A 1,153,433-nucleotide genomic window follows, 5' to 3' on the forward strand; every position below is an offset into this window, starting at 1 on the left:
CAGCACACACAGTCGCTTTCTTCAGGATGTAGCGCCCACTGGTCCTGGGGCGCTGGTCAGGGCGCAAGTTCAACAGCAAGCCCTTGGAGATCTCTTAGCAGAGTTTGGCACAAAGTTTCTCAAAGCAAAAGTCTTCTTGTAGTCTTTCCTTCTTCCTCTCCTTCTGCAGCAAGGCACCAGACACAGGCAAGAGCCAGCACTCTTCCTTGTCCTTCCCGGTCCTTCTCGTCGGGTAGAGTTCCTTCTGTAGCCCAAACAGGATCTAACTTTCAAGGAGCAGGGCTCCTTCTTTTATACAGTATTTCTTTTGTTCTCGCAGGCCAGGGGGGCCTTTGCATAGCCACTTTCAGTCCTTGAGTACTCCGGTGGGTGTAATCCGGCTTCTGCTTTCAGTGTGAGGGGCAGGCGCATCAGACGCCCCACAGGAGGTGGAGCCAGCATTGTGCGGACAGGGGCAGCCAGAGTACCTTGTTGATGGGGCTTCGCCCTTCCTGGGCCAGATGTCGGCTGAGTCATCAGTCGCTCCCCAGGAGGGTGGAGCCAGCATTGTGGTGGCAGAGCACAGCAAGATCCAGAGTCAAGAGCCACTCCTACCTCCCACTAAGGTGTAATCTGCGCATTCACCACCTGTCATCCACCCAGCCCTGTCACTCACACATCCCAGACAGTCAGATACACATACCAGCAGAGGCAGGCTGAAATGGTTAGGCAAGCAAATGCTAACTTTCTAAAAGTAGCATTTGCAAACACAGGATACTAAAATAAACTTGACTACAAGAAATATTTTATCATCCTGAGTTCAGGCATACTGAACACGACTCGCTACCATGCTCCCTGAGCCTGTCGGGATTATAGGGTGTAATAATTCCGGCAGCTCAGTCTGGCCTAATGGAAGCAGGTAGCCTTCAATAGTGAAATACGATTTTGGTGGTAAGTCACTACTAGGACATGCCACACACATCAGGGCTTGTCCTACCTTATACCTACAATGCACCCTGCCCGCAGGCCTACCATAGGGGTGACTAATATGCAGTCAAGGGAAGGTTCAGGGGCTGGCGAGTGGGTGCACTGGCCCAGCTAGCGTGACAGTACGAAACCGCACGCGGGTTCTGCGGTCGCAGTCCCCAGACACATCTTTACGGCTGCTTCGGTGGGTGGCGCAACCAGCGCTGCAGGCCCACTAGCAGTATTGGCATCTACAAGCCCCGGCACTCCTAGTGCACTTTACTAGGGACTAACAGTAAATCCAATGAACCAATCATGGATACCAATCACATGTACAATTTACAGTAGGGAGCACTTGCACTGTGGCACGGGTCGGCCGTGGCGAAGTGCCCTGAGTGTCGGAAAACCAGCAAAACATCGGAGGCACATCAGCAAAAAGTGGAAGGGAAACTCACGCCAAGGTGCCAGGTCTAACAGTGCGTAATACCTGTTTCCAATATTCAGATATTGAGAGGACATTCCCAGAGAGTATGGATAAGTGTACCCTCTTCCCCACACCCACGAAGACAATATGTATGATGAGCCCGTTGTATTTTGTGAAGCGTGGTTCTGGTGTAATACACTCGATGTAAGATTTTAAGTTGCACCAGGCAAAGCTTTGCAGAGATCCCCACTTCCTTTGGCGAGGCCAAAGCTTTGTTCCATTCCGAGTCATCCATGTCACCTAATTCAGCCCCCCATTTTTCTCTTAATTTCAGTGTAGGATCTGGTAGGTTGTTAATGAGTTTCCGGTATGTCAGAGATGTGGCACTATGTTGCATATATTCAGTAAGTAAACGGTCCTCCAGAGGGGAGGCCTCCGGGACCTCTGTGTTCGCCGGTATTGCCGTCAGTAGGGCGTGCCTGATCTGTATATATCTGTATGATTCATTTGCTCCCAACTCGTATTGTTGCTGAAGTTGGGTGAACGGAACTACTGTGTCTTTGTCCCACAGGTCTCCTACCATGGAGATCCCAATAGTGTCCCAGTGTGTGAAACCTTTACTGTTTCTCAGGTGTCCCAATGCTTTGGAGTCCCATAGTGGGGTGAGCCTAGTGATCTTGCCCTTCCACCCCAGTTTGGCCTGTGCCGTATGCCATATGGTAGCTGGGTGTCGTGTAGGTCCTATCAGACCATTCGCCACTCGTTTGTCATAGAGCGCTGTGAGCAAGTTATTAGTGCCTTTCTGTACTCTATCGGCCCAATAGGCCGGGTCGTCCTGGGAGCATGGATCCATTGATTAATGGTTTTTAGCTGTGTTCCCCAGTAGTATAGTTGTAAGTTTGGCAGTGCAATCCCCCCTTATACCAACTTTTGTTCATCTTGGTGTGTGCTATTCGTGCTGGTAGATTGCTCCATAGCAGGTTGGATACTAATGCCGTAACCTGACGAAAGTATTTCGGTGATATTGGATAAGGTGTGTTGTCTAGAGCATACAGAAATCTTGGTAGGGGCATCATTTTATACAGAGCTGCTCTGCCTAACAGTGTCAATGGCAAAGTTGCCCAGTGTTTCACGCCGTGTCTTAACCTATCTAGCGGCGGTTTCAGGTTTTTATCGTAGAATACTGTTGGGTCTTGGGTGATGTGTATGCCAAGGTACTTGAAGGAGTCCACTGCAAGCCCAAGAGGGCAGTCAGCGGCGAGGGCGGGGGCTGGTCTCCTCAGAACGTATAGCACTGACTTTGCCCAATTAATTGTGTACCCTGAATATTTCCCTTGGGCATCACAGAGCGATAGAAGTGCCGGTATGCTCTGTTCTGGATCCATCAGATACACCAGCATATCGTCCGCATATAATGATAGACGGTCCTCCCAGCCCTCTTTCCATCGAATCCCTTTCAGCAGCGGGGTTGTTCTAATCAAGGTCGCTAGGGGTTCCAGCATTATCGCAAATAGTAAGGGCGACAGGGGACAGCCTTGACGTGTTTCCCTCGCTAACTGTATCTTGCGGGACAGATGGCCGTTCGCCACTATTTGGGCGATCAGATTAGTATAGAGGAGGCTAATCCATGCCAAAAATTTCGGTCCGAACCCCATATGGGACAGAACTTCAAAGAGGTATTGCCATTCGACCATGTCGAAAGCCATTTTCGCGTCAAGTTATGTTATGTTATGTTAATATGTGGTTTGTATAGCGCGCGGCTACTCAAGCAGAGTGTCCCGGCGCTGTATAGATCTGTGGAGAGACGTTGAGTGGAGAACAGGCGAACTAGAGGCTGAAAAGCCAGGTCTTTAGGCCCTTCCTGAAGGACAGGAGGTTGTCAGAGTTCCTCAGCGAGAGGGGGAGCTTGTTCCAAAGCTGCGGGGCACAGGCTCTGTAAGAGCGACCTCCAATGCGTGAATGCTTTACAGATGGAATGACAGCAAGGGCTTGTGTGGCTGAACGGAGTGATCTTGTGGGATGGTAGAACTGAACATGTTTCCTGAGGTAAACTGCACCGGTACCGTGTAAGGACTTATAGGTCACGGTCAAAGTCTTGAAGATGATACGTTTCCTTACCGGAAGCCAGTGGAGTGCCTCAAGGAGGGGCGAGGTATGAGATCTGCGGCTTAAACCGAAAATGGCCCTTGCAGCGGAGTTTTGGACAGACTGTAAGCGAGATAGGAGGTATTCTGGTAGCCCCAAATAGAGCACATTGGCATAGTCAAGCCTGGATCCAATCATTGCTTGAACAGTGATTCTCCTGTGAGCCAGAGACAATAGAGGAAGAAATTTCCTAAGTATACGTAGCTGGCCAAAGCATTGGCCAACCAAAGCAAGGATCTGGGGTTTGAAGGTAAGACCATTGTCAAATTTGACGCCCAGGTTCTTAGCGACCGCAGTAGGAGAGGAGGGAGGATGCATATCTGCCGGCCACCAAGATTTCCATTGAGTATCAGGAGAGCAGCCAAAAAATATAATTTCAGACTTGTCTGAATTACATTTAAGCTGGTTCAACTGAAACCAGGAAAAAACTGCCTCTAAGCAGCTTTTAATAGAGTCACCCGCGAAATCAGAGTTCTTGTCACAGGTAAATAGCAGCTGCGTATCGTCCGCATAGGACACGATACGCGCGCCAAAGGTCTCCACTAGTTCAGCCAGAGTGATAATATAACTGCTGGTTCTGTCAGTGATGAGGCCCTCGCCAAGACGCCGTTGGCTTGCCTAAGGTTAAGAGCGGTGTTCCTATTAGGCATAAAGCCCGACTGATCAAGGTGAATCATGAGTGGAAGGTGTGTTATCATTCTGTTAGCCAGGAGTTTTGCCAAAATCTTTGCTTCTGCATTTAGCAGCAAAATTGGGCGGTACGAGGCGCAATCTGCCGGTGGTTTGCCGGGCTTCGGGATTGCTACGATCGTTGCCGTTCTTTGATCCAAAGAGAGTTCAGCAGTTGTTAAACATTCAGTGAACATTGCCAGCAATGGCCCACTCAGTGTATCAGACATGAGTTTGTACCACTCTATGGGGATTCCGTTAGGACCCAGAGCTTTCCCTTACTATATTGTGTTTATGACCTGCTATATTTCATCAGTTGTGAGGTCTGCTTCCAGTTCATCCACTGCCTCCTGTGTCAGTGTTCAAGTCTGGATTAGGCCGAGCGATGTTCGTGCCTCTTCTGCTGTTACTTTCCTATCTGGGTTGTATATCGTTTCAAAGTGATTCGCCAGGGTCTGCACTATTTCTTCAGGTCGCGCCTGAATGACACCCTCCCTTGTGTACAGCTGTTGTATTCCCTTAACACCTCCCTCTTTCCTATCCAGCCATGCCAACATTTTCCCTGCCTTGTCTCCCAGATCATATATTCTGTGCTTGGTGGCCGTTATATTGTCAATTGTCTGTTGTTTCAGGTGTTCCTTGTATTGCTGTTGACGTAGATACAGTGTGTGCGTGATGTCTAGTGTGGGATCAGCATGTGGGCTACATTCGCTTCGTGTAATGCTAAATCTAGCTCCAACAGCCCCCTTTGTTGTGATCGTTTGTATCCAGTGATGGAGCAAGGGAAAGAACAAAATTTTGTTCAAACTTGCGAAGTTAATCTCTCCTAATAAAAAGTAAACAGACTAATAAGCTTGTGGTGAAATTATTAATCAACTTAGTTTAACCGCATCGCTGCGGCGGCTTTTCCAGCTGTGTGCAGCATTTTTAAATTTACCGCGTTACAGGACGAGCTCAGCTCGTCATCAGCACACGGCAGGTAAGCCTGATGACGAGCTGAGCTCGTCATCAGCATCGAAGTGGTTAAAAGATACAAACATGAAGTACACACGGGACTAATGTGCTTTCTGTTGCAAACGCAAAGAAAAATTTATAAACTTACCTTGTCTATTGTCTTTGTCGGTAATAAATGCGGCAGTTTAATTTAATGGCATGTGCTTATTTTATGTGCTTATGTCATGTCTTTTGTGATAAAAGCTCTTGGAGTTCCTGACATTCGAAAAGGACAGGTGAAAATAACGCTGCATATTCGTGCTTAAGCTAGGTAACATAATTAACAGGGTTAATTAGCAAAAGGGGAGGATACCAGAATGGGTCTCAATTCTTTAATTAATGGATGTCTTGTGTTTGTTTAATAATAGTTTCCGAAGTAAGGCCTAAAAGTTGGTGCAGAAATATGGCTTACAGAGCTGCTGACACGAAAGCTTGTCCAGAGTGATTTTCATGCACATGTGCAGCTGTGAAGAATCTTGCTGCAAAGTTCTTATGAAACAAGGAGCGATTTCTTTGTCGCGCTAAGTGTGCTCACGGAGGCAGCCAAGGACAGCATTTTGTTATGCCTGCCAAGGTTAGGAAGTAGATGTCCTAGGCTCGAAAAAAGTATCTTTCTTGAGGAAATTTAGGATGTGGAATAGAAATGACAATGGGCCTTATATGAAACCCGGATTGTGGTCAGGAGCCGAATGACCTAATAACTTTTATCATGGACTGACACGGAACAGCCAATGAAAGGCTTGGATTTTTATGAAAAAAGGTAAAATGTAGAAAGTTTAGCTAGAGAGAAAGGTATAAATTATGACACCATGAGTGGAGAAAAAACTCTTACTTTCCGATTCCTGAATGGTGCGTTATGCTGATGGACCTTTGGCGCATGTAAGGACAGCTGACTTTAATGATTTATTCCTTTCTAGGTAAAGAGAGATTTAGACAGGGAAATAGGATCAGAGAAATGGAAACTGTTATTTACTAATTCTTCATATTTCTGAGTTGACTTTGAAATGTCAGTTCTAATTTTCACTTCCTTATTAAAATGCTGCTTTCGTTATTGCTTAATAAATAAAGATTTTTTAAACGTAAAATGCTCCTTCTTATGAATAATAAAGTTAATAAAATTAGATTTTAAATGACAAGCTGGTCTTGTTTATTCATGGTCTAGTTTCCATTAGTTGATCCATCAACCATAGTGGTTTGATTTAAGTTAAAAATCGTTTTATATCATGATAATGAAGAATAAACTGCAGTTGTACATTTTAGTGTAAATATTATATGAATAGAATATAAATCAAATCACTTGATTCAGCTGCTCAATAATTGTCTCATTGGTGTTATGGGCCTGTATAAGTGTTTCATAATTAATGGTGAGTATTGAGGTGATAGGTAGCGTTTGTGAGACAGTTTTTCTATAGGAGCGCTGGATCACCAGCAATGGACGTTATTGCCTGTCCCCGAAGTACCGTCTTGTACGCCTCCCAAAGAACGGAGGGCGATTCTACTGATGCTGTGTTTTCGTCAAAATAGTGTTTAGTCATTGTCTTAAGCTCTTTTCTAATTTTGGGGATCTTGAGATAAGTAGCATGTATGGGGTATATTCTTTTGCACGATTTCTCCTGTGTGGATAGCGTTAGTAGCAGCGGTGAGGGATCTGATATCCCTCTGGTTGTCTCCCAGATCATATATTCTGTGCTTGGTGGCCGTTATATTGTCAATTGTCTGTTGTTTCAGGTGTTCCTTGTATTGCTGTTGACGTAGATACAGTGTGTGCGTAATGTCTAGTGTGGGATCAGCATGTGGGCTACATTTGCTTCGTGTAATGCTAACTCTAGCTCCAACAGCCCCCTTTGTTGTGATCGTTTGTATCCAGTGATGGAGCAAGGGAAAGAACAAAATTTTGTTCAAACTTGCGAAGTTAATCTCTCCTAATAAAAAGTAAACAGACTAATAAGCTTGTGGTGAAATTATTAATCAACTTAGTTTAACCGCATCGCTGCGGCGGCTTTTCCAGCTGTGTGCAGCATTTTTAAATTTACCGCGTTACAGGACGAGCTCAGCTCGTCATCAGCACACGGCAGGTAAGCCTGATGACGAGCTGAGCTCGTCATCAGCATCGAAGTGGTTAAAAGATACAAACATGAAGTACACACGGGACTAATGTGCTTTTTGTTACAAACGCAAAGAAAAATTTATAAACTTACCTTGTCTATTGTCTTTGTCAGTAATAAATGCGGCAGTTTAATTTAATGGCATGTGCTTATTTTATGTGCTTATGTCATGTCTTTTGTGATAAAAGCTCTTGGAGTTCCTGACATTCGAAAAGGACAGGTGAATATAACGCTGCATATTCGTGCTTAAGCTAGGTAACATAATTAAATGGGTTAATTAGCAAAGGGGGAGGATACCAGAATGGGTCTCAATTCTTTAATTAATGGATGTCTTGTGTTTGTTTAATAATAGTTTCCGAAGTAAGGCCTAAAAGTTGGTGCAGAAATATGGCTTACAGAGCTGCTGACACGAAAGCTTGTCCAGAGTGATTTTCATGCACATGCGCAGCTGTGAAGAATCTTGCTGCAAAGTTCTTATGAAACAAGGAGCGATTTCTTTGTCGCGCTAAGTGTGCTCACGGAGGCAGCCAAGGACAGCATTTTGTTATACCTGCCAAGGTTAGGAAGTAGATGTCCTAGGCTCGAAAAAAGTATCTTTCTTGAGGAAATTTAGGATGTGGAATAGAAACGACAATGGGCCTTATATGAAACCCGGATTGTGGTCAGGAGCCGAATGACCTAATAACTTTTATCATGGACTGACACGGAACAGCCAATGAAAGGCTTGGATTTTTATGAAAAAAGGTAAAATGTAGAAAGTTTAGCTAGAGAGAAAGGTATAAATTATGACACCATGAGTGGAGAAAAAACTCTTACTTTCCGATTCCTGAATGGTGCGTTATGCTGATGGACCTTTGGCGCATGTAAGGACAGCTGACTTTAATGATTTATTCCTCTCTAGGTACATAGAGATTTAGACAGGGAAATAGGATCAGAGAAATGGAAACTGTTATGTACTAATTCTTCATATTTCTGAGTTGACTTTGAAATGTCAGTTCTAATTTTCACTTCCTTATTAAAATGCTGCTTTCGTTATTGCTTAATAAATAAAGATTTTTTAAACGTAAAATGCTCCTTCTTATGAATAATAAAGTTAATAAAATTAGATTTTAAATGACAAGCTGGTCTTGTTTATTCATGGTCTAGTTTCCATTAGTTGATCCATCAACCATAGTGGTTTGATTTAAGTTAAAAATCGTTTTATATCATGATAATGAAGAATAAACTGCAGTTGTACATTTTAGTGTAAATATTATATGAATAGAATATAAATCAAATCACTTGATTCAGCTGCTCAATAATTGTCTCATTGGTGTTATGGGCCTGTATAAGTGTTTCATAATTAATGGTGAGTATTGAGGTGATAGGTAGCGTTTGTGAGACAGTTTTTCTATAGGAGCGCTGGATCACCAGCAATGGACGTTATTGCCTGTCCCCGAAGTACCGTCTTGTACGCCTCCCAAAGAACGGAGGGCGATTCTACTGATGCTGTGTTTTCGTCAAAATAGTGTTTAGTCATTGTCTTAAGCTCTTTTCTAATTTTGGGGATCTTGAGATAAGTAGCATGTATGGGGTATATTCTTTTGCACGATTTCTCCTGTGTGGATAGCGTTAGTAGCATCGGTGAGGGATCTGATATCCCTCTGGGTTGTATATCTACTTGTTCGATGTTGTGTAGTCCATTACCTAGCATCAGGAAGTAGTCTATTCTTGAGAGACTGTTGTGCACTGCGGAATAAATAAGTGTACTGACTCGTGGCCGGTTGTATGTGCCTCCATGTGTCTATCACTCCCATCGCCTCCAGGAATCCCCGGAAGTGAGATGGTCCGGGTGAATGAGCCCTAGCCGGGAATCTGTCTATCGTTGCATCAACCGTCGCATTGAGGTCTCCCCCTATGATGATATCTCCTGTTGGTAGAGTCAGGAGAAATTCTCCCAGTGCTGACAGTGCGACTGTGTGGAGCGCTGGCGGTATGTAAACCGACACTATGTTCAGGAGCCTACCTTCCCATTGGCCCTGGACTGCCGCAAAGCACCACTGTTTATCCACCCTAGTTTCCAGGATGACGAACGTGGACGACTTTTTAATTAGGATACCTGTCCCCCTTGAACCCGATGTAAATTCGGAGTGCACTGCCATTTTGTAGCCACGTCTGTCTAACGCCTGGTATGCTTTTCCCGTGAGGTCCGTTTCCTGGAGTAGGACCAGTGCCGGTCCCTGTCGTTTTATAGCTTGCAATGTCAGTCCCCTCTTAATTTTATCCCCCAGTCCTCTCACATTACAGGTTAATAGTCTTAGTGATGCCACTGGGGTCATCTGCATTACCCCGTCATGGGTGGTGGGTTGTGAGTCCTGTGCCATGGTAGATGTGTCGTATATGTGCCCTTTGTGTTTTTGTCGGTGCCCTTTGTCTGCCTCGCCCTTGTGTGTGTTGTGTGGGTGTACGTTGTCATATTGCGCCGCTACCTGTGCCACGTGTAAAACAAAAACCAACTTTCCCCTTTCCGCCCCCCTCCCTGCCTCCCTGCTTAACGGACATTGAACCGCCCGCCCCCCCAACTTAGCAGAGTGCTTAAACCATCCCTAAACCATTGTACTTGCTTGCTGGGGTAGAAGGTCTCACGGAGGAGGCGGCCCCTCCTGCCCTCTTCGGCTTCTCCCAGTCCACTATCCAGTGACAGCCCGATCTCCGATGGTCTTGGCAATTGTGCCAGTGGTGAGTACTGTGTATTCATTGTCCCGTATCATGGCCATTTTCCAGTGCCCGGGTTCCTGGTGAGTGTTATGTTATGTTATGTTAAAGGGGTACTTTTATAGCGCGCGGCTACTCCGAAGAGTGTCCCGGCGCTGAAAGAAACCTCACGGACCCAGAGTGGCGGGTAGAACGAGAGAAAGAGCATAGCACAGAATGGAATAAGTTATTGCGTGAAAAGCAGGGTCTTCAGATCCTTCCTGAATGCCAGCAGATTGGTGTTGGATCTGAGTGACAGAGGAAGAGGGATCTAGAAGGCAGATAGAAGCTGATCCGTTTCCGAAGATAACAGGCACCTGTACCATGAAGGGCTTTCAAGGCAATGGTCAGGGCTTTAAAAGTGATCCGCTTCTTAATGGGCAACCAGTGAAGGGTTCTGAGAAGTTCACTGGCCCTGGCTCTCCTAGTGAGGCCAAAGATGGCCCGGGCCGCAGAGTTTTGCACAACCTGGAGACGCGCAAGGAGGAAGTCCGGAAGGCCTAGGTACAGTACGTTGGAGTAGTCCAGGCAAGAGCCTATCAGGGCCTGTACCGTGATCTTTCTATGCTCTAAGGATAAGAGCGGCAAAAACTTCCTCAGCATCTTCAGGATCACAAAACACTTGCCGGCCAGACCAGACACCTGGGCCCTGAAAGAGAGGCTGTTGTCAATCTGGATACCCAGATTTTTAGCAGCCCCTGAATCGCTGGCAGGAGGGAACATGGCAGTAGGCCACCATTCTTTCCATCTGGGGTCCGCGGGGCAGCCGAAAAAAAGCACTTCAGACTTATCGGAGTTGCACTTGAGGCTGTTGCGACTAAACCAGTCAAACACAGCCCCAAGGCAACCTCGGATGGACGCCCCATCAAAATCGCAGCCCCTGTCGCAGGTGAACAAGAGTTGTGTGTCTTCCGCATACAACACGATCTGGGCCCCAAAATCTTCCGCCAGTGCCGCCAGAGGGGTCATATAGATGTTAAAGAGCGAGTGGTCTGAATTGTCCCGACCCAATGCTTGCGATCCAGCGTGTTCCTCATCTCGTGGGTTCCGACGGCTCCCGTTCGTGCGGTGTGATGGACCTACTTGTCTCCACCCTTCCAGCCAGTCATGTGCTGCATCTGGCGTGTCAAAGAACCACGTTTTATTGTCGGCCACTACTCTCAGTCTTGCCGGGAATAGCATTGAATATGGCAGTTCTTTCGCCCGTAATTCTTTTTTAACTTCAATGAAGGTTCTACTGCGTCGGGAGACCTCGGCTGTATAGTCCGGAAAGAAGGCGATCGTGGAATTGTGTATTTTTATAGATGGTGAGACTCTTGCAGCTTGTAAGATTGAGTCTCGATCCCTGAAGTTGAACAACCGGGTCAGTATCGGTCGTGGGGCTGCTCCTGGTTTTAGTTTCCCCCCGGGGACTCTATGCGCCCTTTCCACCGAAAAGAAGTGTAACAGACCTTTGGGTTGTAGACTTGTCTTGATTAACTCCTCCACATAGAGATCCGTCGCTCAGGTGCCTTCTGTCTCTGGAACCCCAAGAATTCTAACGTTATTTCTTCTTTAGCGCCCCTCTTGATCATCCAGCTTGTCTTTGAGTAGTTTGTTTTCAGTCTCCATGCGTTCCATCACTATTTGTAGTTCCGAGACGTCTTTTACCAGGGACTTCGTGACTACCTCGATCTCTTTTACTCGTTCAGTCATTTTATGCAGGTCAGCACGCAGCAGGGTGATATCTGTGGATATTGTTCCCACCATTGTTTGTACTTGCGATAGCGCCTTCATAACGTCCTCTAGCGTTATCTTTTTGGGCCCTTCTCCTTCTGTCGACTTCCCAGTGGGTGTGCGCGTCTCTGTCTGTGGTGGGTTGTGTTTTTCACTGGCGAATTTATCTAATTTTGCCTGTGTCGTGTTATGCCTCGGACCCCAGCCCGACATGGTGCTTGTCTTCTTGGTCTCACTGTTAGGTTGTCGGTATTCCCGTCTCTAAGCGCTGCGGCGGTGCACACTTCAAGGTTGTAGCGTGAGATTGGTCAGGGGTCTCGGGTGGTGTTTCTGTGCTGCTGATGAGGTCCGGTAGTGTGCGCCCCGGTTTGCGATTTGCAACCCCCTGATGACTGGTGTGCACGGCCACTGTACGTCTAGATGGTCATGCTGCGGTTGCGTGCTCCATTTTGTACCCCCATGCTAGTGTGGTGGTCTGCTAGTGCTTGCTTGCGGTGGTGTAGTGCCTTATCAGTGGGGTCGTTCCGTCACCATGTAGGCCGTTTTCGCGCCGTTCTAATATCTCTCTCCCTCTTGCAGTCTTGAAATTCGGTCGGTCCGTCTGTTGGTGCTTCTCGTGCCCTTCCCCCAGCACCGGCCCGCGCGTTGCTCTCGGGTGCCTGTCGGGACGTCGACGGGACTGCGCTGCTCCTGGGTGCCCGTCCGGGTGCTGGTGGGGGGGGGGGTTCTGCACGGTCTTCAGTGCCAACCGTTCTCTCGTGGGTGGGGGAGGCGATAGCGCTGGACGGAATGGTCCATGCACGCTGTTAGATTGCAATGCGCGTTGGCGTGCAATTCACCGATCCTCAGTCAGCAGGTTTATTTATTGCCGTTGGGGGCTCCGATAGTCCCAGTCGAGCCTTGGGTCTTTCGTTACCATGCCACACAATCACCGTTCTGGTGTCGATGTGCGTCGCGGGTCTGATTTCCGGTTGTGTATGCCCACACCGCACCGACTACCTGTCGGCTACCAGAGTTACTTTAGGCCGGTGTCCTCGCTTCATTTGTAGGCCTTTGCTGAGTGCTTGCTGGTTTCTGTACTTGCCGGTGTCAGTTTTTTCCCGGAGTTACTCCAATCGGTGCCGCTCGGTCCCGGACCTTGGGATCTGCCTTCCGAGGCTCACATATGCCGGATGTGTATGCGGATTGTCGGAGCAGGGCCGCCTCACTCTCGGATCTCCTCTTCTATGCTGCCACCATGTTCGGCCGGTAGCCACACCCCCCTAAAATGTGTATTTTGATGATGTAACAATTATATTACTGCACAGTGAATATTTAAGATTGGTAGGTATTATCGGTCTTTATTGAGATAGAGGGTGAATCGAAGAAAAACATGAAAATAACCTAAAAATCCACAAATAATCTTACGAACCTGTCTCCAATACACATACTCCCAATCCAAACCTAGGACATGGTAGACATATTCGGCCATCATCTGTTGTTACAGTACTGCAGACTACTTTAGAAAGGCCAACATACCCCTTGACTGGATGTATTAGAAGTGGGCCTCATATGCTTCAAACAACATCCCGGACAGGGACACCCCACCTGTGGCACCACTGGCCAGGCCAACTCTGCAGATAAGGGGGCGTGTTCTGCTTCACATCAGCATCACATCTCTTGCAAGGACATACCAGGGGCACTACCGCCTCAAGGCCACTTGCTGAAAATGCGGCTACGATCTGCTTCGCAACAGCATCCCTTGCAAGTACCACCCATCCATAGCACCTCTGCTTCGCAACAGCATCACTTGCAAGTACCACCCATCCATAGTACCTCTGCTTCGCAACAGCATCACTTGCAAGTACCACCCATCCATAGCACCTCTGCTTCGCAACAGCATCACTTGCAAGTATCACCCATCCATAGCACCTCTGCTTCGCAACAGCATCACTTGCAAGTACCACCCATCCATAGTACCTCTGCTTCGCAACAGCATCACTTGCAAGTACCACCCATCCATAGCACCTCTGCTTCGCAACAGCATCACTTGCAAGTACCACCCATCCATAGTACCTCTGCTTCGCAACAGCATCACTTGCAAGTACCACCCATCCATAGTACCTCTGCTTCTCAACAGCATCACTTGCAAGTACCACCGATCCATAGCACCTCTGCTTCGAAACAGCATCACTTGCAAGTACCACCCATCCATAGTACCTCTGCTTCTCAACAGCATCACTTGCAAGTACCACCCATCCATAGTACCACTGTCCGGCCCACTCAGCAGACACGGGGGCAGGTATGTGTGGCATCACTGCCCCAAGCCCACACAGCTGAACTGAGGCCTAGCACACGCCCCTGACCACCACCTCCATCACACTTGTGGTGTAAGGTGAGGACACACTAGGTGTTGCGCAACTTCACAGCCATCATTCACAATGCAGGATCTCTGCTCTCACTTCACCATGTTACCCTACAGCCCACCCAGGAGTGCAGAAACCAAATCCAAGCACCTACATCCATCGATGCACAAACATTGTGGGGAACCAGGGCCTAACATTTTATTTCCAACCAAGTAACACCCTTCAGTGGCAAGATTTGTTAAAAACAATAAAATTGGATTGATCATAGAACGGAGCAGTCAAGCATTAAATTAAAGAGTTGCTTTCCCCTTGGCTGCTAGCGCCTTCCTATTAGAAGTTGGGCCACTGCTGGCAGCATCTGGTGACAGCCCCACCCCAGGCACCAACTGTAGGTGCTTCCATTCTCCCTACCTCAATGTGCCGCTTTCATAGCCAGCACGAGTACTGAAACCAGTGCCAAAACCCACTAGGTGCTATATCCGTGCTTACGCACATTCACAGCTCCTCTCCACTCCAACAATCCCTTCCAACCAATGAAGGGGCCATAGGACGCAATGAGCAGCACTATCGTGCACCCATATTCACTGTGTTCAGTCAAGAAACTGATAATGCGTGTAAACATGGGATGTACTGTGCGCACAGCGGCGGGTCACATGAAGAATGCCCGTAAGGTACCCACAGGGCGCGAGTGTGATGCTCATCACACAGCCCTTTAACATTTACCATTGCAATGTATCTCTCCTCCTCATGGAGATCTGCGGTTTGAGCAACGCTCCAAGTACAGGCTTAATACAAGTAAGGACAGCTCCTGAAAAAAAAAATCAGATGAGGTGTTCCTTGAAAAGCTGTATCCAAAATGCCCAGTGTAGGCGGGGCCTCACTTGAGAGGTGAGTCATGAAACTCAAGCTCACACAACAGGACTCTTGGAGAAGAGAGTGCGAAGTGTGCACAGCAGGGGTAAAGGGCTGGCCAGTGCAGGTGACGCTTTTCCTTTGTAAAGGAATTCCTGCTGATGTCATATCCCCATGCTGTGCACATCTTCACACTCCATGCTGCACCGCACATCAAACGTGCTTAGGTGAAATCCCTGCTTCAGGCAAGGAAATCACCTCGGTGGCACCCCTCTGAAAGAAAACAACAAGCATTGGAAATGCAATAGGTCTCGCAGCATTAGAGTTAGTGCTTTTAGAATTGTTTATGGGTTTTTTTGTAAATCTTTAGCATTTTTGTTTCCTGTAGCCAATGCTAAAGAATTAAAAAAAAAAGCCATAAACATTTCTAAAAGCTCTAACTCAAATGCTCCGAGACCTATTGCACTGTGTGAGGGTGAGGGGTTGAGGGTGAGTGAGGGTGAGTGAGGGTGAGGGTGGGTGAGGGTGAGTGAGGGGTTGAGGGTGAGTGAGGGTGAGGGGTTGAGGGTGAGTGAGAGTGAGGGTGAGTGAGGGTGAGTGAGGGTGAGTGAGGGTGAGTGAGGGTGAGTGAGGGTGAGAGTGAGTGAGGGTGAGAGTGAGTGAGGGTGAGGGGTTGAGGGTGAGTGAGGGTGAGGGGTTGAGGGTGAGTGAGGGTGAGGGGTTGAGGGTGAGTGAGGGTGAGGGGTTGAGGGTGAGGGCGAGTGAGGGTGAGGGGTTGAGGGTGAGGGGTTGAGGGTGAGTGAGTGAGGGTGAGTGAGGGTGAGTGAGGGTGAGTGAGGGTGAGTGAGGGTGAGTGAGGGTGAGTGAGGGTGAGGGGTTGAGGGTGAGGGGTTGAGGGGGAGGGGTTGAGGGTGAGGGGTTGAGGGTGAGGGGTTGAGGGTGAGGGGTTGAGGGTGAGTGAGGGTGAGGGGTTGAGGGTGAGTGAGGGGTTGAGGGTGAGTGAGGGTGAGGGGTTGAGGGTGAGTGAGGGTGAGTATGGGTGAGGGTGAGGCTGAGGGATTGAGGGTGAGTGAGAGTGAGGGGTTGAGGGTGAGTGAGAGTGAGTGAGTGAGGGGTTGAGGGTGAGGGGGTGAGGGGTTGAGGGTGAGTGAGGGTGAGTGAGGGTGAGTTTGAGGGGTTGAGGGTGAGTGAGGGTGAGGGTGAGTGAGGGTGAGGGGTTGAGGGTGAGGGGTTGAGGGTGAGTGAGGGTGAGTGGCAGTGGCGGCTGGTCCATGGGGGCGTTTGGGCGCCGCCCCCCCTGTTTTCTCGCTGTGCGAGAAGGCAAACAAATGTAGTTATTATCACCAATGATAATAACTACCATTTGCTTCTGCCTTGCCTTCTTGCACGGCGAGAAAGTAGAATCTGTGTGGGCGGTGTTACTCGAGGGCAGGGGGGAGCGGCTTGCCCACTGTTGGTAATACTGTCTGTTTGGGCATCCTGAGAGGCTACCCAGACAGACAGTATTAACAGAGTAGGCAAGCCGCTCCCCCCTGCCCTCGAGTAACCCCTCCCACTCTCCCCGTCTCTCTGTATGCTGCTGTGCTGCAGCATACAGAGAGAAATGACGTCAGTAGGGGGCAGCCGGCCGAACCAATCCCAGAGCTGGCTGCTGTGGAGGGGAGGGAGGCTGCCTGCCGCCTTCTAATGACGTCGGAATTCTCCAGCAACTGCGGGATTCTGAAGTCTGGATCGGATCCTCAGTCAGGATTCAAAGAAAAGCGGGAAGCCGTCAACTAAGCCTTAGGTAAGTTTCGGAGACCCGAGCCAGCATTAATATTATTACTGCAGTGTGAGTGTGTACATTGAAATACACCTGCATCTTAAAGTACATTCCGTGCAAGTGCTGAGTCACCTGCAAGAGAAAGCCGCGTAAGGTTCGGAATATGAACAGTGACCGTGGTCTCCGTTCAGTGCTAGAATATCTGCTGCGCATTGTGCTCTGGTTCAGGGTAGATGGCCTCCCAGAGAGAACTCACTATTATTATTATATCTTATTTTGTTTCAGTAAATGCAAATGGTACTTTGGCTTTTGTTAATTCAAGTTATGGATATGGAAATACCTAACAAACACGCAGATAACATAGTGGATGTTATCCAGGAGCTAAGCTCATTCCATTCAACCATTAGGAACAGTAATTGTACTTAGTTTAAATCCACTTCAAAGTCGGCGGGCACAAGCATTTACATTGTTGATGTACACTGAGTCTAGACAATACCTCAGTCTGTACTAGTGTATTGTGTAAATCAACTTGTTGTTTCGCAAATTTTTTTGAGTAGACCTACTGCCTCTCCAGTCCACTGCCAGCACCAATCCCCCCCTCCCCCCCATCCCCCCCATCCCCCCCGGCCTGCCACCTACACATACACACAGGCCTGTGCTGCGTGACGGTGTACAATCCAGGCGCTATGAAGACGTGAAACTACTCCTGCACAACATAGTAGTGGAACCGCTATTTACGGAGGAGCTATTTCTCGTTTTATTTCTTTGAGTTGTTTATTATTATAGAGTGCGGTTGATGCACTGTATAAGGGGGCACGAATTAGTGGGTAGTTGCCTAGCGACCACGTCTCTGTCTCACCTTCACACATTTTTTTTCTTTCAATAATGCACTAGTACCTTGCGTTATGGGCGTTGGTTACATACATTATCGCCGTTCCTAATCTTGGGGGTATATTCATCAGTGTGTAAAGTCTTGACAGAAACGACACAAAGGAGGAAGTGCCTCGTCTGTTTTGACTGCAGCCGCGATAATCAGTCATCAGGCAGCTACAAGAGGAACTCTGGGAGTCATTTTAAGTCTTGCAGTTGTGAATGTTGTTTGCTCAGGGTATTGTAGTGAGGGCGAACACTTGCGGTCTTTTAGTCTCTGACCCCTAACATTTCTAGGTCTTAGATGCATGTATACAACTTCCAATACATTTCCTGGATATGTAGGGAACGAGGTTAAAGTTACTATCCCGTAAGAATGTTTTTCCTATGAACTTGCCAACTTATACACACACACACACACATTACTATCGCCATCAATGAAAAACGTTATTAAAGAGAGTTTATCATTCGGCACTCCCATCAGAAAAATAACATAATTCATAAAAAATAATAGATCCCTATAAAACTGGGTACTTTTTTATTGCGATCCAAATCCGAAATTCGCTAGTTATATTCATCTTGGTAGCCATAACCGTTTGAAAGCATTGCTCCTGGCTACCGATCTTCTTGTCATAGGTAAGATCAAAAATCACATCGTTGGTGATGCCATTAATGACGTCATTGAAGCCACTAGGGCTACTCGGCACAGGTGCACCGTATGCTTTAGGGACAGGTGCGCTGATCACAGGGCCTTGAAGGTCAGCTACAGACGAAGAATGCAGACTAGTGGGCTGTGCTCAGAGACTGCTGGTGGCTTCTGAATGCCTGGTCTAATTAGGCTATTGAACAGGCACTGCGTTAGAGCCCAGTGGGTGTGTTCGAAGAAGATCTGACCATCCAAGTCTTCTAGTCGGAAGGTGTGGGATGCTTTTTAAAAATATTTGCCTTTTTTAATGCAAATGCAAGGTTGGAGGTCTGCAGTCCCTTGCAGGCAGTGCTTAATTTGAGCCGGTGGTTGCTGTTGGGGCCCAAAAGTAATCATTTTTGGGAATCACCACTTATTTTTCCTCAACAAACACCACCCTCCCAAACCCCCTGGCACGCGACACTCATCCCCAACTTTTACGCCCTACCACTTTCAAATGTCACCAGCCGCCACTGGTGAGTGGCGTCGGTGCGGTGAGAGGCGGATGTGTGGCGACACAACAACAAAGAAGCAGCGAAAACAAAGCAACATATGGCTGGGGAGTTGCAAAGACCGTAAATTAATTATAAAGGGAGGTGAGATAATGAGAGCACGTGCTCAGTCCCCTTGAAGGGGAGGGGGCAATGGCGGGCGCGAGGCAGAGACTGCTGGCTCCTTGACATATTAAGCATGAAATTCCCTCCTTTGCCACTATAGAGAAGAAATAATGAGTGAAAACATTAAGCAGCTCTCTCAACCAGAATACAAATCTCGGTAGCGAAATTCGGAATCATGGCAATATTATAGGGCGCCTAGCGGTTTTGCTAGCACTTTAAGGTAAGGAATTTAAAGACACCATGGCAATAACTTTTAAACCATTAAAGTTTGGAGTGCAAAGCAAACTCACCACCGTTACGCTTGCGAGGAACGAAACTTTTAATCAAACAACATCCCCTTAATTGGTGAAGGAGGATCCTGTTCCGGGAACCGGTCAGATATATTCATTTATCTGAATGTAATCTGGCCCCACAATTACTGCAGTTGCGAACCAATAATAATATAGTCTCCCTTTTAAATTGAGCTCTGGAATGTGATGGCAATTTTGAAACAAAATGAATAAAATATAAAAGGCCAAAACACGAAAGAAAAGTGTAAACCCAGATAAAGAACAGAGCTAGGAATTAGTGTAATCAAATCACTACTCGTAGCAAAAGAGCATTTCAAGACCACTCAATGATAATCTTTTCATGAAACATCAGGGGTATTACAAGAATCACCTTAACTTCAGAAGCACTGAACCACATATCATATATAATTATATAATCTGCTTCCAAGAAACCTAGGCCACAAGCAATAGCTCATTAGTGGGCTATAGCGAACATTTCAAACCTGCTCTCAAACAACGTTGAAAAGGGCATGCAGTAGAAGGTTTATCACTGTGATTAATAACACTGCTGAGAGATGCTGGGACTGGTGCTGGGAAACATTTGTGCAGAGCAAGGCTGGCCCATGATGTCCGGGGGCGAGGCGATCCACAGGATGTGACAATCTACTCCTAGCACCGTGCATCGCCTAAAAAACGAGGAAAAAGAATACAGGAAGGGAATACCTGAAAGGAGAGAGACAAACGGAAACAAGCCTTTCGCCGTAACACGGCGGGCAGGGGAGGGGGCGGGCAGGGGAGGGGGCGGAGAGGGGAGAGGTGCGACACGGCAGGCAGGCAGGGGAGGAGAGTAGGAGGAGGAGGGGGGAGGAGAGTAGGTGAGGCACGGCCTAGCGGCAGGCAGGCAGGGGAGGAGAGGAGGAGGGGGGAGGAGAGTAGGGGAGGCACGGCCTAGCGGCCGTGCAATCAAGTAGTGAGGGGGCGGAGCTGGGGGAGGCTGTGGAAGAGAGTAGGCAAGGCGACACAGCGGGAGGGGGCGGAGCGGGTAAACAAAGACGGACATGCACGCGCCCGTGACTTTTAAGGTCAATGCGCATGCGCATAAGCTTAATGCGCATGCGCATTGACCTTAAAAGTCACGGGCACTGCAAGGAATCGCCACGATTCCTTGCAGTGTGGATAAAGAGTGGATAACTCGCAATACTCTCGCCTTGCTCGATGCGCATGCGCATCGACAGGCGAGACCTAAAAAGTAGGGGGCATGGAGGGTTGCTGAAACCGTCAGAGGATGGCTGCCTCCGGCTGGTTCTGGGCCTCTCTGAAGGGGTCATTAAAATCACAATCTCGGATTCTAAACCATCTGAGAATAAAAGTGGAGCCTTAATACAAATGAAAGTGGGAAAACGGTGTTCATACTTTCATTATTTTACATCATTGTAAATCAGGAAAGTATGTTGTGCTGTCATCTGAACCTTGGCAGCCCGGGCTGAAGATGACGACGGGGGGGCTGAAGCCTGTTCAGCCCAATGCGTGTTGCGCGCCTGTCTCTTCGTGATGTGTTGTGTTCAGAATAATGGCGTAACTTCCTGCCATTTTCCACCTATGTTTTCAATTGGCTCCTTTGACTGTTTTTTGAAAATAATTTTTTTCTTTGGTTAATTTGTTTATTAGTCCCGCCTTAATCTCCTTTTCTACTGTTGTTACACATAATGTTGCTCTGTCTGTTTTTTTTACAATTTGGGATCACTTTTTTCATTAATCACTTTTTCGTACATGCTGTTGCAGGCACGCCAGCTTTAGACCTCCCTGACCGCATTTTATGAGCACTGCTTTTCAGCATGTTTGTTTTCCTCTCTGCCCTCACATTGTCACAGCGTACGATACTGCTTACACTTCAGTTAATCTCCTTGGCTTCCCTAACAACACTTCCCTCCACCAGACTGCGCATAGTGTCATGAGCACCTGTGGCTGCCAGGCAGGGTCCGGTAAGGCAGCGAACATGCGCGTATGCAATGCCTGCATAGATCATGCCCTTTTTATGTCTCACGTGGCGTGGCAGCGCATGCGCTGCTCGCCTCGTGAGATTTATTGTTAACAAGGACTTTCAGAAGAGGGCTTTAAGCCCCGCCTCTCATTTCCATTGGCTGGCGGCACCTTTTATGCTAAACGGTGGCCTGCCATTGGAAATTAGGGTTTTCTGTAGCCTAAGAGCCGGACTCGGTGGCCTGCTTTGCATCTGTCGCAAAGCACTTTCTTATCTTAATGGGACCATGTCATTATAACACATGGCCCCATAAAGACAAGAGATCGAGGCTTGTTTTTGTCAGGGGCGAACCTATGGATTTCTTTCGCGAAGCAGTCAGTGGTGGTAAACGTGATTTTTCAGGGGTGCGTGCAAAGGTCTCGGCAGCTGTGCCTTCCCCGCATCATCTGTGCGGCTCGGCCCCTCGCTCTCACCCCTTCTGCTGGCTGGTGAGTGGACTTTAGGCTTTTGTCAGGAATGGGGAAGGCGGAAGGGCTCTCCAGGAGCCGTCTTTGTTTCTGCGGTTGACAGCGACGGGCCTTCCCCCTCCCTCAGAACGGGTTGAGAGAGCTTCTTGAGGGAATGGGGATTCGTGTGTTAGCAGCATTTCAATAAAATATAACGCGATAAGGTCCGGAGCGCACACTTGCACGATACAGAAACCTAGAGCTTTTACATGGAGAGGTGGCCTTCAGGCAGAGGCCCCCTCGAGGCACTGCCAGGTGTGGAATAATAGTATTTTAAGTTGGCACTTGTTCGACTTGACAGCGGGGCCTCTTTGATCAACAGGACGGGGTGAAGTTGGTTTCTATGCTTCAGGCGCACTCAGCCAGCAGCAGCCACAGTCTGCCTATGGCCCAGGCTTGACCAGTGTCCCTGCCGCCGCTGGGCCTCCCCTCCCACGGGCCGGGCCTCGACACCCATGGCCAGGCTCTCTCTGAGGCGCTCCTGCCCCGTCCGGCAGCGCCAAGAGCTGTGATTCGTAGCAAGAGCGCGCTGGGCTCTCAAGGAAGCTAGGAAAACGTCCTGCTGCCCACTAAGTGATACAACCAGTCGCAATTGGGTGCAGATGTCATGATTCGCTCCCTGAGCTCTTGTACCCACCACCTGGGGGCAGCATAGTGGGACTTTCCAATCTTCTAATAAGCTTCCAGACCCTTCCCTGTATGCATTCCCTGGCATCCAGCCATTTGGACACTTATTGGGAACTTTCAAGGAAACAAAAGGTCCTCAGCATAAATCAATAAATGCAAACAATGTTATATAGACCGCAATAGGCTGCTATATATTTCAGTCCCTTGTCCAGCCGGACAGGGAATTTAATAATCAAAAGAATCGTTCAAAGTTAGGGTACATATTAGCGACAAGCATTATGGTTACAGTAGGGCACAGTCCTGTACCGTACAGTGGAAAGTGAGAAAGTAGTAGAGTGAAAGAATATCAGGCAAACAAGGTGAGCTAACAGGCCACTGTCATAAATCAAAATTTGCAGTGTGTCCTGGAGTAAACCATACATACAATGATACAATAAGATGAAACGTATGTTTACTCAAAGGAGTCGACGTTTCGATCCCGCGCTCAATTTATAAAGGGATCATCTTCAGGACTTAAAGAATTATTTTGCCTGAAAGGGGTTTAAACGCCATTGGAGGCGAATTGCGGGACAACCGAATTATTTACAGCTATGCTGGATGGGCTGCTCTGTGGAAACTTCGGTTGTGAAGAATGGGCGTCCAGTTACAGGGATACGTGAAGCCTTCGTAAGGTCCTCCTGAGCGTCTGAACGTCTGGAAGAACAGAGTTGCAAGGGCTGCAGCGTGCACGTTGATGCCGTCTGCGGGAGCACGGCCGGAGTTATACTTCCGTGCGGGCTTCTGTTGGCATTATTAGGGTTGCAGATTAAGGCGCCGCGTTTTCTGTTGCTTGCTTTCAATGGCTAAACCCAGCGTCTAAGTAACCAGATCAAAGGAGGCGGCGTGGACATTGACGCCATCTGTGGAAGAGCGGTCAGTTCAATGACTAATCCGCCAGTGTTGAAAGGATGTCGGGACGCGGGTTGCGAGCTGTACCTTGCCGGATCGCTCGTGATTATGTATGTTACCTGCTTTCTTCCAAGTGTCCCCTGTGATTTCCTTACTTTCCTGTTAAGCACTCCTCCTTGCTAGCTCCTTGTCTTTTGTGCTTGTGTTTAGTTCTACCCCCTTGCTGTTACTGCCTTGCGTGTTCTTGTTTGATCACCAGGATCCGGGGGCTCAGCTGACTACCTAGGTGGTGTTCCTTGTTCACTGTGAGTATTGTCTTTGAGTTACATTTATAACATCACCATACGTATAAGCTCCACAGACCCTGCCTTTGCATGCATATCCTATATGTGGGTATTTACAGTAGGAATCTGTAACAGCAATTGTGGGTGAGAAACTTACAGAGCTTCAGTCTTACCTGTGGAGCTCCTGAGTGCTTTACCCCACACTCTCCTTTATTGTTAATGTTGTATTATATATATGTCCTGCACATCTGTCCTGGGTGTAGTTAGTCTGAATGCTAAATTGCCTCGTCAGTGCCCTTCCTTTCTGAGTCTTACCCATCTTGTTTACTTGTACAGGCTTCCACTTTGGATCCCTTTCTCTCCTCAAACTCCTTGTATGATTCTGGGCAGTGCTGTACTTCTCTTTCTGTGTACGTTTTCTACCCAGTTCCCAGTTCTTGCCCAAGTCCCTGACTGTGTTCCACACATAGTCCCGGACAGTCCCTGACAGCAGAGGCCCCGGTGGCGCTGCACCTGCCGCACCAATCAACGTGGCGCCCATTTTGGAGAGTGCCGATTCTAAGAGCCGAATATTGAAGGTTTTAATGATGGATATCGGCTTGTACCGGCAGTGATGTTCGGTAACAGCTCTGTCCAGGATGAAAGAGCAACTTATTTTAACAACGACATATTAACCATGTCCGTGCTGATGACGGAACCGCTCCATCATCAGCCGCGGTGGCGCTGTGCTGATGATGGAGCGGTTCCGTCATGGCCCGCCCGACGCGCCTGCGCGGCGTGGATTCCGCGCCTGCGCTGGGCGTTCTATTGAGCGGGCGGGGCCATGACGGAACGGCTCCGTCATCAGCACAACTCAACCGCGGCTGGTGACGGAGCGGTTTCGTCACCAGCATGGCCCCTCCGCTCGTCTCCTTAGCGCTGCGGCGGAATAGCCGCCGCAGCGAAGGTGTTAATCTTTAACCTGCGCAATCCGGATGTCCCATAATTATTTCGATGTTTTAAATACACTTGAAAGGTCTTGATAGCTAAAATGTCCGTTTTACGCTGGTTCTTGTGGAAATTCGTACCCGAAATATAAACTAGTCTTAGTAATTAATCTGCTGTAGATCTAACCCGCCGGAAAGTAGGCACCGTGACACAATGATGCAGCCTCAAAGATTATCAAGGTAAACAATGGCATTGACATCCTAGTTAAAATAATGTCTATTAGACTACGCGAGTGTTTAAATTAGAATTATTGTCTAGAATAGATATTTGACACTGCAGCAAAGAGATTCTGGTGCTACGGAAAGAAAAACTGCAGACATTCAACAGATCATACTCCGAATTGTAATAACAAACAACTACTCATTTTTATCCCTGGCTGGAAGGAGACAAGCGCTGAAACCCGTTTTGTTTACCTCCAGCCAACCAAGCACAGTAACCCAGATTGTGTAAAACGGTAAACAACGTTTAGAACAAAACTTTATCTCAACGGGGAATCACAACGCGGTTGTTATCACGACTGCATTGTGATTCCGCATACCATTACTTCGCAAGTCGGAACAACGACTTGCGGAGGGGGGGGGGGGGTGTTGGATTTAAAATCAAACACCTTCCCTAGTGTCCGCACAGACTGGAGTTGGAATAGTAAATTATACTATTCCAACTTCCAGCGGCCCCCCTCCGCAAGTCGTTGTTACGACTTGCGGAGTAATGGTATGCGGAATCACAATGCAGTTGTGATAACGACCGTGTTGTGATTCCCCGCGGAGAAAAAGAATGCGGGATGTCATCATATATTCGGTAAAAACACGTGCAGCGTTGTAGAAGTAAATCTTGCACGCACACGCTTGCTGTGATAAAATTAGGTAGGTAGTAAACCCTGTCTTTAGCTCCAGGAACCCCGCAGAACATTCTAGTCCACGTCATGTTTACTACATACATTTCTCACTATGAGATTGCGGCTTACACAGAGACGTTAGATGTGTGCGAGCCCTGTAAAGTCCGGGGCCTTTAGAAACAGCTGCTTTCTGAGAACACTGGTCGAGATGTGAAAATGCATGCGCGTGTGAACAGTGGAACTAAATATATCCTCGCTCCTTTGATTGCATTTATGTACTGCAGACAGAATCCGTCCTCGCAGTCCATTAAGGAGCATGTTTTACGCTATTAGAGAAAAAGCGTCAGTTCTAAACCCTGGCTGCAGGGGTTAATAGCTGGAAGGTGGCCAGGAACTCCAGTAAGCACACACTCTGCATGCTGTTCCCCCTAACAGAGACAAAACTCAGAATACATGCTATTTACTGTTTATTTTAGTGTAGTGCTCAGGTGGGGGTGCAGAAATTGGTCTATTTGAGCTGCAAATATGTTTTTTGTTAAAATGTACAAATAGAGCAACAAATGGCGGAATATGTAGCCAGTGGGACAAATTCATAATTCAATTACCCTTCTTAGCGGTGGCTTTGTCTGTGGAGAAGTGTGGCTCAGGGGTTAGAGGCGGCAGACCCGGAAGCTGAGATCGGCCCTGGACCAGAGTTCAATTCCCCGCCTCGGTGGGTCTTGGGCTAAAAATTCCACGGTCTCGATAATTCTCGCTCTGGCGCCTTCTCGACTCACGGGTTCACGCTCTGCGACTCTGGGCAATAGCTTGCTTAATCTCCACAACGGCCCCTTGCGGCGGGATGCCTGGCTTTCACCTTGTGGATACCCTGCCGGGGCCTCTCACAGGGGAATACCAGGACGGGTTCCCTAGGCAAGCGCCAGGATGCCTTTTGTGGTGACAGGTTGCGCTATATAAGTATACCTACATTTACATTTACATTTACATTTACATTATACTTCAGAGACTTTCAGTCATGAACATTCCCGGGTCATGATGAGGTAGACTCAAGGCATGCTGGGACTTGTAGTCTTGCTGTTTCCATGGTAAGAAAAGTCCTGCTGGACCCAGCATGCTTATGCTGCTTGAAAAATACAGGACTGGCTGAAAGTCGCCTTAATGTCCAAGGGCAGGCATGAGATCCATTCATGTTGTTCTGTTTCCAAAGGCAGCTCCCTGGGTTCTGGCTGTTTAAGCGATTCCACTGTCGAGGTGCGGTATGATCTCCTAACTCTGCCTCTCGTTCGTGTGCACTGCAGGTATTCTGGGACTTTGTGGAGAGGACAATGTTTACTATAACCATGGGCAAGGAGACAGTGACTCTCTGAAAAGATCGCACATTTCTGCGTTCCACTTCATTTTGCACATTTTAAAAATTGTTGAGTTTTCACCAGGGTCTCCAACCAGTAGTTCGTGAGCTACTGTTGCTCTCCAACTACCTCTGAGTAGCTCACCTGTGTGCAGCCCAGCTTAATAAATTAGAACACTTTTGCTTGGTTGAATTATTATACATATAAAAAATTGAAATTATATAGCACTAAGAATAGTAGTGGCTGTCAATGAGTTTCATTGAACACAAGTAGATCCCAGTACAAAAATGAGTTTAGGAAAGTCGTCTGTAAAGGTGAATAGATAGTAGTGAGCTACTTTTCCGACCCCTTATGGTTCAAAGGAGCAGACATAATATATATTTATTTAAAGAAACAATACAAGTTATCACTAAGGCAGTCATTCAAATCCAATGAAAAACCGTGCCTGTCTGAAATTATTTTTTTCACCTTGATATGCTTCTAATATCCTGTCAAGGGTAGAAGGAAAATTGCAAAAAACACAGTTGATGGACAGAATGTAGAACAATGTCATACATTCACCCCAGTACAAGGATCTGGGCCTAAATCCATCGTTTTTTTGCACTCCACACCACCCTGGGTTAGACACTGGCTATATGTAAATCAGCTCTGACCCTGTGCCTCATGGGAACAGTCCAGTCCGAACTACCAAGCCATGTCTTTCCCAGACCGGAATCAAGCATCCAAGGACCGGTTTCCGGCTATCAGCCTTCATCAGCCTGGATAGCTTGACTCCAGTGGTGTGGAGAGCCTGGGACTCACGTCTGAGTATACCCAGCACTCACGGGGTGAAAATTGCAAAAAACACAGTTGATGGACAGAATGTAGAACAATGTCATACATTCACCCCAGTACAAGGATCTGGGCCTAAATCCATCGTTTTTATGCACTCCACACCACCCTGGGTTAGACACTGGCTATATGTAAATCAGCTCTGACCCTGTGCCTCATGGGAACAGTCCAGTCCGAACTACCAAGCCATGTCTTTCCCTGACCGGAATCAAGCATCCAAGGACCGGTTTCCGGCTATCAGCCTTCATCAGCCTGGATAGCTTGACTCCAGTGGTGTGGAGAACCGGTCCTTGGATGCTTGATTCCGGTCTGGGAAAGACATGGCTTGGTAGTTCGGACTGGACTGTTCCCATGAGGCACAGGGTCAGAGCTGATTTGCATATAGCCAGTGTCTAACCCAGGGTGGTGTGGAGTGCAAAAAAACGATGGATTTAGGCCCAGATCCTTGTACTGGGGTGAATGTATGACACTGTTCTACATTCTGTCCATCAACTGTGTTTTTTGCAAGGGTAGAAGGAAAGCATTGCAAATGGGGAGGGAACACCCCAAAAAAAGCCTTTGCAAAGCCAATAGATTTGGTGTTTGTCAGTGATTGTTGTCATGGTTTTTACAAATCTTCATTGCTGGGAGAGTGCTTGGCTATCACCAATATCAAACTAAATAAAAAACAAACCAATAAAGCAAGATATCAAAAAGAACACATGGTCTTCTAACACAAATTTGCCTGCAGATGTGTTCCATGAATGCCATTCATGCTATATGCTGTAGTGAGCAGAAGAAAAAGTGAATGACACAACTGACTAAAGGGTAACGAGGGCTGACGTAACCCCCTATAAATAGGTATAATATATATTTAATTTTTAGCAAAATCAAAAGCTCTTGGATGCTACTAGACCTAAAAATTATGTGGGTGTAAACTCGGCTGTTTCTGTGCAGGAAACAATATTTTCCCCATGGGGAAACAAAGAAAAACGAAACGTGCAAATGTTGCAATGTTGAAACGAACACCTGGCTACAGTTTGCATACAAAAATGGATAGCACACTCAGGTACATCTAGGAATCGGCAAATGTTGTGGATTCGCAGTAAGTAGTGCTAATGAAATTCTTTGTGAATTTCAGAAAAGTTTGGTGCTTGTCCCAAACATAGGAGTAGCTATATGGAAGCGCTTTTCTGATCTATATATTTATTTAATATATAGGATATTTTGTGAATTGAGACCATCATATTTAGGTCTGGCTAGAGACAGCTTAAACTGCCAGCCTCTTGTAATCAAAAGTAGCCCTAAAAAACAAGCATTAAAAATGCAATAGGTCTTGCCTTTCATTAAGGTAAAGCCATTTGCTTTGCTATACAATACCATTAGCAAAGCAAATTGCTTTAACTTAATCAAAGGCGAGACCTATTGCATTTCCAATGCTTGTATTTTATAGCCTCTGGCCACGCCTGGCCAGAGCATGCACAAAGTATAGATGCGGGTAATTGATCCATAGCAGGGGTGGAGCCATGATAATTACATCCCTCCCCAACTTGGTGGTGACCTTTGCTGATGTATTTGACATGCAAAGTCTGAGCCGTTGGCTCAATGGTGGATTGGGCCATAGGTTATAACGCAGATGTTGTGACCAGCTGTCTATGCTTTGCAGCTCTTCAGGTGCTGTGAGAATCAGCTCCAGTGCTCGCTTTGATGTCTGACCTCTTAATAGTGGTGTGGCTAGGAGCAGATTCTTCCGGCTTCGTCTGCTGACAGGGGTTCACCCAGGTGATCTTTGCGTTCTCTGATTTGGGACTCTTTGGACTCCGGAAGTCCACCTTCTGGAAACATGACACATTCCTAGTGACTGTTTCTTGGCCTTTCTGGACAGTGATCATAGTCTCGTCCATGTGGATAACTGTCCATATGCCTCGTTCGAGTGGCATCCAAAACTTCCATTCCAGTTTCCTGTCTTTTATTAGCACTTGGTCCCCTGGCTGGAACTGACGGGGCTTAGGGTGTCGCTTAAGACTTGCATGTTCATTGGTTTGGGTTCTTTTGGCTTGAGCATTTACAGGCTTATAAGGAAGCGGCGTCCATTCTCGGGAGACGGGTAGACAGTGTCCTGCAGGTGCCCATTTAGCATCAGGGACCATTGGGTAGTGCAGTAAGGCGTTCCCTAGTATTCTCATAAGAATTGGTGCAGACTAAGCTCAGGGTTGGTGCCTTCGGTGACAGTGATTCTAAGTGCCTTGTTCAAAGAGCACTTTACTCCCAGGTTTGTGAGCAAGTCTCTGAATTCTGGCCCTTGAAACGCTGTCCTTTATCTGTTTTTATCTATTGAGGGAGGCCAAATAGTGCAAAGGTTCTTACCAACACTGGGCCACATTCACAAAAGCTGTTGTTGGACTTGGCCCTTCTGGCAGGTTCACCCCTAAAACTTTTTGCTTATGAATGTGAATTGGTGGTAGTGATTTTTGGTTTCTGCACACTTTCACTGTGTCCCAGTGGAAAGTGCGTGCGCACGAGTGCGTGGAGTAAGGTTGGCCTGCCCTCCCATAGGAATGCATGGGGAATGTCTGTGTCCCTGGTAGTACCTGATGCGTGAGGTGTGCATGCTCGAGTTTGGTATGTGCGAGCTCGTGTGATTGAATGCTTCGCAATGATGTATGTGGCATGATTGTGTCTTGTGCGGAAGTGCCACTTCTAGGAGTTGGCATATTAGCGTAAAATGTGTTTGGCGTGTGATTGGCTGGGATGCCAGGCTCCATGAGTCATAATGGGTCTGACCGGTGGTGAGTGGGAGATTAGCATGCTGATGGCTGGGGAGGAGTGAACCTGGGTCCTGAATAGGGCTGGGCTTTCCCCACACAATGCTGGCTCCGCCCCCTGTGGTGCGTCTAACGACCCTAGCCCTGCCAGTGAATAAAGTGAGGGGCTGAGCACATCAAGAGTGCTCACCAACCAGCTGCGACTGGTTTTCCCCGTCACCCTGTGCCAGAACAAAGGATGTAGTAGTATAAGAAGGGGCTGTGTCCCCTAACAAAATGTTCTCTTCCAGGATCCAATCTGAGGGGGGCTGCTGCTGCTGGAGGCCAGGAGGAACCGCCACTTGGGACCGACTTCCTGCCTGGAGGGCCCAGTGAGCTGGCTCCTGGCCCAGCCTTGTCCCCCCCTACCTTGCTCTGCTGAAGGACCTTTTGTCCTGGACTCTTTGGTTCCTACTAGCGCTTGGGAGCGCTTGATTTGCCTTCATAGCGATTGGGAGCGCTGTATTCACCCTTGAAGCGCCTGGAAGCGCTTTCTCTTTTCATAGCGCTTGGGAGCGCTTTATATTGTCCTACTAGCGCTTGGGAGCGCTTTGTGTTCCAGGCAGGTGCCCACCCTGCATTTCGCGCTGCCAGGGACCTTGCCGCTGTGGCTGTTGAGCGGATCCCAAGCGGCTGCCCACGCAGCAAATTGCCGTGATTTTTCCCGACTTGAGCCTCAGCAGTGCGACCAGAGCCGAGGGAGGTGGCTCGTCAGGGAGGCCGCGCTGCTATTAGCTGCAGAGTTAGCCTATGTCCAGCGAGAGAGGGGCAGGATGTCCCTCTCCCACCACAACCCGGAAGAGGATAGCCGCGTCACCACCGGGACTCCCATGAGCGAGGGAGAGCCCCGGTCTGCCTACTAGTGCCCGCGCCACCTGGGACCCGGAAGGAGAAAGAGGAGTCCGGCCTTGAGGCTCCCGTGTTGGGAAGAGAACCCCGCAGCCCAGGAGAGAAGGCTTCCCCTACCGCCGCCCAGGAGAGGAGCCAGCAGAGGAGGGAGCCAAGAGGTAGCCTACGACCCGGTGAGTGGGGTCTGGGATCAAGTCTGGAAGAGGAGGGCATCGGGGCACATTGCCGGTGCCCGCCACTCCCCTCCAGTGCGAGGGCCTGTGTGTTTGAGGCCCGCGGGGCCTCACTTTGCATTTGAGTCCCCCGAGGAGGGACTCCAACAACGGCCACATTTGGTGCTCGAGCCTGAAAGGCTCAGGGGCAATTTCTTCATTGAGAGCCTGAGAGGCTCACGGGACAATATTGCTGAAGCCCAGAGGCCCCAGTGGGCCGTTTGCGATCCTGATTACCCAGAGGATGGACTCCAACGCCCACAGGGCATTGTGTTGCGAGTCCAGAGAGGCTTGTGGGGGCATTTCCGTCTTTAGAGCCACGGAGGCTCAGAGGGGGCCTTTTATTGTGCAGAGCCCCGAGGCTCACCGCCCGCAATTGTTTGCAAAGAGCCCAGCGAGGCTCAAAGGGGCAAGTCATTTGTTTAGAGCCCTGAGAGGCTCAGAGGGGGCATTTTGTTGTGCAGAGCCCCGAGGCTCCAACGTTGGCCCCATCATCCTTGTCACAGCTGCCCTGCACTTCGTGGGCAGCTGCCACGTTTAGGCCCCCCTGACATTGGGACACAGGGCGTCCTAGCCCCAACAAGGCCAGAGGGCCTAGGGACAGTTACAGGTGGTGACTTATGTGAGTTTGGCGCAAATTGTGTTTTCCTTCCTTACACCTCTGAATGTGTTGTGATGCATCATGTGTAATGTGCTTATACCCCTACAGGTATTGTGATACTTAGGTGGTTGTTTTTCTCCTAGTACAGGTGTTGCTAGTGAGGTCCTGGTTCCCTGCGTGACATTCTCCTAAGGTGGTTAGGGTTGCATAGGTGGTACTTACCTGTTACCAGTAGTTGCTGGTTGTGTGCTCTATTTTTATATTTTGTGCTACAGTAATTTCATATTCTATGTTCTAAGTGCTAATTCTACCTAGTGCTAGTTCTAAAAGTGCCTATTCCTGACAGTGGTCCATGTGGCCCTGTCTTGTACATATCCCCTGTAAATTCTGCCCGTGCCTGTTGGCACATTGTAAAATGTGTGCTCTTATATAATGTGTTTTGGTATAGTACAAAGGCTATTTTTATATATAACCTTGTGTGGAGTTTCCTTTGTGGTGGGCCTTGGGTGTTGTTGCTGGGTGCGCGCGCAAACACTTAACCTACATAGCCTCCAAGTTTAGCCTTGCTGCTCGCACCACGTTACCTAGAGGGTGAGCAGGGGTTATCTTGGCGTGTGACTCCATTGCCCTGACTTAGGAGTGGTGGTCTCTGACTCACTTTGGCGCAAGCCCTGGCCAGCCAGGGATCCCATTTCTAACAGCCGTTGAGTCCACCACTTTAACAATGGGATATTTGGAGTAGCTGTCGATCACTACTACTGTTACCCACCCATCAGGGAAACTTCCAAAGTCGAGGTTTACTTGGGACCTTGGGATTGTGCACAGCTGTTCCGTGATGGCTGACGCTGGTGGTTCTTGGCAACTGGTGAGATCACATGAAGGGCATTGTCTCACTACGTCCTTGACTGCGACTTCTAGACCTGGAAACCAGACCTTTACTCTCATCTGAGATTTCCTCTAGACTGTCCCCTGGTGACCTCCGTGAGCTAGCATCATTACCTGTAGTTGTAGACTCTCTGGGATCACGATGCGTGCCCATCGCAGCAGAAGACCCTCAGGTGTTGTTCTTAGTTTGTTGCACACTCTCCACATCTTTCCCAGGTACTCTTTCTCTGGACCATGCCAACTGTTGGCACCTCACAGGAAATTCTGCCACAACCCACCTTGGAGGGTATCCATGACTTTTATTAGAACCGAGTCAGCTTTGGTTGCATCACTGATGTGCGGGATGTGGAGGGCTCGTGGGCACGCTCCTTGAGACACCATGCTTACGTATTCTTCAATGCCATCTCCACTATCGCTGCTGATGGCTGTGAATGACAGTGGATGCCTGGAAACGAATTCAGCAGGGTTCTGTCATGTTCGTCTGGTTCCTCACTTACCCCCATCACGTTTTCCTGTGCACGTAAGTTTGCCTCTGCGGGACGTGATTTTACTCACTTCGGGGGTCTGACGGTTAGCAGTCTAGTCGTCCGACCGGAACCACAGTAGCGTCATCAGCGCTTCCGGGGACTCCGCTTATCAGAGGCGGTCTCCCCCGGCTGAGCGCTTTGAATCAAAAATTAGCTAGCATTCGCGCCAAGAATTTTCAATTCTATTAAGGACACGGAGGCGAGGATTATGCTTCTCTTTCTTATATTTGCTACTCACAGCAGCCAATGAAAAACGTTTTGTATGCAAATAAAAACTACATTTCCCATGATGCTTGTACATACATCACATCCTGTATAGCCCCATAAGAGCTGCTGTACCCAATATCTCCTCCTCTTTCTTTGCTCGAACATATACAGTCCACACATTAATAAATCCAGTCCTTTTCACAGAATATGAGTCTCAATAACATCCTTCAACATGGAGAACCATCGTCAACTGGAAATATCACGTCTTCTAAGCCAGAAGAACACCTGCTCCTTGATCTTTACTCGAAGCTGAAAAGAATGAGACAGGAAAAACCCGTAACTTCTGCTGATACAGAATATCAAGTACATGCGGGTGGGCAATTATTACCAATACTGTAATAAACCGGGTGGGATAATCCTCGCCTCCGTGTCCTTAATAGAATTGAAAATTCTTGGCGCGAATGCTAGCTAATTTTTGATTCTATTACAGGACCGGAGGCTTCGGATTATGCTAGTTTAACGCTTATCAACACAACTACAGTCTCAAATCTCCCACCGGTACTATATATGCAGTTTAAATAGAGTCTGAGAAACTCCATCAGAAGAATTAAAACTTGCACAACAATGGGAATTATCAAAACAAGAATGGTAAGTATTGTACTTGAGCAAACTGCGTCTCACAATTGGTTCTAACACTCATTCCGGCAAAAGGCCCTCAATCATCGGCTGTAATATCCTCATACTCACATATAAAATGTCAATGATCATTAACAGACATATGAACACATACTCGAAAACCTCAGATAGTAAATCCGAGAATCCTCGTTGTAAGCCATGAGGCGTGTGAAGAAACACTCATAAAGTGCTTTATCTCGACTTCGTGTGACCAGGCCCTGACCACGTGCAGTTCAGACTTCGCTGACAGAGCAACTTTTAGAGTAGATACTGTACCTGTAAAACGCGGGCCCTGCCTTGCCATAGGAACACCTGAAGGCGGAATGCTTCGTAACACAGCCTGACAATATTTACTGTCCAGTCGACATACGATTGTATGCCTAGTAATAAAAAGGAAAACCCCGACGCAAGTTCAGCAACTCGCCTTGGAGCGAGAATGAGCCGCAGAAAAACGGTCAAAATGGAGGCTATAAGGTGCACGGTATTGAAGTCCCCGTACAATATTTGGAAAATAATTCACAAGTAGGGAAAACAGGCCTCACAAAGCCTGCCAAAAAGGCGTTACACATCAACAGAGCGACCCTCTATCGCTGAAACGTATGTCAGGAAGGAAGGACCCAGAGTACAAAATGAACGCCCTCAGCGCGTTTGAAAAACCAGAAAAGTATTGTATGTACCAGAAACTTGATCGTAAACAAAGTAAGTCGGAATACATACACCCTAGGGAAGAACTGTACTTACCACCTGGCCATGAGTCAAACCCAGACCCGTGCTTACTAAACGGCCACGATGAACCTGCGGGCCGTAGCTCCCCGGTGAACCATAAAGGCAACAGCCTTGATCTACATGAGCGCTACGACATGAGAAAAAGAAAAATAATACGGTCAGGCAGGAAACCGAACCTGCTTCCGCTAACCCAAGGGGCATTGAAATGTCAAAATGGAGTCCACCCTGCACGAAAGTTGCGACTCAGTCGCCGAAAATACCAAGAACCGGATGGAACAATCCTTTACCGTCATGAAGGCTAAGGAGGTATACCGCAACCTAAATATGAAAGTTTTGGCAGAATGGCCGGAGTCCTGGGACAAGACCACTTAAGAAGATGAGCTAAACGCCCATATCTGCTGATCGATCTCGCCGTCGAGATATTGCGATGCTGAACAGTAAGCCTCCAGGGGCGTGCACGATAAAGAGCCCGAATAGCTGAAGGATCGGAAACAATAATTGGACTGACGGTGTCCAACACACCGCTACCATGGCACCCCTATGAAGGGAACGCTGGCACTGATACCATCGGAAATTCTTCCTCGCAATGTAGATTGGGTCATACCACCCCTGCGTCGCGTAGGAAGGAGATAAGCCTGGGACCTAAACTAAGAGCCACAAATGCATGAAGGTAATAACCGGGCTAATCCAGCACATCAATCCGATGTCCGGAAAGGTTAGGCCAAGGCCTGTTAAGATAGACCCATCCATACAGAAAGGTATCCAGTTAATTTGAAAGGTAAATCAATTCGGTACTCGGAGGGTACTAGAGAGCTGAGAGCTTGGGACAACCTATACCTCGCCTCAACCATTAGAACCGCCACCGGAACAACAGCCATTGCAGGGAAGGAGGAGATCACCAGACTCACTCCTGAACGCTATATGCCAAAAGCTGCGGAAAACAATGGAAAAGAAGACCAACTAGTATGAATGTGACCACAAGCAAAAAACGTCTACCCTTTATACACTCAACGATAATAAATCTGTCCCATAGGGATCTGACGCAAAAGGCCCACCTGGATCTGGTGTGCTGGTGTCCAACCATATGAAAGGCTATGTGCCACTCGGCGATCTGGCGCAAAGGCGTTATACCGACGCCTATCGTGGCTGACTACAACCTAGATTCGCAGTCTGTCGAGTCTGGGAGTCCCTTTCTGAGATGACTAGAAAAAAAAGTCTGGCGACGCCGTCGGGCAATTCCTCAGCTATACCCCAAAAAAGGGGGGGGGGGGGTTGCACGCCCTAGGCTAAATCCCGTCACACGCGCGCTGCTGCCTTACGTGTTGGCGAAAAGAAATACGAAATGATAATAATAAATGAAATAATAAATAAAAGATAAAAAATCATTCTCAAGGATTTGTGGTAACAGAACGAAAAAGTGGGCGTCAATCAAGCCCTGTCACCCTTAGATAGGTAACGTCATACTCGAGGCCCTGTTGATCACACAAGAACGGGAAGAACTTGGGTGTCAACATAATTAGTCCAGGAGGCTCTTGCGCTCCTATCAGTAGTTGTCATCCTCCAATATATACATAGATATACACATGTCCCACCATCACCCTCAAGGGATATCCGTATTTAATATATATGGTAGTGCAAAGCACAGCGCAATGGAGGAGTAGCGGGGGAGCCAACCCTGTGCACACTAAAACAGAGAATGAATAATGTAGCGGCTCCTCAGCAAAGCTGTAGTCATTATACCAGCCCAGAGGGCGTCGGAGTCATTGTAAAATACAAGGAGCGTGTGCGCACTCCGAGGGCCAGCCTATTGTTAAAGCCTGGAGGCTACCAGGCACTCTGCTCAGATAAAGCAGGAGGCACTGAGACCTCAAAACAAAACAAACTGGGGACGCATGCGACGTGCGTAGGCCAAAGTGCCCAAAAGTAAGCCCAAAATAGTGCCCAAGTGGGTTACGCACACCGGAGCGTTATGACTCCATAACCGCACTCGGCTACTAGGGAAAGCCTTTGGCGGAGAAAGCGCGAGACCGCGCAATAATTCAACCAACCCTATGGAAGTGACAGGAAAATATATTGCAATGTGGAAACAGCATCGTTGGAACCCAATCTAGGAGCAAAAATTCTAGACACAAGCCATCGGTACCCATTTCATCATGGCGCCATGCCAGCGCCGCATTTCAGCTCCGGAGGGAGCGTTTGAGTCAGTTTGTGGCCGAGTCAGGCCTCCCACGAGGTTTAATGTCGCCGGCAAGAGCAGAGCGACCTCACCACTCCTGCCGGAGCGATCTGAAACTTGTATTGGTGGGTGAAATAAAAAACGCTACCAAGCGCACTACTGTCTTCCAGTATAAAAAATGAAAACATGCACCAGGGGAATATCAAACTTAAATAGTAATAAAAGTACGAAAATAGAATTATAAACATTAAATTTCATGTGGCAATTGGAAAATATGAAGTGGAGGCACCTGGGATCGAGCCCTGAACCATGGAGATAAGAGGCAACAGCCTTGCCCCGAGGCCACGTGTAAACCAATCATAGCGAAGCTAAGGAGGCTTTTCGGCCCTACTGTCTTCTAGTATAAATAATGAAAACATGCACCAGGGGAATATCAAACCTAAATAGTAATAAAAGTACGAAAATAGAATTACAAACATTAAATTTCATGTGGCAATTGGAAAAACATGAAGTGGAGGCACCTGGGATCGAATCCTGAACCATGGAGATAAGAGGCAACAGCCTTGCCCCGAGGCCACGTGTAAACCAATCAAACCAATTATGGCGAAGCTAAGGAGGCCTGAAGACCCCTGCAGGGCAGCACGGCTCTGGAAAACCAGCGGGAGTACAGGACGCCTGATAAGGCCACCCGCGTAGCGGCTACAATGCCGTACACACAGTCCCAGGAGACAACGAGGCGACGCGCGCCTGCCTTTATGAAAGGGAGCCATGCAGCTGTAACGTTCAGCGGCCAACAGGGACAGAAGCCGCGCCCGAACGGGCCAACCGAGGAAACCACAGACCTGCTGCGGGAGGAGGCTCAACACTCATACGCCGCCCCCTCGATAAACACTGCCATGCCCGCAGGCCCTCGGGGGACGGAAAACGTGGCCGGAGAGGCCGAACAGTCAATTAAGTAAAAGGGGGGCTTGGGGGAGGGAGCTGACCGCAGGGAGGTCCCCTCCCCGGGCGGTTTGGGAGGGCTGCGAGGGGTTCCAGTAGTTGCTGGAATGTTCTAGCTTTTGGGCTGGCCTAGTAGGGCTGGCCAGCCCAACTATAAGTTCCCTTGTCCCCGCCCCCTAGCCACCATTTTAGGTTTGGTGACCTGGTGGCTAGGAGGGCTGTAGCGTTTTTGTAGTGTTTTTGCGTAGAGAGATCTGCTAGGTGCTGTTAGGTAATTTTTATCCTGTGGCAGTTTATTTGCTGAGATGGAGGATTACCGCGTATTGGAAGCCATGCGACTGCTGTCGGAAGCAGGTTGCATGGATTTGTTGGTGGGAGGGGGGCCGGCGCGCCCCCAGCGCCAGGCCTCCGCCGGCGTGTCCGCTGCGGTTTTGGCGTGTTCTTCGCCTAAAAAGAGGCGTTCAGGCCAGGTAAGTGAAAGGGGCCGGTCCCGTACGAGGAAGCCGGCCCCTTCATTGCAGGCGCGTGTGGTGGCGGGGGAGGGGGAAGCCCCGGTAGCTTTGGGCGCTCCCGTGGTTAGTGTGGGTGACGCGCGTCCGGCTCCCGTAGTTCGCCCGAGTTTACAGGTTGGGGCGGGAGGTCCTCAGGCGGTAGGTCAGAAGGCTTCCATTCAGCCGGGTGAGGCGGCAGGCGCGCATGCGGTTTCTTTAGCGGGTCGGGAGGGACACGGCTTGGTTGCTGAAGCGTTCGCTTCAGATTATGTTGTAACGGCCAAGCGGGGAAGGGGGGGGCGTAGAGGGGGTAAGAAGCGTTCCGCTTCTGACCCCATAGGGGAGCGCCGCGTGGAGCCTGAATTAGTTGTGCCTGCGCGAGGGGGGCGCAGGGGCTCTGTACAATTGGAAGGTCGTCACGGAGCAGCTCAACAGCACGTTATGCCGGATTTGAATGTTTCACAACGTTTTGTGGCAGAGACACAGTTTACTGTTGACCCAAGCGCTCGCATGTTGTTAACCCCTGCTGTACCAAGTATCAATGTGTCTGATATTAGGGTTTCCAGTCAGTCTGTATCAGGTGGGATGGGAAGGCATGTTGGTTTGGAGCTTCAGGCTGGCCAGGTTGTTCTTCCACAAGATGTTGGTTCTCCACATGGGGATTTGGACAGTAATGTGGGCAGCCCGTTATTATTCTCTACCCCTGATTCCTCTGTGGGTGCTGCTTTGTCTGTTGGAGGGGGATCCAGGGGGGAGGCTGAGTGGGCACAGATGGGTGAAAGTAGTTCTATGTCTGGTGTTGTTTTGGGCCAGGATTGTTCACGGTCAGGGGGTTTTGTGTGTCCTGGTTTTCAGGAGGGGATTGACCATTTGCGGAGGGATGGCAGGAGGGTGTCTCAGGGGGGTCATGGAGCCTTTCATTGTGAGAGTCGTGGGTCAGGACCTGCGCATGGCCCAGGGTTGGGGGGACTTGGAAGGGCTGGTGTAGATGATTTTGTGAGGTTTTCTCATCCTGGTGTGCGGTTTGCAGGGGCTGTGGGTTTCTCGAGTACGTTTTTGGAGCGTGAGGGGATTTCCGGGCAGGTGAGTGGGGGGCCTGTTCAAGGGGATGCTAGAGGTCCTTATCTCATGTTTGGTTCTCCTGGATGGGAGCATTTCGGTACGGCAGGTTTGGCGCAGCGTGGTTTTCACAAGGATATTGAGGGCCACGTGGGGGATGCGGGGGCCCCTCTTCAGGCCTCTTCTTCAGCGGCAGCGGGCGGTAATTTGGATGAGAGTGACGATGAAGAAATGATAGGCGACTCTCCGATTAGGGGAGTGCCTTTGAGGGGTTGCATTAGGGGGCGTTCTTTGGAGAGGTTTCAGGGGACGATTGTTGATGCTAATTTACAGAGGTCAAGGTCTGTTTCAGGTGTTGTATTTAGGGACCCTAGCACACCAGTCCAAACTTTTTCTTTTCAGGATAGGAATAGGTGCGGCGGACCAGACTTGGCAGGGCGCGGTCCAGTCCACTTTCGCCAAGGGGAAGCGAGGAGAGTGCCTAGCGCGGCCCTCTCTGTTCCACCTAGGGAACCCGCCGCGGCCGGCACACGAGGGTCTGGCGTGACCCCGCTGGCCCCAACGAGTAGCAGGTATAGGTGTCCTACCTTGCCGGCGGCTATGGAGCCGCAGAGTCAACGCATGGGGAGGTACAGGCGTGGACAGTCTGCTCCCCCACATGGACGTTCTTCAAAAACATTTACATGTGATATTGTTGATACCGGGTTAGGTAAGACCCGCGGTGACATGTTGTCTACTGGTATGGATTCAGTGGTCCTTGATTATGACGAGGATAGTCCCGAAGAAGGTGAATTGCGGGACGTGCAGGGGGGGGTGCCCTCTCATGCTTCTTATAGTGTTTTTCAGGCTCCAGTGGTTCAGAGTCAAGTGCCAATGAGAAGAGAGCACGGCCCATCGGTCAGGGCGCCTCGCAGGCAAGACACGTTGACTTCAGCGCCACGGGCGGAGCCTTCAAGAGTGGTCTCTCTGTTGCCAGGTGAGCAGTTGGCTGCACAGGCCAAACCTACCATGGTGTCTGTGGGCACAGGTGAAGAAACTGTTGTTGTTGTTAGTGAAGGGAGACTGTGCAAAGGACGTTATGTCAAAGACACTGCTGTGGGCACTGATGATGTTGTGGAAGTCACAGGTAAAGTGGAAAGTGGTACTAACACTGGTGCTTCCAGTACAGTTAAAGAGCCTGTGGCCAGTAAAGAGTTGAAAATCAAAAAGTTACCTTACATGGGGGTCACAAAGCCTTTGGGTGCACATTTGATGTTAACGACAAAAGAGCGTATTTGGAACGGTGAGTATGTGGAACTCCTTAAGCTGCTACACCGGGAAGTCCGGTCCAAAGAGGGGTCTAAAGAAGAGGAGTTTGAATTGGCTAAACGTCCTAGAGTTCCCCTGAACATTGAAAATTGGACAGCTGCATTCCTTATCTATGCCAGCGTATACTGTGAAAAGTTCCCGGAGCGCAGCGTGTCCCTTTTTAAATACATGGATGTTATACGCAAGGCGCAGATTACTGGTGGGGGGTTTGCATGGTCCCAATATGATGATGAGTTTAGAGCCAGGATGGCTTGGGATCCTGAGGCCAAGTGGGGCGAGCTTGATCTTGACTTATGGCAGCATACCATGGGATCTGCGTCTGGGGGGAAGACTATTTTTACAGCGAGTGGTTTTCCTTTAGTTTACCGGCCCTTTCAGGGCAAGCCCACCCGGGGAGGGGTGGGAGCTACTTCAACCACACAGTCAGGGACTGGCACATGCTGGGAGTTTAACAAGGGATCTTGTACCAGGGAATATTGTAAGTTTAAACACGAATGTTCTGGCTGTGGTAGGAGACACCCACTTTCCAGATGTTGGGATAATCAGCCAGCAGGCAGCCAACAGGGGAAGCAGGGGAGTGCAGGTGGTTCAGGGACAACCTCACAGTTTTCAGGGAGTAGGGGAGCCAGAGGTGCTAAGGGTGCTGGGTCCAAGGGCTCGTACACCGGTTAAGTTAGAGAAGTTGCGCCTTGCGCTTCGAGACTATGAGGATGTAGCAATAAAGAAAAAATTGTTGGATGGTTTTGAGTTTGGTTTTCGGCTTGGTTACATGGGAGCAAGGGAGAGGAGATGGTCTGCCAATTTAAAATCAGCATCTGAGCATAGTGCAGTGGTGCAGGAAAAGCTAAATAAAGAGGTACATGAAGGAAGGATGGCTGGCCCTTTCCATGATTGGCCGATCCTTAATTTAATTATATCACCTGTTGGAGTTGTCCCGAAAAAAGATCCGGGGCAATTCAGGCTTATTCAGCACTTATCATGGCCAGAAGGGTCGTCTGTTAATGATTTTATTGACCCAGAGGCTGTTTCAGTCTCTTATTCCTCGGTTGACGTGGCCATGTCACTTGTTGTGACCGCGGGCGCAGCTGCTGAGATGGCCAAATGTGATATCAAGTCTGCTTTTCGGCTGTTGCCTGTCCACCCGGACGATTGGTGTCTCCTGGGTATTCAATTTGCAGGTCAATGGTATGTAGACAAGGCTTTGCCAATGGGTTGCTCCATTTCATGTGCTCTTTTTGAGTGTTTTAGTACTTTTCTGCAATGGTACTTTACTCAGCAGTCCTGTCACTCACTGGTAACGCACTACCTAGATGACTTTTTCTTTGTCGGATCCCCGGGCTCCACGGAGTGCCAGGCTGCTCTGGACACTTTCCAAGGGCTCATGGAGGATCTGGGAGTTCCTTTGGCTCCCGAGAAAACGATGGGTCCTGCCACTGTTTTGTCCTTTTTAGGTATTGAGATTGATTCTGTGGCGATGTGTGCTCGCCTGCCCGAGGACAAAAAAGTGAAAATGCTGGAGCTACTGGAGACCATGTTATCAAAAAGGAAAGTGTTGGTGAAAGATGTTCAGGTGTTACTAGGCCATCTTAATTTTGCCTGTAGGGTGGTGAGGGCAGGCAGGACTTTTTGTCGAAGATTGGGCAGGGCTCTTGCAGGTCATCAGTTGCCTCACCACCGTGTCCGTCTGTCTGCTGGAGTAAAAGAGGATTTGAGAATGTGGAAATTTTTTCTTTCCTCCTTTAATGGTGTTCCTTTGTTGTGGGACCTTGACTTTCAGTGGGATGTGCAGATGTTCTCGGATGCTGCTGGCAGTGATGGTTTTGGGCTCTATTGGAACGGAAGATGGTGTGCTGAAAGTTGGCCTGATGAGTGGTTGAATGGAGGTCGCAGCATTACCTTTCTAGAGCTTTTCCCTTTGCTGGTGGCTTTGACCCTCTGGGGGGAGGAATTGGCACACAAGAAGGTGCTTTTTCGTGTGGATAACATGGCTGTAGTGGAGATCGTGAACAGACAGTCTGCCAGGGATGAACAGGTTTTGAAGCTCATGAGAGTCTTCGTGCTGGGTTGCTTGAAACACGACATTCATTTTCGTGCCTTGCACATTCCTGGGGTGGACAATGACATTGCGGATGCTCTGTCTCGTTCACAGTGGGGGAGATTCCGTGGACTGGCGAGAGACGCAGACAGAACCCCGACCCCGATGCCGATTCATCTGTGGCACGTAGGCAAGGTTGGGTCGTACAACTGGTGGTAGGTTCTTTGTCTGTGTCTACGCGTTCCGCTTATTCTCTGACCTGGAGGGAGTTTCTGGAATCAGGTGCTTCTAGGCGGGAGGAAGTTGGGCGACGTTCTGAGGATGTGGTGAACTTCATGTTAGACCTAATGGATAGAGGGTTGACTAAGGTAACCATCGCGGGGAAATTGGCAGGGATAGCTTTTATGGGAAAGTAGTTGTGGGGTTATTCTCCGACAGCGGGGGAAATTGGCAGACGAATGCTAGAGGGTTGGGCCAGAGAACAGGGGCATGCTACTAGACTTAGGGCGCCTTTATCTTGGCAGATCCTAGCTAGGTTGATTACTATTCTACCTTCTGTTTGTTGGGATGACTTTGAGTCATGTTTATTTTCCATGTTGATGGCGTTCATGTTTTTTGGAGCTTTCAGGGTTTCGGAGTTGTTGGGTTCGAAACACAAGTGTGGCCTATTTTGGCGGGATGTTTTTTGTTCAGAGGAGGGGGTGCATGTCTGGCTGGCCAGCTCCAAGACCGATCAGACGAAAAAAGGGAAAGGTGTGTGGTTGAAGGCGTGTGCTCCAAGGCTTACTTGCCCTTTACTGTTGGCGCGGCGTTGGCGTTCACTTTGTGGGGGTGGTGATGAGGCGCTTGTTTTTCAGCATATTGATGGCACCCCTGTTACAACATACCAATTCCGAATGGTTTTGCGCAAGGCTTTGCAGCGCTTGGGACTGGATGGTAACTTGTATGGGACACATTCTTTCAGGATTGGTGCTGCAACCGAAGCCTTTAACAGAGGTTGGACTGACAGAGATATCATGAGATTGGGGCGTTGGTCTTCAAACTGTTTTCAGCGCTACGTGAGGAATCCTGCGGAGGAGGCGCATGCGTCATCTTCCTTCCCATGAGTCTAACTCTGTTTTCTTTTGTAGGATCGGTTGCTGGGCCTCGTTCTCCTGTGGTCACAGTCTGGATAGTTGGGCATTCCTTCGTAAAGTGGGCCCGAGTCCAGGCGGCACAAAGTTACTTTGGAGAACTCCTGGGATTTAATGCTAACATGTTTAATGTGGTCTGGAAGGGGAAAGGTGGGATGCTCTGGAGAGAGTTAATCCCTTGTCTTAATAACAATATGGTGGGCGGTCTATGTCCTGATGTTTTGGTCATCCATCTGGGGGAGAACGATCTCTGTGCTACCAAAGGTGTGGTGTTACTTAGAGCTATTAAAAGGGATCTGGGCCTTATTAAGGAGCTTTGGGCTGGGTGCCATGTCTTTTGGACGGAATTGATACCGCGTAGGATCTGGAGAGGGGCAGTTAATCCCAGGGCTGTGGACAGAGCCAGGAAGAAGGTAAACTCGGAAGTGTCCCGCTGCTGCCGTGGTCTTGGTTTTGGCAGGATTTCCCATAGGGAAATTAAATTCGAGACGGTGGAATTTTTCAGAGATGATGGGGTTCACTTGTCAAGAGTTGGAATGGATCTATACTTGTTAGAGTTGCGAGAGGTTTTGGCGCGTTCGCTTGCTATGCAGCGTTAGTATTGTTATGGTTTTGTTTCTAAGTTTTCTGTTTTGGGGGGGCAGAAAGGGAGGTGGGTGGTTTCTCCCCCCCTACCTTTCTGGGTGGCGGGGTTTTTGGTTGTATTGGTGCATTTTATGGTAGATTGTTTGAGTATTGGATCGATGTTTTGATTGTCAGGTTCAGGGGAATGTTGGTCATTGTAGGGCCATTCAGGTTTTGGGGGGTATTGGCAGGAGTGAAGGGTCAGGCAGGGTTTATGGTTATAGAGGGCCTGGATTTCAATATGTGATTGGGGGTTGATGAATAAAGGTTTTAATGATGACGTAAGGTTTGAATTTATGACGTAATGTTTTATTGATGATGTGATGTTTATAATGATGTTGTAATTTTGTAATGCTGTATTGTTGGGTGGGGGAGGGGCCAAAGAATGTTAGGGGAGGGGGTGGGGGGCGGGGTTTGCAGTTAATTATTTATTTAGTGAGGTATAGTTTTGTAAGGCGTTGCCAAGGTTTTATATTTGTAATGTGCACCTGTTTCCTAATAAAGCGGCCTTTTACACACTCAGAACAATCTCGGTCTACTTTACTCCCACCCCTCGCCCTCCCTCCCAAGGGGGACTTGGGGGAGGGAGCTGACCGCAGGGAGGTCCCCTCCCCCGGGCGGTTTGGGAGGGCTGCGAGGGGTTCCAGTAGTTGCTGGAATGTTCTAGCTTTTGGGCTGGCCTAGTAGGACTGGCCAGCCCAACTATAAGTTCCCTTGTCCCCGCCCCCAAGCCACCATTTTAGGTTTGGTGACCTGGTGGCTAGGAGGGCTGTAGCGTTTTTGTCCCACCCCCCCTCCCATTTATCCCCCTTTTTTCTGGTTTCTTGCTTACCTCTTTTTATCCAGCTGGGGTTTTTTCTCTTTTCTTTTTAATTCAATTTTATTTATGAAAGGCTGTTTTCTTGGGTATAGGTGTGCAGGGGTTTTTCTTGTACTTTGTATTGTCGCTAGGAACAGGTGCTGTGCGGGGTTTTTGGTTGTATTGGTGCATTTTATGGTAGATTGTTTGAGTATTGGATCGATGTTTTGATTGTCAGGTTCAGGGGAATGTTGGTCATTGTTTGACCATTCAGGTTTTGGGGGGTATTGGCAGGAGTGAAGGGTCAGGCAGGGTTTATGGTTATAGAGGGCCTGGATTTCAATATGTGATTGGGGGTTGATGAATAAAGGTTTTAATGATGACGTAAGGTTTGAATTTATGACGTAATGTTTTATTGATGATGTGATGTTTATAATGTTGTTGTAATTTTGTAATGCTGTATTGTTGGGTGGGGGAGGGGCCAAAGAATGTTAGGGGAGGGGGTGGGGGGCGGGGTTTGCAGTTAATTATTTATTTAGTGAGGTATAGTTTTGTAAGGCGTTGCCAAGGTTTTATATTTGTAATGTGCACCTGTTTCCTAATAAAGCGGCCTTTTACACACTCAGAACAATCTCGGTCTACTTTACTCCCACCCCTCGCCCTCCCTCCCAAGGGGGGCTTGGGGGAGGGAGCTGACCACAGGGAGGTCCCCTCCCCCGGGCGGTTTGGGAGGGCTGCGAGGGGTTCCAGTAGTTGCTGGAATGTTCTAGCTTTTGGGCTGGCCTAGTAGGACTGGCCAGCCCAACTATAAGTTCCCTTGTCCCCGCCCCCAAGCCACCATTTTAGGTTTGGTGACCTGGTGGCTAGGAGGGCTGTAGCGTTTTTGTCCCACCCCCCCTCCCATTTATCCCCCTTTTTTCTGGTTTCTTGCTTACCTCTTTTTATCCAGCTGGGGTTTTTTCTCTTTTCTTTTTAATTCAATTTTATTTATGAAAGGCTGTTTTCTTAGGTATAGGTGTGCAGGGGTTTTTCTTGTACTTTGTATTGTCGCTAGGAACAGGTGCTGTGCGGGGTTTTTGGTTGTATTGGTGCATTTTATGGTAGATTGTTTGAGTATTGGATCGATGTTTTGATTGTCAGGTTCAGGGGAATGTTGGTCATTGTTTGACCATTCAGGTTTTGGGGGGTATTGGCAGGAGTGAAGGGTCAGGCAGGGTTTATGGTTATAGAGGGCCTGGATTTCAATATGTGATTGGGGGTTGATGAATAAAGGTTTTAATGATGACGTAAGGTTTGAATGTATGACGTAATGTTTTATTGATGATGTGATGTTTATAATGTTGTTGTAATTTTGTAATGCTGTATTGTTGGGTGGGGGAGGGGCCAAAGAATGTTAGGGGAGGGGGTGGGGGGCGGGGTTTGCAGTTAATTATTTATTTAGTGAGGTATAGTTTTGTAAGGCGTTGCCAAGGTTTAATATTTGTAATGTGCACCTGTTTCCTAATAAAGCGGCCTTTTACACACTCAGAACAATCTCGGTCTACTTTACTCCCACCCCTCGCCCTCCCTCCCAAGCTTCCCCGGAGTACGCCGCTCCCAGCGGGAGCCGCTCCGCCTAATCATAAAACAAGCAATGGCGCCTGCGAGCGCTGGTTCAAGACAAAGCACGGTAAATCCGTTTTAGTCGACAAAAGATATGGTCAGCATTAAAAAAAAATTTACATAGCGCGATATAAGCGCAAAGCATTCAAATAGCGCAACATGAGCGCAAACATACAGGTAATAACATCAAAGGCAATCCAACAGCCAGGTAAAACATGTCATGGCACAATGTTGCGAGTACTTAACTGTCTGCGTGAGCAGCAAAGAAAGAGGAGGAGACATTGGGTAGAGCAGCTCTTATGGGGCTATACAGGATGTGATGTATGTACAAGCATCATGGGAAATGTAGTTTTTATTTGCATACAAAACGTTTTTCATTGGCTGCTGTGAGTAGCAAATATAAGAAAGAGAAGCATAATCCTAAGCCTCCGGTCCTGTAATAGAATTATCGTTTGCCACTGTTGGAAACTGGATATTGCCCGTAGGTAGTTTGTATGCTGTGTGCTACCCCCGCGCTGCAGCGCTTATCTCTGGTTCATCATTTCCTCCGCGCTGGAGCGCTGATGCACTGTTTGTTTGCTACCCTCCGCGCTGGAGTGCTGATGCACTATTTGTTTTGATGCCCCCGCGCTGGAGCGCTGATGCACTGTTTGTTTTGTCACCCCTGCGCTGGAGCGCTTATCTGTGATTGTTCGGTTCTTCCCACGCTAGAGCGCTGATGCACTGTTTGTTTTGTCACCCCTGCGCTGGAGCGCTTATCTGTGATTGTTCGGTTCTTCCCGCGCTAGAGCGCTGATGCACTGTTTGCTGCCCCCGCATTGGAGCACTGATGCACTGTCTGTTTTGTCACCCCCGTGCTGGAGCGCGAGGTATACCTTGCATACTGCCCAGGAGCGCTACCAGGTGCTTGTTCATGACATGTAGTGTAGCTAATCGCAGGCACCAACGTGGTACTTCCGAGCTGGTGCTCTGAGGAGTGTTATCGTGAATGTGTTTGCTTGTGTTACAACGCTGGTCCTTCACCTGCCTCCCAGCGCTGGTGCGACTGCTTGAAACCTGTGACTTTCTTGTAGCCGGGTTGCATTTCCTTCGCAGTTTATACTTGCCTCTGTACAAGGATCTATTGTACGTTTGTAGCGCAGGTGCGCTTCTTGACTTTCCTTATTCAGCGCAGGTGCGCTTCTTGATTTCCCTTTCCTTGCGCAGGAGCGCTACATCTTGGCAAGAGTTTTCAGTTCCAATTCGTGATGATAGCAGGTCTGCTGATGTCCACTTAGGAGGTAATCGTTGTTCCCGCATGAGTATATGTGTATGTGTGGTAGCTGTAGGAAGGTGGATACCTGACTATGGTTACCCCAGATTTTTTTCCTAGTGTTTAGCTGGTTTTTTACTTAGTTGGCCTGCGATCCTGCTAATCAGGGCCCCAGGCTATCTGCTCTCTCTTTAAAATGGACTCCATGTACCCTAGGTACATCTCCAATTGGATACTGGGTCACCTTATGAGCCCCTGTACAGTGCACTATAGGTACCCAGGGCATAGGTGCATCCAAGGCCTACCAGGGGCTGCATCATGTATTATGCCACCCCTGGCTGGCCACCCAAATTGACACAACTGGCTGATCACTCCGCTGGGGCAAGGTGGTGTAATCACCCTTTGCTTTAGATATAGTATACCTATATCTAGACACATATACACCTATACGTCACTCCTATGGCAGGCCTTAACAATCCTGGTGGCAGAGTGCTTGGGTTTATGTGAGATGGTGCTCTAGCATGAGCTGAGCCTGTCTGCAGCTTTCGGAACCATGTCCTTATAGCTGTTCAGGATATTGCCATACCATATAGTGCATTATGAACCTTGCGGTTAAATGCTAACTCTGGTTTGGCTTTCTCAAAACATGTCGAGTAAGGTGTCATAAGATTTGGAATACTACCCCCTCACCAGTTCTGGCAACGGGGGTTGCATTCCACCCTTCTAGAGGGAAAAGACATGTTGTTCCTACTATTCCCGGTTAAAGTTAACCAGAGCCTCAGCATCACAAAATGGATGCTGCTGCCACAGACACACGTCCGACCTCCTGCTGCTGGGAGTCCTTCCAGCGAGGGAGGCTTGGACAATAGGTTTCCTGCCTTGGGAGGTGCTAGCCCCACCCCAGACAGGCTATTGTGCATTGGGGCATGAGAGGGCTGAAAGAAATGAGACACTGCCTGGGGCACACAAGGTGTCTCATGCATAGTCTAGTTCAAACCAGTGCTGGGGCACTCTAGTCCCAGCTCTGGCGCGAAACTGGACAAAGGGAAAGGGGTGTAACCACCCCCTTCCCTAGTCCCACCCATAGGAGGGACCTAGCAGGTAATCCAGCCCCTAGATTTGGTATATAGGTAGGAGCTGAGTCCGAAGACTTTAGATTAATCCTGACTGAAACTCTGAAATGAAACTCTGGATCTTCGACGATCTACTTAGCAAGAAGACGACTGAAGAATCTCCCTTGTGGTCAAGGAGTGACCACCCTGCACAAGCAGGCACCATCCAGCGATCAACTGCTTGCTTTGTCGATGCTCCCGCCGGAGCCCGAGCACAGAGCCTGACAAGAACCGGACTTCCAGACATCCAATAGCCCGATCCACAGTCCCAGCAGAGCTGAGACCCGTGGAGGCGACGAGAGACGTGGGACCGGCCATCTTGAAAAGTCTGCGACTTGCTAATTGTGCAGCACCCGAGGCACCCTCGAAGCTGTGCATTGGGGATTGAGAAGCCCCAGCCCGAGCATCATCTGCACCGAAGATCAGCCCTGCACACTCCACGAGTTCTGCGTGGGGCCCTTCTGCATTTTCCTGCTCAACGCGTCTGCCCGGTCACTTGCCCGTTGGCTAGTGGCCATCTTGGCGACGAACCTTTGAATTTACACTGCTGGTCTGGTTGCTCCAGACTGGCCCTTGCTTCCCTCAAAAGAAGCAGCCCCTCAGACCTTGCTAGTCTGAGTAAGAAGCCAACTTTGTTTCCTGCGTGGGTTGCCTTTGCCAAGGCTTGTTGACTCAAATCCTGAAGCCGACAGCGAGAGCCTTCGTGGGACAGTCCGTGCCTGACACCTGGTTGTCGTCGACGCCTCCTGGTCCACATGTCTGCAGAGACAAGCTACACAACAGCACCTGATTGCTTCACGACATCGCCTCGTTCCTTCCCGGTTCCTTCCTGGTAACTCTCTAGTGACCCAGACTCTGTCCCCTCTGCTTTCAGGTCCTCTTCATCTTCGATCCACCCTTGGATCCACCTGGACACTTCTCTCCTGGTCGCCTGCAGCATCTTTCTTCCAGGCTCCATAGGATTCGACGAAGAAACCCGACACACTTTGACACCTATGCACCCGCTTCCTGTGGGTGAGGTAACGCGAGCACTTTGGTGCTCCTGTGGGTATCAACTATCCAACTGTCTAGGTTTCAAGTAACTTTCGCCGAGTCCAGTCAGAAGTGCCCTAAAAGAACTAGTTTGTAACTTTTACGTTCCCATTCATTCTCTATGGTAACCTGTGTGTGTGATTAGACACTGCACACGCCTCCTGTGGGTCTCCTGCTTCCTAACTCTTGGTAGCTCAGTGTAGCCCCAGCGATTCCCCAGGCCTATTCACTTTCCGTGTAGTGGTCCTTATACCACTATTTTAGTATATGGTTTAGCGTGCCCCTAGGGCCCTACTGTAATTTGTGCAACTTAATGTATTTTAATTGATTATCTTTTATTGTGCTTGTGCCTCTGACCTCATAAAGAGTTCAGAGGGTTTGTCTAGTAATAAATAACATATATATTTTATATATCCTGTGTGGTGTCCTTTCATTTGGTATTAAAGGGGTTACATATGGTAAAACAGCTGGCTTCACATGCCCTCTTGAGTTTAGCCTAAGACTGCTTTGTCCATGCTACCCCTAGGATAGCTGGTCTATAAGGTTGATTTTACAACCATCACCATAAGGGTTGTTTGGACTGGTGCAAGGTGCTCACTATAATAGTGAACATCATATACCAGGCCAACTTCTCACAGTAGCTAGTTGTTGCACTTATAGTGATAGTGTTCCTTTGTCTCCCTGTCCAGCTGGTGCCCACAGCCTATCAGAACTGAGGGATGTTTACCACTACCTCCTGACATCAGCCTGATCCTTTTAGCTACCATCCTCACTCCCATCTTCATCCTGCTTATTGTCATACCTATGGTAGGGTAAGGTGGGCGTGGGGGCGATAGCTCATGTCGTCTCTGCGAGATCTCTCCGCAAAAAGCAGGTAACATTGCGGGGAACCCGACAGAATTCAAAGCCCAAGTCATATATCTCGCCCGAACGACATGAGCGATCCCGAAATTTCTCTGCAAGACATAGCGGCTATGCTTGCTAACATACAGGCAGAGAACCTTAGTCTTCACCAAGACATGACGGCCTTACAGTGTCAAGTGGCGGCTGGGGTTACTAGTCCCTGGGGTCCTTCTCCTTCTGTTAGGGCGAGGCAGGAAGGACTACTACGGCCTCCCGTATTTACCTATGATAGCTCCTCTTCCACTACACCACAAGATAACACCATACATGTTATAGCACCTCATCCCGTGCAGTTAGCCCCACCCGAGCGCTTTTATGGCGATAGTACTAAGTATAGCATCTTCCTCCATCAATGCAACTTACACTTCATGGCTAGTGCAACGGCCTTCCCGGACGACGCTTCTAAGATCGCATTCATCCTCTCTTACATGGGTGGTGATGCTGCACAATGGTCCATCTCTTTGGTGGACAATGATGACCCCATGCTGTATAACCTGCCAATATTCAAAGAAGCCCTACGGCCTATGTTCGCCCGTCACACCTTTGTGCAAACCGCGGATAATGAACTGCTTAACCTGAAACAAGGCAACACTGACCTGCTCCATTATATAACGACGTTCAACCGGCTTGTCATAGAAGCCCGCTGGCATGAAAAAAAAAAGATATCTATTTTCTACAGGGGTCTACACGGCGACCTAAAGGACCTGATTTCCCAGATGCCTGATCCCCCGGATGTGATAGGGCCTTTTATCGACCTAGTGGTCAAAGTAAATTACAGAGTACAGGAGCGAAGAAATGAAATAACCAAAGGAGGAGAAAACCGGTTTCTGTCATTTAAGGAGAAATCAGAAGAAAAACCAACTCCTTCAGGTGACATGCCTGAACCCATGCAAATAGGCGGTATACAATGACCTCTCACCAACGCGGAGCGGGAGAAAAGAAGACAGAACCGATGCCTATAATGCGGTAAAAACGGGCACTACGTCAGGGAATGCCCGGTAAAGCCTAACAGAACAAGAGGAAGAAGACCATATGCACTACCCATCTCCAGTCAAGAAAAGGCAGGAAACGGGGCAACCCAGTAGGTAACGGGGTCCAGCTACTGGGTTCTTCATTAAAAAAAAAGACAACCCCTGCCTTTTTTAGTGGTAACCACCACCTGGTCGTGGATGTGGTCCTACGAGCCGGGACAGGGCAGGAATGGCAGGTGACCCGCCCTTCTTGATTCAGGCGCCACTGGCAATTTCATCGACACCCAGTTTATGAAGAACCTGGGTATAGCCACTATATCTAAGGCGAAACCTGAAACCGTAAAAGCAGTGGATGGTACTGATCTCACCTCTGGTCTCATTCAGCATCAAACAGAGGACTTATGTATGGAATTCATGAACAACCACACCGAAACCATTGCCTTTGTCGTTATAGATGCCCCCCAGTTCCGTGTTATATTGGGCCTGCCATGGCTGATGTGCCACAACCCACGTATAGACTGGACATCTGGAATATTGGTTTTGGATTCCTCCTACTGCGACACCTATTGCTATACACACACCGACTCCTCTTGTGGGCGAACCATCCAGGAGCACTCGCTAACCTTGACAGGAATGGGCATGACCATACAGAACGACATACCCGAAGAATACAGTGACCTGGCGGTGGTGTTCTACAAGAAAGGAGCCAATACACTTCCCCCGCATCGTCCGTTTGACTGCAGGATTGATCCGATCCCGGGCTCCACGCTTCCTTGTAGCCGGATATACTCCCTCACCGAAAAAGAGAACAAACACCTCCGCTCCTACTTGGAAGAATACCTCAAGAATGGGTTCCTACGCCATTCTAGAACCCCTGTGTCCTCTCCTCTGTTCTTCGTGGCTAAGAAGGAAGGTGATCTGAGAACTTGTATTGACTTTAGGGCTATGAACACCATAACCATCAAAAACAGGTACCCTCTGCTGCTGATCTCCAACCTACTGGACCTAGTAAAAAACGCCACCATCTTCACAAAGCTGGATCTCAGGGGAGCTTACCATCTAGTCAGAGTCCGAAAGGGTGACGAATGGAAGACCGCATTCCGGACAAGATTCGGCCTCTACGAGTACCAGGTCATGCCTTTCGGACTCTGCAATGCCCCAGCGGTGTTCCAGTTCTTCATCGAGGAAGTGTTAAGGGACTTCCTCAATATGTTCTGCATCGGCTATATCGACGATATACTGATCTATTCACAGACCATGACTGATCATGTGCAACACGTTCCTGCTGTCCTCCAACAGTTGGAACGAAATGGGCTGTACGTTAAATTGGAAAAGAGCATATTTCATACAGACTCTGTCGAATTCCTCAGACATGTCATCACTCCAGCTGGTGTCCAGATGGACAACAAGAAGGTTGAAGCCCTATTGCGCTGGCTGAAGCACATTCAGAGGTTTTTGGGGTTCGTCAATTATTAATGTCGCTTTATCACTGGCTTCTCCCAGATAGTCACCCCCATTACTCGCTTTCTACAAAAAGGGGCTCCTTATTGTTGGGATGATAAGGCCGAACACGCCTTCCAGGAGCTGAAACGACGATTCACCACGGCTCCCGTGCTGAGACATCCCGACTCCGAACAACCTTTCACTGTGGAGGTTGACGCCTCTCAGAATGCGCATGGAAGCGTGTTGTCGCAAAGAGATGCTGATACAGGTCTTCTTCATCCGGTGGCGTTCTACTCGAGAAAGCTCCTAACAGCCGAACACAACTTTACCATTTCTGACCGAGAGTTGTTGGCGATCAAAACAGCATTCGAAGAGTGGCGCCATTACTTGAAAGACGCCAAACATCCCGTGGTTATATACACGGACCACCGTAACCTACAGTTTCTTTGTTCAGCCCGTGCCCTCACTTCCAGACAATTACGATAGACTCTATTCTTTAATGAGTTCAACTTCCGTATTATGTATCGACCAGGAAAGGAAAACGCCAAGGGCCGACGCCCTATCCCGCCTGGAGTACTCCAACGATTCTCTGTGTTCCTCTGATCCTTTTCCCATCATTCCAGAGCATTGTTTTCAGGGTGTTGTGCTGTTCTCTGATTTCCTCACCCTTCTCCATGATGACCTAAAACAGATCAATCTGTCTGACTTTACAGCGAACCACAAGGGTGTTATGACACAGAACGGTTTCATTTATGAAGGAGACAAGTACTTTCTTCCTCTAGTAGCTCGCCAACAACAGGCCCTTTACATGTGTCATAACCATGTCCTGTCCAACCATCCTGGTTATCACAAGACCATGGATCTCTTACAAAGACACTTCCGGTGGCCCACATTAGAAGAAGACACCAGTATCCATATAGCGAGTTGTGTAATGTGCGCCCAGGGCAAGAACATGACTGGACCATCCGTTGGGCTGTTGCATCCCATACCTGTTCCTCCTCATCCTTGGCACACCATCTCCATGGATTTCGTAGTTGAACTACCTGCCACTGCATCCGGGTATCCTACTGTCCTTACTGTAGTGTATCACCTCACAAAAATGGCTCATTTCGTCCCCCTGAAGAAACTACCCTCGGCACCCGAACTGGCTTTAATTTTCCTACAGAACGTAGTTAGACTGCATGGTATCCCATCTGTGGTAATAACAGACCGGGGTACGCAGTTCGTGTCTCGCTTCTGGAATGAGGTATGTGCTGTCATGAACCTGGATGTGCATTTATCATCAGCATATCACCCTCAAACCGACAGCCAATCAGAGAGAACCAATCATACTATGGAACAATATCTGCGATGCGTACTTCTATCTACAGACAAAGAGTGGGCGGACGTTCTATGGATGGTGGAATTCGCGTACAATAACAACAAGCATTCTGCCACAGTATGTCACCCTTCTATTGCCTCCAAGAAAGACATCCCAGGACTATGCCAATGGAAGAGCCGCAGGCCAACCCCTTGCCCACAATACAAGAGTACCATGCTCGACTGTGCACGCTTTGGCAACAGGCCCGGTTTGAGCTGGCCAAGGCCAAAGAGTACTATAAACAGCACGCGGACGACATTAGAAGTTGGAACCCGCTTACAGAAAAGGGGACAGGGTGTGGCTCTCCATTCGTAATCTCAATGTGCATGGCCCCAAGAAACTTTTGCCCTCGTTTTGTAGGCCCATACGTCATTGAGAAAGTGGTCAACCGTGTGGCAATGAAGCTCTTGCTGCCACCTCAGATGAAGATACACCCTGTCTTCCTTATCTCCCTCCTGTCTCCTGTTCACCCTGACTGCAATGTATCCTCCCCTCCTGCTCCTATTCTTAGGGATGGTCACATTGAGTACGAGGTCAGTGCTATTCTTGGTCCCCGTCTTACACGGGGGAGGCTTTTTTACCTAGTAGATTGGAAGGGTTATGGTCCAGAGGAGAGGTCCTGGGAGCCCATGTTCGTCACGCCTCCCGATTGGTCTGCCCCTTCCACGTCAGTCACCCACTCAGCCCGCGTCTTGCCACCCCTGTGTGATTCTGTTGTTGCGGGCGGGGGTATGTTTTGGACGGGGGTGCTGTCATGTTAGTCTGGTTCCTCGCTTACCCCCATCACGTTTGCCTGTGTACGTAAGTCTGCCTCTGCGGGACGTGATTTTACTCACTTCCGGGTCTGCCGGTTAGCAGTCTAGTCGTCGGACCGGAACCACAGTAGCGTCATCAGCGCTTCCGGGGACTCCGCTTATCAGAGGCGGTCTCTCCCGGCTGAGCACTTCAAATTATCGTTTGCCACTGTTGGAAACTAGATATTGCCCGTAGGTATCTTGTACTCTGTGTGCTACCCCCGTGCTGGAGCACTTATCTCTGGTTTATCATTTCCTCAGCACTCCAGCACACTGTTTGTTTGCTACCCTCCGAGCTGGAGTGCTGATGCACTGTTTGTTTGCTGCCCCCGCGCTGGAGCACTGATGCACTGTTTGTTTTAATACCCTCCGCGCTGGAGCGCTGATGCACTGTTTGTTTTGTCACCCCCGCGCTGGAGCGCTTATCTGTGATTGTTCGCACTGTTTGTTTGCTGCCCCCGCGCTGGAGCGCTGATGCACTGTCTGTTTTGTCACCCCACGCTGGAGCGCTAGGTATACAATGCATACTGTGCAGGAGCGCTACCAGGTGCTTGTTCATGACATGTAGCGTAGCTAATCGCAGGCACCAACGTGGTACTTCCGAGCTGGTGCTCTGAGGAGTGTTATCATGACTGTGTTTGCTTGTGTTACAACGCTGACACAATAATCCATGTCTGGAGAAGGAAATGAATGTGTTTCTCTTTTTTGTGACAAAACTTTGTAAATATGCTGTATGGTATGTATTTACCAATGAAATAATCATTTTTATATAGAAAGTGTAAAAAAATATAAAAGATTAAAAAACATACCGAAATACTGCTTTTTGAAAAATAAAATATAATCAGAATTAGTCTCTTTCCTCTTGCATATCTGTGCTGTGTAATAAATGCTGTGAGTAGAGCTATTGCCACTCTAAATTAGATAGGCCTGGCAAGAGGTTGTTCTGTTTTGTATTTATACATTTTCCCCCTCCTCTTGGACCTCAAAGAAATGGGGGGTACCTTATTGTAATTGCATACCAATGGGGATAACACCACATCTGGAAGATTGCACCTCTTGGGGTACAGTCATCGCTGCCATCTATACTAAAACACATGGTGTTCCGACTATGGCGGTAATACCTGATGTCCTGAAACAAATTCAAAACAAATACGGGGTAGAGCCTGCTCTGAATTTAGGTATGAAGCAGCATCAGTGGCAATCCACCAGAAGTTAAGGGAATTTGATGTAACAGAACAACCACAAGAATTAGCCAGAATAATTGAAAAATCCTATGAAGAATTAGGCAGAGACAGTTTGGATGGGAAACCAGTTAAACCACAACTGTCTGAAGGTCCTGAGAAGGACTATATTAAACATACTCATATCTCTTCTAAAAATAAGTGGGAAAATAACAAACAAAATTCAAAAGAGAAGCGTTCTCAATCCTGAGGTAGGACTCCTCAAAAGCAGCCCTCTGAAAGGAGGTATAATCTCAGGAATAGGGATAAATTGAGAAAACCTGACAGGTATCAAGACACTGATACACGTTCCTCATGTACCTTACAGATATCGTCACAGACATCCAAAAGATGAGGAAGGTCAGACCACAAGGGAGAACACGTGAAGTCCAAAGACGATCAACATGTTCAGAAAAACAAACCAAAACCTAAATTCTCCAAAAAAGAAGGGAGCAGGTCTGAAGATCAGACATGCCGAGAATTCTGAGAATACAACTCAAGAACGGAGAATGGGCTCAGACAATGTTGGACAGTGCAGCAGAAGTAACAATAGCTCGCCAGAACCTGAAGGAACTTCTGGAGACAGTGGACTTGAATGAGTACATACAAGTAGAGACTGTAGACACCAGTGTGAGTTCTCCACAAAAGTTATATGAAATAACACTCCGGATGGGGGGGAGATATACAAGAAAAGGGAAAGCACTCTTTTGGGAGTTACTTTCAAAGGGTTATGATATACTTCTAGCAGAACAGGACTGGCCACGAGAATTTGTCAGGGAGTGCCCACATGGTGAAGACATCATTATGCCAGCCTTCTCCAACCATGTTCCAGTACATTTAAAATATACTTATGCCAGGAAATAGGCTGTGGCCCAAGCCCCAGCATTTTACAAAAATCATGTAGGATGGGATGAGGACTCACCCCATCATAAGATCCAGTTAAAAAATCAACCAACTGCACAAAGGCAGTATCCAATTAAGCAAGAAGCTAAAAAACAGGTCAGGGAGATCTTAGATCAACTTGAATACCAAGGGGTGATTGAAACATGCACCTCATCAATGAACTTTGTTTCCTGTTTCCAAACCAGACAATACATATCAACTAGTTTTGGATTACAGACACCTAAACTCTTGTTGTAAAACATTTGCAGTGCAAAATGCACACAGTACAGCATTAATGAATAACATTGTGCATAAAAAATATAAAACCACATTACATATTTCTAGCTTTCTCAATAATGGGGAACCATCTTCACTTCTGTCGACTACCACTGGGTTCTAGAACAGCCCAGGGTCATTCTCAGCAAGAGTAACAGAGTTACTACAAATTTAGGATGACGAGGCACTGTCATATGTCGATGATATCTATCTGACAGACGATGACCTGGACAGGCACTTGAACAGGGTGAACTCCATTATACTTGGCTTTGCCTCTGAGGGTTATAAATTCAATTACAAACAATCAAGAATTGCCCATCTAAATGTCCTTTTCCAGGATATGAAGGCAAAAACCTGGCAGCCAACTTTTTAGAAAAGTGTGTGCTGCTCCAACCTCCAAAAACGCTGAAAAACGTACAGTCAATTCTAGGTTTCCTGAATTTTGAAAGAACATACATTCTAAACTACGCAGAAAGGGTTAAACCTCTCTATGAATTATTCAAACCTGATTTTAAAATCACACATTGGACACAGGAACACACAGATATCCTGCATTCACTTCAAGCTGACACGTTAGCAACAAAACACTTACAAACACGCGTAAAAAGTACAAAACTTAGTGATCCAAATCATTCCGGGTCAATGCGGATTCACCTATTTAACTTTTAACGAAGGTGAAAAAGTACCAATTGCATATAAATCACATTAATTTGTATACACAAGCAGAAATGAAATTTACATCAACAGAAACAATTCTGACAGCAGTTCAAACCGCTGTAGCAAAAGAAAGAGCCCTAGCGCAGGGGAATTGCATTATGGTCGTAACCTCTGTACCAGCCTTAAAGGCAGTTACAAAAGCAAGCATTCCAAATGCAAAAGCTTTACATCCAAGATGGATACAATGAGTTAATTCACTTGCTGCAACTGATGTTGAATATGTTTTTGATCCTTATTTGAAAACACAAGCATTCCTGCAATACGAACACGAATGTCCTCTGCCTACTGAAATTCTACCTTTTGACCAGTACAAATTTATAATTTATACTGACGGATCTGCACAACCCGCTACGGGGGGGTAAGCAAGCTTATAGTGCAGCATGCGCGATCGTTAAAGGTCGTATGAGTGATGGCAAATTCAGACCAATGGTCAGAAAAACACAATCTCTAGGAGATTGTACAGCTACAAGCATTTAAAATGGCACTTGAAAATACGGATTGCGAATTCCCCACACTCATAGTGTATGATTCTTTTTACTGTGTTCAATCTTATAATGAATATTTGCAGAATTGGCTTCAAAATGGTTTCAAAGATGCAAAAGGTGGCACAATAAAGCACAAAATGCTTTGGGAACAAGTAGTTCAGTTGCGAAACGGACTACAAAACACTCACGTGATACACACGCTGAGTCATCAAAGTGATGGCATTCACGTTGAAGGGAATTCATTGGCTGATGAAGCCGCGAAGGGGGCTGTGCAAATGGCTTCCGTAGCTGCAATCACTCGTTCAAAAACAAAAATAGACAGTGAAATAATACTGGCTGTCAATGCTTCAAGCAAAGGCAGCGGTGCAGCATTACCTAAAAGGTTTCCACTCAAATACTCATATGCAATTGATGCGAACAATGTTCCGTTTGCTCGAATCCCTAGAGTGGGGGATAGGGTAATACCAAACATGGAACGAAGAGCAGCTTTGATTTACGAAGCACATCTGGGAGAGGGTCTGACACATCAGGGGATCTCTAAAACAATTTTAAAACTGAAAGAGATGTACTGGTGGCCAGGAATTAATACACTGATTCATATCTTCATCAATAACTGCATAGACTGCAATAGAGATCGCAGTACAGAACTCCACCAGACACTTGACTACAACATAGCCAGCCCAGTTCAGACACCATTATTAGACAGCATTAGATTATCTACGTGCAGGCGTTCTCTTGGACAAATGCAATCCCACAATCAACAAATCAAGGTTCCTATGGATGTGGCCTCAGCACTCGGCTGATGCTCGAACTGTTATAAAAAATGTGCACGTTTTTATCGGCACATATGCAATGAAGCCGGGTCTGGTGGCTCAGTGGACTAAAGCAGCCACTGCAGGGACCTGTGTTTGACCTCATGGTCACAGGTTCAAATTCCGGCGGGTCCACTCAGCCATTCTTCCATTTGAGGTTGATAAAATGAGTACCATTGAGTTGGGTAACAATAAACATCTGTTATTCAGCGCCAGGACACCTTCGGGTAATCGTGCGCTTTACAAATACACCTGTTATGTAATTGGCACACTACACTCTGACCAGGGCCCTGCGTTTAGCTCTCGAGCTTACAAAGAAGCCATGGCCAGTTTGGGCGTAGCATTGCAGTTTTCTTCTCTATTCCATCCTGAGGGAAATTCTGTTGTGGAAAGAAAAAAACGGGAAATAAAGCAGTCTATAACAGCTAGGGTATTAGGTCCGGGTGATGGGTGGGTCAAATGTCTTTATGGGGTCCAACGCTCATTAAACAATTTGCCAAGAAGTTCTCTAGGGGGTGTCACTCCATATGAGGTCCTATTTGGGACTAGAATGTTGGTACTGGACCTTGACATGAAAGGCACAGTGGTGGAAAATAAAGAATTTGATATCAACAATCGTTTAGCTGTTTTACAGGACTTAAATGAACTAAGATCGAAACAAAGCAACGTGTTCCTGAAGCCAACCACCACTGGGGGAAAAACCAACCATTCCAGCAAGGCCTGTCTGGATCCCAAAGCTTTGTGATCCAGTCAGAGAAAAGATCGAGGACAAGAAGGAATTTGGGCCTTCTTACAGACAACAAGTACCTGACCTAGCAATCCACGGATCAAGAACAGTACTTTTGCCACCCCTTGTTGGTAAAAAGGAGAAAAGATTTGTGTCCATCGACCTGATCAAACCACACTATGTGGCCGATACTAAGCAGTAGGCCAAGTGGACTCCAACAATGTAGCAGACACACTCCTCTAGCTACAATCCAAGAGGTTCAAACTGAGAGACTCATCACCTTTTAAAGATTCTATAGTGGGAAATGAAGGACTAAGCAACAAAGCTATGGAACTCGTTCCTCTTGAAACCCAAATAACAGTTTGTCCTGATACACCTGTCTACACCAACGTAACACGTAATCAACTGGTTCCAGCAATTTCAACGAATCCTGATGCGATTTGAACCATTGACAGAACTGCCTCTGCCTATTTCACTAACTTTGATACGTTTTCTGAGGATCCCAGTGAACCTGGAACAACGCCAGCACAAAGAACTTTCAAAGAACAAGCAACTGACTTTTTTCATCACCTGAAAAAGACTTATCAGGTTTCATCATGGATTGAATTATGGATTGTTTTGGGAATATTGTTCTTTCTACCTTAGTTAGCTCTGGTAATAACTCTGGGTATGCTGATAAATGGAAGATATGTTCAAATGGACACAGCAAGTAAAAGAGTGAACTTACTTCTCCAGCCACACAAATCATCCCATCGTGAAGCAAGAGACTTGTCAGCAGTGAACATCACAGCTGTTCCTATACCAGATGGTATTGTTTGGGACAAAACTGATTATGATATTTTTGGCCGGTCAGAACTCTTGAAGATTCCACACTTGTTTAAAATTTCTTTAAGTGACTTTATTACCTCTAGTACCTTTTCTGATGATTGGACTTCGAGACTGTTAATAACATAATTGTCTGATCTTGAATTGTCCACAGTATTCACAAATCATGAATATTTGGAGGGTTCATCAGACTATGAACAAATCTATTGTTATAACCACTATGGTCATCATTTCCTGCATAGAACTGCATCACCTAGAAATGTATTTATTTATAACCAATGGGAACATTGTCCTACACCTCAAAAGGTTAGCTCAAAGACTTTTGCAAACAAATGTACATATTTTTCAGTGTTCAAATTGTCAAATCCAGAAACGTTTTTCTTTAAAAATGTGAACAAGACAGGAACGAAAAATATGTTAACTAATACAAAACAGATTTATTCTGCCGCCCAACTGTCTGGACAAGGTTGCGACTTTTGGAAAGACCATATTGAGACAAAATCTGTCTGAGGTACAAAAGATTCGCAAGTGCAGGGGGTAGAAGCATTGTTTAAAGCCTGTATCATCCCTGAGCAAATTATGTTTTTGAATGACACTGTCCAACAAACGTCTTGCCTTGGGACGGCCAAGATCAAAGACATGAACACTCCGTCCATACCTGCACCTGCAAGCAACAGCACTACACAGAGGGAGGTCGACGTACATACTATCTTGCATCACACCAGATCAGATCCAGATTGGAACAAATGGTTGCTCTGGCCCACAGACACAAACAACTGTCAAGATCGATTCCTGAACAAAACTCAGGGTTTCACTATCAACAGCCCAGACCCACGCTATGTTCAAAGACAGCATCCAGGGGTAGTAACAACATACAGTGTAGGGAAACATTGACTTGATTGGCTACAGAAAGCTGCCTTAGAGGATGTGAAACAACACTTAACTTTACTTCAAGAAGGTGCAGACCTTAGGGATTCTTGCTAGGTCCAAGAAAACCTTATAAAAAATGTTTCATATATGCCGGTATCTTCGCTGCTTATAACGAAATATGGAAGGTTACCCAAGCAGAGACTGCAGAAAGAATAGGAGAAATTGATCGTATTAATTTAGAGAAATCTCTCGCTGTAGTTGACAATGGGTTAACAACTCTGTCGTCCAGGATATATTCATTGGACAGCATTGTATACTCTGCCATTGACATTATGGAACAAGACTTTGGGCCATATCTATCATTCAAAATTGCGATAGACAACGTCAAAATTCACAGGGCATGTATGTGTGCCACATGTGCACACATGCACATTACAGGGATGCAACAGGGTGTACTTTTGACACCCTGGCACCCTTGAAATACATTCTCAATTTGTGATTCTCTAATTGAGAATCGCAAATTGAGAATGTCTTCCCATTCATTCCTATGGGCCTCTAGGGAGGTATTCCTTAATTGCGAATTGCAATTTGCGATTGGCAATTAAGGAATATGTAGGATTCGCAAAATAATTTGCAAATCCTACATACATAGCGTTTTGCAATTCTCAAATAACGATTCCCAAAAAATCGCTATTTGAGAATCGCAAAACCAAACTTTCATACATATGGCCCTTGGTCATGTTGCAACATGGTCAATCTCAACTGCATTCTATCATGTTATCAGGCTGGACGCTACAAAACTTGCATGCAGGCTATGTGCCTTGGCATTTAATCAACACTACGTCACTGTTTTCAGAATTCAATCTCACTGATAAACAGATCAAACTGGCACAAAGGGGAGCAGACTATACGGTGCTGAGCATTAAAAAACTGGAAAAATTACCATTCACAGTGGCAGAAAAAACAGCTACTGAGTGGATCATACATGGTAAAATTACTCTGCCTGTTACAACTTTCCATTTTCAGTATTGCCTAAAATATATACCAGCAGGCAAATATGAAACGCTGGGTAAAAATACATAAAGACATCATGGGATTTACCTTACACACACACAGTGGGGGCGTTTGGGCGCCACCCCCCTGCTTTCTCGCCCTGCGAGAAGGCAGAAACAAGTGGTAGTTATTGCCGTAATAACTACCATTTGTTTCTGCCTTCTCGCACGGCGAGAAAGCAGAAGTTCCTGGTTGGGGGTGGGCGGAGTTGCTCGAGGACAGGGGGGAGTGGCTTGCCCACTGTTCTTCATACTGACTGCTTGGGCAGCCTGAGGCCGCCCAAATAGACAGCATTAACAATAGTGGGAAAGCCGCTCCCCCCTGCCCTCGAGCAACTCCGCCCACTCTTACTGTTCTCTCTGTATGCTGCAGCATACAGAGAGAAAATGACGCGGGTGGGGCAGCGGCCGCACCAATCAACAACACAGCGGGGGAGGGAGGCTGCCTGCCGCCTTCCCGATGATGTGCACAGGGCTGGAGGAATTCGAAACTAGAACGGCGGGAGTCGTGAGTCTCGGCAGTGACGGTAAGTTTACTTTATTTTTTATATATATTATTTCCATTAAACCCCTCCTGCCTCCCCACCATCCCTTCCGCAGCTCGACCCCCCCCCCCGTAATGCCGGCTGCGACTGCTTTGTACTTATAGTAACCTTGCGCTGTACTGCTTTAAAACCGGAAATACTACTTTGTGTGCGCTATTTCTGCAGCCTCCACGCCTTTGTTTTACCGAAAGTAGTCAGTCAGCAGTCCGGCACGCACTTTCTGTTTTCCTGGTTTCACTTGGAGTTGGTTCACGGTTTCTGCAGCTTCAATCATGGATGGTCTTAAAATGGTGTTTGAATTCGTCGTTGAGAGAAAAATCGCAATTGGTTATGGCATCATGGGGCTGATGACGATTGGGGGCCAACAGATGTTTTCTCTAGTTGCCTTTAAATGTCCATGTAGCCACCAGAATCTCACCTACGGAGCGGTGTTTCTTTTCGTCCCTGCCCTGGTACTGCTCATCACGGGGTACTTCCTGAACAGCAAAACTTGGAAACTCTTAACAGGCTGCTGTCCCAAACCATCAAAAATATTCCCCAGGGGCAACCGCTGCAGGGGCCTTCACATTTTTTGTCAGATTACGTCAACAGCTTTGTTTGCACCGGTGATTTGGCTTACCATGGCGCTGCTCAATGCGACGTTTTATGAGTGCGCCATGAGTGGCTGTCAGGTGGCGAGAAGTTCATGGACAGCATGTGTGCAGGGAAGTCGGGGAAGTGCCCGGATGAACTCCACAGAGTGGTGTACAGGAAAACAACCATGCCCGGGTCTGAAACAGAAGACATTTTGTTGATGCTGCATGCCCAGTCTCAGGTACATAAGACTGCAGCCGCCCCTTTATTTACCAAGATGGGCCAGTGCTTGTTTAGCAAAGGTTCTTTTGAAAAAACACGTGGCCTACCCATTTGTATGTATTGTGATGCAGTGTGTCATGATTTGCAAAACGAGATCAACCAAACACCCTGGTGAATGGGAAATTAATGCAGAGTCGGATTTGCCCATAGGCCAGTCTGGCAGTGCCTGAAGGGGTCTTGTAAATTAGTGTGTGGGCCTATTTTAGGGTCTGGCAGGCCGGTTTTACCATTATTATCTCTGATATTACCACAAATATTGACTGCAGCAAGCTCAGATGTGTGCATTCTCCCATACCTTGGTAAATATGTATACAGTGATTCTTTGGAAGTTCAAAACTGCTCCAATTTGCAAATGTGGGCAACTTTTTAGCTATCTGGCTCCCTAATGGGTCCCACTGCTATTGTGGTGCCCAGGCCTATTTTAAGTCCCTATCTGGCCCTGAATGAATGGCATACTGGCTGATTAAACCTTCCATGTAAACAACTATAGCTAGAGATTAAAAAAATATTAATGCGGCAAGAAAACGTGCTTCGTGTGGTGTGTGCTATGTAAATGGTTACTTTTATGATTGAACTAGTCTTTTTTGGTGCCCAAATCTGCTTAGCCGACTGTAATGCCGTCCCTCCCTCCCCCAATAGTCACCGTCCTTTTGAGCTGGGCCCCGGATCTCGTCGCGCTCAGAAGAGGAAGGCTCTAGCATTTTGTATTTGCAGGACTCGAAGCCCTCTATGGCAAGGTCCTGTAATAAAAGTATTTAGGGTTGAGTTCACTCGCTAAATTGCGTTGCCACCTCTTTCAAATGTCAGCAGCCGCGACTGCACACACAGATGTTGGAGTGGGGGGCGTGAAGTGTTTCTTAGCGGTACAAACTGTGAAAATGCACTAAGCGGTTCTCTCCTATGCCAGGGTTTTAATTTACATGGGGCCTGTGATGGTTCCACTAGAAAATTATCCTGCCACCTGCAAGGTTCACCAGCTGCAATGATTAATCCAATTTTTGGCCAACTTTCGAATGGAAGTCACCTTATGTTGAATGATTACAGATGCTGTGGCATGTTGCCAGGTATTCCGTATCTAGTAAGTTACACCCAGGGTCACTTGCTGTATGCAAGTCTTGTTCCCTCAGATCAAGACAGTCAGGGAGTTGCCTTTATGACCTTCACTGAACATCCATTCTATACGAATTGATACTCTAAGCAGAATGAAAGCCATTCTTTTACAACAAACAGTGCCTCTGACCTCGGCCAAAGAAACCTATGATCTACAAGTCGCAAGGACTTCAGCAGAGATACAAGCCCTTTTGTATACAAACTGCCCTATACATTTCTCAGAAATGTTAGAACGTATCTTAAACATGTCTGATACGAGCGGTATTGTGCATGTATTTAGTAACATGTGTTCAGGACTGTTAGCACCTTTCAAGCAGTCCTCGGAATACTTCTCAACTTCGTGCACTCTGTGTTTGGCGGACTGCCACTACTTCTACTTCTACTATATGGCAAGCCAAATCACCAGCGTCACTCCAAGCACCATAGAGAAAGCTCTACTGGAGATGAAGTGTTGTGAGCGCATCATCCAAATTTTGGGTTTACCTTGTCTACGAGAATTAAATACCACATGGTTTCTGTCATTCAGAACAATCTGGTAAGATTGCATCTTACCTATTCTACGCTGCCTGCTTTGCGGTGAAGAATGCATGCTAGACATCTGTCTAACACTCCCATCAGTCATGCTTACGGTATCGATACTCTGCTGGACCCGGTAACTGCCCATGCTGTGTGTTGTCCCCAGCGGCAACCAATCCTGATGACGGCATTCATTGAGATCTCATAGACGCAAATTGCTACTGCTGAGGTACGAGAGGAAACAACAGGCACACAGGTAACATCCAATACGAACATTGCTGATGCGACCAATGCTGAAGGGGATGCTTTTCATCTATGTGCAGTTAGTCTGCTAAACAACTAACCCAACTTTCAGAGACACTATGTCACCTTGTCAAGAACAACTGTTTTATGTAATCAATACATAAACGCAAAGGTGCACCACACAGTTTTTAAACTGCAATACTAATAATCACAGACGTGGATTATCTTGGTTGTGATTTTCTTTATTCCAAAACGGTGTACAATCAAAACACGGGTTTTCGCAGCCGACGCGTTTCGTCTTCTAGGGACTTCTTCAGGGCGAATTCTTTGGAATCCGGGAAGGAAGCCGTTTTCACGCGGTGCGGAACGAAGAAGGATGGTATAGGGAGCATAGGACTTTATTAAGAGTCACCCTTGCTGGTACAACCGTTTCTCTGACCATCTTCCTCTGAGCTTTAAACTATATAGCAACTATAGAGGAATGACTGTAAACCTCTTGTTAAATATTTGAAGACTACTTTCTTTGGACTACTTTTGCCCACAACATAACATATATGTGGCATCACAGTGTTATTACCTAAGAAATCTCTTTAGACGTTTGTGCTATAAAGAAAGAAAATATCTACCGAGTTAGACGACTATCCATGATCAAAAGAATTCGCCCTGAAGAAGTCCCTAGAGGACGAAACGCGTCGGCTGCGAAAACCCTTGTTTTGATTGTACACCGTTTTGGAATAAAGAAAATCACAACCAAGATAATCCACATCTGTGATTATTAGTATTGCAGTTTAAAAACTGTGTGGTACACCTTTGCGTTTGCGTTTATGTATTGACTACTTGAGTTCTTTGATGAACTAACACTGTGACAGTGGGTGTTAACCAGTGTGCACACACTTCGCCCATACAAACTATTGGGGGCGATTTAAAATTGGGAGTGACTTGGCTTAGGTGCTATAAATTAGGAAGGTTACACTGTCTCTCTTTCTTTTTGAAATTGTTTTATGTAACTTGACATGAAATGGTTTCGGCTTTTTCATCTGTATTTACGAGCTATATCATCATGTGTATATATATATGTATGTTCATTCATTTAGCATTCAATGCCAACTTATGTTTAGAATGAAACATTGCTTTAATATGTACAGCACCTTTGCATTTTTATGCATAGCAACATTTTTTATGCATTTTTTACAATGTATTTTAGACATGTTTTTAGCAATTCATGTGTAGCTATATTTTAGATATGTTTAGAATTTTGTAATGTTGTTCATACGAAACTGGAGTGAGTGTTGTGTGTCAATTTAGATACCGTATATAGGTTTCCAGATTTACGCCCTTATATAGGCACAATTCGCATTGCCCTAATAAAGGCATAAAAATCCTACCCTTATTTAGGCATTATCCATGCTAAGCAAATACAGGCATGGCCACCTACACCCGTCCATCCATGTCACAACGAGTTCTTGGAAAACCAGACTCTTAAGCCTTTAGGACTTCCCCTTGCTTGGATTATTGATTTCTCCAAGAACTCATTTATTATGCATGAACATCTATTCCTTAGGGGTTCATTCATGACTTTCCTCTGCCCGACTTTTATGTCAATACTGGCATTCCTAAATACCTTCAAGGTATAAATATACCTTCACCTGCCATGGCAAACCACGGTTTGGCTGCATACTTGCACGGTACGGCTCGTCACGGCAAGTTCGGAAGGAAGTTGAGTCCCCTCCTGACACACTGACCAGACGCTGCCATCCTCCTTGCAGAGAATCCAGCTCCAGTGTTTCTGACTCCCCTTGCGGGGTGTTAGAGATCAAGACCCGGAAAGAGATTCCAACCTCTCTCATTCTAAGGTATGGAGTAGACTAAAACCTAGAGGGACTTTTGGCAAATCTTGGCAACACCAATCTAAACTATAGCCCAACTAGACTATAGGAAGAAAAACAGCACCTACTTCTTAACTCGTACTACACTTAGGTTAGGTACACTGGGGTAGAACTAGCTAGAAGCACCAGATGAGTATTCACATTTTAGCCTGTGTTATTTATGTATGTATTTTTATGAATATATGTCATATCTACAAACCATGCTATTGCAGTATTATTTTATCTTACTGTTAACGCTGTACGTATTATACTTCGCATTCTGTCTTACGATTGTAGCAGTTCATATCTCTTGCAGGAGAAATAAGACTGTTCAATAAACCCTTTTTTATTGAAACGCTCATCTACATATTTCCGTGTAAACTCAGTAGAAACTAAGCATGCACTATTGACTGAGTGAAACTGTTATCTGTTGTTTCTACGATTCTGAGACTGTTTCTAAGGGAAACAAAGTTGTCATGTTTATGCAGTTGTCAGAAACGAATCCCTTCTTGTTTATTCAAGAAGTTTCTAGTGACCTCTGAGTTAGCTGGCACACACAAGTAATTAAGTTTAATGTACTCGATAGAGGCGTACTGACCCCAGTCCTATGCCAAAACTATAGTGTATATTATTCCAATGCGCAGAGCCTATCAGGGATATAGAAACTACACTACAACATAACATGCAAACGATACCAGCCCTAGGTCTACTGCCATGTGGCTCCCGACCAGTGTATCGGCTTCCCTGTCCACAAAGTGGATTGCAGTTGTGATTTCTCACTCTTCCGACTTTATTCTAACGGCCATCCTTCCTTTCAGCAGTAGCGTTGTCTGGCTCTCGTACGTGAAGATTTTGGTGGTCCTTGGCAATACTGATGGTTTCAGCTGGAGGTGCCAGTATTGTTGGATGCTCATCACGTTGACTGATGCCCCAGTAGCACTGAGGGCTTTGACGTTGGACCCCAAGATCTCCACTATGCACGTAGGCTGATGCCTTCTTGTTTATTGGAGGTCTCTTGTGAACAAGATTAGGAAAGCTTCATCCTCATCGTCTGGTAAGTAGTCTTCTAGCCGGAGTTGATGGCGGGGTAGTGGCTTTGATGTGCTTTGTCACTCCGATTGATCTAGGGATAGGTGACGTATTGTCCTCCTTGGTGCTCTACTTCCTCACATGTTCGGTCCCCTAGGGCCCCCTCTACGGTCGATGGTGAAGTGATTTGGTGTTCTATACTTCAAGCACGTCCGTCCATGTGCTGGGCATTCTTCAAGGGGGTGCTCGTCCCATCTGCAGTATCCACAGTGGGAACCGGACTGGGGATGTGTCGGTATTCTGGGTTTATTTGCCTTGCACCATTTGCTTATGGCGTCCACACGCTCCACCTTCACTGAGGGGTGTCCTTTCTGGTTGTTGAGTTATGTCCATTTCTGTGGCCCTTGTGGCAGATAGGTATGGGACCTGGCTAGAATGAGGATGTCATCCAGGGTGAAGTTGGGCTGCCTCAGGATGAGGCATTTCAGTGTTTTGTTTCTACACACCTGGATCATTTGCGCTCTCAATTTCTTGTGTTGGTCATCCGCGGTACAGGTGCTGGCCAACTTGTGCAGACTTGAGCAGAACATGTCTATGGATTTTCCTTTGCTTTGGCGGGCCTGGCAGAGCTTGAAGCATTTGAAGTCAGGGTTTAACTGCGCGTCAAAATGTTCACTGAGCGCCCTCACGGCTGCGTCATAGTCGGTCACTGCCCCCGTGTTGGGCAAGTGTTCAACCAATTTGTAGATTTTTTTCTCCTACGTAGTGGAGTAGGAGTGACCATTTGATGGCGCCATCCGTCTCTCGTGTTGTGACAAAGTAGGTATTTAGTCTTCCAACCCATGTCCTCCAGTGTGTCAAAGCGGTGGCGGGGCAAGCGAGTTCGCTGAATGGTGGTAGCGCGCCAACCAGCACATGCTGTGGAGCGGGCTGGCCCTGGGGTATCCTTGGCGGAGGCACGGCATTGTTGGCATTATTGACCATTGTTGTGGAGACTTGTGAGTATTACAGTAAGGCAGGTCTCAGATAAGGATGTAATTGTTCAAGTGTACTAAACAGGCTGGATGGCTTCCATTTCTGTAAAGAAGTGGACCCGGGTCAGTATGTTGGGGATAAGCCCAAGGCGACCAGGAGTACCAGACACGCGGTGAGCGTGGTCAAGTGCCAGCGGGAGGCATCTTCATCCCCTCTAATTTCTTGCGCAGGTCTGCCACGAAGGTCATGATGTCCGAGCCCTTAGCCCCAACGGGGTCCCTCCCCTTAGGCGCAAGTTATTGCAGTGGTCCTGGTTTTTTAAGTCCTCCTGCTTGATTTGAAGTTCGATGTGTTGTTCCTCCAAGATGGACAGATGCTGCCAAAGTTGCTCTTGGTCCTCCGTGCGAGCGTCCACTGTCTTTTCAAGGTCATCCACTCTTCCTCTAAGTTCCATGACATCTCTCCTGAGCTCCCTGACGCAAGATTGTGCCTCTGTTTGAAGGGAGCCAATTTCTGATTTAAGTTCTTGCATAAAGGCCATGAAGGATCGGGTGACAAGGTCAGAGTACCCGCCACCGATGATATCCACGACAGGAGTAGATCTTGGTTTATTCCACAGGGCAGTCACAGGGTTGTCCTTCGGGGGTGCAGCAGTGTCCTTCCCAGCCTTTGGTCAAGTCATGACCCCTCAGGATCCCACGTGTTGAGCAGGAGATCAAGGCCAGGGAGCACCACACGAGGCCGGATGGCTCCCCCGTGCAGGTGTTAGGGAGCACCACAGTAGGTGGTAGCTGAATGCTCCCCAGGCAATGGACGAGCAGCAGAGGGCCGATCCTCCAAAGTCCTGGGCCCCCCAAGTTCTCCACCAGCTGCATGGAAGAGTCATGGTCACAGGCTGGGGCAGCGCAGCTCCACAGGACACCAGGGCCAAGGCCAGGCAAGAGCCTAGACCCTGTGTTGTTCTTCTGTGTTTAGTGCGGGCGCAGGCTCGCGAGGTCTATAGGGGGTAGAATTACACCTCCCACATTCAGGGTTATTTTCACACTAAGTGTTGTCTTGTGTGGGTGTGCATATTGTTTCAGTCTTGTCAATTGTGTATTGTTTATTGTTGACTTCAGAATATGTCAGAGAGAGACACATTTGCATATAGCGAGGAACACATCCAGAAATTGATTAGCCTGCCACCGGTTTTCGCTTCTGCCACTTTAAGTCTAACAGCAAAGACACAAAATGAATCTGACAGACTGATCAGGTTACGGAAAAAACAGATCAGGACCGATTTACACGGCCATTTCTTGCTACAACATTTGCGTGCGAGCACAATCCCTTCGGGATTACAAATTAGAAATACACCCATGGTGTTTGTGGACGACCCAGAGTACAAAAAAGGTTTTAGTGGGATAGAAACAAATTGCAGTAGGGACTTAATGGTCCTGACTGTTGAAACAGTGCACAGGATTTCCTTAAAACAGCTGCAAGAAATCTCAGTTCTGGAAACGGAAATTCAAAATAACCAACTGATCTCGGACGCAAAAGGGCTTCTGGAAAAAATAGAGAAGGAAATACTAGAGTTTAAGGACTACTCAGTAACCCAGAAAGAGAACAAATTTGAATTGGACAAAAGATTTTTACACACAACAAAATCAGAGACAGTTCTTTAAGGACAATCAAGGACGTTCAAGGAACAAATTCTTGACTTTCTCAGACACGGCCTCCTCATCAGGTGGAGAGACTGATAAAAACGACACAAGGAGCAATTCGAGTTATAGAGGGAATCAGCACAATCAGCAACAGAACCCCCAGCCTTTTTTAGCCAGAGGCCGCCAGCGAGCAAGAGGCAGGTCACGCTCCAATTACCAACTATGGGAGATGAGGACCAGACGACAGTATTACAGGAGTTAAAACCATCACCACTATTTAACCTGTCAGATCGTGTGCTTACCACCTCAGAAATAGCTGTTCTTGAAAAAGGATTGTCATTTGTCCCCATAAGACCAACGGACTTTGTGACAATGAAATTGGAGGCAACGGAATTTTGCCGCAAAATACACCTTAAAACATTTTTTCTAGACGCACCAGAGACACACAACAAACTTTCGAAAGGACGTTATTGTCAGGTATATCAGCCCTCGACAAGAAGAGACAGTACATAAATTATAACTTATCAAGAGATGAGAAAGACGCCATCAATTCTCTCAAGAATGACAAATCGCTAGTGATCAAACAAGCGGATAAGGGGGGAGCGGTAGTCCTCTGGGACATCAACAAGTATAAAAATGAAGTTAGACGTCAATTAGAGGACCCGACTTGCTATAAAAAAATCAGCAATAACCCCACAAGAGAACTGCAAATAAGCTCTTTGCCATCCTTCAAGAGGGCTATGATCTAGGGATCCTGGGCCCTAAGGAATTTGAGTTTCTCCAAAACAAGAACCCAAGAATACCGGGATTTTACGTCCTTCCGAAGATACACAAGGACGCAAATGACCCACCAGGGCGCCCAATAGTATCAGGGTGCGAATCACTGACAGAACCGGTGGCAAAGTATATAGACTACTTCCTTAAACCATTAATTGAACAAATTCCGGCCCATTTAAAGGACACAACATCTTTCCTGAATGAAATAACATCGGTTCAGTTTGATGAGACCAGCCAATTAATGGTTACAATCAGACCCTCCAGCATTTCGCGATTTCGCGATTTGCAAAATAATCGCGAAATCAGCTGAAGGGTGCGATGGCCGCGATATTTAACATTTTTGCCGCGAAAATGGACTCCGGCTGGCAGCAAAAAAAATGGTGACACCTTATTGGCTGTACGCGCACACGTCACTACGTGGCGCTGTACAGCCGTAATCGCCGCCTCTTTACTCCTGCTGCGCGCCTGTACCGCATTAGGGGATTTAGGTCCATGCGCTTTGGAAGATGAGGCGAGTCTCTGAGAAAGCCGTGTTTGAATTTCGGCTTGAGAAAGTGCTCTTTCTGTTTGTATAAATAAAGCCACATTTCGGAATGATTACGGAGAGCGCAGGGCTCGGTACGTGTAAAATTACAACCCTTCCTCCCCCAGGAAGCCGAGTACTTGAAAGTTCTGTGGGGCAGCAGGGGCTTCTCCTACCTACCCAGCTCCCTGGGTCTCCCCTCGTCCGAGCTTGCTGGAAGAAAACCGTGACCTCAGCACGCGGTTCTTGCCTTCTCTCAAGTTTCATTCATTCGTTCCCACATTTAATCAATGAAAAATAGGAGAGGAACATTTTTTGGGGAAGGCATCTTTCTCGGGCATTTTCTGTTCCGTCGGCATGTTCAGGAATTAAGGGGGGGGGGGGTAGAGCATTGCTGGTCAGTGGTCCCTGGAGCCCTATGCCCCCCATCCAAGCTTGCTGAAGGAAGCCCGTGACTTCAGCAAGCGGTTCTCATCTCCTTCATTCGTTGCCTTGTGAAATGGATCCAAAAAAGAAAGAAGCATTTTGTTGGAAATGTGGTCTTTCTCTGGCATATTCTGTTCGAGCTGCAGCCTCGGGACGGCAGGGGTAAATAAATACAAGATACATTACAATACATGGGAAATAACTGCATGCAACTAGACATAGTGTTTGCAAAGTGACCAGTGTTTTCTGTCCCATGCAAAGACATTAGCGCCACTTCACAGAGTGGGCCAGTTAATAGCGCTGTCATTTTAAACTCTTTCCTGTAACAGCATTGTTGTTGGAAGAGAGGGTGAGGACATGATGTCTCCATGGTCCGAGGTGTCCCTGACGTCTTCATGGTCAGTGCTCAGTGGGTCTCCATGGTCAGGGGCGTCTCTGGGGTCTTCCTGTGCTTGACTGAGCCTATGATCCTGGAATGTTACCGCAAAGGAGAATATAGCAAATAAACTCTAATACCGTTAATAATGCCTATTGCATAGTTAAATACTCTGCTAAATTAGTTTGCATAGATTTAAGGCTAAAAAGGAATGATTAACAGTAAAATAAAGTGCCGCAATAATGCCGCTAAATTTTCATTTTTGTGCCGCTAAATTTCCATTTGTGTGCCGCTAAATTTGCAAATCTATGCCGCTATATCCTGGGGGGTCTGTACAATGGACGTGGTCTCCTTGTATACCCAAATCCCCCAGGAACAGGCATTAGAGACCTTAACATTTTTCTTGGATCAAAGAGAACAACCTACCAGAATACCTACAAGCTTCATATTGAGACTCGCTAAGATTGCCCTTCAAAATAATTATTTTCAGTTTGACACCGAATTCTTTTTTCAAACCAAGGGGGTGGCCATGGGCTGCCCCTTTGCACCGGAGCTAGCTGTATTATTTATGGGTCTGTATGAAATAAAAAGTATTTACTACAACAATCCATTTGCTGAATTCATTACAAAATACATCAGATACATCGATGATGTTTTCCTTATCTGGTCAGGGACCGAAGAGAGACTAAATGACTTTGTGACATGGCTCAACATGAGGACCGAAGACATCAAATTCAGCCACACTGCATCTAATAAAAAGATAACATTTTTAGATGTAGAGGTGTATGCAACGGAAGGTGCTTTGGGCACACCATTATTTCTGAAATCCACGGATAGGAACAAAGCCCTCCATTATTCAAGCCACCACCCGAGAAGCCTCAAGCAAAACTTGCCCTTTAGTCAATTCCTAAGAATTCGATGAAATTGTTCCAACAAAGACGAATATTTTAAACATGCGAACGGTTTGACGGAACGGCTAAGTGAAAGAGGCTACCCAAAAAAACTATTAAAACATGCAATGCAAAGATCGTGGTGGGTTCCTCGCGAAACTTTGTTACAAAAGAAGGAACGACCTGACCTAAAGAGGATTGTGTGTGTGACTACGTTTGGCCCTAGCTCACACCAACTGCGGAAGATGGTAACACCGAACTGGCATCTGGTAAAAAATCTACATGGCAACTTTCATGAACCGCCATTGTTCGCATTTAAAAAAGAAAAAAGTGTGGCGAACCACATTGTGCGGGCAACCTTACCCCATGAAATCAAACCCACATTAAGAGGAATGCTGGGGTTACCCGCAATAACGGGGCATCATAAATGTGGGAATTGTACATGCTGCGCCCAAACGGAGAAAGGTGAAGTATTCAGTTTTGATGAAATGCACTGGAAACACGACAAATTTACAAATTGTCAAACAAGAAATGTGATTTATGGAATCATGTGCCCGTGTCCCAAATTATACATTGGGAAAACCACACAGGAGGTACGCCAGCGGATCACGCAGCATAAATCCCGAATAAGAAGAGAGGTGCCGAATGCACTATTGGTCCAACATTGGAAGTTAAAACAACACAAAGAGGAGGATTTACGCTGGACTATTATCTCAAAAATTGAACAGGACCCCCGAGGTGGGGATATGGAGTTGAGGTTGGGACAGCGTGAGGCATTACTGATTATGAAGTACAATACCGCCGTCAATGGCCTGAATGAGATTTCTGAGATTTTTAAAGGGATTCCCTGAGAAAGGGTACCTGTCAAAGGAGGCATCGAATATTACTGGCAAGCTGCAAACTTTTCGTTGTAAATGGGGGGTTGAATAGTACACCCCACGATGATTGATCGTGAACTGGTGGTGTCATCAGGAAAACCAGGGAGCCCTAGGGCCCTTAACCTTCTCCCAACGTTTGCATATGAAAATAAACCGATGGATGTTGAGAGGCACTCCCATTGTTAGGTATGCACATTCGGTCTGCACACGCTACGCGTGGACACTTGACCATCAGTTGGTACCGTGCCAGGGGGAATGATGAGTAGCTAGGCCTGGTGAGTTTTTATATATTTCCCAGAATAGCAGAGTGCATTATGCGGGACAAAATGGATATCGAGGCGTCCTGTTTGTATCAAGGATAAGACCGGTCTGTGGTCTGTGAGTCTACATTTGTGGCTGTGGCCATCAATAAAGCTCGAGATAGTAAGAACAGTGAGACATTCATTTAAGACGGGAGGCTTGTCTGGTACGAGAACTGCGTGTTAATGTTCATCTTTTCGCCCTTTAATAAAGTTCTACAAAGGTGAGAAGGCGCTGGCACTTTAAGGAATACCCGATCACGTGATCGGAAGTACGTGTCAAAAACATTGAAGCCGGTAGTGCTCGGCAAACTAATGGACGATTCTTTCACGGAGAAACGTGGCAGATATAATTGTAAGTTAAGACGAGGAAGGAAGTATACTTCAGGCAAAGAGATTACCCCTCCCTGCAAGTTCTTTAATGCATTTCCTGCTCTTTTCGTAGTACGCTTAGGAAGTCATCACCCCGACCATGGGCGTAGGAAGTGTGGGGGACGCGGGGGACATATCCCCCCCAGATTTTGGAGTGGGGGGGACACGGGGGACAAGGGTGGGGGGGGACGAGGGGACAAAAGAATTTCCCCTCTCTCTCCTGTCTGTGGCAGGGCCATTAGCGCGGGAAAGCGCTACCTAATGGCCCTGCACTTGACCTGCCTGGAGTCAAAGAGGCCACCCGGCCTCTGCCCTTTGTTATGCTGCAGGAAGGCTAGGCGTTTGTTATGCTGCAGGACGGCTCGGCTGCGTTCTGTGAAGGGCAGAGAAGGTCTGTCTCGCTCCTGCTTAAGTTCTGATTTCAAGAGCTCTCATGTACTCTCTCTTGCATCACCTTTTCTTTATTTGTTTCTCTGTGAAATGGATCAAAAATGGGTGGACACTGGCTGGATATTTCCACATTTACTGACCGTTTTATAATTCCAAAGAAAAACCTCGGGACGGAGAGAAAAAAAATGAAATACCTAAATTAAGCAATACAGAGTGGTCAGCAGACAGGCCAGATTGTTATTTACATCCACACGTATTAGAACCACTTTACAGAGTTTGCCAGTGAAAGCGCTTTCTTTTTTACTTCTTTCTTTGAACAACATTGTTTTCCCATGGTGGGGAAGTGAACCATTCCTAAAGGGACTGCAATACCTGGTTGATGGGTGAAGTGGAAATGTTTAATACAATCGTTTTCAACTGTTTTAATTATTTTAGCATATAAAATGTGTACTGCGGCTCTGTGTTCGGGGATGTGATTTTTTTTTAAACCAAACTGCTCACATTTTGAAAGGATATAAGCAATGGACATTGAAACGGGTCCCTTCCTGGTCCTGTAGACGTGTCCTGAATTTTTCAGGAAAAATCACTTAAATTTCTGAATAATGAGTTTAAAACTGTTAAGGTAACCATGTTGTTCCTGAATACATTTCACATGATTTGCCTATTCTTGCATTCCTTTTGAGTGTTTGCTTTTTTCAGGGTGTCCTTAATTTTTTTTCAGGCAGCATTTTACTGTTGTTTAGTGCATAATTTGAATTTAGTTGCAGCACAATTGAGTTGTAGCTGGAGGCACTGCAAGTTTCTCTCAATGGGGCACTATGGTGTTCAGTGTGGGAGAGGATGAGGCACTCTGGCTAGAGATGCTGATTTTGGAACTGGCGCACCATTATCAGCCTTCATGACCAGTCCACCAGACCGCACTCCTGACCGAGCTCATTCCGATGCTACACCTTAGAAGGACCGATAGACCTTAGAAGCCCTGGTGTCTTAGCACCCGCAGGTGGACCCTAACGGTGGCAAGTGGGAGTTAACCTTGAAGGCCTATCCACCACAATCCATACTGCAGTTCACCTCCAGTCTTGCGAGCAGGCATACGAAGAAGCACACCCTAGATTGACAGTGACTGTCACTGAGGTCACAAGATCCTTGAGGCCAATCCACCGCATCCATTGGTACCTCCATTGGCCTTTTTCAGCAGTAGTGGTGCAACTTACCAGAGGTTGGCAATGTAGGATTTGCATGCACACCAAACTTAGGGGGAGAGGATGTGGCACTCTGGCCAGAGATGCTGATTTTGGAACTGGCGCACCATTATCAGCCTTCATGACCAGTCCACCAGACCGCACTCCTGACCGAGCTCATTCCGATGCTACACCTTAGAAGGACCGATAGACCTTAGAAGCCCTGGTGTCTTAGCACCCGCAGGTGGACCCTAACGGTGGCAAGTGGGAGTTAACCTTGAAGGCCTATCCACCACAATCCATACTGCAGTTCACCTCCAGTCTTGCGAGAAGCAATACAAAGAAGCACACCCTAGATTGACAGTGACTGTCACTGAGGTCACAAGATCCTTGAGGCCAGTCCACCGCATCCATTGGTACCTCCATTGGCCTTTTTCAGCAGTAGTGGTGCAACTTACCAGGGGTTGGCAATGTAGGATTTGCATGCACACCAAACTTAGGGGGTGATTATAATGGAGGTGGAACCGCCACATCACCCCGTCAGTGGTGGTCCCACTGCCATCGGTGACTGCATCTACGCCAACCATATTACAATGGCAGTGGTTCCCTGGTGGTTGGAAAGACCAACCGCCACGCACCCGACTGGCTCCTTGAGCCCGCTAGTGCGGCGGAGGGGCTCGTGGTTCCTACAATGCTGGTGGTACCTACCAGGTACCACAGTAAGGATTATGATACCCCTTACCCACCAGCCTATCCATGGCAGTTCACTCACCATGAAATTTTGGTGGAAAGGGACATTGGAGGCCCATAGCGGGCCCCTTTCCCCAGCCCCCAGACATGGGACCTGGGGAGCATCTAAGAAGCCCCCCTACATATCACTGCACCATGTGGCAGGCACCGCATTGTGCCTGCCACGTAGTGCAGTAATATATATAACATGTCAGTTTTTACATTGCGGCAGATGATGCAGCCAGCAGCACCTGCTGCAATGTAAAAGATAGGCACGGCGAACGCCATAGTGGCGGTCGCATTGTAATGCCTATCGTAGGGCCGCCACCTTGAAGGCCAGCGGTCCCATTCCCCGATTCAATGGCGGACGGACTGAAGTCCGCCTGCCTTCGTAATCAGCCCCTAAGTTTGCAAACTTCATGGTCTCTGCTTCATGCACAAACACTTTTAACATGTGCAGACTTCTTTCGGGCCACTGGAGTTATGCAGCAATGGAGGCCAAAATTATGTTGCAGTGTTGACTAAATGATGCAACAATAAAAAGGCTGCAGTGTGATGCAGTGCATTTTATGATACTTTATTATTTTAACATATTTATACATCCTAACAGCCTCTGCAAAGCTTTTGCCTCATTAGTACCTATGTAACATACAAATGCAGAAGAGGGAAAGGAGAGTAGTCAACCTTTGCAAAGGGCTCTGCACTTCACAGAAAAAAGTCACATTTCTTTTAGTAATTTTTGATCTGTTTGAGCTACAAAATTGTTTTGGGTCAAATTGTTAGATTATGCAGCAGATGATGTATTATGTGGCAAATATGATACAGACATAGTTAAGTTGAAAACGTTTTTTCCACTTAAAGTTCCCCAAACCCAAAAGTCGAGTTTGGGCACAATTTGCATTTTAAAAAAAGCCCTACAACACAAGGCTACTTTTAAACTGACCTCAGGCTTCAGCAGTGCACACATGCAAACGCAGAAAGGGCTGCTGGCCTCTAAACTGCCATGCCCTATTATATTCTAGGGACTTAAAGGTAGTTCTAATCTCCCTGCCCTATTATGAACTAGGGCCTTATAGGAGAGGTCATGCCAATCATAGGGATACCCTAATCCATAGTGCACCCTAGTGTACGTAGGTGTTTTACAGTATCTTTAAGTGTCTCTTTCAGAATAGCACTGGCCCTGTGCCTGTTCAGGCAGAGGCCAGGGTCAGTCAGAGTCAGGTACCACCAGTACCAGTCAGCAAAACGTTGGGGAGGGCAGAGGATGGCTTTGCAACACTAAAGAAGCACAAACTCAGAATTTAAAACATAACACCATGGTTGGGGGGTTCTCTTTAATAATCAGAATTGATTTCTATCCTAATGGACCCATTTTCCAACTTTAGGATAAGGAAAGACTGGGGAAAAATCTTAATGTTCTAATCTATACCTTGAAGTTTTCATGCAGCTCTTTGATTACGGTTAATAGCTCACTGTTTAATGTTAGGATTTTAACTTATAAACTGCAAATACCAAAAAAAATCTCTCAGGCAAAAGCAGTAACTCACTGACCAATTTACATGATATGCAATTTGTGATCTGCGTGCTACACATTCTTTGCAGCAGGCATATTAACCCACTGTGTCTACCTTACCAAGAGTCAAAACTTCCACTAGACAAACCTCCGATCTCTCTCAATAAAGAACATTAATCACCAAAGTTATCTTCACATTTTTATTGCTGGCTGAAAATTGCTGGAGACCAGGAATGCAGCAGCAGGTACTTTTAAAATCATAATGCACTTGCAAACACGACGCCCACACCCTAAGTCAGCGACCTATGTTTGCTTGGTGCAGCAAGATTCATATACATGGTTCTTTAACATTTGGTCTGATTACTATATGAATGTAAATAACAATAAAGCATACATGAAAACTGTGACAACATGCCTGCTTTTCTCAATATTTCACTTCGAAAGTATGCGATTGTATTTGTTTAACGGGCAGTGATTTGTATAGGGTCACTGGAAAGTCAACAAGGTTGTCCCTCTCCCCCCCAGAATTTTAGTGTCTTCTACGCCCCTGACCCCGACGATTATTGAACCCGGCATGGAGACAACAAACTGGACACCGGATAAGCCCAATACACGGGAGTATTACCCATGTCTACAGACTTTAGCATACATCGTTAGGAGTTTGGTATTAAATCTTGCCGCATATTCGTTTTTTAGGCATACCGAACCGCTTTCAGCCTCATCTAAGGTCAGTGCAGCTACGAGCAAGTTCAAACATAAGTCTTGCCATCCCCGTCAATGCCTGAATCATTCTTATTGTCTTTTCAGTCAGAGCTCAACACTATACATCGTGACTAAGGCGAGTGCCTCACATCGTATCTGAGTTACAGTTGAGCTATTTTGCAAACATGAGGATTGCCATAGTAAATGTCTCTATGTAACTGTGTTTCATGTCTAGAAATCTGTGACTACACCATATGACCCCCCATGGGACACCCATTCTACTAGAATTAAGGTAGGCGGAAGTGAGCCGGCTGGTGGCTGTTTGTTGTTTGATTATAAAACAGTTTGACGAATAGGTGACTTAATTTGGCACTGTTGTCTTCTGTCTTTTTGTAGAATTGTTTGGTCCTGAGGAGAACCCTGCAATTAGGGGGTTCGAAAAGCGTCGACCCTTACCTGGCCCTGTGTCAATGATAAGGATTAGAAGGACTATTTTGAATATTGTAATGCAACATGGTCCCACTGTGATTTCAACCAGGATTCATAAATTGTTCATTCGATTTGTACTGTTGGCTAAGGGCCACACTTTTTATGTTGTATGTCTGTTTTTGTTTGACTGAAGGATAAATGCTGGGCAAAGTTTGGAGTGGATGAGTTGTAAATAGGTATAGTGAGTGTTGATTATTGTTTTTCATTGTATTTTATTGTAGATTCTGTATATGCACAAAAATTGTTTCTTAAAAGAAAAAAAAGTCAAAAATAATTTGACCAATGAGAAAAATACAAAATAAACTAGTGACATTATAATAAACAGACCAGTATATGTTGTATTCATATAGGTGGTAAGAAATTTTTTAGAGTAAAGTCCAGTATTGGCATTTGTGTTGTTTATTACAGGCAAGTGGTGAGAGCAGGGGCCCCCGCAGGATCACACAGGAGTGGGCCACATGCACCATCCGAGGGCAGGGCCAGGAAGGAAGGGTGACAACGCAGGGCCCAGCTGCAGCGTGTGTTGCAGTCCTAGGGTGCACCGATCCAAAAACCATCGTCACACTCCTCAATTCAAGGAGTGGCGCCTCAGAGACCCCAGGGGATAAGAGGGTGGTACAGTCCATCTAGTGGCCTGAGGCTCGATACCCGGTGTTGCGCCAGCAGGCCAAGGTGTCAAAAGGCGCTGCAACTGGGGGGGCGATACATCTGCTATGAGGTAGAGCTGCACTCCCAGGCCACCAAGCCCTCAACCCAGTGCCCTGAGTGACGCGTAGGGCTCACCAATGCTCAGGAGGGTGTGGTGTTAAGGGGGCCTCTTCTCAGGAGCCCTCCAGGGCCCAGAAGGGACCCACATGGCAGCCGTAGGCACCCGTCTCAGGCTCTCCCCCCAGGTTCTGCAAGCACTGCCTCACCTTCAGCCAGAAGGGCACACCCGGCAGGCAGGGAATGCCCGGTCAACAATGGCCAATGCTCGATGTCCATGGGCCTCCAGCGGGGTCACTACGATGCAGCGAGAAGTCAGGTCGGGCACCCCAGTAGGCCTCCACAACCACGCGGGGGGCCCAAAATGATGACACAGGCTGTTGCTGCAGGTCAGCGCGCCCTTGATGCCCTAGTGCTGGGAGGCCCGGGCTTCGAGGCCACTGCCCCAGACTCCCGGAAGGGATAGAGGGCCCCCAGAGTAACGACGGGGAGACATGGCAGGCCCTCGCCGGGCAAAAGCTCCTCAGAGCCCGGGAATGCACAAGATGGTGGCTTTGATGGCTCTGTCCGGAGTCCGGCCCTGCGTAGGCTGGAGCGCCGCAGCCTGCCGTCCAAAGCTGCAGGTGGCTTCAGGGACCCTCCGGGGCCCAGCTGTAGATGCGGCATCCCCAGGGAGCAGTGGATGGCCCGGCCAGGACCCAGCTGTTCACGCCCGTGACCCACACCAAAAAGGCCCAAGATGGTGGCCTAGAGAGCCGCTGCAGATGAGTGCACCCTCCGTGCATCAGCGTTGGGGGCCCGGGCCTCCGGATCACCACCGCGGACGCCAGGAGCTCCGGCAGGATGCACAGGAGTAGTGGCAGGAGAGCGATGCAGGTACCTACTGGGCAGGGAAGCGCCAAGGCCCGGAGAACACAAGATGGTGTCTGCACACGCCCGGGCAGGGGTCCACTTCTATGTGGCCGCACACATCGCAGCCAGCAGCTCAAGGGTAAGCGCAAAGCCACCAAAAGCTGCCTGACCCTTCTACTGTCCAGACGCTCCAGGCAGTGTCACCAGCGAGACACCAACGCCGCTTTACAAACGTATAAAAGCAGTGGCTGTCCGGAGCCTCTAAGGCATGCGTCTCACTCCATGAGCAGTGAGACCATGACCCCAGTTCTCCTTTTTAAAGTGGGCCAATCCTTACATTACATAGGTGGGTGCTATTTGTGCTTCTTTATTTTCTACTTACATATGATATTGGGAACTATGTCATTGATTTTGTTTTCCTTTTTATAGATAAGAGCCACTAATCTCACTCAGACAGTTTTGTTACCCAGCAGAAGAGGGGAATTGCCTTTGTAGTTACACCACACAGCTATATCATTGTTATAACTTAGTGGTCATAACTTTTCAAATACTCATATGCTCTATTCACTTTTTCCCATGTAGGAGATCACTGTTTTCTCTCTTTACTTTTTCCCCTTTTCTCCTGATTTATCATTGGTGCTTTGATGAGGTTGGGCACAGTGGATGAATTGGTGAAGTTGGGACCTCCTTGTCTTGCATGTCATTCCTGCGAATACATAGGTTAGAGGTTTTTGACAGTTAGAATGAACTATGATTTCAATATATTTTATGTATGCTTAACTAGAACATCATTGATAGATTTGATTCTCTCTGACTAAATCTATTCTATTCACTGAAAGAACGCTGAGCGCAGCTTTAGCTCCTGTAAGAAGATCCTCTTGAGAACTTTAATCCATATGACTATTCTATAGCAACAATGTTTATTATACATTGGCGTGAATGTTTACCATGGGAATCAGGAGAAGAAGCAGCAGAAGTTTACACCATCGCATGAGCGGTTTTCATTGGATGAATGCGAACAATTATTACATTTCACTACATTATTGTGTGCTTTTATATTAATGACTGTTCCTAGGGAGTTGTTTTATAAACAAATAAAAAATTATTGAAGATATTATTATTAGGATTCCCATTTTTCCAGAATTACTCTGCTATCCTCCTCATTGCAGACAGCTATTGCTAAAGTTGACTTTATTTATTTTTTCCTTCCTCTGATCAATGATACAGCAACAATCAATCTCCTATCATTGATATTCTGATGGTAGTTGCTGCAACTGTGGGGAACTTGGATGCGTTTCCAGAACAACTCATTATGGAAAGTTCTCTCTCTATGCACCAGCATCCTGCTCTTTTCCATAAAGGGACTCTTCATGAGCTTCTCTAAGTAGTGTAGATTAGACTTTTAAATAGTTAGTGACTACTTTATGGGTCACTATGTATTTTATTTATTTATTTATAAAGTTTTATATAGCGCAAACCAGATCCCAAGGGATATCAGAGCGCTTTACAAATTGTCGCTAATCAATCTTTTCTTCGACATTTCTGTAAACCTGACTAATCTGCATAACATAACAAGATCATACCAATCCTTAAGAGAAATAAAGGTTTTGAAAACTTTTCCAATATCTCATCATGACTGAACATTAAGGATCAGGCAGAAGCTGATATTGCATACATTTTGTTCTAGTTCTAGCTCCATTCGAAATACTGTGGCAAAGGTTTATTGACCTTTCAAGCACCATGAGAATTTCCAAACTGATAAAATCTGTAAGTTGGGGTGTTTAGTCTTCAATACCATTTGACAAAATCCTTTAGGCACTAACATTTTCTTGTAGCAGAGGAGATAGTTTACACTCTGAATGGAGCATTAAAATAGTACTCAAGGGGGCGTGGCCAAGATGGCGGCGTGAGCGGTTGTGATTTCCCGAGCTCCCGCCGTCGGCCATTCTTAGCACGGGCTTATCGCTTTCTGGAACCCTTCATCAGCCTCGTTTGCGGGCCGCCTGAAGTCCCTTACTGCCCCTGGTGCTGGCGATGGTTGGAGGAGGGCATAGCGGGCTGGTCTGCTGAGATCGACGACGCGGCCTGCTCATCTGGCCACCACCACGGAGGTACGAAGGGGCATGGGCGGAGCCTGGCCCGGAGACTGCCGAGCCTAGGGGTGCCTGCCCCGGAGGAGCTTGACCCGAGGTGCGGTGTTGGTGGCGAGCGACGCGGGAGTGGCGGTGGGTCCGGCCCGCGTGAGTGCTGCGCGAGGCTCCGGAGGTGGGACCTCATGGGAGATGCTGCGGACCCACCGACGGCGGTGAGATCCGACCCACGTAGGCCCCGCACAAGGCCCAGCTGCGGCAGTGACAGGGGCTGCTGCCGACCGGCCGCCATTTCCTGATATCCCACCGGTGGCATGTAAGGGGAGCGGAGCGGAGGCCCAGTGGTCCTGGAGGCGGTCCTGACGGAGGTGGTTGGTGACCAGAGCCCTAACTGAAGAGTGGTGGTGAGGCCCGGTGAGTAGGCCCGGCAGGCAGCCTGTGTCTAAGGCTGCTCGCGGCCTATGGAGCACTTTGGTAGTTTGGGGATCGGCTGCGGGGACTGGTGGTGTATGGCCCACCCCACGCTTGAGGAAGTGGCCTGCAGGGCTCCTTGTGGTCGGTCGAGAGGGACAGAGGAGCCGCTTTGCACCCCTATGCCCCTTACTTGGATTGTTTGCGCGCTTCGCATGGGCCGGGAGACCTGGGAATTGCTGGAGCCCACAACGGGAGCGGATTGCGTTTGGTGGAGGCTGCGCTTGGTTGGCGCATGAGGTCGGCTGCTCCGGTGGGCCTTGCAGGAGAGGAACTGAGTGCTGTGGGCAGCCTTGGAGCCAGGCTGCCGACCTTGGACATGCGGTACAAGCAGAGTGAACGGGCCCTCGGTACTGGGGAGCCCCGGTGGCAGTGTAGGGCCACATCCTTCAGTTTGGAACTGGGACTTTTGGGACAAGCGGACTGCACTGGAGGCGGACCCCTGGTTGCGGAAGGGTGCTAGAGGAGCTCGGTCGGTGGCAAGAGAGTACAGCAGGACCGGGACGGCTTAGCTGGCAGTAGGCGCAATGGACGTGAGCTCTCAAGTGGATGCGGTGCCAGGCCAGGTAGGCGAGGACTGGGGGTTCGGTAGACACCCTCCTGGGTCCGGCTGGGGGCCCGTTAGTTCGTTTATTGGTTAAGCATCCTGAGAGTCGGTGGGAATGGCTTGCCCTGCGGAGACAACCTCCGGTGTCATATCTTTTGGGTAGGGAAGGATTGACGGGCTGCACTTGGAAATCGTAGCCCGTTCGGCGTAGGAACGGGCCCATTGCATTGCCCGGAGCCCGGGGAGGGGCAGACGCGGGCAATGTTCGCGGCCAGAGGACGGAGGGATAAAACCATCAAGGACATGTTCTCTAAAGTACCGGCAGAGAAGCAGACTGACCCTGTGGCAATGGCTGCCGGTCCGCCCACCTCAGGCCAGTCGGACGGTTCAGAGCCTATCACTAAAGCCTTTCTCCCTATTTAATACCCTACGAGATGACATCCACACTTGGAAGCGGGAACTCAAGGAGGAGATTAAGGAGGTCGTACGGGACACAGATGCCATAGGGAAACGAATGGCGGTTCTGGAGGGCAAGTGTGAAGGCCGGGATGCGGAAGTGGAGGCACTGCAGCAGGAAATCATTTGTATACATGACCAGCAAGTGGAACTTCAGACACACTTGGAGGATTTAGAAAATCGTTCCCGACGTCAAAATATCAGGATTAGATGCGTGAAAGTGACCAAGGACACTAAAGATCTTTTTCGTTTTGCTAGAGACCTGTTTAATCACATATTGGGGTGCCCCTCTAACGCGGAGCTGCGTATCGATAGGGCACATCGGGTGGGCCCCTGCGCTCGGCTTCCGCCCCACCTCCTGATATATTAGTTTGTGTACAAGACTTCCGCACAAAGGAGGAGATCCTTCAAAAGGCATGTCAATTGAACGCTCTTACCTTTGGGGACCCCTCACCGATTCTGTTTCAGGACTTGTCTGCCCTCACTCTGCAGAAGCACAGGACCTTTAAGCCAGTTACAGCCCTACTGCAGCAACGCAATATTCCCTATAGCTGGGGTCACCCCTTTCGGCTAGTGTGTAAATGGGACAATAAAGTTTACCAGCTGAGGTCCCTGACGGAGGCGTGCAGTCTTCTGGGCATTGACATGCCGACTGAGGACAAGGAGGAGCCTAACCGAGCGGCATACGGGGATGACTCCAGACCGCAATGGCGACAGCAGCGGAGGACGAGACGGGCGAGACGGCCCCTGCGTATTGATTGAGGAGGGCCAGTGGGCCGCAGTGGAAACTGCGGCGACAGAGCTGGCTTCGCCTCAATGTGGCTGAATCTTCAGATTGCATAGCCTATAATGTATACATTTCTTTTCTGCCAATGGCCGGCGGTGGGAGGGGGTATGGTGGAATTGCTCGAGTTACCCATATTGTTGTGTTGCCACACATCTGCAGATGATGGACACACTGTTCGGAAATAATGCTTTTCTCTTTTTTGGGGGTTTGGTGGAACAGGGAGGGAAGGGGGGGGGTTCAACGGTCCTTAGTCCATCAGGTTTTTGACTACCCAAGCCCGCTGCAGGGGGGATTGGATGCAGGAGGGGATGTGGGGCCTCTCATCGGTTAGTATGCTTCACTGGATACCCAATATATAGTGACTAGATGCCAGCAGCGAAATTGAAAATACTCACACTTAATGTGAGGGGACTGAATAATCCAGTCAAGCGTAGGGCTGTGCTACTCTACTTGGAACAAACTCATGCTGACATTTGCCTCCTGCAGGAGACGCATCTCTTACAGCGAGATTGCCAGCGTCTTTGGTCTAGAAAGTTTCCCCTACAGCTTTTCTCCTGCTTATCTGTAGATTTTCTTTAGGCTATACCCTTTTCTCTATTGGCTCGGTTTATGCACCAAATGAGGGGCAAGAGAGGTTTTTTCACACGATGCTTACAGAGGCCACTTCTACATCGGACCGCCACATACTGTTAGGGGGGATCTTAACCTGGTATTTGATAATGTTCTGGACAGGTCCTGCCAGTGTACCACACAGGCAGGAGCGATATCGGGTGAGGGTTTAGCCAGGTTGCATGAATTAGGCTTCAGGGATCTGTGGCGTAGTCTTCATCCAGGGGAGCGGGAATACTAAATCAATCAATCAATAATAAGCTTTATTCGATTTGTAAAAACAGAATCATAAGAGCATACATTTAAAAAATAGCATAAAAACTTCCAATACAAATAGATTGAATGCGTTAAAAAGCAGCTTTAAAAATATACAATGCTTGATGAAACATAAAAATCATATAAAACCGGGACATACTGCGCCTAATCATTCAATACATTCATTGTAAGGATACCTTTTACATTATCTTATCTCGTTTCAATTGTATTGGATTTACATCGAGTTCCTGAATCTAACAATCACCTTTAGATATGTAGATACGGCTACAATGGTATGTACATTATCCAAGGTTTTCAGTTTGTGATAAGCTCCTCTGCAGCTTCGTAGACCCCATGATTTAAGTAGAGGTTTTAACAACCTTTCCCTCTGGAAACTATCGAATCTGCAGAATAGTATACAATGGATAATAGACTGGTATGAAATGTTATCGCATGGGCAAAATCTGTCATCTCTTGTCCAGTTGTTGCAGTGTGGCAAAGTAATTATTCTAAAAAACGTGTCCATACGAAAACGGGTCAGAAGCATGAGGTTGAAGGGGGATGGTTCAATCAGCAGATATTGCTGTACCCCATCAGCAACGGTGATCAAATGATGTTCCATAACCGTGCTTTTGCCCTTTTCTACCCGCCATCTTTTACTCTCTAGATGCTGTAAGAGAAGTTTTTTCAAGCTTGTTCTGGACACCATCTCCATGCTTGCAGGATTGGAAAAATATTCTGGGTGCCCAATATCTTTCAACACTTCTTTAACATATCTAAACCATTTGATGTTATCAACGCCATCTAAGGCCAGACAATCCTTTATTACATCTCTATTCAGGGTTGTCTCTGGGTTTACCCAGACATTGTGCCACAAGACTGGGGAAGATTTTATAATGTCCGATATATATGGGAGAGCTAGTTCATTGTGAACCACGTATGTTGCTGTACTCTTTGGAATTGCCAATAAATAGCGAAGAAAATAGTTTTCAACGCGTTGGAGCGGGAATACTCATATTTTTCACATGCGCAAAAAACATATGCCCGCCTAGATTACTTGCTTGATACACTGCCCACACAAGCCTTAGCTACAAAGGCGGAGATTGGAGTCGCCTCCTTATCAGACCATGCCCCGGTAACCGTTAGCCTTGCTCTTCCTCCTCTCCATCGCGCGCAGCGGACATGGCGTCTTAGAGAGACACTACTGCATCGGAAGGATGTGATCTCACAAATTCAGCGCGCCCTCACAGAATATCTCTCCCATAATAGTAACACGGATACCACACTTGCGACTCAGTGGGCAGCCCTGAAGGCGGTCCTCAGAAGCAAATTTATAGCTATCTCGGCTGCGGATAATATAGAGAGGCAGCGCAAGCGGGAAGACCTTACACAGCAGGTTAGGGAGCTAGAGCAAATGCACCAGAGGACGGGTGAGCCCAGGATTTGGCGGCAGTTGAAGGCAGTACAGCAACAATTAGTGGCGTTAGACCAGGATAGAGCGGAGTTTGCTGCCCTCCATTTGCGCCACGCCTTCTACACGGGTGGGGATAGATGTGGGAGATTGTTGGCGCATAAGTTGAGGGAGACTAGACAGTGGCAGACAGTGCGGGAGATTGTTAGGAGGGATGGGAGGCATGTCACCGAGGATCACAACATAGCTGAAGCATTTAGGGATTCTTATGCCAATCTTTAGGGTGGTGAGCCCACGGGTGATGCGGAGGAGGAGGTCTTTTCAGATTCTATTTCCCTTCCGACACTTTCACGAGATCAGGTGGATCTTCTGGAAAGCGCTATCAGGCCGGAAGAGATCATAGCAGCCATTTCCCGCTTGAAAGCGGCCAAAACTCCGGGGCCTGAGGGTTCCCAGCGAGTTTTTATAAAACATTCTGTGCGCAAATTGTTCCCTTATTGGTGCCTCTTTTTAATTCCTTCTCAGAGACTAACGCGATCCAGAGTGATCTCTTGGAGGCCTCCATTGCGGTCATCCCGAAGCCGGGAAAAGACTGGACACATTGCGAGGCATATTGACCCATCTCCCTTCTCAACGTTGATTTGAAACTGTACACGGGGATTTTAGTGGCACGACGTAGGACACACATTGGGCGTCTGATTGACCCAGATCAGTCTGGCTTTATTCCTGAACGCCAGACCTCGGATAACTCAAAGAGGGCTCTACATCTTATTGAAAAGGCTACATGGATGCCTGGGGAATACATGATGCTGGCTATCGACGCCGAGAAGTTGTTTGATAGGGTCCATTGGCCCTATTTGGCGAAGGTCCTTGAGAAGGCTGGTAGTTGGCCGAAGTTTCATACTCACGTACTGAACTGTTACAAATACCCGACAGTGGCAATGCGAGTTAACGGTTTCACTTCCCCTCGGTTTGCTATAGAGAGAGGTATGAGTCAGGGATGCCCATTATCGCCCCTCCTTTTTGCTCTCTATATGGAGCTGTTGGCGCAAAAGGTTAGGTGCAATCCAGATGTCACAGGGATTAAATTTGGGGACTACGTGCATACGATTAGCCTGTATGCTGACGATGTCTTGATATTGTTTCCGCAACCCGCAGTCGCTCTACCGGCCTGTATGGCAGACTTGGAGTCATTCGGCCGAGTCTCCGGGTTTAAGGTCAATTTGAGCAAATCGGTAGCACTAGATCTATCCCTGGAGAAGTGCACCCGGGAGCTACTAGCTAAGGAGTTTCCCATCCATTGGGCAACTGAGACGGTTCCATACTTGAGGATCAAGCTGGCCCCCTCTCTGAGAGATATGGTGGACATCAATTATGCTCAGTTACGAGCTAAGATCCGGAAGGAATTGGTGCAGTGGAAGCACTAGCCTTAATCCTGGCTGGGCAGGGTTGCAGCAATAAAAATGACGGTCCTTCCCCCTATCTTGGATAATCCCGACTTTACCCGGGGTTAGAGGCCGTGGCCTTTGCGGGCTGGCGAGCGGCAGGATGTCGATTTCTTTTCCATCTATATGCAGCGGACGGGGTGATTCCCTTCTCTCATTTTCGTCAGGAATTTGGGCTGCCGGAAGGGGAAAGACTTCGCTACATGCAGGCACGTCATTGGGCTCTCAGTGAGCAAGTTCTCTCCGGGGCTGAGAGACAGCTTACTCCCTACGAATTTGGTTAATTACTCGTAAGACTGACAAGAAATTAATTTCTGACCTTTATAAGATGCTACTGATTAAATACGCATACGTCTACAGCACTAGTAGGGCTCGTTGGGAGAGGGAATTGGATAGGACTTTTACCCGCACTGAATGGGAAGATATTTATAATAGGGCGCGTCATTCCGCCTACCATATGGGACTTACTGCACCCCTGAACGTCTTCACGAAATGGATCATACAAGGGAGGCGTTTTGCCTGCGGGGTTGTGGACAGGTGGGGAATCTGGTGCATTTGCTCTGGGATTGTACACATCTTCAGGGCTACTGGAAACAGGTGTTAGATGAGGTGGATGCACACTTTGATACTGAGATTCCCCGTCTCCCATCATACGTCCTGTTGGGGCTCCCGAATCCTCTGATGTATCTGTTGCGCTCCCGTAGAGGTCGCCTGATCGCGATTGCACTGGGCTCAGCTTTGCAGAACATTGTAACTCACTGGCGGACTGCGATTGTTCCCACAATGCATGGATGGCTCCACCGTCTATGGATGGTGCTTGGCATGGAAAAACTCTCTTTAACAGCAGCTGGGGAGGGAGCAAGGTATACGGAATTATGGCAGCCCTTTTTGTCCCTGCTATCTTCAGAGTTTCGCGAGGTCACCTACCCACGGTACCTTAGATTGTTACGTCACTCTGACACGGATGATGGAAAATAGAGTTGGAGAGAAAGACGGCTCAAGTTGTTCGACTGGGTACAAGCGGAGATGTGGGTTGGGGAGGGTAGAGTAGGGGGTTAGGGGGGAGGGGTTCGGGGGAGGGTGTTCCTCCTTTTTTTCTGTTTCCTTTTTTTTCTCTTTGATGGCTTTAATGAGGGGGTTACATGTTCTTAAATAATGCACTGCTTTGGCCTGCGATTGATGCTTGGATGCAGTCTATCTAGTGTATTCTGCTTTGGTTAAGCTATTTCAAGTAATGTCACAGACATTTTGTGTATGCTTATTCTGTAGCGCTCCTTCAATAAAAATAATTTAATACTAAGATAGTACCCAAGCAATAATAATGAATCACTGATTTGAGTGTCCAGATCCACACGGTGTGGCAAAGCAGAAATTTAAGGCGGTGTGGTTTTGGTGGTTGCGGTTTCGAAGGTATGAGTATTAATAGGGCAAAAATGTAGTGGTTGTGAGCATTGTGGTTGTGAGTGCCTTTTTCTTTCAGGTGTATGAGTGAATGATAGAAGCACTGAGTTGATGAAAAGGAGTAGTTGAGTTTTAGGCTCCTTGAAATCAAAAGCTCTGTGTATAATAACAAAAGTTTTATACTTGTTTGCAGGGAATATGGAAGTGGAGTGTGGGGACAATCAGGTATCTGATTAACTTTGGTAATGTTATTGGAACCTTAGTTATCAAAGGGATGATCTGGGTGATTTTTCACTGATCGAGAAGTCACTTACAAGTGTAGAATACTCTTGAGTGGTTGTGATACTTTATTTGTTTACAAGAGCAAACAAAAAGTTATTTAAAGGAGATTTGGGCAGCTGTGAGCTGAATCCAAAGGAAAAATTGTAATGAAGGGTGACTGCTGCTAGGTCATCGTTTTTTGCGCTGGGATTGGACGGTTGGTGTGTTTTTCGTGCTGCAATTGGCTAAGTGGATTTCTAGAGTTGTGCTGTGATTGGGTATTGTCAATCTAAATACTATCTTCAGATTTAGACAGGAATTGTGTGAAATTAAAAGCTGTCATTTGATTGGTGAATCGGAATTTACGCATATGAAACAGAATCAAAACATTTGGTTTGCATGGGAAAAATTGGGAACATTTAATTAGCATCATGAAATATTTTCATGATTTTAAGAAATGGTAGGAGGAGATGTCACTATTCCCATATATCTAAAGTTGAGGCGGAACCTCCTGAGGGTTCTCCAGGATACATATGACAACCGAACATGGTTTAGGCTCATATTTGGGGCTTCGACAATGGAGTAGGCTCACAGAAAATCAGGGTGCTTCAATTCTTTGAGGTACGGAACATTCAATACCAGAATCCAAGATTTTTTAAGGGAAGATTGTACAAAATGGAGCCACCACCTCGAACCATGCTGTATGAGGCTTTCAATGCTTGGGAAAGAGTTGCACTGGAAAAAGAAAAGGAGAAAAATCAGAGAAGGACAGGAAGAGCAATGCAGAATTATGGAGGAAGAGCATTGTTGAAGAAGCCAGATAATATCCAGTCCTTACACCAGAGGGTGAGAAAAAGTGTAAGGATACTACTAGACAAGAAGGGGGTCAGTCAGCAGAGATTCAGGAGACAAGATATTAGATCAGATGCCGTTTTCCAGAAAACCACCTACTCTTTTCTCTGATCCAGGAGAGTTAAGTGCAAGTGCCAGTCAAACTATAGCTGCAGCTCTAGTGGACCCTCATCAATTTCCAATTGAACGACCTTTACAGGTTTTACTAATTGCTTCATTAGCTGTGAGACGACCACCATCTGTGGTTCCCATTGAGAATATTCCTGATGCGCCTCGAGTGGCTGCAAGAACAACGTTCCAGATTGAGACAAGACAAGAGGCCGTAATGACATCAGTTGTTGGAAATAAACTAACAACCCAGAACACACAGTTAGTTCTGTGGGGACCCCTACAAATGTTGCAGCCTCTGGTAGACGGAGGAGGGAGTTTTGTTTTTACGACTTTCTTAGCCCTTAGTAACAAGTGTAAATTAAGATGGATATATACCAGCATGACTTGAAGAGATTACTAGAGACAAAAAGGCAAAGATCACAGAAACCCCAAAAGAAAGAGACAAGAAAAGGCAGATTGTTGAATATTACAAAATTGAAGTTAGAAATAGAAGGGCTAATCAAGGGTTGTCTTGAGTTGGATCATCTAGATCAATACCAAAAAAATTAATCTACTTGTGCAAGGAGATTACTGGAAGAGCTGCAAGGCACATGACAAATTGGTAGGGATAGTGAAGAAGTATGACGTGGATCTTGCTAAAAAGTAAAATTTACATTGTAGCTATGGAGTTGAGTTGGATGCTCCTGCAATAGAAAACATTGATTACAGGAATGTGTCTGCACTTTATTCAACTGATCAAATGCATTTGCATATGGAAGGATGTGCAAATGTTGGAGCATAGATGGACGAAGAAACATAAAAAGTAAAAGGGGAGCAGAGGAAAACAGGATGAATTGAATAGGGATGAGGCAGCAGCATATCCATTATGTGAAAAAGCTGGAGGAACATACGTACATGTGTCTTGGAATAGAGATGATTTGACAGTATTTACAAACAATTTTCCAAATTGAGAGACAAGCCAGTGCAGTCGTATGCACAAGTGGAAAGGTTCATCCAAATTTCAAAGGTGTTGAGGATTGATTTGAATACGTTTTTCGACATGGGCCTAATGTAAGGTAACAGTACCGTGGCCAAAAGAAGAACCACCTAGAGAGAAAGGGACCGGTGCACCATCACCATTGGTGCTGGAGTAATATGAAGGTGTCCTTCCCATGTCTGAAAGGGAAAATACCTCAGAAGACACTGATTGGCTAAAGATTTTAAAAAACACACAAGAACTGAAGGAGACAGTTTATGAGTACTATGAAAGACACAAGAGACAGATTTGCTTTCACAAAAGAAGCATACTAAAAAGGACTAGACATGTAGGGATCAGCTGTTGTGAACACACATTTGAACTGATGGGGAACATGGCAAACATTACAGGGAGATGAAAATGCAATCTCATGAGTTTACTATATTTGTGGACAAATGCTTATTGCCTGCTGATACATAGGGTACTTGCTATCTAGGCATAATTATTCGTAAATGTTTCATGTTACTTAGATGCCTTAGCTGTGACACCAACACACAGATAGAAACGTAGCACAGGCAAAGGAGCTGGTTTAGTCGGAGATATATGTGGAGCAGTGATACCACCTGTAGAAGTAATCCTAAATGATGACAAAAATCAGGAAATTAGCTACTGTAGTTGATAAAATGGCCACCAACACTTCTGGAACTTTAATCTTGATTAACACTGAATTGGTTGCTATAAGGTGCATGGTTTTGCTGGACCGTCTTACTTTAGACATATTACTCGCTGAAAAGAGAGGAGTTTGCCACATGCTGAAATTAACCCATTGCTTTTCATTCATACCAGACGAGAGCAATGAGATAAAAGGTTATGCAAGAAATATTTCAGGTTTTGAACCTGAATTACATGATTTGGAAACAACAAGCTTGTATGAAAGTTTTGGGAACTGGCTAAGCACCGTTGGAAATTGTTTTTCGACAGCTGGGAAAGGTATAGTAAAAACAATATTAACCACTAGTAATAGCAGGGCTCTGTATACTATTTCTTTACCTTCTGTTACCTTATGTTACTAAGCTATAAATACTTCATGCACAAGACAGAGGAAAATATTCAGATGAAAATGTATAAATGGGACATGGGGTTACATGGTATCATGAATGACGACTACATGACATCACTAAGACAGAATAGGGGAATCAAACCTGAAGATTAAAGTGCTTTCTGGTCTTGAATTGGCATGTGAATCAGAATTGTGAGATAATTTAAAAATCATCAAAAGGGAGTGATTTGAGGGAAATAAATTCTAAAAACAAATTTTAGACTTGCAGATCATGTTGGAATGCACTTTGAGAGGCGTTTATACCATTGCGGAAATGTTTTCACACAGAAAATAGCAAGTAGGGAAAATGTGTCTACTTAAATGTATGTGAAAATAACAAGAAATTTCTTTGTACTACAGTATCATACTGAACTGTGCCCCTTTAACTAAGCCCATGTCTTTCCTATACAACTGCTGCTCATAGATAAGTATACATTTATTTAGGACATTTTGCCTAGCATTAGCATCCCGGTAAAGAATGTGCTAACTTCAAGCTTATGTTTCCTTAGACTCATCACACCATATTAGATCACCAGTACAACAATAAGCCTTGCTGTAATGCATAATGAATAGACTCTTAGATTGAACTATAATTTAGATATATTTAACTAGGACATCATTTATAGATTTGTTTCTTTGCATTTGACTTAATTTATTGTATTCACAATAAGAACTCTGAATGCAGCTTTAGCTTAGGTACGAAGGTTCTTATTCGAACTTTTGAAGGTTAACCAGTTTTGCGTTTGGAGCAGGGTTCTATTGAGTACTCCACAGTAAAGTACATAATTCAAAGTATATAACATAAGTATATCATCAAGTCCAAGTAGTAAGATCTGGGCATCTGTTTGTCCTTATCGAGATAATATCCACTTGATTAGTATCCTGAGGTAAAAAGACACCGGGGCTCAATGTTCAATCCTGGTAATATATCCAAGTGAGGTTTATTGGTAATTCTCCCTATCAAATAATATTCTCAGCAGCCAACACGTGTTTCGTCAAGCATTGTTATCATGCATCATTGACTTCATGAGGGCTGCAACCAAAGAAGATGTAATTAAGAAATATTCACTGAAAAAATATATAATTCACAATCTTCTACAAGCCTCAACATCACCTTCAGAGTACAAGAAAATGATTGAGGAAAGAGTGATCCACACCCTACTAAAATATATTGAGTATAGTACCAAAGTTGTGAAAAGGTCGAAGGTGATGTTGAGGCTTGTAGAAGATTGTGAAATATATATTTTTTCAGTGAATATTTCTTAATTACATCTTCTTGGGTTGCAGCCCTGATGAAGTCAATGATGCATGATAACAATGCTTGACGAAACACCTGTTGGCTGCTGAGAATATTATTTGATATGGAGAATTACCAATAAACCTCACTTGGATATATTACTAGGATTGAGCCCGGTGACTTTTTACCTCAGGATACTAATCGAGTGGATATTATCTCGCTAAGGACAAACAGATGACCAGATTCTTACTACTTGGACTTGATGATATACTTATGTTATATACTTTGAATTATGTACTTTACTGTGGAGTACTCAATAGAACCCTGCTCCAAACGCAAAACTGGTTAACCTTCAACCATCTCAAACTGAATGCCCTCAAAATGGAATTCCTCCTTATCTCCCCACCCACGCAAGCCCTCATCATGGAGAAATATATGGAAAATCTATCCGCTCTCAACTGCACACCACATATCATTGACTTCCACAAGATCTCTGTGAATAGTGCTGGATAAGAACTTGAACATGCAGGATCACATCAGCGCATCTACCAAAGGAGCAAGCTTCCAATAGAGCATCCTAGGGAGATTAAAACCCTTCCTTCCCCTAGGGACTTCAAGTCCGCTATGCAAGCATTAGTCATCTCACGGCTAGAATATGGTTGCGCAACTCTGTGCGGTCTACTGAGGTACAGACTGGCCCTTCTCAGGGCTTCACTGAATGCTGCTGCTAAGATCATCACAGGCTCCAAGAAAAGCAACCACAATTCCCCGGATTTGAAATATCTAAATTGGTTACCTTTTGAGGCAAGTATACAACTAAAACTGGCCTGCATGACCCATAATGCCTTTCACTTCAACACTCTGTACTTCGCAAACAAGCTGGAACTTTCTGGCAGTTCCCGTTTCTCCAGGAGCTCCAGTACCTTGCTGCTTAAACTAAAAAATAAAATAAAAATGGAAACCTACAATAGATCCTTCTCAGGTATTGCCCTGAGAACATGGAACTCCCTACCTTCATAAACTAGACTGATTTCATCAACAGTGTCCTTCAAAAAGGAAGTGAAAGCTTTACTGATGAGTACTTTTCTGAGTTAGAAGTTTAACCTCGGCCTTTTGTCCTGTCAGCCTAGATCTGACTGGTACTACTAGTCTAACAGCCGGCTCCTCCTCATTTATTGTCACAACAACGCCTCTTGCTGTATTTTACTCACATGTTCTTCTGCCTTCCTTGTCATGCCCCACTCCTCACATATGATTTCTTGCAATGCGGCGGTTCTGATACCCTCCTTTAATATGACGTTGCGTACCGGTTGTTAGTTTTGTATATTGCTGCTGTTTTGCCACAATTTTCTACGCTTATATGTGTCGCAATTCTTTGTAAAGTCTTCTGATACCCTCTAGGGTCATGTTTGCGCTATACAAAACTTTTTAAATAAATAAATAAATAAAGGTTGACTGAATATTAAGGATCCTGCAGTTGATGATATTGTAATAAATTGTGTTCTGGTTCCAGCTCAATTTGAAATACGCTGGCAAAGCTCCATTGAACCGTTAAGAGCCATCAGGATTTTCAAATGGATAAAATCTGTAACTTGGGGCTTTTAGTCTTAAATACCATTTAGCCAAATCCTCCAGATGCTAACAACTCAAAATGCGCACAGTAGAAGCAATACATCATTGTCCAGTATAATACTTACTTTTATGAAAAAACTGTCATATTTGTTTCTACCACTACCAACCCAAAGGAAATATACGCCGTTCACAAACAAGTACACAACCCCCCTGCGGTCAGGGCTCTAGTATGTCTTTAGGTAGTTTCCCCGGGTCCCACTCTATTGTCTATTCTAGCAGTAGTGGTTATTTCCCTTTCACTATAGACAGCATCCATGGGATGCTCCACTAGTAGTCCACGTCTCAAGAGTCCACTATGAATCTCTATTAAAGTCAACAGTGTTCCAGCGCCTGAATGCTAACTAGCAGTAAGTTCCCCATGGCCGATTGGCCTGTGGTTAGTCTTACCCTCACCTGAAGGCTAAATCTGGAAGTCCTGAGCACGCCACGTCCCCGGGAGCTTGGAGCTACAGCAGCTTATTCAGGTGAGTTTGCTGCACCTGGCCCAGGTGGGCTTCACTCAGCGGAGTCTCACTACTGAAGTGACTGGAAGTTCTTTGCGGCTCCTCCTTGCAGGGTAAATGTCCGATCCATCCCACAGTGTGGGTGTGGAGGTAGTGCGATAATCCTGAAGCAGGTCCCTCACCTTGGTAACAGTGCTGATGCTCCAATGGTTGCCTCACATCTTCAGAGAGGGTTGTATATCAAGTCACATGTCTTGTTCTCCAGGTGACCCCCTCTGGCATCCAGGGTCACTGTAGCTTCCCAGTGCATGGGCTCTCGTCAGTTCAGTACAGCGAAGTATCCAACAACTGTCCATCCTGGCATATGGGGTTGCAGCTCACTACGGCTCAAGGACTATGGATACCATTTCCTAAACACCTCGTAATGGGGGTCCACTTGACAGGGATCCTCACTGGGCCTTGCTCCTTCCAACACTCTCCTCTTCCTCACAGGGCACACTGGTCTTGGCAAGTAGGCAGGCTCTGGTGCTCAAGGGCAGGTGTTCTTAGATTCCCAGGTGATGTCCCCTCACCTGGCAGGGAGACTTGCAGGCCTTGGTCCCCAATCTTGGTCACAGGCAGAAATCTTGCAGAGCTTCCCCTCCTCCACCAACCAGTCTGGCTGCTCAGCAGATCACAATTTTTGGGGTCTCTGGTTCATAACTTACAGTCTATTTCCAGGCACCAAATGTGATTTCGAGTCTGAGTCATTGAGGTTTATGTTAGGGGTCTGCTTCTTTTTGAGTGCCCACTCCTCTGCCCTCTTCCTCTTAAAAACTGTCTGTCACAGCAGGAGTGACTTCAAAGGTGACAGCCCCACACCACAGTCCATGGATCGACTAAAGTTTACACCTAGATGTCAGCCACAGTGATATGTGCATCAAAAGATTAGCTCAGGGCCCAAGCCCTAGTCTTTATGATTCTATAATACCCCTATCTCCTTCACGAGACGTGTCCAGGACCCTTCTTTGTGACCTCTCACTGATTCAAAGAACATTCTTTGAAGTATACGGGGGAAGCTTGTCTCTCTCCTCCCTAGTATGTGTCCCACCCAGCCCACAGGAATGCAGCAATACACAAATATGTGTCGGAGGGATTTCTCTACCTCCTCTCCTCATCATACTAGCCTTTTTCTCCCAAATGCAACCCAGGGCCCTCCATGTATTGTACCATCCACACACATACACCCATTGCATGTGATAGTGCGAACAGGAGCCAAATTTAAATAATATGGTTCAACCTTTCAATTAACACTTACAGGATCAAGTCCTGTTCCCGCGCTGGGAAATACAATTACAATTTCAAGTTCAGTCAATGATGAGAGTTTGGCTAAGTTTTAAAAGCTTTATTCTCAGTTAGAGATTAGTAAGTTTCTTTTTATTATTTTATTTAAGTTAGTCAGTAAATCTTCAGTAGGTTTAGAGAAACCTCACAAAAAAGTTTTTTAGAACAGATATTCAAATATTGCATTTAGCATGTTCTAAAATAAACCAAAATCCCTATTATAAAGATCAGGATCAGAATTTGAAGTTAATGGAACACATGAAGAGCTCAAGTTCAAAAGGAAAAGAATGAGATCAAGAGAGCATACAACTCAAAGGCAAGTTAAAGGAGCTGAACTTCCCATAAAACTTAGTTCATGAAAATCAGCTGAGCCTCACAAATTTGAGCAAAGGATCTTGGAGTTGTGGCAGCAATCTGTAACAATAAAGCATCAAAATTGGGTATGGACAAACACAAGTAGCAGTAGCCACAACTGTCAGCAAGGGACAAAGGAATAGGCCTGCAAAAAAAGATTAAGAGCATCGCAACTAACTAGGAACATACACTAATATAAATGTCATGAAAACATATTGCAGACATTGTAGCACACTTCTTATTCTCTGGACAAATTGAATAACAACACTAATCTGTGAGCATGTTTAGCTCGTCGTTTCCCACAAAATAATATACGGCTTGCGAAGTTTTATCACAAAGATAGCTACAGACAATTTAGCATAGTTAAGTTCTGGAAACATAAACCACAGTTCCCATAGGCATACCTTCGAAATATTAAATGTTTCACTGCATGAACAATTAAATATGCTAAAGACGAGAAACATTAACTTTCAAAGTAACTGTAAGGTAATGTATTCCATTTAACATGAATTATTGTTTAAATGTACAACTATTCTATTCAAGCGTTATTTGAGACATGAGAAAGAATGTTCTGAAGTCAAGATGAATATTTCTAAATATGTCACATTAAGGTCAAGCTGTTAAATTACATTGTGTATATTTCAGCAATATTAGGTGCACTTCTATTTAAAGGAAACTTGCTTGTGAACATTCCTATGGTCTATACAAATAGATATGACTGCCTATTTCAGTTTGCACATTTTAAATGCAGGTCATTTCGGCTTTGCATTTTACTTTAATTATTACACATTCATTTAACTGCAAATCTGAATAATTAGCATTTTTATTGGGGGACCTTATTAGCCCCCGATCTGATGATTATCTGAACCATCACACTATCTTTATTTCACCTGTAAGTTCTGCTGAAAGAACACTTTTATCAGCTGTTGAATCCCGTCATTTCTGCTTCAAACGCTGGAATTTTAACGGCTTACGGTAGTCATCATTCATTTTTTTGTAAACAGATTTTATTAGGTTTTACACAAGGTGCATTTAGTTGTTAAGCCACAACCCTGCAAACCTATAAACGTACATTCAGCCAACTTGGGACATTGGTACAGATCATTAGTCAGTCCAGGATATCTGGTTCTTTCGAAACTCATTTGTGGTCCCACACACATGCTGACATCCAGCCCCGACGGAATCCTGCCCTCCCACAAATACCAAGTTGTGTCACTTACTCCTAGGCCTTTAATGTACTGTAGACCAGTGGCCCAATCCGAGTGCCACCCTTGACTGAACTGTTCCCATGAGGCACAGGGTCAGACTGATTTGCATATGGCCATGCCTGAACTGGGGTGGTGGAGTGAGCTAAAGAATGGTGATGGATTAAACCCAGATCAGTTGACTGGGGGTGAGTGCTTGATTTGCTCAAACGCTCTGTCCATCATCCCCTTTGGTATCCCCTTGACTGAAGTAGCATTATAGGAGATTGCATTCCATCCAGGCAGCAGAGGGCCGCTCTCAGTACCTTGCTTTCAGATCTCAGGACCCCCCCCCCCCCCTTCCTGCCGCTTAGTGTATGTTCGCTGGGGGAACACCTATAGAGTCCGCATCCTCATCTTCAACGGTAGTCATCATTCATGAGGTTATTTAAAACTAATTATTTTTCAAATCTCCTATTTCTTTCTCTTGTCTTTTTCTTGTGTAAGTAAATCTACAGCCTATATATAAAGACATAGCAAACAAAGCCCTATGATTAGTATTGGCATAAGTATAGCTTTTAAAATACCTCCTGCTACTGTTGTAATTCAATTCCCAATGGTATGAATCCCTTTCCCAAAATTGTCTAAAATGCTATGTGTTTCCAATTCTTCTAATTCAGGTTTTAACTCTCAAATGTTCTTTGCGAATTCCTCTATTTTCTTACTCCAATCAGTTTCGAAGGAGCAGAAATGGGTTAATTTAAGCGTCTTGCAGATTCCACCTTTCTCTACGAGTAAAATGTCTAATGCTAAAGGATCTTGCAAAACCATTGATCATATTGCTACAAGCTCAGTGTTTATTACTAATAAAGCTCCAGAATACTGGTTTCCAGATTGTTGACAGCAGTTGACAGTTTTCTAATCTTTTAAATATTTAATATGACTCCTACTGTTTGAATGATTGCACCAAATATGTCTCCGACTAATTCACCTCCACTTTCTGTATTATGGGTGTGTCTGTGCACTGGTGTCATTGTTAATGCAACTGTACTATTTACATCCTACATCCTAGGAAATAGCATAGCTAAATAGCAAATACCTCCCTAGGCAGGAGAAAATAAGCTTTATGTCTACAAACAAAATAAACTCCTAGAATTAAAGATTCTTCTTCATGTAAAATCTGCCATGTCCCTCTCATTAATTTGAATGTGTGTTCACATCTACTAATTTCTACATTTCTGGTTCACTTGAATGTCCTTCTGAAAATCCAATTTTTCGCTTTAATTTGATTGTCTAATCTCTATTTTCTTTTTAAATTCATGTACTTCTTTCTTCCAAACATTTCTCAAAACATCACTGTGTTCATCTTTACTACGTGTCATGTTAGTGTTTCTTTCTTCTAAAGCCATAATGAAAACTTTAGGGTTAGCATTAAGCAGGTGAAATAGTTTTGAAAAGCCTTAACAATAGCTATAGGTCTGTGTGGCATAAAATAGTACCAAGCTATGTCCATTTTATTTGTTTGAGGGTGGAAATTCATGCTGTCTGCTGAAGGCATTCTAGAGAGAATTAAACCATAGAATTGAAATATTCAAAATGTTTGCGTCTATATACAAATGAAAGCAGTACACTATATATGATAATGGCATGAGAAAATATGTGACCTCCTCTGATGCTGATGGGGCAAATGGTGTGTGTGTTTTCCTGTGCTAGTCTAATGTTAGTTGAGTAATCCTGTCGATTACATGCAACAAATGAAGCTTTTATTTGCTCTTCATCATTCAGGTATGCATGTTTTGTTGTGTTTGCATTTCTAGAGCCTTTCTTGGGTGCTAAATTGAATCCTACTAGCACTTTTGTAATCATCATTACTGTTGTTACAAAAATTAAGCACATGATATATGTAAATTTATTTCTAAGGTAACATGTGTTTCTCCAAAAGCAAATTAGATACAGTCAAGGTCAAACTTCAATGCAGAATTAAGTAAGGAACTTGGTTAAGATGGGTAACTTTCAGCAAAGCAATCTTTGTATAGAGAAAATCTTTTTTCAAACTCTTTATTTGAACATTGCTCATTATACAATGGTTACAAGTAATGAACAGAGACGTTCATCTGTTATACATGGCAATGAAGGCAGATAGTAACAAAGGCAAAGCGTGAATACACATTTGAACTGGCATTTTTACTGCCTGTAGCATATTGCACCAATGATAACTCCACAGTAGTGCTCTCGCCTCCCTCCCCAGCAACACTCCTCACATTCCATACCCTCAAAAGTCATGCCAGTTGCCCCATACTTTCTCCCACTTCTTGTGGCAGCCCCTGCTCTGATAGACTACCTGTTCCGCTCTCTGGCACCAGTCTAGGACGGACTCTCGGTCTTCAATTTGGGGGAACGTGCTGTGCCTCATGCCCTTGCTATATTACATTTGGCAACCCCAGCTGCAGCTACCAAACAGATTACTAATATTTTGGCCAGAGGGCTTCTCCTGCTATTGTCAGGAGGAGCCACTTTGCATCCATGGGAACCTCCAAAGTCAGGACCTGGGACATTCTCCCAAAAGGTTTTGCCAGTAATCTTGTATTGACGGGCCTCTCCAAAGGATATGGAAGATAGAACCCTCCTGGTCACGTCCCCAGGGACATAATGGTGAACCTGCCCATACTATCTTGTGTAATAGGACCCTAGAGTAGTGAGACATATGCAGATCCTTAGTGTCAAAGCCCAGCTCACCTGAGTATCCGGTTAGTTCTGTTGGATATTGAAGACAGTCTGTTCCCACCCTGAAACTGCTTGCTCCAGCACACTAGTTATTCACAGTGTGAAAATAACCATTAGCTCCAGGGGAGGGGGAAGTGGATAAAATAATAATAAGAGAAACAACACAGTTCCTGCGTCTTTCCCACTGGAGACGAGTTGAAACGATCTGTGATTCAATCAGACTTCTTAGGGAACAGGTGCCTAATAGAAAATGAACGAGAACAGGTAAATACAACCTAGCCCTAATAGTGTGCCTGACTTTTCCTTCTCTGTATAGTGTGCCGATATACCTCTCTATTCCTGGTCTCTAGCCTCCAGGTAAATGATTCTTTATGTTCTGGGATGTTTCTTGTATTCATGAAACTTCTAAAACAAAATAAATACTGTGATTAGGATTGCATACATTAATTCCTAAAATTAGACCTTTGACTCTTTTTGTAACACACTCACTTGTTTACTTGCCCTGAAGTTCTGCAAAAAATGGGTTCTGTACTTTTACTTCAAAGCACTTGCAACCTTTTTTAAAATAAAGCCTTATTTACTAAAAGTCTTGCAATTACTGATACTTGAAGAGGTTGTTTTTCTATCTAACCTTGTTCTTTTATCTTGCAGGTTTGTTCGCGAGTGATTGGGAGAAGAGACAGGATTCTTTGAAGCCGATTGCCGAAAGACGAATTAGCCTACGACCACGCCTTCTTGAAGCCAACGCAGAATCTGAAGGGTACAGGAGCACGAGTGCAGACAAAGAGGATCCGGTCTCTGGTAAGCAGGAAATAGACGAGCACAGGTGCTGGGTGGGGATCGGTGAGGTCTTTTATAGCCGGGGCTGGGTGTGGTTCTCTCGCGCTGCACGTGGATCATGAGATGCGTGCAGCTCTTCGGTTTTTATGTAAATTAGGTTTTATCATGAGAGGATTTTGCACATTTGTCTAGAGTGTGTTACAAGGAGAAAAGCCTTGGTAAAAGCAAGAATAATCAAACGAACAAAAGAGGAATCATCAGTCACATAAAAGCTAAAAACTAAAGCCTACCTAATGAGTTAGCACAGAGTACCTTAACACAGTGTGTGTAAATAGGAGGGGACAAGCTCTCTGTGGCTCACTAACCCCTAACCGTAAATAGAAGCTACTAAAGAGGTCATTACTGTACTGAGAGGGGACAAGCTCTCTGTGGCTCACTAACCCTAACACTTAGTTGTACCAGTCTGAACTGGACACGAATCACTATTTCCAGCGTGCTATTAAGGGTTTTTACCCAGTCGACAGCACCTATGTCTCCTAGGTCTTCTGCCCTGTCGTCTCTCAGCACCACAATCGGGTCAGGGAAATTATGAACCAGCTTTCTATAAATAATAGAAATCTCCTTAACGGTTATGGGCTCCGTGAATAAACGGTCTTCTAGTGGTGTCACCTCTTGTAATTGCGCCCCTTCTATTATATGTCTCCTAAGGTCATGTCCATGCTGTGGTCATCAATACCTCTTAGAATCTACCAGTTTGGGGAAGGGGGGCATTTCTCACATTTACCAATCATTAATCAATAACACCCCAACATCTCTAGATCAGTTACGTGTCCAATGGGAAGACTGGGTGGGCACTCAGGAGGAGGAGGATTGATGTGATGCCCTTGTGGCCCCAGGACAGTCACCGCCTCTGCCAAATTGCGTATGGTACAGCTATACTACCTACATGCAGCCTATCTGAGCCCTGCGAGCCTACATCGAGCAGAACTTTGCCCAACCCCCGCCCGCGCTAGATGTGGCTATGAGCCAGCCGACTTCTTCCATATGGTATGGGCCTGTCCACGCTTGACACGGTTATGGGGGGACATTGAGTAGGAACTTACAGAAATACTAGGGTGGGAGATCCCACATGACCCAAAACACATGATTCTAGGCATCACAGACGGACTGGATGGGTCTAGAAATGAGAAACCGTTTTTTACTACGGCAATGGTGGTGGCTAAACGCTACATGGCGGCCTCCTGGAAGTGCCCCGACCCCCCAAGCATTGAGAGATGGCGAGCCGGTGTTGACTGGTGTGCCATGCAGGAAAAAAACATATACGAGGCACATGGGTGTCCCAAGAAATACCGAAGGGTCTGGGGAAGTGGTTAGGGGAATGGTTTAGTCTTACCTGGAATGTTCGATCGTATATCGCTGTGTGTCCATCCTTCCCTGTAAAATGGGTTAACGAGAACGTTGCATATATTCCTGTGCTATTATGGTCTCATGATGTATGGTTGGTGCTTTCTGTCAAATCAAAAATAAATGGTTTATCAAAAAAGGATCTGCCAGTTTGTATTCTTGACATAGGATCTCGAATTGTATGAAGGCTTGTCCCCTGCAGACAACACCCAGGTGCTATATACCTATTCATTACCATTCCGAGAAGCCTGTCTATCTACCCACCTTCTGCAATAAACCACTGTCCCAGTGGGGTCAGATTGGTGAGCCTACCTCTCCAACCCAAGTAGCTCATTGCCTCCCTCCATATCATAACCATGGTCTGATATGTATCTGCAGTTCACATTCTTGTTTCTTTCGATAGAAGACCATCACATGGCCCTTGCAACCCATAGCCTCTCTATCCACTCAGTAGGCTGGCTCTTTACGGTCAACGAAAATTCTGTTGTTCACTACCACTAGTTGTGTTGCCCAATAGTATTTAAGCACATCTGGGAATCCAGTCCACCGTCGTAGACCCACCTCTCTGGAGCTTACAAAACGCAATATGTGATCTGCTTCCATTCCAAAGTAGGAAGAGGGCTTTGAGGTCTATTTTCCAGAAAAACTCCAGTGGGATCTGAAGAGTGTATTTTGAAGCACCTAGAGGAGACGTGGGAAAGTCATCCGGTAGCTTGTTTCCTTCCCAGTGAAAGAATTGGCTTGGTAGTTTGGTTTGCCCTGTTCCCATGATACACTGGGCCAGGGACAGACTAATTTGCATATAGCCAGGTTCTGAGCTGGGGTGGTGCAGTGAGCTAAAAAACGGTGTTGGATTAAGCCCTGATCTCTTGACTGGGTGAGAGTATTCTGCTTAATTCAAAGACTCTGTCCATCACCACCCCCTGTTGTTTAATTATCATTTTTTAAAGAGCTGCTCCGCCCATTATGGATAGCAGTAGATTCCTCCGGTGTGCTACAGCCCTACAGAGTCTATCAAGCTGCGAGAATAGGTTCCTTCGAAGGAATTCTTGTGGGTATCAGATAATATAAATCCCAAAATATCGAAAACCTTCTGACACCAATGGCGCCATACAGTAGGAAGGGAGCTTCAGGGTACCACCCGACAAGGAAAATATTTGGCATTTTGTCAAATTAATTGATACCCTGAGTGAGTCAATAAGATGTCACAGATCTGCAAAATTCTGGCTATGGAAAGGGTTTGCTGAGTGATATAAAGTGATACATGGTCAGCGTATAGGGAGATGTGTTCCTCCCAATCTCCACCACCACTCACTCCTTGTATAAGTGGATCCTGACAGACCCAGGCCATGAGCGGCTCTAGTGCTAGTGCAAAAACCATGGGGGAGAAGACATCCTCATCTTGTGCCCTTATGCAGGGCAAAGACACAAGATACTGCTCCATTAACCTTCACTCGCACCAGCATAACCCTCAGTTTAACCCAACCACAACATTTTGGCCCGAAGCCAATCCTGGTTAGAGTAGCAAAGATGTAGCTCTACTCAATACTGTTGAATGCTATTTTGGCATCCAAGGCCATCAGTACCGCCTGGTCTGTATGAGATGGTCTGGTCTAATGCAGCACTCCATAGAGGTGTCTCAGACTGAGGCGCGTGCTCCTATGTGGCATGAAGCCTTATTGGTCAGGGTGTATTACTGAGGTAAAAACCTTGTGTATCCTGGTCATCAGGGCGTTTGACAGTACTATGGCTTCTACGTTCAATAAGGATATGGGCCCGTAGGAGCCACAGTCTGTTGACCATTTACCTTTCTTGTGTAAAACAACAATAGTGGCAACTCGTTATTTTCCGGGAGGCTTCCCTCCTCATGCTGCATGGAACATGGCCAGCATATACCCGGCGACCTTATCTGCCACTCCCTTGTACAATTCTATAGGGAGGCCTTCCCAGATTAGAGGTCTTGTATTGTCAGTACAAGTTCTGTCGCCATCAGTTCTGCTTCTAGAGCCTCTCTCACCTCCCCTGCGAGTGTTTGGAGATTGATATCTTTCAGAAAATCAGCAAAATCTGCGTAAGTCATAGTTATCCCATATGCATATAGACCTTCATAATTGGTGGCAAGGGTGTCCGCTATGGTGACACTAGTCATTTGGCGCTTACAGTCACTGTCAGCAGCTTTCAGTACCCGAGTGTTTTTGTCCCTCCTAACTAGCCATGCCAACAGTTATTTAATACCTTGCTCAATCACTTTCCATCTGAGTTTGCTTTCTTTCTTCTTTCCCCCATCGCGACCTGGGTCTGGCCACGCATGACATCCTTGAACCCCTCCCAAAAGACACAAGATGAGTAAAAATAGATATCTGCTCCTTCCCTAAGTTTCTCTCTGATTTTCCTGTCATGCATGTACCTATTCTAGAGGCCATCACAAAGTATTGGGTTGGCCGGCTCAGCATGACCCCTATTGGGGAATGGTCGGCGATCTACTGTGCTTGGTGTGATGTGGCTCGGAATTTGCTTATGTGTGTATGTTGATTAAAGATATGGTCATGTGGTGTGATGCAGAAAATACACAACAAACGTATGCAGTCTACCGATCTCTATTGGTTTATGCGTAGACCAAACTGACACTCAAATCAAAAAGAAAATGAAGCAAAGACTGGACGTTCTGTTCAGGGAATGTCTTCTTCTCCTTGGTGTCTTTTTCCGGGTTTGTACTTCGGAGGGAGGGTCGTCGGAAACGTATGGAACAAAAAAAAACCCGAAGGAAAATGCACATCCATTAGTGCGAGGTACCGAAGACCGCTAATGAGAAGGGAGTGAGGGATGTAACACCCATTCAAGTGTTATACAGGGTGCAGGGGATATGGAGACCACCACCATGATGAAGAGGGATTGCAAACAACTCTCACGGCCTCTCTAACCCCTTCCATGCTCATGACGAGCTCAGCTCGTCATGAGGCACAGTTGAGCTGTGCTGATGACGAGCTGAGCTCGTCATGAACAATGGGAAATCTGGGAATGCAGCACTTTAGGAAAATATCGCTAGCAGCCAAGGTGCTAAGGGAGCCCTATGAGGAGTCTTCCTCGCCTCCCAGGGACGGTACTCCCATCCGCCTTCCTGCTCCCAGGAACCTTACACGTACCTGTGCAAGCCACGTCCCTCCGGGAACGTGATGGGGCACCTCTTGGAATCAGTGGCCTCCTGGTTTGCCTTCACAGGGCTCGTCACCGTCTCTCGGGTCTCCCGGCTCCTCTTCGGTTTGACTTGGCTGCAGGTTTCTTCTCGGTCTCTCTTCACGACTCTCTCCATGAACCTCCTCCTTTCGATACTGGACGACCTTCCCTTCTGCTTCCTGTTCTTTATCGTCCGAAAACACAGGGCAATCCCACATCCAGGGGGCCCGGTTTGTTACCACAGAGATGTGTTTCTTGGATCAACACTAGGTGGTCTGGGGCATGCTTAACTAATGTGTGCTTAATTTGACTTCCTAGACCATTCATATTCCATGTCCAGATGTTCAGCTCTCGCTGTGTGTGCACTTCCATTGGTGTAACAGTGATGAATATGTGGATCTCTGTACCTTCAGGAGATACCATGCCAGTCTGCTTCCACTCCTAAGCCTGCTAGTTAGTGCCGATCCGCAACTATTAGACCAACTAAACATAATTCAAAACAAGGCAGTTGATCTAAACTTAAGAACTCCCCCCTCCCTACTGCCCTGCATCATGAGTTTAAAACCACCCACTGCCCCAACTTACAGAGTGCCTGTCGCCCCAAAAGAACCATCAACTATTTTGGAAGGGCTAATGCAGCCATACCGAGTTACATCTGAATGTTTAATCAAATCATGTTATCGCAAATAGTTTATGTAAGAAAAATGTGCCCTGATTAAACGACTCCCCCTCCCCCCCCCCCAGTCCGCCCGCTCCCTCGCTCTTTGCCCACCCCATTTCATCTCTGCATCCCTACGAAATTAACCAGCTGTCCCTGTGTTGTTCGGTCACATTAGGCCAGGGTAGGAACACCACTAATTCACATGTTCATGTTTACAACTGACATCTTTTCCTGTACGTTGACATTTGACACGCATTTGCTTGCGTGCTTGTATGGGATAATGCTCCACGAAATAGCTTTCCTTACATGTACACATCTACATAGGCATATTATTGGCACCATGAACATTCTGTATGAAAGCTAAAGTTCACTGGCAACATGTTTTTGTTTGCTCTGCAACAGGTTTGTCAGGATAGGATAAGTAATGACAGCCTGATGGGGACTTCGGCATGGCAACAAAGGTGAAGTTTATTATGTAAAGAAAATCACTCCTTTGTGTAGTTAGAGGAGCATTAAGTTGACACTGTCAAAGTCATCCCATGTTCTATTTTGCAGCCCAGCTGAATCCTGTTTATCTCCTGAGAAGGATGGTGCCCAACTCTACACCAAGATGGACTCCCAGATGAAACATACCTACAGGTAACCGGGGACTTATAGGTATTCTGCTAAATACACCCACCTAGGTACACTAGGGTAGAGAGCGTAAGGTATGAGCACAAAGATAATTGTACTCAGATGCAAGCATATCTTTTATGTAAACGTACAATGGTTGAATTGTTCATTTTCTTTACCATTCTTGTGAAGCAGGTTACTCTGTTTTGTTTCCATCTATTGATAATTGCAGCGCATGTATTTTACACAAGGATCTTATTGCTTCATTGGCCGTGGCACATACCCTGCACTCACAGGTCCCACATTATACCAAGTTATTGGGGGGTTATCCTCCAAGATACAAGACCTTGCTGGAGGTCCATTTAGCTTATATTTCTGATTTTAATCACCATGATTTTTGTCCACATGGAAGCCTAAGTGGGGTGGAATTTGGAGGGGGGAGTTCTTTTAGGAGTTATTGTTGTCATTTTAGAAGATTTTTTCTGATTATGACCAATTGCAGACTGTAAACCAATCCAACTAATGTGATGAACTGTGCATATATATTGGACGCACGATTGGAATAGGGATCTGTAATTTGCAGTCCACCTAGATGAGATGTCCTAAACATTTGCATTTTTCATCTATGCTGCGAAGGTTTGCACACAGACAAAAGTCCTAGAATGATGAAGGATTTGTTTTAATCACCATGATTTTTGTCCACATGGAAGCCTAAGTGGGGTGGAATTTGGAGGGGGGAGTTCTTTTAGGAGTTATTGTTGTCATTTTAGAAGATTTTTTCTGATTATGACCAATTGCAGACTGTAAACCAATCCAACTAATGTGATGAACTGTGCATATATATTGGACGCACGATTGGAATAGGGATCTGTAATTTGCAGTCCACCTAGATGAGATGTCCTAAACATTTGCATTTTTCATCTATGCTGCGAAGGTTTGCACACAGACAAAAGTCCTAGAATGATGAAGGATTTGTTTTAATTATGTACATCTGTAGGCTGTGAAACGAGCCAGTACATGTAGTTAACTGTATGTGGATATGTGATGCTTGGTTAAAACACTGATCAGTAATTTGTGGCCCACATAGACATGTGAACACCTAATTGTTTGCTGTTATTGATTTTTTGCTACAAAGATTTGTACACGGTTATATTTTGTGAAATGCCAATAAAAAAATTCTAAAAAAAAAAGATCAAAAGGATCTTATTTCTTCAATAAATATCTAAACACCATTTTTGAATATTTTTTGGGTCCCTCTTTGGGGATGCATGAGCTACCAAATGAAAGGGTTCTAAATCTGTTTCCAAGATTTCCTTGGGGAGTCAGGGTTTTCATGTTTTCAGGTTGCACATACCACCTGTTGCCTTGCTAGCTTAGGGGTACAGATGGTGCACTGTGAGCTAGGCAGGACTCAGGCCAGCATATCCTGATGGTGTGCGTGGACTCAGTCTCATGCAGTTTTGACATTTATGTTGTCCAACAAATGCCAAGTTTTACTGAGAAAGTATGAACTGTACGACATGGGCCTGACAACGTTCCAGCTTGGGTACTTATTTATTGGGTCTCCAAAGTAGTTTTTCTTTTGTTTGTCAAAAGAGCCTACTCAGCTACTAACCGGAGATGTCCGTGGTGTCACCCCACATAGGTGCCCCCTCTGACTTTCATATATTTCAAATACTTCAATGGCTAATCCAGGACACGTGGTTCTACTAATTAGTTGCCGACATTAACACAAACATTATTACAACAAGGACTCCTGAGAAAGGGAGGGGATATTACCTTTGTGGTATAGGCCCACGAAGTGTACAAAACAGAGGTATTCTATTTATGGGTCACATTCCCGGCAGTAAATGCCAACTCAGGGAATTTGAACACATACAGTGAAGTAGCAGTACCAAATCAATATAGAGCATATGAGGAATTAGGAATCCCGCTCACTTATCAGAAACCCATGAATTGGTTTGTAGACGCCCTACCACATACATTGGAAAATGTCAGACTAGGTACTCTCAGCAATGAGAGAGCAACATGGCCAGTCTTAGCCAGCTACACAACATATATAGATATAGAAAACATTACAGACATAGAGCTAGGAAAACTATACAGAGAATTAGTTAATTTATTTCCTCTGTTTTATATAGCGCAAACTCGACCCAGAGGTATCCGAGTGCTTTACATGAGCACCAGTTGCATTATAGATGGACACATTAATTTTGTTGTTGTTGTTAGGCACATGGAGATCAAGTGATTGCCCAGAATCCCAGGATGTTGAGCGTCCCTGCTGAGACTCGAACCCTGTTCCCCAACTTTGATGTTGACCGCTATAGCTGTTAGACTATACTCTATACACTCTATAAACGTCTTGTGCACTTCATTATGAGAACCATAAGGCTAGCCCACAACGGGCTGCTCAAGCTGCACATCCACATTTGGCTATGCCTGGAATTAGTCCAGTAACCATTAATGCAATAATGGGTATGGTTCCCATTAGACGGGATGAGATTCCATTCTGGATTACACAAAAAACAAATCAGCTTGTAGCAGTGTTTCCCTATACGAGACCCCAAGAAAAACATGGAATTCTCACATCATGCCCGCCAATGGAGGATGGCTCCCCAGTGGAAGACTGAGCTACTTGGGGCACAGTCTTTGCTGCACCCTATACCAGAGCACACGGTACACCGTCATTAGCTATTTTGACTGAGGTGCTTAAGTAGATTTAGAATAAGTAAGGGGCAGCCTCTGCCCTGAATTCTGGGATGAAACTAATGGGCAATTTTGCCGTGTTGTATAAAAGGAGCGTTGGCTATACGCCAGCGATTCACACAGGTTGCTCCGGTAGATCAGGAGCGCTAATTACTTCAAATTATAGAGGAAAACTATACATCTATAAGTAGAGCTAATTGGGAGAGAGACATAACACACCACAAATTAAGGGTAATTCCGAAAAGGATAATTTGAAGCAGTTACCTGAGTCTTCGAAAAAGAAGTGGGATAATGAGAAAAATAAAGAAAAGACTAAAGCACAGGGTGGATCTCCTCAACAGGAGTCCGCTGCAAGCGCTATACTTTGCGCAACCAAGATTTAATTAAACAGCCTGATAGGTATCAGTATACTGATACACAGCCTTCTTGTTCCTTTCAGAAGTCATCCGAAAAATGCTAGGAGAGAGGAGGACAATCAGAGTGCAGATCAGAGAAGTACATCAAACTAAAATTAGTACTCACAATTCTATTCTGACTTCATAATAAAAAAGGAAGACTAACCTACACTGTCAAAGCCTCATTTAAAAAAATAAAATAAAGTGGCTATAATTAAAGCGCAGCATGCCACAGATATTGAGAACTCGGCTTTTGAACTTGGAATGAGCCCTGACCATGCTGGACAGCACAGCAGAAGCCATGATAGGTCGCCAGAATCTTATGGAGTGTCTGGCGTCAGTAGCAATGAGTGACTACGTCCAGGTGGAAACACCAAACTAGACACTGAGTGTTCCAAGTCAATTATATAAATTGCAACTCTGTATGGAGGACGATGATCAATGTACTATCAATGTTCTCTTTTCGGACAATTTGTAATCAGTTATGACACTCTCTTGGCTTAAAAAGATTGGCCACCTGAGTTTGTTAGGGAATGCCCACTGGGAGAAACAGTAATTTTACCAGCCTTTTCCAACCTCATTTCAGAAACGGTTTAACACACATACACCAAGGAGTGGGCCTTAGCACAAGCTCCGGTGTTATACCACAACCACGTAGGTTAGGATGAAGGATCCCCCTTACCACATTGTACCTGGAAGGTCCAGCCCAAAACCACAAAGGCAATACCCCATTAAACATGAGGCCAAATAACATGTTGGAGAGATACTCATACAACTTGAATTCCAGAGTGTAATAGAAAGTTGCACGTCACCAATGAATAATCCCTTGTTTCCAGTAATGAAACCAGACCATTCATGTAGTTTAGTGTTAGATTATAGACACTTGAAAACTGCTACATGCGCATTTGCTGTCTAAAACATGCATAACACAGCACTAATGAACAATATAGTGCTCAAAAAATATAAAACCACATTAAACACTTCAAATGGGTTTTTCTGCCAAAACGTAGCGTTGAAAGCAGGTACTTTTCTGAATTTAGTGCTTTCGGTTCTCAAAGACAGTTCTTGTCCCTTGCCCCTAATATATAAGAATAGCCCCTAGCTGTTTTGATCACATGTAACAGAACGTTTACAAAAATTTGATGACCAAGCATTGTCCTATGTCGATGACATATACATCCTATTTTATGACTTGATTCGTCCAGACTTTTCAATCACACATCTGAACACACATATATTTTACCTTCATTACAAGCTTTACAACACTTACGCCCATGAGTCAACAGCACAAACTTGCTGAGCCGCATAACTGTGAGTGCATCAGGATAAACTTATATCACATTCAATGAAGGAGACATTGTGTCAATTGCAAATAAATCACATTTATATACCCAACAGAAGTGTGTTTTGCACCGACAGAAAAGATCCTAACAGCGTTACTGACAGCTGTAATGAAAGAAAGATCAGATGAAATCTTGTGCTTTCAAGGTGATATGGCGAACGGCATGAAGTGCTCTGACATTTGGGGGTCTATTTACAAACCCCTATCACCGCCACAACGTCACTTTTAGTGGCGTGTTGGTGGTGTTAGGGGCTTCATCTTATTTTCAAGGCAGCGTTAAGCCACTTAATGTGACTTAACGTTGCCTTCTAAATAAGGCACCCTTTCAAGCTGTACTTAGCGTGAAAGGAGAGGGAAATGGGTGTTACGGTGGCCGTTCCACCGCAACACCCATTAATTTTGACACTGCCCCCAGTTTACAAGGGTGGCGTAAATTGGAGGAAATGCCAATATAAAGATCAGGGAAAACAGGCGGAACAATGAGAAATGCTTCATTTCCCCACGTTTTTACTGTTTTCATGTGTGCTGCAGTGTGCAGCACACATTGAAACAGCAAATTGCCAATGATTTTTTATGTGCGGGAAGGTGACCCTTCCTGCACATAAACAATCAGAAAAAAATTACGTTTTGCAACTTTATGTGTGCTGCATTAAGCAGCACACATAAAAGTTACAAAACACCATTTAAAGATTGTTTATGTGCAGGAAGGAAGACCTTCCTGCACATAAACAATCTTCCCCTTGACGCGGATACCCTTTCACTATGGTGCATGGGTGCCTGCATTTGGTGCTAGGCTGCTAAATTTAGTGCCAGGGCAGGAGGAAACACAGAGCTACACCATATTGCTGTAAATATGGTGCAGCCCTGCGTTTCTGAAGTGGAGGAGCGCAGCTTTAAGCCAAAGAGGCTAACGCTGCGCTCCATCACTTTGTTGTAAACATTAACCTCAGGGTCTTAGCTGTTTTCGTTCCACTTGAGTGCTGGCCATAGCAAGTCAGACATGCAACCCACATCACCCAAAGCAACAAAAAAACAAAAAAGAAAACGAGAAGCCTACATCACCTGGTATTCGTAGGCGGTCTCTGTAGGAAAGTAGGATCTGCTTCTTATGGTTACCTCCACTTTTTGCTTGATGTTACACTGTTTTTGACTAGTCTGACTGGGATCCTGTCTATCTGCTTTCTCCCTAAAAAATGTATGTCATGTACTTAGGTACACTCCAGATTGGATACTGTCAGTCCCTAGTATGTGGTACACATGTACCTAGAGCATAGGTACCCCAGAGGCCTCATATGGGCTGAAGCATGTATTATGCCACCCATGAGAGGCCATGCAAAATGGAACTTCCATTGCAGCCTGTGTATGATGGTGCATGCACCACTTACTTTAGATATATGTTTACTATATCTGTAGGTCACTGCACTTAGAACCTATAAGTAACCCCTATAGCAGGCCTTGACAATCCTGAAGGCAGGGTGCTGGGATTTACACGAGGGTGCCCCTGCATGAGCAGAGCACCCCTGCAGCCTTCAGAGACCATTCTTCCGGTTTGTTGCTGACGCAGCCTGACATATAAGTAGAGATGCATTATATGCTCGCGTAAAATGCTAGCTCGAAAAGGGCTGCAACAAACCATGTCATGTTTGGTATCAAACACCTTGGAATCATACCTCCACACCGGTAACCAGTGTGAGAGTTAAGATTCCACCCTTCAGAAGCAAGCCTCATGGGGTCCCTGGTCTTCTCGGTATCAGCCTTCTCGACCCCGGCAGCACAAAATGGTTGCTGCCGACCAGAGACACATGTCTGCCCTCCTGCTGCTGATCCAAGCTGGAGCAGGGGAAGGCAGCACAATAGGCATCCTGTCACAGGGAGGTGTGACCACCTTCTAGACAGGATTTAGTATATTGGAGCTGGGTGGGTGCACTAGCAAAGTGCCTGAAAGTCAGCACAAGGGGCACATTTGGTGTCCCTGTGCATAGTCCAGTTCAAACCAGTCCTGGGACCCGTTGCCTCCTGCTCTGGCGTAAAACTGGACAAAGGAGATGGGAGTAACCCCCCTGTCCTGACCCTCCCCAGGGAGGGTCCCCTGAATCTGTCTAACCCTCTGCCGTGGGTACAAAAGGGCTTACCTGGCTGTAGGACCCTAGATTCAACGTGGACAAGATTCTGAACAAGAAACCACTGACCTTCGACCGTCTGGACACTCTGGACTTCGCTGGACTTCAACTGGGACCAACTTTGATTCCCTCTCTGTCTAAAGTATTGTCTGTGCCCATGCACCATACAGGCTCCATGCAGGACCTATGGAGTATTAAGGACAACTGAAGGATCTCCCTTGGGGTGAAGGAGTCACTCCCCTGCATTCACAGGCAGTGTAACCAACTGACTGGTCTGCTGATCCTGAGCTCCTGTGGACTCCGAAGGCTCCAGCAACACAAGAGGTGGGTTCCTATGTTCCTAGAGGTTGAGCTGCCCTCTCACCAAGATGGAGGACAGTATCCCTCGTGGGGACCGCATAAACCCCTGTTTACAGCGTACATTTGCAAGTGCATATTCCTTATTCTTGTTGGCATTCCTCAACTAAGTGCATTGGGCTATTGATAGCCCCAACCTCTGTGTACATTTCATACAAAGGACTTTGGCCTCCTCACACTCTGTGCCCTGCACGCTATTGTTTTGTGAAACTGCAAGAGGTCCCCTCGCGACCCCAGTACCTTCGGCCTGTGGGTCCATTTGAGGGACAACACTGATTTTCTTGGGTCCCCTGGTTGCTCCAGGCCTGGTCTGACTTCCCTCACTGTGCTGAGTTTCCTGGTTCTTGCTGGGCCAGACCGTGACCTTCCTCGACCTTCTTCGTGGGTTGCCGCTGCCAAGACTTGTTGGTGCTTCCGCCGGACACCGACCCCTCAGCACTTGACTTCCTTCGTGGGACAGCTTGTATACTGCTTCTGGTCATCCTCGACATCTCCTGGTCCCCGCAGATGTAGAGTCAAGGTCTCCATCTTCACACCCGAAGTGCCCAACATCGGTAGGCATTTGTCTACCAAGGCCCTGGTCACTCCTGAGTGACCCAGACTCTGTCTCCTCTGCTTTCAGGTTCCTTCCTTCAGGAATACACCTGTGGGTCCCACCAGACGTTTTCTTCTTTCCAGCAGTTGCATTCCTCTGAAGACTCCCATTGAGAACAACGGCGGTTTCCGATGCCACTTCAGCCCTATGCACCCGGCCTCCCTGGGGTAGGTATCTCTGGTACTTCGGCATCCATTGGTGGGGTGGCTCTCCAACCTTCTATGTTCCAAAGGGTTTCCTGGTAATCCACTGGGAAGGGTCTTAAACTTTAAAACTGCTACCGCGACTCTCCCATTGAATTGTACCTAGCACATGGTCATGTTCTCACACTGCTCCTGTCCTCCATGGGGGTCCTTACTTACTCACCTTAGGTGGTTCCTTGGGGTCAGAGCGATTCTACACCCTCTAGACACTGTCTTGCCTTGAGTCGTGGTTCTTATACCACCATTTTAGTATATGATTTGGTCTCCTCCTGGAGCCCACTGTGTATTAGTGCTACTTACAATTGTTTCTGTGCTACAGTATTGTGTGCTTTGTAAACGATGAAGCTAGACAGTGGAACCCCATAGGCCACAGCACCTGACTCGCTATCCCTATAATATATATATATATATATATATATATATATATATATATATATATATATATATATATATATATATATATATATTCTGGAACTCTTCAGGAAGCACACCGTAAAACACCCACTGTCACAATGTAATACCAATCCAGGAATATCACAGTTTAAACAAAAGCAAGGGTGCACCAACAAGTAACCCAGACAAGGAAAAAGAATGTTTAAATCTGTGTCCACAAGTATATTCTTCCAAGTTCTTTTTTTTTCAAAAGCTTTATTTCGATAAAAGTCATTATCATAAAAGCAGATCAATATATAAAAAAATTACAGTTAAATACAACAGTAATAAATTTTAAAAAGAATTCATATCTCTGTTCCAAGCATTAAGGAAGGGCAATAGTTTCAAAGATTGCTTGTTCAATTAAGCTGGCCAGCTAGTTGGTTAAGTTATAAAGATTGAACAATTATGGCAGCATTTCCAGTTTAAGAAATTTTTCTAAAAAAGAATTAAACAGATTGTTTTAGCTTTTTGGCTCGAATAGCCCAGGCCCAAGATAGAAATTTGGCTAGGGCACAAGCATAGAGTACGTTACTGTCCGAAATAAGTATCCTGATTGCCACATCATGACTCCTAGTCCCCAGCTGCCGGCATAGGTTTTTGAGCCAGACCCTCCTTGGAGTAGCGTACTCACCGCAAACAAACAAAAAATGTGCTAATGTTTCCGGTTTAGCAAGGCACGATGGGCATAGATCAGACATTTCCATACAAGATTTCCATCTTTTAGTGAAGGTGTTAAGTGGTAAGGTTCCCGTTCTAAATCTGAAATACAAGGCCCTATCAAAGGGTTTTCCAATTGTATCCAGATATAGTTCCCGCCTGGGATAGTCTTTGAACATCAGAAAGTTCTCTGTTAGCCTGCCTAGGGATGTGCTAGAGTTTCTTTGAGAACAAATCCAGTCCCAATAAAGTTTTTTAAGTGTTTGCTTTGGGGGTGAAGTTCTACTTAGCCATGATTCAAGTTGGCCCAACTTAGTTAATAGGCTTTTCATGTCTTTTAGCCATTTGATTTTATACCAGCTTGGTGATGACATAATTTCCTTAAGGCCTCTGGCATACCCACTTAGTTCTTCTACCCGCCAAATACGGGCCCATAGTAGTAAAGGGCGAAATTTCGCGATTTCGCCAATCTGGGTACAGCCAAGGTCCATGAATAAAGGAAGTGTCGGGGTGCCTTGTGGAAGGGACATTATTTCTCTGCAGAATTTGTTCTCAGATCTTGCAGAGCGTCGGTGGACGAAAAGCCCCAAAGTTCCGCCCCATAGAGGGCAGAGCTAACACCTTTAGCTGTGTAAATCTCAAGGGCTGTACCTATAGGCCTTGTTGTACTGGAACGTTGCTCTCTCAAAAGGGCACCTGTAATCCTTTTGTGGCTCAGCAGCATTTTGTCTAGGTGTGGCGTCCAGTCCATTTTGTCCGAAAGGCGTATCCCAAGGTAATCAAAGACTTTTACCCTTTCCAGGAGCTCAGCGTTTAGGGTGGGGGAACACACATGTTGTTTCGGTGGATTGAGGACAAGGTACTTCGTTTTATTTGTATTTATTACCAGGCCTCGATTGGTGCAAAATGATTGGAAATTGTCCAAAAGTCTCTGGAGACCCATTGGGGTTTTGGAGATTAAAAGCGTATCATCCGCGAAGATGAGGGTCGGTATGCGTTCGCCAGCCAGGGATGGCTCGTCAGATGGATGTTTGAGGAGATGCTCAACCACCCCATTGATGTAGAGAGAGAAAAGGGTGGGAGCCAGAACACATCCCTGGCGGACTCCTCTCTCGACCGGAATACTGCCCGTTTTCTCCCCTCCAGGACCCCACCTGACTTGGGCAAAGCTGTCCTGGTGTAGTCTGACTAATAGGGATAGTAGATAATGTGGCAGCCCCATGTCAGCAAGTACTTTCCATAATAAGTCCCTAGGGACGAGGTCAAAGGCAGTCTTTAAATCGATAAACGCGAGATAAAGACTGCCCTTGCCTATAACCACGACCTTCCAATATACCATCATGAGCCTAAATGCTTGCTCAATCGTTCCAGTGCCTACTCTAAAACCCGCCTGGAAGTCGGAAAGGATTTTATTTTCTTCTACCCAGTTTAGGATTCTGAGTAACAGGACTTTGCCGACAACTTTTTGGCTGGTGTCTAGCAAGCTGATCGGCCTATAGTTAGATGGGTCGTCCCTCGAACCTTTCTTATGGATGGGGACCACCTCCGCCCCCTTCCACGATGAGGGAATAGGGGCACCCCTACAGATGGCAACAAGGAGGGAGTGAATCAATTTACCCCATTTGGCGCTATCGGATTTTAGCAGGTCCCCGGGAATCCCATCAGGTCCGGCCGCTTTTTGTGGAATGATGGAGCTTATTGCGTATTCCACTTCCTTTAGCGTAAAATCAAAGTCGGTGGGGCAAAATGTATAGTTTGAGGTAGGCGGGGATAAAACAGGCCTTCTCCCGTTGGAGCCGTCGTGGCAGGAGTAGAGTTTAGAGAAGTGATCCTCCCACACCTGACTTGGGATGTTGCAGGTTAGCAGATCACTGTCTGGTCTGTTACGTGCCCTTATAGTGTCCCAAAAACATTTAGAGTCTTTTTTCAAGCTGGCTTCTTTAAGGGTTAGCCAGTAGGCATCTTCCCACTCCCTTTTGGCTAACCACAAGACCTTTTTATGTTCCCTTCCAAGTTCTTCTTTTGAAGTTTTTTCCGTCCTGATACCTGTGACGAACGGACGTAAGGAGCCCGCATACCGACTGATCCTGGCCGGTCGTGGCAATTGTGCCAACCACTGTGGTTCCCCCTCACACACTGTTGGAGTATGGATTATTTCACCATGGAATGATTATATAAATTAATAGACAAGGTGCTCACCAAAAATAAGGCGAAACAATTTGACGCCTTCAACCAACGTGATATCATCAAAGGTTCCATCCTCTTTGATTATTTGAACTATTTCCTTCGCTCAATAGATGTGAAGAGCAATTTTGCCTATTCTATAAAATAGAAAAGCTGACAGAAGTATACCGGATCCTCGGCTACTTTCAATTTTTGGATTACTCTCTTCCCCAATAAGTGTACAGATTTATCTCGCCCTGAAGAAGTCCTTTGTAAGGACGAAACGGGTCGGCTGTATTTTTTATCGCCCTGACCGTGTTTCAAACCTGTATTACAATCATTAAAGAAGAACTTGGAAGAATATACTTGTGGACACGGATTTAAAGATTCTTTTTTTCTTGCCTGGGTTACTTGTTGGTGCACCCTTGCTTTTGTTTACATTGTGTGCTTTGTGTTTATCTGTGTGTAGCAGATACTGTGAGGTATTTAAGGTGTGCTATAGTAATAAAAATATATTCTTATTACTACTGTGTGGTTGCGCATGCACTTTACACTGGGCCACAGTGCTAAAGTGCGCAGAGGCCTAAAATCACTACCACCATGCCAGAGGCTAAAGGCAAAAAAGTTTTGGGGTGAACCTGCCAAAAAGGCCCAAGTCCAACACTTATTACTACTGTGTGGTTCTCCTTTCGTTTAACCAATACAATAAGATTGCATTCTGGTAAAACAAGCTGCGTAACATTCCTTCAAGACTAAGCCTGAAGGCTGCTCTCCACAGCTACCACTTTGATAGCTTTCTAAGATTATCTTTCACCTCTCAAATCACCATAAGGGTTGTTTGGACTGGTGTATTATGCCTACTTTAATTAGGGGACATCATATACCAGGCCAAGTTCTCACTCTCCCATCCAGGTATTGAGCAGGCCTGACCACACTTAACTTCTGAGATCAGACGAGTTCAAGTTCTTTCCGGGTAGGCTTGAAATTCATTGACATTTGGTTTCTGAGCTGGCCATAGCAGGTCAGACATGCCACCCACTTCACCCAAAACAACAAAAAAAGGTTGAAAACCTACAGGACCTGGTATTTCCAGGCAGTCTTCCATCCATATACTAACCATGCCCGAGCCTCCTTAACTGCTCAGATCAGATGAGATCAGGAGCTTTCAGGGTGGTATGGTTATAAGAATGAAGTGCTCTTATGTTTGGGTTCTCATTCCAGTTTAGTGCTCACCATAGCAAATAAAAAATGCCACCCACTTCACCAAAAACAACAGCAAAAGGATGAAAAGCCTACCACACCTGACATTCGCAGGCTGTCTCCCATCCAGGTACTAACCAGGCACGACCGCGCTTAACTACTGAAATCAGACGAGATCAGGTGCTTTCAGGATGGTACGGCTGTAGGCATGAAATGCAATGACGTTTTGGGTCTTAGCTGTTTTCATTCCAATTCGGTGCAAGTCAGATATGCCAACCACTTCACCCAAATCAACAATAAAAATAGATGTAAAGCCTACTGCACCTGGTATTCCCAGGGAGTCTCCCATTCAGGTACTAACAGGTACGAACGTACTTAACTTCTGAGATCAGGTGCTTTCATGGTGTTATGGCCGTAGGCATAAAGTACACTGACGTTTGGGGTCTTAACTGTTTTCATTCCACTTCAGTACTGACCATAGCAAGTCAGGCAAGAACCCATATCATACCAAGCAACAACAACAACAAAAAGATGAAAAGTCTACAGCACCTGGTATTTCCAAGTAGTCTTCCATCCAGGCACTAACCAGGCCCGACCGACTCTGATTGTCTTCTGAGATCAGATGAGTTAAGGTGCTTTCAGGAAGGTTTCGTTGTAGGCATGAAGTGCACTGACGTTTGGTGTCTTAGCTGTTCTCATTCCACTTCAATGCTGGCCATCGCAAGTCAAATATGCCACCCACTTCACTCAAAACAACAAAAACAACAACAACAAAAAGATGAAAAGCCTACTGTACCATTCCCAGTTGGTCTCCCATCCAAGTACTGACCCTGCCTAATTTCGGAGACCAGACAGGATCCGGTGCTTACAAGGTAGTATGGCCATAGCCATAAAGTCCACTGAACTTTGGGGTCTTAGCTATTTTCATTTCACTTCAGTTCTGGCAGTAGCAATTCAGACATGCTACCCACTTCACTCAAATCAGCAAAAGAAAATAGATGACAAGCCTACAGCACCTGGTATTCCCAGACGATCTCCCATCCAGTTACTAACCAGGCACAAACTTACTTATCTTCTGAGATCAGGTGCTTTCAGGGTGGTATGGCCTAGTCATGAAGTGCAGTGACATTTGGGGTCTTAACTGTTTTCATTCCACTTCAATGCTGGCCATAGCAAGTCAAATATGCCACCCACTTCACCCAAAACAACAACAACAACAAAAAGATGAAAAGCCTACTGTACCTGGTATTGCCAGTCGGTCTCCCATCAAAGTACTGACCATGACTGACCCTGCTTAATTTCGGAGACCCAGATCTGTTGACTCAGTGTGAGTGTTTGATTGGTTCAGATGCTCGGTCCATCACCACCCCCTTTTGTACCGCTTTGTCGCCATAAGTTGGCAGGGTATGCTCAGACGTGAGTCCCTTGCTCACTTTGCCACTGGATTCAAGCAAGCGTGGCTGAAGACGGTTGTAATGCCAGAAACCGGTCCTAGGAAGCTTGAATCCGGTTTACAGGGAAGGCATGGCTTGGCAGTTCGGGCTGGACTGTTCCCATGAGGCACATGGTCGGACTGATTTGCATATGGCCATGTCTGAACTGGGGTGGCAGAGTGGGCTAAAGAACGGTGATGGATTAAACCCAGATCTGTTGACTGGGTGTGAGTGTTTGATTGGTTCAGATGCTCCGTCCCTCACCACCCCCTTTTGTACCGCTTTGTCGCCATAAGTTGGCAGGGTATGCTCAGACGTGAGTCCCTTGCTCACTTTGCCACTGGATTCAAGCAAGCCTGGCTGAAGACGGCTGTAATGCCAGAAACCGGTCCTAGGAAGCTTGAATCGAGTCCAGGGAAGGCATGGCTTGGCAGTTCGAGCTGGAATGTTCCCATGAGGCACAGGGTCGGACTGATTTGCATATGGCCATGTCTGAACTGGGGTGGCAGAGTGGGCTAAAGAACGGTGATGGATTAAACCCAGATCTGTTGACTGGGTGTGAGTGTTTGATTGGTTCAGATGCTTCGTCCATCACCACCCCCTTTTTTACCGTAATTTCGGAGACCAGACAGGATCTGGTGCTTACAGGGTGGTATGGCATAGTCATGAAGTGCAGTGACATTTGGGGTCTTAACTGTTTTCATTCCACTTCAATGCTGGCCATAGCAAGTCAAATATGCCACCCATTTCACCCAAAGCAACAACAACAAAAAGATGAAAAGCCTACTTTACATGCTATTCCCAGTCGGTCTCCCATCCAGGTACTGACTGTGACTGACACTGCTTAATTTCGGAGACCAGACTGGATCAGGTGCTTACAGGGTAGTATGGCTGTAGCCACGAAGTCCACTGATGTTTGGGGTCTAAGCTATTTTCATTTCACTTCAGTGCTGGCCATAGCAAATCCAACATGCTACCCACTTCACCTGAAGCAACAAAAAAAAAAGGAGATGAAAATACCATAGGCACCTGGAATTCCCAGGCAGTCTCCCTTCCAGGTACTAACCAGGCCCGACGACTGTGATTAACGTCTGAGATTAGATGAAATCAGGTGCTTTCAGGATGGTTTGGCCGTAGGCATGAATTGCACTGACGTTTAGGGCCCGATGTAGGTAGCCCTTTACCGATCGGTAACGTCCGAAAATACCGATTTTCGGCCCTTACCGATCGGTATCCAGCCATCGAGATGTAGGGCGCAGAAAACCGTCCGATTCGGTATTTATACCGAATCGGTATAGTTACCGAATCGGAAATAATCCGAATCGGAAATACACTGATTCGTTAAAAGAACGAATCGGTAACATACCGAATCGGTAAAAATACCGATTCGGTCCATGTACCGAATCGGTAGGGACACCGAATCGGTAAATATTCCGATTCGGACTATCTACCGATTCGGTAGAGTTACCGAATCGGTAAATTACCGATTCGGACTGGGCAAAACTCTGATTGAGATGGAGGGAAGCACAGAAATATCGATTTTGCCTCAAAATCGGTATTTCAAAATCGGTATTTACCATGGATTCCAATCAGGTGGTAACCAACTGCAACCTATAAAAATAGACCCAAAATGCATTGCAACTTGCAGGATGGCGGCATTTTATGTCATTGCAAGGCGGCTACGGCTACAGCAGGAAGGAGAGAGGGAATGGCAAAGAGAGGAACAGGTCTGCAGACAGAGGATCACCCTGTTCATGCTCACAGAGGCAGAGATCCTACAGAGGTACAGGCTGGACTCAGACACCATTCTGGAGCTCATCAGGGACCTCAAACCACTGTTGGACCACCACATCCCAAGGGCACACGCCATCCCAACGCACGTGCAGGTGCTATGCAGCCTACACCTGCTTGCGTCTGGCAGCTATCAAAGTGGAGTCGCTGCGGTAGGAGGGGTGACCCAGAGCAGCCTGTCAAGGTTTTTCCACAAATTCCTTGACGCCATGATACAGAGGATGGACCAATACATATCTTTCCCTGCAACCCATGCGGAACTGGTACAAACAAAAGCAGACGTTTACCAGATGGCACAATTCCCCCAAATCATCGGCTGCATAGATGGCACGCACATTCCGATTTGCCCCCCTGCTGACACAGAATACATATACCGCAATAGGAAGTCTACGCACACCATCAATGTGCAGGTGATCTGCAATGCGAAGTGCACCATCACAGACCTGGTAGCAAAATTCCCAGGGAGTACCCACGACTCCTACATTTTTCAACACAGCGGCATCTATGCACGGCTGACGGTTGGGGAATTTGGTGAAGGATACCTCCTAGGTGAGACACATCATCAGACCCCCATAACACAAAGTAGCAATGTAAAATACATGTATGCATGTGAGTAATGTTACCCCTTTTCCTTCTAGGCGACAGTGCATATGCCCTCCGCTCATTCATACTCACCCCCTACCTCAACCCCTCTACACCCAGCCAAAGGAGGTATAACCGGGCCCACAAAAGCACAAGGAATGTAGTAGAACGGACCTTTGGAATCTGGAAAAGCAGATTCAGATGCTTGCACAAGAGTGGAGGTGCAAGGCAGTATACCCCCATCACCTGCTGCAAGATCATAGCTGTCTGTGCAATGTTACACAACCTTGCGGTGAAGAAGGGCACTGAGGTGGAGTTGTCAGACTACGAGGACCATGACGACGATGTTGCTGTGCCACAAACACAACCTGCTGGGGTGTCTACGCCAAGTGATGGCAGATACAGACGTGAGGAGATAACAGAAAACTATTTCTGAGTGAGTACAGATGCACAGACAGGTCAATGGATGTTTGAAAAAAAAAGATTTAATAATGTTGCAACAACGTTACTGCACTGATGTGCAACAAATGAAATAGGTAAACAATATGTGGGAAATGTAAATTGTCCGGGTTGCCTCACCCGCCCTGGCAGTCTTACTTCTTGCTGCGCTTAGCTGAGCCATTAGGATGTGGCTCACCCCCTTCTGTGTGTCCGGCAGCCTCAGCGAAGTGCCTGGTGCTCCGGCGCGGCTCAGACACAGCGCTGGCCGGGCTGCTGCGGCTGCTGCTATCCCCAGCCTCGCCCACGTCCAGGGCAGGATTCACCACCGTGTTAGATATGATCAGTGCCTCCATGGCAGTGGTGATGCGGGCCATGCCCCTAGTCACCTCTGCCGTGTTCTGGGTGAGGCAGTCCTCCATGTTAGCCCCACGGCGGCATAGCTGGGCGGTTGCTGCAGCAAGGCGGTTGATAGCCCGGTTCTGCACGCCGGCATCCATGCGCCTACAGTGCTCATGCTCCTCCATTTTACTGCATAGCTGGGTGATGGCAGTAGTCATTCGCCCCAGACCAGTTGCTATGTCCTTGTTGCTATCAACAAAAGTCTTGAATCCCTGTGTCATCTCCCCCATCTGCAGGTTGTGCACCCGCAATTGGCGCTGGCAAGTCAGGATTGATTTTGCCTGCATCCTTTGGATCCTGACCATACTCCCCTCCAGCCCTTGGAATACGCTGCCCTCCCGTGCTGAAAGAGCACTGCTGGATGTGCGTGGCCTGCGCGGATTGCTGCTGCCCTGCTGTGTGGGCTGGTGTGCCACAGGTGTTACAGGGTTGGTTGCTGGAGCCTGACCCGCTGCTCCCTCCATGATGTTTAATGGAGCAACAATGATCCTCCTGGCAGGAGATGTGGCAGGTGCAGGGTGGGTCTGTGGGGGTGAGTTCTCCGGGGAGAACTGCAATGGGGGCGTTAGAGACAGTCGGGGGGAGTGGGGAAATGTGAGGATATGTCCAGTGTCTTCCTCATTGCCCAGGGCACTGCTGTTCTCCTCCTCCTCCTCCTGTGATGGTACACTGGTGCTTGGCCCTGCCACCGCACTGGCTGATGGTGCTGGAGCTGGAGCTTGTGTAGCTGCTGCTCCCCCGCCTGATGGTGCCCCTAGGTATAAAGAAGCATTTGTGAACTGAGTGCTAATGTCTTACAGTCACTACAATAAAAGCATTGCGCATCTCATTTCCAATACTTTGATTCAGTTTTACAGTTCATTTTATGATGCTTCTGCACTGGCATTTTTTACTACTTTTGCTGACTACATTTACCATGATGCATTGCTCATGTCTGTTGCTAGCAGTACTGGGCTGGGGTTTGGCTGTGCATTGGGGCTAAAGGGGAGGTGTCTGGTAGGGTGTGTCAAGATGTGCATGCTTCTTACCTTTAGCTGTAGCTCTGGATGAGCTGTCCAGGTCCCCAACTCCCACCACACTCTCGCTCTCAATGGTCTATGACACAAGTTCCTCCAGGTCAGTGAGGGGTGGCGCCGGGTTCCTGCCTCCACCAGTTAGTCCTGCCTGCTTGTGCAGCTCGGCCAGTTTCCTCTTGGTGAGGCTGCGAATGTCGTAAAACCTCTTCTTGAGGTCGTCCAGGCTCCTGGGGGTGACACCAACTGCGTTCACTCTCTCCCCGATTGCACTCCACAGCTTCCTCTTGGTGCTCTCTGGGACAGTGAGGGACAGCCTCCCAAACAGCTGCCTGTGTACCCTCACCACCTCCTCCACCAAAACTTGCAGTTCCATGCTGCTGAACTTGGCCTTCCGCTTGCGCTCAGCCTTCTGGCTCTCAGAGCTGCTTGCCATTTTCACACAGATCTGGATAGTGCTACCACTGCTGCTCACTCTGAATGCTCAGCTCAGGCTGCCTCTCCAGAAAGTTCTAATGAGTTGCACCTGCCTGGGTAGCCACTCCCTGCTAGGGTGGGGGAGGGTGGTTCCACCTCATTGGCTGTTGTCATTAGTTTCAGTTTTACTTGCTCGCCGAATCGGCATTTACCGATTCGGTATTTACCGATTCGGCTAATACCGAATCGACTAATACTGATTCGGTAAATACCGATTCGGTATTTCCAATGCGTTCCTATGGGCCTTTTGCCCCATGGGGGTGTATTGCTATTACCGATTCGGTATTTGCCGATTCGGTATTCGCCGATTCGGTAAATACCGATTCGGTAATTGCCGATTCGGTACGTATCGAAACACGATACCGATTGCTACCGAATCGGTATTTTACCAATTTTTTTATCTACATATCATTTTCCGATTTCAAAATACCGATTCGGTATAAATCGGTATTTTAAAATCGGTAAATGGATTTTACCTACATCGGGCCCTTAGTGTCTTAGCTGTTTTTGTTCCACTTCAGTTCTGACCATAGCAAGTCAGATATGCCACCCACTTTACCAAAAACAACAACAACATCAAAAAAGAGGAAAAGCCAACCGTACCTGGTATTAACAGTCGGTCTACCATCCAAGTACTGACCATGACCGACCCTGTTTAATTTCTGAGACCAGACATGATTTGGTGCTTACAGGGTGGTATGGCCGTAGGCATGAAGTATACTCATGTTTGGGTTCTTAGCTGTTTTCATTCCACTTCCCAGTGCCGGCCATTGCAAGTCAGACATGCTACTCACAACACCCGAAACAACAAGAAAGAGATGAAATTACTACAGCACCTGGAATTCGTTGGAGGTCTACTTCCAGGTACTAACCAGGCACGGCCATGCTTAACTTCTGAGATCAGACAAAATCAGGTGCTTTCAGGGTGGGATAACCATAGGCATAAAGTGCACTGACGTTTGGGGTCTTAGCTGTGTTCATTGTACTTCATTGCTTGCCATAGCAAGTCAGGCATGCTACCTACTTTACCCGAAGACACAAAAAAATGAAAATCCTACAGCACCTGGAATTTGCAGGCGGTCTCCCATCCAGGTACTAACCAGGCTCGACTGTCCTTAAGTTATAAGATCAGACGAAATCAGATGCTTTCAGGGTGGTATGACCATAGGCATGAAGTGCATTGACATTTGGGGGTCCTAGCTGTTTACATTCCACTTCAGTGCTGGCCATAGCAAGTAAGATACACCATCCACTTCACCCAAAGCAACCTCCCAAAAATACAGGGTGAAAAGCCTACAGCACCTGGTATTCTCAGGCGGTCTCCCATCCAGGTACTAACCAGGCCCGACGATTCTTAACTTCTGAGATCAAGTGCTTTCAGGGTGGTATGGCTGAAAGTACGATGTACACTGACATTTTGGGTCTTAGCTGTTTTCATTCCATTTCAGTGCTGGCCATAGCAAGTCAGTCATGCCACCCACATCACCCAAATCAACGAGAAAAAAAGATGAAAAGTCTGCAGCATCTGGGATTCCAGGGGGTCTCCCATCTAGGTACTCCCTGGCCTGACCCTGCTCAACTTCTGTGATTAGACAAGATTCAGGTGCTTTCGGGGTGGTATGGCCATCGGTATGAAGTATATTGAGGTTTGAGGTCTTAGCTTTTTTCACTCGACTTGAGTGCTAGCCATAGCAGGTCAGACATGCCAACCACTTCACCTTACAAAAATAAAGTTGAAAAGCCTACAGCACCTAGTATACCCAGGCAGTCTCCCATCCAAGTAGTAAACGGGCCGACCCTGCTCAACTTCTCAGATCTGGTGCTTTCAGGGTGGTATGGACATAGGCATAGCGTATACTGATGTTTTGGGTCTTAGCTGTTTTCGTTTCACTTCAGTGCTCATCATAGCAAATCAGACATGCCACCCACGTTACCTAAAAGCAACCAAAAAAAAAAGAAATATCCTACAGCACCTGGTATTCCCAAGCCTCCCATACAGGTACTAACCAAGCCGACAGTGCTTAACCTCTGAGATTAGACGAGAACAGGTGCTTTCACCTCTGAGATTAGACGGGAACAGGTGCTTTCAGGGTGGTATGGCCGTAGGCATGAAGTGCCATGACGTTTGGGGCTTAGCTATTTTCATTCCACTTCCGTGCTGACCATAGCATGCCAGACATGCCACCCACTTCACCTAAAGCAACCAAAAAAACGAGATGAAATCCTACTGTACCTGGTATTACCAGGCGGTCTTCCAGCCAGGTGCTAACGAGGCCTGATCCTGCTTAACTTCTGAGATCACATGCTTTCAGTGTGGTATGGCCTTAGGCATGAAGTGCACTGACGTTTGGGGTCTTAGCTGTTTTCATTTAACTTCAGTGCTTGCCATTGCAAGTCAGACATGTCACCTACTTCACCCAAAGCAACAACAACATAAGAAGATTAAATCCTACAGCACCTGGTATCACTAAGCGGTCCCCCCTCCAGGTACTAGCCAGGCTCAACCCTGCTTAACTTAAGAGATCAAACGACTTGAGGGGCTTTCATAGTGGTATGGCCGTAGGCATGGAATGTACTGTATTGTATTGTATTGTATTGTATTATGTATTTCTAAAGCGCGGCTATCGCTCCGAAAGGTGCATCTTGGCACTATATAGACAGTATGCAAAAGTTATGGTTAGGAGACTAGATGACAGTCATTACATAATCATCGGGGAGGGAGTAGATCCATGTTTTAAGTTGCTTCCTGAACTGGTTTTCCTGGGTTAAGGATCTAAGATTATTGGGTATTGTATTCCAGCCTTTGGAGGATAGGAAGGATAAAGTCTTGCCTCCTTTAGTTTTATAGTTGAATTTTGGTATCTTGATCAAGTTTTGGCCTGAAGATCTTAAAGTCCTAGGAGGATTAAAGTGAGGGAATCGCCTGATAAGGTAGGTCGGGCCTGTGCGATTGAATGCACGAAAGGCTATGACTAGGATTTTAAACAGTATTCTCTTGTGTAGTGGCAGCCAATGGAGGGTCTACAGGAATGCACTGACTTTTGTGGTCTTAGCTGTTTTCATTCCATTTCAGTGCTGGGCATAGCAAGTGAGAGATGCCACCCACTTCACCCAAAACAACAGCAAAACAGAAAAAGATGAAAAGCCTACAGCACCTGTCATTCCCAGGCAGACGTCCATCCAGGTACTAACCAGACCCGACCCTTCTTAACTTCTCAGATCAGATGCTTTCAGGTGGGTATGGCTGAAAGTATGAAAGGGACTAATGTTTGGGATTTTTGCTGTTTTCGTCCACTTCAGTGCTGGCCATAGCAAGTCAGACATGCCACCCACTTCACTCAAAAAATAAAGAAAAAAGATGAAAAGCCTACAGCAGCTTGTGTTCCCAGGCGATCTCCCATCCAGGTACTAATAAGTCTTGACCCTGCTTAACCTCTTAGATCAGATGAGATCAGGAGCTTTCAGGATAGAAGGCTGTAGGTATGTAGTGCACTAACCTTTGGGGTCTTAGCTGTTTTCATTATACTTCAGTGCTGGCCATAGCAAGCCAGACATGCCACCCACTTCACCCAAAGCAACAACAACAAAAAAGATTAAAAGTCTACTTCACCTAGTATTCCCAGGCAGTGTCCCATCTAGGGACTTACCAGGCCCAACAATGCTTAACTTCTGAGATCAAATGAGTTCAGTGCTTTCAGGATGGTATGACTGAAAGCGTGATGGGCCCTGACGTTTTGGGTCTGAGCTGTTTTCATTCCATTTCAGTGCTGGCCATAGCAAGTCAGATATGCCAACCACTTCACCCGAATCAACCACAAAAAAAATAGATGAAAAGCCAACAGAATCTCGTATTCCCAGACAGTCTACCATCCAGGTACTCACCAGTCCCGAATTTACCTCTAAGATCAGACGAGATCAGGTACTTTCAGGGTGGTATGGCCGTAGGCATGAAGTGCATTGATGTTTGGAGATTTAGCTGTTTTCATTCCACTTTAGTGCCGGCCATAGCAAGTCAGACATGAACCCACTTAACCTAAAGCAACAATAACAACAACAACAATAAAAAAGATGAAAAGCATACAGTACCCAGGCAGGCATTGGGATTAAAGAAATTTTGGATTTATGAAACCAGCATTCCATTAATACTGCATTCTGGGAATTTAAGTTTGAACTTTTTGAAAAATGGATGATACAATATTGTGATGTAACAACAATATTAAAAATTGAAGCCAACAGAAGTTGTGTGTCTTATTGAACAATACGATAAAAAGTTGAAACCTCTTTGAAGGACTCTTTCACCTGTGCCCGGGGGACATACCCCACGTATATGGGGATGCAACCAGCTTGAATGCCAGGCAGTCTCCCATCCAGGTACTAACTACGCCTGAACTTACTTAACTTCTAAGATCAGACGAGTTCAGGTACTTTCAGGATGATTTGCCTCTAGGCATGGATTGCACTGATGTTTAGTGTCTTAGCTGTTTTCATTCCATTTCAGTGCTGGCCATAGGGGAAACAGCCTTTACAACGAGGTATATACATCATAGGCATTTGCCTCGCAGTTTTTAGCACCCCTCTCACCCCAAACTTACCTTAAATGCATGGTATTGGCATGCAATGTAAATGCATAATCGCTGTAAAAACGTGTGTGCTAAAAATTAGAGGAAAAGGTATGCAATGCATTTACCAGCGTTGTACCATCGTACAACCGGCCATTGCAAGTCAGATATGCCACCCAGTTTACCCAAAGCAACAACAACTAAAAAGATGAAAGGTCAGCCCTTACCTGGTATTCACAGTCGGTCTCCCACCCAAGTACTGACCATGACCAACCCTGCTGAATTTTTGAGACCAGACGTGATTACAGGTTAGTATGGTCATAGAGATGAAGTGCACTGATGTTTGGGATCTTAGCTGATTTCATTCCATCCAAATGCTGGCCATAGCAAGTCAGACATGCCACCCACTTCACCCAAAGCTAAAAAAAAAGATGAAAATCCTACAGCACTGGGTATTCACCGGCGTTCTACCATCCAGGTACTAACCAGGCCCAACCCTGCTTAACTTCTGATATTAGACAGGATCAGGTGCTTACAGCCTGGTACAGTCGTAGGCCTGAAGTACACTGATGTTTTTGGTCTTAGCTAGTTACATTCCATTTCAGTGCTGGCCATAGCAAGTAAGACATGCTACCCACTTCACCCAACCCTCACCCCCCCAAAAAACAGATGTAAATCCTACAGCTCTTGGCATTCCCAAGCGGTCTCCCATCCAGGTACTAACCGTAACTGAGCCTGACAATGCTTAACTTCTGAGATCAGTTGAGATAGGCATTGATAGAGCGCAGATTTTGCTCTTTCATTTGTAGGGATGCATTATACTCATGGGTAGCTCCTGCCCGCATATAATCCTTTGTGGTGTTAACATTGGGTTATTAGAACGTGTACTGTAATAACATGAAAAGTGAAGTGTTTGGGATATTTCACTGTGAATGTGAAGAAATTAATGTTGCAACTACATATGATTAGATGAAAACATTAACATGCAGAAATCGTACATGCGAGTATTCACACAATTGGTGTTATTATGCAACCTTGTTAACTTAGATGTGCTCAGTAAAATGTTCATTCCACATGTATACTTCTATAAGGCTATGTGCCATTTCTTACGTTGACCGATTTTGTGGGCCTGAATTGTGTTTTCCAGTGGAAGCTCTCGCCTTAGACTCGTTAGTTGATTTCATGTGCATAAGGAATTTGTCCTTTATCTCATTTCTTTTGCAGGAGGAGAAATTCATCTTACTTAGCTAGAACAATGTCTTTGTTTTAGGAGTTAGGCTTAGGGAGGAGAGGATACATTGAACAGCGATACTGATAATAAAGAACTGTTGTACTTTCTCATCGGAGTGAGCCTGGGAATCAAGGTCATCTAGCCATGGCCTAGGAGTATTGCTGCAGTGTGGAAAGTTACCTACAAGGAGGTGGCTTGCTTGGTTGGTGAGATGTCGCAATGCATTTTGGGATAAAACATGCAAGTTAATGTATTGAAGTTAAGGACAGTGCCTTGGGGACTTTTGCCTTGCCTTGAGAGAGAGAGCATCTTAGCACAAGCTTTGTAGCTTTATGCTACTTGACCCATCTATGCATGAAGAGGGTTCTTAGGAAGGCTTCACGTGCTGCTAACCGCTGTACAGAACTTGCCTTTGGGGAAATGCTAAGTAGGGATGTCACCTTAGTGGAAGTGTAGGGATAGACTTATGCTTTTCACCTACGAACCTCCAATGAAGGGAAATCTAGAAGTGGATGCCATCATTTTCTGTATCCTGATTTTGGAACGGGTTATTCTGTGCATGTTGCACCGCCTTAATTTCACTCATAGGTTTGGCTTTATATTAGTTCCAATGTATTTTTACTCACTCATCTTGAGGTGTTTGTATATCCAACTGTTCTTGGCTTTGTAAAAAACGATCTAAACTTAATTGGGAATTTGTGTTTCTTCTGAGTCATAGTTCATCGGAACTGTAATGATTGAGTTGCTTACGATTTTCCTACCCTTCAGACTTTCATGCAGAGAAAAAGAGACATCGGCCTAGGGTTCCAGAGTAGATCTAGAGCGGGAAACCCGGCTCCTTCAGTTAGTAGCAGTGTAGGATGGTTCTCATGAAGTGAGGCGAGAAGAAAACTCTAGAAAAGATATAGATCACTAAAGCCCAAAAATAGAGCCTAATGATCGAGTGCAGAGAACAACGGACGCTGGCGGAGGCCGACAGAGAATATGGTGCGGCGAGAACAGCATTGAACAGAGGAGTGAGTATGAATAGGGATGCATTGTGTGTTAGATTGTAGGAGTGTGTTGATTGTATGATTCATGGCAGAGTTTGTGTGAAAGTTGATGCTTTAAGGTATTACGGGATCTATGCAGGGAAGATCTGGGAGTGATAACTTGAGGGGGTGAGAAAGCACCACCCGAGGATACCCCAGCACATTACGTGGCAACAAATGTAGGACTCCATACTATAATTTGGCTTAAAAAGTGGAACAAAATTATGCAAAAAGAGGGAGATTTGGCTTTTCCACGTTATGGTTCATTTCGATTAGAGGTGTTTTATCAGTTGAGGGGAGTGATGTCTTTATTACGAACTCCACCTAGACCAACATAGTTTAAGGCATTAGATGCTTGGATGCAAGCAGTTCAGGCAAAGAACAGAGAAAGATGTCAGGGGAAGATGAGAAAGGCAATGAAAGCATATCAGGATGTGCATAGGGATGCACGACTAAAGAGATGGAGAGTAGACATTATTGAGGGAGAGAGATTGTACCCATTACTGGTAAAACCAGGAGATACTCAGAATAGGAATGGCGGAGGGGAGGGAAATGATGGGAGCGACACTGATGAGAGCTTGTTAAACACTCTCTTAGCAGAGCGTCCTCCACCTTACAATCCACTCTCAGAAGAAGGAAGGTGAGAACTGGCAAATGCAGCGAGTATGAAAAGACTAGTAACAGCACAGACAGGCCCTAGTGCAGGGGTAGTGGGAAGAATTTCAACAGGAGCTGAAGGGACAGGGACACCAGTGTTCGGAGGTGCATAGTTAAGTGGAGTCAATGCCGCTTTGCTGTTGCCGGAAGCCCTTACGCTACCGGTCACCATCAGACCTGTATTCTTTGTGTATGACCTACGTTTAGTGGGAAATGCTAGTCAACAGCAGCCAGAGTTTTGGGGAAGAGTCAGCTTAGAGGGAAATGTGACAATGAATGGCAACAACCCATTTCTGGTAGTATGTGGAGTCTGGGCACAATCAAGGCTGCAGTAAAGGGAAATTGCTAAACGTAGTAAGGTTAAAAGCAGAGGTGGATGAAATAATCAGTGGGAATTTTCCTTTGGAAAATATAGAACTTTATGAACAGGATGAACTATTGTTTTGGCAAAAGATGTAAATCGTAAAGTGAGGTGAGCACATGAGAAATTGACAGAATTGGCCCAAAAATATGAGGTGGATTTGTCCAAAAAGAAAATGTTACTGGGAAATCACAGGTTAAATTACAGAGATCTGGAATTAGAAGAGAAAAGAGCCACAGGTTTGAAAATGCTCATTCGGAAGCTGGTCATAGGGATATATGCAAGTTGATCACTTTGTGAAGATTTCAAGGGTGTTGTGGATTGACCTGAACACATTATTTGACATTGTGGTTCCTACTGATTTATGTTCTGCTTGTATCATTGTTATTGATTTGCCTTCTACTGACCCAGATAGGGATCCCATAATTCATGGTCCTTCACCTTACGTTATGAAAAAGTTCGAACAGGTAATTACTAGGCTGCAGTCTGAAATAGCTCCACAAGATAACAATTGGGTTAAGATAGACCTAACGACCCAGGAGCCCCAGGAATCAGTAAATGCTTACTATGAACTTCTCTTGCAATCCTTCAAGCAGTACAGTGGGTTAGATACTCTTGACCCGAAAGATATGGGACAGTTTGTCTCCAAAGTTATGCTAGGCTTGAGACCAGAGATTATGTTTTGATTCAACAGCATTCAATCTGCTGGCAGAACAAGTCTTTGAACGAAATTCTACGGTATGTCAGATATTATAGTGATGAAGGTAGATTCCAAGCACAGGAGAATGAAGGACACATTGATGGTGGTTCAGATGAGAAATGCAAACAGAATGGATCAGGTGCAGATGAATGGGGAAACCTAGGCCGAAATCAGGGAAAACAACCAAGGAGGGGAAAAGGAAAGGGTACAGATCCCAAGCTAGGGTTAGACCTCAATATGTTAAAGAGAACCACTGCTTGTTATGGGAAACAACCTTTACAGCGCAACTTTTACAACTCACTACCATTACAACAAAACTTTTGCAACGCAAGATCCATTACAACGCATGCCATTACAACGCAACCATTACAACGCATGACACTACAACGCATACCATTACAACGCATGTCATTACAACGCATACCATTACAACGCATAGTACCCTTGCACTATCCAAAACTTACTCTACTGTTGCACCCCCTGGAGTTAGAATAGTTATTTTTACCCCTACACTATCCAACACTTACCCTACTGTTGCACCCCCTGGAGTTAGAATAGTAATTTTTACCCCTACACTATCCAATACTTACCATACATGCAGTGTAATGGTATGCGTTGTAATGGTATGCGTTGTAAAGGTAGTATGCGTTATAATGGAATGCGTTGTAAAGGTAGTTTAAAAAAATTTGTTGTAATGGAATGCGTTGCAATGGATGTTGCATTGTAAAAAATGCATTGTAAAGGTATGCATTGTAAAAGTATGCGTTGTAACGTCATACATCCCTTGTTATTATTGTCGCAAAACCGGGCATTGGAAGCTCGAGTGTTGAACAAATTCAGCAAATCAGTGGCAGAAAGGATAAGTTACTTACCTGTAATCCTAGTTCTCTTCCAGGGGTATCCTCATCAAAGTCATAAGCACTGAATATACCCGCCCATGTGCGGGACCCCGTAAACAATATAAAAATATATATGTAAAAACCCATATATCTCGCTCCACATATATGTACGTACATATATTATTTTTCTCACACCAATGCAGCCCCAAAAATGAGGCTAAACAATGTAATCACATGCACATGTACTGCAATTAGTAAGGAAACAAAAACACATTAGGTCAAAATAGCCCTTGAACTTTGTGTTTTAATGAGTAAAACCACCCTTAAATCCTGAAAATTGCTCATAAATAGACATTTTTAGCCACAGGCTGCATTGAAAAGCAATACCGTAGAAAATGAAAGCATTTTCAACAAAAACTGGCACCGTGCCTTTAAGGCAGCCATGACCCCAGGCTTCCCATCATGCCTCAGGGGTGACAGTTAGGTCAGTTGTTCTTTGCATAATCCTGAAGTCAGGTCTAAACTACCAGTCATAGACGTATATCTCTCATTTACCTGAGGAGGCGGGTGGGTTGCTTATGACTTTGATGAGGATACCCCTGGAAGAGAACAAGGATTACAGGTAAGTAACTTATCCTTCTCTTCCAGGGGATCCTCATCAATAGTCATAAGCACTGAATAGAATAGCAAGCCCTACAACCACCTGCAGGTAAATGAGAGGTACATGACCCAACTTAAAAAGACCAACCATAACAGCCCAAGACCAGCTGTTAAACAGATTCCTCAAGGAGGCCTTGCCTACCTTGGTATCTGCTCTCGTGTCAGAATCGAGACAGTAATGTCTGGTAAATGTATGGACGGACTTCCAAGTAGGCGCCTTACAGATCTCAGACATGGGCACATTATTGAGAAAAGCCACAGTTGCAGCTCTCCCTCTGGTGGAATGCGCTTTGGGAGAAAGCCCTAGGGGTTTCTGCGCTAGCTGGTAAGCAAGCTTAATACATGAAATGATCGATCTTGAAATAGAACGTTTAGAGGCAGCATGAGCTGTCCTGATCGATCCATAGTTAACAAAGAGACAATCAGAGTGACGAATAACTTTAGACCTATCCAGGTAGAATTTTAAAACTCTTTTCAGGTCTAAAGAATGCAGAGCCCTCTCAGCTGGAGTAGAGGGATTAGGAAAGAAAGCGGGCAGAGAAATGGTCCGAGTTACATGAAAATCTGACACCACTTTAGGAAGAAAAGATGGATGCGTCCGCAGCACCACTCTATTCAAATGGAACACTGTATAGGGTTCAGAGGAACAGAGAGCTTGAATCTCGCTCACCCTGCGAGCTGACGTGATTGCTACCAAAAAAGCTGCTTTCCAGGAAAGATTTTGTAATGTAGCTTTATGAATGGGTTCAAAAGGAGGACCCATTAGCTTTGATAGCACCAGGTTCAACTCCCAGGGAGGAGAAGGAGGACGTACTGGAGGGTACACTTTTTTCAACTTTTGCAGGAAGTCCTTGACCGATGGTAACTGGAAAAAAGAGGTTTGAGAAGGTGATCGCCTGTAAGCGGTTATAGCAGCTAGGTGCACCTTGATGGAATTAAACTTTAAACCTGCTTTAACCAGATGTAACAGATAAGGAAGAACTGCTTCTTCCTGACATTGCACAAGATTATGACCATTCTGCATACACCACATATAAAATCGCTTCCACTTGCATGCATAAGAATGTCTTGTGGAGGGACGTCTTGCCTCTTTCAGGATGAGGATGCAGTCCTCTGGTAGCCCTAGATGGCCGTATTGTATGACCTCAGGAGCCATGCTGCCAAGCTCAATGACGGAAGATTGGGATGGTGAATTCTCCCGTTCATCTTGGACAACAGGTCCGGCCTGCGTGGTAGCCTCTTGTGAGGAGTCACTGACAGTTGAAGCAGGTCTGTGTACCACCATTGCCTCGGCCAGTCTGGGGCTATGAGGATCATCGTTGTGCACGAGTGCGTCAGTTTGCTCACCACCTTCGGTATCAACGGAAGGGGTGGAAAAGCGTACACAAACTTCCCGGACCAGTCGATCAAAAGAGCATTCCCTCTCGATCCTGGCCAGAAGAACCTGGAGGCGAAGTCTCGGCATTTGGTGTTTTGGTCGCCCGCAAACAGGTCTATGGTGGGGCGACCCCAGGATCAAAAAAGTTCTTCTACGACTGCGTCGTGGAGGACCCAGTTGTCCCTGTTGTCTAAATAACGGCTTAAAGCGTCCACCCTCACATTCTGCTCTCCTGGGAGGTGGACTGCTGTGATGGACAACTTGCGAGCTAGAAGACAATGCCAGATCCGTTGTGCTTCCAACAACTGAGTTCGTGAGCGTGTTCCTCCCTGCTAGTTCAAGTAGTACATTGTGGTGGTGGTGTCCATTTGTACTAGTACTGAAGCTTCTTGAATCGAGGGAAGGAACGCTTTGAGAGCTAGGTGGACTTCTCCCAACTCCAGCATGTTGATGTGGTAGGTACTTTCTTTGGGAGACCACAGACCTTGCACCTGCAGTTGACCCATGTGAGCTCCCCAGTCCAGAAGGGAAGCGTCCATGATCAATGCCTGCACAGGGGGAGGTTGATGGAATAGAACTCCCTTCTGCATATTTTGCTTTTTGGTCCACCAAGGGATGGAAGCTCGAGCTGCGTCTGAGAGAGTGATGTAATCGTCCCAGCGAGCCGATTGTTGGTCCCACTTGTCCTCCAGATCCTGCTGAAGAGGACGCATTTGAAGTCTGACATTCGGGACCAAGAAGATGCATGATGCCATCGACCCTAGCAGGGAGGCAATCTTGCGCACTTTCTGAGCCTTGTTGCGAAGCATCAGTTGACATTTGTTGGTCATCAAAAACTGTCTCTCCTCTGAAGATAACACTTTTCCTACCTCGGAGTCTAGCAGAGCTCCTAGGAAGTGAATCTTCTGGGTGGGTTGAGAGACTGATTTTCCGAAGTTGACAAGTAGACCTAGTCGCTGACAGAGCTCGATGCAAGTCTGGAATTGACTTCTTGCGCTGACTGGGGAAGGACCTTTCAACAGCCAATCGTACAGGTATGGATATACGAAGACCCCCCCCTGCGGCGTAGAGCGGCTGCTACCACTGCAACACACTTCGTGAACACCCGGGGAGCCGACTTCAACCCAAACAGCAGGACTTTGAACTGATAGTGGGAGGTCCCCACCCAGAACCGAAGAAATCTTCTGTCACTGGGGTGTATTGGAACATGAAAGTAGGCATCTTGAAGGTCCAGCGAATATATCCAATCTCCCCTCTTGAGATGTGGATATATTTGGTGAAGCGCTAACATGCGAAACCTTTCCTTTTTGACATGCATATTGAGTGTTCGCAAGTCCAGAATGGGTGTGTATTCTGCCTTTTGGCCCTTTTTTCTGATCAGAAAATATCGGGAGTACACTCCTTTTCCCCTTTGAGACGCTGGCACTCTCTCGATGGCTGACTTCTCGAGCAGAGTGGCTACTTCTTTCTTTAGAAGGTGTAACTGGTGATTTAATGTTGCCATCGGGGGAACAGGTGGAGGCAGATGACTGAAACGAAGACAGTATCCATTCTGAAGTGTAGACAACACCAATCTGTCTTTTGTGATGCTTTGCCACTCTTTCAAATGACCCACAAGGCTTCCCCCCACTGGAGTGGTCCACGGTGCCGGGGGAAGGAAAGACTCATTGCTTTGACTGGGATTTGCCGTTATTGTTGCCCTGGCGTTGATTCCCTCCTCCTCTGGAATTACGCTTACCTCGATACTGGGACTTTTGCTGTCCCTGCTGGTCTTGACTCTTCTGCCAGTGAGGGGTTTGAACCCGCTGTTTTGAAGAGCCCTTGTTGTAGGAGCGATATTTCTTTTTAAACCCCTTTTTCTTCTCAAGCCCTACCGCTTTGAGAGTGTCCAGCTTTGTCTTCATGCGCTGCATCTCCTCGTCCGTGCTCGCCCCAAACAACGAAGTCCCTGAAAAAGGCAAGTTCAAGATGCGCGCCTGCACTTCTGGTTTTAAAGCCGTTAGGCACAACCAGGATGATCGTCTTGCCGATATTCCATGGGCATATCCATGCGCCGCCAGGGTAGCCCCGTCCGCTGCAGCACTTATAACCTGGTTGGAGACTTGACTGCCTTTCAGAAGGATTTCCTCAAAGTCCTTACGGTCCTCTTGAGGGAGTTTCTCCACAAAACGTTGCAGAGAATCCCACAGGGACCAATCGTAATGCCCCATCAGGGCTTCCGCGTTGGAAAGTCTGAGAAAGGATGCAGACGTACTACAGACTTGTCTCCCCCACGAGTCTTGTGTCTTGCTGTCCTTGTCTGGAGGAACAGTGGAGGAGGAGGCGACCAAACTGGACTTCTTCGCTGCTGCGATAATCACTGAGTCCGGAGGCGAATCAGCCCTGAGAAACAGAGGGTCCTCCTCTGGGGATCTGTATTTTTTAAGGATCCTCGCCGGAGCCGCTTTGATCGTTGCTGCGGTGAGGAATACCTCCATCACTGGTTTAATAATTCCAAGCACCAACGGTAAAAGGGGTTTGGGTGTAGACCTGTGATGCAGCGTTTCAAAAATCACAGAGGTCTTGACCTGCGGAGTTGTTAGGGGAACTCCCAGCTTCAGAGCCCCTCTACCCAGTATGTCCTGAAAAGTGAAGATATCGTCGATCGGAGATACCCTTGATGGAGGGGAGTCCATCAATGTGGGTGAGTAGTCTCTATGGGACCGTGCCGGAGAAGAAGAGGTAGTAGAAGATCTTCGCTCTCTCCTTCTGCTTCTAGATCTTGATCTACGCCTGGGGGTTCGCACTCTGGATCGTGATCTTTCCCTATGGCGAGCCGGGGATCTTTCCCTGGGCCTCACCGGAGAGCGTGACCTTTCTCTAGGCCTAGAGATCGGTTGCTGCATTCCAGACGCTGTCTCCTTGTCTGTCGCCCAGTGATGTAGTGGCCCATACCATCACGGTTCCAGTCTGATGACAGACAACTTCTGTGTGGTGTCGCTCACTGGCGAGGGTGCAGGAGGTGTTACATCCTTTTGCCTATGAATAGGCGGTGTAGGATTATGCCTTGATCCCTCACTGCCCGATGTATAGATGATCACATCAGGACCGGAAGATGAGTCCGACGAGGAAGATAGGCTTCTTGTGCGACTGCGAGACACACTGTGTTCTGGCGTCCTCTTCCTCTTGGCAGTGTGACTGATGCTCACTGGAGGGCCTTTGTCACCTTCCGCAGTTGAAGTTGCCTGAGGTGTAAGCTCCTGACTCAAAGACGGAGCCGGCCGGCTCGACGTCTTGGTGTGCTGCGCCACCACTGTCTGAGGCTGTTCAGAGGACTGGTGAACTTGTGGGGAATTCGCTGGAGTTCCATGCCTCGGCGTCGAACGTCGGCGAGGTGATGTTGACGAGGGCCTTTTCGACATCGAGCGCCGATCACTGGACGCCGACGGAGGATGCCTGGATGCTGAATGCCCTCCACTGGACTGCGATGGCGACGTCGAACATCGATGTCCTGTCGACGACGGTGTATGCCTCGACGTCGAGCGTTGATGGTGCGATGCCGACGGAGGGTGCCTCGACGTCGATCGCTGATGGCCTGGCGATGACGGAGGGTGCCTCGACGTCGAGCCCCCTGGTGGGGACGCTGACGGAGGATGCCTCGACGTCGAGCGTCGATGATGGGATGCCGACGGAGGATGCCTTGACGTCGAACGCCGGTGTCTGGGCGTCGACGGAGGCTTCAACGTCGAAGACTGGATCTGGGGCTTCGACGACAGAGTTTTCGACGTCGAGCTCCTATGCTCCAATGTCAACCTTTCTCTCGACGCTGCACGTCGCCCGGTTGACGGCACCGGAGTTACCTTGACTCTCGACGCTGAAGTCTTCACTGTCGAGGGGAGTTGACTCGTCATCGTCAGTGGAACCTTCGACGCCGAACCCGATGCCGAAGGAGAGCAGGTCGGAACATCTTTCGACGTTGATCACGCCCTCTGCTTTTTCAGTCTCTTTGGAGACCTACCTCTCTCAGAAAGTCCATAAATTCTGGTCCTTTCTCTGTCCTTGATAGTTCTTCTTGACTTGCAGTGTTCACAAGATTCTGCGGAATGAGAGTCAGGTAGACAGAGGATACACACAGAATGTGTATCAGACCTAGCCTTCTTCTTCCCACAGGAAGGACAGGAGTCAAAAAGCGAAGGCATTTTGACAAAAAATTTACCTTTTTTGAGCCCAAAAAAGGTAGTACTATCTCTCTAAGGCAAAAAACCGTTGAGTGAATACGAAAATTGGAATAAATCACCAAAAATGTTTGACAGAAAGTCAAAAAGGTTGGGAGCTGTTAAACCAGGGTCCTGACAGAAGGAGCCGGAAAGAACAACTGACCTAACTGTCACCCCTGAGGCATGATGGGAAGCCTGGAGTCATGGCTGCCTTAAAGGCACGGTGCCAGTTTCTGTCGAAAATGCTTTCATTTTCTATGGTATTGCTTTTCAATGCAGCCTGTGGCTAACAATTTCTATTTATGAGCAATTTTCAGGATTTATGAGTGGTTTTACTCATTAAAACACAAAGTTCAAGGGCTATTTTGACCTAATGTGTTTTTTGTTTCCTTACTAATTGCAGTACATGTGCATGTGATTACATTGTTTAGCCTCATTTTTGGGGCTGCATTGAAGTGAGAAAAATAATATATGTACGTACATATATGTGGAGCGAGATATATGTGTTTTTACATATATATTTTTATATTGTTTCCGGGGTCCGCACATGGGTGGGAATATTCAGTGCTTATGACTATTGATGAGGATCCCCTTGAAGAGAAGGAGAGATTGCACAGGTTCCTGATATTAAAAACACAGTGACAAGACCCAGATCCTTTATTGGGAGAGGTCAGAATCAGCTAGTGCAAGTACCCCAACCTCCGAGAACTCAGCAAAGTAATCAAGCGTATCACCAAATGTCCCTTATGGAAACTCTGGATGGATTTGATCTGCATCTGTCACAATGACGGTGCCTGAGGGGGAGGAAGACAGTATAATTGGAGCAGTCTTAGAGGTAGACCAGAGCGGACCGTATGCAGAGGAAAATGTAGAAGGTAATCCCATTACATTCTTTATTGATACTGGTGCTACCTCTTCTACTGTGAGATCCTCAGTAGTCCCAAACCTACCCCTCTCAGGTCAATTGATCCAAATTGTAGAAGTTGCCAATAAAAAAATGACAAAGCCATTGACAGAAGAAATACCAGTGAAAATAGGGACTTTCCAGGATCAACACCAGTTTGTGGTGTGCAATTTAAATCCATTCTGTTTCTTAGGGCGTGATCTCTTGTGTAAACTAAATTGTACCATCTATTGTACGCCTGGGGGAATAGAACTACTGACTACGGATGATGACATTGCATTCAAATTGGCGAATAAGAACCACTGTGTAGACATGGTTTCCGTACTAGCAGTGGATGACATGCCATGGAACTTGAGAGACACTGTCTCTTCCCTGTTATGGGAGTTCACAGGGGAAGAGATGGGATTGATTCAGCTAACCCAGGACCACCTCTCCTTCAGGAAGCAACTCAAGACCTGGCTTTAGGAGCAGTAACGAACCCTCTCCCCCAGCGCCTTGAGACCCTTCCGGGTGAGTAGCGCGCTATACAAATGTCATGATTGATTGATTGATTGATTGATTGATTGATTGATTTGAAGAGTTGAGCCAGTTTGCATACAGATCAAGCGAAATGCAGAATTTCCAAGAACGCCTCACTACAACCTGACCCCAGAAACTGTGGCAGGGATTGTACCTGTGATTGAGTCCATGATCTCGCGGGGCATCTTGAAAGAAATAATAGGAATTCCATGCAATTCAACCAAAATGGGATTGCAGAAACTGAGCAGCAAAAAACGCATTGTTCAAGATTTGAGGAACGTTAACTGGATTGTGAGTCCATGTTGTCCTGTGGTACCGAATCCATCTGTGATCCTATTCCACATTCCTTGTGAGGCTGAATGGTTTACTGTGATTTACTTGTGCCAAGCGTTCTTTTCGATCCCATTACATGAGATGGCAATTTTTATTTGCTTTCCTGCTGGAGAACCGTGTGTTAACATGGTGTTGTATTCCACAAGGGTATACTGACAGTCCATCCATCTTTAACCAGATCCTGAAAAAGACCCTTGAGAGCTTGGTGTTGCCACAAAGTTCAGTGCTTGTGCAATATATTGATGACCTCCTGATTGCTTCAGTGACCGAGGAGGCTTATAGGGATGATACTCTATTGCTCTATTGAACCACTTGGCAGAAAATGGACATAAGGTGTCACCGAGCAAGTTTCTTGGTTCACACTTTCAGATAATACAGAATACCACTCTCCCACACAGTGGCTCAAACACGACAAAGCAATAAACATTACACAACACCACCTGGAAAGGGAATTCACTATATAAAATGGAGCACATCAAAGACTTTTCTCAGAATAAGGTTCAACCCTGTTTAACTTCTGAGATCAGACGAAATCAGGTGCTTTCAGGGTAGTATGGTCATAGGCATGAGGAGCACAGTGTTTGGGGCTCTTAACTTTTTTCATTCTACTTCAGTGCTCGCCATAGTAAGCAAGACAAGCCCCCCTCATTCACCTAAAGCAAAACAAAAAGCCTGCAGCACCTGGTATTCCCAGTCGGTCTCCAATCCAGTTACTAACCAGGCCCGACTTTGCCTATCTTCTTAGATCAGACGAGATCAGGAGATTTTACCGTGGTATGGCTTTAGGCATAAAGAGCATTGACTTTGGGTATCATAGCTTTTTTATTCTTCTTCAGTGCTGGCCATAGTAAACAAGATAAGCCATCCTCATTCACCTAAAGCAAAATAAATAAATAAAAAAAAAAACTACAGCACCTGGTATTCCCAGCCGGTCTCCCATCCAGTTACTAACCAGGCCAGACCATGCTTAACTTCTGAGATCAGATGATTTCAGGGGGGTAGGGCCCTAGGTATGAGAAGCACTGGCTTTGGGGCTCTTAACTTCTTTCAGTCTACTTCGGTGCTCACCATAGTAAGCAAGGCAAGCCACCCTCAATAACCTAAATCAAAACAAAAAGCATTCAGCACCTGGTATTCCCAGGTGTTCTACCATCCAGGCCTGACCTAGCTTAACTTCTGAGATCAGACAAGCGCAGGTGCTTTCAGGGTGATAAGGCTGAAGGCATGAAGATCACTGACTTTGGGGCTTTTGGCTTTTTCATTCTACTTCAGTTCTGGCCATAGTAAGCGAGACAAGCCACCCTCATTCACCTAAAGCAAAACAAAAAGTCTTCAGCACCTGGTATTCCCGGTCGGCTTCCATCCAGGTACTAAACAGGCCCGACCCAGCCTATCTTCTGAGATCAGACAAGATCAGGCACTTTTAGGGTGTATGGCCGTAGGCTGACATTGGGAAATTCAGCTTTTTTCATTCTGTTTCAGTGCTGACCACAGTACACAAGACAAGCCATCCTCATTCACCTAAAGCAAAAATAAAAAAGCCTACAGCACCAAATATTCCCAGCAGGTCTTCCATCCAGCTACTAACAGGGCCAGATCCTGCTTAACGTCTGAGATCAGATCCTTTCAGGATGGTATGGCAGTAGGCTAGAAAATCACTGACTTTGGGGTTCTTAGTTTTTTTCATTCTAATTCAGTGCTGGCCATAGTAAGTGAGAGAAGCCACCCTAATTCACCTACATCAAAACAAAAAAAAACAATAAAGCTTACATCACCTGGAATTCCCAGGTGGTCTCCCATCCAGGTACTAACTAGGTCAGACCCAGCTTAACTTCTGAGATCAGGTGCTTTCAGGGTGGTATGGCATGAGGCATGAAGAGCACTGACATTGGGGCTCTTCGCCTTTTGCATTCTACTTCAGTGCTGGCCATAGTAAGTGAGAGAAGCCACCCTCATTCACCTGAAGCAAAACAAAAAAATCAAAAAAAGCCTACAGCACCTGGTAGTCCCAGACAGTCTCCCATCCAAGTACTAACCAGGCCCAATGCTGCTTAACTTCTCAGATCAGACAAGCTCATGTGCATGTGCTTTAAATGGGGTATGGCCTTAGACATGTAGAGCACTGACTTTGGGGATCATAGCTTTGTTCATTCTACTTCAGTGCTGGCAATAGTACACGAGACAAGCCATCCTCATCCACGGAAAGTAAAAGAAAAATTAAAAAGCTGACAGCCCCTGGTATTCCCAGCCAGTCTGTCATCAAGGTACTAACCAGGCCAGACCCTGCTTAACTTCTGAGATCAGACAAAGAACAGCTCAGGTGCTTTCATGGTGGTATGGCAGGAGGCATGAAGATCACTGACTTTAGGGCTTCTAGCTTTTTTCATTATACTTCAGTGCTCGCCATAGTAAGCAAGACAAAGCCTCCCTCATTCAACTAAAGCAAACAAAAAGCATTCAGCGCCAGGTATTCCCAGGTGGAATCCCATCTAGGTACTAACCAGGCCTGACCCTGCTTAACTTCCGAGATCAGACAAGCTCAGGTGCTTTCAGGGTGGTAAGGCCGGAGGCATAAAGATCACTGACTTTGGGGATCATAGCTTTTTTCATTCGCCTTCACTGCTGGCCATAGTACACAAGACAAGCCATCCTTATTCACCTAAAGCAAAACAAAAAAAAACCTACAGCATCTGGTATTAGGTTTAGGGATTTGTAGAATGCATGGCTACCCTAGGGCATCCCAGTGCTAGTATGAAAGAAGATGGGGAGAAATTCGGCAGATACTTAGGGGAACAGCCAAGTTTTTAGTCTCTTTTTGAAGGACGCTTTGTTCTTGATCATTTGCAGCTCTGGGTCCATACTGTTCCACAGCTTGTGGACCAGGTATTTAAATGACCTTCCACCCCATCTAGATCTCTTGATTCTGGAGGTGTTAATCAGAAACGTTGATCCTGAGCTGAGCTGGCGACGTGGTGGGTACTGGGAGATTAGATCTCGTGCCAGCGTTGGACCTTTCCCGTGCATAGCTTTGTGGGCCAAACATAGAGACTTGAATTTGATTCTGGCCTTGACCGTAAGCCAGTGAAGCTCCCTAAGGGAAGCTCTTACAGATTGATTCCTGGGTATCTTCAGGAGCAGTCGGGCTACTGCATTCCGTACTACTTGTAGTCTGTCTGTAACGTATTTGGGCGAGCCCGATATTAGGACTTACCATAGTCAAGCCTTGACACCACAAAGGCTTGAACCACTGTCTTCCTTGAGTTTTCATGGAGCAGGCTCAATATTTTCCTAATCATTCAAAGCATACCAAAACAGGTGTTCGACAATTTTTTTGCTTGGATCTCCATCGTTAGGTTCTGGTCTAGCCACATCCCTAGGTTTTTATTGGAGGTTTTAGGTGGAGAGGGGGCCCATATTGCTGTCTAGGAGATCTCTGAGCGTGGGCTGAAGTTGCTACCCAGGATCATAAGCTCGGTTTTATCCCCATTTAGCTTAAGGCTGCAGTCGGCCATCCATGAGCCAATTTTTTCCAGGCAAGGGGCTAGTTGCCTGTGGTCTGAGTTGATGGAGTCAGAGATAAACAGCCTGATTCATCAATTCGAAATCGGCTCGCAAAGGGCCAGATTCTGAGTATATTATGCATACACTTATAGGCTAAGATTTGAGCCATAAATGGTGAAAAGCCGCACGGTAAAGAACCATTAAAGGTGATTTGACACTCTGTTACAAGGTTAGTTCAACGCTGGCGGGAAGGTCGTGTATCCCAGCGAGGAAATAAGTAAATAAATAAGTAGACATGCCATGCTCGACGAGTGCGCATGAGTCAGCGCCAGTCTGCGAGTCCCTGTTCCACTTACCCGTTGGGATTCCTCTTTGAAGCCTCACGAGCTGTCCAGGTGGGGCCAGCAGCGAGTGAGGAATTCCTACGGGGAAAGTAGCGCATTTAGCGGGATCGTAAGGGAGAACTTACCAGCCGGTAACCCAATAGCGAGAGTAGGCTTGCTGCGTGTATAGACAAGTGACAAGCTGTTTATCAGGGCTCAGATCCACACCTTACCTCAGAGGTCGCTGGTGGCGGGCATCTCTGCACCTACCCCTCCCACAGGAACTCAGATAACTGGACAGCCGGCACGGTAGTGAGGCAAGGTCCGGTCTAGATAAGGGAGAATGGAGCGCGCGCAGAGGGGTGTGTCCCTCTAGTTGCTGGGTTACGGCACGCTGGAGTAGAAAGCAAGGAGGGGTTAACTGTGGATAACGCGGCCCGAGCCACACTAAACTGGGGCCATCTTGGAATGGGTTTGGAAGTCTAGCAGGGCATGTTTAAGGCACTTGGAAGCGGACAACTAGTCCAGATTATTAATAACTGTCTGGAGTTACCGCGCCCACGGTTTGCCTTCAAAAGGACGGCTAACCTCAAGGTGCATTCCCACCATGCACTTAACCCCCACTTTTTTACTGAGTGAGAGAGAAGATAGGCTGAGCTAATTTTTTAGCTCCCATTGGGGAACTCTGTACAATACTTTTGGTTGCTGCTTCCTAGGACGAGTACATTGGACCCCACTCAAAAAATCGTCCCCCCCTATTCCCCCTGTTTGATACCAATAACTGGGCCCGACCCTGCCTAACCTCTGAGATCAGACGAGAACAGGTGCTTTATCGTTGGTTTGGCCGTAGGCATGAAGAATTCTGACTTTGGGGATCATAGCTTTTTTCATTCTTCTTCAGTGCTGGCCATACTACAAAAGACAAGCCATCCTTATTCACCTAAAGCAAAACAACAACAAAAAACCCAAAAAAGGATACAGCATCTGGTATTCCCAGACGGTCTCCCATCCAGCGACTAACCAGGCCAGACCCTGCGTAACTTCTGAGATCAGATGCTTTCAGGGTGGTATGGCAGTATGTATGAAGAGCACTGACTTTAGGGTTCTTAGCTTTTTTCATTCTACTTCTGCTGGCCATGGTAAGTGAGAGAAGTCACTCTCAATCACCTACATCAAAACACAAAAATCAATAAAGCCTACATCACCTGGTATTCCCAAGATTGTCTCCCATCCAGGTTCTAACCAGGCCAGACCCTGTGTAACTTCAGAGATCGGACTAGATCAGGGGCTTTCAGGGTGGTATGGCAGTAGGTATGGAGACTACTGACTTTGGGGCTCTTAGCTTTTTTCATTGTACTTTCATAGCTGGCCATAGTAGGTGAGAGAAGCCAACCTCATTCACCTAAAGCATAGGTCTTCAATCTATGGGGCGCGACCCCCAGGGGGGGCGTGGGGTCATTGGAAGGGGGTCGCGCATCCACCTGCCTCACTGCTGCCTCGAATCCAAAACGTTTACGTTTCGTTTTGGATTCGAACGAATTACATCTCTGGAGCCTCTCTGATTGCAGGACAGGGAAAAATAAGCCAATCAAAATGTGGATACGTCACCAATACCTGTCCTCCAATCAGAGAGACTGCAGCATACACATCAGGAAATGCCCGCGAACTTTGTACATAAAGATGAACCAGCACCTTCGCAATGCAGGCTGTATTTCCACTGAGTTCTGCGCCGTCACTGCTGCCTTTCACTGGATCCAGTTGTCTTTCTTGACCCTGGCAGCTTTCACCTCGTGTTCTTTTTTAAAACTCCTCTTCGTGGCTCATTGCTGCCTCCGGGCTGGTTTCCAAGGTAACCCAAAGCTTCCAGGAATAATTAAGTAAGCCCCCTCCTCATCCCCGATGCCCTGGCTTTTCAGCTGCAGATGACATGCACTGAATCTATCTTGCACGCAAAAACACACACACAGATTCTGATCTGTTTCCTTGATTGAGCCATGTGGGTAGGGGGTGGGGGACAGGAAAAAGTCTCCGGTTCATTTTCATGACTGTGGAATGGTGTTTATTTTCGGTGTACATTCTGTTTTTGTAACAGCAGCTTCATATTCATTTGTTTGACGTTGAAATGTTTATTTTCCGTGTCCTTTCTGTTTTTATTTTTGTAGCAGCAGATTAATATGATGCCTTTGTCCAACTACAGTTGCCACACTTTCCAAAAAAAAAGCGATGATTACTTGTTTATGAGTAAAGCATCCATGATTGCACCTTTCTTGATGTGGTGGTTTTTGAAGTACCAAAAACGTTATCACGTGGAGGAATCATTTAAAAACTGTCTGGGAGAGTTCATCTGAGGACAACCTTTTTTTTTATTGTCAAAAAGTTCTAAATAGTAAATATTCGCAATATATAAGACTGGTGGCCTCAATGGCGTCTCATGTCTTTTTATTACATGTAGTAGTATTTTTTAAATAGGTAAAATAACGTTTATTAAATTCACTAGGAGGTGCAATGAAATATTAGTGCAGATGTTGCAGAGAAAAGAGAGAATTCTAAAGGCACGGGAAAAGGAAGCAGTCCTTGAAATTAACTCTGCAATTTGGAATGAAGCTTGTAATCACACTCTTAAAATAGTGCGTGATGCAAATTGCAGAAACCTGCAGCCAATGACTGATCTATAATATCCTTGTATATCTTCATAAATGTAAACAGGAGATCACAAATTCATGTCCCTGATGTCAAGGCTATGTAGACTGGATCCACATTATATGTACTTTCCCAGTTCTCATCTATTAGCAGCAGGTTCTTATATATACTGGGCCAACTGTCTAGGTTTCGATCTAACACCTGAGGCAGTCTCAATATTCATAGGGTGTTCCACCCACTTATAGATTCCACCTAAAGGAGGGCATTGGTTGTGTTTATAACTTCGCTAATCACTAGATTGGTGAGTATGGGCTCATGGAAACCTTAATGGCCTTCTGAATTTCAGCTCTGGTTAGAAACAGATAATTATGTCCTGCAAAGAAATGTATTTTAAAGATATTGGTGCAATACACATTAGAAAAATGACGACATTTGCAATTACAAAATTACGTTTTATTCATGTGTTTTGCAAAGAAACAAGATTCAAAAACATGGAGTGTTTTAAACTGTGTAGTTCAAATATATTAAGAAAGCGTCTATAAATGACAAGCAATGGAAGTACTATTTGCGGTAATACAGCAAAACATAAAAATATGTCAAAAAATTTAGTCAACCATGTAGATACAACTACAGTTTCAATGCATAAGTATCTTCTCATGAGTCAAATCATAGCATTAGTCAGCAAACGTGGCAAAGCACTAACTCTAGAAATATCCATTTAGTTCATTCTTAACTTGTTCATACCTCTTTTACTATTCTGAACCCCCCCAAAACAAGCCTTTCTAAACCCTTCCCTCTCCGTCTCCCTTTTACTTATCCCAAGCCTCCTACTACTGCTATGAGTTCCAAAACATCCCTCCACTACCCTTCTCAATCCAAATAACATAATACCATATCCACCACTCAAATTACTTTCCTTTTTCGCTATACTAATTCACTACTAATCCGTTAAGGGTTCTGGTGAAGCGTGCTACTCCCTGAAAAAGTGCTTCGACACTTCGTCGGTGGTAATAAGCACTATATAAATGCAATTACAATACAATACAACATCTTTGACACACTGCAGCAGTGAATGCTTTGTGGATCATCAGTTCATATAGAACACATCCGCCATTTTGTTTGCAATGAGATTTTGTGTCTAAAACTAAGTACATGTGACTGTTGTCATTGTGGTTTTGAATAGCGATGTGTGCCAAAACTGTTCTCTCGTGGCATCATTTTCCATGACTGGCCTATAAGTTTGTCAGCAATAAATAGTCATAAATCACCCTGGTACCAGGGAAGGGAGAAGGAGGAGACAATGGCGTGCGGTAAACAGCTGTCTGTCTCATGTCAAGGCCATGCTCTGACAGATTCTCTGTGTGTGCTAATTTGGAGGCGATTCAGCTCCTCGCCGACTGCCTGTGTGATCTTGAATGATCTAGTTTACCTGTCTGTTAGATTACTGGACTCTGGGTACAATGAACTTCACCCACAAAAAAGAAACAACTGTTGTCTTTTGGCTTCCGTCTCTAGACGAGTGTGTTTTGCTACCTTTCACAACCTCTCTTCTGACCCTCACCCTGTGAAGAACCACAGTCGCCCACAAACCTTTGATTTCCTAAACACTGTTTAATACTATTTCTCCACTGTAAAATGATTTGCCGTGGCAATTGGGGGCGCTTTTGGTTGTCGATGATGATGAGTACCAAGTTCTATAATTTTTTGTCGGAGGGGGTCCTTACGCCTAACATTTTTTGACAGGGGGTCCCGGCATCAAAAAGTTTGAAGACCTCTGACCTAAAGCAACAAAAGAAAGCCTACAGCACCTGGTAGTCCCAGGGGGTCTTCCATCCAAGTACTAACAAGGTTCGACCCTGCTTAACTTTTCTGATCAGACAAGCTCAGGTGCTTTCAGGGAGGCATTACTGTAAGCAGGAAGAGAACTGACTTTGGGGCTCCTAGCTTTTTTCATTCTACTTCAGTGTTGGCCATTGTATGCAAGACAAGCCACCCTCATTCACCTAAAGCACAACAAAAAGCCTTTAGCACCTCGAATTCCCAGGTGGAATCCCATCCAGGTACTAACCAGGCCTGACCCTGCTTAACTTCTGAGATAAGACAAAGGCGAGCTCAGGTGCTTTGAGGGTGGTATGGCCGTAGACATGAAGAGCACTGCCTTTGTAGCTCTTTACATTTTTCATTCTACTTCAGTGCTGGCAATAGCAAGCGAGACAAGCCATACTCATTCGCCTAAAGCAAAACAAGAAGCCTTCAGCACCTGGTATATCCAGTCTGTCTCCAATCCAGGTACTAACCAGGCCTGACCCTGGCTAACTTCAGAGATCAGACGAGATCAGGTGCTTTAGGGTGGTATGGCCATAGGCATGAAGAGCACTGACTTTGTGAATCATAGCTTTTTCATTCTACTTCAGTGCTGGCTATAGTATGCGTGACAAGCCACCCTCATTCCCCAAAAGTGAAACAAAAAAAGACAAAAAAGACTCCAGCACCTGGTATTCCCTGGCAGTCTACCACCCACATACTACCCAGGCCTGACTCTTCTTAACTTCTGAGATCAGATGAGATCAGGTGCTTTGAGGGTGGAATGGCTGTAGGCATTAGGAGCACTGACTTTGGGGCACTAAGCTTTTTTCATTCTACTTCAGTGCATGTCATATTACACGAGACAAGCCACCCTTATTTACCTAAAGCAAAACAAACAAAAAATGAAACAGCCTACAGCACCTAGTATCCCCAGGTGGTCTCCCATCCAGGTACTAATCAAGCTGATTCTGCTTAACTTTTGAAATCAGACAAGCTCAGGTGCTTTCAGGTGGTATGAAGGCACTGAGTTTGGGGCTCTTGACTTTTTTCATTCTATTTCAGTGCTGGCAACAGTAACCAAGACAAGTCACTCTCACTCACCTAAAGCAAAACAAAAAGCCTAGAGCACCTGGTATTACCAGTCGGTCTCATAACCAGGTATTAACCAGGCCTGACCCTGCTTAACTTTTGTGATCAGACGAGACCAGGTCCTTTCAGGGTTGTCTGACCGTAGGCATGAAGAGCACTGACTTCGGGGATCTTAGCTTTTTTCATTCTACTTCAGTGCTGGTCTGGTAAGTGCGAGAAGCCTCCCTCATTCACCTAAAGCAATACAAAAAAAGATCAAGGGAGCATACAACACCTGGTACTCCCAGGCAGTCGCCCATCCTGGTACTAACCAGGTTCAACTCTGCTTACCTTCTGAGATCATAGGAGATCAGGTGGTTTTAGGGTGGTATGGCCCTAGGCATGAAGAGCACTGACATTGGGGCTCCTAGCTTTTTTTTATTCTACTCCAGTATTGGCCATAGTAATTGAGAGAAGCCACCCTCATTCACCTGAAGCAAAACAAAAAAAATAGCCTACAGCACCTGATATTGCCAGATCCTGCATAATTTCTGAGATCAGGTACTTACAGGGAGGTATGAAGAGCGCCGAGTTTGGGGATTATAGCTTTTTTCTTCAAAAATATTTTTATTGAAGGATACAGTAATACACAATGCAGTGACAGTCATAGCCAGAACTACAGGGTCCTCAAGGTAGGGAGAGCAGGCGTGTTGAGGACAGGGCAATCATGGAAAGCAACCATAGACAATGTCCACAAAACCTCCGACGGGGTGGGCAGTTCGCTGAAGGACCACAAGGGTCGACATATCCCGGCTGCTGAGTCAGCGAGGAAGGCTCCCCTACCCGGAGCATAAGTGCAAAAGTGCAAAAGTCAACAGGACCTCGAGAGTTGACGAGCGATAGATAGAATAGGTCCCGCCCATGATCGCTGAACATTACCTGGCAGGTTTGGGCTGACTAAATTGCCTCAACAGGAGGCCAACCTTGCATTTTGACAATTAAATGACCCCCCCAATCCCCCCCACCTCCCTCCCCTCCCCTCGTGATGGCGGCGAAGGCTAAAAGAAATGACGGAGAAGGTGAAACAAGAAAGAGTGGATCAAGACAAGGGCGGAGCGCAGCAGTGCCCCCACATATCACTCACAGTTGAAATAGGTGTAGAGTCCTAATGGTGGGGGGGCAAACTGCCGAAGGAAGTCCCTTAGAAAGGAAAGCCACTAGTGGGCCCCACCGAAATTCAAAGTTTTTAAAATCATCCCTAAAAATGTCTGACATCCGCTCCAAACTCAAGAGTTGCCATAGGCGGGCATGCCAGAGGGATATGGCTGGGGCTTCCTTCTTCTTCCAGGCCGCCGCCAGGGTGACCTTGGCCACCCCAATGCACAGCCACATAATCATTTTATCCGCCCGGGTCTGATGCAGTAGGGATGGGTCATGCAGTCCCAGCAAAACCCCTGCCATGTCAGTGGGAATAGGGTAACCTAGTATCTCCTTTATGTGCGCCAGTATTTCTTCCCAATACGGTCTAATAGAAGGGCAGTCCCACCATATGTGACGAAAGTCACCCAAGTGGCCACACCCCCTCCAATATCTGTCCGAGGCTTTGGGGAAGATTTTCCGGGGTCTGGAAGGGTGGAGATACCACTCCATCATAGTTTTGAGGTGGGCCTCTCTAAGAGCAACTGAGTGATTAAAGCGGTGGGTATCTACCCAGAGGTGCAACAACTCCTCCTCTCCAATGGGGCGCTGTAGGAGGGCCTCCCACATATTCATATATCTGGGCCGCGGCGAGGTAGTGGATTTGAGTAGTAATGCGTATATAAAGGAAATCACTCCCCTCATTGAGGAAGACTTAGCAAGAAATGCTTCAAATTTGGTCAGGGGGTGCGTAGCCGCCTCTCGGACCTCTGGGTGTAGGGCCCAGTGCATGAGCTGAGTGTAATGATACGCTTCTGAGTCAGGCTGGTGAAATTCGTCCTGGCATTCCTTAAAGGTGACCGGTTCCCCGTCCCGAAACAGATGTATCAGTGCTAGACAACCCCCTTGCTTCCAGGTATCAAAGGGCCCCTCGTTTAAAGCCGGGGGGAATAAAGAAGTGTGGTGAATCAGGGTGTAGGGGGAGGGGAAGGTAGTCCACCTATCCTCGCTGGCGACAGTATCCCATACCCGTAGCGTAGTATATGTAGGTGTACTCAGGTACGCATTCGGAGGTCTATCCCTACGAGGGCGCCAAGCCAGGTCCCAGACCGTTCTGCCCACGACGCTGCGGTCCATGTGGAGCCAATGTTTTTCAGAGTCTTTCTGGGTCCATTCAACCAATACTCTTAGTTGGGCCGCTTTATAGTACAGCTGGATATTCGGTAGACCGACCACTCCTTCCGTGCGGGGGCGACAGAGATGGGAGAATGAAAAACGTGATCGGCCGCCTTGCCAAATAAAGCGTGAAATCATGGTCTTGAGCCTCTGGAAAAAGTTGGCATCCAATCCTATGGGAAGTGCCTGGAAAAGGTAGAGGAGTTTGGGCAGGAGTGTTATCTTAATGGCGTGTATGCGCCCAGGCCAGGAAAGGAAGAGCGGCTTCCACCTCGCCAGTTCTGATTGAATTTGAGCGAGGAGAGGGGGAAAGTTGGCTCTAAAAAGCCCCTGTATCGTCAGGGTCAAGGACACCCCCAGATATTGGAGCGACTTGGGGGCCCAAGCAAGCGGGGTCGATGAGCGAAGGTCAGCAGCCCGGTCTGTGGGGAGGGAGAGGTTAAGAATGAAGGACTTCCCAGTGTTGACCTTGAAGCCTGCTAAAGCCTCAAACGAGTTAACTCCGTGTGTAAGCCTGGGAGGGAGCTCTCAGGTTCTGTAAGGGACAAGAGGATGTCGTCGGTAAATAGCGAGACTCTATGAGAGTCTCCTGCAAAGGGGATGCCCTTGATATCCGGGTTCCGCCACAATGAAATCGCCAAGGGTTCGATACTAAGCACGAAGAGGAGTGGAGAGAGGGGGCACCCCTGATGGGTCCCCCAAGAGTGTGTGAAGGCACCAGAGCGGGCTCCGTTGACCACCACTCTTGAGATGGGGGCGCGGTAGTTCGCCTGCACCATGGCGATAAATTGGGATGAAATGCCAAAAGCAGACATTGTTTTGAACAGAGAAGACCAGTTGACCCGGTCAAAGGCCTTCTCCGCGTTGAGGCCCACCATGATTGCTGGAATGTGAAGTTTATTAGCTTTTTCTATGAGGTGTATGATCCGACGGGTATTGTCATGTGTTTGTCTCCCTGAAATAAAGCCGGACTGGTCTGGGTGGATGAGGAGTGGCATAAGGTCGTTCAGGCATTTAGCGATGATTGATTAGTAGAGTTTGGCGTCCAGATTCAGCAGAGCGATCAGCCTGTAGGAGGCGCAGCTCTGTGGCTCCTTCCCAGGCTTAAGTATAACTGATATTACGGCTTCTGCCAGGGTGTTGGTTGACCTACTTTCGCCAGCAATTGCATTAAAAAGAGAGACCAGGGTTTTTCTCGAAGATGGCGGCGGAGTAGGACGCGTTTCTGAGTCCCTCCGGCGCCAGGCTCTCTATAAGCTTTGTTCAGCACCCTCTTGGGCTACCAAACGCCTGTGTTCCTCTGCCGCTCGCTCTCCCCGGACCCCGGTGACGAGCTTGGGGAGTCCCGGAGTTCCCGCGGCTGTTTGATCGTCGACGGCGTGAAGAGACCCGGAGGCCGACGCGGGCCTCGCCAGGGAGTGAGCAGTTGGGCCGCCCTTGCTGGGGCCATCGGAGCCGGCGCTCCGCTTTCTCACCCTCGGCCGGGTTTGGGGCAGATCCCGGACAGTGCCGAAGCAGCGACCCCCCGGCGACAGCGAGACAGCGCCCCTGGGCCCCTCAAATGCTCTGAGATACGGAAGGGCGGGCGGCTGCGCAGATATCGGCGGCACGAAAATTGAGCCCGGGGATCTCGGGCCTACGGAGATGCTGTATCCGGGCTTCCACCGCGCTGCTGCTTAGACCCCCGGCGGACTGGAGGAGCGGAGCCTTGGTGCCGGAGCCGGGCTCGCAGTGAGGAGCCTACAGTCAAAGCTCACGCCCATTGAAAAGACTGGTAGGGTCGGCCGCGGGGGCCAGGTCAGCGGACCCGTGGGGGGAGTAATCGACGGCCTGCTGGGGCCTGGTGGCTGGCCTGGATTGAGGGGAGACTGGATCCAGCAGTGAACGCCTACGCATAGAGGTGAGCGTCAGCGGGAACGGGGGGATCCCCACAGCCTGAAGAGGGGGAGCGGTTGGACCGCGGCGTGCGACCTCCCTGGCGACTTACCCCCACTTACGTTGCCAGCCTGGCCGAGGGCCGCTCGAGATCTCCCAGCAGGACTTGGCGGAGGGGGAACGGCGGGGCGCGACGTGTGCAGGTGCTGCCCGTTCCGAGATTGCCTGCCCCCCTCCTATCTCACCGGCCGGTTAGAGGTGTGTGGGTACCCATGTGTGCGGAGAGTGCCCATTGCTAGAAGCGGCACCCGAGGTGTGGACCCCCTGCCTTTTTTACCCTACTGCCTGGAAGTATAGCAAGGGAGTGTGGACCCTCCTGCGGCTTCTCGCTGACCCTCTATGCAGACGACGCTGACCGGGGGCCCCCGTCCTGAGTCTCGGCGGGTGGATATATCCCTGTGGAGTGCTGTACCTGGTGGCCGGTCGGCTGGGGAACTACGAGGCCAGCGTTGGGGCGCCTGGGCCCAACCCTACCCCTGGGTGAAAGTGCATACAATCAGAGAGGTCCTGGTGGCGCGTCTTGGCAACCATGGTGTCCAACAGGACGAAGAAAGAGAAACCTGGGAAAGAGGGGATCCCGAGGGGAACGGCGCCTGCTACCTCACCTATCCTGGACAAATCCCCAAAAAAGAGTGAAAACGATGAACCCGCGACCAAGGCCTTCATGATAGAACTCTTTGCATCCTTTAAAGAGGACATATCAGAGCTGCGCTCACAATTGGCCTCAGACTTGCGCGATGTGAGGAGGGATATGGACGAAGTAGGGGAGCGAGTGCGACATTGGAGGAGCACGACGTGGGTACGTCTGAGGACATTCACCAGCTCCAGCAGGACGTGATCCGCTTGACGGAGCAAAACCTGGACCTACAGGCCCACGCAGAGGACTTGGAAAACAGGTCCCGTCGCAACAATATTCGCATACGTTCGGTTCCCTGGAAGGGCGAGGGGGCTGACCTGAGGGAGTACGTTGAGTCGCTGTTCAAACACATTCTGGGAGAGGAGGACATCCAGACCATCCGCATTGACCGAGTGCACAGGGTGGGGCTGCCACGTGGAGCTCATGCGCCACCCCCTACATCTTAGTGTGCGTCCATGACTTTCAGCTGAAGGAACGGATACTCCGGAAAGCACGAGATCTGGCTCCCCTCCAGTTCCGGGACCATCGCCCCCAGTTGTACCAGGATCTGGCAGCCTCCACCCTGCAGAAGCGCAGGGACTTCCAGGAGCAAAAAGTGCCCTATTCTTGGGGGCACCCCTTCCGTCTCATCTTCCGCTGGCAAAATAAGCTGATCCAAGTATGTTCTCTGGAGGCGGCGATGGAGCTTCTGGGCCTGGACCGCCCGGAGCCGGCGTCTATGAGCGGTGGCTCGACTGGCAGACGATGACGGCGCTCGGCAGAGTGGCAAAGTGTGGGCAAGCCATTGCAGAAGGGGGGGTCAGACCTGTCTGCAAGGCTGCACGAACGGGGCGCAGCGGTCGCCTCGGTGGCCCAGGTCACTGAGGCAGCAGCAGATCCAGATGAAGCGGCTTTGTGAAACCAAGAGAGCCACCTGCAGGCGCCGGAGGGGGCCTCCACTCTGAGGTAACACTTGAGTTTTCTCTCCATGATCGTGAGGGAGTCCGAGGACGCGATCTGGAGGGGCAGTGACTGGTGTCATATCCCCATGTCCTTCAGACTTTTTCTAATTTGTGCAGTTTATTGTGTTCTTTCTTTGGGGATGTTGAGGGGGTAGGCGGGGTGGGTAGGGGGGGACAGTGGTGATAGCGAGGGTTGGCTCATAGCGCGTATTTCGTGGTCTATGCTGGCGGGGGGGTGGAGGGGGGAGGGAGGTGTTGGTGGCTTGGGGAACTTTCGTTATATTCTTGCTATTGCAATGCGGACTGTGTGGCAGCGCGAAATGGTTCACAGAGGCGGAATGGCTTGCAGTTTATTCTTTGCTCGGGGATGGGGGACTAGACGAGCCCGTAGACCCCATGGCATGCAAGAGGTATCCCCGCTCCTAAGATGCCACTCACCTTAGGGACCTGGAACGTGAAGGGGCTGAACTCCCCACAAAAGCGCCAGAAAGTCTGGAAATATATTATGGATCATCACTTAGTTGTGGTGGGGCTACAAGAAACCCATTTGTCTCGGAACGATGACTCCTGCCTCAAGCATAAACAGTTCCCCTTCATATATAGGTCCTCTGCCCCTACGAAGCACAGGGGGGTGGCTCTTATGTTCCGGGCGAACCTACACTTCCAGCCCACAGGAGTGCTTAATGACAAGGAGGGGCGCTGGCTGGGGGTCAAGGGAGTGCTTCGGGGTAGACTCTGTACATTCCTGGTCCTCTATGCCCCCAATGTAGGTCAGAACGGGTTTGTACAGGACCTGCTGAAGACAGTCCTAGACTTTGTGGAGGGTCCTCTAGTGGTAATGGAGGATTTTAACCTCATTTGGCAGAGGGATATGGACAGCACTCATCACCAGAGATCGGACACCAGCCTATTCTCCCCTGATACCCAACAAATGATCGCAGACATGGGGTTGGTGGATGGCTGGCGATCCTTGAACCCGCACTCCAGGGATTTTACTTTCTTCTCACATGTCCACCGCTCCTACTCGCGCTTGGACCACTTCTTCCTTAGCCAATCTCTCCGGGGGGACCTGCGCAAAGCCAAGATCTTCCCATTGTCCATCTCAGATCATAGTCTGGTAGCTATTTGCCTACATTGGGAAGCCCTGGATGCCACCTACCGTAGATGGTATTTTCCTGCCCCTCTGACTCGTGATGCAACCTCCTGCCAAGAGCTGAGAAAAGCTATAACCACTTTCTTTGAACTTAACGCTATAGGCGACACGTCGATTTACATCACGTGGGACGCCTTTAAAGCCTCTATCCGTGGCAGCTGCATAGCCCTCAACGCTGCCCTTAACAAACTACGAAGGAAGGAGCGGGAACAACTAGAGGATGATCTTTCCTCGCTTGAACTCGCCCACAAGAAGAACCCATCCCGGCGGGCAGAGCAGCAGTTAGCGGCAGTCAGGGGGAAGCTTAGGGCCCACTATAATAACAGAGCTGAGCTCACGCTACTGAAGCTGCGACAATTCTCATATTCCCAAGGTAATAAGGTGGGGAAACACCTGGCCTGCCAACTCCGAGACAAGCGGGGGAAGGAATAAATTGGGGGCATACGTGATGGGCGGGGCTCCGTCATTCATCACGATAGTACCAAGGCGGGACTCTTCGGAGACTTTTACAAAGCCCTCTACACCGGGGATTCCCCCAACATCGGGGCACAGGAGACATACTTGAAGACGCTTCCACTCCCTCAGGTGTCGGCGGAATGGAATGACCACCTGGTCGCCCCTTTCACCAGAGAGGAGGTCCTAGCGGCCATTAAATCCCTGAAACCCCATAAGTCCCCAGGGTCTGACGGACTCACTGCGACCATTTATAAAACTTTTGCCTCTGAACTGTTCGATTTTCTGGTCCAACTATTCAATTGCATGGCTGCCGAAGGGGTGTCCCCCGGGTCTATGGCTGAAGCGTTAATCTCAGTTATCCTCAAACCGGGGAAGGACCCGTCGCTGTGCGCATCCTATAGACCGATAGCCCTACTCAATCTGGACGCCAAGCTTTACTCGTCCATACTGGCAGGGAGAGTACAAGACCTGCTGCCAGCTCTCATCCACCCGGACCAGTCTGGCTTCATCAAGGGCAGACAAACCCAAGACAACACCCGACGGGTGGTACATCTCATCGAAAAAGCTAACAAGTTCAGGATCCCTGTGGTGCTAGTGGGTTTGGATGCTGAAAAAGCATTTGACAGGGTGGATTGGAGCTTCCTGTTCCTCACCCTGACATCCTTTGGCTCCTCCTCCAAATTTTTAACGATGCTTAAGGCCAACTTCAGCGCCCCCCGCTCTAGAGTAGTAGTCAATGGCCATGTCTCCGCGCCCTTCCTCCACTTCCGAGGCAGAAGCCAGGGGTGCCCCCTCTCCCCCCTGCTTTTTGCCCTGAGTATAGAACCACAGGCGGTGGCAGTGAGGGAGGATCCCGATATCCATGGCCTTCCTTTCACTGAAGAATCACACAAGATCACCCTGTTTGCAGATGATGTCCTACTCTCTCTTTCAGACCACGCCCACTCCTTACCCTACACTCAGGAGGCCTTGCTCCGCTTTGAAGAGGTGGAAGGCTTGAAGGTAAATTATGGGAAGTCCCAGGTCCTTAACCTCACTTTGCCCCCAACGGAGGCACTGCATCTTCAATCTACCACAACCCTATCGTGGACTCACACCTCTATACAGTATCTGGGGATCCAACTGACTCCCACAGTTGAGAAGCTCTATTCCGCTAATTTCTCGCCTCTGCTTGCATCCATCAAGACAACCCTAGCCCGGTGGAAATTGATGTTTATCTCCTGGCTTGGGCGCAATCATGCGCTCAAGATGACCCTTCTCCCTAAATTTCGACACCTTTTTCAAGCATTGCCCATCACCCCTGATGGGGACTTCTTTAGATGGGTCAAAATGCAGATACTCTGCTTTATCTGGCAGGGGGGTAGAGCCTGCTTCTCCTACGCTACTCTCCGTCACCCAAGGAGGGAGGGTGGAACAGGCCTTCCTGACATGCACTTGTACTTTAAGGCAGCACAACTCCGTGTCTTGGTAGAATGGTCCCAAAGAGAATCGGAAAAGCATTGGCTGCATATGAACAGAAGTGTAGCAGAACGGTCGATATGGGACCTGGTGTGGAAACCCAAAAACGATAGGCCCAGGAATGCCTACGTTAGCACCCCCACTAGCACTACCCTTAAGGTATGGGACTCGATCTCTGGTGATGACCGATGGACGACACTTCCTTCTCCATTTACCCCTATACACTTTAATCCAGCCTTCCCCCCGGCGGCACATGAGGGGCCCTTTGACAAGTGGAGGGAGGGAGGGTGTTTTGCCTTGACACACTTATTCCATGGCCATGCACCTCTCACAATTGACAACTGCATGCGGGACTATGGTATCCAACAATCCGAGAAGTACCACCACACTCAATTATTGCACTGGGCCCTCCCCCCCCCGGTGAGGGAGGCAGCCACCAGACCACCTACAACTTTTGAGTCCTTCCTTTTGAAGATCTCCACCATGCGACGGACAATCTCCTTCTTGTATAGCCTTCTTCTATCCACTACCATGTCCCCCAGACCTCGGTATATATCCATGTGGGAGGGAGTGATTGGACGTGATATCACTGAGGTAGAGCAGTCTCGTCTATGGTCCGATGTAGCGAAACACAACCATTCGATAGACCTCCGGGAGGCCCACCTCAAAATGATCATGGACTGGTATCTCTACCCGGCCAAGTTGAGACGGATCTTCCTGAACTCCTCAGACTAGTGTTGGCGGGTTTGTGGGCTGCTAGGGGACTTCCGCCATATTTGGTGGGACTGCCCCATCATCCGGCCTTATTGGGAGGAGATCTTGTCCCACATTAAAGAGATACTAGGCTATCCCATCGAGGAATCCATAGCTCATATATTGCTAGGCCTTCGAGACCCAGAGCTTGAGCATCAAACGAAAGCTGATAAGAGGATAATGTGGCTATGCGTGGGGGCAGCTAAACTAACCCTCGCGGCGGCCTGGAAGCAGAGAGAGGCCCCCGCGATCTCACTTTGGCATGCAAGGCTGTGGAAGTTGCTGAGTGTGGAGAGAATGGCTGACATTTTCCGAGACGATTTTAAAAACTTTATATATCGTTGGGGCCCCTTGGTTCAGTTTCTCTCCAAAGGTCTTCCCTCCGCAGTCTGTCCGCCTAGTGTGCGGGCACTTCATTTGTTCCAACTATGATTGCCACCATCCTTATGGTTTTCTACTTTTAAGAATACATGCTACCACCACTGGGGAGGGGGGCGGGGGGAGTAGGGGGGATTTATGTTTATGTTTATGCGAAGTCCCAGTCATAGGGACCTTGCGGAGCTCTCCCTCAAGAGGAGCCCACAACTTTCTACATGCTTTAGCACTTAGAATTTCTTTTCGGCCTATTCTATGAAGTAGCTCTTACCCTTCATTAGCAGTCGGCCTGGACGTGCCGCTACTGCATATAGACTGAGACAGTTCTATTTGAGATGGCCATGGTACCGCTCGGAATTAGAGATCCTCTTTTCACCCTGCTTTCATTTCTTGCCCCTGCGTGGGAAGTTGTGCGGGACTGTCACATCTTTTTTTCTTTGTCTTTATCAATCAATAAAAACACCTTTGCCAAAAAAAAAAAAGAGAGACCAGGCGCGGGGAGAGTTCAGGGGCAAACATTTTATAAAAGAGCGCCGTGTAGCCATCGGGTCCAGGGGCATTATTAGTTTTCAGTGAGGTGATTGCTGAAGTAACTTCAGCAAGAGTTATAGGGGCTGTAAGCCGAGCGTTCCAGTCTTCGGAGACCTGTGGAAATCCTAGGGAGTCAAGGAACGCCTGTTGGGCCTCACTGTCTAGGGGATCCCCTGTATAAAGATCTTCATTGAAGGATCCGAAGGTCGCAGCTTTCCCCTCGTCTCTGTAGGCTATCTGGCCCGTTGAGTCCAGTATCCCACCTATATATTCTCTCTCCCTCTTATCCCGTAATTGGCGCGCTAAGTGTTTGCCTATTTTATTGCTCTGCGAGTACGAAAGCTGCAGAAGCTTAAGGAGAGTAAGTTCTTTCCTGTTGGAATAAATAGCTCGGAGCTTGCCTCTGAGAGCCGTAAGCTGTTGTAGTTTCTGTCGTGTGGGGTCACTCTTGTAAGAGAGCTCGACAGCCGAAAGTTCATCCTCAAGAGCCTCGTGTTCCCGAGCGGGCAGTTTATTGAGAGCTGAGTTAAGAGCGATGCACTCGCCCCTAAGTACCGCTTTCAGAGCATTCCAGTTAATAAATTCGGATGTATCTTCCGGGGGATTTGTGGCGAAGAAAGTGGAGATGGCCGCGCGTAGTTTAAGACATGATTCCTTATCGCGTACTAGGGAAGGCGGGAAGTACCACTTGGGTGTGGTCGGCGCCGGCCCACGCCACTGCAGGCTAATCGAGTACAGGCTGTGGTCTGAGACCGAGAGGGGGAAAATCTTTGCATCCTGAAGGGTGCCTCACAAGGATTGGCTGATAAAGATATAGTCTAGTCGGGAGTATGTTCTGTGGACATGGGAAAAGAATGTGAAGTCGCGCGTTTGTGGGTAAAGAGCCCGCCAAGTGTCTAGAAGTCCTAGGTCCTGAATGCAATGTTGTGTTTCTACTGTGAATTTGAATTTGAATTTTTAGCAATTTGTAAAGCGCACATTCACTGAGCAGTTTCTTGGCGCTAAAGGATTCATGAACTGGGGAGGGTACCGGGACTATGGGCTAAAAGCTTGCTGAAACAGAAAAGTCTTAAGGGCTTTGCGAAACTCAGTGTAGGAAGGGGAGGATCTGACAGGGGGCGGAAGGGTGTTCCAGAAGGTGGGCGCAAGGACCAAAAATTTCTAGCCACCAGATCGTTTTTTCTTAAAGCGGGGGATGACTAATAAAGATTTAGTGGAGGAGCGTAGGTCTCTGGAAGGGCTGTAGTTGTGGATGGCAGAGTTAATGAAGGCGGGGGCAGTACCCGCCCGGGCTTGAAAAGTGAGGCAGCCAAGTTTGAAGAGGGCTCTTTGTTTATTAGGGAGCCAGTGAAGAGCCATGAGAAGAGGTGAAGAGTGATGATATTTAGATAGGCCATGCACCAGGCGGGATGCCTGGTTCTGCACCAGCTGAAGGCGTTGGAGTGCCTAGGCGGGGGCACCATTATAAATAATGTTCCCATAATCGATCTTGGATAAGACCATGGCCATTACAATCAGTTTAAGTGCGGAGGGAGAGAAGAACCGGGATACTTTCCTAATAATGCGCAAGGTAAAGAAACAAGAAGAAACAACAGAACTGATATGGGTGTGAAATGTCAAATGATGATTGAGTGTGATGCCAAGGGTCTTAACTGAGTGAGAGGGGATGGGAGGAGGACCAAGAGAGGGGGGCCAGAATGATGGCGACCAGGGGTTGCCACTGCCTCCAGTCAAAATCAGCTCTGTTTTATCCGGGTTGAGTTTGAGGTGGTTTGAGTTCATCCAATCCCGGATAAACAGCATGACGGACTGGAAGCTAGTGGAAATTAAAAATATGTTGTAGGTCATCAGCATAGTTGTAAACTGTGACCTCCATCTGTTGGAGTGCAAAAATAAGAGGAAAGATGTAAAGGTTAAATAAAAGGGGGGAGAGAGAGGAGCCCTGAGGGACACCGCATTTCACCCTGCGGGGCGGGGCCGCGAATTCGGCAAGGTGGACCGCCTGAGTGCGATCATCCAGGAAGGAGCCTATCCAGGCCAGAACCTGATCCCCCATGCCCGCCGCCTTGACACAGGACAAAAGAATGGAGTGGTCCACCGTGTCAAAAGCGGCAGACAGGTCCAGGAGGACCAGGGCCTGAGGGGTGTTGGTATCCAGTCCCTCCCTGAGCTGGTCCATGACTGAGATAACCACCTTCTCAGTAGAGTGGCTGGGGCGGAAGCCCGCCTGGCCGGGTGCGAGGTAGTTACTGTTCTCGATGAAGGAGGTGAGCACCTGGGTGACGTGGGACTCTGCTACCTTTCCCAAATAAGGGAGGAGGGATATAGGGCGGTAGTTTGCCAGGGAAGAGGGGTCAGCCCCCGGTTTTTTCAGTATAGGGAGAATTATAGCAGTCTTGAAGGAGGCCGGGACAAAGCCAAAGGTGAAACAATTATTCAGGAAAGTGAGGGCAGGGGATGGACATACAGTAAAAATCTGACAGAGAATGCGTGCCAGGCCGATGTCGACTGGGGAGCCCGACTTGACACCGCATTTCACCCTGCGGGGCGGGGCCGCGAATTCGGCAAGGTGGACCGCCTGAGTGCGATCATCCAGGAAGGAGCCTATCCAGGCCAGAACCTGATCCCCCATGCCCGCCGCCTTGACACAGGACAAAAGAATGGAGTGGTCCACCGTGTCAAAAGCGGCAGACAGGTCCAGGAGGACCAGGGCCTGAGGGGTGTTGGTATCCAGTCCCTCCCTGAGCTGGTCCATGACTGAGATAACCACCTTCTCAGTAGAGTGGCTGGGGCGGAAGCCCGCCTGGCCGGGTGCGAGGTAGTTACTGTTCTCGATGAAGGAGGTGAGCACCTGGGTGACGTGGGACTCTGCTACCTTTCCCAAATAAGGGAGGAGGGATATAGGGCGGTAGTTTGCCAGGGAAGAGGGGTCAGCCCCCGGTTTTTTCAGTATAGGGAGAATTATAGCAGTCTTGAAGGAGGCCGGGACAAAGCCAAAGGTGAAACAATTATTCAGGAAAGTGAGGGCAGGGGATGGACATACAGTAAAAATCTGACAGAGAATGCGTGCCAGGCCGATGTCGACTGGGGAGCCCGACTTGACACGCCTGAGTAAAAGGGGCAAGGATTCACTGGTCAGTGGGGGAATAGAGGTGAGGGACCGGTTATTGGCTGGAGGTTGGGGGTGGGTAAGAGTGAGCAAAGGGGGGGGGATGTTAGCTTTGATGAGGGCTATTTTTTCAATAAAGAACTCGTTAAGCGAGTCACATAGAACCTGGGAGGGGGGATCTTGGGTAGAGTTCTGTCCGATGATGCCAGCTCGTGGACGGTGGAGAAAATCTCGCGAGGCTGGCTTTCTGCAGCTAGAATGCGCCCAGAGAAATATTCGGTCTTAGCTGTCAGAATGGCTAGTTTATATTCACTGAGTAGAGCAGTGAAGTGTTGTCTGTGGGTGGGGCAATACGCTCTTCTCCAGGCTCGTTCGGCTTGCCGTAACTCTAGTTTCTTGGCTTTAAGACCAGGGCTGAACCACTTGTTGGCATTATGGGTACGGTTGATGGTAATCCGCTTCAGGGGGGCCACTGGGTCGCAGGCTTTGATAAGCCAATGGTCTAGGATGGTGGCCTGGGAGTGTGGAGCCGAACCCGATAGATCTGGGCAGGTGGCAGCTATCGAGTTACAGAGGGATGGAATGTCGACCATGTGCCAATTCCTTGCCCAGGTGTTTTTGGGGAGGGAAGGTGATGGTTTATGGCTCAAATCCAAGGAAAAAGCAAGCAGGGAATGATCCGACCAAAGACAGGGCGAGATCGTGGGAGTGGAAATCGGAATATTTAGTGTCCAAATCTGATCAAGGATGTGGCCCCGGTTGTGGGTGGGGCCTTGCACGTGCTGAGTGAAATTGAGGCTAAGAAGCAATTGAGTGAAGTCTTTGGACGTAGTGTCCTCGGCGGGGTCAGTAGGCCAAAAGTTGAAGTCTCCCAGAACGAGGACAGAGGCACTATTGACTACTAAGGTGGCCAGTAAATTCTGGAAGGCAGAGAGAAAGCCAAGGGATGACTGAGGTGGTCGATACGTAAGTACGCAGGAAATTGGGGTCTTAAGGGAGGTGGAGCGTACTACGAGGAAATCAGCTGCTGGTAGTATGGGGGATGCCAGTGTCTGAAAATGAAGACCTTTGCGAGCAATCAGGGCCACCCCGCCACCTGTTCTATTCTCAGATCGATCAGCACGGAGCATAGAATAGTGGGGCGGGAGGGAGGCCAGGACGCTTGGCAAGGAGTCAGATCTATACCATGTTTCGGTTAAAAACAGAAATTCTGGGGAATTGGAGTCTAAGAGGTAAAATACTTTGTTCTAGTGCTTAGCAGCTGATCTCATGTTGAGGAGAAGGGCAGTAGTGGAGGGGGGGGTCAGGCGTGATAGACATGGTTGAAGCAATGCCAAGATTTTGAGCAGAGGACAGTATAGCGGGATTTAGCGGCCAGATTTTTGTGAAGATGTGAAGATCCCTGAATCCGACCTCTGTGTGTGTGTACTGTCTAGGTCTTTTTGCCAAATAAGATTGAAGTCACCTAAGAGCAGGAGGGAGCCCTCTACGAAGCCCGCTATTTTCCCCAGTAAGCTGGACAGGAAGGGAACTTGGCCAGTGTTGGGAGCATATAGCGCTACAAAAGTGCAGATCTTTCCTCGCAGAACACCCTTTACCATTATCCATCGCCCCTCTTTATCTCTCTGGAGCCCAAGCGGTTGAAATTGGAGCGCAGTGCGGAAGAGCAAGGCTACCCCACAATGTTTTGTGACAGCTAAGGACCTATAAATAAGGGAATAATTTATGCTTAAGGCGCGATTCGTCTGTCCTAGCTAAATGTAGGGCAATCACATCCAGATGGTGGTCTACAATGTATTTCCACACCTTGATCCGTTTCTGCGGTGAGTTAAGACCCTTAAAGTTCCAGGTGGCTATGGAGATAGGAGGCATTCCACCACTAGTGAACCATCATCTATGTTATGGCTGTAAAGGACCCAATGAACCAGCGCCTGGTCAGCGTACCCAATCAGCCACCTACGCAAGCCACCACCTGCAGTGGAGAAGAAAGTAAAAGGCCCCCAGGAGAATAGCCGCCACCACGATGTCCCACCCACCCCCTCCCCCAACCCCACCCAGCCCGCCCAACAACCCCCCTGAAACCACCTCTTCAAACCCCCCAACAACCCAGGAAGAGAAAAGTCAGTACAAGGGAGGGCTCACAGTTCGGCACCCAACCCTGATGCCGGGTACTGTCCATTCTCGGGAGCGCGGAGAGTGGATATCACCGAACTCTCTCCCACCAGCCCCTCCCGGGACCACCCTGCAACATTAACCTGGCCAGTCCGTGGAGAGTCATGTCCCTGGCTCGCTGTCAGTTACCTGAGCCATGGAGGAGACAGCTGCCTCTCTTTCCAGGAGGCTTGCAGAGAGGTCAGGTCTCACCATCGCGGGGGATCGGCCCACCGTGATTCGGTGGAGCTTCTGCGTCGCCGGTGTTGATGTTGGGAGTCAGCCGGTTTCGTCGCTGGGTCTGCCCTCTCCAAGCCCAGGGCCTCGAATGCTGCATCCAGGGAACGTAGCTGTAGGAGCTTCCCCTTGAACTTGAAAATGATGTGAAACGGATGGCCCCATGAATAAGGTCTGCCCTGCTCCTTCAGATAGGAGGTGATAGGTTTGAAGCGGCGGCGCTTGACGAGTGTGGAGGCAGCGAGATCTTGATTTAGGACTAGATTATAGCTTTTTTCATTCTATTTCAGTGCAGGCCATAGGACACAAGACATCCCATACTCATTCACCAAAAGCAAAACAAAAAACAAAAAAAAGCATACAGCACCTGGTATTGCCAGCAGGTCTCCCATCCAGGTACTAAACAGGACTGACCCTGCTTAACTTCCAAGATCGGATGCTTTCAGGGTGGTATGGCAGTAGGCTGAAAGAGAACTGACTTTGGGGCTCTTAGCTTTTTCATTCTACTCCAGTGTTGGCCATAGTAATTGAGAGAAGCAACCCTTATTCACCTAAAGCAAAACAAAAAAATAGCCTACACCACCTGATATTGCCAGTAGGTCACCTTTCCAGGTCCTAACCAGGTCCAATCCTGCCTTACTTCTGAGATTAGACGAGGTCAGGTGTTCTTTAGGGTAGTATGGCCATAGGCATGAAGAGCACTGACTTTGGGTTTCTTTCTTTTTTCATTTTACTTCAGTGCTGGCCATAGTAATTGAGAGGAGCCACCCTAATTCACCTAAAGCAAATCAAAAAAAGCCTAGAGCTCCTTGTATTTAAAAATAGTCTACTATCCAGGTATTAACCAGGCCCAACCCTGCTTAACTGCTGCGATCAGAGTAATTCAGGTGCTTTCAGGGTGGTACGGCCCTAGGGATGAAGAGCACTGACTTTGGGGTTTTCAGCTTTTATCAATTCTACTTCAGTGCTGGCCATAGTAAGCAAGACAGGCCACCCTGATTCACCTAAAGCAAAACAAGAAGCCTTCAGCACCTGTTATTCCCAGGCAGTCTCCCATCCAGGTACTAACCAGACCCAACGCTGGTTAATTTCTGAGATCAGACAATCTCAGGTGCTTTCAGGGAGGTATGGCTGTAGGCATGGAGAGCACTGACTTTGTGGCTCTTTACTTTTGTCATTCTACTTCAATGCTGGCAATATTAAGCAAGACAAGCCACCCTCATTCCACCAGAGCAAAAAAAAAAAAAACTTCCACACCTAGATTTCCCAGTCGGTCTCACACACAGGTACTAACAGGCTCGACCCTGCCTAACTTCAGAGAACAGATGAGATCTGGTGCTTTTAGGGTGGTATGGCTGTAGGCATGAAGAGCACTGAGTTTGGGGATCATAGCTTTTTTCATTCTACTTCACTGCTGGGCATAGTATACAAGACACGCCATCCTCGTGCACCAAAAGCAAAAACAAAAAAACCATACAGCACATGGTATTGCCAACAGGTACTAATCAGGCCCAACCCTGCTTAACTTCTGATATCAGACAAGGTCAGGTGTTTTCAGGGTGGTATAGCAATAGGCCTGAAGTGCACTGACTTTCGGGCTCTTGGCATATTCATTCTACTCCAGTATTGGCCATAGTAATTGAGAGAAGCCACCCTAATTCACCTAAAGCAAAACAAAAACATAGCCTACAGCACCTGATATTGCCAGGAGATCACCTTTCCAGGTCCTAACCAGGCCCAATCCTGCTTAACTTCTGAGATGAGACGACATCAGGTGCTTTCAGGGTGGTATGGCCATAGGCATGAAGAGCACTTACTTTGGGGTTCTTAGCTTTTTTCATTCTACTTCATTGGCAGCCATAATAATTGTGAGAAGACATCCTCATTCACCTAAAGCAAATAAAAAAAAGCCAAAAAGCCTCCAGCACCATGTATTACCAGGCAGTCTACCATGCAGGTAGTAACTATGCCCGACCCTCTTTAACTTCTGCAATCAAACAAGATTGAATGCTTTCAGAGAGGTACGGTCGTAGGCATGAAGAGCACTGACTTTGTGAATCATAGCTTTTTTCATTCTATTACAGTGCTGGCCATAGTATGCGAGAGAACCCAATTCATTCACTTAAAGCAAAACAAAAAAAAGACAAAAAAGACTCCAGCACCTTGTATTCCCAGGCAGTCTACCACCAACATACTAACCAGGCCCGACCAAGCTTAACTTCTGAGATCAAATGAGATCCGGTGCTTTTAGGTGTAATGACTGTAGGCATTAGGAGCACTGACTTTGGGGCTCTTAGCTTTTTTCATTCTACTTCAGTGCTGGCCATATTATTTGAGACAAGCCACCCTCATTCACCTAAAGCAAAACAAAAAACCCACACAAAAAAGCATACGCCTAGTATTCCCAGGCAGTTGATAAGAGTGCTTACTGCACTCTAAATTGTATGGTTGCTTCATACTCATGGTTCAAATGCATCCATATATATTTTGTCGTTTGCAGTGTTTCATGATTATTAAAATGCATTTATTCAAGTCACATAAACATTTGTAATGTAGTATGCACATTTAAGTAGGATTTTGTCTGTATTAGAAAAGTTAGAATTCTCGATTGTACAATGTGCAGGAGGAAATTATATTCGTATAATGTAACTGTGTGTAGTTCAAGTTGCCTGCCTTCTAGGCCCAAATTGCTTTTTAGTTTCTATTCTCCTTGGTTGCTCAAGAAATAATTAAACAAATCCTTCTTGTATTCAGAGATAGTATGCTCTCATTTTACTACTGGTGCAGGAATTTGACCTTGTTATTCTTAGATTAAGGAGATACCCGGAATGTCTTTGAAGAAGACTGGAAGACGAAAAGGGAGGACGCCTTTCGTGTCTAGCCTATTTGAGAACCAAGGCCACTGGAGATGAGCTGAACAAACTAATACTCCTGGGGAAAATTACTAAAATGTTGCAATGAAAAGAGTCATTATGTGACGTGTTGGGGGCGGAACATTGCCTTTTTGTATGGTGCTCAGGAACAGATTCGAGAGAATTCTATTTTTTCGGAGAAACAGAAGCATCTTAGAATGAGCTCTGTAGCCTTAAGCTATCAGACCCAATTTGACTTGAGTACTTCTTAGGAAGTCAACACGTGCTGACACCTTTGGGGTATGATATAAAGGAGATAGGCAGGACCCTCATTTAGCGCAGTGTAGAGAAATATATTTTCGTTTACTTCTCAATGAAAAGAGAATTGGACTCAGCTTCTATTTTGTGTTGCATTTTGATTTTGGAGTTCATGACATTGTGCCTTTTATGCCGGATGAATTATATTCGTAGACTTGGCTCTGTATTGATTTTCATGTACCTATATACTCTGATATTGAGGTGAGTTTATATTCAATTATTTTTGGCCTTATAATAAATCCACAAATTGAAATTCGGAGTCTGTGGTCCTTTCAAACATGGCTAATTTTTAAGTATAATCTTGAATTGTTTTGCTCCCCCTCTACCACTTTTAGCAGGCAAATAAAAGACCATCAGTATTGGATTCAGTAGGTAAGGCAAGGAATACATTTAGCGTAATCAAATGGTAGCAGAGGATGGTTTGCCTCTAAAAAAGAAAGGAGAAGGAGGAATTAGAGTAGAAACAGAAAAACATAGGGCTCTGGACACAGAGTAAATGATGGGAAGTTGAAGATTGATGGAGGTCAGCGAATGCTGATGGTGCGGCAGACAATTGAGGTAGCATGAGTATGAAACTGTGTGGTGTGTTAGATTGCGGTGATGAATTAATTGTGTGATGTCTTGCGAAGTTGGGATACAAGTCGAGTGAGTGTGTGTTAATCGGTTTAGTGGTCCGGAGACGTGCGCATCAGGAAGTTTGGTGAGCGGACTCAAGAGATGTCCAAGATCCCGGGATAGTTGTATTTGTAATTGTCTGATCAATATTGTGGGTGTCATGAAGTGCTATCGACGATTCACTTGTGATAGGGAACTTTGTGTGAATGCAGGAGTACGTCGCGGTAGAAAGCCTCAGGTACTGTGGGTGGATTATGGTTGATTGAATGACCAACGCAGGTCGGGGGTCACAGCGGATGAATGTTCTTGTAAGAGTGCTCTGTCGATCTTTTAGCTGACGGACAATTATTTGTTTATGTAACTTTAAGTTGTGACTGTCGTAGGAAGTAGTTACTTGGTTTAATAACTTTTGGATATACAGTTACTTGTAGTACGGATGTGTGAGAGAGTGTATGAGGTGAAATTGTAAAGGAGGGTGTGCCGCTCCAAAGAGGGAGCAATGACGTCATAGGTCGGTTGATGTAACGCCGCGCTGGGATTGGTAGAGGTTCGCCCGAAGTAAAAAAAATTATATTTGGGCTGCAAATTATTGATTTCCATGATGAGATGTTTTAAAGTGTTGCGGGATTTGTGTAGAGGTGACACAGGGGTGGTGACTCGGGTAGGAGAAGGAGCTCCACCAGAGGATACCCCGGCACAATATATGTCAACGAATGTGGGACTCCGTACTATAGTGTGGCTGCAAAATTGGCATAAAATTAAAGAGAAAGAGGGAGAATTGGCGTTCCCTCTTTATGGGTCATTTCGAATGGAGGTGCTGTACCAGCTGAGGGGAGTGATGGCTTCTCGGAAACCTCCACCAAGGCCAACACAATTTGAGGCATTAGATGCATGGATGAGAGCAGCGATAGCGAAAGAAGAGAAGCGTCACAGGGAAGAATGAAAAAGGCAATGAAGGCATATCAGGATGCTAGGTAGGATGCACAATTAAAGAGATGGAGAGTAGATACCATAGAGGGAGTGCGCCTATATCCATTCAGATTGCTAAAAGGAGGGTCGGAAGAAAAGAGTAAGACAGAGGAGGACAGTGATACAGATGATAGCTTTTTAGAAAGACTGCTAGCAGAACGTCCTCCACCTTTTGACTCCAGGTTGGAGCCAGAAAAATCACAGCAAACAGAAGAAGCTTTAGGAGTGAGACGAATGGGTTCAGAGGAGCAGACAACAGGAGGGAGAATGTCAGTGGGAATAAGAATTCCGTGAGGATCCGGAGGAATAGGGTACGCAGCTCCTGAGCCAGACGACACAGCATGTACCATGCGCATGCCAGAAGCTCTTACAGTACCAGTTACTATTGGACCTGTAGTTTCAATATATAACTCTAGAGAGAGGACAGGTGGAAATCAATCGCAACCAGGAGAAGGGGAAGAGACTATATCTGGAGGGAGTCTTACAATGAGTGGAACAGGGATGGCTCAGATGCCAGTGGAAGCTAGTACTTCACTGCCAGCTACGGCTGACCCATCAAGGATGGACAGTGGGTCAGAACGAAGATGAACAGGAGCTTTGGAAAATTCTAGGTCAGGCATTTGAATGTGGGTTCCATGGGTGAGGGAGTCAATGATACAGAGAGAGCTATTGGATATGAGATGAGAAACACCTAAAGTACTGTCCGAACCACAGAATATATTTGAGGGTAACCATTGGAGAAGTCGAAGTTGTGAGAGAGAAAACCGCCCAGTGTTGAGAATGGAGGAGAGTGTAGGTCTAAGGAGAGCACAAAGTTGTGTCAGGGAGCAATCAGGAAGTGAAAGAGGTCAGAAAATTATACAAGTAACAATGAAGGCACCATTGATAGATGTGGTAAGATTGAAAGCAGAGATAGATGAGGTGATAGAAGGGAGCCTGCCATTGGAAAGAATTGAAACATATGACCCAAGCGATTTGTTATTTGTAGCTAAGGATGTTACAAAAAAGGCAAAGCGAGCCCACAAAGCATTGGTACAGTTGGCACGAAGGTATGAGGTGGATTTGACCAAGACAAAGTTGATGCAGGGAAGTTGTGGATTGAATTATACTGATTAATACTTAGAAGAAAATGGAAAGACAGGACTAAAGGCACAAATTAGATGATTAGGGATGTGACAGTGGAGAGAATTAGATAAATGGGAAGAAAGATGGTCTAAAAAGAAAAGTGCCAAGAAAGTGATAGGAGATACTCTGCCTCCTGGTGGAGGGATGGATGCAGCAGGAAATTACCCTTTGAGAGAAGTACAAAATGGGGGGTATGTCCATGTACCATGGAGCAGGGGTGATTGGCAGCATTCACTAATGATTTTCCTCGGCTGAGTGAAAAACCTGCTGATTGGTATAAACAGATTGACAGATTTGTTAAGATTTCGAAAGTGTTACGGATTATTTGAACACTCTGTTTAATATAGTGGTCCCGGGTGATTTGTGGGCGGCATACAAAGTTGCCATTCATTGGCCAACCACAGAAACAGCTAGAGATGAGGTGAGTCATGGTCCTTTACACGAGGTAATTAAGAAATATGAGCAAGTGATCACATGGCTGCAATACAAAGTAGCTCCTCAGACTGTCGATTGGCTTAAAATCAATCATACTACTCAAGATCCTAAGTAGTCGGTACATGACTATTATGAGAGACCTTTATGGCTTTTAAACAACATAGTGGATTAGACACCATTGAGCAGAAAGACATGGGACAGTTTGTCTCAAAGTTTGTATTAGGATTGAAATCTGATATTAGCTTGATGATACAGAATTATTTGATATGTTTGCAAAATAAGTCAGTGGATGAAATTCTGAGTTATGCAAAATACTGCAATGAGCAAGTAGAAGCAGCACAAAAGAAAATGAAAGATAAATTGATGCTGGTACAGTTGAGGAATGCCGAAAGGCCTGATTGAATGCAAGGGGTTGGAGGAGCGATGGGCCGAGGAAGAGGAAGTGGTAGGGGAATGAATCAACAAACTGTACCTCAACCTGGACAGGGAAGAGGAAGGGGTATGGATGCAGGTATGGGAAGTGATTGGGTGGCAAATCAAAAGAAGGTCACTGCTTGCCATTATTGTCACACAATCGGGGATTGGAAGTGCGAGTGTTAAATCCAGCAAATCAAATACAATATGAGGGAGAAGGACAGATGTCTGAGGGTTTGAACACTGTGACAAGACCTAGATCCATGTATGGGGGAGGTTGAGAGTTGCAAATGCAGATACCTCAGTCTCCAAGAATACCCATAAGTAATCCAGTATATCATCAGATGCCTTATTTTGAGATTCAAGACAGATTTGACCAAACTCAAAGATCTCATGAGTGTCAGAGGGGGTGCAGGTAGAGTGCACTTTGGGTATGGCTCTGGAAGTAGATTAGAGTGTACCATTTGTAGATGCTGAGGTGAATGGACATCCTGTTACCTTTTTGTTAGACACTGGAGCTGCGCGCTCCACTGTAAGGACAGAAGTGGTCCCACATGTATCCCTTTCAGGAAAATCGATCCAAGTGGTGGGAGTTACCAATTTGAAAATGACTAACGAGTTACCTGTGAGAATAGGACCATTCCAAGACAAACACCAATTTGTGGTGTGTGATTCAAGCCCAGTCTATTTATTGGGACGAGATCTTTTGTGTAAGCTAAATTGTACCATATCATGCACTCTGAGGGGTGTGGAGTTGCAAACCTATGATGACAATACTGATTTTAAAATAGCCAATATGAGCTTGTGTGCAGAAATGTTTGTGGTTCTCATGCCAGAGGAATTACCCCATGATTTGAGAGATTCAGTTTCACCGAAAGTGTGGGATTTTACAGGTGAGGAGATTGGTTTGATTCGAGGGGTTGAACCTGTTAAGATACAGGTCAAACCAAATGCTGAATTCCCACGAACACTGCAGTATAAATTGAATCCAGAAGCTGTGGCTGGAATAAGACCTGTAATTGAGTCTATGATTGCACAAGGCATTCTAAAGGAGATAAGAGGAAGTCCCCGTAACTCACCTATAATGGGACTATAGAAGCCTAGTGGCAAGTACAGAATAGTACAGGATTTGTGCATGGTTAATGAAATAGTGATCCCATGTTGTCCTGTGGTACTGAATCCAGCTATTATACTATTTCAAATACCAAGTGAGGCAGAATGGTTTACAGTCATTGATTTATGTCAGGTGTTTTTCTCCATACCACTCCACAAGGATAGCCAATTAATTTTCGCATTTAGGATGGATGATCGTGTGTTAACATGGTGTCGTATTCCTCAAGGGTATACAGAAAGCCCCTCTATCTTTACTCAATGTATGAAAAAGAATCTTGAAGGACTGTTGATGCCCCAGAGCTCAGTCCTGGTTCATTATATCGATGATCTTTTGGTCGCATCAGAGACTAAAGATGCTTGCAGGATCGACACAGTGGCTTTGCTGAATCATTTGACAGAGAATGGACACAAAGTGTCCCCAAACAAACTTCAGTATTGTCAGACTGAAGTTCAGTGTCTATGGCACCAAATTGAGAAAGGAAAACAGAGTGTGTCACCAGATCGCTTTGAGACAATTCTGCAAATGGGAACTCTGAAAACAGAGAAAGAAGTCTGCATGTTTTTGGGAAAGGTCGGCTATTGTCGACAGTAGATCTCAAATTTTTCCTTGCAAGCAAAACCACTGTTAAGGTTGACTCTTAAGGACATTAGTGATCCGGTACCATGGGATGACGATTGCTTGAGAGCCTTCCATGAGCTGAGAGAGAGCCTGTGTTGCGCCCCAGCTCTGGGAATGCCATATTACAACAAAGCGTTTTCGCTCTTCTTCCGTGAGAAGGAAGGATGTGCGTTAGCAGTCCTTGTACAGACACATGGAGGTGCCCGTTGACCATTGGCTTATTTTTCCGCTACGTTAGATCCCGAAGCTTCTGCATTGTCCGGATGTCTCAAATCCGTTGCTGCAACAGGTGTCAGCATTGAAAGATGTGAAAGCATAGTGATGGGTCACCCACTGATTGTTTGTGTGTCACATTCAGTAGAACTGTTAATGACAAGAACCAAGACACAGTATTTAACGAATAACAGACTCACAAAGTATGAGATGGTTATATTGGCCTCCGAAAATGTTACTCTGAAATGTGGTACCACTTTGAATCCTGCCACGTTGTTGCCTCTTTCGCAAGAAGAAGGAGAGGATTGTGAAGAGCATGACTGCCTAGATGTTACTGAGCTATTTACCAAACCCAGACCTGACAACCTGACGTTGTTGATGAACCCTTGCCTGAATCTGATTTGATTTTTTTGTTGTTGATGGTTCATGCTTAAGAGACAATGAAGGGTGTATGAGAGCAGCGTTTGCTGTGTGCACCATCTTGGGAGTGGTGGAAGCTGCAGGTTTGAGAATAGTATACTCTGCTCAGGTGGCTGAGATTATTGCTTTGATACGTGCCTGTACCATCCCGAATGGAGTCCGAGTGACTATCTATACGGACAGCCAATATGGGTTTGGAGTAGTCTGTAATGGAGAATTTGTGCGCCAATTGTTGGAAGCTTTGCAAAAACCTAAAGAGATTGCTGATATAAAATGTGCAGCCCATGGAAAGGGAGAGGACTTTGTTACAAAAGGAAATAACTATGCTGACAAAGTAGCTAGTTTTTGTGCCATACATGCTTGTGTTTTCGATGGTGAATATGTAGGTGAGAGCACCAAAGAGACCGAGCTCAGCATGATGTTAGCTGTAGCCCATACTTGGGATGAGGTGAAGCGGCTGCAGGATGAGGTTAAAGAGGAGGAAGCTGCATCATGGGTTAGAGCAGGCTGTGATGGTATTTGGGTATCGACAGATGACAGAGCAGTACTACCCAACTGTCTACTAAACCCAATGGCGAGACAGATTCAAGGGGCAGTTCATCTTGGAAGAGATGCAATAGTGCAAGTGTTCAGGCATACGTGGTTTAACCCATGATTTTGTGTGAATGCTGAAGCAGTGTCTCACAGGTGTGTTCTGTGTCAACAAATGAATGTTGTAAAGAGAACTGTGGTTGCAATGAGTCACATTGGAAGATCAGGAAGTCCTTTCAACAGGATACAATTGGATTTTATTGGGATGCTGAGATGCAATAGTCTGAGATATGTTTTGGTGGTGGTGTGTATCTTTTCACTTTGGGTTGAGGCATATCCAACTAGGTGATGTGACAGTCTCACAGTGAGGAAATTGCTCCTAAGGGAACTGATATCACGTTTTGGATTTCCGACCTCAGTGCAGACAAATAGAGGAACACACTTCCATAATGAAATCATGAAATTGTTGTGTACAGCCTTAAAAAATGATCAGAGATTGCACTGTAGCTACAGACCTGAGGCTTCTGGTCTAGTGGAGCAGATTAATGGCACAATCAAGATGAGGGTGTCAAAGGTTTGTTCGTCATCTTCATTGAAATGACCAGACGCGCTGCCGTTGGTATTGATGAGTTTAAGTAGTACTGCTGATAGGAGGACAGGGCTCCCTCCCCACTAGATATTGATGGGAAGAGCTAAGTAACTGTCTATGGAGCCAGCTACAGCATTAATAAACATCATAGATGATTTGGTTATGAATTATTGTAGGGGACTGGCTGATGTGGTTAATTCTGTATCCCACCAGGTCGAGGCTGCGACTGCATCCTCCTCGAGAGACCTGCTGCATGACCTTAGCCCTGGTGACTGGGTGCTTGTCCAAAAGCACGTGAGGAAGAGCTGTCTTGATGCTTGTTGGCGAGGACCATACCAGATGATTTTGGTCACAAGCACAGCAGTGAAGTGTGGAGGATTTCTAAACTGGATTCATGCTTCGCATACTCGTAGAGTTCCCGAGCCTGTTGAGGAAACGACTCCCCTTGTTCCGAGAAGTGCAAATGAGAATGCAACAGAAACAGAAGGAACAAGTCAGAGCATGAGAACTCCTGATGAGGCTGAACAATCAACCGAGCAAGAAAGAATAGATCAAACTGCTTCAGAGTTAATTTCAGATTCTGAGATAGATGAAATTGCAGAATTGAACTTCAAACTAGAGCAGAGTGAACAGCCTGGAGCCGAAAAATTAGATCTAGAGGAGGAAAGGAGATCAGATGCTGCAGCAGCAAGGTGGCCAACCAAGAAAGAAAGGTTGAACATAAAGCTTGCATCTGAGAAGAATATTGCTCCCATTCCTGAAACATCTCAATCAGATCAAAGTGAAAGCGAAGAAAGACCGGATGGTATAAGACGATCCGGAAGAGAAAGGGTCCCGTCACAAAAATACGCATCTCCTGAGTGGACATACCTGGCTGCAGATGCAGAGACTGGAGAGATCCGGGAGGTCGGGGACAGGCACAGTGAGCCACTGAGAGAGCACTTGTACAATTGATATTCAGTTGATAGTCCCTGGAGTTGATGCTTTTGGAATTCTGACTCTGACAGTTCCAGATCCACCAAGGCTGAGTGGTTTGCAATTTCTGATCCTTAACCAGGTTGCTTTCCCTACCTTTAGTCAACAGCCTACCGCACAAGAAAGGGGAGAGATTCGCGCAGAGATTCTGCAGCTTGTTCTTACCATGCTTGGATCTAATGTCATAAACGATGAAGCTTGAACTGTGAAAGAAGAACTTATTAGCCTTAGAAAGAAGGTAACCTAGGCCCAAGTGGAAGAAGATTTTAAGTAGGGACTTTCAATAGAAGAACTGAGAACTAGGGCTGACTATATCTCTTCAATAGGTTTAGTATTGTGAGACTGAAAATGGCAATAATCGAATGGAAAACAGAAAATAAAAAGACCTTATAAATAACAGGATAAAGCAAAAAAAAAAGAAGAAAAGAGACTTTGTGAATTTCGTTTGCGCTTCAAGAAATCTAACAGTGGTTCAACATGGAGTCTGGAAAGTCAGGACGCAAGCAGGAGTGCATCATTGGTACCCTTATTGTTGTGGTGCTTATCGTCTTAGCTGTGGTGATTGTTACATCATTGGTTGGGTCTCAGGATGATGAAAGGAATGGAGAACAGGCAACACTTACCCCACCTGTCTCAGATGAAGAAGGGGGTGCATCAGCAAAGGATAGAAATATGATCAGGGAGCCTAGTATAATGCTACATGTTGATTTGACGAAAGGCGATTTCACGCTGAATGCATATGCTTGTTTGTTGTATGAGTACGTTGATACAATGGAAGCAAAATACTGCTATGTATGTATGCAATTGCCAGCATCAGTAGAATAGGGCATTCAATATCATTGCTTAGCCTTGACGTATGGCATCACATGTAGTGTGTTGTTAAGCATGTTTTATAGTAAGGCACATTTTGAGTACTACCTCTCAAATTATGATGTGGTACTCTCAGAAGTTCCAGTTCTTAAGTACATGAATAAATATGATTACTATAAAGAGGTAGAGAGGATGTCTACATATTTTGTGCCTACTATTACGTTAGATACATCATATGCTCATAGACACAAATTGACTTGCAAATTATCTGACATCGAAAATAAATTTGTAGATCAGATAGAAGATTGGCATAGGCAGACTTTATTTAGACCCGATCCAAAGCATAAGGTTATTCCTTGGTCACAGGAAGAATCAGATCATAAGGCAAAGGAAAGTTCTGGTCCAATAGTTTTGGACTTTCAGCAGAAAGGGAAATTGTGTATTAGACACCCATCAACATATTATGACAAAATATATGTGGGTGAGAGTGCTAGTCAACACATCTTCTTAATTGAGGAGTCCATACGAAAAGCACTATTGGATAAATTAACCATAGTGCCAAATGTGTATTTTGTGTGCAGAAAAAGTGCTTATGTGAAATTGCCTAATACTTTGTATGGTACGTGTTATTTGGCTATAGTGTTCCCTAAAATCTTTCATGAAGATGATTTATGGCCTTTGGAAGGAAAAGGATCTCACAGAGGAAAACGTGGTGCAAGTGCTGGAGAAATTGTTGGAGATGTATTTGGAGCCATGATACCCAGTGTGGGTGTGATTCTGAATGATGTGAAAATTATAAAGTTGGAAACAATAGTGGCTAAGCTCTCCGTGAATACAGCTCAAACCTTACTACTTGTTGATGGGGAGATGGTTTCGATAAGGGCTATGGTCCTTCAAAATATTCTTGCTTTAGATGTGTTATTAGCAAAAGCCGGAGGAGTCTGTAAATTATTGAAAGTTCAACAGTGCTGTACATATATTCCTTACAACAGTCGGGATATTCAAAAATATATTAGTAACAACTCAGAGGTACATCAAGATTGCGTGATTTGGCTGCAGATGGAATTTGGGAACAAATTGGTAAGGGATTTGGGAAATTGGGAGCTGGTTTGGAAGTCTGGGACAAGGAATAATGGGATACATCTTGAAACCTATTATAATAACTGTCATTTGTATAATTCTTACTATTGGGAGCCATTAAGGCTTACAAACGGCAAAAGGCATGTCATAATGAAAACTCTTTGAAGAAACGAGAACAGTAGTTAGAACGACTGCAGGACAGTCATTATCTGCACCTTAAATAGTTAGAAAGATTTAGACAGGGAGGGCAAGCTACAATTTCTGTTTAGGTCGGTCTTTTCTACAAGGAGAAAATTGTGAGTGGGTAGATGTTGGTGTTATGACACTAGTCACAAGAGGAGGAACTTATAGAGCGCTTACATCTCTCTAAATTGTATGGGTGCTTTATACTCATTGTTCAAATGCATTCATATATATTTTGTCGTTTGCAGTGTTTCATGATTATTAAAATGCATTTATTCAAGTCACATTAACATTTGTAGTTCAGTATGCACATTTAAGTAGGATTTTGTATGTATTAGAAAAGTTAGTTTTCTCGTATGTATAATGTGCAGGAGGAAATTATACTTGTATAATGTAACTGTGTGTAGTTCAAGTTGCTTGCCTTGTAGGCCCAAATATTCTCCTTGGTTGCTCAAGAAATAATTAAATGAATCCTTTTTGTATTCAAAGATAGTATGTCCTCATTCGACCTCAGGAATTTGAATTTGTTATTCTTAGATTAAGGAGATACCCGGAATGTCTTTGAAGAAGACTGGAAGACAAAAAGGGAGGACTAATTTCGTGTCTGTCCTATCTGAAAACCAAGGCCACTGGAGAGGAGCTGAACAAACTAAGGCTCCTGTGGAAAATTACTAAAATGTTGCAATGAAAAGGTTCATTATGTGACGTATTGGGGGGCTGAAGATTGTCTTTTTGTATGGTGCACAAGGACAGATTGGGGAGACATATTTTTTCAGAGAAGAAAGAGCATCTTAGAACGAGCTCCATAGCTTTAAGCTGTCAGACCCAATTTGACGTGAGTACATCTTAGGAAGTCGATACATGCTGACACTATTGGGGTATGATATAAAGGAGATAGGCAGGACCCTCCTTTAGTGCAGTGTAGGGAAAGATATTTTCGTTTACTTCTCAATGAAAAGAGAATTGGACTCAGCTTCTATTTTGTGTTGAATTTTGATTTTGGAGTTCATCACATTATGCCTTTTATGCCAAATGAATTATATTCCTAGACTTGGCTCTGTATTGATTTTCATGTACCTATATACTCTGATATTGAGGTGCGTTTATATTTAATTATTTTTTGCCTTATCATAAATCCACAAATTGAAATTCGGAGTCTGTGGTTCTTTAAAACATGACTAATTTGTAAGTATAATCTTGAATTGTTTTGCTCCCCCGCTACCACTTTTAGCAGGCAAATAAAAGACCATCAGTATTGGTTAGGCAAGGAGTACATTTAGCGTAATCACAGTCTCCCATCCAGGTACTATCCAGGCCCTACCCTTCTTAACTTCTGATGTTAGACGAGATCGGGTGTTTTCAGGGTGGTATAGCAATAGACCTGAAGTGCATTGACCTCGGGGCTCTTAACTTGTTTCATTTTACTTCAGTGCTGGCCATAAAAAGTGAGAAAAGCCACCCTCATTCACCTAAAGCAAACAACAAAAACAATAAAAAAGGCTACAGCACCTGGTATTCCCACGTGATGTCCCATCCAGGTACAAACTAGGGGTGGGCAAAGCTCAACGAAAAGGTAAAAAATCTCTGCGAGCACGCAAAAGTTCAGCAAACAAGCAGATTTGCTTGTTCTGCCCGTTCGCAATGCTTTTTTCCTGTTCGCAAATGCTGTTTGCGTGCTCGGGAAGTAATATCTTGCGAACACACATTTTGAAAGAGCGAACAAGCAAAAAATTCCACGAAGCGGGGATCGCGGAATTCTTGGCAACTCCACGGAACGCCTATTTACCCAAATTCTGAAATTTCCGTGAGCGGAACGGAATTTACTGCCCAGGCCTAGTACAAACCAGGCCCAACTCTGTTGAACCTCTGAGATCAGACAAGATCAGGGGCTTTCAGGGTGGTATGGTAGAAGGCAGGAAGAGAACTGAATTTGGGTCTCTTAGCTTTTTTATTTTACTCCAGTGTTAGCCATAGTATTTGAGAGAAGCCACCCTCATAAGCCTAAAGCAAAACATAACAACCAAAATAGCCTAAAATACCTTGTATTCCCAGGCAGGGTACCATCCAGTTAGGAACCAGGCCTGACCCTGCTTAACTTCTGCGATCAAACGAGATCGGGTGCTTTCAGGGTTGTATGGCCATAGGCCGTAGGCATGAAGAGCACTGACTTTGTGAATCATAGCTTTTTTCATTCTACTTCAGTGCTGGCTATAGTACGCGAGAAAAGCCACCCTCATTCACCTAAAGTAAAAGGAAAAAAAGACAAAAAAAGCCTCCAGCACCTTGTATTCCAAGGCAGTCTACCACTAACATACTAACCAGTCCCGGTCCTGCTTAACTTCTGAGATCAGATGAGATCAGGTGCTTTTAGGGTGGAATGGCTGCAGGCATTAGGAGCACTGACTTTGGGGCTCTTAGCTTTTTTCATTCTACTTCAGTGCTGGCCATATTATTCGAGACCAGCCACCCTCATTCACCTAAAGCAAAAAGCTAGTATTCCCAGGCAGTCTCCCATCCAGGTACTATCCAGTCCCAACCCTGTTTAACTTCTGAGATCAGGTGCTTTCAAGGTGGCATGGCAGTAGGCATGAAGAACACTGACTTTCAGGCTCTTAGCTTTTTCATTCTACTTCAATGCTGGCCATAGTAATTGAGAGAGGCCACACTTATTCACCAAAAGCAAAACAGGAAGGAGGAAGCAAGATGGCGGATTGAAGCCACAGCGAGGACGCTCTAACAAGGACTCCCCGAGCTCTATGAGAACCTGAGTGAAAAACTCTCCATTACTTGAGACATTGATGTTTTCCAGCTAAGGCGAAGCAAAAGAAAAGTCTACTTTTGGCAAACGTATGCACAATACTTTAATCAGCTTTTACCTGCGCCCTGTGAAAGGAATTGTAAAACATTTCAGACCGCGAGGCTGCTAAGCGGCTGTCTAACAAGAGAAAGTGTGCCTGCAACTTCTGACGTCGGGAGATGCCGGGAGGAGAGTAATACATGTAAAAAACCAAAGACTTTAAAATTGTACTTACTTTTTCCGCTTGCCACTTTGCGATCTCGGCAACGCTGCAGCTGCCCTGTCTTAGCAGCTGGTGGAGGGAGTGGAGACGAAACGGAGTGAAGAGGCAGCAAGCCGCTACATAACAAAAAAAAGTGCACGCTTGCGACGGCAACTTCTTGAAAGACGCTGGGAGGAGTGCAAATCAGATTTTCATTTTTTTCCCACTTGCGTTTCCTGTACATCCTGTACATCCACAGGCTCCGGTAATCAGCTCCGGTAATCGCTGCGTTTTGGAGGCTGTGGCTCTGTCTTGGCAGCTGTTGGAGCGGAGAGGGAGCAGAGTGGAGCGGAGAGGTAACGGGAAGTAACGGGCGGCTAATTAGCAGAAACGCATGCTTGGTAGCTGGTGGAGAGGCTACTTAGCAGAAAACACACGTTTGTTAGCTGGCTGAACGGTGAGAAGCAGAGCGTTGGTGGTGGGCTGCCCGGTCAATCTACAACGATTTTCGATTTGTGAGGTCTGAACAGCAGGAGCTGAGACAGGTTCAAATTCACAATGGTGAGAACGAGGAGTAAGAAGAGACACAATAGTAACGGACTGATGGTGCCTAAAAGTGATAAAAATGGGAATAAAAATGTGCTGCAACAGAATAAAACTTCCAAAACCACTTCTGGACACGAAGAAACAGAGGAGCAGACTGCGACCCCCGTAAAACAATCAGCAGCCTCTGCAGCGAGTAAGACAGCAGCAACTGGTGGTAAGCAGCCCATTATCCGCCCTCCTCTTTTGTTGGTCTCTGGGGATAAGAGTACATCTAATAATAATTCTACTAAAGATAATACCACGGGCAACAAAGTACTTGCTAATCTGAAGGTCAGGGCTAATGGGCGTATAAAAACTAACGCTAAACCTGATCCCCGATCAACAAAGTGCCTATTGACAATATAACGGAGGCAGAGGGGGAGGTTGACAAAACTGTAAAAGATGCCCCAGTAGATATTCGTACAATAGAGCCTTGTACATTGCAGAGCTCGTCTCAAACCCAAGAGAGGAACGATTTGGAGGATGATGAGGGGGGTCGGGAGGGCCCGGATCCGGGAGCTGACCTGGACCTGGACTTAGACAGCTGCGGCGCTGTGGAGGTGGAGGTTATCACTGGTGATAAATCTGACTTACCAAGGGTACAAGCTGTACAAGTTACACAACCCCAGATAGTTACAATCTTGGCTCCTGAAAATACAAGTACTATAACTCAAGGTGGTGATGAGCTGGATAAGACGGATTTATCAGTTGCTGAATCTAACGAATCTAACGAGGATGAGTACGAGGAGGTGGTGGATTCGCTTGCTGGAGGAGGAGAGTTGGAAACAGAGGAAATGGAGGAGGACTCTACGGCAATGGGAGCCGGCAAAATTTCTGGTCTTAAAAAATGGAAGGGGAAAGCTAAGATCAAGATTAAGAAAGGCAGAAATACGAACCATAACATGTTAGCAGCAACATTGACCTCCGCTAGTGCCTGGGAGAAGTTTATCAAAGGTCAAAGTCCATTAAGGAAATGGATACAGGCAAAAGGGGGTGTTAAAAGTATGGCCTTGCGTTTATCCGGTAATAACCCTGTAGAAGGAGAAGGTATAAAGACCACTAAAGATACTCCCCTCAACAGCATTATCCCTATCTCTCCGGAACCTCTCCAGACTTCTTCAAAAGGAGTAGGAGGTGATGATCTGGTGACTACTGGTTCTACTATTATAAGGATATGAGAATAATGATTCTCCTCTTTCATCTACCACCACTCCATTAGAGGAGAGATGGCACCAGCCATAATTCATCAATGTGCTCCTGCCCCCTCGGAACCGCCGACACTAACCACATTGGATCTGATTCTGACGACACTGCTGGAACATCGGCAAGAGGTCCAGCAACATTTTATTCAGTTGAGAGAAGATAACAACAAAATGCAGACCTGCTTGCTAGAAGCTACAAGTAAATTGAGTAATGTTACAATGGAGATTGAAGAAATCCAGCAGAGGGTTGTCACTGTTGAGGAATCTTTAGCTGTGACTTCTACTAACCAACATGATAGAGATATTGGGATACTAAAGAATGAAGTTGAAGATCTAGAAAATCGGCAAAGGCGCCAGAACCTGAGACTCTTTGGAGTACCCGAGGGATCGGAGGGTGCGGATGTCCGAGCAAACCTGGTCAAGCTTCTTCCAAAAGCATTCCCCGATCTATCTGATTGGGATTGGGACACACAAATACACACAAATACAGCGAGCCCATAGATTACCTATGTTTACCAGAAACAAAGAGAGCAAATTTCCACGACCAATATTGATGTATTTAGGTAATTTTCTCTTACGACAAGCGGTCGCTATCAAGGCGAGGCCAAATAAACCAGTGACGGTTGATGATGTAATTTTCTTCGTAAAATCAGACCTTAGTAAGGTTACGATGGAAAAACGCTGGGGTTTACATAAAATGATTGATCCTTTTAAATCTGTGGGAGCAGTGGTATATCTTCAAGAACCGATTTTGGAAAAGGGGGTGGTGATGGACAGAGTTTCTGAATGATGCAGAATACTCTTACCCAGTCAAGAGATCAGGGCTTGATCCATCACCGTTTTTTAGCTCACTGCACCATCCCAGCTCAGAACCTGGCTACATGCAAATTAGTCTGTTCCTGTCCCAGTGCATGATGGGAACAGGGCAAACCAAACTACCAAGCCAATTCTTGTACTGGGAAGGAAACAAGCTTCCGGGGACCGGTTTCTGGCATTTCAGTGGTCGTCTGCCCGGCTTGCTTGAATCCTGATGGTGCAATGATCAAGGGACTCACGTCTGAGTATACCCTCCCACACTTAGGGGCTCATTAGGATGGCGGACGGAAGTGCCTCCGCAGCCCTGGAGTATGCGGAACATGCCTGATCTGCGTCCGCCTGACGCGGTCACTCCGTCCGCCATATCAGGATAGGAAAGATTGCCCAAATTCCATCCGCGACGGAAGAGCACACTCCGCGGGCCATCTACACCCGACCATGCGGCGGACGTAACCAATCCAGAGACTCCGCCGTACGGACTGACGTGTAGGACTGTCCTCCAAATCAAGATGGGGGAAAATATACATAAAAGCGTTGCGGACAAACAACCTGCCTGAACACTGCGGATGCCCCACAGCGAACATACCCACCACGAGCTGCTCGCCGACATGGACCCAGCACTAAACGCTTACCCGATACTCTTCGCGATCCACCACGTCCTAGTCCTGGCCCACTACCGAGGACGACGCAGGAACGCTACAAACCATTCGCTGTCTGGAGGGGAGTACCTGCAAGGGTCGTGACTTCGGAAGGGGGAGTGTCAGGTATCTGAACCCACTGATTAGAAGCAAATTCAAAAACACACCTGTATCACACACGCAGGAATAACTCCGACAAAGCACGACACATGATTGACTTGCTTTATTACACATAATGGGGTATAATCACAGTGTATGCATGAGCATGGGCATGGTGGCCACCACAGCAGGTACATCAGAGGCAGTACATGAGAGGGCAGACTGCAGTATCAGAACACCAACAGGGTATAGTCGACATCAGAGCAGGTACATCAGAGGCAGTACATGAGAGGGCAGACTACAGTATCAGAACTCCAACAGGGCATTGTGGACACCAGAGCAGGTACATCAGAGGCAGTACATGAGAGGGCAGACTACAGTATCAGAACTCCAACAGGGCATTGTGGACACCAGAGCAGGTACATCAGAGGCAGTACATGAGAGGGCAGACTGCAGTATCAGAACTCCAACAGGGCATTGTGGACACCAGAGCAGGTACATCAGAGGCAGTACATGAGAGGGGCTAAGTGCATCAACAGTCCATTGCACTGAACAGGTCCATCAGAGGCAGTACATGAGAGGGGCTAAGTGCATCAACAGTCCATTGCACTGAACAGGTCCATCAGAGGCAGTACATGAGAGGGCAGACTACAGTATCAGGACACCAACAGGGCATAGTCGACATCAGAGCAGGTCCATCAAAGGCAGTACATGAGAGGGCAGACTGCAGTATCAGAACATCAACAGGGCATAGTCGACATCAGAGCAGGTACATCAGAGGCAGTACATGAGAGGGCAGACTGCAGTATCAGAACTCCAACAGGGCATTGTGGACACCAGAGCAGGTACATCAGAGGCAGTACATGAGAGGGCAGACTACAGTATCAGGACACCAACAGGGCATAGTCGACATCAGAGCAGGTACATCAGAGGCAGTACATGAGAGAGCAGACTGCAGTATCAGAACTCCAACAGGGCATAGTCGACATCAGAGCAGGTACATCAGAGGCAGAACATGAGAGGGCAGACTGCAGTATCAGAACTCCAACAGGGCATTGTGGACACCAGAGCAGGTACATCAGAGGCAGTACATGAGAGGGCAGACTGCAGTATCAGAACTCCAACAGGGCATTGTGGACACCAGAGCAGGTACATCAGAGGCAGTACATGAGAGGGGCTAAGTGCATCAACAGTCCATTGCACTGAACAGGTCCATCAGAGGCAGTACATGAGAGGGGCTAAGTGCATCAACAGTCCATTGCACTGAACAGGTCCATCAGAGGCAGTACATGAGAGGATTGGTGACGGTACAACGCGTACCGTCACAACGCGTGCTGTTACAACGCGTCCCTTACAACGCAAGTCGTTACCACGACTTGCGTTGGGGGCGCGGATATCGAATAGTATAATTTACTATTCTAACACCAGTCCCCGTGGACACTAGGGAAGGTGTTGGAATAGTAAATTTACTATTTTTAATCTTCTAGCGCCCTCCAGCGCAAGTCGTGGTAACGACTTGCGTTGTTACGGACGCGTCGTAACAGCACCGCGTTGAAACATCCGCGTTGTAACGGATGTTTCCGACATGAGAGGGCAGACTACAGTATCAGGACACCAACAGGGCATTGTGGACACCAGAGGAGGTACATCAGAGGCAGTACATGAGAGGGCAGACTACAGTATCAGGACACCAACAGGGCATAGTCGACATGAGAGCAGGTACATCAGAGGCAGTACATGAGAGGGCAGACTGATGTATCAGAACACCAACAGGGCATAGTCGACATCAGAGCAGGTACATCAGAGGCAGCACAAGTACGTATTCAAAGCAACCCGTCCCAAGGACCAAAACAGTGGAAGTCTACACAATGGACAATGTACACACCATGTGCTATGACATGTGAGTGAACTGAACAGCACCTCACATCACACTATCATGTGGATTGCGTGAGGTACCTGCATCGGACAGACTGCCAGCACCAGAAACTGGAGTGTGAGACACAGCCACAGCTCGAGTGACTGACACATGGGCCACAGACCCAGACACACTGCCAGCACCAGAAACAGGAGTGTGACACACAGCCACAGCTCGAGTGACTGACACATGCGCCACAGACCCAGACACACTGCCAGCACCAGATACAGGAGTGTGAGACACAGCCACAGCTCAAGTGACTGACACACGCGCCACAGACCCAGACACACTGCCAGCACCAGATACAGGAGTGTGAGACACAGCCACAGCTTGAGTGACTGACACATGCGCCACAGACCCAGACACACTGCCAGCACCAGATACAGGAGTGTGAGACACAGCCACAGCTCAAGTGACTGACACACGCGCCACAGACCCAGACACACTGCCAGCACCTGATACAGGAGTGTGAGACTCAGCCACAGCTCGAGTGACTGACACATGCGCCACAGACCCAGACACACTGCCAGCACCAGCAACAGGAGAGGGCACAACTGATATAGTGCTACTACATGATGCATGACAGCAAACAACAGACACTGTGCCACTATCTGACACATGAGAGTCAACTGCAGCTGCGCCACTGGGACCACTGAAATGATGAGCCAAGGGGCTGTATGGGCCAGGAGGCAGGGTGGCTCTGGGAGCTGGTGATAGTTGGACTTGACCGACATCGGGGTGGGCATGTGTCAATGGTGTGTGTCTACGTCTCTTGGGGATATGTGAGTGCGCCCTGGACAGGACAGGACTGACAAGTGGTTCGGACGGACATGAAATGTCACCCACCATGGGTGGTGCATCTGCTGCCGGGGGTATGCTCTCTGGGGACGTTCTGGAGCATGCATGTCGTTTGCTGTGTGGCTGCCTTCTGGCCTCTGCAACATGTGTCGTGGGTGATGCTACAACAGGGCCCACATTCCTCTGCTCCTGACGGGCCCTGATGGGAGTGGAGGTAAGGGGCGTCTCCACCGCGGAAACATCTGTATTCCGTTCCCTCAACAACATCAGCCTTAGTGCAGCAAGGGGTGATGTATGCCTGTCCTTGACAGCGCCAGTGTCCATGGGAGAAGCCTTGTCCCTTGGATGTTCCTTTTCCGGAGGAGGAATGCTGTCTCTGGACTTTCCCTGTTCACTGGATGGTGCCCTGTTCCTGGCAGCAGACTTGTCGTCTCTGGTGTACCTGTCTCCTGAACACACCTTCTCCCTGTGTGTGTCCATGCCCTTGGGAGAGTCCCTGCTCTTCTTAGGGGCCTTTGTCTTTTGACTGACCTTGTCCCTGCCCTTGGGAGTGGCTCCTTCCTTACTAGTGTCCCTGTCCTTGGGAGTTTCCCTGCTCTTATGAGGAGCCTTTGTCTTTTGACTGTCCTTGTCCCTGCCCTTGGGAGTGGCTCCTTCCTTACTAGTGTCCCTGTCCTTGGGAGTGTCCCTGCTCTTATGAGGTGGCTTTGTCTTTTGACTGTTCTTGTCCCTGCCCTTGGGAGTGGCTCCTTCCTTAGTAGTGTCCCTGTCCTTCGGAGTGTCCCTGCTCTTATGAGGTGCCTTTGTCTCCTGACTGTCCTTGTCCTTGCCCTTGGGAGTGGCCCCTTCCTTACTAGTGTCCCTGCCCTTGGGAGTGTCCCTGCTCTTATGAGGTGCCTTTGTCTCCTGACTGTCCTTGTCCCTGCCCTTGGGAGTGGCCCCTTCCTTACTAGTGTCCCTGCCCTTGGGAGTGTCCCTGCTCTTATGAGGTGGCTTTGTCTTCTGACTGTCCTTGTCCAAGGTAGTGTCCATGGAAATGGGAGTAACCCTTGTCTTGGGAGTACCTTTTGTGTGGGATGCCTGTGTAGCATGTGGAGGCATTTCCCCCAACACCACTTGTGGATCCCGTGTGTGTACTCCAGTGTATCTGACATTGTCTTTGTGAACAGATTTTGCTGACCTAGGGTATGGTGTCTGAGCCCTCCATGCCCTGACGTGCTGGCTGATGCTGCTTCTAGTGCAATAACCTGTATTGGAGTCCTGGTCAGAATGTACACTCCCCCCTGACACATCCAGTGTGGTAGATGGGGAAACAGAAGTAGCACCCAGTCCATGCGACTGTACAATGGCAGACGACACTCTGCTAGCCAATGACTGAACTGTCCTGTGTAGACCAGCAAGATCTCCATGCATCCCTTCCATGAATGCCACCACCTGCCCCAACTTCCTATCGTGGTCTTGGAATGCATTTATCATATTGGTCTGCCCCACACACAGCTGTCGCAGCAGATCAACAGCCTCAGCACAAAGTGCATTTTGGCTCACCGAGGCTGGGGCAGCGGTGCCGACACCGAACGTCACTCTGCTCCCCCTACTCCTGCGTGCACGAACAGTACATGGTGCATTTGGCGGCAGTGTGGGCCCTGTGTGCTGTGTCCCGACCGAAGGTGTTGATTGGCCACTCCCAGTCTGTGACAACAGTGCAGACTCACCAACACTGTCGGAAGATGAGGACGATGTTGTCTCCACATGCGAGTCCTCAGGGACGGTCCTGTCCCCCTCACCGGCGCTGCCCTCTTCTGTGTCAGTCTGCGTGTGCGTGAAGTCTGATCCGGATGAATTGCCTCCAATCATCTCCGCCTTCTGTGGCTGAGTGGCCTCTGCCAAAGCTGAAAAGCACAGAAAAGAGGTGTAAGTCATGGGCACACTCACGTACAGTAGGCGAAGGAATCCCTAATGCAATAGCTGACAAAGTACATGTAGCCCCCAACCTGCACACGGCCCACCCCTACCAGTCATCCTCACATGAAATAAGCGCTGTTGGCCGTGTAACCTGTACAGCATGCGGACAGGGCAGGAGCACGTACATCTGCACACATGTCTTGCCATGGGACGACGGACCACTACAGCATGTGCATCAACACTCAACTGCTTAGCGAGTGGCGTATCAACATGCCGGACCTGGAAGTGACCTTTGACTCCGCCAATGGCACCCACATGCCATTGCAACGATACATACGCTACACTGGAGTCACTAATGTGTCTGGGCAACAATACATGCATTGCACTACCATGCAACATACACAGACAGTATGCTTACCGCTACTTTGCTGTTGATCCACACGCAGCCGGTCGGACAGGTCAGGATGCGTCACAGCAATAATACGATGCATGAGAGGGGTCATTGAGCGTCGGGCCAGACGTGGCGTTCTTGGAATAATCCCTAGTGTCACTTCCGCTACATTCTTGCTCAGCCTGGAAATGTCGTCCCAGCGTTTGTGGCAGTGTGTATGTCGTCTATTGGACACCCCCACTGCCCGTACATCACGTGCAATGCTCCTCCACACGTCCTTGCGAAGGTGCAGCTTCACCTACCATGAAGGGAGACAAAAGGGTGCAAGTCAGTGGACAGTTGGCCAGTCACACAGATAGGGACAACACGTATCTCTCAGCAGACATGCACATTCCGACAATCGTGTTGGGCCCACAGCACACCGCCAAGATTGCAGAGGCCAGGTGTAATGGACCACCTCATGCACACCAACATGTCCCCCACTGCACTTACCACCTGTCCGGGTGCGCCGTACAGCCGTCCAAAGTTGCGGAGCACACCGTCCACGAGGACATCCAGCTCCGCGGCGGTGAAGGGACGAGACCGGATCTCTTTGACTATCGACATGGCAAGTTCACGGAGTATGGCACTAGAGCAGCAGTCGGTGGTCAACTTCGCAGCAGCAGGTCGAGGTGATGGTCACAGGCAGCATTCGGTGGCCGGCTCCGCAGCAGCAGGTCGAGGTGATGGTCACAGGTAGCAGTCGATGGTCAGCTCCGCAGCAGCAGGTCGAGGTGATGGTCACAGGCAGCAGTCGGTGGTCAGCTCCGCAGCAGCAGGTCGAGGTGATGGTCACAGGCAGCAGTCGGTGGTCAGCTCCGCAGCAGCAGGTCGAGGTGATGGTCACAGGCAGCAGTCGGTGGTCAGCTCCGCATCAGCAGGTCGAGGTGATGGTCACAGGCAGCAGTCGGTGGTCAGCTCCGCAGCAGCAGGTCGAGGTGATGGTCACAGGCAGCAGTCAGTGGTCAGCTCCGCAGCAGCAGGTCGAGGTGATGGTCACAGGCAGCAGTCGGTGGTCAGCTCCGCAGCAGCAGGTCGAGGTGATGGTCACAGGCAGCAGTCGGTGGTCATCGTAGAATGTGTGCTTTTGCAAATCACACATATATAGGGCCCTGAGGCAATGTCAGTGGCATACGTCGCCAGCCATTGGTCAGCCCTGGATGCGTGTTTGGAAAAGGGCCAATGACTGGCCCTGGTGTTGCGGTGCACACCATACGCTACATTCGATTGGGCATACGCGGGCCTTGTTCACACTTCCCATTAGCTGCACGTGCACATACCGTCACGGTCACACACCGGCACCCGCATGTGGTAGCCTCCGGGACGGATGCTTCACTTGCAACAATATTCAATCACTGGCGCCAACATGGTGGGGCACGTATTCAGGGGGGGAGGTGCAGGCCAACACATCCTTTAGCTGATGTCAATGGACATGGCAGGTCATGACCCCCCTTACAGTTACATTGCATCATCCACCGTACACCGGCCGGCACAGCCCGGCCCAGGACCGCCGTGCCAGGCCCCGTCCACTACCGCCGTGCCAGGCCCCATCCACTACCGCCGTGCCAGGCCCCGTCCACTACCGCCTGGCACCTCCCCCGCCAAATACGTGCCCCGCCTGGCACCTCCCCCACCAAATACGTGCCCCGCCATGTTGGCACCAGTGATTGAACATTGTTGCAAGTGAAGCATCCATCCCGGAGGCTACCACATGCGGTTGCCGGTGTGTGACCGTGACGGTCCGTGCACATGCAGCCAATGGGAAGAGGGAATGCGGGCCGCGTATGCCCATTCGTAAACAGCGGAAGCAGTGCACCGCCATGGCGGCGCCAATGATTGTATCTTTTCTGACGATGCACCGTGTTGTATTGTCTGCAGTTGCGTTATGACGGGTGTGTGCGTGATTGGGTGACTTCATATGCCATGCTCTATTCCATGTGTGTCCATACTATGCCCATGGGTGTGCAAACAATGTGCATCACATGTGCATGTCGACGTCGGGTGTTTCCCTACACACGTTTCTAGTTCTTCACATCTACACAGTACATCCCGGATGTGTCGGCAAATTCTGATTCTGTTGTCAGTGCGTGGTATATGTGAGCTAATGACTATGGTGGGGGTGCACATGTCTTCAGTGCATGTGTGTTGCCTATTGTGTCACCATGCATGTAATGTACTTATGCCCACCATTATTGGTGTTGCCATTGGTGCATGATGAGATGGTGTGTATGTATCTTTATCGTTTGTGTGCATGCACTTGCATGTGTGTATGTGATGTCGCTCCTACACATTTGGGTCATGACATGTCTTGTTGGCAGTAATGTTGACCTGAGACTAAGTAGCATTGCACATGTTGAGACACATCATGTTGCTAGTGGCTGCACATTGGCCCGCAACATGTCGGTGTTCTTCACAGAGTCCTGGTGGGCACGGTCTGCCTGTGCCTGCCCACGCTCGTAGTTTGCCTGGACCCTGGCTAGGGCTTCCAATGACTGTGCCACGGGATTGGGTGGGTGTCCTTCCTCTGCACGTTGTTGCCTTGTGCTCCTGCCTGCCTGATGTGGCCTGGGCTCTCTGGTGTGCCGCACACTCTCCCTGCGTGGCTGGGATGGCGCAGGCCCGGCGTCGTGCGGTGGGTTAGGCAGGGTGGCAGAGGCAGGAGTGGTGGTACTGGTGGTGGTGGAGGTGGTGGTGGCTGTGCAGGTCACAGTGGCCGGTGTGGTGGGAATTGCAGAGGCCGTAGTAGTCGGTGCTGGAATCACCTGGGAGCCAGATGGCCCTGGCTGCCTGCTTGTGCCCGCACGATCCTCCGCACCGGAGCTGGCTGTGGAATCGTCCCCAGAGAGTCCTGAGTGAGGCGAGTCTTGAGGCCGGATGGTGGTTCCACCTGTGAGATTACGATCACCTGGAAAACAAAATTGTGCAAATAAGTACTGTGGGCATTACGTGTTATTTTCAAATTGATGACTTTTCAGTGTACAGTCGCACTCACCCCACCCACCACCACCGCCCTCCCTATGGACATGGGGGCCTGTTGGGAGTTGTAGTGCCATCCCCTCACACACCCCACCCACCACCACCGCCCTCCCTATAGACATGGGGGCCTGTTGGGAGTTGTACTAGTGACCTCTCACACACCCCACCCACCACCACCACCCTCCCTATGGACATGGGGGCCTGTTTGGAGTTGTACTAGCGACCTCTCACACACCCCACCCACCACCACCGCCCTCCCTATGGACATGGGGGCCTGTTGGGAGTTGTACTAGTGACCTCTCACACACCCCACCCACCACCACCGCCCTCCCTATGGACATTCGGGCCTGTTGGGAGTTTTAGTGCCATCCTCTCACACCCCACCCACCACCACCGCCCTCCCTATAGACATGGGGGCCTGTTGGGAGTTGTACTAGTGACCTCTCACACACCCCACCCACCACCACCGCCCTCCCTATGGACATGGGGGCCTGTTGGGAGTTGTACTAGTGACCTCTCACACACTCCACCCACCACCACCGCCCTCCCTATGGACATGGGGGCCTGTTGGGAGTTGTACTAGTGACCTCTCACACACCCCACCCACCACCACCGCCCTCCCTATGGACATGGGGGCCTGTTGGGAGTTGTAGTGCCATCCTCTCAAACACCCCACCCACCACCACCGCCCTCCCTATGGACATGGGGGCCTGTTGGGAGTTGTAGTGCCATCCTCTCACACACCCCACCCACCACCACCGCCCTCCCTATGGACATGGGGGCCTGTTGGGAGTTGTACTAGTGACCTCTTGTCGCAGGGTTTCCGTTCTCTCACAGAACTGTGCACAGAGACCTAGAACCTGGGTGAGTTAGGGTGACCCACAACTCACCTTTGTTTCAGAAATCCCCTTACCTAGCTAGCTACAGTGTCGCATCGGTAGTAATTACTTCCCAATGACTTAGACAATCCAGAACATGAACTTAGAATACCTCAGGTATCGTGGAACACATGAACACTCTTTCGTTATATTATCATTCCAAACCGAAACTGGGAGGCAATGAAAACACGTGCAAGTTTGAAATGTTTATTTTTCAATGCAGCATTCTCAAACGCAGTATCTTGTATAATATCAACATACATATTATAAAAATCAGAGTCAGCAGCATCGTCACTAATCCATAGTAAGCAAAAGGTGATAACATGTTATGATGCAAAATCTATAGAATTCTGTGTCACCTATATTTCGCGCACCCTAATTAGCATATTATATTATATCTAAGAAGGTCTCATCTGGGTTCTTAGCAGGGCGGACCCATACCTCTAATTCTCAGTAGTAGGAGATCACATCAACAGCTACCAGCTCTCAGCATGCTCAGCATCAAGTGTGTTTATTCATTCCCTGTAACTGTATCTTAAACCCACGTAGAGCCAACTATTGGCACAAACATTATTGGTGTTATGACTAACGTGGTGCGAGGATCAGGCCTACAGCAACCTTGTGTTAGGTTATTCTGAGAGTGTGCAGTTCTCAGTGTGCAGACAGTTGTACCAAGTGTACCAAGCACGACTGATATCATTGCAATAACATAGTATTCTCAAATAAATCACATCTTTCGTCTAGGTTAAAAGCTGCAATAACAATTAGGTGTCGTGTGCAAAACCGAAGCAGAAAGAAAATATGGCCTTTAAACATTTAATAAGCACATGCTAACTTAACACAATATATAGAAATGTAGTAACCATATGACACACCCCCAATGATCCGAGGACGGTTAAAAAAGAAAAATATAAGCCAATACTCTATGAGAGGCAAGACATGAAAGCAGAGTTCAATGATATTGAGCCAAGCCAAATGTATGTAAATGTATGTAAAATTTAAAAACACAAAAATGTATGTATGAATGCCTACAGTGGCCACACAAAACATAAAAAGTCGAACTTGAGGCCTGATTTCAATCAACAGGCCTAGAACATATGAAAAATTCGAATGTTCATATTAAAAAAGGCACCATTCAGAATTACTAAAAAGTCACGTGCCAGATGGAAGTATTCAGAGTCATTCCTCGTTGAATGAATATGCAAAATATGTAGCTACAGCTTCCAACATGAAATCACTGCCATCATCCGAAAACAGTTCAGCCATCCAATTAAGCAATGGGAAAGAACATACGTTCTCCTCCAACACTGATTCCTCTAGCAACATCAGAGGACAACTCAGTGGGTTCTCGAGAACGCTCTGTGCCAGAAAGTCATGCGCCGCTGCGAATATGTCCCACTGACCCATTAGTCCATGCATCGCTGCTACAGCCATAACCCTTTCGCCAGAACAGACCAACTCGTGAGCCACTACGGGGTACATCAGCTGATCAAAGTTGACGTCAGGAGAAGTCGGTAAACAGAGACACAAATCAATGGCCCAGTCGAAATCACAGCTCAGGCAATGAAACACAGGCTGGACACAGGTAAAATAGGAAAATCTGAAGGATAATCCAAAAGCCGTGCTCAATGTCGCAAGCGGCAAGGATCCATAGTAATCAAGCATCCGGTTGCGAAACCACATCAGTAGGCACTGTGCGTTTCCTTGCGCATGATGGGCATCCATGTTTTATAAAATAAAATATCACCAGAACGCCTGCAGCCAAAGCCAGCAAAACAGGAAATCCGCCAAACAGGCTAGCAAATATAGAGTGAAAGAACGCAGGGATAATACCAAATACTTTTTCAAACGTAGTCACGAGACCACTGCTAACCATTTTAAAAAAATGAGCCAGGCTCGTTGTGGAGGAGGCATTGAAGATTTGATGAACCAGCTCGCAAAAATGAAAAGGCAAATCAGTACTTAAAAGTGCTTGTACTTCTGTGCGCGTGTTTGCTATGTGAAGGACATATGTTTCGCGTGCAGAGCTCAGGGCCACCTGTTTTTGAGACAAAAGGGCTCTTATACGGCCTAAACCATTGAACTCAGCTCTCAAGGTTGGTATTCTTGGCCAAATTAAAACTTCTGAATTCCCATGCGTGGGTGGATACAACACATTCTTGCAGCAAACCACCCTCTCTGACACGGTAACCACATATGCGATACCGGCCTCTAACCCACAACAAAACTCGTTATTCAAAAGTAAATACCTACCGTTGGACAACAACGTGAACGTGGGAACAATTGCAGGAACTGGTGTCCCTTTCAAAACACAGGCCAAATTTGGTTTGTCCTGATTACAAGAACCATGCAACTGGATGTGTCTGCATATTAGTGAGCGGTCAGGCGACTGTGTACATTCCTCACCATTCAGATTCACTTCATTTCCCTCCTTAAGGCATCTGTAAGTGTATGGTAAAGACCATGTCTCATGGAGAAAAGCACTGCCTAATGGTTCATATCGCCCAATGGCTATATATTTCATACAATTTGTAAATTTATACAAAGCAAAAGGTAATGTTATAACACCATGAATAAGCCACGTTGCAGCAGTCACTTCAGCCACAGAAAATGGCAAGGATTCTAATTTTTCAATATGTAACATAGAAAATGTTGCATCTCTCATTGACAGCATACGCTGTTTTTCAGTCAGATTAAAAGGGGCAAACAATGATGAGACGTTCATAAAAGTCCATGGCACTCGACCAGACTTAAGAGTCTGTAGTGTCCATGCAAATTGCATCACAGAACGTAATTGATTTTGACCATGATATAACACGGACACTTCATCATGTACAATGTCAACAACAGAAGACACAATATTATTTAACGTGTAAATTCGGGAAGAAAGCGTGTTAATGCTGTTATCAACAACTGCAAGCACCTTCTCTAAATTTGCTTGATCAATAGCTCTCAGGCGTTTAGCAGCCTCAACCTGGGTAACTTTCCAAATTTCATTGTAAATCGCATACAGCCATCGTTTAGATCTACCTTTAGCTGGGCCTTTTATAAAATCATTCAAATCCACATTATCATTTAATAGAGACAGATGTATTTTAACTGCAGCTAAAGTGGAATGTTGTAACCAATTCTGACACAGCTTCCCCACAGAATAAGTAGTGACAGTGTAGTCTTCTTCAAAACGGGGATCGAGTCTGACTTTTGTGAACCCCTTAGCCAAACCCAGAAAACGGCGTTGGCAAGAATCAGCACTTTTATGCCACATCAGCCAACCTTTCGAATCCAAACTGGATATGTTAAAGGACAAATTGTGTATAAGAGTTTGCAACTCATGAACGGACAAATCAGTAAAATTACCCCAACCTGTATATTCCTCCAAATCTGGGATGGTTGGTGTATTCAATTTTTTAGAAGTAGCCAATCCAAAGCATGTTGTTTGGAAAATGGATGAATTTAAAAACAACATGTGATTCGGGATGAGACATGCACGGTGCAAAGCCTCAGTGCCTTGTACCTGCCAATCTTTGGTACCCCAAATCGATTTAAGGTCAATTGTTCCTTTCCAAAACTCGTAGCCATCTACAGCCAACCTGTCTAGAAAGGACTTCGAATACAGCAATTTTGTATCGGTAAGTCTAACTTTGGACATGGACATTTGTGTCGTTTTAAAATAAAATGACTCGGGATTAGATTGATTAAAGTCTGTAAAATAGGTGTATTTTTTCAGAAACGTATTGGAACTGCCCCCAAATGGAGTAGGGCAATGTTCCCATTGTGTATAATTAACAGCAACCCTCCTGGAGTTTGTTTTATGTAAAAAATGATTACCATAGTGTTGAAAACAAAACAAATCACCATAATTAATAGAATCTGTGTACAGATCCTCAGCATCGAAGGCAGCATAATACTTTAAATCAGAGAATAATGCTTCTATGGCCTGAATATCCCAATCATCAGAGCGTATATCTTGTTTAATTACATCTCCCATGTTTACTCTAAGCACATTTGGAACATTAATCACTTCAGTAGGCCCATGTATCTAAAACCTAACCGCATCCCACACAATCCCATCAAGGACAGGCCAAGCAGTAATGTTAACTGTATTTAAGTTTCGTTTCAGTCTGTGCGCTGAATGTGAAGAGGAAAGAGGGGCCAATGTTCCATTAAGGTACCGAATTCCTGTTCTTTCTTTAATGTAGTGACCATCAATCAGGCGGAAAAAATAAAACACAAAACCAATTGACATAAAAAGATAAAATGAAAATAGGATCAACCAAATGTATGTCCAAGGCGGAATTAAAAAATGTTTTTTGAACAATGTGGCATATCTGGCAATGTTTGTGGGTTTCTTTGAAGTTTCCGAAACAGAGTCAAAAGAGAATCTGGACTGGCCTGCCAAACGGGTCTGCAAATCAGGCATCGATAAATCAGCAGGATAAGTGTAGCTAGCTCATCAATGTTAGTATCAGGAATAGTATTTAATAAAGGACTGGATATGGCAGGCATCTCGAGGGACACCTCCTGTTCTGCACCAGATGTAATAGCCAGCACAGAGTCCCTCACCATGGAAGGACAGGATACAGCCGGTGTCATGCTATGAAGAATCGGCCACCCTGTGTGTCTTGACATTGTCAATAGAAATAAATCTGTTTTCCTTACGACCTGGAAGTGGTGGTAAAATGACTGTTCTTGTGCCCTTCACTCCAAGAACTCGAACCGGTGCTCGATATGAGGGACCAAACTCTTTCTTGTTATCGATCTTCTCTCGAACCAGTTCTCCAACTTGGGGTAGCCAGCCAACTACCGGGATCTGCAGCGCATCATCCGATGTGGAGGGCAAATGTTCCTTTGCAAGACTGTCTCTGGTCTTTTGTAGATTCTGTAAAACATTGCAATGTTCATCTACGTCAAAGGCCGTGGCCTGGGCCTTGCTGTCTAGCCCATCGAGGTCAGGTACATACATCTTGATACCAAAGAGCATTTCGTATGGGGTCCGCCCACCCAGAGACCTTCTAGGGAGATTATTAAGCGCACGCTGCACGCCTATAAGGTGGGCTAACCAGTTTCTGCCAGTGCCTATAACTCGAGCTGTCAAAGATTGCTTTAAGTCGCGGTTCATTCGTTCAACTACACTATTACCCTCAGGTCTGTAGGGACTCGAAAATTTGACTTGGACCCCCATCGAAACCATAGCATCCTTAAACGCCTTAGAGGCAAATGCCGGACCCTGATCCGAATGGAAGGTACCAAAGGCAAAAATTCCCACAAAGACTCGCAAATCCTTAATGACAGTACGTGAATCAGCGCTCCGATGCGGCCATACCCACACAAAGCGTGTGCATGAATCAACTGCTACTAAGATGTACTTATATGCAGTATCAGAAGAAAATGGACCGCAGTGATCCAAATAAACACATCCAAGTGGTTTATTCGAGATGTACAACTGTGTTTGAGGCGGACGCGCAGCAGTTGAAGGCTTAATCTGCTGGCAAATGTCACATTGAAGAACATATTCACGCGTCTGTTTGTACAGACCCCGCCACCAAAATCTCTGTTGTAGCTGAGTTACAGTGGCCGAGACGCCCGCATACGCAGACGCCACACCTTCATGAGCCGCTGTAATCAAAGCAGCCCTGCGATCCGAGTTGGGAACTAGACGTTCACCAACTTCAGGGATTTTCACATAAGGAACCTTATCGGGACTTAAGTGGTATGTGTACTTCGAAGGGAACCCCGCAGGATATTTACCTCCCTTCTGTGTTGCAGCAACAGCTGCCAAGATGTCATCATCTATTTTGCTTCTGGATCTCGTGACTGCTGCAACTAGGTATTTCGATACCGCTGACTTCGCTGCTTCATCAGCAAGCGAGTTGCCAACAGCGTGAACCCCCACGCGCTGATGACCGAGAGTATGAATCACAAAGACAAGTGGCAGCTTCTCTTTAAGTTCCGCCACTCGTACCCAGATCGTCTTGTGTTTTATTGTGCTACCTTCGGAGTCACGAAAATCATTCTGAATCCAAAAGAACAAGTTTTCATTGTAAGACTGGACACAGTAGTAAGAGTCACTTACGATTAAAGTCGTCACACTATGATCTGCGTACTCTAATGCAAGCATCAGCGCACGAAGCTCTGCTGATTGTGCGGTGCAGTCCCCAAGTGTCTGCGTGTGCACGACACTGGACTCGAACTCATCGTTCACCATGGCACCGACCACAATGGCGCGAGCGGAAACATAGGCATGTTTAGAGCCATGTGCAACCTGCGCCGAACCATCAGTGTAAATGATGCAATGGAAATCCTCCAACGGCCGCATTGCTAACGGAGCAGGATGAACAAATTCATACTGTAAATACTCCTGCGACCCTAAAGTGGCGTCAAAAATAAACGTGACATCCTGGGACGTCAAGGATGCAGCCCATTGAATCCACCGAGGGTGCAAAGCTTTGGAATTAGGTACACTGGCTTTCGTAACCGCCTCTAAGGCAGGACACGGGGTAACAACCAACATGCGCTTTCCTTGTGACAGGGCACGTTCCTTAAGAATTGCCATCTGTACAGCCGTTAAAACCTTCTCCACAGTGGAAAACCGCAATTCAGCCGAAGTGTACAGGTGTGACTTGTAAGCAATAGGTACTGTGTCTCCTTCATTAAAAGTCAGGTACGTGAAACCCACCGCCCCAGGGATAATTCTTATCACCAGGTTGGTTTGGTTATCACAAGTCTGTAAGTATTCAGAAGCGAGCAAATCAGCCTGCAAAGACTGCAGAATGGCCGAATGCTCAGGCAGCCAGCATGATTTGGAAAAAGATGGTTGTATCAAAGCATACAAAGGCTTGATACGCTGGGCATATTCCGGAATGTATGTCCTTCCGAAATTCAAAAAGCCCAGTAGAGATTGTAATTTTTTCAGTGTTGTCGGAGAGCACAATTGTGCACATTTCTCCAGGAAATGGGGTGCTAAACCCTTCCCTTCGTTGTTAAGCTCGTAACCAAGAAACAACACTGTGTACTCTGCAATGTGCGACTTTGCAAAGTTAAATTTGTAACCCACGTCAGCAAAGTTACAAATTATGCTATTTACTCGACACAGATGCTCCCAAAGATCGTCGTCTGTGAGATAAATGTCATCCACATACGAACAAGCAACTGGGTCGAAGCTCTCCAGCAGAGAGACAATGTGTGCGGAAAACACTCCAGGACTATTCTTGTAGCCCATTGGGAGCCGTTTAAACTTTTTTTGTACACCGCCGCATGTAAAACTGGTCCATTGGGAACTTAGACCATCTAATCTATGGGCGTAAAAACCATTGGAAATGTCAAGCGTAGTTTTGAATCGTTTACGCTCAAGACTATTCACTAACGCAGAGCCATGCGTATTCTGTACTGCACAGTTACGGGAATGCGAGTTCAAATGCCTATAATCCAAAACCAAACGATATGAGCCGTCCGGCTTGTTCACAGTAAAAAGGGGGTTATTCATCGGTGACACACACGTTTCAATTACACCTTGCTATTCCAATTGTTCAAGGATAGCTGCGACTGAAGCTTTCGCCTCACGCCGTATGGGATATTGAGGTTGAGGCTGTGGCTGTGACCGCAAAGGAATCTCGTGGCTTGGTGACAATTTATCCCATCCACACTGATTGCGGTACACAGCCGGCGCAAGCGCCAGAGCCCACTCTTCTGCAAAATGCAGCGCCTCCACCCTCGGCACAGTGTGCGCGAAGCTGGGCAGGATTACCTCCTCCCCTCGCGGAGCTGCAAGAACAAAAGGTGGGGGCCAGTCAGCCTCCGAAAGTAAAATGTCATACGTAGACGAGAGATTTTCCCAAAATACCCCTTTAACAGTTCGCTGCATGTCACCTTCAATTAACAGGACAATTTCAAAAAGTCTTTCAGGGGGAGCAACATGCGTATCAGCAGTTTCAATTACAACATAAGAATCAGTCGCTGTCACCTTCAACAGTGGACGGAGGGCCTCTCTCACTATGGTAATCTCGGCTGCGCTGTCCAGCAAGGTCAGAGCCCACGTCAGATTCCGAAGCCGCGTTCTCACTATCTGGGGCATAACGATGCGCGGTCAGGGCGGCGACTTTCTTCGTAGCAAACTGTGGTCTCTTGGGCGTAGAGCCTTCCTGCTGCTCTCCACCGTTGCGCGGGCGGGGCTGACCACGTCCTTGCTGGCCACCCCGGCCCCTGCCGCCCCCTCCACCACCGGTTGACGGTGCCGATGAGTCCTGAAAGGAACGAGGAGAGCGTTGGTCAGAAGCCTGAAACCTCTCAGGTGATTTAATCATCGCGCGGTCGCGCAAATCATAAACACGATCCGACTGCTCAGGCAACGGAGACGCAGGAGTAGAAACTTGTGTTTGCTGTTGCTGTTGCTTACCCTGATTCTGCTTTTTAGGCCAATTTTGCTTTTTGGACTTTTGTTGACCACTAGTTTCCGATGTCTGACCCTGGGGCTGTTTCTTCTCCTTATCCGGAGAAGCTTTAACCCCCTTCGCATTGCGGCCAACCATTTTGTAAGCAGTCACAATAATCTTTGCCAACTGTCAGGGCCGGTCTGCCTCTTGAACCAACGCCAACGCGTTAGCTACCTGAAAGTTCACTGCATCCCCCTTGACGTTCACAAGGATCAGATCGCAAACTACTTCAAATGAGCCACACAGGCGCATGCCCAATTCAACAGCCGCCTCTGGTCCGTCTTGAACCCGTTTAAGGACCCCACCTAGATTGGTCACAGACGGGGAGCCATAGCACCTCGAATAGACCACCGCAAAAGTTTTTCCCCAGGTTTCACAGTCAGCAAGGTCAGGAGCCAGATCTTTCGGCAAACTTAGTGTAAGAATCCGGTGTTTATCACCCGGACTCGTATTGGGAAACACAGCTTCCAGCTGGCCGAATTTCTCAGCAAGCCAGAAAGGAAAATCATCCTTTTCTTGGGGCTTCTTACCCATCACGGAATTAACCATGACCGGATTGATTTTCAGACCAGCATGTTCTGCACGAAGCTGTGCGCCCCTAGGGGCCGCGTCCTGAACATTACGGCTAGTGTAATGAACAAGTGCTCTAATCACTTCCACAGCGACTTCATGAAGCCGCCGCAGATCTGCCACGTTACAAGTGGCACGTCGGGGGTGAGGAGTAAACCCAGCCAAAGCGGGCCACGGAGTGCCCGGAATGGACAATGGACCCAACCTCGGAGCGGTTAAAACGTGCGGTAGAGCGCCACCAAACCAAACTCCATGCTGCCAAGCGTCTATAGGTACTTCCAGTGCTCTGTACGGAGCGTACGCAGCCGGTACATCTGAAGCAGTGTATGAGTGGAACACACCAGAATTAGCGTCCACCGGCGGAAATGTCACCCACGAATAAAACAGTTCGTACGGGTAAGCATGTTCCGCACTCACCACTAATATCACAGCCAAGCCTTCTATAGGAACATCATACATCCGCAAATGGTCACGCACCGCAATGCGACTATGCTGCGGGATGTCCACGGCTTGAGCCATGTCAGCACAGGAACGAGAAAAAACAAAGAATACTTTGTAGCACAACTGGGTAGTAATCCAAAGAAACCGTTTTAGATAGATTCAAGCTTGAATAAGACCTATTTCAAAAATAGGTAGGTTTTACCGACACCGCCGTTTTCCGGAAACGGGAATGTAGGCGTTAAGGTTTGAATGATATACTACTCGAGTGTCATGATATAAGGCCAATCAACGTATGGGCGCCATGTCGCAGGGTTTCCGTTCTCTCACAGAACTGTGCACAGAGACCTAGAACCTGGGTGAGTTAGGGTGACCCACAACTCACCTTTGTTTCAGAAATCCCCTTACCTAGCTAGCTACAGTGTTGCATCGGTAGTAATTACTTCCCAATGACTTAGACAATCCAGAACATGAACTTAGAATACCTCAGGTATCGTGGAACACATGAACACTCTTTCGTTATATTATCATTCCAAACCGAAACTGGGAGGCAATGAAAACACGTGCAAGTTTGAAATGTTTATTTTTCAATGCAGCATTCTCAAACGCAGTATCTTGTATAATATCAACATACATATTATAAAAATCAGAGTCAGCAGCATCGTCACTAATCCATAGTAAGCAAAAGGTGATAACATGTTATGATGCAAAATCTATAGAATTCTGTGTCACCTATATTTCGCGCACCCTAATTAGCATATTATATTATATCTAAGAAGGTCTCATCTGGGTTCTTAGCAGGGCGGACCCATACCTCTAATTCTCAGTAGTAGGAGATCACATCAACAGCTACCAGCTCTCAGCATGCTCAGCATCAAGTGAGTTTATTCATTCCCTGTAACTGTATCTTCAACCCACGTAGAGCCAACTATTGGCACAAACATTATTGGTGTTATGACTAACGTGGTGCGAGGATCAGGCCTACAGCAACCTTGTGTTAGGTTATTCTGAGAGTGTGCAGTTCTCAGTGTGCAGACAGTTGTACCAAGTGTACCAAGCACGACTGATATCATTGCAATAACATATTATTCTCAAATAAATCACATCTTTCGTCTAGGTTAAAAGCTGCAATAACAATTAGGTGTCGTGTGCAAAACCGAAGCAGAAAGAAAATATGGCCTTTAAACATTTAATAAGCACATGCTAACTTAACACAATATATAGAAACGTAGTAACCATATGACACTCTCACACACCCCACCCACCACCACCGCCCTCCCTATGGACATGAGGGCCTGTTGGGAGTTGTAGTGCCATCCTCTCACACACCCCACCCACCACCACCGCCCTCCCTATGGACATGGGGGCCTGTTGGGAGTTGTAGTGCCATCCTCTCACACACCCCACCCACCACCACCGCCCTCCCTATGGACATGGGGGCCTGTTGGGAGTTGTAGTGCCATCCTCTCACACACCCCACCCACCACCACCGCTCTCCCTATGGACATGGGGGCCTGTTGGGAGTTGTAGTGCCATCCTCTCACACACCCCACCCACCACCACCGCCCTCCCTATGGACATGGGGGCCTGTTGGGAGTTGTAGTGCCATCCTCTCACCCACCACCACCGCCCTCCCTATGGACATGGGTGCCTGTTGGAGTGGTTTAGACGTTGGTGAGTATGTGGAGTGCATCCATGGGTTGGGGTCTGGGAGATGTGTCTTCTGAGTTGTGTGAGGCACACCATGTCGTTGTGCTTGTGGTGCTTGGTTTGTACTTACCAGCCTCTTCTCCTTCCTCAATTCCTTCAAGGGTCTCTGGGTGCAGTATGCTCAGCACCTTGTCCTCCCAGTCGGTGTAGGGTAAGGGCTCCGGGGGGGTTCCACCGCCAGTGTGATGTGCCCGGAGATGGTTTTTGGCACGGATTGCTTTAACACGGGTCTTGAGGTCATGCCACCGCCTCTGAATCTCCTGCTTGGTCCTCGGCACGGTCCCAGACGCATTCACCCTAGTGACTATCCTGTCCCACATGTGATTTTTCCTGGCTACGCTGGTCTGCTGGACTAGTGCCCCAAATAAGTGGGGTTCTACAAGGATGATTTCATCCACCATTACCTTTAACTCTGTGTCTGTGAATTTGGGGTTCTTTTTTGGTGCCATGGTGTGTGGTGCTCGGGGTGGGTTTGAGTGATTTGGGAGGTGCAGGTGTGTGGTGTGTAGGAATGGTGTGGTGGGTCTTTGTGTTGTGGGTGTGTTTGGGTGGTAGTTATGTGTATTCTATCGGTGTGTGCTGTATATTCTCTTGTCTCTTGCTAGCAGCTATGCTGTGATGCAGAGGATTTCGGGAGTGGGTGGGAGTTCTTTTATAGTGTGTGTCTTGGTCCTGTCTCAATGGTTATTGGCAGTCAGGTGCTAGGTGGGTGTGTTGACTGGTGTGCATTATGTGGTACTTGGGGGTGGGTTATTGTGTCTTGTGATTGGTTTTGATGTTTCAGGTGGATGGGAGTTCAGTTTCCTGTGTTTGGTATTTACTTCTGTCGCACTGTTTGGCATTGGTTTGACGGTAGGGATGTTGTTCGTGTTGGCCTTCCGCTGTGAAGCACGGTTTCTCGTTGCATTGTTACCGCAGCGGACGTGGATTGCGGTGCCTACCGGGGTACTTGCGGAGTTATCCTAATCGCGGACACGGAGACTACGCAGGTATAGCGGGAGATGTGGATGTTCTCGCGGTCATGGGCGTACGCGGCGGCCGGTGTTTCTTCGGTTCCGTCCTCTTGCGGCGGTCTCAGGTGTACTCCGACCGCCGCGGACGGAGTTTGGTGTGCTCCGTCCACCGCGATCGGTGTTTCGTTCATATATTATCCTAATCGCTATAGCGGTTTATCCGCGGACCGGTCCGGAGTATCTTGCCACCTTCCTTGGCGGACGGAACACGTTTCCGTCCGCGATCCTAATCGACCCCTTAGTGTGGACAAAATAGATTTTGGAAAAGGGGGTGGTGATGGACAGAGTTTCTGAATGATGCAGAATACTCTTACCCAGTGACGAGATCAGGGCTTGATCCATCACCGTTTTTTAGCTCACTGCACCATCCCAGCTCAGAACCTGGCTACATGCAAATAAGTCTGTTCCTGTCCCAGTGCATGATGGGAACAGGGCAAACCAAACTACCAAGCCAATTCCTATATTGGGAAGGAAACAAGCTTCCGGGGACCGGTTTCTGGCATTTCAGCCGTCGTCGGCCCGGCTTGCTTGAATCCTGATGGTGCAATGAGCAAGGGACTCACGTCTGAGTATACCCTCCCACACTTAGTGTGGACAAAATCGATTTTGGAAAAGGGGGTGGTGATGGACAGAGTTTCTGAATGATGCAGAATGCTCTTACCCAGTCAAGAGATCAGGGCTTGATCCATCACCGTTTTTTAGCTCACTGCACCATCCCAGCTCAGAACCTGGCTACATGCAAATTAGTCTGTTCCTGTCCCAGTGCATGATGGGAACAGGGCAAACCAAACTACAAAGCCAATTCTTATACTGGGAAGGAAACAAGCTTCCGGGGTCCGGTTTCTGGCATTTCAGCCGTCGTCGGCCCGGCTTGCTTGAATCCTGATGGTGCAATGAGCAAGGGACTCACGTCTGAGTATACCCTCCCACACTTAGTGTGGACAAAATCGATTTTGGAAAAGGGGGTGGTGATGGACAGAGTTTCTGAATGATGCAGAATACTCCTACCCAGTCAAGAGATCAGGGCTTGATCCATCACCGTTTTTTAGCTCACTGCACCATCCCAGCTCAGAACCTGGCTACATGCAAATTAGTCTGTTCCTGTCCCAGTGCATGATAGGAACAGGGCAAACCAAACTACCAAGCCAATTCTTATACTGGGGAGGAAACAAGCTTCGGGGGACCCGTTTCTGGCATTTCAGCCGTCGTCGGCCCGGCTTGCTTGAATCCTGATGGTGCAATGAGCAAGGGACTCACGTCTGAGTATACCCTCCCACACTTAGTGTGGACAAAATCGATTTTGGAAAAGGGGGTGGTGATGGACAGAGTTTCTGAATGATGCAGAATACTCTTACCCAGTCAAGAGATCAGGGCTTGACCCATCACAGTTTTTTAGCTCACTGCACCATCCTAGCTCAGAACCTGGCTACATGCAAATTAGTCTGTTCCTGTCCCAGTGCATGATGGGAACAGGGCAAACCAAACTACCAAGCCAATTCCTATACTGGGAAGGAAACAAGTTTCCGGGGACCGGTTTCTGGCATTTCAGCCGTCGTCGGCCCGGCTTGCTTGAATCCTGATGGTGCAATGAGCAAGGGACTCAAGTCTGAGTATACCCTCCCACACTTAGTGTGGACAAAATTGATTTTGGAAAAGGGGGTGGTGATGGACAGAGTTTCTGAATGATGCAGAATACTCTTACCCAGTCAAGAGATCAGGGCTTGATCCATCACCGTTTTTTAGCTCACTGCACCATCCCAGCTCAGAACCTGGCTACATGCAAATTAGTCTGTTCCTGTCCCAGTGCATGATGGGAACAGGGCAAACCAAACTACCAAGCCAATTCTTATACTGGGAAGGAAACAAGCTTCCGGGGACCGGTTTCTGGCATTTCAGCCGTCGTCGGCCCGACTTGCTTGAATCCTGATGGTGCAATGAGCAAGGGACTCACGTCTGAGCATACCCTCCCACACTTAGTGTGGACAAAATCGATTTTGGAAAAGGGGGTGGTGATGGACAGAGTTTCTGAATGATGCAGAATACTCTTACCCAGTCAAGAGATCAGGGCTTGATCCATCACCGTTTTTTAGCTCACTGCACCATCCCAGCTCAGAACCTGGCTACATGCAAATTAGTCTGTTCCTGTCCCAGTGCATGATGAGAACAGGTTTACGTAAATTGATTGATCCTTTTAAATCTGTGGGAGCAGTGGTATATCTTCAAGAACCGATTTTGGAAAAGGGGGTGGTGATGGACAGAGTTTCTGAATGATGCAGAATACTCTTACCCAGTCAAGAGATCAGGGCTTGATCCATCACCGTTTTTTAGCACACTGCACCATCCCAGCTCAGAACCTGGCTACAAGCAAATTAGTCTGTTCCTGTCCCAGTGCATGATGGGAACAGGGCAAACCAAACTACAAAGCCAATTCTTATACTGGGAAGGAAACAAGCTTCCGGGGTCCGGTTTCTGGCATTTCAGCCGTCGTCGGCCCGGCTTGCTTGAATCCTGATGGTGCAATGAGCAAGGGACTCACGTCTGAGTATACCCTCCCACACTTAGTGTGGATAAAATCGATTTTGGAAAAGGGGGTGGTGATGGACAGATTTTCTGAATGATGCAGAATACTCCTACCCAGTCAAGAGATTAGGGCTTGATCCATCACCGTTTTTTAGCTCACTGCACCATCCCAGCTCTGAACCTGGCTACATGCAAATTAGTCTGTTCCTGTCCCAGTGCATGATGGGAACAGGGCAAACCAGACTACCAAGACAATTCTGATACTGGGAAAGAAACAAGCTTCCGGGGACCGGTTTCTGGCATTTCAGCCGTCGTCGGCCCGGCTTGCTTGAATCCTGATGGTGCAATGAGCAAGGGACTCACGTCTGAGTATACCCTCCCACACTTAGTGTGGACAAAATCGATTTTGGAAAAGGGGTGGTGATGGACAGAGTTTCTGAATGATGCAGAATACTCTTACCCAGTCAAGAGATCAGGGCTTGATCCATCACCGTTTTTTAGCTCACTGCACCATCCCAGCTCAGAACCTGGCTACATGCAAATTAGTCTGTTCCTGTCCCAGTGCATGATGAGAACAGGTTTACGTAAATTGATTGATCCTTTTAAATCTGTGGGAGCAGTAGTATATCTTCAAGAACCGATTTTGGAAAAGGGGGTGGTGATGGACAGAGTTTCTGAATGATGCAGAATACTCTTACCCAGTCAAGAGATCAGGGCTTGATCCATCACCGTTTTTAGCTCACTGCACCATCCCAGCTCAGAACCTGGCTACATGCAAATTAGTCTGTTCCTGTCCCAGTGCATGATGGGAACAGGGCAAACCAAACTACCAAGCCATTTCTTATACTGGGAAGGAAACAAGCTTCCGGGGACCGGTTTCTGGCATTTCAGCCGTCGTCGGCCCGGCTTGCTTGAATCCTGATGGTGCAATGAGCAAGGGACTCACGTCTGAGTATACCCTCCCACACTTAGTGTGGACAAAATCGATTTTGGAAAAGGGGGTGGTGATGGACAGAGTTTCTGAATGATGCAGAATACTCTTGCTCATTGCACCATCAGGATTCAAGCACACACTAAGTGTGGGAGGGTCGATACGTTGTTTACTGTCCTTTTGTACTGGACTTCAAGCCTGAAGCACTTGTGCTATTGACGTTCACGCCGTGAACGCACAAAGATTTGTCCAAAAAAAAGTTGACCCGATCGTGAAGCTTCAGATGTAGTCTGCCGCCGCTGTTTACTACCTGGCAGCGTATCATTAGAACAGACGAAGGACTTTTAAATCTGACACCGCCGCCGGTCAGTAAGCACACTGACGGTTTAACTTAGATGCGAGAGGATTGGAATACTGGGCGGTGAGTCAGTTTGCAGCTTTTTGATGGCACACTAAGGCAAAATTACAAAACGTAACGGCAACAGTTACAGTCTTTCTCTTCTCGTATTCACAGCATCGTGAAGAGTTACATTTGCGTGATCGAGACGCTGCTGCTTAGACACGCAGGTATTTAACGCCGTCCTCTTTGTTTTTCAATCCGTTTCCTTGCGTTTACCGAGCGTTACATTGATAGTAACTATTTGTTTCATTAGGTTTTTCTTCATGCACACACGTTTTACTGGCAGGTGAGCCGCTTTGTTTTCATCTTTTGTGAAGTGTACATGTAGCATTTGTTGACACTGAGCAACATGCATTTATATAAATTATCTTCTTCCTCATAGATGCAAACTTGACTAATGGACAGGTAACATGCAAATTCTCTTTTAATTCAGCTCCCAGAGCAAAATAAGACACTGCTTGAATGAGTTCCTTTAATATTGCTATTTTTTCGCTCTTTCAGAAATTGTTTGGTTAAATAGGAGCTACTACACACAGGTTACACTTCTGTTTTCATTCATTAGGTAAGCCATGACTTATAATACATGGGGTAATAAGTGCTCATACATTGTGATACACTGATATGCTTTAGCCTCCTTGTTTTCCTTTTCTTTTTCAGACCCCCGACGAAGGGGCTATTGCCCCGAAATGCATTGGGTTTTTTCTTTTTGTATTGTTTTGTGTTTACCCTATACTGAACCTGTGTATTGATAAAATGTTGCCTTTGTTGTTCACAATTTAATCATTTGACTATGATGTTTTTAGCATTTATGTTAGAAAATACCAACTAAGGAAAATAATGAGTACATTATTTGTTTGATGTTTCTTCAAAAAAAAGGTTTAAAATAAACTGAATGATATAAATCTCTAAAAAAATGTTGTTGTAGTGCGTACTAGAGTCCTAGTGACTTCTGGCACTAGGCCTTATACATTGTTTTATACCAGTTGGCAGGCACTAATCTGGTACAGCACACGTATCGCCATATAGGATTAAAACCGCAGCGTTACACACGAGTGCAGCACCCCACTCCATTAATATCTACTTCAACTGCACCTTTAGGGCGCTTGCACCAAACCAAAAATGTCTTTCGACTCGATTGCTTCAATCACTGATAATCGGGCAAACACAAAAGCCTATACAGCTGATGAGGCCAGTCAAATCTATAAACTTATTAAAGAAGCCAAAACATTTGACACACAAGGAGGATCAGTTGAACAACAATTAAAACAACTAGAGTACTTAACCCGACGAGAACTCAACCAGCGTTTGCATGCTACAACTTTAATCCAGTACCATCGGGTCAGAAGAATCCCCAGAGGTCTCAGATTGGCAATCCGACCTATGCTATATAGACTCAACAACAATCCAAAATTTATGGAAAAATGGTTCGAGATTCTAAATAAATGCTCCTTGGACCTAATTCTGCTGCTTGTTGAGGAGCTTGCAAAAACAATAAAAGATCTTGAGGAAGAAATCTTCAATGTCAAGCGCAAACTATCAGAGCGTTTAGAAGAAGTACAATGGGCAAGAATATTAGAAGACATAAACACACGTCTTCATAAGTATGGAAAAGAGTTACAGGAAACTAAGCTACGCAAATTTAAGCGTGATACCATCGACTACAAGCTTAACGAGGCATATACGTGGGCAGAGGTTTATGCAAAAAGGAGGTTTATTGGCAAAAAACAGCAGCCAGCTTCTTCAGATGAAAGTGTGGTTTCCGACAGCGAATTAAGTACTACTAGACAACCAATTGTGCCCCAACCAACACAAAGAACAAGTCAGACTACTGACTCAACGGCAACAACATCTACAGCATCACCGGTTGCTTTTTTAGAAAAGGACCAACCATCCAGCAGACCACCGGACCCACCTCTGGCACAACCAGAAAAAAGACGAGAAGAGGACAAGGAAAGGGAAAAGGAGAAAGAGAAGGACAGGGAGCAACTCAAAAAACCATAATTACGGAGCCAGACCAAAACCTTGTCATAAATATTTCAAACTACTCACTGTCAGATTTTGAAAAAAAACTTCTGAATAAAGGAATTTCTTTCGTCAGAACATATCAAACCAATGAATTAGAAACAGAAATATCTTTTTTCAAATTTATGAGAGTTCTAAGGCTGAAATTTTTCTTCATGGCATTGAATCCCACAGATAATCAGGATGACACGGACAAACCTTTCAAACCAAAAAGCAACTTTATGGCGCCAATATCCCATAAAAGTCTGGACACCTTTGAAACCCTAGTCAAAACGGATTTGAGTAAAATACATTATAAAAGGAAGCTAAACAACCTGACGAGAGCAGAACAAAGTGCCATACAAAGATTGGCAAGAAATAAGGACATCACAATACAAAAAGCTGACAAAGGTGGTGCACTTGTGATAATGGACTCCACTTTCTATAAGCAAAAGGGAGATGAGCACGTAAATGACATAAACACTTATGCTCTTTTAGAACAAGACCCAACAACAAGTATCGCCCACAGTCTTGATGAAATCTTGGAAAATGCAGAAAAATTGAACTGGATAGACAATATCACAAAACGGTACCTTAAGCAGATTTATCCACGGAGGCCGAAAATTTATTTTTTGCCAAAGGTTCACAAAAATATTGATAATCCACCGTTTAGGCCTATAGTATCAGGCTGTTCGTCTATTTTTGAGAATCTCGGTACTTTCATTGACACCCATATGCAGCCATTTATTCAGAACTGGCCCACATATTTGCAGGACACCTTGGACTTCCTCAGGAGTCTGGCAACTATTGACACAACTGATTGTAGCGAATGGATTCTTTGCACCATAGACGTCACGTCACTGTATACGTCAATACCGCACAAACAAGGGATAGAGGCCATGGAATGGGCCCTCCTTAAAACTGATAAACCACATGGACTACAGATTTTTCTTTTACAACTACTGGAATTCTGTTTGGTTAACAGTTATTTCCTCTGGCAGGACAAATACTATAATCAACTGACAGGTACGGCCATGGGTTTCCCAGGAGCATGTATATATGCAAATATTTATATGGCGAAATTTGAACTGGACTTCATTCTGGAAGATCTAACTTGGCAACAAGGTTTGATTTACTATAAGCGTTACATAGATGACATTTTCATCATATGGAAACGCTCCAAAGCTGACCTTTTAAAGAACATTGGCAGTCTGAATCTTGTAGACCCAAGGATCCAATTCACAAACAACACAAGCAGTGAAGCACTACCATTTTTGGGTGTTTTAGTTGAAATTAAGGACAAGTCCATACAAACGAAACTGTACAAAAAAGCAACTGACAAAAATACTGCGCTACTTTATAGTAGTTTTCACCCAGCCAGTTTAATAAACAACTTGCCAGTTTATCAATTCACGAGAATCAAACGCATATCCTCTAATCCCGACCAATGTGATAAGAGTCTCAATGATCAAAAGCATAGATATCTTGCCAGAGGTTATCCTAAGAAACTATTGGAGGCACATTTAGAAAAGATAAAAACAATACCGAGAACAGAACTTCTGAAAAAGAAATCGAAGGATTCAAATAAAAGAATGGTTTTTGTGTCAAAGTACTCAACTGCTTCTAGGGACATTAAAAGAACCATATCAAAAAGATGGGAAATTCTGCTTGCTGAACAAGACTTTGGAACATTATTTAGTGAACGACCACTGTTCGCATATAAAAGAGCTCAAAATCTGAAGGAACTCCTTAATCAACCGACGCCTATGCAACAGGAACAAATCTACAAAGGAACGATGAAGTGTTTTAATTGCAAAAATTGCAATAACGTCATCCCAGGAAATATACTTCTACATCCAAGGACGGGAGAAAAAATAATGCTTAGACATACTACGAGCTGCGACTCTGAACATATAGTATACTCTATTAAATGCCCATGTGGCCTATTATATATAGGCAAGACAGACAGAAAGATGAAAACAAGACTCTCCGAGCACAAGAGCCGCATAAGAAACAAAAACGTAACGTCACCATTGGCTCAACACTGGATAGATGAAAACCACAATATAGCACAACTCCGCTTCCAAATCATAGAGCTGATACCCCAGAGGCTAGGTATGGACAACGCCAAAATTCTACTTCAAAGAGAAACTTATTGGATTCGCAAATTGCAAACTATGACCCCTCTTGGGTTAAATGATAAAATAGAAATGGCTTGCTATCTTTGAAACTTTAGATCTCTTAAACTATCATGTCATTCCAGATAAATCACACTATTCAACTGATAACAGGGAATATTTATAAATGTAATTATTTTATTTCTACATTGTTTCAGAATCGGAATTACACACATGTATTAGCATCACTATAAATGCAATTAGTTGTCAGCTACTGTGTGGTACTTGTTTATAGTTTGTAAATAGGCAGGAATGTTTGTTTCTTCTGGTGCAGCTAGAATGTTTATTGTTACCATTAGGCATGTACACCACTATTACCATAATCAATTCGCACCCATGATTAGCAACTTGTTTATAGTTTGGAAATAAGCAGAATAAGATTATGTCTCATAGTACTTTAATATTCACTTTTTGATTTTGCATAAGCACACATATCACCTTAAAAAGTCATTAGACTAGATGCCCTAACACACATCTTCCACCTATCTTTAGATACACACGCTACAGGAATCGGACAGGCATCCTACTGTGTCGCGTTTTATTGATTGTCTATATGGCCGCATCGACGGATTCAGCATTAAATTACTGTTTTGCATTTCTCATCTACCCTCGCAGATAGTGACCCCTGTGATTCACTATAGTTTTCTTTTATTCTGTCAGTTAATTTATCTGGTTGATGATCCACACGTGTTATTATCACCCATAAAAGCTCGATACGTTGTTTACTGTCCTTTTGTACTGGACTTCAAGCCTGAAGCACTTGTGCTATTGACGTTCACGCCGTGAACGCATAAAGATTTGTCCAAAAAAAAGTTGACCCGATCGTGAAGCTTCAGATGTAGTCTGCCGCCGCTGTTTACTACCTGGCAGCGTATCATTAGAACAGACGAAGGACTTTTAAATCTGACACCGCCGCCGGTCAGTAAGCACACTGACGGTTTAACTTAGATGCGAGAGGATTGGAATACCGGGCGGTGAGTCAGTTTGCAGCTTTTTGATGGCACACTAAGGCGAAATTACAAAACGTAAGGGCAACAGTTACAGTCTTTCTCTTCTCGTATTCACAGCATCGTGAAGAGTTACATTTGCGTGATCGAGACGCTGCTGCTTAGACACGCAGGTATTTAACGCCGTCCTCTTTGTTTTTCAATCCGTTTCCTTGCGTTGACCGAGCGTTACATTGATAGTAACTATTTGTTTCATTAGGTTTTTCTTCATGCACACACGTTTTACTGGCAGGTGAGCCGCTTTGTTTTCATCTTTTGTGAAGTGTACATGTAGCATTTGTTGACACTGAGCAACATGCATTTATATAAATTATCTTCTTCCTCATAGATGCAAACTTGACTAATGGACAGGTAACATGCAAATTCTCTTTTAATTCAGCTCCCAGAGCAAAATAAGACACTGCTTGAATGAGTTCCTTTAATATTGCTATTTTTTTCGCTCTTTCAGAAATTGTTTGGTTAAATAGGAGCTACTACACACAGGTTACACTTCTGTTTTCATTCATTAGGTAAGCCATGACTTATAATACATGGGGTAATAAGTGCTCATACATTGTGATACACTGATATGCTTTAGCCTCCTTGTTTTCCTTTTCTTTTTCATACCCCCGACGAAGGGGCTATTGCCCCGAAATGCATTGGGTTTTTTCTTTTTGTATTGTTTTGTGTTTACCCTATACTGAACCTGTGTATTGATAAAATGTTGCCTTTGTTGTTCACAATTTAATCATTTGACTATGATGTTTTTAGCATTTATGTTAGAAAATACCAACTAAGGAAAATAATGAGTACATTATTTGTTTGATGTTTCTTCAAAAAAAAGGTTTAAAATAAACTGAATGATATAAATCTCTAAAAAATTTTTGTTGTAGTGCGTACTAGAGTCCTAGTGACTTCTGGCACTAGGCCTTATACCTTGTTTTATACCAGTTGGCAGGCACTTATCTGGTACAGCACACGTATCGCCATATAGGATTAAAACCGCAGCGTTACACACGAGTGCAGCACCCTGCTCCATTCATACCATCAGGATTCAAGCAAGCCGGGCGGACGATGGCTGAAATGCCAGAAACCGGTCCCCGGAAGCTTGTTTCCTTCCCAGTATAAGAATTGGCTTGGTAGTTTGGTTTGCCCTGTTCCCATCATGCACTGGGACAGGAACAGACTAATTTGCATGTAGCCAGGTTCTGAGCTGGGATGGTGCAGTGAGCTAAAAAACGGTGATGGATCAAGCCCTGATCTCTTGACTGGGTAGGAGTATTCTGCATCATTCAGAAACTCTGTCCATCACCACCCCCTTTTCCAAAATCGATTTTGTCCACACTAAGTGTGGGAGGGTATACTCAGACGTGAGTCCCTTGCTCATTGCACCATCAGGATTCAAGCAAGCCGGGCCGACGACGGCTGAAATGCCAGAAACCGGTCCCCGGAAGCTTGTTTCCTTCCCAGTATAAGAATTGGCTTGGTAGTTTGGTTTGCCCTGTTCCCATCATGCACTGGGACAGGAACAGACTAATTTGCATGTAGCCAGGTTCTGAGCTGGGATGGTGCAGTGAGCTAAAAAACAGTGATGGATCAAGCCCTGATCTTTTGACTGGGTAGGAGTATTCTGCATCATTCAGAAACTCTGTCCATCACCACCCCCCTTTTCCAAAATCGATTTTGTCCACACTAAGTGTGGGAGGGTATACTCAGACGTGAGTCCCTTGCTCATTGCACCATCAGGATTCAAGCAAGCCGGGCCGACGACGGCTGAAATGCCAGAAACCGGTCCCCGGAAGTTTGTTTCCTTCCCAGTATAAGAATTGGCTTGGTAGTTTGGTTGCCCTGTTCCCATCATGCACTGGGACAGGAACAGACTAATTTGCATGTAGCCAGGTTCTGAGCTGGGATGGTGCAGTGAGCTAAAAAACGGTGACGGATCAAGCCCTGATCTCTTGACTGGGTAGGAGTATTCTGCATCATTCAGAAACTCTGTCCATCACCACCCCCTTTTCCAAAATCGATTTTGTCCACACTAAGTGTGGGAGGGTATACTCAGACATGAGTCCCTTGCTCATTGCACCATCAGGATTCAAGCAAGCCGGGCCGACGATGGCTGAAATGCCAGAAACCGGTCCCCGGAAGCTTGTTTCCTTCCCAGTATAAGAAATGGCTTGGTAGTTTGGTTTGCCCTGTTCCCATCATGCACTGGGACAGGAACAGACTAATTTGCATGTAGCCAGGTTCTGAGCTGGGATGGTGCAGTGAGCTAAAAAACGGTGATGGATCAAGCCCTGATCTCTTGACTGGGTAAGAGTATTCTGCATCATTCAGAAACTCTGTCCATCACCACCCCCTTTTCCAAAATTGATTTTGTCCAAACTAAGTGTGGGAGGGTATACTCAGACGTGAGTCCCTTGCTCATTGCACCATCAGGATTCAAGCAAGCCGGGCCGACGACGGCTGAAATGCCAGAAACCGGTCCCCGGAAGCTTGTTTCCTTCCCAATATAGGAATTGGCTTGGTAGTTTGGTTTGCCCTGTTCCCATCATGCACTGGGACAGGAACAGACTAATTTGCATGTAGCCAGGTTCTGAGCTGGGATGGTGCAGTGAGCTAAAAAACGGTGGTGGATCCAGCCCTGATCTCTTGACTGGGTAAGAGTATTCTGCATCATTCAGAAAGTCTGTCCATCACCACCCCCTTTTCCAAAATCGATATCTTCAAGAACCTGCACGACTCAAAGTTGTGAAAGCTGGGCATACTCATTTAGTTACTGAAGTTAAAGAGGCTGAGGAACTGCTCTCTAAGATGGCATCGGAGAATTAGATGTTAGATATTTAATGGTCATGGTCTTACTATAAAAGATCTCTTTTTTTTTCCCTTCTTCACTTCTGCTCTCTTTTACATATCTTTTCTCATTTTCTTTGCTCCATCTATGAGTGTTATATAGAGGGAGGGGGGTCCTTGAAGAGACCTCGCTGGTAGGCTGCCCATTCATCGGCAGCCGTTGATAGAGGGAGGCTTCCTGGTAGGTACTTTGGGGGTGGGGGGGAGCTCTAGGGGTTGGAGGATAGGGCTAGGAGATGAAGTTTGGAGGGGAGGGGGATTTTCAGGGGGGGGAAAGATGACACAAGCAGAAAAGACTTAAGGAACAGATTGAGTAAGAAACTGTTTATTTTTTCTATAACTAAAACAGTTAATCAGAACATATTTGAATTAAGATATGTATCAAGTTAGCTGCTTAGCCTGGAATGTTTCAGGTCTCAACAATAAAAGTAAAAGACAACTTGTATTTGAAGAACTTAAAATGTATAATCCCCATTTTGTACTTTTAAGTGAAACCCATATTCGTTTCCAAGATAGAAAAATGTTAGAACAAGGGGGGTTTGAGCTACTAATATGTACTCCATTAAATGCATCAATCCGGGGAGTGGCTATACTTAAGAAAAAATCACTGAAGGTAGAAGTTCTTAGAGCTGCTGCTGATAAAACCGGTAGGTGGGCAATTGCACAATTAATGTTATCAAACCGTAAATGTATCTTATGTGCAGTGTATGGATCAAATTATGACGATGCGGCAGTCTTTGACCGACTTAATATTGAATTACTAGATTGGGAGGGGGAGCTAATGTTAATGGGAGATTTCAACTGTGTAATTAACTATGCAAAAGATACTACGAAGGGCACCCCCTCACAACGTATGCCTAAAACAAGGGCTGCCATTTTAGAACTTGCACGCATACATAACCTAAAAGATGTTTGGAGAAATCTCCATCCGACACTGGCTGGATATACTTACTATTCAATACCGCATAAAATGTGCTCCAGCATTGATGTGGTTTGGTCTACGGATAATATACTTAAAGGTAGTAGAATGGAGATCTGTCCTAAAGTAACTTCAGACCACAATCCCATTCTGTTCAGTTTTAATATCTTATCTAAAAAACAGGAACCCAGGCTATTCTCATTTCCAAGACACTTGCTATCCAACTCCCTATTCATCAATCAGCTGAAGGAACATATAAAAGAATTTTTGGAGTTTAAAATTGACTCGGCTCTACCTATTACTGTATGGGATGCTTGCAAAGCAAGTATTAGAGGCTTTGCCCAGCAATTTTTTATTCAGCAGAATGCTAATCAAAAAGAGGAGATACGGGGCATTACATCTAAGATCAGGGCCTTGGAAGAACATTTGGCTGAAATTACTAAGCCGGAGGATGCAGGGTTAACTACTAATTTGAATAAAGCAAGGCTGGAACTTAAACTAATTACTTTACGCGGCGAGACCAAAAAATTCCTTAGGGATAGAGTTAGTGCTAAGCTGCACAAGTATAAACTATCACAATATGAGAGCGGTGAAAGAATCAGCAAAATTCTTGCCTATAAGGTTGCAGATGATAGAGCTACCTCTTTAATTAAGAGCATAAGAGGAGCCGATGGAATTAATTATACTCTACCCGAGCAGATTCTGCAACAATTTGTTAAATATTATACTAAACTCTATATCCCCGAGAATTTACCTCCGATAGAATCTATTCAAAGGTACATTAGAAATAATTGGCCAGTAGAAACAGATGCAGAAGCAATGGAAAAATTGGAAGATTTTAGCCTTGCTGAATTGAAATTAGCTATCTTTTCCTTCCCTCCAGGAAAGCTGCTGGTGATGATACACTTCCGATAGAAATATACAAAAGCTGTAGTGAGGAGCTTCTTCCTTTTCTTTGCTCTATTAGAAATCAAATAGGGATAACTAATAAGGCTCCGAGTTCTTGGAATACCGCTAAAATAATTTTCTTTCTAAAAAAGAATAAAACTCCTTTAGAGTGTGGGTCCTACAGGCCCATTTCCCTGATTAATTCAGATGCCAAAGCATATGCTAAATTAATTGCTACAAGATTATCTCCTCTTATGCCCAAATTAGTTAGCCAACATCCACACGGTTTTGTGGTAGGGAGAGACACAACATTGCATGTTAACATGGCTATCACTGCGTTTGATGTTGCTACAACAAATTCCTCCCCACTCGGCATGGTATTACTCGATGCTGAAAAAGCATTTCACCGAGTGGGGTGGGGATATCTTTGGGCTACTCTTAAAGAAATTGGATTTAAAAAACACTTCCTAATGAAAATACAAGCACTTTATGATTGTCTAAATGCTATAATAGGGTACGATAATCTGCTGTCCTCTAGATTTCCAATTTTAAGAGGGACACGTCAGGGGTGCCCGTTATCACCTCTTTTATTTGCTCTTGCTATGGAGCCCTTTATTAATGCTATACAATCTCAGGAACATATAAAATCATTTAACTTTGGCACTAATTCACTTAAAATTACAGAATACGCTGACGACTTAGCGATCTATACAACAGATGTCGCAGAAGCCATGGACGGAATTATTAAAGAAGCGGACACCTTTGGTGCAGTATCGGGCTACAAATTAAATTGAAATAAAACACAAATCATAGTTAATTATAAACCACGGATCCCAGTCGCTGGCATATGCCACACAGCTACCTACTTAGGTATTAAAATTACATCCAACATCAAGTGTATTACTGCACTGAATTATGATGTTTTATTAAAAGACACTAGCATTCTTCTTAAAAAATGGCATAAGGTTCCTCTAAACCTTATTGGTCGAATAAATCTCATTAAAATGAACATTCTGCCAAAGTTTCTGTATTTATTTAGGTGCATTCCTTTAAAAATTACCAAATTATTCTTTAGAAAACTTGATGGCATTCTAGGCAGCTTTATATGGGGGTTTAAAAAAAACCGCAGATCAATATCTACCCTAAAGCTACCCCAGCAACAAGGACGCCTTCAAAAACGCCATCCGTACTCACCACCAACTGATCCGAAAAGCCAAAAAAACAGCATTCAAGGATCGACTCGACAACAACGCCCACAACAGCAAGGAACTTTTCAACATCATCAAGGAATTTTCCAACCCCTCGACCAACTCCAACGACATCACCCCCTCTCAAGCCCTCTGCGACTCCCTAGCCTCTTTTTTCCACAACAAGATTGCTGACATCCACAACAGCTTTGACAACCAACCCGGAAGCCAACCCACCCTACCATCAGCTGACTATCCTCCCCCCGTTAACACCCTCATCGCCTGGAACCCTATCACCACTGAGGACACCATCCGCCTGATGAATTCCATCCACTCTGGATCCCCCACAGACCCATGCCCTCACCACATCTTCAACAAAGCAGATTCCGTCATAGCACCGCACCTCCGAGACGTCATCAACTGCTCCTTCAACTCCGCTACCTTCCCAGAAGACTGGAAACACGCTGAACTCACCGCCCTTCTGAAAAAACCAACAGCAGACCCCACCGAACTCAAAAACTACCGCCCCATCTCACTTCTTCCATTCCCGGCCAAAGTCATCGAGAAAGCGGTCAACAACCAGCTCGCCGCCTTCCTCGAGGCCAACAAATCCCTCGACTCCTCACAATCTGGCTTCCGTGCAAAGCACAGCACTGAGACCGCCCTCATCGCAGCAACAGACGACATTCGAACTCTACTGGACAATGGAGACACAGTCGCCCTCATCCTCCTCGACCTCTCTGCAGCCTTCGACACAGTCTGCCACAGCACCCTTTTACAGCGCCTCAGAAACATCGGAATCCAAGGAAAGGCACTGGAATGGATCACCTCGTTCCTCTCCGGAAGAACCCAGAGAGTCCGCCTCCCACCATTCAAGTCCGAGGCCTCTGAAATCATCTGCGGCGTACCACAAGGATCCTCTCTCAGCCCCACCCTCTTCAATGTATACATGAGCCCCCTCGCGACCATCGCCCGCCAACACAACCTCAACATCATCTCTTACGCGGACGACACTCAACTGATCCTTTCTCTCACCAATGACCCCAGCACCGCCAAAACTAACCTACACGAAGGAATGAAAGAAGTCGCCGAATGGATGAAACAAAGCCGTCTGAAACTGAACTCAGACAAAACAGAAGTCCTCATCTTAGGTAAATCCCCCTCTGCATGGGACGACTCCTGGTGGCCGGAAGCCCTCGGAAAAGCACCCATCCCGACAGACCACGCACGGAACCTTGGCGTCATCCTGGACTCTTCACTTTCAATGAACAGACAAGTCAGTGCCGTATCCTCATCCTGCTTCAACATCCTTCGCATGCTCAGAAAAACATTTCGCTGGATCCCCACAGAAACAAGGAAAACAGTCACCCATGCTCTGGTCACGAGCCGACTGGACTACGGAAACACCCTCTACGCAGGTACCACCGCCAAACTACAGAAGAAACTACAACGAATCCAAAACGCCTCAGCCAGGCTAATATTAGACATCCCACGCAACGAACACATCTCTGGTCACCTTAAAGACCTACACTGGCTACCCGTCAATAAGAGGATCACTTTCCGACTGCTTACCCACGCACACAAATCACTCTACGACATCGGACCAGATTGCCTCAACTCTCGACTGTCCTTCTACACCCCCTCCCGCCAACTTCGATCTTCCAGCCAAGCTTTCGCCACTGTCCCTCGCATCAACAAAACCACCATGGGAGGCAGATCCTTCTCATACCTGGCTGCCAAAACATGGAACTCACTCCCCGCCTACCTTCGTCTCACCCAGAATCATCTAGCGTTCAGAAAACAACTTAAAACGTGGATATTTGACAAATAATCCCCCTCCCCTCCCCAAGCGCCTTGAAACCCTCCGGGTATGTAGTGCGCTATATAAATTTTATGACTTGACTTGACTTGACTTCAGTAAGGGCGGCCTTAATTTTCCAGACTTTAGAACTTATTTTTTTGCATCCTTTTTGGGACGTCTACAGAGCCTTTTTAATTCCAATAATCCTTATTACTTTCACCAACTTATGCTTGGTACCGACTCGATTCAATTCCTTGCTAGAACCAATGATCCAAACTATTTTAAAAGAGTCAGGTTTAAGAACGCTAAAGACATAATAAATATATGGAATATAATACTGGTACTTAACAAAACGTCAATCTTTCACCCTGATTTAACTCTCTGGAACAATCCGGGTTTACCAGGTATTTTTAGTGACTTGGGGTGCAGGATCTGGTCCAATTTAGGCATAACCAAACTGGGCGATTTATACGGCTCCTCAGGCTTGTTAGAGTTTGAAACACTTAGGAAACTATATAAACTAAAGCGTACTTTAAATACATACAAATCCGAGATTTTCTTATTGGAAAACTAAGGCTTAAAAAGATCTTAGATTCAGATTTTTGGATATGTATGTATGGAGGAGGCGGTAAGAACAAAGCTATGATCAGCCTAGGGTATAAATGTTTCAGTCAATATAAGATAGATGACTGCCTTAAATTGGCTCAGAAATGGACCTTAAAATTCACGACCGGTATTTCATCAAACATTATTTTCTCATTTTTAAATAATATTGATACTTTAGTTCATTCGACCAGTTTAGAACTCCAAGCTTATAAGACCATCTGCCAGCTTTATTACACCCCGCAACAATTTTGTAAATGGTCTTCTAATAATGTTCATAATGATCGTATGAAATGCCCAAAATGTCAACTACAGGCTGCTGATCTAGAACATATGATTGTTTCATGTCCGGTTTTGTTTTCATTTTTGGATAGTTTAGAAAACATTCTGAAACAGAAATTATTAATTGACACATCATTACGACCTGAAATGATTCTTCTTGGTATTCAACCTACTATTTCCACATTTCAAGATGTTGTTTTTATTTTGTTATCATGCGCAAGATTGGTTATTGCAAGGGCATGGATCTCGGACCAACCACCTCATGTGAACGAATGGTGGTTTTTGGTGAAGGAAATATATGATATGGAATTATCTTTAGCTAGGAAAAGGGGTGATAAAGCACTTAAGAAAATTGACAGAATATGGGGATGTCTTTTTACTTGATCAAATATGAATTGATTTAATTAAGGGTTTTGTCTACCTTGATATTTTATTATTTGTCTTTTAGTTGATATCTGATTACTTGATGTCTTTTTTTTCTCTTTTCTTTTCTTTTTATGTATTACGCTCTGTATTACGAAGAAGTTCAAGACACAATATGTACTGATCAAATGCATTTTTGTTTATACTTTTCCTTTTGTTTTTCTTTTTTTATTAAATATTGGCTGCTTGTGTTATCAATAAAAAAAATGTTTAAACAAAAAAAAATTATTCGAGACCAGACACCCTCATTCACCTAAAGCAAAAAGCTAGTATTCCCAGGCAATCTCCCATCCAGGTACTATCCAGTCCCAACCCTGTTTAACTTCTGAGATCAGGTGCTTTCAAGGTGGCATGGCAGTAGGCATGAAGGACACTGACTTTGGGGCTCAAAGCTTTTTCATTCTACTTCAGTTCAGGCAACAGTAAGGAAGACAAGCCACCCTCATTCACCTAAAGCACAAAAAAACAATAAAACCTACATCACCTACTATTCCCAGGCTGTCTCTCATCCAGGAACTAACCAAGCCCGACCCACCTTAACTTCTAAGATCAGGTGCTTTCAAGGTGGCATGGCAGTAGGCATGAAGAACACTGAATTTCGGGCTCTTAGCTTTTTCATTCTACTTCAATGCTGGCCATAGTAATTGAGAGAAGCCACACTTATTCACCAAAAGCAAAACAAAAAAAAGCCTCAATCACGTGGTATTACCGGGCAGTCTACCATCAGGTATTAACCAGGCCTGACCCTGCCTAAAGTTTGCAATCAGAGGAGATCAGGTGCTTTCAGGATGGTATGGTTCTAGGCATGAATAGTACTGAATTTGGGGTTCTTAGCTTTCTTCATTCTAATTCAGTGCTTGCAACAGTAAGCGAGACAAGCCACCCTCGTTTACCTAAAGCTATACAAAATGCCTACAGCACCTTGTATTCCTAGTCGGTCTTCCATCCAGGTACTAACCAAGACCGACCCCCTGCTTAACGTCTGAGATCAGATGAGAACAGATGCTTTCAAGGTGGTATGGCCCTAGGCATGAAGAGCACTGACTTTGGGGTTCTCAGCTTTTTTCAATTCTACTTCAGTGCTGGCCATAGTAAGCAAGACAGGCCACCCTCATTCACCTAAAGCAAAACAAGAAGCCGTCAGCGCCTGGTATTCCCAGGCTGTCTCCCATCCAGGTATTAACCAGGCCCGACGCTGGTTAATTTCTGAGATCAGACAATCTCAGGTGCTTTCAGGGAGGTATGGCCGTAGGCATGGAGAGCACTGACGTTGTGGCTCTTTACTTTTGTCATTCTACTTCAATGCTGGCAATATTAAGCGAGACAAGCCACCCTCATTGACCCAGAGCAAAAACAAAAAAACAACAAAAAAAGCCTACCACACCTAGTTTTCCTAGTCGGTCTCATATCCAGGTACTAACAGGCCCGAACCTGCCCAACTTCAGAGATCAGATGAGATCAGGTGCTTTTAGGGTGGTATGGCCGTAGGCATGAAGAGCACTGAGTTTGGGGATCATAGCTTTTTCCATTCTATTTCACTGCTGGCCATTGTACACAAGACAAGCCATCCGTTCATCAAAAGCAAAAAAAACACCAAAAAAAACATACTGCACTTGGTATTGCCAGCAGGTCTCCCATCCAGGTACTAATCAGGCCCAACCCTGCTTAACTTTTGAAATCAGATGAAATCAGGTGTTTTCAGGGTGGTATAGCAATAGGCCTGAAGTGCACTGAACTCGGGACTCTTAACTTGTTTCATTCTACTTCAGTGCTGGCCATACAAAGTGAGAGAAAGCACCCTCATTCACCTAAAGCAAAACAAAAAAAATAGCCTAGAGCACCTGATATTCCCAGCGATGTTCCATCCAGGTACTAACCAGCCCCACTCTGTTTAATTCCTGAGATCAGACAAGATCAGGTGCTTTCAGTGTGGTACAACAGTAGGCAGGAAGAGAACTGACTTTGGTGCTTTTAGCTTTTTCATTCTACTCCAGTATTGGCCATAGTAATTGAGAGAAGCCACCCTCATTCACCTAAAGCAGAACAGAAACATAGCCTACAGCACCTGATATTGCCAGGAGGTCACCTTTCCAGGTCCTAACCAGGCCAACTCCTGCTTAACTACTGAGATGAGACGAGATCAGGTGGTTTCAGGGTGGTATGGCCGTAGGCATGAAGAGTACTGACTTTGTGAATCATAGCTTTTTTCATTTGATTTCAGTGCTGGCCATATTACTAGAGACAAGCCACCCTCATTCACCTTAAAGAAAAACAAAAAAAGCACAAAAAGCATACAGCACCTCGTATTCCCAGGCAATCTCCCATCCAGGTACTATCCATGCCCAACCCTTCTTAACTTCTGATATCATATGAGATCAGGGGATTTCAGGGTGGTATAGCAATAGGCCTGAGTTGCACTGACTTCGGGGCTCTTAACTTGTTTCATTCTACTTCAGTGCTGGCCATAAAAGGAGAGATAAGCTATTCTCATTCACCTAAAGCAAAACAAAAACAATCAAGAGAGCCTACAGCACCTGGTACTCCCAGGCAGTCTCCCATCCTGGTACTAACTAGGCCCGACCCTGCTTACCTTCTGAAATCAGAAGAGATCAGGAGCTGTCAGGGTGGTATGGTCCTAGGCATGAAGAGCACTGACTTTGGGGCTCCTAGCGTTTTTTCATTCTACTTCAGTGCTGGCCATATTATTTGAGACAAGCCACCCTCATTCACCTAAAGCAAAACAAAAAAAAAAGTCTACAGGACCTGGCATTCCCAGCCGGTCTTCCATCCAGGTACTAACCAGGTCTGACCTTGCTTAACTTCTGAGTTCAGACGAGATCAGGTGCTTTCAGGATGGTATGGCTGTAGGCATGAACAGTGCTAACTTTGAGGCTCTTAGCTTTTTCCATTCTACTTCAGTGCTGGCCATAGTAAGCGAGACAAGCCATCCTCCTTCACCTAAAGCAAAACAAAAAGCCTATTGCACCTGATATTCTCAGAGTTAGGCCAGGTTAGTACCTGGAAGGTACTAACCTGGCCTAACCCTGCTTAACTTCTGAGATCAGTGAGGATCAGGTGCTTTTAGGGAGGTATGGTTAACATGAAGAGCACTGACTTTGGGCCTCCCAGCTTTTTTCATTCTACTTCATTGCTGGCCATAGTAAGTGAGACAAGCCACCCTCGTTCACGTAAAGCAAAACAAAAAAAACAAAAAACTACAGGACCTGGTAATATCAGGCAGTCTCACATGAAGCTACTATCCAGGCCCGACCTTCTTAACTTCTGAGATCAGATGCATTCAGGGTGGTATGGCCATAGGTATGAAGAGCACTGACTTTGGGGCTCTTAGCATTTTTAATTCTACCTCAGTGCTGGCCATAGTAAGCAAGAAAAGACACCCTCTTTCACCTAAAGCAAAACAAAAAGCCTACAGCACCTGGTCTACCCAGGCAGTCTCCCATCCAGGTATTAACCATGACCGACGCTGCTTAACTTCTGAGATCAGACATGATCAGGTGCTTTCAGGGTGGTCTGACCATAGGCATGAAGAGCACTGACTTTGGGGCTCTTAGCTTTTTTCATTGTACTTCAAAGCTGGCCATAGACAGCGAGACAAGCCACCCTCATTTACCTGAATAAAAAAAAAAACAGCACCTGGATGTTGCCAGGCGGGCTCCCATCCAGGTATTAAACAGGCCCGATCCTGCTTAATTTCTGAGATCTGACAAGATCAGGTGCTTTGAGGGTGATATGGCCATAGGCATGAAGAGCACTGAGTTTGAAGATTATAGCTGTTTTCATTTTACTTTAGTGCTGGCCATAGCACACGAGACAAGCCTTCCCCATTCACCAAAAGTAGAACAAAAAAGGAAAAAAGCATACAGCACCTGGTATTGCCAGTAGGTCACCTTTCCAGGTCCTAACCTGGCCCTATCCTGCTTAACGTCTAAGATGAGATGAGATCAGGTGCTTTCAGGGTGGTATGGCCATTGGCATAAAGAGCACTGACTTTGGGGCTCTTAGCTTTTTACATTCGATTCAGTGCTGGCCTTAGTAAGCGGAACAAGCCTCCTTCATTCGCCTAAAGCAAAAAAATAAAAAGCTATAGGATTTGGTATTCCCAGGCGGTCTCCAATGAATTTCCTAACCAGCCCCGGCACTGCTTAACTTATGAGATCAGGTGCTTTGAGGGTGGTGTGGCCATAGGTATGAAGAACACCTACTTTGGGGCTCTTAGCTTTTTTTATTCTACTTCAGTGCTGGCCATAGTAAGCAAGACAAGACACCCTCATTAACCTAAAGCAAAAGAACAACAAAAACAAAAAGCCTACAGCACCTGATCTTGCCAGGTAGTCTAACATCCCGGTATTAACCAAGCCCGACATTGCTAAACTTCTCAGATCAGATGAGCTTGGGTTCTTTCAGGGTGGTATGGCCATAGGCATGAAGAGCACTGGTATGGGGCTCTTAGCTTTTTTCATTCTACATCATGTGCTGGCCATACTAAGCGAGACAAGCCATCCTCATTGACCTTAAGCAAAAGAAAAACAAAAACCTACAGCACCTTGTATTCCAAGGAGTTCTCCCATCCAGGTATTAACCACTCCCAACCCTGCTTAACTTCTGAGAACAGACAAGATCAAGGGCTTTCAGGGTGGTATGGCCATAGGAATGAAAAGCACTGGCTTTTTGGGGCTCTTAGCTTTTTTCATTATACTTCAGTGCTGGCCATAGAAAGCGAGACGAGCCATCCTCATTAACCTAAATAAAAAAAAAACAGAACCTAGTATTCCCAGGCGGCCTACCATCCAGGTACTAAACAGGCCCAACCGTGCTTAACTTCTGAGATCTGATGAGAACAGGTGTTTTAGGTTGGTTTAGACAAATGCATAAAGATCACTGACTTTGGGGCTCTTAGCATTTTTCATTCTACTGCAATGCTGGCCATGAAAAGCTAGATAAGCTATCCTCATTCACCTAAAGCAAAACCAAACAAATTATAAATAGCCTACAGCACTAGGTATTCCCAGGCGGTCTCTCATCCAGGTACTAACAAGGCCTGATCTTGCTTACCTTCTGAAATCAGACAAAATCAGGTGCTTTCATGGCAGTATGTCTGTAATCATGAAGAGCATTGACTTTGGGGCTCGTAGCTTTTTTTATTCTACTTCAGCGCTGGCCATAGAAAGCGAGACAAGCCATCCTCATTTTCCTAAATAAAAAAAAAAACACCTAGTATTCCCAGGCTTGCTTCCATCCATGTACTAAACAGGCCTGACCCTGCTTATCTTCTGAAATCAGATGAGATCAGGTGCTTTCAGAGTTGTATGGCTGTAGGCATGAAGAGCACTGACTTTGGGGATCTTAGCTTTTTTCATTCTACTTTAGTGCTGGCCATAGTAAGCGAGAAAAGCCACCCTCATTCACCTAAAGCAAAACAAAAAATCCTACAGTACCTGGTATTTCCAGGCAGTCTCCCATCCAGGTACTAACAAGGCCCGACCCTGCCTAACTTCTGAGCTCAGATGAAATGAGGTGCTTTCAGGGGGGTATGACCAGGCATGAAGAGCACCGACTTTGTGGGTTCTTAGCTTATTTCATTCTACTTCACTGCATTCCATAGTAAACAAGACACGCCACCTTCATTCACCTAAAGCAAAACAAGAAGCATTCAGCACCTGGCATTCCCAGGCGGTCTCCCAACCAGGTACTAACCAGGCCCAACCCTGCTTAACTTCTGAGGTCAGACAGGATCAGGTGCTTTCAGTGTGGTATGGCCGCAGGCATGAACAGCACTGACTTTGGGGCTCTTAGATTTTTTCTTTCTACTTCAGTGCTGGCCATAGTGAAGGAAGTGGCCCAATAAGGTTTACCCGGGTCACTCACGACCACATCCCAGCCTTCCATACCAAATGAAGAGTTGGTCAGACAGTAGAGAATACAAACCAATATCTGTTTATTCAGGTAAACTCAGAGCGGAGCCTGGTTTGCCCAGTAACTTAGGAGTGCTGCAGAGGGACTGTTGTCAGCAAGCATAAAGATACATTATGTACATCCCAGAACAAACAAAGGCACACCCATTGCGGAATTTTCCAAGCAAATTCAGCAAAACAGTGAAGTACAAAGAATACGTTTTGATTCTAACACCGGGCACACACTGTCTACTACTCAAGGTCACTTTGCCCATGCCAGTGACTAGACAATGGGGAGAAGGCCTTTATCTAAAGGGAAAGCTATGCGCTAATAAGAACAGTATATTCATTAGTGAAGCAAAACTCGGCTTTGGAGAAATGCTACTCAGCTTAGGCCTTTTCTCGGAAAAAGCAAAGGATCAGTTTCAATCATGATTCAAAGTGGCACCCAAATAGAAAATAAATGTTGTAGCAAATGCTAACTTACATACGATAATACATGAACAAAATCATTTCCATTCTAACAGACCCTCCTTTTAGCATGAGCTAAACCATTTTCCAATAATAGCAAAGAACAGACAAAATAATAAAACAGGAAGTCATGAGTACATTACTTATGAACACTCCATACTGTCAACATCAGGAAGGAAAACTTTAAGGAGGGAAGAAATCTCAAAAATATTCTCATCTATCTGCATCATGTCATCTATTTCCTTTTGAACCATAATTGCAGCATTGGTATCATGAATCGAAATTTTCCTCGCAGGAGTGAGAAGAGTGGTGCAATAAGAACAACAAAAGGAAAGGCATTTAACAAGGACACAGCAAGAGACCAAGATCACAATGAAATAAATCACCTTTTCAAGGATCCAACCCCAGCTGCCAAAAGGAGACCAACTCCAGTTCCCACTTTCCATTCCTTTAATATTTTCTAAGATGTCTAAAATGTGTTGGGTAATATTCTTTTCCATATTTGTGACCCCGACTACACACTGGTCTCCTACTACCCCGCAAACACCACCACTTTTAGCTAGGATGAAATCAACTGCATATCTAGTCTGCCCGGAATAGATTTGCATGCTTTCCAATTGGGTGGTGATGTCACGCCAAGCTGCTATTATACAATACAATATTTGCAGCTTACACCCAAAATGTTCTCTAGCTTTCTCACCCCTGGCTATGGCAGTACCACCAAATGTAATTATGGAGGAAAGAATGTATCTAAAGGTAATACCATTACTATAGTTATTGGCTCCGTCACAAAATTCTTTGGTCAATGTCCTTTTAATGCATCTTACTTTAGGCTTCGCATGTTTGCAAGGTACACCCAAATCGCTACCATCCCAAGTGTCATCCATACTATTATGGACATTCGAATAAGTCCAATTAGACAAAAAGAAGAACCCTGGGTGTGCATACACCGGTCTATCGTAATCTACTGCAGAATACCTTGAATTCCTTCCAAAGGTACTGGGGTCCTTTGTGTTTATCAAATAGTATGTGCTTGTGAGAAGTTGACCCAATATGCAGTGCTCACTATTCTAGTGATCACTATGCATCGGTCCAAACGACCCTTATGGTGATTGGTTGTAAGTCAACCTTAGACCAGCTATCCTAGTAGCGTGGATACGAGCAGTCTTCGGGCTAAACTCTAGAGGGCGTGTTAAGCCAGCTGTTATACCATCACATACCCCTTGAACACCAAGTGAAAGGACACCACACAAGTGTTATGAAAATAAACAGTGTATTTATTAGAATCACAACAGCCCTGTACTCTTTATGAGGACAGGGTACTAAGCACACAACGAAACTCTTAGGAAAATACTTCAAGTGCACAATCAATACAAGTGCCCGAGGGCACGGAAAGTTTAGTGGTCTCGGGCGGACCCGATAAGGCAAGTCGGAAGCGATAGGGACTCGGGACCCTTAAATAAGGAGGCTATGCGGGCACCGAAATGCCGAAGTTACCTAGCCCCAAGGGCTGCGGCTGCACAAGTCTTTACAGACGTCGGGAGTCTTCGCTGACGAGCCAGGAGCCGGAAGGAAGAAGTTGCTGGCCGGCGACCAGTGGAAATAGTTCGTAGCGATCCAAGCCTGAATCAGAGATGGATGACACCTGAAAGCAGAGGGGACCAAGTTCGTAACTACTAGCCAGTAGTCAGAGGGTACCAGGAGGGCACCGGATGATCGTCACCTCGACTAGGTGAGTGGGCGACGCTAGGCTCTGCAGTCTCACGGACCAGGAGGCGTTGTCGGCGACCAGGATGGAGGTGCGAGCTGTCCCACGAAGGTTGATGCTGTCGGCGTCGCTGGGCCCAGGATTGGGGCAACAAGCCTTGGCAAATTTCAGGGCCACATGGTGGGCCTAAAATGGCGTCTTGAGTGGACCAGGAGGGTCCGGGTTGCTCCTCTCTCAGAAGGGAGAAAAGGCCAGTCTGGAGCAACCAGACCAGCAGCGTTGGTTGTCGGGTGTCGTCAAGGAGGTCACAAGCCAGCGGCTAGTGATCAGACAACGTGCTGAACAGCAGAGAGCAGAAGGGCCCCACGCAGATCGTGGAGATGCTGGGAGGCTGCGCTTCGATGCTGGAGCTGCTCAGGGTCGGGGCTTCTCGGACCCCAGAGCACTCACCAGAGGATCCCTCGGTGGTCGTGCCGGTTAAGAAATCGTGCAGGTCTTGATGATGGCCGGTCCCTCGAGGTCTCGTCGCACCCACAGATCTCAGCTGAGCTGACGATGTGGGTAGAGGTCAGAGGTGCCAGGGAAGCCGGTTCTCGTCGAGCTGGGCAGTCGGATTCCTGAGGAAGGACTTGCAGCAAACCGCAGAGTTCTTAGATGGTGCCTGCGGATGCAGGGTGACTACTCCTTAGCCACAAGGGAGAAATCTTGAGAAGAGTCGAGAGTTCCTTTCGTAGAAAGTATTCTTGATTCAAAGATGATCTAATTTGGAAGGGTCCCCGCTCCTGCCTTTATCCTAAAGAAAGGGGTGGGTACGTGACTAGGAACTGCCCTAGGGGTGGGACCAGGAAGGGGGGTGGTTACACCCCTCTCCCATGCCGGACTTTCCCCAGGTCAGGGGCTGGCGCGCCCCTGGAACTGGTTCTAGCCGGCAGATGCGTAGTGAGCACCGGGGTGCCACTCCGCAGTCACCTTCTTGTAAAGCCCTGCCTACCCAGGATACACAAAACCCTGTCTGGGATGGTGCGAACACTGCCCCGGACAGGAAACCCTTTGTCCAAGCTCTCCTCGCTGGAAGGACTCCCAGCAGCAGGAGGTCAGACTCGTGTCTGTGGTGGCAGCATCCATTTTGTGGAGCTGAGGCTTTAGTTAACTTTAACCGGGGTTCACAGTTACGTCCATGTCGTGTCCCTCTAGAAGGGCGGAATGCTAACCTCGTCGCCAGCATTGGTGAGGGGTCAGCATCCCGATTCGTATGACACCTTACTCGACATGTCTTGATAACGCGATACCGAAGTTACCAATATGGTACGCGTTATCATGGAACAGCCATTGGGTCTTGGTTCCACAAGCTGCAACCGTGCTCGGCTCGTGCCAGAGCCCAATTCACATGATTCCATGCACTCTGCCTTCAGGATTGTCAAGGCCTGCCATAGGAGTGGCTAATAGGAATTCGGGTGTCCATTTGAGGGTTAGATATAGGCATACTATACCTAAAGCGACGGGCGAGTACGCCACGTTGCCCCAGCTGTCGCGCAGCCAGTTGTGTCAGATTTAGATGGCCATCCAGGGGTGGCATAATACATGCTTCAGCCCCTGGTAGGCCCTGGGTACGCCGATGCCCTGGGTTACAGGGTCTGACAAGGTGGCCCAGTTCCAATTGGGTAATGCACCTAAGGTACACACATCAATTTAGCGAGAGAACAGCTAGGCTGTGGGTCTGATTGGCAGGCCCACAGCCCGAGAAAGTCGTAAACCAGTGAAACAAAAGCAAAAAATCTGGGTGATCATAGGATTGCAGACCCTACTCTCCTACAGTGCTCTTACGCAGTACTATCCCTGAACAATTGACATACAATATAGTGTCAGTAAAATTAATAATTGGACAACAAGCAGGGTAATAACCAGCTTCTCGGGGGACTGTCAATTCTTTCTACTGGTAACCCACCAAAGTTTTTTCATATAGAAGTTGTCGTAATAAGTGTTGTTGTCACACCCCTGATAATCCAGTATAGGTATAATTGACAATAAATATGCTGTCTATAGACTATTTATGGTTTCAGAGGGGTAACAAGGAGTCCCTTCTCCAAAGAACCTCTTGTATGTATCTAAAAACACATTGCTTCGGGCTGTCCTTTTCTTTCAAACTGTAGGAACAACCTTATCCTGACTATGCAAAGGTACACTTTGATCACGTTCCAAAACCCATGATACCCAACATCACAGGATTAACAGCAAAATCACAAGGGCAATACATATTAAATTTTGTTTACGGGCCCACACTGCATTGTGCAGGCCAATAGGAATCACTGGCTGCTCTTCCTCAGCAACCATTCTACCAAAGGGATGCATGTTGAATGGAGAAATAGGGCAAAATGCAAAGGTAATATTCAAGTTCCCGGTGTCCGTCAGAGCCTCACTGTACCGGCTCCTAGTGTTCATCAAATATGGTGGAGCTTGCTCTGTCGTGTGCTCGTATCCCATGTCGGCCAAGGTGGTATACCTTCAGGGTCTACTTTTAGTCCTCTCCACCTAATGCTCAAGCAACTAAACTAAGATAAGCAAAAATTCTTCACAAAGCTCAATAAACCTCCGTTGGTACTATAACTTCAGTGCAACCTATCTTACACAGTCCATCCCTAATCTCTTTTCTCCTTAGATGCAATTTCCCTCAGGTGAAGGCGAAAATTGTACCTGGCAGCCCCAGACACTGTAGGATCAACAAACAACAGCTCTTTGGTAAGTCGTATTTCCGGTGGAACAGCCGCATTCAGCAGATTTTCATTCTCCTGATCCATTTGAGTCCAAATCAGCTGGGCATCGCTAAACGGAATAAACCGAGGCACCTGCTCAGTGATGGAGTCCCCAATGCCGTCCTTCACCCACTGATCATAGGGCAAAGACAGAGGAACCCTGCAACAATGAGTCGCATGTATCCAGTTCTTACAGCCAGCAACATTTACTGTGGTGCGGTTTGCTAACAGGACCTGTTCTGGCCCCCTCCAATGTGACTCCAAAATTTTCTTCATCTGGAATTTTTTTTCACCAAAGCATAGTCTCCAGGCTGAATGTCATGGCCAGACCCCTCTGGTATTGGCGGTAGGAGTCCCTAACCTGTTGTTGAATAAAACACAAACTGTCTCTTAACTGGGAAAGATAATCAAGCAACAATGGGTACTTGTTAGACCTGGTACCATTGGCGTGAGTTTCCCTTCCATTTTTTTACTGATTGCCTCCTCTGTTTTTGATATGTTTTGCTGGTTTAGATGCTTTGGGCACTGTGCCACTGCTATTCAGTGCCACAGTGCAAGTGCTCGCTATTGTAAACTTGTGTATTGATTAGTGACTCCATGATTGGCTTATTTGATTTTCTTGTCAGACCCTAGTACAGTGCACCATGTAGGCCCAGGGCCTGTAAATCAAATGCTGCTGGTGGGTGGGCAGCACTGGTTATGTCACCCACAGAAGCAGCTTGTAAAGTGTGTCTCAGGCCTGCCATTGCACAGCCTGTGTGCAGTCTGTGACTGCCATGTCGATTTGGCAAGTGAACCTACTTGCCAGTCCCTAAACCTTCCCTTTTCTACATTTTAGTCTTCCCTAAGGTAGGCCCTAGGGCAGGGTGCTTTGTATGTAAAAGGTAGGTCATGCCCTGATGTCTGTGGCATGACCTGAATTACAGCCTATTTAGTTTTTCACTGTTGCAAGGCCAGAATGGGCAGTGTGATTATAACATCTTGTAATCCTAACTGACCCAGGGAACATGGTAGAAATTCGAATTTAGTATGCCGCCTGAACTCAGAATGATAAAATACATCTTTTAGTGAAGTTGGTTTTAACATTCTGTGTTTGAAAATACCACTTTTAGAAAGTAGATATTTTCTTGCCTAACCCTCCAGCCTGCCTCTGCTAGCTTGTGTATTGTATGTCTGGTGTGTGAGTGACAGGGGCTGGGGTGGCTCTAGAAGACAGGGTGAGTCTGCACAAGGCTGAATAGACCTATCTGCATGTAGAGTGATGAGAGGAGTAGCACCTGGGCCTGAATAGGGCTGTGCCTGCTTTCCAAAATCCCGGCTCCACCTCCTGTGAGGTGTTTGATGACCCAGGCCCACCCTGCCAAAGGAAAGAAGGAGTCATGTAAACAAAGTGCTCCAGGACTGCCCAGAACTGGTTTGGACTAGGTACATGCCCCACTGCCTTCGGAGGACAAAGAATTTTACAGTATAAATATGGGGACCCAGACCCCAAGACTTTAGATCACTTCTGGAACACCTAGACAAACCTTTGCCAAGGAGAAGAACCAAGTAAATTGCAGGAGGTTTGACTGACCCCCTGCCAGTGTGCTGTGTTGCTGGGTTGGCCTGCAGTGGTTTCTTTATTGCCAAGGAAAGGAGAAGGAACTTTTAAAGAACTTTCATCATCTTGCAGAATATTTCTCCAAGGGTTTGAACGTGTGCTTGCCTCCTGCTGAAGTCTCAGGGACAAAAGACTTCACCACCAGCTCCCTTCTGAATTTCCTTGCTGAGAATCCTGTCTGCAGAAGCCTGCATGTCGCTGGGAGCTGGAAGCGCGATGCAACGAGAAGAAGCGTGTCGCAGCTGTTGCCGTCGCATTGCCGGAGAAGCATGTTCCCGCTGCAGAGGTCGCAGCCGCATCCCTAGAGAAGCGTGCCTTCGTCGCAGCTGTTTACTGATGCATCACCGGAGAAGTATGTCGCCACCCGAGGGTCGGCGTCGCATCCCCGGTGAAGCGTGTCACAGGACCTGTCATGGCTCCAAAGTTACAGAGTTTGCCGCACAGCCGCCGGGCGTGCTCGCATCGTCTTCACATCGTCGCATTGCATCAAGGGCGCCATCTTATTGCATCGCACCGGATTGTCGCATCACTTTGAGGCGTCACCTTGCTGCATTGTAACCGGAATGCAGTACGAAAATCAACGCATCACCTCCTCTTTGGTAAGGAACAAGACGCAACCCCTACTCTGCGCAAGCATTGAGGAGCGACGCATCACCTCCACTGAAGTAAGGAACCGACACATCTCTCTCCTGGCAAACCTTTTGTTTGTTTTGCGTTACGCATCCAGGTACTGTTGTGAGAAAAGTTTCGCATTTATCATCAACTTGAACTAAGTTACTGTAACGGGGGAGAGGTCGGAAGGCTTACCCCGAGAGAATGGTGGTGTCCGCGTCCCTCTGACCCTGATCCTCCTCCTTCATTCCAGACTGACCCATGGAGGAACGATCAGTTCGACAGTGACGTGGAAGGCGATCTCAGCGGCCCCTTTAACTGGGCGTTTGCTTCCGAGAAGGGGGAACCGCCCCCTGAGGACGTCAGCAGCACCGGAATGGTCAAAGGCCAGGATGTGATGTATGGAGGGGGTGTTTACACCCCGGAGGAGCGGAAGGAGGAAGACGTGTCGGTGGCGAGCGGAGAGAAGGACGGAAACGGAGAAGAAAAGACCCCGAAGGAACATCGAGGAGGCGAGGTGGAGTCGGAGAAAAGAGGAGAGCCAGGAGGCCAACGACCCCGTGATCCGCCGTGCCACACTCCCGAGGGAGGAGTGTGGCTGTCACAGGTACGGCGGCGTTGGGCAGCCTGGGTGGGGAGCCGGAGTGCTCACGTGTAAATTAGTGTACAAAGCCCTTGTTTGTTTCCTCCCCTTCGTGTCACCATTCCCTCCACTACCCGCTTCCTTCCCTGTACCTCACTTCCTATCCCGACCCTTCGTTCACCGTGCACCGCTTTGAATGAGCACTGTACAATAAGGTTGTCCTCACTACCCCGGTCCCTGAAAGGTGCATAAACTGAGAAGGGCATATTATAACGGCATCCCTCTCTCTGGTCTCTTCCATGTAACGGAGCTGGTCGGAGTCCCTCCAAGCACCTTCCCCAAAGACCATCGAGAAGCAGTGGAAGCCTCAACCACGGATCCCAGCGCCTTCTCCTGAGACCGCCTGACCCAGAGGAGGAGAAAGACTTTTGTGTACAAAAGCACTTTGAAAATAAAGCCGTCTTTGCCTGTAACACCTGGTGTCAAGGTCGTCCCTGTACCCCCGCCTACACTGGTGTCAGAAGTGGGATCTTCCCCAACAGAACCGGCCATGGCAATGGACCAGGTGATACAAACACTGATCGACGGGCAACAGATCAACACAGCAGACGCAGATAGGGAGCTGTTTCGCACAACAATAAGCCAGCAGATGGATAGCATTCAAAAGACCGTACAGGCCCCAGGCTCTGCAACAACGGCTGATAGAAGACCCATAGGTCCACACCCCTCCGGAGTGGCGCTACAGAAATACGTGGCGGGGGAAGACCCCGATGCTTTTCTCCTAAATTTTGAACGGGCCGCTAGAGCTTGCGGGTGGACAGAGGAGAAATGGCCCTTTCTTTTTGGCCCCGCTACTGACAGGAGAGGCCCAAACAGCCTATCAGGTAGCCAACCATTCCGGAACCGCTTCCTACTATGAAGTCAAAGAGGTGATACTGGACCACTTGGGAATGGACGCAGAGGCCACAGGCTCCGGTTTAGAAAAGAAAAGGGAAACACCGGGGAGAACCCAAAGACACTGTACCTGAGAATCAAGATTTCAGCCGAGAAATGGCTGAGACCGGGTAGCAGAAGTAAGGAAGAAGTTATGACCAGTATCATCTTGGAACAGTTCATGGAGGCCTTACCCTATGGCACCCAGAGGTGGTTGCGACAACATCCGGGACTGACCGCCGCTCAGGCTATCGAGATGGCGGCCAACTATACCAGGGCCGCCCCTCGGTCGTTCCCTTGGGATATGGACAAAGGCGGTAAGACCAGCGCCCCAACGCCAAAACCGGACAGAAGAAAGACAATCCCCGAGCCTCTCAAACCGCGGCCCTACCGGCAGGAGCCCCCCCCTCTGAAAGGGCCTCAATGCTTTGACTGTGGGGAATGGGGACATATAGCACGGATGTGCCCCCACAGAAAACCAACGGAGGAGCCCATGGAGGTCGGCTACATACCGAGAGCCGTGATGTACACAGCGGAAATGGGACCCTCGTTTTATGTAAGAGTCCTAGTGAATCAGAAACCAGTAAAAGCCCTGTTGGATTCGGGTTGTAGACAATCTGTCATCCAAGAGCGGTTGTTGCACCCCGCTCAGGTAGGCCACGAAGGCATAGTACACATTAGGTGTGTGCACGGGGACGTAAAACCCTACCCCTTGGCCCGCATCACCTTGCACCCGAAGGGTAGGGAGCCCTGCTCGGTAAAAGTAGGAGTGGTGGGTTCTTTGCCTGAAGAGTTAATCATAGGAGTGGATAATCCAGACTTCCTAGCCATGTTCAAAAGGGAACTGAGAGACAGCCCGGCAGGAGCTTACCTATCAATAGAACCCTGGGCCTTGGATATGGGGTTCAAGTTCGCCCAGGCCAACGATCCCTCGCTTATGAACGCGTGGGAGGCGGCTCACGTGGCACAGAACAACCAGACATCAGCATACCCACGATTCAGGATAGAAAAATACCTACTGTATAGGGAAGTGAAGGCGGGTGAACCAAGCCAACTAGTGGTACCAAAAGACTGCAGGGAGCAGATACTGTTCTATTCTCACACGCACTTAACAGCCGAGCATAGCGGAACCGAAAAAAACAACCCAAAATATATTGCGTCTGTTCTACTGGCCAGGCATATAAAAAGAAGCAGAATCCTACTGTAGACAATGTGAGGTGTGCCAAAAAAAGAACCTTACTAAACCCCCTGCCGTTCCACTACAACCGCTACCCATTATAGGCAACCCCTGGGAAAGGGTGGGGATGGATCTAATTGGTCCTTTGCCTCGCACTGCCAGAGGACACACATATGCATTGGTAGTGGTTGACTACAACACAAGGTTCCCGGAAGCCTTCGCCATCAGGGCTCCTACCACCAAGAATGTGGCTGATAAATTGGTGGAGCTATTCCCGAGGGTGGGGTTTCCGAGGGAGATCCTCACCGATCAAGGGACCCCGTTCGTGTCCAGGATGATGCAAGAAGTATGCAAGTTGCTGGACCTACGCCACATCCGCACCTCCGCCTACCATCCCCAAACAGATGGCCTCGTAGAGAGGTATAATAGGACCCTGAAAACAACGTTAAAAAAACTGTTGAACACAGAGGCTAAGGATTGGGATAGGGTGTTACCCTTGGCCCTCTATGTCGTAAGAGCCCAAGTCCAGAGTAGTTTGGGGTTTTCACCGTTCGAGCTCCTGTACGGTAGACAGCCTAGATCCCTCCTGGAAATCACCAGGGAAGCATGGGAGGGTGAAGAGGCGGCAGAACAGAGAACCCTACTGGAATACACCCAGCAGTTGAGGTCTCGCCTGGGCAAGCTTCGAGACCTCGCCTATTCCAACCTGGAAAAAGCACAAAACAGCCAAAGACATCAATATGATAAAGGAAAGAAATGGAGGACACTAGAGAAAGGGGATTGGGCGTTGGTACTCCTAACCTCATCCACCCAAAAGTTCAGGAGCGAGTGGAAGGGGCCATACAAGGTAGTAGAAACCATAGGCCGCACAACATACAGGTTGCTACTGTCCCCATCCAGGAGACAAACCTTCCATATCAATCTCCTAAAAAAATGGCTAGGACCCCCCCCCAGCTCTGCCAATCTAGCCCTTCCGTCTAGCACACAATAGTCGACCTTAGAACACCTTCCCGTGAATCCGGAGATAAACGACAAAGAAAGACAGGAACTGATGGAGGTCTTACGCCCCTTTTCCCCATTGTTTTCAGACACCCCCGGATGCACCCATATGGCGGAGCATCAAATACACACCAAAGAGGGACAGATCATCAAACAAAGGGCCTATCGTATTCCTGCGCCAAAAGGGCCGACGTAAGAAAGGAAGTACAAGACATGCTTAGACTAGGGGTGATTAGGCCTTCGAGAAGTAACTGGGCATCTCCCATAGTCATGGTGCCAAAACCCGACGGGTCAACCCGTTTTTGCATGGACTTCAGGGCGTTGAACGCGATCTCCTCTTTTGACGCGTTTCCCATCCCAAGGGTGGATGAGCTCATAGAGCGAATAGGGGAAGCCCGCTACATCACGACTTTTGACCTGACCAAAGGGTATTGGCAGGTGCCTCTGCGGGAGGCGGATAGGCACAAAACGGCCTTCACAACCGAGGACGGGCTGTTCGAGTTTAACGTGCTACCTTTTGGGCTCCATGGAGCCCCGGCCACTTTCCAGAGGTTGATGAATACGGTGTTGGCTCCCCATACCAAGTACAGCTCGGTATACCTGGACGACATAGTCGTCTTTAGTCCAACCTGGGAGACACACTTGGGTCACGTTGCCAGAGTCCTTCGTGCTCTTCAAACGGCCGGCCTGCATGTAAACGCTCGGAAATCCAGAGCGGCTTATTCCAAGGTGAAGTACCTGGGGTTTATGCTGGGGGACGGAGTAATAGCCCCTCAGGAAGAGAAGATAAAAGCCATCACCAAAACGCCGTTCCCTACGACTAAGAGAGAATTAAGGGCCTTTCTGGACCTTATCGGCTATTACAGGCACTTTATCAAGAACTTTGCTGCCCTCTCAACACCTTTGACGGACCTCCTGCAAAAGCAGGTTCGGAATTCCCTGCCATGCCCTCCCTCGGAAGAGGCATGTACGGCTTTTCACGCCCTGAAAGCGGCCATCACATCAAGCCCCGTACTGATTTCTCCCGACTTTGAGAAACCCTTCACCTTGGCAACAGACGCATCAGACACTGGCATAGGCGCGGTGTTGTCTCAGGAAGGTACGGACGGACTTGAACACCCCATCCTGTACGTGAGCCGAAAACTACACCCAAGGGAACAGAAGTATCCCACGGTGGAGGAGTGCCTGGCGATACGATGGGCTGTGGATAAACTCAGGTATTACCTGGAGGGTAAAGCCTTCACCCTCTATTCCGATCATGCCCCTCTGCAGTGGATGCACAGAAACCTTTCCCATAATGCAAGGATCCTGAGGTGGTTTTTATTTCTCCAACCATTTGCCTTCACAGTAAAGCATAGGAAAGGGATCGATAACGGCAACGCAGACTTCCTGTCCCGAATGCCCGTTCTCCCCGAGCGGGCGAATCCAGGGGGGGAGGAGTGTAACGGGGGAGAGGTCAGAAGGCTTACCCCGAGAGAATGGTGGTGTCCGCGTCCCTCTGACCCTGATCCTCCTCCTTCATTCCAGACTGACCCATGTACAACGATCAGTTCGACAGTGACGTGGAAGGCGATATCAGCGGCCCCTTTAACTGGGCGTTTGCTTCCGAGAAGGAGGAACCGCCCCCTGAGGACGTCAGCAGCACCGGAATGGTCAAAGGCCAGGATGTGATGTATGGAGGGGGTGTTTACACCCCGGAGGAGCGGAAGGAGGAAGACGTGTCGGCGGCGAGCGGAGAGAAGGACGGAAACGGAGAAGAAAAGACCCCGAAGGAACATCGAGGAGGGGAGGTGGAGTCGGAGAAAAGAGAGCCAGGAGGCCAACGACCCCGTGATCCGCCGTGCCACACTCCCGAGGGAGGAGTGTGGCTGTCACAGGTACGGGGGCGTTGGGCAGCCTAGGTGGGGAGCCAGAGTGCTCACGTGTAAATTAGTGTACAAAGCCCTTGTTTGTTTCCTCCCCTTCGTGTCACCATTCCCTCCACTACCCGCTTCCTTCCCTGTACCTCACTTCCTATCCCGACCCTTCGTTCACCGTGCACCGATTTGAATGAGCACTGTACACTAAGGTTGTCCTCACTACCCCGGTCCCTGAAAGGTGCATAAACTGAGAAGAGCATATTATAACGGCATCCCTCTCTCTGGTCTCTTCCATGTAACGGAGCTGGTCGGAGTCCCTCCAAGCACCTTCCCCAAAGACCATCGAGAAGCAGTGGAAGCCTCAACCACGGATCCCAGCGCCTTCTCCCGAGACCGCCTGACCTAGAGGAGGAGAAAGACTTTTGTGTACAAAAGCACTTTGAAAATAAAGCCGTCTTTGCCTGTAACACCTGGTGTCAAGGTCGTCCCTGTACCCCCGCCTACAGTTACTTCTACCATCTTTAAGCCTATATTGAGTACAGTATTGTGGATTTTTGTCGTTTATAGTCTTCTTTTAAATGTAAAGAATACTTATTTTTGTGGTGCCTATCTGTAGTGTTTTCACTGTATTACTGTGTGTTCACAAATGCTTAACACACTGCCTTTGAGATAAGCTTGTCTGCTCGTGCCACGCTACCAAGGGGGTGAGCAGGGGTTATCCAGGAGTGTAATCCCCTTTACCTGACTTAGAAGCAAGGGTCCCTATTTAGTCAAAGGTGTATACCATTGCCAACTAGAGACCCCCAGTTCTAACAGTACTCAATATCAGAAAACTGCAGAGTGCGGGGGACGCCCAGACATTTGCCGGACATCCCAACACGACCTCATATGGTGACAATCCAGTTCTAGAATATTCTGCCTTCTCATTGACAAAAGAGCTAACTGTAAAGCATCTGGCCACTTTAACTTTTTGGTCTTCTGAATTTTTGCCAGTTTGATCTTGATAGTACCATTGGACTTCTCAACCAAACCTGTTGACTGTGAGTGATTGGCAGCATGGAACATTTGCTTTATGTGTAACCCATCACAAATCAATTGGATCCCTTTAGCATTAAAATTACTTCTGTTATCACTACAAATCAATCGGGCAACCCGAAACAAGGAAAGAACTCCTTCAGGAGTACCTTTGCAGTCTTAATGGCTATATTGTCTTTAGTGGGATAAGCCTCAATCCATTTACTAAATGCACATACAACCACCAATACATACTTCAAATTATTGCATCTCTCTAGTTAAATGTAGTCCATTTAAAGGACTTCAAAAGGAAAAGTGGGCAGTGCAAAGTTACCAGGCAGTGTAGGGGTACCCTTTCGAGGATTGTGCATCATGCACACCATACAGTATTTCACCAAATGTGCAGCTGTCTTAGGGCTATTGCCATTCTGCCATACAGCGTCCAACAACTTGCAAATACCCTTAGCACTAAGATGGGCTGGACCATGGGCCATCGTAACCACAGGGAGAACATATGCATCAGGCAACATCCATCTCTGTTTCCCTGACTTATCAATCCAACATCCCTCATTGTTCAATTGTGCTGTACTTTTCTGCCATACGGCTAACTCTTCTACCGTGGCTTCGCTTGGTATCTCTTTTACATTCTCAAGAGTGTCATCAAACATAACAACTTCAGGAACCCACCTAGCTGCACCTGCTACATACATTATTTTTCACCTTTGTCCGAGCAGTTTCCTAAGCTGTCTCATCTGCAAAAGCATTTTCCTACCCACGTCATTAGTAACCTTCCTGTGGGCACTACACTCCACAATTGCCAGTTTCTTCTGGAATGTCAAAGCAGAATAAAAGCCATGAGAAGTAAGCAGTAGGCCAAAATTATGTGCGACACCGAAGGCATACTGGCTATCAGTATAAATATTGACAACCAGTCCCACACTTAATTTGCAAGTTTGAATAAGGACAGCTAACGCAGCAGCTTGAGCTGACTGATAAGGGACAGGTGATGTCTCTACTACTCTGCGCAGTGTGATGATAGCGTAAGCTGCAGTGGTAGTGCCATCTGGTAATTTAAAACAAGAGCCATCAACATATAGTTCCCCTTGTGGGTCTGATAAGGGAACATCAGTCAAGTCTAACCATCCTTTCATCCCTTCTTCCGTCCGGAAGATACAATCATGTTTGTCAACTACATCACTCTCAGAAGGGAGGGGCAGTAACGTGGCTGGATTCAGAGTAGCACACCTTTTGATCGTAATATGTTTGGCCAACAATGTCAATTCATGGCCAGTAAGACGTGCACTGGTGAGGTCCTGTGTCTTTGTCTTATTCAAAAGTGTGTCCACAGCATGGGGTACCATAACTGTGAGGTCGGTATCCAGTACAAGTCTAGCTCATTGTCTGATCGAAGTGGCCATGGCCACGACCGCTCTTAGACTGCTTGAGAGGGCTCTTGTGACTGGATCAAGGACAGCAGAGAAAAATGCACACAGTCATTGCTTAGCTCTAAATGTTTGTGTTAGTACCGAAAGTGTGTGACCAGCCATCTTATGCACGTACAACACAAACGGTTTGCCATAATTGGGGGTGCCAAGTACTGGAGCCGAACAAAACACAGTTTTCAATTGCTCATAAGACTGCTGACATTCAAGCGTCCAAGACAAAGGCTCATGCACTTCTTTCGTCATTAAGGCAAGCAAGGGTTTGATTAGTAGAGAGTAGTTAGGTATCCACTGCAACAGTAGGAAGTGAAACCTATAAAAACGCGCACATTTTCCTGAGTCTGTGAAATAGGCTTTTTAACAATGGTACTGATGTGCTCAGGGTTTATCCTCCTTCGACAGTAGGTGACCGAAGTAGGTGACCTCCTGTTGACAATACTGAAATTTAAAAAGGGAACCTTTTGTCCATGATAAGTTAAATGCAACAATAACTGAACCGTACTGTCTTTACAACCTTGTACGGTATCAGAAGCAATAAGGAGGTCATCAACATATTGCACCAATACATTACCTGTAGGAAGGGAAAGGGAATCCAATTGACCTTTTAATGGTTGGCTATAAATGCTCGCACTCTCTGCATAGCCCTGAGGAGCTCAACAGAATCTAAAGCTCCTACCATCTAGGGTAAAACCAAACAGATACCTACTATCGGGAAGGGTAGAAATACTAAAGAATAAAATTTTCAAGTTAATAATAGAAAAGAAGGTAGCAGTAGAAGGAATCATGGTCAGAAGCATATGATATCAGGATCCACCGGAAACTGAGGAACCACAATCTTGTTTACTTTGCGCATGGCAATCACAAACCAATAAACATCCTCATGTTCATCAGAGGAACCTGAGGGTGTCCATTTAGGAATCGGAAGAATAGGACTATTACAAATATTGCCAGACGTCTCTTCAACTGCATAATTTTGTATCAATTCCTGAATAATCTATAGACGGGCTCGTTCCCCAGCCTGAGGTGTCTTATACTGAGGAATTTGAGGCAAAACAGCATTGTCTTTCACCTGTATTGAAACTGGTGGTATGTGCAACTGTCCTACATCTGTATCACCGGTTGCCCACAATGTGGATTGTATATTAGCAAATTCAACGGGAAGAGGGTGAGACAAACACTGTTTAGTACACACATTGGGGCCCATCGTCCTATAAACACCATCCAGGGAACAATGGGGCTCACAACCAGTATGCCTGAAGAGCCTACCAAAACATTATTATGGCAAGACAGAGCTGCCCAGGGACCATATTTTGAGAAACAGAACTTTTTGTCGCACCTGTGTCCACCATATATTCCTTATTCGATCCTTGCAGTTCTGCTGTTCATAAGGACCACGCTGGTCTAAGCGTATGGGAATTGGTCTCCCACTCTGTCCCTGGCTGTCCTAGCTATAAGACATGCCTGTCACTTCATATCATGGTCATCATGGTAGTATTGACTAGCACAAGGGTCATCAAAATAATTGTTATCAGAACGACCCTATGAAGCCGCAGCACCTTGAGCTCTATCAGCACCACAATCTCGTCCACGAGAACCTCGTCCTCTAGGGACCACCACCTTTTGCAAAAGAGCTGGACTCTCGCTACGCCAGTGGCCCTCCTCCTTACAATAGGCACACTGATTCGGATCCAAAGGTGTTGTTGCCGACTGTCTACATGTGCGAGGAAGCTGCCTGTCAGGAACACCACGTCCACTACCATTGCCTCTAAAAGTTTGCTGCAACAATACCTTCGTCTTTAAATGCTTATTCTTTTTATCAACCTTTTCTTTCTTTTACCGATCATGGTGCTCATAATATTGACAATCAGTGAAAGCTGAACCTTCTCGCTCTCAAAAGTTCTAAGTTTGAGGTGAAATGGTACCCAAAAGGTGGTTAGGTGCTACCTGGGTTCCTCCTTCTGAGTCTTGGAGGTGAACTAATATTTATGATAGCGCCATTCCAGTCGGGAATGGCGTCCCCAGAAGCACACTGAATCAAAAAAATTCCTTCCAAGATTTGATACTTTCAGAATAAAGTTTTATTGAAGCTTTTTAAATTTTTCTTATTGTATTCCTTGATACTCCATATAGTTCATAAATCAAAATTATATATAGCCCAATGCATTTCGGGCAATGCTGCCCTTCATCAGAGGCATTGATTTTCTGAGTAAGTAGAAAGCCACCATCAGGCTAGAAGCGTGAGCGGTGTCGTACGGGTTTTGCGAACCGCGTTCTACTGTCTGGCGTTTCGTTGCACACATGTATAATCCTGTCGTGTGTTCGAAGAAGCAGTTTAACCAACTGTAATTTATCCAGCAGTTTGTTATAAATAATGGAACAAAAGCAGCAACAACTTAGCCAAATTACATGACAAATTATTAAGCAGCGAGGTAAAGTTACCTCCTGTATTGAAAAGATAAAATATCAAATCTTGATAAGGATAAATACAATTAGAAAAAATTATCGTACTATAGCAGCACCATATACTTTATATAAAGTGCATCCCAGAGCAGCAAAATCATTTCCTTAGGACTTATAAAACCTAGTTTAGTGCAAACAGCAATGAGATAACAATAGTCATGAGTATATGTTTTCAAGAAAAGAAAATAAATACAACAGGTTGAAGAAACAGAAAGCTTGAAGCTTTAAAATCAGTATAATAGGAAAACTAATTAAATGCATAGCCAACGATATTCGGACACTAATTCATAAAAGTTGAAATATATTCATAAACTCCCTAAAAAAGTTACAAAGTTTTATGCATCCTGTTTCATTTTTAGGACAAAACAGAAATTCTCGAGCAGACGAAACACTCTTGATACCACTCTTGATAAACATTGGTTGAAGCCACTTAAAATGAAATGAAGTCAAAGCCGGACATATAAGCAAAATATGATCAAGGTTCTGAATACCCTGTTTACAAAAGTTGCAATTTTTTTCACCTTTACTATTAGAAGACCAATTTACAGTTAAACTATTCAGTGGTAAGAGATTCATATGGCTGAGAGTAAGCCCCCGGCGGGTGCCGTGGCTTAAGTTTCAGGAGAGATACTTCTGGGGAACTCTCGGGGAAGAATCCTTAGCTATTGTTTCTAGTCTGACCCTTGCTCTGCATATAATAACGTCCATCCGATGGCTAATTACGCTGCTTGAGATCTTTAAAAAGGATTTCAATTTTGTGAAGGAGAGAGACATCACAAGATCCTCTTGCACAATAAAATATTGCAGTGCCAAGTAGAAATCGCTAAATGTATTTATACATTTGCTCTAAAAAAAATCCTGATGCATAAAACTCATCAATGAAGAAGGATCGCAATTCTTTAGCTGATAACCCCAACGTATTACCCTAGTTAAACCTTGTAAAAAATAATTTACCAAGCCAAATTCTAGCCTAATAGCCGCTGTTGGAACAAGGGTATTAGAATTACATAATTTATGGAAGATTTGGCCTTCAATCTTATCTAAAGAGCTCCATTTATGTACTGATATCAATTCAATTGTATATAACAAGGTGGGAGGGATTTTGGCTTTAAAAACTAAAAGCAGATGTAAAAAGTGTCTTCGATCCATAGCACTATAAAATAGACGTAAGACATTTGCATGCAATATATCTTTACAAGAGCTATGTTCAGTATGGGGACTGCTCCTTGTATTACTAGAAATGACTTTTCCCAGATAAAGATAAGAAGCAACAATCTCCAATTTTTTGGGGCCAATTCTCCAGTTAAAATTGCAAACTTTCCTGTTATTTCCTCGTTTCCTAAGCAAAACTTACTTTTAGAGACATGTATCTTCAGAAATTGTGCAGACATATCATTCTGTAGTTGTAACAATTTTTTGTTTAGACCAATAGGTGTCAGGTCCATAATTACAATATCATCTGCATACAAAAGGCAAGTGAATGAACGGCCACCTATCTTTGGTGCATCCACTTCTGATAAGGAAACATAATCCGGTAAATCTCTTACATATAGAGAGAACAGTAGAGGTGCTAATAGGCACCCTTGTTTCAAGCCATTTTCCATGGAAATAACAGAAGATAGGCCCTGAGTACCCTCCATTAGTACCTGCCACCATGTTTGGGAGTGTAGGGCTATGACAAAGGATAACAGAGTTAAAGGCATCCCCATTTTATATAGCTTTTTCCAGAGAAGAGGCCAGTCTACCTTATCGAAAGCAGTAGAAAAGTCTATAAATGCTACATAGACATTTATCCTGCGAAAGACCGTATATTTCTCTTCTATTAATTTCACCAAACAGATGTTGTCTAAAGTGGAATGGTTTTTCCTAAACCCTGCTTGCTCAATAGGGAGAGTTTTCCCCTCTACTACCCAATCAGTAAGATTATCAATAACACTGCGGGCAAAAAATGTCCCCACTGCGTCCAATAAAGCTATTTTAGTTACCTGGAAGATGTCTTTCACCTTTTTTGTATAATGGAATTAGGATACTACCAGACCACGATGAAGGGGTCCGCCCATTCAGATAGCAATACTCAAACAGTGGGGCTATATATGTTGCCCACAGTATTGGCTCTTTTTTTATGACTGACATAGGGATTTCATCTGGGCCCATTGCCCCGAAGGCTCTCATTTTTTAAATTAGTCTAACAACTTCCTCCTTAGAAGGCACATTATTATAAACTGACATTTTTGTGGAGTTTGTTAGAGAAAAGTCAGGCCAGGAAGAATTTAAATTTGCAGAGTAAAGTTCTAATTAGTGGGATTTCCATTCTTCCTCGTTTATAGGAATGGGAAGAGATCTAATTCTAGTGCCACAAATTTCTGCAATTATTTCCCAGTAGCGTTTTGAGCTATTTTTAGAAGCAGCGTCCTTTTAGAAGCAGCGTCCTTTAATTGGACCCATTCGTAGTCTTCCTTTTTTTGTTTTAGAGAGCTTTTTTTAGTTGTCTTTTCCTCTTTAATAGACATATTAGGCTATTTTGTTCAAGTGAATAATTCAAGAGCTGAGCCCTCACTAATTTGTTTAAATCCTTGTTAATTTGAAGTAATGGGTTAAAACCAGTTCTTTGTTTAATTTTTGTATGGTTGGATTTACAAGACATACCATAAGGTTTATACTATGGCTATAATATTCCAGTAAATTATTTTGAGGGTGGTCTAAGTTTTATGTTACTGTGAGCTGCTTATCGCCAATTAACCCCTTGTGTGCGCAGCGAATTTTCACGCTGTGCGGCCGTTTCAAAGAGTGGGCGGGTTCATGACGGCCCCCAGTCATCATCAGCACACGCTCATCGTGATGCATGACGGACGGGGGCCGTCATCAGCATGCAAGGGGTTAAAATAGTTAAGGAGTCTTTTAGTTTTGACAAAGGATTCCAAAAATTCTGGCATTTGCTTTGTTAAACGCTACAGTTTTTTCCTTAAAATTCCAATAGGACTCCCCAACACAGGATGCATCTATTTTTAAGCTAATCACTATATGGTCACCAAAATGATTTTCTAAAATTTCCATATTTGATAATCTATTTTAAAAAAATCAGCTGAGGTAATTACATAGTCAATAATGGAGCCACCATTCGGTCCCTTATGTGTATTTTTTGCTGGAATATCTTTTTCTAATCTCTCATGGACTACTAATGCCTCCAAATTTCTTAAGACTTCTAATACAATTGTTCCTCTTTTATCAGTTCGACTATGATTTGGGAATTGAGCTGGTGGTAAATTTAATGCTTCCTCCTTAGCAGAGTTAGCAAAAAGCCCAATACTATGGGTGGAGACCTTAGCATTCAGGTCTCCAGCCAGCATTAGGTTCTTACATTCTGTACTTTCGAGGATGGGCGGGACAAAGGTAAGCAGATCTTTAAGTAAATATATATTAGATGAGTCCTGTCTCTAACTTGATTGCCTGAAATAGATTAGAGGCATGTGGGATTGTTTTATATGGAGGCTTGATCTAATCAAAATTGTGCTGCCTCCTTTCGCATGTCCCCTGCTCACCGGTAGCGCAGGCCTGCTCAGCACATAATAATCTTCTATGGACCAGTTCGTTATAATCTAGGACTCTTGAATACATATTACGTAGGCGTTTTGTTCCTTCAAGAACAGCCATTTATTTTTATTTGTGCTTAAGCCAGGTGCATTCCATGAGACTAATTTAAGGACCTTGCTAGGAAGAATTCCCAAACCGTAGGCCAACTGAACTATTTATATTCAGGGCCCTGCCACCCAACTCCATTTCTTGTTTTCATCTTCTATTGGTAGTACTCCATCACTCTTTTTCTCTGGTTGTAGAGCTACTCTCCTTCCATCCTTCCAGGAGAAATCTGTAATACCCTTTCTCTTTTCAAATGGTGAGCATCAAGAGACAATAGATCTTGTCTAATGGGAAGCTGTCTATTAATGGACTCATTCATTTTTTTCATTTGAATTCTTTATTTGATGATTAGAAATCACCATAAAAGTACAAACAATCATTATACATTAGGTTCATCCCTTTTAAAACAATCAATCAAGTTGGCATGTAACCCAATGTAAATACAGCAACAAAATCACAGTAAAATAAGTAAACTTTATGATCCATAAAAACCAATCACTGAATTCTCATCACCCCCCCCCCCCTCTAGTTGCTCTTAATCGTACAGCTACTTTAAAAAAGTTAATAATGCAGCACAATGTTAGTTGGTCCGAAGCTTGTTGTAAAAAGATCAAGGCCTCTTTTGCACATTTGATATTTGATCTTTTTAAAATATCTACCAAAAATCTACGTCTGGGTTCTGAATAAAACGGACATATTAATACAAAATGAAGGGAATCCTGCAGAGACCGATTGTCGCAGCCGCAGGTTCCCCTCTGCTCAATAGTGGGTAAGTACCCTAGTGGTGATCCCAATAAATAAGGTAAAAAATTGAGCCTAAAACGGGTCATAAAAAACCTTTCCTGTGCGTTATGTAGCAAATATAAATAGGGTTCCATTCCTTCTGTGATCTTTACAAGGTTGTATGCACCCACCGTAATGTTAGCCATTTATTGTTCTGCTCTTTGTTCGGCTCTGAGCGCAAAAAATGCTTTTTTAACAGTTGTCTTGTGCTGAGGGGTGATCGCAGTCGGGTCATTAAAGAGATTCCCTAGGCCCAGAGTTACCAATACTGATTTTACATAGCTGAACCACGGGATTCGCGACCATTTTTCTCTGCCCAAACAATCCTTCAGTATTTCCCTGCTTAGGCTTGCCTCTTGGTTTGTCCAGAGCTTTAGCCAGGCTAGAATTGGCTTAACCTTTTTCGAATCTTCAAGGTGAAGGATCCCTAACTCCCTGTGTGCTATTGAGGCAGTTACACTATGTGGGACTTTCAGGACGGATCGTAGATGTTTATTCTCCTACCGCTGCAGATGACAGACATTAGCAAAGCCCCATAGGTGACTTTAGAGCAACATATTGAGTTATATAGGATCATTACCTGTTCAGGGCACCACCTCCCCAACCTTCGACCATAACCGGCTATTGCTCCATTGGCCGCAATCAATTTGCGACAACGATCCTCTATCAGGGCGTTAAGATTTAGTAACCCATCAAACAGAATGCCTAGATATGAGAATGACTTAACCTTCTCAACCTTATGACTCCCTATTGTAAAGATACATTTGTTAGAGGGTTTTTTGCCCACAGTTAAAACGTAAGATTTACTCAAATTGACAGAAAGGTCTAATGAACCCATAAAGGAAACAAAACCATCAATTAAAATCTGTAGACTCTTTGGTGTGCGCCCGAGTAGGACCGCGTCATCTGCGTAAAGTAACACTGGAACATGGCGCGACCCTACTCGTGGACAGTCGGCTCCCAACTGTAAAAGGTGCTGTTCAAGGTTGTTAATATAAAGAGAAAATAAAAAAGGCACCAAGATACAACCATGACGGACCCCACTATTACATTGGAAGGAGTCTGTGCATTCCCCTTGCATATTATACCTAACTTGTGCAGATGTGTTGCTATGCAGTTCCCTTAATATGTTAATGAGGCCAGCCTCTATCCCCATGATAGTCATCATGTTCCAGAGCTTGCCTCTGTTAACATGATCAAAGGCAGCTGCCAGATCCATAAACCCCAAATAGATGGATTCTTCACTAGCCATGGTGTATTTAGCTGCTAAAATATAAAGGTTCAAGCATTGGTCGCTCGTAGAGCGACCCCTACTGAAACCGTACTGTACGTCTGAGATTATATTATTTGTTTCTGTCCACTTAGACAGCCGGTTTAGTATCCCCCTTCCCTCTTTTTCAGGGGCTTTCTTTTCTTTGGGAACCAAAACATCAATACCACAGCACCGTAGTCTATCAGAATTTTAGATAATTAAATGGGAGGTTACTTTGGCCTAAATATCACTCTGGCACCCCCAAGATTGCCATGTTTTAAAACTTGAACCAAAGCCAAATCACTGCTCCTGATAATTTTTAAATCATATATTTCAGCCAAACAACTTAATAAATAAGACCTATTCATATATAACTCAAAATCAAAGATAAAAACAAAATCCAACGGAAGAGTTACAGACTCTGAGTGCTAACATGATAGTTTCCCTTAGTCAATTTTCTTGGATTATAAATCACATCACTACAAATAGCAGATGAAAATAATACAGCGTCAGGGTTCAAACCACATTTTGCACCCAATGCAGTACTTAGATCTGTATTATTGGCTTCTTGATGCACCAAGGTTGCAGCTCAGCTGATGTGTGTTCAAGTCTGTTGGAGAAACTTCCACTTGAACTTCTACCATTATCTGATCTTTTACAACAGAAGTCGGAGGTAAGTTAAGATTTATATAAGGGTTGAAACAGATTTGTTTAGCCCTTTTTTTCTTTATCCTCCGGATGTTTCTTCTTTTTGATTTCTTCTTTCTACTATCAGATTTTCATTCTTTTTTTAAGGCCTTTTCTTCTAGTTAAATATGATTAGATTTTGGTTCCTTCATAGTAGAATGAACAATTTTATGAAACCCTTTTTTTTTATTGGGTAATCTTTACGTTGTACAATATCTTTGTCCTTTCCTGTAGTCAAAAAAGGAGAATTAACAGGGAGCGACAAAAAAGGCTCAAACTCAAAAAATTGCTGTACCGAAAAGAGCTGAGATTCATCAAATAAATCCACACTTTCTTTATCTTTATGTATTAAGGGACCAAAGAACATATCCACCTGAGTGCCAAAGTCACGATGATTCAAATTTGTACCAAAGCTCGTTTGGGTAAATTTCATTGGGTTCAGATTAAATACCTGTGTGTGTGAAGGAGGGATCTCTAGACAAGATTTAGACTTATCCGATAAAGGGACGGGGTTCTTACTGATTGGGTGAATATGGTCTGAAAATATTGATTTGGTCAATGCCATAAGTGAAACAAGGATGTGATCAGAATTGGTTACAGATCTTTCCATAAGAGCTAGAATAGACAATAAGACTCATTCAAAACAAAACAAGGATTCCGACAACAATATTTTATCATTAGACTCCTTAATTGAGATCGGGGGTGATAAAGGGTCTAGAGCTTATTGAGTCCGCTCCACTCGGCGTACTACTGAAAAGACGCATTTTAATGGAAGAACCTGGAGGTGTGGAAAGTGAGGAGTAATCTGGATCTTCACACCCCTCACTCCACTCTCCACTTTCCTCTCCTTACCACTCTCCGATCTGCTCTCCAGTCAACAGACGCCAACCACTGGTTTCCGGTCACTACAGCCCTCCTCAGATAGGAGTCTTGGCTGAAGCTGAGGCTATCCAGGTGCCCGGATTCTTCAGGTCGCACTTAGAGTCTTCAAGAGCGCAGAGAAGACAGCGAACGTCAGAAATTACAAAAGCCCCGGGAGGGTGAGGAACACTCACTCACTGCAGCCAGCGGTCAAGAAGACAAGACATTCAGACAGAGATAGAGATTATGGGGGCGCGAGGCTAGCGCTGAGAGTGAGCAGCAAGCAGAGAGCTAATAATTGCTACAATGTTGCTACACAGGACCTCCTCGATCACACCTTGATTTCTCTTCCTGGCCGCACATGCTGCATGCCACACACACCGCAGTTCAGCTCGGCTCGGCTCCCCCAGGCTCCTCCAGGGGCCCTCAGGCACCGGTCGTCCCAAAGCGGCCTCAACCAAGAAGCCTGCATTCCTGCATACTTGTGGAACACTCACCGAAAAATGGACCCAGTCACAACGGTCAACTCCGGGAGAAAACACCCTGCGATGGAGTGGGCAATCCTCCACAGCAATCCTCTGTGGCAGGTAATCCTCTGCAGCGGAAGAGAGGGCGGGTGGTGGGCTGACTGCAACTCACAGAGGCTCGGAGCGCAGAGAGCGAAAAGCAGCACAGCATCACCGCACGAGCTCCTCCTCCTAAGATGCGTCACAATGCGTTGTTCTCTCATCACACAAGGGCCACCAATGATATCACATATTTCAGGAAGTAAGTTAGAAACAAACCTATCGACGAACAATCTGTTAGAAATGGGATTTTTAGTTGGCTAGGGCATGTGCCTAAACCAGGCAGAAAGCACCAATCTAGTCAGGGCAAGGAGTTACATACCGAAGATAACCCCTACTCACCCCCTTGGTAGCTTGTCAGAGCAGTCAGGCTAATCCCAGAGGCAATGTGTAAAGTTTTTCCGCAACACACACACACAGCAGCGACACACTAGGCACACCACAAAAGAAACTCCACACAAGGTTGTATCAAAAATAGCCTTTGTATCACTCATAATACACATTAGAATGCAATCACATATGTAAACTGTGCCACCTTGCACTTAGTATAACTTCACAGGGATTATATACCCAATAGGGCCTATCGGGCTGCTGTCAGAACCATCATATGTCACGGTTAGTGCAGACAACCAGTAACTAGTGGTAATATTACACTTAGCATGAACACATTAGGCATACATCATAGTATTACCTAGAAGAGCATATTACACCTTTACAGCCTCAGAGCACCATAGTAAACACTGGTCACAGTACACCTCTAATGGGCATATCTCAGGTGGAAACGTAACTGCTCATAGGGTGCACACCTTGCCACAACAGCACACCCAGGTGCCCCTTCCTGACAATTGCACGTTTTGTGCCCCAACAGCACATCATAATGTCAGGGCACACGTATGGCACCATCAGAGGGAGGAATTGTCCATAAAATCCCCTCAGCAGTGCACCTCAGGGCACAACACTGGCCTGAGCTCATCGTGCAGTACTTTTCCACCAGAAGATGCCCCCAACACCCAGAGTGGGTGCAACTGCCCGCAACCATGCGGCGCAGCAGGGGGTCACTGTTAGACTGGCAGGGCCCGTCACCCCCACGGCCTCGGTTTAAGCGCAAGAAAAGGAGGCTCAGCCCCACTCACCCTCCCCGGGGGGGCTGAGCAAGATAAGGCATTGCCGCATGCATCAACCAGCAGTCATGGGCTCCCAGCGTAAGGCAGTCCCAGGCAGTGGTCCAATCCTGTCCGGGGGCTTGGTCGACTTGGGCACCGCCTATGTCCTCCTATCCTCTGGCTGCTGCTACAGCGGGAGTCGGAACACGCAGCGAGATCTCCGCCTGCTCCTTCAGTGGAAGGCGGCCCCGCCCACAACCAGGCTTCAGTGCTGCCAGCCTTCCGGAGTATTACTGGGCAATGCTGGGGGGGGCTCCTCCTAGCCACTCTTCTACCAGCCGACTCTTCCACCACTTTGATGGCAGCCCAAAACTGCAGAAGCGAAGAGTATCCTAATCCACTACCCACACCTTAGTCGCTACCTCCCTATTAACATATAAGGGAGACCACTCACCAAGGCGTTGGGAGAAGAAAAGGGGAAACAGGGATGAGGAGATAAGCGATATCCAACTGGCGCCTCCCTCAGCCTCTCTGCACAACCCTCAATAGGAAGGAAGGAAGGAAGGGGCAGGAATCCCTAAAGAAAAAGAGGCAAACAATGTATTATGCAAATATACATTCACACAACAACATACAAGATGAGGTGCACTTACATGTGGGAAAAAATGCATTCTTTTACCCTGTATAAGTAGCCGTTACCCTTTGCCAAACAGGGCATTCTACCATCAAGTTATCTTCTGTGGTCCGTACATAAAAAAGGCAATGGGGTACTTCTCTTCTTGCAGGCAAGTGGTCAAAACAACGAAGGTCCCCAATCCAAGCCCAAAACAAAAAGGGGGGAAAAAAAGACTATACAGGCCAAAAAACACCCAATCCCGGAAATGAAAGTATGACGGGAACGCAGCCACGTTGTTTTCACCCGTACTTTCAATTTTCTTCTCTGAACCCGATAAAACTCAGGCCCCAGTAATGAGATCATGCGAATTAAAAAGCAGTCTTCCGATTGCTCTGACAACAATCTTTCCGGGAATCCAATATGGCAGCTAAGAGACGTGGCTTACTTGCTCAGAGCATGGCTGGCGTGCAGATGATGAAGAGCGTGACAACGTAAGCACTGCAGCATAGCTGCCAAGGTTTTAAATTGCTATGTGTGACATTTTCATAATTTCAGTGAAATTATGAGTGACATTTCAACGACTACGAGTGACACTTTCTTACTTGCTAAATCAAGCATCGAAATCAAACAATGAAAACGAAGGAAACATAAATACCACAAATTACACCCAAAGAAAATGTTCCACAGCGGATCAAACGACCAGCACCTCAAATTTCCAACGTCCCTTAAAGTATTCAGTCTTGTTGTGCTGACAACCTCCAGGACCTGCTGCGGTTCGGTCCCACTGGAATTCCAGATAGAAGATTTGGAGAAGAATGGAGGCAGCACCAAGTACGAAGTAAATCAACAGGACCAGAGTTGTATCAAAAAATATATTTTTCTTTTTATTTTCGTATTTTCAAAGTGCACAGGACAGCCAACGCGTTTCGCTCCCCAACCATGGGAGCTTTGTCAGGGCTGAAAACAACATGAAATATACACATATATTAATGACATATACTGACATAAAACAATCACAGCAAAAAAAACATACAAGTATTAAAAACAACAGATCAGGCATTCGGAAGCCAAGGAGATGACACAACACCTAAGGGGACACAATAACAATCCTACTAACTGGAGGGCATGTTACCCCAATTCAAGATGTACAGACGGAGATGATGGTACAACATGGTAAATACAGTAACCACATCGTTAAGCGAAATAATATACAACCATTTATTGCATCTAAGATTTAAGAAAATGGGTCGGTGAAGAGAATAGGGTAGGGCAGAGTTCAAAAAAGGAGGAAGCAAGAGAGGAATAAAAGTAAAAAATAGAATACATTTAAATAATTAATAAGAAATCGGGGACCGAGCAAGGTATGGAATGATAACCAGTTCTAATAAATACGCAATTGACTAATCCCATTTGTTCCAGAGTATATACATTGTATTTCTCACCAAAAGTACTGGATGGTTAGTCTTGCTGTAGCGCAGTAAAGTTGACAAAGGTGCTGGCAAGTGTAATGATAAAGATACTGAAATAACAGAGGACAGGATATATTAATGTAGAGGTAAAAGCGGAATTGTTAAATCCTCAAATGACAAACACCTAAAATATGAAGTCATCAATACTATAAAGTAAGAGAGAATAATGTCTAATCAGGATATATTAATATAGAAGTAAACGCAGAAATGTAAAATCCTCAATTGAAAAACACCTAAAATATGATGTCATAAATACTATGAAGTGAGAGAGAACAATGTCTAATCAGCCTAGGCCCCTAGGAGAGACTAAGAGGTGGGAGACTAAAAAATCAATCAAACAATAAGTACCGTAGACTCTTAATAAGGTACACCCCTTGACCATGGTGATAATATGGAAAATGTGATTAACATAAGGGGTAGACTTAAATTCCTTGTCTCCTCACCTAGTGCAGAAATTCCAATATTGGGAATAGAAGTGTCAACAAGCGTCACGGGCCGTTGGGTTGTTCACGCCAGTTGCATGAAAGGTTATCTCTCTAGAAAAATAATAAAATAGAGAAGTGTCATAAATATTGCGACACACAGGTAGAATAACCCAAATCAGGAATGCCGGTGGTTCCACTGGTATTGGTCCTATTGTGCTTCCAGGGCAATACACATAGTGCAAGGTTGTGAACCCGATAGAGATTATTTTCAAAAAGGGGTGGGGGCGGGGGGGCGCCCGGGGGTCGGTCTAAAGAGTAAAAATAATAAGAGATAACTCACATTAATATCCTAGATCGACAAATTACACCCATTTGAGCAACAAGAAACTCCAAGATCTTTCAACTTCTGAAAAGCACCGTAAATAGAAGGGCACTAACCACTCTGTCAATGCAGCCCAGCCCACCCCGCTGTGACGGCCTTATAGCAGGTATATCCATGTCACCCTTTTGCGCCCCCTTCTTCCCAGGCAGCGTGATTGGCAGGTGCAGACTGCAGTAAGCTCTCATGCGCCAATTTCTGCAGTGCAACACAAGGAGTTCTAATCCGCCCAACCTCCCCCCAACCCAGCAAGGCTCCAAAGGGTGCAGACAGGTGACAGGGCAGATAACTCCGCTCCTATCATGGCAAATGAAATATGGGGAGCTCTGAAAGAGATGGTACGCAACAAAACACCAGGTTCCTTCCGAATTACTCCCGCTGGAGTTTTACTATGCATACGCCACTAAACTATTCCCACATCTGGAAAAACGCTATAACACTTCCCTTGATACAGGCACTCTCCACAAAAGAGGCGATGGGAACATTGCTGCTGAAGCTTGGGAACTCCCCGGGGGAGCTATAGTTTTATTGACCATTGTCGATTTATTTTAAACACAGAATAGAAACTACTCTGCAAGATCCTCGCCAGTCGACTGCTTCCGTTGCTTCCACAACTAATACATATGGACAGTGTGGGTGTGTTCCACAGAGGAACACCTCTTTGAATATTCAGCGATTGTTTAAGACAATGGGATGCAAGCCAAGACCATTGCACACAGATGCCTCTCATTGGATGTTCAGCAAGCTTTCAACTCCTTGAGCTGGGATTTCGTCCCGGCACGATTCGGGATACCCCAACCTATATTTAATGGGTAAAATTGCTTTTTACTGCCCCCACGGCCTGAGGGAGAACAGGCCTGTATATATCAGATGCATACCAGGTATGGTGAGCCACCCAGCAGGGCTGGCCCTGTCCCCCTTCTTTTTTTTACTGGCAATTAAACCCACTGCACAAATAGTTTGACAAGAGGCAGGGCACTGAGGGATCCCCATAGGTAATCGCTCTACCCTGATATGATTTTGTACTTTAGAAATTTTCAGCAGGGGCAAGCGGAGATGGCCCAATTGCTGCCCACATTTGGAGATCCCTCGGGACTCCACATCAATGCGGATAAATCGGATAAATCGTGTGCTTACTCCTTTTCCGGCTCATATGTGGAGCCCATTCTCCATTTCTGAGACTCACAGATACCGGTGGCCATTACACCCTACAGTATCATAGTGGTCAAATTTACAGGGAAGGCCCCGATTTATTGGAAGGTAACTTAACTTGTGTGATTACAGCCCTCTCTGGTGGCCTTTTAGGTTTCGTTGGCTCTTTCTGTGGCCTGCAGTCTGGTCCTGGCAACGGTTGTGATGTTTTCACGCCTGTTGTATCATTTTGTGAATCTACAATTGTAATGCCGGCCTGGATGCTTACATTATTGAATACTATACTGATTGACCTGGTGTGGGAGCAGGAACACTGCAGAGTCATCCTAGTGAAATTACAATTGCCGCCAGATAGAGGTGGAATGGGGGCCCAAGACTTCAAAGCCTATTGTATAGACGGCAACTACAGTGGTTGTCCTACTGGCTGGCTGGTCATAATCTACCCCAAATAGATTACACGGAGGCCCAACTCAAGCGCGACCAGTTAAATAGATTGCTGTGTCTTAATGCCCCGTCACTGCCCACGCACACGTTGCTCTTACTTATTGCTCTAACTACTGGCGATGAAAGACACGGCTATCCCAATGCTTTATGTACCCAATATATCCCTCTGCCACCTCCCCACCACTTCTTGCACTTTGATGAGACATAGACTAGACTCCTGGAAGCAGGTTGGTGTCACTACGGTGGGGGAACTGTTTATGGATGGCACTTTGATGTCCTACGCAGATTTCGTAAGCACTTATGGTTTCCCTGACTCCCTGTTCCTCACTCATGTCAGTATTCTTTGATATGTATGTAAATAATGGATGGCGGATGGACAGGAGCCCCCAGCTCAGTAGCTCCTCTGGGCGCTTCACACAATTGGGCATGGTCGACACTTGGTACACTGGCTGTTCAGGGGAGTCAGGAAACACCTTTTGGCATCACTCACTTCCTTGAAATGCAGCTGGGAGAAGGACCTGGCTAGGGAACTCACGGATAAGGAATGGGCCCATATGTTAGAATATACAAAGAAAATAACTCGCAACTTGACATTCAAATTCATCAAATTTTCCATCCTGCACAGATTATATTTGACACTGCACAAAATAAACCAGATGTACCCCTCGCATGGGGCAGACCTGATGCGCTCGCTATGGGCATGCCCCCAATGTAGGAAGCTGGCTCTGCATATACTATACCTAAGTGAGGTATAGTGTGTAACGTCCAGTGGAACCCAAAAGGTAGGCAGAGGTAAAGTAGATAGCACCTCACTCTCTATTTGTGGTAGTGTGGTCAAGCAGTAAGGCTTTTTCAGAGGTCAGTTTTAAGCATTTGTTGTACCCACTCAGTCAGCAAATGAATTCACACACTCAAAGAGTGAACTTCAGACCAATTGTTTTTGTATAAAAATATATGAGTTATTTTATTTTCTAGAACCAATCAAGCCTGGCACAGGTAAGTGATAAATATTTTTCAGTAAATATACAGTTGTAATACAATAGTGTTACTGAGAAATGCAATGCTTTGTAAATAAAGTACAGATACAATGAATGGGCTTTTTAGTAAAATGACCAGTACATTACTTTACGATTACTTTTTACACAGTGTGGTATAGCTGGATACTACACTGCCACATTTCCTGTAAACAGGTAAGTAAAATTGTTTTTGTTAGTTAGTACAATTTTAAAGAATTTCTTTAGGTTTTCCAACTCCACACTTCGAAACGTTTCATAGAAAAACAGTCAATGTTATCCTATAGAGCGAAATAGTGTTACGGCTTACAGGTAAGTACTTTGCTGTGGGAGTTGGTGTTCTAGGGTTAGACTCAGGGGTCCCCCAGGGTCAAGGGTGCACTCTAGTTACACCCTCAGCAGCACTAGGGCAGCGGGTACAGAGTGTTGAGGCCCAATGTTATACAACGGGGGATAGGGGGCATCCGGTTCGTGGCTGCTGACGAGCAGGCCACTGGGTTGTGGGAGCAAAGCTCCTGGACATATGCTCAGGGCAAATGGGGGTTTAGGCTAGCACAAAAAATGCACCCTCAGCGGCACTGTGGCGGCTGGTTGCAGAGTGCTGTTGTGGCATGGGGAGTCTCTGGTTTGCGAAAGCACTGCAGGCTCGGGGACGAAGGCCTTCTGGGTGCGACCACCACTTGGAAAGGGAAGTTGGGATCTTGGGGGTTGGTTAGGCACTGTCGGTTGGGCCACCCAAGCCCGTGGGGCGTCGGGTGCAGGGGTGCCTTTTAAGGTAGGATCTTCTTACCAGCTCCTGGTCGCGGTTTGGGGGACCTTCCGGTTCGAGGCTGCAGGCGTCGGCTGGAGGCTTAAGGCAAGTCGGGGATCACTGTATCTCGGGTCAGGATTCCCGGGGAGACCTCCTCATGGTGTTGGGCCCCCCAAACTCGGGCCGTGGGCGTCCGGTGCAGAGTGGTGCAAACTCACGGATCCTTGCGGAGCTGGTCTGTTTGAAAAAATCCGGTGTTCACGGGAGATAGAGTCTTTGGGATTGAAGGCAGGCAGGTCCTATGGGTTTCTTGAGGTTGCTGGCTGCAGGACACAGTGGGATTTCACTGGAGCAGGTTCGAGGTGGGGAGAGGCCAGTAGGGCTGGGGCCAAGTCAGTGGGTGTCCTCCTCTTGTTAGCTTCGGCACGGCTGTTAAGTCCTTCTTCTTTTCTTCTTGCAGGTTCTTGTCTGAGGAAACAAGTTTTAGGGGTGCCCCTAAATACTAGATTTAGGGGCATTACAGGTAGGTAAAAAGGTTGGGACCAATGGGTCCCTTCCTTGGGGTGGGTACACCCCCTATTATGCCATCCTCCAGTGGGAGGGGGCATAGGCCTTTTCCCGGTTGGCTGGGTCCCCCCCATCTGTAAGATGGCAGGGACTGAAAGTTGTGCTTCACCTCGCCTCCCCCACCTGAGGGGTGGAGTTGGCACAGGTGGGCATACCTCTATTCCTCACTTGTTTTTTCTGCTGCTTCTCCTTCCCAAAGTGGGGTCAGAACCAGTGGGCACCAGTTGCTGAAGCCAGCAAGGAGCCTGGGGAAGCTCACAAAGGCGGTAAGCCTTTGAAACTTCCCCTTTGTGATCTCTGCCCATCCTGGGAAGAGGCTTGGCACCTCATACCAGGATGTGCATTGTTTCAGGCCCCCAAGAGTAGCAGGCTCTCGACCCAGGAGTTTAGAAACATATCTGGTGGTGGCAGCTGAAAGCAGCCACTCAGCCTGGACACTAGTGATAGGTCGTTTTTCTGGGGGCATCGGTAAGATGTCCTATGTGTGCACTTTTCATTAAATCCCACACTGCCATTAGTGCGGGTTTAATGTGCTGAGAAGTTTGATACCAAACTTCCCAGTTCTCAGTGTAGCAATTATGGTGCTGTGGAGTTCATAATGACAAGCTCTGAGCACCATATACTTTTAATAGCTGCAACACACTTACAATGTCTAAGAATGGACATAGACAGTGTAGGGGTAGAGGGCTCATGAACCTGTACCCTCACCAGTGATATAGTGCACCCAGCTAGAGGGGTGACTGGCCTATGCCAGGGCAGCCGGTTGTAGGATAGCACACAGGGATGTGTGCCATATTGACTCTTCACTTTGTTCTGCACCAAAACATGCAGCCTGCCAAGGAAGTGTGTGAGTGTAAAGGTACTTAGCCTCTAAGGGTGGCACAATAAGTGCTGTAGCCCTTAGAGGTCTTCACTGGTCACAGTGCCCTGGGTACCTGTGGTACCATTTACCAGGGGCTAACCTGTGGCCAAAGATGCCACTTGGGTTTTGTTTTCAATGCAGTTTTAGGAAAAGCACATAGGCCCTGGGTACCTGATTAGCAGGTGCCCAGGGCACACTCAGTCAAAGCACATCAGCAATTCAGCAACATGTGGGGGCAACTATGCAGAAAGAGGGCACTTTCTCACACTCAACTTTCAGGTTGTTAGGCGGGAATAGCAGCAGCATTGGGTGAGCTAATGGCACAGAACATTTAGGATAGCCTAAAACGGTGTATACTTGGGCTACCCATAAGAGCAAGGGGCTTTAAGGTGGAAGCTCGGTTCACAAATTTGGCACTATTACTAGTGAAGCGCTGGAAGTTCCCAGTGACTCTCAGGGTGGAGGACTGGTGGGAGGAGGTACACTATTAGTGACATCCTGAGAGTGAGGCCCTCAGACAAGATGGATTCAGAGGAATGCATAAAACACCCATCTCCATAAATTGAGATTCGCTGTTGGAGAGCTTCATTACACAAGGACCAGAACCCTGATGTGATTCTGTAGTGAGGCTGGGATGGGTGAATAGGGCTCAACACTAACTGCACCATTAGGATTCTGCATATTTCTGAGGTTCGCATAACAGCAGATTTACACAGTCTGTAGCCAGACCCCATCACTTACAAACATATTCTTCCCCTTAACAATAGATAGATTCATTACTTGGTGACAGGGGATCCGGGTGGGGGCAGGGTATACTATAAGATTGTTTGTTTTTTCTTTCTTTTTCTTCTTCCCTTCTTCATTTGCATGACCACAGAGAAGACTGAAAACCTCATCAATAGCAATATAGATATAGCTCAACGAATCACTCCAAATGCTCGTACTTGTTTACTGGAATGGCTTACTGCTGTAACAAACCTGTAGTGAAAATGAAATACAGTTTGTGTATGAGGAAGGTCTGCGGGTTTCATAACAGATTAAAGGAGTGAGAGCAGAAGCATACTGCTCTGGGATTATCCGGTAGCTAGGCTTTGCCCGGTTCGCTAGGCAGCAGCCCTTCGGTCTCGAGCAGTGCTTGGGGAGGAGAGCGTTTTTCAGCATGGGGACAATAAACCATTTATGCCTTTTCAATTGTTGGCAATACCGCGAAAAGTGCTGGCTCTTATTGGCTTGGATGCGTGCAGTATTAGAACGCACTTCTTAAGAATAGGTATGGCTACAGAAGCAGGTAGGCAGGGTTGGGATTGGGTGACCATAATGGACCTGAGTAGATGGTCATCAATTGTTTCCAATGCTATGTTAGATGGGGAGGGGCTTTGCATTTACACACTAGCATCATTCCCTTTATTAGAACTTACAAGTGATGTTAGAGGTAAAACCAAAATGTACAGAGACACCTTTCACTAGACTCTAAGCATTTGGAAGGCCTCTCTTAAGTATTGTAAAAAATAAATATCTTGAAGCTCAGAGTGAGTGTAAAAGACAGTCTAGGTCAGTGGCATTTCCGGTTTGTCTGCAGACATTAATCAAAATATCCACAACAAACTTATAGGTAGAAAAGCAATTAAATATGAGTTCTAGTATTTTTTAATAATTCTGAGCTTCCAACGTATGTTTTTTTTCCATTGGAATGTTAATTTCCAGTTTAAGTATTTTCCCTATAAACTTTAGAATACTTTAATTACCGCATGTCTTCCAACGTTTACCGCCATGAACCTAGGAAGGAGTTTATTGCAAAAGGTTGCAACCTGCAAATGTGGGCCACATTTTTATTTTGCTGCCCATGCCAAACTGTTGCCAAAATCCAACCCTGGGCGGGGGCAGAAAAAGGACGCACTTGTGAGCCCCTCTTTTCTGCGCGACAGTTGGCAGATAAGTTGCAATGGTTTTCCGAAGTTTAATGTTGTTGTCAACGGCAAGTCAGGCTGATAATGAACGGGTAGCAAGTTCGCGCCTGGATGAGCCAGGACGTTTAAAGTTCTGTAGGAAGTTTAATTGGTTAAGAGGTTAATAGATAAAAAGGGAGGTGGAGTTTAAAGGTCTCATTTGCAGTTGACCAGGTCTTGAGCAAGTATGATACTGTTGAATTAAGTTGTGTGGGGGGGAGATTTTAGGGGTAGCGGTAGCTTAACAAAGGCAACTTGGTATAGTGAGTTTGTTGTGTTCAAAGGCAAAGATCACGGTTGTTTTTGTGATGTGCACTTGTTTCAATAGAGCGGCCTTTTTCATACAAAACTTGTGTGAGGGGTCTGGACTGCTCCCCTCTTCCCCAAAGGTCCGACCAGGCATGTGATGGGAAGCCTTTGTGCCGCCTAAATAAGTTACTAATGCAACAGTACCACTGGCAACCAATCGGATTGCGCCGAGCTTGTGTTCTACTTAACTAGCTCTTGGCATAATATGTGTAATCATAACTGCGGAATCCTTCCCTTCACACCAGAGAGGAGGAAGAAAACAATCAGTGGATTATAAAATTTTAGTTAGCAAAGAGAGATATGAGCTCATTGTTCAGAGGTGCAGTTTGTGGTCGCATGGAACCCTGGGATATATTCACGTTTCTTTGTTGTAGATGGCTTATCATGGAATCTGTAAATGATTTGCCCTCAGGAGTCTGTGTCTTCACAATAGTCACACATGTTCCCGCTTACATAGTCTTCTTAGAAGTAAACAAGGCTTCAATGGGGGGGAACAGCGGTGGGCTGTGCTTTGCAGAGGGGCCTCCTCAAGTTTCGTCATGCCACTGACGAAACCCAAACTATTCTGCAAGTTGCTTAGAAATCATTTACAGTCAGGGCTTTAAGTGGGCCCGGTCCCACTGGTGCTCAGCAATGGCAGTTCTAAAAAGCAGGTGCTGAAATGGGTTTCTATTGCGCTCTCATTTTCGCCATCACCAGCGTAAAAAAAAATATTAACCGCAGCAGTGCCATCCTTCACTACTTGAAGCATTTTCGATGTTATATACAACGAACCTGTAGTTGATGCTTATTTATGTTATGCAACTAATGATGCAGCGGGTCTAACATAAAACCCTTTACCTGTGTCACCAATTCAGGAAGAGAAACTCGCACTATTTACTCATCGGTGGGGCCCATAACACCTAAAATCACACACTCTCACACAGTTCCTGAATCAATGATAATTCGACGAACTGCAAGACATGCGGGTACCTTATTAACCTATACAATAATTATATACATTTGACCTTAATAGCTATCAATTCAATTAATACATCAAGGTACTCCTCTATTTGGTCGGACCAACTAGTGGGAATCAGTTGATGGCGAATAAGTCCAGCTCAATCACAATCAAAACCTTAGCATCTATTTATCATGACTTTTATTCCACAGACTCAAGTTTATTTTTCATAAGATTTTATTTAAATTCTTTTAACGATAATTCAAAGTCGATTAAGATTTATTAGGCAAATACATCTAAGCAATTTATTTTAACACAATCAAGCATAGGGAAATTAGAAAATAGAAAATACTCATTACCCCTTGGCCATGAAGCAATGAAGAGAATGGTTCAACAGAAAATGAACCGCAGATCACAAGATAGGTTCCCAAGCTGACTGTCTGTCCCTCTAACCTCCTCGGACGTCTCCCTCCCGAGATAGAATTCCCGCAACGTTCTCATTCTTTTTACCCATCAGAGTTCAGAGTCCAAAATCTTTCAAAGTCTTTGCACCATAAAGAAAATCGTCTCAACTGACAGCATGTCGTGCTGAGCAAAGGTACGAAACATAAAACCACGATCGCACACACCCTAAGCACAGGCTCCTTTTATACCCTCTCACTAACTTTCTATACCCGAAATTGAAACGTTTAGGGGCTACATCCACTTCTGATTGGTTCGTTGGAGGGGTGGTGATGGTAACCTCATTGTCCTCCTAGCTCAAACCAGTTCACAATTTCCAGAGTCATTCTGAATTTTCACATTACTTCATACATATTTTCATTTATATTTTGTTAAAATTCTTTGTATCACTTTTCATGGTCATGCTTCTGTTCATCCTCTGGGGCACAGTTCTCTCATCCGTTCCCATGCTTATTGAATAGTCTCTTTGGCACAACTCCTATTGCAGGTCAAGTTGTCCTGGACATCTCTCACTCCGGACATAGGCCATACACTCTAGACTGAACATCCATTCTGACCATGCCCGGGGGCCATCTATATTTTCTCACGCGCCAACGACGCATTTCACATCAGCCATTTTCGAACAAGGCCTAGCAGAACCAAATCGGAACTGATATGAAAGCAAACATAACAGAAATTAGATGTAGAATATAAGCCCTTCTGTTTACCACCCACCATTCTAATTACCCATGTTCGGTATTACCTTGCAAAAGCGACAATCAAAGCTATTATAATTACCATCTGCATTCTTTGCCACAAAAAATTCTACTTACAGACAAAATACATGCACTTTACTCTTCTTTTCTACCTAATCACAAACCTATATTCATTTAATTCATACTTTATTAATAAATTAGATTTTGCAATATAGCAGTTAGTTTCCCATGTGTAATGTCTAAATAAAAGTAGCAATTGTTGATTAATTCACATGCTTCACACAGTTAATATTATTAAAGTTATGAGGGCATTAACTTTGAAGGGGGTACAACATTTTTTTGTATTTCCCCTGCTCCATCGACTCTTCCCTTTGGTGATGTTAAACATCACCACAAAACCGCTTCTTACATTTATCTGAATCATGCTTCTTGTCCTTTTTTCATTTTGTTTTAGCTTAAACAATAGTATCTTTCACATTCTGTCTCTTAGATTTGTTGTACAAATTTTCTTTACTCTCTTCTAGTTCAATTTCTCCAATTTCTCATTTTGTTTGTTTTTCTCAATTTGCATTTTTGTTTTATTTTCTGCTTTTCGTTTCTTAATACACACACAGACTAATACTAACATCAATGTCATTAATATTGCTATTGTTACTGGTATTCATATCTTTCTCACTAATGAACTACCTGTTTCTGCAAACCATTTCTTCACTGTGGAAAAACGCTTACCAAGTTTCTCTAGAACACCATCAACCTCCAGTGAAGCAATTTATTTACGCAATTCAGTAATATTCTTAATATACCTTTGTATATTTTGACTTTTGTCAAGAATGTAAGTACAACAATGTTGCACTTTCAACACTCCAGAGACTCCTCCTTCTTTTGCTAGAAGAATGTCAAGAGCAAGTCGATTTTGCATCACCATAGCTCTCATAGCAATCAGCTCAGTATTTACCATTAAGAACCCTCCTGCAGTATTTGTTGATAAACGATCTACTATTGTTGACAGTTTCGGAATCTTATTTGCATTTAATGATATACCCACTGCTGGTATCAGTGCTCCAAAAATATCACCTACTATTTCTGAAAAACTTTCCCTCTTTCTATGTGTTAGTGGTTTACCTATCTCGTGATTTCCTTTAGTCCCTCTATCTACATGAAACATTTTTGGAAAGACTAGGACTAGGTAGCATGTTCCGTACCAATGGTCCGGCAACCTGTAATAAGCTTTGTTTCCACATATAAAATAGATCCCTGGAAATACTTTATCTTTTCCTCCTTTGAATCCGCATCCCCCTGTAATTCTGTATGTGTCTTTGCATTCACTGGCACCCACGAAATAGTTGTCATACATAGTGTTATCTCTACGAATACACAATTTTCCTTGCTGTGGCAAGTCAAATCCTGTTGCTATATTATCATCACTCTTATCATAATTCCCTTCCTCAAAACCCTAAGGTGGAGTTTTCTTCTTTTCTCCAGTTGCTTTTCTGTGGAATTCTACCCTTCTATCTTCCACCATATCTAGAAATGCCTTTTCTTCTTTTCTCAATTTACAAGTAAGATTATATCTAAATGCATAATCTAGAGTTCATTATTTTGTTTCTAAGAAAATTTCTCCAAAAACTTTACCAGGCTTCACTTTGTTTTAGTTCAGAAACTATAGAGACTTTAGCAAAAACATCATCCATATCAGAATAATAATATTCGAATTTGCTTGTTCTATAAATTAAACTAGCTAATAAACTACAAGTTATTCCATACGTCAAAGGAAGGTGATGGTATGTTACACCTACTGACACAGACGTGGGTAACTGCATGCATACATAGCAATCTCTCACATCCATTGTCTCAACGTATTCGTACAAATGTTTTATGAAAACATTCTTTGAAAAGTCATTAATTGACCTATTTCTATGAATTTCAGCATTATCTACAATATCTACAATATTCTTTGTTGTATGCGCCTTATTACTATTTGTGTTCATTCCAGACACATTTTCTGCATTTATTCTAAATGGAATAATTATTGCTAAAAAGAACCAAATAAGCATCAGTTAACCTGTACAATAAAATCACATTCTACACCATTTGCGTAAAAACCTGCACCTAGATTTTCTATTTTCATTCTCTGCCATAGTAAATTATTTGATCTCCAAATATATATACTGAAGAAAATATGTATCTTTCCATACTTGGAAGTATGTCCTTTGAGCCAACTGCTCTTTTAGCTTATATTTCAGTCCTTCAATATTTCTTTTGATTCTCCATCTTTAAATTTGTCAATTTTATCCTTATTTTTGTTTCTCCAGTCTTTTCTGTATGAATACAGTTCAATTTCAGTCCTTTTACTCACAATTTTCGCTTTGGTTCTCTAGACTGCTTTCCAAATGTCCTTTATTCTCTTTTGTTTGACTCTCTTAACATTGTTATTTCATTCACTTGTTCCTCCTTTTCTTTATTCACATTTATTATTTTAAATTTCAGTTCTTTATTTTCTTTGGGCCAATTATCTCCTTTTCTCTGTCTTTTTTTTACAGTCTCTGTTATTTCTTGTTCCACTTTCCAAGCTCTCTTTCTTGGACTTCTCCTTTGTTTTATTTCTCCTTCACTTTCCTCTGAATCTGTTTCAGACCTTATTTCACTTCCTTTTAATTTGAACCTTATGATCTCAGATTCTTCATCTGAATGTTGATCCTCTTTTGTTATCTCAGTTCTTGCAGGAGGAATTTCACCAAAGCTTGTACTCGGTTGCTCATCATCACTGTGAGTTATTTCTGTTTCACCAGTTTCAATATCTTTCAGGATTTTCTGTTTGCTTTGGAGAGTCCTTAATCTGTTTTTCACCAGTTTCAAATTGTCGTGTGTCAGTTGCTGAACTAGTTTTCGATTTTTCCAGATATCGACTTACAGGTCGATCTTCAAGATCTGGAACTCTGATTATTTCAGTCCTCTTCAGATGCTCAACTTGTGTCTGATATTGCCAGATGTCGACTTACAGGTCGAGCTCCCAAATCTGGAATTCTGTTTGTTTCATTTTCTGTATCAGATTCAGAATTGGTGTCTGTTATTTCCAGATGTCGACTTACATGTCGATCTTCAGGTTCTGGAATTCTGATTATATGGCTGGCCTGGATCCACTTTTTCACACCTGCACACTTTACTGCTGTGGTGGTGACCAGGATCACTTGGCGTGGTTTATCCCAGCAAGGAACCAGGCAATTTCTTCTTCTGTGTACCTTTATACAGACCCAGTCTCCGGGACTCAGATCATGAGCTGGGTGTCTCTCAAGAGTGTTCACACCTGTTTCAACCTGATGAAAAACAGAATGTACCACACCAGCCAATCCTTTGCAATAGTTCAGAATCAGATCATAAGTTATAGTTAGCAGCGTGTTGACAGGTACAAATGTGTAGTGAAGGAGGTCCACTCAGGAAGGTTGTAATTCAAGATGCTTTATTCATAAAGACAACAGGTTGTAAGGTACAGGACATCATGTTGATAAGTGGTAGATCAGAGCCCCACCAGGAGCTGCCTGTCAGCTGCTCAGCCCATGACCAACTGTCCCTGCCTCACTCAGTCCCAACATTCTGAGGCATCATCAGACTCCAACATTCTAATGAGACAGAGCACAGGCACTGGCAGAGCAGGGCTGGTAAAACACCTTACAGTGTAATATGCAGGATACTACATATCCCCTTTCGTTCGAACAGAAGCATTAAACCAATACGTGAATAACAACTAGAGAGAGAGAACCAAGGGGGAGATAATAAGGAAGAATAGCAGAGGAAACAGAAACAACGACAAAGAAAGGTGTAAGCAAAGCAGCGTGAAGAGACGGGTGGAAGAAAATGAGGAGGAGGAAGAGAAGAGTAAAGCGGAAACCGATAGAGATAAAACCGACTCACAGACATAGAAAAGATGAGAGAAAAACGAGTAATCAGAAAAAGGAAACAACATGGGGCAGAAGAACTCACACGCACCATGGACCAATCCCCAAACGCACCAACTGGCCAAGTAGGCAGGAAGGGAAGAAGGTACAAGGCACAACGGAGAATGAACACCAGCCTACACACAGACACAGGAAAGTAGGGTAGCAGGTTCCCTCCAGAACAGGAAAGAAAAGAATCGAAATAGGAACAAAGGAAGGCTGGAGATAAAAGACGACAACAAGAAGTGTGGATCCAGAAACCAGGGATGACAAAGAGAATGACACCACGAGGAAAGCTGGACGAATAGAAAAACAGAGAAAAGGCAAAGTAGATACATACAGTATGACTACAACTTCCCTCTGTTTCCAATAAACATAATAAATACGACGTAAGTGTGGTATTGCGTTATTTAAAACAGCAAAATTACAAAATGTAAATAGACAATAACAGTCAGAGGGACTACAACCATGACCGTCCTCTGCTCCTCTGCAAGAATGTGAGGAGCATTGTAAATGGGACTGAAACCCATGTGAAGCCCTATGTAGGGTGACCATTTAAACGTAAATGAAAATGTAACCCCTAACACACCCTGTGTGAGGGTGAAAATTCAAATGGGACTATGACCCATCATACACCCTGTGTAAGAGTACAAATTTAAATGTAAATGGGACTGTAACCCATAATAAGCCCTGTGTGAGGGTGTTCGTGTAGAAGTAGAAAGGGCGGTGACCCTAGCTACAGTGCCCTTGTGAGGCTAAAAGTTGTATGTTACCTAAGTAGGCAAATGTATATGGGCAAATGGGGCTATAACCCATTCCCATCCCTTTATAGGGTAAAATTGTAAACATATGTAGGCAAATGTATGTGGGCAAATGGGGCTATAACCCATTCCCATCCCTTTGTAGGGTAAAAATAGTATGTAACTGTGCCCCTTATGAGGGTGAAAACCGTGAATAGCCTGTGTAGGCACGTATATGGGCAATTGGGGCTAGAACCCATACCCATCCCTATGTAGGGTGTAAAATATAGTGTTTTAATACCTGAAAATGAGCACTAAGTTCTCCCTATGTAGGGAAGTGAAAAGTGTGTGGTATACACAAGTTAAATGAACATTGAACCCCTAAAAATGTGTGCTCAAAATTCCTAAACACATTATGTCAGCAATGAAAAATAATGTGCCATCATGTTATATGGTTTTGTTTGTAAGCGCTTGAAGCTAGATCAGTCCCATCGGAGCTTGCACATTGTAAATACAATGACTCGGCACAAATAAACTAATGCAAATGTAGACGTTGTGTTATAGGATTAACAACCAACAATAATGGTGCACGTTTTCTCTGCCCTGGGCTGCTCTCCTGTATGCACATCATGTATGCATACAACATTTGTTAGGTCTAGCGTTATTCAAGACCTTTTGATTTTAATAAAATGGTATGTATAATACACTTACCGAGGCTTTCAGTCAGCCCTCTTTAGCCATTGGTCTGTTCTTGTGTCATTCCCATTTTACTTCCATCCACTACAGCATACACGAGTCAGCCCACTTAAGACATGGCTAACTTCCCTGTGAGAGAAAGCATTCTACTCTTTCAGAAGAAGCATGTCCACATGTAAAGTAGTTCCTGCCTGAGGTTTAGCTCTAAATTAGAATATTGGCAGGGGCTATCTGTGCAAGGACATAATCAAGGTCATTATAGTAGTTGGAAACTACGACATTTTCTCTTTTATGGCTATCCTTCTACTTTGAGTAAACAGACATTTATGTAAAAAAAAAAATGTCCTGCATTGCATAAAATATATACCTGTGAAATTTCCACTGGATGCACTGGCACTGAACAATTTATAAACAATAAAGAAAATAGGTGTGTGTGTCACCATCGTCCCGTTATACTAACTGGAAAGTCACAGGCATAATAAAATGTAACCGTGTGTTAAACATTTTTTTCTTTGCTCTTTGAATGTGCCAGAATAAGAACAGCACTCTTAGAAAAGTCCCCATGTACTATTAGCGATTTCGAAAAGGAAAACAGCTCAAAGTCAAATTCTTACTTTTGGCACCCAAAACTAGACAGGAGTAGTTGCATTTCAAAAGCCATTATTTGATGCCTCGACGTGAAGCAAAGAGGCTTAGCAAAACGTCTGCGCCGATATTTTTCCCAAACCATGGCTTAATTGCAAACTGCCAAAGCCTCATGTAAATGACAGCACGTCCAGGGCGCACCGCCGGAAGGCTCACGGCACGTTGCAGCAGGCAGACGTAATGCAGCATCAAAGGCAGAATCCATAGCCATACGTCATAGAGTGAACTCCTCGTCGATGAAGTCCGTGCAGCAAAACAAAATGAGGAGAACAGCGCGCGCAGGAGCCCAACTGAAATAACTGTCATAACAGCTACAATACCAGTAAGGCAAATAAATGATGTGGAGAATGGCAGGGCTGTTATGTAAAAGTACAATGGAGACCTGAATGCACGCGAAAATAGAATTACTAGAGTCGCCAGCCAGAACTTGTTCAGCGTGATGAAATGGAAAATGTTCATTACGAAGCACAGCTGTGAAAGAAAATGATGAAAGAGCGCAATTTTCCAAAGATGCTGACAGGAATAGTAGACTCAGGGTCATGAAGTGTCTCTAGCAGGGGATGCACATACAATACCCAAATTAATGTAAAGGCAGTAAATAGATGGGTTTGATAGCATAAGCAGTACTCATTATTCCAAAGTCCAAAAATAAGTAAAGTGGATGTGCTCAGGATCACACAGCTCTATGTAGACGAAAGCATACTGTAATGCAACATCTTCCTACCGCTAGTTTTGAAATCAAGGTGAAATGTATGTATTGTAGATGCGCACAAGATCACACAGCGTTGGCAGCAACATGACTTAATTACACGCTGCATTGTAGTTGTAGTTCTACAAGTTCGTAGACTAAGTGTCAGGGAATGCACCATGAAAATGTCACCTGTGAGGTTGGTGTGCTGGTAGGCACAAGCTGTGGCTGTAACGCCAAAGTCCAAAATGAGTTACAAGGATGAGCACAACATGCCTGGGCTAGGGCTGGCCGGTGATGAGGCCGCTGGTGGGGCTAACAGGCGTAGTGTTTTGTGCTTACTTGTTTCTTGTTGTCTTCTTTTTCTTTTCTTTGAAGTTCTTGTTTCTTCCTTGCAGTTGTCTTCATTGTACTGTGTAGAAAACACATTTTTCTTCTTCTTAGTTAATTCCTTCTTGTGGTTACCTCTTCTTCTGTAAATTGTGGTTGTTGCCACTGTGGTTTCTGTAAGTTGCGCCATCTCCAGGTCCACTTTTAAATCAGGTACCTGAGATTTGCTTGTAGCTGTAGGTTCTTCGTCACCTCGTCGCCAAAATATGTAGTGAAGGAGGTCCACTCAGGAAGGTTGTAATTCAAGATGCTTTATTCATAAAGACAACAGGTTGTAAGGTACAGGACATCATGTTGATAAGTGGTAGATCAGAGCCCCACCAGGAGCTGCCTGTCAGCTGCTCAGCCCATGACCAACTGTCCCTGCCTCACTCAGTCCCAACATTCTGAGGCATCATCAGACTCCAACATTCTAATGAGACAGAGCACAGGCACTGGCAGAGCAGGGCTGGTAAAACACCTTACAGTGTAATATGCAGGATACTACAAAATGCTTGTCTCATTACTCTTCCCGTTATTAATTCACGAGGGCTCAAACCTGTTGTTCTATCAGGTACACTCCTTAGGGTCATGAGAACAAGTGGAAAAGCATCTGCCCATTTGAGTCCTGTGGCCAGACTCATATTCTCAGGCTGTTTTTGATTGTGCCGTTAACCTGCTCAACCACTCCAGAAGCCTCTGGTCTGTAGGCACAATGCAATTTCTTCTGAATGTCCAAGGCCTCACATATCAGTTGAATAATTTCATTCTGGAAATGACATCCTCTATCTGTTTCTATCATTACTGGGAAACTATACCTAGGAATGAATTCTCTCAGCAGGAGTTTGGCTACTGTAACTCCATAATTTCTTCTGGTCGGGTATGCTTTTACCCACCGAGAGAACAAACAAATAATCACCAGAACATATCTCAATTGGTTACATGGTGGCATTTCAATAAAATCGAGTTGCATTCTGGTAAAAGGACCTCCTTCTCGTCCTATTGTTCCTAAACTCACAACTGTATTTCTTCCTGGATTCAATTGTTGCCATATAAGACATCTTTGACACAGACTCTCACCATTGATCGTAAACTTCGGGTTATACCAAGTTTGTTTGAAAAGTCTGATCATTGCATCCCTGCCAATGTGTGCCTGTCCATGGGACATCCGTACCATGTTCGAGATCATGCTATCAGGCATAACTGGTCTTTCATCTCTGTAAACCCAAACTTCATCCTCCTCTCTTTGTATGCATCCTGATTTTATCCATCTTTCTTTTTTTCCCTCATCTTGCAACTGTTTCACTTCTTCCCAGGTTTCAACTACCTTAGTAAGCATTAAAGGACACAAAACATGTTCTTTTTCCCTTCTCCAATTCATTGAGCTCATATGTCTAGCACAATATTGAGCTATTGTATCTGCAAATGTATTTCCTTCCGTGATGTAATCATCTCCATTCTTGTGGGCTGCACACTTCACAATCACAAACATTTTAGGCAACTGTATCGCCTCAAGCAACACTCTCACAAACCTTTTCTTATTGGAGATCCAGAAGAAGTCATGAATCCCCTCTGGGACCAGATTTGTCCGAAATCATGCACCACTCCAAAGCTGTACTGGCTATCCGTGATACAAAAGGGGGTGGTGATGGACGGAGCATCTGAATCAATGAAACACTCACACCCAGTCGAAAGATCTGGGTTTAATCCATCACCACCCCCGTTTGTACCGCTTTTAGCCGCCATAAGTGTGGCAGGGTATGCTCAGACGGGAGTCCCTTGCTCACTTTGCCACTGGATTCAAGCAAACCGGGCTGAAGACGGTTGGAATGCCAGAAACCGGTCCTCGGAAGCTTGTTTCCGGTCCAGAGAAGACATGGCTTGTCAGTTCGGGCTGGACTGTTCCCATGAGGCACATGGTCAGACTGATTTGCATATAGCCATGTCTGAACTGGGATGGCAGAGTGGGCTAAAGAACGGTGATGGATTAAACCCAGATCTTTTGACTGGGTGTGAGTGTTTGATTGATTCAGATGCTCCGTCCATCACCACCCCCTTTTGTACCGCTTTTGGCCGCCATAAGTGTGGCAGGGTATGCTCAGACGTGAGTCCCTTGCTCACTTTGCCACTGGATTCAACCAAGCCGGGCTGAAGACAGCTGGAATGCCAGAAACCGGTCCTCGGTATCTTGTTTCCGGTCCAGGGAAGACATGGCTTGTCAGTTCGGGCTGGACTGTTCCCATGAGGCACATGGTCAGACTGATTTGCATATAGCCATGTCTGAACTGGGGTGGCAGAGTGGGCTAAAGAACGGTGATGGATTAAACCCAGATCTTTTGACTGGGTGTGAGTGTTTGATTGATTCAGATGCTCCGTCCATCACCACCCCCTTTTGTACCGCTTTTGGCCGCCATAAGTGTGGCAGGGTATGCTCAGACGGGAGTCCCTTGCTCACTTTGCCACTGGATTCAAGCAAACCGGGCTGAAGACGGTTCGAATGCCAGAAACCGGTCCTCGGAAGCTTGTTTCCGGTCCAGGGAAGACATGGCTTGTCAGTTCGGGCTGGACTGTTCCCATGAGGCACATGGTCAGACTGATTTGCATATAGCCATGTCTGAACTGGGGTGGCAGAGTGGGCTAAAGAACGGTGATGGATTAAACCCAGATCTTTTGACTGGGTGTGAGTGTTTGATTGATTCAGATGCTCCGTCCATCACCACCCCCTTTTGTACCGCTTTTGGCCGCCATAAGTGTGGCAGGGTATGCTCAGACGTGAGTCCCTTGCTCACTTTGCCACTGGATTCAACCAAGCCGGGCTGAAGACAGCTGGAATGCCAGAAACCGTCCTCGGTAGCTTGTTTCCGGTCCAGGGAAGACATGGCTTGGCAGTTCGGGCTGGACTGTTGCCATGAGGCACAGGGTCAGACTGATTTGCATATAGCCATGTCTGAACTGGGGTAGCAGAGTGGGCTAAAGAATGGTGATGGATTAAACCCAGATCTTTAACTGGGTGTGAGTGTTTGATTGATTCAGATGCTCCGTCCATCACCACCCCCTTTTTTACCGCTTTTGGCCGCCATAAGAGTGGCAGGGTATGCTCAGACGTGAGTCCCTTGCTCACTTTGCCACTGGATTCAAGCAAGCCCGGCTGAAGACAGCTGGAATGCCAGAAACCGGTCCTCGGAAGCTTGTTTCCGGTCCAGGGAAGACATGGCTTGGCAGTTTGGGCTGGACTGTTCCCATGAGGCACAGGGTCAGATTGATTTGCATATAGCCATGTCTGAACTGGGGTTGCAGAGTGGGCTAAAGAACGGTGATGGATTAAACCCAGATCTTTTGACTGGGTGTGAGTGTTTGATTGATTCAGATGCTCCGTCCATCACCACCCCCTTTTGTACCGCTTCTGGCTATCCGTGATTACAGTGATTCCGAATTTTTTTCGCAGTTTGCAAGCTCGAATCAGAGCAATCAGCTCAGCAACTTGGGCTGAACGAATTCCTCTCAAACAAGATGCTTCCATTATGGCTGCCACTGTACATACAGCATACGCAGCACTCAAAACTCCATCTGTCCTCAAACATGATCCATCCACAAACATCACATAATCTGATTCTTCTAGAGGTTCATCTCTAATATCAGGTTGGGGCTTTGTACAGAATTCAAGTACATCCAAACAATCGTGATCAACATCATCTTTGACTTCTGCATTCACTGCATCAGGGAATAAGATGGAAGGATTCACATTTATACATCTCACAATTGTCACATTGTCTGCACCCAAAATCACTTTCTCATATCTAGTCATTCCACTGTGGGTCATGAACTTGGGTTTTGGTTCTGGTTAGAAGGATTTCAACTGACTGTGGGACATATACCTTCACAGGATATCCCATTACAATGCCTTCACTCTGTTCCAAACTTACACAGGTAGCTGCTACAGCTTTCAGGCATCCATGTAATGCTTTTGCCACAGGGTCCAAAACAGCTGAAAAATAGGCTATAGTTTGTCTCATTCTTCCATGCCTTTGTACTAATACTGAAAGTGCACATCTGTCTATTTCCCTGCAGTTACTTAAAATTCTTTCTCATAATCAGGCATTCCCAAAGAGGGGTGTGGCTTGACGCTGGCGATGGTGGCTGCCTGAACGGGGAGCTCCGCAACCGAGCCCCCATTTATCCTCTTCCACCGGCGCTTGGGCCCCCACCTCCCGCACAGCGGTAGAGGAGGGGACAGCCCTCATCCGGGGCCATAAATCGGAGAGGGCGGATGGCCCGGTGACCTGCTGGGGCCCAACTGCGGACTGCCGGGATGCCGCGAGAGGCGCGCCCAAGATGACGCCCGCGAAGGCTCGATGCGGGACTGGCGGAGCCGCGCTGATGAGCGCAACGGCCTCGCCCGGAGCGGTGAGCACCAGTGAAAACGTCCGGAGACCCCTCCGATCTACGAGGTGGTCCGGAGTTGCGGCCGGGGACACCATTGCTGCGGGCTGCACCGCGGGGCACAGGAGGCCTTGCGGGGGCCCCCCTTCCCCCACCCCCCGGAGCCGTGACCGCCTCATGAGGAGACCACCGACTAACGGGGGAAGAGCTGAGAGCGGATGCCTGACTGCTGAATGCTGCCCCAGGCTAAATTGGCGCTGGGTCCTGGCACGCTGGAGCCAAGAGGCCTGAGCGGAGGGGACAGAGAACTGGTGACCGATGAGCAAGGGCAGGGGCTGCAACTACAGGTGCTAGCCAGGTGGCGGTGTGAGCCCCCCCCCCCCCCGCTTGCGCGGAGGAGGACGTCCCTTGGGGGCCCCACGGAGGCCGAGAGGGGTCGAGTGGAAGTTGGGGAGATTGCCCTGGAAAGAATCTCACCTGGGGAGCCAGACGGCCGGCGGAACACTTGAGGCCCAGCAGCCTGTGGAGCCCTAGAACCCACGGCCAGGGATGGGCGGGGAGACCGCGCCGGGTGCTTGAGAGTTTTGACCACTCTGCGGCTAGATCTGGCATGCTGGCGGCCTAGATGGACCATGTCTGGTAAGCTGCTGGACCTCTTGGAAGGGATTGAATAACAATGACCAGTGACTCTTCCGGCGGTGGAGGAGGTAGCCACCGATGCCCTTGAGACGGCCGGCACCCCGCAGAGTGCTGTGTCGGATTGGCACATGCTCTGCTGCAGTTGAGGCCTGAGGAGTGGAACGAGTGGGATGGACATCTGCGGACAGCAATAGTTGGACCACATGGCACAACCATGACCCCCCCTGCTGAGGCTGAAGTAGTGTGCCGAGACCCGACGGGAGCTGCGGAGCGGCCTTGCAGAGGATTAAGAGCGCCCGCCTGACGGTGGTGCGGGGCTCCGCCGATAACGAACGGAGAGAGGCCTTTATCTGTGCAGTATTGGGTTCAAGAGGGCCGTGGCACGACAGGAAGAACGACCTTAGTGAAGGTCGCACTCACTATGCCGGATGGCCTGCGGAGAACATAAGTCCTAACTACGCGCTGAAGCAGAGACCCTGGCCTGAGCCCTAGACCTACAGGAGGACCCGCCTAAGTTATCCGGGTACGAGAGGAACCTAGTGGCTGGGCCCAACAAGATGGTGGACGCGGAGGCTCCTGCCTAGGTCGAGCCCAGAACAGCTAACGGAGATCGAACAGTGGAGGCGGATAACTAGTGCGGTGCCGGCTGCTGCTGGTGCTGCCCTCTTGCATCGGGCCCGGAATTCCGCGTGGGGCTGCGTCGTGCTCGCGTATGCCTTGCCGCACCTACGGCAGAACCCTCCTGAAGAGCGGGCCGGAAGCGCCGGGGTCCTACAGCCGATAGTTGCTGGCACACGCGACCCGTTGAGGCGGTGCAAGTGTTGGTTGCTCGGAGCACGCTCCACCATGGGGAAACTGAAAGGGGGCAGAGGCGGAGCGCAGTCGTCCATGGAGGGAGAGCCTACAGATGGTGGAGAACAAGCGGGGCCCGATCCGGTGAGAGACCCCAACCTGCAGCAGCAGCTGGACAAAATCCTGGCGGCCATAGCTGATTCCCGCACGGCGCTCCAGCAGGACATTTCGCAGGTAGCCACAGGTCTGGGATTATTAAAAGCTGATCATGGAAAACTGGTAGATCGAGTTAAACTGGTGGAAAGCACGCTGCAAACCATTGAACCAGCGCAAAAAGACCTCGGAGCTACTATGGCAAACGTGATGGAACGGGTCAACGCCCTAGAAAGAAGAGCGGAAGATGCCGAAGGACGCAATCGGCGGAACAACATTCGGGTAGTAGGTTTGCCAGAGAAAATCGAAGGGTCGGACATGGTACAGTACCTCGAGGATTGGATAAAGACAGTGGTGGCACGGGAGGGCCTGTCCACCTTCTACACCTTGGAGAGGGCCCACCGGGTGCCGGCACGGCCGCCTAAACAAGGGAGGCCGCCGCGGCTGGTGGTGGCCCGGCTACTGCACTTTCTGGACCGAGGCCTCATTTTACAGAAGGCACGCGTAGATGGCCCTTTCCAGGTGGACAACAGCAGGGTCAACATCTTCCCGGACTACACCTATGAGACCCAGCGCCGGAGAACCTCTTTTCTAGCCGTTAAGAGGGAATTGCGCAGCGAGGGTATCCAGTACTCCCTCTTAATCCCAGCCTAGCTTAGAGTCATATTGGACGGTAAAACGTGGTTCTTCGATACCCCGGATGATGCTGCTGCCTGGCTGGAACTGTATAAGGCAGGAAAGGATGATGCTAGAAATGGCGCACTGATTGCCTCAGCGGGACTGCTGCCGCGAAAATCACTACGGAACCGGAGCAGACGGAGGGGACTGAGAAAGCCTACATCGTCCCAGACAGCAGCCGAGAGGCAAGATGTGTTGGAGGTGGTGTCCACATTGTCGGGTGCGCAGGAGACCCCTTCACTGGAGGGCACGGACTCGGAGAAGGAAGGTAATCGATCTGAATCCGAACATTCTGAAGCAAACAGTGAACACCTACCGAAGGTAACTCGGGAGATGGCGGAGGGAATGCTGGACGAGGGGTGAACGGACCTGGGGGGCAGCTCGGGAGGCGAACTTGGAGCTGGTGTGGACTCCAGAATAGGACCTGTTTGGGGGTCTCGGCTCTGCGGGGTTTGGGGGGTGCCTAAGGGTTTTCATTATAGAGGGCTCGGTTGAACTGTGAGGTCTGGTAGAGTAGGGCGGCTCGACGTTGGAGCATTGTTCCCCCTCATCGCCCTTAAGACATACCCACAGCAACTGCTGTTGGATTTCGTAGTTGTTTGGTAGATTTACCGGTTTGGATGGGGACTAGATGGGAGACGCTAGGTCCTGTTCTTGGGAGGGTGGGTGGGGTTGAGTGTTAGGGGGGAAGTTGGGGAGGGGTAATCACTGATGCAAGCACAGAGTCGAGATTACAATTGTGCAGGGAACAATGGGAAAATGGCTGATCCAGCTAGTTCTAATATGTATAACCTGGAATTTAAGAGGGCTTCATACAATGACAAGACGCCATAAGATTCACACCTATCTAGTTCGCAGGGGGGTACACATTGCACTACTCCAGGAAACACATTTAATGAAAGCGGAAAGTGTAGCGCTACAATGAAGGTGGAGGGGCCAAGTGTATAGTACCACATACTCAGCTTTTGCGAGAGGAGCCCTGATCTGGATTAGGGTGGACGTCCCTTTTCAGATGACTAGGCAGATGATAGACCCTGAGGGCCTGTTTGTGGCGTGGAAGGTAAACTGAGGGGTAGGGACATTGCCTTCTGTAGTATATATGCACCTAACGTTGATCAGTTGAGCTTTCTAGCGAGGGTATCTGGATCACTGGTGCACTATCTCGGGGGCCCCTTGATGATGGGGGGGGACTTCAACTCTATTACGGATGTGTCCCTGGATAGATTGCACCCCCCCTTGACCGACTCTCCAACGCATCGCTTGACCAAGGGTAGGCTAGATTGGCAGACACTTTGGGGATTATTAGATGTTTGGCGTGCGCAACACCCAAGGGACCGAGACTACTCCTATTTTTCTGGCATGCATGAGCTGCACATGAGATTAGATGCGGTGCTGTGCTCACCCGCGGTACTGCCAGCTATTGTACAGACTGAATATTTAGCCAGGACAATATCTGATCATAACCCGCTGCTAGCTACTATGCATTGGGTGACTGGGATCTCGCGTGTCCCCACATGGAGATTGCGCCCCGACACGCTAGAAGACCCGCTCTTCCAGGTGGCGCTGGAGGAGGGGATTACCCATTATTTCGCACAAAATGCTGGTTCGACCGCGTCGCGGGCCACGGAATGGGATGCCTTCAAGGTAGTTCTGCGGGGGCTCTGTATAGGGAAACACGCAGGGGTACGGAAAGTCCTATTAGGCGATTTGACCACGGCTGAAGATAAACTCCGCCAGGTAGAGCTACTGCGACCGGGCCACCCCGAACTACAGGGGGAAGTTAACACAGCAAAGGAGGCGGTGGCTGCGGAGGTGGAGTGATTGGATAGTTTTGACTATAAGGCTCACACGGTGAGGGCCCATGCGGAAGGAGACAAGGCTGGTACTTTACTGGCCTGGCTCGCCAACCCTTCGAAAAGAAGCTCCCCCATCCTGGCTCTCGAAACGGAGGAGGGAGAAGTGGTCTACACCCAAACTGAGATCCTGCAGTGTTTCACGCGCTACTATGCGGAACTTTATAAAAGTAAGCTGGTGGCAGGGGACTCTGCTATTGATTGTTTCCTGGAAGGAATGCGCCTACCGCAACTAGAGCAAGAACAGGCGAAAGACTTGGGTAGAGACATAGGGGAGATCCGAAGTGCCATTAAACAAATGGCCCGTAACAAAACCCCAGGGCTGGATGGGCTGCCCATAGAATTTTATGGGAAGTATGTTGATCTCTTTGGCACCGAAACTTCAGGAAGTATATAGGGAGGCGAAGGTGACGGGGCAGCTGCCCCAGTCAATGCAGGAAGCGCTGGTGATCCCATTGTTGAAACCAGGGAGGGAGAGTGAGAACCCGGCCTCTTACAGACCACTGTCAATGTTAACCACCGACTACAAGATCCTGAGCAGCATTTTAGCTACCCAGTTGTTAAGTTATATGACCGCGCTTGTTCATGAAGATCAGGCTGGCTTCATTCTGACACGGAACATGACCACGAATATCAGGCGGTTGGTGCGCCTACTAGAGGAATACCACCCGAGGGCGCGTCGACCAATGGTATTGTCGGTGGATATTGAGAAGGCTTTTGATAGTTTAGAGTGGAAGTATCTGTATGAAGTAATGGGGCGTTTCGGATTGGGCGGCGATTACCTGCAATGGACAAAAGTCTTATATACAGCAGCGGTGTCTAGAGTGAGAGTAGGCACGCTGATATCCTCGCAATATCCGGTAGAACGAGGGACGAGACAGGGATGCTCGCTATCCCCATTGCCGTTCGCCTTGGCAGTAGAACCCCTCGCGATTACGATACGAACGGGAGACCACTATGAGGGACTGGAGAGTAGAGCAGGTCAACAGTACGTGTCGCTATACGCGGACGACCTGCTCCTCTTCCTTGAGGATGCAGACAGGGCGCTGACGGGAGCTGAGAACTTGCTATCGAATTTTGGAGCACTCTCGGGCCTGAGGGTTAACTGGTCAAAAACATGCATGTTCCCGGTGAGACAGGGGGAGCCGAGTCCGGAAACGATCCGGGAAGTGAGGTGGGAGTCCACCTGTTTGAAATACCTGGGAGTACACATTTATCACACGGCAACAGATATGCTGGAGGGTAATGTGGGCCGCGGTGTGAGAGCGCTGAAAGGCAGCATGGCCTTTTGGGCCACCCTCCCACTATTGGTGATGGGCCGCATAGCCCTATTAAAAATGATAGCGCTTCCTCGCTTCCTATATTATTTTTGGACACTACCAGTGTGGATACCGAGCTCCACGCTTAAAACATTGAAGTTCTCTCATAGTATCTTTTCTCTGGGGTACAGGCAGATGTAGGGTAGCGCAGGCGACGCTCATACGACCTAAGATTGAGGGCGGACTGGCAGTTCCAGACTTTGAGTTGTATTATCTAGCGGCCCAATTGCAGATCTTCACGCAGGAAGTGGCAAGAGAATTTAGAGGGCCGGATCATAAGAGAGGAACAGGGATACAGCGCCACAAACTCTCTTTTATTGCGCTGCAGCTGAGGTTAGACCTCAAGGGACTCGTAACAGAAGAGAAAACGCTCAGACTCTGTTGAAATCGCTCCCAACGCAGGGCGGGAGTGTTACACCCGTACGCACCTGAAATCCCTCTGGGAATGGTGACGGCGTTACCACACAGAGGAGATTGGTCGCAATTGCAGGTTTGGGAAGAAGCTGGACTCCAGGTGCTGGGGGACCTATACGAGGACCGGGCTATGCTGCCTTACCAGATGCTCCGAGAGAGGTTTGATTTGCCAAGAGGGGGCTTCTTGTTGCACGCGGCGCTGACGAGAGCGATACAAGCGCACTCGCGGGAAGGGCTGATGGAGCCTAAGACGTCGATGGCCTGCCAATATACCATGATGGCCGCAGGGACGTTCAAAACGGTCACATGCCTGTACTCCAGAATGCTCAATGAGGGGTTAGCTCCCCTGTACACGCTGAATGGAAAGTGGGAGATAGATCTAGGGAAACCCATCCCTGATGTGGCCCAGGCACAGATAGTGAGAAGGGCTTGGAAGAGCACGAGGAACGCAAGATTTCAGCTAGTGCACTTCTATATACTCCACAGAGCATACCTGATGCCAAGAAAAATCCAGAAATATTTTCGAGTGGCAGAGGCGGCATGCCCCAGATGCACGAGAGTTGGAGTACAAATAGAACATATTTTGTGGTCCTGCCCAACGATGGGCCCTTATTGGGAGGAAGTAGGAAGCACCTTAAATGCGATAACAGAGAGAAGATTGGTGTTTGATATGGCCACTAGCATATTACACTGGTTCCCCCACACCTCCAAGAATAAAATCAAGAGCAAGTTTGTGGACATGGGGCTTATACTAGTAAAACGGGAAATCACGAAGCACTGGAAGGCAGCAGTAGGACCCAGCTACACAGGGTGGAAGGGTGAGCTCCTAAAGTGGGCTAACAGTGAGAGCGCGTTGCGATATCAGCTGGCGCATAGGCGTAACAATGATAAAGAGCTAGAGGCAGCGACGGCGTGGGTGGTCTTAGTGCAGGCGCTACGAGAGTATGAGCCACAGGATGACGGAGAGGAGGGGGTAGCTGAATGAGGGTAGCCCCGAGACATGACAGGTACATACTACGATTTCATACATGACGACTCCTGAGCACAAATGATAAGGGAAATGGAACGGGATGTGCGCATCGGTGATCGGGGGGAGTGGGAGGGTATAGTCTTGATAGTAGGGAGTTGGGGGTACAATTTGCAGGACGTTGTTTAATTTGGTGAATTGATTGTACAGAGCTGACAAATAAACTTACCAAGTGTTGAACAGTTGATGGGGGGTTTCCGATGGGCTCTAAGAGGCTGATATGGCAATTGTGATGTAAAATGTAACAATGTTTTTCTTTTTCTTTTTGCATAAAAAATCAATAAACTACGTCTTTAAACAAAATCAGGCATTCCCAACGCTGGAGCTTCACACAAACTGTTTCTCAATTGCTCAAAAGCTTCCATTTCTTTCACAATCACAATTGGGTCTTTTACATCACCTTTTTTGTTAATCGCTGCAAAAGTATTGCAATCAATGAAAATCCATGTATCCACTGTCGGCAATAACCAAATATTCCAAGGAACATTCTCACCTCTTTCTGTGTTGGGGTCTCATTCCTTTGATAATCAAGATTCTTTCTGTCGTCACCTTTCTCATCCCTTTTTCAATTTTATGACCTAAATACTGTACTTCTTGTTGACAAAACTGTGGTTTAGGTGGGGACACTGTAGTGGGCTTGTCCCACAGGTCCAGGTGTAAATAGGTAGACACGGCAGACCAGAACAGGTGCTTATAGATGGTAGTTTATTAGCAGATAAGATGGTACAAGTTAACAGGTTAACAGCCCCACCAGGAGCAGACCTATTCGCCGCTCAGCCCATCCTCAACTGTGTCTCTCATGCGTCCAACATTCCACCACACCAAGATTCCAGAGAGAACTCTCACACAGGGCTGATCAGCTAGATGCAGGTACACAGAAATAACATGAGGATACTACATTATCCTCTCCCTATAATAATGGAAAACAAAAAGAGCAAATAACTAAGGGGAAAACTATGCACATAAAATATACAACCTTTCAAGAAAACTGTAACCCAGAGATGGATAATAAAATGCACCACATGAGGGAAAACAGAGATCCAAATTATTAAAGAAGGAAGAAAGCAAAGCAAAAAGAAAACACTTACACATCCTCCTCCTTTAATAACGAACATTTTTTTAAAAAAACAAGGCGTAAATTTTTGAGCTAACATATAATCAATCAAAAACTAAGTCAAAAATATGCAAAGGGTGAACCAAAACACAAGAAAGTGCTTCTCACATGAGAAGACTGTAACGTAGCCAAAAACGCCACCCTCCTTTTTAAGGGACACTATGGGACTCAAACCCTAGTATAACATTGTTCAGGTGGGACTGACACTCCCTAAAAACCAAGGTGGGACTAAAACCCCCTCACCAAAATGATCATTTAATTATTTTTAAAACTAGCGTAAGCCAAGGGTAAATGGGACTAACAACCCACTCCCAAAAAAACTAGCGGGACTAGAAACCCACTGCACAGGGTAATGGGACTAATAACCCACTCCCTAAGTCATGGGACTGATAACCCACTCCTTAAAGTAGAAATAACCTAAGGAGAAAACATATTGCCAACAGGCATACAGGGATGGCGGGACTTAAAACCCTCTCCCAACACTAGGAAATAGGACTAATACAACCCATTCCCAAACCCCTGAAAAACATCTAGTGAACACCATTAATTAAGTAGGCATGTAGACAAACCAGATAAAAACTGTAGAGTATTCTTTTACATAAGAAAACATTTAATGAATAACTGTAAAATGAAGCGTAAATACCATTTAAAGACATATGATGGTAGCAAAATCGTGCCCAAGTAAGGCAAGCAAGTATGGAGTAAATGCGACCACTAAGTATGAAAACTCCATAATAAACCCAATGCTCACAACTTCAATACGTATAAATATTCATAATATGATACCAAAAAAAAAAGTGTGTGCACGAAAAACAAACAATGTAAAACAAAACACAGTAGTGTACTTTGAAAAAAAAACGAAATGTAGAAATGTAACATTCTTTTACATGTGAGAAAACATTTCATACACCATTGAGAAAATATTTCATGCACCATAACGAAAAGAAAAACTAGAAGGCAATGTAACCTTTCACTTTGCATTGTACTACTGATCGCGTTTGAAAATCTTAGTCTCAAAGTAATCATTTTAGTCTTTACTGAATAAGACATGTTAAGCTGCCAAAAAGAAGAATCCTTAAAGGAATGAAATTCGACTTCACAATCACTGAAAAGAACAAAAAAACGCTTCTGCTGGAAAACGAAGAAGACTGTGCATGTATGGTTTCCTCGGCCAAAGTAATTAGCACAAAGTGAGGGCTACACCATCAATCCACAGTCCTCTCAATTACCCGCTTCAGGCATTTCATCCAAAAGCCATGTGAACTTCAAAAGCATTTCGCACTGCCATTGCTAGCAGATAGTCACTGTTATTTGACTTACGTTGCTTCCTGGCATCTCCCCTGACTAAGTCAAATCTGCCCTGCTTTGGTCTTCAAATTCAAGACCTCTACGTTTTGTGAGCTTGTGCGTGTTTGGTGTCACTTTCAAAACTTATGAAAAGCCCGTTTCCCCTGTTTTCTATTAATTATCTTGAGCAAAGACGCTGCGACTTGGCAGATTACTAGAGTACCTTGCAGTAAGTCAAAAGGCTGGTCAGAACATAACATACATTCTCGGAGGATGCAGATGAAGAAATCAACACAAACATGTTGGTTTTAAAAAAAAACGATGACTCTTGTGTAAAGCCAGGACAGTTAGTTGAAAGCACGGACACTCGAGGGAGAAATCGACCTTCCGACTTTGGAGGAATAACCTATCTCGGAGAGCAGGAGACAAAATGGCAGGACGTACGGAGGACGCATACCGAGTGGCTCTCGGCGCGCACATGCATCAAGACGTCCTTAAGCAGCATAACAGTTCCAGAAGACTCGAAGACGTCATGTGAGGCTGATGCAACTGAGAAGGTGAGATGCGCGAGCCAATTTCAAACATGAATTCAATGAGTAACTGATATTCCAATGCTTGCAGCATGAGGCTTGTATATTACAAAAGGTGTAAAAAACATGAAATGGCAATTCTCTTTCACAAAGACACTACTTTCATGCTTGACAGCTTGAGTTCACTTTCCGGTTTGCCTCTGATTTCTTTCACTCTTGTTAAGTATAAAATGACAGTTTCTTTTCCACTGAGCCTGCTCATACCTTTCACACTTGGTTGCTTGAGCGTTATTATTGTATTTAACTGAGATAATTCTTAACAGTATCATACATGAAAAATCACTCGACTTCAGTAAAGCTCAGATTTGTAGTTAGATATTTTTCTTTACTTCACACGCTTCCATTTGTTCCTTGATAATGTTATTTAAGTGTACAGTCATAAAATCGAAAACTGGATGCCTTCTTGCGCCAAAATTACACACAGCCACTGTAATTTACCTTGTCTTCTTGTGGGCTGGAGACGCTTCTTTTCTTTTTTTGTTGGCATTGGCATTTCTTTCAAGGCTTCCTTAAGATGACAGTACACAGCACGCCTGTTGATGAGCTGTCCGTTGTGCTGGACTCTGGTGGGGCAAACAGGCGTGACCTCTGACATACATGACATGTTAAACTTCTTAAGTACGCTTTTTCTTCCTTTTGCTTGACTCTTGAGTGTAGATCTTCATCATTGGTAGGTTCTTTAAGTCCGACGTCGCCAAAATGTAGTGGGCTTGTCCCACAGGTCCAGGTGTAAATAGGTAGACACGGCAGACCAGAACAGGTGCTTATAGATGGTAGTTTATTAGCAGATAAGATGGTACAAGTTAACTGGTTAACAGCCCCACCAGGAGCAGACCTATTCGCCGCTCAGCCCATCCTCAACTGTGTCTCTCACGCGTCGAACATTCCACCACACCGAGATTCCAGAGAGAACTCTCACGCAGGGCTGATCAGCTAGATGCAGGTACACAGAAATAACATGAGGATACTACAGACACCTTATGTCCTCCTTCTGCCAAATGGTTCAATAATGCCATTGTGTCAGAAATGCAAGCTTCTTTTGTTCTTGATGCCACCAATAGTTCATCAATGTATTGAACCAACACACATTTCTCTGGCAATCTTAAGCTCTCTAAGGATTTCTTCAGTATCTGATTAAAAATGGAAGGACTTTCAGTATACCCTTGAGGGATTTGGCACCATGCCAAAATACGCTCACCAAACCTGAAGGCAAAAATTGGTTGACTATCAGGGTGTAATGGAATTGAAAAGAATGCATTGCACAAATCAATGACTGTGTACCATTCTGCATCGTGCGGAATTTGGTACAAAATTACAGCAGGATTTGGCACGATTGGACAACAGGGGACAACAATTTTATTTACCTTTCTCAAATCTTGTACTATTGTAAAAGTTCAGTTAGGTTTTTTCAGTCCCATTATAGGTGAATTACATGGACTACTCATTATTTCTTTTAAAATTCCTTGTTTAATCATTTTATCATATACTGGTGTTACTCCTTCAACTATTTCTGGTGTCAATATGTATTGTGGGGAATTCGGGTAAACTGCTTCTTCTTTTATAGTATTTTTTACAGGATTTACTCCTTTCATTAAACCTATATCTTCGCCTGTAAAGTCCCACACCTCATTCTTAACTGTTCTTTTCAAATCAATGGGAATTCTTTCTTTATCAAACACAGGAAAAGTGTCACCTTTTCCTGAATCAATTACTGACATGGTAATTTTATACAAAACATCGTCATCTGATGTCTGGAAAGCAATGCCATCTGGGGTGCAGTTAATGGCACAATTCATTTTACATAATATGTCACGTCCCAGCAGATTTACATGACTGCTCTCACACACCACAAAACAATGCATTTCTTTAAAGGGACCGATTTCCACCTCTACTGGTCGTGTAGGAGGGGCTTTAATTTGTCTGTTTGCAACACCTACAACTTGGATATTTTCTCCTGAGAGAGGAAGGTTTGGAATTTCTACTGATCTAATAGTAGAACGGGTAGCACCAGTGTCCACAAGGAAAATAACATTTACACCATTCACCTTTCCATCCACAAAGAGACCTGACTGATCGACCTGTAGAGCTGCGCCAAGCACGCACTCTTGCTCTTCTCCTAGGCACCATCATAAACTTTCATCCGATTCATTTCCATCCGGTCGTAACCAATACTGCGTAACAGCAGCTGTGCGCTGCAATTTCTTTACCTGCTCTCCACCGTAGAATCCTGTCTCTGCACTGTATCTTTGAGGATTTACACTCTGTGGGAGAGTGGCTGTGGCACCTGACTCTGTTGAGTAACAACCTGTTGCTGTGGTGGTGATTGGTAACTCACCTCATTCTCCACCTGTGGATTCAATTATTTATTTTCGGTATATATTTTTGGAGGTAATTTACACTCGCCCTAATTTTCGGCAACTATGACATTGCCATTTGTTCTTAGCGTCTTCTATATCTGCTTGACCTTTTCCTTTACCAATGTTGGGTTTCAATTTTGCCTGCCCTTTTTCATTAAATTGATTAATTATCTGAGCTTCTTGCTGCTCTGCAACTTTCACCTGTGCCCACATTGCCTTTTCTTTGAGCTTACATTGTCTAGCGTCAATGTCATCACTACAATATTTTGCATATCTCAGTACTTCATCTACTGTACTTGATTGCCAACACAACATGTGCTGTTTGATCATTTCATTTATCTCAGGTCTCAACCCAAACACAAATCAATATACAAAGTGACGCATATCCTTTTCACTCAGGGTCTCATATCCACTATACTGTTTGAAAACTAAAAGTAGCCTTTCATAATAAGCATGCACAGATTCTTTAGCTTCTTGAGTTGTTCTATCAATCTTTACCCAATCTGTTTCTTTTGGAGGAATCTTATTTTCCAAAACTGTTATGACCTGTTCATATTTTCTCATTACTGCCAGACCAGGAGCTCCTGTTTTTGTATCTCTAGGGTATTCTTCCTTTGGCCAGTCAATTGTAATTTTACATTTTGTCCATAAATCAGAGGGAACAACAATATCAAACAATCCATCCAAATCTTCCCACAAAACTTTTGTGACCTTTACAAACCTTTCTACTTGTCTGTACCACTCTACAGGTTTTTCTCGCAATCTTGGGAAATCATTTGTAAATGACGATATATCTTGTCTGGACCATGGGACATGTACATAACCTCCTCCCGGAATTTCTCTCACTGGACATTCTACTATCACTGGTTATTCTTTTTTTACAGAGAAAGCTAACATTGCTTTATCAGTTGTCTTGTGTTTTTTCTTTATCCACCTAATTCTCCATCGGTCTACATCTCCCCATTTTCTCAGCAATACAATCAATTCTTTTATCTGAGTTAACCGTCCTGAGGTGTTCGAATTCTCTATTTCTTTCTCTGTTAAATCTACTCTGTAAGGTTTCTGTAATCCTCTAATTTTTGCAAAATCTACTCCTTACTCAATTGCTGTTTCTTCCAATTTGTTATGCAAATTCTGGGCTCTCCAAGTAATACTTTTGCACATAAACATGAATTTGTCATCTTGATATGTTTTTAATCTATCTGTACTAATTGTTCCGCTAATCAGTTCTTCCATATCTATTTTTAATCTAACCACATCCAAAGGTTGTTGTTCTTTATCATTCTTTTGTAAAGTTTTAACCCACTCATTTAATTCTTCCGCAGTTGGACCTACAGGTGTTTTAGTTAAATCTATCCTATCCACATTTTTCCCTGGTGTTTCCGTTGCTGATTCAGTTCCCATAGGAATTCTGTCCCGGAGCAGCTCATTAACTTCTCGCGCCTCCCGCTTCGCGGGAGACGCATCGCAACAAGCGCTAGGGGACTGCTGCTGGAGAACAGAGACCACACAGCCCAGGAGACATCAGGGCCACTGAGCACACCCGCAGCCCCTCCCTCACCTGTCCCCTAGCAGCTCATTAACTTCTGGTGCCTCCCGCTTCGCAAGAGACGCATCGTAACAAACGCTGGGGGACTGCTGCTGGAGAACAGAGACCACAGAGCCCAGGAGACATCAGGGCCACTGAGCACACCTGCAGCCCCTCCCTCCCCTGTCCCGGAGGTATTTGAGCATGCCCAACCTCCCGCCACGCGCGCGGATGGCGCCGGGCTAAGCCCGGGCGAAGGGCAGGCCCGTCTGAGCCCGTCCGAGACTGACCAAGGCTGGGATGGGCCATTTCTCTTGGTTTTCAATTGTGAAGTGTGATAAGCAGAAATAGTATTGAGTTGCTGGCCTCCCTAACATATTTAAGCGTCACCTTTATGGGTAAGGTTTTTTATTTAAAAGCCTTCCCGAATTCTGATTGATTACTTGAGTATTATTATTGTAACTTAGGCTTTGGGTTTGTGGTATATGTGATTTTACAGTTTAATTTGTTTTTAGAAAATGTCTAAGAGTAAGGGAAACAAAACCCCTGTTGAGCATGCGGGTGCAACTATTGATACTTAATAAAAGCAGTGAGTGCTATAAATGTTGAGATTGATAAGGCCGAACATCGACTTTCGCTGGGTTTGAATAGCCTGACGGCTCTGCCCCTGGTGTCATTGCCTGTACCCCCTGAAGAGTGTGGTGACTCTTCTAGAATAGGTGATGAACCAGATAAAGTAAGAGACGAGGTAGTCTCTACATTATTGCCTGATGAGCATATTGATGTCCTCAGTTTGTCTATCCCTGCTTCCAATTTAGATGAGCGATTAGCTGACACTAATTCTGGGGCCCTAAATGGTATACAGATGGATGAGATTATTAATGTATTGGCTGCTAAAATTGGCAGTTATCTTAAACCACTATCTGATAAATTAGACTCACTGAGTAGAGAAGTCACCAGGTTAGGTGGGGAGCTAACTCTCCAAAATAAGTTACTTATGGCGTTAAAACTGGCACCGGTGAATGCCCTAAAAATACCAGCATTGCAACCACAGAAAAATTACCGACAGAGGTAATAGGTAATGATGGACGGGAGAATGACGTCAAAGGGGGGGGGGGGATAGCAATCAAGTTATTTGTAATATGGAGAATATTCAGGATACAGAATCCCAGGAGGGAAAACGTAGTAATACAATAAACCTACCGCCAGATTGTGCCCCGTACGTGGCAGTTTTGATGAATGTCCCGGCCCTAAATCGAACCCAGGCGGAAACACATGATTCGCTTAAGAAAAAAACAGTACACTGGCTAAATTACAATTGCGGGTTTCCAGTGAATCGTTCTGACCAGATCCTTACAACTAGAAGGGTCAATTGGATAGGACAATCCAAAAAGAGTAGACTGTGTTATTATCAACTTTAAAAATCCCCATTATGCTAGCACGTCCTTGCTTAGAGTAGCAACGTTACCATTTAAAGCACAGGGCATTACGCTACACCCACTTGTTTTTTTTTATAGTCCACAAATGTATGAAACCAGGGGAGGGACATCATTGGACCCCCATCTAAACAGAAGGGCTTTACCATCAGAATCCCTGTTTGAGGTACCTGTGTCCAATTGATTTCAACTACTTGGTACCCTCGACATGAATGATTGACAGGTTTTGGACTGCCCTACATTGGATATGGTGGCTATTCATAGGCCCATTGCTACAGAGGGGGAATATTTAGATGGACAGGATGCCGTGATTGGGGATACCCCAAGGGTTGGTACATATCTAAGAGGTGAAAGCAATATTAATATAAGGGAGGGGGCCCCCATGAAGGAAATACCACCCTACTAATAGAGCCGGAAGCAATAAGTAACACCAAAGGGATATCTATAGCTAGCTGGAATATAGCTGGGCTGGCATCAAAAAGAGAAAAGTTGGGTTGGATGGACTTCCTTAGTTCCCATGATATTATTTGTCTACAAGAGACTTGGTGTACTGAACTGGTTAGTTATGATGGGTATGTCATGTATCATTTACCAGCACAGGGTTCGGTGTCTGGTAGAGCAAAGGGCGGCCTCTTAATTCTTGTTTTGACAAGCCTGCCATTAGAAGTGAAAAGGCATTTGAACATCGGGGCTCACTTGCAGATTCTCTGGCTTTATCAAAACAAGCATTTGCAAAGCAATAGGTCTCGCATTTGCACTAGTTGGAGCTATTAGCATTGTAAATGACAATGCCTTTTATTCTTTTGTTTTGGAAACCTACAAGCCATGCATTAACATGCACTTTGTACGTATAGTCCTTGCTTACGAGAAGCAAGGCTGTCAGTAAAAGAGACTGCCAGCTTTGCTTCTCATAAGCAAGGACTACAATTACAAAGTGCTTGTTTACGCACAGCTTGCAGGTTTTCAAACGCTTTTAATAAAAGGCATTGCCATTTACAATGCCAATAGCTTAGACTCTCGCAAATGCAAGACCTATTGCATTGCAAATGCTTGTTTTAATGAACTGTGCAACTACAGGTTTGACTCTAGTGAGTCCCCGCCTGTGGCGGCGCAGAGTACTGTGAGCCACAGCATCCCAATGCTAGCCGTGCCAGGGGAAGGCCAGATTCCGACAGAGACTGGTATCCCTGAGACAACATAGAAGGAACAGTTCCACAGTGTGAGGAAGCCACCCGAGCCCTGTGAGCCACGGATTTCTCACCAGAGCCTGTGGCCGGGCAGAGAAAAGCAGTGAGCCATGGTGGCACAGAGCTACCTTAGACCGTGGCAGGGCATCCTTTTAAGATGAAGTTTCGTGCAGCTCTGTCCTAAATGCACCAAAATGATTACAAACACAAAATTGTTTTTTTCCCCAAGGACTTGTGAGTCTAATAGGCACCAGAGAGGCACCAGTGCCACCGCATTCACACTTATAAACATTTGCATAGCTCCCACGCGGTTGTCTCTTGAGAGGCGCTGTATCAGCTGTGCGTTTTCCTGCAGACCCCGTCCAGAATGCACTAGCTGTAGTGCAGTGGGAGGGCAGCACCAGCCCAGACCCCTCTGCGGAGGACGCCTCCTGACCAGCTGTGCGGGGCTAACAGAATGCGGGTGGGATATTAAGCCGGCCTTTGATTAGTAATTAGTTATATGGGAATCCCAGCATATGTCATGATAATCCACATTTGTAAAGCGGCACAATCACCCTTAAGGGTCTCTAGGCGCTGGGGGCCGTCGGGGAGATTAAGCAAGCTGTTGCCCAGAGTCATGATGGTAATTTGGAAACGTTACTATTGATGCCAAGCCCCTCCAGAGATCAGCCCCAGCCCGCTTTGAGAAGGTTGCAAAAGTCCCTCTGAAGCCCCCTCGAAGGGATTCCTCAGATCTTGCGGTTGTCGAAGTGCACATAAATCTGAAAGGCGCTGCTTCTGAGCGCTCCATAAAATCATAGCTCCCCGCCCCTTCCTCCGGGAGAGCCCCCTCTCCTGACCATTCACCCACTCCCCGCCTTGTGTTAATTTGTAGGCAGATGCATTCAGGGGCCGGCGGCACTCAGTGGGGCTGTGTGGCAGCCCCCCCTAATTGGCGTTAAAGCACTGAGTACTTGGGAGCATATGCGAGGAGGGGGCTCCCAAGTCCCATCGAGCAGCGCACCCACCCGCAGGACCCTCAACCCGGAGGGGAAAGGCAGAGCAGAAGCTGAAAGTGTCAGGGTGTGAGGGAGCGGGAACTGGTACGGACCGAGGGACATTACCCCTTGCATTCCGCAGGTATTGGTGCAGGAAGGGGGTTAATGGAGACCTGCCTTCTACAGGCAGAGAAATCTCGCTATAAGCCCCACAGGCCAGGCCACGAGGAAGGGCCAGTTGTTCTGCACTCTGGCTCTGCAGTACAAATGGGAAAGGGTTGGGGGGATGCGCACCCCATGGGGGGCATCGATGGAAGGACATTACCCCCTGCATTCCACAGACGGGGCCCAGTGAGGGGGGTTCATGCGCAGGTGCCCTCTACAGGCAGAGACATCGCGCTATAAGCCTCACAGGCCAGGCCAAGAGGAAGGGGCAGTGGCTTTGCACTCTGCACTACAAATAGGAATGGGTGGATACGCACCCCATGGGGGTCCTCGATGGAGGGACAGTGGTTTGGTTCCCCTCAGTCAAAGAGCCCGGAGGGGATCTTGGCGAGCTGCACTGTAGAGGCAGGGCCTAGAATGAGGGCTGCGGGCATCGGACTGAGCGCCACACAGGCAAAGCCCCAGAGAGGGTGCTTCAAGGCTTTGCGCCCGCATGCAGGGGCCCAATGGGATGTGAGGGGGCTCAATACCTCAGAGAAGAGGTCTGCTTGAATCTCACAGGAAGGGCCATGAGAGGCTGGGAGAAAGTCCCAGAGGATAAAGGCGGTGGTCTCACCCGGCATAAAGAGGCCACTAAACAGGGTGCATCCAGCTCAGAGAGCCTGCAGTGAAGTCTGCCCAACAGGTGGATCCAAGGAAGACAGGATCTCGCACAGCTGAGGCAATCTTTTTTCCTCCTAAAACAGTCTATAAATGGTAACGTTTGTCTAAGGCTATAAGAGTAAATACATTTACCATTCAGGTCTGAGTGAGCGTTGGAACTTCAGACTGAGGTGAGCTGGGGCAGAGCAGAAAGTGTGTCTCTCGAAGAAGAAGAAACCTAGTTTGGGATACCGGCTCCCCACTTCATCAGCTTGTGTGATTCTTGGCCTAGCGCGCCTCCTTGTATACAGCAACATTCGCAGCTCTTTAAAATGTAAATATTCTTATCTAGCTAATTGAAAGCTTAGAGTGCATCAAACAAAGTTTGTAGACACTACTGAGAAACTCTGCAAGCAAATGCCAACCACAACAAGCAACGTACCTTTCTTGGATTGAGCTTTTCCGGTCCCTCTGCACGGGTGAGACACAGGAAGCAAGGCTGGACTGCCCGGGACTGCCTGCTTGAGGGCGGGGCCACCAGCACAGACAGGAAGCGGACGGGAGCCTACCCCGCGCTCCTGTGAACGGAAGGGAGCTAGCCGCCTACGAATCCCGTGCAGCGCCACTACCACGGGACAGAACGAGAGGAGTATGAGAGACCCGGTGAGTGGGGGCGTCGGGGCACATTGACGGCTAGACTGATAGACGAAAGTCATTAGGCGCTGTCATTAGGCACGTTTGGCACGTTCACAACACCAGAGCTGCAGCGCCCAGGAGAGTCTGAACACGTGATGCGAGCCCGTCAGCTGAAGCGCGTCCTCGAGGTGAAATCGCAGAGGTTATGCGCGTAACCACCCCCTCTCAGCCATTCCCAGGAAACCCACAACAATAGGTCTTTCGCTGGAGCAGCGATATGCACTGCTAACACCAGCGAGACCTAAAAAGCACCAATCACATTAGTTCACAACAGCTGAACGGAAGCGCACAGGAGAGTGTGCACAGGGCCAGCAGAAGCGGCAGTGAGGCGGCTTTCTACATAACTTGTTGATTTTAAATAATTCCATAACATGAGAGCCCACAGTGGTTAAATAAAAATCACCAATCACATTAGTTCACAACAGCTGAACGGAAGCACACAGGAGAGTGTGCACAGGGCCAGCAGAAGCGGCAGTGAGGCGGCTTTTTACATAACTTGTTGATTTTAATTAATTCCATAACATGAGAGCTATCATAGATATGATATATTGTAAGCCGTTCTTTTAACCGAAATGGTGTCAGCGACAAGAAGGGTTACGAAGTTTGAGACGTGGTAATGCTTTGGAATTTAAAAGCAACCATAGTCCCAGTGAGGCGGCTTTTAACATACCTTTGCGACTTTTAACACTGTGGTTAAATAAAAATCACCAAGCACATTAGTTAACAACATTTGAACAGAAGAGCACAGGAGAGTCTGCACACGGCCAGCAGAAGCGCGTGCCACTTGCCTAAAATAATTAGAGACGCGGAAGTCATCACAACAACAGATCTGCAGCGCCCTGGAGAGTCAAGCGCGTGCAACTTGCCTAAAAGAAATGCGAGGCAGGGAAGTCATTAGGCGCGATCACAACAAAAGATCTACAGCGCAGATCTGCAGCGCCCTGGAGAGTCAAGCGCGTGCCACTTGCCTGCAAAAAAAAAAAGCGCGTGCAACTTGCGTTAAAAAAAACGAGACACGGAAGTCATTAGGCGCGATCGCAAAAACAGATCTGCAGCACCCTGGAGAGTCTGCACACGTGATGCAAGCCCGACTGCAGAAGCACGTCCTCAAGATGAAATCGCCCAGGTGAAGCGCGTAACCACCCCCTGTGCCCCATTCCCGGCAAACCCACAATTGGTCTTTCGCTGGAGCAGCGCTTCGCGCTGCTAACACTAGCGAGACCTAAACATGCCCGGGATGTCCTCTTAATTCATTTTTATAACAATATTTTTGATAATACACGTTCCAAAGCCATTTAGGATTTAGAGAACGTGATTGAGAAAATTTAATTTTTAATTTTATTTGGGTTGGAGATTTCAACATTTCCATATGTCCTATGTCTACATCAAGGGTCTGTGGGGTGCGGAGAAATTTAGGAGAAGATGACTTCCACTTCCCTCACAATTTATATGGTGAGTCATTAAATAAAATTATGGCAGATTATGATTTGGAATTATTGCAACCTGCAAGAGATGGATGTGGTAATGTGATCCCTACTTTTACTGGTAGGAATTCTAATTCTACTATTGATCACGCTCTAGTATCCTCCAATATCTCCCCTTTTTCTATGACCCCCAGGATAGAAGAATCCTTACTTAGTGACCACAATTGTATTATCTTAACAACTGTAATCTGGGAATCCAGGTCTGTTAATATTACGAGAAATGTGGGTAACATTGAACCGCATAGACCAAATGGCACTAGGATAAAATGGAAAGGGGAGAATGCGGACAAAGTGTTAAAAAATATAGTAACGGATTGTTCTATGGAGATAAATGACAATTTGAATACTAATAGTGAGCCTGCATCGATTTTAATGAATTTTATTAAAATTAATCATTCTATAGATACCATTTTTACACGGTCTGATAACAGGAGAACCATCCATAACAAGGGATTGTTTGACCATACTTGTACCACTTTGCTTACACAGTTAAAGCAGGCGTTAATGAATAGACCGAGAGACCTGACGCTTATAGCTAATTTAAGAATAGATTATAAATTGGCTCTTAAACGGAGGTGAAAGGAGTTGCAACAAGAGGCATGGGACAAACTCACACAGGCGGCAGAGACATCAAATTGTCAACTGTTCTGAGTGACAGTTAACTCGCCATTTTTAAAAGATTATCTGGTCCCAGAGTTACTGTCCCATGTAAGCAGTGAGGCTTGGGTAACCCATTTCTCTGGTATATTTAAAGCAAGCTATGTTCCTAGTGCCAATACCGGTCCTTGGCCAACAGTACCGTTAAACTTCACTCTAGATGAAGTGGAACAGGGCATCAAAGTAAGTAAGGGAGGAAAGGCACAGGGCCCAGATGGGGTACCCATTGATGTCTATAAATCTGTCCCTGCACTATGGGGTCCCTTATTAACAATTGTTTTTAATACTACTGTAAGTAACGGAGTCCCACCTACATGGGGAGAATCCATCATTATTCCTATTTATAAGAAGGGGGATAAATCGGATGTTAGAAATTATCGTCCAATTTCCCTTCTTGACTCATCCGTTAAAATTATGAGTAGGATTCTGTTAGTTAGGTTAGACGAGTGGGCAGAGATCAACAGGATTTTAGCTAACACTCAATATGGTTTTAGGAAAGGCAAAGGAACACTTGAACAGTGCATAAACTTAGAATGAATAATTGGGAAATATACTTATGCCAAACAAGGCTCCCTCTTCGCAGATTTATCAGTCCAGATGCGTTTCGGGGTATGGGTACATTATTCCGATAGCAGTTTACAAATTGAGGAAAATAATTTCCTCAAAAAACTGCTATGTTTACCAACCTCCGCCCCAACAGAACTACTCCACAGAGAAGTCGGGATTAGCTATCTGTCAGATCTGATAGCTTTAAGACCTTTAATGATCTGGCGATCCATTTGGCAAAAAGAGGAGACTGCTTTTAATAGACTAATAATTAAAGATTGCCTTGAATTGGATAACTATCTTATGATACCCTGGCAAAAGTACATTGTACATAGTTTTAAAGAAATGTAAGATTTAAATATTCTGGTTGATCCTCACGCTGCAGCAGAGATGCCCAAAACAGTAGTGTAAAACACGTTTCTGTTATATAGAGCAAAAAGGCGGTCCTATAATAGTGGGCAACTAATGACATGTATGTTCTATAACAGATATCTAGTTTTTGAAGGATTCTAGACATATTTGAGCCAGGTGACAAGAATTTCACATAGATATGTTCTTAACAGATTAAGGTTTGGGCTGGTGCACCACCTGGTAGCTTTTCCACATCTTAAAAAGCACCCGGTAGGTCCATGCCCTTGTGATGGTAAAACTAAGCAATATACAGTGCACTTTCTTCTTATTTGAAATCTTTATATGAATTATCGCATTGCTTACTTGAAACTTATGTTTTTAAAATATGGTATTTTTAACGTGGATGCAGCGATGAGGCTGCTTTTTATGATGCAGGAACCCGATATTTGCTTTTTTACTGCCACTTTTCTACTCAAGTCTATTAATGCAAGGAAAAGTATGATATTTTAAATTGTGGTTTTTACAAGATGATTATCTCTGTACTAAATTGTTCAAACTTGTATAATGATGTATTATTATCTATGTGCTTTTATGGTTGTTTTTACACAAACCGAATAAAGCTTTATGAAGTGAAGTGACTTGTACTTAGGTGGTTGTCTATTTACTTACTTATATACTATTGTGTGACCTCCTCTGACGTGTCTATAAAACTTACCTTTAGTCCCAAAGTTTTGTCCTGAATTTTGACCTTTTGTTCTGAATTTTGTCCCTTTGTCCTGAATTTTTACACTTACCGTCCTGAATTTGCGCCTATGCCAGTTGGTCACCCTAGTTATGTGTGGTATGTTTACTGTCCAAGGTGTTTTAAAACCATAATCATACCACTCAGTTCATCTCTGGTGTCTCTGGAGGCTCTAGTCTAGACCTTCACGCAATGCGGAGAACCTACTGCTTGAACCTCCCACTTTCAAGAAGGAAAGAACGATGGCCCAATCCTTCTCAGGCAACGCAGTGAGAATCTGGAACTCCTTACCGCCTCAGCTCCGGACCACCGCCTCCCCCCAGGCCTTCAAAAGCGACCTCAAAGTTCTCCTCCTCCAGAGACACCTCCAAAAGTACTTCACTTCTTCTTTGTTATTTGAAGGAAGACCTCCCACTACTGAATACTCTACTCTCCATGACCATGGTAGAGCTTCCCCAGTGTGTTCCTGTGGTTGGAATGCCTGCCTTTTTTATGCAGTATTTTCCATATACTTGTGTTTGGTACCATGGTTGTTGTAACATGCACACACCACTTGGCCCTTGTAACACACGGTTTGCTACCTCTCACATGTTTCTGCCTTAGATACCTGCACAAGGGCCTCCTTTGCCTATTTAACGCCTGTTCTTGTGCCTGAGTGTCTAGCTCATATTGCAGTATTATACCTGTAACTATACCTTGATTTCTCCTATATCCTGCACTCTTGTCACTTTTTCCTCTTGTGCACTCTTTACTACCTCATGTATTTTTGGTTGCTCACATTTTTTACTACCTCATGTGTTTTATTTGCTCACAATTGCCACTTTTACCTTATGTAATGGAACGTCTACTTTTTACTACCTAATGTATTTTTGGTTGCTCACAATTTTTACTACCTCATGTGTTTTTTTGCTCACAATTGTCACTTTTACCTTATGTAATGTAACGTCTACTTTTGTAATCGGTTCCTGTGTAATGTTCTCATCATGTTTCATTTGTGATCCTATTGTGAAGCGCTCTGACGCCTTCGGGTAAAGTCCGCGCTATATAAAAATGCATAAATAAATAATAAATAAATAAATAAATCCTCATGTGGTGTGCGGCACCATCTTCTCTCATGCTCCTGACAAACAAAATGCCTACACTTCGAGGGTTAGAACGTCTAAAAAATGTCACTTCATCCTCATTGTAGAGTCCACAGACCCGCAGCCTTATTTTATAACATTTCCTAAATAAATATCCCGTAGAGTGAACTCTCCCAAAAGCTGCACAATTGTCTTAATCAAGCCATTTACAAATCTGGAGTAGGTAAGCTCACCCAATGGAAGTGGGATTCATGAGCGTAGCAATAGCACGGATTCCTCAAAAATACTCCACTGTTATCGAAAACAAATCTTAGCTGGATCTGTTAGGTCGTCAATCACAGAAAAGTTAAGTATCAACAAATTCACTTTCTGACCCAGACCACCCAGTTTCCAACTACCGACCAGTACCACACCCTTAGCCTAAAAAAAAGAAACTGAGCATGCGCAAAGAAATGATACTGCTCACTGGAACACGCTCTGTGAGAAACAGATCAATCCAGAAGGGGCCGTTTTTCCTGAAAACAAAGAAGATCACACAGTGCGGGTACTCGGCGTCTCGGCAGATGGCATGTGCAGAAAGTTTGAATGAGAGTCACACTTGAAGTGTAGTGTCTATGTTCTGCGCAAGCCCGTGTGTTTCGGAGCGGGATCACATGCACGAATTACAAGAAATAGACAAGACCACACAGCAGTTTGTTTTTCTTTAAACAGGATTGGTTGGGTAGTTGGCAAAACTGTTGTTTCTGCACCGACCCTGTCTGTGACGGTTCTGTGTGGCACAATGAAATCTCGGAAAGAAAAGTCCAAACGGGATTCGGAGGAGGTGAGTAATAAAAACCATGCTGGGCATCTCTCCCAGAAGTGCGCCCTTGATCTTTATGTCTTCCATTAATCATGGAGCTAATATGTTGTCAGATCGGTGAACAGAGGCACAGGAGATTGTGATTTGCCCAGGATCAAACTGTTTATTTAGTGGTACCTGAGAACAGAACACACATACATGCCATCACTTCAGAGCAGGAAAGGGCGATATTTTGAAAAATATCGGGGGAATGTATTATTCCCGTTGACTTCTATTGGCACAAAAGCAATTTCAGGCGGGAGACCGGTAAAATAAAGCAATTTTTGGCTTTGAAAATCAAGAGTCTCCCTCCTGGATCCGGTCTGTTGGAATGTATGCTTCCTGCAAAGGGTATACAGTCACCACTAGATTGCATGTGGGTGAATATACCCAGGGCACAAGTCCCAAGAAAAGAAGTGGGGGGACTAACCTAGTTGGGCAGTATGCAAGTGACATCTTGTCGCACAACATCACGGCGGACGACATCACGGCGCATAATATCACAAGAATTGAAATCATAGGAAGTGGCATTACAAGCTACGACTTTACAGGAAGTGGAATCACAAGACGTCACCTCCGATCTAAACCCCTCACATATATGTTTAGCAGGTCTATCATGTGTGCGTTTGAGCTCATTGCTTGGATAATAGCTCTGTGAGCTATGGGAGAGGATATTTGACTTCTACACCTTGCAATTCCCCAGTTTTATGCAACATCCTGTACATTCATTTACAAACATGTAATTTATTGTACTTGTAATATGCACAAGTTGCTATAAAGCGCCCTGACACCCACATTGGAATGAGTAGGGCTATACGAGGCAAAATAGTGGTATTTAAATTATTTCAACACCTCATCAAAGGAAGTAAGCTCAATATAAATGCAATTTGCTTTGTGTAAATACTGAGAAACACCAACATGTCGGATATTCTTACACTACATGCATATCTCCTAAACAGGTACTGAAAAAGTGAAAATCTGCCTCTCTAAGTTCGTGTAAAGTGCTAACAAGGTGTGAGCCTTTGTTTACCCTCTGCTTCATTTGCATCAGGCATGAGGCTCCCGACTGCTCCCAGCCAAAAGACTCCAACAAAAGGAGGCCTGATGACCCCTCAAATTCGGCCTTTGTTATGGGCCCAGCAGGAGTCTTAAATAAGAAAGCCATGTCCACGCCTGCATGTTGTTGCTTGTTGCATAAGGAAAGCAGACAACGTGCAGGCGCTGCTGAAAGTGCCTCGGTGTTTGGAAATTACACCTGGACGAGTTCAGCACATTATTCAGTGGGGCCCAAATTCGTGGCAGGGTGGCGGCGTTCACCCTGTGAAAGAAGTGGGTGGGCGCCGTCCACCCGCGTGTACCCACGACTCGTGCCTTGAATATACCACAAGACTGGGCACTTCTCTCCTCTCCCAGGTAATATCCTGCCATTTTTTTTGGCTACACGCGTAGCAATCTGTACTGATTCTCAATACTCCTAATGTTGGCAAAAAGAGCAGAGGTAAATGTTCAACAAGTTATTGCCTAAGAGCACCCAATCTAGCCAAACTCGAGGCTGCGGGCTCTTCTTTTTCAACTAGTACATATACTGCCAATGGCATGGCAGTGTTTCTTATTGCAAGGCCAAGAGACTGTCCTTCCAGGAGAAATGTCACTGTGTTATGGGCTCTTCCCAGCTTTTGAACACATTGTTTATTTCCAGCATATTTAGGGGTAAAGGTGATATTTGATGACAAATATCCAAGTTCCATTGTTGAAATGCACTCACTGGACTAGGTCCAGGTGGATGACTGTATAGTGTGCGTGTTAGAAACTGATATTTTTACAATTGGTGCTTCAAGGTGTCGAACACTATTTAATTCCCTATGGATTCCTGAGTTGTTCATTTTCAAAACTTGTTTCTCAAAAGTTGTACCTGCGAGCCGTCACGGCTTACTCTTTGAGGTGGAAAAGGCACTACAAATTCAAATAGAGTATGAATAGTAATTACATTAAAGTTTTTTTTTTGTTTGAAGTTTTTATTTTTATTTTTATTATGCTTGATTAATTAAAACCATTGCATACAGAGGATAAAATTTCTCATGGTAGGTATTAAAAATATAATAAATGGTTTTACATCATATTAAAATAACACGAATAATTAAAACATTCTATACATTAGCCATGTTCGATACCAATATTGTTTTAACTATGGCTGTTCCTGTTACATTCCAGTTGGTTCGGGTGGTAATTAGTCTTTATGCCACTCAGTCCAGTGTTTTAATCTTTTTGCAGTTATATCAAGCAATTTAATTAGCCGGCAATTTAACTGAACCAAGTCGGGGTTGAAGCACATCATTAACGCTTGTCTGCATAATCTGGCACCGTACTGTTTGAGTGCTGGCTTTAACAGAGTAACCCTTATGTCTTTTAACATGTTGCAGATGCATGTAACATGGATTGCGTCCTCAATACCGCTGCCGCATAAACAACACTGCTGGACTCCTTCCTTTCTCTCCCAAGGCGGCAGGAATTGATTAAAGCGGCCTACCCCCATTCGGAGTTTTAGGAATTTTTCCTTGATGTTAATTTTTAATCCCATATTCAGGTAGAGCTGGGGTTTTAGTTTGTATGTATGTAGAACCATCCAGCCGTGTGATCATTTGGCTAAGGTTTTCTTGTCCTCAATTGCGGATAGTAAGCAAGTTACTTTTGTCACCGTTTTTTTGAATGTTAGATGGTTTATCTGGGCGTTCCACAGCTCTCTTAAACCTAGATGTTTAATAGATTCCTCAAGGTAAACGCTCGCTGGTGATTTTCCTGGGTGCGAGAGCTCCATCCAAAGTTGCTCGTTCAGGGTTCCGTTTTCATCGCCTTTGACTTTATGCCAACATTTCAAGTATGCTCCCATGCGTTGAAAGGACTGTTTTTGTAAACCAAATTCCAATCATATTTGGGCAGGGGAGACCATTCCGGGGAGTTGGAAGATTGCACGATTTGATTTTGATATTATATTATCAAGAGCTAATGAATCTTTTCCCTTAAGCACTTCACTCCCGTAAGTAATTGTTGGCTGAAGTTTTGCTTGTAGGACCCTTATTAGAGGGTCGAATGTCATGTCCGGTAAAAGCTTCTTTAAGGGCTTTATGGCTAGGTAGGCCGTTGCACCCTTTCTCCGGAGGGAATCTAACTGTGGTTTGAATGAATTGTTTTGGTCCAATATTACCCCTAGATATTTATAGCTTGCTCCTTGTTCCAAGCAATGACCATCAAGGAACCAGCTCAGATGTTTCTTCCTTCGGTAATTAACTACCATTATTAGGTCTCGCCTGTCGATGCGCATGCGCATCGAGCAATGAGAGAGTATTGGCACTTATCCGCTCTTTATCCACACTGCAAGGAATCGTGGCGATTCCTTGCAGTGCACGAGAAATTTAAGCTCAATGCGCATGCGCATTGAGCTTAAATGCGCGTGCACATGCCCCCAGCCGCCTGCCTTGCCTACTCTCTTCCACAGCCTCCCCCAGCTCCGCCCCCTCACTACTTGATTGCACGGCCGCTAGGCCGTGCCTCCCCTACTCTCCTCCCCCCTCCTCCTCTCCTCCCCTGCCTGCCTGCCGCTAGCCTTGCCTCCCCTACTCTCCTCCCCCTCCTCCTCCTACTCTCCTCCCCTGCCTGCCTGCCGTGTCGCACCTCTCCCCTCTCCGCCCCCTCCCCTGCCCGCCGTGTTACGGTGAAAGCACATGGTTATTGGTGTGTCTAGGCTCTAAAACAAACGTGGTCCGCTGAAGGCATTTTTTTAAAACACAAAGGCATTCACTTTTCCTTTTAATTTTCAATGGGGAGAGCTGATACCGAGAACCCGTCCACACTCTGTTAATACTGAACAGGAAGGTATTAGAGACTAGATGCAGCTTTCCATTGTCACCGCTAGCTTCAGCCTCCCCTTTTGCGCTCCTCCTCCCTCAGATTCATTTGCTCCAGAGCCAAAACACCGGCCAGGAAAGCAGACCACCACTTCCTGGAGAAGTCCTGGCTCCAGCATTCAGAGTCCCCTCCCACCGAAGCTAGTTCTCCCTCCCATTGTTTGACTGGCTTTGGGCTTCTCCAGAGCGCCCTTCCTGCAGCTCCAATGAAGGTAGGCATGGTATAAGCAGCTGCCTTAAAGTCACAACAATGCACTGCAAAAAAGGGCGCACATAGAGCCAGGAACACATATACTCCAGCCTGACCGGAGGAACCATGTGCTGCACGCAAACACACTGTGTAGAGCGCCTCGCCAGCCGCCCAATAATCATTACCAGCAGTGCAGCGCGTGAGTCAGAGTTGAGGGGTTGGTGTGTTGTATTTTATTGTTATCGTTGATTTGGAGTGAGTTGTTCGGCACTCTTCTTAAGGGCAGCTTCTAAGTCACAGGTATGCTTAGCTGACTAGAGAGTCGGCTTTTTGTGGCAGGTGATATCTGTATGTTTAAACTATTCTGTGTTTTTAGTCGGTTTTCACATGATGTTTACTTCTTTTTCTATGTTTTCTATGTACCTGAGCTCGAGTGGAAGCTATTGAAGGATTTTACAAAAGCAACACTTATATAATAGAAGGGCACGTTCATTTTGCTTTAGGCACGGGGAAATTAAGTGACTTGCCCAGAATCTCAGGTTTTGAACAGACGCAAGGACTAAAGCCTGGTTCCACAGTTCCAAAAAACGGCAGCTGTAGCCCTTCCTACAACTGCTCAATACGTCAGTTGCAGCATCTCACCCTCACATTATCCAGTGCAGCATCTCACCCTCCCATTATCCAGTACATGATCTCACCCTCACGTTACTCTTTCTACGTGTTCTTCACCCATCACCTATGTTCCTTCCCCCTCCCGTGCCCTCATATGGTTTTACAAAATGCCGTCTCTGATTCCTTACAACCCCCACATTGTTATTGCTCTCTCCTCCCGCTCCACAGTTTTGTTTTTCTATACCAGTCAAACTCAAACCAGCAAGCAAAATCTTTTTTATTTAAAACTGCCTGTGTGTAGGTGCATGCATGCTTGGTGCTTGCGCCTACAAATTACAAAGCCGACTGCTTGTACCCTTTTTCCTGTTATTAAAAAAAAAAAGCAGCGCTGTACAAAATCGGGATGCTGTACGACAGGGCTTACAATCTTAGCAACGTCAATTGGGGCAAGGGCGAGATATATTGACTTTGCCAAGAGCGGTTTTTGTACTAATATCCCCTTCTCTGACATCTCAGACATGCCCAATAATCCCTATAAAATCTCTCACTTATCAGCAAATCTCATGTTGAGGCGATTACTATTAGGTCTTCTCTCTGGGACTTTGCTTATCACACATGTTGGTGTTACAGAGAGAGCCTTCAGTGTCTCTGTTTCACTTTACAGTTGTTTTCACTTCACCCTGTGATGTTTTTTCACATGTTCATACTGGGGACCCAAATGTTTGGGTTATGCTTTACAAGGGTTTCACTACGCTCTGATTAGTTGTTTTTTTAAAATAATTAACAGACGTTTTTACTATCTCATGTGTTTTATTTAACATGTTCACATTGGGGATTTTGGGAATTCCACTTTAAAAAGGTTTACTACACCTTAAGGTCTTAATACTCCTTATGATGTGTTTAACCTACTTGTTTTTGTGCAACTGCGGATTCCAGTCCTTACATTTTACATTTTAGAGGTTTTGTTTCGCACCCACCACTGTCAACAAAATGCGTCTGTCTTCTATTTCTGCAAATCGCAATGCCGAGAGCATTTCCAAGCCGGCCGACTTACTGCTTCCTTCCTTTCCATTTCTTTTCACGGTTTCTTTCATTCGCCCATCTCTCACTTTTTAATTAGTGCTCTGTTTTCTTCATTATTTTTCTTTATTTTAATATTTCCCTTTAAATTACCTTTCTTCTCTCTGATCCTCATTGTAACCTCTATTCGCTCTGTGTGTCGTCCCTTTCGCAGGCATCCCACCCCCTCCCTCTCCAGCGCCTGCCTTCTCTCTGCCCACGCATCACTCTCTCACGTTCCATTATTCTCCAGCTGCCTCAGTCTGCCTCGTCTTCCTCATCCTCCCTATGACAGTCCTTCTCTCACTTCAGGGCTTACTTCTTCTTTCCCTGTACTCCACAGTTTCCTTCTCTCAATGCGTAATTCTTTTTCTTCCTTCTTTTTTCCCTTTAAATTACCTTTCTTACGACTCTGAAACAACGCACAAGGAACAGTCGCACGGGCAATTGTTTAACTCACAATCACCACAAGAAGCCTTCCATCCGTTTCTAAAAAACACGAAAGACCCAAAACTGTAGCAAATGCAGACATACCGAATTTGTGTACTAAACTCACCAACAAACATTGACATGCGTATAAAACAATACAAGACAACACTGAAGGATTAAAGAAGAAAGTTAATCCACCCGAAAACTAACTGACAATCAGAAACATTATAACTAAACGTGCGACACTGGTTATAGCAGTGTATATTGAACTAAATGCAGAAAAACAGCCTACACTTTAACTGTAATAATACTAAGAAAATAGAGACTAATTTATTTTATATGTGCACATAAACCCAGCTGCTCATTTTATCGACCGCAGAAACATGAGAGGCTGCGTCGGCCCTAAGGGTCTCCAGCGTGTTAACTGCATATCACAGGTAGATCGGTCGTCAGCGCTTTAACCCTCTGAGCTAGCTTTATTAATCCAGCTATCAGCAAACAACAAATTGCACATTCATGAACTGTACATATATTGTGGGAGTAACCCAACATCATTTCTTGGCCTTTCATCATGTATAATTTACGTGTAATCTGGGGTCATTTGAGCACGAACACTAGTACAGATGAGTGGAAATAAATAAAAAAGCACTCTGCTTGCATGCTACTTTCGCGGCTCCTTTGATGTGCGTCCATTTGCCACCAGCCACTTAGCCACTTAGCCAATTTGTGTGCAGGCGCCGTCTCTGCTGGCGCGCGCCGCCTCTGCTGCCAGGCTTCAGCACACCAGGCTGCACACCCCTCACCCCCCAGTCACTTCATCCGCGCCCACTTCACACGCGCTCTGCAGGTCATAAACAGGACCATCTGCTCCACTCCCAGCACTGCATGACCATCTTCAAAGCAAGCTTGTAACACGAGCTGCCCTCAGACGTTCCAAGACACACACTTTTAATGCTTCTGAGGTCGATAACATGAGCCCCGTTGCATTGACACACACTGCCCTCACACACACAAGTTACTGTCACACACACACCCTCAACCCCTCACCCTCACTCACCCTCACCCTCACTCACCCTCAACACCTCACCCTCACTCACCCTCAACCCCTCACCCTCAACCCCTCACTCACCCTCACTCACCCTCAACCCCTCACCCTCACTCACCCTCAACCCCTCACCCTCACTCACCCTCAACCCCTCACCCTCAACCCCTCACCCTCAACCCCTCACCCTCACTCACCCTCGACCCCTCCCCCTCGACCCCTCCCCCTCAACCCCTCACCCTCCCTCACTCACCCTCACTCACCCTCACCCCCTCACCCTCACTCACCCTCACTCACCCTCACCCTCACTCACCCTCAACCCCTCACCCTCACCCTCAACCCCTCACCCTCAACCCCTCAACCCCTCACCCTCAACCCCTCACCCTCACTCACCCTCACCCTCACTCACCCTCACCCTCACTCACCCTCAACCCCTCACCCTCACTCACCCTCAACCCCTCACCCTCAACCCCTCACCCTCACCCTCACTCACCCTCACTCACCCTCAACCCCTCACCCTCACTCACCCTCAACCCCTCAACCCCTCACCCTCAACCCCTCACCCTCAACCCCTCACCCTCAACCCCTCACTCACCCTCACCCTCACTCACCCTCACTCACCCTCACTCACCCTCACTCACCCTCACTCACCCTCACCCCCTCACCCTCACTCACCCTCACCCTCACCCTCACTCACCCTCAACCCCTCACCCCCACTCACCCTCAACCACTCACCCTCACTCACCCTCAACCCCTCACCCTCACTCACCCTCACTCACCCTCACCCTCACTCACCCTCAACCCCTCACCCTCACTCACCCTCAACCCCTCACCCTCACTCACCCTCAACCCCTCACCCTCACTCACCCTCAACCCCTCACCCTCACTCACCCTCAACCCCTCACCCTCACTCACCCTCAACCCATTACCCTCCCTCACCCTCAACCCCTCACCCTCACTCACCCTCAACCCCTCACCCTCACTCACCATCAACCACTCACCCTCAACCCCTCACCCTCAACCCCTCACCCTCACCCTCACTCACCCTCACCCTCACTCACCCTCACCCTCACTCACCCTCAACCCCTCACCCTCACTCACCCTCAACCCCTCACCCTCAACCCCTCACCCTCACCCTCACCCACCCTCACTCACCCTCAACCCCTCACCCTCACTCACCCTCAACCCCTCAACCCCTCACCCTCAACCCCTCACCCTCAACCCCTCACCCTCAACCCCTCACTCACCCTCACTCTCACTCACCCTCAACCCCTCACCCTCACTCACCCTCACTCACCCTCACTCACCCTCACCCCCTCACCCTCACTCACCCTCACTCACCCTCACCCTCACTCACCCTCAACCCCTCACCCTCACTCACCCTCAACCCCTCACCCTCACTCACCCTCACTCACCCTCACCCTCACTCACCCTCAACCCCTCACCCTCACTCACCCTCAACCCCTCACCCTCACTCACCCTCAACCCCTCACCCTCACTCACCCTCAACCCCTCACCCTCACTCACCCTCAACCCCTCACCCTCACTCACCCTCAACCCCTTACCCTCCCTCACCCTCAACCCCTCACCCTCACTCACCCTCAACCCCTCACCCTCAACCCCTCTCCCTCACTCACCCTCAACCCCTCACCCTCACTCACCCTCACCCTCAGTCACCCTCACCCACCCTCACTCACCCTCACTCACCCTCAACCCCCCACCCTCACTCACCCTCACTCACCCTCACCCTCACTCACCTTAAACCCCTCACCCTCACTCACCCTCACCCTCACTCACCCTCACTCACCTTAAACCCCTCACCCTCACTCACCCTCAACCCCTCACTCATCCTCACTCACCCTCAACCCCTCACCCTCACTCACCCTCACCCACCCTCAACCCCTCACCCTCACTCACCCTCAAACCCTCACCCTCACTCACCCTCACTCACCCTCAACTCCTCACCCTCACTCACCCTCACTCACCCTCACCCACCCTCAACACCTCATCCTCACTCACCCTCACCCTCACTCTCCCTCAACCACTCACACTCACTCACCCTCACTCACCCTCAACCCCTCACCCTCAATCCCTCACCCTCACCCTCACTCACCCTCACTCACCCTCAACCCCTCACCCTCAACCCCTCACCCTCAACCCCTCACTCATCCTCACTCACCCTCAACCCCTCACCCTCACTCACCCTCAACCCCTCACCCCCTCACCCTCACCCCCTCACCCTCACCCCCTCACCCTCCACCCTCACTCACCCTCAACCCCTCACCCTCACTCTCCCTCACCCTCACTCACCCTCAACACCTCACTCACCCTCAACCCCTCACCCTCACTCACCCTCACTCACCCTCACCCTCACTCACCCTCACCCTCCCTCACCCTCACTCACCCTCACCCTCACTCACCCTCCCTCACCCTCACTCACCCTCAACCCCTCACCCTCACTCACCCTCAACCCCTCACCCTCACTCACCCTCACTCACCCTCAACCCCTCACCCTCACTCACCCTCAACCCCTCACCCTCACTCACCCTCAACCCCTCACCCTCACTCACCCTCACTCACCCTCAACCCCTCACCCTCACTCACCCTCAACCACTCACCCTCAACCACTCACCCTCAACCACTCACCCTCAACCACTCACCCTCAACCACTCACCCTCAACCACTCACCCTCAACCACTCACCCTCAACCACTCACCCTCACTCACCCTCACTCACCCTCACTCACCCTCACTCACCCTCACCCACCCTTACCCACCCTCACCCTCCCTCACCCTCACCCTCCCTCACCCTCACCCTCACTCACCCTCACCCTCACTCACCCTCACTCACCCTCACCCTCCCTCACCCTCACTCACCCTCAACCCCTCACCCTCACTCACACTCAACCCCTCACCCTCACTCACCCTCACTCACCCTCAACCCCTCACCCTCACTCACCCTCAACCCCTCACCCTCACACAGTGCAATAGGTCTCAGACCATTTCAGTTACAGCTTTAAGAAATGTTTATGGCTTTTTTTATTTGTAATTCTTTAGCATTGGCTACAGGAAACAAAAATGCTAAACATTTACAAAAAAAACCCATAAACAATTCTAAAAGCACTAACTCTAATGGTGCGAGACCTATTGCATTTCCAATGCTTGTTTTTGTTTTGTTATAGTTTATTTTTAGGGCATTTTCTTGTGAGTATGTATGTGTAACATTCAGTAGGTGCTGGAGACCAATTGGGGTCCTGCTTATCAGTACTAAATCGTCCGCATAAAGCAGGTTTGACAAAGTAGCATTCCCAAGTTTTGGTGCATGAGCTGCACATCTATTCAGCTTTTCTGGTAGGTCCGCTAGGAATAGATTGAATAGCGTAGGGGCTAGAACGCACCCTTGTTTAAGTCCATTTGACGTGGGAATTTTTTTTGATATTTGTCGACCGTCGCCGAGCTTTATCCTGACCCATGTTTTGGTGTGTAGATTCCTTAATTGAAGTAGGAGGCTTGACGGAATCCCCCAGCCATCTAGTTTTTGCCAGAGTTTAGTTCGGTCTACATGATCGAATGCTGGAACAAAGTCTATGAAACAGAGGATGAGCGGATATTTTCCCTGTTTGGCTTCATCTATAAGGAGGGTTAGGGTCATTATGTTTGTTATTGGTCCTTGCCCTTTTTGAAATCCAGTTTGTGTTAAAGGTATTATTTGATTCTTTTCAGACCAGGTGGTTATATCGTTTAAGAGAAGCCCTGCAAAATATTTAGCCTCGATGTCGATTAAAGTTATTAAACGATAGTTTTTCGGCTCAGCCCTTGTTCCTTGTTTGTAAATAGGGCTTATAATAGAACCTCTCCACGATTCGGGAATTGTGGATTTTATAACTGCATAGTTGAAAACGGGTTCAATTGCGTTACTCCAGTATTCCGGGTCATTTTTAAACAGCATATGTGGAATTCCGTTAGGACCCGGGGCTCCAGCCAGTCGACCCCTTGCTATTTGTTTCGTTATCTGTTTAGTTGGTTTGGTGGTGAGCCCCATCTTTAATCTCCAATCGGCATTTAGTGCTTGTGTTTCTGTTGGTTCTCGTTAGTCTTGTCTTAATGCTGATCTATTGTTATCCTCTTTAGGAGATTGGCAGAGTGATATTGGCTCCTTTGCGCCACTACTGCAGTTCACTGGCTCTAGCTAGACATTTGAGTTGGAGAACTGTTTCTTCTTTTTTATTGAAATGATTAAAGAGAAACGCTGTCCAAGTCTCTTCAGAGATGTAGGAATTGATTCTGTGGTGGTTTGGCCGATGCACCTTATTTACTGTTTGCCAAAATGTTGTGCTGTTTTTTTGTTTGGCATCGTGTAGTAGTTTAGCCCAAAATAAGTTGTTCGCAGTCGTTTTCCTAGCCCCTCTTCTTCTCTTAAGAATGGCCTTTGAGGCACGTAGCGACTGCTGCAGATTTTGATTGCCAGGTGATTTCCGGAGTTGCTGTAGAAGTTGGTTTATAGATGTTTTCAATTTTTTTGACACTGGGGTCGTTGCTGTCAAATTTGGAGGGTCGTTTGCGTTCTTTCGTTTTGGTCCTTTGCTGATGGAAAATTTGTTGCCAAGAGCGACTGTGAATTTTTACCAAGTTTCCAACGGGTGACCTAAGTGGTCGTGTACTTCCTTATGCACTTCTTTTGCTATTCCTGCTACTGTTTCATTGTTTGTTGAATTACACCTGATTCGATGAAGATTGGTTGTTCCTATAAGCGCTTAGAGACCAATCGGTGATAATGCGCTATACAAATGTAATAAATAAATAATTAAATAAATAAATAAATATTGTGACAATAGATTTTTCGGCCTGCTGATATATTGTAGCTGTAGTTTTAAGTATCATTTCTTGTGGCATGTGATCACTTAGTGTGCTGTTCCCTATTTGAAATGAGGCTATCTTGTCAAACACAGTCAGTGTTGTAAATGTGAAGTCAAGGTAGGAAGATACATTTGAACATTGGAATGTTGGGAGCTCCATTTCAGACAATGGAGCTCTCCCTGCTTCTACGGGCCGGTAAAGGCCCGCAGAGCAACATTCCAATGTTCTACAAAGACTTCTCGAAGTTCGAGGGGATTTATATCCCCTCGAGCTTCGAGAACCCTTTGTTTAATAAGTTAGAACATTCTGCCCTCTAGTGGCAGAATGTTCTAATAGCCTTCTAGCCTGCCGTAGCGGGCTATACCGGCTATTAACGGCCCGCTGTTTCGTTAACGATTCAGCGGGCCTTTAATAGCCGGTATAGCCCGCTACGGCGGGCTATAAGGCTATATTAGATGAATGAAATGTAAGTGCTGGGGGATTATCTTCCTTGAAGCGGCCGTTAACTGCCCTCAAATTCAGATGTTCTAATTCTGAGAGTAGGTAATTTGATCTCTTTGATGGTTTTGTTACTGTTGGGCAGCCCTGGGTCAGGATATCCCATATACCAGTTAGATCCTGCGTGAGGTCGTCTTCCTGGCTGTTCCCTAAAAGATGCATATTAAAATCTCCTGCCAAGATGACTTTGTCAGTGCCAGCCTCTTCTATTATTCTCGTTACTTCTTTGACTACTTCTTTGGATGCTTGTAATTCGTGTTTGGGATGAAGGTAGATGTTTATTAGGATTACCTTTTGAGCTGTCTGATTGAAGAACAGCATAACCGTTGATGCCTGAAAACAGCTTGGGGCGGAGATATATGTTTTTATAGGATGCATCTCACCAATTTTTGTTATAGAGGAGAGAAGGAGTAAGCCCCCCGATCGACGTCCAAAATTGGAGAGTTTGTAACTACACTGGATAAGCTCAATCTCCAGTTAAGTTATAACTTTTGGGTGACCTGATTGAGAGTATGAGGATGAAACCTCAAAATGCAGTATATGACTCAGTCACCCTGCTCCCCAATGAACGCCTACTGATGTCTACACGCGTGGAAAGTGTTTCCACATGTGCAGTGTGTCTCCACTTGAGCAAAGTGTCCTGCAAATTCATAACAGAATGTTGGTCACCTTACTGGCCGTGCATGTGGTAATTAAGAATAACACATTGCATGGCCATATAAAATATTTTCTTGAGATGTTGCTTGCTGTGTATATGAGTTGGGAAGAAGCATGGTAAATGTATAGGTTTTACTGCGATGTAGCATTTACCAATATATGTATACATGTGTTGTTTAGGGGCACTCTGATTCTAATAAGTGTTGTATGTCCTATCAGAACATACAATGCTTTATTTGCTAATTTACTTACGGCTATTTGTTTTATTATGATTTCAATGTGTATGCAGGTGACTTGTCTTTGTGTCTTTATTCTGAATCTCAGCCATATATGTATAAAATGTTATACTGCTCAATGAACGTACTAAAGTCTGTTTCATTACAACCACCAAATGTTAAGACACACCTATATGGTACTTAAGATAAGTTTAAATGACAATATACTGTACTTAAGCATGCTTCCCATGTATGTCACTATTCGCTCTCTACAGTTACTAAGTCTGCTGACTTCTTGTTTCAGGTGGCCCATACATTTTGTGATGTTGTTGCTTGTTTCTCTGAAGAGGAGTGGGAGCTTTTACAGTGCTGGCAGAAGGAACTTTACAGATCCGTGATGAAGGAAATTCACCAGGCTCTGAGTTCACTGGGTGAAGTTACACTTGTAATTGTTACAACAGCTAAGGCATAACAGGAACACGTTATAGCTTGTGTCTTGTCGTGAATTGAAGCATTTGCAGGGCCAATCAGTCATTTGTTGCTTTATTCAACATTTAAAGGGGAAACGAATGAATTGCAGGTTAGAATCTGAAAAGGAAAATGCTTGAAATTGCTTCAACCAACACGAAAACCCCCATAGCCTGCAATTAGTTCATTCGTCTTGCAAACCCAAAGTTAGTTCACTTCAGTTGAGGTCAATGTGGTTACTCTCTGAAAAATTGGGCTGCAGCTTCTTTGACGGATCCACTGGCTGATAGCTATTACCGTCCTTAATGCTGTTCCTATGTGTCTAGTGGTTAAGCAAAGTAAGGCTTTTAACAAAGTCACAAATTTCCTGAATTTAGTTTTACAACACCGTGTACTGTAGTGAAGACATGAATGAGTGTGGTGCCTACGAAATGAATGAGTGTGGTGTCTACCCTGGGTTAATGTCTCAGTGGTGTTGTTTTTTGGGCACTAGGCATCTTACTATGTTAAATAAAGATTTTGAGATTTAGCATGAGTGATCCCTGTCATTGTATTTGCATAATCATAGGGTTGTTTTAATTTGGTGGACTACTTGATTCCCTTTGTCAATTTATATATTGCACAATCAAAATATTATCCATCCTTATTAAAACTGAACACCTGACGTGTTTCCCCCATCAGATTAATGACTTCTAAATCCTTGGACATCAGTTTAAGACAGTTGATGTGCACCAGCATCTCTTGCTCCTCCAATACCATAAAAGTCCTGTTACACAGGCAAACTCAACAGGAAAATGATGGTCCTATATTAAGCCCTATGTGGGCTCTAGGTTGGCAGAGGTCCGTGCATCCACCTTCACAGCAGAGGACCGCCTGCCTCATTTAAAGATCTATTTTACTGAAAGTACATCTAGCAGTGTTTACTGATACATATCCACAAAAGCTCATTGCCGCCATGTTGTTGTGGCATACTCTGCATACTTTTGACTTAAAAAAAAACAACTCCTGAAGCAGAGATTCCTTTCTGAAAAAGAAAAGACATTGGGGCCTACATTTAAGGGGCCATTGTTTATTTTCAGATTACCAAGTTCACCATGCCATATATTTCTGACCTAGGCAAGGAAAAAATGCATTGGGAAGTCCACCCTAAATAGTGTTGTTGTCCTATTGTATAAAGGCAGTGAGTGACCTTATGGCAGGCAGGCTACTGCCAACAATTGACTGCCAGCAGATCTGGCAGAGTTCCACATAGCAGCCAATCAGTGGTTCACTTGCTTCTACGTGAGGCAGGGGATCTGTGGATGTGGCCGTCTGGGAGCCCCGCTGATTTGCAGTAGTGCTCCTGTTCCACCCAACTTCAATGAGGATTTCTTTCTTAAAAGCGCCTTAAATATTGTAACAGATGGTCAGTCATTTCGGAAAGTACCAACACTTTGCCCTAGCCTTGGCATCATTTATTTGAATGCTCTCCAGATGAATAGAGAATTCAAGATAAATATGGAGACCCCGTATTCCTTGGAATCTAGACAAGAGAGTTGGCCCTTCAGATGAGTAATATACAGTGAAGTTTGTCAATTAACAAGCATTGTTTTAAATCATCTAGCAAGAAAACTAAGTTTAAAAAGATAAAAAAAGGAAGCTTCATAACAAATGTGAGTTGTCGGTTCAGAGTGCAAGTGCAACTAACATGTGTGATCAGAAAGTATACAATCCCACGTAATAAAAATACATTATTTTGGTTGAGCTTTTCTTTAGATAACTCAGAAGCAGAGGATAAATCATATTTCATGTTTTCTGAAGTGTTTGTAGGGTTATAAAATATACCTTCATCAGGTCAATTCCTTAATTATTATTTGCTGCAGCAACTCTTGAGAGTATATAAAGGGTAAGAGTAATTATTAGGAATACCACCTTTCAACCAGTCAGTGCTAAAGTGGTCTAAAATGGACTAAATGGGGCTTGTCCCTCATCAGTATGCATCATTTAATTGTGTTTTGATAGATATATGGATAGTAATTTTCCACAATTTAAAACAGACCAGAGAACAGTGTACATTTCAACAATTTTACAGGGCAGTCATCATTAATATGAGCAAATGAACTTTGATGTGTAATTGCATGGGATTTGTTACACAATTGTAACTTATTTCATTCTTAGTAAAGGCATTAATGTTTTTATGCCATGTGGGTCTTATAATATTGAATACAGACGGTAATAATTAAGGAACAACATATTTTTCACCATCTTGATCCACGAAGTGGAGAAAATATTAGATAGTGGAAAATATTAGATAGTGTGGCCATTCCTGAGAGATACATTATTAGCGAGTATACATCTGCCATATACAATTACAAAGAACAAGTTTCATAACAGCAGATGAATTCTGGTGTTTATGTGTTGCGACTACACTGACCCCCCACTCCGTAGAGTGGGAGGCTCTTTGCCCCTACATCACAGAGAAATAGCGCAGTAAATGTTCGTTCTGCAGCTACTTCTTATAAACCACGCTCATCTTCACTCCATCCTCCAAACATCCAGGTTGGCAGTGCCAACCCAATCAAACCCCGGGTTTCTGAGAGGTCCATGTATCCATGGCCTGCCCCATTTGCTGGGCATCTCTACTTTAGTAAATTAATTTCTGATGGAAATAACACAATATATGGCCATGCTCCATTGATCCAGGGTTGGTGGAGTTGGAGAGTCCCAGTGTTGGACAGTGTTTCTTTTGGCAACCACTATGCTCACCCTGTATAGTATTTTAGTATAGCATGGTAATGTAATGTCTCCACATACATCAAGTTTCCTAGTTTTTGTGGTGAGGGTTCTTTCAATCCAGTAATGTTTGAGAGGCAACTTTCCACCCCCGTTCAGAACGCTCTCAACATCAACACTCCAAGAGGGTGAGCAGTAAGGTCCCTCTCAGACTGCCGCAGTGAAGGCAGCTATCATCCGGAGCACCCTTGATCCTGGCCAGGATCGATCCTGTGTGGTATTTTCTGTGAAGGATCTTTAATTGTACTAATCTAAAACCTGGCTGTATGGCCATCTCCTTTGGTGGCACTACAGCTTCTGCCCACTCCGTGTCGTTAAAGAGCCATTTCTTTTGTCCATTTACCTTAAGATCTGTCAAGGGGTTTACGTTATTAATGATAATGGTGAGATCTAGAAGGGAGCTAGCTTTCTGCAGAATTCCCCACTTGAAAAGTTGGCCTTGAGTGGGGACATTTGCCCTCAGTGCATGGCTAAACTGCAGGGGTTTAAACGCCTGGAAGTCTGCTAAATCAAACTCCTCCTGTAGGTCGCCAAAGGTCTTTGGACTGTCAATACCCCACACCTCCCAATTTGCTAATCCCAATCAGATCCCTGCGTAAGAACCCCGCAGAGTCCCTACCTTCCGGAGTAAGCCATTGTCCCAGAGGTGTTTCCCTCGTGAGGGCCCTGTTGCACCGGAGGCAGCTTATAGCCCCATCCCATTACCGCACCTCTGCAAGTGTATGTTGAGGGAGGGAAGCTCGGCCTCCCTATTTTATAAATGGCCCCTGTGTATCGCTAATCCTCATTACATGTCTGTCTATTCGTATGAAGTGTTCATCGAGGGGGACAAAAGCCCATTCACTAATGACCGTTAGATGGGAGGCCCAGTAGTATGTACTACCTGTATGTATGGGAGTACAATCCCTCCTTCATATACTCCCTTGCCAATTTTCCTAGGACTATTCTGCCTGGCTTTCCATTCATCAAAAATGTCAGAATTTCCGTCGCTACCCATCGGAAGAATTCTGCCGGCACCCAGTAGGGGGTATTTTGGAGTTCATAGGTGAATTTCGGGAGCGTGATCATTTTAATTAAACATGGGGGCCTTGCCCAAGGGAGAGACGCTACAGACGGCGCAGTGTGCTGTGGATGGCGATTGTTGACCATTCTAAAGCTTGTTTCAAATGTAGAGCACCTCATTCTTGGTATTAGTTCAAAGTTATTGTATTCTGCCAGTGGTCAGCCTAACCATTTACCATGACAGTTGCTGCCTGAGTACCACGTAATTACAGTGTTCCAAAGATGTACCATTCCAACGTGTATCATACTTCACTGGTATCTTGAAAATACCAAATCAAACAATTAAAATGTTTTAAAAAAAACTATTTTCCACGTAAACATAGTTTGAATTTGATTCATGTTTCTAATATTTAGAAAAGTAGACCTTATTATGACAAAGTTGAAGTGTTAGTTTAAGCAGAAGTGAACACACTTCTATCCTAAATGCATATACCGACGCCCCAGCTAACAGCAACCATGATACACAATGTGGCAGTACAAGCCACAGGAAGGCAGTTTTAAAATGCGTAGACCTACTCTGTGGAGAATTCAGAAACATTCATCCAGGATTAAAGACTAGGTAATGTGACTTTGGAGACCGTGTTATTTGTTAGATAAATATATCCAGAAGGGCCAATCAAATTCCTATTCGCAATATTGGAAGGGGCAGAAAGTAGTGCTTGTCTTTAGTTTTAATGCTAGATTTGCATAGACGCATTAAGTCAATGTTAAATCAATTTAGGAGAATCGTATAAGGCAGAATTGGCCCGTAAAAGCATAGAGAACCCCAAAATGTGGACTTTGGAAGCAATGATCACTGAAAATCATGTGTTTTTAAATAGGTACCACATTTTGCTATGTCTTTGCTTGTTGTACATAATCAGCCACTTCAATTGTTTCTTGTAGCTGCTAGGGCTCCAACTTCTCGTATTTACCTAAAGCACTTTATTTCACAATATCATGAAGTGCCAAGTCCTTTCCTTTGATCAAGTTCATTCCAGTTGGTACCTGTTGGGTTTAAGTACATCATTCAGTTTGTGTTTACATTCTGAGATCTATAATCAAGTGTTTGTATTGGGGAAAGTACAACTACACCGAGTACCAGAAGGCAAAGAATAAAATCCAAGACTGTATACTCTTGCTTTTATATGGAGGCACCCGAGAGCTCTACATCTTGTAATGTAATCTCTTGTGATTTCACTATTGTTTTTAAGGTCATGTAAATTAATTTCACATGATGTAATCGTAATGCAAAATATGGTTTTCAACCCTGAAAAATCCTACCTCTTTTGGCCCCAGAATGTTGGCAAGTATAACAAGCACTGGCGTTGCCAATAGGTCTCGCAGTAGGAAAGTTGGAGCTATTACAATTGCAAATAACCATGCCTTTTATTTTTGTTTTCATTTTAAAAACATAAAGGGCTTTGTCATTTACAAAACCAATAGCTGCAACTTTCCTACTGCGAGACCTATTGGCAACGCCAGTGCTTGTTCTTGTTGGAATATCGCCAGCGGCCCAGTGGGTGTCTTAGTGGCCTTTCTAGTGGCAAATGGGCGCTCATTACCTCCGTTTAGCAACAGGAAGAGGTGTCACACTCCCTTTGTCTCGCTGGGCCGGCCCATTAATGTGTGCACATATTGAGCGGGGGCAGGGGGCCTGAATAGAAGGGGCCTCACTTGTTTTCAGGTGTGTTTCTCCAGTGCAAATGAATGCGTGCATTTTTTTTACCCCCTTCTTTGAGGAAAGGCATTATGCAAATGTGGCCGATTTTTTTGTGTACCCGGGCCGATTTTCAATCCCAATCCGACCCTGCCACTACATGAGTGACAAGACTAGAGCAACAGGGTTTGAGCTGCTTATGTGATTAGAGGCAGGTAACGCTGTAAGAAACTGAGACCAGCTGAATAATGCCAGGACAGGACTCCGAGACAAAACCTTACATCATCACTAGTTACACAAGACTGCATGCTGTACCCAATCACCACAACAAAGGGGTCCAGCTCAGATCATTTGTACGCGCATGTATTTGAACAGCTGCGGAAATGCAACCACACGGAAATACTGGTGAAAACACGGACAGTGCAGTTCAAGCTCCAGGAGACACACCATTCCACCTAGGCACCGTCACATCTGTCTGCTTAGACCTTTTGCAGACGGAGAAATATTCTCTTTCATGCTATTTGTTGTTAATTTCCCGTCTAGAATTTCTAATATCCATTTTCTCAACATTCATCTTCCGTAAATCGCGTCCAATAGCATTCTGGTTTTCCATCCTAAACTACATTGTCCGCGTTGAAATAATAGGCGTTGACATTAGTGTACTTTTCAGTGCAATGTGCGCACTGTGCCTTGAGAGCACGAGAGCTAAATGACGGCAAATAACCGCAGTACAATGTTGCTGCTCAGGGGTGAGAAGCAAAAAAGCCACACGCTCGTGGCACCTGGAGAGCCCTTTGATGGCGCCAAGTGCACGACGGGAGCGCCATCCGGGTGAATGCAAACGTGTTAGTCAATCTCAAACAGCAATCACAAACTGTTAGCAACACGAACTCAATGTCAAAACAAACAAACAGAGTGCCTGCTACCAGAAAACCACCCACACTGAAGTGAAAATGGACTGGAAAAAATGTCCCTTGGATTACTGCAGGGATGTCAAAACCGCGTGTCACCCAACAATGTGAAACGTGAATAAAATGCGTACCACGCAGTATGTGATCGAGTAGCGTTGTATGGTGGTTATTGGCACTAGCGCCCCGTGCTCAAACCCCTTAAAACCTGTCCTAGAAAACAACGACAAATGAGATAAATCGACTGCGTGGAGTTCATGACACATAAGGAGCGGCTCCAGATGCCCAGCCTGCGCGGACGCCATGGTTTATTCAAGTGCGTGGACGTGGCAATTAATTTCAATAGTATACTTTGCCCTCGCGCTTTCGTGTGCGGCCATTGCTCTGTTCATCATCACGCGCATGAAAGCAATTTGTCCAAAAATGACACTTCAAACAATTGCTCTAAAGACCATTTGTGCTGAGATAGAAACGCGTTTTGCATGAGTGATGAGGCTGCGGGAGGTGCTGCATGAACGGACATTCATGAAGAGGCAAGGTGTTACAACCGTATTGGAAAATGAATGCACTAAAACGTTCGAGGCAAATGTGACGCTATACTTCACAGTAATATACATATGGATTGCCTTAGGAGGATGTTTTAGGTGAGTACTGTTTAAGTCATGTTGTAAAGTGTCCTAAATGTACCAATTACGAGATTCTACGAGAAAATGTATACAAGTAAACTATTCTGAGACTATTTATTTAGAAATACACTAACAGGGACCAAAGAGGCACACAGAAGCGAATGCAATGAAGCGACATTGCTTAATCTGTTATGTCCACAAGCCATCTTGGTCAGCTAAAGGATACAAGCTGGACAAGGAAAGGGTTATCAGATGTTTTTCTTATGTGTCACTCAAATGCAGGCAATGCAAACACAAGCATGCACGTTTCGACAACAGCAACATTTTGTCAGGTGCACTATATCCACGCACTTCAAGCTTAAGAAGAAAATATTATAGAAAACCTGATACATTCTCGCTTCAGTGAGCAGCCGAGCAACTATCGGGGGCTGGGTAAAAATGCAATGCACGAGGTGTCTTGTGACGGAAGCCGGATGGGGGTGGGAGAGCCTGGGGTGGGATTCCGAGTGAGGGGAGGCAGGCAGATTAGGAGGGAAGCTGTATGGGGGCGGGAGAGCCTGGTGGAGGGGCGTGAATAAACAAGCGTTGCCGGGAAACTGAAAGTACGGCCGGCCTGTGGCCGGCCATGATTCAATTAGTGGAGGAGAAGCCGCAGAGCGCACGCTGGGCGAAGCCCTTTGATGTGCTCTGCGGCCGTGAATGCGCGTGCTTGTTTGGTCATGTGATTCACGTGAACTCAATGGAAACCGCAGCGCAAGAAGCCCTTGGTTTCACGAGGATTTTCGAGACATGAATTCTCACTCTGCTCAATTCGCTTGCGCGCATTGATAGGTCGCGAGACCTAAAAAGGAACCATCCCACATAATTTCTAAACTGTATCTAGGAACAGACTAGTACCTCGACGTAAGGTCTGACAATTCAGTGACATCTTAAGGATTTAAAGGGCCCTGGGCAATATTTATTTTGGCCTCTAAGCTCTCAATAAGATTCTTAGGGCCTGATTCACAAAGGTAACTCTCAGGTTTGAGTAATTTACACTTTTGAGTAAGGTACATTTTTTTTGATTGTATGACTTAGGCATGCATGGCTGCTCCACGTGTGTCTTCTACAATGCCCTCCTAACCACGAATGCGTCTAAATCACGCATTTGTTTACCACACATGCCAATATCACACAATTTTGTGGTAAAGGGATGTGCATGGTAAAGATTACCACTACCCAAACTCCACTACCCAATTTTCCCCTACCCGCCGTAAGCCCTAAAACCTATCCCCCTACCTCCCCGCCACCCTGAGGCCTAAAACCTACCCTGCCCTGCCCTTACAACTACCCCTTCCCCGCCCTGAGGCCTAAAACCCAAACCCCTGCCAAAAACGACCCTGACCCCAGCTCCCTCGCTCAGAGCCCTAAAACTTACCCCTGCACTGTCCTTAAAACTATCCCTACTCCTTCCACTGACATGAGGCCTACAACCCTTCCCCCATTAAATAAACTACCTAACCCGCCTGCCATGATCCCTAAAACCGATCCCCACCCCTAAAAACTGCCCCAAACCCAGCTCTTAAAACCGCCCCTCCCCTTAAGTCGTAAAACCCTGCCACCCTTCCAAAAACTACCCTGACCCCCTCCCGCCCGAGCACTAAACAAACCTCACACCTAAAGACTACCCCACCCCCCCAAACCTGGCTCCAGCCATACTTACCTGTCTGAGTCTGGAGCTTCCTGTTCCGACCCTTCTGCTTCTTCTCGCCACCCATCTTAACACTAGACTGCTGATGCGTGGTTCATGCAGGCACAGTTATGCCTGCAGGAAAACTGCACCTGTGGCTCACTCCGTGTTGTAAAGACCTTTTTCCAATTTTTATGGCTTCTCTCAAAATCAGAATGTAAGTTAGTAATAAAAAAACAGCTGTGAGTCCAGCACAACACATTGCCAACCACTTGTACTACAACACCCTCTCATTGAAAATAATGGAAGCAGGGAATTAAAATAAAAGCTCACTGGAAATATTAAATTACATCATTTAAAATAGTTAAAAATATTCCTACATAAAATGTAATGTTAAAGTAATGTATAAAATAGTAATTATTTATTATTTTATTATAATATACTTGAATACCCTATTTTTAATGTAAAAAACATAGAACAATTATAACAATGTACATTAAAATATACCTACCTTCTAATTTATTTATATATCCCTTTAAATAATCATTAATGCATAGTAAAAATATTCCACAAAATAATCTACATTAAATATATTTCAATAAATTGGCATGGCGCTAGAGGGCGTGCTGCGAGATGGCTGCGCGATAGTGCAGCTCCGTGGTTCGGAACAATTATCTGACGGAATGGAGCGTTTACAGCACCCACAAATATGTAAACACCAGAAATTGTTTATCGGAGTACCAGTTCTATCACGCTATGTAAGCGGAGGACGCTTTTAGGGCTTGGATTGCCCGAAAACGATATTGCATCGACGCGACCCGAGACCGGGGCTCGGCTCAAGATGGAGGCTCCCACCTTGAACTGACTCAGCGAGGAGATCCTCCCACCTACTGCCGCCTCCTAAGCACCAATATCCACTGGGTTTTGTTAGCAGACTACGACATGGAGCGCCCCGATAGAGGTCTGATGCTGTAAGACTATGGTCACACTCTCCAGTGTTGGCCATTAAGCAAGGCGGGAGACGGCACTGTTGAAGGTGGCAAATGGCGGCTGAGTGCACCGGCAGGCTTGGTGTGGTGGTACGACTCTACAAACGAGCACATAACTAACCGGTACGTTAGCGGCCAACGCAGAAACTTCGTGAGCAAGTGCATTTACGCGGCATCAACCGCAAGTAACAATGCAGCGATTAAAAAGGCAAGGGCGGCACTCCAGGCGCGGGAAGGAGATTTGGCGCCATAGGACGCGTTGAGCCCCCATTGGTGGGTAGACCACCCACATAAATGCTACCAGCAGAGACTTGCCTCTATCACTGCACCATTTTCATGCCCTTATCACCGATACTGCACATGTATGCCCCCATGTGTCTAGATCACCCTCAGTGAACCAGGGGCTATGTGTAGACACTGGGGCAAACCATCAATGCATGAGTAATGGTGAAGACCACGCTGTGGAAGCCGAAAGACACCTCAAAACACTCGAATTTAGAAGCACACATTGTTGCATAAAAGCACTTTCATTCACCGCCAAATACGACTATCGCAGAAATTGTTTGCCCTATTGATGGTGCCACGTGCGATACGAAGCTCATCTGTATCATTGCGATAAAGACTGGCACTGCTGAACCTGACCACAACGCGCAGCACGACCCGTGGCTTCACAACAGAGTGACCGCCCAGCATACACTTACTGCAACACACCTTCCCTAAAATGGGCAAAACGGACAAACATCAACCCAAAATTTAATTCGAGGCGCGACTCGCACCCATGACAACATCGACACATTCGGACACCAAATTGGATGCAGACAACGCCAAAGACTCAAACATGGAGACCTCATTGCGTGCAATTCAACAAAGCTTGCAAGCCATTGATGGCAAAATTGACACTCTCACGCTTCGGGTGGACAGCATGGCTGCAAAAATCGATAAGCAAGGTGAGCGCTTAGATGCAGCGGAACTGCACATATCAGCAGTCAAAGATTAATCTAGCGCCACGGCCAAGAAATGTACTACAATGGAAAAACTACTGGAAATCATTTTAAAAACAAAAATGAAGATTTAGAAGCAAGATCTCGCCGGAATAACATACGAATAATGGGAATACCAGAAAGCGCAAACACTAGGCGCCTAGAAACCCATGTTGAGGATATGCTGCACAAAATCTTCGGATAAGACAGTTTATCCCAACTACTTATCATTGAACGTGCACACCATTTGCCAGGTGACAGACAGACGTGCCCTTAGGGCATGTCTGTGTGCCACATTGCACACATGCCCGTTTTAGGGGTGCTAGAGGGTGTCAAAGTGACACCCCCTGCACCCATGCCAAAGTCGGTATTTACCGATTCGGTAAATACCGATTCGGTATTTGACTTGAATCCTATGGGCTTCAAAGGCCCATAGGATTCAATAGCAAATACCGATTCGGTATTTACCGCATCGGTAGATACCGAATTTGTAAGGAATCGGTAACAATTCCAGATGTTGGGACCTTCATCCCATTTACCGATTTTGAAATACCGAATCGGTAGCATTCGGTATTTCAAAATCGGTAAATGGGATTTACCTACATCGGGCCCTTAATGTAGGTAATTTAGATTTACCGAATCTAAAATACCAAATTTTACTGATTCGGTATTTTAGAATCGGTAAATCTGATGTGGGTAATAATTCGGTATTTTTTACCGAATCGGTAAGATTCGGTATTTACCGATTCGGTAAATACCGAATCGGTATTTGCTATTGAATCCTATGGGCCTTGAAGCCCATAGGATTCAATAGCAAATACCGATTCGGTATTTACCGAATCGGTAAAAATACCAAATTGCAAAGGGGGACAGGGTGTCACTTTGACACCCTGTTGCACCCCTGTAACTGGCTTGTGCGCCATGTGGCACACATACATGCCCTTAGGGCATGTCTGTGTGCCACATGGCACAGGTGTACATGCACAGATGTGCATGTACACAAGAATTCGTTATTTACCATGCAATTGTATTACATGGTAAATAACGAATTCTAAAGGCCCTATAGCACTGTTAGAAGTGCTACCTAAATAGGAAAATACAGATTCGGTAATTTTACCGCTCTGTAAATTTACCGAATTGGTAAAATTTACAGATTCTGTAATTTTACCGAATCGGTAATTTTACCGATTTGGTAAAATTACCGATTCGGTAAAATTACAGAATATGTATGTTTTTAGTGCCCCTACATACCAATGTCAAAATACCGGTCGGAAACGGCCGAAAATACCGATTTTCCCGAAAGGTATTTTGACACCTACATCTGGCCCTAAATCCCACAAAGGCCTTGTGACCTTTCTGAACAAGTTTAATTCATTTTGTCAGGTTCATGGCCTTGTAATCAATGCAACCAAACAAAATTCATGGCTATTTACCCACACAGAGGTTTCAGAGGGGTACTAACTTTGAAAAGGAGCGAAGTTCGAAAACGTATTCGATTTTGAATATCTTAATAATAATAATAATAATAATAATAATAATAATAATAATAAAGTTTGTAAAGCGCCTGGTTACACTGGCTAGTGTGTCCCCACGCTGCAGTCAGAAAGAAAACATAGGGAGGAGTCAGAAAGGATGGAGCAGTATAGCTCATGGGAGGCAAAGATTTTAATCCTGGAAAAGCCAAGTTTTCAGTTTTTTCCTAAAGATATTCTCCGACTGTTCCACGCGGAGGTCTAGAGGAAGAGCGTTCCATTGCTTAGCGGCCAGGTGGCAGAAAGAGCGGCCTCCCATTCTCGATTTTTTTATAACTGGGACTTTCACCAAACCTGCCTGTTGGGAACGTAGGGCTCTGGTAGGTCTATAGGGGGTCAGTAGACTGTGCAAGTACTCTGGGCCTTTCCTCAACATAATTCGCTGGCTTCGCTCACATCGTTTTGAATATGATTCTTTCTCTTACAGGGAGCCAGTGGAGAGTAGTACGTGCCTTTTTAGACAAGGCTCTTCTGGGAAGCATCTGGACCAGGCGGGCGGCGGCATTCTAGATGTACTGTAGTCTTTGCACGCTCTTTTTATTGGCCCCTATATAGAGTGCATTCCCATAGTCCAAGCGAGAGGTGACAAATGCGTGGATTAGATTTTTCCTGGCTGCTACTGGGAGCACATCTAAGATTTTCTCAAGGGCCTTCATTATGCCAAAGCACTTTCCTGCCACCGTCCTAGTATGGTGATCATAAGAAAGGGTGGGGTCTAGCCATATCCCCAGGTTTTTGACCTCCTTTTTGGGGATGGGGTGGCGCCCAGAGTCTGCGGACACCAGCTCGTCGACCATATCTCTGGAGTGTTTCCTACAATGAGGACCTCAGTCTTCCCGCCATTAAGCTTTAGACAGTTGTTAGCCATCCAGACTGAGAGCTCTCGGAGGCAGGCCGAGAAGTTAGCGGCAGCTTCTTCCTGAGATTGGGACAAGGATATGACAAGCTGCGTGTCATCCGAGTATGACACGATGCTTATGCCGTATTTATCAATAATGTTTGACAGAGGGGCGATGTACAGATTAAAAAGCGTAGGTCTTAATATTGATCCCTGGGGGACCCCCTGATGTTCCTTCAATAGTACTGCCCTTGGGATACTTGAAAGCTCCTGTCCTGTAGGAAGGAGCTAAGCCACTTTGGTTATTTTGCTCTCCTTAAGGCGCTGAATCAGCACAGGATGGGACACGGTATCAAAGGCCGCGCTGAGGTCCAACAGAATCAGCGCCACTGTCTGTCCAGCATCGACCAGCCGACGGATGGTTTCAGTGGACAGAAGCAGCGCCGACTCTGTGGAATAAGAGGCTCGAAAGCCGGATTACGTGGGGTGGAGTTGGCTGGCTTGATTCATATGATCCGTTATCTGAGCATTCACCACCTTCTCTGCAATTTTTGCGAAGAAAGGTAGGAGAGATATAGGTCGAAGATTCTCCAGATGGCTGGCACTAATCCCTGGTTTTTTTCTAATGGGAACAACCACTGCCGCCTTCCTTCTTTGGGGGACTGCTCCTTCCTCAAAGGAGAGTTTGATAAGGTGTCTAATGTACGGCGCTAGAATGTCCATACTCTCCCTCATGTTATCTGGTTTAATGAGGTCTTTCGGGGACCCCGACTTTATGAGCAGAGCTATAGATTTTAGTTCATCTAAGGAGGGGAGGCTGAAGCTGGAAAGACAGGAGGCTTCTTCCAAATTGCAAACTCCAGTCAGCTTTTCCTACTACGGGCTTCCTCCGGGAAAGTGGAGTAGATTTTCTCCACTTTATCGGAGAAGTAATCTGCAATCAGATTGCAGGATTCAATGGAGGCCTTACTAGGGGCGGAGGTTCTGTCCAGGAACGAAAGTTCTTTAAAAATCACAAACAATTCTCCAGAGGAGTTGTTGGCAAGTTTAATCTTCATATTATAGTGTGCCGCACGGGTCTTCCTTATGAGAGAATGATACATTTTTAAGTTAGTTAGATATGTGGCCTTCCTGTCTTCCAAGAAGTCTTCCTTCCACCTACGCTCCAGACGTTTACAGCCAGATTTCATTACCTTCAGCTCCTCATTGAACCAGGGCGCGGATCTGGATTGTCTTCTAGGAGTGTTAGTGGCCCAGGGTGCCACCCTGTCAAGTGCATCACAAATGCATTGGTCAAGAGCATTGCATGCCCCTTCGACATTGCTCCCTTCAGGTTTCCCTACCTGCAGAAGAGCAAGATTAAATTTGGTAGCCGTAAACTTGGACCACTTCCTTTGGGGTTGGTTAGTGTCTGGTTTGGGCTTAGATTGGGCCTTGGTTATAGGGATTCTGAAGGAAATAATGTAATGATCAGTCCACGGGACTGGGATAGGAGCGTTAACCTGGAGCTCTCCCCAGTTAGCAAAGATGTGGTCTAGTAAGTGCCCATGCTGATAAGTCGGGAGGGTGGATTGTAATATAAGTTGGAGTGCCTCCAGCTCCTGACTGAGCTCTTGCGCCGGGGCATTGTCCTTGTCGTCTAAGTGTAAGTTAAGATCACCCAACACCAGCACCTTAGCATAGCGTAGTGCTAGTTGGATGATGTGCTCCCTGAGGCTGATAGCAAATTGTAAGGCTGAGCCCGGTGGCCGGTATATCAGGAGGCCTTTTATGACATGGATATTGTCCACTGTGATAGTAAAGCGCCCAGCTTCACTGTTCTCTATCAGCATAATCTCCAGGGCACATTCCACTGCTAATTTATGGATCATGGCTATCCCGCCTCCTCTATTTCCCGGGTGATCAAGTCTAAGGATCCCATAATTAGGGGGGAGGGCTTGGAGAATGGCAGGCGCCGAGTCATCATTCAGCCAGGTTTCAGTTAAAAACATAATATCGGGTTGGGTATCCAGGAGAAGGTCATGAAGTTCATGTTTATGCTTGCTAAGTGACCTACAGTTTACCAATATCAGGTGGAACTCATATTCCTTACCAGCAGCTCCCTGGTTGGTTGTCAACATATAGGGGCAGTGACTGCATTTTTGTTCCCTGCAGTCCGGTTGTATACTATGTGAGCATATATTAGGTATGGAGGAGCGCATCATATAAAGTTCTTCAGAGGAGTAGGAGCAACTGCTCAAAAAATGGGCAGGGGTGCTGGCCCCAGGCCCCGGCTGGCCACGGACGGGTGCAGACGGGCTTGCCTTTGGTGCGCCCGCTGCGCGTCCTTCCCGTCATGGGCTCTAAATAGCCCCTCCTGCCTGCACACTAGACCGCACAACGGGCCAGATGCAGGGCGACTGGAAGTCCTACTCCTTCCTCCCTGCCGTCCGTTCAATCGGCACAGAACACGCTGTGACCGACCGGGACGGGATTTCAGGCAGCGGGTCAGGATTTAACAATTTTAAAAATGAGCAGCGCGAGTTTATAAAAACAAATTGCAGCATGCACTAATACATGCCCCAGAGAAGAGTGACACACTAGCAGCTTCCGACAGACTCTGCCACCGTCTGTCTGACCGCAGCGCGCCCGCCTCAGTGAGTGCCCTAAATAGCCCCTCCTGCCTGCACACTAGACCGCACAACGGGCCAGGTGAAGGGCGACCCGAAGTCCTACTCCTTCCTCCCTGCCCTCCGTTCAATCAGCACAGGACACGCCGTGACGGACCGGGGCTGGATTTCAGGCAGCGGGTCAGGATTGAACAATTTTAAAAATGAGCAGCGTGAGTTTATAAAAACAAATTGCAGCAAGCACTAATACATGCCCCAGAGACGAGTGAAGCACTAGCAGCTTCCGACAGACTCTGCCACCGTCTGTTTGACCGCCATCTGATCTTGGCATTTGATTATCTACTGCCCATCCTTGGGGTAACCGGGCTACAAAAGCACCCTGATTCTAAAGCATAGGGTGGCCAACATTCAAAAAGATACTAATAAAACTACACTCCATCCAAGTGTACAAACTACACTCCATCTCCCCCCTTCTTGAAGTCTGGAGGGCCAAAGCTGTAGCAGCCGCAGTCTATGGAGCAGAACACTGGGGTTATGTTAACCTAAAAGCACTGGAGGTTGGTGGGAAATTCTTTTTTGAAAGCAGTACTAAAACTTCTGCAAAGTTCCCCACTTGTTTTTAAACAAGACCTAGGTATTCAATCTATAGCTCCCCTAGCCCGATTGAAACCAATCCTATATTGGGTTCAAGTTTGGTCTAACCCTGAGTTAGTGCATTATAGGGCAGGATTAAGAGATGTTTTAGACAGGTCCCAGCGACGGGTGTTGTTAACTTGGTTGGTCTATGTAAAACAGTCTGTTTACTCTATAAACCTGTATGAGTATTGGTTGGACCCAGACTCCATTTTCCCATCTGCATTAAAAAAGTTGAATTGTCCACACTGGGAACATGAGGAGGTAAAGTTCTCCAAACAGTTTGGTTTAGGGCAGATGAACGGACGTTTTTTAGAGTTCAAGCCTATCTTGCTTTTTGAAAATTACATTGACGACGCAGACCACCTATTTGCAAAAGCTCTTTATGTAAGGTTCAGGTTGGGCACATTCCTTCTTGCTAGGCCTACTGCTAAATGGAATGGAGGTCAAGGAGGTGGCGAAATTTGCCCTGCTTGTAGAAGTAGCGAAGAAACAGATGAACACCTATTGAGCTTCTGCCCTATTTACTATAAGCAGTGCAAGCTCTCGATTGTCCTCCTGTGCCATTCCTTAGTTGTTGGCCAAAACAGGGTCGCCCTGAGAATATGCAGAGCAGACACATCATCGATTATTGTCTTTTCTGTAGATAAATGTTTAGAAAGTATCTGGCCAATATGGCAAAACATCTCCTTTACTCCTGATCCTTAATCATAGCCATGCTTCAGCCGGTTAACAATCCGGCCCTGGGCAATTTAGACTTGGACACAATTTATTTATAAAGTGTATTGCGTCGTTTTAATATTTTTATTGCAATAGTGCTGCTATTTTGTAATCTCAATTTTAGTTCAAATTATTTTAATGATCCAGTAAGATCTGATGTATTTGATGGTCTGTACTTTAATGGTAGAAGACCAAAATAAAGTATTCAAACAAAAACAAAAAAGTGTGCAATTAGGATTAAAGTGTATTCACTGCATAAATGAATTATTTAAGGAATGAACCGATTTATAGAGAGCACAGCTGTCCCATGACGTTCTGGTGCTAGAGTCCAACAAAAATATCTAGTGTCCATTGAACAGCCAGGTCTTCTGCTGTCTTCTCAAATGGTCCTCATCTGAGGTAAGCTGCCAGGCAAGTGTCAACATGTTCCATGTCTTAGCAGCCAGAAAGGTGAAAGAGCTGCAGTCTTTCCTGGCTATCCTAATCCTGGGAGTCTTTAAAAGATGACCCCCTGAGGATCTTAATAATCTTGGGGGCAGTATTTCTTGAGCCTACTGCTCAGATATTTGGGCCCTTGCTTGCGTAAAGCTCTGAAGGACAGTTCCATGGAGACCACCTCTCCCAATCCCAGCCCAAAAAGCCAAAAACGTAGGCATTACCATAGATGACAAACTGAACTTTAATAAGCATATCAGTTCAGTTGTGTCATCCTGCTTTAACACTTTGAGAATAACCAGGAAGATTCTTACTGTTATTCCTCCCACCTCCAGAAAACCAGTCATTTCCTTTTTAATATTCACAAAGTTGGATTACTGTAACTGACTTTTTGTTAAGCTCCAAAAACAATACGTGGAGAAACTTCAAAGCATGCAGAATGCGGCCTCCAGGCTTATTCTTGATCTTCCCCAATTCCATCCGGTTTCAGCCTCCTTTAAGGAACTTCACTGGCTTTCAGTGAATAACTGCATTAAATTCAAGGTATTATGCCTTACCTATAAAGCCTTGCATGATCTAGGTCTTAGCTACCTCAAATAGTCCCTCTCCTGGTACACACCCAACAGAGACCTACGATCCAAAAACTCCTTGACGGTCTCTCGTCCCAGTTTCAAGAGATTCAAATGTGGAGGCAGTTGAAATTCTTCTGAAGCCCCGGCCCTCTGGAACGGTCTGCCTATGGATATTAAAGCAGCTCCCATATTATCGAGTTTTAGGAAACTAATAAAAACCTGGCCTTTTAACCTCTAGTCTCCCTCTGCTCTCACCTGTACTGATTTTCCCTACCAGCGCCAAGACACACATGGGTAATCGAGCACTTTAGAAACATTTTAACATAACATAACACCTGGACAAGAGTAAAGTTCAAAAGCATTGCATGCAGTACAGTTGAAAAGCTCCCTGCTTGAAGCTCTTGCTCCAATAGTCCATTACATTTGCATCCTATCGGCATTCCAATCGAAGTTGAACTGATATTTTGTATACCACAGCGTGCTTTATTGGTAAGAGAAGGCGAGACAAAAATCGCCAGCAGAAGTGGAGGAAGTGTCAGAGTGTATTTCAAACAGACAGCACCATGGTTAACCTGATGGTTGGAGCAAGGGAGTCCAGTCTCTTAAACAATTCTCTTTATATTTCTATTTTTCTCGTTTTACATCTCTCTATTAACACCACTGGTGTGATTTGTCCTTTTGCAATGCATTGTATTCATGGTGGTTTTCCTTTTTTGTTAGGCCCTCTGATTGCCACCTCTGTCTTTTCGTTAAGACCAAAGGATAAGGAAGATCTGTGTCCTGAGGACCTTCAGGACTTGGATATAAGAGCCATTAACAGTCGTTCCTCAAGTGAGTAGATAAAGCAGATTCAATCTGTTGAGATTTGGGAGAAGCAGTGGTGATGGGTTTTTCCACAATTGATGTTACGCAGAACTTTAATATCATAGCATCTGCCCCTGCCCTGCTATCTGTGCCAGCGACCTGCTATCTGTGCCAGCGACCTGCATTCTGCCCTGCTATCTGTGCCAGCGACCTGCATTCTGCCTGGTATCGTTGCCTGCATTGATTACAATTGTGCCAGCTATTTGTGCCTGCGACCGCATTCTGTGCCATTGATTGTGCCAGTGATTGTTTTTTGTGTCCACGACCTCCTTTGTGCCAGTGATCTCGCCCAGCATTGCTGTTGTGCCCTTAGCCCGTCCAAGCCGCTGCTCCCCCGCGGCCCAACCCCCGCTCCCTCCAGCTCCTACTGACCCTACCCACTCGCCACCCCGCTACCGCCTCCCAGCTGCTCCTCCCTCCCTCCGCCCCCCTCCACTATCCACTTATGTCAGAGCAACATACGCGCAGCGTCCACGCGCAGCGCCGAAGGCGCGCCAAAGGTAAGCCCGTCTACGACCGTCCGCGCCTGGACCGCGCCCAGCGCCAGACCCCCTTCCCCCCGCAAAATCCACTCCACCCGCCTAACGTACGACGCCGCAACCCTCTCTGCACTCAACATCGGCCGTCTCCCCGACTGTCACCAAGCCGCCCCAGGACGCACCCATGGACCCTTCACCTGCCAATCCTGCACGTTCGACTGCTTCAAGACCCACACTATATCCACAAACGCCAAACAGAGCTCCGACAACAACCACCTGAAGTGCATCCTGCTCAACACCCGTTTGATCCACAGACACGCCATTGAACTATGGAACCTACTAGACCACACCACCCGGACTTCGCCTTTCTTACAGAAACTTGGATGAACGCCTCATCAGCGCCCGACATCGCCATAGCCATCCCGGACGGTTACAAGATCATCCGAAAGGACCGCATCAACCAGACAGGAAGAGGCATCGCCATCGTCCACAAGAAAACCATCCACATCACGACCAGCTCCGACGACACCCTCACAGCCGCCGAACACCTCCACTTCCAGATACACAACGACCCCAAAACCACACTTGGAGGCACCCTCATCTACAGACCACCAGGACCCCGCACACAATTCTGCGAAGACATCACTGACTTCATCAGCCCACACGCTCTCCCCTTCGTGGACTACATTCTCCTAGGGGACCTCAACTACCACCTGGAAAACAACAACGACAGCAATACCATCACCCTTCTGGACAACCTCTCCAATCTCGGACTCAAACAACTGGTGAATACCCCCACCCACTACGCCGGACACACGCTCGACCCGATCTCCTCCAGCAAGCACATCTCCTTCAATCATGCCACAGGACTCCACTGGACGGACCACAGCTGCGTACATTTCAACTTCAGAAAGACCACGACCCACCACCACCCACAACAAGTCCCCCGCAGAAACTGGAACAAACTTACCACCGACCAGCTCACCACATCGCTAAACCAAAACTCTCTCGCCAAATCATCGGACCCAAATCAAGCAGCCATCAATCTCGCACAATGGATCACCCACTGCGTCGACAAATTAACTCCCCTGAAAAAGCAACACAACAAGCCAGGTAGCAAAAAAGCCTCTTGGTTCAATGACGACCTCAAGAACTCCAAAAAGAACTGCCGCACCCTCGAGAAAGCCTGGCGAAGAAACCCAACCACAGACAACATGACCGCCCTCAAGGAGGCCGCCCGCAAACACCACCAGCTGATCTGATCCACCAAGAAATCAGCATTCAAGGAGCGACTCGACAACAACGCCCACAACAGCAAGGAACTCTTCAGCATCGTCAAGGAGCTTACCAATCCCAGCGCCGACACCAACAACATCACTCCCTCTCAAGGCCTCTGCGACTCTCAAGGCCTCTGCGACTCTCTAGCCTCGTTCTTCCACAGTAAAATCGCTGACATACATAACAGCTTCGGCGACCAGTCCACCCCCCTTACCACCGAACTGAAGCCCCCCACCACCACCCTTGACGCCTGGAACCCGATCAGCACCGAAGACACCATCCGCTTGATGAACTCCATTCACTCCGGATCACCAACCGACACATGCCCCCACCACATCTTCAACAAGGCCAACTCCATCATCGCACCCCACCTCCGGAATATCATCAACTGCTCCCTCAACACCGCTACCTTCCCGGAAAGCTGGAAACATGCCGAACTCAGTGCCCTCCTGAAGAAACCTACATCAGACCCCACTGAACTTAAGAACTACCGCCCCATCTCGCTCCTCCCTTTCCCTGCCAAAGTCCTAGAGAAGGCTGTCAACAATCAGCTCGCCGCCTTCCTCGAGTCTAACGGCTTCCTCGACCCCTCACAGTCCGGTTTCCGAGCCAAACACAGCACCGAGACCGCCCTCATCGCAGACACAGACGACATCCGGTCACTACTCGACAACGGGGAAACAGCTGCCCTCATCCTCCTGGACCTCTCCGCAGCGTTTGACACGATCTGTCATAGCACCCTTGTACAACGCCTCAACAACATCGGAATACAAGGAAAAGCATTGGATTGGATCATATCGTTCCTCGCCGGAAGAACCCAGAGAGTCCGCCTCCCCCCTTTCAGATCAGAGGCCACCGAAGTAATCTGCGGCGTTCCCCAAGGCTCCTCGCTCAGCCCCACTCTCTTCAACGTCTACATGAGCCCCCTTGCATCCATCGCACGCCAACACAACCTCAACATCATCTCCTACGCTGACGACACACAGCTGATCCTCTCCCTCACCAAAGACCCAAACACCGCCAAAACCAACCTACACGAAGGGATGAAAGACGTAGCCGAATGGATGAAGAACAGCCGCTTAAAACTAAATTCAGACAAGACGGAAGTCCTCATCCTAGGATCATCACCCTCCGCTTGGGACGACTCATGGTGGCCACCAGCCCTCGGCAGCGCGCCCAAACCAACGGACCATGCTCGCAACCTGGGATTCCTTCTAGACTCCTCCCTCTCGATGACCAGACAAGTCAACGCCATCTCATCATCATGCTTTAACATCCTACGCATGCTCAAAAAGATCTTCCGATGCATCCCCACCGAAACAAGAAAGACGGTCACTCAAGCACTTGTTACAAGCCGACTGGACTACGGAAACACCCTCTACGCTGGAACCACAGCCAAATTACAGAAAAAACTCCAACGCATTCAGAACGCCTCCGCCAGACTCATCCTAGACATACCCCGCCACGACCACATTTCCGGTCACCTGAGAGACCTTCATTGGCTCCCCGTCAACAAGAGAATAACGTTCCGTCTTCTCACCCACGCACACAAAGCCCTCTACGACCTAGGACCCAAATACCTCAACACGCGCCTGACCTTTTACACCCCCACCCGCCAACTACGATCGTCCAATCAAGCCCTCGCCACGATTCCACGTATCCGTAAAACCACCATGGGAGGAAGATCTTTCTCCTACCTGGCGGCCAAAACCTGGAACTCTCTCCCCACCCACCTCCGCCTTACACAGAACCACCTCTCCTTCAGAAAACAACTCAAAACTTGGCTATTTGATAAGTAACACCCCCCCCCCCCCTCAAGCGCCTTGAGACCCTCCGGGTGAGTACTGCGCTATACAAATTTTGACTTGACTTGACAGCCCTCCTCTCTGCTGGTCACCTTCCTGGTGGGCCCGCATACTGAAGAGCCCGCGTACTGAAAGCGCGCTTTCACCCCTGCTCACTCTGCAGTGTCGGCTCCTTTACATCCGCAGAACATTATGAGTTCTTGGAGTCCTACCTTTGGCTCTTCAGTACTTGATAACCAATAATGTGCAATCTTGTGAAAGCGCACACTCTTTTACAAACAGGAATAAGTACACAAATATTCACACTCTGACAAATGATTGGAGAATCTGAAACCCCACAATCTCCGGTTACATTTTATATATATATGTTTATAAGGTTTAGACAGAGTTGTTTATGGCACGGTCATTTAGGAACAGCAGGCAGTTACATGTTTTTCTGGAAGGTTCCATTCCTGGGTCAAAGAGGGCTGATGTAATTTTTCAGCTCTCTGTGATCGTGTATAAAGATGGGTTCAAGAGTTCTGAAATGTCCTCTTTAGATTTCGGTGTTGCTGATAGTGAATTGATTGGCTGGAGGCCGACAGCCAGCCCCATTCATGAGCTCTAGGGACATTTTGCTTTTTCTGATAAAAAAGACTTGAATTTGATGCATTAAATATTTTTCCTTCTCTCAGAGAGGTTCGAGGTGAAAAACTAAAAGCCAATATATTAACATGACAACCCAATATATTAAAATGACATTGTGAGACACAAAAATCTTTGCCACTCACGGTATCAGCAGTGCAATATTTTGTGAATGGCATGGAGAAGGGGGTAGCATGACCTGAACCCCATTTCTGGCAATTAAGATTCAAATATGGTAATGGATTCCGACTGCTCTGATGGCCACGAAAAATGTAAGGTTACCAATTACTCGTGAAGCATCGATTCCTTTATAAAATTGTCAGCTGAGGGGATTAGGAGATCAGCAGAAGTCACAGGGTACACTTTGCTCACCCTGATATCACTTTGGGAAGCTTCCACTTTCCTTGTAGCGCTGGAATACTGGTGCGTTGCGGACACAGAGGTGGAGGTTTCTTGCAGGACTCAATCTCTGCAGTTGTGACTGGTTACTAAGTACCACAGATGGGGAGGCGTGGCTTGGCCGGCTACAAGATGGCCGCACTCTAAGTAGGCTCTGCCGGTCAAGCTCTTTCATCCGCAAGAATCCTGCTGGCATTGTCGCATTTTCCTCACCACACTGCCGAGTCCTGAATCGGGGGAGCACTGTGCACCTAGCTGTTACACTTTGGTGCTTCTACGTGGCCCCCCTGGCCGAGATCCTCTCCCTGTTGCCGGCGCTGGGCCTCTGCGCTGGGTGTCCGCCGGCGCCTCCCCGGAGCTGCTCCTGTCTGCGAAGCCACTGTGCGGCAGTGCTGACGCAAGGGACCGGACGCTGCCTTCCGTGGTGAGTCGCGCCATAGCTGAGAGGGTTCTCCGGTGGGGCTGGGGGCCGCTTGCTGTGCAGCCTGGTTGCGCTGAGGCCTGGCTGTGGCCTAGTGCTCCTCCCCGGCCTCGAGTAGGTGAGGCGCCGCCTGTGCTGGGCTATGGGAGCGACGTACCCCCCTCGCCGGGAAACAGCGTTTACAACGCAACTTTTACCACACAGTACCTTTACCATGCAACTTTTACAACGTAAGTCGTTACAACGACTTGCCCTGGGGGGCGCTGTAGGATAGGGAATAGTTTAATTTACTATCCAAAACCTTCCCTACTATCCACGGGGACTGGAGTTGGAATAGTAAATGTAACTATTCACTATCCAGCGCCCTCAACCCAAGTCGTTGTAACGACTTGCGTTGTAAAACCTGCGTGTTAAAGGCATGCGTTGTAAAAGCATGCGTAGAAACGACATACATCCCCCCTCGCCTCACCCGCTGGTGTTTCCCCCTTGGTGAGTCCTGCTTGACCCCTTCTGAGCGGCGCTGTGGAGATCGCCTGCCCCTGCGGTCAGGCCGCCCTGGGCGCCCTCTCATCTGTGCCTCGCTGAGGCCCACCTGCCACGCCTGGCCCCCTGCTCCGAGACCTGCTCCCGGGGGTAAGGCGGAGAGTCCGTTTCTGCCCCTCCTTCTAGCGAAAATTCTTGGCTCCCGCTTGCCGGGGTCTGGCCCGCCCGGGTACGGACCTTGCTGACTTGGTGGCGCCGTGTGGATATCTCCTCTAAGTGAGGCCCCCTGGGGACTGACTCCCTCGCTGGCGGACTCTTGACGGCGACTGAGCCCTGCGGGTAGCCGCTGGGGCCCCTCCTCACCTGCTTCTGCCCCAGCCCTCCCGGGTGCCTGACGCATTGCCACACGGCCCACTGGTGTGCCCCTGGGCCCTCCACTCTGCAACTGCCTGGGGCCGGAAGGGGGCCCTCTTCTGCTTACAACTGGGGCGCAACGCCCTCCATGATTTGCCACCCACAACTCTGCGGCTCCCTGGGACTGTGTGCTTCTCCTTCTGCTCTAGTGGAGCGTCCTAATGTGTGGTGTCTACGCTGCCCCGGTGTTCCTGCCTGGGGTGCCCCGTGCCCCGCCGTGGCCCAGTCTTATTCCTCTCTTCTCCTGCTGATGGCGGCTGGCCAGAGGACTGTTTTGCAGCCCCAGCTCGTTTCTGCGCTGTTCTGAGGGGGGACACGCCTGTAGACCTGCTGGTACTGCCTCCCTCTGGCTTCCTGGATCGTGCTCCCTGATGGACTCTACCCCACTGGCAGCTGACTGCTTGTAAAACATCCCATATCACCGGCTTGCTCTCTCTCTTGGGTGTTTAGGTGCCCACCAGGACTCCACATCGCTATGGGGAAATCAGACCCAAAGCAGCCCAAGATCGCCTTCGAACTCTGGAGATCCTCACGTCAGGACGGCGCGGGCTCAGACGGTGCCGACTCCGCTGGGATGATGGGCCCCCCGAGCCGAGATGACGACCTTAAGGCTATAATGCTTGAGATCAAGTCGACCGTCACCGGCATCACTTCCCAGCTTGATCAACTATCCGCTCGCCTTGACTCCATGAAAGCTCGGGTAGATTCCCACGACAACAGACTTCTCCATGTGGAATCCAGGGTATTTGACGCCGAGGACGCTGCCACCCAAGACAGGCAGAAGTAACTCCAGATGGATAAGATCTTGGCTGTTATTTGGTAGAAGAATGAACATTTGGAGGCCCGCTCCCACCGGAGTAACCTCCGCATCACGGGCCTTACCGAGTCAACCAACATCTACAAGATGGAAGACTTTGTCGAGCAACTCACCAAGGAAATCTTTGGGGAAATCTTATCTCCATTCTTCGTCGTGGAACTCGCCCATTGTTCCCTGGGCCCGCGTCCTGTTCCTGGTCTGCCTCCCCGCCCCATAGAGGCGAAGATCCTGAACTTCTGAGATCGCAATGCCATTCTCCGGGTGGCGCGCAATAAGGGGACCATCACGCACCAGGGGAACGCCCTTTACTTCTATCCGGACTACACCTTGACCGTTCAGGCCGCCAGGAGAGAGATTTTGCCGGCCAAGCGCATCCTCCAGAAGCATCAGGTTTCTTACTCTTTGGCCTATCCGGCGAAGCTGAGGGTCCGACAGGGCTCCAAGACACTTGTTTTTCCCAATCGCAAGAGGCCCTCGCTTTTTCTAAGAGACTGGACAAAGAGTCCAGATCCTCCCCTCCTAAGTCTCCACTCAAAGCTGCCGACCGCTTAAGTGACAATGACTAATTGTGCGGACAGTGGTTTTTCTCGCTTTCACCTGAGACCTGTTTTTGATGTTGCTATTCTACTACAGCTACTCTGCAGGGGTGTCCGCCGAGTCCTGCCATGCCCCCACCGGGATGATTTCCATTGTTCACTTTGTGTTGCCCTCTCGCAGTTGTGGGTTCACTGGGTGGAGTGGGTGGTATTCTCAGCCTGATTGGGAGGTTGGTGTGGGTGCGGGGTTGTTGGTTTCTTTTCTTTTTGGGTTGGTGGGGGTGGTTGAGGGTGGGGGGTGGTCAGGTTGTTGGGTTCCTGCTTGTTTGTTTTTGACACTGCATTGTGCCCCCTACATAGCACAGTTGCAAGTGTACCTAAATCCGCAATCTGCCTTGCTTGGTCTTTTGCACAGCACACCGTCCTCCAATTTGTTTTGATTGTCCTTACTCGACATGTCTCACAGCCACACATGCTACTTCCCTGGTCTTTTCCTCCCTCTATAGGTCGTGCCTTGCACGCCCGCCCCGCGCTGCCCCGGAGGCTGCTGCCCATTGATCGCTGCTGTTTTTACTTACCTGTGTTACTCCCCTCCTTTGCACCCCCTCGCCACGGTGGTCTCCCTGATTCACTTGAGCGCCCCGCTGGTCTGCGCTCCCTGTTGTCTGCCCCACCTAGTGCTCATTCCCGTCCTGCCCCAATATGGCTGACATAGTCTGCTGGACTTGGAACATCCGTGGCCTGAATGATTTCCGCATGGCTCGCCTCATCCATTCACACCTACATCGCCACAAAGTAGATATATGTCTCTTACAGGAGACGCACTTGCTGCCAGGCTCCGTCTCCAGACTCCAGTCCCACTACTGAGGGGAATCCCACTCTTCCACTTACTCATCCTATGCTAGAGGAGTTTCCATTTTTCTGCGCCGTGGCCTTCCTTGGCAGACCTCACATTTTCTCCTCGATCCAGAGGGTAGATATGTAATTCTCCACGGCTTACTTCCAGCCCAGCCCGTCACGATCGCCACAGTATACGGCCCCAACTCGGATGACCCGGAATTTTTTCATCATATTTGGCATGTCATCTCCTCCTGTGGCACCGCGGCGGTGATTTGGGGTGGTGATTTTAATGTTGCTCTTTCAGCGACCTTGGACCGCTCAGGATCTTACTCATCTCACCCGCGTGCTGTTTCAGCTCTTAAGTCCATTTTAAACGATAATGCACTTTATGACGTGTGGCACCATCTCCGCCCTGACGAGCATGAGGGCACTTGCGTGACGGGGGCGAGAGGTTGCTGGTTGCGAACCGACCTCTGGCTGACCTCGCCGGATGTCCTGTCTTGGCTCACTGATGCTGAACACATGGCCCTACCTTCTCCGATCTAGCGCCGGTCCAGATTCGTCTTAGGCTTCCTTTCTCCCAGCGTCGGGCCTTTACGCGGCGTCCCCCTCCCAAAGCCCTCCGGGATACTGTGTTCTGCTCGGAAATTCACACGGCGATCACTAATTATTTTGAGCTTAACGCAGGCTCTGTCGATTCCGCTTGTACCCTATGGGAGGGTTTCAAGGTTGCCATCCGAGGTGAGTGTATTTCCCGACAGGTGGGCGTCCTTCGCGCTATTCGCTCCACACTGGCAAGGCTCGAGGGTGAATTTAGGGATCTGGATGCAGCCCAGACAGCGTGTCCCGACCTGGAAACGCTTGCGCTCCTTCGCCAAAAGCACACCGAATTCTCAGATGAAGCAAGCCCTGAGCTGTCCTTTCTTGGCAGAGAGGGTCGGGCGCGTCGCTTCGGTGAGGGAGACCGCCCGGGACGTACCCTTGCTAACCTTTTGCGCCCACCACGTGCAGCCTCCTATATAACCGCCCTCAGCGATGGTGACCTGGATAGGACAAACTCCCCAGAGGATATCGAATCCCGCTTTATTGATTTTTACTCGCAACTTTACTCAGCCGGTAATCCTCTGCCACGGGAGGAGTTTGATCAGTATTTCAAATCCATTGCCCTGGCCTGGCTCGAAGATTATCACCGCAAATTTCTGGATGAGCCCTTTTCTAGGGAAGAAATACTGGCAGCCATAATCAGCCTCCCTGGCGACAAGGCCCCGGGTCTAGATGGCCAGCCCGCCTCGTTTTACAAAACATTTGCTGATATCCTGGAGCCGCATCTGGCGGCCATGTACAACGAGGCTTTTGACACTGGTCTTTTCTCGCCGTCGCTGCACGAGGCCCTGATTACCCTGCTCCTTAAGCCTGACAAGCCGGCTGACCGTCAGGATTCCTACCGCCCCCCTCTCCCTTATTATTATTGATAACAAAATTGATCGCCTCTCACCTTCTCCTGTTAATGCCCACTATTGCCCTTCCCGATCAATCCGGCTTTATGCCCGGGAGGGCAACCTCCCATAATCTGCGTACCATATTTTACGTCTTGCATCAAATGAATCCCACCCTGCCGGCAGTGGCCGCCCTTCTCGATGCCACAAAGGTGTTCGATACTCCTACTGGAGTGGCCCTTATTTTTTTACATCCTACCGTGTATGGGTTTTAGCGACATCTTTCCGTGCAAGATCAGACTTCTTTATGCTAATCCATCTGCGCGCCTCGATATTAATGGCCAGGTTTCTGATCCCATCTGCATCGCCCGCTGTACCCGACAGGACAGGGATGTCACTTATCGCCCATGCTCTTTGCCATCGCTAAGGAGCCCCTGGCCGCTAGGTTACGTCAGCACCATACGCACAGGGGCATCGTTTTCTCGTCTCGCTCCCTTCTTGTCTCCATGTACGCGGATGATGTCACTCTATATGTCCGCCATCCACAGGACAACCTCAGCCCTTTAATCCGGGAAATCATATGAGTTAGTGAGCTCTCAGGCATTCAGGTGAACTTGATCAAGTCTGTTCTGTTCCCCCTTAAACAACGCCACTTTCCCTTTCTCACCTGACTTCCTGTTTAAGTGGGCATCCGGCCCCACGCGCTATCTGGGCATTTGGCTTAGCAGGGATCTGGATGAGCTGTGGAGGGCTAACTTTGGGCGGGCGGTGGACTGGTTAGAATCCAGGGTCCCCTCGTGGAGCCGACTACCGCTGTCCCTGGTTGGCCGGATCGCCATTGCCAAAATTGTGGTTCTTCCTAAATTCCTTTACCTTTTCTCGAATATACCTATCCTCCTCACATCTCACTTTTCCCGAAAATTGCGCTCTCTGATCATCTCGCTTGTTTGGACGGGTAAACAACCCAGGGTGGTGTACGATATCCTAACTCTCCCTATGTCTGCTGGAGGGCTGGGCGCGTTTGATTTCCGTATCTATGCCCTATGCACCCAGGCCAATTTTTTACATTTTTGGATCCACCCCACCCCCCTATCAGCCTCACGTCGCGGTGGAGACCGACCTGGCTTCCCCCTGGCCTCTGTCAACCACACTGTTCGCGCCCACGGTACGCCACCGGGTGGAGGTTGACAAGGTTGAGGCGCTACGTTGGGCTTGGTCTTGCCTGCGCTGGCACTCAGGCCTTTCCCTTCTCTCTGCTAATTCCATGTCAATTGTTAATCACCCTGACTTCCTTGCGCTTCAGTCGTCCAGCATGTCCCATCATGCGGTGCGCTTGGGCCTCAGGACAGTGGCGGATCTGTACCCAGAGAACTCCTTTTACTCTCTTCCGGAGTTGCAAGATACACTGCTATTTTATCAGCTGCGTGCCACTTGCCAGAAACTGCACCCTACCTTCCCCCGGCCCCCGCCTACCCTTTCAGCTTTGGACTTCATCATATACTCCTCTTCCTCGCCGCACAAGTTAGTTACCAAGCTTTACGCTTTCTCTCTTGCGTCTGCTCACATATCTTCTGATCGGGCGTGGGAGGCATGGAGTGCGGACCTGGGCTTTGGATATATTGGAGGCCGACTGGCTTTACTGTTGTAATCAAACCAAAAAGCTGTCCTCGAACTATCGGCTCTACCTAATCCACTTCAAGTACTTGCACAGGCTGTACCGCACCCTCGTGCAGCTCCATCGACTTGGGCTTGTCCCAGGGGACAACTGTCTGCGCTGTGCTGCCACTTGGCGTGGCTTTGTCCTATGGTTTCCGAGTTCTGGCTGGCGGTGTGCTCCACCATCTCTGACATTACTGGCTCTGTCGTACAACCTGATCCCCCCCCCGTGCCTCGTGGGATTTGTCAAGTTCTGCCCTGATGCCTCTCGCCGCCTCATCTCGATGCTATTGGTGCTCGCCAGGCGAAGGGTGGCCATGTGTTGGGGGCGTCGACCTGCTTCCAAGATTGAGAATTGGCTTGAGGATGCCTCTCGGTGCCAGACTCTCCTGTCTGTGTTCTGGGACTTAATGCCTGCCAGATCTCGCCCTGTTGACATCTGGGCCCCATTGGTCTCCTGCCTTCTCTCCCATTCCCACCCCAGTGGCACTTCCTCTCCCGCGGTCCCCGCCGACCCTGAGTCCGCGGCGGCCGCCGGTGCTGGTCAGTGACTGCTCCCCACCCCTTTTCTCTCCACCTGCGCCCCTGTTGCTTCAGATTCCCTACTAAGTACGCTTTTTCATGTGTGCTTCCTCCTCCGGAGGGCTGAGAATCCAATACTGTTTAGCTGTGTCTTTATATGCTGGATTCACCATGATGCTGTGACTGTTACCTAATTGTAATCTGCCACATTTTTTGTAATGCATCCTGTCGTTACGTGCGTTGGTGCTGCATGGTGTACTGTGCCTGATGTGCCTTTAATCTTTAATAAAGGTTTTTGAATTTTTTTTTTAAAAAAAAGTACCGCAGATGGAATCCTGCTCATAAATATTTGCGAGGAAACATTTCTGTAAATCCTAGTGACCATGCATCTAACATAACACAAACAATTGTTCAGGTCACATTGTAAATGCTGCGTGCACAGTGATGTGGCCAAAATACACTTGTCCCACTGTTGATAAATGTTAGACTTTTTTCTCTTGTTTTAATACAATAGTTTTCAAACATCTGTTTTTCATATTTAGCTTTCTTTGTCTATATCCTCTCTGTGTATGGTCATCAGGTAATTTATGAATGAATGTGTGTGTGTGATTTAATTGATTCCGTGCATTATGAAATTGCATTTATATAGTGCTTACTACCCCTGACGAGACCTATGAGCGCTGGCTTTTGACAGAATAAAATTTGAAGCAGCCTAAATAATTACCATAGTAAATTTAAATTCTTACCTGTTAAAGTGCAAATCATAGATTTTATCTTTATTGAATAGGCGATTCCGACGTGTTATTCAGACAACACCATCTGCAGAGTTCTCAGGATACCGATGAGAAGGCAAACCATGATGCCCTAAGCAGAGGTGAGGAATGCAGTGTGTTATTTTGAATAAAAGAAACTTCTTAAGAATCATCCTCTTTAAAAATAGCGCCTTACTTAATTTGAGACTCCCACTTCATAGAAGAAGTGATTGTGTATCCAAATAAACAAGTCAGTAAAGTTAAAGTCCAGCATCTTGCATGCCTTATGCAGCATTATTGTATGAAACCAGAAGGATCCTACTTCTGCATGAAAGAGCTGGATAAAGAAACAAGAAAAGAATGACCTGAACAGCAGAAAACAATACTTCTGCGTTAAAATAAAAATGGACTTTCTAGTAGTCACGATCAATGTTCGTGCACATTATGTTAAAGGATCTTATTTTTCCTGCTATTTGCATCTTATTGACGACAGAGGAGGGATCCAGGAAAACGAAGTAAGATTTCCTAAGAAGTGAAGTAAACAAATCAACAAACCACATGAAAGAGGGTGACTGAGTGGGAGAGAAACGGAAGCATACTTAAGGTTCAGAGAAATAAACTACAGACTACATAAAGGAATGTTTTGACTGAGTCAATATTAAGTTTTAGTCGATTTGGAGTAAGGTGAGCCATCATATCCTCCTGCAGTAGATTAAGAAGAACATATTGAGCAGATCACTCCTGGTCTTCCTTGATCTCAATATACTGGCACGACAAGGAGCTTTAGCTACCACTACCCATTTCAAGCCCATTGCCAGAAATTGCCTTCTTATTTATGACAGTTTTCATCCCCGGCATCTGAAAGAAAACCTCCCCTTCGGGCAATTCTTACGCCTGAGGAGGAACTGCACTGACAAACCGGACTACAACTCACAGGCTAAATATCTTAGTGAGAAACTGCTGAGCCGCAATTACCCTAAACACCTAGGGGTCGATTCCGATCCTGGAAAAAAACCGTCCATACGATTCGTATCTGGAGCCCTTTCCGTACAAATCGTAAACATGCCGTACGACCCGACGAGTACGATCCGGACCGGGGTATGAGAACGCGATTCGTACGGTCCACGTCAGGTAAGGGCGATTCGTACGGAAAAGCACACAATCACATACACACCGTACGGTCCGTACACCCCATGATCGCGGGATACGGTGCGTACCCCTGCGATCATGGGGTGTACGCACCGTACCCCTGCAATTACAGGGTGTACGCACCGTGCACACAGCGAACATGGGGTACGGTCCGTACACCCCATGATCGCAGGGGTACCGTGCGTACACCCCATGATCGCAGGGGACGCATCGTACCTCTGCGATCATGGGGTGTACGCACCGTACCCGGGGGGGGGGGCGTTCCGTACCTGTTGCGGGGCAAACTCTGCTTTTATGGCTGTTTTCAGCTCCCGTAGAAAAAGGGTCATACAGTGTGTACCCGACACGAATCGTACTTGCTGGGTCAGAAAAACCTAGCCGCGAACCGTACAGATGTCTCGTTCAGTGGGTTCCGAGGGAGATCTGTACGGGGATTTGATTCGTACGGTCTCTGTACGATTCGTACGGAGTCCAGCTCCTGGTACGAATCGTACTTCGTCGTACGTACGGGGGGCATTGCAGGGTACGATTCGTATGGGAAAAACGCTACAAACGGCTATTGGAAGCAGTTTTTCCCGAATCTGAATCGACCCCCTGGTGTCAAAATCAAAAAAGAGGGCCTCTAATAACAATAGGGAAGCCCTGATAGAGCCCAAAGTTAACAACGCCACCGAAACTAAGAGACCTATCTGCATTAGCACATTTAATGTTAAGTCTGGCAAAGTGACTAAGATAGTCAAGAAACACTGGCGCGCACTTAACAGTGGGGGCCTGAACACACCTACACCTATGTTCAGCCACAGATGAGGCATGAACCTGAAAAATCACTTAGTACATACACGACCCAATGCCACCAATGAGGAAGAAGGGAGTGTACGACGACTGCACCCACTACCCCTAGGACACTACCCTTGCAGTAACTGCAGTGTCTGCCACCTCACTTCAGCCACCAAGACAGTGAACCTAAATAATAACACCACATGGGAATTGAGACAATTCACTAACTGCAACACGACAGGGGTGGTGTACCTAATTACGTGCACATGTATTCTCCACTACGTAGGGATGACTACTAGGAAAGTCAGCACCCGAATAGTTGAACACCGGAGTAACTTACGCTGCAAGCGTACCACCAAGAGATTGACTACCCACTTTCTCGAGAAACAGCACACACCTAACGACATGAGGTGGGTGGTACTAGAACACATCAAAAATAAAGATAACCTAAAGAAAAATTACATGAGAAAGAACAGCGCTGGGTTTTCAAACTTCGTACCAACACCCACGGCCTCAACAATGACATCCCCTGGGGTCAGTTTTGCTAAATGGCATCCTCAAGTCATGATCTGTCAGACAGAAAATGAAAGGAGACCCATGAAGAAGTTTACCATTGGAGGTTTCACCTATGAGGTCGGTGGCAGATACCTCGTGTACCCACTGCAACTGTAAACATACACATTTTTGATCAACTGAGCCCCTTTAGTTAGGACAGATATTTTTGGATGTCATGACACCGAGGGAAACTCTCTTTAGCCAGCCACGCAGCATCAACACATGTGACATAATCATGACATTCCCTGTTTAAATCTACACCACCACGTGGCTTCAATATCCAGGTAGTACTAGGATGAACCCCATCCCATGACATAATTCGCTTTCTACAGACAGCGAGTGTGCTCATCTTTTTTATGGCATGACACCGAGGGAAACACTCTTTAGCCAACCACGTGGCATCAACACCTGTGACATAATCATGACATTCCCTGGTTAAATCCACACCACCACATGGCTACAATATCCAGGCAGTATAAGGATGTACCTAATCCTGTGATATCATTCGTTCTCTACACACAGTAAGTGTGCTCATCTGTACTGTGTACATTTTACCGACGTAAATCTTTACCTACATAACTACAACTTTTTCAGGGTCCCTAAAAAGCCACAGCTTTATCAATATCCTAATCAATTGTTGCTTTGTAAACAATACAAAATTATACTCCTACTAATAACAGGTTATTACATGAGGATACCGCGGGAGCCGACTCGCGTATCCTACCAGCATGACCGCCACCTTTGCCATCGGCAGCGGCCATTTTGTAAACTTCTCCCGAGGTCTAGTTCTTACAGACCTCGTCGCGGGAGAATGCGGAAGTATTTGATCAGTCCCCCGCCGGAGACATGCTAAGATGCGGTCTGGATGCTGTTTTTCCTATTCTGAAGTAAGTGTTGCTTTACCTCCACAGGAACCAGATAACCGGACAGATGTCCGTATCTACTACCCGGGGGTTTCTCTAACGCAAACGCTAACAATTTCCTACCCGTTTTTCATCTTATTGGCAGATAATTTCTCAGGAAAACACTGCCCCCCATGAGTCCATCAAGCACAGTTCTGCTCACAACTAAGTATGTGCTTACAATCGGATATAACACCTTTTTTCTGTCTGTATGTGTGTCGTGTGAAAGTCACCTCATGTATGTTGTGTGTTTTTAAAGATAACCAACTACCACACAGCACTTTTGTCGGGCATGTTTATACCTTTCAGGTTGCAACCACGCTCTGAACCTGGACGACTGCACGCGCCATTAAGGAGCACCTCTCCAGCATGGAAGTACATTACAATGTGTACCCACCTACTCAACAAGAGAGAGGGGGCTGATCTCAAACCATGTCTTTCTTTACTGTTAAAGATACACTACGTGACATAGTGATTGTATGTATAACCACGCATGCTTTATTAGTTGCAGCGTTTTGTTGATTTAATATTTCAATTCCACATTTAAGTTTAATAGGAGTGGCAAACACAGGGCTGGTCCCTGTGTGGTCCTGATGAGGAGCTAGGAGTAGGCTCGAAACATGTTGATCTTACACTGAACTCCTACCCATTATAGTTATGTTTTTCCGTGTAATACCCGCTTTTAGATATACCAACCTAGGAGCGATAATAAAGTATTTTAGCCCACTAGCAAGGTATTTTTGATCACTTTAACCCACTCCACCACACTGTGCACCACACATATTCTTCCACTATAAGTGCTCCTACGTATTTTCCACAAGTCGTAGCACGCCCCAGTTCGTAGAGAACTGGGATGGCCCCAATGATGAAGCATATCACCGTGGGGAAACCCTGGTGAGTGAGGGGATTCAAGACTGACATTTTTCTTTCCTGAAGGCAATCTCTGATCATATTGATTGGGAGCCTCTTCCTTTGACTAGGTCCTTAAACCCGAGACCTCGGGTTTCATTTGGAGTTATTAAAAAAATAAACACAAACATAATGATCTATGTATATATATATATATATATTTACTTTAAAATAATAGCTATAATTTTTAATTTATGTTGAATGTTTAAAATAATATAAAAAAAAAAAATATTTATTAATGATTTAAAATATAAAAAAATTAAAAATCAATAATACATTAAAAGATTAAACTATTACAATATATTTCATCTGAAATTTCACAATACAATCAGTGCAACAGTAGGGAAAGTGTTGGATAGCAAAGGGGTAAAAATAACTATTCCCATTCCAGTGAGTGCAACAGTAGGGTAAGTGTTGGATAGCTGAGAAATTACATTTTCTATTCCAACTCCAGTGACTGCAACAGTAGGGAAAGTGTTGGATAGCAGAGAGGTAAACATTTTGATTCCCACTCCAGTGAGCTAAACAGTAGGGAAAGTGCTGGATAGCGAAGGGGTACAAATTACTATTCCCACTCCAATGAGTGCAAAAATAGCGAATGTGTTGCATAGTGGAGAATTAAACATAACTATTCCAACTCCAGTGAGTGCAACAGTAGAGAAAGTGTTGGATTGTGGAGGGGTAAGATTTACTATCCCGACTTCAGTGAGAGCAACAGTAGAGAAAGTGTTGGATAGCGGAGGGGTAAAAATAACTATTCTCATTCCACTAAATGCAACAGTAGGATAAGTGTTGGATAGCGTAGGGGTAACAATTACTTTTCCCACTCCAGTGGGTGCAAAAGTAGGGAAAGAGCTGGATAGCGAAGGGGTAAAAATTACTGTTCTCACTCCACTGAGTGCAACAGTAGGATAAGTGTAAGATAGCTAGGGGTAAAAATTACTGTTCTCTCTCAACTGAGTGCAACAGTAGGATAAGTGTTAGATAGCGGTGTGGTAAACATTACTATGCCCACTCCAACAAGTGCAACAGTAGGGAAAGTGTTGGATAGCGGGGGGGGGGATAAAAATTACTATTCTCACTCCACTGAGTGCAACAGTAGGATAAGTGTTGGATAACAGAGGGGTAACAATTACTATTCCCACTCCAGTGCGCAACAGTAGGGAAAGGGCTGGATAGCGAAGGGATAAAAATTACTATTCCCACTCCAGTGAGTGCAACAATAAGGAAAGTGTTGGATAGCGGAGGGGTAAAAATTCCTATTCCAACTCCAGTGAGTGCAACAGTAGGGAAAGTGTTGGATAGCCGAGAGGTAAGATTTACTATTACCAATCAAGTGAGAGCAAAAGTAGAGAAAGTGTTGGATAGTGGAGGGGTAAAAATTACTATTCCCACTCCACTGAATGCAATAGTTGGATAAATAGTGGATAGCTGAGGGGTAAAATGTTTAATCTCCATTCCGGTGAGTGCAACACTAGGGAAAGTGTTAGATAGAAAATGGGTTAAAATTACTATTCCTACTCCAGTGAGTTCCACAGTAGGTAAAGTGTTGGATAGCAGAGGGAGAAAAATTACTATTCCAACTCCAGTGAGTGCAACAGTAGGGAAAGTGTGGGATAGCGGAAGGGTAAAAATTACTGACCCACATGCATCATCCCGGGATTTTGCGAGTTCTAAAGTGCGAAAAATAGCGATTCGCATTTTAGAATTCGCAAAACGGGATGCATGATTATTTTCGGTAAATTTATGCGATTCGGTAAAAATCGCAATTTTTACCGAATCGCATAAATTACCGAAAAACACATTTGCGAATTCGCTATTCCCATTGGTTCCTATGGGCCAAAAGGCCCATAGGAAGCAATGGGAAGGCATTAGCAAATTGCGATTTTCACTTTGAAAGTCGCAATTTGTTAATGCATTTCATGGGTGCAGGGGGGGGGTCCAAAGGACCCCCCCATGCACCCCTGAAATGTATTTTTCGCATCATGTTTCACACACACATGTCCTAAGGACATGTGTGTCCGTAACATGAATGTTGACAAAAATGCATTTTCAGCGTTTTAAACACTTTTTGCAAATTTACAGAGTGGTTTAACCACTCGGTAAATTTGACCCCCTAATTGCGATTTCGCAATTTTAAAAGTAATCATGCATTGCTTTTAAGAAATCGCAAATTTGCGATTTCTTAAAAGCAATCGCAATTTTAGAAATCGCAAAAATGTTGCGATTTCTAAAATTGCTTGATGCATCCAAAAAAGCATTTTTGGAATCGCAAACGGCCGATTTTAAGGAATCGCACCGTTTGCGACTGCAAAAATGCTTGATGCATGTGGGCCACTATTCCCACTCCAGTGAGTGCAACAGTTGGGAACCTGTTGGATAGCGGAAGGAAAAAAAATACAATTCCCACTCCAGTGAGAGCAACAATAGACAAAGTATTGGATAGTGGGGAGGGGGGTTAAAATTACTATTCCCACTCCCAAAAAGTGCAGCAGTAGGGAAAGTGTTGGATAGCACAGGGGTAAAAATTACTATTCTCACTCCACTGAGTGCAACAGTAGGATAAATATTGGATAGCCGAGGGGTAAAATGTACTATTCCCTCCCCGCTTAGTGCAACAGTAGGGAAAGTGCTGTTAAGCAAAATGATAAAAATTACAATTCCCACTCCAGTGAGTGTAACAGTAGGGAAAGTGTTGGATAGCAGAGGGGTAAAATTAACTATTCCCACTTCAGTGAGTACAAATGTAGGGAAAGGGTTAGCTAGCAATGGAGTAAATATAACTATTCCAACTTTAGTGAGTGCAACAGTAGGGGAAAGTGTTGGATAGCGGAAACAATTAATTTACTATTCCAACTCCAGTAAGTTCATTAGTAGGGAAAGTGTTGGATAGTAGAGGTGTACAAATTACTATTCACACTCCAGTGAGTGCAACAGTAGGGATAGTGTTGGATAGCAGAGAGGTCAAAATTACTATTCTCACTCCACTGAGTGCAACAATAGGATACATGTTGGCTAGCGGAGGAGTCAAATTTACTATTCCCTTTCCACTGAGTGCAACAGTAGGGAAAGTGATGGATAGTGAAGTGGTAAAAATTACCATTCCCACTCCAGTGATTGCAAAAGTAGGGAATGTGTTGGATAGCAGAGGGGTAAAAATTACTATTCCCACTCCAATGAGTGCAACAATAGAAAATGTGTTGCATAGCGGAGGATTAAACATAACTATTCCAACTCCAGTGAGAGCAACAGTAGAGAAAGTGTTGGATAGCGGAGGGGTAACAATAACTATTCTCATTCCACTGAATGCAACAGTAGGATAAGTGTTGTATGGCGTAGGGATAACAATTACTGTTCTCACTCCACTGAGTGCAACAGTAGGATAAGTGTTAGATAGTGCAGGGGTAAAAATTACTATTCCCACTCCAACCAATGCAAAAGTAGAGAAAGTGTTGGATTGGGAAGGAGTAAAAATTACTGTTCTCACTCAACTGAGTGCAACAGTAGGATAAGTGTTAGATAGCGGACGGGTAAACATTACTATGCCCACTCCAACAAGTGCAACAGTAGGGAAAGTGTTGGATAGCGGGGGGAGCGGGGTTAAAAATGACTATTCTCACTCCACTGAGTGCAACAGTAGGATAGGTGTTGGATAGCAGACGGTTAATAATTACTATTCCCACCCCAGTGAGTGCAACAGTAGGAAAAGTGCTGGATAGCGAAGGGGTAAAAATTACTCTTCCCACTCCAGTGAGTGCAACAATAAGGAAAGTGTTGGATAGCGGAGGGGTAGAAATTCCTATTCCAACTCCAGTGAGTGCAATAGTAGGGAAAGTGTTGGATAGCCGGGGTAAGATTTACTATTCCCAATCCAGTGAGAGCAACAGTAGAGATAGTGTTGGATAGTGTAGGGGTAAAAATTACTATTCCCACTCCACTGAATGCAACAGTTGGATAAATGTTTGATAGCTGAGGGGTAAAATGTTTCATTTCCACTCCGGTGAGTCCAACACTAGGGAAAATGTTAGATAGAAAATGGGTTAACATTACTATTCCTACTCCAATGAGTTCCACAGTAGGGAAAGTGTTGGATAGCAGAGGGGGGAAAATGACTATTCCAACTCCAGTGATTGCAACAGAAGGGAAAGTGTGGGATAGCGGAAGGGTAAAAATTACTAATCCCACTCCAGTGAGTGCAACAGTAGGGAAAGTGTTGGATAGCAGAATAGTTAAATTTACTATTTGACGTCCAGTGAGTGCAACAGTAGGGAACGTGTTGGATAGCGGAAGGAAAACAAATACAATTCCCACTCCAGTGAGAGCAACTGTAGGGTAAGTGTTGGATAGCGGAATAATTAACTTTACTATTCCAACTCCAGTGAGTGCAACAGTAGGGAAAGTGTGGGATAGCGGAGGGTAAAAATTACTATTCCCACTCCGGTGAGTGCAACAGTAGGTAAAGTGTTGGATAGCGGAAGGAAAAAAAATACAATTCCCACTCCAGTGAGAGCAACAATAGAGAAAGTATTGGATAGCGGGGAGGGGGGTTAAAATTACTATTCCCACTCCCAAAAGTGCAGCAGTAGGGAAAGTGTTGCATAGCTCAGGGGTAAAAATTACTATTCTCACTCCACTGAGTGCAACAGTAGGATAAATATTGGATAGCCGAGGGGTGAAATGTACTATTCCCTCTCCACTTAGTGCAACAGTAGGGAAAGTGCAGTTAAGCAAAGTGGTAAAAATGACAACTCCCACTCCAGTGAGTGTAACAGTAGGGAAAGTGTTGGATAGCAGGGGGGGTAAAACTAACTATTCCCACTTCAGTGAGTACAAATGTAGGGAAAGGCATGGCTAGCAATTGAGTAAAAATAACTATTCCAACTTTAGTGAGTGCAACAGTAGGGGGAAGTGTTGGATAGCGGAAACATTTAATTTACTATTTCAACTCCAGTGAGTGCAACAATAAGGAAAGTGTTGGATAGCGGAGAGGTAGAAATTCCTATTCCAACTCCAGTGAGTGCCACAGTAGTGAAAGTGTTGGATAGCCGGGGTAAGATTTACTATTCCCAATCCAGTGAGAGCAACAGTAGAGAAAGTGTTGGATTGTGGAGGGGTAAAAATTACTATTCCCACTCCACTGAATGCAACAGTTGGATAAATGTTGGATAACTGAGGGGTAAAATGTTTCATCTCCACTCCGGTGAGTGCAACACTAGGGAAAGTGTTAGATAGAAAATGGGTTAAAAATACTATTCCTACTCCAATGACTTCCACAGTAGGGAAACTGTTCGATAGCAGAGGGGGAAAAATGACTATTCCAACTCCAGTGATTGCAACAGAAGGGAAAGTGTGGGATAGCGGAAGGGTAAAAATTACTATTCCTACTCCAGTGAGTGCAACAGTAGGGAAAGTGTTGGATAGCAGAATAATTAAATTTACTATTCGACCTCCAGTGAGTGCAACAGTAGGGGACGTGTTGGATAGAGGAAGGAAAAAAAAATACAATTCCCACTCCAGTGAGAGCAACAGTAGGGTAAGTGTTGGATAGCAGAATAATTAAATTTACTATTCCAACTCCAGTGAGTGCAACAGTAGGGAAAGTGTGGGATAGCGGAAGGGTAAAAATTACTATTCCCACTCCAGTGAGTGCAACAGTAGGGAACGTGCTGGATAGTGGAAGGAAAAAAATACAATTCCCTCTCCAGTCGGAGCAACAATAGAGAAAGTATTGGATAGCGGGGAGGGGGGTTAAAATTACTATTCCCACTCCCAAAAAGTGCAGCAGTAGGGAAAGTGTTGGATAGCTCAGGGGTAAAAATTACTATTCTCACTCCACTGAGTGCAACAGTAGGATAAATATTGGATAGCCGAGGGGTGAAATGTACTATTTATTTATTTTTATTTATTTTATTCGATTTATATAGCGCGTTATAACCCAGGGGCCTCTAAGCGCTTGTCAGGTAAGCACAGCAGAAATTCCTAAAAAAGCCCAACCAGGAATTATAGCCCAGCCCAGGCCTTCTGGAAAAGAACCGTTTTCAGCTTCTTCCGGAAGGACATCAAATTAGATTCCTTCCGCAGATCCGCCGATAGATTATTCCAGACTGCTGGGAGAGTATTGGAGATGGCGCGGCCACCCACTGTAGCCAATCTGAAGCGTGGTTGGGTAAGAAAAGTTGCTTCAGCAGATCTTAACAACCTACCCGGTTTGTATGGAGTCAGGCGGGTCTTAATATATCTTGGCGCCTTTCCATAGAGCGATTTATGTGCGATGCAGAGCCCTTTAAAGAGCACCCTCTGCCTTATTGGCAGCCAGTGTAGCTCGCGCATAAGTGGGGACGCATGCGAGCTCCTTGGTTTCTTAAAAATGAGCCTGGCGGCATCATTCATCACCACTTGAAGTTTGTCCAAGAGTTTTTGGGGCAGACCAAGATAAAACGAATTGCCATAGTCCAACCTTGATAATATCATTGCGGACACCGCCCGTCTCAAGGTGGAGAAGGACAATAATGGCGCAATTTTTCTGAGTTGTCGGAGAAGGCCGACACAGGTTCCTACCACCGTGGTGACTTGCTTCCGCATGGATAGTTTATCATCCACATGGATGCCTAGGCTTTTTACCTCCACTGCAGGTTCTGGGGGTGGCCCAAGTTCCCTTGGCCAAAGCCCGTCGTGCCATGGATTACCAGCGATGGTGATAGGTAGAACCTCTGTCTTGTCCGGGTTGATTTTTAAAGAGTTCAACGACATCCAATTGGCTGTTTGTTTGAGAATGTTTTGCAGCCTTGCTGATGCCCCAGGAGCATTATCCATTTGCATAATGATGTGGGTGTCGTCAGCGTAGTTATATACCTGGCAATCCATTTGATTGAGGAGTGAAATCAATGGTTGGAGATATATATTAAATAGGAGGGGCGACAGGGCAGACCCCTGCGGCACTCCACAAGAAATTGGTGTTGCAGTGGAGAGCAATTCTCCCAGCTGTACTCTTTGCGTCCTCCCTTGTAGGAAAGATGCAAACCAGGCATGAGCTGTGCCCTGAATGTCGAAATCCCTCAACCGCGACAAGAGTTGTTTATGACACACAGTGTCAAACGCCGCGGAGAGGTCTAACAACACCAGGGCACCGGGTATCTTCTTATCTGCCCTATCCCTGAGCTCATCCAGGATAGACAGCATGACCAGTTCCGTGCTGTGATTCGCACGGAACCCCGATTGATTTGGTTCCAACAGACCATTCCTTTCCAGATGGTCGGAGAGATCGGACAAAACATGCTGTTCTAGCACTTTGGCAAGGAAAGGAATCTGCGAGATAGGCCTGAAGTTTTTCAGGCACTTCACGTCTGCCCCAGTTTTTTTTAACAGAGGGATCAGTCGTGCTTCCTTGAAGGCTGTCGGAACCTTGCCTAATGCTAAAGATGAGTTCAGGAGAGCCAGGACCTCTTCTTCTATTCCTGGCATGACCAGTTTGAAGACTTCAGGAGGGCAGGGATCAGCCTGGGAGCCAGACTTAACTCGCCCCATAAGCAGGGACAGTTCATCCTTCGCAATCAAGGGTAGGGTGTCCAGAGGTCTGTCCACCAGCTTCTTGGCCGGGGTGGTCTGTAGGGGGCAGGCATGCATGGGAGTACGAGCAATTTCTGAGATGAGGTCTGTGATTTTGCTAGTGAAGAAGTCCTGAAACCTCTGACAGTCCTCTAACGTGAACTCCGGCCTCTGATCTTTTGCTTTCCTGAGTTCATTTAGGACTCGAAAGATTTCTTTTTGTGGATCTTTGGCTGTAATGATCCTTTCCTCATAGAACTCAGCCTTGCTAGCTGTTATTGCCCGTTTATAGGTCGCTAGTTCTAGCATATAGAGACTTCGCGCATTAGTGTCATAGGCTCTGCGCCTATGACACTACTATTCCCTCTCCACTTAGTGCAACAGTAGGGAAAGTGCAGTTAAGCAAAGTGGTAAAAATTACAACTCCCACTCCAGTGAGTGTAACAGTAGGGAAAGTGTTGGATAGCAGGGGGGTAAAATTAACTATTCCCACTTCAGTGAGTACAAATGTAGGGAAAGGCATGGCTAGCAATGGAGTAAAAATAACTATTCCAACTTTAGTGAGTGCAACAGTAGGGGGAAGTGTTGGATAGCGGAAACATTTAATTTACTATTCCAACTCCAGTAAGTGCAACAGTAGGGAAGGTGTTGGATAGTGGAGGGGCACAAATTACTATTCCCACTCCAGTGAGTGCCACAGTAGGGAAAGTGTTGGATAGCAGAGGGGCAAATATTACTATTCCCACTCCAAAGAGTGCAACAGTAGGAAAGTGTTGGATAGCGAAGGGGTAAAAATTACTATTCCAACTCACAACAGGTGCAGCAGTAGGGAAAGTGTTGGGTAGCAGAGGCGTCATATTTACTATTCCCTCTCCACTGAGTGCAACAACAGGGAAAGTGCTGGATAGCGAAGGGGTAATAATTACTATTCCCACTGCAGTGAGTGCAACATTAGGGAAAGTGTTGGATAGTAAAGGTGTAAAAATAACTATTCCCATTCCAGTGAGTGCAAAAGTAGGGTAAGTGTTGAATAGTGGAATAATTAAATGTACTATTCCCTCTCCACTTAATGCAACAGTAGGGAAAGTGTTGGCTAGCAATGGAGTAAAAATAACAATGCCAACTGCAGTGAGTGCAACAGTAGGGGAAAGTGTTGGATAGCGGAAACATTTAATTTACTATTCCAACTCCAGTAAGTGCAACAATAGGGAAAGTGTTAGATAGCAGAGGGGCAAATATTACTATTCCCACTCCAAAGAGTGCAACAGTAGGCAAAGTGTTGGATAGCAGAGGGGTCAAAATTACTTTTCTCACTCCACTGAGTGCAACAGCAGGATAAATGTTGGCTAGGGGAGGAGTCAAATGTACTATTCCCTTTCCACTGAGTGCAACGGTAGGGAAAGTGATGGATAGTGAAGTGGTAAAAATTACTATTCCCACTCCAGTGAGTGCAACAGTAGGGAAAGTGTTGGATATCAGAGGGGTAAAAATTACTATTCCCACTCCAATGAGTGCAACAATAGGGAATGTGTTGCATAGCGGAGGATTAAACATAACTATTCCAACTCCAGTGAGAGCAACAGTAGAGAAAGTGTTGGATAGCGGAGAGTAAAAATAACTATTCTCATTCCACTGAATGCAACAGTAGGATAAGTGTTGGATGGCGTAGGGATAACAATTACGGTTCTCACTCCACTGAGTGCAACAGTAGGATAAGTGTTAGATAGTGGAGGGGTAAAAATTACTATTCCCACTCCAACAAGTGCAACAGTAGAGAAAGTATTGGATAGGGAAGGAGTAAAAATTACTGTTCTCACTCAACTGAGTGCAACAGTAGGATAAGTGTTAGATAGCGGAGGGGTTAAAATTACTATGCCCACTCCAACAAGTGCAACAGTAGGGAAAGTGTTGGATAGCCGATGGGGGGGGGAGGGGGTTAAAATGACTATTCTCACTCCACTGAGTGCAACAGTAGGATAAGTGTTGGATAGCAGACAGGTAACAATTACTATTCCCACTCCAGTGAGTGCACCAGTAGGGAAAGTGCTGGATAGCGAAGGGGTAAAAATTACTATTTCCACTCCAGTGAGTGCAACAATAAGGAAATAAGGAAAGTGTTGGATAGCGGAGGGGCATATATTACTATTCCCACTCCAGTGAGTGCAACAGTAGGGAAATTGTTGGATATCAGAGGGGTAAAAATTACTATTCCCACTCCAATGAGTGCAACAATAGGGAATGTGTTGCATAGCGGAGGATTAAACATAACTGTTCCAACTCCAGTGAGAGCAACAATAGAGAAAGTGTTGGATAGCGGAGGGGTAGAAATAACTATTCTCATTCCACTGAATGCAACAGTAGGATAAGTGTTGGATGGTTTAGGGATTAAAATTACTGTTCTCACTCAACTGAGTGAAACATTAGGATAAGTGTTAGATAACGGAGGGGTAAACATTACTATGCCCACTCCAACAAGTGCAACAGTAGGGAAAGTGTTGGATAGCCGGTGGGGGTGGGGGTAAAAATGACTATTCTCACTCCACTGAGTGCAACAGTAGGATAAGTGTTGGATAGCAGACGGGTAACAATTACTATTCCCACTCCAGTGAGTGCAACAGTAGGGAAAGTGCTGGATAGTGAAGGGGTAAAAATTACTATTTCCACTCCAGTGAGTGCAACAATAAGTAAAGTGTTGGATAGCGGAGGGGAAAAAATTCCTATTCCAACTCCAGTGAGTCCAACAGTAGGGAAAGTGTTGGATAGCCGAGGGGTAAGATTTACTATTCCCAATCCAGTGAGAGCAACAGTAGAGAACGTGTTGGATAGTGGAGGGGTAAAAATTACTATTCCCACTCCACTGAATGCAACAGTAGGATAAATGTTGAATAGCTGAGGGGTAAAATGTTTAATCTCCACTCCGGTGAGTGCAACACTAGGGAAAGTGTTAGATAGAAAATGGGTTAAAATTACTAATCCTACTCCAATGAGTTCCACAGTAGGGAAAGTGTTGGATAGCAGAGTGGGAAAAATTACTATTCTGTAGTAGGGGATCTCTGTGTATAGTCATAATCTAGTGAATAGTCCCGCCCCATGTGCGCGGACCCCGGAGCAATCAAAAATAATCTCTTAAGTTGTCAAAACATGCAGACCTGCACAGACACTTAACCCCTTCGATGCTCATGACGAGCTCAGCTCGTCATGAGGCACAGTTGAGCTGTGCTGATGACGAGCTGAGCTCGTCATGAAACCATAGTATTCAAGCAGATTCAGCACAGGAGGGGAAAACACCTAGCAGCCAAGGTGTTAAGAGAGAATTTAAAGACAGATAATGCAGCCTATATCCACAGGCTACACTGTCCAGTACTTCAACTAGAAATTCCACCAAAATCCACAAACAGCACAGTCTATCCAGGGTTTTCCATAGAGAAAACCTTGCCTTTAACAGCAAAACCCTCTGGAATGATAGAGAGGAAGAAGTGGACAGACAAGCCCCATAGGCTGCCATTATGTGGCTCAAAACAGGATACTGTGCCTTTAAGAGAACTTTCCAGAAGCCTCACAGTATCCCAGAATGCAGTGCAGGTCCCTTTTACCTTCAGTTCTTTTTTCCGGCTCCTGCTAGCAGGACCCTGGAGCATTAGCTCTTCTTTTTTGAGTTTTTTCTATACAATTTTTGTGATAATGTTGGATTTTTCTAACTTCACTCGACGTCTTTGGCCTTTATCTACATTCTGCTGTGTTTTTTTGGCAGAATTTCTGCAGTCTTCTTGTCTTTAGACTATTTCTAGTCTGACAAGTGCTTCGTCTGCAGCTGAACTAAAGACCAAAGCTGAAGCTCACAGGGTTTGTACTCTGTGCTTGCCTGTGTCTTTTGACACCTGTCTTCTCTGTACCTTCTTTTCTATGAGGCTTCGGCTCCCAGGTTTCAAACAGAGGAGTTTGAAGGCATCTTCAGCCTCTGGGTAAGGAGAGGGTAGGTCCTCTACCGAGTTCCATGCTGTGATCTCTGGGGTTCTCCCCAGAAAGGGCACGTCTGAGCTATGACGCGGTTCCGGTCTGCGTCGGGCCGTCATGGAGGGCCTCGACGTCATGGAGGTCCTCGACATCATGGGGTGCCTCGACGTCATGGGGTGCCTCGACGTCATGGGGTGCCTCGACGTCATGGAGTGCCTCGACGTCATGGAGTGCCTCGACGTCATGGACTGCCTCGACGTCATGGAGCAGTGATGCTCGACGTCATGGAGCAGTGATGCTCGACGTCATGGAGCAGTGATGCTCGACGTCATGGAGCAGTGATGCTCGACGTCATGGAGCAGTGATGCTCGACGTCATGGAGCAGTGATGCTCGACGTCATGGAGCAGTGATGCTCGACATCATGGAGCAGGGAAGCTCGACGTCATGGAGCAGGGATGCTCGACGTCATGGAGCAGGGATGCTCGACGTCATGGAGCAGGGATGCTCGACGTCATGGAGCAGGGATGCTCGACGTCATGGAGCAGGTATGCTCGACGTCATGGGGCAGGGATGCTCGACGTCATGGGGCAGGGATGCTCGACGTCATGGGACAGTGAGGCTCAAGGTCAGGGAGCGGTGAGGCTCGACGTCATGGAGCAGTGATGCTCCTTTTGGGGCGTTGGTCGCTTGGGCTCTGCTCTCTTCCTTTGGGTCCGGACGTCAGCGTTAGGGATGGCTCGGCGTCTCCGTGTTTGACACCGTAGTGACATTTTGACGTCTGAGTGTTGGTTGTCGTAGAGACAGTCACTGTCTTAGTGATGGTGACGTCGTAGTGAGGTCGACGTCATGGGTTGCAGCCGCAGAATACTGCCGGCGCTTGACGCCTGGGTCTTGTTCCAGGCCTCGCTCCGTGATGAGCCTCTCTTCGTAGGAGGGGATTTTGTGTTCCCGGCACCGTCCACTCACGACGCAGAGCAGTTGCTCAGCGTCGAGGAACCCCTCTGATGGGGAGTTTGTGGCTACTCACCACGTGTAAGCGAGGGACGTTGGTCCTTTTGCTTAGTTTTGAGTATTTGCATACCTACTCATCGGCTAGGTCGCCTCCTGCTCAACCACCACTGGTGAGACCACCGGGAATGTTTCGGAATTCTCTCGGTTCCCTCTCCCGCCCACCACCCCAGGGGCCTTTGGCCTCTCAGTCTGCGAACCCCCGTGCCTTGATGCCAGGGATGCGTCTTCCATGAGTACGGGGAGTCTCTCTCCGACTCTTAACTGGTTGGCGGGACTTAACTTTCGTCCACTACCACCTGACAAGAGGTTCTGGCTCCGACCGTGCTCCTGACTTGGTCGCAGGGGTGGCGGCATGTAGACATCATGCTGTGGCCCGCTGTTGCTGGACCGTGGTGGTAAGCTCCCTCTGTGGGGGTGTTTTCTTCACCGATTTGTGGTTCCCCTGCCGAGAGACAGGAGGGAAGCCTTACAGGAGATGGTCTAATGGGCCTGATAGTTTCGGATCTAAGCATCAGTGTCGGAGCGGAGTTTTCTCTCCTGCCGACCCCCAGGTATTGTAGGTTTGTCCTACGTTGCCATACTTTTATTCGTCTGACGTCTCTGCAGCCTGCGGCTCAGCAGTGTGCTTCTACTCTCCCGTTCTTTGGGCAACCCTTGGGCTGCCATGAGAGTAGTGAGTGGCTCGCATGAAGTCTGACTCGGAGACTTTTGGACGGCTGTAGGTTTGGGGCGTGGAGAACGGCTTGATGCCTTCTGCCCTTTCTAGCTGCGTTTTTCCTCCCAGGATTTGCCTGTGGTCCCGGGCCGCCATTTAATGCTTTACAAGTATATTGTGCGCATACGCGGGAGAGCTTGTTGCTCCTTCGCGAACAAAGGCCGGTCGGGTCTAAGTCAGGCTTCGGTTCATCGGCCCTCCTCCAGCAATTCCTCCGGTCAGCTCGCGGTTTCAGCTGCGCGAGCTCCAAGCAGAGGCCGATATCCTGTTAAGGAAAAGGGCGATAGAGGACGTACCTCTGTCTCAAAGGGGAAGAGGTCTGTACTCCCGGTTCTTTCTGGTTCGCAAACAGGACAAGAACGAGTTCAGGCCCATTCTGGATTTGCGACAAGCAAACAAGTGGATTCGCAGAGAGGAATTTCGCATGCTGTCGTTGCATCAGGTTTATACTCAGCTGCAACAGGGAGATTGGCTCTGTGCCATAGATCTACAGGATGCGTACTTCCATGTGCTCATTGCACACAAACACAGGAAGTTCCTACGATTCTAAGTCGGCGCCCATCATTATCAGTACACAGTACTGCCAGTCGGGCTGAAGTCTGCGCCCAGAACATTCTCGAAGTGCATGGCAGTGGTAGCTGCACGCCTGAGGAAAAACGAGGTGTTGATCAAGGCCTCCTCCTTCTCGGAAGCTCAGGCACACTTCCAGAGGACGGGCGTTCTCTTGAACAAGCTGGGGTTGCCCATCAACATGTCCAAGTCTGTCCCGATTCCGGTCCAGTGCATACAGTACGTGGAAACCTCCATCAATACGCTGTCAGCAAGCGTGTCTCCTTCGGAGGAGAGACGATTATCACTCCTTAGGAAGGTTCAGGCTCTTGTGACTGCTCCATCTACAACAGTGAGGACGGTGTCTTCTCTACTGGGGTCGATGGCCTCTTGTATCTTCCTCACGCCACACGCACGGCTGCTCATGAGATCTTTGCAGGAGTGCTTGGAGGATCAGTGGGATTAGAGGAAAGGATCTTGGGGCGACAAGATACGACTGTCTCTGCGTGCTCTTTAGGTCTCTGAAGTGGTAGTGTTCAGCGAAGAATCTCCTCAGAGGGGTTCCCTTTCACTAGGACATTTCCACACAGACTATCGTGATGGATGCGTCTCCCCACGGCTAGGGGGCGCTTTCCGGAGACTTGCAGACACTAGGAACGTGGTCCCCGATGGAGTCCACGTATCACATCATTTTCCGGGAACTCAGAGCTGTTCAGTTGGCACTGAAGGCGTTTCTTCCGTCCTTCCAGACCAACTCTCTGCTTGCACAGACGGACAATACGACCACAATGTATTACCTCAACAAGCAGGGGGGTTCGAGATCGCGCACTCTGTCGCAGGAGGCGCGGGCGATCTGGCGCTGGTTTCTAGCCAGAGGACTGTCGATAACAGATACCCATCTGCCAGATGTGCAGAATGGTCAGGCAGACGTGCTGAGCAGACTGATTCAGGAAAACCACGAATGGGTCATAAACTACGAAGTACTACGAGAAGTCTTCGCAAGGTGGGGGACACCGCCGAAACAGCAAATGTTGAGACTTCGCCTCCAGGTACTACCAGCAGGGGACGCTGGGGAATGCGTTATGGATTAACTGGTCGAACAGCTTTCTGTACGCTTTTCCACCCTTTCCTCTGATTCCGGCGGTGCTCATCAAGCTGTCCCAGTCCAGGGCGCGGATGATCCTGATTGCCCCGGAATGGTCCAGACAGTGGTGGTTCACAGAACTGCTTCACCGGTCTCTCCTTCCTCACATACGGCGGCCGTGCAGGCCGGACCTTCTCACAAAGTTCAGGGGGCAGATGTTGCACCCCAACCTCTCGTCTTTGAGTTTGGCTGCATGGCTCCTGAGATAGTGCAATATGGCCATTTGAATCTACCAGAAGTTTGTATGGACATACTGAAGGAGGCTAAGCAACCTTCCACTAGGACTTCTTATGCTTACAAGTGGAAGAGGTTTTGCATCTGGTGCAAGTCCAAGGACCATGACCTGACGACGTGTAAGGAAGATGTCATCCTTCTGCATCTTCTACACCTGGTGCAGTCTGGCCTTAATGCCCAATCCATTAAGGTTCATCTTGCTGCGCTGACTGCCTACAGGAAATGACCTTCGCAGACTTCCTTCTTTCAGATCCCTGTGATCAAAGGTTTTTTGGAAGGCTCAAAGAAAGTGTTCCCTCCTGTCCAGCTTCCTTCGCCTTCATGGGAATTGAACGTTGTGCTGTCCAGATTGATGAAGGAGCCTTTTGACCCTTTTCATAAGGCTTCGTTGCAGCTCCTGTCCTGGAAGGCGGCATTCCTTTTGGTCATTACATCGGCCCGCAGGGTGAGGGAAATTCAGGCGTTGTGTTGCCAAGAACCTTATACTGTATTTCATGCTGCTAAGGTTGTTATGCATACTCTCCCTATATTTCGTCCAAAGGTTATGTCTGATTTCCATGGTAACCAGACTATAACTTTACCTATGTTTTTTCAGAATCCTTCATCTCCATCGGAAAGGTCTCTGCATTCCCTGGTTGTTAGGAGGGTGTTGAAGTTTTATTTGGATAAAGCCAAAGATATTCGTAGGTCATTCCAATTGTTTATCAATTGTGGATCAGTCAGGACCAGTCTTGCTACCTCTAAACAGTCCATCTCGAGGTGGATTGTGTCCTGTATACAATTGGGTTGCCAAAAGGCTGATTCCACCAGGTGCAAAGCTGCCGCGACTGCTTTGCTCCGTAATGTTCCAATTGTAGAAATCTGCAAGGCGGCCACTTGGAAGTCGGTCCATACCTTTGTTAAGCTTTACTGTCTGAACACTGATGCCAGGGCAGATGCTCAGGTTGGGCAGGCTTCGCTGCGAAATCTGTTCGCACAGTGTTGGTGTTATTTCTCGGTTCTCCACTGCCGCTTTGGTGTGGGGATGGGCTTGCCATTCTATTCACTAGATTATGACTATACACAGAGATCCCCTACTACAGAAGAAGTAGTTTCTGTCCTGTAACTCCAGTTCTGTAGTAGGGGTATCACTGTTATAGTCATAAGCGCCCACCCTCCTCCCCGGTGGAGAGAGATATTCATGTAAGAAATGCTACAGGTCTGGCGTGTTACGCCTTCAAAAAGAACTGAAGGTAAAAGGGACCTGCACTGCATTCTGGGATACTGTGAGGCTTCTGGAAAGTTCTCTTAAAGGCACAGTATCCTGTTTTGAGCCACATAATGGCAGCCTATGGGGCTTGTCTGTCCACTTCTTCCTCTCTATCATTCCAGAGGGTTTTGCTGTTAAAGGCAAGGTTTTCTCTGTGGAAAACCCTGGACAGGCCGTGATGTTTGTGGATTTTGGTAGAATTTCTAGTTGAAGTACTGGACAGTGTAGCCTGTGGATATAGGCTGCATTATCTGTCTTTAAATTTTCTCTTAAGTGTCTGTGCAGGTCTGCATGTTTTGACAATATAAGAGATTATTTTTGATTGCTCAGGGGTCCGCGCACATGGGGCGGGACTATTCACTAGATTATGACTATAACAGAGATACCCCTACTACAGAACTGGAGTTACAGGACAGAAACTACTCCTTCCAACTCCAGTGATTGCAACAGTAGGGTAAGTTTTGGATAGCAGAAAAATTACATTTACTATTCCAACTCCAGTGAGTGCAACAGTAGGGAACGTGTTGGATAGCTGAAGGAAAAAAATACAATTCCTACTCCAGTGGAAGCAACAGTAGGGTAAGTGTTGGATAGCGGAGTAATTAAATTTACTATTCCAACTCCAGTGAGTGCAACAGTAGGGAAAGTGTGGGATAGCGGAAGGGTAACAATTTCTATTCCCACTCCAGTGAGTGCAACAGTAGGGAAAGTGTTGTATAGCTGAATAATTAAATTTACTATTCCAACTCCAGTGAGTGCAACAGTAGGGAAAGTGTGGGATAGCGGAATGGTAACAATTTCTTTTCCAACCCCAGTGAGTGCAACAGTAGGGAACCTGTTGGATAGCGGAAGGAAAAAAAATACAATTCCCACTCCAGTGAGAGCAACAATAGACAAAGTATTGGATAGTGGGGAGGGGGGTTAAAATGACTATTTCCACTCCCAAAAAGTGCAGCAGTAGGGAAAGTGTTGGATAGCACAGGGCTAAAAATTACTATTCTCACTCCATTGAGTGCAACAGTAGGATAAATATTGGATAGCCGAGGGGTGAAATGTACTATTCCCTCTCCACTTAGTGCAACAGTAGGGAAAGTGCAGTTAAGCAAAGTGGTAAAAATTACAATTCCCACTCCAGTGAGTGTAACAGTAGGGAAAGTGTTGGATAGCGGGGGGGGGGGGGGGAAAAGTAACTATTCCCACTTCAGTGAGTGCCACAGTAGGGAAAGTGTTAGATAGCAGAGGGGCAAATATTACTATTCCCACTCCAAAGAGTGCAACAGTAGGAAAGTGTTGGATAGCGAAGGGGTAAAAATTACTATTCCAACTCCCAACAGGTGCAGCAGTAGGGAAAGTGTTGGGTAGCAGAGGCGTCAAATTTACTATTCCCTCTCCACTGAATGCAACAACAGGGAAAGTGCTGGATAGCGAAGGGGTAATAATTACTATACCCACTGCAGTGAGTGCAACATTAGGGAAAGTGTTGGATAGTAAAGGTGTAAAAATAACTATTCCCATTCCAGTGAATGCAAAAGTAGGGTAAGTGTTGAATAGTGGAATAATTAAATTTACTATTCCAACTCCAGTGAGTGCAACAGAAGGGAATGTGTTGGATAGGGAAGGGATAAAAATGACTATTCCCACTCCAGTGAGAGCAACAGTAGCGAAAGTGCTGGATAGTGAAGGGGTGAAAATTAATATTCCCACTCCAGTGAGTGCAACAGTAGGGAAAGTGTTGGATAGCAGAGGGGTAAAATTAACTATTCCCACTTCAGAGAGTGCAAATGTAGGGAACGTTTTGGATAGCAATTTTAGTAAAAATAACTATTCCCACTCCAGTGAGTGCAACAGTAGGGAAAGCATTGGATAGTGGAGGGGTACAGATTACTATCCCCACTCCAGTGAGAGCAAAAGTAGGGAAAGTGTTAGATAGCGGAGGGGGCAAATATTACTATTCCCACTCCAAAGAGTGCAACAGTAGGAAAATTGTTGGATAGCGGAGGGGTAAAAATTACTATTCCAACTCCAAAAAGTGCAGCAGTAGGGAAAGTGTTGGATAGGAGAGGGGTAAAAATTAGTATTCTCACTCCACTGAGTGCAACAGCAGGATAAATGTTGGATAGCGGAGGAGTAAAATGTACCATTCCTACTCCACTGAGTGCAACATAAGGGAAAGTGCTGGATAGCGAAGAGGTAAGAATTACTATTCCCATTCTAGTGAGTGCACCATTAGGGAAATTGTTGGATAGCAGAGGGATAAACATTACTATTCTCACTCCACTGAGTGCAACAGTAGGATAAATGTTGGATAGCGGAGTGGTAAAATTGACTATTCCCTCTCCACTGAGTGCAACCGTTGGGAAAGTGCTGGATAGTGAAGGGGTAAAAATTACTATTCCCACTCCAGTGAGTGCAACAGTAGGGAAAGTGTTGGATAGTAATGGGGTAAAAATAACTATTCTAACTCTAGTGAGTACAACATGAGGGTATGTGTTGGATAGCGGAATAATTTAATTTACTATATCAACTCCAGTGAGAGCAACAGTGGGGAAAGTATTGGATAGTGGGGGGTAAAAATTACTATTCCCGCTCCCAATAAGTGCAGCAGTAGGGAAAGTGTTGGATAGCACAGGGGTAAACATTACTATTCTCACTCCAGTGAGTGCAACTGTAGGGAACGTGTTTTAATAGCGGAGTGATAAAAATGACTATTCGCACTCCAGTGAGAGCAACAGTAGGGTAAGTGTTGGATAGCGGAATAATTTAATTTACTATATCAACTCCAGTGAGAGCAACAGTAGGGAAAGTATTGGATAGTGGGGGGTAAAAATTACTATTCCCGCTCCCAATAAGTGCAGCAGTAGGGAAAGTGTTGGATAGCACAGGGGTAAACATTACTATTCTCACTCCCCTGAGTGCAACAGTAGGATACATTTTGGATAGCGGAGGGGTAAAATTTACTATTCCCTCTCCACTTAGTGCAACTGTAGGGAAAGTGCTGGTAAGCGAAGGGGCAAAAATTACTATTCCCACTCCAGTGAATGCAGCAGTAGAGAACGTGTTGGGTAGCAGAGGGGAAAAATTAACTATTCCCACTTCAGTGAGTGCTAGTGTAGAGAAAGTGGTGGCTAGCATTGGAGTAAAAATAACTATTCCCACTCCAGTGAGTGCAACATTAGAGTAAGTGTTGGATAGCAGAAATATTTAATTTACTATTAGCGGAGGGGTAAAAATTACTATTCCAACTCTAAAAAGTGCAACAGTAGGGAAAGTGATGGATAGCGAAGTGGTAAAAATTACTATTCCCACTCCGGTGAGTACAACAGTAGGGATAGTGTTGGATAGCAGTAGGGTAAAAATTACTATTCCAACTCCAGTGAGTGCAACAATAGGGAAAGTGTTGGATGGCGGAGGAGTAAGATTTACTATTCCCACTCCAATGAGAGCAACAGTAGAAAAAGTGATGGATAGCGGAGGGGTAAAAATTACTATTCCCTCTCCACTGAATGCAACAGTAGGATAAATGTTGGATAGTGGAGGCGTGAGATTTTTTATTTCCACCCCGGTGAGTGCAACAGTAGGGAACGTGTTGGATAGCGGAGGGGTAACTATTACGATTCCAGCTCCAGTGAGTGCAACAGTAAGGAAAGTGTTGGATAGGAGAGGGGTAAAATTAAATATGCCCACTTCAGTGAGTGCAACAGCAGGGAAAGTGCTTGATAGCAGAGAGGTAAAAATTACTGTTCCCACTCCAGTGAGTGCAACAGAAGAGAAAGTGCTGCATAGCGAAGATGTAAGAATTACTATTCCCACTCTAGCGAGTGCAACATTAGGGAAAGTGTTGGATATGGGAGAGACCAAAATTACTATTCACACTCAAAACAGTTATAAAAAAAATATTATAAATAAAAAAAGTCATAAAAATAAATACACATTATTTAAAAAATGAAAAATCAAATATATTATATATATATAAAAAGAAAACATATAATATTAATTACATATCACAAAAACCTGCAAGTATTATATAAAATAAAGGAATTAATAAATTAATGTTTTTTTTTTTAACTAGAGAATATTTACAAACAAAAAAATTAATTATTCCATAAATGTATGTTCGAAATGAATGAAATGAAATGAAAAGAACATTTATAAAGCGCTGTAGCTACCCTCGGGCGTCCTAGCGCTGCGGTCAACCCTTTTTCTCACTGGGAGCCAGTGGAGTTCCTTCAGTCTGGGTTTGACTGGGAGCCGGCGGGGGATTTGAAGGACAGTTCTGGCTGCACAGTTTTGAATGATCTGCAGTTTGTTCAAGGTAGTCTGGGGCGCGCCTAGGTAAAGGGCGTTTCCAAAGTCCAGACGAGATAAGATCAGACCCTGGATCATTATCTGTCTGGCATTGAAAGGCAGCAGAGGAAGAATTTTTCGAAGGAGCCTTAGTAGCCCAAAGCAGATGGCTGAGAGTTTAGATGCGTGGAAGTTGAAATTGAGGGATTTGTCAAGCCAAATGCTTATGCTTTTGATCGTGTTTTTATGTTCTGGGGCAGGACCGAGGCATGGGGGCCAGAAGGGGTCGATGTTATTATAGATGGGGTTGCCAAGGAGCATAAGCTCCGTCTTGTCCCCATTCATTTTAAGGCAGGAAGATGTCATCCATTCAGCGACTGCCTCCAGGCAATTTTTTAGACCGTTGGACGTGCCTTGCGGGGGGTTGAGTGCCACCACTAGCTGAGTATCGTCCGCATAAGTGACTATCTTCACTCCAAAGGGGCGGACGATCTCAGCTAGGGGGCTCATATAAAGATTAAATAAAGTAGGGCTCAGGGATGAGCCCTGAGGCACCCTAGAGTCAAGGGGTTTGCTAGGGGAGATGATGTCACCCTCAAAAACCTGAAAGGAACGGTTAGAGAGGAAAGACCTGAGCCAGGTAAGCGCTGTTCCTGATATTCCCTTGCTGCTGAGTCGGTGCAGTAGGATGTCGTGATTCACAGTGTCGAAGGCGGCACTTAGATCAAGGAGGATGATGGCTGCAGAGCCTCCCTGGTCTAAGATTCTCCTTGTCTCCTCCGTCACTGCGAGCAGAGCGGTCTCTGTCCCGTGTAGGGGGCGGAAGCCTGTCTGCGTGGGATCTAGGAGATTGTTGGCTTCCAAAAACTCTGTCAACACTGTATTGGTATGTTTCTCCAGGATTTTACTAAGCCAGGGGAGCAGGGAAATGGGTCGGTAGTTTGCTGGGTTGTTGGGGTCAAGGTTGGGTTTCTTAAGGAGAGCCTTGACCATTGCTTGTTTCCATGGAGGAGGAACAATGCCGGTGGATAGCGAGGCAATAAGTAGTTCCAGAATGATGGGCCTGCAACCTCTGCCTGCCTATCGACCACGAGAGCAGAGACTGCAACGCCTGCTCCATCTTCAAGCTGAAGACGCTCCGAGTTCGAGAGAAGCAGAGGACAGCTCATCACACGATGCAGGGCAAGGGCCAGGCCCGACGCTTTACGAACTGGGCCTCTCCACCGACGAAGAGGACATCGCCGAAGGTCCAGATGACTGCACGGTCGCAGAGACCGATAAGAAAACGCCTGACAAGGTAGGAGAGTCTACGACCTTGAAAACTCCCTCAGGGCCTCGAAGGCCAGAGGCGGAGCCTCGAAATGCAGAGTCCAAAGTCTCGAAAGGAGCACCGGTGCCGAAAAGTTCGACGGCCGAAGCTGCATCCTCTGAAAAAGAGCCCAGCGGATCCTTCGACAAGGACTCCCGGAGGACGAAGACCAGCGAAAAGCAAAGGTCGTCGAAGCAAGCCCCCGAAAAAGGGTCTTCGACTTCGAAGGAAAAGGAGCTGGAGAAAGCTTCGACGTCGACGATGACGCCGAAGAGAGCGGCCGAAACGCTCGACGACGACCAGGCCGCAGAGATGCTGAGAAAGAAAAGGAGGCTCGAGGCCTAAATGGAGAACATCCTCCAGGGAAAGAAAGACTCCGACGAAAAAATGAGAAGTATCAAGATTCCCTCGAGGCCGGCAACGTCCGTCGCCGAGGTGACAGAACAGGAGGAGTTCGACGTCGAAGAGCCGCCGAAAACTCCGGAGCTCTCGGAGCACGAAGAGGAAGAGGACCACTATTATAATGAAGGTGATTACGGGGACCAGCAGTCAAGCTACGGCTCGGGTTCCTCGACGGCCCAAGACCAGGAGTGGCAGGACATCGAGGCCGAAAACCCGGAGGAGGCGGTGGAGACATATCCGTCGAGGCCTTCGCCACCGGATGACATCGGGGCATACAACAAGGTCGTCAGGAAGGCAGCAGCAGCTTATGGGGTTAAGCTAGAGGAGGAAAAGCCAAAAGCAGATTTCCTGCTAGAAACATTGCTCCCCACACAGACAAGAAGCCAATTCCTTCCCATGCTGAAAAGTATCACAGACCAGGGGAAGGAAGCCTTCAAGGACCCGGCTACATGCAGATCAGTAACGCCGAGGACGGAAAAGAAATACAAATTCTCCTCACAGGACCCGGCTTATATCAAGGGGTCCGTCACAGCAGATTCTTTTATCGCTGCGACGGCCAGAAGAAGGGCCAACGTCCCAACAACATCTGGGCCTCCACCTGACAAGGAAAGCAGGAGGATGGACCTAACTGGGAGGAAAATAGAGAGAAACGCCGCAACGCACTGGCCGATGGCGAACTGAAACGCCCTCCTAAACAGACATCAATACCAACATTGGGATGAGATGAGGCAATTGCTCAAGCACCTCCCGGAACAATACCGTGAGAGGGCATCACACCTTGTGGAAGAAGGGAAAAGCATTGCAAACTCGTGCCTGAAGACAGCCTTGGATGGGGCTGAAACATTCAGCAGATTGATGGCTATAGGCATCACAGAGAGAAGGCAAGTCTGGCTCAGGATCTCAGGTTTCAAGGCTGAGGTGCAGAACAACATCCTGAACACACCCTTCAATGGTGAAACATTGTTCGGAGCCCCAGTTGATGAGAAGCTCACACAACTGAAGAAGGACAACGAGACAGCAAGGTCCATGGGGGCCCTGCAACTCAGGGGGATGAGAAGGGGCACTCCTACGCGGAGGCCAAACGGCAGAGGTGGAAACCAGCGAGGAGAATCACACCAGGCGTTCCACCAGGGACAACAGAGTGACAACCAAGGTCACCAGGGCCAGCAGAGGCAAAACTGGAACTACCAGAACAGGGGCCAGTCCTTTCGATCAAGAGGAAACGGACGAGGACAAAGAAGAAGAGGCGGTGAACAACCCCCCTCTAAGTGACTACTCACGAGAAAAGGTGTTCACCCACCCGAACCCTCCGGGGGAAGAGCACGGAAAAACAAAGAGGAGAGGGATACACCGACAGGACACAAAAGATCATATAACTCCAGTAGGAGGCAGGCTAAGATTTTTTCTCCAGGAGTGGAGAAAAATCTCCACAGACAAGTGGATACTGAACATCATGCAGTTTGGATACTGCATAGAGCTGCTAAAGAATCCACCAAACAGAAAGCCAAAGAGAAGAGAGCACTTGGGAACAGAGCTGCGACTGCTCCAAAAGGAAGCCCTAGAACTACTCCTCAAAGAGGCCATCGAAACAGTCCCATTCAAAGAACGGAACAGAGGAGTGTACTCAAACTACTTCCTGGTACCGAAAGTGGACGAAAGCCTAAGACCCATCCTGGACTTAAGGTTCCTAAACAAATATGTAAAGACCCAGAAATTCAAGATGACGTCCCTGCAAGAAGTCATCCCACAGATAAAGGCCGGGGACTTCCTGTCCACCATAGACCTCAAGGATGCGTACCTGCACATCCCCATGAACAGGCAGCACAAGCACATGCTAAGGTTCACAGTGAACAACGATCACTACCAGTTCACAACCCTGGCCTTCGGTCTAAAATCCGCACCAAGTGTGTTCACAAAATGCCTCGCGGCAATGGCCGCTCATCTGCGAAGGGAGAGGATACACGTGTACCCCTACCTAGACGACTGGCTCGTAAAGGCAAGCTCGTACAGGACATGCAAAGATCACGCACAGCAAGTCACGAGAACGCTAACAGGCCTGGGTTTCTCCATACACTGGGGAATATGCTCAATGGAACCGGAGCAGGTGAAGATCTTCTTGGGTGCTCAAATCGACACCGTCCAATGCAGGGTGTCACCCAGAGAAAAGGGAGCACTCAGCCTACTGAGGGAGAAACGTCACTACCAGAAGGGGCGAGCTCTGACAGTGAGGACAGTGAACAAGATCTTGGGGATGATGGCGTCGTGCATACACCTGGTCCCCAATGTTCGCCTACAGATGAGACCGCTCCAAGAGTGGCTACAACAGCAATGGTCACAAGCTACAGGAAGTTGGGAGGATCTAGTGGTTGTAACGCACAGGGTGCAGGAAGAAATAAGGTGGTGGACCAAGGAAAGGATAACAGTAGGGAAACCTATAACACCACCGAACCCAACAGTGACCATTACCACAGACGCATCCCAGAAGGGGTTGGGCGCACACATGAACAAGCTCAGAGTGAGGGGCCTGTGGAGCCCTACAGATGCGGTCAGACACATCAATTACCTGGAGCTGAAAACAATGTTGCTAGCACTCAAGGCCTTCCAGAAACACCTGTACAGCCAGAAGGTGCTGAGACAACACCACAACGATGTTTTACATAAACAAACATGGGGGAACTAAATCATTACCCCTGTCAAGCTTGGCACAGGAGATCTGGAGATGGGCAATACCACTCAAAATAGACCTGCTAGCCATACACCTGCCAGGGAAGGCCAATGTAGAAGCGGATTGGCTCAGCAGGCAAACTTCAGCATCCCACGAGTGGGAACTCAATATACAGGAGACAGAGAAACTATTCAGGAGGTGGGGCACTCCGACAATAGACCTATTTGCAACACGCCGGGATGCAAATTGCCAATACTTTGCATCCAGGCAACCAGAGGCACTATCACAGGGGAATGCCCTATGGATAAACTGGTCAAAGACATTTGCCTACGCTTTTCCCCCGATACCACTGATCCCCAGGGTTCTGAACAAATGCATGACAAGCAACATGACGCTGAACCTGGTGGCACCACAATGGGCCAGGCAGACCTGGTACTCTCAGATAATGGAGATGGCGCATGGGGCCCCCCCACAAGTTCTCAAAAAGAAGAGACCTACTCTCTATGGAAAACGGAGAAGTTCTACACCCAGAGCCGGAGAGCCTCAACCTCTCAGCCTGGCTCCTGAGGACTTAGAGTTCGCACATCTAAAACTACCAGAGAGCACCCTGAGAGTGCTGCGAGAGGCAAGAAGGCCCAGCACACGCAAATGCTATGGGGCAAAATGGGAAAGATTCACTCAGTGGTGTCACAAGAAAAAACTACACAGAAAACTGACAAGGGAATCTACGGTGCTAAGGTACCTCACGCACATTATAAAGGCTAAACTAAGCTCATCCTCGCTAAGGGTACACTTGGCAGCGATTGTGGCATACACAAGAGGAGAAACGGGGAGAAGCTTTTTCACATCTCAGGTCGTGAAAAGATTCTTGGAAGGGGCTAAAAGAGTAGCACCACCAAAAAGAATGCCACCACCGGCTTGGAACCTGAATGTAGTACTGACAGAGCTCATGAAAGCACCTTTCGAACCTATCCACAAAGCATCTCTGCAAATGCTGACTATGAAAACTGCCTTTCTGGTAGCAATCACATCGCTACGGAGAGTGAGCGAACTGCAGACTCTAACCCTACAGGAACCCTACATTCAGATACACAGTGACAGGGTAGTAATGAGAACGGACCCGCACTTCATGCCGAAGGTGGTGTCAAGGTTCCACATGAATCAGAGTATTCAGATCCCTAGCTTCTTCCAAAACCCCACTACAAGCGCTGAGAGAGCACTCCACACTCTAGACGCAAGAAGGGCAGTGATGCACTGCATTGAAAGGACGAAAGGACACAGGAAGACAAAACAGTTCTTTGTATCCTTCGCAAACAGTTACATGGGTAAACCAGTGACAAAGAACACCATAGCTCGATGGATCGCACAGACTATACAATTCTGCCACAAGCAAGCGGGCCAGGAGCTAACAGGAGGGGCACAGGCCCACTCAACCAGGAAGAAAGGAGCAACAATTGCCTTTCTGGCCAACACACCAATTCAGGACATATGCCTGGCGGCAACATGGGCTTCAGTGCCCACGTTCACTAAGCACTATTGCGTGGATGTTCAAATGAACAAGGAAGCACAAGTAGCACAAAAGGTGCTTCAACATATTTTCAACAACCAACGCTCATCTTCCACCCTGCCGCCACAAAAGTAACAAAAACCGCTATAAAATCTATGCACAGCATAGTGAATCCAGAAAGATTCACGCTGCAAAACGAATAGTTTCTTACCTGTCGGTGTAGTTTTGCAGCTTGAAGATCTTTCTGGATTCACTAGCGAACCCACCCGCCTCCGCCAGAAAGATGAGGCCAGAAAAGAAGGTGGAAATGCATAGAAAAGGAAAGGAAAGAAAGTTAAAGCTTGCAAGATACGTGAAAAGAATCACGTAAAAAAAAAACAAAAAAAGATTAACATACATAGCCATGGGTTCACTACAAGCAGAAAAGACAAAAAGAGACAGAAAAAAAGAATCCGAAGATGGCGCCCAAGGGTGGTAGCTTACGCCGGAAGCATGCCGACGTCACCGAAGGTACACCAGAAGGTGGGACGTCGGCTATGAAAAAAAAAAAAAAGAGAAAAAAGACTACGATTCCGGACCCACCCACAAGATTGCGGAATATGCACAGCATAGTGAATCCAGAAAGATCTTCAAGCTGCAAAACTACACATACAGGTAAGAAACTATTTGTTACGTGAAATGTGTCCCCACTCGCTCCATCTAAAACACTGAGGACCCATGTTAACGGGGCTATTGACTTTCGGGAAGGGTTTTGGACTGGTTTTGGGTGCATAGAGGGGTCGTTTCTCTCCTCTCTCTGTGGAAGTTCTCGGGGTAGGTTTGGGAAAATTAATAGGGGCTCTGCCTGTGGGCGCTTTAAAGTCAGGAGACCGATGATAGGCACAAGCCAGTTCAATGGCTGATTGGGTTGTCAGTCCCGGATGTTGTTTTAGCCATGCTCTGGTGTTAGTGGGTAAGGCTTCCAGATATTGCTCGAGATAGATGTGTTTAGTGACTTCTTCCATTGAGGAAGCATGAGGTTTGAGCCACCGATTCCCCAGGTCTCTAACTCGATAATATAAGGCCCGAGAATTGTCTCCTGTAACCCATCTTTCTTTTTGAAAGCGGGACCGGTAATACTCATGGTCACAACCCAATCTTTCTAATATTGCCTTCTTTATGTCTTGATATGGGGTCACTCAGCTGGGTTAGCCGCTTGGTACGCTGCTTGTAATTCTCAAGATAGGTGTGGTGCTATATATTGGCCCCATCTCTCAGGTGGCCAACTAGCAGTAGCAGCTACCCGTTCAAAGTTAGTGAAGAAGAAATCAGGATCTTCTCCTTCTTGAAACTTCTGCAACACACTCCCGGGTATGTTAGGTTGTACGCGAGTATTAGAAATGACATCCGTGAGTCGCAGAATGGCTGCATCTTGAACTTTCTGATTATTAGTTAACAGAGCAGCCTGTTCTTTCATTGCCGTTTGGAAAGACTCTCATTCTTTTTGAGCATGTTGATTCTGTTGCTGCTCTAGTACCAATTGCAAATGTCTCTGTCCCTCTGCCAATTGGGTTATCATATCCTGTACTGTTACAGGTTGTGACATCTTGTTTCAGACGTCAGTATCCCGCTTCTGACACCACTGTGATGGTTTTTGCTCTAACTAAGGAGGGAGATAGGAAGGGTTTGCTTATAGCCTTCGCATTGAGACACACTTCTTCCAAACAGTCACTTATTTATTTATTACAGATCAGATAGTTGGAGTGTATCATTTATCCACAACGAAGACGGAACTATTTAATCCAGGAGGACCCTCTTGGTGTATAGTCTCTCAGGGTGGGCTTTCTCCTCTGGCTGTGCTGCTTCCACGCTGTAACCCAGGCCGGTACTTCCCAAGAGGCAAACCGAGAAAAGAAAGGACACGACAGTCACTTATCTATCCGCATTATTTATAGACTATAAGGTGCTCGCCTTCACCAATATTCTAAGGTCACCACAACGAAGTGAGGTATGGAAGGTATTGGGTAAGAACAGGTAAAGGTTGTGCTGAACAGTTGCAAGCAAGTGCCCTTATTTAAGCCAAAACCCCCACCAACCCTTTTCTACCAACCTCCGTTTCCACCCTTCCTTCCCCGTCACTTGCCTGGGGCTACGGTCCCCTTGGACCGTAGCATTGGGTATCTCGGCGTCCTGTGCCTTCAGGGAACTACCGGATACGAGCCCGTTGTATGTTGGGGTTCTTTTCTCTCGTCCTGCTGCGTCGACTCCTCTGCACTCCCCTACAGTCTCCACACGTTCCTCCACGTTCACCACCGCTCTCCCCGTTCGTGCTCCTCCTCTCTCCCCTTCCCCGAAGCTCCTCAATCCTGATTCCCCACACCTGGAATAACCGTCGTTCTCTCCCTCTCTTCTCTGCAAGCGTGGACCGCTGGACGTTGAGTTGAAAGGCGCCCAGCCTGGCGCCATCTTGAAATTCTCGGTGTTCACAGGTTCTGGCCAGCCTATATTACAATACCTCACTCGGGACCGGCCACCACCTGGAGGGTCTAATCGAGAAAACCCCAAAAATTACTTTACAAAGACAAGGGTCTCCTCATGCAGGATGTCTCCTCAGCAAAATTCCACTCTTTCGTCAAGACCACTCCTTTGGATGGACGCATCTCAGATGAGGCCCCACGAGTCGGACGCCAAACTGTGGAAATGTGCCTTTTAATGGGCACACCGGTGCAGGGGTCACCCTTCTCTGTCCACGGGTCCGTAGACCAACAAATTAGAGATTGGCACTGAAACTGGAATTCAAATAACAAGTTTATTAATCACTCATGAGTAGGACTACTTCTATACAACACCTGCAAGTGTTCCAGGAGGCAGTACATTGAATACAAGGACGTCGGTGTTTATATACAGTTTGTTGCAGAGTAAGCATGTAGTTACAAATAGAAGGTACAAGCATACACAAGAATAACTACCGACAAACATGGTTAGATGGGAGATCACTTAATCAGCAAAGTGGGAGGGGGAACAGAACCGTTTACAACAGCAGAAAATAGTTGACCGTTACATCTTTAAAATCTTAACCAGGTGCATTTCAGCAGCTACAGGCCTTTTCTCAGCACACACATTGCTTTGGCCCAGTACAGAAAGAGTTAACTAAAGCTGATGACTCAAGCAGAATAGAAGGGCAAGCAACAGTGAAGACAGAAGAATTACATAGCTAACAAAATGGATGCCACAACCAAAATTGCTTCAACTTATGCTAACGGAAATTATTACACTTTTTCCACAGAACCATAAGAACTCAGTAAGTGATTTGGATCTACTCGGTCCTGGATGTCCCCATGTGAGTGACCAGGTGTCACTTTGATAGATACAAGGAGAAACAGTGAACAATGTTTCCAGTGAATGCAATTTGAGACTCGGATGAAGTTGGGGTGGTCAGCGCTGTTAAGGGTAGATGAGATGCCCAATAATATCATCTGTGGTTTGCAAAGTAGCTGTCTCTGTGCGCAATCTGAAGCTGAATTGAGAGCAGGGTGGAGATGGTGTTGGTATGACTTTTAGTTTTGAATAGGCTGCTTTTCCGATTACTTTTGCCAATAAAGGGTAGATGAGTGGGGGTGGTAGTTGGAAAAGTCTTACTTGTCTAGTTTGGGTTTCTTCAGGAGTACCCTGAGAAAATGTTTTGAGTGAGCCAAATCTGGCCGGCTTTCTTGCCCTGCTTCCTACATTCGTGCCCATCTTTTCTACCAAAAGTTGTGTTTGCATTCCACATGGCTCAGTCTATAACCATTCCATCCTTTTTATTTCCTCCTCAGCCTCCCGAGGAGGAGAAGCAATAGCATAGACTGAACCCCAGCATGCATGTATTTATTGACCACACAAGGCAGGACCAGGTTATCAACAGGTTTGACTGGATCTAAGAAAGGCAAAGTGGTGGGCAAGCTTACTATTCTGAATTGGGTCAGCCTTTGTATAAAGATATCCTACACTTTGGCCCAAACAACTCCTCAGGCTAGCATTCAGGTTCACTCCATGAAATGGCAGCTTTTATTGCACTTGCCGGGGGCTTCCAGTCATACCTTTAAATAAACATTACTGTCTTACAGCTCAGAGAACAGTGACAGGTATTTATTTCGCAAGGGCTGTGTTGCATGACTTCCTAAATGGGTGGTTAATCAGCATTACTCAATTCCACCTTCTGTTTTGGGGTGAGGGAGTGTTTGGGAGGAATGGATCGGTAGGAAATTGCCTTGGGATTCATTAATGAGGTGAGAAATCACAGGAAGAAGTATCTATCAGAAGAAAAAGTTATTTACCTTCAGTATGATACTATATCCTTCTGCATATTCCTCGCTGCCTCCCTCCTCCCCTTGTGAGAAATGGCAGTTCATAACAAGGTCCCAAAATCTACAATTTATCATCTGCTGGTGTTATACTCTCTCAGTTTGTCTCTACATGTCATGTTTTGGCAAGCGAAAAATGTAAGGAACTGAGAAGGTACACAAGATGACACCTCAAAAAGTCCAATATCTTCCACATTAAAGGTGGATGGAGCCTTGTCTGGCGTAACCTGGCAAAACTTGGCGCCACAAAAGAGCTGTGGCATTATAGTGCATTTTCAAACTTGGCTACCTTTTGGTCAGATTTGGGAGCATCATAAAACAAGGGTCTGTTTTTGTAAGAATATGTGAGATTAGTAGAGAGATTTTTCAATGTTTAGCTAAAAAGTAATTTACATAGGTGAATGTGAAGGCAAAATCAGTTTTGGTGTGGAAAATCTTTGTAGTGTCTGATGTGTACGGATGGGTGTGCAGAGGGTCTTTCAGTTGTTTTTCTTTGCATTCATTTGTAGGTTGGCCAGTCCTCAGCTGGAGAATTTTTTTTAATGAATTCATTGTATAGAAGATCGAAGTAGATTATTAGATGCAATATTGTGTCTATGAGTGTATGGTATGTGTATGCTTGTTTTATTGGGATGTTTCCAGGATTTGTGTTGATGTGGTGGAGGTGTTTCCAATGTTTATGTTAGTGCAGTAGCTAACAGTGCTGTATGTTTTACAGTAGTGTGCCAACAATTTGACTTTGGTGCCATGTCCTGCAACGGTGTGTATTAGGGTGGGGACTAGTGTGTGAAGTTTGAGGACAGCCGTTTGAAGATTCTCCCGGAAGGGTGCTGTGTAATGATATGATATTGTTGAGTGTAGGGTTCTGCTTGATATCAAATGAAACCCAGAATGTAAGATATCAGAAATGTGTTGGTTATGTATTTGGTAAGGACTGTCTACAATGTAATAATTGGGTAAATAAGTCTTTGTGTTGGTTGGTATGCGCTTTTTAAATAAACAGCTAGTCTCTGTTTTTGAGTTGCTTATGCGTATATCTGATGTTAGGCATTGCCTCCTAAAGAAGTAGAGATCGGTCTTGTAAGACAGAAGCAAGGAAAATAAGCACCGCAGCCACATAGAGTGCAGCAATGCAGTGTTCGAATCATTACTACATGGCTAGTTGAAGTAGTGCCATCTATGTCTAAAGAGTGTGATTTAGAGATGACATTGTCCAATGAGTAATGTTTGAGTGATATGGAGGTTTTTGTTTTTTAAAACAGATTTTATTGACAGATTGCACATATATTGCAGCACTCCCGACTCCGAAGTTAACTGCACATCAAATATAGAGCATCAAGAAATTGGCAATCCATACAGCATTTTGGATGCAAATGATTAATCAAACTGAACAATATCCCCCCCCCCCCCCTCCCTCCAGACCCACTCCCCCCACCCGGATCCCACCCATCCCGGTCGCACGACATCATGTCTCAGGTCCTCCAACGCAAACTGCAGTCCAGCATAGCATGTATACCTTCCATGTGACCCTCCTATCCCACCTCCTGATCCATCCTTCGGTCCACCGGAGGCTCCAGCCAAAGGCCCCTACACTCTGCCCATCTCTTCCATATCTTGTAGTGCTTTCGTGGGCACCCGCGAGCTACAAATATTGTCTGTTCCAGCCCCATACAGAAATCTAGTCCCTTCTTCCACACCAAGACTGAGGGAGGCCGGGGGTCTTTCCATGCTTTGAGCACATCCCTCTTGGCCAAGGTGAGACCCAGCAACAGGAGATGCCTTTTATATATGTTGCCCCCACCCCTTCTAGAACATGTAGCAAGCCTAATTGCGGTGTGCGTGGAAGCTCCCACCCTAGGACTTCCGTCAGGCAATCCCACACCCCATTCCAAAACCTGGCCAGCGAAACACAGCTCCATACCGTGTGTATCAATGTCCCCACTTCCCTGCCACACCGGAGATAATCTGGGGAAGCAACAAGACCTGTCTCCAAATTTGAAAAACCACCTGGGTGGCCTGCGGCGGCCCCTTTCGCATCTGCGCCGCATAGAGGACCGTATGTAGAGTATCCCATGAGGTGTCGCTCCAAGGCGTATGCCGGGTCTCCCCTATCACCATACCACCACTCATTCAGAACCAAGAGGTGAGAGGTCTGATAGTATGAAAGGACATCGGAGGTGCCAAACCTCCATCGTAGGTGGACAGAAAACAGGTGCGCAGCGCCACCCGCACCGCTCCCCCGGCCCACAAAAACTGCCCCAGTGCCGAATCCACTTGCCGGAACCACTGGGTTGAGATCGGGTATGGGTGATTTTGTAGTTGGTAAAGTAAGCAGGGAAGGGCTACCATTTTAAAGATGGCCCACCTGCCGTAAATAGTAAGGGGCATTCGGGACCACATCCTCAACTCCGACCGGACCCTGTTCCAAACCGGTACCAGATTGCACTCCCAGGATAACGCAGGGCTCGCTGAGATGAACACCCCCAAGTACTTGATTCCCCCCACCGCCACCTGCAGTGTGGACGCCCAGTCCCCAACATCCGAGCTCCCTCCTAGCACCCACAGGGTCGATTTACGAGGATTCAGATACAACCCAGAGGTTTCACCAAAGATCTGCATAATTTCAAGTAGGCGCGGCCCGACCTGCCAAGATGTGTGAGAAAGAACAGGATGTCATCGGCATAGAGAGCGATCTTATCAGTGGCGCCCTGCTCCCATACAAAGCTGTGGAGCTGTGCATCTAATCACACCCAAGCCGCCAGAGGCTCCATGGCCAGGGCTAACAGGTAAGGTGAAAGGGGGCATCCCTGTTGTGTGCCGCGCCCGATGGAGAATTTGGAAGATATGGCCCCTGCAATTCTGACCGAAGCTTCAGGTCTGTATATAAGAGTTTCAAATAGGATATGAAGTGAGGCCCCAGGTTGAGTCAAGGTAAAAGCGCGAATAAATAAACCCAGCTCAGGGAATCAAAGGATGTGCCTATATCTGCCAGGAGAAGCGCCGCCTGGACCCCAGTGCCCTGTATTGCTGCTACCGCAACATGAGCCCTGCGTATATTGTGCCTAGTTGCCCTATCGGGCATGAACCCGGCCTGGTCTGAATGCACTAACCCTGTAATATGGGGTAAGAGACGATTAGCCAGCGCTTTAGCCAAAATTTTTGCTTCAACATTTAGGAGGGATATGGGGCGGTACAAGGCATGCTGCTCCGGAGGCCTGCCTGGTTTATGGAATACCACCACCTCTGCAGGGCGCCAATCTGCGGGGAGGCTACCCCTCTCCCTTGCCTCTTCCAGTGCAGCTCTATAGTGCGTACCTAACTGTAGGTGATTCCTCTTATAGAATTCACTAGGGAACCCGTTTGGCCCAGGGGCTTGCCCGGTGTTAAGCTCCCCCAGTGCTTGTCCCAACTCCTCTTCCGTTAGGGGGAGCTCCAGGCGATCTCGTACTTCATCCGTCACTGCCCGTGGTGGCAAATCCGCAATAAATTTGTCCACCATATCTGCCGGTAGGCATTCATTCGGGGCATATTAGGTTGCGTAAAATGGCGCTAAACTCTCGGCTAGTTTCCGAGGATCCATAATCTGATCTCCCGCCATATCCAGGAGTCCCGGTAGGGTCTGCGCCTGGAAAGCGTTCTGGCAGGGACGGTGCAACATCGTCCCCGACTTGTCTCCCCATTGATAAATCCTGCTACGTGTCGCCAACCACACCTGCCGTGCCTCTTCCAACAGTATCGACGCATAGGATTGCCTCGCTAAGAGAAGCTGCCCTACCGCCTGATTGTCCCCACCTACACTGCAGCGGCGCTCCAGGGCCTCCACTTCTGATCAAGGCTGCCCTACGTTGCCGGCGCGCCGCCGCAGACCATGCAATATCTACTCCCCGCAGTGTGGGCTTCAGGGCCTCCCACATTGTCCCGGCCTCAGAGACTGATCCAGCATTTTCCACCCAATAGTGTGCTATGGCCTCCCGCATGTGTTTCTGGTAGTCCTCATCCTGTAGGTGCCATGTAGAGAGGCGCCATCGAAACGGCTGCCGCCCCTTATCTAAAGCAAGTTCACAGGAGATTCAGTCTTTGAAGTGAAGGCAGGCAGGTCCTCCAGGGTTTTTGAGGTTGCTGGCTGCAGGACACACCAGGATTACGCAGGAGCAGGTTCGAGGGGAGACTGGGCTGTAGGGCTGAGGCCAAGTCAGTGGGTGTTGACCTATTGCTAGCTCTGCAGGGCTCTTCGTCCTTCTTCTTATCTTCTTTTCTTGTCGTTTCTGGATCTGAGGAATGAGGGTTCAGTGTGCCCCCTAAATAGTAAATGTAGGGGCATAACAGCTAGGTAAAGGGCAGGGACCATTGGGTCCCTCCCCTGGGGTGGGTACACCTTCATCCTTCATAAGATCTTATCCAGCCAGTGCCCCCAGATTTTACAGGGCCTTTGCCAATTGTATGTACCCACACTGGCTCTGCGCTCTGCTGACCTGCACCTGGCCTGCACTCCTAGAGTGCGCAGGTGCAGAGCAGGAGGGCGCTCTTTTAGGTCTCTAGCCCCTCTGCTGTGGAACTCTATCCCGATCGCGGCCCGTCGCACACAAGACCATTTGGCCTTCAGAAAACTGATTAAAACCTGGTTGTTCGCTTCTATCTAGCAGGGCTGCTCTCTACCCCTGCTGTGCCTGCTCTGCGGGCTTTCGACTCCCTAGCTCCCTCTCTACCTATGATGCGTAACCTGCTAGCGCTGGGACGCCCCGTTGCTGGGGTAGCCATGCGCTCTATAAATTTTGTTAACATAACATAACATACACCCCCTATTCTGCCACTCTCCAGTGGGAGGGGGGCAGGATTCTGTCTCTGGTTGGCTGGGTCCCGCCATCCTCAATATGGCGGGGACTCGAGGTTGTGCTTCACCTCGCCTCCCCAACTGAGGGATGGAGTTGGCAGAGGTGGGCACACCTCTCTTCCTCTCTTGTTTTTCCCGCACAAAGTGGGCGGAAGAACCAGTGGGGACCAGTTGCTGAAAGCAGCAAATGGTCTGGAGAGGCTTATAAAGGCAGCATGCTTTTGAAGCTTCTCCTTCGTGAACCCTGCCCATCCTGGGGGAGGAGGCTTGACACCTTATCCCAGGATGTGCATTGTTTCAGGCCCCAGAGAGCAGCAGCTCTCGACCCAGGGGTCCAGAAACATGTCCGGTGGTGGCAGCCTAGGCAGCCACTCAGTCAGGTCACTAGAAGTTGGTTGAGTTTCAGGGGGCATCTCTAAGGTGCCCTCCGTTGCACATTTTACATTAAATCCCACACTGGCATCAGTGTGGGTTTAATGTGCTGAGAAGTTTCATACCAAAGTTCCCAGTCTTCAGTGTAGGCATTATGTTGTTGTGGAGTTCGTAATGACAAACTCCCAACACCATATACTTTTAATGGCAGCACTGAACTTACAGTGCCCAGGAATGGACTTGGGCACTGTAGGGGTACAGGGCTCATGTACCTGTTCCCTCACCACTGGCATAGGGCACCCAGCTAGAGGGGTGACTGAGTTATGCCAGGACAGTGGTTTGTGAGTATGGCACAGAGGGATGAGTGCCATGTCGACTCTTCCATTTGTTCTGCACCAAAACACGCAGCCTGCAAAGGCAGTGTGTGAGTGTCAGGGTACAGGGCCTCTAAGGGTTGCACAATAAGTGCTGCAGCCCTTAGAGGCCTTCTCTGGTCACAGTGCCCTGGATACCTGTGGTACCATTTATCAGGGGCTGACATGTGGCCAGATATGCCAGTTGGGTTTAGGCTTCTATGCAGTTTTAGGGAAGGAACATAGGCCCTGGGTACCTGACTAGCAGGAGCCCAGGGCCCACTCAGTCAAAGAACATCAGCAATTCAGCAAAATGTGGGGGCATACCATGCAAGAAAGAGGGCACTTTCTCACACAACCCCCCCCCCCCCCCCCCCCAACGAAAGATGATGAGACTGACATTGCCCTAGAGAGTCTTCATAGTCTAAGTGGAAGAACCTGGAAAGTCCATCTGCATTGGAGTGGAGAAGTGTGGCTCAATGATTAGAGCGGCAGACCCTGATGCAGAGGTCTAGCCTGGGACCAGGGTTCAATTCCCCGCCTTGGCGGGTCTTGTGCTCAAAATTCCACGGACCTGATAATTCTCGCCTCAGTGCCTATTCCAATCATGGAGTCCCACTCTGCAACTCTGGGCAATAGCTTGCTTAATCTCCACAATGGCCCCCACAACGCTAAGGATGCCTGGCCTTCACCTTGGGGGTGCCCAGGAGTGGACGCCTCACAGGGAAAGCCAGGATGGGTTCCACAGCGGTATTCGTACAAGCGCCTTGAGACCCTTGCGGGTGAGTAGTGCGCTATACAAGTATCAATTTACATTTACAATTTACATTTACATTGGCATGGGCAGTCCCAGGTCTGTGCTCCACTTCAAAGTACTGTAATGCAAATGAGGTCTTATATAGCGCAGCTGTCACTCCAAGGAGCATCTTGGCGCTGAAAACGGAACACCAGGGGTGGTGAAGAGACACTGCTTTGCTGCTCCTATGAGAGGAGATAAGGCATTCAGAGCAGAGCTTTACACAGTGTGTCAGGTGCACTGTAAATCCAGGTTTTAAGTACCCTCCTAAAAACCGATTCGGATGCAATTTGGCGGAGATGGAGTGGGAGTTGATTCCATGCCTTAGACCCTATGACCGCCAGAGATTTTCCTCCCTTTGAGATCAGTCTAAAGGTTGGAATGGTCATCAAATTTGCATTGGATGATCTTAGATTACGGGACGGGAAGTAGCGTTTGAAACCCGTTTGGAGATATTTAGGACCTCGTGAGTGAAAGGCCCTAAAAGTAATGATTAGGACCTTAAACAAAACCCAATTATGAATTGGCAGCCAGTGAAGGACATCCAGTGCAGCTGTGGCAGAGGATTTCCTGGGCCACCTCAATACCAGCCGGGCAGCTGCATGCTGGACCCTCTTTAGCTTCTGCATGACTGCTTTGTTGGTTCCCTCATTAAGGCTGTTACAGTAGTCCAGCCTAGATGTTATGAGGGCAACCACAACCGTTTGTCTGGCTGATTATGGTAGCAGGTCGAAGAATTTCCTTAGGCTTTAAAGGATGTGGAAGCAAGTGCCCGCAACTGCCAGGAACTGTTGTTTAAAAGAGAGAGTGGTATCAAATTTGATTCCTAAATTCCTGGCATCATTTATTGTGTTGTGGGGGGTGGCATTCTCAGGCCACCAGAGTTTAGGCACAAAGAGATTTTGTTGGCCAAAAGGCAGAATTTCTGTTTTTTCTGAGTTACACCTCAAATGGTTGTTGTTCATCCATTCGAAGGTGGCTGAGAGGCAGTTTTTGAGATTTTCTTCTGCATCCGTTGTATCATTGTCCAGGACCAGAATAAGCTGCGTATCATCTGCATAAGAGATTGTATTAATCTTGAAGGACGATATTAGCTTGATCAAGGGGGCCATATTTGCATTAAAGAGGTTCGAGCTCAGGCTTGATTCCTGAGGGACCCCTTAGGTGAGCGCTTTTTCTTCTGAGCTGAACTGCCCTAGAGTGATCACTTAGCGTCTGTTTTGTAGAACGTTCGTGATCCACTCCAGGACATTACCAGCTATGCCAGATGTTGATAGACGGTCTATAAGAATGGCGTGAGAGACTGTGTCAAAGACAGCGGATAGGTCTAACAGCACCAGAACTGCCTTCTTTCCCTGATCCATGGCTATACTTAGGGTTTCCATGGTGAACAAGAGGGCGGATTCTGTAGAGTGTTGGGCTCTGAAACCCGATTGGTTGAAGTGCCATACATTAGTATCTTCTAAAAAAGTAGTGAGTTGTCTGTTCACAAATTTTTCGGTTAGCTTACACAATGTGGGAAAAAGCGATATATAGGCCGTAGGTTAGAAAGGGTTGTGGGATCTGCCAATTGCTTCTTCTGGAGTGGTTTTACCTCCGCAAGTTTCCATTCTATAGGAATCTTTGCTGTACAAAGTGAGGAATTTATTATATTGTGGATGGTGCAGTTGACAATGTCAATGAGGGTCTGTAATAGAATGGGGGGGGGGCAGGGGTCAAAAGGAGAGCCTGATTTAATAGACAGGATAGCCCGACGAGTTTCCTCCAAGGTGATGGGCAGGAAAGTTTTCATACAGGCTGTATTTGTGCCTGCAGTGATCCCCTCATCTGAAATAGATGGCATGGGAGGGGGGAAATCTTTAGTGAGGGTCAGAACTTTGTCTTCAAAATAGTCTGCAATGTTGTTGCAAAGACTCTGGGAGGGAGGGATCTCTTGCAGAAGGCTTTTAGGGTTCGTAAATAGATTTACTATTTTGAAAATCTATTTCTGTTTGCTATTGGTGGTTTTTATGGTCTCCGTGTAGTAGTTTATTTTAGTGGTCTTGATCAGGGCATGATATTTTCTGTGTGTGGATTTGTAGATGTTAACTTCATTAATTTCGTAGTTTCAGCGCCATCTACGTTCTAGCGCCCTTACTTCACCTTGCTTTTCTTTTAGGGATTGTGAAAACTAAGGCACGGACAGTTTCTTTTTTAGTGGCCTATGAGTCTGAACTATAGGAGCCGACTGATCTCTTAATCCGAGCATCCAGTGCCCGAAAAGCTGGTTGTCAGTTATAGGGTGGGTCTCCAGTCATATTGAGCCTACCTTCGAGGGCTTTAGGAATAAGATCTGGGAGCCTTATGATTGATTTTCAGCTGGCTTTATCCTGCTGAGAAGTTTTAGTTTTATCTTTGCTTGGGGGGCTATCCTTTATCAGGAGTTCAAAGGGGATACGTTTATGGTCAGACCATGTTTGCGTGACTGGGGACTTTACTTTGAGATTTCCCAGATTGGAGCAGATGCATTCCAATATGTGGCCTGCGCTGTGTGTGGCATATAGCGTGAGTTGTTGTAAGCCAAGAACATTATCTCCTTGAAGCAGGTTGCCCCCAAATCTTTAAGGGATTCAAGGTGAAAATTTACATTGCCTAGTAGCGTGAAATTGGAAAACCTAAGAGCCAGGGTACTGACCACATCTCCAATGCTTTCTAAGAACTCATTGTGCAGTCCTGGAGGTCGGTAAACTAGTGCCCCTGCAAAGGTGATGGAGTCATGGACCTGAATGCAAAAACTGATGCTTTCAGCTCCTTTCAGAATGGGGACCTGATCTATTGTGCATTTCAGGATGTCTCGATAAATTATTGCGAGGCCACCTCCACGTTGCTCTGATCTGTCTGCCCTTTGAATTAGATAACCGGGGGAAAGGGTGTTTACGATGTCTGGGTTGCACCAAGTTTTTAACCATGTCTTGGTTATAAAGAGGCAATCTATTTCTCCATCAACTATAATGACAAAGATATGCAGTGCATGTTTGCACATTGATCTTGCATTTATAAGCCCCCCATGCAAACCTCTGTATGGACCCTTCTCCAGTGGCGTATGTGTTTGAGTAAAATTGAAGGCCTTTTTACAATGGTTACAGCTGATTGGTCCCTCCCATGTGGCCACATTTAGGGACTGATGGCATTTGTTTGTATCGTTATTTAAAGATAGTATAAGATCTCTAAAGAGAGACTGTTTCGGGCATGGAGAGGCAGCATGTCTGGCCCTAGGCCCGGTCGTGGCGCGGACGGGCGCAGATGGGCTTGCCTCTGGTGTGCCTTTGGCGCACAGGCGGCGCGCCCGCTGCGTGTCGGCGTCATCTGCGCTTCAAATAGGAGGCTGAGATCGGTCCTAGTCAGAAGACTAGACCGTCACCTTAGCCAAAATGGCCCCCTCTAATGTGCCACAGGAAGTGAGTATTACTCAAAGTGGGTCGCGCTTTGTAACCTCCCTCCACACAAACAGCACAAGCTTCAGTGGACCGAGGAGAGAAAAGCGGCTCCCAACACAGTAAGAATTTAAAATGTAGGTATTGTGCACACAAGAAAAACGTGAATAAAAACAGGTAACTGTGCTGAATTGTAATCATTCGGCAAAGCAGTTTTAGTCTGAGAAATAACGATAAAAGACTCCTAGACGTGTATAAAGCGTGCCCCTTACAAGAAGCTCAGCAGAATACCAGAATTCTTAAGGAGCAGCTGTTCCGCTGCGCCTCGGCTCCATTTGCGCTTCAAATAGGAGGCTGAGATCGGTAATAGACCGTCACCTTAGCCAAAATGCCCCCCTTTAATGTGCCACAGGAAGTGAGTATTACTCACAGTGGGTTGCGCTTTGTAACCTCCCTCCACACAAACAGCACAAGCTGCGGTGGACCGGGGAGAGAAAAGCAGCGCCCAACACAGTAAGAATTTAAAATGTAGGGAGATGGACCACCTCAACAGTTTAGGATTTTCCCCTTTCATTTGCATTAGCCATCTGAGAGGTCTGTGCTCAGTTTGAACTAGGAAGTGAGTATCACACAAGTATGGTCTCAACTTCTGCAGGGAACAAACAACAGCAAAGGCCTCCCTCTCAATGGCCCTCCAACGCTGCTCCCTGGGGAGAAGCCTTCTGCTTATAAAAGCAACAGTTTGGTCTTGGCCTTCATAATTGGCCTGGGATAGGACCGCTCCTTTCCCTAGCTCAGAGGCATCAGTCTGCACTATGAACTGCTTGGTATAATCTGTAGCCTTCAGAATTTATGCTGAGCACATTGCTTCTTTCAGGGTGTCAAAAGTCTTTTCGCAACTAACTGTCCAGTTATTCTTTTTCGGCATCTTCTTGGAGGTGAGTTCTGTGAGGGGAGTCACCATGGACCCATATCCCTTCTCAAACCTCCTATAGTACCCAATCAAGCCAAGGAATGCCCTGACTTGGGTCTGGGTTGTTGGAGCGGCCAGTCCAGAATGGCCTGGATCTTGGGCTGTAAGGGCTGTACCTGGCCTCCACCAATAAGGTGGCCCAAGTACACCACAGTGCCCTGCCCTATCTGGCATTTGGATGCCTTGATATTTAGACCTGCAGTTTGCAGGGCTTTTAAAACCTTCCCAAGGTAGATTAAGTGATCCTGTCAGGTGGAACTAAAGACAGCAATATCAAGATAAGCTTCACTAAAGGACTCCAACCCAGCAAGGACTTGATTCACCAACCTCTGGAAGGTGGCAGGGGCATTCTTTAAACCAAAGGGCATAACAGTGAACTAATAGTGCCCATCAGGTGTGGAGAATGCTGTTTTCGCTTTTGCTCCTGGGGCCATTCCAATGGGCCAGTACCCTGCAGTTAAGTCAAAGGTGCTTAGAAATGTGGCTGCCCCCAATTTGTCTATCAAGTCATCTGCTCTTGGGATAGGTTGTGCATATGTCTTGGTGACAGAGTTGAGCCCTCAGTAGTCCACACAGAACCTCATTTCTCTCTTTCCACCCTGTGGATGAGGTTTGGGGACCCTAACCACCGGCGCTAGCTCAGGGGCTCTCAGAGGGTTCAATAACCCCTAACTCCAGCATCTTGCTGACTTCAGCTCTGATGCTTTCCTTGACTTGGTTGACTGTCGATAGATTTTGTTTTTGACAGGTACACTGTCACTAGTGTCTACATCATGGGTACACCAGTTTGTCAGACCAGGGGACAAAGAAAAGAGATTAGCATACTGCTGCAAGACATGCTTGCAGTCAGTCTGCTTTTGGGCAGAGAAGGTGTCTGAAAAGACAACTCCATCCACTGACCCATCTTTTGGGCTGTAGGAGAGGAGGTGAGGGAGAGGTTCACTCTCTGCTTCCTGTTCCTCATCACTCACCATCAGCATGGTGATGTCAGTCCTGCCATTGTAGAGCGTTAGGCGGTTCACATGGATAACCCTTTTGGATGTCCTGCTTGTGCCCAGGTCAACTATGTAGGTGACATCACTCTTTTTCTCTGGGATAGGGTAAGGGGCACTCCATCTGTCCTGAAGTGCCCTTGGTGCCACTGGCTCCAAAACCAACAGCATTTGCCCAGGTTCAAATTCAATCAGTGCAGCTTTTTGGTCATAGCCGTGCTTCTGAAGATCCTGGCTTGCCTCAAGATTTTTGGATGCTTTTTCCATGTACTCAGCCATTCTGGACCTTAGGCCAAGCACATAGTCCACAATTTCTTGTTCGGGTTCTTGGAGAGGTCTCTCCCAACCCTCCTTTACAAGACAGAGTGGTCCCCTCACAGGATGGCCAAACAGAAGTTCAAAGGGGGAAAACCCTATTCCCTTCTGTGGCAGGTCTCTGTAAGCGAAAAGCAGGCATGGTAAGAGGACATCCCATCTCCTTTTGAGTTTCTTAAGGAGCCCCATAATCATACCTTTCAATGTCTTGTTGAACCTCTCAACAAGGCCATTCGCTTGTGGGTGATAGGGTGTAGTAAACTTGTACTACACTCCACATGTGTTTGAGGTAAGCAGACATGAAGTTGGAACCCTGTCTAAAACCAACTCCTTAGGAAACCCTACCCTGGTGATGACACCAATAAGGGCCTTGGCTACTGCAGGAGCTGTAGTAGACCTAAGTGGAATTGCTTCAGTGTACCTTATGGCATGATCCACTACCACTAGTATGAATTTGTTCCCTGAGGCTGTGGGAGGTTCAAGTGGACCCACTATGTCTATACCTACCCTTCCAAAGGAACCCACACCACAGGCAGTGGTATCAGGGGGGCCTTTGGGTGGCCCCCTGTCTTGCCTCTGGCCTGACCGGTAACACAGGAGCTGACAAACTCCTTCACCTTTCGGTGTATCCGGGGCCAGTAAAAGTGGCTAACTAGCCTTTCCCAAGTCTTGGTTTGGCCCTGGATGTCCAGCTATGGGGGATGTCATGAGCTAAAGTTAAGAACTCCCTGTACTTCTGTGGCACTACTACTCTCCTGGTGGCTCCAGGATTGGGGTTTCTTGCCTCAGTGTACAGTAATCCCTCTTCCCAATAACTCTGTGGGTACCACTGACATCTACCTTTGCTTCTGAAACATCTTGCTGCCTCAGGCTTTCAAGAGTGGGACTGTCCTGCTGCCCCTGTCACAGCTTTTCCCTAGAGGGTCCTCCTGGGCCTAAGAGTTCAACCTGGTAAGGGTCAATTTCTATAGGCTCAGTTCCCTCTGGTGTGTCCGAGTCCTCTCTCTGAGGAGAGGGGTCTTGATCCTTTTGATGAACAGAAGCTGGTCCCTCAGTCTTCTTACCTTTTCTCTTGGTAGGTTGGACCATTCTTTCAGGCTCCAACACAATTTTTTCACCCTGCCTTTTGCTCTCTGCTCTTGTTTTTACACACACCAATTCAGGGATATTGAGCATTGCTGCATGGGGTTTTAGTTCAACCTCAGCCCAGGCTGAGGTTTCCAGGTCATTACCAGGGAGAGATGCAGCTGGTAGCTTTGGAGAGACCCCTACCTGAATCTGGCCAGTAACCCCCCCCCAGGTCTAATGTCACCGTAGCCATTGCATGATTAGTGGTAACACTGTCAGCATTGGTGACTGGGTAAGTACGGCCAATCAAATATTGCACAGGGGTAACCAGTGTGTCTCTCACTATAGTGCCACTGGCATCTGTATCCCTCAGAGCCCCTATCCAAGTTCCCTTAATCCAAGGGTACTGTAAGTATTTCTTTAAGTTGGGAGGCCACACAGCTACAGTGGCAAACTCAACTTCCCCTTCTGAAACTAGAACTGCTTCAGTGTGCAACCTGATTTGCTCTGTGCACACTGTTGATCCCATCTAGAGACTGGTTACACCAAAAGTAGCTGTAGGACATGGGGCCTTCTTGCTAGGGCAAGCGTTGTCTCCAGTTAAGTGTCCCAACTTCTTACAGGTGTTACACCAGGCCTTTAAAGGATCAAAGTTCTTCCCCCTATAGGGCTGTGGAGTATAGAGAGTGTTTTGGGACCCACCCCCCTGTGCAGGTTTTTGTGGCCCTTTATAAGACTCAGACTTTTTATCTTGGGGGTTCTCACCACCTTTCCCCTGGGGATGTTTTTGTAACCCCTTTCTTTTGGTCACCCCCAGTGGTAGTCTTGGTCACTCTAGTCTTGACCAAGTGGTCTGCCTTCTTTCCCAATTCTTGGGGAGAAATTAGATCTAGTCCTACCAAATGCTGATGTAACTTTTAATTCGTACAATTACTTAAAATATGTTCCTTCATAAACAAAATGTAAAGTCCTGTTAAGTCATGCAGATTGTGTCCAGTTAACCATCTAGTGTCTTTACTGAGTAGTCTACAAAATGAATTCAAGACTGGTTCTGGGTTTTGTGAGCCCCTCTGAACTAATTCTGCACTCCTCAGTTGTGAGTCCAAGTCACTCAATCAGAGTTTTGCAGCTTGAATCTTTCTGGATTCACTATGCTGTGCATTTTTCTGCCATCTAGTAGTTGGGTTCGTAATTGTAGTCTTTTTTCTCTTTTTTTCCCTCGTGGCCCAGATTGGCGTCGACATACCACCATTTGGTGTCCTTCGTGACGTTTACGTGCTTTCTCCGGAAGCTCCCATCTTTGGTCGCCATCTTCAGGTTCTTTTTTCTGCCATTGGGGCTGGATCGTTGCCAGGGAGTTCCAGAGTTTTGGAAAAGGATTCAACGGAAAACTCAAAAAATCCACAAAATCGAGGATTATCATCACACCCCACTACAGACCGGGTAGCCGGGGCTACTAAGGAGAAGAAAATTTCAAGAGAACTTTGCGTCACATGAGAATGTGCACACAGGGGGCTGGCTCCCTGAGCGCAGGAATGGACAAAACCCCCTCCAAGTTTTGCACCAACTGCCACCACAAATACGCCCAGAAGGACCAGCACCAGTCTGCAACCTCTGCCTGCTGCTCGACCACAACAGCGAGGACTGCAACACGTGCTCGGCGTTCATATCCAAGACCCTCAGGGTGAGAGAGATGCAGAGAAGGGCGAACCACACCATGCAGGGGCAGGGGCCACCTCCATCGCTCCGAGACTTGGGCCTCTCCAGTAGAGAGTAGGACAACATCTCTGAAGGACCAGAGGACTGCACGTTTGTCGAAGTCCATAAGAAAACGTCGAAGGAGGTAAGAGAGGCGACGACCCCCAAACACTCGCCTGACACTCAAAAGAGTGAAACAAAGTCCTCGAAGGGAACAGTGCCATCGAAACACTCAACGAAAGCAACTGCACCCAAGGCCAATGAGCCCAGCGGATCCTTCGAAAAGGACTCCCGGATGGCTAAGACCCACGAAAAATCAGGGTCTTCGAAGGAAGCCCCCGAAAAGGACTCCTCGACGCAGAGAAAGGAAGTGACTGCTTTGACTACAACGTCGACGACGACGACCACAAAGTGAAGCGCTCAAGCCCTTGACGTCAAACAGGCTGCCGAGATGGAAAAGAAGAAAACGAGGGTCGAGGCCGAAAAGGCGAGCATCCTGCAGCAGCAGAATGGCTTCGATGACAAAATGAGTCAGTACACCATCCCGCCGAAGCCCGCCGCTGAGGTCGAAAGGGGCTTCAAAGACCATGAACCGCTGAAAATGCCTGAACGAGTCGAAGAACAGGAGGAAGAGACCCTGTATTACTTCGAGGGAGAAGGCGAGTAGTAACAGCTAACCTACCAGGACTCGTCGTCCTCGAAGGCGCAAGACTTAGAGTGGCATGACCTCAATGCTGAAATGCCAGAAGAAGGAGTAGACACAAACCCTTAGAGGTCTTCACCACCAGACGATATAGGGTTCTAAAGTATGGTGGTCAAGAATACTGCACAGACATATGGGGGAAAATTGGAGGAGAAACCCAAGGCTTGCTTTCTCCTGCAGGCTCTCTTACCCTTACAAACAAAAAGTCCTGCCCATGCTCCCTAGTATGCTGGACCAGGGCAGAGAGGCCGGCAGGGAGCCAGCTATATGTAAATCTGTGACCCCAAGAACAGGGAAGAAGTACAAGCACTCCTCAAAGGACCCTGCATACATTCAAGGATCAGTGCCAGCCGATTAAATAATTACTGCAACGGCTAGGAAAAGGGCCAATGTGCCCACAAATGCAGGACCACCCCCTGACAAGGAGAGTAGGAGAATGGACCGCACAGGGAAAAAAGTAGAACGGAGTGCGGCAATCCAATGGCGCGTCGCCAACTCCAACGCCCTGATCAACAGACATGCATACCAGCACTGGGAAGAAGTAGGGCAACTCCTGAAGCAGTACCAGCAAAGGGCAACCTCCCTGGTAGAGTAGGGGAAAAACATGGCAAACACATGTTTAAAGTCGGTCATGGACGCAGCGGAGAAGTCCAGCTGGCAGCTGGTGACAGAGAGAAGGCACTCATGGCTTAGGATTTCGGGCTTCAAGCCTGAGGTACATAATAACATCCTGAACCCGCCCATCAACGGAGAACAACCTTTTGAGGCACCAGTTGACGAAAAGTTAACTCAACTCAAAAAAGACAACTGAACTGCAAGGTCCATTGGAGTACTGCAGTTCTGAGGAATAAGAAGGGGTATTCCCTCAAGAAGGCCAAATGGTAGGGGAGGCAACCAATCAAGTACCTCGCACCAAACCTTCCAACAAGGTTATCAGGGAAACGTCGAGGAACAGCAGCAACAGGGACAACTGAAGCAGAACTGGCAGTACCAGCCACAGGGCCAGTCCTTTCGAGGTCGCTCAAACAGATGAGGACTGGCACAGAGAGGAGGGCAACTTCCCGCCTACAAGTGACTTTGCCAAAAGGCAGACGCCCACCCAAATAACACCACAAGGGGCGCATCAAAAGAGAAAAAAAGTCCAACTACAGGTTTCACAAGACAAACAGTTTCCCGAACATACAACACCAGTAGGCGGCAGAATAAGGGACTTCCTCCAAGAATGGAAGAAGGTCACAACGGACAAATGGATACTAAACATCATACAATATGGATACTGTATAGAACTAATAACACAACCTGCAAACAAGAAGCCAAGCAACAAGTCACACTCGGCAAAAGAACTTTCACTCTTGCTACTCGAGGCACAGAAACTGCTCAACAAGGAGGCAATAGAGATAGTACCGCAGATGGAAAGAAACAAGGGTGTTTATTCCAACTACTTCCTCGAACCAAAGGTAGGCGAAACACTAAGGCCTATCTTGGACCTAAGGTTCTTAAACAAGTTCTTAAGGACACAAACATTCAAAATGACATCTCTGCAAGAAGTAATACCCCAGGTACAGGAAGGGGATTACATGGCAACTATAGATTTAAAGGACGAATACTTACACTTCCCCATCAACAGAGGACACAAACGCCTTCTAAGATTTTTGATCACCAACACTCACCACCAGTTCATAGTGCTCGCATTCGGGCTCAAATCAGCTCCAAGGGTTTTTACAAAATGTCTAGCAGCAGTAGCAGCGTACCTAAGGAGGCAGGAAATACATGTATACCCCTACCTCGACGAATGGCTCGTGAAAGCAAGCTCCTACAGCCAGTGCAAACAACACATCCAGTAGGTGATATTACACTAATCCAACTAGGTTTTTTAATCCATTGGGGAAAGTCGTCAATAGAACCATAACAGGTGAAGATATTCTTAGGTGCAGAGATCAACACCATACAAGGCAAGGTGTTCCCCAGCACAAAGAGGATTTTGGCAATACTGAAGGAAACACATCCAGCAGGTGATACAAACACTAATCCAAATCGGTTTTTCAATCCATTGGGGGAAGTCGTCAATAGAACCGGAACAGGTGAAGATATTCTTAGGGGCAGAGATCAATATCATACACGGCAAGGTGTTCCCCAGCAAAAAGAGGATTTTGGCAATACTGAAGGAAACATGTCTATACTGCAAGGGCAAGTTCTAACAGTGAGGATGATGAGCAAACTAATAGCGTCTTGCATACACCTGGTCCCAAATATTCGACTCCACATGAGACCATTCCAGGAATGGATACAGCAGGAATGGTCAAAGGCATCAGGGAGTAGGGAAGATCGAGTAGTTGTCACACATGCAGTGCATCAGGAAATAGCGCGGTGGAACAAGGAAAACATATCACAGGGGAAACCATTCACACAACCAACTCCAACAGTGAGCGTCACAATAGACGCCTCCCAGATGGGGTGGGGCGCGCACATGAACAAACTCGAGGTGAGGATGCGAACAGGCAAATCAACTTCCTAGAGCAAAAAACTGTGTTCCTAGCCTTAAAAGCCTTTCAGAAGGAGCTGTACAGAAACAGGGTGTTGATCCAAACGGACAACACAACCACCATGTTCTACATCAACAAACAAGGTGGAACACAATCAGTAGCACTATCAGGGCTAGCACAGGAAATATGGACATGGGCCATTCCACTGAAAGTAGATCTACTAGCATACATCTCCCAGGGAAGGACAATGTGGAAGCAGACAGACTCAGAAGGCAGACGTCAGCATCCCATGAATGGGAGATCAACCAACAAGAAATACAAAGGGTATTCCGGAAGTGGAGGACACCGCAAATAGACCTATTTGCAACACACCAAAATGCAAAATGACAACACATTGCATCCAGACAACCAGACCATCTGTCACAAGGGAATGTGCTATGGATAAGTTGGTCAAATACATTTGCTCATGCCCAATACCACTGATACACAGGTTACTCAGCAAATGCAGGATCAGCAACATGTCCATAATACTAATAGCACCTCAGTGGGCCAGACAGTCCTGGTTCTCAAAAATAGAGGAAACGGCGCAAGCACCAGCACACAGATTCTGAAGAAGGGACCTTTTAACAAGTCAGAACGGAAGGGTGCTACACCCAGAGCCAGAGAGCCTCAGCCTTGCTGCATGGCTCCTGAAGACCTGAATTTGCACACCTCAAACGAGCAGCAAGCACAATGGCAGTGCTCAGGGAGGCAAGAAGACCCACCACAAGAAAGTGCTACGTAGCAAAGTGGAAAAGATTCTCCGAATGGTGCATTAGGGAGAAACTGCAAAGAAGAATCACAAAGGAATCAACAGTGCCAAGATACTTAACACATCTACCACAAAGTAAACTAAGCTATACATCCCTAAGGGTGCACTTAGCAGCGATAGTGGCTTACACAAGAAGAGAAACAGGGAAAAGTTTCTTCACCTCCCAAGTAGTAAAAAGATTTCTAGAAAGAGCAAAAAGAATCAAACCTCCAAACAGAATGCCAGCACCAGCATGGAACCTCAACGTAGTGCTAACTCAATTGATAAAGGTACCATTTGAGCCTATTCACAAGGCTACACAGCACATCCTCACTCTAAAGACAGCCTTCTTAGTGGCTATCACGTTGCTACGAAGAGTATGTGAATTGCAAACGCTAACACTTCAAGAGCCCTACCTGCAAATACACAATGATAGGATTGTGATGGGAACAGACCCACACTTCATGCCAAAGGTGGTGTCACGGTTCCACATCAATCAAACAATCCAAATACCTAGTTCTTTCCAAAAACCAGTCACAAGCACAGAAAGGGCGCTACACACACTGGACGCCAGGAGGGCTGTAATGCACTATATAGAAAGGACAAAGGAGTGCAGAAAGACAAAGCGGTTCTTTGTTTTCTTTGCCAGCAGTTTTTGTGACGACCAGTTACCAAAAATACCATTGCACTGTGGATTGCACAAACCATACAACTCTGCCACAAACAAGCAGGACAGCTGTTACAAGGAGCAGCTCATGTTCACTCAATAAGGAAGAAAGGAGCAACAATTGCGTTTCTAGCTAACACACCAATTCAACACATTTTCCAAGCTGCAACATGGTCTTCAGAAAACATTTTCACTAAGCACTACTGTGTAGATATCCAAATGAACAAGGAAGCGCAAGTGGGATAGAAGGTCTTACAACACATATTCAGTAACCAGAGCTCATCTTCCACCCAGCCATCACAATAAGGACAAACAGCTACAAAGTCTATGCACAGCATAGTGAATCCAGAAAGATTCACGCTACAAAACGTATAGTATCTTATCTGTGTAGTTTTACAGCTTGAAGACTTTCTGTATTCCCTAGCTAGCCCACCATCCTCCGCCAGACAGATGAGACAGGAGGAAAGGGATTAAAACTGGAGAAAGACTTTAAAAGATTAAAAGGAGAAACAAAAGTAACACAAGACAAGAAAAAAGAATCCGAAGATGGCGACCAAAGGTGGGAGCTTCCGGAGGAAGCGCGCCAACGTCACGATGGACACCAAATGGAGGTATGTTGACGCCACCTGGGCCACGAACATAAAAAAGAGAAAAAAGACTTCAATTCCGGACCCAACCACTAGATGGGGGAATAATGCACAGCATAGTGAATCTCGAAATTCTTCAAGCTGCAAAACTACACCAACAGGTATGAAACTAAACGTTCTCTTCATGAGGTCATAAGACCCAGCATCTGGCCCAGAAGAGGGTGAGGCGTCTGTCTCTGCAGTTACCAGAGAACAGTTCCCAGAGGAGTGCCCCACAGAGAGGTTTCTTCACCTTTCTCATGCACATCCCTCTCAAAGGCTGTGAACCATTTAGTGTTGTCATCACCCTCCTCAAATTTAGGGACAACCCCTTTGGGGATTTTAGGATCATAAGATTGCTCTTTGTCCTTATTATTTGGATTGCTACCACCAATGATGGGTGCTAAACCCATCTCCTTTCTTTCTTTTTCTAGAGCCAGGAGTCTGGACTCTAGATCCAATCTTTTGGCCAGCCTTGCTAAAAGGCTGCCCTCCTCATTGAGGCTGTCCTCAATGCTCTCACCAGGACCTGAACCACCTGTGTGGCCTCTGGGTCCCCAGAGGTTAAATCTTGGAAGTAAGTTGCATTGGATTGACCCTTCCACGCCTGCGGCCGCTGTACTCCTGGATGCTGAAAAGGCATTCGACTCCCTCGAGTGGCCTTTTTTCTTGTCTTTCATGCGTCGTATGGGCATGCCGGAATGCTTTGTCTCCACAGTGGCTCTTTTGTATACCAGCCCAACCGCCAGACTGCACCTAAACGGCACTCTTTCCGACCCTTTCACTTTGTCGCGCTGTACGAGACAGGGGTGCCCTTTATCTCCGCTACTTTTTATTCTGGGCATGAACCCTCTGGTGCGCCATTTTCAGGAGAACCATCTGCACCGTGGCCTTCAATTTCGAACGGGTCGCTTCTTAATTTCACTGTATGCGGATGACACTGTCTTATATGTTCGGATGCCCCATGTCAATTTGGAACCCCTGATTCTGGAAATCATTAGATTCTGGAAGTTTTCTGGGCTCGGCATCAACTGGCATAAGTCAGTTATTTTCCCTCTCACAGTTAGCACGACTGCTTGGCCTTGCGAGTTTCCACTGGAGAGGTGTAGTGACGCAGTTAAGTACCTTGGGATTCATGTCCATCTTTTTACTGCTACAATGATTAGACTCGACTATGGCAGAGCGATTAGCTCCCTGGAATCCCTGACTGTGAAATGGCTACAAAACACATAATAGAGCAGAACAGGTCTGGAGATGGTGTGTAACTGAACCGGTAACCGTGAAGCAACAGGATGCATGAGCGAACCAATGCTGTTGGAAAATTTTGGAAACCGCATGGCTGGTACAAGACCCATCAGACCACCCTTACGGTGGAGTTTACGTCACGTGGGAATTGCTGATAGAACCAACCCACAACCAGCCAATCAGTGCTGGTGTGGGAATGGATGTCAGATATTCAGCCATGATGTTTACCATGGAGTGGACTTAATGGTGTGCAGTGCTTTGGTGGTAATGGTGACTAAAATTGGCTACACAGATACTGGAGGAACGTGTATACAGAGATCTATGTGTCAAGGTTTAAAAGCACGCCTGGTAGTAAGACTACCTCATGGCGCTGTGCAGGTTGGTCGACATGTTTCAGCTAGCAGGGAATTACCCCAGCTTTCTTCAGGACCCTAAGTATAAACTTGCTACTGCAACTATGACTACTAAGTGATGTATTAGGTGAAAAACAATAATAAGTATTACTAATAGATAGATTCATAGATACATATCTACCAGAAACCTCAGTGCTTGAGCGTCCACTGGCGGGAAAGAAGCAAGTCTTCTTCCTATCAAAAAACAAAGATAATTGTACAACAACACTAGTTCACGCATACAACATCATGAGCATCCAGAGAGACCGTAAAGAAAAACACACCTGCATGAATACTTGACATTCTGCATAATATATATATATAGGAAAAGCATAATAGCTTAATCACGGAGAGGCATTTCCTCCCAGTGATACTCACCCAGCCTTGTGTGGGTGAAGACCTCACCTCACCCGGCAACCGCTCGGGAGTATGAGGCCCCGCTCTACGGTGTAGAAAAAAGGGAACAGTGAGGAACTCTACCATGCCCAAGCCAATTGCTCTACACACATAACCCAAAAAACGCATGGAGGAGCCCGTCTGTCAAGGCAACCACCACCCACACCCTCCTGTATGACACATAACATGTTTAATATCCAACCTCACATAACAAAGTGCAGGCAAATAAAAGTGCCTCTAGGTAGTCTTGTATAGAGTTATCAAGCAGTTGTATAGACCATAGACTACTACATAGCCCAATCAGAGGAAGGGCATAAATGGAAAGGGTAATTGACTGTCAAAGAGTGCTAGGTAACATAGTGCTAGGTCACAGGGTCCCCTCTCGTGGTACTATGTATCAAAACTAAAGACCCATCCAAGCTAACTCTGCTGGTGTGTAGTTAGCCCAAGCTGACTGGTACTTCCAAATCTGTCTAAGCTACTAAAACGAAGAGAGTCCAATGGGACACTCACCTGTCCGTCGGTACCTCTGGTCGTTTGGCCGAGCGGAAGTGGAGGTGATTGTGGGGCCGCCCTTCATGTTTAAGTAGTAACCGAGGGGTGGAAAGGGCGTTCACTCTGCCTAGCTGCTGGAGCAAACGCGGAAGCAGACAGTACTTTGTCGCGCATGCGCAATTGTTAGGACTCTGTCGCGCATGCGCAATTGTTAGGACAAGCGTGATGGAGGTTAGAGACGCTGTGCATTCTTTTTTATGAAATCAGAGTTAGATTGGCTCACCGCTGAAAAAACGAAGTATTGAGCGCCTGCTGTTCGAAAAGTGCCTGTAGTTAAACTGGTATCTTACTTTAAGCTCGCGCGCATAAACACATCGAGAGACACTACTCTCATGAGCATGCGCCCGGCGAAAAGCGTTTTTCTATGCTTGAGGGACACCGCAAAAGAGTGTTGGCGGATACGCATCTCCAATCAATTACCAGGAAAGTGGTATTAACAGCATCAGAACTTCAAAATGCTGTGATTCTCGTCGTGGCTATGTCTACATAGCGTCCAGGACAAGTTTATTTACTTTGCTGAAATCGCATATTCTGCAAAAATCTACCAGTCTATGCCGGAATGCATATGGAAGGAAAATGCAAATTATTCCAAAATAAGGTCAAAACCATTCTAGTGGGTGTGTGGTCCACCCAAGAATTATTCCGTGATGATAAGTCACTAAACCTCATGGGGGGTTGAATACTGAAACAGTGAATATCCTGAAGTTAATGCACATGAATAAAGTAATGTGGGTGTTGTTAAAGTGTCTTAAAAGGGGGGATAGCAGTAGTGACAGGACAGACAAAGGCGACACACACAATTAATTTGGGTGAGCCATAAAGGTGCAAATAAAATTTGTTCGCAACCCAATTATATAGACCCGCAACTGAAAAGTTGCTCTTAATACAAAAAAACAGACGTTGTGGAGGGTCAAGGGGATTATATTTAATGACCTGTCTGCTCACACCCCTATTAACAGACACAAAACACATAATAGAGCAGAACAGGTCTGGAGATGGTGTGTAACTGAACCGGTAACCGTGAAGCAACAGGATGCATGAGCGAACCAATGCTGTTGGAAAATTTTGGAAACCGCATGGCTGGTACAAGACCCATCAGACCACCCTTACGGTGGAGTTTACGTCACGTGGGAATTGCTGATAGAACCAACCCACAACCAGCCAATCAGTGCTGGTGTGGGAATGGATGTCAGATATTCAGCCATGATGTTTACCATGGAGTGGACTTAATGGTGTGCAGTGCTTTGGTGGTAATGGTGACTAAAATTGGCTACACAGATACTGGAGGAACGTGTATACAGAGATCTATGTGTCAAGGTTTAAAAGCACGCCTGGTAGTAAGACTACCTCATGGCGCTGTGCAGGTTGGTCGACATGTTTCAGCTAGCAGGGAATTACCCCAGCTTTCTTCAGGACCCTAAGTATAAACTTGCTACTGCAACTATGACTACTAAGTGATGTATTAGGTGAAAAACAATAATAAGTATTACTAATAGATAGATTCATAGATACATATCTACCAGAAACCTCAGTGCTTGAGCGTCCACTGGCGGGAAAGAAGCAAGTCTTCTTCCTATCAAAAAACAAAGATAATTGTACAACAACACTAGTTCACGCATACAACATCATGAGCATCCAGAGAGACCGTAAAGAAAAACACACCTGCATGAATACTTGACATTGTGCATAATATATATATATAGGAAAAGCATAATAGCTTAATCACGGAGAGGCATTTCCTCCCAGTGATACTCACCCAGCCTTGTGTGGGTGAAGACCTCACCTCACCCGGCAACCGCTCGGGAGTATGAGGCCCCGCTCTACGGTGTAGAAAAAAGGGAACAGTGAGGAACTCTACCATGCCCAAGCCAATTGCTCTACACACATAACCCAAAAAACGCATGGAGGAGCCCGTCTGTCAAGGCAACCACCACCCACACCCTCCTGTATGACACATAACATGTTTAATATCCAACCTCACATAACAAAGTGCAGGCAAATAAAAGTGCCTCTAGGTAGTCTTGTATAGAGTTATCAAGCAGTTGTATAGACCATAGACTACTACATAGCCCAATCAGAGGAAGGGCATAAATGGAAAGGGTAATTGACTGTCAAAGAGTGCTAGGTAACATAGTGCTAGGTCACAGGGTCCCCTCTCGTGGTACTATGTATAAAAACTAAAGACCCATCCAAGCTAACTCTGCTGGTGTGTAGTTAGCCCAAGCTGACTGGTACTTCCAAATCTGTCTAAGCTACTAAAACGAAGAGAGTCCAATGGGACACTCACCTGTCCGTCGGTACCTCTGGTCGTTTGGCCGAGCGGAAGTGGAGGTGATTGTGGGGCCGCCCTTCATGTTTAAGTAGTAACCGAGGGGTGGAAAGGGCGTTCACTCTGCCTAGCTGCTGGAGCAAACGCGGAAGCAGACAGTACTCTGTCGCGCATGCGCAATTGTTAGGACTCTGTCGCGTATGCGCAATTGTTAGGACAAGCGTGATGGAGGTTAGAGACGCTGTGCATTCTTTTTTATGAAATCAGAGTTAGATTGGCTCACCGCTGAAAAAACGAAGTATTGAGCGCCTGCTGTTCGAAAAGTGCCTGTAGTTAAACTGGTATCTTACTTTAAGCTCGCGCGCATAAACACATCGAGAGACACTACTCTCATGAGCATGCGCCCGGCGAAAAGCGTTTTTCTATGCTTGAGGGACACCGCAAAAGAGTGTTGGCGGATACGCATCTCCAATCAATTACCAGGAAAGTGGTATTAACAGCATCAGAACTTCAAAATGCTGTGATTCTCGTCGTGGCTATGTCTACATAGCGTCCAGGACAAGTTTATTTACTTTGCTGAAATCGCATATTCTGCAAAAATCTACCAGTCTATGCCGGAATGCATATGGAAGGAAAATGCAAATTATTCCAAAATAAGGTCAAAACCATTCTAGTGGGTGTGTGGTCCACCCAAGAATTATTCCGTGATGATAAGTCACTAAACCTCATGGGGGGTTGAATACTGAAACAGTGAATATCCTGAAGTTAATGCACATGAATAAAGTAATGTGGGTGTTGTTAAAGTGTCTTAAAAGGGGGGATAGCAGTAGTGACAGGACAGACAAAGGCGACACACACAATTAATTTGGGTGAGCCATAAAGGTGCAAATAAAATTTGTTCGCAACCCAATTATATAGACCCGCAACTGAAAAGTTGCTCTTAATACAAAAAAACAGACGTTGTGGAGGGTCAAGGGGATTATATTTAATGACCTGTCTGCTCACACCCCTATTAACAGACACAAAACACATAATAGAGCAGAACAGGTCTGGAGATGGTGTGTAACTGAACCGGTAACCGTGAAGCAACAGGATGCATGAGCGAACCAATGCTGTTGGAAAATTTTGGAAACCGCATGGCTGGTACAAGACCCATCAGACCACCCTTACGGTGGAGTTTACGTCACGTGGGAATTGCTGATAGAACCAACCCACAACCAGCCAATCAGTGCTGGTGTGGGAATGGATGTCAGATATTCAGCCATGATGTTTACCATGGAGTGGACTTAATGGTGTGCAGTGCTTTGGTGGTAATGGTGACTAAAATTGGCTACACAGATACTGGAGGAACGTGTATACAGAGATCTATGTGTCAAGGTTTAAAAGCACGCCTGGTAGTAAGACTACCTCATGGCGCTGTGCAGGTTGGTCGACATGTTTCAGCTAGCAGGGAATTACCCCAGCTTTCTTCAGGACCCTAAGTATAAACTTGCTACTGCAACTATGACTACTAAGTGATGTATTAGGTGAAAAACAATAATAAGTATTACTAATAGATAGATTCATAGATACATATCTACCAGAAACCTCAGTGCTTGAGCGTCCACTGGCGGGAAAGAAGCAAGTCTTCTTCCTATCAAAAAACAAAGATAATTGTACAACAAAACTAGTTCACGCATACAACATCATGAGCATCCAGAGAGACCGTAAAGAAAAACACACCTGCATGAATACTTGACATTCTGCATAATATATATATATAGGAAAAGCATAATAGCTTAATCACGGAGAGGCATTTCCTCCCAGTGATACTCACCCAGCCTTGTGTGGGTGAAGACCTCACCTCACCCGGCAACCGCTCGGGAGTATGAGGCCCCGCTCTACGGTGTAGAAAAAAGGGAACAGTGAGGAACTCTACCATGCCCAAGCCAATTGCTCTACACACATAACCCAAAAAACGCATGGAGGAGCCCGTCTGTCAAGGCAACCACCACCCACACCCTCCTGTATGACACATAACATGTTTAATATCCAACCTCACATAACAAAGTGCAGGCAAATAAAAGTGCCTCTAGGTAGTCTTGTATAGAGTTATCAAGCAGTTGTATAGACCATAGACTACTACATAGCCCAATCAGAGGAAGGGCATAAATGGAAAGGGTAATTGACTGTCAAAGAGTGCTAGGTAACATAGTGCTAGGTCACAGGGTCCCCTCTCGTGGTACTATGTATCAAAACTAAAGACCCATCCAAGCTAACTCTGCTGGTGTGTAGTTAGCCCAAGCTGACTGGTACTTCCAAATCTGTCTAAGCTACTAAAACGAAGAGAGTCCAATGGGACACTCACCTGTCCGTCGGTACCTCTGGTCGTTTGGCCGAGCGGAAGTGGAGGTGATTGTGGGGCCGCCCTTCATGTTTAAGTAGTAACCGAGGGGTGGAAAGGGCGTTCACTCTGCCTAGCTGCTGGAGCAAACGCGGAAGCAGACAGTACTCTGTCGCGCATGCGCAATTGTTAGGACTCTGTCGCGCATGCGCAATTGTTAGGACAAGCGTGATGGAGGTTAGAGACGCTGTGCATTCTTTTTTATGAAATCAGAGTTAGATTGGCTCACCGCTGAAAAAACGAAGTATTGAGCGCCTGCTGTTCGAAAAGTGCCTGTAGTTAAACTGGTATCTTACTTTAAGCTCGCGCGCATAAACACATCGAGAGACACTACTCTCATGAGCATGCGCCCGGCGAAAAGCGTTTTTCTATGCTTGAGGGACACCGCAAAAGAGTGTTGGCGGATACGCATCTCCAATCAATTACCAGGAAAGTGGTATTAACAGCATCAGAACTTCAAAATGCTGTGATTCTCGTCGTGGCTATGTCTACATAGCGTCCAGGACAAGTTTATTTACTTTGCTGAAATCGCATATTCTGCAAAAATCTACCAGTCTATGCCGGAATGCATATGGAAGGAAAATGCAAATTATTCCAAAATAAGGTCAAAACCATTCTAGTGGGTGTGTGGTCCACCCAAGAATTATTCCGTGATGATAAGTCACTAAACCTCATGGGGGGTTGAATACTGAAACAGTGAATATCCTGAAGTTAATGCACATGAATAAAGTAATGTGGGTGTTGTTAAAGTGTCTTAAAAGGGGGGATAGCAGTAGTGACAGGACAGACAAAGGCGACACACACAATTTATTTGGGTGAGCCATAAAGGTGCAAATAAAATTTGTTCGCAACCCAATTATATAGACCCGCAACTGAAAAGTTGCTCTTAATACAAAAAAACAGACGTTGTGGAGGGTCAAGGGGATTATATTTAATGACCTGTCTGCTCACACCCCTATTAACAGACACAAAACACATAATAGAGCAGAACAGGTCTGGAGATGGTGTGTAACTGAACCGGTAACCGTGAAGCAACAGGATGCATGAGCGAACCAATGCTGTTGGAAAATTTTGGAAACCGCATGGCTGGTACAAGACCCATCAGACCACCCTTACGGTGGAGTTTACGTCACGTGGGAATTGCTGATAGAACCAACCCACAACCAGCCAATCAGTGCTGGTGTGGGAATGGATGTCAGATATTCAGCCATGATGTTTACCATGGAGTGGACTTAATGGTGTGCAGTGCTTTGGTGGTAATGGTGACTAAAATTGGCTACACAGATACTGGAGGAACGTGTATACAGAGATCTATGTGTCAAGGTTTAAAAGCACGCCTGGTAGTAAGACTACCTCATGGCGCTGTGCAGGTTGGTCGACATGTTTCAGCTAGCAGGGAATTACCCCAGCTTTCTTCAGGACCCTAAGTATAAACTTGCTACTGCAACTATGACTACTAAGTGATGTATTAGGTGAAAAACAATAATAAGTATTACTAATAGATAGATTCATAGATACATATCTACCAGAAACCTCAGTGCTTGAGCGTCCACTGGCGGGAAAGAAGCAAGTCTTCTTCCTATCAAAAAACAAAGATAATTGTACAACAACACTAGTTCACGCATACAACATCATGAGCATCCAGAGAGACCGTAAAGAAAAACACACCTGCATGAATACTTGACATTCTGCATAATATATATATATAGGAAAAGCATAATAGCTTAATCACGGAGAGGCATTTCCTCCCAGTGATACTCACCCAGCCTTGTGTGGGTGAAGACCTCACCTCACCCGGCAACCGCTCGGGAGTATGAGGCCCCGCTCTACGGTGTAGAAAAAAGGGAACAGTGAGGAACTCTACCATGCCCAAGCCAATTGCTCTACACACATAACCCAAAAAACGCATGGAGGAGCCCGTCTGTCAAGGCAACCACCACCCACACCCTCCTGTATGACACATAACATGTTTAATATCCAACCTCACATAACAAAGTGCAGGCAAATAAAAGTGCCTCTAGGTAGTCTTGTATAGAGTTATCAAGCAGTTGTATAGACCATAGACTACTACATAGCCCAATCAGAGGAAGGGCATAAATGGAAAGGGTAATTGACTGTCAAAGAGTGCTAGGTAACATAGTGCTAGGTCACAGGGTCACCTCTCGTGGTACTATGTATCAAAACTAAAGACCCATCCAAGCTAACTCTGCTGGTGTGTAGTTAGCCCAAGCTGACTGGTACTTCCAAATCTGTCTATGCTACTAAAACGAAGAGAGTCCAATGGGACACTCACCTGTCCGTCGGTACCTCTGGTCGTTTGGCCGAGCGGAAGTGGAGGTGATTGTGGGGCCGCCCTTCATGTTTAAGTAGTAACCGAGGGGTGGAAAGGGCGTTCACTCTGCCTAGCTGCTGGAGCAAACGCGGAAGCAGACAGTACTCTGTCGCGCATGCGCAATTGTTAGGACTCTGTCGCGTATGCGCAATTGTTAGGACAAGCGTGATGGAGGTTAGAGACGCTGTGCATTCTTTTTTATGAAATCAGAGTTAGATTGGCTCACCCCTGAAAAAACGAAGTATTGAGCGCCTGCTGTTCGAAAAGTGCCTGTAGTTAAACTGGTATCTTACTTTAAGCTCGCGCGCATAAACACATCGAGAGACACTACTCTCATGAGCATGCGCCCGGCGAAAAGCGTTTTTCTATGCTCGAGGGACACCGCAAAAGAGTGTTGGCGGATACGCATCTCCAATCAATTACCAGGAAAGTGGTATTAACAGCATCAGAACTTCAAAATGCTGTGATTCTCGTCGTGGCTATGTCTACATAGCGTCCAGGACAAGTTTATTTACTTTGCTGAAATCGCATATTCTGCAAAAATCTACCAGTCTATGCCGGAATGCATATGGAAGGAAAATGCAAATTATTCCAAAATAAGGTCAAAACCATTCTAGTGGGTGTGTGGTCCACCCAAGAATTATTCCGTGATGATAAGTCACTAAACCTCATGGGGGGTTGAATACTGAAACAGTGAATATCCTGAAGTTAATGCACATGAATAAAGTAATGTGGGTGTTGTTAAAGTGTCTTAAAAGGGGGGATAGCAGTAGTGACAGGACAGACAAAGGCGACACACACAATTAATTTGGGTGAGCCATAAAGGTGCAAATAAAATTTGTTCGCAACCCAATTATATAGACCCGCAAATGAAAAGTTGCTCTTAATACAAAAAAACAGACGTTGTGGAGGGTCAAGGGGATTATATTTAATGACCTGTCTGCTCACACCCCTATTAACAGACACAAAACACATAATAGAGCAGAACAGGTCTGGAGATGGTGTGTAACTGAACCGGTAACCGTGAAGCAACAGGATGCATGAGCGAACCAATGCTGTTGGAAAATTTTGGAAACCGCATGGCTGGTACAAGACCCATCAGACCACCCTTACGGTGGAGTTTACGTCACGTGGGAATTGCTGATAGAACCAACCCACAACCAGCCAATCAGTGCTGGTGTGGGAATGGATGTCAGATATTCAGCCATGATGTTTACCATGGAGTGGACTTAATGGTGTGCAGTGCTTTGGTGGTAATGGTGACTAAAATTGGCTACACAGATACTGGAGGAACGTGTATACAGAGATCTATGTGTCAAGGTTTAAAAGCACGCCTGGTAGTAAGACTACCTCATGGCGCTGTGCAGGTTGGTCGACATGTTTCAGCTAGCAGGGAATTACCCCAGCTTTCTTCAGGACCCTAAGTATAAACTTGCTACTGCAACTATGACTACTAAGTGATGTATTAGGTGAAAAACAATAATAAGTATTACTAATAGATAGATTCATAGATACATATCTACCAGAAACCTCAGTGCTTGAGCGTCCACTGGCGGGAAAGAAGCAAGTCTTCTTCCTATCAAAAAACAAAGATAATTGTACAACAACACTAGTTCACGCATACAACATCATGAGCATCCAGAGAGACCGTAAAGAAAAACACACCTGCATGAATACTTGACATTCTGCATAATATATATATATAGGAAAAGCATAATAGCTTAATCACGGAGAGGCATTTCCTCCCAGTGATACTCACCCAGCCTTGTGTGGGTGAAGACCTCACCTCACCCGGCAACCGCTCGGGAGTATGAGGCCCCGCTCTACGGTGTAGAAAAAAGGGAACAGTGAGGAACTCTACCATGCCCAAGCCAATTGCTCTACACACATAACCCAAAAAACGCATGGAGGAGCCCGTCTGTCAAGGCAACCACCACCCACACCCTCCTGTATGACACATAACATGTTTAATATCCAACCTCACATAACAAAGTGCAGGCAAATAAAAGTGCCTCTAGGTAGTCTTGTATAGAGTTATCAAGCAGTTGTATAGACCATAGACTACTACATAGCCCAATCAGAGGAAGGGCATAAATGGAAAGGGTAATTGACTGTCAAAGAGTGCTAGGTAACATAGTGCTAGGTCACAGGGTCCCCTCTCGTGGTACTATGTATCAAAACTAAAGACCCATCCAAGCTAACTCTGCTGGTGTGTAGTTAGCCCAAGCTGACTGGTACTTCCAAATCTGTCTAAGCTACTAAAACGAAGAGAGTCCAATGGGACACTCACCTGTCCGTCGGTACCTCTGGTCGTTTGGCCGAGCGGAAGTGGAGGTGATTGTGGGGCTGCCCTTCATGTTTAAGTAGTAACCGAGGGGTGGAAAGGGCGTTCACTCTGCCTAGCTGCTGGAGCAAACGCGGAAGCAGACAGTACTCTGTCGCGCATGCGCAATTGTTAGGACTCTGTCGCGCATGCGCAATTGTTAGGACAAGCGTGATGGAGGTTAGAGACGCTGTGCATTCTTTTTTATGAAATCAGAGTTAGATTGGCTCACCGCTGAAAAAACGAAGTATTGAGCGCCTGCTGTTCGAAAAGTGCCTGTAGTTAAACTGGTATCTTACTTTAAGCTCGCGCGCATAAACACATCGAGAGACACTACTCTCATGAGCATGCGCCCGGCGAAAAGCGTTTTTCTATGCTTGAGGGACACCGCAAAAGAGTGTTGGCGGATACGCATCTCCAATCAATTACCAGGAAAGTGGTATTAACAGCACCAGAACTTCAAAATGCTGTGATTCTCGTCGTGGCTATGTCTACATAGCGTCCAGGACAAGTTTATTTACTTTGCTGAAATCGCATATTCTGCAAAAATCTACCAGTCTATGCCGGAATGCATATGGAAGGAAAATGCAAATTATTCCAAAATAAGGTCAAAACCATTCTAGTGGGTGTGTGGTCCACCCAAGAATTATTCCGTGATGATAAGTCACTAAACCTCATGGGGGGTTGAATACTGAAACAGTGAATATCCTGAAGTTAATGCACATGAATAAAGTAATGTGGGTGTTGTTAAAGTGTCTTAAAAGGGGGGATAGCAGTAGTGACAGGACAGACAAAGGCGACACACACAATTAATTTGGGTGAGCCATAAAGGTGCAAATAAAATTTGTTCGCAACCCAATTATATAGACCCGCAACTGAAAAGTTGCTCTTAATACAAAAAAACAGACGTTGTGGAGGGTCAAGGGGATTATATTTAATGACCTGTCTGCTCACACCCCTATTAACAGACACAAAACACATAATAGAGCAGAACAGGTCTGGAGATGGTGTGTAACTGAACCGGTAACCGTGAAGCAACAGGATGCATGAGCGAACCAATGCTGTTGGAAAATTTTGGAAACCGCATGGCTGGTACAAGACCCATCAGACCACCCTTACGGTGGAGTTTACGTCACGTGGGAATTGCTGATAGAACCAACCCACAACCAGCCAATCAGTGCTGGTGTGGGAATGGATGTCAGATATTCAGCCATGATGTTTACCATGGAGTGGACTTAATGGTGTGCAGTGCTTTGGTGGTAATGGTGACTAAAATTGGCTACACAGATACTGGAGGAACGTGTATACAGAGATCTATGTGTCAAGGTTTAAAAGCACGCCTGGTAGTAAGACTACCTCATGGCGCTGTGCAGGTTGGTCGACCTGTTTCAGCTAGCAGGGAATTACCCCAGCTTTCTTCAGGACCCTAAGTATAAACTTGCTACTGCAACTATGACTACTAAGTGATGTATTAGGTGAAAAACAATAATAAGTATTACTAATAGATAGATTCATAGATACATATCTACCAGAAACCTCAGTGCTTGAGCGTCCACTGGCGGGAAAGAAGCAAGTCTTCTTCCTATCAAAAAACAAAGATAATTGTACAACAACACTAGTTCACGCATACAACATCATGAGCATCCAGAGAGACCGTAAAGAAAAACACACCTGCATGAATACTTGACATTCTGCATAATATATATATATAGGAAAAGCATAATAGCTTAATCACGGAGAGGCATTTCCTCCCAGTGATACTCACCCAGCCTTGTGTGGGTGAAGACCTCACCTCACCCGGCAACCGCTCGGGAGTATGAGGCCCCGCTCTACGGTGTAGAAAAAAGGGAACAGTGAGGAACTCTACCATGCCCAAGCCAATTGCTCTACACACATAACCCAAAAAACGCATGGAGGAGCCCGTCTGTCAAGGCAACCACCACCCACACCCTCCTGTATGACACATAACATGTTTAATATCCAACCTCACATAACAAAGTGCAGGCAAATAAAAGTGCCTCTAGGTAGTCTTGTATAGAGTTATCAAGCAGTTGTATAGACCATAGACTACTACATAGCCCAATCAGAGGAAGGGCATAAATGGAAAGGGTAATTGACTGTCAAAGAGTGCTAGGTAACATAGTGCTAGGTCACAGGGTCCCCTCTCGTGGTACTATGTATCAAAACTAAAGACCCATCCAAGCTAACTCTGCTGGTGTGTAGTTAGCCCAAGCTGACTGGTACTTCCAAATCTGTCTAAGCTACTAAAACGAAGAGAGTCCAATGGGACACTCACCTGTCCGTCGGTACCTCTGGTCGTTTGGCCGAGCGGAAGTGGAGGTGATTGTGGGGCCGCCCTTCATGTTTAAGTAGTAACCGAGGGGTGGAAAGGGCGTTCACTCTGCCTAGCTGCTGGAGCAAACGCGGAAGCAGACAGTACTCTGTCGCGCATGCGCAATTGTTAGGACTCTGTCGCGTATGCGCAATTGTTAGGACAAGCGTGATGGAGGTTAGAGACGCTGTGCATTCTTTTTTATGAAATCAGAGTTAGATTGGCTCACCGCTGAAAAAACGAAGTATTGAGCGCCTGCTGTTCGAAAAGTGCCTGTAGTTAAACTGGTATCTTACTTTAAGCTCGCGCGCATAAACACATCGAGAGACACTACTCTCATGAGCATGCGCCCGGCGAAAAGCGTTTTTCTATGCTTGAGGGACACCGCAAAAGAGTGTTGGCGGATACGCATCTCCAATCAATTACCAGGAAAGTGGTATTAACAGCATCAGAACTTCAAAATGCTGTGATTCTCGTCGTGGCTATGTCTACATAGCGTCCAGGACAAGTTTATTTACTTTGCTGAAATCGCATATTCTGCAAAAATCTACCAGTCTATGCCGGAATGCATATGGAAGGAAAATGCAAATTATTCCAAAATAAGGTCAAAACCATTCTAGTGGGTGTGTGGTCCACCCAAGAATTATTCCGTGATGATAAGTCACTAAACCTCATGGGGGGTTGAATACTGAAACAGTGAATATCCTGAAGTTAATGCACATGAATAAAGTAATGTGGGTGTTGTTAAAGTGTCTTAAAAGGGGGGATAGCAGTAGTGACAGGACAGACAAAGGCGACACACACAATTAATTTGGGTGAGCCATAAAGGTGCAAATAAAATTTGTTCGCAACCCAATTATATAGACCCGCAACTGAAAAGTTGCTCTTAATACAAAAAAACAGACGTTGTGGAGGGTCAAGGGGATTATATTTAATGACCTGTCTGCTCACACCCCTATTAACAGACACAAAACACATAATAGAGCAGAACAGGTCTGGAGATGGTGTGTAACTGAACCGGTAACCGTGAAGCAACAGGATGCATGAGCGAACCAATGCTGTTGGAAAATTTTGGAAACCGCATGGCTGGTACAAGACCCATCAGACCACCCTTACGGTGGAGTTTACGTCACGTGGGAATTGCTGATAGAACCAACCCACAACCAGCCAATCAGTGCTGGTGTGGGAATGGATGTCAGATATTCAGCCATGATGTTTACCATGGAGTGGACTTAATGGTGTGCAGTGCTTTGGTGGTAATGGTGACTAAAATTGGCTACACAGATACTGGAGGAACGTGTATACAGAGATCTATGTGTCAAGGTTTAAAAGCACGCCTGGTAGTAAGACTACCTCATGGCGCTGTGCAGGTTGGTCGACATGTTTCAGCTAGCAGGGAATTACCCCAGCTTTCTTCAGGACCCTAAGTATAAACTTGCTACTGCAACTATGACTACTAAGTGATGTATTAGGTGAAAAACAATAATAAGTATTACTAATAGATAGATTCATAGATACATATCTACCAGAAACCTCAGTGCTTGAGCGTCCACTGGCGGGAAAGAAGCAAGTCTTCTTCCTATCAAAAAACAAAGATAATTGTACAACAACACTAGTTCACGCATACAACATCATGAGCATCCAGAGAGACCGTAAAGAAAAACACACCTGCATGAATACTTGACATTCTGCATAATATATATATATAGGAAAAGCATAATAGCTTAATCACGGAGAGGCATTTCCTCCCAGTGATACTCACCCAGCCTTGTGTGGGTGAAGACCTCACCTCACCCGGCAACCGCTCGGGAGTATGAGGCCCGCTCTACGGTGTAGAAAAAAGGGAACAGTGAGGAACTCTACCATGCCCAAGCCAATTGCTCTACACACATAACCCAAAAAACGCATGGAGGAGCCCGTCTGTCAAGGCAACCACCACCCACACCCTCCTGTATGACACATAACATGTTTAATATCCAACCTCACATAACAAAGTGCAGGCAAATAAAAGTGCCTCTAGGTAGTCTTGTATAGAGTTATCAAGCAGTTGTATAGACCATAGACTACTACATAGCCCAATCAGAGGAAGGGCATAAATGGAAAGGGTAATTGACTGTCAAAGAGTGCTAGGTAACATAGTGCTAGGTCACAGGGTCCCCTCTCGTGGTACTATGTATCAAAACTAAAGACCCATCCAAGCTAACTCTGCTGGTGTGTAGTTAGCCCAAGCTGACTGGTACTTCCAAATCTGTCTAAGCTACTAAAACGAAGAGAGTCCAATGGGACACTCACCTGTCCGTCGGTACCTCTGGTCGTTTGGCCGAGCGGAAGTGGAGGTGATTGTGGGGCCGCCCTTCATGTTTAAGTAGTAACCGAGGGGTGGAAAGGGCGTTCACTCTGCCTAGCTGCTGGAGCAAACGCGGAAGCAGACAGTACTCTGTCGCGCATGCGCAATTGTTAGGACTCTGTCGCGCATGCGCAATTGTTAGGACAAGCGTGATGGAGGTTAGAGACGCTGTGCATTCTTTTTTATGAAATCAGAGTTAGATTGGCTCACCGCTGAAAAAACGAAGTATTGAGCGCCTGCTGTTCGAAAAGTGCCTGTAGTTAAACTGGTATCTTACTTTAAGCTCGCGCGCATAAACACATCGAGAGACACTACTCTCATGAGCATGCGCCCGGCGAAAAGCGTTTTTCTATGCTTGAGGGACACCGCAAAAGAGTGTTGGCGGATACGCATCTCCAATCAATTACCAAGAAAGTGGTATTAACAGCATCAGAACTTCAAAATGCTGTGATTCTTGTCGTGGCTATGTCTACATAGCGTCCAGGACAAGTTTATTTACTTTGCTGAAATCGCATATTCTGCAAAAATCTACCAGTCTATGCCGGAATGCATATGGAAGGAAAATGCAAATTATTCCAAAATAAGGTCAAAACCATTCTAGTGGGTGTGTAGTGACAGGACAGACGTAAACTCCACCGTAAGGGTGGTCTGATGGGTCTTGTACCAGCCATGCGGTTTCCAAAATTTTCCAACAGCATTGGTTCGCTCATGCATCCTGTTGCTTCACGGTTACCGGTTCAGTTACACACCATCTCCAGACCTGTTCTGCTCTATTATGTGTTTTGTGTCTGTTAATAGGGGTGTGAGCAGACAGGTCATTAAATATAATCCCCTTGACCCTCCACAACGTCTGTTTTTTTGTATTAAGAGCAACTTTTCAGTTGCGGGTCTATATAATTGGGTTGCGAACAAATTTTATTTGCACCTTTATGGCTCACCCAAATTAATTGTGTGTGTCGCCTTTGTCTGTCCTGTCACTACTGCTATCCCCCCTTTTAAGACACTTTAACAACACCCACATTACTTTATTCATGTGCATTAACTTCAGGATATTCACTGTTTCAGTATTCAACCCCCCATGAGGTTTAGTGACTTATCATCACGGAATAATTCTTGGGTGGACCACACACCCACTAGAATGGTTTTGACCTTATTTTGGAATAATTTGCATTTTCCTTCCATATGCATTCCGGCATAGACTGGTAGATTTTTGCAGAATATGCGATTTCAGCAAAGTAAATAAACTTGTCCTGGACGCTATGTAGACATAGCCACGACGAGAATCACAGCATTTTGAAGTTCTGATGCTGTTAATACCACTTTCCTGGTAATTGATTGGAGATGCGTATCCGCCAACACTCTTTTGCGGTGTCCCTCAAGCATAGAAAAACGCTTTTCGCCGGGCGCATGCTCATGAGAGTAGTGTCTCTCGATGTGTTTATGCGCGCGAGCTTAAAGTAAGATACCAGTTTAACTACAGGCACTTTTCGAACAGCAGGCGCTCAATACTTCGTTTTTTCAGCGGTGAGCCAATCTAACTCTGATTTCATAAAAAAGAATGCACAGCGTCTCTAACCTCCATCACGCTTGTCCTAACAATTGCGCATACGCGACAGAGTCCTAACAATTGCGCATGCGCGACAGAGTACTGTCTGCTTCCGCGTTTGCTCCAGCAGCTAGGCAGAGTGAACGCCCTTTCCACCCCTCGGTTACTACTTAAACATGAAGGGCGGCCCCACAATCACCTCCACTTCCGCTCGGCCAAACGACCAGAGGTACCGACGGACAGGTGAGTGTCCCATTGGACTCTCTTCGTTTTAGTAGCTTAGACAGATTTGGAAGTACCAGTCAGCTTGGGCTAACTACACACCAGCAGAGTTAGCTTGGATGGGTCTTTAGTTTTGATACATAGTACCACGAGAGGGGACCCTGTGACCTAGCACTATGTTACCTAGCACTCTTTGACAGTCAATTACCCTTTCCATTTATGCCCTTCCTCTGATTGGGCTATGTAGTAGTCTATGGTCTATACAACTGCTTGATAACTCTATACAAGACTACCTAGAGGCACTTTTATTTGCCTGCACTTTGTTATGTGAGGTTGGATATTAAACATGTTATGTGTCATACAGGAGGGTGTGGGTGGTGGTTGCCTTGACAGACGGGCTCCTCCATGCGTTTTTTGGGTTATGTGTGTAGAGCAATTGGCTTGGGCATGGTAGAGTTCCTCACTGTTCCCTTTTTTCTACACCGTAGAGCGGGGCCTCATACTCCCGAGCGGTTGCCGGGTGAGGTGAGGTCTTCACCCACACAAGGCTGGGTGAGTATCACTGGGAGGAAATGCCTCTCCGTGATTAAGCTATTATGCTTTTCCTATATATATATATTATGCAGAATGTCAAGTATTCATGCAGGTGTGTTTTTCTTTACGGTCTCTCTGGATGCTCATGATGTTGTATGCGTGAACTAGTGTTGTTGTACAATTATCTTTGTTTTTTGATAGGAAGAAGACTTGCTTCTTTCCCGCCAGTGGACGCTCAAGCACTGAGGTTTCTGGTAGATATGTATCTATGAATCTATCTATTAGTAATACTTATTATTGTTTTTCACCTAATACATCACTTAGTAGTCATAGTTGCAGTAGCAAGTTTATACTTAGGGTCCTGAAGAAAGCTGGGGTAATTCCCTGCTAGCTGAAACATGTCGACCAACCTGCACAGCGCCATGAGGTAGTCTTACTACCAGGCGTGCTTTTAAACCTTGACACATAGATCTCTGTATACACGTTCCTCCAGTATCTGTGTAGCCAATTTTAGTCACCATTACCACCAAAGCACTGCACACCATTAAGTCCACTCCATGGTAAACATCATGGCTGAATATCTGACATCCATTCCCACACCAGCACTGATTGGCTGGTTGTGGGTTGGTTCTATCAGCAATTCCCACGTGACGTAAACTCCACCGTAAGGGTGGTCTGATGGGTCTTGTACCAGCCATGCGGTTTCCAAAATTTTCCAACAGCATTGGTTCGCTCATGCATCCTGTTGCTTCACGGTTACCGGTTCAGTTACACACCATCTCCAGACCTGTTCTGCTCTATTATGTGTTTTGTGTCTGTTAATAGGGGTGTGAGCAGACAGGTCATTAAATATAATCCCCTTGACCCTCCACAACGTCTCTTTTTTTGTATTAAGAGCAACTTTTCAGTTGCGGGTCTATATAATTGGGTTGCGAACAAATTTTATTTGCACCTTTATGGCTCACCCAAATTAATTGTGTGTGTCGCCTTTGTCTGTCCTGTCACTACTGCTATCCCCCCTTTTAAGACACTTTAACAACACCCACATTACTTTATTCATGTGCATTAACTTCAGGATATTCACTGTTTCAGTATTCAACCCCCCATGAGGTTTAGTGACTTATCATCACGGAATAATTCTTGGGTGGACCACACACCCACTAGAATGGTTTTGACCTTATTTTGGAATAATTTGCATTTTCCTTCCATATGCATTCCGGCATAGACTGGTAGATTTTTGCAGAATATGCGATTTCAGCAAAGTAAATAAACTTGTCCTGGACGCTATGTAGACATAGCCACGACGAGAATCACAGCATTTTGAAGTTCTGATGCTGTTAATACCACTTTCCTGGTAATTGATTGGAGATGCGTATCCGCCAACACTCTTTTGCGGTGTCCCTCAAGCATAGAAAAACGCTTTTCGCCGGGCGCATGCTCATGAGAGTAGTGTCTCTCGATGTGTTTATGCGCGCGAGCTTAAAGTAAGATACCAGTTTAACTACAGGCACTTTTCGAACAGCAGGCGCTCAATACTTCGTTTTTTCAGCGGTGAGCCAATCTAACTCTGATTTCATAAAAAAGAATGCACAGCGTCTCTAACCTCCATCACGCTTGTCCTAACAATTGCGCATACGCGACAGAGTCCTAACAATTGCGCATGCGCGACAGAGTACTGTCTGCTTCCGCGTTTGCTCCAGCAGCTAGGCAGAGTGAACGCCCTTTCCACCCCTCGGTTACTACTTAAACATGAAGGGCGGCCCCACAATCACCTCCACTTCCGCTCGGCCAAACGACCAGAGGTACCGACGGACAGGTGAGTGTCCCATTGGACTCTCTTCGTTTTAGTAGCTTAGACAGATTTGGAAGTACCAGTCAGCTTGGGCTAACTACACACCAGCAGAGTTAGCTTGGATGGGTCTTTAGTTTTGATACATAGTACCACGAGAGGGGACCCTGTGACCTAGCACTATGTTACCTAGCACTCTTTGACAGTCAATTACCCTTTCCATTTATGCCCTTCCTCTGATTGGGCTATGTAGTAGTCTATGGTCTATACAACTGCTTGATAACTCTATACAAGACTACCTAGAGGCACTTTTATTTGCCTGCACTTTGTTATGTGAGGTTGGATATTAAACATGTTATGTGTCATACAGGAGGGTGTGGGTGGTGGTTGCCTTGACAGACGGGCTCCTCCATGCGTTTTTTGGGTTATGTGTGTAGAGCAATTGGCTTGGGCATGGTAGAGTTCCTCACTGTTCCCTTTTTTCTACACCGTAGAGCGGGGCCTCATACTCCCGAGCGGTTGCCGGGTGAGGTGAGGTCTTCACCCACACAAGGCTGGGTGAGTATCACTGGGAGGAAATGCCTCTCCGTGATTAAGCTATTATGCTTTTCCTATATATATATATTATGCAGAATGTCAAGTATTCATGCAGGTGTGTTTTTCTTTACGGTCTCTCTGGATGCTCATGATGTTGTATGCGTGAACTAGTGTTGTTGTACAATTATCTTTGTTTTTTGATAGGAAGAAGACTTGCTTCTTTCCCGCCAGTGGACGCTCAAGCACTGAGGTTTCTGGTAGATATGTATCTATGAATCTATCTATTAGTAATACTTATTATTGTTTTTCACCTAATACATCACTTAGTAGTCATAGTTGCAGTAGCAAGTTTATACTTAGGGTCCTGAAGAAAGCTGGGGTAATTCCCTGCTAGCTGAAACATGTCGACCAACCTGCACAGCGCCATGAGGTAGTCTTACTACCAGGCGTGCTTTTAAACCTTGACACATAGATCTCTGTATACACGTTCCTCCAGTATCTGTGTAGCCAATTTTAGTCACCATTACCACCAAAGCACTGCACACCATTAAGTCCACTCCATGGTAAACATCATGGCTGAATATCTGACATCCATTCCCACACCAGCACTGATTGGCTGGTTGTGGGTTGGTTCTATCAGCAATTCCCACGTGACGTAAACTCCACCGTAAGGGTGGTCTGATGGGTCTTGTACCAGCCATGCGGTTTCCAAAATTTTCCAACAGCATTGGTTCGCTCATGCATCCTGTTGCTTCACGGTTACCGGTTCAGTTACACACCATCTCCAGACCTGTTCTGCTCTATTATGTGTTTTGTGTCTGTTAATAGGGGTGTGAGCAGACAGGTCATTAAATATAATCCCCTTGACCCTCCACAACGTCTGTTTTTTTGTGAAATGGCTACGCCTTCCCCTTTCTATGGCCGGGAGAGTTGCCATAATTAAGATGGTGGTCCTGCCCCGGTTTCTCTACCTTTTCAATAATGTCCCTATCCCTCTTACGAAGACCTTCTTCTCGCAACTGCGTACGTTGTTGATACGACTCGTGTGGGGAGATAAGACTCCTCTGGTGTGCTGGCGGACCTTGACTCTACCACATGAGAGGGGGGTTTCGGGGTTCCTGATTTTTATTTGTACTACCTGATAGCACAATGTTGCTATGCACATGTCTGGTTTCACCCGGACGTGCATGTCCCGTATTTAAAGCCGGAGGCGGACTTGGTGCTCCCACGCCAGCTTGCTACTATTCTTCCTACAGGATTCCCTCAAGACCCGCGAGATGTTCAAACTGTCTCTACCACATGCTGGGCATGGGAAAAACTGCATCGGTTGCTGGGACTAGAGTCGCTGTACTCTCCTGAGTTGCCTCTTTTGGTCTCAAAAATATACAAGCAGTGTAGTGTGATCCGGCCAGTGTCCGACTCGAAGGTGCGGGCAGCTTGGGAGGTAGATCTGGGTAAACCTATTTCCGACGATCAGTGGAAACAATGTTGTAGGGCCACCAAGGAGGTCTCATTGAACAGCAGACACAAACTACTCCATTTTAAATTTCTCAGCAGAATGTACCGCACCCCCGCACGCTCCCACAGAATAAATCACACCAGACCCCACCACTGCCAGAAATGCTGATCTCCCTTTGCCGATTTTGCGCACCTCGCCTGGACTTGTCCTAGGATACATCAATTCTGGACCCTCGTCCACTCAACACTGGGGGACATGCTATCCATGCTGCTTTTACCCACTCCTGAGATTGCGTTGTTGGGTTATGTGTCCAACTTCCCTCGGAAGGTCAGGAAACTGGCTGCCTTGGGCTTCCTGTTGGCCAAGCAGGAGATTGCGTTGTGGGGTAGCAGGAGAGTCCCCACTCTACAGGCTTGGCTCAGGAGTTTGGCATTTTGAAATGTAAATTGTGAGGAGTTTTCCACTTTAATCCCTAGCTCGTGAAGACTGGTGGACATATGGTGCCCATACCGGGAATACATTGCCAGACGCAGGACGATTCAGCGCAGGACTCGCAGTTGGCAAGTGGCATAGTCCCTGAGGGGGTTGGCTAGGTGTCAACTATTAGTTGCATATTGGGGGAACTGTCTGTATTTGCTCATTGTCTCTGTTGCGATATTGCTGTCTGGTTGATTTTGTTTGCCACGGACGATCTGGTCTCTTTCCAACATGTATCGCTGTATTACTGGGTTGTTTGAACAATGTATGTCCTCGATGCGTAGCTATATTTCACCGCTCACTTTCATTGATATGTATGAACATGCCATGCATGATTTACTATATATGTGCTTTGTTACCATCATTGTTGCAATCTGCAATGTCACATCTTTATAACGCCTGTTTATCAAATCTGGAAAATAAAGTAAAAAAAAAAAAAAAAAATCTTGGAAGTAAGGGTAAAGGGACTTTTTCCTTTCTTCCCTAGAAAGTGTTGGAGGTGGGTACCTATCTCCACCCTCCTCACCTCCTTCCTCTTCTGCATGGTCATTACCATTCTCAAAAGCATACACAGCCAGCAGCTCCTGAAGCCTTTGTTTGGTTGGATGTGGGTGTAGGAAGGTGGAATCTGACTGCATGGTTGCCCCCACTATTTCCTTGTGTTTTGAAGGTTTTCGACTTAGTATGGCTGGGATCCTGCTATTCAGGGCCCCTGCCTATCTGCTTTCCTCTCTAAAATGATTGCATGTACTTTAGGTATACTCCAGATTGATACTTGGTTACCCTTGTGAGTCCCTAGAATATGGTACCTTAGGTACTAAGGGCATAGGTACCCCAGAGACCTACCAGGGGCTGAGGCATGTATTATGCCACCCCTAGGAAGCCCTCCAAAATGACACCACGGTCTGCTACTGCAGCCTGGGTAAGGTGGTGCATGCACCCCTTACTAAGATATAGGTTACCTATATCTACCTTTAATCACTGACACATATAAAGCTATAAGTCACTCCTATGGCAGGCCTTATCAATCCTGAAGACAGAGTGCTTGGTTTTGTGCGAGAGGGTGCCCATGCATGAGCAGGAACCGTTTGCAGCTTTCGTAGCCTTTTCTCTGAGGCTGTTCTGTGATGCAGCCAGACCATGTACTCTTAAGTGCATTATAAGCTCGCGGTAAATGCTAACTTTGGAACGGCTGCATAGAAACATGTTGTGTTTGGTGTCAAACACTTTGGAATCGTAACTCCCCATCCCCCCCGCCAGTCCTGGCGGCAGGGGTAGAATTCCACCCTTCTAGAGGGAGAGACATGTACACACTGACCTTACCGGTAATAGTTTAAAAGAGCCCCAGCATCATAAAATGGATGCTGCAGCCACAGATACGGGTCTGACCTCCTGCTGCTGGATGAAACTCCAGCAGGGGAGGCCTGGACAATAGGTTTCCTGTCACAGCGAGGTGTAACCACCTCCCAGACAGGCTTTAGTGTATTGGGGATGGGTGGGTGCATTCAGAGAATGCTTTTCAGACAGTGCTGGGGGCACACCTGGTGTCCCTGTGCATATGCCAGTTCAAACCGGTTGCAGGGGCACTCAGCCCCTGCTCTGGCGCGAAACTGGACAAAGGGAATGTATGAAACCACCCCTCTTCCCAGACCCTCCCATAGGTGGGTCCCCAGAGTATTTCCAACCCCCTTTCTTAGTATAAGTATGGGACCTCAGTCCTTAGGACTTCGGATTACACTTGGACGAAACTCTGATACATATATCCTGAACTTCGACATTCTACATGACTAGAAGGCGGAAGAATCTCCCTTGGGGACAAGGAGTGACTCCCCTGTTCAAACAGGCACCAAAATAGTATCTTGTCGGTTTGCATTTCCAAGGCTCCTGTCGGACCCCAAAGTATTTGCAACACAGGACACGGACTTCAGACTTCTCAGAGGATGACACGAGATCCCACCAAAGCTGAGACCCGCAGCCCTCACGAGTGACGTGGGACCAGAACTCCTGGACACCATGCACATTTGCTAGTGCATTCACTTCCTGAGTTTTCCCAAAGTTGTGCATTGGGCTACTTGTAGTCTAAGCCTTGAGCACCATGTGCACCGAACATTGTTGGCCTACACTCCACGAGTGTTCCGTGAGCTCGCTTCTAGCATTTCTGCTCAAGACCCCTTCGCGGTCCCTGGTCCTTCAACTGGGACCCACAAAGGTAACTCTTCTTTCCTTTGGGCTTCCCTTGTTGCTCCAGATGTGCCCTGACTCCCAACCAAGAGGTAAGTCCATCAGACCTTGCTGGTATGCACCAAAGCCAATCTCTGCTTTCTGTGTGGGTAGTTGTTGCCAAGGCTTGTTGGGTCCAATCCTGAAACCACCACCGCAGCACTCAACATCCTTCGTGGGACAGCTCGAATCCAGCACCTGGTCATCGGCGTCGCCTCCTGGTCCTCATGGCTGAAGAGTCAAGTTTCACCTTCTTCACCTGAAATCACCCAACATCGGTGGGCAACCGCTCATCGCCTTCATGGTCACTGGCAAGTGACCCAGACTCTGTCCTCTCTGCTTTCAGGTTCTTCACATCTCCGATCCACCCTTGGATCCACCTGTACACTTTCCACTTAGTCGCCAGCAACACTTTGCTGCAGCATGCCATTGAAATTGACGACGAAATCCGACACGAAAAGACACCTATGCACCCGGCTTCCCTGGGTGAGGTAGTTCGAGTACTCCTGTGCTCCCGTGGGTGTTGACTCTAGAACCTCCTAGTTCTAAAGGGGTTTGCTCCAAGTCCTCTTCTAAGTGTCCCTAATCTTTAAATTTCCAACCGCTACTTTCCCCATAGAAGTTAATGGTGATTCGCGGCTGTGTTTAGACACTGCACGCGTCCCCGTGGGTCCCCTGTGTCACTACCGTGGGTGGTTCCTGGTAAACCAGCGGTTCTAAAGGCTCTAGTGGCCAGATGTAGGTAATTCCTATTTACCTACTCTTAAATACCGAATCATACCGATTCGGTATTTAAGAGTAGGTAAATAGGAAGGGGGCAGATGTAGGTAATTCTTATTTTAGAATTACCGAATCGGTATGATTCAGCATTTACCGATTCATAAATACCGAATCGGTATTTCCTATTGATTCCTATGGGCCTTGAAGCCCATAGGAATCAATGGGAAATACTGATTCGATTTGACACCCTGTAGCACCCCAATTCCAGGCTTGTGTGCCATGTGGCACACATACATGCCCTAAGGGCATGTCTGTGTGTTACATGGCACAGGTGTACATGCACAGATGTGCATGTACACCTGAATTTGGTATTTTACCACCCAATTGTATTGGGTAATAAAATACCGAATTCTGTAGGCCTGTAGCACTGTAAACAGTGCTACCTACATCTAGGATTTACCGAATCGGTAAAATTACCGATTCGGTATTTTACAGAATCTGTAAATTTACCGATTCTGTAAAATAATGGCCCCTACATCTCAAAAACCAATTACCGGTCGGTAACGGCTGAAATCGGCCGTTACCGGCCGATAATTGGCGACCTACATCTTGCTCTTGGTCTTGTATCTATGTCAGTCGTGGTTCTTATACCACTTTCTTAATATTTGGTTCGGTACGCCCCTTGGGCTCAACGTATATTTTGCTAATTTACTGTGTGCAAATTAAGTTTACTGAATGTACTTTTGCCTCTAGCCTCATAAAGAGACTAGAGGGATGTGTTTAGAATAAATACATATATTTTATATATATACCTGGTGTGGTTCTCCTTTCATTTGGTTATTCATGAGATTATAGACTGGTAAAACAAGCTGCTTTACATTCCTTCAAGACTTAGCCTGAAGGCTGCTCTCCACAGCTACCACTAGGATAGCTTTGTATATAGGTTGTCTTTAAACCTACCATCAATAAGGGTAGTTTGGACTGGTGCTAGGTGCCCACTAGAATAGTGAACAGCATATGCCAGGCCAACTTCTCACAGTGGGCCCATTGCTATGTTTTTAGTTCTGGATATGGACCTTACTTCCTGAAAAGACAAGTGAAGGTAAGGGGTGAGGTCAAGCTCCTCAGCCATGTCCTCTATGCTATAGTGGTTATCTTCACTAATAGCTGGGTTCTGTTTTTGAGACATTCCAACAAAAATTCGAACCCCTCTACCCTTGACTATAGTGACTTTTTATTTTCTAAAATTCTAAAGGGACTTAAGCAAGGCCCTAACAAGACTTTTAGTAGTTTGGTAAAAATGCCAATTTGAAAAATCTGAATTCTTAAGCCAATTTAAGAGTTCTGTTGTGTGATCAGGTGGTAACCAAGTAGTCCAACAAATGCAAGTTGTGTATCCCACCGCTGATCCACCGATGTAAGAAACTGGCCCTAGATATACTACACCAAAATGAGGTATAGTGTGTATAGAGTCCAAGTGTCCCCAGAGGTAGGCAGAGGGTAACGTTAGATAGAACCTTACTCTATTAGAGTGGTAGCTTCATCGAGCAGTACGGCAGTGTTAAGCATTTGATGTACACACTCAGTCAGCAAATGTATTCACACACTCAATAACTGAACTCAAGGCCAATTGGGTATGTATAAAAATATACTGTTGTTTATTTTTAGAACCAAGCAAGCCTGGTACAGGTAAGCATTAAATACTTTTCAGTAATATGTTGCTGGATATAGAACAGTTTGAAAATGCAATCAAAATTTTACTTTGTTTGATTTACAGGGGAGCAGTAGTATTCAACACTTAGCAAATACAGTACATTGTAATGAATAGGCTTTTTCAGTAAATTGCAGGTAAGTTACTTTTTAGGTTACTTTTCTAACTCAGTGCTGGATACCTAGATTCAGGACTGGGGCTTTTCCTCGAAACAGGTAAGTAATTACGTTTTGGGTATTCGCATGATTTTTAAAGAATATTTTCAGATTTCAAAACTCCACACTATTGAAACTTTTTGGAGCAGTACATTGAAATGAATAGGCATTTACAGTAAATTGCAGGTAAGTTACTTTTCACGTTACTTTTCTAACTCAGTGCTGGGTACCTAGATTCAGCACTGGGACATTTCCTGCAAACAGGTGAGAAAACACGTTTTGGTTGTTTGTGCGATTTTTAAGGAATAATTTTAGATTTCAAAACTCCACACTTTTTGGAGAAAAGGTGTCAATGTTATCCTATGGGAGGAAAACAGGTTAACGGTTCACAGGTAGGTAAACAACTGTGGGAGTTAAGGTTCTGGGGTTAGACTCGGGGATCCCCCAGGGTCAGTGATGCACTGTTGTTGCACCCTCAGAGGTACCTGGGCGGCCGGGTGCAGAGTGTTGTGCCCCAATGTTATCCAATGTGGGATAGGGGCCCTCCGGTTTTTGGCTGCTGGCAAGCAGGCCACTCGGTTGTGGGAGTAAAGCTCCTAGGGTTAAGGTCAGGGCAAATGAGGAACCAAAGTAGCACAAAAGCTGCACCTTTAGCAGCACTGGGGTGGCCGGTGCACAGTGCTGTTTCGACTTCAGGCGCCCTGTTGTTTTCTACGGAGAATCTCCGGTTTGCAAAAGCACTGCAGGCAGGGAGACGAAGGACTTCTGGGTGCGACCACCCCTTGGAGAGGGAAGTTGGGGAGATAAGGGTTGGCTGGGCACCATCGGTTTGGACACACAAGGCTGTGGGGCATCGAGTGCAGGGGTGCCTTTTGGGGTCGGATCTTCTTACCAGCTCCTGGTTGCGGTTGGGGGGGGCCTTCTGGATTTAGGCTGCAGGGGTGGGCTGGAGCCTTGAGGCAGGTCGGGGTCGCCGGATCTCGGGTCCAGATCGCTGGGGTGACCTCCTCGTGGTGTTTTTCCACGCAACCTCGGGTCGGGTTCGGCGGGTGCAGAGTGGGCTGGATTCGCGGTCTCTGCCCGGCACCAGAAGCTGTAGTTTGAACAAGTCCGGTGTTCACTGGAGATTCAGTCTTTGAAGTGAAGGCCGGCAGGTCCTCTGGGGTTTTTGATGTTGCTGGCTGCAGGACACACCCGGATTTTGCAGGAGCAGGTTCGAGGTGAGACAGGCCTATAGGGCTGGGGCCAAGTCAGTGGACGTCGTCCTCTTGTTAGCTCTGCACAGCTCTTCGTCCTTCTTCTTATCTTCTTTTATTGTCATTTCTGGATCTGAGGAAGGAGGGTTTAGGGTGCCCCCTAAGTACTAAATTTAGAGGTGTTACAGGAAGGTAAAGGGCAGGGACCAATGTGTCCCATCCCTGGGGTGGGTACACCCCTTATTCTGCCACTCTCCAGTGGGAGGGGGGCAGGAGCCTGTCTCTGGTTGGCTGGGTCCCACCATCCTCAATATGGCGGGGACTCGAGGTTGTGCTTCACCACGCCTTCCCCACCATGAGGGATGGAGTTGGCAGAGGTGGGTACACCTCTCTTCCTCACATGTTTTTCCCGCCCAAAGTGGGGGGTAGAACCAGTGGGGACCAGTTGCTGAAAGCAGCAAATGGTCTGGAGAGGGTCACAAAGTCGTCATGCCTTGGAAGCTTCTCCTTTGTGTACCCTGCCCATGGGAGCTTGGCACCTCGTCCCAGGATGTACATTGATTCAGGCCCCGAGAGCAGCAGCTCTCGACCCAGGGGTCCTGAAACATGTCTGGTGGTGGCAGCCTAGGCAGCCACTCAGTCAGGTCACTAGAAGTTGGTCGAGTTTCAGGGGGCATCGCTAAGATGCCCTTTGTTGTGCATTTTGCATTAAATCCCACACTGGCATCAGTGTGGGTTTAATGTGCTGAGAAGTTTGATACCAAATTTCCCAGTCTTCAGTGCCATTATGGTGTTGTGGAGTTCGTAATGACAAACTCCCAGCACCATATACTCTTAATGGCAGTACTGTGCACAGGAATAGACATGGGCACTTTAGGGGTACAGGGCTCATGCACCTGCACCTTCACCACTTGCATAGGGCATCCAGGTAGAGGGGTGACTGAGGTAGGCAGTGGTTTGTGGGCATGGCACACAGGGATGTGTGCCATGTTGGCTCTTCACTTTATTCTGCACCAAGACACGCAGCCTGCAAAGGCAGTGTGTGAGTGTCAGGGTACAGGGCCTCTAAGGATGACACAATAAGTGCTGCAGCCCTTATAGGTCTTCTCTGGTCACAGTGCCCTGGGTACCTGTGCTCCCATTTACCAGGGGCTGACATGTGGCCAGAGATGCCAATTGGGTTTAGGCTTCAATGCAGTTTTAGGGAAGGAACATAGGCCATGCGTACCTAATTAGCAGGAGCCCAGGGCACACTCAGTCAAAGAACATCAGCAATTCAGCAAAAAGTGAGGGCATACCATGCAAGAAAAAGGGCACTTTCTCACACCCCTTACGTATTTGGTCTAGCCTCAAAGGTGGCAGGGAGCATGTAGTGGAGACTCCACAAGTTGAGCACCGAAGAAAGTTAGCATAATCCAAGATGGTATGAATATTCACTATGGGGCTACTAACTCCTCTCACTTTACTCCAACACATGCTGGCAGGCCATAATACGCCATGTGATATCACTTTTCCCATGGCCAATCAGCATGTGTGTGTGCAAGACATAATGAAAGAAGAAATGAACCATAACACAGCTCATTTCTCTGTCATAACTGAACAACTTTTCAACAAAGCGGACCAACCATCCTTAACCTCAAGCCCTTGATCCTCAGATTAACCTCCCATTAAGGATTATCCCCAGCCATCTGATACATTTTTTTTCTTTTTAGAAAGATATTTTATTGCAAGAAAAGCAACCTAAATAACAGTGACAGCAAGCATTACACAATGTAGCATCAACACACAATTCGGTAAACTCGAACCTCCACCTCCACTTCCGCTCGGCCAAACGACCAGAGGTACCGACGGACAGGTGAGTGTCCCATTGGACTCTCTTCGTTTTAGTAGCTTAGACAGATTTGGAAGTACCAGTCAGCTTGGGCTAACTACACACCAGCAGAGTTAGCTTGGATGGGTCTTTAGTTTTGATACATAGTACCACGAGAGGGGACCCTGTGACCTAGCACTATGTTACCTAGCACTCTTTGACAGTCAATTACCCTTTCCATTTATGCCCTTCCTCTGATTGGGCTATGTAGTAGTCTATGGTCTATACAACTGCTTGATAACTCTATACAAGACTACCTAGAGGCACTTTTATTTGCCTGCACTTTGTTATGTGAGGTTGGATATTAAACATGTTATGTGTCATACAGGAGGGTGTGGGTGGTGGTTGCCTTGACAGACGGGCTCCTTCATGCGTTTTTTGGGTTATGTGTGTAGAGCAATTGGCTTGGGCATGGTAGAGTTCCTCACTGTTCCCTTTTTTCTACACCGTAGAGCGGGGCCTCATACTCCCGAGCGGTTGCCGGGTGAGGTGAGGTCTTCACCCACACAAGGCTGGGTGAGTATCACTGGGAGGAAATGCCTCTCCGTGATTAAGCTATTATGCTTTTCCTATATATATATATTATGCAGAATGTCAAGTATTCATGCAGGTGTGTTTTTCTTTACGGTCTCTCTGGATGCTCATGATGTTGTATGCGTGAACTAGTGTTGTTGTACAATTATCTTTGTTTTTTGATAGGAAGAAGACTTGCTTCTTTCCCGCCAGTGGACGCTCAAGCACTGAGGTTTCTGGTAGATATGTATCTATGAATCTATCTATTAGTAATACTTATTATTGTTTTTCACCTAATACATCACTTAGTAGTCATAGTTGCAGTAGCAAGTTTATACTTAGGGTCCTGAAGAAAGCTGGGGTAATTCCCTGCTAGCTGAAACATGTCGACCAACCTGCACAGCGCCATGAGGTAGTCTTACTACCAGGCGTGCTTTTAAACCTTGACACATAGATCTCTGTATACACGTTCCTCCAGTATCTGTGTAGCCAATTTTAGTCACCATTACCACCAAAGCACTGCACACCATTAAGTCCACTCCATGGTAAACATCATGGCTGAATATCTGACATCCATTCCCACACCAGCACTGATTGGCTGGTTGTGGGTTGGTTCTATCAGCAATTCCCACGTGACGTAAACTCCACCGTAAGGGTGGTCTGATGGGTCTTGTACCAGCCATGCGGTTTCCAAAATTTTCCAACAGCATTGGTTCGCTCATGCATCCTGTTGCTTCACGGTTACCGGTTCAGTTACACACCATCTCCAGACCTGTTCTGCTCTATTATGTGTTTTGTGTCTGTTAATAGGGGTGTGAGCAGACAGGTCATTAAATATAATCCCCTTGACCCTCCACAACGTCTCTTTTTTTGTATTAAGAGCAACTTTTCAGTTGCGGGTCTATATAATTGGGTTGCGAACAAATTTTATTTGCACCTTTATGGCTCACCCAAATTAATTGTGTGTGTCGCCTTTGTCTGTCCTGTCACTACTGCTATCCCCCCTTTTAAGACACTTTAACAACACCCACATTACTTTATTCATGTGCATTAACTTCAGGATATTCACTGTTTCAGTATTCAACCCCCCATGAGGTTTAGTGACTTATCATCACGGAATAATTCTTGGGTGGACCACACACCCACTAGAATGGTTTTGACCTTATTTTGGAATAATTTGCATTTTCCTTCCATATGCATTCCGGCATAGACTGGTAGATTTTTGCAGAATATGCGATTTCAGCAAAGTAAATAAACTTGTCCTGGACGCTATGTAGACATAGCCACGACGAGAATCACAGCATTTTGAAGTTCTGATGCTGTTAATACCACTTTCCTGGTAATTGATTGGAGATGCGTATCCGCCAACACTCTTTTGCGGTGTCCCTCAAGCATAGAAAAACGCTTTTCGCCGGGCGCATGCTCATGAGAGTAGTGTCTCTCGATGTGTTTATGCGCGCGAGCTTAAAGTAAGATACCAGTTTAACTACAGGCACTTTTCGAACAGCAGGCGCTCAATACTTCGTTTTTTCAGCGGTGAGCCAATCTAACTCTGATTTCATAAAAAAGAATGCACAGCGTCTCTAACCTCCATCACGCTTGTCCTAACAATTGCGCATACGCGACAGAGTCCTAACAATTGCGCATGCGCGACAGAGTACTGTCTGCTTCCGCGTTTGCTCCAGCAGCTAGGCAGAGTGAACGCCCTTTCCACCCCTCGGTTACTACTTAAACATGAAGGGCGGCCCCACAATCACCTCCACTTCCGCTCGGCCAAACGACCAGAGGTACCGACGGACAGGTGAGTGTCCCATTGGACTCTCTTCGTTTTAGTAGCTTAGACAGATTTGGAAGTACCAGTCAGCTTGGGCTAACTACACACCAGCAGAGTTAGCTTGGATGGGTCTTTAGTTTTGATACATAGTACCACGAGAGGGGACCCTGTGACCTAGCACTATGTTACCTAGCACTCTTTGACAGTCAATTACCCTTTCCATTTATGCCCTTCCTCTGATTGGGCTATGTAGTAGTCTATGGTCTATACAACTGCTTGATAACTCTATACAAGACTACCTAGAGGCACTTTTATTTGCCTGCACTTTGTTATGTGAGGTTGGATATTAAACATGTTATGTGTCATACAGGAGGGTGTGGGTGGTGGTTGCCTTGACAGACGGGCTCCTCCATGCGTTTTTTGGGTTATGTGTGTAGAGCAATTGGCTTGGGCATGGTAGAGTTCCTCACTGTTCCCTTTTTTCTACACCGTAGAGCGGGGCCTCATACTCCCGAGCGGTTGCCGGGTGAGGTGAGGTCTTCACCCACACAAGGCTGGGTGAGTATCACTGGGAGGAAATGCCTCTCCGTGATTAAGCTATTATGCTTTTCCTATATATATATATTATGCAGAATGTCAAGTATTCATGCAGGTGTGTTTTTCTTTACGGTCTCTCTGGATGCTCATGATGTTGTATGCGTGAACTAGTGTTGTTGTACAATTATCTTTGTTTTTTGATAGGAAGAAGACTTGCTTCTTTCCCGCCAGTGGACGCTCAAGCACTGAGGTTTCTGGTAGATATGTATCTATGAATCTATCTATTAGTAATACTTATTATTGTTTTTCACCTAATACATCACTTAGTAGTCATAGTTGCAGTAGCAAGTTTATACTTAGGGTCCTGAAGAAAGCTGGGGTAATTCCCTGCTAGCTGAAACATGTCGACCAACCTGCACAGCGCCATGAGGTAGTCTTACTACCAGGCGTGCTTTTAAACCTTGACACATAGATCTCTGTATACACGTTCCTCCAGTATCTGTGTAGCCAATTTTAGTCACCATTACCACCAAAGCACTGCACACCATTAAGTCCACTCCATGGTAAACATCATGGCTGAATATCTGACATCCATTCCCACACCAGCACTGATTGGCTGGTTGTGGGTTGGTTCTATCAGCAATTCCCACGTGACGTAAACTCCACCGTAAGGGTGGTCTGATGGGTCTTGTACCAGCCATGCGGTTTCCAAAATTTTCCAACAGCATTGGTTCGCTCATGCATCCTGTTGCTTCACGGTTACCGGTTCAGTTACACACCATCTCCAGACCTGTTCTGCTCTATTATGTGTTTTGTGTCTGTTAATAGGGGTGTGAGCAGACAGGTCATTAAATATAATCCCCTTGACCCTCCACAACGTCTCTTTTTTTGTATTAAGAGCAACTTTTCAGTTGCGGGTCTATATAATTGGGTTGCGAACAAATTTTATTTGCACCTTTATGGCTCACCCAAATTAATTGTGTGTGTCGCCTTTGTCTGTCCTGTCACTACTGCTATCCCCCCTTTTAAGACACTTTAACAACACCCACATTACTTTATTCATGTGCATTAACTTCAGGATATTCACTGTTTCAGTATTCAACCCCCCATGAGGTTTAGTGACTTATCATCACGGAATAATTCTTGGGTGGACCACACACCCACTAGAATGGTTTTGACCTTATTTTGGAATAATTTGCATTTTCCTTCCATATGCATTCCGGCATAGACTGGTAGATTTTTGCAGAATATGCGATTTCAGCAAAGTAAATAAACTTGTCCTGGACGCTATGTAGACATAGCCACGACGAGAATCACAGCATTTTGAAGTTCTGATGCTGTTAATACCACTTTCCTGGTAATTGATTGGAGATGCGTATCCGCCAACACTCTTTTGCGGTGTCCCTCAAGCATAGAAAAACGCTTTTCGCCGGGCGCATGCTCATGAGAGTAGTGTCTCTCGATGTGTTTATGCGCGCGAGCTTAAAGTAAGATACCAGTTTAACTACAGGCACTTTTCGAACAGCAGGCGCTCAATACTTCGTTTTTTCAGCGGTGAGCCAATCTAACTCTGATTTCATAAAAAAGAATGCACAGCGTCTCTAACCTCCATCACGCTTGTCCTAACAATTGCGCATACGCGACAGAGTCCTAACAATTGCGCATGCGCGACAGAGTACTGTCTGCTTCCGCGTTTGCTCCAGCAGCTAGGCAGAGTGAACGCCCTTTCCACCCCTCGGTTACTACTTAAACATGAAGGGCGGCCCCACAATCACCTCCACTTCCGCTCGGCCAAACGACCAGAGGTACCGACGGACAGGTGAGTGTCCCATTGGACTCTCTTCGTTTTAGTAGCTTAGACAGATTTGGAAGTACCAGTCAGCTTGGGCTAACTACACACCAGCAGAGTTAGCTTGGATGGGTCTTTAGTTTTGATACATAGTACCACGAGAGGGGACCCTGTGACCTAGCACTATGTTACCTAGCACTCTTTGACAGTCAATTACCCTTTCCATTTATGCCCTTCCTCTGATTGGGCTATGTAGTAGTCTATGGTCTATACAACTGCTTGATAACTCTATACAAGACTACCTAGAGGCACTTTTATTTGCCTGCACTTTGTTATGTGAGGTTGGATATTAAACATGTTATGTGTCATACAGGAGGGTGTGGGTGGTGGTTGCCTTGACAGACGGGCTCCTCCATGCGTTTTTTGGGTTATGTGTGTAGAGCAATTGGCTTGGGCATGGTAGAGTTCCTCACTGTTCCCTTTTTTCTACACCGTAGAGCGGGGCCTCATACTCCCGAGCGGTTGCCGGGTGAGGTGAGGTCTTCACCCACACAAGGCTGGGTGAGTATCACTGGGAGGAAATGCCTCTCCGTGATTAAGCTATTATGCTTTTCCTATATATATATATTATGCAGAATGTCAAGTATTCATGCAGGTGTGTTTTTCTTTACGGTCTCTCTGGATGCTCATGATGTTGTATGCGTGAACTAGTGTTGTTGTACAATTATCTTTGTTTTTTGATAGGAAGAAGACTTGCTTCTTTCCCGCCAGTGGACGCTCAAGCACTGAGGTTTCTGGTAGATATGTATCTATGAATCTATCTATTAGTAATACTTATTATTGTTTTTCACCTAATACATCACTTAGTAGTCATAGTTGCAGTAGCAAGTTTATACTTAGGGTCCTGAAGAAAGCTGGGGTAATTCCCTGCTAGCTGAAACATGTCGACCAACCTGCACAGCGCCATGAGGTAGTCTTACTACCAGGCGTGCTTTTAAACCTTGACACATAGATCTCTGTATACACGTTCCTCCAGTATCTGTGTAGCCAATTTTAGTCACCATTACCACCAAAGCACTGCACACCATTAAGTCCACTCCATGGTAAACATCATGGCTGAATATCTGACATCCATTCCCACACCAGCACTGATTGGCTGGTTGTGGGTTGGTTCTATCAGCAATTCCCACGTGACGTAAACTCCACCGTAAGGGTGGTCTGATGGGTCTTGTACCAGCCATGCGGTTTCCAAAATTTTCCAACAGCATTGGTTCGCTCATGCATCCTGTTGCTTCACGGTTACCGGTTCAGTTACACACCATCTCCAGACCTGTTCTGCTCTATTATGTGTTTTGTGTCTGTTAATAGGGGTGTGAGCAGACAGGTCATTAAATATAATCCCCTTGACCCTCCACAACGTCTGTTTTTTTGTGAAATGGCTACGCCTTCCCCTTTCTATGGCCGGGAGAGTTGCCATAATTAAGATGGTGGTCCTGCCCCGGTTTCTCTACCTTTTCAATAATGTCCCTATCCCTCTTACGAAGACCTTCTTCTCGCAACTGCGTACGTTGTTGATACGACTCGTGTGGGGAGATAAGACTCCTCTGGTGTGCTGGCGGACCTTGACTCTACCACATGAGAGGGGGGTTTCGGGGTTCCTGATTTTTATTTGTACTACCTGATAGCACAATGTTGCTATGCACATGTCTGGTTTCACCCGGACGTGCATGTCCCGTATTTAAAGCCGGAGGCGGACTTGGTGCTCCCACGCCAGCTTGCTACTATTCTTCCTACAGGATTCCCTCAAGACCCGCGAGATGTTCAAACTGTCTCTACCACATGCTGGGCATGGGAAAAACTGCATCGGTTGCTGGGACTAGAGTCGCTGTACTCTCCTGAGTTGCCTCTTTTGGTCTCAAAAATATACAAGCAGTGTAGTGTGATCCGGCCAGTGTCCGACTCGAAGGTGCGGGCAGCTTGGGAGGTAGATCTGGGTAAACCTATTTCCGACGATCAGTGGAAACAATGTTGTAGGGCCACCAAGGAGGTCTCATTGAACAGCAGACACAAACTACTCCATTTTAAATTTCTCAGCAGAATGTACCGCACCCCCGCACGCTCCCACAGAATAAATCACACCAGACCCCACCACTGCCAGAAATGCTGATCTCCCTTTGCCGATTTTGCGCACCTCGCCTGGACTTGTCCTAGGATACATCAATTCTGGACCCTCGTCCACTCAACACTGGGGGACATGCTATCCATGCTGCTTTTACCCACTCCTGAGATTGCGTTGTTGGGTTATGTGTCCAACTTCCCTCGGAAGGTCAGGAAACTGGCTGCCTTGGGCTTCCTGTTGGCCAAGCAGGAGATTGCGTTGTGGGGTAGCAGGAGAGTCCCCACTCTACAGGCTTGGCTCAGGAGTTTGGCATTTTGAAATGTAAATTGTGAGGAGTTTTCCACTTTAATCCCTAGCTCGTGAAGACTGGTGGACATATGGTGCCCATACCGGGAATACATTGCCAGACGCAGGACGATTCAGCGCAGGACTCGCAGTTGGCAAGTGGCATAGTCCCTGAGGGGGTTGGCTAGGTGTCAACTATTAGTTGCATATTGGGGGAACTGTCTGTATTTGCTCATTGTCTCTGTTGCGATATTGCTGTCTGGTTGATTTTGTTTGCCACGGACGATCTGGTCTCTTTCCAACATGTATCGCTGTATTACTGGGTTGTTTGAACAATGTATGTCCTCGATGCGTAGCTATATTTCACCGCTCACTTTCATTGATATGTATGAACATGCCATGCATGATTTACTATATATGTGCTTTGTTACCATCATTGTTGCAATCTGCAATGTCACATCTTTATAACGCCTGTTTATCAAATCTGGAAAATAAAGTAAAAAAAAAAAAAAAAAATCTTGGAAGTAAGGGTAAAGGGACTTTTTCCTTTCTTCCCTAGAAAGTGTTGGAGGTGGGTACCTATCTCCACCCTCCTCACCTCCTTCCTCTTCTGCATGGTCATTACCATTCTCAAAAGCATACACAGCCAGCAGCTCCTGAAGCCTTTGTTTGGTTGGATGTGGGTGTAGGAAGGTGGAATCTGACTGCATGGTTGCCCCCACTATTTCCTTGTGTTTTGAAGGTTTTCGACTTAGTATGGCTGGGATCCTGCTATTCAGGGCCCCTGCCTATCTGCTTTCCTCTCTAAAATGATTGCATGTACTTTAGGTATACTCCAGATTGATACTTGGTTACCCTTGTGAGTCCCTAGAATATGGTACCTTAGGTACTAAGGGCATAGGTACCCCAGAGACCTACCAGGGGCTGAGGCATGTATTATGCCACCCCTAGGAAGCCCTCCAAAATGACACCACGGTCTGCTACTGCAGCCTGGGTAAGGTGGTGCATGCACCCCTTACTAAGATATAGGTTACCTATATCTACCTTTAATCACTGACACATATAAAGCTATAAGTCACTCCTATGGCAGGCCTTATCAATCCTGAAGACAGAGTGCTTGGTTTTGTGCGAGAGGGTGCCCATGCATGAGCAGGAACCGTTTGCAGCTTTCGTAGCCTTTTCTCTGAGGCTGTTCTGTGATGCAGCCAGACCATGTACTCTTAAGTGCATTATAAGCTCGCGGTAAATGCTAACTTTGGAACGGCTGCATAGAAACATGTTGTGTTTGGTGTCAAACACTTTGGAATCGTAACTCCCCATCCCCCCCGCCAGTCCTGGCGGCAGGGGTAGAATTCCACCCTTCTAGAGGGAGAGACATGTACACACTGACCTTACCGGTAATAGTTTAAAAGAGCCCCAGCATCATAAAATGGATGCTGCAGCCACAGATACGGGTCTGACCTCCTGCTGCTGGATGAAACTCCAGCAGGGGAGGCCTGGACAATAGGTTTCCTGTCACAGCGAGGTGTAACCACCTCCCAGACAGGCTTTAGTGTATTGGGGATGGGTGGGTGCATTCAGAGAATGCTTTTCAGACAGTGCTGGGGGCACACCTGGTGTCCCTGTGCATATGCCAGTTCAAACCGGTTGCAGGGGCACTCAGCCCCTGCTCTGGCGCGAAACTGGACAAAGGGAATGTATGAAACCACCCCTCTTCCCAGACCCTCCCATAGGTGGGTCCCCAGAGTATTTCCAACCCCCTTTCTTAGTATAAGTATGGGACCTCAGTCCTTAGGACTTCGGATTACACTTGGACGAAACTCTGATACATATATCCTGAACTTCGACATTCTACATGACTAGAAGGCGGAAGAATCTCCCTTGGGGACAAGGAGTGACTCCCCTGTTCAAACAGGCACCAAAATAGTATCTTGTCGGTTTGCATTTCCAAGGCTCCTGTCGGACCCCAAAGTATTTGCAACACAGGACACGGACTTCAGACTTCTCAGAGGATGACACGAGATCCCACCAAAGCTGAGACCCGCAGCCCTCACGAGTGACGTGGGACCAGAACTCCTGGACACCATGCACATTTGCTAGTGCATTCACTTCCTGAGTTTTCCCAAAGTTGTGCATTGGGCTACTTGTAGTCTAAGCCTTGAGCACCATGTGCACCGAACATTGTTGGCCTACACTCCACGAGTGTTCCGTGAGCTCGCTTCTAGCATTTCTGCTCAAGACCCCTTCGCGGTCCCTGGTCCTTCAACTGGGACCCACAAAGGTAACTCTTCTTTCCTTTGGGCTTCCCTTGTTGCTCCAGATGTGCCCTGACTCCCAACCAAGAGGTAAGTCCATCAGACCTTGCTGGTATGCACCAAAGCCAATCTCTGCTTTCTGTGTGGGTAGTTGTTGCCAAGGCTTGTTGGGTCCAATCCTGAAACCACCACCGCAGCACTCAACATCCTTCGTGGGACAGCTCGAATCCAGCACCTGGTCATCGGCGTCGCCTCCTGGTCCTCATGGCTGAAGAGTCAAGTTTCACCTTCTTCACCTGAAATCACCCAACATCGGTGGGCAACCGCTCATCGCCTTCATGGTCACTGGCAAGTGACCCAGACTCTGTCCTCTCTGCTTTCAGGTTCTTCACATCTCCGATCCACCCTTGGATCCACCTGTACACTTTCCACTTAGTCGCCAGCAACACTTTGCTGCAGCATGCCATTGAAATTGACGACGAAATCCGACACGAAAAGACACCTATGCACCCGGCTTCCCTGGGTGAGGTAGTTCGAGTACTCCTGTGCTCCCGTGGGTGTTGACTCTAGAACCTCCTAGTTCTAAAGGGGTTTGCTCCAAGTCCTCTTCTAAGTGTCCCTAATCTTTAAATTTCCAACCGCTACTTTCCCCATAGAAGTTAATGGTGATTCGCGGCTGTGTTTAGACACTGCACGCGTCCCCGTGGGTCCCCTGTGTCACTACCGTGGGTGGTTCCTGGTAAACCAGCGGTTCTAAAGGCTCTAGTGGCCAGATGTAGGTAATTCCTATTTACCTACTCTTAAATACCGAATCATACCGATTCGGTATTTAAGAGTAGGTAAATAGGAAGGGGGCAGATGTAGGTAATTCTTATTTTAGAATTACCGAATCGGTATGATTCAGCATTTACCGATTCATAAATACCGAATCGGTATTTCCTATTGATTCCTATGGGCCTTGAAGCCCATAGGAATCAATGGGAAATACTGATTCGATTTGACACCCTGTAGCACCCCAATTCCAGGCTTGTGTGCCATGTGGCACACATACATGCCCTAAGGGCATGTCTGTGTGTTACATGGCACAGGTGTACATGCACAGATGTGCATGTACACCTGAATTTGGTATTTTACCACCCAATTGTATTGGGTAATAAAATACCGAATTCTGTAGGCCTGTAGCACTGTAAACAGTGCTACCTACATCTAGGATTTACCGAATCGGTAAAATTACCGATTCGGTATTTTACAGAATCTGTAAATTTACCGATTCTGTAAAATAATGGCCCCTACATCTCAAAAACCAATTACCGGTCGGTAACGGCTGAAATCGGCCGTTACCGGCCGATAATTGGCGACCTACATCTTGCTCTTGGTCTTGTATCTATGTCAGTCGTGGTTCTTATACCACTTTCTTAATATTTGGTTCGGTACGCCCCTTGGGCTCAACGTATATTTTGCTAATTTACTGTGTGCAAATTAAGTTTACTGAATGTACTTTTGCCTCTAGCCTCATAAAGAGACTAGAGGGATGTGTTTAGAATAAATACATATATTTTATATATATACCTGGTGTGGTTCTCCTTTCATTTGGTTATTCATGAGATTATAGACTGGTAAAACAAGCTGCTTTACATTCCTTCAAGACTTAGCCTGAAGGCTGCTCTCCACAGCTACCACTAGGATAGCTTTGTATATAGGTTGTCTTTAAACCTACCATCAATAAGGGTAGTTTGGACTGGTGCTAGGTGCCCACTAGAATAGTGAACAGCATATGCCAGGCCAACTTCTCACAGTGGGCCCATTGCTATGTTTTTAGTTCTGGATATGGACCTTACTTCCTGAAAAGACAAGTGAAGGTAAGGGGTGAGGTCAAGCTCCTCAGCCATGTCCTCTATGCTATAGTGGTTATCTTCACTAATAGCTGGGTTCTGTTTTTGAGACATTCCAACAAAAATTCGAACCCCTCTACCCTTGACTATAGTGACTTTTTATTTTCTAAAATTCTAAAGGGACTTAAGCAAGGCCCTAACAAGACTTTTAGTAGTTTGGTAAAAATGCCAATTTGAAAAATCTGAATTCTTAAGCCAATTTAAGAGTTCTGTTGTGTGATCAGGTGGTAACCAAGTAGTCCAACAAATGCAAGTTGTGTATCCCACCGCTGATCCACCGATGTAAGAAACTGGCCCTAGATATACTACACCAAAATGAGGTATAGTGTGTATAGAGTCCAAGTGTCCCCAGAGGTAGGCAGAGGGTAACGTTAGATAGAACCTTACTCTATTAGAGTGGTAGCTTCATCGAGCAGTACGGCAGTGTTAAGCATTTGATGTACACACTCAGTCAGCAAATGTATTCACACACTCAATAACTGAACTCAAGGCCAATTGGGTATGTATAAAAATATACTGTTGTTTATTTTTAGAACCAAGCAAGCCTGGTACAGGTAAGCATTAAATACTTTTCAGTAATATGTTGCTGGATATAGAACAGTTTGAAAATGCAATCAAAATTTTACTTTGTTTGATTTACAGGGGAGCAGTAGTATTCAACACTTAGCAAATACAGTACATTGTAATGAATAGGCTTTTTCAGTAAATTGCAGGTAAGTTACTTTTTAGGTTACTTTTCTAACTCAGTGCTGGATACCTAGATTCAGGACTGGGGCTTTTCCTCGAAACAGGTAAGTAATTACGTTTTGGGTATTCGCATGATTTTTAAAGAATATTTTCAGATTTCAAAACTCCACACTATTGAAACTTTTTGGAGCAGTACATTGAAATGAATAGGCATTTACAGTAAATTGCAGGTAAGTTACTTTTCACGTTACTTTTCTAACTCAGTGCTGGGTACCTAGATTCAGCACTGGGACATTTCCTGCAAACAGGTGAGAAAACACGTTTTGGTTGTTTGTGCGATTTTTAAGGAATAATTTTAGATTTCAAAACTCCACACTTTTTGGAGAAAAGGTGTCAATGTTATCCTATGGGAGGAAAACAGGTTAACGGTTCACAGGTAGGTAAACAACTGTGGGAGTTAAGGTTCTGGGGTTAGACTCGGGGATCCCCCAGGGTCAGTGATGCACTGTTGTTGCACCCTCAGAGGTACCTGGGCGGCCGGGTGCAGAGTGTTGTGCCCCAATGTTATCCAATGTGGGATAGGGGCCCTCCGGTTTTTGGCTGCTGGCAAGCAGGCCACTCGGTTGTGGGAGTAAAGCTCCTAGGGTTAAGGTCAGGGCAAATGAGGAACCAAAGTAGCACAAAAGCTGCACCTTTAGCAGCACTGGGGTGGCCGGTGCACAGTGCTGTTTCGACTTCAGGCGCCCTGTTGTTTTCTACGGAGAATCTCCGGTTTGCAAAAGCACTGCAGGCAGGGAGACGAAGGACTTCTGGGTGCGACCACCCCTTGGAGAGGGAAGTTGGGGAGATAAGGGTTGGCTGGGCACCATCGGTTTGGACACACAAGGCTGTGGGGCATCGAGTGCAGGGGTGCCTTTTGGGGTCGGATCTTCTTACCAGCTCCTGGTTGCGGTTGGGGGGGGCCTTCTGGATTTAGGCTGCAGGGGTGGGCTGGAGCCTTGAGGCAGGTCGGGGTCGCCGGATCTCGGGTCCAGATCGCTGGGGTGACCTCCTCGTGGTGTTTTTCCACGCAACCTCGGGTCGGGTTCGGCGGGTGCAGAGTGGGCTGGATTCGCGGTCTCTGCCCGGCACCAGAAGCTGTAGTTTGAACAAGTCCGGTGTTCACTGGAGATTCAGTCTTTGAAGTGAAGGCCGGCAGGTCCTCTGGGGTTTTTGATGTTGCTGGCTGCAGGACACACCCGGATTTTGCAGGAGCAGGTTCGAGGTGAGACAGGCCTATAGGGCTGGGGCCAAGTCAGTGGACGTCGTCCTCTTGTTAGCTCTGCACAGCTCTTCGTCCTTCTTCTTATCTTCTTTTATTGTCATTTCTGGATCTGAGGAAGGAGGGTTTAGGGTGCCCCCTAAGTACTAAATTTAGAGGTGTTACAGGAAGGTAAAGGGCAGGGACCAATGTGTCCCATCCCTGGGGTGGGTACACCCCTTATTCTGCCACTCTCCAGTGGGAGGGGGGCAGGAGCCTGTCTCTGGTTGGCTGGGTCCCACCATCCTCAATATGGCGGGGACTCGAGGTTGTGCTTCACCACGCCTTCCCCACCATGAGGGATGGAGTTGGCAGAGGTGGGTACACCTCTCTTCCTCACATGTTTTTCCCGCCCAAAGTGGGGGGTAGAACCAGTGGGGACCAGTTGCTGAAAGCAGCAAATGGTCTGGAGAGGGTCACAAAGTCGTCATGCCTTGGAAGCTTCTCCTTTGTGTACCCTGCCCATGGGAGCTTGGCACCTCGTCCCAGGATGTACATTGATTCAGGCCCCGAGAGCAGCAGCTCTCGACCCAGGGGTCCTGAAACATGTCTGGTGGTGGCAGCCTAGGCAGCCACTCAGTCAGGTCACTAGAAGTTGGTCGAGTTTCAGGGGGCATCGCTAAGATGCCCTTTGTTGTGCATTTTGCATTAAATCCCACACTGGCATCAGTGTGGGTTTAATGTGCTGAGAAGTTTGATACCAAATTTCCCAGTCTTCAGTGCCATTATGGTGTTGTGGAGTTCGTAATGACAAACTCCCAGCACCATATACTCTTAATGGCAGTACTGTGCACAGGAATAGACATGGGCACTTTAGGGGTACAGGGCTCATGCACCTGCACCTTCACCACTTGCATAGGGCATCCAGGTAGAGGGGTGACTGAGGTAGGCAGTGGTTTGTGGGCATGGCACACAGGGATGTGTGCCATGTTGGCTCTTCACTTTATTCTGCACCAAGACACGCAGCCTGCAAAGGCAGTGTGTGAGTGTCAGGGTACAGGGCCTCTAAGGATGACACAATAAGTGCTGCAGCCCTTATAGGTCTTCTCTGGTCACAGTGCCCTGGGTACCTGTGCTCCCATTTACCAGGGGCTGACATGTGGCCAGAGATGCCAATTGGGTTTAGGCTTCAATGCAGTTTTAGGGAAGGAACATAGGCCATGCGTACCTAATTAGCAGGAGCCCAGGGCACACTCAGTCAAAGAACATCAGCAATTCAGCAAAAAGTGAGGGCATACCATGCAAGAAAAAGGGCACTTTCTCACACCCCTTACGTATTTGGTCTAGCCTCAAAGGTGGCAGGGAGCATGTAGTGGAGACTCCACAAGTTGAGCACCGAAGAAAGTTAGCATAATCCAAGATGGTATGAATATTCACTATGGGGCTACTAACTCCTCTCACTTTACTCCAACACATGCTGGCAGGCCATAATACGCCATGTGATATCACTTTTCCCATGGCCAATCAGCATGTGTGTGTGCAAGACATAATGAAAGAAGAAATGAACCATAACACAGCTCATTTCTCTGTCATAACTGAACAACTTTTCAACAAAGCGGACCAACCATCCTTAACCTCAAGCCCTTGATCCTCAGATTAACCTCCCATTAAGGATTATCCCCAGCCATCTGATACATTTTTTTTCTTTTTAGAAAGATATTTTATTGCAAGAAAAGCAACCTAAATAACAGTGACAGCAAGCATTACACAATGTAGCATCAACACACAATTCGGTAAACTCGAACCTCCGCCAGCCCCTAAAACCCTCTCGCCCCCCACCCTCCATCAGTTCACAGGGCAGCATTTGGGTCGTGACACTCTGAACCCCCAGGATTAAAACCAGTACTGTCAATACCATGTGATACTTTTGAAGAATCGTAGCACCTCTTTAACAGCCCACTGTCCCACCTTACTTAAAGGGAGAGAGTTCTCTGACCATCATATTCACTGTGAGCGTTCGACACCAAAGCAAGACTTGTACACTTGGACCACCATTTTCACCCCACTTAAAGCACAGCTGTTGTATCTAGTTGAAAGTGTCTCAAAATGTGCATCCCAGCGACAGCCATAGCACCAGTGATATATGGCTTCTAGCCCCACAAGACCCATGGAGGGAGGTGGAGAACTATGATCAACAGCAGGTTAATCACAGAGTAAATAAGTAGGGCTTGAACCCTTGACCCTTACTTACCATACCAGGACTCTCAGTGCTCAAGTCTGAAGAAAAAGAGCGCCTTGTATCTATAGCACTCACCACTCCAGCTCCTGCTCAAAGCTGAGAGGGCATCTTCAAGGGGGAAGGTGGAAGATCTAAAACTGGTATACTGTATGTGATGGTTAGAACAAAAGTGGAAACATTAAGGGACCGGGTCCGAGATACACCTGCTGATTTTGCCAGGAGATTTGAAAGCCTTTATTGCCCAAAGGGAAAATAACATAATAAGCTTCAGGAAGGCAGAAAGGAGTGTATGAGGAAGGGCTCCTTGTCTAGGTTGCGTGTTTTCCCTAAATGATGTTTGTGGTACACCAGAGCCGATAAACGTAAGCATTCCAAACTCTTTAAAAAATATATATATATATTTAAAATTCTGGTACAATGTTTCCCATTATCACTAATGGCTGAGTCAAGAAAGCATTGGTGCCTAACAGAGCCTGGTCTTAGGCCACAGGAATCCTCTGCTCTCTGAAAAGCTTCCTACCATACTAACACTTGAGCCTTGACTGTGTTTAACCTGCAGGCTAGATTTACTTTTGACTTCATGTCTGGATAGTCAGTGCTCGCAGAAAGCCACATGGGAAACTCAACCCTACAACGGGTATTGCTTCCATCCTGGCTGCCTACACTGCTAGGTCCCATTGTCAGGTTCAACAAAATCTCTCACCTTACCCACCAAATTCCCAATTCACAACCAGAAATGGAGCCGGTGCCAGTAGAGAAGGGTTCAGCAAGAATATATGAGAAAGTGATTATTGAAGTCTGCAATGAAAAGGGTGATGCAGAGGCCAGTGCGGGCCATCCTCGCACAACCTCCCATCTGGTCATCATTCTGAGCCATGATCCCAGTTAACAAGAGTAAAGGATGGATCCACAATACCCCTGGGAGTTGCAACCAAAGACCTATAGCGCCACCACCAGACAGCATTGCATATTAAGACAAGTGAGTAGAATGCAATCACAGCTATCTCTGTGCAGTCCCTGTGGCTTCCCTGAGCATTCCACTTCTCAAAACAGATCTAGAACCACCAGGTGGAAACACAGGGAGGTCAGCTGACTTGTATGTCAGGCCAATAAAACATCATACAGAAAGATAGCCTGTGCCTTATAGAAACCACATTTCAGAGGCTTCCCTTGGACACACAAGTCCGGTCAACCAACCAATTCCATTAAAGAAGGCTCACCAAATTCATCTTCCACCATCCCACTTTGACTGTGGTGTTACTCCAATGTCCCTAATAACAAAAAGGACTGGCAGGTATGGTCTTGAAACACACTCTATTCTGTTTACATTTTATCAAAATATAGGCGTTTTCACATAGGGAGATGGTGAACAATCTCACTTGGAAAGAGGAGTTCCTGGAATTGTACATGCTCTTACATCATTAAACGACTCCATTTTGAACATCGCTTCGCCCTCTCTACAGAAACCGCTTACCCTCTGCCCTGCTCTGCTCCTTTATGTGGAAAGATATAAACCACGCTTCTCCAAAGAGTAGCTGGTGAGCTACTGTGGCACTTGTACGTAGCTCTCCATTGTGAAGCCCTGCCTAATACATTACAGGTTTTTGTTTAATTGAAATAATACATGCATCCCAAAACTGAAAACCATGTATTCCAGGTGAACATTTTTGTTGTTTCCAAACTCATCAGCTGATGTTTAGAGCAAATTACCAAAATATATTTAAAGCTGTGTGATTGGAGAGAATTATTACTTACATTATTACTTTGGTGCCAGGGGCATTGCAGCTTTGGCTCTCATGTACTACCCACTGAAAGCCATTGCAAATTGATGAAGTGTTTGTTATTTACTGGTGTTTTTATACATCACCCTGACTGATCCACTGAGGTGGGATTGCTGCTAATAATACATAGGATGGCCTCTAATGTTATCTTGCCCGATACAGTCACTATTGAATGAATGAATAATTTATTGTGTGGTTACTCAAAACCATTACATTAAAACCAAAGTTCAAAGCTACAAAAGTTAAAAAGGATCAGAGAAATCATATTCTTTAAAACAAGTCTGTATGCTCAAGATCTGGGTGCCTGTAAACAAAGAGGGTTAGAGTCTATTTTCTTGCGGAACGACATGCATCGGGTAAGGCTCTGGACGTTTAGCTCGTGATGGCCATCAACTTGGAACGAGTCTGTTGAATGAATTTGCCAAATGTGGCCATCTGTTTAACTGAGTTCAATGTGTACAATTGATAGACCGCCTCCTTTGTGGTTTGCGTCCCCAGTTGTAAGATGATGGGCCTGAGGTAGAGGCAACGGGCTGTGTGCAGGGTCGGGCAACAAAATAGGATGTGGCTCAGGGACTCCCGTTTGTAGATACAGAGCCTGCATTCCTTGTTCCCTAAGCCTGTTCCTTCAGTGGGATATAATTCTTTGTGGGGCAGGGGGTGTAATCTGTAGGCTAGAATTTTATATAGAGCTGGGAGGCCCACTGCCTGCGTAAGATGTTGTTTAGCGTTGTACGCCGTGTGTGGCAGGCTTTGGGTCTCATGGAAACCTCTTTTGCCAGGGACTCCAAGTCCAGTGCACGAGAGCGGAGGCGGACTTGTTTTTTAATTGCATTTTTTAATAGCAGATTAGTTGACTTGCTCAGAGCCCCAGTTCTCCGTGGCTAAGCTATACAGTCACTATTGCAACACTATTAATAGAACTCTGGATGATTTCCATTGAACAAAAGTTGCTCTTATTACAAAACAAGTTGGAAACCCCTGATCTAAAGTCTGCTCTCTCTTAGACCTTTTTGATCACTTTGTCTATATTTGTTCCATTTGACCCTGGCCAGCTATTGCTGATCACAATATTCCCATAAAATTTACTTTAGAATTTCTCAAACCAAAACCTGAACTTTGAAGTAACTGCATGTTTTTTTAAGCAGGTGATCCAATCCTTAATTCTGGAAACGTTTTGAGAAAAGAAGAGTTTCATTCGAGTCTCGTGGATTCTTATTGTGGAGTAGAAGGAGAAAGTAAATCTGCCCATAACATAGGTAAAAGTTGTTTTATGAATTTCTGGTTTGCAGACAGTGTCCCAATCTGCCACCTATTGAATTCAGCAAAGATATTGATTGAACATATTTGCACGGGTGTCCGACATATTCAGATCTGTCCTAGACAACACTTTAGCTGTCTCAAAAGTCTCATGGAATAAAAACAAATAATTAATAAAAAAATAAACAAATACATACTTAAGTGAGCTTTTAATGGGCATTCTTCATCTTCTATTGGTTTGTCGGACTGTTATTCAAATTTTTCTTCTGCCCACAGCAGCATACAGTATGGGGCAATGACTCAACCCACTTTAGTCATTGGCTCTCTTGCACTCTCCGTTTGTCTGATCACATTTGCACAAAAAGAAATGTACTTAAGTGACAGGGCTGGTGGACTAATACTTTACTTTGCAAATGTTTTCCTCTGCCTTTTCTGTGTGCCACTATGAATTGTGTTTTCCTGTGATGTGCTAAGTACATGTATTGATTACTTTCTTTTTAAATTACACTTTTTATTGCAAGGACCTGACCACCATGTTCAAGTGGCGGCATGTTTTCTTTATTTTCTTCTTTGTATTTTTGTGGCATATGCTTGCAATAAAAATTAAATACAAAATATAACCATCCCACCCAAATTGCCAAGGAGAGTCATTTGGTATTGTCAGTGCTTGTTTAACACCATTTCAGCAAGTGGGACATGTGACAACCTCTGCTTCTTCTTGTACCAGAGCACGAAGCCAAATGTGTTTCGGAATGTTTGCATGCCGGTAGAACTTTGGCTTTTTAAAAGGTACTCCGATACATAGCTTCCCCTCGGACCGCATCTCAGCTAGGTAATACCACGCGGCATTGCTGACTAGGAACATTGTTTCCATCGAGGCGATACCGCCCCCCCTAAGAGACCATGATGTGCCATTAAGCACCTACAAATGTTCACCATTGAGCAATACATCCGCCTAAAAAGCCAAGCGTATGTACTCTGAACCACGCGTGTACCAAGTAGGAACAGCGTCATCCACTGTAAATATTTTCGCACTAATAAATTCTTTAATCCTAAATCTAGGTTTTGTAGGAGTGGTATTATACAGGGCTGGTCCCTGTATGGTCCTGACGAAACGCTAGGGGTAGCGTGAAACATGTTGACCATATACTGAACCCACCTACATCACTGGTTGGTACACAGTATGAACCCCACTTTTAACATACCGGTCTAGGAGCAGAATAAAACATTGAGGCCCACTAGCACGGTATTTTTAACACTCACACACACATCCACTCCACTCTCTTCACACCACACATAGTCCTTCACTTTAACAGTGCTCCTACGTAGTTCGCAAGTTGTAGCACGCCCCTTTTCGTAGAGAACTGGGATGACCCCAATGATGAAGCATGTCACCGTGAGGAAACTCCGGTGAGTGAGGGGAAAACAAGAAAGAATTTTTTTTTCTTTCGTTAAGAGCTACACTAATACACCATTTTAAGGTAGCCACTACACAAGACAGGTCCCTGAGCCCAGATATTGGTCTGCTTATCCTCACATCAGATGTAACTACTGCTCTCCCTGTAATATTCGAAATTGCTCGGGGGTTTGGTCGGATATCAGGGTACCAGATCAATACATCAAAGACAGAGATGTTGGTTTGGAACGATGATGTGAGTGCATTGGAAGTACAGGCGGGCGAATCAATGCGTTATATGGGCCTAAACATAATAAAGGATCTCAATAAACTCGCTATAGTAAATCTCACAGCAGTTGCTAAAGAATGTAGGAAGTTAATGCAGTCATGGTCCCACCTTCAATTGTCCTTGATTGGGAGAGTAAACTTGATTAAAATGTCCATTCTGCCCAAAATCTCATTTCTTTTCAATAACATTAACCTTTATTTTGATCAGACTTATATATCTAAATTACAGTCAGATATCACTTCTTTTATTTGGAACAAACAATTACCGAGAATAGCCTGGAAGAAGCTTAGAAGGCGATGGCAGAAGGGGGGCTTAGCAGCCCCAGATCTAAAACTATATGCTTGGTCGTTTCAGTTGTCTCATACTCGAATGCTACTAAAAAGGCCTACTGACCATGGGGTAGGCTTAATGTTTTCAGCCATGTTGGATGGGGAAGGTCTCAGCCAGTCGGGTTATCTATTTAAATTTGGCAACCCGAAATTCTTTAAAAAGATCAAACTGAAGGTTCTATATGGATTGGCGAAAATGTGGTGTAAGGTAACAAATTCAATCAAACAGGGGTATTTTTGTGATAAAACACCGCTTTGGGGGTTACCTGAAAGCCCAGCCTGGCTAGAAGATATCCCAGCCATGCCTTTAAAAGAGGCAGGCCTTAAAGTATGGGGGGACCTCTTCTATGAGGGGGATTTGCTTTCGTGGGAGCACCTCCAGAATAGGATAGGTCCAACTATTTCGAGGTTCAAATACTTACAAATGAGTAGTTGGACACAGGCTTATAAAATATCACCTTCAAAAAGAAACAGGTTCCCTCTTGGAGGGTATAGTCAATTAATAACCAACTTAGTGAGTATTGGTCCGACTAAAGGCGAGATCTCACAATGGTATAAACTTCTACTTGAGGAATCTGATGGAGAATTTAAGCTACCAGTCCAGCTGTGGGGCATTTTAACAACTGAACAAGATGTACAAAAACTTTGGTCCACCTCATGTGAGCTCTTAAAGAGTATAGTAAAGCCTTCATGGCTTCGCAGGAACCATCTCTATACCCTCCATAGGGCGTATTACTCTCCCCAGAGATTATCTAAATTTGCCATAGGTAATCCAGTGGCATGTGAAAGGTGTGGGTTGCAGGCAGCATCAGACATTCACATGTTTTTTGAATGCCCTCGGATTGCTACATTTTGGGAAGCTATTGGTAAGACTCTTACAGCGTCGTTGGGTTTCCCAGTTATCATTGATCTACCTTTAGTGATTTTTGTGATCCTGATAGGATCACAGAATGCAGCTAGAAGCCTAGTGTTTTATACGGTCCTCTTGGCAAGGAGGGAGATTTGCAGGAGGTGGATGGACCCTCTACCCCCTTCCCACGGGGACTGGCTGGCATCTAGTCTACAGACGGCACGAATGGACCTAGCTAGGCCGGGGAATCAAAGCAAAAGAGCTTTTTGGCACATGCTTGTTTGGGCACAATAAAGATCCGGGTTTTTTTTTTTCCCCCCGGGTCCAATGATTACACTACTATGGTGCCTATGTTTAGCCATAAGCATAGCAGATATCCGATCGTAGCCCAGTACAGGCCCTGCTGTAGGCTTCCCCAATGGTAGCCAAGAATGAGACTAAGCTAGTGACAGCTGAGGGATGCGTGGTCCCCCCACTTAGTTTGATCCCATCCAGTTATAACACTGAGACAGCTGATCTATGGCTTGTTTTATATGGCTTTCTTATACCATGGTGGATATGAGGACACAAAAAAAACCACAAAAAAAAAAACACAATTCAAAGGGATATTTACCCGTTTAGCTGAATGGAGTAAACCTGTAGGCTGTGATGCTGTACTGTAATTGCACCATCCATTTGAGACCTTTTGGTCTTGCAAGTTGTATGCCCTTCTTCAACGTCTTATTCATGTCCTTCACAGTACCATTCATTTCCAGGTGGAATAAGGAGCTTTTATTTGTGCTCAAAACCATAGCCTTTTTGAAAATAACTCCAGGGGTGCGGAATTTAATAAAATATCTACTTGTCTATGGGGCAGGTTGCTTCATAAATCTGCTTGTCCTGTAACAAAATCCACTTGTCCCTTTGGTGCAATGTAGTGCGGCTACAAATTATAGCAGCAATCTCATTATATAAGAGATCTGATATAGCCCCTCTGATTATGCCAGGACTCATACCATAGTAGTGTTTGAATACTTGCAACCCCCTTATGTTGCCACGTTTCTGCAGGGCTACATACTGGGGCTGAAGGTAGTGGTAAGCAATAGTTCCAGGGTTAGAATGCCCTTTTGAGTCTGTGCAAACCTACTAACTTGCATGTTTTAAGGGTTTTCAACATCTCTTCTCTATTTTTTCCCATACCGAGAAATGTTGGAAATGTTCTCCTGACAAAGGCAGACATAAACATTACTCCAAAGTTGGGACACAAGTGGTGGGATGGAAAGTGAATATGCAAACACTCAGATTTTCGCATGAGCAAATCTAAACATGCATATTTGCTCATGCTAGAACGCAGTTCACAAATATATTCTAGGAGTACTATTCTGTAAATTCTTGGGAATTCACAAAAGCTATATAGCTGCACTTAATGCACTGACCTATACCAGGGGTGCACTTTTGAGGCTTTCTTTAATAATTGAGCCCCTAATTTGGTCTGCGTTGACCATGACCTTTTGGGTTTAATAAAATTCTGTCTCTCTTTCTGTATTGGCTGGCTTCACTGTGAGTGACAGCATTCTGCTCTTCCACAAGGAGCATATCAGCACACAAAGTAGATTTGTTCAGTGCCAGTAACTACTGTGACGGTGTGTGCTTTTTGAGACCAAAAACAAGTTTTGCTTTTGCCAATGTTTGTTATAATGGTGAGGGCCTGGCAGCTCCCACACCAATAAGGTGTTACAAAAACCATGCCAAACAATTCACTCATTGACAAAGCTGACCACCAATTTCAGACCTAGTGGCTTTGCCAATTTTTATTTTTGTTTCCCATAATCTCATTAAAACTGTTTATACTCATTTGGATTATGAATATTTTGGGGAAATACCAGCATGCATCAATGCCCGTTACTAAATGATGCTGCAAAGAAATGGTACCTGAAATTTTACAGTAGTTTAGCAAAATGTTTTTTTTCCTGCTTTCATTTTTTATGAGCATTTTATTTTGAAAGAAAGCAAAGAATCATCAATCTTGCTTTCAACTTCTGCAGATATTTGCATCAAATCAGAGAGCATTCTGGGAGCATTGTACATAGCCTTATATTGCGAAACTATGAAAACGTGTGTACACATTTTTATACTGGAACCACTGTCAGTACTACAGTCAAGGATTACAACATTTACTTAGAGTGCCCACACTAATAATAAAGGCTTTCAATTAATGAACCATAAATAATTTGCAGTGGACCTATGTATTCTCTACCTTAGAGTGTTTCCAGTCATATCCCTCCTGTGTAGATAGAAGATAACTCTAATGACTAATATCCTATGTGATTCTTAGATTGTATCCATGTGTATCCCCTCCCTGTGTTTAGAGCTATAGCTACAACGACTAGTCGCTGGTGTGACTGTTGGAATATAGCCAGGTATCCCTTTCCCCGTGTGTTTAGAGTTATAGCTGTAACGACTAGTCGCCGGTGTGACTGTTGGAATATAGCCAGGTGTATCCCTTCCCCTGTGTGAAGAGATAACCCTATTCATTAGAACAAAAGAAATGTGTTCTTGAAATGTGTAATGTAACTGATGCTATGTAAAGTGCCTTGATAACATGTAACGGAACTGGTGCTATGTAAAGCGCTTGGATAACCTAATCGGTTCAAGTTCCTGGAATGTGTAACGTAACTGATCTTATGTAAACTGCTGTGATAACATGTAACGGAACTGGTGCTATGTAAAGCGCTCTGATAACCTAATCGGTTCAAGTTCGCGCTATAGAAAACTCTAAAAATAAAATAAATAAATAAATTAACATATGGACAAAAATATTTCCTTAACTGCAGACAGTGCCCTTCACTGATCCATAATGTGGCCTGCAAACTGGCAACCAAAGATTTTGTGCTGCAGGGGGTTGGGCCTACTTGTCCCAAGGACAACATACGCATGAAAACTTGTTGCCTTTGACCCCAAACAATATTTCCTGGGCGTCGGGCTATAGGAATTCCACATCCCTGTAACTCTTAATCTTGACAGAGCAAATTTGGACACCATTGTCAGATAGAGAATAGTGGGAAAGATTTAGCATCTTGATATAACCTGGTTATACCATTAGTGGAAATGTCCTTTACTTCTACCCTCCTAGAATAGAAACCCATGAAGACTAATAGAGAGGGTGTGGCCAGTTTACCCCTTATCGTTCCAACCAGATAAATGGTTACCTCCTCTCAAGGATAATTGAGCAGTACCCTACACAGGGTGCATCTGTCTGACCTCCAACCCTTTGTTGGAGTTCTTGCACTCCATATACTTCAAGAATTTTCTAAGGGACGTATGCACACCAATTCATGCTTTTTAAAAAAAAATTATCCAATCTTAGATATAAATGCGTGCAGTTTGGGTTGGTGCCATGCACAATGGGCAACTCGGTAAGATACATTTTCACATTTGGCTGAATCAACACCCCAACCAAACGCATAGCTGGACTCACCTGTTTAGGCCGTTATCTTCTTTTTCAGATTAGTCCGTGTATTCCAATTTAATCAAATTATTTTAACCTTTTTTGTCCTACTTTTTTATCCAACTTTTTTTCACAGTTTTCGCTCCACATGCTGAATGGATTTGCCAATTTACAAATTTTCACATGTTTAAGCTGGGCCTCCCGAACCTATTGCATGAAACACAAAAGGAGCAATTTCGTCTGAGGCAGTGTTGTTTATTTTACAATACACAATGCATTTCGAGCCACTAGTGCTCTTCTTCAGTGGTTACTGAAGTAACAAATAAAATTACCAGTATTACCGTTTACATCTCTGCCAACATGAATGTTACTAGATTAATATGTAATCAAATTTGAAGCTCATGTGAATTAACATGCTTTTCAATGATTCCAATGTTACCAATGTACCTCTTTAAACTGACGGGATTCTGCAACATTCTCCCACTATTTTCTCCCACCCACAATGCTCTCTGAACAAAGCATCTATATAATCGCCAGTCCCTTCTGTGATCGTTCCTGCATTTAACATTTCATACTTTGGTGATGCGACTCCATATAGTTCACCATGACCTCGACCTCTAAGTCTGAACCTAGCCATCAGAAGTATGTTATCATTGTCTCTTTTGTTTTTACAATTTCCAAATGTTCCTCAGGTGCGAAATTCAACAGCTTGATCCTGATTCCACTTCTTCACTGACACCTCATTCCTCACTATTCATAACACTTCTCACTTCTTGCAGCTGTCTCTATATCCACTCACTGACCTGTACAACTATAACTACCTTAGATAGGACACACTATTTAGCCATTTACTTACTCCATCCTCTCTCCACCGCACCAAACGTCACTGTGTACATTCTCACATCCTCATCCAACGCCTCTTCCACCTAACTTTCCTCCATGCTTTCTACTACTAACCACACTAAACAGCCACCTGAACTATTTCTTACTCCAGGCACGTACGCTACTTCAAAACATAAATCTTGGAGTGATATCAAACATCTCCTAATTCTTTTTTTTTTTTTTTTAAATATATTTTTATTTTATACTTCAAAATAAAAGCACACATTTTAAAAGAATACAAATTTTCCTCTTACATTTGTTCATCTCACAGTATGAAAGGGAATCTTAAATCAAAACAAAATAAACTCAAGAGAAGGAAGCCATTGCATCAATGTATCATATTATAACATTTTGATAAAAATCAGAAAATCATCAACCAATCAATCAATCAGTGACACTTATAAAGCGCGCTACATACCCGTAGGGTCTCAAGGCGCTGGGGAGGGGGGGTGCCGCTACTGCTCGAACAGCCAGGTCTTCAGCTTCTTCCTGAAGGAGAGGTGGTCTTGGGTCAGGCGCAGGTCGGACGGGAGGGAGTTCCAGGTCTTGGCGGCCAGGTAGGAGAAGGACCTTCCTCCTGTAGTCGCTCTTCGGATGCGGGGGACGGCGGCGAGGGCGTGGTTGGCTGATCGGAGGTGGCGTTTGGGAGCGTAGAAGTTGACTCGGCTGTTGAGGTAGCTCGGGCCTTGGTCGTGTAGGGCTTTGTGTGCGTGGGTGAGGAGGCGGAAGGTGATTCTCTTGTTGATGGGGAGCCAGTGAAGGTCTCTCAGATGACCGGAGATGTGGCTGGATCGTGGGATGTCGAGGATGAGTCTGGCTGTCGAGGATGAGTCAACAAATCCTATCAGCCTATTCCTGTTCTCCACTTCTCCAAGGGTCCCCATATTTTGATACCTCGGGCTCTCCCCATCCTACCCTTTCTTGCATATATATGTTTCTCTAGATTATGTATAGCAATAAGATTTGATAACCATGTTTGCATGGATGGGGGACTCTTATCTAGCCATACTCTAGCTAACATTAATCTAAAGACAGCAGCTACCATAAACAAAAACATTGCATCGCCTGAATCCATTGGAACGTTTCCCGCGTCAACTCCCAACATAATTAAACTTGCTGTAAGGGTTATCTTTATCCTTAGTGAGTTGTCTAAAAAATGCTCAATATCCTTAATTAATGTATATAACTGAGGACATGTAGCAAACATGTGGACAATATCTGCCTCAGTGGAGTTACATCTGGGGCAAGTAATACCCTCGGTACCCCCCCATTTCGCAATCCTGGCTGGAGTGTGATACAATGAGAACAAGGTTTTGTAATGTTGGGATTGCAAGGGGGCAGAGCAGAGCATGGACCGACCTAGTTCCAGGGATTCGTTAAAAGATTCAGAAGTAGCCTCTATTCTCTCCCCCCATTTATCCCTATGCTTATCCAGGTCGTCTGGTCTATTTTTTGCCAAAGCAGCATATATTGACCTAATGGAGTGTTCCTCCCCCGTGGTTATCCCTTCCATCAATTCATTAGGTTGAAAACCCACCGGCCCCCCTTGTTTGTTTCTTAAAAAACTCCTAACCTGAAGGTATTTAAAAAAGTCCCTTCTGTTTATTTTATATACATTTACCAGATCCTCAAATTGTACAATCGCCTCTGAATTTATTAAATCCCCAATTTGATGTATCCTTTTGTCTTCCCAACCCGCCATTACTGAATCAGCAAAAATTTCTTCAGGGAAGGATTTATTTTTATAGACTTTGGTATATCTATTGAATCTTCCCATGCCTGTCTTCAAAAAGGAGCTCCAGATTTTAAGTGTCGCCCTAAGAGTCTTATATGTCTGTCTTGTAAGATAGCCCAGATCCGTAAAGTACAGGAAGCAGTTTTCTGCATTTTGGCCTAGTACCACTGTGTAAGCTTCAGTTGACATATTAATGGATTTTGATAATCCCCCGCCTCCTCCTATTAGTCCCTGCATATACTGGAGAGCAGCAGCCAAATAATATAATCTAAAATCCGGTGCACCCCAACCCCCTCTACCCTTTGGCAAAGTAATGAATTTATAAGCCCTACGAGTTTTTCCTTGGGCCCAAATAAATCTGTTAGCTACACTCTCCAACATATTGAACCATTTGTTCTCAAAAATTAAAGGTATTGACCTAAATAAATACAAAAATTTAGGCAAGACCATCATTTTCAACACATTAGTGCATCCAACCAATGAAAGGTGCAAGTTATTTATCCTTTCCAGGTCACTTTTTACCTTCGCTATCAGTGGATTCATATTGCGCTCGACTATCTCCTCCAAATTTGCAGAAATATCAGTCCCTAAATATGTTGCGCTGTTGACCACCCTGTTATCCAGACTAGTTGCAAACCTATTCATGATTATCTGGGTTTTTGTTTTGTTTAGGCTGTATCCTGAGACCAGCCCAAAGCCATGCGCCTCTGCTTCTACTCCCACCATAGCTATATCCGGATTCGGAGTCAGTATAGCCACGTCATCAGCGTAGGCGAGAGTTTTCACAGTGCAGCCATTTAATGACAGACTGAATTTCAGGGTTTCCCTCTAATTTGCGGAGTAGTGGCTCTATATATAGGGCGAAAAGCAGTGGGGAAGACGGACAGCCCTGGTGAGTCCCTCTTTGTATATGAACTAGATCTGAGTGCCCTCCATTTACTCTAATTTTTGCGACCGGGTCTCTATATAGGGCTTGTATGGCCAATATATATCCTGGCCCGATACCACACCACTTCATAACTTCCCATAGATATTCCCAGTCGACCCTATCAAAAGCCTTCTCGGCATCTAAGAAGAGTGCTGAAATAGGGTCGCCTGTGACCTCTACCGCATCAATCATAGTAATCGCTGTCCTAATATGCTGTGTAGTACCCTTCCCGGGTATAAAGCCATGCTGTGATGGGCTCACCAAATGTTCGATACAGCCTGCTAACCTCTTTGCCAACATCTTTGAGTATACCTTAACATCTGAGTTCATCAGAGTGATTGGCCTGTAAGATCCAGGGAGAGTTAAGGGCTTCCCTTTTTTAGCAATGACAATTATATCGGCCCCTCCCCATGAATCCGGTGATTGCCCCCCTTGTTGTACATATAACATAACCTCAAACATATAAATCAACAAACAATCACGAAATACTTTGTAAAACTCAACCGGAATTTGATCAGGTCCAGACGCCTTTCCTGATGGTAAACTACTTAATGCATCGATGAATTCCTCCAGGCCTAGGATAGATTCTAACATTTCTCCTTCTTCCTTTGAGATAGATGAGGGGACTATGTCTTTAAGATAATTACTAATTTCCACTATTCCCCCTGTGTCTTCCCGTGTGTACAATTTTTCGTAAAATACTCTAAAAACCTCTCTTATCCTATCCGGATCTGTAACAGTGACACCCATTGGATCCAATATCTCTTTTATCTCTGCAGCTGCCCTCTGCTGTCTAACTTTAACCGCAAGGATGTGACCCACTTTCTCACTACACTCGTAAGCCTCTTCTTTTTTAGCCAAGTATTTTTCTGCCAGCTTTATAGAAAAGCTTTCTACAGCTTCTGCCTTCAATGCTACCAATTTTAGTAATACGTGTTCCAAGCTGGATTTAGATTCTACTGCAGCAGCTAATTTTCCTTCCTCTATAATCAACTTTTGCCGGATAGCTTCAATCTTTAACCTCTCTTTCTTGCGTCTTGTCAATACATAGCACAATGTTTCTCCTCTAACCCCAGCTTTGAAGCAATCCCAAGTTTGTCCTATAGAGGCAGTACCATGATTGATCTCCCAAAAGGACCTAATCCACCCCTCCATGTGCTTCCTATATTCGGCATCTTGAAGAAGACTCCTCTCAAAAGTCCATGTTGACCTCTTACTCTGTGATTGCGGAACCCTCACTGTCAATATTAATGGACTATGATCGGAAATAATCCTTGGTTGCTTTTCAATCAATGTCTCCAAAGCCAAAGACCTTGAGACTAGAAAGTAGTCTAATCTTACCAACACCTGATGTGGTGCCGAGAAAAAAGTACTGCTATCCAACAGTGGATGTTGCATCACCCAGGGATCTACCCAAAAATTATGGTTAACCATGTTGGCAATAGCCCTATATACCTTTCTCTTTCTACCACTGTACACCGCTCCTGTATTCATAAATGAACTTGTAGGGTCATGTAGATTAAAATCGCCACAGCATATTACTGGTTCAGGCCACTGTGCTAATTCTGTATCTATAAATTGCCATATCTCCGGATCATCCTCAGTAAATGTATGTAAATGTATAGGCATTTATATAGCGCACTACTTACCCGTAGGGTCCCAAGGCGCTTCGACTGCTGCGAAACCCTTCCTGGCTTCCCTGAGAGATGGTCCCTTAATGGGTATCTCCAGGGTGAGACCAGGCATCCCTGGCGGTCTGGTGGGGCCGTTAGTGAAGATGAGGCAAGCTAATGCCCAGAGTTGCCGAGTGTGATCGCTGATCAGAGTGGACACCGAGGCGAGAGAATTATCAAGTCCGCTGACCCTGGTCCAGAAACCTGCCGCGCCGGGAATCGAACCCTGGTCCCGGGCCGTCCTCTGCTCTCGGGTCTGCCGCCTCTAACCAGTGAGCCACACTACTTCACTAGATCCATATATGGTTACTAATGTTAACCTGAGACCTTTAAAACATAGTTCCACCATAGCCCATCTCCCCCATTGGTCTTCTTTCTTTCTTTTAACTATCACATCTCTTCTTCTCCCCAGGATTGCAACTCCCCTTGTCCTAGATCCTTGCCTACTGGCTGCAAGTACATCAAAGCCCAATTGATTCATTAAATATATCTGCTTTTCCTCTATATGCGTTTCCTGTAAACATACTAAGTCTACTTGTAGAGTTCTAATATAAGCTGCTACATTCGCCCTTTTCCTTGGATCATTTAAACCACATACATTTATAGAGACTAACTTACATGACATTGTGCATTGTTGAAAAAAACTTTTCTTCGTATCCCAACTATTTCTTTAGCCATCCTTTCCCCCTTTCCAATCTTTCTCCTCCCTTCTCTATTCAAAGATATAGACAACAAACTATATATGTAATCAATGTGTGCTAAAAAACATAGCCAATCTATACACTTCCACTGGTTTTTGGTCTCCCGCCCCCTCCCCCCCCCCTCCCCTCCCCTTCCCTTCCCTACCCCCCTCCCTACAGGCAAATAGGTCAACAATGACCTATGTGTGGCCGCTTCCTGGTTGTGTTAGTCGCACCCCTCTCCCACCTTCTCCAGAGTCCCCCCCTTTCTACCGCTTAAACCTCTCTTCAAAAGTCCATAGTATTAATTTGAAGATCTTCAACCATCTTAACGGAGATCAATCTCTTATTTCTTCTCCCTTTCCAACTCCTGAATAAACTCCTGTGCTTTCACTTCAGACATAAACATCCTGACTCTGCCCTTTGTGATCACTTTCAGTCTAGCTGGGAATAGCAAATATGCCTCTGATCCTAAGGCCTGAAACTGCGAGATCATTTTCCTGAGCCTCCACCTCCTCTCAACTGTCACATGACAAAAGTCTGGTCTAGAAAAGAAGGTAACACCCTCCACAGTTCTTTTACTGTCAGGTCTGGCTTTCTGAATAATTTCTTCTTGGAGCAGAAAGTTTCCAACATACACTAATATTGCTCTGGGGAGTGGTGCTTTAGAGCCTCCTTCGGCTCCATATGTCTTACGCTGGACAAAGGGGAACCTATGCGCCCTCTGGATCTCTGACTCCCACTGCCACTGGGACTCAGGAAATGCACCCTTTAGTAGTTTGACCACAAACCCCCTAGGTTCCTGCCCTTCAAGCCCTTCTGCCACCCCCAAAATGCGAACATTATTGCGTCTTTGACGATTTTCAAAATCCTCCATCTTCCAAAGAAAATCGTCTGCCTTCTTTTCCTGTTGTGTTTTAAATTCGCTAAAGCTGCGGAAGTCATCCTCCATCTTGCCTGTTCTTTCCTCCACCTCAGCAACTCTCCCCGCCAAGCCTTCATATAATTTGTTTGTTTTCCGAAGCGTCGTTTGAATCTTCTTGAAGTCTTGTCTTGTTTTTCGACTTGTAGATCTCGCTTCAGTTTGAATTTGTTTCAACATGTTGAATACCATTCCTAGTGCATCATCTTGCCTTGGGCCTGTTTCTTGCTCTTCCTGATATGTCTGCGATGTTGCTGAATAGTCCCAATCCAGTCTCCTCTCAGCTCCTCTTGTGGGCGATCTTTCGTGCCTGCATCGCCTTATCTGTTTCCTTTTTTGTGTAGAGTCTTTGCCTATATCAGTTCCTGAGGAGGTAGAGGCTGACCATGAATCCTCTTCATCTTCATCCTCTTCCTTCTCCGCCTCCTCTTCCTCCTCTTCATCTGTTATTTCCCCCTCCTGTTGTACAGAGTCGGAATCCTCATTTACTGAGAAGAAATGCTCCCCCTCCAGTAAGCATACATCTTCCTTCTCCCTGGGATGTCCGCCTTCTACCTTTTCTGCCACCAAACTTACAGAACTTCCCCATGTGGGGTTAGGGGATTTAGCCAATAATTCTGCTTCCACCTGCATGATTGCCTGCAACATATCTGCATTTTCTTGCCCCCTTGGCTCCCCCTTACCGCTTTCCTTATCCACAGTAATCCCTTCTTCAAACACCGTCCTCTGCAGAGTCTCCTTCTCTCCTTTTTTTACGGCACATTTCTCAGCTCTCTGCCCTGCATTCTCATCTGCCTTCTCATCTGTGCTCCTGTCGGCGTTCTGTTCGAAGCTAGCAGAGAGCGGTTGCCTAGTAACAGCCGGCTCGGCGTCTGTCACGTCTCCAACTCCCGTTGTTGCTGCTGCCGCTGCGTCCTTGAGGACGCTCCGTTGACTGACTCCAGGATCGGATTCAGCATCGCCGGGGACTTCTGCTGCCAAATCCGCCGTCTCTGAATTGGCTGGACGGGTAAATGACTCCGGTAAGGTGGGCTGCCTAAGGGGGGTTCCTTTATTTTTTATTTTCAAGATCGCTGGCTTTTCTAATACTTTGGTGCACCCTTTCGCTGTAGCGCTCTCCTCTCCGCCCAGTGGTTTCCCTTTTTGGTCCAGTTTCTTTTTTGTCGGAGGCGCAATCACTTTCTTAATAGCGCCCGGGTTCCTCACCGGTATCTGTCTTCAGCGCGACGGGTGTCTCCAGTTCAGTGGGGGTTGATTTACTGATCTCAATCCCGTCTCTAGTTTTCATCTTGTCAGCCTTTGCAGATCTAAGTGGCATTTTTGTATGCAGCGAGTCGCTTAAATCCTTTATTCCTTGTTCTGATATGTTCTTAACTTGCTTCAGCAGGCTACCTGTGAGTGCTCTCAGTTTCCTTGTGAGCCTGCCGAATTCAGCCACCACCCTGTCTCTAAGCCGGCCAGTAGTTGACTGTGCAGGATTGAGTAAAATGCACTCCCCAGCTCCGAATCCGACTTTCATACGAGCAAGGTCAACAGCCATCCGAAGGGTCTAGCGCTATCATTATAGCGCCCAGCTACTTCATGTTGTTGCGTCCGGATGGGAGAGAGGTTTTGGTGCGACTGCTCACCACAACCCACCCGCTGCCATCTTGCCTCGTGCGCAAACATCTCCTAATTCTTGATAAAAATGAGTCAAGCCACTTTCTCTGTAGAAGCACCGTACCCAGCCCTCACATCCTACTTGTAAAATCGTAACTTAATTAATCAACCTCACACTTTATCATGAATCATTCTTACCCTTGCTACAACTGTACTTAAAAAAGATCCCCCTTTTCACAACTATTACATACAAGATTTATAGTTGGACAGTCCTTTACATTGACTTTGAGCCCATCGTTTCCACTCTGGAATCACACACCCTCAAAACTTTTCTTGCTGTCAGGTGTATCTTCTTTTTGTTTTAAAGCACAAATGCTACGCTCTTTTAAGTCTTCATAAACCACCTTCTCTTTTTACTCTACTTAGCTTAGTTTTACATTTTAACATGTGTCTTCCATCCTTTTCACAATGCTTACTATGTTGTTATTTGTTGCTTGATATGTCGCACAACTCATCCGGGCAGGGACATCTCAGCGCATGGATGGCAGATAGCTGACACAGAGGTAGTATTTTAGAACACCCAGTTCTTAAGATGCTTCTTGAATTCCGCAAACCTAGGCGACGTGTGTATGGTCAGCAGTAGTTTGTTCCATTGGAGCGGCCTCAGGTGTGAAAAGGCGCAGCCTCCATATTTAGCTGTACGAATCCAGCAGAGGCATAGAAAGGATTGGTTGCTAGATCACAATTTCTGCTAGGGACATAATGAGTAAGCCTGTTTTGCAGGTCTTTTGGGCCTGTGCCTGATAGGGATTTGTAGGTTACACAAAGCCGTTTGAACAGGGCTGTCTTGCGAATCGGGGGGCAATGTAAGGCTCTTAGTGTAGCGGCAGATGGACGCCTTGGTGGCAGCTTGTTGTTTGTAAGCCACATGGGAAACTCAACCCTACAACGGGTATTGCTTCCATCCTGGCTGCCTACACTGCTAGGTCCCATTGTCAGGTTCAATAAAATCTCTCACCTTACCCACCAAATTCCAAATTCACAACCAGAAATGGAGCCGGTGCCAGTAGAGAAGGGTTCAGCTAGAATATATGAGAAAGTGATTATTGAAGTCTGCAATGAAAAGGGTGATGCAGAGGCCAGTGTGGGCCATCCTCACACAACCTCCCATCTGGTCATCATTCTGAGCCATGATCCCAGTCAACAAGAGTGACCAAAGACCTATAGCGCCACCACCAGACAGCATTGCATATTAAGACAAGTGAGTAGAATGCAATCACAGCTATCTCTGTGCAGTCCCTGTGGCTTCCCTGAGCATTCCACTTCTCAAAACAGATCTAGAACCACCAGGTGGAAACACATGGAGGTCAGCTGACTTGTATGTCAGGCCAATAAAACATCATACAGAAAGATAGCCTGTGCCTTCTAGAAACCACATTTCAGAGGCTTCCCTTGGACACACAAGTCCGGTCAACCAAACAATTCCATACAAGAAGGCTCACCACTTTCATCTTCCACCAACCAACTTTGACTGTGGTGTTATTCCAATGTCCCTAATAACAAAAAGGACTGGCAGGTATGGTCTTGAAACACACTCTATTCTGTTTACAATTTAGCAAAATATAGGCGTTTTCACATAGGGAGATGGTGAACACTCTCACTTGGAAAGAGGAGTTCCTGGAATTGTACATGCTCTTATATCATTAAACGACTCCATTTTGAACATCGCTTCGCCCTCTCTACAGAAACCGCTTACCCTCTGCTCTGCTCTGCTCCTTTATGTGGATAGATGTAAACCACGCCTCTCCAAAGAGTAGCTGGTGAGCTACTGTGCCACTTGTACGTAGCTCTCCATTGTGCAGCCCTGCCTAATACATTACAGGTTCTTCTTTAATTGAAATAATATATGCATCCCAAAACTGAAAACCATGTATTTCAGGTGAACATTTTTGTTGTTTCCAAACTCATCAGCTGATGCTTAGAGCAAATTACCAAAATATATTTAAAGCTGTGTGATTGGAGAGAAATATTACTAATATTATTACGTTGGTGCTAGGGGCATTGCAGCTCTGGCTCTCATGTACTACCCACTGAAAGCCATTGCAAATTGATGAAGTGTTTGTTATTTACTGGTGTTTTTATACATCACCCTGACTGATCCACTGAGGTGGGATTGCTGCTAATAATACATAGGATGGCCTCTAATGTTATCTTGCCCGATACAGTCACTATTGAATGAATGAATAATTTATTGTGTGGTTACTCAAAACCATTACATTAAAACCAAAGTTCAAAGCTACAAAAGTTAAAAAGGATCAGAGAAATCATATTCTTTAAAACAAGTCTGTATGCTCAAGATCTGGGTGCTTGTAAACAAAGAGGGTTAGAGTCTTTTTTCTTGCGGAACGACATGCATCGGTTAAGGCTCTGGACATTTAGCTCGTGATGGCCATCAACTTGGAACGAGTCTGTTGAATGAATTTGCCAAATGTGGCCATCTGTTTAACTGAGTTCAATGTGTACAATTGATACACCGCCTCCTTTGTGGTTTGCGTCCCCACTTGTAAGATGATGGGCCTGAGGTAGAGGCAACGGGCTGTGCGCAGGGTCGGGCAACAAAATAGGATGTGGCTCAGGGACTCCCGATTGTAGTTACAGAGCCTGCATTCCTTGTTCCCTAAGCCTGTTCCTTCAGTGGGATATAATTCTTTGTGGGGCAGGGGGTGTAATCTGTAGGCTAGAATTTTATATAGAGCTGGGCGGCCCACTGCCTGCGTAAGATGTTGTTTAGCGTTGTACGCCGTGTGTGGCAGGCTTTGGGTCTCATGGAAACCTCTTTTTGCCAGGGACTCCAAGTCCAGTGCACGAGAGCGGAGGCGGACTTGTTTTTTAATTGCATTTTTAATAGCAGAATAGTTGACTTGCTCAGAGCCCCAGTTCTCCGTGGCTAAGCTATACAGTCACTATTGCAACACTATTAATAGAACTCTGGATGATTTCCATTGAACAAAAGTTGCTCTTATTACAAAACAAGTTGGAAACCCCTGATCTAAAGTCTGCTCTCTCTTAGACCTTTTTGATTCCTTTGTGTATATTTGTTCCATTTGACCCTGGCCCGCTATTGCTGATCACAATATTCCCATAAAATTTACTTTAGAATTTCTCAAACCAAAACCTGAACTTTGAAGTAACTGCATGTTTTTTTAAGCAGGTGATCCAATCCTTAATTCTGGAAACGTTTTGAGAAAAGAAGAGTTTCATTCGAGTCTCGTGGATTCTTATTGTGGAGTAGAAGGAGAAAGTAAATCTGCCCATAACATAGGTAAGAGTTGTTTTATGAATATTTGGTTTGCAGACAGTGTCCCAATCTGCCACCTATGGAATTCAGCAAAGATATTGATTAAACATATTTTCATGGGTCTCCGACATATTCAGATCTGTCCTAGACAACACTGTAGCTGTCTCAAAAGTCTCATGTAATAAAAACAAATAATTAATAAAAAAATAAACAAATACATACTTAAGTGAGCTTTTAATCGGCATTCTTCATCCATTGGTTTGTCTGACTGTCATTCAAATGTTGCTTCTGTCCACAGCAGCATACAGTATGGGGCAATGACTCAACCCACTTTAGCCATTGGCTCTCTTGCACTCTCCGTTTGTCTGATCACATTTGCACAAAAAGAAATGCACTTCAGGGACAGGGCTGGTGGACTAATACTTTACTTTGCAAATGTTTTCCTCTGCCTTTTCTGTGTGCCACTATGAATTGTGTTTTCCTGTGATGTGCTAAGTACATGTATTGATTACTTTCTTTTTAAATTACACTTTTTATTGCAAGGACCTGACCACCATGTTCAAGTGGCGGCATGTTTTCTTTATTTTCTTCTTTGTATTTTTGTGGCATATGTTTGCAATAAAAATTAAATACAAAATATAACCATCCCACCCAATAGCCAAGGAGAGACATTTGGTATTGTCAGTGCTTGTTTAACACCATTTCAACAAGTGGGACATGTGAGAACCTCTGCTTCTTCTCGTACCAGAGCGCGAAGCCAAATGTGTTTCGGAATGTTTGCATGCCGGTAGAACTTTGGCTTTTTAAAAGGTACTCCGATACATAGTTTGGAGCAGCATGCTAAGCCAATAGCTTCCCTTGAGGAATGATACAAAAAGGAAATGAATCGAAGTATTCCTTATACCTGTATAAATGAAACGAAAAAGTATTCTTTGTTAGAGCTAGGGTGACTGTTAGAGAAAATAATGTATGATTTACTTTATATAAACAAAACGGCACAATTGGTTCGGTACCACCTTTGGTAAAAATGATCTAAATGCCACCATTGGATTGAAGATACTTACTCCCCTCTTAGTTTTAATCTACCCATCGGGGACACCCAACAACGTTTTTTAATAGTCCTCTACGAGGAAGTTTTACTGATTCACATTCACAACTATGCACTCTGCACAACTCATCCACACCTCTCGCTCACATGGGGACCCTGCCATAGTAGAAGACAATACTCCAAGAGTACCTTCCTCCAATTCTTGAAATTGGAGGCAATTGTAGTCCACACCTGAGTCTTTGGTTCTTGGGTGATTTCTAAGCTGGCAATGACTAGAAGATACATCACGCTTCTTTCCCCTGTACATTACAAAATAGACGTTACAGTGTTGGATAGATCAATAATGTCTGCAAAGAAAAGTTAACATTTTATTATGCAATAATACTGCATCTAATTAAAATATGTACAAATATGAACATGCAAAGCAGAAACCAATCAATTCACAACAAAATCTTGCAGATTTTATGGCTTCTTTACCATTCACTCCCTCCTTCTGAGAACGTTCCCTTTCAGTCCACAACCATGCCCAACCCTTACGTCCGACCCCTTGGCTCACTCATCACCATTCTCTCTCCACCAGACTTCTCCATCCAGGGGCCTATTCACAACAACCCTTCTCTTTTTCCAGATCATTCCACCCTCCTTCTTGATTGCATTTTTGAATAGCTTCACCACTCTCGGCTCTCATGAACTTAGACTAACCCCTGCACTGCAGAGGTGTACTCATTTTAACCCCTTCAGTGCTCATGACGAGCTGAGCTCGTCATGAGTCACGGTGCTCGTGACGAGCTGAGCTCGTCATGAACACACCCATTTTCATTATGGCAGCACGGCAGAAGAATCTCCCTAGCAGCCAAGGTGTTAATATAATCATCCATATTGGTCCTAGTGACTTATACACTTCCTTTTATCAGACCTTTCTTTTCTTTTGACTTGGAGATCCTTCTCTTTCTCTCTCCCACGCCATGGACTTTCAAACCCTTAATATATGTTATCAAACCTGTACTCATCTTGGTACGAGTAGCATGGTCTTTAAACAATTCTAAGGGATATTTACCCGTTTAGCTGAATGGAGTAAACCTGTAGGCTGTGATGCTGTACTGTAATTGCACCATCCATTTGAGACCTTTTGGTCTTGCAAGTTGTATGCCCTTCTTCAACGTCTTATTCATGTCCTTCACAGTACCATTCATCTCCAGGTGGAATAAGGAGCTTTTATTTGTGCTCAAAACCATAGCCTTTTTAAAAATAACTCCAGGGTTGTGGAATTTAATAAAATATCTACTTGTCTATGGGGCAGGTTGCTTCATAAATCTGCTTGTCCTGTAACAAAATCCACTTGTCCCTTTGGTGCAATGTAGTGCGGCTACAAATTATAGCAGCAATCTCATTATATAAGAGATCTGAAATAGCCCCTCTGATTATGTCAGGGCTCATACCATAGTAGTGTTTGAATACTTGCAACCCCCTTATGTTGCCACGTTTCTGCAGGGCTACATACTGGGGCTGAAGGTAGTGGTAAGCAATAGTTCCAGGGTTAGAATGCCCTTTTGAGTCTGTGCAAACCTACTAACTTGCATGTTTTAAGGGTTTTCAACAACTCTTCTCTATTTTTTCCCATACTGAGAAATGTTGGAAATTTTCTCCTGACAATGGCAGACATAAACATTATTCCAAAGTTGGGAAACAAGTGGTGGGATGGAAAGTGAATATGCAAACACTCAGATTTTTGCATGAGCAAACCTAAACATGCATATTTGCTCATGCTAGAACGCAGTTCACAAATGTATTCTAGGATTACTATTCTGTAAATTCTTGGGAATTCACAAAAGCTATATAGCTGCACTTAATTCACTGACCTATACCAGGGGTGCCCTTTTGAGGCTTTCTTTAATAATTGAGCCCCTAATGTGGTCTGCGTTGACCATGACCTTTTGGGTTTAATAAAATTCTGTCTCTCTTTCTGTATTGGCTGGCTTCACTGTGAGTGACAGCATTCTGCTCTTCCACAAGGAGCATATCGGCACACAAAGTAGATTTGTTCAGTGCCAGTAACTACTGTGACAGTGTGTGCTTTTTGAGACCAAAAACAAGTTTTGCTTTTGCCAATGTTTGTTATAATGGTGAGGGCCTGGCAGCTCCCACACCAATAAGGCATTACAAAAACCATGCCAAACAATTCACTCATTGACAAAGCTGACCACCAATTTCAGACCTAGTGGCTTTGCCAATGCTTATTTTTGTTTCCCATAATCTTATTAAAACTGTTTATACTCATTTGGATTATGAATATTTTGGGGAAATACCAGCATGCATCAACACCCGTTACTAAATGATGCTGCAAAGAAATGGTACCTGAAATTTGACAGTAGTTTAGCAAAATGTTTTTTTTCCTGCTTTCATTTTTTAGGAGCATTTTATTTTGAAAGAAAGCAAAGAATCATCAATCTTGCTTTCAACTTCTGCAAATATTTGCATCAAATCAGAGAGCATTCTGGGAGCATTGTACATAGCCTTACATTGCGAAACTATGAAAACGTGTGTACACATTTTTATACTGGAACCACTGTCAGTACTACAGTCAAGGATTACAATGTTTACTTAGAGTGCCCACACTAATAATAAAGGCTTTCAATTAATGAACCATAAATACAAGTTTGAACAGCATTAACATATGGACAAAAATATTTCCTTAACTGCAGACAGTGCCCTTCACTGATCCATAACGTGGCCTGCAAATTGGCAACCAAAGATTCTGTGCTGCAGGGGGTTGGGCCTACTTGTCCCAAGGACAACATACGCATGAAAACTTGTTGCCTTTGACCCATAAACAATATTTGCTGGGCGTCGGGCTATAGGAATTCCACATCCCTGTAACTCTTAATCTTGACAGAGCAAATTTGGACACCATTATCAGATAGAGAATAGTGGGAAATATTTAGCATCTAGATATAACCTGGTTATACCATCAGTGGAAATGTCCTTTACTTCTACCCTCCTAGAATAGAAACCCATGAAGACTAATAGAGAGGGTGTGGCCAGTTTACCCCTTATCGTTCCAACCAGATAAATGGTAACCTCCTCTCAAGGATAATTGAGCAGTACCCTACACACGGGGCATCTGTCTGACCTCCAACCCTTTGTTGGAGTTCTTGCACTCCATATACTTCAAGAATTTTCAAAGGGAGGTATGCACACCAATTCATGCTTTTTAAAAAAAAATTATCCAATCTTAGATATAAATGCGTGCAGTTTGGGTTGGTGCCATGCACAATGGGCAACTCGGTAAGACACATTTTCACATTTGGCTGAATCAACACCCCAACCAAACGCATAGCTGGACTCACCTGTTTAGGCCGTTATCTTCTTTTTCAGATTAGTCCGTGTATTCCAATTTAATCAAATTATTTTAACCATTTTTGTCCAACTTTTTTATCCAACTTTTTTTCACCGTTTTCTCTTCACACGCTGAATGGATTTGCCAATTTACAAATGTTCACATGTTTAAGCTGGGCCTCCCGAACCTATTGCATAAAACACCAAAGGAGCAATTTCGTCTGAGACAGTGTTGTTTATTTTACAATACACAATGCATTTCGGGCCACTAGTGCTCTTCTTCAGGGGTTACTGAAATAACAAATAAAATTACCAGTATTACCGTTAACATCTCTGCCAACATGAATGTTACTAGATTAATATGTAATCAAATTTGAAGCTCATGTGAATTAACATTCTTTTCAATGATTCCAACGTTACCAATGTACCTCTTTAAACTGACGGGATTCTGCAACATTCTGCCACTATTTTCTTACACCCACAATGCTCTCTGAACAAAGCATCTATCTAATCGCCAGTCCCTTCTGTGATCGTTCCTGCATTTAACATTTCAAACTTTGGTGATGCGACTCCATATACTTCACCATGACCTCGACCTCTAAGTCTGAACATGGCCATCAGAAGTATGTTATCATTGTCTCTTTTGTTTTTACAATTTCCAAGTGTTCCTCAGGTGCTAAATTCAACAGCTTGATCCTGATTCCACTTCTTCACTGACACCTCATTCCTCACTATTCATAACACTTCTCACTTCTTGCAGCTGTCTCTATATCCACTCACTGACCTGTACAACTATAACTAACTTAGGTAGGACACACTATTTAGCCATTTACTTACTCCATCCTCTCTCCACCGCACCAAACGTCACTGTGTACATTCTCACATCCTCATCCAACGCCTCTTCCACCTAACTTTCCTCCATGCTTTCTACTACTAACCACACTAAACAGCCACCTGAACTATTTCTTACTCCAGGCACGTACGCTACTTCAAAACAAAAATCTTGGAGTGATCTCAAACATCTCCTAATTCTTGATAAAAATGAGTCAAGCCACTTCCTCTGTAGAAGCACCGTACCCAGCCCTCACATCCTACTTGTAAAATCGTAACTTCATTAATCAAACCTCACACTTTATTATGAATCATTCTTACCCTTGCTACAACTGTACTTAAAAAAGGCCCCCCTTTTCACAACGATTACATACAAGATTTATAGTTGGACTGTCCTTTACATTGACTTTGAGCCCATCGTTTCCACTCTGGAATCACACACCCTCAAAACTTTTCTTGCTGTAAGGTGTATCTTCTTTTTGTTTTAAAGCACAAATGCTACGCTCTTTTAAGTCTTCATAAACCACCTTCTCTCTTTACTCTACTTAGCTTAGTTTTACATTTTAACAAGTGTGTTCCATCCTTTTCACAATGCTTACTATGTTGTTATTTGTTGCTTGATATGTCGCACAACTCATCCCGGCAGGGACATCTCGGCGCGTAGATGGCAGATAGCTGACACAGAGGTAGTATTTTAGAACACCCAGGGCCAGATGTAGGTGGCCGTTTGAGGCCATTTACCGAGCGGTAACGGCCGATTTTGGCCGTTACCGATCGGTAAATTGGTGACAAGTATGTAGGGGGCATTATTTTACCGAATCGGTAAAATTACAGATTCGGTAATTTTACCGATTCGGTAAAATAAAAATTCGGTAATGTTACCGATTCTGAGTGACCCAGATGTAGGTGGGACTCTTCAGAGTCCCAGAGGCCTTACCGAATCGGTATTTTACCATCAAATCCAATTTGATGGTAAAATACTGATTCCGGTGTGCATGCACATGTGTGCATGCACACCTATGCCATGTGACAGGCAGACCTGCCCTTAGGGCATGTATGCCTGCCACATGGCACCCAAGCCTGTTTTGGGGGTGCCAGAGGGTGTCAAAGTGACACCCCCTGCACCCTTGTGAAAATCGGTATTTACCGATTCGGTAAATACCGAATCGGTAATGCCCATTCATTCCTATGGGCTTCAAAGTCCATAGGAATGAATGGGCATTACCGATTCGGTATTTACCGAATCGGTAAATACCGAATTCTTCCGAATCGGTATTCCAGCACATCTGGAATACCTACATATCCACCCCTTAGATTTACCCATTTTTAATTACCGAATCGGTAAAATTCGGTAATTAAAAATCGGTAAATCTATTTTACCTACATCTGGCCCCCAGTTCTTAAGATGCTTCTTGAATTCCGCAAACCTAGGGGACGTGTGTATGGTCAGCAGTAGTTTGTTCCATTGGAGCGGCCTCAGGTGTGAAAAGGCGCGGCCTCCATATTTAGCTGTACGAATCCGGCAGAGGCATAGAAAGGATTGGTTGCTAGATCACAAGTTCCTGCTATGGACATAATGAGTAACCCTGTTTTGCAGGTTTTTTGGGCCAGAGCCTGATAGGGATTTGTAGGTTATACAAAGCCGTTTGAACAGGGCTGTCTTGCGAATCGGGGGGGCAATGTAAGGCTCTTAGTGTAGCGGCAGATGGACGCCTTGGTGGCAGCTTGTTAACCATACATGCTGCTCTATTTTGAACGACTTGCAGTTGGGACAGAAGGGATTCATTGGAGGCAAGGAACAAGGCATTACCATAATCTAGTCGGCTAATGGTCGCCCCTGGGTGAGTGTTTTACGTGAGTTTAATGGAAGCCATTTAATCATATTTTTAAAGAAGGTCCATGGTGCCAAAACAGGTACCATATGTGGAGGATAAATGGTCTCAAATTGAAACTTGATTGTCTAGGAGTATGCCTACATTTCTTGCGATTATACTGGGCAAAGGGGTGGGGCCCAATTCTGCCGGCCACCAGTCATCAGTCCAGAGATTTTGGGCTTTGCTGAACGAGAGAATTTCTGTTTTGCTCCCATTGAGTTGGAGACAGTTATAGGACATCCAGGAAGCAATCGCCCTCATGCAGGTAGAGAATCTGTTTGACATTCTCGATGTCCTGCCCGAATGCGATGACCAACTGCGTGTCATCTGCATATGATAGTGTCTCGAATCCAAACGATTTAATCAGTCGGGCCAAGGGAGCTGCGTATACATTAAAGAACCCTGGGGAACTCCTTTGTTCAGGGAAAAGGTCCTGGAGTGGTACGGACCCTTAGAAACTGTTTGGACTCTGTATTTAGGGAAGTCTCTCAACCAGTTAATGGCTGAACCCCTGATGCCTAGCTGCTGCAGACGTGATAGAATTGTGTGTGAGATGGTGTTGAATGCTGCTGATAGATCAATCATCACCAGCATAGCTGGTCCTTCTGTCATCAAGTAACAGTCTAATGGTGTCTACTACTGCAAGTAGAGCAGTCTCTGTGCTGTGGAATGGTCTAAAACCTGACTGTGAGATGTCCAACAAATTGTTCTGCTCTGGGTAAGCTGTTTGTTAATATGGATCTCTAATGTCTTTCCTAGCAGAGGGAGGAGAGATATGGGGCGGTAGTTGTTTTGAGTCCTTGAGGTCCGTGGTTGGTTTCTTCAAGATGGGCGCTACGTGGGCTGCTTGCCATTGCCTCAGGACCGAGGCTAGGGTCAAAGATTGGTTGCATATTTCAGTAATTGTCGGGGCAAGATGAGGGGAGAGAAATGAATTGATTTTTGGAGGGCAGGGATAGGAAGGCGACCCTGATTTTCCTTTAGCTAATGAGTCTAACATTTGGGTTCGAATGTCACAAAGCCCGAGTAATGTTTCCTAGCGGGGTAAGAAGGATATATAGATTGAAAACTATTGTAGATGGTGTTATGAGTTGCCAGGGTGTCACAGAAAACTAGGGTTGCTGGGGCATCAGTAGAACAGGCCCGTGGTTGGGCACAGGTTTTTACAATTTAAAAAAGTTCCTTGGAGGAGTTACCGGCTTGTTTGATTTTAAGAACAATATATTGTTTACGAGCAGGCTCTATTTCATCATGGTAGGAACGAAGTGCATCTTTAAATATTGTTTTTCAGAATTGCTTTTAGACAGCCTCCAGATGCACTCAAGCCTTTTGCAGAGGGTCTTATCAGTTTTTTGGTCCGCCAAGTACCAAGGTGCATTTGGTCTGGGATATTTCCTAGTGAGGGGGCCACGATGTTGAATGGCTGCGAAAGGGAATTGTTGAACTGTGCAAGAGTTGCCTTGATATCTGACGGGTTATTTGGTTTCAAAGTGGAGAAGGCTGCTTTAAAAGAGTCACCAGTGATCTGCTTCCAGGGTCTCATGATGGACTGGTGCTTGGCCTTAGATGCATTGGGCATTATAGTAAGTGAAATTAGAAAGCTGATCAAAAAGTGATCTGTCTATGTCAGTGGGGTGTCAATTTATGGGAGCTTAATGGTAGAGAAAATGAGGTCCAACGTATGTCCTCCTTGGTGGGTGGGGCCGAGTTTTATTAACTGTAGATTTAGCACTTCAAGATGTGTTAGCAAGATAGGGACCTCGGGGTCTGTGATAACATCAACATGCTAATTAAAATCTCCAATAGTAAGATAAATAATTTTCGTTTCAGCTCCATTAAACTTTGTTATTCGGTTTAAAAAACCATACAAGATACAAATTGCATACATTTCATACGTGTTAAATAAAAATCCAATATACAATACAATACAAATTTACAATCCCACACATATTAATTCAGATCTGGTTACCAAAGACTTGTTTTAAAAATTATAAAGATTGGGCACAGTTATGGATGTAAAGGGACATTGCTTATAAAGAATAATACTATAATGTCCATTCCATTTTAAAAACAATAAAGTGCACAATCATTCATAAAATTGATAAAGTGTAAAAGCATCAATCACATTATCCACTAATAATTGCGAGAACAGGGCACCAGGTAAAAACATACCATACTAAAATGAGTGATAAAAAAAGAAACGGGCAACAATATGTTAACATTTCAGTCCCTTTCTCTTATGTACTAAGTTTATGGCGAATAAGTATTTACTTAGGCTGAAGACAATTTTCTGAGATGTATCTGTTTCTAAAATTCTTAATGCTCCTAAATATGACCTAATTTCCATATTACGACAAATTGGTTTCATCTATTTTTTCTAGAAATGGCATACGCTGGGCAAAAAAATTATATATGGGGATCGCTTTCTACAGCATTTATTGATCATACGGTGCAGAAAACCACTCTGCCATCAGTATTTTTGCAAGACCACTTGTATGTGTTAGATTTGATCTGTAAAACATCAAAGCGAAACTTCATGTGCAGGTACTTAGCCAATTGAGGTTGTATTTCATCCACGTATACTTCAAAAGAGGGGGATGGTTTTATGGATAAAAAGTGCGAAGTCAACCCTCCTATTTTTGGGCAATGATGCATACTGTTTTGAGTGTACGTCCAGTAGGTGTTTTCCAAAACTCTTTTTGAAAGATGTGTTAATGAGTAAGCAGCAGCCCAAATGCTAGTTAGGCTTAGTTTATAAAACCAAGTACGCACATGTGGAGCCATGTAGTGTTGTAATCAAGTCTCAGTATCCCAATCAACCCTTCTTTATAACTTTTGAGCTCTAGTATGGTCCACACGTGGGCCCAGAGCAGCAAGGGTCTTGGGGCTCAATTCGCCTAATCTTTTTATCTTAGACTAGCAGCCCGCCCCAGCGTTGCCTGGGGTAGAAGGGGGCTGGGGGCTGCATTTCAGGTTTGCGTGCTCTCCCGTCCAGGCCCCCGCCCACCACGACATTGTCTGTGTCCCGGAGAAATGTTGTGGCGGGCGGGGGCCGGGGCGGGAGAGCACGCAAACCTGAAATGCTGGCTTCCCCTACCCCCGCCTGCCCTGACATTCCCCAGCAGCCCGTGCCCCGCCCGCCCGCCCCGACCCTGGCTGCCCCGGATTCTTACCTTGCCTCAGCTGCTCACACCGCCGGTCCATATTTCTCCACTCCGCCGCTCTGCCACTCACCACCTGTCCGCCGCCGCTCCTCCCCGCGCCATATCCGCCTCTCCGCTCCGCCGCTGGCCTCACTTCACCGCTCCTCCCCTGCGCTCCATGTCCGCCGCTCCTGGGACGCTGCTCCTCCCCTGCTCCTGACGTGACGACGCACAGTCGCGGCCAGCGCTACTTTGGGGGAACTACTTTTTGTAAAAATGTCACTTTTTATATAACGTTTATTTTTAAAATGTTTAAAGCCTTTGACCATCTACACACCCTGCCGATTTCAACGGTGTATCGGGTGTGTAGATTGGCGCTGTGGTTCCCGAGTTTACCTTGCCTAAAGGTGTAAGTTCTCTCCTTATAATAGTAGTATAGATAATAGGGATCATAGGTGTGTGTACTGGGAGCCACAATAACATACTTATAAATGTGTTTTCTTCCACATTAATCATATTCTGACTATTGTTAGCCCCCCAGAGTTCTGCATCATAAAGGATTGCAGTTTGCGCCCTACACTTATAAACTTCCAGGGCAGTTGACACTGCCTAGGATGCGCTTTTCTGTTGCTTTTTCATGATTGTAATGGTATTTTGGAGCAGAGTAGGCTCAACTCAAAAGCTTTATCTACTACACTGTCAATATGTTGTTTTTGCTTATAAGCTGTTGATCTTCTCTTATACTGTTTTAAATTCTTTATTAAATTTGAAATTACTCTACATCTAAACGTTCTTTTTCTTATATCTTTATACTGTTTCTACCTTTTTGTTAGATGAGTGGAGAAGTGCGGCTCAATGGTTAGAGCGGCAGACCCTGATGCAGAGGTCTAGCCCGGGACCAGGGTTCAATTCCTGCCTCGGCGTGCCTTGGGCTCAATTTCCTCAGACCTGATAATTCTCGCCTCGGTGCCTATTCTAATTCATGGGTCCCACTCTGCAACTCTGGGCAATAGCTTGCATAATCTTCATAACGGCCCCAAAAACGCTAGGATGCCTGGCTTCACCTTGGGGATGCCCAGGAGTGGGCACTTCACAGGGAAAAGCCAGGTTCCACAGCGGTATGCGTACAAGCGCCGAGATACCTCATGGGTGATTTGTGCGCTATACAAGTACTACTACATTTACATTTACATTTTACAATTCGATGTTCTTTGAACATGAGAAATCCCTTACCGTTTGTTACTTGTGGTTAAAGTTTTATTTTATTTTCAACATTTTCCACAGTTTTCATTCTTCTTAAAACTGCTTAGTTCTCTTACCAGAAGGCTTTTTCCCCTCTACAATATTGTGTCCATCATTCATTTTCTTCTTTTCACTCTTTTTTAAGTAATATTGTTTTTTTCAGCCCTTCTCTTTTAAGTTTTCTTGTCATCTTTAAGTCTTTTGCTTTAAGTAAACTAAATATCTAAAACAGAAAGAAGACTTTTAATAGTTTGTTACATAGTATAATCATTTGAAATTATGTATATAAAATTATTCATAACAATCACTAACCAGTTCCTTAAATTAGTCTAATATTTTCCCCATTCATGATAGGTATGTAGGATTTCTAACTATGCACATTAGGAAATCTGTAATGCTTGAAAGTCTGTCAGAAAAGTTGTATATGTTAGTACATCCTTTAATTATGAACATGGATAATTTTCTACTTATTATACAGGACAGCCAGGTATGAACCTGTGTTTTCAAATGCTTCCATGTGTCCTGCCTAGCAAACAGATCTGTGTTTGACATTGAAAGGTGAAATAGTCCTGAAAATATTTCCCCAGTGGCATGATAGGCCGTATGGTTTGTAAATTAGGGTCATCAGCTGTACTACACAAGTCAGACTACTTGTAGAAGTCAACACATATATAAGACATAGTTGCAGTCAGATATTCAAACTTGACAGAATATGCTTTCAGTTTCAAGCAGAGACATCACTATCTATGGCTTACTTTCAGTGTACCTTTGCGGAAAGTTATATGCACTAGGATAGAACGTAATCCACTTGACAACATGTTTTAAATCTCACATTTGTGTACCAGTTTTACTACAGAGACAGAGCTCATAGTGCCAGGCCTCACCCAAAACGAAAGGCTGTCTCCTATCATGCCAGTTTTATTAGTGTCAGCATCTTTCCAGAGATAACAAGGAGTGTGTCATGACTTTTAGGGGTGAGATAGCACATGTAAAGTAGGCTATAGGAACTAGGCTACCTCTGTTTCACACCGCATTCTCCCGAAATGTGTATAGTAGAAGCTGCATGGATCACTTTCTGCTCATTATACAGGGCAGCCAGATATGAAGCTGTGTCTTCAAGAGCTTACTTGACGCCTGCCTAGCTAACAGATCTATGCTTCTGGGACTGAATGCTGAAGTAGGGCTGACAATTTTTGTCAAGAGGAATTATAGACTGTATAGTTTTTAAGTTAGGGTCATCCGCCTCAGCACATGTGTCAATCTACATGTACAAGTAGACATTCAAACATGACAGAGTATGCTTTCAGGTACGTTTTCAGTTTAAGACACACACCTCACTATCTACGACCTTCTTGCAGTGTGCTGAAACTTTTATGGATTTGAACGGAGCTCAATACATCTGGCAACATGTTTTTAACTCACTCTTCTCTACCAGTTTCATTAGAGAGGCAGAGCTCACAATGCCAGGCCAAAATGAAAGGCTGACTCCTGTCATGCCACTCTTCGGAGTGTCCGCATCTTTCCAGAGACCTCAATGAGTGTGTCAGGGCCTTTTAGAGGGAAGATAACAGATCTAAAGAAGCCTAAATGTACAAGACTACCTCTGTTTCACATTGTATGCAGGGATATGATAGACTGTATATTGCTGTGGCTGATTACGCTATCTTAAAAACGATACAGTCTGTCATTCCCTTGGACAAATATTATCAGAGCTACTTCAGTATTCAGTCCCACAAGTACAGATCTCCAAGCTAGGCAGATGTCACTGAAGCACTTGAACACAGCGCTTCATACCCAGCTGCATAATGAGCCGAAAGTGACCCATGCTGCTACATCTACACACATTTAGAGAGCATAGTAAAACAGAGGTAGTCTAGTACTTATAGGCTTCTTTATTTGTGTTATATTGTCCCTAAGAACGCACAGACACACTCAGTGAGCTTGCTAGAAAGATGCTGACACTCTGAAAAAAGCAAAAACAACAGTTGATGGACAGAATGCAGAACAATGTCATACATTCACCCCAGTATAGAGATCTGGGCCTAAATCCATGTGTTTTTTTTCACTCCACACCACCCCAGTCCAGCCCGAACTGCCAAGCCATGTCTTCCCTGGACCGGAATCAAGCATCCTAGGATCGGTTTCTGGCTATCAGCCATCATCAGCCAGGATAGCTTGACTCCAGTGGTGTGGAGAGCACAGTACTCAGGTCTGAGCATACCCATCCCACTTGGAGTGACAAATGCAAGAACAACAGTTGATGGACAGAATGCAGAACAATGTCATACATTCACCCCAGTACAGAGATCTGGGCCTAAATCCATTGTTTTTTTTGCACTCCACACCACCCCAGTTCAGACATGGCCATATGCAAATCCGCCTTGACCCTGTGCCTCATGGGAACAGTCCAGCCCGAACTGCCAAGCCATGTCTTCCCTGGACCGGAATCAAGCATCCTAGAACCGGTTTCTGGCTATCAGCCGCCTTCAGCCAGGATAGCTTGACTCCAGTGGCGTGGAGAGCACGGGACTCACGTCTGAGCATACCCGTCCCACTCGGGGTTGACAAATGCAAAAACAACAGTTGATGGACAGAATGCAGAATAATGTCATACATTCACCCCAGTGCAGAGATCTGGGCCTAAATCCATCGTTCTTTTGCACTCCACACCACCCCAGTTTAGACATGGCCATATGGAAATCAGCCTTGACCCTGTGCCTCATGTGAACAGTCCAGCTGGAACTGCCAAGCCATGTCTTCCCTGGACCGGAATCAAGCATCCTAGGACCCGTCTCTGGCTATCAGCCGTCTTCAACCAGGAAAGCTTGACTCCAGTGGCGTGGAGAGCACAGGACTCAGGTCTGAGCATACCCGTCCCACTCGGGGTGACAAATGCAAAAACAACAGTTGATGGACAGAATGCAGAACAATGTCATACATTCACCCCAGTACAGAGATCTGGGCCTAAATCCATTGTTTTCTTGCACTCCACACCACCCCAGTTCAGACATGGCCATATGCAAATCAGCCTTGACCCTGTGCCTCATGGGAACAGTCCAGCCCAAACTGACAAGCCATGTCTTCCCTGGACCGGAATCAAGCATCCTAGGACCGGTTTATTGCTATCAGCCGTCTTCAGCCTGGATAGCTTGACTCCAGTGGCGTGGAAAGCACGGGACTCACGTCTGAGCATACACGTCCCACTCGGGGTTACAAATGCAAAAACAACAGTTGATGGACAGAATGCAGAACAATGTCATACATTCACCCCAGTACAGAGATCTGGGCCTAGATCCATCGTTTTTTTGCACTTCACACCACCCCAGTTCAGACATGGCCATATGCAAATCAGCCTTGACCCTGTGCCTCATGTGAACAGTCCAGCTGGAACTGCCAAACCATGTCTTTCCTGGACCGGAATCAAGCATCCTAGGACCCGTCTCTGGCTATCAGCCGTCTTCAGCCAGGATAGCTTGACTCCAGTGGCGTGGAGAACACAGGACTCAGGTCTGAGCATACCCGTCCCACTCGGGGTGACAAATGCAAAAACAACAGTTGATGGACAGAATGCAGAACAATGTCATACATTCACCCCAGTACAGAGATCTGGGCCTAAATCCATCGTTTTTTTTCACTCCACACCACCCCAGTTCAGACATGGACATATGCAAATCAGCCTTGACCCTGTGCCTCATGGGAACAGTCCAGCCCGAACTGCCAAGCCATGTCTTCCCTGGACCGGAATCAAGCATCCTAGGACCGGTTTATGGCTATCAGCCGTCTTCAGCCAGGATAGCTTGACTCCAGTGGCGTGGAGAGCACGGGACACGCGTCTGCGCATACCCGTCCCACTCGGGGTGACAAATGCAAAAACAACAGTTGATGGACAGAATGCAGAACAATGTCATACATTCACCCCAGTACAGAGATCTAGGCCTAAATCCATCGTTTTTTTGCACACCACACCACCACAGTTCAGACATGGCCATATGCAAATCAGCCTTGACCCTGTGCCTCATGGGAACAGTCCAGCTCGAACTGCCAAGCCATGTCTTTCCTGCACCAGATTCAAGCATCCTAGGACCGGTTTCTGGCTATCAGCCGTCTTCAGCCAGGATAGCTTGACTCTAGTGGCGTTGAGAGCACGGCACTCACGTCCGAGCATACCCATCCCACTCGGGGTGACAAATGCAAAAACAACAGTTGAAGGACAGAATGCAGAACAATGTCATACATTCACCCCAGTACAGAGATCTAGGCCTAAATCCATCATTTTTTTGCACACCACACCACCACAGTTCAGACATGGCCATATGCAAATCAGCCTTGACCCTGTGCCTCATGGGAACAGTTCAGCCCGAACTGCCAAGCCATGTCTTCCCTGGACCGGAATCAAGCATCTTACAACCGATTTCTGGCTATCAGCCGTCTTCAACCAGGATAGCTTGACTCCAGTGGCGTGGAGAGCACGGGACTCATGTCTGAGCATACACGTCCCACTCGGGGTGACAAATGCAAAAACAACAGTTGATGGACAGAATGCAGAACAATGTCATACATTCACCCCAGTACAGAGATCTGGGCCTAGATCCATGTTTTTTTTTGCACTCCACACCACCCCAGTTCAGACATGGCCATATGCAAATCAGCCTTGACCCTGTGCCTCATGGGAACAGTTCAGCCCGAACTGCCAAGCCATGTCTTTCCTGGACCAGATTCAAGCATCCTAGGACCGGTTTCTGGCTATCAGCCGTCTTCAGCCAGAATAGCTTGACTCTAGTGGCGTTGAGAGCACGGGACTCACGTCCGAGCATACCCATCCCACTCGGGGTGACAAATGCAAAAACAACAGTTGAAGGACAGAATGCAGAACAATGTCATACATTCACCCCAGTACAGAGATTTAGGCCTAAATCCATCGTTTTTTTGCACACCACACCACCCTAGTTCAGACATGGCCATATGCAAATCAGCTTTGACCCTGTGCCTCATGGGAACAGTCCAGCCCGAACTGCCAAACCATGTCTTCCCTGGACCGGAATCAAGCATACTACGACCGATTTCTGGCTATCAGCCGTCTTCAGCCAGGATAGCTTGACTCCAGTGGCGTGGAGAGCACTGGACTCACGTCTCAGCATACACGTCCCACTCGGGGTTACAAATGCAAAAACAACAGTTGATGGACAGAATGCAGAACAATGTCATACATTCACCCCAGTACAGAGATCTGGGCCTAGATCCATCGTTTTTTTTTTACCTCACACCACCCCAGTTCAGACATGGCCATATGCAAATCAGCCTTGACCCTGTGCCTCATGTGAACAGTCCAGCTGGAACTGCCAAACCATGCCTTCCCTGGACCGGAATCAAGCATCCTAGGACCCGTCTCTGGCTATCAGCCGTCTTCAGCCAGGATAGCTTGACTCCAGTGGCGTGGAGAGCACAGGACTCAGGTCTGAGCATACCCGTCCCACTCGGGGGGACAAATGCAAAAACAACAGTTGATGGACAGAATGCAGAACAATGTCATACATTCACCCCAGTACAGATATCTGGGCCTAAATCCATTGTTTTCTTGCACTCCACACCACCCCAGTTCAGACATGGCCATATGCAAATCAGCCTTGACCCTGTGCCTCATGGGAACAGTCCAGCCCAAACTGCCAAGCCATGTCTTCCCTGGACCGGAATCAAGCATCCTAGGACCGGTTTCTTGCTATCAGCCGTCTTCAGCCAGGATAGCTTGACTCCAGTGGCGTGGAGAGCACGGGACTTACGTCTGAGCATACCCATCCCACTGGGGATGACAAATGCAAAAACAACAGTTGATGGACAGAATGCAGAACAATGTCATACATTCACCCCAGTACAGAGATCTGGGCCTAAATCCATCGTTTTTTTGCACTCCACACCACCCCAGTTCAGACATGACCATATGCAAATCAGCCTTGACCCTGTGCCTCATGGGAACAGTCCTGCTCGAACTGCCAAGCCATGTCTTCCCTGGACCAGAATCAAGCATCCTAGGACCGGTTTCTGGCTATCAGCCGTCTATAGCCAGGATAGCTTGACTCCAGTGGCGTGGAGATCACGGGACTCACGTCTGAGCATACCCGTCCCACTCGGGGTGACAAATGCAAAAACAACAGTTGATGGACAGAATGCAGAACAATGTCATACAATCACCCCAGTACAGACATCTGGGCCTAGAGCCATCGTTTTTTGCACTCTACACCACCCCAGTTCAGACATGCCCAAAAGCAAATCAGCCTTGACCCTGTGCCTCATGGGAAGAGTCCAGCCCGAACTGCCAAGCATGTCTTCCCTAGACCGGAATCAAGCATCCAAGGACCGATTTCTGGCTATCAGCCGTCCTCAACCAGGATAGCTTGGCTCCAGTGGCGTGGGGAGCACAGGACTCACGCCTGAGCATACCCGTCCCACTCGGGGTGACAAATGCAAAAACAACAGTTGATGGACAGAATGCAGAACAATGTCATACATTCACCCCAGTACAGAGATCTGGGCCTAGATCCATGTTTTTTTTGCACTCCACACCACCCCAGTTCAGACATGGCCATATGCAAATCAGCCTTGACCCTGTGCCTCATGACAACAGTCCAGCTCGAACTGCCAAGCCATGTCTTTCCTGGACCAGATTCAAGCATCCTAGGACCGGTTTCTGGCTATCAGCCGTCTTCAGCCAGGATAGCTTGACTCTAGTGGTGTTGAGAGCACGGGACTCACGTCCGAGCATACCCATCCCACTCGGGGTGACAAATGCAAAAACAACAGTTGAAGGACAGAATGCAGAACAATGTCATACATTCACCCCAGTACAGAGATCTGGGCCTAAATCCATCGTTTTTTTGCACTCCACACCACCCCAGTTCAGACATGACCATATGCAAATCAGCCTTGACCCTGTGCCTCATGGGAACAGTCCTGCTCGAACTGCCAAGCCATGTCTTCCCTGGACCAGAATCAAGCATCCTAGGACCGGTTTCTGGCTATCAGCCGTCTATAGCCAGGATAGCTTGACTCCAGTGGCGTGGAGATCACGGGACTCACGTCTGAGCATACCCGTCCCACTCGGGGTGACAAATGCAAAAACAACAGTTGATGGACAGAATGCAGAACAATGTCATACAATCACCCCAGTACAGACATCTGGGCCTAGAGCCATCGTTTTTTGCACTCTACACCACCCCAGTTCAGACATGCCCAAAAGCAAATCAGCCTTGACCCTGTGCCTCATGGGAAGAGTCCAGCCCGAACTGCCAAGCATGTCTTCCCTAGACCGGAATCAAGCATCCAAGGACCGATTTCTGGCTATCAGCCGTCCTCAACCAGGATAGCTTGGCTCCAGTGGCGTGGGGAGCACAGGACTCACGCCTGAGCATACCCGTCCCACTCGGGGTGACAAATGCAAAAACAACAGTTGATGGACAGAATGCAGAACAATGTCATACATTCACCCCAGTACAGAGATCTGGGCCTAGATCCATGTTTTTTTTGCACTCCACACCACCCCAGTTCAGACATGGCCATATGCAAATCAGCCTTGACCCTGTGCCTCATGACAACAGTCCAGCTCGAACTGCCAAGCCATGTCTTTCCTGGACCAGATTCAAGCATCCTAGGACCGGTTTCTGGCTATCAGCCGTCTTCAGCCAGGATAGCTTGACTCTAGTGGTGTTGAGAGCACGGGACTCACGTCCGAGCATACCCATCCCACTCGGGGTGACAAATGCAAAAACAACAGTTGAAGGACAGAATGCAGAACAATGTCATACATTCACCCCAGTACAGAGATCTAGGCCTAAATCCATCGTTTTTTTGCACACCACACCACCACAGTCCAGACATGGCCATATGCAAATCAGCCTTGACCCTGTGCCTCATGGGAACAGTCCAGCCCAAACTGCCAAGCCATGTCTTTCCTGGACCAGATTCAAGCATCCTAGGACCGGTTTCTGGCTATCAGCCGTCTTCAGCCAGGATAGCTTGATTTTAGTGGCGTTGAGAGCATGGGACTCACGTCCGAGCATACCCATCCCACTCGGGGTGACAAATGCAAAAACAACAGTTGAAGGACAGAATGCAGAACAATGTCATACATTCACCCCAGTACAGAGATCTGGGCCTAGATCCATCGTTTTTTTGCACTTCACACCACCCCAGTTCAGACATGGCCATATGCAAATCAGCCATGACCCCGTGCCTCATGGGAACAGTCCAGGCCCAACTGCCAAATCATGTCTTCCCTGGACCAGATTCAAGCATCCTAGGACCGGTTTCTGGCTATCAGCCGCTTTCAGCCAGGATAGCTTGACTCCAGTGGCATGGAGAGCACGGGACTTACGTCTGAGCATACCCGTCCCACTCAGGGTGACAAATGCAAATACAACAGTTGATGGACAGAATGCAGAACAATGTCATACATTCACCCCAGTACAGAGATCTGGGCCTAAATCCATCATTTTTTTGCACCCCACACCACCCCACTTCAGACATGGCCATATGCAAATCAGCCTTGACCCTGTGCCTCATGGGAACAGTCCAGCCCGAACTGCCAAGCCATGTCTTCCCTGGACCGGAATCAAGCATCCTAGGACCGGTTTCTGGCTATCAGCCGCCTTCAGCCAGGATAGCTTGACTCCAGTGGCGTGGAGAGCACGGGACTCACGTCTGAGCATACCCGTCCCACTCGGGGTTGACAAATGCAAAAACAACAGTTGATGGACAGAATGCAGAATAATGTCATACATTCACCCCAGTGCAGAGATCTGGGCCTAAATCCATCGTTCTTTTGCACTCCACACCACCCCAGTTTAGACATGGCGATATGCAAATCAGCCTTGACCCTGTGCCTCATGTGAACAGTCCAGCTGGAACTGCCAAACCATGCCTTCCCTGGACCGGAATCAAGCATCCTAGGACCCGTCTCTGGCTATCAGCCGTCTTCAGCCAGGATAGCTTGACTCCAGTGGCGTGGAGAGCACAGGACTCAGGTCTGAGCATACCCGTCCCACTCGGGGGGACAAATGCAAAAACAACAGTTGATGGACAGAATGCAGAACAATGTCATACATTCACCCCAGTACAGATATCTGGGCCTAAATCCATTGTTTTCTTGCACTCCACACCACCCCAGTTCAGACATGGCCATATGCAAATCAGCCTTGACCCTGTGCCTCATGGGAACAGTCCAGCCCAAACTGCCAAGCCATGTCTTCCCTGGACCGGAATCAAGCATCCTAGGACCGGTTTCTTGCTATCAGCCGTCTTCAGCCAGGATAGCTTGACTCCAGTGGCGTGGAGAGCACGGGACTTACGTCTGAGCATACCCATCCCACTGGGGATGACAAATGCAAAAACAACAGTTGATGGACAGAATGCAGAACAATGTCATACATTCACCCCAGTACAGAGATCTGGGCCTAAATCCATCGTTTTTTTGCACTCCACACCACCCCAGTTCAGACATGACCATATGCAAATCAGCCTTGACCCTGTGCCTCATGGGAACAGTCCTGCTCGAACTGCCAAGCCATGTCTTCCCTGGACCAGAATCAAGCATCCTAGGACCGGTTTCTGGCTATCAGCCGTCTATAGCCAGGATAGCTTGACTCCAGTGGCGTGGAGATCACGGGACTCACGTCTGAGCATACCCGTCCCACTCGGGGTGACAAATGCAAAAACAACAGTTGATGGACAGAATGCAGAACAATGTCAAACAATCACCCCAGTACAGACATCTGGGCCTAGAGCCATCGTTTTTTGCACTCTACACCACCCCAGTTCAGACATGCCCAAAAGCAAATCAGCCTTGACCCTGTGCCTCATGGGAAGAGTCCAGCCCGAACTGCCAAGCATGTCTTCCCTAGACCGGAATCAAGCATCCAAGGACCGATTTCTGGCTATCAGCCGTCCTCAACCAGGATAGCTTGGCTCCAGTGGCGTGGGGAGCACAGGACTCACGCCTGAGCATACCCGTCCCACTCGGGGTGACAAATGCAAAAACAACAGTTGATGGACAGAATGCAGAACAATGTCATACATTCACCCCAGTACAGAGATCTGGGCCTAGATCCATGTTTTTTTTGCACTCCACACCACCCCAGTTCAGACATGGCCATATGCAAATCAGCCTTGACCCTGTGCCTCATGGCAACAGTCCAGCTCGAACTGCCAAGCCATGTCTTTCCTGGACCAGATTCAAGCATCCTAGGACCGGTTTCTGGCTATCAGCCGTCTTCAGCCAGGATAGCTTGACTCTAGTGGTGTTGAGAGCACGGGACTCACGTCCGAGCATACCCATCCCACTCGGGGTGACAAATGCAAAAACAACAGTTGAAGGACAGAATGCAGAACAATGTCATACATTCACTCCAGTACAGAGATCTAGGCCTAAATCCATCGTTTTTTTGCACACCACACCACCACAGTCCAGACATGGCCATATGCAAATCAGCCTTGACCCTGTGCCTCATGGGAACAGTCCAGCCCGAACTGCCAAGCCATGTCTTTCCTGGACCAGATTCAAGCATCCTAGGACCGGTTTCTGGCTATCAGCCGTCTTCAGCCAGGATAGCTTGATTTTAGTGGCGTTGAGAGCATGGGACTCACGTCCGAGCATACCCATCCCACTCAGGGTGACAAATGCAAAAACAACAGTTGAAGGACAGAATGCAGAACAATGTCATACATTCACCCCAGTACAGAGATCTGGGCCTAGATCCATCGTTTTTTTGCACTTCACACCACCCCAGTTCAGACATGGCCATATGCAAATCAGCCATGACCCTGTGCCTCATGGGAACAGTCCAGGCCGAACTGCCAAATCATGTCTTCCCTGGACCAGATTCAAGCATCCTAGGACCGGTTTCTGGCTATCAGCCGCTTTCAGCCAGGATAGCTTGACTCCAGTGGCATGGAGAGCACGGGACTTACGTCTGAGCATACCCGTCCCACTCAGGGTGACAAATGCAAATACAACAGTTGATGGACAGAATGCAGAACAATGTCATACATTCACCCCAGTACAGAGATCTGGGCCTAAATCCATCATTTTTTTGCACCCCACTTCAGACATGGCCATATGCAAATCAGCCTTGACCCTGTGCCTCATGGGAACAGTCCAGCCCGAACTGCCAAGCCATGTCTTCCCTGGACCGGAATCAAGCATCCTAGGACCGGTTTCTGGCTATCAGCCGCCTTCAGCCAGGATAGCTTGACTCCAGTGGCGTGGAGAGCACGGGACTCACGTCTGAGCATACCCGTCCCACTCGGGGTTGACAAATGCAAAAACAACAATTGATGGACAGAATGCAGAATAATGTCATACATTCACCCCAGTGCAGAGATCTGGGCCTAAATCCATCGTTCTGTTGCACTCCACACCACCCCAGTTTAGACATGGCGATATGCAAATCAGCCTTGACCCTGTGCCTCATGTGAACAGTCCAGCTGGAACTGCCAAGCCATGTCTTCCCTGGACTGGAATCAAGCATCCTAGGACCCGTCTCTGGCTATCAGCCGTCTTCAGCCAGGATAGCTTGTCTCCAGTGGCGTGGAGAGCACAGGACTCAGGTCTGAGCATACCCGTCCCACTCGGGGTGACAAATGCAAAAACCACAGTTGATGGACAGAATGCAGAACAATGTCATACATTCACCCCAGTACAGAGATCTGGGCCTAAATCCATTGTTTTCTTGCACTCCACACCACCCCAGTTCAAACACGGCCATATGCAAATCAGCCTTGACCCTGTGCCTCATGGGAACAGTCCAGCCCAAACTGACAAGCCATGTCTTCCCTGGACCGGAATCAAGCATCCTAGGACCGGTTTATTGCTATCAGCCGTCTTCAGCCAGGATCGCTTGACTCCAGTGGCGTGGAGAGCACGGGACTTACGTCTGAGCATACCCGTCCCACTCGGGGTGACAAATGCAAAAACAACAGTTGATGGACAGAATGCAGAACAATGTCATACATTCACCCTAGTACAGAGATCTGGGCCTAAATCCATCGTTTTTTTTCACTTCACACCACCCCAGTTCAGACATGGACATATGCAAATCAGCCTTGACCCTGTGCCTCATGGGAACAGTCCAGCCCGAACTGCCAAGCCATGTCTTCCCTGGACCAGATTCAAGCATCCTAGGACCGGTTTCTGGCTATCAGCCGTCTTCAGCCAGGATAGCTTGACTCTAGTGGCGTTGAGAGCACGGGACTCACGTCCGAGCATACCCATCCCACTCGGGGCGAAAAATGCAAAAACAACAGTTGAAGGACAGAATGCAGAACAATGTCATACTTTCACCCCAGTACAGAGATCTAGGCCTAAATCCATCGTTTTTTTGCACACCACACCACCACAGTTCAGACATGGCCATACACAAATCAGCCTTGACCCTGTGCCTCACGGGAACAGTCCAGCCCGAACTGCCAAGCCATGTCTTCCCTGGACCGGAATCAAGCATCCTACGACCGATTTCTGGCTATCAGCCGTCTTTAACAAGGATAGCTTGACTCCAGTGGCGTGGAGAGCACGGGACTCATGTCTGAGCATACACGTCCCACTCAGGGTGACAAATGCAAAAACAACAGTTGATGGACAGAATGCAGAACAATGTCATACATTCACCCCAGTACAGAGATCTGGGCCTAGATCCAAGTTTTTTTTGCACTCCACACCACCCAGTTCAGACATGGCCATATGCAAATCAGCCTTGACCCTGTGCCTCATGGGAACAGTCCAGCCCGAACTGCCAAGCCATGTCTTTCCTGGACCAGATTCAAGCATCCTAGGACCGGTTTCTGGCTATCAGCCGTCTTCAGCCAGAATAGCTTGACTCTAGTGGCGTTGAGAGCACGGGACTCACGTCCGAGCATACCCATCCCACTCGGGGTGACAAATGCAAAAACAACAGTTGAAGGACAGAATGCAGAACAATGTCATACATTCACCCCAGTACAGAGATTTAGGCCTAAATCCATCGTTTTTTTGCACACCACACCACCCTAGTTCAGACATGGCCATATGCAAATCAGCTTTGACCCTGTGCCTCATGGGAACAGTCCAGCCCGAACTGCCAAACCATGTCTTCCCTGGACCGGAATCAAGCATACTACGACCGATTTCTGGCTATCAGCCGTCTTCAACCAGGATAGCTTGACTCCAGTGGCGTGGAGAGCACTGGACTCACGTCTCAGCATACACGTCCCACTCGGGGTTACAAATGCAAAAACAACAGTTGATGGACAGAATGCAGAACAATGTCATACATTCACCCCAGTACAGAGATCTGGGCCTAGATCCATCGTTTTTTTTTTACCTCACACCACCCCAGTTCAGACATGGCCATATGCAAATCAGCCTTGACCCTGTGCCTCATGTGAACAGTCCAGCTGGAACTGCCAAACCATGCCTTCCCTGGACCGGAATCAAGCATCCTAGGACCCGTCTCTGGCTATCAGCCGTCTTCAGCCAGGATAGCTTGACTCCAGTGGCGTGGAGAGCACAGGACTCAGGTCTGAGCATACCCGTCCCACTCGGGGGGACAAATGCAAAAACAACAGTTGATGGACAGAATGCAGAACAATGTCATACATTCACCCCAGTACAGATATCTGGGCCTAAATCCATTGTTTTCTTGCACTCCACACCACCCCAGTTCAGACATGGCCATATGCAAATCAGCCTTGACCCTGTGCCTCATGGGAACAGTCCAGCCCAAACTGCCAAGCCATGTCTTCCCTGGACCGGAATCAAGCATCCTAGGACCGGTTTCTTGCTATCAGCCGTCTTCAGCCAGGATAGCTTGACTCCAGTGGCGTGGAGAGCACGGGACTTACGTCTGAGCATACCCATCCCACTGGGGATGACAAATGCAAAAACAACAGTTGATGGACAGAATGCAGAACAATGTCATACATTCACCCCAGTACAGAGATCTGGGCCTAAATCCATCGTTTTTTTGCACTCCACACCACCCCAGTTCAGACATGACCATATGCAAATCAGCCTTGACCCTGTGCCTCATGGGAACAGTCCTGCTCGAACTGCCAAGCCATGTCTTCCCTGGACCAGAATCAAGCATCCTAGGACCGGTTTCTGGCTATCAGCCGTCTATAGCCAGGATAGCTTGACTCCAGTGGCGTGGAGATCACGGGACTCACGTCTGAGCATACCCGTCCCACTCGGGGTGACAAATGCAAAAACAACAGTTGATGGACAGAATGCAGAACAATGTCATACAATCACCCCAGTACAGACATCTGGGCCTAGAGCCATCGTTTTTTGCACTCTACACCACCCCAGTTCAGACATGCCCAAAAGCAAATCAGCCTTGACCCTGTGCCTCATGGGAAGAGTCCAGCCCGAACTGCCAAGCATGTCTTCCCTAGACCGGAATCAAGCATCCAAGGACCGATTTCTGGCTATCAGCCGTCCTCAACCAGGATAGCTTGGCTCCAGTGGCGTGGGGAGCACAGGACTCACGCCTGAGCATACCCGTCCCACTCGGGGTGACAAATGCAAAAACAACAGTTGATGGACAGAATGCAGAACAATGTCATACATTCACCCCAGTACAGAGATCTGGGCCTAGATCCATGTTTTTTTTGCACTCCACACCACCCCAGTTCAGACATGGCCATATGCAAATCAGCCTTGACCCTGTGCCTCATGACAACAGTCCAGCTCGAACTGCCAAGCCATGTCTTTCCTGGACCAGATTCAAGCATCCTAGGACCGGTTTCTGGCTATCAGCCGTCTTCAGCCAGGATAGCTTGACTCTAGTGGTGTTGAGAGCACGGGACTCACGTCCGAGCATACCCATCCCACTCGGGGTGACAAATGCAAAAACAACAGTTGAAGGACAGAATGCAGAACAATGTCATACATTCACCCCAGTACAGAGATCTGGGCCTAAATCCATCGTTTTTTTGCACTCCACACCACCCCAGTTCAGACATGACCATATGCAAATCAGCCTTGACCCTGTGCCTCATGGGAACAGTCCTGCTCGAACTGCCAAGCCATGTCTTCCCTGGACCAGAATCAAGCATCCTAGGACCGGTTTCTGGCTATCAGCCGTCTATAGCCAGGATAGCTTGACTCCAGTGGCGTGGAGATCACGGGACTCACGTCTGAGCATACCCGTCCCACTCGGGGTGACAAATGCAAAAACAACAGTTGATGGACAGAATGCAGAACAATGTCATACAATCACCCCAGTACAGACATCTGGGCCTAGAGCCATCGTTTTTTGCACTCTACACCACCCCAGTTCAGACATGCCCAAAAGCAAATCAGCCTTGACCCTGTGCCTCATGGGAAGAGTCCAGCCCGAACTGCCAAGCATGTCTTCCCTAGACCGGAATCAAGCATCCAAGGACCGATTTCTGGCTATCAGCCGTCCTCAACCAGGATAGCTTGGCTCCAGTGGCGTGGGGAGCACAGGACTCACGCCTGAGCATACCCGTCCCACTCGGGGTGACAAATGCAAAAACAACAGTTGATGGACAGAATGCAGAACAATGTCATACATTCACCCCAGTACAGAGATCTGGGCCTAGATCCATGTTTTTTTTGCACTCCACACCACCCCAGTTCAGACATGGCCATATGCAAATCAGCCTTGACCCTGTGCCTCATGACAACAGTCCAGCTCGAACTGCCAAGCCATGTCTTTCCTGGACCAGATTCAAGCATCCTAGGACCGGTTTCTGGCTATCAGCCGTCTTCAGCCAGGATAGCTTGACTCTAGTGGTGTTGAGAGCACGGGACTCACGTCCGAGCATACCCATCCCACTCGGGGTGACAAATGCAAAAACAACAGTTGAAGGACAGAATGCAGAACAATGTCATACATTCACCCCAGTACAGAGATCTAGGCCTAAATCCATCGTTTTTTTGCACACCACACCACCACAGTCCAGACATGGCCATATGCAAATCAGCCTTGACCCTGTGCCTCATGGGAACAGTCCAGCCCAAACTGCCAAGCCATGTCTTTCCTGGACCAGATTCAAGCATCCTAGGACCGGTTTCTGGCTATCAGCCGTCTTCAGCCAGGATAGCTTGATTTTAGTGGCGTTGAGAGCATGGGACTCACGTCCGAGCATACCCATCCCACTCGGGGTGACAAATGCAAAAACAACAGTTGAAGGACAGAATGCAGAACAATGTCATACATTCACCCCAGTACAGAGATCTGGGCCTAGATCCATCGTTTTTTTGCACTTCACACCACCCCAGTTCAGACATGGCCATATGCAAATCAGCCATGACCCCGTGCCTCATGGGAACAGTCCAGGCCCAACTGCCAAATCATGTCTTCCCTGGACCAGATTCAAGCATCCTAGGACCGGTTTCTGGCTATCAGCCGCTTTCAGCCAGGATAGCTTGACTCCAGTGGCATGGAGAGCACGGGACTTACGTCTGAGCATACCCGTCCCACTCAGGGTGACAAATGCAAATACAACAGTTGATGGACAGAATGCAGAACAATGTCATACATTCACCCCAGTACAGAGATCTGGGCCTAAATCCATCATTTTTTTGCACCCCACACCACCCCACTTCAGACATGGCCATATGCAAATCAGCCTTGACCCTGTGCCTCATGGGAACAGTCCAGCCCGAACTGCCAAGCCATGTCTTCCCTGGACCGGAATCAAGCATCCTAGGACCGGTTTCTGGCTATCAGCCGCCTTCAGCCAGGATAGCTTGACTCCAGTGGCGTGGAGAGCACGGGACTCACGTCTGAGCATACCCGTCCCACTCGGGGTTGACAAATGCAAAAACAACAGTTGATGGACAGAATGCAGAATAATGTCATACATTCACCCCAGTGCAGAGATCTGGGCCTAAATCCATCGTTCTTTTGCACTCCACACCACCCCAGTTTAGACATGGCGATATGCAAATCAGCCTTGACCCTGTGCCTCATGTGAACAGTCCAGCTGGAACTGCCAAACCATGCCTTCCCTGGACCGGAATCAAGCATCCTAGGACCCGTCTCTGGCTATCAGCCGTCTTCAGCCAGGATAGCTTGACTCCAGTGGCGTGGAGAGCACAGGACTCAGGTCTGAGCATACCCGTCCCACTCGGGGGGACAAATGCAAAAACAACAGTTGATGGACAGAATGCAGAACAATGTCATACATTCACCCCAGTACAGATATCTGGGCCTAAATCCATTGTTTTCTTGCACTCCACACCACCCCAGTTCAGACATGGCCATATGCAAATCAGCCTTGACCCTGTGCCTCATGGGAACAGTCCAGCCCAAACTGCCAAGCCATGTCTTCCCTGGACCGGAATCAAGCATCCTAGGACCGGTTTCTTGCTATCAGCCGTCTTCAGCCAGGATAGCTTGACTCCAGTGGCGTGGAGAGCACGGGACTTACGTCTGAGCATACCCATCCCACTGGGGATGACAAATGCAAAAACAACAGTTGATGGACAGAATGCAGAACAATGTCATACATTCACCCCAGTACAGAGATCTGGGCCTAAATCCATCGTTTTTTTGCACTCCACACCACCCCAGTTCAGACATGACCATATGCAAATCAGCCTTGACCCTGTGCCTCATGGGAACAGTCCTGCTCGAACTGCCAAGCCATGTCTTCCCTGGACCAGAATCAAGCATCCTAGGACCGGTTTCTGGCTATCAGCCGTCTATAGCCAGGATAGCTTGACTCCAGTGGCGTGGAGATCACGGGACTCACGTCTGAGCATACCCGTCCCACTCGGGGTGACAAATGCAAAAACAACAGTTGATGGACAGAATGCAGAACAATGTCAAACAATCACCCCAGTACAGACATCTGGGCCTAGAGCCATCGTTTTTTGCACTCTACACCACCCCAGTTCAGACATGCCCAAAAGCAAATCAGCCTTGACCCTGTGCCTCATGGGAAGAGTCCAGCCCGAACTGCCAAGCATGTCTTCCCTAGACCGGAATCAAGCATCCAAGGACCGATTTCTGGCTATCAGCCGTCCTCAACCAGGATAGCTTGGCTCCAGTGGCGTGGGGAGCACAGGACTCACGCCTGAGCATACCCGTCCCACTCGGGGTGACAAATGCAAAAACAACAGTTGATGGACAGAATGCAGAACAATGTCATACATTCACCCCAGTACAGAGATCTGGGCCTAGATCCATGTTTTTTTTGCACTCCACACCACCCCAGTTCAGACATGGCCATATGCAAATCAGCCTTGACCCTGTGCCTCATGGCAACAGTCCAGCTCGAACTGCCAAGCCATGTCTTTCCTGGACCAGATTCAAGCATCCTAGGACCGGTTTCTGGCTATCAGCCGTCTTCAGCCAGGATAGCTTGACTCTAGTGGTGTTGAGAGCACGGGACTCACGTCCGAGCATACCCATCCCACTCGGGGTGACAAATGCAAAAACAACAGTTGAAGGACAGAATGCAGAACAATGTCATACATTCACTCCAGTACAGAGATCTAGGCCTAAATCCATCGTTTTTTTGCACACCACACCACCACAGTCCAGACATGGCCATATGCAAATCAGCCTTGACCCTGTGCCTCATGGGAACAGTCCAGCCCGAACTGCCAAGCCATGTCTTTCCTGGACCAGATTCAAGCATCCTAGGACCGGTTTCTGGCTATCAGCCGTCTTCAGCCAGGATAGCTTGATTTTAGTGGCGTTGAGAGCATGGGACTCACGTCCGAGCATACCCATCCCACTCAGGGTGACAAATGCAAAAACAACAGTTGAAGGACAGAATGCAGAACAATGTCATACATTCACCCCAGTACAGAGATCTGGGCCTAGATCCATCGTTTTTTTGCACTTCACACCACCCCAGTTCAGACATGGCCATATGCAAATCAGCCATGACCCTGTGCCTCATGGGAACAGTCCAGGCCGAACTGCCAAATCATGTCTTCCCTGGACCAGATTCAAGCATCCTAGGACCGGTTTCTGGCTATCAGCCGCTTTCAGCCAGGATAGCTTGACTCCAGTGGCATGGAGAGCACGGGACTTACGTCTGAGCATACCCGTCCCACTCAGGGTGACAAATGCAAATACAACAGTTGATGGACAGAATGCAGAACAATGTCATACATTCACCCCAGTACAGAGATCTGGGCCTAAATCCATCATTTTTTTGCACCCCACTTCAGACATGGCCATATGCAAATCAGCCTTGACCCTGTGCCTCATGGGAACAGTCCAGCCCGAACTGCCAAGCCATGTCTTCCCTGGACCGGAATCAAGCATCCTAGGACCGGTTTCTGGCTATCAGCCGCCTTCAGCCAGGATAGCTTGACTCCAGTGGCGTGGAGAGCACGGGACTCACGTCTGAGCATACCCGTCCCACTCGGGGTTGACAAATGCAAAAACAACAATTGATGGACAGAATGCAGAATAATGTCATACATTCACCCCAGTGCAGAGATCTGGGCCTAAATCCATCGTTCTGTTGCACTCCACACCACCCCAGTTTAGACATGGCGATATGCAAATCAGCCTTGACCCTGTGCCTCATGTGAACAGTCCAGCTGGAACTGCCAAGCCATGTCTTCCCTGGACTGGAATCAAGCATCCTAGGACCCGTCTCTGGCTATCAGCCGTCTTCAGCCAGGATAGCTTGTCTCCAGTGGCGTGGAGAGCACAGGACTCAGGTCTGAGCATACCCGTCCCACTCGGGGTGACAAATGCAAAAACCACAGTTGATGGACAGAATGCAGAACAATGTCATACATTCACCCCAGTACAGAGATCTGGGCCTAAATCCATTGTTTTCTTGCACTCCACACCACCCCAGTTCAAACACGGCCATATGCAAATCAGCCTTGACCCTGTGCCTCATGGGAACAGTCCAGCCCAAACTGACAAGCCATGTCTTCCCTGGACCGGAATCAAGCATCCTAGGACCGGTTTATTGCTATCAGCCGTCTTCAGCCAGGATCGCTTGACTCCAGTGGCGTGGAGAGCACGGGACTTACGTCTGAGCATACCCGTCCCACTCGGGGTGACAAATGCAAAAACAACAGTTGATGGACAGAATGCAGAACAATGTCATACATTCACCCTAGTACAGAGATCTGGGCCTAAATCCATCGTTTTTTTTCACTTCACACCACCCCAGTTCAGACATGGACATATGCAAATCAGCCTTGACCCTGTGCCTCATGGGAACAGTCCAGCCCGAACTGCCAAGCCATGTCTTCCCTGGACCAGATTCAAGCATCCTAGGACCGGTTTCTGGCTATCAGCCGTCTTCAGCCAGGATAGCTTGACTCTAGTGGCGTTGAGAGCACGGGACTCACGTCCGAGCATACCCATCCCACTCGGGGCGAAAAATGCAAAAACAACAGTTGAAGGACAGAATGCAGAACAATGTCATACTTTCACCCCAGTACAGAGATCTAGGCCTAAATCCATCGTTTTTTTGCACACCACACCACCACAGTTCAGACATGGCCATACACAAATCAGCCTTGACCCTGTGCCTCACGGGAACAGTCCAGCCCGAACTGCCAAGCCATGTCTTCCCTGGACCGGAATCAAGCATCCTACGACCGATTTCTGGCTATCAGCCGTCTTTAACAAGGATAGCTTGACTCCAGTGGCGTGGAGAGCACGGGACTCATGTCTGAGCATACACGTCCCACTCAGGGTGACAAATGCAAAAACAACAGTTGATGGACAGAATGCAGAACAATGTCATACATTCACCCCAGTACAGAGATCTGGGCCTAGATCCAAGTTTTTTTTGCACTCCACACCACCCAGTTCAGACATGGCCATATGCAAATCAGCCTTGACCCTGTGCCTCATGGGAACAGTCCAGCCCGAACTGCCAAGCCATGTCTTTCCTGGACCAGATTCAAGCATCCTAGGACCGGTTTCTGGCTATCAGCCGTCTTCAGCCAGAATAGCTTGACTCTAGTGGCGTTGAGAGCCACGGGACTCACGTCCGAGCATACCCATCCCACTCGGGGTGACAAATGCAAAAACAACAGTTGAAGGACAGAATGCAGAACAATGTCATACATTCACCCCAGTACAGAGATTTAGGCCTAAATCCATCGTTTTTTTGCACACCACACCACCCTAGTTCAGACATGGCCATATGCAAATCAGCTTTGACCCTGTGCCTCATGGGAACAGTCCAGCCCGAACTGCCAAGCCATGTCTTCCCTGGACCGGAATCAAGCATCCTACGACCGATTTCTGGCTATCAGCCGTCTTCAGCCAGGATAGCTTGACTCCAGTGGCGTGGAGAGCACGGGACTCACGTCTGAGTATACACGTCCCACTCGGGGTTACTAATGCAAAAACAACAGTTGATGGACAGAATGCAGAACAATGTCATACATTCACCCCAGTACAGAGATCTGGGCCTAGATCCATCATTTTTTTTTACCTCACACCACCCCAGTTCAGACATGCCCAAAAGCAAATCAGCCTTGACCCTGTGCCTCATGGGAAGAGTCCAGCCCGAACTGCCAAGCATGTCTTCCCTAGACCGGAATCAAGCATCCAAGGACCGATTTCTGGCTATCAGCCGTCCTCAACCAGGATAGCTTGGCTCCAGTGGCGTGGGGAGCACAGGACTCACGCCTGAGCATACCCGTCCCACTCGGGGTGACAAATGCAAAAACAACAGTTGATGGACAGAATGCAGAACAATGTCATACATTCACCCCAGTACAGAGATCTGGGCCTAGATCCATCGTTTTTTTTTACCTCACACCACCCCAGTTCAGACATGGCCATATGCAAATCAGCCTTGACCCTGTGCCTCATGTGAACAGTCCAGCTGGAACTGCCAAACCATGCCTTCCCTGGACCGGAATCAAGCATCCTAGGACCCGTCTCTGGCTATCAGCCGTCTTCAGCCAGGATAGCTTGACTCCAGTGGCGTGGAGAGCACAGGACTCAGGTCTGAGCATACCCGTCCCACTCGGGGGGACAAATGCAAAAACAACAGTTGATGGACAGAATGCAGAACAATGTCATACATTCACCCCAGTACAGATATCTGGGCCTAAATCCATTGTTTTCTTGCACTCCACACCACCCCAGTTCAGACATGGCCATATGCAAATCAGCCTTGACCCTGTGCCTCATGTGAACAGTCCAGCTGGAACTGCCAAACCATGCCTTCCCTGGACCGGAATCAAGCATCCTAGGACCCGTCTCTGGCTATCAGCCGTCTTCAGCCAGGATAGCTTGACTCCAGTGGCGTGGAGAGCACAGGACTCAGGTCTGAGCATACCCGTCCCACTCGGGGGGACAAATGCAAAAACAACAGTTGATGGACAGAATGCAGAACAATGTCATACATTCACCCCAGTACAGAGATCTGGGCCTAAATCCATTGTTTTCTTGCACTCCACACCACCCCAGTTCAGACATGGCCATATGCAAATCAGCCTTGACCCTGTGCCTCATGGGAACAGTCCAGCCCGAACTGCCAAGCCATGTCTTCCCTGGACCGGAATCAAGCATCCTAGGACCGGTTTCTGGCTATCAGCCGCCTTCAGCCAGGATAGCTTGACTCCAGTGGCGTGGAGAGCACGGGACTCACGTCTGAGCATACCCGTCCCACTCGGGGTTGACAAATGCAAAAACAACAGTTGATGGACAGAATGCAAAATAATGTCATACATTCACCCCAGTGCAGAGATCTGGGCCTAAATCCATCGTTCTTTTGCACTCCACACCACCCCAGTTTAGACATGGCGATATGCAAATCAGCCTTGACCCTGTGCCTCATGTGAACAGTCCAGCTGGAACTGCCAAGCCATGTCTTCCCTGGACCGGAATCAAGCATCCTAGGACCCGTCTCTGGCTATCAGCCGTCTTCAGCCAGGATAGCTTGACTCCAGTGGCGTGGAGAGCACAGGACTCAGGTCTGAGCATACCCGTCCCACTCGGGGTGACAAATGCAAAAACAACAGTTGATGGACAGAATGCAGAACAATGTCATACATTCACCCCAGTACAGAGATCTGGGCCTAAATCCATTGTTTTCTTGCACTCCACACCACCCCAGTTCAGACATGGCCATATGCAAATCAGCCTTGACCCTGTGCCTCATGGGAACAGTCCAGCCCAAACTGACAAGCCATGTCTTCCCTGGACCGGAATCAAGCATCCTAGGACCGGTTTCTGGCTATCAGCCGCCTTCAGCCAGGATAGCTTGACTCCAGTGGCGTGGAGAGCACGGGACTCACGTCTGAGCATACCCGTCCCATTCGGGGTTGACAAATGCAAAAACAACAGTTGATGGACAGAATGCAGAATAATGTCATACATTCACCCCAGTGCAGAGATCTGGGCCTAAATCCATCGTTCTTTTGCACTCCACACCACCCCAGTTTAGACATGGCCATATGGAAATCAGCCTTGACCCTGTGCCTCATGTGAACAGTCCAGCTGGAACTGCCAAGCCATGTCTTCCCTGGACCGGAATCAAGCATCCAGGACCCGTCTCTGGCTATCAGCGGTCTTCAACCAGGATAGCTTGACTCCAGTGGCGTGGAGAGCACAGGACTCAGGTCTGAGCATACCCGTCCCACTCGGGGTGACAAATGCAAAAACAACAGTTGATGGACAGAATGCAGAACAATGTCATACATTCACCCCAGTACAGAGATCTGGGCCTAAATCCATTGTTTTCTTGCACTCCACACCACCCCAGTTCAGACATGGCCATATGCAAATCAGCCTTGACCCTGTGCCTCATGGGAACAGTCCAGCCCGAACTGCCAAGCCATGTCTTCCCTGGACCGGAATCAAGCATCCTAGGACCGGTTTATGGCTATCAGCCGTCTTCAGCCAGGATAGCTTGACTCCAGTGGCGTGGAGAGCACGGGACACGCGTCTGAGCATACCCGTCCCACTCGGGGTGACAAATGCAAAAACAACAGTTGATGGACAGAATGCAGAACAATGTCATACATTCACCCCAGTACAGAGATCTAGGCCTAAATCCATCGTTTTTTTGCACACCACACCACCACAGTTCAGACATGGCCATATGCAAATCAGCCTTGACCCTGTGCCTCATGGGAACAGTCCAGCTCGAACTGCCAAGCCATGTCTTTCCTGGACCAGATTCAAGCATCCTAGGACCGGTTTCTGGCTATCAGCCGTCTTCAGCCAGGATAGCTTGACTCTAGTGGCGTTGAGAGCACGGCACTCACGTCCGAGCATACCCATCCCACTCGGGGTGACAAATGCAAAAACAACAGTTGAAGGACAGAATGCAGAACAATGTCATACATTCACCCCAGTACAGAGATCTAGGCCTAAATCCATCGTTTTTTTGCACACCACACCACCACAGTTCAGACATGGCCATATGCAAATCAGCTTTGACCCTGTGCCTCATGGGAACAGTCCAGCCCGAACTGCCAAGCCATGTCTTCCCTGGACCGGAATCAAGCATCCTACGACCGATTTCTGGCTATCAGCCGTCTTCAGCCAGGATAGCTTGACTCCAGTGGCGTGGAGAGCACGGGACTCACGTCTGAGCATACACGTCCCACTCGGGGTTACAAATGCAAAAACAACAGTTGATGGACAGAATGCAGAACAATGTCATACATTCACCCCAGTACAGAGATCTGGGCCTAGATCCATCGTTTTTTTTTTACCTCACACCACCCCAGTTCAGACATGGCCATATGCAAATCAGCCTTGACCCTGTGCCTCATGTGAACAGTCCAGCTGGAACTGCCAAACCATGCCTTCCCTGGACCGGAATCAAGCATCCTAGGACCCGTCTCTGGCTATCAGCCGTCTTCAGCCAGGATAGCTTGACTCCAGTGGCGTGGAGAGCACAGGACTCAGGTCTGAGCATACCCGTCCCACTCGGGGGGACAAATGCAAAAACAACAGTTGATGGACAGAATCCAGAACAATGTCATACATTCACCCCAGTACAGATATCTGGGCCTAGAGCCATCGTTTTTTGCACTCTACACCACCCCAGTTCAGACATGCCCAAAAGCAAATCAGCCTTGACCTTGTGCCTCATGGGAAGAGTCCAGCCCGAACTGCCAAGCATGTCTTCCCTAGACCGGAATCAAGCATCCAAGGACCGATTTCTGGCTATCAGCCGTCCTCAACCAGGATAGCTTGGCTCCAGTGGCGTGGGGAGCACAGGACTCACGCCTGAGCATACCCGTCCCACTCGGGGTGACAAATGCAAAAACAACAGTTGATGGACAGAATGCAGAACAATATCATACATTCACCCCAGTACAGAGATCTGGGCCTAGATCCATGTTTTTTTTGCACTCCACACCACCCCAGTTCAGACATGGCCATATGCAAATCAGCCTTGACCCTGTGCCTCATGGCAACAGTCCAGCTCGAACTGCCAAGCCATGTCTTTCCTGGACCAGATTCAAGCATCCTAGGACCGGTTTCTGGCTATCAGCCGTCTTCAGCCAGGATAGCTTGACTCTAGTGGTGTTGAGAGCACGGGACTCACGTCCGAGCATACCCATCCCACTCGGGGTGACAAATGCAAAAACAACAGTTGAAGGACAGAATGCAGAACAATGTCATACATTCACCCCAGTACAGAGATCTAGGCCTAAATCCATCGTTTTTTTGCACACCACACCACCACAGTCCAGACATGGCTATATGCAAATCAGCCTTGACCCTGTGCCTCATGGGAACAGTCCAGCCCAAACTGCCAAGCCATGTCTTTCCTGGACCAGATTCAAGCATCCTAGGACCGGTTTCTGGCTATCAGCCGTCTTCAGCCAGGATAGCTTGATTTTAGTGGCATTGAGAGCATGGGACTCACGTCCGAGCATACCCATCCCACTCGGGGTGACAAATGCAAAAACAACAGTTGAAGGACAGAATGCAGAACAATGTCATACATTCACCCCAGTACAGAGATCTGGGCCTAGATCCATCGTTTTTTTGCACTTCACACCACCCCAGTTCAGACATGGCCATATGCAAATCAGCCATGACCCTGTGCCTCATGGGAACAGTCCAGGCCGAACTGCCAAATCATGTCTTCCCTGGACCAGATTCAAGCATCCTAGGACCGGTTTCTGGCTATCAGCCGCTTTCAGCCAGGATAGCTTGACTCCAGTGGCATGGAGAGCACGGGACGTACGTCTGAGCATACCCGTCCCACTCAGGGTGACAAATGCAAATACAACAGTTGATGGACAGAATGCAGAACAATGTCATACATTCACCCCAGTACAGAGATCTGGGCCTAAATCCATCATTTTTTTGCACCCCACACCACCCCACTTCAGACATGGCCATATGCAAATCAGCCTTGACCCTGTGCCTCATGGGAACAGTCCAGCCCGAACTGCCAAGCCATGTCTTCCCTGGACCGGAATCAAGCATCCTAGGACCGGTTTCTGGCTATCAGCCGCCTTCAGCCAGGATAGCTTGACTCCAGTGGCGTGGAGAGCACGGGACTCACTTCTGAGCATACCCGTCCCACTCGGGGTTGACAAATGCAAAAACAACAGTTGATGGACAGAATGCAGAATAATGTCATACATTCACCCCAGTGCAGAGATCTGGGCCTAAATCCATCGTTCTTTTGCACTCCACACCACCCCAGTTTAGACATGGCGATATGCAAATCAGCCTTGACCCTGTGCCTCATGTGAACAGTCCAGCCCGAACTGCCAAGCCATGTCTTCCCTGGACCGGAATCAAGCATCCTAGGACCCGTCTCTGGCTATCAGCCGTCTTCAGCCAGGATAGCTTGACTCCAGTGGCGTGGAGAGCACAGGACTCAGGTCTGAGCATACCCGTCCCACTCGGGGGGACAAATACAAAAACAACAGTTGATGGACAGAATGCAGAACAATGTCATACATTCACCCCAGTACAGATATCTGGGCCTAAATCCATTGTTTTCTTGCACTCCACACCACCCCAGTTCAGACATGGCCATATGCAAATCAGCCTTGACCCTGTGCCTCATGGGAACAGTCCAGCCCGAACTGCCAAGCCATGTCTTCCCTGGACCGGAATCAAGCATCCTACGACCGATTTCTGGCTATCAGCCGTCTTCAGCCAGGATAGCTTGACTCCAGTGGCGTGGAGAGCACGGGACTCACGTCTGAGCATACACGTCCCACTCGGGGTTACAAATGCAAAAACAACAGTTGATGGACAGAATGCAGAACAATGTCATACATTCACCCCAGTACAGAGATCTGGGCCTAGATCCATCGTTTTTTTTTTACCTCACACCACCCCAGTTCAGACATGGCCATATGCAAATCAGCCTTGACCCTGTGCCTCATGTGAACAGTCCAGCTGGAACTGCCAAACCATGCCTTCCCTGGACCGGAATCAAGCATCCTAGGACCCGTCTCTGGCTATCAGCCGTCTTCATCCAGGATAGCTTGACTCCAGTGGCGTGGAGAGCACAGGACTCATGTCTGAGCATACCCGTCACACTCGGGGGGACAAATGCAAAAACAACAGTTGATGGACAGAATGCAGAACAATGTCATACATTCACCCCAGTACAGATATCTGGGCCTAGAGCCATCCTTTTTTGCACTCTACACCACCCCAGTTCAGACATGCCCAAAAGCAAATCAGCCTTGACCCTGTGCCTCATGGGAAGAGTCCAGCCCGAACTGCCAAGCATGTCTTCCCTAGACCGGAATCAAGCATCCAAGGACCGATTTCTGGCTATCAGCCGTCCTCAACCAGGATAGCTTGGCTCCAGTGGCGTGGGGAGCACATGACTCACGCCTGAGCATACCCGTCCCACTCGGGGTGACAAATGCAAAAACAACAGTTGATGGACAGAATGCAGAACAATGTCATACATTCACCCCAGTACAGAGATCTGGGCCTAGATCCATGTTTTTTTGCACTCCACACCACCCCAGTTCAGACATGGCCATATGCAAATCAGCCTTGACCCCGTGCCTCATGGCAACAGTCCAGCTCGAACTGCCAAGCCATGTCTTTCCTGGACCAGATTCAAGCATCCTAGGACCGGTTTCTGGCTATCAGCCGTCTTCAGCCAGGATAGCTTGACTCTAGTGGTGTTGAGAGCACGGGACTCACGTCCGAGCATACCCATCCCACTCGGGGTGACAAATGCAAAAACAACAGTTGAAGGACAGAATGCAGAACAATGTCATACATTCACCCCAGTACAGAGATCTAGGCCTAAATCCATCGTTTTTTTGCACACCACACCACCACAGTCCAGACATGGCCATATGCAAATCAGCCTTGACCCTGTGCCTCATGGGAACAGTCCAGCCCAAACTGCCAAGCCATGTCTTTCCTGGACCAGATTCAAGCATCCTAGGACCGGTTTCTGGCTATCAGCCGTCTTCAGCCAGGATAGCTTGATTTTAGTGGCGTTGAGAGCATGGGACTCACGTCCGAGCATACCCATCCCACTCGGGGTGACAAATGCAAAAACAACAGTTGAAGGACAGAATGCAGAACAATGTCATACATTCACCCCAGTACAGAGATCTGGGCCTAAATCCATCGTTTTTTTGCACTTCACACCACCCCAGTTCAGACATGGCCATATGCAAATCAGCCATGACCCTGTGCCTCATGGGAACAGTCCAGGCCGAACTGCCAAATCATGTCTTCCCTGGACCAGATTCAAGCATCCTAGGACAGGTTTCTGGCTATCAGACGCTTTCAGCCAGGATAGCTTGACTCCAGTGGCATGCAGAGCACAGGACTTACGTCTGAGCATACCCGTCCCACTCAGGGTGACAAATGCAAATACAACAGTTGATGGACAGAATGCAGAACAATGTCATACATTCACCCCAGTACAGAGATCTGGGCCTAAATCCATCATTTTTTTGCACCCCACACCACCCCACTTCAGACATGGCCATATGCAAATCAGCCTTGACCCTGTGCCTCATGGGAACAGTCCAGCCCGAACTGCCAAGCCATGTCTTCCCTGGACCGGAATCAAGCATCCTAGGACCGGTTTCTGGCTATCAGCCGCCTTCAGCCAGGATAGCTTGACTCCAGTGGCGTGGAGAGCACGGGACTCACGTCTGAGCATACCCGTCCCACTCGGGGTTGACAAATGCAAAAACAACAGTTGATGGACAGAATGCAGAATAATGTCATACATTCACCCCAGTGCAGAGATCTGGGCCTAAATCCATCGTTCTTTTGCACTCCACACCACCCCAGTTTAGACATGGCGATATGCAAATCAGCCTTGACCCTGTGCCTCATGTGAACAGTCCAGCTGGAACTGCCAAGCCATGTCTTCCCTGGACCGGAATCAAGCATCCTAGGACCCGTCTCTGGCTATCAGCCGTCTTCAGCCAGGATAGCTTGACTCCAGTGGCGTGGAGAGCACAGGACTCAGGTCTGAGCATACCCGTCCCACTCGGGGTGACAAATGCAAAAACAACATTTGATGGACAGAATGCAGAACAATGTCATACATTCACCCCAGTACAGAGATCTGGGCCTAGATCCATCGTTTTTTTTTTTACCTCACACCACCCCAGTTCAGACATGGCCATATGCAAATCAGCCTTGACCCTGTGCCTCATGTGAACAGTCCAGCTGGAACTGCCAAACCATGCCTTCCCTGGACCGGAATCAAGCATCCTAGGACCCGTCTCTGGCTATCAGCCGTATTCAGCCAGGATAGCTTGACTCCAGTGGCGTGGAGAGCACAGGACTCAGGTCTGAGCATACCCGTCCCACTCGGGGGGACAAATGCAAAAACAACAGTTGATGGACAGAATGCAGAACAATGTCATACATTCACCCCAGTACAGAGATCTGGGCCTAAATCCATCATTTTTTTGCACCCCACACCACCCCACTTCAGACATGGCCATATGCAAATCAGCCTTGACCCTGTGCCTCATGGGAACAGTCCAGCCCGAACTGCCAAGCCATGTCTTCCCTGGACCGGAATCAAGCATCCTAGGACCGGTTTCTGGCTATCAGCCGCCTTCAGCCAGGATAGCTTGACTCCAGTGGCGTGGAGAGCACGGGACTCACGTCTGAGCATACCCGTCCCACTCGGGGTTGACAAATGCAAAAACAACAGTTGATGGACAGAATGCAAAATAATGTCATACATTCACCCCAGTGCAGAGATCTGGGCCTAAATCCATCGTTCTTTTGCACTCCACACCACCCCAGTTTAGACATGGCGATATGCAAATCAGCCTTGACCCTGTGCCTCATGTGAACAGTCCAGCTGGAACTGCCAAGCCATGTCTTCCCTGGACCGGAATCAAGCATCCTAGGACCCGTCTCTGGCTATCAGCCGTCTTCAGCCAGGATAGCTTGACTCCAGTGGCGTGGAGAGCACAGGACTCAGGTCTGAGCATACCCGTCCCACTCGGGGTGACAAATGCAAAAACAACAGTTGATGGACAGAATGCAGAACAATGTCATACATTCACCCCAGTACAGAGATCTGGGCCTAAATCCATTGTTTTCTTGCACTCCACACCACCCCAGTTCAGACATGGCCATATGCAAATCAGCCTTGACCCTGTGCCTCATGGGAACAGTCCAGCCCAAACTGACAAGCCATGTCTTCCCTGGACCGGAATCAAGCATCCTAGGACCGGTTTCTGGCTATCAGCCGCCTTCAGCCAGGATAGCTTGACTCCAGTGGCGTGGAGAGCACGGGACTCACGTCTGAGCATACCCGTCCCATTCGGGGTTGACAAATGCAAAAACAACAGTTGATGGACAGAATGCAGAATAATGTCATACATTCACCCCAGTGCAGAGATCTGGGCCTAAATCCATCGTTCTTTTGCACTCCACACCACCCCAGTTTAGACATGGCCATATGGAAATCAGCCTTGACCCTGTGCCTCATGTGAACAGTCCAGCTGGAACTGCCAAGCCATGTCTTCCCTGGACCGGAATCAAGCATCCTAGGACCCGTCTCTGGCTATCAGCCGTCTTCAACCAGGATAGCTTGACTCCAGTGGCGTGGAGAGCACAGGACTCAGGTCTGAGCATACCCGTCCCACTCGGGGTGACAAATGCAAAAACAACAGTTGATGGACAGAATGCAGAACAATGTCATACATTCACCCCAGTACAGAGATCTGGGCCTAAATCCATTGTTTTCTTGCACTCCACACCACCCCAGTTCAGACATGGCCATATGCAAATCAGCCTTGACCCTGTGCCTCATGGGAACAGTCCAGCCCGAACTGCCAAGCCATGTCTTCCCTGGACCGGAATCAAGCATCCTAGGACCGGTTTATGGCTATCAGCCGTCTTCAGCCAGGATAGCTTGACTCCAGTGGCGTGGAGAGCACGGGACACGCGTCTGAGCATACCCGTCCCACTCGGGGTGACAAATGCAAAAACAACAGTTGATGGACAGAATGCAGAACAATGTCATACATTCACCCCAGTACAGAGATCTAGGCCTAAATCCATCGTTTTTTTGCACACCACACCACCACAGTTCAGACATGGCCATATGCAAATCAGCCTTGACCCTGTGCCTCATGGGAACAGTCCAGCTCGAACTGCCAAGCCATGTCTTTCCTGGACCAGATTCAAGCATCCTAGGACCGGTTTCTGGCTATCAGCCGTCTTCAGCCAGGATAGCTTGACTCTAGTGGCGTTGAGAGCACGGCACTCACGTCCGAGCATACCCATCCCACTCGGGGTGACAAATGCAAAAACAACAGTTGAAGGACAGAATGCAGAACAATGTCATACATTCACCCCAGTACAGAGATCTAGGCCTAAATCCATCGTTTTTTTGCACACCACACCACCACAGTTCAGACATGGCCATATGCAAATCAGCCTTGACCCTGTGCCTCATGGGAACAGTTCAGCCCGAACTGCCAAGCCATGTCTTCCCTGGACCGGAATCAAGCATCTTACGACCGATTTCTGGCTATCAGCCGTCTTCAACCAGGATAGCTTGACTCCAGTGGCGTGGAGAGCACGGGACTCATGTCTGAGCATACACGTCCCACTCGGGGTGACAAATGCAAAAACAACAGTTGATGGACAGAATGCAGAACAATGTCATACATTCACCCCAGTACAGAGATCTGGGCCTAGATCCATGTTTTTTTTTGCACTCCACACCACCCCAGTTCAGACATGGCCATATGCAAATCAGCCTTGACCCTGTGCCTCATGGGAACAGTTCAGCCCGAACTGCCAAGCCATGTCTTTCCTGGACCAGATTCAAGCATCCTAGGACCGGTTTCTGGCTATCAGCCGTCTTCAGCCAGAATAGCTTGACTCTAGTGGCGTTGAGAGCACGGGACTCACGTCCGAGCATACCCATCCCACTCGGGGTGACAAATGCAAAAACAACAGTTGAAGGACAGAATGCAGAACAATGTCATACATTCACCCCAGTACAGAGATTTAGGCCTAAATCCATCGTTTTTTTGCACACCACACCACCCTAGTTCAGACATGGCCATATGCAAATCAGCTTTGACTCTGTGCCTCATGGGAACAGTCCAGCCCGAACTGCCAAGCCATGTCTTCCCTGGACCGGAATCAAGCATCCTACGACCGATTTCTGGCTATCAGCCGTCTTCAGCCAGGATAGCTTGACTCCAGTGGCGTGGAGAGCACGGGACTCACGTCTGAGCATACACGTCCCACTCGGGGTTACAAATGCAAAAACAACAGTTGATGGACAGAATGCAGAACAATGTCATACATTCACCCCAGTACAGAGATCTGGGCCTAGATCCATCGTTTTTTTTTTACCTCACACCACCCCAGTTCAGACATGGCCATATGCAAATCAGCCTTGACCCTGTGCCTCATGTGAACAGTCCAGCTGGAACTGCCAAACCATGCCTTCCCTGGACCGGAATCAAGCATCCTAGGACCCGTCTCTGGCTATCAGCCGTCTTCAGCCAGGATAGCTTGACTCCAGTGGCGTGGAGAGCACAGGACTCAGGTCTGAGCATACCCGTCCCACTCGGGGGGACAAATGCAAAAACAACAGTTGATGGACAGAATCCAGAACAATGTCATACATTCACCCCAGTACAGATATCTGGGCCTAGAGCCATCGTTTTTTGCACTCTACACCACCCCAGTTCAGACATGCCCAAAAGCAAATCAGCCTTGACCTTGTGCCTCATGGGAAGAGTCCAGCCCGAACTGCCAAGCATGTCTTCCCTAGACCGGAATCAAGCATCCAAGGACCGATTTCTGGCTATCAGCCGTCCTCAACCAGGATAGCGTGGCTCCAGTGGCGTGGGGAGCACAGGACTCACGCCTGAGCATACCCGTCCCACTCGGGGTGACAAATGCAAAAACAACAGTTGATGGACAGAATGCAGAACAATGTCATACATTCACCCCAGTACAGAGATCTGGGCCTAGATCCATGTTTTTTTTGCACTCCACACCACCCCAGTTCAGACATGGCCATATGCAAATCAGCCTTGACCCTGTGCCTCATGGCAACAGTCCAGCTCGAACTGCCAAGCCATGTCTTTCCTGGACCAGATTCAAGCATCCTAGGACCGGTTTCTGGCTATCAGCCGTCTTCAGCCAGGATAGCTTGACTCTAGTGGTGTTGAGAGCACGGGACTCACGTCCGAGCATACCCATCCCACTCGGGGTGACAAATGCAAAAACAACAGTTGAAGGACAGAATGCAGAACAATGTCATACATTCACCCCAGTACAGAGATCTAGGCCTAAATCCATCGTTTTTTTGCACACCACACCACCACAGTCCAGACATGGCCATATGCAAATCAGCCTTGACCCTGTGCCTCATGGGAACAGTCCAGCCCAAACTGCCAAGCCATGTCTTTCCTGGACCAGATTCAAGCATCCTAGGACCGGTTTCTGGCTATCAGCCGTCTTCAGCCAGGATAGCTTGATTTTAGTGGCGTTGAGAGCATGGGACTCACGTCCGAGCATACCCATCCCACTCGGGGTGACAAATGCAAAAACAACAGTTGAAGGACAGAATGCAGAACAATGTCATACATTCACCCCAGTACAGAGATCTGGGCCTAGATCCATCGTTTTTTTGCACTTCACACCACCCCAGTTCAGACATGGCCATATGCAAATCAGCCATGACCCTGTGCCTCATGGGAACAGTCCAGGCCGAACTGCCAAATCATGTCTTCCCTGGACCAGATTCAAGCATCCTAGGACCGGTTTCTGGCTATCAGCCGCTTTCAGCCAGGATAGCTTGACTCCAGTGGCATGGAGAGCACGGGACGTACGTCTGAGCATACCCGTCCCACTCAGGGTGACAAATGCAAATACAACAGTTGATGGACAGAATGCAGAACAATGTCATACATTCACCCCAGTACAGAGATCTGGGCCTAAATCCATCATTTTTTTGCACCCCACACCACCCCACTTCAGACATGGCCATATGCAAATCAGCCTTGACCCTGTGCCTCATGGGAACAGTCCAGCCCGAACTGCCAAGCCATGTCTTCCCTGGACCGGAATCAAGCATCCTAGGACCGGTTTCTGGCTATCAGCCGCCTTCAGCCAGGATAGCTTGACTCCAGTGGCGTGGAGAGCACGGGACTCACGTCTGAGCATACCCGTCCCACTCGGGGTTGACAAATGCAAAAACAACAGTTGATGGACAGAATGCAGAATAATGTCATACATTCACCCCAGTGCAGAGATCTGGGCCTAAATCCATCGTTCTTTTGCACTCCACACCACCCCAGTTTAGACATGGCGATATGCAAATCAGCCTTGACCCTGTGCCTCATGTGAACAGTCCAGCCCGAACTGCCAAGCCATGTCTTCCCTGGACCGGAATCAAGCATCCTAGGACCCGTCTCTGGCTATCAGCCGTCTTCAGCCAGGATAGCTTGACTCCAGTGGCGTGGAGAGCACAGGACTCAGGTCTGAGCATACCCGTCCCACTCGGGGGGACAAATGCAAAAACAACAGTTGATGGACAGAATGCAGAACAATGTCATACATTCACCCCAGTACAGATATCTGGGCCTAAATCCATTGTTTTCTTGCACTCCACACCACCCCAGTTCAGACATGCCCAAAAGCAAATCAGCCTTGACCTTGTGCCTCATGGGAAGAGTCCAGCCCGAACTGCCAAGCATGTCTTCCCTAGACCGGAATCAAGCATCCAAGGACCGATTTCTGGCTATCAGCCGTCCTCAACCAGGATAGCGTGGCTCCAGTGGCGTGGGGAGCACAGGACTCACGCCTGAGCATACCCGTCCCACTCGGGGTGACAAATGCAAAAACAACAGTTGATGGACAGAATGCAGAACAATGTCATACATTCACCCCAGTACAGAGATCTGGGCCTAGATCCATGTTTTTTTTGCACTCCACACCACCCCAGTTCAGACATGGCCATATGCAAATCAGCCTTGACCCTGTGCCTCATGGCAACAGTCCAGCTCGAACTGCCAAGCCATGTCTTTCCTGGACCAGATTCAAGCATCCTAGGACCGGTTTCTGGCTATCAGCCGTCTTCAGCCAGGATAGCTTGACTCTAGTGGTGTTGAGAGCACGGGACTCACGTCCGAGCATACCCATCCCACTCGGGGTGACAAATGCAAAAACAACAGTTGAAGGACAGAATGCAGAACAATGTCATACATTCACCCCAGTACAGAGATCTAGGCCTAAATCCATCATTTTTTTGCACACCACACCACCACAGTCCAGACATGGCCATATGCAAATCAGCCTTGACCCTGTGCCTCATGGGAACAGTCCAGCCCAAACTGCCAAGCCATGTCTTTCCTGGACCAGATTCAAGCATCCTAGGACCGGTTTCTGGCTATCAGCCGTCTTCAGCCAGGATAGCTTGATTTTAGTGGCGTTGAGAGCATGGGACTCACGTCCGAGCATACCCATCCCACTCGGGGTGACAAATGCAAAAATAACAGTTGAAGGACAGAATGCAGAACAATGTCATACATTCACCCCAGTACAGAGATCTGGGCCTAGATCCATCGTTTTTTTGCACTTCACACCACCCCAGTTCAGACATGGCCATATGCAAATCAGCCATGACCCTGTGCCTCATGGGAACAGTCCAGGCCGAACTGCCAAATCATGTCTTCCCTGGACCAGATTCAAGCATCCTAGGACCGGTTTCTGGCTATCAGCCGCTTTCAGCCAGGATAGCTTGACTCCAGTGGCATGGAGAGCACGGGACGTACGTCTGAGCATACCCGTCCCACTCAGGGTGACAAATGCAAATACAACAGTTGATGGACAGAATGCAGAACAATGTCATACATTCACCCCAGTACAGAGATCTGGGCCTAAATCCATCATTTTTTTGCACCCCACACCACCCCACTTCAGACATGGCCATATGCAAATCAGCCTTGACCCTGTGCCTCATGGGAACAGTCCAGCCCGAACTGCCAAGCCATGTCTTCCCTGGACCGGAATCAAGCATCCTAGGACCGGTTTCTGGCTATCAGCCGCCTTCAGCCAGGATAGCTTGACTCCAGTGGCGTGGAGAGCACGGGACTCACGTCTGAGCATACCCGTCCCACTCGGGGTTGACAAATGCAAAAACAACAGTTGATGGACAAAATGCAGAATAATGTCATACATTCACCCCAGTGCAGAGATCTGGGCCTAAATCCATCGTTCTTTTGCACTCCACACCACCCCAGTTTAGACATGGCGATATGCAAATCAGCCTTGACCCTGTGCCTCATGTGAACAGTCCAGCCCGAACTGCCAAGCCATGTCTTCCCTGGACCGGAATCAAGCATCCTAGGACCCGTCTCTGGCTATCAGCCGTCTTCAGCCAGGATAGCTTGACTCCAGTGGCGTGGAGAGCACAGGACTCAGGTCTGAGCATACCCGTCCCACTCGGGGGGACAAATGCAAAAACAACAGTTGATGGACAGAATGCAGAACAATGTCATACATTCACCCCAGTACAGATATCTGGGCCTAAATCCATTGTTTTCTTGCACTCCACACCACCCCAGTTCAGACATGGCCATATGCAAATCAGCCTTGACCCTGTGCCTCATGGGAACAGTCCAGCCCGAACTGCCAAGCCATGTCTTCCCTGGACCGGAATCAAGCATCCTACGACCGATTTCTGGCTATCAGCCGTCTTCAGCCAGGATAGCTTGACTCCAGTGGCGTGGAGAGCACGGGACTCACGTCTGAGCATACACGTCCCACTCGGGGTTACAAATGCAAAAACAACAGTTGATGGACAGAATGCAGAACAATGTCATACATTCACCCCAGTACAGAGATCTGGGCCTAGATCCATCGTTTTTTTTTTACCTCACACCACCCCAGTTCAGACATGGCCATATGCAAATCAGCCTTGACCCTGTGCCTCATGTGAACAGTCCAGCTGGAACTGCCAAACCATGCCTTCCCTGGACCGGAATCAAGCATCCTAGGACCCGTCTCTGGCTATCAGCCGTCTTCAGCCAGGATAGCTTGACTCCAGTGGCGTGGAGAGCACAGGACTCAGGTCTGAGCATACCCGTCACACTCGGGGGGACAAATGCAAAAACAACAGTTGATGGACAGAATGCAGAACAATGTCATACATTCACCCCAGTACAGATATCTGGGCCTAGAGCCATTGTTTTTTGCACTCTACACCACCCCAGTTCAGACATGCCCAAAAGCAAATCAGCCTTGACTCTGTGCCTCATGGGAAGAGTCCAGCCCGAACTGCCAAGCATGTCTTCCCTAGACCGGAATCAAGCATCCAAGGACCGATTTCTGGCTATCAGCCGTCCTCAACCAGGATAGCTTGGCTCCAGTGGCGTGGGGAGCACATGACTCACGCCTGAGCATACCCGTCCCACTCGGGGTGACAAATGCAAAAACAACAGTTGATGGACAGAATGCAGAACAATGTCATACATTCACCCCAGTACAGAGATCTGGGCCTAGATCCATGTTTTTTTGCACTCCACACCACCCCAGTTCAGACATGGCCATATGCAAATCAGCCTTGACCCTGTGCCTCATGGCAACAGTCCAGCTCGAACTGCCAAGCCATGTCTTTCCTGGACCAGATTCAAGCATCCTAGGACCGGTTTCTGGCTATCAGCCGTCTTCAGCCAGGATAGCTTGACTCTAGTGGTGTTGAGAGCACGGGACTCACGTCCGAGCATACCCATCCCACTCGGGGTGAGAAATGCAAAAACAACAGTTGAAGGACAGAATGCAGAACAATGTCATACATTCACCCCAGTACAGAGATCTAGGCCTAAATCCATCGTTTTTTTGCACACCACACCACCACAGTCCAGACATGGCCATATGCAAATCAGCCTTGACCCTGTGCCTCATGGGAACAGTCCAGCCCAAACTGCCAAGCCATGTCTTTCCTGGACCAGATTCAAGCATCCTAGGACCGGTTTCTGGCTATCAGCCGTCTTCAGCCAGGATAGCTTGATTTTAGTGGCGTTGAGAGCATGGGACTCACGTCCGAGCATACCCATCCCACTCGGGGTGACAAATGCAAAAACAACAGTTGAAGGACAGAATGCAGAACAATGTCATACATTCACCCCAGTACAGAGATCTGGGCCTAGATCCATCGTTTTTTTGCACTTCACACCACCCCAGTTCAGACATGGCCATATGCAAATCAGCCATGACCCTGTGCCTCATGGGAACAGTCCAGGCCGAAATGCCAAATCATGTCTTCCCTGGACCAGATTCAAGCATCCTAGGACCGGTTTCTGGCTATCAGCCGCTTTCAGCCAGGATAGCTTGACTCCAGTGGCATGGAGAGCACGGGACGTACGTCTGAGCATACCCGTCCCACTCAGGGTGACAAATGCAAATACAACAGTTGATGGACAGAATGCAGAACAATGTCATACATTCACCCCAGTACAGAGATCTGGGCCTAAATCCATCATTTTTTTGCACCCCACACCACCCCACTTCAGACATGGCCATATGCAAATCAGCCTTGACCCTGTGCCTCATGGGAACAGTCCAGCCCGAACTGCCAAGCCATGTCTTCCCTGGACCGGAATCAAGCATCCTAGGACCGGTTTCTGGCTATCAGCCGCCTTCAGCCAGGATAGCTTGACTCCAGTGGCGTGGAGAGCACGGGACTCACGTCTGAGCATACCCGTCCCACTCGGGGTTGACAAATGCAAAAACAACAGGTGATGGACAGAATGCAGAATAATGTCATACATTCACCCCAGTGCAGAGATCTGGGCCTAAATCCATCGTTCTTTTGCACTCCACACCACCCCAGTTTAGACATGGCGATATGCAAATCAGCCTTGACCCTGTGCCTCATGTGAACAGTACAGCTGGAACTGCCAAGCCATGTCTTCCCTGGACCGGAATCAAGCATCCTAGGACCCGTCTCTGGCTATCAGCCGTCTTCAGCCAGGATAGCTTGACTCCAGTGGCGTGGAGAGCACAGGACTCAGGTCTGAGCATACCCGTCCCACTCGGGGTGACAAATGCAAAAACAACATTTGATGGACAGAATGCAGAACAATGTCATACATTCACCCCAGTACAGAGATCTGGGCCTAGATCCATCGTTTTTTTTTTTACCTCACACCACCCCAGTTCAGACATGGCCATATGCAAATCAGCCTTGACCCTGTGCCTCATGTGAACAGTCCAGCTGGAACTGCCAAACCATGCCTTCCCTGGACCGGAATCAAGCATCCTAGGACCCGTCTCTGGCTATCAGCCGTCTTCAGCCAGGATAGCTTGACTCCAGTGGCATGGAGAGCACAGGACTCAGGTCTGAGCATACCCGTCCCACTCGGGGGGACAAATGCAAAAACAACAGTTGATGGACAGAATGCAGAACAATGTCATACATTCACCCCAGTACAGATATCTGGGCCTAAATCCATTGTTTTCTTGCACTCCACACCACCCCAGTTCAGACATGGCCATATGCAAATCAGCCTTGACCCTGTGCCTCATGGGAACAGTCCAGCCCGAACTGCCAAGCCATGTCTTCCCTGGACCGGAATCAAGCATCCTACGACCGATTTCTGGCTATCAGCCGTCTTCAGCCAGGATAGCTTGACTCCAGTGGCGTGGAGAGCACGGGACTCACGTCTGAGCATACACGTCCCACTCGGGGTTACAAATGCAAAAACAACAGTTGATGGACAGAATGCAGAACAATGTCATACATTCACCCCAGTACAGAGATCTGGGCCTAGATCCATCGTTTTTTTTTTACCTCACACCACCCCAGTTCAGACATGGCCATATGCAAATCAGCCTTGACCCTGTGCCTCATGTGAACAGTCCAGCTGGAACTGCCAAACCATGCCTTCCCTGGAACGGAATCAAGCATCCTAGGACCCGTCTCTGGCTATCAGCCGTCTTCAGCCAGGATAGCTTGACTCCAGTGGCGTGGAGAGCACAGGACTCAGGTCTGAGCATACCCGTCACACTCGGGGGGACAAATGCAAAAACAACAGTTGATGGACAGAATGCAGAACAATGTCATACATTCACCCCAGTACAGATATCTGGGCCTAGAGCCATCGTTTTTTGCACTCTACACCACCCCAGTTCAGACATGCCCAAAAGCAAATCAGCCTTGACCCTGTGCCTCATGGGAAGAGTCCAGCCCGAACTGCCAAGCATGTCTTCCCTAGACCGGAATCAAGCATCCAAGGACCGATTTCTGGCTATCAGCCGTCCTCAACCAGGATAGCTTGGCTCCAGTGGCGTGGGGAGCACAGGACTCACGCCTGAGCATACCCGTCCCACTCGGGGTGACAAATGCAAAAACAACAGTTGATGGACAGAATGCAGAACAATGTCATACATTCACCCCAGTACAGAGATCTGGGCCTAGATCCATGTTTTTTTTGCACTCCACACCACCCCAGTTCAGACATGGCCATATGCAAATCAGCCTTGACCCTGTGCCTCATGGCAACAGTCCAGCTCGAACTGCCAAGCCATGTCTTTCCTGGACCAGATTCAAGCATCCTAGGACCGGTTTCTGGCTATCAGCCGTCTTCAGCCAGGATAGCTTGACTCTAGTGGTGTTGAGAGCACGGGACTCACGTCCGAGCATACCCATCCCACTCGGGGTGACAAATGCAAAAACAACAGTTGAAGGACAGAATGCAGAACAATGTCATACATTCACCCCAGTACAGAGATCTAGGCCTAAATCCATCGTTTTTTTGCACACCACACCACCACAGTCCAGACATGGCCATATGCAAATCAGCCTTGACCCTGTGCCTCATGGGAACAGTCCAGCCCAAACTGCCAAGCCATGTCTTTCCTGGACCAGATTCAAGCATCCTAGGACCGGTTTCTGGCTATCAGCCGTCTTCAGCCAGGATAGCTTGATTTTAGTGGCGTTGAGAGCATGGGACTCACGTCCGAGCATACCCATCCCACTCGGGGTGACAAATGCAAAAACAACAGTTGAAGGACAGAATGCAGAACAATGTCATACATTCACCCCAGTACAGAGATCTGGGCCTAGATCCATCGTTTTTTTGCACTTCACACCACCCCAGTTCAGACATGGCCATATGCAAATCAGCCATGACCCTGTGCCTCATGGGAACAGTCCAGGCCGAACTGCCAAATCATGTCTTCCCTGGACCAGATTCAAGCATCCTAGGACCGGTTTCTGGCTATCAGCCGCTTTCAGCCAGGATAGCTTGACTCCAGTGGCATGGAGAGCACGGGACTTACGTCTGAGCATACCCGTCCCACTCAGGGTGACAAATGCAAATACAACAGTTGATGGACAGAATGCAGAACAATGTCATACATTCACCCCAGTACAGAGATCTGGGCCTAAATCCATCATTTTTTTGCACCCCACACCACCCCACTTCAGACATGGCCATATGCAAATCAGCCTTGACCCTGTGCCTCATGGGAACAGTCCAGCCCGAACTGCCAAGCCATGTCTTCCCTGGACCGGAATCAAGCATCCTAGGACCGGTTTCTGGCTATCAGCCGCCTTCAGCCAGGATAGCTTGACTCCAGTGGCGTGGAGAGCACGGGACTCACGTCTGAGCATACCCGTCCCACTCGGGGTTGACAAATGCAAAAACAACAGTTGATGGACAGAATGCAGAATAATGTCATACATTCACCCCAGTGCAGAGATCTGGGCCTAAATCCATCGTTCTTTTGCACACCACACCACCCCAGTTTAGACATGGCGATATGCAAATCAGCCTTGACCCTGTGCCTCATGTGAACAGTCCAGCTGGAACTGCCAAGCCATGTCTTCCCTGGACCGGAATCAAGCATCCTACGACCGATTTCTGGCTATCAGCCGTCTTCAGCCAGGATAGCTTGACTCCAGTGGGGTGGAGAGCACGGGACTCACGTCTGAGCATACACGTCCCACTCGGGGTTACAAATGCAAAAACAACAGTTGATGGACAGAATGCAGAACAATGTCATACATTCACCCCAGTACAGAGATCTGGGCCTAGATCCATCGTTTTTTTTTTACCTCACACCACCCCAGTTCAGACATGGCCATATGCAAATCAGCCTTGACCCTGTGCCTCATGTGAACAGTCCAGCTGGAACTGCCAAACCATGCCTTCCCTGGACCGGAATCAAGCATCCTAGGACCCGTCTCTGGCTATCAGCCGTCTTCAGCCAGGATAGCTTGACTCCAGTGGCGTGGAGAGCACAGGACTCAGGTCTGAGCATACCCGTCCCACTCGGGGGGACAAATGCAAAAACAACAGTTGATGGACAGAATGCAGAACAATGTCATACATTCACCCCAGTACAGATATCTGGGCCTAGAGCCATCGTGTTTTGCACTCTACACCACCCCAGTTCAGACATGCCCAAAAGCAAATCAGCCTTGACCCTGTGCCTCATGGGAAGAGTCCAGCCCGAACTGCCAAGCATGTCTTCCCTAGACCGGAATCAAGCATCCAAGGACCGATTTCTGGCTATCAGCCGTCCTCAACCAGGATAGCTTGGCTCCAGTGGCGTGGGGAGCACAGGACTCACGCCTGAGCATACCCGTCCCACTCGGGGTGACAAATGCAAAAACAACAGTTGATGGACAGAATGCAGAACAATGTCATACATTCACCCCAGTACAGAGATCTGGGCCTAGATCCATGTTTTTTTTGCACTCCACACCACCCCAGTTCAGACATGGCCATATGCAAATCAGCCTTGACCCTGTGCCTCATGGCAACAGTCCAGCTCGAACTGCCAAGCCATGTCTTTCCTGGACCAGATTCAAGCATCCTAGGACCGGTTTCTGGCTATCAGCCGTCTTCAGCCAGGATAGCTTGACTCTAGTGGTGTTGAGAGCACGGGACTCGCGTCCGAGCATACCCATCCCACTCGGGGTGACAAATGCAAAAACAACAGTTGAAGGACAGAATGCAGAACAATGTCATACATTCACCCCAGTACAGAGATCTAGGCCTAAATCCATCGTTTTTTTGCACACCACACCACCACAGTCCAGACATGGCCATATGCAAATCAGCCTTGACCCTGTGCCTCATGGGAACAGTCCAGCCCAAACTGCCAAGCCATGTCTTTCCTGGACCAGATTCAAGCATCCTAGGACCGGTTTCTGGCTATCAGCCGTCTTCAGCCAGGATAGCTTGATTTTAGTGGCGTTGAGAGCATGGGACTCACGTCCGAGCATACCCATCCCACTCGGGGTGACAAATGCAAAAACAACAGTTGAAGGACAGAATGCAGAACAATGTCATACATTCACCCCAGTACAGAGATCTGGGCCTAAATCCATCGTTTTTTTGCACTTCACACCACCCCAGTTCAGACATGGCCATATGCAAATCAGCCATGACCCTGTGCCTCATGGGAACAGTCCAGGCCGAACTGCCAAATCATGTCTTCCCTGGACCAGATTCAAGCATCCTAGGACAGGTTTCTGGCTATCAGACGCTTTCAGCCAGGATAGCTTGACTCCAGTGGCATGCAGAGCACAGGACTTACGTCTGAGCATACCCGTCCCACTCAGGGTGACAAATGCAAATACAACAGTTGATGGACAGAATGCAGAACAATGTCATACATTCACCCCAGTACAGAGATCTGGGCCTAAATCCATCATTTTTTTGCACCCCACACCACCCCACTTCAGACATGGCCATATGCAAATCAGCCTTGACCCTGTGCCTCATGGGAACAGTCCAGCCCGAACTGCCAAGCCATGTCTTCCCTGGACCGGAATCAAGCATCCTAGGACCGGTTTCTGGCTATCAGCCGCCTTCAGCCAGGATAGCTTGACTCCAGTGGCGTGGAGAGCACGGGACTCACGTCTGAGCATACCCGTCCCACTCGGGGTTGACAAATGCAAAAACAACAGTTGATGGACAAAATGCAGAATAATGTCATACATTCACCCCAGTGCAGAGATCTGGGCCTAAATCCATCGTTCTTTTGCACTCCACACCACCCCAGTTTAGACATGGCGATATGCAAATCAGCCTTGACCCTGTGCCTCATGTGAACAGTCCAGCCCGAACTGCCAAGCCATGTCTTCCCTGGACCGGAATCAAGCATCCTAGGACCCGTCTCTGGCTATCAGCCGTCTTCAGCCAGGATAGCTTGACTCCAGTGGCGTGGAGAGCACAGGACTCAGGTCTGAGCATACCCGTCCCACTCGGGGGGACAAATGCAAAAACAACAGTTGATGGACAGAATGCAGAACAATGTCATACATTCACCCCAGTACAGATATCTGGGCCTAAATCCATTGTTTTCTTGCACTCCACACCACCCCAGTTCAGACATGGCCATATGCAAATCAGCCTTGACCCTGTGCCTCATGGGAACAGTCCAGCCCGAACTGCCAAGCCATGTCTTCCCTGGACCGGAATCAAGCATCCTACGACCGATTTCTGGCTATCAGCCGTCTTCAGCCAGGATAGCTTGACTCCAGTGGCGTGGAGAGCACGGGACTCACGTCTGAGCATACACGTCCCACTCGGGGTTACAAATGCAAAAACAACAGTTGATGGACAGAATGCAGAACAATGTCATACATTCACCCCAGTACAGAGATCTGGGCCTAGATCCATCGTTTTTTTTTTACCTCACACCACCCCAGTTCAGACATGGCCATATGCAAATCAGCCTTGACCCTGTGCCTCATGTGAACAGTCCAGCTGGAACTGCCAAACCATGCCTTCCCTGGACCGGAATCAAGCATCCTAGGACCCGTCTCTGGCTATCAGCCGTCTTCAGCCAGGATAGCTTGACTCCAGTGGCGTGGAGAGCACAGGACTCAGGTCTGAGCATACCCGTCACACTCGGGGGGACAAATGCAAAAACAACAGTTGATGGACAGAATGCAGAACAATGTCATACATTCACCCCAGTACAGATATCTGGGCCTAGAGCCCTTGTTTTTTGCACTCTACACCACCCCAGTTCAGACATGCCCAAAAGCAAATCAGCCTTGACTCTGTGCCTCATGGGAAGAGTCCAGCCCGAACTGCCAAGCATGTCTTCCCTAGACCGGAATCAAGCATCCAAGGACCGATTTCTGGCTATCAGCCGTCCTCAACCAGGATAGCTTGGCTCCAGTGGCGTGGGGAGCACATGACTCACGCCTGAGCATACCCGTCCCACTCGGGGTGACAAATGCAAAAACAACAGTTGATGGACAGAATGCAGAACAATGTCATACATTCACCCCAGTACAGAGATCTGGGCCTAGATCCATGTTTTTTGCACTCCACACCACCCCAGTTCAGCCATGGCCATATGCAAATCAGCCTTGACCCTGTGCCTCATGGCAACAGTCCAGCTCGAACTGCCAAGCCATGTCTTTCCTGGACCAGATTCAAGCATCCTAGGACCGGTTTCTGGCTATCAGCCGTCTTCAGCCAGGATAGCTTGACTCTAGTGGTGTTGAGAGCACGGGACTCACGTCCGAGCATACCCATCCCACTCGGGGTGACAAATGCAAAAACAACAGTTGAAGGACAGAATGCAGAACAATGTCATACATTCACCCCAGTACAGAGATCTAGGCCTAAATCCATCGTTTTTTTGCACACCACACCACCACAGTCCAGACATGGCCATATGCAAATCAGCCTTGACCCTGTGCCTCATGGGAACAGTCCAGCCCAAACTGCCAAGCCATGTCTTTCCTGGACCAGATTCAAGCATCCTAGGACCGGTTTCTGGCTATCAGCCGTCTTCAGCCAGGATAGCTTGATTTTAGTGGCGTTGAGAGCACGGGACGTACGTCTGAGCATACCCGTCCCACTCAGGGTGACAAATGCAAATACAACAGTTGATGGACAGAATGCAGAACAATGTCATACATTCACCCCAGTACAGAGATCTGGGCCTAAATCCATCATTTTTTTGCACCCCACACCACCCCACTTCAGACATGGCCATATGCAAATCAGCCTTGACCCTGTGCCTCATGGGAACAGTCCAGCCCGAACTGCCAAGCCATGTCTTCCCTGGACCGGAATCAAGCATCCTAGGACCGGTTTCTGGCTATCAGCCGCCTTCAGCCAGGATAGCTTGACTCCAGTGGCGTGGAGAGCACGGGACTCACGTCTGAGCATACCCGTCCCACTCGGGGTTGACAAATGCAAAAACAACAGGTGATGGACAGAATGCAGAATAATGTCATACATTCACCCCAGTGCAGAGATCTGGGCCTAAATCCATCGTTCTTTTGCACTCCACACCACCCCAGTTTAGACATGGCGATATGCAAATCAGCCTTGACCCTGTGCCTCATGTGAACAGTCCAGCTGGAACTGCCAAGCCATGTCTTCCCTGGACCGGAATCAAGCATCCTAGGACCCGTCTCTGGCTATCAGCCGTCTTCAGCCAGGATAGCTTGACTCCAGTGGCGTGGAGAGCACAGGACTCAGGTCTGAGCATACCCGTCCCACTCGGGGTGACAAATGCAAAAACAACATTTGATGGACAGAATGCAGAACAATGTCATACATTCACCCCAGTACAGAGATCTGGGCCTAGATCCATCGTTTTTTTTTTTTACCTCACACCACCCCAGTTCAGACATGGCCATATGCAAATCAGCCTTGACCCTGTGCCTCATGTGAACAGTCCAGCTGGAACTGCCAAACCATGCCTTCCCTGGACCGGAATCAAGCATCCTAGGACCCGTCTCTGGCTATCAGCCGTCTTCAGCCAGGATAGCTTGACTCCAGTGGCATGGAGAGCACAGGACTCAGGTCTGAGCATACCCGTCCCACTCGGGGGGACAAATGCAAAAACAACAGTTGATGGACAGAATGCAGAACAATGTCATACATTCACCCCAGTACAGATATCTGGGCCTAAATCCATTGTTTTCTTGCACTCCACACCACCCCAGTTCAGACATGGCCATATGCAAATCAGCCTTGACCCTGTGCCTCATGGGAACAGTCCAGCCCGAACTGCCAAGCCATGTCTTCCCTGGACCGGAATCAAGCATCCTACGACCGATTTCTGGCTATCAGCCGTCTTCAGCCAGGATAGCTTGACTCCAGTGGCGTGGAGAGCACGGGACTCACGTCTGAGCATACACGTCCCACTCGGGGTTACAAATGCAAAAACAACAGTTGATGGACAGAATGCAGAACAATGTCATACATTCACCCCAGTACAGAGATCTGGGCCTAGATCCATCGTTTTTTTTTTACCTCACACCACCCCAGTTCAGACATGGCCATATGCAAATCAGCCTTGACCCTGTGCCTCATGTGAACAGTCCAGCTGGAACTGCCAAACCATGCCTTCCCTGGAACGGAATCAAGCATCCTAGGACCCGTCTCTGGCTATCAGCCGTCTTCAGCCAGGATAGCTTGACTCCAGTGGCGTGGAGAGCACAGGACTCAGGTCTGAGCATACCCGTCACACTCGGGGGGACAAATGCAAAAACAACAGTTGATGGACAGAATGCAGAACAATGTCATACATTCACCCCAGTACAGATATCTGGGCCTAGAGCCATCGTTTTTTGCACTCTACACCACCCCAGTTCAGACATGCCCAAAAGCAAATCAGCCTTGACCCTGTGCCTCATGGGAAGAGTCCAGCCCGAACTGCCAAGCATGTCTTCCCTAGACCGGAATCAAGCATCCAAGGACCGATTTCTGGCTATCAGCCGTCCTCAACCAGGATAGCTTGGCTCCAGTGGCGTGGGGAGCACAGGACTCACGCCTGAGCATACCCGTCCCACTCGGGGTGACAAATGCAAAAACTACAGTTGATGGACAGAATGCAGAACAATGTCATACATTCACCCCAGTACAGAGATCTGGGCCTAGATCCATGTTTTTTTTGCACTCCACACCACCCCAGTTCAGACATGGCCATATGCAAATCAGCCTTGACCCTGTGCCTCATGGCAACAGTCCAGCTCGAACTGCCAAGCCATGTCTTTCCTGGACCAGATTCAAGCATCCTAGGACCGGTTTCTGGCTATCAGCCGTCTTCAGCCAGGATAGCTTGACTCTAGTGGTGTTGAGAGCACGGGACTCACGTCCGAGCATACCCATCCCACTCGGGGTGACAAATGCAAAAACAACAGTTGAAGGACAGAATGCAGAACAATGTCATACATTCACCCCAGTACAGAGATCTAGGCCTAAATCCATCGTTTTTTTGCACACCACACCACCACAGTCCAGACATGGCCATATGCAAATCAGCCTTGACCCTGTGCCTCATGGGAACAGTCCAGCCCAAACTGCCAAGCCATGTCTTTCCTGGACCAGATTCAAGCATCCTAGGACCGGTTTCTGGCTATCAGCCGTCTTCAGCCAGGATAGCTTGATTTTAGTGGCGTTGAGAGCATGGGACTCACGTCCGAGCATACCCATCCCACTCGGGGTGACAAATGCAAAAACAACAGTTGAAGGACAGAATGCAGAACAATGTCATACATTCACCCCAGTACAGAGATCTGGGCCTAGATCCATCGTTTTTTTGCACTTCACACCACCCCAGTTCAGACATGGCCATATGCAAATCAGCCATGACCCTGTGCCTCATGGGAACAGTCCAGGCCGAACTGCCAAATCATGTCTTCCCTGGACCAGATTCAAGCATCCTAGGACCGGTTTCTGGCTATCAGCCGCTTTCAGCCAGGATAGCTTGACTCCAGTGGCATGGAGAGCACGGGACTTACGTCTGAGCATACCCGTCCCACTCAGGGTGACAAATGCAAATACAACAGTTGATGGACAGAATGCAGAACAATGTCATACATTCACCCCAGTACAGAGATCTGGGCCTAAATCCATCATTTTTTTGCACCCCACACCACCCCACTTCAGACATGGCCATATGCAAATCAGCCTTGACCCTGTGCCTCATGGGAACAGTCCAGCCCGAACTGCCAAGCCATGTCTTCCCTGGACCGGAATCAAGCATCCTAGGACCGGTTTCTGGCTATCAGCCGCCTTCAGCCAGGATAGCTTGACTCCAGTGGCGTGGAGAGCACGGGACTCACGTCTGAGCATACCCGTCCCACTCGGGGTTGACAAATGCAAAAACAACAGTTGATGGACAGAATGCAGAATAATGTCATACATTCACCCCAGTGCAGAGATCTGGGCCTAAATCCATCGTTCTTTTGCACACCACACCACCCCAGTTTAGACATGGCGATATGCAAATCAGCCTTGACCCTGTGCCTCATGTGAACAGTCCAGCTGGAACTGCCAAGCCATGTCTTCCCTGGACCGGAATCAAGCATCCTACGACCGATTTCTGGCTATCAGCCGTCTTCAGCCAGGATAGCTTGACTCCAGTGGGGTGGAGAGCACGGGACTCACGTCTGAGCATACACGTCCCACTCGGGGTTACAAATGCAAAAACAACAGTTGATGGACAGAATGCAGAACAATGTCATACATTCACCCCAGTACAGAGATCTGGGCCTAGATCCATCGTTTTTTTTTTACCTCACACCACCCCAGTTCAGACATGGCCATATGCAAATCAGCCTTGACCCTGTGCCTCATGTGAACAGTCCAGCTGGAACTGCCAAACCATGCCTTCCCTGGACCGGAATCAAGCATCCTAGGACCCGTCTCTGGCTATCAGCCGTCTTCAGCCAGGATAGCTTGACTCCAGTGGCGTGGAGAGCACAGGACTCAGGTCTGAGCATACCCGTCCCACTCGGGGGGACAAATGCAAAAACAACAGTTGATGGACAGAATGCAGAACAATGTCATACATTCACCCCAGTACAGAGATCTGGGCCTAGATCCATGTTTTTTTTGCACTCCACACCACCCCAGTTCAGACATGGCCATATGCAAATCAGCCTTGACCCTGTGCCTCATGGCAACAGTCCAGCTCGAACTGCCAAGCCATGTCTTTCCTGGACCAGATTCAAGCATCCTAGGACCGGTTTCTGGCTATCAGCCGTCTTCAGCCAGTATAGCTTGACTCTAGTGGTGTTGAGAGCACGGGACTCGCGTCCGAGCATACCCATCCCACTCGGGGTGACAAATGCAAAAACAACAGTTGAAGGACAGAATGCAGAACAATGTCATACATTCACCCCAGTACAGAGATCTAGGCCTAAATCCATCGTTTTTTTGCACACCACACCACCACAGTCCAGACATGGCCATATGCAAATCAGCCTTGACCCTGTGCCTCATGGGAACAGTCCAGCCCAAACTGCCAAGCCATGTCTTTCCTGGACCAGATTCAAGCATCCTAGGACCGGTTTCTGGCTATCAGCCGTCTTCAGCCAGGATAGCTTGATTTTAGTGGCGTTGAGAGCATGGGACTCACGTCCGAGCATACCCATCCCACTCGGGGTGACAAATGCAAAAACAACAGTTGAAGGACAGAATGCAGAACAATGTCATACATTCACCCCAGTACAGAGATCTGGGCCTAAATCCATCGTTTTTTTGCACTTCACACCACCCCAGTTCAGACATGGCCATATGCAAATCAGCCATGACCCTGTGCCTCATGGGAACAGTCCAGGCCGAACTGCCAAATCATGTCTTCCCTGGACCAGATTCAAGCATCCTAGGACAGGTTTCTGGCTATCAGACGCTTTCAGCCAGGATAGCTTGACTCCAGTGGCATGCAGAGCACAGGACTTACGTCTGAGCATACCCGTCCCACTCAGGGTGACAAATGCAAATACAACAGTTGATGGACAGAATGCAGAACAATGTCATACATTCACCCCAGTACAGAGATCTGGGCCTAAATCCATCATTTTTTTGCACCCCACACCACCCCACTTCAGACATGGCCATATGCAAATCAGCCTTGACCCTGTGCCTCATGGGAACAGTCCAGCCCGAACTGCCAAGCCATGTCTTCCCTGGACCGGAATCAAGCATCCTAGGACTGGTTTCTGGCTATCAGCCGCCTTCAGCCAGGATAGCTTGACTCCAGTGGCGTGGAGAGCACGGGACTCACGTCTGAGCATACCCGTCCCACTCGGGGTTGACAAATGCAAAAACAACAGTTGATGGACAGAATGCAGAATAATGTCATACATTCACCCCAGTGCAGAGATCTGGGCCTAAATCCATCGTTCTTTTGCACTCCACACCACCCCAGTTTAGACATGGCGATATGCAAATCAGCCTTGACCCTGTGCCTCATGTGAACAGTCCAGCTGGAACTGCCAAGCCATGTCTTCCCTGGACCGGAATCAAGCATCCTAGGACCCGTCTCTGGCTATCAGCCGTCTTCAGCCAGGATAGCTTGACTCCAGTGGCGTGGAGAGCACAGGACTCAGGTCTGAGCATACCCGTCCCACTCGGGGTGACAAATGCAAAAACAACATTTGATGGACAGAATGCAGAACAATGTCATACATTCACCCCAGTACAGAGATCTGGGCCTAGATCCATCGTTTTTTTTTTTACCTCACACCACCCCAGTTCAGACATGGCCATATGCAAATCAGCCTTGACCCTGTGCCTCATGTGAACAGTCCAGCTGGAACTGCCAAACCATGCCTTCCCTGGACCGGAATCAAGCATCCTAGGACCCGTCTCTGGCTATCAGCCGTATTCAGCCAGGATAGCTTGACTCCAGTGGCGTGGAGAGCACAGGACTCAGGTCTGAGCATACCCGTCCCACTCGGGGGGACAAATGCAAAAACAACAGTTGATGGACAGAATGCAGAACAATGTCATACATTCACCCCAGTACAGATATCTGGGCCTAAATCCATTGTTTTCTTGCACTCCACACCACCCCAGTTCAGACATGGCCATATGCAAATCAGCCTTGACCCTGTGCCTCATGGGAACAGTCCAGCCCAAACTGCCAAGCCATGTCTTCCCTGGACCGGAATCAAGCATCCTAGGACCGGTTTCTTGCTATCAGCCGTCTTCAGCCAGGATAGCTTGACTCCAGTGGCGTGGAGAGCACGGGACTTACGTCTGAGCATACCCATCCCACTGGGGATGACAAATGCAAAAACAACAGTTGATGGACAGAATGCAGAACAATGTCATACATTCACCCCAGTACAGAGATCTGGGCCTAAATCCATCGTTTTTTTGCACTCCACACCACCCCAGTTCAGACATGACCATATGCAAATCAGCCTTGACCCTGTGCCTCATGGGAACAGACCTGCTCGAACTGCCAAGCCATGTCTTCCCTGGACCAGAATCAAGCATCCTAGGACCGGTTTCTGGCTATCAGCCGTCTATAGCCAGGATAGCTTGACTCCAGTGGCGTGGAGATCACGGGACTCACGTCTGAGCATACCCGTCCCACTCGGGGTGACAAATGCAAAAACAACAGTTGATGGACAGAATGCAGAACAATGTCATACAATCACCCCAGTACAGACATCTGGGCCTAGAGCCATCGTTTTTTGCACTCTACACCACCCCAGTTCAGACATGCCCAAAAGCAAATCAGCCTTGACCCTGTGCCTCATGGGAAGAGTCCAGCCCGAACTGCCAAGCATGTCTTCCCTAGACCGGAATCAAGCATCCAAGGACCGATTTCTGGCTATCAGCCGTCCTCAACCAGGATAGCTTGGCTCCAGTGGCGTGGGGAGCACAGGACTCACGCCTGAGCATACCCGTCCCACTCGGGGTGACAAATGCAAAAACAACAGTTGATGGACAGAATGCAGAATAATGTCATACATTCACCCCAGTGCAGAGATCTGGGCCTAAATCCATCGTTCTTTTGCACTCCACACCACCCCAGTTTAGACATGGCGATATGCAAATCAGCCTTGACCCTGTGCCTCATGTGAACAGTCCAGCCCGAACTGCCAAGCCATGTCTTCCCTGGACCGGAATCAAGCATCCTAGGACCCGTCTCTGGCTATCAGCCGTCTTCAGCCAGGATAGCTTGACTCCAGTGGCGTGGAGAGCACAGGACTCAGGTCTGAGCATACCCGTCCCACTCGGGGGGACAAATGCAAAAACAACAGTTGATGGATGGACAGAATGCAGAACAATGTCATACATTCACCCCAGTACAGATATCTGGGCCTAAATCCATTGTTTTCTTGCACTCCACACCACCCCAGTTCAGACATGGCCATATGCAAATCAGCCTTGACCCAGTGCCTCATGGGAACAGTCCAGCAAGAACTGCCAAGCCATGTCTTCCCTGGACCGGAATCAAGCATCCTACGACCGATTTCTGGCTATCAGCCGTCTTCAGCCAGGATAGCTTGACTCCAGTGGCGTGGAGAGCACGGGACTCACGTCTGAGCATACACGTCCCACTCGGGGTTACAAATGCAAAAACAACAGTTGATGGACAGAATGCAGAACAATGTCATACATTCACCCCAGTACAGAGATCTGGGCCTAGATCCATCGTTTTTTTTTTACCTCACACCACCCCAGTTCAGACATGGCCATATGCAAATCAGCCTTGACCCTGTGCCTCATGTGAACAGTCCAGCTGGAACTGCCAAACCATGCCTTCCCTGGACCGGAATCAAGCATCCTAGGACCCGTCTCTGGCTATCAGCCGTCTTCAGCCAGGATAGCTTGACTCCAGTGGCGTGGAGAGCACAGGACTCAGGTCTGAGCATACCCGTCACACTCGGGGGGACAAATGCAAAAACAACAGTTGATGGACAGAATGCAGAACAATGTCATACATTCACCCCAGTACAGATATCTGGGCCTAGAGCCATAGTTTTTTGCACTCTACACCACCCCAGTTCAGACATGCCCAAAAGCAAATCAGCCTTGACCCTGTGCCTCATGGGAAGAGTCCAGCCCGAACTGCCAAGCATGTCTTCCCTAGACCGGAATCAAGCATCCAAGGACCGATTTCTGGCTATCAGCCGTCCTCAACCAGGATAGCTTGGCTCCAGTGGCGTGGGGAGCACAGGACTCACGCCTGAGCATACCCGTCCCACTCGGGGTGACAAATGCAAAAACAACAGTTGATGGACAGAATGCAGAACAATGTCATACATTCACCCCAGTACAGAGATCTGGGCCTAGATCCATGTTTTTTTGCACTCCACACCACCCCAGTTCAGACATGGCCATATGCAAATCAGCCTTGACCCTGTGCCTCATGGCAACAGTCCAGCTCGAACTGCCAAGCCATGTCTTTCCTGGACCAGATTCAAGCATCCTAGGACCGGTTTCTGGCTATCAGCCGTCTTCAGCCAGGATAGCTTGACTCTAGTGGTGTTGAGAGCACGGGACTCACGTCCGAGCATAACCATCCCACTCGGGGTGACAAATGCAAAAACAACAGTTGAAGGACAGAATGCAGAACAATGTCATACATTCACCCCAGTACAGAGATCTAGGCCTAAATCCATCGTTTTTTTGCACACCACACCACCACAGTCCAGACATGGCCATATGCAAATCAGCCTTGACCCTGTGCCTCATGGCAACAGTCCAGCTCGAACTGCCAAGCCATGTCTTTCCTGGACCAGATTCAAGCATCCTAGGACCGGTTTCTGGCTATCAGCCGTCTTCAGCCAGGATAGCTTGACTCTAGTGGTGTTGAGAGCACGGGACTCGCGTCCGAGCATACCCATCCCACTCGGGGTGACAAATGCAAAAACAACAGTTGAAGGACAGAATGCAGAACAATGTCATACATTCACCCCAGTACAGAGATCTAGGCCTAAATCCATCGTTTTTTTGCACACCACACCACCACAGTCCAGACATGGCCATATGCAAATCAGCCTTGACCCTGTGCCTCATGGGAACAGTCCAGCCCAAACTGCCAAGCCATGTCTTTCCTGGACCAGATTCAAGCATCCTAGGACCGGTTTCTGGCTATCAGCCGTCTTCAGCCAGGATAGCTTGATTTTAGTGGCGTTGAGAGCATGGGACTCACGTCCGAGCATACCCATCCCACTCGGGGTGACAAATGCAAAAACAACAGTTGAAGGACAGAATGCAGAACAATGTCATACATTCACCCCAGTACAGAGATCTGGGCCTAAATCCATCGTTTTTTTGCACTTCACACCACCCCAGTTCAGACATGGCCATATGCAAATCAGCCATGACCCTGTGCCTCATGGGAACAGTCCAGGCCGAACTGCCAAATCATGTCTTCCCTGGACCAGATTCAAGCATCCTAGGACAGGTTTCTGGCTATCAGACGCTTTCAGCCAGGATAGCTTGACTCCAGTGGCATGCAGAGCACAGGACTTACGTCTGAGCATACCCGTCCCACTCAGGGTGACAAATGCAAATACAACAGCTGATGGACAGAATGCAGAACAATGTCATACATTCACCCCAGTACAGAGATCTGGGCCTAAATCCATCATTTTTTTGCACCCCACACCACCCCACTTCAGACATGGCCATATGCAAATCAGCCTTGACCCTGTGCCTCATGGGAACAGTCCAGCCCAAACTGCCAAGCCATGTCTTCCCTGGACCAGATTCAAGCATCCTAGGACAGGTTTCTGGCTATCAGACGCTTTCAGCCAGGATAGCTTGACTCCAGTGGCATGCAGAGCACAGGACTTACGTCTGAGCATACCCGTCCCACTCAGGGTGACAAATGCAAATACAACAGTTGATGGACAGAATGCAGAACAATGTCATACATTCACCCCAGTACAGAGATCTGGGCCTAAATCCATCATTTTTTTGCACCCCACACCACCCCACTTCAGACATGGCCATATGCAAATCAGCCTTGACCCTGTGCCTCATGGGAACAGTCCAGCCCGAACTGCCAAGCCATGTCTTCCCTGGACCGGAATCAAGCATCCTAGCTCTGGTTTCTGGCTATCAGCCGCCTTCAGCCAGGATAGCTTGACTCCAGTGGCGTGGAGAGCACGGGACTCACGTCTGAGCATACCCGTCCCACTCGGGGTTGACAAATGCAAAAACAACAGTTGATGGACAGAATGCAGAATAATGTCATACATTCACCCCAGTGCAGAGATCTGGGCCTAAATCCATCGTTCTTTTGCACTCCACACCACCCCAGTTTAGACATGGCGATATGCAAATCAGCCTTGACCCTGTGCCTCATGTGAACAGTCCAGCTGGAACTGCCAAGCCATGTCTTCCCTGGACCGGAATCAAGCATCCTAGGACCCGTCTCTGGCTATCAGCCGTCTTCAGCCAGGATAGCTTGACTCCAGTGGCGTGGAGAGCACAGGACTCAGGTCTGAGCATACCCGTCCCACTCGGGGTGACAAATGCAAAAACAACATTTGATGGACAGAATGCAGAACAATGTCATACATTCACCCCAGTACAGAGATCTGGGCCTAGATCCATCGTTTTTTTTTTTACCTCACACCACCCCAGTTCAGACATGGCCATATGCAAATCAGCCTTGACCCTGTGCCTCATGTGAACAGTCCAGCTGGAACTGCCAAACCATGCCTTCCCTGGACCGGAATCAAGCATCCTAGGACCCGTCTCTGGCTATCAGCCGTATTCAGCCAGGATAGCTTGACTCCAGTGGCGTGGAGAGCACAGGACTCAGGTCTGAGCATACCCGTCCCACTCGGGGGGACAAATGCAAAAACAACAGTTGATGGACAGAATGCAGAACAATGTCATACATTCACCCCAGTACAGATATCTGGGCCTAAATCCATTGTTTTCTTGCACTCCACACCACCCCAGTTCAGACATGGCCATATGCAAATCAGCCTTGACCCTGTGCCTCATGGGAACAGTCCAGCCCAAACTGCCAAGCCATGTCTTCCCTGGACCGGAATCAAGCATCCTAGGACCGGTTTCTTGCTATCAGCCGTCTTCAGCCAGGATAGCTTGACTCCAGTGGCGTGGAGAGCACGGGACTTACGTCTGAGCATACCCATCCCACTGGGGATGACAAATGCAAAAACAACAGTTGATGGACAGAATGCAGAACAATGTCATACATTCACCCCAGTACAGAGATCTGGGCCTAAATCCATCGTTTTTTTGCACTCCACACCACCCCAGTTCAGACATGACCATATGCAAATCAGCCTTGACCCTGTGCCTCATGGGAACAGACCTGCTCGAACTGCCAAGCCATGTCTTCCCTGGACCAGAATCAAGCATCCTAGGACCGGTTTCTGGCTATCAGCCGTCTATAGCCAGGATAGCTTGACTCCAGTGGTGTGGAGATCACGGGACTCACGTCTGAGCATACCCGTCCCACTCGGGGTGACAAATGCAAAAACAACAGTTGATGGACAGAATGCAGAACAATGTCATACAATCACCCCAGTACAGACATCTGGGCCTAGAGCCATCGTTTTTTGCACTCTACACCACCCCAGTTCAGACATGCCCAAAAGCAAATCAGCCTTGACCCTGTGCCTCATGGGAAGAGTCCAGCCCGAACTGCCAAGCATGTCTTCCCTAGACCGGAATCAAGCATCCAAGGACCGATTTCTGGCTATCAGCCGTCCTCAACCAGGATAGCTTGGCTCCAGTGGCGTGGGGAGCACAGGACTCACGCCTGAGCATACCCGTCCCACTCTGGGTGACAAATGCAAAAACAACAGTTGATGGACAGAATGCAGAATAATGTCATACATTCACCCCAGTGCAGAGATCTGGGCCTAAATCCATCGTTCTTTTGCACTCCACACCACCCCAGTTTAGACATGGCGATATGCAAATCAGCCTTGACCCTGTGCCTCATGTGAACAGTCCAGCCCGAACTGCCAAGCCATGTCTTCCCTGGACCGGAATCAAGCATCCTAGGACCCGTCTCTGGCTATCAGCCGTCTTCAGCCAGGATAGCTTGACTCCAGTGGCGTGGAGAGCACAGGACTCAGGTCTGAGCATACCCGTCCCACTCGGGGGGACAAATGCAAAAACAACAGTTGATGGATGGACAGAATGCAGAACAATGTCATACATTCACCCCAGTACAGATATCTGGGCCTAAATCCATTGTTTTCTTGCACTCCACACCACCCCAGTTCAGACATGGCCATATGCAAATCAGCCTTGACCCAGTGCCTCATGGGAACAGTCCAGCAAGAACTGCCAAGCCATGTCTTCCCTGGACCGGAATCAAGCATCCTACGACCGATTTCTGGCTATCAGCCGTCTTCAGCCAGGATAGCTTGACTCCAGTGGCGTGGAGAGCACGGGACTCACGTCTGAGCATACACGTCCCACTCGGGGTTACAAATGCAAAAACAACAGTTGATGGACAGAATGCAGAACAATGTCATACATTCACCCCAGTACAGAGATCTGGGCCTAGATCCATCGTTTTTTTTTTACCTCACACCACCCCAGTTCAGACATGGCCATATGCAAATCAGCCTTGACCCTGTGCCTCATGTGAACAGTCCAGCTGGAACTGCCAAACCATGCCTTCCCTGGACCGGAATCAAGCATCCTAGGACCCGTCTCTGGCTATCAGCCGTCTTCAGCCAGGATAGCTTGACTCCAGTGGCGTGGAGAGCACAGGACTCAGGTCTGAGCATACCCGTCACACTCGGGGGGACAAATGCAAAAACAACAGTTGATGGACAGAATGCAGAACAATGTCATACATTCACCCCAGTACAGATATCTGGGCCTAGAGCCATCGTTTTTTGCACTCTACACCACCCCAGTTCAGACATGCCCAAAAGCAAATCAGCCTTGACCCTGTGCCTCATGGGAAGAGTCCAGCCCGAACTGCCAAGCATGTCTTCCCTAGACCGGAATCAAGCATCCAAGGACCGATTTCTGGCTATCAGCCGTCCTCAACCAGGATAGCTTGGCTCCAGTGGCGTGGGGAGCACAGGACTCACGCCTGAGCATACCCGTCCCACTCGGGGTGACAAATGCAAAAACAACAGTTGATGGACAGAATGCAGAACAATGTCATACATTCACCCCAGTACAGAGATCTGGGCCTAGATCCATGTTTTTTTGCACTCCACACCACCCCAGTTCAGACATGGCCATATGCAAATCAGCCTTGACCCTGTGCCTCATGGCAACAGTCCAGCTCGAACTGCCAAGCCATGTCTTTCCTGGACCAGATTCAAGCATCCTAGGACCGGTTTCTGGCTATCAGCCGTCTTCAGCCAGGATAGCTTGACTCTAGTGGTGTTGAGAGCACGGGACTCACGTCCGAGCATAACCATCCCACTCGGGGTGACAAATGCAAAAACAACAGTTGAAGGACAGAATGCAGAACAATGTCATACATTCACCCCAGTACAGAGATCTAGGCCTAAATCCATCGTTTTTTTGCACACCACACCACCACAGTCCAGACATGGCCATATGCAAATCAGCCTTGACCCTGTGCCTCATGGCAACAGTCCAGCTCGAACTGCCAAGCCATGTCTTTCCTGGACCAGATTCAAGCATCCTAGGACCGGTTTCTGGCTATCAGCCGTCTTCAGCCAGGATAGCTTGACTCTAGTGGTGTTGAGAGCACGGGACTCGCGTCCGAGCATACCCATCCCACTCGGGGTGACAAATGCAAAAACAACAGTTGAAGGACAGAATGCAGAACAATGTCATACATTCACCCCAGTACAGAGATCTAGGCCTAAATCCATCGTTTTTTTGCACACCACACCACCACAGTCCAGACATGGCCATATGCAAATCAGCCTTGACCCTGTGCCTCATGGGAACAGTCCAGCCCAAACTGCCAAGCCATGTCTTTCCTGGACCAGATTCAAGCATCCTAGGACCGGTTTCTGGCTATCAGCCGTCTTCAGCCAGGATAGCTTGATTTTAGTGGCGTTGAGAGCATGGGACTCACGTCCGAGCATACCCATCCCACTCGGGGTGACAAATGCAAAAACAACAGTTGAAGGACAGAATGCAGAACAATGTCATACATTCACCCCAGTACAGAGATCTGGGCCTAAATCCATCGTTTTTTTGCACTTCACACCACCCCAGTTCAGACATGGCCATATGCAAATCAGCCATGACCCTGTGCCTCATGGGAACAGTCCAGGCCGAACTGCCAAATCATGTCTTCCCTGGACCAGATTCAAGCATCCTAGGACAGGTTTCTGGCTATCAGACGCTTTCAGCCAGGATAGCTTGACTCCAGTGGCATGCAGAGCACAGGACTTACGTCTGAGCATACCCGTCCCACTCAGGGTGACAAATGCAAATACAACAGCTGATGGACAGAATGCAGAACAATGTCATACATTCACCCCAGTACAGAGATCTGGGCCTAAATCCATCATTTTTTTGCACCCCACACCACCCCACTTCAGACATGGCCATATGCAAATCAGCCTTGACCCTGTGCCTCATGGGAACAGTCCAGCCCGAACTGCCAAGCCATGTCTTCCCTGGACCGGAATCAAGCATCCTAGGACCGGTTTCTGGCTATCAGCCGCCTTCAGCCAGGATAGCTTGACTCCAGTGGCGTGGAGAGCACGGGACTCACGTCTGAGCATACCCGTCCCACTCGGGGTTGACAAATGCAAAAACAACAGTTGATGGACAGAATGCAGAATAATGTCATACATTCACCCCAGTGCAGAGATCTGGGCCTAAATCCATCGTTCTTTTGCACTCCACACCACCCCAGTTTAGACATGGCGATATGCAAATCAGCCTTGACCCTGTGCCTCATGTGAACAGTCCAGCTGGAACTGCCAAGCCATGTCTTCCCTGTACCGGAATCAAGCATCCTAGGACCCGTCTCTGGCTATCAGCCGTATTCAGCCAGGATAGCTTGACTCCAGTGGCGTGGAGAGCACAGGACTCAGGTCTGAGCATACCCGTCCCACTCGGGGGGACAAATGCAAAAACAACAGTTGATGGACAGAATGCAGAACAATGTCATACATTCACCCCAGTACAGATATCTGGGCCTAAATCCATTGTTTTCTTGCACTCCACACCACCCCAGTTCAGACATGGCCATATGCAAATCAGCCTTGACCCTGTGCCTCATGGGAACAGTCCAGCCCAAACTGCCAAGCCATGTCTTCCCTGGACCGGAATCAAGCATCCTAGGACCGGTTTCTTGCTATCAGCCGTCTTCAGCCAGGATAGCTTGACTCCAGTGGCGTGGAGAGCACGGGACTTACGTCTGAGCATACCCATCCCACTGGGGATGACAAATGCAAAAACAACAGTTGATGGACAGAATGCAGAACAATGTCATACATTCACCCCAGTACAGAGATCTGGGCCTAAATCCATCGTTTTTTTGCACTCCACACCACCCCAGTTCAGACATGACCATATGCAAATCAGCCTTGACCCTGTGCCTCATGGGAACAGACCTGCTCGAACTGCCAAGCCATGTCTTCCCTGGACCAGAATCAAGCATCCTAGGACCGGTTTCTGGCTATCAGCCGTCTATAGCCAGGATAGCTTGACTCCAGTGGCGTGGAGATCACGGGACTCACGTCTGAGCATACCCGTCCCACTCGGGGTGACAAATGCAAAAACAACATTTGATGGACAGAATGCAGAACAATGTCATACATTCACCCCAGTACAGAGATCTGGGCCTAGATCCATCGTTTTTTTTTTTTACCTCACACCACCCCAGTTCAGACATGGCCATATGCAAATCAGCCTTGACCCTGTGCCTCATGTGAACAGTCCAGCTGGAACTGCCAAACCATGCCTTCCCTGGACCGGAATCAAGCATCCTAGGACCCGTCTCTGGCTATCAGCCGTCTTCAGCCAGGATAGCTTGACTCCAGTGGCATGGAGAGCACAGGACTCAGGTCTGAGCATACCCGTCCCACTCGGGGGGACAAATGCAAAAACAACAGTTGATGGACAGAATGCAGAACAATGTCATACATTCACCCCAGTACAGATATCTGGGCCTAAATCCATTGTTTTCTTGCACTCCACACCACCCCAGTTCAGACATGGCCATATGCAAATCAGCCTTGACCCTGTGCCTCATGGGAACAGTCCAGCCCGAACTGCCAAGCCATGTCTTCCCTGGACCGGAATCAAGCATCCTACGACCGATTTCTGGCTATCAGCCGTCTTCAGCCAGGATAGCTTGACTCCAGTGGCGTGGAGAGCACGGGACTCACGTCTGAGCATACACGTCCCACTCGGGGTTACAAATGCAAAAACAACAGTTGATGGACAGAATGCAGAACAATGTCATACATTCACCCCAGTACAGAGATCTGGGCCTAGATTCATCGTTTTTTTTTTACCTCACACCACCCCAGTTCAGACATGGCCATATGCAAATCAGCCTTGACCCTGTGCCTCATGTGAACAGTCCAGCTGGAACTGCCAAACCATGCCTTCCCTGGAACGGAATCAAGCATCCTAGGACCCGTCTCTGGCTATCAGCCGTCTTCAGCCAGGATAGCTTGACTCCAGTGGCGTGGAGAGCACAGGACTCAGGTCTGAGCATACCCGTCACACTCGGGGGGACAAATGCAAAAACAACAGTTGATGGACAGAATGCAGAACAATGTCATACATTCACCCCAGTACAGATATCTGGGCCTAGAGCCATCGTTTTTTGCACTCTACACCACCCCAGTTCAGACATGCCCAAAAGCAAATCAGCCTTGACCCTGTGCCTCATGGGAAGAGTCCAGCCCGAACTGCCAAGCATGTCTTCCCTAGACCGGAATCAAGCATCCAAGGACCGATTTCTGGCTATCAGCCGTCCTCAACCAGGATAGCTTGGCTCCAGTGGCGTGGGGAGCACAGGACTCACGCCTGAGCATACCCGTCCCACTCGGGGTGACAAATGCAAAAACAACAGTTGATGGACAGAATGCAGAACAATGTCATACATTCACCCCAGTACAGAGATCTGGGCCTAGATCCATGTTTTTTTTGCACTCCACACCACCCCAGTTCAGACATGGCCATATGCAAATCAGCCTTGACCCTGTGCCTCATGGCAACAGTCCAGCTCGAACTGCCAAGCCATGTCTTTCCTGGACCAGATTCAAGCATCCTAGGACCGGTTTCTGGCTATCAGCCGTCTTCAGCCAGGATAGCTTGACTCTAGTGGTGTTGAGAGCACGGGACTCACGTCCGAGCATACCCATCCCACTCGGGGTGACAAATGCAAAAACAACAGTTGAAGGACAGAATGCAGAACAATGTCATACATTCACCCCAGTACAGAGATCTAGGCCTAAATCCATCGTTTTTTTGCACACCACACCACCACAGTCCAGACATGGCCATATGCAAATCAGCCTTGACCCTGTGCCTCATGGGAACAGTCCAGCCCAAACTGCCAAGCCATGTCTTTCCTGGACCAGATTCAAGCATCCTAGGACCGGTTTCTGGCTATCAGCCGTCTTCAGCCAGGATAGCTTGATTTTAGTGGCGTTGAGAGCATGGGACTCACGTCCGAGCATACCCATCCCACTCGGGGTGACAAATGCAAAAACAACAGTTGAAGGACAGAATGCAGAACAATGTCATACATTCACCCCAGTACAGAGATCTGGGCCTAGATCCATCGTTTTTTTGCACTTCACACCACCCCAGTTCAGACATGGCCATATGCAAATCAGCCATGACCCTGTGCCTCATGGGAACAGTCCAGGCCGAACTGCCAAATCATGTCTTCCCTGGACCAGATTCAAGCATCCTAGGACCGGTTTCTGGCTATCAGCCGCTTTCAGCCAGGATAGCTTGACTCCAGTGGCATGGAGAGCACGGGACTTACGTCTGAGCATACCCGTCCCACTCAGGGTGACAAATGCAAATACAACAGTTGATGGACAGAATGCAGAACAATGTCATACATTCACCCCAGTACAGAGATCTGGGCCTAAATCCATCATTTTTTTGCACCCCACACCACCCCACTTCAGACATGGCCATATGCAAATCAGCCTTGACCCTGTGCCTCATGGGAACAGTCCAGCCCGAACTGCCAAGCCATGTCTTCCCTGGACCGGAATCAAGCATCCTAGGACCGGTTTCTGGCTATCAGCCGCCTTCAGCCAGGATAGCTTGACTCCAGTGGCGTGGAGAGCACGGGACTCACGTCTGAGCATACCCGTCCCACTCGGGGTTGACAAATGCAAAAACAACAGTTGATGGACAGAATGCAGAATAATGTCATACATTCACCCCAGTGCAGAGATCTGGGCCTAAATCCATCGTTCTTTTGCACTCCACACCACCCCAGTTTAGACATGGCGATATGCAAATCAGCCTTGACCCTGTGCCTCATGTGAACAGTCCAGCTGGAACTGCCAAGCCATGTCTTCCCTGGACCGGAATCAAGCATCCTACGACCGATTTCTGGCTATCAGCCGTCTTCAGCCAGGATAGCTTGACTCCAGTGGCGTGGAGAGCACGGGACTCACGTCTGAGCATACACGTCCCACTCGGGGTTACAAATGCAAAAACAACAGTTGATGGACAGAATGCAGAACAATGTCATACATTCACCCCAGTACAGAGATCTGGGCCTAGATCCATCGTTTTTTTTTTACCTCACACCACCCCAGTTCAGACATGGCCATATGCAAATCAGCCTTGACCCTGTGCCTCATGTGAACAGTCCAGCTGGAACTGCCAAACCATGCCTTCCCTGGACCGGAATCAAGCATCCTAGGACCCGTCTCTGGCTATCAGCCGTCTTCAGCCAGGATAGCTTGACTCCAGTGGCATGGAGAGCACAGGACTCAGGTCTGAGCATACCCGTCCCACTCGGGGGGACAAATGCAAAAACAACAGTTGATGGACAGAATGCAGAACAATGTCATACATTCACCCCAGTACAGATATCTGGGCCTAAATCCATTATTTTCTTGCACTCCACACCACCCCAGTTCAGACATGGCCATATGCAAATCAGCCTTGACCCTGTGCCTCATGGGAACAGTCCAGCCCGAACTGCCAAGCCATGTCTTCCCTGGACCGGAATCAAGCATCCTACGACCGATTTCTGGCTATCAGCCGTCTTCAGCCAGGATAGCTTGACTCCAGTGGCGTGGAGAGCACGGGACTCACGTCTGAGCATACACGTCCCACTCGGGGTTACAAATGCAAAAACAACAGTTGATGGACAGAATGCAGAACAATGTCATACATTCACCCCAGTACAGAGATCTGGGCCTAGATTCATCGTTTTTTTTTTACCTCACACCACCCCAGTTCAGACATGGCCATATGCAAATCAGCCTTGACCCTGTGCCTCATGTGAACAGTCCAGCTGGAACTGCCAAACCATGCCTTCCCTGGAACGGAATCAAGCATCCTAGGACCCGTCTCTGGCTATCAGCCGTCTTCAGCCAGGATAGCTTGACTCCAGTGGCGTGGAGAGCACAGGACTCAGGTCTGAGCATACCCGTCACACTCGGGGGGACAAATGCAAAAACAACAGTTGATGGACAGAATGCAGAACAATGTCATACATTCACCCCAGTACAGATATCTGGGCCTAGAGCCATCGTTTTTTGCACTCTACACCACCCCAGTTCAGACATGCCCAAAAGCAAATCAGCCTTGACCCTGTGCCTCATGGGAAGAGTCCAGCCCGAACTGCCAAGCATGTCTTCCCTAGACCGGAATCAAGCATCCAAGGACCGATTTCTGGCTATCAGCCGTCCTCAACCAGGATAGCTTGGCTCCAGTGGCGTGGGGAGCACAGGACTCACGCCTGAGCATACCCGTCCCACTCGGGGTGACAAATGCAAAAACAACAGTTGATGGACAGAATGCAGAACAATGTCATACATTCACCCCAGTACAGAGATCTGGGCCTAGATCCATGTTTTTTTTGCACTCCACACCACCCCAGTTCAGACATGGCCATATGCAAATCAGCCTTGACCCTGTGCCTCATGGCAACAGTCCAGCTCGAACTGCCAAGCCATGTCTTTCCTGGACCAGATTCAAGCATCCTAGGACCGGTTTCTGGCTATCAGCCGTCTTCAGCCAGGATAGCTTGACTCTAGTGGTGTTGAGAGCACGGGACTCACGTCCGAGCATACCCATCCCACTCGGGATGACAAATGCAAAAACAACAGTTGAAGGACAGAATGCAGAACAATGTCATACATTCACCCCAGTACAGAGATCTAGGCCTAAATCCATCGTTTTTTTGCACACCACACCACCACAGTCCAGACATGGCCATATGCAAATCAGCCTTGACCCTGTGCCTCATGGGAACAGTCCAGCCCAAACTGCCAAGCCATGTCTTTCCTGGACCAGATTCAAGCATCCTAGGACCGGTTTCTGGCTATCAGCCGTCTTCAGCCAGGATAGCTTGATTTTAGTGGCGTTGAGAGCATGGGACTCACGTCCGAGCATACCCATCCCACTCGGGGTGACAAATGCAAAAACAACAGTTGAAGGACAGAATGCAGAACAATGTCATACATTCACCCCAGTACAGAGATCTGGGCCTAGATCCATCGTTTTTTTGCACTTCACACCACCCCAGTTCAGACATGGCCATATGCAAATCAGCCATGACCCTGTGCCTCATGGGAACAGTCCAGGCCGAACTGCCAAATCATGTCTTCCCTGGACCAGATTCAAGCATCCTAGGACCGGTTTCTGGCTATCAGCCGCTTTCAGCCAGGATAGCTTGACTCCAGTGGCATGGAGAGCACGGGACTTACGTCTGAGCATACCCGTCCCACTCAGGGTGACAAATGCAAATACAACAGTTGATGGACAGAATGCAGAACAATGTCATACATTCACCCCAGTACAGAGATCTGGGCCTAAATCCATCATTTTTTTGCACCCCACACCACCCCACTTCAGACATGGCCATATGCAAATCAGCCTTGACCCTGTGCCTCATGGGAACAGTCCAGCCCGAACTGCCAAGCCATGTCTTCCCTGGACCGGAATCAAGCATCCTAGGACCGGTTTCTGGCTATCAGCCGCCTTCAGCCAGGATAGCTTGACTCCAGTGGCGTGGAGAGCACGGGACTCACGTCTGAGCATACCCGTCCCACTCGGGGTTGACAAATGCAAAAACAACAGTTGATGGACAGAATGCAGAATAATGTCATACATTCACCCCAGTGCAGAGATCTGGGCCTAAATCCATCGTTCTTTTGCACTCCACACCACCCCAGTTTAGACATGGCGATATGCAAATCAGCCTTGACCCTGTGCCTCATGTGAACAGTCCAGCTGGAACTGCCAAGCCATGTCTTCCCTGGACCGGAATCAAGCATCCTACGACCGATTTCTGGCTATCAGCCGTCTTCAGCCAGGATAGCTTGACTCCAGTGGCGTGGAGAGCACGGGACTCACGTCTGAGCATACACGTCCCACTCGGGGTTACAAATGCAAAAACAACAGTTGATGGACAGAATGCAGAACAATGTCATACATTCACCCCAGTACAGAGATCTGGGCCTAGATCCATCGTTTTTTTTTTACCTCACACCACCCCAGTTCAGACATGGCCATATGCAAATCAGCCTTGACCCTGTGCCTCATGTGAACAGTACAGCTGGAACTGCCAAACCATGCCTTCCCTGGACCGGAATCAAGCATCCTAGGACCCGTCTCTGGCTATCAGCCGTCTTCAGCCAGGATAGCTTGACTCCAGTGGCGTGGAGAGCACAGGACTCAGGTCTGAGCATACCCGTCCCACTCGGGGGGACAAATGCAAAAACAACAGTTGATGGACAGAATGCAGAACAATGTCATACATTCACCCCAGTACAGATATCTGGGCCTAGAGCCATCGTGTTTTGCACTCTACACCACCCCAGTTCAGACATGCCCAAAAGCAAATCAGCCTTGACCCTGTGCCTCATGGGAAGAGTCCAGCCCGAACTGCCAAGCATGTCTTCCCTAGACCGGAATCAAGCATCCAAGGACCGATTTCTGGCTATCAGCCGTCCTCAACCAGGATAGCTTGGCTCCAGTGGCGTGGGGAGCACAGGACTCACGCCTGAGCATACCCGTCCCACTCGGGGTGACAAATGCAAAAACAACAGTTGATGGACAGAATGCAGAACAATGTCATACATTCACCCCAGTACAGAGATCTGGGCCTAGATCCATGTTTTTTTTGCACTCCACACCACCCCAGTTCAGACATGGCCATATGCAAATCAGCCTTGACCCTGTGCCTCATGGCAACAGTCCAGCTCGAACTGCCAAGCCATGTCTTTCCTGGACCAGATTCAAGCATCCTAGGACCGGTTTCTGGCTATCAGCCGTCTTCAGCCAGGATAGCTTGACTCTAGTGGTGTTGAGAGCACGGGACTCGCGTCCGAGCATACCCATCCCACTCGGGGTGACAAATGCAAAAACAACAGTTGAAGGACAGAATGCAGAACAATGTCATACATTCACCCCAGTACAGAGATCTAGGCCTAAATCCATCGTTTTTTTGCACACCACACCACCACAGTCCAGACATGGCCATATGCAAATCAGCCTTGACCCTGTGCCTCATGGGAACAGTCCAGCCCAAACTGCCAAGCCATGTCTTTCCTGGACCAGATTCAAGCATCCTAGGACCGGTTTCTGGCTATCAGCCGTCTTCAGCCAGGATAGCTTGATTTTAGTGGCGTTGAGAGCATGGGACTCACGTCCGAGCATACCCATCCCACTCGGGGTGACAAATGCAAAAACAACAGTTGAAGGACAGAATGCAGAACAATGTCATACATTCACCCCAGTACAGAGATCTGGGCCTAAATCCATCGTTTTTTTGCACTTCACACCACCCCAGTTCAGACATGGCCATATGCAAATCAGCCATGACCCTGTGCCTCATGGGAACAGTCCAGGCCGAACTGCCAAATCATGTCTTCCCTGGACCAGATTCAAGCATCCTAGGACAGGTTTCTGGCTATCAGACGCTTTCAGCCAGGATAGCTTGACTCCAGTGGCATGCAGAGCACAGGACTTACGTCTGAGCATACCCGTCCCACTCAGGGTGACAAATGCAAATACAACAGTTGATGGACAGAATGCAGAACAATGTCATACATTCACCCCATTACAGAGATCTGGGCCTAAATCCATCATTTTTTTGCACCCCACACCACCCCACTTCAGACATGGCCATATGCAAATCAGCCTTGACCCGGTGCCTCATGGGAACAGTCCAGCCCGAACTGCCAAGCCATGTCTTCCCTGGACCGGAATCAAGCATCCTAGGACCGGTTTCTGGCTATCAGCCGCCTTCAGCCAGGATAGCTTGACTCCAGTGGCGTGGAGAGCACGGGACTCACGTCTGAGCATACCCGTCCCACTCGGGGTTGACAAATGCAAAAACAACAGTTGATGGACAGAATGCAGAATAATGTCATACATTCACCCCAGTGCAGAGATCTGGGCCTAAATCCATCGTTCTTTTGCACTCCACACCACCCCAGTTTAGACATGGCGATATGCAAATCAGCCTTGACCCTGTGCCTCATGTGAACAGTCCAGCTGGAACTGCCAAGCCATGTCTTCCCTGGACCGGAATCAAGCATCCTAGGACCCGTCTCTGGCTATCAGCCGTCTTCAGCCAGGATAGCTTGACTCCAGTGGCGTGGAGAGCACAGGACTCAGGTCTGAGCATACCCGTCCCACTCGGGGTGACAAATGCAAAAACAACATTTGATGGACAGAATGCAGAACAATGTCATACATTCACCCCAGTACAGAGATCTGGGCCTAGATCCATCGTTTTTTTTTTTACCTCACACCACCCCAGTTCAGACATGGCCATATGCAAATCAGCCTTGACCCTGTGCCTCATGTGAACAGTCCAGCTGGAACTGCCAAACCATGCCTTCCCTGGTCCGGAATCAAGCATCCTAGGACCCGTCTCTGGCTATCAGCCGTATTCAGCCAAGATAGCTTGACTGCAGTGGCGTGGAGAGCACAGGACTCAGGTCTGAGCATACCCGTCCCACTCGGGGGGACAAATGCAAAAACAACAGTTGATGGACAGAATGCAGAACAATGTCATACATTCACCCCAGTACAGATATCTGGGCCTAAATCCATTGTTTTCTTGCACTCCACACCACCCCAGTTTAGACATGGCCATATGCAAATCAGCCTTGACCCTGTGCCTCATGGGAACAGTCCAGCCCAAACTGCCAAGCCATGTCTTCCCTGGACCGGAATCAAGCATCCTAGGACCGGTTTCTTGCTATCAGCCGTCTTCAGCCAGGATAGCTTGACTCCAGTGGCGTGGAGAGCACGGGACTTACGTCTGAGCATACCCATCCCACTGGGGATGACAAATGCAAAAACAACAGTTGATGGACAGAATGCAGAACAATGTCATACATTCACCCCAGTACAGAGATCTGGGCCTAAATCCATCGTTTTTTTGCACTCCACACCACCCCAGTTCAGACATGACCATATGCAAATCAGCCTTGACCCTGTGCCTCATGGGAACAGACCTGCTCGAACTGCCAAGCCATGTCTTCCCTGGACCAGAATCAAGCATCCTAGGACCGGTTTCTGGCTATCAGCCGTCTATAGCCAGGATAGCTTGACTCCAGTGGCGTGGAGATCACGGGACTCACGTCTGAGCATACCCGTCCCACTCGGGGTGACAAATGCAAAAACAACAGTTGATGGACAGAATGCAGAACAATGTCATACAATCACCCCAGTACAGACATCTGGGCCTAGAGCCATCGTTTTTTGCACTCTACACCACCCCAGTTCAGACATGCCCAAAAGCAAATCAGCCTTGACCCTGTGCCTCATGGGAAGAGTCCAGCCCGAACTGCCAAGCATGTCTTCCCTAGACCGGAATCAAGCATCCAAGGACCGATTTCTGGCTATCAGCCGTCCTCAACCAGGATAGCTTGGCTCCAGTGGCGAGGGGAGCACAGGACTCACGCCTGAGCATACCCGTCCCACTCGGGGTGACAAATGCAAAAACAACAGTTGATGGACAGAATGCAGAACAATGTCATACATTCACCCCAGTACAGAGATCTGGGCCTAGATCCATGTTTTTTTTGCACTCCACACCACCCCAGTTCAGACATGGCCATATGCAAATCAGCCTTGACCCTGTGCCTCATGGCAACAGTCCAGCTCGAACTGCCAAGCCATGTCTTTCCTGGACCAGATTCAAGCATCCTAGGACCGGTTTCTGGCTATCAGCCGTCTTCAGCCAGGATAGCTTGACTCTAGTGGTGTTGAGAGCACGGGACTCACGTCCGAGCATACCCATCCCACTCGGGGTGACAAATGCAAAAACAACAGTTGAAGGACAGAATGCAGAACAATGTCATACATTTACCCCAGTACAGAGATCTAGGCCTAAATCCATCGTTTTTTTGCACACCACACCACCACAGTCCAGACATGGCCATATGCAAATCAGCCTTGACCCTGTGCCTCATGGGAACAGTCCAGCCCGAACTGCCAAGCCATGTCTTCCCTGGACCAGATTCAAGCATCCTAGGACCGGTTTCTGGCTATCAGCCGCTTTCAGCCAGGATAGCTTGACTCCAGTGGCATGGAGAGCACGGGACTTACGTCTGAGCATACCCGTCCCACTCAGGGTGACAAATGCAAATACAACAGTTGATGGACAGAATGCAGAACAATGTCATACATTCACCCCAGTACAGAGATCTGGGCCTAAATCCATCATTTTTTTGCACCCCACACCACCCCACTTCAGACATGGCCATATGCAAATCAGCCTTGACCCTGTGCCTCATGGGAACAGTCCAGCCCGAACTGCCAAGCCATGTCTTCCCTGGACCGGAATCAAGCATCCTAGGACCGGTTTCTGGCTATCAGCCGCCTTCAGCCAGGATAGCTTGACTCCAGTGGCGTGGAGAGCACGGGACTCACGTCTGAGCATACCCGTCCCACTCGGGGTTGACAAATGCAAAAACAACAGTTGATGGACAGAATGCAGAATAATGTCATACATTCACCCCAGTGCAGAGATCTGGGCCTAAATCCATCGTTCTTTTGCACTCCACACCACCCCAGTTTAGACATGGAGATATGCAAATCAGCCTTGACCCTGTGCCTCATGTGAACAGTCCAGCTGGAACTGCCAAGCCATGTCTTCCCTGGACCGGAATCAAGCATCCTAGGACCCGTCTCTGGCTATCAGCCGTCTTCAGCCAGGATAGCTTGTCTCCAGTGGCGTGGAGAGCACAGGACTCAGGTCTGAGCATACCCGTCCCACTCGGGGTGACAAATGCAAAAACAACAGTTGATGGACAGAATGCAGAACAATGTCATACATTCACCCCAGTACAGAGATCTGGGCCTAAATCCATTGTTTTCTTGCACTCCACACCACCCCAGTTCAGACATGGCCATATGCAAATCAGCCTTGACCCTGTGCCTCATGGGAACAGTCCAGCCCAAACTGACAAGCCATGTCTTCCCTGGACCGGAATCAAGCATCCTAGGACCGGTTTATTGCTATCAGCCGTCTTCAGCCAGGATAGCTTGACTCCAGTGGCGTGGAGAGCACGGGACTTACGTCTGAGCATACCCGTCCCACTCGGGGTGACAAATGCAAAAACAACAGTTGATGGACAGAATGCAGAACAATGTCATACATTCACCCCAGTACAGAGATCTGGGCCTAAATCCATCGTTTTTTTTGCACTTCACACCACCCCAGTTCAGACATGGACATATGCAAATCAGCCTTGACCCTGTGCCTCATGGGAACAGTCCAGCCCGAACTGCCAAGCCATGTCTTCCCTGGACCAGATTCAAGCATCCTAGGACCGGTTTCTGGCTATCAGCCGTCTTCAGCCAGGATAGCTTGATTTTAGTGGCGTTGAGAGCACGGGACGTACGTCTGAGCATACCCGTCCCACTCAGGGTGACAAATGCAAATACAACAGTTGATGGACAGAATGCAGAACAATGTCATACATTCACCCCAGTACAGAGATCTGGGCCTAAATCCATCATTTTTTTGCACCCCACACCACCCCACTTCAGACATGGCCATATGCAAATCAGCCTTGACCCTGTGCCTCATGGGAACAGTCCAGCCCGAACTGCCAAGCCATGTCTTCCCTGGACCGGAATCAAGCATCCTAGGACCGGTTTCTGGCTATCAGCCGCCTTCAGCCAGGATAGCTTGACTCCAGTGGCGTGGAGAGCACGGGACTCACGTCTGAGCATACCCGTCCCACTCGGGGTTGACAAATGCAAAAACAACAGGTGATGGACAGAATGCAGAATAATGTCATACATTCACCCCAGTGCAGAGATCTGGGCCTAAATCCATCGTTCTTTTGCACTCCACACCACCCCAGTTTAGACATGGCGATATGCAAATCAGCCTTGACCCTGTGCCTCATGTGAACAGTCCAGCTGGAACTGCCAAGCCATGTCTTCCCTGGACCGGAATCAAGCATCCTAGGACCCGTCTCTGGCTATCAGCCGTCTTCAGCCAGGATAGCTTGACTCCAGTGGCGTGGAGAGCACAGGACTCAGGTCTGAGCATACCCGTCCCACTCGGGGTGACAAATGCAAAAACAACATTTGATGGACAGAATGCAGAACAATGTCATACATTCACCCCAGTACAGAGATCTGGGCCTAGATCCATCGTTTTTTTTTTTTACCTCACACCACCCCAGTTCAGACATGGCCATATGCAAATCAGCCTTGACCCTGTGCCTCATGTGAACAGTCCAGCTGGAACTGCCAAACCATGCCTTCCCTGGACCGGAATCAAGCATCCTAGGACCCGTCTCTGGCTATCAGCCGTCTTCAGCCAGGATAGCTTGACTCCAGTGGCATGGAGAGCACAGGACTCAGGTCTGAGCATACCCGTCCCACTCGGGGGGACAAATGCAAAAACAACAGTTGATGGACAGAATGCAGAACAATGTCATACATTCACCCCAGTACAGATATCTGGGCCTAAATCCATTGTTTTCTTGCACTCCACACCACCCCAGTTCAGACATGGCCATATGCAAATCAGCCTTGACCCTGTGCCTCATGGGAACAGTCCAGCCCGAACTGCCAAGCCATGTCTTCCCTGGACCGGAATCAAGCATCCTACGACCGATTTCTGGCTATCAGCCGTCTTCAGCCAGGATAGCTTGACTCCAGTGGCGTGGAGAGCACGGGACTCACGTCTGAGCATACACGTCCCACTCGGGGTTACAAATGCAAAAACAACAGTTGATGGACAGAATGCAGAACAATGTCATACATTCACCCCAGTACAGAGATCTGGGCCTAGATCCATCGTTTTTTTTTTACCTCACACCACCCCAGTTCAGACATGGCCATATGCAAATCAGCCTTGACCCTGTGCCTCATGTGAACAGTCCAGCTGGAACTGCCAAACCATGCCTTCCCTGGAACGGAATCAAGCATCCTAGGACCCGTCTCTGGCTATCAGCCGTCTTCAGCCAGGATAGCTTGACTCCAGTGGCGTGGAGAGCACAGGACTCAGGTCTGAGCATACCCGTCACACTCGGGGGGACAAATGCAAAAACAACAGTTGATGGACAGAATGCAGAACAATGTCATACATTCACCCCAGTACAGATATCTGGGCCTAGAGCCATCGTTTTTTGCACTCTACACCACCCCAGTTCAGACATGCCCAAAAGCAAATCAGCCTTGACCCTGTGCCTCATGGGAAGAGTCCAGCCCGAACTGCCAAGCATGTCTTCCCTAGACCGGAATCAAGCATCCAAGGACCGATTTCTGGCTATCAGCCGTCCTCAACCAGGATAGCTTGGCTCCAGTGGCGTGGGGAGCACAGGACTCACGCCTGAGCATACCCGTCCCACTCGGGGTGACAAATGCAAAAACTACAGTTGATGGACAGAATGCAGAACAATGTCATACATTCACCCCAGTACAGAGATCTGGGCCTAGATCCATGTTTTTTTTGCACTCCACACCACCCCAGTTCAGACATGGCCATATGCAAATCAGCCTTGACCCTGTGCCTCATGGCAACAGTCCAGCTCGAACTGCCAAGCCATGTCTTTCCTGGACCAGATTCAAGCATCCTAGGACCGGTTTCTGGCTATCAGCCGTCTTCAGCCAGGATAGCTTGACTCTAGTGGTGTTGAGAGCACGGGACTCACGTCCGAGCATACCCATCCCACTCGGGGTGACAAATGCAAAAACAACAGTTGAAGGACAGAATGCAGAACAATGTCATACATTCACCCCAGTACAGAGATCTAGGCCTAAATCCATCGTTTTTTTGCACACCACACCACCACAGTCCAGACATGGCCATATGCAAATCAGCCTTGACCCTGTGCCTCATGGGAACAGTCCAGCCCAAACTGCCAAGCCATGTCTTTCCTGGACCAGATTCAAGCATCCTAGGACCGGTTTCTGGCTATCAGCCGTCTTCAGCCAGGATAGCTTGATTTTAGTGGCGTTGAGAGCATGGGACTCACGTCCGAGCATACCCATCCCACTCGGGGTGACAAATGCAAAAACAACAGTTGAAGGACAGAATGCAGAACAATGTCATACATTCACCCCAGTACAGAGATCTGGGCCTAGATCCATCGTTTTTTTGCACTTCACACCACCCCAGTTCAGACATGGCCATATGCAAATCAGCCATGACCCTGTGCCTCATGGGAACAGTCCAGGCCGAACTGCCAAATCATGTCTTCCCTGGACCAGATTCAAGCATCCTAGGACCGGTTTCTGGCTATCAGCCGCTTTCAGCCAGGATAGCTTGACTCCAGTGGCATGGAGAGCACGGGACTTACGTCTGAGCATACCCGTCCCACTCAGGGTGACAAATGCAAATACAACAGTTGATGGACAGAATGCAGAACAATGTCATACATTCACCCCAGTACAGAGATCTGGGCCTAAATCCATCATTTTTTTGCACCCCACACCACCCCACTTCAGACATGGCCATATGCAAATCAGCCTTGACCCTGTGCCTCATGGGAACAGTCCAGCCCGAACTGCCAAGCCATGTCTTCCCTGGACCGGAATCAAGCATCCTAGGACCGGTTTCTGGCTATCAGCCGCCTTCAGCCAGGATAGCTTGACTCCAGTGGCGTGGAGAGCACGGGACTCACGTCTGAGCATACCCGTCCCACTCGGGGTTGACAAATGCAAAAACAACAGTTGATGGACAGAATGCAGAATAATGTCATACATTCACCCCAGTGCAGAGATCTGGGCCTAAATCCATCGTTCTTTTGCACACCACACCACCCCAGTTTAGACATGGCGATATGCAAATCAGCCTTGACCCTGTGCCTCATGTGAACAGTCCAGCTGGAACTGCCAAGCCATGTCTTCCCTGGACCGGAATCAAGCATCCTACGACCGATTTCTGGCTATCAGCCGTCTTCAGCCAGGATAGCTTGACTCCAGTGGGGTGGAGAGCACGGGACTCACGTCTGAGCATACACGTCCCACTCGGGGTTACAAATGCAAAAACAACAGTTGATGGACAGAATGCAGAACAATGTCATACATTCACCCCAGTACAGAGATCTGGGCCTAGATCCATCGTTTTTTTTTTACCTCACACCACCCCAGTTCAGACATGGCCATATGCAAATCAGCCTTGACCCTGTGCCTCATGTGAACAGTCCAGCTGGAACTGCCAAACCATGCCTTCCCTGGACCGGAATCAAGCATCCTAGGACCCGTCTCTGGCTATCAGCCGTCTTCAGCCAGGATAGCTTGACTCCAGTGGCGTGGAGAGCACAGGACTCAGGTCTGAGCATACCCGTCCCACTCGGGGGGACAAATGCAAAAACAACAGTTGATGGACAGAATGCAGAACAATGTCATACATTCACCCCAGTACAGAGATCTGGGCCTAGATCCATGTTTTTTTTGCACTCCACACCACCCCAGTTCAGACATGGCCATATGCAAATCAGCCTTGACCCTGTGCCTCATGGCAACAGTCCAGCTCGAACTGCCAAGCCATGTCTTTCCTGGACCAGATTCAAGCATCCTAGGACCGGTTTCTGGCTATCAGCCGTCTTCAGCCAGTATAGCTTGACTCTAGTGGTGTTGAGAGCACGGGACTCGCGTCCGAGCATACCCATCCCACTCGGGGTGACAAATGCAAAAACAACAGTTGAAGGACAGAATGCAGAACAATGTCATACATTCACCCCAGTACAGAGATCTAGGCCTAAATCCATCGTTTTTTTGCACACCACACCACCACAGTCCAGACATGGCCATATGCAAATCAGCCTTGACCCTGTGCCTCATGGGAACAGTCCAGCCCAAACTGCCAAGCCATGTCTTTCCTGGACCAGATTCAAGCATCCTAGGACCGGTTTCTGGCTATCAGCCGTCTTCAGCCAGGATAGCTTGATTTTAGTGGCGTTGAGAGCATGGGACTCACGTCCGAGCATACCCATCCCACTCGGGGTGACAAATGCAAAAACAACAGTTGAAGGACAGAATGCAGAACAATGTCATACATTCACCCCAGTACAGAGATCTGGGCCTAAATCCATCGTTTTTTTGCACTTCACACCACCCCAGTTCAGACATGGCCATATGCAAATCAGCCATGACCCTGTGCCTCATGGGAACAGTCCAGGCCGAACTGCCAAATCATGTCTTCCCTGGACCAGATTCAAGCATCCTAGGACAGGTTTCTGGCTATCAGACGCTTTCAGCCAGGATAGCTTGACTCCAGTGGCATGCAGAGCACAGGACTTACGTCTGAGCATACCCGTCCCACTCAGGGTGACAAATGCAAATACAACAGTTGATGGACAGAATGCAGAACAATGTCATACATTCACCCCAGTACAGAGATCTGGGCCTAAATCCATCATTTTTTTGCACCCCACACCACCCCACTTCAGACATGGCCATATGCAAATCAGCCTTGACCCTGTGCCTCATGGGAACAGTCCAGCCCGAACTGCCAAGCCATGTCTTCCCTGGACCGGAATCAAGCATCCTAGGACTGGTTTCTGGCTATCAGCCGCCTTCAGCCAGGATAGCTTGACTCCAGTGGCGTGGAGAGCACGGGACTCACGTCTGAGCATACCCGTCCCACTCGGGGTTGACAAATGCAAAAACAACAGTTGATGGACAGAATGCAGAATAATGTCATACATTCACCCCAGTGCAGAGATCTGGGCCTAAATCCATCGTTCTTTTGCACTCCACACCACCCCAGTTTAGACATGGCGATATGCAAATCAGCCTTGACCCTGTGCCTCATGTGAACAGTCCAGCTGGAACTGCCAAGCCATGTCTTCCCTGGACCGGAATCAAGCATCCTAGGACCCGTCTCTGGCTATCAGCCGTCTTCAGCCAGGATAGCTTGACTCCAGTGGCGTGGAGAGCACAGGACTCAGGTCTGAGCATACCCGTCCCACTCGGGGTGACAAATGCAAAAACAACATTTGATGGACAGAATGCAGAACAATGTCATACATTCACCCCAGTACAGAGATCTGGGCCTAGATCCATCGTTTTTTTTTTTACCTCACACCACCCCAGTTCAGACATGGCCATATGCAAATCAGCCTTGACCCTGTGCCTCATGTGAACAGTCCAGCTGGAACTGCCAAACCATGCCTTCCCTGGACCGGAATCAAGCATCCTAGGACCCGTCTCTGGCTATCAGCCGTATTCAGCCAGGATAGCTTGACTCCAGTGGCGTGGAGAGCACAGGACTCAGGTCTGAGCATACCCGTCCCACTCGGGGGGACAAATGCAAAAACAACAGTTGATGGACAGAATGCAGAACAATGTCATACATTCACCCCAGTACAGATATCTGGGCCTAAATCCATTGTTTTCTTGCACTCCACACCACCCCAGTTCAGACATGGCCATATGCAAATCAGCCTTGACCCTGTGCCTCATGGGAACAGTCCAGCCCAAACTGCCAAGCCATGTCTTCCCTGGACCGGAATCAAGCATCCTAGGACCGGTTTCTTGCTATCAGCCGTCTTCAGCCAGGATAGCTTGACTCCAGTGGCGTGGAGAGCACGGGACTTACGTCTGAGCATACCCATCCCACTGGGGATGACAAATGCAAAAACAACAGTTGATGGACAGAATGCAGAACAATGTCATACATTCACCCCAGTACAGAGATCTGGGCCTAAATCCATCGTTTTTTTGCACTCCACACCACCCCAGTTCAGACATGACCATATGCAAATCAGCCTTGACCCTGTGCCTCATGGGAACAGACCTGCTCGAACTGCCAAGCCATGTCTTCCCTGGACCAGAATCAAGCATCCTAGGACCGGTTTCTGGCTATCAGCCGTCTATAGCCAGGATAGCTTGACTCCAGTGGCGTGGAGATCACGGGACTCACGTCTGAGCATACCCGTCCCACTCGGGGTGACAAATGCAAAAACAACAGTTGATGGACAGAATGCAGAACAATGTCATACAATCACCCCAGTACAGACATCTGGGCCTAGAGCCATCGTTTTTTGCACTCTACACCACCCCAGTTCAGACATGCCCAAAAGCAAATCAGCCTTGACCCTGTGCCTCATGGGAAGAGTCCAGCCCGAACTGCCAAGCATGTCTTCCCTAGACCGGAATCAAGCATCCAAGGACCGATTTCTGGCTATCAGCCGTCCTCAACCAGGATAGCTTGGCTCCAGTGGCGTGGGGAGCACAGGACTCACGCCTGAGCATACCCGTCCCACTCGGGGTGACAAATGCAAAAACAACAGTTGATGGACAGAATGCAGAATAATGTCATACATTCACCCCAGTGCAGAGATCTGGGCCTAAATCCATCGTTCTTTTGCACTCCACACCACCCCAGTTTAGACATGGCGATATGCAAATCAGCCTTGACCCTGTGCCTCATGTGAACAGTCCAGCCCGAACTGCCAAGCCATGTCTTCCCTGGACCGGAATCAAGCATCCTAGGACCCGTCTCTGGCTATCAGCCGTCTTCAGCCAGGATAGCTTGACTCCAGTGGCGTGGAGAGCACAGGACTCAGGTCTGAGCATACCCGTCCCACTCGGGGGGACAAATGCAAAAACAACAGTTGATGGATGGACAGAATGCAGAACAATGTCATACATTCACCCCAGTACAGATATCTGGGCCTAAATCCATTGTTTTCTTGCACTCCACACCACCCCAGTTCAGACATGGCCATATGCAAATCAGCCTTGACCCAGTGCCTCATGGGAACAGTCCAGCAAGAACTGCCAAGCCATGTCTTCCCTGGACCGGAATCAAGCATCCTACGACCGATTTCTGGCTATCAGCCGTCTTCAGCCAGGATAGCTTGACTCCAGTGGCGTGGAGAGCACGGGACTCACGTCTGAGCATACACGTCCCACTCGGGGTTACAAATGCAAAAACAACAGTTGATGGACAGAATGCAGAACAATGTCATACATTCACCCCAGTACAGAGATCTGGGCCTAGATCCATCGTTTTTTTTTTACCTCACACCACCCCAGTTCAGACATGGCCATATGCAAATCAGCCTTGACCCTGTGCCTCATGTGAACAGTCCAGCTGGAACTGCCAAACCATGCCTTCCCTGGACCGGAATCAAGCATCCTAGGACCCGTCTCTGGCTATCAGCCGTCTTCAGCCAGGATAGCTTGACTCCAGTGGCGTGGAGAGCACAGGACTCAGGTCTGAGCATACCCGTCACACTCGGGGGGACAAATGCAAAAACAACAGTTGATGGACAGAATGCAGAACAATGTCATACATTCACCCCAGTACAGATATCTGGGCCTAGAGCCATAGTTTTTTGCACTCTACACCACCCCAGTTCAGACATGCCCAAAAGCAAATCAGCCTTGACCCTGTGCCTCATGGGAAGAGTCCAGCCCGAACTGCCAAGCATGTCTTCCCTAGACCGGAATCAAGCATCCAAGGACCGATTTCTGGCTATCAGCCGTCCTCAACCAGGATAGCTTGGCTCCAGTGGCGTGGGGAGCACAGGACTCACGCCTGAGCATACCCGTCCCACTCGGGGTGACAAATGCAAAAACAACAGTTGATGGACAGAATGCAGAACAATGTCATACATTCACCCCAGTACAGAGATCTGGGCCTAGATCCATGTTTTTTTGCACTCCACACCACCCCAGTTCAGACATGGCCATATGCAAATCAGCCTTGACCCTGTGCCTCATGGCAACAGTCCAGCTCGAACTGCCAAGCCATGTCTTTCCTGGACCAGATTCAAGCATCCTAGGACCGGTTTCTGGCTATCAGCCGTCTTCAGCCAGGATAGCTTGACTCTAGTGGTGTTGAGAGCACGGGACTCACGTCCGAGCATAACCATCCCACTCGGGGTGACAAATGCAAAAACAACAGTTGAAGGACAGAATGCAGAACAATGTCATACATTCACCCCAGTACAGAGATCTAGGCCTAAATCCATCGTTTTTTTGCACACCACACCACCACAGTCCAGACATGGCCATATGCAAATCAGCCTTGACCCTGTGCCTCATGGCAACAGTCCAGCTCGAACTGCCAAGCCATGTCTTTCCTGGACCAGATTCAAGCATCCTAGGACCGGTTTCTGGCTATCAGCCGTCTTCAGCCAGGATAGCTTGACTCTAGTGGTGTTGAGAGCACGGGACTCGCGTCCGAGCATACCCATCCCACTCGGGGTGACAAATGCAAAAACAACAGTTGAAGGACAGAATGCAGAACAATGTCATACATTCACCCCAGTACAGAGATCTAGGCCTAAATCCATCGTTTTTTTGCACACCACACCACCACAGTCCAGACATGGCCATATGCAAATCAGCCTTGACCCTGTGCCTCATGGGAACAGTCCAGCCCAAACTGCCAAGCCATGTCTTTCCTGGACCAGATTCAAGCATCCTAGGACCGGTTTCTGGCTATCAGCCGTCTTCAGCCAGGATAGCTTGATTTTAGTGGCGTTGAGAGCATGGGACTCACGTCCGAGCATACCCATCCCACTCGGGGTGACAAATGCAAAAACAACAGTTGAAGGACAGAATGCAGAACAATGTCATACATTCACCCCAGTACAGAGATCTGGGCCTAAATCCATCGTTTTTTTGCACTTCACACCACCCCAGTTCAGACATGGCCATATGCAAATCAGCCATGACCCTGTGCCTCATGGGAACAGTCCAGGCCGAACTGCCAAATCATGTCTTCCCTGGACCAGATTCAAGCATCCTAGGACAGGTTTCTGGCTATCAGACGCTTTCAGCCAGGATAGCTTGACTCCAGTGGCATGCAGAGCACAGGACTTACGTCTGAGCATACCCGTCCCACTCAGGGTGACAAATGCAAATACAACAGCTGATGGACAGAATGCAGAACAATGTCATACATTCACCCCAGTACAGAGATCTGGGCCTAAATCCATCATTTTTTTGCACCCCACACCACCCCACTTCAGACATGGCCATATGCAAATCAGCCTTGACCCTGTGCCTCATGGGAACAGTCCAGCCCAAACTGCCAAGCCATGTCTTCCCTGGACCAGATTCAAGCATCCTAGGACAGGTTTCTGGCTATCAGACGCTTTCAGCCAGGATAGCTTGACTCCAGTGGCATGCAGAGCACAGGACTTACGTCTGAGCATACCCGTCCCACTCAGGGTGACAAATGCAAATACAACAGTTGATGGACAGAATGCAGAACAATGTCATACATTCACCCCAGTACAGAGATCTGGGCCTAAATCCATCATTTTTTTGCACCCCACACCACCCCACTTCAGACATGGCCATATGCAAATCAGCCTTGACCCTGTGCCTCATGGGAACAGTCCAGCCCGAACTGCCAAGCCATGTCTTCCCTGGACCGGAATCAAGCATCCTAGCTCTGGTTTCTGGCTATCAGCCGCCTTCAGCCAGGATAGCTTGACTCCAGTGGCGTGGAGAGCACGGGACTCACGTCTGAGCATACCCGTCCCACTCGGGGTTGACAAATGCAAAAACAACAGTTGATGGACAGAATGCAGAATAATGTCATACATTCACCCCAGTGCAGAGATCTGGGCCTAAATCCATCGTTCTTTTGCACTCCACACCACCCCAGTTTAGACATGGCGATATGCAAATCAGCCTTGACCCTGTGCCTCATGTGAACAGTCCAGCTGGAACTGCCAAGCCATGTCTTCCCTGGACCGGAATCAAGCATCCTAGGACCCGTCTCTGGCTATCAGCCGTCTTCAGCCAGGATAGCTTGACTCCAGTGGCGTGGAGAGCACAGGACTCAGGTCTGAGCATACCCGTCCCACTCGGGGTGACAAATGCAAAAACAACATTTGATGGACAGAATGCAGAACAATGTCATACATTCACCCCAGTACAGAGATCTGGGCCTAGATCCATCGTTTTTTTTTTTACCTCACACCACCCCAGTTCAGACATGGCCATATGCAAATCAGCCTTGACCCTGTGCCTCATGTGAACAGTCCAGCTGGAACTGCCAAACCATGCCTTCCCTGGACCGGAATCAAGCATCCTAGGACCCGTCTCTGGCTATCAGCCGTATTCAGCCAGGATAGCTTGACTCCAGTGGCGTGGAGAGCACAGGACTCAGGTCTGAGCATACCCGTCCCACTCGGGGGGACAAATGCAAAAACAACAGTTGATGGACAGAATGCAGAACAATGTCATACATTCACCCCAGTACAGATATCTGGGCCTAAATCCATTGTTTTCTTGCACTCCACACCACCCCAGTTCAGACATGGCCATATGCAAATCAGCCTTGACCCTGTGCCTCATGGGAACAGTCCAGCCCAAACTGCCAAGCCATGTCTTCCCTGGACCGGAATCAAGCATCCTAGGACCGGTTTCTTGCTATCAGCCGTCTTCAGCCAGGATAGCTTGACTCCAGTGGCGTGGAGAGCACGGGACTTACGTCTGAGCATACCCATCCCACTGGGGATGACAAATGCAAAAACAACAGTTGATGGACAGAATGCAGAACAATGTCATACATTCACCCCAGTACAGAGATCTGGGCCTAAATCCATCGTTTTTTTGCACTCCACACCACCCCAGTTCAGACATGACCATATGCAAATCAGCCTTGACCCTGTGCCTCATGGGAACAGACCTGCTCGAACTGCCAAGCCATGTCTTCCCTGGACCAGAATCAAGCATCCTAGGACCGGTTTCTGGCTATCAGCCGTCTATAGCCAGGATAGCTTGACTCCAGTGGTGTGGAGATCACGGGACTCACGTCTGAGCATACCCGTCCCACTCGGGGTGACAAATGCAAAAACAACAGTTGATGGACAGAATGCAGAACAATGTCATACAATCACCCCAGTACAGACATCTGGGCCTAGAGCCATCGTTTTTTGCACTCTACACCACCCCAGTTCAGACATGCCCAAAAGCAAATCAGCCTTGACCCTGTGCCTCATGGGAAGAGTCCAGCCCGAACTGCCAAGCATGTCTTCCCTAGACCGGAATCAAGCATCCAAGGACCGATTTCTGGCTATCAGCCGTCCTCAACCAGGATAGCTTGGCTCCAGTGGCGTGGGGAGCACAGGACTCACGCCTGAGCATACCCGTCCCACTCTGGGTGACAAATGCAAAAACAACAGTTGATGGACAGAATGCAGAATAATGTCATACATTCACCCCAGTGCAGAGATCTGGGCCTAAATCCATCGTTCTTTTGCACTCCACACCACCCCAGTTTAGACATGGCGATATGCAAATCAGCCTTGACCCTGTGCCTCATGTGAACAGTCCAGCCCGAACTGCCAAGCCATGTCTTCCCTGGACCGGAATCAAGCATCCTAGGACCCGTCTCTGGCTATCAGCCGTCTTCAGCCAGGATAGCTTGACTCCAGTGGCGTGGAGAGCACAGGACTCAGGTCTGAGCATACCCGTCCCACTCGGGGGGACAAATGCAAAAACAACAGTTGATGGATGGACAGAATGCAGAACAATGTCATACATTCACCCCAGTACAGATATCTGGGCCTAAATCCATTGTTTTCTTGCACTCCACACCACCCCAGTTCAGACATGGCCATATGCAAATCAGCCTTGACCCAGTGCCTCATGGGAACAGTCCAGCAAGAACTGCCAAGCCATGTCTTCCCTGGACCGGAATCAAGCATCCTACGACCGATTTCTGGCTATCAGCCGTCTTCAGCCAGGATAGCTTGACTCCAGTGGCGTGGAGAGCACGGGACTCACGTCTGAGCATACACGTCCCACTCGGGGTTACAAATGCAAAAACAACAGTTGATGGACAGAATGCAGAACAATGTCATACATTCACCCCAGTACAGAGATCTGGGCCTAGATCCATCGTTTTTTTTTTACCTCACACCACCCCAGTTCAGACATGGCCATATGCAAATCAGCCTTGACCCTGTGCCTCATGTGAACAGTCCAGCTGGAACTGCCAAACCATGCCTTCCCTGGACCGGAATCAAGCATCCTAGGACCCGTCTCTGGCTATCAGCCGTCTTCAGCCAGGATAGCTTGACTCCAGTGGCGTGGAGAGCACAGGACTCAGGTCTGAGCATACCCGTCACACTCGGGGGGACAAATGCAAAAACAACAGTTGATGGACAGAATGCAGAACAATGTCATACATTCACCCCAGTACAGATATCTGGGCCTAGAGCCATCGTTTTTTGCACTCTACACCACCCCAGTTCAGACATGCCCAAAAGCAAATCAGCCTTGACCCTGTGCCTCATGGGAAGAGTCCAGCCCGAACTGCCAAGCATGTCTTCCCTAGACCGGAATCAAGCATCCAAGGACCGATTTCTGGCTATCAGCCGTCCTCAACCAGGATAGCTTGGCTCCAGTGGCGTGGGGAGCACAGGACTCACGCCTGAGCATACCCGTCCCACTCGGGGTGACAAATGCAAAAACAACAGTTGATGGACAGAATGCAGAACAATGTCATACATTCACCCCAGTACAGAGATCTGGGCCTAGATCCATGTTTTTTTGCACTCCACACCACCCCAGTTCAGACATGGCCATATGCAAATCAGCCTTGACCCTGTGCCTCATGGCAACAGTCCAGCTCGAACTGCCAAGCCATGTCTTTCCTGGACCAGATTCAAGCATCCTAGGACCGGTTTCTGGCTATCAGCCGTCTTCAGCCAGGATAGCTTGACTCTAGTGGTGTTGAGAGCACGGGACTCACGTCCGAGCATAACCATCCCACTCGGGGTGACAAATGCAAAAACAACAGTTGAAGGACAGAATGCAGAACAATGTCATACATTCACCCCAGTACAGAGATCTAGGCCTAAATCCATCGTTTTTTTGCACACCACACCACCACAGTCCAGACATGGCCATATGCAAATCAGCCTTGACCCTGTGCCTCATGGCAACAGTCCAGCTCGAACTGCCAAGCCATGTCTTTCCTGGACCAGATTCAAGCATCCTAGGACCGGTTTCTGGCTATCAGCCGTCTTCAGCCAGGATAGCTTGACTCTAGTGGTGTTGAGAGCACGGGACTCGCGTCCGAGCATACCCATCCCACTCGGGGTGACAAATGCAAAAACAACAGTTGAAGGACAGAATGCAGAACAATGTCATACATTCACCCCAGTACAGAGATCTAGGCCTAAATCCATCGTTTTTTTGCACACCACACCACCACAGTCCAGACATGGCCATATGCAAATCAGCCTTGACCCTGTGCCTCATGGGAACAGTCCAGCCCAAACTGCCAAGCCATGTCTTTCCTGGACCAGATTCAAGCATCCTAGGACCGGTTTCTGGCTATCAGCCGTCTTCAGCCAGGATAGCTTGATTTTAGTGGCGTTGAGAGCATGGGACTCACGTCCGAGCATACCCATCCCACTCGGGGTGACAAATGCAAAAACAACAGTTGAAGGACAGAATGCAGAACAATGTCATACATTCACCCCAGTACAGAGATCTGGGCCTAAATCCATCGTTTTTTTGCACTTCACACCACCCCAGTTCAGACATGGCCATATGCAAATCAGCCATGACCCTGTGCCTCATGGGAACAGTCCAGGCCGAACTGCCAAATCATGTCTTCCCTGGACCAGATTCAAGCATCCTAGGACAGGTTTCTGGCTATCAGACGCTTTCAGCCAGGATAGCTTGACTCCAGTGGCATGCAGAGCACAGGACTTACGTCTGAGCATACCCGTCCCACTCAGGGTGACAAATGCAAATACAACAGCTGATGGACAGAATGCAGAACAATGTCATACATTCACCCCAGTACAGAGATCTGGGCCTAAATCCATCATTTTTTTGCACCCCACACCACCCCACTTCAGACATGGCCATATGCAAATCAGCCTTGACCCTGTGCCTCATGGGAACAGTCCAGCCCGAACTGCCAAGCCATGTCTTCCCTGGACCGGAATCAAGCATCCTAGGACCGGTTTCTGGCTATCAGCCGCCTTCAGCCAGGATAGCTTGACTCCAGTGGCGTGGAGAGCACGGGACTCACGTCTGAGCATACCCGTCCCACTCGGGGTTGACAAATGCAAAAACAACAGTTGATGGACAGAATGCAGAATAATGTCATACATTCACCCCAGTGCAGAGATCTGGGCCTAAATCCATCGTTCTTTTGCACTCCACACCACCCCAGTTTAGACATGGCGATATGCAAATCAGCCTTGACCCTGTGCCTCATGTGAACAGTCCAGCTGGAACTGCCAAGCCATGTCTTCCCTGTACCGGAATCAAGCATCCTAGGACCCGTCTCTGGCTATCAGCCGTATTCAGCCAGGATAGCTTGACTCCAGTGGCGTGGAGAGCACAGGACTCAGGTCTGAGCATACCCGTCCCACTCGGGGGGACAAATGCAAAAACAACAGTTGATGGACAGAATGCAGAACAATGTCATACATTCACCCCAGTACAGATATCTGGGCCTAAATCCATTGTTTTCTTGCACTCCACACCACCCCAGTTCAGACATGGCCATATGCAAATCAGCCTTGACCCTGTGCCTCATGGGAACAGTCCAGCCCAAACTGCCAAGCCATGTCTTCCCTGGACCGGAATCAAGCATCCTAGGACCGGTTTCTTGCTATCAGCCGTCTTCAGCCAGGATAGCTTGACTCCAGTGGCGTGGAGAGCACGGGACTTACGTCTGAGCATACCCATCCCACTGGGGATGACAAATGCAAAAACAACAGTTGATGGACAGAATGCAGAACAATGTCATACATTCACCCCAGTACAGAGATCTGGGCCTAAATCCATCGTTTTTTTGCACTCCACACCACCCCAGTTCAGACATGACCATATGCAAATCAGCCTTGACCCTGTGCCTCATGGGAACAGACCTGCTCGAACTGCCAAGCCATGTCTTCCCTGGACCAGAATCAAGCATCCTAGGACCGGTTTCTGGCTATCAGCCGTCTATAGCCAGGATAGCTTGACTCCAGTGGCGTGGAGATCACGGGACTCACGTCTGAGCATACCCGTCCCACTCGGGGTGACAAATGCAAAAACAACATTTGATGGACAGAATGCAGAACAATGTCATACATTCACCCCAGTACAGAGATCTGGGCCTAGATCCATCGTTTTTTTTTTTTACCTCACACCACCCCAGTTCAGACATGGCCATATGCAAATCAGCCTTGACCCTGTGCCTCATGTGAACAGTCCAGCTGGAACTGCCAAACCATGCCTTCCCTGGACCGGAATCAAGCATCCTAGGACCCGTCTCTGGCTATCAGCCGTCTTCAGCCAGGATAGCTTGACTCCAGTGGCATGGAGAGCACAGGACTCAGGTCTGAGCATACCCGTCCCACTCGGGGGGACAAATGCAAAAACAACAGTTGATGGACAGAATGCAGAACAATGTCATACATTCACCCCAGTACAGATATCTGGGCCTAAATCCATTGTTTTCTTGCACTCCACACCACCCCAGTTCAGACATGGCCATATGCAAATCAGCCTTGACCCTGTGCCTCATGGGAACAGTCCAGCCCGAACTGCCAAGCCATGTCTTCCCTGGACCGGAATCAAGCATCCTACGACCGATTTCTGGCTATCAGCCGTCTTCAGCCAGGATAGCTTGACTCCAGTGGCGTGGAGAGCACGGGACTCACGTCTGAGCATACACGTCCCACTCGGGGTTACAAATGCAAAAACAACAGTTGATGGACAGAATGCAGAACAATGTCATACATTCACCCCAGTACAGAGATCTGGGCCTAGATTCATCGTTTTTTTTTTACCTCACACCACCCCAGTTCAGACATGGCCATATGCAAATCAGCCTTGACCCTGTGCCTCATGTGAACAGTCCAGCTGGAACTGCCAAACCATGCCTTCCCTGGAACGGAATCAAGCATCCTAGGACCCGTCTCTGGCTATCAGCCGTCTTCAGCCAGGATAGCTTGACTCCAGTGGCGTGGAGAGCACAGGACTCAGGTCTGAGCATACCCGTCACACTCGGGGGGACAAATGCAAAAACAACAGTTGATGGACAGAATGCAGAACAATGTCATACATTCACCCCAGTACAGATATCTGGGCCTAGAGCCATCGTTTTTTGCACTCTACACCACCCCAGTTCAGACATGCCCAAAAGCAAATCAGCCTTGACCCTGTGCCTCATGGGAAGAGTCCAGCCCGAACTGCCAAGCATGTCTTCCCTAGACCGGAATCAAGCATCCAAGGACCGATTTCTGGCTATCAGCCGTCCTCAACCAGGATAGCTTGGCTCCAGTGGCGTGGGGAGCACAGGACTCACGCCTGAGCATACCCGTCCCACTCGGGGTGACAAATGCAAAAACAACAGTTGATGGACAGAATGCAGAACAATGTCATACATTCACCCCAGTACAGAGATCTGGGCCTAGATCCATGTTTTTTTTGCACTCCACACCACCCCAGTTCAGACATGGCCATATGCAAATCAGCCTTGACCCTGTGCCTCATGGCAACAGTCCAGCTCGAACTGCCAAGCCATGTCTTTCCTGGACCAGATTCAAGCATCCTAGGACCGGTTTCTGGCTATCAGCCGTCTTCAGCCAGGATAGCTTGACTCTAGTGGTGTTGAGAGCACGGGACTCACGTCCGAGCATACCCATCCCACTCGGGGTGACAAATGCAAAAACAACAGTTGAAGGACAGAATGCAGAACAATGTCATACATTCACCCCAGTACAGAGATCTAGGCCTAAATCCATCGTTTTTTTGCACACCACACCACCACAGTCCAGACATGGCCATATGCAAATCAGCCTTGACCCTGTGCCTCATGGGAACAGTCCAGCCCAAACTGCCAAGCCATGTCTTTCCTGGACCAGATTCAAGCATCCTAGGACCGGTTTCTGGCTATCAGCCGTCTTCAGCCAGGATAGCTTGATTTTAGTGGCGTTGAGAGCATGGGACTCACGTCCGAGCATACCCATCCCACTCGGGGTGACAAATGCAAAAACAACAGTTGAAGGACAGAATGCAGAACAATGTCATACATTCACCCCAGTACAGAGATCTGGGCCTAGATCCATCGTTTTTTTGCACTTCACACCACCCCAGTTCAGACATGGCCATATGCAAATCAGCCATGACCCTGTGCCTCATGGGAACAGTCCAGGCCGAACTGCCAAATCATGTCTTCCCTGGACCAGATTCAAGCATCCTAGGACCGGTTTCTGGCTATCAGCCGCTTTCAGCCAGGATAGCTTGACTCCAGTGGCATGGAGAGCACGGGACTTACGTCTGAGCATACCCGTCCCACTCAGGGTGACAAATGCAAATACAACAGTTGATGGACAGAATGCAGAACAATGTCATACATTCACCCCAGTACAGAGATCTGGGCCTAAATCCATCATTTTTTTGCACCCCACACCACCCCACTTCAGACATGGCCATATGCAAATCAGCCTTGACCCTGTGCCTCATGGGAACAGTCCAGCCCGAACTGCCAAGCCATGTCTTCCCTGGACCGGAATCAAGCATCCTAGGACCGGTTTCTGGCTATCAGCCGCCTTCAGCCAGGATAGCTTGACTCCAGTGGCGTGGAGAGCACGGGACTCACGTCTGAGCATACCCGTCCCACTCGGGGTTGACAAATGCAAAAACAACAGTTGATGGACAGAATGCAGAATAATGTCATACATTCACCCCAGTGCAGAGATCTGGGCCTAAATCCATCGTTCTTTTGCACTCCACACCACCCCAGTTTAGACATGGCGATATGCAAATCAGCCTTGACCCTGTGCCTCATGTGAACAGTCCAGCTGGAACTGCCAAGCCATGTCTTCCCTGGACCGGAATCAAGCATCCTACGACCGATTTCTGGCTATCAGCCGTCTTCAGCCAGGATAGCTTGACTCCAGTGGCGTGGAGAGCACGGGACTCACGTCTGAGCATACACGTCCCACTCGGGGTTACAAATGCAAAAACAACAGTTGATGGACAGAATGCAGAACAATGTCATACATTCACCCCAGTACAGAGATCTGGGCCTAGATCCATCGTTTTTTTTTTACCTCACACCACCCCAGTTCAGACATGGCCATATGCAAATCAGCCTTGACCCTGTGCCTCATGTGAACAGTCCAGCTGGAACTGCCAAACCATGCCTTCCCTGGACCGGAATCAAGCATCCTAGGACCCGTCTCTGGCTATCAGCCGTCTTCAGCCAGGATAGCTTGACTCCAGTGGCATGGAGAGCACAGGACTCAGGTCTGAGCATACCCGTCCCACTCGGGGGGACAAATGCAAAAACAACAGTTGATGGACAGAATGCAGAACAATGTCATACATTCACCCCAGTACAGATATCTGGGCCTAAATCCATTATTTTCTTGCACTCCACACCACCCCAGTTCAGACATGGCCATATGCAAATCAGCCTTGACCCTGTGCCTCATGGGAACAGTCCAGCCCGAACTGCCAAGCCATGTCTTCCCTGGACCGGAATCAAGCATCCTACGACCGATTTCTGGCTATCAGCCGTCTTCAGCCAGGATAGCTTGACTCCAGTGGCGTGGAGAGCACGGGACTCACGTCTGAGCATACACGTCCCACTCGGGGTTACAAATGCAAAAACAACAGTTGATGGACAGAATGCAGAACAATGTCATACATTCACCCCAGTACAGAGATCTGGGCCTAGATTCATCGTTTTTTTTTTACCTCACACCACCCCAGTTCAGACATGGCCATATGCAAATCAGCCTTGACCCTGTGCCTCATGTGAACAGTCCAGCTGGAACTGCCAAACCATGCCTTCCCTGGAACGGAATCAAGCATCCTAGGACCCGTCTCTGGCTATCAGCCGTCTTCAGCCAGGATAGCTTGACTCCAGTGGCGTGGAGAGCACAGGACTCAGGTCTGAGCATACCCGTCACACTCGGGGGGACAAATGCAAAAACAACAGTTGATGGACAGAATGCAGAACAATGTCATACATTCACCCCAGTACAGATATCTGGGCCTAGAGCCATCGTTTTTTGCACTCTACACCACCCCAGTTCAGACATGCCCAAAAGCAAATCAGCCTTGACCCTGTGCCTCATGGGAAGAGTCCAGCCCGAACTGCCAAGCATGTCTTCCCTAGACCGGAATCAAGCATCCAAGGACCGATTTCTGGCTATCAGCCGTCCTCAACCAGGATAGCTTGGCTCCAGTGGCGTGGGGAGCACAGGACTCACGCCTGAGCATACCCGTCCCACTCGGGGTGACAAATGCAAAAACAACAGTTGATGGACAGAATGCAGAACAATGTCATACATTCACCCCAGTACAGAGATCTGGGCCTAGATCCATGTTTTTTTTGCACTCCACACCACCCCAGTTCAGACATGGCCATATGCAAATCAGCCTTGACCCTGTGCCTCATGGCAACAGTCCAGCTCGAACTGCCAAGCCATGTCTTTCCTGGACCAGATTCAAGCATCCTAGGACCGGTTTCTGGCTATCAGCCGTCTTCAGCCAGGATAGCTTGACTCTAGTGGTGTTGAGAGCACGGGACTCACGTCCGAGCATACCCATCCCACTCGGGATGACAAATGCAAAAACAACAGTTGAAGGACAGAATGCAGAACAATGTCATACATTCACCCCAGTACAGAGATCTAGGCCTAAATCCATCGTTTTTTTGCACACCACACCACCACAGTCCAGACATGGCCATATGCAAATCAGCCTTGACCCTGTGCCTCATGGGAACAGTCCAGCCCAAACTGCCAAGCCATGTCTTTCCTGGACCAGATTCAAGCATCCTAGGACCGGTTTCTGGCTATCAGCCGTCTTCAGCCAGGATAGCTTGATTTTAGTGGCGTTGAGAGCATGGGACTCACGTCCGAGCATACCCATCCCACTCGGGGTGACAAATGCAAAAACAACAGTTGAAGGACAGAATGCAGAACAATGTCATACATTCACCCCAGTACAGAGATCTGGGCCTAGATCCATCGTTTTTTTGCACTTCACACCACCCCAGTTCAGACATGGCCATATGCAAATCAGCCATGACCCTGTGCCTCATGGGAACAGTCCAGGCCGAACTGCCAAATCATGTCTTCCCTGGACCAGATTCAAGCATCCTAGGACCGGTTTCTGGCTATCAGCCGCTTTCAGCCAGGATAGCTTGACTCCAGTGGCATGGAGAGCACGGGACTTACGTCTGAGCATACCCGTCCCACTCAGGGTGACAAATGCAAATACAACAGTTGATGGACAGAATGCAGAACAATGTCATACATTCACCCCAGTACAGAGATCTGGGCCTAAATCCATCATTTTTTTGCACCCCACACCACCCCACTTCAGACATGGCCATATGCAAATCAGCCTTGACCCTGTGCCTCATGGGAACAGTCCAGCCCGAACTGCCAAGCCATGTCTTCCCTGGACCGGAATCAAGCATCCTAGGACCGGTTTCTGGCTATCAGCCGCCTTCAGCCAGGATAGCTTGACTCCAGTGGCGTGGAGAGCACGGGACTCACGTCTGAGCATACCCGTCCCACTCGGGGTTGACAAATGCAAAAACAACAGTTGATGGACAGAATGCAGAATAATGTCATACATTCACCCCAGTGCAGAGATCTGGGCCTAAATCCATCGTTCTTTTGCACTCCACACCACCCCAGTTTAGACATGGCGATATGCAAATCAGCCTTGACCCTGTGCCTCATGTGAACAGTCCAGCTGGAACTGCCAAGCCATGTCTTCCCTGGACCGGAATCAAGCATCCTACGACCGATTTCTGGCTATCAGCCGTCTTCAGCCAGGATAGCTTGACTCCAGTGGCGTGGAGAGCACGGGACTCACGTCTGAGCATACACGTCCCACTCGGGGTTACAAATGCAAAAACAACAGTTGATGGACAGAATGCAGAACAATGTCATACATTCACCCCAGTACAGAGATCTGGGCCTAGATCCATCGTTTTTTTTTTACCTCACACCACCCCAGTTCAGACATGGCCATATGCAAATCAGCCTTGACCCTGTGCCTCATGTGAACAGTACAGCTGGAACTGCCAAACCATGCCTTCCCTGGACCGGAATCAAGCATCCTAGGACCCGTCTCTGGCTATCAGCCGTCTTCAGCCAGGATAGCTTGACTCCAGTGGCGTGGAGAGCACAGGACTCAGGTCTGAGCATACCCGTCCCACTCGGGGGGACAAATGCAAAAACAACAGTTGATGGACAGAATGCAGAACAATGTCATACATTCACCCCAGTACAGATATCTGGGCCTAGAGCCATCGTGTTTTGCACTCTACACCACCCCAGTTCAGACATGCCCAAAAGCAAATCAGCCTTGACCCTGTGCCTCATGGGAAGAGTCCAGCCCGAACTGCCAAGCATGTCTTCCCTAGACCGGAATCAAGCATCCAAGGACCGATTTCTGGCTATCAGCCGTCCTCAACCAGGATAGCTTGGCTCCAGTGGCGTGGGGAGCACAGGACTCACGCCTGAGCATACCCGTCCCACTCGGGGTGACAAATGCAAAAACAACAGTTGATGGACAGAATGCAGAACAATGTCATACATTCACCCCAGTACAGAGATCTGGGCCTAGATCCATGTTTTTTTTGCACTCCACACCACCCCAGTTCAGACATGGCCATATGCAAATCAGCCTTGACCCTGTGCCTCATGGCAACAGTCCAGCTCGAACTGCCAAGCCATGTCTTTCCTGGACCAGATTCAAGCATCCTAGGACCGGTTTCTGGCTATCAGCCGTCTTCAGCCAGGATAGCTTGACTCTAGTGGTGTTGAGAGCACGGGACTCGCGTCCGAGCATACCCATCCCACTCGGGGTGACAAATGCAAAAACAACAGTTGAAGGACAGAATGCAGAACAATGTCATACATTCACCCCAGTACAGAGATCTAGGCCTAAATCCATCGTTTTTTTGCACACCACACCACCACAGTCCAGACATGGCCATATGCAAATCAGCCTTGACCCTGTGCCTCATGGGAACAGTCCAGCCCAAACTGCCAAGCCATGTCTTTCCTGGACCAGATTCAAGCATCCTAGGACCGGTTTCTGGCTATCAGCCGTCTTCAGCCAGGATAGCTTGATTTTAGTGGCGTTGAGAGCATGGGACTCACGTCCGAGCATACCCATCCCACTCGGGGTGACAAATGCAAAAACAACAGTTGAAGGACAGAATGCAGAACAATGTCATACATTCACCCCAGTACAGAGATCTGGGCCTAAATCCATCGTTTTTTTGCACTTCACACCACCCCAGTTCAGACATGGCCATATGCAAATCAGCCATGACCCTGTGCCTCATGGGAACAGTCCAGGCCGAACTGCCAAATCATGTCTTCCCTGGACCAGATTCAAGCATCCTAGGACAGGTTTCTGGCTATCAGACGCTTTCAGCCAGGATAGCTTGACTCCAGTGGCATGCAGAGCACAGGACTTACGTCTGAGCATACCCGTCCCACTCAGGGTGACAAATGCAAATACAACAGTTGATGGACAGAATGCAGAACAATGTCATACATTCACCCCATTACAGAGATCTGGGCCTAAATCCATCATTTTTTTGCACCCCACACCACCCCACTTCAGACATGGCCATATGCAAATCAGCCTTGACCCGGTGCCTCATGGGAACAGTCCAGCCCGAACTGCCAAGCCATGTCTTCCCTGGACCGGAATCAAGCATCCTAGGACCGGTTTCTGGCTATCAGCCGCCTTCAGCCAGGATAGCTTGACTCCAGTGGCGTGGAGAGCACGGGACTCACGTCTGAGCATACCCGTCCCACTCGGGGTTGACAAATGCAAAAACAACAGTTGATGGACAGAATGCAGAATAATGTCATACATTCACCCCAGTGCAGAGATCTGGGCCTAAATCCATCGTTCTTTTGCACTCCACACCACCCCAGTTTAGACATGGCGATATGCAAATCAGCCTTGACCCTGTGCCTCATGTGAACAGTCCAGCTGGAACTGCCAAGCCATGTCTTCCCTGGACCGGAATCAAGCATCCTAGGACCCGTCTCTGGCTATCAGCCGTCTTCAGCCAGGATAGCTTGACTCCAGTGGCGTGGAGAGCACAGGACTCAGGTCTGAGCATACCCGTCCCACTCGGGGTGACAAATGCAAAAACAACATTTGATGGACAGAATGCAGAACAATGTCATACATTCACCCCAGTACAGAGATCTGGGCCTAGATCCATCGTTTTTTTTTTTACCTCACACCACCCCAGTTCAGACATGGCCATATGCAAATCAGCCTTGACCCTGTGCCTCATGTGAACAGTCCAGCTGGAACTGCCAAACCATGCCTTCCCTGGTCCGGAATCAAGCATCCTAGGACCCGTCTCTGGCTATCAGCCGTATTCAGCCAAGATAGCTTGACTGCAGTGGCGTGGAGAGCACAGGACTCAGGTCTGAGCATACCCGTCCCACTCGGGGGGACAAATGCAAAAACAACAGTTGATGGACAGAATGCAGAACAATGTCATACATTCACCCCAGTACAGATATCTGGGCCTAAATCCATTGTTTTCTTGCACTCCACACCACCCCAGTTTAGACATGGCCATATGCAAATCAGCCTTGACCCTGTGCCTCATGGGAACAGTCCAGCCCAAACTGCCAAGCCATGTCTTCCCTGGACCGGAATCAAGCATCCTAGGACCGGTTTCTTGCTATCAGCCGTCTTCAGCCAGGATAGCTTGACTCCAGTGGCGTGGAGAGCACGGGACTTACGTCTGAGCATACCCATCCCACTGGGGATGACAAATGCAAAAACAACAGTTGATGGACAGAATGCAGAACAATGTCATACATTCACCCCAGTACAGAGATCTGGGCCTAAATCCATCGTTTTTTTGCACTCCACACCACCCCAGTTCAGACATGACCATATGCAAATCAGCCTTGACCCTGTGCCTCATGGGAACAGACCTGCTCGAACTGCCAAGCCATGTCTTCCCTGGACCAGAATCAAGCATCCTAGGACCGGTTTCTGGCTATCAGCCGTCTATAGCCAGGATAGCTTGACTCCAGTGGCGTGGAGATCACGGGACTCACGTCTGAGCATACCCGTCCCACTCGGGGTGACAAATGCAAAAACAACAGTTGATGGACAGAATGCAGAACAATGTCATACAATCACCCCAGTACAGACATCTGGGCCTAGAGCCATCGTTTTTTGCACTCTACACCACCCCAGTTCAGACATGCCCAAAAGCAAATCAGCCTTGACCCTGTGCCTCATGGGAAGAGTCCAGCCCGAACTGCCAAGCATGTCTTCCCTAGACCGGAATCAAGCATCCAAGGACCGATTTCTGGCTATCAGCCGTCCTCAACCAGGATAGCTTGGCTCCAGTGGCGAGGGGAGCACAGGACTCACGCCTGAGCATACCCGTCCCACTCGGGGTGACAAATGCAAAAACAACAGTTGATGGACAGAATGCAGAACAATGTCATACATTCACCCCAGTACAGAGATCTGGGCCTAGATCCATGTTTTTTTTGCACTCCACACCACCCCAGTTCAGACATGGCCATATGCAAATCAGCCTTGACCCTGTGCCTCATGGCAACAGTCCAGCTCGAACTGCCAAGCCATGTCTTTCCTGGACCAGATTCAAGCATCCTAGGACCGGTTTCTGGCTATCAGCCGTCTTCAGCCAGGATAGCTTGACTCTAGTGGTGTTGAGAGCACGGGACTCACGTCCGAGCATACCCATCCCACTCGGGGTGACAAATGCAAAAACAACAGTTGAAGGACAGAATGCAGAACAATGTCATACATTTACCCCAGTACAGAGATCTAGGCCTAAATCCATCGTTTTTTTGCACACCACACCACCACAGTCCAGACATGGCCATATGCAAATCAGCCTTGACCCTGTGCCTCATGGGAACAGTCCAGCCCGAACTGCCAAGCCATGTCTTCCCTGGACCAGATTCAAGCATCCTAGGACCGGTTTCTGGCTATCAGCCGCTTTCAGCCAGGATAGCTTGACTCCAGTGGCATGGAGAGCACGGGACTTACGTCTGAGCATACCCGTCCCACTCAGGGTGACAAATGCAAATACAACAGTTGATGGACAGAATGCAGAACAATGTCATACATTCACCCCAGTACAGAGATCTGGGCCTAAATCCATCATTTTTTTGCACCCCACACCACCCCACTTCAGACATGGCCATATGCAAATCAGCCTTGACCCTGTGCCTCATGGGAACAGTCCAGCCCGAACTGCCAAGCCATGTCTTCCCTGGACCGGAATCAAGCATCCTAGGACCGGTTTCTGGCTATCAGCCGCCTTCAGCCAGGATAGCTTGACTCCAGTGGCGTGGAGAGCACGGGACTCACGTCTGAGCATACCCGTCCCACTCGGGGTTGACAAATGCAAAAACAACAGTTGATGGACAGAATGCAGAATAATGTCATACATTCACCCCAGTGCAGAGATCTGGGCCTAAATCCATCGTTCTTTTGCACTCCACACCACCCCAGTTTAGACATGGAGATATGCAAATCAGCCTTGACCCTGTGCCTCATGTGAACAGTCCAGCTGGAACTGCCAAGCCATGTCTTCCCTGGACCGGAATCAAGCATCCTAGGACCCGTCTCTGGCTATCAGCCGTCTTCAGCCAGGATAGCTTGTCTCCAGTGGCGTGGAGAGCACAGGACTCAGGTCTGAGCATACCCGTCCCACTCGGGGTGACAAATGCAAAAACAACAGTTGATGGACAGAATGCAGAACAATGTCATACATTCACCCCAGTACAGAGATCTGGGCCTAAATCCATTGTTTTCTTGCACTCCACACCACCCCAGTTCAGACATGGCCATATGCAAATCAGCCTTGACCCTGTGCCTCATGGGAACAGTCCAGCCCAAACTGACAAGCCATGTCTTCCCTGGACCGGAATCAAGCATCCTAGGACCGGTTTATTGCTATCAGCCGTCTTCAGCCAGGATAGCTTGACTCCAGTGGCGTGGAGAGCACGGGACTTACGTCTGAGCATACCCGTCCCACTCGGGGTGACAAATGCAAAAACAACAGTTGATGGACAGAATGCAGAACAATGTCATACATTCACCCCAGTACAGAGATCTGGGCCTAAATCCATCGTTTTTTTTGCACTTCACACCACCCCAGTTCAGACATGGACATATGCAAATCAGCCTTGACCCTGTGCCTCATGGGAACAGTCCAGCCCGAACTGCCAAGCCATGTCTTCCCTGGACCAGATTCAAGCATCCTAGGACCGGTTTCTGGCTATCAGCCGTCTTCAGCCAGGATAGCTTGACTCTAGTGGCGTTGAGAGCACGGGACTCACGTCCGAGCATACCCATCCCACTCGGGGCGAAAAATGCAAAAACAACAGTTGAAGGACAGAATGCAGAACAATGTCATACTTTCACCCCAGTACAGAGATCTAGGCCTAAATCCATCGTTTTTTTGCACACCACACCACCCCAGTTCAGACATGGCCATATGCAAATCAGCCTTGACCCTGTGCCTCATGTGAACAGTCCAGCTGGAACTGCCAAACCATGCCTTCCCTGGTCCGGAATCAAGCATCCTAGGACCCGTCTCTGGCTATCAGCCGTATTCAGCCAAGATAGCTTGACTGCAGTGGCGTGGAGAGCACAGGACTCAGGTCTGAGCATACCCGTCCCACTCGGGGGGACAAATGCAAAAACAACAGTTGATGGACAGAATGCAGAACAATGTCATACATTCACCCCAGTACAGATATCTGGGCCTAAATCCATTGTTTTCTTGCACTCCACACCACCCCAGTTTAGACATGGCCATATGCAAATCAGCCTTGACCCTGTGCCTCATGGGAACAGTCCAGCCCAAACTGCCAAGCCATGTCTTCCCTGGACCGGAATCAAGCATCCTAGGACCGGTTTCTTGCTATCAGCCGTCTTCAGCCAGGATAGCTTGACTCCAGTGGCGTGGAGAGCACGGGACTTACGTCTGAGCATACCCATCCCACTGGGGATGACAAATGCAAAAACAACAGTTGATGGACAGAATGCAGAACAATGTCATACATTCACCCCAGTACAGAGATCTGGGCCTAAATCCATCGTTTTTTTGCACTCCACACCACCCCAGTTCAGACATGACCATATGCAAATCAGCCTTGACCCTGTGCCTCATGGGAACAGACCTGCTCGAACTGCCAAGCCATGTCTTCCCTGGACCAGAATCAAGCATCCTAGGACCGGTTTCTGGCTATCAGCCGTCTATAGCCAGGATAGCTTGACTCCAGTGGCGTGGAGATCACGGGACTCACGTCTGAGCATACCCGTCCCACTCGGGGTGACAAATGCAAAAACAACAGTTGATGGACAGAATGCAGAACAATGTCATACAATCACCCCAGTACAGACATCTGGGCCTAGAGCCATCGTTTTTTGCACTCTACACCACCCCAGTTCAGACATGCCCAAAAGCAAATCAGCCTTGACCCTGTGCCTCATGGGAAGAGTCCAGCCCGAACTGCCAAGCATGTCTTCCCTAGACCGGAATCAAGCATCCAAGGACCGATTTCTGGCTATCAGCCGTCCTCAACCAGGATAGCTTGGCTCCAGTGGCGAGGGGAGCACAGGACTCACGCCTGAGCATACCCGTCCCACTCGGGGTGACAAATGCAAAAACAACAGTTGATGGACAGAATGCAGAACAATGTCATACATTCACCCCAGTACAGAGATCTGGGCCTAGATCCATGTTTTTTTTGCACTCCACACCACCCCAGTTCAGACATGGCCATATGCAAATCAGCCTTGACCCTGTGCCTCATGGCAACAGTCCAGCTCGAACTGCCAAGCCATGTCTTTCCTGGACCAGATTCAAGCATCCTAGGACCGGTTTCTGGCTATCAGCCGTCTTCAGCCAGGATAGCTTGACTCTAGTGGTGTTGAGAGCACGGGACTCACGTCCGAGCATACCCATCCCACTCGGGGTGACAAATGCAAAAACAACAGTTGAAGGACAGAATGCAGAACAATGTCATACATTTACCCCAGTACAGAGATCTAGGCCTAAATCCATCGTTTTTTTGCACACCACACCACCACAGTCCAGACATGGCCATATGCAAATCAGCCTTGACCCTGTGCCTCATGGGAACAGTCCAGCCCGAACTGCCAAGCCATGTCTTCCCTGGACCAGATTCAAGCATCCTAGGACCGGTTTCTGGCTATCAGCCGCTTTCAGCCAGGATAGCTTGACTCCAGTGGCATGGAGAGCACGGGACTTACGTCTGAGCATACCCGTCCCACTCAGGGTGACAAATGCAAATACAACAGTTGATGGACAGAATGCAGAACAATGTCATACATTCACCCCAGTACAGAGATCTGGGCCTAAATCCATCATTTTTTTGCACCCCACACCACCCCACTTCAGACATGGCCATATGCAAATCAGCCTTGACCCTGTGCCTCATGGGAACAGTCCAGCCCGAACTGCCAAGCCATGTCTTCCCTGGACCGGAATCAAGCATCCTAGGACCGGTTTCTGGCTATCAGCCGCCTTCAGCCAGGATAGCTTGACTCCAGTGGCGTGGAGAGCACGGGACTCACGTCTGAGCATACCCGTCCCACTCGGGGTTGACAAATGCAAAAACAACAGTTGATGGACAGAATGCAGAATAATGTCATACATTCACCCCAGTGCAGAGATCTGGGCCTAAATCCATCGTTCTTTTGCACTCCACACCACCCCAGTTTAGACATGGAGATATGCAAATCAGCCTTGACCCTGTGCCTCATGTGAACAGTCCAGCTGGAACTGCCAAGCCATGTCTTCCCTGGACCGGAATCAAGCATCCTAGGACCCGTCTCTGGCTATCAGCCGTCTTCAGCCAGGATAGCTTGTCTCCAGTGGCGTGGAGAGCACAGGACTCAGGTCTGAGCATACCCGTCCCACTCGGGGTGACAAATGCAAAAACAACAGTTGATGGACAGAATGCAGAACAATGTCATACATTCACCCCAGTACAGAGATCTGGGCCTAAATCCATTGTTTTCTTGCACTCCACACCACCCCAGTTCAGACATGGCCATATGCAAATCAGCCTTGACCCTGTGCCTCATGGGAACAGTCCAGCCCAAACTGACAAGCCATGTCTTCCCTGGACCGGAATCAAGCATCCTAGGACCGGTTTATTGCTATCAGCCGTCTTCAGCCAGGATAGCTTGACTCCAGTGGCGTGGAGAGCACGGGACTTACGTCTGAGCATACCCGTCCCACTCGGGGTGACAAATGCAAAAACAACAGTTGATGGACAGAATGCAGAACAATGTCATACATTCACCCCAGTACAGAGATCTGGGCCTAAATCCATCGTTTTTTTTGCACTTCACACCACCCCAGTTCAGACATGGACATATGCAAATCAGCCTTGACCCTGTGCCTCATGGGAACAGTCCAGCCCGAACTGCCAAGCCATGTCTTCCCTGGACCAGATTCAAGCATCCTAGGACCGGTTTCTGGCTATCAGCCGTCTTCAGCCAGGATAGCTTGACTCTAGTGGCGTTGAGAGCACGGGACTCACGTCCGAGCATACCCATCCCACTCGGGGCGAAAAATGCAAAAACAACAGTTGAAGGACAGAATGCAGAACAATGTCATACTTTCACCCCAGTACAGAGATCTAGGCCTAAATCCATCGTTTTTTTGCACACCACACCACCACAGTTCAGACATGGCCATACACAAATCAGCCTTGACCCTGTGCCTCACGGGAACAGTCCAGCCCGAACTGCCAAGCCATGTCTTCCCTGGACCGGAATCAAGCATCCTACGACCGATTTCTGGCTATCAGCCGTCTTTAACAAGGATAGCTTGACTCCAGTGGCGTGGAGAGCACGGGACTCATGTCTGAGCATACACGTCCCACTCAGGGTGACAAATGCAAAAACAACAGTTGATGGACAGAATGCAGAACAATGTCATACATTCACCCCAGTACAGAGATCTGGGCCTAGATCCAAGTTTTTTTTGCACTCCACACCACCCCAGTTCAGACATGGCCATATGCAAATCAGCCTTGACCCTGTGCCTCATGGGAACAGTCCAGCCCGAACTGCCAAGCCATGTCTTTCCTGGACCAGATTCAAGCATCCTAGGACCGGTTTCTGGCTATCAGCCGTCTTCAGCCAGAATAGCTTGACTCTAGTGGCGTTGAGAGCACGGGACTCACGTCCGAGCATACCCATCCCACTCGGGGTGACAAATGCAAAAACAACAGTTGAAGGACAGAATGCAGAACAATGTCATACATTCACCCCAGTACAGAGATTTAGGCCTAAATCCATCGTTTTTTTGCACACCACACCACCCTAGTTCAGACATGGCCATATGCAAATCAGCTTTGACCCTGTGCCTCATGTGAACAGTCCAGCTGGAACTGCCAAGCCATGTCTTCCCTGGACCGGAATCAAGCATCCTAGGACCCGTCTCTGGCTATCAGCCGTCTTCAGCCAGGATAGCTTGACTCCAGTGGCGTGGAGAGCACAGGACTCAGGTCTGAGCATACCCGTCCCACTCGGGGTGACAAATGCAAAAACAACATTTGATGGACAGAATGCAGAACAATGTCATACATTCACCCCAGTACAGAGATCTGGGCCTAGATCCATCGTTTTTTTTTTTACCTCACACCACCCCAGTTCAGACATGGCCATATGCAAATCAGCCTTGACCCTGTGCCTCATGTGAACAGTCCAGCTGGAACTGCCAAACCATGCCTTCCCTGGACCGGAATCAAGCATCCTAGGACCCGTCTCTGGCTATCAGCCGTATTCAGCCAGGATAGCTTGACTCCAGTGGCGTGGAGAGCACAGGACTCAGGTCTGAGCATACCCGTCCCACTCGGGGGGACAAATGCAAAAACAACAGTTGATGGACAGAATGCAGAACAATGTCATACATTCACCCCAGTACAGATATCTGGGCCTAAATCCATTGTTTTCTTGCACTCCACACCACCCCAGTTCAGACATGGCCATATGCAAATCAGCCTTGACCCTGTGCCTCATGGGAACAGTCCAGCCCAAACTGCCAAGCCATGTCTTCCCTGGACCGGAATCAAGCATCCTAGGACCGGTTTCTTGCTATCAGCCGTCTTCAGCCAGGATAGCTTGACTCCAGTGGCGTGGAGAGCACGGGACTTACGTCTGAGCATACCCGTCCCACTCGGGGTGACAAATGCAAAAACAACAGTTGATGGACAGAATGCAGAACAATGTCATACAATCACCCCAGTACAGACATCTGGGCCTAGAGCCATCGTTTTTTGCACTCTACACCACCCCAGTTCAGACATGCCCAAAAGCAAATCAGCCTTGACCCTGTGCCTCATGGGAAGAGTCCAGCCCGAACTGCCAAGCATGTCTTCCCTAGACCGGAATCAAGCATCCAAGGACCGATTTCTGGCTATCAGCCGTCCTCAACCAGGATAGCTTGGCTCCAGTGGCGTGGGGAGCACAGGACTCACGCCTGAGCATACCCGTCCCACTCGGGGTGACAAATGCAAAAACAACAGTTGATGGACAGAATGCAGAACAATGTCATACATTCACCCCAGTACAGAGATCTGGGCCTAGATCCATGTTTTTTTTGCACTCCACACCACCCCAGTTCAGACATGGCCATATGCAAATCAGCCTTGACCCTGTGCCTCATGGCAACAGTCCAGCTCGAACTGCCAAGCCATGTCTTTCCTGGACCAGATTCAAGCATCCTAGGACCGGTTTCTGGCTATCAGCCGTCTTCAGCCAGGATAGCTTGACTCTAGTGGTGTTGAGAGCACGGGACTCACGTCCGAGCATACCCATCCCACTCGGGGTGACAAATGCAAAAACAACAGTTGAAGGACAGAATGCAGAACAATGTCATACATTCACCCCAGTACAGAGATCTAGGCCTAAATCCATCGTTTTTTTGCACACCACACCACCACAGTCCAGACATGGCCATATGCAAATCAGCCTTGACCCTGTGCCTCATGGGAACAGTCCAGCCCGAACTGCCAAGCCATGTCTTCCCTGGACCAGATTCAAGCATCCTAGGACCGGTTTCTGGCTATCAGCCGCTTTCAGCCAAGATAGCTTGACTCCAGTGGCATGGAGAGCACGGGACTTACGTCTGAGCATACCCGTCCCACTCAGGGTGACAAATGCAAATACAACAGTTGATGGACAGAATGCAGAACAATGTCATACATTCACCCCAGTACAGAGATCTGGGCCTAAATCCATCATTTTTTTGCACCCCACACCACCCCACTTCAGACATGGCCATATGCAAATCAGCCTTGACCCTGTGCCTCATGGGAACAGTCCAGCCCGAACTGCCAAGCCATGTCTTCCCTGGACCGGAATCAAGCATCCTAGGACCGGTTTCTGGCTATCAGCCGCCTTCAGCCAGGATAGCTTGACTCCAGTGGCGTGGAGAGCACGGGACTCACGTCTGAGCATACCCGTCCCACTCGGGGTTGACAAATGCAAAAACAACAGTTGATGGACAGAATGCAGAATAATGTCATACATTCACCCCAGTGCAGAGATCTGGGCCTAAATCCATCGTTCTTTTGCACTCCACACCACCCCAGTTTAGACATGGAGATATGCAAATCAGCCTTGACCCTGTGCCTCATGTGAACAGTCCAGCTGGAACTGCCAAGCCATGTCTTCCCTGGACCGGAATCAAGCATCCTAGGACCCGTCTCTGGCTATCAGCCGTCTTCAGCCAGGATAGCTTGTCTCCAGTGGCGTGGAGAGCACAGGACTCAGGTCTGAGCATACCCGTCCCACTCGGGGTGACAAATGCAAAAACAACAGTTGATGGACAGAATGCAGAACAATGTCATACATTCACCCCAGTACAGAGATCTGGGCCTAAATCCATTGTTTTCTTGCACTCCACACCACCCCAGTTCAGACATGGCCATATGCAAATCAGCCTTGACCCTGTGCCTCATGGGAACAGTCCAGCCCAAACTGACAAGCCATGTCTTCCCTGGACCGGAATCAAGCATCCTAGGACCGGTTTATTGCTATCAGCCGTCTTCAGCCAGGATAGCTTGACTCCAGTGGCGTGGAGAGCACGGGACTTACGTCTGAGCATACCCGTCCCACTCGGGGTGACAAATGCAAAAACAACAGTTGATGGACAGAATGCAGAACAATGTCATACATTCACCCAAGTACAGAGATCTGGGCCTAAATCCATCGTTTTTTTTGCACTTCACACCACCCCAGTTCAGACATGGACATATGCAAATCAGCCTTGACCCTGTGCCTCATGGGAACAGTCCAGCCCGAACTGCCAAGCCATGTCTTCCCTGGACCAGATTCAAGCATCCTAGGACCGGTTTCTGGCTATCAGCCGTCTTCAGCCAGGATAGCTTGACTCTAGTGGCGTTGAGAGCACGGGACTCACGTCCGAGCATACCCATCCCACTCGGGGCGAAAAATGCAAAAACAACAGTTGAAGGACAGAATGCAGAACAATGTCATACTTTCACCCCAGTACAGAGATCTAGGCCTAAATCCATCGTTTTTTTGCACACCACACCACCACAGTTCAGACATGGCCATACACAAATCAGCCTTGACCCTGTGCCTCACGGGAACAGTCCAGCCCGAACTGCCAAGCCATGTCTTCCCTGGACCAGAATCAAGCATCCTACGACCGATTTCTGGCTATCAACCGTCTTTAACAAGGATAGCTTGACTCCAGTGGCGTGGAGAGCACGGGACTCATGTCTGAGCATACACGTCCCACTCAGGGTGACAAATGCAAAAACAACAGTTGATGGACAGAATGCAGAACAATGTCATACATTCACCCCAGTACAGAGATCTGGGCCTAGATCCAAGTTTTTTTTGCACTCCACACCACCCCAGTTCAGACATGGCCATATGCAAATCAGCCTTGACCCTGTGCCTCATGGGAACAGTCCAGCCCGAACTGCCAAGCCATGTCTTTCCTGGACCAGATTCAAGCATCCTAGGACCGGTTTCTGGCTATCAGCCGTCTTCAGCCAGAATAGCTTGACTCTAGTGGCGTTGAGAGCACGGGACTCACGTCCGAGCATACCCATCCCACTCGGGGTGACAAATGCAAAAACAACAGTTGAAGGACAGAATGCAGAACAATGTCATACATTCACCCCAGTACAGAGATTTAGGCCTAAATCCATCGTTTTTTTGCACACCACACCACCCTAGTTCAGACATGGCCATATGCAAATCAGCTTTGACCCTGTGCCTCATGGGAACAGTCCAGCCCGAACTGCCAAGCCATGTCTTCCCTGGACCGGAATCAAGCATCCTACGACCGATTTCTGGCTATCAGCCGTCTTCAGCCAGGATAGCTTGACTCCAGTGGCGTGGAGAGCACGGGACTCACGTCTGAGTATACACGTCCCACTCGGGGTTACTAATGCAAAAACAACAGTTGATGGACAGAATGCAGAACAATGTCATACATTCACCCCAGTACAGAGATCTGGGCCTAGATCCATCGTTTTTTTTACCTCACACCACCCCAGTTCAGACATGGCCATATGCAAATCAGCCTTGACCCTGTGCCTCATGTGAACAGTCCAGCTGGAACTGCCAAACCATGCCTTCCCTGGACCGGAATCAAGCATCCTAGGACCCGTCTCTGGCTATCAGCCGTCTTCAGCCAGGATAGCTTGACTCCAGTGGCGTGGAGAGCACAGGACTCAGGTCTGAGCATACCCGTCCCACTCGGGGGGACAAATGCAAAAACAACAGTTGATGGACAGAATGCAGAACAATGTCATACATTCACCCCAGTACAGATATCTGGGCCTAAATCCATTGTTTTCTTGCACTCCACACCACCCCAGTTCAGACATGGCCATATGCAAATCAGCCTTGACCCTGTGCCTCATGGGAACAGTCCAGCCCGAACTGCCAAGCCATGTCTTCCCTGGACCGGAATCAAGCATCCTAGGACCGGTTTCTGGCTATCAGCCGCCTTCAGCCAGGATAGCTTGACTCCAGTGGCGTGGAGAGCACGGGACTCACGTCTGAGCATACCCGTCCCACTCGGGGTTGACAAATGCAAAAACAACAGTTGATGGACAGAATGCAGAATAATGTCATACATTCACCCCAGTGCAGAGATCTGGGCCTAAATCCATCGTTCTTTTGCACTCCACACCACCCCAGTTTAGACATGGAGATATGCAAATCAGCCTTGACCCTGTGCCTCATGTGAACAGTCCAGCTGGAACTGCCAAGCCATGTCTTCCCTGGACCGGAATCAAGCATCCTAGGACCCGTCTCTGGCTATCAGCCGTCTTCAGCCAGGATAGCTTGTCTCCAGTGGCGTGGAGAGCACAGGACTCAGGTCTGAGCATACCCGTCCCACTCGGGGTGACAAATGCAAAAACAACAGTTGATGGACAGAATGCAGAACAATGTCATACATTCACCCCAGTACAGAGATCTGGGCCTAAATCCATTGTTTTCTTGCACTCCACACCACCCCAGTTCAGACATGGCCATATGCAAATCAGCCTTGACCCTGTGCCTCATGGGAACAGTCCAGCCCAAACTGACAAGCCATGTCTTCCCTGGACCGGAATCAAGCATCCTAGGACCGGTTTATTGCTATCAGCCGTCTTCAGCCAGGATAGCTTGACTCCAGTGGCGTGGAGAGCACGGGACTTACGTCTGAGCATACCCGTCCCACTCGGGGTGACAAATGCAAAAACAACAGTTGATGGACAGAATGCAGAACAATGTCATACATTCACCCCAGTACAGAGATCTGGGCCTAAATCCATCGTTTTTTTTCACTTCACACCACCCCAGTTCAGACATGGACATATGCAAATCAGCCTTGACCCTGTGCCTCATGGGAACAGTCCAGCCCGAACTGCCAAGCCATGTCTTCCCTGGACCAGATTCAAGCATCCTAGGACCGGTTTCTGGCTATCAGCCGTCTTCAGCCAGGATAGCTTGACTCTAGTGGCGTTGAGAGCACGGGACTCACGTCCGAGCATACCCATCCCACTCGGGGCGAAAAATGCAAAAACAACAGTTGAAGGACAGAATGCAGAACAATGTCATACTTTCACCCCAGTACAGAGATCTAGGCCTAAATCCATCGTTTTTTTTGCACACCACACCACCACAGTTCAGACATGGCCATACACAAATCAGCCTTGACCCTGTGCCTCACGGGAACAGTCCAGCCCGAACTGCCAAGCCATGTCTTCCCTGGACCGGAATCAAGCATCCTACGACCGATTTCTGGCTATCAGCCGTCTTTAACAAGGATAGCTTGACTCTAGTGGCGTTGAGAGCACGGGACTCACGTCTGAGTATACACGTCCCACTCGGGGTTACTAATGCAAAAACAACAGTTGATGGACAGAATGCAGAACAATGTCATACATTCACCCCAGTACAGAGATCTGGGCCTAGATCCATCGTTTTTTTTTACCTCACACCACCCCAGTTCAGACATGGCCATATGCAAATCAGCCTTGACCCTGTGCCTCATGTGAACAGTCCAGCTGGAACTGCCAAACCATGCCTTCCCTGGACCGGAATCAAGCATCCTAGGACCCGTCTCTGGCTATCAGCCGTCTTCAGCCAGGATAGCTTGACTCCAGTGGCGTGGAGAGCACAGGACTCAGGTCTGAGCATACCCGTCCCACTCGGGGGGACAAATGCAAAAACAACAGTTGATGGACAGAATGCAGAACAATGTCATACATTCACCCCAGTACAGATATCTGGGCCTAAATCCATTGTTTTCTTGCACTCCACACCACCCCAGTTCAGACATGGCCATATGCAAATCAGCCATGACCCTGTGCCTCATGGGAACAGTCCAGCCCGAACTGCCAAGCCATGTCTTCCCTGGACCGGAATCAAGCATCCTAGGACCGGTTTCTGGCTATCAGCCGCCTTCAGCCAGGATAGCTTGACTCCAGTGGCGTGGAGAGCACGGGACTCACGTCTGAGCATACCCGTCCCACTCGGGGTTGACAAATGCAAAAACAACAGTTGATGGACAGAATGCAGAATAATGTCATACATTCACCCCAGTGCAGAGATCTGGGACTAAATCCATCGTTCTTTTGCACTCCACACCACCCCAGTTTAGACATGGCGATATGCAAATCAGCCTTGACCCTGTGCCTCATGTGAACAGTCCAGCTGGAACTGCCAAGCCATGTCTTCCCTGGACCGGAATCAAGCATCCTAGGACCCGTCTCTGGCTATCAGCCGTCTTCAGCCAGGATAGCTTGACTCCAGTGGCGTGGAGAGCACAGGACTCAGGTCTGAGCATACCCGTCCCACTCGGGGTGACAAATGCAAAAACAACATTTGATGGACAGAATGCAGAACAATGTCATACATTCACCCCAGTACAGAGATCTGGGCCTAGATCCATCGTTTTTTTTTTACCTCACACCACCCCAGTTCAGACATGGCCATATGCAAATCAGCCTTGACCCTGTGCCTCATGTGAACAGTCCAGCTGGAACTGCCAAACCATGCCTTCCCTGGACCGGAATCAAGCATCCTAGGACCCGTCTCTGGCTATCAGCCGTCTTCAGCCAGGATAGCTTGACTCCAGTGGCGTGGAGAGCACAGGACTCAGGTCTGAGCATACCCGTCCCACTCGGGGGGACAAATGCAAAAACAACAGTTGATGGACAGAATGTAGAACAATGTCATACATTCACCCCAGTACAGATATCTGGGCCTAAATCCATTGTTTTCTTGCACTCCACACCACCCCAGTTCAGACATGGCCATATGCAAATCAGCCTTGACCCTGTGCCTCATGGGAACAGTCCAGCCCGAACTGCCAAGCCATGTCTTCCCTGGACCGGAATCAAGCATCCTACGACCGATTTCTGGCTATCAGCCGTCTTCAGCCAGGATAGCTTGACTCCAGTGGCGTGGAGAGCACGGGACTCACGTCTGAGCATACACGTCCCACTCGGGGTTACAAATGCAAAAACAACAGTTGATGGACAGAATGCAGAACAATGTCATACATTCACCCCAGTACAGAGATCTGGGCCTAGATCCATCGTTTTTTTTTTACCTCACACCACCCCAGTTCAGACATGGCCATATGCAAATCAGCCTTGACCCTGTGCCTCATGTGAACAGTCCAGCTGGAACTGCCAAACCATGCCTTCCCTGGACCGGAATCAAGCATCCTAGGACCCGTCTCTGGCTATCAGCCGTCTTCAGCCAGGATAGCTTGACTCCAGTGGCGTGGAGAGCACAGGACTCAGGTCTGAGCATACCCGTCCCACTCGGGGGGACAAATGCAAAAACAACAGTTGATGGACAGAATGCAGAACAATGTCATACATTCACCCCAGTACAGATATCTGGGCCTAGAGCCATCGTTTTTTGCACTCTACACCACCCCAGTTCAGACATGCCCAAAAGCAAATCAGCCTTGACCCTGTGCCTCATGGGAAGAGTCCAGCCCGAACTGCCAAGCATGTCTTCCCTAGACCGGAATCAAGCATCCAAGGACCGATTTCTGGCTATCAGCCGTCCTCAACCAGGATAGCTTGGCTCCAGTGGCGTGGGGAGCACAGGACTCACGCCTGAGCATACCCGTCCCACTCGGGGTGACAAATGCAAAAACAACAGTTGATGGACAGAATGCAGAACAATGTCATACATTCACCCCAGTACAGAGATCTGGGCCTAGATCCATGTTTTTTTTGCACTCCACACCACCCCAGTTCAGACATGGCCATATGCAAATCAGCCTTGACCCTGTGCCTCATGGCAACAGTCCAGCTCGAACTGCCAAGCCATGTCTTTCCTGGACCAGATTCAAGCATCCTAGGACCGGTTTCTGGCTATCAGCCGTCTTCAGCCAGGATAGCTTGACTCTAGTGGTGTTGAGAGCACGGGACTCACGTCCGAGCATACCCATCCCACTCGGGGTGACAAATGCAAAAACAACAGTTGAAGGACAGAATGCAGAACAATGTCATACATTCACCCCAGTACAGAGATCTAGGCCTAAATCCATCGTTTTTTTGCACACCACACCACCACAGTCCAGACATGGCCATATGCAAATCAGCCTTGACCCTGTGCCTCATGGGAACAGTCCAGCCCAAACTGCCAAGCCATGTCTTTCCTGGACCAGATTCAAGCATCCTAGGACCGGTTTCTGGCTATCAGCCGTCTTCAGCCAGGATAGCTTGATTTTAGTGGCGTTGAGAGCATGGGACTCACGTCCGAGCATACCCATCCCACTCGGGGTGACAAATGCAAAAACAACAGTTGAAGGACAGAATGCAGAACAATGTCATACATTCACCCCAGTACAGAGATCTGGGCCTAGATCCATCGTTTTTTTGCACTTCACACCACCCCAGTTCAGACATGGCCATAAGCAAATCAGCCATGACCCTGTGCCTCATGGGAACAGTCCAGGCCGAACTGCCAAATCATGTCTTCCCTGGACCAGATTCAAGCATCCTAGGACCGGTTTCTGGCTATCAGCCGCTTTCAGCCAGGATAGCTTGACTCCAGTGGCATGGAGAGCACAGGACTTACGTCTGAGCATACCCGTCCCACTCAGGGTGACAAATGCAAATACAACAGTTGATGGACAGAATGCAGAACAATGTCATACATTCACCCCAGTACAGAGATCTGGGCCTAAATCCATCATTTTTTTGCACCCCACACCACCCCACTTCAGACATGGCCATATGCAAATCAGCCTTGACCCTGTGCCTCATGGGAACAGTCCAGCCCGAACTGCCAAGCCATGTCTTCCCTGGACCGGAATCAAGCATCCTAGGACCGGTTTCTGGCTATCAGCCGCCTTCAGCCAGGATAGCTTGACTCCAGTGGCGTGGAGAGCACGGGACTCACGTCTGAGCATACCCGTCCCACTCGGGGTTGACAAATGCAAAAACAACAGTTGATGGACAGAATGCAGAATAATGTCATACATTCACCCCAGTGCAGAGATCTGGGCCTAAATCCATCGTTCATTTGCACTCCACACCACCCCAGTTTAGACATGGCGATATGCAAATCAGCCTTGACCCTGTGCCTCATGTGAACAGTCCAGCTGGAACTGCCAAGCCATGTCTTCCCTGGACCGGAATCAAGCATCCTACGACCGATTTCTGGCTATCAGCCGTCTTCAGCCAGGATAGCTTGACTCCAGTGGCGTGGAGAGCACGGGACTCACGTCTGAGCATACACGTCCCACTCGGGGTTACAAATGCAAAAACAACAGTTGATGGACAGAATGCAGAACAATGTCATACATTCACCCCAGTACAGAGATCTGGGCCTAGATCCATCGTTTTTTTTTACCTCACACCACCCCAGTTCAGACATGGCCATATGCAAATCAGCCTTGACCCTGTGCCTCATGTGAACAGTCCAGCTGGAACTGCCAAACCATGCCTTCCCTGGACCGGAATCAAGCATCCTAGGACCCGACTCTGGCTATCAGCCGTCTTCAGCCAGGATAGCTTGACTCCAGTGGCGTGGAGAGCACAGGACTCAGGTCTGAGCATACCCGTCCCACTCGGGGGGACAAATGCAAAAACAACAGTTGATGGACAGAATGCAGAACAATGTCATACATTCACCCGAGTACAGATATCTGGGCCTAGAGCCATCGTGTTTTGCACTCTACACCACCCCAGTTCAGACATGCCCAAAAGCAAATCAGCCTTGACCCTGTGCCTCATGGGAAGAGTCCAGCCCGAACTGCCAAGCATGTCTTCCCTAGACCGGAATCAAGCATCCAAGGACCGATTTCTGGCTATCAGCCGTCCTCAACCAGGATAGCTTGGCTCCAGTGGCGTGGGGAGCACAGGACTCACGCCTGAGCATACCCGTCCCACTCGGGGTGACAAATGCAAAAACAACAGTTGATGGACAGAATGCAGAACAATGTCATACATTCACCCCAGTACAGATATCTGGGCCTAAATCCATTGTTTTCTTGCACTCCACACCACCCCAGTTCAGACATTGCCATATGCAAATCAGCCTTGACCCTGTGCCTCATGGGAACAGTCCAGCCCAAACTGCCAAGCCATGTCTTCCCTGGACCGGAATCAAGCATCCTAGGACCGGTTTCTTGCTATCAGCCGTCTTCAGCCAGGATAGCTTGACTCCAGTGGCGTGGAGAGCACGGGACTTACGTCTGAGCATACCCATCCCACTGGGGATGACAAATGCAAAAACAACAGTTGATGGACAGAATGCAGAACAATGTCATACATTCACCCCAGTACAGAGATCTGGGCCTAAATCCATCGTTTTTTTGCACTCCACACCACCCCAGTTCAGACATGACCATATGCAAATCAGCCTTGACCCTGTGCCTCATGGGAACAGACCTGCTCGAACTGCCAAGCCATGTCTTCCCTGGACCAGAATCAAGCATCCTAGGACCGGTTTCTGGCTATCAGCCGTCTATAGCCAAGATAGCTTGACTCCAGTGGCGTGGAGATCACGGGACTCACGTCTGAGCATACCCGTCCCACTCGGGGTGACAAATGCAAAAACAACAGTTGATGGACAGAATGCAGAACACTGTCATACAATCACCCCAGTACAGACATCTGGGCCTAGAGCCATCGTTTTTTGCACTCTACACCACCCCAGTTCAGACATGCCCAAAAGCAAATCAGCCTTGACCCTGTGCCTCATGGGAAGAGTCCAGCCCGAACTGCCAAGCATGTCTTCCCTAGACCGGAATCAAGCATCCAAGGACCGATTTCTGGCTATCAGCCGTCCTCAACCAGGATAGCTTGGCTCCAGTGGCGTGGGGAGCACAGGACTCACGCCTGAGCATACCCGTCCCACTCGGGGTGACAAATGCAAAAACAACAGTTGATGGACAGAATGCAGAACAATGTCATACAATCACCCCAGTACAGAGATCTGGGCCTAGATCCATGTTTTTTTTGCACTCCACACCACCCCAGTTCAGACATGGCCATATGCAAATCAGCCTTGACCCTGTGCCTCATGGCAACAGTCCAGCTCGAACTGCCAAGCCATGTCTTTCCTGGACCAGATTCAAGCATCCTAGGACCGGTTTCTGGCTATCAGCCGTCTTCAGCCAGGATAGCTTGACTCTAGTGGTGTTGAGAGCACGGGACTCACGTCCGAGCATACCCATCCAACTCGGGGTGACAAATGCAAAAACAACAGTTGAAGGACAGAATGCAGAGCAATGTCATACATTCACCCCAGTACAGAGATCTAGGCCTAAATCCATCGTTTTTTTGCACACCACACCACCACAGTCCAGACATGGCCATATGCAAATCAACCTTGACCCTGTGCCTCATGGGAACAGTCCAGCCCGAACTGCCAAGCCATGTCTTTCCTGGACCAGATTCAAGCATCCTAGGACCGGTTTCTGGCTATCAGCCGTCTTCAGCCAGGATAGCTTGATTTTAGTGGCGTTGAGAGCATGGGACTCACGTCCGAGCATACCCATCCCACTCGGGGTGACAAATGCAAAAACAACAGTTGAAGGACAGAATGCAGAACAATGTCATACATTCACCCCAGTACAGAGATCTGGGCCTAGATCCATCGTTTTTTTGCACTTCACACCACCCCAGTTCAGACATGGCCATATGCAAATCAGCCATGACCCTGTGCCTCATGGGAACAGTCCAGGCCGAACTGCCAAATCATGTCTTCCCTGGACCAGATTCAAGCATCCTAGGACCGGTTTCTGGCTATCAGCCGCTTTCAGCCAGGATAGCTTGACTCCAGTGGCATGGAGAGCACGGGACTTACGTCTGAGCATACCCATCCCACTGGGGATGACAAATGCAAAAACAACAGTTGATGGACAGAATGCAGAACAATGTCATACATTCACCCCAGTACAGAGATCTGGGCCTAAATCCATCGTTTTTTTGCACTCCACACCACCCCAGTTCAGACATGACCATATGCAAATCAGCCTTGACCCTGTGCCTCATGGGAACAGACCTGCTCGAACTGCCAAGCCATGTCTTCCCTGGACCAGAATCAAGCATCCTAGGACCGGTTTCTGGCTATCAGCCGTCTATAGCCAGGATAGCTTGACTCCAGTGGCGTGGAGATCACGGGACTCACGTCTGAGCATACCCGTCCCACTCGGGGTGACAAATGCAAAAACAACAGTTGATGGACAGAATGCAGAACACTGTCATACAATCACCCCAGTACAGACATCTGGGCCTAGAGCCATCGTTTTTTGCACTCTACACCACCCCAGTTCAGACATGCCCAAAAGCAAATCAGCCTTGACCCTGTGCCTCATGGGAAGAGTCCAGCCCGAACTGCCAAGCATGTCTTCCCTAGACCGGAATCAAGCATCCAAGGACCGATTTCTGGCTATCAGCCGTCCTCAACCAGGATAGCTTGGCTCCAGTGGCGTGGGGAGCACAGGACTCACGCCTGAGCATACCCGTCCCACTCGGGGTGACAAATGCAAAAACAACAGTTGATGGACAGAATGCAGAACAATGTCATACAATCACCCCAGTACAGAGATCTGGGCCTAGATCCATGTTTTTTTTGCACTCCACACCACCCCAGTTCAGACATGGCCATATGCAAATCAGCCTTGACCCTGTGCCTCATGGCAACCGTCCAGCTCGAACTGCCAAGCCATGTCTTTCCTGGACCAGATTCAAGCATCCTACGACCGGTTTCTGGCTATCAGCCGTCTTCAGCCAGGATAGCTTGACTCTAGTGGTGTTGAGAGCACGGGACTCACGTCCGAGCATACCCATCCAACTCGGGGTGACAAATGCAAAAACAACAGTTGAAGGACAGAATGCAGAGCAATGTCATACATTCACCCCAGTACAGAGATCTAGGCCTAAATCCATCGTTTTTTTGCACACCACACCACCACAGTCCAGACATGGCCATATGCAAATCAACCTTGACCCTGTGCCTCATGGGAACAGTCCAGCCCGAACTGCCAAGCCATGTCTTTCCTGGACCAGATTCAAGCATCCTAGGACCGGTTTCTGGCTATCAGCCGTCTTCAGCCAGGATAGCTTGATTTTAGTGGCGTTGAGAGCATGGGACTCACGTCCGAGCATACCCATCCCACTCGGGGTGACAAATGCAAAAACAACAGTTGAAGGACAGAATGCAGAACAATGTCATACATTCACCCCAGTACAGAGATCTGGGCCTAGATCCATCGTTTTTTTGCACTTCACACCACCCCAGTTCAGACATGGCCATATGCAAATCAGCCATGACCCTGTGCCTCATGGGAACAGTCCAGGCCGAACTGCCAAATCATGTCTTCCCTGGACCAGATTCAAGCATCCTAGGACCGGTTTCTGGCTATCAGCCGCTTTCAGCCAGGATAGCTTGACTCCAGTGGCATGGAGAGCACGGGACTTACGTCTGAGCATACCCGTCCCACTCAGGGTGACAAATGCAAATACAACAGTTGATGGACAGAATGCAGAACAATGTCATACATTCACCCCAGTACAGAGATCTGGGCCTAAATCCATCATTTTTTTGCACCCCACACCACCCCACTTCAGACATGGCCATATGCAAATCAGCCTTGACCCTGTGCCTCATGGGAACAGTCCAGCCCGAACTGCCAAGCCATGTCTTCCCTGGACCGGAATCAAGCATCCTAGGACCGGTTTCTGGCTATCAGCCGCCTTCAGCCAGGATAGCTTGACTCCAGTGGCGTGGAGAGCACGGGACTCACGTCTGAGCATACCCGTCCCACTCGGGGTTGACAAATGCAAAAACAACAGTTGATGGACAGAATGCAGGATAATGTCATACATTCACCCCAGTGCAGAGATCTGGGCCTAAATCCATCGTTCTTTTGCACTCCACACCACCCCAGTTTAGACATGGCGATATGCAAATCAGCCTTGACCCTGTGCCTCATGTGAACAGTCCAGCTGGAACTGCCAAGCCATGTCTTCCCTGGACCGGAATCAAGCATCCTAGGACCCGTCTCTGGCTATCAGCCGTCTTCAGCCAGGATAGCTTGTCTCCAGTGGCGTGGAGAGCACAGGACTCAGGTCTGAGCATACCCATCCCACTCGGGGTGACAAATGCAAAAACAACAGTTGATGGACAGAATGCAGAACAATGTCATACATTCACCCCAGTACAGAGATCTGGGCCTAAATCCATTGTTTTCTTGCACTCCACACCACCCCAGTTCAGACATGGCCATATGCAAATCAGCCTTGACCCTGTGCCTCATGGGAACAGTCCAGCCCAAACTGACAAGCCATGTCTTCCCTGGACCGGAATCAAGCATCCTAGGACCGGTTTATTGCTATCAGCCGTCTTCAGCCAGGATAGCTTGACTCCAGTGGCGTGGAGAGCACGGGACTTACGTCTGAGCATACCCGTCCCACTCGGGGTGACAAATGCAAAAACAACAGTTGATGGACAGAATGCAGAACAATGTCATACATTCACCCCAGTACAGAGATCTGGGCCTAAATCCATCGTTTTTTTTCACTTCACACGACCCCAGTTCAGACATGGACATATGCAAATCAGCCTTGACCCTGTGCCTCATGGGAACAGTCCAGCCCGAACTGCCAAGCCATGTCTTCCCTGGACCAGATTCAAGCATCCTAGGACCGGTTTCTGGCTATCAGCCGTCTTCAGCCAGGATAGCTTGACTCTAGTGGCGTTGAGAGCACGGGACTCACGTCCGAGCATACCCATCCCACTCGGGGCGAAAAATGCAAAAACAACAGTTGAAGGACAGAATGCAGAACAATGTCATACTTTCACCCCAGTACAGAGATCTAGGCCTAAATCCATCGTTTTTTTGCACACCACACCACCACAGTTCAGACATGGCCATACACAAATCAGCCTTGACCCTGTGCCTCACGGGAACAGTCCAGCCCGAACTGCCAAGCCATGTCTTCCCTGGACCGGAATCAAGCATCCTACGACCGATTTCTGGCTATCAGCCGTCTTTAACAAGGATAGCTTGACTCCAGTGGCGTGGAGAGCACGGGACTCATGTCTGAGCATACACGTCCCACTCAGGGTGACAAATGCAAAAACAACAGTTGATGGACAGAATGCAGAACAATGTCATACATTCACCCCAGTACAGAGATCTGGGCCTAGATCCAAGTTTTTTTTGCACTCCACACCACCCCAGTTCAGACATGGCCATATGCAAATCAGCCTTGACCCTGTTCCTCATGGGAACAGTCCAGCCCGAACTGCCAAGCCATGTCTTTCCTGGACCAGATTCAAGCATCCTAGGACCGGTTTCTGGCTATCAGCCGTCTTCAGCCAGAATAGCTTGACTCTAGTGGCGTTGAGAGCACGGGACTCACGTCCGAGCATACCCATCCCACTCGGGGTGACAAATGCAAAAACAACAGTTGAAGGACAGAATGCAGAACAATGTCATACATTCACCCCAGTACAGAGATTTAGGCCTAAATCCATCGTTTTTTTGCACACCACACCACCCTAGTTCAGACATGGCCATATGCAAATCAGCTTTGACCCTGTGCCTCATGGGAACAGTCCAGCCCGAACTGCCAAGCCATGTCTTCCCTGGACCGGAATCAAGCATCCTACGACCGATTTCTGGCTATCAGCCGTCTTCAGCCAGGATAGCTTGACTCCAGTGGCGTGGAGAGCACGGGACTCACGTCTGAGTATACACGTCCCACTCGGGGTTACTAATGCAAAAACAACAGTTGATGGACAGAATGCAGAACAATGTCATACATTCACCCCAGTACAGAGATCTGGGCCTAGATCCATCGTTTTTTTTTACCTCACACCACCCCAGTTCAGACATGGCCATATGCAAATCAGCCTTGACCCTGTGCCTCATGTGAACAGTCCAGCTGGAACTGCCAAACCATGCCTTCCCTGGACCGGAATCAAGCATCCTAGGACCCGTCTCTGGCTATCAGCCGTCTTCAGCCAGGATAGCTTGACTCCAGTGGCGTGGAGAGCACAGGACTCAGGTCTGAGCATACCCGTCCCACTCGGGGGGACAAATGCAAAAACAACAGTTGATGGACAGAATGCAGAACAATGTCATACATTCACCCCAGTACAGATATCTGGGCCTAAATCCATTGTTTTCTTGCACTCCACACCACCCCAGTTCAGACATGGCCATATGCAAATCAGCCTTGACCCTGTGCCTCATGTGAACAGTCCAGCTGGAACTGCCAAACCATGCCTTCCCTGGACCGGAATCAAGCATCCTAGGACCCGTCTCTGGCTATCAGCCGTCTTCAGCCAGGATAGCTTGACTCCAGTGGCGTGGAGAGCACAGGACTCAGGTCTGAGCATACCCGTCCCACTCGGGGGGACAAATGCAAAAACAACAGTTGATGGACAGAATGCAGAACAATGTCATACATTCACCCCAGTACAGAGATCTGGGCCTAAATCCATCATTTTTTTGCACCCCACACCACCCCACTTCAGACATGGCCATATGCAAATCAGCCTTGACCCTGTGCCTCATGGGAACAGTCCAGCCCGAACTGCCAAGCCATGTCTTCCCTGGACCGGAATCAAGCATCCTAGGACCGGTTTCTGGCTATCAACCGCCTTCAGCCAGGATAGCTTGACTCCAGTGGCGTGGAGAGCACGGGACTCACGTCTGAGCATACCCGTCCCACTCGGGGTTGACAAATGCAAAAACAACAGTTGATGGACAGAATGCAAAATAATGTCATACATTCACCCCAGTGCAGAGATCTGGGCCTAAATCCATCGTTCTTTTGCACTCCACACCACCCCAGTTTAGACATGGCGATATGCAAATCAGCCTTGACCCTGTGCCTCATGTGAACAGTCCAGCTGGAACTGCCAAGCCATGTCTTCCCTGGACCGGAATCAAGCATCCTAGGACCGGTATCTGGCTATCAGCCGCCTTCAGCCAGGATAGCTTGACTCCAGTGGCGTGGAGAGCACGGGACTCACGTCTGAGCATACCCGTCCCACTCGGGGTGACAAATGCAAAAACAACAGTTGATGGACAGAATGCAGAACAATGTCATACATTCACCCCAGTACAGAGATCTGGGCCTAAATCCATTGTTTTCTTGCACTCCACACCACCCCAGTTCAGACATGGCCATATGCAAATCAGCCTTGACCCTGTGCCTCATGGGAACAGTCCAGCCCGAACTGCCAAGCCATGTCTTCCCTGGACCGGAATCAAGCATCCTAGGACCGGTTTATGGCTATCAGCCGTCTTCAGCCAGGATAGCTTGACTCCAGTGGCGTGCAGAGCACGGGACACGCGTCTGAGCATACCCGTCCCACTTGGGGTGACAAATGCAAAAACAACAGTTGATGGACAGAATGCAGAACAATGTCATACATTCACCCCAGTACAGAGATCTAGGCCTAAATCCATCGTTTTTTTGCACACCACACCACCACAGTTCAGACATGGCCATATGCAAATCAGCCTTGACCCTGTGCCTCATGGGAACAGTCCAGCTCGAACTGCCAAGCCATGTCTTTCCTGGACCAGATTCAAGCATCTTACGACCGGTTTCTGCCTATCAGCCGTCTTCAGCCAGGATAGCTTGACTCTAGTGGCGTTGAGAGCACGGCACTCACGTCCGAGCATACCCATCCCACTCGGGGTGACAAATGCAAAAACAACAGTTGAAGGACAGAATGCAGAACAATGTTATACATTCACCCCAGTACAGAGATCTAGGCCTAAATCCATCGTTTTTTTGCACACCACACCACCACAGTTCAGACATGGCCATATGCAAATCAGCCTTGACCCTGTGCCTCATGGGAACAGTTCAGCCCGAACTGCCAAGCCATGTCTTCCCTGGACCGGAATCAAGCATCTTACGACCGATTTCTGGCTATCAGCCGTCTTCAACCAGGATAGCTTGACTCCAGTGGGGTGGAGAGCACGGGACTCATGTCTGAGCATACACGTCCCACTCGGGGTGACAAATGCAAAAACAACAGTTGATGGACAGAATGCAGAACAATGTCATACATTCACCCCAGTACAGAGATCTGGGCCTAGATCCATGTTTTTTTTTGCACTCCACACCACCCCAGTTCAGACATGGCCATATGCAAATCAGCCTTGACCCTGTGCCTCATGGGAACAGTTCAGCCCGAACTGCCAAGCCATGCCTTCCCTGGACCGGAATCAAGCATCCTAGGACCCGTCTCTGGCTATCAGCCGTCTTCAGCCAGGATAGCTTGACTCCAGTGGCGTGGAGAGCACAGGACTCAGGTCTGAGCATACCCGTCCCACTCGGGGGGACAAATGCAAAAACAACAGTTGATGGACAGAATGCAGAACAATGTCATACATTCACCCCAGTACAGATATCTGGGCCTAGAGCCATCGTTTTTTGCACTCTACACCACCCCAGTTCAGACATGCCCAAAAGCAAATCAGCCTTGACCTTGTGCCTCATGGGAAGAGTCCAGCCCGAACTGCCAAGCATGTCTTCCCTAGACCGGAATCAAGCATCCAAGGACCGATTTCTGGCTATCAGCCGTCCTCAACCAGGATAGCTTGGCTCCAGTGGCGTGGGGAGCACAGGACTCACGCCTGAGCATACCCGTCCCACTCGGGGTGACAAATGCAAAAACAACAGTTGATGGACAGAATGCAGAACAATGTCATACATTCACCCCAGTACAGAGATCTGGGCCTAGATCCATGTTTTTTTTGCACTCCACACCACCCCAGTTCAGACATGGCCATATGCAAATCAGCCTTGACCCTGTGCCTCATGGCAACAGTCCAGCTCGAACTGCCAAGCCATGTCTTTCCTGGACCAGATTCAAGCATCCTAGGACCGGTTTCTGGCTATCCGCCGTCTTCAGCCAGGATAGCTTGACTCTAGTGGTGTTGAGAGCACGGGACTCACGTCCGAGCATACCCATCCCACTCGGGGTGACAAATGCAAAAACAACAGTTGAAGGACAGAATGCAGAACAATGTCATACATTCACCCCAGTACAGAGATCTAGGCCTAAATCCATCGTTTTTTTGCACACCACACCACCACAGTCCAGACATGGCCATATGCAAATCAGCCTTGACCCTGTGCCTCATGGGAACAGTCCAGCCCGAACTGCCAAGCCATGTCTTCCCTGGACCAGATTCAAGCATCCTAGGACCGGTTTCTGGCTATCAGCCGCTTTCAGCCAGGATAGCTTGACTCCAGTGGCATGGAGAGCACGGGACTTACGTCTGAGCATACCCGTCCCACTCAGGGTGACAAATGCAAATACAACAGTTGATGGACAGAATGCAGAACAATGTCATACATTCACCCCAGTACAGAGATCTGGGCCTAAATCCATCATTTTTTTGCACCCCACACCACCCCACTTCAGACATGGCCATATGCAAATCAGCCTTGACCCTGTGCCTCATGGGAACAGTCCAGCCCGAACTGCCAAGCCATGTCTTCCCTGGACCGGAATCAAGCATCCTAGGACCGGTTTCTGGCTATCAGCCACCTTCAGCCAGGATAGCTTGACTCCAGTGGCGTGGAGAGCACGGGACTCACGTCTGAGCATACCCGTCCCACTCGGGGTTGACAAATGCAAAAACAACAGTTGATGGACAGAATGCAGAATAATGTCATACATTCACCCCAGTGCAGAGATCTGGGCCTAAATCCATCGTTCTTTTGCACTCCACACCACCCCAGTTTAGACATGGAGATATGCAAATCAGCCTTGACCCTGTGCCTCATGTGAACAGTCCAGCTGGAACTGCCAAGCCATGTCTTCCCTGGACCGGAATCAAGCATCCTAGGACCCGTCTCTGGCTATCAGCCGTCTTCAGCCAGGATAGCTTGTCTCCAGTGGCGTGGAGAGCACAGGACTCAGGTCTGAGCATACCCGTCCCACTCGGGGTGACAAATGCAAAAACAACAGTTGATGGACAGAATGCAGAACAATGTCATACATTCACCCCAGTACAGAGATCTGGGCCTAAATCCATTGTTTTCTTGCACTCCACACCACCCCAGTTCAGACATGGCCATATGCAAATCAGCCTTGACCCTGTGCCTCATGGGAACAGTCCAGCCCAAACTGACAAGCCATGTCTTCCCTGGACCGGAATCAAGCATCCTAGGACCGGTTTATTGCTATCAGCCGTCTTCAGCCAGGATAGCTTGACTCCAGTGGCGTGGAGAGCACGGGACTTACGTCTGAGCATACCCGTCCCACTCGGGGTGACAAATGCAAAAACAACAGTTGATGGACAGAATGCAGAACAATGTCATACATTCACCCCAGTACAGAGATCTGGGCCTAAATCCATCGTTTTTTTTGCACTTCACACCACCCCAGTTCAGACATGGACATATGCAAATCAGCCTTGACCCTGTGCCTCATGGGAACAGTCCAGCCCGAACTGCCAAGCCATGTCTTCCCTGGACCAGATTCAAGCATCCTAGGACCGGTTTCTGGCTATCAGCCGTCTTCAGCCAGGATAGCTTGACTCTAGTGGCGTTGAGAGCACGGGACTCACGTCCGAGCATACCCATCCCACTCGGGGCGAAAAATGCAAAAACAACAGTTGAAGGACAGAATGCAGAACAATGTCATACTTTCACCCCAGTACAGAGATCTAGGCCTAAATCCATCGTTTTTTTGCACACCACACCACCACAGTTCAGACATGGCCATACACAAATCAGCCTTGACCCTGTGCCTCACGGGAACAGTCCAGCCCGAACTGCCAAGCCATGTCTTCCCTGGACCGGAATCAAGCATCCTACGACCGATTTCTGGCTATCAGCCGTCTTTAACAAGGATAGCTTGACTCCAGTGGCGTGGAGAGCACGGGACTCATGTCTGAGCATACACGTCCCACTCAGGGTGACAAATGCAAAAACAACAGTTGATGGACAGAATGCAGAACAATGTCATACATTCACCCCAGTACAGAGATCTGGGCCTAGATCCAAGTTTTTTTTGCACTCCACACCACCCCAGTTCAGACATGGCCATATGCAAATCAGCCTTGACCCTGTGCCTCATGGGAACAGTCCAGCCCGAACTGCCAAGCCATGTCTTTCCTGGACCAGATTCAAGCATCCTAGGACCGGTTTCTGGCTATCAGCCGTCTTCAGCCAGAATAGCTTGACTCTAGTGGCGTTGAGAGCACGGGACTCACGTCCGAGCATACCCATCCCACTCGGGGTGACAAATGCAAAAACAACAGTTGAAGGACAGAATGCAGAACAATGTCATACATTCACCCCAGTACAGAGATTTAGGCCTAAATCCATCGTTTTTTTGCACACCACACCACCCTAGTTCAGACATGGCCATATGCAAATCAGCTTTGACCCTGTGCCTCATGTGAACAGTCCAGCTGGAACTGCCAAGCCATGTCTTCCCTGGACCGGAATCAAGCATCCTAGGACCGGTTTCTGGCTATCAGCCGCCTTCAGCCAGGATAGCTTGACTCCAGTGGCGTGGAGAGCACGGGACTCACGTCTGAGCATACCCGTCCCACTCGGGGTTGACAAATGCAAAAACAACAGTTGATGGACAGAATGCAGAATAATGTCATACATTCACCCCAGTGCAGAGATCTGGGCCTAAATCCATCGTTCATTTGCACTCCACACCACCCCAGTTTAGACATGGCGATATGCAAATCAGCCTTGACCCTGTGCCTCATGTGAACAGTCCAGCTGGAACTGCCAAGCCATGTCTTCCCTGGACCGGAATCAAGCATCCTACGACCGATTTCTGGCTATCAGCCGTCTTCAGCCAGGATAGCTTGACTCCAGTGGCGTGGAGAGCACGGGACTCACGTCTGAGCATACACGTCCCACTCGGGGTTACAAATGCAAAAACAACAGTTGATGGACAGAATGCAGAACAATGTCATACATTCACCCCAGTACAGAGATCTGGGCCTAGATCCATCGTTTTTTTTTACCTCACACCACCCCAGTTCAGACATGGCCATATGCAAATCAGCCTTGACCCTGTGCCTCATGTGAACAGTCCAGCTGGAACTGCCAAACCATGCCTTCCCTGGACCGGAATCAAGCATCCTAGGACCCGACTCTGGCTATCAGCCGTCTTCAGCCAGGATAGCTTGACTCCAGTGGCGTGGAGAGCACAGGACTCAGGTCTGAGCATACCCGTCCCACTCGGGGGGACAAATGCAAAAACAACAGTTGATGGACAGAATGCAGAACAATGTCATACATTCACCCGAGTACAGATATCTGGGCCTAGAGCCATCGTGTTTTGCACTCTACACCACCCCAGTTCAGACATGCCCAAAAGCAAATCAGCCTTGACCCTGTGCCTCATGGGAAGAGTCCAGCCCGAACTGCCAAGCATGTCTTCCCTAGACCGGAATCAAGCATCCAAGGACCGATTTCTGGCTATCAGCCGTCCTCAACCAGGATAGCTTGGCTCCAGTGGCGTGGGGAGCACAGGACTCACGCCTGAGCATACCCGTCCCACTCGGGGTGACAAATGCAAAAACAACAGTTGATGGACAGAATGCAGAACAATGTCATACATTCACCCCAGTACAGATATCTGGGCCTAAATCCATTGTTTTCTTGCACTCCACACCACCCCAGTTCAGACATTGCCATATGCAAATCAGCCTTGACCCTGTGCCTCATGGGAACAGTCCAGCCCAAACTGCCAAGCCATGTCTTCCCTGGACCGGAATCAAGCATCCTAGGACCGGTTTCTTGCTATCAGCCGTCTTCAGCCAGGATAGCTTGACTCCAGTGGCGTGGAGAGCACGGGACTTACGTCTGAGCATACCCATCCCACTGGGGATGACAAATGCAAAAACAACAGTTGATGGACAGAATGCAGAACAATGTCATACATTCACCCCAGTACAGAGATCTGGGCCTAAATCCATCGTTTTTTTGCACTCCACACCACCCCAGTTCAGACATGACCATATGCAAATCAGCCTTGACCCTGTGCCTCATGGGAACAGACCTGCTCGAACTGCCAAGCCATGTCTTCCCTGGACCAGAATCAAGCATCCTAGGACCGGTTTCTGGCTATCAGCCGTCTATAGCCAAGATAGCTTGACTCCAGTGGCGTGGAGATCACGGGACTCACGTCTGAGCATACCCGTCCCACTCGGGGTGACAAATGCAAAAACAACAGTTGATGGACAGAATGCAGAACACTGTCATACAATCACCCCAGTACAGACATCTGGGCCTAGAGCCATCGTTTTTTGCACTCTACACCACCCCAGTTCAGACATGCCCAAAAGCAAATCAGCCTTGACCCTGTGCCTCATGGGAAGAGTCCAGCCCGAACTGCCAAGCATGTCTTCCCTAGACCGGAATCAAGCATCCAAGGACCGATTTCTGGCTATCAGCCGTCCTCAACCAGGATAGCTTGGCTCCAGTGGCGTGGGGAGCACAGGACTCACGCCTGAGCATACCCGTCCCACTCGGGGTGACAAATGCAAAAACAACAGTTGATGGACAGAATGCAGAACAATGTCATACAATCACCCCAGTACAGAGATCTGGGCCTAGATCCATGTTTTTTTTGCACTCCACACCACCCCAGTTCAGACATGGCCATATGCAAATCAGCCTTGACCCTGTGCCTCATGGCAACAGTCCAGCTCGAACTGCCAAGCCATGTCTTTCCTGGACCAGATTCAAGCATCCTAGGACCGGTTTCTGGCTATCAGCCGTCTTCAGCCAGGATAGCTTGACTCTAGTGGTGTTGAGAGCACGGGACTCACGTCCGAGCATACCCATCCAACTCGGGGTGACAAATGCAAAAACAACAGTTGAAGGACAGAATGCAGAGCAATGTCATACATTCACCCCAGTACAGAGATCTAGGCCTAAATCCATCGTTTTTTTGCACACCACACCACCACAGTCCAGACATGGCCATATGCAAATCAACCTTGACCCTGTGCCTCATGGGAACAGTCCAGCCCGAACTGCCAAGCCATGTCTTTCCTGGACCAGATTCAAGCATCCTAGGACCGGTTTCTGGCTATCAGCCGTCTTCAGCCAGGATAGCTTGATTTTAGTGGCGTTGAGAGCATGGGACTCACGTCCGAGCATACCCATCCCACTCGGGGTGACAAATGCAAAAACAACAGTTGAAGGACAGAATGCAGAACAATGTCATACATTCACCCCAGTACAGAGATCTGGGCCTAGATCCATCGTTTTTTTGCACTTCACACCACCCCAGTTCAGACATGGCCATATGCAAATCAGCCATGACCCTGTGCCTCATGGGAACAGTCCAGGCCGAACTGCCAAATCATGTCTTCCCTGGACCAGATTCAAGCATCCTAGGACCGGTTTCTGGCTATCAGCCGCTTTCAGCCAGGATAGCTTGACTCCAGTGGCATGGAGAGCACGGGACTTACGTCTGAGCATACCCATCCCACTGGGGATGACAAATGCAAAAACAACAGTTGATGGACAGAATGCAGAACAATGTCATACATTCACCCCAGTACAGAGATCTGGGCCTAAATCCATCGTTTTTTTGCACTCCACACCACCCCAGTTCAGACATGACCATATGCAAATCAGCCTTGACCCTGTGCCTCATGGGAACAGACCTGCTCGAACTGCCAAGCCATGTCTTCCCTGGACCAGAATCAAGCATCCTAGGACCGGTTTCTGGCTATCAGCCGTCTATAGCCAGGATAGCTTGACTCCAGTGGCGTGGAGATCATGGGACTCACGTCTGAGCATACCCGTCCCACTCGGGGTGACAAATGCAAAAACAACAGTTGATGGACAGAATGCAGAACACTGTCATACAATCACCCCAGTACAGACATCTGGGCCTAGAGCCATCGTTTTTTGCACTCTACACCACCCCAGTTCAGACATGCCCAAAAGCAAATCAGCCTTGACCCTGTGCCTCATGGGAAGAGTCCAGCCCGAACTGCCAAGCATGTCTTCCCTAGACCGGAATCAAGCATCCAAGGACCGATTTCTGGCTATCAGCCGTCCTCAACCAGGATAGCTTGGCTCCAGTGGCGTGGGGAGCACAGGACTCACGCCTGAGCATACCCGTCCCACTCGGGGTGACAAATGCAAAAACAACAGTTGATGGACAGAATGCAGAACAATGTCATACAATCACCCCAGTACAGAGATCTGGGCCTAGATCCATGTTTTTTTTGCACTCCACACCACCCCAGTTCAGACATGGCCATATGCAAATCAGCCTTGACCCTGTGCCTCATGGCAACCGTCCAGCTCGAACTGCCAAGCCATGTCTTTCCTGGACCAGATTCAAGCATCCTACGACCGGTTTCTGGCTATCAGCCGTCTTCAGCCAGGATAGCTTGACTCTAGTGGTGTTGAGAGCACGGGACTCACGTCCGAGCATACCCATCCAACTCGGGGTGACAAATGCAAAAACAACAGTTGAAGGACAGAATGCAGAGCAATGTCATACATTCACCCCAGTACAGAGATCTAGGCCTAAATCCATCGTTTTTTTGCACACCACACCACCACAGTCCAGACATGGCCATATGCAAATCAACCTTGACCCTGTGCCTCATGGGAACAGTCCAGCCCGAACTGCCAAGCCATGTCTTTCCTGGACCAGATTCAAGCATCCTAGGACCGGTTTCTGGCTATCAGCCGTCTTCAGCCAGGATAGCTTGATTTTAGTGGCGTTGAGAGCATGGGACTCACGTCCGAGCATACCCATCCCACTCGGGGTGACAAATGCAAAAACAACAGTTGAAGGACAGAATGCAGAACAATGTCATACATTCACCCCAGTACAGAGATCTGGGCCTAGATCCATCGTTTTTTTGCACTTCACACCACCCCAGTTCAGACATGGCCATATGCAAATCAGCCATGACCCTGTGCCTCATGGGAACAGTCCAGGCCGAACTGCCAAATCATGTCTTCCCTGGACCAGATTCAAGCATCCTAGGACCGGTTTCTGGCTATCAGCCGCTTTCAGCCAGGATAGCTTGACTCCAGTGGCATGGAGAGCACGGGACTTACGTCTGAGCATACCCGTCCCACTCAGGGTGACAAATGCAAATACAACAGTTGATGGACAGAATGCAGAACAATGTCATACATTCACCCCAGTACAGAGATCTGGGCCTAAATCCATCATTTTTTTGCACCCCACACCACCCCACTTCAGACATGGCCATATGCAAATCAGCCTTGACCCTGTGCCTCATGGGAACAGTCCAGCCCGAACTGCCAAGCCATGTCTTCCCTGGACCGGAATCAAGCATCCTAGGACCGGTTTCTGGCTATCAGCCGCCTTCAGCCAGGATAGCTTGACTCCAGTGGCGTGGAGAGCACGGGACTCACGTCTGAGCATACCCGTCCCACTCGGGGTTGACAAATGCAAAAACAACAGTTGATGGACAGAATGCAGGATAATGTCATACATTCACCCCAGTGCAGAGATCTGGGCCTAAATCCATCGTTCTTTTGCACTCCACACCACCCCAGTTTAGACATGGCGATATGCAAATCAGCCTTGACCCTGTGCCTCATGTGAACAGTCCAGCTGGAACTGCCAAGCCATGTCTTCCCTGGACCGGAATCAAGCATCCTAGGACCCGTCTCTGGCTATCAGCCGTCTTCAGCCAGGATAGCTTGTCTCCAGTGGCGTGGAGAGCACAGGACTCAGGTCTGAGCATACCCATCCCACTCGGGGTGACAAATGCAAAAACAACAGTTGATGGACAGAATGCAGAACAATGTCATACATTCACCCCAGTACAGAGATCTGGGCCTAAATCCATTGTTTTCTTGCACTCCACACCACCCCAGTTCAGACATGGCCATATGCAAATCAGCCTTGACCCTGTGCCTCATGGGAACAGTCCAGCCCAAACTGACAAGCCATGTCTTCCCTGGACCGGAATCAAGCATCCTAGGACCGGTTTATTGCTATCAGCCGTCTTCAGCCAGGATAGCTTGACTCCAGTGGCGTGGAGAGCACGGGACTTACGTCTGAGCATACCCGTCCCACTCGGGGTGACAAATGCAAAAACAACAGTTGATGGACAGAATGCAGAACAATGTCATACATTCACCCCAGTACAGAGATCTGGGCCTAAATCCATCGTTTTTTTTCACTTCACACGACCCCAGTTCAGACATGGACATATGCAAATCAGCCTTGACCCTGTGCCTCATGGGAACAGTCCAGCCCGAACTGCCAAGCCATGTCTTCCCTGGACCAGATTCAAGCATCCTAGGACCGGTTTCTGGCTATCAGCCGTCTTCAGCCAGGATAGCTTGACTCTAGTGGCGTTGAGAGCACGGGACTCACGTCCGAGCATACCCATCCCACTCGGGGCGAAAAATGCAAAAACAACAGTTGAAGGACAGAATGCAGAACAATGTCATACTTTCACCCCAGTACAGAGATCTAGGCCTAAATCCATCGTTTTTTTGCACACCACACCACCACAGTTCAGACATGGCCATACACAAATCAGCCTTGACCCTGTGCCTCACGGGAACAGTCCAGCCCGAACTGCCAAGCCATGTCTTCCCTGGACCGGAATCAAGCATCCTACGACCGATTTCTGGCTATCAGCCGTCTTTAACAAGGATAGCTTGACTCCAGTGGCGTGGAGAGCACGGGACTCATGTCTGAGCATACACGTCCCACTCAGGGTGACAAATGCAAAAACAACAGTTGATGGACAGAATGCAGAACAATGTCATACATTCACCCCAGTACAGAGATCTGGGCCTAGATCCAAGTTTTTTTTGCACTCCACACCACCCCAGTTCAGACATGGCCATATGCAAATCAGCCTTGACCCTGTTCCTCATGGGAACAGTCCAGCCCGAACTGCCAAGCCATGTCTTTCCTGGACCAGATTCAAGCATCCTAGGACCGGTTTCTGGCTATCAGCCGTCTTCAGCCAGAATAGCTTGACTCTAGTGGCGTTGAGAGCACGGGACTCACGTCCGAGCATACCCATCCCACTCGGGGTGACAAATGCAAAAACAACAGTTGAAGGACAGAATGCAGAACAATGTCATACATTCACCCCAGTACAGAGATTTAGGCCTAAATCCATCGTTTTTTTGCACACCACACCACCCTAGTTCAGACATGGCCATATGCAAATCAGCTTTGACCCTGTGCCTCATGGGAACAGTCCAGCCCGAACTGCCAAGCCATGTCTTCCCTGGACCGGAATCAAGCATCCTACGACCGATTTCTGGCTATCAGCCGTCTTCAGCCAGGATAGCTTGACTCCAGTGGCGTGGAGAGCACGGGACTCACGTCTGAGTATACACGTCCCACTCGGGGTTACTAATGCAAAAACAACAGTTGATGGACAGAATGCAGAACAATGTCATACATTCACCCCAGTACAGAGATCTGGGCCTAGATCCATCGTTTTTTTTTACCTCACACCACCCCAGTTCAGACATGGCCATATGCAAATCAGCCTTGACCCTGTGCCTCATGTGAACAGTCCAGCTGGAACTGCCAAACCATGCCTTCCCTGGACCGGAATCAAGCATCCTAGGACCCGTCTCTGGCTATCAGCCGTCTTCAGCCAGGATAGCTTGACTCCAGTGGCGTGGAGAGCACAGGACTCAGGTCTGAGCATACCCGTCCCACTCGGGGGGACAAATGCAAAAACAACAGTTGATGGACAGAATGCAGAACAATGTCATACATTCACCCCAGTACAGATATCTGGGCCTAAATCCATTGTTTTCTTGCACTCCACACCACCCCAGTTCAGACATGGCCATATGCAAATCAGCCTTGACCCTGTGCCTCATGTGAACAGTCCAGCTGGAACTGCCAAACCATGCCTTCCCTGGACCGGAATCAAGCATCCTAGGACCCGTCTCTGGCTATCAGCCGTCTTCAGCCAGGATAGCTTGACTCCAGTGGCGTGGAGAGCACAGGACTCAGGTCTGAGCATACCCGTCCCACTCGGGGGGACAAATGCAAAAACAACAGTTGATGGACAGAATGCAGAACAATGTCATACATTCACCCCAGTACAGAGATCTGGGCCTAAATCCATCATTTTTTTGCACCCCACACCACCCCACTTCAGACATGGCCATATGCAAATCAGCCTTGACCCTGTGCCTCATGGGAACAGTCCAGCCCGAACTGCCAAGCCATGTCTTCCCTGGACCGGAATCAAGCATCCTAGGACCGGTTTCTGGCTATCAACCGCCTTCAGCCAGGATAGCTTGACTCCAGTGGCGTGGAGAGCACGGGACTCACGTCTGAGCATACCCGTCCCACTCGGGGTTGACAAATGCAAAAACAACAGTTGATGGACAGAATGCAAAATAATGTCATACATTCACCCCAGTGCAGAGATCTGGGCCTAAATCCATCGTTCTTTTGCACTCCACACCACCCCAGTTTAGACATGGCGATATGCAAATCAGCCTTGACCCTGTGCCTCATGTGAACAGTCCAGCTGGAACTGCCAAGCCATGTCTTCCCTGGACCGGAATCAAGCATCCTAGGACCGGTATCTGGCTATCAGCCGCCTTCAGCCAGGATAGCTTGACTCCAGTGGCGTGGAGAGCACGGGACTCACGTCTGAGCATACCCGTCCCACTCGGGGTGACAAATGCAAAAACAACAGTTGATGGACAGAATGCAGAACAATGTCATACATTCACCCCAGTACAGAGATCTGGGCCTAAATCCATTGTTTTCTTGCACTCCACACCACCCCAGTTCAGACATGGCCATATGCAAATCAGCCTTGACCCTGTGCCTCATGGGAACAGTCCAGCCCGAACTGCCAAGCCATGTCTTCCCTGGACCGGAATCAAGCATCCTAGGACCGGTTTATGGCTATCAGCCGTCTTCAGCCAGGATAGCTTGACTCCAGTGGCGTGCAGAGCACGGGACACGCGTCTGAGCATACCCGTCCCACTTGGGGTGACAAATGCAAAAACAACAGTTGATGGACAGAATGCAGAACAATGTCATACATTCACCCCAGTACAGAGATCTAGGCCTAAATCCATCGTTTTTTTGCACACCACACCACCACAGTTCAGACATGGCCATATGCAAATCAGCCTTGACCCTGTGCCTCATGGGAACAGTCCAGCTCGAACTGCCAAGCCATGTCTTTCCTGGACCAGATTCAAGCATCTTACGACCGGTTTCTGCCTATCAGCCGTCTTCAGCCAGGATAGCTTGACTCTAGTGGCGTTGAGAGCACGGCACTCACGTCCGAGCATACCCATCCCACTCGGGGTGACAAATGCAAAAACAACAGTTGAAGGACAGAATGCAGAACAATGTTATACATTCACCCCAGTACAGAGATCTAGGCCTAAATCCATCGTTTTTTTGCACACCACACCACCACAGTTCAGACATGGCCATATGCAAATCAGCCTTGACCCTGTGCCTCATGGGAACAGTTCAGCCCGAACTGCCAAGCCATGTCTTCCCTGGACCGGAATCAAGCATCTTACGACCGATTTCTGGCTATCAGCCGTCTTCAACCAGGATAGCTTGACTCCAGTGGGGTGGAGAGCACGGGACTCATGTCTGAGCATACACGTCCCACTCGGGGTGACAAATGCAAAAACAACAGTTGATGGACAGAATGCAGAACAATGTCATACATTCACCCCAGTACAGAGATCTGGGCCTAGATCCATGTTTTTTTTTGCACTCCACACCACCCCAGTTCAGACATGGCCATATGCAAATCAGCCTTGACCCTGTGCCTCATGGGAACAGTTCAGCCCGAACTGCCAAGCCATGCCTTCCCTGGACCGGAATCAAGCATCCTAGGACCCGTCTCTGGCTATCAGCCGTCTTCAGCCAGGATAGCTTGACTCCAGTGGCGTGGAGAGCACAGGACTCAGGTCTGAGCATACCCGTCCCACTCGGGGGGACAAATGCAAAAACAACAGTTGATGGACAGAATGCAGAACAATGTCATACATTCACCCCAGTACAGATATCTGGGCCTAGAGCCATCGTTTTTTGCACTCTACACCACCCCAGTTCAGACATGCCCAAAAGCAAATCAGCCTTGACCTTGTGCCTCATGGGAAGAGTCCAGCCCGAACTGCCAAGCATGTCTTCCCTAGACCGGAATCAAGCATCCAAGGACCGATTTCTGGCTATCAGCCGTCCTCAACCAGGATAGCTTGGCTCCAGTGGCGTGGGGAGCACAGGACTCACGCCTGAGCATACCCGTCCCACTCGGGGTGACAAATGCAAAAACAACAGTTGATGGACAGAATGCAGAACAATGTCATACATTCACCCCAGTACAGAGATCTGGGCCTAGATCCATGTTTTTTTTGCACTCCACACCACCCCAGTTCAGACATGGCCATATGCAAATCAGCCTTGACCCTGTGCCTCATGGCAACAGTCCAGCTCGAACTGCCAAGCCATGTCTTTCCTGGACCAGATTCAAGCATCCTAGGACCGGTTTCTGGCTATCCGCCGTCTTCAGCCAGGATAGCTTGACTCTAGTGGTGTTGAGAGCACGGGACTCACGTCCGAGCATACCCATCCCACTCGGGGTGACAAATGCAAAAACAACAGTTGAAGGACAGAATGCAGAACAATGTCATACATTCACCCCAGTACAGAGATCTAGGCCTAAATCCATCGTTTTTTTGCACACCACACCACCACAGTCCAGACATGGCCATATGCAAATCAGCCTTGACCCTGTGCCTCATGGGAACAGTCCAGCCCGAACTGCCAAGCCATGTCTTCCCTGGACCAGATTCAAGCATCCTAGGACCGGTTTCTGGCTATCAGCCGCTTTCAGCCAGGATAGCTTGACTCCAGTGGCATGGAGAGCACGGGACTTACGTCTGAGCATACCCGTCCCACTCAGGGTGACAAATGCAAATACAACAGTTGATGGACAGAATGCAGAACAATGTCATACATTCACCCCAGTACAGAGATCTGGGCCTAAATCCATCATTTTTTTGCACCCCACACCACCCCACTTCAGACATGGCCATATGCAAATCAGCCTTGACCCTGTGCCTCATGGGAACAGTCCAGCCCGAACTGCCAAGCCATGTCTTCCCTGGACCGGAATCAAGCATCCTAGGACCGGTTTCTGGCTATCAGCCACCTTCAGCCAGGATAGCTTGACTCCAGTGGCGTGGAGAGCACGGGACTCACGTCTGAGCATACCCGTCCCACTCGGGGTTGACAAATGCAAAAACAACAGTTGATGGACAGAATGCAGAATAATGTCATACATTCACCCCAGTGCAGAGATCTGGGCCTAAATCCATCGTTCTTTTGCACTCCACACCACCCCAGTTTAGACATGGAGATATGCAAATCAGCCTTGACCCTGTGCCTCATGTGAACAGTCCAGCTGGAACTGCCAAGCCATGTCTTCCCTGGACCGGAATCAAGCATCCTAGGACCCGTCTCTGGCTATCAGCCGTCTTCAGCCAGGATAGCTTGTCTCCAGTGGCGTGGAGAGCACAGGACTCAGGTCTGAGCATACCCGTCCCACTCGGGGTGACAAATGCAAAAACAACAGTTGATGGACAGAATGCAGAACAATGTCATACATTCACCCCAGTACAGAGATCTGGGCCTAAATCCATTGTTTTCTTGCACTCCACACCACCCCAGTTCAGACATGGCCATATGCAAATCAGCCTTGACCCTGTGCCTCATGGGAACAGTCCAGCCCAAACTGACAAGCCATGTCTTCCCTGGACCGGAATCAAGCATCCTAGGACCGGTTTATTGCTATCAGCCGTCTTCAGCCAGGATAGCTTGACTCCAGTGGCGTGGAGAGCACGGGACTTACGTCTGAGCATACCCGTCCCACTCGGGGTGACAAATGCAAAAACAACAGTTGATGGACAGAATGCAGAACAATGTCATACATTCACCCCAGTACAGAGATCTGGGCCTAAATCCATCGTTTTTTTTGCACTTCACACCACCCCAGTTCAGACATGGACATATGCAAATCAGCCTTGACCCTGTGCCTCATGGGAACAGTCCAGCCCGAACTGCCAAGCCATGTCTTCCCTGGACCAGATTCAAGCATCCTAGGACCGGTTTCTGGCTATCAGCCGTCTTCAGCCAGGATAGCTTGACTCTAGTGGCGTTGAGAGCACGGGACTCACGTCCGAGCATACCCATCCCACTCGGGGCGAAAAATGCAAAAACAACAGTTGAAGGACAGAATGCAGAACAATGTCATACTTTCACCCCAGTACAGAGATCTAGGCCTAAATCCATCGTTTTTTTGCACACCACACCACCACAGTTCAGACATGGCCATACACAAATCAGCCTTGACCCTGTGCCTCACGGGAACAGTCCAGCCCGAACTGCCAAGCCATGTCTTCCCTGGACCGGAATCAAGCATCCTACGACCGATTTCTGGCTATCAGCCGTCTTTAACAAGGATAGCTTGACTCCAGTGGCGTGGAGAGCACGGGACTCATGTCTGAGCATACACGTCCCACTCAGGGTGACAAATGCAAAAACAACAGTTGATGGACAGAATGCAGAACAATGTCATACATTCACCCCAGTACAGAGATCTGGGCCTAGATCCAAGTTTTTTTTGCACTCCACACCACCCCAGTTCAGACATGGCCATATGCAAATCAGCCTTGACCCTGTGCCTCATGGGAACAGTCCAGCCCGAACTGCCAAGCCATGTCTTTCCTGGACCAGATTCAAGCATCCTAGGACCGGTTTCTGGCTATCAGCCGTCTTCAGCCAGAATAGCTTGACTCTAGTGGCGTTGAGAGCACGGGACTCACGTCCGAGCATACCCATCCCACTCGGGGTGACAAATGCAAAAACAACAGTTGAAGGACAGAATGCAGAACAATGTCATACATTCACCCCAGTACAGAGATTTAGGCCTAAATCCATCGTTTTTTTGCACACCACACCACCCTAGTTCAGACATGGCCATATGCAAATCAGCTTTGACCCTGTGCCTCATGTGAACAGTCCAGCTGGAACTGCCAAGCCATGTCTTCCCTGGACCGGAATCAAGCATCCTAGGACCCGTCTCTGGCTATCAGCCGTCTTCAGCCAGGATAGCTTGACTCCAGTGGCGTGGAGAGCACAGGACTCAGGTCTGAGCATACCCGTCCCACTCGGGGTGACAAATGCAAAAACAACATTTGATGGACAGAATGCAGAACAATGTCATACATTCACCCCAGTACAGAGATCTGGGCCTAGATCCATCGTTTTTTTTTTTACCTCACACCACCCCAGTTCAGACATGGCCATATGCAAATCAGCCTTGACCCTGTGCCTCATGTGAACAGTCCAGCTGGAACTGCCAAACCATGCCTTCCCTGGACCGGAATCAAGCATCCTAGGACCCGTCTCTGGCTATCAGCCGTATTCAGCCAGGATAGCTTGACTCCAGTGGCGTGGAGAGCACAGGACTCAGGTCTGAGCATACCCGTCCCACTCGGGGGGACAAATGCAAAAACAACAGTTGATGGACAGAATGCAGAACAATGTCATACATTCACCCCAGTACAGATATCTGGGCCTAAATCCATTGTTTTCTTGCACTCCACACCACCCCAGTTCAGACATGGCCATATGCAAATCAGCCTTGACCCTGTGCCTCATGGGAACAGTCCAGCCCAAACTGCCAAGCCATGTCTTCCCTGGACCGGAATCAAGCATCCTAGGACCGGTTTCTTGCTATCAGCCGTCTTCAGCCAGGATAGCTTGACTCCAGTGGCGTGGAGAGCACGGGACTTACGTCTGAGCATACCCATCCCACTGGGGATGACAAATGCAAAAACAACAGTTGATGGACAGAATGCAGAACAATGTCATACATTCACCCCAGTACAGAGATCTGGGCCTAAATCCATCGTTTTTTTGCACTCCACACCACCCCAGTTCAGACATGACCATATGCAAATCAGCCTTGACCCTGTGCCTCATGGGAACAGACCTGCTCGAACTGCCAAGCCATGTCTTCCCTGGACCAGAATCAAGCATCCTAGGACCGGTTTCTGGCTATCAGCCGTCTATAGCCAGGATAGCTTGACTCCAGTGGCGTGGAGATCACGGGACTCACGTCTGAGCATACCCGTCCCACTCGGGGTGACAAATGCAAAAACAACAGTTGATGGACAGAATGCAGAACAATGTCATACAATCACCCCAGTACAGACATCTGGGCCTAAATCCATCGTTTTTTGCACTCTACACCACCCCAGTTCAGACATGCCCAAAAGCAAATCAGCCTTGACCCTGTGCCTCATGGGAAGAGTCCAGCCCGAACTGCCAAGCATGTCTTCCCTAGACCGGAATCAAGCATCCAAGGACCGATTTCTGGCTATCAGCCGTCCTCAACCAGGATAGCTTGGCTCCAGTGGCGTGGGGAGCACAGGACTCACGCCTGAGCATACCCGTCCCACTCGGGGTGACAAATGCAAAAACAACAGTTGATGGACAGAATGCAGAACAATGTCATACATTCACCCCAGTACAGAGATCTGGGCCTAGATCCATGTTTTTTTTGCACTCCACACCACCCCAGTTCAGACATGGCCATATGCAAATCAGCCTTGACCCTGTGCCTCATGGCAACAGTCCAGCTCGAACTGCCAAGCCATGTCTTTCCTGGACCAGATTCAAGCATCCTAGGACCGGTTTCTGGCTATCAGCCGTCTTCAGCCAGGATAGCTTGACTCTAGTGGTGTTGAGAGCACGGGACTCACGTCCGAGCATACCCATCCCACTCGGGGTGACAAATGCAAAAACAACAGTTGAAGGACAGAATGCAGAACAATGTCATACATTCACCCCAGTACAGAGATCTAGGCCTAAATCCATCGTTTTTTTGCACACCACACCACCACAGTCCAGACATGGCCATATGCAAATCAGCCTTGACCCTGTGCCTCATGGGAACAGTCCAGCCCGAACTGCCAAGCCATGTCTTCCCTGGACCAGATTCAAGCATCCTAGGACCGGTTTCTGGCTATCAGCCGCTTTCAGCCAAGATAGCTTGACTCCAGTGGCATGGAGAGCACGGGACTTACGTCTGAGCATACCCGTCCCACTCAGGGTGACAAATGCAAATACAACAGTTGATGGACAGAATGCAGAACAATGTCATACATTCACCCCAGTACAGAGATCTGGGCCTAAATCCATCATTTTTTTGCACCCCACACCACCCCACTTCAGACATGGCCATATGCAAATCAGCCTTGACCCTGTGCCTCATGGGAACAGTCCAGCCCGAACTGCCAAGCCATGTCTTCCCTGGACCGGAATCAAGCATCCTAGGACCGGTTTCTGGCTATCAGCCGCCTTCAGCCAGGATAGCTTGACTCCAGTGGCGTGGAGAGCACGGGACTCACGTCTGAGCATACCCGTCCCACTCGGGGTTGACAAATGCAAAAACAACAGTTGATGGACAGAATGCAGAATAATGTCATACATTCACCCCAGTGCAGAGATCTGGGCCTAAATCCATCGTTCTTTTGCACTCCACACCACCCCAGTTTAGACATGGAGATATGCAAATCAGCCTTGACCCTGTGCCTCATGTGAACAGTCCAGCTGGAACTGCCAAGCCATGTCTTCCCTGGACCGGAATCAAGCATCCTAGGACCCGTCTCTGGCTATCAGCCGTCTTCAGCCAGGATAGCTTGTCTCCAGTGGCGTGGAGAGCACAGGACTCAGGTCTGAGCATACCCGTCCCACTCGGGGTGACAAATGCAAAAACAACAGTTGATGGACAGAATGCAGAACAATGTCATACATTCACCCCAGTACAGAGATCTGGGCCTAAATCCATTGTTTTCTTGCACTCCACACCACCCCAGTTCAGACATGGCCATATGCAAATCAGCCTTGACCCTGTGCCTCATGGGAACAGTCCAGCCCAAACTGACAAGCCATGTCTTCCCTGGACCGGAATCAAGCATCCTAGGACCGGTTTATTGCTATCAGCCGTCTTCAGCCAGGATAGCTTGACTCCAGTGGCGTGGAGAGCACGGGACTTACGTCTGAGCATACCCGTCCCACTCGGGGTGACAAATGCAAAAACAACAGTTGATGGACAGAATGCAGAACAATGTCATACATTCACCCAAGTACAGAGATCTGGGCCTAAATCCATCGTTTTTTTTGCACTTCACACCACCCCAGTTCAGACATGGACATATGCAAATCAGCCTTGACCCTGTGCCTCATGGGAACAGTCCAGCCCGAACTGCCAAGCCATGTCTTCCCTGGACCAGATTCAAGCATCCTAGGACCGGTTTCTGGCTATCAGCCGTCTTCAGCCAGGATAGCTTGACTCTAGTGGCGTTGAGAGCACGGGACTCACGTCCGAGCATACCCATCCCACTCGGGGCGAAAAATGCAAAAACAACAGTTGAAGGACAGAATGCAGAACAATGTCATACTTTCACCCCAGTACAGAGATCTAGGCCTAAATCCATCGTTTTTTTGCACACCACACCACCACAGTTCAGACATGGCCATACACAAATCAGCCTTGACCCTGTGCCTCACGGGAACAGTCCAGCCCGAACTGCCAAGCCATGTCTTCCCTGGACCGGAATCAAGCATCCTACGACCGATTTCTGGCTATCAGCCGTCTTTAACAAGGATAGCTTGACTCCAGTGGCGTGGAGAGCACGGGACTCATGTCTGAGCATACACGTCCCACTCAGGGTGACAAATGCAAAAACAACAGTTGATGGACAGAATGCAGAACAATGTCATACATTCACCCCAGTACAGAGATCTGGGCCTAGATCCAAGTTTTTTTTGCACTCCACACCACCCCAGTTCAGACATGGCCATATGCAAATCAGCCTTGACCCTGTGCCTCATGGGAACAGTCCAGCCCGAACTGCCAAGCCATGTCTTTCCTGGACCAGATTCAAGCATCCTAGGACCGGTTTCTGGCTATCAGCCGTCTTCAGCCAGAATAGCTTGACTCTAGTGGCGTTGAGAGCACGGGACTCACGTCCGAGCATACCCATCCCACTCGGGGTGACAAATGCAAAAACAACAGTTGAAGGACAGAATGCAGAACAATGTCATACATTCACCCCAGTACAGAGATTTAGGCCTAAATCCATCGTTTTTTTGCACACCACACCACCCTAGTTCAGACATGGCCATATGCAAATCAGCTTTGACCCTGCGCCTCATGGGAACAGTCCAGCCCGAACTGCCAAGCCATGTCTTCCCTGGACCGGAATCAAGCATCCTACGACCGATTTCTGGCTATCAGCCGTCTTCAGCCAGGATAGCTTGACTCCAGTGGCGTGGAGAGCACGGGACTCACGTCTGAGTATACACGTCCCACTCGGGGTTACTAATGCAAAAACAACAGTTGATGGACAGAATGCAGAACAATGTCATACATTCACCCCAGTACAGAGATCTGGGCCTAGATCCATCGTTTTTTTTTACCTCACACCACCCCAGTTCAGACATGGCCATATGCAAATCAGCCTTGACCCTGTGCCTCATGTGAACAGTCCAGCTGGAACTGCCAAACCATGCCTTCCCTGGACCGGAATCAAGCATCCTAGGACCCGTCTCTGGCTATCAGCCGTCTTCAGCCAGGATAGCTTGACTCCAGTGGCGTGGAGAGCACAGGACTCAGGTCTGAGCATACCCGTCCCACTCGGGGGGACAAATGCAAAAACAACAGTTGATGGACAGAATGCAGAACAATGTCATACATTCACCCCAGTACAGATATCTGGGCCTAAATCCATTGTTTTCTTGCACTCCACACCACCCCAGTTCAGACATGGCCATATGCAAATCAGCCTTGACCCTGTGCCTCATGGGAAGAGTCCAGCCCGAACTGCCAAGCCATGTCTTCCCTGGACCGGAATCAAGCATCCTAGGACCGGTTTCTGGCTATCAGCCGCCTTCAGCCAGGATAGCTTGACTCCAGTGGCGTGGAGAGCACGGGACTCACGTCTGAGCATACCCGTCCCACTCGGGGTTGACAAATGCAAAAACAACAGTTGATGGACAGAATGCAGAATAATGTCATACATTCACCCCAGTGCAGAGATCTGGGCCTAAATCCATCGTTCTTTTGCACTCCACACCACCCCAGTTTAGACATGGAGATATGCAAATCAGCCTTGACCCTGTGCCTCATGTGAACAGTCCAGCTGGAACTGCCAAGCCATGTCTTCCCTGGACCGGAATCAAGCATCCTAGGACCCGTCTCTGGCTATCAGCCGTCTTCAGCCAGGATAGCTTGTCTCCAGTGGCGTGGAGAGCACAGGACTCAGGTCTGAGCATACCCGTCCCACTCGGGGTGACAAATGCAAAAACAACAGTTGATGGACAGAATGCAGAACAATGTCATACATTCACCCCAGTACAGAGATCTGGGCCTAAATCCATTGTTTTCTTGCACTCCACACCACCCCAGTTCAGACATGGCCATATGCAAATCAGCCTTGACCCTGTGCCTCATGGGAACAGTCCAGCCCAAACTGACAAGCCATGTCTTCCCTGGACCGGAATCAAGCATCCTAGGACCGGTTTATTGCTATCAGCCGTCTTCAGCCAGGATAGCTTGACTCCAGTGGCGTGGAGAGCACGGGACTTACGTCTGAGCATACCCGTCCCACTCGGGGTGACAAATGCAAAAACAACAGTTGATGGACAGAATGCAGAACAATGTCATACATTCACCCCAGTACAGAGATCTGGGCCTAAATCCATCGTTTTTTTTCACTTCACACCACCCCAGTTCAGACATGGACATATGCAAATCAGCCTTGACCCTGTGCCTCATGGGAACAGTCCAGCCCGAACTGCCAAGCCATGTCTTCCCTGGACCAGATTCAAGCATCCTAGGACCGGTTTCTGGCTATCAGCCGTCTTCAGCCAGGATAGCTTGACTCTAGTGGCGTTGAGAGCACGGGACTCACGTCCGAGCATACCCATCCCACTCGGGGCGAAAAATGCAAAAACAACAGTTGAAGGACAGAATGCAGAACAATGTCATACTTTCACCCCAGTACAGAGATCTAGGCCTAAATCCATCGTTTTTTTGCACACCACACCACCACAGTTCAGACATGGCCATACACAAATCAGCCTTGACCCTGTGCCTCACGGGAACAGTCCAGCCCGAACTGCCAAGCCATGTCTTCCCTGGACCGGAATCAAGCATCTTACGACCGATTTCTGGCTATCAGCCGTCTTTAACAAGGATAGCTTGACTCCAGTGGCGTGGAGAGCACGGGACTCATGTCTGAGCATACACGTCCCACTCAGGGTGACAAATGCAAAAACAACAGTTGATGGACAGAATGCAGAACAATGTCATACATTCACCCCAGTACAGAGATCTGGGCCTAGATCCAAGTTTTTTTTGCACTCCACACCACCCCAGTTCAGACATGGCCATATGCAAATCAGCCTTGACCCTGTGCCTCATGGGAACAGTCCAGCCCGAACTGCCAAGCCATGTCTTTCCTGGACCAGATTCAAGCATCCTAGGACCGGTTTCTGGCTATCAGCCGTCTTCAGCCAGAATAGCTTGACTCTAGTGGCGTTGAGAGCACGGGACTCACGTCCGAGCATACCCATCCCACTCGGGGTGACAAATGCAAAAACAACAGTTGAAGGACAGAATGCAGAACAATGTCATACATTCACCCCAGTACAGAGATTTAGGCCTAAATCCATCGTTTTTTTGCACACCACACCACCCTAGTTCAGACATGGCCATATGCAAATCAGCTTTGACCCTGTGCCTCATGGGAACAGTCCAGCCCGAACTGCCAAGCCATGTCTTCCCTGGACCGGAATCAAGCATCCTACGACCGATTTCTGGCTATCAGCCGTCTTCAGCCAGGATAGCTTGACTCCAGTGGCGTGGAGAGCACGGGACTCACGTCTGAGTATACACGTCCCACTCGGGGTTACTAATGCAAAAACAACAGTTGATGGACAGAATGCAGAACAATGTCATACATTCACCCCAGTACAGAGATCTGGGCCTAGATCCATCGTTTTTTTTTACCTCACACCACCCCAGTTCAGACATGGCCATATGCAAATCAGCCTTGACCCTGTGCCTCATGTGAACAGTCCAGCTGGAACTGCCAAACCATGCCTTCCCTGGACCGGAATCAAGCATCCTAGGACCCGTCTCTGGCTATCAGCCGTCTTCAGCCAGGATAGCTTGACTCCAGTGGCGTGGAGAGCACAGGACTCAGGTCTGAGCATACCCGTCCCACTCGGGGGGACAAATGCAAAAACAACAGTTGATGGACAGAATGCAGAACAATGTCATACATTCACCCCAGTACAGATATCTGGGCCTAAATCCATTGTTTTCTTGCACTCCACACCACCCCAGTTCAGACATGGCCATATGCAAATCAGCCATGACCCTGTGCCTCATGGGAACAGTCCAGCCCGAACTGCCAAGCCATGTCTTCCCTGGACCGGAATCAAGCATCCTAGGACCGGTTTCTGGCTATCAGCCGCCTTCAGCCAGGATAGCTTGACTCCAGTGGCGTGGAGAGCACGGGACTCACGTCTGAGCATACCCGTCCCACTCGGGGTTGACAAATGCAAAAACAACAGTTGATGGACAGAATGCAGAATAATGTCATACATTCACCCCAGTGCAGAGATCTGGGCCTAAATCCATCGTTCTTTTGCACTCCACACCACCCCAGTTTAGACATGGCGATATGCAAATCAGCCTTGACCCTGTGCCTCATGTGAACAGTCCAGCTGGAACTGCCAAGCCATGTCTTCCCTGGACCGGAATCAAGCATCCTAGGACCCGTCTCTGGCTATCAGCCGTCTTCAGCCAGGATAGCTTGACTCCAGTGGCGTGGAGAGCACAGGACTCAGGTCTGAGCATACCCGTCCCACTCGGGGTGACAAATGCAAAAACAACATTTGATGGACAGAATGCAGAACAATGTCATACATTCACCCCAGTACAGAGATCTGGGCCTAGATCCATCGTTTTTTTTTTTACCTCACACCACCCCAGTTCAGACATGGCCATATGCAAATCAGCCTTGACCCTGTGCCTCATGTGAACAGTCCAGCTGGAACTGCCAAACCATGCCTTCCCTGGACCGGAATCAAGCATCCTAGGACCCGTCTCTGGCTATCAGCCGTCTTCAGCCAGGATAGCTTGACTCCAGTGGCGTGGAGAGCACAGGACTCAGGTCTGAGCATACCCGTCCCACTCGGGGGGACAAATGCAAAAACAACAGTTGATGGACAGAATGTAGAACAATGTCATACATTCACCCCAGTACAGATATCTGGGCCTAAATCCATTGTTTTCTTGCACTCCACACCACCCCAGTTCAGACATGGCCATATGCAAATCAGCCTTGACCCTGTGCCTCATGGGAACAGTCCAGCCCGAACTGCCAAGCCATGTCTTCCCTGGACCGGAATCAAGCATCCTACGACCGATTTCTGGCTATCAGCCGTCTTCAGCCAGGATAGCTTGACTCCAGTGGCGTGGAGAGCACGGGACTCACGTCTGAGCATACACGTCCCACTCGGGGTTACAAATGCAAAAACAACAGTTGATGGACAGAATGCAGAACAATGTCATACATTCACCCCAGTACAGAGATCTGGGCCTAGATCCATCGTTTTTTTTTTACCTCACACCACCCCAGTTCAGACATGGCCATATGCAAATCAGCCTTGACCCTGTGCCTCATGTGAACAGTCCAGCTGGAACTGCCAAACCATGCCTTCCCTGGACCGGAATCAAGCATCCTAGGACCCGTCTCTGGCTATCAGCCGTCTTCAGCCAGGATAGCTTGACTCCAGTGGCGTGGAGAGCACAGGACTCAGGTCTGAGCATACCCGTCCCACTCGGGGGGACAAATGCAAAAACAACAGTTGATGGACAGAATGCAGAACAATGTCATACATTCACCCCAGTACAGATATCTGGGCCTAGAGCCATCGTTTTTTGCACTCTACACCACCCCAGTTCAGACATGCCCAAAAGCAAATCAGCCTTGACCCTGTGCCTCATGGGAAGAGTCCAGCCCGAACTGCCAAGCATGTCTTCCCTAGACCGGAATCAAGCATCCAAGGACCGATTTCTGGCTATCAGCCGTCCTCAACCAGGATAGCTTGGCTCCAGTGGCGTGGGGAGCACAGGACTCACGCCTGAGCATACCCGTCCCACTCGGGGTGACAAATGCAAAAACAACAGTTGATGGACAGAATGCAGAACAATGTCATACATTCACCCCAGTACAGAGATCTGGGCCTAGATCCATGTTTTTTTTGCACTCCACACCACCCCAGTTCAGACATGGCCATATGCAAATCAGCCTTGACCCTGTGCCTCATGGCAACAGTCCAGCTCGAACTGCCAAGCCATGTCTTTCCTGGACCAGATTCAAGCATCCTAGGACCGGTTTCTGGCTATCAGCCGTCTTCAGCCAGGATAGCTTGACTCTAGTGGTGTTGAGAGCACGGGACTCACGTCCGAGCATACCCATCCCACTCGGGGTGACAAATGCAAAAACAACAGTTGAAGGACAGAATGCAGAACAATGTCATACATTCACCCCAGTACAGAGATCTAGGCCTAAATCCATCGTTTTTTTGCACACCACACCACCACAGTCCAGACATGGCCATATGCAAATCAGCCTTGACCCTGTGCCTCATGGGAACAGTCCAGCCCAAACTGCCAAGCCATGTCTTTCCTGGACCAGATTCAAGCATCCTAGGACCGGTTTCTGGCTATCAGCCGTCTTCAGCCAGGATAGCTTCATTTTAGTGGCGTTGAGAGCATGGGACTCACGTCCGAGCATACCCATCCCACTCGGGGTGACAAATGCAAAAACAACAGTTGAAGGACAGAATGCAGAACAATGTCATACATTCACCCCAGTACAGAGATCTGGGCCTAGATCCATCGTTTTTTTGCACTTCACACCACCCCAGTTCAGACATGGCCATAAGCAAATCAGCCATGACCCTGTGCCTCATGGGAACAGTCCAGGCCGAACTGCCAAATCATGTCTTCCCTGGACCAGATTCAAGCATCCTAGGACCGGTTTCTGGCTATCAGCCGCTTTCAGCCAGGATAGCTTGACTCCAGTGGCATGGAGAGCACGGGACTTACGTCTGAGCATACCCGTCCCACTCAGGGTGACAAATGCAAATACAACAGTTGATGGACAGAATGCAGAACAATGTCATACATTCACCCCAGTACAGAGATCTGGGCCTAAATCCATCATTTTTTTGCACCCCACACCACCCCACTTCAGACATGGCCATATGCAAATCAGCCTTGACCCTGTGCCTCATGGGAACAGTCCAGCCCGAACTGCCAAGCCATGTCTTCCCTGGACCGGAATCAAGCATCCTAGGACCGGTTTCTGGCTATCAGCCGCCTTCAGCCAGGATAGCTTGACTCCAGTGGCGTGGAGAGCACGGGACTCACGTCTGAGCATACCCGTCCCACTCGGGGTTGACAAATGCAAAAACAACAGTTGATGGACAGAATGCAGAATAATGTCATACATTCACCCCAGTGCAGAGATCTGGGCCTAAATCCATCGTTCATTTGCACTCCACACCACCCCAGTTTAGACATGGCGATATGCAAATCAGCCTTGACCCTGTGCCTCATGTGAACAGTCCAGCTGGAACTGCCAAGCCATGTCTTCCCTGGACCGGAATCAAGCATCCTACGACCGATTTCTGGCTATCAGCCGTCTTCAGCCAGGATAGCTTGACTCCAGTGGCGTGGAGAGCACGGGACTCACGTCTGAGCATACACGTCCCACTCGGGGTTACAAATGCAAAAACAACAGTTGATGGACAGAATGCAGAACAATGTCATACATTCACCCCAGTACAGAGATCTGGGCCTAGATCCATCGTTTTTTTTTACCTCACACCACCCCAGTTTAGACATGGCCATATGCAAATCAGCCTTGACCCTGTGCCTCATGTGAACAGTCCAGCTGGAACTGCCAAACCATGCCTTCCCTGGACCGGAATCAAGCATCCTAGGACCCGACTCTGGCTATCAGCCGTCTTCAGCCAGGATAGCTTGACTCCAGTGGCGTGGAGAGCACAGGACTCAGGTCTGAGCATACCCGTCCCACTCGGGGGGACAAATGCAAAAACAACAGTTGATGGACAGAATGCAGAACAATGTCATACATTCACCCCAGTACAGATATCTGGGCCTAGAGCCATCGTGTTTTGCACTCTACACCACCCCAGTTCAGACATGCCCAAAAGCAAATCAGCCTTGACCCTGTGCCTCATGGGAAGAGTCCAGCCCGAACTGCCAAGCATGTCTTCCCTAGACCGGAATCAAGCATCCAAGGACCGATTTCTGGCTATCAGCCGTCCTCAACCAGGATAGCTTGGCTCCAGTGGCGTGGGGAGCACAGGACTCACGCCTGAGCATACCCGTCCCACTCGGGGTGACAAATGCAAAAACAACAGTTGATGGACAGAATGCAGAACAATGTCATACATTCACCCCAGTACAGAGATCTGGGCCTAGATCCATGTTTTTTTTGCACTCCACACCACCCCAGTTCAGACATGGCCATATGCAAATCAGCCTTGACCCTGTGCCTCATGGCAACAGTCCAGCTCGAACTGCCAAGCCATGTCTTTCCTGGACCAGATTCAAGCATCCTAGGACCGGTTTCTGGCTATCAGCCGTCTTCAGCCAGGATAGCTTGACTCTAGTGGTGTTGAGAGCACGGGACTCACGTCCGAGCATACCCATCCCACTCGGGGTGACAAATGCAAAAACAACAGTTGAAGGACAGAATGCAGAACAATGTCATACATTCACCCCAGTACAGAGATCTAGGCCTAAATCCATCGTTTTTTTGCACACCACACCACCACAGTCCAGACATGGCCATATGCAAATCAGCCTTGGCCCTGTGCCTCATGGGAACAGTCCAGCCCAAACTGCCAAGCCATGTCTTTCCTGGACCAGATTCAAGCATCCTAGGACCGGTTTCTGGCTATCAGCCGTCTTCAGCCAGGATAGCTTGATTTTAGGGGCGTTGAGAGCATGGGACTCACGTCCGAGCATACCCATCCCACTCGGGGTGACAAATGCAAAAACAACAGTTGAAGGACAGAATGCAGAACAATGTCATACATTCACCCCAGTACAGAGATCTGGGCCTAAATCCATCGTTTTTTTGCACTTCACACCACCCCAGTTCAGACATGGCCATATGCAAATCAGCCATGACCCTGTGCCTCATGGGAACAGTCCAGGCCGAACTACCAAATCATGTCTTCCCTGGACCAGATTCAAGCATCCTAGGACCGGTTTCTGGCTATCAGCCGCTTTCAGCCAGGATAGCTTGACTCCAGTGGCATGGAGAGCACGGGACTTACGTCTGAGCATACCCGTCCCACTCAGGCTGACAAATGCAAATACAACAGTTGATGGACAGAATGCAGAACAATGTCATACATTCACCCCAGTACAGAGATCTGGGCCTAAATCCATCATTTTTTTGCACCCCACACCACCCCACTTCAGACATGGCCATATGCAAATCAGCCTTGACCCTGTGCCTCATGGGAACAGTCCAGCCCGAACTGCCAAGCCATGTCTTCCCTGGACCGGAATCAAGCATCCTAGTACCGGTTTCTGGCTATCAGCCGCCTTCAGCCAGGATAGCTTGACTCCAGTGGCGTGGAGAGCACGGGACTCACGTCTGAGCATACCCGTCCCACTCGGGGTTGACAAATGCAAAAACAACAGTTGATGGACAGAATGCAGAATAATGTCATACATTCACCCCAGTGCAGAGATCTGGGCCTAAATCCATCGTTCTTTTGCACTCCACACCACCCCAGTTTAGACATGGCGATATGCAAATCAGCCTTGACCCTGTGCCTCATGTGAACAGTCCAGCTGGAACTGCCAAGCCATGTCTTCCCTGGACCGGAATCAAGCATCCTAGGACCCGTCTCTGGCTATCAGCCGTCTTCAGCCAGGATAGCTTGACTCCAGTGGCGTGGAGAGCACAGGACTCAGGTCTGAGCATACCCGTCCCACTCGGGGTGACAAATGCAAAAACAACATTTGATGGACAGAATGCAGAACAATGTCATACATTCACCCCAGTACAGAGATCTGGGCCTAGATCCATCGTTTTTTTTTTACCTCACACCACCCCAGTTCAGACATGGCCATATGCAAATCAGCCTTGACCCTGTGCCTCATGTGAACAGTCCAGCTGGAACTGCCAAACCATGCCTTCCCTGGACCGGAATCAAGCATCCTAGGACCCGTCTCTGGCTATCAGCCGTATTCAGCCAGGATAGCTTGACTCCAGTGGCGTGGAGAGCACAGGACTCAGGTCTGAGCATACCCGTCCCACTCGGGGGGACAAATGCAAAAACAACAGTTGATGGACAGAATGCAGAACAATGTCATACATTCACCCCAGTACAGATATCTGGGCCTAAATCCATTGTTTTCTTGCACTCCACACCACCCCAGTTCAGACATGGCCATATGCAAATCAGCCTTGACCCTGTGCCTCATGGGAACAGTCCAGCCCAAACTGCCAAGCCATGTCTTCCCTGGACCGGAATCAAGCATCCTAGGACCGGTTTCTTGCTATCAGCCGTCTTCAGCCAGGATAGCTTGACTCCAGTGGCGTGGAGAGCACGGGACTTACGTCTGAGCATACCCATCCCACTGGGGATGACAAATGCAAAAACAACAGTTGATGGACAGAATGCAGAACAATGTCATACATTCACCCCAGTACAGAGATCTGGGCCTAAATCCATCGTTTTTTTGCACTCCACACCACCCCAGTTCAGACATGACCATATGCAAATCAGCCTTGACCCTGTGCCTCATGGGAACAGACCTGCTCGAACTGCCAAGCCATGTCTTCCCTGGACCAGAATCAAGCATCCTAGGACCGGTTTCTGGCTATCAGCCGTCTATAGCCAGGATAGCTTGACTCCAGTGGCGTGGAGATCACGGGACTCACGTCTGAGCATACCCGTCCCACTCGGGGTGACAAATGCAAAAACAACAGTTGATGGACAGAATGCAGAACACTGTCATACAATCACCCCAGTACAGACATCTGGGCCTAGAGCCATCGTTTTTTGCACTCTACACCACCCCAGTTCAGACATGCCCAAAAGCAAATCAGCCTTGACCCTGTGCCTCATGGGAAGAGTCCAGCCCGAACTGCCAAGCATGTCTTCCCTAGACCGGAATCAAGCATCCAAGGACCGATTTCTGGCTATCAGCCGTCCTCAACCAGGATAGCTTGGCTCCAGTGGCGTGGGGAGCACAGGACTCACGCCTGAGCATACCCGTCCCACTCGGGGTGACAAATGCAAAAACAACAGTTGATGGACAGAATGCAGAACAATGTCATACAATCACCCCAGTACAGAGATCTGGGCCTAGATCCATGTTTTTTTTGCACTCCACACCACCCCAGTTCAGACATGGCCATATGCAAATCAGCCTTGACCCTGTGCCTCATGGCAACAGTCCAGCTCAAACTGCCAAGCCATGTCTGTCCTGGACCAGATTCAAGCATCCTAGGACCGGTTTCTGGCTATCAGCCGTCTTCAGCCAGGATAGCTTGACTCTAGTGGTGTTGAGAGCACGGGACTCACGTCCGAGCATACCCATCCAACTCGGGGTGACAAATGCAAAAACAACAGTTGAAGGACAGAATGCAGAGCAATGTCATACATTCACCCCAGTACAGAGATCTAGGCCTAAATCCATCGTTTTTTTGCACACCACACCACCACAGTCCAGACATGGCCATATGCAAATCAACCTTGACCCTGTGCCTCATGGGAACAGTCCAGCCCGAACTGCCAAGCCATGTCTTTCCTGGACCAGATTCAAGCATCCTAGGACCGGTTTCTGGCTATCAGCCGTCTTCAGCCAGGATAGCTTGATTTTAGTGGCGTTGAGAGCATGGGACTCACGTCCGAGCATACCCATCCCACTCGGGGTGACAAATGCAAAAACAACAGTTGAAGGACAGAATGCAGAACAATGTCATACATTCACCCCAGTACAGAGATCTGGGCCTAGATCCATCGTTTTTTTGCACTTCACACCACCCCAGTTCAGACATGGCCATATGCAAATCAGCCATGACCCTGTGCCTCATGGGAACAGTCCAGGCCGAACTGCCAAATCATGTCTTCCCTGGACCAGATTCAAGCATCCTAGGACCGGTTTCTGGCTATCAGCCGCTTTCAGCCAGGATAGCTTGACTCCAGTGGCATGGAGAGCACGGGACTTACGTCTGAGCATACCCATCCCACTGGGGATGACAAATGCAAAAACAACAGTTGATGGACAGAATGCAGAACAATGTCATACATTCACCCCAGTACAGAGATCTGGGCCTAAATCCATCGTTTTTTTGCACTCCACACCACCCCAGTTCAGACATGACCATATGCAAATCAGCCTTGACCCTGTGCCTCATGGGAACAGACCTGCTCGAACTGCCAAGCCATGTCTTCCCTGGACCAGAATCAAGCATCCTAGGACCGGTTTCTGGCTATCAGCCGTCTATAGCCAGGATAGCTTGACTCCAGTGGCGTGGAGATCACGGGACTCACGTCTGAGCATACCCGTCCCACTCGGGGTGACAAATGCAAAAACAACAGTTGATGGACAGAATGCAGAACACTGTCATAAAATCACCCCAGTACAGACATCTGGGCCTAGAGCCATCGTTTTTTGCACTCTACACCACCCCAGTTCAGACATGCCCAAAAGCAAATCAGCCTTGACCCTGTGCCTCATGGGAAGAGTCCAGCCCGAACTGCCAAGCATGTCTTCCCTAGACCGGAATCAAGCATCCAAGGACCGATTTCTGGCTATCAGCCGTCCTCAACCAGGATAGCTTGGCTCCAGTGGCGTGGGGAGCACAGGACTCACGCCTGAGCATACCCGTCCCACTCGGGGTGACAAATGCAAAAACAACAGTTGATGGACAGAATGCAGAACAATGTCATACATTCACCCCAGTACAGATATCTGGGCCTAAATCCATTGTTTTCTTGCACTCCACACCACCCCAGTTCAGACATGGCCATATGCAAATCAGCCTTGACCCTGTGCCTCATGGGAACAGTCCAGCCCGAACTGCCAAGCCATGTCTTCCCTGGACCGGAATCAAGCATCCTACGACCGATTTCTGGCTATCAGCCGTCTTCAGCCAGGATAGCTTGACTCCAGTGGCGTGGAGAGCACGGGACTCACGTCTGAGCATACACGTCCCACTCGGGGTTACAAATGCAAAAACAACAGTTGATGGACAGAATGCAGAACAATGTCATACATTCACCCCAGTACAGAGATCTGGGCCTAGATCCATCGTTTTTTTTTTACCTCACACCACCCCAGTTCAGACATGGCCATATGCAAATCAGCCTTGACCCTGTGCCTCATGTGAACAGTCCAGCTGGAACTGCCAAACCATGCCTTCCCTGGACCGGAATCAAGCATCCTAGGACCCGTCTCTGGCTATCAGCCGTCTTCAGCCAGGATAGCTTGACTCCAGTGGCGTGGAGAGCACAGGACTCAGGTCTGAGCATACCCGTCCCACTCGGGGGGACAAATGCAAAAACAACAGTTGATGGACAGAATGCAGAACAATGTCATACATTCACCCCAGTACAGATATCTGGGCCTAGAGCCATCGTTTTTTGCACTCTACACCACCCCAGTTCAGACATGCCCAAAAGCAAATCAGCCTTGACCCTGTGCCTCATGGGAAGAGTCCAGCCCGAACTGCCAAGCATGTCTTCCCTAGACCGGAATCAAGCATCCAAGGACCGATTTCTGGCTATCAGCCGTCCTCAACCAGGATAGCTTGGCTCCAGTGGCGTGGGGAGCACAGGACTCACGCCTGAGCATACCCGTCCCACTCGGGGTGACAAATGCAAAAACAACAGTTGATGGACAGAATGCAGAACAATGTCATACATTCACCCCAGTACAGAGATCTGGGCCTAGATCCATGTTTTTTTTGCACTCCACACCACCCCAGTTCAGACATGGCCATATGCAAATCAGCCTTGACCCTGTGCCTCATGGCAACAGTCCAGCTCGAACTGCCAAGCCATGTCTTTCCTGGACCAGATTCAAGCATCCTAGGACCGGTTTCTGGCTATCAGCCGTCTTCAGCCAGGATAGCTTGACTCTAGTGGTGTTGAGAGCACGGGACTCACGTCCGAGCATACCCATCCCACTCGGGGTGACAAATGCAAAAACAACAGTTGAAGGACAGAATGCAGAACAATGTCATACATTCACCCCAGTACAGAGATCTAGGCCTAAATCCATCGTTTTTTTGCACACCACACCACCACAGTCCAGACATGGCCATATGCAAATCAGCCTTGACCCTGTGCCTCATGGGAACAGTCCAGCCCAAACTGCCAAGCCATGTCTTTCCTGGACCAGATTCAAGCATCCTAGGACCGGTTTCTGGCTATCAGCCGTCTTCAGCCAGGATAGCTTCATTTTAGTGGCGTTGAGAGCATGGGACTCACGTCCGAGCATACCCATCCCACTCGGGGTGACAAATGCAAAAACAACAGTTGAAGGACAGAATGCAGAACAATGTCATACATTCACCCCAGTACAGAGATCTGGGCCTAGATCCATCGTTTTTTTGCACTTCACACCACCCCAGTTCAGACATGGCCATAAGCAAATCAGCCATGACCCTGTGCCTCATGGGAACAGTCCAGGCCGAACTGCCAAATCATGTCTTCCCTGGACCAGATTCAAGCATCCTAGGACCGGTTTCTGGCTATCAGCCGCTTTCAGCCAGGATAGCTTGACTCCAGTGGCATGGAGAGCACGGGACTTACGTCTGAGCATACCCGTCCCACTCAGGGTGACAAATGCAAATACAACAGTTGATGGACAGAATGCAGAACAATGTCATACATTCACCCCAGTACAGAGATCTGGGCCTAAATCCATCATTTTTTTGCACCCCACACCACCCCACTTCAGACATGGCCATATGCAAATCAGCCTTGACCCTGTGCCTCATGGGAACAGTCCAGCCCGAACTGCCAAGCCATGTCTTCCCTGGACCGGAATCAAGCATCCTAGGACCGGTTTCTGGCTATCAGCCGCCTTCAGCCAGGATAGCTTGACTCCAGTGGCGTGGAGAGCACGGGACTCACGTCTGAGCATACCCGTCCCACTCGGGGTTGACAAATGCAAAAACAACAGTTGATGGACAGAATGCAGAATAATGTCATACATTCACCCCAGTGCAGAGATCTGGGCCTAAATCCATCGTTCATTTGCACTCCACACCACCCCAGTTTAGACATGGCGATATGCAAATCAGCCTTGACCCTGTGCCTCATGTGAACAGTCCAGCTGGAACTGCCAAGCCATGTCTTCCCTGGACCGGAATCAAGCATCCTACGACCGATTTCTGGCTATCAGCCGTCTTCAGCCAGGATAGCTTGACTCCAGTGGCGTGGAGAGCACGGGACTCACGTCTGAGCATACACGTCCCACTCGGGGTTACAAATGCAAAAACAACAGTTGATGGACAGAATGCAGAACAATGTCATACATTCACCCCAGTACAGAGATCTGGGCCTAGATCCATCGTTTTTTTTTACCTCACACCACCCCAGTTTAGACATGGCCATATGCAAATCAGCCTTGACCCTGTGCCTCATGTGAACAGTCCAGCTGGAACTGCCAAACCATGCCTTCCCTGGACCGGAATCAAGCATCCTAGGACCCGACTCTGGCTATCAGCCGTCTTCAGCCAGGATAGCTTGACTCCAGTGGCGTGGAGAGCACAGGACTCAGGTCTGAGCATACCCGTCCCACTCGGGGGGACAAATGCAAAAACAACAGTTGATGGACAGAATGCAGAACAATGTCATACATTCACCCCAGTACAGATATCTGGGCCTAGAGCCATCGTGTTTTGCACTCTACACCACCCCAGTTCAGACATGCCCAAAAGCAAATCAGCCTTGACCCTGTGCCTCATGGGAAGAGTCCAGCCCGAACTGCCAAGCATGTCTTCCCTAGACCGGAATCAAGCATCCAAGGACCGATTTCTGGCTATCAGCCGTCCTCAACCAGGATAGCTTGGCTCCAGTGGCGTGGGGAGCACAGGACTCACGCCTGAGCATACCCGTCCCACTCGGGGTGACAAATGCAAAAACAACAGTTGATGGACAGAATGCAGAACAATGTCATACATTCACCCCAGTACAGAGATCTGGGCCTAGATCCATGTTTTTTTTGCACTCCACACCACCCCAGTTCAGACATGGCCATATGCAAATCAGCCTTGACCCTGTGCCTCATGGCAACAGTCCAGCTCGAACTGCCAAGCCATGTCTTTCCTGGACCAGATTCAAGCATCCTAGGACCGGTTTCTGGCTATCAGCCGTCTTCAGCCAGGATAGCTTGACTCTAGTGGTGTTGAGAGCACGGGACTCACGTCCGAGCATACCCATCCCACTCGGGGTGACAAATGCAAAAACAACAGTTGAAGGACAGAATGCAGAACAATGTCATACATTCACCCCAGTACAGAGATCTAGGCCTAAATCCATCGTTTTTTTGCACACCACACCACCACAGTCCAGACATGGCCATATGCAAATCAGCCTTGGCCCTGTGCCTCATGGGAACAGTCCAGCCCAAACTGCCAAGCCATGTCTTTCCTGGACCAGATTCAAGCATCCTAGGACCGGTTTCTGGCTATCAGCCGTCTTCAGCCAGGATAGCTTGATTTTAGGGGCGTTGAGAGCATGGGACTCACGTCCGAGCATACCCATCCCACTCGGGGTGACAAATGCAAAAACAACAGTTGAAGGACAGAATGCAGAACAATGTCATACATTCACCCCAGTACAGAGATCTGGGCCTAAATCCATCGTTTTTTTGCACTTCACACCACCCCAGTTCAGACATGGCCATATGCAAATCAGCCATGACCCTGTGCCTCATGGGAACAGTCCAGGCCGAACTACCAAATCATGTCTTCCCTGGACCAGATTCAAGCATCCTAGGACCGGTTTCTGGCTATCAGCCGCTTTCAGCCAGGATAGCTTGACTCCAGTGGCATGGAGAGCACGGGACTTACGTCTGAGCATACCCGTCCCACTCAGGCTGACAAATGCAAATACAACAGTTGATGGACAGAATGCAGAACAATGTCATACATTCACCCCAGTACAGAGATCTGGGCCTAAATCCATCATTTTTTTGCACCCCACACCACCCCACTTCAGACATGGCCATATGCAAATCAGCCTTGACCCTGTGCCTCATGGGAACAGTCCAGCCCGAACTGCCAAGCCATGTCTTCCCTGGACCGGAATCAAGCATCCTAGTACCGGTTTCTGGCTATCAGCCGCCTTCAGCCAGGATAGCTTGACTCCAGTGGCGTGGAGAGCACGGGACTCACGTCTGAGCATACCCGTCCCACTCGGGGTTGACAAATGCAAAAACAACAGTTGATGGACAGAATGCAGAATAATGTCATACATTCACCCCAGTGCAGAGATCTGGGCCTAAATCCATCGTTCTTTTGCACTCCACACCACCCCAGTTTAGACATGGCGATATGCAAATCAGCCTTGACCCTGTGCCTCATGTGAACAGTCCAGCTGGAACTGCCAAGCCATGTCTTCCCTGGACCGGAATCAAGCATCCTAGGACCCGTCTCTGGCTATCAGCCGTCTTCAGCCAGGATAGCTTGACTCCAGTGGCGTGGAGAGCACAGGACTCAGGTCTGAGCATACCCGTCCCACTCGGGGTGACAAATGCAAAAACAACATTTGATGGACAGAATGCAGAACAATGTCATACATTCACCCCAGTACAGAGATCTGGGCCTAGATCCATCGTTTTTTTTTTACCTCACACCACCCCAGTTCAGACATGGCCATATGCAAATCAGCCTTGACCCTGTGCCTCATGTGAACAGTCCAGCTGGAACTGCCAAACCATGCCTTCCCTGGACCGGAATCAAGCATCCTAGGACCCGTCTCTGGCTATCAGCCGTATTCAGCCAGGATAGCTTGACTCCAGTGGCGTGGAGAGCACAGGACTCAGGTCTGAGCATACCCGTCCCACTCGGGGGGACAAATGCAAAAACAACAGTTGATGGACAGAATGCAGAACAATGTCATACATTCACCCCAGTACAGATATCTGGGCCTAAATCCATTGTTTTCTTGCACTCCACACCACCCCAGTTCAGACATGGCCATATGCAAATCAGCCTTGACCCTGTGCCTCATGGGAACAGTCCAGCCCAAACTGCCAAGCCATGTCTTCCCTGGACCGGAATCAAGCATCCTAGGACCGGTTTCTTGCTATCAGCCGTCTTCAGCCAGGATAGCTTGACTCCAGTGGCGTGGAGAGCACGGGACTTACGTCTGAGCATACCCATCCCACTGGGGATGACAAATGCAAAAACAACAGTTGATGGACAGAATGCAGAACAATGTCATACATTCACCCCAGTACAGAGATCTGGGCCTAAATCCATCGTTTTTTTGCACTCCACACCACCCCAGTTCAGACATGACCATATGCAAATCAGCCTTGACCCTGTGCCTCATGGGAACAGACCTGCTCGAACTGCCAAGCCATGTCTTCCCTGGACCAGAATCAAGCATCCTAGGACCGGTTTCTGGCTATCAGCCGTCTATAGCCAGGATAGCTTGACTCCAGTGGCGTGGAGATCACGGGACTCACGTCTGAGCATACCCGTCCCACTCGGGGTGACAAATGCAAAAACAACAGTTGATGGACAGAATGCAGAACACTGTCATACAATCACCCCAGTACAGACATCTGGGCCTAGAGCCATCGTTTTTTGCACTCTACACCACCCCAGTTCAGACATGCCCAAAAGCAAATCAGCCTTGACCCTGTGCCTCATGGGAAGAGTCCAGCCCGAACTGCCAAGCATGTCTTCCCTAGACCGGAATCAAGCATCCAAGGACCGATTTCTGGCTATCAGCCGTCCTCAACCAGGATAGCTTGGCTCCAGTGGCGTGGGGAGCACAGGACTCACGCCTGAGCATACCCGTCCCACTCGGGGTGACAAATGCAAAAACAACAGTTGATGGACAGAATGCAGAACAATGTCATACAATCACCCCAGTACAGAGATCTGGGCCTAGATCCATGTTTTTTTTGCACTCCACACCACCCCAGTTCAGACATGGCCATATGCAAATCAGCCTTGACCCTGTGCCTCATGGCAACAGTCCAGCTCAAACTGCCAAGCCATGTCTGTCCTGGACCAGATTCAAGCATCCTAGGACCGGTTTCTGGCTATCAGCCGTCTTCAGCCAGGATAGCTTGACTCTAGTGGTGTTGAGAGCACGGGACTCACGTCCGAGCATACCCATCCCACTCGGGGTGACAAATGCAAAAACAACAGTTGAAGGACAGAATGCAGAACAATGTCATACATTCACCCCAGTACAGAGATCTGGGCCTAGATCCATCGTTTTTTTGCACTTCACACCACCCCAGTTCAGACATGGCCATATGCAAATCAGCCATGACCCTGTGCCTCATGGGAACAGTCCAGGCCGAACTGCCAAATCATGTCTTCCCTGGACCAGATTCAAGCATCCTAGGACCGGTTTCTGGCTATCAGCCGCTTTCAGCCAGGATAGCTTGACTCCAGTGGCATGGAGAGCACGGGACTTACGTCTGAGCATACCCATCCCACTGGGGATGACAAATGCAAAAACAACAGTTGATGGACAGAATGCAGAACAATGTCATACATTCACCCCAGTACAGAGATCTGGGCCTAAATCCATCGTTTTTTTGCACTCCACACCACCCCAGTTCAGACATGACCATATGCAAATCAGCCTTGACCCTGTGCCTCATGGGAACAGACCTGCTCGAACTGCCAAGCCATGTCTTCCCTGGACCAGAATCAAGCATCCTAGGACCGGTTTCTGGCTATCAGCCGTCTATAGCCAGGATAGCTTGACTCCAGTGGCGTGGAGATCACGGGACTCACGTCTGAGCATACCCGTCCCACTCGGGGTGACAAATGCAAAAACAACAGTTGATGGACAGAATGCAGAACACTGTCATAAAATCACCCCAGTACAGACATCTGGGCCTAGAGCCATCGTTTTTTGCACTCTACACCACCCCAGTTCAGACATGCCCAAAAGCAAATCAGCCTTGACCCTGTGCCTCATGGGAAGAGTCCAGCCCGAACTGCCAAGCATGTCTTCCCTAGACCGGAATCAAGCATCCAAGGACCGATTTCTGGCTATCAGCCGTCCTCAACCAGGATAGCTTGGCTCCAGTGGCGTGGGGAGCACAGGACTCACGCCTGAGCATACCCGTCCCACTCGGGGTGACAAATGCAAAAACAACAGTTGATGGACAGAATGCAGAACAATGTCATACAATCACCCCAGTACAGAGATCTGGGCCTAGATCCATGTTTTTTTTGCACTCCACACCACCCCAGTTCAGACATGGCCATATGCAAATCAGCCTTGACCCTGTGCCTCATGGCAACAGTCCAGCTCGAACTGCCAAGCCATGTCTTTCCTGGACCAGATTCAAGCATCCTAGGACCGGTTTCTGGCTATCAGCCGTCTTCAGCCAGGATAGCTTGACTCTAGTGGTGTTGAGAGCACGGGACTCACGTCCGAGCATACCCATCCAACTCGGGGTGACAAATGCAAAAACAACAGTTGAAGGACAGAATGCAGAGCAATGTCATACATTCACCCCAGTACAGAGATCTAGGCCTAAATCCATCGTTTTTTTGCACACCACACCACCACAGTCCAGACATGGCCATATGCAAATCAACCTTGACCCTGTGCCTCATGGGAACAGTCCAGCCCGAACTGCCAAGCCATGTCTTTCCTGGACCAGATTCAAGCATCCTAGGACCGGTTTCTGGCTATCAGCCGTCTTCAGCCAGGATAGCTTGATTTTAGTGGCGTTGAGAGCATGGGACTCACGTCCGAGCATACCCATCCCACTCGGGGTGACAAATGCAAAAACAACAGTTGAAGGACAGAATGCAGAACAATGTCATACATTCACCCCAGTACAGAGATCTGGGCCTAGATCCATCGTTTTTTTGCACTTCACACCACCCCAGTTCAGACATGGCCATATGCAAATCAGCCATGACCCTGTGCCTCATGGGAACAGTCCAGGCCGAACTGCCAAATCATGTCTTCCCTGGACCAGATTCAAGCATCCTAGGACCGGTTTCTGGCTATCAGCCGCTTTCAGCCAGGATAGCTTGACTCCAGTGGCATGGAGAGCACGGGACTTACGTCTGAGCATACCCGTCCCACTCAGGGTGACAAATGCAAATACAACAGTTGATGGACAGAATGCAGAACAATGTCATACATTCACCCCAGTACAGAGATCTGGGCCTAAATCCATCATTTTTTTGCACCCCACACCACCCCACTTCAGACATGGCCATATGCAAATCAGCCTTGACCCTGTGCCTCATGGGAACAGTCCAGCCCGAACTGCCAAGCCATGTCTTCCCTGGACCGGAATCAAGCATCCTAGGACCGGTTTCTGGCTATCAGCCGCCTTCAGCCAGGATAGCTTGACTCCAGTGGCGTGGAGAGCACGGGACTCACGTCTGAGCATACCCGTCCCACTCGGGGTTGACAAATGCAAAAACAACAGTTGATGGACAGAATGCAGAATAATGTCATACATTCACCCCAGTGCAGAGATCTGGGCCTAAATCCATCGTTCTTTTGCACTCCACACCACCCCAGTTTAGACATGGCGATATGCAAATCAGCCTTGACCCTGTGCCTCATGTGAACAGTCCAGCTGGAACTGCCAAGCCATGTCTTCCCTGGACCGGAATCAAGCATCCTAGGACCCGTCTCTGGCTATCAGCCGTCTTCAGCCAGGATAGCTTGTCTCCAGTGGCGTGGAGAGCACAGGACTCAGGTCTGAGCCTACCCATCCCACTCGGGGTGACAAATGCAAAAACAACAGTTGATGGACAGAATGCAGAACAATGTCATACATTCACCCCAGTACAGAGATCTGGGCCTAAATCCATTGTTTTCTTGCACTCCACACCACCCCAGTTCAGACATGGCCATATGCAAATCAGCCTTGACCCTGTGCCTCATGGGAACAGTCCAGCCCAAACTGACAAGCCATGTCTTCCCTGGACCGGAATCAAGCATCCTAGGACCGGTTTATTGCTATCAGCCGTCTTCAGCCAGGATAGCTTGACTCCAGTGGCGTGGAGAGCACGGGACGTACGTCTGAGCATACCCGTCCCACTCGGGGTGACAAATGCAAAAACAACAGATGATGGACAGAATGCAGAACAATGTCATACATTCACCCCAGTACAGAGATCTGGGCCTAAATCCATCGTTTTTTTTCACTTCACACCACCCCAGTTCAGACATGGACATATGCAAATCAGCCTTGACCCTGTGCCTCATGGGAACAGTCCAGCCCGAACTGCCAAGCCATGTCTTCCCTGGACCAGATTCAAGCATCCTAGGACCGGTTTCTGGCTATCAGCCGTCTTCAGCCAGGATAGCTTGACTCTAGTGGCGTTGAGAGCACGGGACTCACGTCCGAGCATACCCATCCCACTCGGGGCGAAAAATGCAAAAACAACAGTTGAAGGACAGAATGCAGAACAATGTCATACTTTCACCCCAGTACAGAGATCTAGGCCTAAATCCATCGTTTTTTTGCACACCACACCACCACAGTTCAGACATGGCCATACACAAATCAGCCTTGACCCTGTGCCTCACGGGAACAGTCCAGCCCGAACTGCCAAGCCATGTCTTCCCTGGACCGGAATCAAGCATCCTACGACCGATTTCTGGCTATCAGCCGTCTTTAACAAGGATAGCTTGACTCCAGTGGCGTGGAGAGCACGGGACTCATGTCTGAGCATACACGTCCCACTCAGGGTGACAAATGCAAAAACAACAGTTGATGGACAGAATGCAGAACAATGTCATACATTCACCCCAGTACAGAGATCTGGGCCTAGATCCAAGTTTTTTTTGCACTCCACACCACCCCAGTTCAGACATGGCCATATGCAAATCAGCCTTGACCCTGTTCCTCATGGGAACAGTCCAGCCCGAACTGCCAAGCCATGTCTTTCCTGGACCAGATTCAAGCATCCTAGGACCGGTTTCTGGCTATCAGCCGTCTTCAGCCAGAATAGCTTGACTCTAGTGGCGTTGAGAGCACGGGACTCACGTCCGAGCATACCCATCCCACTCGGGGTGACAAATGCAAAAACAACAGTTGAAGGACAGAATGCAGAACAATGTCATACATTCACCCCAGTACAGAGATTTAGGCCTAAATCCATCGTTTTTTTGCACACCACACCACCCTAGTTCAGACATGGCCATATGCAAATCAGCTTTGACCCTGTGCCTCATGGGAACAGTCCAGCCCGAACTGCCAAGCCATGTCTTCCCTGGACCGGAATCAAGCATCCTACGACCGATTTCTGGCTATCAGCCGTCTTCAGCCAGGATAGCTTGACTCCAGTGGCGTGGAGAGCACGGGACTCACGTCTGAGTATACACGTCCCACTCGGGGTTACTAATGCAAAAACAACAGTTGATGGACAGAATGCAGAACAATGTCATACATTCACCCCAGTACAGAGATCTGGGCCTAGATCCATCGTTTTTTTTTACCTCACACCACCCCAGTTCAGACATGGCCATATGCAAATCAGCCTTGACCCTGTGCCTCATGTGAACAGTCCAGCTGGAACTGCCAAACCATGCCTTCCCTGGACCGGAATCAAGCATCCTAGGACCCGTCTCTGGCTATCAGCCGTCTTCAGCCAGGATAGCTTGACTCCAGTGGCGTGGAGAGCACAGGACTCAGGTCTGAGCATACCCGTCCCACTCGGGGGGACAAATGCAAAAACAACAGTTGATGGACAGAATGCAGAACAATGTCATACATTCACCCCAGTACAGATATCTGGGCCTAAATCCATTGTTTTCTTGCACTCCACACCACCCCAGTTCAGACATGGCCATATGCAAATCAGCCTTGACCCTGTGCCTCATGTGAACAGTCCAGCTGGAACTGCCAAACCATGCCTTCCCTGGACCGGAATCAAGCATCCTAGGACCCGTCTCTGGCTATCAGCCGTCTTCAGCCAGGATAGCTTGACTCCAGTGGCGTGGAGAGCACAGGACTCAGGTCTGAGCATACCCGTCCCACTCGGGGGGACAAATGCAAAAACAACAGTTGATGGACAGAATGCAGAACAATGTCATACATTCACCCCAGTACAGAGATCTGGGCCTAAATCCATCATTTTTTTGCACCCCACACCACCCCACTTCAGACATGGCCATATGCAAATCAGCCTTGACCCTGTGCCTCATGGGAACAGTCCAGCCCGAACTGCCAAGCCATGTCTTCCCTGGACCGGAATCAAGCATCCTAGGACCGGTTTCTGGCTATCAGCCGCCTTCAGCCAGGATAGCTTGACTCCAGTGGCGTGGAGAGCACGGGACTCACGTCTGAGCATACCCGTCCCACTCGGGGTTGACAAATGCAAAAACAACAGTTGATGGACAGAATGCAAAATAATGTCATACATTCACCCCAGTGCAGAGATCTGGGCCTAAATCCATCGTTCTTTTGCACTCCACACCACCCCAGTTTAGACATGGCGATATGCAAATCAGCCTTGACCCTGTGCCTCATGTGAACAGTCCAGCTGGAACTGCCAAGCCATGTCTTCCCTGGACCGGAATCAAGCATCCTAGGACCGGTTTCTGGCTATCAGCCGCCTTCAGCCAGGATAGCTTGACTCCAGTGGCGTGGAGAGCACGGGACTCACGTCTGAGCATACCCGTCCCACTCGGGGTGACAAATGCAAAAACAACAGTTGATGGACAGAATGCAGAACAATGTCATACATTCACCCCAGTACAGAGATCTGGGCCTAAATCCATTGTTTTCTTGCACTCCACACCACCCCAGTTCAGACATGGCCATATGCAAATCAGCCTTGACCCTGTGCCTCATGGGAACAGTCCAGCCCGAACTGCCAAGCCATGTCTTCCCTGGACCGGAATCAAGCATCCTAGGACCGGTTTATGGCTATCAGCCGTCTTCAGCCAGGATAGCTTGACTCCAGTGGCGTGCAGAGCACGGGACACGCGTCTGAGCATACCCGTCCCACTTGGGGTGACAAATGCAAAAACAACAGTTGATGGACAGAATGCAGAACAATGTCATACATTCACCCCAGTACAGAGATCTAGGCCTAAATCCATCGTTTTTTTGCACACCACACCACCACAGTTCAGACATGGCCATATGCAAATCAGCCTTGACCCTGTGCCTCATGGGAACAGTCCAGCTCGAACTGCCAAGCCATGTCTTTCCTGGACCAGATTCAAGCATCTTACGACCGGTTTCTGCCTATCAGCCGTCTTCAGCCAGGATAGCTTGACTCTAGTGGCGTTGAGAGCACGGCACTCACGTCCGAGCATACCCATCCCACTCGGGGTGACAAATGCAAAAACAACAGTTGAAGGACAGAATGCAGAACAATGTTATACATTCACCCCAGTACAGAGATCTAGGCCTAAATCCATCGTTTTTTTGCACACCACACCACCACAGTTCAGACATGGCCATATGCAAATCAGCCTTGACCCTGTGCCTCATGGGAACAGTTCAGCCCGAACTGCCAAGCCATGTCTTCCCTGGACCGGAATCAAGCATCTTACGACCGATTTCTGGCTATCAGCCGTCTTCAACCAGGATAGCTTGACTCCAGTGGCGTGGAGAGCACGGGACTCATGTCTGAGCATACACGTCCCACTCGGGGGTGACAAATGCAAAAACAACAGTTGATGGACAGAATGCAGAACAATGTCATACATTCACCCCAGTACAGAGATCTGGGCCTAGATCCATGTTTTTTTTTGCACTCCACACCACCCCAGTTCAGACATGGCCATATGCAAATCAGCCTTGACCCTGTGCCTCATGGGAACAGTTCAGCCCGAACTGCCAAGCCATGTCTTTCCTGGACCAGATTCAAGCATCCTAGGACCGGTTTCTGGCTATCAGCCGTCTTCAGCCAGAATAGCTTGACTCTCGTGGCGTTGAGAGCACGGGACTCACGTCCGAGCATACCCATCCCACTCGGGGTGACAAATGCAAAAACAACAGTTGAAGGACAGAATGCTGAACAATGTCATACATTCACCCCAGTACAGAGATTTAGGCCTAAATCCATCGTTTTTTTGCACACCACACCACCCTAGTTCAGACATGGCCATATGCAAATCAGCTTTGACCCTGTGCCTCATGGGAACAGTCCAGCCCGAACTGCCAAGCCATGTCTTCCCTGGACCGGAATCAAGCATCCTACGACCGATTTCTGGCTATCAGCCGTCTTCAGCCAGGATAGCTTGACTCCAGTGGCGTGGAGAGCACGGGACTCACGTCTGAGCATACACGTCCCACTCGGGGTTACAAATGCAAAAACAACAGTTGATGGACAGAATGCAGAACAATGTCATACATTCACCCCAGTACAGAGATCTGGGCCTAGATCCATCGTTTTTTTTTTATCTCACACCACCCCAGTTCAGACATGGCCATATGCAAATCAGCCTTGACCCTGTGCCTCATGTGAACAGTCCAGCTGGAACTGCCAAACCATGCCTTCCCTGGACCGGAATCAAGCATCCTAGGACCCGTCTCTGGCTATCAGCCGTCTTCAGCCAGGATAGCTTGACTCCAGTGGCGTGGAGAGCACAGGACTCAGGTCTGAGCATACCCGTCCCACTCGGGGGGACAAATGCAAAAACAACAGTTGATGGACAGAATGCAGAACAATGTCATACATTCACCCCAGTACAGATATCTGGGCCTAGAGCCATCGTTTTTTGCACTCTACACCACCCCAGTTCAGACATGCCCAAAAGCAAATCAGCCTTGACCTTGTGCCTCATGGGAAGAGTCCAGCCCGAACTGCCAAGCATGTCTTCCCTAGACCGGAATCAAGCATCCAAGGACCGATTTCTGGCTATCAGCCGTCCTCAACCAGGATAGCTTGGCTCCAGTGGCGTGGGGAGCACAGGACTCACGCCTGAGCATACCCGTCCCACTCGGGGTGACAAATGCAAAAACAACAGTTGATGGACAGAATGCAGAACAATGTCATACATTCACCCCAGTACAGAGATCTGGGCCTAGATCCATGTTTTTTTTGCACTCCACACCACCCCAGTTCAGACATGGCCATATGCAAATCAGCCTTGACCCTGTGCCTCATGGCAACAGTCCAGCTCGAACTGCCAAGCCATGTCTTTCCTGGACCAGATTCAAGCATCCTAGGACCGGTTTCTGGCTATCAGCCGTCTTCAGCCAGGATAGCTTGACTCTAGTGGTGTTGAGAGCACGGGACTCACGTCCGAGCATACCCATCCCACTCGGGGTGACAAATGCAAAAACAACAGTTGAAGGACAGAATGCAGAACAATGTCATACATTCACCCCAGTACAGAGATCTAGGCCTAAATCCATCGTTTTTTTGCACACCACACCACCACAGTCCAGACATGGCCATATGCAAATCAGCCTTGACCCTGTGCCTCATGGGAACAGTCCAGCCCAAACTGCCAAGCCATGTCTTTCCTGGACCAGATTCAAGCATCCTAGGACCGGTTTCTGGCTATCAGCCGTCTTCAGCCAGGATAGCTTGATTTTAGTGGCGTTGAGAGCATGGGACTCACGTCCGAGCATACCCATCCCACTCGGGGTGACAAATGCAAAAACAACAGTTGAAGGACAGAATGCAGAACAATGTCATACATTCACCCCAGTACAGAGATCTGGGCCTAGATCCATCGTTTTTTTGCACTTCACACCACCCCAGTTCAGACATGGCCATATGCAAATCAGCCATGACCCTGTGCCTCATGGGAACAGTCCAGGCCGAACTGCCAAATCATGTCTTCCCTGGACCAGATTCAAGCATCCTAGGACCGGTTTCTGGCTATCAGCCGCTTTCAGCCAGGATAGCTTGACTCCAGTGGCATGGAGAGCACGGGACTTACGTCTGAGCATACCCGTCCCACTCAGGGTGACAAATGCAAATACAACAGTTGATGGACAGAATGCAGAACAATGTCATACATTCACCCCAGTACAGAGATCTGGGCCTAAATCCATCATTTTTTTGCACCCCACACCACCCCACTTCAGACATGGCCATATGCAAATCAGCCTTGACCCTGTGCCTCATGGGAACAGTCCAGCCCGAACTGCCAAGCCATGTCTTCCCTGGACCGGAATCAAGCATCCTAGGACCGGTTTCTGGCTATCAGCCGCCTTCAGCCAGGATAGCTTGACTCCAGTGGCGTGGAGAGCACGGGACTCACGTCTGAGCATACCGGTCCCACTCGGGGTTGACAAATGCAAAAACAACAGTTGATGAACAGAATGCAGAATAATGTCATACATTCACCCCAGTGCAGAGATCTGGGCCTAAATCCATCGTTCTTTTGCACTCCACACCACCCCAGTTTAGACATGGCGATATGCAAATCAGCCTTGACCCTGTGCCTCATGTGAACAGTCCAGCTGGAACTGCCAAGCCATGTCTTCCCTGGACCGGAATCAAGCATCCTAGGACCCGTCTCTGGCTATCAGCCGTCTTCAGCCAGGATAGCTTGACTCCAGTGGCGTGGAGAGCACAGGACTCAGGTCTGAGCATACCCGTCCCACTCGGGGTGACAAATGCAAAAACAACATTTGATGGACAGAATGCAGAACAATGTCATACATTCACCCCAGTACAGAGATCTGGGCCTAGATCCATCGTTTTTTTTTTACCTCACACCACCCCAGTTCAGACATGGCCATATGCAAATCAGCCTTGACCCTGTGCCTCATGTGAACAGTCCAGCTGGAACTGCCAAACCATGCCTTCCCTGGACCGGAATCAAGCATCCTAGGACCCGTCTCTGGCTATCAGCCGTCTTCAGCCAGGATAGCTTGACTCCAGTGGCGTGGAGAGCACAGGACTCAGGTCTGAGCATACCCGTCCCACTCGGGGGGACAAATGCAAAAACAACAGTTGATGGACAGAATGCAGAACAATGTCATACATTCACCCCAGTACAGATATCTGGGCCTAAATCCATTGTTTTCTTGCACTCCACACCACCCCAGTTCAGACATGGCCATATGCAAATCAGCCTTGACCCTGTGCCTCATGGGAACAGTCCAGCCCGAACTGCCAAGCCATGTCTTCCCTGGACCGGAATCAAGCATCCTACGACCGATTTCTGGCTATCAGCTGTCTTCAGCCAGGATAGCTTGACTCCAGTGGCGTGGAGAGCACGGGACTCACGTCTGAGCATACCCGTCCCACTCGGGGTTACAAATGCAAAAACAACAGTTGATGGACAGAATGCAGAACAATGTCATACATTCACCCCAGTACAGAGATCTGGGCCTAGATCCATCGTTTTTTTTTACCTCACACCACCCCAGTTCAGACATGGCCATATGCAAATCAGCCTTGACCCTGTGCCTCATGTGAACAGTCCAGCTGGAACTGCCAAACCATGCCTTCCCTGGACCGGAATCAAGCATCCTAGGACCCGTCTCTGGCTATCAGCCGTCTTCAGCCAGGATAGCTTGACTCCAGTGGCGTGGAGAGCTCAGGACTCAGGTCTGAGCATACCCGTCCCACTCGGGGGGACAAATGCAAAAACAACAGTTGATGGACAGAATGCAGAACAATGTCATACATTCACCCCAGTACAGATATCTGGGCCTAGAGCCATCGTGTTTTGCACTCTACACCACCCCAGTTCAGACATGCCCAAAAGCAAATCAGCCTTGACCCTGTGCCTCATGGGAAGAGTCCAGCCCGAACTGCCAAGCATGTCTTCCCTAGACCGGAATCAAGCATCCAAGGACCGATTTCTGGCTATCAGCCGTCCTCAACTAGGATAGCTTGGCTCCAGTGGCGTGGGGAGCACAGGACTCACGCCTGAGCATACCCGTCCCACTCGGGGTGACAAATGCAAAAACAACAGTTGATGGACAGAATGCAGAACAATGTCATACATTCACCCCAGTACAGAGATCTGGGCCTAGATCCATGTTTTTTTTGCACTCCACACCACCCCAGTTCAGACATGGCCATATGCAAATCAGCCTTGACCCTGTGCCTCATGGCAACAGTCCAGCTCGAACTGCCAAGCCATGTCTTTCCTGGACCAGATTCAAGCATCCTAGGACCGGTTTCTGGCTATCAGCCGTCTTCAGCCAGGATAGCTTGACTCTAGTGGTGTTGAGAGCACGGGACTCACGTCCGAGCATACCCATCCCACTCGGGGTGACAAATGCAAAAACAACAGTTGAAGGACAGAATGCAGAACAATGTCATACATTCACCCCAGTACAGAGATCTAGGCCTAAATCCATCGTTTTTTTGCACACCACACCACCACAGTCCAGACATGGCCATATGCAAATCAGCCTTGACCCTGTGCCTCATGGGAACAGTCCAGCCCAAACTGCCAAGCCATGTCTTTCCTGGACCAGATTCAAGCATCCTAGGATCGGTTTCTGGCTATCAGCCGTCTTCAGCCAGGATAGCTTGATTTTAGTGGCGTTGAGAGCATGGGACTCACGTCCGAGCATACCCATCCCACTCGGGGTGACAAATGCAAAAACAACAGTTGAAGGACAGAATGCAGAACAATGTCATACATTCACCCCAGTACAGAGATCTGGGCCTAGATCCATCGTTTTTTTGCACTTCACACCACCCCAGTTCAGACATGGCCATATGCAAATCAGCCATGACCCTGTGCCTCATGGGAACAGTCCAGGCCGAACTGCCAAATCATGTCTTCCCTGGACCAGATTCAAGCATCCTAGGACCGGTTTCTGGCTATCAGCCGCTTTCAGCCAGGATAGCTTGACTCCAGTGGCATGGAGAGCACGGGACTTACGTCTGAGCATACCCGTCCCACTCAGGGTGACAAATGCAAATACAACAGTTGATGGACAGAATGCAGAACAATGTCATACATTCACCCCAGTACAGAGATCTGGGCCTAAATCCATCATTTTTTTGCACCCCACACCACCCCACTTCAGACATGGCCATATGCAAATCAGCCTTGACCCTGTGCCTCATGGGAACAGTCCAGCCCGAACTGCCAAGCCATGTCTTCCCTGGACCGGAATCAAGCATCCTAGAACCGGTTTCTGGCTATCAGCCGCTATCAGCCGCCTTCAGCCAGGATAGCTTGACTCCAGTGGCGTGGAGAGCACGGGACTCACGTCTGAGCATACCCGTCCCACTCGGGGTTGACAAATGCAAAAACAACAGTTGATGGACAGAATGCAGAATAATGTCATACATTCACCCCAGTGCAGAGATCTGGGCCTAAATCCATCGTTCTTTTGCACTCCACACCACCCCAGTTTAGACATGGCGATATGCAAATCAGCCTTGACCCTGTGCCTCATGTGAACAGTCCAGCTGGAACTGCCAAGCCATGTCTTCCCTGGACCGGAATCAAGCATCCTAGGACCCGTCTCTGGCTATCAGCCGTCTTCAGCCAGGATAGCTTGACTCCAGTGGCGTGGAGAGCACAGGACTCAGGTCTGAGGATACCCGTCCCACTCGGGGTGACAAATGCAAAAACAACATTTGATGGACAGAATGCAGAACAATGTCATACATTCACCCCAGTACAGAGATCTGGGCCTAGATCCATCGTTTTTTTTTTTACCTCACACCACCCCAGTTCAGACATGGCCATATGCAAATCAGCCTTGACCCTGTGCCTCATGTGAACAGTCCAGCTGGAACTGCCAAACCATGCCTTCCCTGGACCGGAATCAAGCATCCTAGGACCCGTCTCTGGCTATCAGCCGTATTCAGCCAGGATAGCTTGACTCCAGTGGCGTGGAGAGCACAGGACTCAGGTCTGAGCATACCCGTCCCACTCGGGGGGGACAAATGCAAAAACAACAGTTGATGGACAGAATGCAGAACAATGTCATACATTCACCCCAGTACAGATATCTGGGCCTAAATCCATTGTTTTCTTGCACTCCACACCACCCCAGTTCAGACATGGCCATATGCAAATCAGCCTTGACCCTGTGCCTCATGGGAACAGTCCAGCCCAAACTGCCAAGCCATGTCTTCCCTGGACCGGAATCAAGCATCCTAGGACCGGTTTCTTGCTATCAGCCGTCTTCAGCCAGGATAGCTTGACTCCAGTGGCGTGGAGAGCACGGGACTTACGTCTGAGCATACCCATCCCACTGGGGATGACAAATGCAAAAACAACAGTTGATGGACAGAATGCAGAACAATGTCATACATTCACCCCAGTACAGAGATCTGGGCCTAAATCCATCGTTTTTTTGCACTCCACACCACCCCAGTTCAGACATGACCATATGCAAATCAGCCTTGACCCTGTGCCTCATGGGAACAGACCTGCTCGAACTGCCAAGCCATGTCTTCCCTGGACCAGAATCAAGCATCCTAGGACCGGTTTCTGGCTATAAGCCGTCTATAGCCAGGATAGCTTGACTCCAGTGGCGTGGAGATCACGGGACTCACGTCTGAGCATACCCGTCCCACTCGGGGTGACAAATGCAAAAACAACAGTTGATGGACAGAATGCAGAACAATGTCATACAATCACCCCAGTACAGACATCTGGGCCTAGAGCCATCGTTTTTTGCACTTTACACCACCCCAGTTCAGACATGCCCAAAAGCAAATCAGCCTTGACCCTGTGCCTCATGGGAAGAGTCCAGCCCGAACTGCCAAGCATGTCTTCCCTAGACCGGAATCAAGCATCCAAGGACCCATTTCTGGCTATCAGCCGTCCTCAACCAGGATAGCTTGGCTCCAGTGGCGTGGGGAGCACAGGACTCACGCCTGAGCATACCCGTCCCACTCGGGGTGACAAATGCAAAAACAACAGTTGATGGACAGAATGCAGAACAATGTCATACATTCACCCCAGTACAGAGATCTGGGCCTAGATTCATGTTTTTTTTGCACTCCACACCACCCCAGTTCAGACATGGCCATATGCAAATCAGCCTTGACCCTGTGCCTCATGGCAACAGTCCAGCTCGAACTGCCAAGCCATGTCTTTCCTGGACCAGATTCAAGCATCCTAGGACCGGTTTCTGGCTATCAGCCGTCTTCAGCCAGGATAGCTTGACTCCAGTGGCGTGGAGAGCACAGGACTCAGGTCTGAGCATACCCGTCCCACTCGGGGTGACAAATGCAAAAACAACATTTGATGGACAGAATGCAGAACAATGTCATACATTCACCCCAGTACAGAGATCTGGGCCTAGATCCATCGTTTTTTTTTTACCTCACACCACCCCAGTTCAGACATGGCCATATGCAAATCAGCCTTGACCCTGTGCCTCATGTGAACAGTCCAGCTGGAACTGCCAAACCATGCCTTCCCTGGACCGGAATCAAGCATCCTAGGACCCGTCTCTGGCTATCAGCCGTCTTCAGCCAGGATAGCTTGACTCCAGTGGCGTGGAGAGCACAGGACTCAGGTCTGAGCATACCCGTCCCACTCGGGGGGACAAATGCAAAAACAACAGTTGATGGACAGAATGCAGAACAATGTCATACATTCACCCCAGTACAGATATCTGGGCCTAAATCCATTGTTTTCTTGCACTCCACACCACCCCAGTTCAGACATGGCCATATGCAAATCAGCCTTGACCCTGTGCCTCATGGGAACAGTCCAGCCCGAACTGCCAAGCCATGTCTTCCCTGGACCGGAATCAAGCATCCTACGACCGATTTCTGGCTATCAGCTGTCTTCAGCCAGGATAGCTTGACTCCAGTGGCGTGGAGAGCACGGGACTCACGTCTGAGCATACCCGTCCCACTCGGGGTTACAAATGCAAAAACAACAGTTGATGGACAGAATGCAGAACAATGTCATACATTCACCCCAGTACAGAGATCTGGGCCTAGATCCATCGTTTTTTTTTACCTCACACCACCCCAGTTCAGACATGGCCATATGCAAATCAGCCTTGACCCTGTGCCTCATGTGAACAGTCCAGCTGGAACTGCCAAACCATGCCTTCCCTGGACCGGAATCAAGCATCCTAGGACCCGTCTCTGGCTATCAGCCGTCTTCAGCCAGGATAGCTTGACTCCAGTGGCGTGGAGAGCTCAGGACTCAGGTCTGAGCATACCCGTCCCACTCGGGGGGACAAATGCAAAAACAACAGTTGATGGACAGAATGCAGAACAATGTCATACATTCACCCCAGTACAGATATCTGGGCCTAGAGCCATCGTGTTTTGCACTCTACACCACCCCAGTTCAGACATGCCCAAAAGCAAATCAGCCTTGACCCTGTGCCTCATGGGAAGAGTCCAGCCCGAACTGCCAAGCATGTCTTCCCTAGACCGGAATCAAGCATCCAAGGACCGATTTCTGGCTATCAGCCGTCCTCAACTAGGATAGCTTGGCTCCAGTGGCGTGGGGAGCACAGGACTCACGCCTGAGCATACCCGTCCCACTCGGGGTGACAAATGCAAAAACAACAGTTGATGGACAGAATGCAGAACAATGTCATACATTCACCCCAGTACAGAGATCTGGGCCTAGATCCATGTTTTTTTTGCACTCCACACCACCCCAGTTCAGACATGGCCATATGCAAATCAGCCTTGACCCTGTGCCTCATGGCAACAGTCCAGCTCGAACTGCCAAGCCATGTCTTTCCTGGACCAGATTCAAGCATCCTAGGACCGGTTTCTGGCTATCAGCCGTCTTCAGCCAGGATAGCTTGACTCTAGTGGTGTTGAGAGCACGGGACTCACGTCCGAGCATACCCATCCCACTCGGGGTGACAAATGCAAAAACAACAGTTGAAGGACAGAATGCAGAACAATGTCATACATTCACCCCAGTACAGAGATCTAGGCCTAAATCCATCGTTTTTTTGCACACCACACCACCACAGTCCAGACATGGCCATATGCAAATCAGCCTTGACCCTGTGCCTCATGGGAACAGTCCAGCCCAAACTGCCAAGCCATGTCTTTCCTGGACCAGATTCAAGCATCCTAGGATCGGTTTCTGGCTATCAGCCGTCTTCAGCCAGGATAGCTTGATTTTAGTGGCGTTGAGAGCATGGGACTCACGTCCGAGCATACCCATCCCACTCGGGGTGACAAATGCAAAAACAACAGTTGAAGGACAGAATGCAGAACAATGTCATACATTCACCCCAGTACAGAGATCTGGGCCTAGATCCATCGTTTTTTTGCACTTCACACCACCCCAGTTCAGACATGGCCATATGCAAATCAGCCATGACCCTGTGCCTCATGGGAACAGACCTGCTCGAACTGCCAAGCCATGTCTTCCCTGGACCAGAATCAAGCATCCTAGGACCGGTTTCTGGCTATAAGCCGTCTATAGCCAGGATAGCTTGACTCCAGTGGCGTGGAGATCACGGGACTCACGTCTGAGCATACCCGTCCCACTCGGGGTGACAAATGCAAAAACAACAGTTGATGGACAGAATGCAGAACAATGTCATACAATCACCCCAGTACAGACATCTGGGCCTAGAGCCATCGTTTTTTGCACTTTACACCACCCCAGTTCAGACATGCCCAAAAGCAAATCAGCCTTGACCCTGTGCCTCATGGGAAGAGTCCAGCCCGAACTGCCAAGCATGTCTTCCCTAGACCGGAATCAAGCATCCAAGGACCCATTTCTGGCTATCAGCCGTCCTCAACCAGGATAGCTTGGCTCCAGTGGCGTGGGGAGCACAGGACTCACGCCTGAGCATACCCGTCCCACTCGGGGTGACAAATGCAAAAACAACAGTTGATGGACAGAATGCAGAACAATGTCATACATTCACCCCAGTACAGAGATCTGGGCCTAGATTCATGTTTTTTTTGCACTCCACACCACCCCAGTTCAGACATGGCCATATGCAAATCAGCCTTGACCCTGTGCCTCATGGCAACAGTCCAGCTCGAACTGCCAAGCCATGTCTTTCCTGGACCAGATTCAAGCATCCTAGGACCGGTTTCTGGCTATCAGCCGTCTTCAGCCAGGATAGCTTGACTCTAGTGGTGTTGAGAGCACGGGACTCACGTCCGAGCATACCCATCCCACTCGGGGTGACAAATGCAAAAACAACAGTTGAAGGACAGAATGCAGAACAATGTCATACATTCACCCCAGTACAGAGATCTAGGCCTAAATCCATCGTTTTTTTGCACACCACACCACCACAGTCCAGACATGGCCATATGCAAATCAGCCTTGACCCTGTGCCTCATGGGAACAGTCCAGCCCGAACTGCCAAGCCATGTCTTTCCTGGACCAGATTCAAGCATCCTAGGACCGGTCTCTGGCTATCAGCCGTCTTCAGCCAGGATAGCTTGATTTTAGTGGCGTTGAGAGCATGGGACTCACGTCTGAGCATACCCATCCCACTCGGGGTGACAAATGCAAAAACAACAGTTGAAGGACAGAATGCAGAACAATGTCATACATTCACCCCAGTACAGAGATCTGGGCCTAGATCCATCGTTTTTTTGCACTTCACACCACCCCAGTTCAGACATGGCCATATGCAAATCAGCCATGACCCTGTGCCTCATGGGAACAGTCCAGGCCGAACTGCCAAATCATGTCTTCCCTGGACCAGATTCAAGCATCCTAGGACCGGTTTCTGGCTATCAGCCGCTTTCAGCCAGGATAGCTTGACTCCAGTGGCATGGAGAGCACGGGACTTACGTCTGAGCATACCCGTCCCACTCAGGGTGACAAATGCAAATACAACAGTTGATGGACAGAATGCAGAACAATGTCATACATTCAACCCAGTACAGAGATCTGGGCCTAAATCCATCATTTTTTTGCACCCCACACCACCCCACTTCAGACATGGCCATATGCAAATCAGCCTTGACCCTGTGCCTCATGGGAACAGTCCAGCCCGAACTGCCAAGCCATGTCTTCCCTGGACCGGAATCAAGCATCCTAGGACCGGTTTCTGGCTATCAGCCGCCTTCAGCCAGGATAGCTTGACTCCAGTGGCGTGGAGAGCACGGGACTCACGTCTGAGCATACCCGTCCCACTCGGGGTTGACAAATGCAAAAACAACAGTTGATGGACAGAATGCAGAATAATGTCATACATTCACCCCAGTGCAGAGATCTGGGCCTAAATCCATCGTTCTTTTGCACTCCACACCACCCCAGTTTAGACATGGCGATATACAAATCAGCCTTGACCCTGTGCCTCATGTGAACAGTCCAGCTGGAACTGCCAAGCCATGTCTTCCCTGGACCGGAATCAAGCATCCTAGGACCCGTCTCTGGCTATCAGCCGTCTTCAGCCAGGATAGCTTGTCTCCAGTGGCGTGGAGAGCACAGGACTCAGGTCTGAGCATACCCGTCCCACTCGGGGTGACAAATGCAAAAACAACAGTTGATGGACAGAATGCAGAACAATGTCCTACATTCACCCCAGTACAGAGATCTGGGCCTAAATCCATTGTTTTCTTGCACTCCACACCACCCCAGTTCAGACATGGCCATATGCAAATCAGCCTTGACCCTGTGCCTCATGGGAACAGTCCAGCCCAAACTGACAAGCCATGTCTTCCCTGGACCGGAATCAAGCATCCTAGGACCGGTTTATTACTATCAGCCGTCTTCAGCCAGGATAGCTTGACTCCAGTGGCGTGGAGAGCAAGGGACTTACGTCTGAGCATACCCGTCCCACTCGGGGTGACAAATGCAAAAACAACAGTTGATGGACAGAATGCAGAACAATGTCATACATTCACCCCAGTACAGAGATCTGGGCCTAAATCCATCGTTTTTTTTCACTTCACACCACCCCAGTTCAGACATGGACATATGCAAATCAGCCTTGACCCTGTGCCTCATGGGAACAGTCCAGCCCGAACTGCCAAGCCATGTCTTCCCTGGACCAGATTCAAGCATCCTGGGACCGGTTTCTGGCTATCAGCCGTCTTCAGCCAGGATAGCTTGACTCTAGTGGCGTTGAGAGCACGGGACTCACGTCCGAGCATACCCATCCCACTCGGGGCGAAAAATGCAAAAACAACAGTTGAAGGACAGAATGCAGAACAATGTCATACTTTCACCCCAGTACAGAGATCTAGGCCTAAATCCATCGTTTTTTTGCACACTACACCACCACAGTTCAGACATGGCCATACACAAATCAGCCTTGACCCTGTGCCTCACGGGAACAGTCCAGCCCGAACTGCCAAGCCATGTCTTCCCTGGACCGGAATCAAGCATCCTACGACCGATTTCTGGCTATCAGCCGTCTTTAACAAGGATAGCTTGACTCCAGTGGCGTGGAGAGCACGGGACTCATGTCTGAGCATACACGTCCCACTCAGGGTGACAAATGCAAAAACAACAGTTGATGGACAGAATGCAGAACAATGTCATACATTCACCCCAGTACAGAGATCTGGGCCTAGATCCAAGTTTTTTTTGCACTCCACACCACCCCAGTTCAGACATGGCCATATGCAAATCAGCCTTGACCCTGTGCCTCATGGGAACAGTCCAGCCCGAACTGCCAAGCCATGTCTTTCCTGGACCAGATTCAAGCATCCTAGGACCGGTTTCTGGCTATCAGCCGTCTTCAGCCAGAATAGCTTGACTCTAGTGGCGTTGAGAGCACGGGACTCACGTCCGAGCATACCCATCCCACTCGGGGTGACAAATGCAAAAACAACAGTTGAAGGACAGAATGCAGAACAATGTCATACATTCACCCCAGTACAGAGATTTAGGCCTAAATCCATCGTTTTTTTGCACACCACACCACCCTAGTTCAGACATGGCCATATGCAAATCAGCTTTGACCCTGTGCCTCATGGGAACAGTCCAGCCCGAACTGCCAAGCCATGTCTTCCCTGGACCGGAATCAAGCATCCTACGACCGATTTCTGGCTATCAGCCGTCTTCAGCCAGGATAGCTTGACTCCAGTGGCGTGGAGAGCACGGGACTCACGTCTGAGTATACACGTCCCACTCGGGGTTACTAATGCAAAAACAACAGTTGATGGACAGAATGCAGAACAATGTCATACATTCACCCCAGTACAGAGATCTGGGCCTAGATCCATTGTTTTTTTTTACCTCACACCACCCCAGTTCAGACATGGCCATATGCAAATCAGCCTTGACCCTGTGCCTCATGTGAACAGTCCAGCTGGAACTGCCAAACCATGCCTTCCCTGGACCGGAATCAAGCATCCTAGGACCCGTCTCTGGCTATCAGCCGTCTTCAGCCAGGATAGCTTGACTCCAGTGGCGTGGAGAGCACAGGACTCAGGTCTGAGCATACCCGTCCCACTCGGGGGGACAAATGCAAAAACAACAGTTGATGGACAGAATGCAGAACAATGTCATACATTCACCCCAGTACAGATATCTGGGCCTAAATCCATTGTTTTCTTGCACTCCACACCACCCCAGTTCAGACATGGCCATATGCAAATCAGCCTTGACCCTGTGCCTCATGGGAACAGTCCAGCCCAAACTGCCAAGCCATGTCTTCCCTGGACCGGAATCAAGCATCCTAGGACCGGTTTCTTGCTATCAGCCGTCTTCAGCCAGGATAGCTTGACTCCAGTGGCGTGGAGAGCACGGGACTTACGTCTGAGCATACCCATCCCACTGGGGATGACAAATGCAAAAACAACAGTTGATGGACAGAATGCAGAACAATGTCATACATTCACCCCAGTACAGAGATCTGGGCCTAAATCCATCGTTTTTTTGCACTCCACACCACCCCAGTTCAGACATGACCATATGCAAATCAGCCTTGACCCTGTGCCTCATGGGAACAGACCTGCTCGAACTGCCAAGCCATGTCTTCCCTGGACCAGAATCAAGCATCCTAGGACCGGTTTCTGGCTATCAGCCGTCTATAGCCAGGATAGCTTGACTCCAGTGGCGTGGAGATCACGGGACTCACGTCTGAGCATACCCGTCCCACTCGGGGTGACAAATGCAAAAACAACAGTTGATGGACAGAATGCAGAACAATGTCATACAATCACCCCAGTACAGACATCTGGGCCTAGAGCCATCGTTTTTTGCACTCTACACCACCCCAGTTCAGACATGCCCAAAAGCAAATCAGGCTTGACCCTGTGCCTCATGGGAAGAGTCCAGCCCGAACTGCCAAGCATGTCTTCCCTAGACCGGAATCAAGCATCCAAGGACCGATTTCTGGCTATCAGCCGTCCTCAACCAGGATAGCTTGGCTCCAGTGGCGTGGGGAGCACAGGACTCACGCCTGAGCATACCCGTCCCACTCGGGGTGACAAATGCAAAAACAACAGTTGATGGACAGAATGCAGAACAATGTCATACATTCACCCCAGTACAGAGATCTGGGCCTAGATCCATGTTTTTTTTGCACTCCACACCACCCCAGTTCAGACATGGCCATATGCAAATCAGCCTTGACCCTGTGCCTCATGGCAACAGTCCAGCTCGAACTGCCAAGCCATGTCTTTCCTGGACCAGATTCAAGCATCCTAGGACCGGTTTCTGGCTATCAGCCGTCTTCAGCCAGGATAGCTTGACTCTAGTGGTGTTGAGAGCACGGGACTCACGTCCGAGCATACCCATCCCACTCGGGGTGACAAATGCAAAAACAACAGTTGAAGGACAGAATGCAGAACAATGTCATACATTCACCCCAGTACAGAGATCTAGGCCTAAATCCATCGTTTTTTTGCACACCACACCACCACAGTCCAGACATGGCCATATGCAAATCAGCCTTGACCCTGTGCCTCATGGGAACAGTCCAGCCCGAACTGCCAAGCCATGTCTTTCCTGGACCAGATTCAAGCATCCTAGGACCGGTTTCTGGCTATCAGCCGTCTTCAGCCAGGATAGCTTGATTTTAGTGGCGTTGAGAGCATGGGACTCACGTCCAAGCATACCCATCCCACTCGGGGTGACAAATGCAAAAACAACAGTTGAAGGACAGAATGCAGAACAATGTCATACATTCACCCCAGTACAGAGATCTGGGCCTAGATCCATCGTTTTTTTGCACTTCACACCACCCCAGTTCAGACATGGCCATATGCAAATCAGCCATGACCCTGTGCCTCATGGGAACAGTCCAGGCCGAACTGCCAAATCATGTCTTCCCTGGACCAGATTCAAGCATCCTAGGACCGGTTTCTGGCTATCAGCCGCTTTCAGCCAGGATAGCTTGACTCCAGTGGCATGGAGAGCACGGGACTTACGTCTGAGCATACCCGTCCCACTCAGGGTGACAAATGCAAATACAACAGTTGATGGACAGAATGCAGAACAATGTCATACATTCACCCCAGTACAGAGATCTGGGCCTAAATCCATCATTTTTTTGCACCCCACACCACCCCACTTCAGACATGGCCATATGCAAATCAGCCTTGACCCTGTGCCTCATGGGAACAGTCCAGCCCGAACTGCCAAGCCATGTCTTCCCTGGACCGGAATCAAGCATCCTAGGACCGGTTTCTGGCTATCAGCCGCCTTCAGCCAGGATAGCTTGACTCCAGTGGCGTGGAGAGCACGGGACTCACGTCTGAGCATACCCGTCCCACTCGGGGTTGACAAATGCAAAAACAACAGTTGATGGACAGAATGCAGAATAATGTCATACATTCACCCCAGTGCAGAGATCTGGGCCTAAATCCATCGTTCTTTTTTTTAATTATTTTTTTTTTTATTGTATTTATTATGAAAAAGCACAGCACAATGTAAACGCAATCACTTGCCTACAACCCATCCCGGGCCGGCAACAGGTCTCCATGCAACAACAAATACAAATACCATGACACATTAACATCATAGAGTCCAGTGTGAGAATTCGTTGGAGGTCAGCCGGAGACAGGCCTCCTCTGTAGGCTCGTACCATCTGCAAAGTAGTGTGCAATTCGAATAAATTGGCAAAGCAAGACAGTTTTATATATTTTTCCCCCCCCAACCAACCCCAACCCTCTAAACACCCCCCCCCCCCTCAACTGGTCCCTCATACGTGCTCCCCGAGCCGCCTGTAGACGTCTCTATCACCTGTGGCAGCTAGTGCGGCCTACCGCCCTCCCCCTATCCGGTGTGCCTCCCCCCTGTTCTCACTTCTAGTAGGATGGAGAAATCCCTACCGCTTACAGTACATTAGTTGTGCGGAGGAGCACCCTAGTCATGTGTATCCGGTGGCTCTTGCACGTCACTCCCTCGGTCTCCCCCCTCGCCCTCCTCCGAGACTTCCCCGTCCAGCTTGGAGGACAAGTAGGTCTGGTACAGCCCCCAGAAGTTCTTGGGGCGACTCCCGGGCGGTAGGAGCTCACTGTATGTGTCCGCCTGCGTGTTGCAGTATTTCATGTCGCTAACCCATCGCTTGAGCGTAGGTAATGGCCCCCTCATCCAGCATAACGCGACTACCCTCTTCGCCAGGAGCAGTCCCATGCTCACCAGTTTCCTAACCGCGACGGGAATCGATTTGGTGTACCCCAGTAGAGCAAGGGTTGGGTCCATTGCTAGGTCCAAGTCCGCTATAGCGCTCAATTCAGCGAAGACGCTGGCCCAATACCTCTGGACTCCCGGGCAGCCCCAGGCCATGTGCAGGAAGTCCGCAACCTGGGCCCGGCACCTCTCGCAGTGTGGGGTGTCACGGAGACCGTACCTGTGGAGCCTCTCCGGTGTGTGGTATACCCTCTGTAAGAACTTAAAGTGGACCAACCGGTGCCTCCCGTTCAGGGAAATGCGCCTGGTGGCCGCACAGCAGTAGGCCCACATGCCGTCATCGATGTGTGTACCCAGGTCAGTCTGCCAGGCCAGTCGCGCCCTCGTGTAGAGCAGGGCCGTGTGCTCGTGCCCTATCCTGTATAATCTAGTAATCAGCTTCTTCGGAGATACGGTGTCAATGACATACACCAGTTCCGGGACCGCAGGGGGTTCCTCCATGTCGGGGCCCAGCAGCTCCAGCAGGGCGCTACGGACCCGATGGTACTGAAAGCGTTGGAGCAGTGTGGGGCTCTCCCTCCGATGTGAGATCTGTGCCCACGTCTTCACCTGTCCATGCTCGAATAGGTCCCCCAAAGTAAGAGCACCCAATTCGTGAAGGGCCCTATGGACACCCGGTTCCGCTAAGGTTGGCAGCCAGAGCGCCCATTGTAGAGGCATGTTGGGAGCGTACATCAGCTCTTTGTTTTGCCTCTGCAGAATGGAGTGCCATGCATGGTTGGTAGACAGGAGGGAGTCTAGTACGCCAACTCTGCGGTCTTGTGGGCCACAAATGGTAGCCGGAAGCGGAGTAGGGTCCGCGAACAGCCGCTCCAGTATCACGTGTGGAACATCTCGGCTGCCATGTATCCAGGTGTGGAGGTGGGAGGCCTGCGCTATCCTGTAGTAGCGTTCCAGGTCCGGGGCAGCTAAGCCCCCCTGCTCATACGGTAATTGCAGAACCTTCCACTGCACCCTAGGTTGTTTCCCAGCCCACGCTAGTCGCACCAAGAGTTTGTTCAGGGTAGCAAAGAAGGCTTTCGAGAGGACAATCGGGAGATTATTGAACAGGAACAGAAACCTCGGGAGAATGACCATTTTCATTAAGGCAATCCTCCCCATCAGAGATAACGGGAGTTTAATCCAGAGCTCTACGTCATCCGCAAGTTTGCTGTAAGCGACCCCGTAGTTTTCCCTCAGCGTAACGTCAGGGTCCGTGTGGAGCATGATGCCCAGATACCTTATCGGTTCAGTGGACCATTGGAGCGGGTAGTCCATCTCGAAGGGGACAGTGATTGGGGTTAGTGGGAAGGCAACTGATTTCGCCCAGTTAACCTTCAGTCCGGAGAGCGCGCCGAACCTCACAACTTCCCTCAGCACCGACGCAAGGTTATTGGCCGGGTCCCTGACATAAAGCAGGGTGTCGTCCGCATATGTGGAAATGCCCAATTTGTAGGTGGGGTAGTTGATGGCTTCATACGAGTGGTATTCCCGAATCGCACACGCCAGTGGCTCTGCCACAAGGGCGTAGAGTAGCGGGGAAAGGGGGCATCCCTGTCTCGTGCCCCTGGGGATGGGGATCGGCTCCGAGACTGCATCCCCCAATCTGACTCTGGCCGTGGGCTCGTGATAGAGGGCGCCCAGCAGTTGGAGGAAAAGTTCTCCTAGCCCCAACTTTTGCAGCACCTTGCGCATGAAGGGCCACCCCACAGAGTCAAAGGCCTTCTCCATGTCTAGAAAGACCGCAATGGCTTTAGTGTCATGCCTGGTATGCTGCATGGCCCCCATGACCGTGCGGATATTGTAAGTGAGGTTCCTGGCCGGGATAAACCCAGCCTGCTCCGGGGCTACCAGCCCCGGCGCCACTAGTGCCAGCCTGGTAGCCAGCACTTTTGCGTAGAGCTTAGCGTCAACATTAAGAAGGGACAGTGGGCGGTACGAGCCTGGCAGGTCGCTGGGCTTACCAGGTTTGAGTATGGTGACAATCAGCGCCTCTCGCATGGAGAGTGGCATAGCGCCGTTCTCGCAGATTTCGTCAAAGAGGGTGGAGAGGTGGGGTAGCAACTTATCCTTATACGCCTTGTAAAAGGCCACCGTTAGACCATCTATCCCGGGGGCACTGTCCGCTCTCATGGTGGCCAGCGCATCGGATATCTCCTCACGGTGTATGGAGGACATCAGGAATTCCCTCTGCCAATTCTCAAGGAATGGCATCCTGATATAGGCGAGGTAGTTGTCAATTTGGTCCTCGACCCCCGAGATTTTAGTGGTGTAGAGCTCCTCGTAGAATCTCCTGAATTCCGCCAGAATGTGTGTCTCCTCCGTGAGCGTCTCCCCCCCTGAGTTACGCATTTCCGCGATGGTCTGTTTGCGCCTAGTGCCTTTCATGATCCTGGCAAGCAGTGCACCCGGGCGGTCCCCCTCGCCATACGCGCGCGCTGTCGCGTATTTTCCTAAATGTCGCACTTCCCTGTCCGCTTCCTCGTGGAACTCACTCAGAAGGTCTTGCAGGGTCCCATCCCCAGGCAGGTTCGGGTCAAGCTGCTGGCGGCGCTCGTAGTCCGCTATCTGCCCCTCCAGATATTTCAGCCTGCTTCTAATTGCCTTTAGTATCCCTGAGTGTTTCGCCATGACCACCCCCCGCACGTACACCTTAAATGTCTCCCAAACCGTCCCAAAGCTGTCCACTGATCCCAGATTGGTGTCGAAGAAGGTATCTATGTCCTCCCCCAGGTCAGCCCTGAAAGCCTCATCCAGCAGCGAGTAGGGTGGAAAGCGCCACGTGAATGGCGGGATTCTCTGCTGGGGAGTACGCAGCGCCAACAGCACCGGGGAGTGGTCCGACAGAGTGCGGGGAAGCACACTGCAGCCCCTGACCATGGTGAGCAGGAAGTGTGAAGCCAACCAGTAGTCAATCCTGGTATGGATGTTGTGGTACGCTGAGTAATGCGTGTACCCCCCCTTGGCGCTATTTCTTTCCCTCCACACATCTACCAGACCCAGTTTCAACATTTCCGCCTGCATGCACTGCGCCGCCGCCGCCGGGCGCCTGGCAGGACCCGCAGACCTATCTAGCTCAGGGCTAAAGGTGAAATTGAAGTCCCCACCCCAGATCATATTACCAGCGGCCCATTCAGTACAATGTTCCGCAACCGTTGTATAAAAATCAGGGGAGTCATAGTTCGGGCCATAGACATTCATGGCCAGCAGGTTGTGGCCCTTGCCCGTGCACTTGCTTAACAAAAACCTCCCCTCCGGGTCCGCCTTTACCAGGGCGAGGGATAACTTGGATTTCGGATTGACCCAGGTGAGGACCCCTCTGGCATGGGTGGTGAAGCCTGCGTAAGTGGAGTGACCCTGGATCCCCCTGTGCATTAGCATCTTACTGTTGTTGGGCAGATGCGTTTCCTGCAGCAGCGCCAAGTCTATGTGGTGTCTCTGTAGATAGTGTAGCACCTTACGGAGTTTCCGATAATCATTCAAACCCCTCACATTCCAGGTAAGAGCCCTGAGGGACTCTGTATCGCTCAGTGAGTCTGCCTGTGGTGTGTTAGCCATTAACAGTGAAGGAGGACAACAATTGTAGTGCAGCGTCGAGGACCCCCCCCCGCCAGTGGCAGCAGCCGCCCACCCATCCTATAGAACATAACATTTTAGAGCACATGTCGGACCTTTCCCCAAACATCCCAAACTTCCCCGAACTCAGAACCCCCATTGCCCCCCACCGCCCACAGTCAACCAACCCCAACCTGGTGTGACCGAAATCCCTACATTCACCCCCCCCACCCATCTTCAAACTCCCCCAAGCAGTCTCAAGTAGAGCCGCAAGCACTATGAGCGCCAGGGCAGAGGTAGCACGCTCAATGTCTCAATCGACCAACGTCCGGTCGTCGCTTCTGCGCAATGTCTTATGGCCGCCCCTACGCCAGCGCCCCCATTTGCCAGTGCGGCTTTTAAGTAACAAGAACAATATCGTACCCGCCGTACCACCCCCCGACCCCCCCCCCCCAGACCCCATCGACCTCTCCCTGTCGTAGGACGTTATCAACACCACCCCCGGGCAGGCTATTAGAGTCATGGAGAGTGCCGCCCACCACCTTAACCCGTGTGGCCCGTACAGATCTCACCCGTGATACCATGTCCAGAAGTCCGCTCACTGCAGTGGAGAGCCCAGACTGGGCATCCTCCGGGCCAAGAGGCTTGGATCATGGCACGGCCTCAAGTGGCCAGGTCCCCGGGAGAGACCACTGCGCCCCTCCGTCACACTAGTCTTGCTCATCCAGATCCTCGGTGCCAGCGCCCTCCTCCGCAGACGCCGTCCGGCTCTCTTTATGCTCCTTGATCCACTGCTTCAGGGATTTTTGCAGCTCCTTCGGGTCGGGGAAAAAATGTGAGTGGCCCTGCCTATTGATGCGCAGCCGTGCCGGATACAACATGGCATAGTCCAAGCCCAGGTCTCTGAGCTGCTGCTTATAGGGGACGAATCGCCGTCTCTCCTCCTGTACCTTGGAGGTGAAGTCAGGGTATAGCGAAATGTTCATTCCCTCGTACTGCAACTCCCCCTTCTCTCGAGCAGCACGGAGGGCAGCATCCCTGTCCCTGTAGTTGAGGAGTTTCGCTATTATCGGCCTAGGGTTCGCCCCTGGAGCGGGCCTCGGGCCCAGGGTGCGGTGGGCTCGCTCCACTATGAACATGGGAGAGAAGGTGTCGTCTCCCAATAGAGTTTTAAGGAGTTTCTCAACAAATAGCTCCATTTTCCCTGTCTGGGTCGACTCCGCCACGCCCGTGACGCGTATGTTGGACCGCCTGGAGCGAGCCTCTAAGTCCTCCGATTTTTCTTGTATCACCTGTAGCAGCCTCCCAAACTGCTTGCGGTCAGCGTCCCACGTTGTCTGCGCCTCCTCCGCCTCCGTCAGCCTGCGCTCTGCCATGTCCAGCCTCTCCGCATGCTTATCCACCCTCTCCGTCATGCGATCCATTCGATACGCCAGGGCGTCAATCTTGGTGCCGATGGCCGTCATGCCCTCCTGTAGGCCTTTCTCCATCGTGTTGAGCATGCCTCTAATTTCTGTGCACAGCGCGGTGTTCGGGTCCGCAGTTGCTCCCGGGGACTGGGCCGCCGGCGGCTCCGGTGCCTTCTGTCTCCTCTGGTCAAACGAAAGTTTCGTTTGCGTCCTATCGGTCTTGCCCATCGCTGCTGCTGATAGGGAGGCCAGTGTCCACAGACCTTGTAATGTCAACGGTGCCCCAATGGGACGATGCGGGAGCTGACCTCGAAATCCATCGTTCTTTTGCACTCCACACCACCCCAGTTTAGACATGGCGATATGCAAATCAGCCTTGACCCTGTGCCTCATGTGAACAGTCCAGCTGGAACTGCCAAGCCATGTCTTCCCTGGACCGGAATCAAGCATCCTAGGACCCGTCTCTGGCTATCAGTCGTCTTCAGCCAGGATAGCTTGTCTCCAGTGGCGTGGAGAGCACAGGACTCAGGTCTGAGCATACCCGTCCCACTCGGGGTGACAAATGCAAAAACAACAGTTGATGGACAGAATGCAGAACAATGTCATACATTCACCCCAGTACAGAGATCTGGGCCTAAATCCATTGTTTTCTTGCACTCCACACCACCCCAGTTCAGACATGGCCATATGCAAATCAGCCTTGACCCTGTGCCTCATGGGAACAGTCCAGCCCAAACTGACAAGCCATGTCTTCCCTGGACCGGAATCAAGCATCCTAGGACCGGTTTATTGCTATCAGCCGTCTTCAGCCAGGATAGCTTGACTCCAGTGGCGTGGAGAGCACGGGACTTACGTCTGAGCATACCCGTCCCACTCGGGGTGACAAATGCAAAAACAACAGTTGATGGACAGAATGCAGAACAATGTCATACATTCACCCCAGTACAGAGATCTGGGCCTAAATCCATCGTTTTTTTTCACTTCACACCACCCCAGTTCAGACATGGACATATGCAAATCAGCCTTGACCCTGTGCCTCATGGGAACAGTCCAGCCCGAACTGCCAAGCCATGTCTTCCCTGGACCAGATTCAAGCATCCTAGGACCGGTTTCTGGCTATCAGCCGTCTTCAGCCAGGATAGCTTGACTCTAGTGGCGTTGAGAGCACGGGACTCACGTCCGAGCATACCCATCCCACTCGGGGCGAAAAATGCAAAAACAACAGTTGAAGGACAGAATGCAGAACAATGTCATACTTTCACCCCAGTACAGAGATCTAGGCCTAAATCCATCGTTTTTTTGCACACCACACCACCACAGTTCAGACATGGCCATACACAAATCAGCCTTGACCCTGTGCCTCACGGGAACAGTCCAGCCCGAACTGCCAAGCCATGTCTTCCCTGGACCGGAATCAAGCATCCTACGACCGATTTCTGGCTATCAGCCGTCTTTAACAAGGATAGCTTGACTCCAGTGGCGTTGAGAGCACGGGACTCACGTCCGAGCATACCCATCCCACTCGGGGTGACAAATGCAAAAACAACAGTTGAAGGACAGAATGCAGAACAATGTCATACATTCACCCCAGTACAGAGATTTAGGCCTAAATCCATCGTTTTTTTGCACACCACACCACCCTAGTTCAGACATGGCCATATGCAAATCAGCTTTGACCCTGTGCCTCATGGGAACAGTCCAGCCCGAACTGCCAAGCCATGTCTTCCCTGGACCGGAATCAAGCATCCTACGACCGATTTCTGGCTATCAGCCGTCTTCAGCCAGGATAGCTTGACTCCAGTGGCGTGGAGAGCACGGGACTCACGTCTGAGTATACACGTCCCACTCGGGGTTACTAATGCAAAAACAACAGTTGATGGACAGAATGCAGAACAATGTCATACATTCACCCCAGTACAGAGATCTGGGCCTAGATCCATCGTTTTTTTTTACCTCACACCACCCCAGTTCAGACATGGCCATATGCAAATCAGCCTTGACCCTGTGCCTCATGTGAACAGTCCAGCTGGAACTGCCAAACCATGCCTTCCCTGGACCGGAATCAAGCATCCTAGGACCCGTCTCTGGCTATCAGCTGTCTTCAGCCAGGATAGCTTGACTCCAGTGGCGTGGAGAGCACAGGACTCAGGTCTGAGCATACCCGTCCCACTCGGGGGGACAAATGCAAAAACAACAGTTGATGGACAGAATGCAGAACAATGTCATACATTCACCCCAGTACAGATATCTGGGCCTAAATCCATTGTTTTCTTGCACTCCACACCACCCCAGTTCAGACATGGCCATATGCAAATCAGCCTTGACCCTGTGCCTCATGTGAACAGTCCAGCTGGAACTGCCAAACCATGCCTTCCCTGGACCGGAATCAAGCATCCTAGGACCCGTCTCTGGCTATCAGCCGTCTTCAGCCAGGATAGCTTGACTCCAGTGGCGTGGAGAGCACAGGACTCAGGTCTGAGCATACCCGTCCCACTCGGGGGGACAAATGCAAAAACAACAGTTGATGGACAGAATGCAGAACAATGTCATACATTCACCCCAGTACAGAGATCTGGGCCTAAATCCATCATTTTTTTGCACCCCACACCACCCCACTTCAGACATGGCCATATGCAAATCAGCCTTGACCCTGTGCCTCATGGGAACAGTCCAGCCCGAACTGCCAAGCCATGTCTTCCCTGGACCGGAATCAAGCATCCTAGGACCGGTTTCTGGCTATCAGCCGCCTTCAGCCAGGATAGCTTGACTCCAGTGGCGTGGAGAGCACGAGACTCACGTCTGAGCATACCCGTCCCATTAGGGGTTGACAAATGCAAAAACAACAGTTGATGGACAGAATGCAAAATAATGTCATACATTCACCCCAGTGCAGAGATCTGGGCCTAAATCCATCGTTCTTTTGCACTCCACACCACCCCAGTTTAGACATGGCGATATGCAAATCAGCCTTGACCCTGTGCCTCATGTGAACAGTCCAGCTGGAACTGCCAAGCCATGTCTTCCCTGGACCAGAATCAAGCATCCTAGGACCCGTCTCTGGCTATCAGCCGTCTTCAGCCAGGATAGCTTGACTCCAGTGGCGTGGAGAGCACAGGACTCAGGTCTGAGCATACCCGTCCCACTCGGGGTGACAAATGCAAAAACAACAGTTGATGGACAGAATGCAGAACAATGTCATACATTCACCCCAGTACAGAGATCTGGGCCTAAATCCATTGTTTTCTTGCACTCCACACCACCCCAGTTCAGACATGGCCATATGCAAATCAGCCTTGACCCTGTGCCTCATGGGAACAGTCCAGCCCAAACTGACAAGCCATGTCTTCCCTGGACCGGAATCAAGCATCCTAGGACCGGTTTCTGGCTATCAGCCGCCTTCAGCCAGGATAGCTTGACTCCAGTGGCGTGGAGAGCACGGGACTCACGTCTGAGCATACCCGTCCCACTCGGGGTTGACAAATGCAAAAACAACAGTTGATGGACAGAATGCAGAATAATGTCATACATTCACCCCAGTGCAGAGATCTGGGCCTAAATCCATCGTTCTTTTGCACTCCACACCACCCCAGTTTAGACATGGCCATATGGAAATCAGCCTTGACCCTGTGCCTCATGTGAACAGTCCAGCTGGAACTGCCAAGCCATGTCTTCCCTGGACCGGAATCAAGCATCCTAGGACCCGTCTCTGGCTATCAGCCGTCTTCAACCAGGATAGCTTGACTCCAGTGGCGTGGAGAGCACAGGACTCAGGTCTGAGCATACCCGTCCCACTCGGGGTGACAAATGCAAAAACAACAGTTGATGGACAGAATGCAGAACAATGTCATACATTCACCCCAGTACAGAGATCTGGGCCTAAATCCATTGTTTTCTTGCACTCCACACCACCCCAGTTCAGACATGGCCATATGCAAATCAGCCTTGACCCTGTGCCTCATGGGAACAGTCCAGCCCAAACTGACAAGCCATGTCTTCCCTGGACCGGAATCAAGCATCCTAGTACCGGTTTATTGCTATCAGCCGTCTTCAGCCTGGATAGCTTGACTCCAGTGGCGTGGAAAGCACGGGACTCACGTCTGAGCATACACGTCCCACTCGGGGTTACAAATGCAAAAACAACAGTTGATGGACAGAATGCAGAACAATGTCATACATTCACCCCAGTACAGAGATCTGGGCCTAGATCCATCGTTTTTTTGCACTTCACACCACCCCAGTTCAGACATGGCCATATGCAAATCAGCCTTGACCCTGTGCCTCATGTGAACAGTCCAGCTGGAACTGCCAAACCATGTCTTCCCTGGACCGGAATCAAGCATCCTAGGACCCGTCTCTGGCTATCAGCCGTCTTCAGCCAGGATAGCTTGACTCCAGTGGCGTGGAAAGCACAGGACTCAGGTCTGAGCATTCCCGTCCCACTCAGGGTGACAAATGCAAAAACAACAGTTGATGGACAGAATGCAGAACAATGTCATACATTCACCCCAGTACAGAGATCTGGGCCTAAATCCATCGTTTTTTTTCACTCCACACCACCCCAGTTCAGACATGGACATATGCAAATCAGCCTTGACCCTGTGCCTCATGGGAACAGTCCAGCCGGAACTGCCAAGCCATGTCTTCCCTGGACCGGAATCAAGCATCCTAGGACCGGTTTATGGCTATCAGCCGTCTTCAGCCAGGATAGCTTGACTCCAGTGGCGTGGAGAGCACGGGACACGCGTCTGAGCATACCCGTCCCACTCGGGGTGACAAATGCAAAAACAACAGTTGATGGACAGAATGCAGAACAATGTCATACATTCACCCCAGTACAGAGATCTAGGCCTAAATCCATCGTTTTTTTGCACACCACACCACCACAGTTCAGACATGGCCATATGCAAATCAGCCTTGACCCTGTGCCTCATGGGAACAGTCCAGCTCGAACTGCCAAGCCATGTCTTTCCTGGACCAGATTCAAGCATCCTAGGACCGGTTTCTGGCTATCAGCCGTCTTCAGCCAGAATAGCTTGACTCTAGTGGCGTTGAGAGCACGGGACTCACGTCCGAGCATACCCATCCCACTCGGGGTGACAAATGCAAAAACAACAGTTGAAGGACAGAATGCAGAACAATGTCATACATTCACCCCAGTACAGAGATTTAGGCCTAAATCCATCGTTTTTTTGCACACCACACCACCCTAGTTTAGACATGGCCATATGCAAATCAGCTTTGACCCTGTGCCTCATGGGAACAGTCCAGCCCGAACTGCCAAGCCATGTCTTCCCTGGACCGGAATCAAGCATCCTACGACCGATTTCTGGCTATCAGCCGTCTTCAGCCAGGATAGCTTGACTCCAGTGCCGTGGACAGCACGGGACTCACGTCTGAGCATACACGTCCCACTCGGGGTTACAAATGCAAAAACAACAGTTGATGGACAGAATGCAGAACAATGTCATACATTCACCCCAGTACAGAGATCTGGGCCTAGATCCATCGTTTTTTTTTTACCTCACACCACCCCAGTTCAGACATGGCCATATGCAAATCAGCCTTGACCCTGTGCCTCATGTGAACAGTCCAGCTGGAACTGCCAAACCATGCCTTCCCTGGACCGGAATCAAGCATCCTAGGACCCGTCTCTGGCTATCAGCCGTCTTCAGCCAGGATAGCTTGACTCCAGTGGCGTGGAGAGCACAGGACTCAGGTCTGAGCATACCCGTCCCACTCGGGGGGACAAATGCAAAAACAACAGTTGATGGACAGAATGCAGAACAATGTCATACATTCACCCCAGTACAGATATCTGGGCCTAAATCCATTGTTTTCTTGCACTCCACACCACCCCAGTTCAGACATGGCCATATGCAAATCAGCCTTGACCCTGTGCCTCATGGGAACAGTCCAGCCCAAACTGCCAAGCCATGTCTTCCCTGGACCGGAATCAAGCATCCTAGGACCGGTTTCTTGCTATCAGCCGTCTTCAGCCAGGATAGCTTGACTCCAGTGGCGTGGAGAGCACGGGACTTACGTCTGAGCATACCCATCCCACTGGGGATGACAAATGCAAAAACAACAGTTGATGGACAGAATGCAGAACAATGTCATACATTCACCCCAGTACAGAGATCTGGGCCTAAATCCATCGTTTTTTTGCACTCCACACCACCCCAGTTCAGACATGACCATATGCAAATCAGCCTTGACCCTGTGCCTCATGGGAACAGTCCTGCTCGAACTGCCAAGCCATGTCTTCCCTGGACCAGAATCAAGCATCCTAGGACCGGTTTCTGGCTATCAGCCGTCTATAGCCAGGATAGCTTGACTCCAGTGGCGTGGAGATCACGGGACTCACGTCTGAGCATACCCGTCCCACTCGGGGTGACAAATGCAAAAACAACAGTTGATGGACAGAATGCAGAACAATGTCATACAATCACCCCAGTACAGACATCTGGGCCTAGAGCCATCGTTTTTTGCACTCTACACCACCCCAGTTCAGACAGGCCCAAAAGCAAATCAGCCTTGACCCTGTGCCTCATGGGAAGAGTCCAGCCCGAACTGCCAAGCATGTCTTCCCTAGACCGGAATCAAGCATCCAAGGACCGATTTCTGGCTATCAGCCGTCCTCAACCAGGATAGCTTGGCTCCAGTGGCGTGGGGAGCACAGGACTCACGCCTGAGCATACCCGTCCCACTCGGGGTGACAAATGCAACAAGCATTTACAATGCAATGGTTTTGCCTTTTTTAAAGTTAGAGCTATTGGCATTGCTCATGACATTATTTTGATTTATGTTTTTTAACATAAATAAATGGCATTGTCATTTACAATGCCACTAGCTTTATCTCTCGCAAATTACACACACACAAACACCCACACAGAGCCCCCCCCACACACACACACACACAAAGCCCCCCACCCACACACACACCCACACAGAGCCCGCCACACACTGCGAGCCCCACCCCACACACTGTGGGCTCGCTGCGAGCCCCCCCGCAGGCAACAGAGGCACGAAAACAGGGTCACAAGCAAGCAACAGGGTCACAAGCAAGCAACAGGGTCCCAAGCAAGCAACAGGGTCACAAGCAGGCAACAGAGGCACGTAAAGAGGGCCACAAGCAGGCAACAGAGGCACGAAAACAGGGTCCCAAGCAGGCAACAGTGGCACGAAAACAGGGTCCCAAGCAGGCAACAGAGGCACGAAAACAGGGTCACAAGCAAGCAACAGGGTCACAAGCAAGCAACAGGGTCCCAAGCAAGCAACAGGGGCACGTAAAGAGGGCCACAAGCAGGCAACAGAGGCACGAAAACAGGGTCCCAAGCAGGCAACAGTGGCACGAAAACAGGGTCCCAAGCAGGCAACAGCGGCACGAAAACAGGGTCCCAAGCAGGCAACAGTGGCACAAAAACAGGGTCCCAAGCAGGCAACAGTGGCACAAAATCAGGGTCCCAAGCAGGCAACAGTGGCACAAAAACAGGGTCCCAAGCAGGCAACAGTGGCACAAAAACAGGGTCCCAAGCAGGCAACAGTGGCACAAAAACAGGGTCCCAAGCAGGCAACAGAGGCACGAAAACAGGGTCCCAAGCAGGCAACAGAGGCACGTAAAGAGGGCCACAAGCAGGCAACAGAGGCACGTAAAGAGGGCCACAAGCAGGCAACAGAGGCACGTAAACAGGGTCACAAGCAGGCAACAGAGGCACGAAAACAGGGTCACAAGCAGGCAACAGAGGCACAAAAACAGGGTCACAAGCAGGCAACAGAGGCACGAAAACAGGGTCACAAGCAGGCAACAGAGGCACGAAAACAGGGTCACAAGCAAGCAACAGGGTCACAAGCAAGCAACAGGGTCACAAGCAAGCAACAGGGTCACAAGCAGGCAACAGAGGTACGTAAAGAGGGCCACAAGCAGGCAACAAAGGCACGAAAACAGGGTCCCAAGCAGGCAACAGTGGCACGAAAACAGGGTCCCAAGCAGGCAACAGAGGCACAAGCAGGCAACAGAGGCACAAGCAGGCAACAGAGGCACGAACACAGGGTCACAAGTAGGCAACAGAGGCACGAAAACAGGGTCCCAAGCAGGCAACAGAGGCACAAGCAGGCAACAGAGGCACGAAAACAGGGTCACAAGCAGGCAACAGGCACGAAAACAGGGTCACAAGCAGGCAACAGAGGCACGTAAAGAGGGCCACAAGCAGGCAACAGAGGCACGAAAACAGGGTCACAAGCAGGCAACAGGCGGATCACTTATAACAAACCAACTCTCCACCACTTCTTGCTATACGCTATTTCAGGCCCCTCATTCTCACGGTCTCTGAACCCCACACTTTTTCCAGTGTTGAGTTGAACATTTCTTCCTCCCATGTACTGCAGAGAGAGATAGCGACACAGGGAGGGGGAGCAGATTAGGGGAGATAGTGACACAAGGAGGGAGAGTAGCACAGGGGGAGATAATGGCAAAGGGAGGGAGAGTAGTGCAGCAGGAGATTGCGACACAGGGAGGAATAGCAGCGCAGGAGGAGATAGTGACACAGGGAGGGAGAGCAGCGCAAGGGGAGATAGCGACAGGGAGGGAGCCGAGAGTAGCACAGGGGGAGATCGTAGACGTGGCCTGGTGATGGCAGACATACCACTTCGGACTCCAGCAGCCAGGTGCCAACCAGTGCCTCAGTGCCACACCCTGCGAATCACTTACTGCCTCCCCGTGCATTAAAGCAATGCGCAGTACAATGCTCTAATATAAATGTCCAAATAAAACATAAAATAAAAAAGGCATCATATTTTAAAGAGTAAAACACCCACAACTCACGTGAACAGACGAGTCTCTCAGACAACCCACGCACAGCACAAGCAGGGCACAGGCATACACAACACACAACAGCACTTACAGGCCCACACGACTCTCAAACACACAGACAGTGCAACACTCGCAGAACATAGACAGACACCACAAAGAATAGCACACCCCACAGACCCACATACAGGACCATCAATATATTACACCACCTGGTGACACGTAGGAAACAGGACATAGACAAAAAACAGCACAAAACACACACAGACAACCCATCCGATTTAGAGGTAGCATATACAGACACAACACAACGAGATGCACACTAGACACACAAATAATCAGCAACATGATGCAGACCCCTGGTGTACAATTCAGATTTACACAAAACAGAACACACGTAATGCAAAACGCTGGGTGGCACAAAGCTTGTTTCCACAGACACCACTGATGCTGAGACCCCGCCCCCACCCCTTCCCCACCTGGCAGCCTCCATGGTAGGTTCCAGCAGTGCTGGGTGGCACGTGGCTTGTTCCCACAGTCACCGTTGGTGCTCACAGAAGCCCCCTGCCCGCCTCATGTGGTAGGTTCCACCAGTGCTTGGTGGCACAAGGCTTGTTACCACAGACACCGCTGCTGCTCAGAGAAGCCCCCCCCCCCCAACCTACCTCATGTGGTAGGTTCCAACAGTATTGTGTGGCACCAGGCTTGCTACAACAGACACGCTGCTGCTCAGGCCCAAGGTCACGCGGTGGATCGTCGTAAGTGGCAGCTCACTGGGACTGCTACAGTGAGGGGTGGGCCAAACCGACCCCACCACCGCGGCTAGTGAAGGGGCGAACTGGGCCGGATTTTACCCCTTCTCATAACCACCCCCGGGACGAGAGTTCCGCACATGGTAATCCCGCTTTTATGGGGTTGTGGACGATTTGACGGAAATGGTCCGTGGTCGCTCCTCATCTGCATGGCAGCGGAAGCAGTCACAGCGCAGTGAACTTCCCTAATGGTTGAGGTGAAAGTGCTGTGTCCACTTCCTGTTAGAATGTTCCAGACACTCTTTACCGTAATGTTGCTACACCCCAAGGCTCGAACATTGGCCGAAGATGGGCCGAATCTATTTTGCGGCTAATTCAGCGTTTACGGGTTCCCCGGCAGGCGCAGCATGCACCCCCCTCTTGAATTGCCACCCCCTACCCGACTCGGGGTTGGTGGGTGGGATATGGTCCTCCTCGGTCGTGGTTAACCGGGGGAAGGGAGAGAGTAGCGCTCTTACCTGGCATGGCCGGCCGGCTAGCTGTGCTGGGTGGGCATGATCTTGAGCCCGTTAGCGCTGGGTCGGTTAGCGCTCGATAGTCAGGTGCTCTTCGGCCATCCTGGGTACCTGGTGTGGCCATGATCCACGCCGGGGACCGGGCGGTGGACATGGTGTACCTTTTCTCCACGCTTGGTGCAGCTCTGCGTTCCTCTCCTGACCGAGGCGCCGCTGCCTGGCGCTTTTGAGATCCCCGTCCCCTCCCTCGGGCTGGTTTGTGCCTCGCTGTGCTGGGGTTTAGTGGTGCATGCTTCATTGCGAGCAATCGGGTGGGGGGGGGAACAGGAACAGACGACGGAAGGCGGGTGCCGGCAATGCCGGACCAGAATCGGGGGCGTTCCCGGCGTCGTGTGACGTCGGCAAAAGCCAAAGAATGTCGGGAACGCCCCCGTGTCTGGTCCGGCATTGACGGACAGGCCCCTCATCCAATGGCTAGGCTCCATTTACGGAGCCAGCCAATGAATGACGAGGGCCGACCCAAAGCACACTACAGTTCTCATCAGGTTTTCGCCTGCGCGAAAAAGATGCGCAGAGCGCATCTTTTTGGCGAGGCAAAACCTAAAAACAACAGTTGATGGACAGAATGCAGAACAATGTCATACATTCACCCCAGTACAGAGATCTGGGCCTAGATCCATGTTTTTTTTGCACTCCACACCACCCCAGTTCAGACATGGCCATATGCAAATCAGCCTTGACCCTGTGCCTCATGGCAACAGTCCAGCTCGAACTGCCAAGCCATGTCTTTCCTGGACCAGATTCAAGCATCCTAAGACCGGTTTCTGGCTATCAGCCGTCTTCAGCCAGGATAGCTTGACTCTAATGGTGTTGAGAGCACGGGACTCACGTCCGAGCATACCCATCCCACTCGGGGTGACAAATGCAAAAACAACAGTTGAAGGACAGAATGCAGAACAATGTCATACATTCACCCCAGTACAGAGATCTAGGCCTAAATCCATCGTTTTTTTGCACACCACACCACCACAGTCCAGACATGGCCATATGCAAATCAGCCTTGACCCTGTGCCTCATGGGAACAGTCCAGCCCGAACTGCCAAGCCATGTCTTTCCTGGACCAGATTCAAGCATCCTAGGACCGGTTTCTGGCTATCAGCCGTCTTCAGCCAGGATAGCTTGATTTTAGTGGCGTTGAGAGCATGGGACTCACGTCCGAGCATACCCATCCCACTCGGGGTGACAAATGCAAAAACAACAGTTGAAGGACAGAATGCAGAACAATGTCATACATTCACCCCAGTACAGAGATCTGGGCCTAGATCCATCGTTTTTTTGCACTTCACACCACCCCAGTTCAGACATGGCCATATGCAAATCAGCCATGACCCTGTGCCTCATGGGAACAGTCCAGGCCGAACTGCCAAATCATGTCTTCCCTGGACCAGATTCAAGCATCCTAGGACCGGTTTCTGGCTATCAGCCGCTTTCAGCCAGGATAGCTTGACTCCAGTGGCATGGAGATCAAGGGACTTACGTCTGAGCATACCCGTCCCACTCAGGGTGACAAATGCAAAAACAACAGTTGATGGACAGAATGCAGAACAATGTCATACATTCACCCCAGTACAGAGATCTGGGCCTGAATCCATCGTTTTTTTTCACTCCACACCACCCCAGTTCAGACATGGACATATGCAAATCAGCCTTGACCCTGTGCCTCATGGGAACAGTCCAGCCCGAACTGCCAAGCCATGTCTTCCCTGGACCGGAATCAAGCATCCTAGGACCGGTTTATGGCTATCAGCCGTCTTCAGCCAGGATAGCTTGACTCCAGTGGCGTGGAGAGCACGGGACACGCGTCTGAGCATACCCGTCCCACTCGGGGTGACAAATGCAAAAACAACAGTTGATGGACAGAATGCAGAACAATGTCATACATTCACCCCAGTACAGAGATCTAGGCCTAAATCCATCGTTTTTTGCACACCACACCACCACAGTTCAGACATGGCCATATGCAAATCAGCCTTGACCCTGTGCCTCATGGGAACAGTCCAGCTCGAACTGCCAAGCCATGTCTTTCCTGGACCAGATTCAAGCATCCTAGGACCGGTTTCTGGCTATCAGCCGTCTTCAACCAGGATAGCTTGACTCCAGTGGCGTGGAGAGCACGGGACTCATGTCTGAGCATACACGTCCCACTCGGGGTGACAAATGCAAAAACAACAGTTGATGGACAGAATGCAGAACAATGTCATACATTCACCCCAGTACAGAGATCTGGGCCTAGATCCATGTTTTTTTTTGCACTCCACACCACCCCAGTTCAGACATGGCCATATGCAAATCAGCCTTGACCCTGTGCCTCATGGGAACAGTTCAGCCCGAACTGCCAAGCCATGTCTTTCCTGGACCAGATTCAAGCATCCTAGGACCGGTTTCTGGCTATCAGCCGTCTTCAGCCAGAATAGCTTGACTCTAGTGGCGTTGAGAGCACGGGACTCACGTCCGAGCATACCCATCCCACTCGGGGTGACAAATGCAAAAACAACAGTTGAAGGACAGAATGCAGAACAATGTCATACATTCACCCCAGTACAGAGATTTAGGCCTAAATCCATCGTTTTTTTGCACACCACACCACCCTAGTTCAGACATGGCCATATGCAAATCAGCTTTGACCCTGTGCCTCATGGGAACAGTCCAGCCCGAACTGCCAAGCCATGTCTTCCCTGGACCGGAATCAAGCATCCTACGACTGATTTCTGGCTATCAGCCGTCTTCAGCCAGGATAGCTTGACTCCAGTGGCGTGGAGAGCACGGGACTCACGTCTGAGCATACACGTCCCACTCGGGGTTACAAATGCAAAAACAACAGTTGATGGACAGAATGCAGAACAATGTCATACATTCACCCCAGTACAGAGATCTGGGCCTAGATCCATCGTTTTTTTTTACCTCACACCACCCCAGTTCAGACATGGCCATATGCAAATCAGCCTTGACCCTGTGCCTCATGTGAACAGTCCAGCTGGAACTGCCAAACCATGCCTTCCCTGGACCGGAATCAAGCATCCTAGGACCCGTCTCTGGCCATCAGCCGTCTTCAGCCAGGATAGCTTGACTCCAGTGGCGTGGAGAGCACAGGACTCAGGTCTGAGCATACCCGTCCCACTCGGGGGGACAAATGCAAAAACAACAGTTGATGGACAGAATGCAGAACAATGTCATACATTCACCCCAGTACAGATATCTGGGCCTAAATCCATTGTTTTCTTGCACTCCACACCACCCCAGTTCAGACATGGCCATATGCAAATCAGCCTTGACCCTGTACCTCATGGGAACAGTCCAGCCCAAACTGCCAAGCCATGTCTTCCCTGGACCGGAATCAAGCATCCTAGGACCGGTTTCTTGCTATCAGCCGTCTTCAGCCAGGATAGCTTGACTCCAGTGGCGTGGAGAGCACGGGACTTACGTCTGAGCATACCCATCCCACTGGGGATGACAAATGCAAAAACAACAGTTGATGGACAGAATGCAGAACAATGTCATACATTCACCCCAGTACAGAGATCTGGGCCTAAATCCATCGTTTTTTTGCACTCCACACCACCCCAGTTCAGACATGACCATATGCAAATCAGCCTTGACCCTGTGCCTCATGGGAACAGTCCTGCTCGAACTGCCAAGCCATGTCTTCCCTGGACCAGAATCAAGCATCCTAGGACCGGTTTCTGGCTATCAGCCGTCTATAGCCAGGATAGCTTGACTCCAGTGGTGTGGAGATCACGGGACTCACGTCTGAGCATACCCGTCCCACTCGGGGTGACAAATGCAAAAACAACAGTTGATGGACAGAATGCAGAACAATGTCATACAATCACCCCAGTACAGACATCTGGGCCTAGAGCCATCGTTTTTTGCACTCTACACCACCCCAGTTCAGACATGCCCAAAAGCAAATCAGCCTTGACCCTGTGCCTCATGGGAAGAGTCCAGCCCGAACTGCCAAGCATGTCTTCCCTAGACCGGAATCAAGCATCCAAGGACCGATTTCTGGCTATCAGCCGTCCTCAACCAGGATAGCTTGGCTCCAGTGGCGTGGGGAGCACAGGACTCACGCCTGAGCATACCCGTCCCACTCGGGGTGACAAATGCAACAAGCATTTACAATGCAATGGTTTTGCCTTTTTTAAAGTTAGAGCTATTGGCATTGCTCATGACATTATTTTGATTTATGTTTTTTAACATAAATAAATGGCATTGTCATTTACAATGCCACTAGCTTTATCTCTCGCAAATTACACACACACAAACACCCACACAGAGCCCCCCCCACACACACACACACACAAAGCCCCCCCCCACACACACACCCACACAGAGCCCCCCACACACTGCGAGCCCCACCCCACACACTGTGGGCTCGCTGCGAGCACCCCCGCAGGCAACAGAGGCACGAAAACAGGGTCACAAGCAAGCAACAGGGTCACAAGCAAGCAACAGGGTCCCAAGCAAGCAACAGGGTCACAAGCAGGCAACAGAGGCACGTAAAGAGGGCCACAAGCAGGCAACAGAGGCACGAAAACAGGGTCCCAAGCAGGCAACAGTGGCACGAAAACAGGGTCCCAAGCAGGCAACAGAGGCACGAAAACAGGGTCACAAGCAAGCAACAGGGTCACAAGCAAGCAACAGGGTCCCAAGCAAGCAACAGGGGCACGTAAAGAGGGCCACAAGCAGGCAACAGAGGCACGAAAACAGGGTCCCAAGCAGGCAACAGTGGCACGAAAACAGGGTCCCAAGCAGGCAACAGCGGCACGAAAACAGGGTCCCAAGCAGGCAACAGTGGCACAAAAACAGGGTCCCAAGCAGGCAACAGTGGCACAAAATCAGGGTCCCAAGCAGGCAACAGTGGCACAAAAACAGGGTCCCAAGCAGGCAACAGTGGCACAAAAACAGGGTCCCAAGCAGGCAACAGTGGCAAAAAAACAGGGTCCCAAGCAGGCAACAGAGGCACGAAAACAGGGTCCCAAGCAGGCAACAGAGGCACGTAAAGAGGGCCACAAGCAGGCAACAGAGGCACGTAAAGAGGGCCACAAGCAGGCAACAGAGGCACGTAAACAGGGTCACAAGCAGGCAACAGAGGCACGAAAACAGGGTCACAAGCAGGCAACAGAGGCACAAAAACAGGGTCACAAGCAGGCAACAGAGGCACGAAAACAGGGTCACAAGCAGGCAACAGAGGCACGAAAACAGGGTCACAAGCAAGCAACAGGGTCACAAGCAAGCAACAGGGTCACAAGCAAGCAACAGGGTCACAAGCAGGCAACAGAGGTACGTAAAGAGGGCCACAAGCAGGCAACAAAGGCACGAAAACAGGGTCCCAAGCAGGCAACAGTGGCACGAAAACAGGGTCCCAAGCAGGCAACAGAGGCACAAGCAGGCAACAGAGGCACAAGCAGGCAACAGAGGCACGAACACAGGGTCACAAGTAGGCAACAGAGGCACGAAAACAGGGTCCCAAGCAGGCAACAGAGGCACAAGCAGGCAACAGAGGCACGAAAACAGGGTCACAAGCAGGCAACAGGCACGAAAACAGGGTCACAAGCAGGCAACAGAGGCACGTAAAGAGGGCCACAAGCAGGCAACAGAGGCACGAAAACAGGGTCACAAGCAGGCAACAGGCGGATCACTTATAACAAACCAACTCTCCACCACTTCTTGCTATACGCTATTTCAGGCCCCTCATTCTCACGGTCTCTGAACCCCACACTTTTTCCAGTGTTGAGTTGAACATTTCTTCCTCCCATGTACTGCAGAGAGAGATAGCGACACAGGGAGGGGGAGCAGATTAGGGGAGATAGTGACACAAGGAGGGAGAGTAGCACAGGGGGAGATAATGGCAAAGGGAGGGAGAGTAGTGCAGCAGGAGATTGCGACACAGGGAGGAATAGCAGCGCAGGAGGAGATAGTGACACAGGGAGGGAGAGCAGCGCAAGGGGAGATAGCGACAGGGAGGGAGCCGAGAGTAGCACAGGGGGAGATCGTAGACGTGGCCTGGTGATGGCAGACATACCACTTCGGACTCCAGCAGCCAGGTGCCAACCAGTGCCTCAGTGCCACACCCTGCGAATCACTTACTGCCTCCCCGTGCATTAAAGCAATGCGCAGTACAATGCTCTAATATAAATGTCCAAATAAAACATAAAATAAAAAAGGCATCATATTTTAAAGAGTAAAACACCCACAACTCACGTGAACAGACGAGTCTCTCAGACAACCCACGCACAGCACAAGCAGGGCACAGGCATACACAACACACAACAGCACTTACAGGCCCACACGACTCTCAAACACACAGACAGTGCAACACTCGCAGAACATAGACAGACACCACAAAGAACAGCACACCCCACAGACCCACATACAGGACCATCAATATATTACACCACCTGGTGACACGTAGGAAACAGGACATAGACAAAAAACAGCACAAAACACACACAGACAACCCATCCGATTTAGAGGTAGCATATACAGACACAACACAACGAGATGCACACTAGACACACAAATCAGCAACATGATGCAGACCCCTGGTGTACAATTCAGATTTACACAAAACAGAACACACGTAATGCAAAACGCTGGGTGGCACAAAGCTTGTTTCCACAGACACCACTGATGCTGAGACCCCGCCCCCACCCCTTCCCCACCTGGCAGCCTCCATGGTAGGTTCCAGCAGTGCTGGGTGGCACGTGGCTTGTTCCCACAGTCACCGTTGGTGCTCACAGAAGCCCCCTGCCCGCCTCATGTGGTAGGTTCCACCAGTGCTTGGTGGCACAAGGCTTGTTACCACAGACACCGCTGCTGCTCAGAGAAGCCCCCCCCCCCCCCCAACCTACCTCATGTGGTAGGTTCCAACAGTATTGTGTGGCACCAGGCTTGCTACAACAGACACGCTGCTGCTCAGGCCCAAGGTCACGCGGTGGATCGTCGTAAGTGGCAGCTCACTGGGACTGCTACAGTGAGGGGTGGGCCAAACCGACCCCACCACCGCGGCTAGTGAAGGGGCGAACTGGGCCGGATTTTACCCCTTCTCATAACCACCCCCGGGACGAGAGTTCCGCACATGGTAATCCCGCTTTTATGGGGTTGTGGACGATTTGACGGAAATGGTCCGTGGTCGCTCCTCATCTGCATGGCAGCGGAAGCAGTCACAGCGCAGTGAACTTCCCTAATGGTTGAGGTGAAAGTGCTGTGTCCACTTCCTGTTAGAATGTTCCAGACACTCTTTACCGTAATGTTGCTACACCCCAAGGCTCGAACATTGGCCGAAGATGGGCCGAATCTATTTTGCGGCTAATTCAGCGTTTACGGGTTCCCCAGGAGGCGCAGCATGCACCCCCCTCTTGAATTGCCACCCCCTACCCGACTCGGGGTTGGGGGGTGGGATATGGTCCTCCTCGGTCGTGGTTAACCGGGGGAAGGGAGAGAGTAGCGCTCTTACCTGGCATGGCCAGCCGGCTAGCTGTGCTGGGTGGGCATGATCTTGAGCCCGTTAGCGCTGGGTCGGTTAGCGCTCGATAGTCAGGTGCTCTTCGGCCATCCTGGGTACCTGGTGTGGCCATGATCCACGCGGGGGACCGGGCGGTGGACATGGTGTACCTTTTCTCCACGCTTGGTGCAGCTCTGCGTTCCTCTCCTGACCGAGGCGCCGCTGCCTGGCGCTTTTGAGATCCCCGTCCCCTCCCTCGGGCTGGTTTGTGCCTCGCTGTGCTGGGGTTTAGTGGTGCATGCTTCATTGCGAGCAATCGGGTGGGGGGGGGAACAGGAACAGACGACGGAAGGCGGGTGCCGGCAATGCCGGACCAGAATCGGGGGCGTTCCCGGCGTCGTGTGACGTCGGCAAAAGCCAAAGAATGTCGGGAACGCCCCCGTGTCTGGTCCGGCATTGACGGACAGGCCCCTCATCCAATGGCTAGGCTCCATTTACGGAGCCAGCCAATGAATGACGAGGGCCGACCCAAAGCACACTACAGTTCTCATCAGGTTTTCGCCTGCGCGAAAAAGATGCGCAGAGCGCATCTTTTTGGCGAGGCAAAACCTAAAAACAACAGTTGATGGACAGAATGCAGAACAATGTCATACATTCACCCCAGTACAGAGATCTGGGCCTAGATCCATGTTTTTTTTGCACTCCACACCACCCCAGTTCAGACATGGCCATATGCAAATCAGCCTTGACCCTGTGCCTCATGGCAACAGTCCAGCTCGAACTGCCAAGCCATGTCTTTCCTGGACCAGATTCAAGCATCCTAAGACCGGTTTCTGGCTATCAGCCGTCTTCAGCCAGGATAGCTTGACTCTAATGGTGTTGAGAGCACGGGACTCACGTCCGAGCATACCCATCCCACTCGGGGTGACAAATGCAAAAACAACAGTTGAAGGACAGAATGCAGAACAATGTCATACATTCACCCCAGTACAGAGATCTAGGCCTAAATCCATCGTTTTTTTGCACACCACACCACCACAGTCCAGACATGGCCATATGCAAATCAGCCTTGACCCTGTGCCTCATGGGAACAGTTCAGCCCGAACTGCCAAGCCATGTCTTTCCTGGACCAGATTCAAGCATCCTAGGACCGGTTTCTGGCTATCAGCCGTCTTCAGCCAGAATAGCTTGACTCTAGTGGCGTTGAGAGCACGGGACTCACGTCCGAGCATACCCATCCCACTCGGGGTGACAAATGCAAAAACAACAGTTGAAGGACAGAATGCAGAACAATGTCATACATTCACCCCAGTACAGAGATTTAGGCCTAAATCCATCGTTTTTTTGCACACCACACCACCCTAGTTCAGACATGGCCATATGCAAATCAGCTTTGACCCTGTGCCTCATGGGAACAGTCCAGCCCGAACTGCCAAGCCATGTCTTCCCTGGACCGGAATCAAGCATCCTACGACTGATTTCTGGCTATCAGCCGTCTTCAGCCAGGATAGCTTGACTCCAGTGGCGTGGAGAGCACGGGACTCACGTCTGAGCATACACGTCCCACTCGGGGTTACAAATGCAAAAACAACAGTTGATGGACAGAATGCAGAACAATGTCATACATTCACCCCAGTACAGAGATCTGGGCCTAGATCCATCGTTTTTTTTTACCTCACACCACCCCAGTTCAGACATGGCCATATGCAAATCAGCCTTGACCCTGTGCCTCATGTGAACAGTCCAGCTGGAACTGCCAAACCATGCCTTCCCTGGACCGGAATCAAGCATCCTAGGACCCGTCTCTGGCCATCAGCCGTCTTCAGCCAGGATAGCTTGACTCCAGTGGCGTGGAGAGCACAGGACTCAGGTCTGAGCATACCCGTCCCACTCGGGGGGACAAATGCAAAAACAACAGTTGATGGACAGAATGCAGAACAATGTCATACATTCACCCCAGTACAGATATCTGGGCCTAAATCCATTGTTTTCTTGCACTCCACACCACCCCAGTTCAGACATGGCCATATGCAAATCAGCCTTGACCCTGTACCTCATGGGAACAGTCCAGCCCAAACTGCCAAGCCATGTCTTCCCTGGACCGGAATCAAGCATCCTAGGACCGGTTTCTTGCTATCAGCCGTCTTCAGCCAGGATAGCTTGACTCCAGTGGCGTGGAGAGCACGGGACTTACGTCTGAGCATACCCATCCCACTGGGGATGACAAATGCAAAAACAACAGTTGATGGACAGAATGCAGAACAATGTCATACATTCACCCCAGTACAGAGATCTGGGCCTAAATCCATCGTTTTTTTGCACTCCACACCACCCCAGTTCAGACATGACCATATGCAAATCAGCCTTGACCCTGTGCCTCATGGGAACAGTCCTGCTCGAACTGCCAAGCCATGTCTTCCCTGGACCAGAATCAAGCATCCTAGGACCGGTTTCTGGCTATCAGCCGTCTATAGCCAGGATAGCTTGACTCCAGTGGTGTGGAGATCACGGGACTCACGTCTGAGCATACCCGTCCCACTCGGGGTGACAAATGCAAAAACAACAGTTGATGGACAGAATGCAGAACAATGTCATACAATCACCCCAGTACAGACATCTGGGCCTAGAGCCATCGTTTTTTGCACTCTACACCACCCCAGTTCAGACATGCCCAAAAGCAAATCAGCCTTGACCCTGTGCCTCATGGGAAGAGTCCAGCCCGAACTGCCAAGCATGTCTTCCCTAGACCGGAATCAAGCATCCAAGGACCGATTTCTGGCTATCAGCCGTCCTCAACCAGGATAGCTTGGCTCCAGTGGCGTGGGGAGCACAGGACTCACGCCTGAGCATACCCGTCCCACTCGGGGTGACAAATGCAACAAGCATTTACAATGCAATGGTTTTGCCTTTTTTAAAGTTAGAGCTATTGGCATTGCTCATGACATTATTTTGATTTATGTTTTTTAACATAAATAAATGGCATTGTCATTTACAATGCCACTAGCTTTATCTCTCGCAAATTACACACACACAAACACCCACACAGAGCCCCCCCCACACACACACACACACAAAGCCCCCCCCCCACACACACACCCACACAGAGCCCCCCACACACTGCGAGCCCCACCCCACACACTGTGGGCTCGCTGCGAGCACCCCCGCAGGCAACAGAGGCACGAAAACAGGGTCACAAGCAAGCAACAGGGTCACAAGCAAGCAACAGGGTCCCAAGCAAGCAACAGGGTCACAAGCAGGCAACAGAGGCACGTAAAGAGGGCCACAAGCAGGCAACAGAGGCACGAAAACAGGGTCCCAAGCAGGCAACAGTGGCACGAAAACAGGGTCCCAAGCAGGCAACAGAGGCACGAAAACAGGGTCACAAGCAAGCAACAGGGTCACAAGCAAGCAACAGGGTCCCAAGCAAGCAACAGGGGCACGTAAAGAGGGCCACAAGCAGGCAACAGAGGCACGAAAACAGGGTCCCAAGCAGGCAACAGTGGCACGAAAACAGGGTCCCAAGCAGGCAACAGCGGCACGAAAACAGGGTCCCAAGCAGGCAACAGTGGCACAAAAACAGGGTCCCAAGCAGGCAACAGTGGCACAAAATCAGGGTCCCAAGCAGGCAACAGTGGCACAAAAACAGGGTCCCAAGCAGGCAACAGTGGCACAAAAACAGGGTCCCAAGCAGGCAACAGTGGCAAAAAAACAGGGTCCCAAGCAGGCAACAGAGGCACGAAAACAGGGTCCCAAGCAGGCAACAGAGGCACGTAAAGAGGGCCACAAGCAGGCAACAGAGGCACGTAAAGAGGGCCACAAGCAGGCAACAGAGGCACGTAAACAGGGTCACAAGCAGGCAACAGAGGCACGAAAACAGGGTCACAAGCAGGCAACAGAGGCACAAAAACAGGGTCACAAGCAGGCAACAGAGGCACGAAAACAGGGTCACAAGCAGGCAACAGAGGCACGAAAACAGGGTCACAAGCAAGCAACAGGGTCACAAGCAAGCAACAGGGTCACAAGCAAGCAACAGGGTCACAAGCAGGCAACAGAGGTACGTAAAGAGGGCCACAAGCAGGCAACAAAGGCACGAAAACAGGGTCCCAAGCAGGCAACAGTGGCACGAAAACAGGGTCCCAAGCAGGCAACAGAGGCACAAGCAGGCAACAGAGGCACAAGCAGGCAACAGAGGCACGAACACAGGGTCACAAGTAGGCAACAGAGGCACGAAAACAGGGTCCCAAGCAGGCAACAGAGGCACAAGCAGGCAACAGAGGCACGAAAACAGGGTCACAAGCAGGCAACAGGCACGAAAACAGGGTCACAAGCAGGCAACAGAGGCACGTAAAGAGGGCCACAAGCAGGCAACAGAGGCACGAAAACAGGGTCACAAGCAGGCAACAGGCGGATCACTTATAACAAACCAACTCTCCACCACTTCTTGCTATACGCTATTTCAGGCCCCTCATTCTCACGGTCTCTGAACCCCACACTTTTTCCAGTGTTGAGTTGAACATTTCTTCCTCCCATGTACTGCAGAGAGAGATAGCGACACAGGGAGGGGGAGCAGATTAGGGGAGATAGTGACACAAGGAGGGAGAGTAGCACAGGGGGAGATAATGGCAAAGGGAGGGAGAGTAGTGCAGCAGGAGATTGCGACACAGGGAGGAATAGCAGCGCAGGAGGAGATAGTGACACAGGGAGGGAGAGCAGCGCAAGGGGAGATAGCGACAGGGAGGGAGCCGAGAGTAGCACAGGGGGAGATCGTAGACGTGGCCTGGTGATGGCAGACATACCACTTCGGACTCCAGCAGCCAGGTGCCAACCAGTGCCTCAGTGCCACACCCTGCGAATCACTTACTGCCTCCCCGTGCATTAAAGCAATGCGCAGTACAATGCTCTAATATAAATGTCCAAATAAAACATAAAATAAAAAAGGCATCATATTTTAAAGAGTAAAACACCCACAACTCACGTGAACAGACGAGTCTCTCAGACAACCCACGCACAGCACAAGCAGGGCACAGGCATACACAACACACAACAGCACTTACAGGCCCACACGACTCTCAAACACACAGACAGTGCAACACTCGCAGAACATAGACAGACACCACAAAGAACAGCACACCCCACAGACCCACATACAGGACCATCAATATATTACACCACCTGGTGACACGTAGGAAACAGGACATAGACAAAAAACAGCACAAAACACACACAGACAACCCATCCGATTTAGAGGTAGCATATACAGACACAACACAACGAGATGCACACTAGACACACAAATCAGCAACATGATGCAGACCCCTGGTGTACAATTCAGATTTACACAAAACAGAACACACGTAATGCAAAACGCTGGGTGGCACAAAGCTTGTTTCCACAGACACCACTGATGCTGAGACCCCGCCCCCACCCCTTCCCCACCTGGCAGCCTCCATGGTAGGTTCCAGCAGTGCTGGGTGGCACGTGGCTTGTTCCCACAGTCACCGTTGGTGCTCACAGAAGCCCCCTGCCCGCCTCATGTGGTAGGTTCCACCAGTGCTTGGTGGCACAAGGCTTGTTACCACAGACACCGCTGCTGCTCAGAGAAGCCCCCCCCCCCCCCAACCTACCTCATGTGGTAGGTTCCAACAGTATTGTGTGGCACCAGGCTTGCTACAACAGACACGCTGCTGCTCAGGCCCAAGGTCACGCGGTGGATCGTCGTAAGTGGCAGCTCACTGGGACTGCTACAGTGAGGGGTGGGCCAAACCGACCCCACCACCGCGGCTAGTGAAGGGGCGAACTGGGCCGGATTTTACCCCTTCTCATAACCACCCCCGGGACGAGAGTTCCGCACATGGTAATCCCGCTTTTATGGGGTTGTGGACGATTTGACGGAAATGGTCCGTGGTCGCTCCTCATCTGCATGGCAGCGGAAGCAGTCACAGCGCAGTGAACTTCCCTAATGGTTGAGGTGAAAGTGCTGTGTCCACTTCCTGTTAGAATGTTCCAGACACTCTTTACCGTAATGTTGCTACACCCCAAGGCTCGAACATTGGCCGAAGATGGGCCGAATCTATTTTGCGGCTAATTCAGCGTTTACGGGTTCCCCGGCAGGCGCAGCATGCACCCCCCTCTTGAATTGCCACCCCCTACCCGACTCGGGGTTGGGGGGTGGGATATGGTCCTCCTCGGTCGTGGTTAACCGGGGGAAGGGAGAGAGTAGCGCTCTTACCTGGCATGGCCAGCCGGCTAGCTGTGCTGGGTGGGCATGATCTTGAGCCCGTTAGCGCTGGGTCGGTTAGCGCTCGATAGTCAGGTGCTCTTCGGCCATCCTGGGTACCTGGTGTGGCCATGATCCACGCGGGGGACCGGGCGGTGGACATGGTGTACCTTTTCTCCACGCTTGGTGCAGCTCTGCGTTCCTCTCCTGACCGAGGCGCCGCTGCCTGGCGCTTTTGAGATCCCCGTCCCCTCCCTCGGGCTGGTTTGTGCCTCGCTGTGCTGGGGTTTAGTGGTGCATGCTTCATTGCGAGCAATCGGGTGGGGGGGGGAACAGGAACAGACGACGGAAGGCGGGTGCCGGCAATGCCGGACCAGAATCGGGGGCGTTCCCGGCGTCGTGTGACGTCGGCAAAAGCCAAAGAATGTCGGGAACGCCCCCGTGTCTGGTCCGGCATTGACGGACAGGCCCCTCATCCAATGGCTAGGCTCCATTTACGGAGCCAGCCAATGAATGACGAGGGCCGACCCAAAGCACACTACAGTTCTCATCAGGTTTTCGCCTGCGCGAAAAAGATGCGCAGAGCGCATCTTTTTGGCGAGGCAAAACCTAAAAACAACAGTTGATGGACAGAATGCAGAACAATGTCATACATTCACCCCAGTACAGAGATCTGGGCCTAGATCCATGTTTTTTTTGCACTCCACACCACCCCAGTTCAGACATGGCCATATGCAAATCAGCCTTGACCCTGTGCCTCATGGCAACAGTCCAGCTCGAACTGCCAAGCCATGTCTTTCCTGGACCAGATTCAAGCATCCTAAGACCGGTTTCTGGCTATCAGCCGTCTTCAGCCAGGATAGCTTGACTCTAATGGTGTTGAGAGCACGGGACTCACGTCCGAGCATACCCATCCCACTCGGGGTGACAAATGCAAAAACAACAGTTGGAGGACAGAATGCAGAACAATGTCATACATTCACCCCAGTACAGAGATCTAGGCCTAAATCCATCGTTTTTTTGCACACCACACCACCACAGTCCAGACATGGCCATATGCAAATCAGCCTTGACCCTGTGCCTCATGGGAACAGTCCAGCCCGAACTGCCAAGCCATGTCTTTCCTGGAACAGATTCAAGCATCCTAGGACCGGTTTCTGGCTATCAGCCGTCTTCAGCCAGGATAGCTTGATTTTAGTGGCGTTGAGAGCATGGGACTCACGTCCGAGCATACCCATCCCACTCGGGGTGACAAATGCAAAAACAACAGTTGAAGGACAGAATACAGAACAATGTCATACATTCACCCCAGTACAGAGATCTGGGCCTAGATCCATCGTTTTTTTGCACTTCACACCACCCCAGTTCAGACATGGCCATATGCAAATCAGCCATGACCCTGTGCCTCATGGGAACAGTCCAGGCCGAACTGCCAAATCATGTCTTCCCTGGACCAGATTCAAGCATCCTAGGACCGGTTTCTGGTTATCAGCCGCTTTCAGCCAGGATAGCTTGACTCCAGTGGCATGGAGAGCAAGGGACTTACGTCTGAGCATACCCGTCCCACTCAGGGTGACAAATGCAAATACAACAGTTGATGGACAGAATGCAGAACAATGTCATACATTCACCCCAGTACAGAGATCTGGGCCTAAATCCATCATTTTTTTGCACCCCACACCACCCCACTTCAGACATGGCCATATGCAAATCAGCCTTGACCCTGTGCCTCATGGGAACAGTCCAGCCCGAACTGCCAAGCCATGTCTTCCCTGGACCGGAATCAAGCATTCTAGGACCGGTTTCTGGCTATCAGCCGCCTTCAGCCAGGATAGCTTGACTCCAGTGGCGTGGAGAGCACGGGACTCACGTCTGAGCATACCCGTCCCACTCGGGGTTGACAAATGCAAAAACAACAGTTGATGGACAGAATGCAGAATAATGTCATACATTCACCCCAGTGCAGAGATCTGGGCCTAAATCCATCGTTCTTTTGCACTCCACACCACCCCAGTTTAGACATGGCGATATGCAAATCAGCCTTGACCCTGTGCCTCATGTGAACAGTCCAGCTGGAACTGCCAAGCCATGTCTTCCCTGGACCGGAATCAAGCATCCTAGGACCCGTCTCTGGCTATCAGCCGTCTTCAGCCAGGATAGCTTGACTCCAGTGGCGTGGAGAGCACAGGACTCAGGTCTGAGCATACCCGTCCCACTCGGGGTGACAAATGCAAAAACAACATTTGATGGACAGAATGCAGAACAATGTCATACATTCACCCCAGTACAGAGATCTGGGCCTAGATCCATCGTTTTTTTTTTACCTCACACCACCCCAGTTCAGACATGGCCATATGCAAATCAGCCTTGACCCTGTGCCTCATGTGAACAGTCCAGCTGGAACTGCCAAACCATGCCTTCCCTGGACCGGAATCAAGCATCCTAGGACCCGTCTCTGGCTATCAGCCGTCTTCAGCCAGGATAGCTTGACTCCAGTGGCGTGGAGAGCACAGGACTCAGGTCTGAGCATACCCGTCCCACTCGGGGGGACAAATGCAAAAACAACAGTTGATGGACAGAATGCAGAACAATGTCATACATTCACCCCAGTACAGATATCTGGGCCTAAATCCATTGTTTTCTTGCACTCCACACCACCCCAGTTCAGACATGGCCATATGCAAATCAGCCTTGACCCTGTGCCTCATGGGAACAGTCCAGCCCAAACTGCCAAGCCATGTCTTCCCTGGACCGGAATCAAGCATCCTAGGACCGGTTTCTTGCTATCAGCCGTCTTCAGCCAGGATAGCTTGACTCCAGTGGCGTGGAGAGCACGGGACTTACGTCTGAGCATACCCATCCCACTGGGGATGACAAATGCAAAAACAACAGTTGATGGACAGAATGCAGAACAATGTCATACATTCACCCCAGTACAGAGATCTGGGCCTAGATCCATGTTTTTTTTGCACTCCACACCACCCCAGTTCAGACATGGCCATATGCAAATCAGCCTTGACCCTGTGCCTCATGGCAACAGTCCAGCTCGAACTGCCAAGCCATGTCTTTCCTGGACCAGATTCAAGCATCCTAAGACCGGTTTCTGGCTATCAGCCGTCTTCAGCCAGGATAGCTTGACTCTAATGGTGTTGAGAGCACGGGACTCACGTCCGAGCATACCCATCCCACTCGGGGTGACAAATGCAAAAACAACAGTTGGAGGACAGAATGCAGAACAATGTCATACATTCACCCCAGTACAGAGATCTAGGCCTAAATCCATCGTTTTTTTGCACACCACACCACCACAGTCCAGACATGGCCATATGCAAATCAGCCTTGACCCTGTGCCTCATGGGAACAGTCCAGCCCGAACTGCCAAGCCATGTCTTTCCTGGAACAGATTCAAGCATCCTAGGACCGGTTTCTGGCTATCAGCCGTCTTCAGCCAGGATAGCTTGATTTTAGTGGCGTTGAGAGCATGGGACTCACGTCCGAGCATACCCATCCCACTCGGGGTGACAAATGCAAAAACAACAGTTGAAGGACAGAATACAGAACAATGTCATACATTCACCCCAGTACAGAGATCTGGGCCTAGATCCATCGTTTTTTTGCACTTCACACCACCCCAGTTCAGACATGGCCATATGCAAATCAGCCATGACCCTGTGCCTCATGGGAACAGTCCAGGCCGAACTGCCAAATCATGTCTTCCCTGGACCAGATTCAAGCATCCTAGGACCGGTTTCTGGTTATCAGCCGCTTTCAGCCAGGATAGCTTGACTCCAGTGGCATGGAGAGCAAGGGACTTACGTCTGAGCATACCCGTCCCACTCAGGGTGACAAATGCAAATACAACAGTTGATGGACAGAATGCAGAACAATGTCATACATTCACCCCAGTACAGAGATCTGGGCCTAAATCCATCATTTTTTTGCACCCCACACCACCCCACTTCAGACATGGCCATATGCAAATCAGCCTTGACCCTGTGCCTCATGGGAACAGTCCAGCCCGAACTGCCAAGCCATGTCTTCCCTGGACCGGAATCAAGCATTCTAGGACCGGTTTCTGGCTATCAGCCGCCTTCAGCCAGGATAGCTTGACTCCAGTGGCGTGGAGAGCACGGGACTCACGTCTGAGCATACCCGTCCCACTCGGGGTTGACAAATGCAAAAACAACAGTTGATGGACAGAATGCAGAATAATGTCATACATTCACCCCAGTGCAGAGATCTGGGCCTAAATCCATCGTTCTTTTGCACTCCACACCACCCCAGTTTAGACATGGCGATATGCAAATCAGCCTTGACCCTGTGCCTCATGTGAACAGTCCAGCTGGAACTGCCAAGCCATGTCTTCCCTGGACCGGAATCAAGCATCCTAGGACCCGTCTCTGGCTATCAGCCGTCTTCAGCCAGGATAGCTTGACTCCAGTGGCGTGGAGAGCACAGGACTCAGGTCTGAGCATACCCGTCCCACTCGGGGTGACAAATGCAAAAACAACATTTGATGGACAGAATGCAGAACAATGTCATACATTCACCCCAGTACAGAGATCTGGGCCTAGATCCATCGTTTTTTTTTTACCTCACACCACCCCAGTTCAGACATGGCCATATGCAAATCAGCCTTGACCCTGTGCCTCATGTGAACAGTCCAGCTGGAACTGCCAAACCATGCCTTCCCTGGACCGGAATCAAGCATCCTAGGACCCGTCTCTGGCTATCAGCCGTCTTCAGCCAGGATAGCTTGACTCCAGTGGCGTGGAGAGCACAGGACTCAGGTCTGAGCATACCCGTCCCACTCGGGGGGACAAATGCAAAAACAACAGTTGATGGACAGAATGCAGAACAATGTCATACATTCACCCCAGTACAGATATCTGGGCCTAAATCCATTGTTTTCTTGCACTCCACACCACCCCAGTTCAGACATGGCCATATGCAAATCAGCCTTGACCCTGTGCCTCATGGGAACAGTCCAGCCCAAACTGCCAAGCCATGTCTTCCCTGGACCGGAATCAAGCATCCTAGGACCGGTTTCTTGCTATCAGCCGTCTTCAGCCAGGATAGCTTGACTCCAGTGGCGTGGAGAGCACGGGACTTACGTCTGAGCATACCCATCCCACTGGGGATGACAAATGCAAAAACAACAGTTGATGGACAGAATGCAGAACAATGTCATACATTCACCCCAGTACAGAGATCTGGGCTTAAATCCATCGTTTTTTTGCACTCCACACCACCCCAGTTCAGACATGACCATATGCAAATCAGCCTTGACCCTGTGCCTCATGGGAACAGTCCTGCTCGAACTGCCAAGCCATGTCTTCCCTGGACCAGAATCAAGCATCCTAGGACTGGTTTCTGGCTATCAGCCGTCTATAGCCAGGATAGCTTGACTCCAGTGGCGTGGAGATCACGGGACTCACGTCTGAGCATACCCGTCCCACTCGGGGTGACAAATGCAAAAACAACAGTTGATGGACAGAATGCAGAACAATGTCATACAATCACCCCAGTACAGACATCTGGGCCTAGAGCCATCGTTTTTTGCACTCTACACCACCCCAGTTCAGACATGCCCAAAAGCAAATCAGCCTTGACCCTGTGCCTCATGGGAAGAGTCCAGCCCGAACTGCCAAGCATGTCTTCCCTAGACCGGAATCAAGCATCCAAGGACCGATTTCTGGCTATCAGCCGTCCTCAACCAGGATAGCTTGGCTCCAGTGGCGTGGGGAGCACAGGACTCACGCCTGAGCATACCCGTCCCACTCGGGGTGACAAATGCAAAAACAACAGTTGATGGACAGAATGCAGAACAATGTCATACATTCACCCCAGTACAGAGATCTGGGCCTAGATCCATGTTTTTTTTGCACTCCACCACACCACCCCAGTTCAGACATGGCCATATGCAAATCAGCCTTGACCCTGTGCCTCATGGCAACAGTCCAGCTCGAACTGCCAAGCCATGTCTTTCCTGGACCAGATTCAAGCATCCTAGGACCGGTTTCTGGCTATCAGCCGTCTTCAGCCAGGATAGCTTGACTTTAGTGGTGTTGAGAGCACGGGACTCACGTCCGAGCATACCCATCCCACTCGGGGTGACAAATGCAAAAACAACAGTTGAAGGACAGAATGCAGAACAATGTCATACATTCACCCCAGTACAGAGATCTAGGTCTAAATCCATCGTTTTTTTGCACACCACACCACCACAGTCCAGACATGGCCATATGCAAATCAGCCTTGACCCTGTGCCTCATGGGAACAGTCCAGCCCGAACTGCCAAGCCATGTCTTTCCTGGACCAGATTCAAGCATCCTAGGACCGGTTTCTGGCTATCAGCCATCTTCAGGCAGGATAGCTTGATTTTAGTGGCGTTGAGAGCATGGGACTCACGTCCGAGCATACCCATCCCACTCGGGGTGACAAATGCAAAAACAACAGTTGAAGGACAGAATGCAGAACAATGTCATACATTCACCCCAGTACAGAGATCTGGGCCTAGATCCATCGTTTTTTTGCACTTCACACCACCCCAGTTCAGACATGGCCATATGCAAATCAGCCATGACCCTGTGCCTCATGGGAACAGTCCAGGCCGAACTGCCAAATCATGTCTTCCCTGGACCAGATTCAAGCATCCTAGGACCGGTTTCTGGCTATCAGCCGCTTTCAGCCAGGATAGCTTGACTCCAGTGGCATGGAGAGCACGGGACTTACGTCTGAGCATACCCGTCCCACTCAGGGTGACAAATGCAAATACAACAGTTGATGGACAGAATGCAGAACAATGTCATACATTCACCCCAGTACAGAGATCTGGGCCTAAATCCATCATTTTTTTGCACCCCACACCACCCCACTTCAGACATGGCCATATGCAAATCAGCCTTGACCCTGTGCCTCATGGGAACAGTCCAGCCCGAACTGCCAAGCCATGTCTTCCCTGGACCGGAATCAAGCATCCTAGGACCGGTTTCTGGCTATCAGCCGCCTTCAGCCAGGATAGCTTGACTCCAGTGGCGTGGAGAGCACGGGACTCACGTCTGAGCATACCCGTCCCACTCGGGGTTGACAAATGCAAAAACAACAGTTGATGGACAGAATGCAGAATAATGTCATACATTCACCCCAGTGCAGAGATCTGGGCCTAAATCCATCGTTCTTTTGCACTCCACACCACCCCAGTTTAGACATGGCGATATGCAAATCAGCCTTGACCCTGTGCCTCATGTGAACAGTCCAGCTGGAACTACCAAGCCATGTCTTCCCTGGACCGGAATCAAGCATCCTAGGACCCGTCTCTGGCTATCAGCCGTCTTCAGCCAGGATAGCTTGTCTCCAGTGGCGTGGAGAGCACAGGACTCAGGTCTGAGCATACCCGTCCCACTCGGGGTGACAAATGCAAAAACAACAGTTGATGGACAGAATGCAGAACAATGTCATACATTCACCCCAGTACAGAGATCTGGGCCTAAATCCATTGTTTTCTTGCACTCCACACCACCCCAGTTCAGACATGGCCATATGCAAATCAGCCTTGACCCTGTGCCTCATGGGAACAGTCCAGCCCAAACTGACAAGCCATGTCTTCTCTGGACCGGAATCAAGCATCCTAGGACCGGTTTATTGCTATCAGCCGTCTTCAGCCAGGATAGCTTGACTCCAGTGGCGTGGAGAGCACGGGACTTACGTCTGAGCATACCCGTCCCACTCGGGGTGACAAATGCAAAAACAACAGTTGATGGACAGAATGCAGAACAATGTCATACATTCACCCCAGTACAGAGATCTGGGCCTAAATCCATCGTTTTTTTTCACTTCACACCACCCCAGTTCAGACATGGACATATGCAAATCAGCCTTGACCCTGTGCCTCATGGGAACAGTCCAGCCCGAACTGCCAAGCCATGTCTTCCCTGGACCAGATTCAAGCATCCTAGGACCAGTTTCTGGCTATCAGCCGTCTTCAGCCAGGATAGCTTGACTCTAGTGGCGTTGAGAGCACGGGACTCACGTCCGAGCATACCCATCCCACTCGGGGCGAAAAATGCAAAAACAACAGTTGAAGGACAGAATGCAGAACAATGTCATACTTTCACCCCAGTACAGAGATCTAGGCCTAAATCCATCGTTTTTTTGCACACCACACCACCACTGTTCAGACATGGCCATACACAAATCAGCCTTGACCCTGTGCCTCACGGGAACAGTCCAGCCCGAACTGCCAAGCCATGTCTTCCCTGGACCGGAATCAAGCATCCTACGACCGATTTCTGGCTATCAGCCGTCTTTAACAAGGATAGCTTGACTCCAGTGGCGTGGAGAGCACGGGACTCATGTCTGAGCATACACGTCCCACTCAGGGTGACAAATGCAAAAACAACAGTTGATGGACAGAATGCAGAACAATGTCATACATTCACCCCAGTACAGAGATCTGGGCCTAGATCCATGTTTTTTTTGCACTCCACACCACCCCAGTTCAGACATGGCCATATGCAAATCAGCCTTGACCCTGTGCCTCATGACAACAGTCCAGCTCGAACTGCCAAGCCATGTCTTTCCTGGACCAGATTCAAGCATCCTAAGACCGGTTTCTGGCTATCAGCCGTCTTCAGCCAGGATAGCTTGACTCTAATGGTGTTGAGAGCACGGGACTCACGTCCGAGCATACCCATCCCACTCGGGGTGACAAATGCAAAAACAACAGTTGAAGGACAGAATGCAGAACAATGTCATACATTCACCCCAGTACAGAGATCTAGGCCTAAATCCATCGTTATTTTGCACACCACACCACCACAGTCCAGACATGGCCATATGCAAATCAGCCTTGACCCTGTGCCTCATGGGAACAGTCCAGCCCGAACTGCCAAGCCATGTCTTTCCTGGAACAGATTCAAGCATCCTAGGACCGGTTTCTGGCTATCAGCCGTCTTCAGCCAGGATAGCTTGATTTTAGTGGCGTTGAGAGCATGGGACTCACGTCCGAGCATACCCATCCCACTCGGGGTGACAAATGCAAAAACAACAGTTGAAGGACAGAATACAGAACAATGTCATACATTCACCCCAGTACAGAGATCTGGGCCCAGATCCATCGTTTTTTTGCACTTCACACCACCCCAGTTCAGACATGGCCATATGCAAATCAGCCATGACCCTGTGCCTCATGGGAACAGTCCAGGCCGAACTGCCAAATCATGTCTTCCCTGGACCAGATTCAAGCATCCTAGGACCGGTTTCTGGTTATCAGCCGCTTTCAGCCAGGATAGCTTGACTCCAGTGGCATGGAGAGCAAGGGACTTACGTCTGAGCATACCCGTCCCACTCAGGGTGACAAATGCAAATACAACAGTTGATGGACAGAATGCAGAACAATGTCATACATTCACCCCAGTACAGAGATCTGGGCCTAAATCCATCATTTTTTTGCACCCCACACCACCCCACTTCAGACATGGCCATATGCAAATCAGCCTTGACCCTGTGCCTCATGGGAACAGTCCAGCCCGAACTGCCAAGCCATGTCTTCCCTGGACCGGAATCAAGCATTCTAGGACCGGTTTCTGGCTATCAGCCGCCTTCAGCCAGGATAGCTTGACTCCAGTGGCGTGGAGAGCACGGGACTCACGTCTGAGCATACCCGTCCCACTCGGGGTTGACAAATGCAAAAACAACAGTTGATGGACAGAATGCAGAATAATGTCATACATTCACCCCAGTGCAGAGATCTGGGCCTAAATCCATCGTTCTTTTGCACTCCACACCACCCCAGTTTAGACATGGCGATATGCAAATCAGCCTTGACCCTGTGCCTCATGTGAACAGTCCAGCTGGAACTGCCAAGCCATGTCTTCCCTGGACCGGAATCAAGCATCCTAGGACCCGTCTCTGGCTATCAGCCGTCTTCAGCCAGGATAGCTTGACTCCAGTGGCGTGGAGAGCACAGGACTCAGGTCTGAGCATACCCGTCCCACTCGGGGTGACAAATGCAAAAACAACATTTGATGGACAGAATGCAGAACAATGTCATACATTCACCCCAGTACAGAGATCTGGGCCTAGATCCATCGTTTTTTTTTTACCTCACACCACCCCAGTTCAGACATGGCCATATGCAAATCAGCCTTGACCCTGTGCCTCATGTGAACAGTCCAGCTGGAACTGCCAAACCATGCCTTCCCTGGACCGGAATCAAGCATCCTAGGACCCGTCTCTGGCTATCAGCCGTCTTCAGCCAGGATAGCTTGACTCCAGTGGCGTGGAGAGCACAGGACTCAGGTCTGAGCATACCCGTCCCACTCGGGGGGGACAAATGCAAAAACAACAGTTGATGGACAGAATGCAGAACAATGTCATACATTCACCCCAGTACAGATATCTGGGCCTAAATCCATTGTTTTCTTGCACTCCACACCACCCCAGTTCAGACATGGCCATATGCAAATCAGCCTTGACCCTGTGCCTCATGGGAACAGTCCAGCCCAAACTGCCAAGCCATGTCTTCCCTGGACCGGAATCAAGCATCCTAGGACCGGTTTCTTGCTATCAGCCGTCTTCAGCCAGGATAGCTTGACTCCAGTGGCGTGGAGAGCACGGGACTTACGTCTGAGCATACCCATCCCACTGGGGATGACAAATGCAAAAACAACAGTTGATGGACAGAATGCAGAACAATGTCATACATTCACCCCAGTACAGAGATCTGGGCTTAAATCCATCGTTTTTTTGCACTCCACACCACCCCAGTTCAGACATGACCATATGCAAATCAGCCTTGACCCTGTGCCTCATGGGAACAGTCCTGCTCGAACTGCCAAGCCATGTCTTCCCTGGACCAGAATCAAGCATCCTAGGACTGGTTTCTGGCTATCAGCCGTCTATAGCCAGGATAGCTTGACTCCAGTGGCGTGGAGATCACGGGACTCACGTCTGAGCATACCCGTCCCACTCGGGGTGACAAATGCAAAAACAACAGTTGATGGACAGAATGCAGAACAATGTCATACAATCACCCCAGTACAGACATCTGGGCCTAGAGCCATCGTTTTTTGCACTCTACACCACCCCAGTTCAGACATGCCCAAAAGCAAATCAGCCTTGACCCTGTGCCTCATGGGAAGAGTCCAGCCCGAACTGCCAAGCATGTCTTCCCTAGACCGGAATCAAGCATCCAAGGACCGATTTCTGGCTATCAGCCGTCCTCAACCAGGATAGCTTGGCTCCAGTGGCGTGGGGAGCACAGGACTCACGCCTGAGCATACCCGTCCCACTCGGGGTGACAAATGCAAAAACAACAGTTGATGGACAGAATGCAGAACAATGTCATACATTCACCCCAGTACAGAGATCTGGGCCTAGATCCATGTTTTTTTTGCACTCCACCACACCACCCCAGTTCAGACATGGCCATATGCAAATCAGCCTTGACCCTGTGCCTCATGGCAACAGTCCAGCTCGAACTGCCAAGCCATGTCTTTCCTGGACCAGATTCAAGCATCCTAGGACCGGTTTCTGGCTATCAGCCGTCTTCAGCCAGGATAGCTTGACTTTAGTGGTGTTGAGAGCACGGGACTCACGTCCGAGCATACCCATCCCACTCGGGGTGACAAATGCAAAAACAACAGTTGAAGGACAGAATGCAGAACAATGTCATACATTCACCCCAGTACAGAGATCTAGGTCTAAATCCATCGTTTTTTTGCACACCACACCACCACAGTCCAGACATGGCCATATGCAAATCAGCCTTGACCCTGTGCCTCATGGGAACAGTCCAGCCCGAACTGCCAAGCCATGTCTTTCCTGGACCAGATTCAAGCATCCTAGGACCGGTTTCTGGCTATCAGCCATCTTCAGGCAGGATAGCTTGATTTTAGTGGCGTTGAGAGCATGGGACTCACGTCCGAGCATACCCATCCCACTCGGGGTGACAAATGCAAAAACAACAGTTGAAGGACAGAATGCAGAACAATGTCATACATTCACCCCAGTACAGAGATCTGGGCCTAGATCCATCGTTTTTTTGCACTTCACACCACCCCAGTTCAGACATGGCCATATGCAAATCAGCCATGACCCTGTGCCTCATGGGAACAGTCCAGGCCGAACTGCCAAATCATGTCTTCCCTGGACCAGATTCAAGCATCCTAGGACCGGTTTCTGGCTATCAGCCGCTTTCAGCCAGGATAGCTTGACTCCAGTGGCATGGAGAGCACGGGACTTACGTCTGAGCATACCCGTCCCACTCAGGGTGACAAATGCAAATACAACAGTTGATGGACAGAATGCAGAACAATGTCATACATTCACCCCAGTACAGAGATCTGGGCCTAAATCCATCATTTTTTTGCACCCCACACCACCCCACTTCAGACATGGCCATATGCAAATCAGCCTTGACCCTGTGCCTCATGGGAACAGTCCAGCCCGAACTGCCAAGCCATGTCTTCCCTGGACCGGAATCAAGCATCCTAGGACCGGTTTCTGGCTATCAGCCGCCTTCAGCCAGGATAGCTTGACTCCAGTGGCGTGGAGAGCACGGGACTCACGTCTGAGCATACCCGTCCCACTCGGGGTTGACAAATGCAAAAACAACAGTTGATGGACAGAATGCAGAATAATGTCATACATTCACCCCAGTGCAGAGATCTGGGCCTAAATCCATCGTTCTTTTGCACTCCACACCACCCCAGTTTAGACATGGCGATATGCAAATCAGCCTTGACCCTGTGCCTCATGTGAACAGTCCAGCTGGAACTACCAAGCCATGTCTTCCCTGGACCGGAATCAAGCATCCTAGGACCCGTCTCTGGCTATCAGCCGTCTTCAGCCAGGATAGCTTGTCTCCAGTGGCGTGGAGAGCACAGGACTCAGGTCTGAGCATACCCATCCCACTCGGGGTGACAAATGCAAAAACAACAGTTGATGGACAGAATGCAGAACAATGTCATACATTCACCCCAGTACAGAGATCTGGGCCTAAATCCATTGTTTTCTTGCACTCCACACCACCCCAGTTCAGACATGGCCATATGCAAATCAGCCTTGACCCTGTGCCTCATGGGAACAGTCCAGCCCAAACTGACAAGCCATGTCTTCTCTGGACCGGAATCAAGCATCCTAGGACCGGTTTATTGCTATCAGCCGTCTTCAGCCAGGATAGCTTGACTCCAGTGGCGTGGAGAGCACGGGACTTACGTCTGAGCATACCCGTCCCACTCGGGGTGACAAATGCAAAAACAACAGTTGATGGACAGAATGCAGAACAATGTCATACATTCACCCCAGTACAGAGATCTGGGCCTAAATCCATTGTTTTTTTTCACTTCACACCACCCCAGTTCAGACATGGACATATGCAAATCAGCCTTGACCCTGTGCCTCATGGGAACAGTCCAGCCCGAACTGCCAAGCCATGTCTTCCCTGGACCAGATTCAAGCATCCTAGGACCAGTTTCTGGCTATCAGCCGTCTTCAGCCAGGATAGCTTGACTCTAGTGGCGTTGAGAGCACGGGACTCACGTCCGAGCATACCCATCCCACTCGGGGCGAAAAATGCAAAAACAACAGTTGAAGGACAGAATGCAGAACAATGTCATACTTTCACCCCAGTACAGAGATCTAGGCCTAAATCCATCGTTTTTTTGCACACCACACCACCACTGTTCAGACATGGCCATACACAAATCAGCCTTGACCCTGTGCCTCACGGGAACAGTCCAGCCCGAACTGCCAAGCCATGTCTTCCCTGGACCGGAATCAAGCATCCTACGACCGATTTCTGGCTATCAGCCGTCTTTAACAAGGATAGCTTGACTCCAGTGGCGTGGAGAGCACGGGACTCATGTCTGAGCATACACGTCCCACTCAGGGTGACAAATGCAAAAACAACAGTTGATGGACAGAATGCAGAACAATGTCATACATTCACCCCAGTACAAAGATCTGGGCCTAGATCCATGTTTTTTTTGCACTCCACACCACCCCAGTTCAGACATGGCCATATGCAAATCAGCCTTGACCCTGTGCCTCATGACAACAGTCCAGCTCGAACTGCCAAGCCATGTCTTTCCTGGACCAGATTCAAGCATCCTAAGACCGGTTTCTGGCTATCAGCCGTCTTCAGCCAGGATAGCTTGACTCTAATGGTGTTGAGAGCACGGGACTCACGTCCGAGCATACCCATCCCACTCGGGGTGACAAATGCAAAAACAACAGTTGAAGGACAGAATGCAGAACAATGTCATACATTCACCCCAGTACAGAGATCTAGGCCTAAATCCATCGTTTTTTTGCACACCACACCACCACAGTCCAGACATGGCCATATGCAAATCAGCCTTGACCCTGTGCCTCATGGGAACAGTCCAGCCCGAACTGCCAAGCCATGTCTTTCCTGGAACAGATTCAAGCATCCTAGGACCGGTTTCTGGCTATCAGCCGTCTTCAGCCAGGATAGCTTGATTTTAGTGGCGTTGAGAGCATGGGACTCACGTCCGAGCATACCCATCCCACTCGGGGTGACAAATGCAAAAACAACAGTTGAAGGACAGAATACAGAACAATGTCATACATTCACCCCAGTACAGAGATCTGGGCCTAGATCCATCGTTTTTTTGCACTTCACACCACCCCAGTTCAGACATGGCCATATGCAAATCAGCCATGACCCTGTGCCTCATGGGAACAGTCCAGGCCGAACTGCCAAATCATGTCTTCCCTGGACCAGATTCAAGCATCCTAGGACCGGTTTCTGGTTATCAGCCGCTTTCAGCCAGGATAGCTTGACTCCAGTGGCATGGAGAGCAAGGGACTTACGTCTGAGCATACCCGTCCCACTCAGGGTGACAAATGCAAATACAACAGTTGATGGACAGAATGCAGAACAATGTCATACATTCACCCCAGTACAGAGATCTGGGCCTAAATCCATCATTTTTTTGCACCCCACACCACCCCACTTCAGACATGGCCATATGCAAATCAGCCTTGACCCTGTGCCTCATGGGAACAGTCCAGCCCGAACTGCCAAGCCATGTCTTCCCTGGACCGGAATCAAGCATTCTAGGACCGGTTTCTGGCTATCAGCCGCCTTCAGCCAGGATAGCTTGACTCCAGTGGCGTGGAGAGCACGGGACTCACGTCTGAGCATACCCGTCCCACTCGGGGTTGACAAATGCAAAAACAACAGTTGATGGACAGAATGCAGAATAATGTCATACATTCACCCCAGTGCAGAGATCTGGGCCTAAATCCATCGTTCTTTTGCACTCCACACCACCCCAGTTTAGACATGGCGATATGCAAATCAGCCTTGACCCTGTGCCTCATGTGAACAGTCCAGCTGGAACTGCCAAGCCATGTCTTCCCTGGACCGGAATCAAGCATCCAAGGACCCGTCTCTGGCTATCAGCTGTCTTCAGCCAGGATAGCTTGACTCCAGTGGCGTGGAGAGCACAGGACTCAGGTCTGAGCATACCCGTCCCACTCGGGGTGACAAATGCAAAAACAACATTTGATGGACAGAATGCAGAACAATGTCATACATTCACCCCAGTACAGAGATCTGGGCCTAGATCCATCGTTTTTTTTTTACCTCACACCACCCCAGTTCAGACATGGCCATATGCAAATCAGCCTTGACCCTGTGCCTCATGTGAACAGTCCAGCTGGAACTGCCAAACCATGCCTTCCCTGGACCGGAATCAAGCATCCTAGGACCCGTCTCTGGCTATCAGCCGTCTTCAGCCAGGATAGCTTGACTCCAGTGGCGTGGAGAGCACAGGACTCAGGTCTGAGCATACCCGTCCCACTCGGGGGGACAAATGCAAAAACAACAGTTGATGGACAGAATGCAGAACAATGTCATACATTCACCCCAGTACAGATATCTGGGCCTAAATCCATTGTTTTCTTGCACTCCACACCACCCCAGTTCAGACATGGCCATATGCAAATCAGCCTTGACCCTGTGCCTCATGGGAACAGTCCAGCCCAAACTGCCAAGCCATGTCTTCCCTGGACCGGAATCAAGCATCCTAGGACCGGTTTCTTGCTATCAGCCGTCTTCAGCCAGGATAGCTTGACTCCAGTGGCGTGGAGAGCACGGGACTTACGTCTGAGCATACCCATCCCACTGGGGATGACAAATGCAAAAACAACAGTTGATGGACAGAATGCAGAACAATGTCATACATTCACCCCAGTACAGAGATCTGGGCCTAAATCCATCGTTTTTTTGCACTCCACACCACCCCAGTTCAGACATGACCATATGCAAATCAGCCTTGACCCTGTGCCTCATGGGAACAGTCCTGCTCGAACTGCCAAGCCATGTCTTCCCTGGACCAGAATCAAGCATCCTAGGACTGGTTTCTGGCTATCAGCCGTCTATAGCCAGGATAGCTTGACTCCAGTGGCGTGGAGATCACGGGACTCACGTCTGAGCATACCCGTCCCACTCGGGGTGACAAATGCAAAAACAACAGTTGATGGACAGAATGCAGAACAATGTCATACAATCACCCCAGTACAGACATCTGGGCCTAGAGCCATCGTTTTTTGCACTCTACACCACCCCAGTTCAGACATGCCCAAAAGCAAATCAGCCTTGACCCTGTGCCTCATGGGAAGAGTCCAGCCCGAACTGCCAAGCATGTCTTCCCTAGACCGGAATCAAGCATCCAAGGACCGATTTCTGGCTATCAGCCGTCCTCAACCAGGATAGCTTGGCTCCAGTGGCGTGGGGAGCACAGGACTCACGCCTGAGCATACCCGTCCCACTCGGGGTGACAAATGCAAAAACAACAGTTGATGGACAGAATGCAGAACAATGTCATACATTCACCCCAGTACAGAGATCTGGGCCTAGATCCATGTTTTTTTTGCACTCCACCACACCACCCCAGTTCAGACATGGCCATATGCAAATCAGCCTTGACCCTGTGCCTCATGGCAACAGTCCAGCTCGAACTGCCAAGCCATGTCTTTCCTGGACCAGATTCAAGCATCCTAGGACCGGTTTCTGGCTATCAGCCATCTTCAGGCAGGATAGCTTGATTTTAGTGGCGTTGAGAGGATGGGACTCACGTCCAAGCATACCCATCCCACTCGGGGTGACAAATGCAAAAACAACAGTTGAAGGACAGAATGCAGAACAATGTCATACATTCACCCCAGTACAGAGATCTGGGCCTAGATCCATCGTTTTTTTGCACTTCACACCACCCCAGTTCAGACATGGCCATATGCAAATCAGCCATGACCCTGTGCCTCATGGGAACAGTCCAGGCCGAACTGCCAAATCATGTCTTCCCTGGACCAGATTCAAGCATCCTAGGACCGGTTTCTGGCTATCAGCCGCTTTCAGCCAGGATAGCTTGACTCCAGTGGCATGGAGAGCACGGGACTTACGTCTGAGCATACCCGTCCCACTCAGGGTGACAAATGCAAATACAACAGTTGATGGACAGAATGCAGAACAATGTCATACATTCACCCCAGTACAGAGATCTGGGCCTAAATCCATCATTTTTTTGCACCCCACACCACCCCACTTCAGACATGGCCATATGCAAATCAGCCTTGACCCTGTGCCTCATGGGAACAGTCCAGCCCGAACTGCCAAGCCATGTCTTCCCTGGACCGGAATCAAGCATCCTAGGACCGGTTTCTGGCTATCAGCCGCCTTCAGCCAGGATAGCTTGACTCCAGTGGCGTGGAGAGCACGGGACTCACGTCTGAGCATACCCGTCCCACTCGGGGTTGACAAATGCAAAAACAACAGTTGATGGACAGAATGCAGAATAATGTCATACATTCACCCCAGTGCAGAGATCTGGGCCTAAATCCATCGTTCTTTTGCACTCCACACCACCCCAGTTTAGACATGGCGATATGCAAATCAGCCTTGACCCTGTGCCTCATGTGAACAGTCCAGCTGGAACTGCCAAGCCATGTCTTCCCTGGACCGGAATCAAGCATCCTAGGACCCGTCTCTGGCTATCAGCCGTCTTCAGCCAGGATAGCTTGTCTCCAGTGGCGTGGAGAGCACAGGACTCAGGTCTGAGCATACCCGTCCCACTCGGGGTGACAAATGCAAAAACAACAGTTGATGGACAGAATGCAGAACAATGTCATACATTCACCCCAGTACAGAGATCTGGGCCTAAATCCATTGTTTTCTTGCACTCCACACCACCCCAGTTCAGACATGGCCATATGCAAATCAGCCTTGACCCTGTGCCTCATGGGAACAGTCCAGCCCAAACTGACAAGCCATGTCTTCTCTGGACCGGAATCAAGCATCCTAGGACCGGTTTATTGCTATCAGCCGTCTTCAGCCAGGATAGCTTGACTCCAGTGGCGTGGAGAGCACGGGACTTACGTCTGAGCATACCCGTCCCACTCGGGGTGACAAATGCAAAAACAACAGTTGATGGACAGAATGCAGAACAATGTCATACATTCACCCCAGTACAGAGATCTGGGCCTAAATCCATCGTTTTTATTCACTTCACACCACCCCAGTTCAGACATGGACATATGCAAATCAGCCTTGACCCTGTGCCTCATGGGAACAGTCCAGCCCGAACTGCCAAGCCATGTCTTCCCTGGACCAGATTCAAGCATCCTAGGACCAGTTTCTGGCTATCAGCCGTCTTCAGCCAGGATAGCTTGACTCTAGTGGCGTTGAGAGCACGGGACTCACGTCTGAGCATACCCATCCCACTCGGGGCGAAAAATGCAAAAACAACAGTTGAAGGACAGAATGCAGAACAATGTCATACTTTCACCCCAGTACAGAGATCTAGGCCTAAATCCATCGTTTTTTTGCACACCACACCACCACTGTTCAGACATGGCCATACACAAATCAGCCTTGACCCTGTGCCTCACGGGAACAGTCCAGCCCGAACTGCCAAGCCATGTCTTCCCTGGACCGGAATCAAGCATCCTACGACCGATTTCTGGCTATCAGCCGTCTTTAACAAGGATAGCTTGACTCCAGTGGCGTGGAGAGCACGGGACTCATGTCTGAGCATACACGTCCCACTCAGGGTGACAAATGCAAAAACAACAGTTGATGGACAGAATGCAGAACAATGTCATACATTCACCCCAGTACAGAGATCTGGGCCTAGATCCAAGTTTTTTTTGCACTCCACACCACCCCAGTTCAGACATGGCCATATGCAAATCAGCCTTGACCCTGTGCCTCATGGGAACAGTCCAGCCCGAACTGCCATGCCATGTCTTTCCTGGACCAGATTCAAGCATCCTAGGACCGATTTCTGGCTATCAGCCGTCTTCAGCCAGAATAGCTTGACTCTAGTGGCGTTGAGAGCACGGGACTCACGTCCGAGCATACCCATCCCACTCGGGGTGACAAATGCAAAAACACCAGTTGAAGGACAGAATGCAGAACAATGTCATACATTCACCCCAGTACAGAGATTTAGGCCTAAATCCATCGTTTTTTTGCACACCACACCACCCTAGTTCAGACATGGCCATATGCAAATCAGCTTTGACCCTGTGCCTCATGGGAACAGTCCAGCCCGAACTGCCAAGCCATGTCTTCCCTGGACCGGAATCAAGCATCCTACGACCGATTTCTGGCTATCAGCCGTCTTCAGCCAGGATAGCTTGACTCCAGTGGCGTGGAGAGCACGGGACTCACGTCTGAGTATACACGTCCCACTCGGGGTTACTAATGCAAAAACAACAGTTGATGGACAGAATGCAGAACAATGTCATACATTCACCCCAGTACAGAGATCTGGGCCTAGATCCATCGTTTTTTTTACCTCACACCACCCCAGTTCAGACATGGCCATATGCAAATCAGCCTTGACCCTGTGCCTCATGTGAACAGTCCAGCTGGAACTGCCAAACCATGCCTTCCCTGGACCGGAATCAAGCATCCTAGGACCCGTCTCTGGCTATCAGCCGTCTTCAGCCAGGATAGCTTGACTCCAGTGGCGTGGAGAGCACAGGACTCAGGTCTGAGCATACCCGTCCCACTCGGGGGGACAAATGCAAAAACAACAGTTGATGGACAGAATGCAGAACAATGTCATACATTCACCCCAGTACAGATATCTGGGCCTAAATCCATTGTTTTCTTGCACTCCACACCACCCCAGTTCAGACATGGCCATATGCAAATCAGCCTTGACCCTGTGCCTCATGTGAACAGTCCAGCTGGAACTGCCAAACCATGCCTTCCCTGGACCGGAATCAAGCATCCTAGGACCCGTCTCTGGCTATCAGCCGTCTTCAGCCAGGATAGCTTGACTCCAGTGGCGTGGAGAGCACAGGACTCAGGTCTGAGCATACCCGTCCCACTCGGGGGGACAAATGCAAAAACAACAGTTGATGGACAGAATGCAGAACAATGTCATACATTCACCCCAGTACAGAGATCTGGGCCTAAATCCATCATTTTTTTGCACCCCACACCACCCCACTTCAGACATGGCCATATGCAAATCAGCCTTGACCCTGTGCCTCATGGGAACAGTCCAGCCCGAACTGCCAAGCCATGTCTTCCCTGGACCGGAATCAAGCATCCTAGGACCGGTTTCTGGCTATCAGCCGCCTTCAGCCAGGATAGCTTGACTCCAGTGGCGTGGAGAGCACGGGACTCACGTCTGAGCATACCCGTCCCACTCGGGGTTGACAAATGCAAAAACAACAGTTGATGGACAGAATGCAAAATAATGTCATACATTCACCCCAGTGCAGAGATGTGGGCCTAAATCCATCGTTCTTTTGCACTCCACACCACCCCAGTTTAGACATGGCGATATGCAAATCAGCCTTGACCCTGTGCCTCATGTGAACAGTCCAGCTGGAACTGCCAAGCCATGTCTTCCCTGGACCGGAATCAAGCATCCTAGGACCCGTCTCTGGCTATCAGCCGTCTTCAGCCAGGATAGCTTGACTCCAGTGGCGTGGAGAGCACAGGACTCAGGTCTGAGCATACCCGTCCCACTCGGGGTGACAAATGCAAAAACAACAGTTGATGGACAGAATGCAGAACAATGTCATACATTCACCCCAGTACAGAGATCTGGGCCTAAATCCATTGTTTTCTTGCACTCCACACCACCCCAGTTCAGACATGGCCATATGCAAATCAGCCTTGACCCTGTGCCTCATGGGAACAGTCCAGCCCAAACTGACAAGCCATGTCTTCCCTGGACCGGAATCAAGCATCCTAGGACCGGTTTATTGCTATCAGCCGTCTTCAGCCAGGAGAGCTTGACTCCAGTGGTGTGGAGAGCACGGGACTTACGTCTGAGCATACCCGTCCCACTCGGGGTGACAAATGCAAAAACAACAGTTGATGGACAGAATGCAGAACAATGTCATACATTCACCCCAGTACAGAGATCTGGGCCTAAATCCATCGTTTTTTTTCACTTCACACCACCCCAGTTCAGACATGGACATATGCAAATCAGCCTTGACCCTGTGCCTCATGGGAACAGTCCAGCCCGAACTGCCAAGCCATGTCTTCCCTGGACCAGATTCAAGCATCCTAGGACCGGTTTCTGGCTATCAGCCGTCTTCAGCCAGGATAGCTTGACTCTAGTGGCGTTGAGAGCACGGGACTCACGTCCGAGCATACCCATCGCACTCGGGGCGAAAAATGCAAAAACAACAGTTGAAGGACAGAATGCAGAACAATGTCATACTTTCACCCCAGTACAGAGATCTAAGCCTAAATCCATCGTTTTTTTGCACACCACACCACCACAGTTCAGACATGGCCATACACAAATCAGCCTTGACTCTGTGCCTCACGGGAACAGTCCAGCCCGAACTGCCAAGCCATGTCTTCCCTGGACCGGAATCAAGCATCCTACGACCGATTTCTGGCTATCAGCCGTCTTTAACAAGGATAGCTTGACTCCAGTGGCGTGGAGAGCACGGGACTCATGTCTGAGCATACACGTCCCACTCAGGGTGACAAATGCAAAAACAACAGTTGATGGACAGAATGCAGAACAATGTCATACATTCACCCCAGTACAGAGATCTGGGCCTAGATCCAAGTTTTTTTTGCACTCCACACCACCCCAGTTCAGACATGGCCATATGCAAATCAGCCTTGACCCTGTGCCTCATGGGAACAGTCCAGCCCGAACTGCCAAGCCATGTCTTTCCTGGACCAGATTCAAGCATCCTAGGACCGGTTTCTGGCTATCGGCCGTCTTCAGCCAGAATAGCTTGACTCTAGTGGCGTTGAGAGCACGGGACTCACGTCCGAGCATACCCATCCCACTCGGGGTGACAAATGCAAAAACAACAGTTGAAGGACAGAATGCAGAACAATGTCATACATTCACCCCAGTACAGAGATTTAGGCCTAAATCCATCGTTTTTTTGCACACCACACCACCCTAGTTCAGACATGGCCATATGCAAATCAGCTTTGACCCTGTGCCTCATGGGAACAGTCCAGCCCGAACTGCCAAGCCATGTCTTCCCTGGACCGGAATCAAGCATCCTACGACCGATTTCTGGCTATCAGCCGTCTTCAGCCAGGATAGCTTGACTCCAGTGGCGTGGAGAGCACGGGACTCACGTCTTAGCATACACGTCCCACTCGGGGTTACTAATGCAAAAACAACAGTTGATGGACAGAATGCAGAACAATGTCATACATTCACCCCAGTACAGAGATCTGGGCCTAGATCCATCGATTTTTTTTACCTCACACCACCCCAGTTCAGACATGGCCATATGCAAATCAGCCTTGACCCTGTGCCTCATGTGAACAGTCCAGCTGGAACTGCCAAACCATGCCTTCCCTGGACCGGAATCAAGCATCCTAGGACCCGTCTCTGGCTATCAGCCGTCTTCAGCCAGGATAGCTTGACTCCAGTGGCGTGGAGAGCACAGGACTCAGGTCTGAGCATACCCGTCCCACTCGGGGGGACAAATGCAAAAACAACAGTTGATGGACAGAATGCAGAACAATGTCATACATTCACCCCAGTACAGATATCTGGGCCTAAATCCATTGTTTTCTTGCACTCCACACCACCCCAGTTCAGACATGGCCATATGCAAATCTGCCTTGACCCTGTGCCTCATGGGAACTGTCCAGCCCAGACTGCCAAGCCATGTCTTCCCTGGACCGGAATCAAGCATCCTAGGACCAGTTTCTTGCTATCAGCCGTCTTCAGCCAGGATAGCTTGACTCCAGTGGCGTGGAGAGCACGGGACTTACGTCTGAGCATACCCATCCCACTGGGGATGACAAATGCAAAAACAACAGTTGATGGACAGAATGCAGAACAATGTCATACATTCACCCCAGTACAGAGATCTGGGCCTAAATCCATCGTTTTTTTGCACTCCACACCACCCCAGTTCAGACATGACCATATGCAAATCAGCCTTGACCCTGTGCCTCATGGGAACAGTCCTGCTCGAACTGCCAAGCCATGTCTTCCCTGGACCAGAATCAAGCATCCTAGGACCGGTTTCTGGCTATCAGCCGTCTATAGCCAGGATAGCTTGACTCCAGTGGCGTGGAGATCACGGGACTCACGTCTGAGAATACCCGTCCCACTCGGGGTGACAAATGCAAAAACAACAGTTGATGGACAGAATGCAGAACAATATCATACAATCACCCCAGTACAGACATCTGGGCCTAGAGCCATCGTTTTTTGCACTCTACACCACCCCAGTTCAGACATGCCCAAAAACAAATCAGCCTTGACCCTGTGCCTCATGGGAAGAGTCCAGCCCGAACTGCCAAGCATGTCTTCCCTAGACCGGAATCAAGCATCCTAGGACCGGTTTCTGGCTATCAGCCGTCTATAGCCAGGATAGCTTGACTCCAGTGGCGTGGAGATCACGGGACTCACGTCTGAGAATACCCGTCCCACTCGGGGTGACAAATGCAAAAACAACAGTTGATGGACAGAATGCAGAACAATGTCATACATTCACCCCAGTACAGAGATCTAGGCCTAAATCCATTGTTTTTTTGCACACCACACCACCACAGTTCAGACATGGCCATATGCAAATCAGCCTTGACCCTGTGCATCATGGGAACAGTCCAGCCCGAACTGCCAAGCCATGTCTTTCCTGGACCAGATTCAAGCATCCTAGGACCGGTTTCTGGCTATCAGCAGTCTTCAGCCAGGATAGCTTGACTCTAGTGGCGTTGAGAGCATGGGACTCACGTCCGAGCATACCCATCCCATTTGGGGTGACAAATGCAAAAACAACAGTTGAAGAACAGAATGCAGAACAATGTCATACATTCACCCCAGTACAGAGATCTGGGCCTAAATCCATCGTTTTTTTGCACACCACACCACCACAGTTCAGACATGGCCATACACAAATCAGCCTTGACCCTGTGCCTCACGGGAACAGTCCAGCCCGAACTGCCAAGCCATGTCTTCCCTGGACCGGAATCAAGCATCCTACGACCGATTTCTGGCTATCAGCCGTCTTTAACAAGGATAGCTTGACTCCAGTGGCGTGGAGAGCACGGGACTCATGTCTGAGCATACACGTCCCACTCAGGGTGACAAATGCAAAAACAACAGTTGATGGACAGAATGCAGAACAATGTCATACATTCACCCCAGTACAGAGATCTGGGCCTAGATCTAAGTTTTTTTTGCACTCCACACCACCCCAGTTCAGACATGGCCATATGCAAATCAGCCTTGACCCTGTGCCTCATGGGAACAGTCCAGCCCGAACTGCCAAGCCATGTCTTTCCTGGACCAGATTCAAGCATCCTAGGACCGGTTTCTGGCTATCAGCCGTCTTCAGCCAGAATAGCTTGACTCTAGTGGCGTTGAGAGCACGGGACTCACGTCCGAGCATACCCATCCCACTCGGGGTGACAAATGCAAAAACACCAGTTGAAGGACAGAATGCAGAACAATGTCATACATTCACCCCAGTACAGAGATTTAGGCCTAAATCCATCGTTTTTTTGCACACCACACCACCCTAGTTCAGACATGGCCATATGCAAATCAGCTTTGACCCTGTGCCTCATGGGAACAGTCCAGCCCGAACTGCCAAGCCATGTCTTCCCTGGACCGGAATCAAGCATCCTACGACCGATTTCTGGCTATCAGCCGTCTTCAGCCAGGATAGCTTGACTCCAGTGGCGTGGAGAGCACGGGACTCACGTCTGAGTATACACGTCCCACTCGGGGTTACTAATGCAAAAACAACAGTTGATGGACAGAATGCAGAACAATGTCATACATTCACCCCAGTACAGAGATCTGGGCCTAGATCCATCGGTTTTTTTTACCTCACACCACCCCAGTTCAGACATGGCCATATGCAAATCAGCCTTGACCCTGTGCCTCATGTGAACAGTCCAGCTGGAACTGCCAAACCATGCCTTCCCTGGACCGGAATCAAGCATCCTAGGACCCGTCTCTGGCTATCAGCCGTCTTCAGCCAGGATAGCTTGACTCCAGTGGCGTGGAGAGCACAGGACTCAGGTCTGAGCATACCCGTCCCACTCGGGGGGACAAATGCAAAAACAACAGTTGATGGACAGAATGCAGAACAATGTCATACATTCACCCCAGTACAGAGATCTAGGCCTAAATCCATTGTTTTTTTGCACACCACACCACCACAGTTCAGACATGGCCATATGCAAATCAGCCTTGACCCTGTGCATCATGGGAACAGTCCAGCCCGAACTGCCAAGCCATGTCTTTCCTGGACCAGATTCAAGCATCCTAGGACCGGTTTCTGGCTATCAGCAGTCTTCAGCCAGGATAGCTTGACTCTAGTGGCGTTGAGAGCATGGGACTCACGTCCGAGCATACCCATCCCATTTGGGGTGACAAATGCAAAAACAACAGTTGAAGAACAGAATGCAGAACAATGTCATACATTCACCCCAGTACAGAGATCTGGGCCTAAATCCATCGTTTTTTTGCACACCACACCACCACAGTTCAGACATGGCCATACACAAATCAGCCTTGACCCTGTGCCTCACGGGAACAGTCCAGCCCGAACTGCCAAGCCATGTCTTCCCTGGACCGGAATCAAGCATCCTACGACCGATTTCTGGCTATCAGCCGTCTTTAACAAGGATAGCTTGACTCCAGTGGCGTGGAGAGCACGGGACTCATGTCTGAGCATACACGTCCCACTCAGGGTGACAAATGCAAAAACAACAGTTGATGGACAGAATGCAGAACAATGTCATACATTCACCCCAGTACAGAGATCTGGGCCTAGATCTAAGTTTTTTTTGCACTCCACACCACCCCAGTTCAGACATGGCCATATGCAAATCAGCCTTGACCCTGTGCCTCATGGGAACAGTCCAGCCCGAACTGCCAAGCCATGTCTTTCCTGGACCAGATTCAAGCATCCTAGGACCGGTTTCTGGCTATCGGCCGTCTTCAGCCAGAATAGCTTGACTCTAGTGGCGTTGAGAGCACGGGACTCACGTCCGAGCATACCCATCCCACTCGGGGTGACAAATGCAAAAACAACAGTTGAAGGACAGAATGCAGAACAATGTCATACATTCACCCCAGTACAGAGATTTAGGCCTAAATCCATCGTTTTTTTGCACACCACACCACCCTAGTTCAGACATGGCCATATGCAAATCAGCTTTGACCCTGTGCCTCATGGGAACAGTCCAGCCCGAACTGCCAAGCCATGTCTTCCCTGGACCGGAATCAAGCATCCTACGACCGATTTCTGGCTATCAGCCGTCTTCAGCCAGGATAGCTTGACTCCAGTGGCGTGGAGAGCACGGGACTCACGTCTTAGCATACACGTCCCACTCGGGGTTACTAATGCAAAAACAACAGTTGATGGACAGAATGCAGAACAATGTCATACATTCACCCCAGTACAGAGATCTGGGCCTAGATCCATCGATTTTTTTTACCTCACACCACCCCAGTTCAGACATGGCCATATGCAAATCAGCCTTGACCCTGTGCCTCATGTGAACAGTCCAGCTGGAACTGCCAAACCATGCCTTCCCTGGACCGGAATCAAGCATCCTAGGACCCGTCTCTGGCTATCAGCCGTCTTCAGCCAGGATAGCTTGACTCCAGTGGCGTGGAGAGCACAGGACTCAGGTCTGAGCATACCCGTCCCACTCGGGGGGACAAATGCAAAAACAACAGTTGATGGACAGAATGCAGAACAATGTCATACATTCACCCCAGTACAGATATCTGGGCCTAAATCCATTGTTTTCTTGCACTCCACACCACCCCAGTTCAGACATGGCCATATGCAAATCTGCCTTGACCCTGTGCCTCATGGGAACTGTCCAGCCCAGACTGCCAAGCCATGTCTTCCCTGGACCGGAATCAAGCATCCTAGGACCAGTTTCTTGCTATCAGCCGTCTTCAGCCAGGATAGCTTGACTCCAGTGGCGTGGAGAGCACGGGACTTACGTCTGAGCATACCCATCCCACTGGGGATGACAAATGCAAAAACAACAGTTGATGGACAGAATGCAGAACAATGTCATACATTCACCCCAGTACAGAGATCTGGGCCTAAATCCATCGTTTTTTTGCACTCCACACCACCCCAGTTCAGACATGACCATATGCAAATCAGCCTTGACCCTGTGCCTCATGGGAACAGTCCTGCTCGAACTGCCAAGCCATGTCTTCCCTGGACCAGAATCAAGCATCCTAGGACCGGTTTCTGGCTATCAGCCGTCTATAGCCAGGATAGCTTGACTCCAGTGGCGTGGAGATCACGGGACTCACGTCTGAGAATACCCGTCCCACTCGGGGTGACAAATGCAAAAACAACAGTTGATGGACAGAATGCAGAACAATATCATACAATCACCCCAGTACAGACATCTGGGCCTAGAGCCATCGTTTTTTGCACTCTACACCACCCCAGTTCAGACATGCCCAAAAACAAATCAGCCTTGACCCTGTGCCTCATGGGAAGAGTCCAGCCCGAACTGCCAAGCATGTCTTCCCTAGACCGGAATCAAGCATCCTAGGACCGGTTTCTGGCTATCAGCCGTCTATAGCCAGGATAGCTTGACTCCAGTGGCGTGGAGATCACGGGACTCACGTCTGAGAATACCCGTCCCACTCGGGGTGACAAATGCAAAAACAACAGTTGATGGACAGAATGCAGAACAATGTCATACATTCACCCCAGTACAGAGATCTAGGCCTAAATCCATTGTTTTTTTGCACACCACACCACCACAGTTCAGACATGGCCATATGCAAATCAGCCTTGACCCTGTGCATCATGGGAACAGTCCAGCCCGAACTGCCAAGCCATGTCTTTCCTGGACCAGATTCAAGCATCCTAGGACCGGTTTCTGGCTATCAGCAGTCTTCAGCCAGGATAGCTTGACTCTAGTGGCGTTGAGAGCATGGGACTCACGTCCGAGCATACCCATCCCATTTGGGGTGACAAATGCAAAAACAACAGTTGAAGAACAGAATGCAGAACAATGTCATACATTCACCCCAGTACAGAGATCTGGGCCTAAATCCATCGTTTTTTTGCACACCACACCACCACAGTTCAGACATGGCCATACACAAATCAGCCTTGACCCTGTGCCTCACGGGAACAGTCCAGCCCGAACTGCCAAGCCATGTCTTCCCTGGACCGGAATCAAGCATCCTACGACCGATTTCTGGCTATCAGCCGTCTTTAACAAGGATAGCTTGACTCCAGTGGCGTGGAGAGCACGGGACTCATGTCTGAGCATACACGTCCCACTCAGGGTGACAAATGCAAAAACAACAGTTGATGGACAGAATGCAGAACAATGTCATACATTCACCCCAGTACAGAGATCTGGGCCTAGATCTAAGTTTTTTTTGCACTCCACACCACCCCAGTTCAGACATGGCCATATGCAAATCAGCCTTGACCCTGTGCCTCATGGGAACAGTCCAGCCCGAACTGCCAAGCCATGTCTTTCCTGGACCAGATTCAAGCATCCTAGGACCGGTTTCTGGCTATCAGCCGTCTTCAGCCAGAATAGCTTGACTCTAGTGGCGTTGAGAGCACGGGACTCACGTCCGAGCATACCCATCCCACTCGGGGTGACAAATGCAAAAACACCAGTTGAAGGACAGAATGCAGAACAATGTCATACATTCACCCCAGTACAGAGATTTAGGCCTAAATCCATCGTTTTTTTGCACACCACACCACCCTAGTTCAGACATGGCCATATGCAAATCAGCTTTGACCCTGTGCCTCATGGGAACAGTCCAGCCCGAACTGCCAAGCCATGTCTTCCCTGGACCGGAATCAAGCATCCTACGACCGATTTCTGGCTATCAGCCGTCTTCAGCCAGGATAGCTTGACTCCAGTGGCGTGGAGAGCACGGGACTCACGTCTGAGTATACACGTCCCACTCGGGGTTACTAATGCAAAAACAACAGTTGATGGACAGAATGCAGAACAATGTCATACATTCACCCCAGTACAGAGATCTGGGCCTAGATCCATCGGTTTTTTTTACCTCACACCACCCCAGTTCAGACATGGCCATATGCAAATCAGCCTTGACCCTGTGCCTCATGTGAACAGTCCAGCTGGAACTGCCAAACCATGCCTTCCCTGGACCGGAATCAAGCATCCTAGGACCCGTCTCTGGCTATCAGCCGTCTTCAGCCAGGATAGCTTGACTCCAGTGGCGTGGAGAGCACAGGACTCAGGTCTGAGCATACCCGTCCCACTCGGGGGGACAAATGCAAAAACAACAGTTGATGGACAGAATGCAGAACAATGTCATACATTCACCCCAGTACAGAGATCTAGGCCTAAATCCATTGTTTTTTTGCACACCACACCACCACAGTTCAGACATGGCCATATGCAAATCAGCCTTGACCCTGTGCATCATGGGAACAGTCCAGCCCGAACTGCCAAGCCATGTCTTTCCTGGACCAGATTCAAGCATCCTAGGACCGGTTTCTGGCTATCAGCAGTCTTCAGCCAGGATAGCTTGACTCTAGTGGCGTTGAGAGCATGGGACTCACGTCCGAGCATACCCATCCCATTTGGGGTGACAAATGCAAAAACAACAGTTGAAGAACAGAATGCAGAACAATGTCATACATTCACCCCAGTACAGAGATCTGGGCCTAAATCCATCGTTTTTTTGCACACCACACCACCACAGTTCAGACATGGCCATACACAAATCAGCCTTGACCCTGTGCCTCACGGGAACAGTCCAGCCCGAACTGCCAAGCCATGTCTTCCCTGGACCGGAATCAAGCATCCTACGACCGATTTCTGGCTATCAGCCGTCTTTAACAAGGATAGCTTGACTCCAGTGGCGTGGAGAGCACGGGACTCATGTCTGAGCATACACGTCCCACTCAGGGTGACAAATGCAAAAACAACAGTTGATGGACAGAATGCAGAACAATGTCATACATTCACCCCAGTACAGAGATCTGGGCCTAGATCTAAGTTTTTTTTGCACTCCACACCACCCCAGTTCAGACATGGCCATATGCAAATCAGCCTTGACCCTGTGCCTCATGGGAACAGTCCAGCCCGAACTGCCAAGCCATGTCTTTCCTGGACCAGATTCAAGCATCCTAGGACCGGTTTCTGGCTATCAGCCGTCTTCAGCCAGAATAGCTTGACTCTAGTGGCGTTGAGAGCACGGGACTCACGTCCGAGCATACCCATCCCACTCGGGGTGACAAATGCAAAAACACCAGTTGAAGGACAGAATGCAGAACAATGTCATACATTCACCCCAGTACAGAGATTTAGGCCTAAATCCATCGTTTTTTTGCACACCACACCACCCTAGTTCAGACATGGCCATATGCAAATCAGCTTTGACCCTGTGCCTCATGGGAACAGTCCAGCCCGAACTGCCAAGCCATGTCTTCCCTGGACCGGAATCAAGCATCCTACGACCGATTTCTGGCTATCAGCCGTCTTCAGCCAGGATAGCTTGACTCCAGTGGCGTGGAGAGCACAGGACTCACGTCTGAGTATACACGTCCCACTCGGGGTTACTAATGCAAAAACAACAGTTGATGGACAGAATGCAGAACAATGTCATACATTCACCCCAGTACAGAGATCTGGGCCTAGATCCATCGGTTTTTTTTACCTCACACCACCCCAGTTCAGACATGGCCATATGCAAATCAGCCTTGACCCTGTGCCTCATGTGAACAGTCCAGCTGGAACTGCCAAACCATGCCTTCCCTGGACCGGAATCAAGCATCCTAGGACCCGTCTCTGGCTATCAGCCGTCTTCAGCCAGGATAGCTTGACTCCAGTGGCGTGGAGAGCACAGGACTCAGGTCTGAGCATACCCGTCCCACTCGGGGGGACAAATGCAAAAACAACAGTTGATGGACAGAATGCAGAACAATGTCATACATTCACCCCAGTACAGATATCTGGGCCTAAATCCATTGTTTTCTTGCACTCCACACCACCCCAGTTCAGACATGGCCATATGCAAATCAGCCTTGACCCTGTGCCTCATGTGAACAGTCCAGCTGGAACTGCCAAACCATGCCTTCCCTGGACCGGAATCAAGCATCCTAGGACCCGTCTCTGGCTATCAGCCGTCTTCAGCCAGGATAGCTTGACTCCAGTGGCGTGGAGAGCACAGGACTTAGGTCTGAGCATACCCGTCCCACTCGGGGGGACAAATGCAAAAACAACAGTTGATGGACAGAATGCAGAACAATGTCATACATTCACCCCAGTACAGAGATCTGGGCCTAAATCCATCATTTTTTTGCACCCCACACCACCCCACTTCAGACATGGCCATATGCAAATCAGCCTTGACCCTGTGCCTCATGGGAACAGTCCAGCCCGAACTGCCAAGCCATGTCTTCCCTGGACCGGAATCAAGCATCCTAGGACCGGTTTCTGGCTATCAGCCGCCTTCAGCCAGGATAGCTTGACTCCAGTGGCGTGGAGAGCACGGGACTCACGTCTGAGCATACCCGTCCCACTCGGGGTTGACAAATGCAAAAACAACAGTTGATGGACAGAATGCAAAATAATGTCATACATTCACCCCAGTGCAGAGATCTGGGCCTAAATCCATCGTTCTTTTGCACTCCACACCACCCCAGTTTAGACATGGCGATATGCAAATCAGCCTTGACCCTGTGCCTCATGTGAACAGTCCAGCTGGAACTGCCAAGCCATGTCTTCCCTGGACCGGAATCAAGCATCCTAGGACCCGTCTCTGGCTATCAGCCGTCTTCAGCCAGGATAGCTTGACTCCAGTGGCGTGGAGAGCACAGGACTCAGGTCTGAGCATACCCGTCCCACTCGGGGTGACAAATGCAAAAACAACAGTTGATGGACAGAATGCAGAACAATGTCATACATTCACCCCAGTACAGAGATCTGGGCCTAAATCCATTGTTTTCTTGCACTCCACACCACCCCAGTTCAGACATGGCCATATGCAAATCAGCCTTGACCCTGTGCCTCATGGGAACAGTCCAGCCCAAACTGACAAGCCATGTCTTCCCTGGACCGGAATCAAGCATCCTAGGACCGGTTTATTGCTATCAGCCGTCTTCAGCCAGGATAGCTTGACTCCAGTGGCGTGGAGAGCACGGGACTTACGTCTGAGCATACCCGTCCCACTCGGGGTGACAAATGCAAAAACAACAGTTGATGGACAGAATGCAGAACAATGTCATACATTCACCCCAGTACAGAGATCTGGGCCTAAATCCATCGTTTTTTTTCACTTCACACCACCCCAGTTCAGACATGGACATATGCAAATCAGCCTTGACCCTGTGCCTCATGGGAACAGTCCAGCCCGAACTGCCAAGCCATGTCTTCCCTGGACCAGATTCAAGCATCCTAGGACCGGTTTCTGGCTATCAGCCGTCTTCAGCCAGGATAGCTTGACTCTAGTGGCGTTGAGAGCACGGGACTCACGTCCGAGCATACCCATCCCACTCGAGGCGAAAAATGCAAAAACAACAGTTGAAGGACAGAATGCAGAACAATGTCATACTTTCACCCCAGTACAGAGATCTAAGCCTAAATCCATCGTTTTTTTGCACACCACACCACCACAGTTCAGACATGGCCATACACAAATCAGCCTTGACCCTGTGCCTCACGGGAACAGTCCAGCCCGAACTGCCAAGCCATGTCTTCCCTGGACCGGAATCAAGCATCCTACGACCGATTTCTGGCTATCAGCCGTCTTTAACAAGGATAGCTTGACTCCAGTGGCGTGGAGAGCACGGGACTCATGTCTGAGCATACACGTCCCACTCAGGGTGACAAATGCAAAAACAACAGTTGATGGACAGAATGCAGAACAATGTCATACATTCACCCCAGTACAGAGATCTGGGCCTAGATCTAAGTTTTTTTTGCACTCCACACCACCCCAGTTCAGACATGGCCATATGCAAATCAGCCTTGACCCTGTGCCTCATGGGAACAGTCCAGCCCGAACTGCCAAGCCATGTCTTTCCTGGACCAGATTCAAGCATCCTAGGACCGGTTTCTGGCTATCAGCCGTCTTCAGCCAGAATAGCTTGACTCTAGTGGCGTTGAGAGCACGGGACTCACGTCCGAGCATACCCATCCCACTCGGGGTGACAAATGCAAAAACACCAGTTGAAGGACAGAATGCAGAACAATGTCATACATTCACCCCAGTACAGAGATTTAGGCCTAAATCCATCGTTTTTTTGCACACCACACCACCCTAGTTCAGACATGGCCATATGCAAATCAGCTTTGACCCTGTGCCTCATGGGAACAGTCCAGCCCGAACTGCCAAGCCATGTCTTCCCTGGACCGGAATCAAGCATCCTACGACCGATTTCTGGCTATCAGCCGTCTTCAGCCAGGATAGCTTGACTCCAGTGGCGTGGAGAGCACGGGACTCACGTCTGAGTATACACGTCCCACTCGGGGTTACTAATGCAAAAACAACAGTTGATGGACAGAATGCAGAACAATGTCATACATTCACCCCAGTACAGAGATCTGGGCCTAGATCCATCGTTTTTTTTTACCTCACACCACCCCAGTTCAGACATGGCCATATGCAAATCAGCCTTGACCCTGTGCCTCATGTGAACAGTCCAGCTGGAACTGCCAAACCATGCCTTCCCTGGACCGGAATCAAGCATCCTAGGACCCGTCTCTGGCTATCAGCCGTCTTCAGCCAGGATAGCTTGACTCCAGTGGCGTGGAGAGCACAGGACTCAGGTCTGAGCATACCCGTCCCACTCGGGGGGACAAATGCAAAAACAACAGTTGATGGACAGAATGCAGAACAATGTCATACATTCACCCCAGTACAGATATCTGGGCCTAAATCCATTGTTTTCTTGCACTCCACACCACCCCAGTTCAGACATGGCCATATGCAAATCAGCCTTGACCCTGTGCCTTATGTGAACAGTCCAGCTGGAACTGCCAAACCATGCCTTCCCTGGACCGGAATCAAGCATCCTAGGACCCGTCTCTGGCTATCAGCCGTCTTCAGCCAGGATAGCTTGACTCCAGTGGCGTGGAGAGCACAGGACTCAGGTCTGAGCATACCGGTCCCACTCGGGGGGACAAATGCAAAAACAACAGTTGATGGACAGAATGCAGAACAATGTCATACATTCACCCCAGTACAGAGATCTGGGCCTAAATCCATCATTTTTTTGCACCCCACACCACCCCACTTCAGACATGGCCATATGCAAATCAGCCTTGACCCTGTGCCTCATGGGAACAGTCCAGCCCGATCTGCCAAGCCATGTCTTCCCTGGACCGGAATCAAGCATCCTAGGACCGGTTTCTGGCTATCAGCCGCCTTCAGCCAGGATAGCTTGACTCCAGTGGCGTGGAGAGCACGGGACTCACGTCTGAGCATACCCGTCCCACTCGGGGTTGACAAATGCAAAAACAACAGTTGATGGACAGAATGCAAAATAATGTCATACATTCACCCCAGTGCAGAGATCTGGGCCTAAATCCATCGTTCTTTTGCACTCCACACCACCCCAGTTTAGACATGGCGATATGCAAATCAGCCTTGACCCTGTGCCTCATGTGAACAGTCCAGCTGGAACTGCCAAGCCATGTCTTCCCTGGACCGGAATCAAGCATCCTAGGACCCGTCTCTGGCTATCAGCCGTCTTCAGCCAGGATAGCTTGACTCCAGTGGCGTGGAGAGCACAGGACTCAGGTCTGAGCATACCCGTCCCACTCGGGGTGACAAATGCAAAAACAACAGTTGATGGACAGAATGCAGAACAATGTCATACATTCACCCCAGTACAGAGATCTGGGCCTAAATCCATTGTTTTCTTGCACTCCACACCACCCCAGTTCAGACATGGCCATATGCAAATCAGCCTTGACCCTGTGCCTCATGGGAACAGTCCAGCCCAAACTGACAAGCCATGTCTTCCCTGGACCGGAATCAAGCATCCTAGGACCGGTTTATTGCTATCAGCCGTCTTCAGCCAGGATAGCTTGACTCCAGTGGCGTGGAGAGCACGGGGCTTACGTCTGAGCATACCCGTCCCACTCGGGGTGACAAATGCAAAAACAACATTTGATGGACAGAATGCAGAACAATGTCATACATTCACCCCAGTACAGAGATCTGGGCCTAGATCCATCGTTTTTTTTTTACCTCACACCACCCCAGTTCAGACATGGCCATATGCAAATCAGCCTTGACCCTGTGCCTCATGTGAACAGTCCAGCTGGAACTGCCAAACCATGCCTTCCCTGGACCGGAATCAAGCATCCTAGGACCCGTCTCTGGCTATCAGCCGTCTTCAGCCAGGATAGCTTGACTCCAGTGGCGTGGAGAGCACAGGACTCAGGTCTGAGCATACCCGTCCCACTCGGGGGGACAAATGCAAAAACAACAGTTGATGGACAGAATGCAGAACAATGTCATACATTCACCCCAGTACAGATATCTGGGCCTAAATCCATTGTTTTCTTGCACTCCACACCACCCCAGTTCAGACATGGCCATATGCAAATCAGCCTTGACCCTGTGCCTCATGGGAACAGTCCAGCCCAAACTGCCAAGCCATGTCTTCCCTGGACCGGAATCAAGCATCCTAGGACCGGTTTCTTGCTATCAGCCGTCTTCAGCCAGGATAGCTTGACTCCAGTGGCGTGGAGAGCACGGGACTTACGTCTGAGCATACCCATCCCACTGGGGATGACAAATGCAAAAACAACAGTTGATGGACAGAATGCAGAACAATGTCATACATTCACCCCAGTACAGAGATCTGGGCCTAAATCCATCGTTTTTTTGCACTCCACACCACCCCAGTTCAGACATGACCATATGCAAATCAGCCTTGACCCTGTGCCTCATGGGAACAGTCCTGCTCGAACTGCCAAGCCATGTCTTCCCTGGACCAGAATCAAGCATCCTAGGACTGGTTTCTGGCTATCAGCCGTCTATAGCCAGGATAGCTTGACTCCAGTGGCGTGGAGATCACGGGACTCACGTCTGAGCATACCCGTCCCACTCGGGGTGACAAATGCAAAAACAACAGTTGATGGACAGAATGCAGAACAATGTCATACAATCACCCCAGTACAGACATCTGGGCCTAGAGCCATCGTTTTTTGCACTCTACACCACCCCAGTTCAGACATGCCCAAAAGCAAATCAGCCTTGACCCTGTGCCTCATGGGAAGAGTCCAGCCCGAACTGCCAAGCATGTCTTCCCTAGACCGGAATCAAGCATCCAAGGACCGATTTCTGGCTATCAGCCGTCCTCAACCAGGATAGCTTGGCTCCAGTGGCGTGGGGAGCACAGGACTCACGCCTGAGCATACCCGTCCCACTCGGGGTGACAAATGCAAAAACAACAGTTGATGGACAGAATGCAGAACAATGTCATACATTCACCCCAGTACAGAGATCTGGGCCTAGATCCATGTTTTTTTTGCACTCCACCACACCACCCCAGTTCAGACATGGCCATATGCAAATCAGCCTTGACCCTGTGCCTCATGGCAACAGTCCAGCTCGAACTGCCAAGCCATGTCTTTCCTGGACCAGATTCAAGCATCCTAGGACCGGTTTCTGGCTATCAGCCATCTTCAGGCAGGATAGCTTGATTTTAGTGGCGTTGAGAGCATGGGACTCACGTCCAAGCATACCCATCCCACTCGGGGTGACAAATGCAAAAACAACAGTTGAAGGACAGAATGCAGAACAATGTCATACATTCACCCCAGTACAGAGATCTGGGCCTAGATCCATCGTTTTTTTGCACTTCACACCACCCCAGTTCAGACATGGCCATATGCAAATCAGCCATGACCCTGTGCCTCATGGGAACAGTCCAGGCCGAACTGCCAAATCATGTCTTCCCTGGACCAGATTCAAGCATCCTAGGACCGGTTTCTGGCTATCAGCCGCTTTCAGCCAGGATAGCTTGACTCCAGTGGCATGGAGAGCACGGGACTTACGTCTGAGCATACCCGTCCCACTCAGGGTGACAAATGCAAATACAACAGTTGATGGACAGAATGCAGAACAATGTCATACATTCACCCCAGTACAGAGATCTGGGCCTAAATCCATCATTTTTTTGCACCCCACACCACCCCACTTCAGACATGGCCATATGCAAATCAGCCTTGACCCTGTGCCTCATGGGAACAGTCCAGCCCGAACTGCCAAGCCATGTCTTCCCTGGACCGGAATCAAGCATCCTAGGACCGGTTTCTGGCTATCAGCCGCCTTCAGCCAGGATAGCTTGACTCCAGTGGCGTGGAGAGCACGGGACTCACGTCTGAGCATACCCGTCCCACTCGGGGTTGACAAATGCAAAAACAACAGTTGATGGACAGAATGCAGAATAATGTCATACATTCACCCCAGTGCAGAGATCTGGGCCTAAATCCATCGTTCTTTTGCACTCCACACCACCCCAGTTTAGACATGGCGATATGCAAATCAGCCTTGACCCTGTGGCTCATGTGAACAGTCCAGCTGGAACTGCCAAGCCATGTCTTCCCTGGACCGGAATCAAGCATCCTAGGACCCGTCTCTGGCTATCAGCCGTCTTCAGCCAGGATAGCTTGTCTCCAGTGGCGTGGAGAGCACAGGACTCAGGTCTGAGCATACCCGTCCCACTCGGGGTGACAAATGCAAAAACAACAGTTGATGGACAGAATGCAGAACAATGTCATACATTCACCCCAGTACAGAGATCTGGGCCTAAATCCATTGTTTTCTTGCACTCCACACCACCCCAGTTCAGACATGGCCATATGCAAATCAGCCTTGACCCTGTGCCTCATGGGAACAGTCCAGCCCAAACTGACAAGCCATGTCTTCTCTGGACCGGAATCAAGCATCCTAGGACCGGTTTATTGCTATCAGCCGTCTTCAGCCAGGATAGCTTGACTCCAGTGGCGTGGAGAGCACGGGACTTACGTCTGAGCATACCCGTCCCACTCGGGGTGACAAATGCAAAAACAACAGTTGATGGACAGAATGCAGAACAATGTCATACATTCACCCCAGTACAGAGATCTGGGCCTAAATCCATCGTTTTTATTCACTTCACACCACCCCAGTTCAGACATGGACATATGCAAATCAGCCTTGACCCTGTGCCTCATGGGAACAGTCCAGCCCGAACTGCCAAGCCATGTCTTCCCTGGACCAGATTCAAGCATCCTAGGACCAGTTTCTGGCTATCAGCCGTCTTCAGCCAGGATAGCTTGACTCTAGTGGCGTTGAGAGCACGGGACTCACGTCTGAGCATACCCATCCCACTCGGGGCGAAAAATGCAAAAACAACAGTTGAAGGACAGAATGCAGAACAATGTCATACTTTCACCCCAGTACAGAGATCTAGGCCTAAATCCATCGTTTTTTTGCACACCACACCACCACTGTTCAGACATGGCCATACACAAATCAGCCTTGACCCTGTGCCTCACGGGAACAGTCCAGCCCGAACTGCCAAGCCATGTCTTCCCTGGACCGGAATCAAGCATCCTACGACCGATTTCTGGCTATCAGCCGTCTTTAACAAGGATAGCTTGACTCCAGTGGCGTGGAGAGCACGGGACTCATGTCTGAGCATACACGTCCCACTCAGGGTGACAAATGCAAAAACAACAGTTGATGGACAGAATGCAGAACAATGTCATACATTCACCCCAGTACAGAGATCTGGGCCTAGATCCAAGTTTTTTTTGCACTCCACACCACCCCAGTTCAGACATGGCCATATGCAAATCAGCCTTGACCCTGTGCCTCATGGGAACAGTCCAGCCCGAACTGCCATGCCATGTCTTTCCTGGACCAGATTCAAGCATCCTAGGACCGGTTTCTGGCTATCAGCCGTCTTCAGCCAGAATAGCTTGACTCTAGTGGCGTTGAGAGCACGGGACTCACGTCCGAGCATACCCATCCCACTCGGGGTGACAAATGCAAAAACACCAGTTGAAGGACAGAATGCAGAACAATGTCATACATTCACCCCAGTACAGAGATTTAGGCCTAAATCCATCGTTTTTTTGCACACCACACCACCCTAGTTCAGACATGGCCATATGCAAATCAGCTTTGACCCTGTGCCTCATGGGAACAGTCCAGCCCGAACTGCCAAGCCATGTCTTCCCTGGACCGGAATCAAGCATCCTACGACCGATTTCTGGCTATCAGCCGTCTTCAGCCAGGATAGCTTGACTCCAGTGGCGTGGAGAGCACGGGACTCACGTCTGAGTATACACGTCCCACTCGGGGTTACTAATGCAAAAACAACAGTTGATGGACAGAATGCAGAACAATGTCATACATTCACCCCAGTACAGAGATCTGGGCCTAGATCCATCGTTTTTTTTACCTCACACCACCCCAGTTCAGACATGGCCATATGCAAATCAGCCTTGACCCTGTGCCTCATGTGAACAGTCCAGCTGGAACTGCCAAACCATGCCTTCCCTGGACCGGAATCAAGCATCCTAGGACCCGTCTCTGGCTATCAGCCGTCTTCAGCCAGGATAGCTTGACTCCAGTGGCGTGGAGAGCACAGGACTCAGGTCTGAGCATACCCGTCCCACTCGGGGGGACAAATGCAAAAACAACAGTTGATGGACAGAATGCAGAACAATGTCATACATTCACCCCAGTACAGATATCTGGGCCTAAATCCATTGTTTTCTTGCACTCCACACCACCCCAGTTCAGACATGGCCATATGCAAATCAGCCTTGACCCTGTGCCTCATGTGAACAGTCCAGCTGGAACTGCCAAACCATGCCTTCCCTGGACCGGAATCAAGCATCCTAGGACCCGTCTCTGGCTATCAGCCGTCTTCAGCCAGGATAGCTTGACTCCAGTGGCGTGGAGAGCACAGGACTCAGGTCTGAGCATACCCGTCCCACTCGGGGGGACAAATGCAAAAACAACAGTTGATGGACAGAATGCAGAACAATGTCATACATTCACCCCAGTACAGAGATCTGGGCCTAAATCCATCATTTTTTTGCACCCCACACCACCCCACTTCAGACATGGCCATATGCAAATCAGCCTTGACCCTGTGCCTCATGGGAACAGTCCAGCCCGAACTGCCAAGCCATGTCTTCCCTGGACCGGAATCAAGCATCCTAGGACCGGTTTCTGGCTATCAGCCGCCTTCAGCCAGGATAGCTTGACTCCAGTGGCGTGGAGAGCACGGGACTCACGTCTGAGCATACCCGTCCCACTCGGGGTTGACAAATGCAAAAACAACAGTTGATGGACAGAATGCAAAATAATGTCATACATTCACCCCAGTGCAGAGATCTGGGCCTAAATCCATCGTTCTTTTGCACTCCACACCACCCCAGTTTAGACATGGCGATATGCAAATCAGCCTTGACCCTGTGCCTCATGTGAACAGTCCAGCTGGAACTGCCAAGCCATGTCTTCCCTGGACCCGAATCAAGCATCCTAGGACCCGTCTCTGGCTATCAGCCGTCTTCAGCCAGGATAGCTTGACTCCAGTGGCGTGGAGAGCACAGGACTCAGGTCTGAGCATACCCGTCCCACTCGGGGTGACAAATGCAAAAACAACAGTTGATGGACAGAATGCAGAACAATGTCATACATTCACCCCAGTACAGAGATCTGGGCCTAAATCCATTGTTTTCTTGCACTCCACACCACCCCAGTTCAGACATGGCCATATGCAAATCAGCCTTGACCCTGTGCCTCATGGGAACAGTCCAGCCCAAACTGACAAGCCATGTCTTCCCTGGACCGGAATCAAGCATCCTAGGACCGGTTTATTGCTATCAGCCGTCTTCAGCCAGGAGAGCTTGACTCCAGTGGCGTGGAGAGCACGGGACTTACGTCTGAGCATACCCGTCCCACTCGGGGTGACAAATGCAAAAACAACAGTTGATGGACAGAATGCAGAACAATGTCATACATTCACCCCAGTACAGAGATCTGGGCCTAAATCCATCGTTTTTTTTCACTTCACACCACCCCAGTTCAGACATGGACATATGCAAATCAGCCTTGACCCTGTGCCTCATGGGAACAGTCCAGCCCGAACTGCCAAGCCATGTCTTCCCTGGACCAGATTCAAGCATCCTAGGACCGGTTTCTGGCTATCAGCCGTCTTCAGCCAGGATAGCTTGACTCTAGTGGCGTTGAGAGCACGGGACTCACGTCCGAGCATACCCATCGCACTCGGGGCGAAAAATGCAAAAACAACAGTTGAAGGACAGAATGCAGAACAATGTCATACTTTCACCCCAGTACAGAGATCTAAGCCTAAATCCATCGTTTTTTTGCACACCACACCACCACAGTTCAGACATGGCCATACACAAATCAGCCTTGACTCTGTGCCTCACGGGAACAGTCCAGCCCGAACTGCCAAGCCATGTCTTCCCTGGACCGGAATCAAGCATCCTACGACCGATTTCTGGCTATCAGCCGTCTTTAACAAGGATAGCTTGACTCCAGTGGCGTGGAGAGCACGGGACTCATGTCTGAGCATACACGTCCCACTCAGGGTGACAAATGCAAAAACAACAGTTGATGGACAGAATGCAGAACAATGTCATACATTCACCCCAGTACAGAGATCTGGGCCTAGATCCAAGTTTTTTTTGCACTCCACACCACCCCAGTTCAGACATGGCCATATGCAAATCAGCCTTGACCCTGTGCCTCATGGGAACAGTCCAGCCCGAACTGCCAAGCCATGTCTTTCCTGGACCAGATTCAAGCATCCTAGGACCGGTTTCTGGCTATCGGCCGTCTTCAGCCAGAATAGCTTGACTCTAGTGGCGTTGAGAGCACGGGACTCACGTCCGAGCATACCCATCCCACTCGGGGTGACAAATGCAAAAACAACAGTTGAAGGACAGAATGCAGAACAATGTCATACATTCACCCCAGTACAGAGATTTAGGCCTAAATCCATCGTTTTTTTGCACACCACACCACCCTAGTTCAGACATGGCCATATGCAAATCAGCTTTGACCCTGTGCCTCATGGGAACAGTCCAGCCCGAACTGCCAAGCCATGTCTTCCCTGGACCGGAATCAAGCATCCTACGACCGATTTCTGGCTATCAGCCGTCTTCAGCCAGGATAGCTTGACTCCAGTGGCGTGGAGAGCACGGGACTCACGTCTTAGCATACACGTCCCACTCGGGGTTACTAATGCAAAAACAACAGTTGATGGACAGAATGCAGAACAATGTCATACATTCACCCCAGTACAGAGATCTGGGCCTAGATCCATCGATTTTTTTTACCTCACACCACCCCAGTTCAGACATGGCCATATGCAAATCAGCCTTGACCCTGTGCCTCATGTGAACAGTCCAGCTGGAACTGCCAAACCATGCCTTCCCTGGACCGGAATCAAGCATCCTAGGACCCGTCTCTGGCTATCAGCCGTCTTCAGCCAGGATAGCTTGACTCCAGTGGCGTGGAGAGCACAGGACTCAGGTCTGAGCATACCCGTCCCACTCGGGGGGACAAATGCAAAAACAACAGTTGATGGACAGAATGCAGAACAATGTCATACATTCACCCCAGTACAGATATCTGGGCCTAAATCCATTGTTTTCTTGCACTCCACACCACCCCAGTTCAGACATGGCCATATGCAAATCTGCCTTGACCCTGTGCCTCATGGGAACTGTCCAGCCCAGACTGCCAAGCCATGTCTTCCCTGGACCGGAATCAAGCATCCTAGGACCGGTTTTTTGCTATCAGCCGTCTTCAGCCAGGATAGCTTGACTCCAGTGGCGTGGAGAGCACGGGACTTACGTCTGAGCATACCCATCCCACTGGGGATGACAAATGCAAAAACAACAGTTGATGGACAGAATGCAGAACAATGTCATACATTCACCCCAGTACAGAGATCTGGGCCTAAATCCATCGTTTTTTTGCACTCCACACCACCCCAGTTCAGACATGACCATATGCAAATCAGCCTTGACCCTGTGCCTCATGGGAACAGTCCTGCTCGAACTGCCAAGCCATGTCTTCCCTGGACCAGAATCAAGCATCCTAGGACCGGTTTCTGGCTATCAGCCATCTATAGCCAGGATAGCTTGACTCCAGTGGCGTGGAGATCACGGGACTCACGTCTGAGAATACCCGTCCCACTCGGGGTGACAAATGCAAAAACAACAGTTGATGGACAGAATGCAGAACAATATCATACAATCACCCCAGTACAGACATCTGGGCCTAGAGCCATCGTTTTTTGCACTCTACACCACCCCAGTTCAGACATGCCCAAAAACAAATCAGCCTTGACCCTGTGCCTCATGGGAAGAGTCCAGCCCGAACTGCCAAGCATGTCTTCCCTAGACCGGAATCAAGCATCCTAGGACCGGTTTCTGGCTATCAGCCGTCTATAGCCAGGATAGCTTGACTCCAGTGGCGTGGAGATCACGGGACTCACGTCTGAGAATACCCGTCCCACTCGGGGTGACAAATGCAAAAACAACAGTTGATGGACAGAATGCAGAACAATGTCATACATTCACCCCAGTACAGAGATCTAGGCCTAAATCCATTGTTTTTTTGCACACCACACCACCACAGTTCAGACATGGCCATATGCAAATCAGCCTTGACCCTGTGCATCATGGGAACAGTCCAGCCCGAACTGCCAAGCCATGTCTTTCCTGGACCAGATTCAAGCATCCTAGGACCGGTTTCTGGCTATCAGCAGTCTTCAGCCAGGATAGCTTGACTCTAGTGGCGTTGAGAGCATGGGACTCACGTCCGAGCATACCCATCCCATTTGGGGTGACAAATGCAAAAACAACAGTTGAAGAACAGAATGCAGAACAATGTCATACATTCACCCCAGTACAGAGATCTGGGCCTAAATCCATCGTTTTTTTGCACACCACACCACCACAGTTCAGACATGGCCATACACAAATCAGCCTTGACCCTGTGCCTCACGGGAACAGTCCAGCCCGAACTGCCAAGCCATGTCTTCCCTGGACCGGAATCAAGCATCCTACGACCGATTTCTGGCTATCAGCCGTCTTTAACAAGGATAGCTTGACCCCAGTGGCGTGGAGAGCACGGGACTCATGTCTGAGCATACACGTCCCACTCAGGGTGACAAATGCAAAAACAACAGTTGATGGACAGAATGCAGAACAATGTCATACATTCACCCCAGTACAGAGATCTGGGCCTAGATCTAAGTTTTTTTTGCACTCCACACCACCCCAGTTCAGACATGGCCATATGCAAATCAGCCTTGACCCTGTGCCTCATGGGAACAGTCCAGCCCGAACTGCCAAGCCATGTCTTTCCTGGACCAGATTCAAGCATCCTAGGACCGGTTTCTGGCTATCAGCCGTCTTCAGCCAGAATAGCTTGACTCTAGTGGCGTTGAGAGCACGGGACTCACGTCCGAGCATACCCATCCCACTCGGGGTGACAAATGCAAAAACACCAGTTGAAGGACAGAATGCAGAACAATGTCATACATTCACCCCAGTACAGAGATTTAGGCCTAAATCCATCGTTTTTTTGCACACCACACCACCCTAGTTCAGACATGGCCATATGCAAATCAGCTTTGACCCTGTGCCTCATGGGAACAGTCCAGCCCAAACTGACAAGCCATGTCTTCCCTGGACCGGAATCAAGCATCCTAGGACCGGTTTATTGCTATCAGCCGTCTTCAGCCAGGATAGCTTGACTCCAGTGGCGTGGAGAGCACGGGGCTTACGTCTGAGCATACCCGTCCCACTCGGGGTGACAAATGCAAAAACAACATTTGATGGACAGAATGCAGAACAATGTCATACATTCACCCCAGTACAGAGATCTGGGCCTAGATCCATCGTTTTTTTTTTACCTCACACCACCCCAGTTCAGACATGGCCATATGCAAATCAGCCTTGACCCTGTGCCTCATGTGAACAGTCCAGCTGGAACTGCCAAACCATGCCTTCCCTGGACCGGAATCAAGCATCCTAGGACCCGTCTCTGGCTATCAGCCGTCTTCAGCCAGGATAGCTTGACTCCAGTGGCGTGGAGAGCACAGGACTCAGGTCTGAGCATACCCGTCCCACTCGGGGGGACAAATGCAAAAACAACAGTTGATGGACAGAATGCAGAACAATGTCATACATTCACCCCAGTACAGATATCTGGGCCTAAATCCATTGTTTTCTTGCACTCCACACCACCCCAGTTCAGACATGGCCATATGCAAATCAGCCTTGACCCTGTGCCTCATGGGAACAGTCCAGCCCAAACTGCCAAGCCATGTCTTCCCTGGACCGGAATCAAGCATCCTAGGACCGGTTTCTTGCTATCAGCCGTCTTCAGCCAGGATAGCTTGACTCCAGTGGCGTGGAGAGCACGGGACTTACGTCTGAGCATACCCATCCCACTGGGGATGACAAATGCAAAAACAACAGTTGATGGACAGAATGCAGAACAATGTCATACATTCACCCCAGTACAGAGATCTGGGCCTAAATCCATCGTTTTTTTGCACTCCACACCACCCCAGTTCAGACATGACCATATGCAAATCAGCCTTGACCCTGTGCCTCATGGGAACAGTCCTGCTCGAACTGCCAAGCCATGTCTTCCCTGGACCAGAATCAAGCATCCTAGGACTGGTTTCTGGCTATCAGCCGTCTATAGCCAGGATAGCTTGACTCCAGTGGCGTGGAGATCACGGGACTCACGTCTGAGCATACCCGTCCCACTCGGGGTGACAAATGCAAAAACAACAGTTGATGGACAGAATGCAGAACAATGTCATACAATCACCCCAGTACAGACATCTGGGCCTAGAGCCATCGTTTTTTGCACTCTACACCACCCCAGTTCAGACATGCCCAAAAGCAAATCAGCCTTGACCCTGTGCCTCATGGGAAGAGTCCAGCCCGAACTGCCAAGCATGTCTTCCCTAGACCGGAATCAAGCATCCAAGGACCGATTTCTGGCTATCAGCCGTCCTCAACCAGGATAGCTTGGCTCCAGTGGCGTGGGGAGCACAGGACTCACGCCTGAGCATACCCGTCCCACTCGGGGTGACAAATGCAAAAACAACAGTTGATGGACAGAATGCAGAACAATGTCATACATTCACCCCAGTACAGAGATCTGGGCCTAGATCCATGTTTTTTTTGCACTCCACCACACCACCCCAGTTCAGACATGGCCATATGCAAATCAGCCTTGACCCTGTGCCTCATGGCAACAGTCCAGCTCGAACTGCCAAGCCATGTCTTTCCTGGACCAGATTCAAGCATCCTAGGACCGGTTTCTGGCTATCAGCCATCTTCAGGCAGGATAGCTTGATTTTAGTGGCGTTGAGAGCATGGGACTCACGTCCAAGCATACCCATCCCACTCGGGGTGACAAATGCAAAAACAACAGTTGAAGGACAGAATGCAGAACAATGTCATACATTCACCCCAGTACAGAGATCTGGGCCTAGATCCATCGTTTTTTTGCACTTCACACCACCCCAGTTCAGACATGGCCATATGCAAATCAGCCATGACCCTGTGCCTCATGGGAACAGTCCAGGCCGAACTGCCAAATCATGTCTTCCCTGGACCAGATTCAAGCATCCTAGGACCGGTTTCTGGCTATCAGCCGCTTTCAGCCAGGATAGCTTGACTCCAGTGGCATGGAGAGCACGGGACTTACGTCTGAGCATACCCGTCCCACTCAGGGTGACAAATGCAAATACAACAGTTGATGGACAGAATGCAGAACAATGTCATACATTCACCCCAGTACAGAGATCTGGGCCTAAATCCATCATTTTTTTGCACCCCACACCACCCCACTTCAGACATGGCCATATGCAAATCAGCCTTGACCCTGTGCCTCATGGGAACAGTCCAGCCCGAACTGCCAAGCCATGTCTTCCCTGGACCGGAATCAAGCATCCTAGGACCGGTTTCTGGCTATCAGCCGCCTTCAGCCAGGATAGCTTGACTCCAGTGGCGTGGAGAGCACGGGACTCACGTCTGAGCATACCCGTCCCACTCGGGGTTGACAAATGCAAAAACAACAGTTGATGGACAGAATGCAGAATAATGTCATACATTCACCCCAGTGCAGAGATCTGGGCCTAAATCCATCGTTCTTTTGCACTCCACACCACCCCAGTTTAGACATGGCGATATGCAAATCAGCCTTGACCCTGTGGCTCATGTGAACAGTCCAGCTGGAACTGCCAAGCCATGTCTTCCCTGGACCGGAATCAAGCATCCTAGGACCCGTCTCTGGCTATCAGCCGTCTTCAGCCAGGATAGCTTGTCTCCAGTGGCGTGGAGAGCACAGGACTCAGGTCTGAGCATACCCGTCCCACTCGGGGTGACAAATGCAAAAACAACAGTTGATGGACAGAATGCAGAACAATGTCATACATTCACCCCAGTACAGAGATCTGGGCCTAAATCCATTGTTTTCTTGCACTCCACACCACCCCAGTTCAGACATGGCCATATGCAAATCAGCCTTGACCCTGTGCCTCATGGGAACAGTCCAGCCCAAACTGACAAGCCATGTCTTCTCTGGACCGGAATCAAGCATCCTAGGACCGGTTTATTGCTATCAGCCGTCTTCAGCCAGGATAGCTTGACTCCAGTGGCGTGGAGAGCACGGGACTTACGTCTGAGCATACCCGTCCCACTCGGGGTGACAAATGCAAAAACAACAGTTGATGGACAGAATGCAGAACAATGTCATACATTCACCCCAGTACAGAGATCTGGGCCTAAATCCATCGTTTTTATTCACTTCACACCACCCCAGTTCAGACATGGACATATGCAAATCAGCCTTGACCCTGTGCCTCATGGGAACAGTCCAGCCCGAACTGCCAAGCCATGTCTTCCCTGGACCAGATTCAAGCATCCTAGGACCAGTTTCTGGCTATCAGCCGTCTTCAGCCAGGATAGCTTGACTCTAGTGGCGTTGAGAGCACGGGACTCACGTCTGAGCATACCCATCCCACTCGGGGCGAAAAATGCAAAAACAACAGTTGAAGGACAGAATGCAGAACAATGTCATACTTTCACCCCAGTACAGAGATCTAGGCCTAAATCCATCGTTTTTTTGCACACCACACCACCACTGTTCAGACATGGCCATACACAAATCAGCCTTGACCCTGTGCCTCACGGGAACAGTCCAGCCCGAACTGCCAAGCCATGTCTTCCCTGGACCGGAATCAAGCATCCTACGACCGATTTCTGGCTATCAGCCGTCTTTAACAAGGATAGCTTGACTCCAGTGGCGTGGAGAGCACGGGACTCATGTCTGAGCATACACGTCCCACTCAGGGTGACAAATGCAAAAACAACAGTTGATGGACAGAATGCAGAACAATGTCATACATTCACCCCAGTACAGAGATCTGGGCCTAGATCCAAGTTTTTTTTGCACTCCACACCACCCCAGTTCAGACATGGCCATATGCAAATCAGCCTTGACCCTGTGCCTCATGGGAACAGTCCAGCCCGAACTGCCATGCCATGTCTTTCCTGGACCAGATTCAAGCATCCTAGGACCGGTTTCTGGCTATCAGCCGTCTTCAGCCAGAATAGCTTGACTCTAGTGGCGTTGAGAGCACGGGACTCACGTCCGAGCATACCCATCCCACTCGGGGTGACAAATGCAAAAACACCAGTTGAAGGACAGAATGCAGAACAATGTCATACATTCACCCCAGTACAGAGATTTAGGCCTAAATCCATCGTTTTTTTGCACACCACACCACCCTAGTTCAGACATGGCCATATGCAAATCAGCTTTGACCCTGTGCCTCATGGGAACAGTCCAGCCCGAACTGCCAAGCCATGTCTTCCCTGGACCGGAATCAAGCATCCTACGACCGATTTCTGGCTATCAGCCGTCTTCAGCCAGGATAGCTTGACTCCAGTGGCGTGGAGAGCACGGGACTCACGTCTGAGTATACACGTCCCACTCGGGGTTACTAATGCAAAAACAACAGTTGATGGACAGAATGCAGAACAATGTCATACATTCACCCCAGTACAGAGATCTGGGCCTAGATCCATCGTTTTTTTTACCTCACACCACCCCAGTTCAGACATGGCCATATGCAAATCAGCCTTGACCCTGTGCCTCATGTGAACAGTCCAGCTGGAACTGCCAAACCATGCCTTCCCTGGACCGGAATCAAGCATCCTAGGACCCGTCTCTGGCTATCAGCCGTCTTCAGCCAGGATAGCTTGACTCCAGTGGCGTGGAGAGCACAGGACTCAGGTCTGAGCATACCCGTCCCACTCGGGGGGACAAATGCAAAAACAACAGTTGATGGACAGAATGCAGAACAATGTCATACATTCACCCCAGTACAGATATCTGGGCCTAAATCCATTGTTTTCTTGCACTCCACACCACCCCAGTTCAGACATGGCCATATGCAAATCAGCCTTGACCCTGTGCCTCATGTGAACAGTCCAGCTGGAACTGCCAAACCATGCCTTCCCTGGACCGGAATCAAGCATCCTAGGACCCGTCTCTGGCTATCAGCCGTCTTCAGCCAGGATAGCTTGACTCCAGTGGCGTGGAGAGCACAGGACTCAGGTCTGAGCATACCCGTCCCACTCGGGGGGACAAATGCAAAAACAACAGTTGATGGACAGAATGCAGAACAATGTCATACATTCACCCCAGTACAGAGATCTGGGCCTAAATCCATCATTTTTTTGCACCCCACACCACCCCACTTCAGACATGGCCATATGCAAATCAGCCTTGACCCTGTGCCTCATGGGAACAGTCCAGCCCGAACTGCCAAGCCATGTCTTCCCTGGACCGGAATCAAGCATCCTAGGACCGGTTTCTGGCTATCAGCCGCCTTCAGCCAGGATAGCTTGACTCCAGTGGCGTGGAGAGCACGGGACTCACGTCTGAGCATACCCGTCCCACTCGGGGTTGACAAATGCAAAAACAACAGTTGATGGACAGAATGCAAAATAATGTCATACATTCACCCCAGTGCAGAGATCTGGGCCTAAATCCATCGTTCTTTTGCACTCCACACCACCCCAGTTTAGACATGGCGATATGCAAATCAGCCTTGACCCTGTGCCTCATGTGAACAGTCCAGCTGGAACTGCCAAGCCATGTCTTCCCTGGACCCGAATCAAGCATCCTAGGACCCGTCTCTGGCTATCAGCCGTCTTCAGCCAGGATAGCTTGACTCCAGTGGCGTGGAGAGCACAGGACTCAGGTCTGAGCATACCCGTCCCACTCGGGGTGACAAATGCAAAAACAACAGTTGATGGACAGAATGCAGAACAATGTCATACATTCACCCCAGTACAGAGATCTGGGCCTAAATCCATTGTTTTCTTGCACTCCACACCACCCCAGTTCAGACATGGCCATATGCAAATCAGCCTTGACCCTGTGCCTCATGGGAACAGTCCAGCCCAAACTGACAAGCCATGTCTTCCCTGGACCGGAATCAAGCATCCTAGGACCGGTTTATTGCTATCAGCCGTCTTCAGCCAGGAGAGCTTGACTCCAGTGGCGTGGAGAGCACGGGACTTACGTCTGAGCATACCCGTCCCACTCGGGGTGACAAATGCAAAAACAACAGTTGATGGACAGAATGCAGAACAATGTCATACATTCACCCCAGTACAGAGATCTGGGCCTAAATCCATCGTTTTTTTTCACTTCACACCACCCCAGTTCAGACATGGACATATGCAAATCAGCCTTGACCCTGTGCCTCATGGGAACAGTCCAGCCCGAACTGCCAAGCCATGTCTTCCCTGGACCAGATTCAAGCATCCTAGGACCGGTTTCTGGCTATCAGCCGTCTTCAGCCAGGATAGCTTGACTCTAGTGGCGTTGAGAGCACGGGACTCACGTCCGAGCATACCCATCGCACTCGGGGCGAAAAATGCAAAAACAACAGTTGAAGGACAGAATGCAGAACAATGTCATACTTTCACCCCAGTACAGAGATCTAAGCCTAAATCCATCGTTTTTTTGCACACCACACCACCACAGTTCAGACATGGCCATACACAAATCAGCCTTGACTCTGTGCCTCACGGGAACAGTCCAGCCCGAACTGCCAAGCCATGTCTTCCCTGGACCGGAATCAAGCATCCTACGACCGATTTCTGGCTATCAGCCGTCTTTAACAAGGATAGCTTGACTCCAGTGGCGTGGAGAGCACGGGACTCATGTCTGAGCATACACGTCCCACTCAGGGTGACAAATGCAAAAACAACAGTTGATGGACAGAATGCAGAACAATGTCATACATTCACCCCAGTACAGAGATCTGGGCCTAGATCCAAGTTTTTTTTGCACTCCACACCACCCCAGTTCAGACATGGCCATATGCAAATCAGCCTTGACCCTGTGCCTCATGGGAACAGTCCAGCCCGAACTGCCAAGCCATGTCTTTCCTGGACCAGATTCAAGCATCCTAGGACCGGTTTCTGGCTATCGGCCGTCTTCAGCCAGAATAGCTTGACTCTAGTGGCGTTGAGAGCACGGGACTCACGTCCGAGCATACCCATCCCACTCGGGGTGACAAATGCAAAAACAACAGTTGAAGGACAGAATGCAGAACAATGTCATACATTCACCCCAGTACAGAGATTTAGGCCTAAATCCATCGTTTTTTTGCACACCACACCACCCTAGTTCAGACATGGCCATATGCAAATCAGCTTTGACCCTGTGCCTCATGGGAACAGTCCAGCCCGAACTGCCAAGCCATGTCTTCCCTGGACCGGAATCAAGCATCCTACGACCGATTTCTGGCTATCAGCCGTCTTCAGCCAGGATAGCTTGACTCCAGTGGCGTGGAGAGCACGGGACTCACGTCTTAGCATACACGTCCCACTCGGGGTTACTAATGCAAAAACAACAGTTGATGGACAGAATGCAGAACAATGTCATACATTCACCCCAGTACAGAGATCTGGGCCTAGATCCATCGATTTTTTTTACCTCACACCACCCCAGTTCAGACATGGCCATATGCAAATCAGCCTTGACCCTGTGCCTCATGTGAACAGTCCAGCTGGAACTGCCAAACCATGCCTTCCCTGGACCGGAATCAAGCATCCTAGGACCCGTCTCTGGCTATCAGCCGTCTTCAGCCAGGATAGCTTGACTCCAGTGGCGTGGAGAGCACAGGACTCAGGTCTGAGCATACCCGTCCCACTCGGGGGGACAAATGCAAAAACAACAGTTGATGGACAGAATGCAGAACAATGTCATACATTCACCCCAGTACAGATATCTGGGCCTAAATCCATTGTTTTCTTGCACTCCACACCACCCCAGTTCAGACATGGCCATATGCAAATCTGCCTTGACCCTGTGCCTCATGGGAACTGTCCAGCCCAGACTGCCAAGCCATGTCTTCCCTGGACCGGAATCAAGCATCCTAGGACCGGTTTTTTGCTATCAGCCGTCTTCAGCCAGGATAGCTTGACTCCAGTGGCGTGGAGAGCACGGGACTTACGTCTGAGCATACCCATCCCACTGGGGATGACAAATGCAAAAACAACAGTTGATGGACAGAATGCAGAACAATGTCATACATTCACCCCAGTACAGAGATCTGGGCCTAAATCCATCGTTTTTTTGCACTCCACACCACCCCAGTTCAGACATGACCATATGCAAATCAGCCTTGACCCTGTGCCTCATGGGAACAGTCCTGCTCGAACTGCCAAGCCATGTCTTCCCTGGACCAGAATCAAGCATCCTAGGACCGGTTTCTGGCTATCAGCCATCTATAGCCAGGATAGCTTGACTCCAGTGGCGTGGAGATCACGGGACTCACGTCTGAGAATACCCGTCCCACTCGGGGTGACAAATGCAAAAACAACAGTTGATGGACAGAATGCAGAACAATATCATACAATCACCCCAGTACAGACATCTGGGCCTAGAGCCATCGTTTTTTGCACTCTACACCACCCCAGTTCAGACATGCCCAAAAACAAATCAGCCTTGACCCTGTGCCTCATGGGAAGAGTCCAGCCCGAACTGCCAAGCATGTCTTCCCTAGACCGGAATCAAGCATCCTAGGACCGGTTTCTGGCTATCAGCCGTCTATAGCCAGGATAGCTTGACTCCAGTGGCGTGGAGATCACGGGACTCACGTCTGAGAATACCCGTCCCACTCGGGGTGACAAATGCAAAAACAACAGTTGATGGACAGAATGCAGAACAATGTCATACATTCACCCCAGTACAGAGATCTAGGCCTAAATCCATTGTTTTTTTGCACACCACACCACCACAGTTCAGACATGGCCATATGCAAATCAGCCTTGACCCTGTGCATCATGGGAACAGTCCAGCCCGAACTGCCAAGCCATGTCTTTCCTGGACCAGATTCAAGCATCCTAGGACCGGTTTCTGGCTATCAGCAGTCTTCAGCCAGGATAGCTTGACTCTAGTGGCGTTGAGAGCATGGGACTCACGTCCGAGCATACCCATCCCATTTGGGGTGACAAATGCAAAAACAACAGTTGAAGAACAGAATGCAGAACAATGTCATACATTCACCCCAGTACAGAGATCTGGGCCTAAATCCATCGTTTTTTTGCACACCACACCACCACAGTTCAGACATGGCCATACACAAATCAGCCTTGACCCTGTGCCTCACGGGAACAGTCCAGCCCGAACTGCCAAGCCATGTCTTCCCTGGACCGGAATCAAGCATCCTACGACCGATTTCTGGCTATCAGCCGTCTTTAACAAGGATAGCTTGACCCCAGTGGCGTGGAGAGCACGGGACTCATGTCTGAGCATACACGTCCCACTCAGGGTGACAAATGCAAAAACAACAGTTGATGGACAGAATGCAGAACAATGTCATACATTCACCCCAGTACAGAGATCTGGGCCTAGATCTAAGTTTTTTTTGCACTCCACACCACCCCAGTTCAGACATGGCCATATGCAAATCAGCCTTGACCCTGTGCCTCATGGGAACAGTCCAGCCCGAACTGCCAAGCCATGTCTTTCCTGGACCAGATTCAAGCATCCTAGGACCGGTTTCTGGCTATCAGCCGTCTTCAGCCAGAATAGCTTGACTCTAGTGGCGTTGAGAGCACGGGACTCACGTCCGAGCATACCCATCCCACTCGGGGTGACAAATGCAAAAACACCAGTTGAAGGACAGAATGCAGAACAATGTCATACATTCACCCCAGTACAGAGATTTAGGCCTAAATCCATCGTTTTTTTGCACACCACACCACCCTAGTTCAGACATGGCCATATGCAAATCAGCTTTGACCCTGTGCCTCATGGGAACAGTCCAGCCCGAACTGCCAAGCCATGTCTTCCCTGGACCGGAATCAAGCATCCTACGACCGATTTCTGGCTATCAGCCGTCTTCAGCCAGGATAGCTTGACTCCAGTGGCGTGGAGAGCACGGGACTCACGTCTGAGTATACACGTCCCACTCGGGGTTACTAATGCAAAAACAACAGTTGATGGACAGAATGCAGAACAATGTCATACATTCACCCCAGTACAGAGATCTGGGCCTAGATCCATCGGTTTTTTTTTACCTCACACCACCCCAGTTCAGACATGGCCATATGCAAATCAGCCTTGACCCTGTGCCTCATGTGAACAGTCCAGCTGGAACTGCCAAACCATGCCTTCCCTGGACCGGAATCAAGCATCCTAGGACCCGTCTCTGGCTATCAGCCGTCTTCAGCCAGGATAGCTTGACTCCAGTGGCGTGGAGAGCACAGGACTCAGGTCTGAGCATACCCGTCCCACTCGGGGGGACAAATGCAAAAACAACAGTTGATGGACAGAATGCAGAACAATGTCATACATTCACCCCAGTACAGAGATCTAGGCCTAAATCCATTGTTTTTTTGCACACCACACCACCACAGTTCAGACATGGCCATATGCAAATCAGCCTTGACCCTGTGCATCATGGGAACAGTCCAGCCCGAACTGCCAAGCCATGTCTTTCCTGGACCAGATTCAAGCATCCTAGGACCGGTTTCTGGCTATCAGCAGTCTTCAGCCAGGATAGCTTGACTCTAGTGGCGTTGAGAGCATGGGACTCACGTCCGAGCATACCCATCCCATTTGGGGTGACAAATGCAAAAACAACAGTTGAAGAACAGAATGCAGAACAATGTCATACATTCACCCCAGTACAGAGATCTGGGCCTAAATCCATCGTTTTTTTGCACACCACACCACCACAGTTCAGACATGGCCATACACAAATCAGCCTTGACCCTGTGCCTCACGGGAACAGTCCAGCCCGAACTGCCAAGCCATGTCTTCCCTGGACCGGAATCAAGCATCCTACGACCGATTTCTGGCTATCAGCCGTCTTTAACAAGGATAGCTTGACTCCAGTGGCGTGGAGAGCACGGGACTCATGTCTGAGCATACACGTCCCACTCAGGGTGACAAATGCAAAAACAACAGTTGATGGACAGAATGCAGAACAATGTCATACATTCACCCCAGTACAGAGATCTGGGCCTAGATCTAAGTTTTTTTTGCACTCCACACCACCCCAGTTCAGACATGGCCATATGCAAATCAGCCTTGACCCTGTGCCTCATGGGAACAGTCCAGCCCGAACTGCCAAGCCATGTCTTTCCTGGACCAGATTCAAGCATCCTAGGACCGGTTTCTGGCTATCAGCCGTCTTCAGCCAGAATAGCTTGACTCTAGTGGCGTTGAGAGCACGGGACTCACGTCCGAGCATACCCATCCCACTCGGGGTGACAAATGCAAAAACACCAGTTGAAGGACAGAATGCAGAACAATGTCATACATTCACCCCAGTACAGAGATTTAGGCCTAAATCCATCGTTTTTTTGCACACCACACCACCCTAGTTCAGACATGGCCATATGCAAATCAGCTTTGACCCTGTGCCTCATGGGAACAGTCCAGCCCGAACTGCCAAGCCATGTCTTCCCTGGACCGGAATCAAGCATCCTACGACCGATTTCTGGCTATCAGCCGTCTTCAGCCAGGATAGCTTGACTCCAGTGGCGTGGAGAGCACAGGACTCACGTCTGAGTATACACGTCCCACTCGGGGTTACTAATGCAAAAACAACAGTTGATGGACAGAATGCAGAACAATGTCATACATTCACCCCAGTACAGAGATCTGGGCCTAGATCCATCGGTTTTTTTTACCTCACACCACCCCAGTTCAGACATGGCCATATGCAAATCAGCCTTGACCCTGTGCCTCATGTGAACAGTCCAGCTGGAACTGCCAAACCATGCCTTCCCTGGACCGGAATCAAGCATCCTAGGACCCGTCTCTGGCTATCAGCCGTCTTCAGCCAGGATAGCTTGACTCCAGTGGCGTGGAGAGCACAGGACTCAGGTCTGAGCATACCCGTCCCACTCGGGGGGACAAATGCAAAAACAACAGTTGATGGACAGAATGCAGAACAATGTCATACATTCACCCCAGTACAGATATCTGGGCCTAAATCCATTGTTTTCTTGCACTCCACACCACCCCAGTTCAGACATGGCCATATGCAAATCAGCCTTGACCCTGTGCCTCATGTGAACAGTCCAGCTGGAACTGCCAAACCATGCCTTCCCTGGACCGGAATCAAGCATCCTAGGACCCGTCTCTGGCTATCAGCCGTCTTCAGCCAGGATAGCTTGACTCCAGTGGCGTGGAGAGCACAGGACTTAGGTCTGAGCATACCCGTCCCACTCGGGGGGACAAATGCAAAAACAACAGTTGATGGACAGAATGCAGAACAATGTCATACATTCACCCCAGTACAGAGATCTGGGCCTAAATCCATCATTTTTTTGCACCCCACACCACCCCACTTCAGACATGGCCATATGCAAATCAGCCTTGACCCTGTGCCTCATGGGAACAGTCCAGCCCGAACTGCCAAGCCATGTCTTCCCTGGACCGGAATCAAGCATCCTAGGACCGGTTTCTGGCTATCAGCCGCCTTCAGCCAGGATAGCTTGACTCCAGTGGCGTGGAGAGCACGGGACTCACGTCTGAGCATACCCGTCCCACTCGGGGTTGACAAATGCAAAAACAACAGTTGATGGACAGAATGCAAAATAATGTCATACATTCACCCCAGTGCAGAGATCTGGGCCTAAATCCATCGTTCTTTTGCACTCCACACCACCCCAGTTTAGACATGGCGATATGCAAATCAGCCTTGACCCTGTGCCTCATGTGAACAGTCCAGCTGGAACTGCCAAGCCATGTCTTCCCTGGACCGGAATCAAGCATCCTAGGACCCGTCTCTGGCTATCAGCCGTCTTCAGCCAGGATAGCTTGACTCCAGTGGCGTGGAGAGCACAGGACTCAGGTCTGAGCATACCCGTCCCACTCGGGGTGACAAATGCAAAAACAACAGTTGATGGACAGAATGCAGAACAATGTCATACATTCCCCCCAGTACAGAGATCTGGGCCTAAATCCATTGTTTTCTTGCACTCCACACCACCCCAGTTCAGACATGGCCATATGCAAATCAGCCTTGACCCTGTGCCTCATGGGAACAGTCCAGCCCAAACTGACAAGCCATGTCTTCCCTGGACCGGAATCAAGCATCCTAGGACCGGTTTATTGCTATCAGCCGTCTTCAGCCAGGATAGCTTGACTCCAGTGGCGTGGAGAGCACGGGACTTACGTCTGAGCATACCCGTCCCACTCGGGGTGACAAATGCAAAAACAACAGTTGATGGACAGAATGCAGAACAATGTCATACATTCACCCCAGTACAGAGATCTGGGCCTAAATCCATCGTTTTTTTTCACTTCACACCACCCCAGTTCAGACATGGACATATGCAAATCAGCCTTGACCCTGTGCCTCATGGGAACAGTCCAGCCCGAACTGCCAAGCCATGTCTTCCCTGGACCAGATTCAAGCATCCTAGGACCGGTTTCTGGCTATCAGCCGTCTTCAGCCAGGATAGCTTGACTCTAGTGGCGTTGAGAGCACGGGACTCACGTCCGAGCATACCCATCCCACTCGGGGCGAAAAATGCAAAAACAACAGTTGAAGGACAGAATGCAGAACAATGTCATACTTTCACCCCAGTACAGAGATCTAAGCCTAAATCCATCGTTTTTTTGCACACCACACCACCACAGTTCAGACATGGCCATACACAAATCAGCCTTGACCCTGTGCCTCACGGGAACAGTCCAGCCCGAACTGCCAAGCCATGTCTTCCCTGGACCGGAATCAAGCATCCTACGACCGATTTCTGGCTATCAGCCGTCTTTAACAAGGATAGCTTGACTCCAGTGGCGTGGAGAGCACGGGACTCATGTCTGAGCATACACGTCCCACTCAGGGTGACAAATGCAAAAACAACAGTTGATGGACAGAATGCAGAACAATGTCATACATTCACCCCAGTACAGAGATCTGGGCCTAGATCTAAGTTTTTTTTGCACTCCACACCACCCCAGTTCAGACATGGCCATATGCAAATCAGCCTTGACCCTGTGCCTCATGGGAACAGTCCAGCCCGAACTGCCAAGCCATGTCTTTCCTGGACCAGATTCAAGCATCCTAGGACCGGTTTCTGGCTATCAGCCGTCTTCAGCCAGAATAGCTTGACTCTAGTGGCGTTGAGAGCACGGGACTCACGTCCGAGCATACCCATCCCACTCGGGGTGACAAATGCAAAAACACCAGTTGAAGGACAGAATGCAGAACAATGTCATACATTCACCCCAGTACAGAGATTTAGGCCTAAATCCATCGTTTTTTTGCACACCACACCACCCTAGTTCAGACATGGCCATATGCAAATCAGCTTTGACCCTGTGCCTCATGGGAACAGTCCAGCCCGAACTGCCAAGCCATGTCTTCCCTGGACCGGAATCAAGCATCCTACGACCGATTTCTGGCTATCAGCCGTCTTCAGCCAGGATAGCTTGACTCCAGTGGCGTGGAGAGCACGGGACTCACGTCTGAGTATACACGTCCCACTCGGGGTTACTAATGCAAAAACAACAGTTGATGGACAGAATGCAGAACAATGTCATACATTCACCCCAGTACAGAGATCTGGGCCTAGATCCATCGGTTTTTTTTTACCTCACACCACCCCAGTTCAGACATGGCCATATGCAAATCAGCCTTGACCCTGTGCCTCATGTGAACAGTCCAGCTGGAACTGCCAAACCATGCCTTCCCTGGACCGGAATCAAGCATCCTAGGACCCGTCTCTGGCTATCAGCCGTCTTCAGCCAGGATAGCTTGACTCCAGTGGCGTGGAGAGCACAGGACTCAGGTCTGAGCATACCCGTCCCACTCGGGGGGACAAATGCAAAAACAACAGTTGATGGACAGAATGCAGAACAATGTCATACATTCACCCCAGTACAGATATCTGGGCCTAAATCCATTGTTTTCTTGCACTCCACACCACCCCAGTTCAGACATGGCCATATGCAAATCAGCCTTGACCCTGTGCCTTATGTGAACAGTCCAGCTGGAACTGCCAAACCATGCCTTCCCTGGACCGGAATCAAGCATCCTAGGACCCGTCTCTGGCTATCAGCCGTCTTCAGCCAGGATAGCTTGACTCCAGTGGCGTGGAGAGCACAGGACTCAGGTCTGAGCATACCGGTCCCACTCGGGGGGACAAATGCAAAAACAACAGTTGATGGACAGAATGCAGAACAATGTCATACATTCACCCCAGTACAGAGATCTGGGCCTAAATCCATCATTTTTTTGCACCCCACACCACCCCACTTCAGACATGGCCATATGCAAATCAGCCTTGACCCTGTGCCTCATGGGAACAGTCCAGCCCGATCTGCCAAGCCATGTCTTCCCTGGACCGGAATCAAGCATCCTAGGACCGGTTTCTGGCTATCAGCCGCCTTCAGCCAGGATAGCTTGACTCCAGTGGCGTGGAGAGCACGGGACTCACGTCTGAGCATACCCGTCCCACTCGGGGTTGACAAATGCAAAAACAACAGTTGATGGACAGAATGCAAAATAATGTCATACATTCACCCCAGTGCAGAGATCTGGGCCTAAATCCATCGTTCTTTTGCACTCCACACCACCCCAGTTTAGACATGGCGATATGCAAATCAGCCTTGACCCTGTGCCTCATGTGAACAGTCCAGCTGGAACTGCCAAGCCATGTCTTCCCTGGACCGGAATCAAGCATCCTAGGACCCGTCTCTGGCTATCAGCCGTCTTCAGCCAGGATAGCTTGACTCCAGTGGCGTGGAGAGCACAGGACTCAGGTCTGAGCATACCCGTCCCACTCGGGGTGACAAATGCAAAAACAACAGTTGATGGACAGAATGCAGAACAATGTCATACATTCACCCCAGTACAGAGATCTGGGCCTAAATCCATTGTTTTCTTGCACTCCACACCACCCCAGTTCAGACATGGCCATATGCAAATCAGCCTTGACCCTGTGCCTCATGGGAACAGTCCAGCCCAAACTGACAAGCCATGTCTTCCCTGGACCGGAATCAAGCATCCTAGGACCGGTTTATTGCTATCAGCCGTCTTCAGCCAGGATAGCTTGACTCCAGTGGCGTGGAGAGCACGGGGCTTACGTCTGAGCATACCCGTCCCACTCGGGGTGACAAATGCAAAAACAACAGTTGATGGACAGAATGCAGAACAATGTCATACATTCACCCCAGTACAGAGATCTGGGCCTAAATCCATCGTTTTTTTTCACTTCACACCACCCCAGTTCAGACATGGACATATGCAAATCAGCCTTGACCCTGTGCCTCATGGGAACAGTCCAGCCCGAACTGCCAAGCCATGTCTTCCCTGGACCAGATTCAAGCATCCTAGGACCGGTTTCTGGCTATCAGCCTTCTTCAGCCAGGATAGCTTGACTCTAGTGGCGTTGAGAGCACGGGACTCACGTCCGAGCATACCCATCCCACTCGGGGCGAAAAATGCAAAAACAACAGTTGAAGGACAGAATGCAGAACAATGTCATACTTTCACCCCAGTACAGAGATCTAAGCCTAAATCCATCGTTTTTTTGCACACCACACCACCACAGTTCAGACATGGCCATACACAAATCAGCCTTGACTCTGTGCCTCACAGGAACAGTCCAGCCCGAACTGCCAAGCCATGTCTTCCCTGGACCGGAATCAAGCATCCTACGACCGATTTCTGGCTATCAGCCGTCTTTAACAAGGATAGCTTGACTCCAGTGGCGTGGAGAGCACGGGACTCATGTCTGAGCATACACGTCCCACTCAGGGTGACAAATGCAAAAACAACAGTTGATGGACAGAATGCAGAACAATGTCATACATTCACCCCAGTACAGAGATCTGGGCCTAGATCCAAGTTTTTTTTGCACTCCACACCACCCCAGTTCAGACATGGCCATATGCAAATCAGCCTTGACCCTGTGCCTCATGGGAACAGTCCAGCCCGAACTGCCAAGCCATGTCTTTCCTGGACCAGATTCAAGCATCCTAGGACCGGTTTCTGGCTATCGGCCGTCTTCAGCCAGAATAGCTTGACTCTAGTGGCGTTGAGAGCACGGGACTCACGTCCGAGCATACCCATTCCACTCGGGGTGACAAATGCAAAAACAACAGTTGAAGGACAGAATGCAGAACAATGTCATACATTCACCCCAGTACAGAGATTTAGGCCTAAATCCATCGTTTTTTTGCACACCACACCACCCTAGTACAGACATGGCCATATGCAAATCAGCTTTGACCCTGTGCCTCATGGGAACAGTCCAGCCCGAACTGCCAAGCCATGTCTTCCCTGGACCGGAATCAAGCATCCTGCGACCGATTTCTGGCTATCAGCCGTCTTCAGCCAGGATAGCTTGACTCCAGTGGCGTGGAGAGCACGGGACTCACGTCTGAGCATACACGTCCCACTCGGGGTTACTAATGCAAAAACAACAGTTGATGGACAGAATGCAGAACAATGTCATACATTCACCCCAGTACAGAGATCTGGGCCTAGATCCATCGTTTTTTTTTACCTCACACCACCCCAGTTCAGACATGGCCATATGCAAATCAGCCTTGACCCTGTGCCTCATGTGAACAGTCCAGCTGGAACTGCCAAACCATGCCTTCCCTGGACCGGAATCAAGCATCCTAGGACCCGTCTCTGGCTATCAGCCGTCTTCAGCCAGGATAGCTTGACTCCAGTGGCGTGGAGAGCACAGGACTCAGGTCTGAGCATACCCGTCCCACTCGGGGGGACAAATGCAAAAACAACAGTTGATGGGCAGAATGCAGAACAATGTCATACATTCACCCCAGTACAGATATCTGGGCTTAAATCCATAGTTTTCTTGCACTCCACACCACCCCAGTTCAGACATGGCCATATGCAAATCAGCCTTGACCCTGTGCCTCATGTGAACAGTCCAGCTGGAACTGCCAAACCATGCCTTCCCTGGACCGGAATCAAGCATCCTAGGACCCGTCTCTGGCTATCAGCCGTCTTCAGCCAGGATAGCTTGACTCCAGTGGCGTGGAGAGCACAGGACTCAGGTCTGAGCATACCCGTCCCACTCGGGGGGACAAATGCAAAAACAACAGTTGATGGACAGAATGCAGAACAATGTCATACATTCACCCCAGTACAGATATCTGGGCCTAAATCCATTGTTTTCTTGCACTCCACACCACCCCAGTTCAGACATGGCCATATGCAAATCTGCCTTGACCCTGTGCCTCATGGTAACTGTCCAGCCCAAACTGCCAAGCCATGTCTTCCCTGGACCGGAATCAAGCATCCTAGGACCGGTTTCTTGCTATCAGCCGTCTTCAGCCAGGATAGCTTGACTCCAGTGGCGTGGAGAGCACGGGACTTACGTCTGAGCATACCCATCCCACTGGGGATGACAAATGCAAAAACAACAGTTGATGGACAGAATGCAGAACAATGTCATACATTCACCCCAGTACAGAGATCTGGGCCAAAATCCATCGTTTTTTTGCACTCCACACCACCCCAGTTCAGACATGACCATATGCAAATCAGCCTTGACCCTGTGCCTCATGGGAACAGTCCTGCTCGAACTGCCAAGCCATGTCTTCCCTGGACCAGAATCAAGCATCCTAGGACCGGTTTCTGGCTATCAGCCGTCTATAGCCAGGATAGCTTGACTCCAGTGGCGTGGAGATCACGGGACTCACGTCTGAGAATACCCGTCCCACTCGGGGTGACAAATGCAAAAACAACAGTTGATGGACAGAATGCAGAACAATGTCATACAATCACCCCAGTACAGACATCTGGGCCTAGAGCCATCGTTTTTTGCACTCTACACCACCCCAGTTCAGACATGCCCAAAAGCAAATCAGCCTTGACCCTGTGCCTCATGGGAAGAGTCCAGCCCGAACTGCCAAGCATGTCTTCCCTAGACCGGAATCAAGCATCCTAGGACCGGTTTCTGGCTATCAGCCGTCTATAGCCAGGATAGCTTGACTCCAGTGGCGTGGAGATCACGGGACTCACGTCTGAGAATACCCGTCCCACTCGGGGTGACAAATGCAAAAACAACAGTTGATGGACAGAATGCAGAACAATGTCATACATTCACCCCAGTACAGAGATCTAGGCCTAAATCCATCGTTTTTTTGCACACCACACCACCACAGTTCAGACATGGCCATATGCAAATCAGCCTTGACCCTGTGCATCATGGGAACAGTCCAGCCCGAACTGCCAAGCCATGTCTTTCCTGGACCAGATTCAAGCATCCTAGGACCGGTTTCTGGCTATCAGCAGTCTTCAGCCAGGATAGCTTGACTCTAGTGGCGTTGAGAGCATGGGACTCACGTCCGAGCATACCCATCCCACTCGGGGTGACAAATGCAAAAACAACAGTTGAAGAACAGAATGCAGAACAATGTCATACATTCACCCCAGTACAGAGATCTGGGCCTAGATCCATCGTTTTTTTGCACTTCACACCACCCCAGTTCAGACATGGCCATATGCAAATCAGCCATGACCCTGTGCCTCATGGGAACAGTCCAGGCCGAACTGCCAAATCATGTCTTCCCTGGACCAGATTCAAGCATCCTAGGACCGGTTTCTGGCTATCAGCCGTTTTCAACCAGGATAGCTTGACTCCAGTGGCATGGAGAGCACGGGACTTACGTCTGAGCATACCCGTCCCACTCAGGGTGACAAATGCAAATACAACAGTTGATGGACAGAATGCAGAACAATGTCATACATTCACCCCAGTACAGAGATCTGGGCCTAAATCCATCATTTTTTTGCACCCCACACCACCCCACTTCAGACATGGCCATATGCAAATCAGCCTTGACCCTGTGCCTCATGGGAACAGTCCAGCCCGAACTGCCAAGCCATGTCTTCCCTGGACCGGAATCAAGCATCCTAGGACCGGTTTCTGGCTATCAGCCGCCTTCAGCCAGGATAGCTTGACTCCAGTGGCGTGGAGAGCACGGGACTCACGTCTGAGCATACCCGTCCCACTCGGGGTTGACAAATGCAAAAACAACAGTTGGTGGACAGAATGCAGAATATCTGGGCCTAAATCCATCGTTCTTTTGCACTCCACACCACCCCAGTTTAGACATGGCGATGTGCAAATCAGCCTTGACCCTGTGCCTCATGTGAACAGTCCAGCTGGAACTGCCAAGCCATGTCTTCCCTGGACCGGAATCAAGCATCCTAGGACCCGTCTCTGGCTATCAGCCGTCTTCAGCCAGGATAGCTTGACTCCAGTGGCGTGGAGAGCACAGGACTCAGGTCTGAGCATACCCGTCCCACTCGGGGTGACAAATGCAAAAACAACAGTTGATGGACAGAATGCAGAACAATGTCATACATTCACCCCAGTACAGAGATCTGGGCCTAAATCCACTGTTTTCTTGCACTCCACACCACCCCAGTTCAGACATGGCCATATGCAAATCAGCCTTGACCCTGTGCCTCATGGGAACAGTCCAGCCCAAACTGACAAGCCATGTCTTCCCTGGACCGGAATCAAGCATCCTAGGACCGGTTTATTGCTATCAGCCGTCTTCAGCCAGGATAGCTTGACTCCAGTGGCGTGGAGAGCACGGGACTTACGTCTGAGCATACCCGTCCCACTCGGGGTGACAAATGCAAAAACAACAGTTGATGGACAGAATGCAGAACAATGTCATACATTCACCCCAGTACAGAGATCTGGGCCTAAATCCATCGTTTTTTTTCACTTCACACCACCCCAGTTCAGACATGGACATATGCAAATCAGCCTTGACCCTGTGCCTTATGGGAACAGTCCAGCCCGAACTGCCAAGCCATGTCTTCCCTGGACCAGATTCAAGCATCCTAGGACCGGTTTCTGGCTATCAACCGTCTTCAGCCAGGATAACTTGACTCTAGTGGCGTTGAGAGCACCGGACTCGCGTCCGAGCGTACCCATCCCACTCGGGGCGAAAAATGCAAAAACAACAGTTGAAGGACAGAATGAAGAACAATGTCATACTTTCACCCCAGTACAGAGATCTAGGCCTAAATCCATCGTTTTTTTGCACACCACACCACCACAGTTCAGACATGGCCATACGCAAATCAGCCTTGACCCTGTGCCTCACGGGAACAGTCCAGCCCGAACTGCCAAGCCATGTCTTCCCTGGACCGGAATCAAGCATCCTACGACCGATTTCTGGCTATCAGCCGTCTTTAACAAGGATAGCTTGACTCCAGTGGCGTGGAGAGCACGGGACTCATGTCTGAGCATACACGTCCCACTCAGGGTGACAAATGCAAAAACAACAGTTGATGGACAGAATGCAGAACAATGTCATACATTCACCCCAGTACAGAGATCTGGGCCTAGATCCAAGTTTTTTTTGCACTCCACACCACCCCAGTTCAGACATGGCCATATGCAAATCAGCCTTGACCCTGTGCCTCATGGGAACAGTCCAGCCCAAACTGCCAAGCCATGTCTTCCCTGGACCGGAATCAAGCATCCTAGGACCGGTTTCTTGCTATCAGCCGTCTTCAGCCAGGATAGCTTGACTCCAGTGGCGTGGAGAGCACGGGACTTACGTCTGAGCATACCCATCCCACTGGGGATGACAAATGCAAAAACAACAGTTGATGGACAGAATGCAGAACAATGTCATACATTCACCCCAGTACAGAGATCTGGGCCTAAATCCATCGTTTTTTTGCACTCCACACCACCCCAGTTCAGACATGACCATATGCAAATCAGCCTTGACCCTTTGCCTCATGGGAACAGTCCTGCTCGAACTGCCAAGCCATGTCTTCCCTGGACCAGAATCAAGCATCCTAGGACCGGTTTCTGGCTATCAGCCGTCTATAGCCAGGATAGCTTGACTCCAGTGGCGTGGAGATCACGGGACTCACGTCTGAGCATACCCGTCCCACTCGGGGTGACAAATGCAAAAACAACAGTTGATGGACAGAATGCAGAACAATGTCATACAATCACCCCAGTACAGACATCTGGGCCTAGAGCCATCGTTTTTTGCATTCTACACCACCCCAGTTCAGACATGCCCAAAAGCAAATCAGCCTTGACCCTGTGCCTCATGGGAAGAGTCCAGCCCGAACTGCCAAGCATGTCTTCCCTAGACCGGAATCAAGCATCCTAGGACCGGTTTCTTGCTATCAGCCGTCTTCAGCCAGGATAGCTTGACTCCAGTGGCGTGGAGAGCACGGGACTTACGTCTGAGCATACCCATCCCACTGGGGATGACAAATGCAAAAACAACAGTTGATGGACAGAATGCAGAACAATGTCATACATTCACCCCAGTACAGAGATCTGGGCCTAAATCCATTGTTTTTTTGCATTCCACACCACCCCAGTTCAGACATGGCCATATGCAAATCAGCCTTGACCCTGTGCCTCATGGCAACAGTCCAGCTCGAACTGCCAAGCCATGTCTTTCCTGGACCAGATTCAAGCATCCTAGGACCGGTTTCTGGCTATCAGCCGTCTTCAGCCAGGATAGCTTGACTCTAGTGGTGTTGAGAGCACGGGACTCACGTCCGAGCATACCCATCCCACTCGTGGTGACAAATGCAAAAACAACAGTTGAAGGACAGAATGCAGAACAATGTCATACATTCACCCCAGTACAGAGATCTAGGCCTAAATCCATCGTTTTTTTGCACACCACACCACCACAGTTCAGACATGGCCATATGCAAATCAGCCTTGACCCTGTGCCTCATGGGAACAGTCCAGCCCGAACTGCCAAGCCATGTCTTTCCTGGACCAGATTCAAGCATCCTAGGACCGGTTTCTGGCTATCAGCCGTCTTCAGCCAGGATAGCTTGACTCTAGTGGCGTTGAGAGCATGGGACTCACGTCCGAGCATACCCATCCCACTCGGGGTGACAAATGCAAAAACAACAGTTGAAGGACAGAATGCAGAACAATGTCATACATTCACCCCAGTACAGAGATCTGGGCCTAGATCCATCGTTTTTTTGCACTTCACACCACCCCAGTTCAGACATGGCCATATGCAAATCAGCCATGACCCTGTGCCTCATGGGAACAGTCCAGGCCGAACTGCCAAATCATGTCATCCCTGGACCAGATTCAAGCATCCTAGGACCGGTTTCTGGCTATCAGCCGTTTTCAGCCAGGATAGCTTGACTCCAGTGGCATGGAGAGCACGGGACTTACGTCTGAGCATACCCGTCCCACTCAGGGTGACAAATGCAAATACAACAGTTGATGGACAGAATGCAGAACAATCTCATACATTCACCCCAGTACAGAGATCTGGGCCTAAATCCATCATTTTTTTGCACCCCACACCACCCCACTTCAGACATGGCCATATGCAAATCAGCCTTGACCCTGTGCCTCATGGGAACAGTCCAGCCCGAACTGCCAAGCCATGTCTTCCCTGGACCGGAATCAAGCATCCTAGGACAGGTTTCTGGCTATCTGCCGTCTTCAGCCAGGATAGCTTGACTCCAGTGGCGTCGAGAGCACGGGACTCACGTCTGAGCACACCCGTCCCACTCGGGGTGACAAATGCAAAAACAACAGTTGATGGAAAGAATGCAGAACAATGTCATACATTCACCCCAGTACAGAGATCTGGGCCTAAATCCATTGTTTTTTTGCACACCACACCACCCCAGTTCAGACATGGCCATATGCAAATCAGCCTTGACCCTGTGCCTCATTGGAACAGTCCAGCCCGAACTGCCAAGCCATGTCTTCCCTGGACCGGAATCAAGCATCCTAGGACTGGTTTCTGGCTATCATCCGCCTTCAAGTTGAGAAAATAGGTATCTAGCAAACAAGTGATAGAGCTGTCGCTCTTATTTCAACCTCATTTTCAAATATTGACTATATGAACAATAATGATTCACTTAGACTGTAGTATATCAAAAATATTTGATTGTTTTATTTTTCATTCTATTTATATACTTTTTGTTTTTCTTTTATATAGTGCGTTACTTAGTTTATAAACAGACATATATACTTCATTATAATGACAATCAGTGACATATAATATTCATATTGGCAAAAAACAAGAACTTTTACATATAAATACAAAACGATACAAAAATACAGTACGATATATTCAGTCGGTGGAAAAAATTAATGAAGTTGGCAAATGCGGTAGAGTGGAACACAACGCGTTTCGGCCAGGGGCCTTCATCAGGTGACCGTCCTTCGTATCTTACATAAACACAGGTGATTAAACATAAACTGTACTTCGTTTTGATGTCGACTGGATTCTGATATTTTCAAAAGCAGCTAATTGAATGATTATAAAACGGCTGGGAAACCTCGTCGAGATATTTATAGAGCACTGGGATTTACTGTTCTTATTTCTTAAATTCTCTTCATGTATCCCAGCAGGGGTACGGATAGACTGAACATCCACGTTACGGGAGGTTTAAGGAGCAGGGGTACTTTGATGTATATTTTACTCCAGCGTAAGTTCACATGATGATCTCAATATAGTTACATACACAGGAGGGTCTCTTTATCAAAAAAAGGATTACATCGTCCTTATTATTCTCTTATGGTGGAAACATTAGATATTCTTCTTGTTTGAGCGGAAATACGGTATATCTTTTAGTTCCTTTTGTTTAGTGCGGGGGATTCTGAACTGGGCTGAGTAATCTGTTCCCAAATTAAAGGATCTTGAAGCTGTTGGCGCTTCTCCGTAACGTGGGGGTCTGCTGGTATGCACTTCCGCGAGTGCCGGCAAAAACAACAGTTGATGGACAGAATGCAGAACAATGTCATACATTAACTCTAGTACAGAGATCTGGGCCTAAATCCATCTTTTTTTGCACTCCACACCACCCCAGTTCAGACATGGCCATATGCAAATCAGCCTTGACCCTGTGCCTCATGGGAACAGTCCAGCCCGAACTGCCAAGCCACGTCTTCCCTGGACCGGAATCAAGCATCCTGGGACAGGTTTCTGGCTATCAGTCGTCTTCAGCCAGGATAGCTTGACTCCAGCGGCGTGGAGAGCACGGGACCCACGTCTGAGCATACCCGTCCCAGTCTGGGTGACAACTGCAAAAACAACAGCTGATGGACAGAATGCAGAACATATTTTTGTATTTGACACTCCGAAGAGTGGCATGACAGAAGTCGCCCTTTGATTATGGCTTAGTCCTGGCATTGCGAACTCTGTCTCGCTAATGAAACTGGCAGGGCAAATTGAAATGTGCTTCTGAGACTGAATACTTAAGTAGCTGTGATAATATTTGTGCAGGGGTATGACATACTGTATAGTTCTTAAATTAGGGTCATCAGCTGCAGCACGTGTGTCAGACGGCACATACAAGTAGAGACATACCTGAGACATGGTAGCAGACAGACATTCAAACTTGACCGAGTACGCTTATTGTTTAAGGCACCCACCTCACTATCTACAGCCTTCTCGTACTGTACCTTTGCAGAGAGTTATATGGACTATGACTGACGTTAATTAATCTGGCAACAAGTTTGGAATCTTAATTTTATCTACCAGATTCATTGGAGAGGCAGAGCTCACAATGCCAGGCCTAAGCTAAAACGAAAGGCTGACTCTTGTCATGGCACTCTTCTGAGTGTCATCATCTTTCTAGAGACCTCAATGATTGTGTCAGAGCCTTTTACGGATAAGACAACACATGTAAAAAAAGCCTATAAGTACTACACTATCTCTGTAGCACAAAACATACTCTCTAAAAGTGAGCAAAAGAAGCTGCATGGGTCCCTTTCTGCTCATTAGACAGGGCAACCAGGTATGACGAAGCTCTGTGTTCATGTCCTTCCGCGACACCTGATCTGTACTCTGCGACTGAATGCTGAAGTAGCTCTGACAATACTTGTGCATGGGTATGATCGAGTCTTTTGTTTTTTTAACTCCGGATCATCTGCTACACCACACATGTGTGTTGGACTGCACGTACAAGTAGAGATGTACCTAAGACATAGTAGTAGTCATACACTCAAATTTACTCTAGGCATATCAAACAACATACATATAGCATTATTTACTCTAACACAAGACTCAGTTAATTCAATATGTATTTTTTCTGATTAAATATTTCATAACTTTTATAAACTGTGTATTTTTTTTTCTAAAAAATGTAATTGCAATCTTAAGCACTCATAGGCATACATCACACTCCTTACACATTTGTAACTTACCTGTGAAATCCTACCGTAGATTCTGAAGTTATCACAAATTGTTTGATATTTTTCTTTTCCATACTATAAACGTGATGTACCAATCTCAATAAAAAAGAACCTGTAGTGGCAAATGTTCCCTCTCATTTTCCACAGAAATAAATGTTAGTAACAATTCAAAATATATCTTTCTTTTTTCAAAATGAAAAACCAATTCTTTATACACAATTCTTTAAACCTTTCCCCATACTACTTCACCTCAGTTTCCATAGCAACACTTCTGAAACATTCCACTGTACCAGTAAGTCAAAAGTTCATCTTATTTTAAGTGCAGCACACTAGCTTGAAATTCTACAGTAGCAGGTGTGGTTGACTGCAGCAAAATATTAGTGTATTCCGTTTATTGCACCTTTCAACATTTTCTCCACAACCAACCAGAAAAATGCTTATTTTACAAAGTAAGATGCAACCTATTTTTAGGCAGGCAATGTATTTGAACAGCTAATGACTTATCTGCTTTCCTTAAACCACATTTAATCCACCATCTTAGATGCCTTTCATTATAGTAACTGCCATATTCAGCTTACAAATGTCTTCTGATTTGTAGGAAAGTATGCTTGAGACAGAGGTATTGACAAAGACTTGGGTTTACGTAATGTGGATATTAAATGGTTTGGGCAGAGAGGATTAAAGTGGCACCAGCTGCTACATTTGATTAAAAGCATTTTACCTTTCCAACCCCCTGACCGACCTCATGACTGTGCACTATGGTGAAAATGACATAGGCTCACTCACTGGCGTAGGACTGGAAATCCTATTGAAGGATACCTTTGCACATCTAATGTCACTTTTACCTCTTGTCTTTGTATATTCTGATATATGCCTTAAGACAGAAATGGAAGTGGTCAAATCAGTTTTGTCCACTGATTGAAAAGCCAGGAAGCATGTTAAAAAAGTTGTTTCTGCTTACCTCAGAGACCATAACATGGGCTGTATCTATAACAACAATCTGCGTTTTGACATGGTTAACATCTATAGAAGTGATGGAGTTCAATACACAGATGAAGAAAACACGTTGTTTCTCAGCAACCTGAAACTGTGCCTATGCACTTACATGTAGCTGCAACAAACTCATAATAAACACAAAGGCTCTTCTCAGAGCCACGCTATAACCCAACACTGGAAAGTATATATTTTTTTAAACAACTGAAGAAGTATTTTTTAAATTTGCAAACCCATCGTGGATCATCATCCCTAAAGCACAAACTGAATGCACAACACATTTAACATTTTTATTATACTTTTAACTATATGCATATTAAAATGTTTTTCTACCTACTTTTAAAATGGTATACATGTCAAAATAAGTGTGTACTTAGCTCTGATTAGCTTTTCTGATAGCCTTCAGAAGTGTCTGACTCGGAATCTGAGTGGGCGCATCAGTGTATAAGTAGCTATGTGACTGAGCGAAACATTTTCTAAATGGGTCTTTAATTGGACGAATCAGTGTCTCACTGACTGTCACTGTCTGGCTAAATCTCTTAGTGGCTGCCTCACTGTATGTAAAGGTCAGTAAGTGACTTTCAGTGTCTGAATGAGTATGTTAGTGTGTGCATCAGTGTCTGAGTTGGTCTGTGAGTGAATGCATCACTGTCTCACTAGGTCTCTGAGTGGTTGTATTGGTGTCTCAGTGGATCAGTGACTGAATATATTACTGTCTCAGTGATTTGGTCAGTAGGAGCATCAGTGTCTGAATAGATCTGTCACTAGGTGCACCACTATTGTGAATCCGTGAGTGGGTGTGTCAGTGTCTCAATTACTCTATGGGTGATTGGATAAGTTTGTGAATAGCTCTGTGAGTACATACATCATAGTCTGAGTAGGACAGTGAGCGGGTGCATCAACATCTGAGTGAGTTTTCCAAACCGTGCGCCAGTCTGAGTGAATCTGTAAATGGGTGGAACAGTCTCTAAGACGGCTTGACAATGGATGTGTCCGTGTCATAGGAGGTCTGTGAACGTCTGTGTCAATATCTGAGTAGGTCTGTGACTGGGTCGGAGTGGGTATGTCAATACCTTAGGGGGTGTGTGAGTAGGTGTGTGAGTGGGTGCATTAGTGCCTTAATGGATTTCGCATTGACTTAATCAATTACTCAGTGGATCTCTCAAAGGGTGCGTCAGTGTCTGTAAGTCTATGAGTAGTTGTATCAGTGTCTAAGTGGGTCTCTGATTCAGTTCATCAATATCTGATTAGGTTTGTCAGTGAGTGCATCATTAAGTGGGTGTGCCAGTGTCTAAGCAGCTACGTGAATGGAGGCTTTTGTATATGACTGGCCTCGTACTAGCTAAATCAATAACTTAGTAGGTCTGTGAAAGAATGCATCAGTGTCTTTATAAATCTCTGAGTGGGTGCAGTAGTGTGTGAGTCGGTTTGTCAGTGGGTGTTTTAGTGTGTGAGTGGATTGATTGTTGGGTGCATCATTGTCTGTCTGTGTGGGTGAGTGAGTGGGCGTGTCAGTGACTCAGTAGGCCTCTAAGTAGGTGCATCATTGCCATGGAAGTCAGTGCATCACTGTCTGATTAGATCTGTAAGTGGGTATATCAGTGTTTCATTAACTCTGTGAATGGGTACATAAGTCCATGAATTAGTTGGTGACTTCATGTGTAACTGTTTGTATAAGTCTATGACTAAATACATTATTGAGCACATTAATATTTAGATATTTTTGATTTATTTATTTTGGGTGGATACGCGACTCCACAGCGATGTTACACGGGCCACACTGGGATTGCAACTCCAACCATGTGGGAAAAAATAAATTATTATTCAGCAAGGCATACTCCGTGCCTCCCCACCCCTTCTCTGGGTAAATTTTGGCCCTGGAGACCCCCATCTCCCAGGGCCGGTCCTTTTCTATATTTATATTTAAAAAACTGAAATGGGCCCGCACGGCCTGCCTCCTGGGCCCATGTTGGCCCCCGGGAACCCATCCCCTGGGGCTTGGCCTGTACTGTGGGTGCCCAGAGCACCCACATTTTCCACGTTGGAGGCTGTGGGGGGAGCCGGAAGTCCCCGCTGTCCCCGACAGCTACCTGTCTCCTACGGGAGCCAGCACTGCTTTTTACTCACAAGGAGCTGCTGACATGCAGCTCCCTGTATGTAAAATGCAAAGTGCTCTACTTTGAGCAAGAGAGAGCAAAATGCTCTTCCTTGTTTGAAGCGGATCACTTGTTTGCTATGGCATGGCGGCAGCAGTGCTCCTGTATTGTCATAGTAAACTGCAATATCCCAGGGCTGGGCACCCCAGGACATTGCTGGAGCCGGCCCTGGGGTGTGGCTGTCCCTGGGGCCATGTAGGGCTCCGGGGGTGGTGGGGTGCACGGCTCCCCTCCTTAGTAAAGTAAGCCCCAGGGAGGTGGTGGTCCCCGGGGCCAATGGTCCGCAACAGACCCCCTTCATTAGTGTATTAGTATACTTGTGCCCCAAGAAGTTGGCAGTCCTCAGGGCTTGGGGGGGTCTTGGGGGCGGTCAAATACCCCGCATTCATAATGTAAAGTGCCCAGGGGAGATGGCGGTCCTCGGGGCAGCGGGGAGGCCATATGTCCTCCCCCGCCTTATTTTAATATGCTTATGCCTAGGGGAGGTAGCGGGCCCGGGGCTTTGAACAGCCCAAGGAGGGGGCCCCATGCACCCCTCCTATATTTTAATAATACCCCAGGACCTGGCCCATCTGGGGGCCTATAATGAATAAAGCGTGTCCGCCACCTCTCCTCCGTCCTCTTTCTGACTTCTTCTCTGCAAAGGAAGCGGGAAGCACCAGGCTCCCAGGCTCCCCTTCCAATCACAATGCCGCAGTGCAGCGTTGTGAGTGAGTACTAGCCAGGAAATGGGGGCTGGGTATGTTCTCCATGCAGGTTGTAATGCCGCTTGCATGAAGAACATGCAAAGCTCCTGAATGTTTGGTCGACCCCAGAGACACTGGCAAACATTCATGCACACTTACATAGTGCCCAACACTCCTTCCCTTGCTCTAAAAGCAGAGAAGATCCTCCCCACCCAGCCCAATGGCAGACCGCAGCAGGAACAATAAAATAATATTGACATAGTTATTATCATTTTATTTGTCCTTTTTCCCGCTGTGTGAAGCAGTAGGGCGAGGTTCCTCCGCCTCAGCACGGGAGCCGCCAATGGGTAATATATATTCATGAAGATTTAATAAATTGAGTATTTGTTTGATGAATGATTAGTTCTGTTTTTTAGTGTATTTATTTTGTGGTTAAAATCATCCCAAATTCTTGGGCCGGGGGATCATGGCTTCCAGTAATGACTTAATGACGTTCCCTTGAATCAAATTATGATTCTATGAAGGTCCCTTAGTTCCAGTAATGATTAAGTGGGGGGTTCACAGAAGTCTAAAGGTTTAGAACAACTGGTCTAGAGGGTTAACGAGGACGAGGACCCGTGGGTAGGTGTGCACACAGAGGTATGCAGTGTGTAACTGTAATGGTGGTAGAGCTACAACAATATTAATAAAGTTTCCCTGAAGTGGAGAATGTTGCATAGCAAAGGCACAAAACTTATATGAATTTCAGGACGCTCCAGACAATTTTATTGGGCCACAGCTTTTGAGTAAGCCAATCAGGGCTCGGTCAGGGGGGCAGTTTAGACTTCACCTTTGTGGCAAATAGCATTACTGGCGAGAGTTGTAATCTCAAATGATTGGAAGAAGGGTTTAGGAATAACAAATAAGGCATACAGTCAAGGGATATCTCATAGAGGGTTTGAAGATGTCAAACAGCAGGGCCTTTTAACATTGAAAGACATAGGTTACCTCAAATTGCCTTACCCGAGGGGCGTGGCTAAGATGACGGCCTGACCAGACGTGTCCTGAGAGGCTCCCCGGCCCTACTCCCCATATAGCCCTTATAATAGCGTGATCTGCCCCGTAAATTATATATTCCACGGCTCCAAGATACAGCACCTTGTTCCGGTGCTTTCGGCTCGTATATCTGAACTGCGAGGCCACACGGAGCTGCGGAGCAGACGATGAGAGCCCCTGCCGGTGTGCGACAGCGAAATGGCAGCCCGGCGCCTGCAGTGACTTCTGCGCTCTGTGGCACGATACGGAGCGAGCGGAGGGTCGCACGCAGCTGCCGCGCCTCTCGAACCAGCAGACTCACAGCCCGAGCCCCTCGGGGTCTGAGCACGGCCGAAGCCGACAGAGAAGGCGCTCGGGGGCAGTCGGGCGGGCTGCTGAATTACTTGAGGCCCCGGCTTGGGGCCTGCTGCCCGAGGAGAACGAAGCGGAGCTGCAGCCTTGACGGCCAGTGTGGGCGCGAACCCTTCTGAAGTGCGCCCGGCCCCCCGGTCTGGAGTGCAGCTGCGAGTTCCGTCGCCTGGAGAGTGGCCTTGGCTGGGGCGGAGGAGATCGACGGCGATGGAGGCAGAGGTGCGGGCCGCAGCCCAGTGAAGACCCCGGCCGCTGACTGAGGGCACAGGAGAGACGGAGCAACTGGGTGCCAGTGCTGGCACGGCCCTATGCACCGTGAACCTGGCACCTAATCTTGGAGCTGACAGGAGAGACGCTCGCACCCCGACTTGCTCAACCGCCCAGGTGAGGCCCTGAAAATTTAGATCCAGGCCTCGGGCATACTGCGGGCGGGCGCCGGCGGCCACTGGCGCAAAACTGTATCCGCACAGGCGGGATCATTGCCCGCATACAAGCCGCTCGTCCGATGGGACATCAAACAGCCGCCGAGTGCATTGAAGCCCGCTGTTCGGCCTGATTCGAGGCCCATTGGACCCTTTCCCTGCGATTGGCCCCTCCGTGGCCCACCCTCATGCCGGGGACCCCCGAGGGATAGCGGAACACCTCTGAGGACGTAGCTAAACGGCGGAGGCCCTTCAGTCCCAGCTTACGGACTGCAAGAGTGGTTGGGGTACGGGGGGGGGGAGCGCGGCTGTCCGGAGTGGAAGACCCCACAACTCTACGATCCGGACCTCAACTCGGACACTGGGGCATCTGCACTGCCCGGCTCCCGGAGACACCCGGGGTCCCCCAGGGGAGCGGACGGAGCACGTTCCCGGGTGCCGCCTCTGACTCACTGGCCTAGCGAGTTCTGCCCCCGGCATTTTGAGAGAGGCTGATCGAAACAGCCTATCCAGTTCCGGGGAGACCCCATGGCCCTCTTCCAAGATATCTTCACCATTACGTTGCAGAAGCGGAAAGCCTTCAGAGTCGCCACAAACTTTCTAAGGGACAATGGAGTACCATACTCTTGGGGTCACCCTTTTCGCATTTTTAAGTGGAAGGGGTCACTACACCAACTCAGATCACTCCGAGACACATGTGCATTGCTGGACATTGCTTTACCAGAAGAAACCGGGTCTAGAGAGGCCTCCCGGCATAGATCACAGGACGGGGCCCCGCAGCACTCTGGTGGCGGGTGGCAGACTGTGCGGAGGCGGCAGTCCCCCAGGTCTCTTCCGAAGCCTGATCCCATCACAGCTGCACAGGAGCGAGAGGCAGCAGTACAGGAGGTGGTTGACAATACAGCGACCAAACTGTAAGGTGTCATTACCAAGGGGTATGTTTCCATGATATAGCTCTGTCTGGGGGGAGGGTCAGGGGAGCCGCTGAGTCAGCCGCTGCCACGTTACCCTCTATATTGACACTCTACGGACCTGAACTTTGTCCCGATAGGCCCGAGACTATGAGTAGTGTTCTACGGGGTTGTTGGGGGGGGGGGGGGAGAGAGGGGATTGAGGGGGAGTTGGTTGAAGCTGAGGGTAAGAGGACAATTTTGCACTTTGGAGATCTGCCAGTTGGGGTTAGGGAGGGAATCAGATGGGAGTTGGGGGGGGGGGGGAGGGAATCCAGAGCTTAGTTCTTGTACAGGCACACTGGTTGCACCTCCACACTGCTCGGTACTTACAGTTCGAAGGGACTCCTTTTCACTCCTCGCTATAGGCCGCCTGCCAGATGCCATAGCCTCAGCTCTCCACACCACACACCACGATGCCTAACACCTTTAAAATATTGACACTTAATGTGCGGGGACTTAACAACCCGGTTAAGAGACGAGCGATCCTCTCCTCTTTGGAAAGTGCGCATGCGGATATCTGCCTCCACCAGGAGACGCACCTGTTGTCCCGGGACTGTCACAGGCTTCGCTCACGAGCGTTCCCGGACAATACTTCTCCTGCGGGACCACTAAAACAGCTGGGGTAGCACTCCTCGTGTCGAGGCATTTCAAAGGGGAAGTCCTCCACAAAATAGCAGAGCTAAAGGGCAGACTCCTGGTGTACCGCGTGGCCCTGGGAGGGGTGACTTTCACAATAGGCTCTTTGTACAGCCCCAACGAAGGTCAAGAGAAATTCCTACACACTGCCCTCACAGAAATAGCGGCAACCTCGGATAGACACATCATAATAGGCGGAGATATGAATGTTGTGTTTGACACGACCTTAGACCGGTCTTCCCCATGCACCTTCCACGCGAGAAGCCTCTCGACCGCTTACACTGACCGGCTACGGGACCTCAATTTACATGACCTGTGGCGACAACGGCATCCCGGGGAAAGAGAATACTCCCACTACTCTGCGGCGCACAAATCGTACGCACGCATAGATCACTTTTTAGTGACGAGCCCGGTGAGTTCTCTCACCTCATCGGTGGATATGGGAGTCATATCCTTGTCGGATCATGCCCCGGTCTCCATGACTGTTACCACACCACCGTCTCCAACAACTCCTAGAGTGTGGCGACTCCGAGATACACTCCTACATAGACAGGATGTAGTGAAACAGATTAAGGAATCCGTGCAAGACTTCCTACAGCATAATGCGAACTCAGACACCACGCTAGCAACCCAATGGGCCGCATTGAAGGCTGTCCTTCGGGGGGTATTTATTGCAATCTCCTCAGCCGATAATCAAATGCGACAAGAAAAAAGGGAGGAACTCACTCTAAAAGTACAGGAACTCGAACGCATGCACCAGCGGACGGGGACTCCAAGATTCTGGAAACAGCTCAGGGTGGCGCGGGGTCACCTGGCGGCTCTTGACACAGACCTAGGCACTGCGATTAAAACATGCCTATTATACCGGTGGAGACCGATGTGGGAGATTACTGGCCAATCGGCTCAGAATAGCCCGACAAGATCAGAGGGTGAAGGAAGTCGCACGCACTGACGGGTCAGTGTCGATGGAAGATACACACACTGCAGAGACGTTCAGAGACTTTTATGCTAAACTTTACGAGGGCACGCCTCCGAATGTCGCTGCCGCATCTAGGTGCCTGGACTCAGTCACACTCCCATCCCTGGCGCCGGAACAGTCGGAATGGCTAGAGAGGGACATACGCATCGAGGAAGTGGTCACTGCAATTGCACGTCTCAAGGTGGGGAAGGCGCCTGGGCCAGACTGCTATTCCTCCTCCTTCTACAAGACCTTCTGCACTAGCCTAGTGCCGTTGCTCACTCGTCTCTTTAATTCGTTCACAGAACCAGGAGCCATCCCATCGGATCTCCTACGTGCCTCTATCTCGGTCATCCCAAAGCCAGGGAAGGACAGGACCAAATGCGGAGCTTATCTACCAATTTCCCTCCTTAATCTTGACCTCAAATTATACACCAGCACACTAGCCGCACGTCTAGCCGCCCACCTGCCAGGCTTAGTAGACCCCGACCAAGCTGGCTTTGTCCCTGATCGGCAGACTGTTGACAATACAAAGATGGTCACACACCTGATTGAAAAAGCTTCCCGAATACCTGGGGAACACATGATATTGGCAGTCGACGCTGAAAAAGCGTTCGACCGTGTCCACTGGCCCTACCTGGAATTGGTACTAGCCAAGTTCGGGGTGGCGGAGAAGTTTCAAACCCTGATCTTCAACTGCTACACCGCGCCCTCTGCAGTAGTGAGAGTTAATGGCCACACATCGACCGCGTTCCCCATAGAAAGAGGGACGAGACAAGGGTGCCCACTGTCACCGCTCCTCTTCGCCCTCTATATGGAACCCCTCGCTTATCGGATCCGGCAGCAGCAGGACGCTCTGGGCATCAAATGCGGCGGCAATTTTCACACCATTAGCCTTTATGCGGATGATGTCCTACTTACCTTGGATCATCCACGGACGGCGCTGCCGGCGTGCATAGCTGAGCTTGAGGCGTTTGCTACGGTGTCCGGGTTTAAGATGAACACGGAAAAATCTATAGCGTTAGACCTGTCACTTACGGCCTCGCCCCGAGCCTATCTACAGACCCTCCTACCCGTTCAATGGGCCAGAGATACGGTTCCATACTTTGGAATCCAACTCGCCCCGACCGTGACTAGAATGGTCACAGTAAATTACGCTACTCTGCGTACACGCATCCGAGGAGAGGTAGATTGGTGGAGACACCTTCCCCTATCCTGGCTGGGGCGCATCGCGGTAGTTAAGATGACCATTCTGACGCAAATCTTGTATCTCTTTCGTGCCTTACCACTTAGGCCTCCAGCAGGTTGGATACGACACACCCAATCGGACCTAGCCCAATTTATTTGGCAAGGTCGGAAGCCCCGGCTGAAGAGGACACTCGCCACTTTAGCCCCGGAAGAAGGAGGTTTGGGTGTTCCTGACATGTACAAATACTACCAGGCAACACAATTGCGCTATCTGGTGGAATGGAGCAAGTGGAAGTCTTACAAGCACTGGCTCTTTCAGGACCAGGCAGCGGCGGGATGCCCACTACAGGAGATACCGTTTCTGCCACGAGCTTACAGGCCGGCCAACCTTTATGCGTCCTCTATAACCCGAGTTCCCCTAGAAATCTGGGATGCGACTAACATACTTCCTGGCTTGACGACGTTCCCCTCTCCACTCACGCCCCTAGTGGACAACCCCGACTTCGCCCCCAGAACGGCCAAAGGGTCTTTGCACATTGAAGACCGGCAGGTTGTCGCTTCCTGTATCATATATACAGCTCGGAAGGGGTACTTCCTTTCCAGCTCTTTAAGCAGGACTATAACCTCCCCGAAACAGAGCGTATGAGATATTTGCAGGTGCGTCATTGGGCATTACAGCCGCAAGTCAGAGAATCAGCTGACCGGAAATTCCCCCCATACGAACGTTGGCTTTTCTCACGCACCTCCAACTCCAAGCTCATCTCAGTCCTTTATAAACTGATTCCGACGCCAACCACGCACATCTACAATCCGGGCAGGGTACGATGGGAAAGGGAACTGGGTAGAGCCCTGAGTAATAAGGAATGGGGAACATAGCATATAGGGCTAGGCACTCAGCGTACCATATGGGACTCACTGAGACACTCACTAAAATATCTCAATATTGGTACTACACCCCTGAGAGGCTATCCAAAATGGATCCCTCAAAAAATAAGCTCTGTTGGAGAGGTTGTGGGCACACCGGAACTTTGATACACATTTTGTGGGAATGCCCCCTCATTCAATCATACTGGACATACATTTTAGACGAGGTAGATGCACACTTCCAGACAGAACTACCCCGATTTCCTGCTTATATTCTGCTGGGCCTTCCCAACGCACTAACCTACCCGCTGCGCTCTCGCAGGGGCCGTCAAATGGCCATAGCCCTCGGGTCAGCTCTGCAGAATATCCTCACACACTGGCGTACCACCAATGTCCCTACCACCACAGGCTGGCTCCACCGAATGTGGCACGTGTTGGGTATGGAGAAGCTGTCACTCACCGCAGCGGGGAAAGGGGACCAATTTGAGGAACTCTGGCAACCTTTTAGGGCCCTACTGCTAACTGAATTCACAGAGTTAACGTGTCCTAGATATCTCAGATTGTTGCGCCTGACGGCGCCTACAGCTACAGACCCGTAGGTACTTGAGGCATGAGACGCGCAGAAGTTGAGACAATGAGCAGTAAAGAAACTATGGGAAGCTCTGGACTGGGTGGGGGGAGGAGGGGTAGGGGGGGTTTGGAAGGGGAGGTTGGGCTAAGGGTGGGGGGAAAGTTTTCTGGGCTTATTTCGGTTCTAATAATTTCTTGTTTCAGTGCATTTTTGTCCCCGACAGATTGGACATTGCTGTTATTACCAGTGTAACTTTGCACATCATGCATCTGTTGAGCATTGCCACTCATACCTGGTGTAACCACTCTGCTTTTTGTACCACGTTGCACAGTCTTCCAATAATAAAAAAAGATTTTAACCTAAATGACATACCCCTGGCAGGCTATGCCTGCTTGATAGAAGGGGCAACCAAAATTACCAAACATATCGAGTTAAGCCTACCCACCAAGAGGGTGGATAACCCACAAAAAGATTGAACTACGCAAACAGGCTTAGAGGTACTACGGAACACATTGATTATTGCTAATTGCTATACAACAATGAAGAAAGGTTAAAATAACATTACCCATCTGCGAGCTGGCCATGTTTTAACAAATGTTGATTAAACTGGTCATTTTAACTTCAGAGAAGTGCCTGGATCCCCAAATGAGGGGGTTACTAGGTGTTTTTGCATACATACTTGTATTAATGCATACCCACCTTACAAAAACCCTGAATCCTTGGTTTATGATGGGTCATTCTATCAACAATCAGTAATTCATGAGTTTCTTTTGAATTTGAGTAAGGAAAAAAGTCGGGTAGGGATATTACCTAGATGCTAGACAGAAAGAACTTCACATACTTTAAAGATTTGCATCCTTCTGACACATCTGCTTACTCAGACACATGTTTCATATGACATCCCACTCTGTATGAAGATTATTAAAGTAAACAGCCCCCAGCAAAGGCTGACATTGATCTGCCTTTAATTTTCTACAGCACCGGTTGTTGAACTTTTGGTTTCTGGGGACCCCCTATGAATCACTGCTGGAAACCGGGGAGTCCTACCTAAGTAATTTCTATGGTACAAACCTCAAAACAATACACAGAAGCACACAAGTGTACATCAAACAGATATACAACAAATTATGAAATGTGTTATTTAATTCACAAACAAAAATATATGCAAATATCAACATTTTAATTGGAAGGTTAGAGTGTTTGAAAAATGTAGTTTCAAATTTTTTTTAAAAAACACATTTTATTGATAGACCACATAGACATCGCAGAGCTCTGTTTCCCAGAGACAACTGCCAATCATTTAAATGTACATAACGCATTGCAATCCATCATTTCTTTTACATAAAAAAATGATAAAAGGAATGTAATTAACCACCCTCCCTCCGGCCCCCCCCCAAACCCCCCCAGACCCCAACCCTCCCAGACACCCCCCCCCCCCCCCCCCCGCACGGTTCCATACAATGTCAGCTATTTGTGTACACATAGCCACTGGCACAGCACGTTCAAATATCCAGTACCTGAAATCAGCCCAACGTTTCCAGATTTTATAATGTCTCCGAGGGCAACCCCGGGCAAGAAATATGAGCTTCTCCATCCCCATACAAAAATTCAGCCCCCTCTTCCACGCCACCAACGTCGGAGCCCTCGGGTCCTTCCATGCTTGCGCTATATCTCTTTTGGCAGCTGTGAGTCCCAATACCAACAAATGCCTCTTGTAGAGGTTTCCCCCCACTCCATCCAACACATGCAACAGTCCCAGGCGCGGCATGCGGGGAAGCACCCATCCAAGGACCTCATCTAAGCCATTCCAAACTCCATTCCAGAACCTGTCCAAGTAGCCACAACTCCACACTGTGTGAAAGAAAGTACCCTCCTCACATCCACACCTAGTACAGATCAGGGATGCAATGAGGCCCGCCTGCCACAGCCTCCGCCGAGTGAAATCTATCCTGTGCAAGTATTTGAATTGAATCAGCCTAAGACGGACAGAGATGGCCGCTCCTCTGAGGCCTGCCAGCGCCTCATTCCAGTCCTCCTCTTCTAATGCTCCTACATCAGCCTCCCAGGTCCCCTTTAGTTTCTGCAAGTCGGAAGAGCAATGTATAATCAGGGATTGATATATTCGTGATATTTTTTTGGTCTCGATGTCCCCCATGAAAACCCGGGCCTCCAGCGGACTAAATTCCGGAAGAGATGTCAATCCCTCTATATATGGGGCAATGGCATGTCGGAATTGTAAATAGCGGAAGAACTGAGTACGGGGCATATGATATTCTGCACTCAAGTCCTGGAACGACTTGTGCGACGTCCCCGCCATGATCTCTCGCAGTCTAGAGATTCCGATATCGTCCCACCCCGCAAAGCCCCGGAGGGCTGCCAGTTCAGGGAAACGGCCATTTCGCCAAAAAGGAGTTACTTCAGTCAAGGTCTGCCACCACCCCATTCGCCACAGGGCTTGCCTCCAAACATCGAATACTACCTGCATCACTGACGGCAGTGCCCTGCGCCTTTGCATCGCATATAGCAACGTATGAAGCATGTGGGGCTCCATAAGAAACCGCTCCAGCGCATAGGCCGGGTCTCCCCTGTCTCCGTACCACCATTCATTTAAGACGAGGAGATGCGAGGCTTGATAATATGAGCGAACATCGGAGGTCGCCAAACCCCCACCATATGTCGATCGAAAGCACATGCGAAGCGCCACCCGGATCGCACCATCCACCCATAGGAATTGTCCCAGAATCGAGTCCACTTGCTTAAACCATGAGGGTGAGATAGGATAGGGATGGTTTTGCAGCTGATAAAGCAGTCTAGGCAGGGCCACCATTTTAAAGATGGCCGATCTACCATAGATTGTCAGTGGCATGTGGGACCATACTTTAATATCCGCCCGGGTGCGCTCCCAAACTGGCGCCACATTGCGCTCCCAGGATACTGCAGGGATCTCAGACAGGAACACCCCCAGGTATTTAATGCCTCCCACTGCGGTCTGAAGGGCCGATGCCCAGTCTCCGACTCCGGGCCATCCCCCAGTACCCAAAGGGTAGATTTGCGCGGGTTAACATATAGGCGCGACGTCTCGCCAAAAATTTGTAAGATACGCATTAGACGGGGCCCGACCTATTAAGGTCCGTTAAGAAGAACAGGACATCGTCCACATAGAGCGCGATTCTGTCCGACAGACCGCGCTCCCACCCAAACCCCCGAAACTGCGCATCCACTCGGACCCACGCAGCTAACGGCTCCATGGCCAAGGCGAATAAGTAGGGCGGGAGGGGCAGCCCTGCCTGGTCCCCCTCCCTATGGCAAAGCTCGAGGGCCAACACCCCTGCTACAGGAACGGAGGCCGTCAGATCTGTGTACAGCAACCTCACATAGGACATGAAAACGGGTCCTAGATTTAGTTTGGGCAGGAGCGAGAACAAATATATCCAGCTAAGCGAATCAAACGCCCTGTCCATGTCGGCCAGGAAAAGTGCCGCCCGCTCCCTGGTGGAGCGAATCGCCGCCACCGCAACATGAGCCCGCCTAATATTATGCCGCGTCGTCCGTCGGGCATGGAGCCAGCCTCGTCAGGGTGTATGAGATCAGTAATATATGGCAGCAACCGATTGGCCAGCGCCTTGGCCAAAACCTTGGCCTCCATGTTTAAAAGGGAGATTGGACGGTATGAAGCATGCTGCTCCGGGGGCCGAACAGGTTTGTGAAATACCACCACCTCAGCATGTCTCCAATCCGGGGGTAGGCAACCTCGCTCCCTAGCCTCTTCCACCACCCCTCTATAATGGGCCCAAAGTTGTAGGTGAAATTTCTTACCAGTGTTCAGCTCCTTCAAAGCAACACCCAAATCATCCACCGTCAGCGGAAGATCAAGGCGGTCCCGAGCCTCATCCGAGACTGCTCGCGGCTGCAGATCAGCTATAAATTTGTCAATCAAATCCGCGGAGATGCATTCATGTGGGGCATATAAATCAGCATAGTACGTTGCAAAGCTCTCCGCCAGCGCCCTAGGTTCTGTAATCAGGGATCCAGAGCCATCCACAACCCTGGGGAGGGTCTGAGCCTGAGTCAGGCCCTGACACAGTCTATGGAGCATTGTCCCTGATTTATCGCCCCATTGGTATATACGACTGCGGGTCGCCATCCACATCTGTCGGGCCTCATCCAATAATAATGAGGCGTAAGACTGTTGAGCAAATAGCAACTGCCCCACCGTCTGGCCTCCACCCTCCAGGCCGTTGCACCTCTCCAGGTCCCTGATCTCTGCCTCGGCCAGATCCAAGTCCTCGCTACGCTTCATCTTAGCCAACAGCCCACATGGCAATATATCCGCGGACTCAACCCTGCCCTTCGCCGCCGTGGGGACAAATAAATAATCCAGTCTAGAGAAGGATTTATGGACTGCAGAAAGAAAGGTATATTCACGCCTTGAACCATGGATGTGCCTCCAGGTGTCCACCCAGCCCAGATTCCTGATCATATCGCTCAACTTGGTACCATCGGCTGCCACTGTCCCCCCCAGGCCTGTACCTATCTCGTGCACTGTCCTCAACATTGTTCCAGTCACCACCCACTACTGCCAGTACATCTGGGATATCCACCCACACCGCAATTATCTTTTCCACCAGAGACCACTGTAGCGGGGGCGGGACGTAGACGCAACCAAACACAATCCGCTCCTCCCCAAGGGTGCCCTGGACAAATATGTATCGACCCTGCGCATCTACCCATTGAGTGGTATTGACGTATGGGACCCTACGATGTATAAGAATGGCCACCCCTCTGGAGCCCCTAGCAAAGCCAGCATGAAAGACCTGGGTATAGCCATAACGTTGGAGGCTAAGGGTTTTGTTACCTAAAAGATGTGTCTCTTGCAGCATTACTACTTCCGCCCCCGCTCGCTTGGCATGCTTCAAGACCGCCCCCGCTTAATCTTGTCCAATACTCCTCTCACATTCCAACTGAGGACACGAAGTGTGCCCCTGGGCCCAGCGGCCCCATCATCCGGGCCCGACATCAAAGACCTCTCGCATCAACAAGCCACCGTACGCGCCATGTATACACACACTCAGCTACCACGGTGACATCACTAGGACCGTGCATCCCCCCCACTTCAACATCAAACATTCCCCCGTGACCCCTACCCCCTCCCCCATCCCATACCTCAAAGAACAATGAAGCACCTGTCGCGGTGTAGCAGAGTCTCCACCCCCAACTCAAGGTCGATGACCCTCCACCCCAATAGATCCCGATAAAACTACCCATCCCCCCAAAAACCGTCTACTGCCCTGAACTCGGGGAATGCGCCCGCCCTTAATACATCCCCCCCCCCACTTTTGCCCCACATCAACATCATCACTATAGACCAAATGTCGCTGATGGTCGTTCCTTGCGGCCTCAGAAATACACAGCAGGAAGACCCCCATCCTATTAGTCACCACAGATGTATACTTGCGTCCACATTCTGCCTCAAATAGATCCACCTTTTTAAGGGACTGCTGTCGGAGGATCGGAGGCAGCCGCCTTCCCATCCACCGCCCCCCGGAGGCAGAGCGTCTCCAAGATCTGGACCTTCAGTTGCTCTTGCTCCGTGATTGTCGGGGGGTCTGCGCCGGTGCACCATTGGACGAAGAATCCGAATCTCGGCCCGGAGGGGTATGCACCCTTACTTTGACTGTCTCATCTGTCCAGTGGAACACCTCTTCCGGGTATCGAAGAAGAGAGTACGGTCTGGTAGACTATACGCTGGCGGGCCGGATATAGTAAGGCATATGGGAGCTTAAGATCACGTAGGCGTGCCTTGGCAGCTGCAAATTATTGTCTCTGTTGCTGCACTAGCCTGGTGTAGTCGGGGAAGATCAGGATTTTCTAGTTTTCACACATAAGAGGCTCCTTTGCCCGCGCCTGCCGCAGGATGGTGTCCCGATCGTGATCATTTAGTAGCTTGGCTATCACTGGCCTGGGGCGAGATCCGACCGGTGGCTTTTGTATGAGTGCTCTATGCGCCCTTTCAATCACAAAACAGCGTGAGAGGGAATCTGGTGGGAGCCAGCTCTCCAGCCACTGGGTCAAGAAATTCTCCATGTTGCCCTTCTCGCAGCCCTCCGGGAACCCCAAGAATCTCAGATTGTTCCGCCGAGCCCGCCCTTCCGCATCTTCTGCCCGGACTGCTAGGCCTTTCTGGATCCCCTCCATACTTGCCACCTTCCGCTTCAAGATTACCACCCCCGATATTCTAGTCTCGGCCTCCGTGATGCGAGCCACAGCAGGAGCATGACATCCGCCCCTACCGCCCCTATCTTCGCATCCAACATATCCCTCGATTGGGTTATCGCCGCCATAAGTGCTGCATTGTCCGGTCCTGGGGCCTGATGGCCCCCGGATGCTCCAGCTCCTCCACTCGGCCCGTGTATTTGTCGATAGGGCCCTGTTTCAGGGCCCCTCTGCCACTTCCGCCCCTGGTCATGGCGGGCTGCGTCCGGGGACCCCCGCCCCTGGGTCTGCTGTCTGTGCCCCGGGAGGTCTTCTTCTCTGGTGCCGTGGAGTCGCCGGTCTTCACCTGGACTGGCCTCGAGTGCAGGCGAGCGCCCTTATTCGCCGTCGCCAATCTGACAACCAGGAGGACCGGCCGTGCCTCTCACCGCACGCAATCTCTGCACCCCCGAGCCTGCGCCGCGGCCCGGTCTGACCGCCGAAAGGGGGTAAGCTGCTGGCCCAAGCGTCAGAAGCCGGACCGCGACAGCCCAATGTAGGATCCCTGGGGCAAGGGCAGTGTATCAGCCGCCGCTGCTGGACTGTTGCTCCGCTAAACGGCCCGCATCCCAATGAGGGGGACCCCCATGGACCGCAGGAATCAGGGCAGGAGGACCGAAGGTGCCTGGGTCCGAGCCCAGCAATTACTTCAGCCCCACCGAGGCCCACAGAATACCCCAAGGGGGCACCACGTCCGCTCGCAAGTCCCTGCCACGGCCCGATCCGACCGCCGGAAGGGCCGCCGCCTGCCCCCCGGTCTTGCCGCTTCTCTGGGCCCCTTTTTGCACCCCTGGGGGGAACACCCCTCCTTACTGTCACCGCCTCAGGGCAGCCGGTTCCAGGGAAGGTCGCCTCAGCAGCCGCTAGTCGGGCCTCCAAAATCTAGCCCACGGCTCCACGCCCTGTTCTAGGCTGCTCCGCAGCCTCTTCCCCAAAGGCTGGCCGCTCGGTCAGAGTCCGCTGCAGGTCCAAGTCGCCCGATGACAGGGCCGCGAGAGCGCCGACTGCATGAGCTCGGGACCAGTGCCAACCGTCCACACTGTCCGCTCCGCCACTGCAGCCGCCGCCGGGACTCGCGAAACTCGAGGTCCCCGGCGTCACTGCACTGCGTAGGCCCCACTGCTGCCAGGCTCGTTCTTTCGGCCGCCGGCGCACCCTGACAGCCAAAACCTCTCACAGGGTCTGCGGCTACCGTCCGCCACCGGAACACCCCTCTGGGACACAGCAGGGTGGGGGAGAACCAGGATAATTCGACGGATATGTAGGCGGCGGGATGGAGCTCTTCTAGGCTGCGTCCGCCATGATGGCTTCCTTGGCCACGCCCCCAATGTAGTTTCAATTTAATTTCAATTTTATTTTTAGCATTCAATTTCAGATTCTCATTCACAGAGTGTTCTAGCAATTTCAGTTTCATTTGTTTTTTTTTTAGGTCTTGCCTAGGCAGCGCGCACGCGCTGCTCTGAGAGTTGACCTTTAGAAATTGGTCAGCTCTTTTTCAACGCTCGTGCTTGTGCTCGCACCCACATTGCGCGAGCGAGCAGTGGCTGGCGCACGCTAATTGCAAAACATGGATGGTCCACGCGCCGCTGCTTGCTCTTGCAAGGGGTATGCTAGCACAAGCATGAGTGTTTAGCACGACCATTTGGCGTGCGCACCACTCGCAGGACACTGCTTTCACTTTGCCGCCACGCGCCCATGCTTGTTTTCGTCTGAACTAGTCTTGTCTTGAACTAGTAGTCACCCCGTTTTAGCAGTTATTAGTCGAGTCAGAAATCAGCAATTATTTAGCCTGATATGCTGTGCAGTTTGCATGAATTGCAAACTAACTGTTGAGCACTGGTGAGGGGAAGAGCTAGGCAGTTAATAGACTAACGTTTTTGTAATACGTAGATTGTACATCAAGAGATGGGAGACACACCAATTTGATTGCTGCTGTAGGTGTTAACCTAGCAATCACCTCCTTTTTAGCAGCTATTAGAATGAGACCGCTTTGCAAGCCATCTCAAGCCCATTACATTGGTGTATGACAAGCAATATTGCATTGGTTGACCGCAGAATGTTCAGAAACTTCCCCCAGTTTAAGCGTGCTTAAGGCACTACTAGTTCAGAGGACACTCGCTGCCTTAATCCCCAACGGTAAAGCTCCACTAACACTCTGATTTTATTTGGCGGGTGTGTGTTGTACAGGTGCTCCACTATGACAGGTGAGGTTATGTTTTTTACCCGGTGTTGTAATGATTCTGCAAATTTTGCAGTGCGAGCAGCTTGCTGGGTGCTCACACCGATAGGTTTCTGCTGACAGTTGTTAGAAACGTAGTGTAATGGTGGTCCTTAGTTGAAGCCAACATCGGGGCTTCGAGTGAAGATTGGCACCAAGGTGATGGAATCTACAATGCAATGTCATTCTGGTCTAAATTTCTGGCATGTAGGTATTCATTTACAGGTGGATCCATCCCAATGGAGCAGAGCTGCAGGCTCACACTGCCATCTTTCTCCTTATCCAAGCTACGCCCGACAATCTGAATTACAGTAAAATGAGGCTACCCAGAATCTTTTTTAATGTTTGGAATGAAATCCTATGATTTTACATAATTCCACAATTCACTGCAAGCTGCTATGTTGGAGCAACACTTTTGTTTTTTAGAAACAATGTGATGTGGAAGACAATCGAACAAAAATTCTTCCTTCATACAAGTATACAATTTATGGCATGATTTTAAAATCTTTTGAGCAAATATTGAACGAATTTTGGGTTACTAAAGCATGGGTCTTTAAATGCTTGCAGAAATGACTGTTCACGAAAGCTTTTAATCGAGTGATTCTACATACACAACCTGTCGGGTTATCTGTTCCTGCCAAATCATCTTTTTACTGGTGTTTAAAAGTTGTGACTCTGCTTACCTTCTAACCTCGTGTGGAGCGGATTTAATTCCTCCTACTGTACTGTGGTGTTCAGAAAGACATGCAATTTCTCTTCGTCTGCCAGTTTTTCTGTGTTCTGATTGTCGCCGTTTAAAATCCCCTGCCGAGATCGGCCCCTCCCCCCTATACCCAACACGTGGGTGCGCTGTACTGCATGTTTTTTTTTTTGTTTACATTGTTTTATTGAATTTTATCATTTCAGAAAACACACAGGTTAGAGTGATACAAGTCATGTATATCGATTTACACATGCATTCATTTTACAGCTTACAATGTACCGCGAAGCTTTCAGAGGCCTTGCAGGTTAGATTTGGTATACACTATACAGCAGTGTTTGTTATATGCATCATACTGGTCCGATTTCCCATCTGTTGTGGCTCTTGAATTAGGGCGTTACCTGATGGATGGCCCCTACCCGAGAGTTGCTACTTCGCTCCCTCATCAGCATCACTGTATTGTGACATGTAATGTAAGGTGCCTGTGTTTCTGTGTGTTGGTATCGGTTCCTGAACTACCGATATACTTTTGGTGGTCCGAACGTGTGGGGGTAAACAGGGAAAGCGGGTGGGGAGCGGCTATGTTGGGCTCTGGCGTGTCCCGTAGCAAGCCAGCTATACTGTCTTTACACGATGTGTTGATGTATACGGGCAGCTGGGGGGGAAGGGGGTTTGTTTCTGGTGCATTCCTTCGGTGTAGTTTGGTGTTCGGGGCATCCTGGTAGTATCTTCCCGTAGTGTCAGAGTTACGTGCTTATGTTTGGTCCGGAGATTGGGCCATTTGATCCCAGGAGAGGTGAGCGTGGGGACTGTGTCTAGGAGGCCATAGGCGAATTTGCCTGTGCTGTTTCGTGGGTGTATTGGTGTAGAAGTTGTGCCCACTCCAAAGATATAGGAAGTTTTCGTGTTCCTTTGACCTCCTCCTCCCTCAGTACCTCTTCTTCCGCTTTGCCCCATTTTTTACTGCCCCTACTCAGGCTGCCTCGGGTGGCCCCGACGGGGCTCGCCTATACATTGCCAACCCACTTTTTGCTAAAAGGAGGGCTAGTGATGCAAAACGGCACTGTACTTTCTCCGATTTCCGCCTGCGGAATATACAGAGGTCACACGCCTCCCAATTGGATATGCCCGTAAGATTTGTCGTTGCTCGAAGTGCCCTGTGGATTGTATGGCACTAGTGTTGTATTGTGGGGCAGTCCCAAAACATGTGCCTAAAATCTGCCTCTGGGGTTTGACAGCGGGGACATGCGAAGTGTGTGTCGGGATAAAAACGGTGGAGACGTTGCTGTGTAAGGTATGTTCGATGGAGAATATTGAATTGGATGTTCTTGAATCGGGCGTTCCTGGACATCTTTTTCGTGTATTAAAGTGCCCTCTCCCATTCCTTGTTGTGAAATTGCTGTCTCACGTCCTCTTCCCATGTTTGACGTAATGTGTGCAGCGGTTGCAGAAGTAGTTTCCTGACAGCTCTGTAGAGACAGGTGAATAAATGTCTACCCGCTCCCATGAGTAGAATTGCATGTAGTACTGTGTGCGTCGGCGTGCTCCTTCGTCTAGGGTACAGTATTGGCGGCCACTATCTAACAGTTGTCTGTGTGGCAGGAACTGTCCCGGCGGGAGGTCATACTCGTCCCCTAGTTGGTCATATGTTCTAAGTTGGCCTTCTATGAATAGGGATTCCATCTCAATAAGTGAGTTTTTCCTCCATACCTGTAGGGTGCGGGTAGTGAAATATTTTTCTTGCCTGGGCAATCCCACCAATGGTAACATGGGGCAGAACATGGGTGTACCTCTGGACATGCGATGAATGTTTTGTATACACTGTCAGGCAATAGTTACCTGTAGTGGATAGGTTCGCATGGGCTTGGTACCTGGCATTAGTAATCTCAGAATAGCTGGAAGGGGTATTCGTCCGTCACAGGTTATTGTCTACCCACGTGACGCTCTGCTGTCCAGTGTGATAACCGCTGGGGTTGGCCTGCTAAAAATACGCTTTGAAAGCCGGGGCTCCCAATCCCTCTAGGTCTGTCGGTAAGTACAGGGTGGTCAAGGCTTCCCTAGGTCTCCCTCCGCCCCATATCAGGGAGGTGAGGAGTGTGTTCAGCTCTCAAAAGAAAGGGCGTGGTGGTATTACTGGGAGGTTGGCAAAGTGGTAGAGTAATCTGGGGATCATGATCATTTTTACAAGCGCTACCCGGCCTATGGGGGCTAGGGGCAATGTCCTCCAGAAGCTCACCACTTCTCTTATCCCCGCTAGTGTTCTGCAGTAGTTCCCTTCGTATGTCCTCCAGGGAGTGATATAGTCTTACCCCAAGGTATCTGGGTGCAGCAGCGCTTCAGGTGAGTTGCTGATCTCCAATGGAAATATCCAGTGAGGCCAGGTGGGGACTCAGTTGGTAAATCGTCGATTTGTCCCAGTTGACGCGCAGACCATAGACCCCGCAAAGTCTCGCAGTGTTGTCCAGATCGGGGTTAAGTCACTGGTGATGTCCCGGACATAGACCAAAAGATCGTCTGCGTACAGGGAGACACAATGTATAGTGTCTGCTATCGGAATCCCCCAACTCCCGCCTCCCTGACGCAGGTGTACCGCCATGGGTTCCACCGCCAGCGCGAACAAGATGGGTGATAGGGGGCACCCCTGTCTCGTGCCACGCTCTATCGAAAATGAGGCAGAGATGTACTTGCCCATCCGGACCCTTGAGATGACACCCTTGTAAAAAAAAATTGTGTGTATGCCATGAGGATGGGCCCCACGCCTATCTTGCGAAGGACGGCGAATAGATACGGCCATAAGAGGGTATCAAAGGCCTTTTCGAGGTCTAGGATGAGGCATGCTGCATTAGGGAATGGGGCTCTCGCTCCGTCTTGAATACGGAACAGCCGCCACAGGTTCTGAGAGGTGTTGCTTCACTGAACAAAACCACATTGATCTGGGTGTATCAGGGGTGGGAGCACCTGGACATAACAGTCCGCCAATATTTTTCCCAGTATCTTACACTCTGCGTTTAGCAGTGTTATGGGTCCGTAGGAGGCTGGGAGTGTGGGGTATGCAGTTTTGGGAAGGTGACTAGGATGTATTCCCTGAGCGAGCCTAGGAGTTTAACCTTCTCTAATGCGGTGTCGTACATCATTACTATGCAAGGGGTCAAGTGGCTAGCATAGTATTCTAAGGGGAAACCGTCCATTCTGGGCGCTTTGTTAAGTGCTAATGCTCTGATGGCCTGTACGACCTCTGGGGACTTAATTTTGTCCTCCAAGGCATCTTTGTCCGCTTTCCGGATGCAAGGCATTGGTATGGGGCGCAAGAATTGGGATATTTCCCTGTGTATATCCTGCTCTGATGTCTGATATATGTGCGTGTAGTAGTCATAGAAAATGTTCAGGATATCGATCTGTGCATGGCGGAGGGTCCCGGTTTTGTCCAGGAGTTCCATGACTGGCCTACATCTGTTTCTTGCTTGGCTAACCACGCCAGGAGTGTCCCAGCCTTGCTGCCCTCTCTATGTACCTTGGCCGCATACTCTGTAAAGTTATACTCACGCAGATTCCTCAGTATCTCTTCACATGCTGTCCTGACTTCCGCTACCTGGGCTGGGGTAGCTTCGTACCCGTCTGCTTTTTTCGTCAGTGTCGATAATGTTGTCTCAGCATATTTTAGTGATTTGTCTAGTGTTTGACGCACCCCCACTATTTGTTGTATGCAGTGCCCTCTGGTGGCTACTTTGAATGCGTCCCATTCTACCAGTCTGGATGTCGCCGTGCCGGAATTTAGTGTGAAGTGCTCACAGATATACTTCCCATGCTCGTGACGGAACACCTGGTCTGTGAGGCACTCACTTGGCAATTTCCAGGTAGGCACTAGGGGGTGGGGTGGGGGGGGGGGGGGTGGTTTCCACCGGAACGTTATTATGTGTGCGTCATGATCAGATAGGATCCTACCCAGGTAGTCCGTATGTTGAACCGTTTGGAGAATGGCTGCTGTGCACAGGAATCTATCAAGGCGAACTTTCAGATTTTGTGGGATGGAGTGGAAGGAGTATAATTTAGTGGTAGGATTCCGTTCCCTCCCGGAATCCGCTAGTGCCCAATGCTGCACCCAGGTGCGATACCGCTGTCTGTCTATGCGCAGGTGACCGTGTCGGTGGAGGGTGGGATCGACGGAGATGTAGATCTAATGCGCAGTTGTAGTCATCCCCTAGAAGCCATGGGTATGTGGTGTGTATTGGGGCAACACTTTCTTGAGGTGTTCCAAAATGTGTCCTGCTCTACATTGGGGGAATATATTCTTCCTACTAGAATTGATTGACCCTCTAACAGTCCGGCTAGCAGATTATACCGTACTTCTTTGTCTACTACTCCCGCCTGTTCTTTAAAAGGAATCCCGGGTCGTACCCATATGAGAGTGCCTCTGGCGAATGCCGAGTATGTTGTGGCCCATATGCTACCTCGCCATTTTCTGCGTAGGCGTTCCACCTCTGGTGCCGTCAGCTGCTTCTCCTGTAGGGGAGCTATTTGTGCCTGCTGTCTTTTTACATATGCATATACAGCATAACGCTTACTTGCGGTGTGCATACCCTGAACGTTCAATGTTAAAATTGTGATATCCATGTTAGGAATCTGGGTGACCATGCTATCTGACGTTTAGCAGTGGATTATGTGTCGTATTGTCTGATCTGATCTCTGCATCTTCCTCCCCCATGTCTCCCGTCTCCTCTCTTTTTGTATTGCTGCTCATGTTTCCCGCTGGAGTCTGTAGGGGAATTAGGGATATTGGAAAAGGGTATAACCAAACAAGGGGATATAATCCCAACTGTAGGAGGACCTGTCGCTCGAGGCTTCACGTCCAAACTAGGCATCTGGTAGTGTCTTTAATTTGTTTTATGTGTGTGGGGGGAGTTCTTACGATTCCACTAGTCTCGGGGGTGTTGCGACCACCCGCCATAAGAAGGATATATTGGAGATGTCAGGGAACATCCTACCCTCGCCCTCCTCCCACAGCTCTCCAGACCAGCATAGAGTTCAATGGTGTTCGGGACACCTTAACTCAGTGTCATACTGGGCTAGAGGTGTCATGATTTTGGTCCAGAGGTCTTTACGGTTGCTTCTTCACAAGGCTGCCTCCTGACAACTTAGTGTTCACACCATTGTGTCTGCAGTTTGTGGGGTCACTATCAGTAAGGTGACAGAGCCTTCACGGGAGGTGCCTGTGTCGATGTCCTCCTCCTCAGACATAAAGACATACAGGGTTCTTTCATCATCAGTGTCGCTCCGGGTTTTACCTATTTCTTCAACTGCTATAATCTGTTTGAAGTCATGGGAGTTCTTTGTAGAGTGGGCGGGTCGCGGGCTCAGTTGTTTGAAGGAGACTTCCCAGTATTGCCTCCTTTGATTTCTGGAAGGCCGTTTGCTGTGTATTATCTCTCTATTGCTGAGGGCCCCCAGTCGTTGCTCTACCCAGTCGCTTGCTCCCGTGGGCTCCGAGAAGAAGTATACAGTTCCATCTTGGATGATTTTGAGACGAGCCGGGAACAAGAGAGCATATTGGACCTTCTTTTGGCGTAGGGTGCGTTTAACTGCCATAGATGTGGCTCTTTGTCGATGTACTGCCCGGGAGTAGTCTGGGAATAGCATAACATGCTTATCCTCGATCCTTAGTGGCCCTCGCTGGCGTGCCACCCGCAAGACCGTGTCCCTATCCTGATAGTGGAGCAGCTTCAATAGGAAAGGTCTCGGCGGTGAGCCTGGAGGCGGTTTGCGGGCCGGGACTCGCTCTACTGTGATGAAGGGGGTGAGGTCTTTTTCTGGAGTAAACGTTTTCAGCCACATTTCAATGTACCCGATTGGATCAGACCCTTATACTCCCTCCGGTATATTCAGGATACGAATATTGCTTCAGCGGGAACGCCCTTCTAAGTCATCAGCCTTGTTTTCCAGGCTCTTCATCCTCATTTGTAGTTCTTTCATGACCTCTTATTGGGATTGTACTTGCAGCTATTTAGACAAAGGAGGGACTCGGGAAAGACAATATTTAACGGGGTCCAGTGTACAAGTCCAATAACCAGTAACACAAGAAAGGGTACAGAGTTCCCCGGGAAGAGTGGAAAAGAAAAGTGTGTGTATTGAAAGAAGGGGGGAATCCCCTTGTTGGAAATAAAACCCTCACACACCCAGGTAATTAGGTGTCATGCTTCATCACATGGGTTCTGCTCCTCGTCAGACAGGCGCTGCAATGTCTGACGGGCTCCCGAAACCGGGGCTCTTTATCAGAGATCTTTTGTTCCGGCCATATGGTGCATGCGTGTGAGAGGGCGGGGAAGTGTAGTCGTGGCGTGAAAAGGGCGGATTTTAAAAAAGGTGGGTCAGTCCACAATGTGATTTATTCGCGTGGTTGACTCCCTTGATTACAAGCACTGGTTGGAGCTATTGGTTTTGTAAATGACATTTTATATTTATGTTTTGTGATTTACAATGCCAATACTTTAAACTTTAGCATATGGGACACTTTTAGTATTTGTAATGTCACATGTTTTGTATTGCCTTTACTTAGATGTATTGATATTACAATTAACATTGGCTTTTAATTTTTTAAAATAATTAATACTTATATAAAAGTGATTGTAATTTTTAATGGCAATAGCTTAAACGTTTGTAAATAACTGTTGTGAAGATTATGTTAAGTGACTAAAATCCAAGAACAGAAGTGAAATATTAACATTTTTTGTGACATTTGCAATAAAGCTTCAAACATTGAGAGAACATATTTGAACCAGTGATGCTGTGGTAGTGCTGAGTGATGCTGTGTTGGTGCTGAGTGATGCTGTGGTGCCCCTGAGTGATGCTGTGGTGGAGCGATAGATAGATAGAGAACGATAGATAGATAGACAGAGTGAGGGCGATAGATAGATAGACAGTGAGGGCGATAGATAGAGTGAGGGCAATAGATAGAGTGAGGGAGATAGATAGATAGATTGATAGAGAGTGAGGGCGATAGAGAGATAGAGTGAGGGCAATAGATAGATAGAGTGAGAGGAATAGATAGAGTGAGGGCGACAGATGTGTGTGTTTGTGTGTGTGCGGTTGTGTGTGGTTGTGTGTGTAGTTGTTTGAGTGGTTGTATGTGTGAGTGGTTGTATGTGTGGCGGTTGTATGTGTGAGTGGTTGTATGTGTGGGTGGTTGTATGTGTGGGTGGTTGTATGTGTGGGTGGTTGTATGTGTGAGTGGTTGTATGTGTGAGTGGTTGTATGCGTGTATGGTGGTGGGGTTGTGTGTGGGGTTGTGTGTGTGTGTGGGTGTTTGGGGGTGTGTGTGGGTGTTTGGGGTTGTGTGTGGGGTTGTGTGTGTGGGGTTGCGTGTGTGTAGTTGTGTGTGGTTGTGTGTGTGGTTGTGTGTGTGGTTGTGTGTGTGGTTGTGTGTGAGATTGTGTGTGTGGTGTGGTTGTGTGTGTGGTTGTGTGTGTGGTTGGGTGGAGGCTAGCCAAAATGACTATGTGAAAGTGTTAGTGATGGAAAAACAACTTTAATAAATGGCCCAAAAATAAGCTATACAAATGACATAATTAGTTGGCCACAGACCAGCAAACCTTCTGAAGTGAGAAACCTCTAAAAAAACTGCAAATTGTGTTCTGGCTTAGTTTAACTGCTGATTGCCATCTAATAGTCTTTATTGATGTTTGAGTGCCTTCTCGTTGCCCAGCAGCAGGCAGTCCCAAGGACTGATCCCAGCCTCTGCTCCTGCTGTGTGATGAGCACTGACACGAACTTCAAAGGACCTGGATATGCTTGCAACCATCATTTTCTTTGGTGGTTGCTGAGGTTGTGGCTTTCTGTTTGTTTGATGCTTATGGTCGTATTCAGTCAGTGTATTGGCCAACAACACCGTACTTGTTTCCACTGTTTGTGCATGTCTGCATAGGGAAAGATGCATGTTTAATAGTAACTATGGAAGGTTCACGGCATATCATAATATCCTTGCACATCACGCGCACCTATTAACGCTGTGTCTCATTGTAAGGATCTTCGCGCGTTCCTGTTTCCGCGCCTCTCTTGCACGTCGTCTGCATAGCCGCATGCGCGCGCATCCCTCACTGGGTATTAGCTGTATGAAATGATTACATCGATTCTTCTCAAGCATCTGAAGGGTTTAATGGAGTCAGTCCCAGCCCACTTTTGCTGGCGCTCAGTTAATTGAGGATCGTCTGTGTCTTGAGAGGAGGAAGCCTCTTCGGTCCCCGGCAGATGCTGACACCTCATTACCTCTCGGAGAAGCCCCGCACAACTTCAAGTAGATTAATACATTTCATAAAAAGGATAATGCTAATGGATAAAGTGGTTTGTATTCTGTCTTGGGTTATGCTTTAATAAGCTTGGAAGTGAAAGAGTCAAGCAAATGCAGAAAACAGAAAAGAGAGCGATGAGGGGTGACAGCCTGGCACATATGATGAAAGAAAACAAAGGGACGAATAAGACCGACAAACTGAAATGAAACAAACGGGTAGGCAAATAATCTGGAGAGAGACACAGTTGACACATAAAGATATAGAGAAAGAGGGAGCTGAGAGAGAAAACAGTACAAGAGAGGGCACGTGATAGCGTGAGAGAGAATTAGGGAAACAAGAGCGGCCGGGAAACTGAAAGTACGGCCGGCCAGCCATGAATAACAAGCAAATGCAGAAAACAGAAAAGAGAGCGATGAGGGGTGACAGCCTGGCACATATGATGAAAGAAAACAAAGGGACGAATAAGACAGACAAACTGAAATGAAACAAACGGGTAGGCAAATAATCTGGAGAGAGACACAGTTGACACATAAAGACATAGAGAAAGAGGGAGCTGAGAGAGAAAACAGTACAAGAGAGGGCACGTGATAGCGTGAGAGAGAATTAGGGAAACAAGAGCGGCCGGAAAACTGAAAGTACGGCCGGCCAGCCATGAATAACAAGCAAATGCAGAAAACAGAAAAGAGAGCGATGAGGGGTGACAGTCTGGCACATATGATGAAAGAAAACAAAGGGACGAATAAGACAGACAAACTGAAATGAAACAAACGGGTAGGCAAATAATCTGGAGAGAGACACAGTTGACACATAAAGACATAGAGAAAGAGGGAGCTGAGAGAGAAAACAGTACAAGAGAGGGCACGTGATAGCGTGAGAGAGAATTAGGGAAACAAGAGCGGCCGGGAAACTGAAAGTATGGCCGGCCAGCCATGAATAACAAGCAAATGCAGAAAACAGAAAAGAGAGCGATGAGGGGTGACAGCCTGGCACATATGATGAAAGAAAACAAAGGGACGAATAAGACAGACAAACTGAAATGAAACAAACGGGTAGGCAAATAATCTGGAGAGAGACACAGTTGACACATAAAGACATAGAGAAAGAGGGAGCTGAGAGAGAAAACAGTACAAGAGAGGGCACGTGATAGCGTGAGAGAGAATTAGGGAAACAAGAGCGGCCGGAAAACTGAAAATACGGCCGGCCAGCCATGAATAACAAGCAAATGCAGAAAACAGAAAAGAGAGCGATGAGGGGTGACAGTCTGGCACATATGATGAAAGAAAACAAAGGGACGAATAAGACAGACAAACTGAAATGAAACAAACGGGTAGGCAAATAATCTGGAGAGAGACACAGTTGACACATAAAGACATAGAGAAAGAGGGAGCTGAGAGAGAAAACAGTACAAGAGAGGGCACGTGATAGCATGAGAGAGAATTAGGGAAACAAGAGCGGCCGGGAAACTGAAAGTACGGCCGGCCAGCCATGAATAACAAGCAAATGCAGAAAACAGAAAAGAGAGCGATGAGGGGTGACAGTCTGGCACATATGATGAAAGAAAACAAAGGGACGAATAAGACAGACAAACTGAAATGAAACAAACGGGTAGGCAAATAATCTGGAGAGAGACACAGTTGACACATAAAGATATAGAGAAAGAGGGAGCTGAGAGAGAAAACAGTACAAGAGAGGGCACGTGATAGCGTGAGAGAGAATTAGGGAAACAAGAGCGGCCGGGAAACTGAAAGTACGGCCAGCCAGCCATGAATAATTAGGGGAGGAGAAGCCGCAGAGCACACGCTGGGAGAAGCCCTTTGATGTGGTGGCGGCCGTGAAAAAATGCAATTAGGAGGGAGGGAGGGAGGCTGATGCGCGTGCTTGTTTGGTCACGTGATTCACGTGAACTCGAAGCAAACTGCACAGAAAAAAGCCTTAGTTTGACGAGTATTTTGAGGACTAGAATTCTCTCCATTTTCCATTCCTGCGGAATGGAAAAGGCGAGACCTAAAAAAGTGGGAGGGGAGGTAAATGCACTGGATTTATCCATGCATATTAACTACTACCCTCTAGTCAGGTCGACATGTTTCTTGCCCAAATGGCAATTCCTCAGGACCTCGGTGAATAGTACTACACAAAAGAAAGACAAAATTACAGTGTGGTATACAACCTTCTTTAGTAGGTTATACAGGAACGCAGGCCGATTGGTCCTGCTGAAGTATTGCGACCTGTAAGAATAGAGACATATCACAGGACAGCACAGTGAGTGCATTATTCCATCGTAAGTGGTTCGCAAAAGTTAATTTCAAGTACACACACAGGAGTAAAGGGTTAAAATCAGTGAACAAGTTTACAGGCATAGTGAAGAGGTAATTGTATCAAACAACCACCTTGCTTATGTAAAGTCATGCTCATTGGAGTTTAGAAGAAGCAAGAATAACTGCAAAACGGAGAAACCGGACTATTTTGCTTACCCCAGAGAATTCCCCAAGGTACCCCGCAGACTGCTCCCGTGGGACCGGCTGTTAAGGTATGGTACCTAATCGGGATGAAAAGTAATGGGCGATGGATATTGCCAGTGGGGTTCAATGGTGGTTGGTAACAGGAAAAATAGAATTGGTGAAGCCCAATATGGACAACATGTGAAAGCTGCCAGCCAACCTCGGACCAGGAGAGGGGGTTGCTACAAGAGGACAAGTGCCACCTTTTTTAATATCCACCCTTTTCACGCCACAACTACACTTCCCCGCCCTCTCACACGCATGCACCATATGGCCGGAACAAAAGATCTCCGATAAAGAGCCCCGGTTTCGGGAGCCCGTCAGACATTGCAGCGCCAGTCTGACGAGGAGCAGAACCCATATGATGAAGCATGACAACTAGTTACCTGGGTGTGTGAGGGTTTTAAATGTAAATGTAAATGTAAGGTGTTTTGTAGCGCGCTCAATTACTACCGGAGTATCCTGGCGCGAATGACCGCTGGGGAACCCGTCCTGGCTTTCCCTGTGAGATGGTCCCATGCTGGGTATCTCCAAGGTGAAGCCAGGCATCCCCGGCGTCTGTGGGGGGCCGTTGTAGAGATGAGGCAAGCTTAATGCCCAGAGTTACCGAGTGTGATCACTGCCCAAAGTGGGCACCGAGGCGAGAATTATCAGTCCGCTGACCCTGGTCCTCGACCCTGCCGCGACGGGAATCGAACCCTGGTCCCGGGCCGTTCTCAGCCTCCGGGTCTGCCGCCTCTAACCAGTGAGCCACACCTCTCTACCCTCTAACCAGTGAGCCACAAGGGGATTCCTCCCTTCTTTCAGTACACACACTTTTCTTTTCCACTCTTCCCGGGGATCTCTGTACCCTTTCTTGCATTATTGTACTTGCAGCTCCAGGGTTTGGAGTGTCTTTTCCCCTTGCTTGACCTTGTCCGCTAGTTTTCTCTGGTCGTCCCGGAGCAGATTCAGGTCGGTGGCCAGTTCTCCGAATTTGTGCTCCATGGACACCTGTGACTGTTCAATTTCCGCTAGTACTTTGTCCAATTTAGCCAACATGGAATCAGAGTGGAATGTCTCCCCATTTGACTGGGTGGGCTTGAGGTCTGGGGTAGTTGGTCGAGGACCGACCGGTGCTTGTGTCGTGCCTGTGGCTCGTTGGCGTCCCATGGTGTTTATGAGCTTGGTTAGTTTATGCTGATGCAGTTTTCTACCCTGGGGCTGGTTGGGTCGGATTGGGGTGTAGGTATGTGCTGTGCTTCCCATTCCTCGAGCTGTTGGCTCCCTGCCTTAACTATCTGGGGTCTCTTGGTGATGTAGGTGCTGTTTAGTTGTTCTGGTACCCCTGTACTATCCGGTCCCTTTTCACGTGTCTCGTGTCCCAACGCCATAGATGCTTCAAGTCACCTAGAGGTCGGTGGGGGCTCCCTCAGAGCCAAGTAGCCGTATGGGGCCTCGCTTATGGGTGTGGGTTGTCGGGGCTTCTCGACAGTCCCCGGGGTCCTGCTTCATCCGGGGGTGCCCCAAGCTGCCAAGTCTTTTGACCCCCCCTTCCTGTGCGTCGAATCCCGGTGCACAGGTGGGGGGGCGGTTATGCCGTTAGTGCTCAATTCGGGTCAAAGCCCCGTGGTGATTTTTCCCCCGTGATGTCTTGCCCTGCGCCTCGACTCTTTTCGCCGATCCAGGGAACATGCAGCTGGGTCATAAGTTGGTGAGGCTTCGGGTGCAGTTGGAGCGCCCCAATGTCCCCTCAGGTTGCCGGGGGGGTTTCACTTACAGGGTTTCTCTCGGGACAAGAGCCTACCTCGATCGTCCGTTCCCAACTCTACCCGACACCTCAGTCCTGTTGGCTTTCCCCTCTATTCCTCCTCGCGTGCCTCGATGCCCATCACCGAGCGGGGGGGAGGGGAGTCAAGGGTTGTCTGAAGAAGGTAATGCAGTGTGTTGCCGAGAGCCTCGAGGGAGCACCGCAGGGCCCTTTTTGTTGTCTGGGGGATTGCTGTGCGGTTAGGCCGCGCCCAGGCCCAGGGAATTCTCACGACTGTGACACTGTATTGCGTCAGGGGCTGATGCGGGCCGCCCGGGATTGGTACGGGCCTGCAGTCACGGTGTGATCAGTGATTACGGCCTGGATCCAGCCAGTTGGTGAGGCTCACTAGGTAAATGCTGCCGTTTACTGGCCCTCTATGCCTCCCTCCCCCCATTCTGCGTGCCACGACTCCCAGCGCCGTGCTGGGGTGGGGTGGGGGGGGGGGGGGGGGGTTGAGCAACTTGTACTGCCGCCTTGTTTTTTGGAGTGTTGTGGGATATGCCCCTGTCGGGCCCGCAAATGCTTCTTTAGGGGTGGGCCTGCGGCCCCGGTGTTTGTCCCCGTACTCTGCAGGATATAAGCAAGGGCAAAAGCAGACCTCCCAGAGTTTATAAAAGGCCTCCGGTGATAGTGCGCTCCCCGACCATGGCCTGGGTGCTGTCGGGGTTCAAGGTTTTCTGGCTGAGCGCTGCCTTTTTCCACAGCCCTCTATGTCTCGTTCCCCTTCTTCCGCGCGCTACAAATCCTAGCGCCCTGTGAGGGGGCATTATTTGCTGCCGCCGCAGTCTATTGCTAGCTGGGGGATCGCTTGGGTCAGGGAGCGCCCACACCTCCTCTGGGTCAATCCAGTGACTCTTGTGCTGGGCCCGGCTCGCTGCAAGCGCCCCCGCTCGGCTCTTCGGAGGGATACAGTCTTCCCCCCAGGCTGCAGACGAGATGCGCTCTCCCCTTATGAGCTCAGTTATGGAATGGGGGCTCCTCTGATGGGACACAGCATGCCATCGCCTCTGGGCCTGGATCTCGTGGGCCGCTCTCAGGAGCCCCGCAGCACCCCGGTTCTCGATTGATAGACGGGCGTCGCCATTTTGATTATGCCGTGGGATCTTTAATCTGCTTCATTTCTCATTAGAACGCCGCTCCTTTCGCAATTCAGGCATCGCCTGGGCGTCGGGGGATTATCACCGGTACGGGTGCTGGTTCTGGGAGGTCGAGGTACGATTATTCCATTTATTGCTGCGGGTGATGCGGGCTGCAGAGCGGAGCTCTAGGCAGACATGTCCACCATCTTGGCTCACTTGGCCACGCCTCATCGCGCTGCACTGTATATTAATACATGGTTTTGTCTTAAAATGTAGGATTATTGTGGAATGTTAATGTTTAGTTGGAAAATTGTACTTCCATATGTAAGATTTTTGTTTTAAACGTGCTCTTTTCAAATGAGCTCCATTATGTGTATGAAAGTATTAAACGCATTTGTTGGCAGAGGCCATAGACATTTCCATCACTTTTAGCTTCTGTGCACTGATTTGGATTCTTGCTGCAGGATGCACACCGAGGCCAGAGGGGTCAGTCTCAACCCTCTCATTTGGGTTATTTGTTCAGGGTAAGTGGGGCGCTTCCTGTAGCACAAAACACAGTTCAAACGCCCGCATGAGCTCTGCTTCTTTGTGAGTTAGAGGTTAGCTGTTCCTGGACTTTTGCAAAGTTCAAACGAGACTGCTTCTGGGGACTGGTCGAATTTTCATCCCTTCAGTTAACATCATACAAACTTTAGTGTTTCAAGCCTTCATTTAAAATGTCCGAGTCAATAATCCTCTGAGTAGGCCCATTTGGCTTCATGGCGATTTAGAGTTAACGTGTGGTTTCAAATCTAAAACAAGCACGCCTCAAAAGAGTCCCAAATAAAAGCCACGCGTTGGATAGTCTACATTTGCATGGCTGGGATCTTAACCTGCTCTTTTTATTAGATAATGGATGTACTTTGCCACCCGGCAAGCTGAAGCAGTATTTCTACGACTAAATATCCCCTTCATCCTTCTCTCCACGGGACAACGCAGCCCCGCCGCGCAGCGTCAACCGCGCACGCTTCTCGAGGCAGACGTGAAGTGGACAGCTCACGTTCTTTTCTCCAGGTTGGGAACGAGGCAATTTGTGATGCACCGTTAAGTGAGAAATAGGTTTGCCTCGTCTCCATAAATCTCTGTCACCTGGGCAGATTTCACAAATGGTACGCATGCAAAAGTACAAATCTTCCTCACCTCTCAACTTTCACAGGTTTATACTTCTGTATTGGCATAGGAAACCCACTGGCTCATTAATTTTTAAATTCCAGGAAACCTTTTGTTCGACTTATATTTTGGCTTCTGGTTTGCTTAATGTTGGAAAATTGTGCATTTTGGGGAAGTCATACTCTTCTCAGTAAATTGAGCTTGAAATGTGCATTGCTTTCTCTAAACCTATCCCTCTTTTTTTAGCATCAAACATGTAAAATAAATGAATTTACCTATAAAAGGGTACTCTTTATTTGAGAAAACATTTAAGAATGAAATACCACATCATAACAAGTGGGAGCCTTCGTGTTATTTTTTTAACCAAAGTACAGTGTAATAATTTTAGTAGGTAGGGCTCAACACAAAACAAGCATTGGCATAGCCAATAGGTCTCGCTTCTGGGACCTTATTAGTATTTAGTTATGCAGCACAATATCCTTGGGGCAACACCGTCAACTATTGTCTGGCTAAACACTTATAAGGTCCAAAAGGCGAGACTTATTAGCTATGCCAATGCTCGTTTATGTATGTATATATACTTTATTAATCTGCTATTATTTCATTTTGTAAACAGCCTCCCACCCCTTTAGTAGGTGTTGCTAACCCCTCGGGGTCTATGGATCACAGGTTAAGAATAACTGTTCTATAGCAACAATCTACCTTCGTCGAACAGCAGTTTCCCAGAGAGAGGGTGTGGTGGGCGGCTGGTGTGTGTGTATCTGCCTGCCTGCCTGTCTGTCTGTCTGGGGTGTCTGTGTATCACTGGCATTTGTAATTTGAAAGCACCTGCCTGCCTGTGTTTTACCAATGAGAAATCCCATTTCTAATTCCGGAAGTGTTTTAAGGAAGGAAGCGAAGTTGGAATCTGGCTTCATAGATGATTATGGCACAGAGATGGGAGAAAGCAGCAATGTCTGTTGTATAGTTGAGTATATATTATCTGCATTGTTATGCATGGCTCTTGTGGAGAGCCATGAGCGTGAATTATTGCATGTTAAAGCCAGGCTTCCAAAATTCCACGGGGAGGAGCAGGAGACTGCGGAGACCCTATCACAGGTCCGGTATCTTGAGATCTATTTGGCAACCCATTTGGATGCTACCCGACAACCAGCGTATGCCACCACCCCGCTCCTCTATACTGAATCTTGAAGGGGGCCAGGTTATAATTCTGTTTCCGTTCTCACGCACAACTGCGGCCATATTACGGCATTACGACCAGACACCACTCCTGGAACGTCACTTCTTTACAATCCAGGAACACTGGGATCATACTACTGATAATACTCCTTCAGCACCAAATGTGGAGGTGCGATCACACTTTGGACGATCGGATTTGATTAGTCCTTCTCCATGCCCTGATGAAATTCCCAAGGCACTAAAGGGAATGAAACGTGTTGGCTGTGCCTGTGTATTTTAAGAGAAAATAAAGAACCCATTAAAGAAAGAACAGAAGACTCACAGAATCTATGAACTCTTTATACTATTGAACTCTCTATACTATTGACTTCACTGAGTGCACCTCTCAATTTTCTTGTAAAACATATTAAAGCCAGTCATTTACAGCTATGACACAGCAACAGTGGGTAACAGAACTTGTCTCTGAGAGCCTTTTAGAGCAGCACGGAAAAGCAGAGAGCAGTGCTTCTTGTGGAGAGGGAAGGGAAGGCACAGAGTGGGGGAAGGTGGCAGGAGACCATGTATTTTTTTTTTTTACATCTCGCCTGAGCCAGTGAGCATGCTCTGCCCTGTGAGGCTTTTTTGTAACGGCTTCCAACTGGGACCACATGCTTGTGCGTTCGTCTGAGCCAGCGCGCATGCGCTGCTCTGCGAGGCTTTTTGTAACGGCTTTCAACTGAGACTGTACGCTCGTGTGTGTGTTTTTTTTTGGGCTCCCACGCTATTGGCCTTTGCGTGCGTCTTTCTAAGAAAGACTAAAGAACAAAACAGTGGCCAATATTGGATAAACTTCAAGCGTGATCTAATTTAAACCTTTATGAATCAAACATAACGGTCCATTTTGCGTCACTAGTCCAATTTTTATTTTATTCACTAGTTGAACATTGCAATTGAAATCATGTCAAAAAATGAAATCTGCATGTATAGACAATTAGAAGGTTAGACATATCAAACCAGCAGCTTTATACATATTTACAATTTACAATTTAAACACATCCTACAAACAACATTCATCCTTCATTCACACAACTATACATAAACAACACAATAGGGCCCTTTGTCAACAAAGGAATAAGTAGTAAAGTCAATAGATGGTATAATTTCCCTAGTTCAAACTATTTACAATTAAATGTATTGAACATAAATTCTTTTTTTTAAAGTCAGGGATAACACTTTTTAAATGTTCGTAGCTGACAAAGAGTCCAGTCAATTTTAGTTCTGGTCGACGCGTTTCAAACCCCTGATGTCGGGGTTCTCATCAGGACCAACCATTTCTTATAAATTCTGTCAATGGCCAATTTTGTGTGTGGTAGACAGTCGACAATTTTGGTAATGACACTCTATTGGCAAGAGGTGAAGAAACCGGGCTATGGGGTTCTTGCAGATTAATGCCCGTGAGGTATTTTCTGTATTATTCAGGCTTCAATTCCACCTTCAGAAAAACGCCGGTCGCGTCTAACAATAAACAGCAAGAAAGAAAGCATGTAATTGAGCAAAGGCGAATGCACCGGTGCATGTCCCATCTTTGCATCCGCCCACGGCCTACAGCTTACGAGAGTGAGCATCAGCGCCATCTGTTTCCAATTATTGTCCCGCGTCACACGTTAATTGGAAACAGATGGCTCTGTTCTGGGCCTCGCTTTTTTTTTCCTAGCAGCGACCCACTTGATAGCATCAGAGCCCCGCGCTTGTTTTTGGGGCAGTTCAACAGTAAGCTATCTGAAATTAATGTTTTGTTCAAACTAGTGTTTGACCCTCTACTGAGGCACACGTGCACCAGCAAGCAGCAGAGCAGCATTGTGGAGGAGCATCGCAGAGCCTTGTCAAGGCCGTGTCAGAGGTTGGCGGGCGCTAGAATGTTAGGCATTGTTTGTGCCCTCTCCCCATCTCGAGGCTTTGATTTAGGGGGTAACGAGGTGACTAGGCCAGCTTGCTGGCACCAGCCACTATTAGCTCGTGCCCGCAGCTTATTTGCAGGCCCCAGGTCATCGGCTGTAGTATTAGCTGTCTGCTTGTGCAGAGCCAGGCGCCTTGCAGTCTGCTTGCCTGTGGTCTCTGGCCAGCCCAAAGGTTAGTTTAAGTCGCCATCATCTCCAGAACAGGACAAGGCTGCTTGAGCCGCTCGAGCTGCCACCAGACAACGTGGCCGCGCAGCCCACACCCCTGCCCGCGTCCTACAGCCCGTGCATCCCTCAGCTCATCTGCAGCGCCTTGATAGTACAGCAATCTTACGGCAGCACTGTTCTACCGCTGTGTCGCACCACACTGGCCCTTAATGTCTGAGTTCAGCCTAGCCCAGCCCAGGCGAGAGGAGGACCACAGGTACTTGGCACGAGATACGAGAATGTATACATTTCTGTGGAGTCTGACAAATGTGATTTCTCACAGGGGCTGCCTGGCTACGTTTAAACCCTATACAGTAACCAAGTCAGAGTGGCTGGATGGCTAATAAGTATCTAACAACAAGGGGTGGTGATGGACAGAGTTTCTGAATTAAGCAGAATACTCTCAACCAGTCAAGAGATCAGGGCTAGATCCAACACCGTTTTTTAGCTCACTGCACCATCCCAGCTCAGAACCTGGCTATATGCCAGTGGTTCCCAAACTTTTTTGACCTGTGGGTGGGTGGGTGTTGTGTACCTCCTGTTATCTTCCTTAAAGTATTTGGGACGCAATGAACGTATTATATGGGTTGGAATGCTTGAATTATTAATCTCATCCACTGGCAATCACTTTGGCTGCATCCCAATCCATCGTTTTATTCCCCAACAGAGTGCCTGGTCCCAAACCCCTTATTTATGCCAGCTGCTGCTTTCAGTACCTTTTGGTACGGAGACCCGCTCTGAGAAAATGGAACATTGAGTTTGGTCTGTCGTAATCAGTATCCCCAGCCTTATTTTTACACTAAAAAGGTCTGTCCTCCCATCTGTGTGCCCATCTATATCCAGACATATTCAACCATTTGCACACCTATCCACCATATATCCTTCTGTCCCTCATTTCACTCATCCATCCCTCCATCCACCCTTTCACTCATACATCCATTATTCATCTACCCGCCCTTTCACCCCATCCATCTGTACAATCATCTATGCATCCACTCTTCCACCCAGCCATTCATTCACTTACTCATCCATCCACCCATTCACTTACTCATCCATTCACCCAGTCATTTATCCTTCCACCCATCCACCCATTCACCCTTTCAGTCATTCATCCTCCCTTTCTCACTCCATCCCCCTCTTACTTATCCATCCATCCATCTACCCACCCATTTACACATCCATTCATGAATCCATCCATTGATCCTATTACTCGTCCATTCTTTCACTCATCCAACCATCCGTTCACTCATACAGCCATCTGTTCTCTCATCCATCCACCCTTTCACTTCACTCATCTATCCATCCTTTTGTCCATCTACCCCCTTTCACTAACTCATCAATCCTTACATCCACCCTTTCACTCGTCCATCCATTCACCATTTCACTTATCAATTCATCGGTCCATCCATTCAATTGCCCATCATCTACCCTTTCATTCATCCACCCATCCATCCTTTCACACACCCATCCACCAATTCACTCGCCCATCAGCTGCCCTTTCACTCATCCATCCATCCTTTCACACCCATCCACACTTTTACCCATCCAGCTACCCTTCCACCCATACATCCATCTATTTACCTTTTCTCTCATCCATACTTCCATTCATTCACTCATCCATCCATCCTTTCTTTCATTATCTAACCATTCCCCCTTTCATTCATGCATTCATCCTTTCAGTAATCCATCCAGCCATTCAGACATTCCTTCACTTATTTACTCACCAACCTTTTCACATTATGAGCGAAGCCTTTGCTTGCAGAGTTGCAGGCAGAAGAGTAACATCAAGAATGAACTACAGCAAGGGGTGGGCTGGTGGAGAGTTCCCTATGCCCTGCACATAGGCAGACTGAAAACGTAGAAGTCATGCATGATGCACAGTGCCAGGATGTGAGGTTACTGTAACATGGTGTTGTTTCCAGGGCTTTAAGCGGTGTAAAAAAACTGGGGGGGGGGGTCTCTTCAAAGGGGGTGTTTGATGTCATTAAGAGCGCAGCTTAAAACACCTAGGCTAAAAATCTGCACTTAGAATAGTGTTCCGCCTCATTGGTATTATGTTTCTCTGTTATTGCATCCAGATATATAATACAGCAAGTATCATTACACTTCAACAAGCCAGGATTATTGGCTTTGTCAATGGTTGCTAGTTCCTTAAAGAAAAAAAGGAGCAACCATGGCTTTGTTGAATACAATATTGAAAATACTTCAGTTCTAAAATGACAGGACAGTGAGAGAATGATAACCTGTTCTTTTAAACTTATGGCTTCTTTGAATGAAGTGTTTTCTAACGTTGCAGCGTGGGCGTTTTACTTTTTATCGTACAGAATGCCCTTCTGTACACTGAGGCAGGAGGAGGCCGCCACATGGTGTCACACCCCCAGACTGCCCCATTGTCATTCAGTAAGTGGCAATCAGCAGCATACTGAATGACAATGGGCGGGAGGGGCTGCTCTCGTGCTCCTGGAGGAGTACGAGGCGCATCCAGCAGCAGGGGTGAGGCCTCTCACAGGGGAGCAGCGCTGCTCCCTGTGATGGCCAAAATTACAGTCACCCTAGTGTGCGCGGCGCCCCTGGCACCTCATTACGGCGCACCGGGGCGCCGCGGCGCACAGTTTGGGAACCACAGCTATATGCAAATTAGTCTGTTCCTGTCCCAGTGCATGATGGGAACAGGGCAAACCAAACTACCAAGCCAATTCTTACACTGGGAAGCAAACAAGCTACCGGGGACCGGTTTCTGGCATTTCTGCCGTCGTCGGCCCGGCTTCCTTGAATCCTGATGGTGCAATGAGCAAGGGACTCACATCTGAGTATACCCTTCCACGCTTATGGTGGACAAAATATTTAACAACAAGGGGTGGTGATGGACAGAGTTTCTGAATTAAGCAGAATACTCTCACCCAGTCAAGAGATCAGGGCTAGATCCAACACCGTTTTTTAGCTCACTGCACCATCCCAGCTCAGAACCTGGCTATATGCAAATTAGTCTGTTCCTGCCCCAGTGCATGATGGGAACAGGGCAAACCAAACTACCAAGCCAATTCTTACACTGGGAAGGAAACAATGTTCCCATGATGCACTGGGCCAGGGACAGACTAATTTGCATGTAGCCAGGTTCTGAGCTGGGATGGTGCAGTGAGCTAAAAAACGGTGATGGATCAAGCCCTGATCTTTGGACTGGGTAAGAGTGGTCTGCTTAATTCAGACACTCTGTTCATCACCACCCCCTTTTTTGAATCGTTTTTGGCCACTATAGGTGTGGCAGGGTATACTCAGACATGAGTCCCTTGCTCACTGCACCATCAGGATTCAAGCAAGCCGGGCCGACGACGGCTAAAATGCCAGAAACCGGTCCCCGGAAGATTGTCTCCTTTCCAGTGAAGAATTGGCTTGGTAGTCTGGTCTGCCCTGTTCCCATGATGCACTGGGCCAGGGACAGACTAATTTGCATGTAGCCAGGTTCTGAGCTGGGATGGTGCAGTGAGCTAAAAAACGGTGATGGATCAAGCCCTGATCTTTGGACTGGGTAAGAGTGGTCTGCTTAATTCAGACACTCTGTTCATCACCACCCCCTTTTTTGAATCGTTTTTGGCCACTATAGGTGTGGCAGGGTATACTCAGACATGAGTCCCTTGCTCACTGCACCATCAGGATTCAAGCAAGCCGGGCCGACGACGGCTGAAATGCCAGAAACCGGTCCCCGGAAGCTTGTCTCCTTTCCAGTGAAGAATTGGCTTGGTAGTCTGGTCTGCCCTGTTCCCATGATGCACTGGGCCAGGGACAGACTACTTTGCATGTAGCCAGGTTCTGAGCTGGGATGGTGCAGTGAGCTAAAAAACGGTGATGGATCAAGCCCTGATCTTTGGACTGGGTAAGAGTGGTCTGCTTAATTCAGACTCTGTTCATCACCACCCCCTTTTTTGAATCGGCTAATAAGTATCAGCAAGGTGTGTGTGGGAGCAGACTGCTGCTGAAGGGTAGAGCCACTGGGAAGCTGAGACGGTCTGGCCAGGTCAAGTTGCTGTGTGAAAGTACCCTTTGAGCTCCCCCGCACGTAACTCAAAACCAGAACCAAAGCTGAGGCATGTTTATATAATTGCATTTTGTTCTCTGAGAGATTTTGAATGATAATATGGCATAAGGGGAACTGTAGTCAAAAGTGTGTCTTAACAAGCCACTATAGATTTCAGCAGGACTTTTAATACCATCAGACTTGAGCTTAGTCATATGTGATGCAAAGTCACCCACGCTAGGTGACGTGTTTGTTACCTACTCATTGAATGTATTATAGAGACGTTATTACTGGGACTTGCTGTAACGCAGCTGCTCCAGGGCGGAGTGTACCACATAATCACACGCCACATAATTACTCTCTACTCAGTTCAACATAAATACACTCCACATAATACCACTCCGTGCCACATGATTATACGCCACATAATTGCACTGTACTCAATGCAACATAAATACACTCCTCCAATCAAGCGCTCGCCGCAGTTCCACGCATCCACAGACCCACCATGGGAGGAAGATCCTTCTCCTACCTGGTGGCCAAGACCTGGAATTCTATCCCCACTCACCTCCGTCTCACACAGAACCACATTTCCTTCAGAAAGGAACTTAAAACCTGGCTATTCGATAAATAATGCACCCCCTCCCACAAGCGCCTTGAGACCCTCTGGGTGAGTAGTGCGCTATACAAATTCCTGAACTTGAACTTGAACTTAGGCAAACCTACCTTTTCTCATCACAGGACTGGGTTTGCAGTGTACTGTTAAGGCAGTGTGTGGAGGCTGCCGCCATACTTGACCTGTTTGTATACGCTCTTACGAATTCTCTCATAGGCACCCCAATCACAGGTTGCATAACACACATTCTCTGTCGAATGTGCGTTCAAGTGTAGTGTTGACAGCATCGTCTATAGCTCATGGACTTGTTACTCAGGTGGACCCCGTTTGCATGCGACACATACCCCTACTCTTAATTGAAATATTTCAGAAGGGCTGCTTCTCATAATCACCTGGCTGAGATATGTGGTTGGTAGCATATGGTGTTAGCGGAAACCATGGAAACTGAAGCTGGAGAAGCAGCAATGTTGTGTTAAATAGAAATTACCTACCTTAAGGCTGCCAGAAACATGGTTATTGAAAAGAAGAATAGTATGCTAAAAAACAATTAAATATAGAGCCTTTCACATCAGAACAAATATAACAAATGCACTTTTTACATATTTTTATATATACAATTATAATAAGTACACTCTACTCAATGCAACATAAATACACTCCGTATAATACCACTCAGGGCCACATATTTACACGCCACATAATTACACTCTACTGAATGCAACATACACTCCACACAATACCACTCAGTGCCACGTAATTATGTGCTACATAATTGCACTGCACTTAATGCAACATACACGCCAAATATACCACTCAGTGCCACATAATTACACTCTACTGAATACAACATACAGTCCCCATAATACCACTCAGTGCCACATAATTAAACTCTACTCAATGCAACGTAAATACGCTACACATAATACCACTCAGTGCCACATAATTACATCCCACATGATTGCACTCTACTGAATACAACATACACTCCCCATAATACCACTCAGTGCCACATAATTACAAGCCACATAATTACACTCTACGCAATGCAACATAAATACTCTCCACATAATACCACTCAGTACCACATAATCACACGTCACAATTACACTCTATTCAATGCAACATAAATACACTCCACATAATAACACTGTGCCACATAATTACACGCCACATAATTACACTATACTCAATGCAACATAAATGCACTCCACATAATACCACTCAGTGTGACATAGTTACACACCACATAATTACACTCTACTCAATGCAACAACTATACCCCACATACCACTCAGTACCGCATAATTACAAGCAACATAATTACACTCTACTCAATGCAACATAAATACACTCCATATAATACCACTCAGTGCCACATAATTACATGCCACATATTTACACTTTACTCAATGCAACATGGATAAACTCAACATAATAACACTCAGCACCACATAATTACACGTCACATAATTACACTCTATTCAATGCAACATAAATACACTCCACATAATACCACTGTGGCACATAAGTAGACGCCATATAATTACACTCTACTCAATGCAACATAAATACACTCCACAAAATACCACTCAGTGCGACATAGGTACACGCCACCTAATTACACTCAACTCAATTCAACATAAATACACTCCACATACCACTCAGTACCACATAATCACACGCCACATAATTACTCTCTACTCAGTTCAACATAAATACACTCCACATAATACCACTCCGTGCCACATGATTATATGCCACATAATTGCACTGTACTCAATGCAACATAAATACACTCCACATAAATGCCCTCTATGCCACATACCACCAATCAACATAAATGCACTCCATACCATTACACAATTTCACAAAGCATAATTTCACTCAATACCACAGTTCCAGGCCACACAATTCTTCTCCACACATTTCCAATACACTCCGCATAATTGCACACTGAACAACATATTTCAGCTCCACAACTCCACAATCCACAATGTACCTCCAATCCACATCATATAGTGTCACCACCTGAGCACCAAACATCATTCACCACCACCATTTTGCATCAGCGCACCACCTAAGCATCACATCAGTCCGCCCTTGGAATCTGGCATCTGTTGATTCTCCCCTAGCGTCCGTCCGCTGCTCATGTTCTAATTAAATTAGTTTTCCAACCTCCACTCCCCCGTTATTTATGTCCCGCTCCCCCATAACAAAAAAAATTATAGCAAACAAGCATGAGGACAGGCAGGAAGAAGTTGCCAGCAGTGCAAGTACAACAAAAACTAGAAGACATTTTTTATGTTGAACATTTTTTTTAATCTGGTTTCTCAGTTTTATATAATGTTGGCTTCGTTTGTATAAAGGTAACAAAAATGCTTAACACTTTTTGCTATAACTTTTCAACATAATGCACAGCAGCCACAATGCTCTACAACATAGCCAAACGTTGTGGCTGAACACATAAGGTCCCAAAGGCGAGACCTATTGGCTATGCCAGAGCTTGTTTTTATTTGGGATGGGAAGAAGAGGCCATGTTATGGCTCCTGAATTACTTTTTTGCTCCTGCAAAGCATGCTGGGGGCCATACATAGTATACAATTATACATGGGTACGGGTAAAACATGAATTATGGGAATGATTTTAACCTTGGGTTCAAGGAGAACTCCAGCCTCTCTCTATTTGACTATTTAATGTCACTCAGAATCCCTCAGTGAAAAACATCTCCGTTATTCACGATTACACATCTATAATTTGATATCCTTGCTAAGTGAACATTTACGCCAGAGTAGAGATTTCACCGATAGGTGAAATTGGTGGAGCCAATCAGTGAACTTATTTATGTTGTTGACAAAGCAGCATAATCATATTTTTGAGCATGTGCACCTGCATGCCTGTGTGCATGTAAGTGTTTGAGTTGTCTAAACGATGCAATACTTGCCGTCCGTTTTATCTGTGATCATATGTTTACCGAGCAGCTTCGGTGCGGCGCATTTTCCCGCTGTGCGCTGAAGATTCGTAAATCCCGCGGTTCATGACGAGCTCAGCTCATCATGAGCGTACGAGAGGTGTACTTCATGACGAACTGAGCTCGTCATCAGAGTCGAAGGGGTTAAGCAGTTATGAGACAACCAAATGGGTCAACATTATGCCGGGAAAATACTTATGAGGCTCGATATGTAAAATTAACTGAGTGCTTTGTGGGGAATCACTTAATGTGTAGGCAAGAACAGATGTTTTCTTGTTGCTACATTGTTGGATGACTAAAGAATATTAATAAAGTTTTTAAAAAACTTGTTAAACTGGATTTAAGAACAAGAACTAATACATTAAACTAGGTTTAACCAGTAATAATGGGCAGGCTGTCAACCATGAGCAAGCCAAATCTGTCAGTCTCTTATATTCAGTTTTATGCTATGAATTTTATCATGAAGCAAAGACATTTGAAAAAGCAAAAATGCCTGCAATGTTAAATAAAATCTGACTGCTACCAAAAAAGACAATAATGAGAGTAAATGGTAGCAGCACATTTAGAGAAATAGTTTAGCCAGGAGTTGGATTAATGATGACAATGCACATCTGTCTAATACTGCAATTGATTAAAAGTAGAGTTGATACACAGGGAATGTGAACCGGTGACAAGGAGGCTCCAGTGTCCTGGCTCTAGATTTTGCTTCGGCATTTACCACACCTGTTGTTAATTACCTGTACAAAACGAGGTGTGCGTCTGCACCCAAAACATGGGCAGGTGCTGTTTGCCTACAGTAATCCCTATTTTCTTACACATGGGTGTCCAATCGTCCAAACGAAATCGAAAAAAACATAAGCAGCCCGGCGTACCGGAGTATTTTTGTGGCCGCACTATTACACCAATATCTATGTACGCAATACTGTGGAGTGTGAGACCAGGATACACCCCCATTGAGAATTCTTTCCGATAGAAGACCAGTGAGTCTAAAGTAGGAGCAATTAGAGATATCAACATTCCCCTAAGATGGAAATATTTACTGTTCATCTCCTCCTTCCTGTCACTACTACACAAAAGACCGATGCAATTTTTCACCCATTCTCATACAGGTTATGTTTTTATAAAACATGTATTATTACATCACAAACTGACAAAATGTACATTTGTTTCAACCCTGGACTTTTATAGCACTTTATTTTTTTTACCAGGGCATGCTGATGAAGAACCATTTGTTTCATTCAACATTAAAAGCGAAGTGAAGACGTTTTCAATGAACCCCCTCGACTGTGATAGAGAAAGGATTTCCAGTACCACACGTGAGTATTAATTGCTTACCCGAGTGCCGTTACATTAAAAACAAGCATTTACAATGCAACGGTTTTGCCTTTGGAAAAGTTAGAGCTATTGGCATTGTAAATGACAAAATTTGTATTTATGTGTTGGTTTTGAAAACAGATAAATAAATGGCATTGTCATTTACATTGCCAATAGCTTAATCTCTCGCAAATGTGAGACCTATTGTACCCTTCGAACGACCTCAGCAGACAGCAATTACTACCACACACACACACAATCAGAGCCACACACACACACCCAGAGCCAGCCACACACATCCAGAGCCAGCCACACACACCCAGAGCCAGCCACACCTAGAGCCACACACACCCAGAGCCACACACATACAGAGCCACACACACACACCCAGAGCCCCACACACACACCCACCCACCCAGAGCCCCCCCCACACACACACACACACACACACACCCAGAGCCACACACCCACCCACCCAGAGCCACACACACACACACCCAGAGCCACACACACACACACACACACAGAGCCACACACACACACACACACACACACACACCCAGAGCCACACACACACCCAGAGCCACACACACACCCAGAGCCACACACACACCCAGAGCCACACACACACACCAAGAGTATAATATAATAAATAATATATATACTTTGGGGTAGTTTAAGGACAGCGGAGATCAGAATTTTTCATGCATTAGTTTTATTAATTAGGTTAGTGTATTTCCATAGGAATTACTTGGCATATGATGTTACAAACCTTTTTAAAGTTGCATTTTGTGCTAATAATGGTTTGTGGTATAGCATTTAATTGCACGGATACCAACACAGTCAGCAAAAATCTAAGGAAAAGTCTGTTTTTGAAGTAAAAAGGAGCAACAGTGAAGGGATCTGGCCAGAACGCATGGCATGTCAAGCATTAAGTGGGGGAGGGTCGGCCGCCAACAAGGTTTTAACTCCAAGCCGGGAAATCGGAAAGGGGAGGGGCGTCCGGCATCGCTAAGCTTTTGGGCAACCCTGTCCACACCATGGCAAATATGCCTGGGTCTTTCATGTACCGCCTGACTGATGGAGGTAACTCGCGCCGAAAGCAAAAAACTCCAAAGACAATATTTTTATATTCACCTCGACAAATAAACGTCATATGAACTAAGGCCCCAGGCGCTGCCGCTCACGGCGATCGTGCTAAGTGCATCATCGATGTCACATTTTAAAAGGTCGAAACAAGCAATGGCGGGAGCGTGACTAGAGGGGAACTTAGAGGTCCAGTTCACGCCGGCCCTTCACGGTACACCGAAGGTCAGGGGAGAGAGCATTCTGGAGCCAGTTAGATGTTGCACGCGAGGTATATTACAACTCTCTACCCTCAAACTACATAAAACCACAAAGTGCCTTACTTCCTGCATGCGCCAAGCTTAAAGCAGTACACAACCACCACGCTTAGCAAGAGAATGGCAACACCGGGCTTCACCCACACACACCCAAGTGTTGGTCCTGGAATCCATAACGGAGAAGATCCATTTCTGTCAAACAGTTTTTTCCTAGTTTGTTAAAACAACGGCCTAAGCCACCAGAAATGTCACTAAGGAGGCTCTGCAGAGTATGAGGAGGTGTATGCAGAGACTGAGGAGGTGTCTGCAGAATCTGAGGGGGTGTCTGTGGAGACTGAGGAGGTGTCTGCAGAGACTGAGGAGGTTTCTGCAGAGACTGAGGAGGTGTCTGCAGAATCGGAGGGCGTGTCTGTAGAGACTGAGGAGGTGGCTGTAGAGACTGAAGAGGTGTATGCAGAGATTGAGGAGGTGTCTGCAGAATCTGAGGGGGTGTCTGTAGAGGTGTCTGCAGAGACTCAGGAGGTGTCTGCAGAGACTGAGCAGGTGTCTGCAGAGACCGAGGAGGTGTCTGCAGCGACTGGAGGCTGTGCAGAAACTGAGGGGGTGTTTGCAGAGGCCGAGGAGGTGTCTGCAAAGACTGAGGAGGTGTCTGCAAAGACTAAGGAGGTGTCTGCAAAGACTGAGGAGGTGTCTGCAGAGACTGAGGAGGTGTCGGCAGAGACTGAGGAGGTGTCTGCAGAGACTGAGGAGGTGTCTGCAGAAACTGAGGAGGTGTCTGCAGAGACTGAGGAGGTGTCTGCAGCGACTGGAGAGGCTCTGCAGAAACTGAGGGGGTGTTTGCAAAGACAGAGGAGGTGTTTGCAGAGACCGAGGAGGTGTCTGCAGAGACTGAGGAGGCTCTGCAGAGACTGAGGTGTCTGCAGAGTCTGAGGGGGTGTCTGTAGAGACTGAGGAGATGTCTGCAGAGACTGAGGGGGTATCTTTAGAGACTGAGGAGGCTCTGCAGAGACTGAGGAGGTGTCTTCACAGTCTGAGGGGGTGTCTGTAGAGACTGAGGAGGTGACTGCAGAGACTCGGGAGGTTTCAGGGGACGGTCCTCCACCCGAACCTGTTCAGTCTCCACCTACAAGCTTGGAGATTGAGCAGCGACAGTTGAGGCCATTTGACTTGCCTCCTGAAGTCTGTAATGTCATTCTGGCAGCCAGGCGTCCCTCCACGAAATCGGTATACGCCTGCAGGTGGAACAAATTTGTGGCATGGTGCACAGCAAAGGCTGTGGATCCACTCTCTGCCCCCCTTTCTGAGGTTCTCCTCTTCCTTCTTTCTCTTGCCCAGCAGGGCTCTGCTCTGGGCACTCTCAAGGGCTACCTTTCTGCCCTTTCCGCCTTCTTAAGGCTACCTGATCAACCTTCTTTGTTCAAGTCCCCCATTGTAAATAGGTTTTTGAAGGGGATCACACACATGTTCCCTCCTGTTCCATTCATGATGCCCCAGTGGGACTTGAACCTTGTACTGACTTACCTGATGTGCGCTCCCTTTGAGCCACTTCATAACTGTCCTCTCTGCCTTCTTACTCTGAAGACTGCTTTCCTGGTTGCCATCACCTTTGCCAGGAGAGTGAGTGAGCTCCAGGCTCTTTCTTCCAAACCTCCATTCCTTTCTGTCCATCCGTACAAGGTTGTATTGCGGACAAGACCCTCTTTCCTGCCCAAGGTAGTCACAGCCTTCCACATCGGGCAGTCCATCACCTTGCCCACCTTCTTTCCGCCTCCGCATCCCTCGAAAGAGGAAGAGCGGCTCCACCGTCTGGACCCAAAACGTGCGCTCTCATTCTACTTGGATCGCACACGCCAGTTCCGGGTGGATGACCAACTCTTTGTTGGTTACGCGGGCGCTAAGAAGGGAAGGGTGGTGCACAAATGGACCATCTCTCGGTGGATCGTGTTGTGTATCCAGGCATGCTACTCCTTAGCTATAAAGGAACCCCCTGTTGGGCTGAGGGCCCATTCCACTCGGGCCACGGCAACTGCTACTGCCCTGGGCCGGGGAGTCCCCTTGCAGGACATTTGTCAGGCAGCTATGTAGGCTTCGCTGCACACATTCGCAAGACACTACTGCCTGGACAGCCAAGTCCGGAGGGATGGCTTCTTTGGCCGTTCCGTCCTCCAAGACTTTCTGGTGTGATTATTGGTTCGCAGACCCACCACCGGGGTTGGTATTGCTGGGGTATCTATTCTAAGGTAAGGAATCTATCACTAACGTGTCTCTTTCAGATGCACAAGTTACTACTTGTGTAACGATATATCTGTAAGAGACATTAGTTAGTGATAGATTCCTTACCGACCCACCCATCCTCCCCGTTCTGCGAACCAATATCATCCCCTTGAGGGCCCTATTTTCATGGCACCAGTGTTGGTTTTTATCATGGCTCTGCGTTTCTGGCGCGGAAAAGCTGTGTATAAGAACTGACGCCAGCACGCTGAGGCGGCGTCTAAGTACTCCGATGACGTCATCTCGGCACCCACGACGCCGACGACGGACGCGGAGCCGCAGACGACGCCTACCGACGCGCATGGGTACTGCTACGCAAAAAAATTCCGGATCCAGTCTGACGCCTTTGGATATTCTAAGGTAAGGAATCTATCACTAACTAATGTCTCTTACAGATATATCGTTACACAAGTAGTAACTTGTGCAACACAACCACCATATATGCTGAAAGTCCCAGACCTGTGTGCCACATCTCCAACAAGTAGCTGGGGATGCAGGGAATACAGTGTTTAAACTTTCAGAGCCATAGTATCATTGTACCATTAGTTTATATGCTGATTCTTGTTGTGAGGTGCTTCTGTGAGTCTTAGGAATCTCGCGCCAAAGGACTTCCCTCTGTTTCTGGGAGCTGCCCAGGGTACTATCCAATTCTCATTTAGTTTGGTAGAGGTGACAGGGAAGTAGGAGGGACTGTTGTAGAACACTATACTGTTGTATTCGGCTTATCTTCTTTCTATCTCTGGGGATTTCATGGTCACTCACATGATGTCACCACTGGAACCTTGGGTGACATCATGGAGTGTTTGGGGCTGGTCCTGGTGACAACTGGCAGTTGGAACCAGGCAGGCCGAGTGGCAAGCTAGTCACTCCTGGTGGTCTTCTTTGTAACTTATGATTTAACATCCTGAAGACTTGAATAAAGTAACCTACATGATACAAGGCTCCAGCTTCTATTTACAACATTTTTGGCGACTTTGAGAAATTTTGGAGCGTATTTACAAGGTACAAGAAACGGAAACAAGGAGAAAAGAACCCTCAGCGCAAAGCAAAAGCAAGTATTATGGAACAGCTCAAGAACTTTTAAATTAAAGAACTTTTAAATTGAAGTTTGAAGCAGAAGACAAGACATCCACCCTGGTAAGTCCCACCAGTGTCCTGTGTAATCGGACGGCCTGCAAACCCAGGGTGTAATTCTGCTTAATATTGTGTGAGACTTGCTGAAGTTCACTTGTTTGGAAGGCTGATGTTTAACTTAATTCACCAAGCGTACTAATTGGGATCCAGCAATTTTTGGGACTGTTCAGCGCTGTAATTGCTGTCTGTTATCAAGTGGCTGAGTTGAAAGGCACCGTGGGGGTGTGAAGAACGAGAATTGAATTCAGCTGTCACTTCTTAAACTTGCATGAATTGGGAGTGAGCTGCGCGGCGGATCGTGTGCCTGGAACACTTCAAAATGTACAATACGCAGCTAAAGTGTTAAAAGCGATCTCAGCTTTCAAACTGCAGAACACGCAACCCATTTCCTTCACAGCTGTTGGAAATTGTCAAGGTTAAGAACACGCAGCGCATGTGTTTGGAAACTGTAACATTTCACATTTCAAAAGCCTTCAACATGCAGCACATATTTATTAAGCAGTTGAATTGTCAGAGTGTGGAGTGCATGCAGCGCTTATTCTTAAAAGCTGTTGGAGCTGTCTGACTGAGGAGCACACAGCGCATGTGTTTTTAGACTGAGCGGAGTCTTGCGGAAGCTGTCTGTACGTACTTTGGAAATGTTTCTCATTGACATTGCAAGATGTGCCATGATTACTTCAGCTGACTTTGCGAAGTGCGCCATGGAAATTTCAACTGTCTGTTTTTTTGAATATAAGAAATGCGTGTAGCTTACCTTCCCGGTGAAGCTCTTTATGACGTTGGGGTGTTCTCATTTCATTCCGCGCTTGCACGTTTAGAGCAGCGACGTGCCGAGAGCCGCTCAGCCCTACGCAATATCGTCACCATGGAAACGTCTTTTGTTTCTTATGTGAGGCAAATGGTTCGTGGGCAGAAAATATTGCCGTTTTGTGCTGACGCAATGGACATCGCGTTACAGTTAGTTCTGTGGCATATGTTACCTTTGAAGAATGCGTAAATCAACTACATTGCAGGGGAATTAAATGAGCTCATGATGGTCGTTTTAATCCAACGCTGGCACAAACATTCTGGATGGGACATGGAAGTTAAGCCCTGATGAAACCCTGATGATGAGGGAAGTATTATCGGAATGCTGTTTTTATGGAGGACGTCGCGAATCTTGCCATATTTACAGCGTTTCCTTCTACTGAGGAGAACCTTGAGGAAGAACTCGGGTGAGAGACCGCTCACCGGAGCATAAGACTTTATTTAACATTATGTATGCTGGTCATTTGTAGTGTATGTCTGGTGCTTTCTGGGGGGTGGTGATTAGTGAGTGCATGTCTAAGGGAAGAGAGTGTTTTTTTTTTTTTTTTAATGGTTGGTTGTAAGCTAATGGCGTGTACAGTGAGTACCTGCATAGTTTTGTGTTTGGACTGCTGTGAGCTACGCAGGGTATTTTCAGGTGGTGTGTGAGCGGCAAGTGTTGTATTATTGTGCACCTACAGGGTGGTGTACATCTATAGCTTGTTGTTTTGGGGTCTGGAAGGCCCTGTACAGTTTATTATAGGAGGGGTTGCTTTTCAAATTTGTATACATGGTTTACATGTGTGATTGAGTGTTGGGAGTTATAAACTTCTGTACTTCTTTTTAAAAGAAGTGTACCCTGTCTCATCTATGGTTTTGGGACAGTTATGGTTCACGGGGTGAGAAATAACCCGTTACGGTACAGAGTCTGGTTTTTAAATTTAAGAGTGGTGTGTACTCCATATGGGAATTGGGGGCGGAGCAATGGTTGCAAGGCGTAGTTCACGGGGAGGGTTGTACCCCGTTACGGAGCGGAGTGGTCTCCACTATTTTTCGTCTAATTTAGTTTGTATTTGTGTGTTTCCCAAGGTAAGGGGATGGGTCTTGGGGCTAGTTATGTTTAGGATGTGTTGTCATTGACCTGTGTTTGTAACTGTTTGGGATGGGTTTGTTTTCCATCGGTGGAATGGATGCTATGTGTACTTTCATATGGATGTGTACACACATGTTAATTTTATCTATTGTATTTCCATCTTGTTGATTTCTCCAAAGAAAGGAGATGTGTTGTATTTGGCTTATCTTCTTTCTATCTCTGGGGATTTCATGGTCACTCACATGATGTCACCACTGGAACCTTGGGTGACATCATGGAGTGTTTGGGGCTGGTCCTGGTGACAACTGGCAGTTGGAACCAGGCAGGCCGAGTGGCAAGCTAGTCACTCCTGGTGGTCTTCTTTGTAACTTATGATTTAACATCCTGAAGACTTGAATAAAGTAACCTACATGATACAAGGCTCCAGCTTCTATTTACAACATATACATTTTAAAAATAAGACATGTGGATCCTTCAAAGTCTCGCAATAAGGTTTCAAATGGGTGAGCGATTGAGTGGCACCTGCAGCATTGTTGGGGAATAGAGCCCAGTGACGAAGTTGGAGGAACTGATGGGGGAGATATCGGAAACAGTAAATATGCATTTACATTGCTCAAGTGGTTTGATTGTCGACCCCTGGAATAGATCCTGCAGAATCCCACAATAACTCTTTTCCCAGTCTTAGAAAGAGCCTGGGGGAGGGCTGATGTAACGTCCAGGTTACGGGCAATTGGGGTGTTCAGGGAGGGAAAGGAGGTAAGGCCTCTCCCTATCGCCAATCTTCCTAGATTTTGAGGCCTGTACCAGCCATGGACGCCAAGTATGTAGCCAATTCTTTTCACTTTCCATGACCACCAAACTCAGGGATAAAGTACAGTTGCATAGCCCAATAATAGTATAAAAAGTTAGGGCCTACAAGGCCCCCTGCTGTTTCGGGGTAGCATCAGGAAAATATTCAAAATGCAGGGTTGTTTTCGCTTCCAGAAGAAGGATCGGAGAGATGTAGGGAGTGACTGGAATAAACATAACCAGAGCGGGAGCATATTCATCTTCATCATATTTATACGACCCAACCAGGATATGGTTTCTATCTGCGCAGGTCCTCCGATATGGCCCTGCGAAGCAGTGTCCAGGTAGCACTGGACCAAGTCTGTAAAAAAGAGATAATGGTAAGTCCACGGTTCTGTATAGAGAGCAAAGGCCATTTGAAGGGGCAAGCTCCGCTAGACACGGAACCTTTTGAGGTTGAGTATGTGGGATTTGGACATATTGATCTTGTAGCTCGAGACTGCCTCAAATGTACAAAGGCACTAGATCACAGCGGGAAGAGAAGTTTCTACCTCCATTGGTGCCAGTAACAGTACTCGGATGGTAGCTGTAGGTGCAATGTAAGGGATCATAATTTTGCTAATCATTGTGGCGCCCGACCAATCTTGTATAGGACTGTGTGTAAAATGACCAAACTGACTTGATCAAACGCCTTCTCTTGATCGAGGGAGAGAAGGCAGGCAAAGGTATTGTGAGCCCTGACTTTCTCAACCAGATGAGCGAGACACACCCTGTCTTTGTTTGATAAAGCCGACCTGGTTAGGGTCAATCTACCCTGGCAGCAGGATTTCCAGACGGTTAGCCAACAATTTGTTATATAGCTTGGTATCTGTGTTCAGTATTGTGATTGGCCAATAAGAGTGTAGGGTCTTTATCCAGCTTAGGGATGAGCATTACCTCAGCTGCTGACATCCTTGGCGTGAGCCTGTGACATGCGTGAAAGAGTTGTAGCAGTCAAGCAGATGCTGTTTTAAATGGGAGGAAGAAAAGCTTATAAAAGATACTTGTAGACTATCCGGGCCTGGAGTCTTTTTCACGGGGAGCCCCCTAAGGGCACAGCTCAGGTCGAACAAACCCCGCCCCCCACCCCCTCCCAAATCCTGCAGTGTCCTGGGAAACCTTCAGTCGCTTGGAGTAGATAGAAACACTTCTTGAGGAGGTTAGCAACCCCCGGTGTTTTGGGTCAGTATATGCGCAGCATTGGCTGGGCTACCAAGGGTGGGCTATGGGAGGGCAATCTTCGTTAAGTAGGTGCATTTCTTGTAGAAAAATACCATCTGAATCCTGCTGGAGGAGGGATCATCAGATGTGTTTCCTCTTGCTGGGGGAGTTGAGCCATTTGACATTTAGGGACAAGAGTTTAGTCTTGGTCAGGGACCCCATGGCCTAGAGAAGGTGGGCAGTGGTGTCTGCAAGCAAGGTGATTCCACTTGGGCCCAAGCTGGAAAGCAACTGGGGTCCAGCCCTCCACCCCAGATCACAGGAGGTGCATGGTCAGGAGGAGGGAGAAAAAAGGGAGTAAACCAGGTTGAAACAAACAGGTCAATAGGGCCCAACTAAATGGACTTTTCCATCAGTGGATGGGCAATAAAACCCATCCGACCCTTTAGAGGTGCCACCCTTGGGAAGCCTGGTAACGGCGGGGGAATTGACAACTGGGACAGCGGCTCAGCTGCCAAACCCCGTATGGCAGGGTGTAGTAGTAAATGACAGTAGCTGGTATGAGCAATATATCTGACTTGGTAGGAAATGTGCAAAAGCACCCAGATCCGTGGACCATGCGAAAGTGAGGGACATTAGACTAACAGGCAGTGGCATTCCATATGTTCAACGTTTTTTCGACCTGGAGTCCAGCATTTAGCTTGTAGCATCAGTGGAGGTCTGTTAGCATTCTTGTTTCATGTTATGCAGATGTGAGATGATATCCTCTTTGGCAGCATGTAGAGCTTTCGCTTTGTAGTGGCGATCAAGGCCTCGGCCTTGGACCATCTGCCAAGCAGGATGCCGTTGACCCAGTCATTTAGGTGGGTGGGGGAGGGAGTTATCAGGCAGACCCAGTAAGCGTTTAGCCTCTGCCAGCAATCTCACCATGCGTTGCTTGCCGATCCATTGAAAAAAGAGTCCGAAAGGGTGGGCCCATTGATATCTAAGGCCCAGGTCCTGTAGTTTCTGAGTCACTGGCCTGAAGTCTCTACTCTTTTCAAGTGGCAGCGGAGATAGCTCTTGAAAGGTCTGTATGGTGTGGCTGTGGAAAAAAATGTCAGCCTTTCCTCGTGTTTCTCATAGGATTGCCACTTTATCCTGGAAGAAGTGGACCCTGGTAAGGATGTCAGGGGCGCCATCTGAGCAACCCGCAAGAACAGTGATGTGATTTGCCCTACCCAGGACGAGTGGCTGACCCTCGGGTCCCCCCCTGGATGGCTCAGAGCAAGTCGTGATGTCATCCCCCTCTACACCCGCATGTGGAATATGTTGGGGTGGCTGCAGTTCTCTAGGTCCTTCTGCTTGGCCTGCAATTTGTTCTCTTGTTCTTCCAGAGTAACCATGTGGCTCCAAATCAGCTCCTGATCCTCCACACGAGAGTCATTTGTATGTTCCAGATCATCCAGTTGCGCATATGAAGGTGATGTTGGTACAAAGCTCATGGATGCAGCTTTTAAAATCCGATTTGAGGGAACCTATTTCCAGCAGGATGTTGTTATGTAATTTTTCCATACAGTCTTGCATAATGAGGAGAGAAGCGGGGATCCCAGGGGACTGTGAAGAGGATTCATCCTTGCCACTCATGTCTACAAGGAAGGTTTCACCCAGAGGGAGGCCACTGAACTGTCCCTAGAGGTCTTACATCGGGGCATGTCAGGGGAAGGGGTTATAAGAGGGTTATAATCCCTTTGGTGGTGTAAAGGTAGATTTTTTGTGGAGGCTAGTGTCTCTGTCAGTGGGGTTGGTCAGAGGATTGTCTTTGAAAAATACTTGTAATTTGATGTTTCTTATGAAGAAAGCTAAGAATTTCATTGACTGGTTAAACCTACAGGACCCCTTCCTGAAATTCACTTACTGTATGAGTAGATCCCAGTTGGTCTTCCTGGACCTTAACATCATAGCCACAGAGGGTATATTGAGTACAACCACCCATACAAAACCTACAGCCAGGAACTGCCTACTAATTTACGACAGCTTCCACCCGAGACAACTAAAGGAAAATGTACCCTTCGGGCAGTTCTTAAGACGAAGACGCAACTGCACAGAGAAAAGGGATTATAACATCCAAGCAAGGGACCTCTCTGAGAAACTTGTGGCACCGAATTACCCAAAAAATCTCATTGCAAAAGCCAAGAAGAGAGCGGGCAGCAAACGCAGAGAAGCTCTATTAGAACCAAAGAAGAAATAGGAGCCATCATCTGATAAAAGACCAATATGCATCACCACCTACAACATTGCGTCTGACAAAGTCGCCAAGATAATAAAAAATAATTGGCGAATACTGAACAGTGGCAACTTGGACATCCCGATACCAATGTTCAGCCACAGAAAAGGTAAAAACCTAAGGAATTTTTTAGTTCATACTCGACCTAGAAATGATGAGAAAGGACAGAAGACCTTGAAAACACTACCAAATGGACACCATCCCTGTAACAATTGCAGCGTATGTCATTTGACCACTAAAACAAAACAAGTGGTTATGAACAACCAAATGACATGGGAAATACGCAATTACACGAATTGCAACACATTGGCTGTGGTTTACATGATCACATGCGTCTGCAACCTCCATTACATAGGAATGACCACTAGGAAAGCTAGCACACGCATTGTAGAACACCGCAGCAACATCAGGTGCAAAAGAAACACTACTAAAATGTCATCGCATTTCCTAGAAAAACAACACACTCCAAATGACATGAAATGGGTTATCCTGGAACATGTTAAACATTGCGATAACTTGGAACAATCACTACTGGAAAAAGAGCAATGTTGGGTGTTCAAGTTACATACTGACAGCCTGGGTTTGAACGACACAATACCATGGGGACAATTATCAAAGCAATAATAAAGACCTGACACTGTCTCTACAACCCATGTAACCATTTAACCACTATACACACCCTTTTTTATGCACTTGTATTTACAGACCACATATAGGGTTGTTCAAGGGCCAGAGCATCAACCACGTAGCAGGATATTTTGAGTCATTTGGCCAAATCACCATATCCTATTTTTACCATCAATGGGTTATCCCCTCTTTTTTACATGACAAACGTAGAAATTCCTTTTTACTTGATATTTGCCTTTATTTACTTGCTTATGCACATATCCTAACCTTATACCACTAATAACTTGAATATGTAATGCAGTATCACATAGACCCCATCAATATGGCTAAAGTACTACTCTGGCTTTACATAAGAAGAACTCCTTATGTGTTTCGTTTTATGTGTAAATACGTTTGTCATAACTGGAGATTTCCAAAATGGTTTCACCATTAGCACAAAAGTGGTGGCCATTTTGGGTAGTTGCCGCTCTAGTCATCCGTGCATGACTACGCGGCTTCACTTCCTTAAATACAGGCATCCTCCGGAGACACGCTAATATGCGGTCCCGAGAGAACACGAAGCAGGTCATCCGGCCAGGAGAGATAACACCGAAGTAAGTCCTTCCTTTTCAAATACACTGGGGCCACACTTTGTTCACACGAGCAAAGGAAAGCCCGGGCCGGCCCGAAAAGAGACCACTACCTACAGAAAAATAATTACCGTTTATCTTCCGATTGCAGATTTCACGAGTGGAACTCTCTAGCCCCCTCGCAATGACCATGAGGCGCATTGCAGTCTTTGTTTAAGTATGTGCTTATTGTTTTTATGTGTCTATGTTTTGTTTTGTATGTGGCATCATAATGGAAGGTTTTCTGCCAAACACGTTTTTTTAACCTGCACTGCTGGGACACCAGACATCACCAAACATTCCTTATTTCCTATTGTAGGTACATAGGCGCACGTTCATGGTTTGTTCCACAGGCATGCCCACAATGTGTACAATCTGGCGCATGATATATATTTTTATCGTAGGCACCACAAGTGAGGAACGGTGATTATTATGAGATACCTGCTTCAGGCAGGACTATGTCCATTAACATTGTCTTCCTTTATTACAGGTACCTACCAAACATTATGAAATATCGTATTTACTTATTACATTTTTGATTATCTATTGTTATAATCACTTATCATTTGCACTTTCTGGAGTGGTACTCACAGGGCCGGTCCCTGTGACGTCCTGAAGAAGAGCTTAGGGGTAAGCTCGAAACATGTTGGCACTCATCTAGGAACCCTGACCCATTACAATCAGGCCAACCTAGAGACCCACCCCACTTTTAATATACAAAACTAGGAGCAAGAATAAAATTATCTCCGCCCACTAGTTGGGTATTTTTAATTATCCTCCACTCTACACACATCACTGCACTACACATAGTCCTCACAGCAAAGTGCTCCTACGTATTACGCAAGTCGCAGCACGCCCCAACCCGCAGCGGATTGGGATGGCCCCAATGATGAAGCATGTCACCGTGGGGAAACCCTGGAAAGTGGGGGGACTCAAGAAAGGACATTTTTCCTTTTCTATAGATCACATCTATCCCTTTGATGAGGATCTACAGCTAGATTCTTGATCCGAGATTTCGGATTTGTTTGTGACCATTACTTAGATAGGAGGACGAACCTAGCATATCCCTCTACCTCCCCCTCTCTTTTGAACCCAATAGGTAATTTGTTGCCATTTCTGCTACTTTCTGTTGCCCAGAAAGGATAGACGTCTTTGTCCTATCCTCGACCTGCACTCTCAATTTCTTCCTCAAGAAGGAGAACTGCAAAAAGGCTCACTCTAGCTTCGGTCGGATCTGCCTTGGACACGGGATACTGAATGGTATTGTTGGACTTGCAGGAAGCATATTTGCACATTCCCAACCTGCCTGTCCATAGGCATTGCCTGCAGTCCACAGTGGGCCATGAGCACTTTCAGTTTGCTGTGCTCCCTTTTGGCCTTACCAGTGTCCCTCAGGTGTTTACCAAAGTGATGGCGGTGCTTGCACCTCATCTGAGGAGATCGTGAATGCCAGTTTTCCTCTGTCTCGACTGGCTGTTGAAGGCGGGCTTGCCTCAGGCTGTCATCTCCGACCTCCAGACCACGAGGTACCTCCTGCATCCGCTGGGGTTCACTATCAGCATGCTGAAGTCACACCTGATACCCTCTCAGACGCTCCCTTTCATATAAGCTATTCTGGACATGGTGGAGTTTTGGGCCAATCCTCCCGAACGGCGAGTTCAGGATATTCAGGCTATAATACTGATGTTTCCAACAATATCCTAGATTTTGGTGAGACTGACTCGGAGGCTGCTGGGCCTCATGGCCTTCTGCAACCTGCTTGTGACGCATGCCCACTGGCATATGTGGGCTCTGCAGTTCCAGTTGGCTCAGCATTAGGGGAATCTCTTCGACATGGTCCAGACCTACAGACCTCCTAGACCCCGTCCTGCCTTCTGCAGCACAATCCCCGACTTCATCACCCTTTTTGCCATCAACTCAAATCTGTTCATATTCCTTTGAGACTTCCACCTACACCTGGAGAACACCAACAACGTAAACACGGTCAACCTCCTAGAAAGCATGGCCAACCTCGGACTCAAGCAGCTAGTCACTGACACCACCCACACCGCAGGGCACACACTTGACCCATCTTCTCAGCCAGCAACAGTGTAACATACACCCATGCCAGGGAGCTCACCTGGACCGATCACCACTGCGTCCATTTAGTCATTTCCCAACCCCCCCAACATCCCCGCCTCCATTGCTAGCAAAACACAGCGCAACTGGTCAAAGATATCAGAGCAACAATGGACCAACTCCTGCATACCCACCACCACGAAGCTCCAGAACAAGCGACTGAAAATGTTGCGAACTGGAACACAACAAGCGCTGGTAAAGTCGCACCTGGGAAACCCACCAACTCCAAGAAACAAACACTACACACCAACTGGTTTACAGCAGAACTAAAACCCCAGAAATACGTCTGTAGAAAGATGACGGCGTTACAGCAGGACCCTCAAGGAACTAAACAATTCAAAGGTGGCCTCAGCCATTACCACCATCTCATAAAAAAAAAAAGAAGACCACCCTAGCCACCGGCATCAGTGACAGCTCCAACATCAGCAACGAACTGTTGAACATGGTCAAGAGTTCACCAATTCATCGGCAATCAAAACACCATAACACATTCGCAAGTCCTCTGCCACACACTCTCAGACTTTTTCCACAACGAAATCAACACTTTCTACCAAGGCTTCACACCACAACCCCCCACAGAGGACAACATCAACCTCCTCAGGCCAGCCGACTCCCACCCACACCAGCTCACTGCATGAACACCCTCACCAAGGAGGAAACGGCTGCCATCATGAGATCCATCCACTCCGAAGCTCCAGCAGACCCCTGACCCACCACACTTTTAACCTCTGCAATCAACCCTTCAGCAAAGAACTCACCAAGGTCCTCAACTCCTCGATCACCATGGCACACTTCCCACAGAAATGTAAGCATGAAGACATGAAGCCGTTGCTGAAGAAACCTTCCGCAGACCTAGGAGAACTAAAAAAACTTACAACCCAGCTCCCTTCTCCCCTTCATAGCCAAGGTTATTGAGAAAGCTATCAACATTCAGCTAACCAGACAATCCTGAAAACCACAACCTTATGGACCCCTCCCAAGCTGGCTTCAGAGCAAACCACAGCACAGAGACACCTCTAATCACAGCCACTGATGACATCAGAATGCTCCTAGACCATGGAGATACAGCAGCCCTCATCCTCCTCAACCAGATCGGACTACAAGGAGTAGCCCTCAAGGCGATTGCTACCTACCTCAAAAGAAGGAGGCAGAAGAGCATCATCCCTCCCTACCCCTCGACCCCCGAGAATATCACCCACGGTGTACGGCAAGGCTCATCCCTCAGCCCAATCCTCTTCAAAGTATACATGATACCCCTGTCCAACATCGACAGGAGCCACGGACTCAACATCATCTCCTACGCCGACAACACCCAACTCTTTCTCTCCCTGACAAACTATCCAAGGACCATCAAAGACAGGTTCCAAAAATGCATGAAAGATGTAGCCTTCTGGAAGAACAACTGTCTCAAGCTAAAAACAGAAAACACAGAAGTGCTCATCTTCGGGAAGGGCAAGGACACCCTATGGAACAACAAGTGATGGACACCTCAGCTGGGGCCTACCCCCAAACCTACTGAACAGGCTTGCATCATCCCTGACTGCCACTTGTCCTTGAAGAAGCAGGTCAGTGCCATCTCCCCCACCTGCTTCCCCACCCTACGAATGCTCAGGAAGGTTTTCAGATAGATTCCGCCCAACACCAGGCAAACTGTCACGCAAGCTCTTGTCACTCGACTATAGCAACTCCCTCTACATAGGAATCACCATGCAACTCTTGAGGAAACTCTAGACCATCCAAAACACAGCAACCAGCCTCTTCCACAACCTCCCCAGACAGACTCACATCACCCCTCACCTCCGGAAACTCCATTGGCTACCAGTCACAGAGAGATGCCAGTCTAAGCTTTTCACCCAAGCTTACAAGGCACTACACAACGAAGAACTGGTGTACCTCAACAAATCAGTGAACTTTCACTAACCTACCAGAGAACTCCATTCTAGATCCCTCTCTCTAGTAGCTAACCAACGCATATGTCGGGTGAACAGCAGAAGCCGCTTTTTCTCCCATCTGGCGTCTAAGACCTGGAACACACCTCAGAGCAGCTCAGTCACTTCAACAGATCAGGAAGGACCTCAAGAACTGGATGTTCAACCACTAGGAACGGGCAGCGAAATCCCACAGAAGGACCCCACAGCGCCTCGAGTCCCTCACAGGTAAAGCAGCTGCGCTATACAAATCCTGATTGGAGATCTCAGAGAATCAGGAACTGTGATTGAGTCAGAGGTAGACCCATCTCTCTTCCCTAACCAGATCTGATGTAGTGACAGATGCGTCACTCCTGGGATGGTGCGGCCATCTTGGAGAGGTGAAGATCAGAGACCTCTGGTCTCCAGCAGAATCCATACTCGACGTCAAGCTGTTGGAGCTCCGGCCATACAGCTGATATTGAAAGCCTTTCCACCCTCCATCAAGGTAAGGCTAGTACAGGTGTTTACGAACAACACCACTGCCATGGGGTACTACAACAAACAGGCTGGGTGGGGTCACGGACCTTTTGCCAAGAGGCCCTGCGTCTCACGACATGGCTGGGACAGCAGGGCATTTCCTTGGTGGTTCAACATCTGTTGGACTCTGAATGCCAGAGTGGACAAACTCAACTGAAGAGATCTCTTTCACCAGTGAGGAGAGCCTTGGTTAGATCTGTTCGCCACTGACGAGAATGTGCAATGTCAGTAGTTCTGCAAACTTGAGTTTCCACTGCGGCTCTCTTGGAGATGCTTTTCAGCTGGAGTGGAGTTCAGGCCTCTTGTACGCCTTTCCGCCAATACCACTCCTGCCCAGAGGTTGTAAGAAGAGCAGGTAAAACCTGGCCCAAGCCATCCTTGTAGCTCTGGACTGGGCACGGAGAGCCTGGTTTCCCGAGCTGTTGAGCATGGCCATCCATCCTCCGATCAGGCTGCCCCTTCGAGAGGGTCTTCTGTTGCAACAACAGGGGAGGATTCTCCACCCAAATCAGTCAACACTCCACCTTCGTGAGTAGAGATTGAGCGGCCTCTCTACTTCCATCTACAGCTGTCTACCTTCTACCCGAAGTCTGTAATGTTATTATGGCAGCCACACGTCCCTACGCCAAAACGGCATACGTCTGCTGTTGGGGCAGCGTTGTGACATTGTGTGCAGAGAAACAAGATGACCCTCTTTCTGCTCCCCTTTCTTAGGTTCTCCTCTTTGTTCTTTGCCTTGCCCAGCAGGGCTCTGCCTTGAGCACTGTTAAGGGATATCTTTCTGCCATATCTGCTTTTCTGCGTATGCTTAAGCAACCTTCCCTCTTCCAATTCCCTATTGTACATAGGTTTTTGAAAGGTTTGCAACATGTTTCCTCCTTCTACCTTCTTTATGGCTCAGTGGGACATTAATCTAGTCCTGACGTTCCTGATGTGTGATCCATTTGAGCCCTTACACAATTCTCCTCGTAGGCTCCATACAATCAAGACTGCCTTCCTTGTGGCAATAAAGTTTGCCCAGAGGGTCAGTGAGCTTCAGGCCTTGTCGTCTAAGCCTCCTTACCTGTTATCTACCCAGAAAAAACTGTTTCTTTGTACAAGGACCTTCTTTCTTCCGAAAGTGGTTACTTCATTTCACACAGGCCAATACATCACTTCTCCTTCTTTTTACACTCTGCCTCATCCCTCCAAAAAATAGGAGTGACTTCACTGACCCAAAAAGAGTGTTGTTCTACCTTGACCACACACAAGAGATCTGGTTGAACGACCAACTCTTCATGGGGTATGTCAGAGCGAAGAAAGGACAGGCCTCGCAGAAGCGGACCATCTCTCCCGATGGATTGTGCTCTGTATAAAGATCTGCAAGCATTGGCTAAAAAGCAACCCCAAGGGTTTACATGATCATTCCACTAGAGCTAAAGCTGCCATCACTGCGATAACACTCATAGATTCGATCTTGTACATCTGCCAGGCTACAATGTGGGCTTCCTTGCGCACGTTTAGCAAGCACTATTGCCTTGTCAGTCAGGTCTGTAGGGATGGGCACTTTCCCCATATGGTCCTGCAGGAGTTCCTCGTATGAAACTGATCCGCAGACCCACCTCTGGGAAGGTATTGCTTGGGTATCTATTCTGAGGTGAGGAATCTGTGGCTAGAAGCCTTTATCAGAATAACTAGCTACTTACCTTTAGTTACACCCTATCTGGTGTAGATTCTATCTAACTGCGGAATCCTTCTTGGCCCACACACCCACCCCACTCTGTGAACAGATTTCTAGAAAAAGGGTTTTCCCCTTTCAGGGCCCTAGTATTCCACACCAAAGGTCATTGTGCTGTGTGGCTCTGCGCTTATGGCGTAGAAAGTCGTGAAAAGTAACTTATGTCCACGCGCTGGCATGGCGCCTATATAGGCACCACGCGCTGGCGTGGCGCCTATATAGGCACCACGCACGTCACTTCAGGCTCTGACAATGTCACTTGGAGCTGAACTATGCCACCTACCGCCATGCACGGGTACTGCTCAAGAAAAATTTCCAGATCCAGTCTGCCGCCTTTGGATAATTCTAAGGTAAGGAACTGTGGCTAGATAATCTCTACTAGGTGAGGTGTTACCAAAGGTAAGTAACTTGTTTGACAAGAAGAATCTGACCTTAGCCACAGCTATCGCAAGTAACCTTTAGACCTTCAACTTCCAACAAATTATTTCCATCCCAAATCACTCTTCTAGACACCTCTGGATGTCATATTCGCTCTGATGGGACTTGCCATAGTTACAGACTATTCGCCTACAAGCTGGAGTTACCATTACATCATCACAAGCATAATTGTAGCCAACTGACCTTCTAAGAACTCCACAAGATTGTAGCAAAATTAACTGCCTTTAGTGGCAAATCACAGAAACACCACAATCACAAGAATTATGTGACAATATATACATGAAGGTGATCTCTAAATTAGAAAGAAAGAAAATTACCTTAAGGCGTACACTGACAAAACCTCCCTAACACTTGAACCAGCCACCACAGAAAGAGATGAAAACAATCTTCCACCACTTACATACTTTCAAAACCCTCACAGATAAAGATTTCCTCAATGTTATCATCGCCAGTAGACCATCTAAATCACTTCAGTCCCACCTTCTCCAAATCAAACATCTTCAAATATTTTTGGAGATGGTGTAAAACTGTGAAGGGAAGGTAGCTAGAAATGTACTCAACAAGTCCCTGGAACTATGTTCATTCCCTCCTGGGGTGAAAACCTCCTACATTAGACGACTCCTCAAAAAGGAAAACTTTGACAGTGTACAGAAATATTACTTAAACGATAAAACAACTTTTTTCATGTCCGACAGGTTATCCATTTCACAGTATTGGGGTGGATGAAAATGTGAAGAAATGTCAGCGCACTGAGGAGGAGCCTGTCATCCACCTCAACTCAGGTACGCTGGAAACATTCCCACCTTGCCTTGTGACAGCGCAACTCTTTAGGGTCTCCGTGTCAGTGAGATTACTGGGTGAAATAACCCTATGCAACTGAATTTTGTATAAGAACTTGTCTGATCACGTTTCTTTGGTAACCTGTTTTTCAGGAACATCACAGTCAAAATAATTTGAAAACCATGTGGAAAAAAACATATTTCCCAACTAAGAGGCAGGAGCAAGAGTGGGAGCTGTGTGGATGGGGCAGTGCTGTGCGGTATAAGAGATGGTGTCTGAAAACAGAGCAGAATGAAATGGGAGGGACAGAGGAAGACCAAAAGAGAAAGTGAGAGCTGAAGTGATCAAGAAAGTCTTGCATTTCTCTGCTTTGTCTGGTTAACGCAAAGGCTAACATCAGTCATTTAATTCCATAAAACTATAGAAAAGTGATATCCTTTTGGGGGCTAACTCATAGAACTGCAACAGTCTATCATTACGTGTACAAACTGAGATTGTGCTATTAATCTTTTTCTCAGCATACCTGTTGAGTCATTTTGGCCAGGAACATCAGACGACCATTTTACCCCCCTGTTGGTCGCCTTGCATTAACTTGCAGTGAAAGGTCAGAGCTCTCTGCAAGGCTCGCTGGATTTGTTGACCAATTTGGTAGCATGTATGGGTGTGTGTCTTTTTGGCATATAACGAGGACAATGATAGGTAAACCGAAATATAGTGCCAGACAGAAGAGTGAATATATGACATAAGACTATTAGCAAAAAGCTTCTTCGGATAGGGAGGGCGAATCTCGTCCGAGTGAGGTCTGGGCGCACAGCAGCAGCTGTTAAGCCCCTCCTGATGATGGATGAATGTTGTTTGAGGACATGTGTATTAATTTATTTTCTAAACTGAAAGAGCCAGGTGAGAGCTTAATGTGTGTGGGGTGTTTGGATCATTTTTGAGGCACAAGCTGGAGAAGTCTGGTGATGCCTTGGCTCGTTGTGTTCTGAAAATGTATATATACAGTGTACCCAAAATGGATGTCAGGAAATTTACAGATTAAATGGTAGCTTCAGCATTTTCACTAAGGGCATGGTGCTGAGGGACAGAGGAGTGTTCAGGGACTTGTCCACTCAGCAGTAGTGGGTCTAGATCCAGCAGCAGGGCAGCCAAATGATCAGTATCCCCATCTTGGCCACATTTTGCGGTGGTGAGCTGGAGATATTCATTAGCACCAGATGCAGTTAACAGTATGCTCTTTAGCTGTGGCACAGGGCCCCCTTGTGGGTGGTTCTATGGCTCCACTTTGTGACTTGAAAAAAGTTAGAAAAAGACACAAACACTTTTTTTTGTTTGTTTTTAAAAAAAATGTAAAAACAATTTGAGACAACAACTATTATTAAACATTGCACTGTGTGAATTTATGAAATATACATTGCAATATAGTTATGTGACTTTTTGACAAAGTCAGTAGATATGCTTTATATATATATCTTGATGTGCCCACCCGTTGAAAAGCCAATAGGCCCACCCCTTTCTGTACTTTGACCCTTTGACAAAGCCAGTAGGTCTGCCTTACTTAAAATGACACCCTTTAAATTGTTACGTATAGACAGCCGTACACAGCAGTGCAGGGTTGGGTGCAGTAATATGTTACTTTGCAATTTTTTTAAACTGAAGAATTCACTGGAAAAAACAACGATTAAAGGGACATGCTAGGTCCCCAGTGTAAGTCAAGAAAATACTCTTTCAGGATTAGAGTGCCACATAAGTTATGCAAGGAACTCTGCTCCTATATAATGGAGTACCTTTTAACATCATTGATACTTTGAATCTGCTCACCTCAAATGTTTTGTATACACTGATCTAGAAATTGACAAAGCCTTTTGCGCTTTTGACAGCAAACTCAAGTGTGGGTTAGCTACTGCCATCCACACTGAGCTGAAAAATGACAATAGCCTCTTACCACTCCAGGCACAGTATTACAGCTTTGGATTGGTAAAATACCATCCAAACCAACCAGGAATGAATGCAAGCAACCCCTGACACATGTTTTGTTCTTATTAGAGCTAGTCAGAGGTACTGCTTTGTACAGACACAAGAGAGCACCCAGTATAAGTTACGACAATACCTTTCAAGCTTGGAGTGCCGCATGAATTATGCAAAAAAGGAAGCAGGGAACTCTGGGTAGTTTCCAATTTTTAGGTGGAGAGTATATCCTTTATATGGTGCATGCTACAACACCAGCGACACACAGAATCTGCTCACCTAATTTGTTTGTTTTTTAGCAGAGTTTTTAAGTATAGGATTAGCACAATGCCATCCACACTGAGCTAAAAAGTGACAAAGCATTTTGCCATGTTTACAGCAAAGTCTTTAAGCATAGGTTTATCTTGTGCCATCCCACCGACTTGAACAATGACAGAAGCCTTTTACCACTCCAGGCACAGTATTACAGATTTGGATTACTAAATAAATTGCATACTCTACAATATAATGCATTGCAGGCATGCTAATGGCATGCATTGTAAAGCTCTGTGTCATATTACAATAAGTAATAACGTCCACTGAGTACAGGCATGCGAGGTAAAGACCCGTATTGTAAAGTGTGATATACATTTTAGTTTGGTGAACAGTTAATCTACAACATCTGTTTGGCTTGTGGAAGGCTGTGCAGTCAGTGGCAGTGGTAGGTTTGACCTTCTTCCGTAATCCGTAATTGTTGAACCATGTTTGGCCTCCACTTTGCCAGGTGTGGTCCTGCAGTACTTTAAAGCTGCCTTGACATGTGTGATGTTCTTATTCGTTTTCAGGTGCATCCAATATTAATGACAGTAACAACTAGGAGAAATGTCATGTATTGGGACTTCTTGTAAAAAGTGCTTTCTTGAGGTCTCTCTTGTTCTTCTGGTGGGTCCCATTTATTTACATCTGAAGATTAAATCAACACAACTGTCGGCCTGTCTCCTGACTGTTCTGTGTGAACATTGAGATTCCACTGTCAATGGTTCGTACTCTGAGGCCATAAGGAGAATGTGTTAGCATCTGGGTTGTTTATAGAAAGATCTTGAATATACTAGTGTGTATTATTTCGTTTTTATGGAAAACATTGATTATTGGAATCCTTGGATTTTCGATGAATTAGGGACATCAGGAACTTTGTTGGAGGGGGCATCATGCAAGTGTATTGTTTAATTGTGTCAATAGAGTACAAAAAACAGAAGGTATGGTGTTGAATGAGAAATCATATGGTTGTACCCCCCTTGATGAGAATCCACTAAATCCGTCTAGCTTAACATCACTGTCACCACATTAATGAATAAATCTAATGAGATAACCATCATGTTGAATAAGGTAAACACAATTATAAGAATCAGTAGGAATTGGATTAGGTTCTGGGTTATGCCAGGAGTTAGGTTTATATTTAGGGTGTGATTATGGAATACAGTTTAAAGGTGGGGTTCAGGTTAGGAATTGTGCCAGTGCTTAGTTTAGGTTAGGCAATAGTTAGCAGGAGCTACTGACCCCAACTGTAACGATTGAGGCCTTTTACTCTTGATGTCCCGGGGCCTAACTTACAATGGGTCTTGAGAAACTGTGCCAAGTACCCCTTCAGCACTTGATTCTCTGTAGCAGCGTGGGTTGAACAGTCTAAGACTTCTTGGGGGAGGTGGGGAGATGCAGGGAGGTGAACACAGGCTCACAACTCAAAATACATTCAGCAGCATCAATAAATGATAAGCAGTCAAATACTTGCTTTTATGAAAAAAGTAGTTATCCAGTATTGGGGTCTCTTTCATAGAGTCACATGCTTGAATCATCCCCGCCGTCGAGGTGGGAGTCTCACGGTACAAATAAATATATACATAATAGTAATAAAATATCATACAATAGGCTATAATGGACCATAAAGTCACTACATTAGCCTATCCTTGTCTTTTTAAAAAAGAATCAAACTTGGAACCCAGCCATTTAGGCTCCAGCACACTCTAGAACACTCCACAGAGAGGTAAGTCCCTCAGATTTTCTACTGCACGTCGTGTGACAGGGAGTCTCCCTGAGCTCTGCCTGAATCTTCAAAGAAGATGTGGTTCCTGTGGGAAAAAGAGATTGCATTTTGAGGATCTCCACAAGAAATGTATATACTGTTTATATCCTTCTCATAAGGTAAAGATCTGCAGGTTTTGTAGAACCTTTTCTTCAAAGACCCTAAAGGATAGAGAAGTCAGGTTGTTGATCTGGCTGGAGAAACTGAAGGTGAGATCTGAAGTTGTGTCTGAGGAAGATGATAGTGAGGGCCTTCCGGCGTCTATGAAGAGGGATAGATCTAAGGAGCCACCTGAAAGAGCTGGCAAATCATCTAAAAAGTCTCATCAGGAGGCCTGCCACTCTTCCTCTAAAAAAGAGAAGCTTTCTTTCTCTTCAGAAAGAAAAACTGTGGAAACATCAAAAGTGCCATTGAAAATGTAATTGAAGTAATCCAAGACTCAGTCAGAGTCTATCAGATTGTCGTCCTTGTCAAAAGAGACCCAGTTGAAGACGAAGCCTCTTCAGAGCTCGTCGACGCTGTCTCCATCGACGGAAGAGCTGTAAGAACTATACCTTTGACGATAAAGACTAAATCGCCTCCGACGACACCATCAACGATGCCTCCAACGATCACAGTCTCGCCTCCGTCGACGGCTCCACCGATGACGGCTCCATTCTCATCGACGCTCCCACCGTGGACGACGGTTCCTCTCTCGTCGACACTCCTACCGTCAACGACAGTTATATTGTCGTTGACGCTTCCACCGTCGATGACGACCTGCACTTCGATGACGACATCATCGACACTAACATCGCTAATGGCAGCTTCAGCTGTCCCCATGTCTCTATCCATGGTTATCTCGTTGACGATCACACGAAAAAGGCCTTCTTCACTGCAGGTGACTCCTATTTTATCATCAAAATTGGCATCTACGCTCCCGTCTGCGAGGGGCTGCTACCACAACCCTTCATACATTTCTCCATTGCCTCCGAGACCTTTTTGGAAGAGTCAGAGGATGATGGGCTGTTCAGCCCTGCACGCAGCCCTTCTCAGCGTCATGTTGAATACAAAGAGGATGATGAGGAAGAAAAGTATTATGAGCCTTATCAAACAGTGCAAAGGCCTCAAGTTGTATTGCCTCGTTAGAAACCTGTAGTGCAGATGCCTGTAGCTTTGGTGCAGGACTCGGCAGCTATGCTGCAAGATTACCACATTCGTTTTCCAACTGCGGCTGACCCTGTTCAAAGACAGCTTTCTCCTCCATCTGTCTTGCATACTTCAAGTTCGTCTACAACGGCCGCTGGGCCTCAAGTTACTGTACTTATACCTCATGCCCAAGGGGTACAAGATGATGACCAGGAAACAGTCGCTGAAGAGGGCGAACTCCCTAAATCGCCAACAACCGTGGATGAATGGAAGGATAATGCAATCCCTACACCATCATCGCCAGTTCCCCAGGCAATTGATTTCCCTCCTGAAGACATCGGGGCTTTGCATGCAATCATGGAGAGAGCAGGGACACAATTTCACCTGCCTATGTCTGTTAAGCAGTCTGACTGCTTCCTCTACGATTTTAAAGATCAGAGCAGGAAATCGGTCTGCGCCATTCCAATAATCGATCATATCTGGGAAGATTATGAGGAACCCTCTTTCTGTACCGGCAATCCTTCCCAGGATTGATAAGAAATATATGGCCCCGGATGATGCCTCTGCCTGGGAAACACCCATTACATCGATGTAAATAGTTTTACATCGCTTGGTCGTTCACATCGCAGCCTTTTAGTACGCATACAACAACGGCGCAATGGCATTAACATCGCATGCAATTACAACGCATGCGATGTTAAGATGCCATTACAACGCAACAGAAAATGCAGAACAGAAGAAAATGGGCTTTTCCTAAAAACAAAACGGCGAAATTGGCACCCACGGGCACAGGAGACTGAGTGCTGAGCAGGCACATTCCTATGGCAGGCACTGCCGGGCAACGCAAAATGCAGAACAGAAGAAAATGGGCTTTGCCTAAAAACAAAACGGCAAAACTGGCACCCACGGGCACAGGAGACTGAGTGCTGAGCAGGCACATTCCTATGGCAGGCACTGCCGGGCAACGCAAAATGCAGTACAGAAGAAAATGGGCTTTTCCTAAAAACAAAACGGCAAAACTGGCACCCACGGGCACAGGAGACTGAGTGCTGAGCAGGCACATTCCTACGGCAGGCACTGCCGGGCAACGCTTTGGCATTTGAGGTCAGGGAGGGCAGCAGCCAGCAGGTGCCTCCCTATCGATTGGCACCCAGGGTGTATCGGGTGGTCGGTTAGATGTACTCCATTAATAAGCACATCGCATGGTTACACGCGCCCAGAAGCCCCTGTCTGGCTTCAGCTGCTCTTTAAATGATTCATACCAGCGCGTGGAGTACAGTATGCGTCACTTATCCACAAACCTACACAGTGAGTGAATCTGTGTTACAACTGTTTGTACAGAAAGGAGGAACACTGTCCTCGCGCCCAGCTGAGTGCTAGTAACAGCGCATGCACATTTACCTCGAGGTGCACCGCAGGTAGACAGAAACCCTCTCTCTGCGTCTTTACCAGTCTTGGTCAGAAAGGACGATGTCCTTGGCCTCCATGACATCACCATCATCTATACGTATCCACGACCAGCCCTCCAGCACACTTTAAGCACCTCCTATCCATCTGAAGGGGAATCTCCATGCCCACGGGTGTCTGACCTGCTAGAAGGACTCGTTAAGCTCTTAAGGTACCGCCTTCATAGAGAGCCTTAAGCACAGTGCAAACTACTAACCATGAGCGTGGCGTAATGTCCAGAGCTGCCGCAGAAGGGCCCATTATTGATAAAAGTCTATAGTTGAACAGCTCACGTTAAAAGTAGCACCGCCTATGTATGACGCCGTTAGCCCCAAATCAATGCTTGGCGTCCATGTGGCTCAAATGTGGCGTAGTCACCACAAGAGACACTTTCTGTGCACTCTGGGACAGAAAGACCTCGCTTAGGTGCTGTCTGGAACTCTTCCCGTCGGCGGCAGCTCCTATGTTCCGTGGGCACAAAAACGATGGGAACAGAGGGCCGAAGGGCACGATAAACAAGTGGGAAACGAGTGAAACAGAGGGCAGAAGGACACAAAAAACGAGGGAAACAGGGCAGAAGGGCACGAAAAAAAAGGGAAACAGGGCAGAGGGGAACGCAAAAAAGAGGGGGAAACAATTGAAACAGAGGGCAGAAGGGCACGAAAAACGAGGGAAACAGAGGCAGAAGGGCACGAAAAAAAAGGGGGAAACAATTGAAACAGAGGGCAGAAGCATCACTCATTGGATGACAATATTTTAAACGTGCATCGCGTTGCCATGTCGCGCGATGTAAAGTCGCCGATGTGACACGCTAACCAATTAAATGCCCGCATTTGCGTCGCAACAACATGCGATGACAAAATTGCCGATGTGACTTCCATTGCGATGTTATGACCGCGATGAAAACTCCCGCGCGGTCTTTGTTTCATATGGATCGTCCCACAACCCCCCTGCCTGCCTGTCCGGTCATCCTAGGCCTGACTCTGTCATCTCTCAAGCCGCTTAGCGCAGGTCGAGAAATCCATTGGTGCTGATCACTGCACCACCTGACAAGGACAATAGGAAGCTCAACAATATAAGGAAGAGGTTTACCACCATAGTACCATAGTAGGTGCTTCCGTTCGTGCCGCTAACTCATTGCAATCCTAGGGAGGTATGACTGCCAAATGTGGTCTGATGTTGCCCCATACCTTGAGTTTTTGCCAGAGGATAAGAAGCAGGAGGTGACAAAAATTATCCTGGAAGGGGAAAGAGCGGCATCGGAGACGATCGACATTTCCATTGATCTAACCTCCCTAGGATTCCGACAACTGTCTGGAGCGGCGATCCTACATCACCAGGGTTGGCTTAAATCCACCACTTTCTGCCCAGAGATTCAAAGCAAAATCCTCAACATGAATTTCGATTGTGATGCGCTCTTTGGCAAGCACATCGATGATGCCCTGCAAGAGATTAAAAAAGACATCGACACTGTCAAAGCCCTGGGTACGCTTTAATGCAGGAGGACTCCTTTTCGAGGTGCCTGTGGCACTGAGTCTTTTTCCTTTCGTGCAGGATACCAAAAGTACAAACGCCCGTCTTATTAAAACAGATATGGTTTTCAACAACAGCAACAATCTTACAGAGCGCCCCCGGCTGCCGCTTAGAGAAAACAGAACAGGAGGAAACAGCCCCAGCAGGGTAGAGATAATGTTAGTAAACAGTGACCTTTCCCCAACAAATGCAACAGTTCGGCCACACTTCAACTCCAAGATGCCGAACATTTTGCGTCATTTCAACAAATGGGAAAAGCTGACCTCGGACAAGTGGGTTTTGGAAATAATAAAATTCGGAAACACCCTGGAATTTGTAAACCTCCCTCTCCCCCATCCACCTTTAAAAAGGCATCCACCACATCTAGCTCTTCTCAGGAAAGAGCCAAGGAGTATGCTACAGAAAGGAACTATAGAGAAAGTGCCTTGCTCTCAAGTGGGAAGAGGTTTTTACTCCCGTTTCTTTTTAGTCAAGAAAAAGCCTGAAGAATGGAGGCCAATCCTAGGTCTGAGGAAACTGAACAAATACCTGCAAAAGAAATCCTTTTGCATGGTTACTCTTCAAGAGATCCTACAGCTCCTGGACCATGCAGACTTCATGACAACATTAGATCTGCAGGATGCATATTTCCACATCCCGATCCACCCCAAACATCGAACGTTCCTCCGTTTTACCGTGGCAGATGCACAATTTGAGTTCAAGATTCTCCCTTTTGGCCTGTGTTCAGCTCCAAGAGTTTTTACAAAATGCCTTACTCCAGTTGTGGCTAATCTCAGGCTGCAGCTTTTCCCATATCTGGGCGATTGGCTAATAAAAACTCCATCTTTTCAGCAGGCTTCAGAAGCAAAACACACCTGCCTTCGCATGTTTCAAACTCTGGGACTGTCTCTCAACTCCCAAAAATCAGTTCTTCTTCCGTCTCAAAGAATTTAGTTTCTGGGAGCAGTTATGGAAACTATCCAGGACAAAGCATCCTTGTCCACAGAAAGACAATCGCATCTGGTTTCTCTAGAGTTAGACCTAAGAAAAAGAAGGTTCGCTTCTGTGAGAAAGATAAAATGCTTTCTCGGAATGTTGTCCTCTGCAGTCCTTTTAATTCCTCACACACATCTCAGAATGAGACCTATCCAAGAAGAACTGGACAGTCAATGGCTTCATATAACAGGGTTGTTCGACGACCTGCTGAAGATAACCCCGCTATGCGAGAGGCTTTGCTTTAGTGGCAGCACTCCAGCGATGTCTCAACGAGACTTACCTTTCTTTCTCCCCCACCGGAATTCATTTTGACTACAGACGCGTCTCTCGAAGGATGGGGTGCACACCTCCAAAATCTCTGCATCAGAGGAAAATGGTCCAAAGCATTGTCAAGAATGCACATCAATTTTCTGGGGCTTCTAGTTATTTTTCTGGCTCTACAGTCTTTTCTCCCACTACTTCAGGGTTCATCAGTTCTCATAAGAACCGACAACACCACTTGCATGCATTACCTAAACAAGCAAAGGGCTACTCGTTCTCACATCCGATTTCGGGAAGCTCAGAGCATATGGAAGTGGCTTCTTTCTCATCACATTACTATAAAGGTGGAGCATCTGTCAGGAGTAAACAACACTCTGGCAGACACTCTGAGCAGAACATCACATTCTTGCCACAAATGGGAACTGGAACAGTCAGTAGTAGAGCGCATTTTTCAGATGTGGGGCAGGCGCAACTTGGATCTTTTTGCCTCCAAGACAAATCTGAAATGCCCATTCTATGCCAGTTGGGATCCGGAGAAGGGCTCTTGGGGAAACACCTTCACGATGAAATTGTAGGGGATTTTCGCTTATGCTCCCCACCCCCCCCCCCCCCCCCCCCCCCCTTTCTACTGCTCCCGAGGCTTCTAAGGAAAATGAAACTGGAACCGTGCCGAATGATTCTCATTGCCCCATGATGGCCGCGTCGGCACTGGGTCACAGAGCTTCTCCTACACTCAGAATGCAGTCCATTTCGTCTCCCAGTGTCTCCAACTCTATTGACAATGAGCAAGGGCCAGATTCTCCACCCACATCCAGCTCCTCTGCAGCTTCATGCCTGGCTTTTGAGCTCACTGAATTTAAGGAGCTAGATTCACCGCAAGACTGTAGGGCTATACTTGCAAAAGCAAGAGCTCCTTCTACTCTGAAAACATATTCTCTGAAACGGAAACGTTTCTGTTCTTGGTGCCGTATTAATGATACACATCCCCTGGAGTGTTCTTTGGAAAAGGTTCTCCCCTATCTTCTCTCATTAGCTAAGTCTGGACTCATGTTTGCATCTGTTAACCTGCATCTGGCCGCAATCTCAACTTACAGACGTTCAACTGGCGGCCAATTTCTCTGCTCTTACCGTTTGGTTAAGCAGTTTTTAACACCTTGGCTGCTAAGCAGATTTCCCTCCTGTGCTGAAATTTTCAGAATGGCCATGACGAGCTCAGCTCGTCATGAGCACACGAGAGGTGTACCTCATGACGAGCTGAGCTCGTCATGAGCATCGAAGGGGTTAAAAGGTCTCTTCAGAGCTTTTCCGTCCACTAGAGCTCCTCCCCCTGAATGGAGGCTTAATCTGGTTCTGTCTCAGCTCATGAAGCACCCATTCGAAACCTGTGCACAAAGCTGAGCTTAAATATCTTGCCTGGAAAACTGCTCTTTTGTTGGTGCTTACCTCTGCTAGGAGAGTCAGCGTAATTCAAGCATTTACTATCAAACAGCCATATTTAAGGTTCACCAATGACTATGTTCTCTTAAGAACAAATCCTACATTCATTCCGAAGGGTTCATCTTCTTTCTATCTTAATGAGCCAATTATTCTACATACTTTCTTTCCCAGTCCGTCTACCCAGGCTGAGAAGGCCCTACACACTCTGGACATTAAAATGTGCCTAAAATTCGACTTATCACGAACTGTATCCATCCGTAAGTCGGATGAATTGTTTGTATCTTATGGTGGGCAAAAACCAGGTACAGCTGTGACGAAGTCCACAAGATGGATTGCATCAGTGATTCAATGTTGCCACTCTAAAGCTGGAGGCCGTCTGTCCGTGCAGCCTAGAGCTCATTCCACAAGGGCTGTGTCAACATCAGCAGCGCTTTTTTCCGGAGTGCTGTTGGAGAAGATTTGCTGTGCTGCAACATGGAAGAATGTGCACACATTCACACAGCATTACTGTCTGGATCTGGCTATAGAAGCTGAGTCAGCAGTTGGTCAAGCAGTGTTACGCAATCTTTTCAAATAAGGTAAGCTTCTTTCGAGAGGTAACTATTGTGTTCATGCTTTTGAATACTGTCTCTTAATTGTTAATGTTTCTAATGCCTTTCATATGGTGTGGCATATGTTAGATAAGTATGTTTACGATTGTATTGCACAAAGTGTCTAATGTGGTCTATATAATACCCACCATCCGCTAAGGAACTATGATTTTTTACTGCTAGCTATTCTGATTCAAGCATGTGAATCTATGAAAGATACCCCAATACTCGATAAGAAAACGAGTTACTTACCTGTAACTTCAGTTATCCAGTATTGGTATTTTTCATAGATTCACATGCGACCCACCCTCCTCCCCGGAGAGGCTTCCCTTATTACTGAGTTATACTTACTGTCACTTGTGCTATGAAAATCTGAGGGACTTGCCTCTCTGTGGAGGGTCTAGAGGGGGCTGGAGCCTGATTGGCTGGGTTCCAAGTTTGGTTCTTTGTACAAAAAGACAAGGATAGGCTAATGTAGTGACTTTATGGTCCATTATAGCCTATTGTATGATATTTTATTACTATAATGTATACATTTTATTTTTACTGTGAGACTTCCATCTCGACGGTGGGATGATTCAAGCATATGAATATATGAAAGATACCAATACTGGATAACTGAAGTTACAGGTAAGTAACTCCTTTTCTTTTCATATATAAACACAAAGTGAAATACAGCATACACAAGCATTACACACAGTCCCCTGAGGTCAGGGATTTAGTGTCCCTGTGTCCCACTTCCGCCTCACTTACAGTAGGTGGCATTCAGGTTAGCCCCAACTATTAGTCCGAGTCTTAATAGTCCCACTCCGACTCTTTTAAAAGACAAAAGTGTTCCAGTGCCTGAAGCTATATGTTGCAGAACAAGATCTCCTGGGGCCTTCCGCCCTATGATTAGTCCTACCCGCTCCTGTAGGGGTTACACGACCAAAGTCTCCTGGAGCATTTCACTTGAAGAGTTTGCAGGGAGCTGCAGCAGATGCTGTTGGTGAATAACACTCACAGCTCTGCAGGGGCAGCAGCTGGGCGTCTATGACACTTCCTCCAGTCAAACAATAAGTTCCTCTGATCTTCCCCACAGATGGAGGGTTGATTGCTCTGATACCAATTGTCTTTTGGGGGCTCAAACCCACACAGGTCCCCACAGCGACCTCCCCTCTCAAGGACTACTTGAACCTCGTAATGCTCCTTGTTCCTTTGGTGGTCCCTTCTACATATGGGGTCACTGACCTAAGTCCCCACTTGGGTGACGTCCTGATCAACACAACAGTAATCTTAACGGCAACCACCTCTAGCATACGGGGTTGCTGACTTCACACATGGGCTACGGCCCGATCAGCACAACAGTAATCTTCACGGTGGCCCACTCTGGCATACAGGGTTGCTGAATTCACTTTGCATATGGCCAACAACCTAATCAGTGTACAGTTAACCTCATGGCGGCCCCTTCTGGCATGTAGGGTCGCCGACTTGAACCTGCATACGAGTAACAACCCAATTGGTGCAGAAGCCGTATCCTCACACCTCTCTACAGTAATCCACTCTATAGGATTCCCTCACTGAACCGCTGTCACTCCAGCAGTCTCCTCTTCCTCACAGGGCCTACTGGTCGTTGCAATCAGGCAGGCACTAATGCATCAGGATATAATTCCCTTTGGGCGAATTACCGTAGAAAAACAGATTCTTACAGACATATACATATAAACTCACAATATCAAATCATAACAAGGAAGCAATATAAAAAATATTTAAAAAGTAGTGAAAACACTATAATAAAAGTAGATCTGCACAGTTTATTAACATACACTATATTTTGTTAAAAATGGGAAACATATACAAGACGGAACACTATAAAAGAAATAAATCCAACATTCCTATAAAAAAGGAGGTACAGGTAAAGGACTAAATTCCAACAGAAATTCAGAATTTTCCTTAGTTTGTTTTTCCAGTATTACTCCTTGTGCATCGACGCGTTTCGGTGGTATGTTTAATGTTTGACCACCTTCATCAGGACAATTACAATAAATGTTTCCCAATGGTTCTCAATTATTATATATAATTCAATATAAGATCAGGGGTACTCTGCCTCCTTCTCAGTCTCACAAGATATTCGTCCAGCGAACTATCTCTTCAAAGTTAAAAATAGTGTTATCCTCCTTATTTGTCTTGATAATTATTAGGGGACGACGACACTTGTATTCTGTGTTGTTTCTGGGCTTCGTAACTAGCAACATGTGCCAATATAAATATAAGTCTAGAGTTTCCCATTTGTATTCTGTGTTGTTTCTGGGCTTCGTAACTAGCAACATGTGCCAATATAAATATAAGTCTAGAGTTTCCCATTTTTTTTCAATCCGCCTTTGCAACAGTACCCCAGGGAGTCCCTCAGGGCTCCTCCATCAGCCCCATCCTTTTTAATGTGTACCTCATCCCGCTAATCAAATTGATCCAATCCTTTGGGGTCAAAACTATAAATTACGCGGATGATACACAGCTCATCCTCTCGTGGGAAGGTGAAGATGCCATTCCTTTCTCAACCTTCCACGACTGCCTAAGAGAGACGGCTGGATGGCTACACAGTAATTCCCTCCAGTTCAACTCCGCGAAAACGGAGGTCATGTTCTGCTCAGGCACTAAGATACCCCGTCAGTTTCCGAACGAATTCTGGCCCCCGGAGTTCAGAGACAAACCTCTGCCAGTTCCTTCGGTGCGCAACCTGGGAGCCATGCTGAACAACAAATTAAGTATGGAAACCCAGGTGACGAAAACCGTGGGGATCTGCACAGCCCTGCTTCGATCACTGCGGAAAATCATGCCTCTTCTCCCGGCACAAGCCAGGGCGTCGATAGTCAGGTGCACGATACTCAGTCGCCTTGACTATTGCAACGCCCTGCTCCTGGAGTCTCCAGTCACGATGTTGGACCGACTACAGCGAATTCAATCTGCCGCCGCCAAGCTGGCTCTTGGCTGGACGAGGAGGGCCTCAGCCACAGCAGCTCTGGCTGAGCTACATTGGCTACCACTAAAACAAAGAGTGGCCTTCAAATCCCTCTGCATTGTCTTTAAGGCTCTGCACGGACTTGGACCTAAACCTCTGTAAGCCCTGTTTCGGTGGTACACTCCTGCCAGAGACCTACGTTCATCCTCTGCCTGTCTGGTAAAGGTACCCAGATTTAACAGAACCAGAACAGGGGGCAGATCATTCAGTGTCGCAGCGGCCAAGCTGTGGAACAGCCTGCCCACTGACATACGTCAGATATCACAGCTTCTTCCCTTCAGGAGACGTATTAAGACCTGGCTCTTCCCCAAATAAATTGTCCGTCTGACTGTTCTCCCGGTTTACCGTTAACAGAGTAATTTCCAGCGCCAGGAAGCCTGCAAGGTGTCAGTCGCGCTTTACAAATTCTCAAAATAAAATAAATAAAAATGATAAAACCACACAGGCGGTATCGGTGTGGTCGTTTACACACACTCTGTCAAAGTTTGTATTTAAAAGTCCATTGCTAATAGGCAATCCCAGGATAAGGGAACCATTAGTCACACGTGGTTATAGCAGCGTGCACTCCATGTCGGAGCTCAAACAAAAGCGTCCCGCGTGTTGGCAAACGAAGCTGGAAACGCCGTCTGTCTGTAAGAATCTGTTTTTCTACGGTAATTCGCCCAAAGGGAATTATATTTTGACTTGTGTCAATTGTGGAACCCTATCCCTTTGGTTCTGGGGTCCCTCTCTCTTTTATTAGAGACTAATGCATCAGGCTCAAGGGGCAGGATGTCCTGGATTTCCCTGGGTGATGTTCTCTCACCCAGCTGGGAGACTGACAAGCCTTAGCCCCCATTCCTGGTCACATGCAGAGGTCTTGCAGAGCTTCTCCTTGCACAGCCCAATTGGCTGCTTGACAGTTGCCAATGTTGAGGTCTTTGAGCATCCCTTCCTATAGTCCTTTTCCATACACCAAATGTGATTTGGGATCGGACTCTTTGAAGTGTGTGTGCGGGGTCAATTTCCTTTTGAAATACCCACTCCTCTGTCTTATACTTAATCCAGAAAGCAGTCTGTCACAGTAGGAACGACTCCAAATCTCTGATAGCCCCTCAACACAGGCCATCGGACTGCCTAGAGGTTCACTCCTGAAATGTCAGCAACAGTGATATATGCAACAAAAGGCTAACCCAGGCCACCAGCCCTACTCTTTATGCTTCTTTTATGAGCCCCATCTCCTTCCTGAGATGTGCCAGGCCCCTTTCCAGTGCCCTCTCCCAGAATCAAAGAGCTCCCCTTGAAGTGAACAGAAGAGCCTGGCTCTTCATCCTCCGGTTTATGGGTCCCATCCAGCCAAAGGGAATGCAGAAATCCACACATTTGTGGGGGAGGGGGGATTCCTCTACCTCCATGTGCTTCTACAGCCAGCACTGCTCCTCCCACAATGGAACTCAGAGACCTCCATGTATTGCACTATTCACAAGCTTATATACACACAGTACATGCATGAAACCACACATGCACTGCACAGCACTACATACTAACCTGATGGAGTCCAATTGTGAGATAAGCACACAGCAGCAGAATTTTACATTGGTGAGCATATAGTCCTCACTCCAGTGCGTAGGTAAAAAGGCCTGTTCATTCTTACTGCTCACTATATGGTGTGTTGCACTAACACACTCATACTCCTCCTGGCAGAGGCAGGAGTCTTTTGCCACTATGAGGGTAGTGATTTGGGGGAACCTGCTGGTCGAACAAGACCACAATCAGTGAGACAGGCCTATGTCAAGGTGCACACGCATGAGCCGTATACACTCATGACACCAAAAATCAGCATCAGGGATCCAGATACCCTTGTAGCTGGGGCACTTAGGGAAGGGGTGCACGTCTGTCACCATGCAATGGTCTTTTCCTTCCCAACAAGATAAATGTAGACGTATGTACACAATTTAGTGAAAAGGTACATTACATAATTGCTGTCAACTTCTAGTGTAGATAAGTTTGCAGTCCTGGCAACTTTACTGTTCTTAACTGTGCTATACAACATATCTTCCTTAACAAGGATGTCTTATACATGTTTAAGCATGACATCATGACTCCTCATCTTTAAAATCTCACTATGGATACTGACGTTCTAGGAAACATCTTTCCCATCATGGACCTTCCATATGCATCTACGGTTCGCGGCCACTGCAGGTAAGAGCAGTGGGTGGGAGGGTTAGGGGGGATTTCGAGAGACGACCACGAGGGGAAATTATATAAATAATTAATTTCCCCTCGTGGTCGTCCCTGAAATCCCCCCCTCACCTGGCCCACTGCCTCACCGCTCTTACCTGCAGCGGCTGCTGCTGAAAGTTCTGAAAACTGTGGTCCATGCTCTGCTCCCTTTCTCCCTTTGAATCAGATGGTATACTGAGTACCAATCAACATTATTTTCCAACCGAGATTCTAGGTTTGGAAATTCAGTGCTTCTTTTGACTCGGTTGTGTCATTCGCCTCAAACTCAGCGCTATCATGCAGTTCAATTTCTGCTTTCTTGTGGTGAACTAAGGAATCCTCAACCTTGTCTTGTTTTCTCATTGCTTATCCTCGCAGTAATCCAGTAAAGTAATTAACAGTTAACACATTGCAGAAAGTACACTGGGCACAAAAACACACAGCCACTCTCATCACTTGCCTGAAACATTTAGACCATACCTCCCCTGCTTTAAAATCTTTGCAGTTGCAAAAGTGAATGAACAGATTGAATTCAAGATGTTGCCTGATTTACAAAACTGTCTTTGACAGCACACTGTGAAACCTCAACAGCTCATTCCCTTTGTACCAGACAACCAGGCTTCCCATGGCATTCTGGGTATACGTTTTCTAAACTACAAGTGCTCTGGTTGCCGCTCTTAATATCGCTTTTCTCCTTTGCCAAAAACTGAAACCGTTCTACTCTTATGCTGACCTTTAAACTCTTACACCCCTTCCGTCACCTCCATCTGGTATTTTCTCTCCATTTTCTCCACCCACTCTCTGAAGCAGGAATATTACATGAGACCACAAACAGATGCCTGCATCCTTTCCACACGGCCCCTGGCCTAGCTTTGCCCTCAGACTTTGATGCTAGTCCCTGGAGGGACTTTAAAAACAGCGCGGCTGTCCCGCAGGGCGGAGACCGCAAACAGACCCCTGCATCCTTTCCACACGGCCCCTGGCCCAGCTTTGCCCTCGGACTTTAACGCTAGTCACTGGAGGGACTTTAAAAACACCACGTTGGTCCCGCAGTGCGGGAGACCGCAAACAGATGCCTGCATCCTTTCCACACGGCCCCTGGCCCAGCTTTGCCCTCAGACTTTGATGCTAGTCCCTGGAGGGACTTTAAAAACAGCATGGCGGTCCCGCAGGGCGGGAGACCGCACGCCGATGCCTGCATCCTTTCCACACGGCGCCTGGTCCAGCTTTGCCCTCGGATTTTGACGCTAGTTCCTGGAGGGACTTTAAAAACAGCGCGGCCGTCCTGCAGGGTGGGAGACCTCAAACAGACGCCTGCATCCTTTCCACACTGCCCCTGGCCCAGCTTTGCCCTTGGACTTTGACGCTAGTCCCTGGAGGGACTTTAAAAACAGCGCGGCTGTCCCACAGGGCGGAGACCGCAAACAGACGCCTGCATCCTTTCCACAAGGCCCCATGCCCAGCTTTGCCCTTGGACTTTGACGCTAGTCCCTGGAGGGACTTTAAAAACAGCGCGGCGGTCACGCAGGGCTGGAGCCGCAAACAGATGCCTGCATCCTTTCCACACAGCCCCTGGCCCATCTTTGCCCTTGGACTTTGACGCTAGTGGTAAGGTGGGATTTTATCTCTAGAATCAGAATAACATTTCTAGAATCCCGCCACAGGTCGACTAGACCTTTTTACCTGTCATAGAGTGTAGAAGGCAATCTATTTCAACAGAGTATTATCCATTCGAACCATCCCCACCGTTCTCCCTGAAGAACCACTGAAAAAAAGTCAAGTTTAAAGATTTATTATAAAGCCAAACGCAGTTGTGTATATAAACACCTCAGTAAAAGATTCAGAAGATAAACAGGCACTAATACAAACATGATCCTACGGAAAAGTCTCAATCGACTGAGAAACAATACAAGTAATTTCAAGACCACTAGACTAGCAAGAATTGCTATGATATGGGTTTTAGTAGGCATCGGAAAAAGAAATAAGTCCAGATTAATCTGTCCCTACACTATACTAAGTGACATCCCTACTTAACAAAGTTTCCTCCTAACAAAGGTGTCAGCCGTGGTGACTTCCAAGGAAGCACACTCACTTTTTCGGACTTAGCCTGAGAACCCATCTCGCATAGCAAAGCTCTCTGCCTACCCAGCATCTTCCTTCACCCTCATGCGCATCTGCTCTGCTCTCCTACCGGGGTGATGTCCCTAATACAAACCCCACAATAAGGGCGACACGCCCTAGGGTACGCCCCTCTCAAAAGTATTAACTTTCAAAAAGACTCCATTACGACATCTTCATTCTTGTTCGTTGAAAAACGTCCTTGGGTCCCAGAGTCTTCTCCTCTTGAAGTTGCTTCCCTAAATTCCGCAGCCATTCCTCCATGTCTGGGACTACCATCCTAACGCTCATACACAATGGGCCTTCTCTACTATCTTTAGTTAACCTTGCACCTGCAAAGGAACGCACATAAATCGATTCACAGCTCCATGCTACTTGCAATTAATTTTCTAAAGCAACCTTCTAGAGAAGACATTTCCATGATTTAATGTTAAAAGAAACATTCTTAGTTCGGCCTACACAGTCTTTCTCCCCACCTGGGCCTCTGCACGTTTCGGGATATCACATACTAACATTGGCAAACATTTTCCCCGTTCATTAGGCCTTCATCATTATAACAAAAAGAATACATTTTCTAACCTAAACACTTCTATGTCGTTATGTGAATACAATGAAGAATTTCTAAACAAACATTTAATTACATCAATGACTATTGAGCATCCTTTGATTAAATTAGCATTTCCTAACTGCTAGCACTGCAAACAATAATTCTAAGTTAACATGGCATTAGTACTTTCAAAACACTTCACGTTACAGCTATGAAATTCTGGCACATGGTTTCATAGCTCTGTGTCACATTTAAACATGATTATAATCCTTTATATATACGGGTGCTAATTACTCATGAATATGGTGCACCCCTACAATTTCTAACTACATTTTGCGCTCTCTCAGTGCCCCCTTTGATGACCTGTGTCATCACCACCAACCCAACATTCCTTAAGGTAGGGACCGAGCTACACAGCACTTGTCGCAAAGTTCCCTCGCCTGAGCATTTCTAATGCCCTTAGACTTCGATATTGATTGTCTTGCAAGTTCTCCATTCTCTGTTCTTGTACTCTCATTGATCTTGTTAATCTATTTGACCTATACCATTTGTACAATCTCAACAAGCCCCATAATCCCATCACACATACCACTATGATGATAAGGGGTTTCAGTATATATCCAAGGAAGCTCCTTCCCAGGCTGGCAAACCAGTTTCCAACACTTTCAAATCCTTTACCAACCTTCTCCCATGCATTCTTTTGCGTCAAATCCTCAATTTCGTAATGAATTGCGGTAATGTTACGTATATATTTCTTCAGATCCTTGGAATTATCTGGAATATACGTGCAACATTCCTGAACCTTTAAAAGTTTACAGACTCCGCCCTCTTTCGCTAAAAGAATGTCTAAGGCAAGATGGTTCTGTAAAATCATCGCCCTTATCGACAACATCTCACCCTCAATCAACACCAATGATTTAGCTGTACTCATTGACAATTCATCCACCACAGTTGCCAACCGCCATATCTTTACGTCATTCAAGATCACTCCCAACATTGGTATTGCAGCTCCAAACACATCCCCCACTATTGCACCAGCTCTCTCTCCTCGCTTCACCCTCATCAATTGTCCTCCTTCCACCAGAGCAAAGTCCTCGGTGTGGTATATCTTAGGAAAAATAATTGCCAGGTAACATATCCCATACCACTTATCCAGCAACCTCACGTAGGCATTTTTCCCACAGACAAAGTACACCGTAGGGATCACTTGCATCACACTCTTTAGGAAATCCTTGGTGTAATATTCTAATGTGAAAGTGTGTTCACAGGTTGTCTGGCCCACGTACACATTTTCATAATACGTCTTTGGCCTATGAAGGCACAATTTCCCTTTCTGTACCTCATCCAATGCTATCGGACCATAGCTTCCCCTTGTCTTATGCAACTTCTCCTCATCAGTCCAATCTACTTTACCTTGGCCTGACGCCTGCAACTGCTTCTGTTTTTGATACCTATCCTCTACCTGTTCTATGAACTTCTTCTCTACCTCTGCCAATGAACAGGTCAAATTGTGTCGATGAGCATATGAGGTGTCTATTCCTCGCGTTGGAATGAAAGTATCTAAGTCTATCCTCTGACTTATAATAGTCCCACTTGTTCAAATGCTTATAGTTTGGGACTTCCGGTAGCACAGCATCATAATTCGAAAAGAAATATTCAAAATGATTCCGCCCATAAAATATGCTAAGCAACAAACTACATGAAATTCCATATTTCAATGGCAGGTGATGGTATCTAATACCCTCGTCTACTGAAGCTGGCAATTGCATACACCCATAACAATCTTTCGCATCCATCGCATCAATGTACTCATACAACAACTTCGCATATGCATTCTTTCCAAAGTTTCTTTTAGACAAATCTGCATGTAATCTACGGCTTTCTTCTGCTAACAAAGCTTTCTCAGCTCCTATGTTTACCTCTTTCTGGCTAGGAGTGGTAGGTGTAGGTGTTCCCTCGACCTCCGTTTCCTGCTCTTGTGGTGCTAAATAAGAAACTAAAACTACTACAAATATAAAGAAAATCACTAACCCTATAAGTGTGCCTATAATACATTTTGCCCTACGAGTCGGGTTCCCGGCCTCCATGGTCTCAGACAGTGTAATTCGTTCCTAGCAGCAACACAAAGTCTCTTTCTTGGCTTTATGAAATTTCTCGAACCACACCTAGAAGCAGGGATCCCCTTTCAATTCTTCATTTCCATTTGCCTTCAGGTGACCCTGACCCTTCTCCGTCCTCTAAGGGATGTCCCTAAATTTCTTCTTCTTCCACTCGGCTCTAGGTAAATTTAACAGCTATTTACAAAGTCTTTACTGATCAATGATGAGATTTTCTCCAACTGCACATAGCACGTAATCCAAGAGTTCCATATGAAGGACTATAGATTCATAAGCAGGTATCTCAGGGCCAAATGTAGGAAAAACCAGTCTATTCAGGATTAAGTCATTTATCTTGCTTAGGTAAGGAGGATTAGGAAGCGTGATTGTCAGTATACCTTCAATTTCCAGTCCAGGTACCAACAATATCACTTCCAACTTAACATTGGGGGTCGTATTGGTCACAAGCACCGACCTCACCCTCCCGGATCTCAGTACACCTGGCATTTGTCAAAGGGTAGGTCCACTCCGGGGTGGCGTATCTTCGACAAGGTACTCTCACCCTCCTTGATCTCCTCGGACCCTTTTCCTCTGACTCTTTGTTTTCTCCTTCCGGGTCTGACTCTTCAGATACAGGTGCAAGATCTCTTTCGGAGGTCAGCCTCACGTTCAGCCTTTTCCGCCTTTCAGGCCAACTTGCCTCTTTGCTGTTCACTCCTCTGGTTCTCGTCGGCACATCCTGCTCGTCACTGCCTTCAGCTCTTTCAGGGTTGAGATCACCTTCACAGCAGCTTCCCCATTCGGAGGGGGATTCTGTGTCGCTGCCGTCGTGGTCTCCTTCAGCTCGGTCAGATGAGTTACCAGCCTCTTCAGACGCCCCCACAGCTTGACTTGTCCCCTCTTGTGGATCTTCCTCCACAGCTGGATTTCCTTCTACGAGAGGAGCTGTTTCTTCCAGGGGCGCTGGGACTCTCCAAGTGTGAAAAGCATGTATCCAGTTCGGCAACCCACCACACTTTACGGCAGTGTTCGTCACCAAGATGACTTGAAACGGCCCTCGCCATCGCACATCCAAGCAGCTCTTCCTCACGTGCTTCCGCACCAGGACCCAGTCACTGGGACATAGGTCGTGACAAAGGTCTCTAGAAGCCGGGATTTCAGCAGTCTGCACCTGAAGAGACACAGAATGGATGACGTCAGATAGTCCCTTGCAGTAGTCAAGAATCAGATCATCTGTGATATTTAGCAGGGCTGCCGAAGGGACGGACGGCAATCTCATAGCTCTTCCTATCAACACCTCATGTGGTGAGAGTCCTGTCCTCCTGTCTGGTGTACTACGCATGCTCATTAACACCAATGGTAAAGCATCTGGCCATTTCAGGGACGTGGATGAGAACACTTTCGCCATTCGAGCTTTGAGGGTTCCATTTATTTGCTCTACTATGCCAGAAGCCTCTGGTCGATAGCTACAATGCAGTCTCTGGTCAATGTTCAGTGCAGAGCAGAGCATTTTCACAATTTCACTGTTAAAATGCGTCCTTCTGTCCGATTCCAAAGAGGTCGGGACCCCGAACCTAGGCACTAACTCCCTCAACAATAATTTTGCTACTGTGAGTGTATCGCACCTACGAGTTGGGTATGCCTCAACCCATCTGGAAAACACACATACAATCACCAAGACATATCTGAGGCGATTACATTTCGGCATCTCAATGAAATCCAGTTGCATTCGGTTGAAAGGCCCTCCAGACCTCCCAACGTGACTTAACGTTACCGGTGTCCTTTTCCCAACATTCATTTGTTGCCACGTAACACATCTCTGACACACCGCTTCCGCAGCCGTTCTAAACTTGGGATTGTACCAAGTCTGCCTAAACACTTGTATCATTGCATCCCTTCCCAAATGCACAGGACCATGTATCTGTTGAGCCATCGGGCTCACAAGTTCATTTGGCAACACAGCTCTCCCATCAGCTGAAATCCACAAGTCCAGATCCCCTTTGATACAACCAGAGGTCACCCACACTCTTTTCTCAAAAGCTGACGCTTGTTCTTGCATCTTTCTCAATTCATCCCAAGTATCTGCCACTTCAAGTATCATGTTTAGCTCGGTCCCTCTGTGCATCCCCTCCATGACTTGGTCGGTAAATGAGTAAGCTTGTTCGGCACAGTAGCGTGCAACCTCATCCGCATAGCGATTTCCCAGGGACACAAAGTCAGCACCTTTACTATGTGCTGTACATTTCACCACAGCAATTTCTACTGGGCCCTGCAGAGCCTCCAGCAGTAACCTGACAAATTCTCCATTTCTGATAGGGGAACCTGACGATGTCATGTAACCCCTTTGAGACCACAACTGACCGAAGTCATGAACCACACCAAACCCGTATCGGCTGTCGGTGTATATGGTGACTCAAATTTTGTTGGCTGCCAAACAGGCACGCGTCAACGCAACTATCTCAGCCACCTGAGCGGAGTGTACTCCTGCTAGACAGGCAGCTTTGACTATCCCATGAATCGTGCGAACAGCAAAAGCTGCTCTAAACTGTCCAGCACTGTCTCTTATGCATGAGCCATCTACAAAGAAAATTTCATCGGGGTCTTCCAATGCATCATCGACAATGTCTGGTCTAGGTTTGGTGCATAGTTCAGTTACTTCAAGGCAGTCGTGGACTTCGCAATCATCATCTAAAACATTTGGCAATGGCATCAATGTAGCAGGATTCAAAACCGAGCACCTCTTTAGGGTCACATTCTCCGCGGCAAGTATAACCTGCTCGTAGCGTGTGAGCCCATTGTTGGTCAAGTGCTGCGTTTTAGTCCTGGTCATTAACAGTTCTACTGAATGTGGAACGTGTACCACCAATTGATGTCCCATCACAATACTTTCACATCTCTCAATGCTGACACCTGTTGCAGCAACGGATTTGAGACATCAGGGCAACGCTGCGGCTACTGGGTCTAAGGTAGCCGAGAAATAAGCAACTGTTCTACGGACACCTCCATGATCTTGGGTTAAAACTGCTAACGCGCAACCCTCTCGCTCGCAGCAGAACAGTGAAAACAATTTGGTGTGATCAGGCATTCCCAGAGCGGGAGCACGGCACAAGTCCTCTCTCAACTCAAGGAAAGCCATCATGCAGTCTGTGTCCCATGGTACCGGATCACTCACGTCCTTGAGCGTCAGTTTCTGCAAGGGCTTCGCCTTCAAGGAAAAGTTAGCAATCCACTGGCGACAGTAGCCAACCATTCCCAAGAACATTCTAACTTCTCTCTGCGTAGAGCGCACCATCATCTTCATTATGGCCTCTATTCTATCTGGAGATACCTTTCGTTTGCCCTTTTCTATTCTGTGTCCCAGATACTGGACTTCAGACAGACAGTACTGTAATTTGCTGGGAGAAACCTTGTGACCATTTTCTGCCAGATGGTTCAACAAAGCGATGGTGTCTATTCTACAAGCATCTTCTGTCTCTGACTCAACAAGGAGGTCGTCTATGTACTGTACGAGAACCGAGATCTGGGGCAGTACTAGACTCTCAAGATTCCTTCTAAACAATTGATTAAAGATCGATGGGCTCTCTGTATACCCTTGAGGGATACGACACCATGTTAGTACACGATCTTCCAGCTTAAAAGCGAAAAGAAATTGGCTTTCCTCATGCAATGGTATTGAGAAGAATGCCTGACACAAGTCAATCACTGTGAACCATTCAGCCTGTGCTGGAATCTGGAACAGTATCACTGATGGATTCGGTACCACTGGACAGCATGGAACAACTATGTCGTTCACCTTTCGTAAATCCTGCACAATCCTGAACTTCCCGCTAGGCTTCCGCAAGCCCATGATCGGAGAGTTACACGGACTGCCCATTACTTCCTTCAGGATTCCCTGTCTAATTATGAATTCAATCACAGGTTTTATTCCCGCAATTGTTTCTGGGGTCAGCTTGTACTGGGGTGTTCTTGGAAACTCTGCATTAGGTCTCACTTGAATCTTAACCGGCTCCACTCCTTTGATCAATCCAATCTCCTCTCCTGTAAAGTCCCAAACCTCCTGCCTGACTGTCTCTCTCAAATCCCACAGGAGTTCCTCCACCGTTAGTGCAGGATACAGTTCTATGCACACACGTGTGTTTGCAACCTTGAAGGCAGCATCATCATCATTTGTCTCTAACTCCACTCCCTTAGGTGTACAGTAGATGGTACAATTAAGTTTACATAATAAATCCCTTCCTAGCAGACACACAGGGCTAGAATCACATACCACGAATTGGTGGTTGTCCCTGAAGTTTCCTATTTTTACTGGGACTGGCTCAGTCAGTGGGTTTGTCATTTTCCTATTTGCGACTCCCACAACTTGGATAGTTTGTCCGGAAAAGGGCAAGTTGGGGACTACTGCGGACCGTACGGTAGAACGAGTAGCACCCGTATCCACCAGAAAGGTGGTAGGGTGTCCGGCTACATCAGCTTCTACAAAGGGTCCTCTCTGGTCTATTTCTAATACTGCTCCTAAGGTACATTCTTCCCCTTCATTCAGGCACCGTCCTGTCACTGCGTCAAAGTGGTAGTACTCATCTCCATCTACCAGGAGAGGCATCTGTTGGTAAGTCTTGTTCCCTGCTGCAATCTTCGGTGACTGGGGAACTGGAGCTCTAGGAGCGGAAGTTCCCCCTTTTGCCGCCTTGAACTTAACTACTGTTGTTCTCGGTACTTGAGGGGCCTGACTCTCCTCTTCCTCCTCCTGTACCTGGTTTTCTGGGTTGTGAGGACACTCGCGCCTCCAATGCCCGATCTCGTGACATTGATGACACCTAGTTGTCTTTTTCAGTCGCCAGGTCTACCCTTGGCCTTGGAACATCCTCACTGTCCCTTTTCTGACCGCCCGATCTTCTTCCTAATGTTCCACTTCCAGACTGACCCTGTCCTCCCGGTTGCATCTGGACTAACATCAGCTTATCTTTGAGTTTCTTAGTCTTAGAGTCTATCTCATCACTGCAGTACCTTGCATACCTCAGAATCTCGTTTAAAGGTTTGTTCTGCCAACAAATCAAATGTTGTTGTATCATGAGACAGATCTCGGGTCTCAGCCCCAGAACAAACTTGGAGACGAACTGTCCCATGTCCTTCGGGTCCATCACATCCAAGCCACTGCACTGCTTGAATATCTGCAACAGTCTCTCATAATACTCATGGACTGTCTCCTTCGGTTCTTGCCTAGTTCGATCGATTTTCACCCAATCTATGTCTTGTGGTGGCACCTTGGTTTTTAACCACGTAATCACCTGCTCATACTTTACCATCACCCTAGGTGAGGGTCCATTCGTGAGTGCATCTCGTTCTGGTTCCTCTGTGGGCCATTCAACACTGACCTTACATGCTACCCACAGATCTCCCGGAACCACAATGTCAAACAATGTGTTCAAATCAACCCACAGTACCTTCGAGATCTTGACAAACCTCTCTACCTGCTTGTACCACTTTACTGGGCTCTTTTTTTTTTTTTTTTTTTTTTTAATTTTTGTAAACCTTTATTGTGCATAAGCAATACAAATACGGGCCCACAACCGTCAGGCCGGCCACGATACATTTGAAGCACAAGTGCAAGCAATATTGTTCCCCAGCGTCATCAGGTGGTTCAGCTACCATCAATGAACATGACACAGATTGTAAGTATGTCGCCGAGGAAAAGGAGCCGTGAAGGTTAATTTTATAAAGTTTTGCAGTCAAAGTATAGTCAGTGAAGAGTGGGAACGCAGGAGATTTGAGTCCGTACATTAATTGCACAACATGAGCAGGCAGCATCAGCAAATGGACAACAATGAAAGTCAAGCCCTCGAGCAATGTGGCGGCGTAAAGGAACAACAAGAAATGCAATCAGTACTAACGCCCCACCCACAGCGCCACCCACTCCCTGCTAACCCCTATCTCGGACCCAAAACAGAAACAAGGTAAGAAAAGCGCAGAAAATTAGAAAAAATAAGGCCCATAGAAACGAAAGGAGAAAACCTAAAAATACCCCCCCACCCTACATCAATGCGGAGGCTACGGCCTACCCCCCCCCGGCAGTTTGTCTGTCGCCCATTAAAGAACCCGAAATATAGATCAAGAAAGGAAAGGAAGAGAGAGAAGGTGAAAAGAAAAAGAAAAAGGAAGTTCACATTTGAAATATAGGGAGGAAGAAAGAATGAACCCTCCTACCACTCCCTAAAAGAAAAGGAAGGCGGGGAGGAGCCCACCCAAGATCGAGTCACCCGGGCCCCCCAGTCCACGGAACCCTACGCCGTGTGGGGCAATCAAAGCAGCAAATATACAGTCAATAAAAAGGGGGGGGGGGAAACAGGAGTATTCACGGCCAAATTACCGGGCAACACATGAGCGACCACCCCTTCAGTGAAGCATACGACAGATCGTGCCCGCCCCCACCATACGCTAGGATTTGTCACAGTCAACAACAAAATATCCGGTGAGGGCCAAGCACAGAGACTCCCGTGACCCCGTTCCATTAAATATCCCCCACCCTTCACAGAACGAGAAAACAGGATCGTCATAGATTACAAAAATAAGGAGAGTAAATCACACAGCGCAATGGCGCGCGCTGAGGAGGCGTCCCAACCCGGGTCCCCACTCCGCCCTCAGTCACAATACACCAGAGAGGAGCTCCCTAACCCTGGCCGGATCTCAATCGTCCCCCTGAGCATGGCACCGGAGGTAGTCCCGCCCCCGCATGGACAAAGGGGTAAGATGGCCGCCAACGAGAAAACAAAGTTCCCAAAGCACAAAATGGACCTCGCCCATCACACATATCGATGGCATACCAGAAACAAACCGTCCCAATGTCAGCCTGTAGTAGCAAAAAAGAGCTCAGTGAGGGTGCACTGTGCTTGTCAATTGCAATCAACGTAGACAGTTGCCGTGCCAGCCGAGTCTTGTACACACACAGCAACACAGTATCCGAGTGCGGGGACCGTAACAGGATGGGAAACAATGTAGCCTCCACAGGCGAAGCTAACGGCGGTCCGCTGGAGTAAGCACTATGTGGAAGCTGCTCCATCGTATGATTCAGCGAAATCAATGTAGCGTCGTCCATGCAGGGGGGGGGGCGCTCGGTACAACAAGAAGAACCGACATTCAGAACACTCCCCAATTCAGTAGCGACTCCATCCAATTTTGCCCCAAGCGCTTGGGAACATATGCGCCAGTCCGCCCTCAAGTCGGAGATCGCGGCAAAAACAGAGGCATTGGTGAAAACAGGCTGGCGTTTTACCGTCTCCACAGTCCTGGAATCGTCGAGACAATCCACTTTTCCCTGGAGACTGTGTGGGGCAGTCCAGTCAGGAGCCAAGATGTCGTCCGCCAGCTCTGTAGGGGGAGCGGCCGCCATGCTAAGCATCCGGAGGAGTTCACCGGTCCCCCCGGCCAGCACACACGGACAGCGCAAATGCGGTCCCAGCAGAACGTGGGTCAGCCACCGACAGGTAACGACACACAGGAGCCCCCCTCGCGCGGGCTCCAAGAGGGAGAAGCGCAGGGCAATCCAAGGCGACCAGGTCCGTCCGGACAGGAAAGGAGAAGCGCGACTCACCCCGGCGCCGCACCGAGGAGGGACGCCAATTCAGACCCACAATCGGTCGAGGCTCACCGGTCAGGAGAGGGGGGTCAAAGCAGACGCCAGCACAACCGCCAGGCTGGCGGGAGAGGGATATCGAAGCTGCTCCACCGTCGATCCCAGGGGGTCCGCCGTCCACGGCAGAACAAAGCAACACTGGGTCCGGTCTCAGGGCTCGGTAATGGCGATCGCAGCAGCACCGCGATTTCGTCAGCTAGCTGGCAGGTAGGGACACCGGGGAAGCACCCCCGGGCTCAGCGCGTTTCTCTCGTCCTCCTGCGATCGCTCCGTGGCAGGAATAAGGTCAGGATTGTGGCGCAGGAATCACAGGCTTGGGGAGCCGGGCGACTACACGTCCGTCTCCGCCGCCATCTTGGCTCCTCCCCCTCCACTGGGCTCTTTCTTAATTTTGGAAATGTGTTCGTAAAAGCAGCCAAATCTCCCCTGCTCCAGGGTACATGCACATATCCTCCATGAGCTACTTCCCTCAAGGGGTATGCTTCTGCATGCATCAGCCCAGCTCCTGGAGATGTCTCTATAGTGTTCCGCCTAACACTTTTTTTTTTCGACCACTTTTCCTCCCACTTGTCCAGTTGAACCCATATTCGAATTCCCAAAATTAATTCTCTGATGTGGGTTTTTAATCCGATCACTCTCTTCTCGTCTAGATCTTGGTCCGTATACTGTAACCTGTGGCCACCCTGAAATGCCTTTGTCCTGGTCAGATCCACTGAGTATTTGTTCGCTAGTTCAGTTAGCTTCTCGTGAGCTGTCCTAGCTCTGCGAGTAACATCTTTCGCTACAAACAACAGTTCCTCTGGTTCGTAAAGTTCTATTCTCTCTAAAGGTATTGTGCCTTCCACTATCTCCTCCACCTCTGATTTAAGTCTCAGCACATCTATTCTCCTTGCCTTTATAGCCGCTCTCAATGTGCCTTGACTAGAGGTTTCACTCGAATCTCTCCCCTTACATTCCTGACTCACTCGTCTGTCTTCCTCGGGTGTGTTATGGGGAACACTTCCTCGCTCCCATCTTTCACGGTCCCAGTCTTGTCTTCTATCTGTAGATGCAGGAGGAGACGCTCCCCTATTTTCCTCCCCCCCACAGTCCCATTCATGCCTGCTTCCATTAGACGTACAGTGAGACACCCCCCTATTGTCCTGACCTCCATTGCCATAACCTTCCCTTGTCCTGTCGCTCTGGGTATCCACGACCGTCTCCCAGGTTCTCAAATCTGGCCTCAATTCCCTAATCGACCTTGGCCGTGGTCTTCTCAGATCCATCGGTCCTCTCAAACCTCCCTGTTCTCTGGATGAGTCTGCCGATGCTGCCAAAGGGGTGCTCCTTTCTACAGGTCTGGACCATTGGGTCCAGTCGTCCGCCACATTACTTCTACCTTCGCTGGTACTCCTCTCTCTGTCTAATTGTGGCAGACTCTCACCCTGTGTCTGTTCCGGATTGTATACTGATACTATGGGACCTATGGTGACTGGTACTGTAAGAGCATCTGGTAGCCTCTGAGCGCTGGCCCCCTCTTCACAGTGTACCTGCTGTACTGTAAATCTTCCCACTACTCCCGCTTCCGGGGTCTGTTGAGATACCCCCTCTCTTTCCACCGAGCCGGACCTGTCCCCTACTGGGCCCAAGTCGCTCTCTCTTAGAACTCCACCGTCTCCTACAGATGTTTCCCTTCCTGTTGGTGGTGGTGACCTCCCTTCTACTTCTGGATTATATGGAGGTGGTCTCTCTGACAACAGTCTCTCTATCAGACTGTCTTCTTTTTCACTTTCATCATCCTCTGTATTCTTTTTCTGCGTTTCCCTTGCATTAACCAGCAGTGGGTAAAGTCTGTCTCCCTCTATGGTCTGCACTCTCCACCTCTTGGCCTGTGCATCCCACCTCGCGTCCTGTACCGCCCTAACTGATCTCTTCACTCTTTCCTGTCTTCTATCCCTGTTCCTTTCGTGGGCTGCCCTGATCCATGCATTTAATGCTTCAAACTGTGTTGGTCTAGGCAAAGGTCGCAAAGAAGCCATAGTCGCTTTTAACTGGTACAACACCTCTAATCTGAACGTCCCGTACCTAGGAAAAGTTAATTCCTCACTTCCTTCAGTCATCTTACACCAGTTCTCAAGCCACAATATGGTATGCAACCCAACATTCGTAGCCATGTAATGGGCTGGCGTATCCTCGGGTGGAGCCTCTTCCCCACCCCGAGGTTCTAGCCTCTTCTCTCCTGAAAAACAGCTTTGTAATCCTTTTAAACATTTCATGATGAAACCCACAATGTTTCCTTGTTTACTATGCTCGTTTTTACTTCACAATGACAATTCACCAATCCCAGCGCGGCTTCACTCTAACCGTCCGATCCCAGCTCTCCTCTGACGTCACTCACTTCTTGCTAACCGCCCAATCTCTGCGCGGCTCCACACTAACCGTCCTATCCCAGCGCGGCTCTTTCTGACGTCACTCGCTTCTCTCTTCGCAGCAGTTCCCCTCCTTTCTCCGCTCTTCCCTCGGTCATACATGCGTCCCAATCATACACTTGAAATGATCACTTCCGACCAAGCAACCACTTCCTTGACTGTACGTCCACAGTCTAACTGTAATTGTCACGACTGGCAAATGTCTGTCCACTTAACGACCAGACAATCGCCTCTCTGATAGGTTACATACATACGGCAACTTCCAACCAGCGTCCGTTACCCAGGCATTCACACATTCGTTCCCCATATCTCGGTCCTGCGGGCGATCAATGGTACCTCATGATCCCCTTTCAATGGTCGACAATTACTGTAGGTGTTCGATACACCCGAACCACTTAAACTCTCCTTGAGCTTAAGATTTTCACCGGTTGCGCGCGCTCACAACCTGATCTCCTTTCACACTACAGGCACTCAACTCCGCTAGACAATACAATTTCAACAACACAATACACACCGCAATCTAACACGCATGACCCTTTTCATACTCACTCTCATACGACCTGCTGCTTTCCGCCGCACCGTCACTCTCCGTCATTTTCCGTGGAACGCCATCTTCCGTCCGCGGTTCTGCGGACGCACATCTTCAGATCTCTATGGGCCTTGGGGAGAATCTTAGCCTACTCTAGATTACCCTCACTCCAGAAGATAAACCATCCTACTCTGCTACCAACTGGAAAGGTGGGATTTTATCTCTAGAATCAGAATAACATTTCTAGAATCCCGTCACAGGTCAACTAGACCTTTTTACCTGTCATAGAGTGTAGAAAGCAATCTATTTCAACAGAGTATTATCCATTCGAACCATCCCCACCGTTCTCCCTGAAGAACTACTGAAAAAAAGTCAAGTTTAAAGATTTATTATAAAGCCAAAAGCAGTTGTGTATATAAACACCTCAGTAAAAGATTCAGAAGATAAACAGGCACTAATACAAACATGATCCTACGGAAAAGTCTCAATCGACTGAGAAACAATACAAGTACTAATTCCAAGACCACTAGACTAGCAAGAATTGCTATGATCTGGGTTTTAGTAGGCATTGGAAAAAGAAATAAGTCCAGATTAATCTGTCCCTACACTGTACTAAGTGACATCCCTACTTAACAAAGTTTCCTCCTAACAAAGGTGTCAGCCGTGGGGACTTCCAAGGAAGCACACTCACTTGTTCGGACTTAGCCTAAGAACCCATCTCGCATAGCAAAGCTCTCTGCCTACCCAGCATCTTCCTTCGCCCTCATGCGCATCTGCTCTGCTCTCCTACCGGGGTGCTGTCCCTAATACAAACCCCACAATAAGGGTGACACGCCCTAGGGTACGCCCCTCTCAAAAGTATTAACTTTCAAAAAGACTCCATTAAGACATCTTCATCCTTGTTCGTTGAAACACGTCCTTGGGTCCCAGAGTCTTCTCCTCTTGAAGTTGCTTCCCTAAATTCCACAGCCACTCCTCCATGTCTGGGACTACCATCCTAACACTCATACACAATGGGCCCTTCTCTACTATCTTTAGTTAACCTTGCACCTGCAAAGGAACACACATAAATCGATTCACAGTTCCATGCTACTTGCAATTAATTTTCTAGAGCAACCTTCTAGAGAAGACATTTCCATGATTTAATGTTAAAAGAAACATTCTTAGTTCGGCCTACACAGTCTTTCTCCCCACCTGGGCCTCTGCACGTTTCGGGATTTCACATCCTAACATTGGCAAACATTTTCCCCGTTCATTAGGCCTTCATCATAACAAAAAGAATACATTTTCTAACCTAAACACTTCTATGTCGTTATGTGAATACAATGAAGAATTTCTAAACAAACATTTAATTACATCAATGACTATTGAGCATCCTTTGAATAAATTAGCATTTCCTAACTGCTAGCACTGCAAACAATAATTCTAAGTTAACATGGCATTAGTACTTTCAAAACACTTCACGTTACAGCTATGAAATTCTGGCACATGGTTTCATAGCTCTGTGTCACATTTAAACATGATTATAATCCTTTATATATACGGGTGCTAATTACTCATGAATATGGTGCACCCCTACAATTTCTAACTAAATTTTGCACTCTCTCACTAGTCCCTGGAGGGACTTTAAAAACAGCGCGGCGGTCACGCAGGGCCGGAGCCGCAAACAGATGCCTGCATCCTTTCCACACAGCCCCTGGCCCATCTTTGCCCTTGGACTTTGACGCTAGTCCCTGGAGAGACTTTAAAAACAGCGCAGCGGTCACGCAGGCCTGGAGCCGCAAACAGATGCCTGCATCCTTTCCACACAGCCCCTGGCCCATCTTTGCCCTTGGACTTTGACGCTAGTCACTAGAGGGACTTTAAAAACAGCACGGCGGTCACGCAGCGAGGGACGCGTGCAGGGTGTTCCCAGGCCAAGACAGGCCCGTCTTAGCCCGTCACAGCCCGGGATAGACTGGACTGGGCCACGGCTTTTTGATTTAACATCTTAAGGTACTGTGGTAGAGGGTAAAAAACGTTTTTGTTTATTGACATTGAGACTTTCTATCTTTGCCACTTTCACGCATTGATAGGACAGGAGCATATTGAGCGTGGACTTCTTCCGGTTGACGAAGGTTGTTTTGTGTCAACTGGGGTTAATTGTGCTGGGTTGGTACATAACTATTTATTTGAAATGGGGAAAAGAAAGGCACCAACTGTTACTCTTAAGAACAATAAGCAGCCCAATACAGAGACGTGTTTGCGTCAATCATTACTTAATTATCTAACGGGGGCTATGGGAGACATTGAACAACAGATTTTGACTATAGAGGAGTCGCTGAGCTTGGGTAACCCAGACCCTGATGTTAATATGGCAGGGGACAATATCCCACAGGGGTGCCTGATCCATCTACTGAACGACCCCAGTCAAGCACTAATGACTGTATTGTAGATACATCAGGACATATATCAGGAAGTGACCAAGATGAGGAGTGCCAACCACCCTCTAAGCGACCAAGAAATCCCATCACGCTTCCTAAAATAATGGGGAACATAGGCTCACCATCGGTGATAACCCCTTTTAAAAACACGAAAAAAGGTCACAAGTGTCACGAAAACTAGAGGGCAGGGAAACATCCACAGGTACTCATAACACACGTACACAAAATGAGGTGATTAGGATAAAAGCTAAATTGGACTCCCTGGAAACTTTCCTTAGAGCTACACTGGATAATTTATCAGATAGAATTGGAAGAGGGATTACTTAATTGTTTATGTAGTGGACAGAAACCATTACAGGAGCTATCAGATGTGCACAGGAGTAATCAAGCACAACCTATTAACAGTGAGAGCTGCCAAACTACCGACCCTGTACCTACTAGCAATAAAGTACAGAGCAGTGCACTATACCGAATAGTTGAGAAATTTCCTATTTCCAACCATGAGGCCCACTCAAACACTCCCCCCTTAGTTCCGTGTACATCTACTAATCCCCCAAATCTCAATCTTAACACCACTAGCACTCTGAATGGAAATGAAGGCGACCGACATAATATCTGTCTGGATCTACCGTCTGCTGCCACCCCTTATGTAGTGGTGTAAACTAACATCCCTAGAGTACAGATGTGGAGCACGGAAACATGGGAGAACCTAAGAAATAGATCGCTACACTGGATAGGTACTAGGATAGGACTAACAGCGAGACTATATGAAGAATTTAAGATGGCTAGAAGAATATTGTGGGTTGGTAAAGGCTGGAAGACCTTGAGTGGGGACTGCCTGGTACTGACATTCAGAACTCCACATTTAGTGAAACTAATTTTAAATAGAGCCGGTCCCATTCAATCACTACACAGGGTGTCAATTTAGTACCACTAGGTTATTTTTATCACCCAATGACTAATAGCAATTTTACTAATTTGAGGGAACAACTCATTTCGGGCTTTATGAATCAGTTTAATGTGCCTGTCCAAAATCGGTTTGAGACATTCTCTACCCATGACTTTGTTGACTGACTACAAAAAGGGGAACATCAGTATATAGTTACACCCAGCATCAAGGGCCCCATGCCTAGCTTGGAACATCTGGTATCGCCATCTACTAATATAATAACTGTCGAACTCGACTTTAATGAGAAGGAAAACATGGGGTCAGTTTATGACATGCTGAGCAATAACACGTCAGTATCAACTTCACCTCCACCTTAACAAACCAGCTCCATTCAACCTCATGCGGGTAACGTGGGGATTAACAAAAATGGTAAAGAATTGGAGGATAAGTGGCCACTCCTGTTCTGGAATGTTGCCGGTTTAAAATCTAAGGAGTCTAATACCTTATGGATTGAGTTTGTTAGCAACTTTAATATTGTTAATGTACAAAAAACCTGGGCGATAGACCCTATACACATAAGTGGCTACAAAACATTCCACAACCCAGCTATTGCAACAGCATCTGGCAGAGCTAAAGTGGGGCTGTGCACGTATGTTTCAAACTACCTTATTGTAGGGAAAATTGAATTTACTGCCATTGAACCCTACAATCATATAGTTATCTTACATGTGGATAGCAATCTTTGTTTGGCGGTATTGAACTTCTACAATTATGTGACACCTGCTCTGATTAAAGAAACATTGAAATCCCTGAGCCATTACTTACATACCTTACATACTCGCTTAAATAAGGAGGTATTTGTGATATGGGGTGGGGATTTTAATTCCCCCATTTGTAAACATATTGATAAAAATGTCTGTTTCCTTACCTATGAGAACAGAGATAGCTTCGTTAATTTTCCGCACACAATATACGGTGACACTTTGAACAATATAATATTCACGTTTGACTTAGGATTTGTCAATAGTCTATGTTCACCCATGGTTCCTTTTTCCCCTACTTTTAATGCTCGTGGTATATTGTCTACCATAGATTTTATTTTGTCTTCATGTAGATATTCTTCGTGTATTAAAAATTTCAAGACACACAAGATTGCCTTAAGCGATCACTTCCCTCTAAGTGTAGATGTGACAGTGCTTAAACAGTTTAAGGAAAATGGGAAACCCAATATACCCTTGTAGGCTTGGGCAATAAACAATTTTCAGGTAAAGAATGTCTACAAGGGATTTTGCTTGTACTATTTATATTCTTTTCTTTCAATTAATCATGAGTTAGTCATGTACTATAAAACTCAAAAGTGTCCACAGAGACAACCACAATAAATGTAATCTGCAAATACAAAGCACACGGAAAATCCTATTTGTACAAATGTAATTTATGTATTTTTCCAAATATCAGGTTTGGAAGGGGTACATTTGAAGAAACAAAATATCAGCAAAGCAGAGTTATAAAAAGATGTACAAATCAATTTAGACAAACAATTCATAACCTACACCAGCTCCTAGAATAATGGTAAAGTAAATATTATCCAGAAATGAATAAACATTACTAAAGAAACTGCCAAATTTTTCTTGGATTTGACCCGAAGGTCGACGTTTCGGTCTGTGTGGCATATTGCCTGGACGTTTTTCTTCACTAGACTTCATTGCATTCTGAATCATGCCTAAAGAATAATTTGGAATAATTCCATATCTGAAGGATATACCAAGACTTTTTCAATTCAATAAAACTTTATTCGGATAACAAAGTATCCATAAAAGTACAAATCAAAAAAAGTAACAGTTTTAAAAGAAACAACGTACAATAACATGGTACATACAGATTCAAAAGTCGAGCATGGTCTGTCGAGCTCGGACGGCTATACGCAAGAAAGTGCCGGTGCAAAATATGAGCTCATCAATGTCCATGGTTAAAATCATTAGATAAGCATTATCCAAGCAGATGGGTTTCAGTTTTTTAGGTTTCGACCTAGCGAGGGGCATGCAGTGCCCCTCCCAGTTCGAAAACTTTTGTCTTCAGTAGGGATGTTTGTCCCGCCTCTGTTTCCAATTGGCTAGCTCCATAAATGGAGACTAGCCATTGGGAGACAGAGGCTGTCAATCACGCTTTCTTGCGAAAACGCGATTCGGGGCACGTTTCTCGTTCTTTTTTTAAGCCCCGCTCCTTTGTCCCGGGCCGCGCTGTGATTGGCTGCCGGCCCGGGACACCCCCGTGACGTCATTTCCCGGGCCGCGCTGTGATTGGCTGCCGGCCCGGGACACCCCCGTGACGTCAGCCAATCACAGCACGGCCCGGGACCTGACTTGTTTTTTTAGAAATCAACTCACGGACTCGGCAAAGGTGCCCGTGGCTTCTGCTTGATGCTCTGCTCAGCGCAGCCACATGCTCGGCCTGCGACTCAGTAAACTGGGACTGTGGGCTCTGCGGGGAGGTGGTCTCCCCTCTGAAGCCCCGCGTAACTTATCAGTGCTTTGCAAGCAGCTGCCGAAGGCTGGGTGAGTGACAGCAAGGGAAGAGGCGGGGCTGACTGTACCGGTTAAACACGCACCCGTCCGTGCATCTCTCACCCTCTCCGTGCCCACCCCGTGCCACCCAACCCCTGCCCCAGCTGGCGCCGGAGTCTGCCGAGTGCTGCATACCCCCTTCCATGCCTCGGTTTCGTTCTCCCGTATATTCGGATGTATATACTTTAAAGAGCCCCCCCTCAGGGTCATTCTTCGCCCAGCCCATCTGGTTACATTTCTGACCCCCCCCCCCCCTGTGATCGCCGTGCCCCCCTGCCCCATCTTAATCTCCCCTTTGCCCCATCTCCCCACAGGCTCTCGAAGCGCACAGAAGAGGTGAACACGTGGCGCTATATAAACACCACCACTTAATGAAGCCGCTGCTTGGGTCTGGGTGTCGGCGGCCGGGGCCGGCGACGCTCTCAGCGGGGCATGCGAGGAGGGCCCGGGCATCGCTCGAGGTCTTTCTCGGGCTCGCAGGCCACAGCCCTGGCTCAGATCCCGGCGGTGGCCACTTGCTGGCTGCCTCCCAGCGCCGCCCCCTCCACACCCCTCGATCTCTCCAATCAGAGCTGGACGCGGCCCTCGGCGGCGATGCACGACTCTGCCCTGGCAGGAGGGGAGCGAAGCTGCGAGAGGAAGTCAAGGGCTGCAAACAGGGGTGGGGTGGATGGATGGGAGCCCCGTAAACAGATTCCGAAAGAAAGCGAGAGCCCGGCGTGCCAGGAGGGCCTGTGTGCAAACATGGCACTGTGAGGAACAGCGTGGGCGACACTCAGCAACTATCACTCTGGCAAACATGTAGATTACCCTGCACTCCACAGAACTGAAGACGGACACACCTGTGCAGAGAGTGCTGTGATCCCGCAGCAACGAAGCATTAGAACTGAAAACTGACACCCTATCAAACCCCCGATGAATGTGCCCTTGTGACCCGCTCTGGTGTCAGAGTCCACAGAGACAGGGCCAGTAAATGGAGTACTGACTCCCAGGTGCCAGCCTCGCAGATCTGACCAGGACACATTTAAGAGCATCAGGAGCTGCTTTCTCTCTGGCAGACCAGGCACGAGCCTGATGGGTGTTCATACAATGGACCATCTTCAGCATTCGTCCTTGGTCCTTCTACCCCAGAGGTCAGTCACATGGAGGGATGCTACAGTCCTGCTGGAGGGCTTGGTCCAGCCTGTGCAGACTCCTCACAAAGGACATGGGGGAGTGGGGGGGTGGGGGGGGGGAAACAAAGGCAATCACGCGGAGGGACAAGTGAAATTACAAGAACACCGCCAACCAAACGGATAATGTGGACTGGGCCTCAAAACCATTTCCACAAAATCTAGACACACAGGAGCAAAGCCTCCAGTGTCGATTCAACGTAAGAGATACAATGACCACAGGACGCCTCTCGTAAGCCGCAGAAGTGATGGGTTCACACCATCACTAGCCACTCTAACTGGCACCATTGGCACCTGACTCCGAGAGTTCCAGAAGGATGAAACCCTCCAACAACTACAGAAATGGAGAGACTCAAAACCCCTGCACAAGCTTTAGCTGAGGACTGTGATTACCATCCAGTCGGTCTCATCATTTGCCTTGCGAAATTGCTTCATGGACAACACCCGTATCCGCAAGTGCTAACGGACTAGTTAAAGCTTAGATTAATAAGCAAAGTTCGTTGTGCCATGAGCTTGAACACGTAGCCTGTTGCTCCTCAGTTCTAGATGCAGACGGATCTATTTCACGCCACTAACTCCTAGTCAGATAGCAAGACAGCATAACAGTCCACTCTCTCTAGAGTCTAGGGGTCGCTCTGGACACAAGTCAACTTGATACTAAAAAAAATCTGTAGCAAGGGTTTCTTTTTATTTCTTGTCCTTCTCGGATACCTAGTGCCTTCGCGTTACCCTGAAAACCCAAATTAGCAGCAATGGACACTAAAATAAATTACGATATCAACAAAAACTACCTTCCTTTACTTCGATATGTTGATATCAAATCCCCTCCTTCAATTTGTCCAACACATTGCTGCTGCACTATTAAGAAAACAAACAAACCCAAATGATCCAAGCACCCGCTGACAAAGTACACGTATTGCTAGGAAAATCAATGGGACCCTAAAACCCATTCCCTCACAGAAATCCAGCACGCAAAAGCGCTTTCATAACATGGTAATTTAGATTGAAATAAGCCTCTTGCAGACACCCCATTTGTTCTGCTAAATAAAACTTACTCTGCATCTTTAGAAGGCCAGAGTGAGACATTTTATCCAGTTCAAGTACACCCTAACTGTAGAATATTTTCCACACAGGCTTCCCATACAGAGAAAACATGAATTCCAAAAAAACCCCAACAAAAAGGTACCTCTTCTTTTGCAAGTAGTTCCTCAGCCAGAGGTGACAACTTAAAGAGTACAGTCAATCAGTCAAGCTAAAGCTAGTTTTTATCACTAGTAAGATCTTGAATGTCCCAACAAATCTAAAGAGATTTTTAGGTTTCGACCTGGCGAGGGCACGCAGTGCCCCGCCCAGATCGAAAACTTTTGTTTACACTATGGGGGACTTGAACACTCCCCTTCTTCCATTGGCTAGCTCCATAAATGGAGGCTAGCCATTGGAAGAGATTGGCCGTCAATCACGCTTTCCAGAGAAAACGCGATTCGGGGGCGTGTCTGGGTCTTTTTTAAGCCCCGCCCCTTGTTGGCCAGTGTCCCGGACCGCGCTGTGATTGGCTGCCGGCCCGGGACACCCCAGTGACGTCATTTCCCGGGCCGCGCTGTGATTGGCTGCCGGCCCGGGACACCCCCGTGACGTCAGCCAATCACAGCACGGCCCGGGACCTGACTTGTTTTTTTAGAAATCAACTCACGGACTCGGCAAAGGTGCCCGTGGCTTCTGCTTGATGCTCTGCGCAGCGCCCTCCTGGCAGCCACATGCCCCCAAGGCCCATCACATACAGTAAAACCCTGTTCAGGTGGTACTTACGCGAGGGTGGAGGGAGGGAGGCATGTTGTCGAGGACCGGGGAATCCCTGCTCTCTGCCCTGGCGATGGGACCAGCAGCCTCCGTCTGCGCCGCGGAGTGACTGGTTGGCGGGAGACGAGGGTCGGACTGAGCCCCGTGGAGTGCAGCGGCGCCGGGGCTCCGGGATGGGCCCCCCAAGCCCCTGCCCAGCTCCTGCCCTCCTCCTGGGGGTCGTGTACCTCACAGCCTGCAGCCACTTCGCTAGGACGTCCCCCGAGTTCTCAGGTAGGCGCTCCATGAACCTACCTCTCCCCTGGGCTGCTGTGTGCACGTTTCTTGTAGAACGGTGTACTTGTGTTTGTATTTTCAGTCAGTGGAGAGCTATTGTTTTTCCTCACAGGACTTGTAAAGAAGAACCTGTTTTATTTTCCTCGTGCAGTAGTTCCAATCTGGTGTGTCTGGCAATAGTAGGACGTGTTTACATGCTCTGTTCTTGACCTGTGGATGCTGTTCCATACTTTATATTAGAGCATGAGAAAGTTGTGTTTTCCGTGTTGTGTGCAGGGCTGATGACTGTCTTCTGTAGCAGGAACACCCGTGGCTGTAGGGTATATTTCAGGTTTGTTGAGTTGGCTGGCAGCACAGTCAGCTGATGAGGTGTTTTATTGGGAGCAGAACTGGTCTTTTATTATTAATATCTTTTAATAGTTTGCAGCTTCTGTTTTCTCTTGTGTTGCTTTTTGAAGCCGCTAAAGTGTGACAGCGGTTTCGTTGTCACACATATAATGGAGTGACTTGCAGAAGGGGGCGTCCCCCCTTGCACGTTGTATTGTTGAAGACGATGCTGCGTCGGACCGTGGGCGCGGAAAACACCATGCTGGACGGAGGGGTCAGGAGAGGCCAGCCGTTCATCCTGTGTGGCATTTCTGCATTGTGCTGCTGAGCCTGGCAGCCTCTCCTCACAGCGCATTCCTGGCGTCTTAGAGCTCGGCTCCCGCGTGCAGAGGCGCACACTGAGCATCTGTCGTGGCTGGCTGTCTGTACGGCGCTGTGAGGCCTACAACTCGGAAATGTGGTTAAACAGTGAGGTCAATCTTAATGACACTTTCTGTATATTACAATATAATATATCACTCTATGGTATCTATAGTCTATTTTATCCAAGCCTGATTAATGTGATTAATAGCCTTAAAGTTAATGCACTTATACATTCATATTTACAAAAACAGATTTATACTACTGAGTTTAGTTATAGCTGCACCTGTCATTCAAAGCGCTACAAAACAGCAAAACTGGAACAGAAACAGCCACACAGAAAAGGCTATTCAAGAAAAAAACAATTATTATTTAGGAATGTTTATAGTTGTGGACATGCAAAGTACCAGCTTCTAAGCACTTCCTTGTTTATATAAAATGGAGGTGATCAATGTTCTAATCGGTTTCAGTTCTCTTTTTTTGTCCTGCGATAAGAATCAAAAGACAATTTCTGTGGCGTAGTTTGTAACTGCAGTTATGATAAGTAAAGAAAATTAAAGGTAGCAAAATACTTTATTATGGTTCAATGTTCTCTTGTGTTTGGAATGGCCTGTGGAGGAACTGTACATGACCAGTTACCACAGGGCGTCCTAATGGATCCAGTTCAGCTGGAAAAAAGTCCAATTGGTTTCAATTTCATTACTTGTGACTTTTGCATCTAGTTGGTCGCCCTTTATCAGAACTGTATGCTGGACTAGTCCAAAGGCATAGAGCAAGTTCCAGGACCCCGTAAAAACCATTTACAATTGGTCTTCTCGAAGTTCCACCAGTCTTAAATAGATTAATTCTTAAAAACACATATTTTTTGTAGTATAATCACTTTCTGAGTTGTTTGTTTGTGATCTTTTTTTTTTTTTGTTGAGTAGAATCTTTTAGAGCTGTTCTCTGGCCACTCGGGCCTTTCTACGAGTGTGGTCGGTGTTGTGACAAATGCTGTGAGTGGAATGTTTGCCTGGCAGCGTTTGTTGACATGGTGTTTGCAGCTCCCTCCCTGCTCTGGGGCTCGGTGGAACACAGCCTGTCCTCGCTCGCCTCGTCTCTCCTCACTGTCCCTGCCAGCTGAGGAATTTGCATTTTACTGAGGGGATTTTATTTGGTAAAAGGAGGTGCTTTCTCAGGCCTTCCATTGAGAGGGGCTTCGGCTACAGTGGTCTCACGCCATTCACCCAGAGAGGAATGAAAGGGACCGACCTGCCTGCTCCAGTCCCCCTCAGCCCCCTCCTTCTTCAGGGCAGGGCAGTCCTTTTCCTGCTATTCACGGAGGATTTGCTTGCGCTCGGAAAGCACCAATGTTTTTCCAATGCGATGACATTTATTGAAGGGCTGTGGCCAGGCAGTGAAGGTGCATTGATAGAATGAATGGGCCTTATCGAACCATTAGATGCCCCTTAGACATGCACGTCTGGAGCTCTGTGAGGGAGGGAGCTCGGGAGTCCTCTGGGTCTTTGGGGCTTGTGCCACTTAGGGCCTCTGGCACATTAAGGGCCAGTGTGACCCTATATGCAGCAAATGTGGCCGGCCCACTGGACTCAGGCATCCTCAGGTGGGTCTACTCAACCTTTCATCTTTCTGAGGTAGATAAAATGACGTTTTGGTTGGGTTGGGGAAAAGCAAGCATTTGTTATCCGTCAGTGCCCTGGGGTGAATCTACACCCTTCAAATATACTTGTTACGTTATTGTCAGGAGAGGAGGCAGTGTAAAGTTACTTACGGCCTCATGCATCATTGCACCCGTTTGCGATTCCTAAATTGCGAAAATTAAGGAATCGCAATTTAGAAATCGCAAACTGCAATGCATTAACAATTCGCATTTATTTTTGCGATTCGGTATTTTTCCTTAATTGCGATTCACAATTTGCGAATCGCAATTAAGGAAAACCCTTCCCATTGATTCCTATGGGCCAAAAGGCCCATAGGAATGAATGGGGAAGGCATTCACATTTTGCGAATTTCAAATTACGAATTCGCAATTAAAAAATTATCATGCATTGCATTTAAGAAATCTGAAATTGCGATTTCTTAAATGCAATCGCAATTTTAGAAATCGCAACATGGTTGCGATTCCTAAAATTGCGAAATGCATGATGCATTCCAAATTAGTCAATTGCATTCGCAAACGGCCGAAAATTGCGATTCGCACCGTTTGCGAATGCAATTGACTTTGATGCATGTGGGCATTAGCCTTTAGCAGCCTACACCATTTCACCTTTCTGATGCCATGTATAGAAAAGTATGTCTTCCATATGGCCCTATGCGTGACGTTTCTGCCAATCCTAGTTTTTTTTAGCCAAGAGCATACTGCAATGTCAGAGCTGTAATATAAACTTCAACAGTGGGTAAGTCTGGAATCAGCAAAACTTGCACATAAAGTAAGGTCACTTCTCCAAAGGCGAAACCGTTGCATTGTAAATGCTTGTTAAAATATGGGGTTAAAAACAATCCAGTGTATTTCATATAAAATTTACAGAAAAAAAGTGCACAGTGGAGAGAGTCAAAATCTTTCTGGTGACCAAGGGGAAAACAAAGTGCGAATTTAATAATCCCCGCACCCAATGACTTATTGGAAGTGTCAAATAATAAGGGATTCCCGAATAAATCTTTCTTCAGAAAATAGAGTGTATAGGGCATTCCTTATTTCATTTTTGGGTGGGAGTTTATCTACATTGTGCTTAATAAAAACATACCCATAATTAATGCTACACAGACTTTTATACACTCCAGAAAGCCAGGGAATATCAAAACATTTGTCACAGTTCCGACAATCTGTAATAATATCCCTAGTAAGTGAGGCCGCCGGATTATTCCAGATGGAAAGCCAAAATGAGGCAGGGCGGGCACGAATGAAGTCCTCGATAAAATTCAAGTTTAACTCCTTATGGCAGACATATTGTGCAGTAGAGATAGGAACACAAAGTAGCTTTCTAAGGAATCTATTCTCTTCCAATTGTATGGGTCCACATTTGGCCACACCCCAAACCTCTGCGCCATAAGTGGCGACTGGGGAACACTGGGCTTTATAGATTTTCAAAACAGCAGTTAAAGTGCCAGTGTTCTTGGAGCGCGGTAGACTGAGAATTGAGTTGATGGCCTTTGAGAACCTACCCCTGGAGCGAGCGATATGCTCGGTCCAGGAGTTGTTCGCAGCAAAGACCACCCCCAAGTAGGGAAAATTATTGGTAGACCATAATTTATCTGCGCCTACAGAAATACTGCCTAGCTGTCGATTATTCGGGCCACAGGACATAATAAAAGATTTCTTAAAATTAGTCTTTAAATCGAGAGACTCCATGTAGTCGACAAACCCCTTCACCAAAATGCGTAAAGCATTAGGTGTGCGGCCCATAAGGACCGCATCATCTGCGTAAAGCAGAACAGGTAGGGGATTGCCCAGAATTTTCGGGACATCAAGGGATAAAGAAATATGGCTTTTATGAAGACCATTATTAAAGATAATAAAAAGAAGAGGGGCTAAGACGCAACCATTTCTCACCCCTCTTTGAACTTTAAAAGTATTTGTAACTTCGCCCCCCTGACCAATTCTAACACAAGCATTCAGGTCCTTGTGCAAATGGGCCAGAAAGTGCACAAGGGACTCATCTAGGCCGTAATCCAAAAGGGCAGTCCAGAGTTTCGATCTGTTAACATAATCGAACGCAGAGGACAGGTCCATAAAAGCGAGATACACTGGTGATCTGCGCGCGGTATTGTATTTCCCCAAGATTAAATTAAGATTGACTCTGCTCAATGGTTCCGACCCTGTTACGGAAACCTAATTGGCAGTGTTCCAAAATACCATTGTCCTCAGTCCAGCACAGGATCTTATTATATAAAATCCGGCCAAGAATTTTTAACGTGTTGTCGATAAGGGAGATAGGCCTGTAACGGCTTGGTTGAGAACGATCTCCCTTTTTAAAAATAGGGTCAATGATACTTGTTGACCAAGTACAAGGAAGGGGAGCAACCGTGAGATTGTTAAAAACATTTAAAAGGAGCGGAGCCCAGACATCGGAGTTTGATTTAATAATATCAATAGGTAGGCCATCCGGGCCCGGTGCCTTATTCCCCGCACTCTGGATGATGCCGTCCTCTACCTCAGACAGAGTTATGTCATCCCTGGGTGGGTGGGAGAAGGACAATAAGGCAGGATCAGACTGGGGTGCAGTATAAATTGCACTAAAATGGGTAACCCAGGATTCGGCTGTAATAGAGCAGCTAATTGGGGTCATAAGCTGTCCAGAGGAACGTAGGTCTTTGACAGCTGACCAAAAAATATTTCCCTTCTTTAAGTCGGCAGCTCTAGCCAAAGCGGCCCAGCGGTCTTCTAGGATCTCAATTTTCCTTTTGTTTATAATAACTTTATACCTACGTCTTGCTTCTCTCACCTCACTAGGACAGTTCGGTTTAAGAGACAAGGCCCTTTGTAATTCTCTATTTGCTGCGGAGCACTCGCGGTTGAACCATCTAGGACCAGATTCAATATCCCTACAGGGTACAGATAATAAGATTTTAGAGGCTGTACAGATATTAACAAAATCACAGACGGCCTTAGGATGCGGAGCTTTATCTAATAGACAAGAATTAAAAAGATGTAAGTTGCCTCTAACTAAAGCATGGAACGTTTCCGTGACGTTAACACCCCGCCATTTGAGTCTGAGTTTATCTGTAGTGGGGGCAAGATTCCTGGCGCCACACTCTTTCTTAAAAGTGGGCCGTGAATCCAAACTGATAACAACCCTAATGGGGTTATGATCCCCTTGGCTCATCGGATAACAGCACCATCTAGTAGACGGTCAACTATGCGGGGTGAGACGAAAAAGTAATCGATAGTGAAGAACGCCCTCTACCTCTGAAAGTTGGCACTAACTGTGCATTAGGGGCAGAAGTGGCAACAATATCAATAGCGTTTTGCAAATTGTGGGTAATTATAAAGGAGAGCAATTCGGTGCCCCTATGACAGGAGGAGCCCGGCCCAGTTGGCCAGTTAAACAGTGTCCTACTATTTAACCTAGCATTAAAATCTCCGCCCAGAAAAATCCCATGGGTTTTGTCAAAGTCTTGCCTAGACTCTAGATTGGTACTAAAATTGAATAAATCTGTGAAGTGTCTATTCGGGATGGTATTAAAATCATTATTATAAAAATTAATCAGGAAGAACGAGACTTTCTGTCTATATAAAAAAGCTTGGATTGGCAGGTTATCGGTTGGTATACTCTTAATACACCCACCAGCTGAAATGTTAATCCAAGTTGATAGGCTGCCCGAGGGACGGCCCATTCTTGATTTAACAGCTAGGGTGTTGTGGCATTGGAACCCATTAAGAAGCAATTCTTGAGTGGCCCAGGTCTCCTGGACCATCACAATATCCTGCTGGTTCACCAGGCTGAGCCAATCCGGGTCTTCTAGCCTGGATTGGAGACCAGCAATGTTCCAGGTCAAGACTTTTAAATCATTGCCTCCCACTATTTTAGTTAATCTATGTGAATGGTTGAGATACAAAGGACGGACTGGGAGGCAGGAGACGTTAACATGCTCTACATCATGGATTTGTTGAGATGATTGCAAGTCAGGGATGTCTAAGTCTGACAAGGCAGAAAAGCGGTTAACCAGGGGTAGTTCTGCATGTGTATTTAAAAGCGGGAGGGTAGGTGGTTTGTAAAATTAGCCCAGAGGGAGAGCGCAAATATCGGTACAAGGCCCGAAAGTCTGCTCCCGTGAGGAGAGAACATTACGCACCATCTGTGGTCTACTAAAATTGATAACAATACAATCCCCCATGATGTTTTTGGGGGATAAACCAACCCACCCCACTCTGCGTACCATTAATATTTCGTGCAGGTTGGCCGGATTAAAGCCTTTGTATTTCTTAAGACAGTCCACGCACTTGTTCCGCAAATCAACCCAAGACTCCCTCCCATTAGTTGATAAACAAGGGACGCCTGCCAGAACCACAACATAAGGACAAGAGGCCGGGGTAAGGTTCAGGACATCAATGCTATGATGTTTATGAATAGGCAATGCTCTCGAGTTGGTCGGTCTATCCTTAGGTCCCCCGCTAATAGGAGGTAACTGAGGTGGAGGCTGTTTATTATGATCCACCGACCCAGAACCCCGAGCAGTAGCAGTTTTTAAAATGGAGACATCCTGACCAATAGTAGGTGGTTTACTAACAGTAGCCACCTTAGTCACCAGGGTATGATCAATAATCGGTGGGGGGCGGAATGTACATGATTATTTGCAGTAGGCCCTAAGTGATCAATCGTTCCAGATCGTCCAATCTTTTTTGTAGTGAGCCGATATTCCTTTTAAAAAGTGCTTTAGTATGGCTCATCATCGTTCTCATACTAGACTCCAGGGCGTCCATGATGTTATCAGGTCTTGATAGAGGTGGTGCGTCGTCAGTCTGAGTACCAGAAGTGGAAGTAGTCGATATGGATGATGGTGAAACAATACTTCTGCTCATTTTAAAGGGGATTTTAGATGTATTAAAACCAGGGGGAGCAACTCATTTCCGTTTAGCTTCAGGCTCCTTTAGCTTGGTAGAGGCAATAATTTTGGGGGCGCGTGTCCGGACTGCGAGTTTGGGGCGTTCGGGTGGGTTGGTAGATGGAGTGTCCATAATTAATAAAGTTGGCATTGAGGAGGTCTGGTCCTCAGGCAATGGCTGTAAATTAGGTGACATTGACAGCCGCGGATGGAGGATGTCACCTTTATGTAAAGCATCCAGCGATGCACGTCTTTCCGCAGTTAGTGCATCCAAGCATAAGCGCCGAAGAGTAAGCTCGATTTCGTGTGAGATATAATTGTCAGCCCGGTCTAAGAAATCATCCAGGGTTCCCGCAGCCCCCTTGCGTTTGCTCATTGTCAAAAGAAGACCCGCTCAAAATGACACCAAGCTAAGATATATATGACCGGTCACAATTGTGCATGCACTGCAGATAGTAGTAACAGTACCTTCTAGCAAGTATGCCCGGGTAGCAGATGAAAGAGGGTGGGCCCAGCCCGGCCACCTCCGGCCTGTGACGGCCTAGGACGGTCCCGCCCTTGTCCCAGGCTTCTCCCGCGCGCTCCCGCGACACGGGGGGATGACCGTGCCTTTAAGCGCCTCCTGGCGCGGGTGTTGGCGGCTTCCTGACGCAGAGGCTTCTGGTGCTTGTGGTCCCCCTAGGTATCCCCCCTGCTGCGGCCGCGCTCTGATGATGTGGAGCTGCGGCGGCAGGAGGAGACCGAAAACAGCAGTGCGGGCTTGACAGCGGTAGAGACGGGCTCAAAAGGTATGCCCCTGGTGCAACGGCGTCACTGGCAGCACGTTTCACGAAACCCCCGCTCCGCCGGGGATGACAGTGCCTTTAAGCGCCTCCTGGCGCGGGTGTTGGCGGCTTCCTGCCGCAGAGGCTTCTGGTGCTTGTGGTCCCCCTAGGTCTCCCCTCTGCTGCGGCCGCGCTCTGATGATGTGGAGCTGCGGCGGCAGGAGGAGACCGAAAACAGCAGTGCGGGCTTGACAGCGGTAGAGACGGGCTCAAAAGGTCTGCCCCTGGTGCAACGGCGTCACTGGCAGCGCGTTTCAATGAAACCCCACGAAATACCAAGACTTGATGCTGGTATCCCTAAACTGCAAACCATTTAGACCAGACCGTAAGTGATTTTAATGCGGTCTTTGCCATCCAGAATGGAGGTTACACCTATCGTTCACTGCCCTAATATTGCAATAGAAGGGTTTTATCTTGCAAAAAAAACAATTGTCCTGATGATGGTCTAATGGACTGATGCCACACAGACCGAAACGTCGACGTTCCCGTCAACTCCAAGAACAATTTGGAAGTTTCCTTAGTAATATTTATTCATTTCTGGATAATATTTACTTTACCATTATTCTAGGAGCTGATGTAGGTTATGAATTGTGTGTCTAAATTGATTTGTACATCTTTTTATAACTGTTTTGCTGATATTTTGTTTCTTCAAATGTACCCCTTCCAAACCTGATATTTGGAAAAATACATAAATTCAATTTGTACAAATAGGATTTTCCGTGTGCTTTGTATTTGTAGATTACATTTATTGTGGTTGTCTCTGTGGACAATTTTGAGTCTGATCGTACATGACTAACTCATGATTAATTGAAAGTGCTTAAACAGAGCACTAATGCTAGAACAATATCCATAGATAATGTTGATAATATTGCCATTAGTAGGCAAAATGGATATGCACTGAAATGGGCTACAGTAGACACTAAGGAACTTATCTCAAAAATTGTTTTTAACTGTAAAAGCTTGATCCTGTTATGTTTGGATGAAAAGACAACCAGTCAAGAGATTAGGGAAAACTTTTTAGCTATTTCAAATAATATAAAGAAATCACTTTTTGTTGAAACTAAAAGGAAAGCTACTAATAATCAAGGTTGGTTTGATACCGAATGCATATTCCAATCTTAAAAATTGTATACATGCTGCAGTAAAAAATATCGACCATATTAGGGAGGCAAGACGAAATTATAAAACTGCACTTAAATCTAGAAAGACTATTTTAAAACAGGAAACATGGCGTGCTTTACATGATGCTGCTGAAAGTCGTGATTTCTCTTCCTTCTGGAAGGCGATGAATGCCCCTTTTTTTGCTAATAAGGAGATGGCCGTCATGGAGACTGCCATCTCAGAACCAGAATGGATAAAACATTATTCAAACTTGTATAATAATCCGACTTAACATGTGTATGGCAGTATATTGAACACAGAGGCTACAGTACAAGAACTAAGAATGGATTTTACACTCAATGAGATTACTGCATTAATTAATACAAGCTTGGGTGGCAAGGCCCCAGGGCCAGATGGCATTCCTGTGGACCTTTTTAAATCTAACTTAGTGCTATGGGGTCCGCTTTTAACTCAGGGTTTTAATGCATGTAATGAGAGTGGCTTTTTACCAACTTGGTATGAATCCATGATCGTGCCAATTTTGAAAAAGGGAGATAGGACGAATCAGGATTGCTATAGCCCAATTTCATTGCTAGATTCTACAGCTAAGATTATTGGGCGGGTTTTATTAGATAGAATGCAGGCCTGGGCAGAAGAACAAGATGTTAATAGCGATTTACAATATGGGTTTCGCAAGGGTCTGGGCACAGTTGAGCGGGGTTTAAACCTGCATATTTTATTGGACAAGTATACAAAGGCGCAAAAAAGGGCAGACTATATATGACCTTTGTGGACTCAACAGCAGCCTTCGACTACGTCATCCACGATAAGCTGTGGTCGATTTTAGAAGGTTTAGGAGTGGACCTCTCAATAATTGCATTTTTAAGGGAGCTTTTTTCTTGGGCTAAGGTCAGATATGGGCGAGGTGGACAATGCACAAGTCACTTTAGAATTGGGAGAGGGGTGCGGCAACGCTGCGTCCTTGCCCCATTCCTCTTCACATTATATATAAATAATTTAGAATCTACTTTAGTTACAGAGTGCAGGGATTTACCGAAGGCAGCAAAGCGACCTATCCCTGCACTCTTATATGCAGATGATGCTGTTTTAATGGCCCTTACACTGCTCGGACTCCAAAGGGTTGTTAACTCTTTTCTCTAGCTTCATGTCAAATTTGGGACTTACAATAAATTGTTCCAAAACATTTTCAATGAATTGCGGGGTTGGGACGAACAAGAGGGTTAAAACTAGGGATACTATTTGACATGACAGGACTAGGGTCTGAGGCGGTCAAAACTAGATGCCTGCTGTTTGTAAAGGCGTTATGTCCCTATCACATTTTAGTCGTAAATTAGGAAAGCGGCCCCCGGCAGAATTTCTGTAGAAGCTCAGTATTTAACTGTGAAAATAAAAAGATCAATAACAACAGTGAAATAAACAATTTGCTCTCAGCACATTTGTTTGCAAGATTTATTGGTAACCCAATCTGAATGCAATCACAATGCAATATACGTGCAGCACGGAGACCTCAGCAAAGCTTACTGAGTGCCCAATTGGCATGACAGTGCAGAGACATTTTATAGACAGAGAACTCTACCGGATGTGCATCATAGCATACGTAACCTAGATCAGAATATGTCCTGCTGGACCAATCAATGAAGGGCGATTGTGGCATGATACCCTTTTAAGGCTCGAAGTGTGTCTATACCCTAGTGTTGCTGCCCACGTGTCATCTACAAGAGCAGATTTGGGTTTTCCCCTAAAGGTGAAATCTGTGCCTCTGGTATACGTGGACTTGGCACGTACGTGACCGGCCAGGCCTGCAGGTCATGTCGACGTGATTTACTGAAAATGTGCAGCTTTGCAATAGCTAGCTGAAAGCTGGAAACTGGTATGTTTATTCTCGGAAAAGCCTTGCGTTGCTTGCACGTTGCAGCTGACTGGGACTGACTGACACACAAAATGGAGCGTGCAACCATTTTGTGGATTTCTGCTGGTGTCTTTTTTTAGTAGCTCAAAGAAGACTATAGGCCTGAAAACATATGTATTTGGTATCATATAAATGTCTGCTTCGTCATCCCCAAATCTGATACTAAATCATATGTTAATCAGAAGTCATCCATCCTTATCATCTCCTGTCCCTCATCCTCATCCTTATGTGTGTGGTGTGGTGAATCACCTTTCCCGAATATGCAGTTGGCACAGGAGCTGGAAATTGCTGCACAACAAGATGGGCATATTTTTATCAGAAGGCACAGTGTCAAAAAGGCTGCTACCACTATTATAATTGCCTCAAGTATCCAAGAGCCCCAGTCTGTCAACCAGTTCATCACATCTTCCCATAGGCCACCTGTGTGTATACCGTGGGCCTCATCCCTAATGTCTTTAATCTTTTTTTATAGCTTTTATTATATTCCCGCTGTTATCCGGAATAAATACACAGCATTGGCTCTGAGCCAGGGAAGATGCTGGGGAAGATGCCTCATGGAGGACGGAACAGACTCCTCCCTCCTTGGCCAGAATGATATCGAGAGCAATCCTGTTTTGTATTACGACAGCCCTCATGGAGGTGAGCTCTTCTGTTATATTTCCTAAGGCATCAGTGGTAGAGTCCGCTAGATCCTCAATCATCCTGGATAACTGGTGTATCCTTTCTGAGGTATAGATATTGCCTAGTACTGGAATCATTGCCCCAACGCCTGTTAACACGTGGTCTACCCATGCGGCCGTTCTCTTGGCCCTAACCAGTGTCAACTCTGTCTTTTCTGCTGGCACTAATTTTGTGAAGTCGATCATCTATGGGATTATAGATGCCATGTAGCAACTTCCATACCATCCTGGGGGCAGGTAGAAGTATGCCCATGGACCACAGACAAAGAAAAGGCCTTTGTAACCTACCAGACCTGGTGACGGCTCGTCACGACTCCTAACTCGAGTTAGTCTGGTTGTGAGGTTACAGCTGCTCATTCCCATGTAAATCTGGGGAACTGCCTTTGTGGGTAGTATGCCTTTTATCTTGTTTATCCTGTCCTCACAGTCAAATAAACCCTGCTCTCCTTGAGCAACTTCCTCGAAGGTGCATCCAAATGAAATGCACTCCTTCCAGTTGTCTTTGGACAGCAGTTCCGAAAAGGTGCATGTTCTTGTAGCTCCTTTCGGAAAAAACTGTACTCTTTTGGGTGTTACTACTTCATCCTTGAGGATGCAGGATGGGGCTGAAACTTCCCCCACCCTGAACCTTGGTATTTTCAAGGGCCTGTTTCTATGTCATTCCAGCCTGCTCGGCCTTTCCATTCTTCATTTCTAGAAGCCCTGTCAAATCCTTTTAGCATGTCTAAGTCTCCCTTAGTTGGCTGCATATTCATACAAGGGATCCTCTTAGGTTTGAGAGGAGGTCTGTTATTTTTCTGCTATAGCTATAGCCACTGCTACCGCTGGGATCAACAGTCAGTATTTCAGATGAAGGTGTACCTATCGATATTGACACAGACATGCTGTGTTGACTTTGTAACCTGTCTTGCAACAGGACACAGCCTACATATTTGGATACTGGCAGTACGTTGTACTTCAAACTATGTGTGGCGTCTGTGGGTAGGTGTGTGCAAACATAGCAGTCAGATATATTCAAAATTGTCACATACAGTTTCAGCATTTCTATGTACTGGTTCCCTTCGTATGTATCCCATAATCCTTCTTGGTCCCCTTTATTCACATCCACCCCCACATCAGTAATGTTCATTGTCATATTTTGTTCATAGTCTCTTGGGGCTTTTGTTGGCTCAGTTCCATCACTACCATCCCACACCCTTCCTTTAAGATGTGGTATTTCAAGCTCTGCTGAATACACTATTATTATTGTTGTTACTATAATCGCTGGTACTGGTAACAATATTGCAAGTATCACTGCTCTCCAGTTACATGTGTGTCTTTCAGTGGACTGCATGACTCTGTACAAACCTTTCCCTTCCCTATACTATGCAATCTTCTTGTGAATAGGCCCTAAGTTTATTCTTGGTCCACTCGGTCTTGTGAATAGGCCCTAATTTTGATCTTCTTCCTCTTGGCGCTATGCTAGCTGACCCTTAGAGTCAAGCATTTAACCACTGTTCTTCTCTTGTTTTTAATGCCTCGAATAGGTCTAGGACCAGTGACCTCTGTTGCAAAAGCGGCACAATGGATAATGTTCAAGGTTTTGAATAATGCTGGAACCAGTACTTTCTATCACAAAAATGGCACCATTGAGAATGTCAAAACGTAGGTCTGTTAATTCTTGCTTAGGGACTTGCTCTGGGCCAGTTGGAAAGGCAATGTCATTAAAAATTAATCTTATTAGCTCACTGAGCAATAGTGGCCTTGGGACAAGTAATGTTAGAGTTGCAGTCAGAGGCGCAACTAGAGCCGAATTTCGGGGGGGACTAATGAAAAATTTTGGGGGGGGGGGGGCTGAACCTTTAATCAGTTGGCAGAGTGGAGCTGCAGGGCCTCCAACAAGGGGTGAAACAACAGCAAGGCCTAATTAGCATTCAAATGGTCTTTTAAAGACCTGTTAAACGATTGGGTGCGGCTGTGTGTGTGCCCGGGATCTGTCTCATCCCGGGCTGCCGCACACGACGGGGGGGGCTGAAGCCCGGTGAGTCCAATGGGTGTTGCGCGCCTGGTTGCAGTTATGTCTCTTCCTGGACACAAAATGGTTAATTGTATCCTGGACCGTTGTCCGCAGGCTTGTATTGACACAGATCAAAGTCTGTCTGTCCGGAGCATTTGCATTTAGCCCGCAGTCCGTTAATCATTAGTCAACTTGTTCATGTTTCTGTTTGCTGTGGGAGCGAAGGTTGTATCCTCGGCTAGGCTCTACTGCTGTATCTGAATCGGTGGGGTCCTTTCTCCGTCCCCGGGCGTCACTTTTTTTGTTTGGGACGCGTGAATCCACGAAGTTAGACCGTCACACTTGACTGCTGTAGCCGTTGTCAGAATGACCTGCCTTGGCCCCCTCCATCTTGGCTGCAAGCAATTCCTCCGTGTGTGAGCCTTGACCCAAATCCAGTCCCCGGGTTTCAGATCGTGGGCTGGTGGCATAGCGGCCTCTGGAAGGGACTTCAGCACCTGACAATGGAGGTAACGTAAAACGTCTGTTAACTTTTTACAGTAACACAATAATAAGTCATCGCTTATTGACAGTGGCGCTGTGGACATATGTCCTGGTATAAACATGGGCCTGCCAGATAGAATTTCATGTGGACTAAGCTTCGTTACTCTGGTGTACATCTCCTTGCTAGTAATGCTAAGGGCAGCGCATCTACCCATGAGAGGTCCGTTGACGCGCAAATCTTAGCTATCTTATTTTTCAAAACTCAATTTTTCCTTTCGACAGTGCCTGCTACTGGGGGATGGTAAGCACAGTGCAACTTTTGCTTTATGGCTAATCCCTTGCATAGTCCCTTTATAACATTGGAAATGAATGCAGGCCCATTGTCGGACGCCAGGAGGGAGGGTACCCCAAACCTTGGCAGTAGATCCTTAGGTAGACACTTGGCCACGCTCTGTGCATCACAATGTTTGGTAGGGTAGGCCTCTGTCCATTTGCTAAACATACAGACAATGACCAAAACATATTTATATGACTGGGTGGGGGGCATGTCTAGAAAATCAAGCTGAAGGCTTTCAAATGGCCCATGAGGAGGTGGGAAGTGGCCAGGCGCAGTTGGTGTACCTTTTCCTGTATTGTGTTGTGCACAGACAGAGCATTGCTTGCAAAGCCTTTCTGCTGTCTGGCGAAATTTTGAGTTATACCAACACTGGGAAAATAATCTGATCATACCATCACGTCCCACATGTGAGGGTCCATGGAACAATCTGCTCATTGAAGGGAGCATGGTGGAAGGCAAGCATATCCTGCCATTAGGTCCTACCCATAGTCCCTCCTTTGTTTGTGTGCATCCCTGTTGCTCCCACTCCTCTTTTTCCTGGTTAGCTGTATTCTTCTGAATATGTATTGGGTCAAAATGTAGTGAACCACTATCCTCTTTTGTGTCTGTCCTGTTGTCTACTAATTGTACCATGGCTCGCTGGCAGCCTGTAAGCGCTATTCTCTTCGCTTCTTGGTCAATGAAAGCCTTGCCTCTGGAGATGGGGTCTTTTGATGAAGTGTGGGCAGCACATTTTATTATGGCCACTGTGAAAGGTAGTAGCAGCGCTTGGAGGAGGTCACAAATCAGTTGTGCATGCTGTATCTGCTGGCCTGCTGATGTAAGGAACCCTCTCTTTGACCATAACTGGCCAAAATCGTGGACCACCCCAAAGGCGTACTGGCTGTCCATGTATGTATTTACTTTCTTTCCTTTAGCCCATGCACATGCTCTGGTAAGTGCCACGATTTCGGCTGCCTGTGCACTTTTTGCTGCTGTCAGTCTCCCTCCTTCCAATAATTTAGTAGCTGTGCCCACCGCATAGGATGCTTGTAATACTCCTGTGTCATCCCTTAAGCATGACCCATCTACAAATAAATCTCCCTGAGCATCTGGGAGTGGTGTATCTTTAAGGTCTGGGCGTATCTTAGTATGCCTATCTATGGCCAAGGCACAATCATGAAAGGCATCATCTGAATCAAAATCCTCCAGCTCATGTTCAGTTGGTAACAAGCATGCAGGGTTCAAAGTGGTACATCTCTTGATGATAATGTGCGGTGTCAAGAGTACCAACTCATACCTGGTGAGGCGTGCATTGGTGAGGCGCTGTGTCTTAGTGGATGTGAGGAGTGTGTCCACAGCATGTGGAACGTGTAGTACTAGTGTTTGTCCTAATACTAAGTTGTCTGACTGTTCCACGGCAAGTGCTGCGGCTGCTACCGCTTTCAGACACGGTGGGAGCCCTGCAGCCACTGGGTCTAGCGTGGCAGAATAATATGCCACGGTGCGGTAGAAAGCTCCATGTTTCTGAGCCAAGACCCCCATTGAACATCCCCCTTCTTGTGGCAAAACAAGTGAAAATCTTTGCTATAATCTGGTATGCCTAGCGCTGGTGCTCCCTTCAATCCTCTTTTCAGCTTATTGAAGGCTGTCTCGCATTCTTGTGACCAGGGTACAGTGTCAGGTATGCCTTTGTGTGTCAGTGCCTGTAGGGGTTTCGCAATGAGAGAGAAATTCGGTATCCAGTGACGACAATATCCTGCAACCCCTAGGAACGCCCTAACTTCCTTCTGAGTGCGGGGTCTGGAAAAATGTGTTATTGTCGAGATTCTGTCTGGCAACAGTTTTCTTGTTCCTTCTGTCAACTCATGGCCTAAGTATTTCACAGAGGTGAGGCAAAACTGTAACTTCTTTGGGGAGACTTTGTATCCCTTTAGTGCTAAGTGGCATAGGACAGCGCTAGTGTCCTTTACACAAGCTTCCTTTGAAGGCGAGGCCAATAGCAAATCGTCGATATACTGGATAAGTGTGGACCCCTCCTTCAGTACCAGGGAGTCTAAATCTGTTTTTAGGGCATGTGTGAAAATGGATGGTGATTCTGTATAGCCCTGCACCAGCCTTGTCCGGCAAAACCTCTTCTGTCTAAAACTAAAGGAGAAGAAATGTTGACTGTCAGGGTGCAAGGGGATGGTAAAGAAGGCGGAGCTAAGATCCATCACGGTGAAGGTGGTAGCTGACACAGGTATATTAGATAATATTGTTGCTGGGTTTGGGACCACTGGGAAAGATGGCAACACTATTTTGTTCAATTCTTTCAGGTCTTGAGTGAATCTGTAGACAGGGGCCCCCTTCGGGCCCTTGAAGGCTTTCTTCACTGGCAGAATTGGGGTGTTACATTGACTGTATTGAATCTCTCTTAGAATTCCTTGCTTCAGGAGGTCTTGTATTGTGGCACTCTTGGGAGAATGGCCCCTGGCTTCAGTTTTATCTGTACCGGTGGGTAGTTCAATACCTGCCCTACGTCATTGGCACTTGTTGCCCAGACCTCAGGCGGCACACAATGGCGTAGTTCTGGTGGTATTTGGGTGTCTGTGCATTTCATGAAGGCCTGTACCATCAGGCCATTTGCCTTGCTTTCCAGAAGGATTCCTGCTGGTGAGCAGTGTATGGTGCATTGCAATTTGCATAACAAATCTCCCCCCAGAAAATTCACTGGGCAAAACCTGCTAAAAATAAACTGGTGGTGCACTGTTATTGTGCCTACTACAAACTGTAGTGGCTCAGTAAGGTATTCTGTAATAGGTTGGCCAGTCATGCCTACTGCGGTTATCGTAGTCCTAGAAAGTGGAGCTTCAGGCGTTGTTAGTGCCTTCAGCATTGATCTTTGAGCCCCTGTGTCAATTAGAAATGAAACAACCCTGCCCAATATCTCTCCCTCTACATATGGTCCGGATTGATCTACTGCTATTGCTGGTGCTATTACGCAGTTTCCCACTTTCAGGCATCCCTAGAATGATGCTGGGGGTGGGGGCCAGTCAGTCATTACTGGAGTCCATCCTTCCCCCCTGCCCATTGCTGCTGGGACTCATTTTCCTGTTGCGGGTTGTCTCGGTACCCTGTGTGCCGAGTGTGGTTGGCGTGTTGGTGTCTGCCCTCTTGCCCGCTGTTCTGTTTGTACCTACTGTCCTCATTTCTTTTCTTTAATATTGGACAATCTACTTTCCAATGATTGGGGTCCTTACATTAGAAGCATGCTGTTCCTTGTGGTGGCAAGGAGGTTGATCTGCGGGGCAAGGAAGGTGTCCTACCGGCCTGCTGTCTTCCTATGCCTCCCGCCCCCCCTCTACTCCTTTCCCTACCCCTGTTATTGCTGTAAAACCGTTCTTGTGCTACCATTAACCTCACTTTTTCTTTCTTTAATTTTTCTGTCTCCATCGCCTGCGCACTAGACTGGAAATCTGAGCAGTACTTGGCCGCCGAAAGCACCTTCTCTATTGGCTCTTGCTGCCAGCAGACAAAAGAAGTCTGAAAGTGTGTTCTGATGGGTGGTGTGAGTCCTTGTACAAATGTAGTTACCAGGGCTGGCATTGCATATCCCATAGGATCTTTCAATCCACTGTTCTGCCTATATACTTGCAGGAGGCGGTCAAAGTATGCATTCACACTTTCATCTTTCTCCTGTTTGGTACTTGTAATTTTGCTCCAATCAACCCTATCTTCAGGTACCTTCTCCTTCAAATGTTCCACCACTTTTTTGTATAACTCCTCTACTTCTGGGCCTGGCCTCCCCCCTTTGCCCCTCCTTGGTTCCACATCTGGCCAATCAACCTTTCTTTTACAATCTTCCCAAAGGTCCTTTGGGATGATGATATTGAATAACGTGTCGAGGTCCCTCCATAATAAACCTCCTAACGCTGCCATTCTACTAAGCTCTTCATACCATCTTTGCGGTTCTTCTCTTAGCCTGGGAAAGTCTTTGCTGAAAGTGCTAATGTCCTGCCTTGACCATGGGACATAAACATATGCTAAATCATTTGGCGCGTTGCCAGGTGGTGGCGGTATCTCTCGTAAGGGCATGATAAGTGATGGGACCTCTGTTGTCGTAGAGTTGCCTGTTGTGTTGGCTGTGGTGATGGAGTGGGCAAGAGAGTGAGCTACGTCAATTACTGCACATGTGTGTATTAGCTGCTTCCATTGTTGTAATTTATCTATAGCATATTTAAGCGTGTCCTGCAACTTAGACTCCTCCCATGTTATTAAATCTGGGTCTGTGAATCCGAACTTCCCTACTTCCCAATCATATTTTTTTGGTAGTTGGGCACGACTACCTGTGGTTGTCTGGGCGTCGGCTTGCTTAGCATATGCTAAGTGGGCCTCGGGTGCTTTGTTCATTAACTCTGCTCGTGCTAAGGACAGTGTTTTCTCTAAGTACCTCCTCTTCTGTGATTGTATAAAGGAGTCCGCTGTTAGTGAGCCCTCCACGAGCCGCTGTAGTAGTGCTTGACAATTTAAAGAATCGCTCTTTAACATCAATTTTGGTGAGTTTGGATTGGATGCAGAAGCTCTCCCACCATTCCCCCCAAACTTCCTCTGGAAAATGAGTCCCAGCAGCAATGTAGCTGACTCCGTTTCTACCAAACACTGCTCTAGTGTTGAAATGTTGTGTTCAGTGTGATGGACATATGTAAATGCATCCCATATTAGTGAGTGCCACTGTTGCTGGCTGAATGAGTCATCCTGTGATTCGTCCTCAAATAATTGCTGCCACGGTCTGTCTATTAGTTTTGGTATTTTAACCTGTTTCTTAACACATTCTCTGAGAATACTGTGTTTCTTCTCGTTGTAATCTGAAGCGGCTTTGACCGCTGTTTCTCTCATTAGTTTCAGAGTACCCAGGTCTTGGATAGACTCCAATTCCGGTCTCGCAACCTTATCTTTCAATGCTCTGTGTACAAAGTTTATGGCTGCCTCTCGTTCCCCGGGAGTTAGCTCAGTGTGTTCTGGCTTAGGTGCATGCAGCGGTGAATCACCACCCAGGCATCCCAAGAGAATATCTTGCAAGAGTTGGTCTTCTGCCCCTGCCCCACCTTCTACCTTCTCTTCTTCTTTAACTTGGACGCATGGGAACGCGCCTACGGTGTCTAATTGATCTTTTCTCCATCTGCCCTCCAGTTTTGCCTGTAATATTTTCTTTTTAATTTCCATAAGTTCACTGTGGACCTTTGATTTGACTGTGCTTGTTGAACGCATATCGCTTAACACAAAGTCCCAATTATGGAAAGCCTCCCACTCCAAACTTCTAATCTTCTTTCCCTTTATATTTAGCATCTGGCGCAAGTATGATAGTTTTGCCATGTCATATGTGCCATTACACGGGAACTGGAGATCCGGGTTTTTAGATGTGAGATCATGCCACTTGTGTGTGTACATAATTGAGCTTAGGCCTCTTTTTATAGCCACATTATATGCAGGTGAGTTCTTGGGTGGGGCTGGCTGAGCCGTATATAAATTCTTTTTACTATTGATGTTTCCCATGGTTGAGTCGTGTGTAGCAGCTAGTCCTAAACGCCTTACAAATAACTGTTCAAGTATACCAGACAGATGGGTTGCAGGGTAGATTTCAACACGGTAACATGTGACACAATGGGTTGACAGAAATACTTCACATATATATTTCAGCCGCACAGTATTTGCAAGAGGGCAACAAGAAAGCCATACACCAATCACCCCAACAGGAATCTTCACAAGGAAGAAAGAAGCCAGATCCTAATTTGTTTGTTTGAGCCTTGACGCCTGTGAAACAAGTAAGATAGGAAAACAGGCCCTGTCTGTGGCTATGCCACAGGGTGCTGACATTCAACAATAGAGCAATAGTGGTGAATTGTTTCATGCAGTTCAGACACTCACATAAAACATCTAGGACAAATACGGGGATCCTACGCGGCAGCGCTGTAGAAAAAACCTTCTGTGCAGAGAATGTGTGTGGGTCTGCTGTACTTAGCCCCAAAGGAGTGAGGGGAATAACAGAAATTCTAATAAGTTTTGATTTTTAGAGAGGTGCACTTTAATCGGTCTTTCCAGCCAGTCCCTTTCAGAGGCCAGAGAGTATTATGGGCGGGAGTACTTATTTGGCAACGTTGGTAACTGGGTGTGTGAGGTGAAGGTTTTCTATCATATCTCCTTAAGTAACATTCTAGTACCCAGATTGAATGAATAATGCTGGCAAAGGTAACCTAGAACCTAGCACTAGGCAAAAATACTCCACTGCCCAGCAATATTTGGCCACTACATAGGCCAAGCACATCACAAGTACGCAATAAAAAAAAATGCAATGAAACCTATAATGATTGAGAAAAGAAACACTGGTGTACCACCGTCTTTCGAACAACGGCACCGGGAACTACAGGAGGGAGAACGTTCATCTTCAGGTGTACCCGCCTGTGTGTCTGATGTCTAGCGTAACAGCTTTTCACTCTTCTCCTCCCGGATAAGGTTTTCTCATAAACTCTTCAAGGAGTCAACCGACCACGCTCTCTAAACGCAGTAACAATACTTGAGGCCAAAACACTACTTCCGGCTTTTCTTTTCTAAGGCCCTGAAGATTCGCAGTCTGTTTCCCTGCGATGAAACACGTGTTGGCCAGAACAAGAGGAACAATAAATTTATATTCCATAACAAGGATTCCACCTCTTTGATCTTTTTTGCTTTTTGATTCTGAAACACTATTCATGTTTACTATTGTACCATAATCAGGACTTACCGAACCTTTGTGATACTTTCCTAGAGCAGGGGCACTTGTTGTTTTAGTACAAATTAGTGTGGGTCTGTCATCCACATTCTGAGCGGTTACGAGGGATTGCCGCCCGCCCCCTTGCCTGGATTTTGACATTCTGTGACACGATACTGTGCGGATATTAGGGAGTGCGCCTGTCCTAATTCTGGATAAACCTCAAACCCTCTCAGCGTACCAATAACTGGTGTACCAAGCGTCACACCCCCCTCTTCGTGCCGAGGAGAACCCCTAGGCACGGACCTAGAACCACTCTGGCCCCAAGGTGGACGTCTCCAGGGGGAGGGTGGAGGCGGAACCCAGGCAGGGCGACGTGTGTCAGCCAAAGAGCCAGGAGCGCCCGGGGCGTTCCTCATAAATGCCAAAATATTAGGCCAGCGGCGCGTGGGCGATGGTGCTGGACCCAAGTCAGAGCGCATGAGAACAAAATAAAATCACGATCAACAAATACACAGTAGAAACAAAATCTAGTAGCCAACCTGGCCACTTGTATCGCAAACACTATGAGCCAATCTGGGGAGTGAAACTGCCACGCCCTAAAATGGCGAGCTACCTGCTACCACCCACAGGGGAGCAAAAACTGCCACAGCTCAACAATGAGGGGCCAACTGCTACAACCCAATACCGGAGGATTAAAATCCCCCCCCCCCCAAGTGTACTCACCGGGCTTCGTCCAGTCTGTTAGAGCATACCGACGTCCAGTGCACCCAATGGAAATGGTCTGGCGAGGGTATCCCGCATCCCAGCGGCCAGTGACTCTCTGCAGCGGGGGGAGGTGTGCAGACCTTCGCCCTCAATGGCTGGCCAAGGGACTACTGATACCGAAATCACCAAAGAGTTACTGCCGGCCAGGAATCCTGCAGAAGCTTGCCGTCACCAGCCAGCCAGGGAACGCAGGGGACCAAAGCCAGACCCTATAGAATAAAAAAAATGTATGTGAGAAAAGGCAGCGGACTTCAGGTAGCAATGACAGAGGCGAACACACGCCCGTGACACAGGAACTAAGAAAGGTCAACAGCACAGAGAACGAGAGAAAGAGAGAGAGAGAGCTAGACAGGAGTTACCTCCTGGGCCGTGTGGTGACAAAAACAAATATAAACCATCAGAGCCAAGAACAGCAGAATGAAGAAAGCGATCAGAAAAGGAAGCACGAAAGACATGGAGTCTGAACAAGGCGTGTAAATATCCCCAGGACACAGGCACACTTGGTCAGACATAGAGAGTCAAGAATAAGAAGAGGCAGAAGCCCAACACAAGCGTGCCGAGAGCGAAAAGAGCAGGACAACACCAAAGACAACAGAGAGGCCACAAACAGACCATCCACCGGATCCGACCCCCTCCAGCAACCAACCAGGCCGGGGAGAGATAAACAAACAGAACGTTATCACCTCAAATCCCCGCCCTCAGAAGGGTGCCAAAGGGTCCGATCACCAGTGTCCGCTCCGTCGGTGTAGCCAGTCAGTTGTAATGGGTCCGCATTCTCTCCACCAAATGTAGAAGCTCAGTATTTAACTGTGAAAATAAAAAGATCAATGATAACAGTGAAATAAACAATTCGCTCTCAGCACATTTGTTTGCAAGATTTATTGGGAACCCAATCAGAATGCAATCACAATGCAATATACGTTCAGCACGGAGACCTGAGCAAAGCTTACTGAGTGCCCAATTGGCATGACAGTGCAGAGACATTTTATAGGCAGAGAACTCTACCGGATGTGCATCATAGCATACGTAACCTAGATCAGAATATGTCCTGCTGGACCAATCAATGAAGGGCGATTGTGGCATGATACCCTTTTAAGGCTCAAAGTGTGTCTATACCCTAGTGTTGCTGCCCACGTGTCATCTACAAGAGCAGATTTGGGTTTTCCCCTAAAGGTGAAATCTGTGCCTCTGGTATACGTGGACTTGGTACGTACATGACCGGCCATGCCTGCAGGTCATGTCGACATGATTTACTGAAAATGTGCAGTTTTTCAATAGCTAGCTGAAAGCTGGAAGCTGGTATGTTTATTCTCGGAAAAGCCTTGCGTTGCTTGCACGTTGCAGCTGACTGGGACTGACTGACACACAAAATGGAGCGTGCAACCATTTTGTGGATTTCTGCTGGTGTCTTTCTTTAGTAGCTCAAAGAAGACTATAGGCCTGAAAACATATGTATTTGGTATCATGTAAATGTCTGCTTCGTCACTTCTATATATTTACAAGGCCAAATATGTGTCCATAGCTACTTATGGAGCAGGCATATGGGGCTATGCAGACATAAATTCACTGCAGATCGCGGAAAATACTTTCCCTAAGTTCCTTCTGGCCTTACCACAAAGCACCTCAAATTATATTTGCCACCTGGAACTAGGCATCCCATATTTGGAAGACACTATTAAGACCCAGCCTGTCCTTTGGCACAGAATTTGATTGTCAGATGAAACTGGTTTTAATCGCTATATATTGGCAGATGCCTTGAAGTCTGATGGTGTCAAATATATTAGATGGTTGGAGTATGTGAAAATGTTCCTTACAAAAATAGGACTCCCAGAATATTTCACAGAGCAGTCTTCGATGTGCGGTGTATCTAGGAAAGAACTTAAAGCCAGCTGTATGGGTCTTCTGGGAGAAACTAGAGCAACCAATGAAATGAGAAAGCCGACGGCATAAGCCCACCACTTAACTCTGCTGACTCCAACAATCCAGCCATACATATTTTTAACAGATCAAGACTTTGATAATTTTTTGTTGACTCGTTTCAGATTGAACATTTTATTTAGATCCCTAAGTTTTCCTGTAGTTAACGACTTATCTAGAGATTTGCTTAAGTGTCCGTGCGATGACATATCACCACAATCAACTATTCATATCATGTTTTTCTATAACTATTACGTTGCATTAAGAAAGAGATGGATTGTACCTGTTTTAAAGCGTTTTGGTCTTAAATGCTGTCGACCAGCATTTTTAGCATTGCAATTTTTAGAAAATGAATTTGTAATTGCATCTGTTATTGTGTTTCTTAAAAATGTTTTTGTTTTTAGTTGTTGGAAATCCATGATTATGTGATAGGTAAATATGTACCTTGCTGGTTAAGAAATTATATATAACCTGTATTTTATTGTGCTTTTATGGTTATAGTTTACTATAACCGAATAAATAAATAAATAAATAAATACATGCTCAATTAATGAACATCAATAAATATGTACAAGTATTTGATTAAAAGCTACCACAATTCTTAGTAGGTAAATACATCTATATGGTTTTTAATCTGTTTATATAGCATATTACACATATACTGCAACCTAAAGTGTCACTCGGTGGGGAAAAGACCACTGTCCAGATCAGTAGGACATTGCTTCAAGTCAATAGCATGGGAGCGGTAAAGAAGCTTCTGTCAATGAAAGAGCTTCATGAGCAAGAGAATTGCGAAAATTGAAGCAAATGAGCCATCCTTTTTGAATGCTGCAAAACACGTTAAAATGAAACTTTACAGTAAAACCTTTCAATTGTCATAGCCTTTCAATCCTAATTACAGCATTTGTGGCACATAAACTATATCTGTGTTTCAGAACTGTTTTGCTGGTATGACATTGGGTTCCAGTTTTTTGGGGTTGATATCTGTACTCGTTGAAATGTATTTTCATTACAGCGCATGAAGTTATCACACACGTTGCTTCCATTGGTATTAATGAAGAGGGAGAGACCTATCCCATTAATATTCAAGAAATTCAAAGCCGAGAACATTATAATAGTCCAGCAGGTGCGTAAAAAGCCCAAACTCTATTGGAATCAAATGATGCTGTACATAGCATATCATCTATGCGAGTGTTTGTGCTTTTGTGGGCCTTTGTTTTCCATTAAAACTGTGGGGTGGATTTCTATGATCCTTAGGCTGTTGTTCTGACCAGAGCATGTATTGGTAATGCATTGTTAGGCAGTGTTCTTTAACGGCATGAGTTTACGATGGTGCGGGATGGCAAGGCGAGACAATGAAGTTCCATATCCGTGGAGGTTTTTGACACTTTATCACTGGATTACAGAAGTAAGAGCAGAAGTAAACAAGCTCTCAGGGAGCCAGGTGAAGATGTTGCACAGTCAGCGTTCCCCTTGAAAGGAAGGAAGGAGGGTCCTGTGGACTCCTTAAGCAGCCCCCTGCAGTAGGGTGCACTCACTCAGTGCCCCCACCTGAAGAAGGATCTCCTTTCAAATGAGGCCAGGGGTTTTCCTCTACAGTGAAAGGCAGACTGACAGATTTAAACAGCTGGTCTGTCTTTCACTAATACACTACTCTTATGCTGGCATAAGTTCACAGCTGAGCTTGGGTTAGGGCATTGACTGTAATAAGGTGCACCGACTCAGTCTGCAGCAGGCTCCCCCATAAAAAAGTGTGCCTTACCGTTAACAGAGACAGGCCACTTTCTAGCTATGCTTTGAGGGCAGATCACTTTGGAAAGATAGCTGAAGAAATCTTGCAGTCTTCTAGTTCAGACAAAATTAGGCCCGGTGGATTAAATAGACACACTTAATTTAGTGTGTGAATACGAGACACAATAAATCTCTGCCAGTTTACTAACGTGTGAAAAGGCTGTAGTATTACATTATTTTCTTAAGCATTGATGTCCAGACCACTTTAACAAGAGGAGTCAGAAAGGGAGACTTAAACTGAATAAAAAAGGCAATAACCTATTTGTTATACCCTGCTGGCGACTGCTACAAAACTGGTACCCTGATGGAGATAGGACCAATTCAGAAGACCACCAGATCCCCCTCTAGTTCTGTCTGTGTGTTTCAGTGCCTAAATACATCCATTGTACCCTTGAAAGAGATAACAGTTTTTCAATATGCAGCACATAGTGTTGCAAGTCCTCCTGATCATATTCATGAGCAGCGCCTCCCCTTAAAATCTGTGGCGTCGAATAGTTCAAGATCACACTGCCTAGAGCTGGGCCCTTGGGGTTAAAAGGTCCCCGTTTTATCCGAGACGCACTGTTTCCTTCACTCTCAGCTCGGAGGCATACTTGGTATAACAATTCCAGAAATACAGATTACAAACCATTCCTAGTAAGTGGAGTAGTGATGCTGCAAACACATTTTTATGAGGCATTTATGGATGAGAAAGTTTTATATTTTTATGTATAATTTTCACTGTGAGCCATTAACGTGAATACTGGCTTCTGAGTCCAGTTATTAACTGCTATGGAGTCAGCAACATTGAAAATTCGTTTTTCATTGCTGTTGTGTCACCAAAGGTACTGCTTTCCTTCCCTGTATGTATAGAGGCACAATTGAGGCAGCAGAACAGCAGATGACTGACTATCTACTACCTCACTTTCCCTTTCCACCTTTCTTGAGTTGTCATTAGATCCAAAGGACGTGGAGGAACATGATTAGTGTCAGCAGGAATTCAAGGCCATGCTGATACAATATCAGGAATCGATGGTATGGATGCCGATGCTGACTCTGTGCCTGCTTAGGAGTCTGACTACAAACACCTAAGAGAGTAAGCACTAGGAATAAGACTCTGAGGGAAACTGGGAATACGGATCAGGGAAGGAAGAAACACTGGAATGGCCCGGCGAAGTCCTCAGGGCTGCCGCCCTAAGTATGGCACACACAGTATAGTATTATTATGTGCATACATAAATAGTAAGCATATTATAGGTATTATGCCAACTAGCTGACAGTACTCACCACTGTAGGCTAAGACATCCCCCACACTAAACACTCCAGTAGCAGACACAGAGGAGAGGTGTAGACAGTAGCAGCGGGGTTCCAGGAACCGGTTCATAGCTGTAGCAACTGAAGCGAAGTGGTGCAGAGGGGAACCGAAGGGAGTGGTAAAACAAAGGTGAAGGCGAAGGGAAGGCCAGATGTGAACTGGTATATAGGAATCAAGATCGCATGCCAAAACATTAGTGCCATCCCCTCCCTCTTGAATCAATCTGGAACCTGGGGAAGTGCACAGAAGAATTCCTAACAGCAGCAAGACCAGGCCCGGCAGGTGTGAGGCCAAGGGAGGACTTTTTCCTAAGAAAAACCTAACATTAATTTCATGGAACATCGCCGGGAGCAGCAAGATCGGCGAGAACAATAACCTGAGGCGATTCCTGGAGACAGGAGACATACTCTGCCTTGAAGAGACATGGGCATTATCTAGCACACCACTGGCAGGGTTCTACAAACATCATGTTCCAGTAATAAAAAAAGAACCTTTTTGGTTGCCTGTCTGGCGGTCTATCAGCTTACATAAAACACTCAAGCCCCCATGCAGTAACAAGAATAAACCTAAATTCACCTGGGCTGCAAGCCCTACAAATCGAAGGCCTGAAACACACACTACAGCCCATGTGCCTCCTAATAATAAACTGCTACGTCAATCCACCACAAACCATCATGAAAGATCAGTTGGAGGCATTGACATTGGAAATAGATAATCTCCTAAAAAAATACAAAACTCATCAGGTAATCCTAGCTGGGGACTTTAACCTGAAGGACCTCGTCAATGACGTACCCTTCATATCGAAGGTCGGGAAGGCCTGCACCCTCTCGCGACTTACTGGACAACCATAAGCTATCTTCAACTTATGCTGTGAAAGCAATACACTCGAATGATGGGCAACTACAGCCGACCTTCCGGGACATCTCGAGAATCGACTATATCATGGTCAGCGAAGCAATGGCGGCCAGCCTGGAAGACTTTAGATGTGTGTGAGATTCTTGTAAAGCGCACTGTTACTCTACCCGAGTGTCCTGGCGCTGTAGACCGCTGGGGAACCCGTCCTGGTTTACCCTGTGAGATGGTCCCTTTCTGGGTATCTCCAGGGTGAAACCAGGCATCCCCGGCGTCTGTGGGGGGCCGTTGTAGAGATGAGGCAAGCTTAATGCCCAAAGTTACCGAGTGTGTTCCCTGGTTAGAGTAGGCACTGAGGCGAGAATTATCGAGTCCGTTGACCCCTGGTCCACGACCCTGCCGCGTCAGGAATTGAACCCTGGTCCCGGGCCGTTGTCTGCTTACAGGTCTGACTCCTCTAACCAGTGAGCCACACCTCTCTCTTTATAGTCGAGAACAGGTTGGAAAGCGATCACAGGCCACTAATAGCAGTTTTCACGCTGGAAGTTCCATCTGCCTTTACGTTTCAAGCCATCAGAGAGTCCAGGGGGGATGAAAATTACAGCCTCTCAAGGAGAATTAGATGGTCAGACAAGACAGGCGCGAAGCTTCAAAATTGTCTGGACCTAAAACAGGATGAGATCCCAGTAATGGCGTCTTCACCGATAAAAATCTGGGAGACCATAGTTAAGGAGATAGAAACGAGCTTGGACCATCCCCAGACACAACGCTCAAGGCCCAAAAAGAAATCAACAGGTTGAAGCATCCGCCCAGCCAAGGACATACGCGATACCAAACACCTCTTGCGTAAGGCACTTGTAATAAAGAAAAGAGGAGGCAGACAAACAGATGGGACACCGATTGCATCATTGAGGGCAGCCCTAAAAAAGAAATGGTGAAAACACAAAAAAGCTCACATAGAAAGGGAATGGATCAACGTTTTTTCCCTGCTTAAACAGAAGAATTCAGCAGGATTATGGAGACACATAAACCGGCTAAGTAGCAGAGAAGCTCATAGAGAAAACAGTGTGGCAGAGCAAGACTGACTGGTCTACGTAAAGCAACTATACTCAATCGCTCACGTAAACACAAGCAACACAGAAGATCTCAACTGCGGGGTGGACTCTCTCCACCTATCAAGGTTTAAGACCGAAGAAACAACCTCTAGCCCCCGAAATCTACCTGAGGGTCAGCAGGACGAGGCAGAGATGCGTTGCCCACCGTCAGCCCAGATAAACCCCCAAATGGTCATTAAGATACATACGATTTTGAGGAATGATGGGGCCCCTGGGCCAAACGGGATACCCGCCCCGATTTTTAAAAAGGCCCCCTATTTTTGGGCATCCATCCTTACTCCTCTCTACAACCGATCCTTAATGGCAGCAATAACCCCCGATTCATGGAGGGGCTCCATACTAGTCCCTATTTTTAAAAAAAGGGGATCGTCTAAAGCCATCAAACTATAGGCTCATCGCTCTGCTCGACATAGAAGCAAAGGCCTACGCCCGCCTCAAACTGAAGGACCTGGAGACATGGGCAGAAGGAAAAAGCATCATCCCCTGCCATCAAACAGGCTTCAGACCACAATCATCAACAATGGACAATATTCTGGCGTTAGTGCACCTAGCAACTGAAGCCATAAAAAAGAAAAAACCCTCCACTCTTTTCTGCTTCATTGACTACAGCACATCCTTCGATAAAGTGGTACGAAATAGGCTATGGCGGAAATTAGAAAACTGGGGCGTTCCGCCAAACCTACTGAAGGCAATTAGATCACTTTACGAAGGCACCTGGGTGCGGGTCGAAACCAGCGCCGGCACAGTGTCCCCCAAAATAACAACTAACGACGGGCTGAAACAAGGATGCGTGTTGGCGCCCATCCTCTTTAACCTGTATACGGCGGATTTGGGGGACGCCCTAAAAGGTGCCAGCCTAGTTGCACCGAGATTAGGCAGCATGAGGCTGTCTGTGCTACAATATGCCGATGATACAGCTATAATGGACCACACGAGGGTGGGCCTACAGAGAGCCCTAAATGCGTTGAATCAATTCAACAAAGATAACAACCTTATAGTCAACCAAGGGAAAACTAAGGTTGTCATTTTTGGGAGATACCACCTGAAAAAGAAAGTGCAGTGGCTAATGGGAGACCTGCAAATGAATACAGTAGCAGAGTAGAACTATCTATGGGTTTGGCTTACTGAACGGGCCAAGGCAAATGTCCACCTGAAACAGCAGTCGCCCACGGGCAATAAGGTGATATTCCTGTTAAAGCAACTGAGCTTACACCTGATAAGCCCCACTGCCGGACCAATATTAACTGCCTTAAAAGCAAAATTGCTGTCAGCCATCAGTTAAGGCCACTAGGCTTTTCCGGGGTCACTGGACGCCCTCCTCATCGCTATCCAAGCCAAAGCATATAAATCAGTCTTTTCTATCCCAAGGTCAGCAAGGAAGTCAAGACAAAGATTGGAGCTAGGCCTGGTAAGGCCAGACCTGATGTGCCAAGGAGAGATCATAAAACGATACTTAAGGATTTTAAGGGCCCCAACAAATTCCTTAAGTCACCAACTGGGAGTCATCTTCGAGTGGCCAAGATCAGCATGGCACACCAGCCTCCGCAAAGCACTCAAGACTTTAAAGATCGAAGAAAAGAGCATACCACTGCCAGAAATCCCACTAAATGCATGGAAAAAAGTCATAAACAGACAAGTCCGCAAAACCTCATTTGATATGGATCTTGGATCTTAAATCCTTCGCTATAGCCCCCACGTAGACCCGCTGAACAGCTCCTACATGATAGGCAAGGCACAACCCTACCTAAATGAGGCCCTGACACCACAAGCCAGAACCAAAATCCTCTCCATGAGACTATGCACTCTAGAAATCACCGAATTCAACCCCGCATGGGCTCGCAAGGGAGAAATCACAAGCTGCAGACTGTGCCCAAACACAATGGAATCCTGGCTTCACCATTTATGCTGCTACCCTGCCCTCAGGAACGAACGTCGCCGACTTCTTTGCCCAGTCTGTATCGCCAAAGGAATCAAGATATGTTGTGAAGCATCAGCCTTGTGCTTTTCTAAAACAACCACGATGACCTTGGCGAGTCTGGGAAATTCATTCATCTGATTAGAATGGCTTTAAAGGTAACTTACAAATACAAACAAATCAGGGCCATCAGCGAGGTATAACAATGGGGATAATGCAGCCTGCCCTCGAATGAGGGAAGAGCCCTGATGCTACTCACCCATCCTACAGAGATCACACCCCATCAACAGCTCTAAATGGAAGGGCCAAGGAGAACGATCTACAGACTACTGAAGCAGAAAACCTATAAAGCCTACGCAGCTGTCTAAGAAACTCTGTACAAGGACTCATGATAAAGACCTGGTGCTGGCAGCCCAAGCGGGTGCAGAGGAGAGGAGATATAATACCTGAACAACAACAAAAAGTTTTAACCAGCAGCTTTCATAGTTTTAATGTGATCAATCTTTTATTTACCAGTTTTATGCTTTTTTACTGTAATGATTTTAATCAGTTGAACAGTTAATAAAATAAGTGACTGAGCAGCATAGACTTAGATTTTATTTCAGAATTGAAGATCAGATTCAGCCTTCTTGCAGACTCCCTCCAGATACTGACCACGGGTTAATGCCACAACGGTCAGACTTTATTACCTTTTTCATATTGTCTGATCTTCAGGAGCAGTTCCGTCTCTGGAGCCTTAGAGCATTAAACCACAAATTTGAGTCATTAGGGGCATAAAGTTGAAAAAACAAGTCCTGTGCATATCCCGAAATTACAGGACCCCTGCTTGTTCCATAGGTTAGTTGTCAGTAGTACGATCTGTGAAGCCAAGGATGGCCGATCCGAATGATTCACATTGAATGCCACCAGCATCAGGTGAACTTCAGTGCATTGTGGCCATGTCGGGTTGCACAGGTCTCTGACTGGTGCCAACCTGACATGCGCACTTCAGACTTCAAATCACTGCTGCTCCCTTTGATAGCCCAGAGGAGCACAACACAGTCCCCCTATGTCTCCTTTGGAGCGCTGGGTTCACCCGTCCAAACCCATCCTTGCTTTGCTCTTATGTAGCTTTACGTATTAAAAGTATACGAGTTAACCCAGGATTGGTTGATGCAGACCAGCCTGTACCCGCAAGCCCGTACTTTCAAGGCAGCGCGGGGTAGGATGAATATGAAGGATATGGCCAATCTCAGCCTTGCTTTATTTAAAAGCCACACAGTAATTGGTCATGTTCTTTATTGGTGACGCGATGGCGCAGCTCATCCCCTCATGTACTGCATGAGGGACAGCATTCTGCATGCAAGGAGTGATCCGTTGCCTGCTTCGCAGGCCTCATGCAGACTTAGATGAGAGCAGAGCACGCTCATTGTTTGCCTGCTGGCTGAGGTCCAGTCAGTCCGTTCTTGCTGCTGCTGTACTGTCTGACTCGGCGTGCCATCATCTTATCAATGACCCAGTGCGACCTGCTAACTATGTACACAGGGTAATTGTTTTTTGTTTCTCTGTGCATGTTCTCCTTCTGACTCGAGGGACATAGCGATATCGCTGACTATGTGCCAGGCTAAGTGTAATGTGACTGCATCTAGCATTGCTGGTCTCGGGCCCGCAAGGACAGATTCAGACCCGTCATTGAGGGAAATCAGTCGGTGAATGGTGGCTCGACTGTGCCTGCCCCCGGGTACAGGTAGGTAGATTAGAGAGCAGGGCGGGACACTGCCGCATTTGGCAGCCATTGCATATTTGGGTGTAAGACTGGCAGAGCTCGCTGTGTATATTTAGCTAACCTGTTCTGCGGGAGGCCCCGCCCAGCAGCAGGGACAGGTGCTCAGGAGGTCGGTACAATGGGTGGGCTCCCTCGACCAGAGTACTGATGTAACCACGTGGTACTGTGGCCGCAAACCTAGTTTCATAGGACCAAGAAATCTCAGCTCTCCTTAAATACACATAGTGAGCTTGGGCACATAGCAGTTCAAGCTATCTCGGTTTATCCTCCTACCCCCACAAAGATCTGCAGAACTGGGTTTCACTCTGTTGGAGCTGTATTCGAGTCAGTTAAAGAGTACACAAGATTTGTTAGATCTTCCTTTGGTTTGTCACGGGTACGTGTCGTTACCAGCGAGTCCGCGAGTATGAAGTGGCGTTCAGCTGAACGCCACTTCATACTCGCGGACTCGCTGCTAACGACACGTACCCGTGACAAACCAAAGGAAGATCTAATCGATATATGGAGAGATGAACTCTCGAATGTTGTGAGAATTTATGAGGAGAACTACACACACAAGTGACTAAATACAAGTGGAAGTCCGGTTTTTGATAATTGAACCACCTGAGGTTTATACTTACTGGACTAGAGGAACTTATAGGACATCATTTCTTATGATACTGCCCTGAAGAAGTCATTTGTCTTACTGACTTGACGAAACACGTGTTGGCTGCGTCTTATCAAATGGTGGATCGAGGATGTGAATATAATTGAAGGATTGGACATTAAATTGATCAGTGAAAACTACAAAAAGACTTTGTACTATTGGATGAGTGCTCGGAGGAATACCTAATTGCTTACAGTACCACTTAGTGGTCATCCTTTAGGGCTGTGGTAACCAGCCCCCTTCCTTCTTTTGAGCACCACACTAACGTGTTTGCGAATTTACATGTACCTTGATTGTGCTGTGCGCTCCGATTAACTGTTACCTATTGTCTGTTACACTAGATTTGTTGTCTTTGGCCCTAATACATAGCTGGTGCTCATTTAAAGCGCTCCAAGGCACTTGAGCTGAGTTCGCACTATTTAAAACTGCAAATGGAATCTCAATTTCTGCCATCACTTTGAACACCTTTTGCCATGCATTCTTTTAGGTGGTTAACCAGTCTGCGGGAGAATGGGGGATGGGCGCCAAGGCACCGATTCCACCATTGCTTTAATCAAGGAAGGGATGCGCGATGATGTGCAGTCCAGGCCTGCTGGACGTTAGGACTTGGCCCACCGAGTTGCAGCCATTTCACGGCTTCCCTGACCCTGCATTGTGGCCTGAGTGTTCAATATTATTAGCACAAGTGATTTTTGGGGCACACCAGTAGGTGGGGGGGGGGGGAGCACTGACACGGACACCAGCTTAGTGTGATAAAGGCCGCTTTATTTGGAATCAGGTGCACCTACACAACACCCACCTGGCCTGTGCCGAACAAAACTAAAGCTCGCTAAATAGCAACTGCCTAACGCCCCCCCCCCCCCCCACCCCCACCCCTAAATGTATCCCCAACAGTGCAACAAAGTGTCCACATCCGCTCAGCAACCTACCCCCAACTGCAATGACCTCAGTGACCTTCCTGACCTCCGCTCCCCATCTGCCCATACAGCCCCAGGCCTCCTGTGACTACCCCCTTTCTCTTAGGGAAAAACGCCACTCGGAAGCCGCTTACGACTTCCGACCCCCCTAGGACTCCTGCCTCCTGGGATACCTGAGCACCCCCAAAGCCCCGTCCAGCGCCTCCTTCAACTGCACTATGTACAGTTCCATGCCATACCTGGAGAGGTGGACCCCATCCTCCCTGAAAAGATACACCGCCCTATAGCGTAACTCCGGGTGAACCATCCTCCCTACCCCTTCTCTTGCACAGAAATCCCCCATCTCTCGGTTAATCTTCCTCCGTGCCCTGTCAATCGCCCCGGGCGCTCAGCTCCCCTCCACACCCGCCTGGGAATCAGCTCGGACCAGATCACATGACACCCCGCCCATTGCTTCTTGACCTCCCTCAGGTCCCTCTTCATTTGTTTGACCAAAGCCAACCCCTTGCACTGCACCAAGTCGTTTTCACCTAAGTGAATCACCACCACATCCGGACACACACCCCCCCTGACCACTGTATTCAACAAAGGCAACAATTCATGCCAACGCATGCCCCCTTTGCCCCTCCAATGACAACGATACAATCCTCCATCCAATCCCAAATTGAGTGCACAATGCTTTTCCCACTCCGCCTGCTCGGCCCGCTTGACAAATGAGTGACCCACCACATACAAATTCAACACTGCCACCTCCGGCCCCGCCACAGCACCTGCAAAGAGACACATATCAGAATTCGGAATTACAGTAACGACACCCCCTCCACCTCTCGCAGCCTCACATACGTCCGGTAGCAGTCCGACTTCCACCGTCCCAGCCTCTGTATCTCCTCCTTCCCCCACCCGCTACGTGCCGCCTCCGTCGCCGCCCCAATCCTGAAGGAGTGAGTCCCGAAAGCGAAGGGGTCCTCACCCAAGCCTCGCAGGGCGCGCCGCAGCACCCACAAAGCCTGTGCCGCCGTCACCCCGCCCCCACCGCCCCGGCCAAACACCTCTCCTGCTCCTTCCCGCCGAACCGCCATCAGCCTCCTGCCCCACGCCGCGGGACACACTCCCTCCCGCACCCCCGGGCCCAGGACCACCCAGGTTCCGACCCCCCTCTGGTCCGTTTTCGAGCGCCACAGCCGCACCGCCACTTCCCGTGACCGCAAGTCCACATCCTCCCACACCACGCCCGGCACCCTCTGATGTTTAATGTCAGTGGTTGGTAATTCTTTATTTAGATATAAAAAACATATCTTTAAAAGATTGCACAAGTCACATTGTGTACAGTTTTATGAATAAAAAATTATAAAAGAATAAAATGTGACCGTAAGCATAATAATTAAAACCTTTCAGTTTGTAAGTTAACTTTCCCCGTTGTTGCAAGGTCTATTAAAGTGCAGGTTTCCATTTTATCAATCAGCTATATGGCCTCAGCAATGTCCATATTATCTAGGTTGCGGTAAGCGTGCTGAATGAATTTGGACAGATTTATGTTTAAGACAATGTTATCTGGAGACATAGCAGCAATGATGGCGTGCCTGCAGGTCCGAATACCAAGCCTGTTCCATTCTGGCTTGAGGAGGCATCGCCGCTGGAAATTGAATGAGGGACAGATGCAGAGCACGTGTAAGATTGTTTCTGTTGCTGACCCGCATCCTCTGCATGTTGTGTCTTTTTCCTTACGACGCCAGGTGGGAAGATTTTGGAGTCTTAGAGCAATCAGACAGCGCTTTAGATGAAGTGCAAATGTCGTGGAGAGGTAGGCAGCAGGGGTCAATCGTTTGTAGGAGTTAACTACCGCCCAGGAGTGGCTGCGTTTCGTGACAAGAACTTTGTCCGAAGCCAGAGATTTCAGTCTTACACCTTTTTTGATTATGTTTTTAAAAACAGTCTGACTGGGGTTAAGAGCCCAAAGATCGGCAGCTGACATTTGATGGATGTAATCATTCAGAAGGCGCCCAAATGTTCCCCCTGGATTAGTCTTGTTGATTTCTATCCATATTAGGGATTCTAGTGTGCCTGGTTCGGCCTGTCTCAATTTATGACATAGCTTAAGGTAAGCTCCAACGTTAGTGGCTTCATAGTTGGTTAATCCCGGCTCTAGACTGATCTGAGCCGGGGAGGCAGCGCTCGGTAAATGAAGTACCTTCCTGTAGATTTTAGTTGTATATTTGTTAAGGGCAGTGTTCATTTTGCCTTTGAAGATCTCTATGCCATACGAAAGTGTTGGCCCAATTTTTGCTCTGAGGACTTCTAATAAAGAGGCAAAGGTTGGGCCTGAGAGTTTCTTCGATAGCTTGGCTAAAGATACCACTAAGGCCGTAGTTTTAGCTGCGATCACACTGCTTTGCTTTGAGAAGCTACTCCTTGCGTCCAGATGGACGCCTAAATATTTGTATGATTGGCCGATCGAAAGGCTTGTGTTATGAATTGACCAACCACCGCCGCTGTAGTGTTTCTTGCCAAATGGGACTATCAGGGTTTTCTCCATGTTAATTTCTAACTGGTTGTCGGACGTGTATTTTGATAGTTCAGCAAGGAGCCTTTGTAACCCTACTCTAGTGAGGCTAAACAAGGCCAAATCGTCAGCGTATAAAAGGTTACATAATGCCGCACCTCCTATTTTGGGTGGATGGCTATTTACCTTGTCTAGAGTGCTTGACAGGTCAGCTATGAATAGGTTAAAGAGAAGAGGGGCCAGCACGCATCCCTGCTTGACACCTCGTGAGGTCGCCCGGCACCCCCTTTGTGCCCAAAAGCTCCGACACTCGAAACGCCCCGTAAAACAGCCAAGACATCAGGGTCGCGAATCGCACCGTCTCGCCTTCATCCCTGCACACCGCTGCCAGCGCGCCAATGATTCCTTCCAACAAGGCCACCGTGATCGGACGCCGCAAGTGAACCGCCAAGCCCCTCTCCCTCGCCCACCCCTCCAACAGCCGGGACCCCAGCTCCCCCGCCGACGGTGAGAAACCCCACCACAACTTCCCCATGAACGCCACCGCCGACAACTTGCCCGCAATAGTGACCCGTGACAATCCTTTGTCCATGAGTGCCAGCATAAACCGTACCTCCTGTTCCTCGCGCTGCCACCGGTCCCCTCGCCTTACCGCGCCAGACAGCAGGAATTCCTCCCAAGCCTGTTCGTAGGGCTTCCACGTGGACACTGCTACGGACGTCTTCACCAGCTGAAGGACCCGGGCTCGCCCACCGACCACATCTCTCCCGGCACCTGCGTCCTGACCTCTTCCGCCGCCGTGGCTAGCCCATGGAACCTCTCCCACTTTGAACGAGACAAAGCATCCGCAATGTCATTGTCCACCCCCGGAACGTGGCGCGCCTGAAACAAGATGTTGTTCTCTAAGCTACGCAACACAAAAACCCTCATCAACTTCAACACCTGCGGGTCCCTGGCCGACTGCCTATTCACCACCTGCACCACCGCCATGTTGTCCACTCGAAACAACACGCGCTTATGTGCCAGCTCTCCGGCCCATACCATGACCGCCACCACCAACGGGAACAATTCAAAAAACGCTATGCTCCGACCCCCCGCCTGCCAATGTGCCGGCCACTGCTCTGCGCACCATCTTCCATCCCAGTACAAGCTGAAGCCGCCTACGCCTGCCGCATCCGAGTACATGGTGACATCCCACTCCCAATCCTCCGCCGGCGCCATGGGCACTCCGTTGAACCGTTCCAAGAACGCCCGCCACATACGTAGATCCTCCTTCATTCCCACCGACAACCGCACATGGTGGTGAGGCAACGACAACCCGGACAACGCCACTCCCAAACGCCGGCAGAAAGTTCGACCTGCCCGCACCACCCAACAAGCAAAGTTCAAGTGCCCCAACAACACCTGCACCTCTCGCACCATCACCTTCCTTTTAGCCAGCATTTCCGCCACCAACCCCAGCATGGCTGATTTCTTATCGTCCGGTAGGCGTGCTTCCATGGCGACCGAGTCGAGCTCAATACCGAGAAAGGACAACACCGCACTCGGACCGTACGTCTTCTCTGGCGCCAGGGGACCACCAAACTCCCCCATCAACCCGGCCAAACCGTCCAGCTGCCGCTGGCAGTCCACCGTACCGGGCCGCCCCACCAGGAAAAAGTCATCCAGGTAGTGCGTCACTGACTCCGAGCCTGTGCGCCTGGAAAAGACCCACTGCATGAAGGAACTGAAACGCTCATAAAGCGAGCACGAAATGGAACACCCCATCGGCAGTGCCTTGTCCACAAAGATGAGTCCCTCAAATTGAATCCCCAGCAGCTGGTGATCCGCCGGGTGGACCGGAAGGAGCCGGAAAGCCGACTTGACATCGCATTTCGCCATCAATGCGCCCCTCCCTGCCGCCGTAACTAGCCTTCTCGCCACGTCCACCGACGAGTATGTCACCGACGCCAGGTCCGCCGCGATGTAGGCATTGACCGACTCCCCCTCCGGCCATGACAGATGTTGTATCAACCGGAATTGCCCCTCCTCCTTCTTGGGCACCACCCTAATGGGGGAGATGATAAAGCCAGGCATCTGCGGCTCCGTGAACGGGCCCGCCATCCTCCCTTCTCTGACCTCTTTGAACAGCTTCCCCCGCACAATACTTTTGTGCGTGTTCACCGACTTCAGATTGTCCGCCCAGCGAGCAATCCGGGGGCCCTCATAGCCCAGTCGAAACCCTTCCCGAAAACCGCGGCGCAGCACCTCAGCATCCTCCGCCCGCGGATATGCCGCCAGCCAGGGCTCCATCCGGTCCAACCTAACCGGCGTACGAGCCTTTGCCCAGAGCGCCTGCTCCCCCCCCCTCTGACACCACCCCTCCCCCCCCTGTCCTCCCCCTCCTTGGGGACCTCCATGCCCGGACTGCTGGCCCGGCGGGCCCCCGGGCCCCCAGCACCACAGCGCTGGGTGCCCCCTTCCGTCGAGCACTCATGCCTAAAACGGCACGCCGCCCGTCCGCACGAACCTCTATTGAAATCCCAACAGGCCCCGACCGTGGCCTGGCTGTTGGACTCTCCCCGCCCCACACCCCCCCTCGGGTGGGGCGCGCGGCATAGGGGGGCGGCCCAAGCGGCAAACCGCTGGCCGTATAGATGGTGTGGCCGAAATTGGCCCCGCCCATCGTCTGCTGGTACAAGTCCGCATCCAGCTCCCCCCACACCGCCTCCGGGTCAGCCGCCATGCGCGCCCGGAACTCCTCGTCACAGTGCGACCACGCGAAACCGCCCTATGTCACCTGCGCTCTCCGCACCACGTCCATGTATTTGAAGAGCGCCACGGAACGGTCCGGAAACTTCTCGCAGTACACACTCGCGTATATAAGGAAAGCCGCTGACCAGTTGTCCAGCATCAACGGCACTTTCGGGCGCCTGGCCAACTCCTGCTCTTCCTCCTTTGACCCTTCCTTGGACGTCAACTCCCTGTGGAGAAGCTTCAATATGTCTATGTACTCCCCCTTCCAAATCTTTTCCTTCGTCGCCAGCGACAGATGCGCTCCCAGCGGCTTTGACAGCCCCATGTACGGTAACTTACGCACCGGCACCACGCAGCTCTCTTTCCCCCCACTGGCCGCGCCTTTACCGGCGATCGCCTCCGACCCCGTCCGCGCACCTGCCTCAGCGCCGTGCCGTCCGTGCCCACTCCCGCGTCCTGCACGTACCGCCCACGCACCAGCCGCCAGCCGTCCCCCCCTTCGCCCCCCGTCCCCCTGAGACCTGCACACAGCGCCGCTTGCCACTCCCCGCTCCGTCTCCCGTCTTACCTGGCGTCAAGGTCGGCGTCCTTGCTGAATCCCGCCGCCTAACCAGTGGAGCTGAGGGGGCCGTCACTCTAGGCACTTCCCGCCTTGCTGGTACCTGGAAAATACTGCCAACAACATTACTCGTCCCCCCTTCCTCCCGAATCTCCCCTTCCTCCGCGGACTCTCCATCTGCCACCTCCACACATTCCCGGACCACTCTTGGGGGTTCCATCCGGCTCAAACCCGCACTGTCCCGACACCTCCTCATCAAGCCACCCAAATCCACACTCCCACGCCTTCCAACTGTACACGCATCCGACTCATAAGTATGTGCATCCATCCTCACTCCCCTGCCCCCGGCGGCCGTAACAACCCTTCGGGGAGGGATCGGCGGAAATGACTCCCGCCGCCCGCTGCCGCGCTCCAGTGCTAGGTCCCTCGTGGGAGCTTGACCGCCCGCACAAGACAGAGCCGGCCTGTGAGAAGTTGGCCTGATATGTAGTGTTTCCAATTCTGGAACCACTTGGTATCAGTCCAAACAAACCCCAAAGATGTCTGGTTGTAAGTCAACCTTGTTAGACAAGCTATCCTAGTGGTAGCATGGACTAAGCAGCCTTAAAGGCTAAACTTAAGAGGTCGTGTTAAGCGAGCTGTTTTACCACATACAATCCTGTAATCAAATGAAAGGACACCACACAAGTATATATTATAAAAATATATGTGTTTATTTCTAAATTAATCCCCAGTACTCTTTATGAGGAAAGGGGCACAAGCGTTAAATCAAAAGCACAGTATAACATACAAAGTTGCACAATTACGGATGAGGGCCGGTGGCCACTCAAACCATATACTAAAAAAGTGGTATAAGAGATACCAATCGAACAGTGGTTAGGACTAGGGCCTAGAGAATCGCTGGGAGCAGTCAGGACTAGCAATGCTGAAGTCGGGAGTAGCCCACGGAATTCGGGTGCAGCACGGAAAGTGCGGCTTACACCAATGCAATGTCAATGGTGCGTAAAAGTTACACAAAGTGAGTTTAAAGTTACTTCCGCTGAACCTAGAGGAACAAAACTTAAGGCACAGACCCTAGAGGTGTGGACCAGTGTAGGAACACCGGCGTTGCAATGTTACCTCACCCACAGGAAGTGGGTGCACAGGGTCGAAGTGGCGTCGGGTTTTGACACGCAGGCTCTTGGTGCTTGGAGCTGAAGAAGCTGCAGGCGATGTGAAGCAGAAGTGTCCGGTGTGATCCAAGGGCGGATCGAAGTCGAGATGTACCTGAAAGCAGAGGGGACAGAGTCTGGGTCACTCAGCAGTGACCAGGGTGGAACCAGGACAGAACCAGGCAATGTCGGGCGCAATCAGGTGGTTGTCGAGAGGCTTCTCTCCGCTGTCACGTGGGCTCTGGGGCATCTGCGACGTCCAGGAGCGGGTCACGATCTGTCCCACGTAGGCTCTCGCCGTCAGCACCGTCGACTTCAAGATTGCAGCAAACACCACTTGGCAAAAGCAAAAGAAACCCACGGAACCGGGAGATTGCTTCTCACTCGAACCAGGAGGGTCAGAGTGGGGGCTCCTTTTCACAGGAGCTGGTGCAGATCTGGAGCAACCAGAAAAGCAAGTCGTATTCAAGTTTTCGTCGGCACAGGGGCCACAAGCCAGCTGGCAAGTGACCGGGCCAACACGTCGAGCCAACACGAGCAGAAGGGCCCCACGCAGCACTCGTCGAGTGTGGAGGGGGTAGCTTTGGTGCAAGTGTAGCTCGGGGTGGGGGCTTCTCAAACCCCGGTGTACAGCTTCGAGGGTCACTCGTGGGCTGCACGGTCAGCGTCTCGTGCCTTTTCAAGATGGCGTGCCCCACGCTTCCGGTCGCCTCCACGGGTCTCAGCTCTGCAGGGACTGTGGATCGGGCTGGGAGAAGGCAGGCAAGCTTGATCTCGTCGATCTCTGTCGCTCGAGTTCCGGCGGGAACTGCAACAAAGCAAGGGTCGAGGGCTGGATGGTGCCTGTTTGCACAGGGTGGTCACTCCTTGACCACAAGGGAGATTCTTCCGTCTTCTATGTTGAATAGAATGTCGAAGGGTCCAGAATTCGTTTCTTATGTTTCTTCAGGATGATCTGAGTTGCATTGGCACTGCTCCCACTCTTATTCGAATCTGGTGGGCTGGACATCCTGCTAGGTCCCCTCCTATGGGTGGGACCCAGGAAGGGGGTGGTTACACCCCTTTCCTTTGATCCAGGCTGCGCTGGGACTGGGGCTGGGATGCCCCAGAACCAGTTTGGCCGGATTATGCAAGGGGCAGCCTTGTGCTCCCCAGGCAGTGTCTGGTTTCTTTGAAACCTCCCTGCTACAATCCACTATCTCCTGTCTGGGGTGGTTTGACACCGCCCTGCGACAGGAAACCCTTTGTCCAGGCCACCATATGCTGAGTTTCGGTCAGCAGCAGGAGGCCAGACCCGTGTCTGTGGCAGAGGCATCCATTTTGTGGATCTGAGGCTCATTTTAAATCAACCGCGTTTCAGTAAAGTAACATGTCTTATCCCTCTAGAAGGGTGGAATGCTACCCCCGTCACCAGAACTGGCGAGGGGGTAGTATTCCAATTCGTATGACACCTTACACGACATGTTTTGATAAAGCCAAACCAAAGTTGCTATATAACCGCGAGGATTATAAGGCGCTTAAGAGTATATGGTATGGCATTATCCCGGATCAGCTTAGGGAGTTGTATGTAACGCTGTTTTCACTAAGCCAGCCAGGGGTGGCAAAAGCTATGCTTCAGCCCCTGGTAGGCCTTGGTGGCACCTATGCCCTGAGCACCTATAGTGCATGGTACAGGGGCTGACAAGGAGTCCATTTCCAATTGTGGTATGTACCTATAGCACATGTATCATACATTTAGAGAGAGAATAGCAGGCTGGGGGTCTGATTAGCAGGCCCACAGCCTCAGTAAGTCGAAAACCAGTGAAGCAAAAAGCAAAAATTGGGGTGACCATAGGATAGCAGACCCTACTCTCCTACACGGCCCATCCTCTCGGTGGTGTGGAGCTGCATGCTGCTCACCCGAGCGCCTCGCAAACAGCTTCTGCCAAGGAAAGAAGGTGGAGTCCAGCATACTGGGGTGAAAAAACCCGCCTTCCCCTCCCCACGCACCCCCCCCCACCCCCGCCCCGCCATTCCCCCATCCCACTGGCGACCCCGCCTCCACCCCGCCGAGTGGCCGCCGCGCCGCGAGGGGACCCCTCCGCCCCCCATGCCCCAACCACCCTCCAAGTCCCATCCCCCCGGGCCCCCCCACCCGCTCGACCCCCAACCGGGCCCCGCACCCCCTCTGACTTGGTGGGAGTTGCCTCTCTACTGCAACCTTTCCTGGCAGTGTCCGGGAAGGATGAGTAGATTCTTTCTACCTTGTGAGCAAAGAACTCTGCTACCTGATTGCATGACTCCTCCGACCAGGTCATGGGGGTCGCAGTACTCGAGAGGTCTGAGATCTCTTTATAAACTGAGAACAGTTCCTTCATAGAGTTGTCTGCTCCCTCGATCCTACTGCAGTAATAGAATTTCCAGGTCTTTCTAGTTAGGGTGTGATAAGCCTTAAGACCAGCTTTATATTCATCCTCTCTTTCTCAGAAAAGCTTCTCCTCCAGTGCCTCTCTAGCCGTTTGCATTCTGCTTTCTTACCCTGCAGTTCAACATTGAACCATGGGGCAGATTTGGTCTGTCTCATTGGTACATTATGTGACCAGGGCGCAATACTGTCCAGTGCCTCTGAGATACGCCTGTCCAGTGCCTCACAGGCTGACTCTATTCCCAGACCCCCAGGGGGCCCACCCTGGCCAAAGGCTTTGTCGAACGCCTCTGTGGAGAAGTTCGCCCATTTCCTGCATCTGTTCTTTGTTCCCATCTTACCCTGTGTTGTAATTTCATGTACCGCCGCCTTAAATGAAACCATGTAGTGGTCAGACCAGATCACGGGTATCGGGATTCAATGGCCAGCATCTCCCAGTTTGCGAAGATTGGATCGAGAAGATGGCCATGGCAGAGGGTGGGTAGTTCAGATTTCAGAGTTAGTTGGATTGCTGCTAGTTCCTGATGGATATCCTGCGCCACCACACTGGTGAGCTCATCAAAATGGAGGTTCAAGTCTCCTAAGAGTAAAAATCTCTCATACTTTAGGGCCGGCTGCATTACGTTCCCAATCAGTTTTTCGGCAAACCGCGCACCTGGCCCTGGAGGTCTGTATACCAAAAATCCCTTTAGGATATGGTTATGGGATGCGGAGATCGAGAAAAACCCTGATTCGCTATTCCTAATGTCAGCAATCTCCAGGGTGCACTGAAGCTCATATACAGCTTTGCTCTCGCAACTACTTAAGGGTATCAACATTTAGTACAATGACAATTGAAAAACAAAAATTAGAAGCTCACGGAAGACGGCGACCGGGAAACTAAAGAGGAGGGATACCGCACCATCGCGCAACGCGTGTGAAGAAACGCACCCGTTTTCTTCTTTGCCTAATTTAATGGATCCCCTCCCGGCACGGCTATCTACTTACCCGTAGTCAGTTTTACTCTTGGAATAACTCGACCAACCCCATTGGACAAAACATAACAGTGAGATCACTCTGGTGTTCCTTACCAATTGAACATACTGTCTTACCGATGTCCATACAAGAACAGACAAAAACTAGTGATGAGAATATTTTCCACTAGTCTTCATATTGTTAATTCAAGCGCCAGACTATCCTCAACTCACTTTCTCAGAGTTGAGCATAAAGCCCTGAAGAGTCGTGTTGACTCACCAGCACACGACGAAACACGTGTCGGCTTACTGTGACTGTGCTTCAAGTCTGGACATATTAAATCGTCATCTTGCAGTGACAAGAAACACACCAAAGAATCTGCTTCTAATTTTTGTTTTTCAATTGTCATTGTACTAAATGTTGATACCCTTAAGTAGTTGCGAGAGCAAAGCTGTATATTTGTTGCCAAGTCTTTGACTTCATTGGACGGTTAAGGGTGTTTTCCGTCTGCTCTTCACGCACTACCTCTGACTTACTCACACCACACACTGTAACGTAGAAATTAAGGCAGAGCGCCCTATATGTCTGAACTCTTCTAAAAACCCTGACCGCTGATTGCACTGAAGCTCATGCTTGCAAATTATTGCACTCCCCCCTCCCCCCCTCCCCCCCCCCCCCCCCCTCCCCCCTGTTGGCCTGTCAATCCTGCTGATTTCATACCCGGGGGAGAGCTTCTAGGATTTCTGGTGTCGAAGTGTTATTGAGCCAAGTCTCGGTAAGAAAGAGAACGTCCACCTGCCCATCTGCCAGATGGTCGTGGATCTCCGCCCTATGCTTCCCTAGTGATCGGCAGTTGATTAGGGCGAGGTTTAATATCTGTCCCCTTCCTCTGCTCTTCAACTGGCGACATACGGCAATGGAACAGTGCATGCATTTTTTGTTGCGGTTCTCCATATTAATACTGTGCTTAAATTTTTCCTTAGGAGTTGGGCGCAGTGCGTATAGCTGCTGGGAGCTGAATTGCCTTCTAGGATTGAAACTGGCAGGGATTCTGACCCCTGGTACCGGCCGGGCGCAGACTGGCTTGCCTTTGGCGCACGCGGCCATTTAGAGGCAATCATTTTATCCTCTGGCGCGCAAACAACTAGCCCGCTGCCTGCTCAATTACCCCCAATATGTTGGCAGTCTTCCGTGCAGCCAAAGCGCCCCCGGTCAGCTCCTAAGTCGTCTGAGCGGTGGGTGAGACTGCGTGCAATTAAAAATCAGGTGAGTGCTTTAAAAAAATCTCTTTAGTGAAAACAGCGTTACATACAGCACGGGCTCCCGCCTCAAGAGTCAATTAGGCATCAGTGTGATCACGGCGCAGGGCGATTTTTATCCTGTGGCGCGCAAAGAACTAGCCCGCGGCCTGCTCAATTACCCCCAATATGGCGGCACATTAAGACACACACTATGGGGATTTGGGGGGGCAGCCGACCAGCAGTTTGGTTGCGTTGGGCTGGTTGGGTCCTTTTTGGTTCCCTTGGGCGGTTTTACACAAAACCGGACATTTTGTAGGTCAGGCACCATTTCAGGTGCAGTGACACGGCAGCCGGGGTGGTGGCTTTAGCTTGTTGTCAATTTGGGCCTGGAACGCGTGTGGGAGGGCGTGGACTGCAGGTGTCAGGCGGCGCGAGCGGAGGACGTTTGGCGGAGGTGATATTGTGTTGGCGGAACTGCGTGGGTCGGGATGGCGGCGGATCGAGACCCCAAAGTGGCGGAAGCGTTGCGGCTCCTAGGGGAGGCGGACCGACTGGATATCATTAGGGCCAGAATTGCAGGTGAGGCCGCCGCGGCGCGCTGCCAACGGCGCCGCGGCAGCCGTGTGGGCGCACGAGCCGCCGCGGTCGCGACCCCGGACGGCTCAGAGAGGTGGGAGGGGGGGCGGGAGGGGGAGCGGAGGAGCAAAGGCCGATGGTGGAGGCGGGGAGGCGGCGCCGCGGAAGGCGCCGAAGAGAGAGGCCGTGAGGGCTGGGCGGCGAGGGAAGAAGAAGGCGCTGACATTTGTGGAGGGGCGGGAGGAAAGGAGTGCTGTGGGGGAGGGGGCAAATGCAATGCCGGACGCGGGGGCGGGAGGGCAGGGGGGGGGACGGGCCAGGAGGAGCAGGCCGGGCCGAGGAGACAGAGGGTGGGCAGGGGGCAGAGGGTGGCGCAGGGGGACCCGGGGGGGGTGAGAGACCCGGGGGGGATGCCCCAGGGTGGGCGGAGAGTTTTGCAGGCAGGTCAGGAGGGGGATGCAGGACTGGAGGGGGATGCAGGGGGGGCGGTCTCACCCTTGTTAATTGAGGAGACTGATGTGGAAGAGTTGGGTGGCGGGGTGGGGGGGGGGGCGGACAGGGAGCTGGATTGGAGCTCGTCGGAGGCGGAGGAGGGTGGGTCCTTGGGGGCCCGAGTGGGGTTCCCTCACCGGGGCGGGTGCTGCGGGGACAGGGGGGGGTGTGGGGTGTCGTGGACAGGGGTGGCGTGTAGAATGAAAAAATTAGTTGGACTATGCTCTGATTTTTAGACAAACTATGGATAATGCACAATTATATGGCTGATATGGAGGTAGTGGATCACCTCCTTCACAAAATACACTCGCTAATTCCTTGTATTCAGTTGACAATGTACATGACTCAGTCTTTCCATCGTCTTAGCAGATCTTGGACAGGAAACAGGCCTCCTAACAATGCGGTGAAGAAAATGTTGCCATCGGAAACAACCAGATACACAGAATTGGGCAGTTTCCGATTGCCAAAATGCTTTTTCATATGTGTAAAACACAAATTGCAATTCTGTAACTTGTTACCAAATCCTAATTTGCGTTTAGTAATTGGGTATTTGGAAGGAGCATATTAAGGGCGCCCCTTCCAAATATAGTAATTACAGTACTATGAATGTTTTGCAACCAGATTATGGTCGTAACACATTAAAGTTTTACCAACACCTCAAGGGTGGAAGTAACCATTCACAAATGGGAAGGGGTCCGAGCGCCTTCCTTTTGTGAATGTTGAAACAAATATTTTTTGAGAGCAGGCAGTGGTCCAAGGGACAACTGTCGGCTCTGAAGAAATAAAACTTGAACGTTTCATTTTATATTTTGAAACGCATAACAGGCTGCATTAAATTTTTTTTAAAAGTTTAATGCTTTATTAAAAAGCAATCACAGACATGGTGGTCTGCTGTCCCCAGCAGGCCACCATTCTGTAAAAGCTGCAATTCCTGATGGGTCACAAACTGCATCCTACCTCATTAATACTCATGTGGTAGGTTTATATGCGACCCCGTTAGGAATACCATAGTGAAACTCATTGTGTTACATACATTAGGAATGGCAATTTTCTAACATTGATTCTCAGAAAATCGAAATTAGGTTATCGCTATTCCTAAAATGTGTACATATGGCCCATGGTTCCTTTAGTCCAGTCTGTTTGGTGGTTACGCTTCCAGAGCCACAAAGTCTCCAAAATGAATTTGAAAGTGGTTGTGCTATAACATGAAAACTGTTATTTTCCAATGGCATAACAAGTGTTTCACTTTCCTTTACCATGTCCCCGGAGGTCAGTGATTTTTCCATCAATCCCCAAGATGGGTTTGGCCTTTTCTTTCGTCACCAATGGGAATGGCCATTTTCACAGCAAAGGCGAGATCAATACAAGACCTGGGAGCTCCTGAATCCACCAGTATTAGGACAGAAAGCCAGTCAGCAAAGAGAGAATCAACCACATAGAAGTATGCTCTGTTTTGAGCAGGAAGTAAAGCCATTAGGCTCGCATCTCTATTTAACGACGAGCTTGATAGTTTTCATACAATTGCAGGCAATTTCTCACAAAGTGGCCCACTACACAACAATGCATGGCAGAAGCTTTTTATGTGTCTGTTCTGTGTCCTCAGTAGCTTGTTTCGTCTTGACTGACGAAACCAGCATTGTTTCTTCATCAGCAGGACAATTGGAGTCTATTACTAAGGTATTTTCGTAACCTTAGAAAGGCCTTCCATGAGTTAGACTGCTTTCCTACTTTCTCCCCTTCATCTTCTGCTCAGTTTGTGGAGTTAAATTGATTAACGACCGAAGAAGTGGGTTTATTGACCATAGATAAAGCATGTTTGATCTCTTTGTGCACCCATTTGTAAAAAAACAGCAACCGCTGCTTCATCTGTCTAAGGTGTTTCAGCAAGAAGTCGTTGAAAAAAGCAATATAAGTCACATGTTCTTGGGAACCCAGTTTCAATGAAGGGAGCGCTATGTGAGCGCCTTGTTTGATATGGCGGAATTCAAGACTGCTTGCAGTTGACCCAAGAATGTGTTGAATTAAGACAGATGGTCTTGTTTCAATATCATAGGTGTAGGCCACATCAAGGTATCCTTAGATATGATAGGATGAAATCTACCTTGGCCGCATTATTAGTGAATAAGGGAGATTGACTCATGAAATCCAGCTGACAAAGCACTAAAAACACAAAAAAGCTTTTGGGTCTTCTGTATATTTCTCAGGCAGGGCTGTCATTGAATAATTAGTCAGGGTTATCCTGTGAATTTGGAACAAATGTCAGAGACCAGATCAGAGTTAAGTAAAGCTGTGGTACGAACTCTGCAATTGATTGAGACTGTTTAAAACAATATTTTGCTCGACTTCTGCCGTGTCCATTTTTTTTTTTACATCTCAATTGCGCTAATGAGAAGAAAGGTCGCAATTGGCCTGGCACATTGTCGGGACAATATGGTAAGGATGCCAATCAGGCCCGGTTCTAGCGGGTGGGCCAGGGCCACCCAAACATGAGCCTGACCCACCCAAACAGATGCCTTGGCCCTCCAAGTGAGGGCTTGAAGGCAGGCGCCATGTGGAGATGAAGGGGTGAAAAAATAAACAAAGCCTTCTGAACATGTGAATGGTCTTTTAAAGACCTGTGAAGTACTCGGGTGCAGCTGTGATAATCTCAAAGGCTGTCTGTGTGTGTGTGTGTGTGTGCGCGCACGGGCTGAGACAGCTTCGTGGGCGCGCACACAAACAGACAGTTTTTGAGATTATCTCAGCCGCACTAGGGGTACTTCAACGGTCTTTAAAAAGACCATTTACATGTTAAGAAGGCTTTGTTTATTTTTTTCTCCCCCTCGTCTTCACATGGCGAAAGGCAAAAAATCCTTTCTTTGACAAGGAGGAGGTCAATAGGGGGAGGGGCTATGGAGCGATGAGGGGCACTGTTGGAGGACCACAGTGTTGGAATCCGAGGAAGAGGTCATGGGATGGAGGGGGAGCTAGGGAGAGATGAGGGGCACTGGTGGAGGGTGGTAGTGAGGGAGTCTGAGGAGTAGGTCAAAGGGTGGGGGGCTACGGAGAGATGAGGGGCGCTGTGGAGGGTGGCAGTGAGGGAATTCGAGGAGGAGGTCACTGGTGGGGGCGGTGCCACGGAGAGATGAGGGGCACTGGTGGAGGGTGGCAGTGAGGGAATCTGAGAAGGAGGTCATGAGGGGAGGGCCTATGGGGAGATGAGGGGCACTTGTGACGTGTGGCAGTGAGGGAATCCGAGGAGGAGATCAATAGGGAGGGCCATGGAGGGAAGAGGGGCACTTTTAAAAGGTGGTAGTAAAGGTATCTACGGAGAAAGAGGTTATTGGTGTGGCGCCAAAAAAGACTCTCGCATCAGCGCTAAAGCCGACCCTGTCATGGCCTTCCTGTTTTTGTTTAAATAGCAGTAGGGTCATAAGGGCTGCTGTGGACATACTTTAAAGTGCGTGCCAATTATATTTACTGCTATATTCAATGTTTTAAGTTTGAAGGTGATTTTACTAATGTTTTTACAGGGAAAAATGAAAGTGGAGTCCGATGGTGCCTGATATGGGGCTGGGGCCCAAGGTTAGCTGCGAGATAAGGTGCACTGAAGAGGAATAGTGGATAATCAAGTCTGTAAGAGATTGCGTTGCAGAGTCCGGGGTGAGGTGGAGGTAGTAATGAAGAGAGATTCTGACTGAAGGCTCTCACAGAGGGAGCCTGAGCTGTGTCACTTGCCTGATAGTCCCACCTCAGAAACCTCCTCTTCCCATCAAAGGAACTTTACATGGAAAAAACACTTTTTGAGAGTGATAATATGTAGAAAGAGATTTGAAAAAGAGTGTGTTTTACTGGGCCTTGTAAGACTAAGAAGAGATAAAGGAAGGACCTGAAGTAGGCCTGCCCGGACATATATGCAACAAATTGAGCCCGAAGTGGCCCCCCAAATGCCCCATCGGCCAACCCAAATAAAAATTCCAGGAGCCGGGCCGGATGCCAATGCTGACCCAATGCCTTCCCCTACAAATACTTTTTTCTGATAATCAATTTAATTGAAAAATGACAATTTACAAAGGAAACAGAGATTAATATTACAGCACAGATACTTATCATCAATGTGTTTGCATGCATAGAAACCACAACCCACAGTATATTTCCAGTTCCCCTACAAATATTTAATAGAATATGCACTACATATGAGACTGAGGAAAATAGGGAAAGATAAGGGAAAGGAGAAACCCTGGCTCCGCTCAGTCCTCAGGACTGCGACTCTCATTCTGTAGCTGTACACCACCTTTGGCGCGACACAGTATATTATTATTATTATTATTAGGGGACTTCAGTAGTGAGCATATAATAGGTATTATGCACAGTATCTGACGATATTCACCACTGTAGGCTAAGGGTAAGTAATCACACAGAGCAAATGTAAACATTCCAGGGGCAGACACATGGGAGAGGAGCAGATGATGGGAGTGCTGTTCCAGCAACAGGTTCCATAGTGGTTTTAAAGGGAAGCGAAAAAGGTGCAGATATTAAACAGGATAGCAATGAAAGGAGGGCGAAAAACAACAAAGGCAAAGGGAAGGCTCAGTGCAAACTGGTAAAAATATGAAGTAAACCCAATAAAACACGCAATTACCAGGCAAGATTTCACGGTTGCGCTAGGTTAAATACTGTCTCTTCCCTGTTGAACTGGAAGTACTCCGCCATCTGGAATTGGGAAGTCATCATACCTTCGAAAGTAACAGGTTCCGTTGTGGAAAGGGCAGGATGCTAACATTTCTAGCATCTCTTAGGTTGCCTTATGGTTTTCCACGCTCTGCATGTCCTTTTCTCAAGTCTGATATGTACCAAAAAATGGCGAGAGCCCTTACACACTCCTCTCAGAGAGTTGCTGTCAGTGCAATACGTGCGATTTCAAGTGGGGTTGGCAGGGTTAGTCACAGAGGATGGTAGGGAAGCGTGGCAGGACAAACTGATTATATCTATGCTAAAACATCGCAGTCTCTTACACAGTTTAGAGCTAAAGGTACAGGGTTTAGCATAAAGGTTTCAAGGTACATATATGTATTTAGCATTAATGATGGAAAACTGTATGATATGATTCAACTTTGCCATTGAGGGTTTCTATTGGCATCACAAACCCCAAGACCTGGTGACACCATTACTAGTACACTTCTGATTTCAATCTGAGCAGTGCAGTAGGATCTGAGGGGCACAAATAACGTACAATTCTAGACCTGTAATTTTTAATAAAGGAGAGGCTTTTCAACTGGGGTCTCTGAGAGACATCAAATACAACTGAGGCTCCATTCGTGTTGTTTATGTATCACATCACTCACAGTCCGTTGGTGAAATACCTCCCCATTAATGATGGCTACCGATTTACAATATTATATGTTTGAAATGCCTCAAAATACAGTCGGTTATATAATACTTTTTTTTTTTTTTTTTACCCCAAATCTACTCTTATTTATAGCAAAAAATGATCTGTTGATAGTTTCTTGCCTTCGGCCCTTCTCCTTTCCCATATTTTTTTATTTAGATTTCCATTTTCATCGGTGTAGTTACTTTATTTTCAGAATTTAATTGATTATTGTAGCCTCTATGGAGGGGGAAATGTATGTATTTAAAAAGAAATCAAGCAAGAGGACTTAATTTCCCACCATCCATTAGCACAGGAAGTGACATCACTTGGTCTCATCCACCTGAATAGGAATTAACGACTGAATTTCCCATCAACCATCTGGACACGAAGGGCCATTACTGGTTTTCCTGCCAAAACCGTTTTTTAAAGAAGAAACCAAGCAAGCGGACTTCATTTCCCATCACCCATCAGCACAGGAAATTACATCATGGCAACCTGGACTCCCCCCCCCCTCCCACCCCAGGACCTACTTAATGACAGCTGTAACAGAGTCATGCGGAACCCTCGCCTACACACCACCCGACCACAAGCCACCTTTATCATCTTCATCACTGGCTTCCGCTCACCATCGACTCCAGAGCTTACATTCTCCTCGGTGATCTCTATTTTCACCTGGAAGACCAAAATGACTACTGCACCACAGTGCTCCTTGAAAGCTTGCGAAACATCTGACTCACCCAGATCGTCACAGAACCAACATACACTGTAGGACACACTGGACACCATCTTCACCACATGCAACAGCATCATATACATTTCCACCACACAGCTCACATGGATCGACCACTCAATCATCCACTTCCAAATCAACACACCTCAAATCAACACCCCTACCAGATTCAGAACTCTAAGCCGCAGCTGGGGCAAAATCTTAGAAGCAGACTGGCTCAGCGCCCTCAACACTGATCAGCCTAGCCCCACCGACAATCTCGAAAAGGACATCAACAACTTCAACAATTATATCAAGAAGTGCGCAGACTCCCTCACACCCATCAAACCCAACAAGCATAGTAGATCAAACAAGCAGGCCAATTGGTGTACAGAAGACTTCCAAGACACTAAACAACACTGTAAGCTTCTAGAAAGGAAATGGAGAGCCAGACAAAACTACCAAGAGAACTATCCACAAGGCTGCACTCCAACGCGATCACCAGCAAATTACAGACACAATGAAAAAAGCACTAGTGGACCGCATCGACGTAGCTCCAACAGCTGCAAAAATGTCACCTTGCCCTCAGTCACTGTCAACAACATTGCTGCCTTCCAACAACTCTTGACAACCTAGCTAAGTCTTTCCACTGTAATATCACAAAACTCTACAGCAACTCCGCACAACAATCCAACCACATAGAAACCATCACTAACCTACCAACCTAGACATTTACCTGACCAAATGGACAACCCTCACCAGAAACTACACAGCGACAATCATGCAGATCATCCACTCAAGGGCCACAACGGACCCATGCCTCCATCACATCTACAACCCGGGTGCATCACCAGTTATCACTACCTTAACCCACATCAAAACCTCCATTATGTCTGCCACTTTACCAAGTGAATGGAAACTTGCAGAAATCAACACCATCCTTTAGAAGCCAACAGGCGACCCAAATCAACTAAGAAACTTCCAAACCATCTCCCTGCTCCCCTATCCTGCCAAAGTAATTGAGAAGACGATTGAAAAGCAACTCACACGCCCACCTCAAACTTCACCATCTTCTAGACAACACACAATCAGGATTCAGAAAGAACTACAATACTAAAACAGCACTCATCATGGCCACCGATGACATTGAAAACATCCTGGAACGAGGAGAAACATTGGCCCTCATCCTCCTCAACTTCTCTGCGGCTTTCAACACTGTCTCCCACAACACCCTCATCAGAAGACTCCTCGAGACTGGCATACAGGGATCCATTCTCAGATAAATCTGTTCCTTTCTCATGGGAAGATCCAGAATGGTCAGGCTGCCACCCTTCACATCAGCCACCAAGAAACTGATATGAGGTGTCCCACAGGGATCGTCTCAGCCCCACTCTTTTCAACATTTACATGACACCGCCTGCCAACATCATCCGTTCACAAGACATCACCGACATCTCCTACGCCGATGACACCCAACTCATCCTTTCCCTGACGAACAAGACAAACCGCCACAGAACCAACTTCCGCAACTGCATGACCATGGTACCAGACTGGACGCAAATCAACTTCCTGAAGCCCAACTCCAACTAGACAGAAGTACTGAACTTCGGCAACAAGACCTCCCCATGGGATTCCACCTTATGTCAGTCAAAGCTAGGAAAAACACAGACAGACCACACATGAAATCTAGGGATCATCCTAGATGACAAGGTCAACATCACTGCTCAATTAAATTCAGTGTGCACCTCCTGCTTCCACATCATATGCATACTGCGAAAGATCTTCAAATGGTTGCCTTAGAACTGGACTATGCCAACCTTCTCTACACTGGAATCTCCAAACAACTTCTACACAGAATCCAGACCAACCAGAACACAGCTGCAAGACTCATACTCAACCTCCCTTGCTGCACCCACATCACACTGCACCTCTGGAAGCTTCACTGGCTTCCCATTCATGAGCGCAGCCAATTCATACATTTCAAGAACACATAGAAAGCCTTATACAACATAGGGCCAGAATACACGAACAGCAACATACACTATCACCAACCCACCTGACACCTATGGGCTTCTTCACTCTCACTCGCACACTCTCCCCGCATCTGCAAAAGCAAACCTGGAGGTCGCTCATTCTCCTACATCGCACCCAAGACAAATAATGACCTCCCTGAATACATCAGACCCTCGCCTCACTTCTTGAGTTCCGCAAGAAGCTGAAGACCTGGTACTTCATATAAGCACATTGGGACCACACATCTACCCACATTGCCCAATCACCTTGTTTTCCTTCTTTACATCTTTTTTATTGAGTTTATGCATTCACAGGCAGTCTTACATATGCATATAATGTATATTTTGGCTTTCCTCTAACAGTTACAGTTGTTACAATATATTCTCATTAGTAGATCATCAACACTGTTCAGGATGTAATAATAACAGTGTTTACCACGTGTATCCGAGGTACCGAAGTAATTTTACGAGGTAAGGAGCTACTTCATACTTTAACTTTGTTCATCGTTCCGCACTGTGTAAGACTTACGGTTAGGCACAGTTGAGTTAGTAAACGTATTGTTTTGCATGAGTTCATTTAGTTCTGACATATTGCCCATAAGGGAGAAAAGAAAAAGGATACAACAAGAAGAAAACCAACAACTTTGACCTTGCCCTAAGTATCTTGTCTCGGCTTTCCCGCATGGCCTTGCGCAATATGGCGTTACTAGTATAGCTTTCGGTGTCCCCTGTCTGTGGCGTATACACCTATGTGACTTCATGTTTGTCAAGTAGTTTACCATGGAATATCGCTATCTGCCGTCAGATAGCCTATCCGGTTAAAGCCACTTGTCCACCCATCCCTCGGTCAGGAGGTCTCTCAGGCCCCTCTCACTCATACTGCTATAGCTAGCCCAAGAGAGCGTCCCATTGTGCTGCTATGGGGGTGTGGCGTAGACCCAATGTTTCCTCTCGTCTGATGGTGAAGGTTTCTGCCTTGGCCCATGCTAGTAGTGAATGGCGCATGCCTACGTATGTGGTCGGTCTGCTGCTTTTCATCGATTAGTTAGTAGTCTTTTGGCTACCACCATCCCTAGATCTAGGAACCTAGATGTTACCTTAGTTGTTGGTGTTCTCTTAAACTTGTGTAGCAAGTATACCGGACATTTAAAGGGCAGTGTGCGGCCTGTACAGGTGTGTAACATTCTGGCGATCGTGCCCCAATATGTTCCAATCCGAGGGCAGCTCTATAACATGTATTAGCTTGGCTCCCAGCTCAGCGCATCTCAGGAACTTAGCGTCCGCCCCACTGAAATATTGAGTGATTTTAGCAGGCGTGAGGGAAGCCCTGTGGATTATATATAGCTGGATTTGCCTGAATCGATTGTTTCTGGGTATGCATGTTAGACTTTCCAGTCTTTGTGCCCTTTCTTTGTCGACGAACTGGCACCCTAGGTCCAGCTCCCACTTGTGGTGGAGGGAATCCAGGCTTACTGCCGCTTGGGTCCTAAGCGAGCCGGCGAACCAGCGTAAGAGATGTCTGCCGCACCCCATGACATGTAAATACTGTACGGTGAGGTGTGATTGCAAGTCCGTAGTCATGTCCCCCCACCTGGCCGTCAGTGTGGCTATCAGCGAGCGGTGTGTGAGTAATTGTCCCGGTGAGAGTCCCTCTACTTCTGCTAAGGAAGTATGTGGTGTGAGCGCTCCATCTCGGTATAGATCTTCTAGGGTCTGGACCTCTCTCTCTTGCCACTCCTCAAGTGACTGTGCCGTAAGCACCATGTGGCCACTGGGTTACCGCTCCAATGGTATCAATGGCGCATAGGGAGTAATGCTTTGTGTTGTGTATAAGCTCCTGCGGAAGCATTTGTATGCCACTGCAAGTAATAATGGCTCTGGTGTCCGCGATTTCGAGGTGTGGTGGAAAAGTCTAACAATTCTTTCTAGCGAGTATGGTGGCTGCGCAGTGGCCATGCCTGCGCGGTTCCTACCTGCTAGCCATCGGGCTATCCACTGCAGTTGAGCAGCGAAATACTAGTGCTCAAAGCAGGGCGCTGCTAGGCTCCCTTGGTCTGTTGGTAAATACAGTTTTGCTAGTGTCGGGCACTTCCCCATATAAAGTCCCTAATCTGTTGTTCTAGTGTAGTGAAGAAGGAAGCAGGGATGTATGTAGGGAGATTTGCAAAATAATATAGGAGCCTAGGGAGGATTACCATCTTGGTTAGTGCTACTCTACCTGTTATTGCATGTGGAAGCGTGCCCCAAAATTGCATTTGCGACCAGATTGCCGCCAGAGCTCTTCCCGTTAAACAGATCTTTCGGCTGGCGATAGATCCGGAAACCTGGGTAACGAAAAGTATTTTCCCTCCACTGTACCTTTCTACCACTAATTGAGAAGTCTGGGTCTTGTCCCGCCTCGTTGAATGCATATATTTGCATGACTTGTCCACATTCACCCACAACCCAGAGACTTTGGCAAAGTTCTGCAACAGGTGTGCCAGTTGGTCAGGGACTCTCTATGTCTTTTATATATACGAGGATATCTGATACCTGATGTACAGCATCTCCTAGAGGTATACCGTCTCCCAATATGATGCGCATCGCCTCTGCCAGTGGCTCTATTGCGAGCGCGGAGAGGCGGGGGGTCAGGGGGCACCCCTGCCTAGTTCCTCTACGCACCGGGATAGCATTCGAGATGTAAGGTCCCATTCGGTCCCTGACTGTGGGGCCAGTATAAATCAGATTGACCAATTGAAGGAACCCAGGGCCTAAGTCATACTTCTGTAGTGTTGCAGGCAGGTAGTCCCATTCTAGGGAGTCGAAGGCTCTTTCCAAGTCTAATATTAGACATCCCTCTCTCAGCCACTCTTGCACGGCATCCGTAGCTACTCTAAAAAAAGCGTCTCAGGTTGAGGGAGGTACTTCTGGAGGGCACAAAGCCAATTTGGTCTGGGTGGACCAGTGCAGGGACCACCTGTGCTAATCTATCCGCTAACACTTTAGCAAGTATTTTGTAATCTGTATTTAGTAGGGCCAAAGGTCTGTAGGAACCAAGTTCCATTGGATCTTTATCTGACTTTAATAAGGATACCAGGTATGCCTCTTGCATTGAGGGAGGAAGTTTGCGCTCCTCTAAGGCGTTAATGTCTAAGGAATAACGTTTTTGTGTGAGAGTCTCACAATAGGCCTTATAGTATTCCGCCGGTAGGCCATCCGGCCCAGGCATTTTCTCAGATGGCATCCCCTATCTCCTCCAATGTGAGCTGGCCGTTAAGTATTGCTTGGTGCTCTTCTGTTGCAGTGGTTAATTGTATGGAGCCTAGAAACTTCTCTAGGCCCTGCTCATCACTTCGCCCCCGGGACTAATACAGCTTGATGTAGTGTTGTGTCATAGCTTTATGTACTTCATGTTGTGTATATAACATATCCCCTGCAGTTGTACGTATGGCTCCTATCAGGGTGCGGGCATATTCTTGTTTTATCAGCCAAGCAAGCAGTCGGCCCTCTCGGTCAGCTGAGGCTTGTGTGCGGGCTGTATGTGCAGTGCAGTTATGGCATCGTAAGCGCTCCAGCAGCTCAGCATGATCCGCTTGCAATTTCTCTAGGTGCCTTAGATCCTTACTCTTCCCTTCTCCTTCCTGGTCACACCACAACAACTGGGACTCTATCTTTGTGAGGGAGGCAGTCAACTGCTTGCGCACATTCCACGTGGCCCCTAAGCAATGCCCCCTAATCACTGTTTTAAAAGGCTCCCACTCTATCAGTGCACTGCTTGCCGTGCCTTCATTTAGCTCAAAGTATGCAAGGGTGCCAATCCCTAGTGATGTGCGAAACTCTGGGTCTTCCAACGCACTAGGTTGGAGGCGCCACGTAGGTATGGGAGGGCGATCCGTCTCCCATTCAAGCTGCATCCACAGGGGGTTGTGATCAGAGTGTGTCCGACCCAGATATTCCATCTTCTTAATCAATGGGAGTAGTGATTGGGAACCCACTAGTCTATCTAGTCGCACATGCAGGCCATGCACTGCTGAGTAATGTGAGTAAGCGTGCATTGTGGGATTGAGAGTGCACCAAATGTCAATGAGTGTCCAGTGTGTAAGCCAGTCCACCAGAGCCTGGGCGTTAGATGAAGCAGGGGTTCTACTCAGGGGGAAAACGACCTGTTCAGATCTATGCTGAGCACTGAATTAAAGTCTCCTCCCACCATCTAAGGAATTCCCGACCAAGGGGCTAGGTTCTCTGACAGACGCGTAAGGAATGAGGGTTGGTCTACGTTTAATATTGTTTGGCCATTTCCCCGCCCTCTCATGAAGGTGTATCTATTGCCCAATCACCTTGATACCCTCTTGGGTGATTCGTGTGCTATACGAATCAACATAACATATCAGAAGCTGCAATATGTAGGCCGAACCATGCAAACCTCAGGCAGTATTTCACATACTTTAAAAATGATGTAGTTTATTTTGGAAGAAATCAACCCGATTGCCACTTGGTTCCTCTGGTTGTGGCACGTTCTAGCCCTTGAATTGCTCACGCACATATCAACCACATGGATGCCAAATTGTCTGGCAACCACTAATACGTTACCTTTCTAAGATGAAGCACTTTCAATTGGTTCCCCTTAGGCTACAAGCTCTGCAAATGTTTGATGACTCTCTTGAACCTTATGAGAGGGGCCATCAACAGGATTCCTCTGACCCGCCATCCCTGTAGGCGAGGCCTTACATCTTCCTTTATGCCAGGACCTTTGAGCCCCTCCAACAACAGGTTATTCATAATGCAACTTCCCCTGCTCCCTCACTTGGTTGAGTGGTTTGATCCTCTCTTCTTTCTCTCCCTTTCCTTTTGCTTCCTACTTTCCTTTTGTTCAATGTGGGTGAACTGCCTCTGATGTTGCTCAGTTTGGATTATCAGTTTGTCTGTCGTATGAACCAGGTGAGCATGGTATGCTGTATGTTGCTTTACATAAATCACCTAATGATGTTGGCAAGGTCAAGCCTCCATAAGATTTTAGTGATGTCAGATGTCTTACCTTGGTCTTTCCCGAATTGAGAGAGATGTCCTGTAACCTTAGAAGGATCAGTAGCCTATTGTTTCACTTGTTGCTTTACTATCCCTACCTTCCTTTGCAGTACGGGTTAGGGTGAGAATGTACTCCTTTATTTCCGTTTTACTCGAAATGTTCTGACATCCATATTGAGTGATGATGTTCTTTTTATGCCTTTTTGATGGGGCTACATTGTACCTACTTGTATGTTATTTTTTCTGTGTCATGTGCTCAATAAACAGATTTGAAACAAAAAATGATGTGGTTACTTATTGGAAGTTAATCAATTACATAAAGTCACAAAGAATAAATAAACGGAAATCTTTGGAAAGTCATCGTTTTATTGTTTTCACATAGAAGATAAAAAAACATTGAAATATAATGTTCCACATGTCGGGATTGGTGGCTCTTAATTGATAATCATTAGTGAACATTTACATCAGGTAGTATCAAACACGCACTAAAGTGCTCACACCACAGCTGGTAAGTAGAGGTTTCAGATGCTTTGTTGTGGTACCTTCAGTTTTGGGCAAAACAAAGCAGTATGAGGGTCGAACTCATAATAGTATAATATAAATGGTAAACCCATGTTTCAGATATATATCCGGGATTGCACAAATAGAACTTGAGAAAATAAAACCTAACATTCAGTGATATAGTTTGATGCAGATAGAGCTCAGTAGTAAATCTCCCAAGACATTCCTTCTGTATATAATCGAGGAAATCTTCAATAGGTTAAATTTATTCTGACTGTATCAATCAAATCGACCATATTTTATATGTTCTTAAAAGATTGGGTAAGACAAAGTGTTCAAAGGCCTTAAATAAGTGAATGATTGTTTTTTTAATTAAGGGATGTTGAGTGATGTATGTGCTGTTCTCTAACCATTCAAGTGGAAGTTTAAAATGTGTAAAGCAAAAAAAACAATTGTGAAAACTGGATCCTTTCCAATGCCTTTTACTAAAAATCCCTTGTCTAGTTGACTTACTTGATTATCTTAAACGGCACATTGGTATTTTACCTGCTAGTTCCTATGCATGTAATCATTAATGTTGATGATCTTCTGTGCTCGCGGATCAACATCTTGTCTTTTCCTTGAAACTGCACTATTCCAACATCTATCTTATTTGAATACTTTGTGTGCAAATTCACCTTTAGAATGCTAATGATATTTATTTCATTTTTAATCATAACAGGTAATGGAAGTTTGAACAGAAAGAGAATGGTCAGCAGATCTCTAAAATGTAATGACAATTTGAGACTACGTAAGTCTACTTTAAAAAGACAAAAAACAAACACGATGCAGAGTCTTTATGAGAGAAGCAATTCTAAAAGTCACATGTGTTTAGGAAGTGATCGCGAACTGGGAGGAGAGCAGAATGAGCACTGGCAAAGTGAGTCCATTCAACTCACCGATTGCAATTTAAATCAGATAGTGACCGATGTACAGAAATTGGATACATACACTGCATGTGAGAGTGGGATGAGAAATGAAAATGCTGTTCCACTGATATCAGTGCCTCTTCAGAACTGCAGACCGTACCTAAGTGCAGAGCTTGAGCAAACCTGCCACAAGAAAAACCATCCTGAACCTCAGCGTGGGAACAAAGTAAAAGGACGATATACATGTACTGAGTGTGGAAAAGGCTTTTCTGCAATGTCAGCTCTTATTATACATGAACGAACACATACTGGGGAGAGACCTTACCACTGTACAATATGTGGGAAAAGTTTCAAACAAACAGGAGTTCTTCATAGACACCAAAAAATGCACACAGGCGAAAGACCTTATCAGTGCAGTGTATGTTCAAAAAGCTTTAATCTTAAGCACCATCTAGTTGGACATCAGAAAATACATACAAAAGTACTACAGCATTGTGAGGCCGATTTGTTGGAAGCTGTGTAAGTGCTGGATAAATTATGAGGCTACATGACAAATGAGATGGTTAACAGGTCCATAACATTAAATGGAAAAATAATATTAATTATCAGAGCCTTTCAAAATGTGAAATAAAGAAATAACTACTGCCAGTCATTTTAGGTGCAGAGGACATATTTACAAGCAAAAAACTATATGCTGTTTATGAAAAATAACATTGGGAAATCTGAAAGAATGTATTTTCAGCACAGTGCATACCATGCCATGAAATAAAGAGATTACAAGTAAATTAATATCTAAACTTAGCCTTACATGTCATGGAGTTCAACCTAGAAACCTAGCCTTCCAATACTAACCCCAAAGAGGACACATTACATGTACTTTATATGAGAAAGCGTCACCAGAGAATACATACAAGAGAAAAGACAATGTTGGAATTAAAGAATGATCTTAAATACATCATAAGCAATAAGATACGAAAGAGAATAAATGACTCAGGTCCATGATCATGGGCTGCTAAAGAAAATTCCCCATATTTCAGTATTTTCGTTGCTTGAAAATTCTTATGCTTCAATTGAAAGTATGCAAGGGAAAGTTGTGGTTATTCATCGGATCATTGATCTGGAGTCTGGCATCTGTGCTGCTGCATCATGTTCCTCTCGGAGATCTTCATAATGTCTGCAACTTTTGCCTGGCACTTTTGCTGTGGAATACCTCTGCTGTTAGGGTTATTGGTGCTTTTCTTTGAACAAATGGGTGTTGAGGCCCTGTTATATTTTCCTGAGGCATTTTGGGGCAATTGTGATGCTTTCCTTAAATCCGCCATCTGATGAACAAGGAGCTGAGAGTCAACTGAGCTTGTGAACTCAGGCCAGTTGACACCCAGTTTTACTGTGGATGTTGAGTGGGTCTGTCTCTATGGCTTAACTCCATTGAACAACATCGTGCTGGTGCTCTTTCAAAAATGGACATGGTTATATGCAGTTTTATGCCAGGTGGCTGCTCTCTTCAAGTAAAATAGAAACCCTGTCACCATTTTTAAAACTTGTGTACCATTTTATTGACATGTATCTGCTTTACAAAGTCCCGTATTGAATAATTACAGTTACAAGGTTGGCTAAACATATAGCTATCAACCTTGTCAGGCATTACATAACCTCTGCGTAAGTATTGATATAGTCCTGTTAATATTTGTTTTTAAGCATAGTTAAATTACCAGAGTAATGTATTGGACCACCATTATAACTCTGTATGTGTTTTGCATTATTGTAGAATTTTTCATTTCACTGACTATATATTAAACGCATATCCCTCAATATATTGTAATATTAATAACTATTATTTCACAGGGATAGTCTTTGCATGGCAAATGTGTTTTAATAGAGCTACATGGCTTTGTAGTTAAATCTTTTAAATAATGTATTTCAGCAAGAAGGCACACTTGCCACACTTCCTGTGAGCCTTTCAGCTGTTTGCAAATGCTCTACTTTTCTCGTGAATGTATACTTTAATGAAATATTTTGGTGGATAGTCTTACTGTGTTAAAAACATATGTAGTCCCATGCTGTCATGAACTGTGCATAGAAATCCACAGTGGTTGATGTAGCATCAATGAGTTCTTTTAAGATTATGGTAGCGTTCTAGTTCACGACATTGTATCTTAGAATTTATACAGTTTGCTCTGAATTCTACTTCTAAAAGTAGGAAACCTAACACTTTTTCAGTCAGTAGTCAGTTTGGCTTGAAGCCATTCTGACCAACATTCACTCCTTGCTACTCACACTTTAAGATATTCACTACTACTTACACTCATTCTCTGACATTTACTATGTACAGCAATAACTCACACTGCTGCTGTTGCTCAGATCTCTACACCACCACTCACACACAGCTATTCACTGCTCTTCCTTAGCCAATTAAATCTCTCCTCTGGCAAAACCACAAGAATGTTGACCTAGACACATACACACATATATGCACACACGCTCACCAATAACACTCTCACAGCCACTCTCAAGCATTATATAAATGCCACACACTACACACCACCCCATATATATATATAACCTACTGGCGGTCGCCAGTAGGTATATATAGTTAGGATTTTTTCTCTATGTAACTTTTGAAAATTCTATGTCTAATAACTTTGGCATTTGTGGACGGAATCGGCTGAAATTTTCAGGAAAATGGCACATTTTGTTTCTGATCAGCCCCTGAAAATTTGGGGGGGTTTCGTCAAGGGGGGCCGAGAAAAAAGGGGGGTCCCAAAACGCGTTTTTCCCATTCATTTTTCCATAGGGCGTTTGGCCTCACTTTCAGCTCGAACGGCTGAATGGATTTGCACAAAACTTGGCAAAATTGTAGGGATTGTTAGCCCGATGTGCCTTTGCTGGGTCTCAATATATGTGCTCCATTGGATTTTGAGAAATTAACGTTTAAAAAAACAGATATATCTGTGACAGTGTCCCGGATAGTGCTCCAGTTCGCGTACTTTTCGCGTAACGGAGCTTTGCGAAGCGAAGCTGATTGGCTCTCCGGCGTCTGTCAACATTCTAAACAGTCCGTAGCGGCCGCCATCTTGTCTCTCGGTAGGATCGAGAGACAAGAGGAGGCCAAAGCGAAGGGGCAAATGACCATAAGGGGGCATAGTAGATTCTCCCTGACCCCCTAGGTTTGATGTGGAGGCTTTAAAAGGGCCCCTCGTGGGGTGCGCCCGGTACGCGTACCGGAAAGCGGTCTATGGAGCGTACTATAAGGAAACAAGAATGATTGACTTTTAACTTATTGTATGTTTATTGATTGTTCGTTTTGTTGTTTTTTTTGTTTTTTTTTATTTACGTAGCAACATGTAGGTACCAATGCAGAGTCTAAAAATCAATAAACGCCGTCTCCTTTGTAGATATCTTGCATGTTGTTACAGAAGTTATTGTGCTATATGGAATTCATACCATAGTCTGTCAGGAAAGCCGAAACAACATGGAGGCAGGAGATGATAAAGAGATGTTAAATACACATTGGAGATAATATAGTGGAAGAAAGGAAGTAACTATGAGCAAAGTTAGTATGTAACACAAAAAAGTTGCACAGTATATATTAAGTCTGATTTCACGTTATAATCAATTTGCTACTACTTTACAATATACATATAAAAATGAATAATGTGTCAAACAATTTTTGAATTATGAAATAAAAATTTATTATTCTGATTCTTTCTCAAAATTTAAAAGAAATTCTAAAAAATCATTATCTTTTTTTTTTTCATTTTCCAGTAGAAAATCTACTGCTTCCACACATTGCAGAAGTTCATTGTTTAGTGAATCGTCGTAGAATTCATGGTCAATTTCCGACTCGATTTTTGTTCCTGATTCAATTTTCAAGTTATTTTCCTGTTGTCCTTCCATTTTGTATGCTGAAAAATGAATTTTTATCAGTACAGATAGGGCACTGTTGGGTTTCAGTACAGACAGGCAGTTTGGTTATTTAAACAGTGATTTTTTCGTTGGGCAGTGTATGGTATCAAATTGGAAGTAGAAATATGAAGAAAATTATCAAATAAACTCTTAGTCAATTCTGAATTATACAAGACAAGTCTAACTCCACCCATAACTAAAACGGAGAAGTCTATTTTATTCTATAAGTATTACAGAGTGATAGAATATAACTGTCAGAAAATGTTTTCCTAATTAGCTTACAGTACAGAACATACTTCAGTTTTTAAAATAATATCTTACCTTTTAAATACAACTTGAAGTTATCAGTTGAATTTTAGTGGATATTTTCTTCAAGAAGTAGTAGTCAAAATGGCTGTGTTTCTCTCTCTTTGTTTATATATATTCAGGTACATAACCAATCAAATGTCATGATATTATAGTAGAAATTGAAAGTAATATTTTAATTGGTGGTCAATTCCAACACTTCCGATATGTTTTGTGAAGTAATTTACCTCAGGGATTTTAGAGAGTTCTACATGCTAAATGTCTAAATGGTATTCCAACGAAATTTGTGAAAATGGTAGGGATTGGTATGTAGTATGAGCTAATGTTTAATTGGTGAAAGTGTCTCCAGTGGTTTTTCTGTAAATTACTTTCCCACCTTTTTTGAGCGAGTGCTTGTCAGTGCGTGTCCCGGTACGCGAACTTGCAGCGTTACGGGAGTCCTCCATTTTGTGTTTCGGTAGACTTGAGTTACAAGATGGAGGGTAAATAATGTTCAGAATGGGTAGAAGGGGGTACTTTAGACGTATCCTGACCCCCTACGTTTTCTGAGGGTGGCTGAGGAGGCTCATATATGTCGAGAAAAATAATTGAATTTTTCACGTGGTTAGCTGCCGGTACGCGAACTGGGTAGCGAACCGGGAAGCGAACATAAGTGAAAATTAGTGAAAAAAGGTACATTCGAAATTTCAAAAGAGTAAATAAAGTTAAGGTAGCTCTGAAAAGAGCTTTTGGGTTCTGTGTAAGTTCTAGATACTTATAAGTAGGAACCAATACACATTCTTAAATTTAGTAGGAAAACTCTGTTCCCCTCATCTGAGAAATGCACGCCATCTCCTCTGTAGATATCTTGCATATAGTAACGCAAGTTATTGTTGTAGATGCAGCCCATTCATTGGTCTCTCATGTAAGCTGAAACAGACTTATTTACATGCTTCTTCGATTTCTCAATTTGTGGACAAAATTGATTGGACCACCTCCATTTTTTTCTTTGGCATATATTGGAATATGTAAATGTATAAGCATTTATATAGCGCACTATTACCCGTAGGGTCCCAAGGCGCTTGGACCGCTGCGAAACCCTTCCTGGCTTCCCTGAGAGATGGTCCCTTAATGGGTATCTCCAGGGTGAGACCAGGCATCCCCGGCGGTCTGGTGGGGCCGTTAGTGAAGATGAGGCAAGCTAATGCCCAGAGTTGCCGAGTGTGATCGCTGATCAGAGTGGGCACCGAGGCGAGAGAATTATCGAGTCCGCTGACCCTGGTCCAGAAACCTGCCGCGCCGGGAATCGAACCCTGGTCCCGGGCCGTCCTCTGCTCTCGGGTCTGCCGCCTCTAACCAGTGAGCCACACTACTTCACCAAGGCAGTTTGAGGAAAAAGTGTCATCAAAAGTGTTGAGGAAAAAGTGTCATCAATTGCTCCACGGTGTCTTTTAGGAGCATTTCCAGACCTACCCCAGTCAAAGTGCCCAAATCGTTTCCTCCACAGTGCACTATTATGAGGTCAGGGTTTGGCAAATGCAAAAAGGTTTTCACCAATGGTATTAATTGGTGACATTTCAATCCTCTTCGGCCAATCCATTTGATTTCCACATTTTGTAAATTGAGGTTGTATAAATTTCTGTTATCAGCATACCTGTGAGCCGAGTGGATGTAGCTAAGTCCAAGAATCCAGACTGAAAACATGGCTAGAGGAGTTTTTGCTACAGTCAGATGAAGTGTGGGAATGAAATGGCAGTTGAAATAGTGAAGTTTGTAATGAAAAAAAACTGTGGAGTTTAAGTGCAAATGATTCATTAGCATTGATTGGTGTATTTCCATTGCTGAAAACAGAAATTTAGGGTGCATGGATGTGTTCTTTGAAAGATGTAATTTGAATGGTTATTTAAAAATGTGTTTATGAAACATTGCAGTGGATTAGCAGGTGTACTGAGAGTTCAGAGTTCATTTGAAACATTGTTGTGTGAACTTGTAAACCTGAGATGTCTGGCAGGCAGTAGTTGCTATGGAAAAAGGGCAGAAAGGGCAGAGGGGGGAAGGGTGTTGATTTGAAAATAGTGAGGGAAGAGTTTTGATTGGCTGACATGAGAGATATGTGTGATGAATATCAGCGTTTCAGTGCCTTTGTTGGTTCCAGCCTCTGGAGTGCATACCTTTAATTCTGCTAAAGAATAATTGGTGTGTTTCTGAGACTGTTTTGAAATTTAAAAAGAATTTGTAAAGGTGAGTTATCGTTTCTATATTTTAGCTAAAGACTAGTATGCTTTTTTGAGTAAATAAGAAAGTCAGCTGTGTATTTAAAATGATGTTTTGCGTCAAGTGTTTGCATTATGCTTTCAAAGGCGATTTTGCATTCTTTTACCAATTGTAATTGTAGATAATGTAAAGTATTAGTACTGACAAGGTGTGTATGTACATAGGAGCTGTGCTGTGTTTTCAAATTATGATCAGAAAATCGTTTTTAAGGAAAAGGCATGCTTTAAAAAATTATGAGAATTTATTTACTTGTGATGTGACTCCTGCAATGCGTCGGTTTTGCGGAACAGATGTATGATGCATTTGTGTTGTTATTGTTACGGTGTATATGTAAACAATGATGCATAAGTATTGCACGGGCATTGTAAATACTCTCCTATGTGTGCTTAGCAATTTCAAGTCACTCCCCCTGGTTCATGGGCCTTGTGAATATGTCCCCATGTGTGTCTGGTCATTTGAAGTCACTTTCCTCGTGGTGCAAGGCCCTTGTAAATATGCCCCCATGTGTGCCTGAAAATTTTTGATTTTGATTGTTTGAGTTACATAGCCATGTTAAAAGTTATTGAAAAAAAGGTGCAAGTACCTTAAAAAAACGTTTTCATGTGTATTAGGGCATTTTAAGTCAGTTCCCCATGAATGTAGGTGTATAATTGTTTTACATAAAAGGTTTAAAAACTTTTTTTGAAATCAAATGCATGCACACTTAGGGCCCGATGTAGGTGGTCGTTTCAGGCCATTTACCGACCGGTTACGGCCGATTTCGGCCGTTTCCGACCGGTAAATGGCCAATCGGTATGTAGGGGCTTAAATCCAAGGCCACATGTAGGTAAATCTACATTTACAGAATCGGTAAAATTACCGATACCGACCGACCTATATCTGTCCCTTAAAGTCTTAGGGAAAGATTTATGATGGTTGTGCGCCTCTTTTGTGCTGCTGTTGCGTCACTTTTATAATGCAGGAGAGATTTACAAGATGCACCATGTTGCAAGATAGCAGCTGCGGGTCGTGGAGGGAGTTATGGTGGGGCAGGGAGGCGGGGAGGGGCAGGGTGGAGGGACGTAAACACTGGCATATGGATTATTGCAGGTAAGTACACAATTTAATGTGCGTAAAGTTTCATGTGGGCTTTTTGTTGCAGGGTGGGCAGTCATTTGCATGAAAGCCCTGTAATACTATCACTATCACAGTAAAATTAAAAATATTTTATTGAATCATTTTTATAGCATTGCTGAATGTAATTCTTACTGTTATTGATTTACTGTACCACCGAATAACACATCATACTCTTAAACAATTTATTAGATCGTCTTCTTAAAACAGAGTACCAAGCTTTTTGCGGGGGAATGCCCCCTCTGCATACATTATACCTGATGCAGATATATTGTGGCGCAGTGTTTAAAAAAGTGACCCATGTACCTAGATGCGTCACTTTTTAAAAATAGTGCAACGAGGCGCATTTTTTTACACCACTGGTGCGATGCGTCACTTTTCTGTGCGCACTCCTTACGGCATTCCAGATGTGACATATTTAATGTATGACGAATCATATCGCAAGGAGTAACAGATACGTCAGTATTTCTGACATAAAAGTAAACATAAAAGTGACGCATTGCTGGAGTGCGTCACAAAAGTGACGCAACTCCAGTAATGCGTCCTTTCACAAGGGGAAAGCACCATCGCACCAGCAGTGTAAAAAAATGCGCCTCATTGCGCTATATTTAAAAAGTGACGCATCTAGGTAGATGGGTCACTTTTTAAAACCCTGCGCCACATTATATCTGCGTCAGGTATAATGTATGCAGAGGGGGCGTTCCCCCGCAAAAAGCTTGGTAATAGCGACGCAGTGAAATATATGAGATTTCACTGCGTCACTTTTAGGATGCTGTTGCGTCAAAATCTTGCGCCTGCCTCACAGCAGGTGTAAGACTGACGCAAGACCTTTCACATGGTGCTTTCCCCATGTGAAAGGACGCATTACTGGAGTTGCGTCACTTTTGTGACGCACTCCAGCAATGCGTCACTTTTGTGTTTACAGATACGTCAGAAATACGGACGTATCTGTAACTCCTTGCGACATGATTCCTTATACATTAAATATGACACATCTGGAATGTCGTAAGGAGTGCGCACAGAAAAGTGACGCATCGCACCAGCGGTGTAAAAAAATGCGCCTCGTTGCGCTATATTTAAAAAGTGACGCATCTAGGTAGATGGGTCACTTTTTAAAACTCTGCGCCACATTATATCTGCGTCAGGTATAATGTATGCAGAGGGGGCGTTCCCCCGCAAAAAGATTGGTAATAGCGACGCAGTGAAATATATGAGATTTCACTGCGTCACTTTTAGGATGCTGTTGCGTCAAAATCTTGCGCCTGCCTCACAGCAGGTGTAAGACTGATGCAAGACCTTTCACATGGTGCTTTCCCCATGTGAAAGGACGCATTACTGCAGTTGCGTCACTTTTGTGACGCACTCTAGCAATGCGTTACTTTTGTGTTTACAGATACGTCAGAAATACTGACGTATCTGTAACTCCTTGCAAATTGATTAGTCATAAATTAAATATGACATATCTGGAATGTCATAAGGAGTGCGCCCAGAAAAGTGATGCATTGCTGTTTTCACGTAGCGATGCGTCACTTTTCAGAAATGAGGCCTCCAGTTTATTCACTGTGTCACCTCTACAACTCTTTCTTGCGTCAATACGTCCCTTTTGCATACATTACACCTGACGTAGGAATAATGTGGCCCAGGGGTTTACAAAGTGATGTATTTACCAAGAAACGCCACTTTGTAAATATGAATAAATAAGGAGCATTTTTTATTGGAATGTCGTGTCACAAAAAGTGATGCTTTGGTGGCGTTAAAGTGACGCATGGCTTCATAAATGAGGCCTTCTACCTTCAACTCCAGCAATGCATCTTTTCTTATCCTTCAACACTCCTGTTCTTTTTCAACATTTTCATTGAATAACAACATTCCCATATTCACTCTTCTTCTTATAACTTTCTTTCCTAACACTCACCTTCTTTCAGTCCTCCTACTTCACTTCTTTTTTCCTCTCATACCTTTCTGTTCTTTCTTACTCATTCTCCTTTCAATTATCAATGCACTCTATTTCACTTACTCTTTTTCATTTTTTTAAGAATATAGCTCTTTGATGAGAATTGGAGGTAGTTCTGAAAAGAACTTTTGGTTTTCTTCTTTTTTCAAAACAGGAACAAAAACAGGGAATGGAAACTGCTCAACAGGAGCAAAATAAAACAAAAAAAATTAGGGGTGGGAAGGGCAGCGATGGTTCTCCAATGCTCGAACCATGAGCTGGACACTTTGCTCCCCAAAGGTGAGGAGTTGATTGCAGTATCTGCATCTGACGACCCCATGGTTAAATGCAGGTTGAATGTTTGGCACCTGCTCCTGTGATTGCCCCCTCCCAGAAGAAGTTGCTCCTCCGGTTGATGTAGAGGCCCCATCACTGGGAACCCCTTGTGCCAGAGCCCTGACACTTTCCCGGGCAAAATTCTGGGGGTGCTTCCTCTCCACATGCCGGATCATTGTGAAGTTCCCAAAAGAGTACTTTTTCAAAGGGTTTCCTCGTGACAGCTCTTCTTTGCAGATCTTGCACTGCACTTTTGGAGCATTTACCTTTTTTAGTCCAGGTGGGATTATAAAAAATTTCCAAATGAAATGTTCCTTAACTTTTCGTTGAGGAGGCTCTTCATTGATGAATTCATTGGAGTCATCCTCACTGCTGGATTGTCTGGCAGCCATTGAAAAACCAAGAAATATCCTGGAGCAAAAAGGCAGGTCTTTCAGTCACAAAAGTGAAAGAAGAAGTGAAGGAAATGGGTGGGGATTTCATTCTTTGTAAAAAAAACTGTTAGCAACCAATGAAAAGTGTTATTTTAAGGTCACATGACCCGACGCGCTTACGCTGCGCGCTCCGGAGCGCTTCCGGGAGCGTTTACGCGGCGCGAAGGTAGGCGCTTCCGGGGCGCAAACGTGGCGCGAATGTAGGCGCTTCCGGATGCGTTTACGCGGCGCGAACGTAGGCGCTTCCGAGGGCACTTACGTTGCGCGCCGAAGTGACGTCATCAAACTTTTACGGAAATGCATAATCATTTTCTTTATTAAAAAAAACTGATTTTATTTGTATGGTACGTAATGTTTTGCATTATTATTAACTTTTCATTCATATTTTTTTTCACGAACAAAAGTAGCGCTCTGGGTGCGCTTTCAGGTGAGCTCACCGGTTAGCTTACCGGAAAGCTTACCGGAGAGCTTACTGGAGAGCTTACCATAGCGCGCACCCAGAGCGCAAAAGAAAAAAATTATATATAAAAAAAAAAATGAATACTTACACAAAACAGCAAATTGTAAAATAAAAAAAAAGGTTAGAAACTCGATATACAAAGGAATTAGCATTTAAAAAAACCTATGAAATTCACTGAAAAAACCATAGGTTATAGACCATATATAGTTAGGGATTAGCATTTACAAAACTTTAATTTACTCGCACAAAACCATAGAAATTCGCATATATAGTTAGTTGCAATAACTATATATCGCGCACCCGCAATCCACTGCTGATGATGTCACATATTACATCATTCATGACATGGTCAGTGACATCACTGATGACATCTCAAATGACATCACTGATGACATCACTAATAACATCTCATTTGACATTACTGATCACATCACTGATGACATCTTGAAGTAATAGAAAATTTCAGGTAGCTAATGTGTCCCCCCACTCGCACCCCATCTATACACACGTGCCCCATGTATGTCATGTAATTCCTTTTCCGTGCCTGCTAGAAAGACGCATATGCATGTGCGTCCAACGTCAACATGTCAGTTATACAGTCCTCCAAGAAAATCATGTTAATTAGGCTTCTAGGCCTATGGTGCCAACGTCTTTACATGGTGCACTTTTGAATAAAGCACACGTTTTCTCCATGTTTTCTGGCCCAGTCGAGCCAGGCCCTTAATCGAGGCTCCGAGTTCTTTTCTGTCTCTGAAAGCTACAGTTTAGGTATGCATCCCTGACCTCTACCTTACATCCTGCCCAGACGAGGGGTGCCCGGCTCGGCCTGGCCTGCCTGCCAAGATGATATTTTGCCTACAGTTATCTGCTCAGCCTCCGCGAAAACACATTCCAGTCTAGTGAAATAGGTAAACATATTCCCGGCTGCAGAGCAAAGGGCCCTGTCTTCCAGTCTCCATGCAAGTAATTTACTGCACCCGTTACCATGGTAGGCCCATGGCCCCCGCACTTTACATGAAGATCCGTATGCACGCACTAGCACTCAGTGATGAACGGCCTCTGCCCGAGAGACCTTTTACTTCAGACACTACATCCTCCAAACACAAGATACCAGATATGCTATAGGTGCAGGTCGTTCTGACATCCCAGACGTTAGTCTCCTCTACTAGTGCAAAAGTCAAAGCCCCAGCTCTCCCCAGTTACACGTCATGCTCAGTTGCGCGCGCATGTAGGCCAAAGATTTCTGCTGATCCTGCAAACTTTCTCTAAGCATCCACCCACTTGTGACGTTTCTTGTGACGATTCTCTGACATGTCAAGTGCACGCCCACGTGTACGCCTTCTTACACGCCTCCTGTTACGCACATGTGTTCTTATCTCTCTCTTTTCACCTGTTACGCCTACTGTATTCGATTCAAGTATATGCTTTTACTATATATATTGTGTGATGTTAATAAAATGTTGAATGTCCCTTCCTGAACCTTAGTGGTGATGGAACCCGATGTCCCATGCCTCTAGGCATTTTCATTAAAGCCCGTATGACTCAGATACCACGGACTCTGCCTCTCATTTGATTGAGCTATCCTTATTGTCATTTAATGTATAGAAAAATAGTCCGGTAATTTTATTTACCACATAATCTGGCGCCCGAAAAGGTACCCCCCCTTCCCCACTCGCCGGCGATGTACCGCAGGCCTTGACCCCTTCTACAGCCGTGACGGAATCCAGTGCACACCTGCGGGTTTTCCTGCTATCTCCCTCAGGCCCACGGAGGAGACGGAGACTGCGACCCGGCATCCAGACGAGGCGGTGAGGAATGCGGAGGATCCCGACCAGAGCCCCAAGTCGAGAGAGCAAGGTCCGAGGTATCCGGAGGCCCACCTGTTCTGAAGCGCATGCGTAGGAGAAATCGTAGCCCGACGCAGTCCAGTCCAGTCCAGTTTCCGAGGCCTTCAGTTTCTGCTTTCCGGTGAGTACCGTTATTGGGAACGCATCTAGACGGGTTCATTAATTTGTGCCCGGTCAAGACAGGTCTGGGTACACAGACCTGGTCCAGACGTGTTCACTTAGGGGAATACGGTATGACGTGTCTCTTTATGGGACCGGTATGTCTGTACTGTTCTAGCAGTGCATCTAGTAATTCAGTATTCTAGATCTCGAGAGTTTTTCAGAATTGTGTTTTCATGTACTAGGTAGCATCTGTTCGAAAATGTTTTAATGTGTTTTAATGTCGTGGTATGAATGATTGTTTGCAATTTATTACTGTGTTCATTGTGTTCACGTTCAAGTCGGTTTAAATATGCCACTGTTCTCGAAATTACGTCAGATAGGAACCAGGAAAGGGATACTCGAAGAAGCAGTTCCCGTCCCACCTAGGGACACTCCCGGACATTTTATGTACCATAAACATGGCTTAGATGCCATACTGTACCTAGATTTGTGGGTGGATTACACAAAAGATCTGGAAGAGAAATATAGATGGCCTGTCTCAGGGACATGGGATGCTGATTGCATCATGAGAGTAGAAGAAGCATTATGGAAAAAGAAAGCCAGACAATCCCAGAAAGACGCCATAGAATTATGGCGCAAAGAAGCACATAGAAGAACAGAGAAAGAAATCAGGAAAGCAGAGAGAAGTAGAGAAGAATCTGAAAAAGCTAGAGAAAAAGAGTTACTAGAAGAAGGAGAACGAGTCAGAATAGAACAACAAGACAGACAAAGAAATGCCCTTATTACAGGTCTGTATCCTGTTCTCGCCGAGGGCCTGCCCAAGGCGACCCCGGAAGTACCCCGTAACTTGCCACCACCATTGGTCCCGACTAAACTCCGTCATAAACAGACCGCAGCGGACATTTTCCTTTCTTCCTATTTAGATGATGTAGCTCCAGAATATACCAATATACGCGTACCACCTGCTAATAATATACATCAGCCTATTCAGTCTGTTCAAGACACGATACCACCACTTCCTCAAGACTCAACTCCCGCACCCATGTCACTTCCCCTCCTGTCACTACTACTGCTACTGTTCCTCCTGCTATTGGTCCTACCAATCCTTTTTCTACACTTACAACCCAGAGTCTGCCTGCATTACCTACCCCTACTTTTCAAGCTATGACACCAGTAGTTACAGCACAGCTAGTTGATGGTTACGCTTCCGCTTCAGGAGGCGCAGCAGGAGGTCAGCCTGTCACCCCGCCTCAAGTAAAACGAATGACGCTTAGAGAAGCAGCATTACAACGTACACCCAAAGCTGCGACATTCGCAACCCTTAAACAGTACCTTACAGATTGCAGATATGACCCAGTACCAGGCGAAGACGAGATGATGCTATTCTCAATACGTTTACGACGAGTCACAAACTATCTGACTATTCTACCACATATGAGACAGCATTTAGATAATATATTTAATTTCATTAGAACAGGGGAGAGACCAGAATGCATCCACGAAGCCATGGCACTCAATAAGGTTGAGACACAAAGAATGATCTTACAGTTTTTGATAAATTGTTTGATAAGGGAACAAGATCGACCAGGTACAAGCAAAGAAGAAATGGATATCCTGATAAATTGGAGTAATAATATAGCTGATGGTAAACATAATAAACAAGGTTGTATAGAATCCATGTACAGAAAGATCCGTAAAGAAATTGTAATAATACACGAAAAAGAAAAAGCAGCTAGGGAAGCCGAGAAAGAGGAGAATGAAACCACTGAGGACGACGAGATAGATGATACAGAAGAAGATGCAGATAGAATAGCGTACGTAGGTAGAGCAAGACCTTTTGACAGACCCATTCGCCTAGAAAGCAAGAAACGTTTTCTTTCTCCCATACCAGAACAATGTTCTCTTGAGCATTTATTCCAAGCCACTGATAAAGTACTGAAACAACGAATAGGTTACAGTGAACTTAGTACCATGCGTGAACAAGAACTAGCACGATCAGCAGTACAATGGGCTGATAATAATAGCGTATATTAAGATGATTCAGTAGCACAAACATTTTTGAATCTTTCCCCAGCCGAACAGCGCCTAGCTGGTATGTACATGATCCAGCATCTCATTACACTATATGAGAGTCAGCATTCTGATCCACGTCCCCTATATAATATATTGGAAGAATTACTCTTAAAAAGATGGAGAGGCCTAGGTACCGATTTGATTAATGTCATTCTAGAACAACGACACAAATACAGAACTTTTCTGACTCCACATTTCGTTCCTGTTCCACCCCCAGTAAGGAAAACATTTTACATTGACAGACAGAATCCCTTACGAGAAGTTCATCCCGTCCAGACCACAGGGGGTGAGCTTCAACGCGTATTCGTATACACACCCTTGACCAAAATGGAACTATTGGAAATGAAGAAAATAGTGCCTTGTCATGATAAAGATCCAGCAGGGTTTCACCGTGAACTAAAAGACATGCTACTCATGGGGGATTATACATATCCCGATATTCTTAAAATGTTAAAAGTATTGTTGCCTGCTGGCATTTACGAAAAACTTAAAGAAAAAGAATGGGAGGTGGGAGATAAAAAGATTATCTGGACTGAATTAGAAAATGAAGAAAATACACGAATTCCAGGTACTGGTCTTGGGGACAAAGCTAAAGCATTACCAGGATTATTAGTACAGGTCTTGCCGAGGTTATTGGCAATTAAAAAGGAAGACTGGGATGCAATCTCAGCCTGCAAACAGAAACAAGACGAAGACACTAGTGATTTTTATTCCCGATTCGAGAAATGTTTCATTATTAATAGCGGCCTGAAAACAAGTAGTGAGTCATATCCACATCTTTTTGTGACCAAATTAGTCGAGAATTCCTTACCACAAGTCAAAAATAGATTACTGAAAGTCGAGAGTACATGGCAAGCAAATACCCCTTCTCAAATGTTACAGTACCACCAGAACCGAATTAGAGAGGAACATGATCATGAACAGAGGTGTATGAAAGATACGAAAATGAAAGTACTAGTAGCTCAGTCTGTTCCAGCAGACGGTCAGAAAAAGGGTACAGCACCGCCAGGTCATTCTGCAGCTCCCGTTAAAGGGAATTGCAACTATTGTAAACAGCCAGGTCACTATATAAATGAATGTACCGTTCTGAAATATAATATTGCTACAGGCAGGACGAAAGAAAGACCGCGTCCTCCTAGACAAGAACATGTTCCACAGCATAATCCACAGAACACGCAACCTCCACAGCAAGCACAACAGACAGTAGCTGTACCCCAACCCCAACCCATCGCTGCCACGCAACATGTCACGCAACAAATGTACCAGTATGCACAGTCAGATTACCCCGATTACCAGCAGTACTCATGAAACAGCCTAGAGAGGGAGGTTGGCTTGCCTCTTATTGAGGTTCCTGTAGATCAAGAGGGTCCCTATGTACATAGTCAGGTATTAGGGAAAGACAGAAAATTTTTGATTGACACAGGGGCGAGCAGAACTACCATCAGTCATGACGAGGTTCCAGGGGCACCCCTCTCAGGCTCACAGAATGTTTCCCTGGGTTTTTCAGGAAAGCCTATTGTTAACGAAGTGTCAAAGCCAGTTTCCCTAGAAGTTGGTCCATTGTCCCGTACTACAGACTTATTACTTATGAAAGCATGTCCTGAGAATCTGCTTGGTATTAAAACATTGAAAGCACTAGGAGCAGTAATATGTTGTTCTCCGGAAGGAGTGAGATTATTTTTACGTGATTTCAAAGGTCATTATGTGTTGAGAGATTTTGATCCAAGATTGCAAAATGTACCACAGCATTTATGGGCACAAGGTCCAACTGATGTAGGTTGTATGCACATTACACCTTATCGTGTTACTCTCAAGCAAGGAGTTGTACTACCCAGAATCTGACAATACAAATTGCCCCCCGAGGCTGTAGCAGCCTTACAGAAAATTATTGACGAACTGATTGCCCAAGGAGTAGTTATAGAAACTGACTCCAATGTATGTAATTCTCCAATCATTCCGATTCTTAAACGAACTGACCCAAATGCACCACCAGTCTACAGATTGGTGATCGGCCTTCGAGAATTAAATAAATGCATCATTCCCCAGTACCCAGTAGTGCCAGACATATCTTCCTTATTGACTGCTATTGATTCCGAAGCAGCGTTCTTTACTGTAATCGATCTTAAGAACGCTTTCTTTAGTGTCCCCATTCATCCGGAAAGCCAGTATCTCTTCGGATTCTCTTTAAATGGCCGAAGCTTTAAATTTGCACGTGCACCTCAAGGGTTCACGGAAAGTCCTAGTATTTACAGTCAAGCCCTGAAACGACAACTAGACAGTATTCACATGCCTGCTGACACTGCTCTGCTCCAATACGTTGATGACCTGTTAATTACTGCACGGACTGAACGTGACTGCGAGCGCGCGTCACTGACTGTCTTGTTTTTCTTGGCCGAAAAGGGGCATAAAGTGTCCCCTTCGAAGCTACAATTCTGTGCCCAGCAAGTGGTATACCTTGGGCACTTGCTGTCCAAGTGGGGGAGACAGTTGACACCAGACCGCATCCAGTTAATTGCACATCTGCCACAACCCAAGACACAAAAGGAGGTGCGGGCCTTCATTGGCCTCACTTCTTACTGCAGACAATGGATCCCTCAGTATGCATATCTAGCCAAACCACTCATACAGTTGACAACACAGGAGGCAGCGACTTCGACTGTCCTCCCTTGGACTCAGGAACATACACAAGCTTTTGACGAATTAAAGAAAGCCTTATGTCAAGCACCTGTTTTAGCGACACCATGTTACAGCAAACCTTTTACACTTTTTGTTACTGAACGCGATGGCACAGCATTATCTGTGCTCACACAAGATCAAGCAGGAAAACACAAGCCTTGCGCTTATTTTTCTAGTACATTAGATCCAGTGGCCCAGGCTCTGCCTGCGTGCCTCAAATCAGTTGCAGCAACAGCTCTAGAAATCAGACAAAGCGATTCAATAGTGTTAGGACATCCCCTGACAGTACAAGTTCCACATTCCGTGGAAGTTCTTCTGAACCGAACCCAGACACAACACTTGACCATAGCAAGACTGACAGGATATGAATTGACATTGTTTCAGCCACACATAGAGATCAGACGTTGCAATACATTAAACCCTGCCACATTGTTACCCTCGAGCACAATTGACCCGACACCACATGACTGTGTAGAAGTCATCAATACTGTAACAAAACCCAGACAAGACTTGACAGACATTGCATTACCCGATCCAGACCTGACACTTTACGTGGATGGTTCATGTATGAGAACAAGCACAGGAGAGTTAGTGGCCGCCTATGCAGTGACCACTGAGACTGAAGTCATAGAAACACATCGTATTGACACATTGTCTGCCCAAGCAGCAGAGCTCAGTGCTCTGACCCAAGCCTGCATCCGAGCCAAGAACCTGAAAGTAAACATATACACAGATTCGCAGTATACATTCGGAGTTGTTCACGACTTCGGTATCCTTTGGCAATAAAGAGGTTTTTTAACTTCTCATGGCGCCAAGATACAGCATGGTCCCCTTATTCAAGCTCTGTTAGAAGCAATACACTTACCTGCATCCATTGCTATCATGAAGTGCAAGGCACATACTAAAGTCACTGATACTATTTCCCAGGGTAACGACCTGGCAGATCGAACAGCTAAACTCACAGCTCAGACTCAAACAGACATACCGACTGATACGACAAAGACTGAAGTACCAACACAGACACATTGTATGACAGTGAAGGATCCCACTCGACATACAGACACATGCCACTCCAGACGAAATCAAGAAATGGACTGAACAAGGAGGGATCCAGACAGATCAGGGATGGATGACGAAGGGAAGAGCCACATGGTTCCTCCCCGACTCTATGGTTCAAGTTATCATTAATACAGCACATAGTCCAGCACACTTAGGAGAAAAAGCCATGTTAGACAGCATTCAGAATCTATGGTTCAACAAGCATTTACGTGCAGCAGTGGTAAATAAAATTACTGGACTATTTTTCTATACATTAAATGACAATAAGGATAGCTCAATCAAATGAGAGGCAGAGTCCGTGGTATCTGAGTCATACGGGCTTTAATGAAAATGCCTCGAGGCATGGGACATCGGGTTCCATCACCACTAAGGTTCAGGAAGGGACATTCAACATTTTATTAACATCACACAATATATATAGTAAAAGCATATACTTGAATCGAATACAGTAGGCATAACAGGTGAAAAGAGAGAGATAACACATGTGCGTAACAGGAGGCGTGTAAGAAGGCGTACACGTGGGCGTGCACTTGACATGTCAGAGAATCGTCACAAGAAACGTCACAAGTGGGTGGATGCTTAGAGAAAGTTTGCAGGATCAGCAGAAATCTTTGGCCTACATGCGCGCGCAACTGAGTATGATGTGTAACTGGGGAGAGCTGGGGCTTTGACTTTTGCACTAGTAGAGGAGACTAACGTCTGGGATGTCAGAACGACCTGCACTTATAGCATATCTGGTATCTTGTGTTTGGAGGATGTAGTGTCTGAAGTAAAAGGTCTCTCGGGCAGAGGCCGTTCATCACTGAGTGCTAGTGCGTGCATACGGATCTTCATGTAAAGTGCGGGGGCCATGGGCCTACCATGGTAACGGGTGCAGTAAATTACTTGCATGGAGACAGGAAGACAGGGCCCTTTGCTCTGCAGCCGGGAATATATTTACCTATTTCACTAGACTGGAATGTGTTTTCGCGGAGGCTGAGCAGATAACTGTAGGCAAAATATCATCTTGGCAGGCAGGCCAGGCCGAGCCGGGCACCGCTCGTCTGGGCAGGATGTAAGGTAGAGGTCAGGGATGCATACCTAAACTGTAGCTTTCAGAGACAGAAAAGAACTCGGAGCCTCAATTAAGGGCCTGGCTCGACTGGGCCAGAAAACATGGAGAAAACGTGTGCTTTATTCAAAAGTGCACCATGTAAAGACGTTGGCACCATAGGCCTAGAAGCCTAATTAACGTGATTTTCTTGGAGGACTGTATAACTGACATGTTGACGTTGGACGCAAATGCATATGCGTCTTTCTAGCAGGCACGGAAAAGGAATTACATGACATACATGGGGCACGTGTGTATAGATGGGGTGCGAGTGGGGGACACTTTAGCTACCTGAAATTTTCTATTACCTCATTCCCTCCTTGGCCCCTACTTCACCCTTTAGGATATGTCTATTTTCATGAGACCATCTATCTGTTCATATAACATCATTTGCTCTTCTTTCTTCATTCGGGAACGGGAACGTGAACTTGGACGGGGAATACAAGCTGTGGCGCACAAGCCGCAAATCGCTGGCCCACATTGCAGACAGAGACAACAACTGAATAGAATAAGCAGTATTATTCCTAGGAATGATAGCAATTTCCATCCCCAGGCGGACATCACACTCCAGAGCCAACCGGACCAAGTCCAGGTGCCAGGATTCTGGTGTATCAGGTGAGCAATTTCGTGAAGCCTTGTTATGGCCTTATACACGGATGGCGCGTTATTAGGAATAAACACGCAACAACTGGATCCGATCACTCTACAAGCCCCGCCCCTATCGGCCAGGATGACGTCAAGGACAAGGCGATTTTGAAGAACTACAAGTCTCATAGCAGATTGCTCTTCTGTCAAGTTACCTAAAGCAGAAGTAGTTTCGTTCACTACTGCTTCCAGTGTTCTGGGTAATTTGCGTATCAATTTACTGTTTTGGACAGGACCTACAAAGAAAAAGAATCCTTTATTGAAATCTGTATATTGTTCCCACGTTGTCTCAGTCTGATCGACAATTGGGGACTTGATCTCCCTTCTATGTCTTACATGTACAAGGCGTGAATTTCGATGATAGTCAGGTGGGGCTAGGAAAACAGGTGGCAACAGGAACGCAATATAACACGTCCCATCCCAATCAGGGGGCAAATGTACATAAGCTGTCTGACCACAAATAAAATAAGAATGGCGAGAGGCTTTGAAAGTAGACTTTCCTTTATCGCTGAATTCGACCACAGTATTACAATCACTGTGTCCTAGATGTACTGAACCATTCTTTCTAACACATAATTCGCCTTTTACTGGTAAAACTGTTATAAACGGCAAGTCCGAATTAGTCTCGGACTCGACGTTCAGGATCATGAGATTGAGGGAAAAGTTACCTAATTCATACACTTCATTTTCTAGATCAGTCCCTCTCCTTTGGGGAAGACCGTCTGCGTCTGGGAAACATGCTTTATTCATGACTGTATTCAGATTCCCCCATATCCAATTGCCTTGGGAAACTGTGGACTTACTGTCTAAGGAAGACATTAAAGCAAACCATGCTCCACATGAACCATTATGTGTAAACGGGTAGGGAAAGAGGGGCAGAGCTCCCTTGTATTTCTGATAAGGTGGGAGTCGGCCACATACCCAGCAATTGGTGGCATTGCTGGTCTGGTGAGTATGGTGTAACATACGGATGAATGTATTGTTGCGCATTGCTAATCGATAGGACAGCTCATGAGGGGGCAGGTCGCTGAAAGTGTGCTCTACAGAGTCATTAGAAAAAGCATGTACATGTGAATTAAAAGGAGGAAAGAAATCATGTAACATGAAGCTTATACATATGATCGAAATGCTCAGAAAAAACATGAAAATTAACGTTATGATGCATCGGCTATGCAAGTTTTTGCAATATTTTTCTCTCTTTTCGATTCGCCTATCTCTCTGACTACTTGGGTCTATCTTATTCATGTCAGAAACCTGTCTAACCGCTTCACCCGAGGGGGACTTAAACAATTAAACGCTGTCTGACTTACTAGACCTCAGCTTAGCTCTGTACTCCTGTTGCGGAGTTTTTTCTAGCAGGGGAAGTTTAGAGTCAGTGTCTGAAAGGGGGCAGTCCTTTATTTCAGTCTCTGGACACAGTCCATGAAAACGCTTTATGTGGCTGGAGTGGAGCCACCCCTTGCGACCTTCTAGTTTTACTGCGGTCCTCGTGGTCATCAACACCAGCTTTGGCTGCTTCCATCTGGGTTCCAGAGGGCTTGAGCGGTCGAAGTTGCGAACGTAGACATAATTCCCTGGAACGATTTCATGCGGTTTTACTTGGGTGTTGTCCGGGAAGGCAGCCGCAACCTGTGAACGACAAGATAGTAGTGCAGACATCAAGGAAGCTAGATAATCTGTCAGCATATTACTGTCGACATCTGTAATCTTACGAGGCATAGGCGTACCCCACATATTGGGAGGTCTGCCGAAGACTACCTCATAGGGAGATAGTCTGGTTCTAGAATGAGCTACCATGCGCATATAAAAGAGGGCAACTGGCAAGGCTACTATCCAATCTACACCTTTTTCTGCACAGATCTTCGCTAATCGTGTTTTCAGAGTCTGGTTGTGTCGCTCGACTAGACCCGCTGCTTCGGGGTGTCGTACACAGTGAAATTTCCATTGGTAACCTAACAGGAGGGATACCTGTTTCATAAGTTCGGACGAGAATGGCTGTCCATTATCTGAGTACACGACACGGGGCAAGCCGTATCGCGGGAAAAATTCACGAACCAACTGCTTGGCAGTGGTCGCGGCAGTGTAATCTGGGACTGGATATGCTTCTGTCCATCTGGAAAGGGCACATACAACTACGAGGACATATTTGAATCCTCTACATCGGTCCATCTGGATATAATCCATCTGGAGGACTTCAAAAGGATGGTCAGGAGGATGGAATCCACCTTGTTCCACGGGAATGCCTTTGCCTGGATTGAACTGACAACGGATCATGCAGGTACGCACTTTCTGTTTTGCTGCTGCACGTAAATGCTTGTTGAACCATAGATTCTGAATGCTGTCTAACATGGCTTTTTCTCCTAAGTGTGCTGGACTATGTGCTGTATTAATGATAACTTGAACCATAGAGTCGGGGAGGAACCATGTGGCTCTTCCCTTCGTCATCCATCCCTGATCTGTCTGGATCCCTCCTTGTTCAGTCCATTTCTTGATTTCGTCTGGAGTGGCATGTGTCTGTATGTCGAGTACATCTAGAGTGGGATCCTTCACTGTCATACAATGTGTCTGTGCTGGTACTTCAGTCTTTGTTGTATCAGTCGGTATGTCTGTTTGAGTCTGAGCTGTGAATTTAGCTGTTCGATCTGCCAGGTCGTTACCCTGGGAAATAGTATCAGTGACTTTAGTATGTGCCTTGCACTTCATGATAGCAATGGATGCAGGTAAGTCCAGGTGGGATTATAAAAAATTTCCAAATGAAATGTTCCTTAACTTTTCGTTGAGGAGGCTCTTCATTGATGGATTCATTGGAGTCATCCTCACTGCTGGATTGTCTGGCAGCCATTGAAAAACCAAGAAATATCCTGGAGCAAAAAGGCAGGTCTTTCAGTCACAAAAGTGAAAGAAGAAGTGAAGGAAATGGGTGGGGATTTCATTCTTTGTAAAAAAAACTGTTAGCAACCAATGAAAAGTGTTATTTTAAGGTCACATGACCCGACGCGCTTACGCTGCGCGCTCCGGAGCGCTTCCGGGTGCGTTTACGCGGCGCGAAGGTAGGCGCTTCCGGGGCGCAAACGTGGCACGAACGTAGGCGCTTCCGGATGCGTTTACGCAGCGCGAACGTAGGCGCTTCCGAGGGCACTTACGTTGCGCGCCGAAGTGACGTCATCAAACTTTTACGGAAGTGCATAATCATTTTCTTTATTAAAAAAAACTGATTTTATTTGTATGGTACGTAATGTTTTGCATTATTATTAACTTTTCATTCATATATTTTTTCACGAACGAAAGTAGCGCTCTGGGTGCGCTTTCAGTTGAGCTCACCGGTTAGCTTACCGGAGAGCTTACTGGAGAGCTTACCAGAGCGCGCACCCAGAGCGCAAAAGAAAAAAATTATATATAAAAAAAAATGAATACTTACACAAAACAGCAAATTGTAAAATAAAAAAAAAGGTTAGAAACTCGATATACAAAGGAATTAGCATTTAAAAAACCTATGAAATTCACTGAAAAAACCATAGGTTATAGACCATATATAGTTAGGGATTAGCATTTACAAACCTTAATTTACTCGCACAAAACCATAGAAATTCGCATATATAGTTAGTTGCAATAACTATATATCGCGCACCCGCAATCCACTGCTGATGATGTCACATATTACATCATTCATGACATGGTCAGTGACATCACTGATGACATCACTGATGGCATCTCAAATGACATCACTGATGACATCACTAATAACATCTCATTTGACATTACTGATCACATCACTGATGACATCACTGATGACATCTCATTTGACATTACTCATCACATCACTGATGATATCTTTCATGTGATATTACGATGAACCTCTTCAGATTCTAATATTACCTTAGATACAATCAGTGTAAACAGACACTCACAGACTGTCACTCATCCATGGAGTTACTCACACACCTAGTCACTCATGCAGAAAATCAATCACACCTCCATTTCCTCAACTATACAGTTATACACACCTTACTTATTCAAACATATACTAACATATACTAACACATATTTACTCTCTTATACAATCCCTGATACAAGTTTACAATGATCCATACAGCCACTCACAGATTCACTGGCTCATATGCACAGTAATTTATATATGACAACTCTCACATGTACTGTGTTTTACATATGTACTTACTTTGACATGTAGCACTGAGATATACATTCACTCACCAATACACCCATGCACACAGTCAACAACCCATACAGTTGTTTCCACATACAGTTTTGAATCCATACATCTAGTGAATCAACTGTTGACACATCTATGCACAGAGTCACACACCTCCCAGCCACCCACACACACACACTCACTCTCCCATACAAATACTTGGGCAACCAATCAATAACCCATATAGTTACTCATATAGCTACTGATCAACTATCGCCAGTAGGTAATATATATATATATATATATATATATATATATATATATATATATATATATATATATATATATATATATGTATATATATATATATATATATTACCTACTGGCGGTCGCCAGTAGGTATATATAGTTAGGATTTTTTCTCTATGGGATTTTTGAAAATTCTATGTCTAATAACTTTGGCGTTTGTGGACGGAATCGGCTGAAATTTTCAGGAAAATGGCACATTTTGTTTCTGAGCAGCCCCTGAAAATTTGGGGGGGGGGTTCGTCAAGGGGGGGCCGAGAAAAAAGGGGGGTCCCAAAACGCGTTTTTCCCATGTTAATTTCCATAGGGCCTTTGGCCTCACTTTTAGCTCGAACGGCTGAATGGATTTGCACGAAACTTGGCAAAATTGTAGGGACTGTTAGCCCGATGTGCCTTTGCTAGGTCTCAATATATGTGCTCCAGTGGATTTTGAGAAATTAACGTTTAAAACAAGATATATATCTGTAACAGCGCTCCGGGCTGCGCTCCGGTCCGCTTACTTTTCGCGAAACGGAACTTTGCGATGCGAAGCTGATTGGCTTTCCCGTGTCTGTCAACATTCTAAACAGTCTGGTGCGGCCGCCATCTTGTCTCTCGGTAGGATCGAGAGACAAGAGGAGGCCAAAACAAAGGGGGAAATTACCATAAGGGGGCATAGTAGATCCTCGTTGATCCCCTAGGTTTTATGTGGAGGTTGTAAAAGGTCCCAGCAGGGCAAAAAAAAAAAATGTTTTTTTATTTTTTGCCTGGTGAGCGCCTAGTACGCGAACCGGAAAGCGTTCTGGGCAGCGTACTATAAGGATAATAGAATGATAGACTTCTCTAATACTGTATGTTAATTGTTTGTTGTTTTTGTTGTTTTTTTTTGTTTTCTTTATTTTTAAAGTTTTTTTTTATTTTGATTGTGTTTCATTATTTATTAAACTTTCTAACATTTCAGTGTCAGAAATTTCAAAATTGAATATAGGGTGTAACATGTCCTCTTTTTGAAGCAGGTTATCCACTGCTTCAACACATTGTAGTAGTTCCTGGTCTCTACTTTGATCCATAAAATCATCAATTTTTCCTTGGCTGCTCTCTTCCAGTCAATTGTAAATTGAACTTGCTGCTCGCCTTCCATTTTGCCTGAAATTTTGATTAAAAAAATATATATTAGTAGAGATAGGGCACTGTTGGGATTAATTTTAGATTGGCAGTTTTTATCAGTGAATTTATCTTTTGGCAGTGTATAGTATCAGAGTGGAAATAGGACTATAAAAAAGTGTATGTGATTTAACCAAGACAAGCCTAACTCCATTCATAACTATAACAGAGAAGTCTATCTAAATCTATAACTACTATAGAGGGATAGTATATATCTATCAGAAAAAGTCTACCATATTAAGTTATAGTGCACAATATACTTCAGTTTTAAAAATAACAACTTACCTTCACAAACAAGTTGAAGTGTTTGATAGCTATTTAAATGTGATGTACAAGTACAACAAGAAGTAGCAGTCAAAATGGCTGTGTTTTCTTCTCCTCCTTTATATATATACAGGTATATAACCAATCAAATGTCAGGTAATAAAAGTAGAAAATGAAAGTAACATTTTCATTGGTTGTCAATTCCAACACTTCAGATGTGTTTTGTGAAGTAATTTACCTCACGGTACTTAGAGAGGTCTACAGGCTTAATGGCTAAATGAAATTTCAATCAAATGTGTGAGAATGAAAGGGATTGTTATGTAGTATGAGCTAATCTATATTTGGTGAGAGTGTCTCTAGTCGTTTTTCTGTAAATTACTTTCCCACCTTTTTTAAGGGCCGCTTTCCGGAAAGCGGCCCGGTTAGCGAACCTTAAGCGTTACGGGAGTCCACCATTTTGTGTTTCGGTCGCATTAAGATACAAGATGGAGGGCAAATAATGTTTAGAATGGGTAGAAGGGGTCATGGTAGACTTATCTTGACCCCCTAGGTTTTCTGAGGGTGGGTGAGGAGGCTTATATGTGCGGAAAAAAAACATTTTTTAAAAAAAATCCGCGAGGTTAGCTTTCGGTTAGCGAACCGGGTAGCGCTCCGGGGAGCGTATTTTGTGGAAAATTAGTGAAAAAAGTTAGAGAAAAATAATAATTGTGAGTGATCAGATGTAGGGTAGCTCTGAGAAGAGCTTTTGGGTTTATGGTACATTTAGGTACTTATAAGTAGGTACCAATGCACAGTCTTAAATTCAGAATGAAAATTCTGTTGCCCTCATCTGAGAAGTGAACTCCATCTCCTCTGTAGATATCTTGCATGTAGTAACGCAAGTTATTGTTGTACAGGGAGCCCATTCCATGGTCTCTCATGAAAGCTGAAACAGATTTGTTTACATGCTTCCTCGCTTTCTCAATTTGTGGAGAAAATTGGTTGGACCACCTCCATTTCTGTCTTTGGCATATATTGGAATATGCCAAGGCAGTTTGAGGAAAAAGTGCCATTAATTGCTCAAAGGTGTCCTTTAAAAGCATTTCCAGACCTACCCCTGTCAAAGTGCCCAAATCATTACCTCCACAGTGCACAATTAACAGGTCAGGTTTTGGCAAATGCATAAAGGTTTTCACCAATGGTATCAATTGATGACATTTTAATCCTCTTTGGCCCAACCACTTAATTTCCACATCTTGTAAATTGAGGTTAGGTAAATTTCTGTTCTCAGCATACCTTTGAGCCCAGTGGATGTAACTATGTCCAACAATCCAGACCTTAAACATGGTTGGAGAAGGTTGTGCTGCAGTCAGATGAAGTGTGGTAATGAAAGGGCAGTTGAAAGAGTAGGAGTTTGTAAAGAAAAAAAACTGTGGATTTCCAGTGCTAATGATTCATTAGCAGTGATTGGTGCATTTCCATTTCTGAAAACAGAAAGTTAGGGTGCATGGATGTGTTCTTTGAAAGATGTAATTAGAATGGTCAAGGAAGAAACATTTAATGAAAGATTGCACTGGATACGCAGGTGCACTGAGAGTTCAGAGTTCAATTGAAACATTGTTGTGTGAATTTGCAAACATGAGAGGTCTTCCAGGAGGTGGTTGCTATGGAAAAAAGGCAGAGAGGGCAGAGGGGGGAAGGGTTTTGATTTGAAAAAAGTGAGGGAAGAGTTATGATTGGCTAATATGAGAGATATGTGAAATGAATATCTGTATTTCTGTGCTTTCAATAGCTGCAGCCTCTGGAGTGCATCCTTTTTCTTCTGCTGAAGACAATTTGGTGTATTTCTGAGACTGTTTTCAAAACTCAAAAAGTATTTGCTAAGGTGAGAAAAGATTTATTTAATTTAGATAGAGAATAGTATGATTTAAGGAGAAAATGATGAAGAAAGCTGTGTTTTTAAAATGTGGCTTTGTCTCTAGTGATATACAAATAGATTTTGTTTCTTTGAGAAATTGTAATTGCATATTCGGTGTACCATTCTGGCATGCAGTAACACAAGTTATTGTTGTACATGGAGCCCATTCCATGGTCTCTTATGTAAGCTGAAACAGATATGTTGTTTTTAAAAACGATTTTTGAAATCACTTACATTTTTGGATATGTACTGCTAGCAGCGACGGCTCGTGGAGGGAGTAACGGTGGGGCAGGAGGGTGGGGAGGGGGAGGGGCAGGGTGGAGGTTCCTAAAAACCGGCATATGGTTAATTGCAGGTAAGTAAACAATTTAATTAATAAAACAAATTTCGTAGTGCGCCTTGCATCGCAAAATGCAATGCAGTGGGAGCTACGAAATTCGTTTTATTAATTAAATTGTTTACTTACCTGTAATTATCCATATGCCGGTTTTTAGCAACCTCCGCCCTGCCCCGCCCCCTCCCCACCCTCCTGCCCCACCGTAACTCCCTCCACGAGCCGTCGCTGACTGCTAGAGCTTCATAGGTTGTTTTGGGTCATATTTATAAGGCATTTGAGTGTCTTTGATGTTATTTTTTCCTTTTCAAATGGAAAGCATTCCTCATGGGGCAAGTGTCTTGTAAATACGCTCCCACCTGCGCTTGGCAAATTTAGATTTTGATTATGGGAGTTACATAGCCATGTTAATAATGTCCAAAAAATGGTGCTAGGGCATTCCAGAAAACGCTTTCATGTGTCTCAAGGACATTTTCAGTTATTTCCTCTTGAATGCACGTATACAATTGATTTATATGCTGTGTTTAAAAACGTTTTTTTGAAATCAATTACATTTCTGGATATGTACTGCTAGAGCTTCATAGGTTGTTTTGGGAGATATTTATAAGGCATTTCAGTGTCTTTGATGTTATTTTTTCCTTTTTAAATGGAAAGCATTCCTCATGGGGCAAGTGTCTTGTAAATACGCTCCCATCTGTGCTTGGCAAATTTAGATTTTGATTATGGGAGTTACATAGTCATGTTAATAATGTCCAAAAAATGGTGCTAGGGCATTCCAGAAAACGCTTTCATGTCTCTCAAGGAGATTTTCAGTCATTTCCTCTTGAATGCAGGTATACAATTGATTTATATGCTGTGGTTAAAAACGATTTTTTGAAATCAATTACATTTCTGGATATGTACTGCTAGAGCTTCATAGGTTGTTTTGGGTCATATTTATAAGGCATATGAGTGTCTATGATGTTATTTTTCCTTTTTAAATGGAAAGCGTTCTTTATGGTGCAAGTTTTTTGTAAATACGCTCCCTCTTGCGGTTGGCAAATTTAGATTTTGATTATGGGAGTTACATAGCCATGTTAATAATGTCAAAAAAATGGTGTTAGGGCATTCTAAAAAAACGCTTTCATGTGTCTCAAGGACATTTTCAGTCATTTCCTCTTGAATGCAGGTATACAATTGATTTATATGCTGTGTTTAAAAACGATTTTTTTGAAATCAATTACATTTCTGGATATGTCCTGCTAGAGCTTCATAGTTTGTTTTGGGTCATATTTATAAGGCATTTGAGTGTCTATTATGTTATTTTACCCTTTTCAAATGGAAAGCGTACCTCATGGGGCAAGTGTCTTGTAAATACGCTCCCACCTGTGCTTGGCAAATTTAGATTTTGATTATGGGAGTTACATAGGCATGTTAATAATGTCCCAAAAATGGTGTAAGGGCATAAGACGCATTACGCGACAACGTGATACGTCGCGCTTCCGCGATGCGTCACAGTTCCGCTAACGAAACGTTTACCGGTTCGCGTACTAGATCGCGGCATCAAGATGAGCTAACGGAAAGCTTCCCGGTTCGCTTACCGGAAGCGAAGAAAAAATATATATAAAAAAAAATATCAATAAATATCTAAAATATATTTTGGGATTTAAAGAAGAATACATTATACAGCTACAGATGTTAGCTTTTAAAAAACCAATGAAATTCACAGAAAAAACCATAGGTTATAGACCATATATAGTTAGGGATTAGCATTTAAAAAACCTTATTTTACTCGCATAAAACCATTGAAATTCCATATATAGTTAGATGCGCTAACTATATATCGCGCACCCGCAATCCACTGCTGATGATGTCACATATTACATCATTCATGACATGGTCAGTGACATCACTGATGACATCTCAAATGACATCACTGATGACATCACTGATGACAACATCCAGTGACTGTATGTTTCTGTAAAGTTAAAATATGTCTTACATATTGAAGAATGAGTGGATGTATAAGTGTCTGGATGAAGGATTTAGTAGGTGCATGACTGACTGTATGAGAGAATGATTAAATGTGTCTCACTGAGTGCATGGGTTAGTGATTAAAGTGTCTTAATTTGGCAATCATTTATGTTCTTCTGTAAACTGCTGCATGTTTAAATCAGTAGCTATATCAGTAACTATATGGGTTATTGAATGGTTGCCCAAGTATTTGTATGGGAGACTGAGTATGTGTGTGGGTGGCTGGGAGGTGTATAACTCTGTGCATAGATGTGTGAGCAGTTGATTCCCTAGGTGTATGGGTTCAAAAGTGCATGTAGAAACAGCTGTATGGACAGTTGACTGTGTGCATGAGTATATTGGTGAGTGAATGGATATCTCAGTTCTACATGTCAAAGTAAGTACATATGTAAAACACACTCCATGTGAGAGTTGACATATATAAATAACTGAACATAAGAGCCAGTGAATGTGAGAGTGGCTGTATGAATCATTGTGAACTTGTATCAAGGATTGTATAAGAGAGCAAATATGTGTTAGTATATGTTTGAATAAGTAAGGTGTGTATAACTGTATAGTTGAGGAAATGGAGGTGTGATTGATTCTTTGCATGACTGACTAGGTGTGTGAGTAACTCCATGGATGTGTGACAGTCTGTGAGTGCCTGTTTACACTGAGTGTATCTAAGGTTATATTAGAGTCTGAAGATGTATTATCACATAAATGATATCATCAGTGATGTAATCAGTAATGTCAAATGAGATGTCAGTGATGTCATCAGTGATGTCATTTGAGATGTCATCAGTGATGTCATCAGTGATGTCACTGACCATGTCATGAATGATGTAATATGTGACATCATCAGCAGTGGATTGCGGGTGCGCGATATATAGTTAGCGCATCTAACTATATATGGAATTTCAATGGTTTTATGCGAGTAAAATAAGGTTTTTTAAATGCTAATCCCTAACTATATATGGTCTATAACCTATGGTTTTTTCTGTGAATATATATATATATATACATATTACCTACTGGCGATAGTTGATCAGTAGCTATATGAGTAACTATATATACCTACTGGCGGTCGCCAGTAGGTATATATAGTTAGGATTTTTTCTCTATGGGACTTTTGAAAATTCTATGTCTAATAACTTTTGCGTTTGTGGACGGAATCGGCTGAAATTTTCAGGAAAAAGGCACATTTAGTTTCTGAGCAGCCCCTGAAAATTTGGGGGTGTTTCGTCAAGGGGGGGCCGAGAAAAAAGGGGGGTCCCAAAACGCGTTTTTCTCATTCATTTTTCCATAGGGCGTTTGGCCTCACTTTTAGCTCGAACGGCTGAATGGATTTGCACGAAACTTGGCAAAATTGTAGGGACTGTTAGCCCAATGTGCCTTTGCTGGATCTCAATATATGTGCTCCAGTGGATTTTGAGAAATTAACGTTTTAAAAAACAGATATATCTGTGACAGCGTCCCGGGTAGCGCTCCGGTTCGCGAACTTTTTGCGTAACGGAGCTTTGCGAAGCGAAGCTGATTGGCTCTCCGGTGTCTGTCAACATTCTAAACAGTCCGGTGCGGCCGCCATCTTGTCTCTCGGTAGGATCGAGAGACAAGAAGAGGAGAAAAACGAAGGGGGAATTTAATGAAAGGGGGCAAGGTAGACCCTTCTTGACCCCCTAGGAATGATGTTGGGGTTATTAAAGGGTCCCGTGGAGCAAAAAAAAATTTTTTTATTTTTTGCGGTAGAAGCGCTTTCCGGTTCGCGAACCGGGTAGCGAATCGGGATGCGAAACGGGAATTCGCCATTTTGTGTTTCGCTTTCATTAAATTACAAGATGGAGGAAAAACAATGTGAGAAATGGGTATAAGGGGGTACGGGAGACGTATCCTGACCCCCTATGTTTTCTGAGGGTGGCTGAGGATGCTCATATATGTTGATACTTGTCTTCCAGCGCCTGCGCGTGAGCGTTTTTTTTTTTTTTTTGCTGCGTGACGGCTGTTAACGTTCGATTCGAAGGAAATCAGGAAGTGTTGACCGCCATTTTGACACTGCGAGTAAATATATTGTTAAAAATAATTGTTATAAATTAATCCGTATTGATAAACATTGTCTGTTCCATCTTGCTTTTTTTCCAATGCCACACTTTTGTTGTGCACGGCAGCCATTTTAGATGCCTTGACCAGACCCACTCTCTGCACGACGCCGATCGTGACATCTGTTAACGTTCAATTCGAAGGAAATCAGGAAGTGTTGACCGCCATTTTGACACTGCGAGTAAATATATTGTTAAAAATAATTGTTATAAATTAATCCGTATTGATAAACATTGTCTGCGCCATCTTGCTTTTTTTCCAATGCCACACTTTTGTCGTGCACGGCAGCCATTTTAGATGCCTTGACCAGACCCACTCTCTGCACGACGCCGATCGTGACATCTGTTAACGTTCGATTCGAAGGAAATCAGGAAGTGTTGACCGCCATTTTGACACTGCGAGTAAATATATTGTTAAAAATAATTGTTATAAATTAATCCGTATTGATAAACATTGTCTGCGCCATCTTGCTTTTTTTCCAATGCCACACTTTTGTCGTGCACGGCAGCCATTTTAGATGCCTTGACCAGACCCACTCTCTGCACGCCGCCGATCCTCAGCATGGCTCCCCACCCTCGCAAGCATCTCCCCCACGCATTGGTCACCCCCGCTCTCTCTCTTATGCATGGGCCACAAACCTCCCCCCATCTGCGCTGCTCTTACCTGAGAATCACACCCTGTGCCCGCCCGACACCTCCCTTTCACCCTATGCACTACCGCACCCTGACACTCCTCTTCCTTTGTGTCTGATTGTCCAGGCCGGTCTCAGGCTATCACCTAGCCCTGCGGATGTAGTTTATGGCCTCAACTGTAAAGAATCACCCCTCTTCAAAGGAGTTACAGTAGATCAAGGCCCCCACCCCATGAGATCTGTCACACCACACGCGTTCCTACTATCTGATAACGATCCTGTATTGTGATTGGGGAGGGGATTCTCACTGTAAGGGTATGTGGGACCGAGCCTGAAAAGGAAGATTCCAGGGATGCCTTTTTGTACATCAAAGTCTTCACAATTATGTGTCACATTAAAAATATATAGCACTCCAACAAAGTAGTAGGATTATAACACTTTAATAACTTATAAATATATACAAAGCACCAAAAACAGTAAACACGTTAAAAAAAAATTTAAACACAGCAACAATGGTCAGTAGCGGTCTGTTGTGCGAATAGTCCGAAGGCAGCACAACGCGCCGAGATCTGGACGGCACCCAGGTGATGTCCTTTACTTGCCACACTGGTTTTGGCATCCTACAATGCTGCACCGAAAAACGGCGTGGGGCGCTCCGGGGGGGGAGGCGGCGTGAACGGGCCTCCCCAGGTGGAGGCTCGTCTGCTGTAGTGGGGCGCCCTTTTACCGTTTCAGTCACCAATCAGCAGTTTTCCGCCCGCTTTTGCTGCACTGTGCCTCATCCGCCATTTAGCTGTTTACCGCCCGCTCTTGCGGCTACAGCGTCTCGCTCACCATGTAGTTGAATTGCACCCACTCTTGCAGTGCAGCGATAGGCGGCTGCCACAGGACTCTTAAAATGGCGGCCAGCTCTTCGGATTTGGGCCTGGTCCACTAAAATGGCCCTGGGACACCTTGGAACTCGGACGCTTGTCTGCTAGGGCTTTGGCCCCATTCTCGAAAGCGTCCCCTCAGCCTTGAAGATTCTACAAAAGTCTTGGGGGCCCCCGACTCCCGCAGGCTTCCGGTGGGGAGCGGCTGCCATGATTGCTTGCGGAATGGCCACGACGGAACTACGAGATGGTGGTGCTCTCATGCTGACGCCAGCTTCAGTCTGAAACATCCAGAAACACTGTAGACTATCAATTCGATGACTTCCGGTGGAGCCTCAACGTGACCCGGTAGGGAATATATTGCCCTCCCCTTTTTTGAGTGATGGTTCTTGTTGCCTGTCCCCTCTGTTGTCATCTAACGGAATCTTTTTGGATTGCCGAGTGAGAAAAAAAAGGTGGGGCTTTCATCGTTTGGGAAAAAAAAATGTTTCAATCCAATGAAAAGTGTTATTTTTAGGTCATATGATCAAGCATTTCATCATTAGGAGACCAAAAGTAAAATGAACCAATGAAAAGTTTTATAAACAAGTCACATGACCTGTTATGCGGCTTTGGGCTATAAAAAGCCTACAAAATCCGTTGGCCTGTGAGGCGGCGTCAGTAGCGGACCGATGTACGAATAGGCCGAAGGCAGCACAACGCGTCGAGATCCGGATGGCACCGAGGTGGTGTCCAGCAAGTTGCCGCACTGGTGTGGCTATCCTACAATGCTGCGCCGAAATACGGCGTGGGGTGCCCAGGGGGGGGGGGGAGGCGGCGCAAACGGCCCTCTCCGGCCTCCCCAGGTGGAGGCACCTCATGTGCAGTGCGACGCCCTTTGCCGTTTCACTCGCCGTTCAGCAGAGTTGCGGCCGCACTTGCGGTACAGTGACTCACCCGCCATCCAGCTGTTTTCCTCCCACTCTTGCGGTACAGCGACTCGAACGTGCCGAGATCCGGATGGCACCGAGGTGGTGTCCAGCAAGTTGCCGCACTGGTGTGGCTATCCTACAATGCTGTGCCGAAAGACGACGTGGGGTGCCCAGGAAGGGGGGAGAGGCGGCGCAAACGGCCCTCTCCCGCCTCCCCAGGTGGAGGCACCTCATCTGCCGTGGGGTGCCCCTTAGCGTTTCACTCGCCTTCCAGCTGCATTGCGCCCGCTCTTGCGGCACAGTGCCTCACCCCCATCCAGCTGAGTTGCGTTTACTTTTGCGGTGCAGCGAAAAGCGGCTGCAACAAGACTTTCAAAATGGCGGCCGGCTCTTTGGATTTGGGCCTGGTCCACTAAAATGGCCCTGGGACACCTTGGAACTCGGACGCTTGCCTGCTAGGGCATGGACCCCATTCACGAAAGCGTCCCCTCTTTTGACTGATTGTTCTTGTTGCCTATCTCTTCTGTTGTCATTTAACGGAACCTTTTTGGACTGCCGAAAGGGGTTCTGGTCCGACCGCTTGTTGGTGGAGACATTTTGACTATATCCTGGACCTGCCCGGCCTTGCCCAAAATGGCGCTGGTATAAATGGGACTCGTAACTCATTGTTGTGTACTGGTTTCCCAACCTTGATATCACGAGATACATATGCAGTTTTGAAGCACATGGCGGGCGGGGACGAGTACTGATTGAACATTTGGACATCCCTATTGATATTAAGTTCTGATGTGTTATTGATTACTGTACTATTGAAAGTTCGAATTAACGTCACCCATGGTACTTGCCCGCAAATGTATATCTAGATAATTTTATTGTAACTGGCCCTGTCGTACTTTAATTATAAAATGTACGTCCACCGATTCCGCAACTGTTAGACACCTTACTTCTTGCAACCTAATGGCCCGCCTGTTACGTTCTTCTACAGTGTAAATGTCCCCTCATCATATACGATTCCAGTTTGCTCCGTGGCCGGCCCACGTGGTTATAGGCCCGTATTTGTATACTGACATTTTCACAATAAAGGTTTTTAACACAAAACATGGTAGTAGTACCTTTTTTGGTAAAGTTTTGAATAATAGCCACTGTTTTCGAATCAGTAAAAGGCAAGTGAAATAAAGCAGCCCGATTACATGACGGTTAAAAGGTATAATACGCAGGAACGCAGTAAAGATAAATGGTCAAGGGCTGTTGTGTTTTCCACTTCTGCAACATAAAGTGATCGATAAGAATCCGATATTCATGCCTATCAGCGACTAAGACAGCAGGCCGAGCCTCTTTTGCTCAACGGCTCCCTCATTGGACGAAGAAACGCCCTTTTTCTCGAAATAGGAATATTTTACTTGCAGGACAGTTGTAAATTTCCCGGGAAAATACATTAGCCTGGAACATTGTTAGTGATAAACTGTAAATGCATCTGGGTCCTTTGCTTTACAAGTCAGAGCGAGAAAAAAGATGGGGCTTTCATCATTTGGGAAATAAAAATGTTCGAAAGCAATGAAAAGCGTTATTTTTAGGTCATATGACCAAGCCTTTCATCATTAGAATAACAAAAGTAAAATGAACCAATGAAAGGTTTTATTAACAAGTCACATGACCTGTTATGCTTACGTTACGCGCTGCGCGCCGCGCTCTGGAACGTTTCCGGGAAGCTGCGCCTCGCGCACCGGAGCACTTCCGGGTGCGCTAACGTGGCGCGTCATATGACGCATTACGAGACAACGCAGGTCCAGAATATAGTCAAAATGTCTTCACCAACCAGCAGTCGGAACACAACCTCTTTCAGCAGTCCAAAAAGTTCTGTTAAATGACAAGAGAAGGGAAAGGCAACAAGAACCATCAGTCAAAGAGGGGAGGGCAAGTTCTTCTCTACCGGGTCACGTTGGGGCTCCACCGGACAGGCGTTAACATGAGAGCACCACCATCTCGTGGCTACGTCGTGGCCATTCCGCGAGCAATCATGGCAGACGCTCCTCACCGGAAGTCTACGGGAGTCGGGGGTCCCGGTGACTGTTGTAGAGTAGAGGCTGAGGGGACTCTTTTGGGAATGGGGCCCATGCCCTAGCAATCAAGCGTCCGAGTTCCACGGTTGCCTAGAGCCATCTTTGCAGGCCAGGCCCAAGTCTGTGGAGCCGACCGCCATTTCGTGAGCTCTATAGCAGCCGCCTGTCGCTGTACCGCAAGATTGGGTGCAATTCTGTTGGATGTCGGGTGAGAAGTTGTAATAGCAAGAGCAGGCGCAATTCAGCTGGCCGAGGGAGGCACTGTGTCGCAAGAGCGGGTGCAAGTCAGCTGGTCGAGTGAAGCGCTGGGGTGTAGCTGAGAAACCTCCACCTGGGGAGGTGGGGGAGGCTCGTTCGTTCCGCCTCTCCCTTCTACTGCACCCCATGCCGTCTCCTGGCGCAGGTATATGTGATGGTTGGACCAGGGCACAGCAGGACGTGTCTTCAGGTCAAACGGATTGTGGGACAAGGTGTGGAGCAGGCGCAATTATCTCGGGGGCCTCCGTCAAGTGGTTCAGGGAGGCACCGCATCACATTGTTTTCCAATGCAGTCAGGTCCACAAACAGCCCCCATTTACTTTGAGAATAGTGAAGCTGCAGCAGGTGCAAATAAGCTTCAGACAGTGTTATAAGCGTTGCTCGGAACCCTTAACTATTGCACCCAACATCCAGGACTTATGCCATTTGTGCAAGGCAGTGACATCGAAGCATCTCAGGGACCAAGCAACATACCATATCCAGAGTCCTTCCCACAACCTCTGCCTTCCTTCTTACCTAGTTATTTTTCTTTCACTCCCACTCCAGGCTTTTAGTCTGTGGATGGAAAACCATGAACCTACACTCACCTATGAAAATCTTACTATTGATGGTTTATTTTGAGCCCAAAATACAAAGGCTTGTTTGGATCGATGTTGCAGCAGGCTGCCATGTAAATAATTATTTAATAAAACGTTTTACCCTGTTACTTTGCTGGTGTGTTGTATATATTTATAATATTTGCATAGTGTTTGTCGTTATTTTGGGTGGGGTGGGCGGCGGAGCCGAGCTGTCTTGCAGCCATCATGGTGTCGAGCTCAGTTCCTCTCACTAGTTTCGTATTTGTCATGAGGGGTTGTTCATAATGTTTCTATTTTAGCGAGGTCAACTGGCCTACTGATTTTGCTTGATTCTTTTTGTTTTTTTAACGATTTTTCACTATCTGCAAAGACTAAACAGAGTATTGCGACTCTGTGCTTGTTTGTAAATAGAGAATGAACCAAAGAGAACCAATTCCAAAACAATAAATGCTAGGATAACAATCAATCAAATCGAGAGGGAAGCAGGCACGACGGATTACAACGGGGGCAAAGGCCTGTGTTACCTACCCTTCACTATCTGCAAAGAGAGAATACTCCTAAAAGAAAAGAGGAGGGGGGGGCAGCGTTGAAAGCACATCAGCGTGCATAAATACGAAAATGTTTTTACCTACCACGTACTTGACATTTTACAGCTTTTGATATTTGCTATTAAAAAACCATTGAAATTCACTGAAAAAAACATAGGTTATAGACCATATACAGTTAGGAATTAGCATTTACAAAACCTTGAAAATTCACTGAAAAAACCATAGGTTATAGACCATATATAGTTAGGGATTAGCATTTACTAAACCTTATTTTACTCGCACAAAACCATTGAAATTCGCATATATAGTTAGTTGCACTAACTATATATCGCGCACCCGCAATCCACTGCTGATGATGTCACATATTACATCATTCATGACATGGTCAGTGACATCACTGATGACAACACTCAGTGACTGTATGTTTCTGTAAAGTTAAAATATGTCTTACATATTGAAGAATGAGTGGATGTATAAGTGTCTGGATGAAGGATTTAGTAGGTGCGTGACTGACTGTATGAGTGAGTGATTAAATGTGTCTCACTGAGTGCATGGGTTAGTGACTAAACTGTCTGAATGTGTGCATCAGTATGTCTGTTGTTGTGTAAGCTGCTGCATGTGTTGATCAGTAGCTATATGAGTGGCTATATAGGTTATTGATTGGTTGCCCAAGTATTTGAATGGGAGGCTGAGTGTGTGTGTGGGTGGCTGGGAGGTGTGTGACTCTGTGCATAGATGTGTAAGCAGTTGATTCACTAGGTGTATGAGTTCAAGAGTGCATGTGGAAACAGCTATATGGGCGGTTGACTGTCTGCCTGGGTGTGTTGGTGAGTGAATGGATATCTCAGTGCTACATGTGCAAGTAAGTACATATGTAAAACACAGTACATGTGAGAGTTGACATATATAAATAACTGTGCATAAGAGCCAGTGAATGTGTGAGTGGCTGTATGGATCATTGTGAGCTTGTATCAGGGATTGTATAAGAGAGTAAATAAGTGTTAGTATATGTTTGAATAAGTAACGTGTGTATAACTGTATAGTTGAGGAAATGGAGGGGTGATTGATTTTCTGCATGAGTGACTAGGTGTGTGAGTAACTCCATGGATGAGTGACAGTCTGTGAGTGTCTGTTTACACTGATTGTATCTAAGGTTATATTAGAATCTGAAGAGGTTCATCGTATTATCACATGAATGATATCATCAGTGATGTGATGAGTAATGTCAAATGAGATGTCATCAGTGATGTCATTTGAGATGTCATCAGTGATGTGATCAGTAATGTCAAATGAGATGTCATTTGAGGTGTCATCAGTGATGTCATTTGAGGTGTCATCAGTGATGTCATCAGTGATGTCATTTGAGATGTCATCAGTGATGTCACTGACCATGTCATGAATGATGTAATATGTGACATCATCAGCAGTGGATTGCGGATGCGCGATATATAGTTAGTGCAACTAGCTATATATGCGAATTTCAATGGTTTTGTGCGAGTAAAATAAGGTTTAGTAAATGCTAATCCCTAACTATATATGGTCTATAACCTATGGTTTTTTCAGTGAATTTTCAAGGTTTTGTAAATGCTAATTCCTAACTATATATGGTCTATAACCTATGGTTTTTTCAGTGAATATATATATATATATATATATATAGATATATATTACCTACTGGCGGTCGCCAGTAGGTAGTTATAGTTAGGATTTTTTTCAATGTTAAATCTCAAAATTCTATTTGGAATAACTTTGGCGCCGGTTGACGAATCTGCCTGAAAATTTCCTCAAAATGGCCTCGCGGCGCCCCGGTCCTTCCTTGAAAGTTTTGGGGGATTCGTCAAGCAGGGGCCGAGATAAAAGGGGGGTCCCAAAACGCGTTTTCCCCATGTTAATTTCCATAGGGCGGTCGATTTCACTTTTAGCCCGAACGGCTGAATGGATTTACACCAAACTTGGCAAAATTGTAGGGACTGGTAGCCCGATGTGCCTTTGCTATGTCTCGAGATATGTGCTCTAGTGGATTTTGAGTAATTTAGGTTCAAAAAAATATATATATCTATAGCCGCGCCCCGGTACGCGCACCGGGCGCGCCACGCGACTTGCGCACGGAAAGCTGATTGGCTGTCGGTTGTCTGTAAACATTCTAAACAGTCCGGAGCGGCCGCCATCTTGTGTCTCGGTAGGATCGAGACATGAGAGGTGGCCAAAACAAAGGGGTAAAAGACCATAAGGGGGCAAAGTAGACACCCCCTGCCCCCCTAGGTTTGATGTGGGGTTCATTAAAGGGCCCCGCGGGGTCTCAAATTTTTTTTTTTTTTCAATATTCGCGGGGGAAGCGCCCGGTACGCGCACCGGAGAGCGCACCGGGGGAGGGTATTATGGGGAAAAAATCACTTTAAAATTTTTTATGTTTATTAATTGTTTTTTTTGTTTTTTTTATTTTATGTAAGTACATACATGTAGGTACCAATGCAGAGACTTAAATTTAATGTGCACCATCTCCTCTGTAGATATCTTGCATGTTGTTATTGAAGTTTTTGTGGTATATGGAATCCATAACATAGTCTGTCAGGAAAGCAGAAACAGATCTTTTAAGCACTCCCTGAGAATTTCTAGGGGATCATGGGTAGTCTATCCTGATCCCTTATGATGAAAAAGAGGTGTAAAATATACATAGGAGATAATATAGTGGGAGAAAGGTAGTAACTATGAGTAAACTTACTATGTAACAGAAAAAAAGTTGCACAGTATACTATAAGTCTCATTTTATAATATAATTATTTTGGTAATACTTCATGAATTACATATAAAAATGAATATTGTCTCAAACAATTTAAAATTATTAAGTATAAATTTATTCCTCTGATTCTTTTTCATAATTTAATAAAACTTGTAACATAATATTATCCGGTATTTCCTCATGATTATAAGTACATGATTCCATTTGTTCCAAACATTCTATAAACTGTTGATCCAAAGAGTCATCCATGAAATCAACTTTATCTTTTTGCTCTTCTGGATTTTCCACCTTTACTTTGATAGAAGTAACATTTGCTTGTTTTTCTCCTTCCATTTTCTTTCTGAAAATTGCATAAAAATTAACTATATTAGTAGAGTTAGGGTACTGTTGTGTTTAAGTTTAGACAGGTACTTTTGAGTTTTTAACAGTCAAGTAATTTTTGGGCAGTGTATGGTTTCAGGCAGGAAGTAGAGTTATTAAAAAGTGCATGTGATTAAGCCTAAGTAAATTCATAATTATACCAGAGAAGCCTAACTCAATCCATAACTATTACAGAGAAGTCTATCTCAATCTATAACTATTACAGAGGGATAGTATATAACTAGCAGAATATTTTTTCTCAAATTAAATTAAAGTGCACAACATACTTCACTTTCCAAAATAACAACTTACCTTGGAGAAATCAGTTGAAGTTGTCAGTGTTATTTGTTTTCAAATGTACTTCTGGAAGCAGTAGTCAAAATGGCTGTGTTTCCCTCTCTTCTTTTATATATATTTTTGTACATAACCAATCAAATGTCAGGAAATAATCGTAGAAAATGAAAGAAACTTTTTAATTGGTTGTAAATTCTAACATTTCATATGTGTTTTTGTCATGTAATTTACCTCAGGATATTTAGACAGGCCTGTAGCCTAAATGTCTCAATGGAATTCCACCAAATTTGGGCAAATGGTAGGGACTGCTATGTAGTAAGGCTTATTCTATATTTGATGAAAGTGTCTCCAGTGGTTTTTCTGAAAATTACTTTCCCACCTTGTTTTGTGGAGCGCTCACAGGTGCGCGCTCCGGTACGCGCACCGGCACGTTACGGAAGTCCTCCATTTTGTGTTTCGGTACAATCAAGACACAAGATGGAGGGCAAACAATGTTTGGTATGGCTAGAAGGGGGCACAGTAGAGACTTCTTGACCCTCTAGGTTTTCTGAAGGGGGCTTAGGAGGCTCATAAATGTTTAAAAAAAAAAATTCTTTAATTTTTCGCGGGGGAAGCGCCCGGTACGCGCACCGGTAAGCGTACCGGGGAGCGTACTTTGGTGAAAAATAGTGAAAAAGGTTAGAAAAAGATAAACGTTTTGAATGATCAGAGGTAGGGTAGCCCTGAAAAGAGCTTTTGGGTTCTGTGGTTGAGTTAGGTACCTACAAGTAGGTTCCAATGCACAGTCTTGAAATTCAGGAGGAATATTCTATTTCCCTCATCTGAGAAGTGCACACCATCTCCTCTGTAGATGTCTTGCATGTTGTAACGCAAGTTGTTATTGTATATTGAACCCATTCCACAGTCTCTCATGTAAGCAGAAACAGATTTATTCACATGTTTCCGTGCTTTCTCAAATTGTGGATAAAATTGGTTGGACCAGTTCCATTTCTGTCTTTGGCATATATTTGAATATACCAAGGCAGTTTGTGGAAAAAGTGTCATCAATTGATGAAAGGTGTCCTTTAAGAGCATTTCCAGACCAACCCCAGTCATAGTACCCAAATCATTTCCACCACAGTGCACTATTAAGAGGTCAGGGCTTGGCAGATGGAAAAAGGTTTTCACCAATGGTATCAATTGATGACATTTTAATCCTCTCTGGCCAATCCACTTGATTTCCACATTTGATAAATCAAGGTTGTGATAATTTCTGCTTGCTGCATACCTTTGAGCCCAGTGGATGTAGCTATGTCCTATAATCCATACAGAATACATGATGTGAGAAGGTTCTGGTGCAGTCAGATGAAGTGTAGGAATGAAATGGCAGTTGGAACAGTAGGAGTTTACAAAAAAATAATTGTGGAGTTTCACTGCTCTTGAATCACAAGCAATGATTGGTGGATTCAGATAGTTGAAAACTGAAAGTTAGGGTGCATGGTTGTGTTGTGTGAAAGAAGCAATTTGAATGGTTAAAAAAAAGTCACTAAAAGCTAAAATACCCTGGATAAGCTGGTGTATTGAGAGGTCAAACATCCTTGCTGAGTTAATTTGCAACATTGTACAATAAACTTTTGAACCTGAGAGTTCAGTTAGGAGGGTGTTGCTATGGTAACAGATAGAAAGATCTGAGAGGGGGAAGGGTGTTGGTTTGAAAATAGTGAGGGAAGACTTTTGATTGGTTGAATTAAGGCAGATGTGTACAAAGTTAGAGATTTTCTATGCCAGTCTTGGTTTCAGTGTATTGAGTGCACGCTTTTTGTTCTGCTAAAGAGAAATTGGTGTGTGTGTCCGACACTGTTTTCAATCTCCCAAAGCATTTGTAAAGGTAAGTAATGATTTATTTAATTTAGATAGAGACTTGTTTGCTCTATGGAGAATATTTGGAAGCAGATAGTTATGTTTCAGAAGTCAAATTGTATGCTAGTATTTTCATTCAACACTTCTATGTACCGTTTACCCAAACAACGGACTTAGGTGGTTACACACAGAATGCGCGCCATCTTGGAATGTGTTAAGATTTCACAAATTGACCATGGAAACATCTCGCATTTCTTTAGCTTCAGCATGTATGACATTTCTAACCATTCACTGTTTCTTCAACATAATGCACAGTAAGACAATATTTGTCATAAGAACGGTTATTAAATAAACAATAGACCACGAACAAGGTCTTAGAGCTGTTGAATTTTTCCTGAATCAAAGAGAATTGAAATTTGCCACTCATAATAAGATGTTAGTGGAACTTATAAGATTCTGCCTATACAATAATATCTTTCTTTTTCACGATGTACTGTATCAACAATGCTCTGGTACGGCAATGGGCTCCTGCTTCGCCCCCAGCTATGCAAATTTATTCGTAGGCTGGTGGGAGGAGCAGGTAGCCTGGGCCCCCAGGAACGCCACCTGGAACAATAAGGTGGTGCTATGGAGCAGGTATATTGATGACCTGTTCCTAGTGTGGGATGGGTCTATTGATGAGGCTAAACGGTACATAGAAGTGTTGAATGAAAATGAGTGCAATCTTAAATTCACAGGAGAAATACATAAAGAAAGGGTGAATTACCTTGACCTCCAAGTGACTGTGAGAAATGGGCACATGTGCACCCAACTTTATCGTAAGCCGACCGATGGCAATAGCGTTTTACATGCTTCTAGCGGTCATCCCCGTAAACTCATTAAGAATATCCCCTACGGGGAGTTTATACGACTCAAGCGCAACTGCACACTGGATGAGGATTTTGAAACAGCAGCCGCTAACAGTATAGAGAGATTCTGTAATAGAGGATATAACTTGAACCTCCTTCAAGACACTTTGAAGAAAGTTAGAAAGATACCTCGCAGGACCCTTTTCGAAAATAAAACAATTGAATCCCCTGAAGAAACAAACTTCCGCATGATTACACCTTTTTCTGCGGATTCCTTTAAATTAAGATCTATTTTATCAAGGCACTGGCACATTCTCCAATCTGACCCAATAGTAGGGTCTGATATTCCTGTGAAACCTTTAATAACCTTCAGGAAGGCACGCTCCCTGCGTGATGAGATGGTTCACAGTTTTTTACAACCACAGGAGAAACAGATAGGGACACTAAAGGATGTTAAGGGCTTTTTTCCTTGCGGAAAATGCAAAGCCTGTTCTGCTAGTAAAAGAACTCTGTCGTATGAAGTCACAGGCTGTAAAGGTGGGAGAAAAATCACCAAATTTATGTCCTGCCATACGGATCATGCAGTATATTGCCTGATGTGTCCCTGTTCGTATAGATATGTGGGAAGTACCATCAATCCTATCAAACTTCGAGTGTTGGAGCATATGCGGGCTATAACGAACAAGGATTTCACGTACCCGGTAGCCAGGCATTTTGCTATCAAACATAATAGTGACAGGAATCTCCTCAGATACTTCTGTTTAGATAAAGTTGTAGAAAATCCCAGAGGGGGTAACAGATTACAGACTCTGAGAAGATTGGAGTCCCGTTTCATTATTGATCTTGAAACTAGGGCCCCGAAGGGACTGAATATTGGGGAAGAATTGTCAACTCACTTGGGTTGAATAATAGTTTAGAATGTATGTAGTTTGTACTATATTCTAAACACAAAAGTGATGTAAACTCTGATTTTTAACTTGAGGATGTACTCCAATGTAATTTTTGATGACCAAAAAACTATATGTAAAGTCTGACATTTTTCTTAACATAACTCTGAGATGTTAGCGGCCACAGAGGCCGCAATTGCCGATCCACGGCTAGATTTTGTTTAATACAGCAATACAAATATGATACATCCAGTATTGAACGAGCATTGTCTTGTGCAATGCCACCTTGCTCAGAGAGATGTTTTATGATCAATTGTACCTACTATAAAGGAGAGATATGATTTTTTATACGATGCAGTTATGGGTAGCCGATTCACGGCATAATTGTTTATTTAATAACCGTTCTTATGACAAATATTGTCTTACTGTGCATTATGTTGAAGAAACAGTGAATGGTTAGAAATGTCATACATGCTGAAGCTAAAGAAATGCAAGATGTTTCCATGGTCATTTGTGAAATCTTAACACATTCCAAGATGGCGCGCATTCTGTGTGTAACCACCTAAGTCCGTTGTTTGTGTCAATAAGGGTTGCAAACATAGATAATGGTGCCGCGCAGTGCATTCCGATGTTAACACTGACGAAGGGATTTCATTCCCGAAACGCGTTTGTTCGAAAAATAAAACCTTTCTGCTGAAACTGCTGCTGCTGTTTTTGTGAGTGCTGACTTTCCTTCTAACCCGGCTGGGTACGTTCGAGGGAATTGGAGCTTGGATTTGTAGACGCGAACACCATCTCGTTGTTGGCACCCGCTTTCAGAGTGACTCGTACTTCTGGTGTTGTTGGAGCGAACATATATATATATATATATATATATATATATATATATATATATATATATATATATATATATATATATATATATATATATATATTACCTACTGGCGACCGCCAGTAGGTAGTTATAGTTAGGATTTTTTTCAATGTTAAATCTCAAAATTCTATTTGGAATAACTTTGGCGCCGGTTGACGAATTTGCCTGAAAATTTCCTCAAAATGGCCTCGGGGTGCCCCGGTCCTTCCCTGAAAGTTTGGGGGGGACTCGTCAAGCGGGGGCCGAGATAAAAGGGGGGTCCCAAAACGCGTTTTCCCCATGTTAATTTCCATAGGGCGGTCAATTTCACTTTTAGCCCGAACGGCTGAATGGATTTACACCAAACTTGGCAAAATTGTAGGGGCTGGTAGCCCGATGTGCCTTTGCTATGTCTCGAGATATGTGCTCCAGTGGATTTTGAGCAATTTAGGTTCAGAAAAATATATATATCTATAGCCGCGCCCCGGTACGCGCACCGGTACGCGCACAGGGCGCGCCACGCGACTTGCGCACGGAAAGCTGATTGGCTGTCGGTTGTCTGTAAACATTCTACACAGTCCGGAGTGGCCGCCATCTTGTGTCTCGGTAGGTTCGAGACATGAGAGGTGGCCAAAACAAAGGCGTAAAAGACCATAAGGGGGCAGAGTAGACACCCCCTGTCCCCCTAGGTTTGATGTGGGGTTCATTAAAGGGCCCTGCGGGGTCTCAACATTTTTTTTTTTTTCGATTTTCACGGGGGAAGCGCCCGGTACGCGCACCGGGGAGCGCACCGGGGGAGCGTATTATAGGAAAAAAATCACTTCAAAAATGTTTATGTTTATTAATTGTTTTTTTTGTTTTTTTATTTTATGTAAGTACCTACATGTAGGTACCAATGCAGAGACTTAGATTTAATGTACACCATCTCCTCTGTAGATATCTTGCATGTTGTTATTGAAGTTTTTGTGGTATATGGAATCCATAACATAGTCTGTCAGGAAAGCAGAAACAGATCTTTTAAGCACTCCCTGAGAATTTCTAGGGGATCATGGGTAGTCTATCCTGATCCCCTATGATGAAAAAGAGGTGTAAAATATACATAGGAGATAATATAGTGGGAGAAAGGTAGTAACTATGAGTAAACTTACTATGTAACAGAAAAAAAGTTGCACAGTATACTATAAGTCTCATTTTATAATATAATTATTTTGGTAATACTTCATGAATTACATATAAAAATGAATATTGTCTCAAACAATTTAAAATTATTAAATATAAATTTATTCCTCTGATTCTTTTTCATAATTTAATAAAACTTGTAACATAATATTATCCGGTATTTCCTCATAATTATAAGTACATGATTCCATTTGTTCCAAACATTCTATAAACTGTTGATCCAAAGAGTCATCCATGAAATCAACTTTATCTTTTTGCTCTTCTGGATTTTCCACCTTTACTTTGATAGAAGTAACATTTGCTTGTTTTTCTCCTTCCATTTTCTTTCTGAAAATTGCATAAAAATTAACTATATTAGTAGAGTTAGGGTACTGTTGGGTTTAAGTTTAGACAGGTACTTTTGAGTTTTTAACAGTCAAGTAATTTTTGGGCAGTGTATGGTTTCAGGCAGGAAGTAGAGTTATTAAAAAGTGCATTTGATTAAGCCTAAGTAAATTCATAATTATACCAGAGAAGCCTAACTCAATCCATAAGTATTACAGAGAAGTCTATCTCAATCTATAACTATTACAGAGGGATAGTATATAACTAACAGAATATTTTTTCTCAAATTAAATTAAAGTGCACAACATACTTCACTTTCCAAATAACAACTTACCTTGGAGAAATCAGTTGAAGTTGTCAGTGTTATTTGTTTTTAAATGTACTTCTGGAAGCAGTAGTCAAAATGGCTGTGTTTCCCTCTCTTCTTTTATATATATTTTTGTACATAACCAATCAAATGTCAGGAAATAATCGTAGAAAATGAAAGAAACTTTTTAATTGGTTGTAAATTCTAACATTTCATATGTGTTTTTGTCATGTAATTTACCTCAGGATATTTAGACAGGCTTGTAGCCTAAATGTCTCAATGGAATTCCACCAAATTTGGGCAAATGGTACGGGCTGCTATGTAGTAAGGCTTATTCTATATTTGATGAAAGTGTCTCCAGTGGTTTTTCTGAAAATTACTTTCCCACCTTTTTTTGTGGAGCGCTCACAGGTGCGCGCTCCGGTACGCGCACCGGCAGCGTTACGGAAGTCCTCCATTTTGTGTTTCGGTACAATCGAGACACAAGATGGAGGGCAAACAATGTTTGGTATGGCTAGAAGGGGGAACAGTAGAGACTTCTTGACCCTCTAGGTTTTCTGAGGGGGGCTTAGGAGGCTCATAAACATTAAAAAAAAAAACAATTCTTTCATTTTTCGCGGGGGAAGCGCTCGGTACGCGCACCGGTAAGCGTACCGGGGAGCGTACTTTGGTGAAAAATAGTGAAAAAAGTTAGAAAAAGATAAACGTTTTGAATGATCAGAGGTAGGGTAGCTCTGAAAAAAGCTTTTGGGTTCTGTGGTTGAGTTAGGTACCTACAAGTAGGTTCCAATGCACAGTCTTAAATTCAGGAGGAATATTCTATTTCCCTCATCTGAGAAGTGCACACCATCTCCTCTGTAGATGTCTTGCATGTTGTAACGCAAGTTGTTATTGTATATTGAACCCATTCCACAGTCTCTCATGTAAGCAGAAACAGATTTATTCACATGTTTCCGAGCTTTCTCAAATTGTGGACAAAATTGGTTGGTCCAGTTCCATTTCTGTCTTTGGCATATATTTGAATATACCAAGGCAGTTTGTGGAAAAAGTGTCATCAATTGATGAAAGGTGTCCTTTAAGAGCATTTCCAGACCAACCCCAGTCATAGTGCCCAAATCATTTCCACCACAGTGCACTATTAAGAGGTCAGGGCTTGGCAGATGGAAAAAGGTTTTCACCAATGGTATCAATTGATGACATTTTAATCCTCTCTGGCCAATCCACTTGATTTTCACATTTGATAAATCAAGGTTGTGATAATTTCTGCTTGCTGCATACCTTTGAGCCCAGTGGATGTAGCTATGTCCTATAATCCATACAGAATACATGATGTGAGAAGGTTCTGGTGCAGTCAGATGAAGTGTAGGAATGAAATGGCAGTTGGAACAGTAGGAGTTTACAAAAAAATAATTGTGGAGTTTCACTGCTCTTGAATCACAAGCAATGATTGGTGGATTCAGATAGTTGAAAACTGAAAGTTAGGGTGCATGGTTGTGTTGTGTGAAAGAAGCAATTTGAATGGTTAAAAAAAGTCACTAAAAGCGAAAATACCCTGGATAAGCTGGTGTATTGAGAGGTCAAACATCCTTGCTGAGGTAATTTGCAACATTGTACAATAAACTTTTGAACCTGAGAGTTCAGTTAGGAGGGTGTTGCTATGGTAACAGATAGAAAGATCTGAGAGGGGGAAGGGTGTTGGTTTGAAAATAGTGAGGGAAGACTTTTGATTGGTTGAATTAAGGCATATGTGTACAAAGTTAGAGATGTTCTATGCCAGTCTTGGTTTCAGTGTATTGAGTGCACACTTTTTGCTCTGCTAAAGAGAAATTGGTGTGTGTGTCTGACACTGTTTTCAATCTCCCAAAGCATTTGTAAAGGTAAGTAATGATTTATTTAATTTAGATAGAGACTTGTTTGCTCTATGGAGAATATTTGGAAGCAGATAGTTATGTTTCAGAAGTCAAATTGTATGCTAGTATATAAGTCCTGTGTTGTGTTTCTAAAATGTTATACAAAAAACGATTTTGGGTGCAAATTAATGGTATTTTCATTTGACCCTTTTTTATGATTGCCTTGTGCAACTGGTGCATCACTTTGTACATGGGAAATAAGTGACGCTCTTGTGGGATGTACCATGTTACAACGCATACCATTACAACTACCTACCATTACAACGCTACCATTACAACGCATACCATTACAACGCATAGCGCTTAGAGGTGCTGGATAGTGGTAAGTATAATTTACTATTCCAACTCCAGTTCCCGTGGACACTAGGGAAGGTGTTGGATAGTAAATTAAACTTATTCCTTATCCTAGAGCGCCCCCCAGCGCAATGCGTTGTAATGGTATGCGTTATAAAAGTTGCGTTGTAATAGTAGGTAGTTGTAAAAGTTGCGTTGTAACGGGTGTATACCCTCTTGTGGTGCAAGGCCTTCATAAATAAGGCCCTGAGTTTGTTGGCTGTTGATTTGTTATTTGCTTTTTGATAATACTTATTATGAACATATGCAAGATAGTGGATTTGTATTTTGGGACACAGTGATCTTTCAAAGCTGATATTGAGTGGTTGTACATAGGTTCTGCGCAGTGTTTCTTAAATGTTATTCAAAAAACGATTTTTGGGTGCAATTGATTGGTATTTTCATTTGGCCCTTTTTTATGATTGCCTTGTGCAGCTGATGCATCACTTTAAACATGGGTAATAAGTGACGCACTGGTGGCGCAAGGCCTTCATAAATAAGGCCCTGACTTTGTTTGCTGTTGATTTGTTTTTGGATTTTTGATAATGCTTGATATCAACATTTGAAAGATAGAGGATTTGTATTTGGGGAAACAGTGACGTTTCAAAAGTGATATTCTGTGCTTGTACATAGGTTCTGCGCAGTGTTTTTTAAATGTTATTCAAAAACGATTTTGGGTGCAAATGAATGGTATTTTCATTTGGCCCTTATTTATGATTGCCTTATGCAACTGGTGCATCACTTTATACATGGGAAATAAGTGACACTCTTGTGGCGCAAGACCTTCATAAATAAGGCCCTGACTTTGTTTGCTGATATTGAGTGGTTGTACATAGGTTCTGCGCAGTGTTTCTTAAATGTTATACAAAAAACGATTTTTGGGTGCAATTGATTAGTATTTGCATTTGGCCCTTTTTTATGATTGCCTTGTGCAGCTGATGCATCACTTTAAACATGGGAAATAAGTGACGCACTGGTGGCGCAAGGCCTTCATAAATAAGGCCCTGAATTTGTTTGCTGTTGATTTGTTTTTGGATTTTTGATAATGCTTGATATCAACATATGAAAGATAGAGGATTTGTATTTGGGGAAACAGTGACGTTTCAAAAGTGATATTCTGTGCTTGTACATAGGTTCTGCGCAGTGTTTTTTAAATGTTATTCAAAAAACGATTTTGGGTGCAAATGAATGGTATTTTCATTTGGCCCTTATTTATGATTGCCTTATGCAACTGGTGCATCACTTTATACATGGGAAATAAGTGACACTCTTGTGGCGCAAGGCCTTCATAAATAAGGCCCTGACTTTGTTTGCTGATATTGAGTGGTTGTACATAGGTTCTGCGCAGTGTTTCTTAAATGTTATTCAAAAAACGATTTTTGGGTGCAATTGATTGGTATTTGCATTTGGCCCTTTTTTATGATTGCCTTGTGCAGCTGATGCATCACTTTAAACATGGGTAATAAGTGACGCACTGGTGGCGCAAGGCCTTCATAAATAAGGCCCTGACTTTGTTTGCTGTTAATTTGTTTTTGGATTTTTGATAATGCTTGATATCATCATTTGAAAGATAGAGGATTTGTATTTGGGGAAACAGTGACGTTCCAAAAGTGATATTCTGTGCTTGTACATAGGTTCAGCGCAGTGTTTTTTAAATGTTATTCAAAAAACGATTTTGGGTGCAAATGAATGGTATTTTCATTTGGCCCTTATTTATGATTGCCTTATGCAACTGGTGCATCACTTTATACATGGGAAATAAGTGACACTCTTGTGGCGCAAGACCTTCATAAATAAGGCCCTGACTTTGTTTGCTGATATTGAGTGGTTGTACATAGGTTCTGCGCAGTGTTTCTTAAATGTTATACAAAAAACGATTTTTGGGTGCAATTGATTGGTATTTGCATTTGGCCCTTTTTTATGATTGCCTTGTGCAGCTGATGCATCACTTTAAACATGGGAAATAAGTGACGCACTGGTGGCGCAAGGCCTTCATAAATAAGGCCCTGACTTTGTTTGCTTTTGATTTGTTTTTGGATTTTTGATAATGCTTGATATCAACATATGAAAGATAGAGGATTTGTATTTGGGGAAACAGTGACGTTTCAAAAGTGATATTCTGTGCTTGTACATAGGTTCTGCGCAGTGTTTTTTAAATGTTATTCAAAAAACGATTTTGGGTGCAAATGAATGGTATTTTCATTTGGCCCTTATTTATGATTGCCTTATGCAACTGGTGCATCACTTTATACATGGGAAATAAGTGACACTCTTGTGGCGCAAGGCCTTCATAAATAAGGCCCTGACTTTGTTTGCTGATATTGAGTGGTTGTACATAGGTTCTGCGCAGTGTTTCTTAAATGTTATTCAAAAAACGATTTTTGGGTGCAATTGATTGGTATTTGCATTTGGCCCTTTTTTATGATTGCCTTGTGCAGCTGATGCATCACTTTAAACATGGGTAATAAGTGACGCACTGGTGGCGCAAGGCCTTCATAAATAAGGCCCTGACTTTGTTTGCTGTTGATTTGTTTTTGGATTTTTGATAATGCTTGATATCAACATTTGAAAGATAGAGGATTTGTATTTGGGGAAACACTGATGTTTCAAAAGTGACATTCTGTGCTTGTACATAGGTTCTGCGCAGTGTTTTTTAAATGTTATTCAAAAAAACGATTTTGGGTGCAAATGAATGGTATTTTCATTTGGCCCTTATTTATGATTGCCTTATGCAACTGGTGCATCACTTTATACATGGGAAATAAGTGACACTCTTGTGGCGCAAGACCTTCATAAATAAGATCCTGACTTTGTTTGCTGATATTGAGTGGTTGTACATAGGTTCTGCGCAGTGTTTCTTAAATGTTATTCAAAAAACGATTTTTGGGTGCAATTGATTGGTATTTTCATTTGGCCCTTTTTTTATGATTGCCTTGTGCAGCTGATGCATCACTTTAAACATGGGTAATAAGTGACGCACTGGTGGCGCAAGGCCTTCATAAATAAGGCCCTGACTTTGTTTGCTGTTGATTTGTTTTTGGATTTTTGATAATGCTTGATATCAACATTTGAAAGATAGAGGATTTGTATTTTGGGAAACAGTGACGTTTCAAAAGTGATATTCTGTGCTTGTACATAGGTTCTGCGCAGTGTTTTTTAAATGTTATTCAAAAAACGATTTTGGGTGCAAATTAAAGGTATTTTCATTTGGCCCTTATTTATGATTGCCTTATGCAACTGGTGCATCACTTTATACATGGGAAATAAGTGACACTCTTGTGGCGCAAGACCTTCATAAATAAGGCCCTGACTTTGTTTGCTGATATTGAGTGGTTGTACATAGGTTCTGCGCAGTGTTTCTTAAATGTTATTCAAAAAACGATTTTTGGGTGCAATTGATTGGTATTTGCATTTGGCCCTTTTTTATGATTTCCTTGTGCAGCTGATGCATCACTTTAAACATGGGTAATAAGTGACGCACTGGTGGCGCAAGGCCTTTATATATAAAGCCCTGAGTTGCTGTTGTATAAACTTAAATATGTTGCAATTTATTGTTTATATTGTTTGCTTTTTGACATTACTTTGTTGTTTGCTAATAGTGGTCTTTCATGTGTTTTTTTACAGAACAACAGATTCAACTTCTGAAAAGCAAGCAAAAATGCCTTCAAGGCAAAGAATTATCAAAAATACCATACGGAAAAGGAGAACATCAACAACAGAATTTATGTAATCCTCCACAACAACTACTTTAAAAAACACCAGAAAAGCTTCTGGTAAGCCAATTAAGTCTTTTCTTCGCAACATATGTCGTAGAAAAAGAAATGATATTGCTAATGTGAATATTCAGAAAAAGTCAACAAATCTAAAAAGGAAGGAGAGGCCCACAAAAAATGTCTCGATTGGAGCAGGAGAGAAGAGAATGTATAGCTATAGAAGGATAAATCAATTTAGGGACATTCGTAGGCGAATGTTTCGCAATAGGGTAGTATTAAATTTGCTAAAAAATGATAAGAAAAGTAAACTGAGAGCTGCTTTTTACAAGAAAAAGAAAAGTGTAGAAAAGATTGTTGATCAGGCTTTTGAAGTTAAGAAAAAATTATTTATTTTAATAATCAATAGAATTAGGATACTTAATAAGGCAATTGATGTTTTCAAATCGAACAGTAGATGGAAAAGAATTATTAATCGGAGTAATTTTTGTGAAGTATTTTCTGGTGAATGGATGCATAGTTCAAGTTCTGAGCCGTTTTTCAATGAGGAGAGTTACTTTCAGGAAAATGATTTGGTGCATGCAGTTGACACCAGTGGTCAAGCATATGATGTGGAAGATGGTTGTGTGATGGAAAAAGAGAAACTTGTATCTAGCGATGCAGAAGAGGTGTTAGCTGATGAAGTTTTAGGGAGACGTACTAAGGGTCCAGTGTACACATGGAAGTGCAGTAGTATTTGTAGTGTGCGACAGGATTCAATCGATTTGCTTCGAAATTTCTTATGTACATATAGTAAGAAAAGTCTCAAACAAAAAATGAAGATCTTGCAAGAGTTAGATCCTTGCAGAGTGAGAGAAAGCACAGGTTTGCATGGGCATTCACTAGCTTGTCTTTCTAGAAAAGTATGTCAGAGTGTTTTTCATCATTTTAGGATGTTAGCAGTGCATCATAATAAGGTGAGGAAATTAGTGAGAAAGTTGTATTATGCAAAAAGTCCAGCACTTAAGCTTAAACAGTTAAACAGTGCTCTTTTGCATGGATCTGAAGTGGATGTGAAGACTATTTGTGAAGAAATTGAGTTTTGTTATTTTGGGAACAAAGAGGACAGTGTAGAAATAGATATAGTAATGGATGGTAATGTGGAAGATAATGGACAGATTTCAAGTATAGAAAAGTTTGACGAGGAAATTACCAAGTTTAAGGTGAAATCAAGTGAAAGGCCTAATTTAACTTGTGTGTGTTGTCGACGGACTCATTATAAGATTCAGACTAGGTTAGTTGATTTATATGCAAAAAGTGAATTGGAAAATAATAGTGAATGGAAGGATTTTGTAAGTTATTTGTTGGTGGAGAATTCTTTTGATTTGAGTTTTAATCAGCATATTTGTAATTATTGTTTAAAAAAATTAAATGAAAATAGAATGCCTGCTAGAGCAGTTCATAATAATCTTCAGTTGATAGATATTCCTTCTGAATTGATGGATCTAAATACTTATGAATCTATTTTGATTCAATGTGTCCATCCTTTTCAGGCTATTGTACGCATGGAGCCTAAGACAGGGAAATTGCCTCCATCAGATTTACAGAGAGGATTAAAGGGAAGAGTTGTTTATTTGCCTCTAGATGTAAAGAAAAATATTGATACAATTGGTGTAGAAAGAGTAGAAGAGGATCCTCTAGTTATTCTAGTTAATGGGGTTCCGACAAAGAGTAAGAAAATCTGGCAAGATTTAGTGGATGTTAGAAAAGTCAAAAAGGCAACGTTGTATTTGGTCAAAAACAATGAGTACTACAAAGATGTAAGTGTTGGAGCAGAGGAAACAGCTACAGAAGAAGACAGTGATTGTTCAGTTGGTCAAATTGAAAAAGTTGATGTGTCTAGAAGTGAAGAAATATATGAACATTATACTGTTCATCCTTTGCATTCCAAAGAAGTAATGGGAAATGCAATTGGCTTGTTTCAAATGAAAGCTGCAAAAGGAAGTCCCATTAGTGTATGGGAAGAAAGTTTGGAAGCTCGTTGTTTTCCACAATTATTTCCAACAGGTCGTGGTGGACGATATGATGATCGACCAGTTCAAATTCCTGCAGCTGAATACCGGACTCTAAGATTATATGCTGAAGATCCAAGGTTTCGTCAATGCATTCCATATTTGTTTCATCTACTGTTTGAAAGTGATTTGTCTGGGCTTTATAATGCAGTTAATCATATACTAAAAAGTGGAGCTCATTTGCAAAATGTTTCTGCAAGGGACTTTATGGAGAAAGTTAATCTGCAAGATAGTATTTTGGAATCTCAGCTAATCAATCTCATGGCATGTCAACGTGGAACCAATGAGTATTGGTTCCGTCGTCATGGAGAATTGAAATGTATGCTAAGAAACTTAGGAACTCCTACATGGTTCCTCACTCTTAGCTGTGCTGAGTATGCATGGGATGACTTACTTGAATTTCTACGAGAGGCAAATGGAAACATACCAAATATAGAATTAAAAACACCTGGAGAACTGTGTTCTTTGGATCCAGTGAATGTTTGCAGATATTTTAATCATAGATTTGAAGCTATGATGTCTTTTATTACCAACAAAAAAAATCCTCCCCTTGGAGAGGTTTCGGATTTCTTTTGGAGGAAGGAATATCAAGCGAGAGGTGCTCCTCATATACATATGTTGTTGTGGATTAAAGATGCACCCAAATTTGGATCAGATTCAGATGAAACAGTGATGAGTTTCATTGAAGAGTATTCAGCATGTGCTGTTCCAAAATCTACTGTAGAAAACAGTTTAAGGCAACAAGTTTTACGTTTTCAATCTCATCATTGTGGAAAGTACTGTCGTCGAAAATTTAAAAACAAGGAAAAGTACTACACGAAATGTCATTTTGCATTTCCACGACCAGTGATTTCTAAGGGAAGAGTAAATAATTTGATGTCATCTCTACGACATACTGTGACGAGGAAATCTCCCAAAAATACATACAATTTGAAAAGAAATGAAGAATCTAAGTACATCAACGATTACAACCCAGTGATTTTGTCCATGTGGATTGCTAACATGGATATTCAGTTCGTTGCGGACAACTCTATTGCTGTGGCTCGATATGTGACATCTTACATCACCAAAAAAGAAAAGACAGAACTGAAGGAAATGTGGGAGGACATTTCACATGAAAAGAGTCTAAGCAAGAAATTATACAGTTTCAGTCTGAAGATGTTGTCGCTTCGAGAAATTGGAGCATATGAATGTTCTGATCGGTTATCATCAGCAAGTCTCTATGCCAAATCAAGAACAATCATTTGGGTGAGTCTAGGTCTTGCTGCAACACGAAACTGAGTTTTGAAATCTGTACAAGAAATTGAATATTTGTCGGAGAAAGAACCAAACAGTACAGATATTTTGAAGACAAATATGTTGGATACATACTATCCAAATAGAAGTACTCACCTTGAGAACACTTGTTTGTATGAAGTTCTGCAAAACTACAGTTATAAGAGGAACATCACAGAAGATATCAATAATGGAAAATATGCAGTCATTGGCTATGAAGGATGTCTAGTGAAGCAGAAAAAAGGCCATTTGATTAATCATCGAAAATTGAGTTGTGAAGCTCCAGACAAAAGAGAATTTTACTATTTAGCTCTTTTGCAATTCTTTAGTCAGAGATAGTCAGAGTTCTACTTCATTGTGTCAGGATCCACTAGGAGGACCTATTATCCAAAATGAAGCTGCCACTGCCATGGATGAGGTGGAAAGAGCTATGGAACAAGCTCAAGAGGATGGAGTTAACTTAGAAGATTTGGTAAAGCAACTAAATTTTGAGCAGAAAAAGATATATGATGAAGTCACAGAGCAGATTGAACATGGATTCAGACATGAGAAAAAAGAGTGCTCATGTACATCATTTGACCCTGTCCAACTGTACGTAAGTGGAGAAGCAGGGACAGGAAAAAGTTTTCTAATTAAAGCCATTGCAAGTTATCTGCAGAAAAAGGACTGATTCACCGCTGTCTTGTGTTGTAACTGCTCCAACTTGTCTGGCTGCACATAATATTAAAGGGATTACTCTACATCGTTTACTGATGCTGCCAGTTGAGCATGATAATAAATTGCATTACAACAAGTTATCTGGAGATGCTTGTTCTGAAGTTTCAAGAGTCTTGAAGAAAATGAAACTTCTTATCATTGATGAAGTAAGCATGGTCTCAAATCTAATGCTTGCTTTTGTGCATTTGAGAATGCAAGAAATTCTTAGAACAGAGTATGATGTGTTATTTGGAGGAAAACACATTATTGTTTTTGGAGATCTATTGCAGTTGACTCCAGTAAAAGGACAACCAGTGTTTAAAATGCTCACACATGAAGATACCAGGAAGTCCCTTGGAAGCATTGGAAACGTTAATATATGGTAAATTTTAAATATGCTGAACTGCTTCAAAATATGCGACAGGCAAAGGATGAAGATTATAAAAATATTCTACAAGATGTAAGAATTGGAAAAGTAAGCGAGCTTGGGAAAAAAGCTTTACATGGTCGATTAATTTCAAATTTGTATCCAAATGAAAACATTCTTCCAGAGAATATTTTTAAAAAATTACTGAGAAGAAATCTGGGATATGTTTGATGCCAACTCTGCAAGAATGTTCCATCTTCAACAACAAAATGTTAGAGTTAGAAAATGAAGAGATTGTGAAACTGGAAGCAATAGATAAAATAGAGCACATGGGTGCAACAACTGTTTTGTCTGAAAATTTGAAAACTAAATTGGATTCATTAGAGAAAAGTATTTCTAAAACAGCTGGTTTTGAAAAGACTCTGAATGTGTGTTTAAATTGTCGTATCATTTTGAGAAGGAATTTAAATGTTGAAAGAGGTCTGGTAAATGGAGCAATGGGTTATGTTGTTGATTTTGTGAATTACAGAAATAGAGATGGAATTGAATTTTTAAAAATAAAATTTGATGGCATTGAACAAGTACAACAAATAAGTCGTGGTTCTGCTAGATTTTTACTTGTAAAAGACTTATATGTTCGCCGAAAACAGTTTCCTGTTTGTTTGGCATATGCAGTAACAATTCATAAATCTCAAGGTTTAAGTGTAGATAATGCTTTGGTGAACATTGGAAGATCTGTGTTTAAAGAGGGTATGGCATATGTGGCATTATCCCGAGTCAGAACTTTATCAGGATTGTACTTGATTGAGTGTGATGAGACAAAAATTTGTGAAGATCTAGATTGTGTTAAAGAATACAATAGGTTAAGAAGAGAATATGCTCCACATTTGCCTCAATATCCTCTGTTTGAAAAACGTGTGGTAGGCCGAAAAAGAAGAAATGAGGATAATTGCAGTGAGGTAGTTGCAAAAAGACAAAAAGTAGAGAAAACTGTAATTGAAAACAGGAAGAAAAAGAATTGTGAAGAAAATGTTGTTGGATTTCAGTTTGAAAATAGTTCTGGTGTCAACTGCTATGCTAATGTAGTGGTTAATGTTGTTTTTTTTCTTAAAAGTTTACAAGAACAGATTGTTGAAAATCGGGATCAAAGATTGTGTGGTTTATTGAATTCTGTGTTTGAGAAATGTAGCAGTGATACAGCAGAAATAGAAAGTGTAACAGAAATTCGAAATATTTTAGATATGTGTTCTGGTCAAGATAAATTTTCACAGAACATTCAGCAGGATTGTCAGGAATTTTTAATGTATATGTTTGGTGTTTTGGAAGATGAAGGTGTAGATGTAGATAATCTTTTCAGCCTTTCTTATCAATGGCAGCATGACTGCCACAATTGTAGTTTATCAAGTACTACTAGAATAGACACTGAAAGATTTATATATTTGACTTTACCTGACTGTAAATCAGTGTCATTTAAAAATCTAGTTAAAGCAGCAGATCATAATATGGTGTGTACCCAATGTAACTTTACAATGCTGTCCACATTATTTATACAAAGTTATGGGCAGTATATCATTTTAGTTTTCCAACGATGTAGACCTGATGGAACTAAATTGACAACTTCTATTAAAAAGTTTGTGGCTTCTCAGTTAGCAATTTCAGGAAGAACCTTTACAACTGAAGCTATTATTTATCATGACGGTTCTTCGACAACCTCAGGACATTATACATGCTACTTAAAATCTGAAAAAGGATGGAGTTACTGCAATGATTCTCATTTAACTTATAAACAACGTTTGCCTTATGACTCTACAAATTCTTATCTAGTGTTTTTAAAACCAAAGTTTTAGTAAAGGAAATTGGCCTTTGAAGTCGGGAATAGATACTAAAAGTTAGTTAGTTAGTTAGTTAATCTAATATTTAAAATTATTTATCTCATGTAGATACTTTTAGTGGATCTCAAAGTAAAAAATACTGATATATCTGACACAAATTGGCCGTGAGGAAAGTGTAAAGTATGATGTTCTTAGATCTTTTTTCATAGGAAGTCGATGAAATGGAAGTTTAGAGCACAGCAGACTTTTTTTCCACCAAAAGGACCTTCACTATCTTCTATTTGGCCTCACGGAAAAGTATGTGAATCAAAGATTAGTGTACATATATGAGATGTATGTTTGAATGGGTTTTTTTTAAACACAATCTTTTAGATTGTGTTTTTTTTTCCCGCTGTTAAATGATGAAGACTTTGAACTCACTAATTTAAGTCAAATTCAATATATTCTGAGAACAGCAAAAATAAATAATGTAACATATTGTAGAAGTTATTGTGTAGTTTGCATTGTGTAATTTATTTTGTGTTCACATTGTCTCACACTCATTTTCCTTTTTCACCCTTATTTACCTCTCTTTACTAATTTACACTCTTTTTTCATCGCTGTTTCTTTACTGCACTTCATTCACAACTTCTCAATCTAATTGGAACTGTCTGCATTTCTCTCTTCCTTCCACCACTTTTTATCTTTTTCATATTCTCGCAGTACCACTGCTTTAGTTTTCTTACCCTCTCTCTCTTTTTCTCCTTTTTTTTTCTTTCGCACTCATTGTACTGTAGTTCACTCAGTCCGTCGTTTTGTTTTTCTGTGTACTTACTCTCTCACTCCTGTTTTATCCATCGTTCTATAATAACCTCATTCCTTTCATCCCTTCACTCTGTGACTTCACTTCACTCACTCTCAGTCATCTTCTATTCCTCTTTTTTATTAATAGTTTCTCATTCAGACTCCTCTCCTTTTCACTCCTTTTCCTTTTCCTTTCTTATCTTTACTGATTTTGTTTTGATATCTTACATTCTTTTAGTATCTTACTTACCTTTAGGAATTTGTTCTCTTTCTATTTCTTTTTCCTTCTTTTTTCTCAAACTACATTACTTTCTTTCTGTTTTTGTATCCTTCACTATTGCTTCATTTCTTAGTAAACATTTGTAGATTTTTAAACCTCATGAACTGTTTCTTCTATTTTATTATATATTTTTAAGTAATTATAACGTGTTTTTTCTTTTATCTTTCACAGATACAAGTTTTCATTAATTATATGGTAAGTGTGTTTAAAAAATGTTTTTTGTTATCACCTTTTGTTTTATTTTCACTATTTTTCTCTCACCCTACCTCACCCATGTTTCTTTACTTTGCTTCCTTCACTTATTCTTATCCTCCATGTTTACTTCCTACCACATTCAACTTCTTTCAGTACCTCTGCTTATCCACACTCCTTCACTTACCTTTTTTACTGGTTCACTTAGTTCCTTTGTGACACTCCACTTTACTTACACTCACTGCTATTTTCATTCCCTCCGTCACTGCTGTTCCTTTTCTCTGGTTCCGTCACTATCTGTCATTCCCCATACTTAACTGTCCTTCCTTTTACTTTCATCATCCATTCACATTCTCCCAGAACCTCTGCTTTAGTCTTCTTCCTATTTCTTCTCTTCTTTTGCTCCCTTATTCTTTTTCTTTTTCTCAGTTACTTCCTCTTACACTTTTTCTCTGTCTTACTATCTATTACACAGTCCCTCTGTGTTCCTCCCTCTAGCTCTCTTTCTCTTAACACCACTCTCTCTGTCCCCATTCCTTTTAGCTTCATACTTTTTTTTTTTTTTTTTTTTTTTGGTGCGCTGACGGGACGCGCACCGGTACGCGCACCGGGGCGTTTACCGGTGCGCGCACCGGGAGCGCTCCAGAGACGAAAATATTAAAAAAAACTATTTCAAAACAAAAACTAATATTAGAATATACATTATAGTGTTCATTTTTATAAAAACATACCTTTCTCAGCTATAGACATTTTTGAAAAAATAAGCTTAGAAATTTACTAAAAAGTACATAGGTATGAAGCCCTATAAAAAGTTAAAAATTAGCATTAAAAAAACCTATGAAATTCACTGAAAAAACCAGAGGTTTCACACCAGTTATAGTTAGGAATTAGAATTTAAAAAACCTTTGAAATTCACTGAAAAAACCAGAGGTTTCACACCAGTTATAGTTAGGAATTAGCATTCAAAAAAACTATTAAATTCACTGAAAAAAACAGAGGTTTCACACCAGTTATAGTTAGCTGGAAACTTTACTGACATAAAACCATTGAAATTCCCACGTTATAGTTAGTCGGACTCACTATAACTTGCGCGTGCAATGCACTGCTGATGACATCACATATTACATCACTCATGACATGGTCAGTGACATCACTCATGACATCACTGATGACACCATCCTTGTGACACAGTGACAGACCTCCTCTCACTGTAAAGTAACCTTTGAAACACATATTCAAAAATAGAAACTAACATTTTCAAAAAAGTGGATATACCCATACCAGTTACAACAACCAATTCAGTAATTTCACCATCTATATACAAATTCACACATTCACCAACAGTTTTATATATTCACTCATACATATACTCACTCATCATATGTAGTGATACCCCTAATCATCCTATTACACACCGACAGTCATCAAAACGGTACTCACACATATACTCACACATGCAAATAAACTAATAAACATCCATTTATTTGCATATACAGATTTACACACACTACCACCTTACTTCTAAGGAAACTTACACATATGTACTCTCTTAAACAATCACTTATAGAAACACATACTAATTTAAACAGGAACTCTTACAATCTCTCACTTTCACATATACTGACTTATATAAATCAATACTCACATATACTAGATTAAAATATATCTTGTTTCTGATAAACACACTAGTGAGACAGGCATTCAATCACTAACACACACATATACACACTCATCCACTCATACAGTCCTGCACATATGCAGTTTTCAAAAAACATACAAACAGTGAGTCAGTCATTGATACATCTATGTGCTAAGTAACACCCCCACCAAACTATACAGACACTCATACTGATACTAAAAAACATATAATAACCCATATACACACACATTTAGCTACTCATCAACCCATACAGCCACTTATACACAAGGTGAAACACTGATACATATATTAAAATATTTAAATATTACTCGCTAATATATGTATTCACTAAGATACACTTAATAAGCCAGTTAACCAATCAATTTTTAAAAAAAATACATTAATTAAGACAATAATTTAAACATTTATTTTTCCATCGACCTTTACATATACATATATAAAACATATTTATTTTTCCGAAAGACACACATTCACTGGATGGTGTCATCAGTGATGTCATGAGTGATGTCACTGACCATGTCATGAGTGATGTAATATGTGATGTCATCAGCAGTGCATTGCACGCGCAAGTTATAGTGAGTCCGACTAACTATAACGTGGGAATTTCAATGGTTTTATGTCAGTAAAATTTCCAGCTAACTATAACTGGTGTGAAACCTCTGGTTTTTTCAGTGAATATATATATATATATATATATATATATATATATATATATATATATATATTACCTACTGGTGGTCGCCAGTAGGTATATATAGTTAGGATTTTTTCTCTATAGAACTTTTGAAAAGTCTATGTCTAATAACTTTGGCGTTTGTGGACGGAATCGGCTGAAGTTTTCAGGAAAATGGCACATTTTGTTTCTGAGCAGCCCCTGAAAATTTGGGGGGGTTTCGTCAAGGGGGGGCCGAGAAAAAAGGGGGGTCCCCAAACGCGTTTTTCCCATTCATTTTTCCATAGGACGTTTGGCCTCACTTTTAGCTCGAACGGCTGAATGGATTTGCACGAAACTTGGCAAAATTGTAGGGACTGTTAGCCCGATGTGCCATTGCTGGGTCTCAATATATGTGCTCCAGTGGATTTTGAGAAATTAACGTTTAAAAAAACAGATATATCTGTGACAGCGTCCCGGGTAGCGCTCCGGTTCGCGAACTTTTCGCGTAATGGAGCTTTGCGAAGCGAAGCTGATTGGCTCTCCGGTGTCTGTCAACATTCTAAACAGTCCGGAGCGGCCGCCATCTTGTCTCTCGGTAGGATCGAGAGACAAGAAGAGGAGAAAAACGAAGGGGGAATTTAATGAAAGGGGGCAAGGTAGGCCCCTCTTGACCCCCTAGGAATGATGTTGGGGTTATTAAAGGGTCCCGTGGGGCAAATAAAAAAAATTTGATTTTTTTGCGGTAGAAGCGCTTTCCGGTTCGCGAACCGGGTAGCGAATCGGGACGCGAAACGGGAATTCGCCATTTTGTGTTTCGTTTTAATTAAATTACAAGATGGAGGAAGAATAATGTGAGAAATGGGTATAAGGGGGTACGGGAGACGTATCCTGACCCCCTATGTTTTCTGAGGGTGGCTGAGGATGCTCATATATGTTGATACTTATCTTCCAGCGGCTGCGCGTGAGCGTTTTTTTTTTTTGCTGCGTGACGTCTGTTAACGTTCGATTCGAAGGAAATCAGGAAGTGTTGACCGCCATTTTGACACTGCGAGTAAATATATTGTTAAAAATAATTGTTATAAATTAATCCGTATTGATAAACATTGTCTGCGCTATCTTGCTTTTTATCCAATGGCACACTTTTGTCGTGCACTGCAGCCATTTTAGATGCCTTGACCAGACCCACTCTCTGCACGCCGCCGATCGTGACGTCTGTTAACATTCGATTAGAAGGAAATCAGGAAGTGTTGACCGCCATTTTGACACTGCGAGTAAATATATTGTTAAAAATTATTGTTATAAATTAATCCGTAATGATAAACATTGTCTGCGCCATCTTGCTTTTTTTCCAATGCCACACTTTTGTCGTGCACGGCAGCCATTTTAGATGCCTTGAGCAGACCCACTCTCTGCACTCCGCCGATCGTGACGTCTGTTAACGTTCGATTCGAAGGAAATCAGGAAGTGTTGACCGCCTGTCACCTTTGGGTCACAAGAAGGGGAAGGAGCCAACACTGAAGAGGGTCGATTTAAGGATTTTATTGAGTTTAAACAAAAAAAGTTGAACTTCAATAATTAGGCAGTACGAGGTCCTGGGTCCGTCCTTGACATTCCTTGACTTCAGGTATGGTGGCGGAGGTCCGGGTAGCCCAAAGCATGTAAGGAAACAAGAAACAACGAGGCTATTAGATACTGGCCACGCTTTCTTCAGAGGACAGGGGAAGGGAGTGAGGGGACAGTCAGAACCACCACCAGCCAAGACGCGTCTACCCGTGCACAGGGGTCGAGGTGTACAGCGTCAAAGAACTCCGTCTACTCTGAAGGCAGTACTGACACCACCCCCCCCCTCCCGTAGCTCTACTCGCTCCCGCCCTTTTTACCCCGAAACAGCGAACCCAAACGAGCACGCACCTGGGTAAGCCACGCGTCCTCCTTTGCGTGGCTGGGCGATACGCGGTATCGTTGGCCTCCTGGCGTCTCCTTGGTCGGTCTCTCCCTCGCGTCCGATGCAGTCCTGGCGTCTTCTTTACTCTCGACGTCAGCTCCCGTGAAGGACTCCGCCGCCTGGTTCCCGTCTTCCTTTCCGGTCGTCGGTTCCTCGTCCTTGGTGCTCCGGCTCACGTACTTCTGCTCCTGGCGTTGAACCGCTGCATCCCACGAGTCATCCAGCCGCGACGCGGCGTCTTCCGGGTCTTCCCTGATAAGTCCGAATCTCGCTCCGGATTGGTTCCCGAAGTCAGCTGGTCCAGAGGCAAGCACGTCCTCCTGAACAGGACGATTATTCTTAAAGGGCCAGCAGTCCTCCTGTGGGTAAGATGAAGAATCCATTAGCCTATCCGGGGCCAAGCAGGGGACCGGGCACTGAACCCCGTGACAAATCTCCCCCCTAGACTTTTCCCGTTCGGGGGAAAGTGGATAACGGGACAAATAGTCAGCATTAGTCTGAGCAGAGCCTTTCCGATGACACACCTCAAAATCATAGGGTTGCAAGAAGAGGAACCAACGTAAGATGCGTTCATTGCGACCCTTATTTCGCTGTAGCCATTGCAAAGGTGCATGGTCCGAGAACAAGGTAAAATGACGACCATCCAGATAGTAGTGAAGTTTTTCAATGCTCCATTTCACGGCTAAACATTCTTTTTCTATCGTGGGATAGGCAATCTCTCTAGGAAACAGTTTCCTACTTAAGTACAGAATAGGCCTTTCCCTCCCGTCCTGGTCTACCTGGGACAATACCGCACCCAACCCAACCCCTGAAGCATCGGTCTGGAGGAAAAAAGGTTTTTCAAAGTCAGGGGTTATGAGAACTGGAGATGAGGAAAGAACATCTTTCAGTGCTTGAAAAGCCTTTTGAACGGCCGAAGAGGGTTGTTTGAACTGGCTGGAAGTGGCAGTTTTTTTCAACATATCTGTCAAAGGGGCAGAGAGGGAGGCAAAGTGCGGGATGAACCGTCTGTAATAGCCAACAAGGCCAAGGAAAGCTCTGAGGTCTCTCCTCGTTTTGGGGAACCTTTGACTCTGAATGGCTTTGACCTTCTCTTGTTGGGGGAACAATTGGCCGTTTCCTAAGACATACCCTAGGTACTTAACTTGAGAAAAGGCAAAGCGTGACTTTTTCGAATTTAGATGTAAGCCGGCCTTTTCCAAGGCCCCCAGAATCTGTTCTAAGTGCTGTAGGTGGGTCGGCCAATCTGGACTATGGATGACAATATCATCCAAGTAGGCTGCTGCAAAGCGTCTATATGGGGCTAAAACCGTATCCATAAGACGTTGGAATGTAGCAGGAGCCCCATGGAGACCAAAGGGCAACACTGTGAAATGAAACAGACCGTCTGGGGTAGTGAACGCGGTCTTCTCTTGATCTTTTGGGGAAAGGGGCACCTGCCAGTAGCCTTTGGTGAGGTCAATAGTTGTTATGTATTGAGCCTCACCAAGATGTTCTATCGATTCATCGACTCTTGGCAGAGGGTACCCGTCTTGCTCACTGCTCTAAAATCGATGCAAAACCTTTTACTCCCATCGGGTTTTGGAACTAGTACCACTGGAGAGGACCAGTTGCTCTTAGAGGGCACTATGATCCCAGCCTCTAACATTTTCTGTACCTCCTCTTTTATTACCACTCGCCTGGCTTCAGGGACTCTATAGGGTTTTTGTTTTACTGTCACCCCGGGAGTGGTCGGAATGTGGTGTTCTGCTAATGTAGTTCTGCCAGGTTGGTCAGAAAAGATGGACTGATGTTTAATCATTAACTCTTTCAGTTCGTCCTTCTTGGGGTCTGAAAGGTCGGGGTTCACAACTGCATGCTCTATGGTATGAGTAGCAGGAGTAGCTAAGGACACTGCAACAGGTTTTTTAGGAGGAGACCCCAACCACTTCTTTAAGATGTTAATGTGATAAATTTGAGTTCGGTTAGGGGAAAGTTGTAGAGCATATGTAGTCCTTCCTATTTTCTTTACTACTTGGAACGGACCTTGCCACTCCTTTCGGAGTTTGTGAGTAGATGTAGGAAGGAGAACCAGAACCCAGTCGCCTATGTTCAATTCTCTCCATTTTTTTCCTTTATCATAGAAGTACTTTTGTTTGTCCTGGGCCTTCTCCAAGGTTTCGTAGGACAATGTCCGTAACTTGTATAACCTGGACTTTAACTGTTGGGAGTAGTCCAACAAGTCTTCAGCGTCTTGTTTCCCCGTAGTCTCCCAGCTCTCTCTAGTTATTTCCAAAAGAGTCCGGGCTTCCTCCCAAACAGTAACTCAAACGGGGAAGTACCTAGACTACTTTGGAACTGGCTTCTCAAAACATAGAGGGCCAATGGCAGTAGTTGGTCCCACTGTTTACCATCCCCTGACAATAGTTTTTTTAATGTAGTCTTTATTAAACCATTGTATCTTTCGACTAGTCCGTCGGTTTGAGGGTGATATACCGACGTGCGTAGATGTTTTACGTTGAGAAGATGGCAGACTTGTTTCATAAGTCTGGATACGAATGGTGTTCCCTGGTCTGTTATGACCTCCTTGGGGAATCCCATTCTCGCAAACATTTCTACCAACTTCTGCGAGATGGCAGTAGTCGTGGCAGCCCTAAGAGGGAACGCCTCGGGGTAACGTGTCGCATAGTCGACTACTACCATGACGTATTGGTACCCCCTACATGATTTTGGTAAGGGTCCCACGATGTCTACCCCTATTCTCTCAAAAGGTTTCCCTATGATCGGAAGAGGGACAAGAGGGACTTTGGGAGGAATGTACGGGTTTCTTTTCTGACAAATATGACATTCCTGACAATACTTCTTGACCTGAGCATACACTCCAGGCCAATAGAAGTTCTCAATGATGGAATTTGTGGTCTTTTCCGCCCCAGAATGGCCTGCTAAAAGGTGTGCATGAGCAAAAAACATCACTTGCTCGCGAAATATAGTTGGCACAATCAGTTGGGGAGCTGCTTGCTTCTGTCCTACTCTGTATAGGAGGCCATTTTGTTCAATAAAACAGGGATAGGTAAGGGGGTTCTGTCCTTTGTTGTTAAGGGCACTCTGCCAAGCAGTTGCCAAAGAGGCGTCGTTTAATTGGGCTGCCCTGAAATTGGAATCAGTGGACCACGGTTCTTCAGCTAACAGCCCCTCCCTAACCATACTTTGCCCCTGTTTGTCTAGAACTTCCTTCACTAAAGAGGTGAACCACTTATTATCAGTTCCTATAAGGAGGGATTCAGGTAACTCGGGTACTACTCCTAAGTTGCACTGTAATTGGGTCCCCTTCTCAGTGGTTAAAGTGACCTGGGCTACAGGATAAGTACGCACATCCCCATGTACACATTTTATCCGTACGTTATGGTCCAATAGCACAGAGGTATCGCTCAGCGCGCTTTTCCTTATCACTGACTGGCGACACCCTGAGTCCAGCAAGGCAGAGGTTTTTTTACCATCTACTAAGACACTTACATAAAAGGTGGGTCCTGTCTCTTGTGCGTACCGGATGGCGCGAGGAGCATACCCAACCTCCATGGGTTCTTCTTCTTTTTCTTTCCGTTTTCGGCAATACCTTGCAATGTGACCCCATTCACCGCATTCATAGCACTGGGGAGCTGTGAAGACAGGTGGTTCTAGCTTTGAGGGTCTTGTCTTCAATGAAACGGTTTCGTCATTGTTTCTAGAGGGCTTTTTATCTGTTTTTGTAGTTAATTTGCTAACAACAGGTTTCTCAGCTTCACGGAATACTGGTCTTGTTTGGGCCCTTGCATAAGAATTTGCCATTTCGATGGCATGTTCTAAAGTCAATTCTGCATGCTGCCTGAGCCACCGCTGAGTGCCATAGGGCAAAGCCTCAAGGAACTGTTCCAAATAAATCTTGTTCATGACATTATCAAGATTACCTTCTTGTGGTTTCAGCCATCTATCCGCTGCGTCTTTCAATTTATAAAAAAGGGTTTTAGGTGCGTCATTTGGCGCTCCTCTTTCTTGTCTAAAGCGGATTCTATGCGTTTCATCATCCACCCCCAATCTGTCCAAGATTAGTTGCTTCACATGTCCGTAAGCAGCTGTTCCGTCTTTGTTTGCTAACTGGTATGCAGCCTGAGCTTCTCCAGTGAGTAGAGGAGCCAGGTAAAAGGGCCATCTATCCCCTGGCCAGGCACTAGCCCGGGCCGCCCTTTCGAAATTCAGGAAAAACGAAACAGGGTCATCCCCTGCTACATACTTTTGGAGAGGTACTACTGCTCCAGGAGGGTGGGCTGCTCTGCTTTGTCCCAAGACTGCTAGTAATTGCGTTTGTCCTTCAGCTAATTTAGTAAGGTGATCGGACTGTTGCTGTATGGCGGCACTGAAGGTCGCTCTGTCACTGTCTGCTTGTTCGCTAGCCTTACCAATAGCCCACTCCAGTTTGGCCTGTCCTTCCAATACGGTCTCCATCATGTCTCTGATGGAATGCTCCTGGCTGGCTCGCCACTTGTCACCTTTGGGTCACAAGAAGGGGAAGGAGCCAACACTGAAGAGGGTCGATTTAAGGATTTTATTGAGTTTAAACAAAAAAAAGTTGAACTTCAATAATTAGGCAGTACGAGGTCCTGGGTCCGTCCTTGACATTCCTTGACTTCAGGTATGGTGGCGGAGGTCCGGGTAGCCCAAAGCATGTAAGGAAACAAGAAACAACGAGGCTATTAGATACTGGCCACGCTTTCTTCAGAGGACAGGGGAAGGGAGTGAGGGGACAGTCAGAACCACCACCAGCCAAGACGCGTCTACCCGTGCACAGGGGTCGAGGTGTACAGCGTCAAAGAACTCCGTCTACTCTGAAGGCAGTACTGACACCACCCCCCCCTCCCGTAGCTCTACTCGCTCCCGCCCTTTTTACCCCGAAACAGCGAACCCAAACGAGCACGCACCTGGGTAAGCCACGCGTCCTCCTTTGCGTGGCTGGGCGATACGCGGTATCGTTGGCCTCCTGGCGTCTCCTTGGTCGGTCTCTCCCTCGCGTCCGATGCAGTCCTGGCGTCTTCTTTACTCTCGACGTCAGCTCCCGTGAAGGACTCCGCCGCCTGGTTCCCGTCTTCCTTTCCGGTCGTCGGTTCCTCGTCCTTGGTGCTCCGGCTCACGTACTTCTGCTCCTGGCGTTGAACCGCTGCATCCCACGAGTCATCCAGCCGCGACGCGGCGTCTTCCGGGTCTTCCCTGATAAGTCCGAATCTCGCTCCGGATTGGTTCCCGAAGTCAGCTGGTCCAGAGGCAAGCACGTCCTCCTGAACAGGACGATTATTCTTAAAGGGCCAGCAGTCCTCCTGTGGGTAAGATGAAGAATCCATTAGCCTATCCGGGGCCAAGCAGGGGACCGGGCACTGAACCCCGTGACACCGCCATTTTGACACTGCGAGTAAATATATTGTTAAAAATAATTGTTATAAATTAATTCGTATTGATAAACATTGTCTGCGCCATCTTGCTTTTTTTCCAATGCCACACTTTTGTCGTGCACGGCAGCCATTTTAGATGCCTTGACCAGACCTACTCTCTGCACGCCGCCGATCCTCAGCATGGCTCCCCACCCTCGCAAGCATCTCCCCCACGCACTGGTCACCCCCGCTCTCTGTCTTATGCATGGGCCATAAACCTCCCCCCATCTGCGCTGCTCTTCCCTGAGAATCACACCCTGTGCCCGCCCGACACCTTCCTTTCACCCTATTCAATACCGCACCCTCTGACATTCCTCTTCCTTTGTGTCCGATTGTCCAGGCCGGTCCCAGGTTATCACGTAGCCCTGCGGATGTAGTTTATGGCCTCAACTGTAAAGAATCACCCCTCTTCAAAGGAGTTACAGTAGATCAAGGCCCCCACCTCATGAGATCCGTCACACCACACGCGTTCTTACTATCTGATAACCATCCTGTATTGTGATTGGGGAGGGGATTCTCACTGTGAGGGTGTGTGGGACCGAGCCTGAAGCGGAAGATTCCAGGGATGCCTTTTTGTACATCAAAGTCTTCACAGTTATGTGTCACATTAAAAATATATAGCACTCCAACAAAGTAGTAGGATTATAACACTTTAATAACTTATAAATATATACATCGCAACAAAAACAGTAAACACCTTAAAAAAAATGTATTAAAACAGAAGCAACAATGGTCAGTAGCGGTCTGTGTTCTGGACGGCACCCAGGTGATGTCACCTGGGTGCCGCACTGGTTTTGGTATCCTACAATGCTGCTCCGAAAAACGGCGTGGGGCACCCCGGGGGGGTGGGGGTGGGGGGGGGAGGCGGCGTGAACGGGCCTCCCCAGGTGGAGGCTCGTCTGTTGTAGTGGGGCGCCCCTTTAGCGTTTCACTTGCCATTCAGCGGTTTTCCGCCCGCTTTTGCTGCACTGTGCCTCGTCAGTAGCGGTCTGTTTTGCGAATAGTCCCAAGGCAGCAGAACGCGCTGAGATCTGGACGGCACCCAGGTGATGTCCAGTAAGTTGCCGCACTGGTTTTGGTATCCTACAATGCTGCTCCGAAAAACGGTGTGGGGCGCCCGGGGGGGGGGGGGGGGGGGGGCGTGAACGGGCCTCCAAGGGGGAAGCTCGTCTGCTGTAGTGGGACGCCACTTTACCGTTTCAGTTGCCATTCCACCCGCTTTTGCTACACTGTGCCTCATCCGCCATTCAGCTGTTTACCGCCCGCTCTTGCGGCTACAGCGTCTCGCTCACCATGTAGTTGAGTTGCGCCCGCTCTTGCGGTGCAGCGATAGGCGGCTGCCACAGGACTCTTAAAATGGCGGCCGGCTCTTCGGATTTGGGTCTGGTCCACTAAAATGGCCCTGGGACACCTTGGAACTCGGACGCTTGTCTGCTAGGGCTTGGGCTCCATTCTCGAAAGCGTCCCCTCAGCCTTGAAGATTTTACAAAAGTCACCGGGGCCCCCGACTCCCGCAGGCTTCCGGTGGGGAGCGGCTGCCATGATTGCTTGCGGAATGGCCACGACGGAGCTACGAGATGGTGGTGCTCTCATGCTGACACCAGCTTCAGTCTGAAACATCCAGAAACACTGTAGACTATCAATTCGATGAGTTCCGGTGGAGCCCCAATGTGACCCGGTAGGGAAGAACTTGCCCTCCCCTTTTTTAAGTGATGGTTTTTGTTGCCTGTCCCCTCTGTTGTCATCTAACGGAACCTTTTTTGATTGCCGAGTGAGAAAAAAAAAAGGTGGGTCTTTCATCGTTTGGGGAAAAAAAATGTTTTAATCCAAAGAAAAGTGTTATTTTTAGGTCATATGATCAAGCCTTCCATCATTAGGAAACCAAAAGTAAAATGAACCAATGAAAAGTTTTATAAACAAGTCACATGACCTGTTATGCGGCTTTGGGTTATAAAAAGCATACAAAACCCGTTGGCTCATGAGGCGGCGTCAGTAGCGGACCGATGTGCGAATAGGCCGAAGGCAACACAACGCGCCGAGATCCGGATGGCACCGAGGTGGTGTCCAGCAAGTTGCACTAGTGTGGCCATCCTACAATGCAGCGCCGAAAGACGGCGTGGGGTGCCCGGGGGGAGGCGGCGCGAACGGCCTTCTTCCGCCTCCCCAGGTGGAGGCACCTCATGTGCAGTGCGGCGCCCCTTAGCGTTTCACACGCCGTCCAGCCGAGTTGCGCCCGCACTTGCTGCTACAGTAGGCCGAAGGCAGCACAACGCGCTGAGATCCGGATGGCACCGAGGTGGTGTCCAGCAAGTTGCCGCACTGGTGTGGTCATCCTACAATGCTGCGCCGAAAGACGGCGTGTCCAGCTGAGTTGCGGTCACTCTTGCGGTACAGTGACTCGAACGCTCCGAGATCCGGATGGCACCGAGGTGGTGTCCAGCAAGTTGCCGCACGGGTGTGGCTATCCTACAATGCTGCGCCGAAATACGGCGTGGGGTGCCCGGGGGGGGGGGGAGGCTGTGAAAACGGCCCTCTCCCGCCTCCCCAGGTGGAGGCACCTCATGTGCAGTGCGGCGCCCTTTGCCGTTTCACTCGCCGTTCAGCAGAGTTGCGGCCGCACTTGAGGTACAGTGACCCACCCGCCATCCAGCTGTTTTCCTCCCACTCTTGCGGTACAGCGACTCGAACGCACAGAGATCCGGATGGCACCGAGGTGGTGTCCAGCAAGTTGCCGCACTGGTGTGGCCATCCTACAATGCTGCGCCGAAGGACGGCGTGGGGTGCCCGGGGGGGGGGGCGGAGGCGGCGCAAATGGCCCTCTCCTGCCTCCCCAGGTGGAGGTACCTCATCTGCAGTGGGGCGCCCCTTAGCGTTTCAGTCGCCTTCCAGCTGCATTGCACCCGCTCTTGCGGCACAGTGCCTCACCCCCCATCCAGCTGAGTTGCGTTTACTTTTGCGGTGCAGCGAAAGGCGGCTGCAACAAGACTTTCAAAATGGCGGCCGGCTCTTTGGATTTGGGCCTGGTCCACTAAAATGGCCCTGGGACACCTTGGAACTCGGACGCTTGCCTCCTAGGGCATGGGCCCCATTCACGAAAGCGTCCCCTCTTTTGACTGATTGTTCTTGTTGCCTATCTCTTCTGTTGTCATTTAACGGAACCTTTTTGGACTGCCAAAAGGGGTTCTGGTCCGACCGCTGGTTGGTGGAGACATTTTGACTATACCCTGGACCTGCCCGGCCTCGCCCAAAATGGCGCCGGTATAAATGGGACTCGTAACTCCATGTTGTGTACTGGTTGCCCAACCTTGATATCACGAGATACATATGCAGTTTTGAAGCACATGGCGGGCGGGGACGAGTACTGATTGAACATTTGGACATCCCTCTTGATATTAAGTTCTGATGTGTTATTGATTACTGTACTATTGAAAGTTCGAATTAACGTCAGCCATGGTACTTGCCCGCAAATGTACATCTAGATAATTTTATTGTAACTGGCCCTGTCGTACTTTAATTATAAAATGTACGTCCATCGATTCCGCAACTGTTTGACACCTTACTTCTTGCAACTTAATGGCCCGCCCGTTACGTTCTTCTACAGTGTAAATGTCCCCTCATCATATACGATTCCAGTTTGCTCTGTGGCCGGCCCACGTGGTTATAGGCCCGTATTTGTATACTGACATTTTCACAATAAAGGTTTTTAAAACAAAACATGGTAGTAGTACCTTTTTTGGTAAAGTTTTGAATAATAGCCACTGTTTTCGAATCAGTAAAAGGCAAGTGAAATAAAGCAGCCCGATTACATGACGGTTAAAAGGTATAATACGCAGGAACGCAGTAAAGATAAATGGTCAAGGGCTGTTGTGTTTTCCACTCCTGCAACATAAAGTGATCGATAAGAATCCGATATTTATGCCTATCAGCGACTAAGAAGGCAGGCCGAGCCTCTTTTGCTCAACGGCTCCCTCATGGGACGAAGAAACACCCTTTTTCTCGAAATAGGAATATTTTACTTGCAGGACAGTTGTAAATTTCCCAGGAAAATACATTAGCCTGGAACATTGTTAGTGATAAACTGTAAATGCATCTGGGTCCTTTGCTTTACAAGTCAGAGCGAGAAAAAAAAAGGTGGGGCTTTCATCATTTGGGAAAAAAAAATGTTCGAAAGCAATGAAAAGCGTTATTTTTAGGTCATATGACCAAGCCTTTCATCATTAGAATAACAAAAGTAAAATGAACCAATGAAAAGTTTTATTAACAAGTCACATGACCTGTTATGCTTACGTTACGCGCCGCGCTCTGAATCGTTTCTGGGAAGCTGCGCCTTGCGCACCGGAGCACTTCCGGGTGCGCTAACGCGGCGCGTCACATCACGCATTACACGACAACGCAGGTCCAGAATATAGTCAAAATGTCTCCACCAACCAGCGGTCGGACCAGAACCCCTTTCGGCAGTCCAAAAAGGTTCTGTTAAATGGATGGTGGGTGAGACGCTTTAGCCGCAAGAGCGGGCGCAACTCAGCTGGTTGCGTGAAGCGCTGGGGTGTACCTGAGAAACCTCCACCTGGGGAGGTGGGGGAGGCTCGTTCGCGCCGCCTCTCCCTCTAGTGCATCCCACGCCGTCTCCCGTCTCCTGGCGCAGGAATATGTGATGGTCGGACTAGGGCACCGCAGGACGTGTGCTCAGGTCAAACGGATTGTGGGACAATGTTCAGAATGGAAGAGTCACCAAAAGGCAAAAAGTTCCGCTTGACCCCGGGAGCCGGCCGCCTATGTCGGGGGCGATCTCAGGCCACACCAGGGCAACAAGACTTGGGGAGGGGGTCGGCGCCATTACACCGCTCCTCGGGGGCCTCCGTCAAGCAGTTCAGGGAGGCACCACACTAACAGCCCCCACTTACTTTGAGAATAGTGAAGCTGCAGCAGGTGCAAATAAACTGCAGACAGTGTTACAAGCGCTGCTCGGAACCCTCAACTATGGCACCCAACATCCAGGACTTATGCCATTTGTGCAAGGCAGTGACATCGAAGTAACTCAGGGACCAAGGAACATGCCATATCCAGAGTCCTTCCCACAGCGTCTGCCTTCCTTGTTACCTAGTTATGGTTCTTTCACTCCCACTCCAGGCTTTTAGTCTGTGGATGGAAAACCATGAACCTACACTCACGTATGAAAATGTTACTATTGATGCTTGACTGAGGCCAAGGAGATCAGAGTGCATGAGTCTCATGCTCGATCGATTGAGCTAGCCGGATCAGGCAACAAAAAGGTGGTGGTGGGGGTGGCGGCATCAGCAAGGCATCCTCACACACAACTTGTCGGACATCAGCTCTGGATGTACTGGGGGCGAGTCTTGGCGCATGGTGTCGTCCCCGGGTAATTTGCACAACGGTTCTCCACCCCTAGGCCGCCAGCTATGGTACCTCGACAGGAATAGTGATGGATGTTGCAGCCGGCTGCCATGTAAATAGTCATTTAATAAAACGTTTTACCCTGTTACTTTGCTGGTGTGTTGTATATATTTATAATATTTGCATAGGGTTTGTCGTTATTTTGGGCGGGGTGGGTGGCGGAGCCGAGCTGTCTTGCAGCCATCATGGTGTCGAGCTCAGTTCATGTCACTAGTTTCGTATTTCTCATGAGGGGTTGTTCCTAATGTTTCTATTTTAGCGAGGTCAAAAAGAGATCTCATTAGTGGCCTACTGATTTTGCTTGATTCCTTTTGTTTTTTTAAACGATTTTTCACTATCTGCAAAGACTAAACAGAGTATTGCGACTCTGTGCTTGTTTGTAAATAGAGAATGAACCAAAGAGAACCAATTCTAAAACAGTAAATGCTTGGATAACAATTAATGAAATGGAGAGAGAAGCAGGCACGACGGATTACAACGGGGGAAAAGGCCTGCGTTACCTACCCTTCACTATCTGCAAAGAGAGAATACTCCTAAAAGAAAAGAGGGGGGGGTGGTAGCGTTCAAAGCACATCAGCGTGCATAAACACGAAAATGTTTTTACCTACCACGTACTTGACATTTTAAAGCTTTTCATATTTGCTATTAAAAAACCATTGAAATTCACTGAAAAAACAATAGGTTATAGACCATATATAGTTAGGAATTAGCATTTACAAAACCTTGAAAATTCACTGAAAAAACCATAGGTTATAGACCATATATAGTTAGGGATTAGCATTTACAAAGCCTTAATTTACTCGCACAAAACCATTGAAATTCGCATATATAGTTAGTTGCACTAACTATATTTTGCGCAACCGCAATCCACTGCTGATGATGTCACATATTACATCATTCATGACATGGTCAGTGACATCACTGATGACATCACTGATGACAACTCAAATGACATCACTGACAACATCACTGATGACATCATTCATGTGATAATACGATGAACCACTTCAGACTCTAATATAACCTTAGATTCACTCAGTGTAAACAGACACTCACAGACTGTCACTCATCCATGGAGTTACTCATACACCTAGTCAGTCATGCAAAGAATCAATCACACCTCCATTTCCTCAACTATACAGTTATACACACCTTACTTATTCAAACATATTGTAACACATATTTACTCTCTTATACAATCACTGATACAAGTTTACAATGATCCATACAGCCACTCACACATTCATTGGCACTTATGCACAGGTATTTATATATGTCAATCTCACATGTACTGTGTTTTACATATGTACTTACTTTCACATGTAGCACTGAGATATCCATTCACTCACCAATACACTTATGCACACAATCAACCACCCATACAGCTGTTCCACATGCACTTTTGAACCCATACATCTAGTGAATCAACTGCTCACACATCTATGCACAGTCACACACCTCCCAGCCACCCACACACACACACTCACTCTCCCATACAAATACTTGGGCAACCAATCAATAACCCATATAGTTACTCATATAGCTACTGATCAACACATGCAGCAGTTTATAGAACAACAGACATAATGATGCACAAATTAAGACAGTTTAGTCACTAACCCATGCACTCAGTGAGACACATTTAATCACTCTCTCATAGTCAGTCATGCACCTACTAAATCCTTAATCCAGACACTTATACATCCACTCATTCTTCAATATGTTAGACTTATTTTTACTGTACAGAAACATACAGTCACTGGATGTTGTTATTAGTGATGTCATTTGAGTTGTCATCAGTGATGTCATCAGTGATGTCACTGACCATGTCATGAATGATGTAATATGTGACATCATCAGCAGTGGATTGCGGTTGCACAATATATAGTTAGTGCAACTAACTATATATGCGAATTTCAATGGTTTTGTGCGAGTAAATTAAGGTTTTGTAAATGCTAATCCCTAACTATATATGGTCTATAACCTATGGTTTTTTCAGTGAATATATATATATATATATCACTTCAAACAGCGTTCCAAAATGGGCACTCGGGTAAATAACCACAGCTCACACGTCTAATCCAAGTAGTAAGGTTTATTCAGCCATAAACCCGACGTGACGCTCCCCAGAGCTAAATGTACCATTGACTTTAAATTAAGCATGGGCTGAAAATTCGTTCTGCTCGCGGAATTTGCGGATTTTCCGCAATTTCGGGACCCGCGAATCTCGCGAAATCGCTGTAAAATCCGCGAATCAGCAGGGACGAATTTTCAGCCTAGCACTTACAGGGTTACAACAGCAGCTGCAAAAGTTGAAGCAAATTTTTGTAACCTGTTACAAAAGGGTTACAAAGAAATTAACTTCAAGTTGGGCACGTGCTGCTGTAAGCCTGTAAGTGCTTCCTGGAGCCTCGTTGCCTACTTGCAACTATTCTCTGACCCTGCTCTGACCCTTGAAGAAGGGCCAGAGAATAATTACAAGAAGGCAATGAGGCGCCTGTCACGAAAATTAAACCTCAACAGGAAGCACTGACAGATATAAAAACAAGCATTTGCAATGCAATAGGTCTCGCATTAGGAAAGTTTGAGCTGTTGGTCTTGTAAATGACAATTTTTTTATTTATGTGTTGGTTTTGAAAATAGCTAAATTAATAGCTTTGTCATTTACAATGCCAATAGTTATAAGTTTCGCAAATGTGACATCTATAGCATTTGTACTGAAACATGTTTTGTATTTACGTGACTTAGCTGTATTGATATTACAAATTACAATGGCTTTTAATTTTTTTAAATAATTAATACTTAAATAAAAGTGATTTTAATTTATAATGGCAATAGCTTAAACTTTTGTAAATAACTTTTGTGAAGATTATGTTCAGTGTATTTTATTGTGACGAAAATCCAAGAACGGAATTGAAATATTAACATCTTTTTGTGACATTTGTAATAAAGTTTGAAACATTGAGAGAACATATTTAAACCAGTTGTTGTTGAATGGTTGCGCAGATTGATGCTGGGATGGGGCTGAGTGGTGCTGTGGTGGTGCTGAGTGGTGCTGTGGTGATGCTGAGTGGTGCTGTGGTGATGCTGAGTGGTGCTGTGGTGGTGCTGAGTGATACTGGGATGGTGCTGAGTGATGCTGGGGTGGTGCTGAGTGATGATGTGGTGGTGCTGAGTGGTGCTGTGGTGGTGCTGAGTGATAATGTGGTGGTGCAGAGTGATGCTGTGGTGGTGCTGAGTGGTGCTGTGGTGGTGCTGATTGGTGTTGGGGTGGTGCTGAGTGATGCTGTGTTGGTGCTGAGTGATGCTGTGGTGGTGCTGAGTGATGCTGTGGTGGCGCTGAGTGAGGCTATGGCGGTGCTGAGTGGTGCTGTGGTGGTGCTGAGTGATAACGTGGTGGCGCTGAGTGATGCTGTGGTGGCGCTGAGTGATGCTGTGGTGGCGCTGAGTGGTGCTGTGGTGGTGCTGAGTGGTGCGGCGGTGGTGCTGAGTGATGCAGTGGTGGTGCTGAGTGGTGCTTTGGTGGTGCTGAGTGATGCTGTGGTGGTGCTGAGTGGTGCTGTGGTGGTGCTAAGTGATAATGTGGTGGTGCTGAGTGATGCTGTGGTGGTGCTGAGTGATGCTGTAGTGGCGCTGAGGGATGCTGTGGTGGTGCTGAGTGATGCTGTAGTGGTGCTGAGTGGGGCTGTGTTGGCGCTGAGTGATAATGTGGTGGTGCTGAGTGATAATGTGGTGGTGCTGAGTGATGCTGGGGTAGCGCTGAGTGATGATGAGAGGGCAGAACGGCACAAAAAGCAGTCTAACAAATGGCAGAAGGGCACTTTTAGGAGGCGTTCCTGCGCAGGAACGCCCTCCTCTGCGCCGGAACGCCTCCTGATAGCGTAGGGCTTTACAACGTGACGCATCTCTCAGATGCGTCACGTTGTTAATACCCAGCACCATGGCGCATCTTTTGTGCTGCTGCTGCGTCACAAAAGGTCTTGGTAGAGGGTGGCAGTGGTGAACCAGAGGGTGGCAGGGGTGAACCAGAGGGTGACAGCGCTGAATCAGAGAGTGGCAGTGCTGAACCAGAGGGTGACAGGGTGACAGCGCTGAATCAGAGAGTGGCAGTGCTGAACCAGAGGGTGACAGTGCTGAATCAGAGAGTGGCAGTGCTGAACCAGAGGGTGACAGTGGTGAACCAGAGGGTGACAGTGCTGAACCAGAGGGTGACAGTGGTTAACCAGAGGGTGGCAGTGGTGAACCAGAGGTGCTGTGATGAACCAGAGGGTGGCAGTCGTGAACCAGAGGGTGGCAGTGGTGAACCAGAGGGTGGCAGTGCTGAACCAGTTGGTGGCAGGGGGGAACCAGAGGGTGGCAGTGGTGAACTAGAGGGTGGCATGGGTGAACCAGAAGGTGGCAGTGGTGAACCAGAGGGTGACAGTGCTGAACCAGAGGGTGACAGTGGTTAACCAGAGGGTGGCAGTGGTGAACCAGAGGTGCTGTGATGAACCAGAGGGCGGCAGTCATGAACCAGAGGGTGGCAGTGGTGAACCAGAGGGTGGCAGTGCTGAACCAGAGGGTGGCAGGGGTGAACCAGAGGGTGCTGTGATGAACCAGAGGGTGGCAGTGGCAAACCAGAGGGTGGCAGGGGTGAACCAGAGGGTGGCAGGGGTGAACCAGAGGGTGGCAGTGCTGAACCAGAGGGTAACAGTGGTTAACCAAAGGGTGGCAGTGGTGAACCAGAGGTGCTGTGATGAACCAGAGGGTGGCAGTCGTGAACCAGAGGGTGGCAGTGGTGATCCAGAGGGTGACAGTGCTGAACCAGAGGGTGGCAGGGGTGAACCAGAGAGTGGCAGTGCTGAACCAGAGGGTGGCAGGGGTGAACCAGAGGGTGGCAGGGGTGAACCAGAGGGTGGCAGTGATGAACCAGAGGGTGGCAGTGGTGAACCAGAGGGTGCTGTGCCCATACACAACCGCATGGGTAACCACCATGCAAGCGGCCCGCGAACACGCAAAAAGCCCACCGAACTTGCAAAAAAACCCACAAATACACAAAAACCCCCGCGAACACGCAAAAAAACAAAAATCCACAAATCTGCATGAATTCACAGATTTTGCGGATTGCGAATTCGATTTCGCGTGAATTCGCGGAACGCGAATTTGCAAATTTCGCCCATACTTACTTTAAATTAGATATTGCATAATGTAAACACTTATACTAGACAGCTTAATCAGCTACAACATGACGTTAAGACATGAGACGAGATCAAGTTAAAACAATAAATAAATAGTTCATATTTCCATAAAACCACTATCTAAAAGAATTTCATATGTTCCAGCTCACTCCAATTGTTGAAATATCAGCAAGTAACTACCTAAGCCAGCCTAATGTAAACAAGTGTAGAGGTCTTTCGTTATGTTCAACCCCCCGGGCTGCTTGGTATTTAATTGTAAAATATACTGTGTTTCCAATTTTGGCAATTTTGCCTCCCTATTGCCCCCACGTCTACTCGCCAAGACTGCATCAATAACATAATAGCTAAGTTCCCTGTTGCTGCTGAGATGGTGTTGCTTAAAATGTGCGCAACAGGGTAGGTGTTGTCTTGTGAGGTGATTGCTCTAAGGTGCTGTAAAATACGTTTATGAACGGGGAGCTTAGTGCTCCCCATATAATGTAATCCACATGGACATTCCAGAATATATATTGCAAATTCGGTTTTGCATGTAAGAGTTTTACTGATTAGATGCTCATGATCACTAAAACCATCTTTGTAAACCTTTTTGTTAATGTCATTCCTACAGGCTTAATAGGTTTTACATTAAAAAAAAACTCCCTTATTATGTAACCACAATGTTTTTTCCAGTACCTCAGGGCCAGTATCAACCAACATCTCCCTCATATTTGGAGCTTTGCTATAAGGTACAGAGGTCTTCCTGGGTAGTAGGTGCCCAATTACCGGGTCTTTAAGTAAAATGGGCCAATGTCTATTGACCATTTTGCGAATGTCCTTGTGCTGAGTACAATATCCAGTGATGAACCTGCAGGAGTCAACTGGCTCAGTATTGCCTGCACTGTCCAGTGTATCATGTGTATATATATATTCTGATAGTTATTGTATGTATGCTTTCCTTTGTCCACTTCTATATGTTTGATTCCTTCAATTCAGCAGCTTAAATCATTTAGTGATGCTTCTGACTTCCACGCCCTTCCTCCCACTTCAATCTCGGGATGCATCTGTGTTGCATCTGTGTTGTAGAACTCAAGGACAGTTCCTCACCTTTAGTTTTCAGATGAGGCTTATTTTCACAACAAGGACACACTTATCAGTCTTTGAAGTTGGGTCCTCTGGTCTCCACAACTTCAAACACTGAGTGCGATTAAAAGTATGTGGCATGCAAAGCCAGCATTAAGCAGCTAAATGAGGGCACAAACTAGCATGTAAAATTACTAGGGCTCCCGGTTTTATGGTATTTATTTTTTTCCCATTTCCGTCTGTATTTATCCATATTTATTGTTTGGGCATTTTTTCTGTATTTATCTGCATTTATTTTTGCCACAAGCAAAAGATGAAGCTACAGCTAGTATTTTACCACATTTATTTCAGTCCCGAAAAACACAGACACAAGAGCTGAGGGAACAACAAACTAAATGGCAACAAACTCAACACACAACGATCACAGTGAAAAAGGGACACCACAAGCCACCAGGCTGCAGACAGACACGAGGTTAAGTGTGCATCCAGCTACAAGAGTTGGATCTGGAACTAGTTGTTGCAGACCCAGAACATGAGATAACATAGGCTAATGTTTTTCCAACATCCTGGGCCTGACCACATTATTTCGGACAGCCCTCAGTACATACAATCATCACTCACCATTCACCACTGTACAGGCACATGCAGCTGAGGAAGGGCCTATTGAGAGACGGCTGAACTCCAGGTATTTGCAATAGAAGGTGTTCTCGGGGTAATGAGAGATAAAGTTTTATGCTGGGGAATATTGTCATCAAATATAGGAGTGGAAACAGTGACTGGGGCAATGCAAAACCTCACACCTCTCACAGGCTGCACCTGTCTCCTAAACTATCGAGTACTCTCAATTTGAGAATTGCGCACTAACGTTTATTAATTTTTTTTTAAACAAAATGTGCATATGTAGAATACCAGCCCTTAATGTAAAACAAATGCTGCTTGGCCAAATCTATCCTGCAGTGTATTATTGGCATTATAAAAGCACAACATGGTTGCCGAATTTAAAGTGTGGATACAGAATGTGTAACGGATCCTGACATGAAATGACTGATGCCACTTCAGTTGTTTATTTGAACTTCAAATTACTCTTTAAGAAGGGCTCCAGGAGTTGTTTTAGTTATTATTTAAGGTTACCGTTTTTAATTTTAAATGTTACTTTTTCTATTTTTGTTCTCATTATACACACTTACTGCCAGTAAATGTCACACGTTCAACTTCTCTGATGCATGTTGAAAAATCAGAATTTGTGTAATGAGTAAAAAAAGAAGAGGGAATTCAATGTATTTAGATTTCCCCTACTTTTTTTTTTTTACCAAAGTCTTTTCTATCTCTTCGTTTCTAGATTCGGCTGGTACTTTTAATACCAGGGGTAGAAGGGAGGCTAAAACTCGAACTTCCTCGGTGGAGTAAACTTATTAAACATTTGATTAAAAAATCTTTTTTTTTTAAAACATACTTTATTTGTCAATTTGCATATACAACGCAGGTCTCTGTGCACCAGAGACATCTGCCAAACCAGACATATGTACTCATGAAAGCAATCGAAATTTTTAGTAAGATCAATGTGCATAACAAAAGCATACTCAATGATATAGAACCCCCCCAACTCCCACCCTCCCTCACCCCAACCCTTAGAATCACACCATGTCCGCATAGTTCTGTCCACAGTCTAAAGAAACAAACAAAGAATCATCAGACTCAAAATCTTTTTGATCACTGTCTTGCACCAAGGAGCTTCTGTTCAGATCTAACATCTTGAAATAATTGTTCAAGCAATCGAAATCAGCCGAACTGTGAGATTCTTTACTTCCTTGAAATACAGTACTTAATTTGTAAAAAAAATAAGTAAACTGTTAAGATTTCTAGCCTGCTTCCACAAAAATCACATTAAATAAAAACAAATGCAGACCTAGTCTGAACCGCAACAATGAGGTAAAACAGGCTTCTATGTGGGTGTCAGTGTTTGAGTGGCCTATTCCCCTTTTTATGGAGATTGATGACACAGGTTGCCTTCCTTTGGCGCTACATGTGTAACTCTAATAATCATATAGTTCTTCAGTCATCCAACTGAAGAACTATATTACCATAAAGACGTAGTTACGCCTTACAACAGTATATAGTAAGTACCTGAAAAAAACTGTCCGGCCTAAATGAATGAACCCGCCATGCACACGATTATTGGCTAAACAACAAGACCTGTGAATAACTCGTTGATAATAAATAGAAAAATTTGTCCTAGTTAATCTGGAACTAAAAGTTAACTATCTTATTAGCAATTACGGATGTAAGAAACAAACAGGCATAGCGCTTAATAACATCGTTGCGCAACACAAAGCCCAAATTGCATAAAGCAAAGCGCAAATGGCGAGACGGAATAAGGCAGCTAACTATCATAGGCCTATGTGACTTCTGGAATACAGCCTTGAAAATGGCTACTCACCTTTATTCTGTAAATTGTTTCTTTATCAATAGGCTCTCTAATGCGCATTTGAACGCATATTTAAAAGAATTCGCTGGACGAATTCCTCGGTTTGACGCATAGGAGGCAGAACACCCCATGCAATATAGGCCATACTCTTCATATGTCTGAAGTAGGTGATGTACCAATGTTCTTTATCTTAAACTACCTTTGTCACTTTAATATCTGGGATCATTGCAATCCAAATGATGGCCAAAAGTTCCTGAATTCTACATCAAGCCCGAAGTATATATACTAATAAATCCGAGGGTTGCTGTAGTGAAATTGGAATTCTTGAGTTGCTGGTACTCAACAATGTAGGCTATGTAGTCTGATGAGTTGTTTTTATGTAATGTGTCTTAGAAGCAATGTAAATATGTTGGTGCAATGATTTAATTACATTAGAGTTGTTTAGAATTGTGATTTTTTGATTACCATATGTCATGAACTTGGTAAACCTAAAATTGGTTTTTATTATAATTGCAGAATCTATTTGGGAAACTGTATTGTTCATTGTCCTGATGAAGGCGGATTAATATGCTTACACCGCCGAAACGCGTCGACGCCTAAGGAGTGAATCTAGGAATATACATGAAGGGGGAAACTAAATTTGTCTTTCTATGAATGGTTTCTATCCTTATCTTCTTGCACACTCCTTTTTTACTGAATGTTGTTGTCTTTATTGATTATTACACCGTCCTTATATGTTTCCCAAATTTCTGTTTTTATCTAATGTGATGTTTTTTAATAAATTGTTTTTATAATTTGAATTGTTTTGAGAGTGTTTTCACATAGAGTGGTTGTATCCTGTTTATCTACATTGCTTCGATGTAAATTGTTGTCTGTATGCTTGTGAGTACTTAAGTACTGTTGCTATTTCACCCAAAGGGAATTTCTGTCTGACTAGCTACATGTGTAACACCTCATTGATTGCTCGCTAATGTGCCCTGCCAAGAATCCTTTGTTTTGCTAATGCCCTGCTCCCTTCTACCTGGGCTGGGATGTAGAGCCAAATTTCGGGGTGTGTGCTATGAAGAATTCCGGGGGGGGGGGGGGGATTCTCCCAGCAATATGCTGAGCTGAGATGCAGTGACACTATGAAGGGGTGAGAAAACAACAAAGCCTTGTAACTAAATAAATGGTCTTTTAAAGACCTCTGAAGTACTTGTGCGGCTGTGTGTGATCCCGGGAAGCTGGGCTGACACACACAGGGGGATGGGGGGGGTCGGGGGAGGGGGGGTCGGGCGTCACAGGTCTTAAGCTCTTTGAGCCAATTAATCTGTCCCGAGGCCACAGAAAGAGACTTGTCAAACAGAGGCTGAGTTTAAAAGAAGGGCTGGGGCAGCAACAAAGGGAACAGGGGCATGGCAACTCTGGGCTGAAGCAGGGAAATTTACTAGTATTTTGCCGTTTTTACATATAAATACAGACAAAGGAAAAATTGTTTTCCGTCTGTATTTATATGTAAAAATCCGTTTAAACGGAAAACCGGGAGCCCTAATAATTACATTCCCAGAGGCACCGCAGTGGCGGGCCGCTGCAACTTCGTTTGGGGGCATTATTCAGTTACCGAGCCCCGAGTGGCTCCAACAGTGGAACAAAGTAGTTCAGAGCCTGGGTGGCTCCCATGCCCCCAGTATTTGCTTTTAGAGCTCCCGGAAGCTCCACCATGGGGGCATGTTTTCTTTCCGGAGCCAGTGCGCTCCATCGGGGCAAGTTGATTTTGATCCCCAGTGCTCGCCCTTGGGGCAGAATTGTTTTCCAAAGCCTGTGCGTGGCTCCAACATTTGGGGCCATATTTGATTATTTAAGGAGCCAGTGGGCTCCTGGGGCACAGTTGATTTCAGAGTCAGAGGGCTCCAATGCTCCACAGTTTGGCCCTACTATTCCAGAGCCAGAAGCCTCCACCATGAGGCTCAATTCATGAAAGAGCCCCTGAGAGGGCCAGAGATGGCACAGAGGTGCCAGGCCTTCGCCAGCTGCAGCATTTAGGCCCCATGTGATGGTTCTCAGCTGCCCAGCAAGTGGTGGGCAGCGGCAACGTTTGGGTTTGCGCAGATGACGCAATTGGACTTCGCTACTTTGGCAGCGCGCACTGACATTCTGGACACGGGATATTTGAGCCCCCCCTATTTGAGATGGCCAGTTGGCCAGGGGGATGGTTACTGTTATAGGGCGCAGGCCCCAATGTGATTTATGTGCTAATGCTTTTGGGTGCTAGGAAATGTATGGTGTATAGTAAGTTTTAGCCACCCTGTTTGATAACTATAAATATGGTTTATGATTATGAGGTTATTTTGCATTTCATGTGGTTATGCTAGTGAGATTATGTTTCACTGTGTGAGGTACGTCCCTAATGTGAGTTCTACTTAGGAGGTAGGGTCTAATGTGTTTAGACTACTCAGGAGATTACATAATGTGTTTATGCTGGTGAGGTTGGGGCAGAATGTAATTCGCACCTGATGTGACTGTGCATAATGTAGTTTATGTTACATACGAGGTGGAGCACAGTGAGTATCAGTGGTTACTGGTTGTATGTTTATGATCTATTTTACTTGTACCAATTTCTGCTAAGTGCTGATCCTGACAGTGGCCCTCGTGGCCTTGCCATGTGTAAATAATCCCTTGTGAATATTGCACATGCCAGTTGGCACAGTGTATGTTATGTGTTTACTATCCTAATGTGTTATGAGAATACAAAGGCTATTTTTATATAACCTTGTGTGGAGTTCCTTTTGGTAGTGTGCCTGGGATGTTGTTGCTGTGTGCGTGCGCAAATGCTTTACACATTGCTTCTGGGACAAGCCTGACTGCTCGTGCCAAGCTACCAAGGGAGTGAGCAGGGGTTATCTTTGGCGTGTAACTTTCTTGCCCTGACTAGAGTGGTGGTTTCTGCCTGGCATTGGCGCAAGCCTTAGCCAACCAGAAATCCAATTTCTGAAACCAACATGTTACATAGATATCCAAAATTTACACATCAAGGTTTCTTAGCTTTCACTTGTGCTCATTGGCTCCCAAAAGCCACCTGACCTCATGATGCATATTGAGGATCATCTTATGTAAGGGGGAGACAGAGTCACTTTCCCGTCTACTTGTCATTAAAGATCATTTTGTGTACCAGATCATGTAAACAACCTCTAACTCAATTATTGTTGTCCCTTTTTGTGCTAATCCAATTGTGCTATGCAGCACCTCCCACCCCAGGACATAAGTCAGCTTTGATATCAGTGTCTCCCAATATGGAATAAGATGAGGATATGTCCACATCATGTGGTAAAAGTCTGCTGGTTCCGAGTCACAGCGCGGGCAGGATGGGGTGGCCCTTAAACCTGCCCGGTTGAGGCGACTGCCGGTGAGATATGCACAGTGAAGGTAGTATAGTTGGACCATACGGAGTTCAGCCGAAGTAGTAATGGTTTTAGGAGCCATCAATGCGTCCTGCCAGTCTGCATCCTCCAGCAGGCCCAGCCATACCTCCCGTTGGTGTCTAAGAGAGTCAAGTGTGGTTTTTGGTCAGTGAGCTATAGATCCTTTATACTCCACCCTTCCCCAGATTACCCATCATGATTTGGGCCTCCATCGGACTAAACTCCGGAAGCATTGTGCCTGCCGGCACATGTGAGGTGAGAGCGTGGCGTAATTGCAGGTACTTGTAAAATTGTGATGGGTGGAGGAAGTAGCAGGTCTGTAGGTCTTAGAAGGAACGCAAGTGGTCCCCTTTCAATACGTCTCCCAACTGCGATATGCCAATGAGGTTCCATTTCCTGAAGCCTTCTAATGCCTCTAGCTCCCTAAGCCTAGGCCCCGTGTCATAGGGGTGTTCTCTGCATAAGTCTGGTGTCCCAATGGGTGTGGCACAATGCGCAAGGTGGAACGCCAAGCAAGCAAGGCCCCCGAGTCACAGTGGGTAGTGTAGTGGGTATTGGGTCTCCATACAACATTGCCTGGATCCGTGACAGCCCGAGCTTCCCCAGCTCTACCCCGTAGGCCTGATCAGACTATCCGCTGTTGAACCAGTCATGCAGGACTAGTAGGCGAATTGTCAATTAGTATAAGTAGAGATTGGTCAGGCTCATACCTCGTTGTCTGCCTAAAGAGTGATCTTGTCCTCGTGCGAGTCCCTCCATCACCATCCCTGCATTTGTTTATCTGCCCGGATGAGGCAGGCAAGTGGCTTCATCGCCAAGGTGAAGAAGAGGGGTGAGAGAAGGCAACCCTGGCTCGTCCCTCTTCTGATCGGAAATGCCTCTGATATGGCTCCGTTGATGAGTACCCATGCCATGGGTCTGGAATACAGAGCTCGGACTAGTTGGCGAAAGCAATGGCCTAAGCCCATTGAGCTTAGCATGCCTTCCAGGTAGTGCCAATTGATCGTATCGAAGGCCTTTTCGGAGTCAATTAGCCGGAGTGCTAAGTAGGGGGGAGAGCAAATGGCGGTTTGCCAGTGCTAAATGAAGGCGTCAAAGGCAGCGTCTCGTGCTGCGAAATGGCATAAAGCCACACTGGTCTGAGTGAATAAGCTTACAAAGGGCTGGACTCAGATGTTGGGCCCGGATTGTGGCATATATTTTAATCTCTGTATTGAGGGTGCACCGAGGGAAGCGCTGAGGGAAACGCTGAAGAAAACGCTGCATTTTGTTCCTGGCTAAACCTGATAGGATGCAAACGCTGGTTTTCCTGGGCAGCCGGTAGTGGGAAGCAGAGCCGGTGGGAAGCGGAGCCAAGTGCAGCCAAGTGCGGCTGGGCGCTGCTGCTGAGACCGGGTTACAGCGGTCTTTCGGTAGTCTCTCGGAGTCTTTATCTGCCTGTGTGCTGATTACCGGCTTGGAAACACCAGCTATTGCCTTTGGAAGCTCCTCTGGTGGGACAAGGGTCCCAGGGGGCACGCTGCTCTGTCTGCATTGTTTGCCATGCATGCACCTCTATCTTCACTCTGGAGAGGACTGCAACCCCCAGAGTGCACCATTCCACATCACAGCTGCCGCGAGTCTTTACCTGCCAGTCTGCGGTTACGGGCTTGGAAACGCCAATTATTGCCTTTGGAAGCTCCTCTGGTGGGACGGTGTTGACATCTTGATATATTGGTTCTATTTTTTAACTCCTAATTTCCTTTCTAACGGACTATTAGAGACTTGATCATTGACGTACGACTTTTTGTTAACAACTAGAGAAGGGGGTGGAAAGAACAATCAGGGCAGGGGGGTGTGGGGACTTTGGATGCCTTCCTTTTGAGGGCAGAACCAGCCCTGATGCATTAAAATCGCTCTTACCGAGCGTAGATTATCACTTGAGCCGTAACCCGGAGCATCCAGAGCACAAAATCCAGTCCCAGAGTTACCAAAGCCCACTGCAGCAGGAATATCTAACATCCCTGTTGCCATCACCGCCCATAGAGAGAGAAGTACTGCTGACACCCCCCCAGCCTTTACTATAGGACTCACAGGGCTTATCACATCCAAAAATACCACTAAACTGAATGTCAAGATGAGGGCCCACAAAATGACTATTAGCCCGTGCAAAAGATCTGCCCCTCCACCAAAAAAAAGGAGAGGACAGGGGGCAACTACACATAAATCTTCGCTCCCCAGTACAAAACAACAAGGGTGGACATTGAAAATGGAAGTGTGGCCCTATCACAGGAGACCCCTGAGCCTACAGTCGATACTCCTGTAAAAGGGGGACTAACTATCAATAACGATGGATTAAACCCAGATCTGTGGCTGGGGGTGAATGTTTTGCCATTGTGCAACATTCCGTCTATGATCTTGTGTGGTTTGCTGGGGATACGCTACCACCATTGACTTCATTGGACCTCATGCTCTCACTCACATTTGGTTTCATCCTTTGAGGTGGGCGAAACGGTCCTAAGTGACCATTTCCTCCCCTTTTAAAACTTAAACTATCTCCCTTTACCTTTAATAAGATAGAGAAACCTATGCGAATGACGAGGGATGTATCATTGAGCAAATCCAATGGCTATACGTTAAAGTGGGATAAAGTGGAAACAGATCAGTTAATTGAAAAAGTTATAGGTAAATGTAGGCCCATGCTGGATACCTGCCTGAGTGAGGGCGCCCCTGATGAGGTCATTGTGAACTCCTTTATAGATATCACGAGGGAGATAAAAAATTTGCTGACGGTACAATTTAGTAAAACAGTAAAATCTTCTGGGTGGTTTAATGCTGAATGTACTAGGGCATACAGCAACTTGAAAAAGGCATTGCATACACAACCTAAATCAAGGTCCAAAATAAAACAAGCAAGAATTGATTATAAAGGGGCAATAAAAGACAGGAAACGAACCCTGCAAAATGAAGCCTGGGATTCTCTACACAGTGCCGCACAACAGAAAGATAACATCGTGTTCTGGAAGGTTTTAAGGACCCCTTTCCTTTCTCCTTGCAATGGCCCCTCTATGGAAACAGTAATCACAGAAGAAACTTGGATTACCCATTTTTCAATTTTGTACAGCGAGCAGGGGAATCCTGGAGGGTATTCCATAGGTGGTAACACTAACATTGTTGAACAAATTGATTTAGAAATTACCTTGGAGGAAGTGATAAGGGCTTCAGCACAAAGTCTGAGCAGTAAACATGTCAACCGGGACCGATGGGGTCCCGGTTGACATGTTTAAGCACAATGTTCCCTTGTGCGGGTCTATATTAACCCAGGCCATTAATGCTAGTATAAAAACTACCCTTCCCCAGACCCGGGCACAATCTATAATAATTCCAATCTACAAAAAGGGAGACAGTGAAGATCCAGGGTGTTATAGACCCATCTCCCTACTGGATTCCACTGTTAAAGTGGTCGGTAAGGTTAACCTGGACCACCTCTCTGTTTGGGCAGAGGAAAGCCAGATATTATCCAATCTCCAATATGGATTTTGCGATGGTATTGGTACCATTGAGCAGTTCAGCAACCTATCAATACTGATAGGCAAGTATACAAGTGCAAAAAAGGTAGCTTATACTTGTTCTTTGTCGACCTCACTGCAGCGTTCAACTCAGTTAGACATCACAGGCTGTGGGATGTCCTCGAAACAATAGGGGTTGACCCTAAAATTATCATGTTTATAAGGCAGCTGTAAAGCGGAGCTTCCGCAAGTGTCCGGTTTGGTCAGAAGGGTGAATGCACTCAAGCCTTCCCAGTCATGAGAGGGGTCAGACAAAACTGTGTCTGGGCCCCTTTTCTTTATAACCTTTACATCAATGGCCTTGAAGATGCCCTTGTTCTCCAGGGTAAAGATTATCCCCAGGTAGAGGGCCGCCCTATCCCCGCATTACTGTATGCGGATAATGTTGTGTTGATGGCACGTACCCAAAATGGCCTTCAATGCGCCCTGGATAGTTTTAGCATATTTACAAGGGATCTGGGTCTCAAAAATAACTTAGCTAAGACCTATGTCATGAGATGTAGGCAAGGGACCCAGAGGACCATTGAAATGTATGTTGATGGTGAGAGGTTATCATCTATTAAAAATGTCTCTTATTTAGGCGTACATTTTAACCAGCACGATTCTTGGGCGGCAGCTGTATCTGCCAAAAAACTGGCATTTTCTAGAGCTACAACAGCATTGTTATCATTCGCCACAAAATTAGGCAGGAAACCTCCCCCAGGATCGCTATTGATATATAAAGCAAAATGTGTGACAATGGCAATTTAAGGGGCTGGGGTGTGGGGCTTCGCAGATCCCACCCCGTTACAAACAGTCGAAAATATTTTTTTAAGGCACATTCTCTCCGTACCCCCTAGTACCTCTTCTTTCATTTGCCATGATGAGTTATCCCAACATTACATTATGGATCTTATATAAATTGAGCATATATTATTGTGGCATGGAGACTGGTGCAAGGACCAGACAAAATTAAATAGGACGATATTAAAAGATATTATGAAATTACAGAGAGGGCGCTAACAATCCCCTGGCTCAAATATGTCCACGATTTCATGTTCGATCTGGGCCACCCAGAATATTTTTTAAATCCTATATCCATGACGGAGATTCCAAGACAGATTTTTAAGAAAGAAGGCCTTAAGTTCCTGGAAGCAAATAGATTGGTGGGGGAAATCTCAGAAAAAATTACAGTGGGACATCACCTGCTAATACGAACCACTCTAGGGATGGAGCCATATTTATCATTTGTCCCTGGTACTTTTGACAGGTTTCTTTTAACTAGGTTTAGACTGGGAATCATACATAGATTCCTGTCCTTCCCAAAAGTAAATGACTGGTCACGTGATTTAGTACTGTGCCCTTGTGATAAAATGTCTGCCCAGTCTACCATGCATTTAGTATTGTTTTGTAAATTTTATTTGGAAGAGAGGAAAGCTTGGATTATTCCACTTTTAAAAAACTTAGGGCTTAGACAGTGCCGCCAAGCTATGTTTGTACTCCAGTTATTAGAAAATGAGCACATAGTATGGATGTATGTCGTTACTACGCATGCTTTTACAACGCATGCCTTTACCACGCAGGTTTTACAACGCAAGTCGTTACAACGACTTGCGTTTGGGGGGCGCTGGAGAGTGAATAGTTTAATTTACTATTCCAACTCCAGTCCCCGTGGATAGTAGGGAAGTTTTTGGATAGTAAATTAAACTATTCCCTATCCTACAGCGCCCCGCAGCGCAAGTCGTTGTAACGAGTTGCGTTGTAAAAGTTGCGTGGTGAAGGTACTGCGTGGTAAAAGTTGCGTTGTAAACGCTGTTCCCCCATAGTATAGAGACACGCACAATTTTTAAAAGCGTGTTATTTATCAGGAAAATAATTTTTCTGGAATGTTAATGGCTGTAATTGTTTTTTCTATTTTTTTAACAGTAAATGAATTGTGCTTTTTAAACTTTTGTATAGAACCTGTAATGAAATTTGTATATAAATGTGCTGTGCTTTTATGTCTGTTTTAAAATAGCAAACAAAACAGGTGATGGACCGAATGTGGATCAATGTCACACATTCAACCCAGTCAAAAGATCTGGGCCCAAATCCATCGTTTTTCTGCACTCCACTAGGTATGGGCGGAAAATCCGTTTCGCTCGCGGATTTTGCGGATTTTCGGGAAATCCGCAATCCGTGAGATTTGCGAATCTCCCGCAAAATCCGCGAGCAGCGGATTTTGCTCGCACTGCTCGCACTGTTCGCGTGAGTTCGCGGCTTCCCAGTACAACTTCGCGCCCCGCGAATAAGTGCTAAATTGCAGAAATACGATCTTAGCAAAACTGAAACTACTTGCCAGGTTCAAAAGTTCAGGCTCATCATTAGTAGCCATTTCCTGTAGTGCTTCCTGAGGGGCCCCTCCAGAGTTCAGTTGCCAGTTGCAACTATTATGTGACCCTGCTCTGAACCTCAGAATAGTTACACATATGCCACAAAGGTCCTGAATTACAGCTAAGGGAGACAAGCAGGAGCCAGGCTGGAAGTTAAAATCCATTAATGAGCCCCTAATTCATTATTGTCAGTTGGGGCAGGGCAGGTGTTGTAACTAATTTTGCAACAATGAAAGCACTTAGCAAGTGCAAAAGATCACTAATCAGGGCGCACTAAGGAAGCAGGTGCCAGCTAAAAAAATATTCTGTGACACATTAATCAGCCCCAAATTAATTCAGGTCACTTGAGGCAGGGAAGGTGTGCTTTGCTTTGCCGAAAATAATGTACACTGGACAACCAGAGGGTGTGGTGATGAAACAGAGGGTGGCATGGGTGGGCCAGAGGGTGGCATGAGTAGTCAGAGAGTGGCAGTGGTGACAGAGAGTGGCAGTGATGAAGAAGAGTGTCCCAAACAGGCTGGACACGTAGAAACAACAAGTTCGCAAAACTTGCGACCCGACAGGTAAGTTCGCAAATTGCGAAATTGTAAAAACCCTCGCGAACTGGCAGAAACACGGGCGAACACAAAAAAAAAAAAATCCGCAAATTCGCGGGAATTCGCGGATTTTGCGGATTGCGAATTCGCAAATCCGCAAAATTCACGAACGCGAGATCCGCAAAATTCGCCCATGCTTACACTCCACACCACCCTGGGTTAGACAATGGCGATATGCAAATCAGCTCTGACCCTGTGCCCCATGAAGACAGTCCAGTCCGAACTACAAAAGCCATGTCCTTCCCAGAACGGAATTAAGCATCCGAGGACCGGACCGGTTTCGAGGTAACACCTCTCATCAGCCCGGCTAGCTTGACTCCAGTGGTGTGGAGTGCCTGGGACCCACGTCTGAGCATCCCCAGCACACTTATGGCGGCAATTGCAAACAAAACAGGTGATGGACCGAATGTGGATCAATGCCACACATTCAACCCAGTCAAAACATCTGGGCCCAAATCCATCGTTTTTTTGCACTCCACACAACCCTGGGTTAGACAATGGCGATATGCAAATCAGCTCTGACCCTGTGCCCCATGGGAACAGTCCAGTCCGAACTACAAAAGCCGTGTCCTTCCCAGAACGGAATCAAGCATCCGAGGACCGGACCGGTTTCGAGGTAACACCTCTCATCAGCCCGGCTAGCTTGACTCCAGTGGTGTGGAGTGCCTGGGACCCACGTCTGAGCATCCCCAGCACACTTATGGCGGCAATTGCAAACAAAACAGGTGATGGACCGAATGTGGATCAATGTCACACATTCAACCCAGTCAAAAGATCTGGGCCCAAATCCATCGTTTTTTGGCACTCCACACCACCCTGGGTTAGACAATGGCGATATGCAAATCAGCTCTGACCCTGTGCCCCATGGGAACAGTCCAGTCCGAACTACAAAAGCCATGTCCTTCCCAGAACGGAATCAAGCATCCGAGGACCGGACCGGTTTCGAGGTAACACCTCTCATCAGCCCGGCTAGCTTGACTCCAGTGGTGTGGAGTGCCTGGGACCCACGTCTGAGCATCCCCAGCACACTTATGAAGGCAATTGCAAACAAAACAGGTGATGGACCGAATGTGGATCAATGTCACACATTCAACCCAGTCAAAAGATCTGGGCCCAAATCCATCGTTTTTTTGCACTCCACACCACCCTGGGTTAGACAATGGCGATATGCAAATCAGCTCTGACCCTGTGCCCCATGGGGCCCAGATCTTCGGACTGGGGTGAATGTGTGACATTGATCCACATTCTGTCCATCACCTGTTTTGTTTGCAATTGCCGCCATAAGTGCGCTGGGGATGCTCAGACGTGGGTCCCAGGCACTCCACACCACTGGAGTCAAGCTAGCTGGGCTGATGAGAGGTGTTACCTCGAAACCGGTCCGGTCCTCGGATGCTTGATTCCGTTCTGGGAAGGACATGGCTTTTGTAGTTCGGACTGGACTGTTCCCATGGGGCACAGGGTCAGAGCTGATTTGCATATCGCCATTGTCTAACCCAGGGTGGTGTGGAGTGCAAAAAAACGATGGCTTTGGGCCCAGATCTTCGGACTGGGGTGAATGTGTGACATTGATCCACATTCTGTCCATCACCTGTTTTGTTTGCAATTGCCGCCATAAGTGCGCTGGGGATGCTTAGACGTGGGTCCCAGGCACTCCACACCACTGGAGTCAAGCTAGCCGGGCTGATGAGAGGTGTTACCTCGAAACCGGTCCGGTCCTCGGATGCTTGATTCCGTTCTGGGAAGGACATGGCTTTTGTAGTTCGGACTGGACTGTTCCCCTGGGGCACAGGGTCAGAGCTGATTTGCATATCGCCATTGTCTAACCCAGGGTGGTGTGGAGTGCAAAAAAACGATGGATTTGGGCCCAGATCTTCGGACTGGGGTGAATGTGTGACATTGATCCACATTCTGTCCATCACCTGTTTTGTTTGTTTTAAAATAGCAGCCGAATAAAGCTTTTCTTGAACTTGAACCTCTGTATGTATGAGAGACATTGGACAGGAGGGTGAGGGGGTTTCGTTTTAGGGATGACAACCATTGTTGCTGTGTCTGTTTTTGGGTGGCAATGTCCCTGCCTCTATTACTTCAGTGAAAAGGTCTTGAAAGTGGGGTATTAGTATGTCTCGGTATTGTATGAGGCATAATACTCTTGTGGGAAGCCATCTTGTCTGAGCGCCTTCCCAGCAGAGACCAGGAAGATGGCTGTTTCTATTGCCTCCTGTGTGATGGGGAGGTCTAGACTGGCTGCTTCTGCTTCAGGGAGCAGGGGGAGTTGGATCGCCCTCAGTCCGGTCAACGCAGGAGCTGGGGTTTCGGGCTGGTTAGCTAAATAGAGCAAGGAATAGTAGTTGGCCAAGTCTTGGATTATAGAAGTTGGCACATGGTGAGTTACTCCCGATGAATCTTGGATCTCAGGGACTATGCGGTTTGCCAGGGGGGTACAATGCCAGTCTATGGAGCATCTTTCTGTTGTTGTCACTCCAGCCATATACACAGGCAATCGAGGACCTCCATACCAGTTTTGCTGAGTCTGGTGAGATTTGCTTCATTTCATCTCTCAGTAGCGCAAGCTGTCTCTCCTCCGTCTCACCGCCCCCTCCGCTGAGGCCCTCTCTAGACGAGTCACCTGGGCTTCGAGGAGGGTGATTCGGTTGTCCTACAGCAGTCATGTGGCCTTAAGTTGCCCACTGGCAAATCCACGAATGGTAGCCTTACCGGCCTCCCAGAGAGTGCCCGGGGAGGGGACTATGTTTTGATTAGTGAGGAAGTATTTTCGTAGTTTTTCTCTGACCACCTTCCGGAATTCGCCGTCCTGGAAGAAGCAGGCATTCAGCCTCCAGATGGGTGCAATGTGTCAGCGGGGCCTCCTGGTTGGAGAAGAAGAGGTGAGTGATCCGAGATACCCCGGGAGAGGATGTTAACGTCTGAAATGCTCTGGCATTCAGGGTTTGGCATGAAGAAGAGGTCAATATGTACGTTTGTGTGGTGTGCCATGGATGTGTGGGTATAGTGAAACATTCTGGGGTTTCACAACCTCCAGACGTTGCATACACCCAGGTTGGTCACCCAGTCCATCAGTCTTTTTGCGTTTAGGGTCCTATTTGAGGAAGATGCACCTGTGGTGTCTAAGTCTGGCTGCATGACCATATTAAAATCACCCCTAATCACCGAAAAACCCAGGGGTTGGGAGGAGATGATGTCGCTAACGGTTTTCAAGACGGATGCTAGGGTGGCCGGTAGCTCATATATTGACACCAAGTTGATAATGGGTTCTCCCAGTGCCCCGGTCAGGGCAACAAAGCCACCCTGGGGGTCCTTAGTTACGTTGGTGGGCACAAAGGGAAGAGCGTGCTTAAGAAGGGTTGCTACCCAGCATGAGACACGCTCAAAGCTTGAGTACCAAGCTCTGTCAAACCCGAACCTTGCGGGGAAGGGGCAGTGGTTACCCATAAGGTGTGCCTCTTGGAGCAATAGGACGTTTGGAAGAAGTCTGTGGGAATATCACACGACTGCTGTGCGTTTAACTCTGTCCAGGAGGCCATTAACATTCCAGGACAGGATTCGAGGGGCTTCCCAAATATGGTGTATGTGTCATGATCAGCATATTTAGACCCAGGAGACACGCCACACCTCTGCCCCGGAGGGCCAGTTTGGTCAGCGGGCAGATGAGGTCTTGTCATCTGGTGTAAAGATCATTTATGTGTTTGTTCAGTGTGAAGGATTGAGTGCTACAGATGTCTAATGAAGGCGAACGCAAACTTGGGACAACTGTTGCAAACCCTTACAACCCTCCCCCGCTCTGTGCTTCTGAAACTGAAGCATCTGTCGCCCTTGAAACATTGGTATGAACAATGCTATAATGTTGAGCTTAGTATGGAAGCTGCATGGTGGACTCTCCATTCATCAGGATATATACCCCTCATTGACTGAGATCAGCTAGGCACATCGACTACGTAGGACAGTTCGGCCTGACTTCCAAGGTAGGTTCATCTCAGCCAATGCCCACACAGATTTGGGACTGCTTGTTTTTAGATTTCTGGGCCTCAAGGCCTGGGGTTTCCAGCCATGATACGCAGGTTTCGGGGAGAGGGGCTTCTGGTGAGTGACTCACGCATTTCCTCTTTCCCATGATAATTGTATCATGGGCGCTGAGGGGGAGGCACCCATTGTCACTGCTGCATCTCGGGTCTGCTTCTGCGCCCACTTCGTGCCTGAGCAATATAGGGCATTTGTTTGTCTTGCACTGGGAATAGGATGGCACCCAGCTAGGACTCAGGTCTCTCCGGGGGGGCAATTACATCACACTCTCAGGAGCTGTGTCCAGATTGCTGTGTCTGATGTTGTCTCTCCCTTCCATCGAACTTGGTTTGGTCCCTTCGGGGGAGAACTTCAGTCACCGGTGTGGCACTGTTGTGGGCAGGGACCGGGAGCCTCTCAGTTTACTGCTTTGCCTCTGGTGCGGGATGTTCTGGTGACTATTCCCAAGTGGGCTCTTGCCCGTCTCCAGTTCAGGGTCCTGCATCTCCTCCCCGGGGTAGGTGCGCCGGAGGCGGTCAGTGCTGCTGGTCTCCCTTCAAGGCCACCCCCTCAGGGCGCGTTGCGTCTGCCTCCCCAGGGTGGGTGGACCTCGGAGTAGTGCACTCGGGCCCCCACGTCTCCCCCTGGCAAGCCCTGGGTCAGGGGGTGGGGCACACACTCCAGTCCGCGAGTGTCACTAGGATGGATTGCAGGTATGGTCCGGTGAGTTCATTCGCCCCTGTAGCAATAGGGGCTTGTATTAGGCCTTTTGCCACAATCGCTCCCACCCCGATCACTCACTTTTGGACAATGGTGGATCTGAGGGATTCCAGAGCCTCACCTCCCTCTGTGCAGGTTCAGTTTCACTCCGGGGGGACGGTCCCTTGTAGCTCGTTGCTGTTGCCGCGGCTGGCTCTGTAGCCATGCCAACCTGTCCCCTTGTAGTTTTTGCTTTAGACACCCTTCAAGGCTGCTTACAGTGGCAGGTGGGGAGGTGGCCCTCCTCGGGGCCCCGGGTGCAAGCCTGGGGCCAGTCACAAGGCAGTCTGTATGGCTGGCCCTCACAATTATGCAGTGTCTCTGAGACTGATGAAGGATTCTCTGCGATCTGCCCGACTCAACACGTCACCTCCTCTGCCTCTTGCAGTCGGTCCCAGGGCACGCACTCACTGCTTGAATCTGGTGTTGCAAGGTATCTCACAGGGCTCCTCCATCGTCTCACGGCATCTGCCTGGGGGAATCGCCCACGTCTGTTGCTGCAGTTTAGGATCCCAGAGCATATGCCATTCCACTGTGGTGGGCCTCCGGCTGCCATGGTCCTCCGCTCCACCCAGGTTTCTTCAGTGTTAGGTGGGAGAGGGGGACCGCCATAGCCTTCGGCCTGGTCCGATGCTGGTCTCAGAGGGTGCACCAGGCCTGCCTAGGGCCGCGCAGACTCCCAGCCAGAGTGGGTCACCAAGCAGCCCACTCATGACCCTGGCTCCTCGCTACTCTCACCTCTCGCCGTCAGCCCTGGAACGGTGATTACAGGTGTGGGACTGGCTCCCAGGGCCCTTAGGCATCTTGTCCCTTCCACTCATGCGTGGCCCTCCGAGGGGGGCACTGGGCACTTTTCTGCTGACACACAGGGCCTCCAACGGCCTACTCTGTAACTAAGCTTGTCTCTGCGCTGGCTGGGGCTCTGGATCCACCATTTTGATGTGCCTTGCCGCTTTCACCACAGAGTTGCTATGTCTCGGAGCCACCGCTCCGCAGTGTCTGTGTACCACGCCGACCCACTGCCAATATTAGTGGACCGGTATCGGCTGCAGGCATTGCAGGATATGAGCTGATGGGCCAGTGGATTCAGAGACGGAGGGGTCTGGAGCATTCTTAGAGTGCAACCACCATCTTGACGCTCCAAGCCACGCCCCCAGCATTTTTTCGTTATTAATGATTTGGAGGGTGAACATTGAATGTGGGTTTGGTAGAAGTGTGGTTAGTATTGCCTCAGGGCTTATGGTTGTCTTAGCCAGCCACGGCCCATGCAGATAAGAGCGATGGGGCAAGGTGGGGAGAGGGATTTCGACGGACAATGACGAGGGAAAATTAATTATTTATATTTTTAAGTTTCATTCATCTTCCATTGAAATCCTTCTCCACCCAGAGGTTTAGTTTAAGGACAAACATAGGCCCTCACTTACAAGAGGCCATGCTGCCGGAGCTTCACTTTTACTGATTCTCTGGTTGCACAATCCGCTCAATCATTTCTATGAGTCTATGAAAGCCACCCTGCATGGCTTTTCCTGGCCTTGTAGATATGGTGTAAGGCAACACGGCGCAGGTCGCTGCGTTGCCTCACACTGCCTCGTAGATGCTTGCCATGGGCTTTGTGATGGGTGTTCCCACTCAACGCCCATGGTTTTTGACACATTCCCAGATTTACAACATAATGTAAATCTGGGACTGTGTCAAAAACGGGCGCCTCATCAGTGGTGGTGTAACAGTTGTTTTTGTACAGGAAGGTGTGCCTTCCTGCACAAAAACAATGCAGTCACCCTTGTGCCATGGTGCCTGCATTGGCTTGGCAGCCATTTGTGCACCAGCACATTTTAAGAGGACAGTAATGTGTCGTATTGCATAGATACAGCGCATTCCTGTCTTTTTCTTTTGATGCAGGGCAACACAGCAAAGTGACGTGCAATGCTGCCCTGCGTCAAATTGTTGTGTGTGTGTGTGGGACTTGTAAAGCGCACTGTTGCCTGGGAGCGTCCTGGCGCTGAAGACCGCTGGAGAACCCGTCCTGGCTTTCCCTGTGAGATGGGCCCTTCTGGGTATCTCCAAGGTGAAACCAGGCATCCCCGGCGTCTGTGGGGGATGCCTGGTTTCACCTTGGTACTGTAATAAGATACTGCCGCTGTAAGCGTATTGTGCATTAACCCAAATTGACTTTTAGGGATTTGTAATCGCCTTTGTGTTTGTGGCTTTAATTCTCGCTCCACTTGCAGCCTGGTTTGCTCTCTCACCCGGAGGCTCAGAGGGGACGCGCTGTTGCTCCTTCAGCTGTGCTTGTATTTGTTTTGCATTGTGCTTCCCTAGGTTTCGATTTCACATCCACCCACCATCTTGTTGTCGTGTTGACCCCTGCACCGCCTCCCTGCTGACCCTCCCACGCTCCGCCCCCTCCACTCTCCATTTATGTCTGATGGTCCCACGCGCTACGACCGCGCCGAAGGTGCGCCAAAGGTAAGCCCGTCTACGCCCGTCCGCGCCTGGACCGCGCCCAGCGCCAGACCCCCTGCCCCTCGCGCTGTCCAGCCCTCCCGCATTACCTACGATGCCTCCACCCTCCTAGCCCTTAACCCCGGTCGCGCCCCCAACTGCGTCCAAGCCGCCCCCGGACACACCCATGGACCTTTCTCCTGCTACTCCTGCAAATTCATCGGCACCGACAACATCTCCGCTACGACCACAACACAGATTCCTGACCCCAACCACCTACAGTGCATCCTTCTCAACACTCGATCGGTCCACAGACACGCCATTGACCTATGGAATCTACTAGACACCATCTCTCCAGACGTCGCCTTCCTAACAGAAACTTGGATGAACGCTTCCTCCGCCCCAGACATCACCATTGCCATCCCTGAAGACTATAAGATCACACGCAAGGACCGTACCGGCCACACAGGAGGAGGAATCGCTATCGTCCATAAGAAATCAATCCGCATCTCAACCACCTCTGACGCCAACCTCGCTAACTCCGAACACCTTCACTTCCAGATCCACATCGACCCCAAGACCACACTCAGAGGCACCCTCCTCTACAGACCACCAGGACCCCGCGCAAAATTCAGTGAAGACATCACGGACTTCATCACTCCTCACGCGCTCCCCTCCAAAGAGTACATCCTTCTGGGAGACCTCAACTTTCACCTTGAAAAGATCAACGACCGCAACACCACCACCCTCCTGGACAATCTCGCCAACCTCGAACTTAAACAACTGGTCACTTCCCCCACCCACATCGCAGGTCACACACTCGACCCCATCTTCACCTCCAGCAATCATGTCTCCTTCAGCCACACTACGGATCTCCTCTGGACTGACCACAGCTGCGTCCACTTCACCTACAACAAACCAAAACCCACCAACCACCTCTAACCAACTCTGCAAAGAAACTGGAACAAAATCACCACGGACCAGATCTCCGCATCGCTCCTTCTAAACACCCCAGCCCACTCTTCTAACGCAAACGAAGCCACCGCCAACCTCACCCTATGGTTATCCAACACCGCCGACACCTTAGCACCACTGAAGAAACGTCAAAGCAAACCTGGCAGCAGAAAGGCCTCATGGTTCAACGATGATCTTAAGAAGTCCAAGAAACTCTGCCGCTCCCTTGAAAAGGCCTGGAAAAAAGACCCAACCACTAGCACCAAGGACGCCTTCAAAAACGCCACCCGCACTCACCACCAACTAATCCGAAAGGCCAAGAAAACAGCATTCAAGGATCGACTTGACAACAACGCCCACAACAGCAAGGAACTTTTCAACATCGTCAAGGAATTTTCCAATCCCTCAGCCAACTCCAACGACATCACCCCCTCTCAAGCCCTCTGCGACTCCCTAGCCTCATTCTTCCACAACAAGATTGCAGACATCCACAACAGCTTCGACAACCAACCCGGAAACCAGCCCACCCTACCATTTGCTGAACATTCTCCCCCCATGAACACCCTTAACGACTGGAACCCAATCTCCACTGAGGACACAATCCGCCTGATGAATTCCATCCACTCGGGATCCCCCACAGACCCATGTCCTCACCACATCTTCAACAAAGCAGACTCCGTCATAGCACCGCACCTCCGAGAAGTCATCAACTGCTCCTTCAACTCCGCCACCTTCCCGGAAGACTGGAAACACGCTGAACTCACCGCCCTTCTGAAAAAACCCACAGCGGACCCCACCGAACTCAAAAATTACCGCCCCATCTCGCTCCTTCAATTCCCGGCCAAAGTCATCGAGAAAGCTGTCAACAACCAGCTCGCCGCCTTCCTCGAAGCCAACAAATCCCTCGACTCCTCACAATCTGGCTTCCGAGCAAAACACAGCACTGAGACCGCCCTCATCGCAGCAACAGACGACATTCGAACTCTACTGGACAATGGAGACACAGTCGCCCTCATCCTCCTCGACCTCTCTGCAGCATTCGATACAGTCTGCCACAGCACCCTTTTACAACGCCTCAATAACATCGGAATCCAAGGAAAAGCACTTGAATGGATCACCTCGTTCCTCACCGGAAGAACCCAGAGAGTCCGCCTCCCACCATTCAAGTCCGAGGCCACTGAAGTCATCTGTGGCGTACCACAAGGATCCTCTCTCAGCCCCACCCTCTTCAACGTATACATGAGCCCCCTCGCGGCCATCGCCCGCCAACACAACCTCAACATCATCTCTTACGCGGATGACACTCAACTAATCCTTTCTCTCACCAATGACCCCAGCACCGCCAAAACTAACCTACACGAAGGAATGAAAGAAGTTGCCGAATGGATGAAACAAAGCCGTCTGAAACTGAACTCAGACAAAACAGAAGTCCTCATCTTAGGTACATCCCCCTCTGCATGGGACGACTCCTGGTGGCCGGAAGCCCTCGGAAAAGCACCCATCCCGACAGACCACGCACGGAACCTAGGCGTCATCCTGGATTCTTCACTCTCAATGAACAGACAAGTCAGCGCCGTATCCTCTTCCTGCTTCAACATTCTTCGCATGCTCAGAAAAACATTTCGCTGGATCCCCACCGAAACAAGGAAAACAGTCACCCATGCTCTGGTCACGAGCCGACTGGACTACGGAAACACCCTCTACGTAGGCACTACCGCTAAACTCCAGAAGAAACTCCAACGAATCCAAAACGCCTCAGCCAGGATCATATTAGACATCCCACGCAACGAACACATCTCTGGTCACCTTAAAGACCTCCACTGGCTACCCGTCAATAAGAGGATCACTTTCCGACTGCTAACCCACGCACACAAATCACTCTACGACATCGGACCAGAATGCCTCAACTCACGACTGTCCTTCTACACCCCCTCCCGCCAACTACGTTCTTCCAGCCAAGCCCTCGCCACTGTACCCCGCATCAACAAGACAACCATGGGAGGCAGATCCTTCTCATACCTGGCTGCTAAAACATGGAACTCACTCCCCGCCTACCTTCGCCTTACCCAGAACCACCTAGCATTCAGAAAGCAACTTAAAACGTGGATATTTGACAAGTAATACTCCTCCCTTTCTAAGCGCCTTGAGACCCTCTGGGTATGTAGTGCGCTATATAAATTCTCTGACTTGACTTGACTTGACTGGGGGGCGGTTGTAGAGATGAGGTAAGCTTAATGCCCAGAGTTGCTTAGTGTGATCCATGGTTAGTGTAGGCACCGAGGCGAGAATTATCGAGTCCACTGACCCTGGTCCACGACCCTGCCATGTCGGGGATTGAACCCTGGTCCCGGGCCGTTCTCTGCTTCCGGGTCTGCCGCCTCTAACCAGTGAGCCACACCACTCTGAGGCCCATAGTGTTGTGGTTAGAACAAAGGATACAAGGTTACGGTTCACGGCTGGAATTATGAGTCACTTCATACTTTGATTTAATTAAGGTTAGAGCGTTGGTTTGGGTCAGGATTCAGATTAATGAGAGGATTGCAGCTTTGCTCTGTGTTTATCAAAAGACACGCAAATGATGGGGAGAATGCGGAATAAATCAAACATTCACCCCCAGTCAAGAGATCTGGGTTAAAGCCTTCTTTCTTTTGCTCACCATGCCACCCCAGTTTAGACACAAACCAACCTTAACCCTGCTCCTCATTGGAACAGTCCAGCCCCAACTACTAAGCCAGGTAGTCCCTGGACCAGACACAAGCATCCTTGGACTGGTTTCGGGATGATGTCCTTTGAGATGTTATCAGTGATATCTTCAATGATGTCATTGAAAATGTCATGAGGAATGTAATATGTAAGGCAGTGCAGAGGGCTCACAAGTTATAGTCAGCATACAATGGTATTTTATTGGACATTTTCACCTAACTATAATGTCACTGTAACCTTTTTTTCAGTGAATTTCAACGTTTTTTAAAATAACATTACATAAGATATTCGCATACCTGACCATAACGTTACTTTAACCTTGTTTCTTTCAATGAATTTCTAGGTTTTTCGTAACATAAATAAAGAAATTATTACCAGACCTAATTATAACATCACTTTAACGTTTTACTTATTTCAGTGAATTTATAACTTTTAAAAAAAAATATATATAAGTTTTGTTAAAAATGTATTTTATTGCATTTTTATAAACAAAAGAATGCACTTACATCACGAAAAGAACATACAAAGTGGTACAATCTAGCTTAATCTGTGGCGCTGGGCATATTCCATTAGCATACAAATATATGTCTCATAAGGCTGCTTATAGTCCAGGTTATAAAATAACCCCTCTTATACAGAGTCATGGAGGCATTAGCGCCAACAAGTGGATGGTGGTCAATGTTCATCAGTATCCTGGGATGTAAACTGCTTCAGTAAGTCGCCCCACACCATTGCTTTGGGTCTCTTACAAAGACCACAATATTCCGCATTGTGCAACAAATACTTCCGGCTGTGCCCCAGTATATAACTTCCTCCTTCCAGCATGAGTCGATGGGGGCTCTAGAGGAATTCCAATGTCTCATATTTTGTCATTTAGCTAGAAGGAGCACCAGGTCTACAAACCTTGACCCTGTCTTGAAGGTCTTAGGCCTAGGAAACAGGCCCAAGATGCAGTGTTCGGCAGTATGCCACAGAGTAACCTCTTTAAGTGCTGAAAGTGTGTCTTTCATGTCACCCCAAAAGATGTCAGTGACAGACGTGCCCATGGCATATGTAGCAAGTGTGTAGTAGGTGCCTGTCATCTAGGGCAAGTAGGTGATGCTGTAGGGAAGATTTATGAAGGTTTAAGGGTGTCAAATATGCCCTATGTAACAGTGAAAATTCAGCACCAAGATACACTTGGGTGAATGTGCGCTTTACAAATACACATGTTATATAATGAATACGTTTGAAATGGGAATTGCAGGATAATACACTTGGGTATTCAAGGAGAAATGTGCCATTCCATATCAGGTAAATTGCAATGCAGATCCTCTTCACAATGAGCCCGTAAAGGGCCTAAAGAGGTATGTAATTGGGTATGTAGCACGCTGTAGAACCACCTGACTAGATACCTACCAGTACCCATCTCATAAACCACTTGAATCAGTGTATACGTTTCTGGTTCAGACCAAGTGGGTGCCCAGTTCCTGCAGATATAGCGTAGTATGTTTGGGTAAGTCAGGAAAAGGGAAATTGGGAGTCCATGGAATTGAGTAAAGTCATGTTGGGTCATCAATGCTCCCTCAGCAAACAGATCCCCTACTGTTGTGATGCCCTCATTCTCCCAGAGTGTCGGTCTAATCAACGTGAGCGTGCCCACCAGAGTAGGCAGGCCCCTCAGTGATATATTAGGGGTGTAATGTGGAGGTAAGTCAATATTTCAGAGAGTGCTTCTCCGGTATGTGTTTGCATTATTAAGCAATAGTGGGAGACAAAGGGACCACACAACGCTACACCCAGCAGTAACAGTCTATGCCGCTCACCCAATCGCAACATATGCGGAGTATAGCCAATTTCATCTAAATGGAAGCCTGCTAATCAGTAAGCCAGCCATTATAACTGTCCTGTCAAGCAAAAGGCTTTGAAGTCTGGAGCACCCATCCCCCCTCTCCAGGCAGTGACTGCATTTTAGGTAGACCAACACTATATCTTCCCGTGGCCCATTTTAGTTCAATCAGTAAAGTATTCAGTGTTTTAAAAATGGCAGCTGGGACCACGACAGGCAGGTTGACAAAGAAGTACAATAGCCGGGGTATCATAGCCATTTTAGATAATGCAATGCGGCCTGCTACTGATGAAGGCAATATAACCCAGAATTTTATTTGGGACTTCAGCGGATTTCCATCATTTAGATCTACTGTGTCTATAGATTTGGATGGCAAGGTATCAGAACTTCTGGTGCGCTACTGGTATGGTCTGTGTGCCAGAAGCAGTGCGTCATGGGGCTCAGTGCCTTGGAACAAGATAATGAGGAATTTCGCATGATGACAGAGAAACTAGATAGGTCTCAGAAAGACCACCTTAAGCTAGATATAGGTGTTAGGTCTACTACCAGGTCATGAGCAAACACTATCATGTCATCTGCATGCATGGATCTGAGGTCCTTGTAGAATGCCCCAGGCACCAGCCATTTGCCTGACTAGTGGTGCCAGGTGTTCCATTGCCAAACCAAATAAGAGAGGCGAAAGTGGGCAGCCTTGCCTGGCCCCGTGGGAGACTGAGTATGGTGCTGAAATATATCTCCCTGTTCTCGCTCACGCAGTGGGGTTAGTGTATAGTTTTTTGACCCGGAGAATGAAAGTGGAGGAAATATTACATTTAGCCAGTGTGGAGAATATTTGATCCCTTCCCAAGGTACCAAATGACTGCTGGAGATCTATGGAGAGGCAGCCCACCACTGGATAATGTTGTTTAGTAACCGCATAACTTGGTTACTTTATTACGTAGGTGCTCTGGTCCAAAACAAATCCACATTGGTCGATATGAATCAACTCAGGGAGCAAGGGGAGAAGTTGGTTTGCCAACAAATTGCTCAATATTTTGTATTCCGTGGCGAGAAGGGAGAAAGGTCTATTGTAAGTCAGACTCACTGGGTTACGGACAGGTTTAAGTAAGGAGGTGACCAGGGCTTGACATGTGGTAGGTGGCAATGAGTCCTCTTCAAGGGAGGTATTATAAAGTTGTTCCAATTATGGGATTACGTGGGAGGCAAATGTAGCATAGAGTTCAATGGGTATACCACCTATTCCCTAATAGCATGGCGTAAGTCACCTGGTGACAGAGGAGCCCCCAACTCGTCCCTATGAATAGCCGAGACTCATGGTAATTTCAAATCCTGAGGACAGCATCAATGATGCTAGCAGACTGAGAGGGTCTCTATAAAATCCAGCGTAGTACTCGCAAAAAGCCTCATTTATATCCAACTGAGAGGTACAACAAATACTGGAGGGCGCAACCACTGAAAAGTCTGGTGTAGGCAATGTCACAGGCTGAATCGTACGGGCCAAGAGTGCACCAGCTTTATCCCCTTCTGTATGTAATTTCTGTGTATAGCCATTATAATCTAGGACCCTCTGGTGTTCCAGCAGGTCTGGGTATTTGATGTATGTGCCTTGTAATTCATCTGCACATGTATCATCATGCACGCTTGTATGTTCAAGCTGCCCTGGCTGTGCTACGGTATTTAGAAGATCTCGCAGAACGGACTGTCACCCAGTGACAGTTGCAATGGACACCCTCCTGATCACAACCCATTCTATTAATGGGGAGGATATGGAGCCCAGTTTGTCTGCAAAGAACCTATCAATGGTGGTAGCTAAGGTTCCTTGAAGACAATGTCTTTTAAAAGAAGAGTTGCTGGCGGCATGTGGGAACAGGGGGAGGGACCCGGGCCCAGGCTATATATAATTCCAGAGGATTATGATCCGACAGTGTTTTACCCAGGTAGGTGGCATTCAAAATCTCCGCTTGCAATGGTGGAGGGCAAAGAATACTATCTAGACAGGCATGTCATTTATGAGGGGGAGAATAAAAAGAATATTCCTACATACCTGTGTTTTCGGCTCGCCATACATCAGTCAAAGACCAACCAGTCACCCAGTCATGCAAGGCTCTGGTCTGTTCGATCGAGCTAGCACTCGGTAGAGGAGGGTGGGAGTGTTCCAAACCAATATCTATGACCACATTGAAATTTCCCCCAATTATCCAGAGGAGGCCTGGCCTTTCACCCAGCACAGAGGACATGGGTGCCAGGAAGACATCCTGGTCTGTACTTGGGCCATAAGCACTACCTTGCACCATTGTTTCACCATCCAGAACCCCGCATAGCAACACGTTGTGTCCATTATTGTGCCGCCGGCTTCAAATGGTACTCCAGCCCTCAATCAAACAGTTGCCCCATGGGCAAAGGCTAGATATGTTGCATTATGTAATTGTCCCCTCCATTTCATCCAGAGTTTAACTGCTTTGGATGTGGTCAATTGTGTTTCTTGCAAATAAACTCCTATAGCATTGGGGCGGTGTAATTGGGAAATGATTCTCTTATGTTTGTGAACAAACTCCAACCCCCGTACCCCTAACATTCCAAATCAAACTTTTGTAATGATGTACTACACTAGACATCGAGATGAAACATATGTACAGTATCTAGATAATCCCAGAGTGCACATATTTTATAACAGGAGACAAATGAACTCAATTGAAGGCAGAAAAGAAAGGAGCAATCCTCAAATACAAGGTCCAGGGAATAACGATGGTTCAACCAAAACAGCAAAAACATCTTAACAAGTTAATAACGTGTGCAACCGCTTTGGGGGAGTAGGCCAACTAGACTTGGTGCGAGACAAGGACTTTCAATTAGAACAGGTATGAGGAGGTATCTTAGGAGGTAAGCTATGCACAGAACTGTTGAAAAAATATGCCTGAGAGGGGAGGAGAAAAGGGGGATAACAAATCTCCTCTAGTCAATATGTTCCTTCCCACGGAGAGCAATGCAAGGAGAGCCCACAGCCACGAGTGCAGCGATAAAAAGACATTTAGGAAACACAGAAATGATTGTCTTGAATAGAATACCATAATTCAGAGTTGGCATAAGAGGAGATGGAGAAATATCTCATGTGATAGAAACATTAGAGGGATTCATTTTCTCAGTGTGCACCCAGATTTGCGGGGGAGGGGCACTCCTCGAAGGTAAGGTCCATCACCGGGGCTCATCAGAGGATGGTCATCTGACCTACCAATAGACAGACAGACAGAAAAATCCACTTTATTCGGTTAATAAAAACCATGGAAGTACACAGCAAACGAGATTCAACACCAATATACAACAATCATGATTAAAAATAATCCTAGGCACCATACAAATAAAATATAATTGATATAAATCTAGACAAAAGTATCTTTGTAAAATCTTCTAGGTAAAAGAGCACAGTCATGTTTGACCCTAATTTTCCTACAGTTATATCCTAAAATTATACACCACATTTAGAAAGTGCAAACATTAAAAACAACTTTTAACCTGATTCAGAAAGAATTACAGCATTTCTACACTAGAGGGGCCTTATTTTCCTCTCCCTGACCGCAGTAACTAAAAAGCTAGCAATGTTGTAAACCTCCCAGGTATTATTCAGCATTCTGACAGTACACCAAGGCTGACTGTACCTGTGTAAAACCTTTTCCCTTTAAAATTGGCAATAAAAACTTTCCACGAATTTCATAAAAATGATCACAAAACATGATAAAATGCATAGTGTCTTGAGTTGAAAAGTTATCACATGAGCAAGGGCTTAGATCTCTCATCATGCACTACCCCATAGGTTTTGCCAATATACAGTGCAAGAGATTAAAACGAAAATTTAGTTAAAAGAAAGCGATGGTATGGCTTTGTTACCACTTTCAAGAGGGTTCTGTCGACTGTGATGTTTTTTGAAAAAAATATGCTAGTACAATGGGTTTCATTAACTCTTTTGCCGCTCTTTCTAGGTACATCATATTTTAAAAAAAAATCTTGACCCATCATAGATCCTCTTTACTGGCATTTTCTGGATTGTCAAAGAGATCGGGCTGTCCTAATTTCTTTGTAATCGTCTTAATCTACTGTAAGCACGGGATGCAAATGGTTCTATCCAGAGCTAAGCAATCCCGGACAATCTCCTTGTTCATCAGCAATTTAGGATCCGACCATATCGATATCCAGCAAACAAGTGGAGCCAGACCTATTAGGTCGGATACAAAGCCGGAACCTAATTCTTGGTGAATAATGTATGAGGGAGTGGATTGCGGGACCACCAACAAATTCCTAAGGAATTAAGGGGCATATTATCAAGAAACAACGTTAAAATTATCGCCGCTTTAGCAGCAGGAAACTGTTTCTAAATCTGCAATAATGGGCTTGATAATATGCCCTTGAGAATTCCCATAGAAACCCATGTTCTGCAGTTTCCTGCCGCTAAAGCGGCGATAATTTTAACACCCTTCTTAATAATATGCCCCTTATTTTCTACTATTTGTAGATCCTCTACTGGCTTGTAGCCCCAAATAGCTGACCCATAGTTAGCAATGGCAATGCATTTTGTTCTATAAATGTTAAGCATGTGTAAGATTGGCTTGGCCCCTAGCCTCTGTGCGAAGCCAAGGAGGGGAACTGTGGATCTTGTCATAGCGTGATTTTTAGCTTTTTGTTGCAGCACCCTCAAGCCTTTTTCATCGAACAAGACAACTAAGTAAGTGAATGAGGTCACCCTTGACAATTCAGACCCATGGCAATAAAATGTGTTGTGCTTTTTAGATCTCTGACCAACCACCATAGTATGTGATTTAAAGATGTTAACATTGGAGTCCAAGGATCCCATAAAGTCTGCATAGGAATCCAGTAGTCTTTGAAGCCACACTGCTCTGAGGGCTAATAAGACTGCATCATCTGCGTATCATAATGCCGGGATTAACTGTGACCCAGCTCTAGGGATATCTTGGGATGCCATGCACAATGAGGTCTCCAGATTATTAATGTATAGGGTGAAACGAAGGTGAGCTAGGATGCAGCACTGTCTGATGCCCCTCCCTAGACAAAATTGCTTAGTGTAATTTTCCCTCTGATCAAATCTCACCCTGGCATGGAGATCCCTATGCAGGTTGGCCAGGATATTGACAATACCGCAGTCCATGCCCATGTCCATTAATAATACCCACAGTTTTGATCTATTAACTCGATCAAAAGCCGAGGACAGGTCCATGAAGGTCAGATGTAAAATCCCGTTCTTGGCCGCTGTATATTTCCCAGCTAGCATCTGCAAATTTAGGCACTTGTCAAGTGTACTCCTTCCCTTCCTAAAGCCGTACTGCAAATTAGACAGGACCCCACTCTCTTCAAACCAGACCATTAATTTGCTGAGAATCCCTCTTCCCACCACTATCACCGCAGTCTATCAAGGATATTGGCCTATAACAACTCGGGTCATCCCTCCTGCCCTTTTTAAAAACCAGAACTATAGTGGATTGGGACCAAGACAGTGGGAACCCGTACTGAGTTACCCCAATAAAAACATTAGTTAAAATTTTTGTCCAAAATGTTACCTTCATTTTATAAAGGTCGGCTGAGATGCCATTCGGCCCTGGGCCTTGTTGCTGAATATTTGCTTAATTGCCAGCCCAACTTCTCCTTCGTTATAAACAAAACTGTGTGAACCCTCCCTTTGAACACAAGAAATGGGAGTTCCCTTGTCTGCGTGCTCATCATAAATAAGTTTAAAATGAGTGGACCATTGATCTTCCGTAATATTGCATTCCAAGAGGGAATTACAAATGCCAGAAAAAAAGGGTTGGTTCACTACTTCCCAAATCCTAGCACTATTCTTTAGAACCTTCGCAGAGAGTAGCTCAGCCCAGGCTTCATATTTTATTTCATTTTTAAAAGTTTCTATATCACCCTTATAAGATTTTCTTAAAGCAGCTATATGGGGTTTATCTTGAGGTACTTTCTTTAGGGCAATGAGGAGATTAAGGTGGGATTCAGTACATTTGTGATCAAACCATTTCTCCCCTATAGTCCTATGCTTTCTACTTCAGAGTGTAAGATCCTTACCCACCCTTGTACAGATCCTCTTGAATGCTGCGATAGGTTCTGCCCCTGTCTTAGAATAGTCAAGACAGACCCCCAAGTCCTCGTAAGCGTTAACACAGAGGTCTTGTAAGTAGAGGTCCGGGACTACATTGCACATTTCAGCCTGCGGCCCTGGTCAGAAGGCTTAGGGCGATTTTCAATAGAGGCTCCCCCAGTTTTGCCAGTTAGTTCAGTACCACCCCCCAGTGTAGAGAAAATAGGGTTATGATCTCTATAATGAGACCAGAAAGCATTGTAAATGACATCATCCGACAACAAGCCTGGGGAAATAAAAAAAAAGAATCAATTATGGAATCCCTGCCTCTTGCCTTGAAGGTAGGGATCCTAGGCTCACCTAACGGTATGCTGGGTTGTACAAGGTCTAGTTCGGCCAGAAGGTACTCAAGACATTCCCCTTGCAGTGTATGTTTGAAATGCGGACCAGAACAATCAACAGGGCCCATAAAATCTATGACACGACAATTCATTTCACATAGGTGAATGTTAAAATCACCTAAGGTTAGTATCAAATAAAAAGTGGTTTGTTTCTCCCTGTAGTCCTCTAGAAACATTTTAAGTTACTTAAATGTTCACTAGTAAAACTGCTATCAAAGGAATTATAAAAATTGACAATAAGAAATTTAGATGTGTGGGCTGGATTAACTTCAACCACTAAACAATTACAGGATCCAGAATCCACCAGGCAGTGCGTTCCCATCAATTTAAGTGAAATAAGACTTAATAATCCCCCCTTTGATCTACCAGCAGGTGAGGGCCGTGCTGGCTCTCAATAACTTTTGTACCTGTCTATCCAGAAATTATTTTCCCTTTCCGAGGTCTCTTGTTAACCCACCACATCATACTCCCTCACTAAGTCTATCTTCTTAGAAGATTTTTTTTTGTTTCTCAAGCCGGCTATATTCCAGCTGAGAATCCTTAGATATTGGTCTTCGTCCTGACCCGCCCTCTCTCTGGTGCTAGAGCTGTGAGTAATGAGGCTCGGCTCATCTGGGCTATGAGTCTGGGGAGCTGGGTCCAGTCAGTCATTATTATCCAGTTCGCTTAGTGGGAAAAATCTGTGTGTGGCCACTGAGCTAGATACCCCTGCCACTTTTCTAGGTAATTCTACAAAAGAGATGATGTGGAGGATAGAGGTAGGGATGGTGAAAAAGAGGTAGAAAGGATGAGACAGGGAGGATGGTTATCTCTAGATCTTGGTCTATACATTGGGCGGTCCCTTACTGGGGCGAATCCCCAATACCCTGACACACTCAAGCTACGCCTCTGGGATCCCTCAGTTGGTTGGTAAAAGAAGCCAAGCGGTAAGGCCCTAATGCCCCCTGGGCCCTTATTTGTCCCTTCTTGGAACAAGTTTCCCAGCAATACCAGGCTGGTCAAAGTTATTGATGATACAGTCACCCTCTTCTTGTTTAGGCCGTCTTCCTATCGAACCCACCAGCCTAACCATGATAATGTGAGTGGATGCAAAGGCCCCCTTGTCTGACAATTGTGAGCACCAAAACATAGTTTTACATATATGCACTTGGGTTGGTTCCATACATTTCTCTTTGAGTGGGGGAACCCCTAATAATACTGCTACCAGGGGAGTTGCTTCAGCAGGTAAATGTAGCCTACAGCTACTTGGGATCCTGTTGTCGCTCCTATTTATGTTGGTCTTACCCTATCTGGCTGGGGAATATTTGTCAAATGGGCTACATTCTCCCTTGTTCTAACAATTCCATTCTGTCTCTCCCCACCTCAGGGCAAAATCCCCACTTGGCCTTACCTAGAGTCGCCTGAATCTTTGTGCAGGATGGTCTCCCCCCTATCCGCAAAATCCCCTCCCTCATATTGCTACTAGTTACCACATTTGGCGTAGCAGTAACAACAGGTGTAGTAATCTCCACTCCCCTGTTGTTCAAAATCATCACATGAGTCTCTAAGTGCATCATCTTAACCACCAACTCATGGGTCATTTATTTACATAAATTAGTAATATCAACAATAAGGGTGGAAAATAATGGTTACAAGTGTTTTCGCAACAGACCCTCCACTACTGTTCTCATTACTAGGAGGGAAGGGTGCTCTGTATCTGTCTTACTTCCACTGTCTTGAATCAGGGGTGATTCGATTGGGGCTTTGCCAAGTCTTGTACCCCTTATTTATTTTATGGAACTTATAAAGCGCACTATCGCCTGACAGGCATCCTGGCGCTGAACAGCTCAAGGAATGGGAGTGTGTACAGTGTGGCGGCAACTAGAATGTAGGAAATAGCCAGGTCGTAATGGCTTTTCTGAAAGGGAGGAGCTCCTGAATTTGTCTGATTTCACAGGGCAAACTATTCCAGAGCTTGGCCGCAACCACTTCAAACAGTCGACCTCCCATTCTGACTCTTCTAAATTTAGGTATCCTCACCAGTCTTGCCGAGGAGGAGCGAAGACTTCTAGAAGGGATGTACCAGTCAAATTTTTTACGCAGGGATAGAGGACCAATCTTATGAAGGGCTTTAAAAACCAGACAGAGAGATTTAAATTGTACTCTCTGTCTCAAGGGAAGCCAAAGGAGTGTTACTAAGGCTGCAGATGCCAAGGCTCTTCTCGGAAGACCCAGTACTAGTTTGGCAGCTGCTGACTGGATTCTCTGCAGTCTATCCAGTACAAATTCCGGAGAGTTTAGCAGAAGGGCAATCAAGCCTGCTAAGTATTGTACATCGTGCAACTTGAGCCCGAGCCTGAAAAGGGAGTAAAGGAATTTTTTTTCGAAGAGACCGGATTATTGCAAAACAAGAAGCAGTCGTCTTAATTACCTGAGCATCTAACGTAAGTCTACTATCAAATATAAAGCCCAGGTTCCGAGTTGTTTGCACTGGCAATATTGTCATTGGTGTTTCCGGAGGCCAGAAATTTTCAGGAAAAGGGTGTGGAATCTTAGATGCTGCACAGTAAATCACCTCTGTCTTGCCAGCATTAAATTGCAAGGAGTTTTTTCGTAACCAGGAGGCTGTATCCCGAAGGCACTCATGAAAAACCTCCTCAGAGGTCACATTCTCACCCTCCAAAGAAAGGATCAACTGGGTATCATCTGCATAATTTACTATGCTAAGGTTATGTGCTTTAATAACATCAATTAAAGGTCTTAGATAAACATTAAATTAAGTAGGGCTGATCGCTGAGCATTGATACACACCATGCTGTATCTCAGAAAAAACAGACTGAAAAGGGGGAAGAGACACCGCCTGCTGTCTGTCTTGCGGAAAGGAGCGGAACCACTGTAGGGTGCGACCCCTCACTCCGAACCCACTCAGTTTATCCAGCAGGAGCTTATGATCTACAGTATCGAAGGCGGCGGACAGGTCAAGCAGGACCAATGCCACTGCCTGACCCCTGTCCGTCCGCCTCCGAAGCTCATCCATGACTGTCACCAGTGCTGACTCGGTCCTGTGCGCCGGCCGAAAGCCGAATTGTGCCTCCTCCAGTACATTAATTTGTTCCAAATATGCAGAGAGAGCAGTGCTAACAGTGCATTCTACAATTTTTGAGGGAAAAGGTAGCAAAGAAATAGACCTATAGTTTTTTTCACATTCCGGGTCTAAGGATGTTTTTTTCAGCAGAGGAGACACCAAGGCTTGTTTCCATTTGGTGGGAACCACACCGGTAGTTGAAGACTGATTGCAAATGAGACGGAGGGTGGGAAACAATTCCTCCCCATATTCTTTCCAGATCCAATGTTTGAGGGGATCTAAAGGTGATCCAGAGGAGATACTGTGTGCCAATTTACTAAACTCCTCTGAGGATAAAGGCTGAAACTCCAACAGACAGTTCGCATCCTGATACATAGATCCCTCCCCCTTAGTCTTTGCCTCACCCAACAAGCAGCCAGCTATGCTGGTATCCTCCACTGAGAAATTCCCAGCATCTGATTGCTCATCTTTAAGGTCTTCAATGATCCACTGGATCGTCTCTAGAAAGAATCCCGCCACGTTCTCACAGAGTACCTGAGAGGAAGTTATCCCCTTCCTAGAACACTCTGGTTTAGTAATGCTGTTCAGAATGGTAAAAATACTTCTAGTGCTATTGGAACTTTTACATATTAACTGAGAGAAGTATTGTGCCTTAGAGCTTCTGATCTCGGTTTTATATTCAGCAATTTTTGTTTCCACAAAAAGGTATCTGCCTCTTTATATCTTCGCCTCCATTTCCTCTCTGCCTGTTTACTTGCTAATTTCAAGTTCTTTAAGAGGTCAGTAAACCAAGGAGCAAAGGGCTTACCCTTGCAACTATGTTTTTCTAGCTACCCCTCTAGTTACCCCTCTTGTTTCCTCTCTTTTTCACTGGGACCACAGGCTGGGGCAGTGGAGGTGGAACAGCTGTGCCCAAGTTTGTACCCTTTGTTGTCGGAGGCTCCCTCAATGGAACATATACGCCCTCTCCGAGGTCAGCCTGTTTTGAGGTGGTGAGATTAACCTCACTTGGCAAAGCATTCTGCAGGAGCTCGACTGTAGGGACTGTTGGGACATCCAAGAGTAAGTGGTCAGTCCTCATACCCAACTGTTCGTCCGCGTTTTCAATTTCTTTTGTTAGCGCTTACACTGCTGATGTTAAACATGAAAAAATGGAAGCAGAGTTTCGGAGGACTTTGGGTTTAGATTTGCTGAAATCTGAGGCGCCCGGTTGTTTGCACTTACCCATGTTGGCTGGTGAAGGATGAATGAAAGGGGGGTGACCTAGCCCAATCTCTGCCAGTCGCTGATGGGCGCAGACAGGCCCATCCTTGGCTTGTGCTGCGGGAGCCCTCGGAGCCTTTTAACGCTCCTCCTTTCGCTGCGGGTGACATCGGCCGCAAAGGAAGCTGGATGTTACGGTCTAGTCCTGGCCCCACAAGGTGAAGCAGCAAAAAGCACTGGCAATGGGCATCCTGTGCTGTGGGAGACCTCAGACCATTTTAATGCACCTCCTGATGCTGCGGGTGGCATCGGACGCAAAGGAAGCTGGATGTTGCGGTCCAGCCCTTTCCTGGTCCTGGCCCCCCAAGGCAAAGCAGCAAAGAGCACTTGCAACCTAACAATAAAGACTGGTGACAATGGAAGCAACTTCAGGCTTAAATCGCATTGTATGCTGTTTGTGGTGTCATGGAAGGGAAAAAAAGCCATGATGGCATTGAAGTCCGGACCTGAAGCGACCTATGTACCCCCTTGGGTGGGAGCTCCATTAAAGGAGAACGATGCGCATTAGTGTATGGCTGCTCCAATAAGTCTCACACAGCTTCTGGGGTGTTAAAAACAGAGTGTGTTGATCATGGACAATCCTCAACCAGGCCGGGAACATCAGTGCATAGGTGAGCCCCTTTGTCTTAGGTTGTTTTTTGACCACCAGGAAGGACACCCGCCAGCGTCGGACTGCGATGCTGTAATCTGGAAAGAGGGACACATTGGTGTTATCCATAATTATTGGTGCACTCTCTCTGGCCTTCTGTAGAACCACATCTCAGTCTCTTAAATTGAGAATGTGCACAACTATAGTTCTTGGAGCTGTCCCCAGGGGAGGCCGATATGTCGGCACTCTATGTGCCCTTTCCACTGCAAACAAGGCAGAGAGTCCCTGCGGGTGACTTCTGTCTTCAACCATTGTTCAATAAACATTTTGGAGTTGGACCCCTCTGCCCCCTCAGGCATTCCAAAGATGTGCACTTATTGTGGTGTGCCCAGCTTTTGGTATCCTCTGCTCTGTCCTGTACAATGGTTTAGTTGCTTGTTGGGGGGTTAGCGTAGTTAAGGTTATTTCAGCAAACTTAACCCTATCCGATAACATACAGTGATCATCTCTTAGCAGAGCGGGCCGAAGTCTGTCACTAGTGTACAAATGCAGTGCTCAATGGCCACTCTGGAGTCACGCATTTCTTGAAGGATGATGTCCATATGGGTAGGAAGCACACCTGCCTAGCCTCGACCGTGCTCACTAGTTGTTTGGGCGCCGAGATCCCTTAAGTGAGCTGTCCATGATAGTGAGGAAAGGGCTGGAAAACATTGCATACCCTAGTGTGTGTGTGTGTGGCGGGGCCAAATGGGTGGGGCTTCCATGCGAGTTCACATGCCTCTTGTAAGGGTCAGAGACCGATCAGAGCAGCAGATGAGAAGGTAGCAGCTTCCTGGTCACAGCAGTACACGGGGATTCATTGCACTCGAGAAACTCGTGGATGCAAAGAACTCCATCAAGAAGGGTGATGTCCAGTTTATCGGGAGAAGGGCCCAGTGTCGTTGGTGGGACACAATCTTTAAGTATGGGCGGAAGGTATGTAAGTATGGCAAAAAAATCCGCGAGTTCGCGGATTTTCACGCGAACTCGCAGATTTATTTGCCATTTTGTGGCACGTGTGTCTGTAACTTTGCCACCACTCCGAAAGGCGCAGAGGTCCCTCGAGTGAGCTGTCCATCATAGTGAGGAATGGGCGGGAAGATGTTGCATACCCAAGTGTGTGTGTGGCGGGGCTAAACGGGTGGGGCTTCTATGCGAGTTCACATGCCTCTTGTTTACAAAGGGTCACAGACCGATTAGAGCAGCAGATGAGAAGGAAGCAGCCTCCTGGTCACAGCAGTACACGGGGATTGTGCTCGAGAAACTCGTGGATGCAAAGACCTCCATCAAGGATTACATCCAATTGTAGGCGGTAGATATGGGTAGGAAGCACACCTGCCTAGCCTCGACCGTGTGTGTGTGTGGCGGGGCCAAATGGGTGGGGCTTCCATGCGAGTTCACATGCCTCTTGTAAGGGTCAGAGACCGATCAGAGCAGCAGATGAGAAGGTAGCAGCTTCCTGGTCACAGCAGTACACGGGGATTCATTGCACTCGAGAAACTCGTGGATGCAAAGAACTCCATCAAGGATTACATCCAATTGTAGGCGGTAGATATGGGGAGGAAGCACACCTGCCTAGCCTCGACCGTGCTCACTAGTTGTTTGGGCTTTGGGATTATAATGCGTGACTGAATTTGAGCTACAACTCGGGCACCTGCTTTATTTATATCTGTAAGTGCTTCCTATTGAGGTTTAATTTTTGTGACAGGAGCATCGTGCCAGAATGAATCCTGCCTGCATATATTTATCCACGAAGATGCCACCTTCTACTGCAAAAAAATGCAAAAATAAAAAAAAATCCACCCGCGAGCGGATTTTCGGCAATTTTGTGCAGATTTTCGACAATTTCGTGCGAAATTGCCAAAAATCCGCAAACAGAACGGATTTTGCGCCCACCCTTAACAATCTTCCAGCGTTTGGGTTGAGGAGTTTAGGTTGAAGATCCATCATAAAGGCTATGTTGAGATGTCCCCTGCCAGGCTGTGAAGATAATCTAGTAGATTTGGTGCGGCCAATGGCCAATTACAGTATGCTCTTTAGGAGACACAAGGACCCCATAGGGAGGAGTCTGAGCTATAATAGATTGTGTCCACTGTGTGTCAGATTTCTTTGCTGGTGAATAGCCCCCAGTCATCAGCAAGCTCCACTTGAGGCAAAGTTGAAAGCTGCACACACTACATATTATGGAACTGTTATTGGTGATAGTCATTGTAGGAGGCCATTCTGGGTAGCTGGTGTAGATTCTCACATAGTCAATGGTCCACCCGAGGGGGTGGGGTGGGGGGGTTAGGTAGGCCCAAATTTCTGTCTCAGGTCTGCAGAGACCCCAAGCACGGCAATACCCAGATTTCATTAGGGGTAGAGATAAGCTCCTCTGCAGGGACGTTTTCAGCAAGGATCATGAAGGTGCAGAAGAGGACAGAGGTTGGGGAGGGCCACACAACACCATGCATCTTAACCCCGTGGGAACTCTTGGTCAGGCTCACCTGAATATTCTGGACTGCTGATTTTGGGCTGCTATCGGCAAGAGCGCCCAAGTAGCACCACTACTCATGCAGGGGCGAAGGTGGTCCGCGGGTTCAATCCGCCACCTCCAATACTGCAATGGCTCCCAGTGAACCCATCGCTGAGTGAGGTGAATCATTGAGGTCGGCTCCCGGCCACACCCACAATGGATGCTGCGTATGGGCTCCCGAGGATATGCATGCCAGTCTAGGGCAGCTCAAGGGGAAAAAATGTGCAGTGTCTCTTGTGGTCTCCGATTAGCGCTGGGCAGGGGCTCCAGAGGGCAAAAATCACCCAGACCGCACAATGCAGCTGCTGGGCCCTCCTCCATGCGTTCCTGCTGGACTGTATTCTTGCGCCGACTCCCGCTGTAATCAAATTCAAATCCAATTTAATTTTTTATGATAACGGAACTCAAAAGAGATCCACATAAGAATTCATGAAGTCATACAACAATTTTCGTAAAAATACACAAGAAATATACATAGTATTAAGTAATCAATATAATGTTAAAAAGCATTTGAAAAAATAAAATATTTTAAAACAAAACATTTCGTCAGGGGGGTAAGCATTGCTTCAATAAAATCAAAGGCAGTACGAATACCCAGTTGGAGGCACATAGGTCTTAACCATTTACTTCTAAATGCCATAAGGGCCGGACAAACGAAAACAACATGGTACATATCCTGGGTATTAAAATTGCAATGATTACAGGTATCTGAACTACCATACCATTTGGACAAAAGGCAATTTAACGGGAGCAAATTATACCTTAACAGCAGCATAAATCGCCTAATTCCATGAGGAAGATTCCAGCATATGTATGGTTGGGGAGTTTTTATTTTACAAAATTTGCCAATGGGGAACATTCCTCTCACCGCTTTACTTGTCCCACTATCAACTCTAAAGCTCAGCTCCCAAGAAGCAGATTTTAAAGATAACTTCAGTTGGGTATCAGATAATGTAAAGAGACTTTGTTCGTCTAGCTGTAATAGCGTAACAGCCTGTCGGAAATTCCTCACAATGGAGGAATGAGCATTAAAGGAACCCAACAGCTCACTTTTTATTAAATATCTCAATGTGCCAGGCATTCCTCTTGCAATGTTATAAACCCAACGCACCACACTCGCAGATGCCTGAGCCCGAGAGCTACGCAAGCCGAATTCTCGTCTTAAAGAAGACGTAGAATTTGCAGTATTGACAGAGGCTAAATTGCGTAATATTTTTCCTTCAGTAGAATCCAAAAAATTCCAACATGCCATATCCACTATTTCTAATCCGTAGATTAGGGATGCAGGGATTTTTACTCGGAAAACCTCGAGCAATATGGAAAAATGCCTTCTGCCAGTCGCTTTGTAAAGGGAAATAAGACTCTTCCCTTGAACGAGGGCTTTTCTGCTGTTATTCTCAGTGTGGGCTTTTTCACTAAGATTGCTCATGACAATCTTTCCAAGGAAGGGATAAGATTTCACTACTTCTAATCTTTCACCCCCAATGGACCAATAATAATTTTCATATTTGGAGTTTCTCATTCTCTGAAAACACATTATTTTACTTTTGAGATATTTATTTTTAAAAAGTGAGCCTTAGCGTAGGAGGGCAGGGCTTGTAAGCGGTCATTCAAACCTTTTGGGGTGAGGTCCAGGATTAAAATATCATCTGCGTACATTAAGCTCTCCCCAAAAGTGGAGCAATACCATTACTGGTTGATAGGATAGCTTTAGGGAGGTCGGCGATATATAGGGAAAACAACAGGGGGGCCAATAGACAGCCCTGTTTCAGACCATTATTTGTGGGTATAACCCTAGATAGTCCTCGCTCGCCACCCATTAAAACTCTGCACCAAGTGTCTGTGTGTAGTGCGATAACTAATTTTAATAAACTAGACCGTATCTCTAATTTGATTAACTTACTCCACAGCAGGGGCCTGTCCACTTTATCAAAAGCCGTAGAGAAGTCGATGAAAGCCCCAAATACACCCCCTCTACGAACTGTAACATATTTTTCCACCAGGATTTGAAGAGCAGTAAGATTGTCCAAAGTACCATGTTGTTTCCTAAAACCAGTCTGTTCCAATGGGAGTATTGCAGATTTTGTTACCCAGTCATTTAAACTATTCAATAAACATTTGGCAAAAACCTTGCCTATGGCATCTAAGAGGGCTATTTGTCTATAGTTTTGAGGTAAGTCTCTAGCCCCCTTTTTGTAGAGCGGGATTAGTAAACTCCCCTTCCAAGAATGAGGAACAGTGCCATTAATAAAACAGAATTTAAAGACTGGGTATAAAATTTTCCCCCATAACGTGCTATAGGATTTTAGCACAGAAATTGGAATTTCATCTGGGCCTAATGCACCAGATGAGCGTAAAGCTTTTGATTGCTGCAACTATTTCCAATTCAGATGGAGGGTCGTATGGAAATGAATCCTCCTGCAGTTTAACAGAACAAAACTTCTCACCATTGCTGTTATATAGTTGTTGTATAAAATCAACCCATATCTGCTCACTAATGGATATCGGAGAGGGTCTGGATCTCACCCCACATCCTTCTCCAATTAATGACCAGAAGGACTTTACCTGCCCACTCTTAGATGCCTCATAAAGCTTAATCCTGAGAGCATCTTCTTTCTCCCGTTTTAATCTAACCTTTAACCTGTTTCTTCTTCTTCTCAGAAGAGAAATTCTTTGCCTATGTTCAGGAATAAAGGAGAGATATTGGGCCCTGACTAATTTGTTTATTTCTTTATTTAGGTAACGAAGGTCAGAAGGGATTTTAGGGATTGGCTTTCTTGATGATGGCTTTCGAACTTTAGCTTTTAAAGTTTGTAAAAAAGACACAAAATAGAGTAGCTCTCTACCTTCCCATAAAATTACATTCTCAGCTGTGTGTTCTAATATATTAGACAAACTTCTAATGGACCCTAAATTCCAATAACATTTCCCTTTATTATTAATGTTCAATAGATCATTTCCAATTTTCCATGAATCCCTTTGAGGTGATGTTGTATTTAGTTTTAAAAGTAAAACATTATGATCACTAAGATCAGTAACTAGAACAGAAAAATCCTCTAAGGAACAAAAGAAGGTACTATCAACTATCATATAGTCGAGAATAGAACCACCATTTCCTAGCTTATGAGTGAAATGGGCGGGAATATCCGAAGGGAACCTTCCATTAATTATAATGCAGTCTACTTCGGCTAAACTCTCTAATATTAGTTTCCCTCTTTTATTTATTTTAATGCTCTCCGGAAAGATAGCTTTAGGTATCATAAATGTTTCCTCTCTTATCTTATTCCTAAATATCTCAAGGGCACAATTAGATATTTTACCATTTAGATCTCCTAGTAGTAAAATATGGGGGGGGGGGGAAAGGGGATTCCTGTAAATTTAATATAAAAGAACTAATCATCTTAATACTGGAATTATACTTTGCTTCTGGAGGCAAGTAGGCATTTATTATTACAAATGATTTCTGAGAGGCATCCTTGGCGGAATTTATTATGGTTATTGCCTGAACTAATTTATTTGGATCCAGGTAGTGAGTATAATTCCACTTAACCTTGTTTGACAAAAGACAGGCTAACCCTCCCTTTGCTCGGCCTCTCATAGAGGGAATTGCACTACTCTCCAAAACGTAATAATCTTTTACAACCGGAAAATTCCCTGCCAACCACGTTTCCTGCAAACAGATAATATCTGCGTCAAGAGACTGCAAAAATAACAACTTTTCTGAACTCTGGTTTAATCCAGCAATGTTCCACGATATTATTTTTAAGTTATCGTTAAAACTCTGAATTCATTCTGGATGCAAAACCCGATTTGTCTGATAGGACAGCGGGCAACCAACTCCATTCCTGATCAACATCCTTTAGCCTAGTTTGTTTAATGGGTAACGGATTATTAATTATCACCTGTCGGTCATTTTTTGATATCCGTATTTTTAGCTCTTCAGGCACTGCCGTAAGGCCATCAAGAGGACCGGATTTTATGCCTTGATGGGATGACATTTTTTGATATTTATGATTTTCTATTTTGACCGGTATAAAGGGATCAACATCAATTCCTCTTATTTGGAATTCTTCTGCCCATTGTAAGACATGGTTTGTTACCAATTTTGAGTAAAATTTTACCTGTGTTATCCTTCCGTTCTCAGAGTTTATTAATGTAATTATATCTAGATCTACAGACTGAATCAATTTTAAGCTTTCTATTTCGTGAAAGCACTTAACTAGGGCAGATCTATTTAAAATAAGATCTGGATCAAAAATAGGTATGAAATCAAGATAAAGAGTATCCACATTGTTTCTAATCTTAGGTACTGTTTTAGATATATGTTCGGTTGCAACAACATCTGAAAAAGCAATAGCCAAAGGGTTAAGAGATGACTTTGGTTTGGAATCTATAATTGGAGTTGGGTTTTGTTCCTTCACCACTTTAGTTTGCTCATCAAGATGTTGTTGACTTATATGAGAATGGTAATCTTGCTGTGTCTTTGTGGGGATTGATTTTAATATTATCGATGGCTCATGTAACAGTTTAGAGTCAAGCTCCACTGGATTAGAAATATCCAACGAGGGATCTTGTTCACAATCAAAAATTATTTTCCTTTGCCTTTTTTTATAAAATCTACGGTTTGGTTTTCTTTTTTTGCATCGTTGTTTTTTTGATGCTATTATTTCCTTTTTTTCCTCCCTTAATGATGAAATTTTTTCTGAAGAGGTAGGAGGAATTGGGGTTTCTTTATTTGATTGCGGAATAAAAATTGGGAAGATGGGGGGTAAAGCAATAGTTGAATTATCCTCTGTAGGTAATAAAGTCTCGATCTCCTGGCTAATGAAAGCTACGCAATTACCATTAGATGGATTCTCATTCCTGTGTACAGATGGTTCAGAAGTAACTGCAGTATTAGTATTAGTTTTAACCAGGGGATCTGACAAAAAAAGTACCTCAGGGGTTGCTTTTATATTTTTTATTTCCCCATTTACTTCCATACTTAAATTATTTGATGAAGTGATTATTTTTTGGTCAGAGACGCCATCCAATCCTGTTTTGTTACTCAGCAGTGCCTTTAAAATCAGTGTTACTGTGTCTAATACATTATCTGATCCATTAACCATTCTTTCCAATAGCTGTAAAATTGATGAAATAAGCCGTTCTAAAGAAGATAAAGAGTTCGAAATTACATTATCTTCTCTTATAAAAGAATTTCGTAGATCTTTGTTATGGATATGAGTAGGACTAAGAAATAAATTCATTTCAGGGGTGGAAAACTCAGAGTTTTTTGACGGAGTACTACTATACAGATGTAACCTAGGAGTAGTTACAATATCCTGTGGATGAGTGGGGTTCTGTATTTTTATTGATTCTTTCTGAGACTCTAGATTTATATCAGGGAGGGTGTAATCCTCTGGAAGGGTATGCAAGGGGGAAGAAATTTCAGAATAGATTTTTTGGTTTACTTTAGAAGGAGAGGGAAAATTATGTACTAGAGCCACAACAGGAAAGACAGAAGTTCTACCTAAATCAGCAACATCCACTGCTTTTTCTTGGGTTTCAAGAAGATAGTCAGTATCGCCCTCTTGATTTTTATTTGATATATCATCTAGAGGGGGTAAAACAATGATACCTGATAGTGTACTATCATTTTTGATAACAGGGGAATCTTGTACATATTCCTTACAATTGATATTAATAGTTTTCGTAGGGGCCCCCTCCTGGTCTACTTTCTCCTTACCCTTATCCCACAATGAATACAGTTGACATTTACTCTTTAGTTGTAAAGCAGAACCATCTTTGTTTCGTAATGGATTAGATTTGGTTTTGGAACAAGCTCCACCAACTAGAACTCTTCCTGATATCAATTTCTTGGTAGTCATGCTATCTAGAGGAACAATGTACAATGTCACTCTGTTCGTACAACAAACACACTAAAGGGGGGTGGCCCAGCCCAGCCTCAATCGGTCACAGTCGGTCCCGCCCTTGTCCCGGGCTTCTCCCAGCGCCCTCCCGCGCGCTCCCGCGCAGCGGAATACCCTAGTTGTGAATATACTGGCAGATGAGGGAGGGGAGGAGCCTGCAGGGAGAGCGTCCCAGCTGTTACTAATTGGGAGTTATGGGCGCTCCTGGGACTTGGAGTCCTGCGCCCACAACACACTCGCAGCCCTGCAGGTCCCAGCACCCAGGAGAAGGTTCAAAACACTGGCGCTGTATAGAGATGGCCTCTGGCGAAGCGGGACCCGCGCAGTGGGTACCGCGAGTTGTAGGTTAAAGAGAGGCAGAGAGTTCTGTAATCACAGGCAGCACGGCGATCCCAAAGTCCAAATAACGGCAAGGAAGCAGAGAAATCCGCAGGTACAGGCAAGGAGGCAGGTTATCACAGCGTTGCCTAGCAGGGGGAGGAGCCTGCAGAGAGAGCGTCCCAGCTGTTACTAATTGGGAGTTGTGGGCTCTCCTGGGACTTGGAGTCCTGCGCCCACAACACGCTCGCAGCCCTGCAGGTCCCAGCACCCAGGAGAAGGTTCAAAACATTGGCGCTGTATAGAGATGGCCTCTGTCGAAGCGGGACCCGCGCAGCGGGTACCGCGAGTTGTAGGTTAAAGAGAGGCAGAGAGTTCTGTAATCACAGGCAGCACGGCGATCCCAAAGTCCAAATAACGGCAAGGAAGCAGAGAAATCCCTCTGTAATCCATTCAGTCACAAACGCCCCCAAGGGCGTAAGGAGAGTGCCCTCAAACAGGGGTAGTTTTATAGCCCCCATTTTGGCACGGATGATGTTGGATGGTGCATGTTTTTCAAACACCTGGAGAGACCACTAGGTATTTGCGTCCTCCACACGCCCCCTTATAAATGTAAGTTAATGGGTTTTTTCTATACCTAACTATAACGGCCCTTCTACCTTTTTTCTGTGAATTTGATAGCTTTTTTTATAATGGTCAGTACGATCTTGTTACAAGTAACAGGTCCACATAATATCTCCTTAATCGGAACCATGTACTCCACTGCAACACTTGACTCTCAGGGTAGCAAAGTAGAGCAGTCCAAAGCCTACTCGGGGGGAGGGTTGGACTAGCAAACCCAAATCGTTGGCATGGAACAACAACATTCAATATGTTATTGTCTAGTCAGTGTTTTTTGTTTGGAAAAAGGAAAGGTATATTTATTACACATGCACACTACTAATTACAAATATGTACATATGGTAGATGGAAAAACCTTTAGTGACACCCTCAAATCACATTTGACCTCCTAGACACCCGTAATAACAATATCTCAACAGATATCAGATGCAATATCACAGTAAAAAGGGGTGTCATTTTATATATAAGGGAGTCCTAATTGATTTGTGAAAGTTCAGCCCATCAATGTATAAAACGCAGGCTTCTTGGCTATCAAGGGGTTACTACATTATTACCATCAGTACCGGCATATAGGATCCATCATTAAAAACAAATGAAGTCAATAATCCCTTTTTTTTTTTTAAATCTTTTTATTGAGAGTTTTTTTTTACTGTTACATACAGGGCACGTCAATATTACTGACAAAATAAATCACATTGAGAGAAGAAAAGGAAAAAAAAAAGCAAATAAAACAGCAACAATAATAAAAGGCGCAACACCCAGTTAAAAAAAATATATAATCAAAACTAAGAAATAGCAGTCCAAGTTCTGAAAGCATAAATCTAATCAAGCAAAATTTCCATTCCATAATATTTTCATAACTTCACTTATTTACAATTATATCCTAATCAGCTGTCTCCCTCCTTCCATCGTGTAATGGGACCCCATATTAACTTACCCAACTTCCTTCCCCTTTTCCTTTTCGTGCATAGTTCTCTTTCTCAACATTATAAGTTGTTATTAATTTGGCCAACCAATTATGAAAAGTGGGTGGGATAGGGTCAATCCATGCAGAGGCTATGCATAGTCTCATAACTGATAATGCTACAAATAAAAATTCCCTCCCGCTTGATAATTGTTCATCCTCCACATTTACTCCTAGTAATATTGTTCCGGGAGTTAACACAATTTCAGTTCCTAAAATATTATTTATGAAGCCTTCAATATCTTTTTTAAGTGAATATAGATGAGGGCACGTTGCAAATACATGTTTTAAATCAGCTTCCAGGCTTCCACACCTATAACACTTAATACCCACAGTACCTCCCCATTGTGCTATTTTTGCAGGGGTATAGTATAAATGATACAGCGTTTTATAATGTTGCGCCTGCAATGGTGCCGAGCATAACAGAGAATATCCCTTTTCTAAAGAGATGCCAAAGCTTTCCCCGCTGATGTTAAGATTATCTTTCCATTTTTCATTCCATTAAAATACATCCATTATGAATATAAACATTTCAATGCTTATCACTAGTGCCCTAAAGCGCCATAACTGGCGCCCCCACCATGCACAGTCTTGTCATCAACAGTCTCATTTCAGACGTTGCAGTCATGCTATCAATGATGCCATAGATTAGGTCTTGAGTGATGTAATATGTGGGGTAATTAGCAGTGCATGGGGAGTGCCCGAGTTATAGGTATTTTAGGGCACATGTTATAGATACTTGAGATAAATATAACTAGTGAATTTCAGTGTTTTTTTTAGTTCAAAACGTTATATTGTGGTTGAAGTTTTCACCTAACTGTAATATTACTCTAACCTTTTTTTCAGTGAAATTCTCCGTTTAAAAAAAAATTGACAGTACCATATAGTTACAATACCCAACCATACTGTCACTTTAACCTTTGTTTCTTTCATTGAATTTTTAAAGTTTTTTTTTACGAAAAGTAATATTTTATTACCATACGTACAATCAACCCCACGCCATACACAACCTTCCTCCATGCACAGCATGATGTTTGCCTCCGGGCCTGGCCTGCTGCCAGGCCTTGCATCCAACCCCCCCCCCCCCCCCGCCCCCCAGGCAGCGCCCTGTAATCTTTTTTTTAACATAGTTATTATGATTGCATTCTGTGGGCTAAAAAAGAAAGACTTAGATTTTTATTTAGATAAAGCAAACATGATTCTGAATCTTTCTTTTTACATCTTTAGGATCACAAAATGCAATCATAAAAACAATTACAAGAGGACCTTACACTCCAGCTGAAGAGCATGGAGCTCAGGCTAGGAGTGATTTAAAAAAAATGTTAAGTTCTCCTAGGGCCATTGATTTACTGATCCAGGAGACTTACTGTACATTTTTTTTTTAATGTTGCTTGGGTGTCTACTTCACTCCTGCAGCCCTCCACAAACATTAAAACATGCTTGGTGGTGCCCCTGCATCTTCTATAGACATTACCAAGGTAATTAATAAATGTAAATAGCCCTCACAGGGCATTATAGGGCACTCCTTTAAGGAGCAGGGAATAATAAGCAAGCAGCCCGAACTGATTATTTATTATTTACTTTAAAAAACAAATATTGTTGTGGGTGTCCCAATGCCCACCCAGGACACTCACATGCAGCCCCAGACATATCCCCTGGAGGCAGCCAGACATTTTTTTACTTTTTGGTGGGTGCCCGAGTGCCCACCTTGGACACCCATGATGTAGAGGTTGTGAGGACTGTGGGAGAGCCCCAAGGCTCCCACGGCCCCAGACGACTCCCCAGCCAACATCATACTGGATGCTGGCGTGAGCTGGCTCCTTTTTTGCACCCACCTGGACGGGAGCAGCATTTTATATATGCTCCTGCTAGGTGGGAGTATAGTTGCGTTCCTTCACTAAGTGCTTGCACTCTCCTGGCAGGGAACCACAGTGTTGAGGGTTCGGGCTCCCCGATATTGGCATGGGGGCGCGTGGCCCCCTTCCCTTTAAAACAATGCAGCCCTGGGAACGTTCAGGAATGGGGCTGCACACCCCCCATCCCCTTTATTTGTGTCCTCTGGGACTTTGCAAGATCAGGGAGGCAGGGGGCTACATGCTCCTCTCCCCTTTAATTGAAGTTCAGCCCCAGGGGGATGGGATCCCTGTGGCCTCCTAGAGATTTGGAGAGGGGGGCCACGTGCTCCCGCCACTAATAAAAACAAATGGGCCACCACGGTCACTGACTCACCCGGGGGTGGGGTTTTGATGTACGTGAGACCGCACTTGATTTTTTAAAATTGTCCAGCAAATCCACAGGTGCCTACCCTGACACTTATATCTTCATAAAAAAAACATTTTTGATAGTTCTAGATGGCTGCCTCCACATCGCTGGCAGCCAATCAGATCTCATCTTGAGATCTATTAAATCTATGGATCGTTTGTGGAGTGAAATATGCAAGGTTTTTGGGCCTTAATATCTTAAAAAGTGCTGAAGGATTTACACCAATTCATAACAAGCACGCTTTCTGGACCAAAAATCTAGCTTTCTGCCAAATTTTGTTTAATTCTGTTCAGCACTTTTTGTGGTATCTCGGTTCAATTTTCCAATGGAAAAATAAATGGAGAAAACGTGTTTTGGGACCGCCTCTTTTTCTTCACCCGCTTGAAGGATTGCCCAAAACTTTTCAGGAAGGTGCTGAGGTGAATGAGACTTTTTTTTAAAGTTTCGTGAAGATTCATCAAATGATGCCATAAAAAAATGCTAAGGTTACGAAGGCTAAGATAACTATAACTAGTGCCCCCTCCATGCTATTTTCTCAACAGTATCACTGCAAAAGTTGCCATTATATTATCAATGGTGTCATAGAAGACATCATGAGTAATGTAATCTCTGGGGTAATTAGCAGTGGTTTGCGCGAGTTATATTTCCTTAGGGCACAAGTTATAGTTACTTGAGGCAACTATAACTGGTGAATGTCCATGGTTTTGTACATTTTAAAATGACATTTTGCAACTGACATCTTCACCTTTTCAGTGAATATATTATTTATATGTGTGTGTGTGTGTGTGTGTGTGTGGTGGGTGTGCATGTGGTGTGTGCACCATTCACCCTATCCCTCAGACAGAGTACTACAGTTGATTTATATTCCATTGCATTTGGCCAGCTGCAATACATGGGGGCTCCATGCACAAAGCCCTTTTCAACCAAATACTTATAATTCCTGCTGAGAATAGCTTCATTTGCGCCTATCAGGAATTCAGTGAAAGATTCCAGATAGATGTACATTCTTTAACTGCTGAGCATACCTCCACTACAAGGCCATAGAAATCTGAAGCAGCAGGGCTTTAAGTGGGCTGAGACGTGTCCCTTTCAGGCTCTATATTTTTACCCTCACTCTCAGGGTGAAAAAAGCAGTACCGTCCTTCACTTCCTTGAGGTAACTACAAAGAGACTCGTTATAGTCTCATCATTTCAGAATGGAAGCATTTTCAATACTTTATACAACAAAGTCATAGTTGTTGCTAATTTTATCTTATGCAATGATAGAATTCACTTTTTGATGCCCCAACTACCCCTTCTTATATGTGAGTTAGCATCATATGGCTAACTAATGACGTTCGTATATATATGCACCTATGTTGAATTATCCCGCTTGCTATTTTTCATATTCAAATGTACGTGTGACTATATTAGTTCCTTAGCTTAGCCTGTGTGCCACCATTTTGTGTATCCCTCTGTGTCCGCGGGCCATACTCGCTCATCTGCCCCTCCCGCAGGAATACAGAATTTCACTAAGACAGCAGTTTTCGTTTCTCGGCTTATTGTGGCCGAAACTAACAAGTCTCTTTATCAGTATGTTCTCATGCCCCAGAGACGCCGAAGCCTAGCTCCATGGCCTTGAGTAAAGATAGTGATGTAGCCCTTGCAGGTGCAGATGCCTGCTGCATGATGGCATTGTTCGATGGTCTGGGTTTCAGTAATTTTCCACAAGGGGCGTACCCCATTGAACTGTGTGGCATTATAATGTATTGCTGTGATGCAGAGAGTCAGTCCTCTCGTTCGCACTCCTAGGAGTGAGGTCGGACAGGGCCCTCTCATATGAGTGTTGTTTGGCCTAATAAAGACTTTTGTTTATTCTTCTCCACTGTCCGGCTGACTTCCTATATAATTACTATAGGTGAGTGCGGTAAGTCACTCGGGTGGATTTGAGCCACGCTTATCAGATGGCGCCCGAATAGGGACCCCGCGATAAAGATCTTTCTCACCCGCAGGTGGGTAGCAGAAGACCGGGGACCCGAGGGTCGGCACGGTGGGCCCGGGTACCCATCTGATGCCGAGCTTGGTTCTCGCAGCGCTGCCCCACCCTGCTGATCGGGAGAGGTCCCGGTTCGGATCTTACGCCGGGGTCCAGAAGGCGGAACTCGAAGTTGACCGTGTTGGTCCTGGCAGCCGGAGGTGGAGAACGGTAGAGGTCGGTGCCGCCTACGGAAGGTGAGTGGTCCACCTGTGATTGTTTCAGGAACTGGAGTGTTCCGGGAGACTAGGGTGTCTCCAGTGGTTTGAGGAGCCGGTGTGCTCCTGGGGCTAGTGTGCTCCGGGGAACTCAGAGTGCGAGCAGGCATTCTGACAGACTTGACGAGGTTGGGGGGAACGTCTAGATATATTGTTTGTAGTGATCCGACCGGGTGGTACTGTGGTGAAGGCGTGGCTCATTGCGGGTGGACTCCGGTGCTTTCCCTGAACTCCTAGAGTGGTGGTTCAGTGGAGGTGAGACCTGGGTCTCCCGTGGTAAAGTGCGCAGTGATCCATAGTGCCGCGCGGGGAGCGGATTTGTTCCCCCACCCTCAGAACAGTTAGTGTACTGTTCGGTCTGCGGTAGGGTCCAGGTTCCCCAGGACTTGGTCGACGGGCCTTGTCCCATTTGGTAACACATGTTTGGAGGTATTGTATATGTGTGTGCGTGATTTCCCAATGTATAATTATATGTGTGTGTGAACGAGCTCGAGCTAGTGAGTCAAGGTAACGAAGTTTGTTGACATAGAAGTGTTTTGAAAATGCCGTGTTTTAGTAAGTTACGATGTTTTGGATGTTGTTGTCGACCCTCAGATACTTGACTGGCCGAGAGCCAACCTGCACCCCCTGAGGGCACTCCAAGCTTTGATATGTACGTCAAGCATGGATTGGTCCCGCTTTTGTTTGGTACTTTGTGGCACCGGTATACTGCTGACAATGTGGATTTACAATGGCCCTTGACGGGTTCTTTCGATGAAGCTAAATTGGATTATTTACAGGACAAATTGTTTGCTAGGCGTAGCCGTCAAAGCATGTTTGATTCCTTAAGGGTGTGGCAGAAAGAAGCCAGGAAGAGAAAGTTGAGAGACGAGAAAGAGGCTTTTAAAAAGTCCGCGCAGACTATGGCACAGAAAGTGAGAGAACATGTTGGGAATGAGAACGCGCTGCGTTTGGAGCGCGCAGATAGGCTTTGCAGGTTGAAAGAAAATAAAAGTTATGTAGTACGAGAGGATGACCCAGATGAGATGGAAGACATTTTGAATACCCGACCCCCTCCCCCTTATGCCCCGCAGTCCTTGTATCCCTCCTTGTCAGTTTCGGCCTCCATTAGTGGGGTCCCGAGTCCATCAGCGAGTGCCCCTCAACCTAGTGCAGCGTCTGCTTCCCCGCCCCCGACACCTCTTGTTTCTTTACTCCAGACCACTTCACCTGCACCCTCCCAATTCTCTTTAGCACTCCCTACTGTTTCAGCTAGTACCACCCCCAGTCAGGAGATGTTAACGCCGAGCCGAGGCGCAGGGAGCAGACTGCTCACACAGGTACGGAAGTTGCTTACGCGTTCAACAGTTGGTTTGGATGAGAAGAGTATAGTGGCTAATCAGGCATGCCAGTGGGCAAGGAATAATATTTACTCGTTTGAAGATATTTGGTCCACAATGAAAGATTTTGAGCCCTTGATGCAACAGCACGCTTTGTGGCATATGTCAAATGTATTGATACCGCTATGGGAACAGGGGTATGGAGGTGTGGCTCCGGCGACTTTGCGAGACATACAGAGTGGAGCTTTCAGAACGAATACTGGGGTGAAGGAGGTGATGCGTAGTTTGAAGGCTCTACTACAGTATAGAAATGAATTGCCCTCTGCAGGTACGCCCCATTTTCCAGGTATACATCCAATGCGTGAAGTGCACCCTATTTTTCATCCCGAGATCCCAGAAATGTTAGATCCAGTAACGAAGGCTGTCACCAGAAACAGGATAGATGCACACTTCCAGGAGCAATGGGTGTACACGCCATGGAAGAGAAGTGAGGTATTATCATTGAAGGCTCAGCTCCCAGATTCTAGGAAGAACCCGACTGCCTACTACAAAGAGCTAACGGAAGCTGCGTCTTCCATTGTAATGACTTTGGCAGATGTTGAATTGTTTTTTGGGCTTTTGGTCCCAGTTGATGTGTGGCGGCAGGTAAAAGGTACAGATCATTCGGAAGAATTAGGAGGTACGTGGCAGGAATTACAGGATTGGGATAAGGAACGTAAGCCCGGAGAAAAGCCGAAGGCTGAGATTCTGGCCTTGCCGGGGCGCATAATAAAATACATGCATTCTCTCATTCCCCCGAAGAAGGTAGATTGGGGCAAGTTGACGGCTTGTAAGCAGAAAAAGGATGAGGCAGTCTCGGACTTCTTTACGAGGTTTGAAGAAACGTTCATAGATTTTAGTGGGCAAGATGTGTCACAGGACGGAGGGTTGCGACTTTTTGTCAATAGGTTTGTCATGAACTTATTGCCCGAAATTTCAGCGAGATTGCAAGCGTCGGAGAGCACGTGGACAACGTCCTCTCCTTCTGGTATCCTCAGTATGGCACAGTATTATGAGCACAGAGAAAATGAGAGTAAGGACAAGCAGGAAAAGAAGGCTAAGGATTTGAAGACTAGGGTTTTGTTGCAGCAAGTGGCTAGGGGCAGAGGAAGAGGTGCGGCGCCGGGTCGTGGTGGCGGTTTTGGGAGAGGTGAGAGTAGGGAAAGACTGGGACCGAATCAGTGTGCGAAGTGCATGCAGGAGGGGCATTGGTGGAGGGATTGCCCACTGCTTCAGTCGAATGCCGGTCCAGGGCGAGGACGAGGAAGAGGTAGTGGTGATTTTGGGAGACAGGCTGCACGGTCGGATGGAGGCGGGAGACCGGGAGGTAATTACTTTGACAACAGTGCGGACAGACAACAGTTGCAGAGGGGCGGCGGTCAGTACTATAATGATGATTACTCAGTGGACGATCTGACAGGGTTCTCCCACAACTAGGACATCGTAGGACAGAGCGAGGGACCAGTGCCTGTGGAAGTTGATCAAAGGGGACCCTATGTCGAGGCAGACTTATTGGGGTCTCAACAAAAATTTCTAGTGGATACGGGTGCAATGAAAAGTTCAGTGGCTCATTCTTGGGTCCCAGGGGCGGCTCTGTCTGGCAAGAATAACATCTCTGTGGGTTTTGCAGGTACCCCAGTGATTAGCCCCATTTCTAAACCCCTCACGTTAACGATTGGTCCTTTTACCGTTGATTCACCGTGCCTATTGACTTCGAATTGTGGAGAAAATTTGTTGGGCTTAGATCTCTTGAAGAGGTTGCACGCCACTATCTATTGTTCCCCGGATGGTGTGTATCTTACGTTAGGCCCAAATGTCGCTCGCCCACTACAGTGTTTTTCCAAAGATGACCCATTACCACCTGAATTCCAAGGAATACCCGACAGTCTCTGGGCTGTAAATGACACAGATGTAGGCAAAATGGATATAGCCCCGGTGACAATAAGAGTAAAGGTGGGAGCGAAATTGCCCCGGGTTCCACAGTACAGGATTCCGAGGGAGGGAGAAAAGGCCCTGTTACAAATAATACAAGATTTGATTCGGTCTGGTGTAGTGGAAGAGACGGATTCGAACATATGTAACAGCCCTATTCTACCTATCCTTAAAAGACGATCGCCAGATGCTACAGATAACACTCCTGATGTATATAGGTTCGTGATTGATTTGTGTCACGTGAATAGAGTAGTGGAGCCAAAATACCCGGTGGTCTCGGATATCACTACGATATTGACGATGATTCCCCCTTCTGCCAAATTTTTCTCTGTTCTGGATCTGAAGAATGCTTTCTTCAGTATTCCAGTCCACGAAGACAGCCGCTATCTATTCGGATTCTCATTGGCTGGCCGAAGCTTCAGGTTTAAGAGAATTCCCCAGGGGTACACTGAAAGTCCGAGCATATATAGTCAGGCTCTGATGGCACAATTGGATGAACTGGAACTTCCACCTGGCAACGTCATGTTGCAGTATGTGGATGATATCCTAATAGCGCGGACGACGAGACGGGTTGTCGGGATGCTACTGTCAAATTACTGCACCATTTGGCAAAAAGGGGGCATAAAGTGTCCCTTCCAAAGTTTCAATACTGTCGAACGGAGGTCACCTACCTCGGTCACCTCCTTTCGAAAGTGGGGAGGAGATTGACGCCAGAGCGCATAAAAGCTATCACTAACATGAAGGTACCTAACACGCAGCAAGAGGTGCGCGCGTTTCTGGGCATAACATCGTATTGTCGCCAGTGGATACCTAACTATGCGCTACTAACGAAACCCCTATTGTATCTGACTACCAAAGAAGTGCGCGAACCCCTACCCTGGACCCCTGCATGTCAAGAAGCTTTTAATTTACTAAAAGATGCTTTATGTTCTGCGCCCGTTCTTGGAACACCTGATTACCAGAAGCCTTTTGTTCTTTACGTACATGAGGCGGAAGGTTGCGCGTTGTCTGTTCTAACACAGTGTTACGGAGGGAAGCAGAGACCCTGCGCTTACTTCTCTGCAATGCTCGACAATTTGGCAAGAGCGCTGCCGAGTTGTCTGAGAGCCACGGCGGCTGCTGCGGTCTCTATAAGACAGTCGGCAGGGATCGTATTGGGATCAGATCTCACAGTAATGGTACCGCATGCAGTGGACATTTTACTAAACAGAACACAGATGCAGCATTTAACTAGTGCTCGTCTTACCGGTTATGAGATGACCCTCTTTGCACCTCATGTGACAATAAAAAGGTGCGCTACACTGAATCCCGCCACATTGTTACCTATCCCCACAGATATAAAGGACGATGATATACACGACTGTGTGTTTAGGACAGAAGAAGAGACAAAGGGGAGGGTGGATCTGACAGACAGGCCCTTAGACGAACCGGACGGGGAGTTGTATGTGGATGGGTCTTGTTTCAAATTGCCAGATGGTACATCGACAGCAGCATATGCAATAACGACATTACAGACAGTAGTAGAGACATCGAGGATTCCTTACAATTCGGCCCAAGCTGCTGAGATAATAGCCTTACTGAGAGCATGTGAATTGAGTGAGGGACTGGACGTGAATATTTACACTGACAGCCAATACGCCTTTGGCGTGGCTCATAATTATGGGCGACTCTGGGCAGAACGGGGATTTCTGACTTCTCACGGCCAACGCATACAACATGGCCCACTGATACTACGACTGTTAGCGGCACTGACATTACCCAAAAGATTGGCTGTGATAAAGTGTAGCGCACACAAGACAATAGTGGATGATGTAGGGCGAGGCAATGCCTTTGCAGACGAAACAGCAAAAGAGACTGCTCGGACAAAATTACCACGGATGTTTGTGGCAGGACCAGCTAGATGGGTCCCAGATGTTAACATGTTTACAGATACTGTACAGAGTGTAAAAAATATACAAGAAAAAGTGACTGAAGATGAACTGAGGGCATGGAAGGATGGGCAGGGGCGATTGGATGCGGATGAATGTTGGACAGATGTGACCGATAAGAGACGATGGTTACTCCCAAATGCATATGTTCTCCCAGTAGTGACGATGGCTCACGGGCCTGCACATATTAGCGCGAAAGGCATATGCAAATTGTTGGACCCAGTGTGGAGCAATAAGAATATCTCCAAAGTGGCGACTCACTTGGTCCGACAGTGCATGGTGTGTTTGAGGCACAATCCTGGAAAAGGTACCCCTGTCCCAGCTGGAAATTTTGCACCTCCCTCTTTCCCTTTTGAGGTGATTCAGATGGACTATATCGAGTTGGAGAGGGTCAACAACTTAAAATATGTGCTTGTGGTTGTATGTGCTTTTAGCAGGTGAGTGGAGGCTTTTCCAACCAAAGACTGCACGGCCATTTCTACTGCAAAAATGTTGATAAAGGAGTATTTTTCTCGCTTTGGATTACCTAGGGTGATCTGGAGTGATAACGGTACGTCCTTTAATGCAGAATTAGTCAAGCAAATATGTAAAGGTTTACAGATTTCCCAGAAATTCCACTCGGCCCTGCACCCACAGGCAGCGGGACTCGTGGAACGGTTTAATGGAACGCTCAAACTGAAAATGGCCAAAATACAGGAGAGTACAGGTCTCCGTTGGCCAGACGCCCTTCCTTTAGCCTTACTTTCTACGAGAGTAACAGTGAATTCGAAAACGGGCATCTCCCCCCATGAAGTGATATTCGGCCGCCCGGCCAATGTCTGGGGAGTGCCCAGGCCTAAGTGCTTCTCCGAAATTCAGTATCCTTTGCTGACAGACTACTTGTATGCTTTGACTAAAGATCTTCGTTCTATTCATCAGCAGGTAGCAGAAACCCTGAAGCCGTTGCCGGAGGGGCCCGGACACTCCATCAACCCAGGCGATTGGGTTGTCGTCCGAAGATATCAACGGAAGTCTTGTCTGGAGCCCAGGTGGTCGGAGCCGCGTCAGGTGCTTCTGACGACGCGCACGGCGCTTCGTGTGGAAGGCAGGAAGGCGTGGACCCACGCCTCGCACGTGAAGAAAGTTCCCCTGCCGTTACCCTATGATCAATGGGTAAAGGAAGGCATTGCTGATGAGGAACATGAGCAAATACCCAGATATGTTCCTTTCTCGGATGCTTCACTGAGGGGAGAAGAGCACAGCGAAAGAGAGAATTCGCAGTCACATGCAGAAAAAAGTGTTTCAGTGAGCTCTACTACTCCCGTTGCTACTAGTGAAGAGACATCAGAGAGTTCAGCGCCTGCCATCGACACACCTGTTTTGTTCACTGATCCCGAGGTGCGAGGGAGCACTCGCTATAATCTGCGGCCCCGAAGAAAATAAATAAGAGTGACAAATGTGATGGACTAAACACTGGACGAAGGGCTTAGTGGACTTTCTGAATATGAAGATTTAGTGGTAGGGATGGACTTGTGAGAGCCCTGGTGTTTAGCCGAAGATTGTGTTCTATGAGACTATAGAGTGGTGCGGGGCCCAGATTAAGTGCTCCTCTGTTTTCAATTGCTGTGCGTTAAGCGACGTTGGAATAAGGTATGGACGGTAAAAGCCTGCCTGTGAGGCTTTGAAGGACACAGGGAGAAGATCCCTTTTTAGGGTTGAAGAACCCCTCTGGCCGGTTTTGCGGACTGTCTGGGACTATTTTTTTTTTTAGTGGAAGTGTTTTTTTTCTTTTGTTTTCCTTTTTCCCTTTTTGATAAATTTGAATGCTTTTGAGAATGTATCCTTTTGGCCGCCCCATCCCTGATGAGGAGCAGCCCTTTGCGGCTCCTCCGAGACCTGTGCCTGATTCCCCTTGGTTGGCCCTCTCCCGAAAAGGAAAAATAGTGCTTATTATTATCATCCTAATTGCCTTTATAGTGACTCTTGGTATATTGTTTTTCCTGGATAAAGCCTATCCTGTTCATGTGTTTGCACCCACACCTACTGCCGTTCCTGAGCATAACATGATTACTGTGGATTATGGTGAACGAATGTTGAGGAAGGGTTATAAAGAAAATGTTTTTATTAAGACTTTGCACCATGCACATGCCACCACCAATTTGACTGACTGCTGGGTCTGTGGGCTCCTCCCTTCTGCTGCCTACAAGAAAGATAGATTCCTAGCACTTCCTTTGACTCCTGTGAATAGTTGTGTGGGGTGGTATACTCTCATAGGTCTTGTTAAATATTTTCAGCAGCCAGATTTCCTGACTCCTAGACTGCAGAATAGGGGGTCGACTATGACAATGCGAGTTCGCCCTTTGCCTCCCTCTTCCCTTGGACGAATATATACTGACGGACGCTTTGATCAGACATTTATAGAGACGTGTGAGAAAAAGTTGGGCCGGTTTCTGATACCAAATGATACTGACAAAGTTAGGGATAGCTTCCTGCAGCTGAATTCCTCCCTGTCTTACAGACACCCCCCAAAGGGAAATGCAAGTGTCAAGTCTCTGATACCCCTGGCTGTGGTGGGTCCCTCGCCATTTTTCTGTATAGAGGGAAGGGGCCCCATCAAGGTTGGTAATAGCTCCTGTAATGTGACGGCATTGATACGTTTGCCTCTCAGCCCCTCCTTGGTTACACCCCCTAGCATCTATTTTGTGTGTGGAGATAATGGATACTTATGGTTGCCTGAGGGTTGGGGTGGGGTGTGTTATTTAGCCTATATGATTCCTCCTGTATATGTGGCACCTTCTGATTATCACAGAACTCATCATAGATTTCCCGATCCACAAGAGCAGCGTAAAAGGAGGGAGCTTCAGGTAGATGACGTTGACCAGACAGACACCTCGTACCAGCAATGGACTGATTTTTCTAAGGGCTTGTTACCTTTCTGGGGTCCGATATTTAACAGCAGGGCCATTCGACGACTGTCCAGGGTAATGGAAAAGGTAGTCCTTACTGAAGCTGACATTACGACTAACATGTCCGTTGAGATTCAGGCTATGAGATTATTCACGATTCAAAATAGGATGGTGCTTGACGTCATCCTGGCAGATAGGGGCGGGGCCTGTCGCGTCATCGGGACGCCTTGTTGCGTGTATATTCCTGACTCAGCACCGACTGTTAACTTGGCAGTACAGAAATTACATAGATTAGCGACTGAACTCCATCAAGATAACGGGACATGGTCCTTACAGGGGTGGCTCTGGGGTGCCTTCTCCTCCTGGGGTTGGAAAATATTGATGGGTTTGGTTGGTATGGTAAGCGTCATACTGACATGTTGCCTTTGTGTATATTGCCTCCCTCCATGTTGCTCAATGTGTGCTACGAATTTACGTCCACAAAAGAAGGTGTCGGGTCAATATGCTACTTCAATGATTACTGAAATTCCTGCTGATGCAAGTTGGTTGATGTTTATTTCAGAGGATGTTTTAGACTAAAAGAAGAAAAGAAATGTGTTCTGCCCCTAGAATGGATATGCCGGCACTACCTTTTGGCAAATAAATGTGGCCATAGTTAGCCAATGATGCTAAAAGGAGGGTCTGATAGAATTCACTTTTTGATGCCCCAACTACCCCTTCTTATATGTGAGTTAGCATCATATGGCTAACTAATGAAGTTTGTATATATATGCACCTATGTTGAATTATCCCGCTTGCTATTTTTCATATTCAAATGTACGTGTGACTATATTAGTTCCTTAGCTTAGCCTGTGTGCCACCATTTTGTGTATCCCTCTGTGTCCGCGGGCCATACTCGCTCATCTGCCCCTCCCGCAGGAATACAGAATTTCACTAAGACAGCAGTTTTCGTTTCTCGGCTTATTGTGGCCGAAACTAACAAGTCTCTTTATCAGTAATGTTCTCATGCCCCAGAGACGCCGAAGCCTAGCTCCATGGCCTTGAGTGAAGATAGTGATGTATCCCTTGCAGGTGCAGATGCCTCCTGCATGATGGCATTGTTCGCTGGTCTGGGTTTCAGTAATTTTCCACAAGGGGCGTACCCCACTGAACTGTGTGGCATTATAATGTATTGCTGTGATGCAGAGAGTCAGTCCTCTCGTTCGCACTCCTAGGAGTGAGGTCGGACAGGGCCCTCTCATATGAGTGTTGTTTGGCCTAATAAAGACTTTTGTTTATTCTTCTCCACTGTCCGGCTGACTTCCTATATAATTACTATAGGTGAGTGCGGTAAGTCACTCGGGTGGATTTGAGCCACGCTTATCAGCAACTTACCACAATTGGCAAAGCAATAGTCCTGGCTTGTTGTATGTGTAATGTTACCCTGTTGTATTATATATCTGGATGCAACGATAAAAGCAGCAAAATACCACACAGGCAGCACACTATGTACAGTACAGATTCTTAGCTTAGATGTTTTTAAGATACACCCTTAATTACATTGGCCACGCAACTTTGAGAGACTCCCCACCCCCCATTTTTTTCATCCCACTTAATGCCCTGGTTAGCAGTAGCACCTGACTGAAAGGGTACCGAGTGCACGAATCAAGGTATGGTTTGCATTGAAAGTCTGATCCAACCCTTTCCCACCTTAAAAATGTTCCGCGTTTTACTCTAGCAAATGGCTGGAGTAACTCCCCTTCCAGTAAGACAGAGGTCTTCAATCTGTGGGGCGCGACCCCCAGGGGGGTCGTGGAGTCCTGGTAAGGGGGTCACGCATTCCCTGGGCTCACTTCCGCCTGGCCTCTTGGAAAAGTAAACCGTCCCTGGGCAGTTCATTTTGAAATTAAAATACTTCGAGCTTCTTTGCAATTCAGGAAGTGTTCTCCTGTGCTGTGAAACCGGAGCTGATCAGATAGCTAGGCAAGGTTTGCCTGCTTGCCTGTAAGGACTGGAAATGTGCGTGCTACGGGTTAATTTGAAAGTGTAAAGGGCAATTTGTAGATGTAAAGAATACTTGGTACTGACTTTCATTGATTGAATCCCTCCCTGGAAGCTTAGTGACGAGCTGTGAAGTGCGTGCTTCTAAATGCAAAGATATTTACATAGCGCTTACTATCGGGAAGGAGGTGTTGAATTTCAGTAAGTAGCAAGAACAAGCATTTACAATACAATATGTTGCACACTTATAAATGTACAAGCTATAGGTATTATAAATTATGTTTTTATTTATATTTTGGAGTGATTATATAAGGAAAAAGTGCCCGCAATAGCACATTATGAGCTTTTATATCTCATTCTGCTTAGCAGTTGGCATTTAACCTTATTCGCATTACTCATATTTCTGTGTGATCCTGTCACAAGTCCTCAACTGCTCCAAAGTTGTAACGGTGGCAAGCAAAATATAGTATTTCTGTGTGTATGGAATCGCTTAGCTTGTCTTTGCTCCCATAGTGCAGTTGTTTAGACATCACCAGGAATTCGGAATTTAGAGAGGACTGACCCTAAACATGCACAATAAGCCAGTCTGGCTCAACTGCTAACAGCCCAGTACCTCCGACAGTATGAGGCTGCAATGACCTCACAGGTGTTAGTATGGATGCAGCCCATGGGAGAGACTCCTACTAACCAAGCTGATGTCCAATGGGGCCTCAACAGACACTTTCTCTTCTCTCTACTTCACTAAACATTCCTTTTGTCAGGGGCAGGAGTAGGCTGATCTCTCAAAAGGTGCAGTGGCCATCTTACAAATACTAACAGCCACTTGAGCTACTTCCAGCGAAATACCAACAGAGACTGCAATACAGGCATGTGCTATTAATGGGCAGTTCCGTTGGGCCTGTAATTATCCCATTGCTAGTTTTAGCTATGTATTTCACATATTCTCATGAAAAGCCCATATCTTAAAAATGTAAAAATACGATTTTGATGCATTGCAGTACGTGCGTGCAAGCATTGGGAAAATTAACTACCAGGATGCAATGCAGCTGCTATTGCCAAATCACTAGAGTTAATGAGTAAAGATAACAATGCATCATATTAAAGAAGCTGTTTCTGCACAGTGACTTGATGGGAACCACCATGCACTGCTCTTTAACCGCATCGCTGCGGCGGCTTTTCCCGCTGTGTGCGGCAATTTTCGAAAAGCCGCGTTACATGACGAGCTCAGCTCGTCATCCGCACACGACCACCGTGGCTGATGACGAGCTGACCTCGTCATCCGCAGCGAAGAGGTTAACATGTGTTGCTGTAGAAGAGTGCTAAGTTTGCTTACTGCTTACTTAAGTACTGAGTCCAACTCTCATTGTCAACCAGTGGAACTTTACCTGCAGAAAACTGCCTCCTGTCCGTTGATCCTCGGGACATCCTCCAGCATCCTGAGGCAGAGCATTTCACTTTTACCCTGCTCTCTCGGCAACTGGCTGCAGCTCCGAAGCTGGGCTACGTGCCACAGGCGCCGTGTTGCAACAGGAAGTGCGGAGCCTATACGTATTTAATTAAGCGGGTGCCATGTTTAAATGAGGCACTAAGAAGGCCAGGTTGCATGATTTAAATAAATAAATAAATAATGATGAAAGTGGGCGCCGACTACATCATCAAGCGTGGTATACCTGCATATTAAATTAACCGGGCACTGTGCTACTACTACATTAAGTGCAGCACCCGTGCAGGTTACATTTATGCGCATGGCGGCCCGTACAGTTTAATATTGTTTCACCACCATAAAAATGATTTGCCGTGGGAATTAGAGACGTTTATGGTTGTCGAGGATGAAGAGTACCAGGTTCCAGAAATTTGTTTCAGGAGGGGTTATTACCCCTAAAATCTTTTGAAAGGGGGGTCTCAGTATCAAAAAGTTTGAAGACCTCTGCAGTAAGATGAATGGAATAGGTCAGCTCTCAGTTTTGAAGAATTGCAGAGGTAGCAGTTTCACCATCAGGAAATAGTTTTTCTCCCATGGTGAAAAAAATATCAAAGAAAATGAGGGCTCCTGGGGATGGCATTCGCAGATTGTCCACTCCTGGGCAGCTTCGGGCATTTAGTATGGGCTAGGACAGGGGGCAAATCTGATTGCCTGGCGCCGGTTAGCGCGAGCAGCAGGAGCACGAAAATCCCAGTTGCACACTTGCTTCAGAGTGCGGTGAGGTAGGGGCGTTATTTTTGGCAGCTTTGCTTTATTGTACTGTGATATAAAGGTTTTTGAGCGTATATAAAGAATGGAAGCAGCTGCTTCCATCCGGGAAGCACTGTGGGCGTTGTGTGAGGCCGGGAGGGAAGACCTCAATATGCCCGGCGTTTTATCTGAGGCGTGGGTGGGAATGAAGCGAAACAAAAGGAAGGTTGCGGACGGAGTTACAGTGGCCGTGACCTCTTGTGATCAAGCGAAGGCTCCACAACGCCTTCGCACGGCGTAGGCCGTTCTTTGACCGGCGCCTTACCTGATTTAAGTTAGGCAGCCCCCGCAGTGTCCAGCAGCCTCAAAGGTCCCCGGTGTGATAAAAAGAGGGAGGGGCAGGCCGCGCACGAGCGCAGTGCCTTGCTCAGTCCCTGTTAAAAAAGAAAGCATGAAATGAGTCGTGTCTGCAAAGAAAGACACGTTAACAATAAAAAACAAGCACTGGCGTTGCCAATAGGTCTCGCAGTAGGAAAGTTGGAGCTATTGGTTTTGTAAATGACAAAGCCCTTTATGTATTTAAAATGATAACCAAAGTGAAAGGCATTGTTATTTGCAATTGTAATGGCTCCAACTGTCGTACTGCGAGACCTATTGGCAACGTGAGTGGTCTTTCGTGTGTGAGTGGCGTTGTGTGTGTGAGTGGCGTTGTGTGTGTGAGTGGCGTTGTGTGTGTGAGTGGCGTTGCGTGTGTGAGTGGCGTTGCGTGTGTGAGTGGCGTTGCGTGTGTGAGTGGTGTTGCGTGTGAGTGGCGTTGCGTGTGTGAGTGGCGTTGCGTGTGTGAGAGGCGTTGCCTGTGTGAGAGGCGTTGCCTGTGTGAGTGGCGTTGCCTGTGTGAGTGGCGTTGGCTGTGTGAGTGGCGTTGGCTGTGTGAGTTGCGTTGCATGTGTGAGTGGCGTTGCATGTGTGAGTGGCGTTGCGTAGAGTGGCGTTGCGTAGTTGAGTGGCGTTGCGTAGTTGAGTGGCGTTGCGTAGTTGAGTGGCGTTGCGTAGTTGAGTGGCGTTGCGTAGGTGAGTGGCGTTGCGTAGGTGAGTGGCGTTGTGTAGGTGAGTGGCGTTGCGTAGTTGAGTGGCGTTGCGTAGTTGAGTGGCGTTGCGTAGTTGAGTGGCATTGCGTAGTTGAGTGGCGTTGCGTAGTTGAGTGGCGTTGCGTAGTTGAGTGGCGTTGCGTAGTTGAGTGGCGTTGCGTTGCGTAGTTGCGTGGCGTTGCATAGTTGAGAGGCGTTGCGTAGTTGAGTGGCGTTGCGTAGTTGAGTGGCGTTGCGTAGTTGAGTGGCGTTGCGTAGTTGAGTGGCGTTGCGTAGTTGAGTGGCGTTGCGTAGTTGCGTGGCGTTGCGTAGTTGCATGGCGTTGCGTAATTGCATGGCGCTGCGTAGTTGAGTGGCGTTGCGTAGTTGAGTGGCGTTGCGTAGTTGAGTGGCGTTGCGTAGTTGCGTGGCGTTGCGTAGTTGCGTGGCGTTGCGTAGTTGCGTGGCGTTGCGTAGTTGAGTGGCGTTGCGTAGTTGAATGGCGTTGCGTAGTTGAGTGGCGTTGCGTAGTTGCGTGGCGTTGCGTAATTGCGTGGCGTTGCGTGGTTGAGTGGCGTTGCATGTGTGAGTGGCGTTGCATGTGTGCGTAGTTGAGTGGCGTTGCGTGGTTGAGTGGCGTTGCATGTGTGAGTGGCGTTGCATGTGTGAGTGGCGTTGCATGTGTGAGCGTTGCGTAGTTGAGTGGCGTTGCGTAGTTGAGTGGCGTTGCGTAGTTGAGTGGCGTTGCGTAGTTGAGTGGCGTTGCGTAGGTGAGTGGCATTGCGTAGGTGAGTGGCGTTGCGTAGTTGAGTGGCATTGCGTAGTTGAGTGGCATTGCGTAGTTGAGTGGCGTTGCGTAGTTGAGTGGCGTTGCGTAGTTGAGTGGCGTTGCATAGTTGAGTGGCGTTGCGTAGTTGCATGTAGTTGCGTGGCGTTGCGTAGTTGCGTGGCATTGCGTAGTTGAGAGGCGTTGCATAGTTGAGTGGCGTTGCGTAGTTGAGTGGCGTTGCGTAGTTGAGTGGCGTTGCGTAGTTGCGTGGCGTTGCATAGTTGCGTGGCGTTGCATAGTTGCGTGGCGTTGCGTAGTTGAGTGGCGTTGCGTAGTTGAGTGGCGTTGCGTAGTTGCGTGGCGTTGCGTAGTTGCGTTGCGTTGCGTAGTTGCGTGGCGTTGCGTAGTTGAGTGGCGTTGCGTAGTTGAATGGCGTTGCGTAGTTGAGTGGCGTTGCGTAGTTGCGTGGCATTGCGTAATTGCGTGGCGTTGCGTGGTTGAGTGGCGTTGCATGTGTGAGTGGCGTTGCATGTGTGAGTGGCGTTGCATGTGTGCGTAGTTGAGTGGCGTTGCGTGGTTGAGTGGCGTTGCATGTGTGAGTGGCGTTGCATGTGTGAGTGGCGTTGCATGTGTGAGCGTTGCGTAGTTGAGTGGCGTTGCGTAGTTGAGTGGCGTTGCGTAGTTGAGTGGCGTTGTGTAGTTGAGTGGCATTGCGTAGTTGAGTGGCGTTGCGTAGTTGAGTGGCGTTGCGTAGTTGAGTGGCGTTGCGTAGTTGAGTGGCATTGCATGTGTGAGTGGCGTTGCATGTGTGAGTGGCGTTGCATGTGTGAGTGGCGTTGCATGTGTGAGTGGCGTTGCATGTGTGAGTGGCGTTGCGTAGTTGAGTGGAGTTGCGTGGTTGAGTGGAGTTGCGTAGTTGAGTGGCGTTGCATGTGTGAGTGGCGTTGCATGTGTGAGTGGCGTTGCGTAGTTGAGTGGCGTTGCGTAGTTGAGTGGCGTTGCGTAATTGAGTGGCGTTGTGTAGTTGAGTGGCATTGCGTAGTTGAGTGGTGTTGCGTAGTTGAGTGGCGTTGCGTAGATGAGTGGCTTTGCGTAGATGAGTGGCGTTGCGTAGATGAGTGGCGTTGCGTAGGTGAGTGGCGTTGCGTAGTTGAGTGGCGTTGCGTAGTTGAGTGGCATTGCGTAGTTGAGTGGCGTTGCGTAGTTGAGTGGCGTTGCGTAGTTGAGTGGCGTTGCGTGGTTGAGTGGCGTTGCATGTGTGAGTGGCGTTGCATGTGTGAGTGGCGTTGCATGTGTGAGCGTTGCGTAGTTGAGTGGCGTTGCGTAGTTGAGTGGCGTTGCGTAGTTGAGTGGCGTTGCGTAGTTGAGTGGCGTTGCGTAGTTGAGTGGCGTTGCGTAGGTGAGTGGCGTTGCGTAGGTGAGTGGCATTGCGTAGGTGAGTGGCGTTGCGTAGTTGAGTGGCGTTGCGTAGTTGAGTGGCATTGCGTAGTTGAGTGGCGTTGCGTAGTTGAGTGGCGTTGCGTAGTTGAGTGGCGTTGCATAGTTGAGTGGCGTTGCGTAGTTGCGTGTAGTTGCGTGGCGTTGCGTAGTTGCGTGGCGTTGCGTAGTTGCGTGGCGTTGCGTAGTTGAGAGGCGTTGCATAGTTGAGTGGCGTTGCGTAGTTGAGTGGCGTTGCGTAGTTGAGTGGCGTTGCGTAGTTGAGTGGCGTTGCGTAGTTGCGTGGCGTTGCATAGTTGCGTGGCGTTGCATAGTTGCGTGGCGTTGCGTAGTTGAGTGGCGTTGCGTAGTTGAGTGGCGTTGCGTAGTTGCGTGGCGTTGCGTAGTTGCGTGGCGTTGCGTAGTTGCGTGGCGTTGCGTAGTTGAGTGGCGTTGCGTAGTTGAATGGCGTTGCGTAGTTGAGTGGCGTTGCGTAGTTGCGTGGCATTGCGTAATTGCGTGGCGTTGCGTGGTTGAGTGGCGTTGCATGTGTGAGTGGCGTTGCATGTGTGAGTGGCGTTGCATGTGTGCGTAGTTGAGTGGCGTTGCGTGGTTGAGTGGCGTTGCATGTGTGAGCGGCGTTGCATGTGTGAGTGGCGTTGCATGTGTGAGCGTTGCGTAGTTGAGTGGCGTTGCGTAGTTGAGTGGCGTTGCGTAGTTGAGTGGCGTTGCGTAGTTGAGTGGCATTGCGTAGTTGAGTGGCGTTGCGTAGTTGAGTGGCGTTGCGTAGTTGAGTGGCGTTGCGTAGTTGAGTGGCATTGCATGTGTGAGTGGCGTTGCATGTGTGAGTGGCGTTGCATGTGTGAGTGGCGTTGCATGTGTGAGTGGCGTTGCATGTGTGAGTGGCGTTGTGTAGTTGAGTGGCGTTGCGTGGTTGAGTGGCGTTGCGTGGTTGAGTGGCGTTGCATGTGTGAGTGGCGTTGCATATGTGTGTGGCGTTGCGTAGTTGAGTGGCGTTGCGTAGTTGAGTGGCGTTGCGTAGTTGAGTGGCATTGCGTAGTTGAGTGGCGTTGCATAGTTGAGTGGCGTTGCATAGATGAGTGGCGTTGCGTAGATGAGTGGCGTTGCGTAGGTGAGTGGCGTTGCGTAGGTGAGTGGCGTTGCGTAGTTGAGTGGCGTTGCGTAGTTGAGTGGCATTCCGTAGTTGAGTGGCGTTGCGTAGTTGAGTGGCGTTGCGTAGTTGAGTGGCGTTGCGTAGTTGAGTGGCATTGCATAGTTGAGTGGCGTTGCGTATGGAAAGGGGCGACCACTCGGTCCCCCCGAACGTATGGCGGAGTGCCTCGATCCCCCCGGGAAGCCATTTTTGGGCGGGAGGCGCGTCTCGGCTGGTATGCCCGAAGCGGCGTAGCCGGGGCGCGCTTGTTCCCGCCCTAGAGTGGGCTGGCCTAGACACCGACGTAGCCAGCCACGCCCTCGGGGCAGGCAGGGGCGGGGTTACGCCCGCCCTGAAGACGGATAAAAAGGGACGCAAGACCAGAAGACGTCCTCTTGTTCTTGTGCTCCGAAGCTGCACCTCCTCGCTACACGTGAGCTCGGGACAGAACGAAGAGCCAATTTTGAGCGTTTTGATCTTTTTCTTTGTCTTCTAGATACTTCGTCGGAGAGATGCCCAAGAAAGGCGCTAAGAGAATGACGACTGAGCAGATGGTTCGGGCCCTTTTCAAGGATATGTCCGACATAAAGAAGCGGCTGGCGGAGCGAGACGGGGAGGAGGGATCGGGCCAACCACCGGCTGGAGGGAGACCTAAGAGGCCGAGAAGGGTTCCAGCCGGGGGAGATATCCCGGCTCCCTCTGCCCCGCTCGAGGTGCCGACCCCGCTACCGATGGAGGGGAATCCAATCCCCGTTGTCATCACCCCGACATCCAATGAGGATATGCCCCCCGAGCTGGCAGCACAGCTAGCAGCGTGGTTGGGCGATAGTACTGAGGGCGCCACGGCTGCCGAGGCACAGGCGCTGATAAGAAAGCTGCGTAAGGAGAAAGAAGCAGCCAAGGTGACCGCGCCGGTGGCGGTGATAGAAAAGCCACAAGTGGCAGAAGCAGCATCCGGTTCAGGTAAGCGGCCATTGCCGATCGCAAGGGACGAGTCAGCACCCTCTCGTAGAGAAAGATTGGGGCAGCATGTTCCTTTAGCAATAAAAGAAAAGATTTGGGCGGGGGAATACGTGAATATATTCTCCTTGCTTGTCGATCATTATGAGATAGAGCATGTCAAGAGTCAGAAGGACCTAATGCATCCGAGTGTTTGGCGCGCAAAAATGGCCGCCTTTAAGGTAAATGAGAATATTGGCAACTGGGGCAATGCGTGGGGTATTTTTACATCGATTTTGGGGGAACGTAGGCCCGAGTTGCTTCCTGAGTTTTCCATTTATCAGTCACGAATTATGGGTTACTCGACAGCGTATCAAGGTAACCATTGGTCCTGTTATGACAATCTGTTCAGGAAAGAAAAGGAGCATAACAAGAGTTTGACTTGGGATTGTTACGATTCTGTGACATGGGATAAAATGAAAGAATCAGGAATGTTAAAAATGCCATTGGTTGGGAGCAATGTTGTTGATTACTCCCGCCAAAATGTGGGGACGCCCTTTCGGCCAACTACGAGCACCGACGATTATTCGAGACCTGCAGGCAGTACAGGGAAAAGGGGTTTCTGCTTTAATTTCAACAAGGGGAAATGTACCAGGCCTCCGGGATCGTGTAAATTCAAACATGAATGTAGTACTTGTGGGTCGTCCCATCCTGAGTCATCGTGCAGAGCCAGAACGAGTGAGAATGGGGGTAAGGGAGGCGCCAAACAGGTCTAAGATAGTCCGAGGGGCGCCTTTACCAACCCCGATTGATACCTTGGCAATGATTCCCTGGCTCAGCGAATACCCGGATCGTACTTCTGCTGGGGTGCTGCGGAACGGTTTTACACATGGTTTCCGCATCCCGGTAGGGGACTTTCAGGGTGTAGGGACGTGCAAAAACCAACTTTCCGTTTTACAGCATACATCTGTAGTGCAAGAGAAGATTCTGAAAGAGGTTAGCCGGGGACGGGTCGCCGGCCCGTTTAGTGTACCCCCGGTACCGTGTTTTGTCTGTTCTCCGTTAGGGGTGGTCCCGAAGAAGGACCCGGGTGAGTTTCGTTTGATCCATAATCTGTCTGCTCCACATGGTCTTTCGGTGAACGATGCAATTGATCCAGAGGTTTGTTCGGTGCGGTACGCATCATTTGATGAGGCTGTAGCCATCTTGAATCGCCTGGGGCCCGGGACGTTGATGGCGAAATCAGATATCGAGTCAGCGTTTCGGTTGCTCCCGGTACACCCAGACGACCAGCGTCTTCTGGGATTCAGGTTTCAGGGATCATATTACATGGATAGGTGTATGCCAATGGGATGCTCTATATCATGTGCTTATTTTGAGAAATTCAGTACTTTCCTGCAATGGGTGTTCACTAAGAAAACGGGTTTCCGAAATGTAATGCACTACCTTGATGACTTTCTGTTTCTTGGACCCGCCGGAAATCCCGAATGTGCCCAGGCCTTAGCTGAATTCTGTGTGTTGATGGGTCATTTTGGCGTGCCATTGGCACCAGGTAAAACTATGGGTCCCACGACTTGCCTCGAGTTTTTGGGGATCGAGTTGGACTCTAGTGAGGGTTGTTTCCGTCTACCAGCTAGCAAAGTGTCGAAATTCAGGGCAGCCCTGCAAGTATGTTTAAATGCATCTAAGGTTACACTGCATCAGTTGCAACAATTGGTGGGGAAGTTGAACTTTGCCTTGAGGGTGATCCCAATGGCCCGCCCTTTTTCCCGGTCAATTGCCCAAGCGATGGTTGGCCTAAAGGAGGGTCATCATCGCACGAGGTTATCGGCTGAGGTCCGCCAGGACATGCGTATTTGGTTAGCATTTTTGGCGGACTTCAATGGTCGAGTCGTCTGGAACAAGCCAGCCGTGTCCTCCGAAGAACTTGGGCTATGGACAGATTCAGCGGGAAGCATAGGCTTTGGCGCCATCTTCGGCACAAAATGGTCGGCACAAAGGTGGCCCCCATGGTGGCATGAGGAGGGGCTGACGAGTAATATTGCTTTCCTCGAACTGTTTCCCATTCTGGTGGCCCTGAGAACCTGGCCCGAAGGGTTCAAAGATCATTCTGTCGTGTTCTGGTCTGACAATATGACCGTTGTTGAATGCATCAATAGTCAGGCAGCCCGTTGTAAACTGATTTTGAGGCTGCTCAAAGAAATTGTCTTACTGTGTATGCAACTGAACGTGATATTCAGAGCAAAACATGTCCCAGGGGTGATGAATCAGGCGGCTGATGCACTGTCTCGTTTTCACATGCAGGCTTTCTCGGGTTTCCTTCCCTCAGCGGACCCAGAGCCGGCACCCTTCCCCGAAGCTCTCTGGTCTCTCGGTGCCCCGAACTTCGTCACCTCGTGGGAGAGAGTCTAGCACCCAGGACGAGGAAGGCATATGAAGGGGCGTTTCGGGCCTATTTAGCCTATTTGGGGACTGAGAGAGGGGGACTTTGGGGTCAGGAAGAGTGGGTAGTACATTTTCTGATGTCCTTACGTAGGGCTGGGAAATCGGTGGCTACGGCCCAAAGGCATCGTGCCGCCATTTCCTTTGTTGCCAGGGCCCAAAACATCCTGGACCCGACAGCGTCTTTTGCAGTACAGAAGGCGCTGCGTGGGTGGCAACGTCTGGAGGGTCGCAGAGTGGATGAAAGATGACCGATAGGTCTGGATAGGTTGTCCCAGTTGCTGGCCACCCTCCCTAGCACATGCTCGTCTCCTTTCGAGACGTGTTTGTTCCGGACTGCATTTACGCTGGCATTTCACGGGGCTATGAGGATAAGTGAGCTGGTTGCAAGGAACAAACAGGATGTGGTGGGGGGGTTGTGCCGGGAACACGTTCAGATCAGGGGTGATGCGATGATTGTCTCCTTTCTCAGGTCCAAGACCGACCAAGATGGGAGGGGGGACTGCACGATCATTCGCAGGATCCCCGGGTCCTCCATGTGCCCGGTACAGTGTTTAGAAGATTACCTAGCACGAAGGGTGGCATCATGGGGGGGGACATTGTTGAGGCATGCAGACGCCACCCCACTGACGAGGTTTCAGTTTCAGCGGGTGCTTGCAATGGCCATTGCCGCAGCGGGCTTGGACCCGGGCGAGTTCGGGACCCATTCCTTTCGAATAGGGGCTGCCACTGAAGCTACAGCCAGGGGTCTTAATGTAGAACAAGTGAAACGAGTGGGGCGATGGTCCTCCAATTGTTATAAGAAGATATGTGCGATTGCACATGTTGTGAGGCTGTAATGATGTACTCACGCTTCTTGTCTTTTGTTTGTTTTCAGTTACGCAAGCCTACGAGGCAGGGCGGACTATGCAGTCGACCCAACACCAGGCCAGCGGTCAGACATCACCGGCTGTGAGACATGAGGTGTGGGTCGTGGGCCACTCATACGTGAGACGTGCCGCAGACGTATTCAAAGCAGGTGACATGATTCACGTACCTGGGGAATACGGGTACAGAGTGTCCTTCTACGGAAGGGGCGGTCTCTGTATTGACCAGTTTCAAGCATTCTTTGAGGGTTTGTTAGGGCGGACGAGGTCACCGCCGTCTATAGTCATAGTACATTTAGGGGGCAATGATTTGGTCACCACCGGTAGACGACTTCTCCTAGAGGCAATGCTATCCACGGTAAGTTGGTTAGCGAGGAAAGTTCCGGGGTGCATAATTGCGTGGTCTCATATGATCCCACGAAAAGTGTGGCGGGGGGCTATCTCGATCCCTGCTTTGAATCATTCTGTTAGAAAACTTAATAACAAAGTGAGTAGGTTGTTCCGTTCCAAGACATTGCATTCGATCTCGCATAGTTGTATTAACGATGATAGTATGTATTTGGGGGATGGTGTGCATTTGTCGAGGGTGGGGAATGAGTTACTCATAGGAGACTTCTTGGCTTGGTTAAAAACGTTAAAACATGACCTTTAGGTAGGAGTTTTGTGGGGGGTCCGGATAGCCGGTCAACTATCCGGACCTGTGGCGGTAAGGTCATGATCGGTGAGCACTAATTAGAAGATCCCTATGAGTGGGCGTCACCCAACACGGATGGGAGCGCTCGGGAGAGGTGGCCATTGGCCCCTCAATGGGGAGGCGGTCCCGTCTAAGGATGGGTCGCCGGAAGTAAAGGAAAGGCGGTCAAGGCCCCTTCCTTTGTAGGAGGGGTTACAGCCCCCTCCTGGTGAATTTCCCGGGGCCAGTGTCATCTGCGACGGCAGATGCTGTAAGTTGTGTGGGGTGGGGGGGAGGTCCACGATACCTTCTAGATACCTCACACGAGTCTTCGAACGACCTTTAAATGGCGTCGAGTCTTAAGTGCCCCCGTCAAGTCAAGGGAAATTGTTAGTAGTTGCACTTGAGGTAAGCCTCTGTGCTGTCGCCCCTCCCAAGTGGGAGGGGTAAGTCTGGTTAGGGATCTTGACACCGGTTATGACCTTGCCGTTGGCCCTTAAACGTTAGGATGTACAATTTCAGTATTTCTAGAGAATGTTTTGTAGGATGCTAGTTCGGCTAGGAGAACCTCTGTATTAGAGAATATGTTAAGGTTAGCCAAACTTCGCAATGTGATAATGAAATTGTACATAACATGAAACGTTTAATGTTTTAATTTTGTTTTAATAAATACGGCCGGGATGGTCACTCCATCCCACTTCCAAAAACTTCAAGAACTGTTTCCGGTTTCCCTTCTTTTGGGGGTTGTGTTGAGAGGGGGTGGCGGGTATCTCAGCCATATGGAAAGGGGCGACCACTCGGTCCCCCCGAACGTATGGCGGAGTGCCTCGATCCCCCCGGGAAGCCATTTTTGGGCGGGAGGCGCGTCTCGGCTGGTATGCCCGAAGCGGCGTAGCCGGGGCGCGCTTGTTCCCGCCCTAGAGTGGGCTGGCCTAGACACCGACGTAGCCAGCCACGCCCTCGGGGCAGGCAGGGGCGGGGTTACGCCCGCCCTGAAGACGGATAAAAAGGGACGCAAGACCAGAAGACGTCCTCTTGTTCTTGTGCTCCGAAGCTGCACCTCCTCGCTACACGTGAGCTCGGGACAGAACGAAGAGCCAATTTTGACCCGCCCACCAGCCCCTGAGGACAGCCAGTTGTTTTATAATAAAGTGATTTTATAAGTCTGTTTTCCGTTTCGTTTACAGGTTGTGATGGTATCAGTTGATGTTGATCATAATAAAGAATGGTGTATGTTTTACGATTAAAATGATTTGATATAGTGTTGCATTTTTAGGCATGCTTTTTCGGTCGTAGCGACCAATGTTTTCATAGGTTTGAGTAGAATTGTCGTATTTATTTTTGGTAGGCGGTAAGGTCATGATCGGTGAGCACTAATTAGAAGATCCCTATGAGTGGGCGTCACCCAACACGGATGGGAGCGCTCGGGAGAGGTGGCCATTGGCCCCTCAATGGGGAGGCGGTCCCGTCTAAGGATGGGTCGCCGGAAGTAAAGGAAAGGCGGTCAAGGCCCCTTCCTTTGTAGGAGGGGTTACAGCCCCCTCCTGGTGAATTTCCCGGGGCCAGTGTCATCTGCGACGGCAGATGCTGTAAGTTGTGTGGGGTGGGGGGGAGGTCCACGATACCTTCTAGATACCTCACACGAGTCTTCGAACGACCTTTAAATGGCGTCGAGTCTTAAGTGCCCCCGTCAAGTCAAGGGAAATTGTTAGTAGTTGCACTTGAGGTAAGCCTCTGTGCTGTCGCCCCTCCCAAGTGGGAGGGGTAAGTCTGGTTAGGGATCTTGACACCGGTTATGACCTTGCCGTTGGCCCTTAAACGTTAGGATGTACAATTTCAGTATTTCTAGAGAATGTTTTGTAGGATGCTAGTTCGGCTAGGAGAACCTCTGTATTAGAGAATATGTTAAGGTTAGCCAAACTTCGCAATGTGATAATGAAATTGTACATAACATGAAACGTTTAATGTTTTAATTTTGTTTTAATAAATACGGCCGGGATGGTCACTCCATCCCACTTCCAAAAACTTCAAGAACTGTTTCCGGTTTCCCTTCTTTTGGGGGTTGTGTTGAGAGGGGGTGGCGGGTATCTCAGCCATAGTTGAGTGGCATTGCGTAGTTGAGTGGCGTTGCATGTGTGAGTGGCATTGCGTAGTTGAGTGGCGTTGCGTAGTTGAGTGGCGTTGCGTAGTTGAGTGGCGTTGCGTAGTTGAGTGGCGTTGCATGTGTGAGTGGCGTTGCATGTGTGAGTGGCGTTGCATGTGTGAGTGGCGTTGCATGTGTGAGTGGCGTTGCATGTGTGCGTAGTTGAGTGACGTTGCATAGTTGAGTGGCGTTGCATAGTTGAGTGGCGTTGCGTGGTTGAGTGGCGTTGCATGTGTGAGTGGCGTTGCATGTGTGAGTGGCGTTGCGTAGAGTGGCGTTGCGTAGAGTGGCGTTGTGTAGAGTGGCGTTGCGTAGTTGAGTGGCGTTGCATAGTTGAGTGGCGTTGCGTAGTTGAGTGGCGTCGCATAGTTGAGTGGCGTTGCGTAGATGAGTGGCGTTGCATAGATGAGTGGCGTTGCATAGATGAGTGGCTTTGCGTAGGTGAGTGGCGTTGCGTAAATGAGTGGCGTTGCGTAGGTGAGTGGCGTTGCGTAGGTGAGTGGCGTTGCGTAGTTGAGTGGCGTTGCGTAGTTGAGTGGCATTGCGTAGTTGAGTGGCGTTGCGTAGTTGAGTGGCGTTGCGTAGTTGAGTGGCGTTGCATAGTTGAGTGTAGTTGCGTGTAGTTGCGTGGCGTTGCGTAGTTGCGTGGCGTTGCATAGTTGAGTGGCGTTGCGTAGTTGAGTGGCGTTGCGTAGTTGAGTGGCGTTGCGTAGTTGCGTGGTGTTGCGTAGTTGAGTGGCGTTGCGTAGTTGAGTGGCGTTGCGTAGTTGAGTGGCGTTGCGTAGTTGAGTGGCGTTGCGTAGTTGCGTGGCGTTGCGTAGTTGAGTGGCGTTGCGTAGTTGAGTGGCATTGCGTAGTTGAGTGGCGTTGCGTAGTTGCGTGGTGTTGCGTAGTTGCGTGGCGTTGCCTGGTTGAGTGGTGTTGCATGTGTGAGTGGCGTTGCATGTGTGCGTAGTTGAGTGGCGTTGCGTGGTTGAGTGGCGTTGCATGTGTGAGTGGCATTGCATGTGTGAGTGGCGTTGCATGTGTGAGCGTTGCGTAGTTGAGTGGTGTTGCGTAGTTGAGTGGCGTTGCGTAGTTGAGTGGCGTTGCGTAGTTGAGTGGCGTAGCGTAGTTGAGTGGCGTAGCGTAGTTGAGAGGCGTTGCGTAGATGAGTGGCGTTGCGTAGTTGAGTGGCGTTGCGTAGTTGAGTGGCGTTGCGTAGGTGAGTGGCGTTGCGTAGGTGAGTGGCGTTGCGTAGTTGAGTGGCGTTGCGTAGTTGCGTGGCGTTGCGTAGTTGCGTGGCGTTGCGTAGTTGTGTGGCGTTGCATAGTTGCGTGGCGTTGCGTAGTTGCGTTGTGTAGTTGAGTGGCGTTGCGTAGTTGAGTGGCGTTGCGTAGTTGAGTGGCGTTGCGTTGTTGAGTGGCGTTGCGTAGTTGAGTGGCGTTGCGTAGGTGAGTGGCGTTGCGTAGGTGAGTGGCATTGCGTAGGTGAGTGGCGTTGCGTAGTTGAGTGGCGTTGCGTAGTTGAGTGGCATTGCGTAGTTGAGTGGCGTTGCGTAGTTGAGTGGCGTTGCATAGTTGAGTGGCGTTGCGTAGTTGCGTGTAGTTGAGTGGCGTTGCGTAGTTGAGTGGCGTTGCGTAGGTGAGTGGCGTTGCGTAGGTGAGTGCCATTGCGTAGGTGAGTGGCGTTGCGTAGTTGAGTGGCGTTGCGTAGTTGAGTGGCATTGCGTAGTTGAGTGGCGTTGCGTAGTTGAGTGGCGTTGCATAGTTGAGTGGCGTTGCGTAGTTGCGTGTAGTTGCGTGGCGTTGCGTAGTTGCGTGGCGTTGCGTAGTTGCGTGGCGTTGCGTAGTTGAGAGGCGTTGCATAGTTGAGTGGCGTTGCGTAGTTGAGTGGCGTTGCGTAGTTGAGTGGCGTTGCGTAGTTGAGTGGCGTTGCGTAGTTGCGTGGCGTTGCATAGTTGCGTGGCGTTGCATAGTTGCGTGGCGTTGCGTAGTTGAGTGGCGTTGCGTAGTTGAGTGGCGTTGCGTAGTTGCGTGGCGTTGTGTAGTTGCGTGGCGTTGCGTAGTTGCGTGGCGTTGCGTAGTTGAGTGGCGTTGCGTAGTTGAATGGCGTTGCGTAGTTGAGTGGCGTTGCATAGTTGCGTGGCATTGCGTAATTGCGTGGCGTTGCGTGGTTGAGTGGCGTTGCATGTGTGAGTGGCGTTGCATGTGTGAGTGGCGTTGCATGTGTGCGTAGTTGAGTGGCGTTGCGTGGTTGAGTGGCGTTGCATGTGTGAGTGGCGTTGCATGTGTGAGCGTTGCGTAGTTGAGTGGCGTTGCGTAGTTGAGTGGCGTTGCGTAGTTGAGTGGCGTTGCGTAGTTGAGTGGCATTGCGTAGTTGAGTGGCGTTGCGTAGTTGAGTGGCGTTGCGTAGTTGAGTGGCGTTGCGTAGTTGAGTGGCGTTGCGTAGTTGAGTGGCATTGCATGTGTGAGTGACGTTGCATGTGTGAGTGGCATTGCATGTGTCAGTGGCGTTGCATGTGTGAGTGGCGTTGCGTAGTTGAGTGGCGTTGCGTGGTTGAGTGGCGTTGCGTGGTTGAGTGGCGTTGCATGTGTGAGTGGTGTTGCATGTGTGAGTGGCGTTGCGTAGTTGAGTGGCGTTGCGTAGTTGAGTGGCGTTGCGTAGTTGAGTGGTGTTGCGTAGTTGAGTGGCGTTGCGTAGTTGAGTGGCGTTGCGTAGATGAGTGGCGTTGCGTAGATGAGTGGCGTTGCGTAGGTGAGTGGCGTTGCATAGGTGAGTGGCGTTGCGTAGTTGAGTGGCGTTGCGTAGTTGAGTGGCATTGCGTAGTTGAGTGGCGTTGCGTAGTTGAGTGGCGTTGCGTAGTTGAGTGGCGTTGCATAGTTGAGTGGCGTTGCGTAGTTGAGTGGCGTTGCGTAGTTGAGTGGCGTTGCATGTGTGAGTGGCGTTGCGTAGTTGAGTGGCGTTGCATAGTTGAGTGGCGTTGCGTAGTTGAGTGGCGTTGCGTAGTTGAGTGGCGTTGCATGTGTGAGTGGCGTTGCATGTGTGAGTGGCGTTGCATGTGTGAGTGGCGTTGCATGTGTGAGTGGTGTTGCATGTGTGAGTGGCGTTGCATGTGTGCGTAGTTGAGTGGCGTTGCATAGTTGAGTGGCGTTGCATAGTTGAGTGGCGTTGCGTGGTTGAGTGGCGTTGCATGTGTGAGTGGCGTTGCATGTGTGAGTGGCGTTGCATGTGTGAGTGGCGTTGCGTAGAGTGGCGTTGCGTAGAGTGGCGTTGCGTAGAGTGGCGTTGCGTAGTTGAGTGGCGTTGCGTAGTTGAGTGGCGTTGCGTAGTTGAGTGGCGTCGCATAGTTGAGTGGCGTTGCGTAGATGAGTGGTGTTGCATAGATGAGTGGCTTTGCGTAGGTGAGTGGCGTTGCGTAGGTGAGTGGCGTTGCGTAGGTGAGTGACGTTGCGTAGTTGAGTGGCGTTGCGTAGTTGAGTGGCATTGCGTAGTTGAGTGGCGTTGCGTAGTTGAGTGGCATTGCGTAGTTGAGTGGCATTGCGTAGTTGAGTGTAGTTGCGTGTAGTTGCGTGGCGTTGCGTAGTTGCGTGGCGTTGCATAGTTGAGTGGCGTTGCGTAGTTGAGTGGCGTTGCGTAGTTGAGTGGCGTTGCGTAGTTGCGTGGTGTTGCGTAGTTGAGTGGCGTTGCGTAGTTGAGTGGCGTTGCGTAGTTGAGTGGCGTTGCGTAGTTGCGTGGCGTTGCGTAGTTGCATGGCGTTGCGTAGTTGAGTGGCGTTGCGTAGTTGAGTGGCATTGCGTAGTTGAGTGGCGTTGCGTAGTTGCGTGGTGTTGCGTAGTTGCGTGGCATTGCGTGGTTGAGTGGTGTTGCATGTGTGAGTGGCGTTGCATGTGTGCGTAGTTGAGTGGCGTTGCGTGGTTGAGTGGCGTTGCATGTGTGAGTGGCATTGCATGTGTGAGTGGCGTTGCATGTGTGAGCGTTGCGTAGTTGAGTGGTGTTGCGTAGTTGAGTGGCGTTGCGTAGTTGAGTGGCGTTGCGTAGTTGAGTGGCGTAGCGTAGTTGAGTGGCGTAGCGTAGTTGAGAGGCGTTGCGTAGATGAGTGGCGTTGCGTAGTTGAGTAGCGTTGAGTAGTTGAGTCGCGTTGCGTAGGTGAGTGGCGTTGCGTAGTTGAGTGGCGTTGCGTAGTTGAGTGGCGTTGCGTAGTTGCGTGGCGTTGCGTAGTTGCGTGGCGTTGCGTAGTTGCGTGGCATTGCATAGTTGCGTGGCGTTGCGTAGTTGCGTTGCATAGTTGAGTGGCGTTGTGTGGTTGAGTGGCGTTGCGTGGTTGAGTGGCGTTGCATGTGTGAGTGGCGTTGCATGTGTGAGTGGCGTTGCATGTGTGTGTGAGTGGCGTTGCATGTGTGAGTGACGTTGCATGTGTGAGTGACGTTGCATCCGTGGTGTTGCGTAGTTGCGTGGCGTTGCGTAGTTGCGTGGCATAGTTGCGTGGCGTAGTTGAGTGGCGTTGCGTGGTTGAGTGGCGTTGCGTGGTTGAGTGGCGTTGCATGTTGAGTGGCGTTGTATGTGTGTGTGAGTGGCGTTGCATGTGTGAGTGGCGTTGCATGTGTGAGTGGCGTTGCATGTGTGAGTGGCGTTGCATGGTTGAGTGGCGTTGCATGGTTGAGTGGCGTTGCATGGTTGAGTGGCGTTGCGTGGTTGCGTGGCGTTGCATGTGTCAGAGGCTAAATGTAGCACAGGGAGACCTCCAGCAGTAAGACAATCAAAAACAACTTAGAAAACATTTCACAGTATGAAGAGATCAAACTCATGAACGAGCGTGATACACCTCAGCTAAAAATCATGATAAATAACAACACACCTTAGAAGTGAAACTGCAAGTACAGAAGGACCAGCTTTGCTTTTTTAAAACTCCCACTTCAGGCAGATGAGTGTAATGTGTAAAGCGTCTTGTGCACATGAGCAGATCGGAGTCTGGAAGCAAATACAAACAAGAGGAATGACTGAGGCGCATTGGTGTGAAGCACATCAAAGGGCTTCTCCTCCCCTAATTAGGTGAGGAGAAGCCGTTCCGGGAAACTGAAAGTACGGCCGGCGGCCGGCCATGAATAATTAGGGGAGGAGAAGCCCTTTGATGTGCTGGGCTGGCTGGCCCTGAATGCGCGTGCATGTTATCACGTGGTTCACGTGAACAGCATGAAAACCGCGGGGCTGAAAGCCCTTTGGTTTGAAGAGAAAATAGCCGACTTGAATTCTCCCCATTTCCCATTCCTGCGGAATGGTAAAGGCGAGACCTAATTACTCAAATACTCCACCTAGTGGACATTTAGAGCAACAGCAAAGTCCTGCCATTGAAAAGCAACAGTTTTTGGGAATAAAAAAAGATATTTTTATATTTGGAAAGAAGCATTTCAAAACTACTGATTCGATGGTAGAGATGTCCACAGAAAGATGTTTGTCACCCATAGTATCCAGTGAGGGGGGTGATACTATTTTAAAGACAAAACATATACTTAATATAGTAGACGTCCAAAATGCACCAATTAAGCAAAATGCTAGCGCCGCATATAGGGGCAGATGTATGAGGACCTTGCGCCACGTTTACGCCGCTGTTGCGTCACGCAAGGCAGCGTAGACGTGGCGCATCCCTACGAACGATTTACAACGTGACGCATCTAGGCAGATGCGTCACGTTGTAAAGCCCTGCGCCGCTTGTGGGCGTTCCGGCGCAGGGTGGGCGTTCCGGGGCAGGTGCGCCTCGCAAAAGTGGCTGAGTGAAATCTATGAGATTTCACTTAGTCACTTTTAAGCCAATGCTGCGTCAAAAGCCTGCGCCTGCTTGAAGCAGGCGTAGGTCTTGACGCAGCATTGTTAAAATGGGGCACCCCCGAGCCTTGCTGGAGCTGCGTCGCGCTTGCGACGCAACTCCAGCAATGCGACACATTTCCGGCACAGATGCGTCACGCATCTGTGCCATTTTTGTACCATGGTGCGCCGCATTATAAATGCGGCGCACCATGGCTGGCGGAGCAGTGGCGCACTGTGGCGCATGTTAACTGGCGCATCCCTGGGGATGCGCCAGTTAACATAAATCTGCCCCTTAGTGTTTCAAAGCGTGCAGAGTCAGATAATGACAAGGAACTGTTCATTAACATACCTAGCAAGACCGAGGTCAGTCATGTTCGCAGTGCAATTGAATCTGAAAATGATGGGCAGTGGGTGTGGATACCAAAAGAAATTAATAATGAAGCTAGATTGGTAAATTTGAAGGGTAATAGATTTCCCACTGCTGCAAGTTCAAGCGTTTTGCAACCCAACGAGGGTGAGATGCTGCCAAGCACAAGAAGGGGCAGTAAAGAAACTTCGGTCATGCCTCTGGCGTCCTCCAACGTAAGAAATAGAGAGGAGGGAATTTTTCAAGCGAAATTTCCCACGCCGTTGGATGCACAAAGAGCTTCTCACTACACTAAAGCTATTAATTGGAAGGTGTATGATGAGGGAATAGGGGACAGGGAACGTCCAAGTGGCAGTAGGATGGGTGGTAGAGTAAGAGGTATGGGAGTGGTAGGAAGACCTTTGCTTGATGATGATAATGAATCTTTGGAAGAGGGAGACATCAATGATGAGGGCGAGCAATTACATGGCTTTTAAGAATCCTCAGGGGAAAAGGGGAGGTTTACTAAAAATGTCTCCAGAGATTATTTTTCACAGTACAAAGAAAATGAAGGCGCCCATGGCAGACTCAGTACAACACATCAAAATAGGGGGACGTAGGAAAGAATACTGATTGAGTAGCACACGTCTATAAGTCCAGGTGAGGTTCAGAAACAGTTTACTCATAAAAGGTTACATGTGTATAAGAGCGTAGGAACGGACAGTGAACATAATACGGTCACATTACAAGATACAGCTATTCAAGTGGTTAACACCTTGGCTGCTAATGGTTTGCCCCTCCTGTGCTAACATTTTTTGAATACCATTGTTCATGACGAGCTCAGCTCGTCATAAGCACAGCTCAACCGTGCCTCATGATGAGCTGAGCTCGTCATGAGCAGCGAAGGGGTTAAAGAAGGTGAGATTTCAGATGACATTAAATACATCGACTTTGAGACGCTTACCTTACATGGGTTTGTAAATGCTGTTGGGTGCTCATTTGAATAAGGCTACAAAAGAAAAGATTGGAAGGGGGAGCTTATTGATCTGTTCAAACTTCTTCACAGGGAAATACAAGCAAAGGAAGGTTCAAGGGAGGAAGCGTGGGAGTTGGCAAAGAGACCAAGGGTGCCAACTAATATAGGTACATGGACATCAGCCTTCCTTATTTTCGCGAACATATATTGCGAAAAGTTCCCCAATAGATCAGTGGCAATTTTCAAATATTTGGACACGATGAGGAAAGCTTCTACGGAATTTGGGGGTTATGCTTGGTTACACTACAACAAGGAGTTGTGCGCTAGACTAGTTTTACTTCCAGATAATGATTTCAACAAAAGGGTTTTGACTGAACGCAGGGAATTATGAATCAACCTGACCAACCAAGATCAAAGTTCAAAATCCATTTAATTAGATTGCAATGCCCTCACACACCCTGTCAGGTGTCATGCTTAATTATCGGGCTGATTATAGGAAAAAAACAATGGTTTATGGTGGCCTCAAAAGGTCCTGATAGGGTAGTATATTACTATGGTACTAGAATCAATTCTGAGAGAGAGTTTTGTAGGGTAACATACAACTAGAATATTTTATTTATGTTTTAAAGTACAAAATGTTTTTTCAGGTGCTCACACAAGTGACAAAGTGCTTATAGTGTCTGAGCGAGAAGCTTAAAATAAAACTATGTACAAAGTGTCACAAACAAGGGTAATTCCCGCAAAAATATATACAGTAGGGTAGGGGAGTTTCCTTGAATGGGTCGACGGCGTTTCGATCTAAACAACTCTAGAACATCAACAGGACGTGGTGAGCTTCTATAAAAGATGGTTGAATTAATTTCCATCAAGTATAAGAACTCAAGATTCTCAGGCGTTTGTGAAAGATTCCGACGGCTGGGTATGCTATTGTCAAAGACAGACCGATTTAATCTCGTCTGGGTGTAGCGTTTTCAGCAATATCCATAGAATTCAGGTATTGTTTGCAGTGATTAAAGTAATGATTTTTTCTGGGTAGACCAGTTATAAGTCGCGGTATAGCTTCCCGGCGGGAGTTGATCACTGCGGTCCGCGGTTCAGCTATCCCCGCCTCGCTGCTTCGGCGTTTTGGGCTGCTCCTCTTCCGGCCCGGTAGGAATAGGTAGGTCTGCAGTCTCCGTGCAATCGGCACAAACTACATGAGGAACCCCTCGTGTGTATAACCTACCGGGTACTGTGATGCCTGGCTAATCCATTGATCTGGGTATTTCCTGCACTACCAGGTGTCCGACGATTTAGTCTTATGGTTGATGTGAGTGTGTAGCCACAACACCTACTGAGTTTTAGTTGTAGATAGTTACCCTTTTGGTCCTGATGAATCGCCTGCAGAATACTCATTTTTTACGAGAAACATTTGGACCCACTACTTATAAGAGCGCCACTATCTGAGATATTACCTCAGCCTCACGCCTTATAGTTTTTGTTTTTACTTAGGGTAGGAGACCCCCTGATTAAAGTTATTTTCGGAGGTACTCCCAACCCTATTTTACATTCACTATTATCACTTACACACATCTACACATACAAGGCCCCCACCTGCACTTCACCTAACGGCTGTTGGAAAAAGATGTCCGCTAAAATGCCCCTACTATAGGCAGGCAGTCGGGTATTGCACCGCCGATCCGACAAGGAGCAGCCCGATGAGGAAGTATGACAATCAACGGGGTGGGTGAGAGGGCATTACAATCCAATAAAATGGATTTCCAACTTAGGTCCCCTGAGTTCAGTCTCTCACTTCAGAGGAACAGCATAACCCTTTTGTTAAAATCATTGTCCCTGGGCCTTTATGCTGGACCTGTCTAAAAGCCCACCGTCTCTCCTTTGTTTACTACTTACTTCCAGATAAGCCATGGGGTGAGGTAGATAATGAACTTTGGGTTCAATTGATGTATCCTCAATCACCTCCACATTCCGTGCAAACGGCAAACCGCCTAGCGGTTCCTAATCAGCCTTTTCAGAACAGACCTACCCTGGGGGGCGGGTGGGCATTTGGAATAGACCACAAACATTCATATCCGGCACCTGCTGGAACTTTAACAAGGGATACTATACAAGAAACCCTTGCAAATATAAGTATGAGTGCTCAAGGTGCGGTGGGAAGCACGCCGTTATGCAATGTTTTGGACATCAATCCAATTGGGGAGGCGGGGTCCCAAACAGAGGAAGAGGTTTCGCTTTTCAATCTGGGAACAAGGGCTTCTACACCAAATGAGGTGGTCAATTTATGTAAATGGTTAACAATTTATTTTTTTTCGAAAAAAGGGAAATTTAGCACCGGGTTCTGTGCATTTTACAAAATTGTCTAAATGACGTTGACCTACAACACTATCTACAACAAGACTTGATGTATTCCTTCTATATATTGATTTTATTATTACATCATTTTTCATAAATATTCCTTCAAACAACAATTTTTAAATCTTTTTTTCTTTTTGTATAAATATTTGATACATATTTTGTTATACAAACATTCCCTTTTTTCTAAAAATGTATATTCCTTGCCAGGGTTTGTCCAGTTTAGGCAGCCCCCCCTTTTACAGACAATGGTTAACATTTTATCCTGACACATATGAAGCAACACTATTGGAGTGGGGTTTCAGAGAAGGCTTTAAACTAGGTTATCAAGGGCCTAAAAGTCACAGATTCTTACAAAATGTAAAATCCATAAATGATTTTCCGCACATCATAGAGAAGAAGCTGTTGACAGAGGTGAAGGAAGGGAGGGTGGCATGGCCCTTAGACAATCTTATTATTTCCCTATTAGGCGTGGTCTCTAAGAAAACAGAAGGTGAATTCAGGATGATCTAGCATTTATCATGGCCTCAAGGTTTCTCTGTTAACGACTTTATAGCAAGGGAAGATTCCATGGTCAAATTTGCTTCAGTAGATACGGTATTAAGCATGATAACAATCATGGATGAGGACTCTGGATTGGCAAAATGTGACATCAAGTCAGCTTTCAGACTATTGCAAGTGCACCCCTCCGATTTCTCGTTGCTCAGTATTTATTTTGAAGACAACATTTTTGTGGATAAGGCTCTGCCAATGGGTTGTGCGATATCATGCAGATTGTTTAAATCTTTTAGCACATTCCTACAGTGGAGATGATTTTTTATTTATGGGAGCTGCAGGTTCACAACAGTGTGATAAGATATTGAGAGACTTTGAAGCGTTTGTACAAGATATGGGGGTTCCTCTAGCAGAAGACAAAACTGAAGGCCCCAGTTGTTGTTTGACATATCTTGGCATTGAAATAGATACACACAAAATGGAAGTTAGACTCCCTGAGAAGAAAATAGTCGAAATGACAAAACTATTAGAATATGTAAGAAAGGCAGACAAATTGGCATTGTCTGAAGTTCAATGCTTATTAGGCCATCTAAATTTTGCTTGCAGAGTCATACGAGCAGGCAGAACATTTTACACACGTCTCGGTTTTTCCATGTCAGGCATTAAACTACCACATCATAGAATCAGGATATCTGCCAGCATGCGGGCTGATTTTGAGGTGTGGTTAATGTTCTTGAGAGAATTTAACGCCGTCACAATCTGGTCCTTAGATGAGGATTTCGTTTGGCAGATGCAATGATTCTCAGACTCTTCCGGTGCAAACGGTTATGGCCTCTTTTGGGAGGGTAAATGGTACACGGAGCAATGGCTAGCCAGGTGGGTTGCAGAAAAGAAAAGCATAGCATTCCTGGAATTTTTTCCATTGATAGTTGCTTTGGCTGTTTGGGGACTGAAGTTGGCAAATAGAAGTGTTGTTTAATGTAGATAATAGAACTGTAGTGGATTTAGTAAATGGTCAGAAAACCAAGGATAAGCAGGTATTAAAGTTGTTACAAACATTTATGCTAGGCTGCTTAAAGTTTGACATAGTTTTCAAAGTTAAACATATTGCGGGAGTGGTGAATAACATCGCAGATGCCCTATCTTGTTTTCAGTGGGAGAGATTCCGTGGTTTGGTGCCCGGAGCAGATCTACGGAAGACTCACGTACCCAGCGAGGTATGGGATTTGGCGAAATGACCACTCATTAACAAACTGTTAGCAAAGAGTACCAAATAGGCATACAGTAGAGCTTGGCTGGAGTTTTTAGATTCAGGTGCTGCGTATAGCGGTCATAACAGTGAAGGGTTGCGGCAGCAGGGAGAACACATAATTAAGTTCATTATGCTCAATATAGAACAGAGCATTTCTTCTACAACAATAGCTGGGAAGATAGCTAGAGTGTCATTTTATGGGAAGTTATTTTGGGGAAATGAGCCATCAGCAGGCGAGATGGGTAGGAGAATTCTTCAAGATTGGGCAAAAACAAAAAAGAGAGGGCAATATAAAAGAAAGCCAATATCCTTAAAATTATTGTATGAGATAACAGTTAGTGTGCACGAGATTTGTTTCTCTGCATTTGAATATCGTTTATTCAAACTATGCATGATTTGGCTCTTTTTTGGTGCTTTCAGGACATTGGAATTGCTAGGCAATGCTAAAATCTCAAACTACAGAATGTTTCTCTTGTCCAATCAGCTATATGTATTTTTCTTGAACGTTCTAAAACAGATCAAGCAGGTAAAGGTTCAAGAGTATTTTAACAAAGCATAGACAGACAATTGTGCCCCAAGAAAGCATGGTTAGATTTTCTAGCAGTAGGGAGTGCAACTTCAAACTTTACTTTCAGACATCTAGATGGACCCCTGCTGAAAGCTTCTCAATTGCTGTCAATCCTGAGGAAGTCATTAAAGAATCTGGGGAAAAACCCTTTCAATTTTGATACACACTCATTCCGCATTGGTGCAGCTTCAGAAGCAGCAAGGCGGGGATTTTCAATCAGTAACGTTAGCAAACTGGGGCGTTGGTCTTCAGATTGTTGTTTACGTTATATTAGAGAGTTAGATTCTGAAGTTCATGACCAAGCATAATAATTGTTTTTTTTCTTTTCAGGTTCGGTGACGGGTTTATCATCGTCACAACACCAAGTTTGGATAATTGGACATTCATTCGTGAAGTGGGCTGCAAAACAAGCAGATAAGATATATTTCCGAAAGAATTTGGGTTTTAGTTCTGAATAGGTGTCTGTGTCATGGTTTGGAAAATGTGGCATGAAGTGGGGTCAGCTAATGCCTTTGATGAGTGAGCTGTCCTTTAAGAATAAACCCGAAGTTATATTGAGCCACCTAGGGGAAAATGATTTAGTGCAGTTATCAAGTCTGGGGTAACTTATAGAAATAAAAACAGATTTAGAACTTTTAGCAAAGAAGTGCTCCAAGCCACAATTTGTTTTAACTGCATTAATGCCACGCAGAATATGGAGGGGGGCAGAGAGACCTACATCGTTTTTGTTATATTAATAGAATATATTGGTTAACTCACGGCGAAATCACAAAGGAAGACTACCAATTTTTTAGGCATGATGGTGTGCATTTATCCTTTAGTGGCAATTAAATTTATATCTTGAACATAAAAGAGATGATTTCTAAAATTCTGAAAGTAAAAACTTGGTGTTGAGAATATGCTGTTGGAGCGACAGCATTGCTGTTTATATTCAATAGATACACAACGTTTTTCGTTATTTAATAGTTTGTGATTTCTTTTTTCCATCTATCCCCCCTTTTTTCTTTATTAGGGCTCGGCGACGTCAGCACTTCGTCAAAAGTGGGAGGAGGTGCGAGCCGTATTGTTAAGGGGTTTCTGGCTCCTGCAGGAAAAATTCCTCAGTGCGCGAGTATTTTCAGTGCTTTATTTTACAATCTGCATGGTGATTGGTCCTCGCGGTGCCGTGTTTGTAATACCCTTAACGCAATAGGCCATATATCTTTGAAGTTGGGAATTTCCTGCATTTTGTGTGCGGTTACGAGCGCGGCAGTCCATAAATATCAATTAGGAGCTGTCAGGGTGCCTCGTTAAGTGAATCCAGATGGCCGGGGCGCGTTCACCATTCAGCAGCGCCCCGCGCGCAGCTGCTGCATGCCAGGCCGGGAAAGGGCTTCATTAGCCTCACTCATCCGACGCTGAGACAGCAAGACACGTGGGCCCACGCCCCCCTCCCTCATCAGTATCGGCGAAGCTCGGCCCACCCTGCCTACCACTTGCCATGCAAACGAGAAGCACCAGTATCGAAAGACAACCCTCCTGCTTCTGGGCGCTATCGAAAAACAGACGTTACTTTGGTGCAGTTGATGGCGACAGAACAGCGCAGCTGCCCCCTCGTGAGCTGGGTACTAGTGAGACTGCGCCCTCGTGAATTGTGCAATATTGAAACTTTGCTACAGTTGGTGGCGAACAGCGCAGCTGCCCCCTCGTGAGCTGGTTACTAGTGAGACTACGCCCTCGTGAACTGTGCAATAGTGAAACTTTGCTACAGCTGTGGCGAACTGCGCAGCTGCCCCCTCGTGTGCTCCGTGGCGTACAATCACCTGGTGGTTAGTTGGCATGGTTTGTTCATTTGTTCTGTCGCTTGTGACTGGAGCTGACTATGCCGCTGGTGAACAGCGCAGCTGCGCTCCCTACTGGCAGATATTAGTGAAACTGTGAGCAGCTGATGACGCGTGGTGCACATTCACCAATTTCCATCTACACTGTGTCAGCGCCTAGAAACCCTCACCGGTGAGTGGTGCCACTACAAATCCTTGACTGAATGTCTGCCAGGAATGTAGTGACTGCGGGTCGTGTAGTGCGAGGAGGGCAAAGGTCACGTACTCAATGAGAGGTGGCAGCGGCTGAAGGCACGGAGTACAGCGGCTCCACTGTGTGGTCTGAGGCGCATTGAGCCCACAAGCACCTACCTCTTTTCCAATGGGTGAGAGTTTTGACTGACTGGTGTCAAACAGAGCAGCTGCACCTCAGCCGTTGGGCACAATTAAAGTTTTCTCATCGTGTATGAAGCCAAAAACAAACACAAAACGCCTAATTTGGGCTGGGTGCGTTTAAACCTCAAAGGGCACCGGTGAACACAAAGCACCGCTGCGTGACAATGTGAAAGCGACGACATTTTGTCAGGTTGTGGCCCGAGTTTGCATCCTGGGGGTTTTAAAGCTCTCTCAGCACCTTTACAAATTGAAATAAACGGACGGGGGTATGCCCAAGATCACAACGTGTGGCCGAGGCTACCAGAGGCTCGCCATGCGTCCTCGACGCCACGAAGTAGGAGCCCCGTTGGTGGTGGGATGCGCGAGTGACTACGTTTAAGCGCCTCAAAGCCCCTTGCCATCCTCCTATAGGAGCTTCCAGGGCCCAGTGCATATGTCTATAGGATAAGGCTGCAGAGATCCCTAGACCTCACCCCCCCCCCTTGAGGGTGAGTACAGCGCCCTTGCTTGAGCCTCTCCAGCCAAAAGTTGGGCGCTGCCCTCCACCGACCACCCGCCCCCTGTCCACCCGCTGTCACACCCGCAGATGAGAGCAACCGCCGCCGCGAGACTCCCCACCCTCCCTCCAGGCAGCGGCGTTTTATTGTTGTGCCTTGAAGCAGGCCGGTATTCTGTATACATTCCCCATTTACTGCACGCGCAGTCCAGCTTCACTTTGAAAGGGGCGCCTCAGGTCTCTCTCGAAAGACAGAACCACCAGTTTCTGGGTAACATCAAAGAGAAAATACCAAGTGCCCAACCCCCCCCCCCCACTCCCCATACCCAAGTTTGAACCCATCCACACCAGGGTGTTATTGGAAGAGAGGAGCATTAATAACTTTCAGCTGCCTTTGAAATACAGAACTGTCTTATTCTGGGCGCAATCCAGGCAGCTTGAGGGTTAAATTCAGCTGTTCTCTTTTAACACGTTCTGGCAGGCACCCAGCTCTGTATTTATAATACCTACACGAACAACTCCTGCTCGCATACAATGTACTTAAAACCAACATAATTCCACGGCATTTTAGACGTATTTATTTGTGAAGGCTGGGAAAGGATTAGTAATGTTGAAGAAAAAAACAAATTTACATAAACGCAGCATTTAAATTCTTAAGTTTATGCCTTGCAAGGAGGCAAAGATGGCCATTTGTGCCAAACGGAGAAGTTGATTTAACTAGAGTAGTGGGCATGGCTTCTGGGCTTATTATTCTATGTTCCTAATTTTAATTTCGAGCCGTGCACGACGAGTGCGAGTTGTGCAGCACGTTCTAAACATGGGTGTCCAAAGTAGGCCCAAGAGGCAAAACCGCACCAGATTTTAAGGCAACAAAGGTAAAATGATTTTATATGCAATTGATCAGAATCGAACTCTTTTACCTGGTTAGCAGTTAAACTAACAAACTTCCACGAATCCGGCTTATGGACAAATGCTGTACGCCACTGCTGCACATATTTGATCCACTGTTAAAATCAGTTTTTGATCTTTATTTGGGGTAGGAGGGCTTTTGACAGTGAGTGCAAAGTGACAGCAAGCGACAGTGAATGCAGAGTGACAGCAAGTGACAGTGAGTGCAGAGTGACAGCAAGTGACAGTGAGAGCAGAGTGACAGTGACTGCAAACTGAGTGCAGAGTGACAGTGAGAGCAGACTGAGTGCAGAGTGACAGTGAGGGCAGAGTGACAGTGAGTGCAGAGTGACAGTGAGTGCAGAGTGACAGTGAATGCAGTGTGAGTGCGAAAGTGACATTGTGTGCAGAGTGACAGTGAGTGCAGAGTGACAGTGAGTGAAGAGTGACAGTGAGTGCAGTGACAGTGAGTGCAGAGTGAGTGCAGAGTGACAGTGAGTGCAGAGTGATAGTGAGTGCAGACTGAGTGCAGAGTGACAGTGAGTGCATAGTGAGTGCAGAGTGACAGTGAGTGCAGACTGAGTGCAAAGTGACAGTGAGTCCAAAGTGACAGTGAGTGCAAAGTGACAGTGAGTGCAGAGTGACAGTGATTGCAGAGTGACATTGAGTGCAGAGTGACAGTGAGTGCAGAGTGACAGTGAGTGCAGACTGAGTGCAGAGTGACAGTGAGAGCAGACTGAGTGCAGAGTGACAGTGAGGGCAGAGTGACAGTGAGTGCAGAGTGACAGTGAGTGCAGAGTGACAGTGAATGCAGAGTGAGTGCGAAAGTGACATTGTGTGCAGAGTGACAGTGAGTGCAGAGTGACAGTGAGTGAAGAGTGACAGTGAGTGCAGTGACAGTGAGTGCAGAGTGAGTGCAGAGTGACAGTGAGTGCAGAGTGATAGTGAGTGCAGACTGAGTGCAGAGTGACAGTGAGTGCATAGTGAGTGCAGAGTGACAGTGAGTGCAGAATGACAGTGAGTGCAGACTGAGTGCAAAGTGACAGTGAGTCCAAAGTGACAGTGAGTGCAAAGTGACAGTGAGTGCAGAGTGACAGTGATTGCAGAGTGACATTGAGTGCAGAGTGACAGTGAGTGCAGAGTGACAGTGAGTGCAGACTGAGTGCAGAGTGACAGTGAGTGCAGACTAAGTACAGAGTGACAGTGAGTGCAGACTAAGTACAGAGTGACAGTGAGTGCAGAGTGACAGTGAGTGCAAACTGAGTGCAGAGTGACAGTGAGTGCAGACTGAGTGCAGAGTGACAGTGAATGTTGAGTGACAGTGAGTGCAGAGTGCTAGTGAGTGCAGAGTGACAGTAAGTGCAGAGTGACAGTGAGTGCAGAGTGACAGTGAGTGCAGAGTGACAGCGAGTGCAGAGTGACAGTGAGTGCAGAGTGACAGTGAGTGCAGAGTGACAGTGAATGTTGAGTGACAGTGAGTGCAGAGTGCTAGTGAGTGCAGAGTGACAGTAAGTGCAGAGTGACAGTGAGTGCAGCGTGACAGCGAGTGCAGAGTGACAGCGAGTGACAGTGAGTGCAGAGTGGCAGTGAGTGTAGAGTGACAGTGAGTGCAGAGTGACAGCAAGTCACAATGAGTTCAAAGTGACAGCAAGTGACAGTGAGGGCAGAGTGACAGCAAGTGACAGTGAGTGCAGAGTGACAGCAAGTAACAGTGAGGGCAGAGTGACAGCAAGTGACAGTGAGTGCAGAGTGACAGCAAGTGACAGTGAGAGCAGCAGATTGACAGTGAGTGCAGAGTCAGAGCAGAGTGAAAGTGACTGCAGAGTGAGTGCAGAGTGGCAGTGAGTGCAGAGTGAGTGCGAGAGTGACAGTGAGTGCAGAGTGAGTGCGAAAGTGACAGTGAGTGCAGAGTGACAGTGAGTGCAAAGTGACAGTGAGTGCAGAGTGAGTGCAGAGTGAGTGCAGAGTGACAGTGAGTGCAGAGTGAGTGCAGAGTGACAGTGAGTGCAGACTGAGTGCAGAGTGACAGTGAGTGCAGAGTGACAGTGAGTGCAGAGTGACAGTGAGTGACAGTGAGTGCAGAGTGACAGTGAGTGCAGAGTGACAGTGAGGGCAGAGTGACAGTGAGTGCACAGTGACAGCAAGTGACAGTGATAGCAGAGTGAGTGTGAGAATAACAGTGAGTGCAGAGTGAGTGCAAAAGTGACAGTGAGTGCAGAGTGACTGTGAGTGCAGAGTGAGTGCGAGAGTGACAGTGAGTGCAGAGTGACAGTGAGTGCAGACTGAGTGCAGAGTGACAGTGAGTGCAGAGTGACAGTGAGTGCAGAGTGAGTGCGAGAGTGACTGTGAGAGTAGAGTAAGTGCGAAAGTGACTGTGAGAGCAGAGTAAGTGCGAAAGTGACAGTGTGTGCAGAGTGACAGTGAGTGCAGAGTGACAGTGAGTGCAGAGTGACAGTGAGTGCAGAGTGAGTGCGAGAGTGACAGTGAATGCAGAGTGAGTGTGAAAGTGACAGTGAGTGCAGAGTGACAGTGAGTGCAGAGTGACAGTGAGTGCAGAGTGACAGTGAGTGCAGAGTGAGTGCGAGAGTGACAGTGAATGCAGAGTGAGTGTGAAAGTGACAGTGAGTGCAGAGTGACAGTGAGTGCAGAGTGACAGTGAGTGCAGAGTGACAGTGAGTGCAGTGACAGTGAGTGCAGAGTGAGTGCAGAGTGACAGTGAGTGCAGAGTGAGTGCAGAGTGACAGTGAGTGCAGAGTGACTGTTAGACGGACCGGGAGGGTCGGCCGAGGATAAGGGGAGAGGTCTCCGGGGAGAGCCGTCTCCAGCGATCGTACAGACAAGTAACTTCCCCCCCACAGACGTACACCACACAAGGATAAGGTTCAACGATACTTTATAAGCAATTCTTCAAGTACGGTAAAATGATACAAGGAGGTCTGGACTCAGGGGTCCCCTCGGTTCTGGTCTCTGGATTGGGAAAAGGGTAGCGGGACAGTCTTGTTACCAATGGAATAGATGAAATAGCTCTCAATCCTCGAGCTCGGCGTTCTAGATGATCGGGCCGCGGCGGAGCCAGCAGGTCCCGAGATGGTTGAAGGTAGCGACGGTCCGCGGCGGAGCCAGCAGGTCCCGATGAAGATGGTAGTTACAAACGGTCCGCGGCCACGCCAGCAGGTCCCGACGACGATGAAGGTTTAAGAAGGTTGCGGCAGCGCCAGCAGGCAGGACGATAGTTCGCAAGGCAGAGCTACGGCAGCGCCAGTAGTCCGTCAAGGATGAGTTCTTCTCTGCGTCTCTCGACTCCAGGATACAACTGCCTTCCTGCTCTGGAGCTGCCCCAGTTGTAGGTCTGGCCCCCTTTGATGTCCGGACCCTCGCACTTGGAGGTCGGGAGGTCCGGGATGAGGGAGTCCAGACACCCAGCAGGGGGGTGGAGCCAGCGCCCGGGGAGGCTGGGGGCGATCGGCACCTGGCGGGGGAGAGCCATCGACACCTCTTTCTCCCATTGACCTGCCAAGTAGTCCGCTCACCTCCTGGGTGGATGGTGGTGCCGGGATGTCGGAGGCCTGGCCAGGCCCAGGGTTAGGGTCGATCGGAGGCCACGCGGCCTCGTGGTGCTGCGTCCAAGATGGTGCCCAGGTCGGGCGAGTGGGCCGGTAGGGGATCGGGCCCATGAGGTCGAGATGTTCAGAGGCAGGGGTCCCAGAGGGGATGGAAAACGGGGAGTGGTGGCGTGTAACACTTGAGGAGCCGGGCTCGGGCCCGGTCGTGCAGAGGGGGAGCGAGCCCTTCATGTGGCCTGTCCAACATGCGTCCCCCCCAGCTGAAGGCGGGGAGAGTCACCCATCCTCTTGGGGACTCTCCTCGTCGAGGCGGAAAAAGCGTGACAGGCCATCTGCGTTGGCGTGGTCTTGCCCAGGTCGATGTTCCACAGTGAAGTCCATCCCCTGCAGGGAGATGGACCAACGTAGTAGTTTCGAGTTTTCCCCCCGCATCTGCATGAGCCACTGCAGGGGTCGATGATCGGTCTGTACCCGAAAGTGGGTGCCGAAGAGATAGGGCCGGAGCTTTTTGAGGGCCCATACCACGGCGAAGGCCTCCCTCTCGATGGTGCTCCAGCGTTGTTCTCGGGCCAGGAGTCGCCTGCTGATGAAAGCCACTGGCTGGTCAAGACCTTCGGGGTTCAACTGGGAAAGGACCGCCCCAATGCCATGGTCGGAGGCATCCGTCTGGACGATAAATTCCCGACTGTAGTCGGGGGCCTGGAGCACAGGGGCGGAGCACATGGCGGCCTTCAGTTTCTCGAAGGCCGCTTGACAGTCTGGGGTCCAGTTGACCTTCTTTGGTTGGTTTTTGGATGTGAGTTCCGTGAGGGGCCCCACAATGCTACCATAGTCTCTCACGAACCGCCGGTAATAGCCTGTGAGTCCCAAAAAGGCGCGTACCTCGGTCTGGGTGATGGGGGGCTGCCAAGACTGGATGGCGGCGATCTTGAGCTGCAGAGGGGCCACCAGACCGCTTCCCACCTGGTGTCCGAGATAGGTCACGGACCCCTGGCCAATTTGGCATTTGCTGGCCTTGATCGTGAGGCCAGCTCGCTGAAGGGCCTGTAGCACCTCTCGGAGGTGGTGGAGGTGGTCGGACCAGTGGTGGCTGTATACAGCGATGTCGTCTAGGTAGGCGGCGCTGAATCCTTCAAGTCCCGCCAGGACCTGATTAACTAGCCGCTGAAACGTTGCTGGGGCATTCTTCATGCCGAAGGGCATGACCTTGAAGTGATAATGGCCATCAGGAGTGGAAAACGCAGATCGTTCTTGGGCCCGGGGTGTGAGGCCGATCTGCCAGTAGCCCGCCGTCAGGTCGAAGATACTGAGGTAGCGGGCAGCTCCCATGCGGTCGATTAGTTCATCTGCCCGGGGAATGGGATGTGCGTCTGTTCTGGTGACCGCATTCAAGCCCCGGTAGTCGACGCAGAACCGGAATTCCGGTGTGGTGCCGGGGGCGGCCGCTGTGGGGACCAGTACTACTGGGCTGGCCCAGGGGCTGTCGGAGGGCTCAATGACCCCGAGCGTGAGCATCTTGGCCACCTCCTCTTGGATGCAGGCCCGTACCCGATCTGGTACGCGGTAGGCCCGGTGGCGGATAGGGGGACTGTCCCCCGTGTCCACGTCGTGTACGCACCAGGGGGTGACCCCTGGGGTGAGGGAGAACAGGCTGGTGAACTGCAGCAGGAGGTCTCGACATTCTTGGCGTTGTTCCAGGGTGAGGGCCTCCGAGAGTCGGACCCCGTCCACGGAGCCGTCTTTCTCCCGAGTCCGTAGGAGGTCAGGGAGGGGTTCGGAGTCCTCCTCGGCTCCATTGTCTGTGGCCATCAGGAGGCTGAGTTCTGAACGCACAAAATGGGGTTTCAGTCTATTAGCGTGGAGGACCCGGAGGGGGTTCCGTGAAGATTCCATATCGATGAGATAGGTGACAGGGCCCTTGCGCTCGATTACTTTGAAGGGCCCCGTCCATTTGTCTTGCAGGGCGCATGGTTCGGTGGGGGACATTACCCATACTTGTTGGCCGGGTTCAAATTCGATGGAGGAGGCATTTTGGTCGTACCACCTTTTCATGTCCTCTTGACTGGCCTCCAAGTTTGCTTTTGCCATCTCTCTGAATCGTCGGGTCTGGTTGCGGAGGGTTAGGAGGTATTTGAAGACATCTGGAGGGTTCTTTAGAGGGGGCATTTCCCAGCCTTCTTTGACTAGGCTGAGCGGCCCTCGCACCGGGTGTCCATACAAGAGTTCAAACGGGCTGAAGCCGAGGGATTTCTGGGGGACTTCTCGGTAGTCAAAGAGAAGGCACGGTAGTAGCACATCCCACTGGCGACGGAGGGGCTCTTCCAACCCCCCGATCATCCCTTTGAGCGTGCTGTTGAACCGCTCAACGAGTCCGTTTCCTTGAGGGTGATAGGGGGTCGTGAATCGGTAGGTGACCCCACACTGTTGCCAGAGGGACTTCATGTATTTTGAAATAAAGTTTGTGCCCCGGTCACTGACGACTTCTCGGGGGAAGCCCACACGGGAGAAGATCCCCATCAGGGCCCGGCCGACTACCGGGGCTGTCACAGTTCGCAGGGGGACAGCCTCAGGGTAGCGGGTGGCGTGGTCCACCAGTACCAGGATGAACCGATGTCCTTGTGCTGTACGGGGGTCGAGGGGCCCCACAATGTCTATCCCCACCCTCTCGAACGGGGTGGTGACCACTGGAAATGGTTGCAGGGGGGCTTTCAGTTTGCGGCCGCTCTTCCCACTGGCTTGGCACGTGGGGCAAGATCGGCAGTGCTGGAGTACATCGTTCCTCATTTTAGGCCAGAAAAAGTGGGTCACCAGGCGGCTGTAGGTTTTATCCTGACCCAGGTGGCCAGCCAGGGGGACATCGTGGGCCAGGTTTAGCAAGAAGTCTCTAAAGCGGAGGGGCACCACTAGCACTCGACTGGCCCCTAACTCCGCGATTCTCTGTTCACTGTACAGCAGGTCATTGTCCCAATAGACCCAATGTGTTCCGGAAGTATCCCCTGCGCTCTGAGCGAGGGCTTGTTGGCGGAGTCCCTCGAGGGAGGGACAGGTCTTCTGTTCTTGGCGAAACTGCTCCTGGGTGGGCCCCCCCTCTTGATGCCACTGATCCAGGCCGGAAAGGTCCTGAGGTTGAGCGAGCCCCTCGGGAGCTTGTTCTGGGGGGACGGCACGGTCGACGTCTTCTACTGGAGCGACCGGGGGAGGAGGTGCCGGCCATTCAGGTTCTTCGGGTCGGGGGATGGCACGGGCGGCCATGGACCGGGTGGTGACGCACGCCCAGTCCGGGATGCCCAACATCCCCAGGTGTTCTCTCCGTTCTACGGCGGCCCACGGAGAGCTTTCAAGGTCATTCCCCAGGAGACAGTCTACGGGGGCGTCATCTCGGACCGTCACCTTCAACATGCCGGAGACTCCTCCCCACTCGAAGGGGACGCAAGCCATCCGACATAGACTCTCCGAATTATCGGCTGAACGGACAGGGCAGAGAATGTTTGGTAGGATCTGTTCTGGGGTCACCAGGTGACAGCGGACGGCTGTTACACTGGCCCCGGTGTCACGTAGGGCTTCGGCCCGGCGTCCATTAATGCTCACCCATTGACTGTACTTCCGGGTGTTAGCGGGTAGGGGGACCCGCGGGACCATGTCTCTCCCCCCTAAGCATGCTAGAGCCATGGCGGCTGGCTCCCATTCTTGGTGTTCTTGCTCATATTCTTCATGTTCCTCGGAGATTTGTTCTTCCCCCAGGGCAGCAGCAGCCACCTGGCGGGGTCTCGGAGTCTGGTTCTGTGGACAATTTGGGTCGTTTGCGTAGTGGCCGACTCGCTGGCATCGGTGACACGTGACATTGGCTCTGTATCCCGGTCGCGCCGGGGTGCTGCCCCGGTTGGCCGGGGGTGTGGTGCTGGTAGCGGGGGCGGCCGGAGCGTTGTCTCTTCCTCGTCCTTGGCCCCCTCCTCCTCCTCCTCGGGGACGGTGCTGACCGTGGTGGTTCCGGTTCTGTTCATAGGACCCATTTCGGCCCACTCTGGTGATTTCCCACCGGTCAGCCTCGGCGGCGAGCTGCCGTGGATCAGTCAATTTGCTGTCGAGGAGGTGCTGCCTGAGCTCGATGAAGCAATTGTTTGATAGATGCTCCCACACCATGAGATTGAAGAGTTGTTCGTAAGTTGTGACATTGCTTCCTTTGATCCAACCCTCGAAGGCTCGGCTGAAATAGTTCACGTATTCCACCCAAGTTGTACCCGGGATGCGGGTGCAGTCTCGGAACCTCTGACGGTACATCTCGGGTGTGAGCCCATAGCGGGTGAGGAGGGCAGCTTTCATGTGGTCATAGGAGGTCATCAGATGGTCCGGGAGCTGTAGCAGGGCATCGCAGCCCTCATTGAGGAATCTCCCCCATAGACCGGCTCCCCAGTCGCTTCGATCGATCCGGTGGGAGGTCATAGCGATCTCGTAGGCCTTGAACCATTGCTGGATGTCGTCCTCTCGGAAGTATTCTCGAACGACATCCTTGGGGATGTGTACCTTTTTATCTGTTGCCCCTGGGGTGCGGGGTTGCTCGGGCACCCCTAATTCTTTGTTCTGCTTGCGTAAGTCTATCTCAGCTAATTTGCGCTCATGTTCATATGCCAGTCTTTTTTCCTCAAGCTCTCTTTGTCTCTGTTTCTCTTCTCGTTCTTCTCGGAGCCGCAGATGTTCTAGGTTCAGTTTCTGTTCGGCTAACTTGAGTTCACCATCCATTTTGAGCCGGGCTATTTCTAGTTCATGTAGTCGGGTTCTTTCTCGTTCCTGGATCTCGTCTTGCGAGAGACCCGTTCTTCGCTCCTCGGGAGCCGTGGTGTCTTTTTCTACTGCTGCGACATTTTGGTCCGGGGGTCTGACGGCCCCGGTTTGTGCCCAGGACTCCAGGGCATGCTTGAAATCGTCTTTAGTACTTAGACCGGTGGTAGCGATACCTAGTTCGATGCAGAATTGTTTTAATTCACGATGGCTGTATTCTTCCAATTTCTCCATCTGGAATTTCTCGGTGGATCCGCTTTCTTTGGTTGTCATCGTGATTTCGTCGTGGGGTGAGCTACTCTCTGTACGATTATGCGGTGATTCGGATCGCGCCGCTGTCCACCAATGTTAGACGGACCGGGAGGGTCGGCCGAGGATAAGGGGAGAGGTCTCCGGGGAGAGCCGTCTCCAGCGATCGTACAGACAAGTAACTTCCCCCCCACAGACATACACCACACAAGGATAAGGTTCAACGATACTTTATAAGCAATTCTTCAAGTACGGTAAAATGATACAAGGAGGTCTGGACTCAGGGGTCCCCTCGGTTCTGGTCTCTGGATTGGGAAAAGGGTAGCGGGACAGTCTTGTTACCAATGGAATAGATGAAATAGCTCTCAATCCTCGAGCTCGGCGTTCTAGATGATCGGGCCGCGGCGGAGCCAGCAGGTCCCGAGATGGTTGAAGGTAGCGACGGTCCGCGGCGGAGCCAGCAGGTCCCGATGAAGATGGTAGTTACAAACGGTCCGCGGCCACGCCAGCAGGTCCCGACGACGATGAAGGTTTAAGAAGGTTGCGGCAGCGCCAGCAGGCAGGACGATAGTTCGCAAGGCAGAGCTACGGCAGCGCCAGTAGTCCGTCAAGGATGAGTTCTTCTCTGCGTCTCTCGACTCCAGGATACAACTGCCTTCCTGCTCTGGAGCTGCCCCAGTTATAGGTCTGGCCCCCTTTGATGTCCGGACCCTCACACTTGGAGGTCGGGAGGTCCGGGATGAGGGAGTCCAGACACCCAGCAGGGGGGTGGAGCCAGCGCCCGGGGAGGCTGGGGGCGATCGGCACCTGGCGGGGGAGAGCCATCGACACCTCTTTCTCCCATTGACCTGCCAAGTAGTCCGCTCACCTCCTGGGTGGATGGTGGTGCCGGGATGTCGGAGGCCTGGCCAGGCCCAGGGTTAGGGTCGATCGGAGGCCACGCGGCCTCGTGGTGCTGCGTCCAAGATGGCGCCCAGGTCGGGCGAGTGGGCCGGTAGGGGATCGGGCCCATGAGGTCGAGATGTTCAGAGGCAGGGGTCCCAGAGGGGACGGAAAACGGGGAGTGGTGGCGTGTAACACTTGAGGAGCCGGGCTCGGGCCCGGTCGTGCAGAGGGGGAGCGAGCCCTTCATGTGGCCTGTCCAACAGTGACAGTGAGTGCAGAGTGAGTGCAGAGTGACAGTGAGTGCATAGTGATGGCAGAGTGACAGTGAGTGCATAGTGAGTGCAGAGTGACAGTGAGAGCAGAGTGACAGTGACTGCAAACTGAGTGCAGAGTGACAGTGAGAGCAGACTGAGTGCAGAGTGACAGTGAGGGCAGAGTGACAGTGAGTGCAGAGTGACAGTGAGTGCAGAGTGACAGTGAATGCAGAGTGAGTGCGAAAGTGACATTGTGTGCAGAGTGACAGTGAGTGCAGAGTGACAGTGAGTGCAGAGTGACAGTGAGTGCAGTGACAGTGAGTGCAGAGTGAGTGCAGAGTGACAGTGAGTGCAGAGTGATAGTGAGTGCAGACTGAGTGCAGAGTGACAGTGAGTGCATAGTGAGTGCAGAGTGACAGTGAGTGCAGAATGACAGTGAGTGCAGACTGAGTGCAAAGTGACAGTGAGTCCAAAGTGACAGTGAGTGCAAACTGACAGTGAGTGCAGAGTGACAGTGATTGCAGAGTGACATTGAGTGCAGAGTGACAGTGAGTGCAGAGTGACAGTGAGTGCAGACTGAGTGCAGAGTGACAGTGAGTGCAGACTAAGTACAGAGTGACAGTGAGTGCAGAGTGACAGTGAGTGCAAACTGAGTGCAGAGTGACAGTGAGTGCAGACTGAGTGCAGAGTGACAGTGAATGTTGAGTGACAGTGAGTGCAGAGTGCTAGTGAGTGCAGAGTGACAGTAAGTGCAGAGTGACAGTGAGTGCAGAGTGACAGTGAGTTCAGAGTGACAGCGAGTTCAGAGTGACAGTGAGTGCAAAGTTCTAGTGAGTGCAGAGTGACAGTAAGTGCAGAGTGACAGTGAGTGCAGCGTGACAGCGAGTGACAGTGAGTGCAGAGTGACAGTGAGTGTAGAGTGACAGTGAGTGCAGAGTGACAGCAAGTCACAATGAGTTCAAAGTGACAGCAAGTGACAGTGAGGGCAGAGTGACAGCAAGTGACAGTGAGTGCAGAGTGACAGCAAGTAACAGTGAGGGCAGAGTGACAGCAAGTGACAGTGAGTGCAGAGTGACAGCAAGTGACAGTGAGAGCAGCAGATTGACAGTGAGTGCAGAGTCAGAGCAGAGTGAAAGTGACTGCAGAGTGAGTGCAGAGTGACAGTGAGTGCAGAGTGAGTGCGAGAGTGACAGTGAGTGAAGAGTGAGTGCGAAAGTGACAGTGAGTGCAGAGTGACAGTGAGTGCAAAGTGACAGTGAGTGCAGAGTGAGTGCAGAGTGAGTGCAGAGTGACAGTGAGTGCAGAGTGAGTGCAGAGTGACAGTGTGTGCAGACTGAGTGCAGAGTGACAGTGAGTGCAGAGTGACAGTGAGTGCAGACTGATTGAAGAGTGAGTGCAGAGTGACAGTGAGTGCAGAGTGAGTGCAGAGTGACAGTGAGTGCAGACTAAGTGCAGAGTGACAATGAGTGCAGAATGACAGTGAGTGCAGACTGAGTGCAGAGTGACAGTGAGTGCAGAGTGAGTAAGTGCAGAGTGACAGTGAGTGCAGAGTGACAGTGAGTGCAGAGTGACAGTGAGTGACAGTGAGTGCAGAGTGACAGTGAGTGCAGAGTGACAGTGAGGGCAGAGTGACAGTGAGTGCACAGTGACAGCAAGTGACAGTGATAGCAGAGTGAGTGTGAGAATAACAGTGAGTGCAGAGTGAGTGCGAAAGTGACAGTGAGTGCAGTGTGACTGTGAGTGCAGAGTGAGTGCGAGAGTGACAGTGAGTGCAAACTGAGTGCAGAGTGACAGTGAGTGCAGACTGAGTGCAGAGTGACAGTGAGTGCAGAGTGACAGTGAGTGCAGAGTGAGTGCGAGAGTGACTGTGAGAGTAGAGTAAGTGCGAAAGTGACTGTGAGAGCAGAGTAAGTGCGAAAGTGACAGTGTGTGCAGAGTGACAGTGAGTGCAGAGTGACAGTGAGTGCAGAGTGACAGTGAGTGCAGAGTGAGTGCGAGAGTGACAGTGAATGCAGAGTGAGTGTGAAAGTGACAGTGAGTGCAGAGTGACAGTGAGTGCAGAGTGACAGTGAGTGCAGAGTGACAGTGAGTGCAGTGACAGTGAGTGCAGAGTGAGTGCAGAGTGACAGTGAGTGCAGAGTGAGTGCAGAGTGACAGTGAGTGCAGAGTGACAGTGAGTGCAGAGTGAGTGCAGAGTGACAGTGAGTGCATAGTGATGGCAGAGTGACAGTGAGTGCATAGTGAGTGCAGAGTGACAGTGAGTGCAGAGTGACAGTGAGTGCAGAGTGAGTGCGAGAGTGACTGTGAGAGCAGAGTAAGTGCGAAAGTGACTGTGAGAGCAGAGTGACAGTGAGTGCAGAGTGACAGTGAGTGCAGAGTGAGTGCGAGAGTGACAGTGAGTGCAGAGTGAGTGTGAGAGTGACAGTGAATGCAGAGTGAGTGTAAAAGTGACAGTGAGTGCAGAGTGACAGTGAGTGCAGAGTGACAGTGAGTGCAGAGTGACAGTGAGTGACAGTGAGTGCAGAGTGACAGCAGAGTGACAGTGGGGGCAGAGTGACAGTGAGTGACAGTGAGTGCAGAGTGACAGTGAGTGCAGAGTGACAGTGGGTGCAGAGTGACAGTGAGTGCAGAGTGACAGTGAGGGCAGAGAGTGCAGACTGAGTGCATACTGAGTGCAGAGTGCAGAGTGAGTGCAGAGTGACAGTGAGTGCAGAGTGACAGTGAGTGCAGAGTGACAGTGAGTGCAGATTGACAGTGAGTGCAGAGTGACAGTGAGTGCACAGTGAGTGCAGAGAGACAGTGAGTGCAGAGTGAGTGCAACGTGACAGTGAGTGCAGAGTGACAGTGAGTGCAGAGTGACAGTGAGTGCAGAGAGTGCAGAGTGAGTGCAGAGTGAGTGCAGAGTGACAGTGAGTGCAGAGTGACAGTGAGTGTAGAGTGAGTGCAGAGTGACAGTGAGTGCAGAGTGAGTGCAGAGTGACAGTGAGTGCAGAGTGACAGTGAGTCCAGTGACAGTGAGTGCAGAGTGACAGTGAGTGCAGAGACAGTGATTGCAGAGTGTTAGACGGACCGGGAGGGTCGGCCGAGGATAAGGGGAGAGGTCTCCGGGGAGAGCCGTCTCCAGCGATCGTACAGACAAGTAACTTCCCCCCCACAGACGGACACCACACAAGGATAAGGTTCAACGATACTTTATAAGCAATTCTTCAAGTACGGTAAAATGATACAAGGAGGTCTGGACTCAGGGGTCCCCTCGGTTCTGGTCTCTGGATTGGGAAAAGGGTAGCGGGACAGTCTTGTTACCAATTGAATAGATGAAATAGCTCTCAATCCTCGAGCTCGGCGTTCTAGATGATCGGGCCGCGGCGGAGCCAGCAGGTCCCGAGATGGTTGAAGGAAGCGACGGTCCGCGGCGGAGCCAGCAGGTCCCGATGAAGATGGTAGTTACAAACGGTCCGCGGCCACGCCAGCAGGTCCCGATGACGATGAAGGTTTAGGAAGGTTGCGGCAGCGCCAGCAGGCAGGACGATAGTTCGCAAGGCAGAGCTACGGCAGCGCCAGTAGTCCGTCAAGGATGAGTTCTTCTCTGCGTCTCTCGACTCCAGGATACCACTGCCTTCCTGCTCTGGAGCTACCCCAGTTATAGGTCTGGCGCCCTTTGATGTCCAGACCCTCGCACTTGGAGGTCGGGAGGTCCGGGATGAGGGAGTCCAGACACCCAGCAGGGGGGTGGAGCCAGCGCCCGGGGAGGCTGGGGGCGATCGGCACCTGGCGGGGGAGAGCCATCGACACCTCTTTCTTCCATTGACCTGCCAAGTAGTCCGCTCACCTCCTGGGTGGATGGTGGTGCCGGGATGTCGGGGCCTGGCCAGGCCCAGGGTTAGGGTCGATCGGAGGCTACGCGGCCTCGTGGTGCAGTGTCCAAGATGGCGCCCAGGTCGGGCGCGAGGGCCGGTAGGGGATCGGGCCCACGAGGTTGAGATGTTCAGAGGCAGGGGTCCCAGAGGGGACGGAAAACGTGGAGTGGTGGCGTGTAATACTTGAGGAGCCGGGCTCGGGCCCGGTCGTGCAGGGGGGGAGCGGCCCTTTCATGTGGCCTGTCCAACATGCGTCCCCCCCAGCTGAAGGCGGGGAGAGTCACCCATCCTCTTGGGGACTCTCTTCGTCGAGGCGGAAAAAGCGTGACAGGCCATCCGCGTTGGCGTGGTCTTGCCCAGGTCGATGTTCCACAGTGAAGTCCATCCCCTGTAGGGAGATAGACCAACGTAGTAGTTTCGGGTTTTCCCCCCGCATCTGCATCAGCCACTGCAGGGGTCGATGATCGGTCTGTACCCGGAAGTGTGTGCCGAAAAGATAGGGCCGGAGCTTTTTGAGGGCCCATACCACGGCGAAGGCCTCCCTCTCGATGGTGCTCCAGCGTTGTTCTCGGGCCAGGAGTCGCCGGCTGATGAAAGCTACTGGCTGGTCAAGGCCTTCGGGATTCACTTGAGACAGGACCGCCCCAATGCCATGGTCGGAGGCATCAGTCTGGACGACGAATTCCCGGCTGTAGTCGGGGGCCTGGAGCACAGGGGCGGAGCACATGGCGGCCTTCAGTTGCTCGAAGGCTGTTTGACAATCTTGGGTCCAGTTGACCTTCTTTGGTTGGTTTTTGGATGTGAGTTCCGTGAGGGGCCCCACTATGCTACCATAGTTTTTCACGAACCGCCGGTAATAGCCTGTGAGTCCCAAAAAGGCGCGTACCTCGGTCTGGGTGATGGGGGGCTGCCAAGACTGGATGGCGGCGATCTTGAGCTGCAGAGGGGCCACCAGACCGCTTCCCACCTGGTGTCCGAGGTAGGTCACGGACCCCTGACCAATTTGGCATTTGCTGGCCTTGATCGTGAGGCCGGCTCGCTGAAGGGCTTGTAGCACCTCTCGGAGGTGGTGGAGGTGGTTGGACCAGTGGTGGCTGTATACAGCGATGTCGTCTAGGTAGGCGGCACTGAATCCTTCAAGTCCTGCCAGGACCTGATTAACTAGCCGCTGAAACGTTGCTGGGGCATTCTTCATGCCGAAGGGCATGACCTTGAAATGATAATGGCCATCAGGAGTGGAAAACGCAGATCGTTCTCGGGCCCGGGGTGTGAGGCCGATCTGCCAGTAGCCCGCCGTCAGGTCGAAGATACTGAGGTAGTGGGCAGCTCCCATGCGGTCGATTAGTTCATCTGCCCGGGGGATGGGATGCGCGTCTGTTCTGGTGACCGCATTCAAGCCCCGGTAGTCGACGCAGAACCGGAGTTCTGGTGTGGTGCCGGGGGCAGCCGCTTTGGGGACCAGTACTACCGGGCTGGCCCAGGGGCTGTCTGAGGGCTCAATGACCCCGAGCGTGAGCATTTTGGCCACCTCCTCTTGGATGCAGGCCCGTACCCGATCTGGTACGCGGTAGGCCCGGTGGCGGATAGGGGGGCTGTCCCCCGTGTCCACGTCGTGTACGCACCAGGAGGTGACCCCTGGGGTGAGGGAGAACAGGCTGGCGAACTGCAGCAGGAGGCCTTGACATTCTTGGCGTTGTTCCAGGGTTTGGGCCTCCGAGAGTCGGACCCCGTCCACGGAGCCGTCTTTCTCCTGAGCCCGTAGGAGGTCAGGGAGGGGTTCGGAGTCCTCCTCGGCTCCATTGTCTGTGGCCATCAGGAGGCTGAGTTCTGAACGCACGAAGTGGGGCTTCAGTCTATTGGCATGGAGAACCTTGAGGGGGTTCCGTGAAGATTCCATGTCGATGAGATAGGTGACAGGGCCCTTGCGCTCGATCACCTTGAAGGGCCCCGTCCATTTATCTTGCAGGGCGCATGGTTCGGTGGGGGACATTACCCATACTTGTTGGCCGGGTTCAAATTCGATGGAGGAGGCATTTTGGTCATACCACCTTTTCATGTCCTCTTGACTGGCCTCCAAGTTTGCTTTTGCCATCTCCCTGAATCGTCGAGTCTGGTTGCGGAGGGTTAGGAGGTATTTGAAGACATCTGGGGGGTTCTTTAGAGAGGGCATTTCCTAGCCTTCCTTGACTAGGCTGAGCGGCCCTCGCACCGGGTGTCCATACAAGAGTTCAAACGGGCTGAAGCCGAGGGATTTCTGGGGGACTTCTCGGTAGGCGAAGAGAAGGCACGGTAGTAGCACATCCCACTGGCGACGGAGGGGCTCTTCCAACCCCCCAATCATCCCTTTGAGCGTGCGGTTGAACCGCTCAACGAGTCCGTTTCCTTGAGGGTGATAGGGGGTCGTGAATCGGTAGGTGACCCCACACTGTTGCCAGAGGGACTTCATGTATTTTGAAATAAAGTTTGTGCCCCGGTCACTGACGACTTCCCGGGGGAAGCCCACACGGGAGAAGATCCCCATCAGGGCCCGGCCGACTACCGGGGCTGTCACAGTTCGCAGGGGAACAGCCTCAGGGTAGCGGGTGGCGTGGTCCACCAGTACCAGGATGAACCGATGTCCTTGTGCTGTACGGGGGTCGAGGGGCCCCACAATGTCTATCCCCACCCTCTCGAACGGGGTGGTGACCACTGGAAATGGTTGCAGGGGGGCTTTCAGTTTGCGGCCGCTCTTCCCACTGGCTTGGCGCGTGGGGCAAGATCGGCAATGCTGGAGTATGTCGTTCCTCATTTTCGGCCAGAAGAAGTGGGTCACCAGGCGACTGTAGGTTTTATCCTGACCCAGGTGGCCAGCCAGGGGGACATCGTGGGCCAGGTTCAGCAAGAAGTCTCTAAAACGGAGGGGCACTACTAGCACTCGACTGGCCCCTAACTCCGCGATTCTTTGTTCACTGTATAGCAGATCATTGTCCCAATAGACCCAATGTGTTCCGGAAGTATCTCCTGCGCTCTGAGCGAGGGCTTGTTGGCGGAGTCCCTCGAGGGAGGGACAGGTCTTCTGTTCTTGGCGAAACTGCTCTTGGGTGGGCCCCCCTTCTTGATGCCACTGATCCAGGCCGGAAAGGTCCGGAGTTTGAGCGAGTCCCTCGGGAGCTTGTTCTGGGGGGACGGCACGGTCGGTGTCTTCTACTGGAGCGACCGGGGGAGGAGGGGCCGGCCATTCAGGTTCTTCTGGTTGGGGGTTGGCACGGGCGGCCATGGACCGGGTGGTGACGCACGCCCAGTCCGGGATGCCCAACATCCCCAGGTGTTCCCTTCGTTCGACGGCGGCCCACGGGGAGCTTTCAAGGTCATTCCCCAGGAGGCAGTCTACGGGAGCGTCATCTCGGACCGTCACCTTCAACATGCCGGAGACTCCTCCCCATTCGAAGGGGACGCAGGCCATCCGACACAGACTCTCCGAATTATCGGCTGAACGGACAGGGCAGAGAATGTTTGGTAGGATCTGTTCTGGGGTCACCAGGTGACAGCGGACGGCTGTTACACTGGCCCCGGTGTCACGTAGGGCTTCGGCCCGGCGTCCATTGATGCTCACCCATTGGCTGTACTTCCGGGTGTTAGCGGGTAGGGGGACCCGCGGGACCATGTCTTTCCCCCCTAGGCATGCTAGAGCCATGGCGGCTGGCTCCCATTCTTGGTGTTCTTGCTCATATTCTTCCTGCTCCTCGGAGATCTGTTCTTCCCCCAGGGCAGCAGCAGCCACCTGGCGGGGTCTCGGGCTCTGGTTCTGTGGGCAATTTGGGTCGTTTGCGTAGTGGCCGACTCGCTGGCATCGGTGACACGTGACATTGGCTCTATATCCCGGTCCTGCCGGGGTGCTGCCCCGGTTGGCCGGGGGGGTGGTGCTGGTAGTGGGGGCGGCCGGAGCGTTGTCTCTTCCTCGTCCTTGGCCCCCTCCTCCTCCTCGGGGACGGTGCTGACCGTGGTGGTTTCGGTTCTGTTCATAGGACCCATTTCGGCCCACTCTGGTGATTTCCCACCGGTCAGCCTCGGCTGCGAGCTGCCGTGGATCAGTCAATTTGCTGTCGAGGAGGTGCTGCCGGAGCTCGATGAAGCAATTGTTTGATAGATGCTCCCACACCATGAGATTGAAGAGTTGTTCGTAAGTTGTGACATTGCTCCCTTTGATCCAACCCTCGAAGGCTCGGCTGAAATAGTTCACGTAGTCCACCCAAGTTGTACCCGGGATGCGGGTGCAGTCTCGGAACCTCTGACGGTACATTTCGGGTGTGAGCCCATAGCGGGTGAGGAGGGCAGCTTTCATGTGGTCGTAGGAGGTCATCAGATGGTTCGGGAGCTGTAGCAGGGCATCGCGGCCCTCATTGAGGAATCTCCCCCATAGACCGGCTCCCCAGTCGCTTCGATCGATCCGGTGGGCGGTCATAGCGATTTCGTAGGCCTTGAACCATTGCTGGATGTCGTCCTCTCGGAAGTATTCTCGAACGACATCCTTGGGGATGTGTACCTTCTTATCTGTTGCCCCTGGGGTGCGGGGTTGCTCGGGCACCCCTAATTCTTTGTTCTGCTTGCGTAAGTCTATCTCAGCTAATTTGCGCTCGTGTTCATATGCCAGTCTTTTTTCCTCGAGCTCCCTTTGTCTCTGTTTTTCCTCTCTTTCTTCTCGGAGCCGCAGATGTTCTAAGCTCAGTTTCTGTTCGGCCAACTTGAGTTCACCATCCATTTTGAGCCGGGCCATTTCTAGTTCATGTAGTCGTGTTCTTTCTCGTTCCTGGATCTCGTCTTGCGAGAGACCCGTTCTTCGCTCCTCGGGAGCCGTGGTGTCTTTTTCTACTGCTGCGACATTTTGGTCCGGGGGTCTGACGGCCCCGGTTTCTGCCCAGGACTCCAGGGCATGCTTGAAATCGTCTTTGGTACTTAGACCGGTGGTAGCGATACCTAGTTCGATGCAGAATTGTTTTAATTCACGATGGCTATATTCTTCCAATTTCTCCATCTGAAATTTCTCGGTGGATCCGCTTTCTTTGGTTGTCATCGTGATTACGTCGTGGGGTGAGCTACTCTCTGTACGATTATGCGGTGATTCGGATCGCGCCGCTGGCCACCAATGTTAGACGGACCGGGAGGGTCGGCCGAGGATAAGGGGAGAGGTCTCCGGGGAGAGCCGTCTCCAGCGATCGTACAGACAAGTAACTTCCCCCCCACAGACGGACACCACACAAGGATAAGGTTCAACGATACTTTATAAGCAATTCTTCAAGTACGGTAAAATGATACAAGGAGGTCTGGACTCAGGGGTCCCCTCGGTTCTGGTCTCTGGATTGGGAAAAGGGTAGCGGGACAGTCTTGTTACCAATTGAATAGATGAAATAGCTCTCAATCCTCGAGCTCGGCGTTCTAGATGATCGGGCCGCGGCGGAGCCAGCAGGTCCCGAGATGGTTGAAGGAAGCGACGGTCCGCGGCGGAGCGAGCAGGTCCCGATGAAGATGGTAGTTACAAACGGTCCGCGGCCACGCCAGCAGGTCCCGACGACGATGAAGGTTTAGGAAGGTTGCGGCAGCGCCAGCAGGCAGGACGATAGTTCGCAAGGCAGAGCTACGGCAGCGCCAGTAGTCCATCAAGGATGAGTTCTTCTCTGCGTCTCTCGACTCCAGGATACCACTGCCTTCCTGCTCTGGAGCTACCCCAGTTATAGGTCTGGCGCCCTTTGATGTCCGGACCCTCGCACTTGGAGGTCGGGAGGTCCGGGATGAGGGAGTCCAGACACCCAGCAGGGGGGTGGAGCCAGCGCCCGGGGAGGCTGGGGGCGATCGGCACCTGGCGGGGGAGAGCCATCGACACCTCTTTCTTCCATTGACCTGCCAAGTAGTCCGCTCACCTCCTGGGTGGATGGTGGTGCCGGGATGTCGGGGCCTGGCCAGGCCCAGGGTTAGGGTCGATCGGAGGCCACGCGGCCTCGTGGTGCAGTGTCCAAGATGGCGCCCAGGTCGGGCGCGAGGGCCGGTAGGGGATCGGGCCCACGAGGTTGAGATGTTCAGAGGCAGGGGTCCCAGAGGGGACGGAAAACGTGGAGTGGTGGCGTGTAATACTTGAGGAGCCGGGCTCGGGCCCGGTCGTGCAGGGGGGGAGCGGCCCTTTCATGTGGCCTGTCCAACACAGAGACAGTGAGTGCAGAGACAGTGAGTACAGAGTGAGTGCAGAGACAGTGAGTGAAGAGTGAGTGCAGAGACAGTGAGTGAAGAGTGAGTGCAGAGACAGTGAGTGAAGTGTGAGTGCAGAGACAGTGAGTGAAGAGTGAATGCAGAGACAGTGAGTGCATAGACAGTGAGTGAAGAGTGAGTGCAGAGACAGTGAGTACAGAGTGACTGCAGAGTGAGAGTGAGTGCAGAGTGACTGCAGAGACACTGAGTTCAGAGTGACTGCAGAGTGACAGTGAGTAAAGAGTGAGTGCAGAGTGACAGTGAGTGAAGAGTGAGTGCAGAGTGACAGTGAGTGCAGAGTGACAGTGAGTGCAGTGTGTGAGTGTGCAGGGTGAACAGTGTGTAAGTGTGCAGGGTGCACATTGTGTGAGTGTGCATGATAAGTGTGCAGGATGAACAGTGTGTGACTATGCAGGGTGAACAGTGTGAGTGTGCACTGTGTGAATGTGTAGGGGCAGCGTGTGAGTGTGCAGGAAACAAACACTCAAACTAAGTCCACCACACACATACATAACACCACACACACATACCACACACACACCATATACACACCACACACACATACATGACACACACATACCACACACACACCACACACACACACCACTCTCTCACCACCACACACTCATCACCATTCACCACAACACACTCACTACCACACACTCATCACCACACACTCACTACCACACACTCACCCCCACAGACTCACCCCCACAGACTCACCACCACACACTCACCACTACAAACACAACCACACACACAACCACACACACAACAACACAACACCAGCCGTCAGTGCATGCTTTCACCAGGGCCAAACACCACCAGCCATCAATGCACTCTTTCACCAAGCACAAACACCATCAGGCGTACAACACCAGCCAGCCATCAGTGCATGCTTTTACAAGGCGCACTCACCAGCAACCGTCAGTGCACGCTTTCACAAACACACACACCATCAGCCATCTGTGCACGCTTTTACCAAAGCACACACCCACCAGCCGTCAGTGCACCCTTCCACCTGGCACACACACCTCCAGCCACCAGTGCACTCTTCCACCAAGCACACACCACCAACCATCAGTGCACGAATCAATTGTTAACGCATCCACAATTAACTATTTTAGCAATCGCAGTATGGTACACTTTACTTTTAAACATATTCATCTGAAGCACAGCATGCCACCATTGCTAAAATTACAATCCAACCCACATAATTCCACTACACACCACATACACAATGCCATTAGATCAAACTCAAATAAATCCAAGCCCGATTGCATTTCTAATGCTTGTTATTGATTATTTAACATACTGATTTTAATTTACGTAAGTCCATTGCCGGCTTATTCCATTTTTCGTTAGGAGATGTGGGAGGATCTTCGTATATATAGTTATCACCTGTTTGGCGGCAGTGTGTGTGTGTGTGCATATATAGCATTTGATTAATGAATGAATAAAGTTTTCACCTGTTTGGCGACAGTGGTGGTATTTTATGTAGCAGATGACAAGCGTCCAGACAAATAATGCTATTTCCTAATCAATGGGGGGCAAGAAAAACTCCTAGGTCAGGGTTTTTCCTGGTGGCAGAGTTTGAGGAGATCAAGACAGACAGGAAGGGTTGGGGGTATTAGGAATAGCTTCGGACAAAGAGAAGCAAGGGAGTGAGGTTGGAGGCAAGAGCTAGGCAGGAGATGTAGATAGGGGTTGGGGAGGAGGATTAGGCCAACAATGTTGGGTAAGTTGTTGTTGGGGAAAATTGTTTAGGGGTGGGGGGTGATAGATTGGAATATTTATTAGTGAGGCCTGATTTGTATATAAATGTTGGACAGGCCACATGAAGGGCTTGCTCCCTCCCCGCATGACAGGGCCCGAGCACCGGCCCTCCAGGTGTTACCCACAGAAGCAACCCGCACCCCATCCCCTACGGGACTCCTGCCCCCGGATATCTCTGTATCATTGGGCCGAGCCACTGTCAGCTCCATCGCCCGGCCCGGCCCGGCCGCCATCTTGGACACTGCGCCACGAGGCCGCGTGGCCTCAACTCGACCCTAACCCTGGGCCTGGCCAGGCCCCGACATCCCGGCACCACCATCCACCCAGGAGGTGAACGGACCACTTGGCAGGTCAATGGGAGAAAGAAGTGTCGATGGCTCTCCCCCGCCAGGTGCCGATCGCCCCCAGCTCCCCCGGGCGCTGGCTCCACCCCCCTGCTGGGTGTCTGGACTCCCTCATCCCGGACCTCCCGACCTCCAAGTGCGAGGGTCCGGACATCAAAGGGCGCCCGACCTATAACTGGGGCAGCTCCAGAGCAGGAAGGCAGTTGTATCCTGGAGTCGAGAGACACCGTGAAGAACTCATCCTTGACGGACTGCTGGCGCTGCCGCAGCCCTGCCTTGTGAACTATTGTCCTGCCTGCTGGCGCTGCCGCAACCTTCTGCATCCTTCAACCTCGTCGGGACCTGCTGGCGCTGCCGCGGACCGTTGTAACTACCACCTTCATCGGAACCTGCTGGCGCTGCCGCGGACCGTCGCTACCTACGATCATCTCAGGACCTGCCGGCGCTGCCGCGGCCCGTCCTCCTAGAACGCCGAGCTCGAGGATTGTGAGCTACCCATCATATCATCGCATCTACCAGATTGGTAACAAGACTGTCCCGCTACCCCCTTTCCCATCCAAGAGACTAGAATCGAGGGGACCCCTGAGTCCTGACCTCCTTGTACCATTCTACCGTACCTAAAGATTGCTTATAAAGAACGTTAAACCTTATCTTTGTGTGGTGTACATCTGTGGGGGGGAAGTTACTCGTCTGAACGATCGCTGGAGATGGCTCTCCCCGGAGACCTCTCCCCTTGTCCTCGGCCGACCCTCCAGGTCCGTCTAACATTGGTGGCCAGCGGCGCGATCCGAATCAACGCGTACGTACAGAGAGTGACTCACCCCACGACTAAACCACAATGACAACCAGAGAGAGCGCAGAAAAATTCCAGATGGACAAATTGGAAGAGTACAACCATCGTGAGTTGAAACAATTTTGCATCGAACTAGGCATTGCTACCACCGGTCTGAGCACTAAAGACGATTTCAAGGGATCACTGAAATAATATCGACTGCCAAAATATCGACTTGCCAAAATATCGTGGACAAAATATCGACAGTCAAAATATCGAGTTTGTATCTACAAACAGGTAAGTACAAAAATATCGAGTACAAAATATCGTTAACAAAAATATAGATGTAAAAAATATCGACTTTATTAAAAACAGTGTTAAATTAAATTAATATTAAATTTTAATTACTAAAATATACTTAAAACGACTTAAATTAAATTATAATAATAAAATAATAAATGAAAATAATAAAAATAATTTTTTAAAATCTTATTTGTTGACCCTGAACCCTAAAAATACCCCTTTACCCAAAAACCCAAAACTGACCCTGAACCCTAAAAATACCCCTTTACCCAAAAACCCAAAACTGACCCTGAACCCTAAAAATACCCCTTTACCCATGACCTGAAAACTGACCCTGAACCCTAAAAATACCCCTTTACCCATGACCTGAAAACTGACCCTGAACCCTAAAAATACCCCTTTACCCATGACCTGAAAACTGACCCTGAACCCTAAAAATACCCCTTTACCCATGAACTGAAAACTGACCCTGAACCCTAAAAATACCCCTTTACCCATGACCTGAAAACTGACCCTGAACCCTAAAAATACCCCTTTACCCATGAACTGAAAACTGACCCTGAACCCTAAAAATACCCCTTTACCCATGACCTGAAAACTGACCCTGAACCCTAAAAATACCCCTTTACCCATGACCTGAAAACTGACCCTGAACCCTAAAAATACCCCTTTACCCATGACCTGAAAACTGACCCTGAACCCTAAAAATACCCCTTTACCCATGACCTGAAAACTGACCCTGAACCCTAAAAATACCCCTTTACCCATGAACTGAAAACTGACCCTGAACCCTAAAAATACCCCTTTACCCATGACCTGAAAACTGACCCTGAACCCTAAAAATGCTCCTTTACCCAAAATGTATCAATATTATTTAATTACCAATTAATTATTAATTAACAATAACTATAAAGTAAATATATTAGAACATTAGGTGTAATTATTTTAATAATTAATATTATTTTATCAAAATTAATTACTTAAAAATAACACAAAATTATATATATAAAAAATGTACTCTAATTAATGTAATTAACTAATTACAATTAATTAATTAACAATTATTTACTAATACAAAATATATTCAAAATTATATTAATTAATTAACTAATTAATATTAATTAATTATCAGTTAATTATTAATTAAAAATATTAACAAACATATATTAATTAATTAATTATTATTAAATTACTTCCCACCCTATTCCCCTATAAACCCACAACCCGCTACAGAATTACACTACGCAATTATTATCAAAACAAAATTCATGTAATAAAATATTTAATAACATTAATACACACTATTCACACATATTATTACATAAAAATACACTATAAAATATTATATATTATTAAAAAATCGATATTTTTGCTATCTATATTTTATACAGTCGATATTACTTAACTTACCTGAAAAACGATATTTTTGTAGTCGATATTATGTCCAGTCGATATTTTGTCCAGTCTATATTAAAAACTCGATATTATGTCCAGTCGATATTTTGGAGTCGATATTTTGTCTCTATACCGATTTCAAGCACGCCATTGAGTCTTGGGCAGAAACCGGGGCCGTCAGACCCCCGGACCAAAACATTGCAGCATCAGAGAGGAACACCACTGCTCCCGAAGAGCGAAGACCGGGTCTCTCGCAGGAAGAGATCCAAGAGAGTGAAAGAAGCAGACTACATGAGTTAGAAATGGCACAGCTTAAAATGGACGGTGAACTAAAACTAGCCGAACAAAAACTGAACCTAGAACATCTGCGGCTCCGAGAAGAGTGGGAAGAAAAACAGAGACAAAGAGAACTCGAAGAAAAGAGACTAGCGTACGAACACGAGCGCAAACTGGCAGAGTTAGACCTACGGAAGCAAAACAAAGACCTGGGGGTGCCCGAGCAACCGCGCACCCCAGGAGCGACAGAACCAAAGGTCCACATCCCCAAGGATGTCGTCCGAGAGTATTTCCGAAACGACGACATACAACAGTGGTTCAAGGCCTACGAGATCGCCATGACCTCCCACCGGATCGATCAAAGTGACTGGGGAGCCGGTCTATGGGGGAGGTTCGTCAATGAAGGCCGCGATGCCCTGTTACAGCTCCCAGACCATCTAATGACGTCCTATGACCACATGAAGGCTGCCCTCCTCACTCGATATGGGCTTACACCCGAAATGTACCGCCAGAGGTTCCGAGACTGCACCTGAATCAACGTGGGTGGAATATGTGAATTATTTCAGCCGAGCCTTCGAGGGTTGGATCAAGGGGAGCCACGTAACGACCTACGAGCAACTGTTTAATCTCATTGTGTGGGAGCACCTCTCCAACAACTGCTTCGTCGAGCTCAGGCAGCACCTCCTCGACAGTAAATTGACTGATCCACGGCAGCTCGCCGCCGAGGCTGACCGATGGGAGAGCACCCGAGTAGGCCGGAGTGGGCCGAACAAACAGAACAGGAACAACCAAGGTCAGCACCGTCCCCGAGGAGGAGGAGGAGGCCAGGGACGGGGAAGAGACACCGTCCCGGCCGCTCCCGCTACCAGCACCCCGCCCCCAGCCAGCCGGGGCAACCCCCCGATGCGCCTGGGGTTCCGAGCCAATGTCACTTGTCACCGATGCCAGCGAGTCGGCCACTACGCCAATGATCCAAATTGCCCAAAGAACCAGACCCCGGGGACCCGCCAGGTAGCTGCCGTCGCCCTGGGAGAAGAGCAAATCTCCGAAGAACAGGAAGAATACGAACAAGAACAACAAGAGTGGGAACCGGCCGCCATGGTTCTAGCGTGCCTAGGGGGAAGAGACATGATCCCGCGGGCTCCCCTACCCGCCAACACCAGAAAATACAGTCAGTGGGTGAACATTAATGGGCGCAGGGCTGAAGCCCTACGTGACACGGGGGCCAGTGTGACGGCCGTCCGCTGTCACCTGGTGACCCCAGAACAGAGCTTGCCGAACATTCTCTGCCCCGTCCGTTCAGCCGACAATTCTGAGAGTCTGTGTCGGATGGCCTGCGTCTCCTTCGAATGGGGAGGAGTCTCCGGCATGTTGAAGGTGACGGTCCGAGATGATGCCCCCGTGGACTGTCTCCTGGGGAATGATCTCGAGAGTTCCCCGTGGGCCGCCGTGGAAAGAAGAGAGCACCTGGGGATGTTGGGCCTCCCGGACTGGGCGTGCGTAACTACCCGGTCCATGGCCGCCCGTGCCATCCCCCGACCTGAAGAACCAGAATGGCCAGCACCTCCTCCCCCGATCGCTCCAGTGGAGGACACCGACCATACCGACCCCCCAGAGCAAACCCCAGAAAGGCTCGCTCAGCTCCAGGACCTTCCCGACCTGGCTCAGTGGCGTCAAGAAGGGGGGCCCACCCAGGAACAGTTCCGTCAAGAGCAGAACACCTGTCCCTCCCTCGAGGGACTACGACAGCAAGCCCTCGCCCAGAGCGCGGGAGATACCGCCGGAGCCCATTGGATCTATGGGGACAACGACCTGTTGTATAGTGAACAGAGAATCGCGGAGTTAGGGGCCAGTCGAGTGTTGGTGGTGCCCCTCCGTTTTAGAGACTTCCTGTTGAATTTGGCCCACGATGTCCCTCTGGCTGGACACTTGGGACAGGACAAAACCTACAGTCGCCTGGTGACCCACTTTTTCTGGCCAAAGATGAGAAATGACGTCCTCAACCACTGCCGGTCCTGCCCCTCGTGCCAGGCCAGCGGGAAGAGCGGCCGCAAACTCAAAGCACCCCTGCAACCCTTCCCGGTTGTTACCACCCCGTTCGAAAGGGTGGGAATAGACATTGTGGGGCCCCTGGACCCCCGAACAGCACAAGGACATCGGTTCATCCTGGTACTGGTGGACCATGCCACCCGCAACCCCGAGGCTGTTCCCCTGCGAACTGTAACAGCCCCGGTGGTCGGCCGGGCCTTAATGGGGATCTTCTCCCGAGTGGGCTTCCCCCGAGAAGTCGTCAGCGACAGAGGCACAAACTTTATTTCAAAATATATGAAATCCCTCTGGCAACAGTGCGGGGTCACCTACCGATTCACGACCCCCTATCACCCTCAAGGAAACGGACTAGTCGAGCGGTTCAACCGCACACTCAGGGGGATGATCGGGGGGTTGGAAGAGCCCCTCCGTCGCCAGTGGGATGTGCTACTCCTGTGCCTCCTCTTCGCCTATCGAGAAGTCCCCCAGAAGTCCCTCGGCTTCAGCCCTTTCGAACTCTTGTACGGACACCCTGTTCGAGGGCCCCTCAGCCTAGTCAAAGAAGGTTGGGAGATGGCCCCCCTGAAGACCCCTCCAGACGTCTTCAAGTACCTCCTGACCCTACGCAATCAGACCAGACGATTCAGAGAAATAGCAAAAGCGAATCTTGAGGCCAGTCAGGAGGACATGAAGAAATGGTACGATCAAAATGCCTCCTCCATCGAATTCGAACCTGGCCAACAAGTATGGGTGATGTCCCCCACCGAACCGTGTGCCTTGCAGGACAAGTGGACGGGGCCCTTCAAGATAGTCGAGCGCAAGAGCCCCGTCACCTATCTCATCGATATGGAATCTCCCCGGAACCCCCTCCGGGTCCTCCACGCCAACAGACTCAAACCCCACTTTGTGCGCTCGGAGCTCAGCCTAATGATGGCTACAGACAGTGGAGCGGAAGAAGACTCCGAGCCCCTCCCTGACCTCCTAAGGACCCGTGAGAAAGATGGTTCAGTGGACGGGGTCCGACTCTCAGATGCCCTCACCCCGGAACAGCACCAAGATTGCCGGGGCCTCCTGCTGCAATTTGCGACCCTGTTTTCCCTCACCCCAGGGGTCACCCCCTGGTGCTTGCACGACGTGGACACTGGGGACAGTCCCCCTATCAGACATCGGGCGTACCGCGTACCAGATCGGGTACGTGCCTGCATCCAAGAAGAAGTGTCAAAAATGCTCACGCTCGGGGTCATCGAGCCCTCGGACAGCCCCTGGGCCAGCCCGGTCGTGCTGGTCCCCAAAGCTGCTGCCCCAGGCACCACTCCTGAGCTCTGATTCTGCGTCGACTATCGGGGTCTGAACGCTGTCACCAGAACCGACGCTCATCCTATCCCCCGAGCAGATGAACTGATCGACCGCATGGGGGCTGCCCGCTACCTCAGCATCTTCGACCTGACAGCGGGCTACTGGCAGATCGGCCTCACCCCCCGGGCTCAAGAACGATCCGCTTTTTCCACCCCCGATGGCCACTACCACTTCAAAGTCATGCCATTCGGCATGAAGAACGCTCCAGCTACTTTTCAGCGACTGGTGAACCAGGTATAGGCGGAACTCGAGGAGTTCAGCGCCGCCTACCTGGACGATATCGCTGTGTACAGCCGCCACTGGTCAGACCACCTCCGCCACCTCCGAGAGGTCCTGCAGGCCCTCCAACAGGCCGGCCTCACCATCAAGGCCAGCAAATGCCAAATTGGCCAAGGGTCCGTGACCTACCTCGGACACCAAGTGGGAAGCGGTCTGGTGGCCCCTCTTCAACTCAAGATCGCTGCCATCCAGTCCTGGCAGCCTCCCGTCACGCAAACCGAGGTCCGAGCCTTCTTGGGGCTCACCGGATACTACCGGCGGTTTGTGAAGGACTATGGCAGCATTGTGGGAACCCTCACAGGACTCACATCCAAAAACCACCCAAAGAAGGTCAACTGGACTCCAGACTGTCAAGCGGCCTTCGAGAAGCTGAAGGCCGCCATGTGCACTGCCCCTGTGCTCCAGGCCCCCGACTACAGCCGGTAATTCATCGTACAAACTGATGCCTCCGACCATGGCATGAGGTTGGAGGCAAGAGCTAGGCAGGAGATGTAGATAGGGGTTGGGGAGGAGGATTAGGCCAACAATGTTGGGTAAGTTGTTGTTGGGGAAAATTGTTTAGGGGTGGGGGGTGATAGATTGGAATATGTATTAGTGAGGCCTGATTTGTATATAAATGTTGGACAGGCCACATGTAGGGCTTGCTCCCTCCCCGCATGACAGGGCCCGAGCACCGGCCCTCCAGGTGTTACCCACAGAAGCAACCCGCACCCCGTCCCCTACGGGACTCCTGCCCCGGACATCTCTGTATCATTGGGCCGAGCCACTGTCAGCTCCATCGCCCGGCCCGGCCGCCATCTTGGACACTGCGCCACGAGGCCGCGTGGCCTCAACTCGACCCTAACCCTGGGCCTGGCCAGGCCCCGACATCCCGGCACCACCATCCACCCAGGAGGTGAACGGACCACTTGGCAGGTCAATGGGAGAAAGAAGTGTCGATGGCTCTCCCCCGCCAGGTGCCGATCGCCCCCAGCTCCCCCGGGCGCTGGCTCCACCCCCCTGCTGGGTGTCTGGACTCCCTCATCCCGGACCTCCCGACCTCCAAGTGCGAGGGTCCGGACATCAAAGGGCGCCAGACCTATAACTGGGGCAGCTCCAGAGCAGGAAGGCAGTTGTATCCTGGAGTCGAGCGACACCGTGAAGAACTCATCCTTGACGGACTGCTGGCGCTGCCGCAGCCCTGCCTTGTGAACTATCGTCCTGCCTGCTGGCGCTGCCGCAACCTTCTGCATCCTTCAACCTCGTCGGGACCTGCTGGCGCTGCCGCGGACCGTTGTAACTACCGCCTTCATCGGAACCTGCTGGCGCTGCCGCGGACCGTCGCTACCTACGATCATCTCGGGACCTGCCGGCGCTGCCGCGGCCCGTCCTCCTAGAACGCCGAGCTCGAGGATTGTGAGCTACCCATCATATCATCGCATCTACCAGATTGGTAACAAGACTGTCCCGCTACCCCCTTTCCCATCCAAGAGACTAGAATCGAGGGGACCCCTGAGTCCTGACCTCCTTGTACCATTCTACCGTACCTAAAGATTGCTTATAAAGAACGTTAAACCTTATCTTTGTGTGGTGTACATCTGTGGGGGGGGAGTTACTCGTCTGTACGATCGCTGGAGACGGCTCTCCCCGGAGACCTCTCCCCTTGTCCTCGGCCGACCCTCCAGGTCCGTCTAACAATAAATATGTATTGATTTGCTTACCTGTCCAATAAAGCGGCCTTTTACCCCACTTTGGCCTGAGAACGTGCTTATTGCCCGATGAGGGCTCCTAGGGCTGGCATTCGCAGATTGTCCACCGCCGGGCAGCCTCGGGCATTTAGTATGGCCCAGGGCAGAAGGCAAATCCGATTGGCTGGCACCGGTTAGCGTGAGCAGCAGGAGCGCAAAAATTCCAGTTGCGCCCTTGCTTCAGAGTGCGGTGAGGTAGGGACAATATTTTTGGCCCGCCAACCCACCCTTAAAATGAGTATCATTCTTTTCAGCTAGTTTATGCAGAAATTATTTAATTTTTTGGCGGTTGTCGCTTGGACAGGTGGCAGAGTTGAAGGAGATCAAGACAGGCAGGAAGGGTTGGGGGCATTAGGAATAGCTTTGTACAGAGGGAAGCAAGGTAGTGAGGTTGGAGGCAAGGGGTAGGCAGGAGATGTAGATAGGGGTTGGGGAGGAGGATTAGGTCGAACAATGTTGAGTACGTTGTTGGGGAAAATTGTTTAGGGGCGTTGTGATAGATTGGAATATGTATTAGTGAGGCTTGATTTGGATATAAATATGTATTTATTTGCTTACCTGTCTAATAAAGTGGCCTTTCACCCCACTTTGGCCTGAGGACGTGCTTATTTCCCGATGTGCTATGGCATATTTGTAATAGTCTATGTGTTAACTCTTTGACCATGTTACTTGCATGAGCTCCTTGTGATGTCATTGTCATAGAGATAGAATGATACTGTTTGAATCCCAGGGAATCTGGTGTCAGTTCCTGGAAGCTGTGGAGACATACAGCCAATAAAGTCTGTGATCCTGTACTTTTCTGTGTAGAGTCATTACTTCAATATTGTAATGCATTAGAAAAATACATAATTGTACATTCCCTACAATTTCATATTGGGGAATGAGATTTCACGGAACATGTCACACGGCATTCTCAGTCGAGACCCTGCCCCTAGCTCAGCTCTCCCGATGGACAAGTATGAAAGGTTGTGAATTTCCAATAGTATTAAATCTGCACCCGATTGGGCGAGTGTAGGGTCAGAGATCGCGTTGGGGAATCATTTCATGGCATGGCTTTCAGTATAATTTGAGGCCAAGGTAAATTGATCCAGGCTAGGGGACCTGAAGACAAGCCTACCAAAATATAGTGCAAATGTTCCTAAAGACAGGAAGGTATGATCAAAAAAAGAACTACCTAAAAAGCTAATGGTCCTAAATAAATATGCATACATCTATAGGTAGAAATATGAGCCTTGGACCAGTTCTCTACCTGCATAGGTCTGTTTAACCGGCATACATATTTTGCTTAGGCTCACTTTAGCCATTTGATTTATTGCACCTTGTGTGCCAGCATGTTACCTCATGACGTGCACATCCACCTACAGTACTGAGCCAGGGTATGGGAGCTAATACGTTGTCAATGCTATTTATCTTTACAACCTTTATTTTATTTTTTTATTATTTTAGTCATCCTTTTGTGGCTTCACGTTACAGAAATTCAAAGCCATTATTGCATTTTCTTTGCACCAATAAGAATCATATGATGTGCATTAAAACTAAAAAGGGTTTTATACTTGGTTTAAGCATACCTGGTTGCTTGAATACTGTTCTATTACATCTAGATTTGATGCTTACTTTATTTTATATGTTGTACATTGCAGGTCTAGAACTGTCACATTTAGGAGGCAGTTTTAATTTTTATTTTTTTATTTTTTTGACACAAGCTTGCAATAAAAAATAAATATCCCACTTACTTCACAATTCTTGTTAGCAGTAAAATGAGCAATAGTTTCATTTAAAGGGGAGACTGGCTTTGTATTTGTGCTTGGAATGTTCTTTTAATATTTGTATCTGCAATCAGTATAGCTTTGAATTCATCCTATCTCACTGAAGTTATGGAATCACCTTCATCACACAGTAAAAGACAGAATAATACAAATGTAATCATTAATGTGTTACAAATGTCCTCATTTTTGAAAATGCTTCACAGGCAATGAGTTTCAACTTTATTTATAATTTTAAATTTGTTTTCCAATCTGGTATAATTGCCTTTTCTCGTTGGACTTTGCTGTGTGATTTGCTTTTTACTTTTAAGCGCAAACTTATTAATGCCCTATCTTGAGCACAATGGTGGTGTAGCTGTGCTGTTACCTACTGGAATATGTGAAGACACAGACCACCAGAGTGACGGGCAGGCGCGGTGCGTTCATTGGGGCGTAGGGGCGTAGCCCCACTAAGCCCCATGGACCCACCACGTCGCCAGTAAACCACATACAAATTTTTTAAAAAATCGCGCTACCTGCCGGCCGGGAATCCGGGAGACACCCGACTTTCCCGGAGTGCGCAGGGGGGGGGGGGTGGGGGCCTGATGGGCCTGCTAAAGCTGCGCATGTCGACTTTTGGGCACAAACATGCCCGCGCATGCGCAGATTGTTTACCCCCTGATTTTCCCTTTAGAGAGAGGACATGGGGGCGGGCGGCAGCCCCCGGGGTTGTACAGGGCGACTGGGCGAGCAGTTATGGTGCCCCCCCAGCCAATCCTGGCTGGGGGGGCACCATACAGCGCCAGGATTGGCTGGTCAATACCTAGCGCGGGTACATAAACCCCTGTCTGGGGGGCCAGAGCTCTCTCCCACCCTCGTACTGCGGCCTCTCTTTGTTTATGGGGTTCGTTTGATGGAAGACTTGACCTCAGACCTGACCTGACCTGACCAGGAAGGAATACTTGAGAGGGCGACACTGCGACAGTCAAGTCCCGAAGGAACCGCTCGGCCAGGGAGACCCGGCGTTCACACCAGCTCAGGTATGATCAGAGTGCTATGAAGGAACATTGTTTACTAAACGGGTTCACTGTAGTAGTGTAGTGTACACGGAAAGTGAAATCCGACCTTGAGAAATATAGATGCCGAGTGATTTTTATTTATTCAATTATGCCGCAGTAGCAATCGCCAGTTAGGCAGCACAGGTTTGCTCATGAAATGTGGTGATAGAAAAGTAAAAACCTGATTAACGCATTAAAGAAACTATAGGAAGTAACGTTATGCAGCGCTTGGAATGGCGCTTGGAATGGCGGTTTTTGGCGCTGTTAGACGGACCTGGAGGGTCGGCCGAGGACAAGGGGAGAGGTCTCCGGGGAGAGCCGTCTCCAGCGATCGTACAGACGAGTAACTTCCCCCCCACAGATGTACACCACACAAAGATAAGGTTTAACGTTCTTTATAAGCAACCTTTAAGTACGGTAGAATGGTACAAGGAGGTCTGGACTCAGGGGTCCCGTCGGTTCTAGTCTCTGGGATGGGAAAAGGGGGTAGCGGGACAGTCTTGATACCAATCTGGTAGATGCGATGATAAGATGGATAGCTCACAATCCTCGAGCTCGGCGTTCTAGATGGTTGGGCCGCGGCGGAGCCAGCAGGTCCTGAGAAGGTGGTGGTTACAACGGTCCGCGGCAACGCCAGCAGGTCCCGACGAGGATGAAGGTTTCAGAAGGTTGCGGCAGCGCCAGCAGGCAAGACAATAGTTCGCAAGGCAGGACTACGGCAGCGCCAGTAGTCCGTCAAGGATGAGTTCTTCACTGCGTCTCTCGACTCCAGGATACAACTGCCTTCCTGCTCTGGAGCTGCCCCAGTTATAGGTCTGGCGCCCTTTGATGTCCGGACCCTCGCACTTGGAGGTCGGGAGGTCCGGGATGAGGGAGTCCAGACACCCAGCAGGGGGGTGGAGCCAGCGCCCGGGGGAGCTGGGGGTGATCGGCACCGGGCGGGGGAGAGCCATCTACACTTCTTTCTCCCATTGACCTGCCAAGTGGGCCGTTCACCTCCTGGGTGGATAGTGGTGCCGGGATGTCGGGGCCTGGCCAGGCCCAGGTTTAGGGTCGATCTGAGGCCACGCGGCCTCGTGGTGCAGTGTCCAAGATGGCGGCCGGGCCGGGCGAGGGAGCCGGTAGTGATTCGGCCCCATGATGCAGAGATGTCCGGGGGCAGGAGTCCCGTATGAGACGGGGTGCGGGTTGCTTCTGTGGGTAACACCTGGAGAGCCGGGGCTCGGGCCCTGTCATGCGGGGAGGGAGCAAGCCCTTCACGTGGCCTGTCCAACATGCGTCCCCCCCAGCTGAAGGCGGGGAGAGTCGCCCATCCTCTTGGGGGCTCTCCTCGTCGAGGCGGAAAAAGCGTGACAGGCCATCTGCGTTGGCGTGGTCTTGCCCAGGTCGATGTTCCACAGTGAAGTCCATCCCCTGCAGGGAGATGGACCAACACAATAGTTTTGGGTTTTCCCCCCGCATCTGCATTAGCCACTGCAGGGGCCGATGATCTGTCTGCACCCGGAAGTGGGTACCGAAGAGATAAGGCCGGAGCTTTTTGAGGGCCCACACCACTGCGAAGGCCTCCCTCTCGATGGTGCTCCAGCGTTGGTCTCGGGCCAGGAGACGTCTGCTGATGAAGGCCACTGGTTGGTCAAGTCCTTCGGGGTTCAACTGGGAAAGGACTGCTCCAATGCCATGGTCGGAGGCATCCGTTTGGACGATGAATTCCCGACTGTAGTCGGGGGCCTGGAGCACAGGGGCAGAGCACATGGCGGCCTTCAGCTTCTCGAAGGCCGCTTGACAGTCTGGGGTCCAGTTGACCTTCTTTTTGGACGTGAGTTCCGTGAGGGGCCCCACAATGCTGCCATAGTCCCTCACGAACCGCCGGTAGTAGCCTGTGAGCCCCAAGAAGGCGCGGACCTCGGTCTGTGTGATGGGGGGCTGCCAGGACTGGATGGCAGCGATCTTGAGTTGAAGAGGGGCCACCAGACCGCTTCCCACCTGGTGCCCGAGATAGGTCACGGACCCCTGACCAATTTGGCATTTGCTGGCCTTGATCGTGAGGCCGGCTCGTTTGAGGGCCTGCAGGACCTCTCGGAGGTGGTGGAGGTGGTTGGACCAGTGGCGGCTGTACACAGCGATATCGTCCAGGTAGGCGGCGCTGAATTCCTCGAGTCCCGCCAGGACCTGGTTCACTAGTCGCTGAAAAGTAGCTGGGGCATTCTTCATGCCGAATGGCATGACCTTGAAGTGGTAGTGGCCATCAGGGGTGGAAAAGGCGGATCGTTCTTGGGCCCGGGGTGTGAGACCGATCTGCCAGTAGCCCGCTGTCAGGTCGAAGATGCTGAGGTAGCGGGCAGCTCCCATGCGGTCGATCAGTTCATCCGCTCGGGGGATGGGATGAGCGTCGGTTCTGGTGACAGCGTTCAAGCCCCGGTAGTCGACGCAGTATCGGAGCTCG

At 47.7% G+C, this 1,153,433-nt stretch overlaps 2 protein-coding genes, 1 non-coding gene and 12 pseudogenes across 4 annotated transcripts; 3 read left to right on the top strand and 12 right to left on the bottom strand.

The window, feature by feature from the left end:
- Window positions 1-40,034: 40,034 nt before the first annotated feature.
- LOC147732766 (uncharacterized) lies at window positions 40,035-44,626 on the top strand. The gene is made up of 2 exons (XM_086958860.1): window positions 40,035-40,527; window positions 44,025-44,626. The coding sequence occupies exons 1-2, from the start codon at window positions 40,152-40,154 to the stop codon at window positions 44,624-44,626; spliced, it is 978 nt and encodes a 325-aa protein (XP_086814986.1). The 5' UTR covers window positions 40,035-40,151.
- Window positions 44,627-64,602: 19,976 nt separating this feature from the next.
- LOC147732767 (calcium homeostasis modulator protein 5-like) lies at window positions 64,603-136,058 on the top strand (annotated as a pseudogene).
- Window positions 136,059-150,072: 14,014 nt separating this feature from the next.
- LOC147732768 (5S ribosomal RNA) lies at window positions 150,073-150,191 on the bottom strand (annotated as a pseudogene).
- A 6,373-nt stretch (window positions 150,192-156,564) lies between these two features.
- Window positions 156,565-156,683, bottom strand: LOC147732769 (5S ribosomal RNA; annotated as a pseudogene).
- A 558-nt stretch (window positions 156,684-157,241) lies between these two features.
- Window positions 157,242-157,360, bottom strand: LOC147732770 (5S ribosomal RNA; annotated as a pseudogene).
- Window positions 157,361-174,027: 16,667 nt separating this feature from the next.
- Window positions 174,028-174,146, bottom strand: LOC147732771 (5S ribosomal RNA; annotated as a pseudogene).
- A 544-nt stretch (window positions 174,147-174,690) lies between these two features.
- LOC147732772 (5S ribosomal RNA) lies at window positions 174,691-174,809 on the bottom strand (annotated as a pseudogene).
- Window positions 174,810-232,546: 57,737 nt separating this feature from the next.
- LOC147732773 (5S ribosomal RNA) lies at window positions 232,547-232,667 on the bottom strand (annotated as a pseudogene).
- A 571-nt stretch (window positions 232,668-233,238) lies between these two features.
- On the bottom strand, window positions 233,239-233,357 carry LOC147732774 (5S ribosomal RNA; annotated as a pseudogene).
- A 333-nt stretch (window positions 233,358-233,690) lies between these two features.
- Window positions 233,691-233,809, bottom strand: LOC147732775 (5S ribosomal RNA; annotated as a pseudogene).
- A 350-nt stretch (window positions 233,810-234,159) lies between these two features.
- On the bottom strand, window positions 234,160-234,278 carry LOC147732776 (5S ribosomal RNA; annotated as a pseudogene).
- Window positions 234,279-234,388: 110 nt separating this feature from the next.
- On the bottom strand, window positions 234,389-234,507 carry LOC147732777 (5S ribosomal RNA; annotated as a pseudogene).
- A 554-nt stretch (window positions 234,508-235,061) lies between these two features.
- Window positions 235,062-235,180, bottom strand: LOC147732778 (5S ribosomal RNA; annotated as a pseudogene).
- Window positions 235,181-237,303: 2,123 nt separating this feature from the next.
- LOC147732779 (5S ribosomal RNA) lies at window positions 237,304-237,422 on the bottom strand. The gene has a single exon (XR_015308960.1). It is a non-coding gene; the product is annotated as a 5S ribosomal RNA (ribosomal RNA).
- A 74,451-nt stretch (window positions 237,423-311,873) lies between these two features.
- LOC147732780 (uncharacterized) lies at window positions 311,874-946,909 on the top strand. Of its 2 annotated transcripts, none has more exons than XM_086957331.1 (10): window positions 311,874-312,067; window positions 325,850-325,976; window positions 344,718-344,828; window positions 357,359-357,445; window positions 461,853-461,966; window positions 479,889-479,999; window positions 822,966-823,073; window positions 842,604-842,690; window positions 908,719-908,829; window positions 944,909-946,909. In XM_086957331.1, the coding sequence occupies exons 1-10, from the start codon at window positions 312,026-312,028 to the stop codon at window positions 945,616-945,618; spliced, it is 1,608 nt and encodes a 535-aa protein (XP_086813457.1). In that variant the 5' UTR covers window positions 311,874-312,025; the 3' UTR covers window positions 945,619-946,909. The 2 variants fall into 2 exon arrangements, with proteins under 2 accessions (XP_086813457.1, XP_086813458.1); XM_086957332.1 differs by having other exon boundaries at window positions 311,880-312,067; window positions 461,856-461,966.
- The last annotated feature ends 206,524 nt before the right edge of the window (window positions 946,910-1,153,433 follow it).

Source organism: Lissotriton vulgaris, chromosome 2_1, assembly GCF_964263255.1.
Source record: "Lissotriton vulgaris chromosome 2_1, aLisVul1.2, whole genome shotgun sequence".
Lineage (NCBI taxonomy): Eukaryota > Metazoa > Chordata > Amphibia > Caudata > Salamandridae > Lissotriton > Lissotriton vulgaris.

Excerpts from the sequence above, each read along its gene's own strand:
- LOC147732766 (XM_086958860.1), top strand. The coding sequence starts at position 40,152 with ATGGAGCCGCAGAGTCAACGCATGGGGAGGTACAGGCGTGGACAGTCT. Across the intron at positions 40,528-44,024 it reads AGTGGTCTCTCTGTTGCCAG|GATCGGTTGCTGGGCCTCGT; the intron begins GTGAGCAGTTGG and ends TTTCTTTTGTAG.
- LOC147732780 (XM_086957331.1), top strand. The coding sequence starts at position 312,026 with ATGAAATCTCGGAAAGAAAAGTCCAAACGGGATTCGGAGGAG. Across the intron at positions 325,977-344,717 it reads CCAGGCTCTGAGTTCACTGG|GCCCTCTGATTGCCACCTCT; the intron begins GTGAAGTTACAC and ends CTTTTTTGTTAG. Across the intron at positions 357,446-461,852 it reads CCATGATGCCCTAAGCAGAG|CAGGTGATCCAATCCTTAAT; the intron begins GTGAGGAATGCA and ends TGTTTTTTTAAG.